Source organism: Lissotriton helveticus, chromosome 6 (assembly GCF_964261635.1).
Source record: "Lissotriton helveticus chromosome 6, aLisHel1.1, whole genome shotgun sequence".
Taxonomy (NCBI): Eukaryota; Metazoa; Chordata; class Amphibia; order Caudata; family Salamandridae; genus Lissotriton; species Lissotriton helveticus.
In genome coordinates, this window is record NC_136067.1 from 1,069,771,901 (window position 1) to 1,070,892,818 (window position 1,120,918).

At 44.3% G+C, this 1,120,918-nt stretch overlaps 2 protein-coding genes across 2 annotated transcripts; both read left to right on the top strand.

The window, feature by feature from the left end:
• The first annotated feature begins 116,496 nt into the window (after nucleotides 1–116,496).
• On the top strand, nucleotides 116,497–809,690 carry LOC144762615 (chitin synthase chs-2-like). Its single transcript, XM_078647842.1, has 19 exons — nucleotides 116,497–116,648; nucleotides 121,617–121,755; nucleotides 134,236–134,418; nucleotides 205,037–206,106; nucleotides 279,435–279,524; nucleotides 305,819–305,986; nucleotides 347,564–347,750; nucleotides 349,284–349,391; nucleotides 375,298–375,439; nucleotides 470,387–470,587; nucleotides 540,100–540,384; nucleotides 641,592–641,771; nucleotides 674,939–675,332; nucleotides 711,012–711,064; nucleotides 729,567–729,631; nucleotides 755,278–755,388; nucleotides 775,619–775,836; nucleotides 776,760–776,820; nucleotides 808,784–809,690. Exons 1-19 carry the CDS (start codon nucleotides 116,497–116,499, stop codon nucleotides 808,862–808,864), a joined length of 3,888 nt encoding a protein of 1,295 aa, XP_078503968.1. The 3' UTR covers nucleotides 808,865–809,690.
• An 86,619-nt stretch (nucleotides 809,691–896,309) lies between these two features.
• Nucleotides 896,310–952,618, top strand: MPC1 (mitochondrial pyruvate carrier 1). The gene is made up of 4 exons (XM_078648719.1): nucleotides 896,310–896,506; nucleotides 918,039–918,135; nucleotides 946,472–946,604; nucleotides 952,105–952,618. The coding sequence occupies exons 1-4, from the start codon at nucleotides 896,432–896,434 to the stop codon at nucleotides 952,130–952,132; spliced, it is 333 nt and encodes a 110-aa protein (XP_078504845.1). The 5' UTR covers nucleotides 896,310–896,431; the 3' UTR covers nucleotides 952,133–952,618.
• Nucleotides 952,619–1,120,918: the final 168,300 nt, after the last annotated feature.

A 1,120,918-nucleotide genomic window follows, 5' to 3' on the forward strand; every position in this document is an offset into this window, starting at 1 on the left:
GAGGTGAAAAGGATGAAAACTGATATCACCAAGCCCCTAAACATCAGGGAGCAGCGGTGGGTCTACCACCTTCGATCATGGGAAACCAGACTTGATGATAAAATCCAGTGGCTTCAGAGTGGACAGTAGAAACATCCCAATCATGGTCTGCCCACACCAAACTACTTGCCACTTGACATTCAGAACCCATAAGCTGACTTAATCATGGGGCTGAAGCATGGTGATCTATGACTCAAAACATCTGAGGTGTGCATAGATATTAATTACACAATACATAACCCCGGGCAAAACCAGTGTCTATACTGGTAAAACACCCACCATGTTGGACTAACATTTGTTTGAAGAAGAGTGTACGTATGCAAAGCGGGACCCAAGATGGTCGCTATCGCCTACTAGCTGTCGCTAACTGGTGTTAGCGACAGCTAGATAATAGGGAGATAATTTTATCTCCGCTTTCTTGGCTTTTAAAGCCAAAAAAGCGGAGATTAATCCCTTGATAATATGCCCCTATATTCTAAAAAGATGCTTGAATCGCGTGAAGATCAGATGAAACAATGGAGACTAGCAATGGTCACAGAAGGACTGTATCCTGTATTAATGTTAGAGGAACAGTCGGGAGGCAAGTGTGCAAGAAAAACTAAGCATTTAACAATAAGAGGTTGTGGAGAATTAGAAGATGAGTTTATGAAGGATATCCTAACAAAGAATCATCCACCATATCAGGAGGGACCCAGTAGAACTACTCCAAGTACACCTGCTTTAGAAACACAATTAGTTCCCCAGATTATGAATGATTCATTAAATGAAAGAATATTACAAGAAAGAAAAAGAGAAGCAATAAATATAAATAGAGAAAAATTAATACAGAAAATAATACAATTAAGTGCACACCCTGAAGCTTTGACTATATCAGTGAATATAGGTTCTGTTGTCCAATTGTATGGGGGTAAAGCAAATTGTCCAAAACCACCAGTCATGGCCGCTCCTATAATAGAACCTAGAAAAGAGAACATAATAATTGAAGATCAAGCTAGTGAATGTGAATCAGTAATATCACTAACAGATTTGCCAATAAGAGAACAGATAAATGAAACCCCAATAAGAGTTACACCTAATTGCTCAAAAGAAATAAGGTTAGAAACCTCCACAGGAAACAAAAGTGCCACAATAGTGTCTCCAGAAGAATTAGAAAGATGGGCACAGGGAATAGACAAACCAAATCCACAGCCAGAGATTTTGGAAATGTATAACATAAAAGTAGAATTGGAAGAGATAATAGCTGGAAATGTGGGAATAGACAGGCTGAATATGTACAGTGAAGATTAGTTGTTAGTCACACGTAGGAGCATAACCAGAAATGTAAAAATATTTCATGAAAAATTGACAGAATTTGCATCTGAAATGGGAATTGAATTAGAGAGATTGAAAGTATTACAGACACCTCACAGAGCAGACTTTACAGATAAGGATTCGGAAAATATGAATGTCAGGAAGAAAATTGCAGATTAAGGAATTAATGACAATATTACAGAAATGGGGAGAATTAGACAGGTAGAAAACAAGGTGGACCAAGAAAAAGGAGGAATAACGGGCAAATTGGACCGCATCAGAATATTTATTAAGAGAACCTAAAAAACAGAAAGATTGTGTCCCATGAGAGAGGTACCAGGAGAAGGATATGCACATATTCCATGGACCCGGCAAGATATTTTATCATTTACTAATGATTTTCCAAAATTACGAGAAAAGCCAGTTGAATGGTATAGACAAGTTCAAAGGTTTGTGACAGTTTCTAAAGGTTTGTTGAAGGATTTGGATGGTCTGTTTGACACAGTGTTACCTGCAGACTTATGTACAGAATGTAAAATCACAGTTGACAGGCCTAGTGATGAGTACCCAAGAGATGAGAAAACGAAGCACATTCAGAGGAAGTAATGAAGAAATATCAGCAAGTGATCACTTTTTTTAAATGGAAAATTCCCCCAAAAGAGAAAGATTGGATAATAATAGATAGAACAACAAAAAAAATACATGCAACTGTACATGCTTACTAAGAAGGTCTGTTACAGGTGTTCAAACAGTATAGTGGATTTGAGAATATTGGTGACAAGGGTATGGGACATTTTGTGTATCAGTTTGTATCCGGACTGAGGCCTGAGATTTGTCAGATGATTCAAAACCCTATGTTGTGCTGGCAAGGAAAGCCAATAGATTAAGTGTTAAAGTATGCAAAATACTGTGGAAATGAGATTGAAAATAGACGCAAAAAGTTAGAAGAAAAAGTAGTGTGGGCACAAGTAAAATTGGAAGAGCAGCAAGAACTTAAATTAAATAATCAGAATAATGATCAAACTAGAGGATATGATCAGAATGAAAATAGTGGGGAGAGAACCAAAGGGGAAAATGAGCAGGGAGGAAGCAAAGATGAAATTACCTTGTCATGGGTGCGGAAAATTGGGGCTTTGGAAAAAGAGTGTAAAAATATACAAAATAATATTGGCCCAAATAAAATTTAAATCCACAGATGCAGAATGAGGTGATATTGAGTCAACCGCAACCGATTGCTAATTAACAGTCAGTTACCACCTGTCCCTATGCACAATTTTGTGAATAGTGCAAAGTACAGTGTGGACGCCGGATTTCCAGGAGAAAGTGGTAAGCTAAATTCAGTAACTTCACAATTTCTTTTGCAGAACAATTGTTCTTCTGAAGATGAACAATGATGGTGCCTGAGGGGGGAGGAAGAGGAGTGCGTACTTGGTGCATCCTTACCGGTAGAGCAGTCAGGTCCATATATTGATGGAAAGGTAGAAGGAAAATACATTACCTTTTTATTGGATACTGGTGCTACCTGCTCCACTGTGAGAACAGCAGACATCCAAACCTACCCCTCACGGGTGAAGCAATCCAAGTAGTAGGTGTTTCAAATAAACAGATCAGAACTCCGATCACAGAACCCATGGAGGCAGGCATTGGCAATTTTAGGGAAACGCACAGATTTGTGGTGTGCGATTCCAGTCGTGTATATTTGTTAGGCAGGGATTTACTATGCAAGATGGACTGTACCATTTATTGTACACCGGATGGTGTTGCAATTCAGACTCATGATGAAGATGGTATTTACAAAATAATGCTAACAAAACAAGGTACAGATGCTGAAAAATTGTATTAAATGATGCCAAAGGATGACTTAACTGATCAATTAAAAGTAACAGTAAATCCGAAAGTGTGGGATTTCACTGGAAAAGAAGTAGGGTTAATGGCAAATTTAGATCGAGTAAAAGTGACTGTGAAAGAAGGTGCTGTCTACCCAAACGTGAGACAATATAGTGTTGAGAAACACTAGTGATGCCCAGAAATTCAGTTTTGGTCCAATATATCGACGACTTGCTTGTTGCATCAAAGTCACAAGATGATTGTATCCTTGATTCTATTTCTATGTTAAACCATTTGGCTGATGGAGGACACAAGGCGTCACCAGAGAAATTGCAATTTTGTTAAACCAGAGTTAAATATTTAGGACATCAATTAGAAAGAGGAGTGAGGAGAGTGACACCTGAAAGAATAAAAATAATAAAACAAATGCAGTTACTACAGACCCAGAAAGAAATCAGAAGGTTTCTTGGTGTAGTCAGGGTATTGTAGGCAATGGATTGTAGGTTTTTCCTTACTGGCCAAACCACTAATACAAATGACAAGAAAACGAGCCAAAGACCCTATAGAATGGGATGATGAAAGCATGGAGGCTTTTGTGAAATTAAGGAATTGTCTATGAGAAGCTCCTGCTCTCGGTATGCCAGATTATAAAAAATAATTTGCATTGTTTTGTTGTGAACGAGATAATCGTGCTTTATCAGTACTAACTCAGCGACATGGATTAATGCGACATCCAGTGGCATATTTGTCTGCTACTTAGGAACCTGTAGCTTCAGCTTTGCCTGGTTGTTTGAAAGCAGTGGCTGCTGCCTGCACATGTCTCAAACAATGTGAGTCCATTGTGATGGGACACCCAGTAAAAGTTTATGTCCTTCATTCAGTAGAAATTCTTTTAACTAGAACCCAAACTCAATACCTTACTCGAAGTTGAACGACCAAATATGAAAAGATAAATTTAGGAGAAGAAAATGTAACAGTAATTAGGTGTACTATCTTAAACACAGCTACTCTATTACCTGATGTGCATGGAGAAGAAGTGATGGATGACATTGAACATGATTGCCTAGATGTTACTGAATATTGTACCAAACCTCGCCCAGATATACCGGAAGAGCACCTGAAAAAATGTGAAAATGAGGCATGAGGAAGGAGGATTAAGTGCTGCTTATGCTGTCTGTACATTGGCTGGAATAGTCGAAGCATCTTATTTACCAGCAGTCAAGTCTGCACAAATAGCCAAATTGATTTATTTAATTAAAGCCTGCAAAATTGGGAAGAATTGGAGAGTAACCATTTACACTGATAGTCAGTATGGTTACGGGGTTGTGAATGACTTTGGCTAACTTTGGATGCAGAGGTATTTCATGACTTCTTCAGGAACCCCTATTAAAAATGGAAAATATGTAAAATAACTTTTAGACACAATACAAGTGCCAAAGGAAGTAGCTGTGGTCAAATGTGCTGCACATCAGTCAGGAAATGATTATGTGACTGCTGGTAATCGCTATGCTGACCAAGTTGCTCATTACTGTGCCAAACCCAAAATGGCAGTCAACTAGAAAATTGAAACAGTTTAAATCAGATGCCAACCTATGCTTATCTCATCCATAGAAACATGGGATGAAGTAAGACATTACAGAAGAATGAGGTGGAAGTAAGTGAAATGGAAGGGTGGATAACAACGGGATGTCAAAGGAGAGAAGATGGTGTCTGGATTTATACAGATGGTACACCGGTCATGTCCGACTGCTTACTCTCACAATTGGCCAGAATGCACCATGGAGATAGACACATAGGTAGAGATGCCATGATCAGACTCTTTAGACAAAATCGGTACAATCCGAAGTTTAGGACTGTCGAAGAGACCCTTTGCCAGAGATGCTTAATGTTCAATAGAATAACCAAGGTAGGAAGACAGTGGTCAATTGGGGAAGAATTGGAAAGGCAGAAGGACCATTTGTGAGGTTGCAGGTTGATTTTATTCAGTTACCACCATGTAAGGGATTGACATACATCCTTGTCATAGTATGTTTGTTTTCACAATGGGTGGAGGCATATCCTACCAGAAGAAATTACAGTATAACAGTTGCCGAATTATTGTTGAGGGAACTCATACCACATTTTGATTTTCCAGTAGCTGTGGAATCAGATAGAGGATCTCACTTTAATAATAAAATAATTTGATTGCACCGTGCTTACCAACCAGAGGCTTCTGGGGTGGTAGAACAATCGAATGGCACAATAAAATCAAGATTGGAAAAGGTGTGCGCATCTACATCACTGTGTTGGTGAAATGAATTACCTCTTGTTCTAATAGAACTCAGAAACAATCCTGACAGAAACACAGGGTTGAGTCCCCATGAAATACTCATGGGAAGAACAATTAGATTAGCCATTATACCAGGACCCAGACTGTTCAGTATAACTGATGATCTGGTATTAGACTACTGTAAACGATTGGTTGACCTAGTGCATTCTGTCTCTCACCAGGTTGAGAAGACACAGTTGCCAGGCAGCCGGACGAAGCACATGATCTAAATCCTGGAGACTGTGTGGGGGTGAAGATTCACACTGAGAGACGTGTCTAGCATCCAGGTGGAGTACTCTGAAACAGGTCATACTGGTTACAACAACAGCAGTGAAATGTGCAGAGTTGCCTAACTGGATTCATGCTAGTCATACCAAGAGAGTACCAGCTTCTAATGAGGAAAATCCTCAACTCCTATCTGCAGTTGAGGGTGCCGAAGGTTTTGCAGCTGAAGAGTCTAGAATAAAAGACTCTGAAGTAGCTGAACAAGAACAACCTAGGATTAGTCAGGATGATAGGATACCAGTGGTTGACATACCTGATGTAAATATAAGAACAATAAGTAGAACAAAATTAGAAAAGCAAGAAACAAGTGAGTACCAGACAGGTATAGAAGAACAAGCTCAGGAAATTGAATTTGAAATTGGTAGATTCCCTGAGCAGGAACAGATAAGGAAAGAAAATACACTCAGACAGAGGTGAACCAAGATATTCACAGATTTGAGGAGGGACATATAGGTGTAGAAGAACATGTTCAGGCTGCAAATCATTCTAGTGCAATAAGACCTGAGCAGGACCAGTCAGGAAAAGAAGAACAAGTTCAGGAAGAAGAAAACTAGAAAAAAACCTGAACAGAACCATATAGAAGAAGCAGAACAAATTCAGGCAAAGGGTGTCACAATAAGAAGCCCTGAACTTGGTCATTCAGAGAGGGATTTGAAGACTAAGATAATCAAATAGTGTCACAACATCATGTAAACTGGAGAGTGACGAGGAAAGTGAAAGTACAGTGCAACCCAAAAGGGTTAGGAAAGGTGATAATTGGCCTTGATATGTCAAAAGATTAGGATATCATCTAAAGACAATAAATGAAGAACCTGAGCAGGTGAATGAATTCACTAGTCAATCAGCATAGGCAAATGAGAACCCCAGACGAAGGAGTCAAAGATTAAAAATACTGAATAACAAATTCAAAGGCCCTGAGTGGACCTATGTAATTCGTGAAGAACTTGAGAACCTAGATTTAAATGAAGATAGTGACGAGGAAATAACTGCAGATCAGATTGATGAAGGAGAAATGGGACCCCCTTGAAATAATACAAGAAATTAAACATTTTCGAAAGTGAAGAAAGAAGGGAAATCTTCTTAAAATGGCTAGAGTTGCTGAAAGACCAAAAAGAAATTGCTTAAAGAAATGCTATAGAATATGCATATGTAGCATTTTAATAGTGATTGCAGTATGGTTAGTCTTACCTATAGCGATACCATATTTGATTTGCATAGAAAAGAGAAATAGTACAGATACAAAAGGAAAATTAGCTAACTTAAAAGGAGATGAAGTAGAACTAGAATCATCAGATGCGTCAGAAATACATCACATGGTAACAGATAATAACATAGATATAAATGTTTTCACCAAGTTATTATTTCAATGCGTAGACATTATGGAAATTAGTGATTGGTATGGATGTATAAAATTACCTGCTTCAGTAGCAGAAGGTGTCACATATCACAATTTAACGTTAACATATGGCATTTCATGTAGTGTTTTAAGAAGTCTGTTCTATAAAACATGCAAAATGCAGTATTATTATTCAAACTTAGATGTAATACTTTTAGAGATTCCTGTTCGAAAGAATATGAATCCAATACTTAGTAGCCTAGCAGCGTAATTTTTGGGTACATTTTTCTTAACCCAAAATGCAGTAGATATAACAGAAGCTCACAAGCATAATTTAACCTGTTCACTAAAAGAAGAAGAAAACATATTTTTGAATTTAGTAGTAGAAAGGAGACAGGATTTCCAGAAAAAGGCAAATGAACAGAAAAGCCATATTCCACCATGGTCTAAGAGGGAAAGAATCTATACATCTGGCAAGACTCAGGTTGCGATGGCCCTAGATTTAGAAAAGAAAGGGAAAACCTGTCTCCATAGGTTAAAGACTGACTATAACAATGTATTCATTGTTTCCAGTGAATGTGATTATACCTTCTTGGTTATTGGAGGATGGGAGCTAAAAGAGGGAACAGATCCAGTATTTCCTGGAATTTAATACATATGTTGGAACAAGGCTTATTTCAAGCTACCTGTAAGATGGCATGGGAGTTGCTACTTTGAAATAGTATTGCCTAAAGTCTATTATGTGAAAAGAATCACTGGAAGCAATGAAAACAATAATGAACTAATCCATAATAAGAGAGAACTAGTTTTTCAGAAATTGTAGGAGACATATTTAGTACATTGATACCTTCAGTGGGAGTAATTTTGAATTCACGAAGAATTTGTCAATTGTCCACAGTAGTTGATCGTTTATCGACTAATCCTGCTGGAGGCTTTCTGATGAATACTGAAATGGTTGTGATTAGATCAATGGTTATGCAGAATCGACTTGCCCTTGATATATTATTAGCAAAAGAGGGTGGAGTCTGTAAATGTTGAAAGCGCAACATTGTTGCACTTACTTACCTGACAAAAGTGTACAAATTATATAAAATTGGAAGATGTTTTGAAACCACTGGAAGTTTACAGTGTGTGTAAGAAATTAACTAATAGTCTGACATCGATAGGGTCATCATTTGCTAACTTTGGTGAAGGAGTTGTAGCTCAAGTAATACTACCTATACTAGGAATAACTATGATAGTTTTAATAATAATGATTTGGTGCAAATTTTGTAGAAGGAGAAAAAGGTATGAAGTAAATACACAGGGAAAGAAGAGAACATATGAAGAGATTAACCTCGAACAATTAAAAGGAGAATTATACAAGAAGATGAAAAACATGAATGAGAAAGATGAGGTGGAAATTGAAAAACAGATAAGGGAATCGAGATGTGCTAAAGTTGGCATTTGGTTGGGTTTAGGTAGTTTATGATGGCATAAATTCCATCAGAGAGGGGATTGATGGAGCAAGGACTCATGTAAAAGAGACTTGCTTGGAAACAATCCACTAATATAATTCCGTAACAAAGTAATAATGATGTCTGTAATACTAATTTGCACAACATTCCATATATTTCTAGAAAAGGGGAAGCTTGCCTATGTGTTTTACTAACAAGTAACTCAAGTGCAATTAAAGATGGCTGCTAATGAGGGAAAGGACCTGTGCATGCATCAGCTGCATGACGTCTTAATGCTTGGAGGGAAAATGCTGTGCAATAGCATCTAATATGGCCGCTTGGGAACTCACATACTAAGCATCTGCTTTGCTGAAACTAAACCGTGTTATATACTGATTGTTAATGCATAAAACGTCTTTATAAGTAAATGGGAATAGAGCAGAGATAGGTGGTATACAGTGAAATCATTTTATTTGAAATTAATACCTTGTCTTTTTGAACTCTCTATTAGTTTGTATTTGGGTCTCTGCAAGATGCTAAAGTCAGACACCCACGTGGGTTTGCTACATGCGCAGGAGGGAAAACTCCGGAACAATGAGCTCAAGCCTTGGGACTTGTCCAAGGACATTCTCCACACGTTATGGGAACCAGTTGAACAATCCTGAAGATTCAATGGACAACTGTAAAATTGTATACATTGTTGTACATAAAGTTTACAAATATGGGTGGGAAATAAAGCTTGGGAGAACAAATTGATGGGCGGGAACTTAAAACAATGATCTTTAAGAAAAATATTAAAACTTAGCATGGTATAATGATCATCTTCTAAGATTGTTCAATCAGAATTAGGAGTTTCATAAGGTTGAAACATGTAGGGGTGATACATGCCTTTATAAGTATAATTGGGGTAGTTAGTTGGATTAGTGAGAGCAGTTGCAACCAGAACGCTGAGAGACAGAAATGCTGTCTTCTGAAAGCTGATCAAATATCTGAAGAAGCAGACTTAGTATTTTCAAGGAAAATAGAATTAGAAGAAGATGGCGGAAGAATCGAGGAGGTAACAGAATTAGAAGAAGATAGCGGAAGAATCGAGGAGGAAGTTAGCATTAGAGATGGGTGAGACGCAGACGTCGAATTCAGAAGAGGTCATCTGTCCTGTCCTATCCTGTCCTGAAGTACCTGTCACCTGAACTTTCTAAGGGGTCCATTTACTCTTGGCCAGAGGGGTCCGAGTCTCGCACCATCCTATGTAAATATAATTCTGTGTATTGTGTCACTGTGCTTCCTCTCTCTATCCTCTTTTCCTGAGATACTTGTTATTGCGAAATTTTAAGTTAATTGGTGAGACCGATTTTACCTCCTCCCAAAGATGGAGTTAACACTGTAATTTGTTTTCCTCTTATGATTAATTTTGATAAACATGTAAACTTACCCGAGTCTGTGGTTATTAATTGAGGAAATCAGGTAAATGAGACCTATGTCGTAGTCATCAAACCAAATCAACTAAAACCGATCCATTAGTCATAGAAAGGGGTTCGTATTATTAATAGATTTAAGAACTGATTAGCAACGAATATACAATTTTAGCCCTAAAATTGATCCCCAGCGGTGTTCACCAGCCTATATGAGTGGGTGTGTTTATGGGCCAAGATGAGTATCTAGTGATAAATGTCCACAGGTTGGTAGCCCGCTGGATCAATATCACCATGACGACAGGTGAAATCTGTACTAAAATGCACAATAAAAACACCAACAAAAACAGCTTACTTTTATACAAAAGTTTCCATCCAAGTTCTCTAAGACAAAACCTCCCGGTGGGCCAATTTCTTCATATACGAGAAACTGTTCAAACACAGACACCTACAGTGAACAGGTTGAACAATTAGAGAAGAAATTACTTGACCGCCACTATTTGAAGAAAATGGTCAGAAGGGCGAAGAAGAGAGCCCAAAAATAATAACCAAGAAGCTCTTTTGTAAGACACACCCAAGAAGAAAACAGATAAAGTTGTGTGTGTAACCACATACACTCTGGTGTCAAACACAGTTCAAAACATCATACGGAAGAATTGGCACCTTTTAACCCCTTCCATGCTCATGACGAGCTCAGTACACTGCATGTGTGCTCATGACGAGCTGAGCTCGTCATGAACAATGGGAAAGAAGGATCTGCAGCACAGCAGAGAAATATTTGCAGCATCCATGTGGTTAAACAGCACACAGAAACAGTGGGCACCCCACTCTTTGTGTTCAGGAGGAACAGGAGTTTTTGGGATGAACTGGTTCATGCAAAAACTCTGTTGCAAGAAAGAGATGAACAGTCCAAACTCTTAACCATCAAAGACCAACAGGGTATTACCCATGTGGGAGATGTGTGGTGTGTCCACTCAGTAACACAACCAAAGAGGTGAATATAGGTACCAATACCCCTTGGAAGCTGAAGAACTTCAGCAACTGCAACACAGAGAATGTGGTGACCCACTGACATGCCCTTGTGGTCTCATGTACATGGGCATGACCACAAGGCAAATTAAGGTCCGCATCAACGAACATCGGAGCACCATCCTATGCAAAAAAACTAACAAGACACTTCCTGGAACAAAACCACAGTGACACCAACTTAAAATGGGTGGTCCTGGAGGTGAAAAGGATGAAAACTGATATCACCAAGCCCCTACACATCAGGGAGCAGCGGTGGGTCTACCGCCTTCGATCATGGGAAACCAGACTTGATGATAAAATCATGTGGCTTCAGATGGGACAGTAGAAACATCCCAATCATGGTCTGCCCACACCAAACTACTTGCCACTTGACATTCAGAACCCATAAGCTGACTTAATCATGGGGCTGAAGCATGGTGATCTATGACTCAAAACATCTGAGGTGTGCATAGATATTAATTACACAATACATAACCCAGGGCAAAACCAGTGTCTATACTGGTAAAACACCCACCATGTTGGACTAACATTTGTTTGAAGAAGAGTGTACGTTTTGGGTACAACTGTCAAATGTGACTACCAACGAAAGCCTCACATCCCTGCACACTCTTTTTCAAATACACAATATCTATGTGTGTATATACATTCACTCTACATATATGATTTCCATTGCAGATGTTCCCTTAAGTATACATTTCATTGTTCTTAATATGCATGTATGCATAACCCCTATGCATTTTCTTTGATGTCACTTTTTTTCAAAGTATATCATTTTTACTATCAGAAGTATATACGTATACAGACCATATATGTAATTTTCATGAATAACATGGGCTTTTTATTATAATTATTCATCCCTTAACTTATATCAAGACAAGTGAGCGCATCTCGTACTTGCTGCATGTCTTTAGCCATGCCCTTAAAACAGAACTCCTAATTGTCTAGAGGTCCCGACCACGTGAGGATCCTCCTGTAACGCCATTGGTGGCACGCTCCACATACGCAGGTATCAGGCAGGCCTGACCCTCACACTGTGACCTACACACGTTGTCCCAGTCACGCCCAGCCGCATGTTAGCCCCTGAATGGCCATCAGTGAGGCTGCACCCATGGCCAGTCTTTAGCCTGTCATAAATCAAGTGGGGAGGGATCACTTGTCCTGCATAACCAGGGTATACAGGTCAGATATTCATGTGTCCCAAGTAAAAAACCCTCATGCACGTGTAGAGTGGATTGGATAAGCGGTATATCTTGATTCTCCGCTGTTCAAACGCGTGTGTGCATAATCATAGGGTTAATTGATATGCATCCTCCACCAGGAGGTCTTTACCCAAAGTTAAAAGCAGTAGTGATCAGTGATGAGGATAGTGCAGGATTTAAAATACCTGGACAGCCAGATTGTTAATTTATTAGGTCTGGATTCGGGTAGCCTTTCTGCAAGTCTTCAAAAAATGCGTCTGGTGAATATTTAGGATTCCTACGCATTCGACAGTTAGTGGTTTAAAATGGTCGACATGTTTCTGCCCTGTATTGCCTTGTCAGGTCATGCGGGCTTTCTTCAGGACCGGGGTGAAAAGTGAAAAGAGGCAATGGGTGTCTCTATGTGAATATGCTCATTTTAACAGAGATTTTCTTTTTATAATCAGGAGTGAAAATAAAGCGACATATTAGTCCTTTATATTAATGAGGTCAAGTTGTGCCTGTAGTAAAAAGATATGAGATATGTATATGTGGGGGAGGGGGGCGAGGTTTGTAATAAGACACACAATGCAGGTCATTCCTGCTTCATTAAAAAGATTTTCACGTTTTATGCTACTGGAAAATGGCAATACTTTATCAACCACACACATCATGGCAATTTTCACTCTCTCAATTCTCTTTTTGTTTTCTCATTAGTGGTGTAGGACACCTGTCATTATGCCAAATTTTCCTTCTCGGTTTTTTGCATATAGTAGCATTCTCACATTCACGAACTCTTAGTCAGGTGGTTAGTTATGCAACGCGGTGCCGTTTTTAAGAATGTACTCGTACTGTCGTGTGCTCAAAAGTGCGTGCTCTATTTAAATAAACAGGGTATGTCGGGTGACGCGACTGTGCACATACCTCTCGTGAGAATGCTTCACACATCAACGGATATTCAGAGGGTCAATGGTGCCTCCTGTAAGGGATAGACACATTGTTAGTTGAGGAAGGGAGGTAATACGTTACGGTTTTGTCGCTGCTGGGAGCCTCCGCTGTTGGTACCTGCGGCTCAATCCTTTTTGCATGACTTGTGCTGACGCTGCCTCTCTGTACCCGGATCCGGTCGGGTTCTCCCGGAGGTCATTTAAGGCGGAGTGAAGTGTTACTTGTAGAAAGACTCACTCAGTTGATCTCGAGTCTTTCTTTTGTGTAGGTATGCTTCAATAAACAGAAAGTTACCCAAATCACATAAAGTAATGTATGTGCTAAATTAGTACGAAGTGTTTCGGCTACTCGGATGATGGTTTTAAGACGTGACATGGACCTGTACGAAGTCTCTATGCTCAGGATACCACGGTTCCAAAATTATGAGGTGTACGTGGTCCGAAATTTTGCTTAATGTTAAGTTATACGAAACTACTTCTTATTGACAGTATCGGTCGCATTGTATAAAAAGAAGAAGAAGAAGAAAGTGGGGGGGGGAATCACTTTCTTGACGATATTATGCCTGTATGGGCTCCTTCATATAATTCTGAAGTATGTGACTGTGTCATACTCAGACTTTGTATTCTGGGTGCCAGTGAGGCAAATATGGTTACAGTAAAAACAGGAACTCGTGAGTTACGGTCCTGGGTGTTTAGTTAATGTGGTCTTCTCCTGTCCAACAGTGTGGGACCCATCATCCATGAGGGTGGAAAGTTACTTTTTGAGGCTCAGCCAGGGTATATTGTCATTCAAGCCTGCTGAGTCCGTCTTGAGTCTGTGTATCCATCTTTGTTCTTTTTCAAAGAGGATTTTTTCTGCTTTCTGGTCCCTGATGTGAAGTGTCTCCAACACAATCCATTTTAGTTCTTCTATTGTATGGCCTACCTCTAGGTAAAGGTTAGACATTTTGGTAGTGATCTTTTTGCATTTTACATTACTGCGGTGCTCGCAAATTCTTTGCTTGATTTTTCTGCAGGTCATGCCGATATAACTCATGTCACACGGACATGTTATCATGTAGTTTCATGGCTAGTGTTACAATTGGTGTGGGTTCTTATTGTCCATTTAAAGTTGGGTAGAAGTTGCATTGTGTGTCTTAATACAAACCCCGCCCCCTCCCCCACATATACATATCTCATATCTTTTTTCTACAGGCACAACTTGACCTCATTGATATAAAGGATTAATACGTCGCTTTATTTTCACTCCTGATTATAATAAGAAAATCTCTGTTATAATGAGCATATTCACATAGAGACACCCACTGCCTCTATTCACTTTTCACCCCGGTCCTGAAGAAAGCCCGCATGACCTGACAAGGCAATACAGGGCAGAAACATGTCGACCATTTTAAACCACTAACTGTCGAATGCGTAGGAATCCTAAATATTCACCAGACGCATTTTTTGAAGACTTGCAGAAAGGCTACCTGAATCCAGACCTAATAAATTAACAATCTGGCTGTACGGGTATTTTAAATCCTGCACTATCCTCATCACTGATCACTACTGCTTTTAACTTTGGGTAAAGACCTCCGGATGGAGGATGCATATCAATTAACCCTATGATTATGCACACACATGTTTGAACAGTGGAGAATCAAGATATACCGCTTATCCAATCCACTCTACACGTGCATGAGGGTTTTTTACTTGGGACACATAAATATCCGACCTGTATACCCTGGTTATGCAGGACAAGTGATCCTTCCCCACTTGATTTATGATATTTAAGATTAAGGAAGCTGAACGGATCACAACTTCCTCCTCCCTCCTGATATGATTTAACAGTCTTTAGCCTGTCCACTTTACAGAATGGCCTGTCCGGACACCGGATCCCGAGGACCGGCCATACGATAGCCAGCGACACTACAAGCAGGTCAGGCAGATTTTCTGCAACTCCCCAATGGTGCATTTTGGGACACCGGAATAAATAGCCTTGAAGGCACTAGAGCTGATCATGGTGCAATTTACCTTTCCCTGCCCAATTAAGAGCACTATTTAAACCACGATTTCCTCCTTGCTCATTCATCATCAGGGAGGACAGAAGGATACACCAAGGTGCAAACATGGGAGACGCACCTTGAGGCAGTAAGGGACTGAATGCATGCATGAATGAAAGTTTGCGGGTGAGTCTGCATAGGAGCTTTAACAGGCTCCATTTGTAAACATTGCTTTCTGTTTACTCTTTGCCACTTCTGTTTTTTCCTCCCTCTAGAGTCTGACAACAGGGGTCTTCACTCCATTCTCCTCCCATGGGGAATGTAGGGTATATTCCTAGGGTCAAACATGTGAGAAAATCTCTCACAGAAACTGTTTCTCCATTTTAGTGTGTGCACAGTTGAGTGACACGTGTTACACACATATAGTCATTCACATCATAAGTATATGTGTATGTGGTTTTGAATGAATCTAAAAAGTGACCGAGCATCTTGTTTTATTTTTTCTGATGGTTCTCTTGCATGTATACATTTATGTTTTACAGGCTTAATTCGAGCCCCTCTCTCCGGTGGAGTGTGACAAATGTCATCCCACCAAGTGGTACCTTCTCACCACAAAATTGGTAAGAACGGAGCCTCTCTCATTTGTCCTAATGAATGCCCCAGACCTATCTGGGCCAAACAGCAGAAACATGTTGACCACCTTCACTACGGTGAGAGGACAATAAATTCCCCCATCTCACTGTCTACCTTTTTAATACCATATAGCTACCCGTCCTATTCAAAATGTATTTGGTAACTGTAATAGTTTTTACTTCACTCACTTTTCACAGGCCCCCACTTAGTTTAGAAGTGCCTCCCTGTCGTCAGGTGTAGGCCTGCCCTCGACCAAACCGAGTTTCTAGAGGGCGAGGACTGCCGATGAAGAAGCATGACACCTGGTGGTATGTGAGGCCAGTCCTTCACTTTGTGTGAGATGTGCACACTCACAACTCAGTTTTAGAGTACCTTCGGTCACTGTACCGGGAACTGCCCCATTTGTGTTGAACATTTTGTGTTGGAGGCTGGCCTGCTCCTGGCGCCCCGCGCCTCTAGTTACCTCCCCCAGGATTCCCCCGGGGTTGGTGTGGTTTCATAGGACAAGAAAATGCCAACTCCCTAAAAGTGGCATTTTTAGGATTGTGGCTAAAAATCAGACTTTACTGTTAACGAGGATTTGAAGCTACAATTTATTTGAGACCAAACATGACATTTCTACTGTTCCCAAAATGAATTTAAGAGTTGTTCACTACCAGGATCAGTAAAACTTATAAACACATGTTTCTCTTTTTAAATGCAATGCACCCCACGGAGTGGGCCACTGTGGGCCTTCCTTAGGGGGAGGACTTGTATGTACTGAAAAGGAAGGTTTAGGCTTCAATGGCAGGCAGAAACATGTTTTAAAGTGCTTTTTTAGTGTGTGGTGCAATGAGAACTGCAGGTCCACTAGCAGCATTTAATTTAGAGGTCCTGGATACATATGGTAACATATACTAGGGACTTATACGTAAATTAAATATACGGGTCAGGGGTAGGTCATTTTTACCACGTTCTAGGGGGAGAGTATAAGCACTGTTACACTGGTTGGCCATGGTAAAGTGCACCGTGTTCTGTCAACGAAAAAAAGTTTCAGAAAACAGGAGGGGTGAAGGCAAAATGTTTGGTAGAAGACCACATCAAGGAAGTCAGGTCCAACAAGTACCAATTTAAAATTATCTGGCCATTTAAGGAAAAAGGCCTCAATAGGAGAGCAATTGAGAGGCTAGGGAGTTATCTTGCAGAGAAGTTCTAAGTAAAAATGTCAACCCTGCTTAAACCGCGCCAGAAGGTGAAGAGGTTGCAGGCTCCAAAAACATACATAGCCATTACAAAATAAAGTATTATTGGATAATGTCATTGTTGTATACAAACTCCAGCAAATTTTCATGATTTATTATTGGCTGGAATACTGGCAACATTCCAGCTAGCAACCTAAATTTCTGATAAGCTGGAGAAAGCATTAGGCTCCTCTATCCCTCTCTTCGTGTTATTCCCTCCTAGATAGGTGGATTACACTTGTCAGTCATTAGCACATAGATCAGCAAGGACAGCAATCTGTTACTTGTGGGTACATCAACAGGGTTATTTTGTCTCAAACAGAGGGCTGAAGCATGCCTTGACTGATATATATACCAAAGGTCAAATGCCTATAAAGAGGCCTAACAGTAAAACTTTGATCTGGCGAAAGAACAACTGCGTAGCCTTCAAAACCCTACCCACCAAATAAGGATATCCACGGTTAACAATCATGCAGTCCCCATCAAATGATTTAGCTAATGGTCGTATCCAGGGGGTCCTTCGGAACATCAAAATATCACTAGAATCCCTCACACTAAAACAAGAATTGTGTGTGTAAGCCAAAGAGGGGCTATATTTTTTTACTGAATTGTGGATTTCGTCATAGCTGGTTTTAGATATGGCACATTGGTTGGCTTAGACTACCACATCAGGGAATAAATGTATTCTCATTCGGTTTGAGGCAGTTAATTACTCCTCACCAGCCACTCACCCAGAGCCTCCCACTAGATCACTTGTCGGGTGGGTTCCCCATGGTGATGATTGAGGGCCCGATTCACAAAGGTATACGTAACATTTTGGTTTCACAAAGAGCATTTACAAGGATTATCTTGATGTCTGCACTCTGGGTGGAGATCCGGCCCGAGTGCGGACATAAAGATATTACTCATAATAACCCTTTGTGAATTCCCAAAGTCATAAACTTAGATGTTTGGACTAAGTTTAGACCAAAGGTCTAAGCTTACCTTTGTGAATCGGGCCAGAGTGTCTACTGGTATAACTATAGCAGAGGTCCCCTCATCCTGTGAACTTGCCCCTTTGTCCTGCTGTGCTGTACTGGTAGGCCTGCCTCAAGAATTTCCAGCCAAGGTCACAGTGTGCTTAGGCAGGACTGATGCTCAAACTATTTTCCCATTCACAAGCATTGCAAAATGCCTCTCAATTACCTCTAAGCGTAAATATAAAGGACTCAGGCATTCAATAACTAAAGATTCAAGCTTGGAACACAAGTAGGTGGATCTTTTATGTCACATGGCCTTCCTGAGCCTTGTTGTTGGTCCTGACAAATACATTAATAGGACAGCTTTAGCAGGATTAACAGTCTTTCTTTTGCCCTTTGGTGCTGGTTCCGAGACCAACGATAATACAAGCAGACCTGGGGGTATATTAACAAAGGCTTTATCTCCGCTTTTTTAGCTTTAAAAGCCAAAGAAGCGGAGGTAAAAATCTCGCCCTATCAGCAACAGGGTGCTAACATGCAAAATCGCATGTTAGCACCCTTTTTCACTTTGCTTCCCTTTGCATCTCTAATGAGATGAAAAGTGGGTGTTCCAGAGCAAAATAACAGGAGAAATGTTGCTAAGCGACATTTCTCCTATTATCAAGCTTCACGCTAACCCTGTTAGAGACAAAAAAAGCAGCGCTAACCACGGTTAACGCTGCTTTTTTACGTCTGCTAATTTTCTGACTTAGCCATGCAATCCAATGGGAGGTGGATTACATGGCTAAGTCCACCATGGGCTATCAACAGGCAATATTATCCAGCGATAGTGGGCCCTTAGCGTTAATTTTCCCTATTCCGTGTTAATATGCCCCTAAGTTCTGAAACAGTCGGACACTAACTCAACAGAGAAAAAAATGTTGCAATCATGGATCTGAGCTTCAGTCATAACAACTTGTGGTGTTGTGTGTGCAGGTAAATCACTCGTGAGTGAAAGGCGCCTTTCTGTTGGAACGATTTCTTTTGATATCACTCCAACAACTTGTGCTAAGAAAGCATCTATAGTTGTGCGTTTAGCATCTTTCGAGGTTGGTCCAGTAGCATTACACACACATTTTTCTTTGATGAATTAACAAGGGGTGGACGAGCCTAGCATCCTTCAGACTCTGACGGGCAAAGATGGACTCATTCTTGGCCAAGTTTTCATCCGGACAATGCCCGGAAGCGTGGCGGCCACAATAAACAAAGGGTGGTGGGGCGGGTGGGGTCACGCGGGCGGATACAATACGAAATAATTTTTTTTAACTGACCTTTTGCCGCAGGCTGCCTCCAGCGTCGCGTTTGCCAGCTCTCCTGTGTCTGGGTCCCATCTACCCCTGGGACAGACTCCCATCCAATCGATGTGCTGCAGAGCAGCACAGCGATTGGTCTGAGTAGGCAGGGAAGATGCCCTGCTCAGACCAGGGAGGCTGTGGGGTTTCTCCAGGCCGGCTGCTCAATGCCGCTGGGCTGGAGAAAACCTAAGTGCGCATGTGTGTTTTGGACGGCCTGAAATGGCCGGCCAAAACACATATGCACACTTAAGGAGTGGAGTGCTCGTAGCACTCCTCCTCCTCCCCCCCATGACTAGGCCCACCCCTCCCTACACCGCTGACTAAGAGCCGGTAAATGTCAAATAAAATTATGCAAGAACATCGCTTTATTTTACATTTCCTGGATCAAAGCCAGGCAGTGGGGTGCCGCTCGCCTCAAATTGTGGAGAATCTGCCAATGCCTGCATGCTTCCCACACTTCAGGACACACACGATCCCTTTCTTGCACCGAAAGAATGGCCTGCCCCTTCTAAGGCAAAGGAAGACTGTATATACTGTGGCCCTAGGGCCCACCAGTGCCTCTGCTTTCCTGCACTGCGGGACAGGTAGGAGCGCTTTATAGCTCTGACAGATCCCTGCACCTACTGAGACAAAAGGCTCTGGAGACTGTAGTCCTCGTGCCCTCCAGTGGTTTCTGCTTTCTCTGCTGGGGAAAGCAGAATGGCTGGAATGATATCGCCGGGAGTTGTAAAAACTGGTCCATTGAGAGTTGAGCTTGACAGCGCCCTTAGGAATTGGCAATAAGTGAAGAAATTGGATTTAATACATCTGATTCCCCAGGTTATTCCCCATTGCTGTGCGGGTTTGCACTAACTGGGCAGGTCTGTAGGTTTCGTCATTTATGGCGGCTCATAAATAATCTTACTTTTGAGAAATGTGCAAAACGGAAACCAAAAAAATACTCACTTAAAGATTATTACAGCAAGTGTAGTCAAGATTGGTGGCGTGAGAAAATGGCATAGTGAGATTTGAAAAGTAAAATGTCACTGGCATTTGTTATCGTGAATAACGTCCACTGCATGGCTTAGCACACCATTTGAAATCCAGAAAGAAAGAAGCTGCTCAAAATTCAATTAATCAACTTCATCCACCTGCTTTTTCTCTTTAGTGGACAAAATTGGCTGCCGTACAATCTGCCACATTTCAGATCTCCGCTAAAAGAACGATTGCGTAAATCTTAGGCACCTGAGCTTGCATTCATGATTCTAATATTTTCAAGGATGTTTTTGCCTGCCCCTCCTATGTTTATCGAATATTAATAGTGAATCATTCTCTCATTAACAAAGGTAGTGTAACCACGAACTATGTTGGCTGATTGCCAAGCCCCTCCTTGGAGTTGGCTAGAAATACAAGGCTATAAAAGTGTCAGACTAAGAACCCGGAGAACTGAGGGAGTATGAAGGTAGAACACACACTTCCTGCAACTCAAAGGATGGCGACCAATGACATAGGAGACAATGGCCAGTGCACAGAAGAAGAAGAAAGGTAAGCGGGGCTCCTAATATGGATTGAAGACAACAGATTTACTACCGTTGTGTTTAAAAAAATTCTCGTCTGATGTTGGAAATGATCAATTGGTGTTAAGCAGAGAACGGGAATGTTTAAAATACGATTTTGCTCAATATCACAAAAGAGCAGAACATGGCCACGAGAAAACAAATTACATAATATAACTCATAAAAATACTTCTGTTTATTTATTTAAATAGCATTTAAGGTGAACCTGAAATGGTGATTTGAAGTCCTGATTATCAATTACTAATGCCACCTTGGGAATTTCAATATACTATCTCAGTATCGATATCATTGTCAGAGGATAATATGTGGCCTTCCATTTTTTGTATAATTGTAAAATGTGTGTATGCCATTGGCAGGTATTGTATTGTTTTTTTCATGATTTATAGAAAATATTTAAAGGGAGCGTTATGATTCCCGGGAAATACAGGTTTTAAAACCATGGTCTCTAGACAATGACAACATAGAGACGTTTATGAAAATGTAAGGTTTTTGAAAGTGAGGACATACAACAGCAAACATCTTTCACAACTAACCCCACATACCTTTTAAGTAAAATATAATAATACTCATGGGGACACATTTTCAAAAAGCATTTCTAAGCATGGCAAATACTACTCTTTTACGTACTTTTACATATGTTTGTGAATTGAGCCCGAAACGTATAACTCCCTATTAGTAAATATACAAAGATGCACATCCAATTCTACTTGTACTAAATATATATCAGTACGGATCTGGCATCAAGTCACAAAAGCATGTAATGGTATGTCAAACAATCCACAAATAAGTATTGGTTTACTTACTCAAAAATGCATGAGTAGGCGCTATAGTTTCTCCTCTGTCATGTTCTAATTTCAGGCTCGAGTATTTAATTTATATAAAGAAAGAGGGTATGCTTAATCCTGTCTTGTGGCCCTGCCCATGTGTTGCCCCGTTTTGGGCTTGAGTGATGGTAGTTATGGCTGTGGGTAAGGTGTTAGCTGACTGACCCGTCAAACAATAGGATGAGAAAGATAATTTTGCATGTGATTCTAGCAGCAGAACAAGAAATCACGACTAGATGTGAGATGTGGACAGTGGCGTAGCTACCATTGGTGCAGCATGTGCTGTGGCATTGGGGCCCAAAGCCCTGAGGGCCCCATTGAACCTTGATCATTCTTGTATTTTGCTACCCCAACAACAGTCAAAGAGACATTTTCCTTGCTTGCTCCAGGTCCCAGTGCATCTTTGCTACCCTATTGGACGACTGTGGTTGATTTTGGTGATGGAATGTTTGGTAAAATGGCTCAGAAGAGGAAAAAAGACTTCAAGAAATAATGGCATATCTTGATTGAATAGCTGCCTCATGACTTCACAGAACTTTCTTATTGCGAAACCCAACACATTTTGAATACATTTGAAGGTTCTGAACTGTATGATGCTGGATCATTAGAAGATGAGGATTTGAGTGCCTACCAAGGGTTATGAAGAAGTTATCCTCTAAGCCTCACAATTTTTGGCAAAAAGGTGTGATAATGTTGGCTCTGAGGTGGGAGGGGTGGACTAATGAGTTGGAGGAGGTGGCATTATTTGTAATGTTATTTATTTGGATTTTAGTTCTGTCCTTCTGCTGCTAACCCTAAATGGGCAGTTAATGACACTGAAATTAAATAAAGAGAAATTTAAAGGAATATGTTCACAAAACATGAGCAGCAGTACTATAAGAGGACTCTTTTATGTACTCCTACATGCCTTTTCGAAACAGACTGATTCATGGCCTGTTTTATTAATTGCACTTTGTAGTATGTAAAGTAGTATTATATACTACAAAATGAATTAACAACCCTGCATATATAATTCTAGGCCTCCACCTCAACTATCTATGTTATGGGGAAATCCAAACACAAGTTTACTACTTAGTAGTGAATGTGGGAGAGGGAGTGGCTAGAAAAAATGAACATTTGCTACTAAATGGTAGGGGTTTAGTGAAGAGTAAGGAGGTGCTTTGGGAGGTCTAAGGAGGTATTTCAGTACAGACAGACACCCACCCACAAAAGACTATTTCCCTTGCTAATCACAAACTGCACTTCTAAAGTTACTACAGGCACAAAGTACCCACAACAATAGGATGCGTATAGGTCGAATCAAGAGAAAGCCCTGCATCACACATGACCAACCACTGGTACTGTAACACCCTCCCATGGATGGAGGCTCTTAGAGACTCAGAGGGTATTAGGTAGAGGCCATTATCAAAGTCAAGTCTAGGTCCTGTTGCCACTGGGTAGCTGGGTACTTCATGAAAAAGGCCTTTTGCAGCTTGTTGTGGCCCTCTAGTCTCACAGGAGATCATCCAACTCACACTTGGAGTCCACATATCCTATGTTCTGGGTAGAAGAGAGCGCATTTCCATTCCTTCATGGTTCCTCGTATTTCAGAGAGAAGAGCTCCAGTCCACCTCTCATTTTCCACAGTCCCATAAAGTGTTCTGGGGATGATGCCTTTGGATGCCACATTAATGTCCAGCATCTGTTAAAGGGTGGCGGTTACACCTAGGCACAAAAATTCCCAGGGGCAACGCTTTTGCAGTAGTTCCTGTTTGCCCTACTGCAAACAATCCTACAGTGTCCCTCGCTCCAAATTCAAGATGGGTTACCCTTCTCCACTTGTGCGAAGCCTGTATGCCCACCTAGGCCAGCTAAATGAGCAGTTCCATTCTCTGTGGTCACTCAAAACTGGTCCTGAGATTATCTTTCCTCCCACTGGGTTTGGTGCCTGCCTGTCTATATGAGTAAAGGCTCATGACTTTCCAGGAGTCACCTGACATTTACTTGTGACAGGGCTAGCCCCTTTGAAGTAAATTTATCTCCCCTAACCAAAAAGAGAGACAGGGAGAGTAGGCTGACACTCTTATTCCCCGGTTATAATCAATAAACAAATAAAGAGTGTCTTATGGTTGTACTTAAACCACTTATAGGAGCAAAGAGAAGGTAGAGGAACGGCCTCACTTAGGACGTTAGAGAAAGCCCTCACTCACCACCTGGTGATGACATGCTTCATCATCGGGCTCCACCAAGGGGACCGAGTGTCTCCTTGGTGTGCTACAATGCCAGATCTACTGCGGAGCAGGTTAGTGAGATTAGGACGTGTTGGTGCAAAATAAACTAGTGAGTGGTGAAGGTATAAAAAGTCTGTAGTGTATCACAAGGAAAATTTTATTCTATGATCACTAAAGACATGGCATTAAATTTTATGTGTTAGGAAGCAGTCCACATTTAGTTGAGTGGCAGATTCCTAGACATCAGTCGACATGTTTCTTGCCGTGAAACGGTGTAAATTTACCAGGCAATTCTTCAGGACTATTAAGGTGTGCTAAACCCTGGCGGTATGGGCACGCTAAGGCCCACCCTGACCTAGGGACGTGAGTGTGAAAATTAAGAAGACAGTGAAAAAGTGCAAAAAATCAGGAAGAAACAATTAATCTCCCTGATTACTCCTGGTTTAGGAGGCTTCGACTTTTCGGTTTCTGCACCTGCAAAAACAAAAAGACAAGGACAAACATATAGAACACGACATACATTAATTCTCTGTTCTGATGGTATCCATGGCTATCTGGTGCTCCTAAAGGTGGTCCAGAGACAATAGCGGTGAAGTATAATAGTACAGTTATCACCACCGTTAGCCCCTGGGTTTAGCTACTATCCGGAAGGAAGTGCTACGTGCTATACGTGATATGTGCTAGGTTATAAGAACATTAAAAACGGAGGTATTGCTTCCGAGTGGCGATCAAGTAAATAGTAGAAGTCGATCGCGTGAAATTGGGTAATTAAAATGTCTCACTTAGTTGGTGTTAAGGAAGAACACCATGGGTCACAGGAGGGGGGTGGGAACGTATTTGGCACACCCTGCGTGTTTGTCAAAAGGAAGGAAAACATACGATGAGTCATTAGGTTTTTCATAATCGGTACTTAGCTTAGCTTTGCATTCTGCCGTTCGTGGAATCTCTGGATCTACTCACGCCCTCGACGCTCGGCACCCTCGGTGTACCTGCATCACCCTCTACTGGACCCCGAAGATGAAGACGCGGGGTCCTAACAGCGTATATAAATGAATAGTAACGCGGGACGAATCATTTCCGGGGTGGGCGTGGTCAGGGGAGGGACTGGCGATGACGTCCAGGAGTGAGCCAATCACGCCGAAGTGACGTTATGGTTACTGTTGCTCGGCAACTGCGAGCTTTCTGAAGTGATGTGCGCTCCACGGATGAAACACGGGTTTTGGGCAGAGGCCAGCGGATTGTAGCCGCTAGGATGGAAGACTCAGGCGTGTTGGTTCTAGAACGCCCTGACATGCCGATCTAAAAAAGGCAGCCTGCCGCATAGGTGTTTCGCGTGTAAAGACACACTTTAGAATGGAAGGTATTAGAATTGGGTCTTGGGCGTAATAACAGTTTTGGATAGTGAGCCCATGTGATATTATTAATGATATTTTAGCCATGTGAGACGCACGTTAGGGCTGATGCTAGAGGATAATTAAAGAGAATAATTATGTAGTGCGTATGACCAGTCGCACTAACAGAAAGTACCAGATTTGGGTGACCGACTAGAGGGATCATAAGGTGTCTATGTAATCACAGTATTCCAAGGTATTTCATCGTTCAGACCTATGAGATGGGTCCCAAGCCTGTAGACCCATCTCTGTTCTTTTTCAAAGAGGCGACTGCTTATATTGGCGCCACTGGTCACGTGCTCAATTACCGTCCATTGTAAGTCGTTGGTAGTGTGGTTATGTTCCAAATAATGTCTGCTCATTTTTGTTGTCAGTTTTTTACATCTGATGTTTGAGCGATGCTCACATATTCTCTGCTTCACCTTTCTGCTCGTCATGCCTACGTAAATTTAGCTCCTCAGTCCAGCCTAACTGGTCTCCCTGCAAGGTGACAAAAACACCTTCCCACACCCAGGCTATTGTCTCTGCTCTTGGATCAGTTTTGGCATCTCTTTCATACCTCATTCGGGCCAAGTACAGGCTGGGCAGAAGCTAGACAGCTAATGCAAACTAGTTCCAGCAGCTAAAGGCAGGGTAAAGGTAACCCTTTAAAGTTATATGTTCTATATGTTTAATAACAATCCAACTTCACCATCATGTTGGATTTCTATTAAATATAAAAATAAATCTTTGAATGGGCTCTGTAGCTGGTTCAGGTTAAAAGTTATAGATTCCAATTGTATTATCTATAATTTGACTGTTGCTATGTGCCAGTGTGTTTAGGGGCGACTTATTTAATGTTTGAAACCAGATTTCCTGTGATATTGCTTGAACCAAAAACAGAACAGGTAGTAGGGGATGACCACGCAGGCGAGTGATAACGGTAGCTCCAATAGGTATCCTGATAAATGCTACTACTCAAAGGTCACCATACAACGACCACCTTAAGGTGCAATCTGTAATCAAAAGGCCACATAGTACAAAATAAACAATTGGCAGCCCGAGCAAATAGAATGCAAGTAGAAGCATCAAATAAAGTCCAAATATCAGTTCAGGATGTATTCTTCTTGTTTTATTCTACGCTTGCTATATATCTTTCAATGGTATCCATCTTCTTAACAAAATTACTTTAAAGCACAGGCCATGCAAACACGTGTTTCGTTCATGTGGCTATACGCCTTGGACTTCATCGGGGCTAAAACAAGAAAGATTGGCCTAATTACATTACAGCACTCAGTTTAGAACATATGGGATAATTTACATCCTTCTCCCATAGTGCAAATACCACTAGTGCAGTGAGCATAGTACTCTGTAGTGCAAATGAAATATCTCAAGAACAACCAAACAGGGCAACTAACTGTTACTGAGATTGTCCCAGAAAACAGAAAAAGTACAAAGTGCCAGAAAAATGAAAAGAAATCACCACAACAGTGAATATCTATTCCCAAAGTAAAAAGTAAGAAAATATAAAACGTGCTGATACATCCCACAAGGACCAACAAAACTAATAATAGTATAAAATTAACACCCATGCGCCTCAATACATGCAATGCCAATATAACTAACACTTACTAAAGAGCAATAATTCATAAACACTAGGAAATTGAACATCGTGTCAAGAAAGATCCTTAGTAAACCTAGAGGGTTGAAAGTACACAAGTCCTTAATATCAGCTTAAGTAGCCTGAGAGAATATGGTCCAATCTACTCACCCTAGTTAGTAGTACGAATAACAAAAAAATCTAGGGCCAAGACATCATAAAATCACTCCTATATCATCATGAATAAATGCATAATTCAATAAGTGCCCAAGGAATAGGAAGGAGAAGAGGTATTCCATATCTAAAATCTTAAAACGTATCCATTCGTCTGCGGATAGCAATGTAATCTAATCTTACTGTTGTTAATAAAAGCTCATCGCGCATAAGTGCATGGTTAATTAAGTGCACACAGCAAAACAAAAGAAAAATGATTCCTACCTAAAATTAAAGCATGTTCATTCGTCTGATAGCAACCATATTTTCAAAAGTTCAATATTACAAGTTAAAAGTCATCGCAGTCAGCCACATATCCTTACTTTAGTTCACTAATGTATAGCCTAAGGAGTTTTAATGCTGCCTCTATAGGTCTAGCGTTTCTCAATATCACTTACTCGCATAGTTGCCCTGTGGCTTTGAGATACAGTTCTGCTGCATACCGTATTCATGTGGGGGCGGTGACTCTATTGTAATGCTATTTTGTATAACCCCTGACATACGGTCTAAGATTACTCTTGTAACAGTATGCCTCATTTGAATTCGGGTTCCCTTTCCTGAGGAGTAGACTAGTAAAAGACCAATAGTTATGTGCTAGGCTGGATGTTTAGAATAACTTAAGAGTCCCTCGGGCAGATGTATGAAGCTCAAATGGGTTCGCAAATGCCGAAATTCGCTAAATGGTATGTATGTAGCAAATTTGAGTGCAAAATAAGGAATCGCAAATTTGCGATTCCTTATTTTGTGATTGCATTTAAGGAATCGCAAATTTTGCGATTCCTTAAATGCAATGTATGAAGAACCCAAGTTGTGCGATTTCTCATTAAGAAATCGCAAATTACCACCAACTTGAAGTTGGTGGTAATTTGCGATTTCTTTCACAAAAGCACTTTTTGAATTTGTGAAGGTGCCATCAGGGGTGCATCAGGGTGTCCTTATGACACCCTTGCACCCTTGAAATTATTCTCAATTTGCCATTCTCAAATTGCGAATCGCAATTTGAGAATAACTTCACATTCATTCCTATGGGCCTCCTGGCCCATAGAAATGAATGGGAAATTATTCCTTAATTGCGATTCGCAAATTGCGATTCGCAATTAAGGAATTTTAAGAAATCGCAAAAAATTCGATTTTCTACCTACAAACCAATTTGCAAATCTCAAATAGCGATTTCTAAAAATCGCTATTTTAGATTCGCAAATCTGGATGTTGATACATCTGCCCCCTATCCTTTATGGTTCTCTCTAGTTTGAGATTATATTGGGGGATACGCCTCAGTTAGGTCCAAGACAGGTCTTGAGAGAGTTTTCTTTTCCCTTTTTGAATTTCTTTCTTTCCACTCTATAGGATATGTGGCGGACTGCGATGACTTTTAACTTGTAATATTGAACTTTGGGAAATATGGTTGCTATCAGAAGAATGAACGTGCTTTAATTTTTGGTATGAATCATTTTTCTCTTGTTTTGCTGCGTGCACTTATTTAACCATGCACTTATGCGCGATGAGCTTTTAACAACAGTAAGCTTAGATTACATCGCTATCAACAGACAAATGGATACGTTTTAAGATTTTAGATATGGAATACCTCTTCTCCTTCACATTCCTTGTGCACTTACTGAATTATGCATTTATTCATGAAGATTTAAGAGTGATTTTATGATGTATTGCCCTTATATTTTTGGGATATTCATACTACTAACTAAGGTGATTAGATTAGACCATATTCTCGCAGGCTACTTAAGCTGATATTAATGGCGTGTACTTTTAAACCTCTAACTTTACTAAGGCTCTATCTTGACGCAATTTTCAATTTCCCAGTGCTTTTGAGTTATTGTTCTTTGGTAAGTATTAGTTATATTGACATTGCATGTATTGAGGCGCATGGGTGTTATTTTTATACTATTATTAGTTTTGTTGGTCCTTTTTAGATGTATCATCACGTTTTACTTTTTTCTTACTTTCCATTCTGGGAATACATATTCACTGTTGTGGTGATTTCTTTTCATTTTTCTGGCACTTGGTACTTTTTCTGTTTTCTTGGACAATCTGAGTAACAGTTAGTTGCCCTGTTTTGTTGATCTTGAGATATTTAATTTGCACTACAGAGTACTGTGCTCACCGCACTAGTGGTATTTGCACTATGGGAGAATGATGTAAATGATCCCATATGTTCTAAACTGAGTGCTGTAATGTAATTAGGCCATTATTTCTTGTTTTAGCCCTGATGAAGTCCAAGGCGTATAGCCACATGGACGAAATACGTGTTGGCATGGCCTGTGCTTTAAAGTCATTTTGTTAGGAAGATGGATACCATTGAACGATATCTTGCAAGCTTGGAATAAAACAAGAAGAATACATCCAGGAATTATATTTGAACTTTATGTGATGCTTCTACTTGCATGCTATTTGCTTGGGCTGCCAATTGTTTATTTCATGTGATATTGGCTGGTCTGTGCAGGAGGGTTCAAGCTGCTGCTGGCAGGCTAGACAGGGTAGGCATGAGTTCATGTTTTCACTTGTCAAACTAGTAGATGGTACAATAGGTGCTCTAGTCGACAGGTGACATTTAACTTCCCATGCTATGGGTGTAGTTTCTTCACCGTACTCTATGGCCTTACAGGAGAGTCCAATATGCCAATTTGGTATTAACCAATTTTTACATGCTTTAGGGATCAAATCTCATACACTGGGCACTGGACAGCGGTACATCACTGTGCAGAGTCTAAAAACCAGCAATAAAATTCAGTAAAAAGTAGGTGGCTGTGAAAAGGGACATTTTCTAATACTGTGCCATACAAGGCTCTGTTAACATACCATACGGTAAACTATGATAAAAACTGATAATAGATCATAGTCTGTTATTCAAATAAAAACATTTGAAACATTTTTAATACAATATTTGAATACATTTCTGATGCAGAAATATCATTGCCAATTCATTATTCTTATGATATTTACATTACCATTTTCATAAATGTAATTGTTCATATTTTTGGACTCAACTACCTTCTAGATTAAAATTGCAATATTAAAGTGATGTAAAAATAATTCTGTAAGTTTTAAACCCTGTTTGCTACAGTGGCATATTGAGTACATCTTTGGCATTTTAAGCTATTCTCCCATTGTCCAAAGATCAAAAGTGACCAAATCTAAAATTCATGACAGTCTTCTCACTTAGGGCATTGCGTTATTTCAATTTACTGAGGCAGCTCAAATGTAGAATGCATCTCACAGTAATGCATATAATTTAGTTTTACCTGCAAGACATCAAAATCACCCATTTATACTCAACTACTTTAGTACCATAGTTAGTCAACTGTTTGGACTCTGTAATAATTATGTTCAGGACACAAGCCGAAATCTAATTTTACAATTTGGGATTAAACGTTTAATTAATTGGAGCAGAGACATCATTTTATTTACTTTTTTGAGCCATCTCTGAGATCAGAGTTTGAGTTTTTTGGGTTGTAAAATTATGTATTCTTTTATTTCATGCATTAGCTCAAGGGAGCTGGTGCACATAATGCGCTGAATGGCACGGGCAGAGTCCTTCATATAAACACTGATTTGAATAAACAATTCCTTATGACTTCAACCCACACTTGGCAAAAACCATGGCTCAACTGGGTGATGCACCGTTACATCGCAACTTTTACAACGGGAGTCTTTTACAACGGAACTTTTACAACGCAGGATCCAGTACATCGGATGCCATTACAACGCATGGCATTACATAGCAGATGCTATTACAACGCATGGCATTACATCGTAAGTATAGGTAAGTATTTAATTTTTTTTAATTTTATTAATATTAATTATAATTAAATATATTTATTTATGTTTTTTAATATTATTAATTTATTATTTATTATATTAATTAAAGTAATTTTTAAAATAAGTACAGGTGTACAGGGGTGTTTTTAGGTTTCAGGGTAGGGTTTGGGTTTTGGGGTACAGGGGTGTTTTTAGGTTTCAGGGTAGGGTTTGGGTTTTGGGGTACAGGGGTGTTTTTAGGTTTCAGGGTAGGGTTTGGGTTTTGGGGTACAGCGGTGTTTTTAGGTTTCAGGGTAGGGTTTGGGTTTTGGGGTACAGGGGTGTTTTTAGGTTTCAGGGTAGGGTTTGGGTTTTGGGGTACAGGGGTGTTTTTAGGTTTCAGGGTAGGGTTTGAGTTTTGGGGTACAGGGGTGTTTTTAGGTTTCAGGGTAGGGTTTGGGTTTTGGGGTACAGGGGTGTTTTTAGGTTTCAGGGTAGGGTTTGGGTTTTGGGGTACAGGGGTGTTTTTAGGTTTCAGGGTAGGGTTTGGGTTTTGGGGTACAGGGGTGTTTTTAGGTTTCAGGGCAGGGTTTGGGTTTTGGGGTACAGGGGTGTTTTTAGGTTTCAGGGTTTGGGTTTTGGGGTACAGGGGTGTTTTTAGGTTTCAGGGCAGGGTTTGGGTTTTGGGGTACAGGGGTGTTTTTAGGTTTCAGGGCAGGGTTTGGGTTTTGGGGTACAGGGGTGTTTTTAGGTTTCAGGGTAGGGTTTGGGTTTTGGGGTACAGGGGTGTTTTTAGGTTTCAGGGTAGGGGTTGGGTTTTGGGGTACAGGGGTGTTTTTAGGTTTCAGGGCAGGGTTTGGGTTTTGGGGTACAGGGGTGTTTTTAGGTTTCAGGGTAGGGTTTGGGTTTTGGGGTACAGGGGTGTTTTTAGGTTTCAGGGCAGGGTTTGGGTTTTGGGGTACAGGGGTGTTTTTAGGTTTCAGGGTAGGGTTTGGGTTTTGGGGTACAGGGGTGTTTTTAGATTTCAGGGTAGGGTTTGGGTTTTGGGGTACAGGGGTGTTTTTAGGTTATATTAAATTAATTATATTATATTAATTACGTTTCTTAATTAAAATAATTAAATTAAATAAATTATTTTAATTAATTTAATTTAATTACAATTAAAAAAATATTTAAATTAAATTAATTTCATTATATTAATTAAATAAAATTAATTACAATTTTTATTAAAATTAATTTAAATAGATTTAAATTTATTAAATAAAATTAATTACTATTTTAAAATGTATTTTAATTAAATTAATTAAATTAAATTAATTAAATTAACTTAATTACATTTTTTATACTTACCTATACTTACGATGTAATGCCATGCGTTGTAATAGCATCTGCTATGTAATGCCATGCGTTGTAATGGCATCCGATGTAATGGATCCTGCGTTGTAAAAATTCCGATGTAACGGAATGCGTTGTAAAAAACCGCGATGTAGTGACACCAATCCCTCAACTGACTTGTTCACTAGCTCAAAGCTTGACAGAGACTGGCCTAACCCAGCAATTCAAAGAGCTCACATACTGAGCAGGTTGCATCCTCAACCTCTCAATACCCAAGAATCCTGCCATGGATGCCTGCACCCTATTCTAGTTGAGAGTTTCAAACAGCTCTGATTTTATTCCCACTCCCCTTGATTAAATGACAATTCCTGTTCAACAGAAGCCCCCGAAAATGTTGGCTACTGGCCCATGAAATGCGTTTGTGGAGTCCACTGAGTACATGATTTACACTTCGTTCTCCCCTTCCCCAGCATGACATGCACTTGTAGGGTCCAGTTCACTATCATGAAAAACGTATTCAAACTAATCTCTACTGAAAACCACCCTAAATACCATAGCATGTATTTATAAAGCACACGTTCACCCAGAAGATTATCTTGGCACTGAATAACAGGTGTTCATTGTTACCCAACTCAATGGTACTCATGTTAGCGACTGTAGGAGAGTAAGATCTGCTTACTATGGTTACCACCACTTTTTGCTGGTGTTTCACTGTTTTTCGACTTTAGTCTGTGCGGGGCCCTGCTAATCAGGACCCCAGCTTAGCTGCTTCCTCTCAAAAATGATTGCATGTACCTTAGGTACACTCCAGATTGATTACTGGGTTACCCTTGTGAGTCCCTAGTGTATGGTACCTTAGTTACTAAGGGCAAAGGTACCCCAGAGGCCTACCAGGGGCTGAAGCATGTATTTTGCCACCCCTGGGAAGCCTTCCAAAATGGCACCACTGGCCTGCTACTGCAGCCTGGGTAAGGTGGTGCATGCACCCCTTACTGAGATATAGGTTACCTATATCTACCTTTAATCACTGACACATATAAACCTATAAATCACTCCTATGGCAGGCCTTATCAATCCTGAAGGCAGAGTGCTTGGTTTTGTGTGAGAAGGTGCCCATGCATGAGCTGGAGCCCTCTGCAGCTTTCGGAATCTATTCTCTGTAGCTGTTCCGTGATGCAGCCAGACCATATACTCTTAGGTGCATTATAACCTTGCGGTAAATGCTAACTTTGGAATGGCTGCATGGAAACATGTCGTGTCGGTTTCAAACACTTTGGAATCCTACCCCCCGCCAGTCCTGGAGGCGGGGGTAGAATTCCACCCTTCTAGGGGTTGAGACATGTACACACTGACCTAACCGGTAATAGTTTAAAAGAGCCCCAGCATCACAAAATGGATGCTGCAGCCACAGACACAAGCCTGACCTCCTGCTGCTGGACGAAACTCCAGCAGGGAGTTCAAGTTTATTTTATTTGCATAGTTTGTTAAAACCATTGCAATGCAAAAATATTTCATTACTGAATAATTTTTACATATAAAAACTCCTTAGTTCTAAAAGCATTAAAATTCTATTAAAAAAAATGTACTATCAATATTCATATGTTACAAGTCCAGTTTTTAGGCGCGTTATGACCAGAAGTGCATGTCACATTTGTTTCACCACGATAGTTCCTTGGTGTATTAATTGGTTTATACATGCAAAAATGAATTTAAAGAGTTAGATTTCAGCCAATTATTTGATTTCCGGCATTTTCTTTTCACATGGCGTCAAAAATTTTACCAAGGTACAGTTTAGTTGAGGATCACTTGGTGCAAAGCAAGCCAGGACAGCCTGCCTCCTAGTTCGCTGGTTGAAATTAACTTTTAATAATTGTTTCCGTTCTTGTGAGAGTTGTTTGCAGGAACCTTCTCCTTAAGCCAGGGTGGGAAATGCTGAGTGCAAGGTAGCATGCCAAGTCTAAACTTCATAAAACTAATGTTTGTATACTTGGCATAACCCATGTTAAAGTACTTCTGGGCTGCTTGCTCACAGTAGGTTTTCAAAGTCATCCAACTGTGAGACCTTTCGGCGAGTGAGGCGTTGTCCTCCAGCCACGATAGGTGTTTGACTGTTTTCCAAACTAGTTTCTTAAGTACACCGGTACTAGTGGGTGTTTCCCACAGTTGGTTCAGTCCCAATTTATGTAATCCATCTTTAAGGTATCTCGCTGCGGGTGAGGTAGTGTATCGGTTTATCTCTTTCCATAACTGTGCATTTAGTGACCCTGAAGCGTCTTTTCGTATTTTATCCCACGCTATAATGTATGCCCCATGTCTCTCAATAGATTGCATCTGTATGCCGAATTCAAGCATAATTTTTGAGGGGGAGGTGTATTTAGGTAGCCCAAATATAATCCTATACGTACGTGTTACTGTGGAGTCCAGTAGTTTGGCGCCTCTTCCTTTCTGGGCTTCTCTTCCATAAGTAATTGTTGGCAGTATCTTTGCACGGATCACCTCATCTATGGGCAGAATCAACGGACCGGTTAGTTTGGAGTTCAGAGTTTTTAGGGAGATAGCCAGGGCGATGCCTTTATGCCTGATGCTGTTTCTCTGCGCAAGGAATTGACCATACTGTAGGTTTTTCCTTTTTTTTGCTGACTGTAATGGTTTTAGTTTTATCGAGGTTTATCGTTAGACCATTTTCTTTTGAATAGTCCTGTGTAGCGTTTATAATATGTTGGAGGCCTACTCCCGTTTGACTAATCAGGACTATGTAGTCTGCGTATAAGAGACATGGCAATAAGATGTTTCCCAGTTTTGGAGCATGCGAGTTACAGGCGTTTAATATCGGTATAAGATCAGCTATGAACAGGTTGAAAAGTGTAGGTGCCAAAACGCAACCTTGTTTAAGCCCTTTGTCCGTTGGAATGCGTCTCGACAGGTGTGTTCCGTCACCCAGCTTAATCTGGACCCAGGTGTTAGTCTGCAGGTTTATCAGCAGGTTTAGAAGGGATTGGGGGAGCCCCTAGCTATGCAGTTTGGACCATAGTCTGTTTCGATTTACATGATCAAAGGCTGCTTTATAGTCAATAAAGCACAAATGCAGGGAGCTCCTTGTCGTTTCCACCTTGTCAAAGAGCATTGCCATCGTTATTATATTTGTGGTTGTCTCCACATTTTTTGCAAAACCGGTCTGGTTTATGGGGATGGCGGACTTTGCTTCTGCCCAAGCCTGGAGCTCTTCCAGTAGCATTCCCGCGAAGAATTTTGCCTCATTGTCTATTAGTGCCACTAGTCGGTAGTTCTGAGGCTTTGCCCTATCCCCTGTCTTGTGAATTGGTGCAATGATAGATCCCCTCCAGGACTCTGCCAGGATGTTTGTCATCCTTATTTCCCTGAACAGTGGTTCTAGTGCTTCAGCCCAAAATGTTGACTCTTGCTTATAGAGCACAGGTGGTATTCCGTTTGGGCCAGGTGCCCCTTCTCTCCTTCCCTTGCCTATTTGCCTTTTAATGATCTTGGTTCGATTTGTTGGTGAGTCGTCAGTTAAGGTGTCTTCTTTGGCTTTACGTAGTGTGATCTGATTGATTCCTGCATGCGCAACGCTGATGTTAAGACCATCAGATGCGCCCGAGGAGTTTTCCCCCTTTGTGCTAAACTCCGTGACTTCATGTAAGTGAGACCAAAGATACTTCGTCCAGACTACCTCTGAGATATTTGAGGTAATACCGTCGTTGTTAGGATGAACAAATTGATTTATGGTTCTCCAAAAACTTGCACTGTTGTCTTGTTTAATATCAGCGTGTAGTTTTGCCCACAAAACATTCTCTATGTCCCTGTTGGTATCCCTTTTTTGTTTTTTCAACAAAGCCTTTTGCTGTCGCAATAAATTTAGTTGTGCTGTAACTTGAGGGTTCCACCGTAGCTGTCTCAATGAGCGATAGATAGCTCTCTTGGTGTGCTTGATTTCTTTCAGAGCAGATTGCGATATAGATTTCACACCGCCGAGTCTTTGTTGGGTTTTTGGCTTGATATTGGTTGCATGGACTGTCATGGTATCCGTGAAGCTTTCCCACTTCTTACCTCGTCTAGTCCGGCCCTCAAATCAAAGTGTCCTTTAGCAATTCCCAGCATTCTGCAATTTGTGGCAGTCCAAAATTTGATTCTCTTAAGATTAATAGTATAGTCTGCTCCATGAGGGGTCTGGCACTGCTCGAACATATAAACAGTTGTTCTGAGCTCGATTTCTTGTGGCCGGTGATTACTGTCTCCTTTGTCACCTAAATGAAATAGGGTAATTTGGTGGAACAACTCAAGGGAGACAAAAGTGTAATCTAGTATAGTGTTCGTTCTGGATGAGCAGTGTGTTGCTACGGGGGATTATCTCCTCTTGATCTGCCATTTAGTGCTCTTAAGTTTAGGTGTTCCAATTCCTCCAGGGCCGACTGTCCCACCTTTGATTGCTTACTTGAAAGTAGCTTCCCTTGCATTGGTATATTCCAGATTGCATTTTGTATGGACATTTCGTCATCCACGGAAGACCCCATTAAGTTTAGGTTTAGATCGCCCGTAACAATAAGATCCGCTGTTGGTCCTTCTGTAATATATGTTTCCGCCAAATTGCACATTTCTTTTATTAATTTGTCTTTTCGTTTTGGTTGAATATAAACGTTAATTATTGTAATGTTGAGATCCGTTGCTTGTGTTGAGCCTGAAGAGAGTAAGTTTACAGCAAGAGCTGATGATGAAGGGGGACCTAGTTCATGGACAGTAAGATTGATTCCACATGTAACATATATGGCCAGACCCCCCTGAAGATGACCGTATTTTGCCTCAGCTAGTGCACTTGTATAGTAGCGCAGAAATCCTTGCATATGTGGGGGTTCGCTCAGCCAAGTCTCTTGTAGAGCCACAATATTGAAAGCCCTGATATAGTTTATGAAGTCTGCATCCAACAGTTTGTTTGCCAGGCCGTTCACGTTCCATGAACATATCCGCAGAGACTCCTTAGTATCCGGCCTTTTTTTTGTTCTACTAAATCGTCAATCTTTTTTCTTGTTGTTTATTGTTCTTGAGATCCATCTTATGTCAGTGTCGCATTTCAGCGATGTTTTGGAGTCTTGATGGCTTTCAGATTCTGCCAAGAAGAAACTCCAGCAGGGGAGGCCTGGACAATAGGTTTCCTGTCACAGGGAGGTGTAACCACCTCCCAGACAGGCTTTAGTGTAGTAGGGCTTGGTGGGTGCATTCAGAGAAGGCTTTCCAGACAGTGCTGGGGGCACACTAGGTGTCCCTGTGCCTATCCCAGTTCAAACCGGTTGCAGGGGCACTCAGCCCCTGCTCTGGCGCGAAACTGGACAAAGGGAAAGGGTGTAGCCGCCCCCTCCCTAGATCCTCCCATAGGTGGGTCCCCAGAGGATGTCCAACCCCCTAACTTAGTATAAGTATGGGAACCCAGTCCTTAGGACTTCATATTACACCTGGACGAAACTCTGCAACATATATCTTGGAACTTCTACATTCTACATCGACTAGAAGACGGAAGAATCTCACTTGGGGTCAAGGTGTGTCTCCCCTGTTCAAACAGTCACCAAAGAAGCATCTTGCCGGTCTACATTTCCAAGGCGCAAGCCGGAGCCCGACAAATTTGCGACTCAGGACATGCACTTTCAGACTTCTCAGAGGCCGACACGAGATCCCAGCAAAACTGAGACCTGCATCCCTCATGAGTGACGTGGGACCGGAACTCCTGGACACCGTGCACAGTTGCTAGTGCATCAACTTCCCAAGCTTTTCCGAAGTTGTGCATTGGGCTACTTGTAGTCCAAGCCCGAGCACCATTTGCACCGAAGATTGTGGGCTAACACTCCATGAGTGTTCCGTGAGCATGCTTCTAGCATTTCTGCTTGAGGCCCCTTCGCGATCCCTGGCCCATCAACTGGTGGGTCCCCATGAAGGTAACTCTTCTGTTTCTTGGACTTTCCTTGTTGCTCCAGATCTGCCCTGACTCCCCTCCAAAGGGTGAGTCCCTCAGACCTTGCTGGTCTGCACCAAAGCCAATATTTGTTTTCTGCGTGGGTTCCTGTTGCCAAGGCTTGTTGGCCCAATCTGGAAACCAACACCGCATCACTCCACATCCTTCGTGGGACAGCCTGAATCCAGCTCCTGGTCATCCTCAACTCCTCCTGGTCCTCGTGGCTGAAGAGTCACCTGAAATCACCCGACATCGGTTGGCATCTTCTCATCGCCTTCCTGGTCACTGGCAAGTGACCCAGACTCTGTCCCCTCTGCGTTTAGGTTCTTCAGATCTCCGATCCACCCTTGGATCCACCCGGACACTTTCCACTTGGTCGCCTGCAGCATATTTCAGCAGCTCGCCTTTGAAATCCACGACGCAACCCGACCCGAAAAGACACCTATGCACCCGGCTTCCCTGGGTGAGGAAACTCGAGTACTCCGGTGCTCCCATGGGTGTTGTCTCTAGAACCTCCTAGTTCTAAAGGGGTTTGCTCCAAGTCCGCTTCTAAGTGTCCTTAATCTGTAATTTTACAACCGCGACTTTTCCCATGGAAGTTAATGGTGATTTGCGGCTGTGTTTAGACACTGCACGCGTCCCCCGTGGGTCCCCTGTGTCAATACCTTGGGTGGTTCTTGGTGGCTGTTAACACATTAAGTTAGCAGTATAATTCCCAGTATCTAGGGGGTTGAAGAGGAATAATGACTGGAGTATATCCTCCCTTTAAATTATATCTCACTAAAGATACTCCAATGAACTCACCAGTGGAAAAAACTGGTGGTATGTTACCTGAATAGAAGTACAGGAACAAAACATGAGAGGGACCTATAGCTACAGGTTTCCTCTCAAGAACAAAATTATGCTAATCACATCCGTGAAAGGTTATGCTAACCATAACCGTGTGTTAGGGGAAAAAGCACCTTTTGTATTTAATTACCCACCCTAGTGGTGTCATGCTTCATCATCGGGTCACCCCGACCCCTAAAAGTCAGGGTGAGCTCAACCACAGTGTTGGAAGCTCTTCAGATAGATGAAGGAAGGGGGGGTTTAAAGATTAAAAAACCTCAGTCAGACCCCTGGTATCCCTTAATTCTTGGGTCTGGCTGGGTCAATAAAATTCTAAAAATTGGTCTTGTGGATTTTAATGGTCCTAAGACCCTAGTGCCGATATGTTTCAGTCCAATGTGGCTGTAAAGGTCCAGGACTTTCTTCAGGGCAAGAGAAGAACCGCCCTGTATGTGTGGGGAATAACAGGATGGGGAGTCCCTATCCTCTCCGTGAAGCGAGGGAAGAGTAGCTCCTCCTCGCGTTGTGAAAAGTGTCAATGTGTCTGTGTGTTGCCAGGCTCCATCTGTAGGGCGAAATCACAATTGGACACGATTACATGAGTCAAAGAAAGAATATTGATCAGTGCTTTTTCATTTGGTGTACTGTGCGCTGCATGCCAAACTCAGTGTGCATGCCGCTATGGTTGAGAAATCTCCCACAAAGTGCCACTCCTCATGGACGTTCTGTGACATACTGTTTAAATGTGACAGAGCTATGGAGTGGCGATGTTACTCGCATGCTAACACTAACTTCGTGTTAGAATGGGTAGCAGAAAGAAGTTTTTACCAATAAAATTAGTCTCAGCTTGCAGATAGTGGAGCACCGTCTAAAAGGGTTGAAAATACCATACCAATATGTGTTCACTCATTCATTCACACCCCTCGTCTGTTAGTAATCACCATGGCACTTACCCAAATTATGAGGGCTTCGCGCTTCACACAGGACCGGATTGAAAGTATAGGTGGTCCTAAAAATGGTGTAAAAAAAACGGGGGTAGTCGGGAGGGCTATAAGAACAAAGTAGGCTGCTTTCCAACACTATGAGTGATGTATGCGGGAAAGAAAAACCCGTCCTGATGCATAGACACAACATGTGTCAAGGATCAATGCCAGCGTACTTACTTAATATCAAGATCTCACCCAGCTATTCAACCTGTTGCTGCACCGGTCCTCGGCTTTTGAGGAGGCATAGCTCAGTGTCAGGGATTATAAACGCTGGATTCGCTGTAAAACGCCGGGAGGAGGTGCCTCTTCCCCGCGCTAGCAGGAAGTGACGTCACGATGTAGGAGTAACGTCATGACATGGCCGTCAGTGCATCCGGCCACGGGAGTTAGAATCATGGGAGGTGTAGTCCCAGAGACTTGACAACAGCAAAAAGTAGCGCTATGTGTGAAATTGATGTTGTTATGGTGTATGGTTGATATTGCTATGGTAAACAAAACAAAACAAATGAAAATGACAAAATAGGCACATCATTTGTGCAGGTAAATGCCATAGACTTGTGAATACCAAAGGGAACTATGAATGAGTGGAAAAGATTTTCGCTATGTCTGTGGCATATGTGTCACAACCAAAGATGTAGTTGATGGAAAACTAGTTTTAGGTGTAAGAGCTCATAGTTCAGGAACACAAGCGTAGAAAGTCAAGATAATCAGAGTGGTCCGCCTCGTCTGTGTAGCCGTATTATAACATAATCTCAGTTTCTTAGTGGCAGTGACTGTCTCATCTGTGTAGCCATATTATAAAGTACTCACAGTCTCATAGTGGCAGAGGCTACCGATTGAGTCCATTAACAAATGTCCCCACAACCAGGTGGAAAGGTCTTCAACCATCTATAGAATAGACATAGGTATGCAGGTGCTGGACCTGGATGATGTGTAGTTATAGGAGACAGCTGTATATGGCTATGTGTGAGACAGTGCTAAGAATTGGATGTTCACAGGGAGGTGTTGAGAATGTGCAAGGCCTAGATATGAATAAAGTCATTCATATCACGGGTTCAACTCATTTATTTAGTTGGCTCCATGGAATACCGTCGTTAAGTCCAATTTTGTGAGTTTTTAGACGGTACACCCACCGCTGCTCCTTGTCTAGAAGTCTGTTCTGGAGGTTACAGGTTCCCTTCACTTTCTCAATGATTGTCCACCATATGTCAGTATCGCTATGCTGTTTTTCCACATAGTGGGCTGTCAGTCTTGTAGCGGTTACAGCTCTTTTAATGGTGCGCCTATGTTCGCTAATGTGAATCTTGATTTTCCAGGAGGTCATGCCAACATAGAATAGATGGCATGGACATTTAATGAGATAGATAACTGATTCAGTCTTACTATTAGTATGAGATCTTTGTTCCCATGGAGCGTGCAGGCCCAGATCAAGGAATTTTGCGTGTTCGGTGAATTCGCACACCACGCACGATCCGCATGGGAAATGACCAGTGACCGGAGGGGCATTCCACAGTGTAAGCTGACTGTAATTTTTTGGCTGATAACTGTCTGTGTGAACAAGGGAGTCCTTAAGACTCCTGTTTTTCTTGAATGAGAACATTGGCTTCTCATACGTACGTTTATTTGATGTTAGTATTGTCCATTTTTTGTTGATAATCTTCTTCACCTGGTTTGATGATGAATTGAAGGCCGTGACACAGATCATTTGTTGCAGTTGGGTCCTCTCATGTGTGTCCAGAGGGATTCCCTGGGGGTATTGCGTGCCCTCTTCTTAGCAGTTTCAATGATTCTGGGGGGATATTTCTTCTCTTTCAGTATATTCCTTAGAATCTGAGAGCAATTTCTCCGGATGCGCAAAAACTGTCCTACTGGTAAATTTTCTCTTAGTGATCGTGGGTGCCCACTGTCAAATCTCAACAAGCTGTTCTTGTCGGTGGGTTTAGTATATAGGGAGCTGCTCAATGTGCCATTGCCTGCGATAATGTTGATATCCAGGAAGGACATTTTTTCTCTGTCTTTATTTACTGTGAAGTGTAAATGTGGGTTAAGCTGATTGATCAAGGTTGATAAAACCCAGTAGGCTCTCATCATCTCCCTTACAAACCATAAGGGTGTCATCAATATATCTGTACCACTTACAGATGTTACTGGTATATGGGTTAGTAGCCCATATATGTAGGTCCTCAAAATTACTCATATACAGACAGGCAATGCTAGGAGCAAATGTGCTGCCCATAGATGTTCCATGGGTCTGAAGATACAGTTGGTCCTCAAACTTTAAAAAGTTCTCAGTCAGTGCTAGTTGGATGAGGGTGATAACCCACTCAACAGGTGCGGACCATTCCCAGTCTTCTTTGTTAAGTAGTTCCTCTATGACCGTGATGCTCTCTGATTGCGGTATACTGGTATATAGCGCCTCAACAACAAGGCAGGCCAGTATGTTCTTGTTAGAATCATACTCACTGTTAGTTAGAAGGTTGAGTAAATGTTTGGTGGCTTGTACAAATGATTTGATGCGTTTTACTAATGGGCGCAGAAACCAATCAGTGTATTTGGACAGGGGTTCTAGGATTGATCCAATTCAGATACAATAGGTCTGCCGGGTGGAGGAACTTTCCCTTTATGTATTTTAAGAATCGTATAGAACAGAGGATCTCGTGGTTCATCCTGGTTGACGGACTTGTGTTCTTTCTTGGAGATCCAGCCTTTTCCCAGGGTGTCTGTTATGGTACCAATGGTTTTTCGCGGGCAATGGCACATTAAGCAGCTCCCTATATACTAAACCCACCGACAAGAACAGCTTGTTGAGATTTGACAGTGCACATCCACGATCACTCAGAGAAAATATACCGGTAGGCCAGTTTTTGAGCATCCGGAGAAATTGCTCTCAGATTCAGGACTACAAAAAGGAAGCGCAGATACTAACGAATAAACTGAAAGAGAAGAAATATTCCCCCAGAATCATTGAAACCGCTAAGAAGAGGGCACGCAATACCCCTAGGGATTCCCTTCTGGACACACATGAGAGGACCCAACCACAACAAATGATCTGTGTCACGACCTTCAATTCATCATCAAACCAGGTGAAGAAGATTATCAACAAAAAATGGACAATACTAACATCAAATAAACTGACGTATGAGAAGCCAATGTTCTCATTCAAGAAAAACAGGAGTCTTAAGGACTCCCTTGTTCACACGGACAGTTATCAGGCAAAAAATGACAGTCAGCTTACACTGTGGAATGCCCCTCCGGTCACTGGTCATTTCCCGTGCGGATCGTGTGTGGTGTGCGAATTCACCGAACACACAAAATTCCTTGATCTGGGCCTGCACACTCCATGGGAACAAAGATCTCATACTAATTGTAACACTGAATCAGTTATCTATCTCATTAAATGTCCATGCCATCTGTTCTATGTTAGCATGACCTCCCGGAAAATCAAGATTTGCATTAGCGAACATAGGAGCACCATTAGAAGAGCAGTAACAGCTACAAGACTGACAGCCCACTATGTGGAAAAACAGCATAGCGATACTGGCATACGGTGGACAATCATTGAGAAAGTGAAGGGAACCTGTAACCCACAGAAAAGACTTCTAGACAAGGAACAGCGGTGGGTGTATCGTCTAAAAATTCGCTTCCCCGTGGCCTGCGGCTGGAATCTTGCCATTTGCGCTTTCGTAAGCAGCTTAAAACTTTTCTTTTTCCTAAATAGGTCCTTTTGCTTCCTTCTGCCCGTTTCTGACTTTTGACTTTATAGCGCGGGGATGCCTCCGTGTCACCAGGCGCTCTATAAATCTCTAAATAAATAAATAATATAAAAACTCACGAAACTGGACTTAACGATGGTATTCCATGGAGCCAACTAAATAAATGAGTTGAACCAGTGATATGAATGACTTTATTCATCTCCAGACCTTGCACATTCTGTGCACCTCCCTGTGAACATCCAATTCTTAGCACTGTCTCACACATAGCCATATGCACCTGTCGCCTATAACTACACATCATCCAAGTCCAGCACCTGCATACCTATGTTTATGGATGGTTGAAGACCTTTCCACCTGGTTGCGGGGACAATTGTTACTGGGCACAATCAGTAGCCTCTGCCACTATGAGACTGTGAGTACTTTATAATATGGCTACACAGATGAGACAGTCACTGCCACTAAGATACTGAGATTACGTTATAATATGGCTACACAGACGAGGTAGGACCACTCTAATTATCTTGACTTTCTACGCTTGGGTTCCTGAACTATGAGCTCTTACACCTAAAACTAGTTTTCCATCATCTACATCTTTTGTTGTGGCACGTATGCCACAGACATAGCAAAATTCTTTTCCACTCATTCATAGTTTCCTTTTGTATTCACGAGTCTATCGCATTCACCAGCACATATTATGTTCCTATTTTGTAATTTTAATTTGTTTTGTTTTGTTTACCATAGTGATATCAACTATACACCATAAGGACATCAATTTCACACATAGCGCTACTTTTCGTTGTTGTCAAGTCTCTGGGACTACACCTCTCATGATTCTAACTCCAGGGGCCGGATGCACTGACTGCCACGTCATGATGTTACTCCTACATTGTGACGTCACTTCCTGCTAGCGCGGGGCAGATGTACCTCCTCCCGGCGTTTTACCCCGAATGCAGCGTTTATAATCCCTGACACCGAGCTATGCCTCCGCAAAAGTCGAGCACCATTGCCACAACAGGTTGAATAGCTGGGTGAGATCTTGATTTTAAGTAAGTATGCTGGAATTGATCCTTGACACATGTTGTGTCTATGCATCAGGACGGGTTGTTCTTTCCCGCATACATCACTCGTAGCGCTGGAAAGCAGCCTACTTTGTTCTTATAGCCCCCGACTACTCCCGTTTTTTTGACACCATTTTTAGGACCACCGAAACTGTCCGGTCCTGTGTGAAGCGCGAAGCCCTCATAATTTGGGTAAGTGCCATTGTGATTACTAACAGACGAGTGGTGTGAATGAATGAATGAACACATATTGGTATGGTGTTTTCAACCCATTTAGACGGTGTTCCACTATCTGCAATCTGAGACTAATTTTATTGGTAAAAACTTCTTTCTGCTACCCATCCTAACACGAAGTTAGTGTTAGAATGCGAGTATAATTGCCACTCCATAGGTCTGTCACATTTAAACAGTATGTCACAGAACGTCCATGATGAGTGGCACATTGTGTGGGATTTCCCCACCATAGCGGCATGCACACTGAGTTTGGCATGCAGCGCACAGTACACCAAATGAAAAAGCACTGACCAATATTCTTTCTTTGACTCATGTAATCGTGTCCAATTGTGATTTTGCCCTACAGATGGAGCCTGGCAGCTCACAGACACATTGACACTTTACACAACGCGAGGAGGAGCAACTCTTCCCTCGCTTCACGGAGAGGATAGGGACTCCCCATCCTGTTATTCCCCACACATACAGGGGGGGTTCTTCTCTTGCCCTGAAGAAAGTCCTGGACCTTTACGGCCGCATTGGACTCAAACATGTCACCACTACGGTCTTAGGACCATTAAAATCCAAGAAGACCCATTTTTAGAATTTTATTGACCCAGCCAGACCCAAGAATAAAGGGAAACCAGGGGTCAGACTGAGGTTTTTTAATCTTTAAGCCCCCCTTCCTTCATCTATCTGAAGAGCTCCCAACACTGTGGTTGAGCCCACCCCAACTTTTAGGGGTCAGGGTGACCCGATGATGAAGCATGGCACCACTAGGGTGTGTGAGGGTAATTAAAAACAAGAGGTTCTTTTTCCCCTAACATACGGTTATGGTGAGCATAACCTTTCATGGATGTGATTGGCAGAACATTTTTCTTGAGAGAATCCCTGTAGCTATAGGTCCCTCTCATGTTGTGTTCCTATACTTCTATACAGGTAACATACCACCTGTTTTTTCCACTGGTGAGTTCATCGGAGTATCTTTAGTGAGATATTGTTCCTGGTGGCCCTAGCGGTTCTAAAGGCTCTAGGCCTTGTATCTATGTCAGTCGTGGTTCTTATACCACTTTCTTAATATATGGTTTGGTACACCCCTAGGGTGCAAAGTATATTGTGTTAATTTACTGTGTTCTAAATAAGTTTACTGAATGTACGTTTGCTTCTGGCCTCATAAAGAGACTAGAGGGATGTGTTTAGAATAAATACATATATTTTATATATATATATATACCTGGTGTGGTTCTCCTTTCATTTGGTAATTCATGAGATTATAGACTGATAAAACAAGCTGCTTTACATTCCTTCAAAACATAGCCTGAAGGCTGCTCTCCATAGCTACCTCTAGGAAAGCTTTCTATATAGGTTGTCTTAAAACTTACCACCAATAAGGGTTGTTTGGACTGGTGCAAGGTGCCCACTAGCATAGTGGACAGCATATGCCAGGCCAACTTCTCACAGCGACCTCAGAAGGACGAAAGGCCGAGCGGTTCTCTCAGATTTGAACCTGTAACCATTTGGTCAACACAGGCCCCTACAGATGATGCATTAGGCCACTAAGCCACCATACCTGGCTTCAACTCTCCAGGTTATATTATTCTATTTCTACGTATAAGGTGCTCTTGTACCTAAATAGTTTTTCAAGACTTGTTTGAACAGCCAAGTTCCCAGAAAGCATCGAAAGCAAAGGTAGTTAGATTCAGCTCTCAAGGTGTCTGGGAGATCATTTAAAAGTTGCAGACCACAGAAGAAGAAACATCTGCTACCTGCTGTAGTTTTCAACATTTTAGGCCCCCTAAGCTTGTTGCTAGAAGCAGACTGAAGGTTCCCAATTGAGCATGATCTGGCCACCTGGTTAGAGTGGAATTTAGGTCATATGCCATGTAGCGCTTTAACAGTAATGCAAAGAGTTTTAAACCTAATTCTTTAAGCCATGGGATATCAAAGCAGTTTCATCAACAATGGACAGGCCTATGAACAACATGTTGCTTTTAAAATCAGCCTAGAGGTTGCATTGTGCTCTACTGGCTATCTTTGAAAAAGATAAGATAGGGGCCAAGATACAGTATGTAGGCATTGCCCAGTCTAGACACAACTATGGCAGCAACTGTAGCTTTTTCCCATTCTCACTAAAAAATGGCAGTAGTTTTGTAAACATTCTTAGATGGTGAAGCAGTTAGAGACCACTGAGGCAATCCGATCGACTAAAGTTAAAGCACAATCCTGTTTGACTCCTAAGCTCTTCATCACCGGCTAACAAAGGATGCAAGGTCCCAGCTTTTTGGGGAAGAAGATGGCTTGTCATAAATCAGACTTCCTATTGATCCCCAACTCCTCCTTTTTTTCTACGTTTAACTTTATTCTATTCTTGCCAGCCCCACTAAATAAAAATCATGAAAAACCTCATGGGCAGCTGGACCATTGCTGAGCCTCAGCAGAATTTGGGAGTCACTGGCATACATATACATCTTTAGGCCTTTACGAAGTGAAGACTTATCAAATAATTGACTTACGAAATAATCGTACTACAAGAAACATGGCTAACAGCCCCTGTTGAAGTCCCAGGTAGAATAGGCCACCACGTTAGTGCCACTCGAACCCAGCAAATATGGACGAGCCAAGGGGGGTCTGGCTGTTTATATTTCAACGGCACTAAAAATCAAGTCCTCTCAACTAACCTCGACCACCCCAGACATGCAAATAATAAATTGGAAATGGGTCTACTCGTCGGTATAGATACCATTATACTTATTAATATATATGCACATCCAAAAACTAAAATAAAACAAGAGCTTTTCAAAAAAGTCAGCGATGCTATAGCAGAACTTCGCCTTGAACCGCCAACCTGGGAGATAATTCTTACAGGAGATTTTAATGCCAACTTATTACACCCCCAGGAAGAGGAAGAAAATATCATTACTACTAATGAAATGTGGGCAGTAGAAATGCAGGTAATCCCACTGGCAAAACAAATGGACAAAGTGCGCCAGCAACGAATGTGCGACCTTGAACAGCTAGGTATGCGCGTGTTAAACGGGAGAACAAAACAGGACAGACCCGCCAATTGCACGTACATTGGTCCCACTTCAAGTTCAATTTTGGACTACACTATAGTCACCCTTCCCCTCCTAGGGTTAACTAAGAAGTTTCAAATCATATGCTCACCCGATAGTGATCATTCGGCCCAGGACATTGAAATTAAAATAACCCCTCCCAAACATCTAGAGGCCCCAATAATGCCAGGGGAAACTTCAACAACAAATTCGAAACGTTTAAGGTGGACGTGTGCCACACTACCTCAGATAGCGTTGGATGCAAAAAATCTAATGCTTATGCTTGCCCCAGAAAACCAATTGACCGTTGAAACATGGACCACCTATCTGAACAAATTACCAAAAGTAGGAGTCAACACCAAAATGTCGCATAATGGAAACAAAAGCAGCCACCTTAGCCAGACATTACATGCCTTGAGAAGGCGTTTGAGACAGTCCCTGATGAGAGCTCAAGGTCATAACTCTCAATCCAAAGTATGGCAGGATGTACGTTCCCTAAAGAAACTATACAAGAAACAAATTTGGAATGAGAAAAAAAATGAGGTCACCAATTTCTGGACAAAAATAGTATATAATGCAAAAAAATCGGACTCTGGTCGCAGGTAAATTCATTGAACAGAACCACAAACACCATAAGTACGACCTGCGTTTCGGAGATGGCATGGGTCCAGCATCTAATTGATACATTTTCAATAAGCACCATGACACAGCAGTCATCAGCTGTAACCTCAGTATATAAAAGTATAAACACAGAGACTCAGTCCACAATCGCTTCTGACTTGATAAACATCCTGGATAAGAAAAAGGAAGACTTAGGCCAAACCTCCCAAGCTTACGCTGAAGTAGAAATACAGCGAATTATAAAGAAAAGTAGGCAAGATAATGCACCAGGACCGAACGGCATCCCCCAGGCAATCTAAAAGCAAGATCCATATTATTGGGCCAGTAATTTCAACAACCTGTTCCGGACGATCAATGTCACCAGTCGGATTCCAGAAAGCTGTAGAGGCGCAATCATTAATCCAATATAGAAGGGCGGAGATCGTAAGGATCCAGCAAATTATCACCTGATCGCGCTGATAGATGCGGAGGCCAAATATTACACTTCATTGGTGCTAACCGACCTTGCAAAATGGTCCGATGATAACAATAAAATCCCAGCAAATCAGTCAGGGTTTCGGCGTGGCACAGGCACAATAGCAAACATCATAGCAATAAGCCTGATAGCTGAAAAAACCCTACAAGACCGTCACTACATCTATGTTTTGTGGACTTCAAGGCGGCCTTTGATCGTGTTTGCCGACAAACATTATGGGCCAAACTAAAGCAACAGGGCCTGCCGGACACAATCTTAAACCCAATTATGGACCTTTATACCAACACCTGGATGCAGGTTAAGATCGATAACGGCCGAAGGCTAACAAGGAAGATCACAACCAGTGAAGGACTAAAACAAGGCTGCGTCTTGGCCCCTCATCTGTTTAATTTATTTATGGCTGATTTGACACCAAGATTAGACGGGGTCAATGCACATCCTCCATGGTTAGGAACTTTGCCCCTTACGCATCTATCCTACGCAGACAATGTTGTCTTCCTTAGTCAAACAAAAATAGGACTGCAACGTCTTATGCATGAGCTGGCTGAATATACCAAACAGAATCTAATGGAAATAAACATTAAAAAAACTAAGGTCATGATTATAACGCATCGCCGTACTAAACAGCTGAACTTTACAATTGACAACATGAACCTGGAAGTAGCGGATAGCTACAATATCTGGGGATACATCTGGATAGACGGTTCACATTCTCCACGCACTTTGACACTATCGAAAAGAAAGGAACAGCTCTACTGCATGCATTCTGCAGCTTATCCAAACAGCTAAAAGGTCCTTTGTTCACCCCCCTTCTCACAGTTATCAAAGCCAAGCTACTTCCAACGATAGCTTACGGCAGTGTGGCACATAATGGAAGAAGTGCACCGCTAATAGATAAAATCCAAATAAGAGTGTACAAACGCGTATTTTGTTTACCGCGCGATGCTTCACCATCACAGGTACGTCTCGAATTTGCATTGCAGTCCCAAATATTGCATAAAAGATATGAGTCAATTAAATTTTGGTACAACATCTGGCTCAATCGTGATATAGAAACTAACTCTGCTATTTGGGAAGCCCTGCAAAGCAACTCCAAATCTCAGTATGCGAAGTACCTAAGCTCCTCCCTGAAAAACACTGAGATGACATCTGTGTGGCAAAGGAAGTTACCAGTATCAGCATTTAAGCAGACCGTAAAAAAAAGCAGTCAATATGCACTCGTTGATCGAAGACAAAACAACTTTAAGACGCCGTGCACATGCTTGGATGATAATACAATCCTACAAAAGGCCGGTACCTGCTGCTTATTTAGGCCTCGCTTTTCCACCCCATTTAAAATTAAAGTACCTGAAGCTACGCATGGGAAAACTGACAACAAACGCCGACCAACCTGGCTGGAGAACTCCGGGCCCGAAAGATTGTAATCTTTGTGGCGCTGCAATACAAGACATCATTCATCTGATCTGCATTTGTCCAGCTCTGGAGCGTGATCGTCGGTGTTTACTCAGGGAAAAGTTCAACGAAAAAGGTATTCGCACATGTCGCTCAGCGATACTAAATGCGTTGGACTCGGTGGATTCACAATTCATTTGTCGAATAATCAAATATGTAATCAACTTTGAAAATTTACTGAAAAGCCAACACATGCCCGAACTCTTGAACTTTGATATTGCGAACCGCACCGGCTAATTTCGAATTTGTTTCCGAACTATTTACGATAATTGTGCTTTTATCTTTTTCACCAACGGCTGTTTTAAACTCGTATTTTATGTACAACAGTACGCAAAGGAAATTATTTTATTTATTGGTATATTGTAACGGTTTTTATTAACTATACAATAAAGAGTCTACTCGCCCTTTATCAAGTGGGGATATGTTTATGTTGAATAGATGGGGGAGAGGAAAATCCCTGCATTAGTAATTGAGGAGGGGTTGGCAGTAAAATTCTCCAACTTAAACCTTTTTACATTCATGAGGAAAGATGGATTCAAGAGAAAGCTCTATCCTTTAGGTTCACTCTGGCTAAATGTATGAGCAGGGTGGAATGATCTACATTAATGAAGGCCACCGACAAGTCCAGGAGAACTAGCGACTTTATGAATCCTTGATCATCGCCCCTCTGTAAATCATCGAGCACTTTTAAGAATACTGACTCAATGAGCTAGTACTATCTCACCAACAGAAAAAAAGAACGAAGGAATGCTGGCCGTACCCCAACCCTCCACCTGGGTATAAAAATATGAGCCTATCACAGCATTCCTCCTGTTCTTTTTTCTGTCTTCTGACAGAATGGGACAAGGAGCACAAGCTGGGAAGCTCCTGTATACTTCTGTGCTTCAAAGCCGGGTGGTGGTAGTTGTCTGGCTTGATCCCGTCTTCTTTCCTGCCGGACTTGGGAGGAGATGGGCGGATTCCCTCCTCTGAAATGCTCTGTGGACGGCGGTGGGGGAATTTGGTTCCGCGCCTCCCAGGTTGCAGGGTTTGGTAGGAGGCGCGGTGGCACTGGCAAGACCTGTCTGATCCCAGAGATTCTTCTTCTGGGTCTCGCTGCCTGACTTCCGTCAGGATGGCAAGCCAGGAAGTCAGGCTTTGGTGTGCCAGTCCGCAGCGTAGCTGCGCTGAAACTGGCATATAAGTAAGTACTGCATAGCGTTTTTTAAATGTATTCTGGCATCAGAGCGATTTTGTCGTGGGGATTTCAGCTGTGGGTGGTCTATTTACCGGTTGCACGTGTGGCCTGGGCTGGATTAGTGCCTTCGCGGACCGGTCCTGGTGTCTGCCTGGTATCAGCATGTGTTGTTTTTTACACTTGAAAGGGGTGGTCCTGTGATTACTTGTTTGGGTGTTTTGGTGTTACTGCATAACTCTCCTTCTGAACACAGCACTTTTATGACTTTCTTGGGTTAGTCGTCAGTGGTGGTTCCATCTCCAGGATCCCAGTGCTGGCATGGGGGAGCATTGCAGGAAGCACAAGCATGTGGAGCATTCCTCTTTTTCATCTAATGATTCATCTCCCTTCCCTTCTCCGGCACAGTCTAAACACCGCAGGGAGTGGGTGATGCTTGGAACAAGAGATTCATTAAGGAGACTCTGCATGAGATGAGGGGGGCCTCGTTCCAAAGGTCCCCTTCCTATTCATTCTACTCAGTCTTCTGCTTCTGAGGAAGAATGGATGGGAGGTACTGAACATGAAGGCAAATACATTGACAAGGATATGTTGCCTGATTTGCTTAAACATGTCAAAACCAACATGGGTTTTCTGGATGATGAAGTGCCCAGCATGTCTGGTGGTTCATTGCTGCAGCAGTTCAGCTGCAGTTGATGTGCTCGTCACATCCCTACACCAGCCACGGCCCGGGTAGGGCGTTCCACTGGGCGGTGACGTGGGGCGGAGGAGGGGCAGGGTGGGTGGTTGTGAAATGCGGGAAGCGGACGATTTCAGGTAAGTAACCGGAAAAAAAAATGAATTTCGCTGCGCGTGCTGCAACGCCAAATGCGATGCAGCGTGCGCAGCAACATTTTTTACATTTATTTTTTCATTACTTACCTGTAATCGGCTGTTTCCTGCATTTTACAATCCCCCACCCTGCCCCTCCCCCGCCCCATATCACCGCCCGGTGGAACACCCTACACGGGGCGTAGCTGCCCTACACCCGGGAGGTTCTGAGGACAGAATGGAAGGATCCAAATTGTATTGTTGGATATGTCCAAGGAATTGCCGGATTCTATTCCGATTGGTTCCTTTGTAGCTAGTTCTGTGGATTGGACTTCCTTGACTGAGGATGCTGTGAATAAAAGCCCAGTGGATAAAACGGTGGATGCTTCCATTGAGAAAGTGTACTCTGGGTCTCATCTGGCCTTACGGGCTGGTATTTATGGCACTTACATCGTTCAATCCCTGATCTCTGCTATCAAGGCTCTGTATCATTCATTGTATGATATGTCGGACTGCTCTGAGTGTCAGGTGGAGTTCTTTTCGAATATGTCCTTTCATGTGGCCTTTGGCCCTTTCCGGTGGTGCTGGTGTGTCTGCCCCCAACAATCTGGTGTTGAAGGACTGGAACACTGATTCATCTCAGAAGGTTTGTTCATTGTGCCTGCCTTTTCAGGGAACTATGATGTTTAGGAAAGAATTAGAGGGCAAATTGCATAAATTCTTCTTCCTTCAAGCAGCCCTCTGCTGTGACTCCTTCTTCCAAGCTTAAGCCTTTTTTTTCACCCTTCTTCTGATTTGCAGTTTGCCAGGGGACACAGGAGGTTCTCTTCTGGTCAGGGTCGGGATAGAGAGGCCAAACCCCCCTCTCCCGGAAGCCTCGTTCCTGACGATATGGACGGAGCTCCCGGATTCTTGGTAGGAGGACAGCTACAGTTCTTTCTTCCAGTGTGTCTGTAGTCCTTTTCTGATGTGTGGGTTCTGGACATTACTCGTCAGCGGTATTGAATCGAATTTTCAGAGCCTCCTCCAGATCCAGGGATTCAACCAACTCATTGGCCGTCCTGTCAGGCCAGATAGTCAGGGTTGTCTCTAGGGGTCAAATCTCTCTTAAAGAAGGGGGCAATTCACACAGTTCCTTCTCTGGAGATTGGGAGGGGGTTTTACTCCCTGATTTTTCTGGTTCCCAAGGTGAATGGGGGTTCCGCTTGGTTCTTGACTTAAAGGCTCTGAACACATTTGTGGTACCTTTGCCCTTCAAGGTGGAGACTCTTCAGCGAGTGATTCCGCTGATGCTCCCAGGTCATTTCTTGTGCACCCTTGTGCTCCAAGGTGTATACTATTATGTCCCGGTTCACTTCAGCTGTCATCGGCTCCTGAGGTTTTGCCTTCAGGGACATCATTTCCAGTTTCAGGTCCATACTTATGGCCTGGGGTCTGCCCCTCGGGTGTTCACCAAGGTGGTGGCACCACTGGTAGCTTACTTGCATCTTCAGGGGGTCCTTGTTTACCCATACCTGGACGATTTGTTGATCCATCCTCCCTCTTGAACTCGGCTGCTGGTGGATTGGAAAGTGGTTTGGTCTGCACTGCGAGATCATGGGTTTCTTCTGAATCTGCCCAAATTTCAACTGAAGCCCTTGCAGGACTCGACTTTCATTGAGGCACGCTTTCGCACCAATTTGAACAGAGTGTTCCTGCCTGTTACTTGGGCTGTGACCTTGGGTTCACTTGCTTGAGGTTCTTGGCATGGGCCTCTTTTCCGGTCTGTCTCTGGTTACGGCTTAAGGCTGTGACAGTGTTCATGGTGGCTTGAGCTCGGTTTCATTTCAGGCCCCTGTGGTTGTATCTGTTGGTTCATTGGAATCTGTTGTCCCGCAATATGGTTCTTCGGCTTCCGGTGTCTGCATCCCTCCGACCTGCCCGGCACTGGTGGACGGTGTCAGAGCATCTTTCTCGGGGTCTGCAGTTGCAGCCCTCTCCTCCTGTGGTTCTGATGACAGATGCCAGTGCTTTCGGGTGATGGGTGATTTTGCAGTCCGGGTCTCTTCAAGGTCGTTGGACCCTTCAGGAGGCGCTGCGTTCCTCGAATTGGAGATAGTTGACAGATGTATCCCGTGCTGTGATGGGTTTCTGATGCCAGTTTTTGGGACGCAATGTATTGGTCTGTTCGGACAACATGGTGTCAGTGGCCTACCTGAACCATCAAGGGGGTTCCAGGTCCAAGTCTCTAAATGTGGTAGTAATTCCATTGTTTTGTTTGGCGGAGAGGCATCTGTTGTCTCTATCAGTGGTTCACATTCAGGGTGTGGCCAACGGGGTGGCCGATTCCCTCAGCAGCATATTTCCCCACCTCTCAGGAGTTGTCTCTGAATCCTGTGGTTTTTCGGCTAGTATGCAGGAGGTTTGATCTTCCTTATCTCAACCTCTTTGCTTCCTGGCACAATGCCCAGCTGCCCCAGCTCTGCTCCCGGTTTGGGCAGGAGGGGTCTTGAGGGATTGATGCTCTGTCCATTCCTTGGCCATCGCACCTGCTGTATGCTTTTCCTCCACTGGCACTGATCCCCCAGTTTTTGGCTCACCTGTGTTGGGAGTCCTGAGTGGTGGTGGTTCCATTTTGACCTCATCGGTCTTGGTTCCCCACTCTAAAGCTGTTGACTGTGCAGGGTCCCTGGTTACTTCATCTCCTCTGAGGTCATCTTCAGTGTCTCCCACGGCTACAGCTGTCGATGTGGAAGTTGAGAGGCAGGGTTTGCGGCGTAGGGGCTTTCCTGAGCATTAAGCCTTGACCCTGCAACAATCTCGTAAGCCTTCTACTATAAAATCCTATGCGCGCCATTGGGGGAATTTCCAGCACTGGTGTTGTACTCTGGATTTGTCCCCTCTGGAGTGCTCTTTACCAGAGGTGCTTCAGTTTCTCTGGGAGGGCTTTGAGAAGAGATTGTCTGTGTCCACTTTGCAAGCTCAGTGGGCTGCGATTAAGGCTTTTCATTTCCCTTTGGGGAATTTGTCGGATGTGGAGGATTTGGTTTCTCACTTGATGCAGAGTTTCTCTTTATTTCGCCCGGTGGTATGGCCGTCTTTTCCTTTTTGGGATCTTCCACTGGTGTTGCAGGTCCTTGTGGATTCTCCATTTGAGCCTTTGTCGAAGGTGATCATCAAATTTGTAACTTTGAAGGTGGTTTTTCTGGCAGCCATTAGTTTGACTCGGTACCTTGGGGATTTGGGTACTCTGATGACGTGGGAGCCATTTTTGTCTTTTTCGGACAATGGGGTGGTCCTCAGGTGATTCTGCTTTTGTTCCCAAAGTTACTACGCAGTCCCATCCGTCCAAGGAGTTGGTTTTGCCTGCCTTGTGTGCTGATAAGGAGTCTGCCGATGATCTTCCTAGGCCTTTGCTTGATGTCTGCAGGGCTTTGCATGTCTATCTTAATCATCCACGTTCCTTTAGGAAATCTGATTCCCTGTGTAGCTCACTTGGGATGGCCTCTCGTAGAGGGTAGGCTTCTTCTTCTTCCATTGGTCGCTGGCTGAAACAAGTCATTAAGTTAGTTTACTCTCTTTCGTGTGCCCTCCTCCGGCGGGTGTTCAGGGGTGTTCTACCCGGGGGGTGGTGGCTTACTGGGCTGAGGTTCAGGGGTGTCCCCGTCTGAGATTTGTAGGGTGGCTGCTTGAGCTTCCTCCATTACTTTTGTGAGCCGTTATCAGATCCAGAATCTGCTGGGGTTGATGCAAATTTCGGATTGGGGGCACTGCGGACTGTATGCTCCTGAACTTCTTGTCTGCTATTTCATTAAATCACTGGGTTTTGTAGTCAGTTCTGTGTCCTGGTGGTTTGTTTTTGATGAATACCAGTGATTGCTTGGGTATTCTCACTTTTAATGAATGGGACGAGGACATGAGGGACCTGGTACCGTTGTCCTTGTCCCATTCATATCTACCCTCCCTCCATCCCGTACTTTCTGGCCTTCATCTTGGCTTGGTATTTCAGGAGGAATGCAGGGATAGGTACATATTTGTACCACCAGAGGAAGGGGTGGGGTAGGGCAAGCATTCCTTCATTCTTTTTTTCTGTGGATGAGATAGTACTATCTCACTTTTTCATGAATGGGACGAGGACAACGGGACCAGGAGTAATGAAGATTACCGATAGGTAATAGGGCATTATGAGCTGCATGAAAGTCAGCTTGCATAGCCTCTAAAAAGGTTGAAGTTTGCAGATGGTTAGATAATAGTCTGGGCACTTGTAGAGGACAAGATAAAGTAGAGATCAGCATCTCAATTATTAAACCCACACATTCAGTATTCAGACAAGGAAAATACCTCATGCAATCAAGCAATTTACCTTGATTGTCTGAAAACAGACGCGGCCAACAGAATCCTGCTATGGCCTATCACAGCTCAGTAACTAATTTCTGGTCAGAAAATTATTTTCTTGCCATGACATACAATAATGTTTCTGAACACAACTTTTATATGTTTCATACCAAAACAAAATATTGAAAACCACTAATCATGTTTCCACAATGAGTGTATGATTGAAACCCCAGTTCTCAAGATAACTCATGTTACTATATTCTTTTATAACATTATTGAAATCCTCCATAATATACCAACGATTCGCATTGGCTTCTCTGATTTTCCTCCTTTTTCCACATTCATAACTAAATAGTCAGAAATGAGAACTGTGTCCCTGATAATACTCAGTATTGTACCCTGAAGATCAATCCATCTTTATTTCATATTAATCTCTATTTGTCATATTGGTAGATCTGATACAGTCTCTGAGAACTCAAAGCTTGACAGTCCACAACTGACATCTAATGTTATTTGAATGGCATTATTCTTCTCATAACAGCATGTGAGGCGTGCTAATGGGGTGTGAGATTCAAATAGTTTGCTTTTGTGGAATTAAGTGAAATTTCAGACAAATGCCATTAAATTACATGAAAAGCAAATATGGCATCTAGTGGTATATTTTAGGAGTACATTTTGGATGCGAGGCCTCATTCTTCACAACAACAAAAATAGCACCAAAAACACAGATACCATGAACAACAGTGCTGGAGTTCTGGTCATTAGTGTTTTTCATCTGCACCATAACTATAATTTTGCAATGAATTACACGAAATTTCAGGAATTTTGATTACTAAGCTTTCCATGAAATTATGCAAATTACGCCCGCGTTTTCCGGATTTAGTGACTGCTTGAATACAGGACACTGCTTCAGACTAATTCGCCAACTAACTAACTGTCGCTCTGTACAAATCCACTTTTTAAAAATCCTGACACAATAATCTGACTGACAGGCATCACAATCTAAAATTAACTCAAATTACCCTGGATTCTGGTTTCTGTTTCCATATTACTAATACTTGCTCTCTTAGCTTTGCTTATACAAAGGAAGCTAACTTGGCAGAGTGTGATGCTGTAGCCTTGATCTGAAGTACTTCTGGGCTTTAACTCGAACTGCTTTAAGATTACAGTGAGCATCTAAGATTTAATGAAGCTTTTTATTAGGAACAAATACAACTTCAACAGTGCAACATTGGTATAACACATTTCCTTTTGGAATTGTGTGCGTGAATTCTTGCTTGCAGAACTTAAAGGCACTGGATTTACATTTTCGTCAAGACGTCATAGTAATCACTTAAGTGATGCAACATTCATAGCTACTGGTTATCACATATAGATTTTTATTCACAATATAGTCATTGCATCTCAGATGTAAAGTTGAATGTGTTCAGTCAACTCTAGGTATTATTGTGACATTCTTGTAACTTTATTACCCAGTTGCTCTATTTCCATTGAGAGATTTGAGTCAAACATCGCCCAAAATGTTTTAACTTTGGTAATCGTTTGAATCTGGTTGTCCGAGATGATTATATGTGGTTAAAGAGGTTGGTTCTTCCTATTGTCAAGACTTACAAAGAAACCAGATGCCAACAGTTTTTTTGTCATATGGACAAAAACCTTATTTCTCCATTACTGGTTGCGTTTATTACAGAACCTAAAACAAACTTCTTTACAATTTCACCTTGATAGTGTCTCCTCCTCTCCCTACGAACTATAACTATGGGCCTGATATTGGGTTTTGAGGATGGTGCTCCATCCATCAGGGTGGTAGAGGACATTATCTCTGCCAACCTGATGGACTACTGTTTGCTAGTTTAGAAAGGCCTGCCAGCGCACATTGGTCATCTCTGTGCCTCAAGAGGAACCAGCGTTACATTACAATGGTTCCTTTCAAGGAATAAAAAGTTTAATGTAAGGTCACTATCATTTTGACAGCCATTAACCAAAGTTTTACACTTTTTTGTCTTTCTAAAACAAACTTCCAAATGGGGAGTTCTCTGGAAGAAAAAAAGTAATGACCCCTAGATCCAAGAATGTTTCTTTCGGTTTGCTGGGGTCACTATTAGTTTTTTTCTGCGGCACAGATAGAAAAACAGGACATTACACCATACACCCACATAAGATTGGTGTTGAAATGTCCTTCCTACAGGCCCTTCTTTCAGGCTGTGAAAAGAAGGTTTACCCTGACAGAGCCAACAAGGGTTCCATCAACTGAAGCTTGTGGTACACTCATCTCTAAATATTGTCCCAACTGTACTACATGCATTTTTATTACATATTTTCTTATTCTCAATGTTTTTCTTATTGTTATTAATTAGTATGCACTGCTCTCTACTGCTATTCATGGCTAGGTCCACACTCTAATACCCCAAAATAAATTAAATAAAGGGGGCGCTAGATAGCCGGTGAGCAAGATGGCCACACTAATGTGAAGCTCCTGCCGCCTGGAACAATTATCTGCCAATTATCCTAATCCTCGTGGAGCTATGAAGGGCAGATTCGCTATGCCTTAAGTGCGATTGGGTGCAGAATCTAAATATCGAATCCGAAATATCGACCTACAGAAACGTCGAGTTGGTAATATCGAAGGTACAGAATATCGAGGTAAAGAATATCGTTGTACAGAATTTCGACTCTAAGGTAAGTAATATCGAATGTTCAAATATATCGATGTAACTAATTTTGATGTTACTAATATCGATATTTATAGTATTGCTATGTATTTTATTATGTATTTAATATATATGTGTTATATGTTTTTTATTAAGTAATTTACTGGTTTTAAATTATATGTATAATATTTTTATATGGTAATAATGTTTCTTACGTTAATTTTGTGTTTTAGTACCGGATTGGGTTGAGGGTTTATAGGGGAATAAGGTGGGAAGTAATTTAATTATATTAAATTAATTATTAATGTTTAGGAATTATAAATTAATTTTAATTGCTTGTTTGTGTTTATGTTCTGTAGTGGGTTGTGGTTTTATAGGGGAATTGGGTGGGAAGTAATTTAATTGTAATTAAGTAATGATTTATTTTTATTTATTGGTATTGATAGCTGTTTTATTGGTAATTAAATACTAATTGGTAATTACGTTTTTTTAATTGGTAATTACCTTTTTTAATTGGTAATTTCTTTTTTTATTGGTAAATATTTTTTTTAATTGGTAATCATTGTTTTTAATTGATACATTTTTTTTTAATTGGTACATATTTTCTATTGGTAATTAATTTTTTTAATTGGTAATTAATGTTTTTTATTGGTAAATAATTTTTAATAATTGATTAATTGGTAATTATATTAAGTGTATTTATTTATTAATGATGTGTGTTGTGCGGTTATAGGGTTATAGGGTGGGAAGTAATTTAATTGTAATTAAGTAAAAAAAAAAATTGTGTTGGGTATTTATAATTAAATTATTGTTAATCAATTATTAATTGGTAATACATGTTTAATAAATATTTAATTTTTTTAATCAATTGGTAATTAATTATTAATTGGTAATTATATTTTCTTTTTTAAATTTATTTGTGTTAATCAATAAATTATTGTTAATTAATTGCTAAATGTTTTTAATATTTATATTTGCCATTTGTTTTATTTTTATTTGTTAAGATGTTTTTAATAATTATTATTTAATTATATTTATTTTAATTGTTTATTATCATTTATTGGTGATTTAATTTTTTTAATTATTTCTTGGTATTGTTAATTTGTTGTAAATTAATAATTAAATAGTTATTTTTTACAGAAAATGTATTATTTTAATTATTAGTAAGTTGTTTTGACCCCTATGCTTTCCAACACTTTCCCTAGTGTTGCACCCTCTGGAGTTGGAATAGTAATTTTAACCCCTACGCTATCCAACACTTTCCCTAGTGATGCACCCTCTGGATTTGGAATAGTAATTTTAACCCCTACGCTATCCAACACTTTCCCTACTGTTGCACCCTCTGGAGTTGGAATAGTAATTTTAACCCCTACGCTATCCAACACTTTCCCTACTGATGCACTCTCTGGAATTGGAATGGTAATTTTAACCCCTATGCTATCCACACTTTCCCTACTGTTGCACCCTCGGGAGTTAAAATAGTAATTTTAACCCTTACGCTATACAATATTTATTGTTTTAGTTAATGTAGTGTCTAATTTATTTAAAATTATTTTTTAAACCTTGTTATATATAGTTTTGATATTTTTATTTATAATATTGTTGTATGCCTATGTATGTATTTATAAATTATAAATAGTTTTTTAACATTTGGGGGCGATTCCGATTTGGTAAACTAATCTGTATGACGATTCGAATCCGTAGCCCTTTCCGTACGAATCGTACAATTCCGTCTGAATCGTGTAGAACGATTCATACGAAAAATATACGACCGAACCGTTGCGAACCATACAAAAAGCAAGGGAAAATCCGTACGATACGGACCCTGAAAGTAAACCATACGAACCGTAAACATGCTGTACGACCCGACAAGTACGATCCGGACTGATGAATGAGAACGCGATTCGTACGGAAAACATCGCGTATGAGCAATTCGTACGGAGACACACACAATCATATACGCACCGTACGCCTGCAATCATGGGGTGTACGCACCGTACCCCTATGCACCGTACCCCTACGCATTGTACCCCTGCAATCATGGGGTGTACGCACCGTACCCTTACACACCATACCCCTATGCACTGTACCCCTATGCACCATACCCCTATGGACCATACCCCTATGCACCATACCCTTGCAATCATGGGGTGTACGCATCATACCCCTACGCACAGTACCCCTATGTACTGTACCCCTATGCACCGTACCCCTAAGCACCGTACCTTTACGCACCGTACCCCTATGCACCGTACTCCTACGCACGCCACCAGAATGGCTCAGTCGGAAAGGAATCCGGCCTACACATTCCGGTTCGGTCGGAAGGGCTCTGTCCATCGTTCGGAGCCCTTCTGACCGAAATCGGAATCGGCCCCTAAGACTGCCATTAAAAATCACAAAGGGGGAAACAGCTTAGAATCAGAAACTACTGAATACTTGCTGGAAACATTGTGCTGCCAGCAACCAATCTTGATATACCCATACAGGTTGCAGTAATGGGGCGAACAGACGGCAAGGAGCCCATGCTGAATTTTGAAGTTCCCAAAACAACAAGAAGACTGGCAGGAGATCCCCCAACGTAGCTGGTGGAAGGCTTGTAATCACAGCCTGCCTCTAAGGATTCTGGCATGCATTCCTTACTGCTGGCATTGCAGCACAGTCTGAACTCGATAGAAGCCAAAATGGACACCGTGAATATGCGAATGGACATTGTCACCCAAAGGCATATTGGTGAAGCTGAACAGCGCATATGTAATATGAAGGACACTTGCACACAGTGGTGGGGACCCGCTGCGACAAATCGAACACCTGTTATGCACCATTCCAGCCAAGGTTTGGTGGCAATATCACAGAGAAATAACCTATGCATAATAGGCCTTCATAAATCCACAAACGTGGGCCGGATGGAGGGCTATGAAGAGACCATGCTCACAAAACTCTTTGACGCATCCGCCCTGTCCAAGCAACTGGTGGTGGAAAAGGCACACAGATGTTTGGCGGCAAGGCCCCACCAGGGGCACCACCTGGCCCATCATAGCCCAGCTGCTGAATTACCGGGATTGTGACACTCTGCTGCAGCTACCTAGGGAGAGAGGGTGCCTCACATACGAAGGTAGCGATATAGACTTCTACCTGGACTTTACAGTGGCGGTGCAGGAAGCACACAGAATATATCTTCCAGTAAAGCATAAGCTGCAGAAGCAAAGATTCCTTATGCCATCCTATATCCAGCCAAGCTACGCATCACTGTGCGGGGCAAAAACCAAGTTTTCCACAATCCCCAGCAGGTCCATGATTATTTGAGGAGGGACCGGGGATGGCGAGCATCTGACGCTGACGAGAACCTGAGCTCGAAACCTGCTAGCCCGCTATCCGAGAATGACTGACCGGGAAATATCCAGGGAAACCCACCCAACACTACTGGTGATGGCAGCAAGCTGAAGGATTGAATATCAAACCTCCAAAAATAAGGACTACCATGCATTGATAGAATATCCAATATATATCACTGTGAGGGATCCAGTGGAATGGACCGTAAGCCTTATCACCAATGCAATCGACTTTACTGTACCACGGCTCCTCCTAGAAGATAACAATGAATCTTCCATTCTCAGGCACCCTCATTGGCTCAAGGGATGAAGCCTGGACCTCTAGCAACATCCCCAAGCAGGAATTCCCAATTGAACTAGCATAACTGTAGAATTGCGGAACGAGTATCATTTTTTTCTCCTCTCTACTTCTCATTTTTTTAAATCTTTGCTTACTTGTCTATTTAATGTGTTGGCAGGAATGGCACCACACATTGTTTTGGGGGGCTTATTGACAGGGGGAGGATTTGCAGACAGGGTCGGGCCGCTGGTGTGTGAGGGGGGCACAGGGAACAGGGAAAACTTTCTTGTCTTTACTTTGTACTAGGCTATCAATCACACATGACATGCACAACTCAGCATAAGTCGAGAGATGAGTATTCACACAAAAGCTCCATATGTAACACAACAACACAATGAACGTGCAACGGAACACTTGAAGCTCATAGTATAACTTCATGTCCTGAAATGTGCAGGGGCTGAGCGACCCTCGTAAATGTAGGCATACCCTAAACTACTTGGACAGACACAACATCCATATTACGATGCTATAGAAGACACACCTAGACCCCCGACAGAGTGAATAAGTTTGCCGCGAGATGGGCAGCGCACACATGTTATGCATCCTACTCCAAGTACGTCAGAGGCACAGCCATTTTTTTTTTTGGGATACTTTCCTGGGGGAATAGTACAGGTCATGTAAAACCATGTAATGTTGGGCCAACATCTTACCCGATATCAGCACCTCTTTAGCCAAACATATAGAAGAATAAAGATTAATAGTTGCTATGTTTAATTCAGTTCTCCATCTCTCCTGACACTGATCCAGATCCTCTGGAAGTAGCTGAATCAGACAGGAATAAAAGAATCCAATTGGGAGTCCTTTTCCCATCCCTTCCAATAGCGGAAGTTGTTTAAACCGAGTTTCGAATTGCCCCAGCCGCATATAATAACTGCGGATCTGGAGAATTTAAAAAAAAACATTTTTGTGTACTCCATATTTACTTTGTAGCTCGTAGAAAAGTAATGGCTGAAGGTTATAAAACATGTCACCTAGATTATTTATGCCCAAGTGATGCCATTTCCGGGTTGTTACATCACGAAAAATATTGGGTAAAATTTCAGCGGCCTCAAACGGGGTATAACAGTTTATTTGAGGAAATCCTATATATCGCCTGATTTTCCTCCACACAGAGAATGCGGCAATCAGCACCTTAAACTTGTTTTTTTTATAGTAACTAGGCTCCAGTACTTTCAAGAGGCAGCCATTGGCCTTCTCACCAATAAAGAATTCATAGACTGTGGGTGTATGACACTGCAATAAACCACATTTTTTCCCAATAACTAAAGGAGAAATAAATTGCAGAACAGATGCCCAGTAATAGAATACGAAATAAGGTATGCCCCACCCACCCATGGGTCTGGGAAGTGCCATTTTTTTGACTGCCATTCTATTTCGTTTATACCCCCCAAAGAAATCTTGACAAGACTTTTTCAAGTTTTTTCAGACAAGATAAAGAAAATTCTAATGTACTATTCCCCCAGGAAAGTATCCAAATGGAGTACTGGGTCAGGAGGCAGTTGTAGTAGATGCGGCTGCTTTGTGGCTGATGCTCAACATATGTTTTTTTCTTGTGGTAAACTTGACCCCTTACTGATCGCCATACAAAAGTTCTTGTTGGAAATATTAGGCACACCCATAGGTATAAATGCTGAGATGGTGCTGTTTGGGACTGACTCCACATGTGTAACTACACAGAAGGACCGGGCCTCTTTTCTTTTTATTTGTATGGCCGTCTTACGGGGGTGTATCTCCAGGGAGTGGATCTCCCCTGACCCCCCTTCATTTTTGGGGTGGAGATCTCAGTTATTATATATGTATAATCTTGAGGTCGCAATTTATAAAACTAAGAGTACTCACAAACGAAGTACAGGGTTAAAAATGTGGAACCCTATTACCGAATGGATATAATGAAAGGTCTGTAATTGGTGTTATTATTTTTTGATACCCCTGTCTGCCTTTCTTTCCCTTTCAGTAGCTGAATTTTTGACGAAACAGTTGATATAATGCTCATGCTTCTTTATTTTCTCCTTGACTTTTTTTTTTCTTTTGTGTATTTATAGGCTTATTTTGTCATTTCATAATGTATTGTATTGCTTAAATGTCTTTGTTTTAATCATTTGTGGGGCCTAAGCTATGTAGTAATGTTAAGTTGCTGTACCCTGTTTGTTCCTTCCATAAAAAAATTAAATTCCAAGAAACCCCCCCCCCCCAAAAAAAACAGCCATTTTGATCAAATGCAGGACACCATACCACCATGGTGGCTCTGAACAGGGCCTGCAGAGGCGCTATTGCCTGATGTGGGGGACAATTACTACACACTTACATTAGTTAATTGTTATGGCCCTAACACTGATGACGTCATAATTTATGTCAAACTTTGATGCACCATTATAACTGTCAGCTCCACACACATCATTCGAGGGTGAGACTTCAATCTAGCACTAGTGCAGAGCAAAGACAGATCAAGAGGCGAGTCAATGCAGCATGTAGCTGCGGGAAAGCACCTTACTGGTATCATACAAGATCATCTAATGATAGATGCTTGGAGAACATTGCTCCTAATGAGTAGAGAGGGCACATTCTATTCAAGTGTACATGCTAGTTGGTCCTGTATTGACCACTAAATAATCTCCAAAGGCCTGAGGATGTGGCTTACCCATGCGGAGCATTTAGACCGCACATATTCTGATGTAACTGACCCCCCCAGTGTCCATCTCCCCTTACAAATCACAGAGATTATTGCCTAGACACCTCTTAGATGGATGTTTTAGAGAAGAGACTCTGCAAGAAATTATGGATTTCTTCGAAGGGAACATAGACTCAGGTCCGACCATAGGGACCATATGGAAGCATTCATGGTCATGATGAAGGAGCTATGCATGGCAAGGGGCAGGGGAATACTGCCGGACATTCAGTGTATGCTCCAGAAGCTGGAATGGGAAATTAAGGACACGGAAGCCAAGCTTGAGGACAGGCCTACGGGAGATACCCAAACTAAATTGCACAAATACCACAGGGCATGCCAATACGGGGATGGGTAATGACCAGGCAAAGCACTGGCGGAAAGAGTGTGGCCACAAACATTCTCTGGCCACATCCTGGAGATAGAAACATCGAAGGGATGCCTTAACAAAAGACACTGCAGACATTATATAAACATTCACAGCTTATTACACCAAATTGTACACAACATGTAGGGAACGGCCAGTAGAGGCGAACAAATATATATATATATATATTTTTATTATTTTTATTCAGATTTTTTTATATAAATAGCACAAAAATATATGACATATCAAACCGTGAGGATAAATCCAGTCTTTTTAACAATAAAAAAAAAATAGACAGTACTTCATCCTACTTCAAATAACAATTAAGGAGGAGCTCGTTCAGATATCAATTCATTCAACAAAATATATAAGCTGTGGTATTTGATAAAGCTGTCAAAACACATGAATTCAACCGCCCCTCAAATCATATAATTCAGGATTCATTAGCAACCTGCGACTCCTTTCAGCTCACAATAGGAGCCCAGATGCGTCTCCCCAGCAGTCTCCCTCTTTTACCCTTTCTCTCATAAATGGCTCTTCCCAAAGTAAACATTGAGAGCAGCCGCGCGAGCCAGTGCTGAGGTGTTGGGGTAAATGTAAATGTAAATGTAGTTGAGCTTATATAGCGCACAGCTACCCGCAAAGCAGGTGTCCCGGCGCTTGCTTAGGGAACCCTTCCTGATATTCCCCTGTGAGATAGCAGGGTATCCACAAGGTGAAAGTCAGGCAACCCGCCGCGAGGGGCCGTTGTGGAGATTAAGCAAGCTGTTGCCCAGAGTCGCAGAGTGTGAACCCGTGAGTCGAGGAGGCACCAGGGTGAGAATTATCGAGTCCGTGGAATTTTTAGCCCAAGACCCGCCGGGGCGGGGAATTGAACCCTGGTCCAGGACCGCTCTCAGATTCCGGGTCTGCTGCCTCTAACCCCTGAGCCACACTTCTCGGGTGCCGGATCTATTGAGGCAGAAGCAATATATAGCTGTACTATGACCATAGCTGGGAAGGGAAGTGATAAGATGGATCTTGCACTCCATTGCTGCTGATATCAAGAAGTATCAAAGCCGTGGATAGCTTAACTTTCAAACCCAGTGTCAAATCAAGACATTTCTCACTGGAATTTATCAGGTTTTCAAGATGTAAACAGGACGCAAGCATATGTACTAGGTCAGCATCCGGTGAGTCGCACTGCAGGCATCTAACTCCAGCCTGCCCCTCCCCCCCACTGTGCAGTCCTTACCGGGGTATAATAAAGTGCAAAAATAGTTTTATAGTGCTGAGCTTGAAGCCTTACCGAGCACATTACCGTCTGACCCAGTTCTGAGTAGTCAAGAACCTTCTCTGGTTCAACACCCACCTGTTCCGCCCAGTTGCACGTGTGTTTTTCCAAATCATCTTGTTTGAGCGCTACTATTTCAGCATATATTGATTTTATAGTTATATAAAATGTTATAATGGCAAGGAGCGCCCAGATAAACCGTTTTTTTACATTCTACAATGCCGCAAACCAATGTTGTTCTAATTCTAGTGGTAATGCCCTAAACAAATAAATTATTTTAGGTAAAAACACCAGCTTTTACCACATTGCAGTGGCCCACTAAATTATTAAATCAGTCAAAAACAGTTTTCACCTTCCTAATTACAGGCTCGATGTTCCTTGCGACTAGGTTCCCCAGTTCCGGCATGATAACAATACCAAGATACACAGCTGAATCAGTTACCCACAGATCGGCCATAACAGCATGCCTGTTCTTAATTATCTGAGTTTTTAGTTTATTTAATGGCTACTCAGAGAATCTGCCAAAGTTCTGTGCTACTGACTCCACCTCAGCTAGCGCAGTTGAGGGATTAGCAATGACGATGCCAACATCATCCGCGTAGGCCAATACTTTAGTTTTGAGACCCTGGCACACAATAGGCTTGACCTCCAGTAGTTGTATTAGGGGATCTACATACATGGCAAAAAGGAGAGGGGAACACGGGCAGCCCTGTCTTGTCCCTCGCTCAATAAAAAAAGGTGTGGTGTAGCCCCGTTCAATCTTAGCCGAGCTGTGGGTGCTCTATACAAAACCTGGATGGCTTCAATAAATCCTCCCCCAAGATCAAACCATTTTAAAGTCTCCCACAAGAAGTCCCAGGAGACCCTATCTAATGCCTTTTTGGTGTTCAAAAGCCTGGCAGCCATAGGGTCCCCTGAGACCTCAGCTACATCAAAGAGTGTTATTACTCAGCGGATGTGCTGCGTTGTTCCCCTCCCAGGTATACACCTGTGTTCACAGGGGTGAATTATTTTCCTAATAATATAATTTAGTCTTGTAGCCATAGCTTTAGAGAAAATGTTAACATCGCTATTTAAAAGAGTTATTGGCCTCTATGAGCCTGGCTCCCTGGGTGGTTTGTCCTTTTTCTTTTAAAATTACATTATCTGCCCCTGCCCATGACTCAGGAGCTGAGCCACCCTTATGAGATTGGCAAATAACATCAAGCAAGTCAGGTCCAATTATATCTGCAAACGTTTTGTAAAACTCTAGTGGGATATGATCTGTACCAGCAGCATTACTAGATGGTAAACTTCGCAATGCACCCATTATCTTATCCTGCGTCAGCACGGCCTCGAGAGTACTCTTGTCTACGGAGTAAACCCTTTGCAAGGGGATTTTATTTAAATACTCCTGAATTAAACTCTGCGCCTTTGGGGGCTCCTTGCTATATAACCGTTGATAAAATTGACGGAACACCTCCCGAATTCCAGATGAATCAGCCGTTATTCTCCCATTGTTATTCAAGATTTCAGATATCTCCACTGTGGTGCTCTTTTGTCTCAATCTTACAGCCAGGGTATGCCCCGCCCGCTCGCTAAACTCATAGCAGTGCTCTCTTGCCAAGAAGGTTTCTGCAGCCTTAACAGCAATCCGTTCTCCGAAATCAGCCTTGACTGAGGCCAACCGAAGCAATATATCCTCGGTTGGTCTACTCATAATAATTGCTATAGCAAGATCCTCCTCTAGCCTGATCAATGTTTTTCTAGTTGCTTCCTCTTGCTGTGCCGCCTTCTTCTGCCGATGCAGGCTATAACTCATTGTCTCGCCTCTAACCACCATTTTAAATGCATCCCAAACTATACCTGTATGTGCGCTCTCCCTATTAAAATCCCAAAATTCTTTAATCCACCCCCTCATATAAAGCAAATATTCTGGATCTTTTAAGAGCCCCCTTTCGAAGGTCCAACACCGTTCTTGCCTTACCTCCCCCGGTGAGAGCGACTGTAAGAACTAAAGGGTTATGATCCAAGAGTATCCGGGGGTAATTCTCTATCCTAAGCTTTGAAATAAAAAAATGTGACACAAAAAAATAATCAAGTCATGAAACAGCCTTGTGAGGAGCCGAAAAAAACGTGCTGCCGGGATCTTCGGGTTTTAGATAAGCCCATGCATCAGTAAGTCCATTATTCCTAACTAAATTCGTAAGAGCTTTAAAAACCCTTCTTTTCCTACCGGAACATCCACCTCCTGAGTTACCCCAGAGCACACCCATCCCGTTAATATTAAGATCCTCATAGACTATTATGGGAGTGGGCCAAGTTGCAAGTTCAGTATCCAAAAATTCAAGAGCCTCAGGGTCATCACCAGTTGATCTGAAAACAGAGCAAATTGTGAATATTTCACCGCCCACCGAACATAGTCCAGCGGCCCCATCTATCAGCTAAATTTCTTTTAACCTTTATATTCCTCCTTCGAGTAAGAATAGCAACCTCTCTTGTACAGGTGCCTTGCTTGGTGTTTACCATAAGCTTATATCCAAGCTGTTCCAGGATACTGCCTCTAATACCCTCTATTTGGGTTTCTTGAACACAGAATATATAAATTCGTAGAGTTTTAAACAGAATCGCAGCCTTTTGCCTTCATCATTTAACCCGCAGACATTAATTGAAGCAATCCGCAGGCTCATAATGCTATATTTTAACAATTCATACGAGCGGCCACCATAATTTCCAACATAGTGTCAGTTTTAATTCAGAAGCGATTGGTCTTGCAAAACTCAATTTCTTCCCATTCTCGTAGCTCTTCTCCGAAATTTCCCTCACGTGATGTACTGTGCAATATTGTGCTGTGCCCTTTCTCAACCCCTCCTCTTGCTCCCCTCCCCACATGAAAAAACACCCCCCACCCCCCTACAATCCTTACAGGCAGATAGGTCAAGCATGACCTATGTAAGACAGCCGATCTCGCATCTAGAGTCGCAACAGTCCCCCTACCCAGAAGCCCCCTGACACCATGTAGACCCACCCCCATTTGCCATCTAGACCTAAAACCTAAAAATATAAAAAGAAAAGAAAGACAGGGGGTTAAACCTGCACAGATATAAGCTTCAGGTCACCTCAACACAGAAATCTAATTCAAAATCAATATCAATATTCATTCAGCAGTCAGACCCCCATGCAATATGCGGCCCATTCCGCTCCTCCCCCATGCATCCTTCAGCTCAGTAGCAAGATTCCAGCCTAGGCAAGATGGCCGCTGACTGACCTCAGTGAGAGCAGCTTTCACTCCTTCTGAGGCGCCCAAGGATGTTTAAACTGATGGCATAATATTGTATTGCGCACTCACAAGCTTTGTTCGGTGGCTCGATTGCTGGGACCTGGTAGCCGTGGACATCTGCTGCTGTGGTCAAGGGGGTTTGGTTTGACCCTCCGGCTGCTCTCACTGTTTCTCCAGAGGTGTTGCTGGTATCGCCGGCAAGCCATGGCTCCCAAAACAAACAAGACGACCAAAGAGGCTGCTAAGAACGCCACAGTTGATGTTGTGAGGGGACCAAGCCAATTTTGGTGAGGATTTCAACCAAGGAAAGGGGATGACAGCGTGATAAAGTCAAAAGAAATTGGTGTGGCAGTCGGTACTCTCCTCCGAGCGGCGGAGGTTGTGGAGGGGTCTAAGCATGGGCGGATTTTGCAAATTGGCAATCCGCAAACTTGCGTATTTACGGATTCGCAATCCGCAAAATCCGCGAACTCTCGCAAATTTGCGGATTTTCTTTTTTTTTGTGTTCGCAAGGATTTCTGCCAGTTCGCGAGGGTTCTGTGCCAGTTCGCAATTGCGAACTTACTTGTCGGCTCGCAACGGCCGCGACTATGTTGTTTCTACATCTGGTTCATCATCACAGGTTCACAGCACCCTCTGTTTCACCACTGCCACCCTCTGGTACACCCATGCCACCCTCTGGTACATCACTGCCACCCTCTGGTTGGTTTATCACTGTAGATTATGGGGGTGAAAAAAAGCAAGCACAACTGCCCTGCTTCAACTGACATGAATTAATTTGGGGTTTATTAATGTGTCACTGAATTTAAACTTCCAGTCTGGCTGGCACCTGCTTCCTTATCTGTAATTTGCTTTCTGTTGCAGTGCAATTTTTTCTTCACAGGACCTTTGTGAACTCTGAAGGGGCCCCTCAGGAAGCACTACAGGGAATGGTTACTAATGATAAGATTGAACTTTTGCACCTGCTGAGTGCTTTCAGTTTTGTCTGTAATTGCTTTCTGTTGCAGTGTAATTTTTTTAACAGGACCTTTGTTGTATACTTGTAGCTATTCTCTGAGCCTGCTGTGAGGGTCAGAGCAGGGTCATAGAATAGTTGCAAGTAGGCAAATGAACTCTGGAGGGGCCCCTCAGGAAGCACTACAGGGAATGGTTACTAATGATAAGATTGAACTTTTGCACCTGCTGAGTGCTTTCAGTTTTGCAAAAATCCAAATATCCAGCAGCATCCACAAAAAGTAATCCTTCCAGGTCAAGATCCAAATCAAAGTGACCAGCACATGAAGAAAGCACTGGGAGGGGGGCGTGGCTTAGCACGCAATGGCGATAGACGGCCCGGGTAGAGCTCCTGCTTGAGCTCCCCTACCCAGGGAAATTTCTCCGCCTCAAACTATCCTATTTGGCCTGAAACAGCTGGCGGAGCCGCCCGCACTCCTTAACCGAACGCAGGCCGACTTTCGAGAGAATCGGCTGCGGGGCTCCGCACCGAGGCCGGCGGCGCTACCCCACCCGCCTAGCCAGTGACTCTGCTGGGTGGCGTGACTGCGCGAGACCGCGGCTCCCTGCGGCCTACTAGGCCTCGACCTGCACCTTGCCGGAGACGACCCGGCTGCTGAGGGGCACGACTACCACAGGGCGCATCGGCCCTTGCTCTGCTGTGATCGGAGCCTTCCTGCCCCGAGCCCCCGGAACACCTGGGACGGCGCGCCGAGGGCGGCCGGGGCCTGCTGACCACGACTGGCGGAAGAGGACCTGCGAGGGCACGGAGGCTTGGGAGCGAGAGCCTGGCCCTGAACACAGACTGCCGAGGTGCGTGACTGGTGCGGCGATGCCGAGACCTGGCCGGAGTCCTCCTCCAGCACCTGCTCCCTATCTGCACGCTGCCGCCATCACTGGCTGAGGACCCCTGGGACCCGCGAGACCGCGAGACACAGTGAGTCACTGCGCTGGGAACGCTCACACACTGAGGGCTGCGAGGGACAATAGCGGGGCACAGACATTAATGGCTGCTGGCTGAACCCCTGGGCACCTGCATCACATTTGTCCTGAGAGACGCCCTGACTGTGAAGACAGCCCGGGTGAGACTCGGCTTGTAACGGGGTGCACCCTCAAGAACGGAGCTACCGGACCCAGCACTCCGGACTGCCGGGCAGACACTGGGGGCGCAGGGGTGACTGCGGGGCCTGCGCTAATTCACGGCCGCGACCGGCGCGGCAGAGGGCACTTGCTGACCACTAGCCACGCAGGAGCAGCCTGAAGAGTCTGCGGAGCGACCGGGAGGGAAGCTGCTACTCCCCCCCCCCACGCCTGGGGCCCTCAACTGCTGCCCGAAAGGCCCAGGGCTGTAGGCCGCGCCTTATCCACTTGGACTACCGGACCCACCACGGTCGCGACCCGACGGGTCTGGCCCCCCCGGTGCTTCCTCAGAAGGACGCGACCTGAACCCCTGGCACTGCCTGTGCACGCCACCTACCCCATGTCTGGAGGGGTTATGACATGCAACGGGGCGGGGAACACATCGGTGAAGGGTAAAACGCCGAAAACCTCACCCAAGATGGACGCCGACCAGGTGGCGTCAAAACTAGATTCGGTCCTGGCGGCCATGAAAAGAATGGAGGAGTCCCTCCAACAGACGCGTGCCTCCTTAGAAACGAGGATAGACAGCGTGGCAATAGACCTGACGCACCTCAGGGCTGACCACAAGAAACTGCAGGAACGCACCACGAAGCTGGAGGACACGGTGGCAACGATGGAACCGACGGTGACCCAGTCCGACAGGCACATACAAGACCTCCTTAACCGGGTGGAATTCTTGGAAGAACGCGCAGAGGATGCTGAAGGGCGGGCGAGAAGGAACAACATCCGCCTGGTGGGCATTCCGGAGAAATGGGAGGGGATGGACCCTACACAGAGAGTGGAGGACTGGCTCCGTGACTTGCTACCGGACGGCACACTATCGCCCCACTTCGTGGTAGAACGCGCTCACCGAGTACCCACGAAACCCCTCTCAGCTGGCTCGAACCCCAGACCAATTATCCTGCGAGTCCTGAACTTCAGAGACCGCGATGCGATCTTGAGGGAAGCCAGGAAGCTGGGGGAGATCCGAATTGACAACACTACGGTAATGTTCTTCCCGGACTATACGGTGCAAGTGCAAAGACAGAGACACTCCTTCTTAGAGGTGAAGAGAAGATTGCGACAAGCTGGACTTCAATACTCGCTGCTCTTCCCTGCCAAGCTACGGGTGGTGGCGAACGATAGGACGCACTTCTTTGTGAACCCTGATGAAGTGGGGGCCTGGCTAGACGAGAACATGCCCGACGTGCCTGGACGAGCGCACGGGACTGCAACCACGGAACGCACACGAGGGGCTCGGAGACGCCGCCGACGCAGAGCTCCCACTCCTCCCAGGGCTCGAGGAACACCGGCTCACTCCCCCTCTGCGCGCGAGAAGATGCAAGGACAACAGGATGCTCTCCGCAGTGTGGTGGAAATCAGCGGCTCACCGGCTCCATCCCCTTCTCCGATCGCTAGCCCGACGCCCCTCCAGAGCGACGATGAAGCGATCTATGGAATACCAGACTCCCAGCGCACAGACGACCTACCGGACGTCACCCCACAAACTGCTGACCTGTTCGGCTAAGCTGACCGGGGCGACTTCCCGCCCTTGTGTACCGGAGAGACCTGGACTACAAGAGTGCTGCGCGAACCCCCCTCGCGACCGGAGGTCTGCACGACTGCGAACTGCAGGACCCCGCTCTACTTGAGACCCTGAACTTCACCCGAGAACTGTATTCACCACACACGCGCGATCAAACTGCACACTGTTATGTGGGGGTCGCCTTCACTGTGATACTGCACGCGCCGGCTGGCGCTCCCAGAGCCGACCGGGGACAGAGATCTACTCCTGGAGATGTGGCCCCCGCTACTTGCCTCTTGGAGAGGCTGCCGGCATAGCCCTGAGAGACAATACCAGAGCGACCGCCAGACAGCGACGGCCTCCCTACACTACCCGGGAGGGCTACTACGCTCCCAATGCACTGCTTTACGATTGCAATTGTTATATTACACGCCACAAGTTAACCCCTTGAACTGTATAGTTTATGAGCTCACTTGAGAGTTTGGACGGCGACATGTTGTGCAGCCGACCTTTTGGTATTTCAAGATATGTTGCCATGTTGAGGCTTTATGTTCCACCCCCTTTCCCTACTCTTCTACACCGTTGGAGATCGTCACACTCCATACTGAGACCCTTGTGCGGACTAACGCTGAGGGCGGAACTTTGGGCCTGGTGGGGGGCGCTGCTTGGGAGTTGCATGTGCGGGGGAGCTGGAGGAACTTATGCATTGAAGCGCTATGTCTGAGATACGGATATGCACCTGGAACATCAGGGGAATGCACACACCAGCTAGGCGCTACCAGATATACTCCTACCTAAAAAGACACAAGATAGGCATAGCATTCCTTCAGGAAACACACTTGAGTAAGACAGAGGTACTGGCACTACATCGCAGGTGGCGCGGACAACTCTATGCTACCACCTACTCCTCATATGCACGCGGCGCACTGATATGGGTCCGCCCTGGGATCCCCTGGGCGGTCACAGACACAACACTAGACCGGGAGGGCAGGTTTGTTGTGGTGCGAGGGAGGCTAGATGGTCAACAGATAGTGCTAGCATCACTGTATGCCCCGAATACTGATCAAGGAGACTTCCTGATGCACCTCTCCGCGACGCTGGCACCCTGGCACGCGGTCCCGTGGCTGCTGGGGGGAGATTATAACTGCACATTAGACATAGCCCTAGACCGCTCATCCCCACCTCCCATAGGCGCTCGGACGCGTGGCGCCACAAAGGCGCTGCTGGAATGGGCTGACCGGTGGGATCTCCATGATGTTTGGAGATCGCGCAACCCTGGAACGCGGGTCTACTCATACTACTCAGGTGCCCACGAATTGCATGTCCGCCTGTACAGATTTATGGCGACTGCTGCACTCCTGCCCCTAGTAACTGACACATTGTACATGGGTCGCACGCATTCAGACCATAACCCACACTTTTTATCCATAGCTTGGGACTGCCCACGCCCCCCCATTCCCACCTGGCGACTACAACCAGCGCTCCTACTTGATGCGGCTTTCCGCGAATCCCTCCTTACACACATCTCCCAGTACTTTGAAGACAACGCGGGCACGGCTTCCTCCCCCCAGGTGGAATGGGACGCCTTCAAGGTAGTGGTCCGTGGACACTGCCTGAGCACACAGGGCCAAATGGGGCGACAACTAGAAGGCGAACTAACCAGGATAGAATCCGACCTGCTGGATAGGGAGGGGGAGGCAATTGACGGTAGCGATGATCCACTACAGGAGGCGCGCGCAGAACACGCAAGCCTACTGGAACGGCTCCGAGACATTAACTATGCAGCACACTCGGCGAGGACACATTACTCAAGTGATAGACCTGGCAAGTTACTGGCCTGGTTGATCTCACAGGAATCCCGCTCGTCCCCAGTGGCAGCGATACACGCGGAAGGGAGGGGACTATTGTACTCGCAACATCAGATTCACGATGCATTTATCAACCACTATGACACACTGTACCGCTCCCGATTGCTACGCACACGCTCGGACATTGCTGATTATCTCTCCCCTCTGCACATGCCACACCTGACTACCACACAGCAGGACGAATTAGGAGCCTCGCTTGACCCTGATGAGATCCGCAAAGCAGTTTTCCACCTATCTAATGGCAAATCCCCTGGCCCGGACGGGCTTCCGCACGAATTTTATAAGGCAGGCGCAGATATACTCATACCGCGGCTTCTGAACGTGTATACCGCAGCAACGGAAGATGCGCTCTTACCCGCGTCGTTGAATGAGGCAACCCTGATCTCCATCCCAAAGCCTGACAAGGACTGCACGCAGATGGGCTCTTACCGCCCCTTGGCGCTGCTAAACACGGACTATAAGGTACTGGCCTCTACACTAGCCCGGAGACTAGCCCCCTATGTGCCCCGCCTGGTACATCAGGATCAAAACGGTTTTGTTCCGACACGCCACACCTCCCACAACATCCGCCGCCTATTCCGTGTACAGGAATACGCCACCCACCAGTGGCCCAGAGCAGGATGCCTGGTGCTGGACCTAGAAAAGGCCTTCGATTCGGTCGAGTGGCCCTACCTGGGAGCGGTGATGGAAAAGTACCACCTGGGAGGAGGCTACGAAGCCATGGTGGGCCTGCTGTACGACAAACCGACGGTCCGAGTTCGCACGGGTGTGCTGCTCTCGGACGCTATACGGGTGCGGAGGGGCACCAGTCGCCTCTATTGTTCTCCTTGGCCATGGAACCCCTGGCCACAATCCTCAGGACTCAGGGGCCTGACTGGGGGATCCCGCTATTCGATGGCCTCCACGCGGTGTCACTATATGCAGATGACCTGCTACTGTACGTCAGAAACATAACCAACATCCCAGACTCCCTGGCCGACGTCTTCCAAACCTTCGAGGAAATGTCTGGACTGCGAGTTAATTGGGCCAAATCGGGGGCTTTTTCCTTTAGCCCAGACACGCCTGAATGCGATGTGCGCTTGGGCGGAGGCAGATTGCAATGGTATCCCACTACATTCCGGTATCTGGGGATTCGAATATATCGGAATCCGACAGATGTCCTCGAGGGGAATCTTCTGCGGGCCATTACCTCGATTCGGGCACAGGTCAAGTTCTGGAACACCTTACCCCTAAACGTCCCGAGCCGCATAGCACTTACTAAAATGATTGTACTGCCCAGACTGCTGTACTATTTTGCCAATCTGCCCACATACGTACCAAATAAAATATTCCGAGACCTGGAAACTCTGCTACGCAGTCTCATCTGGAATGCGGGCCGACCCCGCGTAGCGCTGACCAAGCTCTACATGCCCACTGAGCAGGGGGGCCTAGCAGTACCACACATGGAGCTGTACTACCTCGCGGCTCAGATGCAGTGGGTGACGGGGTGGCTCAGCGGCACACACCTCGAAGATACTGCTTCGGACACTGCTGCCTGGACGCAGACGCAAATCTGCACGCTGTTCCACCCGATAACCCGGACTCCCTGCCCCTTGCAACTACACCTGGCGGTGGCGCGGAGATGCTTCCTGCGTTGTTTACGGCTCACCCGGGCGACAACGCCATATGCTACCTATTCTGGGTACTCCAGGGCCAGTGGACGCGCTAACTGTGACCCGACTAACTAGCTGGACACAGGCGGGGGTGGACACTCTGGGAGATCTCTACGATGACGGAACACTACTCACCTTCGCGGGCTTGGCCGCTCACACGGAAATCCCAGCTGGCCAATTCCTCCTGCATGCGTCCCTCTTACGCACACTCACTCGGTCCTGGGGCGACATGACGGACGAACTGCCGATGCACAGCTTTATGCAGTATCTCCACGTCATGGGAGATGGCGCACATGTCATACATTGGTTGGCGCAGGCCCTACAAATGCATTCGCAACCGTCTACGTTGTCGCTACGGGACAAATGGGCAATGGATAGAGGACGAGCATGGACTGATAAAGAGTGGGTGATGATCTTAGCCGGACCGACATACATCCCTCGCAACCCCCGTTTTAGAATAATACAATTCTACATCTTGCACCGAGCATATCTGACACCCGACAAGATAAACAGGTACTTCGCGACCACTGATGCCGCTTGTCTGCGCTGCTCTCTGAACGGAGCGGACCTCTTGCATATGTTGTGGCATTGTCCCGAAGTACACAGGTACTGGACGGAAGTTATTTATTTTATTTATTTATTTGTTGAGATTTATAGAGCGCAGCGAATACCCTAGGGCGTCTTGGCGCTAGTAATTCCACCATTACACACTCATTGCAAGAGGCTCATCACGCGCAGCACTGGCGAACAGGTGCCACACACGTGGGAAGCGTGCATCTTGGGGTTATTTACTGGCGAACAGGTGCCACACACGTGGGAAGCGTGCATCTTGGGGTTATACAAGCGCGCTAAAGTCACCAGAGTGCGGACGCGCTTCTGGGACATGGGGCTCATAACGGCCAAACGTCTGCTCACCAAGCATTGGAAGGCGGCGACCCCCCCTCACGAACGGCACTGGCGCGCCTCATTTGCCAACTGGGCGCGAGCGGAAGGCACAGTGCTTCTCCGCGAGGAAACCGCGGGACTGCGTAATTTCCCCATAGCTCAGCTCTGGGATGATTTCCTCAGGGCGTTCCGACGCGCCAGTCAGGGGCAGGGGATCACCTGAAACGCACTTGCACCGACACATCACAACACCTCTTCACGCCAGAAGCTGTCACAGCCCTGCCACCCTCTCCCCCGCTCACCCGCCACTTTGGACTTTGGGATACATGCTAACGACTATGGACATGTATTACACCACGCACTGCGCCGGGCGTCCACTTAGCGCCACGCACCAGCTGCTGCCTTTGCCTCGCCTGACTTGCGCACTTCACGCGGCGAGCAACCCTACTAGGCCCTGCCCCACAACCGACACCATATATGAGGTCCTGTGACGAACCCCCTCCCCCCCCACCCCTTCATTCCCGGCCCTACCCCCCAGATCTCTCCTGCCAAGATGTGGGCATGGGGGATGGTCTGTTAACTGGTCGTGTTCCCAGACCGGCCCCGTTTCTTCACACAAAGGAAGACGTTAGATGCAACATGTCACTAACAGGAAGCGATACTTTATTGATCTCACACCACACACACCCTGCGGAGCCACGGTGACACTTATGCGTTGAGAGAGATACGACTTTACATGCACCCTCACCCATGTTAACAAGAGACCCACTGCACGGCCTAACGGATATCGCTGCATCTCTTGCGTTCTCCCAACTCCACCGCTGGGAGACCTCGCAGACACCATACTACCTGACACTAGAGGCCTGCCTGAAACGGCTGCAGACTCGCCCTGCCGCACATAACTGCCCACCACTATGCCTCAGTGAGCTATACTATTGTACGCCTAGTCGCTCCAATAGTCAGCATTACGATCACGGATCCGGTACACCATCTGCTGCAGATTCCCCCCCCACTATTAGCTGCCTGCAACTAATTGTTTGACCAATTGCGGGGCCTTGGGGGATTGCGAGCAAGACACTAATGCTGGGTGATCGCTGCGAAGCAAATCTCTACAACATAAGATAAAATTACAAGATCTAATACTAATCTACCTACACATCGGATGGCTACACATACACCCGCATGAGACTCGCCGCCGGACCCCCGGGTTGTCGGCTGAATGGCTGTGTCATCTAGTCATTGGTTCCTATGATTGCTTTCTGCCCGGCTGCCCCTGGGAGCCGCTGAATGTAACATGTAAGACACTTACCATCTATGCAATAAAGGTCTTACATTTTTTTTTTTTTTTAAATGAAGAAAGCACTGGGAGGAGCCTGGTGGACAGGAACAGGAAGTTGGAGACTGTGGGGCACTTCCTTCCTCCCACCCCACCCACCAAAATGGACTCCTTGCAAAGAAAAAGTGCAGGCAAATGTCAACCTGAGGAGTTATTCTGATAAAAATCATAATTTTCAAGGTTTATGCTGCCTGCTGGTGGATTTCTTGTGCGAAATTGCAAATTTTGCAATCTCGCAATTGCGAGATTGTCGCTGCCCGCCGCATCCAAGTGTTCCCAAGTGTTTACTCCAGCGAAATTGTATAGTATTCTAGTTGGCAAGTGCGACCAAGCAAAAAATCCGCTTCGCACGGATTTTACGAATTTTCGGCAAGTTCGCGAGAGTTCGCGGATTGCGAATTTACCGAAAATCCGCGAGCGGAACGGATTTTACGCCCATGCTTTGAGGGGTCTCTTCGGCAGCCAACTGTTGTGGAGGCTTTCATGTCAGCAACGGCCTCTTATACCCCTTCTGCCGCTCCAGGGAAACAGACAATCCCCAGCTTCATGGAGATTGCAGCATCCGACATCGGACATGACATGACAGAGGCGGCCGGGGCAGAGAGCCTGATTCAGCTTACTCCCCCATTCCAGCATGCAGAAGGGCTGACTGTACAACCCGGACCAGAGCCATATTATCCTGTGAATCGGGAGACCGAAAATGCCAAGCATGCAGGGGAGGGTGTGCAATTACAAGTACAGCTGCTACCTGGGGAATCGGGTGAGATTACGAGCGGAGAGGGAAGCCCTGGGGAATCTGGGGCATGACCCTTTCAGGTTAATGTCAATGCACTTGTTAGCGGGACAGCTGATGGTGAGTCTGTACCCACAGTGTCTGGAGGCTTGAATGGCAATTTCTGCCCTGTCACCTTACCGGATGCTCCGCCTATGGTCGTGGCTGTCTCTGTGGGAAATGTCGCTTGCTATGTCACCGGCCAGATTTCGACCCCACTGTGGTCTAAAGCACTATTGGTGTACCCAGAGGGGGATAAGTTCTACTCATTAAACAACGACTACAAATCGTCTGGGCCCAGCGATCTTAATACGTCTGACGAGACAGATTCAGGGGAGTCGTCTACTACACAAAAAACGCATTGCAGTAGATCCTCTAATTCAAAGCGACAGGCAAGGTCCAGAGCTAGACTCTCTAAATCAGATTCCGCCACAGCTCACAAGCTTGAATGGGATTACTCTGCCACAAATATGATCACAAGTATAGCCGATGGATCTGACTCATTGAACAACGTGCAAGGTGACTCTAATGACCCTGAATCAGTGGCTGCTCCTTCCACACTAGAGCTATTGTATGCCACCCTTAAGCGGATGCAGGGGGAATCCAGGCTAGAGAGCCGAAGGTCAGTCCAAGCTACTAAAAAACTGCAGGGCTCCATCCGCAAAGTTAACAAGTTGTGCACTGATATAGCTGAAAGAGTAACCCATGTGGAAGAGAGAACAGTTGCCTTGGAGGTGGAAGTTGGCAAGCTTCAGGTATTAAAGGAATCACAGGAAAAGCAATCCCTGGATACGTGCTGAAAGCTCGAAGTCTATGAAAATAGCAACGCTGAAACAACGTAATGTTATTAGGTCTGGCAGAAAATGTGGAAGGGGAAAACATTATGTCTTTTGTTGTTTCTTTGTTGAAAGGTGCCTTTCCGATCTTGCCCACTGGAACTGGTAGATGAAGGTTTAGCAAGCACATCGCTTTCCAATGACTCGGAGGACCAACGCACCCAGTCAAGGCGAGCGACCCAGAGCAATCTTAATCTATCCCGGAAACTTTCTTTTAAGACAGGCCATACTAGATCGAGCGAGACCAGACTCGAAACGGTCTTATGAGGGTCATACTTTCTTCGCTAGGCCTGATGTTTGCCACACCACGGTCGAGCGGAGATGGAGACTCTGGCAGCTGATAACTCCCTTTCGGGGAAGGGGCTGTGAGGCATTCTTGTTATTCCCCACCCGGCTCAAGGTTATCCTGAATGGGAAGGTGCGAATGTTTTTCTCCGAAATCAAAGCACAAGAATATATATTACTGAGCTGAAGCGCGAACACATATTTTTAAGATACCACACTAGCATGAATGGAAGGGGCCTACAGGGCGTTCCTAGCAGTGGACATAGAGGAGGACAAAATACGGGCAGCTATAAGGCATCTCAGCTCGGGAAAAGCCCCAGGCCCGGATGGACTACCATCAGATTTTTATAAATGTTATATAGACACTCTAGTGCCCATACTGAAAAAGGTGTACACAGAAGCTAACAAGATAGGCATATGCTACCCACAATGCGCGAAACAATGATCATCTCCCTCCTGAAGCCAGGCAAATAAGCAACCAGTTGTGAGACATATAGACTCCTATCCCTGATAAATTGCGATGCAAAAATACTGTCCAGACTTCTGGCCACCATGCTTGGTCTGCTGATAGACAAAGTGATCCTGCTGGATCAATCGGGATTTGTGCCAGTGAGGGCTGACTCTCATAACCTGCGCACCCTCTTCTCAGTAATACAAGATATATATCCCGAGCTCGATGCAGTGGTGATTTTTGTAGACCAAGGCATTTGACTCCCTGGAGTGGGGCTACCTGTTTGCAGTGCTGCAACAAATGGAATTCCCCCCTCTTTTATATCATGGGTTGCCATACTATACAATAAACTGCAATGATTGTTCAAATTAATGGTTGCTGCTTTTCTCCCATAGCAATATCACGGGGAACGAGACAAGGATGTCCGCTATCGCCCTTATTATTTGCCCTTGGGCTTGAGACCTTAGCGGCAAAGCTTCGGCAACACCATAGGGAGAATGCGTTGGAATGCCCAGAATGGCACCTGCTGGTGTACATGTATGCGGACGATATCACACTATACCTCTGTGTGCCGCATATAAGGTTAAATCCCATTTTTCGTTAGTTTATACATTTTCTGAGGTTATCTGGAGACACCATTAACTGGGATAAGTCCCAGATGCTTCCACTCACTCCAAACACAAATCAATTCTCCTCAGACTGCCCTCTTTATTGGTGTGACTCGGAGTTTAGATACGCAGTGATAACTATAACTAGAGACAGAGAAACGACCGTGAGGGCCAACTATGGCACGCAATGGACAAAATCATGGACTCAGTTGCACGCTGGATTACTCTTCCGCTGAACCTCGCAGGATGAATCTCTTTAATTATTATTGTTGTTTTGCCGAAGCTGCTTTACTTATTGATAAACATACATTACTCGCTGTGGTGTCCGTTCTTCTGCACGCTGCAGACAAAATTAACAAAACTTACGTGGGGGGGCAAACAACTCAGAGTACGATGGACTACGTTAACACAGCGCTTCAGTAAAGGTGGTTTTGAAGCTCCAGATATGGAGCTCTATTACCTCTGTTCACAGGCGCTCTTTGCGTATATTGGTTCCAACCGCCACAGTTTATGCTGCATTTAGCAATTGAAAAGGGCTACATGACTCCGCTGCCCACAACAGCATTCTTTGGGGCTAGGCCTCCCCGAACTGGACACTCGCTCACAACTGTGGGTTATACAGGTTCAGCTTTAGAAAAACTAAAGAAGCAGTTACATAAGCCATTACTCTACTCCCCGTTGATGCCCTTGCCGTACCAACAACATATCCCAGTTACGCATGAAGCAGTCTGCAGATCCTTGTTACATAGTAGAGGGGTCACGGAAGGGGGTGATCTTTATCAGGATGGTGTGTTTAAAGATCGCACACAGTTCTTCCACAACAAGCCATACACCCCTCTTGAGGCGTTTCTGTATATAAGGATTAGACAGGATGTTAAAACAGCTTCACCTATGTTCCCAAAGGAACTCCCTACATTAAACACGCTGCATATACTACTACAAGATCCGAGGCCTATCCATACAGTGCCCCATTTATATCAAGCAGAAACAAGAGGAGCATGGGCGGGATGGGACTCCAAGTTAGACTCCCCGCTAACAGATAAGCAGTGGACATACTGCTGTAGTCAAACAGAAGCATTACAGCTAGTAGCCGCCTTAGGATCATACCCTATAAATATGTACAAAGGATTTATTGCAGCCTAGTTAAGCTGTTTATCAGTTGTGACAAGACAACATATGAGCATGCTGCTCGAGAGAAGGGGCCGGCTTCCTACACATAACTTGGGAATGCAGGACTATACACCAGTTCTGGTTGGAGGTGTTCACTGCTCTGTCACTTATGTCTGAACAACAAATAGTCTCAGATCCTGTAAATGCCTTGCTAAGCTACACAGACGAGATAGATGCACCGGATAGAAAGCTTAGATCATTAGGGCTATTGCTAGCAAAAAGACTGGTGGCATGCAGATGGGTAAGAAGGCAAGCCTCCAAATTCAAGGAATGGCTCCACGATATGACCCACTGCAGGGATCAACTCATAACATATGTTGAGCTGTTACTGCTCACTTTGATATCTGAGAGGGGGCAAGGACCAATGCAGGAAGCTAATTAACCGCCGAAGTCGTGATACACAAATGTGGACTGACAGTCTTTGGGATAATGTAACAAATATAAACTGACATGTGAATCAGGAAATGTGTGTAAAGGTTATGATAACATAGTGCAATATAATATTAACTGAATGCTGTACACTGTAAAATTGATTAATTAAAATTAAAAACAAAACAAATAAAGGACAATCTGTTAGCATTGGATGTTATCAATATAAAATCAATCTTGATTTTACCTCAGCTACATTAGCACACTGGATGGAACACTGGAGTCGGCCAGCCAATCAGAATTCTCCCTTTGCAGGCTGCTGCTGTTGTTACAAGCCTGCAAAGGCAACATTATGTGCTGCCAGCTTGCTCCCAAGGTACCTCTGGTGTTCTGGGACTCCTCGGAGAGAGGCAGGAGCAGAAACTGTCTCATACCATAAACACATGTTGGAAACAAGGTGCCAGTTTCCCATGACACTCCCTCATTCTCCTATATTGCAGGAGCTGTTTCTTTCTCACATAGCTATCTGACTCCCTCTCCTGTTTTAATATTTTCAACATCAAGGAGGAGAAAGGCAATCTAGTCTCACTCTTTGGCTTATCTGAGTTTAGCAGTATGCAGCAAGAAGAGCAGAACAGGGTGATACAATACAGGTCACCATCAACCAGCAGTCTAAATATTTTACTTCTTTTGCCATACCCTTTCAGACATTCCCAATCTACACTCCGCATTCTGTATTCCACACCACGCTCTCTGGTCTACCATATGGAGAAGTGTCACACATGGCACAACACCGTCAATGCAAATACCACAGTTTTGTTTTGGGCAGATTGTAAATCTCTACTTCACACCTGTAAGGTTGAATCCTGCATTCCTCTGCATCCTCTCACAGAGATGTCCAAATTGAATATGTTAACCAACATGCATCATTTCAATGTAATTTGTTAATGGTGCTCCGTCCGACTATGAACAGTGGTATATCAGCCTATGCTTCGCATTGTACAGATGGTGGTGTTCCCATAATTCCATTATGACCCTCTGTACCCACCTACTTCTAAGTAATCTCAGCCTTTTCTTACAGTCGCACAAACATTCCATTCAAAGCCCAAGGGAGATGGACACCATTATTCAATTATTGATGGTACCATATGCCTCTGCAAACTCCATACCTTCTTTCTCAGAGAACTTTTGCTATTGATTCTTCATATACAATAATTGAAAGTCATCTATAAAGTCTCTTGTTCTAATCTTCTTCTTGCTAGCCATCAGTAAATGAGCTCTGGTGTTTTGTTATTATCCTATGTAGCAAGTTTTTATTCTCTGTGCCTCTCTCGTCTCCTTTAGGTACGATATTCCTTTTTCATTATCCTGCTGTGCGTTTCTGATCTGGCCTTGTCCATCCTGTTTTTATCTGCCAGGGTATTGCGGTCGTGGTCTGTGGTCTCTCCTTTTTCCCACATGACACAATGTGCCATCTGGTCTCCATTTTCCTGTTATTTCTACCAATTTTCCATTTCTTGAATGCAGCTCTCACCCTTACTTTCACTGTCTTCTTCTCTACATATTGGACCTTCAACCTCATCCTACCCAAGGCAATGCTCTTAATCAGGTTGTTAAATTTCCCAGAATGGCTCACAATTTTCTCTCCATGTTTTGACCTCTAGGAAGACCACACTCTGCCTGGCCCTTTTCATGTTATCCATGAGGGTCTGCGCCTTTGTTTTTTTCTACAGCTTGTTCTATTTAATGAGTTCCTACTGTCCCAGTGGTACTACATACATTTGTATTGCATATTTTCTTTTTATTGTTCCTGATTGTTATGTACTGCACTCCTCTGCTCTTCATGGGTAGGCCCACCATCTATAAATACACCAAATAAATAAAATAAATAACAAATTGTTAGCATTAGATGTTATCAACATGAACTCAAGTTCGATTTACCTCAACTACATCAGCACAGTGGGTGGAACGTTGGAGCTGGCTAGCCAATTAGAATTCTACCTGTGCAGGATAATTCCCCAGTTACTTACTGGTAATCTTCATTACTCTGAGTCCTGGGAGCAGTCCTCACACTTGATATTCTTCTACCCTCCGGTGGAACATATTCCCTAGCTGAAAAGTTCCCCCCAAGATGGCCGCTGTTACCCAGGAACTACCACAAAAGGGAAACACACCATGTCACTTCCTGTACATACCACCCAAAAATACAAATAACCAGAACTTCAACAACACCCTACGCTTAGGGTGGGTGGGAGTGGAGGGGGTGGAATTAGGACTGCAACAAGAAAGACCAGGACTCCGAGTAATGAAGATTACCAGTAAGTAACTGGGGCATTACCTCCTCATCCGTCTTACTGGATGCGGTCTCCATGCTTGAGACACTACCCAAGCCAAAAAAGGGAGGATTTCTCGCCACCACAGCAAAACAACAAAACATTTACATTGCAATAATTTGTGGAGTATATTACACAATACAAAGGAATTAAAACAAACACAAAACAGGTCAAGCATCAGAAACTGCTGACAGCACCCTGCTTCCAAAAGCTGCCGAAAAGTTCCCACCCAACTGTAGCCGATAGTGAGAGAGAAATATGTGAGGACTTGACATGTGTTCCGTTCGCACAGTATCACACCCAACACTAATCAAAAGGATAGCTGAAGCAGGAATTGGGGACACAGCTCTGAAATGGCTTACCTATTTTCTTCATAACCGCACCTTCTAAGTACCATTAGAGGATAAGCAGTCTAATATTCTCTCATCAAATGCGGTGTTTCACAAGGCTCATTCGTTAGCCCTACTCTTTTCAATTTGTATGTCGCCCCTCTGGCAGAGATGATAAAATCTCATGGTATTACTTCAATCTCCTATGTGGATGACACACAAACTATTATGAGTCTGTCAGATAAAACAGGAAAGACCTCCTCAACTCATGTCTTAAACATGTAGTGGACTGGATGGCAACAAATAGTTTAAAATCTAATGGAGATAAGACAGAGGTGATGATAATGGGTAATATTCCCACCAGTTGGATGGAAATAAAATAGCCAACTGCTCTAGGTAGTCAACTGACCCCTAAAAAAGAGATAAAAAGCTTAGGTATTTGGCTTGATGAAAAACTGACAATGGAAAACCAGGTCAAGAAGCTAGCATCCACCTGTTTTGGCCTTTTCCGCACCCTAAGAAGACTTCTGAGATGACTACCAGACCTAAAATATAGAGTGGTGGTACAAGGCCTGGTAATTTCCTGCCTTGACTATGGCAACTCCCTGTATCTTGGAAGACCGAAGTCAGTCATGAAAAGAATGCAGGTCATACAAAATGCTGCACCACGCATTCTTTTAAAAATAACACGAATCAGCAAGGACAGCGATGGCAGCCCTGCCCTGGCTCCCAGTGGACAAGAGAGTTCAATTTAAGACTTTATGCCTTGTACAAAAAGTGATCTACAATAAAGGCTCTGAATTGATCCAGGGCCTTGTTACCCCATACAATTCATTAAGGTTGCTACTGTCCACTAACCAGATGTTACTCACAGTCCGTAGCATCAAGAGAGCCAGATCTGGTGGCCGCTCCTTTGCCTATATTTCTCCAAGACTTTGGAACTCTCCTATTACAAAAGAGAATAACGTAATCAGAACTGACATTTAGGTAACTGTTAAAGACTAGATTGTTCAAGTAGGTTCAGTATAACAGTTGTCCTGTGACTAGTTAGCGCTGGGAAGCCCTTCTGGGTTGCCATGTACTCTAGAAATGTAGGAGAATAGAATAGAATAAAATAGGAGACTTCCAGGTAGCCGCAGCACGGACATCCTTTAGGGATGCACCATTAAACGGCATCCAAAAAGTTGAAACACCCCTGGTGGACCACTCCTGAACCTGAGAAGGAGAGGCTAACCCAGAGACCTGATCGGCTCCCATGATAGTGGACTTAATCTATTTAGAAATAGTGGGAGTAGATGGGCATCTCAAACGTGACAGAGAATCCCAGTAGAAACGCCTTATTATACACAAAGCCTTGGCCCATAGGAAATGGGTGAGAAGGAGTCATCAACTTCCTATTTTCCAGCGACTTCTTGATCAGATCCTCTAGTTGTTGACCAAAAAAATCGGAGCCCTCAAATGAAAATTGTATAACAATGTCTTTCTGCACTATGTCAGCCTTCCAGGAACGCATCCACAAATGTCTCCGGGCAGCAACTGCAGCTCCAGAGGCAGCTGCAGAGGCACAAAAATTGTCAAACAACAGATCCGAAAGAAAAAATACCTGTTGCTCCATGAGCAACAAAAGTGAGGAACAATGTGACCCTTCCGCCATGTGGTCAGCCAAGGCCTGGAAATCCTTAAGAAGGGATTGTACAGTCTATGTAGTGTAGGTATTGGCACGAATGGTAATATCGGTAGTCACATAACAACATTTAACTGCGCCCTCCAGTTTGTTTTCCACTGCGTCTGGAGGAGAGGCATCCTCTGACACCACATTACCCTGGGTCGATAAACTGGCCATCAGATTGGCCTCTTTCACCACTCCTGGGAACTCATTAGCAAACTTAGCAACAGGGTACAGATGTGAAATAAACCTGGGAAAATATGTCATGTCAACTTTTTTCCACTCATGGGACAAGGCACTCCTGATAGCATTACGTAAGGGTACAGTCTCAGGCTTAACACGCTGATACTTAGCCAAAATGTCGTACTCATCGGCTGAAGGGACCATTGAAGGGAAGCTTAAATTATCTCTGACATGTTGCAAAGATCTGCCAGGTCAGACCCCTGTATATACAGCCCCTCTCTGTTGTCCTTTTCATGGTTTGCACTCTCCTCTTGCCTCTGTACTTTTGGAGGAGGCTGCCAGTCACAAGCCATGAAATCAGCTTCCACTGCAGTCTCAATTATAGCCTTGAAAGAATACAAATATGGCTATGATCGCCTAGCCTCCTCTAAGGAAGCCTCCATATTTTACAGGAAAGGAACAACGTTTGCCACTCTGACCTGTCAGAATGCCAAAATCCCAAAGGGAAACAAACTAAAAAATTCCTATTCTCTGTTGGTTGTTAAGACACCAAATATCACGAGTTCCTGTGAGGTCGGTGGCAGGAAGTCTACAGCAGAAGCCTTGTGGCCCAATTTACGCCCGAAGTTCTGGAGAACAGACGCCCTCAAAACGGAGCACTTTGCGAGTTCATGCAAAGACATTGATGTCCCGCCCACAAAAGCATGGTGTTACAGTCTCTTCAAAATGAAAAACACAATAGCCGCACTGCCAGAACTCCTCGCTTAGCGGGAGAGAAGGTACGCACTAGTAAAAAGGCTCTGAAAAAGGACCTCTGCGTGAGTCCATGGAGACACTTTAAGCCCTGCACGTTAAAAAACAGAGTAGTATGAGCAGAAATCTTTTATCGTGACAGAAGATCATAGAACGGTTACCAAAGACAGGATGAAAGAAACACACCTGACAGCCGTTTTTCAGCACAGTGTTCCTACCGCCAGAAAGAAAAAAACAGGATGTAATGTGGTGTATTTCCCTTTTGTGGTGGTGCTTGGGTAACGGAGGCCATCTTGGGGGAGTTTTGATTTTCAGCTAAGGAATATGTTCTGCCAGAGGGTAGAAGGATCTCAAGTGTAAGGAGTGCAACCAAGAATACAGATGAAGAGGTATTGCTTTTGCTACAAGCCTGAAAAGGCAGAAATCTGTGCTGCCAGCTCTTTTTTTTAAAATTATTTATTTAGAGAGTATCATGACATTAGAGTCAATCATCCAAACAGAAATCAAAAAGAAAAGTACCACAAAACATTTCATCTATGTCATTACTCACATTTTTACAAGTTTTACCCCCGAACCCCCCCTATCCCACCCCCCCAGGGGTTGCTACAGGAGGAAGAAAAGAAAAAGAAAGTAGAAAGTAGGCAGGACAAATAAATGAAAAAAGAATAAAGAATAAAGAAATAAAGATGAAGATACCATTAAACAGAAAACCATTATCGAGGTAAGTTAATCACATTATATCACATTATATACAATATATACAATACATATGAGCTGCCATCCTACTTCAAAAATCATTGATTTGCACGATCCAGCCAATTAATTACGGGTTCCCATACTAATTCTCCATCTCTACGATCCCTTAGCCTCTCCTCTTAAAAACCAAAAGCTCCCACTTCCCAACATTTAGAAATTTACTGAATCATTCATGTTCTAGCGGAGGGGCAGGATCTAACCAAACTGTTGCTAAACATTATCTCAGCGTTGCCATTGAAATATAAAATAACTTCCGCTCTGATAACGTCATATTCACATCCGCTACCCCAGTATAACAGCCTGAGATGAGAGTTGTACCATATAACCAAACACTTGCTCCAAATGTTGTTTGACTTTATTTAACAATGGAATATGGCTAGGGCAGGAGGAAGCAAAACAATAGAGAAATTTGGAAATCCCCTCTCACTGGTTTTGGTGCTTGTGGAGGTGGTCTGGTTTAAGAGGGATAGTAATCTATACCATTCTCTATAGGGGCAGGTATACCTACTAGGTGGAACACTATATTACAACTTCATGAACTTACAAACGCACTCAAGTATACCAAACGAGAAAAGGTTTTTTTGTCATTAAAAAATGATGAGGATTTATTACCTCCCAATTGGGTTACAATCTAACACATTATCACAATTTTAAGAAAAGTTAAAAAACCACATAACATGGTTGTACAATCTCACATAAAAAAGTCAAAGATTAATAAAACAGTCGACGCAGCGTTTCGGTGCTTTTTCTTTTTTCACACCTTCTTCAGGACTTTACAACATTTGACTCCATTATTTCTAAAAATAAATGAAAGCGTTTTTAGTATTTCTTTTTTTACAAGTTCATCATTTTAACCTAGTATTACCACTACTTATTGTTATCCCCCTTAGATCTACCAGACCACTTCATTCGAACAACGTAGAATTTTCTTGCATAGGGGAGCTCAGATAAGAGATCCTATAGCTGGCTTAGCATTATATCCGGGACAATATCCCTCTAGGAACTGTGTTTAATTTTTCTACATCACTTTCTTTGATATTAGGATGCACTTTTTGTTAGGCTTTTTGAGATAACATATTCATCATACCTGCATTATAAAATTGATGCATTTCAAAATAGTTCCACTCGTATATGCGTGATGCTCAGGTATTTCAATTTCCTTGAGCTATACTGATAATAAACAACAAAAACTCAATTGAGTAACAGGTAAAAAAAGATATTGTCTTAGACTATTGAGTTCATGAACAATTATCAATATTACCTCATAATATAAGCAACTCTGTGTTATATGTACACGGAGGAGCCACCATCAGCCAGGGCGGAGCTTCTTATTGTCTTTAAACCTGGAAGTGTATAAATATCCAAGCTGAAATGTATTTCCCTGAAGTCTTTAATTAATTCTATTATTAATTAGAGGACAGCCGGTTTAGGTGATCCTTATAACTCAAGAACCAGGTTACTAACCTTGTTGTGATTTTTGCCGATATGTTATGGACGTCCGCGGAAGTTATATGGTACGCGGCCCCACTTTCAGGATTTCTTTCATCCACGGTTCAAATATCTATAAGTGTATTAACAACAACCGTTTTCTAAGGTAGATTTCACTTCAAGTTCACAGTTGTGCTAATAATACATAGATTCGTACTGTATTGCTATATATTTTTAAAGTTTCTTAATTTGAAAATTTACAATGAGGGCAAACTTATGTCCATGCTATCAGGCACAGTTATTTGAAGATTACCCCCACTTCATTAAACTAAGGCATGTTCTGTATGCATATAAAACCCCAGAGTGGACAAACTACAGTCTTGTACTAATGGGAAGAACTTCCAAGACTGCTCGTTCTCTTAAGGGTATTATTTAAAGGGTTTACCTATCAGGACAATTTAAACTAAAACTAAAACGGGTCCACTCGTTTTGTGCCAGTATCTCACCTTATATCTCCAATGTGGCCTCCCTTCTCCTCCGTGTTAGCGTCTTCATGTAGATTCGAAGAGTGACGCTCTTGTTATGGAGCGCCCTTTTTATGTCCGGTGTGTCGGGCTCAACCCGGAAGTAATATGGCTGTTTAAAGAAAAGCCGTTCTATCTACAATCATAATGATTTTAATATCGCCCAACTATTCAAAGAACGAAAAAAGAGTTTCACACGGGATCGTATTCGGACGCCATAATACAGCGTTCTTCCGAATAACAGAATATTTTGTAAAAAAACAGGGACTTTATCGATTTTGAAATTAAAGTGATTAAACCACGCGATATTTCTTAAACTTAAATTGGAGTTATGTTTAAAATCAATCTTTGTGTATCGCAATGAAATAGCAGTATTATTAATATTGATGCCGCTTTTATAACGGCCACCATCTTGGAACGGGTACAATACAATACCATTTTTGAGGGATCCGCACCCACGACAGTATCGAGTGCAGATCGGGAAATAATACACATACTCTCCAACTTTTGTCGTGTTTTCCATTAAATTCTTTAGAGCCCTATTATGCAACTTAAGAATATAGCGGTATTATTTGATATTGACGCCGCATTTATAACGGCCGCCATCTTGGAACGGGTACAATGCAATACCATTTCTGAGGGATCCGCACACATCATGAAATATCGAGTGCTGGTCCAGCAATAATACACACATAATCTACAACTTTTGCTGTGTTTTTACATTGAATTCTCTAGAACCATATTATGCAAGTTCAGAATATCATTCACCATTCCTATATCAAAGGCCTATATATTTTGACATATTTCTATTGTTTTTCGTTATATTATCATCATATATTCAATTGTTTTACATTCACCCCTTGTTTTCGGTTGTTTAGCTTAACCACATTGTTGAGTAATACACATTATTTTATGTACATTGAATGGATTAACCATTTAGGGCCGCTTTATCAGTGTCATACGTCAATAATGCAAAAAACATTTTTACATGAAATAACAGAAGAACGAAGTTATACATCTATTAAGAACTGTATATCCAGGATCTGTATTTTACCTATATAGGTGCATACTGGAAATAACATTTTTACATAAGCACAGTTGGTACTTTCTATGGAATTCTTATGTGAATCCTGTAAACTGTATCTCAAAGTTCCCGTACACTATATACATGGAATAAGAAAGCACAGGGACAGAGTGAGGGTCCTGTGACCTTACCCATTATCTCCTTCACTGTGTATTTTTCTGTATATTTTTTCTAATTTATAAGACCAGTCTCTCCCATTCCTCTCTATTATTTAATCCAGTACGGAAGGTATTGAAGAGAGACATGTAAAACTGCTCTCTTTTCTTTCGTTTGTTGTCCATGTTGCCGCCTCTGGTGTTATGGGAAATGACTTCTATTACACACCATTTTAGATCTTCTACTCTATAGTTGTGTGTTATCCAATGTTCAACGAGAGGGGCAGATTTTTTGTTAGTTCTAATGGCGGACTTGTGTTCCGTTATTCTTGTTTTGATTTCTCTTGCAGTTTCCCCTATGTAAGCTTTGTCGCAGGGGCATTTAACCATGTAGATAAGATTTTTCGTTTTGCAATTCACAAAATTTTTTATGTTGTGCTCTACACCGTTATATGTTACTGACTTGCCTTTCATTAGGGATGTGCAATTTGAGCACATATTGCAAGTAAAATTCCCGACTGGAAGTGGAGTATTATTGATGGTACTTCTATTGGTTCGAGTTTTCTCTTTAAAGGTATGGACCAGATAATTCCTAATTGTTCTGTTCCGCCGGAAAGGGCAGGAGGAAAACATATGGATGCTGTCAACCGCAAACTTCCCACACCTAGGGCAGTTGACTCCCGTAATCCCACCCCATTGTTGTATACGATGTGGGGTTATATACAGATTGAGCCAAGTTTTAAAACATTGGTCCTGAAGGTTGGCGGATATGGTGGCAGTGTGACTAAGCCATAATGACTCTTCGCAGACCTCCTGCCCAGCATGTAATCCGGTCTGCCAGCGGCTAAAATGTTTAGGTAGATCATCACTCCTCCTTTCATTTACCATTTTGTAAATCATAGATATAGTGGAATGCCCGCCCCTGAAAACCTCAACTAGTGGAATAGAGATCCAGCTAACAGTTTTCTTAGAAACAAAATCGCGAATCTGTAAAAACTTAAAAAAATGCTGATTACTAATACCAAATTTCTGTCTTATGTAATCAAAAGTCCGTACCCCATTATCTGAAACCAGATCCCCTAGCATAGTAACTCCTTGTACAGTCCATTCTCTAAAATACCCATCCGCAAAAATTGCTGGCAGAATAGCATTTCCCATTACTGGAGTATAAATATGTATTCTTCCTATATTATATAGTTTCCGCACAGGTGTCCAAACTTTGAAAGCAGCTAATAAAACCTTAAACGTCACACGTTTAAAGTATGCAAAGTCTATATGCCTAAATAGTAACCCCTTCAGCTCTTCCCCGTAAATAAGATTATAAATTGATATCTCAAGATCCTCTCAATCCGCACAGTCCAGTAACACAGCAATGTGCCTGAAGGTGATTGCCCAGTAATAAAACTGTAAGTTTGGCACAGACCAGCCCCCCCTCTCTCTTGGTAACGTCATATATTTAAAGGCTCGTCTAGGGCGTTTACCAGCCCAGACAAACCAAGAAATTATACGTTCTAATTTTTTAAACCAAACTTGTTCAAACAATACAGGAATAGCTATAAAAGGTACAGAATCTTTGGTAAAAAAATAATTTTAACGACGTTGCATCTACCCATAAGAGTTAGCTGGAGATTATTAATCTTACTTGCATCCTTTTCGATCTTGCATAACATTGGTGTAAGATTTATCTCCACAATTTCCTCAGGATTAGAGCTTATCAATATTTCTAAGTATTTTGCCTTATCAGTGACCCGAGAATCAAGCAGCAAGATTTTATTATTACAGATAATTTGGGTCTTGGAGTCATTCAAATGATAGCCTGACAGTTTACCAAACTGTGATGTCAAGTTTTGAATTTCCGGCAGTGCAAACTGAGGAGAATCTGTCAAAATGGCAAGGTCATCTGCATACCCCAGTATTTTGGTATCACCACCCCTGGATCTCACCGGCCGAATCAAATCATTCAAAAGAAATTTTTTAATTAAGGGATCTATATAAATTGCAAACAATAAAGGGGAGCAGGGGCAGCCCTGCCGTGTGCCTCTTAAAATATTAATTATGCCCGTCTGAATCCCCATAACAGAGATTTGAGCCGTTGGTTGCTTATACATACTCTGAATCGCTCTTATGATTCTTTCTCCAAGACCATAATGCCTCAGTACGGCCCATAAAAAAGGCCAGGAGACCCTATCAAAGGCCTTCTCCGCATCTAGCAGAATTAAGGCCATAGGGTCTCCCGAAAACTTAGTAAAATAAAACAGTGCGATTGTACGACAAATATGATCTATTGTTTCGCGCCCAGGCACAAAACCATGTTGTTGAACAGAAACTAGCTTCTTAATCACCCCCGAAATCCTATTTGCGAGAATCTTGGCATACATTTTAGTATCACTATTAATACGCGTGATTGGGCGGTATGATCCCATATCGGTTGGATTTTTATCTGTTTTTTAAAAAGTTATAATTCGGGCTTTTCGCCAAGGCTCAGGGGGAACCTCTCCATCCTGAACTCTCCGGAACAATTCTAGCATGACAGGGGTAAGCTGAGGCCGGAATACCTTATAAAATTCTCCCGGCAAAAAATCTGGGTCAACAGCTTTACCCCCTGTTAGAGAATCTATAGCCTGCCAAAGCTCCTCAATGCTAATTTCAGCATCTAGTGAATCACGTTCTTCTGAGGATAATGTGTCCACCCCAATCCCCGTCAAATATTCTCGAATTTCCGCCTGAAGTGCATCGTTATCACAAATGTCTTCATTATATATTTTTGATAGAACTTTTGGAAGGCAAGAGCTATGGCCCTCTCCTCAGACACAAGACCAACATCGGGATCCTGAATGTTTTTAATACGTGTGGCAGTCTCCCTCTCCCTGATTCATGCAGTTAACAGGTGCCCAGCTCTCTCACTGTTCTCGAACATTTTAGATTTCCAGGCTATGAATTTACTAGCTGCCTTAGCCTGTGAAAGTTCAGTTATAGCTGATTTTGCTAAGACAATCAGTGTTTGGGCTGGGTCGCTGTCCCCTCCAATCCGTATGAAGCGGGACAGGTTCAGCTCTGCTTCTTCCAATTCTTTATATAATCTCTGTGAATTGGCCTTTTCCTTCCTTTGAGCATCCCATCCATACCGTGTTGTTTCACCCCTTATCCTCACCTTCAAAGTATCCCAAACGTTCTGGATGCCTGTACGACCTATATTTTCATCCAGGAACCTTATAATCCAAGGGGACATGAAGTCAATATACTCCCTTTCATTAAGCAAACCACGGTTAAACGTCCAAGGATCAGTTCTAATCCTACATGATTGTGTATTCACCTTAAGCAAAAGCGGATTATGATCCGACATTACTCTCGGAAAACTTGTAATACCAGAGCCTTGAGTAAGAGCAGGTGAAATAAAAAATAATCCAGCCTAGAGCAGATTTTATGTGGTGCAGAGAAAAAAATAATTCCAGGATCATCCTGGTTAAAAAAAGCCCAAGCGTCAATTAATCCATGCAAATCTATCAAGTGTTGTAAAGCCCGATAAAGTTTTGGTTTTCTCCCAATATATGTGGTCCCTGGTTGGTTCAGAAGTCCACACTCCATAATAATATTAAAATCCCCGCAGATAATGAACGGGGATGGCCACCCTACCAACTCTAGACTAAGCCATTTATATAATTCTGGGTCGTCAAGTACTGGGCCATATATAGTACAAAGTGTGATATTTTTGCCCTGAAAATTACCATGCACAATTATCCACGGCCCAAACTGTCAGCGGAAGAACGTATAATATTAGCCTTCCCCCGTCTTACTAAGATAGCAACTCCTTTAGTCTTAGCCTCAAGTTGGGTCCAAGAAACAAGTTGAAATCCCTCAAATTCCAGCAGTTTTTGGCGGCTGGCTTCAATATGCGTTTCTTGAAGGCAGAGAACATCTGCCCGCAAGAATCGCAAATCTTCCCTTACGTGACGCCATTTAGTTGGGTCATTAAGCCCGCATATATTTATGGATGCTATTCTAATATTAGCCATACCAAAAAAAGTATTTCCAGCAAATAACCACAACCAACCCTTTGCATTAATTCAAATTTAGATAGCTTGTCATAAGACAAAACTCCAAATCCTACCATTTGCCCCTCTCATAGCAAATCCCCCTCCCCAACCCCCCTCCCCCCTTGACCCCGACCCCCAAACACAGGCAAAATATGGCTGCCAGCTCTTAATGTCCTTCTGGTGTGCTGTGGTTCATTGGAAAGATGCAGGAGCAGAAACTGCCTCTTTCCTTAGAGACAAGCAGGGAAAAAAGCTCCATTCTCCCATGGTGCTCCCTTAATCTCTTCTAATGCAGCCAATGGTCACTTCTTATTTTTCATTCACTTTGGGGCAATAGCCTTTCTCGCTGAACTGTTACAGTCAAATCAAGAAGAACTCCTTGCTTGATGAGATAATTGAATCAGTGTTCAAATCTTTCTTATATTAAAAGTTCAACTTCCAAAAGTTACAATCATTCCAGGTGAACCAAACACATACAAGAGTAATATCGTTAGATTTTTGTAAATGGAAAATTAAGTTTCAGGGCATTGGGATGTGTGAAATCACTATAATTCGTTTTTTGAGAGGAGATTTGCAATTATTTTAAGCACAAAATTGGTTTAGTAGTTTTTTTTTAGTTAGGTTTGTTTGAGTTATATATCAAACGGCTGAAAATGAGCAAAGCAGAAGTAATACCCAGAGGATGGCTACCTTTCAGATGAACATACTTTTGCAAAAAAAAAAATGGGTATAATGAAAAGGGTATAATTGCCTTTTTCATTTCTTGCCCAACAATCTATGTTACTAGACTTGTCTGCTGGTGTCTAGTATCGTCACAGCCTAATAAGATATATTTTGGCAACATTGTATGATCCCTGGAAAAAAGGCATTTATACAGTGTGTCCCCTTAACTGATTAAGCCTCCCCCAACAGGGCAGAGCGCTTTTTGGCAATTTGGAGTACAGTGCGCATAGAGATCCATAACTTTCTTCCACATAAGAAATCCATGCCTAACTTGTATCCTTTTGTTCCCAACATCATGAGGATTATAATACTCAGGATTTGTGGATTCCCTTGAAATGGACTGAAAAAATAGCCAAAATATATCTGCATTTTGTTTTTGGGGGGAAAATGGGAAAATAGTGCTTCCCCAAAAAGTGTCTGGTTCCCTCCTAAAAATAAGACCAATTAAAGGAGTTCCATGCTAAAATCACCATCTTATCAGCTTTCAGAAACATGAAACGCTGTATAAATAAATATTTTTCACTACAGTTTTGCCATTTTTCTAAGTGGTAGAACGTTTTTACTAATGTTTGTGCTTTCAACATTTTTTTCAGTTTGTGTTGAAAACAGGTGTGAAACCCGTGGATGATGCTAAAATGTTATACATTTCTAAAAAAGTAGACAACATTCTGAATTTAGCAAGAGGTAAGTTGTGTAGATTCCTTAAGGTTTTCCAAAAGAAACGAACCGTTAAATTAAAATAATATGCAACATTAGCAAGAAAAAACCGAGATTAGTGACAATGTTTTTATCTGTAAGTTCTTGTCACCATGGCTGTTTTACAAAAGCAATATACCAGTACGTCCGATAGATGCTTTTGGTTGCAGGGTTATATAGGGTCTGTAGGTTCCACAAGAACTTGAGGTATGTAGACAACAACTGAGCCGCACCTTACAAAGGGATTTCACTATTTTCCAAGTATAAAACAATTCATAAAGAAAAATAACAAAGTAAAAAAATGGGTATGAAGGAAACCTATGTTTTTCCTAAATTCACACCCAATACAGAGTTTAGGAGCAGAGGTTATTTGTACATCTCTGAATCTCTGGGTACCCATACTAGCATGTGATTCAGGGCTCAGTGTACTAACTTTATTGTTTCAGATTTACAAATAGTTACATTTTGCGATTTGCTTTTTCGTAATCGCAAACAGTAGTGTACCAAAGAGTGTTTTTACACTTTTTGCTATCTCTAGTGGGTCGCATAAAGACCAATTTCAATAATATTCATGAGTTAGGTCTTGGTTTGCAACCCATTGGGGATCGCTAAAATCACTGGGATGGTGGCCTTTTTTAGAAATGCAGCCCATTTTCCTTAAAGGAAAATGCAATGCATTTCAAAATGTAAAATTAAAAGTTTGCATGGGACCACTGCCTGCTCCTAAAAATTGTTTTTACATACATTCACAAAGGGAAAGGGACCCCTTGGGGAACACTTCCCATTTAAGAATAGGTTACCATCAACTCGGAGTTGGCAGTAAAATGGGAATGTTTTGCGACCGCATTTTGGTCGCAAAACAATCACACATACCACTGCAAGTCGCTATTAGGAAGGGATGCCCTAAACACACCCCTTCATAATATCAAATAGCAAACCCATTTTGCGATTAGAAAATAGGTTACAGAATCGCAAAATCGAGTTTTGTACATATGAAAATGCGGTTTTGCAGTCGCAAGTGGCCCGATTCTGCATATCCTGCGTTTGTGAACTCAAAAAAGCTACGTACATCCGGCCCTTAAAGTGGATTTTTCACAATGTCTTCTTTCTTATTCACTGGCTCATATTTGGAAGGCATACATGAAGAGACATCCAATTTGTAACAACACTTTTTCTAGTATTGTTGTCCCACATGTCTCAAGATAAAATAAATAGTACCCTCCTTGTGTTGATGGGCCTAACCCCATTGACAGGAAAGGGCCCAAAAAGCAACATGGACGCATAAACTTTCCACTGAAAACCAACCCTTTTTTGCAACTTGGTTAGATGTGGATTTCAGACCCCAGCTCAGCTGGCACCTAGGAAACTCACCAAAACTGCACATTTCTGAAACCTAGAGACACCGGGGAGTCCAGAGTGTCATGACTTGTGTCTCTCATCTGTTTTTTTACCCAGATACCCCTGCAAACCTCAAATTTGGCTAAAAACACACATTTTCCTCTCATTTCTGTGACAGAAAGTTCTGGATTCTGCAGGGAGCAACATTCTTTCTACCTCTTGCTGTTCCACCAGTTCACCTGATCTGATAAAAATGGCTTCCTCACTTATGTAGGTGGGCCTAGGCCCCTCCACCAGAAAGGGCCAAAAATGCAACTGTTTCCACTGAAAATGGCTCCTTTTTTTGCAATTTGCTAAACTGTAGGTTTTGGGCACTAGCTTAGTCTGTACCCAGGGAAATCTACCAAACCTGTGCATTTCTGAAAACTAGACTCCCCCGAGTGTCCAGTTTTGAGAAATGTCTGTGTTTGGTAGGGTTCCCCTTAATGGCCATGCAGCCTGGGCCCAAATACCATCACTACCTCTATTGCCGATTTCTCTATGTTCTGTTTTGGGGCCTTTTGTGTTGAGGGTGCTAGACCCAGCCACACAAGTGGAATACCCTTTTTATTGGGAGAAATAGAGGACCACTGTTGGTTGGAAAACGCTGATTCCACACAGATTTCAGAACTTTGCTTCACAGTAATGTGAGGCAAATGTGTGATTTTAGAGAAAGTTTGAGGTTTGCACGACATTGTGGGTAAGAACACTAAGTGGGATCCACGCAAGGCACACCAACCAGGAGTCACCGGGTTTAGTTGTTTTCCCAGAGTGGCAGAGCATTCATCTGAGTAGTTCATATATTCCCTAGGGCAAGTAGGAGGACATTTGGGTTTGCTTCTACTCTGAGGTCTGTATGTCAAAACTACAGATAAAAGAAGAAAAGTTTCCTCATGATTTCCATGGGGATGCTCCATGCCCCAGGAGGGAAGAAAGACTGTTGGGGTTTTTGGGGCTGGAGGACATTTCCCCAACCATAAAAAATATCTAAGGTTTTAGTAGGTTTTTTGCCCCCTGGGGGCAGATTGGCGGTAAACTTCCCCAATCTACCCACATGGGCAAAAAGGACTGTCCTGTGGTGGCAGTAAAGCCCGAAGCCTGGGTGGGTGGCCCCTTCACATGTTATTTTTTTCGAACCATATTTTTCCTGGGATATAATGGGCTTTCTGACCCCCCATGGAGCAGAATGGGAGTAAACTCCCCACACCTGCCCATGGGGGAGCTGAAAGACTGCTGAGCTTAGAGTTGGATAACTCTGGCTCACACCCATGAGGTGGCAACTCCCCACTCACAAAATAAAAATAGTAGAGCTACTATCCCATGGTGTGTAGTGGACTTTCTGCCCCAGAGGAAAGATTGGGGGTAAACACCCCACAACAGTCCCCTGGGGGTATAGAAAGACTAATAGGGCTGGGGCAGAGGGAGAGCATAGGCCTATGTCATTGGAGCCTCTCCTCTCCATAGACATGCTGCCATATAAGCAACCTACTTGTCTAGTGTATTGTCTGCCACCCTGGGGCAGCAGATTGGGATTGAACACCCCTATCTGCCTCCTGCGGGGACAGAAAGACTAATTGGTCCAAAGGTGAGGGGAGCACAGGCCTATGCCATTGGGTCTGCTCCACTTATGAACAGATAATGCCATGAAAACAAAACAAGGTATCTATCCCTTGAGGGGCAGACTGGGGATGAACACCCCCATCCGCCCCCTCATGGGGGGAAGAAAGACTAATTGGACATGGGGTAGAGGGAGAACAGGCACAAGTCATTGGGGCTGCTCCCCTCACCCAAACATAATGCAATGAATAAAAACATGGTGTCTAGTTGGCTTTCTACCCTCACCAAGGGGTAGATTGAGGTTGAACACCTCCATCCACCCCCCAGGGGGCAGAAATACTAATTGGTCCTGGGGCAGTGGGGGGACACAGGCCCATGCCACAGAGGCCCCTCCTCACACAAAAAAATGACATAAAATCCCTGGTTTCCAGTAAACTTTCTGCCTCCCCCTATGAAGGCATTTGGCGGTAAATTATGACTAAAGCCTCCTGCTTTCTGTATCCGACCAGGGCTCCATTGTGGTTGGCCTCAACTTTAGATGTCCCAATTTGGCACTGTAGGTTTTTGAACACTAGAAAGTGTTTATTCTTGAAACATTTAATTCCCTGGTTCCCTACATTGGATTTTTGTTGCTTTGGTGTCTATTTGTTCACTAAAATATAACCTGTTTTTATAAATTGGAGTTGGATTTTGATTGTGTGTTGTGTCATACTTATTTAATGTGTTAGTGTTTTTAAATGCTTTGCACACCTGTCTCCTAAGTTACACCTGCCTGCTCTTTGCGGCTACAAAGGGAATAATTTATTGAGACCTTGAATGACCCTTTTATTGTTTGTGGCCTTATTAATAGTGGTAAGTCACAACTTATCACTACTAGTAGTCCACTTTCCAACATGTGGTTTTCAGAGGTGAGAATAAGTCCTTATGTTTCAATTACACCATACAGTAAATTAAGTTAAGATCTTTAAAAATCAGCAAAACTTTGATTAAACCTTTTTTTAATTTTGACTTAACTAATTTTAAATTTATATTTTTGATTTTGATACAATGTGTTCTATTTCTGATTTATGAAGTTGTTGTGACCCAAAACTAGGGATATCATGAAGCTAGATCTAACTAACATGACCAAACTCACAGAGGCTGAGCTGAGGGTTCAGAGTAGGGCTAGGGACTACCGACTGCTAATAGGATTAGAATGGCAGGGATGATCCCTTAAGACCTGAGCAGTTCCAGAGAGTGAAGTGGAGAGTGATCCCTCCAACAACCACCTCCAGGAGGTGGATGATGTCAACCTTTCCATTTCTTCCAGTACCAGATTTATAATTCCATCTAGTGGAGCGAGGGAAGACTCCCTCAAATAAGAACCAGGGCTGTCCCTAGCAGAGAGACAGCTTGAGGTTCAGTTAGCATCCATAACGTTGGAGAAGGAGACACTGGATTCACAAAAGAAGAAGTTGGCAAGGGAAGAAGCAAGAAGAAATGGAGCAGCAATGAAGAGGAATACGCTTCGATGTCCCGGGGTGGTGGGTTTGCTCCCAGATTTCCAAAGGGAATAGTTCCCATGTATGGAGAAGGGACACCATAGACAAATGGCTGACTGAATTTGAAAGGGCCCTTAAGATGAGAAGGGTTCACTCTAAGTATTGGGGATCACTGCTGTGGGAATTGATTCCAGTAGCTGGGAGGGATAGTCTCTTGACCCCACCGACACACAAGGAAATGTCTAGTTCAGAAATTTGGTTTGACCCCAGAACTGTACAGGGTAAAGTTCAGGGACATCCAGAAGGTAAACACACAGTCTTGGTTGGACTTTGTGGACATCTAAGTGAAGGTATGAGAGAGCTGGATGGGAGGTAACAAAGTAAGTACTCATGAAGGGTTGTATAACTTAATTCTTAAGGAGCACATCCTGACTCATTGTGTACAGAACACGTTTTGCCAGTACTTAATGGACTCTGAACTGACCAGCCCCAGAGAGCTGGGGGAGTTAGCTGATGAGTAGTTGAGAACCCGGGTTTTCAATCAGCACCAGGGAGAGACCCCAAGAAGGGGGGTTAGGCCCACACAAACGTAAAAAGAAAGGTAGCAAGCCCACTACAGAGACTCCCTCAGTACTCCAGAACCCTAAAACAGAGGAGGACAGATCTCACCCTAACGCTGTTAAGCAGAGGCAGGGGAACTCAGTGTTGAAAAAGTACTTGAACAACAGGTTATGCTTTGACTGTCAGCAGCCAGGTCTCTTTGATCACATGGGCACATTGGGCACATGGGCCTCTAGGAATGGATGTAGGTCACTGAAACATCAGTGTACATGTCTTAGTTTTTATGCACAGAGCACCCTGCTCTATGGCCCAGCTCCACCCTATCTCAGTGGTGAGTTATACATGAGGACTTTTAAATATAAAGGTTGGCTTACAAGTAAAACTGCATGCAGGGGAACAAATGTACCAGGCACAAGATATGTTGCAAGGGCTACTTCTCTGTATGGTAGATGTAAAAGTGTCAGTTGTTTAGCAGATATCTGAATGAGTGTTTTATTTCCTAGGAAGAGCTGTGATTACATGTGTATGTAGGTTTCTTACTAAATTATTGCCTTTCCTTGTTACGTGTATGCTTCTCTAAATGTGTCTGTAAGGAGATGCATGAAATGCTTCCTGGGTCTGTTAGTGAGTATTGGTTTATTTAACTGTGTGTGCAACTGCCTCTATTAGCGCTAGACACATATCAGTTCTGCCTGTCTGTGTGAGTGAATGTTTAGGTACATGCCTTACTATCTCAATGGCTGTTTTACTGTCTGACTGCTTTTCTAGTTAGGCATGTCAGATTCAAGTCTGGGTGGCAGAGTGGGTGTATAATTTGACACATGGGTCTCTAAAAGTGCATATAGCTCAATCAATCTTCAGAGTACGTCTTACCTTTTCAACACATGGCTCCGTGTGCTATGGCCTAGCTACAGCCTCCCATACTGGTTAGTTAAATGTGGTACAGAAGCAGTTTACACCTTGAATAGGAGTTTTAAATGGTAAAACAACCCTAGCACTAAAACTGCATAAATAAGCTCAAGTATACAAGCATGAGACATAATGCAAGTACACCTCTCTGCATAGTAGACTTTAAAGTGTCAGTTCTTTAGCATGAGTGTCTCACTTACCATCTCAGACTTTGATTTCATGTGTATGTTGGTAAATGACTGCCTGTCTTTCAGACATGTACACTTCTATATATCTGTCTGTAAGGGGCAGCATGGATTGGCTCCTGGGTGTATTAGTGAATATTGGGTTATTTAAGTGTCTCTGCAAGCACCTCCATTGGTACTAGGTACAAACACATCAGTTTTACCTGTCCGAGTGAGTGAAAACTTAATGGTAGATTTACAAGCCCCTTGCGCCACTTGTGCGTCACTTTTAATATGGGACAAGTGATGCAAAAGTGGCGCATGGGGTTTGTAAATGAGCCCCTTAGTTCCTTCTCTTACTGTACATTTGGGTGTTTTAGTGACTGTCTACTTTTCAACTAACCTCTCTCAGATTAAAGCCTGGGTGGTGGAGTGGATGTATAATTTGGCACATATGTCTCTAGAAGTGCATGTAGCTCACCTAAACTTAATAGTGCATGTGTTACATTTTAAGCACATCGCACCCTGCATTATGGCCTAGCTGCAAAAAATAGTTTGTCCATTCTCTAGGACTTTTAAATGTGAAGGTTGGCGTAAAGGTAAAAATGCATGCACAACCTCAAGAATACCAGGTCCAAAATTTGATACAAGGGCTACTTTCCTGCAAGGTACACAGGCCCGGACTGGCCGTTGCGGGCACCGGGCGATCCCCCGGTGCGCCGCTAGGGTGGGGGCCGGTTTTGGGCCCCTGGGGGCCGTTTTTGTTACAGGGCCGTTTTTGCAGCCTGCCTCCATTAGCCCTAGATACATATGAATGTTTAGGTACTTCTCTTATTATCTAACTGGGTGTTTTGGTGGCTGCCTGTTTTCTATTTAGGTATGCTTAGATCAATAAGAGAGAGAGGACTAGATAGGCTAGGCCGAATCCCCTGGATTATATATGCATGTATCAATAAGGACTAGCTAGTTTAGAAAGATATAGGAGACTCAGGTAGGTACGTCAAGAATGCAACAAGGAATAAGGAAAAACACTGTTTTCCTTATAAAGCCCTCACCCACCGACCTAGTCGGTGGCATGCTTCATCATCGGGCCCACCACAGTGGCACCGATTGTGCCCCGGGTGTGCTCCAACGCCAGGAGACTGCGGAGCTGGTATGTTGCTGAGTGTGCGGTGAAAAGAGTGAGAGGGGTGAGATTTTAAAAGCTATGCAGGAGGTCCCAGCACCGAGGGTTGCTTATCTTTAATGAACTGGGCCTCTGCTAGCGGATAAAAAGGCAAGAAGACGTATTGGAGTGCTTGTTATGACCTCCAGCGTCTAGTGCGGTCTACATGTTTCAGCCAGTGCCTTGTTAATTTAAGCTGGCTTTCCTCAGGACCATTTGATATGTGAAAAAGTGCAAAATAAACTTAATTTTAAGTGGTTGTTTGGTCTTTTGGCTATGTGTGGCGCTCACTAAGGCGCTATAGCTGTTAGAGGGGATTCCCTCAAGCTTGACTACATATAACACATAGGACAAAGACAAGACGTACATGGTAGAGTCATTTCAGTATGGTATATTGTTGTACCACAAAATGCCGACTTATAAGGTGGTGTACGACCTATAATCGGCTATGGTGAGCTCATGGCACGTGCATGTAGCTGGTGAGGGTTTTAGCAAAACCGATAGTGTTTGGTGGTGAGCTAAAGAGCGTATTTACAAGGTGAGGTACAGGTAAGTATAATACTGGGTCCTCACTCTGTTTTATCTTGTAAACAAGCTTCAAGGGTCGCCTGGCAGAGAAAGAGACCCTGTTGGGATAAAAAGTTGTTCAACATATGTCCAACCTGTAGGGAAAAAGGTGGTTGCTTACCCTGTCTGTAGCTGTAGTGGTTCTAATTTACTCACGAGTATTTCGGTCTGGTTCCTCCTTGGACCTATTCGTCCTTCCGCGGCGCCCGTTATGAGGGGAATGGGGCGTCCGGTCTCTTATTTGTACTTCCTATTTGGTTGATTTCACCTGTGTGTGGTAAAAAGAGAGGGAGGGGTGCGCGCTGATCGCCATGTCATTGTTGGTCTTAGCGCCCATGCGCTATGGAGTAGTGCGCGGTATTGCGCATGGGCGAGTAGTCAGCGCATGCGTGTTAGTGCTGGTTCAGGGACTGATTGAGTGAGCATGCTGGGGTGTGTCGCGCATGCGCAGTGATGTCAAATGAAGTCTAAGTGTTGGCTGGAGTGAGGGCGAGCCACTCGGAGTTTGTGTGGTGCCAATCAATGGTTGTGGGGTCATGATGGAGTTATCAGCATGACGTGGCCTAAAACTCATATAGTGATAGCCATGAGAAGTGATTTGCTTGCGGTGGTAATTTCTCATAAGTGCACCGAAGTGCATGGGGGACGCAATGAGGGATGCACCCAGAGAGGGGCTCCCATGGGGGGAGAGAGAGAGAGGAGCAAGGACAGCGGTGGCACCGATATCGCTTTATTGAGGGGTGTTATGCACAGCTTGTGGGGGTTACACAGTTAAAGAATTCCATGTTATGGCATCGTTGAGGCCATGGGTATGTGTGGATAAGCGGTATATCCACCGTTGTTCCTTTTGAAGGAGAAGTTTTTCATTTGTGGTGTTGTCAAATTTTTCGATGACAGTCCAGGAGAAGTCATTGGGGGTGTGGTTGTGAGTTAGAAAGTGATCTGTGAGCTTGCTAATGTTTTTGCCACATCTTATCGTGCTCCTGTGTTCCGTCATTCTTGTCCGGACTTTCCGGGTGGTCATGCCAATGTATCTTAGGCCACATCGGCAGGTTATCAAGTACACCAAGTTTGTGGAGTTGCAGTTTGTGAACTGCCGTTGTGTCCAGACCTTGCAAGGTTCTAGGTTCAAGGTTTTGGAGGGCGATGTCAGGTTGCACACGCTACAATTATTGCAGGGTTGGTGGCCAGTGACTCTAGGCAGGCCCCATGCGTTTAGTATGGTGTTGTCACTACTACTTTTGTTTGGCCGGGGTCTGGTTTTTACCAGTTGGTCTCTGAGGTTGATAGCTCTTTTGTAGGCAAAACGTGGTTTTTCCCACTTCCTGCTGCCAGAGTTGATAATATTCCAGTTCCGTTTTATGATGTTGGCTACCTGGTTGGACGCCGTGTTGTAGGTAGTCACACAGGTCAAGGGGGGTTCTTCCTGTTGTTTCTCAAAGGTTTCCAAGAGTGCCTCTCTGTTCTGGTTCCTAGCTCTTTTGCAAGTTTTGTTTATTATCCTTGACGGATAGCCACGTTCCTTGAGTTTGTCTGTTAGGTCATTGGCTTGCAGCTTGTAATCCTGGGTGTTGCTGCAATTACGTCTAATGCGTAAAAATTGCCCGTAAGGTAAATTCTCCCTTAGGTGTCTGGGATGGAAGCTGTCAAACCTTAGTAGGGAGTTTCTTGCTGTGGGTTTGTAGAAGGTCGTCGTGATGAGACCTCCATTCTGCGATTTGATGTTCAAGTCGAGGAAGGCTAGTTCGGTGGGACTGCTGGTGCTTGTAAAGCGTAAGAAGGAGTCTTGGTGGTTGATCCAGAGCATGAAGTTATCCAGTTGTTCTTGGTTGCCTTCCCATATCAGGAGGATGTCATCAATGTAGCGACGCCACATTTTTATGTTGGCTGAGAACGGATTGGTGGGTTGTTGTATGTAGGTGTGCTCAAAGTTTGCCACGTACAGCCCTGCCACGCTGGGGGCAAAAACGCTGCCTATGGACGTTCCATTGGTCTGCAGGTAGTAGGTTCCTTCGTATTCGAAGTAGTTCTCTTTGAGGGCCAAAGTTGCGCAGTCCAAAATAAAACTGCGGGGGGTGTTGTATTCCCAGGAGCTTGCCATGAGGACATCATGCAGTACCTTGAGCGTAGCGTCCTGTGGCAGGCTGGTGTAAAGGCTCTCTATATCTAATCCTACTAGTAGTTCAGAGTTAGGGTTAAAGTTGATGTCTTGGATTACACTTAGGAGGTGTTTGGTGTCCTTGATATAGGAAGGAGTTTTTTGAACCAACGGGTTGAGAAAGAAGTCACAAAAACGTGACAGGGGTTCAAGTAGTGACTTGATTCCAGACACGATAGGTCTACCAGGTGGTGGGGTGATGCCCTTGTGTACTTTGGGGACTATATAGAAATACGGGGTTTTTGTATCTCTGGGGCATAGGTAGTCCGCCTCTTGTTTGGAGATCTTTTCATTGTCTTTGGCATTTTTGACCAGAAGGTTGATGGTGTTTTGTAGTTGTTCAGTTGGGTCCCTGTGGAGGCGTTTGTAATTCCTGGTGTCACCAAGGAGTCTCTTGCATTCCTGGTCGTAATCAGTTTTATTCATGAGGACTATGCCCCCTCCTTTGTCCGCAGGCTTGATGACAAGGGTTGGGTCATTTTGTAGACGTTGAATGGTGCTCCTGTCTTTGTTGGAAAGGTTGTTGAATGTCTCTTTGTGTTGGAGTTGTTCCACTTCTGTGTATACTGCCTGTTCGAATGTCAGGATTTCTACCGGAATACTTCCCGGTGGAGGGGTAAAGGTGGATTTTAGTCTAAGGCCTGATTCATTAGGGGCATCTTCCCTATCGTTGTTGGTATTGTCTTTTTTCTCAAAAAATGCTTTTAATTTGAGTTTCCTAAAAAACTCAGCGAGTTCAACATGTAGTTTGAAGGTGTCCAGTCTGGTAGTGGGGACAAATGAGAGACCTTTGTTAAGCACTTCTGTTTCCTCCGTGGTTAGTTGTGTATCAGACAGGTTGAATACAAGTGGGCATGGAGGTCTTATTTGCTTGTTCCCGGTTGTTCCCTTGTTTTGTTTCTGGTATGTCAGAATGCAGTCTGGGTGGCAGAGTGAATGTATAGTTTGGCACATTTGTCTCTAGGACTGCATATAGCTCACTAAAACTTCAGAGTACATGTCTTGCCTTGTAAACGCATAGCTCCCTGCCTTATAATTTAGAAACAGCTACACTAAGTATATCTAATACATAGCTGGCAGCTTTCACAAGTTATTCATTCATATGCACCTACAGCGCATTTGTTCATCTTTCAATTTTGAGTGTGCTTGTCTTCTTTTAAAAAGGAGTAAATAGGACGACAAGTCCGGGAATGCAAAAAAAAATCTCTATCACCAGATCAAATATGCACATATAAAACCTTCATATCTTCAAGTACACTCTTGCATGTAAATTTAATAATTAGCCTTCCGTGCTTTTTCAACCATTTAAAGAATGGAGTAAATCAGAACATAGAACTAGGGAGCTCCATGGAAACACATCGTAAACTAACTTCACACACTTCTAGTATGTACAGCGTATGAGGAGTGGCTAATTGTGGGTGTGCCTCATTACATGGGGGCATCCGACAAAAGTATTTTATATGTCAATGGAAGATTTGTTATTTTGCAATCATGAATATGAAATATTTGTTATTCTCGCTAATTCATTTTTCAAATGCACCATTGAATTTTGCCTGAAAAAGTTGTACTTATAAGTTGCAATGGATTCAGTACTTGAAATGTATAACGTTTACAAATGGCGTTCAAAGTGACACATGATTTGTAATTAAGCACTGTGATTGTCCTTTTTTACTTTTGCTGATGCTGTGTATGTAAAACGGTATAATGGCTTCAATAATCATACCGTGAAAAAGCCGAGAGGTGAAACGGGTTGGTATTGAGCAAACCTTGCCAATAAACTTATGAAGCACCACTGAGTGTCCTGGAGTTTTCATGTGACAAGAAGAAATTGAGCATTTACATATATATTTGTAAATGTTTATATCATTTTATAATCATAAAATAAATTTGAAAATTAATAGTTTAATATTTCTTTTAAAGTGAATACATATATATATTTATTATGTATGTGTAACTTTTTTGATTAAGTTTATGTGTTATATTTTTTAAAATGTATATTAAATTTACTTTATTTTTTAAAGTTAATTCTATTATTTAATATATATAAAATTTTAAAAAATGTTATCTATATTTTTAAATACATATTTTTTGCATCGATATTCTGTCAGTGAATCAAGCCACAGCTATATTTTCTGGGCGACAGCAGCTGCTAGAAAGAGTGATATTGACAGACGCTTGGGTTTGCCTAATGTGACAATAAATGGATTGGCCAGAGAGGGTTAAAGTGTCATCATGCAGCCTTTGATTAAAGCTTAGTGGATTCCCAACCCCCAACCTAAGGATGGTGCACTGTGGTGGCAATGACCTAGGCACATTGACTGGGGTAGGACTGGCAATACTAATGAAGGACACCTCTGCATAATCAATTACTCTTATCCCTCACACTCCAACATTCGCCAAAGGTAGAAATGAAAGTGGTCTAATTAATTCTGTCCACAAATTAGCAAAGTCAGGAAACATGTCAATAAAACAGTTTCTGCATTTTTCAGAGACCATAACATGGGCTCTATTTACAACAACAACCTGCGTTTTGACATGCATGGAATCTATAGAAGTGATGGAGTTCACTTTACAGATAAAGGCAAGAGGGTGTTTCCAAGGAAACTACAACTCTTCATCCAGTCTTATGGTTCTTGTCAGAGCCACCCTAGTGCCCAAAATATTGTTAATTTTCTTTATACATATATTTCTTAAAGCGCAATCATCGCAGATACGTCATGAATACACAAAAAAGCAGACAATAAATAGCCAACAGCACATTCAAAATGTATAGCTAAAATAAATAATTCTAACCATCAAACTACATACATTACTATCTAAATAAGTATACAACAACATCTATCACTCTCTCAATGTGTCTGTCACAACATGTATGAGATCTGTCACTGGGTGCCCAAGTGTGTCAGTGAGTGTCTGAGTGGGTGAACGAGTTTCTGAATTGGTCTCTGACTGGGTCTATGATAATGACCCTCTGAATGGGTCTGAGTCGGTCTCTGATAAAGTGCATGAGTCCCTGAGTGACTCTGTCACTGGACGTATGTGAATATGAGTGACTCTGTGAGTAGCTGCATCACTGTCTGAGTGTATCAGTAAGTTAGACGTGAGGGTTTGTGGGTGGGGCAGAAGTCTCTGAGTAGGCTTGTGAGTAGGTGCATTAGTCATTGTGGGCCTATGAGGGGAATACTTGAGCCTGTCTGTGGGTCAGTCAGTGGGTGCATGAGCCTCTGAATGGGCCTGTGACTGACTGTATGAGTCTCTGAGTGGGTGCTTGAGTCTGTGAGAGGATTTATTAGTGGGTGCATGTGAATAGGAGTCAGTCTGTGGGTGCTTCCATGACCCTCATTCATTGTGATGTTACACAGGTGGCCACACAGACGGTCACGATGACTTAATAAATATTGTCATTGAAAAGAAAATATTTTTAACACATAGGTTGTCTTACTAACACTTCTATATGTCAAATATGAGGTCAGGATACCTCTACCCTGACCCCTTATACACCTTTTTTTTAATCGATTTATTGCATAATAACACATTACGGGCCAGATGTAGGTAGGGTTTTACCGGTCGGTAACGGCCGAATTCGGCCGTTACCGACCGGTATTTGGCATTTGATATGTAGGGGCAGGTAAACAGGGAAAATCGGTAATTTTACCGATTCGGTAAATATACCGGTCGGTAAATTTACCGACCGGTATATTTACCGAATCGGTAAAATTGATATGTAGGTGGGACTCTTCTGAGTCCCACAAGGCCTACAAAATCGGTATTTTACCATCAAATTGTATTTGATGTTAAAATACCGATTCAGGTGTGCATGCACATGTGTGCATGCACACCTGTGCCATATGACAGGCAGACCTGCCCTTAGGGCAGGTCTGCCTGTCATATGGCCCCCGAACCTTTTGTGGGGGTGCTAGAGGGTGTCAAAGTGACACCCCCTGCACCCTTGTCAAAATCGGTATTTACCGAATCGGTAAATACCGACCGGTAATGCCCCATTCATTCCTATGGGCTTCAAAGCCCATAGGAATGAATGGAGCATTACCGGTCGGTATTTACCAAATCGGTAAATACCGATTCTTAACGATTCGGTAAATGGAACATCTGGATGTTCCTACATACCCCCACTTCTTATTTACCGATTCTTAATTACCGAATCGGTAAAATTCGGTAATTAAGAATCGGTAAATAAGTTTTACCTACATCTGGCCCTTATTTATTTATTTATTTTATGGGACTTATAAAGCGCAATATCGCCTAGCAGGCATCCTGGCGCTGAACAGCTCAAGGAGTGAGACTGTGTACAGTATGGCTGCCTTAGAGTGTAGGAAATAGCCAGGTCTTAATGGCTTTTCTGAAAGGGAGTAGGTCCTGAATTTGTCTGATTTCACAGGGCAGACTATTCTAGAGCTTAGCCGCTGCAACTTCAAACAGTCTACCTCCAATTCTGACTCTTCTAAATTTAGGTATCCTCACCAGTCTTGCCGAAGAGGAGCAAAGACTTCTAGAAGGAGTGTACCAGCCACACTTTTTACGCAGGGATAGGGGACCGGTCTCATGAATAGCTTTAACCCCTTCACTGCGGCGGTTATTCCGCCGCAGTGCTAAGGGGGCGGGGCGGCCACGCGGCGGGCGCATGCTGGTGACGGAACTGCTCCGTCACCAGCGTCGGTTGCGCTGTGCTTATGACGGAGCGGTTCCGTCATGGCCCGCCCCGCTCAATAGAACGCTCAGCGCAGGCGCGGAATTCGCGCCGCGCATGAGCGGCGAGCGGGCCATGACGGAACCGCTCCGTCATCAGCACAGCGCACCCGCAGCTGATGACGGAGCGGTTCCGTCATCAGCGTGCAAGGGGTTAAATACCAGACAGAGAGATTTCAATTGTACTCTCTGTCTCAAGGGGAGCCAATGGAATGTTGCTAGGGCTGCAGATGCCGAAGCTCTTCTAGGAAGACCCAGTATTACTTTGGCAGCTGCTGACTGGATTCTCTGCAATCTATCCAGCACAAATTCAGGAGAATTGAGCAGAAGGGCATTGCAGTAATCGAGCCTGCTAAGTATTGTACATCGTGCAACTTGAGCCGGAGCCTGAAAAGGGAGTAGAGGAATTTTTTTTCGGAGAGACCGGATAATTGCAAAACAAGAGGCCGTCGTCTTAATTACCTGGGCTTCTAACGTAAGTCCACTGTCAAATATAAAGCCCAAGTTCCGAGCTGTTTGCACTGGCTGTATTGCCGTTGGCGTTTCCGGAGGCCAGAAATTGTCAGGAAAGGGGGGAGGAATCTTAGATGCTGCACAGTACATCACCTCTGTCTTTCCAGCATTGAATTGCAATGAGTTTATTCGTAACCAGGAAGCCGTATCCCGAAGGCACTCATGAAATACCTCCCCAGAGGTCGCGTTCTCACCCTCCATAGTTAGGATCAACTGAGTATCATCTGCATAATTTACTATGCTAATGTTGTGTGATTTAATAACATCAATTAGAGGTCTTAAACAGACATTAAATAAAATAGGGTTGATCACTGAGCCCTGAGGCACACCATACTGTATATCAGAAAAAGCAGACTGAAATGGGGGAAGAGACACCGCCTGCTGTCTGTCCTGCAGAAAGGAGCGGAACCGCTGTAAGGTGCAACTCCTCACTCCGACCCCACTCAGTCTATCCAGCAGGAGTTTGTGATCTACAGTATCGAAGGCAGCAGACAGGTCAAGCAGGACCAATGCCACTGCCTGACCCCTGTCTGTCCGCCTCCGAAGCTCGTCCATGACCGTCACTAGTACTGACTCTGTCCCGTGCGCTGGTCGAAAGCCGAATTGTGCCTCCTCCAGTACGTTAGCTTGTTCCAAATATGCAGAGAGAGCAGTGCTAACGGTACGTTCCACAATTTTTGAGGGGAACGGTAGCAAAGAAATGGGCCTATAGTTTTTTGCACATTCCGGGTCTAAGGATGGTTTTTTCAACAGAGGAGACACATCAACCCACAACTGCCATGTGGCACACTTTCGCAGTCCCTTCAGTAAAACACGCCCATGTATTTCTTGGTTACACAGCATTTAAGCCAACAACCCAATTTGAGCAGGCAGTGACATCCACCATTTTCTACTCTATCCTGAACGAGTGTCCATAATTTCTCTCATCCACTCTCAATGTTCCCCCGTTGTATTCTAGCTTAACCTTGGGGTAGTTCCCTCCGATTCCAGTGCTCTGCTGAACTGCTAGGAGTGGGAACGCAGTGTATCACCCCGTGTACCATCAGCGCTACCCGTCTGCTACCATCATGACACTTTCCCTCATCATTCATAAGTATCTCCCAGGACTGATGCTCCCATTTTCTAATGTCGGGTGTCATACCCCAATATCCGTCGTCTTAACCCTCTACCATCTCTCCAGCACTCATGCATATTTCTCCTGTGTGCGCCTCTTTAGCTTCGCTCGCCTCCCCGGTGTCCCTTTGTTTATATGTCATGTACAGTCCCCAAAAATTCTTAGGTCTGCTACAGGGGGAAGCAATTCACTATAATTCTCCGTCTGCGTACAGCAGTATAGCATTTCATGTGACCATCTTTTTACTGTTGGTACCAGGCCCTTCATCCAGCATAGAGCCACCACCCTTTTCGCTAGTAGCAGTCCCATATGCACAAGCCTGCGTATCAACTTGGGCAGTTTTTTGGAGTACCCTAGTAAAGCTATTGCGGGATCCGGGGCCAGTTCCACCTCCACTATCCTCCCCAATTCCCTGAATATATCTTCCCAGTATGCAAATATACCCGGGCAGGTCCAAGCTAGGTGTATGAAATCCGCAGTCGGTGCTTTGCATCGCTCCCAAGTTGCCTCTTCCCTAAGCCCATACCTACATAGCTGTTCTGGCGTGTAATAGACTTCCCTTACACCACTTTTGTGGTAATTTTTCACCCTCCGGACCTTGTGCTGTTTCCTAAAATGGTGGTTGCTACTCTCTGCTCAGGTTGTGGCCTGTCAATCACGGCATACCTGTTGGCATGCGCATGCGATTAATCGTGAAATTGTCGCAAAATATTCATGGCCACAGATACCACTAACTATTTTCTTAAATTTCCCAACAACTACTAAATGGATTCACACCAAATAACTGAAAGTGTGATCTGCATAACCAAATATTCCTTTCTCCCAAATTTGGTGTAATACCGTCCAGTGCTCTGGGTTGCAGCTTTGACTACAGGTCATACGGGAATTTACATGGGAAACACACTTTTCTGACCCCCTCTATTTCTCGTCGGCCCCGTCACATATCACCCTGAAATGTTCCATGCACAACAAGATTCATTGGGGCACTTTTTTGAAACAGCAGCGTTCTAATGCACGGAATTCTACGGAGCATCTCAAAAACTTGGCAAAACTCCACAGAATTCTCCAAGTGGGCAGACCTGCTAAATGAGGCACTTCACGAATAGTTTTTGATGTTCGGCATCGTCAGAAAGAAGGCACCAGATGTCGCAGGCATTGCCTGAAGCAAGTGCTCGCAGCCAGTCAGCAAGTCTAGCTGCCGCTCGCGGGCAGCTGGCAAATCTAATTGTCGCTCGCAAGCGCACGGCCAGTTTCATCAGGCTCACCAGCATGTGCAAAAACATGGCTCGAGTGCGGCAAACAATATTAAATTCCACTAGGAGGAGGAATGCTGATTTTTCTGGGAACTCCATATTCTCTGCTGAATGCGGAGTCCTGAAATCCACAAATTCCGCGAGCGGAGCAGACTTTTTTACCCGAGCCTAAAATATACACATACATATATGTATTGTTCAGGTGTAGAGTGCCTAAAAAAAGTATGTAAAAAGGAAGTAGGGAGCTGAGGAGTTCCCAATTTGGAAAGCAGCTCCTTTATATAGAACACTCTACAACACAATCAACACTTCAAAACTGCTCACCTCATATTTCTGTTTATCTAGCAGAGATAAAGCATGGGTTTAGCATAGTGCCACCCATGCTGAGCAAGAAAAAATACAAAGTCTTTAGCCATTTTCGCAGCGAAGCCTTTAAGCATAGGATTAGCTAATGCCATCCACGTTGAGCTGAAAAATGACAAATGCCTTTTATCACTCCAGGCACTGTATTGCAGCTTTGGTTTGGTAAATTACCATCCAAGCCAACCTGGAATGAATAAAAACATTTGCACATGTGAGATGATGCAGACACAGCTTTGTCCAGGCGCAAGGGACCACCCAGTAGAAGTCAAAGCAGTACCCTTTGAGGTGTAGAGTGCTGCATAAATTATGCAGTGAAGGCCAAGAGAAAGAGTTAAACTGTGCTCCAAAGGACAGGAGCATACTTGTTGCCAGCTTCTGCCAGCACCCGTGATGGATGCTGCTTATGGAGCACACAGGGACAACAGAGGACTTGCGCCTCCCCACAGAGCCCTCAAAATATTTTAGAGATGCAGGCGGTCCAGATGGGCACCAACAAGAAAAGTGGCCAGCACCCACATTGGGTGCTAGCCAGAGAGCTGGTGGGAATCGCAGAGGGAATCAGGCTACACCTGCAACTTCCAACATACAAAAAAAAGTTGTGGGTGCCCCAAGTAAGTCATGGGCATCTATTATAAAACAAAAAGAGGCAATAATAAATGAGCGGCTGGAGTAGCTCATTTAGGGGATCATTAGGATGGCAGGCGGACTGACGTCCGCCCACAATCCTAGCAGTAACGTGACCGCCCCACTGCCATGCGGCGGTCCCGCACCCCTGATAATGATGCGACTGCCACTGTGGCGGTCGCATCTGGCAATTTAACATTGCTGCAGCACCCGTCGCAATGCCAAATGGCCATGTTGTGCAACATGGCAGGCACCGCGCGGTGCCAGCCACCTTGTGCATGGAAATGGAGAGGGGTACCATGGGTAACACATGTGCACCCCCATCCCCCAAAGCCACTCTCCACCTGTCTTTTTGTGGCGGGATTTCCCCCCGCAAAAAGATAGGCAGAAGGGCTCATGCTAATCACTATGGCAGTGCTTGCACGGCACCGCTGCAATGATGCCCTAGTTTCGGGTTCCGCAAGGCGGGCAGAAAAGGACCACCTTGCGGGACCATGGCGGATGGATTTGCCATCTGCCGCGGAACCAATGTGATTCCCACTGCTATCCTAATTTGGCGGTGGGTGAATCACAATGTGATGGCGGGAGGATTGCCACCACCGGGCCGTTGGTGGCAATCCTCCTGCCATCATAATGAGCCCCTTAGTCTTCACTGCTTCTGGACTAGAGCGCCTCAAAATGCCCTTCAAGAGCAAATCTGCATTTATTTTTCCCTAGATTATGGTCACCCAATTTGGCCAGGGCAACCACTATTATGTTACAAAACTGTATTGGGGGGCTGCAGAAGTGCAGCAGCGCGCCAGAAATACTAAACAAATAACGTTGTCATTCCTGGGTCCATTGTACATAACCCCAGGCAGGTTTCATTACATTTTGAGTATTCCAAAAGCTGGAGCTTTTGCTCTTCAGTTGGGAAATGGAGGAACCCTAAGTGGTTGGTTTTATGGATGCATTATGAGGTTTGAGGAGTGTAAAGGGAAGACTCTAACACCTGTTTAGTGTCAGTTTTAACTACAAATGCTTTATTTAAATATTAATTGACTGACATTGAAATTACCCCTAAAAAAACCTTAAGGCTTGCTTTTTGTATTTTGACAGTGGCTTTCATGAAAAAAAACTAGAATTTCACATAACAAAACAAAGGTTAAAGTGGTAGTTATAGTTAGATGACAATGTCAGTTGCAACATTATACTTTAAACTAAAGAAAATGCCTGGAATTACCAGTTATAGTTAACGTAGGTAACTGTAACTCCAGCTCTGAAGTAACCATCATTGTAATACTCACCATGCACTGCTTATACCCCACATATTACATCACTCATCACTTTTAATGACTTTCCTCCTAGATGTGTTTTAAAATCTTTGTACAGGACAGGGGACTGAGGGCCCGATGTAGGTAAATCCCATTTACCGATTTTGAAATACCGAATCCTACCGATTCGGTATTCAAAAATCGGTAAATGGGATGTAGGTCCCAACATCTGGATTTGTTACCGAATCCTTAACAATTCTTAAATTACCGATTTGCTAAATACCGAATCGGTAATGCCCATTCATTCCTATGGGCTTTGAAGCCCATAGGAATGATTAGGCATTACCGATTCGGTATTTACCGAATCGGTAATTAAAGAATTCACAAGGGTGCAGGGGGTGTCACTTTGACACCCTCTAGCACCCCCAAAACGGCCATGTGTGCAATGTGGCACACAGACATGCCCTAAGGGCACGTCTGTCTGTCACATGGCACATGTGTACATGCACAGATGTGCATGTACACAGGAATCGGTTTTTTACCATGGATTTGTATTCCATGGTAAAATACCGATTCTGTAAGCCATGTGCTGCCGGAACATAGGCTACGTACATTGCATTTTCGGTAATTTTACCGAATCGTTATCATTACCGAGGGCCCGATGTAGGTAAATCCCATTTACCGATTTTGAAATACCGAATCCTACCGATTCGGTATTCAAAAATCGGTAAATGGGATGTAGGTCCCAACATCTGGATTCGTTACCGAATCCTTAACAATTCTTAAATTACCGATTTGGTAAATACCGAATCGGTAATGCCCATTCATTCCTATGGGCTTTGAAGCCCATAGGAATGATTAGGCATTACCGATTCGGTATTTACCGAATCGGTAATTAAAGAATTCACAAGGGTGCAGGGGGTGTCACTTTGACACCCTCTAGCACCCCCAAAACGGCCATGTGTGCAATGTGGCACACAGACATGCCCTAAGGGCACGTCTGTCTGTCACATGGCACATGTGTACATGCACAGATGTGCATGTACACAGGAATCGGTTTTTTACCATGGATTTGTATTCCATGGTAAAATACCGATTCTGTAAGCCATGTGCTGCCGGAACATAGGCTACCTACATTGCATTTTCGGTAATTTTACCGAATCGTTATCATTACCGAATCGGTAAATATTACCGACTCGGTAAATTTACCAATTCGGTAATGATAACGAATCGGTAAAATTACCGAAAATGTGCCCCTACATCTCCATAGCCCTTTACCGATCGGAAACGGCCGAAAATCGGTATTTTCGGCCGATTCCGATCGGTAAAGGGCTACCTACATCGGGCCCTCAGTTCCCAAGTCCTAAAATGTTGTGTGCCAATTCTTTGTTGATATGGTGGCAGACAATTTGATCTTATCTTTTGATCTGCTCAATCCACGGATCCTCTGCGGTATAATATAAATACGTTTTTGCACCTTCATTTCTCTAGAAATCTACTGAACGGATTTGCACAAGATTACAGAAAGCACGCTTTCTGTACCAAGATTTAGCTTTCTGCCAAATTTAATGTAATTCTAACCCGTTGGCTGATCAATTTTCGGCACCCCCTTTTTCTCGGCCCCTCTTTATGTATTACCCCAAAAACTTTGAGGAAGGAGCTCAGTAGGTATAAAAAAAATGTATGGAAGTTTTGTGAAGATTCATTAAATGGCAGCAAAGTTATTAGCAAACCCCAAAAAATATTCCTATGAAAATGTGGTCCTAACTATAACTACCCAGTGGCATCCGTCCTTAAGCCTCGGACTCTACCTGTTTTTAAAGGCCCTCACCCTTTTTGGAGGCCCTCACTGCTGGTTCAGAGCCTTTAACAACTGGTATAGCCCTCAACAGCAGTTTACAAGCCTATAAAGCTATAGTATACTTTCCATTTGTAACAGCTATGTTTGGAAACAAGAGGCAGAGGCCCTTGAAGTGCACATGTGCATACACAGACTCAAGTGAGGGATTAAGTATGAACAGAGGTGGGTGTTCGTTCCTTTTCACAACTTGATAACAGTTTCAGGAAGGCTCAGGAACTTTTCACCCCCATATTGTCTATTATCCTAGAAACCATTGAAGTGTGAGGCAGAATAGACAGCCTGCAAGATTCTTCTGTACAACGTAATTATTTTCCATGGATTAATCTTAAATTCATCTGTGGCTTGATAAACTGTGACATAGTAAACCAGTAATATCTTTCTCAAAAATTCTGATTCCTCTCCTGGGATATTTAAAATAAAATTACATATACATTTCAAACTAATTAGTGGGAACAGGCAAGAAATATAAATTGAGCACAAAATTACATTTTTCAACATAGGTCCCGCTGGTGATACAGGTAAACTAGAAGCTAAGTGCACACACAAAATCGCAAGCCAGATTTGAGGGGGAAAATATCTTACTTCAAAACCACCTTTTCCAGACCGTGCACAACAGGATAGGTGTAGCTTGTACCCTGGCCTTATCTTGTGTTGATTATTAATATTTAACATCCAGTGTTAACCGTATTATATGAAATATTATCAGGAATGGCCATGTTAGCAATCACTGAATGGGAAATAAAGGGAGCGACATTTAAAACAGCACAACTAGTGTCTGGAGCGTGGACTTCAGGCTTCAAGCAACAAACCAAGGAAAAAATGAAGGGGTCAAAAAAGCAAATAGAACCTAAGGATGCATGAAGGACAGATAACATTTCTTACACAGACTTTGTGATTTGTTAAATGCAGATTCAGAAGAACCTGGGACCCATTCCTGTTGAAACCAGTGGACAATGAAGAGGAAAGAAGCCGGTGCCCTCGATTCTTTAACACCCTGTTAGGTGTCTTCCTTGGAGTGCTGGTGTGTGCCTTTGGCTTTTTTAGTAAGGTGAGTTTTTGATGACTCTGAACAAAAGACTAACAAATGTGATGCCACAGAGATGACCTTGACTCACATGGCATATTTAGGTCAATACCTAATCTTTGAAGGACAAATTGAACAATCTAATAAATAAACAACTTGCCTTATTCTCTGCCTCTCATGTTCACATACATCATCAGTAGAGAGGATTCTGGGGTCAAATCACATGTATATTAATTATTTAATATTGATATATACTCAATAACTATGGTAAAAGTGTGCGCCAGTGACATTTTTTATTTACCTTCCCTTGGCCATTTTTAAAATATCAGTATTAACCAACCCAAATTCCCTGTATATGATTTGCTGAGCAGGAATCAAGAAAGTGCAATGTACAGCTCTTTAGGACAAAGGGGCACATGCATCATTGTAGGATTTTGCACTTCCTAAATTGCGAATCGCAATTTAGGAATTGCAAAATCCTATGCATCAAGAAATCCTAAAAGTTTTTAGGATTTCTTAATTTTCGGAAATTGCGATTCCTTAATTGCGAATCGCAATTAAGGAATGACGTTACATTGATTCCTATGGGCCTAGAGGCCCATAGGAATCAATGCCGTTTTGCATTTCTTTTTTTTGGAATTCGCAATTTGTTGATGCATTGCAAGGGTGCAGAGGGGGGTCCAAAGGACCCCCCCTGCACCCCTGAAATGTATTTTAAAGTGCATGTTTCACACACACATGTCCTAAGGACATGTGTGTGTGTAACATGACACTTTCCAAAATGCATTTTTGTGCTTTTTTAAAGAATTTTGCAAATTAACACGAGGGTCAACCTCGTGTTAATTTGCACTTCCTATTTCAAAATTCGTATTTTTTAAAAAATTGATGCATTGCATTTAAGGAATCGCACAAATGCGATTCCTTAATTGCATTCGCATTTTTAGGAAATGCAAAAAAAAGCGAATTTTGAAAAATTGTTTCATGCATCCCAAAAACGTATTTAGGAAGCGCAAACGGCCGCATTTTACCAATTCGCACCGTTTGCACTTCCTAAATAGGTTGATGCATGTGCCCCAAAGTGCCTGGGTTAGTCCTATCCAGTAAATATGGTGGACATTGCTTAAATTGTATGTGTGAGGGTTTGCTCAAAAATTGTGGAGAAATGTTTTGCTACTTTCTGTAAGTTGGATAGCCAGTTCACTGCAGTAAGAACAGACTGAACAGAGAGTTGTTTTATATCTGCATTGATCTGTACATTTCCCATTCTTGAGTCAGCCTGACTTTGCATACTTTTAAAGTGTCAAGTGGTGAGTAGGGTGGAATTGATACTACCCCAAGTCTTGTCTCCCCTGTCAGGCTCTCAAGATATACCTGTTCCCCCAGCCTTTAGTATTTCCTCTATTTTCCACTTTCATTCACTTCCTTTTGCAGTACTTCTTCTTTGCCTTACTGCAAAAATATCCGGCAGGCACTATTTGAAGAAAGCAGGAGCCAGCTGCTACCATGCAGGCCTGTCTTCAACTTCTGGGTCACTCTTTCGTCAACACTGGTTTTCCCTCCTGCTGTCGCCGGAGCCTAACTGCCAAATATGTATATTCCAGCTCAGGAAGTGTGATTGTTGGAATATCTGTATTTCCCTCCTGCTCTGTCAGGGTATGGGCTGTCTAGGAGGGTCCTGGGAATGAATAGAAGAAGCCCTCCCTGGTATCTCCAAGTTCTAAAAGGTAGTGCTAAAGCTGCCTTTTGGCCTGCTGACTGTTCCTTTCTAGTCACAGATACCTACTCCCTGGTAACTGGCCTTTCCTATTCTAGAGGTAAGGCATTGCCATCAGAGTCATCAGTTCCCCAGCCAAATATGTGCATTCCAGCATTGGAGGTGTGATGATTCTGCGATTGAGCTAGATTTTGACTGGAAAATTACTTTGTATATATAGCCCTTAGTTTACAGTTGAAAAACAGACATTACGGATCGTGGCTTTTAAAGGTGGTGTCAAACGGGAAACAGAATCTTGTTTTTGAAGAAGACTGCTCTACTCAGATCTTTGTAACAGGGAGTGACACTACTGTAGGCAGTCCAGCAACCTTTTCAGAAGTACACAATTATGAAAGTTCCTCAAGAAGAAAAGAAATTGGAATTTTATCAATTCTGTTCTGATTTTAAAAAAACATTCTAGAGAGCTAAGGCTAATTTTGGACTTGAGAAAGCTGAACACGTTTCCAGTCAAAACAATTTTCAAGATGCATTCTTACAAACATTGACACTACCCATAACAAGAACTCGCGAGTTTGTCAACACTCCGTACTCTCTGGATGTTTATTTTCATATTCCCATCATCATTAGATCAATAGTCCTAGTGGTTGCCAAGTCTTGCTTTGTGAAATATTTATTAAGAATTCAGAATTTCTTGCACACCAGGTACCACATGTACAAAGATTCCCATTTGCAATTTCCTAATCCCACATTTTTGCAATTCGCTATTAGGAAATCGCAAACAGCTATATACTATACTGTGTTTAACACTGTGCGATTCCCAGTGGGTTGCAATTGACCTACCTCAATAATATTCATGAGGTAGGTGGCAATTTGCGACCCATTGGGAATCGCAAAAAAACATAGGGATGGTGGCCTGCTGGGGGCAGCAGACTACTGTGTCGGTGTTTGCTTTTAAATAAAGGACAGTTTTTTTAAAATGCAGCCTGTTTTCCTTAAGAGAAAACAGGGTGTGTTTCAAAAACAAAAATGTTTACTTTTCATTTTTTAAGAGTTGCCAGTGGTCCGTGGGTCCACTGCCTGCTCTTAGAAAACTTTTATATACACATATTGATGAACTGGAAGGGGTCCATTGGGGACCCCTTCCCATTTGCGCATGGGTTAACACCAAATGCGAATGTTTTGCAATTGCATTACAGTTGTAAAACATTCATGCATACCTTTGCGAGTCGCTATTACAGAAGAGACGCCCTTAACATGCTCTTTCCGGGGGGCGCTAGAGGGCGCACTGCGGGATGGCTGCCTCTTAAGACAGCTCCGCCGGTCAGGTGCTAAATGGGTAATTAGGACCGTTTAGCGGATATGTAAAAGACCAACATTCACAGAATCCGGGATTGGAAGGTGTCGACCACGGAAAGGCGACGCAAACACTGCAAAAAAAGGCATCGGCGGGTGCTAAAATGTGGTAAACTGTTGCCCGCAGCTCAACTACGGACGGAGCTAAGATGGCGGCGCCCTGGCAGACCAGAAATGCCCGGGAGACGGCAGAGCCGCAGCCGAGCAGCGAGATCATAACAGTAAGACGGCTGTGGACAGTTTGAGTATTGGACCCGGACAACCCTGCGCATAAACTGGCAGAATAATGTTGAAATGACTGCAGGGTAGTAAGGGGAGCGCTACAGCTTGGCACAGATCACGATAAATCTAAAATGGCGGGCGGTGATATCAGAGACATATAGCGAGCGTGTCGCATAGTGAAAAGGAGAGAGTCACTGTTCGGTTGTGGTGCAAACTACTGCTCCCATGCATACGGCATTGAGGCACACACGCCGCACACAGGAGCAATCTGCCAGGGCAAGCGCAACACAACGGCGAGCCCCACTGTTTTTTAGTTGCTGGGTATGACGCGAGGGCTGGATAGCGGCGCCATGATGAAACTAGGCAAATGGAGCGAGGCACTCTAAGCCTCAACGACGATAACCCAACGCACATGAATCGCCTGTGGTGGATGTTATACTGTGGACTCCCTGCACATTCTGCCCTGTAGTCATACTACTGATTCTATGCTGCCACGTCTTGTTGCACTGCCACGTGTCTCTGAGTGCTTCCGCACACTGGCTAAGCACATTAAAAAAAAAACGACTCTTGTGAACTGTTGACTTGCACTGGGGACTCAAAGACTAATAGCCACTCCCGCTCAACTATAAAAGATACCCGACATGCTGTGATAATTGGTGTGCCTTGGGTTGTAGAAGAGAGAGCCGACTGCTGTGGCTCTCTATTACGTTAATGAGGTGCAGCGGGTCCCCGAGAATGGTGCTAAATGAAATCACTCTGGTGAGTTGAAGACCTGGTGTTGTGGAGCTTGGGTGATGGCGTCGCATGCGATCGCACACCGATGGGGACGTACTTGTACATATGAGGAGGTAATGTTATAGAGCACGGTGTTGTACCTACTGCACTGTAGACAACTTTGGGTAACACAGAGTGGAACTATTGGCCCCCTAATCGAGAGACACAGAGAACGTACAAAGATGGGCAAACATAAAAAGCAGCAAGCCAAACTACAATTCGAGGCAAAGAAACAAACAAAGGGTGCAAGTGTGCAGTCGGCTACTGAGCTGGAGACTGAAACGATTGGGAAGTGCGGGATGGAACAAGTTCTGCAGGCCATCCAACAAAGCCTTCAAGACATTAACGGCAAACTGGATACTATAACACAAAGAGTGGATAACACGGCAGCCAAATTGGACAAACATGGGGAGCATCTGGTTGAAGCAGAGACCAGAATCTCTGCGGTTGAAGATGAATCCCGATCCACAACAAAATCCTGCACTACGATGGAGAAGATTCTGGAAGTTATGCGAAATAAGACGGAGGACTTGGAAGCGAGGTCCCGCCGCAATAATGTCCGTATAACGGGTGTGCAGGTAACTACAAACACTGGCAAGATGGAGAGTTATGTGGAGGAAATGATTCGTAACATTTTTAGCGTGGAATCTTTTTCAACAGTCTTCCTGGTGGAACGCGCAGATCGATCTCTCGCCCCTCGGCCTAAGCCAGGGGCCCCTCCGTGTCCGATTGTTGCCCGTGTTCTCAACTACAGAGATAGAGACACCATTCTGAGGTTAGCCCTCGAAAAAGGCGAAATTAACTATTAAGAAAACAAATTGGAATTCTATCCGGATTACACAATGGCGGTCCAACTGGCATGAAAAGAATGCATCTCAGCGAAGAAAAAACTGAGAGACTTGGGCGAGGAATATGCCATACTCTACCCAGCGCAACTTAAGGTGACACAGGACGGGCGCTCCACTATACTTCAGACGCCGCAAGCTGCGCAGGAGTTCATTAAGACACTCACCCGCAAACGAAGAGAGAAAAGCAGGGAAGAACATCCACCAGATTCGGACTAAGATGATGCTGGTATGGTAAGAGGGACTACATCTGGAGACCATACTTCTGGTAAGGCGCAAATTTGCACCTATCTTTGGCTGTTTATTGATCACTAGGGGTGGGCCGCATGGGTGACCTGCTGTTAAGATGCACATTAAGAAACTCTGGATTTTTGGCGCGGATGGCGCGACCTTCCGCTCCAGTTGACCGGCTGTGATGGACTGCTGCGCATTGCTGGAACTCATGTGGGGTCCTGTCTGTCAACAATTGCTGGGCGAGAACTGGTGCTGGCTGATGTACTGTTTGTATTAAATCAAGATCACGCACTAAAAGTTATATTGTATGTGTGAGGAATGGAGATAAAGAAATGCACTAAAACGTGGTTGTTGGCATATAATGTGCATCAGGCGGATTTTGTGTGAAAGGTGGAGAAGATGCGGAACTATATAGAGGGACACTATATTGTGAAGACTTTGTGGGCCTTCCACCCTACACAGGGAAAATATAATCGCTTCTGCCCTACTAACAGTAGATGTAGTCTATGTAGGGACTTATCGCATGTTTGGGAGGATGTTGGGCTGAAGGTTGCGCCTTCTCTTAGCTATGCTCCACCTGAGATTGACTAGCTTCCTGTACACAGTCGGACTGTCCCACAATCGTACAGTTAATGATCACCTGACCACATCCACTATGTGGATGCAGACGTGTGTACCTGGTGGACCCCCCAAATGGATGCTCCCCAATCATGGTTTGAATTTAAGTTTGTTTTGTACATGGGTCTGTCTTTGGCATAATTTGAATGCTGAAGTGGGTGGCGGGAGGGGGGGGGGGTGTTGCGTTGTTGTTAATAGACCGAAGCACTTGAGAGACATCACAGACTTCTGGCTATTTATGGTGGCTTGTAACGTTGCCATGGCCGGGGATGGCATTCTACAGATCTGTATGCTGAAAATGTTAATTTTGCCCAGTATGATATGTTGCTACACTAAGGTTCGCTGATATATTGCCACCAAAACATATAAATCTCCTAACCTGGAATGTCAGAGGGTTGAACAACCAGAAAAAAAATTGTCGAATATTTGCATATTTGAACAGGCAAAATATAGATATTGCTCTTTTCCAAGAGACACATGTTGCAGCAAATACAACTAAAACAATTGGCTTGAGGTGGGCAGAGTCAGCGCACAGCTCAAACTATTCCACATACTCCAGAGGTGTTCTTATTCTCATTAGAAAGGGAATGCACTTTACTGTCAGGGAGGTCATTAAGGACGATGAGGGTCATTACGTGATAGTTGTGGGGGTCATACGTGGCCAACAAATTGCAATAATAAATACTTATGGACCAAATATAGATGATCCTGGGTTTTACCACAAGATATGGCGTGCTCTATTGGACCTCCGAGATATCCTATTACTATGGGGGGGGTGACTTTAATGAAGCATTGCAGGACAATCTGGACCGCTCAGGTCATAGGACGGAGCCTCACAAATGAGCACTGGCCGTGTTAAAAGATACTATGTTAGATTTGCATCTTACAGACATATGGAGGGCAAGGCACCCAGACCAATCAGAAGCCACTCACATCACTGCTACTAGCAATAGTTGGTCGCGCATTGACTAATGGTTAGGTACTGGGGAAATATCACTTTGGATAAACTCGATCAAACATTTGCCCAGAACACTATCCGATCATAACTCAATTCTCCTGTCGCTCATAATACCACACTACTCCCCGCCTCCTTTTAGCTGGAGGTTTAACGCTAAGGCGCTACTAGATTCAGTGTACACCAACACCATTCACAATACTATAGTGGAATACTTTGAAATAAATGCCCCTACGACTGAAGACCCAGGGCTAATATTGGAGACATTTAAAGCGACAATTAGGGGTCTATGTATCAGCACCACTGCAGGCATCCTCAAAGACATCAGACAACAACTCCACGTACGTGAAAATACATTGCGTGCTCTAGAATAGCAGTATGAGCGAACACAAGATGTCACACTATTAGGTGACATAAAGGAAACTCTGGCCGAATACCAGTCCTTTGCGGATGATGAGTTAAAATACGTCATGAAACGACAAACAGCGCGTATGTATGGTGAAGGTGGTAGACCAGGGAAAACTTTGGCGAACAAAATTGGCACAGGGAATGCCCCACAATTGGTACAGGTGATTAAAAGTTCTGAGGGGACTCCTATGCGTGAGACACATACAATACTGCGTGAATTTATTAACACATATGGGGATCTATACACTTCACGTCCAACTGCTACTGATGAAGAAATCATGACATACTTGGCTGATGTCTCAATGCATGGCTGTCAGACGTGCACAGAAAATACCTGTCAAGGCCAGTTACTGTGGAGGAAGTGACTGACACTATTAAGTCTGTGCCAAACGGGAAGGCGCCGGGCCCTGACGGCTTCACGTCTGGATTTTATAAAACATTTGTAGACTTACTTGCTCCGCACCTGGTGCAGATGTATGGGGATGCCCACGACAAACAATTGCTCCCACCAACGCTGCGCGAAGTCATGTTGATTGCATTGCTCAAACCAGATAAAGATCCAGAATCCTGCGATTTGTACAGGCCCCTGTCACAAATAAATGTGGACAAAAAGATTACTGCTAAGTTAATCACCACGCGACTCCAACCGTTGATGCCGCTGCTGGTCCTACCGGACCAATCGGGATTCATCCCAGCTAGATCAACGGCACACAACACACAAACGCTATTTGCGCTGTCACATTATTTGATCCCCCAAACAAAAGCAGCGGCGATACTACTAGATGCGGCTAAAGCCTTTGACACTATTGAATGGCCCTATTTGCATGTGGTTCTGAGAGGCATGGGCTTCCTGCCTGTATTTTTACAATGGGTGTCAATGTTATACTCTAGCCCATCGGCGCGCATTAACATTAATAAATACATATCCGACCCAATTAAAATATCCAGGGGTACAAGGCAAGGTTGTCCCCTGCCTCCTCTATTGTTTGCCCTTGTGTTGGAACCACTAGCATGCAAAATCCGACAAGGACACCATTACTCTGCACTCCAATTCCCACAACGCCCATTACATATATCATTATATGCGGATGATATGCTACTTTATGTCCAGGACCCGGAACAACACCTAAATCCCTTGTTACGTGAGTATATAAAATTTGGACTGTATTCTGGACTAAAAATAAACTGGTCCAAATTGCAAAATGTCCCGTTGACTGACACCACTTGCCCATCCCCTACGAATATATAAAAATTTCATATTTCATATATATTCGTCTTTGCACTACAGGAGATACTATATGGAGATATTAGACTCACAGATGATGTGTGGAAACGCGATTGGTTTGAGGAGAATTGACTTTGTCTAGCTTTTTATTATACTGGACCATAGACAGGTTATACCTGAAATGTGGTGTACTATCTCGAGAGAAATCCTTATGCCCTGATGAAGTCATTGGGTGATTGTTTCCCGTGACGAAACACGTGTCAGCTTGGCTATCTGGCAACATTCTGTATGGTTTCAATGAACATTATATGAAGATTGATTACTTGATGGAAACTTCACGATTATGAAGAGAAAAGAAAGAGAAATAAAGGAATTGATTGAATGAACGTTGAATATGGAAAGAATTTGATTTCGTTTCTTTTCTCTTGGACTCATCAATTTCTTGTGTTGTGCTCGGGAACAATAATCTGTTCAATAAGAGAATTATATCCATCTTACCCTGTGGAACTGTGTGGAAACGCGATTGGTTTGAGGAGAATTGACTTTGTCTAGCTTTTTATTATACTGGACCATAGACAGGTTATACCTGAAATGTGGTGTACTATCTCGAGAGAAATCCTTATGCCCTGATGAAGTCATTGGGTGATTGTTTCCCGTGACGAAACACGTGTCAGCTTGGCTATCTGGCAACATTCTGTATGGTTTCAATGAACATTATATGAAGATTGATTACTTGATGGAAACTTCACGATTATGAAGAGAAAAGAAAGAGAAATAAAGGAATTGATTGAATGAACGTTGAATATGGAAAGAATTTGATTTCGTTTCTTTTCTCTTGGACTCATCAATTTCTTGTGTTGTGCTCGGGAACAATAATCTGTTCAATAAGAGAATTATATCCATCTTACCCTGTGGAACTGCAGCAACTGTCTCCCTTACAATTATTGCTCACAACCCCACAGCACATCACATGGTTTCCAAACTTTATGCTAAATAACAAGAAGATATAGCGGGTAACGCAGGGAAAGCACTAGACAAATTACATGACAGTCTAGATACCCCATTGACGACAGAGGAATGGACATCTGCATGTACACTCACGGGTCTGCTAAGACCTAATGGTAACCTAAGAATAATACACTTTAAATATTTACACCAGACCTATTATACACCAGAGCGACTACATAGGTACGGGTTAAGCACAGATTCGAAATGCACACGATGTCAAGCAGAGGGAGCTGACTTCATCCATCTTGACTGGGGGTGTCCTAGGGTGGCAGAATACTAGGGAAAGGTCACGAGGTTATTAAGTGATATGGTTGCTGTTCATGTAGAATGCACAATTTGCTCATGTTTGCTGGGTCTGGTGCCGAATGTGAAAGCTACAAGGCGTAAGTTTTGTGCAGTTGCATTGTTAATGGGGAAACATCGTATTTCAATTAATTGGAACGGGACGAATGCACTTACTGTCAAACAATGGATTGTAGATCTGACATACTGGAAAGATACCTTGCTGGCATACGAAGAAGAACTTCCAGCGAGTGTGCGGCCAAGGGACTACTGGGTGTATTTAATTGAATATTTAAAAACACTTCAAATCGATTAAATGCATGTAGATACTATGAAGTGGAATGACTGTCCGCGGGGGCACAAATGTAATATATACAAGCTAGAGAATGGATGTTGTTGTGCAAAGGTCGATGTTTTTCTATTGTTGACTTTGTAAATCTTGAAAATGCCAATAAAAAAAACATGCTCTTTCCTCTTTCCTGAATTGTTAACCTGTTTTGCGAATCGGTAATAGTCTCCTGAATTGCAAAATAGGGGACGTCCAAATTCATAAAACCATTTACGCCTGTGAGGAATCACTTTGTGGCCTACTGACAGGTGTAAAAATGATACATTTTGTTGTTTCACATAAGACCAGATTTAGCTTTTTGAACTGAGCCCATAGTTTAAAGCATTTGAGGAAGGTTCAATATGGAGGCACGAGTACCGTCCCATGACCAAACTTGTTCCATCGTTTGTGTTTTTTACTAACATGCCTAAAATATCAGTGTTACTTACAGCAACCAATATTGCATGTGTTTTCTTTCATCTAGACTTCCACATCTGCCTAGGAAGAGGAAGTTAATTTAGATTTGAAGCAGTGACATAAGCAACTCATTTACAGGCAACAGCAGTGTGATGTCCATGTGATGTGTCAAATCTTAATTGAGTTTCTCCATTACTGTAACAAAAGTGGTATATTTAAAAAGATAGTAGTGTCCATGTGGGCGATTTTTTGTTTGTCACAGCCTTAGAATGCCTTTTTTTATTTTGTTTTTCATTTTTTACTTCATCTTTCAGAATATAGTAAACCGTAAAAGGGCTGTCGTAGAAAAATAAAAGAAAAAACAAGCAAAATGCGTAAAAATGGTACATTTGATTATAGCCAGAAAAAGGAAAGAACTAAGGGAAAAAGGAAAGAACTAAGGGCCTTTTTAGAGGTTGGCGGAGCAGTTCCCACTTTGCTTAACTCAAGCTCAGCTGTGACCCTTGCATTTGAGAGCAGTGGGGCCGGGTGGGGGTGGCGATTCCTGGCCATATGTCAAAATCCCCCCCAACTAGGCCCCACCGCTCTTACCTGCACGGGCCGCGGCTGCTCGTGGTTGCCCTCAATTATTTAGTATTGGGGGAATAGTGGGTGTCCGACAGCAAGCCCCCATGGACTTCTGTCAGAAACACTTGACCTGTTGGTCTGTCCACCACAGGAATGGCAGGTCATGGTGGCAATAGCCTCACCTTATTAAGGGTGTGACTAGCAGCACAGATACTCCCTTCCTGCCTGGGTTCGCTGTGCGAGATATAGCAGACCAGGGCAGGGACCAACAATAGTCTCTAAGAGTAGGGAGAAAACTCCCTGCAGCATGTCAATCCCCTTGTTTTTTTTGTTTTTTCCAGTGTAACTTAAGAAAGTATTTATTTAAGTTCAAAGGTTCAAGATAAAGTTACAGAGAACAAGAGAGCCCCACCAGGAGCATCCCTCTGCTGCTCAGCCCATTCTCCCAACTGACAAACTCCACACACTCAACATTCCAAAGCATCATCCATCCAACATTTCAAACCACACTCACACTGGCTGAGCAGCAGACACTACACTTCTCCCTTCCTCATATTAAGCGAAAACCCAATACAATGATGCAGGTGAAAAGCACATCAAAGATAAAATAACATGCTCAGAAATCTTAAAAGGAAACATTGCATAGGTCTGAGAATGGTTGAGGGCAAAAGAGAAAGGATTAAAAATAAGAAAACACAGTACTGTGGGCTGCAAGTTAACATTTTCAACAATGCAAGAAAGCAGAGGAGAAAAATGGTAAAATACGTGAATGTCAACAAAAGGCAAAGCAAAGGTAAAACGTCAATGCCCACCCACGTACCTACAACAAATAAAACAGCGTTCCATTATCGCCGCTTTTATCGGCAGGAAACTGCCGATAAAGCTGCGATAATGGGCTTGATAATATGCTCTATGAATTCCAAACGAAGCTCATGTTAGATGTCTTCACATCTAACATGGGTTTCGATTGGAATTCATAGAGCATATTATCAAGCACATTATCGCCGCTTTATCTGCAGTTTCCTACTGAATAAAGCGGCGATAATGGAACGCCCTTTCTTGATAATAGGCAGAAAGGCATCCTTTACACACATCGAAAGGCATCCTTCACACACATTGAAAGGCATTCTTAGACACATCCACTCCCTTTCCACACAAAACTCCCACACTACAACACCAAAACCAAACAAACCTACATGCTCCTACTCCACGCACAACCAACCTACCACTGAGACACAAACAAATCAGCTGTTTTTTTTTAAATTGAAAATGTCAATGCCCTTGTTGTTTTCCTTTTAAAAACAGTTCTGGAAAAACGTTAACCAAGCGGTAAATGACACCCTTAAAACGTTGACTGAAAGAAATACACATCCCAATGTGTATCTCTCCACATGCTTTTGAGCATGTGGAGAGAGATAGCCTTAGATATTCAAATTTTAAAGGGAATAAGTTAAAATTTACAAATAGAAACAACTGTATAATGCATGTTCAGTGATTGCCATATGTTCTGATATAACCCACATCTGTTATATTTTCCTTTGCTGCATTCTGGAGGCCTCCTTCGTGCTGATGATCACCCTGGTGGGTCCAACACCCCTTAACTTTTCCACCAAACCGCTTGGTCTCCTGATTGTCGGTGGCATGCTTGTGGTTCCCAACCTGCTGACGCTTGTGAAGAGTCTTTGGGCAATGGTTTTCAAGCCTTCGGTGTTTCCATTCAAGAGTGTTTTGATAACGGTAAGACCATTTAAACTAAAGGTACAGAAATACAACTAAACGAAAAACAAACCATCACCAATCATGACGTTTTAGCCATCCTTCAATGATAGCTATAGCTTAAACGATAGTATTTAAGGAATTTTCTGCGAAATGATTAGTCCTTAGTCTCATATGTTTCCCACTTGACCGAATTGTGGGGCATATTATCAAGGGGGTTTATCTCCGCTTTTTTGGCTTTAAAAGCCAAGAAAGCGGAGATAAAATTATCTCCCTATTACCTAGCTGTCGCTAACACCAGTTAGCGACAGCTAGTAGGAGATAGCGACCATCTTGGGCCCCACTTTGCATGTCAGTGATATTTATCACTAATGACATGCAAAGTGGGCGTGCCAAGATGTTAGCGACTGGAAACAGTCGCTAACATCGCTATCTCCTATTACCAACTTTTGGAGATATTCGCGCTAAGCGCGAATATCTCCAAAAGCTAACACCTGCCCTGAGCAGTTCTTAGCCATGTTAACCAATGGGAGGTGGATAACATGGCTAAGAGCATTTGCTCGATAATGCATGAATATCGCTGACTTTTCATCGATATTCATGCTTTGCGGCCGTTTTTTATCGCATTTGCGATAAACCTTGCTAATAGCAAGGTTTATCTGCGATAAAAATCGCCGATTTGCGGTGATAATTTTTGTCTCTAAACAAGTTAGAGACAAAAATTATCTCTATTGGTTGGTAATATGCCCCTGTGTGATCCTGTGCAAATCCCTACTTCCACTTACGCTTCAGATCTCTTGATTGGTAAAATCAGGAGCATTTATGAATAAGCAGACCCCCATATGCGGTAGAAAACTGCAAATGCATATTTATAGCACATATCAATCCACTGATAATGGCAAATGGGTGAATCCAAGAGATTTTAGGAGGTGTGAAGCATTTACATATTCATTTTTTAGCTGCATTTACAATTTTGATGGAAATTAAACTCTACTCAGCAAGTAGTAAAGGCATCAAATAAGAGAGCGACCTAGATGATTGGTATGGGGATATTTGAGAGTACGGCCCAGATTTACGAAAAATTCACAGAACACAGCGCATCAGCTTAAGTTGATGCCCTGTGATGCATAAGAGAGAGACATCATAACAGCACCATATCTCCTGCTGTTTTCCTCTCCCCCTGCACTGGTGCACTTTAGGCTGCCAGACGCCAAAGCACACACCCTGGGCCATAGTGCAAAGGCGTGTGTTCTTTAAGGAGAGTTTTTTTTGTCCAATACAAAAATGATGTGTCAACACTTTTCTGGCTTTGACTGTGTGTTGTACAATGCAGCACGCACGAAAAGTGGGAAAAACAAGGAGAAATGAAAACATTTCTCCTAGTTATGCCTGCCTCGAGGAGCTGTGAGATTTTGGTGCATATCCCTGTCTATGAATGTTTAAAAATAGGGATTTGAGTCAAAATCCATATGTGGTTTCATGGGGGCGCCCATTTACCACCCATAGAATGCCCCATTGACACAAAGTAATGCAAAGCAGTGCATAGCGCACCTTTGGGTTACTTTAGGAAACCATCCAGCACAAATCCTGATTTGCATTGTTGGTAATTCCTGGCATAACACAGATTGCCCCCGCCAGGCTGGCGGTAGCCACCGCCGGCCTGGCAGGGACAATCTGCCCGCCATCTTCAGCTAAATGCCCCCCCGCCATATTAGTATGGTGGGGGAACCGCGGCGGACGGAAAGGTTTAATATGGTGGCGGTGTCTATCAGACACCGCCAGCCATATTACAATGGGCCAGAACAGATGCCGATGCTGCCACGGAAAGGCATGCGTTCGAAGTGAAGGCGAGGTGTGGGATGCACATGGGGGGTACCTGTGGTACCCCCCAGCATTTGCATATACAATGCGGTAGGCACCGCGCGGTGCCTGCCGCTTTGTGTATGCAAATGCATACATGCATTTATAGCATTGTGGCGGGCGGAGCTGAGAGCACCGCCCGCCACAATGTTATAAATGCAGGATACACCCGCCACTGTGGCGGAAGCATCCTAATACCCCCCACGAATTCCGATAGGATGGCGGGCGGACTAAGTCCGCCCGTCATCCTAATGACCCCCTTAGTATCGGGCTTGCATTACATAATGAATGCAAAATTGGCACAAAGTGTTCCTAAATCCGAGCCCACGTTCTTTGTGGATCCAATTCAGAAAGCCAGTTTTGTAGGCAAAGTCACTTGTGCATGCTGAAATCACAACAGCTGCGTAACTTTTGAGAGCTGTTTTTTCAGGAGAGTCACACAGGTGAGTAGGAAAATGAAGTGAATAAGAGGTAAACACATAGTGATTACTAAATGTCAGATTCAGAATTTAGTGGTGCGGGAGCAGGACCGCCCTACCACTGCACCACCAAACCAGTGTGCACACCACCGGCCCGATTATAACTTCTTCAGTCACTGGCAGGCGGTTCTTTGGCATTCCCACGGCGGTGCCTCTGAAATAGGCACTGCAATGAAAACGTCAAAGGCAGTACTTGATCAGCATGAGTTGGTGGAATCCATGCCCTGCAGGTATTGGGGTGCATAGCACACAGGGTGGCACAGCATGTGCCCCCTGCATATTCTCAATGGCCCAGACGCCTTTGTTTCCTGTTCACCATGATTTTCATGGAGGAGGAACCGCCATGAAAACCATGGCGTAGAGGAAACTCTGAATATAATAGGTGAGAAGGCGTTGGTTCCGCCAAGCATATTGCAGACTCAAGACTGCAATGCCACAACCAAGGGTCTGTGATTCTTGGCGGTTGCAGCAGTGCAATGGTGGTCTGACTGCCCTAGTTGTAATAGGGCGGTCGGAAGACCAACACCGCAGCGCCCCCAACACCTTTTTCAACACCTTCTTACATTTCCAAACATATACCAGAATGATCCAGGTGTAAGTGGGTATTAAGTGTTAAGAGATAGAGGAAGGAAAAACTTTTCAGGGAAAATCATTCTCCATGAAAAAGCACAAGGAACAAAAAAAGATTACTAAAATGTATCCAATTTCCTAACATGCATGTATATATCCCACATTACTTTTTGAACGAGTGCTACTCAGACTGAATTTACATATAAAAACCTGACATTTTTGTAACTCAGCAGAGAAGTCATCTTCTACCTCAGGGAAGCAGTCTCAAATCTGCTCAATGAGTAACAATGTGCCTCACACAAAGTATATAACTGTCCTTGTGAATTGGCCTCTTACAGCTAACTAATACTCTAGGGCTAGAAAATGTCCATATCTTTATTGGTTTTGACAAGAGGAGTTTGCATGTTGAGTTGTGACAAATGGTATTACTGTCATTTTAAAAGTGGTAGTTGAAACCAAAGGAAATGCATTACAATATGAGATGTTCCCCTTGTCAAAGAACCACATTGTTTACTTTGTATGGCTAAAGCAGTCACAAATGACCATTCCTGGCACTTTTGGCTTCAGTCTTGCAAATAGCACATTTTGACATAATTATATGAGAAGAGGGTTCACCTCTCCAATAAATTCCTAATATATTAGATTTCCTTTTAAACAGACACATAATTCTCTGCCTTTTAAGGGAGGCCCTAAAGAAAAACGAAATCAGACACCATCAAATTAGCATGACTTTTAATGTGGGTTCACTGGCTTTAATCTCCCTGTAAATGTGCTCACTTTAAAGAACAATTAATTTTTTTCAGATTGCATTGAGCACACTTTATCCAGAGTAATTTAAAATATAGTTAATCCCATGTCAATGTTTGTATTGCCATATGAGATATACTTTTTTTACTGTGTATGGAAAAGTCCCCACACTGTGTTTTAAGAAAGGTTGGCAAGTAACCAAAGTTCTTCTTTGAGTTTGGAGAAAGTATAACCAGTTATTAAAGTTCCTCTTTAACTAAAAGTATTGCCTATGACTGGTACAATTCGTGTTCAGTACTGAGGTCTCAAAGTTACTGTGTTGAAGAACTGGTTTTAAAATGGATGTGTATCTTCAAGACTTTTAAATTTTCAGAAATATAGATTTGGGCTCCCCCAGTCTTCTATAAAATCACTGTAAGGACTTACAATGTTTAAGGTTATGGAATGACTTGGCATTGTGATCCTGAGGAAAAGATGCAGAAATCCAGGTTGTACAGTGATAACCCCTGAGTTTAGCTGGGCGGTTTGGCACAGCTGGCAAGCTGGCAGCTTGGTGGAGCTGCCCATTTGAGGTGGGGCCCATTTGGGCATGTCTGGAACCAAGGATGCTGGGATATGTTGACATTCCGACTGCAGATAAGCTTGCATCAATTGAGGAAAAGTCAGACTTTGGAAGGGGTTACCACACATTGTTTCACTGCAACTTCATGAGACATAATCCTAGGTCATGAACTTGCCAGCAGCATATTCAATGCTTTCAGATCTGGTAAGGATCTGATCTCAGTGGGGTCCTGGTTACTGGCTGCACTTGCTAAAGGGCCTGTAACAATGATCAAAACATAAATCACTTACTGTTAATGCTGTGTGGGTATCGAAGCCCCTTCTGGGGAATACTGGTACCTTGTACATTATCATGCATTCTGCACCAACAATATTGCTTAAAACACGGTAGCCTTTAAAATGACATTTAAATCAGGAGAAAATTGGTTGTGGTACCTTCAAAAGCACTTCTGTGGAAAGACATGGATTTCTAGGGGCATGGAGTATCTGTGTTTCACAAGCGCTCTTCTGGGGGAAAAACAGTTTTTCTCAGTATCTGCATGCCTCTAAACCTGAGGATGTGCTTAATCAGACCAATAGAAGGTTCTGCTGAGGAACTCCTGTTGGAAAGGGAGACTTTGCACATTAGAGAGGACCGCAGATATGGGCCTCTTGGATGGTGAGGTGCTACAAGCAAAGACATGCAGGTGGAATCCCACAGCAGAAAGTGCCACTCTGATTCACTCGATCCCACAGAGCAGATCATTGTGATGGATTCCGGCTAGGCCTCAACTAGAGCAAAGGCAAAAGTTTTTTTTTTGTATTAACATTTTTGCTTGTAATCATATATTACAGATCTACACATTTCTTTGATACATTAGTGCAGTTGTTGAGAATGGTATTACATGTGCATAATCAATAGATTCCGTTACCATTAACATGAACAGAGAAAATAGAAAAACAAAAAACAAAAAAGTCTGCCTTCCCCTTGTATCGTCCTTACACACACATATTCAATTTGTCACTACACAGGTTAACATATTTGTGACATTGCAAAGTCTACAAAATTAATATCCACACTATTATACAGCTCAGGACTGTTGTTTGTTTCGCCACCCATAATCCATGGCTATCTCTATACATGGGTACACACGTGTAACTTTTCAGTCCTGGTGCCTGATCGTGTGTTAGTCATCTCGAGCTTCCGCTCCTCCTGTTCCCAACCAGGTCATAAATGGTTCCCAAATATCTTTTGGTCGGGACCTGCTGGGCATTAGCTCCCAATAGTCTGATAGTTGGGCTTTCCAGTAAGTTGCATCAATGACCCATGCTGCTACGGTTGGAAGCGCTTGTTTTTTCCAATGTATCGCCACCTGCTTTTTTGCCAGGAGCAACAGAATTTCTACGAGTTTCCTCTTTCCCATGGGTGTATCTAGTACGTAACCCAGCGGTGCTATCAATGGAGAACACACTATGGGATGACTCGTCATTTTTCCAATGTGGTTAAATACTGCTAGCCAAAACCGTGCTATCGGTCGACACTCCCAGGCCAGGTGGACAAAAGTGGCCCTCTGGGAGCCGCATCTCCAACATCGCGTGTCTGGGTGAAGCCCCAAGTGATATAACTGCGTCGGTGTATGATATAATCGATGCAGAAAGTTTAAATGATAAAGTAACAAAACGAATGCAAATACTGAGCTTAACTCCCAGGAATCCTTTTAACACGACTTTATGAATGAAACATAACAGTCTGCTTTTTGAATTGCACCATTCAATGGTTTATTCCACTTTTTTTGCATACAGATTATTTACAAGCCTATAAACCAACAATATAAACAATAGACACAAATACAATCAATCTATATATACACAACTAACACATCACACATCTTCACTATTTTGGCCAAGACAAATGATACAGGAACGCCCCCCCCGGGTACGGTGCGTACACCCCATGATCGCAGGGGTACGCACCGTACACCCAGCGAACATGGGGTGTACGCACCGTACCCGGGGGGGCGTTCCGTACCTGTTTCGAGGCGAACTCTGCTTCTCCGGACGTTTTCAGCTCCCGTAAAAAAAGCATTGTACGGTGCGTACCCGACACGATTCGTACTTGCTGGGTCGGAAAAACCAGCCGCGAACCGTACGAAGGTGGCGTACAGCGGGTTCCGAGGGAGATTCGTACAGGGATTTGATTCGTACGGACTCTGTACGATTCGTACGGAGTCGTGCTCCTGGTACGAATCGTACTTCGTCGTACGTACGGGGGACGTTGCAGGGTACGATTTGTATGGGAAAACCGCTCCGTACGGCTATTCGGAGTGTTTTTTCCCGAATCGGAATCGACCCCTTAGTGACCTATTTGCTCTCAAGGCATATATTGTCAAAATAGGGATTTTTCATGCAGTCATATACGTTATGTCTTACAAAGTTATCCACATAAAGAATCGCAAAACTAGGAGAATAAGAAGCCCCCATTAAGCCTCCCTAAATTTGTAAGAAAAAATAACCATCAAACTCAAAATAATTCTGGGTAAGTGAAACAGTCAAAAGATCAATAATAAACTCTGTAGGGACACTGAATGGATGAATGCACCAGGTATTAAATTGAGAGCTACCTCAATAACCCTGATACCCTCAAGTTATGGAATGTTAGTATACAAGTACTCAGTGTCCAAACATACCAACAACTCGTTGTCAGGATCAAAATCTATGTTCTCAAGTTGCACGGTCATGTCACCGCTGTCACATACATAGCTTTCAGTCTTAATGGCCAAATCCTTAATAAAAACAACTATGTATTTACACACTGGTTCAAGGCCTGAGCCACAGTCTGATACAGTTAGTCTACCAGAGAGATTTGATGAGTTTTTTTTTTTTGGTAAGCTATAAAGGACAGGTGTCCTTGGTGATTTGGTATTGAGATATTGAAATGCATGCATACTTTAAAAGACCATATTTTTTGCTTCAGGTCTACTATCAAGGATAACTTTATGAATTTCAGATAAGGGATTAGTTCTTAATATTTTATAGTGGTTAATACTGGGCAATTGTTGCAATATTTCCACCTTATATGATTTTGTTGATTGAATTACAATTCCACCACCTTTATTGGTGGGTTTGATGATTAAATCATGATTGGTTTTTAAAGTAAGAAGGGCTTTACATTCCTCTAATGTAATGTTATAGAGAATGCACTCAAAACGTCTGTTAAGTATGGTTACTTCCTTCATAACTGTAGTTTGAAAGGCCAGCAATTCAACTGGTATTTTGCTCCTGTGTGGAATGAATGTGGAAGGAGGTTTTAATCCAGAGTGATGAATGGCTTATGAAAAATTCTTTTTTTTATTTTTACAGTTTTTATTTGAGTTTCACATTTATTACACACATCCCCAACCCCACCCTTCCCCAGGTGAACAGGTACCCATCATTTTCAATACGGAAAAAAATATTTCTGAGCATACTCAGTTTAAAGAAAGAAGAACATGTACACATCATTTAAGGTATGGAGAGAATATTTGTTAACATATTCAATTTCAGGAAAGAGGAAGCGAACCGGTAAAGATATATCTTGCTTACATCAAACAGCCTGCCTCTATACCCCCTACAGTCATTCCTTTTGAATCCAGGCTAGCAATGGTGCCCATATCTTCATACCCTGGATCCTCTTATCCCTCCCTTTATTTCTATAGATTGCAACCTCCAAGCTGCAGGTCGCCAGCAGCCTTGCTCTCCATTGTAGGAATGACGGTGGTATCGGGTCTATCCATGCTGATGCTACGCAAAGCCTAAAGACGGCCATTGCTACAAAAATCAGTCCTTGACTTTGTATTGGTCGAGTGATGTTAGATGTACCCAGCATGACTTCTTCAGTTGTAATGGAAACCCTATACTGTACAATATCCGAGAGAAAGTCAGAAATTTCTGCTAATACATTTGCTAAAATAGGGCATGAGGCGAACATATGAACTAAGTCCGCCGCGGGGTGTGCGCAACGTGGACAGATTCTACCTTTCCCAGGCCCCCATTTTGATATTTTGTAAGGGGTATAGTAGAGTGAAAAAAATGTCTTATAGAACTGTGCCTGCAATTTCATCGACATTAAGTAGGTGCGTGACATTTCGTAGGCATCGAACGCTGTTTGGGGAATCACTTTAAGCCTAATCTGCCATGCCGCCCCATGTTTGTCCATATCATCTGGTAAACATGAGTTCAGCCCTGCATATATTTCACCAATTCTTGGTGTTTTTGCAAAAATTAATTTATCTATAATTAGGCAAGGTTGAAATCTGATACGACCCCCCGCTTTCCTTAATACAAAGTCTCTTACCTGAAGAAATTTAAAGAAATCCCTATTCGTCATGCTAAAATCTGATTTTAATTCATCAAATGATTTAAATCTGTTTACTGTAAAGAAACACCCGAGTTGTCTAACCCCTGATTCAATCCATCTCTGCATACATGCGTCCCGGAATATTTCTGGGAGGTCCATATTTTGTGACACTGGGGTGTAGAAGGAATACCGGCCTAAGCCTACTAGTTTTTTAACGTTACCCCATACTTTAACAACATTACAAATGGTCTTGAATTTCACCTTTTTGAAATAGTCATCATTTACATGTCGCCACAGACAGCCAGCGCTCCCATCCCCCAGGATCAGTTCTTGCGGAGAGGGTATGTTGCGGCCATCCGAGTTGTTGATTAATAAATTTACACTATATTTTAGCACTGTAGCCCAATAATATAGTTTAAAATTGGGGAGAGACCATCCACCTCGTTCTCTAGGTAATGTGATCCATCTAAGTGCTCTACGTGGTCTATTATATCCCCACACAAACCGTGAAAACATAGTGTCAATTTTTTTTTTAAACTAGTGGGGAAAATTCTAAACATATTGAGCGGAAGAAATATAAAAATTTAGGGAAAAATAGCATCTTTACAACATTGGTTCTACCCCCAATAGTCAGATGTAAATTATGTAGCCGAAGCAGTTCTTTCTTGGTATGGTGTATGAGGGGCTCAATATTGTCATCAACGATATTTTCAATTTTTGCGCTAATACTCACGCCTAAGTATGTTGCCTTGTCAGTTACCCTTGGATCCCTCATTGTGATTTTATTATTGAGCACTATCTGAGTTTTGTTAGAGTTCAGTTTATAACCTGACACTCTACCAAAGTCATGGGCTTCTCTTTCTATCCATTTTATAGCATTGTTAGGGTCTCCTGTAATAATGGCTATATCATCCGCATATGCCAGGCATTTTGTTTCTAAATCTCGTACTTGGATTGGGGGGATTAAGGCATTATTTTCTAGTCTATGTATAAATGTGTCAATGTAAATTGCAAACAATAGGGGTGAACAGGGACACCCCTGTCTTGTACCCCTAGTGATGGCGAAGCTTTCAGAGAGTACCCCATTGATCAAAACACAGGCACTGGGTTTTACATAAAGCTGTTTGATTGCTGTTATATATTTCTCTCCAATCCCACAATTTGACATGGCTGCCCACAGAAATTTCCAGGAGACCCTATCGAACGCCTTCTCTGCATCTAGCAATATAAGCGCCATAGGGTCTCCTGTCACTCCAGTGTAATCAAAAAGAGAAATAAATCTTTGTATGTGATCGATTGTTGATCATCCGGGAACGAACCCATGTTGTCGTTCCGAAATTATTTTATGTATAATGGGTGCCAGCCGTGCTGCCAGTAGTTTTGAGTAGATTTTCGAGTCCCCATTGATCAAGGTAATGGGACGATAAGAACCCAATTCCTTGACATCCTTGTTTTTTTTAGGGAAAACAATTATTTTAGCCCGTGACCAGGATCTTGGAGGGGTCTCCCCTTGAAAAATATACTGAAACAATGCTGTCATGATGGTTCTAAGTTGGGGAGCAAATTTAATATAAAATTCGGTGGGGATCCCATCCATACCCGCTGCTTTCCCGTTAGCCAGGGATTTTAATGCTAGTAATATTTCCTCCCAGGAGATTGGACCATCCAAGAGCTCTTGATCTTCTATTCCCAGGTGGTTGAGAGTGAGTGGAACCAGATATGTTTGGGGTTCTCCACATTCTATAGCTTCTTCGTGATATAGTTTCCTATAAAACCCTTGGAAGGCCAATCTTATTTCTGCGGGTTCAAATCTTAAGCCCAAGTCTGGATCCCTAATTTCTTTTATTAATGCAAATGATATCTCTTCTCGAGATCTAATGGCTAATTGGTGTCCCACTTTTTCACTTAGCTCATATGTTTTTTCCCTGTGAATGCGGGCTCTAGCAACGGCTCTTCCAATTAATATTTCAGAAATGTAGTTTTTAGCGACTGCTACCCTACATACCTCGTTGTCTGTCGGCCTTCCTTCCTGTACCGCTTTAATGAGTTCCACCTCTGCTCGTCTTAAGTCTTGTTCTAATAGTGCCATTTTTTGTTTTTCTGCTTTATTATATTTAAAGGAGAATTTCATTGTTTCACCTCTGACACAGGCCTTCAGTGCATCCCACACCATGTCGATCGTGGTAGATCCCACATTAACCTCTAAAAAAGCAGAGATCCAGGTTCTCATATATTGACAATATACTTCATTGTTCAATAATGCCCTTTCAAATGTCCAGGTGTTTATGTTGGGTTTCTCTGGGCCAGCCATGAGGCTAAACTCCAACGGGTTATGGTCTGATAAAATTCTAGGGAGTCTGTCGATTTGACATGTTGTTCTCAGGGAGTTAGACATTAACATATAATCTAATCTTACGTGCCTTGAGTGTGGGTGTGAATAATAGGTGTAACCAGGATCCCCTGGATGTTTCATTGACCAGCCGTCAATTAAACCATGTAGCATACATATATCTTTTAAAGCTTGGAAAACTTTTCGTTTTCTACCCTGATATGTAAACCCTGGATCTATGGACCATTCGCTAGGCAGATGTATATTTAAGTCTCCACATAAAATCAAGGGAAGAGGCCAATGTGTTAATTCGTTAGAAACTTTGTTCAAAACATCGGGATCATCACTAACATTACCATATATAGTGCATAATGTTAACTTGCCTTCCCCATTGTTGTAGTGGTATTCTGCTATTGCAAATCGTCCTGTTTTATCCGCTATAGCCCTTGGAAATTGTAGCCCCCACCCTTTGTTAAAATAGCAACTCCCCTGGTACGTGTCCCTTGCGTTGAGGCCACTATGAGTCGGTATCCTAATGTTTTTAGTAGGTATTGCTCAGACCCCTCAATGTGCGTCTCCTGAAGACAAACAATGTTTGCTCCAGATACCTTAAGTCCCTCCGCAACTTTCTGTCTCTTTTTTAAGTCATTGAGGCCACAAATATTCATTGACAGTATATTAATCTTAGCCATCAAGATTTCTCGTATCCTCTAGGTGAGTTATGTTCCATCTCCAAAAACACCCTGTCCTTCTAATTTTTTCCTTCTTTCCCCTCTCTATAAAATTAATGTATCCTTCGTAGAGGTAATGCGTCCTGTTCCACCACCCTGCACCCCACCCCCCCTCCCTCAATCCCCCCCTTACCACCCAATGAGGCATCCTGGGTCCTGTGAGATCCAGGTGTGGGCGTCCGCCTGATTAGTGCCCCTCAGTGCAACCCCCCTCCAACTCCCTGCGTGAGTATTAAATCTGAGTAAGGAGAAAGTCTATGAAAACGAGTAGTTTCATACAGTTATACAGATTATCATATATTACATTATATGTGATATATAATTGTGAATATTCCCCCCATCTTTAGTCTTTTTCTTTGTGTTTATCCAATGTTTTTTTTTTCCCATTCTATGTTTTATAGCCCCATAACGTTCTTTAATATATACTTATTGTCCGATCTCCATCGTGGTCAAAGTTTTATCTGCAGTTAATCAATCATTCTCATGTATTTCTTTTTTTCCGTCCCTGTGATTTCTTTCAGATAATTTTCCGCCTGAATTTCACTTGTGAAGCTGCGGGTATTTCCCCTAAAAATTATTTTCAATCGCGCAGGATTTTGTAGAGAAACTTTTGCGTCAATTTGCTCAAAGGGAGTAAACAGCTGCCGCATTCTCCACCTCCTTTCTACGGTCGTGTGGGCAAAGTCTGGTCTACCAAAAAATATGGATCCGTTATATTCTCTCTTGCTTGTAGGTCGGGCAAGATCGTAGATAGTTTCCCGCAGTAGAAAGTTCCCAAAATACACCAGCATTGCCCTAGGGTATTTAGGTTGGTTCTGTGTTCGTTTAGGTTGCATTAGGGGAAAGCGGTGGGCTCGCTGAACTTCTCTATCTAGTTCCCATGATTGCAATTCAGGGAGGGCTGATTTAAGGAGTTTAGTCACGTATCCCCTTGGGTCATTGCCCTCGGCGCCTTCCGGGAGCCCCAGGAAGCGCAGGTTGTTCCTCCTCGCTCTGTTCTCCTGGTCCTCTACCTTTGTCAGAAGATCCTGTATCAGAAAGTACTATCCTGTATAATACCTGCTTGAGTTTTTTCTTTATTTTGAAGACATGTGACATCTTTCTCTAGATGGTCAGTTCTTGTTTCTACTGACACCATCCTTTCTGAAATCTCCAGACAAGTGCTGCCCACTTTATTAATCACGCCTTGTAATTTTTGTATTGCGATGTGGTTCTTGTGGCTATCCAATTTAACATCTTTATGGAATTGACTTATGGAGCTTAGTATATCCTTCAGAGATGGCTCGGCTGATTTTCCTGTTCCTTCTTGTTGAGAGCCGTTCCCCCTTAACTCCTCTTCACTTTCATCACTTTCCTGATCAGGTTCTGTTACCTTAGTTTTTTGGGGGGTTGAGTTTTTTCTTGTGCTGATTCCTTCTGAGTTACTCCCTTGATCAGTGGTTTCTTCAAATGCTAATTTGTTTAGCCTTTTATTCCTTATCCTTCTTTTCTCAAGTCTTTTCTTTGGGGTAATCCCTTGTCCGGGGTTGCTAGTCTTCCTTACATCTGAAGGGTCTGATATTTCCGGGGCTGATGCAACTTGGTCTTGGCTTTTGCTAGCATTGCTTGCCTCGCTAGAAGTTGAGATGCCAGTTTTGTATATGTCTGCATCTGATTCCTCAGAGCGTGAGTCATTTCCCCACTGTGGTGTTTTTCCCTGTATGGGGTTTTGACTTACAGGGGCGCTGGTTTCAGGACCTCCTAGTCCTAGTCCTATGTCAGCCTCACTCTGTGTCTGTGTCATTAGGTCCTGTACAGCCCCCAGACTGTTTGTATCTTCATACACCTGTTCTTTGGGCTCTTTGGGTAGTGGGCTAAAAAACTCGCAGACACTAGGCTGTAATGTAGATATCGGACCTGTTGCTTTTACATTTGCTTTCAAGTTTTTGATGGTTTGTAGCCGTTTTGCTTTTTTTAACATTAATTCCATCTCTTCGGTATCTTCAAAATCCTTCTCCGTCTCCTTGCCTTTTTCCTTCCTTTTCTCTTGTGCCATACCTTTAACTTTTACTATATTTTTGTATTTTTGTGAATCCTTCTTACTTTTTTCATAGTCTTCAATTTTATCACAATTACTCATGATTTTATCTTTATCTTTATTTTTACCTTTAATTGTTTCCCCTTTTTCTTTTTCTTTTTCTGGATCCCTTTTGTTGCTTTTCTCCTTCTCCTTCTCTTTCACCTTGTCTTTCTCTCTACCTTTTTCTTTAACTTGCTCTTGTTCTGGTTCTTGTTCTTGTTCTTGAATTTTACCTTTTTCTTCCTTGGCTTTGGCTCCTCTAGTCTCCGGCTTCCGTTGCGCTGGTTTCACTTTCTGAGCATTGTACACTGCTTGTGCGTCTTGTACACTTTCATTAATTCCGGTTTCTTGGATACTTTTTGCATTCAGGGTATTCATGGAGTCCATGGAGTCCATGGTGTCTGGCTGGGGGAATAGTAAGGCATGTGCCTGACTTTGCTCTGTTAGTTCATTTCGGCCATTCTGATCGATCTGATCAATCTGTCCCCCCCCTGTACCCATGTCATCCATGTTATCCTTCGCATCCATCTTCTGTTTCTCCTCTCGTCGTTTATTCTGCTCGTTCTGTTCTGCTATTATCAACTGTATTGGTGGTAGCGCGGCTGCGTTGCTCCCTAGATAAGCTATTTTAGTTATATTCCATGCAGTTTGTTGGTCATGCGCTTGTACATATGCTTTGGGACTATATATGGGATTATATAAACCACCTTCCAAAGCTCCTTTTGCCACCGTCTCCTCCGTATCCTCCTGCCACGTGTCTAGACACTTGCTTGCAGCCTTAGAGGTTTTAGATGCCTTAGATATGTTTGTAGATATGTTTGTAGAACACGTGGTTAGACATGTGTTACATGAGAGATATATTTCAATCGTGGCCACCACTAGTAGCTTTCTTGAGCCCCTGTTTAATTTCTGCAAAAACCTCTCTGGCTTTCCATAACGGCCCCACTCTCATTTTACTCTGTTACTCTGTTACTTTTACTTTGCTGCTCTAAGGAAAAGCTCCGTTTTTTTTTCCACCCGACTGAGTCAAGCCATCGAGTAGCCGAGTAGCCGAGCAGACGAAGTTGCCAGGACAGTCTTAAATATCCTCTGTGATCCAAGAGCGAGTGATTGATGACCAAGAGGCGAAGGGATCAAGACCTTTCTAGCAGACCCGGAACGTTGAGGGAGTAGGGAGAGCGGTTTGTTCGTGATGCAGACTGCAGACTGCCGCGTGTAGGTGAGAGAAAGACTTTCTCAGCGTTCTGCTAAATTGCTTATTTAGTTAGTTGGTAAACCGTTCATGGTTTACAATTCACAGTTCAATGCAGCAGTAGACATAGAGTCCCCGAGCTTCCAAGCTTTCTCTTCCACACGTTTGTATGCCTCGAGGCTGGAGAGATGAGAGGCTGTGAGTGCATATGTATACTGTGCCCCGCTCCTCTCTGGCTTCAGTGTCAATGTCAGTGACTCATATGATACAAACACAGACGGCTCAGATGTCTCAGATGTCTTAGATACACGAAGAGCCGGTAGTTTGATGTTTTTTATGTTTTCAGACAATCCCGAACAATTGAAAGCAAGGTAAAAGGTAGAAGAGAGTTGCCGGACGGAGCTCGGAGAAAAACACGAGAAAGATAAATAAGCACTTTCGGAGTCCCTTTTTTTTCCCCTCAATCATTGTGCATGCTGTGCTTTTTGCTGCGCTCATCCATCCACCTCGCTCTCTGCCCCCCTCACCTCACCTCACTCTTCGAGCAGACAGTAGATCGTCGTCGAATGCTGGATGTCAGCTTGCTTTGCTTTTGCTTTGCTTTGCTTGCAGGGTCAGCGAGAGGGGAAGAGAGTAGACTGCAGCCTGTCATGGATCTCTGGGTTGCAGCGGGGTTTTTTTTCACGAGCTAGTGGAGTTCCAATCCGACCTCCCAGTGTCCAGGGGTCCAGGGATCCAGGGGTCCCCTTCAGTAGATTATATTACATTTTCTCTTTTTCACCTGGCATTAATGATTCCGTTTGCTCCGTTAATCTAGTCACGCTGAACAGGGCTACACAGGGCATAACAGGGCTACAAAGGGCTGGTCCTCATCGTGCAGGGAGGGTTCAGGGAGCACCTCTGATAGCGACCACTCAGGCCGGCGCCATCTTGCCTCTGACAATTTCAGGGACCTTATGAAAAATTCTGATCTAGAAAAAAAGCGATAACTTACGAAAGAATGTTAAAAGTTCCATTTGGATGTTGAAAACATTGGTCTTCTCTGTGGGTACAAAACTTCATCCTTTACTGAGTAATGTGATCTCAGCAGATGAGAGGATGTCTTCAGATACATTAAAATGGGGATAAGGTGTGATTCTGTAACAACTGATGAGTCTACAGTCAAATGGGGGGCCAAATTGTTAAACTTTCTTGCAGATTTTTTGTTCTCCTAACTGGAAACTCCATTGTGGGGGTCTGGTCTTCCCCTTTTCCTTCCTCGTTGTCCTGAGAAATGAGGAAATCAGGGTGTGGAAGAAGCTGAACCTCCACCTGTCCCTATGTCTGAATCCTCAGCTGAGCTAGCAGAAGACTCAGAGAAGGTAACAGCTGTGTGCTTGGTAAAGTGGCCCCACGGTTGATAGTTTTCAACACATTTTCCTACAAATAGGGGTGTGCCTTCACTTGATTGAAATTTGCAATGTCTTTTTGGACTTAGTTAGTTGGAGTTGTCACTGTCAATCTATTCAAATTCCGTAATTGTTTTGTTAACCTTTTCATGTTCAAAATATTGATTAGATTTTTTGAGAGTAGTTAACATACAAAAAAGAGCTAAGAAAAGGTACAAACATGAATCCAATACTATAATATGAATAAAGATAAAAATTCTAATATTATGAGCAAACATTTCAAAATTAGATCATAAAGTATCTACATAACTAAATTATATCACTATAAATAAAATAAAAAGATCAAAATCAAACACTCATAAGAATACTGAGCTACTAAAGCTAAGAAGTGATACTATACAAAGATATAACTTAACCTGTACATACTATAGATTCAACAATAGATAATCATCAATTGGTTTCCAGAAATGCAAATAGTTTGAATGAATATGAATAATACCAGATAGAGTCAAATTAGCACCCTTTCTTATAAAAATATTCCAGTCCCACCATGCATGAACAGATAAAGAAGAAGATTTTTCCAATTAGCAGTAATTGACTTCACAGCTGCTCATATTAAAAAAAAAAAAACGTTTGTTATTCAATAAAGACAGTTTAGTAGTGAGGGAAGAGGATTTGCAAATAATGAATTCATATGACAAAGTATCTAATACACTCAATATACAAGAAATTATTTGCCAAACGTCATCCCAAAACGTCTTGACAAACGGACAATCCAATAACATATGTCTTAATGATCCAACATTTAAAGAACAATTTATAGCAGGTAGAACAAGTTAAAAGTGTGGCATTCTATACTTTTAAAGGGGTCCATAAACAATTAAAAAGTATACAGAAGTTAAGGCCCGATTAGGATTGCGGTGAATCCGCATCCTCCGGGCCGGCGGAAGTCACCGCCGGCCCGGAGGATGCGGATTCACCACTGCGGTGAGAGCAAAGACCCCCCCGCCAGATTAGGATGGCAGGGGGGTCATCTGCAGACGGGGAGACCATCCGCCGCTTTTCCGCCGCGGTCCCGTGGCGGAAAAGCTCTAATATGGTGGCAGTGTCTATCAGACACCGCCAGCCATATTACGATGCATGGGGAAACATGCTTGTCCACGGCGGGTTTTCCGCCATGGAAAAGCATGTGGTCTTTGGCGTTTGGGGGCCCGTTGCAGGCCCCCAGGGTGTTGGGGGGGTGCATATGCGGGGTACCTATGGTACCCCCCAGCATTTACATGCACAAAGCGGCAGGCACCGCGCATGTAAATGTTAAACATGCATTTTTAACCTTGCGGTGGGTGCTGCTTCAAGCAGCACCCGCCGCAAGGTTAACGATACAGGATGTGACCGCCAGGGTGGCGGTCACATCCTAATTGCACTGGAGGGCCCGCCGCTGCCCCTGCGGACGGTCCCTCCACCTCGGGGGGGGGGGGACGGACGCAGGTCCGTCCACCATCCTAATAGGCCCCTTAGTTTGGTATAATGTTACAGACAACCAACCTGAAATAGAATTCAACCAAATCTTCCTCCATGAGTCCAAAGGAAAGCACGACTGTATTTCTGCATTCCAAAAGGTAGCAAGAAAGTTGATATTATCTCCATCAGAAATATTCAACTTTTTATATAGTAATGGAACTATATGAGGAGAGGGCGCGATTGTTTGGAGAAACACTTCTAAATCAGAATAAACAGTGAAAGGAAAGCCCTTCGGTAAAGAATCAAGAATAGAGTTACAAAGCAATTCATATTTAACAATATCTAATGGTAGCAGATGAAATCTTGGTTGTAAATCATCCGATCTTATGAAGGCATTATCATGAAAAATATCTTTCAAGTACAAATAGCCCGGTTTTATCGATAAATTCCAAAAACTTGTATGAAAAAATAATTTCAATGATGGGTTATACTAAAGCAATAAACTTAATGTATTAGAAATAGAACACTGAAAAATAGAATCTAAATCACGTAAAATCAATCTAGTAGATTTTAATAATACAGATTTCTTTAAAGAAACAGAAGAAGTAGACATTGTAAGCAGAGCAGCTAGAGGAAAAGGTGATACTGAATTCTGTTCAATACAAAGCCATGCCGGTGAGTTATTATGTTCCAAATTTTGGAACCATAAAATACTTTGCTTTAAAATAAAGGCTTTATGGTGTTTTAGAAAATCTGGTAATCCAAACCCTCCATTGAGTTTACACTGCTTCAATTTTTTGTAACTTAGCCGTGGCTTTTTATTATTCCAATAAAAATAGATAAAACTTTGTCGATATCTTTATAACATTTGAGAGGAAGTTGAACATGAATCATTGAAAAAGTATAAAACAATACAATCATTTAACCATTTTAGCCATTTTACCCTACCAAGATAAACACAAAGAGGATCATTTTTGAATGTTGACCTTAATATATGCCAAAGTAGACTCAAAATTGAGATACACAGTTTATTTATTGTTTTTGGCAAATAATATACCCAAGTATTGAAGTTTATCTTTTTGCCAAACAAACTCTTTATTAGTTAGCATATCAGGGAAACAATTCTGTCTTATTAGTGTTAAGTTTATAGCCTGAAATAGTAGAAATAACACCAATTAAATTCAGCAATGGAGTAATGAAAGATTCAGGATTTACAATATATAAAAGAATATCATCAGCATAAGCTGAAGTTTTAATAGGCACATTGTTTATTTGAAGGCCTTCAATTTCAGGGCAATTTCTAATTGCAGTTAACAAGGGTTCAATTGCAATAAGAAAAAGTAATGGAGATAATGGGCAACCTTGCCTGGTTTCTCTAAAAAGGTAAAACGTCTGTGAAAGTCTGCCATTATTAAAAAGTTTAGCCGAAGGACTATAGTAGAGTGCTGAAATCATCAGATAAATAAGGAGCCAAAATTGAATGCATACAAGGAGCGAAAAAGGTACTGCCAAAGAATTTCATCAAAAGTCTTCTCCGCATCTAATGCTAAAACTCCAGCAGTAAAAGAAAATAATGCTCCAGTTTCAATCTCATGAAATAATAGTCTAATATTATTTGATTAAAGTTTTTCAGAAATTCTGACTGATCTACATGGATAATAGAAGAAAGTATACAAGTTAACCTAGACACCATAAAGTTACCTTTTAGTTTACAGTTTAGATTTATTAAAGAAATAGGACGGTAATTGGTAACCAATAAATGGTCTTTATCTGATTTCGGGAGGACAATAATCAGAGCTTCCGTAACTGACCCAGACATAGACCTAGTATCACTAAAATGTGAAAATAAATCAAGCAGATATGATGGGAGGTGAGAAGAAAATTCTTTATACAATTCTGCAGAAATACCATTCGGACCTGGAGATTTCTTTCACTTAAGTGATTTAATACCTGAAAGTATTTCCTCCCTTGTAATCGAAGTTACAATTTAGTTTTATCAGTTTGTGAAATTTTAGTTAACCCACTACCTTCCAAAACATTGTCTATAACAGCTGTATCTGATGAAGGTGGTTTATTATATGTCTGAATAATAATTAATGAATTCTTTAACAATTTAATCGTGGGATAAACCAGTTGAGCCATTTGGGGAATGTATAGCATTAATTTGATTTTTTGTCATTTTCAATGTGGAGGTTATTAGCTAATATCCTGCCAGACCTATTTGCACTAAAACAAAATGTTGCTTTATTATTAGAAATTTGCACTCCAGCTCTATTACTTAAAATAGAATTCAATTCACAACAAGTTTTCTGTAACTTTCCTTTATATAAGATTTTATTAAAAGTGTTATAAAAAGGCATTCGTATTTAGCTATCTGCTATCCTAAGTGATCAATTTGTAAGTTAAATTATTTATGTTCATGTGCCATATGGAAATAGTCTGTCCTCTAATATGTGCTTTAAATGCATCCCGACGATTAATAATAGATGTGGAATCATCATGGTTAAATGAAAAAACTCTTTAATAGCTAATAAAAGTCTAGGTTTATTATTTCCATTATGAACAATACAGGTATTCATAGGCCAATGATTATGACTATCCTTTTGGGATTCATTGCATAAAATACACAAGATTAAGGAATGGTCCGAAATATCTATATTCTTAATGTCCGGATTAGAATTTGAGGAAATTAAATTACGAAAAATTAAAAAAGAATCCAACCTAGAATAAAAGTCATGAGGATTAGAGAGAAAAGTAAATTGTTTATCAGTAGGATTATGAAGACGCTAAATATCAACCATTTTGGTATTAGTAAAAAATGGTTTAAGTGTGAAAAACGCCTTTGGAGGACAACATTTAGCTTGAGATATTCTAGCTAGCAAAGGGTCAGAAATAAGATTAAAAACACCTACATTAACCAAGTTTAAAACCTAGGATGTGAATCTTAACCAAAACTCCGGGTCATCATTCGTAGGCCCAAATACATTAATGAGGTGAAAAACATTATTGTCAATTTTAATCTTAGCTGTTATAAAACAACCTTCTGAATCAGTATATTTATGCAAAATTTGAACATGTAATTTCTTTGCAAAAATAATTGCTACCCCATTTTTCCTATTGAGTCGGAGAAGAAATAATAGTCCCAACCAATTGCTTATTCATATAAGATAGAACTTTATCATCTGCATGAGTTTCCTGAATTAAACAAATATCCACTTTATACCTCGCTAAATAATCCAAAACGTTAGTATGTTTAACAGGGTGCCTTAAGCCTTTAACATTGAAGACAATGATTTTATTACCATTACCGCTTGACATTTTGAAAGAAGAAAACAGGAAGAGAGGAAAATAGGTAAACAAGATAAATTAGAAAAAGAATAGTAGCTCTGGAATTGAAACATAACATACACAAAAAACACCGACATACAACAAAAACAATAACCAAACTACATAGAAACACATAAAGAACTTGAATCATGCACACACATATCAAGAGTAAGCCCCTAAAAAGGCCCTAAAAGAATACTCCAATCAATTAAACAGACTTGCAGTAAAAATTAAGCAACAGTGAATTCATGTGGTATCTGCATGTGTTTCCATCAAAGTGTAAGACTGCAATTTTTGAAAACGGCAAAGATCTTCAGGATGCTGAAATGATTTAAAAAAAACATCCTTCCAGATTCGCATAGTAGACGGATCAAACAAACCATATTTATAACCAGTAGTTCTTAGTCTAGGAAGAAGGTTTGCAAAATCCTTATGAATATTGACTGTCTCTTTAACAAAGTCTTGATTAATGAAAATTTTATTCCCATTGACCATTAATGAAGGGATTTCTCTGGCAGCCTTTCTTAATAAAATTAGATGGTGATGACGTAGCACTTTCAAAATCATTTGACAAGGCTTATCTTGTCTTTGATTGCAATGAGAAGGTATTGTATGCGCCTTATCAATTTCAAATTTTCCCGGAAACTTAATACACAAAAGACCAGGAATCAGGTTTACTAGATACGCACTGCAGTCATTACCTTCTACATCCTCTGGTAAATAAAAATTTTGCACTGTCTATTGCGATTTTCCAAATCTAATTGTAATTTATTCATTGGCTCCATTTTGGCAGCGATGGGCAAAAGATGGTCAATTTTAACTTTATTGTCTTGAATTTTAATAGCGTTGTCAGAGTCCTTCATAGAAAGACCTGCCATATCTTTACGTTAATTTTTTTATCTTAGTTGCAATATTATCAGTATTAGAATGCACAGCTTGAAGATCCTCCAATAAAGTGGATAATGAAGGCTCATTATTATCCACTAATTTAGATTTTACTGGTGGTGGAGAAACGTTTTGCTTCCCTTTAGAAGACATACTGTGTGATTGCTTGCCCTCCATAAGTGATAGTGAAATAAATGTAGGCAGCAATAAAAGAGCAGTCAAAAGCAATATTGTAAGAGCAATACTGACAAATGAGGAAAACAGCCTGAATAAGCAGTGTGCAGCAGCTAAAACCAGCTGTGGGAATGGCCTAGGCCTCAGCCTCGCCCTTTCCCAAGGTTCTCTACCCCCCTTTGACAGGAATTCCTGGGAGAAAGACACACCAGCCACTGGAGAGCAGTTCACCTCAATGGCTCTCAGCTCTCCTTGCTGCACCAGGCACCAAAAGGTACTGCTGCAAGCACTTTCTTCATTCTAAACGTCATCTTTGAATGAAAAAAAGAAAACAAAACAGTGTTAAATCGGCATAAATACTTTGAAAACGGGCAGATTTTGCCTCTAAATAGCGAGAGGCGGCCATCTTGAAACGGCTCGCTTGCACGACCCCTCATTTTGCTAACATTTTCAAAGGCAGCCTTAGCATCATAAATTACATTAGCCTCATTTATTCTCCTTTCTAATTCAGCAATTATTTCCAATTCCTTTTTGCTATGTTCTATAAGATTTTTGCATGGCCCTTGCCCCTATATAGTAATTTCTGGCATGAGAGAAGCACACATAGTTGTGATCCATAAAGTGGGTAAGGACCTCACCCTCTGTGATTCTTACCAGCCTATGTCCCTGATTAATAATAATGCAGAGATCTTTACTTTATCCTGGCATGCCGGCTGGGACTGATTCTACAGGGTCTGATAGACCCACACCAATTTGGAATTGTCTATGTCAGACTCTGCAGAGATAACTCCAAAGAAATCCCACACAATTGGATATTATTAAAAAACATGGAAGAATTGAATACTGATTTATTTTACTGCTGTGAAATCATTTGATCAGTAGATTGGTGATTCCTCCATAAAGGCTTAAGCATTTAGGGGCCAGAGGTAGGTAACTAATTTTTACCGACTGTAAAATACCGATTTTTACCGAATCTGTATTTTAGAAAAGGGACATGAGATGTAGGTCAAAAATCGGTAAAAAATACCGATTCGGTAAAATTCAGAAACCCTGGCTCGGTATTTACCGAATTGGTATTTACCGATACGGCAAATACCGATTCGGTAAATCACATGCAATCCTATGGGCCCGGAGGCCCATAGGAATTCTTTGAATCTACCGAATCGGTATTTACCGAATCGGTAATATTACCGATTCGGTAAATACCGAGTCGGGGATACAAAATATCAGGCAGTTGATGTTACAACCAATCACGTGCCTCCACCCCGCCCCTCAGCCAACCAACAGAGCAGTAGACCAATCCTGTGCATCCACCCCACCCCACAACCAGGAAGTGGCCACACCCATGCAGGTGCAGTGTACCTGATCACACAGGAGAGCAGTTACACAGAGACAGGCTGTTGTGAAGCAGAGCCCTGCAGGACATACAAATGGATCCCCAAGACTCTCAGAGGGAAGGTGCAGAGAGGAAGAGGAAGATGAAGTTAAGCACTGGTGAACTTCAGGTGTTGGTGGAGGAGGTCGTCAAGCACTACCCAAAAATCTTTGGAAAGCAGTCCCTGCAGGTACCAGAGGCTGTCAAGAGGAACACCTGGCTGGGGATCCAGACCAAAGTAAATGCTATAGGAGTGACCACCAGGGAAGTGGACGATCTCAAGAAGCGATGGTACGATCTAAGGATCATTACTAAAAAAAAACTGGCAGCAAGAAGTAAGGAGGCCAATGCTACAGGTGGAGGGAAGAACAGGGCACCTGCTCTCACGGACCTGGAAGAGCTTGTGGAGTCCACACTGGAGCCAGAGTGCATTGTGGGGATTTGTGATGCAGACAGCTCAGCCCGAGCTGCAGCTAAGAAAGGTAAGGGACATGTCCATCATCCCAGACCCCCTGCCTGTGTCCCTCCCCCAATGTGGCTATGTGTTGAGGAAATCCAGTACTGACTTCAGTATTCACCTGCAATGCATTATGGGAGTGGTAGTCATAAGAATACCCATATGAGCAGTCAACATGAAATGTTGTCCGGCATGCCACACAATACAATCAGAGACATGGGAGGAGCAAGAAATAGTGAAATAATAATGTTATTTAATAGTGATTTACACGGTGAAAGCACCACTAAGACACCGTCCATATCTGGCAACAGGAGAGACATCACGCAAGTCACTGCAGGTGAGGGAGAAGGCACATCCCCAAAGGGATAGGAGTGAGCAAGAAGGCAGGGATGCAGGGCCCAGCACTGCAAGACCTACAGCACCCTGCACACAAGCAGCTGACACACCAGAGGCAGACGACACCATGCAACTTGAAGCATCTCCAGTGCTCCTTGACTCACCACAACATGAGTCACAACAACCAGACACACCAGCAGACACAGAGGTGTCAGACATCTGCAGGCCCGTGAGGCATGAGGGTCCCCCGCAAAGGATCCTCCAAACGGTATAAAGCAGGAATATCGACGGGATAATATCGACTAGCATAAATATCGAGGTAAGAATATCGAATTTAAAAAATATCGTTGAAGTAAATATCGTTGTTGTAAATATCGATTTTGTATAATGACAAAAATATTGTCAAAATAAAATATCGTTGTATAGAATATCGTTTAGAGGAATATCGTTGAATATATCGACAAAATAATTGAATGTGTTATATAAGTGTAGAAAAATGTGTTTTATGTTTAAATATTATTAATTAAATGTCTATTTTTATTATTATAGGGATCAAAATGTAAAAAAAAATTAAATGTTTGTAAATATTTTAGGAGCGGGTTATTGGTATTATAGGGGATAAGGGTGGGTAGTAATTTTAAAAAGTAGTGTAAATAATATGTATAGAATGGTAAAAAATTAGAAAATTTTAATTTATTTTTTATTTTGAATGGCGAAATTTGAAATTTAATTTAAATAACATAATTATTGATTTAATGGGTTTTTAAAAAGATTTAGTAGCGGGTTGTTGGTGATATAGGGGATAAGGGTGGGTAGTATATTAAAATATGTTTCATAACATTTAAATTTAATTAAAAAAATTATAATTCGAAATACGAAAAAATATTATATTTAATTGAAATTGAATGTATTATATAATAATTTTTTAATTAAGTGTGGGTTTTATTTATATAGTGTTTAAAAAAAAATTAAATTGCTATAAAAAAGACGAAATTTGAAATTTCAATATTTAAATTTGAAATTTGAAATTTGAAATTAGAAAATTGATTTTTAATTTATATTAAAATAAGTCAAGTGTGTAATATTTTATGTTTGTGTATTTGTTATAATATATGCTAAGAATGATTTGAAAAACACAAAAACAAAGTTTGGGTTAAAAATTATAAAATTGTGACAATTATGTAAAAATGTATAAAAAATTCGAAATTTGAAATTTCAATATTTAAATTTGAAATTTGAAATTAGAAAATTAATTTTTAAATTATATTAAAATAAGTCAAGTGTGTAATATTTTATGTTTGTGTATTTCTTATAATATATGCTAAGAATGATTCGAAAAACAAAAAAACAAAGTTTGGGTTAAAAATTATAAAATTGTGAAAATTATGTAAAAATGTATAAATAATTCAATTTTTGAATTTTAAATTTTGGTTAACATTTTTTTTATTGTTATGTTCATAAAAACATATTTTGTGATTGTAATTTAATATTCTATTTCGTAGTATAATAGATAAGAGTTGTTATTAATATATATAAAGTGATGTTTATGTGTTATAATATCACAAATATTATGGTTTACTGTCCAGCAGTTTCCCTGACTTATGTAGGATTGGAGTTAGAATAGTTATTTATTATGGTTTCCTGTCCAGCACTTTATCTGACTTATGTATGATTGTAGTTAAAATAGTTATATATTGTTGCTTACTGTTTAGTATTTTCTATGAGTTATGTTTTATATTTTTTTATTTATAAAAATTATTTTTAAATATTATTTTAAAAAAGTTTTTTTTAGAATTATTATTATATATAATGTTGTAATATTATTTTTATAAATAAACAAATATGCATATTTTCAACATTTTTACATACATATCACAAGTGTCAACATTTATTAAGTACAATAGTAATATAGTTTTGTACACATTTTTTTTATTCATACTTTCATTTGTTGATGCAAACATTTACATAATTTTATTACACCTTTTTCAATTATTTGTTTACATTTTACATTGCAATTTTAGTCATATATACATTGTTATATTACATTAATTAGTATATTAAATTTTTTATTTAATTTTTTTAAATGTAATATGTTAATTAATTTACATGTAATTGTATTTTTCTAAAGTATGTACATAAAATAGTGCTCAGTTTTATACATATAAAAAATATTTGTTAACAATCAATAACATATTTTTAATATACAATAATTAATTAATATATAAATATATTAAATATATTATTGTATATCTTACATTAATCATATGTTTATTTACAAACAATAAGTAAATTATTACAAAACATGGAAAATAAATTGCTATTCATCTCTATTGTTTATTTTTAATGGGGATTTAGTCCTATTTTTATTTTTATTGTGCTGCCATTTTGTTTTTGGAACTTCACTTTTTAGTCTATCTACATCGTTGTTTGGGTCATTTCAGAAAACGGAACCTCGCGGTTGGGAGCTGCTTCGTGTTGGTGAATGTAAGTTTATTTTAAATTAATTTTAACTACATTTTAAGACATTATAGAGCTAGTTGTAGTGTGTACGTGTTGCTGTGTGTTGTACTTTACAGTTTATGTGAAAAATACGTGTTATTTAAGGTCGTTATTGATAACGTACTTTCTTAGATATTTCTTATGAAATTAAGGTTTATGTATTGTGTAAATGAATTAGTTCAGGTGTTTTCCTATGTTTTATATGTTATGTTTAGGCTTTCTGGCTTTCGTATTTATTGTGGGTGGGTTTTGTTTGTATTTATTTACAGGTGTTCGTTTTGGTGAGCAGATGGATTTTATCTCGTATTTTTTGTAAAATACAGGTAAATGTTTCACTACATTTCTTGATTTTTCGGGATTTTGGAGCGTTTTTATCGTGATTATTTTTCGGGTTTTTTATCGTTCCGTTCTCCAGAGTATTGCTACGTGGGACCCTTATAAAACAGTTGTATTTTTTGCATTTTTTGGGGATTTTTTTAAAACTGTGGATTGATTTTGGTTCTATTCGTCTTGAAACCATCTTCTTGGAACACATTCTACAGCTGTAGAACAGTTAAGTTATTATTATATTTTTGTTTGGGGTGGATTGTGCTATATTGTGCAATTTTTTTCAATGTCTTTTTATTATGTCTTGTAATAATAGATTACATTTATTTTTACATGACATAATTTAACTACATTAAAAAAAAGTTTGTTTTATTTATTGTTTGAATTGTTTTTATGTGTTGCTTGTTAAAGGATAGATTTGGCTATTAGTTCTAAGTATTCAAGACCTTCGATACTTGGGTACATTCTTATTGTTTGCTGTAGGTATTCGTACGTAACATATTTAATGTTTGTTTACTTAGTTTAGGGCCGATTTTAGATAGAGATTACTCTATTCTTAGTTCTTGGTAGCTTTGCTCTTTTTTGATGCTTTGGATTAGTTTATGAAGTGTGGGTTGTGTTCTTCCTATTGTGGCTTGGAAGGCATTATGCCATCCTTCGACCGCGTTGTTAGTTTTGGCTTTCTGTGTCATAGTACTAGCATACACATTCCACCATGGAATTTGGAATTTAGTTTGTCTGCGGTGGCCAGAACGATGTAATCTTCCCACCCAGGTATCTTCAAAATAGTCTAAGAAGGGAGTTAATTTTTTCTCATTGGTGCGGTAGAAAGGGCTGTCAAGTAGTAAATTGTAATAGTTAGCAACTTCTGCTGTTGGTACAAATGCCAATGCAATTAACTTTTTAATCTGATAAGCAAAGTTACTGTTTGTTGAATATTCAATGCTTAAAGTAGATTTTTGTAAGTGCCTCCATATACTTTGGTTGTAGTGATAATAACACCCTTGTATAGATGTGTGAGGATATATTTTAAGTATAGCCTGAATCATGGCTATTTCAAAGTCTATTATTATTCTTTGTGGATAGTAATTATCAGTAAAATCTTTGATAGTTGTTAAAATTTCTACGTAGGTAGCATTTGTTTTATTTGGCAGCAGTGTATAAATTAAAGGGATATTTGTTTCTTGGTATTCACCATGGATGGTGTAAAGTTGATAGAAAGGTTTGTGACATACTTTAAAAGTTCCGTCCATCATCCAGGTTTCACACGATTTTAGTTTTTGCAAATTGCTATTTGTTGCAAAAAGTAAAATTCTTTTATCATGACTGTGGTTATCATACATTAAGAATTTATCTTCATTGTGTGTAATAGTATATTCAGGATATATTTTAATGTCTTGAAAAGTTTCAGGTGCTGGTGGAGTTGGATCAGACTCTCGTTTTGTTTTAGCAATTAATCTTTTCAAGTTGGGTATTGAAGGTAACTGTCCTGTGACATGTTCTGGCACCTTGCTTAAAACATTTTTCAAAATAGTGGTGCTTGTTTCTTGTGAGCCTGTACTAGCTTCTCTCAATGTCTCTAGTGCTTCTCTTACTTCGACTTCTGTTACATTGGGTGGGTGGTTATGCTCATGTACATTTACAACATTGTTATCAACAGTCTTTGCTCTACCATAGCATGCAGTTGAGTAATATTTACTACATTTCCAGTAAGTTTTATTCCCTTTTATTCTTTCTTGGGTGTAGGTGTAACCCATGTAGCTCAGCATTATTTTCCCTTTATGAGAAGTAATAAAAGTAGCTCCTGTTGCCAGGTCTAAGGTAGATCTGTGAAGACATATATATGTTTTTTAGTAAAAGTGAAAAACATTTCTTGAGATGTGTACGTTAAAAGGAAAAAGTGCAAAAACTTACTTACAATGTTGTTTTCCTGCTAATTTTATGTTTCCTGTTCTTATATGTAGATTTTCACTCTTTAATGTTCTGTAGTTGTGGTAAAGAATAATAAAAAAAATGATTTAGTTTTATAGTTGTTTATTTTTTCTTTCTGATTATTAATAGACACAGTGGGTATACTTACTTAATGTAGTAGAAGATGTTGTTAGTTTAGTTGTAGATTGGTAGATGAAGTTTGTATATTCTGTAAAAGAAAGTTAATTTGTGTTATTTATTGTATTACGATATATTAGTAGGTAATAAATATCAAGTCTTTTGCAACTTTACTTTGCAACTTTTTAAAATTATTTAAAAGCTTTCTAAGTAGACATGGATAAGGCAGTTCATAATTTCATTTAATTATTATCTTGTGGTGGTTGTTGATAAGATGTTGTAGTTATATTTAAACAAATATAAAGACCATGTTTTTAGTTTAGGGAGTTTAGCTACTTTTCGACAGGTTTGTATGATAAATGAAATGTGACTTGACTTACTTGAGTTGTAGTATGCTGTGTTGTAGTCGTTGTAGTAGGTGTGTATTCTCTTCTTTTCAGCAAGGTAACCGTTTTCCTCCAAGTTTGGCCAAAAAATGGTAATTTAAGTTAAGTTTGTAATTGTATTTATAGTAGTGAGTTAATTAATGGTTATATTTGATTGGTTCAATTAAATATAATTTAAATTCATTGGCTGACAACATTAGTTTGAATTTGAAAGCCGTTATTTTGTAAAGAGTTTGTAGTATCAATAATTGTTTTCGATTTTTATTACCAAATGTATTATATGTGTTTTATTTTAATGGTAAATATTTATTACAATGTTAAAATTAGTTAAATGTGATTTAAAGTAACCTGATAACAGTGTATGATAGTGTTTGGTAATGTTTATATTGGTATACAACCTTTACAACGCAACTTTTACAACCCACTACCATTACAACCAAACTTTTACAATGCAAAAACCATTACAATGCATGTATTTACAAGGCATGTTTTTACAACGTAGGTACCTTTACAACGCATATCATTACAACATAAGTATTGGTAAGTATATAATTATATTTAAAATGTAATATGTTTGGGGTTTTTTAAGGGATATTTTTAGGGTTCAGGGTCAGTTTTGGCTTTTAGTGTAAAGGGGTATTTTTAGGGTTCAGGGTCAGTTTTGTGTTTTTGGGAAAAGGGGTATTTTTAGGGTTCAGGGTCCGTTTTCAGTTTTTGGGTATAGGGGTATTTTTAGGGTTCAGGGTAAGTTTTCAGCTTTTGGGTAAAAGGGTATTTTTTAGGGTTCAGGGTCAGTTTTCAGTTTTTGGGTAAAGGGGTATTTTTAGGGTTCAGGGTCAGTTTTACGTTTTTGGGTAAAGGGGTATTTTTAGGGTTCAGGATCAGTTTTCAGTTTTTGGGTAAAGGGGTATTTTTAGGGTTCAGGGTCAGTTTTCAGTTTTTGGGTAAAGGGGAATTTTTAGAGTTCAGGGTCAGTTTTCAGTTTTTGGGTAAAGGGGTATTTTTAGTGTTCAGGGTCAGTTTTCAGTTTTTGGGTAAAGAGGTATTTTTAGGGTTCAGGGTCAGTTTTCAGTTTTTGGGTAAAGGGGTATTTTTAGGATTCAGGGTCAGTTTTCAGTTTTTGGGTAGAGGGGTATTTTTAGGGTTCAGGGTCAGTTTTCAGTTTTTGGGTAAAGGGGTATTTTTAGGGTTCAGGGTCAGTTTTCAGTTTTTGGGTAAAGGGGTATTTTTAGGGTTCAGGGTCAGTTTTCAGTTTTTGGGTGAAGGGGTATTTTTAGGGTTCAGGGTCAGTTTTACGTTTTTGGGTAAAGGGGTATTTTTAGGGTTCAGGATCAGTTTTCAGTTTTTGGGTAAAGGGGTATTTTTAGGGTTCAGGGTCAGTTTTACATTTTTGGGTAAAGGGGTATTTTTAGGGTTCAGGATCAGTTTTCAGTTTTTGGGTAAAGGGGTATTTTTAGGGTTCAGGGTCAGTTTTCAGTTTTTGGTTAAAGGGGAATTTTTAGGGTTCAGGGTCAGTTTTCAGTTTTTGGGTAAAGGGGTATTTTTAGGGTTCAGGGTCAGTTTTTACTTTTTGGGTAAAGGGGTATTTTAAGGGGTCAGGGTCAGTTTTTAGTTTTTGGGTAAAGGGGTATTTTTAGGGTTCAGACACAGTTTTGTGTTTTTGGGGTACAGGGGTACAGGGTAAAAAAAAATTAATATATTAATTACATAAATTAAATGAAATGAAATTAAATTAAATTAAATGTAATTAAAATCTATTCATTTTAATTAATTTATATTAAAAAAATTATTATATATTTACTAATACTTACGTTGTAATGGTATGCGTTGTAAAGGTACCTGTGTTGTAAAAACATGCGTTGTAAATACATGCGTTGTAATGGTTTTTGCTTTGTAAAAATTTCGTTGTAAAGGTATGCGTTGTAAAAGTATGCGTTGTAACGTCATACATACTTTATATTACTAATGTATGTTTTCTTATTATATATAAATAAATAATACATATTGTATATACATATATGTTAGAAAAGCTTTTTTTGAATTTAAATAACTATGAAAAAGTGAATAACAGAAAGGTAATGTGTATATAAGGTTATAAAGAAAATGACGATTTTTTTATATTAATATAAGTAGAAAGGTAGTCGATATTAGTGTTGTCGATATTAGTGTAGAAGGTAATGTTATTTTAAATATTGTAGATAATGTAGTAGTCGATATTTATGTAGTCGATATAATTGTTAACGATATTAGAGTAGTCGATAAAAAAATATCGATATTTGTGTAAATCCTTGTTTAAGTATATGGTTACGATATTTTTGTAGACGATGTATTTGTGGCGATATTTTTGTAGGTTGATGTTTTAGTAATCGATATTTCATCATGGAACCCCTACAAACACCCTCCAATGAGGAAAGGGAATGTGAGGAGTCAATACAGCCAATGGCAGGAAATGCACCAGGTCATACATCCACTCCTGTCAGGTGATCCGGAGGAACAAGACGTCGTAGGGTCTGGGAGTCAAGCGTCACGGGCCGTGATGAGGATGTCTTCCAAGGCCTTGATACCACAATGGTCAAGGTGCAGCACCTGCAGGCAAAAGGAATAAGTGCAGTGCACAGACAAATGCACCTTTTGAACACAAATTTCACTGACATGAACAAGGGAATAGCATCAATGGCAGACAGCATGAGGGACATGGCAGATGGAGTCAGGGACATGTCTCAGTGTGTGATGACACTCTGTGAGGAACTACGAGAGGACCGTGCACAAAGGTGCAGGGAGAGCCATCGTATGCACCAGCAGGCAAGGGGCATGCGCCAACTTGCAACTGCGACTTCGCTGATGTGTCGCCGTTCAGTTGCGATGCAGGAGGGGCTGGTGCACTCCTGTACTGATCTCACACGGGGGATGGGGAGAGTCAGTACAGCAATGGAAGTGCTGCTGACAAACCAGTCAGCCACCACAGGAGCAGAAGGTGTCGGGGACACAGATACCCCTAGCAGCAGGAGCAGTACCCCTGTCCCTGAAGTAAGGAGGAGCAGCAGATGCCAGAGTGCCAGCGCTGGCACAGCAGACTCGGAACTAAGCCAACCTCAGGCATCACGCGGGGCTGTTCATGAGCGCAAGCAGTGAGTCTGCCATATTCAGATGGACATGTGAGGGTGAGGTAACCCCCGTCCACACAGTAGTGCTAGGCACACTAGTATGTGTCATTTGTGGCTTATGTTATTTCAACGTAGTGCAAAATAAACTACGTGCATTGAAGTACAACAGGTGCTTTGTCTCTATACTTACTCAGAAGTAGTTGTGTGTGATTTCTGCCCGTCTCTGTCTCCCGTCTGTGGGTGTTGGTACTCCTACTGTGTTGGCTGCTGGTAGTGCCTGCTCATCGTCATGGTCTTCATAGTCCTCCAATTCCACCTCTGTGCCCCTCTTAGTTGCGAGGTTGTGCAACATTGCACAGGTAGCAATTATCTTACAGCATGTTACAGGTGAGTACTGCCGTGCCCCCCACTTTTGTGGAGGCAGCGGAACCGGCTCTTCAGGAGCCCAAAGGTGCGCTCAATGATGTTCCGGGTGGATTTATGTGCCACATTGTAACGTCTCTGGCTGGGGGTTGTGGGGTTGAGGTAGGGTGTCTGGGCGAAGGAACGAAGTGCATATACACTATCCCCTAATGTGAAAGAAAAAAGATACATTACTCAGAGGCACACATTGACATACGTCTGCTTCATCTATCAAGGGAGTGTCACCCATTTATTTACCTAGCAGGTATCCTTCCCCGAATTCACCCGCTGTCAGGCGGGTATAGATCCCACTGTTTTGGAATATGTATGAATCGTGGGTGCTTCCTGGGTATCTGGCCACTATATCGGTGATAATGTACTTGGCATCACAGATTGCTTGTACATTGATTGTGTGTGATGACTTCCTGTTCCTGTATATGTGCTCAGTGGCAGCTGGGGGGCAAATGGGGATGTGGGTCCCATCAATGCAGCCAATCACGTGTGGGAAATTTGCCATGAGGTAAAAGTCAGTCTTGGTCCTGAGCAAGTCTGCATCAGTGTCTGGGAAGTGGATGTAATGCTCCATTCTTTGCATCATGGCATCCAGGAACTTTCTGAATAAACGCGACAGGCAGCTATGGGACACCCCACCTACCACAGCAACTACACTCTGGTAGCTCCCAGATGCAAGGAGGTGTATGCTACAGAGCACCTGCACATGGGGTGGGATGGCGTGGGCCCTTGGTCTTGGGTGGTCCAGGAGTGGGTGCAGGTCCCTGATCAGGTCCATGATGGTCTGGGGGTGCAGTCTGTATCTTTGCAGTATCTCTGGCTCTGTCAATTGGAAGAGGTTAATCCTCTGCCTGTAGACCAGCTCCTCCCTACTCCATTCCCTCTCACCTGCTGCCTGTAGCCTTAGCCGTCTTGCTATGACGTTGAAAGCCGCCATTCTGGTTCCAGTGTTGCATTTTGGGGCCCTTTTTTATAGGCTGCACCTGATTACCACCTGTTTACAATCCATGTTAAATACCGATTCATAAATACCGAATTTCTGTGAAATTCGGTAAATTATGGCTCACCTACATCTCGATGGTGTTGTTTTTTCCATTTCTTAATTTCCGATTCGGTAATTTTACCGATTCGGAACATTTACCGACTCGGTATATTTTCCGATTCGGTAATTTTACCGATTCGGAACATTTACCGACTCGGTATATTTTCCGAATCGGTAATTTTACAGATTCGGTACTATTACCGATTCTGAATATTTACCGAGCCGGTAATCTACCGAATCGGTATTTTTTCCGAATCTGTAAATTTTGGGCGAGCTACATCTCAATGTCCAAGTACCGGTCGGTAACGGCCGAAATTACCAATTTTCGGCCGTTACCGACCGGTATTTGGCTACCTACATCTGGCCCTTACTGTGCATTCTACGTTTTATGAGTATGTTATGCTGAGATATAAATTGCCATGAACTACATTACAATTCAATCACGATTTCTCCTCTAGTTTTAATACATGCAGAAGCATGAGCCAGAGGTGCTCCACTCACTGTTTGCTCTCTTCATGGAACACTTTACAGAACAAGTGTGCAGGTATCAGGAGATAGAGAGAGTGCAGATATGGGGGGAAAACTGCAAATATCTATGTAATGTTGATAGCATCTCGATTTCAATGACTGATACTAGGCACTCTATTTCATTGAGAATGTATGATTTTAAAATCGATCTTCAAATTCACAGGTGTTAAAAATCTCCATGTCTGAAGACCAGGTTCAAGAGCTAGAAGCTGGTTTTCCCCTTCGATGGACAAATGATTCGACAACATATTTGAGAATACATATTACTCACCTCATCAAGCCCTTGGTGTCACTCTTCCGCCACGCAAGAGTGACACAAATGAAAATTTAGATTTTTGAAGCCACGCAGGCCACCTTGCTTGGCACTGCATGGCTTCCTAAATCTCAAGTAATGTAATGCCGCGCAAATCACTGTGATGCATTACTCTTGCCAGGGAGGGATTTCCATGGGTGTTCCCACGCAACATACATGGATTTTGATGCATGCCCATATTTCCTTGAACAGGTAATCCTGGGATTGTGCCAAAAAGATACGCCTCCCTAGGAGAGGTGTATCAAGGAGAAATATCTTTGTTTCTAGACATTTTGTCATCTTTCTATGTGTGCTGCATTCTGAACCACACAAAGAAAGAGGAAAGAGCGTCTCAGGATTGTTTCTGCGCAGGAAACAATCCTGAATGCAATGCAGACATCTTCGCACCATGGTGTAGAAGTACCTGCGTTGGCACCAGGCAGTCCATTAGCGCTTGCTCAGGGTAAAGGAAAGGAATGCCCCAAAGTGCCTTAAATACGTTGCCTTAAATACGTTGCATTCCTGCCCTTTGCCAGTGAAGCAGCGGAGCAAGGCGACGTGCTGTGCTGCGCCACTGATTTTATTCTTATACCAACCTCTGCTGATACTGCTGACCTCTGTCATTATTTAACTATTCCAATATGTTCTTGAGGAGTTGTCTTGCTTTACACTCCCAAATAAAAGAAACCTGCTCTCCTAAGACTAGGCACTTGGTAATGCAGGAAAAGTACATGGAAAAGAAGTTTAGCACTCACAAAATAAGGCAAATCAAAAGAAAGTTTCAAAATAAAGCATGGGGTTTTATTAATGTAACACTCCCTAACAGAAAGACTTCCCCAGATGCCATATGAATCAGGTAAAGCAACAAGCAAATGTTTATAAATATATATATGTGCACAGGCAAATAATAAAACACTCACAAGTCAAATGCAAGGGAGCAAAAGATAAGCAGATATTAATGGAACATTCACAAGTCAAAGGCAAGGGGGCAAAACATAAACAGATAATAATAATGGACGTCCAATTCAAGAAACAAGAACTGTCAAATGGCAGGAATAAACACTGTCAAATGAAAGAATCAATTATAAAGAGCACAACATGAAAACATCACAGAGCAATTACACTCATAGCTCATATATCACCATTTGAGTTGAGCAAAACGCTCTGGTCAGCTTGATATCAGCGCCAAAACTTGCTGTCTTCCATACCTTTTACTAACATGGAGAGAGATTTCTAGAAATCCCCCTCCCTTCATCTTTTCCAAAACCAAGGCTGACCGTACTAGCCTTTTTCAATTTCAAGATGGAAGTTGGCCAGCCCTCAATGTTTTAACTCTGAGACAGAGAAAAACATGCCTCTCTTACGCTTTCAAACACACATCCCACAAACTCGGTTCCAGCAAGGCTGCTTTGTTCTGTGCTGAGAAGAAAGACAACCTCCCACTCTCAGGCAGCAAGAAGGCACAAAATGAAATCATGCAAGAGCACAAAAATGGTGTTGTACATTCAAAATCTCCATTTAATGAGTGTGGATTCCGCACATTAAATATAGAACAGACAGCCAGTTTTAATCTCACTCTTTTACACACACTACCTACCACTCCTCTAAAACTCTCCCACACTCAAACCGCGGTAAAACAAAAAGATCCCCGCTAAAGTGACCATTCAGGGGATGCATAGGGCATTGCCCGGCCTGCTTGATGAGGAGCACCTGCCCAATGATGAAGCTTGACATCCCCAGGGATATGTGAAGGCAACAAGAAATAGTCTTGTTGACCGACTCCCATAACTTGTCCAGTACCTAGCTTCTTCTTAAATCTTCCAGGAACAGTGATCCCTCTTTTTGTAATATTTGCATTTTTGGAGCACAGACACTGGACCTTTATCAGCTCCTAGTCCCCCCTCTCGCTCTTCTTTGAAATATGAATCAAATTGTAGCCTGCAAATGTCACAGCTGCAGCTCCTCAGTGTTTCTGAAGCAACCAGAATATGTTCTGAATTCCTTGGAATTGCGTCTCATACTGGTGGGGCCCCATAAAACCCAGCTGCACTCCCATTTTTATGGCCCTGCCAACTGTGGTGTAGCAAGGGGAAGTGGTCTGCCCGGGCAGCATGAGTTTTGGGGGCAGTGGCCTCCTCCCGTAATTACCTGCCGTCTTAAGGCTGTAATCTGCAGCACCCCCAACTCTAAAAGGTGGATGCCATGGGCTAGCAATCTGCAGAATCTTGCCAGCACCCCCGCTCTACAATGCGGCCGCGGGCAGCAAACGCAGGGACCGCCATGGGCAGCCAAAGGACTTGCTACGCCACTGCCTGCCAAACAGACACTTTACATAGCCCAAGGTATTGCTGTTATGCAAGTGAAAGGGTCAGACAGTCAGGCCCACACACATGATACATTAAGAAAACAAGGCCCTACAACTTAGGACTGGGCCTTGGGCTGGCCAGTGATCTCCTTGGGTGTTGGAAGGTGTAGAGCAGCTTGGCCACCCACTGCCTAAACTGGGCTTGTTCGGACTGCATTTTACATGGTCACTTCAGAACTGGCATGAAATGCTAGGATAGTGAGGCAATTGTGACTGGTCACTGTGACAATGGAACAGAGGACTAGGTGAGTACTTCCAGGGCCTCTACGGTGTTCCAGATTTTCCTCCTCAAGGGTCTCCTCTCTGTTTTGTTATCATGCAATAGGTCGGTCTTCAGTTGGTTTAAAGCTGTGAAATAGAGTGGACACATTGAGGTTTTACCACCAAATTATTGTTGTAATAATGGACGTGGGATCCCCATTGTTCCATATGTTTGATAATTATTTCAGCCCCAATTGACTAGTGACTTCTGTAGGTACTCTGGGCCTTATTTATGAAGGCCTTGCGCCTCCTGTGTGCCACTTTTAAGATGGGAAAAAGTGACGCACCGGCGTCGCAAGGTCTTCTTAAATAAGGCCCTCTGTTTTTTCTTAATGGTTTGTGTTCATCTTTCAGCACAAGGCTGTACACCTTGTCTTGGCATCTGGTAGGACTAGAACTGTCACAGTCTCTAACATGGTGCATGACAGGCAGATAGCACAGACAAAGTGAACAACTTGGACACAACACATTACAGATGAGAAGGGGCAGGTCCTGAGCATGTGGGGAAGCTCATGTCACTCCCTGGCCAAGACCACTGACCTTTTCTTTGGAGACATGTTGGCATCAAACTATAGTAGCAGTTCTGCACTACAGACAACTATTGACATAATTTCTTTGAACATCTCAGAACATCTGAAGGAGCGAGGTAAGTCATAGTGACCTTGTAGAATTAGACCACAATCCTAGAACACAGAGCTGAAGAGTTATAACTACACATTATATTGCTCTTCCACTACATCAGCTGAAGGATATGTTCCCCTTTGTCACACTAAAGCTATACACTCTACCTAACAGTGATCAAGACTGTTCAGCATCAGAAGAGTTATGGAGAAGCCACACCATCCCTGAGATCATCCCTTTTTCCTTCTCACTTCCTGTCCGTCAGCCTAACCATATGCTGCTCTCACGATGCCTGCTGACACCTTAGGTTACCTCGAATCACCATTGAACAGATTGTTTTAAAATCCCAATATTGGCCAACGTGGCTTGAGGTCTACTCATGAATACCATCTCTGGCATGGATTACTACTCTCCCGAGGCCAAAATGGCCCCTACTGTCTACCAACAAAGTACCTCTTTAAATTCAAATTTCATGAAAATGGACACGTAACTAAAAACATGACTTTTGAGCAAAGTTTTAACTGTCTTCCAAATTTGGTGTAATACTTTTCAGTCGTTTTTTGTAATTGTTTCCCGAAATTTCCTACAGCTATCAACATGGGAATACAATGTTTTTGAACCTCCCCTTTTTCCAGACCTCGCATGGTGGATCAATCCAAAACTTTTAATGCAGGAGCTGAGGTGGATGAAGCTTTTTTCAAAAGTGTTGTGAAGATTGGTTGGATGGCACCAAAGTTATTTGCGAAACAAAAACAGTCTTCCTATTGAACAAGCATTTGCAATGCAATAGGTCTCGCATTATGAAAGTTTGAGCTATTGGTCTTGTAAATGACATTTTTTTTATTTATGTGTTGATTTTGAAAAAAGCTAAATTAATAGCTTTGTCATTTTCAATGCCAATAGTTATAACTTTCGCACATGTGACGACTATAGCATTTGTAATGCAACATGTTTTGTATTTACGTGACTTAGATGTATTGATATTACAAATAGCAACGGCTTTCAATTTTTTAAAATAATTAATACTTAAATAAAAGTGATTGTAATTTATATTGGCAATAGCTTAAACTTTTGTGAATAACGTTTGTGAAGATTATGTTCAGTGTATTTTATTGTGATGAAAATCCAAGAACAGAAGTGAAATAACATCTTTTTGTGACATTTGTAATAAAGCTTGAAACATTGAGAGAACATAATTGAACCAGTTGTTGTTGAATGGTTGCACAGATTGATGCTGTGATGTCGCGGAGTGATGTTGTGATGGCACGGAGTGATGTTGTGGTGGCGCTGAGTGATGTTGTGGTGGCGCTGAGTGATGTTGTGGTGGCGCTGAGTGATGCTGTGGTGGTGCTGAGTGATGCTGGGATTGCGCTGAGTGATGTTGTTGTGGTGGCGCTGAGTGATCCTGTGGTGGTGCTGAGTGATGCTGGGATTGTGCTGAGTGATGTTGTGGTGGCGCTGAGTGATGTTTTGGTGGCGCTGAGTGATGCTGTGGTGGCGCTGAGTGATGCTGTGGTGGTGCTGAGTGATGCTGTGGTGGTGCTGAGTGATGCTGTGGTGGTGCTGAGTGATACTGCTGAGTGATGCTGTGGTGGTGCTGGGTGATGCTGTGGTGGTGCTGAGTGATGCTGTGGTGGTGCTGAGTGATGCTGTGGTGGTGCCACTGAGTTCTCTCTGCAACTGCACTCTGAATCTGCACTCTGAATCTGAAATCTGCACTCTGAAATCTGCACTCTGAATCTGAAATCTGCACTCTGAATCTGAAATCTGCACTCTGAATCTGAAATCTGCAATCTGCAATCTGAATCTGCACTCTGAATCTGCACTCTGAATCTGCACTCTGAATCTGCACTCTGAATCTGCACTCTGAATCTGCACTCTGCACTCTGAATCTGCACTCTGAATCTGCACTCTGAATCTGCACTCTGCACTCTGAATCTGCACTCTGCACTCTGAATCTGCACTCTGAATCTGCACTCTGAATCTGCACTCTGAATCTGCACTCTGCACTCTGAATCTGCACTCTGCACTCTGAATCTGCACTCTGCACTCTGAATCTGCACTCTGAATCTGCACTCTGAATCTGCACTCTGCACTCTGAATCTTCACTCTGCACTCTGAATCTGCACTCTGCACTCTGAATCTGCACTCTGAATCTGCACTCTGAATCTGCACTCTGAATCTGCACTCTGCACTCTGAATCTGCACTCTGAATCTGCACTCTGCACTCTGAATCTGCACTCACAATCTGCACTCACAATCTGCACTCTGCACTCTGAATCTGCACTCTGCACTCTGAATCTGCACTCTGCACCCTGCCGCTGAGTTCTCTCTGCAACTGCACTCTGCAACTGCACTCTGAATCTGCACTCTGAATCTGAAATCTGCACTCTGAAATCTGCACTCTGAATCTGAAATCTGCACTCTGAATCTGAAATCTGCACTCTGAATCTGCACTCTGAATCTGCACTCTGAATCTGCACTCTGAATCTGCACTCTGCACTCTGAATCTGCACTCTGAATCTGCACTCTGCACTCTGAATCTGCACTCTGCACTCTGAATCTGCACTCTGCACTCTGAATCTGCACTCTGAATCTGCACTCTGAATCTGCACTCTGAATCTGCACTCTGCACTCTGAATCTGCACTCTGCACTCTGAATCTGCACTCTGCACTCTGAATCTGCACTCTGCACCCTGCCGCTGAGTTCTCTCTGCAACTGCACTCTGCAACTGCACTCTGAATCTGCACTCTGAATCTGAAATCTGCACTCTGAAATCTGCACTCTGAATCTGAAATCTGCACTCTGAATCTGAAATCTGCACTCTGAATCTGAAATCTGCACTCTGAATCTGCACTCTGAATCTGCACTCTGAATCTGCACTCTGAATCTGCACTCTGCACTCTGAATCTGCACTCTGAATCTGCACTCTGAATCTGCACTCTGAATCTGCACTCTGCACTCTGAATCTGCACTCTGCACTCTGAATCTGCACTCTGCACTCTGAATCTGCACTCTGAATCTGCACTCTGAATCTGCACTCTGAATCTGCACTCTGCACTCTGAATCTGCACTCTGCACTCTGAATCTGCACTCTGCACTCTGAATCTGCCCTCTGCACTCTGAATCTGCACTCTGAATCTGCACTCTGAATCTGCACTCTGAATCTGCACTCTGCACTCTGAATCTGCACTCTGCACTCTGAATCTGCGCTCTGCACTCTGAATCTGCACTCTGAATCTGCACTCTGAATCTGCACTCTGAATCTGCACTCTGAACTCTGAATCTGCACTCTGCACCCTGAATCTGCACTCTGCACTCTGAATCTGCGCTCACAATCTGCACTCACAATCTGCACTCACAATCTGCACTCTGCACTCTGAATCTGCACTCTGCACTCTGACTCTGAATCTGCACTCTGCACTCTGAATCTGCACTCTGAATCTGCACTCTGAATCTGCACTCTGAATCTGCACTCTGCACTCTGAATCTGCACTCTGCACTCTGAATCTGCACTCTGCACTCTGAATCTGCACTCTGCACTCTGGATCTGCACTCTGAATCTGCACTCTGCACTCTGAATCTGCACTCTGAATCTGCACTCTGCACTCTGAATCTGCACTCTGAATCTGCACTCTGAATCTGCACTCTGCACTCTGAATCTGCACTCTGAATCTGCACTCTGAATCTGCACTCTGCACTCTGAATCTGCACTCTGAATCTGCACTCTGCACTCTGAATCTGCACTCTGCACTCTGAATCTGCACTCACAATCTGCACTCTGCACTCACAATCTGCACTCACAATCTGCACTCTGCACTCTGAATCTGCACTCTGCACTCTGAATCTGCACGCTGCACCCTGAATCTGCACTCTGAATCTGCACTCTGCACTCTGAATCTGCACTCTGCACTCTGAATCTGCACTCTGCACTCTGAATCTGCACTCTGAATCTGCACTCTGCACTCTGAATCTGCACTCTGAATCTGCACTCTGCACTCTGAATCTGCACTCTGCACTCTGAATCTGCACTCTGCACTCTGAATCTGCACTCTGCACTCTGAATCTGCACTCACAATCTGCACTCTGCACTCACAATCTGCACTCACAATCTGCACTCTGCACTCTGAATCTGCACTCTGCACCCTGAATCTGCACTCTGAATCTGCACTCTGCACTCTGAATCTGCACTCTGCACCCTGAATCTGCACTCTGAATCTGCACTCTGCACTCTGAATCTGCACTCACAATCTGCACTTTGCACTCACAATCTGCACTCTGCGCTCACAATCTGCACTCTGCACTCACAATCTGTGAGTTAACTTAGCTTATTTAGCAAGTTATTTAACAGTTCCATATTTTCATTTGAAAACAGTAACCCTGTCTATGTTAGACCCATCAATTGCTGTTATTGTCATACTTAGGCAGTGGTAAAGCCTATTTTCGCATGTGTCTAGCACTTGTGTTCGAGATTGACTATAAAGTTGTATGGTTTCTTCCAAACGTTTTCATACATATGCATCTTATGTAATTTGCAAACTGCTTTCCTAACCACGGCAACCAGTGTTCCAGATTTGAGGAAGAAGCAGTGTGTTGAAAGTGGCTAAGTAGTGTTGTGCCTCTTTCCTAAGTGATACCAGCAGGAGTTTGCCGGAGCAAGGTCTGACCATGGTTCCTGTTTATTACCGTCAAATCGACATCTTCTGTCAAAACGGAATTGATGTCCATAATTACGACGATGTCACCCACATATCGTTTTGGCTCTCTAAGTGGCAGGGGCTGGAGCTTCCTTTCAGGCAGTTGTTAACAAATTAAGTGTGTAGATAAATGCAACAAGGGCAAAAAGAAATAGCAATCCGTGGGGGAGAGAGCGGAGGGGGATGGTGTGTGGGGGCCGGCCTGCCGGCCGGCCAGCCGGCCATGATTAATTAGGGGAGGAGAAGCCTTAGGGGAGGAGAAGCCGCAGAGCGCACGCTGGGCGAAGCCCTTTGATGTGCTGTGCGGCCGTGAATGCGTGTGCTTGTTTGTTCACGTCATTCACGTGAACTGTAAGAAAACCGCAGTGCAAGAAGCCCTTAGTTTGACGAGGATTTCGAGCACTTGAATTCTCGATCCCTCAATGCGCTTGCGCGCATTGTAGGTCGCGAGACCTAAAAAACGAAGGCAGCAACAGGTGGCAAAGTGCACAGCTAGGAGAGGGGGGAAAAAAACGAAGGCAGCAACAGGCAGAGAAAGGGCACAGCTGATGGAGGCAGTAGCAGGGGCTTGTGGGGGCGACCTCGCCTGGTTACACAAGAACCAAGAGTGGCTAGCCAGACTCAAAACAACATGGATCGCACTGCCCACCTTGAAAAGCTTGAATGTGATCATTCCACATTATGGATGAATTTGATGACCTGGAAAACCTCACATAAGAATTTAGGGCCTTGCATTGACAATCCCGCCTGCAGATCTTTGTGGGCCCACATCCAGGCCCATTTTGCTGACATTCTTCAGTTGATGGAAATCTGCCAGATTCTGCTGGACGGCACCCACAGGGTCTACTTCGCATTGCAACAGCAAAAGAATCTCCCCCCTGACGTCCTTACTAAGATTCATTTCTTTACCATGAAGGAAAAATGTTACAGGCAGCTTGCCAGTGTGAACGAAATCTTCAGAGGAGTTACAGTATTGCTCTTCAAAGAAGTTTCTGCCCAAACGCTCGACAGGTAGAAGAAATTCTGTGCGATAACCCAGCAGCTGCTGAAAGAAAAGGTTACTTATTGATGGTGATTCGCCCTTCGACTCCTCTTTACTTAGAAAGTTAAACGATATACAGTACGCTACCTCATTTGAGGCTTGTGAGGCCTTGACCTGACGCCCTCATCGGTAGCAGATGGGGGTGGTCATAGGACCCTGCGAACACTAACCTAATAGACCAAGAAAGATACTGGTGCTTACATTCTACATATTCTGCCCAGAACAAGGCTCGCAAGCACGAACACCAAGGGAACCAAGACCACGGACCATCTTCACTGGAAGAAACCACCTCGCCATGAAAGTCCTCTCGACAAGGGACAATAATGCAAAGGTAAACACACTGGTGACTACGATTTTGAACATTGGCTTTGCTGGTATGGGTTGCTTTTTCTCATGGAATCTGGCATACGGGGATAGGGCTCCCACACCCGACCTAGGAGCCTACCCCTGCTTCTTGTTTTACCTAAAGTTCTGTGCACCTAATAGACTTTTAACACCTTGGTCGGGTGTGGGGTTTTGATCCTAATCTTATCCACCTTATTAAAGGTAGTTGTTCATCCCTCAATATTTTCCTGGATCTCCATGTCCCAGACATCTCACACACAGGCCATGAGGCACCATGCACAGGATCAGCGTATGACCACGCACACTCACACTAGCTATCATGATGCCTCTCAAAATGGTGTAACTTAAAATGCAGTGCCTGAACTCCCAGATCAAACGCCAGGCCTTATTGCTTTGCCTTAAACAGAAAAAGGTGCAAATGGCACTATTGCATGAAACCCGCCTACTCAAAGCTGACACTAAACGCCTCCATTCATACTGGTTCCCTGTGCAGTACCATTCCTAATATACACGCAAAGACTCACAGGGTAGCAATCATCCTACGCAAAGGTCTGTGTTTTCATATAGACAACACACACAGACTGCGAGGGTCATCAAGTAGGGATATGGGGAACACTAGGCTATATTCCAATAATTATCTCCCTCTGTGGCCCCAATTAGGACAGGGAAAGTTATTTCAATTGCCTCTGTCCTGGAATCTCTCAATTTGCCATAGGCAACATCATAAAGGGAGGGGGTTTCATTACCCCACTAAATGTAGAGTTGGACTGCTCCCACCCCAGACATGGCAAGCCCCACTCTCTGGCCACGCTGTTACAAGGTTGATGAGATATAGACTTTGAGGACGTAGAGTTCCCACCACCCACATAAAAAGGATTACAAGTTTCACTCCAACGTCCTTTGACATACCCACACCTTGACTATTTCTTGATCTGTCAGATCTTATTACCCAGACTAATAGACTCGACCATTGACATCAAATTACTGTCAGATCATGCACCGGTCTGGTCTGACTGTTGAACACCTCTCATCCACAAAAGCCATACCCAAAACCTTGGGTTGTAAACCAAATCAGGTTAAGAGATCCAACCCTAAGGGAATGTATTAGGTAAATAATTTAATGTTATTTAGTTGAAAATGACAATGTTGCAGTATCTCCCCTGACCCTCTAGGATGCGTCAGTTTTTTTTTCTTGGGGAACTTACATACCACATGACGACAAATGAACACCTGGCCAAACAACGTAAGGTAGATTTATTAACTCGAATTTCCCAGGTTCAAGAACCGATTTAAAAAGGGGGCTCGACGAGAACGAAGATTTTGGTAGACTGAGAAGGGAACTGGAACAAATTCAAATGAAAGAAGCAGTCCAGAAACAATGTCAATCAAACCTACTACAAGGAGTGAGATAAGGCCAATAGCCTTCTGCCCTACAAGATTAGAGTAGTGGCCTTGTAAAATTATATCAAGTTGATAAACAGAATTGAAATACGAGGCGTCTTAAACAAGTACAATAAAAACTCACCGCCGCAGCCCGGCTTGAACAGGAAGCCAGGCAACCTGTGTTGGGACGGGGGCGGGGCCGCAAAAAGACAGGAAGCAGACGGGAGCCTACCCCGCGCTCCTGTGCTGAAGCGCTCCTGTGCCCGTCAGCCGGAAGATTTGCGTGTCAGCTAGAGGGGCTCCCGTGCTCGTGGAGAGCCCCACCTGCTGCTGAGGATGACCCGCTGCCTGCCGCTGCCTGCCGAAGGAGAGAGGGACACACGAAAAGAACTCGGTGAGTGGGGTGGGAGGGAGGGGGCGGGGGGACATGTGCGCGCGCGCGTGTGTGTGTGTGCGAGTGTGTCTGTGTGTGTGTGTGTTTGTGCCTGTGTGTGCGCGTGTGTCTGTGTGTGTGTGTGTGTGTATGTATGCATGCATGCATGCGTGTGTAAAAAGATCCGATGACTGGTGGGGGGATGTAAAGTGAAAGTAAGCAGCGCGCGTGTGTTTCAGTCTGTGTGGTGGCTGGCTGTGTGCGCACGCGTGGACGGAGGTGACGTGTGCGTTCGCACACCCAAATCCGGCCGCTTTCAAGCTCGTAACACCCTCTTGTCCTTCCTCCCCCCGAGACAGACAACATTAGGTCTCCAGCTGGACACCTGCATCCTTTGGATGCAGTTTACCAGCTCGACCTAAAAAACATATAGACACATCAAATTCAATGCTTATGACCTCACAATATGTTTACCAATAAATAGCAACACCTAAAAGGGTAATGTATTAAACAAAAACACATCATCAAGCCAAATAATGACACTACAATCATAGTTCCCTCTGTCTAGGTTGTACGGGTAATGTGATATGGAAACTCACCTGTAACATGTTTTACAACATTTGAAATTTCATCTGTTTCATTAAGGGTGAGCATAGAATGTGGTATGCAAGTTATGGTTTGCATTGCTGTTGTGCAACTGGGAGCACGGCTGAAGCAGGGGGAAGAAGCTTGGAATCAATTTCTGATTTGAGGCGCAAGAAACAGGGAGGTGTCGTAAACTAACAGATGACAGATTTGGAAAGCCCCTAACACCAGCTGAAAGCAGATGGACACATGGAAGTTGGAATGATTGGGGTAGATATTTAGATATTTTCTCTGAAGACATGTTGAATAAGAAGAACATTTGAGAAGCCTGGCAATGAGGGATGTCTCAGAAGAGCCAAACAGATGACAAATTTAGCAGCCAAAACATAGCATACACTGTTGTATAATGCTTTGCTATGAAGTACCACTATCAGACAAGCAGCATGTTTCCTGACTACCAAAATAATTTAAAAAAGAAATTTAGATACGCCTCTCAAATCACATCAATCATTTTGCTTGCCACACGAGTGACTAGCCATTAGTTCAATCACCTGTTTCCATCTCTGAGTGGTGTGTGATAGAGAGGAAATTCGTATAGGACATTGGGTACCCATAGGGAGTGCAATGTAACCTCTTGTAGTTGCACTCACATATTATTCATTGTTTGGGGAAATGGGCCATCAGAAGGAATGTGGCTAAAAAAAAGTCCTTGTGAATTTAACATGATTTAATGTGAAGATTGAGAAATGCTTCATAAGGGCCTATTTATGAGGCCGTGCGTCACTTTTACGCCGCCGGTGCGTCACTTGTTGTGACGCACCAGTGGTGTAAAAAATGCGCCTTGTTGTGCCATATTTACAAAGTAACGCATCTAGGTAGATGCGTCACTTTGTAAACCCCTGCGCCACATTATACCTGCGCCAGGTATAATGTATGCAAGCGGGGCGTTTTGACGCAAGAAAGGGTCATGGAAGTGACGCAGTGAAATCTATAAGATTTCACTGCGCCACTTCTAGGACTCAAATGCGTCAAAATCTAACGCCTGCCTCACAGCAGGCGTAAGACTGACGCAGGCCCTTTCACATGGGGCTTGCCCCACGTGAAAGGACACATTGCTGGAGTTGCTTCACTTTTGTGACACACTCCAGCAATGCGTCACTTTTGCGCCTACAGATACATCAGAAATACTGACGTATCTGTAACTCCTTGCGACATGATGCGTCATACTGTAAATATGACGCATCATTGGTGTCGCAAGGAGGGCGCAATGAAAAGTGACGCATCGCTGTTTTCATGCAGCGATGCGTCACTTTTCATAAATGAGGCCCATAGAGTTTTACTAGTTACGTGTAAATGATGTAACACTTACATAGGGCTTATTTGTGAGGTTATGCATTCTCATATTAAACACAATTAAATGTTTCTTAGGCCAAAGGAGTAGTTGAAATAAATGTATTAATGCAGTATTAAAAAGCGTCTTACTGAACACGTTAATGATTTTATGGAAATGCTAGCATAAATAACATGGTGCATTCATTGTTTTAGCCTAAATTGTAGGCTGAACCTGTAGTGCGTTTCAAATGTTCTTGTTCCTGGACGTAATATTCTGATTCTCTTGTGAAATTAGAAGAATGGTGCATGCTTTACATTTTGCATAGCACATGGGCAACGCTTGTTGGTGTAAAGTAGGGGTATTGTTACAATAGATAGTTGTAAAATGAAGGAGTTACAGTTAGCCTGGCTTGGCGTAGATAAGGAGATGGGAGGTGTGTTCACACAGGAAGGAGAAAACACCAAGGACAAGCTGTTTCAGAGGGGAGTATGAGGAGATGGCTGTGAAAAGAATAATTTTGTGGCTAAGCTTACAATGGAGAACGTGTAAGAAATGCATTTTGGGACAGTTGCCGAATACAACTATGAGAATATGATGCATTGTAGTGAGGGTCAGATACCCCATTTCTCCTTTCTTCTCAAAAGAAAGAACCTGAGTGCTAGCTTGATCCTTTTCCTGCTTTCGGATACATGCTACTGACCCATATTATGGTAGAGTGACTTCTTAGGAAGGCTCCAGCCACTGACACCTTTTTCTCTCTCAAAACCCTCGCTTATATGCTAGAGTTAAGTATGTGATACCTAGATCTAGAGTAGCGATAGATAGATTTAAATGCTGTCACCAACGAAATGCCGATGCAGGGGAACATCTACTTTTGTTTCCTAATTTCATGCACAATAGTCATAGAACTTGTCATTCTTTTCATGTTGTGTCGGTCAAACTTCTTCAGGTGATTTGGATTTCTTTTGTTTCCACTGTACTTTTAAACTCTTATGCCAAGCATTGTATATGTTCAGTTATTTTTGAATTTTTAATACAGTTTGACTAACCTTCATTTGGTTGTCGACCTGAGTTATTGTGTAGCTAGATTGAGTTACACCAAACCTTAAATTGATTTCCAAAGTTTTCGACCCTTTACACTTTCATACTGCTAAAAAGAACCATTGAATGATTGGAATTGGAGGAAACCGGGGCAAATGGGCCCCAGCCCTTTCATATGTGTTTTATTTTCGACAGTGACAAGGAGAGTCGAGATGGTGCCTTGAAAGCTGGTAATGCAAACAATAACAGGCTGACGAACACTTTTGTGTACAGAAAAAATATTTCTTCAATTACAAGAGTCAAGTCAAGTCAAATTTAGCTTTATTCGAGGTTCACTCATAAAAGCATTGAGAATTCCATATAATTCAAGGATACATATTAAAATAAAATTTACATATTGATTGATAAAAACACAGTTCAAAGAGTAAAATTCATCTCAATTGCTATTTACAAATGACTTATGAATTATGAAAGCTAATTTTATACATTGGTTAACAAATCCAATATTCCTTTACAAAAGAACACAATCAACAATCATTATCCAAAAGCTTCAATCTGACCACCCATGCCCAGCCTAAATATTTAGAAGTAGCTACTGAAATCAGGATTAAAGAGCTAGTGCGTATGATTCTTAGCGCTTCAGAACTACTAGTAGTACCTAAGGACTTACACAGAGGGGTTAACCAGGCTCGCCTTGAAGATTCATAGGCCGGACAGGCAAATAGAAAGTGGCCAATAGTCTCCTTATGATCTCTGCATGCAGGGCAGTTGCTATTAGTCGGGCTGCCCCACCTGCCAGTCAGAGACCTAAGGGGAAGGAAACCTGCTCTAAGTTGGAAAAAAAGCTTCCTGTCCCCTGGTTTAGTAATTACATCCCAGTAAGGTTCTAAACAGGGTTTAAGCTTTGCCTGTAGGAAACCTCCGGCCATAGTCGAGGAGTCAGCACCGCTCAAATTTCGGAGAGCCACCTTCTCCCAATAAATTTCCTTTAGAGCCATTTTTGATGGATATGGTGCTGTCTCCGGATTTTCCCATAGCATTTGCAAACCTAGGCCAACTAAGGTAACTTTAAGTTCATTCAGCCAACTTACTTTGTGAAAAAGATCAGATTTAATAATATCCAGGAATCCTACCGCATAATGTTGGAGCTCTGGAGTAGTCCAGAGCCTCCGCCAATATAAAATCGGTCGTAGCCTTGCTAGATCCACAATAGCCTTCCTTCCGAGGTCATACCTCAGAAGGAGCAAGGGGGTAGAAGTCCGGTGATACCTCGGAAAAACTTGTTTTCCGAAATTATCAGAGGCTTCAGTTTCTCAAACCCCCACAGCTCAGCGCCATAAAGCGCTGAGCTGAGAGCCTTAGCTTCATACACCAGGAGTACAGGCTTTATTGGCTTAGTTAAGGATCTATTATGCTCCAAATTAAGGGCTCCTGCAAATTGCCTGTGCCTTAGTACCGCCAAATCTATGTGTTGTGTCCATCTATTGTCCTTTCCCACAAGAATCCCTAAATACTTAAAAGCATTGACCACCTCTAGTGGGTGTCCGTTCATAATGATCTTGCTTTTAAAACTATGATGTGGAATAAAAACCATGAGCTTGGTTTTAGCTACATTAACTTTCAAACCATGGTCCGCACAAAATTCATCAAAAATAGATAGGGCATGCTGCAGACCACTCGGGGTCTTTGATAAAATCAGCGTGTCATCTGCAAACATTAAAATTGGTGTTTTAATGCCAGCCAAAGTAGGAGCATCCGTGTTTGCAGATAACATACGCGCAACAACACCATTGATATACAATGTAAAAAGCGTGGGTGCCCTCGAGCAACCTTGGCGAACACCTCGCTGCACCGGGAAATCAGAGGTAACCGATCCATGCCCTCCCCACTGTATCTTGGCGAAGTTTACTTCATGCAACCTCATCAGTAGTGTTAACAGATCTAAGGGTAGGCCCAGATTTTTTTAAACTATCCATAACTGAGATCGGGGGACTAGGTCAAAGGCAGCGCGTAAATCGACAAATGCCGCATACAGACTGCCTTTTTTCCCAGCAGCACAGTCTTCCATTGCAGAAGGGTAAACCGGAAAACCTGATCTATCGTGCTGGTGAACTTCCGAAATCCTGCTTGAAAGGGTGACAAAGCACTAATCTCCTCAGCCCAATCAAGTACCCTATTCACAACCATCCTCCCCACCACCTTTTGGATAGTATTGATAAGGCTTATGGGCCTATAATTACCAGGTTGCGATTTATCTCCTTTCTTAAAAACTGGTATTATCACTGCACGCTGCCATGATTCCGGGACTGAAGCTCCCTGGGCCACAGCGTTAGCAAGAAGCAAGATATACTTGCCCCAGCGTTCTTTTTTCATTAAGAAAAACGTCCGCAGGGACCCCATCAAGTCCCGGTGCTCTACCACTTGCCACTGTACTTAGGGCCATTAAAACTTCATCGATATTGAAAAAGTTACCTTTATAAAAAACTGGCCTAAGATCTACTAGTGAATTATCCAACTGATTGCGGGCATATTGCGGTTTAAAATCATTCACCCAGTCCTCCTGCGAAACATTATTTTCAGGAGGGTCGGATAAGCCCCCCTACCCCCCTTAACTATATTCCAGAATTTCCTGGAATCTTTACTGTCACTGGCTTCCTTTAGGTCTTGCCAGTGCCGATCATCCCACTGTTTCTTGGCCCTTAATATACACTTCTTATACTCCTTTCTGGCATTGCGAATGGACTCCATATGCCTTCCTTTAATAGCTGTCCCTAGGGCAAGTCTGGCATTCCTACATTCAGTGTTATACCATTTAAGCATTTGAGGGGTTGCATCAATGTTCCTCTTTACTGGATTCAGAAAATGATCCCTAATGACCGAAAAGAGATAATCATGAAGTTTCGTTACTTCCATCAAACCATCTTCTAATTTACTCATTTGCTCAAGGGCCAGTATGGCTTTATCAGCCTCTTCCCCAATATTATCCAGGGCCTGTTGGTTCGCCATAACATGCACCCATTTGAGCCTACGAAGATCATTTGAGAGGAGACATGTAGGCAGACAATCCACAATTACATCCCTGTCTGTTACTTCTGTTTCCCACCATTTATGCACCACACACGGGATTGTGGTCACTTTCGATTCGCCCCCTAACCTCCATATCATCTACGAGTTTCCACAGCTTCATATTTCATAAGACATAATCGATCCTACTGCTATATCGCCCATTATCAAAAGTATTAGCACCTGTCTTGTCACTCACAGTTCTACCGTTTAGTGCCCTTAATCCCCTTTCACAACAGATCGCATTTAGACATATAACATCCTCAGTCCATCTAGTTACAGGTTTCAAATCCAATTTGGGAACACCCCATTGCCTGTCTTCCTCATCCCCAGGATACTGATCGTGGGCAACCAAGGGCTCGAAGGTTAGATTTAGGTCACCAGCTATAAGTATATTATTATTTACAGAATTAATTTCTAGAAGCTGATCCAAATCCGCTATAACTTTGGACCTCCCACCCTAATTACCCCTAGCATAAATATTGTAAATGTCCAACCAACCCAGAGAGCCCAAATCGACTCTAATGAGCTGGATGTCGTTACTTCTACTACTAAGAGAAATGCAGAAAGAGGCAAAAGAAGTCCAGAAAGATTAAGAAAAGTACAGAAAGAACAAGTGATATGCAGAAAGAACCAACAGAGGTGCAGAAAAAGGCCTTGTTGCAAAGACATCCTGTGCCCCTGTGATTGGAATGACCTCCCCTGTAAGGCCCTAGTACATAATAGGACAGGGGATTAAAGCTATCTCTAAGTCAGAAGTGCATAAAGAGGCAAGAGAGGTGAATACACAGTGAACAGGTGTGCTGAAAGAGGCAAGTGAGGTGCAGAAAGAAGTAAGAGCAGTGCAGAAAGAACCAACAGAGGTGTAAAAAGAGGCAAGAGGGGTGTAGAAAAACATAGGAAGGGTGCACAAAGAGGGGAGAAGTAGAGAAAGAGGCAGGAGGGGTGCAGAAAAAGAAAGAGAAGTGCAGAAAGAGGCTAGAGAAATGCTGAAAGAAACAACAGAGGTGTAGAAAGAAACAAGAGAAGTGCAGAAAGAGACACGTAAGGTGCAGAAAGAAGCAAGAGCAGTGCAGAAAGAACCAACAGAGGTGCAAAAAGATGCAAGAGGGGTGCATAAAGAGATAGGAGAGGTGCATGAAGAGGCAAGCGAGGTTCTTGAAAGTGTCAGGAGGGGTGCAAAAAGAAGGCAGAGAAGTGCAGAAAGAGGCAAGAGAATTGCTGAAAGAAGAAACAGAGGTGTAGAAAGAAGCAAGAGAAGTGCCGAAAGAGACAAGTGAGGTGCAGAAAGAAGCAAAAGCAGTGCAAAAAGAACCAACAGATTTGCTGAAAGAGGCAACAGAGGTAAAGAAGGAGGCACGAGGTGTGCAGAAAAAAAGAAGAGGAGTGCAGAAAGAAGCATCGAAAGTGCAGAATGAAGCAACAGGGGTGCAGAAAGAGGGAAGAGAAGTGCAGAAAGAGCAACAGAGGTGCAGAAGGAGGCAAGAGTACTGCAGAAAGAGGCAAGAGAGGTGCAGAAACAGGTTAAAGAGGTACAGAAAGAGGGAACAGAGGTGCAGAGGTAAGAGAGGTACAGAAACAGGTAAAAGGGGTGCAGAAAGAGGGAAGAGGGGTGCAGAGATTTGCAGGGTTGTAGAAAGAACAAGAGCAGTGCAAAATAGCCAACAGAGGTACAAAAAGAGGCAAGTGAGGTACAGAAGGAGGCAAGAGAACTGCATAAAGAGGCAAGAGAGTTGAAGAAACAGGCAAAAGAGGTACAGAAAGAGGGGACAGGTGGGCAGACTGAGGCAAGAGAAGTGCAGAAAGTTTGAAGAGGGCGCAGAAAAAGGCAACAGGGACACAGACATTTTGAACAGGGGTGCAGGAAGAAGTCAGAGCAGTGCAGAAAGAACCAACAGAGGTGCAGAAAGAGGCAAGAGGGGTACATAAAGAGGCAAGTGAAGTACAGAATGAAGCAAAAGAGGTGCAGAACAACCAACAGAGGTGGAAAAAGAGGCAAGAGGGGTGCAGAAAGGGGTAGGAGAGGTGCACAAAGAGGCACGATGGATACAGAAAGAAGCAAGACAGATGCAGGAAGAAACAAAAGAAGTACAGACTGAAGGAAAAGAGGTGCAGAAAGAGGCAAAAAGGGTGCAGAAAGACGTAAGATGGGTAAAGAAAGAAGCAGATTAGGTGCAGAAAGAGGCAATAGACATACAGAAAGAGGGAAGAGAGGTGCAGAAAGTATTAGAGATTTGCAGAATGAGACAAGAGAAGTGCAGAAAAAGAAAGAAATGTGCATAAAGAAGCAACAAAAATGCAGAAAGAGGCAAAAGAGGCGCAGTGAGAAGCAAGAGTGGCGTGCACACCATTAGTACCAATTTAACATCCACATTTAGCAATAAGTAACAGGTGACCATTCTAGGTTTGCAGAGTGCATCCGCCCAGCTGTAACACTTGTCACTGCGTTTTTGTTAATGTATGAGCTAGAAACCAGGCTTTGTTTGTTCAAATCTGCAGATTAGGGTGCAGATGATGAATTATGTGGCTAATGCAGAAAATGTATAATTGTGCGAAAGTCGGTGCAGCCAAACAGTCACATCATTCCAGTGGCCCTGTTCATACCTCTGACTAGGTCCACAAGTACTCCTCTGTGATTCCTTCTTTTTTTGTCTCACTGAGTTCATAGTTGAGCTTCGATGCAAACGAGGAAGACTAAACCTGAGGTTAGCACTCCACAACATACATTATATACCACATACTTTCTATCCACATAATTTCACTGCACAACATACCACTTAATTCCACTACACACAATGTACATCTACTTCACTCCCAAAAACATTAGTAAAAAACGTTTGCATTTACAACTCCAATAGCTTTAATTCTTGAAAATGTGAAACCTATTACATGGTAAACACTTCTTTAACTAGTAGTTTCGTTTGCAGAGTGGTGGAGAAAGGGTGCTGAGTCTCCAACCAGCACTTAGGAATTCCGCTGCGTAGGACTTACAGGAGGTACCAGCAGGGCTTCTTGGTCTCCAAAGTCCCTCAGGAGTAAATTGGACTTCATCTCCCATCCCGTAGTCTCCCAGGAGGCGCGTTTGCAGAGTGGTGGAGAAAGGGGGCATGGCATCCGAAGACGTCTTAGCAACCCCACTGTGTGGGACTTATTGGAGGTAACAAGAGGGGTTGTTGGCCCCCAAGGACATCCCTGGGGGGCAACTACCCCTCCTATTACCTCCAGTAAGTCCCACACAGCAGGATTGCTAAGTTCTCTTAGCAGGCCACGCCCCCTTTGCCCACCACTCTGCAAACGCGCTCCCTGGGCTGCTCTTAGATGGGGATTGAAGTCCCCTTCAGTGCTGGGATTCCTTTAGGGGCCAAGTAGCCTACCTCTTACCTCCAGTTAGCCCCACACAGTGGGATTGCTGAGATGCACAAAGGCCACACCCCTTTTCCCCACCACTCTGCAATAATGCCTCCTGGCTTGTTCTAAGCTGGGGTATTAAGTCCCTTTCATTCCTGAGGGTCCCTGGGCCAACTAGCCCTCCAGGTACCTCCAGTAAGCACCACACTCCTAGTTTGCTGAGAGTGGTCCGAGGCCATGCCCCCTTCTTACACCACTCTGCGAATGCGGCTCCCAGTGCACTGATGCTCAAGGGATGAAGTCCACTTGTGTCCTGGGGTCCTCAGGACACAATTGGACCTCATCGCCCCACCATCAGTGCGCCAAGAGGCGTGTTTGCAGAGTGGTGTAAAAAGGGGCATGGCCTCGGACCACCTCTCTGCAATCCAGCCGTGTGGCGCTTTCTGGAGGTACCTGGTGGGCTAGTTGGCCCCCAGGGACCCTAATAATCAAGGGGACTTACATTCCCAACTTAGAACAAGCCAGGGGGTGCATTTGCAGAGTGCTGCAGAGAGGGGCCAGGGCCTCCGGCGAGATGCAAGCTTTTAAAAAAATATTTAAAAAATATTTCTTTCAGAAGGGAGGCTGTGTGGCCCCCTTACTTTTAATATTTTTGGAGCCCTGGGGACACCATCACCCAGGGCCTGGCCAATTTTCTTTTTTTTTTAACGGGAAGGGTGCCACGCGGCCCCATCCCTAGGCCAATTTAGGACCGGGGGACCCCATCCCCCAGGGCATGGCCTCCCTTTTTAAATGTATTTATTGGGAAGCGGTGCTCAATGGCCCCCCTTCCCTAGGCCACTGTTGGCCCTGGCTACCCCATCTCCCGGGGTCTGCCTGCTGTTTAAAATAAAAACCATTTATTACAGGGGAGGGGCACCCTGTAGCCCCCCTCCTGGGTCACTTCTGGCCTCGAGTACCCCACCCCCGGGGGTCAGGCTGCCGTTTAAGAAACATATATATATATTACAGGGGAGGGGGGCCTCGTAGCCCCCCTTCTGGACCACTTCTGGCCCCGGGGACCCCCATCCCCCGGGGCCCGGCCATTCTTTTTTGTAATTGCAGGGGAGGGGGGCTGCGTGATCCTCCTCCCGGGCCACTCCTGGTCCCGGGGACCCCATCCCCCGGGACCCGGCCATTTTTTTTATTTTGCAGGGGAGGGGGACCCCATCCCCCGGGGCCTGGCTCCACCGTTGGGTACCGTGCGGGGAGCCCCAAAGCCCCCACGGTCCTGTGGAAGCCGGCATTGCTTTTGCACAAGGGGAGTTGCTGACATGCAGCTCCCCTTTTGCAAAAGCAATCCTGCTTTGGTTTTCGGAAGCAGGAGCAGGTTTCCAGGGTTCTTCCAACATTCAAATAATTTATAGTCACTTTACTGTTATTCACCCATACATCTGATAGAAACAGATTAGACTTCCTAGACATTACCATCTTTGTAGAGAACAATACTATCCAGACAAAAACATACTACAGGCCCACTGCGAAAAACAGACTACAATCCTACAAATGTTTTCACCCAAGAACCTTAAGGGACAATCTGCCTTACAGCCAGTTTTTGCTTCTCAGACACAACTGCAGTAAACTGAGTGACTATAAATTACAAGCAGATGACTTAACCCACAAACTGGCAAGAAGAGATTATCCGATAAGAACTATACATAAATGCCAAAATAGAGCAAGACACCAACCAAGAGATTGCCTTTTGAACACAATGCCGAAGGAACCCCCTGAAAATATGGTCACATGTGTTACAACTTACAGTACAGCAACCAACGCAGTCAAGATGATCATTAATAAAAACTGGAAGATTGTTACCTCAGGCAGCCTGAAATGGCCAAAACCAAGATTTGCCAATAAAAGAACAAGAAACCTGAAGGATTTCCTGGTGCACACACGTCCTGCACCCAGAACCCAAGCAGAAAGCATTACTGCATCCTAGAACATGCCTCCAATTACCGGACACTACCCATGCAGCTCTTGCGCAGTTTGCAAGCTAACTACGGCAACAAAAACCATACTACTCTCCGAAAATCTGATATAGACACAGCGAATAACATACTAATTGTAATTCAAGTCACGTGATCTACATGATCACGTGCCCCTGTGGCCTGAGGTATTTTGGGATGACCAGTTGTAAAGTCAAATTACGAATTGGCAAACATAAGAGCAACATTAAATGCAAGAGAGCAACAACAAAAATTAGTAAACACGATATTGTCACCAATCGCACAATAGATGAACTGAGCTGGACAGTCATCGCAATGCTCACTACCAAGAGTCACACTGCGGAACGAGTACTCTACGAAAAAGAACAACGCTGGGTCCATCGCCTACAGGCGAATGTCCAGGGACTGAACGACGACATACCCAGGCACCAATTGGCTTGATATCTCTCTCTTTCCGCCACCACTACCTGCAGACCAAGAATCTATATATAACACCTTATTTACAATAACAAGAATTACTTGATGACCTCAAATAGTGCCCCCCACCATTACAATCCTTTTACCCACAACACAGCACAATATGGGCCCTTAATCCGGCCATTTAGGAACACTGCGTCAAACTTATAACACCCTTCTAATACTCCTACATGACTGTCACCAGGACATAACATTTGAAATGCTGGTGTTTTCAGAACTGAACTATTCGAGATCACTCAAACATTGCAAACGATTTTTAACTCAGTGAGAAAATATGTATCCTCTCGATATTATTTTGCATACTAAGCACTTTACATCAAGTCTTTCCATCATGGCAATCACAATGATGTAATAAATGCCTGCTCGGAACGGGCCCAAGTCACCGAGGGCACCGATTCCAGAGCGAGCACAATAAGCAAATACTCCTACAGCTGCAGGTGAGGAGAGCACGAAGGAAAAGCTTCTTCGTCGGCCTTGGGTAACGTATACTAACACTCTTTTCCCCAATGATGGAAAGTTGGGAGAACCCCGCCGGTCCCCCCATGGAAGCCCCCAATAAGGATTCCGAGTTAATTTTGAGAATTTGTAATAACGAAACTGTCACACGCCAACTCTTCCGTGCCATCTTTAAAACCATTTTTTAGTTATCTGACGAGTTTATGGAAGTTTTAATGCGTAAACCAGAGTGCGCTACCCTGTCCATTACGAAGACCTCTGAACACAGTTGAGAGCGCTTAAAATTAGGCAACAGTCATCGCATCGAACAACAGTGTGCAAACGTATGCACGCTGATTAAGCTATAGTCATCACAATTCAGAATGGTTACTAAACATAATTATGAGTTACCATTTGGTTCTCCCCATACCGACTATATAGAAGCATGATGGCACAACAACCTACTTTGCAGATTCTATTAACACAAACGTGAGAAACCACACACCCCCTCTCTTCGAACAATGTCATTTTAAATCTGGAACCTGCCTCTTGTGTTGTAACGTAGAAATGAACAGATACTTGTTAAATGCCGAAAAGCATGAGGTCAATAGTTCTGACCCATTGAAACGATTAATTTTGCAGCATCTCCCAAATGAAAACAGAGAGCACTGTAGGAACTCATATATGTTCTGTTTTCTGTTTTCTCTCTTTTGTTTCCCAATTAAAACTTTAGGTGCTTTTTGACCTGAGACATTGAGTGATTAAAATATAATCGACTCCTGAGTGCCGCGCATATATCGACAGCTTCCTTTCACTGGTCCTGAAGAAAGCCCACTAGACCAGGCTGGGCAAAATGGGGCTGAAACATGTTGACCTCACGTATGGACTTCACTAGTGCCTAATATTAGTAGCGTGATCTACACACGCACACCCTTTGTTTTAACTTCTTCTACATCCCCACATAATTAATAAATTTACCGAAATGAGGATGCAGAAAGAATTCTAACCTCACTTCACACTGAGCACTTTATTTTCCCTTTTTATGGTCTCTGGGCACTACTGTAATACCAGTGGTTTTAACTCCAGGTGGAGGTCAGCACACCAAAAAACAACCCTATGATGATGCTGTCATGTTACGATTAGGCAGAGAACCAAGATATACCGCCTTCCCACCCATGCACGTGTATGAGGTTTTTTTATGAAACGTACCAACCGTTTTTTACCCTGGTGACACAGGTATAAGTGGTCCATTCCCCCTCCCCTTTTTGATCTTTGTCACTGAGCCCATATTCAAGTGGTGCACCCAGGCTTCGCGGCTGATGGTAGTGATAACAGAGTTAGACTTAATACTACTATTTCATAATATGGCGTTATACTCTACTCTGCAACTTTGTATTTTACATAAGTCCTCGAGTGACCTCTTAGGGTCTCATGTAACAATACCGATGCCTACCTGCAATGCTGATCAAATCAGTTAGCCTTCAGAAACCCTGGTCTCCTGGGTTTTATAAGCATACCACGTACCACTAAATTCAGCTGAACAAATAGGTTGGCCCTCTCACTGTAGTTGCAAGAGTTGCTAAGGTATTTGATCACCAAGGGTAGATAGTTCAAACATAATTAGGCCATAAAAGATATTCATATCAACATTTCTCCAGGCCTGGTGCAATCCTTGCATCTTAGTTATTATTGATTTAGTTGCCACACTCATAACGCCCACCTTCTACCCTGGTAGACATACGTCTTAGCTTAGGGGATTATGGTCACTATAGGCACTGACTGGTGAAATTAGCTGCCCTAGATACCCTGGCCAACAAATCATGTGTACAAAGATATAATCAATAATTGTAGAATACCTGCCCCTCTCAAAATTGGCCTTAACATTATAATTGGGATCACAATCTTCAATTGCATTGGCCAAATCAAATGACTTACTCAGTTGGAGGACCACATGCCCTCTCTGATCCCTGTGATGAACATCATGTCCTGGACTGATGTTCACACAGATTTCATTAATCTTCCATATGTGTCATCCCCAGTTGGGCATTGAAATCCCCACCTAAGATAATTTCACAGCCTTTGCACAAATAAGCAGGTTTAACTTCCAGGTCAACAATAAAAGCATATAACTTGTTAAAATTGGGTGACTTATCACAATCAAAATACTCATTATATAAATTAATAAAAACAACATTTAAACCATTGGACCACATGAATAAAGGTGCTTGAAATAAAGTGAAATCAGAAGGGACAATGCTGATTTTGCAGTCCAGGGCAACTTTAGTCCATGCCATTGGTCCTGCCCTTGCTCTGCCCAATGCTGATGGAACTGCAGGAACAAAATAGGGGCATTACCCAGCTAGACTAAGGATTTCAGTCATTCAAGTCTCCTAGAAGCAATTATCATAATTTAAAGTAAAATTAACCCACTCCTCGCAGCCCATTGTGCTAACTAGCCTACAAAAGTTTCAAAAAGGGATCTTGATCACATGGGAATCGCTAGATTTCCTTTATTGCTTGTCAAGACATATTGTGTAGTGTTGCTGCTATCTAGCACCCATTATCCAACAATTCTTGGGGTGGGCAAAGCCTTTGCCTAGTAGAGCCTCTGCTCTACAGATTTCCTCACCGGGACATTCCTTGGCCTCACGATGAGTACTCAGTCAGTTGTTCTCTGACAAATCACATAAAAGAGAGAAACTATTTTGAACCAATCTTGAATAACCTCTTCGAGGCTCATGACGAGCTGCGCTTGTCATGATCCACGGCACTCCGGTGCTCATGACGAGCTCAGCTCGTCATGAGCCGTGGAACGCTCGCGGGGATTATTCCCCTGCTGAGCGTTCCACAGCAGGTAATGCACCTGTGACGAGCTGAGCTCGTCATGAGCACAGGAGCGCCGTGCCTCATGACGAGCTCAGCTTGTCATGAGCATGCGGGCGCTGTGCGCGCCCCCCTCCCCCCCAGCACAGAGGGGGATTAACCCCCGCAGCGAAGGGGTTAAAGGTGACTGCACTGACATAGATAGGGGGAAAAACTCACAACGGGGCTCATGACCATATTTCTAAAGAAATAGCCCGGGGGAAGAATCTTGAGTTTGCTGGGGTTGCCATACACCTGTTTAGAGGCCCAGATGAGGGCACCAGCCAGCCTGGGATTTCTGAATGGAACAATTACACAAATAATTTAGTCATCTTCCCAACACATCCCACTCTTCTAGCCATAAGAACCTTCTAGAGGCTGTTACCTCTGCACCAAATGTTCTCATGGACCCAGTAGGTAGTCTTGTTAACAAATTCTACAACAGACTCATTGGCTTCAGGGGGCAAAAACGGGACATCTGCCCAGACAATGACATAAGGACATGCTGCAGGCGGTAAATCACAGCGGGAAACACTTTTGCGTGCTGTACCCACCTGGGTGGGGCGTTGACGGGCAATGCTCAGAGTATTAGGGCCCCCAAAATGTGGGCCATCTATCACAAATTCAGATGGGTGATGGTCATTCCCAGCATGAGGGACAAAAACTCCAGCAGTCACACTGGTACGCAGTTTCCCCCTCCCTTCGCCCTCCTATTGGCGCCATGGCTCTCAACTGGTACTTGGGAACCCAACCCCTCTAGTCAAGATACATCCTCCTTCAGGTCCCTTAGCCATCCTCACATCTAATTTGCCAAGTTTCACCTTGAGACACCCCAAACAATCATACAGCCCTAGCAGCTTAGAGTCAAGAAGAACAGCCAACTACTTGCTAAGCTGAGCCAGGATACCCCTAATGGCATCTTTAAAATTGATGTTAACTTCAGGTGTGGAGGACCCAGTGACTGAAGAAAAACTAGCAGCTTGTGCTTGCGGTAAACTGTGTTTCAGTTTAGAGCGGGGTAATGAGGCAAGCTTGGTGAGCCGTGTGTTGCCATCAGAGGCACAAATTTCATCTGAACCACCTGCTGCAAGCCCATTGCAGGATCACAGTTGGGGAAGCAGTTGGGAAACATGTGGCAAAGTTACTGTGGATGCCCTAGAAGACAAGCCTCTCATAAAGCGAAATGTCTTTGTCTAGTGCTCCACTGCCTCTTCAATATGCCCATCCAGGGTGCAGTTTTTTGGGGGGTTTTTTGCAGTTGCACCCTCTTTATTCAGATCAAACTTTCTCTTGGACATTACTTACATACACAAAACCCACAATAGGGTCAAAGTCGAAAAATGAGAGAGAAAAGACACACTAACACACACTAGAGTCAGATTGTACGATAATGCTTACAAGCTTTCAAAAGTTGGTGCAGTAAAAAATCACAGTGTTGGCATGGAAACTGTGTAGACCAATGAGCGCAATACCTCTTGTTATGGAACAAATATGGCAAAGTTAAAGTAGAAAACAAAGACCTGGCCCAGACTCCCTGAGTTCCGGCTTAAGTGTGCTTGAGGATGGCGTAAATCAATATACAGCAAGAGCTGCCCCCACTGAAAAATGGAAAAGTGAGGGTAACTGTACCTTTCACAAAGGGCCAAGGGAAACGGCCCAGCCCCGCAGGGTCGGCGCTAGGCATGGGCAGTGTGGGCACCTGCTCAGGGCTCCGCGCTCAGCTCAGAAACTTGGGGCCCCGTTTCTGTGCAAAAGGCTACACTTTCTAGGTCAGCCCACCTGCTCCTTCAGGGCCCCTCCCTAAAAGAATCACATTGCTAATGTGTTTTCAAGCGAGGTGTCTCGACCTCGCTGCTCACGGCGTGGTTTCATTAATAGAGGTGCAGTGGTGGGGGGTGGGGAAAGACTGGGTATAGTAGGTGACAGCAGCAAGGCCAACAATCATGCCGCCTCTCAGGGACAAGGGCGGGGCAGCACCTCTGTTAAAAACCTGTGGTGAAGTCTTGTCTGTCCTTTGTGCATTATGTTTCCAGGCAACAGAAGGCTCTTTTGTTTCCAGGAATAGCCGAACATTAACAGCTAAGGAGAGCATCCAGATAAGACTGGCAGGGCACACTAGTGCAGTGTTTAGCAAAGTGTCTTGCTACTACTTTGAGGCACTGGGGAGGTGTTTCTCCATCCCATGGGCCTCGAAGCACTGGATCAGGCTACAAGGTCATCCGTGGGGCCCCTTTCACTGGGACTTGGCCCATTATCCAGTGCTGCGAAGCCCAGGGCAGGTGGGCCTCGCAGCATTCCATTCCATTTGCAGGGCCTTGTATCCATTATGTACTACTGAGAGGCTCAGGGCAGGGGCCCTGTCCTTGGCCTTGCAGTGCTATACTGTTAGATCACTACATTTTATTCCACAGAGGAACTAGCATGTTTGCTTCCCAGACCAAGCAACAATGCGAAACTTAGTGGGCTAGAGGGGTAAATGCAGCTAAGTGCAGAAAACCTGATAACCACCCAATGTCCCCAGCAGAGAGCTCTGTGGCCCCTCGTTTCCTGATTGTAGCAGATTTACTACTCCATGACACACTTTGAGTCCCCCGGCCCACTTATGTCCCAGGGGCTGCGAATTAGTAATTTCTTGTCACTATATTTTACTTGTAGGAGATTTCATAGATACAGTTTTGACAGTCAATGGCAAGTGCTGCTCCTGGGTCTTGTTTAACAGGGCAGTGAGGGTGGGGTGCAGGGGCAGACAGAAAGGATCTACTGTAGCTAGACAAGGTTTCTCATTGTGAAAGAGTGCGACACGCCGTCAGCCAGCAGCCACGAAACCTCGCTACCTGCCATTTCAAATGTAGAAATAGCAAGCAATTTCCTTGATAAGATGAGTGGAAAGATACTGAAAAACCTATTAAGTGTAATGTGCAAAGGTATAGATGTATTCTCATGAACTACTCCAGTCAAGGCCACCCTTTGTCCGTAGGCCCCAGCCCCCAATCAGTTCCTAATGAAAAGCCTCGACGGTCCGTACACATCCTGATTTTTTCATTCTTCCTCTTGATCTCTGAAGAGATCCAAATGCAGCTGCGCACATGATTGTTGAACATTTTTTAGTGCTGCTCTGACTCTTTTTAGGATCGAGCCTGTGAGAGCATGTGGTACCTCTGTGTCCTGCTTGCGGAGACACTGTTGTATACATAAAAGGACTTAGAGTCCACCCGTTGCTTACCATTTGTTGATTTGCGTGGCACTCTTCTTTACAGCCCATTCAGTCCACCCAACTGCAGTCCAATCCACCCAAATTTGCTCCAATCCACCTCACTCTACCCCAATCCAATCCACCCCACCCCAGTTCAATCCACCCCACTAAATCCAATCCCTCCCACCCATCACATTCAAATTCACCCCAATCCAGTCCAATCCACCCCACTACACCAGTCCAATCCACCTCCTCCAGTCCAGTCCAATCCACTCCCTCCAGTCCACTCTAATTCACCCCACTCCAAACCACCCTACTCTAATCCAATCCACCCTACTCCAAACCAATGTAATACACCCTACTCCAACCTACCTCAATTTAATCCAACTCACCCCATTTCGATCCACCCCTCTACAATCCAATCCAGTCCATCCACTCCAATCAACCTTCCTCCACTCAATCAAACTTACTCCACAGTCCAACCCACCCCTATCTTCTCCAATCCACTGCCTCAATCCACTCCAACCCACTTCACCCGATTCCAACCCAACCCATTCCACTCTATGACACGCCACTCTATCGTAATACACTATGCGACACTGCACTCTGCCACTCTCTGACACTCTCTGCCATTGAACCACTGAACTCCCCTCTACTCAACTGTATGACCCTGTACTCCCCCCTACTCCACTCTGCAACACTCTACTCCAACAAATTCAGCCTATGACACTCTACTCCCACCACTCCACTCAAGGGAACTCTGTGCCACTAACCTTTAACCATGCTAAACAGCAGCCACACTAGTGTACAACATGCCAAATACACATTGCCAAAGCCGAATGCTCTTATAGGCGAGACCTATTGGCTTTGCCAATGTTGGTTAATGGTGATGTTATTCTGAGGCTTTGCCTAGAATATTTACAGTGAAAAGATGCACACAACACATTGGGTATGAACACAGTGGTGAAAAGCACAATACCTTAGTGGTGGTATGCAAAGGTATTTTTAGCTGTCATTTGAATTACCACTACCATATAAAAGTGTTTCATTCCTCTTTTTCTAAGGAGTTGCTATTATACTATTTAATGACGGTCAGATAATGGACCCTGGAACCCTGGAAGGATGATTGTGCATCACATAGATTCCAACTACTGATCTGCAGTTATACAGCCAGGGTGCAACTAACAAAACTATTCTGCTATCATCTCTGATGTAACAGAGGCCTTTGCTTACCTCCTCTCCAGGCTTTGTTGGTCAACAGATTTAGTATCCAATCCAATTACTCAATTATTAGCGACCACACAGTAGGATCCAGGCCTTGCACTTATATAGCCTTGTTTGTTGGATGTACTGAGCACAAACACACTTTATGGAGCGGGGGATAGGGAATGAAATAAAAAAAAATACACACTTACCTGTCTGCCGCTTGCCATCACGGCCACCTCCTCTTAGTCTTCTTCCCCGCTTCCAGGGAAGTAAGCAGGATGCATGCCGCTCCCAGCCTCCTGATAGCCAATCACAACTCTGCAATGCAGTGTTGTGATTGGTCTGAGAACCATGGATAGGCGCTCAGCCAGAGAATAGGAGGCTGGGCATGTTCTCCATGCAGGCTGTAATGCAGCCTGCAAGGATAACATGCAAAGTGCGCATTAATGTTTGGCTGGCTCCATTAGCCAGCTAAACGTTCATGCGCACTATAGGGAGTGCAAACCACTCCTCCACTCCCTTGCTCTGTCAGCAGAGCAGCCACGCCCATTCTCTGGCTGAGCGCTGATCCATGGTACTCAGACCATCACAACGCTGCATTGCAAAGCTGCTGCAACAAGAAAAAAATCAAGTAATAACTTAGCTATTATAATTTAATTTTTCCTTAAGTGACTCTGCTTCAAAGCAGTGGAGCGACCCTCCTCCGCCACTGGATGTCGTTCTTCTATGATGTCACTTCGTGTGATGTCACATGCAAATTAGAGGGGCCTTGCATCTTCAATTTCGCCCAGGGCCCTACAATTCCTAGGACCGGTCCTGCAGACCAGCCTCCTTCGGGCTCTAATAGATGAGGAAGGGCCTACCCTTGTCCTGGGTTCACCTGGGCACATCCTGTGCGGCAGGACGTAGCAATGCACTTTATAGCACAGGCAGCGAGAAATGCATGAAATGCCGATTATTGGCCCCTCCTCCTTTGGGCCAATGCTTATGCCGTCGTTGTCTCCAACAACAACAAGCCCGCAACAGGCCAAGCGCTCAGTGCTGGCGGATGTAGCAAGGCGCTTTATAGCACAGGGAGCAAGAAATGTGGGAAAAGCCAATTTGTTTGTCCCTCCTCCTTTGGACTAATGATTCCTGGAACTTTCAGCCGCACCACTGCCGTGTCCAACAACAACAGTCAGCAAACAGGCTAACATTGTATTAGGAAAAGGATAGAAGTTGAAACATTATTAAAGCTGGATCATAACGTATTCATTGTTAACATCAACTAAAAAGAGTGGTGTGAACAGTACTTATTATGATACTACTCATCTTTTGTTAAAAGGCTTACATGTCTCTGCCCGTTCTAGCATGTGACAATATCCCGGAGCTTTCATCAGGACCTACATCGCCTTTCTCAAAAGTGTAACTTACCCTATATTGTATATATTGTAAATATGGGAATGACCTATCTGCCCGCATCAACCCGTTTGCTGGAATCAGCCTTAAATATAGGAAAATATAATCTGTAGGTGCCTGGAAGTTGAAGACACCTACCTATATGTTTTAGTAATGCGGAATAGGTTCTAGTTCAAGGTGTGGTCCCATGGTGCGAAGCTCTTAGGATCCACCCAATTTCCACTTTGACATTGGACATGGTCAAAATGAATATCTAAACGTTTCCACTTAAACACCTCTTGCATGAGAAGAACACAGTTTGAGAACTGAGGGAAATGGGGTGTGGAGGGTCTCTAAAGAACCGAACAAATGAAAGCTTGTGCATGTAAAACTGAGAGTACCCTTGCATACTATTTAGGCTGTACAAGTACAACGCCTAGAAATCCAGCATATACCTATTCTCCAACATACTAAACCACAATTTAGCTAAGTCTCTCATACCACATTTCTTTTTTTGTATCACCACTTTAGCAAATAGTCATTATTTCAAATCAACTGTTTCCATTACAGAGTGGTGTGCCTCTGTTTTACCACAGTATTTTATTTTATTTTTATTTTATTTAATGCATTTTTATATAGCGCAGACTTTACCCGAAGGTGTCAGAGAGCTGTACAATAGAACCAGTTACGTTACATGAGAGAAATGTTACAAAATAGACCGTTAAAAAAAAATAAACAGGAGACTAGAAGAGGTAGGATAAAACTATAGAAGGCACAGTAGATAGAGAAGCATTGGAGTCCACTTATTGGTGAGAGCCAAACATGTGATTTCCATATTGAGGTGCCACATGTGTCATCTAATTCTCACAGGATGTGGCAGTGTCAATTTACCCATGGCAGTGTTCATGATAAAGTGTTTGAATTAGTTGTAGCTTTATTGGCTTATTCCCATTCCAAAATAACTGTTTCCTTAATCCTCTGCCTGTGTGCCTTGCACACTGAGCACACTAGTCCATTTTGTCAATTTGTACACAGAAATGTTTGAACACAAAAGAATACAAGGAGCTTTGTTTAGCTGAAGTAGTCTTTTTTCAGTTTTTACTGCATCCATTGTGTATGTTTCTGCTTCATCGGATGCTATTTCTGTAGGAATAGTAATGACAATAAAAAATCCTTTTCCACTACCTCTGATGGTTCTTATGGAGGTTCATAATCTTTAGGAATTAAATTCTTGTTTATTCCAAACAGTTTCAGTCTCTGCACATGTTCAGGATCTATACTAGTCCTTGTGCTTCTGGCAGTGATAATAGTAAGGGCCACACTAAAATCGTGTTTTGAGAATACACTGACAACAGGGCAGTGTAGATGTTTTGCCAATCACAGTACAGACACTGTTCTGTGACCCCATGACAATACAGCAATGACCCATGATATACTGGAAATGTCTCTGGTCATCGAGCTACTCCTGTAATGTGTCCTTTTTTGTCATAGCTGATTGATATCGTATAGATTTTTCTACAATAGTTTGGTTGATGCCTTTTTTGGCAAAATGCATGTTATTAATGCTTCCTTATATCTTGGCAGAGAAGCATACAGGATTTGGAGGTGGGCAGCCAACCCATCCTCTTTATCTACATGTGTTTTGTCATACTTTTTATTCAGTAGATGTTTCTCTTAGGTGGAACTTACTTGCCCAAGGAACGGTGAACACAAAAAATCTGCCAAATTTAAGTGGATGTGATTTTAAATCAGGCATATGCACTTGGCTTTACAATGGTTTTATTGGGAAGAATCAAAGGAAAGGTACAGAAGTGAGATCAGGATAAAGTTACTTCGGCTATCTCTAAACTACGACTAAGTTTAACATCCTACAACTTTATGAGCTCCATACAAATGAGAGACCCCAACTACATGAACCCAATCTCTCAAGTACCCAAGCATAAATCATACACACTTAACGCAATCAAGGTTAATCAAGGGCTAGGAATGACAGAATACATAGATTGACAGAGTGTGAGATTGAATACATACACCTCTTGGGTGAATGCACAAAAACCTGTAACCCACTTTGCCACCAACCTTTACTTGTGTCATTGCCTGATCATACGTATGGTAGATACTTAAATTGTATTGTCTAATTATCTGTTGGTGAATAACAGGCAATATGTAGAACTACGGTCAGGGACTGATGCCACAAATCTCATGTGCAGGTAAACATACCACTTCCATCAGAATGATGAAATGACAAGCAGGATGTCACATTGCCAGTGTGCCAGGAACTTCCAAACCTGAGGTCTATTAAATACAAAACACACAAAAAAGTTTAGATAGGGTTGGAGGCCAAGATTTAAAGACTGACTGGAATATGCAGCCCCAAACTGACATGTAAATACAAAATATATACCAGCGTCTAGAGATTAGAGAAAGAGTGGCAATACTCAACAAGTGACCACTTCTGTTTAGGACAGCTATTTGTTAAAACTGGTCCTTGAGTTCTGCTTTTAACCTTTGATCGTGACAGACACCAATAAAATTTACAGTCTGTTCACGCATCAATTTTACATTTTTTCACTTCACGTTTGCACTGCACTTACATATTGATCCCACACACTCTATCATTCACATTCTGCTCATTTTGGTAACCATACCTTTTTGACATCCTAGAGCTCTAATTTCTATAGAGCAAGAATGTCAGTTTTCACAAAAGGATACCCAAATGATGAAACTAATCACCAGGCTTGGTGAGTGATGGGAATCCATACACATAAATGTTATGTTATTTAAAAAAAAAAATTTGAATCTTGTTGTCTATTAAATACATTCTGAATGAGATTTTTCAGTGTGCATTAAAAAGTTTTAGTCAATGAAAAAGAACCACGGTGTAGTGGACAGATGTACTTAGCATTACACAATTTGGTCAAGTATCGATGTTGGGGTTTGAGTCCAGGTTTTCTAGACACAAATTCTAAAATTCAGCCTCTGGACGATTATCTTTACATTTTAGGAATGTTCTACTTGGAAAAAGAATTTTTTATTTTTATTTGTTAAGGTGCATTCCTGTGTTACTTACACCAGTGGAATGCTTGTTTAACCTTCCTCTTAGGTACTTGCTACTGTTCTGTTATATTTATTTGTGTTGCAGTCCATTAACCCAGAAGGGTGTCCTGACACCTAAGAAGAGTAGTGCAGCCCTGACTGAAGCCTATTGAAAGAGCTGGGTTTTAAGTTTTTAAGTTCCAGTTTCTTGCAGAATTCTAAGATTGAACTGGTGGATCTGATGTGGAAGGGGAGATCGTCCAAGCTTTGGGGGCCATGTAGAAAAAAGTATGCTCCAAGTTCTGGCTTGGTGAATGCACAGCACATGGGTGAGGAGGAGGCTGGTCACGCTAAGGCATCTGATCAGTAATTGGAACTGTATGCAGCTGTTGAGGTGTGCTGAGCCTTGATTGGGTAGTGCTTTATAGATGTGTGTGAGGAGGCTGAAAAGGGCACATTTGTGGCTAATGAGATAATGGAGATCCTTGAGGTGTTGTCTGCTGGCAACAATACATGCAGATGTGAAGCAGTATGCATGAAAAACAATGATTCATATAAATTCATGCACACTCCTGGGGCGTATTGTGAATCACCCCCAAAATTTAGACTCATTCAATTATAGGACAACTATAGTGTGTAGTTTTCTGATGTAATATTTTGTAGTGTATTGGTTTGTTCTTATGTTGGATTTCTAACCCCTTCCTACCCCTTTTTTTGGTTTAGGTTTGCCTATTGGAAGCCATCGTAGCACTTGGCACTGCTGTTCTCACTGTTGTGGCCATGCCTCATTTCAACATACTAAGCAACATAATGATCCTCAACAGTGTCTGCTTCATTCCTTCGTTTCTGCAAATAGTGCAACACATTAGGAAGCCTGAGTGGAAGATGGCACTTCCTGTTCTCTCTATCCTTTTCACAACTCTGGGTTTCGTACTGTTTGGGGTAGGACATTACATTGCTTTTTTGGGGAGCAGAATAGGCAATTCTCCGATCAATATATACATGTTCATTGCTGCTGTAGCGGTATGCTTTGTATCCATCAACTGGTGGGAAAACTACACGACTTTTAGTCAGAATGGGCACTTGCAGTTCCTCAAGAAAAATCTGGGTGAGTCAAGAAATGCAGTATACATGTGCAGCAGTGTGGTCCGGATCCTTGTCACAGGGGCTGTAGTTGGAAGCAGTGTGCCCATCATGGGTGAAAATTGGTCGACATTAACATGTGCATCATGGGATGAGGTGAACTTGGCCATGAGCCTTTTTGCAATCCAAGCAGTGTCTTCAGCCTTCTGTCACTGGTTTGGTGTTGTAGCATGTAAAATGCATGCCTTCAAATGTGGGTTTGCATTCCCCATGGTATGCAATACCCTGACCGTGATGTTGACATTTATGGCGTTTTTTGCATTCCAATACAAAGATGCTGAGAAGAGATCTGGTGATATTGAGACTTTCAGTCTGCCAATTTTCTGCCATCATCTCAATGTGTGGCCAGATAAGGACTCTTCCAAAGCTCAGCGGCTTCTTTTGGAGATCAGCCACAACATCTGCAATACTACAGTTGTAGGAGACCAGTACGTTTCAGGATTTGCCTTGCTTGCTGTTTCTGGATTATGCTGGTGGGTAGGATTGGTGCTTTCCACATTCAATATATGGAGCTTGAAACTCCAGAGGATCGAAAGGACAACCACACTGTTTGTCAGACGTCTCTATGAAGCAGCTTTCATCGATCAATCCATGCTCCTAAATATAAAAGTGCAACACTTTGAATGGATGGACCCTGGAGAAGACACATGGTAAGTCTACAAAATTATTGTAAAAATGAAAGCGTGTCCTATTAAAAGTAGACAAGTGCATGTCACCTTTCTCATTTTCCAATCACATTCAAACACAAACTAAAAACTATGCAGAATAAGAGAAATTTGCAACAACAAAAAATATATTTTCACCAGTTCCACTCACTTTATGATTACTAATGATATGATGATAAAATGCAGAGAGTAGCAGTGCCTGACAAAAAGGGACCTTCTAAATTTGAGGCTTAGTAGACTTCTCAATCTTAGGTTTTTTGTTTCTAAGGGCCAGATGTAGGAGCCAAAATACCGGTCGGTAACGGCCGGTATTTAAGAATTGGCTTGTAGGTGCATTTATTTTACAGAATCGGTAAATTTACCGAATCGGTAAATTTACAGATTCTGTAAAATACCAAATCGGTATTTTTACCGATTCGGTAACTGCAAGATGTAGGTGGGACTCTTCTGAGTCCCACAGGCCTTACAGATTCGGTATTTTACCACCCAATCCAATTGGTTGGTAAAATACCGAATCCAGGTGTGCATGCACATGTGTGCATGCACACCTATGCCATGTGACAGACAGACATGCCCGTAGGGCATGTCTGTGTGCCACATGGCACACATGCCTGTATTTGGGGTGCTAGAGGGTGTCAAAGTGACACCCCCTGCACCCTTGCAGGATTCGATATTTACCGATTCTGTAATTACAGAATCGGTATTTCCCATTGATCCTATGGGCTTCAAAGCCCATAGGAATCAATGGGAAATACCGATTCTGTAATTACAGAATCGGTAAATACCGATTTTTACAGAATCAGTATTTCAAATACCGATTTCACCTACATCTCCCCCCTTCTATTTTACCGATTCATAAATACCGAATCGGTAAAATTTGGTATTTATGAGTCGGTAAAATAGAATTACCTACATCTGGCCCTAGATCATTCTATTATGCTGACAGCACACAAAGTAATGTCAGCCATGAACAAATGCTTTCATCTATTTAATATTTGGCTCTAGTTCTTTTTAATAGTTGATTTTAAGTTAGTCTCTCCCATGTCTAACATTATCGTTTTTAGTTCTTGGTTATGGGTAGGATTAGCTGTTTGTTGGCAGACATACTGTTCCTCACATACAACATACACTGAGATTGGACTTTGGGTCAGCAGCCCCCTGCTCAAGTTTGGATGGCTTTGTTGTCTATCTTAGTTGCTTGATCTTGATTTGATGGCTTTTCCTCCCAGCCCAGGTGCATTTCGGTCCCAGTGATCTGATTAGATCAGAGCTTAATTCTTTCTTTGCTTCCTTCCTCTTGTCCACTTTATCCATGTGAACTCTTTTCGCTCCCTATGTCACTCCGATTTAAAATTGTGTGTGTGCTTGTCTTCTGCCCGCATTCCTTTTGCTTCCCCCACCTCTTTCCTGATACTTCCTACCACAATTCATGCTTGTGCACGCATGCACGTGAGCGACCATCTCCGAATAGGGCTCCTTTAATAAATACTCTTCAACATTGGCTGTGTTATTGGTAAGGTTAAATATCCGTTGTATATTCAATCATTGCTATTGTCAATAAATATGATTAAGTAAAAATGGTATGGAAATTCTGGTGGCACACAAGTCTTTTCCTGCCAACTCTGAGGTGGGAGAATGGTCTTTTGGCTTCATTTAAGTAACAGACAATCCAGCCATGGTTGCAGTACAGGAAATTCCTCTGCCACATTCTCGGATATCAGGTTTGTTCTATTGTTGTAGGGTTCAGCAGGGCCTGTGCTAGCATCTCCATTTTATCTAGATGTTTTTACTTGACATGTTTTTCTAATGGTGACTTTTTACATCCTTTGCATGTACATGAGATTGTAGTTAGAAATCCCCCCCAGCCACTCCCATGCTTAGTAGTTGGGGCCCGTCACATAGACTCTGTGGAGGATTTTAGGCTGTATCAGTCGCAGGCGCGCAGAGATTGCAACTATTCTTGGGGAGGACACTGCCTCCTGCCACTCCTCATCATCAATTATCATACCGACATTCAACCATTTTTCTCGCAGAGCATGGAGGGGGTCCTCCATGTTATATATGAATTTTTTGTATATTAGCGAGATGGTCTTCTCTGGCAAATGGCCGTCGCGTATTCTGTCCAAGGGAGATGCGTCAGGGGTTTGGGGGAACCCGGCAGAAAGGAGCGATCGAAGTGCGAGCTGCACCTGTATGTAGCGAAAGCGTTCCGAGCCTGCTAGTTCATATTGGTGCTGCAGTGCGGTAAACAATTTTATCTCGTTCTTATCCCAGAGGTCTAGGACACGCGAAATCCTTATAAGCTCCCACTTGTCAAACCCCTTCGATTTCAACAGGTCCCCCAGCCGTTGGGAATCCCACAACGGGGTGGCCAGTGTGAGCTTCATTCCCCATCCCAGCGACCTATCAGCAGCATGTCATACAGCATTAGCATGCTTAGTAGGGCCCGTAAGGGGATATCTGCCAGGCTTAGAATAGAGCACCTGATTTAAGGTTCCCCGAGGGAGGAGCTATCTGTCCATAGAGTAACCCGGGTCATCTAGGCGACCATAGGTACCATGATTTATGGCTGTGAGGTGCGCTGCACAATAGTATTTTTTAATGTCTGATAGGCTAATTCCACCGTCATACCAGTTGAGGGTTAATTTCTGCAAAGCGATTCGTGATTTACCGTCCCACAGGAGATCTCTTTGAAGCCCCTCAATTTCCCTAAAGTATGTGCTGGGAACAGGATCAAGTGAGTTTTACAAAGCGTATAGGACCGGAGTTAAGGACATCATTTTAAAAAGAGCTGCTTTACCCAACAGTGAGAGAGGGAGCACCTTCCTGCTCGTTATCTTAATATTTCTGTCCCACCACGCACACATTAAAGCTTAAGTAGTGTTCTATGTCTTTTACATTCCATTCGGCCTGTACTGTCAATGAGAGAAAAGGAAACCAGTCCACCAAATAATAACCCACCACCGAACAAGCCCCCAACCCAAAAAAACTCCACCCTGCATCCCTGCACTCTGGGGGCCCAACTGCCCATTTAAACCTGCAGAGCGCCTGTCGCCCCAACTGGTAAACTAAAAGAAGAAAAAGATGGGGTATAGCACCCAACCCGTTGCCCTCCCCTTTTCATTACGTTTATGGAAAATCCAAACAAGTAACTCCTACTGGCATCATGGTCGATCAGCCGGTATGGGCTCCAGTCCAAGAGAGGTTTCCTCTGGCCCTATGTAAATACAGGGCCTCGACGAGGATCCGGCCACTCCGCAGGTGTGATCGCCAGTCGGTAAAGAAAGTATCAGCCACCCTGCCGGACAGCGGAGAGGTCTCCACGGTTGGTCTGGCTGGAGTCGCGGTCTACTTGGCTGTCCAGCCACTCTGAGGCCTTGTCTGGTTGATCGAAAAACCAAGTTCGTCCCTCTGCCTCCACTCTGAGTTTCGCGGGAAACAGCATGGCATATTTGAATCCTCCGTCTCTAAGTTGCTTCTTTACTGCCAGGAATGATCTTCTCTGTCTCTGTACAATCCGAGTAAAGCCTGGAAAGAAAGTAATGTCAGCATTCTTGTAGCGGAGAGGGGCAGTCGTTCTTGAGTTCCGTAGGATGACATCTCTGTCTCTAAAGTTCAACACCCTCGATAGCAGGGGACGTGGAGGGGCCCCGGGTCTTGGACAGCCTCCCGGCACCCTGTGCGCCCTTTCTACAATGAAGAATTTGCTAAACCCTTTAGGCTGTTGTAGTAATTGACTCCAGACTGGTTGAGGTATTTCAAGTAGATTTATTGTAGGATGTTTAGTTGCCTGGAATAAGCCCCACCAGGAGCAGCCAGCAGGCAGCTCAGCCCCATCATAACTGTGCTTATCTTCAACCAGCACTCAACATTCCGTAGTGCATCACAGTGCAGAGGCATTCCACAAGAAGGGCATTAGGTGGGTAAAAGCATACATGGGAATATGCAATAAGTAGAATGCAACATACCTCCTTTTCTTCCACAACAAAACAATGAACAAAGGATCATAGAAACTAAAAGAAGGAGAAAGCGTACCGATCAATATCCGCTGACACATCCACTGGCCAGACAGATGTGACAGAAGGCACCGCACAGTATGAAGCGTAGAAAATACAGAAAAGGAAAGAACGAATAAAGATCAGACACATTCCCTTTCTATAAATAGGTACAAACACATAACTTGGTACTCTTCTTCCCTTCTCTATACACAACGAAAAAGAGAATAGAAAGATTAACCCAAGAACTAATCCAGACACACCACTTAGGAGGAAAAGTATGAAAGGAGACAGGTATAGAATAAATAAGAATAGTAAACAGAGAAGCAGAGGAAAGTACGACAAAAGATCTTTCATACTACCCTGAAAACATAGTAATTAAAAATACAATTTAGACACTTTGAATATCGAGCAATACAATTTCAGCAGAAATGTACTGAGTAATTGAGAGTGTGAAACTCCTATAGACACGACCTCTTAAAAGGTCAAACATTGAAAACTTGATAAGTGTAACCTCACAAAATAGTGAAGGTTATACAGAAAAAGCATTGAAAAATTGAGAGGGATGAACCCCCATATCGAAAACCTAAAAGGTCAAACATTGAAAACATTGAAATTGATGAAAGGCAGTAACACAATTTTACAACCTCATGAAGGTCACACATTGAAAAACTTGAACAATTTAACTTTTGAGAGTGACCATTAGAAACTGTGAGTACAGTGACAAGTACAACACAATGTAATCCCAACAAGGGAATACTACTGGTATGCATGCAAATTGATAAGTGCAAATTGATACACATCCCCTGCAAAGGAATACTGCACGCATGCATTAGATAATTGTACATATGAATGTACATTGATAATGAACAAAAAGAGATAATTGAGTAATCAAATTTTGAAATCCTTGCCAGGCAATACTGCATAAATTGAAATTAAATAATATTGCACAAATGGAAAATGTTGAGAAAATAGAGTAATAGAACTTTTGAAAATCTGCAACTTTGAAAATGTGCACTCTGGTCAATCTCGAGCAGAAGTCACATGAGGAATATATAACTAATGTCAAACATGTACACCATTGAGATAGATTGAAATGACACGTATGCAAACCTGCAAAAGATAACAATTGAGAAACTGTAACATCAAAATGTATAACAATACCAAGTCAAATGTATATAGAGAAACAGACATAAATACAATTTGTAATACAATTTGATTTGAAGAGATACCCACGTATGAAAATCACCATAAATTTGATGCACACTTGAAGAGAAAATGGGAGTTGTCCCCATCACCATCTCCCAAGATTGTACAACATGTCCAAGTAGGCTCTGAAGGAATTTAAAACCATAAACTAAATGGTTCAGTCGATGAAGATATTGCAATGCACAAAAGATAGTAAGCACCCCTTAAATAAAGTAAACAGAATGCGATGAGTTTCGCTGCTATGCATTCAACCACCATCAGACGGATGAACTCCCTTTGGTGCTTCATTAATGTATCAGTCTCTTCGTATAAACATTTTTGACATTTTGACAGTTACTAGCAGAGTGGTAGAAGGTTTTATTATCGTCAAGTAATACTTTCAAGACACTCGTTCTGACTGCTTTTGAAAAGAAATAAATATATTGAAATGGAAGCACTAAAAATACTACCAAAATCCACCAAGTGGCACTGTTAACAAATGAATTGAGAGACTAAGGAGTCCATTAGGATGGCGGGCGGGCCACCCTATCGGTAAACGGACCGCCCGTCTTAAGGGCGGGGGTCCCGACGCCAGCATTAGGATGTGCCCGCCACAGTGGCGGGCACATCCTGCCTTTCTAGCATTGTGGCGGGCGGTGCTCTCAGCACCGCCCGCCACAATGCTAGAAATGCATTTCTGCATTTGCATTAACAAAGCGGCAGGCACCGCGCGGTGCCTGCCGCTTTGTTAATGCAAATGAAGGGGGGTACCCCCCCATGTGCAATACCCCCCCTCCTTCACTCTGGGGGCCCACAGGGGGCCCCCAGAGTGAAGACCGCATGCCTTGATGCTGCCACGGAAATGCATCAACCTCAGCCCATCATATTATGGCTGCGGTGTCTGCTTGACACGCCACCATATTAATCATTTTCCGCCCTGGCCGCAATGCGACCGGGGCGGAAAAGTGGCGGGCGGTGTTTTGCTCCGCCGTGGTCCCCCTCGCCATTCTAATATGGTGGGGGAGAATACAGGGAAGGATGGCGGGCGGATTGCCCCCGCCTGGCTGGCGGTGGCTACTGCCAGCCTGGCGGGGGCAATCCGCCCGCCATCCTAATGGACCCCTTAGTTCTAATAACACTTGAAATTGAAAGATCGACTCCGACCAGTGCAGATGGAGCAGAACGTTTACAAAAAGGAAAAACAAAGTACTTGCAGTAAAACACAAGGATCTTCTGCCCCGATCCGATGTCATTGAAATAAAGGATATCTTTATAGAAACACATTGATACCAAGATGGTTGGAAGAGAAATCTTTAAAACGAATGAAACAGCGCGTCTCCAGGGAATCAGTGCACCTCAAACTCGAGATGGCGCCACGTTCCTGACGCTGAGCCGGGTGGCTCACAGCTATCCATGTAGACGTCCGGAAGCAGCAATGAACATTGAAGAATCTGGCATGTGCAGGAAACCATAGAGACATCAGAGAACTCTACAAAACGGGTAGGGCTGCGCGCGCTCTGAATGTCAGCTCGAGGCAAATTTGAAAAGGTAGGCAGCAGTTCAACTGCAATTGAAAAGTTAGAGGCAGAGGGGCAAATGTATAAAATTGGAAAGTACTGAAGAAATACATCCATAACACGGGCCTGAGTCCTCCCCATATTGAATAAAAGTACCGGAACACCAGGTGGGTTGATGGTGATCGTGTTGGGGGGTAACCAGGGCTTAAATTTGAATAAAATAAACTTACCCCAGAAGTCCGCTTGTAGGAGGCATAACGTTGTGGAATGAGACAATGTCTTTGAGGCCACAATAACTGCAATTGCACATGTTATCATGTTGTAGAAAGTTCACTTGTCTCCTCACTGCATACCCCCACTGCTAGCTTAGTCTGAAAGTAGAAGTATGTCCACTAGCCTGTGGCACTGAAAGTAGTCAAAACAGCTTGTGTGCGAGCGCACTTGGAATTACACTGAGTAGTGTGAGGCACAGACAGCAGCTGATTACCTTGCTAGTAGGGGCTTTGTAAAATCAGGAGTTTGAATATTGAATGATGCTTGCAAGTTAGTGGATCATTTGGGTGTTGAGTTACTGCTGTGGTAGTGCTGAGTGTTGAAAAGTCCATTTATTGACAGTCTTGAAGAGGGATCTGGCATACAAAAGTTGGGGGCGACCGGTGAAATGGTCACTGGTGGGGCTTGGTGCCAGAGTATTTACTTGAAGTTGAAAGATAGATAAAGATATTGAAAGACTTGCCTTCTTGAAGCTTGATATCTTGAGTTGAGCACGTATAGGGTAAGATCAAAACGTCGCCATCAAAATGTAGTAATTGACTCCAGACTTGTTGAGGTATTTCAAGTAGATTTATTGTAAGATTTTAAGTAGCCTGGAATAAGCCCCACCAGGAGCAGCCAGCAGGCAGGTCAGCCCCATCATAACTGTGCTTATCTTCAACCAGCACCCAATATTCCTTAGTGCATCACAGTGCAGAGGAATTCCACAAGAAGAGCATTAGGTGGGTAAAGGCATACATGGGAATATGCAATAAGTAGAATACAACAGCTGTAGGTGTTTTAGGATAAGTTCTTCTATGAAGTGGTCCGGCGTCTGTCGCTCCGCCTTCTCAGAGACCCGCAGTATGCGTACGTTGTTTCTTGTAAGGCACCCTTCGTAGTCATCCAGCTTGTGTTCTGCAAGTTTGCGGAATGCGCGCAGGTCCTGTACATTTTCTTGAAGGTGCGCTACATCTTCTACAAGACTCGCTGCTGTAATTTTGACCTGTTTGATCTTCTCAGTGGCTTTGATCAGATCTGCCCCGATGAGATTCACTTCATTTGAGAGCGTGTCCATTTTGTTCTCCAAGGAGGTTCTCATTCCAGCTATAGCCTCCATAACATCTTTTAGTGTCAGTTCCTGGCTATCTCCTCCAGTTTCAGTCATAATTACAGTCCTGGGGCGCAAGTCTGGGGGTGAGTCTCTGGGGACAGTGCAGCGGTCCAGTTTATTTGATTGGACTGTTTTGGGGCCCCTCTGGCCAGTTATTTTCGGCTTTTCAGAGGTTGCCATTTTGCAATTGAGGGCTGCGGCAGGCAGGCCTCCTCCATCTTCATTCATCCAGCAACGCGTGGACTGAAGGGCACTTCATAGTATAGCAATAGATTTTATTCTTCTCCAGCCTGGTGAGTAAGCCAAGAGAGCAGTCCCATATGGCCGGGCCGGGGATTCCCACCAGTAGGAAAACCACAGCCCAAGCTGACTTTACTAACTGAAGGAGCGGCAGATTGGACACTTGTTCAGCCCTTCCCAAAGTCCATCAGCATGGGGGCTGTTCTTGGCTGATTTCCAGGTCCGTTGTTACGGTGTAAAGGGGGGGGGAGAGGAGACCACAAGCACATGATTGCTCAGCTCCCTGAGGGGGGGAGTCAGGAAAAGCACTGACAGCAATTATTACCCCTGATCTCCATCGCCGCCCCCAGGGACCTCCTCCCGCCTCCATTGTGACACCCGGGGGGCTGGGAATCGCCGGGTTGGCCTCCGGCACGCGATTCGCCACTCTGCCTCAGCAGGAGTTTTTTGGGGCAGTGTGTACCCCTCCAGAGAGGCAGGAGGGCTCCGTCAGTCAGCTCCAGGTGGCGGTGGTCTTTTGTTGTAAGGGCCACACGAGGCCCCGGAGTCACGTCTACAGCCAGCCGCTTCTCCTCGCCCCAACACTGATGTGCAGGCCTCACTGCAGTGAGAATTGTAACTTCAACCCCGGACCTCCGAACGACAGCGGAGCACCCAGAGGGAAGTCCGCGCCCCTTCGAGTTCGCAAATCGGGGGTCGAGTATCGGATCAGTGTGTCAGATCGATGTAAGGGAGTTAACGAGGATGGAGCTCTTGTATTACACAGCCATCTCTCTCTGCCGCTTGACCAAGCCCCCGAAACAAGTGAATTTTGATCTTTTTCTGGATTTAAACCAAGTATATTCTGTATATTTGATGTCTTCTGGCAGCAAAATCTGAAGGGATGAGGCAGCTCCTGAGAAAGCCTGGCTAGCAGCCCAATGATGTAAGGATTTGTTTATTTCTGTCTTGTTCCTAAGACTGCACTGACCACCAGATACACTCACTGAGTTGTGCAAGTATTCTGGTTAATTGTTTTGGAATACTTTGAAAATAATGCAAGGAATTTATAACCTAATCCTTGCTCTCAATGGGAGCAAACACAGGTTTCTTAGTACATGAATGATGTAGTGACATTTTTTATACCAAAAAACAGCCTTGTTGACAAGTGAAATGCAGTTTTAGGGCTCAAGCAAAGACTTGAGGTTCCAAAATCAACATGAGAAACCACAAGTGCATGGGCAACTAGTCTCAATTGCAAAGGTTTGAGAAAAGGCTTTCACTTTTTGAGAGGGTATAATGGGCATCCAGCTGCAGAAACTATGTGTGCCACTAGTGAAGGTAAAGTATGCTGGTTGTACAGCAAGATATCTGATTGAGTGTGGAATCCCGTTGAGTGATTTTATTACCATGACTTCAGCCACGTCAGACGAAAACACAGTTACGCCAATTCCATCATGTGCTAGCAGCATTGTAAAATTGTCAGCAAGATATGTGGGTACAAGGAAACTCTATCCACAGACATTAGAATTGCATAAAACAATAGCTGGCTGAAATATCATTTCAGACTCCTGGAATGTAGGACTAAGAGTATCGAAGGCTACTCACGCCTTAGCAACACCCAAATTGTGGGCCTACCAGAGGGCTTGGAGGGCTACGATCGCACGTTATATGTCGGGCACTGGATTGCACAGAAGATAGTGCCAACTGTTCTATGTTGGTAGTGGAGTGACCCCATCATGTTCCGCCTAATCACCCTGACCAGGGGCTCCGTCTAGGCTAGTAGTGGGCAAAAGTTTGAATATCTGTGACAAAGACGATATCCCGCATGTCGCCAGATTAGTGTACACTTTGCGATTGAAGGTGCTATGATAATAATATTTCTGGATTACACCTAAGCAGTAAAACACAGGTCTATGGTACTCCCTACTCTTTCTTGTGAAATAAAAAATCATCAGAGATCACCACAGACATTTCTTTGCTGAACCTTGGAATGGTGGGGACTGGGGCGATCAGTATTCTAAAACAAAACCTACTGTTTCCCTGCCCTTATGCTCATCCAGCCGTCCCGGAAAATATAATGGTTAGTCCCCTCACTACCATCCAAACTGAGTAATGCCTCCTCACCAGATCAGAGAAAAGAGAAAAAGTTTTGCTTTCTGCAACTTTGCCTCTGCATAAATAAGACAACAACAGCTCCCCAGATATCATGGTCTCCTCAGAGTCTGAGGGAGACTCTTTGAATTCCCTGAAGATTGTGGGTCCTGGTAAGCTTCCTGACATCATGCCTCAGACAGCAGAAGACCCTGTCATTATAAGTCAAAAACCTTTAAGCTTTCAGTTAATTCTGCTATTCTACATTCCAAGTTATTCTAAAACATGATTGTTACTCTTGCAACCCTATAATGCTATTGTTAAATGGTTAATCCCCTATTTTTCTTTTTATGCCAGGATGGTGCTATCTTCATTTTACTTGGATTGCAGTGCTGATCCAGGCCTGAACGTGTTATGGCACATTGAACCATTAGCTTATTCTGAACACAAATAGGCAGGTTTTTCTGCACTGTTATTGAGCTTGTTCGCCAGTCCCAGGCCATTTACATTCCACTTTATGTTAGGTGGCTGTGGAGCTCCAGCCTCTTTTGGAGGGTTGTGACACCTCCTTTCTCTACCCTGGAACTTTGTTAGACATAGAGAGAACATCTTTTTTTCAGTTTCAAGTTCCAATTTAGATGGATAGTAGTGAGCAACTGGCCCAGGATAGAGGGGTTAGGTTGTTTTAATGGCTGAGCTCTTTCTGTATACTTCATTTTGCTGATGGTGTGGATCAGGATTGGTGGGGTGGGTCGGGATTACATATATATAGCCAACAATTGGTCAATTTGCTTGTATCTAAATATTGACTTGCTCCTCTTATTTTTAATGACTAATATACCTTTTGTGAATTGGAATGTCCGGTGCATGAGTTCTATGAAGAAAAGGCACATAAATTATTCCTGCTCAGGCGACAGGGCACACAGATTGCATTTATTCAAGAATCCCATTTAACACGCATCTAAGATGTCAGAATTCAAAAAAGATGGATGGGACAAGGCATCTACACTGGTTATTCTGCATTTACATGAGGGATGCTGACTTCGGCCAGACCAACTGTTTCCTCTATGCAGGTAGACACTATCTTAGATGAAGAGGGGAGGTACACATTGGTTGTGGGTTGCCTCAATGGCATGACCCTCCTTCTTGGAAATATTTACTCCCCTAACAAAGATCAGTCAGCATTTGTGACAAAGCTGTCTTTAATTTTATGAAAATGGGCTCACCAACCATGGATAATCATGGGTAATTTCAACTGTGTGCTGGATGTACGTTTAGCCAGGTTACACCCTCCACTACCACATATGCATATTGTTCATAATGCCAAAACACTTGAGCAGTGAGTCTTGCATTAGTCATTAGCAGAAACCTAGAGGACAAGGAACCAGGAGGTGGAAATAATCTTTTTTATTCACCCTTAAATGATCTCCACATTAGATTGGAATGCATTTTCCGCACCACTTTGCTGCTGTTGCTAGTGTTACACTCTGAGTACATGAGTAAGACAATTTCTCACCATAATTCATTATCACCAAATCATTGTGACAATGATCTATCCTCCTGGTTCTGACACAGAGGCTCCAGTCCCTCCATTTTCAAAAGATTCGGCCTTCAGGGCCAACAAGATGCTTGTTTGTTGAAAAAGTGGCACTGTTACATAATCCCTAGCAGAATAGGAGAAATTCATAGTGTTTTTCAGGGAGCAGTGTATTTAGTCAGTGGTAGGTGCACAAAGAGAGGTTGAGCAAAAGTTGTGGACCTTGGAAAATCCACTTGCTCAACTATTAAGAGATGCTGTCCTTCAAAAGACTCAAAGACCTTTCATGGGCTCCACTACCAAATTACACTATACTTTGGTTGAGGTGCTACAGTGCATAGATTTCAGGTGTTTGTAGCTAAGACACATGCTCTGCGTGAAAAATCAGGCAGGCTGCATGCCTGGCTCACTCAACAAAAACAGGTGAGGGGTCACATCTTCTCAGTTTGCCTTACTCCTGACACTATAAAGTGTTCCCAGAATGAAATTCACACAGCTTTTTTGGCAAATTGCCGTAAGCTTTATGGCCCCACAATCGAGGTAGCATGTGAGGATCTTGCAGTATTTCTGAATGGGCTGAGTCTACTTGTGCTTCCCTTGGAACAAACAGAAGTGAAGATGGGGAGTGGAGTTGGCCTAACAGCTAGGGTGGTCGACCTCGAATCTGGGGAACTGGGTTCGAGGCTCGTCAATGACGCTGAACATCCTGTGATTCTAGGCAAATCACTTAATCTCCCCGTGCATAACAAAGATGAATGTGTCCGCATGTAACGCAACTGGTGCTATGTAAAGCACTCTGATACCCGATACCTTCGGGTCAAGTTAGCGCTATATAAAACTCCGTTAAAAAAAAGTTGTGGAGGAGAAAAGTTTGGATCAAAAAATATGTGGTGCATTTAGGAAGCTACCAAATGGTAATCCCCTGGTTTAGATGTGCTCCTTATGAAATTTCATTAAACACATGCAGGGTGCCTGGTTCCTAAACTAGTAGAACTGTACCGAACGGCAGAGGATGCTGGTACATTACCTTCTATAATGAACAGTGTCCCTTCTCAAACAAGGGAAAGATTCTCTAGAGGTGGCTTCTTATAAACCTCTAGACATCTTGAATAACATCTTGATAAGTTACTTAGCAATATTCTGGCAAGAAGATTCCTGGTAGTTCTCCATGACCTTGTACACCTCGATCAAAACAGTTTTTTATCCAGTAGCCCTGAGTACCAAGAGACTGTAATTGCTGCTTGAGTCCACTCTAATGGATTGGCCTCATCCAGCGTGTCCTCTATTAGACCTTGAGAAACTGATACTCTTGACCTGCATTATCTGTTGACAGTTATGAAATTCAGACTGAGACAGAGAATGACTCAATGGATTGGGGTCATATATGCATGGTCATTGGCACCAATCAGGATAGGTAGTTCATTTTTATTAACTACAAGAGAGTCAACAGAGGCACTCAACAGGGATGTCCACTTCCCCCTGTTGTTTGACCTGTCCAAGGATTCAATAGCAGTGAGGTTTTGACTGCTGAGTCATGATTGGACCATTTCTCATGAGGGGGAAAACCATGCGAATTCCCTTTATGTAAATTACATGATGTTATACAATTGTGATGTCTTATCAACTCTGACACTATGGTGATATCTAAGACAGTACGTTAATTTTAAAGGGTCTAAGTCCGAGTCAAACCTGTCCAAGTCATGCCTGTTCCCTCTCCACTTCTCCTGCCCTGAGCATAGGTTAGACATCAAAGGTGGCATAAGTCCATGAGAAGACACAACGATTCAATATCTTGGAAGACACATCTACCATTCAGGTCAGGGGCTTCTAGATAGCAATTTGACCAAGGCAGGAGCTGCTCATTTTTTTAAATGTTTTGTCTATTTCCAGCATCAAATTCACTGGTGATCTGTTTCAAGATTGTGCCCTGAATCAATCTGACACACTTGCCGACCAGTATGGACTTCATGGAAAACTCACTTTTGTCCAGTGGAATCACTCAAGAAGACCTCCAAACTCATTCTATAGTGGGAATTCTACACATTATGGGCGATGGAAGAAGGCTGATCATGTGATAAGTAGATCAATCCAGTCCAATTAGTACAGCAGTGGGGCAAACAGAAAGCACACATAGGCAGGCCCTTCACTGAGAAAGAATAAGAGAAGTTATTAGCAAGCCTGCATAAAGTACCCTATAATGGTAGGTTCCAATTTATACAGTTTTGTATACTTCTCAGGTCCCACCTGACCCCAGAGTGGCAGCGGAAGATTTATACTGCAACAAGTTCAGATGTCCCCAGATGCCAGGCCCAGGGGTGGACATGAAGTGCGAGATGTAGCATTCTCCAATGGATAATGCTTACTTTAATGAAATCACTGAGGTAATAGCCTCAAATGCTGGTCTCAGTGATCTCAACAGAAATCCTGCATCCTGGGTCTCTTCAGGAGCGCAAAGGCCCATAAAGCTATGAACAGATTCTTAAATCTGTTGCTATTATTCACTAGATGCTCCAACACAGTGAAATTGAAGGCACCCTTTCACCCTAAAATATCACACTGGCAGGATTCCATTATGCATAGAGCTGAACCTGAGGCCATGGATCTCCTCAGAGAGAAGACTAGTAGCCTCAGGAGATCTCTTATCGTTGACCACATAGGAGGAAATACATCTTGCTTTCAAGGATAAGTTCCAGGATGAAACTAGACCTTCTTGAACTCAATTCCATTGCTAGTTTTAACTTGCAATTCCATGTCTCATGCTCAGCGCACAATTACCTTCAACTGTGTTTTTTAATTCAGGTCCATCTGTGTTCATTTATCTTCAGCGTTTTTACCAAGGAATATTGTTTCAACCTGCTTCTTTGGCCCTCTAAGTGCTCACATTTAATTTGTGATAAACCTTGGATTTTACCTGCATGTGCTTTTTATTTTTTTATTTAAGCTATTTACTTGTGCTTCCCAGTTTAAGGTTTTTCTGATCAGCATGACATAGCTGGTGCAGACTGTCTTATACATACTAACCATGTGTACTCTGACATAACACATCAAGCCTCTATGAACCATGGTTTATACATTATTATACAATTATTATGATTGCACTTTCATTGCTAATTACCTGTCACCCAGAATGTCTCTAATTCTTTTATTGACCATTTAACAGCATATACTTACTACAGGAATAAAATCGATAAAGCAATTAAAAACATATATAGAAAAGGACTTTTACACCCACCCCTCAAGTTAATGGTACAGTTCTAGTTTCCATACGTGGAATGCTGGGGGCTTTCTTGCATGGCAGGGTAACTTTCAGGGCTTTCTGTGAAAGGCCCTTTGAGTTCTATACCAGAGTTGCACAACAGATTGTGTAAGACTGTGTTAGAAATTGGGTTCCTGGTTGGCTAGGGTGTGCATCTAAGCCAAGCAGAACCCACCACTCTAGCCAGAGGAAGTAACACACCAAAGCTAACCTGCGCTCACCTCCAGTAGCTTGGCCCAGAGCAGTTAGACTTATCCCACGAGGCAATGAGTAAAGCATTTGACCAACACAGTCACACCACTAACACAATGAATGCACCACAAAAGAGAGTCCACACAGTTATATGAAAATGTAATATATATATATTGTTCATAAATCCTAGATCAAATTACATAAATCATACTAACTGTGCATACTATGTCAAAACTGAGCCAGGAGTCATTATCCTGACAATGCAAGAATTCAAATTCCAAACATTATAACATCAGGGCAAGGAGTGCAGCAAGTTCTGAAAAGATACACAAATCAATAATACTATGCATATAATGCAAATCCTGGAGTACTACTCATTATCCTGTCAATGAAGCAATCACAATGGTATGCATTAGAACTTCAGGGAGTGAAATGCAGCAGTAGAGTAGTAAAAAGTTTCATGCGATACCAATAAACCGCACCCCAACTCACAGAAGGCATAGATGTACATTAGAACACCTGCGCTCCTACTAGCTAAATTATGATAATAGGCAAAAACAACAGGATTGGGGTCTACTCTGAGGGTTTTATCTCATCCTATGATCTCCCTGGCAACCAGGCGTCCCCCAAGGAATGCACCAACAAGGGAGAACACACTCCCATCTTCTATTGGGAGACCTCGCTGGATCCCAGCTGTATTAGGAATAGCCCGTGAATGCACGGAGTAACTGCAGGGCAAGGAGGCAATATCGAGGACAATGGTGCTCTGGGACTTCGTGGGCCAATGTGCAACAATGGATGATGTCCCCACAAATTGTGGTGCAAGTTCCAGGCTTTCCCTGGCCGTACTCACCCATAGAACCTTCTCAGGGGTAGAAAAAGCTTTGTAGGCCCAGAAAAACCCCTTTGGGCCAGGCAGCAAGAATCAGCAGGCCTCTGGAGCTCCGAGGGCGATGCACAAGGCTGCGCATGATCACTTTGGCGAATGTGGGTCAACGCTGGTCTCCTCTCTGAAGAGGAAGCAGGCCCTATTGGAGTGATTCCTGAGGGACGGTGTGGTTGCTTCAGGCAGGGAGCGATGCTGCGGGCCAGCACTGATTTATTCCGATGGTGTATGTCAAGGCCTCTCACGGAAGGGGGACCATGTTCTGATGAATACTCTAGCACTCTGAGGGACTCAGGGGCAGCTCTTTGCTCCACGCCAGCGATGGTGAGTCACAAAGCTTGGCTTCATTACCAATTGCCTCTGCCACTGGTATCTAGGAAAAGAAGCGCCCCTCTCTGGCCTTGTGGAACAGTGGCCGTATCCCGGGACCCTTTACATACGATGAAGCCCACGCCCTGATTTGAGAAAACAGTAAAGCACTCCAAACGCGCTGGTATAGGACAAACGGCAAGACAATATGCCCTGTGAGAACACTCTTGGTATGGCACCCACAAGGGTACATTGTCCAGCATATTAAAGGCAATTTGCAAAGAGGCAGTTCCTTCTAAAGCCCAGCAATGTAGGCAGTAGACCAGCACAGTGGTTTCTATTGCGGTTTATCTTGGTAGCACCCAGTGCTCTAGCGAGTCCAAAGTCAGGGAGCAGCTGGCAGCAGGGCAATAAGTATAAAAGCAATTTATGAGTCTTTTATGCTACACAACAGGTAGTAGGCAGCAGGGCAACACCGGAAGAGTATTCCAGTTGACTCCTTCTGACAGAGTTTCAGCCTCCGCTCTAAAAGTGCTCTCAAAATGTGGGTTCATAGCCCCTGTACGTATACTCTAGTGCCTTGCTTCTAGAAAGTAGGAGAAGGTTCCAGCAAGGCCTGTGAAGTGTCACAAGTGTCCCTCCTCCATTGTCTTGCCTTGGCTCCAGACATCAGTAGGAGTAAATGAGTCCTTTGTGTGAGGACAGGGCCCAGCCTAAACAAAAGTAAGTGAGTCCCACCTCCCTCTCTCCCAGCCCAGGAAGACTACCAGTATGCAGTTGCACCCAGGTCCTGGCTGTCTGGAAAGTATGCACAAGCCCAGCTGTCAGTCTACCCTAGACATGGATTGTGGTGAGGCTACAAAGCACATAGGGTTGTATACACAGTAAAATGCGCACTTTCTAAAAGTTGCATTTCTAAAATAGTAGGAGGAGCTTGGCGGGCATCCGAGATGGCCGCGTGAGCACAGCGCTCCCCGGACCCCCGCCACTCCCGGGATAATATCCTGAACAAATCCTGATTTTTCACGAGGATTGGTGTAGAGGACGTTGGGCTGATCTACCTGGACCTTTCAGAATTTTATTTCGACACCGGGTGCCGGAGTTACGGTGATTCGAACTTTTGGGCTCCGCCCTTGAGGTGCGCCCGGGACTGGGTGAGGCTCAGTGGCCGTCTTGGAGTTGAACAACAACGGCAGGGGGATTGGCCTTGAGGGTCCCCCTCTTAAGTTTCGGTTTCGATTCTGCCTCAGACTGAGACATCGGCAAGAAAGTCTGGCCAGGGCTGGGTCCGGGGCACGAGACGGCTGTCGGGCCTTTGGCTGGCCTATTCTCCTATTTGGCTGCCTCTATCCTAGTGGTACCCTTGTTGCGGCCCTTTGGTCCCGAGGCCTCACTTTCTGGTGCCCAGGCCGTTGACCCTGGTGAATCTCCTTGTGACGCAGTCTCCAACATGGCGGGCAGAGAGGACCGGGAGACACGGAAGACGAAGACGCCTCTGCGCGGGGGTCCGGTCCAATCTAACGTTATGGACCGTTTTACCCACTCGAAGGGGTCCCCCGGAGCTGCCCTGCCCGGTCCCAGCGCGTCTGACCACATCGTGGACACGTCAACGGAGCCTTCCCTGCAGGACATCATGGGCGCCATTTCTGGCATGAGGGAGACGATAGGCCAACAATACGAAACTTTGGCCCACAAAATTGACACCGTGGCCATTGATGTGAACTTAATTCGAGCCGATCTATCGAAAACCAATGAGAAGGTGAAGTCATTGGACCTCAAGTCATCCAGCCTCACGGCAGACGTCTCGGAGATACAGACGGAGATTGGCAATCTCCGTAGGGTGAACGATTTCATGACCCGGCGCTTGGAAGACTTTGAGAACAGGGCACGTCGCTGTAATGTTCGCGTGGTTGGTGTTCCGGAGAATCCAGAACCCCACTCGGTTGATCTCCTAGTTGAGGATCTGATCCAAAACTACCTCTCTCCATCTGGACTGAGTAAATTTTTCACAGTGGAACGAGCACATCGTGTTCCGGGGGGCCAGGGTAAGCCAGGTGCCCCGCCGAGGCCTATTGTTGCAAAACTTTTCCACTATAGGGATCGGGACGCTATCCTGCAAGCATCACGTGTGAAGGGCCCGGTGGCCTTTGAGAATGCCACAGTGAACTTTTATCCGGACTTTTCCCAACAGGTCCAGAAGCAGCGAATGGGATTTCGTGGTGTCAAGAAGCGTCTTAGGGACATGGGGTTGCGCTACGCTATGCTCTTTCCGACCAGGCTGCGGGTTGAGTGCAATGACCGAACCTTTTCTTTGATCGGCCAGATGCGGTGAATGACTGGCTGGACTCTCTGCCTGACCGACCTCCTGAGACTGAGTCCGCTGCCCACCCGGGCGGTGCTGAAGGTGGTGTAGAGAGCTGAACATTTCGTCTATGCCTGGGGCCTTGTTTTGAGTAACTCTTTCCAGGATTGTATGCCTACGTTCCTCTACTGTTTATGTGATTTGTTGTGTGTTTTTCCTCGTTATCGGTCTTGCTCGGGGTGGCGGGTGGGACGGAGCCTTTCCTCCTCCGGGGTCTTTGTGTAGAATGGGGGTTCTTGGGCGACAGGCACACTGCAGGTTGGGGTGGCTTTTTAGCTTTTTGCAGGGGTGCAGGGTGGGGGGTGTTCTCTTGTTTGTTGGGGGGTGGGCGGTTGGGAAGTTCGTTGTTTGTGTGTTCTGTTCTCAAGGCGACTCTATCCTGTATTTGATGATGTTTCTTGTGTCATGCTCATTGGTGAGGGGTTTTGGCGTTGCTGGGTGGGATGGGGGGTAGCGGGTTGAGATTTGTTTCGTGGAACGTTAACGGTCTGGGGGATCGTATCAAATGGAGTGTGGTGTTGAAATGTATACGACGTTTATCTCCAGATATTGTTTTCTTGCAGGAGACGCATTTGGTGGGCAATACTTGTCATGCGATGAATAGGTGGGGCTATCGCCTCGCAGCACATTCGGGGTTTACCTCGGGTTCTAGGGGTGTGGGTATCCTTGTTCGGGCTTCCCTCCCCCTAGCTATTGATGATTTGATTCTGGATGATCGGGGGCGATATGCTGTCCTTGTGGGTCGCTATGAGGGTCGTACCCTCTCCTTATTTACTGTTTACGTGCCCCCCGGCCTGCAGACTTCTACCTTTTCCGATTTGGGCCATGTGTTGTTGGACCTCCCTGATAGTACTCTCTTTATGGCAGGTGATTTTAATTCTGTGTTCTCCGGTCTCCACGATTGCCACCCCCCTAGGGATACTCCTGCGGCCCAACAGTGGTTGGGTGGGTTTTTGGACACATTTGGCTTGGTGGATTGCTGGAGGCTTATGCATCCTACTCAGCTTCAATACACTTTCCACTCTGGGGCCCATGGGAGTCTGTCTAGACTGGATTATTTCCTGATGCCTGCGGCTAAGTCGCCAGCGGTGCGTGAGATTGTACACCTCCCCAGGGGCATTTCTGACCACTCTCCGCTCTGGCTCCGTTTTGAGATTGGAGTGGAGGCAGTGGGCCGGGTGGCTCCTATCAACCCATGGTACCTTACCTCCCCCGAGACCCGCAGCCTTTTGATTAAGTCTTTGGACGCATATTTTCTGGATAACGAGGGGTCGGTTTCCTCCGCGGTGTCCCTGTGGGAGGCCTTTAAGACGGTGATTCGTGGGCAGGCCCTCTCCCTTATTGTTGAAGCTAAGAAGGCGAGGAATCGGGAGGTGGTGGACCTTGAGAGAGAGATTTCTGCACTGGAGGCTGCTTTGGAATCGGGTGTCACGTCTGCGAAACTCCACGCCCTGGGTCTGAAACAATTTGCCTATAAGTCTATGGTCACGGATGCTGCCAAACTGATGTTCCGGGAGCAACAGTGTCGTTTGTATGATGTGGGGGACAAAGCGGGTAAGTTACTGGCATGGTTGGATAAGAAGGAGAGAGCTAATCGTGTGGTGCCCGTGATTCAGTCATCGAATGGTGCGAGTGTGACGGACCCGATTGGAATAGTTGAATGTTTTGCTGAGTATTTTCGTGTGGTTTATACCCCTGTGTCTGTGAGAGATGTGGCTGACTCTCGCCTTCTGTTGCGCGATATAGCTCTGCCCAGTGTTTCCGATTTAGATCGTATAGCGTTGGAGTCCCCCTTTACTATTGACGAGATAGCTACTGCCATCCGTTCACTCCGTTCGGGCAAAGCCTTGGGCCCGAACGGGTTGCCAATTGAACTGTACAAGCTACGTCCCGACAGAGTGGCGCCCTATCTTCGTGCCATGTTTCTGGAGTCCCGGGAACGGGGTATTCTCCCATATGATCAGCGTCTGGCCACAATAGTTGTCATCCCCAAGGATGGTAAGCCGCGGGACCTTTGTTCATCTTATAGACCCATATCCCTGCTGAATGTTGAGCCCAAGGTATTGGCTAAGCTCCTGGCGACCCGCCTCCTGACGGTCATTAATGACTTGGTCCATCCAGATCAATCCGGATTTATCCCGCATCGCAACACGGCTCTTAACCTACGTCGTCTCCACGGTGCGATTGCGAGGGCGGGGCTTCTGACGGAGCCGGCCATTTTGGGATCGTTGGATGCCTCGATGGCTTTTGACACTGTGGAATGGCCTTATCTTTGGGCGGCTCTTGAGAAATTTGGTTTCGGGCCTGAGTTTATCGGTTGGGTGAAGTTATTATATGCTGAACCCTTAGCACAAGTTGTGGTAAACGGTAGAGTTTCGGCCCCTTTCAACCTTGGCAGGGGAACCCGTCAGGGTTGCCCCTTGTCCCCGTTGCTTTTTGCACTTGCCCTGGAACCGTTAGCTGCATGGCTTCGATGGGAGCCTTCGCTTAAAGGGATCCGTTGGTCACCGGATTTTGAGGACCGCGTCTCACTTTACGCGGATGACATTCTTTTATATCTCACCTCCCCGCGTAAATCTCTAACAGTTTTATTTGATGTTCTTACTTCATTTGGTGCCAACTCAGGCCTCGTTATTAATTGGGCCAAGTCCTGCGTGTATGTTCTTTTGGGTGTTTTGCCCCCATTGCCGAGCAGACTTCCTATCCAGGTGGTCCAGTCCGGCTTCAAGTATTTAGGGATCTTCATTACGTTGGACTCCTCACTCCGATTTGAGCGTAATCTCCTCCCCCCGTTGCTTAGATTGTGACTGGACGTGGCCCGTTGGCGTAAGCTCCCTTTGTCTCCTTTGGGCAGGGCGGCTCTGTTTAAAATGATGTCCTTGCCGCGGTTCCTTTATGCACTCCAGAATTCCTATGACGACATCCCCAAGACCTATTTCCGGGAGATCGAGAGTCTCCAAAGGCAATTGATCTGGGACGGGCGTCCACGTATTGCCCTCGCAAAACTCACCGTCCCTTGGTATGACGGGGGCATGGCGCTCCCCGACATCAAGAGATATTATTGGGCTTCCCAGTTGTCTGCCATTAATCACGTGATGTTTTCACCGGGTCGTAATCCGGCCTTTGAGATGGATAGACTCCAGCTGCCGGGCGGGGACTTTAATAGAGCGCTTTATTCTAGATCGGCCGGGCGCCATCTTGTGGGCCCGTCCAGGATTGCAGTCACGGTGTGGCGAGCCGCGAATGTGAGTTTGGGATGGGAGGATCGAATGACACTGGCGACGCCGCTTTATGCCTCTGAACGTTTGGGGTGTCTCTGGTCTACTAAGGGCTTCGACCGCTGGGATATGATTGGGATATGTAAGGTGGGTGATGTCTGTTCGAAAGGTAGTGTGAAGTCGTTCCAGACCCTTCAGGCGGAATACGGTTTGAATGGTAGAGAGTTTTTTCGCTATCTGCAGGTCCGACACGCCCTCGCCTCAGTCCTGACTCCTGATGAGATCCTGCCCGAGTCTTCCCCCCTCGAAGATCGTGTCCTTGATGGCCACCTGCCTGATAGCACCATTTCCCTGATTTATAAGAAACTGATCAATAATCGGGCAGACTTATTGGTCCGACTTCGGGAGGTTTGGGTCGGCGATGGGTTGGAATTGGACGACGAGGATTGGCAATCGGCACTCTCTTCTCCGAGAGAGGTAGCCATCCCTGCCCGTCTCCGTTTGGTTCAACTTAAAATCCTCCATCGAGTATATGTCACTGGTCCGCGTCTGGTGACAATGGGCTTTTCCCCGGATGGGTTATGTAAGCGTGGTTGTGGGTCGAGTGCTACTTTTTTACATATTCTTTGGGAGTGCCCAGTGGTGGCGGCCTACTGGACTGATGTGCTTGCGGTGATGACTGCTGTGACTGGTGTTGCCCTGTGGCCGGAGACACGACGGTGTCTGTTGAATGTGTGGGAACCCACCGACTACTCTGTAGCCCAGACCAGATGGGCTACCTTGGGATACATGATTGCAAAACGGGACATTGCGCAACTCTGGGGCGCGTCCAGACCCCCTGAGGTCTCGAAATGGGAGGATAACATGGACTGGTCCATGTTTCGGGAGAAGACCGTATATGTGGCCAGGGGCAGACCCAGGGCGTGGACGAAGATTTGGGGCCAGTGGAATGAATATCGTGGGGATATCTGTACCCCTCCCATGGTTGGCACTACTGATGTTACCCTATCTCCCTAGGCTGGCGTTCCCGAAACCTTTTCATACTGTTCTGTGATTTTCCGATTCTCCCCGCTGCTCCCCCCCCCCGGCCTTGTCAGAGTCCCATGGTTCGTGTTATGTTCTCCTGATTGTTGGCCATCCCCTCCGTTATCTGGGCTGACCTTGATTACTGTGCATTCGCCTTTTTTCAGTGTTCGTTGTTTTTATGTATAAAACAGAAAATTAATATGCTCTGTACTATGTTTGGAGTAATGCTTGGTACCTGATCTGTGCCTGACCACGGGAGTGATTTTCTGCCTCTTCCATTGTGCCTTACTATTAGCGGCCAGCCCGTGAGGTTGTAGGCCCATTCTTGTAATTTCCTTTGCTTGCTCGAATAAAGGTTTTAAAAAAAAAAAAAAATAGTAATAAAAAATCCACCTGCACCAGTAAGCATGATTTTTCACTACCATTCTAAACATACCAAACTTGGCTACGCTACTCCTTTCAGATCAGGGATTTCCACTTAAACACATGCAAGGGGAGTCCCAAAGTTAGCCTATGGAAGTAGCAGGCCTCCGAGTAGGGAGAAACAAAATAGGGTGTTTGTCACTACCAGGACATGCCACACAATGAATGCAAACGTCCTGCCTTTTACCTGCACAGCACTCTGCCTATTGGGCTATCTAGGGCCTGCCATAGGAGTGACCTATGTGTAGAAAAAGGCCTGTTTCAGTCTTAGCCAGTAACTTTAAATGCAAATTCAAGACAGGTTTGAAAGGCTACTTCTGTGGGTGGTACAATCTGCACTGCAGGCCCACAAGTAGAATTCAATTCACAGGCGCAGGATATTTGGGATATCACCGTAGAAAGGGACTTGCATGTAAACTAAATATGCAAAACTGGTGGAAACCAATCATACCATGCTTTAGGTGTGAGAGCTCATGCACTTTTGCACTGATTAGCAGTGGTAAAGTGCTCAGAGTCATAAATTCAACAAAAAGAGGGTTAGAAAAATAGGAGGAAGTTTTGGAATAACCCAGCAAAAATAGCCAGGTCCAACAGACTGGCTAGTCTAAATTGAGTGGCTAGTCCAACAATTTTCATTGAAAAAAAACCTTATTATTAAGACAGAGCAGTAAGACAAGCATCGCATTACAGTTCTGAAACACACGACAATTAATCATTTCAGCATATTGTAGTTTCGCTTCCTTACATCGGGCGCTATTGAAAAACCTTTTTGCCTTCATCTGATCTGTTACAACTTTACAACTTTGAAATAGTATTCAGGTTAGTTTGGGGCTGTACTGTCCATCCTATGGATGCCCTGCATGGATTCCCTCTATACTCATTCCATTTCTCCCATATTGTTCCCCATTTCCTTGGGCACTCTCTGTTCACATAAATTGATTTTTCTGCCACCATACACCATTCCATGTCTCTCTCCCAGTTCTAGAGGTTCAGTGAGGCTTCTGATCCCCAATGATGGGCTATGTTACATTTAGATACCATTGGACCTAAGGTGGTCCAGGTTTGGTCCTCTCGTCCCAGATCCGTATCTTCCCAAACATTAAGGAGACACCATTTGGGAGAGAGTGTTAGCACCTCTCCCACTATCCTGGATATGCAGGATACTACAGCATCACAGTAGTCGTGGATTCTTGGACAAGCCCACACGATATGGTAGAACGACCCCTCCTCACCACAACCACTGTAACAAAGTGTGTTTGCCATTCTATCCATTTTTAGCAACGTGCTACAGGATATTTAGGCTCTTTGAAGAATTTTAAGCTTGACAACCGGAAGCGGGCTCTAATGGCCCCTTCTCTTGGGGAAGCCAGGGCTTCCAGCAGCCATGGCCGGTAGTAGGTGTAACTGCAGGGCGGTGACGTAGGGAGGGGGAGGGGCAGGGTGGGGGGGTTGTAATGTATGGATTACGGACTTTAACAGGTAAGTAAACATATAAATAAATAAAATGAATTTCGTTGCGCGCACTGCATCGCATTTGGTCGGACCCAAAACACCATGTAGGCGCCTAAGATTTAGGGCTGTCCTGCGCTCTGGATAGACTAAAGTGGTAAGCATTGGAAGAAGATGTAGGGCTAATAGCTTTTCTAGAATTTTTGCAAAGAGATTGGTTGGTAAGAGCTACATTGCTCTTTTGGCTTCCCTACTTTATGTATTATTACTTTAGGTCCTGTCCTTTGATCTATCGGGAGCTTCCAAAGTATTCTGCGTTCCTCAAACATTGCCAGGAGATGTGGTATGGTTGCTGGTGCTGTGAGCCTACATAGTTCTATTGGGATACTGAGTGTGTATTGTCTTGAAAATAGTGTTCAGTGGCTTCGATGAGTCCCCTCCTGACTGCTGGCACAATAATATACCTGGGATTAATCGCAACTGGGCCCGATCAATGAGGGAGATCCCTCTCACCAGGTGTTTCATATCTGTGGAGTGGGGGAGATGCGAAGCAAGGGATAATAAAGAATCTATTTGCGAGCGGCCCCCATGTGCCCCTGAGTTAAATGTGTATTCTTGTGTGTTGGGATTCAGTGCCCTCCAGATATCAATCAGGCCCAGTGCTGAAGGAAACTCTGTCAGTCCTGTTTGGGTGGAGTTTGGGGCCCTAGGTGGTAAGCGATCCATGAACTCGCATCCTGTCATATTAAAATGACCTCCGATGTAGAGACATCCCATGGGAGAACAAGCTTAAGGTCCCCTAAGTCAGTCAAAGTAAAATCTGAGTCGAAGGGACATATATCAACAGGATATTTCTCACCTCGCCTGCCCCTGTCCCCGAAAGTGCTCCATACCTACCCAGACTGTCCGACCAAATCTTTTCAATTATAAAGGGGAGTTTTTTCTTAAGGAGAATCCATGTGCCCCTTGTCCCCGATGTGTACCCTGAATGTATTTTCATTTCGTTTCCCCATTGGTTGAGAGCATTACACCTCTTTCCCATAAGATGGGTTTCCGGCAGTAAAACAACATCAGGGGAATGCCTTTTAATACATTGAAGTAGTATGCCCTGTTTGATTTTATTTACTAACCTGTTTACATTCCAGGTCATTAATTTAAGTTCAGCGGGAGATTGTCCTGTCATGTGGTGGCTAGTATCCTAGCTGCTTTAGGCCTGTTTTGTGTCCCTTCTGGATCCTTACCCCTGTGAGTTGCTGTCAAAATATCAGTGTTGACTGCTATGTTGAGGTCTGGTAATGGATGTCTACTGCTCGTCGCATCAAACATGAAAAGATACACAGCAAACCTGCTAAGAGAATCTGAACCCCCCTTCCTTCCCTTCCCCATTCTACCCCCTCCCTGCATCCCTGCCTGACGGAGCAACAACTGTCGGTCCCCCAACTCAGCACAGTGCCTGTCAACCCGTCCCAACTTAACAAGCATAGGGAACGTAGGCTTACCTTCTAACTCTCCCCCCTTCCCCTTCGGCTGGGCTGCGCAACCGGCACCCGATGGGCCCTTTCCACTGAAAATAATTATGAGAGCCCCCTTGGTTGGAGATGCTCATGGATGAGGTCTTCAATAAATAGATCAGTAGCCTGTCCCTCTGCCCATTCTGGGATCCCAGGAATGCGGACATTGTTGCGTGGTGACTGACCTTCTTGATCTTTGAGTCTGGCTTCCAGGCGAGCATCTTCAGTGGAGGCTGGACTCTTAAAGTTGGGTCAGGCGCAGCATCCGGGGAATCTTGCCAGCACCAGTCTCACGCCTGACCCACAAGAGGAGGGGTAGATCTCGAGGCCTCCCCGAGGGGACCGGCCTCCCCTCTGCCTCCCCAGTCTCATCTCCTCTGCTATTTCGGAGATGTTTCAGAGCACACCGCTCCTCTGAAAATTGAGGCTGGGGCATTCGCTCAGAGACACATGCCACACTCCTGTAGCCCCCTGGCCAGTCTGCGCACTGCAAGCTGGAGTTCTCTGCTTTTGGTCCCACTCTTTCGCCACCTTTTTCCATCTACTGCATCGGGTTTTAGTTGGATTTGAGACAGATAATGGGGGTTTGAGGTTCGAGTGGCATAGCCGCTTCAGGCAGCTGCCGCCTTGATTCGTTGGCAAGCCAGGCCCTGTCCAACAACATTTTTGGCATCATCTCCACCACATGAGAGCAGATTGGATGAATAATTGTAACAGGGCAGTTAAGCACAGTGGAGAGTGAATGCCACATTTGCTATCTGTGAGTCACATAAACCCAAATAGATATTTTAAGAAAATATGCATCACTTGATAAAGTAGAGGTGTTCTAGTAGCATATATATGTAGATATATTTTAAAGATTGCATATAGGACAATGTTTGCTTTTATTTAATACTGATCAAAACATCCTTTCTCATACTTGCAAATATGTCTTAAGCATTTTCTCATTCATTGTGATTTATATGTTGAAATCTGGGCACATTTCAGTATTTCTCAGTCTTGCCAGTGGTTCCAACACAAAAATTTGTGGAAAACAATATTGATTCACTAAAACATCGCCATAATAATATTGATTACAAAAATATTACCATCCTACACTTAACCAAAAAATGCACAAATATTGATGGCAAAAATATTGCTGTCAAAAATATGTAAATTTAACAATATCGAAAATGCAAATATTGAAAAACAAAATAACTGACTGTTATTTAAATAGATACAAAATATCAAACATATCGAAACAAACAATATCAGCAATAATATTTAAAAAAATGATGTTATGTTATGGTAAGTAGTCTTGTAGAACAGACAGCTATCCAACAATGGGCTTCCCGGTGCTCACAGAAGAGTTACATTGAAATAGAGGGTTATCTTGAAGAATGTAATCTGAAAATTATCAGAAGGGTGGGTTTTTAGTTGCTTCCTAAAATGTATCAAATTATTGTTTGACCTGGGTTGAACAGGAAGAGTGTTCCATAATTTGGTGGTGAGGTAGGCAAATAACCGACCTCCTACTCTTGTAAAAACAGGAAAAATGTATATTTTAAATCATGAATTCCTTTGTTAAAATAAGTATAAAAGATATAAGTAAATACAGAAAGTGTAAAACAAATTATTAATACATTAAAATGGCAAAAATAGAATTATTAATCTATAACACCTTATCTATTCACAATATATCTACTATGAAAAATAAACATATTTTAAAAATAAAACATTATTACAAGAAAATTAATATTACAATTACATTAAAAATACAAATAAATATAAAATTACAAATATATTACTAATACAACAATCCAATGAATACACATAAATAAAGCTAAAACAGAAATTTGAATTACCGTCCACCAAAAAAAACAAAGTAGTTGAATAAAAATGTCAAACTACACCCAATGTAGACAAAAACATTTACGATTAAACAAACCAGCAAATACAGATAAATGAACCAAATTAGGTAAACACTATACACAGAGCACTCAACCTAACTATTTTTAACAGGAACAACTTAACAACTACAAGAAAAGGACATTCTGCTGGACTGCACAATAAAAGGCAGAAGGAAGACTTCAACAAAATAACAAGCCACCTTCACAAGTAATTTGAAAAATGAATTTAACTGTAACAATAATTTTAAAATGCAAATGTACCAAATAAATTACTAGACTCTCTGTTTTATTATTTATCTAAATCCTTAGATACTAAAGCAATACTTTAGGAAAAAGAAAGTACTGCACACCAAAGCCTCAATTCTACACTTGTAAACCTGGACAAAGACACTTTCAAAGTAAGTAAAATTAAATTAGTTATAAAATTTTTAAAAAACTATACGTTAAGCTTCAAAAGAGGTAAGTTCTAGTTTTCGAGAGTTCACTACTAAATTGTTAACAGATATACCCTCTAAAGTACCTGAACAGATTACAGGTCAGCTACCAGTAATTCATACTTTAAAATGATTATTGACTAATATCACATGCTGGAAAAGCCACAAGTTTAATCCCTCCTGCCCCTAGATGATACCAAGACACACAGATTCAATAATAATACCACTACAAGTAATGATGCAGCCTTCCTCTTACTCAAAACTCACAATAACGATGGAAGAAGAATTATATTTTCAAGTAAAAACAACATTCTAAGACTAAGCCAATGTGAAGCATGGATGATGGACGGAATTTTTAAAATGTGCCTGCCACAGTTTATACAGATATAGACCATACACTGTGAATATCATAACACTAACATACTACTGCCTAATAACTGATGTGCAACTTACTACAACATTTTAAATCACAGAAAATAACTGCTCTCCACACAAAATTATAATAGACTTTGGACAAGAAATGAAATCAATACTGAAACTATAATCATACACAGTCTTACATGGCTGCTGTTACCACTTCAACCAAAGCATTTCGAAACATCTGCCAAAATCTATTCTAAGAGCCCGATTATGTGGTCAGACCACTCACCATATTAGGAGTTTCCTCCTGTATGGCAGGCTGGATTTTGACATTCCCACAACTGTGCCTCTAAAAATGAGCACGGCAACAGGAACGCCCAAAGCAGTTCCTGCGCAGCATGGACTGAAAAGTCCATGCTGTGCAGGAACTGTGACGCATGCACACAGGGGGGTCACATTTTGTGCTCCCCTGCATGCATCCCCGATGTGGAAGAGGCACAGGGGGCCCTCCAGGGCCACTTTTGTTTCCGCTCCGCCATGATGTTCATGGAGGAGAAACCTCCATAACATCGCCGGAGGAGAGGAAACTCATAATATGCTTGGCGGAACCTCAGAAGTCCCACCAAGCATATTGTGGCCTCCTGACTGCTGCAACATTGCCAGGGAATGGCGGTTGCCTGGTGGCTGCAGCAGGGATATGGCGGTCTGACTGACAGACTCCTAATAGGGCAGTCGGGAGACCGCCATCACTGCGCCCCCTTGAGTCTGGTGGTAAATGGACCGCCAGACTTGTAATCAAGCCCTAAGTGTAGAATGTCCAACAAACAGCCAGCTTTTGAAATTAAAAAGTAATAGCCTGGCATATGTACCTGTAATAGGCATAGCTAGCCACTAAAATATGTTAGTACAATTCACAATTTACCAAACAAATAAACATAAACTAAGTTAATTAATTAACTACTTAGAAGAAACAGATTAGCAGACTGCACCGTTCTGGATACAGAAACGGTAGCAAATTCTAAATACTATGGTGGAATGTGTGCAACTCATCAAACCAAAACCAACTACACAGTGAAAGGATGTCACAATGCCTTCCAAGCCACACTAGGCAGAACCCAACCAACACTACACAAATCCTGAGAACTGCTCCAAAAGGAGAAACCCTTGACCCCACCAGCTATGTCGCTCCCTCTCCGCTCAGCACCACCTGTGCCTCCCTGTCCCAGCTGCTGCTGCTGAGGACGTTCGAGGCCCTCCAACACCCGCAGGCTGCCACCTGCGCCTCATCCCTGGCGGCCAGTGGTAGGCCGTAGGTAGGTTTGCTCATCCTCCGCTTTATTGCTTTTATTGTTGCCTGTATTTTCATTGTTGTGTCTGTGACTGCTGTTGTCTGTTTTCCCCCGCTGCCTGTACGTGGTCCATGCCCCTTTGTCTTCCCTCTGTTCCCCTCGCTGTCCCTGTGCTCTCTCTGCCCGGTCTTTACTTCTTTACCCCTCGCTGCCCCCGTGTCTCTGCCCAGTTTTCCCTTCTGTTTCCCTCGCTGCCCCGTGCCTCTCTGCCCGTTCTGCCCTCTGTTCCACTAGTTTTTTCCCTTGTTTTTTGTGCCTGTCTGTCCTCTGTGCCACTCATTTTTCCCCTCGTTTTTTGTGCCTTTCTGCCCTCTGTTCCACTCGTTTCTCCCTTGTTTTTGTGCCCTTCTGCCCACTGTTCCACTCGTTTTTTTGTCCCCTTCTGCCCTCCGTGCCACTTGTTTTCCTCTCGTTTTTTGTGCCTTTCTGCCCTCTGTTCCACTTGTTTTTCCCTCGTTTTTTGTGCCTTTCTGCCCTTTGTTCCACTCGTTTTTCCCTAGCTTTTTGTGCCTTTCTGCCCTCTGTTCCACTCAATTTTCCCTGTTTTTTTGTGCCTTTCTGCCCTCTGTTCCACTCGTTTTTCCCTCGTTTGTTGTGCCTTTCTGCCCTTTGTTCCACTCGTTTTTCCCTCGTTTTTGTGCCTTTCTGCCCTCTGTTCCACTCATTTTTCTCTTGTTTTTTTGTGCCTGTCTGTCCTCTGTGCCACTCATTTTTCCCCTCGTTTTTTGTGCCTTTCTGCCCTCTGTTCCACTCGTTTTTCCCTTGTTTTTGTGCCCTTCGGCCCTCTGTTCCACTCATTTTTCCCTCGTTTGTTGTGCCTTTCTGCCCTCTGTTCCACTAGTTTTTATCTCAGTTTTTGTGCCCCTCTGTTCCACTCATTTTTTCCCTTGTTTTTTGTGCCTGTCAGTCCTCTGTGCCACTCATTTTTCCCCTCGTTTTTTGTGCCTTTCTGCCCTCTGTTCCACTCGTTTTCCTCTTGTTTTTGTGCCCTTCTGCCCTCTGTGCCACTCATTTTTCCCTCGTTTTTTGTGCCTTTCTGCCCTTTGTTCCACTCATTTTTCCCTAGTTTTTTGTGCCTTTCTGCCCTCTGTTCCAATCGTTTTTCCCTTGTTTTTTGTGCCTTTCTGCCTTCTGTTCCACTCGCTTTTCCATCGTTTTTGTGCCTTTCTGCCCTCTGTTCCACTTGTTTTTCCCTTTTTTTGTGCCCTTCTGCCCTCCGTTCCACTTGTTTTTTGGTGCCCTTTTGCCCTCTGTGCCACTCGTTTTTCCCTTGTTTCTGTGCCCCTTTTGCCTTCTGTTCCACTAATTTTTTTGTGCACTTTTGCCTTCTGTGCCACTTGTTTTACCCTCGATTTGTGTGCCCCTTTCCTCCTGTTACATTTGTTGTCCCTCACCGCCCTTGCCGCTGCGTCCCCTGCGGCCCGCACCCAGACTGCCCACTGCCCATTCGTTGACGCCGCCTCCCGCCTCCCAGCTGCTCCTCCCTCCCACCTCCCCATATAGGCCAGCCACTGTGCGGCCGCGCCGCTGGAGCGCAGAAGGCGTGCCTAAGGTGAGCCCGTCTGCGCCCATCTGCGCCTCGACCGCGCCCAGTGCCAGAACGCCTGGCCCCCGCACCCACCACGACGTCCACCGCCACTACGTGGACGGAGCCTCACCTGCTTCAAGGCCGCCCCGAAACGCATGCACAGCCCCCTAATCTGCCGGAACTGCAGCTACACCAGCCTCAGAGCCGATGAACCACCCGCCAAGAAAGACCCCAACCACCTCTGATGCATACTACTGAACACCCGCTCCGCCCGCAATCATGCCGTCGAAGTCTGGGACCTGCTCGACACAACATCCCGGGACTTCGCCTTCCTGACAGAGATTAGGTTTAACGACTCCTCCGCACCCGGCATCGCCATAGCCACCCCATACGGCTACAAGATCACCCGCAGAGACCGCACCAACGGAGTCAGAGGAGGAATCGCCATTGTCCACAAGAACAGAATCAGGGTCTCGACTAGCACCGACGACGCGCTCAGCACCACCGAACACATGCATTTCCAGATCCACACAGACCCTAATTCCACCCTCAGAGTCACCCTCGTCTACCGACCCCCCAGACCCTGCCCCCAGTTCAGTGACTCTATCGCTGACTTGATCAGCACGCACACACCCTGACCTACACCGACTACATCCTCCTCGGAGACCTTGACTTTCACCTTGAGAACAACAATGACAACTACTGCCTAACCCTGATCGATAACCTCTCTATCCTCGGACTGAAGCAACTCGTCACAATGCCCACCCACTCTGCCGGCCAAACGCTTGCCCCACTCTTCTCCTCAAGCCTGTACGTCTCCATCAGCCACACCACCGAATTCCTCAGGACCGACCACCGCTGCATCCACTTCGCCTTCCAGAAACCCACCACACACCACCGCACCCAACAGATCCCCTGCCGCTGCTGGAGCAAAATCACCGAAGACCAACTAAACGCAAACCTCGCTCTCAGTGCACCCACCAAACCCTCCAACACCGACGAAACTGCCCACAGCCTCAGATGCTGGTTCGAGTACTGCGCCAACACCCTCGCCCGCTGAAGAAACCCCCCCACCAAAGAGACCAGAAAGAGGGCCAGCTGGTTCACCCCAGAACTCCTAGCCTCCAAGCAAGTCTGCCGGAAACTAGAGAAGAAATGGCACAGTGAACAAACTCCGGACAGCCATGCATCCCACAAGGACACCATCCGCAACCACCACCACCTCATCAGGGCGGCCAAGAGGACCTCCTTCAAAAACCGCCTCTACAACAATGCACACAATAGCAAGGAGCTCTTCAACATCGTGAAAGAACTCTCCAACCCCAGATCCAACACCAACGACATCTCGCCGTCGCAAGCCCTGTGAGACTCCCTCGCCACCTTCTTCCACCTCAAGATAGAAGACATCCACGACAGCTCAAACACCCAGACAGCCCCAACAGACAACAACACAACAGACCCTCCGTAAACCATCGACCACGACCCCCTGCTAGCCTGGGCCAGCGTGAGCATCAATGACACCATCAAGACCATGTGCTCAATCCACTCCGGCTCTCCGTCGGACCCATTCCCGCACCACGTCTTCAACAGAGCAAGCAGCACCATTGCACCCCACCTGCGCAACGTCATCAATCTCTCCCTCGAGATTGCGACCTTCCCAGAGATCTGGAAACACGCCGAGATCTGGAAACACGCCGAGATCAACGCCCTATTAAAAAACCTAAGGCACACCCAAGAGACCACAAGAACTTCCGGCCCATCTCTCTTCTCCCCTACCCGGCCAAGGTCATTGAGAAAACCGTCAACAGACAGCTAACCCGATACCTCGAAGAAAACAGAATTCTGGACCCTTCCCAGTCGGGGTTCCGCAGCAACCACAGCACCGAGACTGCCCTTGCCGCCACCAACAACATCAGGACCCTGACTCATCCTCCTAAACCTCTCTGCCGCCTTTGACACCGTCTGCCACCGCGCACTACGCGCACGCCTCCACGCCACAGGGATTCGAGACAAGGCTCTGGATTGGACCACCTCCTTCCTCTCTGGCAGAACCAAGAACGTCCGCCTCCCTCCATTCCGTTCCAAAGCCTCCGAGATCATCTGCAGCATAACCTAGGGATCCTCCCTCAGCCCGACTCTGTTCCACATTTACCTGGCCTCGCTCGCACACGTAGCCCGACAGCACGAACTCTACGTAATCTCCTACGCCGACGACTCCCTCACCAAGGACCCTATCCCTGCCAAAGCCAACCTCCACGAAGGAATGAAGGCCATGGCCGACTAGATGAAGACCAGCCGTCTGAAGCTGAACTCGGACAAGACGGAGGTCCTCATCCTCGGCTCCAACCCTTCAGCCTGGGATGACTCCTGGTGGCTGACGGCACTGGGGGCAGCCCGACACCCGCCGACCACTCATGCAACCTGGGAATCATCCTTGACTCAACGCTCTCAATGACCAAGCAAGTAAACGCCATCTCCTTCTCCTGCTTCAACACCCTCCGCAAGATCTACAGATGGATCCCGACAGATACAAGAAAGACAGTCACCTAGGCCCTCGTCAGCAGCAGACTCGACTACGGAAACGCCCTCTATGCGGGAGCCCCGACAAAACTCATCAAACGACTACAATGCATCCAAAACACCTCGGCATGACTGATCCTTGACGTACACAGCCATTGCCACATCACCCCCCACCTGAGAAACCTGCACTGGCTCCCTGTCAACAAGAGGATATCCTTCAAGCTCCTCACCCACGCACACAAGGCACTCCACAAAACTGTCCCAGCCTACCTCAACAGACGGCTCTCCTTCTACATTCCCAACCGCCAGCTATGCTCCGCAGACCTCTCACTCGCCACCGTCCCGCGCATCCGAAGAACAACCACCGGTGGGAGATCCTTCTCCCACCTGGCCGCCAAGACTTGGAACACCCTCCCGCTGAGCCTACGACAGACCCAAGACCTGCTGACCTTCAGGAGGATACTCAAGACCTGGCTGTTTAATCAGTAGCAGCCACCCCCCAGCGCCTTGAGACCCTCGTGGGTATGTAGTGCGCTTCACAAATGATTGATTGAAAAAGAAGAAAGACACTGTATGAAACCGGGTTACTGGTGAAGGTGGTGAAACCCTACTCAAGCAGCAACCATGATCAGGGTGAAGTCACCCAGTCAGGGTGAAGTCACAAGAAAACTCCAAATTAACCTGTGCTCAAACCTCTGGTAGTTTGGCACAGAACAGTCTGCCTTTCCTTAAAGACAATGTGTAATATATTTGGGCAGCACTTCAAACAGTAATAAAGTGGAAACACAACACAAGCAAAATCCCACACCAATAAAAAAATAAAGTGCATTTTAATAAATGAATCATGATCGAAACAACACAATTCCAATCAGTAGAACAGGAGATATGCCATTTTAAAGATTTCCGTGAAAATAGCGCAAAAAAGCTCAAAGCACCAACTGTAGATAAATGGTTGCGCTAGACCATGACAAAATCCCAAGTTCAGGCTGACCATGATGGATCAAGGGCTGGCTATAGTGACCTAGTTGGGTCAGGCTAAACAAGAGTATCTTAAATCCTGGTTGCAAAGAGTTGCAAAGTCATGCATCAAGGATGTGTCACGCAGTCGAGGCTTTGCAAGGTCCTGGTTGGAGGTGCATTGCGGATCTTTAGTTCCAAGCACCAGTGAGGCTGTGACACAAAGTCCTGTGTCATTATCGAGATGGCAGTGGAGTGGACAAGGGGGCTTGTGATGAGAAGTCCTGCCTTGAGGATGGTTTGCGCACCAGCTGATTCTGAAGACGCTGCGTGGCTTGCAATGCAGAGGCTTCTATCATCGTTGAGGATGACGTCAATGTGAGGCTTGCGATGCAAGGGTCTGCAGCTGGAATGCATTGTGTCGCAGAGGCAATGCATCGGTTCTGCATAGGCTTGTGTTGCGCAGCCGAGGAGATGCATCGGTTATGCTGGATTCACAGATGGGCTGGCAGAGCACCTTAAAGCCCACTTTCAAAGGTCCAGGACTGAGGTGACACGGATAGCAGAGTCTAGGTGCTGAGTCCAAGGTTGTTGGAAGCCTGTCCCTGAGGCTTCTTATCAGGAGGTCATGTGATCTTATACATTTCCCTCACAAAACTAAATACAAATATTCTACTTACAGTTGGATAGCTGATGACCTTGTTCCACCTCCACTTCTAAAAAAAATCCAATCCACAAAAAAGTAAAAATTCAAAACTCAGAAACCCACAAAAAAAATCAAAAATTTAATTTTTCAATTAAATCCACTAAATTATTCCACAGTCATTGGAAACAATACAAAAACCCTGAAAAAAGCAAACATTAAACCACTTCCAGGAAATCCAAAAAAAAACAAAGAAATGTAAAAATATTTTTGGTTTAAATCAAACTAAATTACCTTCCTTTAAAAAAATGCATTAAAATAGTTGCTGATGGTGCACTCCGACATTCAAACCTGAAAGGCGTTGGACACTGAAATGGTCAGTTTTATTATTCTAACTGCTATCTAATGTGTATTGGAGAAGGTGTTGGACACTTAAGGGGTCACATTTACTATCCCCACACCAATCTTAACCATTTTGGGGAGGTGTTGGACACTAAAAGGCTCAAATGTACAATCCCCACCCCAATCCTTTAATCTTAACCATTTTTCAGAAATGTGTTGGACACTGAAAGGGGTCATGTTTATCTTCCCACTTCAATCTAAACCATTCTGTTGAAGGTATTGGACACAAAAGGGGTCAGAATTACTATTCCTACTATTCCTACTCCAATCAAATGCTTTTTGGGAAAGGTGTTGAACACTAAAAGGGTCCAATTTAGCATCCCCACTCCAGTCTAAATCATGTTAGGGACGTTTTTCGACACTAAAGGGATCAGAATTATTATTCCCACTCCAAACTAAACCATTTTCGGGACGGTGTAGGACACTAAAGAAGTCAGATTTACTATTACCATAACACTATAATAATTTTGCAAAAATCCCTAAAACAATAAAAAAATACGTTAATATCAATAAATAGATACAATTTAAATAAATACTATAACAACTAAGCATATCAAAATATAAAATAAAACATGACAAACAATATTTACAACATTAAAAAAGAAATACCATAAAACAATAAAAAATCTTATATCTAAAAAACGAAACATGATATTACTATAATGGTTAAATATTTCTAAATTACAACATAAAAATCCAAACTAATTACATAAAACTGTTCTTGGAATTTAAACTAAATAATATTTTAAAATATATTAATAAGTGCAATAAATAATATATATTTTTTTTAAGAATATACATACTATACCTTCATAAATATACATCAATTATTAATTATTTGAAATTAATATAAAATAGGTAAACCTTAAAAATGTGTAACTTATTTAGTTAACATTGTATTACAAATATAACAATTATCAAACAAAACAAAAACAATTTTTAATAATAAATCTTCTATTTCAAAACAAATTTTCACAAATACAATACTTACAATCACAATCTAAACATTGTATAAAATATAAATATAAAATTAAATCAATCTCTCTACCCTATTCCATGATAAACCCAACAGACCACTAATAATAATCTTTATAAACAATATTTTTATTTAAAACATTTGAAAAATAATTAAATCACATAATAACATGAATTATATATTTAATAAATTATCGTTAACAAATTAAATTAAATTTTTTTATAAAAAGGCCTAAATTATATCAAAATATTTTAAAATTAATTTGCATTTCAGAATGAAAAATAAATATTGTAATTTTTCATAAATATATTTTAAAATATTACATTTGTATTAAATATTAACACAAAATATATATAACACGACAACATAAACTTAAAATTAAATTATCAGACATATCATTTTTTTTAAAATAGCAAATGGTTAAAGATTTTTTTAACTTAAATTAAAATATTATAAATAATTGGCATACTACAATAAAATACTATTTTAATATTCTCATATACATTTATAAAATATAAATGTACATATTATAAAATATGCATTAAAGTTAAAACGAATGCAGAAAATATTATTTAAACACACACTTTAAAAATGTCCCAGCCATTTCCCCCTATAAATGCAACATCCTGCTTCTAAAAATGTTATTAAACAAATGTTTTTATTATAAAAAGTTTCAAAAAGTAAATTGTAAAAACAAAGATAATTATGTTTACTTTTTAAAATAAATATACATAACATCAACTGATCTTTAAATTGATTACATAACATACATTTAAAGACTAACACAACAATTTGACAAAACATTTTTTAAAAACAATATTATATTCCACAATATATTACTCAACAATATATTATAAATTATTATATACTTAGCTTTAATGTTATGTCCATAATATTTCTGGCATCACAATATTCATGAAACAATATTTATTTTTATATCACAGTATTTTAGAATATTCTTTCCAAACACCCTTGCTGGCTTACATATTGTATCCTGTCTTATATTTTAATACAGTTCCAAACAAAACCCATTTTGGCTTTTTAAATTAGCTTTCGGGGCAATGTAGGATCCTCCTACACTGAACTTGTTCACCCGCTTTTTAACCTCCTCCTCCTATAAGGAGGCCTGGAAATAGAACCATGTAATTTTACAAGTCAATTGTGCCGTGTGCGAAATAATCAAGGCATTATCCCCTAAGTTTTCTAGTTTGTCACAAATTTTCTTGAAGAGGATACATAAAAGTACATTGCCTTGACCTACCAGAATCCAAGCTCACAACCCTGCCCAAGGAACGTAAACATTGCTGTCCCTAAGCCACTAGAGGCTGGGTGAAGGGAATGGTACAAACCCCAAACACTTCACCATCGAAGGACATTAGTCTCTGAAAAGTGGTCTAACCATCTGGTAAGGTTCATCTATAAAGAAAAGACATTCAATGAAGAAAACTAGCTGCATGCGAAAAGGGAAATTATGAAGTCAGGCACTTAAGGAGGGAACCAGAGGATCAGGCGCAAAGCCTCCACTACAAATTTAAAAAGGCAGCAAACAACACAGACCCAAGAACTGCTATAGGTGCATCTCATGATACGAGTAGAAGTCCCCAGCAGGACCACCCACTAGGAAAATACGCTAGCTATTCCACACAGAAACTGAAACAATTCCCGTCTTGATGGAGCTATGAAGAGAGTAGCATCAAAGGTTATACAGTAAACTACTTATCCCTGTAAATTCAACATATCTTTATTCCTGGCACCCACATGCAAACCCATTTGTGTAGTCGCCAAGTGAGTAAAACATCATTGTGCGCAAGTCATAGAAAAGCATCTTCCTGAAAAAGGCTACTTGATGAACTGACCATGTGCAAGGCCCTGATAGAACAGTCCAGAGGTTCAGCAGTAAGCCAACTTCAGGTGTAGCACAGCTAGTACCCTCTATCATAACTCCAAAACAGTTTCACAAACACACATATAAAATAAGCTAGAAAATGTTGATGTACTTGTGAGATAACCAGACAAAGGTTTCTACGGTAAGCTAAAAGTGACTCGTAGTTAATGCAGGCACACTTCAACATCATCTCCACAAATCCAGACATGGAGTTTTAAGAAATAATTACAGCATTATCTTTGTTATTGAGTAGCAGACCAGGGGAAAGCTAGCATGAATGCCATGCTGCTGTAATACAAGCTAGGGAATTCTGAAAAAAAGGTGGGCAAAAAGAAAACATGCAAAATTAAAATTCCACTGGACTGAGATCACAAAGTTAGCTGGAAATCAGCAGATGAGAAGTCTTGAAAAACCATACCCAACAAGTAGATGCTGCTTATAGAACTTCTCAGCCTACTCATCCACATCGCCATTGACACCCCTCACCCTCCAACCAGTACAAGCACCTGGATTTACAATTAACATCCTCTTCATATAGATGCAGTGTCTAGGCCATGCACCCAACCCTCTGCAAGCATAAAACTTTCACTGCACACAATTTTCAGCCATATGGTGGACATGTTTGACACAGGACTTAGACTGTGTCCAGGGCCTTCTCCTATATCTCCACAAAAGACAAAACCCCACTACACAGAGACTTTTAACGGACACAGGGGAGTTTGTCATCAAGGCCTGGTGTCACACCAGACCCTGAACCCAACATACAATAGGGATTGGGTGGTGGGCGTGCCCTTTGGCCAGGACCTGAACTTCACAGTCCACACGTGGCCAACCCATGCTGTGCCTGGCCTTTTAGAAATACCTATTTTTCCTACCTTTTCATGACTACCACAAGCATCTCTTTAAACGCTAAGGGATCTATTACGATGGTGGGCGGGTCGCAGCGGGAGAAGGGACCGCTTGCAATGTGTGCGGCGGTCCCGCATGTATAATTAGGATGCGCCCACCACACTGGCGGGCGCAGCCTGCATTTTTTGCATTGCGGTGGGCGGTGCTGTCACCAGCACCCGCTGCAATGCAAAAAAGGCATCTGTGCATTTGCATGCACAACGTAGCAGGCACAGCGCGGTCCCTGCCACGTCCTGCATGCAAATGCAGGGGGTACCATAGGTACCCCCATGTGCCCCCAGCCCCCCAACATCCTGGGGGCCCACAATGGGCCCCCAACTGCAAAAACTGCATGCCGTTGAATGGCGGTGTCTAGCAGACACGTCACCATATTCAACCATTTTCCGCCCGGTCGACTCGTCGACTGGGTAGAAAAGCTGCGGTACCCCCAACCATCATAATATGGCGGGGGTAAATGGGAGTCAGGCAGGAGATTATGTTGGGTGAATCACCACTGCCATGCGGGCGGTGGCGATCGGCCCGACATTGTAATAGACCCCTAAGTTCTCAAAAATGGTTGAAGGGATTTGCAACAAATTGCAAAAAGCAAAGTTCTAATTGTTTGCTACATTTAGCGTAAATCAGCTTTGCCGTTTTTTCTGCATCTGTGACAGAATTTTCCTATGGGAATTTCATGTTTTGGATCCCCATTTTTCTTGACCCCTGCTTGATGGATCATCCTGAGCCTATCCAGGAAGGAACTGAAATGGACGAACTTTTGTTTGGAAAGTGTAATGCTGATTCATCAAATGGTGCCAAAGTTATTAGTAAAACAAAACATGCTCTTCCTATAGATAATCTTAGTATAATTACGCAGTGGTGACCCCACTTGACCACACAATACCACATCACAGCACTCTATATGGTGCTAAATTACAACACCCTGCCAAAATAAACCATCCAAAACATTATACTATGACATACCATAAAACATGCAGACAGCACTACTTCTCACTCACTCTCCCAGAATCAAGTTACACCTTTACCACATCACACTATACCACACATTGCAGCACAATAACCTGTAACAGCACACCACACTACAATGTACACCATCTTTCTAAGCTATATATAAAACGACCATACAATGCCTCACCTGGTATTATCACACCTCACCACTTCACACCATACCAGACTATACCACACTAATCCTCACTTTTAAAAAATGCATCATGTGAGCCAGGTTCACACCAGATCACCCAACAAAGGAGTTCAACTTGCATCACATCATCCCACAAGCGCCATTTGTCAATGTATATTGCATTTCACCACCCAGAACATTACTATATGCCCCCATTTGTCACATTTAAATATCAAACACTGTACTTTAACATCCAGAATTACACCACTCAAAATCATACACCGCTCCACACCACATCACATCCCAGCTCACCAACACAATACCATACCCACATCACACAAATCCACATAATGGAAAATTATATCACTCAATACCATGCCGCAGTTCATGATATAAAAAACCATGCTACACTACAATACACCATACCACACCATACAACCTTCTCAAAGCCTGAAACCCCGGAATGCACTAAACTACATCACACTTGGGGGCCCATTAGGATGGCGGTCGGAAAATCACCCCGACCGCCGTTGAAGCGGAAAACAACTGCCCGCTGGGACCATGGAAAAACCAGCGGTCAAATTAGGATCAACCATCAAAAAAGACCGACGGAGGCGGAAGCGGCCCAAGAAAAAACACCCCTCGCGGGCGATGATGTCCAAAATCCCACCCCGGCGGACGGAAACGCATCGGAAAATAAACAACCCGCCGCAAGCATAGTGGAGACACCGCACGGGAAATTAGGATATCCCCGATGGTCCTGCGGTATGATCCACTGTTTCCGACTGCCGCGGTTGTACACTGGAATGAATGAGAGAGCCAGCGGAAGAGCTTCAGCACAGCCACCGCTGTGGACGATCCGTAGAAAACATGGCGGACAATGCAAAAACCCCACAATAAGGCCAAACAGTGCACACAGCAAACTAGCCATGCTCCCCAAATACACCAAACACATCCTAATTAAACAAACACATGCCAAACAGAAACATACAATTCCCAGGACAACACCCACAACACACCTGACAGGAATACCCCATTTGGACACACCCACATAGCTGAATATAAAACCAGCCCCTACCCTGACCACAATCCTTTACAATACTCCAGAAGAGAAGGGCATTCACCAGATCTGAGAGGAGAGGCAAAAGAACACAGCACACACAACACCACCACCATCACACCAGCACCAACAAGCCCCCAGCACATAACACACCTCACACACCCCTGCACCCACAAACACTTTGCACACCACACACCATGTCCACACATAAATGGCCCAAATTCACAGAGAGTGAGTTGTCAGTCATGGTAAATGATATAGTCAGAGTGGAACCACAACTGTTTGGTAGCCTGGTCCAACAGACACCATTAGCCACAAGGACACAAATGTGGGAAAGGATAGTACAAAGGGTCAATGCAGTAAGGACCAACCCCCGCGATCCAAGAAGGAGATCATGAAGCGGTGGCATGACCTGGAAAAGGTTGTCAAAAAGAAGAGGAGTAAGAACTGGGAGCTGGCTAACCGGACTGGCAGTGGCCCTCCCATTCCACAAAAAACATTTACACCATGGGAGGAGAAGGTGCTTGCCTTACTGCATCCTGAGAGTCTCACAGGAGTATCTGGGGCGTGATGGCTGGTAAGTACAAACAAATGATAACCAGCACACTGATATGTACTGTCTTCCACAACCACAAAGCCACACCACCTAATACAAATTTCATCTATCTGCACCACACACACACAACAACCTGTCTCACAGGTCCAACATTCACTCACTCCTATTTACCCTAAATGTAGCTAGCAATATTACCATGGGAGCATGTGTACAGGCAGCCAGCACTACAACTCCCACCAGGCACCCTTGTCCAACATTCCATCAGGATGGAGCACACCACCACCCACATGCACTTGGGAGCCATTGCAGCACACCAAACAAACTAACAGGTAGGTTGTCATCTTCCCTGGACTGGCTGTTTGGGGGTGGGAGGCCTGCACTACTACTCCCACCATGCCCCCTGGCCCTCACCCCAGCAGAATGGAGTACTCCCTCCCACCAGAAGCATGTGGGGGCCATTTCATTGTTTACCTTCACCTAACAGGTAGGTAGGCATCTTCACTGGGAGGGCTGTTTGGGGGTGGGAGGCCTGCACTACTACTTCCACCATGCCCCCTGGCCCACACCCCAGCAGGATAGAGGACCCCCTAACCAGAAGCACTTGGAAGGCATTGCACTACACCTAACAAACTAATAGGTAGGTAGCCATCTTCCCTGGGAGGGCTGTTTGGGGATGGGAGGCCTGCACTACTACTCCCACCATGCTCCCTTGTTCCCCAGCTGAGCTAGATGGAGCACTCCCTCCCACCCACAAGCATGTGTCAGCCACCATACTACCCTCATCAAACTCACAGGTAGGTAGCCATCTTCCCTGCGAGGGCTGTTTGGGGGTGGGAGGCCTGCACTACTACTCCCACCATGCCCCCGGCCCACACCCCAGCAGGATGAAGGACTCCCTCCCACCCAGAAGCATGTGGAAGCTATTGCATTGTTCACCTTCATCTAACAGGTAGATAGCCATCTTCCCTGGGAGGGCTGTTTGGGAGAGGGAGGCCTGTAACACCACTCCCACATGCACCCTATCCCACACCTGAGCAGGATGGAGCACTCCCCCACCCAGAAGCACTTGGAAGCCATTGCACTAAACCTAACAAACTAACAGGTAGGTAGCCATCTTCCCTGGGGGGGCTGTTTGGGGATGGGAGGCCTGCACTACTACTCCCACCATGCTCCCTTGTTCCCCAGCTGAGCTAGATGGAACACTCCCTCTTACCCACAAGCATGTGTTAGCCATCACACAACCCTCATCAAACTTTCCGGTTGTTAGCGTCTTCCCTGGGATGGCTGTTTGGGGATGGGAGGCCTGCACTACTACTCCCACCATACTCCCTTGTTTCCCAGCTGAGCTAGATGGAGCACTCCCTCCCACCCACAAGCATGTGTCAGCCATCACATTACCTTCATCAAACTAACAGCTAGGTAGCCATCTTCCATGGGCTGGCTGTTTGGGGGTGGGAGGCCTGCACTACTACTCCAACCATGCCCCCTGGCCCACACCCCAGCAGGCTGGAGGACTCCCTCCCACCCAGAAGCATGTGGCAGCCATTGCATTGTTCACCTGTACCTAACAGGTAGGTAGCCATCTTCACTGGAAAGGCTGTTTGGGGGTAGGAGGCCTGCAATACTAATCCCAGCATGTACACATGTCCCCCAGTACAGCAACATGGAGCACACCATACCACATAGATACATGTGTCATATAATGGAGCACCTCAAACAAATTACTAGGTAGTTAGACATATTCTCCTGTCTCATAACACCACTGAACAAAATGCAATCCTCCCCCACGCACACACAGATGTGCTACACCACATATCCAAATGTGAGGACCTAACAGGTAAGTAGCCAGTATGTGCACCCACACGTTTGGCACTAAAGAAATGGTGCCATATGGCAACACCAGCCCTCTCATTGAACAAATATGCACACCGAATCCGCTTGACACGCACAGGGTACACAGAGGTAAGCAAAGGGAACTGTCACAGCTACCAAAGAGTGACACACCAATACACATCCACAAGGAAGACTTGGCACAATCAAGCACAGCACACACTGAAGAGTGTATTGCCATGGGGCCCAATGAACAAGGACCATTTCAATATTGAGAAAATGTATGCGGGCTTATAAATCAAGAAATGTACATGACAGGACAAAGGTATGCAGGACAATACAATGGCCAGTCCATGGCCATATGTGACGTCTGATAGGCCAGACAAATCAACAAGGAGACATGAATGGAAACATGTTGTACTGGTCCCTACATGGCAAGAGGTCCCTGTGAACATGATTTCTGCACGAGTTGCATGGAACGCATTGATACCTCACACCATGTACAAATAATGTATGTACCACTGCATCATGTTAGGAGGCACAGTTGTGCACATAGAAAACAATGTGAAGATCAGTCAATTGTGTAATGTACAGACAGTGGATGACACATAGCTAACACAATGCTTGCAGAGTGCACATCAATGACCATTTCCCATATAATCCACAGGTGACCAAGAACTTACTGCAGAGGACAACACCAACGACCTGCAGAGCCAATCTCCCCCCCCGGTACATGGATTCTCGGATGTAGTCCCCCAGGATTTTCAGGATGATGAGCTTGAGGCCGGCTCATCTGGTGTGCCAGGGAGCAACAGGTCCCAGGACCCCATCCTCCCCTCCACCACATCTGCTACAACACCAACTGCACAGCAGACCCCTGCTGTCACGGTCTGTGCGTCCATCGCCACCGCCACCACCACCACCAGTGCCACCTGCAAAATCCTCCCTGTCCCAGATGATGACCACACCACACCAACAACTGATGACGGCAGGGAGAGTGTGCAGGGGCTACCGTGGCGAGGCGACAGGTCTGTGACAGCAGGGTAGGTAGGAGGGCCAGGGTCACCCACACACACAATGAGGCTGGGACCCCATCCCTGCAACACATCACCAGAGTCCTTGGGGCATACAAACAGGCCCAGGGACAAACTGCAGAGTCACCTAGGTATGACAAATAGACATTGTAATGTTGCACAGGCAGAGGGCAGCAGGTCACACACCCAGCGTGCCACACGACTAGGCATACTCACCCATAATCCATGCACGCTCGGGAAGCAGCTTAGCCATCAGCCGGGGAACAATGCTGTTCCGCAGTATGTAGGAGTCATGGGCTGAGCCGGGGAACCTGGCACACACATGCGAGATGATCATATCTGCTAGGCACACCACTTGCATATTGATGTGAGTGGTAATGTTTGCGATTCCGAAATATGTGCTCACTTGCCTGTTGTGGCACAAGACCGACATGTGTGCAATCTATGGCACCAACAACAAGGGGGATGTGCCCAAGGGGATAGAAGTCTCCCTTCACAGCTGGCAATTCAGCACCCCTGGGGAAATCGATATATCTGTCCTTGTATATTATCATGACGGACAGAACATCACGCAGCACCATGCTAAACATCGTTGAGACATACCGCCAGCGCTGGCTACTGTCTCCTGGAAGGATCCAGTGGCAAAAAAATGAAGGCCTGCCATCAATTTATAAGGTGGGGTGAAAGCCGTTGGAGATGTCCGGGGAGGCTGCAGGTGGGGCTCCAACATATCACAAAGGGTTTTCAGGGTGGCTCTATCTAGACCGAATTTGCGAATGATTGCCACATCCTCAATGTCCTCCAGCAGTGTCAAGTGACGAATCAGATTTGGCCTCCTCCTAGTGGAGATGAAAGTGGACACATGTCAATGAAATCCATCATGGGATGGCCACAGCATATCACGTTCTGGATGACACCGAAAAAACAAAGACTGACTTGATAATTGAGTGACACCATGTTACATGGGTGGACCTTTGAGCCACACAAAGGGCACACCTCTCTATTTATAATACACAAGTGCCTCAAACACCACATAGACCAATGTGAATGTACATACTGATATGGCCACATTTCACATGGGCACGCCTGGGAGCATGGCATCCAGCCAATGTGTAACAAATCAACACTACTGTCTCATACTTAGCTGCTGTACCTGTCATACCTCAATGCATCATTCAAACTTGGCACACATCCACAACACAATGACCACAGTTGGCGGTAAACTGACAATTGTGTGCATGAGTAGACAGAAAAGCACAAGTAAGTAACTACATCATACAGTGAGACAAGCCTTGCCGAGGTCATCACTGCACCTCAACACATTGATATGTGTACACATTGTAGAGTCCACTACAACACTGTCCTGCCTCATCGACCATATAATTCATTCATGACATGTTAGGGACTACAGACCAATCTACATCACACATATGCAACCATGGCATGTATAGGCACCAGTGGAGTCAATGGAACATTGTCATTGTGTGCACGATGATGTGCCCTTCACCATGTGGCCACTGTGTAGTGTTGAAGTGTGCACGATGTCCCCCAAATCGCGGTAGCTCCCGCCTGGCCCTGGCGGTGTGTCACCAGCACCCCCTGACACAGATGCAGTAATCATTGGCATGGAGACATGCCCAAATGGCGGTTGGCATGCTCCGCCACCCAAATCGCTGTGCCTCATGTCATTGTATGGCACCCAAATCGTGGTAGCTACCGCCTGGCCCCGGCGGTGTGTCACCGGCACACCCCCCTGACACCGTTGCGGTAGTCATTGGCATGGAGACATGCCCAAATGGCGGTTGGCATGCTCCGCCACCCAAACTGCTGTGCCTCATGTCATTGTATGGCACCCAAATTGCGGTAGCCACCGCCTGGCCCCGGCGGTGTATCACCGCCATGGAGCATACCGTGGAGTCAATGGGAGCAATGATTGCGGTGGCATGATGCAATTTTTAAAAAATCGCGGTAGGCGTGCTCCGCCATCGCGGAGCCGGTCATTGGATGCTTTTGAAAGATGCACCATCACGCTAGCGCACACCGGGCCCCTGCGGAGCTTCGCCGCCATGGAGCATGTCCTAGAGCCAATGGGAATGATGATTGCGGTAGCATGATGCAATTTTGAAAATCGCGGTAGGCGTGCTCCTCCACAGTGGAGGCGGTCATTGGATGCTTTTGAATGAGGCAGACCTGGACAACCAATTGTTGCAGCTTGGTACCTTTGAAACGACCCCAGGGGGCTATATATGTGTGTGAGTGAGCCTCACATTTCCACTGCTCATAGAGCCTGCTGCCAGAAAGCCCTCACCAGATGCTGCCTCCAGGGACCACTTACCTGCTGCTGCCTCCAGGGACTGCCGCCTGAGACCCCTCACTTGCTGCAGCCTCCAGGGAATGCTGCCTGAGACCCCTTACCTGTTGCTGCCTCCAGGGACTGCTGCCAGAGACCCCTCACCTGCTGCTGCCTCCAGGGACTGCTGCCTGATAGCCCTCACCACCCAATTCCACCACAGGTGTTCCATGTCCACCGGGATGGCAAGGACAGAGAAGATCCGTGCCAGTCCATTCACAAGCGAGGAGCTGGAGGTCCTGGTGGACGAGAAGCTCGCACAGTACCCAAGGCTGTATGGTGCCCCAAAAGTTGTGGTAAGTCATCAAAAGCGGAGGTGTAGGTCAGGGGGGCACACATGTAGTCGGGCTGATGCAGTATATGCCTGAGGGTGTGGGGTTGTGTCATGCACTGACAAACATGTGTCCCAATGTCCCAATGTCCCAGGTTTCCCTGCCTGCAGTTGCAGGAATGAGTGGAAGTGTGTTGCATTGTCAGCCATACAGTGACACAGTATGTTGGCCATGCAGGTGCCAGGACAGTGATTGCTTGGTTGAATGACTAGTAATGCCCCTGTTGTCCATCTCAGTGTGGGCCCAGATGCTCAGCACAGTGCCTGCCCACCACATTAACTCACTTACTGTGTCCTTACTATTGTTTTTTCACAGTCAAATCCAACTATGCACCATCTCAGCCCTGTAGAATTGCACACGACCAGACTTGTGTTGTGTTGTATATTTTGTTTGCGAGTCCATGTCCCTCGATGCCACACACATGACATACTGATATATTCACAGGGCATGGACATTGAGTGCTGCACAGTCTTGCACACAGTGGGTCTACCACCAGACACAGGTCGTTATGTGATGTATGTGGTACCCAGACATGCAAAGGACTGGAGATGTGTGCAAGCCACATAGGGGGTTCAGTGCTGGCATCCTGAATGTGTGTGAGATGTGCACGGACTTTGTACCCCCTCACAAATGCATGCAATCACTTCAGCTTAGCCCATGCAGAGTGCCCATGTGAGATGTACGCCAGGGTGGGATGGACAGATATTAGATTTGGTAATGAGTTTGTGTCTTGCTACTGTACTGATAGATGTTGGCACATGAAACTGTGTCACAGATAATTTCCCCCTCTTGTCTCCCATGCCTGCAGCTCAAGGTACACCAGCGTAAGGCCGTGTGGAGGGCCATTGCAACAAAGGTGTGAGTTCTGGGGGTATCTAACCGAAAGCCACACTGCCACAAGAGGTGGGACGACATCAGCCGGCTGGCAAGGAACGTGGCAGAGATGACCTTGGGGCTGCTCCCTCACACTGGGCGGTTGGCACGGCGCAACATGACACCACTGATCAGCCGTATCTTGGCAGTGACTCAGCCTGAGCTGGATTCACATCTGAAGGAGCATCAGCAGAAAGGCAGGGGTGAGTATTTGTGGAGGGTGACTTTGGGTGGGAGCGGCTGCATATGTACAGGGCCTGTGCAGGCCCTGGCCTATGTGATGTTGGTGGAGTGGTGCAGTGCAGTGTCATGTAAGTGACTGCTGGGATGGGTGCCAGTGTCATGCATTTGCCCAAGCTGTTCTTTCAAAGGTGATCCTCCCTGCTGTGCATTCCCATTGCCGTCTGTGTTGTGCTCTTCATGTTTGTTCAGCATTGGGGTAGTCTGGGGAATCAAATTGAGAGTGAACAGTAGTGTACCCAATCGGAATGTGACTTCATCTATGCATCCATTGCATGCACCATGAATGTTGAGGCCTACACATCTGACAACAATGTGCACTAGTCTTTGGGCCCCAGAGTACAAGATGGTGGTTAGCATGGGCTATTTATCATTGTGAACTGTCATGTTGTAATCGGTGTCTGTGTTGTCCCCTCCTGTTCCATCCAGGTCTATCAGTGGCAACAAGTGGTGTTCCCACATCATGTCCCTAGGTGTGCGCAGAGGTAGTTGTGTGTCTGGTAGACTTCAGTCACAGGCAGGGTGTTGTGCTGTGTGGCCATAACATGGCTCAGTCATGACAGATAATCAGGGTTACGTCCACTTTTGGGGTCTATGTAGTGAGTAGCTGCAATTTGATTGCAGAGTGTGGTGTGCAACATGCCGATTTGGTCCTCTTTTGTACTGCATTGATTACATTGGGTTGTTCTGTTGCTGCCACAAACCTGACCCTGCATCTCTCTCTCATGCAGATTCACCAGTGGTCATGGAGGGACAGGAGCCGGACACCAGTGGGGGTGAGACTAGCACTACAGCTGCACAGGAGCCCAGTGACTCAGATGTCATCAGCGCCTCAGAGGGGGACCGGAGTCTGCGGGCGTAATCCCAGCCTGAGACGCAAAGTACCACATCATCTGATGCCAGCGGGGATGCATCCATGTTTGCGAGCACAGGTAATGGAGACTCTGCATCATCTTATACCACCCAGCGGCCAGTGCCCACCCTCCCATCCACTTCCTCTGGTGCTGCCCGTGTCCGTGTCAGTAAGAGGGTACGAGTTTCATTCACAACTGGCACCGCTGCCCCTGCACCTGTCCCTCCTGTTGCCCTCAGTGCTGAGTCTGTTGAGCTTTTGCGCCAGCTTTGTGTGGGCCAGACAGCTCTCTTCAATGCCTTCAATGACCTTGACAACAAATTAGCCCCGGTGGTTGCATACATGGAGGGCATACATTCTGACGTGGGTGGGCTGCACCGTACTGCCACAGTGACATCTGCCCTTTAACAAGCACATACTCCCATTTCTGCTCCAGGGCCTTTGTCCACCCCCCAGGTAGTAGCCATGTCTGGTGACAGTGACCACGGATCACATACGTCACAGTCACGATACAGCACACAGAGCACACAGCAGAAACAACCCAAGCGGCCCCGCCCGCAGACACCGTCCCACAGAAGAGCAAAGCCACCCCAGAATGCAAAGACAAAAACCCGTCAGTCGAAAGCAAGGCCCAAAAAGGAAAGAAGCAGACCTCAGGCTCACAAGCCTCAGAGACATCCCCAGCTAAGGACTTTCCTGTCCCTAAAGCATCTCGCAAAGAGAGGCATGCAGTTTCTGTGTCCACTGAGGAGTTGGTGCATGGCAAGGGTACACCTAGGAAGGGCTCAGAGGCACATTCCCCAGCCACCTCAGCTCCAATTCCAAGCCCTGTGAAGCTGGGGAAGGAGGGCACTGTAGGGGGTACACCTGGCATACAGGGGAAGGAGGGCCAGAGGTGAAGCCAGACAAAATATTCCTCAGGATCCAGCACATCCCCAGAGGAAGTGCCGGTGTCTGCCCCCGATGCGGCTTTGTTGGTGTGTGTGCCTGTTGTGTCCACACCACTTCCCATCAATCCCAGTACAGGGAAGCCATTCGAATCCCCAAGAAGTGGGAAGGCACCCCTCAAACATCTCCCACCCACACGGTGGGGACTGTACAGCCCATTTTTACCCCCTGACTGTGTTGCTGCCTATGGAAGGGTACAGTTGCACACGGGAAACATCCTTTACAACGCAACTTTTACCACGCAGTACCTTTACAACGCAGGATTTACAACGCAAGTCATTACAACAACTTGCGCTGGAGGCCGCTGTAGGATAGGTAATAGTTTAATTTACTATCCAAAACTTTCCCTAACATCCACGGGGACTGGAGTTGGAATAGTAAATTAAACTATTCACTATCCAGCGCCCCCCAACGCAAGTCGTTGTAACGACTTGCGTTGTAAAACCTGCGTTGTAAAGGCATGCGTGGTAAAAGCATGCGTTGTAACGACATACATCCGTTGCACACACTCCCTGTGCAGCCTCTCATGTACTTGCTCTGCACTTTGCCCTGCCCACTGGCCTTCTCATTCACTGCTGTTCTGGCCTTGCCTGAGCAGCCTCTCGTGTGCTTGCGCTGCACTTTATCCTGCCCACTGACCTTGTCATTCACTGCTGTTCTGGCCTTGCCTGTGCAGCCTCTCATGTACTTTCTCTGCACTTTGCCCTTTCCACTGGCCTTGTTGCTCTGCTGTGTTCGACTATTCCATGTGCAGCCTCTCATGTACTGACTCTGCACTTTGCCATGCCCACTGGCCTTGCTGCTCTGCTGTGTTGGAATATTCCCTGTGCAGCCTCTCATGTGCTGACTCTGCACTTTGCCATGCCGACTGGCCTTGTTGCTCTCCTGTGTTGGAATATTCCCTGTGCAGCCTCTCATGTACTGACTCTGCACTTTGCACTGCCCACTGGGCTTCCTGTTTTGCCCTTGCTTGTGTAGATTCTCATGGATATGCTGTGCACCCTGAACTGGCCACTGGCCTTCCTGTTTTGAGCTTGCCTGTGCAGATTCTCGTGGATATGCTGTGCCCCTGAACTGGCCACTGGCCTTCCTGTTTTGAGCTTGCCTGTTCAGATTCTCATGGATATGCTGTGCACCCTGAACTGGCCACTGGCCTTCCTATTTGGAGCTTGCCTGTGCAGATTCTCATGGATATGCCCTGCACCCTGAACTGGCCACTGGCCTTCCTGTTTTGAACGTGCCTGTGCAGATTCTCATGGATATGCCGTGCACCCTGAACTGTCCACTGGCCTTCCTGTTTTGAGCTTGCCTGTGCAGATTCTAATGAATATGCTCTGCACCCTGAACTGGTCACTGGCCTTCCTGTTTTGAGCTGGCCTGTGCAGATTCTCATGGATATGCTCTGCATTTTGTGCCTTGCTCTTCTCAACTGTTGATGCCTATCTGTGCAACATGTGAATAAAGACAGTTACTCCTGTTGTCTGTTTTGTCAGTGTCCTTACTGAATAAAGTTATTTTGGTGTGTGCATATGTTTGGCTGTGCCCCATGCTCTATATGGCACTTCAACATTGCCAAGGTCTTTGCTCGCCTACTCTTTTTTCACGGGGTGACAGGAACTTCAGTTCTTTCTGACACTGATACTTGTGGCATCTGTGGTGTCAATTTAACCTGTGATGCGGTTCTCATTTTCAAGGTTTTGTTGGCTACATTGTTCACATGTCAGGTTGGGGGACACTGCCAGCACAGAGTGTGATTCTGTGCACAGGTTTGCATGCAGGCTGGCCAATGTCATCATGTATATGTGTTATTCCTTTATGTGTGCCCAGCTGTGTATGTATATTGTCATCTTGTGATGGCCCATCATCCTGGTCCCATGGCCTACATGGGATGTGTGCTCTTGGGTAGACAAGAGGTGTGCAGTGTGTTGGTGTGTCCATGCTGTTCTGTCTGACTCCTACTTGTTTTAGTCACTTGTGAGTGTGCAGAGTGTGTGACTGGCACATCAGTGTTGTGTTTGTTTGATCATCCATGTGTCTTGATTCTGCTTGTGTAGACTGTGCAGATCTGCTGCTCCACAGCGCCGGGACACTCCTCGGAGTAGCCGTGCGCTATAGAAGCACCCCATTTAACATAACATAACATAACATAACACACTGCCATTGTGGTTGTGTTTCTCATGCATTGCAGGTATTTGGTGCCTTTTACCCTCCTGTATGGCATGTTGTGTGTGGTGTAATGCCAACCCTTATGTGTGCTTCTTATGCCTACCCTTTGTGGACTCCCTCTGATTGTGTTTTGTGCATTCCTGCCATGTCCACTAATGACGTGCAGTACACTTCACTTAGATGTCAGCTGTCCCCTTGGTTTGTGTGTGTGTGTGTGCCTCCTCATCACTTCATTTGTGACATTGTGCTGTGTGGTGCATTTCTTTGGGCTAGAGCTATGTACCACTCAGGTTCTTTCCCTAATTGTTCATTTTTGGTGTTCACATTTGCTGTGGCATCTCTGTGTGTGATGTTTGTGGCTGCACCCAGGGTGTATGTTTGTTTGTGTGTGTGTGTGTGTGTGTGTATGGACTGGCAAGTATTGGCAGCCTTCAGTGTATGTGGCACTGGTGTTGTGTGCTGCTGGTGTGAGGGGGGTATGTGTGTACATTCCTCCTCGTGTTTGTCAGTCATGGAGTATGTCAATGGGCCCTGTGTGTTGTGCTGCTGGTGTACTTCTGTAAGGTGGTTGTATGCATGTGTGGCTGTTCCCAGTTTGACTTCCAGGCCTTCCTTTCTTCCTTGTGCCGTTACCTGGTATGCCTTGCTGTCTCTCTATGTTGTTGCACTGTGGTGCCCGTGGTTTGACTGCACTGAGTGTAGCAGCCATGTATGGTTTGATGATCTGAGGGGGATGTTCTGTGTTACTTGTCTTGCATGTGATGTGCACATGCTTGTTGTGTGTCTCCATGGCCTTCCATTTGCGTACATCCCACTTTGGATTGCTGATTTGTTGTTCTCCATTGCTGTTGGCATTTTGGGTGTGTATGTGTCAGTGTGTGGTATATATGTGTGGCTATGTAGGCTGTGTGTCAATGTGTATGTTTGTTCCTTGTATGTGTTGATGTGGTGCTTGTACTCATGTTTGTTTCCATGAGTGTGGTGGTGTTGTGGTGTGTGTTGTAGTGTAGTTCCTATATTCCCAATAGGCTCTGCGCATTGGAATAATATATCCTATAGATTAGACGTAGGACTGAGGTCGACTAGGTCTCTATCGAATATACTAGAATTAATTGTGTGTGCCAGCTAGCTCAGAGGTCACAAGAAAATCTCTCGAATTCACAAGAAGGGATTAGTCTCTGACAACCGCATAAACATGACAACTTTGTTTCCCCAAGATAAAACGTATCTTCAGAGTCATGGAAACAATAGACAGATATTTCACTTAGTCAATCGTGCATGCTTCTTTTCACTAGAGGTGCAGAGAAAGTAGAAAGACGGGCGTTTTCAATAAAATGTTTTATTGAACAGTCTTCTTTCTCAAGCATAAGAAATGAACTGCTACAATAGTAAAACTGTTTGTAAAATATAATGTGCACAGTATAAATAGTAGCATAAAATAATAGTGTAAGAGCGTTGTACGGTTCCTAAACCATATATGAATACATACATAAATAACAGAGGCTAAAAGTACTCAACTGCTGCTTCTAAAATACGCCTACCCCGGTGTACCTAACCTAAGCTTAGTACGAGGGAAGAAGTAAGTGAGGTGTAGCATAAATGTAGTATTCTTTTGCCAAGAATCTGCTCAAGATTTTTCTAAGGGTCTAATCAGCTCCGTACCTTAGTTTAGAATGGAGAAGGCTGGTCTCGAACTCGATTTCCCAACAACCCGCAAAGCTTGGAAACACTGGAACTGTATTTCTCGGCAGGAGAAAAGACAGCGTGTCTCTCAGTGCGTCTGCTGGAGGGTCGGCTTCCTTCGGCACTTGCTGTAGCAGGGCGCGTCGGGCAAGTAGATAGTCGAACTGCTTCAAGCCACTGTGTGTTTGCCTGGGCGAGTGTGGGCATATTTATACCTTGAAGGTGCCGAGTTTGACGTACAGTTGGACATAATAACGTCATCAAAGAGTCTCAGTTCTTTGAAAACTCCATGAGTTCTTGGACAAATCAATATTCAAACAAGGGGAAGTCCCCGGCTGCTGAAGCTGAGTTTTCCAAGTAATCGTTGTGGATTTTCGGAACTAGTGGAAGTAGCCCTGCCGTATTTGGACTGCATGAGCTATGCCTAAATATGGTTATGATTTCTATGCCTACATAAGGATATGGTGATTTATACCTATATGAGGGTATGAATCAGGAAACTTACAATAGGGTCCCAAATTGATACACAACAGTGTGTTTCCCTGGCCCTGTGCTACTGTGTTGTGTGTTTGTATTCCTGTGCTGACACTCCTGCTGTGGCTGTCTCCCTTGTTGTTTGTTGTGTGGTGCAGGGTGTGGTTTGAACTGGCTTGTTGTTGTGCATGGGTGAGCACAGGATGGGCACATGGCATGTTCCTTCGTGGGGAGTGCTAATGTGTGGTGGGAGGAGGTGTGTCCCTGAGGTCTTTGTGCCCTGCCCATGACTTGGACTGGCCCTGCCTTCTGCATTGTGCACATGTATTCCCTTGTGTTCACCGCTGCGGTGACGTGACTGGGACATTGCTGCAAGATCGCGGTAGATCTGTGTCCCGGATGCGGAGGGGCGACGTGGTGGCAGGTGGGTCATGTGTGGGTGCCCTTGTGGATGTGTTCCTGTCACCAGCAGGGTGTCTGATGTGGATTTGGCCCCTGTGTCAGCCCGTGTGTTGTGTATTGTATTTGTGTAGTTGCGTACCTGTGGGGGCGTCCGCGGTGGGCCATGAGTTGATAATGATCTAGCAGGCACAGCACCGGGAGCACGTGTAGAGCTGGGTCCATGGTGGTCGTGACAGGGTGGTGTGGACTGGGAGTCTGGTTTCGCGCTCCGCCGTCTTTGGTTGGGCGGTGTCTCCGCTGCGGTGCGTCTTCTTGTTTGGGGCATCCTAATTTGTGGAGCAGGATGGATGTCATTCCGCATGCCCGTGAGTCTCCATTGGCTCCCACCACTGTGGTGATGGGCGCACTTTGATGGTGGTGCGCGTCGCTCCACGGCAGACAGAAATTGGCCTATATTTGGCAATACTAATATGGCTGACGTGAGTTCCGCTGCTCACGGGCAGAAAAATGCATTTTTCCGCACAGTTTGGTGCCACCGCCCGACATCCTAATGACCCCCTTGGGTTGGAGGGGCATATGGGCGGAGGAGATATTTTGGCCAGGGAGCCACTTGAGCAAAGAATATCTGGAATAAAGGACGCTCTAAATAAGGGGAATGTTGCTATAGGAACTAACCATATGATTAAAAATGAAGAGAAAGGCAAAGAAACATGAAGACACAGGACTCAAAAATGTTGGGTCAGGGATGTATCTGTTCAGATTGATATTGAATTATGAGGACAAGAGAACAAAATAACATGAGGTCTGAGGATCCAGACATTCAAATTTGTTTGTACCTTCACTAAGCACAGACAAAGGGAGGCATTCAAGCTGTAACCATAGCGATGGGTAATGCATCGTAAATATGGGTTATGCTTCACCTGTACATTACAGAAAGAGAAGAGTATGTGAAGAGATGTCTGGATTGTAAGATTCCTTGGCTCTCACCTCACCGTACTGAAGGCAAGCTCCACTAAAACATGGTCAATATACCTAAAATGTTAAGTACATGAAACATAGACATACAGGATGAGTCAGGGACAATAGAACCTGAGAGCATATATCTATGGGGATACATATGGACCAGATATGCATTTATAGTAAACTTCAGGAGGTCGGAATTGGGAGATTTGGGAGTTAGATACCTGGTATATAAGAGTTTGGGAGGTGGACAGCCCTAAAGACAATTGGTCCAACTCACAAGGGTAAATATACATGTGTAAATCTACTCATGTGATGCTCTGTTCCAACAACTCAGTATGACTGACCGTTCTTTTTATATTCCCCATTAATTAGTGGAGATTTACACCTAGGTGTGAACAAACATGCCTCCCACAATGAAGAGGGGAGCATCCTACAACATAATTTACAAATGTAAAATTACTACTAGTAACTTTTCACATCTCGTGGAGATGTCCACCACTGGGGTGGGAATCTCCCTATGAGAAAGTACGTAGAAATTTAATAAAATGTATTATTTATATAAATTAACAAATATTTGAAAGTATACTATAAATCTAAAATTATTTGAAACATTTAATATTAACCTTGAAGCAACAAAATGAAAAAATATTGTACATTAACGCAATTATACTTATTTTAATGTAATGCATAAATCTTACTTTTTACACACTTTAAAACAAATTTCCTACCCTTACTATCATTTGTTTTTCTATGACATTAATATTAATATTGGTTAACAGGTGTGTACTTAATTAATTTAAGTAATTTTTATATTTTTTAACAAATGTTTAAAAGTAAATTATATTTTTTTTAATTAAGTTTATTTCCAAATCAAGAAAGTAAAAAATTATCAGAAATAATTTTACATAACATCATTACAGGTAAAGAAACGAGCTGGCACTCCAAGATGACGATAATACTTTTATGTTGTTTACCAGAAATGGACAATGTACAGTTCAGCAGGTTTTTGTGAACTGTGATTAATGCTCTATAAATTGTGTTTGTTAGTAACCAATTTTTAAAAGAAAATCTTGCAGTTAAATGTGCCACACATCTTACTTATATCCGATCTTCTAGTTTTGAAATTTCAGTTTTCTCTTTTTTCTTCGTAATATTTTAAATATACCAACTTTGAGGACTTGGACTTATGATGTCACACATGAGATACTGGACTCTCCTAATAGGTTAGGTGCATCTGGAATTTAGTGAAGGTGTGTACTCTTTATGTGCTTTGTCCTTAATCTGTGGAGGAGTTGGCAAGGGACGGAAGCGGTAAAGGGCATTCGCATGCACCCATCCATGGGTCTAGATGCAGATACCTATCTACTAACTGTTGTAAACAGGGATTTGCACCAAACACTACATCTCTTAGAGGCAGGCATAATAGAGAAGAAATGTTCTCATTTCTATATACTTTGCAAACTTTTCATTGGTGCTGCATTGTACAGCACACATACAAAGTGGGAAAAGTATTGATGTCTAGTTTTTGTACTGGTGTGGTATTGGGTTTCGCCAGGTCTACATACTCTGCAAAAACTCTCGAACACCATAGAATAGAAGTTGGCATGGAAACTGGAAAATGCAAAGAACAAGTTTATTAAGACCCCATGGGGTGGTGGTACATTCCTACAGCACCCTTCGGTAATGCAAGAAGTATCACACCGAACATCGGTGCGCGACCTCTTTTATACAAGTTTAACAGTAATAAAAATGTAGGCGGTATACTCTTTTCACAGTTTAGGTACATATAAGGGCATTTTTGGAACGCAGCCAGCATGTGGGAGGAGTTTAGTACCACTGGTCAGTTTGGAGAACATTCCTAAGAGGTGACCGCTCATTACCCTAAATGTTCAAATGCGCATGCGTGATTTTGACCAGTGCTAAAAATAGCCTGTTGCTGGGCAAGGTAAATGGTCATTGGTACAGAGGAAGGACAAAAGGGCATGCTGACCACGAGGCCGCATGTTCATACAAAATGGAAGCCAGTAAATACAAAATGGCCCCCACACGTTTGGTCAAGTTAACGGTGAAAGTTCGTGTAGCTGAGCTAAATGCTAACCTAGTTGCTGCCAAATTACGACAGACAGCCCTTTTAGCATTTAGCTGAAGCTACCTCATAATGAAAGTAATCAGGATATTCATCATCAATATTAATCATCATTATCTTCATCACTTCTGTGTTAACCATCTGCTCATTTTTGGCAATAGCTCGTTTAGATGGGATACAGGCCGTAATACATACAGAGCATAGGGTAGGGCCACATTGGATACATAAACAAAGGAAAAAGAGTATTCCGATAATCATACAAAGGATAGTCAGTAATTTCCAACCCCAGGTACTAAGCAAAGTCCAGAACCAATTAGAGAATGTCCATGTACCATTTTCGGGGTGAATTTCAGCAGCAATTTTGTGTAATTTAGAAATAGCATCATGCACAGAAGGCGAATTGTCTGGGACGTAAACACAACAACTACTTCCGATAATGCGGCATGCACCCCCACGATCAGCCAATACTACATCAAGAACCATTCGGTTCTGAAGCGTTACAATTCTAGTAATTTGGAGCTCCTCTGTTAAGTTCCCTAAAGCAGAAGCAGTTTCATTAGCGACAGCTTCCACAACACGTGTTAGCCGTCTTATTTTCCTGCTGTTTAAGGCAGCACCAACAAAAGAAAACAAGCCTAAATTAAAATCTACATATTGCTGTAAGGAGGTGTCTGTTTGGTCCACATTTTCAATCTCTAATGTTCTCTTAACCCTATTTAATATAAAATCATGATATAGTACAAAATCATTATGGTACATAGGCGGGGCAATAAATACAGGGGGTAGTACAAAAGATATATAGCAAGTTCCTAACCACCCAATAGGAAGACGATGATATCCTTTATTTCCACAAATAAAGTAGGTGTTTCGTGAGGCTACAAAAGCAATACCACTTGGTGTGTCAAATGTGAGAGTAGTATTACATTCACTTTTCCCCCCCGGAATTGTTCCTTTATTCCTCACACAAAGGTCAGCCTTAGTATCAATAACCGTAATCACATGTGGACTAGACATATTTATAAGTCTTTGATTAGTGAAAACGTGAGGTGTAGATACATTGTCCGGTCGATATTCTTCCCACTCAAATTTAGTTCCTTCTGCTTGTGGGTAACCATCTTTATCGTTGTAGCACACTTTGTTTAATCGAAAGAGTAGTCCACCTTTTGTTGGCCATCTTAGGGTAAAAAGAAGAGTGTACCAAGCATTACAAGAACCATTATGTGAGAATGGAAGAGGAATAAGTGGAGTTCCTCCTTTCTTTTGATGTCCAGGCAACATTCCACATACCCAATAGTTCAAAGTGTTCGTCATGTTGTGAGTATGATGCAGAATTTGAATGAAGCTGTTATTCAAGTAAGTCTGTCTATGTCTCTCTTCATGATAAGGCAAAGTAAAATGGAAATGTTCAGATGGAATTGGAGTGGTAGGCAGTAAATATTCTCGTGCAGGAAGCAATCGTTCTACAGTCCATGCTATTACTGCTATTACCACTATAGTCGTAACAAAAAGAACTGCACCCAAAATTCTTCTATTTCTCATCGTAGTAGGTGCCATAGTATAAAGAACAAATGTTTAAAAAAAAAGGAACTAAAAAATAAAAAGTGAGTGCTGAGATCCGAGGTAGCCGCTGGTTTCTTCTCCGAGATTCAAGACGGGTGTCGCTACACTAGCCAGAACTGATCCCTCCCACCTTGATATTCTCGGCTTCCATTTTCGCAAACCTCAGAACGGTAACTCAACCAGTCTAAAAAAAATGAAAAAACCTCTATTTTCTCGGCCGTAGATTATACTTCGCTCCACCAAAAACAGCGTGGTCCGGGAAGGCTCCCTCCGACTTGTGATGCATAACAGCTGGGCTCTTCTCTGCATCCAAGATGTCTCGATAATCAGACAGCACCGCAGGATTCACCAGATCCGGAGAGACAAAACGTCAGTGGGTTGAATGTATCCACCGCTTCTTATTCGTGACTCGCACAGCCGTCCGAGTTGCCAGCAATACCTGTTCAGAGCCACGCCACCTCGGCTCCAAACTGCTGGACCTCTCGAACTCACGTACCATAACGTGGTCCCCAGGACGGAGATCGTGAGCCTCCCCAATGGAATTTTCGGGGAGCGCTTCTCGAACCTGTTGATGAATGGAAAGTAAATCATTTGTTAATCGTGCCAAATAATCGTTCATTATTAAACAAGGCACATCATGAATCAAACGAGGCTTTGGAACTCCCCAGATGTTCATAGGCCTTCCAAACACCACTTCATAGGGTGTGAGGCCAGATCGGGAATGTGGCACTGATCCAATAGACAGCAATGCCAAAGGTAAAGCGTCCAGCCATTTCAAAGACGTGGATGCCACGATCTTTGCTAGCTTCAGCTTCAGAGTCGCATTATACCTTTCTACTAGACCTGCCGACTGCGGGTGGAATACAGCGTGGAACCTCTGCTTAATTCCTAATCCTTTCAGGACATGCTCCACTACTTTCCCAACAAAATGAGGACCATTGTCATTCCACAAAAATTTACAAACACCATAGCGCGGGAAGTACTGAGTAACACCTTAGCTGTTGTCAATGCTGTATTATCCTTCGTGGGGTAAGCCTCAATCCATTTGCTGAAGGCACACACCACCACTAGGACATATTTGAGATTATTACAGCGCTCAAGCTGGATGTAATCCATTTGCAGTACTTCAAATGGTGCAGTAGGTGGAACGAACCCTCCTTTAGGAGTATAAGTCCCTTTAGCAGGATTGTACTGTAGGCATATCAGACAGGTCTGCACTACTCTTTTGGCCGTGCTGGCAATCTCAGGATGCTCCCAAACTCGAGTAAGCAATTTGGTAATTGCAAGAGCTCCAACATGTGCCAGCCCATGTGTCATTTGAACATTTGCTTGCAAATAAGCGGCAGGCAATTTCCATCTCTCCATATCTTTGCTACGCCAACAACCCTCATCATCCAACACTCCCTCTGTTGCCCAGGTTGCAAGTTCTGCTTCAGATGCTGATTTTTGTATGTCTAATATTTCATCTCTAGCATCATGCCATCGCTCAGCCTGTGATCTCACCACATACATAAGAGAGATATTTTGCAACATGGCAGTCTCTCTCGCTATGCGATCTGCAAAGGCGTTTCCTTGTCCTACTTTGTCTGTCACCTTCATAAGCCGACTGACAAAAAAATCTTTCTGTTGCAACTATTAAAATTTTGTCTTCACAACAGTTATTTTACATGGAAAGATAAATTTTTTGCCCAATTGACTGGAACTTCCATGGGCTTTGCTGGGGCCCCAGCATACGCCAACACCTTCATGGCTCAGTTTGAGTCACAAAACTTGATGAGCTGGCGTGAATGGTCACATGTAAAGTTTTACTGCCGTTTCATAGATGACATTTTTTTAATCTGGGACGACACACAGGAAAAATTAGAACACTTAATAAGAACACTCAATCAGGTGGAGACAAGAATACAATTCACACACAAAATAAGCAATGAAACAATTGATTTCCTTGATGTCAGAATTACCAAAACCGTAGATGGATTTGACACGGAATTGTACACAAAGCCTACGGATCGAAACAGTGCCCTCAGTTACACGAGCTTCCATCCAAGGAGCTTGATCAAAAACTTACCGTTATCCCAATTCATCCGTATAAAACGCATATGTTCAAACACACAAACATGTGTGAAAACTCTGAACAGACAAGCACAGAAATATGAGGATAGAGGATATCCCAACACTATACTACAAGAACAGATTGAAAAGGTATCCACAATGGATAGAACGAAACTATTACAACCACGACCCAAAACACAAAATGACAGAATGGTATTTGTAACAAAATATACCACTCAATCATACAAAATCAGAAGCATCATCAACAAAAGATGGGAGTTGCTATCTCTGGAACCAGATTTTAATGGATTATTCAAAGAGCTGCCATTACACGCTTATACCAGAGGATTGAATCTAAAAGAGAAACTGAAACTCAAACATCAACCAGAAACAGGCCTCACCAAGAAAGGAACGATCCGGTGTCATAATTGCATCAATTGTAATAATGCAATTATAGGGGATATCTGCACTCATCCAACAACTGGTAAACAGATACGTTTAAGACACACAAGGGACTGCAACACGCAAAACGTGGTGTATGGAATCAAGTGTCCATGCGGAAGAATGTACATTGGCAAGACCGAGCGTAAAATAAAAGTGCGAATATCAGAACACAAAAGCCGAATTCGCAATAACTCTTTGACCTCACCACTGGTACAACATTGGATTCAAGAGAAACATAGCATTTCGCAATTAAGATTTCAAATTTTGGAACAAGTACCATTGAAACAAGACATAAACAATCACCAGAAATTACTACAACGTGAATTATTCTGGATCAAATATCTAAATACCATGATACCAACAGGTCTTAATGACAAGTATGACTTAGCATGTTTCCTATAGGGACAACCAGGAACAATAATACAAAAGTAGGGAGAGGTATTCCACAATAAAGTATTAACTAGTGTAATGTTTAAAATTACAATGAATGATAACTATTCAAAAGAGGGTGATGCAATACAGCAGTTGTGAATCATGTAATACTTGTAATTATCCAAATGTGTAAAAAATAAGTGACCCAAAAGTGCATGTTGAAACATGAGTCTACATATCACATAATCTCAGAAGATGCGTTTGAGCACACTAAACTTAAACATTGTTCTCTACCAACACACCACTTTAGCATAACACGAGACCTAACTTTTGACAACAATACAGAAACCTTTTAAGTACAATTATCCCATGGAACTGATAGCAAAGCAGAATAAGTTGGTACCCACACTAATAGGATCATCCAAGCTGGATATAGGAATAGGAAATAAAAAACTCCAATATCATTGGCAGACAGCTTCACGAAATTGATCAGTAGTTCTGTAACAGAATTGTGCTACGGGAGTAATTATCACAACACTCATACATTTATAGGTGAGCGGCTGAAATATAAACAGGGAATAGATCAGGAACTAATTCGCAGTATTAGAATACGGTTACGGCGGGTTCCTTTGCACCGTACCGAGGGGTTTGTGCATCTTGTCAAGATGGCGCTCGTGGACACTGACAAATATGAGGACTTTTGGGCTAGTCCGTCGACAGTTGTTAACACCGTGGTGTTGTCCCGGTGAGCAGCGGGGTCATTAATAAACAGTAACCAGCGTAGACATACGACCTAGCGGTTTGCGGGAATTGTTTATAACGACAGAAGGAATTGGCACAGGTATGTTGGCAGCACATTATAGTTGGAACGGAAACGATTTAAGACTGGCGATGAGGGTGATTGACTTTGTTGCTTTTCGGTTTTCTAGATTTAGAACGCACAGAGCAAGACAAGGTAAACACGGAGAGCTACCGCGATCCGTTTTTATTTTTTAGTTGTTCTCGAGTTGTAACTAAGGAATAGTTCTGGTTTGTTTATTACAGAGACTCAAGGCACATTTGATTGAGGTATGTTGTCAACGCACGAGGTATGTTCATCGATGTAGTGTATTAGATATAGGAGTTAAGATATTTGTTGTTTATTATTTTTTCAGAAACTCGTGACACTATCACTGAAGGTATGTAGGGTACTTTGTGGCTAGTCATCATTAATTATATGTGAACATGCGGATCAGTTACATATGGGTTTGTACTTGTGTTTTGAACAGAAGTGTAGTGGCCAAATTGGAGGACAGGATTCAAACGGTACACAGCAACAACAACCAGGTAGGCACATATCAAGGTCACACATTCAGAGAACCCCCCTTTAAACAAAAGATACTTACATTATGCTTTCTTACTTTCCTTTGTAGAGACTGCCCCTGATGAAGGCACACACGAGTGCCGAAATGCATTGGGCTCACTCAAGAAATGTTGATTAAATGTATTATAACATAAGTGCCAAGCAAATGTGTATAAATATAATGTAAAAATGTACTGTGAAGATAAGTTTGTTACTAAACAGTAATGTGAATGCTGAACAATGAAACTATAACCAACATGAAAAAAGTATAAACATGAAATAAAAAGATAAACTAATGCAAGTAAACACAAGTGTGGTTTAAACAAGGATTAAAGGAATAAACTACAGAAAGCGCCAGGGCGCCAAGTGAACAGTGCGCGATTGGGTGGAAACTCAATTTCACCATAACCAAGTTCATAATACTGAGCCATAGTTAAAAAAAAAGCAGGGGTTGCTAAGGTCAATGAACTTTCACTAGTTTTTAACCGTTTTGCAATCTCCGGTAGGAGATTAGCCACGTACTTATCAATGAACAAATGCCTGCCCGTATCCTCTGTTAATGATTGCCCACTATAATCATGAAATGCTTCCTCGAAACGTGAAAAGAAATCAGAGACCGGTTCATCCGGCTTCTGTTTGCAAGAAGCCAACATCGTCCAGTCAATTTTCTTAGGAGGAACAAGCGTTTTTAATTTATTCAAGATAGCCACAGGGAGATCTAAAGTCAATTGACATGGCTTACACACAGGTTCTCCATCTAAATCAGCTCGGACTAACTCCTTCCAATCTGCACCTAGAATCGCTCGATCATCAAACTTACGAATCGCCCTCCACATATCAGGAGGCAGTATCAACCCAAAGAGAAGATCAATATCGACTAATGTCATAACACACGAAAAAATAGCACCTTCCACACCTTCATAGAAAGCTGCTGGATTTTTACGGGGGTCAGGCAAAGCATTCTTGAGCGCCATAACTTCTGTTCTATTCCATGGCGTATAAACCCAATTATATACAAAATATCCCTTCGCATCTTTAGACATCTTATCATCATCTGTGCCTTGCCCTTTAGGAGGGACATATAAAGGCGCAGCTTCTGGCATAGGCATGACATTAACTGCAGCGCTATTATCTGTTTCAAAGATAGGGCACTCGTTGGATACTTCCGTTGATCCAGACGTAGACGAACCCGATGCCTTTTTCTCCGTTCGTAGCCGCGTCGCCTCATCCCGCAGCTTAACCAACCGCTGGAAAAACTCATCCGCATCTGCAAGAACAAAAAAACCTTTACGAAAAGTCTCACGACCAACTAATATAACTTTAGGTTCCATCTCAGGTGAATGCCGCCTAAACCGTTCGACAACTTCATCTGCAAAATGATCTAGAAAATACAATCGCTCCTTTTCAGACCACGCACTCATGAGACCATCAATCTCTGAAACAGTTATGGAATTTGTATTAAGTTTACGAGCAAGCGAGCGCAATTCCGTGGTCCGCTCAGCAGTTAACCTGGTACGCTGATTATTCTGATCCTCCTCGTCCGAGTCCTCATCCGGCGCCGTAGGCGGAACATACGGAGGCGGGCAACGGTCTAATAATGAAAAATCATCTGATTCGTTAGTAAGGACAGGATAAAGAGGACGTCGAATAGGAAACTGCCCATTAACCTGCAAATTACGCTCTCGAGTCTCTCTTTCTTTCTGTTCCTGCAATTCTTTTTCCTGCATCTGTAAAGCTTTATCACGAGCAGCCTTTCGCTGCTCTTTGTCCGCCAAGGCTTGTTCACGCTTCATTCGTTCACGCACCGCTTTCTCCCACATACGCACACAATCAAACATATCCTGTCTAGACCTGCGCTGAAACAAACACTGCTCCACATACTGAACCTTTCGTAGATCAAACGACCCATGTAGTGGCCATTGCAATTCACGATCAGTTTTGGTATATTTGTGCCATAATGTACTGTACATAATGGGAGGAAGGCCAAATTTTATATACATTTCACGATTAGGTGTCCCCTCTGGGGGAGCCGGCTGAGATTCATTTAATCGATAACTGGTACCATTTCCAAGACAGCACATTCCTCGGAGTGTGCTGAGAACAGGCATGTCAAAATATCACTAAAAACGCGATATTACATAAAATGGCACTTAAATATGTTTTATACACAGTGTGCCGTTCAAACAAATACAAAGTCAGAGAAATATCTCTACATACCTGTCTATGTGAGGTGCACTCCACATATAACTCAAATCATAGGTCCAAATGTTAGCTAACTCAAACAAATTCAAAAAGCCACAGTAAGTGTCAGTATCACAAGCTTACCAAATATTCTCAAACGTCCAGGTTACAACTGCCAAGTTCCGTAGACGAATTAGCCAAACAGGCACTGCACGACAATCCAACCGATCAGGATCTCAGTCGAGGACCGGCGCCACCTGGAAGGTCGAGTCAGAAGGAAAGGAAAAAAACACCGTGGATGCCAAGACTCGGGTCACTCAGTGGCAGCGTACGCGTCCATGGCGAGTTTCCAAGCCTCGGTCGCGACCTCTCCTTCGGGCATCCGAGTCGCCGATGAGTCCCTTCGTGGTCGCCAATTTGTGGTATTGGGTTTCGTCAGGTCTACATACTCTGCAAAAACTCTCGAACACCATAGAATAGAGGTTGGCACGGAAACTGGAAAATGCAAAGAACAAGTTTATTAAGACCCCATGGGGTGGTGGTACATTCCTACAGCACCCTTCGGTAATGCAAGAAGTATCACACCGAACATCGGTGCGCGACCTCTTTTATACAAGTTTAACAGTAATAAAAAGGTAGGCGGTATACTCTTTTCACAGTTTAGGTACATATAAGGGCATTTTTGGAACACAGCCAGCATGTGGGAGGAGTTTAGTACCACTGGTCAGTTTGGAGAACATTCCTAAGAGGTGACGGCTCATTACCCTAAATGTTCAAATGTGCATGCGTGAGCTTGACCAGTGCTAAAAATAGCCTGTTGCTGGGCAAGGTAAATGGTCATTGGTACAGAGGAAGGACAAAAGGGCATGCTGACCACGAGGCCGCATGTACATACAAAATGGAAGCCAGTAAATACAAAATGGCCCCGCACGTTTGGTCAAGTTAACGGTGAAAGTTCGTGTAGCTGAGCTAAATGCTAACCTAGTTGCTGCCAAATTACAACACTGGAACTTCCCCTTTCAAGCACAAAACTGTGCTTGACAGAAAGCACACACCCATGGCTTGTAGTGGAAGGGTATGTGCATTGGCACATGACAGACAGCCTTCAGTGCACCAGCACAGGAGGAGAGGAAACAGGACAGTATCTTATTACATATGGTTTCCTTTTAATCTGCTCCCCTCAGCACAAAGCAGCACAGCAACTTTGGTTGCTACGCTGTGTTGTGTCAAACATTAGTAAATGTTACCCAGTATTCTTTGCAAGGCGTTCTATTTGGTCTAATATAGCCTAAGAGCCCAACATAGCGGGCTATACCAGCTATTAAAGGCCCGCTCTTTGGTTCAGGCCTTTAACAGCGGAGAAGTTCTTTAATTTTCGGTAGAGCCCACCATGGAGGGCACTAACGCCATTAGAACATTGCACCCCTAGAGAGCTTAATATTCTATTTTGTAAAATAAATGCCTCATGAAGCCCGAAGGGGATGAAATCCCCTTGGGCTCCCTGAGGCCTTTCTGTGAACAAACATTCAATCAATCAGAGAATTTGTAAAGCGCGCTACTTACCCGTGAGGGTCTCAAGGCGCTGAAGGGAGGGGGTGCTGCTACTGCTCGAAGAGCCAGGTCTTGAGGAGCCTTCTGAAGGTGACCAGGTCTTGGGTCTGCCGTAGATGGGTGGGGAGGGTGTTCCAGGTCTTGGCGGCGAGGAAGGAGAAGGATCTGCCACCGGAGGTGGTTAGTTGAATGCGCGGGACGGCAGCAAGGGTGAGGCTGGTCGAGGGGAGGTGGCGGTGTAAAAGTTGAATCTGTTGTTGAGGTAGGCTGGTCCGGTGTTGTGGAGTGCTTTGTGTGCGTGGGTGAGGAGCTTGAAGGCGATCCTCTTGTTGACGGGAAGCCAGTGCAGGTCTCTTAAGTGGGAGGAGAAGTGGCTGCGGCGGGGGACGTTGAGGATCAGTCGGGTGGAGGCGTTTCGGATGCGTTGTAGTCGTTGTAGGTGTTTGGCTGGAAGTCCTGCGTAGAGCGCGTTGCCGTAGTCCAGCCTGCTGCTGTCGAAGGCTTGGGTCACAGTTCTTCTTGTTTTGGTCGGGATCCACTTGTAGATCCTGCAAAGCATGCGGAGGGTGATGTAGCAGATGAGTCGAGGATGAATCCTAGGTTGCGTGCGTGGTCCGTGGGTGTTGGGGATGTTCCCAGTGTCCTTGGCCACCAGGAGTCGTCCCACGCAGAGCGGGTATGGCCTAGGATGAGGACCTCCATCTTGTCCGAGTACAGTTTCAGACAGCTGCTCCTCATCCACTCGGTTACGGCCTTCATGCCCTCGTGGAGGTTGGTTTTGGCAGTGCGCGGGTCTCTGGTGCAGGAGAGGATGAGCTGGGTGTCGTCGGCATAGGAGATGATGTTCAGTGCTGGCGGGCCACTTGTGCGAGGGGGGCCATGTAGACATTGAACAGGGTCGGGCGGAGGGATGAGCCCTGTGGTACGCCGCAGATAATGTTGGTGGCTTCGGATCGGAAGGGTGGGAGGCGGACTCGCTGGGTTCTACCGGAGAGGAAGGACGTGGTCCAGTCCAGGGCCTTCTCTGGATTCCGGCTTCTTGGAGGTGATTTCTTAGTGTGTGGTGGCAGACCATGTCGAAAGCGGCTGACAGGTCCAGGAGGATGAGGGCTGAAGTTTCGCCGTTGTCTAGGTGGCGACGGATGTCATCTGTGGCGGCGACGAGGGCTGTCTCGGTGCTGTGGTTTTGTCTGAATCGGACTGGGATGGATTTAGGATGTTGTTGTCCTCGAGGTGGTGGGTCAGCTGTATGTTGGCGATTTTCTCGATGACCTTCACCGGGAAGGGGAGCAGGGAGATGGGCCAGAAGTTCTTGAGCTCTTTGGGGTCCGCCTTGGGCTTATTGAGGAGGGCGTTGATTTCAGAGTGCTTCCAGCTCTACGGGAATGTTGCTGTGTCAAAGGATGTGTTGATGACCTTCCGTAGTTGGGGTGCGATGATTACATCGGCTTTGTTTAAAATGTGGTGTGGGCAGGGGTCTGACGGAGATCCTGAATGGATGGAGTTCATGATCTTGCTTGTTTCTTCGTCGTTGACGTGGGACCAGGATGTCAGCGGGTTGGTGCATATGGTGTTCGGGGTGGGGTCTGTTGCGGTCGAAGTGGATGGGGAAATTGAAGCTGTCGTGAATGTCGGCGATCTTGCGATGGAAGAAGGTGGCCAGTGAGTCGCACAGATCTTGCGAGGCGGGATGCCGTTGGTATTGGCGCTGGAGTTGGGGAGTTCCTTAACTATGTTGAAGAGTTCACTGCTGTCGTGTGCGTTGTTGTCCAGTCGTGTTTTCAAGGATGCTCTCTTGGCTGTTCTGATGAGGTGGTGATGTCTGCGGATGGCATCCTTGTGGGCTGCATGGCTGTCTGGTCTGTGGTCGTGGAGCCATTTCTTCTCTAGCTTCCGGCATGTACGCTTGGAGGTCTGGAGTTTTTCGGTGAACCAGGCAGCTTTCCTGCTGGGGTGGTTGTTGGAGGGTTTCTTTATCTGGGCGAGGGCGTTGGTGCAGTCGTCGATCCATTTTCTGAAGTTTCGTGCAGCGGCGTCTGTGTTGGTCGGGTCGGCGGGTGGGTTCTGGGTGAGGGTGGAGGTCAGCTGGTCTTCCGTGACCTTGCTCCAGCAGCGGTGGGGGAGCTGGTGGGTGCGGTGGTGAGTGTTTGGTTTCTTGAAGGTGAAGTGTATGCATCGGTGGTCGGTCCAGTGGAGTTCGGTGGTGTGGTTGAATGCTACGCGGGTGCTTGAGGAGAAGATGGGGTCGAGCGTGTGGCCGGCGGCGTGGGTGCGTTCGGTGACGAGTTGCCGGAGGCCGAGGTTGGCGAGGTTGGCGATCAGGGTGGCAGAGTTGGCGTTGTTGTTGTTCTCAAGGTGAAAGTTCAGGTCCCCAAGGAGGATGTAGTTCGTGGAAGCAAGTGCGTGGGTGCTTGCCAGGTTGGCAACGGAGTCGCTGAAGGGGGCCCGGGGTCCTGGGAGTCTGTAGATGAGTGTCCCTCTGAGGGTGGTGTTGGGGTCGGTCTGGGTCCGGAAGTGAAGGTGTTCAGCGGAGTTGAGGGAGTCGTCTGCGTGGGTGCAGACCTGGAGGGTGGACTTGTGGACGATGGCTAATCCTCCGGATGTACGACGGTACAACGCGGGTTTTACACTGCAGTATCATTACAACAAGGGTTTTACAATGCAAGTCATTACCACGACTTGCGCTGTAGGGTGCGGACATAGGAATAGTAAGATTTACTATTCCAACAATAGCCTACGTACAGTAGGGAAGGTGTTGGAATAGTAAATCTACTATTCCTTAGTCTAGAGCGCCCTCCAGCGCAAGTCGTGGTAACGGCTTGCATTGTAAAACCCTCGTTGTAATGGCACTGTGGTGTAAAACCCGCGTTGTAATGGATGTTCCCCAATCCTCCTCCCATCCCGTTGGTGCGGTCTCTGCGGGAGATCTTGTAGCTGTCCGTGGTGGCTATGGCGATGTCGGGTGCCGAGGAGTCGTTCCACCAGGTCTCGGTCAGGAAGGCCACGACGGGGGCGGAGGTGTCGAGCAGGTCCCAGAGCTCGACGGCGTGTTTGTGTGCGGAGCGGGTGTTCAGGAGTATGCAGCGGAGGTGGTTGGGTTTGGTCCTTGGGGGTTTAGTGGTTCTGTCACATGTGAAGTTGCAGGTGTGGCAGGAGAAGGGTCCGTGGGTGCGTTTTGGGGCAGCCTGGAAGCAGCGGTGGTCTTGGCCGGTGTTGAGGGCGTAGAGGGAGTTGCCGTTGTATCGGAGTCTGACATCGTGGAGGGGGCAAGGTCCAGGGGTTCTGGCGCTGGGGGTGGTCCAGGCGCGGACGGGCGCAGACGGGCTTGCTCTTGACGGGCCTATGGCGCGCCTTCGGAGCGCCCGCTGCACGTCTGAGCTGCGGCCGCCATATAAGGAGTGGAGGGAGGGAGGAGCAGCTGGGAGGCGGGAGCGGGGTGGCGAGGGGGCGCGGCCTCAGGGGCAGCGGCGAGAAGAGCGGGAAAAGCAGGGAGAAAAAAATGGGGGTGGGGGCGACTAGAGCAAAAGCGGAGCAAAAAGGCACAAGAGATATACAATACAGGCACAAGAATTACACAATACAGACCAAGAAAGTGTGTCTGTCCACGGTCACGGCGGTGATCCGAGGCAGGCAGCGGGCGCGAACTCGCGCAAAGGTCCAGAGGCGAGCACTTAGCTGGTGGAGCTGTCCGGCAGCAGGGGGGTGACCTGACCTGCAAGAAGGGTCTAGGGTCACTCCTGTTGTCGGGCAGCGGCCCCCATATAAGGAGTGGAGGGAGGGAGGATCAGCTGGGAGGCGGGAGCGGGGCGGCGAGGGGGCATGGTCTCAGGGGCAGTGGCGAGAAGAGCGGGAATAGCAGAGGGAAAAAAAATCCTACTAGAGCGAAAGCGGGGAAAAAAGGCATAAGAGATATACAATACAGGCACAAGAATTACACAATACAGACCAAGAAAGGATGCAAGCAGACCACAAGTCTGACCACGGTCACGGCGGTGATCCGTGGCAGGCAACGGGCGCGAACTCGCGCAAAGGTCCAGAGGCGAGCATTTAGCTGGTGGAGCTGTCCGGCAGCAGGGGGGTGACCTGACCTGCAAGCTGGGTCAAGGGTCACACATTGAAATGTAGAGGCTCCGGGCTTCTACCAGCCATTAGAAGCCTTGAGCTCAACAATCCAATGTTCTAATATGTATTTTCGCTAGCATGAAGTTTGGTCCATCTTTCTGATTCTCTGTATATATTGTATTTCATTTGGTCTTTTTGATGCCAGGGTTTCTCTATGAAGAGTGCATTTACTGTTTCCATAGCGCTGGGCATTCTCTCAACATTCATACATACTGTGTATGTCATGGGACTTGTCATTTTAGCACTTTGTTTTCTGTGATTGCAGAACATTATGACAGCATTTTCTTCTATTGACATAGCATGTGATTTCTTTTCACAGCACCACAGAACATGTCAAGATTTATCTATGTGCAACAATGTGGCATGAGACGTTTGATGAAATGCTGAAGATTATCACATCAATATTTAGGTACAGAGCACTTGGTATTCTTTATAGAGAATTATGCAATATACATTAATAGTAATATGCAAGAGTAACAAAACAGTGAGGCAGACAGAGTAGTAATCTTGCAGTGGCTTGTCTACTTCGATATCTTTGCTTGACTGGTATGATAATAGGCTTTAAGGAAGAGAAATAAGCACAAGTATTAGCAAAGCCAAACAGTCTGACAGTCATTTGATTTTGTCATTGCTTGTTTTTCTTTGCATGGATTTTACAAAACTTCGTTGTTCGGGAAGCTACCATGTCCTCGTCAATTTACAATTTAAAAAAAACATTGGCTAAAAGTAAAAATAGTTCTGGGTCTCAAAAATCACACATTGCCATAGTAGTACCTAGCATTGAAGGGAACTACTGTATGTGAGAATGCATTCCTTGTGAAAGGGACAGAATGCTCCCACTCACTGTCAATTTAGTCAATGGCTGAAGTCGGTTGACCCATTTACCCTTCTGAATGCTGTAGTAGGCCAAAGAAAAATATGAATGAGACAATAACATACGAATGGTTGAAGAAGCTGGCTGAAAGACTCTATAAGTAAGTATACGATACTTATAATTTTGGGTTAAATCTTAAAAGTCATGCCTAACTACGGACCTAAAAAGCATAGCACAGAAATCAAAAGTTACAAGAAAGTTTAGAGTGCTCGTCAGCTCCAGTGCAATCATTTTCAGTACCCTAGGTGACATTACTTTTTGCTGTCTTGGCACTTCTCTCCCCTAGCAATGGAGCCATTGTTGAGGCCTTGTGTGTTTCTAAGACAGCAGCCCGCTCTCACCATTCTGCAATGCCTCTCTAATGATTTTTCATTAGTTTGGCAAGGACTCTGGGGCAGATTTACAAGCCCCTTGGGCCACTTTTGCGTCACTTTTAACATGGGAAAAGTGACGCAAAAGTGGCGCTAGGGGCTTGTAAATCTGCCCCTCTCTGTGTTACAGCACACACCTTCAGACTACAGTGTCTTTCTAGAGTTAATTTTTCACTTTAATACTTTAGGCCCAACATTTCTTTTAAGTGGGATGTATCTCCACACTGGCTGATTCGGTGGTTCTATATATATATATATTCACTGAAAAAACCATAGGTTATAGACCATATATAGTTAGGAATTAGCATTTACAAAACCTTATTTTACTCACACAAAACCATTGAAATTCCATATATAGTTAGTTGCACTAACTATATATCGCGCACCCGCAATCCACTGCTGATGATGTCACATATTACATCATTCATGACATGGTCAGTGACATCACTGATGACATCACTGATGACATCTCAAATGACATCACTGATGACATCACTGATGACAACATCCAGTGACTGTATGTTTCTGTAAAGTTAAAATATGTCTTACATATTGAAGAATGAGTGGATGTATAAGTGTCTGGATGAAGGATTTAGTAGGTGCGTGACTGACTGTATGAGTGAGTGATTAAATGTGTCTCACTGAGTGCATGGGTTAGTGACTAAACTGTCTTAATTAGTGCATCATTATGTCTGTTGTTCTGTAAACTGCTGCATGTGTTGATCAGTAGCTATATGAGTAACTATATGGGTTATTGATTGATTGCTCAAGTATTTGTATGGGAGACTGAGTGTGTGTGTGGCTGGCTTGGAGGTGTGTGACTCTTTGCAGATCAATGTGTACTTGTATCAATGATTGTATAAGAGAGTAAGTATGTGTTAGTATATGTTTGAAAATGTAAGGTACTCTATGCTTAAATGGAAAATGGAAAAAATAGAAAATGGAAGTGTGATTGATTCTTTACAGGACTGACTAGGTGTGTGAGTAACTCCATGGATGAGTGGCAGAGTGTGAGTGTCTGTATAGGTGTATGAGTGCATATGATAGTGTTGTAAAGATGAGTGATTGTATGTATGAATGATTGTATGGGTGAATGAGTGAATGTGTGTGTAGACATAGGAATCAGTGAGTGCGTATGTAGTAACTAGTATTGGTGTGTCAATGGTTTAAAAAATTATATTCTGTATTTAACACTGGGTGTAACAGAGGTTATATTAAAGTGTGAGGAGATGCATTGTATTGTCACATGAATGATATCATCAGTGATGTGACCATTAATGTCAAATGAGATGTCATCAGTGATGTCATTTGAGATGTCATCAGTGATGTCATCAGTGATGTCACTGACCATGTCATGAATGATGTAATATGTGACATCATCAGCAGTGGATTGCGGGTGCGCGATATATAGTTAGTGCAACTAACTATATATGGAATTTCAATGGTTTTGTGTGAGTAAAATAAGGTTTTGTAAATGCTAATTCCTAACTATATATGGTCTATAACCTATGGTTTTTTCAGTGAATTTCAAAGGTTTTTTAATAGAAAATATCAAAAGCTTTTTTGTGGAAAATAACTAAAATTAGGTATACATAAGCGGCGTTCATTTACGTTCACCACAGCCACTGTTGAAAGTAAAGTAAAAGTCGCGAAACAGTGGCCATGCCATATTGTCCCTTTTAGGCCCCATCATGCACGTAAGTGACAGCCATTTTGTGTGTCATGGCCTCTCTGCCCACTGCCAATAGCCTATGATCGTTCGGAATTGGTTCTCTTTGGGTGATTCTCTATTCACAAATAAGCACAGAGTCGCAATACTCTGTTTAGTCTTTGCGGATAGTGAAGGATAGGTAGTGCAGACTTTTGTCCCCTTTGTAACCCGTCATGCCTATCTCTGCCCCATTTGCTATGGGGGCGCACTGCGGGATGGCTGCATTGTAAAGCAGCTCCGCCGGACGGACCAAAGATCGGGAGATAAAAGTGTGAATACGACGGTGCTAATCATCTCATCGACGGGAATCGATGTCGGAATAACCAGGGAAGCCTCGCCTGCCGATAAAATGTGGTAGAGTTACCAAGTACAGCAGAACGGCATGATAGAAGCTGCCGAGACGACCACACGGAGGGCGGGTAAGATGGCGGCTTCCGAGCCATAGATCTCCGCGACTCCCAGTGCTGCCTACATCGCTACTGAAATAAATGTGGGCATGAGAAGGTAGCGATACCCAACAATACTGGGGAAAGGCTCGGTACCGCTATAGGCACAAACTGAAATACGGTACAGCGCAGCATTTACTCGGCGCGAAGGAGGCAAAATACTGCACCAAGATGGCGGCGCCCATGTACACGGCAGGAGTGACATTGTGGCACCTTAGAAAGTCATAACCAGCAGAATATGTAATTAATACCCGGCTGAGCTCACTATAATCCAGCTACAAATGGCAGCGCTGGCGGAAGCATAGCGAAGCAGCATGTATACTACTAGGGCAATGCGGAGATCGCAGCTACATAAAGACTTACTCACGATATAACAGGATTCATGGACCATTGTCAAAACACACTCCCACCAGAACGCCATCGCATGTCTAACTGCACATGATCACCACTCTTGACCTCCGGGGCGTCTACCTGCTTCGACATTGGGCGCTCGGTTCGCCTGCTGTCCATGCCTGCACCGGTGCCTTGCCTAACTTGTCTGGGTCCGGCGAACCGGAGTTACGGCGCTCCGCCCCCTGCTTGCGCTGGTTGCTCCCCGGACCAAGACCCGCTTCTTTTTCCCTCTTTGACGTTTGTGAGGGGATTCTAGGCTGCATTGGGGCCGCGGACGGAAAGGTGAGTCTCGGCTCTTCTGCCTCCCCCCTCCTTGCGACAGACAGCCACGCATCGCGGGAGCCACCGCGAGCCGCTTGCCATTTGCCAATCTTTAGCGGCTTGTTCTGTCCCTCCCCCCCTGCTCCCAGGGTCGGGTTGAGGCTCCGGTCCGACTGTGGTTTAAACTCTGTTTTGGGCCCCTGCCATTTCCCTTTGGCCCGGTGGATCCTGGTTTTGTCCGTTGGGTCACCCAGTCAACGCAGACACCCCCTGCTGTTGGGAGTGATGTAAACAACTCCGGCACAAGCCTATTCTATCGAGCACCATACAGAATTAGGCTCGCTGTACAGTTAAGGTGACAATCTGCGGTGGGTCAGAGGTGCAACCCGAAAGCTGGTCTGGGAACTGTTGAATTATTTTTATGTATTGTTTCCTCATACCAGCAAAATTAATTAGCTAGGTAATCAAAGTTCGACTTGCCCGACCCTATAATGGCTGCCGCCGAAGACGTCAACATTTGATTTTTTTTTTCAATATTTCACTGTATTTGCCAAGATTCTGCTCAATACTATTAAGCCCGAACTTTCATAATTGTAAATTGATGTTGAGTTTCACTACAAACTACCTAATTCCGACGTGTTCTCAAAACATGTGGCGCCCATTTTGTCCCCACTAATCATTAACAATCATTTTTACTTCATTTTTACTTCCATTTTGCCTTCCCTCCCCTATCCTGGTGTTGTGGTCCTACTCGCCTAATTAGAGTAATAGAAATCGAAAATGGACTTATTGTTGTTGTCCCTCATGCCTAATGGACTAATAGAAATCGAAAAAGGACTTAATAATAGTTACGGCCATCTTTGACTGGAGCACTGAATATTATTCTCCTTTGTAATAATCATTTTCCATCTTCCTACTTCCTATCCTCTATTTCCTTCTATATCTTTCTTATATATATTCACTACCTACCCATTTTCTATGCTACTTTTAATACCACCCACTTCTTGACAGATTTATTTAAACACCCTTTAAGGCATTTCCTCTCACTCTGACTCTTAACCTTTATCTTTCTGTTGTTATCCTCTGAGGCGGAAGCCGGAGGACTGTATTTACATCTGTTTTTAAAAACTGCACCATTTTCACTTGTGTTAGAATTGAGGCGGAAGCCGGAGGACTGTATTTTCATCTGTTTTTAAAAACTGCACCATTTTCACTTGTGTTAGAATTGAGGCGGAAGCCGGAGGACTGTATTTACATCTGTTTTTAAAAAACTGCACCATTTTCACTTGTGCTAGAATTGAGGCGGAAGCCGGAGGACTGTATTTTCATCTGTTTTTAAAAACTGCACCATTTTCACTTGTGTTAGAATTGAGGCGGAAGCCGGAGGACTGTATTTTCATCTGTTTTTAAAAACTGCACCATTTTCACTTGTGTTAGAATTTTAAAGACCTTAGAGCTCACCTGCTTGGAAGCGCTGACCTGAACGCGCCCTCACAGACCCCCCCGACCACCCCTGACACAGCGACCCCAGCGCTGAATCAGGAAACGCCCAAGGCGGTAGCCACGCCCACTGCGAGGCCACGCCCACCCCCAGAGACTACAAATGTGCCGGCCATACCAGCGCAGCGGACGAGCGCAGCGGGAGCGCCGTTTGCGTGCCGAAGGCGCGCCTAAGGCAAGCCCGTCTGCGCCCGTCTGCGCACGACCGGGCCTAGGGCCACTACCCCTGCCGGATACAGCTGCCCCTAAGGTAAGATACTCACGTCGGGAGTTACTAAGTCTCAGACCCCCCACCCCCTCTTGTAAATACACTCACGACCTAAATGGACCCTTCATCCGCTGTACCCTCTGCAAGCCAGTACAACGCAAATTACTTATAAAACCTCACAAGCCTGCTGCCCTGATACTGGCCTCACTTAACTGCCGTTCGCTCCCCAAACATGCGACGCAGATCAACCACCTCATTGAAGACCAAAAGATTGATATCCTCTTCCTCACGGAAACATGGCTCGCCCCACATTCTGAGGCAGACATGGTGCTAGCAACCCCTCCAGGCTTCCTCATTCAGTCCCTACCCCGCCCCCTAGGCCGAGGTGGCGGTGTCGCCATCATCCACCGGGACCACCTTCTTTGCAAATCTGAGGATGCACAGATCCCTGACTCTGAAAGCCTGCAATTTACAATCAAGCTAGACTCGACCAACTCTCTGACAGGAGTCCTTGTCTACCGCCCTCCCGGGCATCCAGGCCCTTTCGCGAGCGCTCTCCTGGACACTGTAGCAACCCTGGCCCACTCCATATCGAATTTCCTGATAATAGGAGATCTTAACATCCATCTCGATGACCCTACCGACCAGACAGCAGCTGACCTGATCGCTGATCTGGCAGCACTTGACATCTACTTTCTTAATTCCGGACCCACTCATACCAAGGGTCACCTGCTGGACCCAGTGTTCACTAACACTACATCGATGCAAGTGAAGGATGCCTCCCCCTTACCCTGGACAGACCATTTCCTAATTTCCTTCCTACTGCCAGGTTTCTTCAGGAAACCTCAAAAACCGCCCACCTACATCAGGGACAGGACCTGGTCCAGACTTCCTACCGAAGAGTGGGCCAGCATTCTTAAAAACACCAGCCCGGCACGCGCAGACGATCCGGCTGTCGCTGACAGCAATTTCAGAGAGTGGATCACCACCTCCCTGGACTCCGTACTCCCACTAAGAACTAGGGAGGATAAAAACGGAAAACCTGGGTCCGCCCCGTGGTATACCACTGACCTCCGACTCCTCCGTAAAAACTGTAAAAGAGCCGAACGGCTTTGGAGGAAAGACTGGCAGCACTCCAGCAAGGAAGCATACCACAATACAGTCAGACTCTACAAAGATGCCATCAGGGATGCCAAAGCCTCCCACTATGACACGCGGATTACAGAATCTTCTAATTCAGCCAGGGAATCCTTCATAATCGTAAAGGAGCTGCTCAAAGTACCCCATTCCCCGTCCTCCAGTGTCCCGTCGGTGGACCGAAGTAATGACCTAGCCACGTACTTCAACGATAAAATCGCCCGTATACTAGTTTCCCTCCCCCCTCCCGGGCCCACCAGCCACTTGGACAATCCGACACCCCCCAGTCAAACCGAAAGTCATCCTCGTCCTCAACTTGAGACATTCAGGCCAGTAACATGTCTGGAAGTCGAGCGAACCATGACCAAAATGAGAAGTGGTTCACCACTTGATGCGGCTCCCATCAGATTCCTCAAAACCGTGGCCCCTGTCATCGTTCCCACGGTCACGGAGCTCATTAATAGCTCACTTACCCAGGGATCTGTCCCTGCCAGCTGGAAGAGCGCGGTGGTAAAAGCACTCCTTAAAAAACCACAGCTCGATCCAGCAGACATGGGAAACTATCGTCCAATTTCTCTCCTACCGGCAATCAGCAAGCTAGCTGAGAAACTGGTCAACAGACAATTGTCCCAGTTCTTTGAAACAAACAACATCTTACGGGAATCCCAAACTGGTTTCCGCCCGGGCCATGGCACAGATACTGCCCTCCTCACCGTCATCGAGGAGGCAAGGCGCATACTGGATTCAGGAGGGTCAGTGGCAGTGATCCTCCTGGATCTCAGCGCAGCCTTCGACACAGTCAACCACCGTGTCCTCCTCCATCGGCTCGCGGCAGCAGGGATCACCGGGACGGCACTTAGTTGGACAGAATCCTTCCTCACCGGACGCACGTTCCAGGTATGGGACGGCATCTACCACTCAGCCACCCTCCCCCTCACAAGCGGGGTCCCTCAGGGATCTTCCCTGAGCCCGACGCTTTTTAACGCATATATGGCTCCCCTGGAAGACGTGGTGACACCATTTAACATAAAAATGGTAAGCTACGCTGATGACACTCAACTGGTCGTCTCTCTATCCCAACTAGCCGACCACCCGGAGAAACTGGCGAACTGCCTTACCCAAATACACAGCTGGATGAGTGATTCATCACTAAAATTAAATGGGTCTAAGACCGAAGTGATGCTCCTGGGAAAACAATGGGCAACCATCCCCCCAACAGTCTGGCCCGACGTATTCAGAGAAATCCCTTCCCCGAAGCGTGAAATCAAAACCCTTGGAGTATGGCTCGAACCGGAGCTCACCATGAAGACGCAAGCCGCCAAAACTGCTGGCACCTGTTTTGGGCTCATGCGCACCACCCGCAAGATCCTCCCATTACTACCACCTCCCTCTAGGAAACTTCTTATCCAGGGGCTAGTATTGTCCCGTCTTGACTACTGCAATATGGTCTACCTGGGCGCTCCAGAGGCCACCCTGACTAGACTACAGCGGACACAGAACGCTGCGGCCCGTCTGCTCACGAACCTTCCTTCGAGAGTATCAGCAAAACCAGCCCTCAAGGCCTTGCACTGGCTCCCTGTTCACCAAAGGGTGGAATTCAAAGCCATGTGTACAACACACAAACTTATCAACGGATCTGGCCCTACTATCCTCAGCAGCCTGGTCACCCCCTACAAAGCATCCATATCCCTCCGTTCAGACAGTGAGCACCTGGCCAACATCCCCAAATTCAAAAGGACCCGCACCGGAGGCCGACGATTCTCGGTGCAAGCGGCCGTGAGATGGAATTCCCTCCCACGCACCCTCAGACTGGAAGCCAGCTACCTGACCTTTCGCAAAAAACTGAAAACGCACCTATTCCCGAAATAACTGTTCCTCCTCCCTCCCTCTCCTTACAGGATAAACAATCTCCTTACAGCGCGGGGATGCCCTTGGGTCACCAGGCGCTATACAAATCGATAAAAAAAAATAAAAAATTTGTTGGTAGTTGGTTCAACCCGGACCGTTTATTAGAGGTAGATCATCCAACTCCACCGGAGGACACCCCTAATAAAAAGGACATATATATAAAATGCGGACTAGCCGCTGTATCGTGCTAGCAAACTATAACATAAAAATCGTTAGAAAAAACAAAAGGATTCGAGCAAAATCAGAAGGCCACTGATGGGATCACTTTTTGACCTCACTAAAATAGAAACATTAGGAGCAACCCCTCATGAGAAATATGAAACTAGTGAGAGGAACCGAGCTCGACGCCATGATGGCTGCAAGACAGCTCGGCTCCGCCACCCACCCCGCCCAAAATAACGACAAACCCTATGCAAATATTATAAATATATACAACACACCAGCAAAGTAACAGGGTAAAACGTTTTATTAAATAACTATTTACATGGCAGCCTGCTGCAACATCGATCCAAATGCATGACGCTGTTCCTGTCCCTCCTTGTGCAGCAGGTCCGCGGCTAGGCCCATCCGGAAGACGAGGCCCCCGGCACGTATAGGGCGGGGCCTTGCTGGCAGCCATCGGCCGAAGAGGTCGTTGGGTGGATGGCCCGGAAGCACCACGGCCACGATGTTGATGTACTGTCCTTCCCTGAGGTGGCATCCAGCGAGCCACAGTTGGGGGGGTTGAATGCCTTGCTGATGACCCCCCCCCTCTTATTGCCTGGTCCGACCATCACATATACCTGCGCCAGGAGACGGCGTGGGGTGCACTGGGAGGGAGAGGCGGCGCGAATGAGCCTCCCCCACCTCCCCAGGTGGAGGTTCCTCAGCTGCACCCCAGCGCTTCACTCGGCCAACTGAGTTGCGCCCCCTCTTGCGGCACAGTGCCTCGCTCGGCCAGCTGAGTTGCGCCCGCTTTTGCGGCTACAGCGTCTCACCCGCCATCCGGCTGAATTGCACCCACTCTTGCGGCCTACGACATGGAGAGGCCGGGGCGTTGACTAGGCGGGGCCTCCGGCCGCAACCACAGCGCCAACGATCGCTGCTGACGGAGGGGAGCCTTGCCGGTGAGAGCCAATGATCTGAAGAACCGCTGCCTGCGGTGCCTCCCTGAGCCGCTTGACGGAGGCCCCCGAGGGGCGGTGTGGTGGCGCGGACTTGGAGGGGGCGCTTGGCTCCTGCCCCCTCCCCAAGTCTTGTTGCCCTGGTGTGGCCTGAGATCGCCCCCGACATAGGTGGCCGGCTCCCGGGATCCGGCGGAACTTTTTGCCTTTTGGTGACTCTTCCATTCTGGACCTTGCCCCACAATCCGTTTGACCTGAAGACACGTCCTGCGGTGCCCTGGTCCGACCATCACATATACCTGCGCCAGGAGACGGTGTGGGGTGCACTGGGAGGGAGAGGCGGCGCAAACGAGCCTCCCCCACCTCCCCAGGTGGAGGTTCCTCAGCTGCACCCCAGCGCTTCACTCGGCCAGCTGAGTTGCGCCCGCTCTTGCGGCACAGTGCCTCACTCGGCCGGTTGAGTTTCGCCTGCTCCTGCGGCTACAGCGTCTCACCCGCCATCCGGCTGAATTGCACCCACTCTTGCGGCCTACGACATGGAGAGGACGGGGCGTTGACTAGGCGGGGCCTCCGGCCGCAACCACAGCGCCAACGATCGCTGCTGACGGAGGGGAGCCTTGCCGGTGAGAGCCACTGATCTGAAGAACCGCTGCCTGCGGTGCCTCCCTGAGCCGCTTGACGGAGGCCCCCGAGGGGCGGTGTGGTGGCGCGGACTCGGAGGGCGCTTGGCTCCTGCCCCCTCCCCAAGTCTTGTTGCCCTGGTGTGGCCTGAGATCGCCCCCGCCATAGGCGGCCGGCTCCCGGGGTCCGGCGGAACTTTTTGCCTTTTGGTGACTCTTCCATTCTGGACCTTGTCCCACAATCCGTTTGACCTGAAGACACGTCCTGCGGTGCCCTCGCAATGCGGCCTGGTCCCTGAATGTGTGCGGGAGGACGGTATTGATTGGATCAAGATGGCGGCTTCACACAAAGCTGACTCAAGTGTTGCTGCTGATGCTATGCAGACAAAAACTGGTTTTCAGTTTGTACATTCTTCAGGATTTTTCCATCCAAGGCTGGTTGAGAGTTTGTAGAACGATGGCTTCAGATTTTCAACATACTACTCTTCAACATTCTTCATAAATGTAACAATGTGAGACTCACTAGGAGAACGGCCGTTTATCTTTCCTTTCAAAATGCTGCCAACAATATTTTCTGAATGGAAGACACCATCTTGTAGCATAAAGGGCTGCGTCAAGGGTGGTATTGCCCAGAATGTCTTGTTTTCTAGTGCTCGTAATGACGAAGCCAGAACTGCCGAAAGGGATTCTGGTCCTGCCGCTACTTATTAGAGAGATTGAACTATACTCTGGACCTGCCTGGCCTCGACCAAAATGGCGCCAGTATGGGAGCGACTTGCAACTCCTTATGACGTTCTAGTTACTTAGCCTTGACGTTATGGGGGATGTATGCGGTCTTTGTGCACATGGCGGGCGGGGAAGGGTACTGACTGGGAATACGGACAACCCTATTGATGTCGATTTTTCAATATTGATTATTGTATTAATAAAGCTTCGAAGTAATGTTAGCCATGATACTCGCCCATGGTGTGCGTATGGACGATTTTATTGTAACTGATCCTGTTCTACTTTCAATTATAAAATCAACCTTCACTGATCCTGCAACCGTTTGTCACGTTTCGTTTTTTCAATTAAATGGCTCACTTGTTACATACTCCTATACCCCTGGCTTTTGAAAGACACCATCTTGTAGAATAAAGGGCTGCGTCAAGGGTGGTATTGCCCAGAATGTCTTGTTTTCTAGTGCTCGTAATGACGAAGCCAGAACTGCCGAAAGGGATTCTGGTCCTGCCGCTACTTATTGGAGACATTGAACTATACTCTGGACCTGCCTGGCCTCGACCAAAATGGCGCCAGTATGGGAGCGACTTGCAACTCCTTATGACGTTCTAGTTACTTAGCCTTGACGTTATGGGGGATGTATGCGGTCTTTGTGCACATGGCGGGCGGGGAAGGGTACTGACTGGGAATACGGACAACCCTATTGATGTCGATTTTTCATTATTGATTATTGTATTAATAAAGCTTCGAAGTAATGTTACCCATGATACTCGCCCATGGTGTGCGTATGGACGATTTTATTGTAACTGATCCTGTTATACTTTCAATTATAAAATCAACCTTCACTGATCCTGCAACCGTTTGTCACGTTTAGTTTTTTCAATTAAATGGCTCGCTTGTTACATACTCCTATACCCCTGGCTTTTGACCCTTTCCTACGCGCAGTCTGTACTACCGCCCTCGGGCGATCTATGTAATGAACAGACTACCATTGCCGAAACACAAGGGAATGCATCTCAGAGAGATAAGTCAAGTACGTGGTAGATAAAAACATTTTCGTGTTTATGCACGCTGATGTGCTTTGAACGCTGCCCCCCCCCCCCCTCATCATTTAGATTACCACCGCCCATTGCACAAAAGCGTACCGGGCGCTCCCCACACAAAAAAAATGTTTTTTTTTGTTTTTCTTTTGCCCGCGGGGTCCTTTTAAAGCCTCCACATCAAACCTAGGGGGTCAGGGAGGATCTACTATGCCCCCTTATGGTCATTTCCCCCTTTGTTTTGGCCTCCTCTTGTCTCTCGATCCTACTGAGAGACAAGATGGCGGCCGCTCCGGACTGTTTAGAATGTTGACAGACACCGGAGAGCCAATCAGCTTCGCTTCGCGAAGTTCCGTTACGCGTCAAGTACGCGAACCGGAGCGCTACCCGGAGCGCTGTTACAGATATATATATTTTTTTGAACGTTAATTTATCAAAATCCACTGGAGCACATATATTGAGACCTAGCAAAGGCACATCGGGCTAACAGTCCCTACAATTTTGCCAAGTTTCGTGCAAATCCATTCAGCCGTTCGGGCTGAAAGTGAGGCCAACCGCCCTATGGAAATTAACATGGGAAAAACGCGTTTTGGGACCCCCCTTTTTTCTCGCCCCCCCCTTGACGAAACCCCCCCAAATTTTCAGGGGCTGCTCAGCAACAAAACGTTCCATTTTCCTGAAAATTTCTGCCAATTCCGTCCACAAACGCCAAAGTTATTAGACATAGAATTTTCAAAAATCCCATAGAGAAAAAATCCTAACTATATATACCTACTGGCGACCGCCAGTAGGTAATAGATATATATATATATAGATATATATATAACATTTCAATGGCAAAATGAAACCCCTCATTTTGTTCCTTTGCAAATTAAATGTTTTAAGTGTTAACACTTTATTCCAATCAAGATGACTTCAGGTGTGCCATACTTTTGTCATAAGTAAGACTGTTAGCGCTCTAGTTGTTCTTTAGAACACTCTGGGACATTCTGTCACTGGGCTATAGTTGGGCTACATCTGGCTGATATTTCTTTTTTTTGTCTCTGGTGGCCATCTTTGGGCTACATTGGGCTACATTGGGCTACATTTGGGCTCTAACATATATATAGCCCAATGTAGCCCAATATATATTTTTCAAAGTTAATTTTCGTAAAAACCACTGGAGCATATATCTTGAGACATAGCAAAGGCACATCGGGCTACCAGTCCCTACAATTTTGCCAAGTTTTGTGGAAATCCATTCAGCCGTTCGAGCTAAAAGTGAGTCCAACCGCCCTATGGAAAACTCAATGTTAAAAACACGTTTTGGGACCCCCCTTTTTTCTCGGCCCCCCCTTGACGAAACCCCCCAAAATTTTCAGGGGCTGCTCAGAAACAAAATGTGCCATTTTCCTGAAAATTTCAGCCAATTCCGTCCACAAACGCCAAAGGTATTAGACATAGAATTTTCAGAAATCCCATAGAGAAAAAATCCTAACTATATATACCTACTGGCTATCGCCAGTAGGTAATATATATATAGGTGTAAGAAAAACATGAGGAGGGAAGGATCTATGCATCACTTGGGACAAACATCCATATTCGTTATTTATTTTGTCAGTTCTCTAAAATACCACAGTGGACCAGAGGCCATTCAAATCTTGTGCGAGGTTTACTTATAACATGTACGTTCCTCATTCTGAGTACCATAGAAATTGTGAGTAAATGCAAAGGGGGCTTGTGCCGATATCAGATTCTGAGGCGGGCATACACTGCACGTGCACCCCCACTAAAAGTCCTCTTGGAGGAATTTGTGCAGGAAGAAAACAACAGCACAAATATCAAAATGTTTTAGGTGTGGTTAAGATGGGAAGTGCATCTTATTACCTATTTTGATGAGATAAACGTGGATACTACGTAGACAATACCACAACTATGTGGCAAAGGTAATTTCTCTACCTGTTTTTATGCTGGATATTGCAAATCCGTTCAGAATGAGGGGCTTCAGGTGCCATCAAATAGTGTACTACTGGCAAACGCTACCTTAATGGGTGAGAACGTGATTTTATATTATAAGATTGGTCTACATGTTTTAATAGTAATCAGCCAATGGTCTGTAGGTTCTAACCTAAATTCAACACAGTCCCAATCCGTACACTCTTAATTGGGTAGGCTTGATGCTGGCAGGGACTGTGCCCTCGATGGGTAAAAGTGCACTACCCCAGTGAGACGCAAACATGCGTCTGCACTAGGAACAGTGCATTAGTAAAATGCAGACTGGTTGATCGCAACCACTGGTTAATGGTGCAGTGAATCACCTACTATGCTAGTTTCAGTGAGGGGACCACTGGGGCAGATTAAATTGTTCTTTATGGCCTTTCGTTACTTTGATCTGTGTCTCGCTGGTCACACAACAGAATTTAAAGCTTGATTTGTATGAACTCCAGCTGTCCCCTAGCAGCTAAATAGCCCCCCCTGATGAAGTAAGAAAACTGTTCACAGAGCAAGACAAAGATTTTTTGTTTTTTTTAGAGTTTTTATATAGCGCAAACTAGACCCGCGACATCGGGTGTCAGAGCGCTTTACATGAGCACCAGAAGGACAGATTCCTTTTGGTTTTTGTTGGGCACGAGGAGATTAATAGCCTGATTCATCAAGCCGAAATCGGCTCCCAAAGGGCCAGATTCTGAGAATCTGGCCCTTTGCGAGCGCTATTTTTACATTTGGGATTCATCATCCCAAATGCAAAAATCGGTAATGGCGATTTCGCTATTTTGCGAGGAATTACATTTAAGGAATCTCTATTTGAGATTCCTTAAATGCAATTCATCATCCATTTAAAAATTGCCAATTCGCAATTTCGGCCCGCTATTTACCGCGAGGTCAAACCTCGTGGTAAATAGCTAAAACTTAGAAAAATGCTTTTAAAAGCATTTTTCTAAGTTGCATGTTGCACACACACATGTCCTTTGGACATGTGTGTGCGCAACACCTGTTTCAATTTGCATTTAAGGGGTGCTACAGGGTGTCCTTTGGACACCCCTGGCACCCTTTAAATCGCTATCTTATTTGCGATTAGCTAATTGCTAATCGCAAATAAGGAATACTCCCCATTCATTCCTATGGGCCTTTTGGCCTATAGGAATGAATGGGGAGTTATTCCTTATTTGCGATTAGCAATTTGCTAATCGCAAATAAGGAATGTGTAGGAATCGCAATTCTTTTTGCAATTCCTACATGAATCCCGTTTTGCGAGTCTGTAATAGCGATTCCTTATGAATCGCTATTATAGACTCGCAAAACGGGTCTTTGATGAATCAGGCTGTATGTGATTTGCCTAGAATCACAGGATGTTGAGCGTCATTGCCGAGACTCAAACCCAGCTCTCCAGCATCGAGGTGGACCACTCTAGCCGTAAGGCTACATCTGTGTTTCTGTTCCTCTGGCAGGATGACCATCTCGGCTGTGCCAAGAATTTGATTAACTTCAAAGAGGCCTACCCTGTCACAGGCAAATGTTAGCTGACACCTGGGCGGGCCTATTTTTGCTCCAACAGTCAGACACCAATCTGAGTAGGCGAGGAGCTGCCTCAGAACTGATTTGAAGTGACCACATAGGAGAAATATCTCATTTCCATGACCAGGCATGGGGTTGGGCACACAAATCTGCACAAACAGAGAAGAATTTCACCATTTAGGATTTGGCAAAGAGGGGCACTGTGTGATTATTTGCAGTAAGGTACACAAGAAACTGCTGTGAAAGTTGGTTAGGGTTACCCCTGGGAACCTTTTCCTTATTTTTTTTTGGGAGGGCCCCAGAGTCACCCTACCCACAATCTAGTGCCAGGCATAAATGTGACATGCCTGGGCACCCTCTTAAGAACACTACTGGTCCTGTGGAATACAGTATAAGGACTGTACACGCTGATAAGAAATCTGAGGAGATCTGAAAGGCAGATTCTGATCCCAATTGTACCCAGGACTTCCTTGGTCACCTGGCTGACCATCTGTTAAACTAAGAGCCGCCCAGCTGATTAACTGGACCTGTCTTGGACTCTGTTGGCGGATTCTGCTGGCGTGAGTCTTGAACTCTAAGTGCTGTACCGGAGTTCCTGGGAACCATAGCTATGTTAAAGTTTACTCCTCCTAGCAACCTAAAAATCCGGGGACTTAGAATCTTTTTGGCTCCATAGACCTCAGTAGGACTGGGACAAACCAGCCAAGTCAGTCCGACAAGGTGTGCTGCAGCTGGGACAAAGATTCAGGATACTTCCGCACATAGCTCTTCTGCAGCAGCAAATCCATTTCAGCATGACGTTTTGTAGAGGGTATCCAGCCTCGTGGAGCTCTTTCAGCTACAGCTTACAGTCTTGCCCCACTGGAGGAATCCGATCTACATAAAAGTGTCTAGGCCTGATTCAGGGTTCGGCGGATGAGTTACTCCATCACAAACGTGACAGATATTCCATTCACTGCAATATGAATGCATTATATCAAATGGCACCTGTAATACAGCGGATGTGATATCCATCACGTTTGTGATGGAGTAACCCATCCGCCAAACTCTACATCAGGCACTAAGTCAAAACATAGAACTCTTCACTGGGTGAAGGCGCCAAAAGTATCCGGCCCACGTGGGACTTTCCTTGGTTGCAAATTTTAATATTATCCCACTCAGAGCTTTCCTGCCAAAAGTCAGCAGCTTCACCAGTTCCTCCTTCAACGGCTATGTGGCCTTGTGTAGCCTATCTTGGTGACAACCTGTTGCCTTGCCCACCAGAGAATTTTTGACTTCCATTTCAGAGACTGGGGTCGTTTATGAGTTTGGCGGCAAAACCCTGTCCAACTGGCTCGCTGTCTGCTTGTGTCACCTACCTCTACTAGTCTGCATTAATGTTGGCGTACGTACTATTCATTGGGTAAGTGGGCCGTTGGATTAAAGTTCCCCAATAGGCGCGCGCACTCTGACATTAAAATTTAATTTGATCATTATTACATTGTGTTATAATAACACTGAAAGTTAAGTGACAACTACTTGAAGTCAAGTGTGGCTGGGTGGGTAGACTACTTACTGTCTCACTCCTCTACTCTCCTCGCTGGCGGCTAGAACTGCAACTAGTCTATGACGGTGACTAGTGACCAGTCACCGGCTACAACGCTCACTCTCCCTTGCTCTGTCGCAGACACCCAAAAATAATTTGCTGGCGGCCATAGATAGAATAATTTAGCACCGGGGTCCACAGCAGGTGGGCGGGCTGCAGGTGCGGAAATCAGTGCTGGGAGCTAGCTAAGCACCATAATTGCTGCTACCTGCAAACAGGCAGTGAGCAGCTGCACTGACTGTCACCTCAGCTTCCTCACATCACTGACAATCCCCATGCTCTGGCAGGCAGCAAGACGTGACATGACATCCCCTCCCCAACGGAGCAAGTGTCAGTAACACGCAACCTGACTAGGCAGGCCACGCCTGGATGTCTCTGTAGTAGCTATTGGGCACTACACCCCCAGCTGGGTCGTGAGGTCAGGCTGTAGTGACTCAGCGGCGCTGTAGGAATCATGAATGCAAAACAATACATTGTAGCAGCACAGTCTGTGATCCTGCTCAGCTGCTGGGAGTGGCCCAAGCCTGCATGAGCAGCTGGCACAGGCCTCAGGCGTGAGCTGCCGCTGCCAGCTGCCTGGCGTGGCCACACACACTCAGTTACAGCGCATACGTTAGTCTAACACCTGATTCGTGGTACTTGGCAGGACTGCCATTTCCTGCAAGTAAAAACAATACACAGGACAAATTTGTATGACAGTCATGTCCCTTTTGTGGTATCTTCTTAAATGGGGCATGCACCAAAAAGTAGAAGGTGTTTCTTTGACAGTATTTGGAGTGCATTTTACAACATTGCACTCTTACTACGTTAAATGGGACCTCACCTTTTTAATATTTAATCTACATCATTTCAAACTTAAGTCAGTCACTACATCAGCACATGTTTACTTTACATGAACTACATACTCCATGTTATTGTATTATTGGAAAAACAATTCCCTATTTTTTAATGTTGTGAATGTTGCAAACCTTCCAAAAATGATGCATGCTCTGTGAATTGAATGTACATTCACGTTTGTGTAATTGCCATTAATATTTCAATAGGTTAAAGACTTTTATGCAACATTCAGTCAAAGAAAAAATAGGTCTAAAAACAAGTTTAGAAATTAAAAATGCATCACTTTGAAGATACTACATATATGTATATTTGTGAAATGCCCCTTATATCCAGAGACTGTGTAAAGTAATTCTATTACAAATACTTATGTAACAACCTGGAGTGAGGTTGTCATTCTACATGTGTCTATGTATTCATCAGTAAAACTCTATATTATGCTGTAGGTACAATCGATCTTCCACATTGTTGTACATAAGTTATTATAGTTTTACATTGCATTTTACAACAATCAACATTAATCAACTACTAGCTCTTAAATGTGCGTCTATCGACTAGGTAATGATTGGGATCATGTAGTAATTTTGCTTTTCATGTTGAATTGTAGCTGTTGCAGCATTTACTATGTGTTGTATTGGTTTCCCTTTAATGCCATATCTTAACTTGCATGCTAAAATTTATGAACCTCTTCATTTGACATAGAGGAAAATGTAAAGTGCTTCAAGGAACTTGTGTGTTTGCAAACATGTTTATGCCCTCTTCACCTCCAACATCGTCTGTTGTTTGAAGAGGCATGGAGTTTAACATACAGTTTAGCAACTGTTACATTTAAATATACTCTTTCGGCTTCTGTGCTCTACTATCTGGTTCTGTTGGACCAGTGCAGTGACAGCCTACGGAACATTTACTAGATTTTTTTTAAGTTTTAGAAGAATGAGTCAGTTAGAACAGACCTGCCATTACCCTTGGATGACCATCCTCTGTCACCTAGTAGGACTTCATATGTGGGATACATTGTTACTTGCATACTAAATTTTGGATGCCTAGAGAGGACTCCACAAGCATCTTTGTTCTATCAGCTGTGTAACATATTTATAACATAATAACTACTGCGGGATTATTTCACAACTTCTCCGCTAAGGGAATAAAGCTGAGGGGCCTGGTAGCCCACCACCTGCCACAATTGCATGTTAGTGGGACCGGATAGAGACAGAACTGACTGTATCCCACAGGTCATTCACCTCTTGTGGATTTCATCGTCAATGTCTAAGAAAAGAGGGATTTTTCTGCCTACCAAGACTGGTACTTTTTTAGGATAAGCAAAAGGTCTGTCATGCGAGTGGTAAATGGTTTCTTTGATGGTCTGGGGAGCTTTGTGGGAAAAGCCGCAGGTCGATATTCGGTTAATTATGTGCATCTGTCTGCCTTACATGTTTAAGTCCATCTTTGCAATCCTCTATCACAATGGCTCAAATGTCACAGAATGGCGGCAAATAACTCTAGGTATGACAGACAATGGGCCACTAAACTAACCTTCTGTACCAGCCCACCAGTGGAGAAATAGCAAACAGCGATGGCGTATGCAAAGACCAAAAACAACCGTCACTCTACTATGGTGAACCTGACCATCAGTACTCTGACTAGAGCGCACAGTCACTCATGCACATTGACTTTGCCTTGTCAGAGAAACAGTGGCCCCGCCACTAAACTCAAAATAAGGGATTTATAGTCCAGTCAAAAGCGTACATAAAGATTGTGAGAATAGATTAACTCTGCATCAATAAAAGGTAATTGCTGAAGATTGGAGAAATACAAGTAAACATAACCATTCCATAATTATAATCATCGGAAGCGTAGCTGTAAACATTGGGAGTGGGTGGCAACTTTTGCTTATTCCAAAGAACAACTAGTAGAAGTGATTTCATTTGAAAAGGGAAATGTAATGATAAATGTCTAGTTCATATCCACTTTCTAAAGTAAATCATTATTTCAAATTAAACTTTTTATTTATGCTGAGGCAGTGTTAATATAATTTTTCCAATTTGTGCATAATTAATTAAAGAGAACATAAAATATGTGTTACATTTTATTTTTGACTTGCATGAATACGTTAAATTGAACTATGACAATGAGCTTGGATGCTCTCCATTTCAGAAAATGCATTAGTTAATCATTTTTTTCGACTCTAAGTATTGATTTTAAATATAATTTTGTAAATTGCAGTTTTTATGCACGGCAATTGTTCTGACATCAGTACACAGAAGGGCATTTCTACTGTATGAGGACTGAAGAAGCTGGTTCGGAATACCTATCTCGAATATGTTGACTATACATAAAAGAAAATACCCGCTGTTACATAAATTAAACTCAGTACACATAAAAGAGGCCTGAGGAGGTTTAATAACCAAGAAGGGGCAACTCCCCTCTAATTAAATATGGAAACACAAAAAAGCACCCCTGAGTCACGAGTAAAAAAGGAGTGCAGGGAGATCCCTTTTAAAGGATGGTTTCCCTCCCCCTCCCGTTGGTGGTATGCTTCATCATTGGGTAACCTCCTTGCACTGCAAACCTAGTAGCAGTGTAGTCTACAACCCCCACTCTGAGAGGGAGGAGCTCAGGGATGTTGTATGATATGGTCAAGAGGCATTCTGAAACATTTAGATGAGTCGGTGTGGAGAGAGTGTAAAATCAAGGTGAAATTGAGGTTAAAACTAACTCCCTGGTATGTCAGGACAAACTTTAATGGGACATCCAGAGGTCAGGATTAAAAAAGTGTGTGCTATGGCAGGAAGATTCAACCCGTTGTAGTCTCTAACTGGTCAACATGTTTTAGCCGTAATGCCCTCCTTGGAGGTGAAATGGCTTTCTTCAGGACCAAAGAAGTGCAAAATAAGGTGAGTCAAAAAGGCATACCAAATTTAGTTTGTGGTTAAAAAGCATACAACCAGCTAGTAGGTTTTTGAACCAATCACGAGGTCTGCTGTTCAGCGGCTTCCCCGCATAGTCGGGTGAACTAGTGGCGCCTCACGCGAGGTAGCGCCCAAACCCTTCATGATGAACTCCTCATGCCGGTAGAATACCTCTTGACCATATCATAAAACATCCTTGAGCTCCTCCCTCTCAGAGAGGGGGTTGTAGCCCGCATTGCGACTAGGTTCACAGTGCGAGGAGGTTACCCAACGATGAAGCATGCCACCCACTGATGGGTGACGGAAACCGTTTTTAAAGGGGATTGCCCTGCACTCCTTTTCTCACTCTTGACCCAGGGGTGCCTTTTTGTGTTGCCACATAGATTAAACTGTCAACAGTTTAGAATCACATACATTTCACGTGTTAAGTATTGAAATAACATTTGCATCCTCTGGCAAGGACAAATATTACCTCCTAACGTTGTGGCACTGTTGCAGCAGCACAAAGACAAGAGGCATGCGTTTTCTGAAGTTGTGCATGGGCACTCATGCAATGCAATGTGATGCACATTTAGGGGCAAATTTACCAATGTATCACCCAACGCAGAACAGCAGTCAAAAATGCTGTGCTGCGTTACATGACAGGGAAGGAACAGACGAGCACTATATCTACAGAGCTATGACTCTCTCATCCCCTCTCCCTAGTGCCGGTGCAAAATTAGCATGGGTTTTGTACTGGAAGGGTTCCCTTCAAGTACAAACTACGATGTCTAGTCCACATTTACAACCGTTCCTACTTTGTATGTGTGTGCTGTACAGTACAGCACACGTGCACAATTGGAATAATACAGAGAAATGACAACATTTCTCCTTTTAATGCCTGGTTTCAAAAGACGTTTCTTTTTTACGTCAAACCCTGTCTCATATTTTTGGAAGATAAGGCTTTGCATAAAAAAGTGAGGATAGTTGCTTGGGAACACCAATGTAATGCCCCCTTGACGCTAAGTAATGTATATCAGAGCTTTGTGTTGCCTTGTGTAACTTATAGTTAATTTCCAGCGCAAAACAAGTTTTACGCTGAAAAGTACATAATAAAAAAAACATTTTGTGCCGGTTTGCATCATTTTTATGACGTTAAGCCAGTGCAAAATGTTAGTAAACCCCCCCCATTGGTGCCAATGTACTCACCATTATGAAAGCCTGCGTGAGCAGTGCTAAATTAGGTTGCTTCGTAGGAGTGCCAGGCGAACTTTCGTAAACATTGGCCAATGTATTCCTTGAATGTCAGTGCAAAATTCCATCATCCCGCCTACAAATGATGTAAACTAGTCCGAAAAAGTAGTGGCAAAGCAAAATGCCCGTGCTTGTATATAAAATTGCATTTGATAGACAAATGTAACTTTTCACAATAGGCGCATTGCACAGTTATTCATGGTTTCTAGTAAATGTGCACACACACACATCCTACTTGCCAACTCACATAGTGTCACTGTGTGTCACACAATTGTGGCTCCCTTCACACTGTGACCAGGTTTGGAGCCAAAATCACATGGTAGCAGGGAAAACAAGCTGAAAACCACTGTAAACAACAGATTTCCAGCTCATTTTAGGAGTAAGCTGCCGATGTCCATTAAAAGGTGTGAAAACAACCCAGGATATCACCGATAGCCTTGATGAATTTTGTTTTTTAGTTCTTTTATGAAGGGATAGGGGACTTGATGAGGGGCAGAGTGCCTCTTAGGTAGCTCTCGGCCCCATGCCTATCCTCCTTCAAAGCCCCACCCCGCCTCACACTGTGAAATTATTTTGTAAGTTGGCAAGTATATTACACCCATTCAGAACAAATTCATTCATTCAAACATACATGCATGCACACGCCAAACTTTCAAAAACATAAAATGTCCCTGCCCTGTAGCTCCTGGATAGGAAAGCCTCAGAGGTCCCAGGAGGGAAGGCATCAGTTGCTGACTCGTCCCAGAGTAAGATGGGGTCAGTGAGGCTGCTGACCCTACCACATTCTGTAACGTGGTGTCACTGATTGACACTTGACCCTGGGCATTTCAGGGCTTAAAACTGAAGCACCCAGGTCTGAGGCAACCAGTGACACTCCCCCTTGTTATGAGGGGGAGGGCCACAAGGCACTTTTGCTAGACTGAGGAGGTTATGCCCACAAGACTGTGAAATCCTCAGACTAGCAAAGTTCAGCTTAGACGCCAAGCGTATGCGCATCTAGCGCATGTTTAGCTCCTAGCTGCCTGACCTGACCAAGAAGCATTTCTGTTGCATCTTCGATCCATCTATATCGGCAGAGGACTCATACCCCTTCACCTTTTCAGCAGGAGAAGATAATCTGTCAGGTAGAGCAAAGGTCAGCCTGACAGGCACTCTTCCTGTTCAGTTCAGGCAGCAGGGAGCTAGACATGCGCTAAATGCACTGGCACCTGGCTGCATGGGCTGAACTTTGCCAGGCTGAGGATTACACAACCCATGTGGGCATGACCTCCTTAGCCAGATAAAAGTGCCCTGAGGCCCTCCCCCTCATGACGAGGGGGAGTGTCACTGATTGCCTTGGTCCTGGGTGCTTCGGTTTTAAGCCCTAAAATGCCCAGGGTTGATCGATTCAGTGGACAACTAGGAGGTTTTTTTAGGTGTTCCAGAATTTCAAGGCGCACAGCCAGAGTGCCCGCAAGGTAAGGATAAGAGAATTGAATAGTCAATATAGGCAAACGGCGCCGGGAAATACAAGAGGGAGAATACTAACGATGAGGTGTACCCGCCTTGTCTCGTAATAAACAGCGTCACCATTTGGAAGTAACCTGTTTATCCTCTCCTCCCGGTTAATATATTTTTGCGAAACAATTGAGACTCATCAGGTCTCTTGGAGTTTGCGGTCACGTATATTTTGAAACTCCAAACACAGGATTCCTTATCACGCATCAGACCGAGGTGGTTATGCCCCTCACCCATTAGGCCCTGAAGATTCGCAGTCTGTTTCCCTGCGATGAAACACGTGTTGGCCTACATATAGGAACAATAAACAAAATTATCACACCAACAACGGATCTTATCTACACCTCTATTTTGTCAAGCCTGTTCGCCAATTGTTCAAATGTCCAACTGAATTGGGTGTTGTTCTATTGTTTTTTTCCATTTATAGAATTGACATTCTTTACACTAAATAATCAATTATCAATATTGTATAGCGCAGGGGCAGTGTTGTTTTCCCTTGATCGATTCAGTGACACCTCGTCACAGAGTGGGGTGGGGTCAGCAGTCTCACTGACCCCATCACCATCTGTGATGAGAGAGGGAAGTCAGGCAATGAGGGAAGGCAGCTGTCCAAACCTTCCTGAGACCGCCAAGGCTTTCCTCTCCAGGAGCTACAAGGCTCATATTTTTGGATGTTTGGTGAGTGTGTGCGTGTATGTATGAATGGATGAACTTGTTTTGAGTGAATGTTGTGAATGGGCATGTGTGTGTGTGTGTGTGCATGTTTGTGAATGTTTAGGTGTGAATGAGTGAGTGTATATGTGGGGCCCGCCTGCCTCCCTCCCTGCCAAAATTACCAACCACTACCGTCTGTCAGGTCGACCTTTGCTCAGCCTGACAGACACTCTCCTTCCCCAGAAAAAGGTGGGGGAGGTGTGGTCCCTCTGCCCATACGGACGAGCTGTTTTTGACAGTTAGGAATAAAAGGCATCTGTAATATATTGTAAAAATCCTTTCTATAGAGGGATCACTCATTATCTAGTGATAGTCTTTCCATAAAAATTCAGAACAGTTCAAAACATAGTTTTCTTCTTCTGATCCATATATGAGAAGGAAACCATAATTAGATTTTTCACCAAGAACATCTTTATGTGTGTTAATAAGTTCTGTACACTTCCAGCCAGCCCAGCCAACGCATTTTGTCCTGTCAAGGACTTCATCAGGGTTTGCATATGTACCTGTGGTGATCCAGAGTAGGCTAGTCCTTGTGTATTTAAAAGCAATGACCTACACCCAGCATTGCCGCTATTGTATGCCTCTTGGCCATTACTCGACAGAGACCACTAGGGAGAAACTCATTGCTTTTACATATGCAAGAACTAGCCTATTCTGGATCACTGCAAGCCAATTTGCAAACCCTGATGAAGTCCTTGACAGGATGAAACACGTTTACTGGGCTGGCTGGAAGTGTACAGTATTGATGAAAATAAATAAAGATGGGGCATATTATCAAGGGGGTTTATCTCCGCTTTTTTGGCTTTAAAAGCCAAGAAAGCGGAGATAAAATTATCTCCCTATTACCTAGCTGTCGCTAAAACCAGTTAGCGACAGCTAGTAGGAGATAGCGACCATCTTGTGCCCCGCTTTGCATGTCAGTGAAATGTATCACTAATGACATGCAAAGTGGGCATGCCAAGATGTTAGCGACTGGAAACAGTCGCTAACATCGCTATCTCCTATTACCAATTTTTTGGAGATATTCGCGCTAAGCGCAAATATCTCCAACAGCTAACACCTGCCCCTGAGCAGTTCTTAGCCATGTTATCCAATGGTAGGTGGATAACATGGCTAAGAGCATTAGCTCGGTAATGCATGAATATCGCTGACTTTTCAGCGATATTCATGCATTTCGGCCGATTTTTATCGCTTGGGAGATAAACCTTGATAATAGCAAGGTTCCTAAGAGATAAAAATCGCCGCAGCACGGCGATAAAAATATTGCCGCTAAGCCAACATAGCGATAATTATCGCTAGTTGTTGGTAATATGCCCCGATGTTCTTTATGAAAAATCTAATTATGGCGCCCTCCTCATCCATAGATCAGAAGACGAAAACAGTGTTTTGAACTGCTCTGGATTTTTACGGAAAGACTCGCTAGATATTAAGTGTTCCCTCTGTAAAACGGTTTTGTACATCTCTGGTGGTTTCTGAGCAGTGGAACTGTGAGAGGGGGAGCACTATTGCCTTACCTTAATTGAACTATCACCAGTGCGATTGTCCTGAGGCCAACACTGTTCTTTTCTTTTGTGTTTGAATGTGTAAAATATTGTATTAGGAAAAACAGGGTAATTTTAGCAGCTCAGCCATTCTTGTGCAAATGTGTCTTAATTGCGCCAGATGAAAGCGAGTAGTGTGTTAGGTGCACAGAAGGATGAATTGGCAGAAATGAAATGTCAAAACATTAATATGGTATTAATGATGGCAGTATAGTGGCTTTGTTTAAACTGTGAAAGCTCTGCCACGTTTCCAAGGTCCATGTGCAATACACTGCTCCCGTTCAGGTTTTTTCTTTGAATTCTGGGTACTTACAATCGTGTTTTTTCCACTTGGTTCCAGAAAAAACAAAACCGGACTGAATCAGCTCATCAAACACATACCTGGACAAATTGACAGCTATACTGTAATATTTGTATGTACGCATACAATGGGTCGGAATGTATTTATGAGGTGCAGGAATTATATTCAATATGAAGTAACAGTTAATATGTTTTATGTAGTGACTGTTATGTTGGGCCACCCCTTCACAATGTTCACAGATTAAAGGTGCGTTCTTTATTTTGTGCTCATTTGTGTTTCACTGCTTTCTTCTTTGATTTAAGACTAGATAAATACAGGCCTAAAAATGGAAGGTCCAACAAGGAAAGGTTTGATTTTGAGGCACACATCTACTTCGATGATGCATTTCTCAAACAGACGGAGGAGCTCAAAGAAAGGCGTGTCAATAACTACGCAGAGTGCCTGGCGACAGTCGTAGAAGAAGTGCACAGGTATGACCATCATGTTAGGACTGTAGACAACTAGCAGAGTAGAGAGCTGATACTCAATGTGCTAACTTTCCAGTAAAGGACCTTTCCATATATTCTCATTCATGTAGACTAATTATGAAAGGTACACTCTACTTCGCTCTCAGACTAGGAGGTTTGCACAACATAGAGGTAACACAGTGGCCGGTAAGGAACATTGCTATAACAATATTTATGTAGAGATGGAGTAAGAGTTAAGGTCGGAGCAGACAGACCTAATGGGGCATATTTACAATAAGTGGCGCATCCCTGCATCTCAGCAGAGATGCGCCACTTATTCTCCGCCACAATGGATGCGCCGCATTTACAATGCGGCGCACCTTGAGGCAAAAACGGCACAGATGCGCCAAGCATCTGTGCCGTAAAAGTGGCGCATTGCTGGAGTTGCGTCGCCAGTGCGACGCAGCTCCAGGAAGGCTCTAGGGTGCCCTATCCTTCAAATGCTGCGTCAATCCTTACCCCTGCTTCAAGCAGGCGCAGGGTTTTGATGCAGCATTGGCCTAAAAGTGACTGAGTGAAATCAGCCACTTTTAGGAGGCGTTCCTGCACAGGATGCCCCCCCCCCCCCTTTGCCAAAACGCCTCCTTATGACGCAGGGCTTTACAACGTGATGCATCTCCCAGATACGTCACGTTGTTAATACCCCGCACCATGGTGCATCTTTTGCGCCGCCGCTGCGTCACAAAAGTGATGCAATGGCGGCGCAAAAGAGGCGCAAGGGGCTTGTAAATCTGCCCCAATGTGTTTAGCTAAGGACACAACAGGTGTAAGCCAGATTTATTTTCAAACAGACAATTCTTAAGTTGGTAAAATAACAAAAATGTTACGAGAATGTTTCCCATTGGGCAACACATTACATGATATAAAAATGTATGGACAAAAGCACAATACTGATTACAGAATAAACAAACATGAAACGTGCATTGTGACCAAGCCTTACTACTACATACCTCCCAACAAACACAGACCCAATGAGCAACCGGATGGAAAAGGCAATAGCCAAAGGCCAGAAGGACAACCTTACCTCCCAATCAGAATCGATTTACAATAGTAAAATCCAGTACTGCAATGAAAGTAAAATAATTCATAAATAATGATGAAGGTTTTTGATTCCTATATTTATTTACTGTGTGGCACGCAGACCTACATCTATTGAAATACACTGGTAATCACGGAAATGGGCAACTCTACCTTACAGAAGTAATTGTATTCTTCCAACAAACCAAAAACGTAGGGGCATATTATCAAGAACGGCGTTAAAATTATCGCAGCTTTAGCGGCAGGAAACTGCCACTAAAGCGGCGATAATGGGCTTGATAATATGCCCTTGTGAATTCCCATAGAAGCCCTAGTTCACACCAGAACCTGGGCTTCCAAGGGAATTCACAAGGGCATATTATCAAGGTCATTATCGCCGCTTTAGCGGCAGTTTCCTGCCGCTAAAGCACCGATAATTTTAACGCCGTTCTTGATAATATGCCCCAGAGTTTGGTATTGGAAAACTATTGCAATGTCGCAGAGGAGATTAAATCGAGGCCAGGTGCTGTACCATAAAGTCTTAAGTAGATGTTTTCACTCCCCAACCCATCACTCACAGCGAATGCCGCACCTCAACTTCTGAGTCGCCTCCAGAATGTAAATTCTACAAAACTGTTAGGCAAAAGGATGTACTTGCCACAGTCTCGCTATGGGTTCTGATTGAGCTCATAAAAAACGAGAAACATGAATCCTAGTAGGTCAATTTGTTTATGTGAGGAAAACCTTGCTCTCTTTTGGTAGCTTCGATCAAGCAGAGTCATTCCTCCAATAAATGCAGGTAAGAAATAAAGAACTTAGGGCCCGATTCACAGAATGAACTTAAGACTAAATCCTAAACTTACTACTATTTGGTATTCACAGAGTGAACTTACTACTTTCGGTATTCACAGAATAGATTTAAGACTACTAACTCTAAGTCCGAAATCGGGGAGTAAATTCCGGCCCGGGGGCAGAGCTTACGGCCCGGGGGCGGAGCTTACGGCCCGGAGGCGGAGCTTACGGCCCGGAGGAAGAGCATGCGGCCCAGAGTTGGAGATTTCAGCATGACAAAAATCCCACCTCCGAGCCGTAAGCTCCGCCTCCGGGCCGGAATTTACGCCCCGATTTCGGACTTAGAGTTAGTACTCTTAAATCTATTCTGTGAATACTGAAAGTAGTAAGTTTATTCTGTGAATCCCAAAAGTAGTAAGTTCACTCTGTGAATCCCGAAAGTAGTAAGTGCATTCTGTGAATACCAAATAGTAGTAAGTTTAGGATTTAGTCTTAAGTTCATTCTGTGAATCGGGCCCTTACATTTTCCAAACCGGTATGTTAACAAGAAAAACAATAAAGAGAAAACGAGAACTTCTTCAGGAACAACCAAAGGGAAAGTTAAATTTAGAACTATTGTATGTGGTGTGGTTAATCAGGACCTATTTCCCCTTCATGGTTAGCTGACTATGAAGCATAGTCAGGTAAAAGTTGGTAGTTTGCCCCAGTCACAATGTACCACAATTAAAGTTCCTGGAGGTCATAAATCTTCAGCTGGCCAATACTGGAATTCTGTAGTTCAGATGGGCTGCTTTTTGTGATCGCACGTAATTAGCATTATTTGGTGGCCAGATGCTGGAAGTGAGAGAAGACACTAAAATGTAGCTTCATGGTTTGTGTCTTTGGCACTTTGTCCTGCTGGTCAAATTAATTTGTTCTAATTCCCAACTTAAGTAAAAGATTCGGTCAGCAAGGGTTCCCGCAACTCAATGTATAGTCCACAGCAAAATATTAATTAATATCTAGTTCCAGGGTTGATAAAAGGGAGGGTAAGAGGAGGCATTATTTATCAGGCCCTTTCTTTTTCAGATTCCTGCACTCCTTCTGTAAAATGTATATGTGAACTTCAAAGAAGACTTGTACATTTCCTTAATGATTAGGCAACTGATACCACTGGATGGTGAAGGATGCTAAATGTACCATATCATTAATTTTCCTGCAAAACATGTTTTTTTATAAACCTAAAAACAGGTGCTTGTCTAAAGGGCCCATCAAGTAGATGTTGACACAAGAGGCTACTCTAACGAGCCCTCAAAGCACCCTTTAACTCTCAGTGATCGAAGGCAGAGTGAGAGACATATTCTACACAGTGCTCTGTTAGGCAGTTTCAGAGTCTTTAAGCAGAAAAATGTTAAGTATTTTTTTAGGTCTGACTTGACAGGGCCGTTGTCAACCTGTCCTTGTGTGTTAAACGCTAAAAGAGCTTTCAAAAGCACAACTGAGAGAGAGGCTTTGGCTCAGCACATATGTTGATTCTGTTGAGTATAACGTTTGATTTGACAGAAATTGTGGCCTACTGCTGGGAAAGAGTGCTTGATTTTCACATTTTGCCTTCTGGAGACGTTTCTGTTCAACACAACAGGATTAGGTGGGTTACCCCAACAAGCCAATGATGAAGGCCATAGGCCTGAAATATTTATTATTTAAAGATATGACAAAGGCAGTAGACCTAAGATATTTATACTGAAAACATATATTAAAGCATATAGACATGTAATAGTGGATTGTTACTGTGCTACAGCCTGTAGAGATATTTTATGACATGGAATATGGCAGATTACAGTAGTAAACACGGTTTTAGGATTTGGTCCCATCTCTGACAAAACCTACATATAGGAAATGTTCACTATTTGGTTAGACCCAATTAAGAGGGGCAAAATATTGCTTTGAAACTATTCTTTTGTACACATTTGTAATTTCATAACTGTGTGCCTGACGGTTGCCTTGCAAGTAAGCTTATGTGCAATATAATAGGCCTATATTAGTTATGGTGAAAAGCCAGTGATCAAGGCTGTGTCAGATTGGTCACAGGGAACTATTACATCAGATGAAATAACTCTTGTCTATGAATTATGAAAAGTAATTATAGAAACGATAGACCAGACGTATTTATTTTGAAAATGGTAGTGATCCAAACAAAACCTACAAACCATCACCATACTTCCTAGGAGTTATTCACACATTACTCATCAGTGGGGCCCATAACACCGCAAGTCATTTATACGCATTCACCCTGTTCTCAGGATTGGTGAAGACTAGAGGAGAGCTGTTGGATTTCTAGCAGAGTGTCTTATTTCATACTAAAATTTTATACACTATATACATCTGCAGTTTTTCTATATTTCCATGGTTTTATTCTTAAGAAACATTAAAACACCCTATTGTCAATGGATCTGCTAGTAAAAGTTAACTGATGGACAACAAGACCAGCCTAATTCTCCATTTATTTAATTTTTATTTAAAGATTAAATCTCCTGGCATGACCTTACTTTATTCGCTCTTATTTTAATAATAATTTAAACTCTTAATAACCTAAAGAGAAAAAGAAGTTAAATTCAAACATTAATATTTATTAGCATAAAGTTCAGAAAAAATAAGTCGAAGACATATTACCAAGATTTCAGGACACGGACATCAGAACAAGGACAGCTTAGTTTCCAAAAACCACCTCTATATTCTTTCTTGAAGTTCACCTCCCATCAGGACTCCGCACCCATTCAAAAGTTAAAGTCTAGAAAAATGTCAAAGTCTTTGCACCATCAAAAAGTTCATCAATCCAACAGCATGTCGTGGTGCGAAAATAAAATCAAAAGCAAGCTCCTTTCTTACTTTCAAATGTCCTCTTTTATGCTCTTTCACCCTAACTTATCTATCTAAGATTTGAAACTTTTAGGGTCCTCGTTCATTCCCATTGGTCAAATTAAGGCTTGGATGAGCATAACCTCATCTCATTGTCCATATTTCCGCCAAGTCATCGTTATAATCGAAAAATAAAGTCTCATTTATCCTTTAAAAGTTTTTTTTTCCAGTTGTGTCCTTTAAATTGTTATTTCAGACTGGTTTCCCATGCTCACGAAGCGTACATACAAATTGTTGGCACTTGCTCGAACATCCAGGCCACTCTGACCTTGACCCACGCTGTGCAGGCACAAGCTGCTTGCACTTCTCTCGAGCACAGTCGCGCATGCGTAGGTCATCACAATCTCGGAGTCTCACAAACCACCATTTTTCATGTAGGCTGCATGGGCCATAATTGGAACTATTATAGAAACAAACACAATTAAACGTTAATTTTCGAAGTATAGTCCTTCTGTTTACCTCCCCCCATTCTAAGGTAACCCTGTTAGTTAATACCTAGCGTTTTTAGCCACTAATAAGCATGGTTTACTTACCATTATCCATCCTTTCTGCCACAAGTCGACATACAAAAAGCATATACACACAGATTTTGGTTAGATTATGACGTTTGCGTACAAAATTTATATAACAATTTGACTTAATTAGTAAGTTATGATTCGCAACATATGCAGATTAGTATCCCACGTGTATTTATGTGTATGCATTATATTCTATGTTGGTTAATTTCAAAACCACACGATTAATACATATTACTGTTATGGGGAAGAGACTTTACGAGGGGTATACAAAAAATAATTGTTTTCACCCTCGCTCCATCAACTCCCTCCTTTGATGATTTATCACCAAATAATACCCAAAATGTTGTACATTTTATCTCAAAATGTTTCAAATTCTTTCAATTAGTATGAGTTTTACTCTAGTTTCTTCTAATTTCTTTCCATCTTGATAAAGTTTCTCTTTAAACTCTTCCATTTTAATATCACCTTTTTCACGTACCCTTTCCTGTCTTTCTTCAAATGCTTTCTTTATAGACTTTTTAATATTTCTTCTCTTTCTGAGTTTACAACCTAATCTTAAAATCAAAAATACTACTATTATTAATGTTACTGGAATTAGTACCTTCCCTAATATGGATCTTCCTATTTCATAAAACGAATTTCTAACTGCTGGAAAACTTCTACCAAGTTTCTCAAGAACACCATCAACCTCCAGTGGTTTAATCTCCTTATGCAACTCTGTAAGATTTCTAATATATCTTTCAATGTTTTGACTTTTGTCTGGAAAGTATGTACAACAATGTTGTACTTTCAAAATTCCACAGACTTCTCCTTCTTTTGCCAAAATTATATCAAGAGCAAGTTTATTTTGCATCACCATAGCTCTCATAGCAACCATTTCTGTATTTACCATTAGAAATCTTCCTGCTGTATCTGTTGACAAACGATCTACTATTGTTGACAATTTTCGAATTCTGTTTGCATTAAAGGATATACCCACTGCTGGTATCAATGCTCTAAAAACATCATCTATTATTTCTATCACACTTTCTCTTCTTCGACGACTTAAAGGTTTACCTATCTCATGAATTCCATTTGTTCCTCTATCTAGATGGAAATTTTTGGGAAAGACCAGGCCTATATAACAGGTCCCATACCAGTGATCAGGCAATCTATAATAAGCTTTGTTCCCATACAGAAAATATATCTCAGGAAAGACTGGGTCATTACCTCCAATAAATCCCCAATCCTCTTTTATAATGTATGTATCTTCACATTGACTTGCTCCCACAAAATAATTTTCATACATAGTATTATCTCTTCGAATACGTAATTTCCCTATTAATGGTATATCTATATTTATAGCCACATTCACATTGTGTCCTTCTATATTATCATCCTCAAATGTCCACATTGTAGATTTTGTTTGCTTTGCTTTTTCCCTCCTTTTATACTGATTTCTCCTTTCTTCTGCCATATCCAAAAAGGATTTTTCTTCATTTCTCATTTTACAGGTCAAATTATGTTTAAACGCATAATCATGGGTCAACTCTTGTGTTTCCCAAAAATATTCACCCAAAAATTTTGCAGGTTTGATTTGATTCAGTTCAGCTACAATTTTCAGTTCCGCAAAAACATCATCAGAATTAGAATAATAATACTTCAATTTACCTGTTTTATAAAACAAACTAACTAATACACTACATGTAACTCCATATGTTAATGGAAGATGATGGTATGTCACACCATCTGATACAGATCCTGTTAATTTCAGAGACATAACAATAACTTGCATCCATCGTTCTCACATATTCAGATAATAATCTGGAAAATGAATTACGAAAAAAAATCATTAATCGAGTTCTCTTGATGTACTTCAGGTCTATACACATGCAACATTTCACCTTTTGACTCATAGGTTTTTTTCTTTCATACTCTCATTTGCCTTTGCTTTTTCAAAATCAGGCCTGAAAGGAATTATAATAGCTAAGATAACCCAGTGCATAATAACCACATTCTACCCCATTTTCTAAAGATGGAACATTTCGATTTTGTTACATCATTAGTAGCCATTTTTTTTTTACACATCGCTTTCCACAATGGTTTCTGCTCCTATATTGTCTCTTTTTAATCCTTTCTTTGCACATAAAGTGTCCCTATCACCAAGAAATTTCCACAATTCTTGTTCCTTCACCTTTTTCTCTTTTCACAGTTTCCCAATTTAGGTACTTCTTTTCTTTCTTTCGAGTTACAATTCACTCACTTTCTTTTTCTTCATTTTGGCAACTCAAATTTTCTTGGCTGGTATTCACTTCACTTATTGGAGGCAAAATCATGTAAGTCCACTCAGGTGACTTGTATTTCTGATTTGGTCTTCTCACTCTTTTTGGCCTTTGCACAATTTCTATCTTTTTACCCAACAACTCCTTTTGACTGGTTATTTCGTTTACTTGATCCTCTTGTACTTTTGCTTTATTAACCAGTTTAAATGTCAGTCCATCAGTTTCCTTAGGCCAATTATCTCCTTTACGAGCTCTCTTTGTTTCAGGTCCAACAGTGTTACATTCCACTCTCCAAGCTCTCTTTCTTAAGCTTCTTCTCAATTGAGTATCATCTTCACTATCCTCAGACTCAGTTTCAGATCTCTCAACAGTTTCATTCATGGTGAACTTTATAATGTCTGTCTCTTTCACTGAGCTTGTTTTCTCTTTGGTCAGTTCTTTCACTCTGTTAGGAACTTCTCCATAGCTGGTACTTGGAAGCTCATCCGCATCGTGAGTTTCTTTCCTTTTCACCAGTTTCGAGATTTCGGTTCCTGCTTTCAGAGCTTTTAGACTGTCCTTCAGTAGTTTCTTGACTACCAATTTTATCTTCACTTTACTCAGTGTCCTTACTGGTATCAGTTCTTACCAAATCTCGACTTTCAGGTTGATCTTCAGAATTTGGCACTTTAATAGCTCCACTTTCTCCTTCAGACTCAGAACTTGCATCTGATATTTCCAGATCTCGACAAACAGGTCGAGCTTCAGTATCTGGATCTTTCTCTGGTTCACCTTCAGAATCATAGTCAGTTGTGCTTTCTCCTTCGTCCTGTGGATTTTCAGGTTTAGGCACACAGATGGTGTGACTAGCGTGCACCCATCTCTTTACTACAGCACATTTAACTGCAGTCGTGCTAACCAGAATGACTTGTCTGGGCTTCTGCCAACGAGGGACTAAGCAGTTTCTTCTCCAGTGTACCTTTATCCGAACCCAATCTCCAGGGACTAGATCATGAGCTGGGTGTTTTTCTTTCGAGTTTCTCTCAGTTCCCACCTGTTGGAACACAGATGTTACCACGTCAGACAGATGTTTGCAGTAATCCAGTATGATATCATCATTAATAGTCAATAGTTTATCAACTGGAACAAATGCTTGTCTCATCACTCTTCCCATCAGAATCTCATGTGGACTTAATCCTGTCTTTTTATCAGGTATGCTTCTTAGAGTCATCATAATTAGTGGCAAAGCATCAGGCCTTTTCAGTCCAGTAGCCAAACACATTTTTGTAATTCTGTTCTTTATGGTTCCATTTACTTGCTCAACTACCCCAGAAGCCTCTGGTCTGTAAGCACACTGCAATTTCTGACGAATGTCCAGTGCTTCACAAATCATCTGCATTAACTTATTGTGAAAATGTGTTCCGCGATCTGTCTCAATTGTTACTGGGAAACCGTAGCGTGGAATGATTTCTCGCAACAACAGTTTTGCAACAGTCACTCCATCGTTCCTCCTTGTAGGAAAGGCCTCCACCCACCGAGAAAATAAGCAAATGATCACAAGTACATATCGAAGTCGATTACAGCGTGGCAGTTCTATGAAGTCTAATTGCATTCTTGTGAAAGAACCTCCCTCCTGTCCTATGGTTCCCAAACTCACAACTGTTTTTCTTCTTGGGTTCAACTGTCGACAAACAAGACATCGCTGACAAAGACTCTCAGCGATCATCCTGAACTTAGGATTATACCATGTCTGTCTGAACATTTGGATCATGGCATCCCTTCCAATATGGGCTTGACCATGGTACATTCAGGCCATATTTGAAATCATGTTATCAGGCATTACTGGTCTTTCATCTTTATAAACCCAAATTTCATCCTCTTCTCTTTGTCTACATCTTGATTTTAACCAGATATCTTTCTCCTCCTCACTTGCTTCTTCCTGCATTTGTCTCACTTCCTGCCAAGTCTCAACTACTGTGGTTAGCATTAAAGGACTTGAAACATGTTCAGCTTTTCTGTGGCAATTTATAGATGCAAGATATCTGGCACAGTATTTTGCAAATGAGTCAACAAAACGATTACCTCTGGTGAGCTGCACATTTCACAACAGCAATTTTATCTGGTAACTGGATTGCATCAATCAACATTTTCACAAATTCAGCATTTCTGATGGGGGATCCTGCAGAAGTTAAGTAACCTCTTTGGGACCACAATTGACCATAATCATGGACACCCCCAAAATCATATTGACTGTCAGTCACTGTGGTGATTCTTATTTCTTTTCCCAGTTCACCTGCTCAAATCAAAGCAATCAATTCTGCTATTTGAGCAGAATGAATTCCTTTTAGACACGATGCTTCCAGGACATCTGCCTCTGTGCATTCAGCATATGCAGCACTAGAACACACTCATCTGTTCTCAGACATGAACCATCTACAAACATTGCATAATCAGATTCAGGCAATGGCTTATCTTTAATGTCAGGTCTTGGTTTAGTACAGTATTCAAGAATATCCAAACATTTATGATCAACTTCATTTCTCACCTCACCATCCATGACATCAGGTAACAGTGTAGATGGGTTTACATTCACACATCGTGAGATTGTCACGTTATCTGCACCCAGAATTGTCTTATCATCTTTTGTCATCCTGTTATTAGTAAGGAACTGGCCTTTGTCCTAGTGAGGAGAATCTCCCCTGAATCAGGTACATATACCCTCAAAGGAAATCCCATCACTATACCTTCACTTTGTTCCAAACTCACACTTGTAGCAGCTACTGCTTTTAAGCATCCTGGCAAAGCATTTGCGACTGGGTCCAAAACAGCTGAGAAATATGCAATTGGCTTTCTCAGTTTTCCATGTCTCTGAATCAGAACTGATAATGCACATCCTTCTTGTTCACTGCAATATAGTTCAAACTATTTTTCATAATCAGGCATTCCTAATATTGGTGCTTCACATAGACTGGTTTTTAGTTGCTCAAAAGCTTCCATTTCACTTTTATTCAAAACTATGGGATCTTTTACATCTGCTCTTGTCAAGCTCTGCAATGGTTTGGCTATTAGTAAAAATCCATTAATCCATTGTCGACAGTAAACTACCATTCCTAGAAACATCCTCACTTGTCTCTGTGTTTTTGGAGGTTGCATTCCCTGTATCATCCTAATTCTCTCTATAGTGACTTGTCTAATTCCTTTAGCAATTTTGTGACCTAAATATTGTACTTCTTTCGGACAGAACTGTAACTTTGATGGGGACACCTTATGTCCTCCGTCTGCTAAATGGTTCAGTAATGCAATGGTGTCTGAAACGCATGCATCCTTTGTTCTTGATGCCACCAATAGGTCATCAATATATTGTTATGTTATGTTTATGTCTCTTTTATAGTGCACGGCCACCCCTAGGGGTGTCCCGGCTCTTTGGCAAAGAGAACTGAGGGGGAGAACACAACACAGCTGCTCGCAGAGGCCGAAAGAAAATCATACCGAAAAGAGCCAGGTTTTCAACTCCTTTCTAAAGGAAAGGAGACTGTTTGCTTTCCTTAAGGAGACAGGTAGCTCATTCCAGCATCGCGGGGCCAAGTATCGGAAGGAGCGCCCTCCGATCCGGGCAAGTTTGACAGGGGGAACAACGGCCTTGGCCAACAAGGCCGACCGTAAAGTCCTCCTCGGCACATAAAAGGCCAAGCGCTTCCCAATATATTTAGGGCCGATCGAATGAAGGGCCTTAAAAGCCAGGGTCAAAACCTTGAAGGTGATTCTTTTAGAAATAGGCAACCAATGCAGTCTCTTTAGCAATTCCGAGGCTTTTGCCCTACGTGGAAGACCAAAAATGGCTCTTGCCGCCGAATTCAGCACAATTTGCAGACGGGCCAAAAGATATTTAGGCAGCCCGAGATAGAGGGCGTTCGCGTAATCCAATCGCGAGCCAATTAGAGACTGCACAATGATTTTTTTGTGTTGCAGAGACAGCAACGGAAGAAACTTCCGTAGCATTTTCAAAATGCCAAAGCATTTCCCAGACAATCCGATGATTTGGGGTCTGAAAGAAAGGCCATCATCACACAGCACACCAAGGTTTTTGTCTTTCGCGGAGGCCACATCAGGCAGAAACATGTCCTGGGGCCACCAGGTCTTCCAGCTGGGATCTGGCGGACATCCGAAAAAAAGCAACTCCGACTTATCGGAGTTGCATTTCAGACTGTGCCGCCGAAACCAGTCAAAGACCGCACCCAGGCATTCCCTGATCAGACCACCATCAAAAGCCTCTCCCTTCTTAAACGTAAAAAGGAGCTGGGTGTCATCAGCGTGGGATATGATCCGGGCACCGAAGGACTCCGCTACCGCCGCCAGAGGGGCCATATAGATATTGAAAAGGGTGGGGCTCAGGATAGACCCCTGAGGGACCCCCACCTCTAGCGGCGGCATTTCAGCGGAGAACGGAGTTGCCCAGACCACTTGTCGACGGCCGGTCAAAAAAGATTTAAACCAGTTCCACACCGTCCCACGGAAGCCGATCTCCCAGAGTCTAGAAAGAAGACCTGTTAGACCTGGCACCTTGGCGTGAGTCTCCCTTCCACTTTTTCTGCTGATGTGCCTCAGATGTTTTGCTGGTGTTCGATGCTCAGGGCACTGCACCACGGCCAATCCGTGCCGCAGTGCAAGTGCTCCAAATGTAAAGTGTATGTACCATTGATTTCCACGATTGGCTTATTTGGTTTACCGTCAGTCCCCAGTATCGTGCACGAGGAGTGCCAGGGCTTGTAGATACAAATGCTGCTAGTGGGCCTGCAGCGCTGGTTGCACCACCCACAGAAGCGGCCTCGTAAAACATGACTCGGGTCCGCCATTGCAGACCCCGCGTACAGTCCCGCACTGTCACGCTGACTACGCAAGTGCCCACACTTGTCAGTCCCTGAACCTTCCCTAACCTCCATGTCAGTCCCCCTATGGTAGGCCTACGGGCAGGGTGCATTGAAGCGTAAGGTAGGACAAGCCTAGAGTGTGGCATGTCCTCATAGTGAATTACCGCCCTTTTCGTTCTTCACTATGGAAGGGCTACTGGTTCTCTTAGGCCAAGGTGAGCTGTCGGAACTATTACACGCTATAGTCCCGGCAGACTCAGGGAACACAGTAGCATGTCGAGTTTAGTATGCCTGAACTCAGAATAATAAAATACTTCCTTTAGTAAGATTTATTTTAATATCCTGGGTTTGCAAATGCTCCTTTTAGAAAGATAGCCTTTGCGCGCCTAACTATTTAGCCCGCCTCTGCCAGGATGTGTATCGGTTGTCTGGGTTTGTGTGAGTGACAGGGCTGGGAGCTTCCCAGGGACAGTTGGGACCCCAGGTGGTAAATAGGGTGCTTGCACCAGGATGGGTGGGCGGAGTAGTCCTTGACTCTGAGTAGGGTTGTGCTCTACCACCACAATGCTGGCTCCACCCCCCTGCGGAGCGTCTGATGTCTCTGCCCGCACTCTGAAAGAAGATGGCAGCTTCCTGTAAACAGAGTACTCCAGAACCGGGTTGAACTAGGCTCAGGCCCCCTGGCCTGCAAAGACAAGAGAATCGCAGTATAAATATAGGAGCTCCACTCCTTACAAATCTGATCCAGTTTTGACCATGACGAACCTCTGCCTGACTAGAAGGACCAAGAGAAGCTGAAGGACGGAAACCGGTCTGAATCCTGTAAGACTGGCCTGCAGTGGTGCCTTGCTGAGAACGGAGAGGAAAGGACCATAAAGGACTTTGTAGACTTGTGCCTGAAACGATCTTCAAGGGCTTGATCGAGAGCTTGCCCCCTGAACGGAACCCCAGGACCATTGGGTTCTATCTGCTTGTGCCCGTCTGCTGTTGGCCCTTAGTTCTTATTCCCTCGCCGGAGTTGTGACTCGGGTGCCTTCGCCCCCTCCCAGGTCGTGACAGCTCGGAGCCTGGTCGCCCCGCCGTAGAGAGCCCGCTCATCCCTGAGTCGCTCTCCGCTTCAGTGCCGGGCCGCCCGCTCTCCTGTCACCTCGCCGCTAACGGAGCGCGCTGTGCACCTCTCATCTTCTCCCGCCGGAATCTGCACGGAGCGCATTCCATAGCCTCGGACGGTCCGTACGTCGTAACGTACCCGACTGTCTCGCTTTGCCCTCCTGCATACCAAGACCCGTGCCGCACCTCAAGAAAGGCCTCCCCGTACAGTGGTACCGGAAGCCTGGTGTTACACCCGTCTGCCGTAGAACGTGACGCCCCTCACAGATCCACGAGTACAACCCAGCGTGCTAAGAAGTAGTACGCCCTGCAGGCCTGAACGGCGCCTCGCCCCGTGAGCTGCATCGACCCCAGATCGCTGCAACCCTCCACAGTCCTGCTCCTCCACCTCGCACCTCGAGGGGGACCTGAGCCGGAGAGATCCTCTGGAGAACCGTCGGCCTCGTTCGGAGACCGCCCTCACCAGCCGCGCCTGAAACGCCTCGGACTTCCACAAGCAAGGTACACTTGAACTCCGTCCGGAGTTCACATCAGATCCAGGGTCCACAACGTTCTTATTTCCCTGTCATCGTACCTTGCTGAACAACGAACATTTAAAGACTAAAGCTTGCCTAAGTATCATCTGTTGGCCTCGAATCGTTACATATACATGGTCTTGTGATAATCCTGCTTGAATCTATCTTTTATATAAAGTCTACGTATTTTTGATACAACTACACGACTGGTGTCCATTTGTGGTGGGTCAGTGGGTTTACTGTGTGTGATCATAAATGCTTAACTTACTATCGCCCTGAGGATTAGCCTTGTCTGTTCGCGCCACACTACCTAGAGGGTGAGCAGGGGTTATTCGAAGTAGTAGTTCCCTTCCCCTGACGTGGAGCTGGGGGTCCCTGCTTGTCACAAGTGCATACCTGTGCCAACCAGAGACCTTCGGGTTCCAACATTGGTACCAGCGGTGAGGATTTCGGATTTGCATTTGTGATTTATATACAGTGAATTACTGATCACCACGTAGTGAGAGCAGACCAAGTAACAAGCCACAGGTTACGTCCTTACCGAGAGATCTCCAATCTCCGAATCACTCCCCGGGAGAGCACTCTCTGTTATCTCTGGAATCGACGAAGTTGACTGGGAAGGGCTTGAGCAGCTGTAGGTTGATCAATTGAAAGCCCTGTGCGAAAAGTTCCGAGTCTCCCAAGCGGGCTGCAAAAGCAGAGCCCAGAGCATCAAGGCACTTACAGCTTGGAAAGAGTCGAGAGATCCGGAAAATCGGGTGGTAGTGGATTCACCCGAGAGTCTGATCGAAGTGCCGGGAGGTCTGTCGTCAGAAGAGCTGGCGGACAGAGCCGCAACCAGAGTGCATGAAGTGGAGATGGCCAGATTGAAAGGACAGATGGTAATGGAAGAAAAACCACTCCAGCTGGAGCATGAGATACGACTCAAAGAATTGGAGCTGAAAGCAAAGAGCTTGGACGCAGCTCCTTGTGGCAGCACAACGCCAGCCCAGGTAGAGTCAAGGGTCTACGTACCGAAAGATGTGGTGAAGGAGTATTTTAAGGGGGATGACATAGGGCAGTGGTTCCGGGCCTACGAGGTAGCCATGTCCTCCCACCGGGTCCCTGAGAAAGACTGGGGAGCGGGGTTGTGGGGATGATTCCTGACCGAGGGGCGGGATACCCTGCTAGATCTTCCTTCTGAAGAGTCCAACTCCTACCCACGTATGAAAGAAGCCCTGATGAATCGGTTTGGTTTAACTCCTGAAATGTACCGACAGCGGTTTAGGAAGTGTGTGAAGATTCAAGGGGGTACGTATGTCGAGTATGTGACCTTTTTCTGCAGAGCGCTCGATGGTTGGGTGAAGGGCAGCAAAGTAACTGATTTTCAAGGGCTGCTTGCTTTGATGGCATGGGAGCACTTGTCGGATAATTGTTTTCCTGAGTTACGCCAGCACCTGATCGATAGCAAGCTGTCCAACCCGAGGAAGCTTGCCGAGGAAGCGGACCGCTGGCTCAGCACCAGGGTCCACAAAGGTCCAGTGGGAGATTCAGCCAAAGGTGGGCAGGGTCCCCAGCAGAAGAGTGGGGGGGACAGGGGAAAACAGAAAGGGTTCCAAAAAGGCCCCCAAAGTAATCCCCAATTGAACCAAGGGAAAGGTTCTCAGCCACCTCCACCCCCGAAATCAACCGGGGCCCCGACAGGTAAACCTGTTCAAAGAGGGGCCATCGCCTGTTTTAGGTGTGGCGACCTGGGTCACATTGCCTCTGACCCTAAGTGTCGCTTGTTCGCAAAACCCGCACCCACTGGTGCTCCACCCCGGCAACTAGCTGATGTTAACTTTGGGGAGGAAGTAGCCGTCCAACTGGGTGGGGATCCCATTCAGATGACCCTAGTCTCGCTAGGAGACAGTGAGATGGTCCCCGAAAACTACCTGCCCAATAACACTAAAAAATATGCGCAGGTAGTGACCATCAACGGTAAGAAGGCGGAGGCTCTTCGAGATACAGGAGCCAGTGTGACTGCAGTGAGGCAGCACCTGTTGTCTCAGGAGCATGTAGTACCGCACGCCTACTGTAGGGTTGTCAATGCTTACAATTCTGAGAGCCAATGTCCGATGGCTCAGGTTCCCTTTGAGTGGGGGGGGGTCTCTGGTACTCTGCAAGTCGCTGTGAGGACCTGCATGCCTGTAGATTGTCTGCTAGGGAACGATTTGGAGAACTCCCCTTGGGAAAGGTGGAGAAAACGACTCATCTGCGGATGGTGGGTCTACCCGACTGGGCGTGCGTGACCACACGGTCCATGGCAGCCAGTAGGGGTGTTGAAGAGGTCCTGGAGCCTGAGGGAGAGGCCCAGGAACCGGCCTTAGAGAGAAGGCGTAGGGGGCGCGGACAGCCGGTTCCCGAAGTTCCCACGGCCCAGGAGGAAGCAGACCTTGAGGGGGATGCCCTGGAGCCTACCGGGGAACAGATCGCCGACTGGGAGACCTGCCTGAGCTGACCCATTGGCAGCAGGAAGGGGGTCCCTCCAGGGAGGAATTCTGCAGAGAGCAGAGAGAGTGCCCTTATCTCGTAGGGATGCGGCAGCAGGCTGCAGACCAGGTCAATGGTGTTCATTCCGGAAAACACTTGGTATACTGGGAGAACGATCTCCTGTATTCAGAGCCTAAGGCTGCTGAACCTGGGTCAGCCCGTGTGCTGGTGGTACCCCAGAAGTTCAGAGCCTTCCTACTGGGTTTGGCTCACGATGTTCCGTTAGCAGGACATCTGGGGATGGACAAGACCTATGACAGGCTTGTCACCCACTTTTTCTGGCCCCAGATGCACCGGAGCTCAGATGCTCACTGTAGGTCATGCCCGACTTGCCAAGCCAGTGGTAAGTGTGGAGGGAAGAACAAGGCTCCCCTCCAACCATTCCCCGTCGTCAGTACCCCATTCCAACGAGTGGGAATTGACATTGTGGGGCCCCTGGACCCCAAGACAGCCATGGGCAACAGGTTCATCCTGGTCTTGGTGGACCATGCCACCCGGTACACGGAAGCCATCCCTCTGAGAACAGTGACGGCCCCCGTGGTGGGACGAGCACTGATGGGAATTTTCTCTCGAGTAGGATTCCCTCTAGAGGTGGTGTCTGACAGAGGTACCAATTTCATATCGAAATATATGAAGTCCCTTTGGCAAGAGTGTGGTGTAACGTACAAGTTCACCACCCCTTACCATCCCCAAGGAAACGGGTTGGTTGAGAGATTCAACAGGACCTTGAAAGGCATGATCATGGGCCTAGAAGGACCAATAAGGTGTAAGTGGGACGTCCTCTTGCCATGCCTACTGTTTGCGTACCGAGAGGTGCCACAGAAGTCGCTCGGGTTCAGTCCCTTCGAGCTTCTGTACGGTCACCCGGTCCGAGGACCTCTGAGTCTGGTTCGGGAAGGCTGGGAGCAGTCTCCCAGGAAACCTCCCCAGAATGTATATAGCTACATGCTGGCCTTCCGAAACCAGACCCGGCGATTCAGGAAACTTGCTGAGGCAAACCTGGAAGCCAGCCAGGAAGAGATGAAGCGGTGGTACGACCAGAATGCCACTCTGGTGGAGCTTCAACCTGGACAAAAGGTGTGGGTCTTGGCCCCGGTGGAGCCCTGTGCACTTCAGGATAAGTGGACGGGTCTATTCGAGGTTGTGGAGCGCAGGAGTCCTGTCACCTACCTGGTGAATTTGCAAACTCCCAGGAACCCTTTGAGGGTCCTACATGTTAACCGCCTTAAGCCCCACTTGGAGAGGTCCGAAGTGGGCATACTGTTAGCAACCGATGACGGAATGGAGGAGGAGACCGAGCCTCTTCCGGACCTCTTGGTGGCCTCCGAGCGAGACGGGTCAGCGGATGGGGTTAACCTCTCACCCTCCCTGACCCCTGAACAGCAGAGTGATTGCCGCCAGCTGCTGGGGCCATTTTATGACTTGTTCTCCCTGGTCCCGGGTGTCACAGATTGGTGCGTCCATGATGTGGACACGGGAGACAGCTTGCCGGTGAAGCACAAGGCTTACCGTGTGACTGACAGGGTACGAGCCTGCATCAAGGAGGAAGTCTCGAAGATGTTTGCTCTTGGGGTGATTGAGTCCTCCAGCAGTCTTTGGGCCAGCCCAGTGGTCTTGGTCCCGAAGGCTGCGACGCCGGGAGCCACACCCGAACTACGGTTCTGTGTGGACTATCAAGGACTCAATTCGGTCAAGAAGACTGACGCGCACCCCATCCCCAGAGCTGACGAGCTCATCGATCGGTTGGGGGCTGCCCGGTACCTCAGTACGTTTGACTTAACGTCTGGGTACTGGCAGATCGCCTTAACTGACGGGGCCAAGGAGAGGTCCGCGTTTTCAACCCCAGATGGGCACTACCAATTCCGGGTTATGCCCTTCGGGATGAAGAACGCCCCTGCCACCTTCCAGAGGTTGGTCAACCGGGTGTTGGTTGGACTGGACGCGTTCAGTGCCGCCTACCTAGACGACATTGCAGTGTTCAGCAGTACGTGGGAGGAACACTTGCGACACCTATGGGAAGTGTTGGCAGCTCTGCGCAAGGCAGGCCTCACAATCAAGGCAAGCAAGTGTCAGATCGGGCAGGGTTCAGTGGTGTATTTGGGACACCAAGTTGGGAGCGGCCAGGTGGCGCCCCTTCAGCCCAAAATCCAAACCATCCTGGCTTGGGAAGCCCCCAAGACGCAAACGGAGGTGAGGGCCTTCCTCGGACTCACCGGGTATTACAGGAGGTTCGTCAAGGGATACGGCACCATCGTTGCCCCCTTGACCGAGCTGACTTCGAAGAAGCAGCCCCGGAAAGTGATCTAGACTGACGCCTGTCAGGTAGCATTCGACACCCTGAAGACGGCCATGTGCACGGCGCCCGTGCTCCTGGCTCCTGATTTCTCCAAAGAGTTCTTAGTGCAGACAGACGCTTCAGAGCATAGGATTGGGGCTGTCCTCTCACAGACGACTGAGGAGGGATCGGATCACCCTGTGGCCTTCATCAATCGGAGGTTACTTCCATGGGAACAGAAGTGGAGTGGGATTGAGCGAGAAGCTTTTGCTGTGGTCTGGGCCCTGAAGAAGCTAAGACCCTACTTGTTTGGGTCTCACTTCCGCGTTCAGACACACCACAGGCCCCTCAGATGGTTGATGCAAATGAGGGGTGAGAACCCGAAACTGCTGAGGTGGTCCATTTCTCTACAGAGTATGGACTTTAAGGTGGAACATCGCCCTGGCATAGACCACGCCAATGCTGACGGTCTGTCAAGGTTTTTCCGCCTTAGTGATGAGGAACTCCCTGGGCAAGGGTAGTTCTCCCCACATTTCAGCTGGAGGGGACACGTGTTAGACCTGGCACCTTGGCATGAGTCTCCCTTCCACTTTTTCTGCTGATGTGCCTCAGATGTTTTGCTGGTGTTCGATGCTCAGGGCACTGCGCCACGGCCAATCCGTGCCGCAGTTCAAGTGCTCCCAATGTAAAGTGTATGTACCATTGATTTCCACGATTGGCTTATTTGGTTTACCGTCAGTCCCCAGTATCGTGCACGAGGAGTGCCGGGGCTTGTAGATACAAATGCTGCTAGTGGGCCTGCAGCGCTGGTTGCGCCACCCACAGAAGCGGCCTCGTAAAACATGACTAGGGTCCGCCATTGCAGACCCCGTGTACAGTCCCGCACTGTCACACAGACTGCGCAAGTGCCCACACTTGTCAGTCCCTGAACCTTCCCTAACCTCCATGTCAGTCGCCCCTATGGTAGGCCTACGGGCAGGGTGCATTGAAGCGTAAGGTAGGACAAGCCTAGAGTGTGGCATGTCCTCATAGTGAATTACCGCCCTTTTCTTTCTTCACTATGGAAGGGCTACCGGTTCTCTTAGGCCAAGGTGAGCTGTTGGAACTATTACACGCTACAGTCCCGGCAGACTCAGGGAACACGGTAACATGTCGAGTTTAGTATGCCTGAACTCAGAATAATAAAATACTTCCTTTAGTAAGGTTTATTTTAATATCCTGGGTTTGCAAATGCTACTTTTAGAAAGATAGCCTTTGCACGCCTAACTATTTAGCCCGCCTGTGCCAGGATGTGTATCGGTTGTCTGGGTTTGTGTGAGTGACAGGGCTGGGAGATTCCCGGGGACAGTTGGGACCCCCAGGTGGTAAATAGGGTGCTTGCACCAGGATGGGTGGGCGGAGTAGTCCTTGACTCTGAGTAGGGTTGTGCTCCACCACCACAATGCTGGCTCCACCCCCCTGCGGAGCGTCTGATGTCCCTGCCCACACTCTGAAAGAAAACGGCAGCTTCCTGTAAACAGAGTACTCCAGAACCGGGTTGAACTAGGCTCAGGCCCCCTGGCCTGCAAAGACAAAAGAATCGCAGTATAAATATAGGAGCTCCACTCCTTACAAATCAGATCCAGTTTTGACCACGACGAACCTCTGCCTGACTAGAAGGACCAAGAGAAGCTGAAGGACGGAAACTGGTCTGAATCCTGTAAGACTGGCCTGCAGTGGTGCCTTGCTGAGAACGGAGAGGAAAGGACCAGAAAGGACTTTGTAGACTTGTGCCTGAAACGATCTCCAAGGGCTTGATCGAGAGCTTGCCCCCTGAACGGAACCCCAGGACCATTGGGTTCTATCTGCTTGTGCCCGTCTGCTGTTGGCCCTTAGTTCTTATCCCCTCGCCGGAGTTGTGACTCGGGTGCCTTCGCCCCCTCCCAGGTCGTGACAGCTCGGAGCCTGGTCGCCCCGCCGTAGAGAGCCCGCTCATCCCTGAGTCGCTCTCCGCTTCAGTGCTGGGCCGCCCGCTCTCCTGTCACCTCGCCGCTAATGGAGCACGCTGTGCACCTCTCATCTTCTCCCGCCGGAATCTGCACGGAGCGCATTCCATAGCCTCGGACGGTCCGTACGTCGTAACGTACCCGACTGTCTCGCTTTGCCCTCCTGCATACCAAGACCCGTGCCGCACCTCAAGAAAGGCCTCCCCATACAGTGGTACCGGAAGCCTGGTGTTGCACCCGTCTGCTGTAGAACGTGACGCCCCTCATAGATCCACGAGTACGACCCAGCGTGCTAAGAAGTAGTACGCCCCGCAGGCCTGAACGGCGCCTCGCCCCGTGAGCTGCATCGACCCCCGATCGCCGCAACCCTCCACAGTCCTGCTACTCCACCTCGCACCTCGAGGGGGACCTGAGCTGGAGAGATCCTCTGGAGAACCGTCGGCCTCGTTCGGAGTCCGCCCTCACCAGCCGCGCCTAAACGCCTCGGACTTCCACAAGCAAGGTACACTTGAACTCCGTCCGGAGTTCACATCGGATCCAGGGTCCACAAGGTTCTTATTTCCCTGTCATCGTACCTTGCTGAACAACGAACATTTAAAGACTAAAGCTTGCCTAAGTATCATCTGTTGGCCTCGAATCGTTACATATACATGGTCTTGTGATAATCCTGCTTGAATCTATCTTTTATATAAAATCTACGTATTTTTGATACAACTACACGACTGGTGTCCATTTGTGGTGGGTCAGTGGGTTTACTGTGTGTGATCATAAATGCTTAACTTACTATCGCCCTGAGGATTAGCCTTGTCTGCTCGCGCCACACTACCTAGAGGGTGAGCAGGGGTTATTCGAAGGAGTAGTTCCCTTGCCCTGACGTGGAGCTGAGGGTCCCTGCTTGTCACAAGTGCATACCTGTGCCAACCAGAGACCTTCGGGTTCCAACAAGACCGTCGTGAGGGACGGTGTTGAACGCCGCCGACAAGTCCAGCATAACCAGAATGGCCTTCCCCCCAAGATCAAGAGTCTCTCTGATGGCATCAGTGATCTCGAGAAGAGCTGTCTCCGTGCTAAAATTAGCACGGAAGCCCGATTGAGAATCATGTAAGATGTTATTGCTCTCAATAAAGTTGGAAATGGAGAGCTGTACATGTTTCTCAATCACCTTTGCCAGAGCAGGGAGAAGGGAGATCGGCCTATAGTTAGCATGAACAAGGGGATCCAAGGTAGGCTTTTTGAGCAGCGGCAGGATCAGAGCATGTTTCCAAGCCAAAGGAACCTCTCCCATAGTCAGGGAGAGATTGAGCAGCGGATTAAGCAAGATGTTAATTACAGGCGCTATTTTTCCCAGACATTTCGCTGGGCAAGGATCCAGTGGCGAGCCAGATTGAAGCCGGGACAGAAGGTCGAGAGAGGTAGTCACGGGCAGGGGAGGGAAGACCGAAAGAACTGGGCTCTTCTCATCTGATGGCGAGGGGAGGGTGGTCAGTTGACTAACAGTTAAAAAGAGGCCAGCATCAGGGAAAGAATCCTGGATGGACTTAATTTTATTTATGAAAAAATCCCCAAGCTGGCTAATCCAAACTTCAGAATGAGAATGGGAGGGCGAGCTCGAGGAAGGGGAGATGAACTCCTTTACTATCCTAAAGAGTTCTTTACTCATATTTTCCGCCTCATCAATTCTACGCTCCAAATAAACTTTTTTTCCGTCAGAGATATGCTTGTGATAATGCCTGATCGCATCCCGATATTTAGATTTGTCATCCGGATCATACTTACGCCGCCACACTCTTTCTGCTTTCTTACAATCTTGGCGCATTTTCCCAAGAGAAGGAGTGAACCAAGGGGCCGAGACATGTCTGGCCACCGATTTGACTGGCTTACCTGGGGCTAGCTCATCGAATCTGGCTATCAGCCACTTCTGGCCCGAATCTAGATTTTCCTCCAGATTACCCGAAAGCCGACAGGGATTACGACGGAGAGCATCGGACAATATTTCCGCAGTAACTTGATCAAATGGTCGCCCCAACCGTTTCACATCTTTCAGCACTCTAGAACCAGTCGTAGCAGAAGAAAGGATATAGAAATCGATTAAAAAATGGTCTGACCATAGAACTGGACGCGGCAAGGACACATCAATCATCCTGGTCGAGAGAATCTGATCAATAGTATGACCTTTAATATGAGTGGGGCTGGTAATATAAGAAACCAGCCCTAAAGGAGCGACAATATCCTGCAATTTAATAGTGTCAGGAACCGCTACATTGTCCATATGAAGATTCAGATCTCCCAGCAGGATGCAATGCTCCGATCTGAGGCAGGGCACCGAGAGCGCCGCCTGCAGATCGTCAAAAAAAGAGTCAAGGGGCCCAGGGGCTCTGTAGATAAGGATCCCAGTGCACGTTTGACAGGGAGAGAGCCCAAGGAAAAAACCTAAGGCTTCACAACCCGTGATATTATCAACGGCAAAGGTAGAGCAAGGGAAACACTTATCCACAATCAATGCCACACCCCCACCTCTGCCTCCCACTCTATCCTTCCTAAAGATAGTATAATTTGGAGAAATGGCAGTCGCCAGATCAGGGCCAGAGCACTCTCCAAGCCAAGTCTCCGTTAGGAACAGGCAAGATGTTTTTGAGTCGGACAGCAAGTTCCAGATATCAATGGAATGTCTGCTAAGTGATCTAGTGTTAAGGAGAGAGCATTGATAGTGCGTAAGAGGGGGCTCAATAGCAGATCCCTTCTGAACAGAAACCCCCCAGCCACATATCGGACAGCCCTTCCTAAGGGAGCGACCGCCCGGAAAGACACAGTGGCAATTAGAGGACTGTCCGCGCAGAGCCATAAGCTCCGAAAACGTATAAGAGAACATGCAGGCAGGGCATACACACAACCCCAAGTTTGCTTCAAAGGGAGAATAGTGCCCACGGTCCTACCTCGTCCGCCTCCGAGACGCTGACGAGCGCAGACGGGGAGGACTCTGGCACGACTCAGGCGCAGGGAAGGCGCGCCCGCTGCGCGTCACCGCTGCGCGCCAAGAGGCGAGCTTTAAATATCCTGCTCTAAGCGTCCACGAGTGCAGGGACGCTCCAAGATGGCGTGCGCAGCTCCCTTCCCAGTCCAAGATGGCGCTCCCCGCCCACAACCTCCCCGGGAACCGGACCCGCAAAACAGCGGTGGGTCTTTCAGGCGATTAAGGTGCAGGTAAGGGGCAGGACAGGGACAATAAAAGCAAGGGATAACTAGAAACAAAATAAAAATAAAATGCCAAAACGGGCGATTTAAAATTTGCAGAACTGCGCTCTAGGCGTGCGCGACCAACAGCGAGGCGCCGAAGCACACTCTCGACCGCAGGACACCTTTACCAGGCTGCCCCCTCGCTGAGCTCGCCTTAAATATCCTGCTCTCAGCGTCCACGAGCACAGGGACGCTCCAAGATGGCGCGCGCAGCTCCCTTCCCAGTCCAAGATGGCGCTCCCCGCCCACAACCTCCCCGGGAACCGGACCCGCAAAACAGCGGTGGGTCTTCCAGGCGATTAAGGTGCAGGTAAGGGGCAGGACAGGGACAATAAAAGCAAGGGATAACTAGAAACAAAATAAAAATTAAATGCCAAAACGGGCGATTTAAAATTTGCAGAACTGCGCTCTAGGCGCGCGCGACCAACAGCGAGGCGCCGAAGCACACTCTCGACCGCAGGACACCTTTACCAGGCTGCCCCCTTGCTGAGCTCGCCTTAAATATCCTGCTCTCAGCGTCCACGAGCGCAGGGACGCTCCAAGATGGCGTGCGCAGCTCCCTTCCCAGTCCAAGATGGCGCTCCCCGCCCACAACCTCCCCGGGAACCGGACCCGCAAAACAGCGGTGGGTCTTCCAGGCGATTAAGGTGCAGGTAAGGGGCAGGACAGGGACAATAAAAGCAAGGGATAACTAGAAACAAAATAAAAATAAAATGCCAAACGGGCGATTTAAAATTTGCAGAACTGCGCTCTAGGCACGCGCGACCAACAGCGAGGCGCCGAAGCACACTCTCGACCGCAGGACACCTTTACCAACCAGTACTGATTCTCTGGGCATGTTTAAACTCTCTAATGATTTCTTCAGAATCTGATTAAAGATAGAGGGACTCTCAGTATACCCCTAAGGAATTCTGCACCACGCCAAAATACGGTCTCCAAACCGGAAAGCAAATATTGGCTGGCTATCTGGGTGTAATGGAACGGTAAAGAACGCATTACATAGATCAATGACTGTACACCATTCTGCATCATGTGGAATTTGGTACAGTATTACTGCTGGGTTTGGCACAATTGGACAACATGGGACAACAATTTTATTAATTCTTCTCAAATCTTACACTATCCTAAACGTACCATTATGCTTTTTCAATCCCATTATAGGTGAATTACAAGGACTTCTTACTATTTCCTTTAAAATTCCTTGTTTAATCATCGTGTTTATCACTGGAGTTATTCCTTCAATTATTTCTGTTGTTATTTTGTACTGGGGAATGTTTGGGTAACTCACTCCTTTCTTTACAGAAACTTTCACAGGATCTACACCTTTCATTAGTCCAATATCTTCTCCTGTGAAATCACACACTTGTTCTTTGACTAACTCTTTCAATTCAACAGGTATATTCTCTCTGTCAAATACAGGAAACATACTACTTCTTTCTGAGTCTATCAGTGACATAGTCATTTTATACAAGCTATCCTCATTCTGGGTTTGAAGCTCAATGGCATCTGGTGAACAGTAAATGGCACAATTCATTTTACACAGAATGTCCCTGCCAAGAAGGTTAACAGGACTACAGTCACATACTACAAATCAATGCATATCTTTGAAATGTCCAATTTCCAATTCAACTGGTTCTGTTAGGGATGTTTTGATTGTCTATTCGCTACACCTACAACTTGGATGAGGAAGATTTTGAACTTCCACTGATCTGACAGTAGAACGGGTAGCACCTGTGTCCAGTAGGAAGGTCACATTTACATCATTCACCTTTCCATTCACAAAAGGACCAGATTGATCTACCTCTTGAGTTGCGCCAAGTACACACTCTTCTCCCTCTCTCAGGCACCGTCAGAAGCTATCATCCGACTCACTCCCATCTTCCTTCAACCAATACTGTGAACTCACATTCACTCTAGGTGATCTTATTACCTGTTCTCCTCCGCAGAATCCTGTCTCTGCACTGTATTTCTGTAGATTTACACTGTGTGGAAGTGGTGGTTGTGGCACCTGAATTTGCTGATGTGGCGAAGGTTGTTGAATTACCTCATTTTGAACCTGCGGATTCAATGATGTATTTTCGGGATTAACTCTTGGTGGATACTTACACTCTTTCTTCCAATGCCCTAACCTGCCGCAATTGTGAAAGGGAAACTTTTTCTTAGCCTCATCCAGATTTCCCATTACTTTTGTTTTATTAAAGTTTCCTTTCATTCTTGCCTGACCTCCTTCTGAGCTTTTATTCTCTAATTGAGCTACTTGGTGTTCAGCCACTTTTACCTGTGCCCACATTGCTTTCTCTTTAAGTTTTCTTTGCTTAACCTCAATCTCATCACTGCAGTATTTCGCATGTCTCAAAACCTCATCCACTGAACATGATTGCCATCCCATTAAATTATGCTTAATCATGTATCCTATTTCTGGCCTAAATCCAAACACAAAGCGATACACAAAATCACTCATGTCTTTTTCATTCAACTCCTCATACCCACTGTATTATTTGAACACTAGTAGCAATCTATCATAAAAGGCATGTACTGATTCTTTTGGTTCTTGCAATGTCCTGTCAATCTTTACCCAATCGGTTTCTTTTGACAGGATTTTATTTTTCAAAAACACTATAAATTGTTCATACTTCCGCATTACCTCAGGTCCAGGAGCACCTGTTATTGGATTTCGAGGATATTCAGTTTTAGGCCAATCCACTGTAATTTTGCACTCAGACCATAGGTCTGCTGGTACTACTATGTCAAACAATCCGACTAAATCTTCCCATAGTGCCTTTGAAACCTTTACAAATCAATCCACTTGTTGATACCATTCAACTGGTTTTTCTCTAAATCTGGGGAAATCGTTTGTAAACGACAATATATCCTGTGTAGTGCATGGAACATTTACATACCCTCCTCCCAGTATTTCTCTCATAGGGAATTCATTTGCTACAAGTTCTTTTTCTCTAACTGGGAATGCTAACATCGTTTTATCATTGCTCTCTTCCCTTTTCTTTGCCCATTTAGCCTTCCACTTATCTACATCTCCCCATTTTCTCAGCAACACAATTAACTCTTTTATCTGGGTTAATCTTCCAGCAGTATTCATGTTGTCAATATCTTTTTCAGTAAAATCTACTCTGTAAGGCTTTTGTAACATTTTATGCTTTGCAAAATCTACATTGAGTTCACTTGCTAATCCTTCTAATCGATCATGCAGGTTTTTCGCTCTTCAAGTAATGCTTTCACACATAAACATCAATTCATCATCTTGGTATGCTTTTAATCTATCTCAGGGGTCTCCAAACTTTTCTGTAGCGCGAGCTACTTCTGGTCAGTCAAATTCATCGTGAGCTACTAAAGGCCAAGCAACTCACGCATTTTTCTGAGAGACCCCCATGCCCACCTGTAAGGGAACTACAATGTTTGAACTACTGTTGGCTTTGCAACCACTGAGTGCAGTTAGTGTATTGATGAGGGCAAGAGGGTTATTTTTTTTCTGAAATGAATTTAATAGTATCCTGGCAAGACAAGTGACTTCATATGGGTTGTAACACTTTCAGACAGTCCACTCCAGACTTTTAGATTAAATTTTGAATGGCGAAATTTAGAGCCCAAAATTCCAATACTAAAAGCACATACACAAGGCCCACAATGCAACATGGAAACGGAAGATGGACATATATTTTTATAAAAACACATTAACACCTTGCTCTTCCATCTGCTGATTCAAGATGTTTTATGTGTAATATAAAAGTGGGGCAGACTGAACCTTGGGGCCTCCTACCTCTGCTGCTTCCAGTAAGGGAGTAGGTAATGCATATGTTGTGCATCGTACACCCTGGCAGCACGCACACTTGGTACATAATGGATGTGGAGCAAACACCCACCGTTATCAAGAACACTTGACATAATGGATCATGATATACCAGTTAACTTCCCTCCACATGATGGACAATTTTTAACGTTCTGACAAGCATTGCATCACCCTAAAAAGGATATGGCATGAGACTGAATGCAAACAGGCAGCAAGCATGTGCAATCATGTTTTATTTAAGTGAGCCTTAGATAGAAAGTGACACTCATAAGAAACACTGTTTTTAACATTTCAGCTAGACCTGGGTATTTAAGCACGTATCATCTTTTATGCAATTGAAGTATTTCTAAGGCATGCAAATTAAGAATTCTATATGTATGATTTTAGTCAATGGTTTGCATTTAACTTTGTTGCGCTCTTGAAGTGGAAATACAAATTACTTTCCGTTGATTGTAGTGTGCAAACATGAAGCCTAATTGAAACAACAGAGATCATGACTGTCATAAATATTCTCTATTTCAAGGCAGCGTTCTAATCTGTTTTTATTTTGTTTGGATTTCATGTGGCCTGGACTGCAATGAGCTGCGCGCCTATACAACTATCAGGCCAGATTAGGGGCTCGCTACGGGTGTGGAGCTGATGAGGCCTGCGCAGGGCTCCTTGAGCTACCTGCCGCTCCGGTCGAACTGGTGGCAGGCTGAACAAAGCAGGTAGCAAAGGTCCCGGTAGCAGTTTAATAATGCATGCTCCACCTGCATGCTTTCCTTGTACCAGCCGCTCTGCTCCTCCATGCCTGCTGCTCTGTACTCTGTAGTGGCACGCGCAGGATGAAAATCGAGGTGCCAGGGTTTGAAAGGCAGGTGGCGGTGGCACAGAGGCTACTGGAAGATCAACGTAATACTCTTTGGCCCGCCCCTCCTCAGTTAAGCCAATCGTAGCAGCTTGTTTGGGTAGGGGGGACGTCTACTACACAATGAAAAAAGGCCAGAATATTCCAACAATGTCAATGGGCTACTAAATTGCGACGCTACCAGCGTGAGCTACCTACGGGGCATTGGCGAGCTACCGGTAGCTCGACCGATTGGAGACGCCTGATCTATCTGTTCCAATTGTTCCAATTATTAATTCTTACATATCGATTTTCAGCCTAACCACATCTAATACTTTGGGTTCTCGATCTCTTACTTTTAATGTTTAAGCCAATCACTTAATTCCTGCTCTGTTGGTCCTACCAGAGTTTGTGACAAATCGATCTTCTCTATACTTTTCTTGGGTTTTGCAGAATCTGATTCCGCACCCGCAGGAAACTTATATGGGAGACTTTGATTAAAGGTCAAGTCTGGCGGTGTCATATGACTAGTACGTCTAACCTCGGAAAAATCTGGATAAACTTTTTCTCTTACTTTTTGTAAACTTTGATTCAAAGGAATTGTTAACAATGGTTATTTTATTTTCTGGTTTTCAAACACTGGAATTACAGGCCCTATTGTTACTGGGACAGTTACAGCTTCTATATTTATAGTGAGTTCCTGTATCTTTTCAGTCAATTCATTAGTAGACTGTATATATTCAAAAGTACTTGGTTGTTCTTCAATTCTCCTCTTTACTCTAGCTACACTTCCTCTGTTTTCATCATTTTGTCTGGTTTCCATTAATGGGGCATTAGAATCATATCTCATTTCCACCCTTTCCGGAAGATCTCTAAAATTAGAAAATCATCTCTGAGTACCAGTAAATCGGACCTCCATTGATGGAGAATTTGGAGTTATAGTTACAGAACTTGGTTGATATGGAGGGGGTTTTCTATTTAGTATCTCCTCCAGCACTACATCCTCTGTTTCATAATCTTCATAACCTTTCCTTCCTGACTCCACATTATTTCTTTTCTCCGTACATTTTCGTCCTACCATTTCATCAACTGTTCTCACTGGATACATTCCAACACACATATCAGCATTTCTGCATCTCCGCATTCTACTCTCATGAGTCGTTCCTCATAATCCTCGCAATCTGCTTCTAGGTCCTCTAAACTCTTCAAACATTTCTCGCTCCAATTCATGCATCTCATCTTCCCACTCAGCCAATGCTTCAAATTGAGTCGGTCTGGGTCTTGGTTCAAGCTTTGTCATCTTTTCTCTCAAATGTCACAGTACAGCAAGACTAAAAGAACCTACTTCTGGGAATGCTAATGCACCATCATTCTTAGTATATCTAGCCCAATTGTCTAACCACATACATGTATGGTAGCCATATTTTGTCATCCTATATGATGCAGGTGTTTTAGGCAGAGGAAGCGATTTTCCCTCTCTTGTCACTATTTCCTTATCCTTTATAAACACATTCTTAAATTTCTTAAACCATGTAGGTTTTTCTTTTTCCTCTCCGTAATAAAACTCAATTTTTTCTCACGGTTTCCTGACTTTCAAAACAATTGTGCACTCTTTCGTAGACTGCTTTGCTGCACCAACCTATCACAGCGCGGTTCACACTAACGCACCAATCAGATCAAGATATGTTTAAATCACTCACAACCAATGATTGTACAGACTTTGCTAGCGAACCAATCAGTGCTTACTCCGTTTTTAGTCATGCAGACCAAACCCAGCGCAACACTTTTGACGTCAGCACTGCTCCTGTCTCCGCAGCTTCGACTGACCCCTCCTTTCCAAAATTTATCGGCACACTGTATTAACACCTTTATACAACTAAAAATCGCCTAGTAACGACATAAAACATCTCCATTCATCTGTTACGCTAAAATCAAAGTAGTTTCCTCAAACTCACAAGTATTCTGTATTTCCAGTAGACAGCGCTTACCTCTTCTCTACCACAGAATTTTAGTTTCGCCCATAAAGTAGCACATCCCTCTACCTTACCCTTCTCTCAAGCTTAGGTTAAACTCTATCACTCTCTCAGGGATAAATTTTAAGTCAGAATACGCAATAATTCCTGTGCTTAAACCCAAGATTTTATAGGTTGCCTTCGCCATACATTCACCACTTTTACACGGAAGGGTCCCTAAACTTGTAACATACGAAGATGTCACCACTTTGAAACAAACTATGTGATGTGTGACTTACATGCCACACATGTGCGACTTACATGCCACACTTCCTCTTCCTAGGCAGAGTAACCAGCTTCCTACTTCTCAGAAGCCTCAAATTCCGGACTACATATAACGCAATACAGACTCAACATATAATGTTAGTCATAATTTCTGTACATCACAGTTCTATATACATTTCCATACTCATTCTATACATTACTTATCCAAGTTAACCTATAGCAACCATCCTCTGCTACCAAGTAAAACTGTTCCAGCACAGCTCCAAACAAAACCTACAAACCATCACCATACTTCCTAGGAGTTATTCACACATTACTCGTCAGTGGGGCCCATAACACCGCAAGTCATTTATACACATTCACCATGTTCCCAGGATTGGTGAAGACTAGAGAAGAGCTGCTGGATTTCTAGCGGAGTGTCTTATTTCATACTAAAATTTTATACACTATGTACATCTGCAGTTTTTCTATATTTCCATGGTTTTATTCTTAAGAAACCTTAAAACACCCCACCATTATTGTCAATGGATCTGCTAGTAAAAGTTAACTGATGGACAACAAGACCAGCTTAATTCTCCATTTATTTAATTTTTATTTAAAGATTAAATCTCCTAGCATGACCTTACTTTATTCGCTCTTATTTTAATAATAATTTCAACTCTTAATAACCTAAAGAGAAAAAGAAGTTAAATTCAAACATTTATATTTATTTGCATAACAGTTCAGAAAAAATAAGTCGAAGACATATTACCAAGATTTCAGGACACAGACATCAGAACAAGGACAGCTTAGTTCCCAAAAAACACCTCTCTATTCTTGCTTGAAGTTCACCTCCCATCAGGACTCCGCACCCATTCAAAAGTTAAAGTCTAGAAAAATGTCAAAGTCTTTGCACCATCAAACAGTTTATCAATCCGACAGCATGTCGTGGTGCAAAATCATATCAAAAGCAAGCTCCTTTTCACTTCCAAACGTCCTCTTTTATACCCTTTCGCCCTAACTTATCTATCTAAGATTTGAAACTTCTAGGGTCCTCGTACATTGTCATTGGTCGAATTAAGGAGTGGATGAGCATAACCTCATCTCCTCATTGTCCATATTTCTGCCAAGTCATCGTTATAATCAAAAATAAAGTCTCAATTGTCCTTTAACAGTTTTTTGTCCACTTGTGTCCTTTAAATTTTTATTTCAGACTGGTTTCCCATGCTCACGATGCGATCATACAAATTGTTGGCACTTGTTCGAACATTCAGGCCACTCTGACCTTGTCCCACGCTGTACAGGCACAAGCTGCTTGCACTTCTCTCAACCACAGTCGCGTATGTGTAGATCATCACAATCTCGGAATCTCGCAAACCACCATTTTTCATGTGCCATAATGGGAACTATTATAGAAACAAACACAATTAAATGTTAATTTTTGAAGTATAGCCCTTCTGTTTACCTCCTCCCATTCTAAGGTAATCCTGTTAGTTATTACCTAGCGTTTTAGCCACTAACAAGCATGGTTTACTTACCGTTCTCCATCATTTCTGCCACAATTAGACATGCAAAAAGCATATACACACAGATTTTGTTTAGATTATGACATTTGCGTGCAAAATTAATATAACAATTTCACTGAATTAGTAAGTTATGATTCGCAATATAAGCAGATTCGTATCCCACGTGTATTTGGTATGTGTGCATTTTATTCTATGTTGGTTAATTTGAAAACCACATGATTAATACATATTACTGTTGTGGGGAAGAGACTTTACGAGGGGTATACAAAAAATGTTGTTTTCACCCTCGCTCCATCAATAGTCAATAGGCCTTTAATGGCTGACTGTTACTACACAGTGCTAAAGCACACAGACAGGTATTTTGTTACATGGAATCTCACAGATTATTTCAGTAGGCAAAAGTTTTTATGTTAATTGCCCACTTTTACAAACCCTGGGAGTGGAATATGTGCACTGCAATAATCCTTTAGAATAAAAACAGTAAAACAGTAAAACAGTTATACATTTCAGACAGAGCATGTGTTATTGTGGCCTGGTCAGCAGGCCCAGCTAATCTATTAGTTAAATAAAGGGTGTCTGGAGCTGATGAACAGTGGGAATAAGAGACAAATATGGATTTTCTCCCAACAAAGAAAGAACTGGCTAACATGGATTGGTTCCCACGTATGTATGACGTTACAACGCATACTTTTACAATGCCTACCTTTACAACGTTAGTTTTACAACGCATACCATTACAACGCATAATGCTTTTGGGCGCTGGATAGTGAATAGTTTAATTTACTATCCCAACTCCAGTCCCCGTGGATCGTAGGGAAGGTGTTGGATAGTACATTAAACCTATTCCCTATCCTAGAGCGCCCACCAGCGCTATGCGTTTTAATGGTTTGCGTTGTAAACGTTTTGTTGTAATGGTAGTTCGTTGTGAAAGTTTCGTTGTAAAGGCTGTATACCGGTTCCCACACATGACCTGTTTAATGTTCACTGTCTCACAATGTTCAAGAGAGAGAAGATTAAATCTTCAACAATGTTGGGTAGTTAAAGGCTTAGGAAAGCCAAGTAAGATATTCAAGGGAGTAGGATGACTGTTTATTTCTTTTTAAGCAGTGGAAGACAATGCTGTGAAGGGTTTAGCTATATATATATATTTTATAATCCCTCTACAAAAGAGTAGATTGCATTTGCTGAAATGTATAAAGTGATATTCTTAATGATAAGTTTGCTCTAATTTTAGTTACATCGCAATGTTTTCTTGCTTTCTCACTATGCTTTTGTTAGGTATTAGGTATATTGTCCAAATAGTCAAATAAAAACTACCTTCAAATAGAAAACCTAAATTTGAATTTGGAGTGGTGCATATTTTTTTAGCTCTCTTCTTAAAATAACTAAATGATGGTAAAAGCACACAAGAAGAAAATGCTGCTTTACAGTTGATAGAAAAGTGTCAAATTGCTTTACAAGAAAATATAAATAAAAGAGGACTCATTAAAAACAAATTGTTGGGGGGCGTGGCCAAGGTGGCGACCATGGCGGACGCGATCTAGAGAGCTCCGTCCCGCCGGCGCAATATCCTTACCTATATCCTGCATCGCCTTATCCCACAACTGCCCTGGTGAGGAGTCTGATTGCTGGAGGCAGAGAGGGAGCTCCGGTGGCGATTTGGGCGCATTTGCAACGTGTGCTCCGAGGATCTGTGTCCTGCGATCGTGAGGCCTGTGTCGCCCGAGGGAGCCGGGATCTCAAGTTTGCCCGCACCCGGCTGGAAGTGAGCCAGCGCCGGGCACGGCGGAGTGGGGTGTGCCGGATCCCACTCTTTGCGGCAGAAGGACCTGAGGTCGCGTGGAGACTTGCTGACGGACACTGCGAGGGGCTCCCAGGGCCTGACTGTCATCAGAGGCCGGGTAAGCCGCCATCCCAGGCGGGCGACGCTGCGGGGGGAGGGGTTGTACCCTCGGCTGGGACTGCTTCCACTCGGCGGCCTAATCGAACCGCGGGAGCCTGGCGACCCGGGTGCAGTGGGGAGCTCTATCTTCTTGCCCCCCCGGCCACCATCGACCACCCCCCCCTTACCCCTCCCGGCGGAGACCCGGGAGCCGGGGCGCGGCCTGAGGGACCTGAAGGTGGAGGCGGCCTGCGGGCCTGGTCTGGGCCGTTGGCCTCTGAACACGTGGGGACGAATTTATAGGGACGGTTGGCTGGCCGCCGGAGTGTGGAATTGGCCGGGAGCGTGTGCTTCTGCTCCCTTGCGGTGCATACCATCGACGATCTTCGGCCTTGGGTCAGCGACGCTGGAAGTAATACTTTGCATGATAGTGCCTGTACCTGGGGATGGTGGGCGCTGCTGTGGCGCTGTGACTGTGTCCTCCCGGCTTGGTCGTACCTCTGTGGCACCTGAAGGGACGGGGGGCTGCTGCGGGGGGCCCACACCCAGTGTGAAGAAGGCGTTCGTCCGGCGCCCCTGCGGCCTGATTGGACTGTACAATTGTGCCAGTGGCTCACCATGACGAGGGGCGGCAATAGTGGCAGCACTGGAAAACAAGGCCCGATCGATAAGTTCACGGGGTGTGAGTGGCGGAGCGGGGGCCTCTGGAGGTTCATAGGGACCGGGCCCGGACAACGCAGCCCTTATGGCTGCTATAACGCAATCCAGGGATATGCTTGATGCAAAAATTGGGGCCATTGGGGCTGATGTCACCTTGCTCCGGCAGGATCTGCGCAATGCGGTGGCCCGCATCACTGAAACTGAGACCAGAATCACGGAGGTAGAAGATGATGTGGTGATCCTCAAAAAGAAAGTGGCTACCATGGAGGGGATTCAGAAGGGCCTCGCGCTCAGGGTTGAAGACGCGGAAGGTCGGGCCCGGAGAAATAACCTAAGATTTGTGGGATTTCCGGAGGACAGTAAGAAAGGCGACATGGCGGCGTTCCTGACCCGATGGTTGGAGGGGTGGCTCCCCCCGGAGTCCCTGTCGCGCTGCTTCGTGGTTGAGAGGGCTCACCGAGCACTTCTCCCGAAAACGCCTGTGGGTGCTCGCCCTCGGCCAGTGATCGCTAAGCTGCTCAACTACCATGACCGGGACGTTATACTGCGACAAGCTCGCGCGAAAGAACCCCTGATGTACGACAATCACAAGATCCTCATATTTCCCGACTATACTAAGCTAGTGCAGCAACAAAGACAATCCTTCACTGCGGCAAAGGCGCGTCTACGAGAACTTAAAATTCAATATGTCCTGCTTTACCCGGCCCGCCTCCGGGTGGTCTTCCAGTCCCGGACACAGTTCTTTAGTTCGCCAGAGGAGGTCTTTGCTTGGACAGATGAAACAGTCCGCATCAGGGTGCATACTCCTCCGGGTCGCGATTCTGACTCATCGTCTACGGGTGGGCCTTCGAGAACTCCCCGGAGGTCGCGTAGTAGGAGCAACTGGCGATCGTGCTCTCAGAAGAGCCAACCTTCCCGCAATGGAGCGACGGGGGACGCTGATGAGGCAGACAATCAAACTTTGGCGTCTTGAGGCCCCATGACACTCCACAAATCCTTGACATGGGGCTCAGGAGTTTTCCTAATGGAGCATGGTTGTACCGGAGACGAAGTTTCTACTTGTGACTCACCGCTTAACTGATTGCTTCATGATACATGTAAAAAGGGCGGACGTGGGTTGGGAGATGCCTGAAGGAGGGCGGATGTACCCACGGGGTTAATAGGTTAGTTGGGTAAGGGGTAGGTAGAACTTGAGTGGGTTGTTGGTGGGGATCCATTGGCATAGTAGGTCCCTGGCCTCCTGTTGAGGGCTGGCGATACTCTATTCCGCGACAGGTACTTCAATGTTTGTGAGGTATGGGGTTGGGGGGTGGACGGGTAGTTGCGGGTTTGCACTGGGGCGTTGGAGGGGTGGGGATGCTGTTGGGGTGGCATGGGGGGTGGGGGGCTGAAGGGGGAGATGGGGATGTTGGGGTAGCTTGTTCTGACACAGTGTCCATTCGAGCCCAGTTAGAGTTCTATGTGTGCGTGTGGTCCATGACATCTAGGGCCTTGCTCTACTTGCCCTCCGATGGCGGGTGGCACCCATGAGACAGAGCCCCCGCTGGCGTCCTTGCGTGTTGTGAGCTGGAATGTGCGGGGGATGCTTGATAAAATCAAGAGGGGGCAGTCTTGCGGTTGGGAAAGAGGGAAAAGGCAGACATACTACTCCTGCAGGAGACACACCTTCTGGGGACCAAAACTCTAACCTTGCAGCGCTATGGTTACCAGCAGGTATATCACGCTGCTTTTGTGAGGGGGGCACGGGGGGTTGCGATCCTTGTCCACCGCAGACTGTCCTATTCACATGAAGCGCAATGGGTTGATAGCAATGGCAGGTATGTTTTCATCAAGGGAAAGGTGGGAAACAAACCTATGGTCTTTGGGAGTGTGTATGCCCCAACTCCGCTGCAGGAAGCTCTCATTGAAAAATTGTTTGATGTGTGGGCTGAAATTCCGAATGTGATGGCGATGGTGGGTGGTGACTGGAATGACGTGATGAATGGGACTATGGATCGCTACAGGCCGGGAGGGGGCCAACTGGCGGATACCCCAACTAGATTGAAAAGCATGGTGCAGAGGAGGGGCTGGATAGATGCATGGAGGTACCATCATGCACATAGCCGCAAATTCACATATGTCTCTGCAGTCCATAGGTTGTTCTCTAGACTTTACTACTTTTCATCCCCCACGACTGGATAGGGCGGGTGGCCTCCACATCCATTCTCCCACGCGGTCTGTCAGATCACTCCCCGATTACGATGGACCTGCACCTAGACAGGAGACGGCAGCCTTTTAGGTGCCGTCTCTCCACATGGCATTTACAACAAGATAGCTATCAGTCGCATATGCGGGAGGCAATAGCTCAATACTGGGACAATAATGACAGGCCAGAAACGGATGCTATGACCCTCTGGGAAGCCTTAAAACCCGTGCTCCGGGGCGTAGATATTGCCTGGTGTGCCGCAGCCCGGGTGACCCGTAGGGAGGCTATAGTTGATGCGGCAAATAGGGTCCAGGACCTGGAGGTGGAGTGTAGTGCTGGAGGTGATGCTGATGTCGTAGGACGGTTGCTCCTTATGCAACAATCATACACCTCTTTGCTGATGGACGAGGCTCGCCAACTCTGGTTGGCTACACAAAGTAGGATCTATCAGTGGGGAGACAAATCTAGTGCCATGCTATTTAGGCTCTGCCAAAATACATTCCAGGCACAATCCCTACCGGGCCTCTGTGATGAGGCGGGAGACACGGTGACGGCCCCGGCTGCTATAGCGGCCAGCTTTGCGCGCTACTATGCGACCCAGTATGCCCCTCGGGAATCTCTTCCGGTGGAGGATGTAGACAAATTTCTAGCGGATCTCCCGCCACGGGCACTTTCCGATGAGGGACGTGCCAAACTTGACCTTCCGCTGTCAGCCGAAGAGCTGGGCGCGGCGCTAGGGGAACTGAACACTGGCAAGGCCCCTGGGCCCAACGGCTTTCCCTGTGAGTTCATGAAGACCTTTCATCTCCAACTGGGAGTCTACTATAGGCAGGCGCTGGAGGCGGCCAGGGACAGTGGTCGCCTTCCAGCAGACTGGCGACACACAGAAATTGTGGTTTTCTGTAAACCTGGGAGGTCTCCTACACAGCATGAGTCTTACAGGCCAATTTCGCTCCTGAATGTTGAGGCGAAGCTGTTGGCAAAGGGCTTGGCCAATCGTCTTCTCCCATACATAACGGATCTGGTCCACCCAGACCAGGCAGGGTTCATGCCCCATAGGGCGATACAACACAATATCAGGCGTGCACAGGTGGTGGTGGAGGCGGCTAGGGCGGGCGGGATTCCGGCGGCGCTTCTCCTGGAGGACATCGACAGGGCATTTGATTCTTTGAGTTGGGTCTACCTAGGTGCCCTCTTGTCTCGCCTGAACCTTGGGCCCCGATTCCTTTCCTATATACAGCTGTTGTACACCGACCTGACAGCATCTGTGAGAGTGGCGGGAGCAGTGTCCAGCCCCTTCCCTATAGGCCGGGGCACCCATCAGGGCTGTCCCCTTTCGCCCTACTTATTCGCCCTGGCGATGGAACCGCTTGCAGCATGGGTGCGAATGGACGCACAACTGCGAGGTGTGGAATGGAAGGCGGGACCATCCGACAGAATAGCGCTCTACGCCGACGACGTCCTTTTCTTTCTTACAGACTTAAACAGATCGGGGCCAAGGGTCCTAGAAATCATGCGTATATTTGGTGAGGTGTCTGGCCTCCACCTAAACCTACGGAAGTCAACGCTGTGGACGCTGGGCGATCGCAGAGGCCTGGGGCCCTGGGCGGATACATTGCAAGAGGCTGCTGGAGGCATTAAATACCCGGGGATATTCCTGACGGATGTCCCGGGGGACTCATGGGCACGCAACGTACTGCCTGTTTGGGACCGTGTGCGTTCTGACATGACGACATGGTCCAGAATGCCCCTGAATATCTATGGCCGTTCGGCCATATTTAAAATGGTGGCACTCCCGCGTCTACTATACCAGCTGCAAAATCATCCCTACCCTATTCCGCCGCAGTGGTTTCGTCGAGTGAACTCGGCGCTGAGCCAGTTCCTTTGGGCGGGTGGGGTGGCGAGAGTGGCACTTCGTACATGCTTCCTCTCCACTTATTGTGGGGGCTTGGCCACGTCGGACATTTTGTCCTACTATCAGGCGTCTCATCTATTGATACTGAATGAATGGTGGTATGGAGATCGGAGCGATCCGGCCTATGCCCTTGAAAGGTATTTGATGGACCCGGACACGCTACACACCATTTTGTATTCAGCGGCTGTGCGGAAGAGGCTTCCGATGGTCACTCAGGTAGTCTTTCGGGTGTGGCGCGGAGCACTGCGCCGCATGGGATGGTGGAACAGATTGACGAGGGAGACTCCCTTATGGCAAAATGGGCGGTTTCCGGCGCTGGCATCCCTGCGGGGCTTATGGGGCTGGGACGCTATAGGAATATCGGCCCTGGGCCATGTAATGAAAGGCACGACTCTTAAATCGTTCCAAGCCCTGTGAGAAGAATACGATATGCCCCGAACACAGTTCTTCCCCTATCTGCAGCTCCGACACGCTCTATCTCCCTCCTTGGTCGGCCTGGACTCCTTGCCCGAATTTAGCCCATTGGAGGCCAAGGTCTTCATGGGTGAGATAGACACTAAGAAAATCTCAAGTATATATCAGACATTAGTCACACACTGCTCATCATCCCTAGATAACTTACGATCTGCATGGGAGGGGGACATAGGAGACCTGGAAGAAGAGGACTGGAGAGAGGAGAGGCCTTGGAGGCCCCGAGAGGGGCGGCAATTGCAGTTCGCCTGCATTTTATCCAATTTAAATACTTACATAGAGCCTACTATACTAGGGACCGATTGTGGAGATAGCCTCCCCTGATTGCCTGCGGTGTGGCAGTGCGGTGGGCACCTTTGTGCACACAGTGTGGGCGTGTGATAGGCTGCTGAGATTTTGGACTGGTGTCTGGGATTGCCTGTCTGAAGTGTTGGGTTGGGACCTCCCCCTCTCACCGAAATTGGGCCTCCTGCATGTTATGGGACGGGTGGGAGGTAACATCTACAAACGCCACCTACTACTTCTGGGCCTCACAGTACCAAACGGGATATCGCCCGAGCCTGGAAGGACCCAAGGGCTCCCTTGCTAGGGGTGTGGAAGAGGGGATTGGACTTCTGTATGGGGCTGGAGCGCCCAGTGTTTGTTGCCTGGGGCTGCCCCCAAAAGCACTTTAAAATTTGGAAGAGATGGGCGGACTATAGAGGGCTGTGGCTGGAGCCGCCAGCACATCGGGATATTGATGCAGGGCACTTGCTTGTGGACCCAGGGTGACATGATACACGCACGAACCTTGTTGTTGGATTGTACTGGCCACTGGACCACGTTGACACTGTGAGGGTTTGGGCGGGAGAATTATGGGAAGGGAGGTGGGGGAAGGGAGTTCGGGGATGGGTGTTCCTATTAAATGTTGCCTGTACTGCTTGAAGATGACGATTATTTCTTTGTACACTGCACCTCTAGTGATCAGAGAACAGTGCCCTCTCTGTACTACTTCAAAAACAAATCAAAAAACAATAAAAATTGTTCTGAAAAAAAAAATGTTTATTTGTGAAGTGTTTGTGACCAATGTGTGCATGTGTATCACTTTCAAAATCTTCAAGAAACATGGCTCTTCAGCCACAAGACATTTTTACAAGGGCACTCCTAGCAACCAGGTTTAACCAGGATGAGATGCAGTGCCCCCTGGATGCACCTCTTTGTTGTAATTTATTTTTCCTGTTAATAAACAGAAACACATGTTTTTAATACAATGTAGCTGTAACTTACTTCTGTCCCAAGGAACGATGCATGTTGTTTTCTTTGATTTCTTAGAAATAATGTGTTCAATATTTAATTAAAACTTAGATTTGCCTATTAAGTCTCTACCTTAAAAACTGGGGGCATATTTATGAAATAGTGGCACATTGCAGCCAAGCACAGCAGGTCACCTTGCTGAGCTACACTGCAGCACTGGGAAAGGGCAAGAATGTGCTGTATTTAAGGCATACCGCACATTCCTGACTTTTCCCCCTGTGCTGGCATACAATGGGCAGCCTAGTGCTAATCCAGGCACCCTTGTATCATGGAGCAAGGGTGCCTGCGTTGCATGCAGGATGTTTTTTTGCAGGGAAGGACACCTTTCTGCACAAAAACAATCCTGAGCAGAAATCATAGAAAGAGGAAGTAACAAGGAGAAATAAAGTTATTTCTCTTCGTTACACCACTCCTGGGAAGGTGTATTTTTTGCGGGAGATTCCCAAGTTTACAATGGTTTGTAAATCTAGGAATGTACCAAAAACCATGGGAGTTGCATGGGAACACCCATGCAATGCCCATGGAATGCCTTCACAGGTCAGAATAATGCAACATAGTGATTTGTGCTTCATTTCATTACTCCAGATTTTTGGAGCAACTCAAAGCCACGGAAAGTGGCTTTGCGTGTCTTTAGAAATCTGACTTGAGGTTTGCAATGCTTTTGCACCACATTGCATGGTACAGAAGTGACGCATACCAGTTAAAAAATGTGGCCCTTGATTTCTAGTTTTCTATCAACGTACTGTCATGGGCTGTAAAGCCTTTCTCTCAATCTTTTTAATTTTGTGATTTTCAGGGTATTTACGTATGACAAAGAAACTCAGTTATCATGCTATTTGGAGTCAAATTCAAGGACATTACAGCCCAGTCTTACAGTGACACCTTATGGGGGACATCTCCAATACACTCTTCCTCGTGGCAACTCTTTATTCGTGCACCTCAAGGATAAGGAGCGTATTCGACATAAGAAGAGATGGTCACAGGTAAATAATAGGTCAAACTAAAACAGGTATATCTGCTTATATGGGATTGCACTTTTGATTCACTAAATAATGTCTACATGCAATAACCTGAATATGTTTCTAATCTCTATGGTCCTCTCTGGTCTCCTAAAATAGTTTTTTACTGCACACAGCATGTTCCTGATTCCCTTTCTCTTCTTGTTTTCTTCAAGAAACTCTCTTACACCCGCGTCATTTTTTCTTCTTTAATTATAACTAGTTAGCCTCTGTGTCTTTAATGAAATCCCGATTCTCTAGTCATGGTAATAGGAGAATTGTAATTCTCAGGGTTACCTTTGGTTCTGATCATTCTTTCCAGCAGGTCGTACTGGGAATGAAAATAGGCCCGGGAACCAAAGTGGCTCCTCTTAGAGAATCCAATAGCTTAACAAGTGGCGCATTGTTGAAAATTGGGGCAGTTTTGAACTTGTAAAGAGATATGCGGTATAAGTGTTTTTCAAAGGACGGAAGACTGCTTGGATTATAGATTGATGCAAGCAGCCTTTTTAAAAAACTGTCCGGGAAATCAAGAGTAAAACTCAGCCCCCAGACCATAAAACAGGCAAGTTAACCACAAAAAACTGTCTATGCACTGACGTTTTAGACCAGCTTGTCAGACACTGCCAGATTGCCCTGTAGGCTAGTCTGACCCTGTCTTCCGACCCTGCACCCCGGTTGGTTCACCTCATGCCTATTATTTGTTCCCTACCACATGGCAATTCTTTGTGAAATGCCCTACATCATTAGTATCACCATACTGTGTGGTCCCACAAAACCCTTCAGCCACACTTCAATCCTTCATTAGGAATATGTATGAGATACAATTCACTAATATTACGCCCTGGATGTCCAGACACAATTTGATTGTGTTCAGGTTGCCTTCCACCAGAACCACAGCATGAGGACAGTTCAGCCTGGTAACCTCTACTCACAGCCTTCTCACATTAACAAACGTGGAAGGATGAAGGTCTATACTCAAATACGGCGAGTTGAAAGACTTCTCCATATGTTATTCCCCAGGAGCATTGGTCTCTTCTATCAGTAGCACTCCCTTTTTTAACATGCAAACAACTGTAAAGGCATTTTAACGTTAAAGAGATATACTGCTGAATTTACAGGTGAAAGGAAGTTTTGTTAATGGTTGTCTATTTTTAATATGATTGATTTGCACCCCCATTCGATGTATTTATCTACAATGAAACTCTGAGAATACTTATAAAGGTTTAGGAAAATCTTAATTCTATAGTGTTATTATACATGTAAAGATATCACATTTAGCATATCTATAAAATAGCCATTCTTCTTGAAAATAGTACAATATGCATATAGTTTGCAAATGTACACGGCTACCATAAAGCTAACTATTTCTCAATTGCATATTGTATCTCTATTTCCATTTCTGAGCATTATCAGTTGGTTTGCATCTGGTTCCCAATCAGAACGTATACAATTTAACACTTACCTAGTAGGATAACTCAATCTAGGATCCTGAAGGTGCTGTTTTTTGCTTTGCAGATTATGTATCTATATTACTTGCTGGGATGGAAACTGTACAGAAAATATGATTCTTTAGCTGCAAGGACAAGGGGCGCAGGCCACGAAAACCTGATACAAAAATTAAAGGTACTCTCAAAATATGTGTTTGTGTGGCGGAAAATGGTAGAGAGTCATAGATCCAGTTGGCATCAATAGATTTGTACATGTATATGCAAGCAACAAGTGAACATGGCACCATTCATATCTTGTGTTTGTTATTTTTTCTCACTATTTAACAAAGGGTGTGTAAAATCATGATTTGTTTCTTTCTTAAAATCAGACAAAATGTCAGGAAAATTATTCTTGAATTGTACAAAATGCACTTTGGTGTATCGTGAGTGAAATCAACAGATTCAATAACTTACAGCCTGATTCATGTACATGCCGTTTTGCGTGGCCCTAATAGCGAATCATAGCGACTCGCTATTGAGGAAACGCAAAACGGCATTCATGTAGGAATTGCTAATAAAATAGCGATTCCTACATGTTCTTTATTTGCGAGTAGCAATTTGCTACTCGCAAATACTCCCCATTCATTCCTATGGGCCAAGAGGCCCATAGGAATGAATGGGGAGTATCCCTTATTTGCGAGTAGCAATTTGCTACTCGCAAATAAGATAGCGATTTTAAGGGTGCCAGGGGTGTCCAAAGGACGCCCTGTAGCACCCCTAAAATGCACATTTGAACAGGTGTTGCGCACACACATGTCCAAAGGACATGTGTGTGTGCAACATGCAACTTAGAAAAATGCTTTTAAAAGCATTTTTCTGAGTTTTTGCTATTTACCGACAGGTCTGACCTCTCGGTAAATAGCGGCCCCAAAAGTGCTAAATCGCAATTTCTTGATGTGTCATGAATAGCATTTGAGGAATCTCTAATAGAGATTCCTTAAATGCTATTCCTCGCATATTTGCGACTTCTTAAATAGCGATTTTTGCATTTGGTATCATGAATACCAAATGCAAAAATCGCACTCGCAAAGGGCCAGATTCTCAGAATCTGGCCTTTTTGCGAGCGCTATTGCCTACATGAATCAGGCTGTTAATGTCCAGTACTGTGTTTTTCTGTAACAGCAAGCACTTTAATCACATAAAAAACGTAAATCCTACACAATTCAGTTAGGTCCGCCAATACGGGTTGTATCTCTGGTTGACTTTTCAATGAGTTCTACATCTGCCTCCACCACTTTGTAATTCCCTCCCCACCCGGATGATTAGTCACAGAACCCATATACTGGCAAAGGCACAAATTAAGTACAGTTTTAAGGTAGGGGACTGTTACACTCACAGGGGTAAGGGCATAACTCAGCAAATAGTTGTTGCCACAGGTTCAGAGATGTAACAAAGGCCCCCACAGCCCCTGCAGTGCGGGAGGCCCTGAGCTCCAGGGTGCCCCCTCAGCGCAGTACCTTGGCCTGAGAGCTCCTGAGTGAGTAGAGAGCGGGCCCCTCCATGTACTTTGCAGGGGGCCCCCCTCAAGTTACATTATGCCACTGCCAAGGTTTATTGTGAGCAGAAAGACTCAAGTTGTCAGTCTCAACTTCCTTTGCTTTGAATGAATCCCCACAGAGCCTGGGCAGTGATCTTGCTGATAGGGTGCAGTGACTGGCACAATCCACGCCTTCCATTCTCTGGGCAGCCTCTCCTCAGGATCCCCATGATGAATAGTGCAGTGCTTGCTGATCCACATACCATGGCAGTTGGAGCCTCTCAAGCCATCTGGCATTTCTTCAGCAGTGACACTTCAATGTTGTTGCACGACCACAGCATAGAAGGTCCAGGGATCATGACACTGGTTCTTTAGCAGTAGATATCTTTCAGGCAGTCTGGGCTCCACTCAGCAGCAGCATGTCTTCCTCGGGAGTCAGCAGCAGCACAATCTTGCAGTCTCTGGCACAGACAACTTCTGCTGCATACAACGACAGACCTTTTTTTCCTATTTGTTATGACTCACTGTCTAATGTCAACAGGATTCTCATAGACAAAGTGCTTATGGATTAGAAATGTCATCATTGTTATCAATTATGTTGTTTAACATGTCCAGACTCATCTTGTATGTAAATTCATAAGCAATGCATGACAAGAGTGTGAGTTACCGTCAAGTTACCTATTCATGCTTGGCAAATCTGAGGGATTTAGATTTTGTGTTTTCTGAGGTTTATTTAAAAAGATTTTAGGTCTTATAAAAAAAAGCGAATTATAACTTCACTTTAACCTCTGTGTTTTTACTTTTTAAATATACAAATATTGCTGGGGAGTTATAGTTAGGATGATGTTTCCATAGGAAATTATTTTTTTGGTTTGCTAATAACTATGGTGCCGTTTGATGAATCTTCGTGCAGTTTAGCTCCTTCCTGGAAAGTTCTTGGGTGATCCATCAAGCAGGGGCTTAGAACAAAAGGGGTGGGGAGTTTCAAAAGCAAAGTCTCTATGCATTTTCAATAGACTTTTTCAGAATATTATAGTCCAAAAATGGCTGAACTGAATTACACACATTTGGTAGGAGGCGAGATTTTACTCCAGAAACTGTGCTTTTTGTGATTTGGTGTTAATCCATTCCGTCGTTTTTGAGAAAGTAGGTTAAAAAATATGTGCAGAACTCTCGGGAGAGTCTCACGATCACAACGTATAAAAATAGAGTGTTCTGATTGACCCGGGACACTTCGCTTTGTTGTATTGCATTTTAGGACCCTACTGTAATTTTCCCGATTCATGCCCTTAGATAGGTATAAATCACCATATCCTTATATAGGCATAGAAATCATAACCATATTTAGACATAGCTCATGCAGTCCAAATACGGAAGGGCTACCTCCACTAGTTCAGAAAATCCACAATGATTTCTTGGAAAACTCAGCTTCAGTAGCTAGGGACTTCCCCTTGCTCGAATACTGACTTGTCCAAGAACTCATGGAGTTTTCAAAGAACTGAGACTCTTTGATGACGTTATTATGTCCACCTTTACGTCAAACTCGGCACCTTCAAGGTATAAATATGCCCACACTTGCCATAGCAAGCACACAGTGATTTGGAGCAGTTCGACTATCTACTTGCCCCAGACATCCTGCTACAGCAAGTGCTGAAGGAAGCCGACCCTCCAGCAGACGCACTGATAGAGACGCTGGCTTTTCTCTTGCCGAGAAATCCAGCTCCAGTGTTTTCAAGCTACCCTTGCGGGTTGTTGGGAAATCGAGTCCTGAGCCTTACCTTATTCATTCTAAACCAAGTTACGGAGCAGATTAGACCCTTAGAGAAATCTTGGATAGATTCTTGGCAAAGAATAATAAATTTATGCTACACCTCACTTACTTCTTCCCTCGTACTAGACTTAGGTTAGGTACATCAGGGTAGGCGTATTTTAGAAGCACCAGTTGAGTACTTTTTAGCCTCTGTTATTTATATATGTATTTATCTATGGTCTAGGAGCCATACAATGCTTTTACAGTATTATTTTATCCTACTCTTTTTACTGTACGTATTATACTTTGCAACCATTATTACGATTGTAGCAGTTAATTTCTTCTGCTTGAGAAAGAATACTGTTCAATAAATAGTTTTATTGAAAACGCCCGTCTAGCAATTTCCCTGCACCTCTGGTGAAACAAAGCATGCACGAATGACTGAGTAAAATATCTATCTATTGTTTCCATGACTCTAAAGATGAGTTTTATCTTGGGGAAACAAAGGTGTCATGTTTATGCGGTTGTCAGAAACTAAATCACTTGTGAACTCGAGAAAGTTTCTAGTGACCTCTGAGCTAGCTGGCACTCACAATTAAGTCTAATATACTCGATAGAGACCTAGTAGACATAAGTCCTACGTCACATCTATAGGATACATTATTCCAATGTGCAGAGCCTATTGGTAATATAGGAACTACACCACAGATGCTGTGGAAGTTAGGGTTCAACGTGAGTGAGTGCTCTGATTGGCTGTACAAAACATGAACAGCTGTGCAGGCAAGCAAGGAGTTGGGCACCAGTGGGAGGTTGGGCCCTGTAGCCAACCTCACGTCATGCGCAGCATGGCAATGGCTGCCTGCAGGGGCTTGGACACAGGGCCTGGCTGCAGGTAAGGCCCTGGGGCCATTGCTACCCCATGCAAGGCCTTCCATGGAGTTCGCGTTACATATCGTAATAAAATGTTACTTCACATTAAAAAGGCCATGGAAATTCACAGAAAAAAACAAAGGTTAAAGGGACGTTATAGGTGTGGGAAAATGTTGGCTAAACCATAGCCTTTAAACAAAAAAAAACACGGAAAATCATCAGTTATAGTTATCTCAAGTAGCTATAACTCGTTACCTAAAGTAACTTTAACTCAAACCCTCCCTATGTACTGCTTACGACCTCACATATTACATCACTCATGACATATTCTATGACATCATCGATCAAATCAATGTAACATCAGAAATAACATGATTGATGGCAACACTGTGCATGGCAGGGGTGTGAGTAGGGAAACATCCTTTACAACGCAACTTTTACCAAGCAGTGCCTTTACGACGCAACTTTTACAACGCAAACCATTACAACGCATTGCGCTAAGGGGGCACTCTAGGATAGGGAATAGGTTTAATTTACTATCCATCACCTTCCCTACTATCCACGGGGACTGGAGTTGGAATAGTAAATTAAACTATTCACTATCCAGCGCCCCAAAGCACTATGCGTTGTAAAGGCATGCGTTGTAAAAACAGCGTTGTAAAGGCATGCGATGTAAAAGCATGCGTTGTAATGTCATACATTGGTGTGAGTACAATACTCCCTCTAGTACACAGCTCTGCCGCAAGAAAAAGTAGGTAAACATTCAAAACTTTTTTGGTCATAAAATGTACTCCAAATTGTTCACCAATCTTTCACCATTTAAAATTTTCTAAACACTCGTTCAAGTATATCTTTGTTCATAAAATAAAACCTTCACAAAAAGAGAACTGGTTTCCCCTCTTATATTGTGCAGATTTGTAGAGCACAATATCACTCAGGAGAGAATCCTCACGCTGACCTGGTGTGAGTGATATTCTATTCTATTTTCTGATTTATAGAGCGCAAGGCTACCCAACGAGCTTCCCCGCGCTGTCAGTGCTAGCTAAAGTACAGGGACTGGGATGAATGGGTAGACAATGAAGAATTTCGAGCACTAGACGTGCTGATCGCAATTTTGGAATGCCCAGTAGTATTCGTGCTGCTGCGTTCTGAATGTTTTGTAGCCTCATAATAACAGCCAGTGGACCAAGTACAGTGAGTTTCCATAACCAAGGCAGGAAAGAATCAAGCCTTGAATCACTGTTCTTCGGGTTTCCAGTGGAAGCCATTTCAGTGTCTTCCTAAGGGCTCTTAAGAGGCCAAAACAGCTGCCAACCACTCTCTTTACTTGACATAGAGAGATGCTAATCCAGTGCAATCCCAAGACTACTAACTTTGAATCCGGGAGATGGACGCTTTCCCAGGACAAGGGGCCAGCTAATTTCGTTCTAGAGTGATCGATTACTGCCAACTATCATAACCTCTGTTTTCCCCCCTTTCAGTTTTAGGCACCTGGGTGGCATCCAGATGGAGACCTTCTCTAGTCTAGGAACACTTAGAGCTTCAAGGGACTAATTGAAAAGCCAGTTCATCAGCTTCTTGCGAAATTTAAGAAATGAGAAGGAGGCTCTTATGTGTAGTGGCAAGCTGTTCAATGCTTTAAGAGCGATGTAGAAGAAGGTTCAACCTCTAAATCTGGTTTTCCATGTGCATGGGATTGTGCAAGTAGGAGTCTGAATGTGTAGAGGAGTTGGGAAAGTTTGTGAAAGCAGATGCAATTGTTGAGGTATTCTGGACCATAGTTATGTGGTGCCTTGGAAGTGTGAGTGAGGTGTTTGAATTGTGCTGGTTTGTGAATGAAGAGCCAGTGGTGTGGTGTGATGTAACTGTGACATGAGAGTTTGAGAGAGATTCTGGCCACCGAGTTCTAAATGGTCTGTGGCTTTCGAGTCGTTGTTGATCATGGCATAAAGGGTGTTCCCGTGGTCTGGCGGGCTTGTAACCAGTGCATGAATGATTTTTCCTGATACTGATTGGGAGCCATTTGAAAATCTTCCTCAGCATCTTCAGGGTATGGAAGCATCAGGCGGTGATGGTGTTTACTTTGGCAGTCATGTCAAGTTTGCTGTCAGTGATGATCCCAAGGTTCTTGCCGTGGGTGGTGGGAGTGGGTGTTGATCCTGGATCTCTTGGCCACCAGGGGAAGTCCTTTGGTGATCAGTTTCAGACAGTTGGTCCTTATGCAATGGGCTATTTCAGTCATGCAGGTATTGAACTTGATCTAGGTACTGGGCATCCTGTCCATGAGGGAGCGAAGGAATTGTGCGTTGTCGGTGTAGGAGAGGATGCTGCTGGGTTGAGGTATCATGTATGTGTTGAAGAGGGTGTGCTCAGGGAAGATATTTGCGGAACTTTGTAGATAAGGTGGCGTGCAATAGATGTGTAGGGTGCCAGGCTGACTAACTGGGTCTTTCTAGTCAGGAAGGAGCAGATCCAAAAGAGAGCATGTCCTTGGAGTCCAATGGCTTGTAGGTGTCGGATGAAGAAGGGGTGGGAGAATGTGTCAAATGCTACCAAAAGGTCCAGGAGGATGAGGGATGCTGTGTCTCCTCTGTCAAGAGTCATGCAGATGTCTTTCGTGGCAATGATAAGGGCAGTTTTTCTGCTGTGGTTGGGTCTGAAACCAGACTGTGGTGTCAAGGAGTATGTGATTGCTGAGGTATTCCGTGAAGTGTCTGTTGATGATTTTCTGTAAGATCTTGGCCAGGAATGGTAGCATGGAGATCGGTCCATACCTGACGAGCATTGAAGTGTCGTCAATGGTAGGGCAGTTGGTGGAGGTATTTAGAATGCATATGAGCATGGCACTGATGGGTTGCAGTCCTCTGAAGCAACCAAGGTGGAGACAGGGGTCCGATGCGGCCCCTGAGTGAATAGACTTTATGAGGACGGTGGTTTCTTCTGCGGTATTGATAGGCTGCCATTGCTTCTTTGGAACAGATCGGGAGGCATTTGGCGAGGCCTTTCAGGTCCCAGTTCAAGCTGAAGTTACTGTAAATGGCAATTATTTTGTTGTTGACGAACAGAGAGAGATTTTTTCAGAGGTCCTGTGAGAGAGTGATCAAGTTGGAGGTGGTCGCTGGTATGCTGAAATCTATTACAATGGTGAAGATATCCTTGTTTCTGTTGGTCCTGATATTGGTGCAGATTTGAACATGACACTGTCTGCATTGCCCTGGCCCTTTCTCCATTTGTTTGCAGTGGTGTTTCATCAGTCTGAGCTCCTCTATGTACCAAATGGCCCGGGGTCTTGATCATGTTGCATTATTGTGTTTGGTCTGGGTCAGGGAGTCAGCACAAGAGGTGATCCAATTGTTGAAAGTATTGATCGCTGTTACTATGTTTGCATTGGTGGGTATTGAGAGCAATGTTTCAATCCTTGCCAATGATGCTGTTCCAGTTTTGGCAGGCTGGTCTGAAAGTGGTTCATGGGCATTGGACTGGGACGGGGATGCTGAACATGACAAGGGCGTAATCTGTCCAGGGAATTGGTGATGGCTTTTCCAACCGGATGTCACCAAAGTTGGTATAAATAGAGGGCAGGAAGTGTCAGCTGACTTGGGTAGGTCCCTTATTTATGAGGTTTTATATAGCGCTGCTGGACCCATGAGTATCAGAGCGCTTTACAATGTAGGTAGAAATGTTAAGAAAAATACTAAACAATTTACAATGTGCAGGAAGATTCACAGAAAGGTGAAAAACATTCACAGACAGGTGAAAAACATTGTATTGAATGCGTGAGGGGGCAGAGAAGCAACGGGATAAAAAAGAGGGATACATGGGAGTTGAAATTAGGGAGAGAAGGGGGTGTAGAGAAGGGGAGTGAGATAATTGAAAAGGAGAGGGGATGGGTAAAATGTGAGTAACAGTAGAGTGGTAATGGGCGGGGTCAGAGTCAAAAACATTAGGAACCCCAGTGTTTGCTGGGGAGAAGAACTTTGAGTCTTTTTTTGAAGAGAGGGTAAGAGGGGTTGCAGCCAAGGTCTTTGGGGAGCGAATTCCAAATCTTCGGAGCCGTACCAGAAAATGCACGAGTTTGGGTCTTTTTACGTTTAAGTTTAGGAGGGATAAGTGTAAGGGAGTTAGTGCTCCTCAGGGACCTGGAGCATCCTGCTTTTTGTAGCTTGATAGAAAGGTAAGAAGGGGTGTTTTGGTGAAGAGCTTTGTGCGTGATACACGCAATCTTATATGTGGATCGTCCTTCAACTGGAAGCCAGTTTCGGTTTTTGAGGACAGGGGAGATATGGTCAAACTTTTTACAATCAGAAATAAGTCTGGCGGCTAGGTTGAGAACAGATTTGATCGGTGCAAGGTGGACTTTAGGGGTACCAGCAAGCATGGCGTTGCCATAGTCGATCTTGGAAAGGACAAGTGATTGTACCACGATTTTGAAATCATCAGCTGGAATAAAAGGTTTAATTTTTTTGAGGTGGTGAAGGGTAAAAAGAGCACTTTTGGCTGTATTTTTAATGTGGGGATGAGGTTAAGATTTTGGTCGATGCTGATGCCTAGTGATTTGACAGAGTTAGAGGTGGAGAGGCTGCAATTAAGTGCTTTGATGTCATTGATCCAGAGTTGAATGGGAAGGGGTTTATTTTTGGGAGTGCACAGGATGACTTCAGTTTTTTTAGGATTAAGTTTGAGATGGTGTTCTGCCTGGTTTTTCTGATTAGATAGGACCAGCTCATCAGAGCATCACCAACTCAGCCAGAACGTTACCACCTCCCCTTCCCTAGGGCCTATTTACAAGAGGTAACAACATATATCTACCACCTAAGGACAGGGAATTCCTAAGATACATACCCAAACCTCGTATAATATCAGCAATCGGCGGCCTCGCGGTCCCATACGAACCCAGACAACCTACCCAGACGGCAGCATCAGCGGCGATCTCGCGGTCCCATACGAACCCAGACAACCTACCCAGACGGCAGCAATATCGGCGATCTCGCGGTCCCAGACGAACCCAGACAACCTACCCAGACGGCAGCATCAGCGGCGATCTCGCGGTCCCATACGAACCCAGACAACCTACCCAGACGGCAGCATCAGCGGCGATCTCGCGGTCCCATACGAACCCAGACAACCTACCCAGATAGCGGCAGCAATATCGGTGATCTCGCAGTCCCAGACGAACCCAGACAACCTACCCAGACGGCAGCATCAGCGGCGATCTCGCGGTCCCATACGAACCCAGACAACCTACCCAGACGGCAGCATCAGGGGCGATCTCGCGGTCCCATACGAACCCAGACAACCTACCCAGATAGCGGCAGCAATATCGGCGATCTCGCGGTCCCAGACGAACCCAGACAACCTACCCAGATAGCGGCAGCAATATCGGCGATCTCGCGGTCCCAGACGAACCCAGACAACCTACCCAGACGGCAGCATCAGCGGCGATCTCGCGGTCCCATACGAACCCAGACAACCTACCCAGATAGCGGCAGCAATATCGGCGATCTCGCGGTCCCAGACGAACCCAGACAACCTACCCAGACGGCAGCATCAGCGGCGATCTCGCGGTCCCATACGAACCCAGACAACCTACCCAGACGGCAGCATCAGCAGCGATCTCGCGGTCCCATACGAACCCAGATAACCTACCCAGATAGCGGCAGCAATATCGGCGATCTCGCGGTCCCAGACGAACCCAGACAACCTACCCAGACGGCAGCATCAGCGGCGATCTCGCGGTCCCATACGAACCCAGACAACCTACCCAGACGGCAGAAGCTTATCCTATGATTACCATTACATAAAGGGATCAATCTCACTATTCATCAGGGGTATAGAACTATAGTATTACCGATCACACAACGGTTGCCAATTTGGATAATGTACAACTCATTCTCTAATTCAAGGGGCTCCTCTCTCCCTTATTCAGTTACCACTTACCTGATCAGGGTTAGCATCTGTTCACATAGTTGCATCTGACTAGAAGAATAGGTTACCCTCTCATACAAGAATACGAAGCACATGTCGGTTCACAAAGAACTGGGGCACTTTATTTCTCATTACAAGAAACAATCATATAACACCACACTACAACACATAACCTGCAAAGAAAAGTGAAAGATTAGGCTGTGCACTCTAGTAAGAAAGGGTCGACATCACCTTATTAATATGAAGTCTGTGCTCAGCAGTCATCTAGGTTCCCTACTCGTCTGTGGCTTGGCTCGTCTTGAAGTCACACCTCCGCAATCACGGGTACACGTCTGCACCGCTATGCGCTGTTCCCTTCACCTTTCTCCAAGTCACTGGAACCTTCCTCTCATCGGCTACTCTCTCTCCCCTGGCTGTTCTACTAAGAGAGTATCTGTTTCTCAATTCTTCTCCGCCTTTGGAATGGCGCTTGTCTTCCCTGGAATAAGTAATAGCCTTGTTGCTAACGGCTAGATGCCGCCTACGGACTAACTCACTAACTGTCTCGGGCTTTCACTAATATAGAAGCGTGTCTCCTCATGGAAAATTCCGGCCAGTACCCTGCCGCCAACCAAATTCTTGTACCTCCCCGTACCAAGGACACGTTCCCAGCCGGCCGGCCTGATGTTGTGTCTTCGGTATGAAGAAAAATACAATCCTTCGACAAGGGCCGGCCTGAACCGGTTCTCTCCAAGCGAACAACACCTCATAACTAAAACATTACACTTGACCTAGAAGCATCCCAAGCTGCCGGAGCAGAAGGAAAGATGGAGTCTCTCCCGTTTGAGGCCTACCAGGCCCGAATTCAGCATAACTCCATGGAAAGTATAATAATACCCTCACTAAAGGACGGATTATCCCTAATACTAATGAATCTATCCCCTAGCCTATGTGTATGAGCCCTGATCTAAGGAGGAGAATACAGAATTATAGCAAAGTGCCTTGTAAATAGGCTCTATTCACTACTCTAGCCCTTACACTGGAATGATAAGAGACTGAAGTCACCTTCAATCACCTTTCCTCAAAAGAGGGCCAGGAAAATCGAGCAGAACATTTCACCCTTGACTTCAGTCTATTATACATTCATCAAACAGAACTAACATCAGTGGACGAATAATATGAAACAAAACTAACTGATCTATGTCTAGTACCAGGTTTGCAGTATTGAAGTAGAGAAGGAATACACTGAATAAAGCAACAGATAGCTATCAAAATGCTAATAGTAATCAAAATACCCCCTAATATTTGACGCAACATATGTAAATCAGGTAACCAATTAAAGAGCCAGTCAAACCAGCCCTGGTCAATGTGTTTTCTAACCTCTTCCGTCAAGTCATGAAGTTTGTCAATATGGGCCTGAATGGATTTCGTATGGTCAGATAGGTTAAAACAACAAAGACCCTCAAAGTCAGAACAATCATGTCCATGTTTAAGCAAAAGATAATCAATAGCCGCCCGGTTCTGCAAGATAGCTCTACGTTCACCCTGGGCGTCTAATAGTATGTCAGACAGGATTGTAGAAGTATGATTAATGGATTTTACTATCCAGCAGGCCATTTTCCCAATAGACTTGGCATTATAGACTGCCAAGGCAGGAACACCAACAATTGAGATAGCTAAACTAAGGTATTCAGATTTGGAATATAAATGCATAGACGAATCACAGTCCTCCTGTAACATTACAGTATCTCGGATCACACGAGAATTGGCATTAGGATGCGATGAGAACATCAACAAACTCAGTCTGGTAATGGCACAAGGGCCTCCGGAAATGTTCGCGGGAATATATGGCCAGGATGTATTACCACAAGAGAAGAGCCACCCAGATGGTAGCAACATTGTACGATAATGACTGGGGGCAACCACTAAACTCTTACAAGTCATATTATTTTGAACAGGAATACATGATTTCGGTGATCTTCGGAAGCACAAAGTTCTTTCATGAGCTGTGAATGAAGTAGTACCCTTCAGTTTTAAATGCACACATTCAGAAATAACATTGGGATCGCAAGTAAGGAAAAAACATAAATCACCCTGCGTGATATTATAAGTGATTATCTGGGACTGGATCGGGGGTGTCGAATCGGACAACACAGTACATAGGAGGCAGTATTCATGTGTAGCAAAATCTCCCAAAAGGACATTAGGACGGGCATTCGATATATTAAAAATATGGGCAAAAGTCTCTAATGAAGCAGGGACAGCAACTAAACAAGTCGCTAGAATGTCAGTCACCGAACGCATCGGTGTTAAACAAAAATGAGGAGCATTAGTCACTCGCTTGGCTAAAGTAGTCCAAAAGTTCGATGACGAATCCCACGCAGCAAAGGAACGCGGTACTCGGGTTCTCAGATCAGCCCGGGTCGATGGGTTCCCTCCTCTCTCGTCGTAACAGTCCAAAAGGAGTCCAACGCCGACACATCCTGCAGCAACAGTCCAGAGAATGATCTGAAAGAAAATCAAATACAGGCATTATTCATTCTCGTAGGTAACATTTGTCAGCCGGGACAGCTTCCCAGCTATCTTTCCCTGGTCTCATGACTAGAACAGTATTATCATGACCGGTTGCAATAATCTCAGCTTGTTCAGGGGGATTCTTAGGCGATTGCACCCAAACTCTAGCTCCAGGATTATCCGTGGAACCAAATCCTTTTTGTCCTCGTACAGTTAGCAACGTTGGGGCAGTGCCTTTTGTGATCTCACCACTGAAAACAGGCATTATCAACAATTGAGCAATTCGGTCAGTTTTATGTATCGGTAAATCAACCTCACTGCTATTCAGCAGGAGCACCTTAATCTCTCCCTGATAGTCACTGTCAATGACTCCTCCAAGTACTTGAACACCTTTCACAGCCAGCCCCGATCTAGGGGCGATAATCCAAAATTTCCAGTGGGTATACAGACACCAACACCGGTTTCAATGATGACTCGATCTTTACTTTTTATAATAGTATCATTCATGGCATGCAGGTCTAGACCTGCCGACCCCGGGGTTGCTCTGCATGGAGCCAGTGCTCCGGGGGTAATTTCCCAGTACATCACAGTGTCACCAATAGAATTGGGCTTTGCATCAACATTCGGAGGAAACAAACGCATCAATGGAGATTCAGCATTTAGAAAGGGACGATTATTCAAAATTAACAGTGCCTGGAACAAATAATCCCTCCAATTTTTATACTTGTCATCAGTCAATTTTCGCAATTAATTTTTCAGCAAACCGTTCAATCTTTCAATCAGGCCCAAGGCCTGTGGATAATATGGTATGTGAAACACCCATTCAATATTATTTTCCACACAAAATTCCTGCACCAATCTTCCACGAAAATGGGATGCATTATCAGATTGAATTTGGAATGGGACACCATAATAAAGCATAATCAATTCCAATGTTTTAATGGTATTCACTTGGGTGGCTTGTTTACAAGGAAAGGCCACTAACAGGCCACTGTATGTATCAACAATGGTGCAAATGTATTGACAATTTTTACTCATAGGGAGTGGACCAATATAATCAATTTGCCAAATTTGAGCGGGCAATTTCCCACGATATAAATGACCTTTAACAATTTGAGGCACTTTCCGCCGTCTAGCATGCTGACAAATGGGGCAATGCAAAATAATGTCTTTAATTAAATCTAAAGGAATATAAATTCCTCGATCAGCGGCCCACCTGCTAGTGACTTTCTCTCCGTAATGTCCTGCTTTCTGGTGGGCCCATTTCGCCAATCCTTCCATATCAGAATCCTGCATGTCCACCAGTGCCTCAGCAATTTTAGATTTTTCATCTGCAATATTATGAAAGAATTTGTCAAGGGAGTCTATCGGGGTATGAGCATCCACATGAAAGATTGTAACAGTACTTTGCGGGAGCATTTCCCAAATCTCTTGCCATAATTCTTTTCCCCACAGTTCTTTTGAATGCAATTCCCAATTACGGGAATGCCAAGTCGGTAACCAAACTGCCAATCCATTGGCAGTAGACCAGGAATCAGTAAAAATATGACAGGTGCCAGGTAACTCTTGTTTCAGAACTTGATAAACAGCATAAAGCTCAGCGAATTGGCTGCTCTTTCCCTCACCAGTTGTACTCAGCAACTTTTGTGTGATCGGATTATAGGACACTGCCTTCCAATGTCGTTTTGTACCTATGAACCTTGCCGAACCATCCGTAAACCAAACATGGTTTTTGTCCTCCGCGGACAAATCATCAAATGGTTTACCCCACTTAACAGGGGATTCCTGTACTATAGGTACGGAACATTCACTCTCCGTCTCAACCGATGGCGCCCGCGCCACCTGCTCATGCAAGGATGCAACTCCCTTTGGTCCCACACGTGCCCTGTCTTGTATGTACCATTTCCACTTAATCACACTCGCCTCCTGAGCGTGTCCAATTCGGTGAGTTTTCGGCGAACTCAAAACCCACTGCATGATAGGAATTTCAGGTCGCAGGACCACATCATGTCCCAAAGTTAATTGCTCGGTATCCACCAGAGCCCAGTAACATGCAAGCAACTGTTTCTCAAAAGGTGTATAACGCTCACCAGCATCAGGTAACTTTTTGGTCCAAAAACCTAACGGTACTTTACTTGTTCCTTGTTTTTGCCACAAACTCCAATTTGCATAAAGGCCTTGTACAGACACATTCAAATCCACATCACCATCGCACACAGGCCATAAATCCAAGGCATACTGAATCGCTTCTTTTGCCAAACTAAACGCATCTTGCTGTAGTTTACCCCATTCAAACGCATTCTTTTTACGAGTGACTCGATACAAAGGGGCCAATATTTGACTCAAATGGGGAATATGTTGGCGCCAAAAGCCAAACAAGCCAATGAAGCTTTGGGCTTCCTTCCTATTTCTCGGAACTGCAAAATCAAGAATTTTCTGTTTTACCTGTGGGATCACTTCTCTGTGTCCTTCATGCCAATTAATACCCAAAAATTTTACAGTCTGGGATGGACCTTGTAATTTATCCGGGTTGATTTCCCAACCTTTCTCGCGCAGACACTCAAGGATTTTATCTAATTGGGTCTGGACTTCATCTCGTGTCTCACCTTGAATCAAAATATCATCAATGTAATGACATAACTGAATTTGCGGATGTACAGGTACCTCAGCTAAGTGCTCGGCCACCAGCCGGTGACATATCGTAGGACTATGCACATAGCCCTGGGGAAGACTTCTAAACGTCATTTGACGTCCGTTCCATGTAAAACTGAATTGTTCCTGACACTCAGGGGCAATCGGGATCGAAAAGAAAGCATTAGCAATATCAATGGACGCATACCATGTACCTGGATGCTTTTGGATTCTTTCAATTAAAGTAATGATATCCGGTACTGCAACAGTCAAAGGGGGTGTATACCTATTCAGTTCTCGATAATCAACAGTCATGCGCCAAGAATTATCACTCTTACGCACGGGCCAAACGGGATTATTCCAAGCAGAAGTAACCGGAGTTATAACTCCTGCATCCACCAAATCCTGAATAGTGGTACTAATCTCTTCATGACCACCTGGGATACGATACTGCTTCTGACAAACCACTTTTGTCGCCTGGGGAATCTTTATGGGGGTCCTTCTTAAACGACCAACCCGTACAGGTCTGGATGATATATAATGTTTAGTTCCAAATTGATAACATCCATCATCCAAATGCAAAGTCATTCCTTTCAAAATGTCAATTCCAATTATGTACTCTAAGAGTGGCACGACTAATACCGAGTATTCTTTTCTAGGAATTCTACCTATTCTCATTTCAAGTGTAGTTTGTACTGCGGGAGTTTCCTTTCCACCTAAACCAGTAATTGTAAAAAATTGGCCTTTAAATTTCTTTGATTTTCCATGAATAAGAGTGGCCTCCGCTCCTGTATCTACCAATGCTCGGGCCCTTTGGATATTACGATGTCTCCAAAAAATTTCAATATCAACATAGGGTCTATTATCTCGGTGAGCCCATCTATGTACGGGAGCTTGACCTACTTCCTAATCATTTTTACTGCGTTCTGTCAACCAGGACAAATCAGGATAAATGTTCTCACGTTTCTCAGGTATCAATATGTCATGTTCATATCCATCTCTATTACGAAATGGATTCCTGTCCTCTGTATTGTACTGCGAATTTCGATCAGAAAATCTGTGTCGATCCTCCCTCCTCCTCAACTCAGGGGACTGATCCCTTTCATCTCTACGTCTGCTGTTAACATAATCATCTCTCCCCCTTTCTCTTTCCCCCTCCCGCTCTCTCTCTCTTCCACGACGAGGGGACGCATCACGTACATAACGTCGATCATCACGACGATCAGAACGCACACGACGGTTGTCATCACCGCTGTCATCAGAATAATCACGATCGCACTCATTCGTCCGCACACGCCGGGCACCCTCCTTCCGGTCCAACCCGCGTTTGCGAAACAAGTCCCACAAACGAGGAGTAGTTTCACCATCAATATCCTCCTTCCTCACACCATCAGCCAAGAGTGCAAGAAACATATCACGTCTAGTAAGCTTATTGTCTCCAGGACTACGAGTGTCAGGCCGGGACTGTCGTTCAGGTTTAAACCAATCACCCAACTCACCGAGCTGGCGTACAGATTCCAGTACCATAGACAACGCGTTACCAGTCTGATTGATCAATAAAGTCATCATGACCTGCTTATAAGCAACCGGGGAAGAACGAATAATACGATTCCGCACAGAAGACGTCAGCAAACCATCAAGCAATCTGTCAGCAGTACTCAGAAAAATCGCAGTTTTCATCACCTCCTCTTTGAGACGTTGTGCAGCATTGCGCAATGTATACCACGGCTTGTCATTCACAGGCCAATCAGATTCTGTAGGGTACTTTTGATTACAACCCTCAGTCGCCAACTGAAGCAAACTGATTTGACCAGCACCATTATAATTACGAAAATGATCTTGAACAGTAGAATCCAAACTCAAGGAACAAAACTTCAAAGAATCGCCAGCATCCAACATAATGCCAGCAGCGCCCAGTTCATAAAGGCGCACCATCCACGTAAGCAAGGTCTCACCTGCTCGCTGTCGAAATCGTTGTAAAATATCACTAATTTCCTGTTGAGTAAAATCCTCCAAAGAGTCTAAAGGAATACCGTTCGGATTACCGGGAGTCTGCTGCAACTTCCTACGAAAAACAGGATGTACAGAGACCGCAGGAAGAGCATCACAAGGAGCCTGATCAGTAAACTTAGGGGAACAATCTATATGAGAAGTATCAACACAATGCAAAGAGCGGTCGTAGTCGCGGGACTCAACATCTGTAGCACAAGAGGCAGATTTAAAAGCCTGTCCGGAGCGAGAAGACTCGCGATTGTTAGACTCCTCATCCGAGGAACGAGAATCACTCGAGTTCCAGATATTACCATCCCATTCATCAGGATTCCAATCCAGTCCGGCTTTCGCCACGACCAGACGCACTTTCAGTTTAGAAACGCGACCACGACGATTCTTGTATTTATATCGTGCAATCCGAACAGCCGCCCTTTCAGTGATAGTCTGATACGTTTCAAGTTTGTCGGCAAGCAATTTATTTTGACACCGCAACAAAGTATGAGCATTTTGAATTTCAACAAACTTCCGTTCCATTTCCACATGCTCCTTCTGCAATTTCGACAACCTCTCATGTACAAGCCTGTACGCAGACAAAACAATCCAACCTCTGCGCCCTAAAATAGGAAGTTCTTCACCCTTCGCCACTGGCGCCTTCTGCAAACAGGAAATCACATCAGCCGGCTCCGCCAGCTCCAGACAAGAGTTCCAATTTTCACTCAAACCAGTAGAATCAGCCCACTCGTGGGCCAAGGCCTCATAAGGCGTTGAATCCCAGCCGGGAATATCAACAGGCAACTTAAAAACAGATTTCGACTTTCTCAAAAACATCTTGAAGAAAAAAACTATACACACAATTATATACAAAAATATACAAACGAAACCACGTACGCGCCGAGAACAAAATCAAAAAACAACCACGAAGCACACAGGTTTCGTAAACGGTGCGTGACGCCAAATGTTCTGCCTGGTTTTTCTGATTAGATAGGACCAGCTCATCAGAGCATCACCAACTCAGCCAGAACGTTACCACCTCCCCTTCCCTAGGGCCTATTTACAAGAGGTAACAACATATATCTACCACCTAAGGACAGGGAATTCCTAAGATACATACCCAAACCTCGTATAATATCAGCAATCGGCGGCCTCGCGGTCCCATACGAACCCAGACAACCTACCCAGACGGCAGCATCAGCGGCGATCTCGCGGTCCCATACAAACCCAGACAACCTATGCAGACGGCAGCATCAGCGGCGATCTCGCGGTCCCATACGAACCCAGACAACCTACCCAGATAGCGGCAGCAATATCGGCGATCTCGCGGTCCCAGACGAACCCAGACAACCTACCCAGACGGCAGCATCAGCGGCGATCTCGCGGTCCCATACGAACCCAGACAACCTACCCAGACGGCAGCATCAGCGGCGATCTCGCGGTCCCATACAAACCCAGACAACCTACCCAGATAGCGGCAGCAATATCGGCGATCTCGCGGTCCCAGACGAACCCAGACAACCTACCCAGACGGCAGCATCGGCGGCGATCTCGCGGTCCCATACGAACCCAGACAACCTACCCAGACGGCAGCATCAGCGGCGATCTCGCGGTCCCATACGAACCCAGACAATCTACCCAGATAGCGGCAGCAATATCGGCGATCTCGCGGTCCCAGACGAACCCAGACAACCTACCCAGACGGCAGCATCAGCGGCGATCTCGTGGTCCCATACGAACCCAGACAACCTACCCAGACGGCAGCATCAGCGGCGATCTCGCGGTCCCATACGAACCCAGACAACCTACCCAGATAGCGGCAGCAATATCGGCGATCTCGCGGTCCCAGACGAACCCAGACAACCTACCCAGACGGCAGCATCAGCGGCGATCTCGCGGTCCCATACGAACCCAGACAACCTACCCAGACGACAGCAGCTTATCCTATGATTACCATTACATAAAGGGATCAATCTCACTATTCATCAGGGGTATAGAACTATAGTATTACCAATCACACAACGGTTGCCAATTTGGATAATGTACAACTCATTCTCTAATTCAAGTGGCTCCTCTCTCCCTTATTCAGTTACCACTTACCTGATCAGGGTTAGCATCGGTTCACATAGTTGCATCTGACTAGTAGAATAGGTTACCCTCTCATACAAGAATACGAAGCACATGTCGGTTCACAAAGAACTGGGGCACTTTATTTCTCATTACAATAAACAATCATATAACACCACACTACAACACATAACCTGCAAAGAAAAGTGAAAGATTAGGCTGTGCACTCTAGTAAGAAAGGGTCGACATCACCTTATTAATATGAAGTCTGCGCTCATCAGTCATCTAGGTTCCCTTCTCGTCTGTGGCTTGGCTCGTCTTGAAGTCACACCTCTGCAATCACGGGTACACGTCTGCACCGCTATGCGCTGTTCCCTTCACCTTTCTCCAAGTCACTGGAACCTTCCTCTCATCGGCTACTCTCTCTCCCCTGGCTGTTCTACTAAGAGAGTATCTGTTTCTCGATTCTTCTCCGCCTTTGGAATGGCGCTTGTCTTCCCTGGAATAAGTAATAGCTTTGTTGCTAACGGCTAGATGCCGCCTACGGACTAACTCACTAACTGTCTCGGGCTTTCACTAATATAGAAGCGTGTCTCCTCATGGAAAATTCCGGCCAGTACCCTGCCGCCCACCAAATTCTTGTACCTCCCCGTACCAAGGACACGTTCCCAGCCGGCCGGCCTGATGTTGTGTCTTCGGTATGAAGAAAAATACAATCCTTCGACAAGGGCCGGCCTGAACCGGTTCTCTCCAAGCGAACAACACCTCATAACTAAAACATTACACTTGACCTAGAAGCATCCCAAGCTGCCGGAGCAGAAGGAAAGATGGAGTCTCTCCCGTTTGAGGCCTACCAGGCCCGAATTCAGCATAACTCCATGGAAAGTATAATAATACCCTCACTAAAGGACGGATTATCCCTAATACTAATGAATCTATCCCCTAGCCTATGTGTATGAGCCCTGATCTAAGGAGGAGAATACAGAATTATAGCAAAGTGCCTTGTAAATAGGCTCTATTCACTACTCTAGCCCTTACACTGGACTGATAAGAGACTGAAGTCACCTTCAATCACCTTTCCTCAAAAGAGGGCCGGGAAAATCGAGCAGAACAGATGGTTGAGATGGAACCAGGTTTGGACTTTCATCAGAGTATCATTGAGGAGAAGGATGTCATTGTAGGATTTGATCTTGTAGTAAAGTTGAGTATCATCGGCATAGAGGTGATAAATGATTTTGGATTGTTTGAGAATGAGGGTGAGTGGTTCCATGAAAAGATTGAAAAGGGTTGGGGAAAGGATAGATCCTTGGGGGACACCGAGTGAGATTGGTTGAGGTTTGGAGAGGCAGTGACCAAGCTTAATTTGTTGAGATCTATTTTGGTAGAACGAGGAGAAGCATTTAAGTACAGTGCCTTCAATACCAAAGCAATCTTTGAGGGTGTTAAGAAGAGTGGGATGGTGGACAGTATCAAATGCAGCCGAGAGATCAAGGAGGATTAATAGAGAGGATTCACCTTTCTCTAGAGAGCTATGAATATCGTCAATAATATTGAGCATAGCAGTTTCGGTACTGCATCCCTTTCTAAAGCTAGATTGGAAAATGTCAAGGAGATTGAAGGAGCTGATATGATTATCTAATTGGGATAGGACACATTTTTCAAGTGCTTTAGAGAGGAAGGGGAGGTTAGAGATAGGGCGCAGATTGTTAAGGTCATTAGGGTCAGCGGAGGGGTTTTTAAGAATCGGGGAGATCTGCCCTAGCTGAAGGGAGTCAGGAACACAGCCGGTGGAAAGTGAGGAGTTGATGATATCGGTCCAAATTGGGGCAATGATAAATTTGACATCTTGAACTAAATGGGAGGGAAGAGGGTCTTTGGAGTGTGAAGATGGTTTGAGTTTAGAAATGATGTTGATGATAGTGGTTTCAGAAATTGGACTAAATTCACTCCATGAAGCCTTGTATTTCAAAAGGTGTCCAGTCCGAGATGAATCGGGATGGGGGAGGGCAGGGGTGGGTTGAGAGGGGTCAATATGCGGTGGAGGGGAGGATGAGGGTGAGTTAAGAATGTTAGGGAGGATGCATTGGTTAAGGGGAGTTTGGAGAGAGAGGGGGGGAGAGAAGGATAGTTCGATGTTATTGATTTTATTTATAAAGAAGCTGGCGATTTCTTCGCATCTATCTACAGAGGCTTCTAATTTAGGAGGGCCTGAGGTAGTTTGTCTTTTGACGATATTAAAGAGTTCTCTAGTGCGGTTTCTAGCCTGGTCAAGTTGAGACCAGAGAAAGGAGGCCTTTTCGTTGAAGATATGTTTTTTATATTGGGCTCTAGTATTTCTCAGGAGAGCCAGGTTATCAGGTGTGGGATGACTCCTCCAGGCACGTTCACATTGTCTAAGGGTCCGTCTTTCACAGTTAAGTTCAGCATTAAACCAGGACTTGGGAGGAATTTATTTTTGTTTTTTAAGTTTGATTGGGGCAATAAGGTCAAGGGCTTCACAAATGGAATTATTGTAATGGTCAGTAAGGTCGTTGGTGTTAAGGGAGGGAGGGGGGAGGAGTAAGTGATTTTTAATTGTAGATTCCAGTTCGCAAGGTGGGATGAGGTGAAGGCTGCGAGTAGGTTTCATAGGTAAAGTGATCACAGTGGAGGGGCGAGGAGTAGGGCTATTCAGGGTGAAGAGGATAAGGTGGTGATCAGACCAGTCTACAGGGAGTATAATGGAGAGAGAGGCCAGATCCTTGCTCGTTAAAATCACATCAAGGGTGGCGCCTTTAGAGTGAGTCGGAGCATGGCATAGTTGGGTCAAGTCAGTGATGTCTAGGGCTTCATTAAATAGGATGACAGCAGGATCATCAGTTCTGTTCCAGTGGATGTTGTAATCACCAAGGAAAAGATTTTTGGAATGGGAGAGAGATGCTTGAATGATAAGATCAGTCATCTCTTCAGTAAAGGGGAGGCAATTTCCAGGGGGGTGATAAATAGTGTGTAGCCGAGTTGTGGGAAAGCCAGGAAGAGTGAGGTTGGTGCAAAGGTATTGAACGGATGAGGGGTCTTGGAGCTGAATAAGTGCGATGTCAAGTTCATCTTTATAGATTAGGGCCAGGCCTCCTCCTATTTGATCGATTCTATCTTTCTTAATGATAGAGTAGCCTGGTGGAATGAGCAAGTCGAGGATAGGGGTGGAGTGGGCTTTGAGCCATGTTTCAGTAGGGAATGCAATGTCTATATTTTCGTTAAGAATGGTTTCCGCAATCTCAGTAGCGTGGCAGGATGCGGATCTGCAGTTTATCAACATGCAGCACAGGGGAGAGGGGACAGGTAATGGGGTGGGGGGACAGGGGGGATAGGTCTAAGTAGTTGTGGGGGTCTGGGAGAGGTCGGAAGCGGGGGGGTCTGTTCGTTCCTAAGAGAACTGGAATAGTGGAATGACTGGTAGTGGGGATAGTGGGTGAGGTAGGGGCAGGAGAGACAGGTCTAAGTAGTTGGGGGGTCTGGGAGAGGTCAGAAGCGGGGGGAGTAGGTTTGTTCCTAAGAGAACTGGAATAGTGGATTGACTGGTAGGGGGGATAGTGGATGAGGTAGAGGCGGGAGAGACAGGGGGGTTCCGAGATAAATTAGCTCCCGAGGTTATAGAGCAAAAATCTTTTTGAGGAGGGGAGGTCTTGTTGATCTTGCAGGGTGGGGCGCTTAAAGAGGGTTCAATGTGTTTAGATCCGATAGTGTAATTACCAGGGAGGGGGGGAGTGCCGGTATTGGTGAAACGAATAGGAGGTCTTTAAGTGGGTTGGTTATTGAGATCAGAGTCGATGAGCGACGGTAGGGCGTGTTGTGAGGCAGTCGATGTGTGGATAAGATCCGAGGTGAGGATTTAACAAGGAGCGAGATATCGTTTCTGAGAGAGGAGAATTCTAAAGCGAGGGATGAAAGGAGAAGTTCGACCTTAAGGAGTGATTGATTAGGAATTGATGGGAAAAGTGTATCAGTAGTTTCTAGGAGGTTGGAGAGGTAAAGGTTATCGAAGAGGGGTGGTCATGGGGGAATGAGGGGGGAATTGAGGTGGGGGGCGGATCATTTTTGGGGGTAGGGGGTATATAGGAGGTAGACTTACGAGTTGTACCCAGTTTAGGAGAACATATAGTTGAATGAGGTGGAGAGATATTAGGGGTTGGCGTGTCTGGTGCATTGTGGGTTGTTAGGCCGAATGAGGGAGTGTGAGAAGGGGGTATCGGTGGGGGATAAGGGGGGGCTGTAGGGGAGGTGTGGGGGATGGTTAATCAAGGGGGGAGAGAATGAAGTGCAACAGAGGGGGAGGAGCAGTGGGAGGGAGGGGAATAGAAGAAAGTTATTCGAATGGGGGATGTAAGGGGGGAGGTGGGGGAGGCGAGAGGCGTCAATGAGTCGTTGTATGTAATAGAAGAAAGGGGGGATTGTTCAGGAGGGGATCTACAAGAGGGGAGCGTGTATCAGAGCATAGGGAATTCAGGGTTAAAGAAGTAGCCTGAGTAGGCGTGGGGGAATCAGGGCAGTTGGGCAGTTCGCAGGAATCAATCGGTGGGGTGGGAGAGTCATGGGTGTGGGGGAGGAAAGGGGGACATATACCTTGTATGGCTGGGAGACATTAAGGGACTGGGTGATATTAGGGGATAGGGAGATAAGGGTGTCGTAACAAGTAATAATGTTGAGAGCGAGGGAGGTAATTAGAGATTGAGGGTAATCAGCTTGATTGGGGGAAGAGGAGTGTGAGAAGGTGAGAGGGGATAACGGTGGAAGAGGGTGAAGGGAATCAATGTTTGTAAGGGAGATGGAGGCAGGGGATGTTAAAAGCTGTTGGGTAGGGGTAGTGATGTGGGGTGCACAAGAGGGGGTGGTAATTTAGGGAGAGGAGATAGGGGGTAGGGGAGGTGATGGGTGAAGAAGGAACTGAGGGATGGGGTAAGTCCGAGGGAGGCGACAGGGGGGCAAGGGATAAGATGGAAGGAGATGGGTTTAGGGGTTCAGGAGGAGAGATGGAAGGATTGTGGGATTGTGGGATTGGGGAGATGGAGGCAGGGGATGTTAAATGCTGTTGGGTAAGGGTAATGATGTGGGGTGTATAAGAGGGGGTGGGTAAGTTAGGGAGAGGAGATAGGGGGGTAGGGCAGATGATGGGTGAAAAAGGAACTGAGGGATGAGGTAAGTCCGAGGGAGGTGACAGGGGGCCAGGGGATAAGATGGAAGGAGTTGGGTTTAGGGGTTCAGAAGGAGAGATGGAAGGATTGTGGGAGTGTGTGAGGAATTGGGTGAGCGAGCTGAAGTAGGATTCGAAGATGTGGAGGTGGTTTTCAGATGGTTGGATGAGAATGTTTCCAGATTTGAAGATGGAGATATCGATTTTGCCAGGAAAGGAAGGGGAGGGGGTGGTGGAAAGTTTCGGACCGTATGGGATATTGCAGGAATTTATGATAGGGAGGTGTCGGAGGAATAAGCTTTTCCATTTCGAAGTGCATTTGGTGAAGAAGATGTAGTTGGTGATGATGGAGGAGTTAAGGCTATTGTGGTGATCAGCAAATAAGGTTTCTGAGTGGAGACAGAGAAGTTTGTGTTTAAAATTCTTCTTACCGTGTTTGGAAAGATGGGAGGGGTAGAGGATAGACCAAGAGTAAGGGCCGAGTTTGGTGAGGCCCAAGCTTTCACAGTCTGCAATGAGGGCTCTTAAGTTGGGGCAGGTGGGGTCTTCCAGGTGGAAATTCAGGTCTACAAGTAGGATGCAATTGCTGTCATTGAGGGCGAGTAGTGTGATGAAGACTGTGATGGTGTCAGTGAAACTGGTATGCAGTCCCGGTGTTCTGTAGATGAGAGTGCCATTTGGGGTGAAATTGGCTGTGACATGGAGCTTAAATGACAGGTGTTCCATGTTGCAGGATGTCATATCCATGGATGTGGTGCACCTGATGATATTCTTGTGGATGATGGCAATCAGTAAAGTATGTCTTGCCTGGCAATCTTGGATGGCTATGGCGATGTCAGGTGCTGATGCAGGGTTTCAGACAGCTTTCTGTGAGAAAAAATGTGGTCAGTGGCATTGTTGTAGAGCAGGTCTCAGATCTCTGTGGTGTGTTTTGTGAGTATGTCGGTGTTGAGGAGCATGCATGGGAGTGTGGAGTGTTACGTATGGGGTTGCAGGACTGTGTGAGTGTCAGACGGGTCCTGTCGGTGTGGTTAGTATTTGGTGTGGTAAGTGCATGAAAACTTGCAGGACGCGCAGGAGAATGCTATATTGGTTTGGTCACCAGTTGTCTACTAACATTATCTATGCTATTTGTTCTTCTGGTTTTATCTTTTGTCATTTTCACTAGAGGATCCAAAATAGTAGGCAACATTTTAAATACAGACCTTGCTCTTGCAACAAAGTGCAATGTTTACGCTCAGTGAGAGTGTGCTTGCATGTAAAAAGATTATTTTTGTAGAATGAGAAGACTTATTTTGACTGATTTGATTTCACCAGTGTTATATGTAGGGTGACTAACACACTAAACAGCTTCTTAGCACTTATAAAAATCCACTAACCTGTAGACGCCACACCTGCGAAACCGAACTATAAACAAGTTAGATGGATAAGGCAGGTTTTCCAAAATATCCTAAACTGGACATTAATTGCAAAAGAGTAAAACTGTTCTGTAAGGCTACTGCAAAGTGAGGTAAATTATTTTTAAAAGAAGGTTTGCCCATACATGCTTATTGTTTCAGAGTGATTGTTTTTTTAAATTGCTTTTCATCACTGTTGGCAATGTGAGGGTGGGAAAATGGTAATTAAATTACGTTTTTGGTGGTTGAGTAAATAAAGTTTGCTGGCCCTGATTTCAGATTGAAGCAAACAACACCTACATTTTGGCCCTGGATGGCGACATTGACTTCCAACCTTCATCTCTTCTGCTCCTGGTGGATCGCCTCAGAATGTATCCCCATGTGGGCGCTGCATCTGGTAGAATACATCCCACTGGAGTCGGTATGAACGTACTGGTAACACTGCTGGGTGTATAATGGTTGGCTTTCCTTGCACATGTAACCTCAAATTTGATTACACTTTTCCTTTTTTTCTTCTGCATGCTTTATATATGATTTGAGTTAATTTATGACATGCATCAAATGTCAGAAACAAGTCAAGCTTCAAGATGGATGCCCAGAGACATAAATACATCCTAATAAAACTTATATGAACTAAACCAAACACATAAGACATTTGCAGCTAAATGGGGGGGGTTCCCTTTAAGGCTATCAAAGAATCTCCGGTGTTCTTGTTTGTTTTCTATTTAATTATGGAGACGAATTTGTGGGGGGAGATCTGGGAGTAGGACCTGAAGTATGCATTTGTTAAATTTCCTACTTGGAATTGAGCATTGTTCAGTATATGCTGTGAAAGAATCCCCCATTCCACAACATAATTAAGCAACTGCCATGGCGGTGAATAGGGTTCATTCATACATTCATATCCAGGGCTATATGGGCCAAGAGATTTGCTCTGCTTTTGGTTATCACTGACAATGCCATAAGTTAATTAAGAAATAGTCAATTTTCTTTAGCATGTTCAAAAATTCCCAAGATTAATAGCTATTTCGAATATGCACATCTAATCTAAAATTGCAGTGCTTCTTATAGATCCAAATGTTTAACTGTAAAAACATTAGTCGTATATAGATTTGAATAATGTTAACAATCTAATAGAACTTGGTGAATGGCAGCTTTTACATTCAAACCACATTTACACAACATATTATTAGTTTTTATAGATAGAGTCCATTCTGCTACTCACAAAACAGAATTCAAACCTACCCTCAGACAGACAATGTCAAGCCATAGACTACCAATCCGACAAACTCCGCGAATACAGGGTATTAATACTATCAGAGCTTCCAAAACATTTCTTAAAATGTGATTTATGGTATTTTACCTATATACACCAAATCATATTTCATGCTAAGATGTCTGGCAGCATTTCAGAGTTGCTTTGATAGTCCAGACTGAGAGCCAAATACGTTTAGCCTCCTTGGAAACAGTTCATTACTCATTCCAATTGTTAAATAAGTAAGCTACTTTGGAATCCAGGGCCAATGCCTTACAAAAGATATTAGAAATTGTATTGAATTTTGTAGATCTAAGCAGAATAAATAATTTAAACCAACAAGATCTTGATATCGGTTGCCTTACACCAAACCCTGTTCTAACCTCAAAGAGGGCACATGGAGTTAAGAGGAAATTGGAGGATTGTGTTCAGACATAAACCAGCTTACTTAATCATATTTACCTGCTCACTTAGATTTGTCAACCTGGCTCCAAAGAGGGCCTCGGGGATAACTTCCCCTCTATAATCTTGTAAAAAGGGTTCTGTTTAATAACCTGCAGAATGAAGGAGAGAATTAACAGATTAAAGTACGTTTGTTCTGCCCATAGCCAAATGTTTATCCCACGTTAAGTTAGACGAGAACACCATGCCCAAATAATTATAGTGGAATATTGGTTCAAAGTTCCTTTATCCAGGTACCATGAAACTTTTCGGTGCCTGTTAGGAATGGGGGTCTCTATTTAGTAAGGGCTTGCACCTTTGTTCAAATAGGGACCCTTCTTCCTAGTCAGGATAAGGCAGTTACGCTCCTAAAATCAACCTGCTCACCCCCTTGGTAGCTTGGAACAAGCAGTCAGGCTTATCTTAGAGGCAATGTGTAAAGCATTTGCACATAACCAACAGTTTAGAAAATATCCAATATAATTTTTATACATAAGTCAAGACCAAAAACGATAAAAATCCACAATACAGTACTTCAAAAATCTTTACTTATCAAAATATGCTTTAAAAATAATACCTTGATGTCAAAAGCTCCATCCGGGGCTATCACAGTGTCGTTAGCAAGCAAATCCAAACAGTTCTGGCTGACCGCGGCATCGCGGGCCAACTACAGCGTCGGGAAGACCCACAAACAGTACCTTTTAGAAATGCAGGGCGTTGATGACCGCTCGTTGAGCTTCTGAAAACACAGCGTCCACTCAGGCGTCGGTTCCAGAGGTCGGTGCAGGAGTCGTCGGGGCCCTTGAAGTCAAACGTGTTACAGGTCGATCTCCTCTCTGATGGAGTCAGGAGCGCTGGTGTCGGCAGGCGTCGTGTGCTGCGGTGCGAAGTGCAGTGGTGCGGCATGTGGTGCCCTCAGGTCATGGTGCGAGCAGCGACACGATGGCGGTGTCAAATGGCGTCACCGGTGAGACCAGGGTAGTGGTGCGAGATGAAGGTGGTGCTCATCACGTTGCTGGCAGGTCATGGTGCAAGCAGCGACCTCATCGTTGCTGTAGCGTTGTCGTCGGCTGACGAACTGGAGTCAATGGCGCCAGCGTCAGTAGGCTAAAGGCTGTGGTGCGGGATGAGGGCGATGCATCGTGTACTAGCGGTCCACTCGAACCACGGTGCAAGCAGCAGCGTCAATTTCAGCATGGAGCGGTGTCATCAGGGATACCAGGGCGTCATCATGAAGTGAGGCGGGGCGGAGTGCGATGCCAACAGGTAGGGGAGTGAGCAACGGCTCAGTGGCGGCATCAACAGACGTCGTCGGTTAGACCAGGTTCGCGGTGCGGTGTTGCAGCGGTGCCCTCTGCGGTGCCAAGGCGTCGTCGTGAAGTGAAGCGGTGCGGAGTGCGGTTCCCACAGGTCACTCTGCGAGTAGCGGCTCGGTGGCGGCGTCAGCAGGTGTCATTGGTGAGATCGGGGTTGCTCTGCGGCGTTGCGGCAGTGCCCTCTGTGGTCCCTTCAGGACACGGAGTCGGCAGCGGCGTCATAGACGTCGTGTTGCTTTTCTTCTGTTGCAGCACAAAACAGACAGTCCCCAGTGCTGAGGGCAGAAGAGCTTGAAGTCTTTGCTGTTCCTGAGACTTCTTGAACAGGGGGCAAGCTCTACCTCAAGCCCTTGGAGAAACTCACAAAAGTAGATTGCAGAAAGTTCAGTTCAGTCCTCTCACTGCCCAAGACAGAAGCAGCCACTGAAGGCCAACACAGCAACGCACACAGCAAAGTGGTAGTCCCTCCTCACAGCTTTTCTAGCTCTTCTTCTTGGCAGTCTTCTTGATCCAAATGAGTGCTAAAGTTCAGGGGCCTGAGCCCCAATATTTATATCCCAATACTCTTTGATCTCTTAGGCAGAGAGTGTCTGTGCTTAGCCAGAACCAGTTCCACTTTCTCTGGTGTGACTTCCTGGCAGGAGGTGGAGACGGCATTGTCAGAGGCAGACCAGGCCCTTTGAGGTGCAAGGAATTCTCCTCCCCCTTCTCCCATTGCAGCCCAGGTCTATTCAGCCCTTTCCTGACCCTACCTAGACTATCTGGAGCCACTCCTGCTCCCCAGCCTTCTGTCATTCAAAATCCAGACAGGCAATCCACATTCCAGCAGAAGCATAAGGGATGACTGAGCAAGAAAATACCTACTTTCTAAAAGTGGTATTTTCAAACACAGAATGTAAAAATCACCTTCACTAAAAGATGCATCTTTAGTTTCTGAGTTCAGGCATACTAAACTTTATTTTCCCGCTTAGTTCCCAGAGCCACTTATATTTGTAAGATGTTATAAACCAACTTCCCATTCTGTCCTATGGGGAACAGGTAGCCTTCCCACAGTGAAAACGAAATGGGCTGTAATTCACAATCAGGAGAGGCCACACACACCAGGGCATGTCCTACCTTTCACTTACACTGCACCCTGACCACAGAGGTACCTTGGGCCTCCCTTAGGGGTGTCTGACATGTAGAAAAGGGAAGGTTTTAGCTCCCAGGGCCACTTATGTTTATAAGATGTTATAAACAAACTTCCCATTCTGTCCAATAGGGAACAGGTAGCCTTGCAACAGTGAAAACGAAATGGGCTGTAATTCACAATCAGGATATGCCACACACACCAGGGCATGTCCTACCTTTCACTTACACTGCACCCTGACCACAGAGGTACCTTGGGCCTCCCTTAGGGGTGTCTGACATGTAGAAAAGTGAAGGTTTTAGGGCCTGGCAAGTGGGTGTACTTGCCAAATCTACATGGCAGTTACAAACTGCGCGCAGACTCTGCAATGGAAGGTCTGAGTTGCCTTTTTAGGCTGCTCACGTGAGTGTAGCTCAATCAGTGCTGCAGGCCCACTAGTAGCATTTGATTTATAGGCCCTGGCACACTCAGTGCACTTTACTAGGGACTAACAAGTAAATCAAATACCCAATCCTGGAAACACCAATCCATAACACAATTTACCACAGGAGCACTTGCACTTTACTACTGATCAGCAATGAGAAAGGTGCGCAGAAACACTACGCCAGCAAAAACAGAGTCAAAACCGGGAGGCATAAAGCAAAAACCCTGGGGAAACACGCCAAAGGATACCAAGTCTAACACATGTCCCCTCCAGCTGAAAGTAGGGAGAACTACCCAACCTCCTGGGAGTTCTTTTCACTAAGGCGGAAGAATCTGGACGGACCATCTGCATTGGGGTGTTCTGTGCCAGGACGGTGTTCCACCGTAAAGTCCATACCCTGTAGGGAGATGGACCACCTCAGCAATTTTGGATTCTCACCCCTCATTTGCATTAACCGCCTGAGGGGCCTGTGGTCTATCTGAACTCGGAAGTGAGTCCCAAACAGGTAGGGCCTCAGCTTCTTCAGTGCCCAGACCCCAGCGAAAGCTTCACTTTCTATGGCACTCCACCTCTGTTCCCTTGGGAGTAGTCTCCTGCTAAGCGAGACTACAGGCTGGTCTAAGCCCGCTTCATTGGATAAGCGCTTCAGGGGAATGGGGTTATAGATGATTGCACCTATCTTACGTCCTGTATTGTACAGATTTTTAGGTGCCGCGGACCGGGAATTCAAAGTCCCCTAAATCTCCCAAGGCAGAGAACTGTCCTTACATATAAGCTCAATACAAAAGGTGGTCCAGCACACTTATACAGAAAATAACTGTTTTATATATACAAATAATCATTCAAAGGCAGAATCAGTGGTCTTGTGGAAGCTCATTCTTTATTAAATCTTCAGTTAAAAGTCTGTAGCCATAGCCAACGCGTTTCGTCCTTCACGGACTTCTTCAGGGCGAATTGACTCTGTATCATAGAGTGGTCATGAGCAAATTTCAGTGTGTCCTCTATCAAGGACAGTTTATAGATCACAAATCTCAAAAAAGTTTTCAGATCCTTCTAATGATAACGCTTCCTCTAAAAAGGTGGTAGCTTGCTTTCACGTTGGCGGATAACTTGAAAAGCAGTAATTCCTTTAGTAGGTCATTCTAGTTCAGATATCAGTCGGCTCCATGGCGTGGCGTCCTCCGCAAGCCCGCTTCATTGAGCTGTGAGAGCACCGCTCCCACACCAATCTCTGAAGCGTAAGTGTGCACAACGAATTCTTTAGAGAAGTCGGGTGCCTTGTGCATGGGTGCCCTGCACATGGCGGCCTTCAGGGCATCAAAAGCTTTCTGGCAGGACTCTGTCCAGATCACCTTCTTGGGCTGCTTCCTGGAAGTCGGTTCTGTTAAGAGAGCAAAAATGGTGCCATAACCCTTAACAAATCTCCGGAAGTACCCAGTGAGTCCTACAAAGGCCCTCACCTCTTTCTGGGTCTTGGGGATTTGGGGGGCTCCCAAGCCAGAATGGTGTCAATATTGTGTTATAGGGGTGCCCCCTGGCTGCTTCCTACCTAGTGTCCCAAGTACACCACCGAACCCTGCCCAATCTGGCACTTACTGGTCTTGAACATGAGGCCTGCTCTCTGCAGCACCTTCAACACTTCACCGAGGTGCTGCAAGTTTTCTTCCCAGCTGGAACTGAACACTGCAATGTCATCCAGGTAGGCAGCACTGAAATCCTCCAGCCCAGCCAACACCTGGTTGACCAACCTCTGAAAGGTGGCAGGAGCATTCTTCAACCCAAAGGGCATCACCTAGAAATGGTAATGTCCTTTGGGGGTTGAAAATGCTTACCTCTCCTTGGCCCCATCGGTTAAGGCAAACTGCCAGTACCCAGACGTTAAATCAGACATGCTGAGGAACTTGACAGCTCCCAACCGATCAATGAGCTCATCAGCTCAGGGGATGGGGTGTGCGTCAGTCCTGGTGACGGCATTAAGCCCACGGTAGTCCACACAAAACTGAAGTTCTGGAGTGGCACTGGGTGCAGCAGCCTTTGGGACCAAGACCACTGGGCTGGCCCAAGTACTGTTGGAAGGCTTCACCATCCCTAACACCAACATCTTAGAGACCTCCTCTTTGATGCTGGTCTTGACCCGGTCAGTCAACCTGTAAATCTAAAAAAAGGTGCTTCTAAAAGTATTTTACAAAAGGCATAACTTGGGAGAGAAGATCACTCAACACAAAGGAGCCAAGGAGGATTATTGCTTCAACCTCTATTTTTTATAATACTACTAATTTAATTTCCAACGTATTTAATTTTTTGAGGGTGTCTTCACAACGGATGTCGACACGTTTCAGCCCTATTATTCTCGGGCCTCATCAGGACGAGGGCAGCTGAGTGCACGAGTTTTCAAAGATCCACCTAGAGGATCAAATAAATCTTATTTATCTATATAAACAAATAACAGCTGATTATTACATGTAAGTACAGTTACATAGGAACAAAAGTCAAACCACATTACAGTTGATTCATTTACATATCAATTCCCTGGAGTGGCGGACCAGCTTTAGGGTAAAAAAACAGCCATGTGACCTTTTAAATAACCTTATTCTCCACAATGTAGTGCATAACAAAGAAAGTGCCATGTGCTTAATAGAGCCTCAAAACAACACCCCTCTATTTAATGAGAGTCCAATCCAAACAACAGCCACTGAATAAAAAAGTAATATATGCCACAGTTCAACTATTTCTCATCCTCTACAACCGTCAAGGATATCCTTATTTTTATACTTCAGGAAACTAAAGAAAGGGAGAAAGAAAAATCAAGAAAAGCATACTGACGTCAGTTTAGTAATCTAGATGCCGTAATCATGGAAAACTAAGTGTCGGGTACTTAACTAGCGAACTCACTTATCGTATATACCTCTTGCTGACTTACCCAGCGTGTGATATGCATACAGCCTACTGCCACCTTTCTTCAGAAGAAAATGACAGTATTGGAGGGGACATCTATTTCGGAGTCCTCCCCATAAAAAAGCATGCTGTAACTATTCTGAACACTAAAGGAAGTAGCTTTATCTCCAGATTTTGTATACGTTGGCGATTCCTACCTGACTGGCACGCTTATTCAGTCACGTTACCAGCCGTCGCCATGCCGCATCTAAAACGTGGGAGCAAAGAATGACCCCGCACAAGAGTACATATGTGTGATATATATATATATCAATGTACTGGTATCATAAAGATCAACGCAAAACACATTATAATGATAAATGGCTTCTTAAGGATAAGCAATTTCAGAAACTTGATTGTAGGTTGTTTCATTCTTTATTATTCATAATTCATTAAAACATTACAGGATTGCTTGCCGCCAACGTGTTTCATCCCGCTTGGGACTTCTTCAGGGCTAGCAGCAATTTATAAACAACACAATCTATTACACATTATATATACAATTTAAAAAATATACTTTATAAGCATACTGTAGTTTCATTATTTATGACAACATTATCAATGAGTCCATTTATGCTTATCCTATAACATCATTGTTTAAAATCTCAATATATAAGGTTAAGAAGCCATATAAAAAAAACTATTGTTTATGAAAACCCACGACAACCCACACGGTATCCCAAACATGATCATATGCGGGAGGAGACATATTTAGAAATACCATGTTTGATACATTAGCATATTTTGATTCACTTGGATCGTTATACCCCACATGACAGGAACTCATTTCTTCATTAGCTAATCTACCATATCCATAATTCAGTCTCTATTATCATTGTAAACAAGATAGGAATACCACTGTTGAAATACATATGAAGAGTTCAACAAAATTGGATAAGATACATATTAATAGCTTAGTCTCCAAACCATTATGAACAGTTTATCATTATGGCAGCTAATATGTCGTACCTTTATTATGATATTGTGACAAATGTTCAAGTCAGCCTTCAGATAATATCTGCACTGGCGAAGCTGTGTATCTATAAATAAACATTTACAAAATCATAAGAATTATAATATATATCTGACCACTAAATATTTGTCCATTTTCATAGGAGTGTCGCAGTACTCGAATTTCAGTATCAAATACCATAATTTTGAAGATTCTTTGAAATTTTCTACTATTTTAGTCAGTGATATCACATTTGCCCTCTAGTCAGATCAACCTCTCTAAGAAGTATCGTATCCATACATTTGCCATTTTTACAGGATGTGTCTTCACTAACACATTAGTTCATTGAGCATAGGACTGCATATTATAACAATCCACAAAACAGTCATAAATCCCTGGATTATAGTCCTAAATTAATATGTCACATTGAAGTACATTTGTGCTCACCAAAAGGTTCACTTATATCTTACTACTAATTATATACATTCATACCCTAATGTCATGTAACACATTAGACTTATTAATATCACTTACTTATTGAAAAATATCTTGACCGTCGGATAGAAGTTCCAGTTATTTGACCCAGGGAATGTTCCTCCTGATACAATTATCTCATAACGAATTTGTGACCTTGGTAAAGTCCATTTGTAAGAATCTACACCAAAAACCCATATAAACTACATGTCAGCGATTTAACAATAAAATCCAAATTGAATAATAAAAGGCCCATGGTCTTAACAGGACTAACCTCCACAAACTTGTCACTTAATAAAGACATACAGCTCATGGTGTGCATATTTTACCCCATCTTTGAACGGGCAACAGATGAAATGGGCGTCCTAAGAGGGTCACAAAGCGTGAGCCCTACAGCCATCTAAGCTAAATACGATCATCTAGTTCACATACAAATATAGTGCCACATGTTGAAATTTATACTATTGTGAACCCATAGATTTTCACAAACCATATTCGTGGAGATATCTAAAATTGCGTGTCCTCCAGAGCTATAGATGTCCCCTCTCTACTTTCGTTCACAATATTATTTGAGCTACGGTTTTCACTCAAAACCCCGTGGCCGATGAAAATAAGCTTAACAAAACAGAAACCCAACATATATCACAGTGCGTTCTTTTCGAAACTAGTATACCGCCTTCCGACAATCTTTCCAAATACAAACCAGTGTATACACCCTGGACATTATCACACGTCTATGGCGGCATATACTAAACCACTGCTTACAGCTCGGTTGAGATGGACTCTTCGTCAAACACGCGGTACTCACCCCGGCGTATGTTGCCCTCCGTAATCACACCAGTCCTCAGGTCATACAAACGTAAGTGATGGAATTTTGACTGAATTTATATAACCCGTCCTAAACACCCCACACCTGTGGTGCTCACATGGCACCCTTTTGATGGTGTAGCCCACGTACTCCAGTATTCATCTTCTATTTGCAAATACTACGATCGTCAATATTATTAATACAGGAAAATATTATTTACTTGATATAGTATTAAAATCAGAAAGGGAAAATATAATGATATGATAAGTTGAGCATATTCTCATATCGCCTATTGAAGCTATTTGAGCTTGCTATCTATGCATGAATAATCATCTGATTTTCACACGTAACGGTGGGCACCATCTTTGAATGAATTTATAATCGCGGCGCCCCAGATACTCCTGTCAAAGTATCTTAACAAAAATGGCAGTTTTTTAGTCCTACGAACCTACAGGGTCCTACGATATCCATATATATCTCAATATCCATGTAAAATCAATCAAAGTTGTATTACAGATAGAACAAAAATAATACGTTTGTCTACCCTATACATACTCCAAGTGCAGTCCCGTCTATAACTCCTTTCCACAACTATCATTATTTGAGTATACATTCTCATTTATTCTCTCAAAAAAATGTATAAGTCACAACTATTGTCTATTGGTATCTCGATCTCTATTTTTAATATGCAGTGAAAGTAGTATATTGTGTACACAAACAGATTCACATCGATGTATGATACTGCAATTACTTTTCCTCTCAGTGGAAATTTTCAAATCTCAGTTGTTATCTATTTATATATCAATGTCTATAAAATATGGAATACGGGTCAAATTATAGGGCGCGATCAAAGTTGTGTAAGAATAAGATATTTCATGTTCTCCATGTCCATGACTATGTGAAATATTGCCGAGAATGTTTAACACTGTATATGGAATGCGTGTCCATGACAGTGCAAGCTGTTACAAATACATATTCAGCATTCTATATAACCCCTAATTTGTTAGCTTTTCAATGTAAGTGTAACTTGCGATCATCACAATGTCACCAACAGTTCATAGCATGTCAAACCTTAATATGGCCGAGAATGTTTAACACTGTATATGGAATGGGTATCCATGACAGTGCAAGCTGTTACAGATACATATTCAGCAACCTATATAACCCCTAATTTGTTAACGTTTCAATGTAAGTATAATTTGCGATCATCACAGCGTCACCAACAGTTCATAGCATGTCAAACCTATATATGGCCTTAGCGTGTAGCTATGACAATAGACTCTTATGTTTCTCCCCTTCTCTTCTCTTCATATCTTTATAAAGCTTTGTCATAAAGTTATGATGTTAAATCTTCTTCACATCGTAATTCGTTTTCACTCGCTACAGATATTGGCCCAAGCTATGGTCCTACAGTTTACAAAAAATGATGGAACTCATTATTACAGTTAAGACCAGATATAACAGCTCTTAAGCGACAAATCAATTTTGCCTCGGTGTGCCTTAGCAAAACGGTCCTGTCACCCCCTCTGTCAACACACTTGACATTATCTAAAGCATGGAATGTTATACCGGGTTGTTCTGGGTGAGATGTTAATATATGTTGTGCTACTGGTGAACGTTCATCTTTATTTTTGATATCCCTCACATGTTCCTGTATTCATGTTTTTAAACATCTAATGCTGCTCCCAACAAAGATTTGTTCACACGACATTGCAGCACATATACTACATGTGTCGTGTTACAATTGATAAAAGATAGTATTCGATATTCTTTGGATTGGTTATATCGGAAGCTGGTGCACCTATTCACTCCAAATCTGCAAACACAGCAATTGCCACATATATGGAAGCCTTGTGGCTTCTCAGGTAACTAAGTTGATGGATTAACTTTGGGCTCCCTGATATGACTCGGACATAACATGGTTTGCAGCGTTTTTCCTTTCCGATAGATAATCCGAGGTTTACTAGCGACAGTTTTAGGAGGTAAAGAGTTTGATTGCAACAGACCCCAGTTTCTACGTAATATATTATAAATATGTCCACTATACATACTATATTCCGTAATAAAGGAGACCTGATCTGTGTATTTGTTATCCCCCTTAGTAGTCTTAGTCGTGAGAGTATCTTTCCTGCTCAATCTTTTAGCCTTTTCCTCCGCCTTTTTAAGGCAGTTGTCAGAATAGCCCCTATTTCTGAAATTTGTCTGAATTTCTTTGATTGATCGATCAAAATTCACCTCTTCGCTGCAGTTGCGGCGAGCCCGTACCATCTCACCATAGGGTATGGCCATGATGGTTGGGCGAGGATGGCAGCTTGCAGCATGCAAAACACTGTTGCATGCCGTAGATTTTTTAAATATGTCACATTCGATGTTATTTTCCTGAATGTACAATCTAAGGTCCAAATACATGATTTCTTCTTTGGAACTACTGATTGTCAATTTCACATTAAAGATGTTACTATTAAGATTTCTGAAGTACTGGGTTAGGGCCTCATCGCTCCCTTTCCACACTAGCAAGATATCGTCAATATATTTGACGTAAAAGAGTATATTTTCAATCCAGTCCCGTGCTCGTAGGCCCCAGACATGCTCCAATTCGTACAGTCCCATAAACAGGTTAGCGTACGAAGGAGCAAACCTGGAGCCCATAGCAGTCCCCTGTAACTGTAGGAACCATTTGTCACCATGCATGAAAGCATTCTGTGTCAAGATTAAATTTGCCATTTTTAACAACATTTGTGTGTGTTCCAAGTGGCACAAATTTCTCTTGTAGAGAAAATGGGTGAGTGTACGTGTTCCCTGATCCATTTCTATGCACGTGTATAAGCTCTCCACATCCATGGTTACGAATGTGAAGGCATCTGATTCCCATTGTAGATCTTCTAATTTGCACAATAATTCTCTACTATCCTTGATGTAACAAGGAAGATTCCTAACAAAAGGTTGGAGAAATGTATCTCCATACTGCGCCAGGTGTTCCATGGGCCCCCCATTCCCAGATAGTATTGTCGTCCTGGAGGAAAGGCACCACCCTTATGTACTTTGGGGAGTAGGTAGATACATGGATGCCTTGAATTCTCCGCTTGGAGGTATCTGTATTCGGTATCTGAGATTAGACCTGACTCTTTCCAATCAACTAAATTGGCATTGATGTTTCTCTCAATCTGTACTGTGGGATTGGAGCCTAGCTTTGTATAGCAATGTTCCTGGCTCAATTGCCGATTGATCTCACCATTGTAATCTGAATAGTCCATTAGGACTATATTTCCCCCTTTGTCCGCTTCGCGGATGACAATGTTAGGGACATCCTTCTAAGATTTTAATAACATTTTCTCCTTCCTTGTCAAGTTGTATGTGTGCCTACATCTACTTTTCGAGTTGTGTGTCTCCTCAAGTCGATATAGTTCTTGTGTGACTCTTTGTGCAAATTCAACTATTACAGAGTTGGTACTGCTCGGGGGTACACATTGGGAGGTACATTTCAAACCACTGTCTATCGTTGTGTCCTCCACAATTTCTAGATCACGTGCAAACTCAGTCAGACTATTAGTTCCTTCTTCCTCATCTAAAGTTGCTATAATATGTGACATCTGCAATAGTTAGATCAGAGTTCAGAGCCATCCCCCCGACACATTACATGTAGACGGATGTTCTGCAAAGAACTGTTTTAACATCACGTGGTGCGGAAGTAAATAAATACGGAAGTACGCGCTATCGACACAAACGAAGTACTGACTTTTAGCATCAATTACACTGGAAAGGGGACTTAGAATGGCACACACAATCATGAATATTGTCCATTCAGGCATAAGTGGACAGCGAATTCCCTGATAGTGACTGCCCGCTATAAAAATTAAACTTACAATCAAAAGCGGCAACACTACTCACAACAAAATATTAAAGACAAAGAATAATAAAAACTAAGAATAATAAATAAAAAACGTGCTCTAGCTACAGATTCAAAGTCTCTTTTTTTCTTTTTCACCACAAATTTAGAACTAAATATATACAGAATATATACAAAACCACACCTTGTTGCCCAGTGTTATGCCGCCACTCCTTACAATCTTCACGTATCTGTTGAGAGTTATACAATAGGTATCAGAAGGCCAGCATGTAACTAAACACATCCTGGGGAGTTTTCCTGGGAGCTGCCTCCCAGTCTTCCTTCACCAAACTCAGAGGTCCTCTCACTGGGTGACCATACAGAAGCTCAACGGGACTGAACCCAAGAGACTTTTGTGGCACCTCCCTGTATGCAAAGAGAAGACACCTCAAGAGGATGTCCCACTTACGCCTCATGGGTTCTGTTAGCCTTTTAATAATGCCCTTCAAGGTCTGGTTGAATCTCTCTACCAGACCGTTACCTTGTGGGTGGTAACGAGTGGTGAACTTGTTACACCACACTCCTTCCACAGGGATGTCATATACTTAGATACTTAGATATGAAGTTGGTCCCCCTGTCAGAAACCACCTCGCTGGGGAAAACCACTCGGCAAAAAAGATCCCCATTAATGCCCGGCCCACCACTGGCGCCTTTGTTGTCTTGAGAAGGATTGCTACCGGGTGGCACATTCCACCAAGACCAGTATGTACCTGTTGCCCATGGTTGTCTTGAGATCCAGTGGCCCCACAATGTCCATCCACACCCTTTCAAAGGGTGTTCTAACAACTGGAAATGGTTGGAGAGGAACTTTGACCTTCCTCCCACTCTCACCACTTGCCTGGTAAGTTTGGCAAGACTGGCAATGTCCATCTGACTGCCTTTGCACATGGGGCCAGAAGAAATGGGTGACAAGCCTGTCAAAGGTCTTGTCCTGCCCCCAATGTCCTGTCAAAGGCAGGTCATGAGCCAGACCCTCCAGCACACGGGCTGACCCAGGCTCAGCGACCTTAGGCTCACTATACAGGAGATCATTTTTCCAGTAGATCCAATGTGATCCGTACTGATCACCAGCTGCCTGGTCTGCTGCCTGCCTCCGCCGACCCTCTAGAGTAGGGAACTCTTTCAGCTCCTTGCAGAATCCTCCCTGGTGGGACCCCCTTCTTGCTGCAAATGTTATGTTATGTTATGTTATGGGGCATTTGTATAGCGCATTATCACCAAGCGGTCTCTAAGCGCTGTCAGAGAGGAGCCCATAAAGAAAGAACCATGAGGAGTGCTTTAAGGGGAACCCCAGGCTTCCAGGAAGAAGACAGTTTTTAGCCTCCTCCTGAATGTAAGGAGGTTGGTTTCTTTACGCAAACTTTCCGGAAGCCTGTTCCAAACTGGCGGTATTGCAGTTGAAAAAGCTTTCCCCCCCATCGATGACCGCTTGAAATGCAGGCATACCGGATGACAAGATTTTGTTCTCCGGAGCCTCCTGCTAGATACGTATTTGGTTAGTCTGTCCTTAATATAGCTCGGGGCTGAGCAATAGGTGGCTTTGTGAACGATACAGAGGCCTTTATTTTTGGATCTCTGTAGTATAGGAAGCCAGTGTAGGTCCTGCAACAGAGGAGTAGCGCGGTCCGCCTCGGTTTTTTGAAAATTAGTCTGGCTGCGTCGTTCATGACAACTTGTAGCCTGGCCAAGGACTTTTTTTGGTAGGCTGGATGCCCATAATATAGGGAAATGCCATAATCCAGGCGAGCCAGGATTAAGGCTGAGACCACAAGCCTGAGAGTAGAGAAAGACAGCAATGGGGACAATTTCCGCAATTGACGCAGTAATCCCACGCAGGTTCCCACCACTGCTGAGACCTGTTGAGACATCGACAACATAGCGTCAATTTTGATGCCGAGACTTTTTACTGTTGATGAAGGTTCTGGGAACTGCCCAAGTTCAATAGGCCAGAACAGCTCATTCCAGGGGTTTGCCGCTGTGGTAACGGCCAACACCTCCGTTTTTATCTGTATTCAGTTTTAATGAGTTTTCCAACATCCAATTTACGGTAAATTTCAAGATATCTTGCATTCTTGCCTGTGAAGTTGGCGACTGGTCAATTTGGATGAGAATTTGGGTATCATCGGCATAGTTATATACCCTACATTCCAACTGGTTTAAGGTGGCGACCAAAGGCTGTAAATAGATATTAAAAAGCAGGGGGGACAGTGCTGAGCCCTGCGGCACTCCACATGTCAAGGTCGCTGGGAGGGATACCAAGTCTGTTACTTGGACTCTTTGGGAACGGTCCCTAAGGAAGGAAGCAAGCCAAGCCCTGACTGTGCCCTGGATCCCAAAGTCAGCAATCCGTGACATAAGTTGACCATGATTAACCGTGTCAAAGGCCGCGGATAAATCAAGCAGAACCAGAGCACACAGCATTTTCCTATCCACTCTCATTCTCATCTCATCCAGCACGGAAAGCATAACCAATTCCGTGCTGTGATGAGGTCTGAAACCCGCCTGGTTACATTCGAGGAGATGATTAGCCTCCAGGTGACGGGCAAGGGACTGCAGCACATGCTGTTCCAATATCTTTGCTAAAAATGGCAGCTGTGAGATCGGTCTGAAATTCTTCAGATCCTTCACGCCCGCACCTGACTTTTTTAGCACGGAATCACCCGAGCCTCTTTGAAATTACTGGGGACCTGTCCAGTTTCCGAACGAGTAGTTAAGGAGAGAGAGCACCCTGTCCTTAATCCCTGGTAGTGCCATTTTAAAGATCTTGGAGGGACAAGGATCAGCCGGTGAGCCTGATTTCACCCTCCCGACTAACCCGGTCAGGTGTTCCTGTGTAAGAGTGGGGAAGGAGGACAGAATATCTCCCACCACTGGTGGGGGAAAATTTGGCTGAATTGTACAGGGAAAGGTCGGAGTGTGCTGGATTGCCGCCATCAAGTCAATAATCTTTCCCGTGAAAAACGCTTGGAATTTTTGGCAGTCTACTTGTGTGAAAGCCGGTTTTTCCACCCTTTCTTTTTTGAGTTCATTTAAGATCCTGAAGATCTCTTTCTGGGGGTTAGCAGCCTCAGTGATCATAGCTTCTTAAAATTCAGCTTTACGAGCTAAAATAGCTTTTTTATAGGCGGCGAACTTTGCAGCGTAAGCTACACGTGTGGTGGAGTCATAGGATTTTCGCCATGCTCTTTCGTACTGGCGAAGAGATTGTTTTTGTTGTCGAAGCGCATCATTAAACCAAGGGGTCACCTTGTTATTGTCGGCCATTCTGACCCTACGAGCAGGTGCTACAATCTCCATCTCTTCCTTAAGCTTTAGCATTAAGGCATCGCTTTCCGTGTCCAGAATACTATTCATGGGTAGGGCGTAGTTGGAACCAGATAAGATAGCCGCCAGGTCATTGGCGTTAACCTTGTTCCAACTGCACCGCGTACTCCATTTCGATGGCATGTTGGATATCTGTTGGGTGAAAGAAAACTGGCCTTGCAGCAGAAACTTATCCGACCAGGAGCATGGAGAGATGGCCAGGGGGCCAGACAGCGATGGGGATGTCCAGATCAGATCTAAGGTATGCCCTTTCTCGTGGGTGGGACCAACCACCATTTGGTTCAGCCCCATCGCAGTAAGGGCCTCCTCAAGTTGTTGCACCTGACCTTCCCTTGGGACTACTTCCCAATGGAAATTAAAGTCTCCGAGCACCAACATTTCCTTGTAGCGGGAGCGTAAGTCTTGGCCCAGCTCCAGGAAAGGTTCCGTAAACCCCGAGGGCATGCGCGGGGGACGATACACTATAAAAATTACCAGGCAGTCCCAAGAGGAGTAAAGTTTAACACCCAGCACCTCCGTCCCCTCAATATGTTCCGAACATAAGGTTTCCATTTTCAGTTCTTGATTAAACAGAAAAGCAACCCCCCCACCCCTAGTGTTACTTGTTCTGTTTCATTAGATGGCAGACAAATCGGGAGCCAATGCTTCCACCAAGTCCGGCATGGATTGCTCATCCAGCCAGGTTTCTGTAAGACACAACAGATCTAGACTGTCCTTTTGTAGGAGTGAAAAGACCTCCAGGCTATGTTTATTTAATGAGCGGGTATTAGGCAGCGCAAACCTACAGCTCAGAGGGCGGGTCTGCTTCTCCGGCTTCCCAGTTTTTGGCTTCACAGATACTTCCCTTATGTTGGGGCTAAATTGTGGATTCAGCAACCCTTCTCGCCTAAGTTTCATGATGATGTGATGCTGTAAGGAAAGACCTTCTTTGTTCACCGAGAGCAGCGCCTGCTTTAAATAGCAGATGAGGGATCCAGAAGTCCTGGCCCCTGGGCCCGGCCAGGCGCGGATGGGCGCAAACGGGCTTACCTTTGGCGCGCCTGCGGCACGCGCGCTTGCTCCATCCAGGGCTAAGTAGCCCGTGGCTCCTCCCCACCCACCACACAGCTCTGCGGTGCAGCAGCCGCAAACACTAGACCACGGACTGCCGCTAATGCAGTGGGCGGGAACAGATTAAGTGAAGTGTCAATGGGGGCGGCGGCAGGAAACACAGTATCGGACACAGAGGAGTTTAAAACAATTAAACCAATATGCGGGGTTAGCAGCAATACAAACAATAAAACCAGGTTAAAAAAAAGTTCGCGAACGTCCTGTTAAGCAGCCCTCAACTTGTGGGCTAGCCTCTCTCGATGCACGATTGCTCCATCCGGGGCTAAGTAGCCCGTGGCTCCTCCCCACCCACAACACGGCCCTGCTGTGCAGCAGCCGCAACCACTAGACCGCCGGCTGCCGCTAATGCAGTGGGCGGGAACAGATTAAGTGAAGTGTCAATGGGGGCGGCAGCAGGAAACACAGTATCGGACACAGAGGAGTTTAAAACAATTAAACCAATATGCAGGGTTAGCAGCAATACAAACAATAAAACCAGGTTAAAAGAAAGTTCGCAAACGTCCTGTTAAGCAGCCCTCAACTTGTGGGTCAGCTCAGAGATGTCCCCCAGTTCAGCTACCTGCTCTCCTGTAGGCACCGGGGTGTCCCCCTCAAGGTCCGCCTCCTCCCTTGCCCTTTCTCTTGGCAGGGACTTGGGCCACTGTTTCAGGCTCCAAGTCCTCTTGACCACCCTCTCTGGCCGCCATTGACCGAGTGGACACGCATGCTCACTCTGGCAACCCAAGCTTCTCCAAGTGAGACCTGAGCTCAACATTCTTCCAAAAGAACTGCTCCAGGTTGTTACCTAGCAGGCAATCTACAGGCATGGAAGGGCTCACAACCACCCTCAAGGGACCTGAGACTCACAACCACCCTCAAGAGACCCGAGACACCCCCCACATGAAGGGAACCTGCGCCACCAGACACTGGCACTCTCAATTGTCTACCGCAATTACTTGGTGGAATGCCCCTGGGGTAACCTGCTTCTCAGAGACCAGGTGACACCGGACTGAGGTTACACTGGCTCCAGTATCTCTGAGAGCCTCTACCCTTTTCCCATTAATGGTCACCCAGGTGCTGTATTTCTTTGTGTTAGGGGGCACCTGGTTTCCTGGGACCCTCTCACTGTTCCCTAGTGAGACTAGGGTCATTTCTGCGGGGTCCCCACCCTCTTATGGGTACTCCTCCTCCTCCCCAAATGCTACACTAGCGAACACTTTGGACTGCCCACCAGTGGTTGGCTGAGCCCCTTTGAGCACATGGGATCCCCCTTCATGTACCCCATTAGGTCACATGCAAAACACTTGCGGAGTCCGGTCTCGGCAGGCTTTCCTGACGAGACCCCTTGTTTCTTATCTCTGGGGCGATGGGAACCTTTACCCTGGGTGTTAGTTTGGGGCCTTTGGAGAACTCCTGTGCTTCACCCTTGTCCCCCCCACTTTTCTGCTGGGGACCCTGCCCACGTTTGGCTGAGTCTCCCCAAACGCTTTCTTGTGGACCCTGGTACTCACCCAGCGGTCCACTTCCATAGCAAGCTTCCTGGGTTCAGTCAGCTTACTATCAACTAGGTGCTGGCGCAGATCTGCAAAACATAGACTCGACAAGTGCTTCCATGCAATCAAATTGTAGAGTCCCAGAAAATCTGTCACATTACTTCCCTTCACCCAGCCATCCAGTCACCAGCAAAACACATCCACACATTCCTACCAAGTGTTGAGATCAGACTTCTTACTGGACCTGAACTGATCCCTGTAATTTTCAGGAGTAAGACCATACTTAGTGAGAAGGGCGTCCTTTGTGTCTGGATAGGTGAGGTGATACCCCTTACCCAAAGCTATTAAAGTATCCCTTGCTTCTTCTGGGAACAGAGGCCAGAATCCTGCACCCCAATTCTCTTCAGGGACCCCATTCAAGTTGATTGCTGCCTCATACCCCTGAAACCACCTTTGTATGTCATCCCCCTTCTTGAATTCCTTGCCTAGGGGTGTGCACAATTCTGTCTGCCTGTCTTGATGGGTTGCTGCCACCATCTGAGCTGGCTCTACTCCTCTGATCCAGCTACTTTATCCTGATTTTGTGATCTAACACCTTCCTTTTCTCTTCCATGGCTAACTTAAGCTTCTCCAGTTATACTGCCACTCTCCTTGCTTCTTGCCTGTCCTCCAGCTCTTCTGGGGACAGGCCACTGCTGCCTTGCCTGGAGGGTTCCCCCTACCAAAAGCACATCAGCCCTAGAAATAGGCTCCTCCGCCTCTCCACTGAGAACACCAGACTACTCGCTGGCAAGTCTGGCGGCTACCCAGACCCTCAGCGCCTTTTGTAGCTTGTCCTTCCTAGTGAGGCCTCTGACTTGGACTTTTAGGTTTTTGCTAATTAATTTCAATTCCCTAACATTGTAAGTTTCCAACCTATCCTCCTCAAAGGCAATTTCCAGTGCTGCAATGGATGATGCTCTTGATTCCAGGATGATGAAGTAGCAAGTTCAAACTGGCAAGATCAAAAATAGGCCAAAAAAGAAAAAGAACCAGTATGTGGCACGTAATGGTCTGCGATATGGTAGTAGTGCACGCCAATCCCTGTAAATCAAGTGCAAACGCAGGTCCTATCCTCACCGCTGACAACCAATGTTAGAAATGGGGGTCTCTAGTTGGCAAGGGTTTGCACCTTTGTCCAAATAGGGACCCTTCTTCCTAGTCAGGATAAGGGAGTTACACTCCTAAAATAACCCCTGCTCCCCCCTTGGTATCTTAGCACGAGCAGTCAGGCTTATCTTAGAGGCAGTGTGTAAAGCATTTGCACATAACAAACAGTAACGCAGTGTAAGCACCACACCAGTTTAGAAAAATATCCAATATTTTTATATACTTAAGACGACCAAAAATGAAACAAATCCACAATACAGTACTTCAAAAACTTTCACTTATCAAAATATGCTTTAAAAATAGTTCCTTTATGTCGATAGCTCCGTCCGGGGCTATCACGGAGTCGTGAGCAAGTAAATCCAAACAGTTCTGGATGACCGCGGCGCCGCGGGCCAGCTACGGTGTCGGGAAGACCCGCAAACAGTACCTTTTACAAATGCAGGGCGTCGATGACCTCTGGTTGAGCTTCCGAAAACATGGCATCTGCAGGCGTTGGTTCCGGAGGTCGGTGCAGGAGTCGTCGGGCCCTCGAAGTCACACACGATCTCCTATCTGATGGAGGCAGGAGCACTGGCGTCGATAGGCATCATGTGCTGCTGTGCGAAGTGCAGCGGTGCAGCGTGCGGTGCCCTCAGGTCACGGTGTGAGCAGCGGCTCAGTGGTGGTGTCAAATGGCATCGTCGGTGAGACCAGGGTCGCGGTGCAAGATGAAGGCGGCGCTCATCACAGTGCTGGCAGGTCACAGTGCAAGCAGCGGCGTCATCGTTGCTGAAGCGTTGTTGTCGGCTGACAAACTGGAGACTATGGCACCGGCGTCGGTCGGCCATGGTTGTGGTGCGGGATGAGGGTGATGTGCAGTGTAACTTTACGAGCTGTGCCCTTGAACCATGGTGCAAGCAGCAGCATTTATTTCGGCATGGAGCGGCGTCGTAGGGGATACCAGGGCATCGTCATGAAGCAAGGCGGTGTGGAGTGCGGTGCCCACAGGTCGCAATGTGAGCAACGGCTCGGTGGCGGCATCAACAGGCATCGTCAGTGAGACCAGAGTTGCGGTGTGGCATTGCGACGGTGCCCTCTGCGGTGCCTTCAGGACACAGAGTCGGCAGCGGCGTCGTAGACGTCGTGTTGCTTTTCTTCTGTTGCAGCACAAAACACACAGTCCCCAGTGCTGAGGGAAGAAGAGCTTGAAGTCTCTGCTGTTCCTGAGACTTCTTGAACAGGGGGCAAGCGCTACCTCAAGCCCTTGGAGAAACTCACAAAAGCAGATTGCAGTAAGTTCAGTCCAGTCATTTCACTGCCCAAGACAGAAGCAGCCACTACATGCCAACACAGCAAAGTACACAGCAAAGTGGTAGTCCCTCCTCACAGCTTTTCCAGCTCTTCTTCTTGGCAGTCTTCTTGATCCAAAAAAGTTCTAAAGTTTAAGGGTCTGGGCCCCAATATTTTTATCCCAAAACCCTTTGATCTCTTAGGCAGAGAGTGTCTGTGCCCAGCCAGAACCAGTTCTGCCTTCTCTGGAGTGACTTCCTGGCAGGAGGTGGAGACCGCATTGTCAGAGGCAGACCAGGCCCTTTGTGGTGCAAGGAAATCTCCTCCCCCTTCCCCCATTGCAGCCCGGGTCTATTCAGCCCTTTCCTGACCCTGCCTAGAATATCTGGAGCTACTTCTGCTCCCCGGCCTTCTATCATTCAAAACCCAGGCAGGCAATCCACATTCTAGCTGAGGCACACGGGATGACAGAGCAAGAAAATACCTACTTTCTAAAAGTGGTATTTTCAAACACAGAATGTAAAAATCCCCTTCAATAAAAGATGCATCTTTAGATTCTGAGCTCAGGCATACTAAACTTTATTTATCCACCTAGCTCCCAGGGCCACTTATGTTTATAAAATGTTATAAACAAACTTCCCATTCTGTCCAATGGGGAACAGGTAGCCTTGCCACAGTGAAAACGAAATGGGCTATATTTCACAATCAGGATATGCCACACACACCAGGGCATGTCCTACCTTTCACTTACACTGCACCCTGACCACAGAGGTACCTTGGGCCTCCCTTAGGGGTGTCTGACATGTAGAAAAGGGAAGGTTTTAGGGCCTGGCAAGTGGGTGTACTTGCCAAATCGACATGGCAGTTACAAACTGCGCGCAGACTCTGCAATGGAAGGTCTGAGTTGCCTTTTTAGGCTGCTCACGTGGGTGGCACAATCAGTGCTGCAGGCCCACTAGTAGCATTTGATTTACAGGCCCTGGCGTACTCAGTGCACTTTACTAGGGACTAACAAGTAAATCAAATACCCATTCCTGGAAACACCAATCCATAACACAATTTACCACAGGAGCACTTGCACTTTACCACTGATCAGCAATGAGAAATGTGCGCAGGAACACTACACCAGCAAAAACAGAGTCAAAACCTCTAGGCAGAAAGCAAAAACCCAGGGGAAACACGCCAAAATGTACCAAGTCTAGCAGTGCCTACTTGCAAATACCATGGGGACTCATTAGGATGGCGGGCGGAGTCACATCCGCAGTGCTGGTGGAAAATGTCCTTTTCCGCACTCCAGCAGCAGTCCACTCGCCCGCCATATTACAAAGGACAAACATAGCCCATTTTCCGTCCGCAGCGTAGTTACGCGAACCGCCAGAAATTTGTAAACATGTAAAAGAGAGGTCTGAGGGAAGAGGGTAGTCTCTCCTCACACTATACTACACACACCCATCATCTAAGAAAGGGGTCTCAGTGGAAAGGCCAGTTGCTCCATACACAATACTACATACACCTGTCACCTGAGACAGAAGTCTGTGAGGAGAGGCCAGTCTAAGCCTACTATACATACTTGTCATGGAAGATATAGCTCTGAGTAGAGAGGATCTCAGTTCCACATACTATTTGTTCCCTATATTTTTCTTGCATTTCCGTGAGACTCTTTGAGCATAGCTCACAGCTTCAGAGAATGAAACTTGCTGCGTGGACACAAGAGAAAATTACTGAGTCTTCCACAAAGTGTTTTATGATACGGCAAGATTCTTGCGAGATTGTATCTGGGGAATTAAGAAAAAAAGGCCCAATGCTTAAAAAACAGTTACATGGTTGAAGAAATGCTGTAATGTGATTGGGTGCAGAACCAGAGATACATCACATTGTTCTTGGTGATTTGGAGGAGAAGGAAGCCTGCTGGAGTTGTGCTGAACAGAAGTGACTTAGTTTGAACTGAGAAAGACTGGTGTATTCAGCTGCATATACGAAACTCTTCTAAGTTCAGGTAACTACAAATATATTTTATGAACTTTGTTGAGAAGTGTCAGTAAGTGCACTACATTTTGTAAACTTTTTCTATGCAAGGGTTAGTGAGTAAAAAGCTGTTTGTAGAGGTGCTTTTTTTAATATAGGTTGTGAGAAGTAGCGTTTGGAATGTGGAGTGATATCACCAAGTATTGTCCATTGTGTTAAAAAAATGAAATGTCAATCTGTTTGTAGCTGTAAGTAAAAGAGGCAGTGTTTCTGAAATTATAAAAACAAAGAATCCGCAATCCATATCCATACTAATATTATAAAGAGAGAGCCCAAACCTTTGAGGCGGGTAATCTCAGTAACCACAGCACCAATCACAACATCCAATACAGCGTTGGAAAGGGCAGTTGCAGCAGAAGGACATAGGCTATGCAGACGGCCACCATATTTTTTTTTTTTGCAGAGTTTTATATAGCGCGAACTTGACCCGAACTGAATCAGGTATCAGAGCGCTTTACATAGCATCAGTTACATTACATGAGGACACACATTCATTTTTGTTAGGCACGGGGAGATTAAGTGATTTGCCCAGAATCACAGACTGTTTGGCGTCGTTACCAAGACTCGAATCCAGATCCCCAAGTCCGAGGTCGAGCGCCTTAGCCGTTAGGCCAACTCCTCTATACATTTAAAAGGTAAAAGAACCGTGCCAACAAAGTAGTCCCTTGTGGGGGTGACTGCGTTGTGCTGTGGGCGTGGGCTGGGGGCGTGACTAACTCTGGGAGCGTGTGGTAAGGCCAACACATCGTGGGCTGTGGGCGTGTGCTGGGGGCGTGACAAACTCTGCGGGTGCGACAAACGCTGGGGGCGTGTGTCTGCCCTTCATGCAATGTGAGTCGTACATAGAAGCGCCAATTACGTTGCTATGCAGCATCAAGGGGCACGCTGGGGGCGTGACATGCTGGGGGCGTGAGAAACGCTGGGGGCGTGTGCTACGTTGCGCCCTTCATGCCATGTGGGTCGTACATTAATCAGAAGATCGTCTGCTGTGGCCGTGTGCTGGGGGCGTGAAAAACGCGTTCACCTGGAGGCCTGGTAAGTAACGTTACTGCAGCCTTTCCTGCGCGCTGTTACTGAACTCTCTCATTCAACGAAATTACACGCGCCTGCTACCATCAACCAGGGCTCTAGCCGGGCTCAGGCGGCGGATCACTACACCAATTACATGCGCCTGCTAACATCAACCAGGGCTGCAGCTGGGCCTTCTCCCTGTTTCTATTCTAATGAAACAAAAACTGTTGTCTACCGCGAGATTTTAAAATAAATTGCCCTTGCCAAATACACACATTACACACATTCTATTTCATACCCGGACAACGTCGGGATGGGCTGCTAGTCTGTTAATATAAGGCCTAGTGTTTTTATGAAGCGTACTGTACATGTATTTTATCCCTATGATGTTAGATTGGAGATATTGCTATTTTTAGAGCAAAACACTGAGGTCACTGTTAGGAGAGCTGTGTCTAGAGAAATGTATTACTCTACAAATTGTTATAGAAGCAGGTTTGATGGCATGTTTTTAATTAACTGTAAAAAAAGCACTGGTTAAGGGTTTTGAATTCTTCAAGTGAAAGGAATATGAATAAGTGGTACAGTACATATAAATATGTGATTGCGGGTGAAAAATGTAAAATAAACTTCAAAGTATATAGTGATGTATCACTGCTATCAGTTATTTATCAGTATATACCTTTAAGTCAACATTTGAAAAATCACCTCAAGGGGAGGAATATGGTGGCCGGCTGACACCGCTATGGATAATGCAAGGGAAGAAGCTCCAAATAGGATGGTGTGGGCAGTAAATCGTTAGAGCTATTGCTGATGTCATTCTAGGGGAGATAGGAGTGTATCAGGAGCCTTACCTTGAGAGTTTGAAGCAGAGTCTTTCCTCTTAAGCTGTATGAGGAAACTTGATCAAGCGAGGATCTCCACGGACTCCAGATGGGTTTATGAGGCCACCGCACTGAGACGTGGCCACAAGGCAGTCACAAGGGTCCCCTTCTGAGGGATAGTGGGCAGAGACAGCACAGTTTCAGGGCATGGTGCTGAAGTAGAAGCATAGAGAGGATGATCTTAGCAGTGGAGCACATTGAGCACTCTGAAAGAGATTCCAATGAGTTGAGTAGCAGACAGGCAGGTAGGGCTATCTTTTATTCAGGTGCCAGTAAAGGCTGACACCGCATTTCCTGACAATGTTGTCCCATCCCACAAAACTGGGGTAGAACAAGAAACACATATTGTATGTAGAGCTCTTAGTGATAATAGGGACACAGCAATATCCCAAACCACATCTGCAAACAGAGGAGGCACTGATTTAGGTATGAAGGCTCCAATACAAAACCGATATTCCCTGATGTCAACGTTTTCGGAAAGACTGTAGGAGAAAGAGCGCAGGACAGGGCAAGAGTCAAGCACATCCAACCGAGGAAAGTACAGTCAATAAAGATTGATAAAAATACACCTTCAGCAAAATGAAAAGTAAAAATGAAAGGCTCTGGACTAGTACTACTACTAGGAAACTAGCATTCTCACTGAATTCCTTTTTTAGGTTCATGAATAAACACAGGGAGGAAAGGCAGACACATAAGTAGAGACACATTTTCAGGGAGACAGAGGTGATTGATTCTACATAACACCCACAGACCCACACATCCCACTTAGAAACAAATCTGAGTGCCTCCAGGCCCTATATCAACCAGGGGATATGGTTAGTGGGGAAGCATATCAGAATGGGTGCAAAATCCAGACCCAGCTTCAGGCAATAGCATGGACTGTAACCAAACTCCACAAACCCTATGTTGGGATGGCACATCTGAATTGAGGAACATTTCTTGATCCTCAAGAATTATATAATGCTCAGATTTAAGACCTCAGAGAAGAATCAAAAAGCTATACAAGGATTATGCCAGGCACTAGACGCCCAACTTGATGACTTGGCCAAAAGAACCAAGAGCCTAGAGGAAAATATGGAGAGTGAATATATGCCTTTCTTAGAACGTACAACAGATTTAATCCCTAAAGAGACTAAACAGGCAACTGACAGATGATGTGGAAACTTTGGCGATGCACTCAAGATGGAATAATTTTTTAATCTTAGGAGTGCCTGATGGGGTGGAGAGCAGTAACCTGAAAGAGTTTATGGTTAAGATGTTGAAAGTGGGCCCTTTGGCAGATAGACAAGACCTTGACTTAGTGAGGAACATCCAGAGGATGCATAGTGATCCGTTCAGATTTAACTATTCCTGTAAGACCCTCAGGAAGATTTTAGTCAACCTTCTAACTTTCTCAATTAAAAAAATAATTTCTACTAGAGCTTTACAGGAAGGGTCATACACTCTTGAGAACTTCACATATCTAATTCGCTCAGATATTGCCAGAAATACCACGCAGCATCAATGGGAGCTGGGGAGCAGAATCGAGGAGTTAAAAAAATTGGGAGCGAAGTTGGAGCTCAAATTACCGGCCCAGCTAAAGATGATGTGGAAGAATGAAATGCACAACCTGATGGAGGGCAAAGAGGTAGATGAGCTGGATAGGAGGATGAATCTGAATCCTTGACATACCACAACCTTAAAAAGTGGCAGAATTTAGAATATGACCATAGAGAGATCAGGTTGACTTAGCATAGCTAAGGAAAAGCACACATTACACTGTATATATTACCGACATTAGCACCAACATCAGTCATCACATGTTAATTAGTAGTTTCTTCCCTTGGAGGCCTCAGCAAGGTAAAAACAATTCCGGTTAGGCTAGGGAGTATTCCTCGGGGCATGGGAGGGATGGTAGCATTTGGGCGAAAATAATGAAATCCTCAAGATGCAAGTCAGTACAGAAGATTATCACAGGGAAATTAAAAATCTGCCACTATCGTACTTGTAATTCATAATCTTTTGTCTCTGTTTTTGTGCTGGTAATAAAAATGATGAAGACACAGGTTGATATTCTTACCTCGAATATAAATGGGCTGAGGTGTGGGAAAAGATAACGCATGCTGGTTAAGTACATACAGGAAGTCAGGGCTCAAGTTATCATAATACAGGAGACACATCTAGGTCGCGCTGAATGTAAGGCTTGCTTTAGGAGGTGAAGATGGGTCCAGGAAATTATTTTCTCAGGCCAGACTGGAGGCACAAGGTGGTAGCTAATATTATCAAAAGTACCAAGGGTCAGAGTATTAGGCAGTAAACACCATTCGCTCAGGGAGAAGGATAGTGGCTGCTCTGGGGTGAGTATCCCTGAGGTGGACTTGTATGGGCAATTGTGGCCATAACTGGGATGACCCCTTATATTTAGCCCTACTAGAGTCACACCTCCTGGGGGTATCAGGAACTATCTTGATGGGAGGGGAGTTTAATATTCCCATGGATCAGGAGCTGGGCAGAACTTATAAATGTAGCTACGCAGCAACCCAAAGCAGCAGTAACCCAAAGCAAGCAAGCAAATACGATGCGTAACTTAGGGCTAGTAGATATATGGCAGGTGAGGGCAGGAGTACAGAAAGTTCTTAATTTTAAAGCAAAACATAAGGGCACCATTTCTGTATTTATTATTTTTTTATCAATAATCATACAACCTGGATTGTTAAGTCCATTAATCATATTCCGTCAACATTTTTGGACCACTCTGCTAGTAGGTTGACTTTGGGGGAACATCCTTTACAACGAAACTTTTACAACGCACTACCATTACGACACAACTTTTACAACGCAAACCATTACAACACATAGCGCTGGGGGGCGCTCTAGGATAGGGAATGTATTTAATATACTATCCAACACCTTCCCTACTATCCACGGGGACTGGAGTTGGAATAGTAAATTAAATAAATCACTATCCAGCGCCTAAAAGCACTATGCGTTGTAATGGTATGCGATGTAAAAACCGCATTGTAAAGGCATGCGATGTAAAACTATGCGTTGTAACGTCATACATCCGACTTTGGAGCTGCTTAAAGTGGCGGAAAGGCCGAGGTGGACCTTTGATAAAACATTAATTCAGGATGAAACTAACAAGGCTCAGCTCAATCATAAAACTAAAGAGTACTTTAAGATAAACATAGGCTCTGTTAACCTCAATATAGTATGGGATGCATAGAAATAATTTATTAGAGGGATAATTTCAAAGCTCACCTACAACCGAAATGGAAAAACACAAAGTGTAGGAAATCGATCTGTTTATGGATATATCTGGGAAGGAGAAGGAGATTCAGGCGGCTTCAGTAAATGCCTCTTCAAGAATCTAGAGTTAGATATACAAGTAGGACGTACTACTGGGCCAATTCAGAACAGAAATAGAAAAAAGAATACAGGAAAGGTGGAGAGTTAGCAGGCTACAACATTTCTCATATGGGGAGAAGAGAGGAGCTATGTTATCCTGGAAAACTAAGCTAGATCTAACTAGGAACCATATTGACTGGTTAATTGATCCTGTGAAGGGGAAGGCAGTCTACATTCTAAAGGGGATTCAGGAGGTCATGTTAGCTCCTCTTATCACTCTCTATGTAGAAACCATAGAATCTGATTGTTCAAAGATCCGAGAATGGTTGTCCGAGATAAATCTGCCAATACTGGGGAAGTCAGACTTTTTCTGATCTGGAGGGTGACATCACAGAGAGAGAAAGCAGCAGGCCTGGATGGAATCCCAGGGGAGCTGTACAAATAATTGTAAACTCAACTAGTTCTGTTTTGGAAAGCTCTTTTCAAACAAATTTACATGGGGGGGAGATACATGATTGTAATGATTGAAAAACCAAAGCATGACCCATCTATTTCAAATTCATACAGACCCTTCTCCCTATGGTTGTATGATAGAACCATGCATGCGATTACATCGCATGCCTTAACAATGCAGTTTTTACAACAACTGCATCTTTAACCTGCATGCCTTTACAACTAATTTTGTTGTAAAGGCATGATTGGTAAAGATCACAACCCCACCCCACTGCCCAGAGCCCTAAAACCTGGCCCCAGCCCTGCATAATACCCTGCCCCCTGCCACAAAAACTACCCTGACCCCCCAGCCCCCACGCCCTGAGCCCTATAACACAGCCCTAAAAACTACCCCAACACCAGCCCCCTGACCAGGGTCCTATAACCAGCCCACAGCTCTAAAATGTACCTCAACACCCACCACCTGGAGCCCTAAAACCCAGCCCCTGCCCTACTTATCGAGCTACGATTATGAGATCTTCGCAGGTATCATAGCAAAGAAGATAGTTAAGGTTATGAATTTTGTGAACCACCCAGACCGAAAGGTTTTATTCTGGGTAGACAGCTCAACAAGCTTACATACCTCCTGATTGCGGCACTCAAAATAGCAGAAACCATTAAAAGTTTACTCACAATAGCCACCCTAGATGATGCCAAAGCCTTCAACAGGGTAAGCTGGGTCTACCTATAAGTGATGTTAAATACCTTCGGCTTTAGTAATAAGATTACCAATGTAATTGAGCAACCTTACAAATTACCTATAGCCAACATATTAATAAATGGAAGTCTAACCTGATCCTTTGCCATCTCGAGGGAGACTAGACATGGATGCCCCCTAGTTTCACTAATATTCGATTTATATATCAAAACCTTCACCCAGAAAATCTGACAGATCCATTTTACCATTTGCTGCCCTGGGCTTAGCGGTAAAGACTGCATTCTATGCAGGGGACATCTATTTTTATACAGGTAATCCCAAATGCTCAAATCCAAAATTAGAAACCCATGCAGAAACGTTTGGGAAAATCTATGATAATTCATTAAGTAAAGATAAGACTGAGATTTTGACATGGGTAAAAATTAAAGGGCACCAAAGTGATCTAGGAGGCCAAGGAGCAGATAAAGAACCTGGGTATAACTGTGACACAGAGCCTGGAGACACTCCCCAGTGTACTAAATAAAACCTGCTGAGTGCTTGAGACCCAGTAAAGGAGATGGGAAACCTTTCACTAACTATGTACAGCTTAACACATCTGATTAAAATCACAATCTTCCCCAAGGTCATCTTTCTTTTTCATACTATACCCTTATCGTTCCATAGAATTCAAATTAAGAGAGATTCAGGGCAGAGTGAGCAGCTTAACATGGGCATCTAAAAGGATCAGGCTATCCTAGAAGAAACTCAGGAGACAACTAGAGAAGGGGGGTCGTCCAGATTTACAAGCATATTGCAATGAGTTTCAATTTAAAAACTTCTAGGATGCTGGTGATGATGCTGGACGAGACTTACATCGGACTCCCGCATACGGCAATGCTAGGGCCTATGGCTAAGGAAAACTTTTTTATATACGTTTGGAAACCCTAACGTTTTCAAACAAAATTTCTTGCTTACTGCCTTAAAACGTAGGTGCTATCTGAGGAAGCATTTCGGCATTCCCTACTACACATCAGTAGCACCAATATAGGACTCTTCAGGAACCCCGAACTGTCTCATGGATAAGGTCCTGCTTCAGCTGTCTGCTGAAGGAAGCTGGTTATGATAGTTGGGAGGACCTGAGGAAGGGAGGTATGGTGACAGATTGGAAGAAGTTCTGGCTGCAATAACAGGAATGCTGTCGAGATTTAAATATCTCCAGCTGAGATCATGGTGGGCGACTCAAATTTGGAATAACGGTAATAGTAATGTAGTAGCCGAGCAACCGGAGCACAGCACCTTCACTCTTAAGTGAGCTGCAGCTCACCTAGTAGCTACACAATGGAGGCACTGTGGGAATCCTTCCGGTATGTTGGCTGATGCTTACAACGTGGAGTGGAATTCACACCGATCCCCTGGCGATCCCGCCCGCCATTTTGTTTCACCCACCGCGAGAGGGAAGACGGTCTGCTGGGGCATCAATAACATCACCCGGAGCATTGGATTCCAGACCGTGAGCCCGGGAGGCTGGGGCTTCTGTCCATGTCCTCTTTAAGACCTTTTGGACAAAATGTATTTACTCGAGTGAGACGCCTCTTGTGTATTGCGCCTGACTCCAAAATGGCGCCCACACTCGATCGGCAGGAGGGGCCAAAACAACTCCGTAGGGTGTCCCCTCATTTCCAGCTACAGCGTGAAGGCCACAAAATCGAGCTGGATCCACAACTACTGTTCTGACCTTGAGGGACAACCTGATTGACACCAGAGGCACCTCGCCCAACCTGCCAATGGCGGCTGTCTCCCCCACTGGAGGTTATTTCTTGACATCATACACCCCCATTGAAGACTGGCAATCCTTAGCTCTATCCTCATGCTGACCTACTGCTTAGGTTACACCCCATGCCCTCTGGGTTACAGAGATTTTTGGGGACCGTTGGAATTCGAACTTCAAGAACTCACCCCCCTTTGCCTGACCTCATAATGGCCACCTCAGTGGGACCCTCCTCGCTGTTCTATCTTAGCCATTACCCAAGCCTGTTCCGGCCCTCCCACCTGGACACTTACTCTGGGAACCCTCCCTCGACTGTTGAGACCTAGCTATTCTGACTGATGCCCAGTGGAGCTACCCCGATAGCTATTGGGGACATGGGCTGTGAATTCCTTCCTCTGCAATCTCCTACCCAGCCAGTCTTTGGGCAGACTCTCCTTCGTCTGTCCTGACCTTAGCTCCCACCTCCCCCTCATACTACCCCCTACCCCTATCCACTCTACTTATCTCCTTTCCAGTTCCTGACCTTTGCCCTCACCCACTTGGTTCTGAGCTCCCACCCTGTTTCACATCTGGTCATTCTTCTGTGAATTCCCCCTCGTCTGTTGAGACCAAGCTATCTGACCGATGCCTAATGGAGCTACCTTGAGAGCTAAAGAGGAGACTGGCTGTGGATTCCCTTGTCGGCCGTCACCTACCCAGTCGATCATTGGGCAGACTTTACCTTCGTCTCTCATACCACCTATCCCCCTCTTCCTTTCCCTTCGCACTCCCCCTCTCTCACTATCCACTCTATTTGTCTCCCCTTCTCGCTTTTTAATGTGTCGCATATTTTTGATGCAACGTGTAATTATTATCATTGTTGTAACATTGTTGAACCTTATGTAAAGCACTCTGATACCTATAGGTCTAGCCAGCGCTATATATAACTCATTAAATAAAATAAAATAAATACCCTTGAAGAAGGTTGTTCTGTGTAGCTCTACTTGCTTTGGATGACAAAATGATCTACCTACTTAAACAGCAGCAACAAGTGTTTTATTTATAAAATGAGGTTTGTTATATGATTGAGCAGGTGTACATTCATGTAACAGTGTAACACATTGATTGTTTCTAATTTCCCAGCTGACACTTTTTACAAATGTTATTTTATTTTAAGTGACTCTTTTGCCTCCTAGCCTGCCAGAAAAAGACTATTGAAGCAGATTTTGTTTGGTAGGTTAAGGTGACTGAAACAACAGAAAAGAAGATATAAGTACATCAAACTCCAGTAGGCAATTTAAGCAAACATTGTATAGATTCGTTAAGTTTGTTGTTGTATTTGTTATACAGTTGTGGTTATAATTTGTTAATGTAGTTCATGTTATCTGTAATGGTGTTAAATAGTTTTTTTTGCAATAAAAACTTTAAGGTTACTACAGATTTCTTTCACTAATAACTTTTAAAGATTTCTAAAGATTTTAATGTTATTACAGTCTTGCAATGTTGACTTAAAGTGGCAGTTCCATCCACAAGAACTATAACTGTGCTGCTTGATATATATGTATGTATAATGTACTATAGATTGACTAGTGGTTCTTTCCACTGTAATATAAAGATTTTTATACAAAAGAGAGGTGTTGGCACAGAGGCAAATGCATCCTCATAGTATACTAGGCACTGCTGTCAGCTGGTGGAGATGGTAGTTCTTTTGTACATTTTAGTATATATTTTTGTCACTCTAGAAAGAAGTTTCAATGCTGAGGTCTGTCTCTGTGTGCACCTTACTACACATGCCTGTCCCCATAAGGAGGTGCCCGAGAGAGGGGTGAGTGCGCTCTTAAATTCAAATAGGCACACTAGCTGTTCAAGACACAGTTGTCAATAGAGAGGATATTATATACTCTACTAATGGCATTAATGATCATAAAGAGAGGTATAAGTAGTGAGAGCACTCCCTACCCACCGTCTATTTTGCACATGTGTTACACTGGGGAAATGTCTGAATTGACCCGGCATTCTATCTATACCTTAGTCTGTATGCTTATTATCCAAGAGAAACTTCTCTGTATAGAGCTTAATTTCCCTTTGGACTATAGTTGAACATCTGTCATTTAACAGAGATGAGATGTCTCAGCTAAGGCCATTCCATAAAAAATCACTACTACACATCCTCATCATCTTGAGAGAGATCTAAGGAAAACGCTGTCCATTGCAGGGCATTTGTTTTGACGCTATTTTGGCTTTCTCTGAACATATGTATACAGACTGAACACTGTACTCAATAAGGGTTTCCCATATATCTGTGGTGGATTGTGAATTTGAACTATAGTATGTGTAAAGCCATAGAAATGTATACAGCAATATACAGTAAAATGAAGCTTCGATGATGCCATCAGTAATGTCGTCAAGGATTTCATTTGAGATGTCATCAGTGATGTCACAAATTATTTCATAGAACATTGCATGAGTGATTTTATATGTGGAGTCATAAGCATTGCATAGTGGAGGCACAAGTTATTGTTAGTGCTTCTAACTAGAACTGCTGAATTTGTGTTTTATTTTAGTTCAAAACATTATTGTTGTCACCTAGAAATTCACCTAAATATAATGTTACTTTAACCAATATTGTTTTCTGTGAATTTCTGAGTTTTTTTATTGAAAACTTATATTATTACACCTAACAAAAATGCTACTTTAACATAGACACTAACTACTCTAACAATGTTTGCTCAGAGAATGTTCAACTTCTTAGTTTTTAACCGCATGCGCGCTAGCGGTTTTCGCGCTGCGATTTGAAAAAACCCGCGTTACATGACGAGCTTAGCTCGTCATCAGCGTAGGGCACGTTACGCTCATGACGCGCTGAGCTCGTCATGAGCGCCGAAGGGGTTAACTCACATATACAGAACTATTGCCAACATAATTGTCATGGTCTTTGTATGTCTCTTTACATAGACTTCAAATTTATGTTTCAAAAAGACACTGATCAGTTTTTTCTATACTGTAATCTATGAGTTTTCACGAAGTACATCTATTTTTCATACATTTCATTCTAATCTGTCTTACAGAGTTCTTTTAAACCTGGTCAGTTATTACTTAATACTATTGTATGATAATAAAGTCAGTACAGCATGTATATTGTATTAATTATTTTGTTTACAAACTTACAGCTCTTGCAAGATGATTGCGGGAGGCAAACACATAATCTCCTGCATGGACTATGAGGGGGCTGCACTTCCTGTCCAGCTGTCGTGATCCGCTCACAAGGTCATACATTTGAAATTAAGTTCATAACAGTGTATTTTTGCAGTACTGAAGACAGAAAGATGAGAAGTATTAAAAGACATTTAATGGTTTGTTGCATATGAGATATTAAGAAACATCTCTTTTTTTAAGATCTTCCAGGCCTCTCGCAAGACACCAGCAAGATGTTCAGCAGAGGAAGACCATCCCAAGGAAGAATTGTGTTTGATTCTTCTGGATGTCATTATTTAGCAACGAAAGATTTCTTTCTTGTTGCTACATTTGACTATTAGGTTTTTTGTGATTATACATTTTTGGCTAAATCTCTGACTTTGCTCATTTTCTGTGATCAGAATTTCATTGTCTAATTCAGATGGGAACCCTGTTCCTGTTCCTAGAAGACAGCCACCTCAACCACCCAGGGAGTCCTTGGTCTGGCAATTGTTTCAGATGAGGCCTGGTGAGAAGAATGTGTCAGCCAAATATGTAATTTGTAACATATGCAAAAAAGATTTCATCAGGGGCAGCCAAAACAAGAAATCATGCATGAGTAACACTGTAACACAATGTGGTGGCATTTAAGAGCTATGCGCCCTAATTTCTCAGGCTGATCTAGCCCGTGCTGCATATCTTGATAACTCTTCAGGGACATCCAAATCTTTTCAACTTGGTGACAGTGTGCCTGCTCAGATACTCACTGCGCAAGCAGATACCAACCCGGCATATCTCAATAAATTCTTTTTTTGTTGCTTATGCAAGCAGATTATTTATTCTTCTGAGACAAGCAGGGCTGCACAGGACAAGCTTGTCCACGATCATAAATGTCCACCTAGGCAGTAATTCCGTTTGACATTTCTTTTCTAAATTTTTTTCCTTTTTGTTTGAAGATTTTTTTTTCTCCCAATTTCCTGTTTTTGTTCTATAACTTAAAATTGTTTTTTTGAAAAACACAAAAACATAAGTTGTTCAGTCAGTCAAATATTCTTTACTTGGTTTTTCACAGCCACAAAAGAAGGCACTGAATTTACAGAATAATAGATTATATAGAAATTCATTATAAACATTCTGAATAAGCAAAAAATATTCAATAAATCAGCCTCAGGTCACGGATCTCAAATAATAAATATGAAAACATATCTAATACATTAAACTGGAAAAACAACCAATGAAGGATAAGTAACATACCGTATATATCTAAAATGAATCACATTAAAATTAATAAAATTAGAAAAAGAAGAAAGTGTCAACATGCAGACCTTGATGGGCTTCATTGGAACCACCTCAAATGACCGTTATGTTTCAGCTAAAATTCAAATTAGATTTCTTATCTAAATAAAAGCCATGGGAATTAGGAACAATGTATGATATATGAATTTCATTAAACCACTTAAAATTGCCAATAGAAGTTAAAATTAGAATTGGATCAGTAAATCGCATAAAAATCCGCAAAAATTAGGAACAGAGTGCATTGTGCAACCTAAAAATGCAGACTTGATCACCTCTGCGCATAAAAAGCCACACAATATAATAAATATTCATTTCCCTACTAGATTCCGTAATGGAACTGCTGAAGAAATAAATGTATATAGCATTTGGCATACATATTCTGTTTTCAAAAGCTAGAGGCAATACAGCTAGAAGCCTGCATTTTCTAACATTCAAGATCCTTAATAATGGAATAATAAAATCTCTCCACTGTTTAGAATATTACTAGTAATAAAAAAGGAGATGAAACATATTCTGAGATTGCTTAAAATCACATGGGCAGGAATCAAGATCAGAGTCAAAGTTTACTTTACAGACATAAGAGACCAACAAGTGTGCAATACTGAACCTAAATCTAATAATGTAAAACCTTTTGGAGTGACAAAAAAAGAGTAAATAAGGCTACAGACGTTCAGGACAAACCAGAGGCAGATTTTCCACTACTCTCTTCTTTCCCGACTCCATACACTCCCTATTCTCCCTAAACATAGATAGAAGATCCCTCTTCAGCTGAGATTTTAGGAGTTTTGTGAGTTACGAGTTACAAAAACTATCCACTCCCTCTACTAATTCAATCTGCTTCTTAATTCCAAATTCTGCAAGTTACCCAGAGGGGTCTGGAGGAGGGTTTTCTCTCCGATCAAGAATTTAAATTTCTTAACCAAAGCCACCCACGTTTGGCTACTATTTACAGGTGCATAAAAGCATGGAAAACCCACCCGGACGCCCAATCGTGTCCGGGTGTGGCTCAATGCTGGAACCATTGTGCACATACATAGATTTTTTTCTCAAACCACTAGCCAATAAAACCAGAACCTATCTTCAGGATACCACACAAGTAATCAATTTGAAAGACCAAAGACCCTTTGACCCTACTAAACAACTTTTGGTTACATGTGACATCGTGTCATTATGCACGAGTATTCCCCAACTAGAGGCGATTAAAGCTATGGGAAGGGTACTTAACCAAAGAACTGCACCTGTCCCAGTACCAACCAACTTAATTCTGGAATTACTCCCAAATTGCCATGATGAAGAATTTCTTCATATTTCAGGAGGAATTTTTCCTCCAGACCAAGAGCGTGGCCACGGGGGCTACATTTGCCCCAAATTTGGCAATAATATTTATGGATGACTTTGAGAACAGATTCATTTTCAGCGACACTAAGCCCTTTGGTGCTAATTTGGATCGTTGGGTCCGATACATAGACGACGTACTATGTATATGGAATGGGACACATGATGATTTAATATTGTTCCATGTATGGCTTAACGAACGAAATAGTGACATTCAGTTCACCTTACAATCCAGTTTGAAAGAAATTGCATTTCTAGACATCATGATCTTTGTAGACAATGAGATATTGCAAACAACATTATACAGGAAATCAGCAGAGCGGAATTCCCTCTTGCAGTATGGGAGCCATCACCCTAGGGGTCTGAAGGATAACTTACCGGTGGGACAATTCCTGCGGATTCGCATGAACTGTTCCCAAAAAGATGACTACATAAAGGAATCACAGGAACTGTCCAACCGCCTTCTGGATCGTGGATATACAGCGAGACTGGTAAAACGTGCACGGAAGAGGGCATGGTATAATCCCAGAGAGGTACTCCTACAACCGGAAGATAAAACCAACAAAGCTCTTGAACGTCTAATTTGTGTAACCACGTTCTCTACTCGGAGTAATGATGTTAAGAAGGTCATTAATAAGCATTGGGCCTTAGTGTCGGATGACATTAAGCAGAATGCTCTTCCCTTACATTCATTTAGAAGAGCAAGAAACATTAAAGACCTAGTAGTCCAATCCTTCTTAGATTGTACTAAACCATCAACAATCTTATCTATGTGGAACCTCCCTCCCATTATTGGGCATACTAGATGTGGCTCCTGTGTCGCTTGCCCCACTACCATTCAAACAAAGGAATTTATACATAAAGGTCAGAGTTATGCGTTGAAAACACATACCAACTGCAATACCATATATGTCATCTATGGGAGGAGCTTCGCGCGCACCCAAGATGGTCGCGTGAGCACAGGGCTCCCGGACCCTCGCCACCTCCATCGACTATCCTGTACTTTATCCTGGTTCGGACGACGGGTGTTTATTGGCGCAGTTCTACTGATCATTTATCTGTTCCCAAAAACTTTTTTGGACTTCGGGGTCCAGAGCTACAGATCGCCGCAGTTTTCTGGCCTGCTCCAAGGTGACGCCCCGAGCTATCTTGTCTGGCCTGCCGTCCAGTAAGTGAACAACAACGGACTGCCTGACTTGCATGGGCTGGCGACCGCTTTTTGTTTCGATTCCTGTCCGGAGATCAACCTGACTTTGTTAACTACGTAGACGGCCGGACGTGCCTATACCTTTGGTCTATTCGCTTCTGATGCCGATCTGTCGTGGCTTTCAGTTCTGAGACTGGCACCACCTTCGCCCTTTTGGTCCTGCATTTGCCACCGCAGTCACCATTTTCACCTGACAACAGGCGACCCGTACGGGTCCAGGATCTAAGATGGCCACCAAGCCAGAGAGTGAGAGGCGCAAGACTAAACCGGGCGTTCGAGGGAGTGCTTTGCAAACGAACATTATGGACCGGTACACCCTTACTAAAGGATCGCCGGGCGCAGCATCTAAACCCTCGACGGCAATTCCGGAGGACTCATCGATTGAGGAAGAGCCCTCGTTGTGAGATCTCATGGGCGCCATTACCGGTATGAAGGCTTCATTGGGGCAACAATATGAGGCCTTGACTCTCAAACTGGATACTGTGTCGATTGATGTCAATCTGATCAGGGCGGATTTGGCGAAGACAATCGAAAAGGTCAAATCCCTGGATCTCAAGACTACTAGCCTGGTCACTGACGTCTCTGACTTACAGGCTGAAGTCGGGAATCTGCGGAAAGCTAATGACTATGTCTCTGGGCGCCTAGAGGACTATGAAAGCCGTGCCAGGCGCAACAACATCCGCCTGATTGGGGTCCCGGAATCATCGACTGCTGCCTCGACGGACTTATTGGTGGAAGACCTGGTGCTGAATCACTTGGCGCCCAAGGGTCTCAGCAAGTTTTTCGCTGTCGAGCGTGCACATAGGATCCCCGGCGGCACTCCTAAATCGGGTGCTAACCCACGACCCATCATTGCGAGGATCTTTCATTTCCGGGACAGAGACGCTATCCTGCAGGTTTCGAGGCAGTCTGGTCCCATTGCCTTTGAGAACTCTACTGTCAGCTTCTATCCGGACTTTACACAACAGGTCCAGAAACAGAGGCTGGGGTTTCAAGGGGTCAAGAAGAGACTCCGGGAAAGGTCTATGAAGTATGCCATGCTCTTCCCGGCCCGCTTGCGGGTGGTTCATAGGGATCATACTTTTTTCTTTGACCATCCTGGGGTCGTGAGTGACTGGCTTGACTCGCTGCCTGCGGATCAAGAACCTTTTGAGGACTCTGGCAGATCGGATCGGGCGGACGGTGGCCCGATGGAGCAGGAGTAGATGTCGACTTTGACCCCGTACCCTTCATGTTGGCTTTGAACTGTGCTATGCTGTGTCATTAATGTTTGCAAGTAATAGTCCTTTTAGGGGTGGGTAGGGGGTGAGCGGGTCCTTTCTCCTCCTGGGTTTTCTTTTCGTAGATTAGTTGGGTGGTTGGGCGACAGGCACACTGCAAGTTTATGGGGCTTGTTGGTCTTCAGCAGGGGTGCGGGGTGGGGGGTATAGTTGTTTTGACATTGTTGGGGGGTCTGGGTTGTTGGTTTGAATTTTATTGTTACTTGCAAGGCGAAGGAAAGGCAAACTCCTGTTTTATGCAGTTGCTTTGGGTGTGGGGCAGGGGAGGGGCTGAATTCGGGGATGGGGGGTAGGGGCCTTCAGATATTGTGTTGGAACGTGAACGGGTTGGGGATGGGATCAAGAGGAGGGTGGTGCTGCAATTGCTGAAACGTTTGTCTCCTGATGTTGTCTTACTGCAGGAGACTCATTTGCTCGGCAACAAGTGCTACGCTCTGAACAGGCATGGTTATCGCATTGTGGCGCACTCGGGTATCACTTCAGGCTCCAGAGGGGCGGGCATTCTGGTTCGGACCTCCCTCCCCTTGGCCATTGATGATGTCATACTGGATGATAAGGGACGATACGCCGCCAGTGTGGGGCGCTGGGAAGGGAAGGTTCTTATTCTGATTTCCGTGTACGTGCCCCCGGGCCTCCAAGCCACCACATTCGCTGATCTGAGTGGACTTATCCTGGGTCTCCCCGAGGGTCTGATTTTGGTTGGGGGTGATTTTAATGCGGTGGTCTCGGGGATGTGTGACCGTCACCCTCCCAGGGAACTGCCGAAGGCCCAGACTTGGTTGAGTGACTTCCTAGAGACGCTGGGGCTCACTGATTGCTGGCGCTTGCTTCACCCGGGGCGGTTGCAATATACCTATCATTCTGGTGCTCATGGTAGTCTCTCGAGGTTAGATCATATATTGCTGCCCTCGGCCCATGCATCCCTCATACGGGAAGTTAAACATCTGGCAAGGGGTATCTCGGACCACTCTCCGCTTTGGCTGGTGGTTGATGCACGGCAGGGTTCGGCGGGCCGAGTGGCTCCGATTAACCCCTGGTATTTGAAGGACCCCAGGGTCAGGCATGAGCTGGTTAAAACACACGATTGTTATTTTGCGGAAAATGTGGGCTCTGTTTCCTCCCCAAGTTTACTTTGGGAAGCTTACAAGACTGTCATTCGTGGCCAGGCCCTCTCGTTGATTGGTAGCGTGAAGTTGGCTAACCGTGCTGAGATGGTTCGCCTTGAGGGGGAGGTCACAGCCCTGGAGGGGTGCTTGGAATCTGGGGTCACCGCAGAGGGGTTACATCTATTGGAGTTGAAACAACATGAATACAGGGCTCTGGTCACGGAAGCTGCTAAAGAAATGGGAAGGGAACAGCAGGGCCGCCTGTATGATGTGGGTGATAAGGCTGGGAAATTACTTGCTTGGCTGGATAAGAGGGAGAATGCAAGTCGTGTCGTCCCTGTGATTGTTGCGGAGAATGGAGAGTGTTGTACTGACCCTGCTGATATTGTCACATGTTTTGCCGATTACTTCCGCGAGGTGTATTCCCAGGTGTCTGATCGATCAGAGCAGGACTCCCACCTGCTATTGCGGGATATTGCACTTCCCCGATTGCCTGACATTGATAGGGACGCTCTGGATGCGCCGCCTACTGTGGACGAGATTGCCGCTGCTGTCCGTTCGGTCCGATCCGGCAAGGCTTCGGGCCCTAATGGGCTCCCCATTGAGTTATATAAACTACGCCCGGACACGCTAGCTCCACATCTGCGCTCTATGTTTCTCGAGTCTTTGGAGGTGGGTTCTCTCCCACCAGACCAGAGACTGGCCTCTATAGTCGTCATCCACAAAGATGGTAAACCTCGGGATCGCTGTGCCTCTTTTAGACCCATTTCGTTGATTAATGCGGAGCCTAAAATCTTGGCCAGGTTGCTGGCGACACGTTTGGCGACTGTCATTGGGGACCTGGTTCACCCTGATCAATCCGGATTTATACCGCATCGCAACACGGCGCTTAACCTCCGAAGGCTGCATGGCGTCTTGGCACGAGCCGAGACGCTACGTGAGCCCGCCATCTTGGCGTCCTTGGACGCTACGATGGCGTTTGATACGATTGAATGGCCGTATTTGTGGGCGGCCAAGTTTGGTTTCGGTCCGGAGTTTGTCCGGTGGGTCAAATTGCTTTACGCCGGTCCCATGGCTCAGGTGGTGGTCAATGGTCGGGTCTCTGCACCCTTTGCACTGGGCAGGGGTACGCGACAGGGCTGTCCCCTGTCCCCCTTGTTGTTTGCTCTCGCCTTGGAACCGCTGGCGGCCTGGTTGAGATGGGAGCCGTCCCTGAAGGGCATTAGATGGAATTCAGAGTTTGAGGACCGTGTATCTCTCTATGCTGATGATATTCTGCTGTATCTCACATCTCCCCGTAAATCCCTCATTGTACTGTTCGATGTCTTAACGTCCTTTCGCAAAAAACTCGGGTCTTGTCATCAATTGGTCGAAGTCCTGTGTGTACGTTCTGTCGGGAGACGCCCCTCTTCTGCCGAGTGGTTGTCCTATCGCGATTGTGAGAGATGGATTTAAATACCTAGGCATTTTTATCACTCTGAAACCTGAACTGCGGTTTGACCGGAACTTGCTGCCCCCTCTTCAGCGCCTTCGGGCAGATGTTGTTGCTTGGGGGAAACTCCCTCTCTCTCCCCTAGGTAGAGCGGCATTGTTTAAGATGATGTCACTGCCCCGCTTCCTCTACGCATTGCAAAACACACTTGACGTTGTCCCGGCTAAATATTTCCGTGAGGTTGAGAGTTTGCAGAGACAACTGGTATGGGGGGGTAGGCCCCGGATCGCCATCGCTAAACTGTCGCTCCCGTGGTACGACAGTGGAATTGCTTTGCCTGATATCCGTCGCTATTATTGGGGGCAATAAATCATTGCATTTATGGCCCTTTGCCGAATCCGGCCTTCGAGATGGACAAATGGTTGTTACCGGGGGGTGACTATAATAGAGCCCTCTACTCGAGAATCACCCCTCGAAACGTAACGGGCCCCACTAGGACAGCTGTCCAGGTGTGGAGACATGCTTCCATGGCGCTTGGGTGGACTGATAAATTGACTCGTGCCACCCCACTGTATGCATCCGATAGACTTGGCTCTCTCTGGCAGTCGAAGGGGTTTGATCGGTGGGACTTGATAGGTATCAGCAGGATTGATGATGTTTGGACTAAGGGGAGAATGAAGACGTTTGAGGAATTGAAAACCGAGTACGCTTTGAGCGATCGCGAAGTTTTTTCGATATGCGCAGGTCCGCCACGCGGTGCTCTCGGTCTTCCCTTCGGGTGTGGAGATTCCGGAGTCGTCCCCGCTTGAGGACAGGGTACTAGACGGTCATGTTCCTGATAGTACGATTTCGCTTATTTATAAAAAATTGATCAACTCCAGGTCTGATCTCCTGTTTCGCCTTAGAGAGGTCTGGATTGGTGATGGGCTGGAGCTGGACGATGAGGACTGGCAGGCGGCGATCTCCTCCCCTAAAGAGGTGGCCATCCAGGCGCGCCTTAGATTTGTGCAACTTAAAATCCTGCATAGAGTGTATGTGACTGGTCCCCGTTTGGTACACATGGGCTTTTCTGTGGATGGTCTGTGTCGGCGTGGATGCGGTCTCCTGGGCACTTTTTTACATATCATTTGGGAGTGCCCTGAGATAGTGCGATTCTGGACCAGTGTGCACGAGGTGATGAGTGAGGTTACGGGGGTGCGATCGATGCCGGAGGCTAGGAGATGCTTGCTGAATGTATGGGAACCGAACGACTACTCCGTATTGCAGCTTCGATGGGTGACCTTGGGCAATATGATCGCCAAAAGAGACATTGCGCAATTGTGGGGCGCCCAGGGACCACCCGGGATTCGGAAATGGAAACAAAACATGGACTGGTGCATGTTCAGGGAAAAAACTGTATATATTTCCCGGGGTACCCCCCGAAAATGGGGGAAGATATGGACTCAGTGGAACACTTACTGTGGCAATATATGTACCCCCCCTCTCCCTGACCCAGATGTTGCACCTACGTCCCCGTAACCCGAGGGTTCCTCCCATTTCTTACTGTGTATTGGATACATTTTGTTCCTTCTGCCCCCCCCATGCGAGACTCTTTCTTGATGGAAAATACGCTCATTGGTTGACCTTCCCGCTCCCACACCATGTAATGCAACGTTGATTATATTGCTGTCTTCTCTTTTTCTTTATTCCTTGCAAGTTTGTTTGTGTTTGTATTTATAAAATTAATAAAAAGTTTCACAAAAAAAAACAAAAAAAAATATATGTCATCTATGTGATTAGATGCCCCTGTGACCAGGTCTATGTGGGCCAAACGCAGCAAAAAGTAAAGGCCAGAATTCTACAGCATGGTAGTAGAATTAGGTGCAATGTCCCGGGTGCCCCCTTGGTGGATCATTGTAAGAGACATGGACACACTCCTGAAGTCTTAAAGTGGTTGGTTTTGGAAAAGGTGATTCTTGGCCCTAGAGGTGGTGATATATCCCTTATCCTTAACACATGTGAATCCAAATGGATGGCTATCCTGGATTCTATCAACAATGGACTTAATGAGGCTGATAGTAGTCACGCCCAGCTAGCCAGACTAGGTCGTTAGACTCCTGGGGTCAAGTCATTGGTACTGGGTCAGGCATATAGCCTTAACTGTTGTCTTCACCCTGCTGGTTGAGAGGTGCACGAGAGTCTATAGCAATTATCCAAAATTATGATTCAATGAGGCCATTTCATGGATGTAAATCAATGATGTAACATGTCGCTTACACCCCTCTGCGCAGGAGGTGCGTGATGCTCCAAGATAATGAATATATACAGGTGCATGATGTCCGTAAACAATGAATGCATCTACGTACATTGTTCAAATAGTTCTACTAGGTGACATTTTTTGCGATAAGATAGATTGCTTACACCCTTCTGCGTAAGAGGTGCGCAATGCTGTGGATTTTGAATCTGTATGTGATAACAATATTTTTTACGAGGTTGTATTATCTTTTTTAAAAAGCAGCGAGATACTATATGCACATACCCTATTACACTTTTGAGTGATTGTATTGTCTCGTAAGGCTCTCCCACAAACATTGCAATCTGGCCCCGAATCTAAACAAATAATCGCGCTATAAAAACTGCATCCCTGGTGGGTGCTTTGTTGTGTATGGTTATTCGAAATAACAAGGTTGAATCTAATATCGCATCTATGCCTTAATATTACAACTATGTCGTCATGGTTTATTAGTAATGCCGTTAAGATGCGTTAATTTTACATACAGCTTTTTAACTGGGTTAATTTGAGCCAAGGACGGGTCCCGAGTTGAACAAGGTTTGGTTGTCATGGCAATGGGTAGAGAACCAAGCCGAGGCAGTGGTTCCGGGTTTCTAAAAGTCAGTTTTCTATTTTTACGACTCTGACGTCAGTGCGCACGTCTTTTCCGGCTATTCCAATGCCGGTTGCAGTTGCGAAGACGCAGATCAGGCAGCGTGTGGGGACGTTTGAAGAATTATAATGTGCGGCACCGCTAAGGTTAGAATTTACCACCACTGTGCGATTGTTTGGCGCTTTGAAATATATACATTTGGTACCTGTGACACACTGCGTGTATCATGGAGTAATCCCTAATCGCCGTCATTATTCGTTTTTAGAGCACACTCCCATATTGAGGGATGGATGCATCCTCTTCTGGCCTCTGCCATCATACACTGAAGGCTGGGACATGTGCAGATAGGTATGTAGATGACACCCGGGTGAGGCTGCATTGATGGCTGCTTTGATCACTCTGTCTATGCACTCGGATTTAATTAGATCTCCCTACTCACTTATACCCACTACTGTTTGTAGAACATCCAAACCACAACGAGGGTTACAGTTACCACGACGAGAGTTACAGGTTCCACTGCGATTTATGCACAGAGGACATGTGCCATTGCAGGTGCATCTAGGTACGCATCTATGGTTCAGATATAAAAATATATATCGGGTCTTCTTTTGATCCATCCCCTAGTCACCACTGTATTGTCACCTTCTAGCTTATGAATACCGCGGGTGTGGACATTTCACTTTGATGAGGCACGGATACATCTCTTGTGGCCCGTGCATGTAAGTCGTGAGTTTAATGATATGTGTAACATGACACTACGAGTTGGACCTTCGACTATTTATAGTTACAGTTGTCTCCTGGTTGTCTTTATAGTGATGAAATACCTAGGATAGAATAACTACCTCCTAATATGTTAAGATTTGAGCCTACTTTGAAAAAATGGAAGTAATAAGCCAATAGTGTCTCTGGTCAGCCATAATGTCTGAACTGCCTCTGATTTTTGCATTTGAAGGGTACAAATCATATGTCCCTCATGTCCTTTGTTTTCCTTTACAGAATAGTTGATGACCACTTTGGCATTTCACTGAACGTGGTATTCACAAGTGAATCTATTGGATCCAATATATACTGATCCTTGCAATTTCATTTGGTTAATTGGACGTACTTTCTCTTCGTTCTCCTGCCTGTGTTGCGAGCAAAACAGCCCAACTTTCCATGGTGATTACATTTCTGTTTCATCTGATTGTATTGTGGCGCCCTTGGGCGCGGTTTTTAATACCTCTACACCACTGTAAATAGTAATACACATTTTATTTTTCACAGAGAAACCAGTGCTCCCAGGGTTTCTTCTGTCCTGATGAAGACCCCGCTTTAAGGTGTGACGTATACCTACCATTATAGTCTTGGGGTCGAAACGTCGACGGCTACTACCACACACCAGTCGATGCAACCACCATTACAAATATTAAATATTCACATTGCCAACATGGTTTCCTTTTAATTGTTGAGTATTAGTTGCTCCTTTATCCTACTGGCTCAGTGCTCTGAAGCCAGCTGTATCTGTATTTTATGAATCATGTACTGTTACTAATGTTTTCACTATGACCCACCTTGCACATCCCTCCCTTACACAAACACCGTCCCTTACCTTTCCCTCCCTTGGGGCACTATAACAATTGTGCTAGTAATCTGCTTTATGTATCATGAATAACCACATTGTGATTAAATAACAGTGTGTTGAAGTACTTGTTTTTGATTTATTCTTTTTCAAAACTTTGTTTTTATATATTGTTTGTTTGTGTACTTGTGATACTCCTTCACTGGGACCCCCTATTTTATATCTTAATATAACTGAGCCACAGCATTTCCTGCCTATGATTGAGACTAATACATCCAGTATTATAGCACAATTAATTACAGGCTTGTCCTTTGTACCAAAATGAGTGCCACAACATAATTGGGGCAATTTATATAAGGTAAAATAAAGGGCTCAAACCTAATTCAATGTAGAATAATATAAACAGAAGACTAATGGGGACTGACAGTAGTCATCTAAGAAAAGAGTTTTTTACTGCCTGCAAGCTCGAAGAGTTGCAGAAAACCCAGAATCTGGCCCCTTACAAATCAAGAGAACAAAAGTGTGCCTTGTAGATAATAATTAATGCACCAATAGGTCTAGATCCCAATGTCCTCACAAACCTGGATAATGCTTCCAAGTTTTGATCAAAACACCTTTTCCTAGTTTTAACAAGGTACTGCCATGTGCCTCTCTGATCGAAAGGAACGCCTAGAAAGGAGAAGGTTGAAACATAGAGCTGCTTGTCATTATTAATAAAACTTTAAAGACTTTAAAGGGTAGGGTGTGTTCCCAACGACCATAGCATGAGACTGTATTATTCTTTAGGCCTAAGTCGCACATAAAATCATTAAATCTATTTAAAAGTATTTGCAAACCCACACTGGTTCTGGACATCAGCACACAGTCATCAGCATAGAGCAAGGCTGGGAGATTTCTAGAGCCTACCATCAGTACATCAGCTGACCCTTGGCTAAGATAGCTTTCCAGATCATTAATATTTAAAAAGAATAAAAAAGGTGCTAATACACACGAATATGTCTCTTTACTACGAATGCACTTTTTATGTATGCCATTACAACGTGGTCATTACAACGACCGCTTTGTATCAATGCGAACCATTACATCGCAAGTCGTTACAACAACTTGCTGTAGGGAGCTGTAGGGAGCGAGCTGGTGTTGTGTTTCGATTTAGATGCATGTGTATAGGTTTCCCCATTCACGTCCATATATAGGCACAACTCACACTGCCCTTATTTAGGCATAGAATCCCAGTCCTTATTTAGGCATTAGCCATGCTATCCAAATACAGGCATGGTCACCTACATCCGTCAATCCCACGTCACAACAAGTTCTTAGAAACCAGACCATTAAGCCTTTGGGACTTCCCCTGCTTGGATTATTGATGTCTCCAAGAACTCATTGCATTAACTACTATTCCTTAGGGGTTCATTTATGACATCTTCCTCTGCCCAACTTTACGTCAATGCTAACATTCCTAAGCACCTTTCAGGTATAAATATACCTTCCCTTGCTACACCAAACACGGCGGAACGTAAGGAGGAGACCTCGATTTAGAGGAGCTTGTGTTCCGGCCTGACGCACTGACCAGACCCTGTAGTCCCTGCTCGCAGAGAATCCAGCTTCCAGTGTTCTGACTCCCTTCGCGGGGTGTTAGAGTTTGAGATCCGGAAAGAGATTCACACCTCTCTCAATCTAAAAGTATGGAGCTGATAAGAACCTATAGGAACTCTTGGCACATACAAACTTAGTCTATACCATACTATAGAAAACAGCACCTACCTCTTAACTTGTACTACACTTAGGTTAGGTACACTGGGGTAGAATTATTTAGAAGCATCAGACGAGTATCCACTTTTTAGCCTGTTATTTATTTATTTTTTATTTATTTTTTTTCTTTTGTCCTCATACGCCAAAGATGTACTCAGAGTGCATTTATCAGAGCCATCTACTACGCAGCAGATGTAAACCTTTGCCTGACGTGGATACTGAAGATCTTAATGGTAGCACTTTCCACAGATACCCACAAACATGTTCAGCTCATTTCATCTAACTATCCAGGCCTCGGACTGATCGAGCGGGTATATTGTCCTGCAGAAAGGCATAATCATTGGACAAAATAAGTCATTTCTCAGAGCTTATCCAGCCAATCAATACAGGGGGTCCAGAAGTGCTTTTTTCTTTTCCAGTTTACCTTATCTATGTTCATTGTATATTTGATTGGAATGATCCAATCTAGATAGGTTGGTGCTGTATCTTTTAACCATAGTTTACAAATTTCTCTTCGGGCAAGGATGATCAAATATAACGACAACTTGTTAATATCTCGAGGAAATAGATCATAATTAGGAAAAATACCAAAAAAAATTAGTATTATGCTCACCTGAATATCAAATTTAAACAAATCTTTCATACCTTCACATACCGCCCTCTAGAAGTTATGCAAAGTAGGGCAGATTAAAAACATGTGAAGATCATCTGCTTTGTCCTGCTGACACTTTGGACAACGTGGTGTAGTATGTTTCGAAAATTTTGAAAGCTTGGCTGAAGACCAGTACACTCTATGAAGAGAGAAAATATGGTTCAGTTTTAAATTCGCTGGCGATACTGTAGTATGAAATAAATCATAGGATACTTGCCATATTTCTTCTGTGTCCTTATCAGGCACGAGAACTCCCCAGAGCTGAGCAGGCAAAATGAAATTACCATCCTCTGCTTCCAAAATAGTCTACAACAAAGTTGCCGTCTTTATCTTATTACTTTTTTCTTGAAGCAATTTTCCACATCGTTTGTTGCTGCCACTACTGGGCCCTTAGCCTGGCTCCATCTGGTGATTTGTATATATTTGAGCTTAGATAAATTTCTCTCAGTCAGAGTGGAGATCTCATCCCATCCTAATAACAGACCCTCAGGCATTAACTGAGACCAGTGCTTTATATTGGCTTCCAGAAGCGGTTTTGCTAGGACGTCCTTGGTCCACTCAGGAGAGCCTGGTGACTCCCAGGTGGGGGCCAAAGCACTGTATTATCCAATATTCAAAGATTTCCTCAGTCTTGCCCATGTAAAGGACATGTCTCTCAGCAGCTTTAATCTCACTTTTTTGAAGAAGCGCGGGTCTCCAAACTTGTACAAAAAGCCATAGTTTCCCCCTTTACTTTACGACAGCATTATCTTGAACATTAGGCCCATCTCTGATCCATCTGGCTCATCAAAAAGCATTCTGCCTGCCTTGAGTAATAGTGCCCAAGCATACAGCTTCAGGTCTGGGGCACAGAAGCCCCCTTTGCTTTTTTTCCTCCGCAACTTCCTCCATGGGATCCTTATACCTTTAGAGGCCCATACAAAAGAATTCAGTTTAGATTGGATTTTTTTTAGCTTATCTTCCTTAAATACTAGAGGAATGTTCTGACACAAAAATATTAGTTTAGGAAGGAGCATCATTTTAATAATGTTCACTCTTCCTATCAACGTTAGGGGCAAAAGAGACGAGCCTTTTAAAGAATCTGTAATTTCTTTATCTATCTTGGCGAGATTTCTGTCCGGAATCTGGTCAATGTCCTGGGTGATTCGGATTCCCAGATATCTTATCTCTTGTTTCAAAATTTGAAAGTGAGCATTTATATTCCAAAGCATACACTCCGACTTTGATTGGTTGATCTCATATCCAGAAATCTGGCTAAAGTGTGAGGCAGCACTATAAATTAATGGTTCTGCTCATTTTGGATCTGAGGTATAAATCATCATATCATCAGCATATAGTGATACCTTTTTTTCCCAGTTTCTGCATTTGAAGGGCATTATATTCATATCCTGCCTTGTTTTCTCTGCAAAGGGTTCAATATATAAATTAAATAGTAAAGGTGAGAGAGGACATCCCTGTCTCGTCCCTCTTTTAATAGTGAAGGGTGCAGAGAGATTGCCATTTACCAACAATCTTGCTGTGGGCTGATGGTAAAAAGATGAAATAGCTCACTCTACAGAAGTTCTTACCCAGATTGCATCTTTCCAAGACTCTAGCTAAGTAGGCCCAGTTTACGCGGTCAAATTCCTTAGTAGCATCTAGTGTAATAATAGCCATTGGAAATTTATATAAAGGTGCTAGATCAATAGCTCCCACTAAGGCATAAGTCAGGTCTTGTATGCTCCGTTCCTTAACAAACCCCTTCTGACCATGATGTAAAAGATTGGCCACTACACCATTCAATATCTCTGCTAAAATCTTGGCAAGAATCTTATAGTCAAGATTAAGCAGAGAGATAGGTCTGTAGGAGTCGCATTGCCCTGCTGGTTTAGAGGGTTTGAGATTAAGGACCACAGTTGCCTCATTCCATGACGGGGGTATTTTTTCCCCTCCTCAAAAATAGAAGAGAAAAGCCTATGAAACACAGGAGCAATAACTGGTGCTAAGATCTTATATAGTTCTGCGGGGAGCCTGTCCCGACTCTATTGCAATTACCACCTCGTTTAAACTAATATTTCCATTCAAATTATTGGATGCCTCGTCGTCAATTCTTAACAAAGAATATTGCTCGAGCCATGCTTGAATTAAGCTATCCTGTGGCAATAGATCTCTTTTTATATACATGCTCAAAGTGTTTAGAGAAAGCTGTCTCAATATCGATTGCATTCTCTTAGAACTCCCCCGAAGTTCGAGACAAAACTCCTTTAATCCTATTCCTACTTTGCTCCTTTTTAGTCTTCCAAGCTAGGAGCTTTCCACTGGCTTCCCCATATTCAAAATGTGCAAGAGTACTGGCCTGCCATCGCCTCCTGACTCTAGCATCTAGTATCTCTACCAGTTGTACTTTACAGGCTGACACCTCTCCCTGAATATTTGCCTTGGATAAATGACTCTGAGCTGTAAGGTTATATTCTAGCTCGGCTATTTTTGCCTCAGTTTCAGCTATCATAGCCCTGAACTTTTTTGGTCTTGTCATTTGAATGGCAGTAATCATCCCTCTCAAATACGCGTTATAAGAGTCCCAAACGATTTCTATTGAAGAGGTACCTAGATTAAGCTAGAAGAACCTCTCCGATTCATCTAACAATTTTCTTACCACTTCATTTTCGAGCAAAATGGTTCGATCTAGAGTCCATTTTTTAATAGCTTGTTGCTTAGACAACTTTAATACTAAAGAGACAGCCGAATGGTCTGACAGGTGCGCAGCTAAATGCCTGACATCCTCCACTACACCCCATAATTCTTCAGCAATCAAAAAGAAGTCCAATCTGGATTTGTGTCCTAGTTTCCTATTATGGAAAGTGTATTCCTTTTTAAGCGCACATTTTTTTCTCCAAACATCTAGCTAACTCATTTGGTGCATTGCGGTAGTTAAGAGCTATCTCATTTGACAGTTATGTGGGGTTTTATCTTTATAAGTTTTATCAATTAAGGGGTCCAATACCAAATTAAAGTCCCCCACTAAAATTAGTGGATCTTTAAAAGCTAGGAGTTCTTCCAAAATCTCTTTAAGCGGGACCGGGTCATCCAGGTTTGGACCATAGTACACAGCAACCTTAAATTTATATGTATGGAACTTGATCTTTGCTATGGCCCACCTGCCCTTATTATCGACTTTAGAATCTTCCACTATGAATGCTGCGTTTCTATTAACTAAAATGGCAACCCTCCTTATAGTTACTTGCTGAGTGGTGCATATAAGATCTTGTATCCATGTTTTCCCTTTACAAAAGTGCCTCAGCTCTTTTTCTGTAAGATGTGTCTCTTGGAGAATAAAAATGTACTCAGGGGCATCTTTAAGATATTGAAATATTCTTTCCCTTCTATGTTTAACCCTCAAACCATTGAGATTCCATGTAAGGACCTTCAAGTATAGATCCTGGACTGAACTAGCTTGTGACGTTCCTTCTTAAATATGTGGTATGTCTTTTTCAATGACCTATTTTGAACTAATTTGGCAAGTCGGACGTATTTTTGATTTTTTACCCATATGCTCCCCACCCAGTGCGCACCTTCCCCCCTCCCCACCCTCCAATTCCCCTCCCTAGTGCTCCCCTGGAGAACCCCCTTCATCTTCCTGTGGCCCTTATCTGGCCTTGAAGCTCCCCTCCCGATATCCGGACGTTGTGTAGTGTGCTCTAGTTATATAAGATAGGGAATTAGTGAATACAAAGAAGTAAAGGAAATTAAAGGAAAGCATTGAGGAGATATATGAAACCATAGGGGAAGTTACGCCACTTCAACCTCATGGCTTGCCTCAGTAATCAGTTGCATATAAGTTTCCGCCTCCTCCACTCTCTTAAAGACCCTCATCTTTTTTTTATACATAACTTTCAAGGATGCAGGGAATTTCAGTTGAGCCGTCGCGCCGAGCTGTCTGAAGGGATCTAATAGTTTCCCTAGCTCCCACTGTCTAGATGCTGTTATTGATGAGACGTCTGATCTAATCTGAAACGTAACCCCCTCGGCTGATAAAGAGCTACTTTTTAAAGCCCTATTGAGAATTTCATCCTTCAGAGTGTATGTCAGAAAGTGTATCAAGATCTTTGTTGGTCTTGTGGTATTTGGATTTAATCTAAACGGATCTCTATGAACTCTCTGAATATCTCTGATGAGATCTTGCTCGGAAACTTCCACTGCAGTCGCTTGCTTGATGAGTTTAGCTACGTATTCTTTAATGTTATTTCCTTCAACCCCTTCTGGAATTTTCAGAAGGCGGAGGTTGTTTCTCCTCAGAGAATTCTCAATAGATTCTAGTTTTTCCTGATAACCCATCTCTCGTTGTCTTAAATCATCAATTTTCTTTGTATGTTGGAGTGCCAGAGTTTTGAGGTCTGTAACTGATGCTTCTAGGGCAGTTGTTCTAACTGCTAATGAATCAAATTTTTCTTCTAATTTTTCGCAAAATGTCTTTATTTCCTGTTGATTTTTTTCCGAGCCCTCAAAGCCATTTCTCATTTCCTGACTTAATGACTGAAGAATTCGCACTACAGCTTGATCACTAGCTAGGCCCGCTTCGTCTTCACTCTTTTCCTCAGACTCTTCGTTGTTCTTAATTAAAAGAGTGTCCCCCTTGCACTTGACCTCTTCATAATCCGCCGGGTATTTATTTTCCTCCTCGGGTGAAGTAGCTCCATTCTGTACAGTAGCTTCTAGAGCTTCCATTTGCGATCTTTGCATTTCCAGTGAGTCAAGCTGATGTTCCAATACCTGATATCTGTTAGGGCTCAGGACATTTTCCGGAAAATTAGATGACTCCAGAGCACGGGGGTTAGAACCTTCCAACAAAGGTTTTAATTCCAGAGTAGTGGGAAGTGCTCTAAAATATTGTTTGAGTGAAGGGGCAGGCTTTGCGCTGAATACGATTTCTTGAGTGGTGGAACTGGCCTGAATCAGATCAGCATTTTTCACACTAGCCCTTTTCTTTGCTTTAACCTTGGCTTTAGCTTTAGCTTTAGTACGGAGGGAGGGTCTAATTGTTGTTTCTGAAGTTTTTTTGCCACAAAACGTTAAAAAGTCCTGTTTCGTTTTATTTGCAGATGTTACTACATTAACCCAATCTGAATCTTCTTTCCTGCCTTTACTTCTTAAAGTGTACCTAGAGACAGGAGATTCATGCAAATCTTCTCCCAGGAGAAGCGGATTGTCCCCAGCTAAAACATTGCAGCCACCATTCTGCTCCACTCCACATGGATTGTGGGCGAGTGAGTCCAGAGCAGTTTCTATTCCGCCAGCCTCTACCTGTGTGAGCGACTCTTCATGCAACACTGCGGCCCCTTCTCACTTCCCAGGCTGCTCTGGCCCACTGTGCTAGCCCTGTTTTAGTCCGAGTACACTGAGGGTTGCTCACCTCCGTGATTGCAGGGCTTGCAGGAACCTCTGTGTCACCGATGGCGGCTTCCAACGCCGGAATGTTAGCGTAGCCCGCCTGCGCCGAATCTCCGATGGAGAATAAATCAATGGCGATGAAAGAGCCTCCCACTGCCGGCAGAGCCGTGCACAAAGCTCCGAGATTCCCTCCCGCGGCAGCGTCTCCAACGCCGTGAGTCTGCGCTCTCCAAACTGCAGACTCTCGGACTCAACAAGCGGAAAGCAGGGAGCAGCCCAGAGGGACGTACGGTAATGCAGCTGGCCTCCTCCACGGGCCCCCACAGTGAAAAATCCAGACAGATTTCGTATTATGGATCATACGCAACCGCACGCTCGCGAAAAACGAGCAATCTTCAAGGCATCACCAAGAGTAAGTCCGGATGTCACGGAGCCTCGCGACTAGATGCTATTGCTAGCCGCCAAGTTCTCCCCTAGCCTGTGTTATTTATGTATATGTATATGAATATGTCATAACTAACAGACAATGCTATTGCAATATTATTTCCTCTTACATCTTACGCTGTACGTATTATATTTCACATACTGTCTTGCGATTGTAACAGCTCATATCTCTTACACGAGAAACAAGACTGTTCAATAAATCCTTTTACTGAAATGCCCGTCTATCTATTTCTGTGTAACTCTGAAGAAACTAAGCATGCACGATTGACTGAGTGAAACTGTTATCTTTTGTTTCCACGATTCTGAGACTGTTCCGATTCTGAGGGAAACAAAGTTGTCAGGTTTATGCGGTTGTCAGAAACTACTCCCTTCTTGTTTATTCGAGAAGTTTCTAGTGACCTCAGAGTTAGCTGGCACACAAAGTAATTAGGTTTAATGTACTCGATAGAGGCATACTGACCTCAGTTCTATGCTAAAACTATAGTGTATATTATTCCTATGCGCCGAGCCTATAAGGGAAATAGGAACTACACTACATGGCTCCAACGGTTTGGTAAGTCACTAATTTAATGCTAGATACTGAAGTAACTTAGTTGTGCTTTTTTCAGAGACCCCTACTCATAATACTCCACAAGACGTCTGGAGTGGGTAGGGTTAATATCCGCCATAGCTAAGTAGGACGAGAATCCTATGTATTAGCTGTTTGGTTTGTTCAACGTTGAAGGATACAGTGTTCCGAAATATTGTGCACTTTATCTTTGTTTCCTTGAAACTTGTTCTACAATTTTCAAAAACAATGTCTCAAAGCGGGGATAATAATACCATGACCGGTGAGGTTGCGACTGACCAAGTCACAACAGCTTATAGTTTTACAGATTTAAATGAAACCCATGAGGGTGCTATAAACATCCATCCAAATTTAAGGAGAGCCTTCACTCTAAAACTTATAAAACATGGCCTAACACCAAGAGGTGGCAGAGCAGTTTTCGTGATAGTGACACATAAATCTTTTCAGACAGAGGTATTCTATTCATGGATAGTATTCCTAGAATCAAATCCAGTAACACAAGTGTTTCAATTTTACAAAGAAGATGAACCACATGAGGAATATATTCCTTTCGAGGGTTTTGAAATTCCACTCACATACCAGGAGCATAATCTCTGGTTTAACCCCTTCGCTGCTAGGCCTTTTCCCCTCCGGTGCTAAGCCATTTTTTGGTGATTTGGGTCAGTGCGCGCTTAGGCCCCTGTAACTTTTTGACCACATAAGGTATCCACGCCAAATTTGCGTCCTTTTCTTCCAACATCATGGGGATTCTAAAGATACCCAAGGATGGTGGATTCCCTTGGAGGGGTCCCAGAAATTAAGCAAAATACAGTAAAATGGGCGACAAATGAAAGCCTCTGGGTTTTTCCCTGCAAATGTTAACAAAAAAGGGTTTGCGGGGCTGAAATCACCATTTTCTCAGCTTTTAGGGAATGATAGTCTTTTGTCAGAGAACCAACATTTTTCACACAGTTTTGGCATTTTTCTGGGACATAGCCTATTTTTGCTATTTTTAGTGCTTTCAACCTCCTTCCAGTTAATGGTAGAAATGAGTTTGAAAGCAATAATGGATCCTGGAAAGCTATACATTTTCAAAAAGTAGACACAATACTGAATTCACAAAGGGGTCATTTGTCTAAATCCATGCAGGTTTCTTTATAGAAACTAACAGTTAAAAATTGGAATAGTTGAAAATTAGTTGAAAAAAACAGCCTTTTGTCTCAACGTTTTCACCTGTAACTTCTTGTAATTTTGACATCTCTTTGAAAGCAATATACCGTTACATCCGTTGGACCTTCCTGGTTGTGGGGATATATAGGACTTGTAGTTTTACCAAGAACCCATGAACCCAGAACCAAAAACTGAGCAGCAACTTGCAATGGTATTTTATTGTTTACCGGGTATAGAGCACTTATTCTTGGAAAATGTATACATGGAAAAATGGGTATGAAAGACACCTATGTATTTCTGAATTGGGTACAAATTATAGAGTTTAAAAACAGTATATATTTGCACATTTTCAAAATTGGGAATACTCATACTAGCATGATAATTATTGGTCATTTTTCAATTTTTATTTTTTTTCACAATGTCTTTCATTGGGAAGGGAGAAATGCATGAAAACTCAATAGGTAATAACAGTTGATTTTCAAATCTGAATTACCCTAAGTCTCCTGATAAAAATGACGGTACCTCACTTGTGTGGGTCGTCCTTGTGCCTGCGACAGGAAACGGCGCAAAATGCAGCGTGGTCACACCTCAATTTTGCAGTTAAAAACTGGCCTTTTTTTGGCAAAGTGCCTAGCTGTAGTTTTTGCACCCTAGCTCTGCCGGCACCTAGGGAAACCGAGCAAACCTGTACATATTTGAAAACTAGACACCCAGGGGAATTCAGGATGGGGTGTCCCGACTGCCTCCCACCAGGTTCTGTTACCCAGAATCCCTTGCAAACCTAAACAATTGGGAAAACAAACGCATTTTCCTCACATTTCTGTGGTGGAAAGTTCTGGAATCTGCGTGGATCAACAAATTTCCACCCACCCCGCGTTCCCCTAAGTCTTATGAGAAAAATGGTACCTCACTTGCCTGGGTATGCCTAGTGCCTGCGACAGGAAACGACGTGAAACGCAACGTGGTCGCACCTCAATTTCCCAGTAAAAACTGGCCCTTTTTTGGCAAAGTGCCTACCTGTAGTTTTTTAACCCTAGCTCTGCCGGCACCTAGGGAAACCTAGCAAACCTATACATTTTTGAGAACTAGACACCCAGGGGAATTCAGGAAGGGGTGACTTGACTGCTTCCCACCAGCTTCTGTTACCCAGAATCCCTTGCAAACCTAAACAATTGGGGAAAAAGCGCATTTTCCTCACATTTCTGTGGTGGAAAGTTCTGGAATCTGCGTGGATCAACAAAATTCCAACCACCCCGCGTTCCCCAAAGTCTTATGAAAAAAATGGTACCTCACTTGCCTGGCTCTGCCTAGTGCCTGCGACAGGAAACGGCGCAAAATGCAACGTGGTCGCACCTCAATTTCGCAGTGAAAACTGGCCCTTTTTTGGCAATGTGCCAACCAGTAGTTTTTGAACCCTAGCTCTGCCGGCACCTAGGGAAACCTAGCAAACCTATACATTTTTAAAAACTAGACACCCAGGGTAAATCAGGATAGTGTGGCCCGACTGCCTCCCACCAGGTTCTGTTACGCAGAATCCCTTGTAAACCTAACAAATTGGGAAAAAACGCATTTTCCTCACATTTCTGTGGTGGAAAGTTGTGGAATCTGCGTGGTTCAACAAATTTCCACCCACCCCGGGTTCCCCAATGTCTTATGATAAAAATGGTACCTCACTTGCCTGGGTCTGCCTAGTGCCTGCGACAGGTAACGTTGCAAAACGCAACGTGGTCGCACCTCAATTTCACAGTGAAAACTGGCCCTTTTTTGGCAAAGTGCCTACCTGTAGTTTTTTAACCCTAGCTCTGCCGGCACCTAGGGAACCTTGCAAACCTATACATTTTTGAAAACTAGACACCCAGGGGAATTCAGGAAGGGGTGACTTGACTGCTTCCCACCAGTTTCTGTTACCCAGAATCCCTTGCAAACCTAAACAATTGGGGAAAAAGCGCATTTTTCTCATATTTCTGTGGTGGAAAGTTCTGGAATCTGCGTGGATCAACAAATTTCTACCCACCCCGCGTTCCCCAAAGTCTTATGAGAAAAATGGTACCTCACTTGCCTGGCTCTGCCTAGTGCCTGCGACAGGAAACGGCACAAAATGCAACGTGGTCGCACCTCAATTTCGCAGTGAAAACTGGCCCTTTTTTGGCAATGTGCCAACCAGTAGTTTTTGAACCCTAGCTCTGCCGGCACCTAGGGAAACCTAGCAAACCTATACATTTTTAAAAACTAGACACCCAGGGTAAATCAGGATAGTGTGGCCTGACTGCCTCCCACCAGGTTCTGTTACGCAGAATCCCTTGTAAACCTAACAAATTGGGAAAAAACGCATTTTCCTCACATTTCTGTGGTGGAAAGTTGTGGAATCTGCGTGGTTCAACAAATTTTCACCCACCCCGGGTTCCCCAATGTCTTATGATAAAAATGGTACCTCACTTGCCTGGGTCTGCCTAGTGCCTGCGACAGGTAACGTTACAAAACGCAACGTGGTCGCACCTCAATTTCACAGTGAAAACTGGCCCTTTTTTGGCAAAGTGCCTACCTGTAGTTTTTTAACCCTAGCTCTGCCGGCACCTAGGGAACCTTGCAAACCTATACATTTTTGAAAACTAGACACCCAGGGGAATTCAGGAAGGGGTGACTTGACTGCTTCCCACCAGCTTCTGTTACCCAGAATCCCTTGCAAACCTAAACAATTGGGGAAAAAGCGCATTTTTCTCACATTTCTGTGGTGGAAAGTTCTGGAATCTGCGTGGATCAACAAAATTCCACCCACCCCGCTTTCCTCAAAGTCTTATGAGAAAAATGGTACCTCACTTGCCTGGGTCTGCCTAGTGCCTGCGACAGGAAACATTGCAAAACGCAACGTGGTCACACCTCAATTTCACAGTGAAAACTGGCCCTTTTTTGGCAAAGTGCCTACCTGTTGTTTTTTAACCCTAGCTCTGCCGGCACCTAGGGAAACCTAGCAAACCTATAAATTTCTGAAAACTAGACACCCAGGGGAATTCAGGAAGGGGTGACTCGACTGCCTCCCACCAGGTTCTGTTACCCAGAATCCCTTGCAAACCTAAAAATTTGGGGGGAAAAACGCATTTCCCTCACATTTCTGTGGTGCAAAGTTCTGGAATCTGCGTGGATCAACAAAATTCCACCCACCCCGCGTTCCCCTAAGTCTTATGAGAAAAATAGTACCTCAATTGCCTGGGTATGCCTAGTGCCTGCGACAGGAAACGACACGAAACGCAACGTGGTCGCACCTCAATTTCGCAGTAAAAACTGGCCCTTTTTTGGCAAAGTGCCTACCTGTAGTTTTTTAACCCTAGCTCTGCCGGCACCTAGGGAACCTTGCAAACCTATACATTTTTGAAAACTAGACACCCAGGGGAATTCAGGAAGGGGTGACTTGACTGCTTCCCACCAGTTTCTGTTACCCAGAATCCCTTGCAAACCTAAACAATTGGGGAAAAAGCGCATTTTTCTCACATTTCTGTGGTGGAAAGTTCTGGAATCTGCGTGGATCAACAAATTTCTACCCACCCCGCGTTCCCCAAAGTCTTATGAGAAAAATGGTACCTCACTTGCCTGGCTCTGCCTAGTGCCTGCGACAGGAAACGGCGCAAAATGCAACGTGGTCGCACCTCAATTTCGCAGTGAAAACTGGCCCTTTTTTGGCAATGTGCCAACCAGTAGTTTTTGAACCCTAGCTCTGCCGGCACCTAGGGAAACCTAGCAAACCTATACATTTTTATAAACTAGACACCCAGGGTAAATCAGGATAGTGTGGCCTGACTGCCTCCCACCAGGTTCTGTTACGCAGAATCCCTTGTAAACCTAACAACTTGGGAAAAAACGCATTTTCCTCACATTTCTGTGGTGGAAAGTTGTGGAATCTGCGTGGTTCAACAAATTTCCACCCACCCCGGGTTCCCCAATGTCTTATGATAAAAATGGTACCTCACTTGCCTGGGTCTGCCTAGTGCCTGCGACAGGTAATGTTACAAAACGCAACGTGGTCGCACCTCAATTTCACAGTGAAAACTGGCCCTTTTTTGGCAAAGTGCCTACCTGTAGTTTTTTAACCCTAGCTCTGCCGGCACCTAGGGAACCTTGCAAACCTATACATTTTTGAAAACTAGACACCCAGGGGAATTCAGGAAGGGGTGACTTGACTGCTTCCCACCAGCTTCTGTTACCCAGAATCCCTTGTAAACCTAAACAATTGGGGAAAAAGCGCATTTTTCTCACATTTCTGTGGTGGAAAGTTCTGGAATCTGCGTGGATCAACAAAATTCCACCCACCCCGCTTTCCCCAAAGTCTTATGAGAAAAATGGTACCTCACTTGCCTGGGTCTGCCTAGTGCCTGCGACAGGAAACGTTGCAAAACGCAACGTGGTCACACCTCAATTTCACAGTGAAAACTGGCCCTTTTTTGGCAAAGTGCCTACCTGTTGTTTTTTAACCCTAGCTCTGCCGGCACCTAGGGAAACCTAGCAAACCTATAAATTTCTGAAAACTAGACACCCAGGGGAATTCAGGAAGGGGTGACTCGACTGCCTCCCACCAGGTTCTGTTACCCAGAATCCCTTGCAAACCTAAAAAATTGGGGGGAAAAACGCATTTCCCTCACATTTCTGTGGTGCAAAGTTCTGGAATCTGCGTGGATCAACAAAATTCCACCCACCCCGCGTTCCCCTAAGTCTTATGAGAAAAATAGTACCTCAATTGCCTGGGTATGCCTAGTGCCTGCGACAGGAAACGACACGAAACGCAACGTGGTCGCACCTCAATTTCGCAGTAAAAACTGGCCCTTTTTTGGCAAAGTGCCTACCTGTAGTTTTTTAACCCTAGCTCTGCCGGCACCTAGGGAAACCTAGCAAACCTATACATTTTTGAGAACTAGACACCCAGGGGAATTCAGGAAGGGGTGACTTGACTGCTTCCCACCAGCTTCTGTTACCCAGAATCCCTTGCAAACCTAAACAGTTGGGGTAAAAGCGCATTTTCCTCACATTTCTGTGGTGGAAAGTTCTGGAATCTGCGTGGATCAACAAAATTCCAACCACCCCGCGTTCCCCAAAGTCTTATGAAAAAAATGGTACCTCACTTGCCTGGCTCTGCCTAGTGCCTGCGACAGGAAACGGCGCAAAATGCAACGTGGTCGCACCTCAATTTCGCAGTGAAAACTGGCCCTTTTTTGGCAATGTGCCAACCAGTAGTTTTTGAACCCTAGCTCTGCCGGCACCTAGGGAAACCTAGCAAACCTATACATTTTTAAAAACTAGACACCCAGGGTAAATCAGGATAGTGTGGCCCGACTGCCTCCCACCAGGTTCTGTTACGCAGAATCCCTTGTAAACCTAACAAATTGGGAAAAAACGCATTTTCCTCACATTTCTGTGGTGGAAAGTTGTGGAATCTGCGTGGTTCAACAAATTTCCACCCACCCCGGGTTCCCCAATGTCTTATGATAAAAATGGTACCTCACTTGCCTGGGTCTGCCTAGTGCCTGCGACAGGTAACGTTGCAAAACGCAACGTGGTCGCACCTCAATTTCACAGTGAAAACTGGCCCTTTTTTGGCAAAGTGCCTACCTGTAGTTTTTTAACCCTAGCTCTGCCGGCACCTAGGGAACCTTGCAAACCTATACATTTTTGAAAACTAGACACCCAGGGGAATTCAGGAAGGGGTGACTTGACTGCTTCCCACCAGTTTCTGTTACCCAGAATCCCTTGCAAACCTAAACAATTGGGGAAAAAGCGCATTTTTTTCACATTTCTGTGGTGGAAAGTTCTGGAATCTGCGTGGATCAACAAATTTCTACCCACCCCGCGTTCCCCAAAGTCTTATGAGAAAAATGGTACCTCACTTGCCTGGCTCTGCCTAGTGCCTGCGACAGGAAACGGCGCAAAATGCAATGTGGTCGCACCTCAATTTCGCAGTGAAAACTGGCCCTTTTTTGGCAATGTGCCAACCAGTAGTTTTTGAACCCTAGCTCTGCCGGCACCTAGGGAAACCTAGCAAACCTATACATTTTTAAAAACTAGACACCCAGGGTAAATCAGGATAGTGTGGCCTGACTGCCTCCCACCAGGTTCTGTTACGCAGAATCCCTTGTAAACCTAACAAATTGGGAAAAAACGCATTTTCCTCACATTTCTGTGGTGGAAAGTTGTGGAATCTGCGTGGTTCAACAAATTTCCACCCACCCCGGGTTCCCCAATGTCTTATGATAAAAATGGTACCTCACTTGCCTGGGTCTGCCTAGTGCCTGCGACAGGTAACGTTACAAAACGCAACGTGGTCGCACCTCAATTTCACAGTGAAAACTAGCCCTTTTTTGGCAAAGTGCCTACCTGTAGTTTTTTAACCCTAGCTCTGCCGGCACCTAGGGAACCTTGCAAACCTATACATTTTTGAAAACTAGACACCCAGGGGAATTCAGGAAGGGGTGACTTGACTGCTTCCCACCAGCTTCTGTTACCCAGAATCCCTTGCAAACCTAAACAATTGGGGAAAAAGCGCATTTTCCTCACATTTCTGTGGTGGAAAGTTCTGGAATCTGCGTGGATCAACAAAATTCCAACCACCCCGCTTTCCCCAAAGTCTTATGAGAAAAATGGTACCTCACTTTCCTGGGTCTGCCTAGTGCCTGCGACAGGAAACGTTGCAAAACGCAACGTGGTCACACCTCAATTTCACAGTAAAAACTGGCCCTTTTTTGGCAAAGTGCCTACCTGTTGTTTTTTAACCCTAGCTCTGCCGGCACCTAGGGAAACCTAGCAAACCTATACATTTTTGAAAACTAGACACCCAGGTGAATTCATGAAGGGGTGAAACGACTGTCTCCCAACAGGTTCTGTTACCCAGAATCCCTTGCAAACCTAAAAAATTGGGGAAAAAAACGCATTTTCCTCACATTTCTGTGGTGGAAAGTTCTGGAATCTGTGTGGATCAACAAAATCCCACCCACCCCGCTTTCCCCAAAGTCTTATGAGAAAAATGGTACCTCACTTGCTTGGGTCTGCCTAGTGCCTGCGACAGGAAACGACGCAAAACACAACGTGGTCGCACCTTAATTTCGCAGTAAAAACTGGCCCTTTTTTTGCAAAGTGCCTACCTGTAGTTTTTTAACCCTAGCTCTGCCGGCACCTAGGGAAACCTTGCAAACCTATACATTTGTGAAAACTAGACACCCAGGGGAATTTAGGATGGGGTGACTCAACTGTCTCCCACCAGGTTCTGTTACCCAGAATGCATTGCAAACCTAAAGAATTGGGAAAAAATGCATTTTCCTCACATTTCTGTGGTGGAAAGTTCTCGAATCTGCGTGGATCAACAAAATTCCACCCACCCCGCTTTCCCCAAAGTCTTATGAGAAAAATGGTACCTCACTTGCTTGGGTTTGCCTAGTGCCTGCGACAGGAAACGATGCAAAACGCAACTTGGTCGCACCTCAATCTCGCAGTAAAAACTGGCCCTTTTTTGGCGAAGTGCCTACCTGTAGTTTTTTAACCCTAGCTCTGCTGGCACCTAGGGAAACCTAGCAAACCTATACATTTTTGAAAACTAGACACCCAGGGAAATTTAGGATGGGGTGACTCGACTGTCTCCCACCATGTTCTGTTACCCAGAATCCCTTGCAAACCTAAAAAATTGGGTAAAAAAGCGCATTTTCCTCACATTTCTGGGGTAGAAAGTTCTGGAATCTGTGTGCATGAAGAAATTTCCACCCACTCCGCATTCCCCAAAGTCTTATGAGCAAAATGCTACCTTACTTGCCTGGGTCTGCTAGTGCCTGCGACAGGAAAAGACGCAAAACGCAACGTGGTCGCACCTCAATTTCGCAGTAAAAACTGGCCTTTTTTTGGCAAAGTGCCTACCTGTAGTTGTTGAACCCTAGCTCTGCCGGCACCTAGGGAAACCTAGCAAACCTATACATTTTTTAAAACTAGACACCCACGGGGAATTCAGGATGGGGTGACTCGACTGTCTCCCACCAGGTTCTGTTACCCAGAATCCCTTACAAACCTAAAGAATTGGGGAAAAAGCGCATTTTCCTCACATTTCTGTGGTGGAAAGTTCTGGAATCTGCGTGGATTAACACATTTCCACCCACCCAGCGTTCCCCCAGGTCTCCCGATAAAAATGGTACCTCACTTGCATGGGTAGGCATAGTGGCTGCAACAGGAAAAGGCCCAAATCGCACGGTGGAGACTTAATATTTACCTTTAACAAAACTACTTTATTTTGGGGGGGCACCTGAATTTTTGGCCCGGGGCTCGGCGGCCATCTTTGGAAACTGCCAAACCCAAACAGTTCTAAAAACTAGATACCCTGGGGAGTCCAGGGAGGTATGGCATGCGTGGGTCCCCCAACGTTTTCCTACCCAGAATTCCCTGCAAACCCTAAAATCAGGTAAAAAAACACTTTTTCATACATTTTTGCTTGGGATCTACGTGCTGACTCAAATGTCCTACCACCCAGCGTTCCCCTTGTTCTGCCGAGTAAAATGATACCTCACTTTTGTGGGTGTCCAAAGCAGTACAGGCTAAAAATGTATTTTTAAAAATTGTAGCGTTCGGGATTGAGAAATTGAGCACAGAGAATTCTACTGTTTTGGTGTCATCCTAGTCACAGGGCTTTGGCCCACCCACACAAGTGAAGTATCATTTTACTCGGGAGAACAAAGGGAACGCTGGGTGGTAGGACATTTGTGCCGGCACCGAGATCACATGCAAAAAAGTATGGAAAAGTGTTTTTTTTACCTAATTTTAATGTTTGCAGGGAATTCTGAGTGGAAAACGTTGGGGGGACCCACGCATGCCATACCTCCCTGTACTCCCCCGGGTGTCTAGTTTTCAGAAGTGTTTGGGTTTGGTAGTTTCCAAAGATGGCCGCTGAGCCCGGGCCAAAAACTCAGGTGCCCCCCCAAAAAAGGTAGTTTTGCTAAAGGTAATTTTTAAGTCTCCACCGTACAGTTTGTGTCTTTTCCTGTTGCAGCCACTATGCCTACCCACGCAAGTGAGGTACCATTTTTATCGGGAGACCTGGGGGAACGCTGGGTGGGAGGAAATTTGTGTGAGCCCAGTGATGCCACGCTTTCCCACACAAAAATATGTGAACAATTGGATTTTTTCAGCTAAAATTGAGCTTTGCAAAGGATTCTGGGTGAAGGAACGTTGGAGGATCCACGCAAGCCTTACCTGCTTGGAAGCCCCCGGGTGTCTACTTTTCAGAAATTTGTGGGTTTGGTAGGTTTCCCTAGATGGCCGTCTAGCACAGGGCAAAAAACCCCAGGTAACCCGCCTTGCAAAAGCTGGTGGTTTTGACATAGGCAATTTGCCTATGTCAAAACCACCAGCTTTTACAAGGTGAGTTACCTGGGTTTTTGGCCCCGTGCTAGACGGCCATTTAGGAAAACCTACCAAACCCACACATTTCTGAAAAATAGATACCCGGGGGCTTCCAAGAAGGTATGGCTTGCGTGGATCCTCCAACATTCCTTTACCCAGAATCCCTTGCAAACCTCAATTTTAGCTGAAAAAAACGGATTTTTCACACATTTTTGTGTGGGAAAGCGTGGCATCACTGGGCTCACACAAATTTCTTCCCACCCAGCGTTCCCCCAGGTCTCCCGATAAAAATGGTACCTCACTTGCGTGGGTAGGCATAGTGGCTGCAACAGGAAAAGGCCCAAATTATACGGTGGAGACTTAAAAATTACCTTCAGCAAAACTACCTTGTTTTTGGGGGGCTTCAGCAAAACCACCTTGTTTTTGGGGGGACACCTGAGTTTTTGGCCCGGGACTCGGCGGCCATCTTTGGAAACTACCAAACCCAAACAGTTCTGAAAACTAGACACCCGGGGGAGTCCAGGGAGGTATGGCATGCGTGGGTCCCCCAACGTTTTCCTACCCAGAATTCCCTGCAAACCCTAAAATTAGGTAAAAAAACACTTTTCCATACATTTTTGCATGGGATCTACGTGCCGGCTCAAATGTCCTACCACCCAGCGTTCCCCTTGTTCTCCCGAGTAAAATGATACCTCACTTTTGTGGGTGTCCAAAGCAGAACAGGCTAAAAATGTATTTTTAAGAAATTGTAGCATTCGGGATTGACAAATTAAGCACAGAGAATTCTACTGTTTTGGGGTCATCCTACTCACAAGCCTTTGGCCCACCCACACAAGTGAGGTATCATTTTACTCTGGAGAACAAGGGGAACGCTGGGTGGTAGAACATTTGTGCCGGCATGGAGATCCCATGCAAAAATGTATGGAAAAGTGTTTTTTTTACCTAATTTTAAGGTTTGTAGGGAATTCTGGGTAGGAAAACGTTGGGGGACCCACGCATGCCATACGTCCCTGGACTCCCCCGGGTGTCTACTTTTCAGAACTGTTTGGGCTTGGTAGTTTCCAAAGATGGCCGCCTAGCCCCGGGACAAAAACTCAGGTGCCCCCCCCCAAAACAAGGTAGTTTTGCTATAGGTAATATTTAAGTCTCCACCTTACATTTTGGGCATTTTCCTGTTGCAGCCACTATGCCTACCCACACAAGTGAGGTACCATTGTTATTGGGAGACCTGGGAGAACGCTGGTTGCCAGGAAATTTGAGGATCCACACAGATTCCACAACTTTACCACACAAAAATGTGAGAAAAAAGCTTTATTTTTGCAAAATGTTAGCTTTGCAGTGGATTCTGGGTAGGAGAATGATGAGGGACCCACGCAAGCCATACCTCGCAGGAGTCCCCCGGGTGTCTAGTTTCCATAAATGTATGGTTTAGGTAGGTTTCCCTACATGGCCGCCGAGCCCCGGGCCAAAAACTCATGGGAACCCCCTTGCAAAACCAGATTGCTTTGTGATAGGTAATTTTGATGTTGCCTCATTAGGTTTTGGGCCCTTGCCTGTTGCGGGTCCTTAAATCACCCATGCAAGTGAGGTACCATTTTTATCGGGAGACCTGGGGGAACGCTGGATGAGTGGAAATTTGTGTGAGCCCAGTGATGCCACACTTTTACACACACAAATGTTTGAAAAAACAAATTTTTTCAACTACATTTAAAGTTTGCTAGGGATTCTGAGAAAAGGAACGTTGGAGGATCCACACAAGCCATACCCCCTTGAAAGCCCCCGGGTGTCTACTTTCCAAAAATGTGTGGGTTTGCTAGGTTTTCCTAGATGGCAACCGAGGAAGGAGTGAAAAGCCCATGTGAACCCTCTAGCTAAACCAATTAGTTTTGACAACATTAGTTGTTTACTTGTGCAGCGTGACAATTTGGGCGCAATCTTGCAAGGAAAATATGACGGACATTGTGAGTTTTGCAGGATACTGTGGATAAAATTAATTGTTAGATTTCACCAGAGAGACATCACCATGTAGTCCCATGGGTTTTCAACAATATCCACAATTGGCAGGTTATTCGTAGGCGGAATGTACACCTTGGCATAGAGACTAAAAAAAATAAGATCCCTGCACAGCCATCTATTCCTCAAACACACACACATACTGGTTGGTTTTGGCACGAGGGCGAGTGATGGTTCGGTATATATAATTTTATTAACAAGAGATTTCACAAAAATGAAATGCACTGTCAATTACATGGACAAAAAAACAGAACCAACGACTCGCAGCTTGTGAACTGTAAAGCCACTTCAAGGCACCAACCGCTTTACAGGCCATTCACACACCTTTCATACCTGACACACAGAAGACCATTCACACCACCAGGCACAAAAGCAACACATCACAACATTTACAAAAAAAGTGACAAGGTGCGTCATGCTTCAAAAAAATAATAATAAATAAATAAACTACACAGACATCAAGTTCTCAAACACACACACATACTGGTTGGATTTGGCACGAGGGTGAGTGATGGTTCAGTTTATACCATTGTATTAGCGAGTGATTTCACAAAAAATGAAATACACTGTTAATAATGGAAAGGACGAGAAACTGAACCATTGACTCACAGCTCGTGAGCTGTAAAGCCACGACAAGGCACCAACCTCTTTACAGGCCATTCATACACCTTTCATACATGTGACACATACAAAACATTCACACCACCAGCCACGGACCCATCACATTACTACACTTCCACCAGCAGACAACGCCAATCATGGGCCCATCACTTTCACACGTCCACATTCCTGACACAGCAACTACACAAACTCATGGATTGCATGGAGTGGCGCTCAGCTAGCACGGTGTGTCGTAACCAGCATTAAGTCATTTACCACACACCGCCAGCCGAGCACCAGTCCACGCACACCACCAGCCAAGCACCAGACCACACACACCGCCAGTCAAGCACCAGACCACGCACACCGCCAGCCAAGCACCAGTCTACACACACACCGCCGGGAAAGTACCAGTCCACAGACACTGCCAGCCAAGCACCAGTCCAGGCACACCACCAGCCAAGCACCAATCCCAACACACCACCAGGCAAGATCAAGACCACGCACACCGCCAACCAAGCACCAGTCCACAGACACCGCCAGCCAAGCACCAGTCCACAGACACCGCCAGGAAAGTACCAGTCCACAGACACTGCCAGCCAAGCACCAGTCCAGGCACACCACCAGCCAAGCACCAATCCCAACACACCACCAGGCAAGATCAAGACCACGCACACCGCCAACCAAGCACCAGTCCACAGACACCGCCAGCCAAGCACCAGTCCACAGACACCGCCAGCCAAGCGCCAAACCATGCACACCGTCAGACAATGAACACTACACGCAAACCAACATCATAATTTAGTTTTTTTTTCAATACAAATGAAAAACAAAACCAAATTGCAAATTGATACAAATCTACTAACACAACAACTAAATCTAAATATACTACACAAATGTCAACTTTGAAACTGAACAATAAGTTTTAAAGAATAGAGACCAGCCAGTTCACTTTACCACTCATGGATGCTCCAAAAAATTTTTTGTGTGTGGTACATTCTAAAACAAGCAGGTACACACAGCCCAGGGTTAGAAGGACAGTCGGGGCAGTACATACGAACCTCCTTCCGCAAACCTCTTCGCCAACAGACTCTACATCTCCAACTGGGAAAGTCTTTTGAGGTTGTAGGAGGAATTTGATCAGGAAAGTGGCAATCTTTCAATCTGGTAACATCCTCCACCACTCCAACTCTAGGAACACTTGCCTGTTCCACTAAAACAAGGCTGCCTATTATAGACTCCTGAAACTTTACAAAAGTCATCTTTGACTGAGAACAAGATTGCTGGAACACAACAAAAGCATTAAAGGTTGCCAAGTGGAAAAGATGGATAGCCAACTTCTTGTACAAAATGTAAGCCTTACGAAGAGCAGCATACGGTTCCAACCTCTGATCTACTCTGTCAACACCACCCATGTATCTATTATAGTCTAAAATGCACACAGGTTTGCGCGCTTCTGCAACCTGACCCCAAACAGTCACTGGTTCAGTGCTTTCATCATGTATGGAAGTCAACATGTAGACATCTCTCCTGTCTGAAAACTTCACAGCTAGAAGCTCCTCACAACGCAATGCACTGCACTGTCCCCGAACAAGCTTTTGACAAACAAGTTATTTTGGGAAACCTTTACGGTTAGAGCGGATTGTGCCACAAGCAACAGTGTCCACTTTGACCAATTCCCTGAACAACCGCACACCAGTGTAGAAGTTATCTACATATAAATGATGGCCTTTGTTAAACAATCCTCTACCAAGTTCCCACACAATTTTCTCTGTCACTCCAAAAGTCGACGGACAGCCAGGGGGGTTAATCCTGGATTCCTTACCGGTGTAAACCCTGAAATTAGAGACATATCCAGTCCGACTGTCACACAGCATATAAAGCTTAATGCCATAGCGTGCCCTCTTACTAGGAATGTATTGCCTAAATACCAAGCGGCCCTTGAACAACACCAAAGACTCATCCACTGCAATTTCTTTCCCAGGAGCAAAGATCTCTGGAAATCGATCAACAAAATGATCAATGACAGGCCGAATCTTGAAAAGACGGTCATAATCAGGGTGATCTCGTGGCAAAGCTAAACCATTGTCAACAAAATGCATCATCCGAAGCAGAAGCAAATACCTATCACGACTCATGATTGCCGGAAATATAGCTGTTGCCATCAAGGGACTAGTACACCAATATGAAGCAATTGATGGTTTCCTAAGCAAGCCCATCAAAAAAGTTAACCCCAAAAACTTTTTCATCTCCTCTAAATTTGTGGGAGTCCACCGGGTAGCTCTAGCGTGGGGCTTAAGGCTGGGACTGTTCGCCCTCAAAAACTGTTCTGCATACAAATGAGTCTGCTCTACAATCTCTGCCAAAAACACATCATCCATAAACAACTTGAAAAAATCAATTGGCAAAACGTTTCAGTGTTCACCCTACACCCTGGAGCACCAGTAAATTCAGGCAATGCCGGCTGCACCATGCCTGGGGCAACCCAGAGGTCAGAACTTTCAACGACAAGACTTGCAGCCTCAAGCTGCCGCCCAGCTGCCTCTTGTCTCACTACACCAACGTGAAGTCTAGCAGCCCCAGGCTGCAGCCCAGATGCCTCTTGGCACACTACCGGCACAGCAATGTCCTCCTCTAACACAGACACTTCATCCACACCAAAAGTAGCTTCATCAGCACTCAGAGTATCTTAATCATCAGACGATGCCATGGGGAGAGAAAACTCATTACCAGAATCTTCACCTCCCACCTCTGCCTCAGAATCAGAGTCAGTCTCAGCACCATGGTCAGAGGAAGAATCAAAAAGCATTCCAACAACTTGCTGAGCGGTAATACGGCGGCTAGCCATTATCGTCACTAAGAAAGGAGACTGCACAAACAACTCAACAACCAACACTGTGCAAAGTAGGTAAAAAAATGTAAGCCTTTATCACAAAGATCTATAAACTGAATAACTATACAATTCACTTACAAAATACAGCCACACTCACCAGCACCTACTCTGCAAAGACACAGCAAATAGTCAACGATATCCCACTAGAAAGAAGAAAAAAAAACTTACATCTACAAAAAGCAAAATACACATCAAGCACAAATGCAAAACATGTTTCACAATCACAAAAAACAGAAACCAAACATACTCGTATTACTACACACTTTTCAAAAAAAACATTTACATAAATATTGTACAAAAAAGGTCTCTTACCAAACACATGCAACTACACAAACAGCAGAACCACCAGATATGAAACCGCACACTGCAACAGTCTAAAGAGAAAAGAAAACATTACACTTTAGAAAACAAAAAATACACATTACAACAGGCTATGTCACAGGTTATGTTACAAATGGGGTGACTGTCCCAATGGGGGACAGAATATAAATCTTTTTTGAATTTGGACCCCCTGGAAGCAACCCTTGCCCAAGGGGTCGCTTCCATTTTTTAAAAAAAGATTTCCCTGGTGTCTAGTAGTGTTTTTTGCTCCCTCCTGAGGGCAGAAAGGCAAAATTATGAGGCAAAATATATTCAATAAAAACTATGGGCCCAAGGAAGAGACCCTTGCCCAAAGGGTCGCTTCCTTTGCAAAAAAAAACTAATCCCTAGTGTCTAGTGGGCTTTTCTACCCTCCCTGGGTCTAGATTCCACAAAAAAAGGGGCCAATCTGCCCCCAGGGGGGGCAGAAAAATCTAAAATAATTATTTTGCCCCCAGAAAGCAACCCTTGCCCAAGGGGTCGCTTCCTTTTCAAGATAAAACCAATCCCTGGTGTCTAGTGGGCTTTTCTGCCCCCTCTTGGTCCAGATTCCGTAAAAAAAACGCCCAATCTGCCCACAGGGGGGCAGAAAAGTCTAAAACAATTATTCCTCCCCAGGAAGCGACCCTTGCCCAAGGGGTCGCTTCCTTTGCAAAATAAAAGACAATCCCTGGTGTCTAGTGGGCTTTTCTACCCCCCCCCTCCGGTCCAGATTCAGCCAAAAAAATGGGCGATCTGCCCCCAGGGGGGGCAGAAAAGTCTAAAATAATATTTTTGCCCCAGGAAACGACCCTTGCCCAAGAGGTCGCTTCCTTTTGATAAACACAATAATCCCTGGTGTCTAGTGGGCTTTTCTGCCCCCCCCCATGGGTCCAGATTCGCCAAAAAATGCGCAATCTGCCCCCAGGGGGGCACAAAAGTCCGAATTTCGAAATGATGTCCCTGGAAGCGACCCTTGCCCAAGGGGTCGCTTCCATTTTTTTTAAAAAACATCCCTGGTGTTTAGTGGGGGCATTCCTGGTGCAGGATCGCAATGCTGTGCGCGATCCTGAACCAGGAATGCCCTGCATTGGGACATCAGGGGAGAGGAAACAGTGTTTCCTCCCCCCCGATGCCTCAAGGCTCCGAGAAACGGCCCCCCACCCCACCGGAGAGCAGAAACCTTACCTGCTCGCTGGACGCGCTGGGAAGAAATGGCTTCCTGTGCGTCCAGCACTTCCTGGTGTCGTCGGCGCGCTCGCGCGCCGATGTCACCAGGAAGCATGGGGGGGCCCGGCTGCCACCCCTGCATCCCAAAAAAAATCGATGCCCCGGGGGGGGAGCGGCAGCGCTCCCCCCCCCCCCGAGGGCGGTGCCGATGACGGAGCGGTTCCGTCATCAGCACAGCCCAACTGATGCTGATGACGGAACCGCTCCGTCATCAGCATCGAAGGGGTTAAAGGTATCCTAAAACATTACAATCACATTACCAGGCTCACTCCACTAGGTAGACCAGGAGCAACATGGATGATTTTAGCCAGCTACACACCTCATCCTGACATTGAAGATATGTCAGACGAGGAATTACTCACTCAACTCAAAGAGTTAATAAAAATGTACAGACATTAGTCCAATATGTAATGCAGACTTTCAAAGTCCAACCAACAATTAACCATTCCAAATCAAACCCCTCACCAGGGGAATGCCCAAAAAATTACTTCCCAGACTTTACACGCAGTCATGGGTAAAATGCCCACAAAACGTGAACAAATTCCATTCTGGATAGTTCAAAAACGTACTCAATTCGAAGCAGTATTTCCTAATACTAGCCCTTATGAGAAACACAGAATCCTAACAATCTGTTTACCAATGGGGATCACACCACATCTGGAAGACTGCATCACTTGGGGCACAGTCTTTGCAGCCGTCTATACTAAAACACATGGTGTTCCGTCTATTGCGGTAATACCTGATATCCTGAAACAAATTCAAAATGAATACGGGGCAGAGCCTGCTCTAAATTTAGGTGTGAAATTACTGAAAAACTTCAACCAGGTCTCAACAATAATATTATCTAATATTAAAGGAGAGGCAGCATCAGTGGCGACCCACCAGCGCTTGAGGGAGTTTGATATAACAGAACATCAACAAGAACTACCCAGAATAATATAAAAATCCTATGAAGAATTAGGCAGAGAGAGTTTGGGTGGAAAACCAGTTCAACCACAACTGTCTGAATGTCCTGAGAAGGACTCTATTAAACACGATCCTAATCTTCTAAAAAGAAGAGGGAAAATAACAAACAACGTTCAAAAGAGAAAGTTTTCAATCCTGAGGTAGGTCTCCTCAAAAGGAGCCCTCTGAAAGGAGGTATAACCTCAGGAATAGGAATAATTTGAGAAAACCTGATTGGTAACAAGATACTGATACACGTTCCTCTCGTACCTTTCAGATATCGTCACAGATATTCGAAAGGAGAGGACGGTCAGATCACAAAGAAGAACGTGTGAAGTCCAAAGACAATCAACACGTTCAGAAAAACAAACCAAAACCTCAATTCACTAAGAAAAAGGTAGCAGATCTGAAGATCAGACATGCCGAGAATTCTGAGAACACAACTCAAGAATGGAGAATGGGCTTAGACAATGCTGGACAGTGCAGCAGAAGTAACAATAGCTCGTCAGAAGCCGAAGGAACTTCTGGAGACAGTTGACTTGAATGAGTACATACAAAATAGAGACTGTAGATACCAGGGTTAGTTCTAGATACCAGGGTTAGTTCTCCACAAAAGTTATATGAAATAATACTCCGGATGGAGGGAGACATACCAAGAAAAGTGAAAGCACTCTTTTGGGAGAAGCTTTCAAAGGGTTATGATATACTTCTTACAGAACAAGACTGGCCACCAGAATTTGCCAGGGAGTGCACACATGGCAAAGACATCATTATGCGAGCCTTCTCCAACCATGTTCCAATACATTTAAAATACACTTATGCCAGGGAATGGGCAGTTGCCCAAGCCCCAGCATTATACAAAAATCATGTAGGATAGGATGAGGACTCACCGCACCACAAAATACAGTGTAAAAATCAGCCTACTGCACAAAGGCAGTACCCAATTAAGCAAGAAGCTAAAATACAGGTCAGGGAGATCTTAGATCAACTTAAATACCAAGGGGTGATTGAAACATGCACCTCATCAATGAACAATGCTTTGTTTCCTGTCTCCAAACCAGACAATATATATAGTCTAGTTTTGGATTCCAGACACCTGAACACTTGTTCTAAGACATATGTAGTGCAAAATGCACATAGTACAGCATTAATGAATAACATTGTGCGTAAAAAAATATAAAACCACATTAAACATTTCAAATTGTTTCTTTTGTGAAAACATCGCACCTGAAAGTAGGTATTTGACAGCTTTCTCAATAATGGTGACCTAGTGTCACTTTTCTCGACTCCCTGGAGGGTTCAAGAACAGCACAGGGGTTCAAGAACAGCCCGAGGTTATTCTCAGCAAGAGTAACAGAGTTACTATAAATTTCTGATGACGAGGCATTGTCATATGTCAATGACATCTATCTGACAGACGATGACCTAGATAGGCACTTGAACAGGGTGAATACCATTATACTTGGCTTTGCCTCTGAGGGTTACAAATTCAATTTAAAAAAATCAAGGATTGCCCATCTCAATGTCCTTTTCCTAGGATATGAGCTTTCAAGTGAAGGCAAAAGCCTAGCAGCCAACTTTTTAGAAAAAGTGTGGCTGCTCCACCCTGCAAAACTCTGAAAAACTTACAGTCGATTCTAGGTTTCCTGAATTTTGGTAGAACTTACATTCTAAATTATGCAGAAAGGGTTAAACCTCTCTTCAAATTAATCAAACCTGATTTCAAAATCAAAAATTGGACACAGGAGCACACAGATATCCTAAGTTCACTTCAAACTGACATGTTAGCAACAAATCACTTACAAACACTCGTAAATACACGAAATTTAGTGATCCAAATAATTTTGGGTCAATGCGAATTCACCTACCTTTTAATGAAAGTGAAAAAGTACCCATTGCATACAAATCGAATATGTATACAAAAGCGGAAATGCACTTTACTTCAACAAAATAAATTCTGACAACAGTTCATACCGCTGTAGCAAAAGAAAGAGCTCTAGCTCAGGGGAATCGCATTATTGCTGTTACAAAAGCAAGCATTCCAGATGCAAAAGCTTTACATCCAAGATGGATACAATGGGTTAATTATCTTGCTGCAACAGATGTTGAATATGTTTTTGATCCCAATTTGAAAACACAAGCATTCCTGCAATACGAACACAAATGTCCTCTGCCTATTGAGAGTCTCCCTCTTGATCAGTACGAATTAATAATTTATACTGACGGATCAGGACAACCCGCTACGGGGAGAAAGCAAGCTTAAAGTGCAACATGCGCGATCGTTAAAGGTCATATGCGCGATGGTAAATTCCGACCGATTGGTCACTAAAACACAATCTCTAGGAGATTGTACAGCTCAGCGAGCTGAACTACAAGCATTCAAATTGGCACTTAAAAATACGGATCGTGAATTCCCCACACTTATAGTGTGCAATTCTTTTTACTGTGTTCAATCATATAATGAATATTTACAGAATTGGCTACAAAATAGTTTCAAAGATGCAAAAGGGGGCACAATCAAGCATAAAACGCTTTGGGAACAAGTAGTTCAGTTGCGAGATGGACCACAAAACACTTACGTGATACACAGGCTGAGTCATCAACGTAATGGCGTTCACGTTGCGGGGAAATCATTGGCTGACGAAGCCGCGAAGGGGGCTGTGCAAACGGCTACTGTAGCTGCAATCACTCATTCAAAAACAAGATTAGACAGTGAGATATTGTTGGCTGTAAATGCTTAAAGCATAGGCAGTGGTGCATCGTTACCTACAAAATTTCCACTCAAATACTCATATATAACTGATGCGAACAACGTTCCGTTTGCTCAAATCCCTGGAGTGGGGGATGCGGTAATTCCAAACATGGAACGTAGATTAGGACTGATCCTAGGAGCACATGAAGGGATAGCCTCTGCTCATGCAGGTGTTTCTGCTACAGTATCTTTATTAAAACAGAGACACTGGTGGCCTGGCATTAGGAAACAGACCAGGAACTATGTTTTGGAATGTGAAATATTTCAACAGCAGATGAAAGTCTCTATAGTGAAACGTCCTACGCAGACACCCCTGTTAACTTCAGATAAACCATTACCTTGTGTTTACCTGGACCACTGTAGTACATTGCAAAGGGATGGCAACTCTCCGACAAAATCCATAGACTCCTTCTGGCCATCCTCTTTGGGTCCTGCCCCCGAACCCAAGGACACCATCAAGAGCTTGGGTATCTGGATGGACAAATCACTCACATTTAGTCAACAAGCAGTCAAACTCTCTGCTACCTGCTTAGCCATCCTTAGGCTCATTCGCAAGATCCTCCCACTCCTCTCTTCCAAAGCAAAACAAATCATGATTCAAGGGCTAATTCTGTCCCGTCTAGACTTCGGAAACGCCCTTTATTTGGGAGCACCGAAATCAACCATTAGTAAACTTCAGGTAATCCAGAACTGCGCTGCTCGTACCCTTTTGGAAATTCCTCGCCGCCAGTCGGTGGAAGCAGAACTAAAAACAAACCTCCATTGGCTACCTATCAAGGCAAGAATCGATTTTAAAAGCTTGTGCAATGCTCACTGCGCCTTCTGGAGGAAAGGAGCAGTCCTTAATCACTCCCTGATCACCCCATATAATCCCACCAGACAACTCAGATCGATGCATGCTTTCCGAGTAAACATTCCCAGGTTCCAAAGAGCGAGGTGTGGAGGAAGGACTTTCTCTGTAAACTCGGCCAGACTTTGGAACTCTCTTCCCCTTTCCCTCCGCTCTGAGTCCAACCTTCTCTCATTTCGGAAAAAACTGAAGACTTTCTTATTTAGTAGATAAAAGCAGGTTCCTTCTTCTATATACTCACGCAAATCTACCAGCGCTAGGATGCCTGCGGGTAACTATCGCACTTTATAAAAACTACTCCAATCCAATCCAACTATAAATATATCATAGTCGCAGTGGATTCGTGCGGGCGTTCCTATGAATGTGGCCTCAGCGCTCGGCTGACGCTCAAACTGTTACAAAAGATTTGCGAGTCTTTATCGGCACGTACGCAATAGGCACACTACACTCTGACCAGGGCCCTGAGTTTAGCTCTCGGGCTTACAAAGAAGCCATGGCCAGTTTGGGCGTTGCATTGCGGTACTCCTCTCCATTCCATCCTGATGGTACGAGAAAGATCAACAGGCACACAGGTACAATCGGAAACCAAACATTGCTACTAGCGATGCTTCACATCTATGTGCAGTTAATATTCTAAACGAGGTATTCAAACTGTCACCTACATCGGTAGACAACCTTTTGTCTACAGGAATAGAGAATTTCATGTTTTCACCAGCCCCATACACTGACTTTTGATTCGGCTCACAGTGTACGGTGAAAGCTATGAATTTGGCCTTATTTTTTCAAAAACAAAGGCAAACCGTGGGACTTTTTTCCCATGATTAATTTTTTTTTCCAAATTTTTATTTTGATTTTTTATGGCAAAAGTATTCTGCTTACAGTAACACTATTCATAGAGAACAGACTTCTTTGAACACTTCCAGGGACACGTTGTCACCTTTAATTAACAACAATTTCATTTATGTACCATGAAATGAAATGGTTTTGAACTTTTTCTTCTGTAATTGTGAACCATTTCATCATATGTATATATTTATGTTCATTCATTTAGCATCCACTGTAAACATATGCTTAGAATGAAACATTGCTTTAATATGTACAGCACCTTTGCATTTTATGTCTAGAAAAAGTTTTAATAAAGACTTATTTCAGTATGCTTTTAAAATATGTTTTTAGACATGTTTTTAGCAATTCATGTGATACTCTACTTTAGCATGTTTAGCATTTAGTAATGTCAATCACTCGAAATTGGAGTGGGTGTTGTGTTTAGATTTAGATGCACGTACATAGGTTTCCCGAATCATGTCCTTATATAGGCACAACTCACATTGCCCCTATTTAGGCATAGAATCCCAGTCCTTATTTAGGCATTAGCCATGCTATCCAAATACAGGCATGGTCACCTACATCCGTCCATCCCACGTCACAACGAGTTCTTAGAAACCAGACCCTTAAGCCATTGGGACATTCCCTGCTTGGAATATTGATTTCTCCAAGAACTCATCTATTATGCATGAACTACTATTCCTTAGGGATTCATTCATGACGTCTTCCGCTGCCCGACTTTACGTCAATGCTAACATTCCTAAGCACCTTCCAGGAATAAATATACCTTCCCTTGCTACGGTAAACACGGCGGAACGTAAGGAGGAGACCTCAACTTAGAGGAGCCCGTGTCCCGGCCTGATCTGCTGACCATACACTGTCGTCACTCCTCGCAGAGAATCCAGCTTCCAGTGTTCTGACTCCCTTTGCGGGGTGTTAGAGTTTGAGATCCGGAAAGAGATTCCCACCTCTCTCATTCTGAATGTATGGAGCAGATTAGAACCTAGAGGGACGCTTGGCACATACAAACGTAGTGTATACCATACTATGGAAAACAGCATCTACTTCTTACCTTGTACTACACTTAGGTTAGGTATACTGGGGTAGAATTAATTAGAAGCATCAGACGAGTATCCACTTTTTAGCATGTGTTATTTATGTATATGTATATGAATATATGTCATAACTAACAGACAACGCTATTGCAGTATTTTTTCCTCTTACTGCTTTCGCTGTACGTATTATATTTCGCATACTGTCTTGCAATTGTAACAGCTCATATCTCTTACACGAGAAACAAGACTGTTCAATAAATCATTTTATTGAAACGCCCGTCTATCTATTTCTGTGTAACTCGGAAGAAACTAAGCATGCACAATTGACTAAGTGAAACTGTTATCTATTGTTTCCACGATTCTGAGACTGTTCCGATTCTAATGGAAACACAGTTGGCATGTTTATGCGGTTGTCAGAAACTACTCCCTTCTTGTTTATTCGAGAAGTTTCTAGTGACCTCTGAGTTAGCTGTCACACAAAGTAATTAAGTTTAATGTACTCGATAGAGGCATTCTGACCTCAGTCCTATGCTAAAACTATAGCGTATATTATTTGAATGCGCAGAGCCTATTATTTGAATGCGCAGGAATAGGAACTACACTATACCGGACTTAGGAATAGTATAATTTACTATTATACTTCAGTTTGTTCAACAGCAGGAAAGGTGTTGGATTGTAAATTCAACAACAGTGCGCCCCCTACAGCAAGTCGTTGAAACGACTTGCGATGTAATGGTTCTCGTTCAAACAATGCGGTCGCTGTAACGGCCGCGTTGTAATGGAATCCTAAGACACATCCTTGTCGAACTCCATCATTCGTTTTAATGGGTGCAGTAAGTTCGCCATCTGCCCCATATCTGACTCTCCCAGTCACATCTTGCTGCATCTGCACTACAAAATAGATGTAGGGATAGGGATAGGGATGTATTTATGCTCATGCCCAGCATTTTTCTCCAGTTCCCCTTCTCCACCAAGTCAAAAGCAGATGTTAAATCAATGAAACCTAAGTAAAGTGAGCCACTCTTTGCCAATGTACACTTGCTTATGACCAGGTGGAGAATAATGCAGTGCTCAACTGTGCCCTGACCTCTCATAAAACGATATTGAATGTCCGAGAATCCCCCTCTTTTGTCTACCCAGGTTTCCAAGTGGTCCAGTATCACCCTACTCATTAATTTACATGTGCAGTCAATCAACAAAATTGGGGTGTAGCACTTGGGATTTACCTGTTTTTTTTAAAATGCAGACTATTATTAGGTTGGACCAAGATTTTAATGGGCCCAAGTGCACCACACAACTTAAAATGTTGGTTAACACTGAAAGTCAAAGATCAGTGTTAGCCAGAAAGAGATCAGCATCTGGACCAGATCCTTTGTTCTTGGTGGTTTGATTTAAGGCTTTTGTGACCTTCTCATAGGTGGTGGGTGCCATCTTTGTGACAATCACACCTATATGATTTTCAATAAACTCTGACAGGCAGAAAGGCTCCAGTACAGTTTTTCAAAATGTTACTTGAAAAAGCTCTTTTCAGAGTTATCCTATACTTTCATTATGTATGTTGTTTGTACTATGTTACCCTTTTTTCCCATCTTGATGACTCTTGTGAGACACTCGCATGAGCCATGCCTATAGCTTGGGTGATTCTCATGAGCCTCTCGCAAAAGTCATGTGCAAAGTCCTCCGTGTCCACAGCAAGGGGGTAGTGTTTGCTAGTTTGTGTACTTTTATAATTGAATTTCTTAATTCCACAGAACATATCCTGTTGTAATGGGTATAATTTATATGCACCAGAGTTTTGCTACCCTTTTATTTTTACGATCTTGCAAGACTCTCACAAGATTGTAAAGATTTTTTAAGTCACATAATGAACACTCTACTTCCTTACAGTACTTACAACATTTACTTCCGTCTCCTAAGATTTTAGGAAAAAGTGACCACTTCAGTCCCATATTTGCACAGTATGTCAGCAGTATATAGTAGGGTGTAAGGAGAGAATGGACTATTCAAAAACAACCCATCACAGGATAACCACTGTACATAGTAGGTTATAATAGGGACTGGCCATTTCACTAAGACCTCTCCCCAGGACAATAAGGATGTACAATACAATGTGGGGAAGGACTGGCCTAAACACTGAGAACTCTCTGTTGGATGAAGAGTGGGTGTACTAGGGTGTAGGAAGAAAATGGCCACACACTGAGACCTCTCTCAGATCATAGGTGCACATAGTAGTGTGTGGGGAGATGCTGACTTCTCTTGTGAGACCTATCGCTAGGATGACGGGTGCATGTAGTAGGGTGTGAGGAGGGACTGGCCCCTGGGGTTAACCAAAGGTTAAAGTAGCGTTATTGTCAGGTGTAATAAAAATACACGTTTAAAATTTGTAAAAACTTTGAAATTCACTGAAAAAAAATTGGTTAAAGTAACGTTTTATTTAGGTGAATTTCTCAGTGACAACATTAACGTTTTAAACTAAAAAACACAGAAATTCAGCAGTTATAGTTAGTAACAGTAACTATAATTAGAGCCTCCACTATGCGCTGCTTATGACCCCACATATGAAATCAGTCAAAACATGTTCTATGACATCATTTATGACATCACTGAACCTACATTAAGAAATTAAGTTGACATCAGTAGAGAACGGATTACTGTTAATAGTGTTTACTCTTTGGAGAGAGTACTCTCTATACCACACTGTTTGCAAACAGTAAAACTGTCTTGAGAAATACACCACAGAGTACTGAATAGACTCAACTAAGAAAAGTGCACATTCTAGGCACCAGTTGTAAATAAAACACTATTTACTAAAAAAAAAAAGGTCTGTAGGTGCTAAAGAGCATACTACCTGCACCCTTCATACTGTGGTAAACCCTTTACAGATAGCCCTTCTTCTGAAGCAAAACAAGCATGCATACATTGGTAAGTACCTGATGCATTTACTCTTACATGTGAAGTATAAATTATCATGCAGACACAATTCTCTCTAATAACACAACGCTTTTAGCATTGAATATATAGAATCTTTCTCCTGTTAGAAAATTTTTCTGCAGAACCAAAAGTTTGTGTGGACCATAATAAATATAAGTCAACTGTAACTTCCACACAAAGGGGCATATTATCAAGATCGTTGATAAATTAATCGCCGCTTTAGCTTTTCCCATAGCAGCCCAGATTCTGCTGCTAACCTGGGCTGCTATGGGAATTCACAAGGGCATATTATCAAGCCCATTATCGCCGCTTTAGCGGCAGTTTCCTTCTGCTAAATTGGTGATTGGCGTCACGAATCTGCTGAAATTATTTAAGAAAATGAAGGCCGGGCTCCCGTGCTTCATTTTAATGAGACCCAGAGTGGGCCAGGTCCATGGGGCTTGCCCAAAATATAATAGCAGGAGCCCGTGGGGGTCCTCATGGCCCCGGGGACCGCAACACCCACAGGGCTTATTTAGTAAACAATGTGTTCGGGGTCACACCCCCTATGCTGCCCCAGGGACCGCCACCTCCCCGGGGCTTCTTTAAATAATGAGGGGGGGCCTCATGGGCCCCCGAAGCCCTGGGGACCACCACCTCTCTGGGGCTTTGCAACTGAAGGGGAGAGGGGCTGCATGGCCCCTCCCCAGAAACCCTCTATGGCCCTGGGGACCGCCACCCCCCCAGGGCCGGCTCCTGCAGTATCCTGGGGTACCCACCCCAGGAAGGGGGCCACGCGGTCCCCCTCCAATATTGAAATAAAAAAATAAAGAGGCACAGCCCCGTGCGACGGGGTCCCTGGGGTCAATAGAGGCCTAAGGAGGGGTGCTGTTATAGTTAGAAACTAGCATTTAAAAAAACATTGAAATTCACTGAAAAAACCATAGGTTTCAGGCACATTATAGTTAGAAATTATCATTTAAAAAAACCTTAGAAATTCACTAAAAAAACGTACGTTTCAGGGATTTATAGTTAGTTGGACATTTCACTCGTACAAACCCAGCGAAATTCTGCTGTTATAGTTAGTTCAGCTAACTATAACTCGTACCACAGCAATGCACTGATGATGATGTCATATATTACATCATTCATGACATGGTGAGTGAGATCACTGATGACATCTTAAATGACATCACTAATGACATCATCCAGTGACTGTGTGTTTGTTTAAAGTTTAAATATGTTTTATATATATGCCAAGGTGTATGGAAGAATGAGTGGGTGTATACGTGTCTGGATGGAGGATTTAGTAGGTGTGTGACTGACTGTATAGATGAGTGATTAAATGTGTCTTACTGAATGCATGGGTTAGTCACTAAACGGTGTGAATGTCTGTATCAGTCTGTCTGCTGTTGTGTAAGTTGGCCCCCAAGATATCCTGGGCGGCCAATTACCCCTCCTGTTAACTCCAGTAAGTTGCTAAGAGGTCTTTGCAGTCCACGCCACCCCTTTCTCCACCATTCTGCAAAAGCACCTCCTGGCACACTACAGGTTGGGGTATGAAATCCACTTTAACCCTGAGGTACTTTGGGGGCCAAGAAACCCTCCTGGTACCTCCTGTAAGTCCTAGGCAGCAAAATTCCTGAGCGCTGGTTAGCGGCCCAGCACCCTTTCTCCACCACTCTGCAAATGCAACTACCAGTTAAAGAAGCATTTTCAATGTAATAGGTATCGCTTTTGCTAGAGTTAAAGCTGTTGGCGTTGTAAATGTAAACGTTTTTACTCATGTTTTTTGCAGTGGAGTGGATGTACTTGTGTGTGGTGGAATTATGTTGTATGTTGTGCAGTGAAATTATGGGGATAGAGAGTTTGTGGTATTTAGTATATAGGAATTAAATAGAGTGGGATTATGTGTTATGGAGAGTAAGTATGTGGCATGGTAGTCTGTGGTGTGGCGTGGTAACCTCAGGGTTATTCTTCCTCATTTTCAAAGAAGCTCAACTATAAACTCAATGAGACAAAAAAAAGAAGGAACCACTAAGGAGCACTTCTGGACCTAGTCATAGGTTTGAGCAGGACCACTGCAATTATGCGACTGTTTGGCTGCACCGACTTTCGCAAAATGTATCATTTTCCACATTTGCCACATAATCCATCGTCTGCTGCATAATCAGTAGACGAACAAAAAAACCTGTTTCTAGCTTAAACAGCGTGGTGGAAGGCCCTTTGCAAACCTAGAATGGTCACCTTTTTACTTACTGCTAAATATGGATGTTAAATTGGTACTAATGGTGTGCAAACCACTCTTGCTTCTTTCTGTGCCTATCTTGGCTCTTTCTGCATTTCTGTTGCTTCTTTCTGCACCTTTATTTCTTTCTCTACACATCTCTTGCCTCTTTCTGCACATCTCCTCTAATTTCTGCAACTCTCTTGCCTCTTTCTGCACCTCTGTTGCCTCTTTCTGCACCTCGCTTGCCTCTTTCTGCACCCCTCCTGCGTGTTTCTGCACCTCTCTTGCGTCTTTTTGAACTTCTCTTGGATTATATGACGTTACAACGCATGCTTTTACAACACAGTCTTTACATCGCAACTACCATTACATTGCATGATTTTACAACGCATGCCATACAACACATTTTTTAAAACTACCATTACAACGCATACCATTACAATACATAATACTTTTAGGGCAACTGTAAGGATAGTGTAGGGGTAAAAATTACTAATCTCATGTACTCCAAAACCCACACCCACCCTAATACTAAAAAAACTCTCCATTACTTACCTTATAATGCGTTCTAATGGTATGCGTTGTAATGGCAGCGTTGTAGTGACATGCATTGTAATGGCATGCGATGTAAAGGCAGTTACGTTGTAACAGTTGTGTTGTAAATGTAGGTCGTTGTAATGACCGTATTGTAATTAATGTTTCCCCTTCTCTTGCCACTTTCTACACCTCTGTTGCTTCTTTCCGCACTTCTCTTGCCTCTTTGTGCACCCCTCTTGCCTCTTCCTGTACCTCTGTTACTTCTTTCTCTTTCTGTACTTCTCTTTCTTCTTTCTGCACCTCTCTAGCTTCTTTTTGCACCCCTCTTGCATCTTTGTGTACCCTTCTTCTCCCATTGTGCAACTCTCTTACCTCATTCTGCACCTCTCTTTCCTATTTCTGCACCCCTCTTGCCTCTTTCTGCACCTCTGTTCCTTCTCCTGCACTTCTTTTGTTTCTTTCTGTACCTCTCTCGCTTCTTTCTGCAACCCTCGTGCCTCTGTCTGCACCCTTCTTCCCCCTTTCTGCACCTCTCTTGCTTTTTTCTGCACCCCTGTTCCTCCTTTCTGAACCTCCCCTCCCTGTTTCTGCATCTGTCTTGCCTATTTCTGCACTTCTCTTGCTTCTTTCTGCACCTCTGGTCCTTCTGTCTGCACTTATCTTGCCTCTTCTGCACACCTCTTGCCTCTTTCTGCACCTCTGTTACTTCTGTCTGTACTTCTATTGCCTTTCTGCAGCTTACTTGCTTCTTTCTGCATCTCTCTTGCTACTTTCTGCACCCTTCTTCTCTCTTTCTGTACCTCTCTTGCCTCTTTCTGCATCCCTGTTCCCTCTTTCTGAACCTCTCCTGCCTGCTTCTGCACATCTCTTGCCTCTTTTCGTACTTCTCTTGCATCTTTCTGCACCTCTGTTGCTTCTTTCTACATTTCTCTTGCCTCTTTCTGTATCCCTCTTTCCTCTTCCTGCACCTCTCTTGCTTCTTTCTGTACCCCTTTTGCCACTTTCTGCACCCTTCTTCCCTCTTTCTGTATCTCTTTTGCCTCTTTCTGCACCTCTCTTCCCTCTTTCTCCATTCTCTGCTGCTTCTTTCTGCACTTCTCTTGCCTCTTTCTGCACCCAACTTGCCTGTTTCTGCACCACTGGTGCTTCTTTCTGTACTTCTTTTGTTTCTTTCTGCATCCCTCTTCCTACTTTCTGTATTCCTCTACCCGCTTTCTCCACCTCACTTCACGTTTACTGCATCTCTGTTCCTTCTTTCTGCACTTCTCTTGCTTCTTTCTGCAACTCTCTTGCTTTCTGCACCCCTTGTGCTTCTTTCTGTATCCCTCTTCCTTTTTATGCACCTCTCTTGCCTCTTTCTGTACTTCTGTTCCTTCTTTCTGTACTTCATGTGTTTCTTTCTGCACCTCTCTTGCTTCTTTCTACTTCCCTCTTGCCTTTCTCTACCCCTCTTCCCTGTTTCTGCATCTGTGTTGCTTCTTTCTGCACTTCTTTTGCTTCTTTATGCACCTCTCTTGTTTCTTTCTGCACCCCTCTTGCCTCTTTCTCTACCCCTCTATCTTTCTGTACCTCTGTTGCTTCTGTCTGCATCCCTCGTGCCTCTTTCTGCACCCCTCTTCCCTATTTCTGCTTCCCTTGCCTCTTTCTGCACATCTGTTACTTTGTTCTGACTTCTTTTGTTTCTTTCTGCACCCCTTGCCTCTTTCTCTGCCCCTCTTCCCATTTTCTGCATCTCTGTTGCATCTTTTGCACTTCTCTTGCCTCTTTCTGCACCCATCGTGCCTCTTTTTCCACCTCTGTTGCTTTTTTTCTGTACTTTTCTTGCTTCTTTCTGCCCCGCTTCCCTATTTCTGCACCCCTCTTGATTTTTCTGCACCTCTGTTCCTTCTTTCTGTACTTTTTTTGTTTCTTTCTGCACCTCTCTTGATTCTTTCTGCACCCCTCTTGCCTCTTTCTCTACCCCCTCTATCTTTCTGTACCTCTGTTGCTTCTGTCTGCATCCCTCGTGCCTCTTTGTGTACCCCTCTTCCCTATTTCTGCTTCCCTTGCCTCTTTCTGCACATCTGTTACTTTGTTCTGACTTATTTTGTTTCTTTCTGCACCCCTTGCCTCTTTCTCTGCCCCTCTTCCCATTTTCTGCATCTCTGTTGCATCTTTTGCACTTCTCTTGCCTCTTTCTGCACCCTTCTTGCCTCTTTCTCCACCCCTGTTCCCCCTTTCTGCATCAGTGTTGCTTCTATCCGTATTTCTCTTGCCTCTTTCTGTACCTTTCTTGCCTCTTTCTGTACCTGTTGCCTCTTTCTGCACCTCACGTGTTTCTGCACCCCTCTTGCCTCCTTCTGCACCCTTCTTCCCTCTTTCTGCACCTCTCTTGCCTGTTTCTGTACCTCTCTTGCTTCTTTCTGCACTTCTCTTGCCTCTTTCTGTACCTCTATTGCAGTAGAGGCTTGTAGTGGGAGTGCTGCTGGCGGTGGGGAGGGGTATGGGGGAGGGGCAGGGTGGTGGGGGGTACTAAACTCCGGCATACGGAAGACCGGAGGAAAATACATAAATAAATTAATAAAACAAATTACATTGCGCGTGCTGCAACGCAAATGGAGTTGTAGTGTGCACAATGTAATTTGTTTTATTTATTTATGTTCTTACCTCCGGTCGGACGTATGCTGGAGTTTACTACCCCCTAGCTCTCTTGGATCGTTCTACACCTCTCTTGCTTCTTTCTGCACCCCTATTCCCTCTTTCTGTACTTCTCTTGCCTCTTTCTGCACGTCTGTTACCTTTTTCTGAACCTCTCACCTGTTTCTGCAACTTTCTTGCCTCTTTCTGCAGTTCTCTTGCATCCTTCTGCACCTATGTTGCTTCTTTCTGCACTTCTCTTGCCTCTCTCTGCACCCCTCTTGCCCCTTTCTACACCTCTGTTTGCTCTTTCTGCACTGCTTTTGCTTCTTTCTGTACTGCTTTTGCTTCTTTCTGTACCTCTCTTTCAAATATGCAACCCTCTTGCGTCTTTCTGCACCCCTCTTTCTTTTTCTGTACCTTTCATGCCTCTGTCTGCACCCCTCTTGTCTCTTTCCCTACCTCTTTTGCTTCCTCCTGCACTTCTCTTGCCTCTTTCTGCACCTCTGTTGGTTCTTTCTGAACTTCTCTTGCCTCTTTCTGTACTCGAATGGAAGTGCAAGCTGCCAACTTTAAAGGGCTGCGTGCTCTTGTGACTGAGGTATATGTCTACATGTATATGCATTCTCACATGTCTTATGCATCTGAAGATGGTAGCTTAAAATGCGGGTAACTTCTCCTATAGGTGGTCAAATCTTCTTAGTTCTGCTCTGTCATTCGATTGCACATGTCTTATGTATATAGGTGTTTTAGAGCCCCTCAATTGTACTCTTGAATACCCATGTGCCCTGTATTATGAACAGAAAGAAATACATACACCTGTTTGTACACAAATTTACAGAGTATGCTGTTTGAAGCACAGGTATTCAAGTATTTTTAATGTTTATTTTTATGTAAAATGGCACTAGATAAAAGCAGAGAAACACACATGCATACCTTCACAAACTTGGTCAGTCTTACAACAGTGATATGCTTAGGATTGCTGTTTTATATTTGGTAGGCCTAACATTTTGAGCAGTCATTTAATAGTGAACCTTCAAGAGAAAAGTGAGGATTAAGACATCTTGGGAGAAGGATTAGTGATTAGGCTACTTTGTATTAGTCTGTGGTAAGGTACAGTTAAAGTAGGCCTCTTTCTGCACCTCTGTTGTTCTTTCTGCGCTTCTTTTTCCACCTTTCTTCCTCTTTCTGGCCTTCTGTTGCCTCTTTCTGCAATTTTCTTGCTTCTTTCTACACCTTTGTTCCTCTTACAGCACCTCTATTCTCTCTTTTTGCACTTCTCTTGCTTCTTCTGCTACTTTCTTCCTCTTTCTTCACATGTCCTACCTACGTAGGCATAGTTAGAAATTAGCATTTAAAAAACCTTAGAAAATCAAGAAAAAAACAGAGTTTCAGGGACGATATAGTTAAGAATTAGCATTTAACAAACCTTAGAAATTCACTGAAAAAAACAGGTTTCAGGGACGTTATAGTTAGGCTGACATTTCACTTGTACAAAACAAGAGAAATGTGGGCATTATAGCTAGCTGAGCTAACTATAACTTGCGCCCCGCAAAGCACTGCTGATGATGTCACATATTACATCACTCATGACATGGTTAGTGACATCACTGATGACATCTCAAATGACATCAGCAGTGCATTGCAGGGGCACAAGTTATAGTCAGATAACGGCCACGTTTTTCTGGTGTTGTACGAGTGAAATGTCAGCCTAACTATAACTTCCCTGAAACCTGTGTTTTTTTCAGTGAATATATATATATATGACCATGATTTCCAAAAATGCTAAGTATAGTCATGTGTACAATGTATTTTACAGCTATGATACAGTCTCATGACAATTATGTTTATTTGAGTCTGGTGTTTAGCAGTTGGGAGTTTCCTTGAAAATGAAATGATTTATTCTGCACTTTGCACTAATTGCACTATTTTGCACTCATTTCTTTCCATGTGACACGTCAAAACAGCAATAATAACAACAACTTTGTATTACTGCCCATAGGTAACATCATGCAATATTGGTTTAATGTCAATACCTCTTTATGCTTTTATTATCCTTGTTTTTTTTTTAGATGTATCTTATACCCATGTATTTAATAACAATTTAAAAACGATCTATATACAGTTTTTATGATTAAGCATTGTATGCAGGGCAAGGATGTTTTCCAGTTCTATCATCTTGCCGGTAACGTGGTCACTTTTGAAATCATGCACTAGCACTTTAAAAGCACCCAAATGTTAGCATTTCATGTCGAGTGAACAATCGGCCGTTGCTGCGAAACGCGTCTTGACTATACAGGAATAAAAAGATTTTGAAGCACTTACCTTGGGTTTTCGTCCATGTTCGGCGAACAGTTTAAGACTGCTGGAGTCGTTGTTGGATTCTCTGCATATATATATATATATCATGTGATCAAGACTGTGGACACTGTCGAAACGCGTCGTGACGGCTTGTTAAGCTCAATTTTGCACGAATAAAGACACCTTGATTTTGGCACCAGACCTGGGTTCCATTCTTCGTCATTTATCCGATTTCCAATCTCTGATCGGTGACGCCGGGAGGCGTCTGACGAGTATTTCCTCATATATATATATATATATATAGTTAGACTTATTACAAAGATACCCAATGGTCTTAATACGGGTGAAGATTTGGTCCATTTTCTATAAATATACCTGCTATATGTGACTTTGATTTGTCCATATATCTGATGTTGGGCTCAACGTCAGGCCTGTATCCTTTCTCCAATCCACATTTGGGTTGTCTATCCTTGATATAATAATGGTCTTCTAGTGCAAATCGAAGGTGTGTGTGTGTAAATATATGAATTTAGGTTTTATATTATGGGTAACATATTTATTGATATTAATGAATTTTAACGTGAATTTCAGTTTATTGCAAAAAATGAATTGCAAAAAATTGATTTGTAATTTGACCTAATGACGATCTGGCAGAGGACTTCTAGTTTCTATTTATTATTTCCTGTAAATACTAGTTATTTTCAGATAATCAATAATGATCCCACTAGGAAAGCCGTATTTATAATTCATATGTGTGTGTATATATATGTTCATGTATTAGCTGATCCTTTATTATTATCATTACTGCTATACTTGATCCAGGAGATGAACTTTTGTATCTTTTTGCTTGGCGCTTATAAGACTTGCTTAATATTGGCATCCCCAATATCATCTGATTTTTAATAACAATGTATGGCTATAAGTAGCCACATTTCACTATTTTCACTTTGGGTACTTATATACCATGATTAACAATTTTTTGTCATATAAGTAATCGTAAATGTGGATCAGAATTTGGGCACTTGCCCCGGATTTTCTTTTTGATTAAGATTACCATGTATAATAATCTTGTGGTCCAATTAATTTCAATAAGATTTTAACTTTTTATGCATTCAACAGTGTTATATATGTGTTATTGTAACATTGACTGTTTAAAAGGAAATTTATTGGATGTTCTGATTTGCACATTTTGCATTATGCACTTTATAATTGACTTAGTCTGTTTTCCCTCTCTATGTGAAAGATGGGAGGCTCTAAGTTGTTTTCATGGTATTTATGTGTGAAATTTTTCCTAATCACGTCATGTGATCAAGGCCGGGGAAACTCGGTTGAAACGCGTCATGTTGTGTGAAGGCTGGAATAAAATGCACTAAGAAACTTCAAAACCTTGTGGTGGTCCGTTCCTGGTTAGCAGTTCGCCGAAAGGGAATCTTGCTTTCTTTCCTGGATTAATTTTTCATATATACATATATATATATATATACAGGCTGTCTGTGCCGAGTTCACTGCCGTCGTGAGGCCAATTCCGCCCACCACATTATGATGGCGGGCGGTACCGTGGCGGTCGAAAACACCGACTGCCACCTATCTGACAGGCTCCTTGACCAGGCCGGTGCTGCGGAGGCTCTTGGCACATAATGCATGCCGGCGGTGCCTAGCAGGCACCGCCAGTCAGATTAAGATGCTGGCTCCCCACCAACCTTTCCATGGCAGTTCACCAGACATGGAAAGGCTGTCAGGGATGATCTTTAGGGGCCTGTTGCAGGCCCCACTTGCGTCGGGGCACTTGGGGGAATAGGTTCCCCCCTAAATTTCCCTGCACCATGTGGCAGGCACTACATGGTGCCTCCTATGTAGTACAGGGAAAAGTAAAACCTGCCTTTTTAGGTTTTGCCTCGCCAAAAAGATGCGCTCTGCGCATCTTTTTCGCGCAGGCGAAAACCTGATGAGAATTGTAGTGTGCTTTGGGTCGGCCCTCCTCATTCATTGGCTGGCTCCGTAAATGGAGCCTTGCCATTGGACGAGGGGCCTGTCCGTCAATGCCGGACCAGACACGGGGGCGTTCCCGACATTCTTTGGCTTTTGCCGACGTCACGCGACGCCGGGAACGCCCCCGAGTCTGGTCCGGCATTGCCGGCACTGTAGGGAACGGGACGGACATGGAGCTCTCGGCTGTTGGGGAGCGAGTGTTTGCAGCGGAGGCACTGCTCAAGCGTCGGGTGCGGAAGGTGAGCGAAATGTTTGCCGGTTCCCTTTTAAAAGCCATTGGTGTGTGCGCCACACACGCGCGCATCCTGCTTTCATCATTGTACGGTGAACGGGAGTGGGCGCCCCCGCCTCTTCCCGCCCTCCCTCCCCGCAGGAGCTGCTGCCGGGGATGAGCCGGCCATGGCAGCCAGCCACACGGGAGGTCACACGCTGCTGCTCTTAATATTTTCCAGGCGCCTCGCCCTCCTCCCTTCTGCCGCCGCCGCGGGCACATCAGCCCCTTCATCACGCACAGATCCGCGGCTTCCGATCCCGGCCGCGCCATCTTAGAGGCAGCTGGAGAGGGGGTGGTGCAGCACGGGAGCGGGGCAGACGATTCACGGCAAACTTCTCTGGGCAAGGTCACTGCGTGCTTTCTCTGCCGTTCCACAACCGACACAAAACATACCGTCACACAGGTTTACCCTTCTGCAGATCCCATCTATGAAACCCGTAAGCCTCGGGTGGCACCGAATGTTATTATTCTTTGTCAAATTAGGCACCGAGTAACTTACAGAGCAGAATTAAACGTTGCTTGTATAGAGCGAGGTAAAAGCAGGCGACAATACAATCTTTTATTTAAAGACAGGGCGTTCGGGGTAGACGTGTCTAAAGACGAAAAGGAGGACACTTTAGGGCATTTTTAGAAAATGGAGAAAGAAAGAGCTGGGTTATCAGGGTTGTTGGTGCATTCAAATGTGGGTCAGGTTCTCGGCGCCATCACCAGTCAAGACGTCTCGCACACAGAATTAAAACTGAATGCGAAGAGAGCTCGCCAAGACTGCGGGAAACACTCGTGCGCTTTCCGAAAACAAAGCAACAAGCTCCCGGCGCAGCCTTTTCCGCGCCAGCCCCCTCCCCGCCCCTTTCTCATTTCACTGACAGGAAACTTCAAGTTGAAAAGAAAACCCCACACACGCTGCCCGGAGGCGGAAAAGAATCCACCAGCCTGTGTGCGCGAGCTGCCGGGCGGGCGGCGCTGCCTGCAGCCCACAGAGCCAGGGTCAGAGGCGGAGAAGCACCAGCGCCGGGAGTCAGGCACTGGCCCTCGTGGGCCGGCTTTAGGGCATTGCCACTGGTGCGGTCGCACTGTGCGATGTCCTGTGGAGGGGGCGCCGACCTCAGGGCTGGGCGCTGCGTTTAGCAGAAATGTATGATTGGAGAGATATGGGGCAGTTGTGCCCGGTCGTTGTGAGAGAATCTGAGGAGGCATTCATGTGGTGTGGGGGCCCCATTTAGGTGGTCGGACTCACTCCCAAGTCCGATATACTGGTTGAACTCTAGCTCCATGACACACACAAGGTTTTTTGTGCTAAAAGACGTTTGTGGGCTGGAAGTCCCCTTGGCCCAGTAGAAACAAAGTAAGGCCACAACTTTCATTAAGGGGGTGGGTGTTTCGGTATTAACGGAACGCCAGGCCCACATGTTTGTGGCGTGCGCCCCTTCACTGTGCTTTGCGCAGGGGTGGCGTTAGCCCGACTCTGGATTTGAAATGGCTTGCTACCTAACATTTTCAGAACAAAGAAAGGGGTGTGGCAGTTATTTTGATGAGGAGAAAAGATCATGGGCCAGAAGGTGTGTGTGTGGGGGGGCTCTGTGTGGGTGTGTGTGGGGGGCTTTGTGTGGCTGTGTGTGGGGGGGCTCTGTGTGGGTGTGTGTGTGGGGGGGGGTTTGTGTGTGTTGGGGGGGCTCTCTGTGGGTGTTGGTGTGTGTCATTTGCGAGAGATAAAGCTAGTGGCATTGTAAATGACAATGCCATTTATTTATGTTAAAAAAAAACATAAATAAAAATAATGTCAAGAGCAATGCCAATCGCTCTAACTTTAACAAAGGCAAAACCATTGCATTGTAAATGCTTGTTGCCATTGCGGCCGGTGGTGCAGCCAGCAGCACCCACCGCAATGGAAAAAATGCCTTTTGCGGCCGCCATGGTGACAGCCGCATTGTAGTAACATATGTGGGACCGCCGCCTTATAGGCGGGTTGGCCCCAGCCCTGGGATGATGGCGGGCAGAAAGAAGTCCGTCCGCCATTTGTGGGCTTGATATTCTATCACACCACCCAGAAAGGTAAACCTGAAAATATCACATTTTGGGTGAAATTGTTGCTATTTATGTTATTTAGGTGAAGCAAAACAAAAATAAATCTGAGCATTATAGTGCATTAAAGTCACCACACCTCAGTAGCATCATTTGTATAATTCTCAAGGACTTGTCCTACTCATGTGTGCCCTCTAAAGTCATCAATACCCTCATACACTTTTTACAGGCTTATTGTATTAGTTGCTGTTGTAATAATTTGCAACATTTGTCTTAGTATTATGATCATTGTGAAGTTGGTATTATGAATACTCTTGTTATTCCAAATGTTACTCCTAATAATATAAGCATATATTTTTAAAACTGCTAACTAATATGTTTTTTAGGTCCTATGGTCTGGAATCAGAAGTTTGAATATGCTGTGGGCCACTGGCTGCAGAAATCTTCTGAACATGTACTGGGCTGTGTGCTTTGCAGCCCTGGGTGCTTCAGCTTGTTTAGGGCAGCAGCACTGATGGACGACAACGTTCTGAAAATGTACACCAAGAAGGCCACTGAAGCCTCCCAATTTGTTCAGTATGATCAAGGTATGTTCTGTATTCTTATTATGTACTCGCCCCTATAAAGAGCCAACTTAAAAACTTCCCTGTGGAGCGTAGTTGAAATGCATGACCTTTGAATGCTGTTACATCACTGAAAGTATACTCTATACTAAGAAAGAGGTCCGGTGATCCATGTGGCATTGTGTTGTATTCTTGTGGTAGCTTTAAGAGTAGAACGTACTTGAGGAGTTCCATGTAGAATGTGGAGCTCGAAGGAAATCAGTTAAGCTGTCGCACTGTGGGGTTCTGTTGTAGGTGACTATGGGGCATATCAGCAAGAACCGGAGATAATTATCTCTCAGCGCGCTTAACGCAAGGATAATTATCGCCGGCTAACGCTGATTTTTATCGCTGAGATAGCGTGCTATCAGCAACGCTCATCTCAACAGCGAGAAAAATCAAGGCGCAAGCTGCCAAATGTGCGATTATCGCTGGAAATCCAGCGATAATCTCACAAGGTTTGGCAAATGCTTGCTGATAGGGCAGGGCAGACTTAGCCATGATATTCACCTTCCATAGGATATTATGGCTAAGTCAGATGAAAAGCAGGCGTAAGGAAAAGTAGCGATAACCGAGGTTAGCGATACTTTTCTTATCGCTCTGCAGGTTAGCGTGAGGCTTGATAATAGGAGAAATGTCGCTTAGCGACATTTCTACCGTTATTCTGGGGAGGAACGCACACTTTGCATTAGAGATGCAAAGCTGGGCGTTAAGGGAAAGGGTGCTGAGGCAAGGATTCATGCGATAGCGTGACCTTGCTAATAGGGCAATACAATTATCGCCGCTTTCTGGCTGAAAACGGCCACTAAAGCAGCAATAATTGTCTTGCTGATATGTCACATAGCTTGTTACAATACATCCTAATATATACAAGAACTTGTTGTGGGTGGATTCCTTCACTTGTGACAGTGGTTTACATACTGAAGTCTGTCTACTGTCAAGACGGTGTGAGACTAAATACACCAGAATCTACGTAGTCGATTTAAAGGTTGTGAACCGTGAGTTAATTGTAAGGGAATGGTGAACACGCACTTTATTATCTTCTGTAAATGAGGCAGTGAAGCTTATTAAGGACACAGCATAAATTGCCAAGATGTGATCAAGCGTAATCAACTGCCATTACAAAAGTGGCCTATTGGAATGGTACATTTCATCCCTCACACTTTGATTTTAGAACGTATTAGCTGCGTGCATGATAAAACATTACTGAAATGAGATTGCAGTAACTCTGTTAACCATGAAATGGTAAATGCATTAGGTTTTGCCTATGTGATTAGTAATACATTGTTGTTTGTTGTAAGCTGCAGTTTATTAAATAGATTTGCAATATAAGTTACTGAATGTCAGTTCAAGCGTTATGACCTGTTGCAGAAACACACAAGGCTGCCTCTCATCCTTGGGAGAGGCTGGCTCCCCAAATACATGACACGCCGTGCACCACCACCCCCTTCAGATGCACACAAGCCACCTGCTTCGCACTGACACAAGAGTTAAGGTGTGGGCATACCTTGTGTTCATGTAGAGTCAGCTGGCAGCAGGACTAGCCGATGCAGTGACCTATCAGTAATCCGTATGAGGGGAGCTCTTTGTGCAGGCATCTCTGGCAGAACTCTCCCTTCTTCAATCCTTCATCACTCCTCATCATGTGCTTGTGTTATCAGTACTGCAGATGCTGGCCAGGCCATGCAAAATGAGGGCTACAGCTGACCTGAAGGCACTCAGTGCAGCACTCACAGGAAAGTAAGGAAGTGCTTCTTTGCAAAAGGTGGAAAAAACACAATACTACACTGGCAGTGTCCTTCACAGAAGCAGCCTATTGCAGGGGTGTGGTCCATGAATCAAAAAAGTGCAGCAGAAGTATGACTGCAAGCAAGGAGGGTTAAGTCGTAGGACAGAGACCCAGGTAATGTCTGTTGGGAAACAGGTGGTTTCCCAACAGACAAGTCCTCCGCCTGTTTGGATTCTACAACGCGTTTATCAATATGATTTGTGCTAATTTCACCGCCCCGTATGCTAGAGTCCTGGTAAACGGGGTAGCATCAGACCCTTTATTTATGGGGAGGGAAACAAGACAGGGCTGCCCCCTGTCCCCGTTACTCTGTGCGCTTAGCATTGAACCCTTAGGGGCAACAATTAGAGAATCACCTACTATGCCACTGGGCCTTGCAACCCAGGATCAGGGATGGGGCGACGTGGGAACCCACACCATTATAACGTTACCTAATGGGGGCGGGCACAATGAAAGGGGCTGTCTCCTTCCTATACACACTATTACTACACACACTACCATCCCCCTGTCCTCGCTACATTGACTTTTGAGAACGTACACTTGGGCAGGACATCACGGACACGCAGGGGAAAGCTCAATGGAGAGACAAACTGCGTCACAACCACTCTCTGGTGCAGCGGGAGGCCCACTAGAAGGTGCTATACAACTGGTACCTATACCCACTAAACTCATTAAGATATTCCCCAACTCAACAGACTTAGGCTGGAGAGTTTGGGGCCTCCTCTACGATTTCCATCACATCTGTTGGTGATCGCTCTGCCATTCATCCTTTCTGGAATGAAATTCTCACTCATATTAAAGACATACTAGGGTATCCCATCCCAGATTCCCCCAAATTCGTGCTTTGGGGCTCCGAGACCCGAGTCTAAAATATCAGACCACGTCGGATCAAGCCATCATGTGCCTTTGTCTGGGTGCGGGCAAAACGGCTGTGGCCGCAGCCTGGAAACAAAAGGTCGCTCTGACCATGATGCAATGGCAGGCACGCTTATGGAGGGCACTAACCATGGAACACCATAGTGATATTTATAGAGATGCCTTTAAAAAGTTAGAATTTTCTTGGGGACCCTTGGTTAACTTCCTGTCTGTAGCATACCGTCTCACACTAGAGCACATCACAGGCTTAGCTACGCATTACCCAGTCACCCAGGGTTACATAAAGACTGGGTCGGACACACCCAGCTTGGTGTTTTTTTTCCTCTTTCCTTTTTACTGTGATGTATTTTTATCTTAAGAAGAAGCTGATGAATATAACACAATGGTAATCTGTAACTGACTTTCTGAGGCAATATGACTCATAGCAACCGCAATACTCTGTTCAAGTAATTAGCTCTATGAAAGCTGCATACAAGGGGAATGATTGTAGACATTACCATATGCTATGATGCTTGTTGTGTAAACCCAATAAAAACAAGTTTGAGGAATCTTTTTTTTATTGCAAACTTGACCCAAAGGTGTTAGAATACTTTACATGTATACCCTTCCCCCTATCCCCCTCACATAAACATGCTTGTATATTTCCTGTCCCCCTGAGAACATCAATCAATCAAACAGATTTATAAAGCGTGCTACTCACCCGCTAGGGTTTCAAGGCGCTGGGAGGGGAGGGGTCCGTTACTGCTCGAAAAGCCAGGTCTTGAGTTGCTTCCTGAAGGAGAGATGGTCCTAGGTCAGCCATAGGTGGATGGGGAGGGAGTTCCATGTCTTGGCCGCCAGGTAGGAGAAGGATCTTCCTCCGGCGGTGGCTCTGCGGATGCGTGGGACGGTGGCGAGGGCGAGGCTGGTTGATCGCAGCTGGCGGGTGGGCGTGTAGAAAGTGAGGCGGTTGTTGAGGTACTTGGGGCCCAGGTCGTGGAGAGCCTTGTGTGCGTGGTTGAGGAGTCTGAACGTGATTCTTTTGCTGATGGGGAGCCAGTGCAGGTCTCTCAAGTGGGCGGAGATGTGGTTGTGGCGGGGGATGTCCAGGATGAGTCGTGTGGAGGCGTTCTGTATGCGCTGGAGTCTTTTCTGTAGTTTGGCTGTGGTTCCAGCGTAGAGGGTGTTCCCGTAGTCCAGTCGGCTGGTGACGAGGGCCTGGGTGACCGTCTTCCTGGTTTCGGTGGGGATCCATGGGAAGATCTTTCGGAGCATGTGCAGGGTGTTGAAACAGGATGACGAGACGGCGTTGACTTGTTTGGTCATCGAGAGGGAGGAGTCCAGGATGAAACCCAGGTTTTGTGCGTGGTCCGTCGGCTTGGGGGTGGTGCCCAGGGCAGGGGGCCACCAGGAGTCGTCCCAGGCGGAGGGGGATGAACCCAGGATGAGGACTTCCGTCTTGTCTGAGTTCAGTTTCAGGCGGCTGTTCTTCATCCACTCGGCGACGTCTTTCATTCATTCCTGTAGGCTGGCTCTGGTCGTGGCGGGGTCGTTGGTGAGGGAGAGGATCAGCTGGGTGTCGTCGGCGTAGGAAATGAGGTTCAGGTTGTGTTGGCGTGCGATGGCTGCGAGGGGGCTCATGTAGACGTTGAAGAGGGTGGGGCTGAGCGAGGATCCTTGAGGTATGTCGCAGATGACTTCGGTGGCTGCGGATAGGAACGGGGGGAGGCGGACTCTCTGGGTTCTTCCGGCGAGGAACGAGATGATCCACTCCAGTGCCTTCTCTTGGATTCCGGTGTTGCTGAGGCGCTGTATCAGTGTGCGGTGGCATACTGTGTCGAATGCTGCAGAGAGGTCCAGGAGGAGGAGGTCAGCTGTTTCTCCGTTGTTGAGCAGGGATCTGATGTCATCGGTGGCTGCGATGAGGGCGGTCTCGGTGCTGTGGTTAGCTCGGAAACTGGACTGTGAGGGGTCGAGGGATCCGTTTGTCTTGAGGAAGGCGGCGAGCTGTATGTTGACGGTGTTCTCGATGACTTTGGCAGGAAAAGGGAGGAGCGAGATGGGGTGGAAATTCTTGAGGTCGGTGGGGTCCGCTGTCGGTTTCTTCAGGAGGGCGCTGAGCTCGGCATGCTTCCAGAAGGTAGCGGTGGTGAAGGAGATGTTGATGATGTCCCAGAGTTGGGGTGCGATGATGGAGCCAGCTTTGTTGAAGACGTGGTGGGGGCAGGGGTCGGTAGGGGAGCCGGAGTGGATGGTGTTCATCGTGCGGGTGGTGTCTTCGGTGCTGACCGGGGTCCAGTAGCAGAGGGTGGTGGTGGGGCGCATTGGTTCGGTGGTTAGGTGTGTGGTCTGTGTTCCTGTGTGACCTGTGTTCCTAAGTGTATCACATGGCCACTGAGAATAGTAGCATGACTAAGGATCTTAGCTATGCCTTAAGCACCCCTAGTAACATTCTGTGCATCCTTGACATATGACCTGTGCCCATGAAAACATTTCTTGTGCTTCGGAACATCAGATATGGCCAGGAGACTCTCTGGTGTAGGCCTAAGCAACGTTGTCCTGTAACAGCCTGAGTTGTGTACCTGGGTGCTTGAAAGCATTCTTTGAGCAGCCATGGGCTGTAACTTGATGTTAGGTTATTTGCAGAAAATGCAACAACATCAGTGAGATATGTTATTCCCAGAAGGGACAAGTGGGGTGCGGGTGGGGTATGCCAGTTGTGTGGGTCTCGTGCTGAGGTTCGGCTCTGGAGGGAGAGGGAGAGCATGTTAAACCTTGCTGAAAAAAGGGAAGTAACAAAAGTATCCTATGTTCATAGAATGTATGAGTGTGTTTTCAGCTTGCAGTTAAGGTGAACAACGGTGACCGAAGAGTTTCATTTTTGACAGTGATGAGGAAGTCCTCAGGCTGTGGAAAAGAGAGATGCAAAACATAGCACACCTCATTATTTTAAGGAAAGCCCTTCACCACTTAAAGTGCATCAGAGATTATCATTCACAAAAGTCACTGTGTTTCCGAACAGCCACTGAAAGCAACTACATGATCCAACATGCAACATGTATTGCACAAACATGGATGTGGAGCTCATGTACAAGTGATCCTAAATGTGTCTTCAGCAGTAAGGAATACGCAGCGTGTGCATTATGATTTAAAATGTGGTCGCAAACAAAGCCTCTGGTGAACACTACCTGAAATAAAATGTGAGCTAACTGAAGTAAAAGTGACAAACGTACTTAAAACACCCAAGTCTGTGCTGAACAAAAACGTACCTGGATGCAGTTAAAGAATAACAAAAGGGTGGAGAGATATCATAAAGCAACCTTTGGCCATGTGATGCATGTAATGTTGACAAAAGGAGGCAATAGTGAAGCCATGACATAAATGACGTGTCAAAGTATATAAGCGTGCGTAACAAAGTGATTACCTGTAGTAAAACTGGCGTTGAGAGTCAGTGTGCCCCAGCGAATAGTGCCAGTGAATCCTACATATTCCAAACAGTGATTTCAAACTCCTGGTCACGTGCACAGAGTAAATGAAGGGTGGTGAAAAGTCTACAAAAAGATGGTTTTGAGAGAATGTAAACTGGAGCTTAAAACAGACTTAGTAATGTTGTGAACTGTCAATTAATGCTTTAAAGATATTGACTAGCATGTGGGCTGCTCTGGAAAGACGATATGGTAAATGTACGCACTGTGAAACGGGATGAGTGTGCCCACCCTGGGAAGGGTGGGTGGGAGAGGATGTGGCATTATGGCTAGAGTGGCCTAATTTGAAGCTGGGGAACAAAGTTTGAGTCTCAGCAAGTGGCTCAACATCCTTTAATTCTGGGTTCATTAGTTTATCTCTCCTTACATCAAAATGAATGTGTCTCTGTGTAATGCAGATAGCTAGTGTACAGCGCACCAAAACGGAGTGTGGAGACAAAAGGACAAAATAACATGCAGCCACTAAATATGCTTGCTCACAGATAACAAAGTAGGTCAGCGGATGAAAGGTAGTACTTGGGCTGTGGGATACTGATAAGAAGAACACAGGAAGAGAAACAGGAAATGGCATGATACAATCAATAGTAACAAAGGAAAAGTAAGTAGCAAGCACACCAACCAATGATAAGAAAGGGCAGGGTGTCAGCCCCTTTTAAGATTTAAATTAAATACAATAGATTTCACAAGCACAGGGCAAGCGCTGTTCAGCCACTGAAATTGATCTTCATATTATTGTCACAAGTTGGAGGAATCATTTAATTATCGGGCATTGCTGCATTGAAACTGACCAGCATTTTGGGGAAAGCAATTATCTTAGTTGTGAGCTTACTTTGATTGAAGCAATTCACTCTGCTGGAAGTCTCTTAATGAGGGGAGTGTGCAATTTACAAGGCAGGAACCCTTTTCACTCATTTAACTCTGCTGGAAGCCCTTTTCATGCCACCAAAACATGCAAGTGAGGCAAAGACAATTTTCACTGTAAAAATCTGTGTGTGAAATTCCAGTGGTATTGAAGGGAAGTGAAAGTGAGTTCATAGAGCTACTGTTGAGAGGAGATTCCCATTGCCAGGAAGGAGCTTCAGAGGAGAAAAAACAGACAAAGGACTACACTCCTGCTAGTAATTATAGCAATAATAGATGAAGTACTACTAAAATCACAGTAGTAACAATAGATAAAGGATTACACTCCATACCAAAGAAAAAGAAGGCAGGAGAATGGGAACAGCAAAATAATTCCACACTTTTACAGAGGAAAGTTGTTTATCCAGTTTGAGACTATGGTGACCGCGTTTATCATTTTATTATTTTGATTGAACATTGCATCCAGTTTTAGACATTGGTGACTATATTTATTATTTTAATTATTTGTATTGGACTTGTGTTTGAGTGGCTGTGTCTTATGGCATCTGTAATAGCACCGCCAATGTTCCATCAACATCCTGGGCAATGGGTAATGTGGGAAGAGTGGAAGGACTCTTTTGAAACATACCTAGAGGCACTTGGTGATGACGTTTTGTACCCCAATCATAATTTGGTATTAGTCAAACATAATTTGGGGATAGAGTATAGGAACATTTTAAGAAACTTACCATCTCCAAATACTCAGGGGAAGGCAGATGAGGAGGAGGAGGATGTATACTAAAGGGCTATCAAACCCTTAATTGAACACCACAGCAAAAACTAAATGTGGAGGTAGAACGGCATGAATAATTTTCCAGGAGTCCACAGCCAGGTGGAAACATATAACAGTATGTAGAACGTTTGAGGGTGTTAGCAGCATTATGCAAGTTTAAGTATTTGCATCATCAAATCATACAAGATCAATTGATTATCAACATTATTAGTCAGAAAATTGTAGAAAAATTACTAAGCATAGGTGAGCCCACACTGGAAAAAACTATAGCTGTTGCACAAAATGGAAGTTGTCTCCTCCTACATCTCAGTGTTAAAATTAGAGAGTAAGTCTGTATTGAAATCAGATAGTAAAGAGTCGAAAGGCAATTGTTGTAAAGCAGGTTTTTAAGAGGTGAATGTTGTGAGTAAGAAAAAAGACTTGTGCAAATCTAAGTCTACTGTTGGTTATACAAGAAGGAACAAAACTCATTGTTTCGGATGGGGGAGTTTTAGGCATGTGGCTACATGTGAAACTTGTCCAGCTGCAAAGGCCAGGTGCTATAGAGGTAAAAAGTCTGGGCATTTCTTTAGAGTATGCAAAGCTAACATCAATGAGCATAAGACAGGAGATAGAAGAGGCAAAACTTCAATCGAAATGATTGGGTAGCAGTCACCCGAGAATGAGGAAGTTTTAGTAGTAGGTGTGTCACATAATAGAATTTTGTACACTGAAATGGATCAACAAAGGATACTGAATGTTCAGGAATCTTATAGGCTTCCCAAATGCAGTGTAATGATTGCAGGAGTATGTGTGGATATGCGGGCGGACTCCTGCTCACCTTACATTTTATTTGATAAGAAGACATACCTTAAATTACCTGATTTGAAATTGGAAAAGACCCATGCTACTCCAGTAGGTTATTGTTGTACGAGGTTGCTCTTGTTGGGTTGCTTTGAATCTTAATACAATTTTAACAATAAGTCTATTGTGGGCAAAATGCATGCAGTAGAAAAAGGTAAAATGCTGTTGGGATAGAGAAACCAAAAGAAGTTTGAAATAACACTAAATCCAATTCATCATGAACAAGATATAGTAATTAATATAACTGAGGCAGGCAAATAGAATAATGCATTCCCAGAGGTATTTCAGGACAGTATAGGCAATCTAAAGGGTTTTTCACATAGGATCATTCTTAAGGATGGTTCAATTCCTAAAGTCCATAAAGTGAGTGGAATTCCCATGGCCATGAAGGAAGCATTATCAGCAGAACTAGATAAATTGTGCTCTGTAGGGATTATCGATCCAATAGAGGCATCAGAATAGCTGAGTCCCATTATATTAGCATGGAAGACCAATGGTATGGTCCGCATGTGTGTTGATCTTTGCGACCTCATCTATACTATATGGGTGGACCGCCACCCATTACTGGATATAAACCACATCCTGAGCATTTTAGAGGAGGGTAGGTGTTTTGAAACACTAGATCTGTCAAACTCTTATCACCAGATTGTTTTGCTTCCAGATAGTAGGCATCTGACTTCATTCATAACACCACAAGGAGTGTTTAGCTATTTATGGATTCCGTTTGGTTTGGAATCTGACTCTGCAGTCTTCCAACGGGCCATGCAGAAGGTTCTGGAAGGAATAGATCATGTCACTGTGTTTCAGGATGACATCTTAATTTAGGGGAAGAACTAGCAAGATCATGGTGGTGTTCTAGAGCACTTTTTGAGGGAACTGCAGGTGTCAGGGCTAACTATGGAGATTGACAGATTCAAGTTTCCAGTACTAGAGGTTGAGAACTTGGGCCATGTTATTGTGGTGGAGGACATCAAACCCAAATGAAATTGTTGGAAGCTATTCAACTTGCTCCCAGTCTGAGGAACAAAGACCAACTCAAATCGTTTCTCAGACTGGCTCAGTAGTATACAAAGTTTGTTAATCATTTTGGTGGTATACCGGGAGCAATGAGGTTGCTTCTAAAAAAGGGGAAGAAATTGGCATTGTCCAATGAATGTGAAAAGTTATGATTTACTGTCAAAGAATGGATAGTCAAAGCTCCTATATTGAAGTTGTACAATCCTGGGTATAAAACTGTACTGTGTACCGATGCAAATGCAAATGGACTAAGTGCATTACTTTTACAATTACATCAAAGGAAAGAAAGTGCCATTGCATTTGCCTCAAGAACTTTGAGGGGACCTGAGGACAGCTACTCCATGATGAAAAGGAGGCATTAGCTTGTTGGTGAGGGAGGGATCCACATTATAGGGCATACTTATAGGGAACCAAGCGTGCAATAAGAACAGATCACAAGCCTCTTGTGAATGTATTTAAAACAAAAGCAAAAAGGGAGAGCCACTCCTTTGATAGCGAAGTGACTACTTAGGCTTCAAGGGTTTTCCTTCAAGATGAGATATGTCTCTGGTTCAAGAAATGTTTGAGGCATATTGCCTATCACGATTACCAATTGATCCATGTATTGATGAAGCCATGGGGTAACAGGAGGCGGATGATTGGATGGTGGTCACAGTGAGATTGCCATTTGAGGGAGCTATAACTGAAAATGAATCAAAGTGTGCTCTTGATGCAGATTTAAAATTGGACAAGGTAAGGTGCTATTTATCCAGTGTTTGGAGGAAGGAGTGGAATGCTGATGAACTGCTTGGGAAATATAAACTAGTACAGACACAATTGTCAGTGTAGGATAATATCTTGTGCAGAGGTGAGCCATTAGTGGTTCCTCATCCCACTCAAGGAAAACTGATTACACTGTTGCATGAGGGTCATAGGGGAATGATTGCCATGAAGCACAAGATGTTCATGGATTTCTGATGGATTGGAATGGACAGGGACATAAAAAGGTACATGAGAGACTGTGATGCATGCTTGAATAGTGATACATCCTTTGTGGTCAAAGAGTCACTAATTGTGCCCATAAGAACTCCCAAAAGTACATGGAGAACACGTGGATTGGATGTCTGTGGTCCTTTCAGCTAATGTGAACTGAGAGGCAAGGAAGCCATAGTCATGGTTGACTTTTTCTAGAAGTGGCCAGAAGCCTGTATTGTCAGTGAAGTAAAATCTGATATAGTGATTGGATTTTGTAGGGAGGTGTTTGCAAGAGGGCGTATCCCGCAAGCAAATGTCACAGACAATGGTCCGCGATTTATTTCAGAGAAGATGGCTACATTTCTGAAATCTCACAAAATGTGTCATCATAAAACCTCCTTGTATCATTCCAGCGAAAACAATTTAGTTGAGAGATTTAATAGAGTACTAGGAGAGTGTTTGCAGTTGGCCACTAGGAACAGATTACAATGGAAGGATGAATTGAGGGGCATGTTGTGGAACCATATATAGGTCCACGCCACATTCAGCAACAGGAAAATCTCCTTTCATGCTCCTTACATGAAGGGAATCCGCAACAATAGCGTGTCCTGTGAGGATGAGAAGTGGAGTTTACAAGGGCTACGACGCAGAGGATGTAGCATGAAGAGTGAGAGAAAAGCAACTTGAGTATTGCTACAAACATAATAGTAAATTAAAGAGAAAGTCCCGTAAGTTTGTGAAGGGAAAGTATGTGCATGTGAAATTGGGGACAATGGTAAGGAAGGGAGATTCTAAATTTTCGCATGCTAAGAAAATTGAGCAAGTTCTTGACATTCTTGAGGATGGTGAGAAGTGGAACATCAGGAGACTGGTCCCTTGTGGTGCTGAAAAGAAAATGTTGAAAATTGATGATGATACACATTCTTTTCCAGGTGAAAAAAACATCAGGCTTTACACAGAAATAAAAAGGGTAAGCCCGACACGGCTTACTGATTATGTATCTGCCTTAATGTTCAACATTATCTAATTGTGTTCTTTTGTATATTTCATCTATTATATTTTTTCTCAAAGCCTTAGGGCTATTTCTCAGCTGATGCCCTTTAGGAAAGCACTCAAGACCTGGTCATACTCCCTATAGATTATCTCCCTAATTTTCTATAGGCATAGTAGTGTAGTGTAGTTCCTATATTCCCAGTAGGCTCTGCGCATTGGAATAATATATCCTGTAGTTTAGATGTAGGACTGAGGTCGACTAGGTCTCTACCGAATATATTAAACTTAATTGTGAGTGCCAGCTAGCTCAGAGGTCACTAGAAACTTTCTTGAATTCACAAGAAGGGATTAATTTCTGACAACCGCTTAAGCATGACAACTTTGTTTACCAAGAATAAGAAATCAATCTCTAGGACCCAAACCAAGCGGCCACCAATCTCAAGCAATGGATCATCCTCAGTGCTGACGAATTAGCGCCCTTGAAAAAGCACCAGATCAAATCAGCCAGCAAAAAGGCTCCCTGGTTCAATGATGACCTTAAAAAATCCAGGAAGCTATGCCTAACCCTGGAGAAAACATGGAGAAAAAACCCAACCTCCGACAACATGTCCACCCTCAAAGCAGCCACCCGCAAACACCACCAACTGATTCGATCCGCCAAGAAATCAGCTTTCAAGGATCGTCTCGACAACAACAATCACAACAGCAAGGAACTTTTCAACATCATCAAAGAATTCACCAACCCCACCGCAGCATCTAACGACATCACTCCCTCCCAAGACCTTTGCGATGCGTTATCCTCCTTCTTCTACAACAAAATTGCTGACATTCACAACAGCTTCGAGAATACTCCCAGCGTTCAACCCTCCCCACCCCCCTCAGACCCTACTCCGACAACTAACAAACTTACCGCCTGGAACCCAATCACCACTGAAGACACCATCCGCCTAATGAACTCCATCCACTCTAGCTCGCCAACCGACCCCTGCCCCCACCACATCTTCAACAAAGCGGACTCCATCATCGCACCCCATCTCCGAGATGTCATTAACTGCTCGTTCAACTCTGCCACCTTTCCAGAAAGCTGGAAACACGCCGAACTCAGCGCCCTTCTGAAGAAACCCACAGCAGACCCCTCGGAACTCAAAAACTACCGACCCATATCCCTCCTCCCATTCCCGGCCAAAGTCATCGAGAAAGCCGTCAACAGCCAGCTCGCCGCCTTCCTTGAATCCAACAACGCCCTCGATCCATCTCAATCCGGGTTTCGAGCCAAACACAGCACCGAAACCGCCCTCATTGCTGCGACTGATGACATCCGAACACTACTAGACAACGGTGAAACAGTGGCCCTCATTCTACTCGACCTCTCCGCCGCTTTTGACACAGTTTGCCACAGCACCCTTATACAACGCCTCAGCAGCATCGGCATACAAGGAAAAGCCTTGGACTGGATCACCTCATTCCTCGCTGGGAGAACTCAAAGAGTCCGACTTCCCCCATTCAACTCTGAGGCCACTGAAGTCATCTGTGGCATACCACAAGGATCTTCACTCAGTCCCACCCTCTTCAACGTTTACATGAGTCCACTCGCCTCCATCACGAGCCATCACAACCTTAACATCATCTCTTATGCCGACGGCACCCAGTTAATCCTTTCCCTCACCAAAGACCCTAACACCGCCAAGAACAATCTCCACAAAGGCATGAAAGAAGTAGCCGAATGGATGAAACATAGCCGCCTAAAACTCAACTCAGACAAAACGGAGGTGCTCATCCTAGGCTCTTCCCCCTCTGCCTGGGACGACTCTTGGTGGCCTTCCGCCCTGGGCACAGCACCCACACCCACAGACCATGCACGTAACCTTGACTTTATCCTAGACTCATCTCTCTCGATGTCCAGACAAGTCAACGCAGTCTCATCCTCCTGCTTCAACGTACTTCGCATTCTCAAAAAGATCTTCCGTTGGATCCCCCTCGAGACAAGAAAGACCGTCACCCATGCACTGGTCACGAGTCGACTGGATTATGGTAACACACTATACGCCGGAATCACAGCAAAACTACAGAAAAAACTACAACGCATCCAAAACGCATCAGCGAGACTCATATTAGACATTCCTCGCCAAGACCACATCACCGGACACCTAAAAGTCCTCCACTGGCTTCCCGTCAACAAAAGAATTACATTCCGCCTTCTCACCCATGCACACAAGGCCCTTTACAATCTAGGACCCGAATGCCTCAACACTCGACTGTCCTTCTACAAACCCACCAGACAACTAAGATTGTCCAATCAAGCCCTCGCCGCTGTCCCGCGCATCTGAAATTCCACCATGGGTGGCAGATCCTTCTCCTTCCTTGCTGCCAAGACCTGGAACTCACTCCCCACACAGCTCCGACTCACTCAAAACCACATCTCCTTCAGAAAAGAACTTAAAACCTGGCTATTCGACAAATAATGAACCCCTCCCCAAGCGCCTTGAGACCCTCTGGGTGAGCAGTGCGCTATACAAATGCCCGAACTTGAACTTGAACTTGAGTCGCGGAAACAATAGATAACTATTTTACTCAGTCAATCGTGCATGCTTCGTTTCACCAGAGGTGCAGAGAAATAGAGAGACGGGCGTTTTCAATAAAAGTATTTATTGAACAGTCTTCTTTCTCAAGCATAAGAAATGTACCGCTACAATAGTAATACTGGTTATAAAGAACAAGGCATATAATACGAAAAGTATTATAAAGTAGTACTGTAAAAGCATGGTATGGTTTCTAAGCCATATAAAATAACATATAATATATACAGTGATAAAATAATGACTAAAAGTACTCAACTGGTGCTTCTAAAATACGCCTACCCCGTTGTACCTGACCTGAGTCTAGTACAAGGGAAGAGGTAAGTGAGGTGTAGCTTAAGTTTAGTATTCTTTGCCAAGAATGTATTCCAAGAATTCTCTTAAGGGTCTAATCAGCTCCGTACCTTGGTTTTAGAATGAAGGAGGTCTTGTATCTCTCTCTCAGGACTCGATTTCCCAGCAACCCGCAAGGGTAGCCTGGAAAGACTGGAGCTGGATTTCTCGGCAGGAGAAAAGACAGCGTCTCTCAGTGCGTCCGCTGGAGGGTCGGCTTCCTTTGGCACTTCATGCTGCAAGGCGCGTAGGGCAAGTAGATAGTCGAACTGCTCCAAACCACCGTGTGTTTGTATGGACAAATGTAGGCATATTTATACATTGAAGGTGCAGAGTTTGACGTATGATTGGACATAATAACGTCATCAAAGTCTCAGTTCTTTGAAAACTCCATGATTTCCTAGATAAATTGGTATTCAGGCAAGGGGAAGTACCTAGCTGCTGAAGGCGGTTTTTTTCTGAGAAATCTTTGTTGATTCTCAGGACCTAGTGGAAGTAGCCATGCCGTATTTGGGCTGCATAGGCTCAGTCTAAATATGGTCATGATTTCTATGCCTATATAAGGATCGTGTAATTCATACCTATATATGGGCATGAATCTGGAAAATTACACTAGGGTCCTAGATTCCACGATATTAAGTTCAATAAAACTAAATGTATAAGCACTGAACATATCTAAGGCAAGTGTTTACAATCCCACCCAAAATACAAATTGTATTTGAAAGGTTTGTTCACATGAAATGAATATAAACTGTATGAAAAAATAGGTCTCAACCGATATGAAGCCTAGCATGAGAGCATATATTCTAACATTTATGAAAGACGAAATTACATTCATAAAATGTCTCTTTAAGGTACAGAAAAAAAGTCGAGATAAACCCATAGCATAATATTTAACCTGTTTCGTTTTTAGGACAAGGCCAAATATTGTCATTATGATGTTTTCAAAAAGAAATCTTGTTTTGGAAAAAGTTCAAATTGTTAGATGGTTTGTTTAAAAAAAACGAAGGCCGAATTTCGGAGTTCAGGGAACGCTGTGTGCATGAATCAAATGTTATTCTCGGCGTCAGGAGAAAACATCAGATCATCTAGGCTGGCAAAGAAACCGTCTACCATAGTAGGAGAAAGTGGAACCACTTCAGTTAGCAGGTCAAATGTGCATAGATGAGGATCATTGCCGTCAGCGTTTGATGCATTAGCAATGTCCGCAGTAGGTGGTACCTGTGTGCCTGTAGTGTCACGTATCCCACCCTCAGTTAGACTTGCCGGTGAGACCTCAATGAATGCCGTCATCAGAATGGGCAGCCGTTAGGGGTAACACGATCCATGAGTCATTACCGGACTTAGCAAAGCGTCAACATCTGATGGCAGGACTGATGGAAGTGTAAGACATATGTCCAACACGCATTGCTCTCCGCAAAGCAGTCATCGCAGAACAGGTAAGATGCAATCTTGCCAGATTGGTCTGAACGAAAGGAACCAAGTTGTGTTCAGATCCCTTAAACGAGCCAAGCCAAGAATCTGTGTAATTCTCTCACGATACCTCATGGCAAGGAGGGCTTGTTCCATGGTAGTCTGGGTATCACTGGTGACTGGACTTGCCATATCGGAGTAGAAGGAATAAAAATAGAATTCCTGCTACGAGTCCCAAGATGAGAGGCAGGCCGCCGAACGCAGAGTGCACGAAATTTGGAAAAATGCAGAGGACTGCTGCAAATGGTGCTAACAGTCCCGAAAAAATCGTCTTAAATACATGTGCAATGTCACTAGTATCAGACATATTTAAGATTTGACTTAACATCTCTGCGAAATATACTGGGCAGTTTGTTGATAATAATGCATGTATCTCTGCAGAAGTCCTTGCAACTTGCAGATCATACGTTTCTCTAGACGAGGTCAGTGGCACAGTTTTTTGTAAAAGAATGGCTTTCATTCTGCTTAAATTATCAATTCGTATAGAAGAGATATTCAGTGAAGGCCATAACGCCGTCTCCCTGTCTGTCTTGCTTCTAGGATACAATACTTGCATACAACAAGTGACCCTGGATGACACACTAACTAGATACCCTTTTCCTGGCAACATGCCACAACAGCTGTGCTCATTGAGCATAACGTAGCTGCCATTGGACAGCTGCCTGAAAATTGGTTCTATCTGTCAGGTACGCTCCACAGGATCCGGATGACGAATATAAGGCCCACCTCCAAACGTCACAAACACTCTGATAAAATATCAACAGAGGATTTGAGCCATTAGGTGAGGGGTAAATGCAAAATAATAAACAGGGAAGGGAAGGAAGGGGACAGCTGGGAAAGGGAAGTACCTGAAACGACAGAACATACAGAGATAAGAACACCGTTCATACAGCACTGTTAATATCTAACATACTTTCCTAATACACTAGATACCTGTGGGGAAAAGCAGGACGTGGCAATAGGTTTTCTCTGACCCCCCTCTTGTCAGTTATGCTTGAGTCCTATATGGAATATACATAGGTTAAGATCAATCTCATATCTACTACTGAAACAAACGGACCAGACAAGATACCTCCTATCATACCTGAGTAAGAGCTTAAGCTTTTGGAATAAGGAGTTCCGGGTGTGGGTTTCCACCATAAAAGATTAACTGGACTGAGGGGGAAAAGTATAGAAGCAGATGTGTAGAAATACAGACCACGGTAATGCGTGGGAAGCAAAAACCACAGCACTCCGCTCTGTTTTGTAAATGAACACCAAGTTACCAAGTAGTCCACAGGTACAAGAAATGGAAGGGTTCAACAAACAAAAACGGACGGTTGTTGAATAGTATTATGATAGGCTAATACCATAAGAGCACAACCTCCTCAAGACTTGACAGTATGCTCACACGGCAACGCGTAGCTGCGACCGCCACCGCGCTCCGCAAGTGTTATGAAACCAGTTTGATCACACCTTAACAAGCGCTTGTTCTGGATACACGGAGCTGCGACCGCCACCGCGCACCACCTACTCAAGGTAGTAAAGAAATAAAGATTGTCGACAGAAATACACTCAATGTACAAGAAGACACGGCGGCGTGTGGTGCCCTCTACCACTCCGCTCCGCTCTTCACTCTGAATCAAATCAACCATTACTCATTCTCCGATACTAGTTATGAAACGGCAACGTGTGGTAGACTACCACCACGCTCCGCTCAATCGAGTACCCAAAAAAAGACAAGGCGCGGCAGTTCCTTCACTGCGCGCACCGAGAAACAGCAACGCGTGGGATTCACCACAGCGCTCCGCTCAACGACGGTCTAAGAAGGGCGGGGGACCGCTCCTACCTGATGCAGAAAATCACCACGGCAGCGTCCCAGGAGTTCAACACGATACAGCAGAGAAGCGACCTCCTTCCTCCTGCTCGAGTCCTAAACACAGAATAACACGCAACAGGAAGCGTGTCACACAGTCTAAAGTAGCCTCAGCCGAGGCTTCTGGGAAATGTAGTCTTTTCATGCCCGAATAAGATGACAGTCTTATCTTCCACTTAGCGCTGTAATGCAGGCGCTTAGTCGGCTCCTGACAGTATGCCCTCCCCATCAGCGCCTACTAGGACCAGGCCGCATAGGAAACCTTCGATGGAAGGAACGAATAGCCTCAGGAGCATGGATGTTGGATACCGGTTACCAGGAGTCATCCTCAACCGAATACCCCTTCCACGACACCAGGTACCACAACACACCCCTCCGAAACTTCGAATCCTTGATGCTCCGCACCACGTATTCAAAGCCCCCATCACACAACACAGTGGGGGGGAGCCCTGCGTCTATCCGAGAAAGCGGGTTTCAGCAGGCTACAATGAAACACTGGATGAATGCGAAGTGAACCAGGCAGTTTCAGTTTATAGGCCACAGGATTGAGCTTCTTCACCACCACATAAGGCCCGATGAACTTGGGGTGAAAGATGCTGCGGAGTTTAAATTTGATGTTCCTGGTTGAAAGCCACACCTTATCACCCACCGTATACGATGGTCCTTGTCTCCTGTGTCTATCTTCGTACTTCTTGTACTCTCTCTTAGCCTTTATTAGGTGAGACCTGATTTTCTTGTGAATGGCCTGAACCTTACGCATCTGGCCCAAAACAGTAGGCTGATTGGCTACAACTCCAGGAATAGTAATGGGAAGGATTTTAGCATCGTACCCATAAGTAGCACAAAATGGAGACACCCCCAGGGAACAGTGGCAAGCGTTATTATAGGCCACTTCAGCCATCCATAATAACGAGACCCATGAGTCGTGAGCATCCGCAGCATAACACCGGAGATATTTCTTCAAGGTTTGGTTCAACCTTTCCGTTTGTCCATCTGTTTGCGGATGGAAGCTGGTAGAAAGAGAGGAACGAATACCCAGGGCCTGACACCAAAACTTCCAAAACCTGGCGATGAACTGCGGACCCCGATCAGATATGATGACCTCGGGTACCCCGTGTAGCCTGATGACGTTGGACATCAGTAATTGTGCTGTCTGTCCTGCCGTAGGCAGATTCACGCAGGGAATAAAATGACCCAATTTGGAGAGACTATCAATCACCACTAGAACGGCGGTCATACCCTGATCCGGGGGTAAACCGGTAACAAAATCTAGACCAATAGTCTGCCAAGGTCTTTTTGGAGTAGGTAGCGGAATCAACAAACCTTTCCTTTTCCCGGTCTCATTTTTTGCCATAGCGCATTCGCTGCAAGATCTTACCCAGGCGACAATGTCTTTCTTGACCGTGTCCCACCAAAAGTGCCTTTGCAACAACTGCATAGTCTTACACACCCCTTGGTGTCCCACCAACTGTGAATCGTGACACCATTCAAAAGCAGTTTTTTTGTAGCATCATTTGGGAGAAACAACTTGGTGTTTTGAAAGGGGAGTCCTTTCTTCAATGTGCGACCACTCCCCTGGGTGGCCCACACTACTCACTCCCCCGGTGTCTTTGCTCGACTGATGCGATCCAAGAACGAGTCAGCTTGTATCACACACAAAACCTTTTTTGGTTCCACAATGAACTCAAGTCTGGTTATCTCTGTTGAATCCTCCCCCTGATGTTGTCTGGATAGTGTATCAGCCTTTTTGTTGTCAGCCCCAGGACGAAAGGTGATAACGAAGTCGTATTCTGAGAAAAATAGCATCCACCTCATTTGTCTCTGAGTGAGGTTGCGGGCGGTTTTCATATACTGTAAATTTCGGTGGTCGGAAAAAACAGTAACAGGAAACGCAGCCCCCCACAAGTGTTGACGCCATTCCTGAAATGCCTTTTTAATAGCTAACAGTTCTTTCTCCGCTATGGTGTAATTTCTCTCTGCCAGGCTGAGCTACTTTGAGAGATATGCCACGGGATGTAATTGCCCCGTGAGGTGATTCCTTTGAGACAAGATGGCCCCTACTGCTTCATCCGAAGCATCAGCTTCGACAATGAAAGGATGTTCCGGCTTAGGGTGTGCCAAGATCGGAGCGGTAGTAAAGGCGGCTTTTAGGGTCTGAAAAGCTCCATCAGTGACATCTGTCCATTGGAAAGGAACCCCTTTTCTTAACAATTTAGACAAAGGGGCAGCCACCTGAGAGAACTGTGCTATGAATCTACTGTAGTAATTAGAAAACCCTAGAAAACTTTGCACTTCCTTAACACTTGCCGGGACTGCCCACTCTTGCACTGCCTTCACCTTTCTTTCCGACATCTGTAAACCAGCATGACTCAGCACCACCCCCAAGAATTCCACTTCAGACACACTAAACTAGCACTTGGACAGTTTACAAAACAGTTTGTTCTCCCCTAGTTTCTGCAAAACCTGAGATACATGAGCATGATGTTGTGTGGTGTTGCCAGAATAAATAAGGATGTCGTCTATATAAACAACAGCGCAAACATCCACAAACTCCTTCAGGACATCATTCAGAAAATACTGAAACGCCGCAGGGGCGTTACACAGCCCAAACGGCATGACAGTATATTCGAAAAGGCCATAACGGGTCTTGAAGGCAGTCTTCCATTCATCGCCTTCTCTAACCCGGACCAGGTGATATGCTCCCCTCAAATCAAGCCGAGTGTAAATCCTAGCATCCTTCACCTGATCCAGTAAAACAGAAATTAGGGGTAAGGGGTATCGGTTTCTGACGGTGTTCTTATTTAACACCCTGTAATCGACACACGCTCTCAACTCCCCGTTGGCTTTTTTGATGAAAAACAAAGGGGAGGCGGCCGGGGATCTAGAGGGACGGATGAACCCAATGTCCACATAATGGTCAAGATATTCCCTCAAGTGCGCTGTCGCAGAAACAGAGAGGGAATACACACGACAAGAAGGTAGAGTAGCCCCATCCACTAAGTCTATCCGACAATCATAAGGACGATGAGGAGGCAGTTGTTCCGCCATACTTTCACTGAACACCTCCTCATACGCCTTATATTGTGGAGGCAAAACCACCATCTTTTCGGCCGCTGTGGCCACTATCAATGGTAGATAAGACACCGCAGCTTTCGTCACACAGGAGGAAACCATATGCTCTCTGCATTCCTCGGACGCAAACCGGACCTCCTTTGACCTCCAGTCAATCGTAGGATTATGGTGACTCAACCAGGGCATTCCCAAAATGACCTCGTATTGAGGCGCCTCTATAATATTCAGTGTTAGTTCTTCTCTGTGATGTCCTTCTGGTATTTCTACTGACAACACAAGAGTGTCTGTTTGTTCGGTGATCTTTCCTGATTTTAACGGTTTTCCGTCCACGGCTAGTACTTCCTCAGGAACGTCTCTTGGCACTCTTTCTAAAGACAAAGCAGTTACCAACCCACTATCTATGAAGTTCCCAGTGGCTCCAGAGTCAATCATGACTCTCACCTGATGGCTCTGAAACTGACTCTCCAAGCACATGGGAAGGAGTATATGTGTTTCTGTCTCTAACAGCGTCAGTACAGTCAACGAAGGGATCTGGAAAGGGGGAGAACTGTTTTCGAAGGCAGAGTCTACTTTTCCTCCTTTCTCCGTGGTTCCCATCGATGTGATGGCCAACCTTTTGCTTCGATTCCATACACCACTTGTTTTTGGCTTAGTAGGGCAGTCTAAGCATGGGCAGATCTAGCTGATCTCGCGTACGCGAATTTGCGGATTTACGGATTCGCAATCCGCGAAAATACGCGAACTCTCGCGGATTTGCGGATTTTCCCGTTTTTTGTGTTGGCGATCGTTCGCGCCGATTTTGGGACAATTTCACAATTGCGAACTTACTTTTCAGCTCGCAACGGCTGCGACTATGTTGTTTCTACGTCTGGTTTATCATCACAGGTTCACAGCACCCTCTGTTTCACCACTGCCACCCTCTGGGACACCCATGCCACCCTCTGGTACATCCTCACTGCCACCCATTAGGTTTGTTTATCACTGTAGTTTATGGGGGGTGAAAAAAGCAAGCACACCTCCCCTACTTCAACTGCCATGAATTAATTTGGGGTTGATTAATGTGTCAGTTATTTTGAAAGTTCCAGTCTGGCTGGCACCTGCTTCCTTCCTTATCTGTAATTTGCTTTCTGTTGCAGTGAAATTATTTTTCACAGGACCTTTATGGTCTACTTGTAGCTATTCTATGAGCCTGCTGTTTGGGTCATAGCAGGGTCATAGAATAGTTGCAAACTCTAGAGGGGCCCCTCAGGAAGCACTACAGTGAATGTTACTAATGTTAAGTTTGAACTTTTGCACCTGCTCATTGCTTTCAGTTTAGCAAAAATCGTTTTTTCTGCAATTTCGCGCGTTTTTTGGGGCGCGAATCCGTGCGAGATCGATTTCGGAAGCCGCGAATGCTTGCGAATACACTAATTTTTTTTGCGACGTGTATGTTCGCGTGGTTTTGTGCGTGTTCGCGAGGCGCTTGTAGCTATACGTTTGCCAAGTTACCCTAGCGGTCGTACACGGGCGCGGCCATCTTGTTTGCGTGACGTAATTCCGTTTCCGGCCGCTATGTGTAATCTCGCAAAGTGTGCTGCTCGCTAGTACAATTTCGCGCGTGCTCGCGAGGAAAATCTCGCGCGAACTTACCCACGCGGTCGTGAACGGGCGCGGCCATCTTGTTTCTCATTCATTGCTATGGTTCTGGGCATGCTTTCTGTATCCTCTCTGAATCTCTGCCATCCTTTGCTTGTTTGAAGTTTATTTGATCTATTTTACTTATTATCTATCCCTCTATTTTTCAAGCTCTATATTTTTGTGTTTTCAGCTACTTTTAGTTACTTTTAAACTACGTTTTTAAACTCTTTTCTTTTCTTCCTCACTATTCTATTTCTTCTTTATCATTTAACTTTATTTCTGCCCAGACCATGGTAAAGGGAGCCGGGAAGCACCCTGAGAAGGGGAAGGGTCCCGCAACCCGTGCCCGGCTCCCGTGCGGGCGTTTGAGGGGGGAGCAAGTGGTGCCACGGGAGATCTTTAGCGCGGAGGAGGTGGCCGCACTCATCTTCCACCCCAGCGCCGCCTCCCCAAGACGATCCTGGGAGGCGGCAAGATCGCAACCGGCTATGGCATCCGGGAGCGCCGGAAGCGGTGGGAGAAGGTGTGCCGGGCCATGTTTAAGCTCTCTGGGGTCCGGCGCACCTATAACCAGGCCACCCACCGCTGGACGGATGTCATGGACCGGGAACGGGACTTGCTGGACGCGCTCGGCGTAGAGGTCCCCGGGCTTGGTGAGTAGTAGTAGCTATTCATCACTACTCTGTTTTATCCGGCTCTGTTATTTGCAAATCTTTGTTCTTTACCAAGAGCAATAATGCTGCCGATTACATTGTAGGTAAATTATATTACAAAATCTTCTATGCATTTCAGGTGCACTGCTCTCCTTCTCAGTAGCCTTGCTTGCTACTATGCTTATTTGTTTTGTATTTTGTGTTCATTTCATTGGCCTGAGAAATTATGTATGAGTGTAGTGTAAAGATAAGAACTGCGTAATGCTAGACACTAAGGGTCATATTTTCAATTACCGGCGCATCCCTGCAAAGTAGCAGGGATGCGGCAGTAATTGTGTGCCATGCCACCACCACCCATTGGCCCAAAACGTCACAGAAGCCTTACGCATCTGTGCCGTAAAGGCGGCGCATTGCTGGAGTTGCGTGCCAACGATGGCGCAGCTCCAGCAATGCTCTGGGGTACCCTATCTCCCCAATGCTGCATCAAGCCGTACGTCGGCTTCAAGCGCGCAGGGTTTCAGTCATGCATCATTGTCCTAAAAGTGACTGATTGACATCTTGTAGATTTCCCTCAGCCACTTTTAGGATTCGTTCCTGCGCAGGTACGCCCTCCCTTGCGCCGGAACGCCCCCTGATGGCGCAGGGCTTTACAACGTGATGCATCGCCCATATGTGTTTTTTTTAATATATACGCCGCACCAACACCATGGGGAGTCTTTTGTTCTGCCGCTGCGTCACAAAAGTCACACAACAATGGAGGAAAATGAGCCGCAAGGGACTTCTAAATCAGCCCCAAAAGACTGAAGTCCAGTCCTTCCTTTAGACACATGGCTATAAGAAGAAATAGTGGTGGTGGTGGGTGGATTGATAGTTTGAGTATTCACTGATCTGCAAGCAGGATGGACTTTGTCTGTCACTTCGCGTGCTGCGGACTGCTGCCTGCCAGGCCTAGGCAAACCTCTTTAGTAGTCTGTTTATTGAGTTACATAGGAACTTTCTAAGTCAACGGTCCGCAAATCAGGCAATACGAATAACGTAGTATACCACATGAGATAGATCCCGTGGAATAGTTGTCTATCTATTTGCTATTTCTCCAAAATATTTTGTTATTGTTCTTTTGAAATGGTTGATTTGGTTGACAAATCTCATCCATGTTTTCTGGTCTTTCTTTCTTTCATGTTGTACATCAGCTCCCCCCAAGGGCAAGAGGACACAGGAGGAGGAGGGTGCTGTTCAGGAGGATGCAGGCCAGGATCGGGCAGGCGAGGGCTCCTTTGCTGGCCCCACTAAGTTTTAATTTTAATAAAGAGTACCTATTTTTTCCTAGCGTTCCTCATTCGATTTTTTCTAAATCGTCTTTGATCTTCTTGTAGACTGGATATAAATTCTTATCCTGCCTCGAATATGACTCCCTGTGGTATTACTAGATTATTCTTATTAGTCTGTCTGTATAGCTAACTAAGATTGGACATTTGGCAATTCCATTGGACTCCCATTCTATTCAGCAATAGCTCTATGCACTGTCTCCTTACTGACTAGATAGTGTGGCAGAGTCATTTAGCTCCCGAAGTCACCGATGATTGATCCCCAATGATCTCTAGATTATCGTACGCAGGACAAGAGTACAGAGTCACAGTCAAGAAGTGTCAGAGGCACTCATGCTTGCAAAAATTCCAAAACCTTTAGCTCATCCACTCTAGTCTGGAGGACCAAAAACCACAGAGTCTATTTAAGTTTAAAAGCTTTATTAAAAGTAAACACATTTATTAAAATGTACTTTGTCATAAAACTATTTAACTGAAAACGGAAAAGTGCTTAGTGCTGACGATTAATTGGACACATTTCTTGTGGTCGAGCCGAGCTCTCACCTGGTTTGAACTTGATCCTGGTCGTGTTCTTAGAAGTCAAGCTTCTGTCTGTTAGGAGAAAAAGTGGTGCGTGTTAAAAATAAAAAGCAAGCATTCATCAGTTGTGCATAAAAGTGCAGCAAGACAACAGCCTTCCCTGGAAAAAGGGACATTTTTACTTTAGAGTAGACAGTCACAAATTATTACATTGTATTCTGTTTTTTTAACATTTCTTTATTACTCCTAGACCAAATATTATATAGTAGTGAGTGGTGTATTCTAACATTCTTAAATGTACTTTGTAGGTGGAACATCTGGTGACGGGGTCAGCGCGGAGGTGGCGGTGTTGGGCGAGGACTCGGAGGACTCTGGGGAGGAGGCGGTGCAAGAGCCGGCGGACGGTCCTGTGGGGGTTCGCACGGTGGTGGCGGGAACAGGTAAGCTATATATTCCTTACTTATTGAGATTGAAGACTGCATAGTGTGCTTTCTGCACGGGTGTATTACAAATCAACCAGGTAGTAGCCTCCTCGAAATGTACTTCGACTTAGCTGTGAAGTTTTTGGTGAGAAGAATCCCAATAAGTTCTTAGATGAACGTGATGGATGGGATGAACGAAAAGCGAAAGAAGGGTGTAAGTAAGTGGGACGCGAAATTGTATGATGGCTGGCAAAGAAGAACGATATGTGTTTGCTTGGCCCCCGAGGTGGCTGGGAAGGAAAGAGTATGGTATGGTGCATGGCTGGGTCAATGATGAAGCAAGGATGGGTGGAAGGACAGCAGCCTGGGTGGGTGAAACAGAAACTGTATGTGTGCGTATACTTTGAATGAATGGATGCCTGGAGCATGGTCTTCTCTGACTCTTAGATAGCACATGTGTATCTAGAGAGAGTAGATGGTCGCTGGATGAACTAAGTGTTACCTTGAAGAGCATGTACCACCGCACCCGCACGTCCGTTCCAGTGTAGGGAAGGCAAGGAAAAGAAATTGTAAATGTGTCCAATACTACCATGAATAGTAGCAGTACTTTGTATTGCAACTGCAAGCACAGCATATATCTGGTTATTACGGTGGACACTCCGTACCTCTCTTAATAACTTTAGTTTAGTTGTAGTACGTCATTCATGTGTGGGTGTATCACTGTTCACTCAATATTAAGCAAAGCACCTAAAGTCATCCCATATGTCATCAAATACGTCCCATGTGAAGTGATAGATAATCGAATTATTTAGCTTCTTCATTTTCCTTTTCTAGTACTCATTTGCACTGTAGGGTGAAAGGTAAATTAATTAAGCAGTAGCCCTTGTAACAGAGTATTCTCAGTGCCACCTGTAATAGAAAAGTAATAGCTTCACCACCTGCATGTACTGGACCGGTACAGTAACGCAAGTCTGTCTCATTTATCATGGTGTGCAACTGTTTTTCTCGGGTGCAAGTTCACTGTGCTGCCATTCTGCCGGCTTGCATAAGATAACGTGCCAATTTTCCTAAACAAGAGAGAAGAAGAAGAATAAGACTGGTGTACTGTCATAGTTGACTGTAATGGAAGTCCATAGTGGTCGTAGAATTTGTTCATTAAACTACCACTAATGTTAGAGCAAGGATGCAGAAGTGGGAGGTTACATAGATACTGTCCTCAATAGTTATGTACTGTGCTTTCAATTTGCTACTTGTACTGTGACCCAACTTTCGGCTCAATCACTTTGTGTTATTAATGCTAAGGAGCATTGGTTACAGACTATGTCTTTCTTTCTTCATATAGTTGCTCCTTCCAAATCGACATCACGGAGGGAGCAGGCTCGAATGGCCCGGCAACGGAGGCTGGATGCCACTGTCGCCGAATATCGGCGGCTGGTGGCCCTGGAGGAGGAGGAGGACACGCAGTCGACCGGTGCAACCACAACATCCTCGACTGGGACAGCTGCATCCTCCTCCGTGACCCCACGGGCCGCCAGCACGGGCAGTGCTCCAGCGGGACGGAGCCGGGCTAACAAAGCCAACCGCCACCGCCAAGCAACAGAAAGACCAGCTGCCCCCCACAGGAGCTGCAAGGCACGCCAACGCCGCCTAGGAGTCCGAATGTCCTACCTGGAGCAGGAGGTCCATAACTATAAGAACTTGGTGGAGGACCTCCGCTTCGAGCTTGCCACCCTCCGCAAGGAGTATGATGCCCATGCCGCAAAATGCACCAGCACCCTCCAGTAGTGGAGTGTCCCTTGCCCTTTTTTTAGAGACTTTTGGGGGGTGGGATTTGGGAGTTGGGTTCTTTTTGGGACTTTTCAAAGACAATCGTTGGGGTTAGGGTGGGTCTTGAGGGAGATTATTTTGTTAGGGCTACATAAATATACATTTTTAAACTTTATCTGACCATACCTGTTTTTTACTGCTTTTCAGTCTGGTGGGTGGGGGACGGGGGTGTAACAGTAAGTTTGTTTTCCTGAACAGTCGTAGGACTTTAGTAGTACTACCGTCAATCTCTCGTCTAGTCCTAAATAATACTCCATTATACTACCTCCCACCAAACGCTTATCTTACCTGTAATTTGTGTTAGAAATTAGGGCTAGGCCCAGGGCTGGCTCCACGTGAAATGGGGATTAACGTTGGCAATCCTGGGCGGGTGAAATTTCCTCATTGCGGTGGTACTAGTGGTGTGACACAGTGGCAGTTGCATGCCTATGGAAAAAAAGAAAACGAAACCTGGTTTGTCCTTACTGTAGCATTACAACGGTTACGGTACGATCGAGAATATAGCAGGTGACAGTACACTAGAACAGTGCCATAATGTAGCCTAACAAATGGTAAAGTATTTGCTTGCAAGTATAACTAGTACTTGCGTTGAATTTATTTGACATTGGCTCCTACTACTAGAAGATATAGTACTGAAGCTGAGTAAGTCTAGAAGATATCCTCGTATTCCTTCACCAGCCTGTTGCTATGACCTTATCCTCCCCAGCAAGTGTGTGGAATTATTGATGTCATTTTAGTCAGACATCAAGCAAAACAACACAGCCCGGGGGAAGAGGGTTAGGGTTTGGAAAATGGATGGGAATGGGGGTTTCTTTTTGGGTAGGTTTTGTTGAGAGAAGAAAAAAAAAGCACAGCATGGACAAACAATAATTGAAGATAAAGAAATCTTTGGGTACAAACTAAAGCTAACCACATGCAGTCACACTCATAGAAGAAAACAATGGATACTGTATCTGTATTCTGTATGTTGTTGGAGTTGTCCTGTTGAATTTGGTAAGTAAGTTGCATGCAGCAAACAATTCCTCTTATTAGCGGCACACCTCCATTTCAGCTGACGCTTCGTCCATCAATGTTGGTGACCAGTGACCACTGACAGAAGACACCCTGTCCACTGCCTGCCCGGCGGATGTTGACTGAAACCCGGCCTGTAATTATTGAACGGAAAACACGAAGTGCTATTACAATACCACTGCTAAATAAATATAAGGTATGTACGCTGTGTGGTGCAAAAAGTCACACTTTGATTTTCCTAATAGACAGTACAATATTTTTGAAATTGCGTAATCTGTCTGAGTCACCTTTTTAAGGATAAATAAGTATGGCCAAATTAATTTAGCGGATCTTTCCCCTCAAGCTAGGTGTACTGTAAACTGTGTTTTAGAACAAAATTAGACCTTCCCAGCAATGCTCCCACCAAGACCCTTACTAAAGCCAGTCGCAAAAATGTAGAAGACCCCCAATCAGATCTCCAAAAACGATGCCTAGCAGAAAAATGGTGACAAAACGTACTTTGAAAGTAACAGTAGGCCCAAATACAGACCGTGGATTGTATTCAAACCACTTGCAAGCAAGCAAAAGTATCCATAGCCAGCATCGCTCCAACAGTGCTCTAAAACACCAGAACTGCGTTGCAATAGAACTCCCCGAAACACATGCAATCCTGCTGCTAGGGCTAACCCTAACGAACCCTAACTTACAAAAAGTGCCAAAACTGGTGTTTCCTAATGGATTTTGTCCAAAACACTTCTATCCGGTATTAGACCTTCCCAGGAATGCCCCAGGCAAGACCCGGCGCCAACCCACCCGCAAAAAACCACGCGACAACACCCCCAAACAGCGAAAAAGCTAAATCTCATACTTACAATATCTCTCGGCCTTCGGTCCAAACGCGCTGTGCAGCTAGGTCATCATCATCAATCATCATAACTCCTGTTTTCCACCACGGATTTCCTGAAAAGCAAATGCAATCAAGATTAGACTGTTGCAGCAGTGCTTCGACAGAGACCCCGGCCGCAACCCACCCACGAACAGCAGGAAGCCCCCCAAAACGATACATTGAGCAAGATGTCAGAAGAAATAGCAAAAAAAAGGCTTTTCCTTAAGGATTTTGTCCAAAACACTTCTATCCGGTATTAGACCTTCCCAGGAATGCCCCAGGCAAGACCCGGCGCCAAACCACCCGCAAAAAACCACGCGACAACACCCCCAAACAGCGAAAAAGCTAAATCTCATACTTACAATATCTCTCGGCCTTCGGTCCAAGCGCGCTGTGCAGCTAGGTCATCAACAATCATCATAACTCCTGTTTTCCACCACGGATTTCCTGAAAAGCAAATGCAATCAAGATTAGACTGTCGCAGCAGTGCTTCGACAGAGACCCCGGCCGCAACCCACCCACGAACAGCAGGAAGCCCCCCAAAACGCTACATTGAGCAAGATGTCAGAAGAAATAGCAAAAAAAAGGCTTTTCCTTGAGGATTTTGTCCAAAACACTTCTATCCGGTATTAGACCTTCCCAGGAATGCCCCAGGCAAGACCCGGCGCCAAACCACCCGCAAAAAACCACGCGACAACACCCCCAAACAGCGAAAAAGCTAAATCTCATACTTACAATATCTCTCGGCCTTCGGTCCAAACGCGCTGTGCAGCTAGGTCATCAACAATCATCATAACTCCTGTTTTCCACCACGGATTTCCTGAAAAGCAAATGCAATCAAGATTAGACTGTCGCAGCAGTGCTTCGACAGAGACCCCGGCCGCAACCCACCCACGAACAGCAGGAAGCCCCCCAAAACGCTACATTGAGCAAGATGTCAGAAGAAATAGCAAAAAAAAGCCTTTTCCTTAAGGATTTTGTCCAAAACACTTCTATCCGGTATTAGACCTTCCCAGGAATGCCCCAGGCAAGACCCGGCACCAACCCACCCGCAAAAAACCACGCGACAACACCCCCAAAGAGCGAAAAAGCTAAATCTCATACTTACAATATCTCTCGGCCTTCAGTCCAAACGCGCTGTGCAGCTAGGTCATCATCAATCATCATAACTCCTGTTTTCCACCACGGATTTCCTGAAAAGCAAATGCAATCAAGATTAGACTGTAGCAGCAGTGCTCCCAGACCCCAAAACTCACCCACAAACACCCGGAACCCCGCCAAAGAGCACCTCAAAGGCAAGCAAGTCAGCAAAAACGACAAGAAATTTCCACCTCATATTTGGTCCAAAACACTTTTATCCATTATTAGAGCTTCACAGCAATGGGCCCAAATCCGTCAACTCACCCGCAAAGAAGTAGAACACCCCCACAAGTGCTGAGTCTTTCTTCATTGGGCGTAATCCAGCACTCTGCTTTGAGGGAAATCGCAGTCTGGAGGAGGAGGATAGAGGAGCATGTTCTTCAGAACTTGTGAACCTGAGGAATGTAGACTGCGGCACCTTCAAATCAATAAGCAAATAAGTGAAGACAGTTCTGCTGATGGTCTTGTTTTTGGGATTAGGTGATTAAAGTTTGAATTAAATTAACTGTGCAAAACAAAGAAAGAGAGACACACAGGAATAAAAGTGAATAAGGACGAAAAAGAAAGTTATTGATTCATTGTCTCATTTTCAGGGCTCGGTGTCAGGGAATAAGAAGAAGATTTCGTCATCATACTCTGCGAATTCAGGCAGGATGAGGTCAGTGCCACCGAACAGAGAACAAATCCTCTCATCTACGTTGCCGTCCTCCTCGTCTTCATGCGGCGTGCTTTCTCGTACTTTGTAATCTGGTGGTATGAGGTGCTGATTCATCTTGATCATTGTCAGCCGCTCCACATTTTTGGGCGAGAGGCGGCTCCGTTTGGGAGTTACAATGCCACCAGCAGCACTGAAAACATGTTCAGAAGACACACTTGCGAGTGGGCAAGACAAATAGTTTATAGCCAGGTTGGAGAGCTGTGGCCACAATTGTTTTTTCCCATGCCAATACTGCAATGGCTCATCATTAAGAAAGACCTCTGTTGAGTCATTCAGATAGTCCTGCACCATCGACTCAAGGTCCTCAACGGTTCCTCCACTTTGCTTACTTTTTGCTGTGCCTGTGACCTTTTTTCGAGTACCATACCCAAGCAAACTTAGCCAATCCTCTTCAGCAGCCACTGTTACTCTTGTGTGTGGTGCAGATGATCCGGTTGCCGGTGTCTTTAACGGCTGAGAGGTCACTTGTGCCCCAGCCACAGGTGCAGAAGTGGATTCTTGTGACTGGGGATGGCCTGCTGATGCTGATGCTGATGTACTGTCTTCTCCTTCAATAACCTGCCGTTCTTTTTCAAACCTCTTGGCTGACCAGGCTAACCAATGTTTGTACTTTTGAACATCTGCATCAGCAAAAGGAAAGAATGCTTCGCCTGCCAGCGCCTTTTTGTAGCGTGGATCCAGAATAGTAGCACAAATGTAATGCTGTTCTGACTTGATCTTTTGAAGACGTTCATCACCACGTAGGCGCTCTAATAATTTCTCAGACAAAATAAAATGGTCTTTTTTTTTACATCTTTTTCAAACTCAGAAGACACCGCCATCAGTTGGTGCTCCAGCATGCACAACAATGGGATAGCTTTGCCCAAATTACAGTCCTCCTGGCTGACTGCACGCGTGAAGAACTCAAAAGGACGAAGCATGTCTGTCAGGCTTTTAACTATGTCCCATTGCGCCGCACCCATCCGCATGTCCTCCTTCTGAGATGTACCCTCTGTGAAGAAATAGTGATCGAGTACCGTATACTGCTCATACAGACGCTCAAGCATGTAGAAGGTTGAGTTCCAACGTGTTGCCACCTCCTGGATGAGTGCTTTCACTGGTATTCGACTTTGAAGTAGCAGCCTCCTCAGATGCTTCCGGGCCTTAAAAGAATGGCTGAAATGGTTGCACATTTTGCGGCAGGTGGCCATTACCGCGAACGCTGCACTGTCTCTATCACTCAAGAATTTTTGAACTACCAGGTTGATACAGTGCGCCAAACACGGCACTCTAAAATAGCGACCCAGCGCCATGGCCTTAACTACATTGGCGCCATTATCCGTGGAAACATAACCAATCTGGCGTTTTTTTGGGGATAGCATTTTCAAGACCTTTTTGTCAAACTCCTCCAAAATGTTTTCGGATGTGTGACTTTTCTCCAAGCCAAACATGGCTAGTGTTGCATGTTTCCGAGCAGCTTTGAAAACTTCGTCCGGGTCAACACCTGCGTTTAGCTTTGCTTTAACACCTGAAAAAGAGACCCAGTGTGCAGTGATGCACATGTAATCAGCGCCTGCGCCACTGGTCCACATGTCTGTTGTCCGATGTATTGTGTGAACAGCACTCTTCTGCAAAGCTGCCCCAATCGCCTCCAGCACATCTTCATGTAGTGCTGGAACCGCAACTCTGGCAAAATAGAACCGGCTAGGAACCTTCCATTTAGGGCAGAGCGTTGCCACTAATTGTAGAAAACCTACCGCTTCTACAAAAGAAAAAGGGAGAAGGTCCACAGTTAGCATTTTTGCCAGCTTAGTGTTATACAGACGCGTCAGTGGGTGGTTGCGTTCATATGGCACGTCTGAAGTTAACATTGTTCTAATGTTGCCCTGGACCAAGCATTTACGGGCTGATAATGACTTCGTTGACCCAATTTTGCTCGCTGGTGAACTTTTGTGCGTTGGTGTCTCACTCGCTCCAACACTCTTATTGTGCCTCACATTGGGTGTGCTGCTGACAGGGGTACTGGGTGTAAGGGAAGTGTTTGACACGTCTTCTTCCTCCTCGTCATCATCATCAGATGCAACATCAACGTTTTCTTGAATTCGGGCTTCCTTGATCGCATCTAGGTGCGCAAACCATTGGACAGTGTGCTGTCTCCTAAGATAACCTCTCTGGCCTCCGGTACCATAGTTGGTACCTGACTTACCACGACTAACTGCTTGCTTACAAATGGTACAAATGGCAAACTTTGGATTTTTTTGACAAACAGTAAAGAAGTCCCAAACTGGGGACTTGAAGTGTCTGTGGGACCTGGAGGAGGCGGCGATACTGGTGGTGGTGGTCATGAAGCTAATGCCAGATGAAGTGGAGGATCTGGATTGCCCAACTTTTGTACGTTGTGCACTTTCACCGCCACTAATTAAGGTCGAGGTGGATGGAGGTCTCTTCTTGCCAGAAAGAAATATGGAAGCGGGACGAGTTGGTGTACTACTTAACTCCAATGATTGTGGTGTTTCCACTGCCTCCTCATCGACAACATCATCATCATCACGCTCAGCAGCTCTTCGGGCTAGGGTCAAAATGTCTGTTTGCTGCATGCCCGCTGGGGCTGCAGTGACCTTTATGATGACTGGGTCGTCGTTGGCAGAGTCTTCATCAGCAGCAGTATCCGCCACTTCTTGTTGAGCCTCATCACACTCCATAACTCTGAGACTTTGGACGAGCTTCCTTTTACGCTTAACTACCTTTGTCGGATCATGGTGTGCCTCACTCTCAGACGGCAGTGGTGCTGGTTCCCAAGTTTGATCCGTATCATCAGAAGGAGGTGTGCTTGAAGAAGATGTAGACACCACCCTTGATCTCTTCCTTGCTAGGGGTGTGGAAGACAATGAAGGATCATCAGGAGGAGTGGCTTCCTCAAATGATACCTCGCCTTGATTGTCGATTTCCTGATGTGCCCCTACTTCGGGAGGAACAACTATTGTGGGCACTTGTGACCCTCCATGCACCTCTGCTTGCGCATCTCCTTGCGCTGCCTCTCCTTCCACATGTACTTGGGCTTGTACTTGCACATGTGATTGTTGTTGCGGCTGTGGTTGTTCAACACTCGTCAGATGAGCTACAACAACCTGTGTTGATTGAGGGACATTGCTGCTGCTTTCTTGCGATGAGCCAACATCACTGGTCGATGGTGATTGAAGAACTATACTGGCTGCCTCTGCAGCACTCAAGGGCTTGGACTTAAGTTGGCGTGGTGGTGGTGGTGGCACTGAGCCCAATGGAGCGGGGGTGCTGCTGCCAGCTTGGTCCCCAGCAGATCCCGCTGCTGCTGCAGGCATACTTTTTATTTTACTCCCAAAAAAAGGGGCGGGCGGCACACCAGTCTCCTTGGTAACTTGCTTCTTCTGCTCCTTACTGGCACCTTTCTTGCTAGAGGAGCTACGGGTTACTTTTTTTGGGGCCATCTTCTTCAGAGCAGGTCAGAACAGCAGGCAGCAGTTGCACGAGTTGCAGAGTTGTCTGTGTCCAGACGTGACGTCGTGTGACGTTATGCTGCACACACACACCGCTGCAGGACTTCTTCCTGGCACTGGTGGTTCTCTTGAGTCTTGTGCACCTAAAAGCAATGGAAGACAGAGGAAAATCAGTTCAGTTATACACCCCAAAAAATCGACAAAACACAGAAAAATGAGCACAATCCCATGCCATCCATGATGTTTATATTGAAGACACCCCACAGAAAGACTAGGGCCATGCAAGTATGCAACACTCACTACCCCTGGGCATAATGGATGAAAAGTAGGCAAAATAAGTGCAGGCCTCAGACACTGCCTCTCTTCAAAATGGCCCCTTACACCCCAAGCACATGTTGCCTGTACCAGCCAGGACTCAAGATGGCCACCACCACCACCCACATGGCCAGTCCACATCAACAGTACACCCCCAAAAAACAGAAAACCAGCCAGAAATAACCACAATCCAATGCCATCCATGATGTTTACATTAAAGAGAGTGAGACCACACCACAGGCACACTCAGTCCATGCACCACCACCCCTGGGCAAAAGGCCACACCAGCAGCCCCCAAAAAACGACAAAAAACAATAAAATAAGCACAATCCCAGCCTATCCATGGCCTCAATGATGTTTAAATTCAAGAAGACACCCCTCAGAAACACTAGGCCCATGCAACACTCACTACCCCTGGGCATAATGGATGAAAGTAGGCAAAATAAGTGCAGGCCTCAGACACTGCCTCTCTTCAAAATGGCCCCTTACACCCCAAGCCAGTCCCCATCAACAGTACACCCCCAAAAAACAGAAAACCAGCCAGAAATCACCACAATCCAATGCCATCCATGATGTTTACATTAAAGAGAGTGAGACCACACTACAGGCACACTCAGTCCATGCACCACTACCCTTGGCAAAAGGCCCCACCAGCAGCCCCAAAAAAACGACAAAAAACAATAAAATCAGCACAATCCCAGCCCATCCATGGCCTCAATGGTGTTTAAATTCAAGAAGACACCCCTCAGAAACACTAGGCCCATGCAACACTCACTACCCCTGGGCATAATGGATGAAAAGTAGGCAAAATAAGTGCAGGCCTCAGACACTGCCTCTCTTCAAAATGGCCCCTTACACCCCAAGCACATGTTGCCTGTACCAGCCAGGACTCAAGATGGCCACCACCCACATGGCCAGTCCACATCAACAGTACACCCCCAAAAAACAGAAAACCAGCCAGAAATCACCACAATCCAATGCCATCCATGATGTTTACATTAAAGAGAGTGAGACCACACTACAGGCACACTCAGTCCATGCACCACTACCCCTTGGCAAAAGGCCCCACCAGCAGCCCCAAAAAAACGACAAAAAACAATAAAATCAGCACAATCCCAGCCCATCCATGGCCTCAATGATGTTTAAATTCAAGAAGACACCCCTCAGAAACACTAGGCCCATGCAACACTCACTACCCCTGGGCATAATGGATGAAAAGTAGGCAAAATAAGTGCAGGCCTCAGACACTGCCTCTCTTCAAAATGGCCCCTTACACCCCAAGCACATGTTGCCTGTACCAGCCAGGACTCAAGATGGCCACCACCACCACCCACATGGCCAGTCCACATCAACAGTACACCCCCAAAAAACAGAAAACCAGCCAGAAATCACCACAATCCAATGCCATCCATGATGTTTACATTAAAGAGAGTGAGACCACACTACAGGCACACTCAGTCCATGCACCACTACCCCTTGGCAAAAGGCCCCACCAGCAGCCCCAAAACAACAACAAAAAACAATAAAATCAGCACAATCCCAGCCCATCCATGGCCTCAATGATGTTTAAATTCAAGAAGACACCCCTCAGAAACACTAGGCCCATGCAACACTCACTACCCCTGGGCATAATGGATGAAAAGTAGGCAAAATAAGTGCAGGCCTCAGACACTGCCTCTCATCAAAATGGCCCCTTACACCCCAAGCACATGTTGCCTGTACCAGCCAGGACTCAAGATGGCCACCACCACCACCCACATGGCCAGTCCACATCAACAGTACACCCCCAAAAAACAGAAAACCAGCCAGAAATAACCACAATCCAATGCCATCCATGATGTTTACATTAAAGAGAGTGAGACCACACCACAGGCACACTCAGTCCATGCACCACCACCCCTGGGCAAAAGGCCACACAAGCAGCCCCCAAAAAACGACAAAAAACAATAAAATAAGCACAATCCCAGCCCATCCATGGCCTCAATGATGTTTAAATTCAAGAAGACACCCCTCAGAAACACTAGGCCCATGCAACACTCACTACCCCTGGGCATAATGGATGAAAGTAGGCAAAATAAGTGCAGGCCTCAGACACTGCCTCTCTTCAAAATGGCCCCTTACACCCCAAGCCAGTCCACATCAACAGTACACCCCCAAAAAACAGAAAACCAGCCAGAAATCACCACAATCCAATGCCATCCATGATGTTTACATTAAAGAGAGTGAGACCACACTACAGGCACACTCAGTCCATGCACCACTACCCCTTAGCAAAAGGCCCCACCAGCAGCCCAAAAAAAACGACAAAAAACAATAAAATCAGCACAATCCCTGCCCATCCATGGCCTCAATGGTGTTTAAATTCAAGAAGACACCCCTCAGAAACACTAGGCCCATGCAACACTCACTACCCCTGGGCATAATGGATGAAAAGTAGGCAAAATAAGTGCAGGCCTCAGACACTGCCTCTCTTCAAAATGGCCCCTTACACCCCAAGCACATGTTGCCTGTACCAGCCAGGACTCAAGATGGCCACCACCACCACCCACATGGCCAGTCCACATCAACAGTACACCCCCAAAAAACTGAAAACCAGCCAGAAATAACCACAATCCAATGCCATCCATGATGTTTACATTAAAGAGAGTGAGACCACACCACAGGCACACTCAGTCCATGCACCACCACCCCTGGGCAAAAGGCCACACCAGCAGCCCCCAAAAAACGACAAAAAACAATAAAATCAGCACAATCCCAGCCCATCCATGGCCTCAATGATGTTCAAATTCAAGAAGACACCCCACAGAAAGACTAGGCCCATGCAACACTCACCACCCCTGGGCAAAGGGCCACACCAGCAAGCCCAAAAAAACGACAAAAATCAGCACAATCCCAGCTCATCCATGGCCTCAATGGTGTTTAAATTCAACAAAACAGTTGTATCATGCACCCCTAACCAACCCTGGTCCTACTGGATACTGTGGCTACCAACAATATAATTTATTTAATGTTCTGAAAAAGTTCCAAAATTGTACTTGCAGCAACTGTAATGCCCCAAACAAACTTACTTGTGAAAGTTGATTTCTAATCCAAAAGTGATCCAAAGACAGTCAAAAAGGCCTCAAATCCAAATATCCAGCAGCACCCACAAAAAGTAATCCTTCCAGCTGCAGATCCAAATGAAAGTGACCAGGAGATGGACAAAGCACTGGGAGGAGCCTGCTGGACAGGAACAGGAAGTTGGAGACTGTGGGGCACTTCCTTCCTCCCCCCCCCCCAAAAATGGACTCCTTGCAAAAAAAAGGCCATGCAAATGTCAACCTGAGGAGTGATTCTGATAAAAATCATAATTTTCTGAAGGTTTATCCTGTTTGCTGGTGATTTTCTTGTGCAGAATTGCAAAATCTCTATTTCGCGAGTGCGAGATTGTTCCTTTCCGCCGCAACTACGTGTTCGCAATTGCGAACTCTCGCGAGGTGTGCTGTGCAAGGTGGCAAGCCGCGATTACGTATTCGCGGGCGCCAAACTCCCGCGGGATCACGCAGCAAGATCCAAAATGGCGCGGCACTCGCTAAATATGATCGAGAAAAACAACTCAGCAAACGCTTAATGACGGAAATTTAACGCCGTGCACCACGCCGCGCGCCGCAACCAAGCAAAAAATCCGCCGCGAGCGGATTCACGGATTTTCGACAAATTCGCAAGAGTTCGCGATTGCGAATTTGCCGAAAATCCGAAAAATCCGCGATCGGAGCGGATTTTACGCCCATGCTTAGGGCAGTCCCTAACATAGTGAGCCTTTTTACCGCAATAAAGGCAAAGGCCCAAGGCTCGACGATGTTTCTTTTCTTCTTTGGACAATGGGGCTTTGACTGCCCCTATCTCCATAGGTTCGGAACCTGATTCTGTAGCCGTTAACGCCCTTCGTGGGCTAGAGTCGGACCCAAAGTACCCCCGATCCCATCGTCTCCTGTCACCCCCTCTGTCGCTCATCCTACCATCCAGACGTAAGGTCTGGTTTATCATGTCCGTACAGGTAGCTGGCTGGGGGTCTATCTGTACTATGACGTCCTTGAGTCCGTCCCTCAATCCTTGATAAAAAAGGGACATTCTCTTTTCCTCTGGCCAAGCAGTTTCAGCTATCAGCCTGTTGAAATCCGTCATATAGGATATCAGGTCTCTCTTTCCCTGTCTGAGTGTAAGTAGCTCTCTGTCTGCACTGAAGGTAGTGGCTCGGCGATCGAACACTCGCTTGAATTCAGCCCTAAACGCCGTCCAGTTGTTCAGCACAGGGTCATCATTGCGCACCAATGGTACTGCCCAATTAGCCGCATATCCAATCAAATAGGAAATGGCGAAAGCCACTCTTGAATGGTTGGTCGGAAAGGAGGCCGGTTTGCATGAAAAGTGCATCATGATTTGTGTCAGAAAGACTTGGGTTTTTGCTGGATCCCCAGAATATCTCTCTGGGCTAGCGAGGGGTATAGGAGGCGGAACAGTAACCTGGATTTGTGAGGGGGAGGCATCAAAGGGGTTCCTACTTAACCTGTCCACCTTATCTTTTAGGGCAGTGGCCTCAGCCTTGGAAGCAACAAGTTCCTGTTGCACCAACACCAAGGCCTGAAGCACATCCTCCAAGGTAGCCATATAGTCTCCACCCGGATCGGGTGTAGCTTAATTCGTGGGCGTGTTATTCTGTCAGGTACGCTCCACAGGATCCGGATGACGAATATAAGGCCCACCTCCGAACGTCACAAACACTCTGATAAAATATCAACAGAGGATTTGAGCCATTAGGTGAGGGGTAAATGCAAAATAATAAACAGGGAAGGGAAGGAAGGGGACAGCTGGGAAAGGGAAGTACCTGAAACGACAGAACATACAGAGATAAGAACACCGTTCATACAGCACTGTTAATATCTAACATACTTTCCTAATAGACTAGATACCTGTGGGGAAAAGCAGGACTTGGCAATAGGTTTTCTCTGATCCCCCTCTTGTCAGTTATGCTTGAGTCCTATATGGAATATACATAGGTTAAGATCAATCTCATATCTACTACTGAAACAAACGGACCAGACAAGATACCTCCTATCATACCTGAGTAAGAGCTTAAGCTTTTGGAATAAGGAGTTCCGGGTGTGGGTTTCCACCATAAAAGATTAACTGGACTGAGGGGGAAAAGTATAGAAGCAGATGTGTAGAAATACAGACCACGGTAATGCGTGGGAAGCAAAAACCACAGCACTCCGATCTGTTTTGTAAATGAACACCAAGTCACCAAGTAGTCCACAGGTACAAGAAATGGTAGGGTTCAACAAACAAAAACGGACGGTTGTTGAATAGTATTATGATAGGCTAATACCATAAGAGCACAACCTCCTCAAGACTTGACAGTATGCTCACACGGCAACGCGTAACTGCGACCGCCACCGCGCTCCGCAAGTGTTATGAAACCAGTTTGATCACACCTTAACAAGCGCTTGTTCTGGATACACGGAGCTGCGACCGCCACCGCGCACCACCTACTCAAGGTAGTAAAGAAATAAAGATTGTCGACAGAAATACACTCAATGTACAAGAAGACACGGCGGCGTGTGGTGCCCTCTACCACTCCGCTCCGCTCTTCACTCCGAATCAAATCAACCATTAATCATTCTCCGATACTAGTTATGAAACGGCAGCGTGTGGTAGGCTACCACCACGCTCCGCTCAATCGAGTACCCAAACAAAGACAAGGCGCGGCAGTTCCTTCACTGCGCGCACCGAGAAATGGCAACGCGTGGGATTCACCACAGCGCTCCGCTCAACGACGGTCTAAGAAGGGCGGGGGACCGCTCCTACCTGATGCAGAAAATCACCACGGCAGCGTCCCAGGAGTTCAACACGATACAGCAGAGAAGCGACCTCCTTCCTCCTGCTCGAGTCCTAAACACAGAATAACACGCAACAGGAAGCGTGTCACACAGTCTAAAGTAGCCTCAGCCGAGGCTTCTGGGAAATGTAGTCTTTTCATGCCCGAATAAGATGACAGTCTTATCTTCCACTTAGCGCTGTAATGCAGGCGCTTAGTGTGTAAGGTAAAGTCCAGGTTGACTTAATGTATTCTTTATCCAACCTTTCATATAGGCCTCATGGTATATGCTGTAGACAATACTGAAATTGGAAAAACGTCACTGGTATCGTGATGGTGCCATGTATTATCCATTCAATGACAGGCTTCACAGAAACTGTCAATGGTAATCTTTCCAGTTTTTCAATGCTCAGCACCGTATAGTCTGCTCCTCCTTGTGCTAAAGAGATTTGTTTATCTGTAAGGTTAAACACAGTAAACAATGATGTGGTATTGATTAGACGCCACGGCACGTAGCCTGAACGGAGATTTTGTAACGTCCAGCCTAGCAGCATTATAGAACTTAATTGAGACTGGCCATGTTGTAACATTAGCAAGTCTTGCTCTATTATGTCAATTGCAGAAGATACAATGTTGTCCAAAGAATATATTCTGGAGGACAGAGCTGTTAACCCGTTGTCCACTACATAGAGGCTTTTCTCTAAATTAATATGATCAATTTCTTGTATTCTTTCTGCAGTTTCCATTTGCATTATTTTCCAAGCTTCGTTGTAAGCAGCGTATATACCAGCGTATATAAAACATTTTTGACGTGGTTTTGAGGCCCCATTAAGAAATCTCGCAAATCATTGCCTTCTTTAAGTAAAGATAAGTGTTGTTTGATTTCTGGAAGTGTAGATTTCTGTAGCCCCTCAAGGCATAGCTTTACTACACTGTATTTAGTTACTATCCCTGGATGTTGTCTCTGGGAGTATCTTGGATCTGGGCTATGCTCTGTGAACCCTTGTGTTTTGTTCAGGAATCTATGTTGACAGTTATTCGTGTCTGTGGGCCAGATTAACCATTTTTTCCAATCAGGATTAGTTCTGTTTTGATTTAAAATCCGTTTTACGTCTACCTCCTCATCCGCAGTGTTATTGCTGTCAGGTGTGGGCTTTGGTATAGACGGTTTGTTCAAATCTTTTATCTTAGCTAAGCCAAGACAAGATGTTTGTTGAACAGTGTCATTTAAAAACATTATTTGTTCTGGCATGATGCAGGCTCTGAACAAGGCTTCTAAACCTTGCACCTGCCAATCTTTTGTGCCCCAGACAGTTTTTGTCTCAATGTTGTCTTTCCAAAAGTCAAAATCTAATGTAGACAGCTGAGCATAAACGTTTGCAGAATAAATTTGTTTAGTATTGGTCAACATTGTTTTCATTCCTGTCTTATTTACATTTTTAAAAGAAAATGTTTCTGGATTTGTAACATTAAACCCTGAGAAGTACAGAAACTTTTCATAAAATGTTTTTGAGCTGCCCTTTGGCGGCGTTGGACAATGTTCTCATTGATTATCAGTAAAAACATTTCTAGGGCTTGCAGATTTATGCAAATAATGGTGACCATAATGATTAAAACAATACATTTGTTCATAATCTGATGAACCTTCTAGGTATTCATGTTCTGTAAATTTAGCTGACATTTCTAAATCTGTCATCATGTTATTAACAGTTTCAAAGTCCCAATCATCAGAAAATGTGCTGGGTGCAACAAAGTCACTTAAAGAAACCTTAAACTGGTGTGGAAACTTCAGCAGTTCCACCGGGCCATAAATGTCATAATCAGTTCTGTCCCATGCTATACCACCAGGTATAGGAACGGCTGTGACGTTTACTGGTGACAGGTCTCTTCTTTCCCGATGAGATGATTTGTGAGATCTCAGGAGCAAGTTGATTTTCTTACTTGCTGTGTCCACTGTACTATATTTTCCATCTATCATCCTTCCCAAACTTAATACAAGTATGAGCCAGAGCAGGAGCAAAAGTACACCTAACACAATCCAAAATGTAACCCATGGTGAAACCAGATATGTTTTTTCAAGTTGATGAAAGAGTTCTGTTATTTTTTCTTTGAAAGTTTTATTTGCTGGCGTTGCTTCAGGTTTACTCAGATCCTCAGAAAAGGTATCAAAGTTGAGGAAATAGCCAGAGGCAGTTCTGTCAATTGTTGGAATAGCATCAGGATTGTTTGGAATCGTTGGTGCTGCTTCTTCCTTCGTCATATTTATATATTCAGATGCTATATCATTGTAGACAGGAGTTTCTTGACGAACTGTTATTTGGGTCTCAAGAGGCACAAGTTCCATGGATTTGTTGCATAGTCCTTCTTTTCTTACTGCAGGTTTATCAAAGGTGATAAGTCTTTCAGTTTGATTCTCTTGGATTGTAGCAAGATTTGGTCATCTGCTACTTCTTGGGAGTCCACTGGGCCTACTACTTATTATCGGCCACATGATGTGGTTTGACGAGGTCGATGGACACAACTCTGTTCTTCCTTTTACCAGCAAGGGGCGGTAGTAACACTGATCTTGTTCCGTGGATAGCTAAGACAGGTACTGCTGTTCTGTAAGATGGCCTAAATTCCTTCTTCACCGTAATCTGTTCCCTGACTAGATCCCCAATCTTTGGAATCCAGACAGGTCTTACTGGGACAGGTATTTTTTCTTCAGTGGTCGTTTGCTTCTGTATTGTGTTACTCAGACTTCTTCTTGTTTCATTTAAGTCCTGTAAAACAGCCAAACGATCTTTGACATCAAAGGGTTTTTGTTCCACCACTGAAGTTTGACAATCGAGGTCTTTGATTATCATTCTAGTACCGAACAGTAATTCATATGGAGTGATTCCCCCCAGAGAATTTCTTGGCAGATTGTTAAGACTACGTTGGACACTTATTAGATGTTTGACCCACCCATCACCTGAACCTAATACCTTAGCTGTTATGAATTGCTTTATGTCACGTTTTTTTCTTTCCAGTACCGCATTCCCTTCAGAATGGAAGGGACGAGAATACCGCAATGCAACGCCCATGCTAGCCATGGCCTCCTTGTAAGCTCGAGAGCTAAATGCAGGACCCTGGTCAGAATGTAGCGTGCCGATTGCGTATGTGCCGAGAAAGACTCGCAGACCCTTTATAACAGTTCTGGCGTCAGCTGAGCGCTGGGGTTTATCTGAAATCATGAGAGGCGTCTGTGCAGGTCGTTTCATTGTTGAAACTTTTATTTTTTGGCAGATATCACATTCTAGAACATAGTTCTAGTTTGTTTCCTCATGCGCGGCCACCAATATCTTTGTTTTAATAATGATACTTAGGCGAAAATTCCTGCGTGTGCAGATGCCAGTCCTACGTGTGCTGTTAAGATCAGTCCTAACCTATGTTCCATGTTTGGAATTGCCCTATCCCCCACTCCAGAGATTCAAGCAAAAGGAACATTATTCGCATCAGTTATATATGAGTACTTTACTGGAAAGCCTTTCGGGAGTGTCTTACCACTGTCTTTTACTGAAGCAGTGACAGTTTGCATTATTTTGCTGTCTATTTGTTTTTTGACTGAGTGATTGCAGCTACGGAAGCCGTTTGCACAGCTGCCTTCGTCAGCCAATGAATTCCCTGCAACGTGAACGCCATCACGCTGATGACTCAGTGTATGAATCACGTGAGTCTTTTCTAGTTCTTTGTATAATAGAACTACTTGTTCCCAAAGCATTTTATGCTTGATTGTGCCACCTTTTGCGTCTTTGAAACCGTTTTGAACCCAGTTCTGCAGATATTCATTGTAAGATTGTACGCAGTAATACGAATCGCACACTATGAGTGTGGGGAATTCGCGATCGGTATTTTCAAGCGCCATCTTGAAAGCCTGTAGTTCAGCTCGCTGAGCTGTACAGTCTCTGAGTGATTGAGTTTTAGTGAACATAGGTCTAAATTTACCTTCGTGCCAGCAACCTTTAACAATCTCGCACACAGCACTACAGGCTTGTTTACCTCCAATTGCGGGCTGTGCTGATCCGTCTGTATATATTATACTCCGTAATGTTCTAGAGGCAAAATTTATGGGCAGAGGACACTCTTGTTCGTATTGTAGGAATTCTTGTGTCTTCAAGTAGGGGTCAAAGACGTATTCAACATCTGTTGCAGCAAGAGAGTTAACCCATTGTATCCATCTCGATGTAAAGCTTTAGCATTGGGAATGCTTGCTTTTCATCACTGCCTCTAAGGCAGGTACAGGTGTAACGATCATTATGCATTTACACTGTGCGAGAGCTCTCTCTTTTGCCACTGCAGTTTGAACAGCTGTCACTGAATTTTATTTCAGCTTGTGTGTACAAGTGTGATTTGTATGCTATTGGTACCTTTTCACCTTCATTAAAGGGCAGGTATGTGAATCCGCATCTCCCTGGGATGATTCGGATCACAAGATTGCGCGCATTATCGCGTGTTTCTAACTGTGTTTTTGCTAACATGTCTGTTTGCACTGATCGCAAAATGTCTGTATGGTTTTGAGTCCAATTTGTTGGTTTGAAATCAGGTTTGATTAGTTCGTAGAGAGGTTTAACCCTTTCTGCATAATTTAGAACATAAGTTCTTCCAAAATTCAGGAAACCTAGAATTGACTGTAAGTTCTTCAGTGTCTTTGGAGGTTGGAGCAGGGCACATTTCTCTAGGAAGTTGGCGGCCAGGGTTTTGCCTTCACTTGATAGTTCATATCCTAAGAATAGGACGTTGAGGTGGGCAATTCGTGATTTATTTAAATTGAATTTGTACCCTTCAGAAGTGAACCCAAGTATTATGCTGTTCACTCTTTTCAAGTGCACGTCCAAATCATCGTCTGTAAGATAGATGTCATCTACATAAGATAATGCCTCATCATCGTACATTTGTAGTAACTCTGTTACTCTGGCTGAAAATAATCCTTGACTATTCTTGAATCCCTGGGGGAGACGGCAAAATTGTCTTTGTGTCCCCATAATTGAGAAAGCGGTCAAATGCCTGCTTTCTGGTGCAATGTTTTGACAGAAAAACCCATTTGAAATATCTAATGTGGTTTTATATTTTTTCCTCACAATGTTATTCATCAGTGCTGCACTGTGTGCATTTTGTACTGCAAATGTTTTGCAACAAGAGTTTAAGTGTCTGTAGTCCAAAACTAGACGATACGAATTGTCTGGTTTGGAGACAGGAAACAAAGGATTGTTCATTGATGAGGTGCATGTTTCAATCACCCCTTGGTATTCAAGTTGATTTAAAATCTCCCTGACCTGTTTTTTAGCTTCCTGTTTTACAGGATATTGCCTTAGCATTGCTGGTTGAGTTTTTAACTGGATTTTATGGTGAGGAGAGTTCTCATCCCAACCTACGTGATTTTTGTATAATGCTGGAGCCTGAGCTACTGCCCATTTCCTGGTATATGTGTATTTTTTATGAATTGGAATGTGATTTGAGAAGGCTGGCATAATTATCTCTTCGCCATGTGGGCACTCCCTGACAAATTCAGGTGGCCAGTCTTGTTCAGCTAGAAGAATGTCATAACCCTTAGATAGCTTCTCCCAAAAGAGTGCTTTTATTTTTCGAGGTATGTCCCCCTCCATCCGGAGTGTTACTTCATATAACTTGTGAGGTACACTAACCCTGGTGTCGGCAGTTTCAACTTGAATGCATTCATTCAAGTCCACTGTCCCCAGATGATCCTTCAAGATCCTGCGAGCTATGGTCACTTCTGCTGCGCTGTCTAGCATTGTCTGGGCCCACTCCCGGTTCTTGAGTTGTGTCCTCAAGATCCTCGGCATTTCTGATCTTTACGCTTGCTACTTCCTTTTTGGTGAATTGAGTTTTCTTATTTTTAGGAACGTGCTGTTCATCTTTGAACTTCACACGTTCTTCCTTGTGTTCTGACCGTCCTCTACTCTCGGATTTCTGCGAGGAAGTCTGAAAGGTACGAGAGGAATGTGTATCAGTATCTTGATATCTATCAGGTTTTCTCAAATTATTCCTATTTCTGAGGTTTTACCTCTTTTCAGAGGGCTCCCGTTGGGAAGACCTATCTCCACGTTGGAGAGATCTTCCTCTGGACTGACAAAGTTTCTCTTTAGGAACTGTTTGTTTAGTGTTTTCCCACTTCTTTTTAGGAGTAGTGAGATTATTTACTCTTCTAGATTTTCAGTTAGTTGTGGTTTTAGTGGTTGCCCACCCAAACTATCTCTTCCTAGTTCTGCATATGATTCTTCAATAATTCTTGCTAGTTCATATGGTTGTTCTGCTATATCTGTTTCTTTTAGCTTTTGGCGGATTGCCACGGATGCTGCTTCACCTTTAATGTTGGCTAATAGTATAGCCGAGACCTGTTTGAAATCTTTTAGTAATTTCATACCCAGATTTAAGGCCGGTTCTGGACCGTATTCATTTTGAATCTGTCTTAGAACGTCTGGTATTACCGCAATAGACGGAACACCATGTGTTTTTGTGTATATTGAAGCAAAGACTGTACCCCAAGTGTCACAGTCCTCCACATGTGGTGCTATCCCCATTGGTAAACATATTGTCAGAATCCTGTGTTTCTCATGAGGTGTACTATCAGGAAATACTGCCTCTATTTGAGTAATGTTCTGGGCTAACCAGAATGGAATTTGTTCCCTTTTTGCGGGCAATTTACCAATGACTGATTGTATAGTCTGTGGTGTGATTTTGTTTGTGTTCCCTTGGTGAGGGATGTGCTGTGGAATCCTTACAGTAGGTTGGACTGTTAATGTCCGCATAACATATTGAACCAACTGTCTATGTATTTTAATTAACTGTTTTAGCTGAGCTAACAGTTTTCGACCTGTCTTATTGTCTATGTCAGGATGTGGTGTATAGCTGGCTAGTACCGGCCATGTAGCTCCTGGTCTACCTAGTGGACCAAGCCTGGTAATGTGATTTTGATGTTGTAGGACACCTTTAAACCAGAGCTGATGCTCTTGGTAAGTTAATGGAATTTCAACGTCCTCGTACGGAACGTATTCCTCTGGAGGTTCCTCTACTTTGTAGTAGTGGAACACGTGTGTTCCTTCATTTGCTGGAGGAAACTGAATCCATGAATAGAATACCTCTGTCTGCCGATATTCATGTGCATCTATAACAAAAATTACTTTACCACCTCTTGACGGTACCCCATTATTTATGAGTTTGTAAGTTATAGTTTTTCTTACATTTACCGGGATGATTATAACATCCTGGTCATTTTGTAGTGCTCTATTGTCTAAAGCTTCCTGAGCTGCTGCTGCAGCTCTAGTCAATTCCTCGTCAATTTCCGTCATTATGTTTGACAGAAAGTTTGCAGAGCAAGTTTCAAGGAAACAAAGATTAGGTGCACAATATTTTGGAACACTGTATCCTTCAACGTTGAACAAACCAAAAACTAATACAAAGGATTCTTCGTCCTGCTCAGTTTTGGCAGATATTATCCTTTCACCCACTCCAGACGTCTATTGGAGTATTTTACGGGAAAAAAGGGGTCTGTGTAAAAAGCACGACTGAGTTACTCTAGTATCTAGCGTTAAATTATCGCCTTACCAAACGTTGGGCGCCATGTAGTGTAGTTCCTATATTCCCAATAGGCTTTGCGCATTGGAATAATATATCCTGTAGTGTAGACGTAGGACTGAGGTCGACTGGGTCTCTACCGAATATATCAAACTTAATTGTGAGAGCCAGCTAGCTCAGAAAACACTAGAAACTTTCTCGAATTCACAAGAAGGGATTCGTTTCTGACAACCGCATAAACATGACAACTTTGTTTCCCAAAAATAAGAAATCAATCTCTAGAGTCGCGGAAACAATAGATAACTATTTTACTCGTCAATCGTGCGTGCTTCGTTTCACCAGAGGTGCAGAGAAATAGAGAGACGGGCGTTTTCAATAAAAGTATTTATTGAACAGTCTGCTTTCTCAAGCATAAGAAATGTACTGCTACAATCGTAATACTGGTTATAATGTACAAGGCATATAATACGAAATGTATTATAAAGTAGTACTGTAAAAGCATGTTATGGTTTCTAAGCCAAATAAAATAGTATATAGTGCATACATTGATAAGTAATGACTAAAAGTACTCAACCCGTGCTTCTAAAATACGCCTACCCCGGTGTACCTAACCTGAGTCTAGTACAAGGGAAGAGGTAAGTGAGGTGTAGCTTAAGTTTAGTATTCATTGCCAAGAATCTATTCCAAGAATTCTCTTAAGGGTCTAATCAGCTCCGTACCTTGATTTTAGAATGAAGGAGGTCTTGTTTCTCTCTCTCAGGACTCGATTTCCCAGCAACCCGCAAGGGTAGCCTGGAAATACTGGAGCTGGATTTCTCGGCAGGAGAAAAGACAGCGTCTCTCAGTGCGTCAGCTGGAGGGCGCGTCGGGCAAGTAGATAGTCGAACTGCTCCAAACCACTGTGTGTTTGTCTGGGCAAATGTAGGCATATTTATACCTTGAAGGTGCCGAGTTTGACATATGATTGGACATAAAAACGTCATCAAAGGCTCAGTTCTTTGAAAACTCCATGATTTTCTAGATAAATTAGTATTCAGGCAAGGGGAAGTCCCTAGCTGCTGAAGGCGGGCTTTTCTAAGAAATCGTTGTTGATTCTCGGAACTTAGTGGAAGTAGCCATGCCGTATTTGGGCTGCATAGGCTCAGTCTAAATACGGTAATGATTTCTATGCCTATATAAGGATCGGGTAATTTATACCTATATATGGGCATGAATTGGGAAAATTACACTAGGGTCCTAGATTCCTACACAACAGTAGGGTTTCTCCGGACGGTCGTTTACAGCGCCTTGATGCTTTTGGGTTATTGCTGTGTTTTACAAATTTCAAATCAAATCAATCAATCACACAAAGATTTTTAGAAATCCTTATATAAGTAACAAATTGGTCATGTAAATAGTTTATTTGTTTTATAGGGGAAGATGTGTTGTATTCTTGTGATGTGGATAGCTCTAAGAGTAGAATGTACTTGGGCAGTTCCATGTGGAATGTGGAGCATGAGGAAAATAGGTTATGCTGTCACACTGAGAGGTTCAGTTGTAGGTGACTTATCTTATTACAAAAAATCCTAATATATACAACAATTTGTTGTGTATGGATTCCTTCACATTGGATGCTAGAGTTTCATTGGAATGGCTGGTGTACAATCTGCCTTTTCACATCTGTCTTTATGGCCAACACAAAACCCTGCATACGGAATATCTTGAAGATTACCCAGCGTCCAAATGGCCAAATAAAAAATGGGGCAAGAAATGTCCTAAGTAAAAATGGTCTTAGGCTAATGCAAAAAACAATTGTTCTACACATATGGACACGCTACGCACACCTGTATGTATGCCATCCTAAAGGAGCCCTACATACTTGTGTCTATCTAAATGTACACGTGTCTGTCATTCTTAGACATTACCCTGAGTTAGGAATGTTATAAATCCATGTTTGCATGATGACACTTAAACCCAGCAGTGTTCTAAAACCCAATAGTTGCCAAATCTGTTTGAACACCATTCATGCCTTTTTCTGTAATACACACAAGCTATGTCCAATGCTGCATCTCAGTGCAACATATAACTTCACCTACATCTTTCACAGTTCTCTCAATTGCTACCAGCATCAAAAGTCAAACTTAATGCAATTTTAGACATCATTTTTTTTAGCACTTTTAAAAGTGCGACCTCTTCACCCGATGGCTGCCTAAATAATCACAGCTCACTTCTTCCTGTTTCTTTACAGATTATGCACAAGTGCAAATACTTTTTTCAGGTGACAGGAGTTGGTGAAATACTAAAGGCAAGGGGAACACCTTAGATATTTACAAAGATTATTTATTCCTCCATCACCAAACTATAGTGCCTTTCTGCCCGTTGCAGGTAACGCAAGTAGCCCCAAGTTCAGTGGCAGTCAATGTACAATCTCTTTCACTAATGCAACAGAAGATCTGAATTAAATTAAAGACTCCGAGACAAAGATTATGACTGAAACATGTGTATTGAAATCGCTAGAAGCAAAGAAAACCAATTACATTCAGACAGAAAAAAATTATAACACAGAGCCTTCACAGCATAGTAGTACAGTAATGTTAACGACCTAGGCAATGAGAGTGTCTGACCTCATCACAACCCCTTAGTATAAATAGCTCTGAAAATGAGAACACTTTTTCTACTTTAACTTCTGTATTTTTTAAAAGCACAATAAAACAAATCCAAAGGGAAAACTTGACAGAACAGCTATTCCATCAATATCCATATATTTTCCTCAAGAACATGTGTAAAGGAATCCTTATGAAAAATCCTAAAATTGTGGTATAAGCATTCTCTTTACACTGTAGGAAAAACACACAAAATCAACAAAGGGAGAGAAGGGTTGGATAATCTTCACCTTCCTGTCTTTAATAGAATCCAAACACCCTGTCATGTTAGTGGGGGAAATTGTAACTTCTATCACAAGATGGGAGGCTCAATTATGACACACTTAAAGCTGGTCAACAATACATTGAGAAACATGGGCAATCAGTTTAAAATGACATCCCAAAGTTTGATTCCTGAGACTAGTGTTCCACTTTCATAATGTCTTCTATGTCTTCTGAAATATAAAAGATTTAGATGCCATGGTCCCCTAAATGAATGAACTCTAAAACAAATGATATCAATACAAGTCTTATTATCAGTCTAGTGCACCTCAACAAATTAACTGAAGTGAATGGCTTAAAACATTTCTAAAAGAAAACTGCCAATTGAAAACTGGAAGAGGATGGAAAGCAGCAGTCTGAGCTTCATACCATTGTAAAATGTGAACTACACATAGCTTAAAACAATTTGCAAAAGAAGGACAGAATAAAAAAGTAACTAACGATTCTGTTCTTTTGGTAATATAAAAGTTGGTACCATATGGGGACAAAATTATTTTTATTCCCTCTAAACATTTTACATCAAAAAGTTTCTAAAGGTAATTGAACACAAATGCATAGTTCATTTGTGCTGATATCTACTTCAAAAGAAGGTACTTTTTTAATGGCCAATGCAAGAAACAATCAAAAACTAACTTTTCATCTACAACACCAAAAATATAGATTTAGCTGCAACCTTGTTGTGGATGGAATGTAGAGCTCTACGTGCTAGGATATGTTTCCTCACAGGTTCCCGCTTACCCTAGATAAGACATGCTGAAATAGACAACCTATAAAGCAGGCTACTCCAATAAGTACCTTCTGAGCTACTGGTGGCCCTTCAGCTATTTTTAAGTAGATTTTCTGTGTGCACCTTTGCATACTATATTAGAAAGGTTTGCATGCTTGAATTAATTTTTGTATACAAACCTTTAAAAGTGTCTATTCAGAACACAAATATGTGGATTTTCAGAAATCCTAAGCTGATGTGTGCAGAAAAATTGTTGAATTTCTAAAATATATTTAAAGTTGATATTTGAGTAATAAATTGTGAGTTGCTAAGGAGACTTATTCTTATTTTAACTGGTACCACTTATACATTACCCTTGTGGAGACATTTCACTTTAACAAAGTATTTTGTTAAATTAATGCTGGCAACTGTGCCTCATGCACTGAGGTGATCACTGCTGGTAATCTTGCAAAGGGTATCTACTGATATAATTGTTAGAATAAACTGAAGACAATGTGAAGATGAAGAGAAGAAGTTTATTCAAACCAGATCCTCAGACACCAGCTGGTTACTGAGCCACACCAACATTCTAAGGTGAGCTTCTCTCCAACATTCTAAGGTAGGAACGTACCAAGGGTGGGGGGAAAGGAGGGGAGGAAAGGAAGGGAGATACAAGTGTATAAATAATGTACCTATGTGGAATACAGGCAAATACAGCCAATGATTACAACACACCTCCCTCTGTAAGGAGAAACAAAATAACTGCTGGGGAAGATGAGATGTAAACTGGAGAGCCTTACTCAGTGTAAGGTGAGATCTCGTGCACTCCAATGGCGTGAATACGCGTCAAGATGTTTGAAGGATTCAATAAACTGAAAAGTTTTTGATAACAGAATTTTTAATTTTTGATAGTATCACTGAGGATCATCATATTCCATCATATGATTAAATCTCAATTGTCTTGTAAAATGTAAAATGTATACATAAGTCATTTTTAAACCATGATTTCAAAAGGTAATATAAGTGAGCTCTATCCCCTATGCATTACGTGCATAACACTTCGTCAGGGGAAATCTACAAAGAAACTAACAGAAAACAAATATATGTCGCTGACCTGCGATATGTAGGAATGCAAAAAGGAGTAACTAGACTGTATAGGTACATTCTTCTAGCCAGTGAATGTGCACAAAATCTATAAGTGCTCCAAGGAACGGGAATATTCGGTGATGTGACGAAGAAGCAGCGGTGATTTGAAAGAAATGTGTGGCCGGTATAGAAAATATCACATACGTGCGATGTTGTAAACATAAAGAGGAAAGGCACTGCGAGTTTAAAGTCACACACGAAAAACCGAGTGAACCTACAAAGGTGTAGTACAAAAACACTGAGGGTTATATATCGGTGAGTATTTAAAAGCCCATAAGAGCCCGTGAACTAAAATGTGCTTACCCGCTCAAGACGTAATGGACGTGCGTCTATAATGTAAACAGTACTGTTCCGAAGTGAGTAAGTGAATAGGACCCGGAAGACGCGGCTTAAAGTAACATGCGCATGAGATCACCAGAGGGTAGAAGTAGAAAGAGGACTGGGCGAAGTGAAAACAGAGAAAAAGAACGTGACAGACATGGTGAAAAACTCGAAAGGTGTAAATATGTACATGCAATTATAAAATACCAGTAAATGGAAAAAAAACACCAAGTGTGTATCAGAAAAATAAGCACTATTCTAGTGCGAAGGTAAAAACAGTCCAAATGAGTATCAAACCCAAGGAGGGACACCAATCTCGATTTATATAAAGAACATGAAAAAAAATTATATAATACGGGTATCGCCAGTTAAAGGATGTGTAAAGTAAAAATATATGAAGATTACAAAAGGGGTGAATGGGAAAGTGTTCAGAAAATGTGAAACAGAAATGTAGACGAAGGTGAAGAGAACTGAGTATGGATGTTAGATTAGAGTTTGAATATGGAAAAGCGTAGAATATAAAAAAGGAAAAATAAAAATGTAGAAGAAAACTTGAGAAGAAATATTGAGAGAATAGGCGGGAATGTGTATAGTCGGTAGAAAGCTGGAGAGAAACTGATCACGGGGATGCAGCAAGTACAAATAGATTACAGCAAACAACTGTATTCCAGTCTCTCGTTGAGCCCTCTCGGATGTAGGACTTTCAGTTTGTGTATCCAAAATAATTCTCTTTGGAGCAGGTGCTTGTTGTTGTCTCTTCCTTCTGTTTTGTTAACAACTTCCAAAATCAAGAACCGAATCTGGCTGGCATTATGTGAGTAGTTGACATAGTGTGTAGCTACACAGGATTTCAGATTCTTGGTGCGAATATTACTGCGATGTTCAGTTAATCTGGTTTTCACTTTACGTTCAGTTTTGCCCACATATGGGAGGCTGCATGGGGATTTGAGAAGATAGACAACATTATTGGTATCACATGTAGGATTAAACTTGAGTTTTATAGGTGTTCCTTGTATGGGATGTGATACGGCGTTTCCTTTAATTATGCTGTTGCAGTGGCCACAATTGTGGCATGGCACTCTCCCTTTATATGTGATATCTGGTTTTCTTTTTGGTGCTCTCAATAGTTGCTGTATGTTTTTGGAACGTTGGTAAGCAAATATGGGGGGATTTTGAAAAATGTTATGAAAATCGTCTACGAGTTGTAAAAAGGGCCAATGTTTGCGTATAGATTCCTTAATATTCAAGCTTTGTATGGAATACTTAGAAACAAAACACTGGGCGTGTATCTGTGATAGTTGTAGGTATCTTGGGTGTCAGCAGTTGCGATCGTTCTTTGGTTTTTACTCTATTCTCTGCTGCTTGTGTAATATATCTAGGGTACCATCTTTTGTGGAATTTGTCTATTATCTTTGAGCTGTTTTGGGCAAAAAGATCTTCTGTGGATGCAATTCTATTAGCTCACTGTTACTCTGACTATAGAATTCTCTGCCTCTGTGACTTCTTATGCTCCACTGACTCCCTCGTGAGAAGTAGGAGTGGGTAAAAACACCTCTGTTATTAAAGAAAGTATCATAGCCTCCCTGGGACTACAGAAGGTTGACTTGATAGAGCTCTGCTGTTACTGCATGCAGGAATAGCTAGCTCTCTTTGTGCATGCCTTGGCAATAACACAGTGATTTAAGATCCTTTTCAAAACTTCCTGGGCCTTGGCAAGCAATGTGAAGTTTTGACAATACGAAGTTAATTCTTTATCTGACATTTTACCAGTTTAGAGTAAATGCGCATTAATAAAGATTTTCTGTATTCCACAAAAAGAGAGGCATTTGCATTCCGAAGAAGGCACAATGCATGTTAAATTTAGTCTCTCAACACAGGATGGTTTACCAAAGTATAATAAGTGGCTGCTTCCTCTGCAACTTCCATGATTATAGTAAAGGGGCCTAGCATGTCTAAAGGTCCGTCCTGACAGCCCTTTAGGGATTTTATATCGTTTTCTTTTCTCCTTTATATTCTTAGATAAGAAGGGCACCATTTTATGTTCAATTTCTGCAGTAGATAATAACTCGCTGGGAAGAGGGGTTGGCCTAACGGCTAGGGCAGTCGACCTTGAAGCTGGGGAACTGGGTTCGAGTCTCAGCAATGACACCAAACATTCTGTGATGCTGGGCAAATCACTTGGGCATAGATGCATCAAGCTAAATACCGCTCGCAAAGGGGAAGATTCTCAGAATCTGCCCCTTTGTGACCGGTATTTTTGCATTTGGGATGCATCATCCCAAATGCAAAAATGGCAATTTAAGAAATCGCAAAATTGCGATTACTTAAATTGCTATTGCATTTAAGGAATCTCAAATTGAGATTCCTTAAATGCAATGCATTAAAGTTAAAAAATTCGCGATTTCTCTAATAGGGGGAGCAAATTACCATGAAGTTGAACTTCATGGTAATTTGCAAAAACTTTGAAAAATGCACTAAAGTGCATTTTTCAAAGTTCCATTTTACACACAAACATGCCCTTAGGGCATGTGTGTGTGCAAGATGTACCCATATGCAGATTTCAGGGGTGAAACAGGGTGTCCTTTTGACACCCTGGCACCCTTGAAATTGAAATCTCAATTTGTGATTCTCTAAATGAGAATCGCAAATTGAGATTGTCTTCCCATTCATTCCTATGGGCCTCTAGGCCCATAGGAATGAATGGGGAGGTATTCCTTAATTGCGACTCGCAATTTGCGAGTCGCAATTAAGGAATTTTAAGAAATCCCTATTTTTTAAGCGAGTTCTTCAGGCATAGCATTTTGCTATTCCTTATTAGTGAATCCTTATTTTTCGCTAATAAGGAATCGCAAAATGGATGCTTGATGGATCTATGGGTTGATCTCACCATGCCTAGAAAAATGAATGTGTCCTCATGTAACGCAACTAGTGCTATGTAAAGCACTCTGATACCCAATACCTTCGGGCCAAGTTGGTGCTATATAAAATTCTGTAAAAAAACAAAAAAAATAGAGGTCTGGGGCAATCCAAATGGAGTTTGTTTTAATTTGTCCTGCCCAATGAGATTGGACCATTGTGCGTGAAACTGTGAAATAGAAGGGACTGTATCCCTGGGCTAGGATAAGTGATAACATTTGGGTCAAAATAATGCTGCCCTAAAACAACTTAGATTTCCCCTTCATAACCCACAACAAGTATTGAATCATCAATAGGATGAAAATCTACCCCCTTAGAATACCCATCTGAAGAGTCTCCTTAGTAAGAGGAAAGGTTTGTGCCATAACTAGTTTTTGAGTCCATAATTGGGGCATTCTCCACCTGTCTGTACACGAAATGAATGCCAAAAAGTTAGCCATTCCGCCCTTCCATTTTTGTAACCTCCACCTGAGAAAAATCACATACAGTGTCTACAGCCATGGTGCCTTAAAATGTTTTCATTTGAGTGAGCACTTCTTTCTTTCTTCAATCATATGAGGAGATTCATGCATTGCAGCACACACTGTAGAAAAGACAACATTCTGGATTCTTGCTTGGAATTCCTCCTTAGAAGACATGTGCCTTTCAAGGCCCTTCTGATCATTTTCTTCCATAAACAAGACAGACCTTTCCGCCTCCTGAAACACAGTGAGGGTGTTATTTTACTTTTCTTACTACTTTTCTCCATGGCTTTCACGAGCAGGAGAAAATAAGGTAATCTACAATGTAAGATGGGGCCAAGCCAAGCGACAAGATCGACGCTTAAGCTCTCGGCTCCACCGACCTAGCTACATATTTGATGCAAATCCGCCTATGAATGCCTAATTAAGGGTTTCTATACCGTGATTGTAGGTCCGGAGGGGTCGCTGTACAGTTTGAGGCCATCCGCGGTCAGATTGAGGGTCTACAGCGGCGTTGGCAATATCTGCACCATCAGAGCGGGGTGAAGATGCGTCCAGACGGCCTGCCGGCCGGGAACAACATCAGCGTGTTGCTTCGTCGGCGGAACCGCCTCAGGCGTGGGACTGGTGCACGCTTGGATGCGACGTCCCACAAAACCTTGCGGGAGGTCCCGGACTTTGTGAACAGACTGCTGCAGGCGCTCCCGTGGATACACAGGCACTGAGTGCTACGTGAACAACGGAAGTTCCGCCGAGGGCAGAGCATAAACATCTGCGGTGCCATTGCTGAACTGCCTCCACAGGAGTAAACAAAGTACCAGTGAGTTCCTGCGGATGGCTTGTCGGGCCCCCACCTGACTCCAGCGAGATCACGAACGCGCAGGGCAGATTTCGTGGTACGGCTGCACTGCTGGAACTGCAGCGGGCCGCGTGTCTGCCGCTGCTACCCTGCGCCTGACACAGTATGGTCCGGGGCGTCTCTCTAACTGGTGGCTCGCTCATCAGGGGGCCACTGTCCAGGACATTTCTATGCCCCCCTGTGGCAGCTTGTGGTCACTGCTTTGTTAACCTGTCCTCTTGTCTGATGGGAGCTGTCTCATAGTACAGCGCAGAAATTGCCAACAGATGCCAGCGGTGCAACCCCCCCCTCGCTATCAACATTGCCTTACTGCACTTCGAGGAGTCTTCTCATGGCTGGGGGGTGCACACTCGCTAATATACGGGTGCTGGAAAGGGACTTGTGTGCATGACCCCAGCGGTCAGCACCTGTGTTATCCATTGTTGGACTGATTGAAAAAAGTAGTGCCGAGCTGCTCACTGGACCGTCAAGAAGGCATAGAGTGGCCCCAGGAGCTGGTGGAAGTGCGGGTCCGGTGTCAAGGCTCCGTGGTTAGTTTCCCATCCCACTGTTTGACTATGGGATCGCTGCATCAGCTCCTCCTTGTGGATAGGTGAGATCGAGCGGATCTTCGACCTGCTATTCATCAGGCAGGGGGCCCACTGAGTAGGACACTGCCGTAAACATTATATGGGTCTCTGCGACGAGGTTATTGTTTGTTTGCCTCCGCCTTGGTGGTAAAGGTGTTTCCGGCTGTGAGATCTCGGAGGCCCGCATTTTGGAAAACTGTAAGTCTGCACAGAGTGGAGAAGTAGACTTTGCTGCTCTGCTGCTGACTACACCACGTGGTGCCACTCGCTAGGGAGCCCCCCCCGGTGAGTGTTGTATAAGTCATGGCAGGGAGCCACGGCTCGCAGACCGCCCATCAGACTAAACTGCCTAAAGATGCATAGGCTGGAGGCCCCGGTGCGAGTTCCCAAAGGGGGGGTCAACCACGACTGACAAATCTGAGCACGGTGGGAAACAGAGGGAAGGGACGCTGCATGATATCCTTGAGGCCATCACCACCGTCCGCGTGTCATTGGAGACGCTCATTGACTCAGTGTCCACAGAGGTGTCCCTCATCAGAGAGGATATGCGCTCAATGAACACACGTTTGAAAGACGTCGAAATCAAGACATCCTCGCTGGTGGAGGACACGTCCGACCTACAGAAAAAGATGGAGGAGCTAAAAACATACGCCACCAAGCTAGAAGCACAACTGGATGACTATGAGGGGCGCTCCAGACGCAATAAAGTCCACTTAATTGGGGTGCCTGAATGTGCAGAGGGGCCTTCGGCGGATCTTTTTGTGGAGGAGCTGATCACTACCGATCTCAAGCCCAATGGACTCTCCAATTTCCTCTCGGTGGAACGAGCACATCAGGTGCCAGGGGGCCGGCCGCGGCCCGGGGTCCCCCGAGACTGCTTCTTGCTAGAATCTTCAACTTCCGTGACAGAGATGTCATCCTACAGTGTGCCAGGTCCCCCCGCCAGTAGAATACCAAAACAGTTGCATCACTTTCTTCCCGGACTTCACCCTCAAGGTACAGAGGAAGCAACATAGTTTCCTGGAAGTGAAGAAAGAGTTCCGAGACAAGGAACTGAAATATGCAATGATGTTTCTGGCCAAGTTGAGGGTGGAGTCGGAGGGGATATCCTGGTTCTTCACCAGTCAAGCGGAAACCTGGGACTGGCTGGAGGGCTGGCGAATGGTGGGCTGCCACGCTCATCGAGCCCAGGGCATGAGGATGGAGGGAGACAGCCGGGTCTCGGTTGGTGGCTCTCCACTTCCTGACTGTGATGAAGTGGCAGGTGGAGCCGAATGACTGGTCTGTATGCCTTTCCTTTGAGTGGAGTGATTGCTTCCAAGTAGACTTTGGGCCATGGGAAGGGGGTCGGCTCCGACACTGGCTCAGACTTTTGCTGTATTGAGCTGGACTCCCTTGGGTGGCTTGTTGATAAATATTCATTGCTCATTGCCAGTTCCTTTGTCACTTATGTTAGGTACTGTGGGTGTGTATCAGGCCCTTATTAATGTTACTAGAGCAAGCCCATTAGGCTGTAGGTGTTAATATCGGAATGGTAATATTCCTAGAGTTGTGTGCTCAGTTTGGCAGCACAAATCTGTAAGCTTCGGAATGGTGGGCAACAGGCACTCTGCTAGTTTGGGGGGGCGGAAAGTTCTGTCACCGCCGAGCAGGGAGGCAGGGTGGGGGGGGGGGGTTGGGGGCTGCATAGACAAAAACTCACTTTGCTCTTATGGAATGTGAATGGGTTGAGGGACAAAATAAAGAGAGGGGTGGTTCTTCAATTCTACTATATAGTCTCAGACTCCCTGGATCGCTGGCCCCAGCAAGACCTACTGGTCTAGCGTAAACGGATCCATAGCTTCTTGGGTGCATTAGGACTGGCGGAAATCTAGAGGTGCATACACTCAAAGGAACTCCAATATACACACCTGTCGGGTCTCCATGGCACCATGTCACGTATTGACTATGTGTTCACTCCTACACATCAGCTTCATACTGTCAAAGAAATACGGCACCTGGCCAGGTGCATATCGGATCACTCCCCCCTATTGTGCAGAATAGAGGTAGGGGAGCCCTCGGTGGGCCGTGTGGCACCAATCAACTTGTGGTATCTCTCGACCCCCCGATTCAGGGATAAGTTTCTGACTGAAATGGATTTGTATTTCCAAGAGAACCTGGAGTCAGTCAGCTCTTCCGTCTCGCTTTGGGAGGCCTATAAGACTGTTATCCGCTGGTGGTCCTGGGGCAAATTTCAGGGCAGCGCAAGGAAAAGGCGGCTGCCGTGAGGCGTATCGAGGGCGAGGTACTGGAGTTGGAACGTTCAGTTAGATCGCACGACTCGGAAGTGCATTAACAGCTTCGCATTAAAACTAAGGAACTCTCGGACCTAGCCACGGATGCGGCTAAGGCACAGTATAGGGCTACCCTTAGCAGGATCTACAATGTAGGCAACAAGGCAGGCAAACATTTGGCCTGGCTAGATCAAAGTGACGGGGCACGGTGCGTAGTGGCTGAAATTGGCATTGATTTGCATTCCCGAACCACGGCTCCACCGGACATAGCGGATGCGTTTGGTAGTTATTGCCATACCCTGTACTCTTCCAGCACAACCCATACGGAGTCAGAGGCTGCTTCCCTCTTACGTGATATACGCATGCTGGTGGTCACAGAGGAGGAGAGTTTAGACCTAGACCAAGACATTACAGTGACCGAAGTGGAGAGGGCCATTTACGATCTGCGAAGAGGGACGGCGTTGGGCCCATAAAATTGTTCAAGCTAACGGTGTGCTTGACCACCCCTTTTGTCACCGCCATGTTCAAGGAGAGTAAAGAGCTAGGAATTCTTCATGAAGATCATAGGCTAGCCAATATCTTTGTTATCCATAAAGTGGGTAAACCCGCCAATCAGTGTTCCTCGTATAGACCCATTTCACTCCCTAATTGCGAGGCTAAGATTCTTGCAAAAGTCCTTGCCACTCGCTTGCTATCTGTTCTTCCCAACTTGATTCACCCAGACCAATCCGAGTTTATGCCCGCAAGAAATACATCTCTTAATCTCCGCAGACTGCAGGCAGTGCTATGTAGAGAAGATACGATCAGAGAAGATACTGTTGTGGCATCCCTAGATGCTGCTTCGGTCTTTGACACCATAGAATGGCTGTACATGTTCGCTGTGCTGCGCAAAATAGGAATTGGTCCGGAATTTATCAAATTGGTGCGTCTATTATATTGTCAACCGTTGGCGCAAGTGATTGTAAATATTCAAAAATCCCCTGTCTTCTCTCTCAGTCGGGGCACCAGGCAAGGTTGCCCCCTGTCACTGCTCCTCTTTGCTTTGGCCATGGAGCCTCTTGCAGCCTGGGTTCACCAGGACCCCGCCATCCAAGGGCTTAACTGGGCAAGTGGGTGGGAGGACCATATCTCACTGTATGCAGACAATATCCTGCCATATCTCGCTTCCCCGGCGAGGTCCCTCAAAGTGGTGATTGATATCTTTCATAGCTTTGGCAGGTTCTCAGGCTATCGGATCAACTGGTCGAAGTCGGTCCTCTATGTCCTTAGTGGGCAGAGGCCTCAACTTCCCCCAGGGTGCCAGCTGACGGAGGCCGCTGATGGCTTTAAATATCTGGGGATCTGGGGATCTAGAGACCTGATGCGATTCTACAACACTAACCTCGGGCAGCTGCTAGAGTGCCTCAAATGTGACGCTCTGCATTAGAAAATGCCCCCCTGACCCTCCTTGGACGAGCAGCCCTATTCAAGATGATGTTCCTCCCCCGTCTTCTGTACGCGTTACAAAACACACCGCTTCCAGTCGCGGTATCCTACTTTAAAGTGTTGGAGAGCCCGTGCGAGACTTGCTGTGGGAGGATAAGCCACCCCGCAAAGCCATGAACAAACTCACACTGGGATGGTTTGATGGCGGCATCGGACTCCCAGACATGAAACAATACTATTGGGCCTCGCAGCTCGCAGCCATTAACCAATGCACCTGCAGGCGACATGATGACCAGGCATTTCGGATCGATTGATGGCTCCTCCCGGGGTGTGGGTTTGCGGGAGCCCTCTATACGAAATCTCGAGAACGCATCTTGACTGGCACAACAAAACACACTGTACACATATGGAAAGAAGCCACTAAAAGTTGGGAGGGTAAGCTTACACAAGCCAATCCACTCTGGCACTATTTCGAGCTGGGTCGGCTGTCGCGCTACTTGGGGTTCGACAAATGGGATACCATTGGCATCTCCAGAATTAGAGACCTCTGGAGACCGGGGAATGTCATGCCGTTTTCTCAATTATGTCAAGAGTATGAAATGGCCGACTCCGAGCAGTTTAGGTATTTTCAAATTCCGCACACTCTACTATCGGCTCTCCCCAAGGGTACGGCCCTCCCTGATTCCTTCCCCCTGGAAGACAGGATTTTGGACGGGGATCTGCTGGAAAAGACCATTTCCCTCATCTACAAGAAGCTTGTTCACAACATTATTGGCCCCTTAACAAGGCTCAGAGTTAAATGGGACCACGATGTTGCCGGCTTGGAGGATGAGAAATGTTGAGCTGCGGTGGCCTCTCCCCATGAGGTGGCCATTTCCTCCAGACTCCGACTGATTCAGCTAAAAATCCTTCATAGGACGTATCTGCCTGGACCCTCATTGGTTCATATGGGATATTCCCCAGACAGGTGTACGCGGCAATGTGGCCAAGAGGGCACCTTCATTCATATGCTTTGGGAATGCAAAACAATTAAGAAATTCTGGGAGGGGGTGGTATCAGTGATGAAGGAAGTGATGGGGCGGCAGATACAATGCAATATAAAACTAATTTTGTTGAACATATGGGACCCCAACGATCTTACAACCAGAGAGAGGACATGGGTCACATTGGGCTTCATGGTAGCAAAGCAGAATGTTGCCCGATTGTGGAGGGCACCCACTTTGCCGAACATTGCGGCCTCGGAACATCTTCCGAGGAGAGAGATGTGAACCACCAGAGGGTCGAGGGGAAGAGGCTATTAATGTTTATTAACGTGTTATTCATGATACTAGCTATGCTGCGGAGGGGGAAAACGGTCATTGATATGCTATAGCAAGGGGTGCTACTGTCTGCATCTGAATTGCAATGTCTTTGATATCTAATATGCCAAATTTTTTCAATGAAAAAGAGTTTTAAAAAAACAATGTAAAAGAGAAGCTGCCTTGAATTAAGAGATTGTTAAGCAAAATTAGAGAAATATTGAACTAAGGTTCTTAATATTCTACAAAATATAAGTTCTAACTAACAAATCATACGCCTAAACTCTTTTCTTAACAAACTGTAACACATTCCTTCTTCAGTTTTTTTTTCACACTATAAAACAGGAAAAAAGAGTTGCTAACTCTAAATCTAATCACAAACTCAGAATAACAAGCCAGGATAGAAACTTCCCTTGGCAGACTGAAGCACAAACAATCCTTCTTCATGCTGACCAAAGTATCACCACCTGAGGCAAAGATGAGCCCTCTATAGTCTTTGGCATCTCACAAGGACAGAGGAAACAAAACTCAGAGGGGGACTGAGCTCCTGGGTGTGGTCTCCAGGCAGTTTCTATTCCCCACACCCAATGTGAAATGAAGAGTTTAAGGGATGCAGGCATAAAATAAAGCTAGGGAAAATGGAAACTCTTGTCTTCTGCTGGAGCAACTAAAAAGAGGAAGAATATTCATTACCAGGACTATAGATAATAAGCAACTGATGTCCTAGGGGACTCACTGTTGTATCATGCAGCCTGGTTGCTTTTGATGTTAACATTGTTGTTCTTCTAAGCTTGTGAAGCCTTCATCTTGGAGATTTTTTTCTGTTTGAATTGAATGGTTTTTATTTGCTGCTAGAGATTTCAGTAAAGAAATGCCAGTTATACCTGACCTTCTAGTCATGTAACAAAATCACGCTTTCTGCTTGCCCAGCATTGGCATCTGCTCTTCACTATCTACAAACTCCCAACTCACAACTCCTTGGCAATAACACTCTGTTTAGTGCTGCCTATGAACCTTACTTGATGTTTAGGCACTCACTCCCTGTGACAATGCCACTTATCACAGATATCACTTATCTCTTAACTGAGCACTGCCCCCAGTGCACTGTGGTCCCCAGCATCAATTCTTTGCTCACTATTTCATTTATGCATTACCTCTACCCTGTCCATGCACATTCACTGCTGATTCTTTCAATTTCTTTCACTACTAAATCCTCATAACCCTTATAGAATTCTCACGACTGACTCACGATTGACTCCATGGCTAGAGAAGGGAGCACTCCACAACATTCCCCTGGCACTTCCCTACAAAGCAATAATGTTACTTCTTCACAATGGTACAAAAGGGGGTGGTGATGGACGGAGCATCTGAACCAATCAAACACTCACACCCAGTCAAAAGATCTGGGTTTGATCCATCACCGTTCTTTAGCCCACTCTGCCACCCCAGTTCAGACATGGCTATATGCAAATCAGTCTGACCCTGTGCCTCCTGGGAACAGTCCAGCCCGAACTGCCAGGCCAAAGTGGGGTGGCAGAGTGGGCTAAAGAACGGTGATGGATCAAACCCAGATCTTTTGACTGGGTGTGAGTGTTTGATTGGTTCTGATTCTCCGTCCATCACCACCCCCTTTTGTACCGCTTTTGGCCGCCATAAGTGTGGCAGGGTATGCTCAGACGTGAGTCCCTTTCTCACTTTGCCACTGGATTCAAGCAAGCCGGGCTGAAGACGGCTGGAATGCCAGAAACAGGTCCTCGGAAGCTTGTTTCCGGTCCAGGGAAGGCATGGCTTGGCAGTTCGGGCTGGACTGTTCCCATGAGGCACAGGGTCAGACTGGTTTGCATATAGCCATGTGTGAACTGGGGTGGCAGAGTGGGCTAAAGAACGGTGATGGATCAAACCCAGATCTTTTGACTGGGTGTGAGTGTTTGATTGGTTCTGATGCTCCGGCCATCACCACCCCCTTTTGTACCGCTTTTGGCCGCCATAAGAGTGGCAGGGTATGCTCAGACGTGAGCCCCTTGCTCACTTTGCCACTGGATTCAAGCAAGCCGTGCTGAAGACAGCTGGAATGCCAGAAACCGGTCCTCGGAAGCTTGTTTCCGGTCCAGGGAAGGCATGGCTTGGCAGTTTGGGCTGGACTGTTCCCATGAGGCACAGGGTCAGACTGATTTGCATATAGCCATGTCTGAACTGGGGTGGCAGTGTGGGCTAAAGAACGGTGATGGATCAAACCCAGATCTTTTGACTGGGTGTGAGTGTTTGATTGGTTCTGATGCTCCGTCCATCACCACCCCCTTTTGTACCGCTTTTGGCCGCCATAAGTGTGGCCGGGTATACTCAGACGTGAGTCCGTTGCTCACTTTGCCACTGGATTCAAGCAAGCCGGGCTGAAGACGGCTGGAATGCCAGAAACCGGTCCTCGGAAGCTTGTTTCCGGTCCAGGGAAGGCATGGCTTGGCAGTTCGGGCTGGACTGTTCCCATGAGGCACAGGGTCAGACTGCTTTGCATATAGCCATGTCTGAACTGGGGTGGCAGAGTGAGCTAAAGAACGGAGATGGATCAAACCCAGATCTTTTGACTGGGTGTGAGTGTTTGATTGGTCCTGTGCTCCGTCCATCACCACCCCCTTTTGTAGCACTTCTTCACAATGACATATTTTAGATTGAATGACAAATGACACCTAAATGGTTCTGATCTGTAATCCAGGCAGTGTATAATAAATGTTTATTCTCAAATGCTAGTTTGTCAACTAAAAAGGGTTTGTTCGCATAACAATGCATCTGTCTACCAGCCTTGTGTGAAACACTCATGTATTCACTACAAATTTAAAAGACATTCACATTTTGCATAAGAAAACTACAAATATGTATCCATATCTCTAATACAATGGCGTACTCTTTACGCCAAACCTTGGGTCTGATCAGCTTACCTCATTAAGAACTGGGCGAACCCCATGTATTGTGTCAATGGAACTCTGGTGGCTCCATCGAAGGTATACCTCATCTAGTGGCCTAACATTGTAGGGAACATCAGAGAAAGGGAATTTTACCATCCACTTTATTTAAGGTGGACAGTGTCATTCTTTTCTTTTTCCATCATGGCAGGTGATTGAGAGGAAAACCCCCAAATCCCCACACATTGGGAAATATCTTCAGGAGTTTGCCTGTGAACAATCATGGCTGATGGTACCATTTGTCAAACATTTCCTACAATGATGAAACAGAGTAAAATTAATTGCCAAACTTTAAATTGGTCCAAGATATTATTTCAAGCTATTATTGTATGCAGTGATCCCAAATAAGACCATTCACTGGGGTTGAGATACATGTTCTCCCTTGTTTGAAGCAGATTGCGGGTTGCCCTTATTTTAGGCCTTACTAGTATCTAGCTATGGGTCTTTAAACATAATCTATGAATGAGAACAAGGGGGCATATTATCAAGGGGGTTTATCTCTGCTTTTTTGGCTTTAAAAGCCAAGAAAGCGGAGATAGAATTATCTCCCTATCACCTAGCTGTCGCTAACACCAGTTAGCGACAGCTAGTAGGAGATAGCGACCATCTTGGGCCCCACTTTGCATGTCAGTGATATTTATCACTAATGACATGCAAAGTGGGCGTGCCAAGATGTTAGCGACTGGAAACAGTCGCTAACATCGCTATCTCCTATTACCAACTTTTGGAGATATTCGCGCTAAGCGCGAATATCTCCAAAAGCTAACACCTGCCCTGAGCAGTTCTTAGCCATGTTATCCAATGGGAGGTGGATAACATGGCTAAGAGCATTAGCTCGATAATGCATGAATATCGCTGACTTTTCAGCGATATTCATGCATTGCGGCCGTTTTTTATCGCATTTGCGATAAACCTTGGTAATACCAAGGTTTATCTGCGATAAAAATTGCCGCAGCTCAGCGGTAAATTTTTGTCTCTAACCAAGCAATAGCGATAATTATCGCTATTGCTTGGTAATATGCCCCAAGGTCTCTGTGGGCTAACCTTTGTTAGAATGCATGTTGCCTTGAGCAAAACAATATTTCTTAGTAACTAATTGACCACCATTAGACGAAAGTGCATTAGCAAATTGTTGACATCTTTATATATTGGCACTTTTGAAACTGGCATTTATTTCAATACATTTGTTTCATTGTTACCTTCAAAAGGTGAAGTTGACTTCGTCCCAGTATTTAAATTTTGCACTGCAATGGAAGAACTTGAGCCAGGTATTTAGGGCAGATGATTGTATTCCATTCTTATATTTGTACCTGGGAAGTGTATTAAAAGTGGTTCTCACATTTGGAACGTGCTCAGTATGTTAGGACGACTTAGTTAATTGGGTCGCATTGTGATAGTTGGGTAAGCATTGTAGAAACAGAAAACTGGAATGTCCTGACACACCATTTGTAGAGCTCAAGAAAATAGCAGATGTGCAGAGTAACAACAGTACCCACTACCATGCTAAAAGAGTTTGGCGGATAGGTACTCAGTGCATTTCCCCCCCTGCATACCTGCTTGGTTTACTGTAAATATCACTGGAAGTCTCTGGTGTACATTCCTCTGTGGCTAGCACTACTGGCGTCAAGCCACATAGTGAACCACAATATTTTACCTCCACACTCACCATCATTGCATTCTCCTTTCCAGGTAATGTTTTCTTTTAATATTGATATTTGGAGGTTCCTTTAGCATACGTATGTAATAACAAGCTGTCCTCTTCACCGTTAATTTCCGTAGAAGTATTCAACTGGTTTTGTCTGACAAATTTAAGTAGGCTTGCACCATTCCACATACAGGGCATCTTAAGTGACCATCGATTTGGTGAATGACGCTATATACGTACTCTGACTTTCATCCTTTTTTTTCTCTTGTAGCAAAAGGAAATGATTTGGAATTAGGATTTGTAATTCTAGGATAAATGCAGGGACTTTCCAGCAGCAGATAAATCACATATTTCCAAACCTCATAAAAATATGGGCCCTAGGGCCAATTGTATCATAGTTTGGAAATAGCGATAACCTAATTGCGATTCTCTGCCAATAGCAATTAGGTAAGCAGACCACCATGTCTGTGATTGGTTTTAAATAAAGCAATCATTTTTTAAAAAAATGCAGCCTGTTTTCCTTAAAGGAAAACTGGCTGTGTTTAATAAAGAAAAATTAAAAGTTTACTTTGCCTTTTTTTAAGAGCAGGCAGTGTTCCATGGGACCACTGCTTGCTCTGAAAAAATGTGTGCGACCGCATTTCAGTTGCAAAACATTCTTACATACCACTACGATTCGATATTAGAAAAGGACGCTCTAAACATGCCCCTTCCTAATACCGAATCAGTATGTATTCACAGTTCCAAATTGCGATTCGGTAACATATTACAAATTGCAAATTGGAATTCACACATGCCAAAATGCATTTTAGCAGTCGCAAATGGCCCAATTCTGCAAATCGGGCCATTTGCAACCGGTAAACTGCATGAGACTTATGGCCCCTAGTTATTTAACTCATTCCTTTCTCCAACAAGGATACAGTGCAAAGTGACAACAGAAGAGAAGACTCTCAGACTATGAACATTCAATTTCAGCATGAGGAGTTTAGAAAAGGAATTCCCTGAATACGAGCACCTCTCTCACCTCAACCATCATGATTTAAGCTTTCAGTTTTAACTTCCATAAACCACCAGGGAATCATTAGTGGAATAGTCAAATTCTGATGTAATAGGACAGCGCTTAAATAAAATCTATGATTTCATCCCCCAAACAACACACAAAACTATAGAAACAAGTACGGATCAAACACCTACAAAACCAGGGAATATTATATTTAATTCACAATCTAAAAATACGTGATCATCGACATTTTAATGGGAAACTTAGAGCATTTCAAAATGTAGTTTTATTTCTAAAAGACAATGCAATGTACTAGACTCTAGAATAATCCTTTTTTTGCTCCTAATGCATGTTCTCTTTCTGTGGGAGCATACCAGTGTTACCTCAATAGAGGCCTTCTGTTTCTGTTCTGAGGATTTTGTTTGTGGTACTTGCACTGCACCCACAAATTAAGATAACAATAATAACTTTCCAATTAAATATTTCTTCACATTCACAGTTTTAAAACCTCGAATTGTCAATTGTGTTTTTTACTTACATATACGTTTAATGTGTAGATATTCATATTTAATTTTATAAACAGTCACAGACCACTTAAATAGGCTTTCAGTACCCCCCGGGGGTTCACTGACCACAAGTTAAAAACACAATTTTAAATGTGTGAAAGTGGTACCTATAACATAAGGACAATGTACATTCTTAGTTTGTATTAGTTATTTTGATATCTTGTCACCTTGTTTCTGAATAACAATTTGATATTAATTTGAAGTGACCAAGTTTATTTGAGGCATTGCATCTGATGTACATGTTGCTTGTGTACACCAGTAGAGAAACACTAATTGAATGCATTCAACTATGTTCTCAGGTGAGGATCGTTGGCTCTGTACTTTGCTGTTGCAGCAAGGCTGGAGGGTGGAATACAATGCAGCCTCTGATGCCTTCACCAGCGCACCACAGGAGTTCAAAGAGTTTTACAACCAACGGCGACGATGGGGGCCTTCCACCTTGGCAAACACATGGGACCTGCTACACAATGGAAAGGAAACAGCAAGGAAAAACCCTTCCATTTCTTCTCCTTTCCTATTATATCAGATAGTGACAATGGCTTCTTCCATCTTAAGCCCTGCCACAGTTTGTTTGATGATTGCAGGTAAGTGCAGCTGAAAACCATCTCTATTTTGTTCTTCATACAAAATGATCTCTCCAGGAGGGTATTGAGTCTAACTGTACCTTGTCCTTAATATGTGATTCAATAGGTCAAATGTTCTTTTTAGACCTGGCATGATATCCTCAAATGTCTGTCAACGTATTTGAAATAAAAACATCATAACTCATAAATACTACAAAGAGAGAGGGTTTGGGCCAAGCCACTTCAGTCAGTGCTTTGTTGGAGTTCATTTAACCTTTTTTATCAAGCCATAGGAAGCATATATAAAGTAGGACATTTGGTAAACCCTCTTTGGCCATTGCTTTGTTGGAGTATCATTGACAATGGATCAGAATACTGAATAAGCATTTTGTCATCTTGAATGATAGCTTTAAGCCTTTAGTACAACCAGGTCCACAACCAAAAGGGCAGAACTGAGTGAAAAAGGAGTTCTCTTCAGATACTGCATTTAGGCAAAATCGACTGGCCCTTAATATATTATTTTTATTTGTCAGGATCCTTGCCCTGCTATGGCGGCTGCAACATTTTTCTTCAAGTTGCAATCAGCCAATCATATTGGGACTGAAAGGGCCATCAGGAGAAAAAGCTCTCCTGGCTAATCAGAAACCCTTACCTTTTAAAGTTACGGTACTTCAGGACTTCAGCTGGATACCTGCAGGATCAACTATCCTGATATACCTATGTTTAAAACCCTTTCATGACCACCCAGAGCACCTCTTTAAATGCAGGTTTCTATGAAACAGCTGAAAGGATTCAAACCAAATAATGCAAAACATTTTCTGAGTAGCTATGGGGCCGATTAGGATCGCGGTGAACCCGCATCCTCCGGGCCGGCGGTATCCACCGCCGGCCCAGAGGATGCGGATTCACCGCTGCGGAGGTTCCAAAGACCCACCGCCAGATTAGGATGGCTGGTGGGTCAGGAAGACCGTCCGCTGCTTTTCCGCCGCGGTCGCATTCCGACCGCGGTGGAAAAGCTCTGATATGGTGGCGGTGTCTATCAGACACCGCCAGCCATATTAGGATGGGGCAGAAGACATGCTTTTCCGCGGCGGCTTTTTAGCCGTGGAAAAGCATGTGGTCTTTCGTTTTTGGGGGCTCGTTGCGAGCCCCAATGGTGTTGGAGGGTGGGGGGTGCACATGGGGGGTACCTATGGTACGCCCTGCATATGCATGCACAAAGCATGCACTTTTAACCTTGCGGAGGGTGCTGCTTCAAGCAGCACCCGCCACAATGTTAAACATAGGGTATGTGACCTCCAGGGTGGCGGTCACATACTAATCTGCATGGAGAGAACACCGCAGCCCCTGCGGACGTTCCCTCCACCTCGGGGTGGTGGACGGACGCAGGTCCGTCTGCCATCCTAATAGGCCCCTGTATGTGGTATTTCTGGCAGCAGAGGTGAGAAAGGGAGAAAAATGAGGGTACACCCAATTTGGACAGTTCTGAAAAAACTCGCCCTTGCAAAGCTATTTTTGCCTCGCTGGAATTCATTAAATTGCATTTGTGCACTCGACACTTTATTCCTGAACGCAGTTTGTAAAGAGTGTCAAATGTAGGCTTATGAACGCTATGCAGCATTAATACCAAATTGCCCACGTTTACACTATGAATACCGGTGCATCTTGGAACTTGGAGTGGCAGCATGAAGGTCACATGACATTTTAAATTGAGCACTTGCGTAATTAATTGCAATGATTCCTACATGTGATCAAGGCTTTATTAAGCTGAAATGCATTAGGACTCGAGTGGCTGAATGAAAATAAAAGACGTGTTATGCTTTGGAACCGGGCTCGGCTACCATTCTTCTGATGTTAAATGACAGGACTCTCCATTCCTGTTGCCGCCGGAGCCGCCCTGCAGGGTCGGGGGCCCCAGCATGGAGTCTGTTTGTTTAGTGGTGCTCACACCTTTGGGGGCATGACCCGCTTGCCCTGCGTCAGACCAGTTGGACTGCTGTGGTATTTCTGGCAGCAGAGGTGAGAAAGGGAGAAACGTGAGGGTACACCTCATTTGGACAGTTCTGAAAAAACTCACCCTTGCAAAGCTATTTTTGCCACGTTGGAATTCATTAAATTGCATTTATGCACTCGACACTTTATTCCTGGATGCAATTTGTAAAGAGTGTCAAATGTAGGTGTGGGAGGGTGGGCTCGATAAACAGGCGTGGAGGCTTAAGTATAGGTTTGAAAGATGGTTTATTAACAAAAGAGGGGACTGTAGATTGTTGAAATGATGTCCTAAGACGGTCTTCTTCTTCTTCTTCCGAGGATTCCCGTGAGCTAGAAGGGTTTGAGGAGGACAAAGGTGTTGCTCCGCTTCCTGGTTCCCCTTGACCGTGGTGGTCACCCCGGAGGCTCATAGGAGGATAAAGAAAAGAAAAGGAGCCGTCAGAATGTTGTACTAATTCGGATGTGGGGTATAATCCCATCACCACACCTTGGTGCTCTATGGTATTTAAGGTGCTGATTCTAACGTCTTGTAGTACCAGAAGCCAAGGAAAAATAGTATAAGATAAGGGAATTAAAGAAAACGGTAGAACTCCTTATCAGGAGTTTAATTAGATGCCTAGGATGTGGAAAGAGGAAGAGTGCACAATTCATGCGACTTTTAACAAATACTCGGGCTATTTCAGCGTATACATTACAAAAAGGGATTTATACTGTCAGGATGCACTTTGTCCGCAACTACCCTCCTGTTTACGCTCCTTCCCGTTATTCCCACCCACTTCTTCTTCCTCCCCTCTCCCTGTTGACCCTGAACCCCAACACTCACCAGGCTCCGCCGTAACTCTCCTGAGTCACGGCCGCTCCCCAGCCGCCTCCGAAAACCACCAGTCCTCGCACCAGCGTTCTTCACCGTCCTCAGGATTCCCAGGCGTCCAGGTGTTCAGCGTGTCGGGTCCCGCATCTTCGCTCTGTGGGTTGGGTCCCGCGTCTTCGCTCTGTGGGTCGTGTCCCGCGTCTTCGCTCTGTGGGTCGGGTCCCGCGTCTTCGCTCTGTGGGTCGGGTCCCGCGTCTTCTCCCTGTAGGTCGGGTCCCGCGTCTTCTCCCTGTAGGTCGGGTCCCGCGTCTTCTCCCTCGACGGTCGTTCTCCAACGTCCTTTCTCTCTGTCTCCTGGCTGATTCTGCTCCCTTGTGATTGGTCTCGGGCTTCGTCTTCCGGTTGGTGAGGGTGGTACTTCCGGGGCATGTCTCTGACCGCGTCCCTGTGGAAATAGAGCACAGGCGTCTGGGTGTTGTGGTGCTGCCGATTCGGTAAGGATTTCTCTCCACAAGGCACCTTCCTCACAGTAGGCTTATGAATGCTATGCAGCATTAATACTAACCCTGGGCGTCCGATTCGGCTACGCCCACGGAGTAGGCGTAGTGTTGCCTTCTACGCATTTTGCGTAGACAGCGTAGCCGGCAACACTACGCCCACTCCGTGTGCGTAGCCGAGTCGGCCGCCACCCGCCTCCCTCCCGCCCTCCCGCCCTCCCCTAGATACATTATTTAAGCTACTACCCTGAATAAAACAATTTTAAAGCACTTACCTTGTCCGGGGCTCGTCCGGGGCTCCCTCTTTGAATAGCGTCCTTTCCTGGAAACAAATGCGCATGCGCGGTCGCCCGCGCATGCCCATTTCTCGGGAGAAATGCGCATGCGCGGCTGCCCGCGCATGCGCATTGGTATCCAGGAAAGGACGCTATTCAAAGAGGGAGCCCCGGACGAGCCCCGGACAAGGTAAGTGCTTTAAAATTGTTTTATTCAGGGTAGTTGCTTAAATTATGTATGTAGGGGAGAGCGGGAGGGAGGTGCGTAGTGGGGCTACGCGGAGTGCGGGAGTGGGCGTAGCTTCTCGCCCATTCCGCATAGCTCCGCGGAGCCCCACTTCGCCCACTACGCCCAGGGTTAATTAATACCAAATTGCCCACGTTTACACTATGAATACCGGTGCATCTTGGAACTTGGAGTGCCAGCATGAAGGTCACATGACATTTTAAATTGAGCACTTGCGTAATTAATTGCAATGATTCCTACCTGTAATCTAGGCTTTATTAAGCTGAAATGCATTAGGACTCGAGTGGCTGAATGAAAATAAAGGACGTGTTATGCTTTGGAACTGGGCTCGGCTACCCTTCTTCTGATGTTAAATGACAGGACTCTCCATTCCTGTTGCCGCCGGAGCCGCCCTGCAGTGTCGGGGGCCCCCAGCATGGAGTCTGTTTGTTTGGTGGTGCTCACACCTTTGGGGGAATGACCTGCTCGCCCTGCGCCAGACCAGTTGGACTGCCGTGGTATTTCTGGCAGCAGAGGTGAGAAAGGGAGAAAAGTGAGGGTACACCTCATTTGGACAGTTCTGAAAAAACTCCCCCTTGCAAAGCTATTTTTGCCACGTTGGAATTCATTAAATTGCATTTGTGCATTCAACACTTTATTCCTGGATGCAATTTGTAAAGAGTGTCAAATGTAGGCTTATGAACGCTATGCAGCATTAATACCAAATTGCCCATGTTTACACTATGAATACCGGTGCATCTTGGAAATTGGAGTGCCAGCATGAAGGTCACATGACATTTTAAATTGAGCACTTGCGTAATTAATTGCAATGATTCCTACCTGTGATCAAGGCTTTATTAAGCTGAAATGCATTAGGACTCGAGTGGCTGAATGAAAATAAAGGACGTGTTATGCTTTGGAACCGGGCTCGGCTACCCTTCTTCTGATATATATATATATGTATATATTCCAACACGCAGGTAAGCCCACTGGGCGGGACTCTGTGTGTATATATAGCAGTTCCCCGGTGGCAGCTGTGTTTGATTGTTGCCAGTGACCAAGGACGCCGAGATCGTCTGAAACGCGTATGGCTTTTGAATTGGACTGAAGATGTGAAGCTGTTTATTGCTGCAGCCTGCAAACATTAAAGGAGTTCAACCTCTCTAATATATATATATATATATATATATATATATATATATATATATATATATATATAATTATATATATATATGAAACAACGGGCCCCTCAGTGAAGAAAGCCAGAGGACACAAGGGGAACTTGCGGGAACACTTTATGACAGCTTGAGAGTGGCATGATGCATTTCGGCGTGTTGCCTTCTTCGGATGCCGTAAGCTTAGTCCGGGGGCACTCCTCCTTGCAGTCTTGATATGCGCAGGTCCTCCTAATTAGCGGAGGTCAGCTGACTCGACGCGCTGAAGAGTTTCAGCTGTAGTCCAAAGTTGTTGGACTGCAGTTCCCATCATGCAGCAACTGGTAAGTACCGTGTGTGGAGCCCAAGTTCCATCTATAATCTGGCTGTAAATCCTAGCAAGAAGTGCAAGTTTTGTAAATGGGGAGAGCCCCCGTGTGTGAAAGTCTTAGCGTTTTCCTTAAGTCCCCAACGTTCCAGCCCCAATTTTCAATATTTATATATATGTCATGAGTGGCCAAGACTACGGCTGTAGTCGAAACGTGTCGTCCTTCACTGCCGAAATAAAGAACCTTACCTGCTTCATCAGTCTGTGGGCTTGCCTGGTTTCTGTTCCAGCAGATTTCCCTCGTTGTGATATATATATATATATTCACTGAAAAAAACCATAGGTTTCACACATGTTATAGTTAGCTGGACATTTCACTCATACAAAACCATTGAAATTCCCCCGTTATAGTTAGTTTAGCTAACTATAACTCGCGCGCCCGTAATGCACTGCTGATGACGTCACATATTACATCACTCATGACATGGCCAGAGACATCACTCATGACGTCACTGATGACATCATACAGTGAATGTGTGTCTTTCTGAAAAATAAATATTTTTTTATACGTATATCTAAAGGTCGATGGAAGAATAAATAGGTAAATAAGTGTCTAAATTGATGTGTTTTTCTAAAATTGCTAGTATAACTGACTTATTAAGTGTATCTTAGTGAATACATGTATTAACGAGTAATGTTTAAATATTTAAATATCTGTATCAGTGTCTCACTTTTGTGTATAAGTGGCTGCAAGGGTTGGTGAGTAGCTACATAAGTGTGTTTATAGGTTATTAGTTTGCTTTTTGAGTATCAGTATGAGTGTCTGTATGGTTCGGTGAGGATATTACTTAGCGCATAGATGCATGAATGAGTGACTCACTGTTTGTATGTGTTTTGAAGGCAGCATATTTGCAGAGCTGCATGGGTGGATGAGTGTGTGTATGGGTGTGTTAGTGAGTAAATGACTGTCTCAATAGTATCTTTATGAGTAACTACATATGTTTTAAACTAGTATATGTGAGTATTGATGTATATAGGTGAGTATATGTGAGAATGAGAGTTTAAAAGAGTTCCTGTATAAATAAGTATGTGTTTCTATAAGTGATTGTTTAAGAGAGTAAGTATGTGTACATTTCTGTAGAAGTTAGTGTAGTGGTGTATGTGTATAGCTGTATATGCAAGTAAATGGATGTTTATTTGCATCTGTGAGTATGTGTGTGACTAACTCTATGGATGAGTATCGGTGTGTAACAGGATGTATAGGTGTATGAGTACATATGATGAGTGAGTACATGTATGAGTGACTATATAGAACTATTGGTGAATGAGTGGATGTGTATGTAGATGTTGGAATTACTGAATAGGTTGTTGTAACTGGTATTGGTATCTCCATATCTTTTGAAAATGTTAGTTTCTATTTTTGAATGTGTGTATCAAAGGTAATATTAGGGTGAGAGGAGGTCTGCAACTCTTTCACAAGGATGATGTCATCAGTGATGTCATTTGACATGTAAGCAGTGATGTCATGAGTGATGTCACTGGCCATGTCATGAGTGATGTAATATGTGACGTCATCAGCAGTGCATTGCAGGCGCGCGAGTTATAGTTAGCTAAACTAACTATAACTAGGGAATTTCAATGGTTTTGTATGAGTGAAATGTCCAGCTAACTATAACATGTGTGAAACCTATGGTTTTTTCAGTGAATGTGCAAGGTTTTTTAAATATTAATTCCTAACTATAACGTGTGTAAAACCTATGGTTTTTTCAGTGAATTTCAAAGGTTTTGTAAATGATAATTTTTAAATGGATTAATTTTTGTATTTCTTTCTTTTTATACTAATTTCCTACATTTTTCTTATAAATATTTATGTTCATTTTATTTTTTAAGTTATATTTCATATTCTTTTTTGTGTTCAAAAGTTTTTATTAGGAGCTTAAGAGATATACTTTTTATTCTGTTCATAACAAAAGTTATGAACAGAATAAAAAGTACATACATATAAGGTAAACAAAACAATAATAAAAGTTGGCATACGGAAAATACACATGGGTCGTGTCAGCATTTTGTTCAGTAAGTTAAGTAAATCATAAGTTATACATTAAATGAAACATATAATTATACATAGGAGAGTTGCATCTATTGTTACATGACGGTAGGCATACAGAGTCATAGAGTGATAGCATCACCACTACAGCATGCTAATTAGGAAGGCGGAAGTACAGGATGGTCGCGAGGCCAACATGTATCAAGGAGGCTTGTGAAGATCAAAGTATTCATCTAGCGAGGACCAGAGTTTTCTGAGTGGCGGACGCCACGGGGTTGAGGCGAGGGCTATGTTGTCGGCTCCTCTTAAGTTGGTGACCCAGTTAAGCCAATGGGGGAAAGAAGCTTTGTTTGTGCTTTTCCAATTATTGAGTATGATTTTAACCGCAGCCGTCAGCAATAGGTCGAGAAGGGCTTTGTCATTATCATTGAGTGTGGCGACTTTGGCGAATCCGAAGACAAGCATTGAGAATTCCCTTGGGAGGGTGATATGTAGGGCTTTGGAAATGAGATCAAAGATTCTGTCCCAATAGGAGGTGACGCATGGGCACCTGAAAATTAAGTGTTCAAGGTCCCCTCCCTCACCATTGCAGTTGCAGCATGTGTCATCGTCCCTGATTTTGTGCAGAAAGAGCCTCCTAGGTGTCCAGAAGGCCTTGTGAAATAGCAAGAACTTGGTTTGTGAGAGTGTAGGGCTTATTTTGTGGCGAGTGGTGGACTCCCAGGTTCTGGCCCATTCTACCTCTGAGGTAGGTGTGGTTGAGAACGAGTCCCAATAGAGCTGGAGTGGTTTGGTTAGGGAGGACGATTGTGGGCGAATAAGTTTATATATTCTAGAGACTTGGTGGCCAAGTTTGTTAAGTGACGTGAGGAATCCAGGAAGGGAGGGGGTGACGTCCTTCAGGTCCGCTATCGCTAGCGCTACTTTAATATGTAAAAAGTTATAGAATTCTATGTGGTGTAGGAGGAATCTGTTCTGCAGTTCGCTAAAGGTGAGTGGTAGTGAGTTTTCGCCGAGTTGGTGGGGGAAGAGTATACCTCTTTCTATCCAAGAAGAGTAGTTTAGAGGTTTCCCTTTGTATGTTAAGGCGGTATTGTGCCAGAGCGACTCCCAATTTGAGTGCCGGAATTGATGTGGTAAGTGTTTGCTAACTTAGAGAAGAGCCATTTTGGTGTTTTTGAAAATAGGGCCCGAGCCTAAATTGGGACGGAGTTTAATGGTGAGCAGGGCGCAGGGGTTAAGACCTTGTAGTATGGACCTTTCTACAGAAAGCCACACCGGGGTATACTCCGTCTGTGAGGTCAGCCAGTATGCTCCTTGTTTTGCCAAAAAGGCAATTTATAGCTTGAAGTCCGCCAAGTTGACTCCCCCTAAGTTTTTATCCAAACGTAATTCTGGCTTTCTTGCCCTGCCATAGAAAGGAAGAGATCAGTTTGTCTAATTTACTATGGAACTCTTTGGAAAGTATAAGTGGAAGCATTGCGATGAGGTAGTTGACTAAGGGGGATATCATAATTTTTATGGTTTCTATACCTCCCCACCAAGTGATGAACCAGGGGGACCAACCGTCAAGTAGTCGTTTGATTTTGGCCAGGGTTGTGGTCTCATTATGTTTAAGGGTACTTAGAAGGTCATCAGTAAATTCTATCCCCAAGTATTTAATCATGTTAGTTTGCCAAGTTAGGCCAGAGCCGCCTAACACTTCTCTAGAGGTGTGGACATTTAGAGGTTTTACCTCGAATGTATCTCTATTCATTTTGTAGCCTGATAGGGAGGAGTATTTGTCAATTGAGGACATAAGCCCAGCGATGGAGTTAGTAGGGTCTTCCGTTGTAATTAGAATGTCATCTGCATACGCAGCTAACTTAACTCGTGTGTCCCTGAAGGAAACACCCGCTATGTCTTTATTATTTTTGATGTCTGTAAGGAGGGGTTCAAGGGCTAGGAGGAAAAGAGCTGGGGAAAGAGGGAAGCCTTGTCTGGTTCCCTGGTGAAGTCGGAACGGGTAGGATAGGGTACCGTTAATAGCTATCCTGGCAGATGGGGCAGAGTATGGGGCCATCACCATCTTGGCAAAGGAGTCTCCAAGGTTGAAGGTGTGCATGCATTGCCGGAGGAAGGACCACGAGACTTTGTCAAAGGCCTTTTCCACGTCCAAGGTATACATTCTTAATGTAAAATAATAACAAAAGTAAATTGAAAAATATTTTTTTTATTAACTAATTTTTTTCTTCAATATATTAAAATTAAATTCTATTTAATTCCTTTTTCATAGTTTTTTTGGGGGATAATCGTACCATACGAGTATGGTGATCGCACCATACTTTGTACAGCAAATCGTACTCTGTGTGTACCCGCGCATACATTACGAATATGTACGTGCATTACGTCGCATCAATGCTTCTGTGTGACATCATGTACGGCGTCCCGTACGTGAAAGGCACGAACGTTTTTAATTGTTAAAGTATTTAATGTACATACTAAGAGAAGACATTATCTAGATAATTATGAAAATAGTTTTTTTAACTTTTAATAAGCGTATATTACTTTTAAAAACAATTATGCAAATCGTACTCGCATCGTAAGAGTACAGTAGGCACACCGTAAGCGTACGCAAAGCCATGTGCCGTTTTTGTCCCATGGTGCACTGCATTGTAAATATGGCGCATCCATGGTGGTGGTGTCACGGTGCACAATAACTGGCATATTCCTGGGGATATGCCAGTTATTGTATACGTGCTAATCAGTGTTTTAATGTAGTAAATTAAATTACTACATACGGAGGAATGAGTCACTACAAAACTAAAACAGCAGTGACAGAGTGTTTGGTGGAATTGTAAAGATACAGACTGGGCAATTGAAAGTTTAAAAGCCAAGTTTACAGGTGCATAGAAAAGCGCATTTATTATTTATTAATCTTCCCAACGCACCAAGCACCAGCGCACCTTTCAGGGGATAGGTTTACGATTTACAAATGCTAGTATTTTTTAAATTAAGAAGCATAATAATAACAAATATTAATACTTTTTTTTTTCTAATGATAATGATATTTTTTATGTCTTCTATTTAGATGTTTTTAATCATGAAAAGGCAAAGAACATAGTTTACAGAGTAACACTTTTTAAACTCTCCAACGTATGTAGATAATATTACCTTATACGTGTTACGATCGAAATCGAAACCTTTACAGCTTCACAGTTTGTAACTTTTCCGAACACGTGCAGAAGAAAAACAGTTAAAACGTGAGCACGTATAAACTGCAAAACGTGACATCTAAATAGGCGGACCCACATCTTCCTTACGTAGACTACTAAACAACCAAAAACTATATAAACCACACCTACTGTGCAATTAGTTGCAGGTTCCCTTTTCTAGCATCGGATTCTCTTTTTGCGTCAACAAACATTTTCCGGAGATGTAAGTTGTTTCAATATGGCATAGTCATAGTACTTAGTTATAATTTACGGCTATTTGTCAATATTTAAACATTTATATCTAGAAACAAATGTTATTGCATGTTTTTCGCTTTTTCTCTGTAACGTCACCAGCTTGTTTTTAGAAACAGATAGATTATAACAAACATTGCTCCTTTTTTGGCTCCTTTCACCTTATATATAGTGACTTTTTATATTATAATATTGACACTGTACTTCGGTTTTAAATCTATTTTCTCCTTGTGATCATGTGCAGTGAGAATATATACATATTATTATTCTCACTGTCATGATCTCAGAGGAGTTTATAACCCGTCACCACGAAAATCAAACTTTTTCACCTCCCGCAGAAAAGAAGTTCAGTAAATAATTACCGCTCAAAAGTATTTCATCGTGGATGTTCTGGTAAATACATAACTTTATTTTACTTTTCTTTTTACTGTAACAATGGTATCAATCGTAATATTATAATAGATTGTCCAATTGCTACAGAAGAGGAATGGAAGATTTTTCAGTGCCATCTATAATATATCTTTCTAATATTAAAAAGTACTTGATCACATATTTTATGATACAGTAGAACACACAAATATAGCTATCATACATACTTTGTTACTTTAAATATTTAATAAACCCTACATTTCTGAATGTTATTTTCTAATTTCTATTCTTATTTGCGGTTCCTATTCACCTTCTCCCTAAAGAATATATAGGACCTGTACTTTATATTATAAGAGTACCATCCTATATACCTTGTAATCAAAAGAGAGAATGGACACTTGTAACTACTCAACAATAGGTAGTCTTGAATCACCCTCATAAACGCTATGTAAATAGTGCGGTATATATCGTTTATCCGCCCCACATACGCGTTATGGCATTATCATTGGGTGTCCAAATTTGTGCTGTATGCCAGCCTCATCCTGAGGCAACCTCTGGAGTTGGTAGTAGTGTCCAGAGATAGGGAGGCACCCCCAAGGTAGATTAGAGAGTGATGTTTAAAAAGCAAAACTCCACCATGAGTAAGCTTTAATGTAAAAGGTGAGGTTTTGTGGTTAAAAAATGGGTGGGTATAACTGGAGATCGTGTTACTGGATCTCTTTATAACACTTAATTGACAATTAAGTGTTATAAAGAGATCCAGTTTTACAAACTATAGCACAAAAAAGATGTATATAGCCACGCTTAACTGATATTTTATGAAATTCCATTTTTAATTGTCACCACTTTCATATATACTTCAACAGTTTCTGAAGAAAGTTTATTTGTATTTGCTTAATAAAAACTGTTTCAAACCTAGACTGTTTTTTTTGCTGCGCAACCACACCTCCTCATCAGGAAAGTAAACACCACATTATAAGTAAATAGCACTCCTAAGAAGTATGTCACCTACAAACTTGATTAAAAAGAAACAGAGCAAGACACTGTCATTTTTGCGCCGTAATTTATACACCACACGACAATTATATAAATGGCCCTTGAAACATATAAAAAAAATAGTTTTCCTCATAATCCCTCTCCACCACCTTATGGGCACTGTACAGAGTTAATAGTGTTCCTAACCTGCCCTCTACTACTTTCTTTCCCCATACTCCTTTGGAAAATGTATCACAATATCACTGACAACAGTGTACCGTTCCCACCCAATAAGGAGCAAACTTGTGCTCGGAACACTTTAGCCAATAAAATACCCATGTTGTTCCACAGACGAGCAAGGAATGACTGCCAAACCTTCTACTTTTAATACTTCACAGCCAATGAACATTAAGCTTCTTAAAGTCCCGCTTGGAGCACGTTACCCTAATACTCCCCGAACAAGAAGGAATCCCTAACAAAACTTTTCCACTGACTTCTTGTACGACTAACGTTTCCTATGAAAAAAATATAAATCTCCAGCACAGTAACTATTTCAATTAGCAACATATTGTGGTGAACTTCTGACCTCTGTGCTCACGCAAGTGTTCCATGAACTGTTACTATGGTAACAGGCAGAAAGGTACTGGCTGTACAAAACACTTTCTATTTACCCTGGATCAAGAAAGCAAAGTAAAAGAAAACACATTTACAACCCTCTTGCGCCACTTGCGCGTCCACACCCCCCCTAAAAAATTTAAAATGTGTGCACCTCAAACAACCACCCCCCGGAGATTTCTGTATTCTGTGACACGGGCTCGGTGGCCCTTCGCCTGGTGCCCTCGAGAGCTCTGGAGACCTCCATGCCCAGAGCCGGTTCCAGCAGTGTCCCGGGGTGCCTACCCCCGGGATACTCCTGTTTGCTATGAAAAGTCGTGCGGCTCCCGCCCTCCTATAGCAAACTTAGTTAGAACTTTGAAAGACACAATAGTGAAATCTGTTCTCATTTTCAAAATCCAAACATGCAACTTAGCATCTCCCCATGTGTAAAAGCAATGCCGGTGTTCTATAGATTCAGAAAAGGGGGTGGTGATGGACAGAGCATCTGAATTAAACAGAACACTCATACCCAGTCAAAAGATCAGGGCTTGATCCATCACCGTTTTTTAGCTCACTGCATCATCCCAGTTCAGAACCTGGCTACATGGAAATTAGTCTGTCCCTGGCCCAGTGCATCATGGGAACAGGTCAGACCAAACTACCAAGCCAATTCTTTACTGGAAAGGAAACAAGCTTCCGGGGACCGGTTTCTGGCATTGCAGCCGTCTTCGGCCCGGCTTGCTTGAATCCTGATGGTGCAGTGAGCAAGGGACTCATGTCTGAGCATACCCTGCCACTCCTACAGTGGCCAAAACGATTCAGAAAAGGGGGTGGTGATGGACAGAGCATCTGAATTAAACAGAACACTCATACCCAGTCAAAAGATCAGGGCTTGATCCATCGCCGATTTTTAGCTCACTGCACCATCCCAGTTCAGAACCTGGCTACATGCAAATTAGTCTGTCCCTGGCCCAGTGCATCATGGGAACAGGGCAGACCAAACTACCAAGCCAATTCTTCACTGGAAAGGAAACAAGCTTCCGGGGACCGGTTTCTGGCATTGCAGCCGTCTTCGGCCCGGCTTGCTTGAATCCTGATGGTGCAGTGAGCAAGGGACTCATGTCTGAGCATACCCTGCCACTCCTATAGTGGCCAAAACGATTCAGAAAAGGGGGTGGTGATGGACAGAGCATCTGAATTAAACAGAACACTCATACCCAGTCAAAAGATCAAGGCTTGATCCATCACCGTTTTTTAGCTCACTGCACCATCCCAGTTCAGAACCTGGGACCCCCCTTTTTGAATCGTTTTGGCCACCACAAGTGTGGAAGGGTATGCTCAGATGTGAGTCCCTTGCTCACTGCACCATCAGGATTCAAGCAAGCCGGGCCGAAGACGGCTGTAATGCCAGAAACCGGTCCCCGGAAGCTTGTTTCCTTTCCAGTAAAGAATTGGCTTGGTAGTTTGGTCTGCCCTGTTCCCATGATGCACTGGGCCAGGGTCAGACTAATTTGCATGTAGCCAGGTTCTGAACTGGGATGGTGCAGTGAGCTAAAAAACGGTGATGGATCAAGCCCTGATCTTTTGACTGGGTAGGAGTGTTCTGCTTAATTCAGATACTCTGTCCATCACCACCCCCCTTTTTGAATCGGTGTTCTATAGAAGCAATGCCGGTGTTCTATAGAGGAGTGTACCCCATTGACCTGTGTACCGTTTTCACTCAGCGCATGTGTATTAAAGGTGCACATGCGCACAATACGCCTCACCACGCCCACCATCAGTCCGTGTACCCCATATGTTTTTCATTTCATTTGCGCATGCTTTATTGGAACATAACGGTCACGAGTAGTCGGCGGGACCGTGAGGGGATTGTACGCTCCGTCTTTTTTGTAGATAGAGTCACGTGTGTAGTGACGTATGTACTGGATGGCTGTGGTGTGGGTGTATACCAGCCAGGAGGGAGTGTGTGTGCCGATCTGACAACTAAACCTGGAACTAAGAAACCACTACAATGTAAATCTGGACTTTGTACTGTTGGAGGACCACGGTCATGTGCAGAGATTAAATATAACGTTGGGGACCGTGGGAGGAGCCGGTTACCGCCAATGACTAGGGCGGCATGTGGTAGGCAAATGCGTCACAAAATAGGCTACATACATGGTGACTGTATCGTAACGTCACATAGAAAAAAAAGAAAGCCAATAAAAATTAGCATGAAGAACATAGACGTAAGTAGACAACAGCCAATCAAATTTTTTTCAAAATCTGCGGAAGGAAAGTGATTGGTTGCTAATACGTTTTCTTATAATCCTTCACAACCAATCAAAAACAGGTTTAAAAAGTTTTTGTTTTTAACATACGAGTTAATCAGATATTTTGGCATGTACACGAACCGAGAGGGAATTATTAAAGATGACTTGCTTTCGCAAGACCCCAAAAGGCTTGTTCCAAAAAAAGTACTCACTTCACTGCCAGACCCCATTTAATGATTAGCCAGGCTCTCAACTTAAACACGTCACAAATCATCTCTCATCACTTTGTCTTCTGTTTTAGTGTATTGTATGAAGTAGAGTGCATGACCCTATGCCCAGAGCCCTCGAAGGTTCTAGAGACTGCCACTCCCCACAGCCAGCTCCTGCAATGCCCCGGAGCCCCACGGCCCCTCTCCCAACATTTGAAAGCCCCTTGGGGAGATGGTAAATTAAAACTGAATACGTTAGTACACGCCACTCTTACGCCACCAGGAAAACACAACAACAGTATAAGGCCCAGATTTTCATTGTAGTGATTTCTTAGTTGCAGGTCTAGTTGACAGATCGACACACACCCTCCCTCACGGCTGGTATACACCCACAGCACCCACAGCACACCCATTCAGCGCATCCATCACTACACACGTGACCCTATGTATAAAAACGACGGAGCGCATGTGTTGTACGCCATTTTAGAGTTGTTCCCAAAGTACCGAACAAGGGGGCCCACTACTACATGCGTGGCCTCCTTGGTCACTGAGTTAGTGGTGCCCGAAGTACTGAGCGGATAAAGAACCTGCGATGATGATGATGGGAGCAAAAGTATGTCGTTAGCCATACAGATATCAAGACTCAGCACCACGTATGAGACTTCTTTGTTGTACATTGGGACTACATCATGCAGAAGGTGTCTTATCCACGAAAAGGTGAGCAGTGAGGCTTGAGTGTGCATCGGAGGGAGTCAGGGTTGTAGCAGACTAGATACAAAAACGCGAGTTAGTATTTTAGACGAACGCACTCCTATATAGTATATTAATTTATAAGTATAAATTTTTTTCCCAATAGCAGGAACGTTTTTATAATCGGTGAAATGTCTGGAATATTACCAATGCAAACAGTTCGTAGAAATGTGAAAAGGAACGTGTATAAAAGTGCAATGTTATCTAACTCCAAATTAATATGGTAACAATTACCAATCATAACATCTTTCTTTTAATATCTTTGAGATGTAGAGCTTCACGATGGATTATGTAACAAGGACGACAGCAATAAGTTTGGCGGTAACATCCGTTCCGTTCGCGGAATATGCAGATTTTTGTCAATTTTGCGATCCGCGAATCCCGCGAATTTGCCCAAAAATCCGTAAATTTGCAAGCTGGCGGATTTTTTTGCTTGGTCGCGCTTGAAAATACAATATCGCGCGCGAATGTTGACTTACCATGATTCTGTTTTCGCCGAGTTGTTTTTCTCTCGTTTTCCGTGTGCTGCGCCATTTTGGATCTTGCTGCGTGATTGCGACCCGCCATCTTGCACAGCGAGAGTTTGACAACGCGAGTACGTCATAAGGGCCCGCGATCACGCATCGCGGGAGTAAACACTGCCGAAAACGTAGATGCGGCGCGCAGCTGACTTCTGGCGGAGAGATTTGAACAGCTCGCTTTCCCGAACTTGCAATAATTGCAATTCTGCACAAGAAATCCACCGCAGGCAGCATAAACCTTCTGAAAATCATGATTTTGATCAGAATAACTCCTCAGATTGACATTTGGCTGCACTTTTTTGTGCAAGGAGTCCATTTTTGGAGGGGTGGGAGGAAGGAAGTGCCCCAGAGTCTCCAACTTCCTGTTCCTGTCCAGCAGGCTTCTCCCAGTGCTTTGTCCATGTCCTGGTCACTTTTGATTTGGATTTGGAGCTGGAAGGATTACTTTTTGTGGCTGCTGCTGGATATTTGTATTTGAGGGCTTTTTGGACTTTGGAGTTTGGATCACTTTTGGATTTGAGATTTTACAAGTAAGTTGGTGTTGTTAGTTTGGGGCATTGCAGTTGCTGCAACTACAATTTTAAAACTTTTTCACAACTTTAAAAAATATATATTGTGGGTAGCCACAGTATCCAGTAGGCCCAGGGTTAGTCATGGGTGCATGATGCAACTGTTTCTGTGAGTTTTTTTTAACTTAAATCTCATTTATGTCATGGAAGTTTAGCTCACTGTTATATGTGGATTTTGTTTTAAATTTTGGGGTGCATGTAAAGCCTCACAAGCCAGTATGCCCAGGGGTAGTGAGTGGTGCATGGACCAAGTCTTTCTGTGTGGTGTCTTGACTTTAAACATCATTGAGGGCATGGATTGCATTGGATTGTGTTGATTTTTGTGTGTTGTTTGACTTTTTGGGGTGTTGTTGGGGCCTGGCCATGTGGGTGGGGGCTATTTTGAGGCCTGGTCCAGGCAGGGCCTGGACATGTGGCTGGGGGACAAGGGGCCATTTTGAAGCCAGGCAGTGTGCTTTGAGCCATAGGCCTGCACCCAGCCTGCCCTGCTTTCACCCATTATGCCCAGGGGCAGTGAAAGGTGCATGGACCAATGCTTTGTGTGGGGCCTCTTGAATTTAAACATCATTGAGGGCATGGATGGCATTGGATTGTGTTGATTTTTGTGTGTTTTTCGACTTTTTGGGGTGTTGTTGGGGCCTGGCCATGTGGGTGGGGGCCATTTTGAGGCCTGGTCCAGGCAGGGCCTGGCCATGTGGCTGGGGGACTAGGGGCCATTTTGAAGCCAGGCAGTGTGCTTTGAGCCATAGGCCTGCACCCAGCCTGCCCTGCTTTCACCCATTAAGCCCAGGGGTAGTGAGTGGTGCATTTACCAAGGCTTTGTGTGGGGCCTCTTGAATTTAAACATCATTGAGGGCATGGATGGCATTGGATTGTGTTGATTTTTGTGTGTTTTTCAACTTCTTGGGGTGTTTAACTGATGTTCCTCTGGCTTCCTTTGCTTTTAGGTGCACAAGAGAACCAACAGTGCCAGGAAGAAGTCCTGCAGCGGTGTGTGCAGCACAACGTCACGTGACGTCACGTGTGGCCACAGACAACTCTGCAACTCGTGCAACTGCGGCTTGCTGTTCTAACATCTGAAGAAGATGGGCCCAAAGAAAGGTGGCTGTAGCTCATCTACAAAGAAAGTTGCCACTGCCAGGAAGAAGGAGTAGAAGAAGCAAGTGGTGCCACTTACCAAGGAGACTAATGTGCCCACAGACACTTTATTCGGGGAAAAAAAAACAACGCCTGCAGCCGGGGACCAAGCTGGGAGCAGCACCTCCGCTTCATTGGGCTCAGTGCCACCACACCAAGTTAGTTCCATGTCCATGAGTGCTGCAGAGGCAGCCACTTTGGTTGTTCAATCACCATCGACCAGTGATGTTGGCTCATCGCAAGAAAGTAGCATACAATCAACGCAGGGTGTAACTCAGCTGATGAGTGTTCAACAACCACAGCCGCAACAACAACCACAGGTGCAACTAGTACAAGCGCAAGTACATGGGCAAGGAGAGGCGCAAGTACATGTGCAAGGAGAGGCGCAAGTACATGCGCAAGGAGAGGCGCAAGGAGAAGCGCAACTAGAGGCACATGGAGCGGCACAACTGCCCACAATGCTAGTTCCTCCAGAAGTATGGGCACATCAGGAAATCGAGATTCAAGTGGAGGTATCATCTGAGGAAGTCACTCCTCCTGAGGATGATCCATTGTCTTCCAGATCCCCAGCAAGAAAAAGGTCAAGGAGGGCTACCACAAGTTCTTCTTCAAGCACCCTTCCTTCTGATGATCTTAATCTTGATTGGAACCCACAAATGCAGTCTGAGGGGGAGGCACGCCATGAGCCGACAAAGGTAGCTAAGCCTAAAAGGAAGGTTCCCGCAAGGCTTCCACTTATGGGTGATGACGACGAACAAGAAGTGGTGTCTTCTGCTGCTGATGAACAGTCTGACAACGACCCAGTCATCACAGTCGTCACTCCAGCCCCAGCGGGCATGCAGCAGACAGACATTTTAACCCTATCCCGAATGGCTGCTGAGCGGGATGAGGGCGGCGTGGCACTGGTCCACCACCAACGCAGTTAACTACAACACCAACACGACCTACAGCTTCCATATTTTTTAGTCAGAAGGGCCGGCAGGGACCTCCATGCAGCTCGACCTCCATTACCTCAAGTAGTGGTGCTGTAAGTGAACAACAGAAACAAATTCAGCCACGCCCATCCTCCACTTCATCTGCCATTAAAACTCAAAGTAGCACCTCCACCATCAGCAGACATCTCCAGTCCCTAGTTCGGGACTTCTTTACTGTTAGCCAAAAGGCAGAAAACATGGTTGTTTGTTTGATTTGTAAAATATTAGTTAGTCGGGGTAAGCTTGGTACCAACTATGGTACCGGAGGCCAGAGAGGTCATCTCCAAAAACACCACACTTTCCAGTGGGAGGCGCACCTAAGGAACATCTGGGAAGCCAAAAATAGAACTGATCCAAATGTATCCATTCACATTGCATCTGATGCTGACGAGGGGCTGATTGTGCAGGGGGGAAGTCAAGAACCGACCGACATTTTTTCTGGTACACCCAGTACCCCTGGCAGCAGCACTGCAGTGGTAGCGCCCACACCCTCTACCCCTGCAACATGTATGAGGCACACTAAGAGTCTGGGAGAGACACCAATGCGAAAAAGTACATCAATGAGCCTAACTGGTTTGAAGAAGTCTGCATCTAGATGTTTGGGGGTGTGTTAAGGGGTCTGGGAGCACTGCTGGGAAGGTCTAATTTTGATTACAAGTGGTTTGCAGAAATTCCATGGTGGAAAAGGGGGGTTTGAGCCTAGCTTCAGAGTGCGTTTTGGAGCGATTTAAACTTAGTACTCTGGAGATTCTAAGTGTTGCATTTCTGTGATGGCCTGTTTGGGGGGGTTCTATATTTTTGGGGCTGGGTCGAGGGGTCTTGGAGCACTGATGGGAAGGTCTAATATTGAATGCAAATGGTTTGGAGAAAATCCATGGTGGAAAAGGGGGGTTTGGGCCTAGCTGCAGAGCGTGTTTGGCACGATTTAAAGGTAGGCCTCGCTGAGGATAGCACTCCTGAGTGTTTTTGGGGGACTGTTTGGGGGTGTTCTCCATTTCTGGGGGTGGGTCGAGGGGTCTGGGAGCACTGCTGGGAAGGTCTAATTTGATTGCAAGTGGTTTGAAGAAAATCCATGGTGGAAAAGGGGGGTTTGGGCCTAGCTGCAGAGTGCGCTTTGGAGCGATTTAAAATTAGTGTTGCATTTCTGTGATGACCTGTTTGGGGGGGTTCTACATTTTTGGGGCTGGGTTGAGGGGTCTGGGAGCACTGCTGGGAAGGTCTAATATTGAATGCAAGTGGTTTGGAGAAAATCCATGGTGAAAATGTTTTGGTATTTTTGGCACTCCTGCATGTTTTTGGGGGGCTGTTTGGGGGTGTTCTCCATTTCTGGGGGTGAGTCGAGGGGTCTTGAAGCACTGCTGGGAAGGTCTAATTTTGATTGCAAGTGGTTTGAAGAAAATCCATGGTGGAAAAGGGGGGTTTGGGCCTAGCTGCACTTTGCTTTTCATATGCTGCTACTGCTAGTGTGGCACCACTCCTACTAACACCACAACAACAGAATTTCGGTCCGGGGTGGCGTAATCGCCATTTGCCATGCAGCCAGCGTTGTGCCTAGCTCTATTCTCAAACACGAATCACAGGTAAGATAAGCATTTTAGGGAGGTAAAATAATGGGCTAGGACTTGGAGGAGAGACTGACAGTAGACTGACAGTAGTACTAGTAAAGTATTAGTAGGCCAATGAATTCACTAACTCTGTTAGTTGCACTTTTGAACATTTTTGGACGTTTTAGATAGTTCATGCTGGTAAGTTTGAGGAAACCAAACGTGCCGTAACCCCTGCCCACCACCCCACAAAATAACATCAATGCGTACACTATGTTGAAGTATGTAAAATAAATAATTATATATTTACCCTAACAAAAATAAACTAGTCCCACCCATCCCTAACCCAAACAATTGTCCATTTCAAATAATCCTCTGAAAAGTCCCAAATAATCCCCAACTCCCAATTCCCACCCCCCCAACAGTCTTTAAAAAAGGGGCAAGGGACACAGTCACTTCCGGTGGTGTTTGGACAGGCCGTCCTGCCGCTCCTTGCGGAGGTCCCGGAGCTGTTGCTCAAGATTGTCAATCTTGCGCTCCAGGTAGTCCACTCTGAGGCGTAGGTGGCGCAGGCGTGACATTCAGGCTCTGGGGGGGCAGCTGCTGGTGTTGTTGCAGCTGAGCGGTGACGGGAGGCTGTCCGAGCACGGGGCTGTGCTGGAGGCTGCTGGCTGGTGGACACGGGGGCACCGGCTGAGGTTGTTGTCGCCCCCTCCTCCTGTTCCCGAGCCCACAGCCGGCGATATTCCACACAAATAGCTTCCAGCTTCCGGGCCCTGGCCTGGACAGCCATCTCCTGTCTGGTGAGCTTTTTTGGAGCATCTATATGAAGAAAGAAAGAAAAATAATGTAACCAATACTCTTTAACAATAACACAAAATAATTCAACAGAAAGTTGTCTCACAGTAACACTAGCAATTTGCAAGCACAGTATAACATTTTGGCATGTATCTTTCCGCCATCTTTGTATGCCTGTAACAGTGGGAGTTTCAGTAATTCTACTACTAGGCAGCACTATGGACTCAATACATAGTCAGAGAGTCAGAGAGTACACCAGTATTCTTCTTTTTTTCTCTAGTTTTGCGAAATAAATTACTTGTACGTGAACTTGTGGTAGCCGGCATAATGCAAGCTCAGTCAGCTTGCACCCAAGAAAAAGAGACGCAAGCCATGAGGACGGCGACATGCATGCATTACTTTAAGCAGTACATGCTGGTGGGGATAGGGAGGCTCTTACTTTTGTATAGGGGTGGCACTGGCCATACTTGGTTACAACAAGGGCTACTGCTCAATGTAATTTATATTTCGCACTGCCCCCCCTGGGCCTTCAGTACTACAAAAGGAAAATGAAGATTATTCATTTCTGATCATGTATCCAGCCGATCACATGATCTCTTTGCTTATATGATGGATGACTTTAGGTGCTTTGTTGTGATAGATTGAGTGAACAACAGCGATAGTCCACCCATGATTAACACAGCAGAAAGAAAATAATGAACATAGGAAGTGAGTGTGGTAACCATAATTGCCGGAGGAAGGGACTTGACTTGATATAATTATCAACTATACAATACATACACAATATATGCTGGCCTTGCAAACTAAACTACTGTACTGTTATTTTAGGCAAGGGAGAGTTTCTGAACAATCACAACTTGTAGTATGTGGATTTCCTCTGCTTTGCTACTCTGGCATGGACATGCTGTTCGAACAAAGTAACACTTTTCATGCACTGAGCGTCTGCTCTACATACACCTCTGCTATGTATGAGGAAGAAGATACCATCCAGGCGTCCAAAGTAAACGTCTATCATTCTTCTTAATGTCTCAACTGTAACAAATTTACTTTTTATCAACAACCAAATAACACCCTTTTAATTTTATTTGGTAAACTACCGTCTTGACATGCATTTGAGTTTCACCCAAATTATATATTGCAATGCACACCACACATGAATTTTCTGATTAACCCACACAGGCAGTCATTTTTTCTTTCTCCTCCAACCATCCTTGCTTCAAGCAGCCATGCATTAGATTCCTTCCAATCAGCCACCTCTGCCTGCATTCAAAAACACGTATCGTTCTTTACAGTCATAAATGTTACGACTCGCTCGTCCTTCCATTGACCCTAGGTTCTTTCCCTTTTCGTTCATCACATCCCTCGAGTTCATCTGATATGACTTGGCTTCACGATAAAAGTTTCCCAGCTCATTTGAAGTCAAATAGAGGGGGCCATTGCTTACTCGAGAACTACCGCCGCTAATGCTATTGCTAAGTCAAGGGTGACTGTCTTCTCCGTGATTGGCTAATATGTAGTTCTAAATCAGTAACTGTTCTTAACAGTACAGTGTACTTGTAGTAGTGTACTATCTACTGTACAGTACATCATACACTCCTTTGCGAGCCTACTCTAAAATGTCAATAGGTAAGGAGTATAATAATAACTTACCACCGTCCGCCGCTGCTGAGCCATCCCCCTCAGCTCCTCCTGGTGGCACTTGTGGCGCCGCCGCATCCGCCCCTGGAGTGGACCCCTCCGCGCTGCTGGCCCCGGCACTGGTGGTGGGAAGCACCGCATCCGATGTTGTGATGCCTAGAAAATACAAGTCATATTTTTAGATGCCATACACCACCCCCTATTTCGTCTCGTAATGGAAGAGAAAATGTTAAACAATTTTTTATTATTGGGACTGAAAAGAAGTCACGGTTTTGGAGAGGGTGTTAACTTATATGCTTATCCATAACATGCAACTCTTTTTGGCACAACTGATGAATGCTTGCTCTTTAACGTGCAACATTTTTATAATTACAGACAGAACCAACTACTCCTCATCACCACCAGGAGGACTTGAAGTTCCAATAAGGTGAGGGCCCCGAGTCCCGCACAGTTACTTCTGACTGAGGTATGTGGAAAGTCAAACTGCACCTATCAGCAACAATGTCCTATTTCTCTTGTCCATACTTCTGTATGTGCAGAATAGTCCCTGAAACACTAGCGGTATGCTATGTGCTACTATCAAATCAAAAAGCCAAGTACTGAGCTTATTCTTGGTGGACATTGACATTTTGTTGTTGGAAATTGTCAAAGCACTAACATTAAGAAGACTGGAATAGACAGAAAGGGCAACCCAGAGAACTGCACTGAGTGCCTCTAGAGCTATTGCTGGATCAGAGTTTTGTTTAACCCCGTTTGCCGACTGGGCAAGCTTAGCTACCTACACAGACCGACTCATAATAATAGTAAATAGCACGGAGAGTGATGGTAGAGAGGCAGGATAAGAATGTAGAAACAGTCTACAAGAAGATCAAAGTTTGGAATGAATAGGCGCAGTAAAAGTTAGGGAAGTATAATTATATTACCAACAGAACAACTTACTGTGGCCAGCAGAAGAGCCTGCAGAGGACCGTTCCTGCCCACTCTGTTCCGCCAGAGTCTGGGGTGTTGCTGTCTTCTTGCCCCTGAGAGGTGCTGATCATCATGAAATAAACACAAACATGGATGATTGTTTTTTTGAAATATTTGATTTCTTTGACCACAATCTAAAATTATCTCGGGGAAACAAATTACCAACAATTGCACTACATGTATTAACCTATCTGATCTGGTCAACTAGGAGGATACTAGTACAGCATTGCTGTATTTGCAGACTGTCAACTTGGAAAGTTATGTAAATCACTAACTAAACCAACAACAAAACGGTTCTACTACGACTGCCAGCACTCAGCAGCACGCGACGTGATAGACACAGTCCGTCATCATGATTGCAGACCACTCAGAAATGTCCTACTACTAATAACAAGTCATAATATACTCAACCTATCAATCCATCACTATCTCTTCTTCTTAGTGGCAGCAGGAGTAAAAAGGAAGGACAAGACTTGAGTCTCTAGTCTTTCTAGCATTACGCAGTTCTGTAAAGTACTACACTCATACATATTCAGGCCAAATGAGCACAAAGTCGCAAACAAGTAAGCACAGTAGCAACGCCACTGAGGAGGCGAGCACCTGTAATCACATAAGCTATTTAAACATTATTTTACCTGCAATGTAATCGAATAGGCAGCATTCTTGCTCTTCGGGAAAAACATATATTAGCAATATAACACAGAGCAGACTAAAACAAAGTAGCTATTAAATAGCTACTCACCAAGGCCAGGGATCTCCACGCCTAGCAGGTCGAGCAGGTCCTGCTTCCGGTCGAGGACGTCGGCCCACCGGTGCGTCGCTTGGTCATAGGTGCGCCGGACCCCCGACTCCCTCAGCATGGTCCGGCACACCTTATCCCCCCGCTGGCGACGTTCGCGGAGGCCATACCCTTGACCGGGCCTGCCCCCTGCTGCCACAGTCTTAGGGAGGTGCGCAAAACAAAAAATATAAGAGCGGCCACCTCCACCGCGGTTAAAATCTACCTGGCCACTACATCCTCCCCCCTCAATCGCCCGCATGGGTGCCGGGTAAGAGGTGCGGGACCCTTTCCCTTGCTCTTCCTGGCTCCCTTTGCCATGGTCCTGGAGAGCTGAAAAAAAAACTAGGAAAGACTAGGGAAAAAGAAAAGAAAAGAGTTTAAAAAAGTAGCTTTAAAAGTAACCAAAAGTAGAAAAAAACACAAAATATAGATGTAGAAAAAGAGAGGGAAAGATAATGAATAAAAAAGATCCAAAAAAAGTTCAAAGAAACAAAGGATTGGAAAGATTAGGGGAGGATTGAAAAAGCATGTCCAGAACCATAGCAATGAATGAAAAACAAGATGGCCGCGCCCATTGAGGACCGCGTGGGAAGTTTGCGCGCTATTTACCCCGCGAGTACGCAAAAACGCACGTGAACACATAATCGCGCCCCGCGGACAACGCAAGCTTGCAAATTGCGCCCGGAAATGGAAATACGCGACGCGGACAAGATGGCCGAGCCCATGTCCGACCACACGGGTAACTTCGCGGTCGATGCGCTGCAAGCGTCCTGCGAGCACACAAAAAGCCCCGCGAACACGCAAAAAGCCCCGCGAACACGCAAAAAAAATCCGCAAATTCACACGAATTTGCGGATTTTGCGGATCGCAAATTCGTGCATTTCGCCCATACTGAGACAGAAATGGCACAAGGTGAGCAAAGAAGCTTGTTTCTAAAAGAACTACAAGTTATCTGTGAAAGGAGAGAATGTGTAGAATGCAGCAGGCGCGCAAAACACACATTGGGCTAATGGGGCTTCAGCTAGGATGAGATAGCTTCCTCGGCCCACACACAGGTCTTTTAAAGACATTTTGCTTGTTAATGAGGCTTTGATGTCCCCCCCCTTACAGCCCCTGCAGCTCCACTCTTCTTTTTCCTTGAAGTTAAGCCCCCCCCAATTTTTTTTCTAGCCCCCCCCCGATATTTTTGACTGAGGTTGCGCCTCTGGATTCAGGCCCTCCCCCTGTCGTGTGTGTCTCTCCCACGTTTTAATGTCCTTTTTTCTCTCTTTCTCTTTCTTAATCTCTCACATCATTTCTCTTTCTTTTTTAAAGTTTTGGACGCTGCAATCTCCAGTCTGCTATATACAACCTTATCTGAGTTGAAGTGGTGAGCTCTCTTGATTACACCGAAGGCTTCTTCGACACGTAGAGCACCCTCTTGCAATCACGCCAATAGCACTAGGTGAGCAAAGAATTTTGTTTCCGACACAACAACAAATTATTTGTGGAAAGAGAGACTGAGTACTGTGCAGCAGCTTAACTATGTAGAAATATATAATTACCTCCGAGCAGTGACAACAGATAGGTTACAACAGTCTGCGAAACAGATCTACAACCTTATTGCGACACTTTTGTGCCACTTTTAACATGGGAAAAGTGGCGCAAAGAGCTTGTAAATCTGTAAATCTGTGTCTGACTTTTCAAGAAAAAATCCCAACTCCAAACTCTGAGAGACAGTTTTAATGTTGTTTTCTCTCTCCTTCTCTCTCTCACTCTCTGTAACATCATTTCTCTTTCTCTTTTAAAGTTATAGACACTGCTGTCTACTTTGACGTGTAGAAGCAGAGGTGTATTGAAGTTGTGAACTCTGGTGGCCGCAGTGTTTGGCCGCAGTGAATATACAAGGCAACCACAGCGGCCTAGATATACAATGCCTCCATTGCAATGCATTAGAAATAAGTCGGCGTAGTTACAATCCCGTTGTACCACTTTTGTGTCAGTAACGCAGTAGGCACTTCCATTTAGACACCACTTGAATGCGGGACTATGACAGAATTGAAATGTACTAGACACACTGCACACATAAAATCGTAGTGTTACCTTCACTTGTAATGCCTCACCTTATTTAGTTACATCTACATACCTTTAAACTCTTTTTTTCTTTTTTGTTTTGCAGATTACCTACCCAACGTCTTTTGGAGTCCACATCACAATTTGTTTATAATACTGTTTTATTAAAGTTATTTTTCTAGTTGTTTATTACATTATCTTTAAGTTACATTTACAGTTATTGTTGTTTTAATAAAACTTAATTAAAAAACGATATACTTTTTTTTTTGGGGGGGGGTTGGTCCACAACAAAAATATTTATAATTTGAAATACTATAGTAAGATGTTTGACATTAGGGTTGAAAAGTACTAGCTGTACAATAACTTATATTTTCTCTGAATGGACTACAACATACAAAGGAAATTAAAGTAAAACAAAATTAACTATGTGGGCCTCAATGACGCCCCTCAAAACACGAAAACGACCACCCCCCGGAGATTTCTATATAGTGTGAAGGAGGCTGCGTGGCCCACCGCATAATGCCCTGGAGTCCGCGACACCCAGACCCGGTTCCTGCAGTATCCTGGGGGAAAACAGCCATTACAACGCGATCATAACCACGCGTGATTGTCACCACGAATTCATTAGCACGCATATGACTTTACCACGCATGCCTTTACCATGCATGCTTTTACAACCAATATACATTTACCACGCATGATAAAGCCATAAGCATGATAATGGCTTTGTGGTGACGGACACGCGTTATAATGGCTGTGGCTTACGTGCTTCAAATTAGTTTTTAGGTATGCGTGTGACCAAGTCTGATAACATCAGAGGCCAAGGACAAACACCGTGGTGTCTGTGGTAGGAAATCTCATCAATCACAGAGAAGATAGGCAGAGGGTAAAATGAAAGTAACAGGTACAATAAAAATAATGGAGGAAAACTACTAAAATGGCAGCGGCCGGAGTATGTAATCACTATATATATATTGCTATATATATAATATGTAATACATATTTAAATAACGAAGCAAACCACATTCACTGGATGATGTCATCAGTGATGTCATCAGTGATGTCATTTGAGATGTCATCAGTGATGTCACTGACCATGTCATGAATGATGTAATATGTGACATCATCAGCAGTGGATTGCGGGCGCGCGAGATATAGTTAGTACAACTAACTATATCGGAGGAATTTCAATGATTTTGTATGAGTGAAATGTCCAGCTAACTGTAACACCCCTAAAATCTACAGTTTGTTCAGTGAATTTCTAAGGTTTTTTAAATGCTAATTCCTAACTATATCAGGCCTGAAACCTATGTTTTTTTCAGTGAATTTCAAAGGTTTTTTAAATGCTAATTCCTAACTATATCAGGCCTGAAACCTATGGTTTTTTCAGTGAATTTCCAAGGTTTTAAAATGCTAATTTCTGTATCAATTTTTATATTTTTTATATATTTATTTTCCAACAAACTGCCTTTGTATATTGTAATACATTGACTGTATCCTGTATTATGCAACGGCACAGCTAGTTTTTATGATTTGGATAAAGTTAAACAGTATAGTCTACATCTTCAATCAAAATATAAACAGTCAAATTTATCAATTCATTTTTTTTTCAACGTGCGTGCAACATGCGCGCACCTCGTGATTTTTTTTTTTAAATGTTTTTTTTTCTCTTCGGGGTCCTTCCGAGACCCCCTGAGAAGGCCTAGGGGGTCAGGGAGTCTCTACCCTGCCCCCTTTTCACGTTCTTCACTATTGTTTTTGACTCAGTTCTGCCTCGAGGGTGCACGCAACATGCGCGCACCTCGCCTTTTAAAAAAAAATGGGTGTTTTGCCCTTCGGGGTCCTTCAGGGACCCCATGAGAAGGCCTAGGCGGTCTGGGAGTCTCTTTCCTGCCTCCTTTTCACGTTTTTAAAAGCTTTTACGAAAAACGGGTAAAACGTCATTTATATGCGACAGTCGCGAAACGTGCACGCATGCGTGCGCACACGTTGCGTGCATGTAAAGTTATGTGACATGAAAACAACACTTTTGATTGGTTTATAGTAGTTTCTTTTCCAGAATCTTGAAAAACCTCACCCACTTCCCTCACTTTCTCTTTTGGTTTCCTGAAAGAAGGATCTCTGCTTTGTTCCAGCTTTTTTCATATCAAAATGGCAGAACAGCAGCCACAGAATTCTTCTGAGTTTGTGTGTGAGTAACTCTATAGATGAGTGTCCGTGTGTAATAAGATGTATAGGTGTATGAGTGCCCATAGAGAACTGTTAGTGAATGACTGGATGTGTATGTAGATTTTGGAATTACTGAATAGGTTGTTCTAACTGGAATTGGTATCTCCATTTTTTTGAAAATTTTTGTTTCTATTTTTGAATGTATGTATCAAGGGTTATATTACGCTGAGAGGTCTGCCACTCTTTCACAAGGATGATGTCATCAGTGATGTCATCAGTGATGTCATTTGCGATGTCATCAGTGATGTCATCAGTGATGTCACTGACCATGTCATGAATGATGTAATATGTGACATCATCAGCAGTGGATTGCGGGCGCGCGAGTTATAGTGAGTACAACTAACTATAACTGGGGAATTTCAAAGGTTTTTTTAATGGTAATTCCTAACTATAACATGGCTTAAACCTATGGTTTTTTCAGTGAATTTCAATGGTTTTGTAAATGATAATCTGTAAATGTATTAATTGTTATATTTTTTGTACTGATTTACTACACTATTTTAAATTATTTATTTTTAGATATTTTATTTTTTAAATTACATTACATATTTTTAATATAAATTGAAAAAAAATGTTTTTACACCTCTCTGCAACGCAGCCCCCTGATGCGTTTGCAGAGGGGGAACTAATTCCCCTTGCATACTGGGGGTCCCTGGGTGCCAACTAGCCCACCAGGAACCTCCAGTATTCCCCAGGGGGCTGCATTGCAGAGAGGTGTAATGAGGCCACACCCTTTTTTACACCTCTCTGCAGCGCAGCCCCCGGGCGCGTTTGCAGAGGGGGAACTAATTCCCCTTGCATACTAGAGGTCCCTGGGGGCCAACTAGCCCACCTGGATCCTCCAGTATGCGCCAGGGGGCTGCATTGCAGAGAGGTGTAATGAGGCTATGCCCCTTTTTACACCGCTCTGCAACACAGCCCCCTGGCGCGTTTGCAGAGGGGGAACTAATTCCCCTTGCATACTGGGGGTCCCTGGGGGCCAACTAGAGCACCTGGAACCTCCAGTATGCGCCAGGGGGCTGCATTACAGAGAGGTGTAATGAGGCTATGCCCCTTTTTACTCATCTCTGCAACACAGCCCCCTTGTGCGTTTGCAGAAATTAAACTAATTCCCCTTGCATACTGGGGGTACCTGGGGGCCAAGTAGCCCACCTGGAACCTCCAGTATTCACCAGGGGGCTGTATTGCAGAGAGGTGTAATGAGGCCACACCCTTTTTTACACCTCTCGGCAATGCAGCCCCAGGGCGCGTTTACAGAGGGGGAACTAATTCCCCTTGCATACTGGGGGTCCCTCGGGCCAACTATCCCACCTGGAACCTCCAGTATGTGCCAGGGGGCTGCATTGCAGAGAGGTGTAATGAGGCTATGCTACTTTTTACACCTCCCTGCAACGCAGCCCCCTGGCGTGTTTGCAGAGGGGGAACTAATTCCCCTGGCATACTGGGGGTCCCTGGGGGCCAACTAGCCCACCAGGAGCCTTCCGTATGTGCCAGGAGTCTGCGTTGCTTTGCTCCGGGGGACGGCGGTCCCCGGGGCAGTGTGGGTGGGGATTGGGCCCCCCCACACTTCTTTATCACTATGCCCCCGCGATTTGGTTCCCCCGGGAGGTAATTTGAAAAAAAACAGACTGGGTTTTAAAAAAACATTTTTTGGGCCTTGGGGGTCCCTGTGGGACCACCTGGGGAGGCCTAGGGGGTCAGCGTGTTTCTACCCTGCCCCCTTTTTGTGTTCTACACGTTTGTTTTTCTGATTTCTTGTGCCTCGGTCTACCGAGCACAAGATGGCTGCCAACACTTCCTGGTTTGAAGTGTTGAAAGCCAATGAGCATGCAGCTCGTGCTGATTGGCTGCCACTGTCTGTCAACACTCCAAAACAGAAATTGTTGGCAGCCATCTTGTGCCTCGGTAGACTGAGTGTAATAATCTTCATGGGGTCAAGGTGTAGTTCCAAGTTATCATTTATTGTAGCTGAAGTTACAGGTGATATAGGTGAACCAAGATGGTAGTTAAATGGTTAAATAAGTAATATAGTTAGCCCCACCAGGAGCTGTCCTCCTGGATGCTCAGCCTTCCATCAACAAGTGAAGACCCATCTCTAGCAAGCATTCTATGACATCTATAACATTCTAAATACAGGCAAGCTGGAAAGCATGAGAAGATAGATGACAGATAGGGAGATTAAAATACACTATACAACATATCCCCTTTTCTTACACTAGAGAAGAGAGATTGAATAACGGTATGCACTAAACAGGAAGAAGTGGTAATGTAGAAAAACAGAACTAATAAGAATTAGAATAGATATGTCTAGAAGAGGAATGATATAGAAAAAGTTAATGAAATAAAATACAAGACACAAGGAACACACATCCCCTTTTCTTATTGCAGAAAAACATTAATAAGAAGAAGATAGAATACATGGTTCACGGGATCGTTAACCACACCAATTGGCCAGACTGGCGTACTAGTGAAACTATGAACCAGGTAGTGGGAGATATAACCAGAATGAATAAATATAATAAGGAATTCAAGTAAAGGTGAAATTCAAGTAAGGTGAAGGAATAACACCTAATCAGAATAAGAAAATGTAATCAGCAATAATAATAAATTAGAGCAATATTATAAAAGCATAAAAACTTAAGTATCACGAATATCATAAAACCAAAATTCCATGTGACGTACGTCTACGCACAGGAATTAATCAAGAGTATTAAAAAGAAGATATAATATTAATATAGAGAGAGAGCTCGAGCTAAACTATCATAAAACAGCGCTAAATTCAAAGAATGACGTCAATATTTCATATTTTAAACCGGCTGCTGTAGACATAAATATTGTCTATTAATAAAGCATGCATTAATTAAATAATGAAAAATATTTTCATTTTAACCCAACAAAGCTAGCTGTAGACATAAATATTGTCCATTAATAAAGCATGCATCAATAAAATAATGATAATTTTTTATCACTTTAACCCGACATGTATGTATGAATAGGCGTTGACAAATTGTGTCCACTATTACAACTTGTAAAATAAATTGAATAAATGACATTAATATATTTTAAACTGAAATGCGTAGACAAATAGTGTCTACTCATTAAATATGCATAAATTGAATAATGTTAAAATTAACATTTTACACCGATAGGCGTAGAAAATTTGTGTTTACACATACAACCTGCATAAATTTAATTTTTTGTCATAAAACATCACTTTAAACCCATGGGTGTAGACAATAGTGTCCACTCATTAATTTTGCGCAAATTGTTTAATTCATTAGAAGGTAAATAACATCACCAAATTAATCCTTGCAAAGAAATATATAAATAATTTATAATTATACTTGTTGTAACCTAACATTATAATGCACAATTTCATTTTAAAAGGTATCACAACATGAACAATAGTACATCATAGCTTAGTATATTAAAAACACTTGAAGCCTTATGAGTGAAGGAATACTCAGTTTTAAATATTAATAATAATTTCAAAACAATAAAATAAATAAAGTTGTCACCGTTGTCAACCTGAATATATGTTGGGTGTTGTAATTAAATATGAAATAAACAGTACCTGCGCCGAAGAAATAGATGTTTTGAATTTTATGAAGCAAATTGTAGAAACAGCAGTACCGTTTTTTAGTAGGTGAGGATCATCTGAGGTGTTATGCTTATTTATTTTACTTCGTGCATCACTGAATTTAACTAAACTTTAACATATAAACTGGACCGAGGAAAACTCATCTGGAAGAGGCGCAGATGACGTGCTGAAAGGAAGATGCACTTTGAAGGTGACGATGGCAGTACGTTTTCTCACGTCGTGCCGGGTGGTTGAAGGCGCAGAGTCATTGACGTTAAAGGCACGTCATCACAACAGGAAACCAGAGAGAGTATCGAATTCTCATGAGGGCGCATGCAAGATGAATGCGCTGGATGCGCGCGCTGGTGCCACTTTTAAATGAACAGAAGGCGGTTGAACTGCCGAGTTGGACCGGCAAGGTAAAATTAAATCTTTTCCACTTAACTAAAATAAACACAGATCGCAATCCAAACTTTTGAAGTGTAAACTAATTTTCCATGTCATGTTGCACACAGGAGGCACAAATCATGAAGAAAGTTAAAGGCTCTCCTAATGCTTTCATTTCGTTCAGCTGTTCCCATAAATCTGCAATTATTTGACAAGCAGGGTCGGAGAAAGGGCATGTTTGACAGTTAATTCTTCAAGTTACAGGAATCCACTGACATTCACACAGGGGCTTCATCCAAATACAAAGTCAAGTGCAGCCTTCAATTAATAAGTGTCTCTTTGAAAAGTACACTGCCGGTTTATAAATCAGCTCAGTGTAAACTGAATTAACGCTTTAAAATTAGAACAGGCTTGTGATGATAGTTTATAAAATAATGGCATGTAGTTTTTCAATCAGCAGGGTAATTAAGCACTGTAAGGCAGTCTCTTTTCAATCAGGAGAAAGATTTTTTATATAAGTAGCGTTTAAAATTCAGGTGCAGCACTAAATAATTTTTTAATTTTGAAATAAGTAGAGAACTCACCAAGCTTAAGTAGATGTTGGCAAACCCAGGTGAGGCTGACCGTTGGCAGTTGGTCACTGGTGGGGCAGGGGCAGCCAACATGTATAGTTGCAAGTAAGTGCTTGGGTTCTTTGTTGTTGAGTTATAGTTCTTTGATGTAGTTGAAGATTTTGAATCAGTAAAATTGATGTAGAAATCCTTTAAAATAGTATCCACGCAGGGTTTGTAGTCCAAAACGTCACCAATGTAATAATGTAATAATCTTCATGGGGTCAAGGTGTAGTTCCAAGTTATCATTTATTGTAGCTGAAGTTACAGGTGATATAGGTGAACCAAGATGGTAGTTAAATGGTTAAATAAGTAATATAGTTAGCCCCACCAGGAGCTGTCCTCCTGGATGCTCAGCCTTCCATCAACAAGTGAAGACCCATCTCTAGCAAGCATTCTATGACATCTATAACATTCTAAATACAGGCAAGCTGGAAAGCATGAGAAGATAGATGACAGATAGGGAGATTAAAATACACTATACAACACTGAGGCACAAGAAAGCAGAAATACAAACGTGTAGAGCTCAAAAAGGGGGCAGGGTAGAAGCACCCTGACCACCTAGGCCTCCCCAGGTGGTCCCACAAGGATCCCCAAGGCCCAAAAAATTTTTTGTTTTTTTTAGATCGCGGGGTACGCGTACGGTGCACGCACTGTACGCGCACGGGTGCGCGCACGGTGCGCGCTTATAGATATATACATTTTTTCAAATTCGATTTTATCAACAACTACTAGAGGGATTTACACCATTTAAACAAAAGGGTGATCTGCTAATCAGACTCTACCATTTTGCCAAATATCTTGTAATTCCGTTCAGCCATTCGGGCTGTAGCCGTGTCTAATCGTCCTATGGAAAATAACATGGAGAAAACACGTTTTGGGACCCCCATTTTTTCTCAGCCCCCACTTCACGAATCCCCCCAAAACTTTCAGGGAAGGAGCAGAGCGGAGCGGGCCATCTTCTTTGAGAAATTCACAAAGATTCATCAACCGGCGTTAAAGTTATTCCCAATAGAATGTTGCGGATTTCCTATGGAAACTAGGTCGTAACTATATCTTTCCTACTGGCGACCGCCAGTAGGTAATATATATATATATATATATATATATATATATATATATTACCTACTGGCGGTCGCCAGTAGGTATATATAGTTAGGATTTTTTCTCTATGGGATTTTTGAAAATTCTATGTCTAATAACTTTGGCGTTTGTGGACGGAATTGGCTGAAATTTTCAGGAAAATGGCACATTTTGTTTCTGAGCAGCCCTTGAAAATTTGGGGGGGGTTCGTCAAGGGGGGGCCGAGAAAAAAGGGGGGTCCCAAAACGTGTTTTTAACATTGAGTTTTCCATAGGGCGGTTGGCCTCACTTTTAGCCCGAACGGCTGAATGGATTTGCACGAAACTTGGCAAAATTGTAGGGACTGGTAGCCCGATGTGCCTTTGCTAGGTCTCAATATATGTGCTCCAGTGGATTTTGAGAAATTAACGTTCAAAAAAAGATATATATCTGTAACAGCGGACCGGGCAGCGCTCCGGTTCGCGGACTTTTCGCGGTACGGAGCTTTGTGAAGCGAAGCTGATTGGTTCTCCGGCGTCTGTGAACATTCCAAACAGTCCGTAGCGGCCGCCATCTTGTCTCTCGGTAGGATCGAGAGACAAGAGGAGGCCAAAGCGAAGGGGCAAATGACCATAAGGGGGCATAGTAGATCCTCGCTGACCCCCTAGGTTTGATGTGGAGGTTTTAAAAGGGCCCCGCGGGGCAAAAAAAATAATAATAATAATAATCGAACGGCTGAATGGATTTGCACGAAACTTGGTAAAATATTAGGGACTGGTAGCCCGATGTGCCTTTGCTAGGTCTCAATATATGTGCTCCAGTGGATTTTGAGAAATTAACGTTCAAAAAAAGATATATATCTGTAACAGCGCTCCGCTTCGCGTAACGGAGGTTTGCGAAGCTGATTGGTTCTCCGGCGTCTGTAAACATTGCAAACAGTCCGTAGCGGCCGCCATCTTGTCTCTCGGTAGGATCGAGAGACAAGAGGAGGCCAAAGCGAAGGGGTAAATGACCATAAGGGGGCATAGTAGATCCTCCTGGACCTCTTAGGTTTGATGTGGAGGTTTTAAAAGGGCCCCGCGGGGCAAAAAAAATAATAATAATAATAATCGAACGGCTGAATGGATTTGCACGAAACTTGGCAAAATTGTAGGGACTGGTAGCTCGATGTGCCTTTGCTAGGTCTCAATATATGTGCTTCAGTGGATTTTGAGAAATTAACGTTCAAAAACAAGATATATATCTGTAACAGCGCTCCGCTTCGCGGAGATAAAATTATATCTGTATTACCTAGCTGTTGCTAACACCAGTTAGCGACGGCTAGTAGGAGATAGCGACCATCTTGGGCCCCACTTTGCATGTGAGTGATATTTATCACTAATGACATGCAAAGTGGGCATGCCAAGATGTTAGCGACTGGAAACAGTCGCTAACATCGCTATCTCCTATTATCAACTTTTGGAAATATTCGCGATAAGCGCGAATATCTCCAAAAGCTAGCACCTGCCCTGAGCAGTTCTTAGCCATGTTATCCAATGGGAGGGGGATAACATGGCTAAGAGCATTAGCTCGGTAATGCATGAATATCGCTGAGTTTTCAGCGATATTAATGCATTGCGGTCGTTTTTTATCGTATTTGCGATAAACCTTGATAATAGCAAGGTTTATCTGCGATAATTTCTGACAATGCTTAGCGGTAAAAAAATCGTTGCTAAGCATCGTTAGGGATAAATATCGCTTAACTTTGGTAATATGCCCCAACGTCTGTTAACGTTCGATTCGAAGGAAATCAGGAAGTGTTGAAAAACATTGTCTGCGCCATCTTGCCTTTTTTCAAATGCCACACTTTTGTCGTGCACGGCAGTCATTTTAGATGCCTTGACCAGACCCACTCTGTGCACGCTGTCGATCCTTAGCATGGCTCCCCACCCTCGCAAGCATCTCCCCCAGGCAGTGGTCACCCCCGCTCTCTGTCTTATGCATGGGTAATAAACCACCCCCCATCTGCGCTGCTCTTCCCTGAGAATCACACCCTGTGCCCGCCCGACACCTCCCTTTCGCCCTATTCACTACCGCACCCTCTGACACTCCTTTTCCTCTGTGTCCGATTGTCCAGGCCGGTCCTAGGGTATCAGCTAGCCCTGCAGATGTAGTTTATGGCCCCAGCTGTAAAGAATCACCCCTCTTCAAAGGAGTTATAGTAGATCAAGGCCCACACTCGATGAGATCCGTCACAGCAGACGCGTTCCTATTATCTGAAAACCATCCTGTATTGTGATTGGGGAGGGGACCGAGCCTGAAGCGGAAGATTCCAGGGATGACTCTTTGTACATCAAAGTTTTTACAATTATGTGTCACATTAAAAATATATAGCACTCCAACAAAGTAGTAAGATTATAAAACTTTAATAACTTATAAATATATACAAGAAAACAAAAACAGTAATAACATATAAACATTTTTAGGGAAAAACAACGAAGTAGCGGTCGGCTGTGCGAATAGTCCCAACGCAGCACAACGTCCAGATTTCTGGCGTGGGGCGTCGCGGGGGGTGGGTCATCAGTAGCAAACTGTTGTGCGAATAGTTCCAAGGCAGCAGAACGATGGCACCAAGGTGATGTCCAGTAAGTTGCCGCACTGGTTTTGGTATCCTACAATGCTGCTCCGAATAACGGCGTGGGGCGCCCCGGGGGAGGCGGCGTGAACGGGCCTCTCCAGGTGGAGTCTCGTCTGTTGTAGTGGGGCGCCCCTTTACCGTTTCAGTTGCCATTCCGTCCGCTTTTGGTCCACTGTGTCAAAAGCCGCAATTCAGCTGAGTTGCGCCCACTCTTGCGGTGCAGCGATAGGCGGCTGTCACAGGACTCTCAAAATGGCGGCAGGCTGTTTCCTTTTTGGGCCTGGTCCACTGAAATGGCCCTGGGACACCTTGGAAATCGGACACTTGTCTGCTCGGTCTTGGACCCCATTCTCGAAAGCGTCCCCTCCGCCTTGAGGATTCATCAAAAGTTTTGGGGGCCCCCGACTCCTGTAGGCTTCTGGTGGGGAGCGGCTGCCATGATTGCTCGCGGAATGACCACGACAGAGCTACGAGATGGTGGTGCTCTCATGCTGACGCCAGCTTCAGTCTGAAACATCCAGAAACAAGGTGGGGCTTTCATCGTTTGGGAAAAAAAAAAAGTTTTCATCCAATGAAAAGTGTTGTTTTTAGGTCATATGATCAAGCCTTCCATCATTAGGAAACCAAAAGTAAAATGAACCAATGAAAAGTTTTATAAACAAGTCACATGACCTGTTATGCGGCATAGGGTATCAAATGCGGAGAAAATACGTTGGCACGTGAGGCGGCGTCAGTAGCGGACCGATGTGCGAATAGGCCGAAGGCAACACAACGCGCCAAGATCCGGATGGCACCGAGGTGGTGTCCAGCAAGTTGCAGCACTGGTGTGGCCATCCTACAATGCTGAAAGTCGGCGTGGGGTGCCCCGTTGGCCTGTGAGTTTGCGTCAGTAGCGGACCGATGTGCGAATAGGCCGAAGGCAGCACAACGCGCCAAGATCCGGATGGCACCGAGGTGGTGTCTAGTAAGTTGCCGCACTGGTGTGGCCATCCTACAATGTTGAAAGTCGGCGTGGGGCGCCCCGTTGGCCTGTGAGATGGCGTCAGTAGCGGACCGATGTGCGAATGGGGCCAAAGGCAGCGCAACAATATTTTCTGACTAGAAGACACCACAAGGCGCTGAGATGCCAAGATTCGGATGGCACCGAGGTGGTGTCTAGCAAGTTGTGGTACTGGTGTGGCCATCCTACAATGGTAAAAGTCAGCGTGGGGCGCCCTGTTGGCCTGTGAGATGGTGTCAGTTGTGGACCGATGTGCGAATGGGGCCAAAGGCAGCGCAACAATATTTTCTGTATGGAAGATACCACTAGGCGTTGAGATGCCAAGATCCGGATGGCACCGAGGTGATGTCTAGCAAGTTGCTGTACTGGTGTGGTCATCCTACAATGCTGAAACTCGGCGTGGGGCACCCCATTAGCCTGTGAGATGGCGTCAGTAGCGGACCGATGTGTGAATAGGCCGGAACCAGCACAAGGCGCCAAGATCCGGATGTCACCGTGGTGGTTTCATAGTTGAGAGGCACTTCATCTGCAGTGGGGCGCCGAGATCCGTATGGCACCGAGGTGATGTCTAGCAAGTTGCTGTACTGGTGTGGTCATCCTACAATGCTGAAACTCGGCGTGGGGCGCCCCATTAGCCTGTGAGATGGCGTCAGTAGCGGACCGATGTGTGAATGGGGCAAAGGTAGCGCAAGAATATTTTCTGAAGAGGAGACACCACAAGGCGCTGAGATTCGGTTACCACCGAGGTGATGTCTAGCAAGTTGCCGCACTGGTGTGGCCATCCTACAATACTGCTCCGAATAACGGCGTGGGGTGCCCGAAGGGGGGGGGGAGGCGGCGTGAACGGGCCTTCCTAGGTGGAGGCTTGTCTGCTGTAGTGGGGCGCCCCTTTACCGTTTCAGTTGCCATTCAGCTGAGTTTCGGCTGCTCTTGATGCTACAGCGACAGGCGGCTGCAACAGGACTCTCAAAATGGCGGCCTGTTCTTTGGATTTGGGCCTGGTCCACTAAAATGGCCCTGGGACACCTTAGAACTCGGACGCTCGATTTTTTTTTCCTTTCCTGTACATGCAAAAAAAGGTAAATGCCCGGTACGTTACACGCTTCATCTGCCACGATGAACTCTCCAGAGGAACCGAAAAAAAATATAGTTATGGTAACTATACCATGCATCGTCATATGGAGAGGTGGTGATAGAGCGCGCGAGGCCACCCGACCAATAATTTTCGCCGTTTCCGGCTTCAGGGCCCATATACTTTCAAATCACCATATACATTGACCAGGTGACTTCACGAGCTCTACCAATTTGTGTGTGTGTCCCCTACTATTATTTCTCAGTGCACCCGACTTACCATCCACCGATGCGGGTACCTAATGACCACAATGAATCAGGGAGCTAGCTGTAAAAGGAAAGGCAGCAAAATACAAACCCAACCAATAACATTCAAATACTGTTTGAAAATGACCACGGACAACGGGAAGTTTTAAAATGTTTATCTAAAGTTCATTTGCTTCATGTATAAGGTACATCAATATAAGGCAATCAATAACCAAGATAACGTAAATGATATAACTGTAAAGAAATAATGACAGAGTAATCATTGAAATACTGATATAAATGTAACGAGAAGATACTATGTTATTCAATAATATTTAAGCATGGGCGGATTATGTAGGTATAACTACAGGAGGGCCTATAAAGAGTAACACGCTTCACTTAAGGTGAACGGGCCTTTAAACAATCTAGGCAATGAGGTTCTAGACCATATCAGAAAATGACAAACTGCAATGCAAAATATAATTTCTAACAAGTGAGAAGACATAGGAACAAACTTATGGAAAAATGCAAATGACTTTCAATAGTTGCGGAAAGACATGGAAAAATAACATGTGCAATGGTAAACTTTATTGAAGCAAAAGTTAGAAATTCAGAAGGTGCAAGATTTAAGAGGTTCAGAGCAATATTTACCTAGAAAGGTGTGGAAACCAAACCCTGGCCACGGGTCAGTTTAAGGACAGGAAACCCTCAAGGAAGGATACCCCTCAAAGGACAGCAGGTGCAGAATAGACACCCCGGATAGGACAGAATACCCTCGGATTAGGAATCAGGACAGGACCTCAGGACAGGACAGCAAACCCTCAGGACAGGACCGCTCAGGACAGGACCGGAACCCACAGTTCGGAAGCAACGCCTGCGCTCCACCCGCTCTGCAGTTATCGATCAAGACCCCGATTGGGTCAGCGAACTTCCAGCAAAGTGCTTCGCCAGCACTTTAAGGTTCAGTAGAACCTTAGTCTATGGTCAAATTCGGACAGAGTGCTCTGCAGCGCTCTGTATCTTCAGTCACCTATTGAGTACGATGGGTCAGTGACAGGTCAGCTAAACCAGACAAGTCGGACGGTTCCCTAGGTGAACCCAGGGTAGATATACAGTTTGGGGACAGTGTACCACCCCCCAATGTTGCAAAGTGTCAGAATCCCTCAATTTCGATTGGTCCTAAGGTAGGATTTGGGTAACACACCAATCACAATTCAACATTTCAAGCCTGTATTTGCATGTTTGGGCACCGCCTAGTAAGATTGGGGTTCCCATGAGAAGCTACACGGCAAACAGTAGCGTAATATTACAATGTAACATATAAGGAGCCACATTCGCTGTTCTCGCAGGGCAGAGGTGACTTTCTCAGGAGCATCTCGCCCATCGCTGCCAACTGGCTATGTTCCATCAGTCAAGGTCTACTGTGCTGCCAAAGTTGCGCAGGCGCAGAAGGGACCTCCAATATGGCTCTCCTTTCACTCAGACCCCCATTCCCCGCGGTACATGAAAAGTAAGCGAAAACAAATTAATACATAATAATGTCATCATGAAAACACATCACAGGGTTTGTACTTTCTACTTATCATTATAAAATATACTTATGCAGGTTAAATGTTAGCTACATTGATACAGACACAAGAGCAGTGGCACGAGCAGTACCACATGATGAGCACAGCTATGGATTACGCATGCGCATAAATTTCCCTCCACTTCTGCAGACGCGTCAGGACACGTGAGTGTGGCTGACGCATGCGCAGTAACTAAAATACAAGCGGCGGCCATTTTAAAGTACACGGGTTAAATGTATTAGAAATACACGTAGGCAAGCTTCGCAAACTTTGCCTAAACAAAAATAAACGTTAGTAAAACATACGTTTTTGTTACCTTATTACACATAAACGAGGTTCTTGACTTCGGCAAGCCGCAAAATATGCGAAGCTTTGCTTCATCAATCCCCTCTTTGATGATATTTACTATCATCACAAAAATGGAACCAGATGCCAACTTTCTTTCACACTTTATATAGCTCTATCTCTTCCAGCAATCGTTCTAACTTTTCTCTCTCAGTTTTAGTAGGGTGAGAAGTCTTCACCTTTTTGTATATCTGATCATTCACTTCCTCCAACTCAATCTCATCCACACTCCGTTTCAACCCTCTTGCATTTACCTCGTGCTTCTTGGTGCGCTTACGGCATTTACAACAGATAAAAATGAGAAATATAATAAGACCTATAATACCAATTGGCATCAGTATCTTGAACAATAAGCTTTTACCTACGCTAGCAAGCCAATGACCTACATTTGAGAGACCATCTACCAGTCTCTTCCAGGCACTATCAACCTCGAGTGGTTTGAGTTCCTTTGTCAAATTAGTAATGTTTTTCACATATCTTTTGATCTGTACACTTTTATCCGGAATATAAGTGCAACAATGTTGCGCCTTCAACATCCGGCAGACTCCGCCCTCTTTCGCTAATAAGGTGTCAAGAGCAAGTCGATTCTGCAAAACCATTGATCTGATCGCAACCATTTCGGTATTGACCAGCAGAAATCCATGAGCTGTTTCAGTAGACAGCACATCCACTATAGTAGACAATTTGCAAATTCTGTGAGTGTTCAGAACCACTCCCACTCCAGGTATCAGTGCACTGAAAATACTACCCATAATTTCACCTATACTTTCTCTTTTACTACGCACTAAGCCATTAGTATCTTCATTGCTTCCAGCTTTTCCATTCACATGGTATATTTTCGGGAAGACAATGCCAAAATAGCAGCTTCCATACCAGTGATCCGGCAATTTGAAATAAGCCTTGTCCCCACAAATATAATAAATTCCAGGAAACACAGGCTCTGACCCATTTTTAAAACCCCAACCTCCAATTACCTTGTAATTATGTTCGCATTCACTGGAACCAATGAAAACATTATTATAATAGCTAGTCTTCTCGCGGTGAAGACATAGCTTGCCTTTCTTTTCAAAATCCAGCAACAGAGCAGGTCCCGCCCCACCATTTGAGGTGCCTTCCATGTTCTCTGCCCACTTTGGCTTTTTCTGACTTTCGTCATTAGCCTTCTTTTGTATTTTAATTCTTCTTTTCTCTGCCATGTTCAGGAACATCTTTTCCTGTTCACGCAAAGAACAAGTCAAGTTATCTCTGTGTGCATCAGCTATGTCAATGTTACCTATAGTCAAGAAGTAGTCTCCCATATATCTTATGGTGTCGCTTTTGGTATGTACAGGATTCAAGTTCCCACGTATAGGAAGTTCAGAAAAGATTACGTCATTATTAGAGTAATAGTACTGTAACGGTCCTCTTTTGTAAAATAAACTAGCTAAAATGCTACAGGAGATTCCATATGTCAATGGCAAGTGATGGTATGTCACGCCTTCAGCCACAGACGTAGGTAGCTTCATGCAGACATAGCAATCTTCAATTTCCATAGTCTCTACATAGTGTATTAACAAGTTTGCAAAAACATTTAAGTGTGTCCTGTTCTTAATTCCATGATAATGTAGTCCTCCCTCATCTGATGCTTCTAAGTCTCGTTTTGTTTGTCTCAGTGCTCTCTCATGTCTTGCTACACTCTGTGTTGTCAACTCCTCACTGTCTGTATTTACAATTTCAGTAGGGACAATGTTAGTATCTTTACTTACAGTGAAGGGTATAAAGATTGTTAGTCCTATCCAAATTACTATCAGTACTACTATACTACATATACACACCTTGCAGCACGTCTTGAAACGACTGCAACTAGGTCTACCATTCACAGTTGAATCAGACATTTCGGCTCAGAAGAAGTTTCTCGACCCCTCTTTGTGTCTTTACACAGCTAGCTTACTTTGTGCAAATTCACGGTGGTTCGTCTTCTTCTTCAGCAGAGTACTCAGGGACGGGCTCTCCGTCGCTTACGTCAGTTATATCAAGATCTTCAAGTTCTTCCAAAACGAGTGTCCATTCAGGAGACTTGTACTTCTTGTTTTGTCTTTTTATTCGCTCACTCCTTCTTTTGGAAGAGTTTTCTTCTTGCTCTGCTATCCGTGCACTTCTCCTTGCTTCTGCACATTTTTCTTCCACCGTCTTTATCCTTAGCCTTAGTCTCTTTACGAGCCTAGGCTCAAGGTTGTTTCTTTTCTTTAGTCTCTTAGTTGGTACTTGGACTTCGCTTTCTTCTCTTATCCTCTTATTCTCTTTAGCTTGTGGCAATTCTGCTTCACTTTCTTCTTCTTCTTCCCTTATCTCGCTAGTTCCAGGGCTAGCATCAAATTCTTCTGCCTGGTTACTAATCTGGCCTTGTTCAGGAATATGTTGTTTTTGGCTTTCGATTGTCTCTGTTTCTGATTCTGTTTCTGTTTCCTGAACCCGTTCTTCTAACCCTATCTGATCCTGTTCAAGCACTTCGATCTCTTGATTTTCTTCTGCTCGAACTATCACTCTATGTCTAAGCTGTCCCTTATCCACATCAGGAGTTAGTGGAGGTGTATAGAACACCTGTTCTGTCCCTGTCTGACCTTCTCCTTCCTCAGTTTTGATGTGAATCTCAGGCGGCTGAGGTTCTTCGCCTGTGCCTTGCTTTTCCTGACTAGTCCACTCTCTACCTTCACAAAGTCGCTCTCTTGTTCTGATAGGATCTTCGGTCAGATCAATCATCGGTATCCATTCTTCTGGCCATATGCTTGGCAGCTCGTCATCAGCTACTCCTGGCTCAGCTTCCTGGACCTCTTCAGCAGGCTGGATTCTTGGCAGTTCGTAGTCAACTACTCCTGGGCCAACGTCTGCTGTTCCTGCAGCCTGACTGGTGCTGGGCTGTTCGTTGTCAGCTGCTTCTGGTCTGGCTCCTGCAGAGTCCTCTGCTGGATGCCCTTCTTCTTCAAGTTCTTTGTCTGGTAATACCTTCTGGGTGTGGCCAGCGTGGATCCACTGGGGAATACCTGCGACCTTCACTGCAGTGGTTGTTACCAGGATTACTTGGCGTTTCTTTCCCCACCTTGGTGCCAGACAGCTTGATCGAGTGTGTTTCTTTATTTTGACCCAGTCTCCTGGAACCAAGCTGTGGAGAGGAGTCGTTGGATTGAGGATGCCGTCGTCTCCAATCTGGCGAGAGATAGAACGCACTTGGTCACCCAATCTTCTGCAGTATTCAAGCACCAAATCATCAGTAATACTCAACAGTTTGCTTCCTGGCACCCATGCTTGTCTCATCACTCTTCCCATAATGATTTTATGGGGACTTAGGCCTGTCTTGCGGTCAGGAACACTTCTCAGTCCCATCAGGACCAGGGGCAGGGCCTTCACCCAGGTCATGCCAGTTGCATCAGTCAGCTTTGCTAGTCTGTTTTTGATAGTTCCATTTACTTGTTCCACTATTCCAGAAGCCTCTGGATGATATGCACAGTGAAGTTTCTGCCTTATTCCAAAGGCCTTACAGAGTTCAGCCAGTATTTCATTCTGAAAATGTCCACCCTTATCTGATTCAATAATGAATGGCACCCCGAATCTAGGTATCAGTTCTTTTAGTAAACACTTCGCTACTGTCAGTGCGTCACTTTGGGGCGTAGGGTAAGCTTCTACCCATTTTGAAAATACGCAAACAATGACAAGGACATATCGCTTCCCTTCACAACGGGGCATGGTGATGAAATCAATCTGTATCCTTACAAAGGGACCCCCTGATTTCCCAATTTTGCTCAGCTCAACCATTGTCCTCTTGCCTGGGTTCATCTGTTGACATGACAGGCACCTCTGGCAGAGGGACTCTGCTACTTTCCTGAACTTCTTACTGTACCAAGTCTGTTGAAATACCAGAATCATGGCATCCCTACCAATGTGTGATCCTTCATGTATTAATCTTGCCATTGTGCCAAGCAAGTGTCGGGGTAACACAGGCATACCAGTTGGGCCCAAAATGACACCATCCACACGTCTCGGTCTACACCCATCCTCCTTCCATTTCTCTCTTTCTTGCCAAGGAGCCGACTCCTGCCACTCTCTCACTTCATCCCAAGTAGGCACTTCCTCAAACACTTGAAGTTGGCAGCTGGTTCCTGGCCCCCCTCGTTTTGGATTTACGATATACCGATCTCTGGCGCACCATTGGGCCACTCGATCAGCATAATCGTTTCCCATTGATACTTTGTCCATGCTCTTCTTATGAGCAGCAAATTTTACCACTGCCAGTTCCTTTGGCAATTGGATGGCCTCTAAAAGGTCATGAACAACTTTTGCATTCCGAATGGGAGTACCTGAGGAAGTCAGGAATTCCCTCTGTAGCCACAATTGGCCAAAGTCATGCACAACTCCATAACAGTACTGACTGTCAGTATACACTGTTATGCGTATGTTCTTCCCAATTTTGCAAGCTTTTATCATAGCAATCAATTCGGCTACTTGTGCAGACTTGATGTTATATAGGTAACCTGCTTCTTCAATTTTTGTTAAAGAGACTACTGCATAAGCAGCACTCAGGCCTCCTAGTTCATGTCTTAGACAGGAACCATCTACAAACAGCTCTTTATCATGCTCAGGCAATGGCGTTTCTTTTATGTCTGGGCGTGGTTTGGTGCTGAACTCTGTCAGATCAATGCAATCATGTTCATCATCATCCCCACCTTCCATGTCCATGGGGTCGGGGAGTAAAGTGGCAGGGTTCAGAATACCGCACCTAACAATGCTTACATTTGCTGCACCCACAAGAATCCTCTCGTATTTAGTCAGCCGACTAGGGGTGAGATACTGCGTTTTAGTTCTGGTCAATAGAATTACCACTCCATGTGAAACATACACAGTCACAGGATGTCCCATGACTATGGACTCACTCTGTTCCAAACTTGCACAGGTAGCAGCTACTGCTTTCAGACAGCCTGGTAACCCAGCAGCTACTGGGTCCAGGGTGGCAGAGAAATAGGCCACAGGCCTTCTGGTCGTGCCATGTTCTTGAGTCAGGACTGACAATGCGCAATTATCGCGAGTGTCACAGAATAGGGCAAACTCTTTGGAATAATCTGGCATTCCCAACGCAGGGGCTGTACACAGACAGTTTTTCAGTCTTGTGAAAGCCATTAGGCTTTCATCGTCCCATTCTACAATGTCTGGCATTCCTCTCGTGGTCATTTTTATCAAAGGCCTGGCTAAGACTGCAAATCCCAGAATCCACTGCCTGCAGTATCCTAGTACACCCAGGAACATTCTGACGTCTTTTTGAGTACGGGGCAACTGCATCTTTTGAATTATTCTCACTCTTTCTGATGTGACTTTTCTGACACCCTTTTCTATCTGGTGTCCTAGATATTTCACTGATTTTGCACAGAACTGTAGTTTGTCAGGGGCCACTTTATGCCCTTTCTCACACAGATGATTTAGGAGGGCAATGGTGTCAACTACACAGTCCCTATGACTTTTAGACGCCAGTAGAAGGTCGTCTATGTATTGCACTAAGACAGAGTTCCCAGGTAAGATCAAAGTCTCTAGACATTTTTTCAAGATCTGATTAAAGATAGAAGGGCTCTCTGTATACCCCTGAGGGACCCGGTTCCAGCAATACACGTGACCTTCGAAGGCAAACGAGAAAAGAAATTTGCTGTCGGGGTGCAGGGGTATCGAAAAGAATGCATGACACAAATCAATCACAGTGAACCACTCAGCATCCCAAGGAATCTGGTACAATATCACTGCTGGGTTCGGGACAATAGGGCAGCAAGGAACTACAATTTTGTTTACCTTTCTCAGGTCTTGCACTACCCTATACTTGCCACTAGGCTTCTTGATGCCCATAATCGGTGAGTTGCATGGGCTGCTCATCACTTCCTGTATGATGTTTCCTTCTAATAATTTTTGTATTTCCAGAGTGACACCTGCTTTCACTTCAGCATTCATTCGGTAGGGCTTAGTGTTAGGATATACTGCATTGTCCTTGATGGCTATCTGTATGGGGTCCACATCTTTCATTAATCCCACATCTTTTCCAGTGAAATCCCACACCTCTGGCTTTACCGCTTCCTGGAGTTCTTGGGGCAAATCCTGCAGGGTCAATCTTTTAATTTCTGAGTCAGGTCTAAGTAACAATAGTTTATAAATGCCATCTTCATCCGGGGTCTGTATTTCAACACCTTTTGGTGTGCAAAAGATGGTACAGTTCATTTTGCACAGCAAATCACGACCCAGTAGATTCACTGGACTGGTGTCACAGACGACAAACCTATGCATTTGTTTCAAATTTCCAATTGAAATCTCCATTGGTTCGGTAACAGGAGTACTAATCAATTGATTAGATACACCCACTACTTGGATATTTTCTCCCGAGAGGGGTAGGTTTGGAACGTCCACTGTTCTTACAGTAGAACGGGTAGCGCCAGTGTCCAATAGAAAGGTGACATCATTTCCGTCGACCTTTCCTTCAATGTATGGTCCAGACTGGTCTACCGGCAAGGAAGCGCCAAGTACGCACTCCTCGTCCTCCCCTCTCAGGCCCCGTCAGTACTGATCATTACAAAGGAAGGTATCATTTAGCAGATACTGCGAAGTTGCTGTATTTCTGTTCTCACTGCTTTCCCAAACTTCTATCTCCTCACCCTCTCCCTGTTTTCCCCTGTATACTTGCTTTGGCGCACGAGGCACCTGAACTGTTTTTACCTGCGGTTGCGTTTTTCTTGGTCTTTCTTTCTGCGTCTGTGGAGTTAAATCAGGTGTTTTGGGGTTATCATCTGTCAGTTGGGGACACTCGTTTCGCCAGTGTCCAATTTCGCCGCACTGATAGCAGGGAAATTTCTTCATAGCCTCTTCCCTGCTAAATTTGGGCCGGGGCTTTCCTCCACCCCCTCCCCCAGGACTTTTGTTCTCAGCAATTTTAACCATGTTACTCAATTGTTTTTCCTGCTGTTCTGCGAGCTTTACTTGAGCCCACATCACTTTTTCCTTAAGGGCCTTTTTCTTTTCTGCCATCTCGTCCTCGCAGTACTTAGCGTACCGCAGGACCTCATCCATTTTCTTTGTATGCCAACAGATTTTATTATCTTTTATCCACTGACAAATTTCAGGTCTTAAACCATTTACAAACCTGTAAATAAAGTGCGTCATGTCCTTCAAATCGATGTTGTCAATACCACTGTATGTTTTAAATACCTGCAATAACCTCTCATAGAAGGAGTGCACTGTCTCGTCCCTTTCCTGTGTTGTTCTATCTATTTTTGTCCAATCAGTTTCTTTTGCGGGCACCTTTTCTTTCAAATGCTGAATTACCTGCTCATATTTTCGCATGACATCCTTTGATGGCTCCCCTGTTTCCTTATTTCTTGGGTACTCTTCAGTAGGCCAGTCTATGGCTATTTTACACTGGGTCCATAAATCTACCGGAACCACAATGTCGAAAAACCCATCCAGGTCTTTCCACAGACATTTCTGTACCTTCACGAACCTTTCCACCTGCCTGTACCAGTCTACTGGTTTCTCTCTTAATTTTGGAAAATCGTTCGTAAAGGACACAATATCCTGTCTAGACCAGGGGACATGCACATATTTCCCTCCAGGTACTTCGCGCATGGTGCATAACTGCTCAGGTTTCTCTACCTCCCTTAAAGCAAATTCAGGAGTCACTTGTCGGGAGCGAGCCTCTTCCCTCTTTTTCGCCCACCTGCTTCTCCATCTTTCCACATCTCCCCATTTCTGCAGTACCCCCAATAATTCTTTAATCTGCAACTATTTTCCCGCCACATTCAGGTGCTCTATATCTTTGTCTGAGAAGTCTGCTCTGTACGGTTTCTGTAAGGGCTTGGATTTCGAGATATCTACCCCCATACTAGCTGCGGTTTCGGTCAGTTTTTCGTGGAGCACTCTGGTGTTCCTTGTAAAGCTTTTACATATGAACGACAATTCTTCTTCAGAGTAGGTATTCAATCGATCCAACCCCACATTTCCTGCCATTAATTCTTCTATTTCTACCCTCAGCTTGTAGAGATCTAAAGGTTTCGTTTGCGGAGTCTGTTTATCTAATTCACGACTCCAACTCTCAATTTCATCCGGAGTTACCAGAGAGACATTCCTAGTGCCTGTTGCTGACTCTAATTTAATTTCTTTCGCATTAAAAGGGTTATGCCTCTGCTGCATTCCCTTTCCGGTCGGTTTGTTTGGCAAGTCTAAGAACGCAACTTCAGACTCGCACTCACTGGACTGATCATCTATGATTATCGGTTCCTGTCTCGGGGGTGCCATGACTGGGGTCATAACTAGAGTAATCGGATTTCCCTGACCATTTCCGTATAACGGGACCACTGGTCCAATAGTTACTGGAATAGTCAATGCCTCAGGACTGGTATTTAACTGGGAGATTTTCTGAATTATTTCTGTCCTTTGTCTAGCTAGGGCCTCTTGCTCCTTTTCCACTAGTATCCTTCTTAAAGTCGTGTCATGTAATATCTGTGGGGTCAATGGAGGAGTAAAACTCGGGGCAGTAGGATGCGTTTCACTTGGTCCTCCACCATAATTTGGTTTCGGGAATAAAGTTCCAGTGTTAAAGGACCTGCGTTCTTCCTCATATGGAGGTTGAACAAAAGGCAGTCCTGAATTCGATGATTTCTCTTCGTTTTCATACAGGGGTCTGGGAAAGAAAACTTTCGTGCGTGAATATTTTTCTTCCTGGCTTGCGGGCACTTTGGGATATATATCCCTTGTTTCCGCCGGTTCGGGTTTCTCAAAATTGGGCAATACTTGACCACCCCCTCCCAGTCCTAGGGATCTGTCTTCTTCCTTGAGGAAGTGGCGTCGGGGAGCATCTCCTACACTGGAAGGTCGGGTTCCCTCGTTATAAGGTGGCGGACTTCTGGTACAGATGTCATCTATCAGTTCATCATCTGACTCCCCAGGGGCCCCCCAATGCTTACACTTTTCGGTACTTTTCTCACCCGCTGCAGGGTTATGACATGCCGGCATCATGGGAAACAGACCCTCAACAATCATGCTCTGCCTCCACTGTTTCATCCTTTTATCCCTGGACTCCTGTTTCAGCCTGGGGTACCACTTGGTCAAACCCTTGTCCATTCGGGGTCTTTCTCTTTCAAAAGCCTCAATCTCCCATTCCTCTAATGCCTCATACTGCGTTAGTCTCGGTCTGGGATGCAGTTCATTCATCCGAGTTCTTAAATTAAATAGGATCCTACCATTGAAAGTCCCATCTAACGGAAAAGCCAATACTCCGTCATCTTTTGTGTACTTCACCCAATTCTCCAACCACACACAGGTATTGTATCCTCGGTCAAACATCATGAATGAGGCGGGAGTATTGGGTGGTGGGACAAGAACACCTTCTCTAGATTTAATTGGTTTGTCCGTTTTAAAATAATTTTTCACCTTACTTACAAGGGACAATTTTCTCTTTGTTCCGTACATAATATCGTATCTATTAGTTTTCCACTGATCCCTTTCAAACCCTAGGTGCCTTGGATCAGGTCGAGTTCCTGTAGTCTGCGAGTGCCACATACGACTTCTACGCTAAACTTTGTTTACAAACTACCTCCAATCAGAACGCGCTTCAGAAATCTGTGCAACCAATGGGTGCGCGACTCTAAATAATCTCCGCCAATGGGTGCGCGGCCCCTTCGTGAGACAGTTCCCACGCTCTGGCGCTCACCCCTCCTTTACAATCTCAGCTCCGCTACCCGCCCGCTGCTTCTACCAATCCCAGCGCGGCACAGAGTGACGTCAGAGGCGCTTCGCGACTGACTCCCTCCCTTCACAAGGTAACGGAAACTTTCTTTCTTTTAAAGTGCTCAGTGCTTGGTTATTTTACAACAAATACACATTCGCCACAGTGCTCAAGTGTCTAGACAGAGAAAGAATTATTTTACTGCAAGTAAACTACTTCCATTTACTTTTCACTCGCTGCGGGTAGATCTCTTCCGCCTACCCTTCACTTTAGCATCGGTGAACCTGTTATTCCCCTAAACTCATCCACTTCTTTCCGGGATATATTCCGAGTTTAAGGTTTCCCAGCGGACCCCTCTGCTTTCACACTAGCTCCGAGGAACCTGCTACTCTTCCGATGTGACCCTTACCAGGTTACGCCACTATGGGAATTTTGCCAATGAACCCCGTTACTGACATTTATTCACACATGTATTCAGAAAACCCTAGTTAGTGCTTCCCGGTTATCTTAACCTGCACCTAACTTTCCTCGAGCCTGTGACCTCAGGACAATGGATTCTATTCACCACTTGCCCTTTCAATTCCCCGGGGAGTTCGGACAACAAGAAACTAAACGGTTGACAAACGCATGGATTAATACATATAACAATATAAGAACAAGAATAATAATGAAAAAACAGTTCATTGGTTTCAGCAGCGTATTCACAAGAGAGTGATCAGTCCCCTCGGAACAGCCGCTCTTATAGCAGCATTAATGTACTAGCAGCTTCCGACTCAACTAGTCTTTCTTTTACAATCCAGTTCTCAAAGTGGCGTTTTCAGTAACATATATCCCAGAACGACTCATCTGGTAGACTGGATTCTGCATAATAAAGGATGAAATGAAACCATGCATATTTAAAAATGTATTCCGTGAGAACACGCATGGCAGGAAACACTACCATTTATGAATTCAGATACAATTCCACTATGCCAAACGAAACCTGCTGGCTTTACAGCTCTCTGAGCAAGAATCGCTGGCCAACATGTATCTAAACAGACAGCTCGCAGGTGTGAACAGGCATTTACAATGCAGGGGAGGTGCTGGAGCTGGGGAACAGATGGCTGGGCAGAAATGCAAGTCACATGGAGAACGCGAGGGGAGGCAATAGCGACAAATGATTGGCACCAATTAGTTACTGAAGTGATACTTAGAGCTGAGTAATGGGCGCAGCAGGCTTAATGGTAGCTACAGCCAGAGAGAGCAAAGTCCTAACCCAGCAGGTAGCCAGGAAGGAGGCCGTGTCAGCGCAGCCGCTGCAGCACTTATAGAGCCTGCCAGGGTGAGTCTCCTGCGCTACCAATGCTGTCCTACCACCAGAGAAGTGTGACCCTCAGCATAGACTGTGTCAGGGGCTACCCACTGCCCTGTAAACACACACACACTCCGTAACTGTAAAAAAAAAACCATACAAATTCCTTTTAAAAAGAAGGCTCGCACACGCTCTGCTGAGGAAAAGTAGAGGAAGCGGAGGTAGAGGAAGAAGTGGAGTCATGACAGAGAAGGGGCGCCAAGCTAAAAAACACGAACAGAGCATAAAGCATGCCACTGAATTGTTAGTTAGAGGTTAGTGATGGGCACGGCAGGCTCGATGGTAGCACCCAGCAGATAAGTGGGCGTTGTGTTGATTAAAAAAAATACGGCACAAGCCTGCTGAAGCGGCCAGCATGTTACACGGCATTTCTTCCCCGCAACCTCTTAGGAGGTGCTGTGAAATACAGGCAGCGGGAAGGAGAAATGGAGAATGTGGGTGGAAAACAAGGAGAAAATATTAGCTATGGAGGAAAGCACCATAAGGGAGAATTAGAGGAGGAAGGAAAAGGGGGGAAATGAAAATTTCAAAGTGAGCAGGAAGAGGAAAGATAAGAGAAGAGTGCAGGAAGCAAGAAAACAAGAGAAACCATCGAAGAACACGAAAAGGAACAGGGAGGGGGGGAAAGAGGGCAGAAGTTAAGGAGCCAAAGAGGACGTTCGGGGGGGGGAGCCTGTGGGAGGCTGATGCCTTTGACCAGGGGGGAGTAGAGATGCGAGTCACGGCCTGCGGCCGTGAATTGGGAAGCAGTGGGCGGGGAGGCAGGAGCAAATGGTAAGGGGAGCCTTTGAAGAGCAGGGGGATTGAAGCGCGGTCACGAGCACGTGCACTTCTACAAATCCGGATCGTAAAAGTCAGCTTTGTGGATGGGTGGCATTAGGTCTCTCTGCGAGACCTAAAAAGTTAACAACTCAACTGTATTTGTCACAGTACTGCAAAATACATGATACTAAATACAGCAAGTAACGTGTTCTGGCTGAATTCTTTGCACTTAATGGCCAAAAACAGTTCCGGTTGAAAGAGCTTGTTAATAAATCACTTCAATACATAATATAATACATACCTTTCATCCTCTTATTTTTAACTCAATGATGTGTTTCCAACCTGATTTGGTTGCATCCCCTTGGGCACACTTTAAGGTTCCTATAAACAAGGACTCCACAACATTTTGCACTTTTTAGCAATCTTTAATGTTTCATAATCTTCATGTCATTTACATGTGTTTTAGAAATTCTTCTCATTTCATTCTACATATTTCCCAAAAATCTAACAGTTGAATCTCCGCATGAGCTTAGATGGCTCCTTTGCATTTCGGGCCGACTGCCCTTCTTCAGGGAGCATCTCTAAAACATGAAATTATAGCACATATCTTTGTCATGATAGTAAATTAAAATAAAAACAACAATCTTACATATCAATGCCTCTTATGTGCACCTCCTTACGACCCCTAGTACTATATGAAAGTTCAAACAATGTGTGAGTTTAAGAAGTGTGTGAGTTTAAGATTGTGGCAAGTGGTGACTTTGTGAGATAAAACGTGATGGAAAAAATGCGATGAAACACTTACAGTGAACTCGTTGCTTGAGTTCTGTTTGCATCTGCAGCGAAAAAATAATACAAACATGCTGGCTGAGTGAAAAAACGAAGGTAACGTCTAAGGTATGAGAGGAGTCGCCTCTCGGCAAACTTACTTAGAGTTCCTGCATATGGCATTATGCTCAATCATAGCGGTGCTCACTCGGTCGTTGTGGTACCGGGCTGAGCCGATACTTCCGTATTATTCTTGTGCACGGATTCGTATTGGCTGGGGAACGTCATGTGACGCGGTTTCATCGGCAATATCGAAAACTGACTAAAAACGTAGTCTGTTGTAGATGATATCGGAGAAAAGGTAGTGCGAACCGATAATTATCAAAAGACATGTAGCAGGTAAACTACAAATATTCAAAATGAAGTTAAAAAATCGGAAAAATAAAAATCGGAAAAAGTGACCCGAATAAAGGCAAGGGTACTGTGACTGTGGTAAGCCTTAGCTGGTTGTGTGAATGTACTAGTGGGTGAATTGAACACATAAATAACAAGGAAGCCTGGGGCTGCCGTTTGTGTGTGTATGCAGTGTGTGTATGTGCGCATGCGTGAGTGAGTGTATGCAGTGTGTGTATGTGCGCATGCGTGAGTGAGTGTTTGCGCAAGGGAATGTGGACAGGAGAGGGGCACGGCGCCGTGCGCGCTCACGAGGTGAAAACTGAGCAGCTCTGCGCTCGTGCACCCTCTCCTGTCTACATTCCATGGCGACATAAGGTCTTTCGCTGACGCGAGACCTAAAAAACAGAGTGGATATATATATATATATATTAAGCTCCAATTCCTTAATTTCAAAAAGAAATATCCGCACTCGTAGGGTCAATTCATCCAGGTTGCTTTATTGATTTAGCAGACAAGACAGACGCTCTCGCGTTTCGGCAAACAGCCTTTTTCGATGTCAGTGGCCACTGAACATCGGCATGTTTTTAAACATTATCAGTGTAGTGGAAGAAGGACTGCTGGTTCGCTGACATTACCCAGCGCCATCTTAGAGTGGCAAATAAACATTTTAACGCTGTAATCAACTCCTTGTATGTTATAATATCTACAAGCATACAACCAAACCACACAAAGAAACAGAATAAAGGAAATGCATCGCAAATTATTTGCCACATTTACCCTAGGCAGTTCGAAATATTCAAGCCCAACCTATTTACTCAATGTTAACTTTAACATAATTAAGCCGTATATATATATATGTGTGTATATATATATATATTACCTACTGGCGGCCGCCAGTAGGTAGTTATAGTTAGGACCTATTTTCCATAGGAAACCCGCAACATTCTATTCCCAATAACTTTGGCGCCGTTTGACGAATCTTCGCGAAATTTGCAAAACTTACGGTCAGCTCCGGTCCGCTCCTATCCTGAAAGTCTCCGGATGATTACTGTAGCAGGAGCTGAGAAAAAAAGAGGGGGGTCCCAAAACGTGTTTTCCCCATGCTATTTTCCATAGGACCTTTAGCCGCAGCTACAGTCGAACTGCTGAACCGAATTACTCCAAATTTGGCAAGGAGGTAGTCCTCAGTTCAGACTCATGCCTTTGGCATAATGGTGTCAATCTGTTCAGTAGTTACTGAGAAAATTACAGTTAAATGTATATATATATATCTATGGGCGCACCCTGAGCGCAACCTCCCGATCACGCGCAGAATGCTAATTGGATGTCAAGTGGTTGTCAACATTCAAAACCAGGAACTGTTGGCAGCCATTTTGTGCCTCTGTAGAAGCGAGGCTGAAGAAGTCTGTGGAATAAGTGTGCAAAACGTATAAAGTGGGCAGGGTAGAAATACCCTGACCCTCTAGACCTGTTTAGGGGGTCCCAGAAGGACGCTCAGGCCCCCCCAATTCTTTTTTTTTAACCGCTAAGTTCGCGCAGGGTGCGTGGATCCTGCCGTAAAACAATTAATAGAACGGAGCTTCTTTTATAATTAGCCATCAGGGGCAAAATTATTAAATGTAAAGGGACCCCATAGGGGCCCCCAGCCCAGGGGACCGCCACTCCCCGGGGCTACAAAATAAATTGTTGGGAGGGGCTTTCGCCCCTCTCAGTATAATTTGTGGGGGGGCTCAACGCCCCCCCAGCGACCACCACCCCCGGGCTTTATGTTTTGTGGGAGGGGGGCTGTGTGGCCCCCCTCCTGGAGCTCTTGAGGGCCCTGGGGACTGCCACTCCCCAGAGCCGGCTCCTGCAATGTCCTGGTGTGCCCACCCCCAGGACACTGTTGTTTGCTATGAGAGGGCGGAGGTTTCCCACCCTCCCATAGCAAACGTGGTTTGGATTTTGAAAGAGAGAGCAGGGAAACCTGCTCTCTCTTTCTAAATCCAAACCAGATTGCTTTTCCACACGGGGAGCTGTATGTTAGCAGCTCCCCATGTGGAAAAGCAATGCCGGCTCCCGATGGATGCCGGGAGCCAGCTGGGACTGTGGGGGCATTGAGGCTCCCCCCAAGGTCCCCAATGTTTTTTTAAGCCCCGGGGGATGGGGTCCCCGGGGATAATAAAAATTTGTGATACGGGCAATTTTTTTTTACGATAAAATTAAGAGCCGTGCATCCAGTACGGCGCTCATCGCGACCCCTGGTGTGCCTGCATTGGAAGCAAGACTACTAATTTGTAGGGTGCGGAACTCCAGGGCATTTGGTGCACGACTTCTACGCGTTGGATGCACGATTCTGACACATTGGGTGCACGACTCCAAGCAAATAAAAAGTAAAGTTTTAGAGATATACATCAAGCTTATGTGTTTAGATATTGAGTGGCTCTAAAAAGAGCCGTTGTGTTTATTGACAGAATTTTGGTACCTACAAGTAAGTACCGATGCAGGGTCTAAAGTTTATGAGGAAGACTCTGTTTCCCTCATCTGTAAAATGTACACCATCTCTCCTATAGATGCCATCCATATTGAAACGCAGATTGTTGTGGTAAATGAACCCCATTTTATAGACTCGGAGAAAAGCAGAAACAGATTTATTCAAATGTTTCCTAGCTTTCTCAATATGTGGACAAAATTGATAGGACCAGTTCCATTTCTGCCTTTGGCACATGTTAGAATAGACAAAGGTAGTTTAGGGGAAAAGTTACATCAATTCTCCAAAGGTGTCCTTCATAAGCATTTCCAGGCCTACCCCAGTCAAAGTGCCTAGGTCATTGCCACCACAGTGCACAATTTTTAGGTCAGGGCGTTGGAGATGCAAAAAGGATTTACCAATGGCATCAATTGGTGCCACTTTAATCCTCTCTGTCCAATCCATTTAATGTCTACATTTGGTAATCCTAGGTCTTTGTGAATCCCTTTGTTTTCTGCATACCTTTGGCTCCAGAAAATATAGCTGTGTCCCACAATCCACACTCTAAGCATTTTGAAGGGAGGTCTGGATGTACTCAGATGGTCTCTGTAAATGAAATGGCAGTTTGAAAAGTAAGATTTTTTTTAAATGGTGGATAAGATGCAGTTTTGAAAAAAGAAAATAAATGTTTGGTTGTTTGACAACATTCTACACTGAAAACTATGGTGCATATTTCTATTTTTTAAAAGCATGATTCTTAGCGGTTTGCAAAAACTGATTGAAAGGAACATTACATAAAATAAGCTGATATGTTGAAAAGCCAAGCACACTTGCTTTTTGATTAGCAACATTGTGTGGTGAACTTGTGACCTGTGTGTATGGTAACAGGCAGAAGACAAATTGGGGGTAGGGTTCAAATTCATGTCAATTGGAAAGGGTTGAAATGTGTAACCATTAGAAATGTGTGTTTGCTTTTGAATTAATGTGGGAAGGCATGTGATTTGATGATTAGATGTATATCTGTTGAAAATGAGAGGGACAGTTTGCCATTCTTTGGTTTTGGTGAGAGGTGTACAGAACAGGGATTCTGTATAAGAAAATCTGGTGTGTGACTGACATACTTCCTAATATACAAAACAATTTGAAAGATGAGTTATTAATTTGTGAGGGGGTGTATGTGGTGCATTTTGATTTTAATCAGACTAATGTGTTTCTCTTGCAAAAGTGCAGGGAATACTTATTTTTCTCTAGAATCTTATTGTGAGTGTGTGTGCATTTAGAAACTATTCTGAGATAAGCATTTGTGTATTTCATGTGTTTGCAGACAGATACCTGTGAAACATGTTTTGGTAGAATTAGAAACCAGTTATTTTTTATGTATTTGCAAAATGAGTCAAGGGTCTACATTAAAATTCTGTACTCCTTCTAGACTATGCAATGTGTTTTGGTAAAATGCAAGGGATAGTGTTGTTTGTATAGAATCACACAGTGGGTCTTGTGTGCATTTAGGAATCATTCTGATAGAAGCACTCTATACTAATGTGTAGTAGAACATTTTGCGCAATGTGTACAGTCACCTTATATCTTGTAGACTAGTAAATGTGTTTTGGTAAAATGCAAGGGATAGTGTTGCTTGTACTTGTACTCTTGCAGTGACACTACCGCCAGCACAACCCCCTTCACTACACAAACACCACTGCACTACCCAAAACCCTAAATCTACCCCAGCACGACCACCTACACTATCCATTCACCACTCCACTACCCTAAACCCTACAACACTACCCAGCACCACCCCCTACACTACCCAAACACCATTGCACTACCCTAAACCTTAAATCTACCTCAGCACAACCTCCTACTCTACCCAAACACCACAGCACTACCCTAGAACACTACCCCAGCATGACCCCCTGCACTACACAAACAACACTGCACTACCCTAAACCCTAAAACACTACCCCCAGCACGACCCCCTACACTACACAAACACCGCTGCAGTACCACAAACCCTAAATCTACCCATAGCACGACCCCCTACACTACCCATTCACCACTGCACTACGCTAAACCGTAAAACACTACCCAAGTACGACCCCCTACACTACCCAAACACCATTGCACTACCCTAAACCTTTAATCTACCCCAGCACAACTCCCTACACTACCCAAACACCACTGCACTACCCTAAAACACTACCCCAGCATGACCCCCTACGCTACACAAACACCACTGTACTAACCTAAACTTTAAATCTATCCCCAGCACGACCCGCTACACTACATAAACACCACTGCACTACCCTAAACCCTAAATATACCCCCAGCACGACCCCCTACACTACACAACCACCATTGCACTACCATTAACCCTAAAACACAACCCCCATCATGGCCCCTACATTACACAGACACCACTGCACTTCCCTAAACTCTAAAACACTACCCCCTACAGGACACCCTACACTACCCAAACATCACTGCACTACCCTAAACCCTAAACCACTACCTCCAGCATGACCCCCTACAGAACACAAACACCACTGCACTACTCTAAACCCTAAAACACTACCCCTACACTACACAAACACAACTGCACTACCCTAAACCCTAAAACACTACCCCTACACTACACAAATACCACTGCACTACCCCAAACCCTAAAACACTACTCCAGCACGACCCCCTACACTACATAAACACCACTGCACTACCCTAAACCCTAAATATACCCCCAGCACAACCCCCATACTACCCAAGCACCATTGCGCTACCCTAAACCTTAAACCTACCCCAGCACGAACCCTTACACTACCCAAACACTACTGTACTACCCTAAAAGACTACCTCAGCACGACCCCCTACACTACACAAACACCACTGCACTACCCTAAACTCTTAATCTACTCCCAGCACGACCCCCTACACTACTTAAAAACCACTGCACTACCCTAAACACTAAAGCTACCCCCAGCACGACCCCCTACACTACACAAACACCATTGCACTCCCCTAAACCTTACAACACAACCCCAGCACGATCCCTACATTACACAAACACCACTGCACTTCCCTAAACCCTGAAACCCTACCCCCAGCACGACCCCCTACACTACCCAAACACCACTGCGCTACCCTAAACCCTAAAACACTACCCCCAGCACGACCCCCTACACTTCACAAACACCATTGCACTACCCTAAACCCTAAATCTACCCCCAGCACGACCACCTACCTCACCCACTTACCACTGCACTACCCTAAACCCTAAAGCACTACCCCAGCACGACCCCTACACTACCCAAACACCATTGCACTACCCTAAACCCTAAATCTACCCCAGCACAACCTCCTACACTACCCAAACACCACTGTAATACCCTAGAACACTGCCCCAGCATGACCCCCTACACTACACAAACACCACTGCACTACCCTAAACTGTAAATCTGTACTGTTGCAAAACCATGGTGACTGTTTATGTATCATGTACTAATCTATTCAATAAAGTAAAAGTGAACCAATTATGAATTCACTCCGTGTCTCTCCTTATAGTATTGTAATCATTTAGTTAATACTCATGCAGAGAGCCAGGGTTTAGGGTTATGGAGTGCTTCAAACTACTATGCACTATGCATGTAGTGGTCTAACCACCTTCACACTTCAGGCCTACAATTTCTTAGTCAGAATTTATATGAAATGTGTTTGTATAGTAATATAAAAGTATAATTTATAAAGTTATTAATAAACACTTATTTATGATTATTTTTTACAGATACTGTTTATCATTATTAAAATAAAGTTATCATGCCGGAGAAAGAAAGAAAAGGTCAGAAAAAGGATACTTACTTGAAAAAAACTCAACCTCAAGTATTGGATGATCAACATAATGTGGCTAAAAAGAGAAACATTTCAGGCAAGACCACAAAGAACTTTATTAAAAATATTACTAGACTCAGAAAAAAACCTGAAAATGTTGAAAGCACTGAAAATGTTCCAAGCACAAAAAAAAGTGCAAAGAATAGGAAAGGAAAAAAGGCAATATACATACAAAGGATACAACTTATAGCAAAAGAAGAGAAAACCAATATAAAGAAATTTGTCAAAAACTATTTTATAATAGAATAGCACAACATTTGATGAAAGATATGAAGAAATATAAAAAGAGAACACTATTTTATAAAAAGAAGAAGCATATCGAATCTATTGTTGAAAAGGCTTTTGAAGTAAAAAGGAAACTATTCATTTTAGTATTAAACAGAATTCGATCACTAGATAAACCAATCCATTTAATGAAGACCAAAAGTAAGAAGAAAAGAGTAATTAACAGAAGTAATTTTTCTTAACATTTTTTTAGGGGAATGGAAACACAGTTCAAGTTCTTAGCCTTTTTTTAGTGAAGAGAGTTATTTTCATGCAGTTGACACCAGTGGTCGAGCTTATGAGGTTAGAAATGGTTGTCCAATTGAGAAAGAGAAAATGGTTCCCAGAAATGCAGAAGAAGTGATAGCTGATGAAGTTCTAGGCAGGCGTCCTAAAGCCCCAGTGTACACTTGGGATTGCAGTGGTATTTGCAGTGTACAACAAGAATCTATTGATAAATTACGCAGTTTCTTACAAGCATATAATAAAAAAGTGTTAAACAAAAGATTAAGGTGTCACAAGGACTAGAGCCTTGCAGAGTGAGAAAAAAAACTGGTTTGCATGGTCATTATCTGGCTTGTCCTTCTAGGAAAGTATGTCAAAGTGTTTTTCACCATTTCAGGATGTTGGCAGTACATCATACTTAAATGCGGAAGTTAGTGAGAAGATTGTATTATGCAAAAAGTCCAGCACTAAAGTTAAATGAGTTGAACAGTGCTCTTTTGTATCAGATGTGAAGAAGGTTTGTGATGACATTGAGTTTTGTTACTTTGGTCCTGGACAAGAGAGTGAAGAAACTCACACATTAATAGAAGGAAATGTTGGAGAGAATGTTGAACATAGTTGTACAAAACATTTTGAAGGTGAAATTACAAAGTTTTAGGTGATTTCAGGTGAAAGGCCAAATTTTTCTTATATTTGTTGTCGGCGAACTCACTATAAAAATCAGACTAGAAGTGTTGATCTGTATTTAAAAAGTGAAAAACAAAATAATGATAAGTGGAATGAATTTGCAACTTATTTGTTGGTAGAGAATTGTTTTGATTTGGGTTCTGATCAGCGTATTTGTAAATATTGTTATAACAAATTAGATGAGAATAATATGCCCGCTAGAGCTTTGCATAATAATTTAGAGTTAGTTGCTATTCCTCCAGAATTGATAGATTTAAACACTTATGGGGCATATTACCAAGCAATAGCGATAATTATCGCTATTGCTTGGTTAGAAACAAAAATTTACCGCTGAGCTGCGGCGATTTTTATCGCAGATAAACCTTGGTATTACCAAGGTTTATCGCAAATGCGATAAAAAACGGCCGCAATGCATGAATATCGCTGAAAAGTCAGCGATATTCATGCATTACCGAACTAATGCTCTTAGCCATGTTATCCACCTCCCATTGGATAACATGGCTAAGAACTGCTCAGGGCAGGTGTTAGCTTTTGGGGATATTCGCGCTTAGCGCGAATATCTCCAAAAGTTGGTAATAGGAGATAGCGATGTTAGCGACTGTTTCCAGTCGCTAACATCTTGGCACGCCCACTTTGCATGTCATTAGTGATAAATAACACTGACATGCAAAGTGGGGCCCAAGATGGTCGCTATCTCCTACTAGCTGTCGGTAACTGGTGTTAGCGACAGCTAGGTAATAGGGAGATACTTTTATCTCCGCTTTCTTGGCTTTTAAACCAAAAAAGCGGAGATAAACCCCCTTGATAATATGCCCCTAAGAGTCTATTCTCATTCAATGTGTGCACCCGTTTCAGGCTATTGTTCGTATGGAGCCTAAAACAGGTAAATTGCCTCCTTCAGATTTACAAAGAGGATTAAAAGAAAGAGTTGTGTATTTACCATTAGATTTAAAGAAAAATATTGAAACTATTGGTGTAGAGAGTGTAGAAAGTGAAACACTAGTTATTCTTGTTAATGGTGTGCTGACTATGAATAAGAAAATCTGGCAGGAGTTAGTGAATGTTAGGAAAGTGCAAAAGGCAACATTGTATTTGATAAAAAACAATATATACTGTAAGAATGTTTATATGGGAGAAGAAGAAATACTTTTAACAGAAGATACTGAAATGTCAAGTGGACAAATTGAACGTCCTGTGCAGATTCCTGCATCTGAATATCGGACAACAAGATTATATGCAGAAGATCCAAGATTTCGACAATGTATCCCTTATATATTTCATCTTTTGTTTGAAAGTGACTTGTCTGGACTTTCATATGCAGTCAATCACATTTTAAAAACTAGAATAAATCTGCTAAATGTATCTGCAAAAGATTGTATGGATAAAGAGCACCAGAGAGATGATCATTTAGAATCTCAGCTCAATAATCTAATGGCATGTCAGCGTGGGACTAATGAATATTGGTACCGTCATCATGGAGAACTGAAATGTATGCTATGGAACTTAGGAACTCCTACATGGTTCCTTACCCTAAGCTGTGCTGAGGACGCTTGGGATGATTTACTTGAATTTCTTCGAGAAGGAAATTGCAATATAAAAAAATATTGAATACAAGACACCTGGGGAATTGTGCTCTTTGGATCCTGTTAATGTATGCAGGTATTTCAATCATAGATTTGAAGGTATGATGCATTTTATCTGCAATAAAAAATCCTCCTCTTGGAGAAGTTGTGTATTTCTTTTGGAGAAAGGAGTATCAAGCAAGAGGTGCTCCTCATATACATATGCTGTTATGGATCAAGGATGCCTCCAAATTTGGAACAGATGATACTGTTTTGACTTTTGTTGAACAATATGCAACATGTGCTGTACCCAAAAGCACAGAAGAAAACAACTTAAGAGCACAAGTCTTAAGATTCCCAAGCCACCGATGTGGAAAATACTGTCGCCGAAAGTACAAATCTAAGGATAAGTTCTACACCAAATGTCGTTTTGCATTTCCACGTCCTGTAATATCCAAAGGAAGAGTGAACAGTTTTATGTCATCCTAGGAACATTCCACACAAAGAAAGTCTCCAAAAAATACCTACAATTTAAGAAGAAATAAAGAGTGAAAATACATAAATGACTACAACCCAGTAATTTTGTCCATGTGGAATACTAACATGGATATTCAGTATGTAGCGGACAATTCCATTGCTGTTGCTCGATATGTAACGTCCTATATTACAAAATCAGAATAGACGGAATTGAAAGAAATGTGGGAAGAGATTTCTCATGAGAAGACTCTAAGTAAGAAATTATACAGTTTCAGTATGAAGATGTTATCTCATCGAGAAATCGGAGCATATGAATACTGAGATCGGTTATCATCTGCAAGTCTATACTACAAATCTAGAAGAATCTTTTGGGTGAGTCTAGGTCTTGCAGCAATGCGAAATCGAGTACTGAAATCTGTACAAGAAATTGAATATTTAGTAGAAAAAGATCCAGAAAGTACAGATATTTTGAAAACGTGTATGTTGGACACATATTACCCAAACAGAAGTCATCATCTTGAGAACATGTGTCGCTATGAAGTGCTGCAAAACTACACATTTAAACGGAATACTACAGAGAACATCAATGATGGAAAATATGAAGTCATTGGTTCCGAAGGATGTTTGGTGAAACAAACAAAAGGAAATTTGATTAATCACAGAAAGCTGAGTTGCGAGACTGCTGATAAAAGGGAATTTTAATATTTAGCCTTTTTACAACTGTTCAAACCATGGCGTTCAAAACTGGAATTACGTGGAGATTTCCAGAACTATGAAGATTTCTTTAATGCTTGTAAAGATAACATACAATGCACTGCTTTTGCAAATTATGTGAAAATGTTGAACAATGAAATTGATCAAGAAGCTACTATTGCAGCTGAGATTGCTAGAGACAGTTCTCAAGTCAGTCAAAGTTCTGCTGCGCTGAGTCAAGATCTACTAGGACACCCAATTGTTGAAAATGAAGCAGCAATCGCCATGAATGAGGTGGAAACAGCAATGGATCAAGCTCAAGAAGATGTAACAAACTTCGCAAACTTGGAAGAACAACTAAATGTTGAACAGAAACAAATATATCAGCAAGTGTGACAACAGATTGACCATGGATTACTTCATGAAAAGAAAGAGTGCTCATGCACATCATTTCAACCTATCAGAATGTACATGAGTGGACAAGCTGGACCAGGAAAACGTTTTTTAATTAAAGTAATTACAAGTTATCTACAGAAAACAACTGAGTCGCATTTGTCTTGTGTTGTCACTGCTCCAACTGGGTTGGCAGCACACAACATTGAAGGAATTACTTTATATCGTTTACTAATGCTACCAGTAGAGCATGAAACAAATTGGAATACCACAAGCTATCTGGAGAAGCTTCTTGTGAAGTTTCAAGAGTCTTGAAGAAAATGAAACTTCTCATTATTGATGAGGTAAGCATGGTATCAAACTTAATGCTTGCCTTTGTGCTTTTAAGAATGAAACTAATTCTTAAAACAGAGTACGACGAATTATTTGGAGGAAAACACGTCATAGTTTTTGGAGATCTACTGCAACTGGCTCCTGTAAAAGGACAACCAGTATTTAAAACACTTGCGCATGATGACACCAGAAAGTTTCTGGGTAGTGTTGGAAACCTGAACATTTGGTCATATTTTGAATACAAAGAACTCATTACAAATATGTGACAGGCAAATAATGTTGATTATGGAACTATTGTCCAAGATATACGAATTGGACTACTGACTGAACATGGCAAACAAGCTTAGCAGAGTCGATTACTTTCCGATTTGTTTCCAAATGAAAATGTAGTTCCTGAGAAAATATACATGAAAATTGCAGAAAACAAATCTGTAATCTGCTTAATGCCAACACTGCATGAGTGTTCGATATTCAACTAACAACTTTTAAAACTAGAAAATGAAGAAATAATAAAAATGGAAGCCATCGATAAAATAGAGCATTAAGGAATCACTATTATTTTGACAGAAAAATTGAAGACAAAATTGGATTCATTAGAAAAATCAATATCCAAAACTGGTGGTTTAGAAAAGAATCTATATGCATGTAGAAACTGTCGAGTCATTTTAAGGCGTAATTTGGACGTAGAAAAAGGTTTAGTTAATGGAGCAATGGGCAAAGTTGTGGATTTTGTTAATTATCAAAATAAAGATGGTATTGAATTCTTAAAAATGAAATTTGATCAGATTGAAGAAGTTAAACAAATTGGTCGTTGTTCAGTTCGTTTTTTGCTTGTTAAAGATTTATATGTCCGTAGAAAACAGTTTCCAGTATCTCTGGCATATGCAGTGACTATTCATAAATCTCAAGGTTTAAGTGTTGACAGTGCTTTGGTGAACATTGGAAATACTGTGTTTAAAGAGGGTATTGCATATGTTGCTTTGTCGCGAGTCAGAACATTATCTGGTTTGTTTTTGATTGATTTTGATGACACAAATGCTTCTGCAGATGCAAACTGTGTCAAAAAGTATAATAGGTTAAGAAAAACATATGCTCCCAATTTAGGTCAATATCCTGTATTTGAAAAGCGTGTGGTTAGTCGAAAAAGAAGGTATGAGAATATCTGTACTGAACGTCTAGAGAAGGGAAAAAAACAAGATAATGTTGTGATTGCAAGTACAAAGAAAAAGGACACTGTTGAAGAGATTGTTGGTTATTAGTTTGAAAAAAGTTCAGGTGTCAAAAGCTATGCTATTGTAGTGGTCAATGTTGTTGTTTTTTTTCTTGAAGGTTTGCAACAGCAAATTATGGAGAATCGGGAAAAAAGATTTTGTTTATTGTTGCATTCCGTTTATAAAAAAATGAGAACTGATACAAGTAAAATACAAACCGTTTCTGATGTTCGTAATCTTTTGGATGTATGTTCTGGTTCTTACACAATTTACGAAAAATATCCAACAAGATCCTCAGGAATTTCTAATGTATATGCTTACCATATTGGAAAATAAAGGTGTAGAAATAGAAAATATTTTTGGCCTTTTTTATAAATGGGATCAGTATTATGAAAATTGTATGTATACATGTACCACTAATGTAGACACTGAAAGATTTCTATATTTGACATTACTGGACTGTAAATCAGTGTCTTTCAATAAATTAGTTAAAGCTGAAAATCAAAACATGGAGGGTAGTCAATGCAAATCAGAAATGTTATCAAGATTATCTTTATAAAGCTATGGATAATATATCATTTTAATGATACACCGTTGTGCAGCTGACGGAAGAAAATTGGACACTTTAATAAAACATTTTGTAGCTACTCAACTATCAATATCAGGAAGGACTTTTGTAGCAGTAGCAATAATTTTCCATGATGGTCCTTCTGGACTTTACACTGCCTATCTAAAAAGTGACAACGGCTGGACACTTTGTAATGATGCTGAGTTGGTTTTCAAACAACGTTTGCCTTACGAATGACCAAAATCCTACCTAATATTTTTAAAGCCAAAGTTTAATGATTTAATAGGATTACTATTGGACAAATTACATAACAAGGAGTGCAAAAACACCATTTGGCCTCAAGGAAAGGTCTCGGTGTATATTTTTAACCGACAACATTTACAGTGTTTCTAAATTTAACATATAAAGTTTTATTAGCAGTAACCATTTTATATATGTGTGACTTGTATTTTTCAGTATTTTACTGGTGATGGATTTTTGTTTATTTTTAAACAATCTAATTGATTGTTTTTTTTTGCCTGCTATGTCATGGGTACGATTGAAATCACTGTTTCTAGTGAAATTCAATATATTCCGAGAACAGCAAAAAAGGCAAAGAAATTACTTTGTAAAATGTTAAAATTATGCTGTGCTGTTAAAAATGTAATATTACATGTTAGAACTATTTTTTCTTTTTTTTTACAGATCCTAATTTTAAAATATGGAATTTAGTATATTTTACATTATAAAAAACAACTGAATAAAATGTGTAGCATGTTTTACATGTATTACTGCTGAGGTAAGTTTAAGTAAGTCTTAAAATGCACAATGGACTGTGTTTCCACACAGTTGGAAAACAAGGAAGATGGATGGACTAGATTTGTGCCAGAGAATTCCATTGCAGACAGGTATCAAATAGGAGACAGCTTCAGAGCACCTGTCTGCAAGATACATGGTATAGTACACAATAGAGTCATATGGTGGTCTTGTAGGTCCTGGTAATTTTAGAATTATAAGAAATAAAACTATTTAACTTAAAGCACACGACTAAGGGGTCGATTCCGATGTGAGAAAAACTGCTCAGAATAGCCGTACGGATCATACCCTGCAACGTCCCCATGCGTACGATGAAGTACGATGAAGTACCAGGAGCTGGACTCTGTACGAATCGTACAGAGACCGTATGAATCTAATCCCCATATGAATCACCCTCGGAACCCGCTGTACGCGACATCGTACTGTTAGCGGCTGGTTTTTCTGACCCAGCAAGTACAATTCGTGTCGGGTACGCACTGTACGACGCTTTTTCTATGGGAGCCGACAAAATCCGGAGAAGCAGAGTTCGCCTCGAAACAGGTACGGAACGACCTCCCCACCCCCCCGGGTACGGGACGTACACCCCATGATCGCAGGGGTACGGTGCGTACCCCTGCGATCATGGGGTATACGCACCGTACCCCTGCGATCATGGGGTGTACGGACCGTACGGTGTGTATTTATTTGTGTGTTTTTCCGTACGAATCGCCCTTATCTGACGTGGACCATACGAATCGCGTCCTCATACCCCAGTCCGATCGTACTCGTCGGGTCTTACGGCATGTTTACGATTCGTACGGAGAGGGCTCCGTATACGAATCGTACGGACGTTATTTTTCCAGGATCGGAATCGACCCCTAAGTGTTTTTGGACATGTCACAGTAGGCACCATCTCTTCTCTTCAGTCATATAAATATATGCTATAAGTTTCCTGAAACATAAGTACTTATAAATGTATCTTGTTCTCTGGTAGCAGTTCAGAAGTTTACTCCTACAATAAAAATTGGCCGAGCCATTAACTCTCTTTCTTATTTACAAGGTGAGGAAAAGGCATTCTGTATACCTTTTGTTTTCCATGTAAAATATAATCTCATCATCCACACCACTTTGCGTTGAAAAGGCGTTCTACAGGTTTTGCTGTGCATGTTTGCACAGAACATTATTTACAACAAGGGGTGGTGATGGACAGAGTCTCTGAATTAAGCAGAGTTCTCTCACCCAGTCAAGAGATCAGGGCTAGATCCAACACCGTTTTTTAGCTCATTGCACCATCCCAGTTTCAGAACCTGGCTGTATGCAAATTAGTCTGTCCCTGGCCCAGTGCATCATGGGAACAGGGCAGACCAGACTACAAAAGCCAATTCTTACACTGGGAAGGAAACAAGCTTCCGGCGACCGGTTTCTGGCATTACAGCCGTCTTCGGCCCGGCTTGCTTGAATCCTGATGGTGCAATGAGCAAGGGACTCACATCTGAGTATACCCTTCCACGCTTTGGGTGGACAAAATTATTTACAACAAGTGGTGGTGATGGACAGAGTCTCTGAATTAAGCAGAGTTCTCTCACCCAGTCAAGAGATCAGGGCTAGATCCAACACCGTTTTTTAGCTCATTGCAGCATCCCAGTTTCAGAACCTGGCTGTATGCAAATTAGTCTGTCCCTGGCCCAGTGCATCATGGGAACAGGGCAGACCAGACTACAAAAGCCAATTCTTACACTGGGAAGGAAACAAGCTTCCGGGGACCGGTTTCTGGCATTACAGCCGTCTTCGGCCCGGCTTGCTTGAATCCTGATGGTGCAATGAGCAAGGGACTCACATCTGAGTATACCCTTCCACGCTTAGGGTGGACAAAATTATTTACAACAAGGGGTGGTGATGGACAGAGTCTCTGAATTAAGCAGAGTTCTCTCACCCAGTCAAGAGATCAGGGCTAGATCCAACACCGTTTTTTAGCTCATTGCACCATCCCAGTTTCAGAACCTGGCTGTATGCAAATTAGTCTGTCCCTGGCCCAGTGCATCATGGGAACAGGGCAGACCAGACTACAAAAGCCAATTCTTACACTGGGAAGGAAACAAGCTTCCGGGGACCGGTTTCTGGCATTACAGGTTCTGAGCTGGGATGGGGCAGTGAGATAAATAACGGTGATGGATCAAGCCCTGATCTTTGGACTGGGTAAGAGTGGTCTGCTTAATTCAGACACTCTGTTCATCACCACCCCCTTTTCTGAATCGTTGTTGGCCACTATAGGTGTGGCAGGGTATACTCAGACATGAGTCCCTTTCTCACTGCTCCATCAGGATTCAAGCAAGCCGGGCCGAAGAGGCTGAAATGCCAGAAACCGGTCCCCGGTAGCTTGTCTCCTTTCTGGTGAAGAATTGGCTTGGTAGTTTGGTCTGCCCTGTTCCCATGATGCACTGGGCCAGGGACAGACTAATTTGCATATAGCCAGGTTCTGAGCTGGGATGGGGCAGTGAGATAAATAACGGTGATGGATCAAGCCCTGATCTTTGGACTGGGTAAGAGTGGTCTGCTTAATTCAGACACTCTGTTCATCACCACCCCCTTTTCTGAATTGTTTGCACAGAACAGTCATAGGACAAGACATATGGCCAGTTTTATCAAAAATTATAAATCTGGTCATGTTTGAGAATGCTGCACCATCCTCCAATTGGTGTAGCAAAGCACAACAAGAAGAATTGTTTTCACTTCTCCTCATTTTTTCTCTTTCAATATATGCTTCATTGCAAAGCATATATTGAAGGAGAAAAATGCCTTTTCTGACTTTTTTTTAACCAGAGTAGGTAGTTCTCAAAAACTTTTTTTTGTTTTGTAGTTTTGTATTTTCTTGTTGTTTTTTTGAACATTTTTTTTGTTTTTTTTAAACATGGAAACAGGACGAACAAAACCAAAAACTATGAGGAGAAAAAAAAAACAACTAACAACGGTGGTTGTCGATAGCCCGACAAACAGGGTCCACTGATTGATCTCCATAAGCAATTAGACGATTGCATTGTACGCAATTGATCCTCACTCTTGCAAATTGGGGACATATATCTGGTGGTGAACTTGAGGTAGATGCTGCTGTCCCAGATGTGCTTGGAACAGCTGGTGGTGCAGGAGCATTTTCTTGTAGCCTTCTCATCTCCTCTAGTGCAAAGTTCACAGGATGGCGTGTCTGCAAGTGCTTCCTCATGCTAGCTGTGCCACATGAGTATTTATTGTTTGGTCTCCTCTGGAGAGGACCGCCTTTCAGATTTTACATGTGACCTTTGTCTCATTCACCTTTTTTTGTCTGGGTGGGAAAGTGAAAAACTTCCACACAATAGATGTATATATCTCTGTAGGGGGAGGTTCTGGAACATATTCCTCAGCGGTAGAATGTTCTGAATCTGAAGAAGGATGGTTTGCTGCCATTTTCAAAATTATCAGGACAACCAGGTCTGCAATCAGCAAAAAACAGCAGTTCTTCTCAGCATGTCTTCTCCTAAGAAAAGGTCTAAGAAGAGTGATTGAAATGGGTGGGGTCCGCCAATACTTACAATAGGAAGTGTAATGAACCAATCAAATCTCTTTTTTTCTGGTCACATGAGATACGCGAACAGTGCGCGTACGTAGCTCGCACCCAACCCGCACCCTGTGCGACTTCGCGAAATTGCATTTTAAAGTAGTGTAACTATTTTTAAAGTTAAAGAATAATATTTTTATGATTAGTTCAGATAATGTCTTGTCTTAATATTTATATAAAATATTTATACATAAGTTTTTGAATATTAAAAAATTTCGAGGGGGTCGCGCACCGACTGCGTCAGATGCGTGCATGATATCACACCCAACCGCGCGATCGTCGCCTAATACGTACATGTTGCGTATGCGCTATAAGTCGCGTACCAGTCGCATAGTGTCCGCGTTGTGAAAGTCGTACTGGTCACACACCCTACGCGGATCCTACACAACAATCCTAAAATGGCGCACACGTTCCGCGCAGTAAATGAGAAGGGTGCGCGCCTCCAAAAAAAAGAACGAAAATAATATAAATACATTTAAAAGAACATAAATTATATAAAAAATATATATTTGTAATTTTTAAAAAATATATATTTTTATTAAATATGTGTAATGTAATTTAAAAAATAAGATATCCAAAAAAAATAGATTAAATAAAATGTAGTAAAACAATATGAAAAAATAACAATTTATAATTTAAAAATTATTATTGAAAAAACCTTTGTAATTCATTGAAAAAACCATAGGTTTCAGACATGTTATAGTAAGAAATTATCATTTAAAAAACCTTTGAAATTCACTGAAAAAAACAGAGGTTTCAGACATGTTATAGTCACGAATTATCATTTAAAAAACCTTTAAATAATGTTATGTAGATTACATCATGAATTGAAATCCATTTCCCATAGAATTTGTGATGTAATGATAAAGCCCTTTACGTTAAGGTGACTAATGTATAAGATCAGGCACGCAAACCCCATTGGGCTCAAAGGACTTCAGCCCCTCCCGTCGTGTGTGGCAGCTCGGGCTGAGACAGCTTCCTGGGTACACACACAGCCGCACTGAGTACTTCACAGGTCTTTAAAAGACCATTTGATTGTTAATGAGGCTTTGGTTTTTTTTCTCCCCTTCTTAGAGCCCCTCCACTCTGTCTATTGCTGGAAGAAAAAGCCTCCATAACCGAATTTTTTTCTTAACCCCCCCTACCCCCACAAAAATCTGACTCTAGTTGCGCCTTTGTATAAGATAATGTCCCTTTTGCATGGTCATCGCCATTCTTTTCAACTGATGCTGCTGGTTTTTGACTCTGTGCACTGGGACTCTGCTAACCAGGCCTCAGTGCATGTGCTCTGACCCCTAAAACATGTTGAAAGTGGCTATACTCCTAACTCACACATCTATCTTACCTATAAGTCACTAGTAAATGATACAAATTGTAGCAAGGGCCTGTAAGTTAAATGTCACTAGTGGACTGCAGTACCCATTGTGCCACCCACTACAGTGACCGGTCAAACATGACTACAGACCAACCAATTTAGCCTGTCTGAGCAGTTTTAAAACTGCAAATCCAATCTATCAAAAGAAACCCTCTTGACAGATCTAAACCATCCTTTTAAATATTAATAAGTCACCAAAAGTAGGCCTTAATTGCCACAAGGTAGGATGTATGATACTTAAAAGTAGGATATGTAAATGTTTAATGTTAAACGTTTCATTAAAGAGGAACAGCATCAAACACTATTTGCACTGTAGCAGGGGTAGCTGTTTTATAGGAAAGTATTACAATACAGCATTAATTTAAAACATGTTATCAATGCCTAGAAAACAACTACAAATTACATTCTTGGACTTATTATAATATTTATTACAAACCCAATCCACTGGTATGTAATAAATATTGAAAAGGCTCCTTCTGAGAACCTACAGAAGCCAATTTACATCAGTTTCTAACTGTCACCCAGGACCTGAATAGCCCCTTGATGAGGAGTAAACTTGCTCTCAGAGCTGATACAAAGACCTTGGGTGTGGGTAGGTGTTCTGTTTCTCTGGCATGAATGCAATCTGGGCTGTGCCAAAGAACTTAATTAACTTCAAAGATGGCTGCCTTGTTACAGGCAACTGGTAGCTGACACATGGACAAAGCCCTACTTTGACCACCGAGTCAGACAGGCACAAATCCCAGTGGGAAAGGAGGTGCTCTTAGAACTGGTTTGAAGTGACAGTATAGGAAAGGTTGCTTTTTTCCCTGGCTACAACTATGGACTGGGCACAGGAGCCCTACACAGAAGAAGAAAGGTTCTGCCATCTGGGCCTTAGGTAGAGAGGGGAAATATGGGATTGTTTGCAGTAGAGGACACACAGGACCTTTTGCAAAAGTGGATGGTGTTATCCCTAGGAGCTTTTCCCTATTGTCTAGGGTGGAGACAGGAGTCTGCTCGCCCACAGGCCAGTGCCAGGCATAAATATGGCACCCTCATCATAACACTACTAGACCTGTGGAAGACAGAAGAAGGATGCACACCATTTCTGTTGAGACCTGTGAGACAACATGAAAAGCTGTACCTTCGCCCACTTTTACGAAGGACAATGAAGTAGACTCCAAGGTTCAGTTCACCTCCTCTTATGTTATGTTATTGGTAGTTTTGTAGCGTGCTCAATTACTCAGGAGTATCCTGGCGCGTAACGATGCAGGTAAGGCAGCAGAAGAGCTAGAGCGATTAGAGTGACATTTTAAAGAGGTGGGTCTTAAGTAATTTTTTTAAGAGATTGAAGTTCTTAGTGGCACAAAGCATCGGGGGAAGGGAGTTCCAAGCGACAGCCGTTTTCACGGCGAAGAAGTGCCCACCAAGACAGATGCGTTTGAAGCGCGGAACCGCCAGCAGATGTTGGGTGGCTGACCGTAGGAGACGGTTGGGTAGGTACCAGGAAAAGTGTTTCCTCAGGTACATCGGCCCCTGATCGTGGATGGCTCTATGGGCAACAGTAAGAGATTTAAACACAACCCGTTGCGCGACAGGGAGCCAATGCAGGCTGCGCAGATGCTGTCGGATGCTGGACTGCCGTGAGATGTTAAAGAGGAGTCTGGCCTCCGCGCTCTGTATTATCTGATCCATTAAAGAAATGGGGTGACCCAAACGGTACTGGACCTGGGTGACGTATTAGTATGAACAGACAGTGGTCCGAGACCTATTATTCCAAATACGTGAAAAATCACAATTTAATCAATCAAGAGGCGTATGTAATTTTAACAGCCCTAATCAATAAATAAAGAAAAGGTAAAAAATAGGCAACAGCAACAAACTCAAAATGTATATACAATATTTTAATCTATTGTCAAGTTTTTGAAACGAAAGCACAATTCATAGTGTTATGTACTTTTCTTTATATGCATTGTCCCGTATTCAGAACGTGCAGTAAAGCAAAAGGGGTGTCAAAGGAGGGTGAACGTGATAAAGTGAAAGGAAAGGAATCACACAGATTGAAAAATTATTACAAACAATTCAAAAGAAACACCAGCCACTGAAGGCTGGAACCATATATATCCTGGCCACTTCAATTAATCAGCACAAATTCCCTAAATTTTTTATTCCTAGGTATACGATGTACAAAATGTCTGCACTATATCTTGGAGGGTGATATAGTTAGTGGTCCAGGTTAAATAGTGAAATGTCGACGTTTCGACTCGTCTAGCGGCCTTGCGGTCATTTATTCCTGGGCCATGCGAGTCTTCTTCAGGACAGGAGAGACGGGACAATACAAGGATCTCATAGATGACCCTGTGAGAGATATAAAAAACCCATTAGGGTTTGGGCTGTTGCCTAGTTGCTTAAAAAGGGCAGTATTCAAGGAAGCTTACCCTTCTAGGGATATAATGGTCGCGATTCCCACTCCAAAATGTCTCAGTCCTTATGTTTTCAGGAAGGTCTGGAAAGACAATGAGGAGCCTATTTTTAACATCATGTATTCACCTTGTTTTCACATTAGGCAGGAGATTGTTGAAATAATTACCTCTATAGACTTGTTTAGTTTCATATCCGAAGGATGTTCATGTGTCATTACATGTCTAAAAATTCTGAGCCCAATCGTAGATATTGGAAAGAGTAAAACAGGCGAATCCTCACGAATTAATCAATTAGCCTGAAAAAATGAAGAACCAATGAGTAAAGGGAACATCCCAAATTGTGGCGCTAAGAAGACAAACAATGGTGTCAAAGGTGCCAATTACCTGAATAGGTGGTTTGTCTTGTTTAGGGATGGTTAACGTAATCAATGCAGGCAAAATCAGGCATCTGAAAACAGAGACACCATAGTAAATACCGCGTTCGATCAAGGTCTCATCTATGTAAATCCAACCTTTTAGAGGGGATCACAATCGCGTGCTTACCGGTAGTTGGGCCAGAGAACATTGTAGAAGACACGCGTCTGTCGGGAAGCACAAGTGAATTGCTCGGCGAGTGAACCAGAGCGTTACTAGGCAACCCTCTTTTGTTTACTCCGGATCCCTTCCTGATGGCGGAAAGGGAAGAAGGACTACCACGTTCCTTCCACAAGCTCCGTGTATTTCAATCAGCCCAAGGTAAACGGGCCAAACAAATCATCCTCTGCAACGCAGTGCACATTAAAGTATTTATCTGAGCTGTGGTAAATTATCGTGGTATTTTCACAACAAGGTTGAAAAAGAATTAAGAAAAAATTATCGTACACGATTGGAGCCTAAATATTGAGGGCTAATAAACAAAAGTCACTAATGGCTGAGTGAATACCCAATTCTCCACGTATGGCACATCAGTCCCCACATTACATACATGATTATAGCAGCATTGGTAAAAAACGCGGCGGCCATTTTAGTTTGGGTGGACAGTTCTCATATCATAATTCCCAACAGTATGTACACTATTTAGAAAACATATTTACAAAAGATCTGCAACAATACTACTGAGGCAATGTTGCACATATTAACCTAGTTTCAACAATATTTACAACATAAAATAGACAAACATACAATTATACAGTGTTTCATATAGTCTTAAATCTGTACTGGCTAAGAGGAAAAAAGCTTAGAGAATTGCGACCTGTCTGTTGATCTCCTCTAATTCGTTGAGCCCCCTATGTGCCGTATCTAGAAGATATATCCAACGGCATTCCCTTCTGCTCAAAATGCTCTGGAGTTCACCTCCTCGTGGATTTACATGTACCTTTTCCACAACCCACCATCTAATGCTGTCGGGTGGGTGTTGGAATGTCGTAAAATGTTGTACGAGTGGGGCTCCCACTGTCTAAGACACATAGGGGGCTCAACGAATTAGAGGAGATCAACAGACAGGTCGCAATTCTCTAAGCTTTTTTCCTCTTAGCCAGTACAGATTTAAGACTATATGAAACACTGTATAATTGTATGTTTGTCTATTTTATGTTGTAAATATTGTTGAAACTAGGTTAATATGTGCAACATTGCCTCAGTAGTATTGTTGCAGATCTTTTGTAAATATGTTTTCTAAATAGTGTACATACTGTTAGGAATTATGATATGAGAACTGTCCACCCAAACTAAAATGGCCGCCGCGTTTTTTACCAATGCTGCTATAATCATGTATGTAATGTGGGGACTGATGTGCCATACGTGGAGAATTGGGTATTCACTCAGCCATTAGTGACTTTTGTTTATTAGCCCTCAATATTTAGGCTCCAATCGTGTACGATAATTTTTTCTTAATTCTTTTTCAACCTTGTTGTGAAAATACCACGATAATTTACCACAGCTCAGATAAATACTTTAATGTGCACTGCGTTGCAGAGGATGATTTGTTTGGCCCGTTTACCTTGGGCTGATTGAAATACACGGAGCTTGTGGAAGGAACGTGGTAGTCCTTCTTCCCTTTCCGCCATCAGGAAGGGATCCGGAGTAAACAAAAGAGGGTTGCCTAGTAACGCTCTGGTTCACTCGCCGAGCAATTCACTTGTGCTTCCCGACAGACGCGTGTCTTCTACAATGTTCTCTGGCCCAACTACCGGTAAGCACGCGATTGTGATCCCCTCTAAAAGGTTGGATTTACATAGATGAGACCTTGATCGAACGCGGTATTTACTATGGTGTCTCTGTTTTCAGATGCCTGATTTTGCCTGCATTGATTACGTTAACCATCCCTAAACAAGACAAACCACCTATTCAGGTAATTGGCACCTTTGACACCATTGTTTGTCTTCTTAGCGCCACAATTTGGGATGTTCCCTTTACTCATTGGTTCTTCATTTTTTCAGGCTAATTGATTAATTCGTGAGGATTCGCCTGTTTTACTCTTTCCAATATCTACGATTGGGCTCAGAATTTTTAGACATGTAATGACACATGAACATCCTTCGGATATGAAACTAAACAAGTCTATAGAGGTAATTATTTCAACAATCTCCTGCCTAATGTGAAAACAAGGTGAATACATGATGTTAAAAATAGGCTCCTCATTGTCTTTCCAGACCTTCCTGAAAACATAAGGACTGAGACATTTTGGAGTGGGAATCGCGACCATTATATCCCTAGAAGGGTAAGCTTCCTTGAATACTGCCCTTTTTAAGCAACTAGGCAACAGCCCAAACCCTAATGGGTTTTTTATATCTCTCACAGGGTCATCTATGAGATCCTTGTATTGTCCCGTCTCTCCTGTCCTGAAGAAGACTCGCATGGCCCAGGAATAAATGACCGCAAGGCCGCTAGACGAGTCGAAACGTCGACATTTCACTATTTAACCTGGACCACTAACTATATCACCCTCCAAGATATAGTGCAGACATTTTGTACATCGTATACCTAGGAATAAAAAATTTAGGGAATTTGTGCTGATTAATTGAAGTGGCCAGGATATATATGGTTCCAGCCTTCAGTGGCTGGTGTTTCTTTTGAATTGTTTGTAATAATTTTTCAATCTGTGTGATTCCTTTCCTTTCACTTTATCACGTTCACCCTCCTTTGACACCCCTTTTGCTTTACTGCACGTTCTGAATACGGGACAATGCATATAAAGAAAAGTACATAACACTATGAATTGTGCTTTCATTTCAAAAACTTGACAATAGATTAAAATATTGTATATACATTTTGAGTTTGTTGCTGTTGCCTATTTTTTACCTTTTCTTTATTTATTGATTAGGGCTGTTAAAATTACATACGCCTCTTGATTGATTAAATTGTGATTTTTCACGTATTTGGAATAATAGGTCTCGGACCACTGTCTGTTCATACTGTATTATTTGATGGCCGTTGGTTAGGTAAGCCGGAATGCCAATGAACAGGGCATTAGCATAATCGAGGCGGGAAATAATAAGAGCCCTTGCCACTGTTTCTTTGGCCGACCTCGGAAGCAGGGGAAAGAACCTCCAGAGAGCTTTAAGGGTACCGAAGCAACCACAGGTGAGTTTTTTAATATGCTCCTCAAATTTTAGATTTTTCCCAAATCAAACTCCCAGGTTTTTTGCTGGTATGCCAACAGAACTAGGGTGTGGTAAATCAGGCGGCCATAAAGATTCTCTAAAGTTAGAGGGGAACTGCCCTGTTAAGCGACAGGGACAAAGCAAGCTGCTAGAAACCCTTTTCCTAGAGAGCCCAGGAGAACAGTTCCAACCGGACCTTCCTTGGACCCTGCTGGTGGCTTCTGCTGTTGTGAGTCTTGAGCTCAAATGCTGTTCCTGAGGCCCGGGGACCCTTAACCATGTCAAAATGTACTCCTACTAACATAATGAGAAACCTTGCACTTGGAAATGTTTTGACTCCCAATACCTTCAGAGAATCAGGACAAGCCTGCCAAGTAAACCAGATAGTGCGGGACATGGCGGCTCCTCAAGGGAGTGCTGTGGGCAGTGGGGTGAGTGTGGGAAAGGGTGGGGTGTAGTAAACTCTGGCATACGGCTGTACGGATTTAAGTAAATAAATAAATAAATAAATTACATTGTGCGCACTGCAACACCAAAGGGCGATGCAGCACACACAATGTAATTTATTTATTTATTTACTTAACTCCATATGGCTGTATGCTGGCGTTTACTACCCCCACCCAGACCCTCCCCCGCCCAGCCCCACTGCCCCGCAGCACTTCCTCGAGGAAACGCCACTGGTGAGGAACCCTCCTTGGGTGTGAATTTGCATTTTTCCAACTGAGAGCTTCCCTGCCAAAAGTCAACAGCTTCACTGGAAATTCATCCAACATCTGTCAGGCCTCCTGGACCTCTTCACAACCACAACCTGTTCCCTTGCCTTGTTGAGGATTTTTGACTTCCATTTCAGAGACTAAGGGGCCCATTAGGATGGCGGGGGCAATCCGCCCGTCATCCTCAACAAAATTACCCCCCGCCACATTAGGATGGCTGGGGGGTCCGCGGCGGACGGAAAGTCCGTCCGCCGCATTTCCGCCGGTCGACTTCGCGACCGGCGGAAAAAGTGCTTTTCAATGGTGGAGGTGTCTGCGAGACACCGCCAACCATATTACGATGAGGGCTGTCCAATGCTTTTCCACGGCCGCACATGCGGTCATTACTTTGGGGGCCCGTTACAGGCCCCCATGGTGAAGGCGAGGTGGGGGGTGCACATGGGGGTACCTGTGGTACCCCCCTGCATTTGCATACACAATGCGACAGGCACCATACGGTGCCTGCCGCTTTGTGTATGCAAATGCATAACATGCATTTTTTAACATTGTGGTGGGTGCTAGTGTAAACACCGCCCGCCGCATTGTTAAAAATGCATGATGCGCCCCCCAGTGTGGCGGGCGCATCATAATGTGCATGGCGGGACCGCTGCTCAGATCACGGGCGGTCCCGTTTTCCACGAGGATGGCAGGCGGAATGTGCCCCTAAGTGAGAAGGTAAAACATCAAGCCTGATCAGCTCTCCATCACCTTAAATTGCTTCTTGGTCTCGGTCAAGCATAACCACACGACCGCTGATGGTTCTTAACACGTTTTACCACCATTTTCATTTAAATTGTTGTATTTCCAGTTCCCCTTATTGGATTGTTGTCAATTTTATGTCATTATTTTCAATAAATTATTGTCTGTTTTTATAAATTGGAATGGGATTTTTATTGTGTTTTGATTTCAGCTTGTCAATTGTTTTGGTACTTCTAAATCATTTACCCATTTTCTTAAGCTAAGTCTGTCTGTTCAGTGCCATAGCTACCAGCTCAGGTTTAAATGTGTGATACTTTTACTGGACCTAACAAGAAAAGTGACATTATTACTTGTTGTGTACTACCATCCATCCCAAATAATAATCAACTTTCCCAAAATATGCATAATGCATCAGATAATTAATCCACTGTTGTGCATTTTATTTCTATCCTTGATTAAAGTTATTTTCACTAGTATCATAGCCATGCAATAATGAAGCCCATAGCTTTTAAAGTGACATATGCTTAACACTTCACTCAAGCAAACCATTTGTACTTAATCCATTTTTATATTGGATAAAATATGTTTGATGCGATGGCTTCATTCAACCTAGCTATAATTTGTTAACAATTCATTTTTTTTAATTTTTTTATTTTTATTTTTAAAGACCTTTATTGTTCTAGACAGTCCATCACGCATTCACACAACATTTAGCCTACAACCTATAGGGCCGGCCGCAATGGTTGTTAAACAGGGAGTGTTGAGTGAGATGACACAGCCATTCAGCCGACAACCCGGGGGTCCGGCGGCGTAGTGTAAGGAGAATATGCGGACATAGTATAGCATTTGGCTCAATAGATAATTAGGTCCACACATTTTCCCATTTTCTGCAGTAAGTCTTGTTGGCTCGTCAGCACGCCCATGACGCTTGTAACATTCATACTGCAATCTATATCCACAACGTGTGTGTAGTGACAGAGGTAAGTACTGGGCATGGTGTGGATACATTGCCGAGGGATTGAGGGTGCCATATGTGTAGGGTCGCTAAGAAGTGAGAGGTGAGTAGTAGTATAGCTCACTAATGCAAGGAAATGAACTCGCATCGCTGGTGACGGTAGTGCATGGCCAGTACAGGCAGGGCTGGGATAGTCGTCAGTCCAACATCCGTGGCATCTCTCAGAAGTAGTCATGAGAGTGCGCACAGCAGTGGCGCAAGTTTGTTCCCATGGTTAATCCTTCAGCGTCAGGGAAAAGGGGGGGAGAACGTCTTTCACCATGGTGCGCAGTGTGTGTATACAGGGGAGGACCTGTAGATGTCTCGTCAGGAGTGCATCATGCCTTAACGCTCTCGTTGTCAAGTAGCAGTGTCACCGTATGTGGAACGTCGCTGTCTATGGCAATATAAGGTTCGGTCGGGGAACATGACAGATGAGTAAACAACAATAGTCATATGCGCAACTGTGGAGTAATAGCGGGGCGGGAGTGATTAAACTGTCATGTTATCAGCATGGGGTGTGATGAGAGGTCCGTAGTTAGCGAGCTCAGGGGGGGGGAGGGCAGAGAATTGTCATTGGCAGCGGGGCGGGCAGCAAGAGTGATCAGGGGGTGGGCGAGCGTATGGGTGTGGGCACAGCGTGGTGCGCCCGCGGTCATAGTGGGTGAGTGAGAAGTTAAAGTGTTGGTCATGGCATGGGTGTGGTGGCAGCCAGACAGAAAAGGGGGGGGCAAAGGGGGGGCCGGAGGAGAGGAGAGAGGAGGGGTGTGGCGAGGGTCATAGAGTTCCGGCTCGCCTCATCCCCGTACAGCAGTGGCTAGTCACGTGGACTCAGTGCGCCTCACGGTCCTGGCAAGCTCGCTGAAAGGAAGTAAGGAAAGCGTCCCAAGCCTGCACAATAGGGAACTTCCGGAGGCCCGCTGTTTCCTCCCGGCAGAGCACCGCACTCTCTGCCCGTGCCCAATTAATGAAGGATGTGTGCCAGTGTCGGTTGTGCGGGGGGTGGCAGCCTTTCAGTGTTTGGTGAGTAGGCGTTTGGCTGTTATAAGGCCCATGTCCCAGAACCGTGTCGGCACTTTGTTCAACTTCGTGTGTTTGTAAAGCCCCAGTATACAGGCTTCCCACGTGTGTGGCACATGTTCTCCGGTGCATTGTGCAAGTGTAGCTGTGACTTCTTCCCAGTACGATTGAATATTGAGGCAATGCCAGAGCATGTGTAAGAGATCCGCTCCCACCAGGGAGCAGCGCTGGCAGGCTGTGTCCGTGAGGGTGAAGTATCTGTTGATTTTGTCGGGTGTGAGATAATCCCGGTGTAGAATGTATAGCTGTATAAGTTTAAAACGGGGGTTGCGTGGAACATTGGTCGGTCCCAGCAATATCTTCTCCCACTCTTTGTCCGTCCACTCTCTGCCTCGGTCAGTCGCCCATCTCGCCCTCAATTGCGCGAGTGAGGGTTGCGTGTGTGCCAAGAGGGCTTGCGCCAGCCAGTGAGAGCCATTGCCCATGACATGTAGATATTGCATGAACTGATGCATCGGTGGTTCCTCTGTGATATCTCCCCAGGGGGTGGTCAGCGTGCGTACTATGGCTGCATGTAGTAGAAATTGCCCGGCAGGGAGGTCCGTGGTGGTGGCAAGGTTCTCAAAAGAGAGTAGTTCGCCCTCAGCGTAGAGGTCACCCAGTGTCTCCACTCCCGTTCGTGTCCAGCTTGCCATCTGGGTTTCCGTCAATGCTCCCTGCGCCCCAGGGGTTCCCTGTAGAGGGATTGTCGGAGCATACGGCGTCGTGGTCCGGGTGAGGCGCAAGCAGCGGAGGAAGCACTTGCGTGCTACCGCCAGGTGTAACTGGGAAGGACAAGGGGGTCGTGCCAGGGGTTGGAATAATGCGCAGATCTGCGCCTGGGTCCAGACAGTAATATCCGAGGCTGTGTATTTCAGATTCTTGCCACTAAGCCATCCCGACACCCACTGCAGCTGCGCCGCCAAGTAATACAATTCCATGTTGGGAATCGCCAAACCTCCTGAGCCTGTAGGCATATATAGTTTGTTCAGGGCTACGCGGGGTCGGCCCGTATTCCAGATGAGGCCACGAAGCAGTACCTCGAGACCGCAAAATCCGCGAACTCTCGCGAAATTTGCGGATTCCTTTTTTTTGTGTTTGCAAGTGTTTCTGCCATTTCACAAGGGTTTTTTACCAGTTCCCAAACGCGAACTTACTTGTCGGGTAGCAACGGTCGCGACCATGTTGTTTCTATGTCTGGTTCATCACAGCACCCTCTGTTTCACCACTGCCACCCTCTGTTTCACCACTGCCACCCTCTGGCTCACCCATACCACCCTCTGGTCTCACCCATGCCACCCTCTAGTTCATCACTGTGTTTATGGGGGGAAAAGCACACCTGCCCTGCCTCAACTGACATGAATGAATTAGGGGCTGATTAATGTGTCACTGAATTTGAACTTCCAGGCTGGCACCTGCTTCCTAATCTGTAATTGCTTTCTGTTGAGGGTCAGAGCAGGGTCATAGAATAGTTGCAAGTAGGCAACTGAACTCTCAAGGGGCCCCTCAGAAAGCACAACAGAGAATGGTTACTAATGATAAGATTGAACTTTTGCACCTGCTGAGTGCTTACAGTTTTGTCTGTAATTGCTTTCTGTTGCAGTGTAATTTTTTTAACAGGACCTTAGTTGTATACTTGTAGCTATTCTCTGAGCCTGCTGTGAGGGTCAGAGCAGGGTCATAGAATAGTTGCAAGTAGGCAACTGAACTCTGGAGGGGCCCCTCAGGAAGCACTACAGGGAATGGTTACTAATGATAAGATCGAACTTTTGCACCTGCTGAGTGCTTTCCGTTTTGTAAAATTCCAAATATCCAGCAGCATCCACAAAAAGTAATCCTTCCAGGTCAAGATCCAAATCAAAGTGACCAGCACATGAAGAAAGCACTGGGAGGAGCCTGCTGGAAAAGATCAGGAAGTTGGAGACTGTGGGGCACTTCCTTCCTCCCACCCCCCCCCCCAAAATGGACTCCTTGCAAAAAAAAAGTGCAGGCAAATGTCAACCTGAGGAGTTATTCTGATAAAAATCATAATTTTAAAGGTTTATGCTGCCTGCTGGTTGATTTCTTGTGCGAAATTGCAAATTTTGCAATCTCGCAATTGCGAGCTTGTCGCTGCCCGCCGCATCTACGTGTTCGCAAGTGTTTACTCCCGCGAAATTGTATAGTATTCTAGTTGGCAAGTGCGACCAAGCAAAAAATCCGCTTCGCACGGATTTACGGATTTTCGGCAAGTTCGCGAGAGTTCGCGGATTGCGAATTAGCCGAAAATCCACAAAATCCGCGAGCGGAACGGATTTTACGCCCATGCTTAATATCAAGGTGGCCTCGCGTAGAGTGGGAGGTAGAGCGGAGTCTTCCACGGCTGCAGCATACATTGCTAGGAGTTTCGGCACCAGAATGTCCGAGCCAGCCTTGTAGAACTCGGCCGGTAACCCATCTGGGCCTGGGATTTTACCATTAGATAAATTGAAGATGGCGTCACGGAGTTCCTCAGATGTGAGTGAGGCTCCAAGCTCATCTTGCTGTGCTTAGTTAATTGCGGCATCTGGAGGGGGGACAGGTAGCCCACTATATCTGGGTGGGGTTCGCGGAGTCTGGAGCGGTACAGAGCGTCGTAGTGTGCCGTAAACGCCTCGTGGATGTGGCGTTGCGTGTACTGCAGGCCTTTCCCCTCCACGTGTATCGACGCCACTGGGGCTGCCCGGTCCTCCCGCGATATCAACCACGCCAGTAGTTTGCCAGGCCTGTCACTTAAATGGTGTGTGCGTGCCGAGTGAGCTGCGTAGTTAAGATCGCGCAGTCTCTCTAGAAGGCGCGTATGTTCTGCTCGCGCTTCCGTCAGCTGGTCAGTCGCGCCACCCACCGCATCTCGCTCTCTATCAAGTAGGTCGGTCTCAAGTCCTGTAAGGTCGCTTTCCAATCTGCGCTGCATGTGCCCCTGTGTACCTAGGCAATGGCCTCGAATCACTGTTTTAAAGGCATCCCATTCAATCTGGGGCGAGGACGCTGTGTTTGTATTTTCCTCAAAGTATTGGGCCGTCTGCGTGAGCAGAGAGTCGCGGAAGGCCGCGTCTAGTAGTAGCGCCGGTTGGAGACGCCAGGTGGGGATGGGTGGATGTGGGCGTTCCCACGCAATGGACAGGAAGTGTGGGTTGTGGTTGTAAAGTTCATCAGTAATAAATTATGAGAGAGAAACAAGTCCTTAGAAGCAGGAGGTGGGTTTATTAAACCTCATCCAGCAACAGCCCACAGCAACTGACAAGAACAGAATATTACAAGCATTACATTCTATATTCTAAGAACCCAAGTGAGAGCCCTCTAGTCTTAAAGGGGCATAGAGGAGAACATCACACATCTCCCTTCCATACACTTGAAAAAATGAGAAAGAAATGCAAAATATTAAGAGAACATAGAAGAACTAAAATTAAGCAAATAAAACAAACACTTGTAGCAAAGATAATAAAACAAGAATCATGTTTAAACATAATCTCTCAAATACATGGGAGCTCTACGGGTTCTTTGACTCCTTCTAAAGGAAGAAGAAGAGGACCTGTCAAAGGAAGAGTTAGACAAAAAATGCAAATTATCATGTGAATCACCAACATGAACAGAGTCCCTTTGAGAAGTCAAATATGGATCAACAACAACAACACGACTCTTATTCCAGATTCTCCCATCATCAGTTTTAACAGCATTTTTGAAGATTTTAATCACAGCTCTAATATCAGTGTGTTTAGACCAAGGTCTACATCCCACAGGAGTCTTAATCTTCACAAAGTCTCCAACCTTGACCTCCTGAAAACGGACATTTTTTACCTTATCAAAATAAGACTTGCGAGCATCCTGTTTGAGTAATTCTTTTGCTCTCCAAGAACCAATGTCATTGTTCACTAGACCTTTATTCATACACATCCACCCAGGGCACAACAACGTGTTAGGAACCCTCCCTTTGAAGAGCTCAAATGGAGACCTGCCCGTAGAAGAATGGGGAGCAAAGCGGTAGGTGTTGATCCTGTCCTGAAGGGTGGACTTCCAATTCAAACTGGAAGAGCGAGCGAGCTGAATTGACTCCTTCAAAGTCTTATTAACTCTCTCAATAGCACCATTGGTTTCGGGATGGTATAAGGAACATCTTTTATGAACAATCCCACATTTTTTTAGAAAATCAGCAAAAACCGAAGAACAGAATTGAGGCCCATTGTCAGACAATAAACTGTTAGGAAAGCTTTCCTTATTGAACAGAGGGTCTAGAAATTTAATGATAGCATCAGAAGTGATATCTCTGACAGCAGAAACCTCAATCCATCTGGAGTAAAGATCGATTAACACAATAAGATAGGGAGTATCAGAGACTCCAGAAAGAGGACCTATAATGGCGATGGCAACCTCATCCCAAGGATGACCCGGTAAAGCCCTTTTTACCATAGGCATGTGTCTAGTTTTTAAAATCTTATCGCTAGCACAACATTCAGGACACTCTCTGACCATTCTCTCAATTTCTAAATCCATCCCCAGCCACCAAAATTGCATGCGAAGTATCTCCTTGGTTTTCACAATGCCTAAATGACCACAATGGGCATGTACTAACAATTTTTCCCTTAACGTGCCAGGAGGAACAAGCTTGGTCCCTCTAGTTAAAAGACCATTATTAACCGAAAGTTCATCAGAAATTAGCAACCAAGGCTTAACCAACCTAGTGTTATTCTTCAAAGACTGCATGACATTAAAAATTTCTTGATCCTTCTCCAATTCTACTCTCCATTCAGATTCATCAATTTCACCATCAGTCACCTCACACACATTCGTAAACTCCTCCCAGTCACCTGAGTCATCAACTTCAGAGTTGTCAGAGTCAACCAATCTTGACAAACAATCCGCTGATTTATTAGCTAGGCCAGGAATGTACTCCACATCAAACTCAAATTCTTGTAATGAAACAATCCACTTTCTGATCCTGGAAGATATCGCATCTAGCCCTTTTTTTGAAAACACTTCTCTCAAGGGTTTATGATCAGACAAAACACTAACTTTCGTGCCCCAGATCAAATTTTTGAACTTTCTTAAAGCCCAAAAAATTGCGAGAGACTCCCTCTCTATTACAGAATAATTGCATTCCGATCCCCTGAGACAACGAGAAGAACAGCAAATCAAGGCATCCTTGCCATTCTTCTTCTGGACCAAGACCGCCCCAAGTCCCTTATCGCTTGCATCAGTAAACATGACAGTGGGAAGACCAGGAACAAAAGCATGAAGAGAAGGTGCCTTTTTTAGCTCATTCTTAATGCACAAAAATTCCTCCTTACATTCATTCGTCCAGTCAAAGACAGCATTTTTTACCGTTAACCTCCTCAAATTCCATGTCTTGTTGGCAAAATTAAAGATAAACTTACCATAGAATTCTACCATACCTAAAAATGAGAGAAGTTCATCTCTGCACTTCGGTTCTTTTACCTTATCAATAGCCTCAACTAACTCCTTCTTAGGAAAAACACCATTACCAGTAATCCGATGACCTAAATAATTGACCTCTTGTACCCTGAACTTACACTTAGACCTTTTTAAAGTCATACCAGCACCATCCAAACGTTCCAGTACCAAGGAGACTCTTTTATCATGCTCAACAATATTACTGCCATAAATCAGCAAATCGTCTTGGTAGCACTTGACACCCAACAAACCCCTTAGGATCTTTGACATAACCCTTTGGAAGACAGAGGCCGCCGACACAAGGCCAAACGGCATCCTCTTAAATTTAAAGGTACCCATAGGTGTTACAAATGCAGTCAGATCTTGAGAAGAGTCATCTAACTCCACCTGATGGTACGCGGAGGCAAGATCAAGTGTGGTAAAATATTTAGCACCTTCCAACGTACAAATCATCTCATCTATATTTGGAAGGGGATACCTATCAACTACAACCTCCTTATTTAAAGATCTCAGATCAATACAAAGACGAATTTCCCCAGTGGGTTTCTTGGCTATAACCACTGGAGCAAGCCACTCAGTAGCCTCAGCCGGTACAATGATGTTATTCTTGACAAGCTTATTTAATTCTTCCTGAACTTTAGGCTGCTCCATAAGAGGGATCCTTCTGACTTTTTCCACAACAGGGAGAGCATTATTTTTCAATTTAATGTGGTGCTTATAACCACGCAAACAACCCAGATCATCTTTAAAAACATCAGGAAATTGTTTAGCCAAACTCAAAGACAACTTTTCATCACTCATGTTACATACTGTATCAGATATTTTATGAATTTGAACTTGAGGAGATGCATTGGGGTCCAGTGTAACACCCAACTGGCGTTGATGAAGCCAACCCAAGAGTGCATCTCCCTTTTTTGACACATAAACTTTACCCACAATAATGTGAGAACCAAGTTCAATCTCGGCCATAAAATATCCTAACATGGAAATGGGTTTCTCACTATAACCTAGAGGCATAATGTCACATTTAAATATCTTCACTTTCTTTTTAAACAGATCAACAAACAGTTTTTCATCAATTATCGTTATCTTTGAACAAGAATCGAACTTAAAATTCACCATAGAATTTTCTACCTTTACTATGAACGATGGATGATCTGGTTTATCATCCTTCACCTCAAAACAAATGGATCTCACCTGTGGTTGAGACCATCTCCTCCTAGAGTTGTCACTACCTTGTGTTCTTGTCCTGCAAAACTTCGCATAATGACCTTTTTTATTACATAAATTACAGGTTACTTTTAAAGCAGGGCAAATAGGTGCATTAGCTAAATGTGTGAATTGACCACACCGAAAACTATCTCCTACAGTTCTTTTAACTTGACAGACCGTCTCATCCACTTTTGTTTCATCTTTCAATTCAGACATCACAGGTTTATCTTTTTCCTTTTTAAGTTCTCCAACACATTTTGTCATATGTTCAACTTGTTTTGCGATTTCTAAGACTTCCTCAAGAGGAGGTTCATCTTTCAACCATAGTTCCTTTCTGATCTCATCATGCGCACATCTTAACACAAATTGATCACGAATCCTTTCATCAAGAGATTGACCAAAATTACAGGACGAAGCAAGTTTTCTTAAAGAAGATACATAATCTTCTACCGACTCATCTTTTTTTTGTTCTCTTAAGCCAAAATGGTATCTCTCCATTATTGTACTAAGACGTGGTAAGTAATGCCTATCAAGTTGTACAATTGCTATCTCATACTCATTTAAGTTCCTCTGTTCAGCAGCTGACAGATCAGGTAAATGTTCAAGTACATCCTGTCCTTCCCCTCCTAGACAATGTAACAAGAGGGAATGCTTTCTTTCCTGTTGTGCGGGGGGTGTTTCCTGAGTGCGGGGGGCGTAGGGGTCCTGCGTCCGCGGCGCCATCTGAATCCCCTTGCTCGAGGGGCCGTGGTGGTCCCCCGCATTCTCCAAGGCATCTCAGTTACACCCCCGTCCAGCCAGGCCTCAACTTCATCCGGGCTTGTGAAGAAGTGCGTTTTGTCCTGTGCCACCACTCGTAGCTTAGCGGGGAAGAGTAATGAGTATTTGAGGTTTTCCTGGTGTAGTCGTCTTTTCACTGAAAGGAAAGAGTGACGTTGTCTCTGAACTTGTACTGTGTAATCAGGAAAAAACATCACTATGGTGTTATCTATCCGGACGTCACCAAGTTTTCGTCATTCTTGCAGGATCGCGTTAGGGTCCCTGTAGTTGAGGATACGGAAGATCAGGGGCCTGGGATTGGAGCCAGTGGGCAGGGGCCGTGTGGGCACCCGGTGCGCCCGTTCCACCACGAAGTGGGCCGACAGAGCTCCCTCCGGTAGCAGGCCTTGTATCCAGGCTTCAACTCGTCCCACTGGGTCCATCCCCTCCCATTTCTCTGGAACTCCTACCACGTGGATGTTATTCCTCCGCGCTCGTCCTTCCGCGTCTTCGGCACGCTCCTCTAGGAATTCCACCCAGTTGAGCAGGTCCCGAATATGCCTGTCCGTCTGGCTTACAGTGGGTTCCAGTGTCGACACTGCCGCTTCCAGGGTTGAGGTGCGGTCTTGGAGTTTCTTATGATCAGCTCTGAGGTGGGTCAGGTCTATCGCCACACTGTCTATCTTAGACTCCATGGAGGTGCGAGTTTGTTGGAGAGATTCCTCCAGTGGCTCCATAACAGCCAGGACATGGTCCAGTTTGGACGTCACTTGGTCCGCGTCCATTTTAGACGTCGCCTTGGGAAGTTTCCCCTTGTTTGACGCGCCTCCGGTGCCGGTCCGCGTCTTCACTCCTCCAGACATGAGCTAGGCACAGCAGTCGTGCCAGGTCAGCGTATTAGTGTGTCTGTGCAAGTCACAGAAGCAGGTGGCCAGTTTGCAGTGTCTCAGAAGTACAGTAGGCGTAAGAACAGGGCAGGCTGCGTATGAAGTAGATAGCGATGGTGCTCTGTGTCGCCTGTTGTGCCGCAGGCGCAGCGTAGATTAGGGCGCTCCCTTGCAGGTGCTCAGAGGTGCAAGGCTAGTTGTTGCCAAACGGGTGTGTCCGCAAGTGGCTGAGTAGTCCTTCTCGCAGCTGTGCTACTGCGATCGCCCCAGTGGCCCAGGGTAGAGGCGTCGACGCGTGGGAGCCGCTCCGTTTCCGCTGTTCTCAGGGGTGCAGTGGGGAGGTCACCACAGGGTGTCCACCATGTGGCAGCGGCTCACAGTCTGTATTGAAGGGTCCTCACTGAGGAAGCATGGGACCCCACCTTACCAGGCAGCTCGTGGTTGTGTGTCCCCAGGTGTTTCTAGGTCGGGACGGCAGCGGTCTCTCGCAGCTGCCTCCAATGGCGGCAAACGACGAGCAGGGTGCTATGTTCCTCGTGTCTCAGGCCGTCGGTTCACTTGGCAATTGCCATGTTTTATTCCTGCGTGTCTGCCCTCTCAATAGCACCGGTAGTGGACGGCGTTCAACTGCGCAGGGGGTATCGTGAATGTCCCCTGGAGTACTGCGGCTGTGTCACGCTCTGGAAGGTGCGTGTCGCTGTCGCTGGGGGTCCGCTGAGGTAGCGAATTAAAGTAAAAAGGAGGGGGGGGGAGCGCCGTCCTGTCCCCACCCCTAGCCGTGCAGGGTGCACTGTAAGTGCCGATGGGCCACGAGGCTTGGCTGCGCTCGTCCGGCAGTAGGCTTTGGGCGTCAGTGCGCGTTGGAGAAGGGGGGGGGATTCGGCTCCAGGCCCTCAACCCCCAGTCCTCGTGGTCACTCACCAGGCATGTGTCCGCAGTACGCCAGGTCAGTAGGCAGCACTTCTCAGGTGTCGCCTGCGTGGTGCCGGTTCCCTGCACTGTTCGGGTCGTCAGCCCGTCTGGATCTTCCAGTTATGGCGCCACCGTGTAGTTCCTCCCCTCGCCCTTCTCTCACGATGTCTGTCCGCGATGGGCGATGGGTCTATGGGGCCAGCAACCCTCCCGATGTCAGTCGGCAGCTTCGGTGGTCGTGTGAAGTCTGCCTTCAGGCACCACAGAGTTCCGGGGAAATGGCGTGTAGGCTGCGGGGCATGGCCTGGTCACAACTCTGAAGCCCCGGCCTCGCGTAGTCAAAGGCCCAGGGGAGGTCGTGACCGCGCCGGCCATCGCCTTGCTGTGGGTGCCGGTGCGGATCCACTCGTCCGATTCATCCCCCAGCCGGTCAGTGGGTGGGCAAGGGGTAGGTTAGGACTCGCCTGCAGTTTCCGGCTGATACAGGAGAGTTGTATCGGATAAATTGCCCGGGAGAGGGGAGCTCAGTAGGAACTCTACCCGGGCACGTCTTTCTCCATCTCGGTCCAAGCCACGCCCCCCCTTTGTTCACAATTCATTATGTATATTTTTATAATTTCAATTCTCTAACTCCAATATTTAAATCAATTTTGATTAAAGTGACTTGTGCTTGATTCCTCTCTCAGTTATTCACCAATGTTGTTGAATTAATTCATAACACTAAAACTGACCTAATTGAAAGAAACAAGTGCTTAGATAATCGCAAATGTACTTCATTTGTGAATCCCTTTGACATCATGCGGCTCTTTTTAATATAACTTGCTCCATTTCAACTGGGTTGTGCTCAACTAATCATTTATGTATCTCAATCATGTTAGCTCCATTTCTCCAGAGTTTATAAGTCAGCTCATATTGCTTTATAATGATCCTTTTTCTTTTCCTCCTACAGAGGCCTCTTAATGGAATTACAGATTTTCTAATTACAATTCCTGATTCAAAGGTTTAAATGGATTCCATTCAAATATTTCTTTGCATATTTTATTTTGCCATTTCTTTTATATAGTGCAAGATCATTCAGATATCATAACTGAATGCATTTTACTAATGTGCACCAAAACAAATCTTCAGAATAATTGATGGAAGCCTCATCTCAGAAGGTACAATCGATTTGTGCACTGTTCAATACATTGATGGATTTTGTTTTGGAAAAGAGATACCATACCCCACTCATTGTCACCTTTGTATTTGATACCTCTTTTATATATATTGAACTTCTTTTCCCTACAATAGATGATTCAATCAACTTCATTGCGTATTTCTCCGTCTTTAGTTCTATGGCTGCCTGTCATCAAGCATAGCATAACAATGCTGTATATTGTCCTTCTTTTTCACAAATGTGCATGAAGTTCTACATCAGGGTTTTGACCCCATGGATTTTTCATGCACAGTAACGGAATCAATATTGACTCTTGTTGTTTCAATTCAAGCACACAGACTACCTCACAAGGATGCACCCTAAGGTGTTTAACACCATTTCAAGTTAATTCCTGCAAATTGTCAACATATTTGTCCCGGATCTATTTTGATATTGGATAGCTGCTGTCCTGATTTTATCCACTTGCAGATGTTGCAATATTCTTTTTTTAATTCTTTTTGCTGTGCTTCCTACATATTTTTAGGGCAGTTGTATTCCAGTAAATAAACCACGCATGCCTTGTTGTAAGTTGTTCCCTTGATGAGCTGAAGTTTATTGCCCTCAAACGATCTGTAATCATTCTTGTTTAGGCTATGTATACATGCTTTACAAGATCCACATTTCCAGAGTCAAGTTATAGTTACTTTAGGGCATGAGTAATAGTTACTTGAGATAACTATAACTGGAGATTTTTACAGTTTTTGTTGATTTAAAATGGAATGTTTAAACAGACATTTTCACCTAACTCTAAAGTCCCTTTAACCTTTGTTGTTTTTAGTGAATTAGTAAGGTTTTTATTTGTAAAAGTAGATATTATTACAATTCCTTACAATAATGTCATTTAAACTTTTATTTTTTTCAATAGAATTCCATGGGTGTCCATTGTTGTGCGTGCTGTGGACCCCCATAGAAGCCTACACCCGGCAGCCCATGACTCACTATTTCATGTAGCAATATAAAGGATGTAGGTTTAAGTAAGGCAGTCCTACTGGCTTTGTCAAAGGGTCAAAATACCAAAATATAGAAAATGGCAGGCCTGTAGACTTTATCAAGTGGTCAACACATCAACATATTCAAGTCAAGTCAATAAGTTTTTATTTCGAATTTTCATCATAAAAGACATACTATACAAAAATCCAGCATTACATCCAATTCATACGTAGAAAAGTTGGTATCACAGTATAATAAAAATATAAATAAATAGAAATCCTAAAACCAGGATTAAAAAGGTATTAAATGTGCAAAATGGCAAGAGACTTAGACATCACGATAATAATTAAAAGAAGAGACAAAAAAAAGGAGTATACTCCAATCAGACCTAAGCCCCACAGGTGTTACCTCCAACGCCAAAGCCAATCGATTATATTACATCCACCACTAAATTAGGGGCTAATCTTACGCATCCGGAGTATCCATGCCCAGCTCATAAATTTGGCTACACCTACTACCACCAAAGTGGAGGTATCCGATTTCAGGATTCTACTTGCAGCCAGTGCAGATGTGGTTCCCAGTGCCCAGCAGACAGGTCTTAACCACCGCCGTCTGGGCTGTTGGTACTCCGGACAGACAAAAAGGAAGTGATCAATCGTTTCAACCTGATCTACACAAAATGGGCATCTGCCACTACCTATGATGTTCCATCTGCTTGTTAGCCCCCGTAACGGAAGGGTTCCTTCCCTAAACTGATGATACAGTTTACGGTCTAGGGGTTTCGTTAATGTGTCCCAATATTCTTCCAGGTAGGAATCGTCCTTAATAACAAGAAAGGCTGCAGACATAGAACTACCTATCAGGGATTCATGCCTCGTGGCTTTGATTCTGGCCCAGTACATATCCCTGAAAATCTTTTTGGGTGGGAATACAGCAGTGTCAGGGTTAGCCCATAGCTCCCCCATCCCCATGTCAATTAATATTGATTTAATTTCAGTCAGCCAAGGGATCCTGTGAGCTCCTCCAGTTCCCTTAACTTCAAAAAGAGCCTTGGCATACAAGGAGAGTTGCGGCGTAGTCCACAGGCGCCGCCAAAACGCCAGTGGTCTATACCTTACTACGTCCTCAACCAGCTGACAGCCAAGGTCATACAATAGGGGTATATGTGGGGTTGATTGGGGAAGCCCTACCACTGTCCTAAGGAATTTATTCTGAGCAACCTTTAGAGGGGCCACATTACTAAAGCCCCACAATTCTGCTCTGTACAGGACGGCTGGGAGGATTTTTAAATCGTACATTTTAACCAAGGGGGCCATCGGTCTTGTTAAGGAGAGCTTATGTCCTTTAAGCAAAGCTCCACCTAATTGTGCATGTTTTAAGGCAAGTAGATCTATCTGGGGTTTCCAGCTTAATTTATCACTGAAAGTAACCCCCAGGTATGTACATCAACATATTTAAAGCAAACCTATTTGCTTTGAAAAAAGTCACCAATATCTATAATTATATGTATATTTCATAAATTCATATATCGAAATGTTTTATAAAAACAATTTTCACAAAACAAATTCAAAAATAACATTAAACATTTCTTTGAGTCTTTTTTAACATTTTTCATACCACATGCAGCCATAGAACCAACCACAAGGGGCTCCTTCTGAAGAGTATACAGCTCCTGCTCGGAGTGCTTAAATAATATGGCAAGCTTTCCTTGGATCAACGGTTTCATGATCCCGGATACTTACTGTGTTTGTATTATATTACTGTGGGGGTGCTGTGCTCCTTAAAGCCCTCCACAACATCAAAAAAATGATTGGTGGTGCCTCTGCCCCTTCTAGGAGCCCCACGAGCAACAACAAATATTTAATAAAAAAGCCCTTGCAAGGTATTATAGTTTGTTCCTCTGGGGGAAGTGAATGTGGAATGAACAGCTGTGCCACTCATTTCACATTCACAGTTTTTATATTTGGGGAGGGGGGCATGAAGCCCTCCTCCCCATGTCTTCTGAAGTCCCCAGGAAGCCCATCCTCCTTGAGCTTTTAAGTTTTTTTAATCGGGATGGGGCGGTGGCTCCCTTTATCCAGCCACACAAGGGCCCAAGGGAACCCACCCGAAGGGCTGATGTTTATTCATGGGGGAAGTCTTCGAAAGAATCGGGGTTTGCACTGAATTTCCTACCGCATCCAGGCAAGTAATCATTACCATAATCTTTCGGCTCCGTTCTTCAGTCAAGGAGAACGCTGCCGGAAGATTATGGTAATATGAGCAGGCGCGGTGCGTCCATTGGGGCGTAGGGGCGTAGCCCCACTAAGCCCCATGGACCCACCGCGTCGTCACGAAAATACAAATACAACAAATACTGAAATAATCTTGCTCGCTACCTGCCGCCCGGGAATCCGGGAGACACCCGACTTTTCCGTGGGGGGGGGGCGGATGGGCCTGCTGCATCTGCGCAAGTTGATTTATGGGCAGAATCATGTTCGCGCATGCGCAGATTGATTCCCTGTGCATTTCCCCTTAGAGAGAGGACCTGGGGGCGGGCCGCAGCCCCCGGGGTTACACAGGGGGACTGGGCGAGGAGTCAGGCCACAAACTCCCTGTTTGTCATTCCTCCCGTCACAGATCAAAATTTGGCAACCCTTATTGGCCATATGAAAACAGGCTCTCCCAGCGACCTCCTTCCTGCTAAAATGATGGCCCCTCTGATTTCCATCATAGGCCCCTCGATCCAGGCAGTTATCAACACCTCCCTGGCCAAAGGCCAAGTCCCCATGGAATGGAAGACTGCGGTAGTAAACCCAATCCGGAAGAAGGCGACCCTACCCTGGACGGATCTATCTAACCTCCGACCTATCTCTCTCTTGCCATACATCGGCAAGTTAACAGAGAAGCACGTGAACACCCACTTTTCTAACTATATCGAGACAGCGGATGGCCTAGACCCTTCACAATCTGGTTTTAGGCCCAACCATAGCACCGAATCCGCCCTACTGGCTGTCACCAATAACATCAGGATGACGCTTGACAGTGGAGGGTCGTTGATTCTGGTGCTATTGGACTTATCCGCTGCCTTCGATACGGTGTCTCACGATTTGCTTCTCTGCCGTCTGAGAGAGATAGGATTGGGAGGTACTGCCCTGTCCTGGATGGAGAGCTTTCTTTCGGGTCGCTCTCAAGAAGTCAGATTGGGCTCCCATAAATCCATCGCTAGGGAGCTCACCAGGGGTGTGCCACAGGGCTCATGCCTAAGCCCCACATTGTTTAATGTGTACGTGGCCCCCCTGGCTGACTTAGTGAGATCCTTTGGGTTTATACCGGTGTCCTACGCCGATGACACCCAACTTCTGTTCCCCTTTAAGACCTTCACTCCTGCTTTACAAAGAACTTTTGCAGAAGGTATGAGGGCAGTTTCCAAATGGATGGCCAACAACTGCTTACAGTGCAACGTGACCAAAACAGAGGTTGTACTTTATGGGGAAGCAGTAACATCATGGTCCAATGAGTGGTGGCCTCTTGAACTAGGACCTGCCCCTATCCCTAAACAGACCATAAGAAATCTGGGAGTGCTATTTGACCAGTCACTGACCTTCAAAGATCATGTCAACCAGGTTGCTGGTACCTGTTTCGGGGTTATTTCTCTGCTGAGAAGGGTGTTTCCTTTCCTCCCAGATCACCACAGAAAGACCTTGGTCCAGGCTCTGGTCGTCAGTAGACTGGACTACTGTAATGGCCTTCTTTTGTCAGCTAATGAAGGCCAATTTAACAAACTACAGGTGGTCCAGAATACGGCCGCGAGGTTAGTCATGAAGGCTCCATCCAGGACTCCCTCCCGGCCACTACTGATGGAACTTCACTGGTTGCCAGTGCGACTGCGGACCAAATTTAAAATCTTGTGTACTATTCACAAGTGCCTGATGGGGAGAGGCCCGAAATTTCTCACTACAGCCTTCCTTCCTTATGTTCCTGGCCGCTCACTTCGATCGAGCAATCTCCAGCTTCTTAAGGTTCCAAAAATTAAAAAAACTCGCCAAGGAGGCAAGGCTTTGGCATACACAGGGCCTGTTCTTTGGAACACCCTCCCCCTCTCACTAAAGCTTAGTACTGACCACCTGTCTTTTCGAAAAACCCTGAAAACTTACCTTTTTTCCAGCATTTAATTCATTCCCCTCCCACCATCTACTAGTACTGTCCGGGCAGAGTAGCTGGTTCTTCTGTATGGCAAAGCGCAGAGATACCCCTTCGGGGGTCTATTCAGGCGCTATAGAAGCATATAAATAAATAAATAAATGGTGCCCCCCCAGCCAATCCTGACGGTTAGCGCGGCCGACTTTGGTGCTGGGAAACCAGGTTCGAGCCTCTTATTGTAAATAATCGTGAAATGGGAGGAGAATGTATAGATTTGTGTCAGAAGAATTGGCACATATTTAAACTCGAAGTCTTATTGTTTCATCGTGAAAAGTAGCATTCAATGGGATTAAAAATGTGGTCGGCAGTGAACTGCTTCAGAGAGCAGACGCTTCAGAGAGCAAAGCAAGAAAAGAAGTTCAGGTGGAAATCAGACGTATGAATTGAGGCCGGTTATCACTGTCACGCTGTAGTCGGAAGGATGTTCACACTCTTGTCAAAGCCATTTTATTCATTCACCTTGTTACTCTTATTGGACTTTATAAGCAGGAGTCTGCCCGATTTACCAAGACAAATAGGGCTCAGTTTGAGCAAAGATTTACGCTTCAATAAATCACGGAACTTAAAATAAAACAGAAAAAGAATGTGGGTTTCTGAGGAAATAGTAGCATTTACGTCACCCATCTGTATGCGTGTAACTACACGCATACAGATGGGTGGATGCATGAATGAATGATGGATGCAGGATGGATGGATGGATGAATGGATGGGTGAATGGATGCAGGAAAGGATGCAGGATGGATGGGTGGATGGATGGATGATGGATGCAGGATGGGTGGATGCATGAATGAATGGTGGATGATGGATGGGTGGATGGATGGGTGGATGCATGAATGAATGATGGATGCAGGATGGATGGATGGATGGATGGGTGAATGGATGCAGGATGGATGATGGATGGGTGAATGGATGAATGGATGCAGGAATGGATGCAGGATGGATGGGTGGATGGATGGATGGGTGGATGAATGAATGATGGATGCAGGATGGATGGGTGGATGGATGGGTGGATGCATGAATGAATGATGGATGCAGGATGGATGGATGGATGAATGGATGGATGAAAGGATGCAGGATGGATGGGTGGATGCATGAATGAATGATGGATGCAGGATGGATGGGTGGATGGATGCATGAATGAATGATGGATGCAGGATGGATGGATGGATGAATGGATGGGTGAATGGATGAATGGATGGATGAATGGATGCAGGATGGATGGATGGGTGGATGCATGAATGAATGATGGATGCAGGATGGATGGGTGGATGCATGAATGAATGATGGATGCAGAATTGATGGATGGATGGGTGGATGCATGAATGAACGAATGATGTATGGATGCAGGATGGGTGGGTGGATGGATGCATGAATGAATGATGGATGCAGGAGGGATGAATGGATGGGTGAATGGATGAATGGATGGATGAATGGATGCAGGATGGATGGGTGGATGCATGAATGAATGATGGATGCAAGATGGATGCAGGATGGATGGATGGATGGGTGGATGCATAAATGAATGATGGATGCAGAATTGATGGATGGATGGATGGGTGGATGCATGAATGAATGAATGATGTATGGATGCAGGATGGGTGGGTGGATGGATGGGTGGATGCATGAATGATGTATGGATGGATGCAAGGTGGTTCGGGCTCGCTCGCTGCGCTCGCTGTGCTCGCTGCGGTGCAATATGCAAATTAGTTTACGCCCCACCACTTTCAAATGTCACCAGCCGCCCCTCAATATGAGCAGCCGCGAGCTTGCAATAGTGATACTGTGGAAGAAGGAGAACAGTAGTGTAATCTATCCCCTGAGTGTTCGTCTTTCTTACACGGGACTACTGCTCCAAAGAAGCTGACTTCACTCATTTGCTGAACAGGGTTTGTCACGCTTCAATATACAGCTTCAGCACTAATACTCAGACGTTTAAGAGGAGTCTTCTCCTGTAGCATTTACACGAAGCATTGAATCCCCCTGAATTAAACGGCATTGTATTCCTTTTACCCTTGTCCTGATGAGGCCCGAATTAATGGTCTGAAACCCGTCGACCCCACAATAAGTAAGAGCCCGAGAAATCATGATTGTATTGAACAATTGATTACACGCTCCTTGTACTAAGTGGACAGTTGACTTATTCCCTCGCGCGTGTATTGGACTACTTCTTTTCTCCAATTGCTTTTTGAATTATGCCTCTTGTTTATAATTAGCATCCACATAAAGTAAGACTGGGTAGGAAGGATTTGTACATGTATATGTATGTATTTACCTGTGCATATGTTTTGTGTGGGTGTTTTTTTCATGAAAAAGATAAAATATATTTTTGTATATGACTCTAGGGGTTGGTATCTGAGTAACAAGGAAAAAGTGTAGAGATTTTACTCAGTGATAGGGATTAATTCATGTTTTCACTTTGGAAATATAGGTTTATTTGTTCCTCTGCATCAAAGTCTGTTTCCATACTCACAGGGCATGTGGCCTCGTAAGGGCCCTGGGAACTGTATTCCCGGAGGTCAATCATTTTTTGGGTGGGGAGGGGTGTGTGCCCCCGATCCTTTTAAAGGCCCTGGGGACCCCATCCACCAGGGCCAGGCATTAATTTTGGGGAGTGGAGGTGAGTGGCCCCTGCAGCCAGGCCTTCTAAAGGCCGTAGGAACCCTTTCCCCAGAGATGTTGTTTATTTTGGAGGGGGCATGCAGCCCTCCCCCAAGCTACTGAAGGGTCACGAGAACCACAACCCCCGGGACTATTTCTTTTTGGGGGAGGGGAATGTGGGGTCACTTGTCTGCCACCTGGGTTTCACCTGGAGTGCTGCATCTATTTTTGTAAGGTATTTGCGCTGGAAACTATTTTATGTTGACATCTGAAAATTATACAGAAGCTACTTCAATGTGCCTCAAGTTCAATAAATCTATAATCATCTGAAAAACACCCCAGCTGCATAATCACATATTCCCAGTGGCCAAGTAATTTAAGTCTCTGACTAACTGAAATATGAGAACTCAAAAGTTCCATAGATGTTGTGAAAAAGGTTTTGTATTATAAAATGAATTGTGGATAGTGATATGCAAAAACAGCTGCATAAGCCATAGTTAGTTAACAGTTTGCCCTGATTGTTACATTACAGGTGCCTTCAGCTTTTTGTTTAATTGGAATGAAAATGTAAGCATCCTGTTAGCTATCTCTCCTCCGGCATTATATTTGCTACTCTGCTTCGTGGCCAAGCCCAACACACAAATCTGCATTGCTGCCTTCATGAGCATCTGCTATGCATTCCTGATGACAGCTACGTTCCTGTCTATCATAGGTGAGTGGCTGGCTTCTACAAATATGGTCTGGTCGAGATACCCCTGCATTATGACCTTTAACTATCTTTTCAGTACTATGGTATGTACATTTCTATTACCTATTACACCCTTTCGTATGAGAAATATCAGAGATACGCAATACTCTCACGTCCAATTAACCTCAAATGTCGTCTGCATGCAAATTGCCTCTTATTCGGCCCGTTAAAATGAAATTCACATGACACTCATTGACAAATGTAGTACTTTGCAATCGATGAAAAATGCAAATTTTGGTTAACCTACCTCCTGGTCTTACCTAAGGGCCGGGAGGTTTTATGTTATTTCTCCTATTGCTCCACATTTCCATGAGTGAAGGGATTTGTGCATTTAAGGCTTTCTGTGCAATTGTGAATGGGGCCCGGAGACTGCTGTCATCTGTCGTCGTCTTCTTGCCTCTCTGCCTGTTGCATTTTGTATGGCAAGAGGGACTGAAGTAGCTGGCAGCTGCCATCATGGTACCGGGGCTGTTGTTTCCTGTTCTGAACAGAGATGTACTGGGGAACCAAAAGCAGCCTTGGTAAAAATGTTCAAACTTGCCCTGCTCCCATTGTCCCCTCAGATAATCTCTTTCCATCCATCCATCCATCCATCCATCCACCCATCCATCCATCCATCCATCTATCCAACCTTCCATCCATTCATCCATCCATCCATCCATCCATTTTATCTCCTCAGATCACTTTCCGTCTCTTCCTCCTCTCCCTTTCTTTCTTTGGAAGTGCCCCTGTCCCTGCTTCAATTAGCCTAGGGAGCTGGTATAAGTGGCAGTGCACCAGGAGTGGCACTGGCCATTCAAAACCGGCCTACTAGGGCTCCACTGGGCAAATACCCAGTGGAATAAAAGGCCTGTCTTGCAATGGTTCTGGACCTATTTCACCATCATTTATTTAAAGTGAAGGAGACTCCTAGGGACAGGTGAAAGCAGCCCTGGTACAATGTTCACAACTGTGAATAAAGCAATGGGGCAGCTATTAACTGATCCAGAATGTTCTTCTTTTTTGTTTGAAAGATACCCGCCCATTAGGGAGATAGGGAAGTGGCATGAAAGGCCTGTGTGCTTAGCCTGAGGAGAGAGCAGCAACAATCTATGGATTTGAAATAGATTTTCCTAAGGGGGTCCTAATGGCCACTATACACAACTTTGGACCAACTCTATGCTGAAACATAGATATTAAACAATCAATTCACATTATATAGACTCCCCAGACCAGAAGACAAGTTTTGCTCAACTGTCAGCCTAGCCTTCTCATCATGAACACTTCTTGGTGTGCAGGATTTAGGATCAAGATGGTTGGCCCATACCCACTGCCATCTTAACACATGAGCACGCAGGGCAGTTGCCCGGGGGCCCCATGAGCAGAATGTAACATTAATATTCTGTGAAACATTTGTAGTCTTGTGAGTGATTATGTAGGCAGGGCCCACTGCTTTGCCCAGGGGCCTATAATGCTTTTAAGATGGCCCTGCTCTTACCCTCTATCTGACTCTGATTTTCTGATCTTTATAAAAGCTTGTGTGCTAATGTGCTTCCTTAAACTGGCTCAATTATCTCACCGCCTTTTGTGAACACACAGAGAAAAAAGCAATAAGGTTTCCAAATACAAAAAGTAAAAGTGTAGTAGAATATACATATACCACAGCTTCAATTACATAATACTTCGGCACAACAGGCACAACAGAAAAAAACAGCGTGCTGGTACGCATTTTACCTTCAACCTGGAGGTCAATATTATTCCATACCTTGTGAAGCTTTCTAGTTTTATAAGGGCTAAGCCTTTTTGCCTGGATTTGTCTTGTCAACAGCCACTTGTTAAAGCTTCACAGTTCTGTTGAGCAGCATTGTACCAAAGGATGCATGTATCTTCTTGATTCTTGTCTCTTTTCAATATTAATCTTTGAGTTTAAGGTTGAGAGAGTTCACAGTGGGGTGGTACTAGTTAATTTACCAGACAGCCAGTGATCTTTCCTCCTGCAGTGTTACCCTGTCAGTTGCCACATGTTCAGAGCCAGAGAATTTAGGGGTGAGTGAGGGGTGGCAAAGCTCCTTCCATTCCTTAAACAGGGCTTAGGAGGGTTTAATCCTGGGTTGTATGATGGTGCAACGCATGCCAGTACCAAGTGGTCTCTACCATGACCAGGTCTTTAGCATGCATGCCTTTGTCATACAATTTTGTTGTAAAGACATGATGGGTAAAGGGGCATGAGGGATAAAGATCACACCCCTGCCTTGTAAACTGTCCCTTCCCCGTTGCCCTGCCCCTTAAAAATTGAACCCACATCAAAAAAAAACCCTGCCCCAGCCCCCCTGTCCAGAGGCCTAAACTATCCTCTACATCACAAAACTATCCCGACCCTGCCCTGTAAACTATCACTTCCCCCCTGCCCTGAGCCCTAAAAATTAAGCCCATACCCCAGAAACTACCACAAGCCCAGCCCCCCCTGAGCCCAAAAACTATCCCTTAAAGCCTTAAAATACCCCGGCCCTGCTCCCTGCCCTGTAAACTGTCCCTTTTCCGCCAGCCCTGAGCCCTAAAAATTAACCCCATGCCCCAAAAGCGGTCCAGACCCCAGCCCCCTGTTCTGAGCCCTAAAAAACTGTCCCCACCTCCAAGAAGTACCTCAACCACCCCCCACCTGGCCTGAAGCCTAAAACTGTCCCCTGCCCTAAGCCCTAAAAACAATCCACAACATCCCTAAACTACCCCATCCCTGCCCTATAAACTGCTCCTTCTCCCCCTGCCTTGAGCCCTGCAAATTAAGTGATATCTGCAAAACCCCAAAAACGACACTGAACCCTGCTTCCCTGCCCTGAGCCCTAAACTATCCCCTATATCCCTAAACTACCCCAACCCTGCTCCCTGCCATATAAACTGCCCCTTTTCCCCCACCCTTAGCCATAAAAACTGTCCCCCACGCTAAAAACTCTCCCGACCCCCTCCTGGGTCCCAAAACCTACCCCCACCCCAAAAAACTAACCCTCCACCCCCCCAAGACCAAGACCCAGCCCCACCTACCTCACTGTCTCCTGTTATGATTCCCGAAAGTCCTTCATCTTCCTGTCTCCCCCTTCCTGTGCCTCCACTTGGCAACTAGACAGCGCATTGCCTTAACCAGGCATATGAGTTGTTAAGGCGCATGCATGGTTAAGGCAATTGTGGCAATTGTGGTACGGCTTGCGGGGAAATGGCCGGCATTGTTGAGGGGGTTTCCCCCCATTCTGTCATTGGGAAGAAGGAACATGGCAACAACAACCCTTCAACCTCTAGGGCAAATCTGCAAAAATTAGCTCCTAAACTTGGGCAAATTCTGAAGAACCGAACAGGCAATTTTGCCACCACCATCCACTGCATGGTGTAGAAGAGGCGTAAACAAATCCCTGTTTCTCCAGCAAGACCAGGAGGATACATCAAGGCACAACTGATGCTCATAAAAGCATGGGTCCATTGATGACCTTTCCCACCGATGGCCACTGAAACTCCCTACTGCTTTGGACCATTACATTTAATGTCCATTAATACCTAAGCACATTAATGTTTATCAATGAACGGGACTATTATGGCTAATTACTTCTCACTTGGGACCCTTTAAAGGTACAATATTGAGTCTGGGACACAAAGAAGTAACTAAAATCACTGCACACTTATGCTTAGTTCAAGCTGACGGAACGTCAAACTTATTTTTAAGTCCATTGCCTAAGGATAGTTAAAATTGTCAGTTAACCTTAAAACCACCCCACAAACATCAGTGAAAGGTGGCAAGCATATGCCAAAGCTAACAAAAATTGACGGCTGTCCCATTCACTCATCTCTTGGTTCCAATCTCATTTAGAGGTTGGAGAATTCTTGTCTTTCCAACAGAGGAGCCTAAACCGGAACTGCCATCAAAAATCACTTCACCACTAGTCAGTCACCACACACTATGTGGTATTCACAGGTCCGCCATACTTAGACTGGAACATCTTCAGTTGAGTTTTTTCCTACCTGGTCTGCCAAGCATGGCATGAAGTTCGTGGGAAAGAAAACTAGATCTGAGCAATTTTGCTGAAAATGATTCGGGCATGTCATGTTAATACACTTTCAGCGGAAAGTCTCAATTCAAACAACGGGATCACAAGATGTAGTGGGTGGGTTGGTGTCTGCAAGAGAAAGCAGAGACTATTTTGCCGCAGTGATTTGGTTTTCTGTCCTATGAGTGCTGACATTATGGTATGGAGAGCAAACATACATCTCTGTACTGGGGTAAATGTATCACATTGTTCTGCATTCTGTCCATTGGAGGACCTGGCCAGGCAGTTCGGGCTAGACTGTTCCCATTGGGCACAGGGTCAAGACTGATTTGCATATGGCCGGGTTCAAACTGAGATGGCATGGGGAGGAAAGAAACAATGGATTTAGGCCCAGATATCTGCACGGGGGTGAATGTATGACATTGTTCTGCATTCTGTTCATCAATTGTTCTTTTTGCATTTGTCACCCCGAGTGGGACGGGTATACCCAGACCTGGGTTCCATGCTCTTCATGGCACTGGAGTCAAGCTATCCTGGATGATGAGGGGTGAAACCCCGAAACCGGTCCTAGGATGCTTGTTTCCAGTCTAGGGAGGACCTGGCCTGGCAGTTCGGGCTGGACTGTTCCTGTTAGACCTGGCATCATTGGCGTGAGTCTCCCTTCCATTTTGACGGATTGCCTCCTCTGTTTTGATATGTATTTGGTGGTTTTATGCTTTGGGCACTGTGCCACTGCTAATCAGTGCCACAGTGCAAGTGCTCCCTATGTTAAATTTATGTACTAATTGGTTATTCCATGATTGGGTGTTTTGATTTATCTGTCAGCCCCTAGTACAGTGCACCATGTATGCCCAGGGCTTGTAAATCAGAGTTGCTGGTGGTTGTTACGGCACTGGTTGTGCCACCCACAGCAGCAGCTTGTAAAGTGTGTCTCAGGCCTGCCATTGCAAGGCCTGTTTGCAGTCTAGCACTGCCATGTCGACTTGGCCAAGCGCACCCACTTACCAGTCCCTAAACCTTCCCTTTGCTTCATTTTAGACACCCCTATGGTAGGCCCAAGGGCAGGGTGCATTGTAAGTATAAGGTAGGACATGCTCTGATGTGTGCAGCATGTTCTAATAGTGAATTACAGCCATTTTCGTTTTTCACTAGTGAAGGCTACCTGTTCTCATGGGCCAGAAGGGGCAGTTAGATTATTACATTCTTATAATACTTACTGACTCAGGGAACATGGTAGAAATTCGAATTTAGTATGCCTGAACTCAGAATAATAAAATATATCTTTTAGGAAATTTGGTTTTAATATTCTATGTTTGAAAATACCACTTTTAGAAAGTGGGTATTTTCTTGCATAACTATCCAGGCCTGCCTCTGCTGGGTTGTGTATTCCTTGTCTGGGTTTGTGAGTGACAGGGCTGGGGGATTCCAGGAGACAGGCTGGGGCAGCCCGGTGGTGAATAGAGAGATCTGCATCTAGATGGGAGGGAGGAGTTGCACCTGGGACCTGAATAGGGCTGGGCCTTCCCTCTACAATGCTGGCTTCACCTCCCGTGGCTTGTCTGATGTCTCTGCCCTGCACTGTGAAAGGAGAGGAGAAATCATGTCAACAGAGTGCTCCAGAGCTGTATCTTCCCTGCTCTGTGCTGGCTCCACCTCCTGTGAGGCGGCTGATGTCTCTGCCCTGCACAGTGAAAGGAAGAAGAAAGTCATGTAAACAAAGTGCTCAGGAACTGGTTTGGACTAGGCAGAGGCCTCTCTGCCTTCAGAGAACAAAGGGTTTTGGGGTATAAATATTAGGACCCTGATCCCAAGAAATTAGATCACTTCTGGACAAGAAACCTTTCTGCCATGGAGAAGAACCAAGGAAGCTGCAGGAGTTGTACTGCCCCTCTGCCAGTGTGCTGTTTGCTGGGTTGGCCAGCAGTGGTTGCTTCATTACCAAGGGAAAGGAGAAGGAAGTGTGTGAGGACTTTCATCTACACAATATTCTCCAAGGACTTGAACTGTGCTTGCCTCCTGCTGAAGTCTCTGGGACAAAAGACTTCCCCTCCAGCTCCCCACTGAATTTCCTTGCTGGGAATTCTGACTCTACTTGCGTGCCGCTGGGAGCTGGAAGCGCGACGCATCAAGAAGAAGCGTGTCACCACCGCAGCTGAAATCGTCGCATCGCCGGAAAAGTGACCCTTCTCTGCATTTCCCTGGAAGCGTGTGTTCATCGTAGCTGCCTGCTGTCGCATCACCTGAGAAGCTTGACGCCATCCTGAGAGTCACCATCACACCACCGGAGAAGCGTGTCGCAGGGCCTGTCGCTGCTCCAAAGTACAGAGTCGTCGCAAGGCTGCCAGGGCATCATCGCATCACCGCATCAAGGGCGCCATCTTCTCGCATCGCAACCGAATCTTCGCATCGCATCAAGGTGCCATGTTGCGCACCGCAACGGGCCCGCAGGCCGAGAATCTACGCACCACCTCCGCACCGGTAAGGATCACGACGCATCCCCTACTCTGCGCAAGCATTGAGGCACGACGCATCCTCCCCGGATCATGGAACCAACGCATCTCTCCTTTTGCAAGCCTTTTGTTTACTTTGCATTACGCATGTGTTGTGTCCATCTGTAGTGTTTTCACTGTATTACTGTGTATATTCACAAATGCTTAACGCACTGCCTCTGAGATAAGCCTGTCTGCTCGTGCCAAGCTACCAAGGGGGTGAGCAGGGGTTATTAAGGAGTGTAATCCCCTTATCCTGACTTAGATGTAAGGGTCCCTATTTGGACAAAGGTCAATACCATTGCCTACTAGAGACCCCCAGATCTAACAGTTCCCAATGGGCACAGGGTGAAGACTGATTTGCATATGGTTTGTTCAAACTGGAATGGCATGGGGAGCAAAAAAAAAGACGGATTTAGACCCATATCTCTGTACTGGGGTGAATGTATGACATTTTTCTGCATTCTGTCCATTAATTGTTCTTTTTGCATTGTGACCAATAGCAGTAAACCCTCAAAAAAGAAATCACTATGAACTAACACAACTTTCTGTTTCTTGCCCTGTTTCTACTTTTCTTTTAAATGTGTTTTGTGTGTATGTAAAATTTAAATAGTCATGTGCAAGGGAGTAGCCAGAAAATTAAAATACCCCCTGCTTTGAACCAAAGTTGTCATGGCATCAAGCAAGCAAAGCAAGTCATCGCAACCCTCTCCAGGAGAACTCTCTTGTCTTTCTCATTTTAGAATCGATCCATTCATAATTTAATCCTTCAATCCACCCATTGATATCCGTCATTTCACCATTACATTTTATCATCCATTCTCTCTTTCATCCATCATTCAGTCTTTGTCCATTACATCCATCCACCCATCATTCTGCCTATCCATATTCAACCTATCCACCTTCAAACATATCTATCCAGTCATCCATCCTTTTATTCACCCATCCATCATTTCACTCACTCATCCATCCATCCATCCACCCACCCTTTCACTCATCAACCCATCCACAATTTCACTCATTTATCCATCCACCCACCCTTTCACTCCATCCATACATTCATCCATCCATCCTCTATTTCATTCATCCATCTATGCACCCTTTCACTCAGCCATCCATCCACCCTTACTCCATTTATACATCCATCTATCCACTCTTTGATCTATCTATTCACCCTTTCACTCATCCACCTATCCTTTGAGTCATCCATCCATCCAGTCATCTATCCATTATTTCTCTCATCATCCACCCTTTCAGCCATCCATCCATTCATTCACCACTTCACTTATCCAATCATCCATCCACCCTTCCTTACATTCATTCTCCCTTTCACTCATTCATCCATCCTTTCACTCACCCTCCCTTACATCCATACTTTCACTCACTCGTTTCAAAAGCTTTATTCGATTATTTCAAAAACAATCATATAAGCATACAAAATATGTGCAGTTTACATTCCTCAAAATACGCTCTATTATTAATATCACTTTAAAATACCAGTACGTAAATACAGAGGTAGAAAACATAACAGAAATGCAGACATAGTACAGCACATAAAATACGAATTGAGAGGAATTAAAAAAACATACTTTTTCTAATGGCCATGGATTTTAAAATAAATACAGCTGTAAAAAAACATACATCTGGATCCTCTAGGGAGAACAATAGGCTCATTGCTGATTTTGTCGTTGTTACACCCTTTTTTTTTAAATAATGGTTTCAGGTACATAATTCGAAAGTGCAAGTAAAGGTCACAGATAAGTAAAAAATGCACAGTGCTTTGCTTAGTAACCTTATCACAAGGGCAGGGGGAGGAAGGATGATTTTTCATACGAGGGAATGCCATCAAATGGTGGACTATTCCTAATCGTAGTCTAGTGAGGACAAACCGATGGGATGGTCTAGTGACAATCCTCAGATAATTTTGGAAGCCGAGTGTCACCACATTGGAGAAATATAATTGTGACGTTGTTAACAACATATTTGTATCTCTCCGAAGGTACGTTTTCTTACTCATATAGCGACATTTTAACTCTTTCTTGGGGATATCAGATAAACAATCGGGGTCAGCCTTGACATCTAGGTTAAATATATCTTTAGCTGTTACCGCCACATAATGGATCCATGGAATCAGTGAGCACTTGTCTAGAAGAAGGCAGTCACTAATAATACTCCTGGTAAAGCCAGTTTCCTCCTTCATCCAGACTGCTCTCCACACCATCAGGGGCCTTAGGCTAATTAGGTCAGACAAAAAATCCAAACCCAATTCCCGGTGTGAGATCTCATTCGAGGCTGATTTTGGTAAACATAACAATCTTTTGATAAAAGCATTTTCCTCAACCTGTAGATCCATATGCCTACTGTGTCCCCAAACGCCGGATCCATATAATGCGATTGACACACATCTGCAATGATAGATGTGCAGCATGTCATGGATACGACGGTCCCCAAGCTTAGTCGCAAAATTGAAAATTCCGATTGCACTTTTAGACATTTTGGCTTTCACATTAATTATCTCTTGGGACCACATACCGTTACTACTAAACGTAATCCCCAAATAACAGAATTTTTTTTACAATTTCCATTTTTTTATCCTCTATATAGAATGATTTCGGCTTTCTCATTTTCTTCCCACACTACATAATGAATGTTTTGGTGTTAATAATTTTTAGCTTCCTGCCCTTGATGAACCCAACAAACTTATCCAATAACCTCTGCAGGCCACAAGGGGTTCTAGATAAAAGCACCGGATCATCGGCATAGAGCAGGACCGGGATGGGCAGGCCGCCAACTTGTGGAGCATCTGAGTTGACCTGCTTGAGTTCGGTATCAATCACGTTTATAAAGAGGGAGAAAAGAAGGGGCGCGAGAACGCACCCTTGTCGAATACCAGAAAGCCAGGGTGCTTCCTGTTCCCGGCTCCTGCCCTGGAAGCGAGCAAAGAGGACCGAGAGGTAGCAGCTGCCCAGCAGATAGGTGTTTTTTTAAAAATGTATTTTCTTTTGTTTGCCCCTCCACCGACGCCTGCCCGCCGGCCGACCAACTCCGTTAAGTTGCGGCCGCCACTGACAACTGATAGTATATTGTGCCACCATATGTGGGAAATCTTAGAACGGAAATGATAGGTGGCAGTTAAGGTTAAGCTGCTACCTTAATTGTTGTATTTCCTTTCTTTTGAGGTTTTGTGTTTTAGGCACTCTTCAACTCCCATCAATCTAACTAAACCTTAAATAAAGTTTTCTAAAGTGATATTAAGGGTTCTGGTGACATCATAACCCTAAGATGCCACTATGGGACCATATACAGAACCCACTATGCATTTTCGATTATAATGTCATTTTGATGCAGTTACTATGTAGGCGCAAACAGTACATGGCGGGGGTGCAAGTTATTGTTATCACAGATAACTATCATTGGTGAAAGTCAGTTATTTTAGTTTAGAATTATAAGTGTTATGCCACATTTTCACCTAACTATGATGTCCATTTAACCTTTGACTTTCAGTGAATTTCACTTGAAGTAATATATTATCATCAGAGCTAACTAAAACGTCACTTTAAAAACAATTCAGTGAATTTTTAAGTTTTTTTAAACGTAAAGTAAGATATTTTTACCCTACCTATCATGTCACTTTCACTGTTGTTTTTTTCAGTGATTTTTTTAGGGTTGTTTAATGTAATGTATGAACTTAATATCGTACCTAACTATGATGAGACTGACTTGTCGCAGACAGGCCCTGCCCCCAAACCTAACTGGGGTATGGCCAACTACTCCCCCACCCCAACCCTATCTGCACGAGTAGCCAATGAAAGTGCTCATCAGAATATAAAGGGGTGTCATTTTAAATAATGCGAGTCTAGTGGCTTTCTCAAGGGGTCACCACATCAATATATAAATGGCAGGCCTATTGATTTTGAGAAGGGATCATCACATGATTATATGAAGACAACCCTATTGGCTTTGTCAAAGGGTCATCACATCATAATACAAACCAAGCCTATTGGCTTTGTCAAAAGGTGACAACATCAACATATTATTGGCAAGCTTATTGGCTTTGTCGTGATTATATGAAGACAAGCCTATTTGCTTTGTCAAGGGGCCATCAAATCATTATACAAAACAAGCCTATTGGCTTTGTCAAAGCGTGACCCTGTCAATATATGAAGACAATCCTATTGGCTTTATCAAGGGGTCATTGCATCATTAAACAAAACAAAAATATTGGCTTTGCCAAATGGTCACCACATCAATATAAAATAAAATCCTATTTGCTTTGTCAAGGTGTCATCACATAATTATATGAAGACAACTCTATTTGCTTTGTCAAGGGGCCATTAAACCATTATACGAAAATTGACAGTGGATGCAGTTGAAGGAGCTATCGATAATCAATACAAATAGAGGGTAAAAAAAATATTCGTAGAACATTAGTGAAAGTACTTCGAGATTTTGGTTATTAGCAAAACACATTAGCATAATCAACACGTTAACATTTGTTCATTAGTAGTCTTTTGACACATTTTTTAAAGGAAGAAGTAGAGGGATTTGATCTGATCTCAGATGGCAATGAGTTCCAGATTCTTGGAGCCAGACCTGTGAACACACAGTTGTACGATCTTTTTTCTTTGACACTTGGAGGTTTGGGGAGAAAGGTGGACGTACTTCTAAGGTTCCGGCTGGAGCCCGAAAGCTCAAGCATGTTTGCTGGTAGTATGGAGTATTGTGGTGTATGGCTTTATGTGTTAGACAAGCTATCTTGAGCCGGGTTCCAGCTTCAATAGATAACCAGTTTAGCTGCAAAAGGTCAGGAGAGATGTGATCAAATTTCCTAGAACCCGTTATAAGTCTGGCTGATGCGTTCAAGGTAGCTCTGAGTGGGGCAAGGCTAGTTTTGGGAAGTCCTGCGAGGGTTACCAGTCCATATTCCAATCTCGGGATAATCAGGGATTGAACCGCTGGCCTGAGATCATCGGGGGAGGAATGGTTTGATTTTCTTCAATGTGTTGAGTTGGAAATTGGCTCCCCTAGTAGTAGCACTGATGTGTGCTTTCATGTGTAGGTGTTTATCCAAGGTGATCCCTAAAGATTTGATGGAGTCTACAACGTGAGGTATGCAGTTTAGTGCCGTTAGGTGTTTAATTCAGTGAAGTGCTGGGGCTGAGTAATTAGGTGGGGCGATCAAAAGAAATTCTGTTTTGAGAGAATTTAGTAGGAGATGGTTCTGAGCTAACCATTGTTGAGTTTGGGCAAGTGCAGCATTTAAAGTTACAATGTCCTCTAGCGAGGAGATCTTCAAGTACAGTTGCGTGTCATCCGCATACATATGATATTGAATGTTTGCTCTATTCAGGACGACCGCAAGAGGTTCCATAAATAGGTTGAAGAGGGTGGGTGATAGCGTAGAACCTTGGAGGACTCCAATCAAGACAGGGGTACTGGACGCGAGGGCAAGATAACTTTGATCCTTTGCATACGATTGTGAAGGAAGGAGGCAAACCAGTTTAGAACTGGGCCCGAAAAACCCAGCCTATGTTGTAGGAGATCAATCAGGTTTTCATGTTTGATGGTATCGAAGGCTGAGGATAGGTCTAGAAGGATCAGGAGACAAAAGATATGCTGCCTTAAATGGTCTCTCTGCTTTCTTCTGGGCCTCCCTGCCTTGATGCAAGAAAGCATGTATTTACAAATGGAGGCCTAAGGCTGTCCTATCTGTCTGCTGTTATATGAAGCCCTACTTGGGTTTTGTTCAAATTTCATCAGCCTGGAGGGAGTGGGCACTGTTTAAAATTTGCATCAAGGGTACAGTGCCGCTACTCACACCTCTGCCATCCCAGACCTGTCAAAAGTCTTATCACCCAGCGTTCCCACCCAAGAAAAATGGTACCCACACATAAAGCATGTAATAAGAAAAGGCCAAAATGTTAACCATGCAAAGACCACACTGACATTACATTGACTTCATACAATCAAAATTTCGACGTGTAGCTGTCATGTACAATAGGCCCACCCACAAATGTGGGGTACCATGTTCATGGAGAGAAGTATGGGAATGAAGGAAAGTAGGGATTTCATCAGTTTCCACAGATTCCTGAAATTTGACTCACAGAAATGAGAGGAAATTCTGTGATTTTAGCCTAAGCTTGACATTTTCAGGGCATTCTGAGTATGAAAAAGAAGTGGGATCTATGCAGGTCACACTACACTGGAGTCACCCAAGTGTCTAGTCTTCAGAAATGTCTGCAGTTTATTGTTGTGCCTAGACCCTATCCAAGCCGAGGCCCAATTATCATCTCTACCCACTCCACCAGAATGATTGACATTCAATCAAAAAATCTAGATGTTTCCACATTGCATTTCGGGAACTTTCCTGTCACGGGCAATAGACCCACCCATACAAATTATTATTTGGAGATGTGTGTGAATATTGGGTGGTATGAGATTTGTTATTATCTGTGGAGTTTCATTGCATGTTTGACTTCTAAATGTAAGTCAGCGTGCACTACAGACCACATTTTGTGACAAAAACACATCGGAATCACCCGATATTGTGAATAACCACAAATTTAAAGTGCTGCAAATTACTCATATTCTTAAACACAGTATTTTGGTACATTTCAAACTATCAGAAAATATACAGCTTTACTTCATATTTATTTTTTATTAATTAGATTTTACATATTAAATTGATGCATGATTGAAACCTAATGAAAAAATCATTGTACACTGTAGCTCAGTTGTTGGCATGGGTATTTTTTGACAACCAACAGACAATGTGCATCTGACTTAGAGTTTGGCGTATGGGATACTTTATCACAAACATGAGGAAAATCCCTTCCATCTTATATTCAGTGCCATAGGATATAGTGCACTTGTAATAAGAAAGACAGGATATCCGTCACGTTTGTGATGGAGTCTTCCATCTGCCAAACTCTAAATCAACCCTATATATCACTGTGACTGGAAGTGTGTGATGGATTCAATGGTATATTAATTTTATAGATCAGCCATCAGTGCAATAAACTGAGTTTAAAACTTTGTTCCATAGTTGCATTTTTTGCTCCTTATTATCACTATTTATTTTATTTCAGCCATGAGCTTCTTTAAGAAAATGATTAAATATCTATATGTTACTCTTGCTGAATTCATTATTTTATATAGTTTTCAGAAATGTATAGCTTTCCAAGTCCATCTATGTTTTCATGGCTATTTACCCCACAAAGCCATGGTGGCTAGAAACCACAAAAATAGGAAATATTGTAACCACTTAGAAAATTGGACATACTCTACTGGAAAAATTATTTTTGTACAGCTCTGTCTGTTTCTGAACGTTGGAAAGAGTGTGGTCTTAGCACAGAAAATATTTCATTGATGCCATTTTTTTTAAAACACACACTTTCTTAATTACACTATTCATCATTTGCTCACTGCTCTATAGGGGAAAAGAAAGATTCTAGACACTTTGGACACCTTTGAAATCCCCAACAAGTCATAAAAAAGGATTATGGACTACCTGCTCTGAGGGCACCTAATGAAGGGAAACATCCTTTACAACGCAACTGTTACAACAAAGTACCTTTACGACGCAACCATTACAACGCAACTTTTACAATGACTTGCGCTGGGGGGCGCTCTAGGATAGGGAATAGTTTTAATTTACTATCCAACACCTTCCTTACTATCCACGGGGACTGGAGTTGGAATAGTAAATTAAACTATTCACTATCCAGCGCCCCCCAATGCAAGTTGTTGTAACGACTTGCGTTGTAAAACTTGCGTCGTAAAGGCATGCGTTGTAATAGCATGCGTTGTAACGTGATACATCCCCCAATGACATCTGACACTTGTAATGCTGACACCAGTACCTCTCAAAGCCTCCAACCTCTGGCCATTTGTGGTGACCCACTGTCTGTATTTCCTAGTGTTACTAGGCATGTGAGTTCTCTGTACCACCTCTGTCACCCAGGGACACTGTGGTAACCTCTATGTCCCGCACACTTTCTGGGGCAATGTCCTCCATGAGTGCTACACTACCCAACCCCCAGTATCTGCCCACCAGTAGGGGGCTGTGTCCACTTGGGGCCCTTGGCATACCCCTTGTAGTATCAATAACCTACTGAACTGGGGGTCTCACAGACAAAGTGCCAACAAGTGCCTAAGTCTACAAAAAGCAGAAGTGAAAAAGCAAATAAGCAGGAGTATTGTGAAAATGCAGAAACCCTTGAGCAGAGCTTGGATTCCCATCAATTGTCAACGTGATCAAACTTATAATTTGGTCATCCACCCATGCGAATGATATGTCTCTTGATCATAGAGACTATCTTCAGGGGAAGCTCACTCGATAGGGTCAAAGAGAGAGTCCTAGAAAGTGAACAAACAGATCGTATGTTTCTTAGATCAGAGATCACCTGGGAAATACGTGCAGTGCATAAACAAGTGAGTGGAGTGTTTAAAATAGGGTTGTGAGGAGAAAAACGTAGTTTATTAGAGATATCGCCTCACACCCACACCTGTTTGTTCACTTTCTGGCACTCTCTCTTTGACCCTATCGAGTGAGCTTCCCCTGAAGATAGTCTCTATGATCAAGAGACATATCATTCGCATGGATGGATGACCAGATGATAAGATTGATCACATTGACAATTGATGGGAATCCAAGCTCTGCTCAAGGGTTTCTGCATTTTCACAATACTCCTGCTTGTTTGCTTTTTGACTTCTGTTTTTTGTAGACTTAGGCACTTGTTGGTACTTTGTCTGTGAGACCCCCAGTTCAGTAGCTTATTGATATTGTGTATGTTGGGGAATAGAACTGTGGCAGGTCGTTAAAATTATCCCTTTGACCCTACCATTCTCGGAGGTGTGTTGATACCCCTTGTAGTGCCAAATCCATTGGCACTCAAAGCACTTAGGGGTGCCTTCCATGAGGACTCACTATCAGGGAACCATGTCTTCCTCTGTTCAGTGGGGATTGGGAGGTTTGACCCTCAGAGCAAGTTTGGGGAACTTTAGAGAACTTTGTGTTCCCCATCCTTCCTCTGGCGGGGAACCAGCCCACCCCTGTGGTGATCGTCACCAGATACCTTCTCATGGTCCCTGGTGCTGCGCCAGTGGTGCGCTTCCTTGGCAAGCTCCCTGGGATTGGTGAGCTTGCTATCAATAAGGTATTGGCGCAGATCTGCAAAACAAAGACTGAACATGTGCTCTCGCAATCAACTTGTATAGCTTCAGCCTCTGATAATGCTTCACTTCACAGACCTTCACCCAACCATCTAGTGCCTTGCAAAAGGTGTCCACTCATTCCAATCAGGACTGTTGTTCCAGATTTCGGCTGTCCCTAAACTTCTGCCTGTACTTCTCAGGGGTGTGGCCAGAATCTCTGACAAGGGTGTCCTTCATGGGGCATATCTCACCCCGTCCTCCTTATCTAGGGCCTGTAGGGTGTCCCTCCCCTCACTGGGGATGTGCTTCCAGAGTCTAGCCCCTCAATCCCCCTCAGGGATCCTCTGGATCTGCAAAGCAACCTCATAATCTTCAAACCACTTGTTGATGTTATCCCCAACAACAAAGTAAGGCACCAGACATTTGGGAATAATGACCCTCTTGTCTCCAGAAGACACTGCAGATATGCTGTCATCAAGATTGCTGGACTCTGCTTGCCTAGTCCTTATGTCCACCTCTCGGATGTTCCTCACATGAGCCATCTTCCTTTCACCTGCTTCCGTGGCCAACCTCTTTTCCTCCATCCTGATTTTTACTATGTCCAATCTGAACTCCCTTCTACCTTCCTGTCCGCCAGCTCTTCATGTAAATCTAAATTGTACATGTCCAACTTTTTAGATTCAAATCAAATCAAATCAAATATACTTTATTCGGCTTTTGAAAAACAAAACCATAAAAGTTCATAATAAAATACAATTTACAATAAAATACATTTTAAATGACCAGCGTACAGTAAGGAAGGGTCCATGACATAAAAAGTTATTTTCCGCTCTATGATTATGGCAGTATCAAAGGGGTTCGTGATTTAAGCACAGGAGTTCGTGATTAGCCTTTGTTATATATCCAGATATTCAGGGGGGAAAGCACGGGATTATGGGGTAAAAGTCATGTAAGTCCCATATTGATATTGGGCCGTCTCTTACTCGAGGCGGGCAAGATTTCAAATAAGGTACTATGTTTCGATCCCTGAATCTCACAAGTACCAGGTCCCCCGCAACGTCTTTGGGAAGAGAGCCCAGCCAACCAACCCTTCTAACACTCCTTATTACTCCGTATAAATTGGAAGGCAAGGGTCTATTTTTTGAGAGCCAAAATTTAGTTTTATTGACTAAATCATGTTGTCTCTCAATTTTTCCCGGTGGCAGCGAAGGTACACCCGCAAGGATGCACACATATGGGGCCGCTTCCGGAGGTAAATTGATAGAATTAGTTTTATTTTGACCCACTCTCGGTGCGGTCAGCTGTGGGAGGGAAACTTTAGTGGGGACTTTAGGTGTTTGTTGCCCTGAAGCAGTAGGGCCAGTGGGTTTTATTTGATGCCTTTTATACTGCACAGGTGGTTTTGAGCCTGGATGTATAGGGGAAGTCTTAGGGCAATTGGTTGTAGGACTATGTTTGCCAACCAGCGGATTTAACATAATGGCTTTCTCTATCTCGGAAAGCCGTTCCCCTAACAGGTTCATTTTTTCTAATAGGGGTGCTATCATAGAAGTAAGCAGTTGTTCGATAATGGGTATTAATTGCAGTTGGGACGGGGGTGCTATCTCTTCTGGGAAGTCCGCAGACAGAGGGATCGTTGGGGAGTTTGCAGTGGATGGAGATGGGATCAGAGGGGACTCATTGCTTTGTGTATTCGGACAGCAGAATTTATTATCCAAAATGGATGGATCTCGAGGTGTAGCCTTATGTGAGAGTAAACTAACATTTTTGGGCAGAAGGGGAGTATCCAATGAGGCATATGTGGTTTTACAGAGGAGATTCAGCTCGTCTAGCAGGGAGCACGTTTGCCCACTGCTATCTACATAGGTAAAATGGTTCATGGTGGTATAGGGATGTAGGGCCTTGATATGAGAAAGAGTCCACTAATAGGAACACAGGAATCTTACAGGGGGTCGTTACCTACTATATAGTATGCCTACAATGTGGCAACCAAAGGGGGTGGCCCGTCCCGACCTTTTCCGGCCTTTGAGGGCCGTGGAGGGCCCGCCCTTTGCCCGGGCTTCGCCCCGGGCTATGTCCCGCGCGCGTCCCGCGTCGCGGGAAAGGGATCGAAATTAAATCACTACTGGCGAGGGGGCGGGAACGCCGAGGGAAGAGGCAGCAGCTGGGTAGGCAGAGAGCCTGCTGGACCTCGCAGTCCCTCGGCGTCTGCTTCACACAAAGTCCTTTCCCCTTCGAGCACAAACACACAGGGAGAGTGAGCGCTGACAGAGCGCAGGGATCCCACGACGACCTGCCCTCAGTGCCTGGAAACAGCAGCAGTCCGTGAGCGGCACCCGCGGAGCGGGGGCCGCGATAGGTATTTTAAATGTCCAAGGCGGGGGGCGGGAACGCCGAGGGAAGAGGCAGCAGCTGGGTAGGCAGAGAGCCTGCTGGACCTCGCAGTCCCTCGGCGTCTGCTTCACACAAAGTCCTTTCCCCTTCGAGCACAAACACACAGGGAGAGTGAGCGCTGACAGAGCGCAGGGATCCCACGACGACCTGCCCTCAGTGCCTGGAAACAGCAGCAGTCCGTGAGCGGCACCCGCGGAGCGGGGGCCGCGATAGGTATTTTAAATGTCCAAGGCGGGGGGCGGGAACGCCGAGGGAAGAGGCAGCAGCTGGGTAGGCAGAGAGCCTGCTGGACCTCGCAGTCCCTCGGCGTCTGCTTCACACAAAGTCCTTTCCCCTTCGAGCACAAACACACAGGGAGAGTGAGCGCTGACAGAGCGCAGGGATCCCACGACGACCTGCCCTCAGTGCCTGGAAACAGCAGCAGTCCGTGAGCGGCACCCGCGGAGCGGGGGCCGCGATAGGTATTTTAAATGTCCAAGGCGGGGGGCGGGAACGCCGAGGGAAGAGGCAGCAGCTGGGTAGGCAGAGAGCCTGCTGGACCTTGCAGTCCCTCGGCGTCTGCTTCACACAAAGTCCTTTCCCCTTCGAGCACAAACACACAGGGAGAGTGAGCGCTGACAGAGCGCAGGGATCCCACGACGACCTGCCCTCAGTGCCTGGAAACAGCAGCAGTCCGTGAGCGGCACCCGCGGAGCGGGGGCCGCGATAGGTATTTTAAATGTCCAAGGCGGGGGGCGGGAACGCCGAGGGAAGAGGCAGCAGCTGGGTAGGCAGAGAGCCTGCTGGACCTCGCAGTCCCTCGGCGTCTGCTTCACACAAAGTCCTTTCCCCTTCGAGCACAAACACACAGGGAGAGTGAGCGCTGACAGAGCGCAGGGATCCCACGACGACCTGCCCTCAGTGCCTGGAAACAGCAGCAGTCCGTGAGCGGCACCCGCGGAGCGGGGGCCGCGATAGGTATTTTAAATGTCCAAGGCGGGGGGCGGGAACGCCGAGGGAAGAGGCAGCAGCTGGGTAGGCAGAGAGCCTGCTGGACCTCGCAGTCCCTCGGCGTCTGCTTCACACAAAGTCCTTTCCCCTTCGAGCACAAACACACAGGGAGAGTGAGCGCTGACAGAGCGCAGGGATCCCACGACGACCTGCCCTCAGTGCCTGGAAACAGCAGCAGTCCGTGAGCGGCACTTTTTAGATTCACTTCACCCTGTCCAGGGCCTGCCCTAAGGGTGACCTACATGTATTAAAAAGGAAGGTTTGGGCCAGGAAAAAGGTTCATTTTGCCATGTCGAAATTGCAGTTTAAAACTGAGCACACAGGCTGCAGTGGAAGGCTTGAGGCATGTTTAAAGTGCTACTTAAGTGGGTGGCACAGTCCTGCAGCCCCACAAGTAGCATGTAATTTACATGTCCTGGCACAGGAAGCACGTCCTTAATATGGACTTACAAGTAAATTAAATATGCCAATTGGGCAGCCAGTCTTACCATGTTTAAGAAGAAAGCACAAGCACTTTAGAACTCGTTAGCAGTGGTAATGTGTGCAGAGTACAGGAGGTTTAAATGCAAAAGGTTAGGGGAAAACCACAACAAGGATGCCAAGACTGACACTCACCATTCAAAATCCCATATTAGGAGTCAATACAAATTTACTGACTCCTAAAATGGCATTCGTACTTAAGAAATACCTATTGTTTGGTCGCATACAACTCAGTTTTTCGGAGTATTTGTGACAGCAAAATAAGTTAGTACATCTGGTTCTATATATTTTATTTCTCCGATCTCCATCCTTCAAGCATGCTCCTGCTCTCTCTTTCTCCTGACAATCTCCTGGTTTCAAGGACTATGTGTTATGTTTGTACTGTGTTACCATTCTGTCCGTTTTGTTCCTATGAAAGACAATATCATGTCTGTACAGTTATATGCTTTCAGTAGTATATATAGGTGAATAAATAAATAAAATAAATGAATAAATAGACAAATAGAAAAAGGATGTACGTGAAATATAACTGTTCCCATTGAAACTGTAATTGATGATGTCATTCCTGATATGATCAACAGAGCCTTTAGTATTGCTATTGATGAAGTTGTGTCTGATTAAAGCGCTGTTGATGCCACTTGTGATGTCAGGTGAAGGAAACTCATGTATAATGTTATATGCGGAATTATGAATCGCACAAAGAGTTGAACGTGTATAGCTATCTACATTACAAAAAAGGTTATTTGTGCAATAGATAGATCAACATATAGGTATAAATTCAGATAGAAGAAAGATGTATGTATAGGGGTTCCTTCCTACACTCTGAGTGATTATGTGAATCTAGTGAGTAGGTCACCAGTGTACATGTCTCTTTTAAGAGGGTGAATATGAATAGGGTTAATTCTCCTCTTGACCCCCTTAGGTGGTAGTGAGGTACACAGCTTAGTTGGAGTCAGATGGCTGATGGGGGTCCTATAGCATATGGAACTCAGCATGGTCAGGGCTCGGATGCCACTAGGCATGGTATGAGTGGGTTAGGTAGATCGATAGGCGAGTCAGAAAGCAGAGTGTTCTTTGAAAAAGAGACAGACGGAAGAGTGTGTGTGAGAAGGATGCTTCTAACGAGGTGGGTGTCTGCACCCTGCTGGGCCTTGAAAAGGACCTCAAGAGTGGGACATGACCAGAGGAGCAACCCATGATTTGGGGAGATAGAGCTCCCGAAAACTGAGCTGCTGACAGGTGAGCCCTTGAAGTGGCCTGATCCCCTTTGTCAACGGTAGATTGAGTCTGAACCTTGGAGGTGATGCAAAGCAGAGGGCCCTTATTGAGCACCTGGACGAGGACTAGACCTGCAGGACCCCACTTCAGTCACAAACTGTGTGTGTGGGCCTGTCATTCCTATACTATTTGTAGAGAGTGGAACTGTCCTCCTACCTGAAGGCACACCAGAACGCCCTTCGATGTTATAGAGGACGGGGTTTCTCGTATACCATAGGAGGAGATGTTGCCTAATGGCCTTAGCTGCCAGGAAGCGGGGTACTGGGTTCGAGTCCAGGGTTTAACTTGCGATTCTGAGCAATTCATTTAATCTACCCATGCCTAAAAAAGAAAAAAAGAATAAACCTAACTTTCTGCCATGCAATCTAGTGCGCGTGTACAGCTGTCCAAAGCCCTTGGGCCAAGTTCGCACTACTTAAAATCGCAAAAAAGTAAATATCAAAATAAAATACAGAAAATAGAATCCGAAATCTTGTAGATAAAATGTGCTTTTTTAACGTTTTTTAGAAATGTCATGCTTCAAAAGTTGTGTCCATTATTTTTGTTTCTGCTTGTATCTTTTTAAATTGTCTTATTGCTGATTGGCGTGCTTGCATTTTGCATTGTAAATATGCTAATTATTTAAACACTAATTATGATGCAAATTAATATTTTTGGGTTTTGAATGTATTCACTTTTCAAAAAATGTTTTCATTCGCACATGTAATATAATAGCATTTTATTGTATATTCATAAAAATATGATAAATGGTATGTTACATTTTTTGGGTGTTGCAAGTTTGTCTGAAACCAATGGTTAGCCCTTTAAGACATGACCGGAGTATTAAAAATTGATTGCACAAAATATTTCTATTGAAAGATTTCTGGCTTAACCTTTTTCTTCTGTATTGTATCTAATGTATGTGGTGCGCTAATGAATAGCATGCTACACCATGTAGGGTGTGTATTGGAAGGTTGTTATTTTTGTTTTGATCCTATACAGGAAGTGTTTCCATGTCGTGCAAGAGCAGTGTGATGGATAATAAAGTGTAAGAGACAGACACACTTTTTTATGGTTTTCAGTATGGTGTTAGCTTTGAATATCTCAGCAGGTAATTTTAAGGTATTTATTAGGATATAATCTGCTTAGCTGGTTAATTCACTCGATAAGCAAATGTGATCAAGACCGGTGAGTCAAAACGCATCTGCCTGAATTAAATTACTAGTAAAACCACTTTTGTCTGACAAAAGGATGTTGGATGTGTCGTGTGGGAACGGACCCACAGAGTGATGCCCCCGTTATTTACTGTCCATTTGGTCTGGACTATCAGTGGAAGATGAAAGAACAAAACTATATAATGCCACAGGGAACCATCGGTCAGCCTTTTTGCTTACCTGCATAATGAAAGTTGTTAAGCTTGCTGGTTGAGTTGTTTGCAGTTAGCGAGTTCTAAGCTGAGGATTGCCATTGAGGGTGTGACTGATTCTCGGCTCTGCTGCCTGGATGCAGGTGATGCCATTATCTAGTAAATAGCCAGGTTTTCAACTGTCTTTGAAAGTGGATAAAACAGAAGTACTCATCATGGGCCCACACCCGACGCTTGTAACGACACCTGGTGCCCCCCCCCCACCCTTGGAAGCCCACCCACCCCCACGGACCATGCACACAACCTTGGAATCATCCTGGACTCCGAGCTCAAGATGGACCACCAGATGGACCACCAGATCAACTCTGTCGCATCCTTCTGCTTCCACACCCTCCGCCACCTATGTAAGACCTTCAAATGAATCCCCCTTGAGCACAGAAAGACTGTCACTCACGTCCTCGTCACCAGCAGACTCGACTACGGCAACGCACTCTACACCGGAATGAACAAAAACCTCACCGCAAGCTACAAAACATCCAGAACGTCACCTCGAGACTGGTCTTCAACCTGCTAAGACACTGCCATATCTCCCAGCACCTGTGCACACTCCACTGGCTCCCCATCAAGACTAGAATCACCTTCAAGATTCTCACCCAGGCACACAAAGCCCTCCACAACAACGGACCAGCATACCTGAATAACCGACTCAAATTCCACACACCCCAAAGGACACTGCGATCAGCCCAGCTCTCCTATGCCGTGGTCCCCTGTGCCAGAAAGAGCAGATCGGGAGGCAGCTCCTTCTCCTTCCTCGTGGCTAGAGCCTGGTACGCCCTACCCCTCCACCTCAGTCAGACAACATCACTCCCTATCTTCACGAGAAACCTCAAAACTTGGCTCTTCGACAGACCCCCCTCCTTGATACACTAGAACCTGCACCTCCCCTCCTCCCCAGTCAAAACTTGGCTCTTCGACAGACCCCCTCCTTGATGGACTAGAACCTGCACCTCCCCTCCTCCCCAGCACCATGAGACCGTCATGGGTGAGTAGTCGCGCTTAACAAACACTTGATTGCTTGATTGGATATGCTCCTGTGTACCTCGAATTCTGGCTGGCATTGTATTCTAGAGCTTGGCAGCTTGTACTGAGAAAGCCATGACCCCTAAGGTAAGATGGTACGTTAGTAAGTGGTACAAGTCTGGAGTGCAGTGTTCTGTTTGGTTTGTATTTGCTTGAATGTAAATTGTAAGTATAGCGGTCCTTTTTATTGGTAGGTGCTGTGGATTATGCGGAGTGTCTTGAACATTGCCCTTTTAGTTATAGGTCAACAGTGAAGCAAATGAAGGACTGGGGTCATGCGCTGTATTGGGTGACAGTGGAGGAGAAGCCTTGCAGCAACATTTTTGATGAGTTGTATTTTGGTTACATTGAACGTGGATGCACCAAGGTATAAGCTATTGGCATGGTCAAGCTTGGAGATTACGGGGGAGGAGCTTCGCGCGCATCCGTGATGGCCGCGTGAGCACAGGGCTCCCGAGACCCTTCGCCACCTCCCGCATCTATCCTGGATAATATCCTGATTTGACGAAAGATCATTGAGGACACAGTGACGAAATCGGACTTCGGGTTCCCGAGTTACGCCATCCTGTATTTTGTGGCCTTCTCCATGGGATCGCCTGGGCCTTAAGTTGTGACTCTATCCGGACAGTAATTCAACAACAACGGCTGACGGTGTTCGGCCCGCAGCCCCACTTCACTTTCGGTTTCGTTTCTCCTGCATATCGTACCGCCTCGTTGGGGTGACTGCTGATCGTGGCTGGCTCCTATGCCAGTTCACTGGGCATGGGGCTAGCGACTGTGTGGCTGTGAACTCATATTGCTTCATCTCTGCCTCTGGTGTTCTTGTGGGTGAATTCTAAGGAGCCATTTGGACTAGGTCTCAAGCTTCCCTTCGGGGCACCCGGCTCGCCATGACGGGCAAGCCCGAGGGTGACAAACGGAAAGTTAAGACCAACCTCCGTGGAGGCTCAGCCCAGACGAATGTCATGGACCGCTACACACTTCCTAAGGGATCCCCCTGTGGCACACCTAAGATCCGGGAGTCGGCAATCGACGATCCTACTATGTCGATGAACTTAACGCTACAGGATGTGATGGGCACCATTGCTGGCATCGAAACTTCTATCGGCCAACAATATGAAGCCCTGGCCCTGAAACTGGATACGGTGGCTATTGATGTCAATCTAATCAGAGCAGATCTGGTCAAGACAAACGAAAAGGTGAAGTCTCTTGATTTAAAGACCTCCAGCCTCACGACGGATATGTCCGACTTGCAAACAGAAGTCCGCAACCTGAGAACTGCTAATGACTTCTTTGCTCGTCGCTTGGAGGATTTTGAGGGCCGTGCAAGATGCAACAACATGCGTATTATTAGGGTCCCGCAAGATTCTAGCTCACTCTCTACTGATCTTCGAGTAGAGGACCTTATCCTCAATCATCTCACACCCAAGGGCCTGAGCAAATTCTTCGCGGTCGAACGAGCACACAGGGTGCCGGGGGGACAGGTTGTTATGTTATGTTATGTTATGTTAAAGGTATTTGGTACCGCGCACATACACCAATTGGTTTCTTGGCGCCCGGTTTCCCCCCCCCGTCCAATCATCGCAAAAATCTTTAACTTCAGGGAACGCGACGCCATCTTGCAGGCTGCACGGACAAGTGGTCCTACGCAGTTCGAGAACACTGCAGTGAACTTTTATCCGGACTTTTCCCAGTCTGTCCAGAAGCAACGGATAGGATTTCAAGGGGTGAAACGGAGGCTTAGAGACATGGAGCGGAAATAGGCGATGCTGTTCCCGGCCCGGCTGCGTGTGGAATACGATAATCGGACATTATTTTTTCTCCGGCCAGAGGAAGCGAGTGATTGGTTGGACACGTTGCCTGCTCGTCGTGCTGGCCGAGACCATGCTAGTGGCGCAGAAGGGGGCCTGATGGACCAAGAATGACAATGGTGCCTGAGTCCTGAACACTATCCACCATGGACAGCTGTGGCTCACTGACCTCTTTGATCGTTCTGTGGGTATCCTGGGGGGTGGCGGGGATGATGGGACCCTTTCCTCCTCTGGGGTTTCTTTGTGTAGATTAGTTGTTATTTTTGCTAGGGCGACAGGCACACTGCAAATTGGGGTGGCTTCTGAGTCTGTGCAGGGGTGCAGGGTGGGGGGGAGTTCTGTTTAGGGTCATTGGGGGGGAATTGTGTGGGGGTTGTTTTCTTTTTTTCTTCCTTTGTTTTCTTTTTCAAAGCAACAAACTGTTACGACTTTGGACATTGGTGTGGTGCTCGTTCTGAGATGGGAGTTCGTCATGGGTTTGGATGGGGGGTAGTGGGTTGAAGTTACTGAGCTGGAATGTAAATGGGTTGGGAGATCGGATAAAGAGAGGGGTGGTTATGCAGCTTTTGCGGCGCCTCTCGCACGACGTTGTCCTGCTACAAGAGACACACCTGATTGGGAATACTTGCCACGCTCTCAACAGGCGGGGTTACCGTCTTGTTGCTCATTCTGGCTTTACTTCTAGTTCTAGAGGGGTGGGTATACTGCTTAAGACCTCACTCCCCCTCGTGGTTGATGAAGTGGTTCTTTACGCTAGGGGTCGCTATGTTGCACTGATAGGAAGATGGGAGGGGAAAACGGTTTCATTGGTATCGGTGTATGTCCCTCCTGGCTTACGATCCACAACATTTGCAGACTTGGGGCGGATGGTTTAGGGTCTCCCAGAGGGTGTTCTGATATTAGGTGGTGATTTTAACTCAGTTGTCTCTGGCAGGGCGGATCGTTATTCACCCAGGGACCTTACAGCTGCGCACTCCTGGTTAGGTGAATTTTTGGAGACATTGGGGCTCGTGGACTGTTGGCGGTTACTGCACCCAGAGCAGACACAGTTCACTTTCCACTCGGGCGCACATGGTAGTCTTTCTAGATTAGATTATGTCCTGGTGCTGGCGGCCCAATCCTCCTCGATTGGAGAGATTAGACACCTAGCTCGGGGTATATCGGACTACTCCCCTCTCTGGTTATTTTTTAACTCTAATGCAGGCGCTGAAGGAAGAGTGGCCCCGATTAACCCCTGGTATCTTCTTAACCCCAAAACCCGTACTCAGTTGATTAAATCATTAGATTTGTATTTTAATGAAAACGTGGGATCCGTGTCCTCACCTGTGTCACTGTGGGAAGGTTTCAAGACTGTTATTAGGGGACAGGCATTGTCTTTGATAGGGTGTGCCAAGAAATATAAAAATGAAGCAGTTGTTCGTCTCGAGACATAAATTACTGAATTAGAAACTGCATTGGAGCGTAACGTTACTCAAGACGCACTGCATATCCTCAATCTTAAGCAATTAGAATACAAGAACTTAGTAACTGATGCTGCCAAGATGATGAGTAGGGGACAACAGGGACGATTGTATGATGTGGGCGATAAGGCAGGAAAATTGATTGCCTGGCTGGACAGAAAGGAGAGAGCGAGTTTTGTGATTCCTGTGATTGAGAACTCAGATGGTGTGCGTGTGACAGACCCAGTTGACATTGTTGGATGTTTTGCTGATTATTTCCGGGAAGTTTACACCGCGGTGTCGGACAGGCCCGAGGAGGATTCTCAGTTGTTACTTAGGGATATCGCATTGCCTTGTTTGTCAGAGTCTGATCGGGACTGTCTGGATGCCACACCCTCGGTGGATGAGGTAGCACTGGCGATGCGCTCTATACGCTCTGGGAAGTCCTTGGGTCCCAATGGCTTCCCCATCGAATTGTACAAACTGCGCTCTGATACGCTAGCGCCATTCCTCCGTGATATGTTTTTGGCTGCGCGAGAAAATGGCACCCTCCCTCGGGATCAGCGTCTTGCGACCATTGTGGTGATCCACAAGGAAGGTAAGCCACGGGATCGTTGTACTTCTTACAGGCCTATTTCGCTCCTGAATGCTGAGCCTAAGATTCTGGCCAAGTTACTCGCTAATCGCCTTACCACGGTGATTAGTGATCTGATTCATCCGGACCAGTCGGGCTTTATCCCACACCATAACACAGCATTGAATTTAAGGCGTTTGCACGGTGTTCTCGCGAGAGCAGCGACTTTGAGTGAACCGGCCATCTTGGCGTCCTTAGATGCCACGATGGCCTTTGACACAATCGAATGGCCGTATCTTTGGGCCACGCTCGCCAAGTTCGGTTTCGGCGCTGGCTTTATTAGTTGGGTTAAACTCCTGTACAATATGCCACTGGCGCAGGTAGTGGTTAATGGTCGGGTCACCATGCCCTTTGCCCTTGGAAGGGGCACGCGGCAGGGTTGTCCGTTATCCCCGCTTCTCTATGCCCTTGCGCTGGAACCACTCGCTGCTTGGCTACGGTGGGAACCCTCTATGAGGGGTATATATTGGACTCCGGATTTTGAAGATCGTATTTCATTGTACGCGGATGATATTTTATTGTACCTCACGTCTCCCCCAAAAATCGCTTAATGTGTTGTTCGACGTGCTTAACTCCTTACCGAAGAACTCAGGTCTTGTTATCAACTGGTCAAAGTCCTATATTTATGTTCTCGCGGGTGGTGTCCCCCTTCTGCCGCGGGGTTGCCCCATACAGGTGTCGCAGTCTGGTTTTAAATACTTGGGTGTGTTTATCTTGCTGGACCCTGCGGTTCGCTATGACCGTAATCTACTCCCCCCACTCCAACGTTTGCGCTTGGATGTAGTGCGCTGGCGTAAACTACCACTGTCTCCGCTGGGGCGTGCGGCCCTTTTCAAAATGATGTCCTTACCACGATTTCTGTATGCACTCCAGAACAGTTTTGACGTGATTCCGTCGAAATATTTCCGGGAGATAGAATCCTTACAGAGGCAATTGATATGGGACGGACGTTCGCGCATTGCTCTTCCAAAGTTAACGCTTCCCTGGTACGATGGCGGCATAGCGCTTCCGGATATTCAAAGGTATTATTGGGCTTCCCAACTTGCCGCCATCAACCATGGAATGTATGGTCCGGCGTCGAATCCAGCATTTGAAATGGATAGGTGGCTGCTACCGGGTGGTGATTATAACAGGGCGCTTTATTCGGGATCTGCCCGTTTAGGTCTCTCAGGACCTACCGCTATAGCCGTGCGTATATGGCATAGCGCGAATGCGGCTATGGGCTGGAGAGATAGATTAACCCGTGCAACCCCACTTTACGCCTCCGCAAAATTGGGTTCTCTGTGGAAAACTAAGGAGTTTGACAAATGGGATACGATCGGTATTAGTAAAGTACGTGATCTCTGGGTTAAGGGAGGGGTAAAGACCTTCTCGGACTTGCAAGTGGAATATCAGCTGAGTGACAGGGAATTTTTTTGTTACGTTCAAGTACGTCATGCCTTGAATTCAGTTTTTCCGGTGGGAAGTGATGTTCCGGAATCCCCCCCCCCTCAAAGATCGTATATTGGATGGTCATGTGCCAGATAGCACCATTTCATTGTTTTATAAAAAGATGATTAATGACCGGTCGAGTTTGCTTGACCGCCTTGGGGACACCTGGATTGCTGATGGTATTGAATTAGACGACGAGGATTGGCAGTCCACGATCTCCTCTCCCAGGAAAAAAAAAGATAAAGCACAAAAAAAAAAAAAAAAAGCTTTGAGATTACAAGAGTGTGGATGGCTTGCAGTTTATGTTGGTATGCAAATACATTCAAATGCCACTGCCAGTGTTTAACACTAAAAAGTCAGAACACACCCAACATAAAAGTGTTTATGTATCCGGGCCATTTAGGTAAATGTCTAAATGCCTTTTGAATACTGATGTACATTAAGTTAACCAATGGTGGATAAAAGCATTGGGAGAACTGCTGCTTGAAACCTCTCAAGAAAGTAACACATATTTGTTGCCAGTGTTACCAAGTTGGACAACAGCAGTGCTCTTCTATGTCAGTGAAACCCATTGAGGATTCACTCTGCAAAACTCGAGGCTTCTTCTATGGAATGAAGAGACAATGGCTCCTCTCATCTTCTAGATTATGGTAGATGTTGGGCCGTGCAATAAAGTGAGGATTTGTGTATTTAAGGGTTTAATAGCCAATAACCATGCCTGCCTTACCCCTCAGCACCCCTAGATTGGCCCCCTTTGAGCTCTCTACACCATTTCTATACAAGTTTGACTACTTCACCTACGCTCCTCAAAAGACAGAGTTCAGCATGTTACCCACTCAACAACAGAGTTGTACACATCATATATCTCCCACCTGGAACATACTGATGTCCATGGTGTGCACTCACCAAAAACAACATTGTTATTACCTTATTACACTTACTCCAAATGGGAACAATTAACCACTTCCTGTTTGGTGTCTTTGGAATGGTAAGGAAGAATCCTCTTTTATGGTGAAGTCGGATATTAAATTACAATTTTGAAAATGCCACTATTAGAAAGTTGAAAAAGTTACATACAAGCTTACACTGCTTCCCTCATTCATTTGTAATCATTCAAAGACAGATTGTGATCTGTAGATGCGTGCGATCAGCTGCTGTGAACCATCCTAGTCCAGCACTTCAACAAGAATTCCAAAGGGCACATTGGTCATGCACCTAACTGTTGCACTGTGATATAGGAAATGTTCCCCACAATAAACCACTTGTTGCTGAGTTATCCATTTAAACCATTTGATGTCAATATTTTCAAAATTCTTATTTCTTCAACTTTCCTCATGATTTTAGTCACTGCGGAGACAGTGGGATTACACCAAGATACTTTATTCAACTTTTCTCAGGCCTACTAAGGGGTATTGCCTGTTGGGACACAGTTTTGCATACTGAAGGTTTTATTTGAATAGTCAGCGAGCAGTTTTTTTCATTGTTTTAGAGACACCTGATGAAGAGCCTCATGGCTTGAAATGCATTGGGTATTATCTCATGAGCCTACTCCGTTGTATGATTGACCTGGACGTGTCACTGTTAAAAAGCCTGGATGGGCAGGCAGGAGGCATGCAAAAAGTTGAATAAAGAATCTTGGTGTAATCCCGCTGTCTCAACAGTGACTAAAATCATGAGGAAAATTGATGAAATAAGAATTTTGAAAATATTGGTATCAAATGGTTTAAATTGATAACTCAGCAACAAGTGGTTTAATGTGGGGAACATTCCTTATATTGCAGTGCGACAGTTGGGTGTGTGACCAATGTGCCCTTTGGAATTCTTACTATTAGTAAGTTGGCATTTTCCTGCCTTAACCATTCAGTGTCAGTAGCCTTTCTCTCAGTCACATGACTGGATGTAGCTGACAGTTAGGCTTTGTGTATTCCTCCTACACAGTCAGATAGTCTGGAACCAGGGTATGGGAGACAGGAAGCCTGTGTACTTCAAAGGAAAACCTCTAGAAGCTTCTCCCTCTTCAATGGAAGGCCCAAGTATAAATATTTGGTCCTCAGACACCAACTCTTCAGTGCACTTCAAAACCTGTGGATACTCTGACAGGTAGATGGAATGTTGTGCTGCTGAAAGGACCACCACTCTGCTGGACTGCTGCTCTAGGGAGCTCTAAAGAACTGCTGTCCTGCTGATTTGCTGCCTGTTGCCCTCTTGCCAGCGTGAGAAGGACAGGTCCTACATCTGTTGTACCCAGGCCCCCAGATTGACTCCCAAGGGCTAGTTGACTGGCCTTCTGACAAGAACTGCAGGGACAGAAGGCACCAAAGACTTCAAACCCAGCACCTACGCTCTGCCATCTGTGAATCCTACCCTGCCAATTGGCACCACACCAGACCTGGGCCCTTAGAAGTGGGCCTGAAGAGGCTCTGCCAGCCGATCTGTGGATCCAGCAGAACTGATGCATCTCCTCTGCTGCGTGGTACAATCCAGAGCAGAACCAATGCATCACCTCTGCTGCAAGGTTTTGCTGAGCACAAGGACTCCTCATCGATCCCAAAGCCAGCATTGAAACCTCCGCTGTGTGAAGCTTCCCCGACAAAGGCCCTTGCATCACAAGCCCCCGTCAACGGGATCCTCGATGACAACGCAGATTCTCACACCACAGCTTCGTAGCTGCTCATAACTGATGCTTCAACTCAGCTGCACGGTGCATCCTTGGCGCGTGACCCCACAATGCTTCACAGTCAGGACTTAAGGTACTATTGTTCAGTAGATCTAGATGGGTCCCTGTAGTCAGCCCATGCTCCCTCGCGGTCAGCTGAACTTGGGACATTTTCTGGTCCCGGCGTGACCAGATATCCATGGTTGGTACTTTGTCTTTTTGGTGCTATTTTCACAAAAATCTTTAAACCTGCATATCTCCATTTCTACTGATTGAATTGTTGTCATTTTGGTCTTGTTTTATTTATTAAAGATTAATCTAGTCTTCTACGTGTTGTGTGGGATCCTTTTGTGGTGTGTTGCTACTGTGTTACTGTTTGAAGTGTTGCATAAAACTTTACACATTGCCTCTAAATTAAGCCTCTCTGCTCTATGCCAAACCACCAGATGGTTTAGCACCAGTTAAATATGGGGATTGCTTGTGACTTCACCCTGATAAGTATTGTAGTTTATGCTTGAGTATGGTCCTAACCCCCATAACCAGCAACTCAATTATTTACAGTTCGCTGAACACATATGCAGATATAATAATTGTGCAGTTATTTCTGGGTACATAATTTTTCTCCTGAAAACAGCATCATTCATTTACAGTCCTAACACATTTTCATGCACAGATAGGCCAACTTACTCATTTGCTGCATTTTCTAACATTACAACCACTTTGGAATATATCTTATGTTGGGAGCGAAGGCACATTAAAGAGTGCATATACTGTCATAGTTAGCTGCCTCGCTTGTACAGCAGGTTTGGGAACTCTGGTGTCCTGGAGATGGGATCAAAAGCTCACAACAGATTTGTGGAGGGCGCTTAAAACATAGTGACTCACTGACCACTACCTATTGGCCTAATACTAATATTTCCACCACCAATTATGTTCTGAGTCTTCTCGGACCCATCTCTGTTTTTTGTTGAGGGGGCTCTCTAAATATAAAGAGAAGACTGAATAACCTTTAAAGCCGGGGTGAAGATAGAGAATGTAAACTGTGAGGAACCCCATGGCTGTTGCATGACCCATACAACTTTACAACCATATTTACTCTAGATGCATGTTGGCCAAAAGGACTGGGATGTTCTCATATAAGTTATCTGATCCAAAAAGGTGAAAGGCTTAAAAATGCCTAGGTCCAAGAAGGCAAGGTTCTTGGAAAGAAATGTATGTTACTTAAATATTTCTGGGGCAGCCCAAGAAAGTCGATAGACACCTCCTTTACTCTGCTTATTCGTTGGTAGCATTTGTGTTCTTGGGATCCTGCCTGAAAAGTCAGTGAGGTAGTCTGGAGGTCTTTATTTAGCACGTAATAGACCACGGGTGGGAGCACACAACTTTACATACGTGCATATCTGGAAACCCAGTACACAAGAAGGAGGCCGAAAAATTATAAAAGCGGCAAAAACCTTGAACTACTTAATAACATATCAATTTGCTATACACTTCCATTCTTAGATTGTAGGTTGATTGATTTGTTCCTTACTTGCCTGTGGTCATATTGTGGTCTGATACCTCTAAGAAGCATACTTTAAGTATTGCCGCTGTAGCCAAATATTTTTAAGCATATCGGACTATTTGAAATAAATGTTATTTTTAAGTTTGTGCTAATTGCTGTGTATACTTCTGTACACTAACGGTTGATACAGGCAAAGTCTTCTGAAATAAACTTGAAACTTATGTTGAGAAGAATTGCAGAACTGGATTAAGCAAGCAAATTGTTCTGGTGCAGGTGCTTATCTAGGGGTATCAAAATACCATTCAGTGATAATGGACTAACCTTATTAAGAGCCTTGGCCAGGGTAGCTTGGATTTGAAATTAATAAATAAAATAGATATGTGTTTGTTAGTGTTGATGTCCTCACACTTTGCTCTTGTTTGTTGTTTTTGTAGGTGACATGGTTCAGGAGGAAACTTTCATGACTCCCACTGGATTGTTTCTCATTTTCATGAGTCTTTTGTACATAGTAACAGCAATGCTGCACCCAAAAGAGTTCCATCTGCTGATCTATGGTCTGCTGTACATTATCTGTGTTCCCAGCGGCTATCTTCTTCTCACCATCTACTCAATGGCTAACTTACATGTGGTCTCTTGGGGCACGCGAGAGACATCTACACCAAAAGAAGAGAAGAAAGAAGAGTCCAAGGCCCATGCACGGTACTGGAAGAAATGGCGATGCTTCTGCTGGGACATTGAGATGAAGGTTCACAATAAAAACAATGAACTGATGACCAGGATAAAGGAATCACTTACCTCTCGATTAGAAGAAACTTCACCTCAGAAAAGGTAAAGAAAGGATAGTGTTGCATGTGAGACATTCATTTTATAGACTCTTCAATTTGTTTGATTATTATCCCTTCTTGCTAAACTGATTATTAACCTACATTTGAAATAATGCCTTTTTGAAATTAACATGAAAATATGACCTGCAACAGAATGTAATAGTTAAAGGGTAAGTCAGTAGCATTCCATCATTGACTTGATGCTGCCAGTAGGTCGAGGGTTTGGTCCTGTGCTTTATTTTTCGTTGACACTGTTTTTCCGTCTTTGTCTTTTACCTTCTTTCCCCTCTTGTGTCTTTCAGTCATTTCCTCTGGGTTAAAGTTTGATGAGGAAAAATAAGTGCCTGTCCCCACAAATAATTGCGGGTGTGCCCCACCATCTCAAATTAAGCACTGATCCCATAACAGATACGTAGTACGTCACAATCTTCCTACTGGACAGACCCATCATGCAGCCCACTTGGATACCAAATAGAACTATGGGTGGCTAGGATGGAGAAGGCATGGTAGAGTGGAGTCTGGAGTAAAAGCTGGTTGGTCTATAATAAAGGTGTTGTAAGGAAGACAGTAACTGGATATCAAGAAGATGGTGGAAACTGGGAAGATTGGAAGGTTTATGATCAAGCAGTCAGGGAAGGGTGCCTTTGGGTGTGATGCAGTAGTTGAAAGATATGGTAGTTCACTGGATACTAGGTAGTGACTCGGAAGATTAAGTGTTCAGAGGAGGTGAGTATGACTGGATGGTCTCTCTGGATGGTGCATAGAGAATGATCAAGAGGTTTCACTGTATTTTGCCTGGGAGAGGGTAGTGGTGAATTAGATGGTGCTGTAAAGTGTGTTGCCGATGGTGATAACAGGGGTGTTATTGGCTGGTATTATAATAAGGCTAACCACCTATACAGCACCTCTTGTGCCTGAAATGGGCACAAGATATAGTGGTATCCTCTCTCTACAATGAGATATTGGAAAGTGCCTATTCCAATGCCAGGGAAGGCCCAGGATAGGTCCTTGCTACCCATCTATCCACAGACTGAACGCCTTTCTAGATCCTGTATTCCTGAGCAACCCCGGACTCCTGAGTTGCTTGTTCCAGTCATCTTGATTAGGGCTAAGAATTAACTGTGATTTCCTAACCTTCATGAATTCAGCCCATCACATCCGTATCACTTCATCACGCTGGATCCACCACATTTGACCAGACATCTTATCTATGTGTCAATGGAGTCTGTTTGTGTACTCAGTATTGCACCCATTCATAGGGAATGGGAAGCATTTGGTTGGCTGTGTTCAAGGAATTAGGGAACTTTGCTATATGTAAATAGTTTGTTTTCTCACTTTCAGGCTGATCTAATCTATCAAATGATATACATTCCATAATGTTACAGTAGTCGATCTTACCTGGTGTGCATTTAGTTGAGTTCTGTTTGCCTGGAATAGTTGTCGGCTAACCGATTTACACTGCTGGCCCCCATTCTATCCTTGCTAGTCAAATCTTTTTCTCTTGTGCATAATATAGTGGGAAACCCTGCACAATTGTCCCTTGAAGCACAGTCAGGCACATGCATCAAAGTAAATACCGGTCGCAAACGGGCAGATTCTCAAAATCTGCCTCTTTGCGACCAGTATTTTTGCATTTGGGATGCATCCCAAATGCAAAAATCGCTTTTTAAGGAATCTCTAAATTGCGATTCCTTAAATAGCAATTGTATTTGAGGAATCCCAAATTGAGATTCCTTAAATGCAATGCATGAAAGTTAAAAAATTAGCGATATCGCTAATAGAAGTAGCAAATTACCATGAAGTTGAACTTCATGGTAATTTGAAAAAACTTTGAAAAATGCACTTTTGTGCATTTTTCAAAGTTTCATGTTACGCACACACATGCCCTTAGCGCATGTGTGTGTGCAACTAATGTGCACAGATCAATTTCAGGGGTGTAACAGGGTGTCATTTTACAACCTTGTGCCCTTGAAATTGCATGAGCAATTTGTGAGTACCTACTGGTACTCTCAAATTGCTCATGCAATCTCATGCAATCTCCAATTCATCCCTATGGGCCAGGAGGCCCATAGGAATGAATGGGACAGCATTCCTTAATTGCGATCAGCAATTTGCGAGAAGCAATTAAGGAATGTGTAGGAATCTCTATTTTTATAGCGATTCCTACATGCATAGGCTTTTGCGATTCCTAAATAGCGATTCCTTAAAAATAGCTATTTAGGAATCGCAATTCCTTCCGTTGATGCATGTGGCAGAGTATCTCTTCTCTCTAATGTCAACAACCGGTCCATTTCTTATTCATTGAGTTCCTATTCACCCAGAAAGATGGTGTGGAGGAGGCCTCTGTATAGCCCAAACACTTTCAACACCAGCCGCGGCTGGTAGTGGGAGTACTTGCCGGGCGGTGACATGGAGAGGGGCAGGGTGGGGGGTAGTAATGTATGGATTCAGGACCATAACAGGTAAGTAAACATAAAAATACATAAAACGAATTTCGTTGCGCACACTGCATCACCAAATGCGATGCAGTGCGCGCAACGAAATTTGTTTTATTTATTTTCATGTTTACTTACCTGTTAAGGTCCAGAATCCATACATTACTACCCCCCACCCTGCCCCTCCCCCTCCCCACGTCACTGCCCGGCCGGTACTCCCACTACCGGCCGCGGCCGTTCAACACAGAATACCAGTTGCAAAAACCTAACATTTCCAGGGTCTGAAATGTCTTCTTCTGAAAGTAAAACTACTGGTTCTGTCCAGTCCTGCTCATAAACAATCATACCAGTACTGAGGTGGTGGTGGTGGTGATTGGGATAGGATAGGTAGTTGTCAGTGCACAGTAATTTCACTTTCCATTTTCAATGTAAGAAACATAGTGTGTGTTGCTTACAAAATGCTTCGGGATCCAAAGTAAAAAAACACCTTACGTTTTCTATAGCCAATTTGCATTTTATATCTATTCTTCCCTTAATCAAATTACATTTTAAAAAGTAGTTTAAGATAATTGCCATTCACAATACCTTGTTAAATCAAACAGCAATCTCTTTAATCTCAAACAACTTTTCACCAAAGTATTATCTCAGTGCCTTTTGGAACTTGCGATAGACTTACTTCTTTCTTGAGGACTACACAAATTGCTTGAGCGTTCCCACACATAAATACATACAAACCCATCATTAGAAATGTTCCTCCTCAATTCTTTACCCAAACACATCTTTGTTTAGTAAGTATTATTTAACCCCAAACCTGTATATTTGCTCACTGAGCCATCCTCATTGGCATGCGCTAGAGTAGCCACATGTAAAATTAACCAAACTTCAGCAGTCATTTTATTACCCTACTATAGCTCATCATTGACTCAACTTTGTTTCCTTTTTCTTTTTTTAATTCAAATCGTTTTTATTATGAAAAGGAAATAGAAAAGGACTGGACAATAAAGTATAATAAAGACAATAAAATACAATGACTGAATGAATGCAATAATAAGGCAAAAGGAAAATAAAGCATGTGGTTACATTAAATCATGTAATAAGTTGGAGGAAGTTGCTTACATATTTAAACAAAGTACAGACATACCTAATGCCGAGTTCTAACAAAATCATACGAAAGGCAAATAAACAAGCGTTGCACAGTAAATACATATATAATTGCATATACAGTGTACATATCAATGCAAAATACATTTGTCCAGGATCTTATGGCCTTGGCATCTATAGGCACCTCACAATTCAGTTGGTGTGTGGGGATATTAACCTGAGATTGGTGTGTGAGTAATGCCGACATTGAGTGTGATACAGACTCTGCACCAGCACACTAAGGTGGGTCAAATGAAAAGGAGGAAGCATCAAGCGATTTCCATAGTTTCTTATGGGAAACGCTCCCTGGGAAGAAGTGTAGGGCCGGGTTATCAGCCCCTCTTAAAAAGGACAACCACTCTTGCCACATTTTGAACGACGCTTCGGAGGCGCTCTTCCACTTACATAACACTACTTTGCATGCTAAAGTAAGGAATAAATCAATGAGCTGTCGGTCTGTAGCATTTGTCAATTGCGGGTCAAGGACTCCTAGTAGGATGTACGCAAATTCCCTCGCAGGCTTTATACCAAATACATGTCCTATGCATTCAAATATTCTTTCCCAGTATTTTCCCCAGGAGGGGCAATTAAAAAGCATGTGTGCCAGGTCACCTACTCCAGAGTCACAGTTCCAGCACTTAGGGCTGTCTTTTAGATGAAGTTTAAATAGCTTCCCTGGTGTCCAGTAGGTTCTGTTGATTATCACGTATTTAGTTTGTGCCAATATAGGGGAGATCTTGTTCCTGAATGCAGTGGTGTGAATAACATCCCAATCAAAAGTCAGTCCCGTAGTATTGGGCTCAGCTTCCCATCTTATCTCATTTTTCCTGTGTGTTTTCTGGGGCTGGGGAAGAAGAAGTTTGTAAACCTTTGAGACAAAGTGCCCTGCCATCCTGAAACGGGTGATTTTGTGCCAAAGCCAAGGGACCGAAGGCGTCAAGGAGCAAGCAGACAGAAGCGCTTTTAATTTTAGGAAGTCATAAAGGTCTATTGGCGCAAGACCATGTGTGGTTTGGATTGAAGAGAAAGGTAGTGAGTTATTTCCTACATACAGATCGATCACTAGGTTGATGCCTTTGTTGGACCAGTGTACCCATCGGAGAGGTTCACCATTGATTTTCAGCATGGGATTATGCCATAAGGCGATGGAGGTGGATTTCTTAACCTTTAGGCCCGTGTGGTGTGATTGGTCAAGTTTCAGGAGGGCCCGTCTCGTGTTTAGTAGAATGTATTTGGAATGGAGCAGGTGTGAGAGGTCCATGGTTAGTAGTGCCGAGAGGGGAATATTACCAATGATGGCTCTTTCAATTTCCAGCCACAGTGGGGTGTATGTTGAGTCGTCGCATAACCATTGTGCGTCCTGTTTACAGAGGAACGCAGTTTGGTAATGTCTGAAGTTTGGGAGACCCAGGCCGCCTTTTTCTTTAGCTAGTTGTAGCTTTTTCATTGATATCCTGGGCTTCTTCCCTTGCCACAAAAATATACCAAATAGCTTGTCTACCTTCTGTATGAACTCTTCTGAAAAGGACATTGGCAACATACTTGCTACGTAGTTTACCAGGGGGGTGACCATCATTTTCAGGGTTTCAGCCCTACCTAAGCATGGGCGGATTTTGCGGATCCACGATTCACGAATTTGCGAATTCACGGATCGTGGATCCGCAAAATCTGCGGATTTTGCGGATCGGCGGATTTGGGGGCGGGGCTTCCATGCCAGGACCATCGTGCCAGATTGAACCCTGCCCTTCATATTTATTCAAGAAGACGCCACCGTTTTGTGCCATACCTCTACTCAACTGGAGTACTTTCTACTGGATAATCAGTAAGTGCTACCTCGTTGGGTAAATGTATAGTGCTTTTACTACACTACAGCTACCTAAAGTGCCCGAGAGTTGTCAACAGCGACCAGGTGTGTGTTACTATGCAATCGCGCCGAAGGGCGCAGGGGTCCCTTGAGTGACCTATCATAGTGGGTAAATGGCGGGAAGACGGTGCACACCTCGAGTGTGTGGGCAGGGCCAAACGGACGGGGCTTCCATGCGAGTGCACATGCCTCTTGTGTGTATAAAAGGTCAGAGACTGATCAGAGCAACAGATGTAGAGACAGAAGCTCCTGGTCACAGAACAGCACGGGGATTGCGCTCGTGAAGGTCAAAGATGCAAAGGCCTGTATCCAGCGTCACAGCTGATTTTCGACGGTATATTTGGGAAGAAGGCACACCTGCCCAGCCTCCACAACGCTCAGGATTGTTTTTGGGCTGATGAATGAGTCACTGAATTAAAGCTTCAACTAGGGCACATGCTGTATTGATATCTGTAAGTGCTTCCTGTTGAGGTGTAATTTTTGTGCCAGGACCGTCGTGCCAGAATAAACCCTGCCCTTCATATTTATTCAAGAAGACACCACCGTTTTGTGCCTGTTGTAACTAATTTACGATGGCGCCGGCAAGCTGCCAGCGCCATCCTAAAATAGTTACTAAATTAGCTTCAACAGGAAGCTCTAATTGGTAACATAAAGCAGGCGCTCGAGCCCCTGCTTTATCTTATCTATTAGAGCTTCCTGCTGAAGCTAATTAAGTAACTTTAGGATGGCGCTGGCAGCTTGCCGGCGCCATCGTAAATTAGTTACAGACCAGCAAGGCGTGAACTTTTGACCGAGGAATCCGCCGCTCGCGAATTGCGGATTTTCGGTAAATTCGCGAGAGTTCGCGGATCGCGGATTTACCGAAAATCCGCAAAATCCGCGATCGGAGCGGATTTTTCGCTCATGCTTAGCCCTACCCCACCAGGATAAATATTTTGGAGACCACCCGTCTAGTAAATTGGAGATTTTCTTCAGTAGTATAGTTTCGTTAGTTCTTAATGTGGATATTAGGTCCCTATCAAAATCCAAACCTAAATATTTGAAGAAACCTGGTTGCCACATCAGGCCAGAATCCCCTAGAATTTCTTTATTTCCTAGGTTGTTGAGTAATTTGACTTCCGTTTTGTCTTTGTTTAATTTATATCCAGAGACCTTGGAAAACTCCTCAATAGTGTTCAGGAGGGCCGGTATAGTCTCATCCGCCTTCTCTGATACGACTAGGACGTCATCTGCATAAGCCGTTATTTTTATGGTGCAATTGTTAAAAGGAATGCCTGAGATATCTTTGTTGCACCTAATATGGTATAGGAATGGTTCTATGGCCAATAAGAACAGTGACGGGGAGAGGGGGCATCCCTGTCTGGTGCCTTGGTGCAGGCGGAATGACGATGAGAAGGACCCCCTGCTCTGACCCTTGCTGAAGGACAGAAATAAAGGGACATGACCAACCTTATAAACGATGATCCCAGATTAAATTTATTTAGAACCGCCTCCAAATACATCCAGTCCACTTTATCGAATGCCTTCTCGGCATCGAGTGTAATTGCTGCGGTGGGGGTGGTGAGAAGTTTTGCTTTCTCTAACACGTGTGCTAAGGTCCTGGTGTTGTCGCTGGACAGCCTGTATTTCAAAAACCCTGCTTGGGATGAGTGTATGAGTTTTGGTAGGACCGTCTGGAGGCGGTTGGCTAAAATTGAGGCTAAAATCTTGCAGTCCAGATTGATAAGTGAAATGGGCCCATAGTTCTTGGGTAGTGTTGGATCCTTCCCTTCTTTAGGTAATACCGCAATGATGGCTTCCGATAGTGTCCCTTTTGTCTCTCCTGTCTCATTTATTTCCCGGAACATGTGAAGGAGTGGTTGTGATACTACAGAGGAGAAACATTTGTAGAACCTGGCAGAAAACCCATCGGGTCCTGGGGCCTTCCCACATTTGAGCGTTTTTATCGCTTTTTCTACTTCTAGGTTAGTAATTGGACTGTTAATGTCTGCTTGCTCTTCCGGGGAGAGAGACGGTAGTCTGCATTTACCTAAGTAGTCTTTAATCTTGTTACTTTCGATTCCCGTGTTTTTGGCGTAAAGGCGTTCATAAAAGTCTTTGAATATCTCTGTAATTTTAATAGGATCGGAGTGGACCACACCAGACTGGTCCACGATGGAGTTAATCGTGTTTTTCTGTATTTTGAATTTAAGATAGGCTGCTAAACTTTTCCCGGATTTATTTGACTCACATAGTTTGAATTGTTTTCTTCTGTTCAGCCATACACCTGCTCTCTCACTCACTATTTTATTGTATTCGTATTTTTTGTTAGCCAGCTTATTAAGTGTCTCGTATTTCTTATCTAGCAGATGCCTAGCTTCCAAAATAGATATTTCTTTTTCTAGATTCTCTAGTTTCCTAGTGTGGTTTTTGTTCATGGCAGATTTAATCTTAATAATGACCCCTCTGATTGTACTTTTTAACGCCTCCCACCGAGTCAAGTCAGTGGTGTCGCCCCTAGTGTAGTGTTCCAGATATTCCCTGATAGTCGTTTCAATGGTGGCTCGATGTTGATCATGTTCGAGGACTTCATCATTAAGGCGCCAAAGTGATTGACGAGTCGATGGTTTTATATCAGAGACGGTTAGTGTGATGCAGGAGTGGTCGGATAGTACTCTCGGTTCTATCGATGTATCTTCTATTCTGGGAATTGCGTTTTTTAAAATAAATAAATAGTCAATTCGCAAGAATGAGTCGTGAAGGGAAGAGTAAAATGTGTATTCCCTCCCGTCAGGATTCTGCAGTCTCCATGAGTCGACTAGATGGGATCGGTCATATAGGTTAAGGAAGGCCTTATGTGATCTGTTACTGCGGAAGGAGCAACGGGAGTCCCTGTCTAGGGTCGGGTCAAAGGGGAAGTTGAAGTCTCCTGCAAGAATATAAACAGCCGAATCAGGGATGCTATCAATTTGTTTCGCCAGATCTGACCAAAATTTCATGTCACAATTGTTTGGAGCATAGACGTTTGTTACAAAAAAATCCGTATTTTCTTTCAGTAGCTTGGTTGTGACCCACCTCCCTTTGGAATCAGCCGTGGATGAAAGCAATTCAATGTTGGATTTTTTGGCTATCAGGGTTACCACCCCGTTTTTTTTCCCGACAGCTTCCGAGCCAGTAACTTCGGTGAAAATTTATTCCTAAGTGTGCGAAATTGTTTGCCATCTAGTTTGGATTCCTGCAACAATGCAATATCACCTTTTTGTCTGCGTAGATAATCTAGAATTTTCTGGCGTTTGACTGGTTTATTAAGACCTTTTACATTTAGGGAGAGGACTTTCAGGTGTCCTACCTTTAAGACCCCTAGGGGTGTATTAACTATAGGTGTAGACATGAGCATAGGTTAGACAGACCATTACACCCAAATAAATCATGCTACCAAAACACCCGTGTGAAGTAACCTCCCTCCAGTTCAAAGTGTGAGGGCGACTGTGGTTGGACAGCTTGGGGCCCTTCGGCCTGAGTTTGAGGATGTTAATAGTCAAGTAATGACCGCAATGTGCCTCGCAGGGTAAGAGAAGATGGCTCCTGAACATTTGAGGTACGAGCACCCTGACACTGTTATGCAACTATTGGTAAAAGCATAATCAAAGAAAAAGACAAATACAAGGAACAAAAGAAAAACCATAACCCAACCACACCCCCCTTCCCCCTCCCTCCCCCCTCTCCCTTCTACCCCCTCCTAACCCACCCACCCCACCCCGAACAATGCCGATGGACATGGTGACTAGGAGAACAGCAGCGTTGTCCCTGCCATGGCCCCTCCAACACATCATTTCACGAAATTAAGCTTTTTAAAATTGAGACTGGGAGTTTTTAATTTGTTGGTTAATTTGCCAAAATGGAAAAGAGAGCAAGGACGAGACTCATGCCGACTTTGCGGGGAGTATAAAGAAGACATAATACATATCATTTGTCTTTGCCCCCAGCTGCTGACTGAAAGACGGGCCCTCTTCAAGCATCTCTGGAATACAAAAATGATAAGAACACGTAGGGCAGCAGTCCTAGCTTGCTTCGATCCGAGGAACACTAAATTAAACTGTGCCCTTGTAAGATTTATGGATCACGCAGCAAAAAAACTTTGTGTGTCTGTGGTCACTCGTTAGTATAATGACTTGGCAGGCCTCACCGTCTTTTTTACCCATATCGGATATTACTTACCCACATTGAATATTACTTATCCCCCTTTTTTTTTTTAAATGAACTTTTAAATGTATTCAAAATGAAACTTCTAGATATCTTCTAAATCCTGTACTTGCAATGGTTTTTTTTAAATCACGCAATAAAGTTATTATTATTAAAACACACATCATTTCCAGAAATTTGGAACAAATTCAACTGATTGAACATTAGTTAACATATGCATACATTTCAAAGTAATCTTGACCACCGGGTACCTGTGTCAATGCAGTAGTCAGTTTTAGTCGGTGGTTTGCAATGTATTATATTCAAGTGTTCGCCTTTTGGTGTTCGACTTTTGAAATAATCACAGATGAGGAATAACATTACCCACGTGAGCGGTATGAGTGGGTTAAATGGCTTAGGTGAATCGGTCGGAGACTAGAATAATATGAAGAACAACTTACAACTTATGAAGAACAACTTACGAATCATTGCCATATTGATGACATCAGAGCACTGTATAAGTAAGTACTTGGTAGGCAACCCAGCTGTAACAGTTCCACTGTACCAACATTTGTAACATTGAGAACATTTTTAACTTTTGGACCCTGAGTGTGCAGTTTACGCATATCAAAATAATATCTGCCAATGAATCGCTTAGTAATGTGACTGACAATTTGCACATAAGGTCAACACCGGATACACTATATCCTTAAATATTCCCATGGGAATCATGCATGCTGAGCCCGTGAGAACGGATGTCACACGATAACAATGGTTGTGGAGTCAACAAGAAAACAGTAAAATGATAATAATCAGCCGAACATCATATCAGATTGTATTTAGTAAAGCAATGCAGATGACATGCGCGTATAGCGCCATCAACAATATATGACACATATTGAGTCTGTGGAAAGTACTTCACAGTGGAAGAGAATTGGTATTACAAGTAAAGGATACTCATTTATATCAAGAGCCAAACGCCCAGGCAGCTTCAACCGACGTTGTGTCCATGGATAGCTCTTCTGACCCATGCAGTAGTCGCCTGAGTTTTTGTGGGTCCGTAAATATGTGGGAGACTCCCTGTATGGTCACCCGAAATTTGGTCTGGCCGACAAATCCGAACTGGTGGCCCAGTGAAGGTAGTTGTGGACACATGGCAAGGAAGGCTTTTCTCATGTTGACAGTTTCTTTGCTGTAGTCTTGTGATATGTACAATTTGTTCGCCTTCCATAATACATAGTTATTCTTACGAATGAAGGATAGTATTTGTTCCACATGCTTGAATCTCAGGGGTTTGCAGATGATAGGTCTCGGGCCTTTTTGATTTTTTTGTTATCCTGCCTGGAACCCTATGCGCCCTGTCAAACTCCAGTGGTTGGACGAAGGTGAGGTTGGTCGCTTGTGTGAACCATGTTTCCAAAAAGGCAACACATGATTCGTGAGCCTCTTCTGAACCTTCTGGAATGCCAAATATTCTCAGGTTCCCTCTCCGATTCCTATCTTCCAATCCGGAGAGCCTCCTCGTTGTTCGGTCCGAGGTTATTGTGAGGTGTTTGAGAGCCCCACAAGTCTTGGTTTCTATGTCCTCGAGGCGGCTAATTCTTGATTCAGTTTCGGTGAGTCTGGAGTTAGTGTCTCTTATGTCTTGCCTAATGGCCACAATCTCCTCTTTTGTAGATTTTGTCAAGTCTCGTACTTCTTCCAATGTATTCAGTATGATGTCCATGGTCTCGCTTACCTCCTTTTTGCCTTTGATGGGCGATACCGGATTTGGTGGTTCAGCCTTTAGGCGTTTGAGGTTTTTCGTTGTTTCCTTGTCACCCATGATGGCCTATTACTCCAGCCGTAAGATAAAAGAGGGGTCTCGCACCACTGGGCGCGTGGAATCTAAAGGTTGTGGATATTCCAGTGTATTAGGGGTCGTCAGTGTCCCCCGTGAAGTCGTCAGTATCCTCAGTAACCGCAGGAGGAATCGCGTTGCAGTAAAGGCATTTCTCAGTCAGGAGGCAGAGGTATTCTAAAAGCGGCACCCCTTGCCTTAGTTATTGGTGTGTTCCCAGTTTACTCTTAGTGGTGCCCGTGCATCAGACTACTGCGTCCGACCTGATCTCATCCCCTGTTACCTGGTTTGTAGTATGCCACTGAGGACTGTGGTGTAGCATTCACATAGTAGTACTAGAGGACTAGAGGATCAATATAGGATCAATATAGGATTAATGTAGTAATATAGGATTCAGATTACCAAGCACACAAACATCCCGCTCAGGAGTGCAGGTATTCAGTACACCCACGCATCATCACTGCTGTGAGGCGATCATGATGAGCTTATTTGTGTTATCTTGCATCTCTCTGCCCCCCTCCTGGTAGTAACAGCAGTGTTAAGCTTCAGGTTCTCGTGCTCGCCATCTTCGTGCTCTTCTACCCCCTTTCTATCATTTGTGCCTCCTTCCTGTCAGATATTAAGCACAGTTGCAGGTTCAGTCTCGTGCATCACGTGACAATATTGTTGTGCCCTCTTCTATCGACTCGCAGTAGGGCTTCAGTGTCTCCTCAGTGACTTCCTCCGTCCTCCTCAGTTTTTTTTCAATGTCTCTCTCCCTGTGCACATTCTATGAACACCGCATGTGTGCCTGTATTTTCGTCAACCTCCGCTAAGCGCTGCCAGGGCCCGCCATTTTTCACATATCCTGTAGTCAGCCGTATATGGACTTTAATACTGTTGTGTTCCACCTCTAGCGAATCGCAGTAAATCTTCAATATCTCCTCAATATCTCCTCAGTAACTTCCTCTGCCTGTGAGCTCATCGACCTCCGCTAAGCGCTGCCAGCGCCCGCCATTTTTCACATATCCTGCAATCTGCAACCATCTGTGTATGAGCTTCAATACTGTTGTGTTCCAAATTTAGCGAATTGCAGTAAAGCCTCAATATATTCTCAGTAACTTCCTCTTCGATACTCAGTGTTCCCTCAGCGTTTACCTCTCTGTGCACATTTATGAACACCACATGTGTGCTTGTGAGCTCGTCGATCCTCCGTTAAGCGCTGTCAGCAACCGCCATTTTCTCATATCTTCCGCATGAGCCGTGTATGAGCGTCACCATCGAGCCTGAGCCCTGTTCCTGGTCCCTAGGTGTGCAGTGCCATATCGGTGTACCCAGTTGCCTTGTAGCGGTTCCTGGCGGCATCGGATCAATGCTCGATTGCGCCTTACCTTAATCACCGAACGCATCCGCCATTTCGGTATTGTGCGTGCGTCACCTTGAAGTCGGATGCCGGCTGCCCTTGTTTAGTAGGCACTCTACTTGCAGGTAGGATTGGAGGCCTTTAGGGTCGCAGGTTGTCTCTATCCGTCTCGCCGTCTCGAGGCTGCAGTCACGTCGATACCCCTGGAGGCTTTCCTCATTGCAGGCAGATACTGTTTTTTGGCGAGGTAACGGTCGAGCTGAGTTCAAGCCTGTCGTTTGCCCTTGAGACGGTGAAACGCCGCCAAATTCAGGTAACCGGTAGCCCTCACATTCCGGTTGACAAATCTGGTGGTCAGCTCTGAGTTTGTGCCAAGTTTAGTCCTTTTAATGCCGTAGTAAAGTGGAACCTCGGGAGGAGGTATAAACCTACGCGGCCATTTTCTCCAGCGTCCAAACCACGCCCCCCACTTTGTTTCCATTTTCAAAGGCATTTATTGTATAGTTTGTTTGCGCACTACAATTTCCGAGGGTTTTCGTTGCTGCAAGTTATAGTAACTTAACAGCCACAGAACTTCACCTCTGGAGTAACGTAAAAAGAAATACATAAGAGCAACGAGCAGGAAAGGGCATTAAATTACTATAGGGAAGAGGGACATTGTATGTTGAGGAATATAGACAATGCAGTTGTTATTTCTCGACTATTCTTAAAAATGTGAGCCTACAAATTAATTGCAGTGAATTGCTTTGCTTTACATACATCTTCAAAGTAAGGACATCACAATGGGTGTGGTTAAAATTGATAAAACAATGTAAGCGTGTATATTTAGTAAGACAGTACGAGTAAGTGACTTTTGGGATCCGCTTGCTTACAAAGAGCTAACTGATTGTGCTGTTGTTGATAAAAATGTCTGTTCCATATCCTGATTTGGAAGCCAGGTGCTGATCTTGAATGTAATTTTGGGCTCTAATGGTAGTGAATGTAGGTTGCTAAGAATGGTGGAGATGTGGTGAAATTATTTTGAAACAGTTTGAAGTCTTGCAATGGAGTTTAGAATCGTTTTCAGAGACAGGCCATAATGCGCAGGGAATATTCTCTCAGCCTTGAGGCCACTGATGATTTCTCATCCCAGTAGGTACCAAACAAGGAAAATATGCTTTGAAAAGCTTGCCCTCAAAAGAGCTGCATTCAGGGTCGGACTGGAAAAGAAACTAGGCTTGGGCAAAAAAATAAAAGTGACTACCATTAGTGTATTAGATAGTTAAAAAAGTAGCCCATGTTTTCTAATAGGGGCAGTTTTGAACTTCTAAAGACACAGTACATATGTGTTTGCAAGGTATGGAAGACTACCTGGATTTGGGCTTGCCGAAGACAATGTTTGTTTTAATGTTAGGGAAATCAACAGTAAATACCGGCCCAGCAGACCATAATACAGTCCCACAAATAGCCAAACAATGGGCCCATACTCAGACCTGTCAGACCAGCCCATCGGGCACTTTCTGATTGCCCTGTAGACAAGTACAACCCTGGCTTGCTTTCAGACACATTGGTCAGGCTACCATGTGGCAGATATGTGGCCAGAAAGAGGTTTTGATCAGTAGAACAAGCTGAAGCTCTCACATCACAGATCCTGACACTTACCCCACTTTTAACTGAGGTGGAGAAATTACGATTTGGCAGGGCAGGTGAAACACCCAGTTTTGTCAGTTCACCAGTTCTACTAAACTCTAAAGAACTCCGTCAGTTGAAATTAAAGGCAAGAGCTTAGTGTTTGCTGTTGTCTTTAAGCTTACCCTTCCCTCTCTCTTTTTAGGTCGCGCCTAGAAGCAGAGCACATACGCTGCTCTGCCAGGCATGCTGTAATCCTTCTGTGGAGTTTGAACACACCCACCACACGCCCACTTCTTTTCATTGGTTGCTTGGTCCACCTTTACAAATTCCATAGGATTTGTTTGTAAGCAGAGTACATTTGTACTGCCTTGAGTTGTTTTGTTCCCTCCCTGGGTACTGACCCTGCTTCATGGATCCTTTGGATATGTGACCATACATAGTTTCCAGGCACTACTTTTTCTTTTCCCTGTTTGTGCTCTGAGCTCTGCTTCTATCTTTGAGCACCATCAGTGTTGACTTTGTTTCTGACACCCTCCCACCCTAGTTTGTGTTGCCTTTATTCCCATACCCTCCCATTGTCCTTGATCACTATGTCCCCCTACTGTTGTCTGTGTTGACTTTGTTCCCGCCCCCTCCCATTGTCCATATTCAGTGCACAAAGTTGTGGCTCTGCACCCTTCTGATATAGAAAATGTTGCATATATCATAACATGATAGACATTATACAATATTCATCATAAGTATTGAATTTTTTTCAACAATTTTCCCAAAGCGAGGCCAGACACAACTTTTTTTGATTTAAGACTTGATCTTTTTATTGAGTTTTTAGAACAGTGCCGGAATCAGTGCTTTGATCCCGCTCTTTCTTTTAGCATTGTCCATATTCACTTTGCTCCTGCCCCTCCCACCGTAGTTTGTGTTGCCTTTGTTCCCACCAGTCCCGTTGTTCATGTTCACTTTATTCCCACCCCCTCCCATTGTCTATATTCATTTTGAGCCTGTCTCCTCCTGTTTTCGGTATTCACTTTCTTCCCGCCCCCTCCCGTTGTCCATATTCACTTTGTTACCACCCCCTTCCATTGCCCATGTTCACTTTGTTCACACCCCCTCCAGCTGTAGTTTGGTTAAGGTGTATGGGTATAGAAGCACACATTTTATTTCCCACACCACCATTTCGCCATGCAAGCGGGCTGACATTCCTGGCCCTTGTCTGGACACTCGGCATCTCAGCTGTCAGTGGTTACAAGCTCGCACTTGTAATTCATGGTTGAGTTTCAGGGAAGCTGATTGGCCAAGCCATTCCTCACATTCCACATGCATACGCACAGTGCACTGGGTGTTATTGCCCTGGGTGGAAACATTAGTGCGACCACTGGACAATGTGAGCGTGTACAATGATCCTAGGGAGGGAGAGGTCGAGCTAACCCTGAGCATGGAGCAGCACGTGAACACTTCTGCTGCCGTCAAGATGGCTGGAAGCTCTACAGCCTGTGGCTATATGGCAACTCTAGTGATCACCCTAGTTTGTGTTGCCTTTCTTCATGTGCCCTCCCGTTGTCTAGGATCACTATGTCCCCCTACTGTTGTCTGTGTTGACTTTGTTCCCGCCGCCTCCCATTGTCCATATTCTCTTTGCTTCTGCCCCCTCCACCGTAGTTTGTGTTGCCTTTGTTCCCACCCCTCCAGTTGTTCATGTTCACTTTATTCCCGCCCCCACCCATTGTCTATATTAATTTTGATCCTGTCCCCACCTATTTTCCTTGTTCACTTTCTTCCCACCCCCTCCCGTTGTCCATATTCACTTTGTCACCACCCCCTTCCATTGCCCATGTTCACTTTGTTCACACCCCTCCAGCTGTAGTTTGGTTAAGGTGTATGGGTATAGAAGCACACATTTTATTTCCCACACCACCATTTCGCCATGCAAGCGGGCTGACATTCCTGGCCCTTGTCTGGACACTCGGCATCTCAGCTGTCAGTGGTTACAAGCTCGCACTTGTAATTCATGGTTGAGTTTCAGGGAAGCTGATTGGCCAAGCCATTCCTCACATTCCACATGCATACGCACAGTGCACTGGGTGTTATTGCCCTGGGTGGAAACATTAGTGCGACCACTGGACAATGTGAGCGTGTACAATGATCCTAGGGAGGGAGAGGTCGAGCTAACCCTGAGCATGGAGCAGCACGTGAACACTTCTCCTGCCGTCAAGATGGCTGTGGCTATATGGCAACTCTTGTGATCATGCAAAAGGTGCAGTATACAGAGCTACTTTTAATAAAGTTACTTTAACTTAAAGTTGGAAATGTATTACGTCTGCTCTGCTCGTGGCTTCTCCCGACCAAATGAAAAGGGGGGGCCCTCGGCCCCCCCGCACGCATGGCGGCGCGGCGACCGCCTCACCCCTTCTCCCCTCGGGTCCTTCGACGGTGGGGGCGTGCCCTGGGGGCGCGGCCCACCGCCGATTGGCCGGCGCCCCTCCTGACCCGGAATCAATGGACTGGTTCCGGGTCGGGGGGGGCGGGCGTGAGGAGGGGCCACCTGGCCCCTCGGGAATAAGAAGTAGGGAGCGCCCAGGAGACTCCCTTGTCCCTGGACGCTCCCTCGCTGAACGTTGTGCCCCGCGTTCGGGGCTTCTTTGTTTTTTAACGGTTTTACTTTATTTTCACAGGGATTCCGGATCACAGGCTGGAGGGAGCGGTTTGCGGCGATCCTGGTTGGCGGATCAAGACTCTGCGGGCTTTGGTCGTTCGGCGTTTTCCGAGGGGTAGCCCGAGTCCGCGCTGAGCAAGCCGCGTGGAGTCCTTTACCTGCCCGACGGTCCACGGCGTTTGGAGACCCTTTTCGAGGCGTGGTACAGGCCGCTGTGGCCGAGTGAGGTATTGTGCGGGATTGGGGAGGGCTCGCGGAAGCAGGCGCATGAGGTGCCGCCTAAAGCTCGCCTAACCGCTAATTGTTTGAACCGCTTACCAGTTGTAACGCGGCGGGGAAAGAGCGCGCCTGACCGTGTAATTGTTGAACGGCTGACTCAGTTGTAACGCGGCGGGGTAGGAGCTCGCTTGACCGTCCAGCCGGCTTTACGGGGACTGTGCGCTTGGCGAAGGGGGATTATAGAAGCGCTGTATGGTGACGCTCACTTTGTAAACTGTGCTCAATTTTATAACTGTTCAGGGCAACTTTGCAAAGGCCTTATGATTGTTTTTAACTCTTTAAGTCGACGCTACTTTTAAAACAATTGTTTACCGCTCGCGAGCACAATTTACTAAAGGGCGCGAAGCAGGGTCGACCAGGGCAGCACCTGGATGGGGGACCTCACGTGGAAGGTGTACAGAGTGTAAGAAAAGCGAGGTGACTGTGTAGAACACAAGGGGCGATTTCTTACATGGTCATTACTTTCCCTATGAAGCAATTTTGATTGAAAGCATTGCATAGGTGCATCTATCTAATCGTTTTTCACGCCACTCTGCAGTGTTTGATTTATAATCCTTTGTACTGGGGTGGGACACAAAGCGTGCAATTTACTGAAAACTAGGTGACATTTTGGAAAGTGTTTAGTACAGTGCATGTACAGGTTGCATTATTTGCCTGTCTACTTTAGGTGGGGCCGTTTTTTAAGAGGGATACTGTGGTGATTTGTGCTGATATTACTGGTTTTGGGGTGCACAGCAACAGGGAGGTAACAGGGGGATTCAATTGTCTCCTTGTATTCTAACTTGGTTTCCCTAAATCTGCCCCTGTTTCATTACACTGTACTAATACATGTCTCAATTCCAGGCAATTTAACGACGTTTTTGGGGCCATTCACTAGCGGACAGGACGTGAGAGCATCCAACACCCAAAGTGGTGTGGACCAGAGCTACAGAACATTATCGCGGGCTAGGACAAAGGACTGGTCGGTAAGAGGGGTACGGGGGGCTAGCATTCATCGCTCCTGGTGGCCGCCGGGTGGGTCTACATTAGGTTTACTCACCCCTTACATAAGCGGACAAGCCGCTAGTGTTGCGGTCGCCGTTGCATGGTGCTGAAAGCCCCCTGGTGACCCTCCATCTGAAAGGTACACACAGTTGACCTGTTGGGAATTAAGTAGGCAGCGGGTGTTTTGTTGGGTTTGTAAGGTTAAGCATCATGCCAGGTCCAAGGGGTGGAAAAAGGGGGTCCAACATGGAGGCTATGATGCGGGCTATGATGCGGGAGATGAGCGACATTAAACAACAGCTGGGACAAATTAAGGAGCGGGAAGCCCGGTTGGAGGATAGAGATGGCGAGGCACCAGGCCCGTCCGGGAGACCAGTACGCAAGAGGGTGGCACCAGTGCCAAGAGGTGAATTTGTCACCCCACAAGGGAAACCTAGGTCCAAAAGACCCAAGGAGGCGGTACATACCCCAGTCCCAGGGGATGCGTTTCCCGCCGCACCGCCCGCGGTGGTCCCACCCCCGCAGGTGCCCACACCCATTGCCCCTGTGGTGCCGGTGCCGACAGGTCTACCAGTAGACGCTGGGGCTGCTTCCGCACCGGTGCCCGCAATCCCGGGGGCAGGCGGGCCACACCCGATACCCGCTCTGCCAGCGGTGCCAGGACCAATGGGCATAACCCCAGTGGTACCTGTTGTCCCGGGGGGTAACGTAGATTCAATGCCACCCGAATTCTTATCTCACTTGACAGCCATGATGCCATGGCTCCAAAAAGGAGGAGCCTTCCCGAATTCAGCAGATTATGCGGCAGAGGCGGCAAGGTTCATGGAAAAAATAAGATCGGCACCGATCGCCGACAGTGTTGCATCGCCAGTTTCTTCTCCCCTTGCAGGTTCAAGTGTTCCCCAGCTGGACGGAGTACAAGGGCAGCCGCCCCCGGTGCCCGCACTTGGTAAGGAAGTGGCATTGCCGCTCTTGGGGGACGGCGTAGTACCTTCCAGGAGCGAAAATCTAGCTCAACATGTGTCTTTAGCTGTCAAAGAAATGATTTGGGCTGATAAATATGTGTACATTTATTCTTTATTATTGGATAATAGGGAAATGGAGCAAGCGAAAGCACTGAAAGAGTGGATGCTCCCGAGTGAATGGAGGGCACAGTGTACTAGATTCAGGGTCGAAGAAAATCTCAATAATTGGATGCAAGCATGGGCCGTTTTCACTGCAGTTAAGGCTGAGCGTCCTCCAGATCTGCAGGCTGCTTTGGCCTGCTATTCAAGCAGGATTGTGGGGTGGAGTCAACAGTATTCTGGGGAAGCATGGAAGGGTTATGATGTGAATTTTAGAAAGGCGTTGGAATTCAATAGAGCATTACCATGGGACACAGTAGATTCCATGGCCTGGCATAAACAGTTCTCTGACACTGCACCTCCCCCTCAGTTCGGTGCGGGCAGGGTGTTCACTAGACCACAGCAGCCCTTTCGGCCCCCCCAAACGAGTGAAGTGCCTGGGAAATTTAGGGCAGGTGGGCCAGAAAAGAAAGGGGTGTGCTGGGATTTTAATAAGCGTACCTGCACAAGGGCCGCGTGTAAGTTTAGGCATGCATGTGCCTCCTGTGGGCACCCCTCTCACCCAGAATCTACCTGTAGGTCCAAGCAAGGTAACACGGGACAGAGGGGCAGGGGAAGGCCACTATAAGTCAGACACGGCACGCCCCCCCACTCCAGTGGATGTGGTGGCGATGATTCCATTCTTGAACAGATACCCTGACCACAAAGCGGCCACCCTACTTCAGGAAGGTTTTTCCCAAGGTTTTAGGATCCCGGCCGGGGGATACACAGGCAGTGCGCACTGTAGGAATCAATTATCAGTCACACACAATCCTGCTGTTGTGGCCGCCAAAATTGACAAGGAGCTTTCCTTAGGTAGGATATCTGGCCCTTTTTCTACAGTGCCTGTACACAATTTTGTGTGTTCCCCACTGGGAGTTGTCCCCAAGAAAGAGAAGGGGCAATTCAGATTGATTCATAACCTGTCAGCGCCAAAGGGGGCCTCACTGAATGATGCCATTGACGAAGGTATCTGTAGTGTTAAGTACGCCTCTTTTGATCAGGCTGTGACCTTATTACAGGCCACGGGACCCGGGGCGTTGATGGCGAAATCAGACATAGAGTCCGCCTTCCGCCTCCTCCCAGTCCACCCGGCGGACCAACATCTTTTAGGTTTCGCCTTTAGGGATAGGTTCTACATGGACAAATGCATGCCTATGGGTTGTTCTATTTCTTGCGCCTACTTTGAGATGTTTAGTTCATTTCTGGAATGGGCCATGAGACAGGCGACAGGCCATCAAAGGGTCATGCATTACTTAGATGATTTCCTCTTCCTCGGTACCGCGGGTTCTCAGGAGTGCGCACTAGCATTGCAGGAATTTTGCGTGCTCATGCGGGCTTTTGGGGTCCCGCTTGCGCCTGGGAAGACGGTGGGCCCGACCACCTGCTTGGAATTCCTGGGCATCGAGATTGACTCAATGGAGAAATGTTTCAGACTACCTAAGGATAAGGTGCGCAAATTCAAGACGTCGCTACAGTTATGCCTTCGGAAGGAGAAGGTCACTTTGCAGCAATTACAGGAGGTCGTAGGACAACTGAATTTCGCACTAAGAATCATCCCAATGGCTCGCCCTTTCTCTCGCTCCATCGCGCACGCGATGAAGGGGCTGAGGGAAAAGCACCACCGCACGCGCCTATCGTCTGAAATTCGCCAGGATATGCTTATTTGGATGGCATTCCTGGAGGATTTTAACGGTAGGGTGGTCTGGCCCGGCCCGCTCACTACATCAGCGGAGTTGGGATTGTGGACTGATGCGGCCGGTAGTGTGGGCTTTGGTGCCATCCTAGGGAATAGGTGGGTCGCTCAACAATGGCCAGAAGAATGGAACACATGGGGTTTGCTCGGCAACATTGGCTTCCTGGAACTGTTTCCAATATGGGTGGCACTGATGGTTTGGCCCGAACACCTATGTAATCAATCAGTGGTGTTTTGGTCGGATAACATGACGGTGGTGGAATGTATCAATCAGCAGGGGGCGCGGTGTCCTTTCATACTTCGCCTGATCAAAGAGATTGTTCTGCGGTGCCTTAAACTGAATGCTAATTTTAGAGCCAAACATGTCCCTGGTGTTTTAAACAATGCTGCTGACTCCCTTTCTCGCTTCAAAATGCAGGTTTTCAGGGAACATCTCCCCACAGCAGACCCCTCGCCAGCACACTTCCCAGCGGTACTTTGGCAGATTGGTGCCCCAGATTACAGGACCTCGTGGTCGCTAGCTTAGCCCCCAGGACCAAGACGGCGTACGAAGGGGCGTTTCTGTCTTATTGTTCTTTCTTGGGGCCGCAGTGGGAAGTGCTTTGGGCGAAGGAGGATGGGTTTGCAGCCTACTTAGAATGGATGCACAAAGAGGGGCGCTCAGTGGCAGCGGCAACCAGACATAGGGCAGCTGTGTCATTCTTCGCGCAAGCTAGGGGCTTTCGGGATCCCACCAATACCTTTATGATACGCAAGGCTTTAAGGGGATGGCGCCGTATTCAGGGACACCAAAAGGATAAGAGGAAGCCCATGGGGTTGGCCCGGCTAACAGCCTTACTGGGCACGCTGGAGATGGTTTGTAACTCGGAGTGGGAAGTGCTTCTTTTTAGGGCGGCATTCTCTCTGGCATTTTATGGGGCACTGAGAATTAGTGAACTTGTGGCAGGATCTAAAACTGACATACTTGGTGGCTTGCAGAAGGCTGGGGTGACGATAAGGGGTGACACCATGTGGGTAGTCATCCAGAAATCAAAGACCGATCAAGAAGCTAGGGGTCACACCATAGTTCTGCAACGGGCCCCCGCCAACCCGTGCTGCCCGGTGAGGCACGTGGAGTCACTCATGGGACGATTGGTCGGTTCAGCACGCAGGGCGTTGCTCTGTCACGCCGACGGGAGCCCCTTGACCAGGTATCAATTCAGGAGAGTGTTCGAAATAGGGGTCACAAAAGCTGGTCTTGATCCTAGAGATTTTGGGTCTCATTCCTTCAGGATTGGGGCAGCAACTGAGGCGGTGGCGGGGGGCCTCCCAGTGGAAAGAGTGAAGACAATTGGGAGGTGGTCGTCAGACTGCTATAAACGTTATGTTCGGATTGACATGCTATGATTACCTGTCACTCACGCTTGGTCTCTTTTCCGCTCTCTTACAGTTTCTCAGACCTGTTACGCAGGGGAGGAATTTGTCGTCGGGCATCGCCAATATTCATCAGCACGGAGCAGCGACCAAGAAACAACTAAGAACAATGTCTGGATTGTTGGTCATTCATATGTGAAGCGAGCGGAATGTGTCTTCCTGTCAGGTGACAAGAAGGAAAGGGCGGCGCAACTAGGCTTGAATATCACGTTCTTTGGCAGAGGAGGGTTGTGTCTTCACGAGTTTAGGGGATTCTTCCAGGGGCTGTTAGCGCGCCAGCGGGCTCCACCGTCAGTGGTGATACTTCACCTTGGGGAGAACGATTTGGCAACACTGGGCAGGCGCATCTTGATTGAGGAGATTATCTCGACAGCGGGTTGGATAGCTAGGACCTGCCCCGGGTGCACACTAGTATGGTCACAACTAATACCTCGGCTTCAGTGGCGGGGGGGCGATTCAGTCAGGGCGTTGAATCACTCGGTAAAGAGGATCAACACACGGTTGGATAGGTTGTTCCGAACCCCCTTGTTACAGTCAATACCTCATGGGTGCATTTGGGGTCAAAAGTTTTACTTGAAGGACGGGGTTCACCTAACAGATGAGGGTAATGTCCTATGGGCTGACAATATCTGGGCTTGGCTAGAGGGCTGGGGTAGGAGGATGTGTCCTTAGATAGGGGGCTAGAGGGGGAGGCCAGATCGTCGGTTAACAATACTGGCCTGTGGCGGTAAGGTCATTATCGGTGAGCACATATTTGAGGTCTGAGGGGGCGGGCATCATCCTATGGAGGTTCCCGCCCAGGGGGAGGAGCCTGCGGGCCACTCCCAGTACTCCAGGGGCAAGGTAATATGCAAAGGAGCGCGGGTAGGAGTAGTTCACGCTTTCCTTAGGCTGGTAGCCACCCCGCGCGCGTGGACTCATGACGCCACCGGCGCAGAGTAAGGGCCCTCCTTTAGTGGGTAAATGGAGTTTGGGGCGTAGACCGGGCAATTCCCGGGGTAACACTGCGCATGCGCACTTCTAGGGGGAAGGCGCCGCTTGTAGGACCTGACACCGGTAGTGACCCTGCCATATGGCCAGAAATGTACAAAAATCAAGATAGGATGTTTAGTTAAGCTAGTAACAACTTGTATTAGAGTTTTGTTAAGGTCAGGCTCTCAAACTTGTTGATAATGATTGTATAATTGAATGTCCTGCTGATTTTTGTATTTCATTGTTGATTATGCAATTAAAACCCTTTTTAATTTCATACTTTAATAAATACGGCCGGGCGACTAGCGCCCGCCTTCCAAAGAGTAAACACGTCTCGTGTCCACGTTCCTTGGTGTTGGGTGCCGGATTGGGGGGGGGGCGGCAGCTAGTCGCTGACCATGTGAAAAGGGGGGGCCCTCGGCCCCCCCGCACGCATGGCGGCGCGGCGACCGCCTCACCCCTTCTCCCCTCGGGTCCTTCGACGGTGGGGGCGTGCCCTGGGGGCGCGGCCCACCGCCGATTGGCCGGCGCCCCTCCTGACCCGGAATCAATGGACTGGTTCCGGGTCGGGGGGGGCGGGCGTGAGGAGGGGCCACCTGGCCCCTCGGGAATAAGAAGTAGGGAGCGCCCAGGAGACTCCCTTGTCCCTGGACGCTCCCTCGCTGAACGTTGTGCCCCGCGTTCGGGGCTTCTTTGTTTCCCACCCACCATCCCTTGGTACAAAGTTTAAGCAGCGTTATGTCCGGTCTAAGGGTAAGTTTCATAGGTATAGACCGCGGGAGAGAGTAGGTTGTTGTGTTATTTGGTGATCTGTTGTCAGGCCTTTTTTCCCTTTGTAGAAGATGATGCAGGAAGTGAACTATATTTGGAGATGTGTGTCTTTAGGCCTTTCTTCCTTTGTAGATATACGTAGTTATGGTGATTATGAGCAACATGCGTGAACCGAATTGTAATTTTATGCCATGTGTCGTTAGGCCTTTTTTCCCTTTTTAGCTATGCGTGAATACTGTTCTTTATTAGCCAGTGTAGTTGTCCTTTAGCCTTTTTTCCATAGGTCGTCGTATTTATTAGGTATGGGGCATGCGGTAAGGTCATTATCGGTGAGCACATATTTGAGGTCTGAGGGGGCGGGCATCATCCTATGGAGGTTCCCGCCCAGGGGGAGGAGCCTGCGGGCCACTCCCAGTACTCCAGGGGCAAGGTAATATGCAAAGGAGCGCGGGTAGGAGTAGTTCACGCTTTCCTTAGGCTGGTAGCCACCCCGCGCGCGTGGACTCATGACGCCACCGGCGCAGAGTAAGGGCCCTCCTTTAGTGGGTAAATGGAGTTTGGGGCGTAGACCGGGCAATTCCCGGGGTAACACTGCGCATGCGCACTTCTAGGGGGAAGGCGCCGCTTGTAGGACCTGACACCGGTAGTGACCCTGCCATATGGCCAGAAATGTACAAAAATCAAGATAGGATGTTTAGTTAAGCTAGTAACAACTTGTATTAGAGTTTTGTTAAGGTCAGGCTCTCAAACTTGTTGATAATGATTGTATAATTGAATGTCCTGCTGATTTTTGTATTTCATTGTTGATTATGCAATTAAAACCCTTTTTAATTTCATACTTTAATAAATACGGCCGGGCGACTAGCGCCCGCCTTCCAAAGAGTAAACACGTCTCGTGTCCACGTTCCTTGGTGTTGGGTGCCGGATTGGGGGGGGGGCGGCAGCTAGTCGCTGACCATGTAAATAATTAACATGCAGGACAACACAGCACTCATACTGCAGACACATTCACACGTGAATACATAGAGGAGCTTGTCCACCGTGCATCCGATCTGCAGATATTCTTGCAACACATAGTAACACATTACAGGCATCCATGCATACGTAGCAGTCATGCACCCTTAGACTAAAAAACACTACATGCATTCATGAAGAGTATCATATCTATGAATCTCATGGACATAAAGACAGCACACCAACAAAAAACTCCCACCAGCTTTAGAGGAACTCTTGCACATGTCAACAGACATATGTAAGGAGTGCCAGAGGTGATCGATGCGCTTTAACAGATATCAAGGCCTTGCACCTTTCTGGCTAGAGACGGGGGCAGAACATATTTTCATTCTTTTGTCGGATACATAAAACACTCGAGAAGAGACATCTATTTTCAACTGAATTCCATGCGTTTGATTGAACACATTGAAGCTGAAATGGCAATGTGTTCTTTAATTGCCGAGTAAGGACCCTCAGAGGCTATGCGAATTAGCATTGTGAAGGACTCAGGTGAGTGGAAAATCGAAGCCCTTTTTTTTCATTTTTGTTTTACTTTTAAGAGTTGGGTTCGAGATGCCTATTGCAGGGTGCTCGGGAATACGAGGTACGCCCCTGCATTGGGAAGTTACAGTTTTCCGGCTCTGATCCGAAAATGGGTGAATATGGGGTTTTCTTTCCACTTGCATTTCTATAATGAATATTGCAAGATTTAAACAAATAAATAGGAAAAGCTGAGTGTTTGCGAACAAATAACCGCAGCATTGGAGAAGAATGACATACATTGCAGTTTAAATGAATTGCTTAATATAGCTGTGTGTGAGAAAGTCTGCAGTCTGGGTTAGAGGGGCCCCTCTTCGCGTGCACCATGTGCCAATATTAAGAGATGGGAAACCCACACACTCCCCGTATACTAGGGAATCCACTGCAGGCGAAAGTACTCCGAATTAAGGGTATTATTGATCTGGATATAAAAAGCTACATCATTTTAATGTGGTAAATGTATCATCTATAATCATGAGGCAGAATGAAAGAGACTGTCTATACTAAGGAAAGTCACGTCCAACTTGAGGACATGTAGTGAATGTGTGAAGCATACATTTCAGATGAGCCAGTCAGTGTGTGATTAAATAACGATAAAAAAGTTTAGGTCTGGCCTAGATATTGCCTAAGTGTTTGGGCAGCCTCATGTTTTCATTCTAAGAATAATAGAAATACCTCTCTCTCTCTCTCTCTCTCTCTCTCTCTCTCTCTCTCTCTCTCTCTCTCTCTCTATATATATATATATATATATATATATATATATATATATATATATATATATATATATATATATATATATATATATATATATATATATATATATATCCTTTCACCAAACAGTCTGTAACCGGTGCGCCAAAATTGCGGGTGCAATTTCCGAGACGAGGCCCAGTCCCGTGAAAATCTTTCAACAACAAGTTATGAAGAAACTGCACTCCTGAACACGAGGTTTTTTCGTTTTAAAGCGTTTTTATTCCATCAATGGAACAGCCACCATCACCCACCAGCGTTGGGTTCTTTCTCACGGTAATGTGAGTCCTTCTTCACTTTCAAAATATTTATAGGTTTCAGTTATAAAGCCAGAACAGTGCATTCTGGTTCTTGTATTTTTACAGGGACATCGATCGTCTTTCTCTCTTTTTTAATTCGTTTCAAGTGCAACTTTATCAAGTTATATATCATGCAAGCACATTAACTCTCATTTATAGTTTTAGTTATGATACATTTATCATTGTTATAAGATGCGGTTATTTCTGCATTCATTGTCATTTCAGAGTTGTATGTATTGTTGTTATAAAATATGTGCAATTAGTAAAGCATATATTTCCATTTCTTTTTGCAAAATGTTACAATCATTTGTTTAACAGATAGGTCTCGGTATAGTACCCAAGAGCTATTGTGCATCTGCTTAGAGGTATAGTACCTCACAACAATATCATTTACAGCTCAGAGATTTCTTATTTTTTCAAGTTTATGAATGTACATGCATTTCTTCATCCCCGTTCAGCCCATACGGGGTCTTCGTTTTGAAGCGAATTATGAGACGTGATTCCAATTTTCTCAATTTTAGGGTTCGGTTGCCGCCTCTTTCATTAGCTGGCACTGTAGCAATCCCAAAGTAACGAATGTTTTCCCAATTCGTTTGATGTTGTAGATGAAGGTGTTTGGAAATTGCATATGACATGTCTTTGTTGTGAATGGCCCTTAAATGTTCCAAGATGCACTTTTTCAAGGGGCAAATGGTGCTACCTATGTAGTGCATTCCACATGTGCATTCCAACATGTAGACTACATAGGATGTGTCGCAAGTGATCTTTTCTCTGATTTCAAAAGGTTTGCCTCTTCCATCTTTGAGTTTGGATATTGTTTTCCCGATTTTACAGGCTTTGCATTTGTTACAATGTACAAATCCCATTTGTTTCGGTGTCATCCATGTAGTTTTCTTCATTATCGAAAAGTGACTTTTGACCAATTTGTCTTTCAAAGAGGGGGCTTTTCGATATGTGATTTGGGTATATTTTCCAATCGATGTACCTATGTCTAGGTCTTTTTCCAAAACACTCCAATATTTGTTCAGAATCTTTTTGATTTTATAGCTTTCCTTGCTATATGTTAAAATCAATCTCGTTTTTGCTGTCTAGAAAGCTTTTGTGTGTCATTTCGTCAGTTGAACAGTTTCGTCGCATTCTAATAAACTCTCCATATGGGATACTTTTTAATAGTTTTGACGGATGGAAACTAGTTCCATGGAGAATGCTGTTTGTCCAAGTCGGTTTTCGGGAGATTTTGGTTTGAATCTCTTCATTTTCTATCTATACTTCGACGTCTAGGTATTGGATCCTTTTTGGACTTATGTTATAGGTATATTGTAATCCTACATCATTGTTATTAAGGAGTTCAAAATATTCTTTAAAATCATTTTGATTTCCATTCCAAATGATGAAAAGATCGTCGATGTATCTCAACCAAAGTTCTATTTTGCTCGTGTACTGTTCGAATTTTTCTTGCCACGCCACAAATTTTTCCCACCATCCCATAGTTATGTTAGCGTAGCTCGGTAAGAATGATATGCCCACGGCGGTGCCACGTCTTTGGTTGTACAGTTGGTGATTAAAGAGAAAAATACTGTTCTGTAAACACAATGTAATCATTTCGAGGAGCATTTTTGAGTGTTTCAATTCCTCAAAATTTCGTTGACGAAGAAAATATTCCACAGCCTTAAGACCTAGTTCATGATCTATCGATGTATATACGGATACAACATCAATTGTTATTAGTTGAAAACCTTTTTGCCATCCTGTATTAGCCAGTATCCGCAAAAAATCACCCGTGTCTTTTATATACGAGCTTAGATTTATCACTATGGGTGCCAAAAATGTGTCCACATAGATCGATACATTCTCATATAGTGAATCACAGCTGGAAACTATTGACCTCCCCGGTGGATTAATTAGTGTCTTGTGTATTTTTGGCAGAAAATAAATCGTTGGTATCACAGGACTATTGTTCAGCAAAAATGTAGCTTCATTATCGTTTAAGAGGCCATCTTGTTTCCAAATTTGTATCTTCTTTGCAAGATCTAATGTTAAATCATTGATAGGATTTGTTGTTAATTGGATATAATTCTCTTGTCTTGTAAGCTGTCTTTGGGCCTCCTCGATATAGTCTGTGGTATTCATTATTACTGCATTTCCACCTTTATCTGCAGGCTTTATTGTTATTTTATCATTTTTCATGAGATTTGTTAATGCACTGCGTTCTTTTTTGGTTAGGTTTTCTTTTTTGAGTTGATGTTTTCCATTTTGTCCAGTTCTGTCAATACAAGGTCATAGAATTGATCAATTTTGTTGCCAGGGCTTAGTATTGGACAGCATTTTGATTTGGATTTCAATCCCGATGTTGGATGTTTATCCATTCGGATTCCCAGATCTTCTATTATTTGTGTTTCTGTGGGAATCATTTCCTCAGGATTTGAAGTCATAGTAAAAATCGTTTGTATATTGGTAATATCTTCCATAGTCAGGATTTCCTGGTTCTGTCTACAGTCTGGAGTTAGAGAATTTCTGGTACCTGGATGTTTTGAAAAGAATTTCCTTAATTTAAAGTTTCTTATGTACTTATAAAGGTCAATCCTTGTCTCTACATAATCATGATGTTGTTCAGGACAAAAGGATAGGCCTTTACTGAGGACACTTCTTTCATCAGTGGTGAGGACGTGGTCAGAGAGATTGACTATAAGGTTGTCTTTCATTCTGGTGTTATTTACTTTCTCAACATTCTGTTGCGCAGTGGATAATTCTTTGTTTTTTCCTTTACCTCTTCGTGTTTTTCTCCTTCTTTTGATGTTGAGGCAGGACGATTTCCCTTCCCTCGACCTCATCCTCTCCCTCGTGTCCTTGGAGTTTGTTGGTCTAGGTACACTAGCTTCATCTCGTCTAAAAGATTTGTTCGTATGCTTTGATGTTGTCTTCGCTCATCTTCACTCCAGTCTGAATCTGATCCACTGATATATGGTTTATCTGTCTCTGTTACTGGCAACTTGCCTTGATGAAATTGTTTTTTGAGTCCATCGAACCGCTTAGCAAAGGTCAAGATGGAACCCATTTCATAATCCAACTCGTCTCGTTTGAATTTCCTTTGTTTGCGCATCTCTACTTCGTCTTCATATTTGTCTAAGTTTTTTTCCATTTCTTTACATAATTTATCACATTCTTCATCCTGATTTAATGCTTTTATTAGATCCTCTATAGTTCTGATTTCTTCGTGGAGTTCATCCACATCTATTATGGCATATTTAATAACCAAGAGAACCATATTCCTTGAGCAGCCCATGCTATTTTTGGCCCATTCTTCTAACATAGCAGGTCGAGTATCCGGGTGGTTAGGTAATGTGAATATTCTTAGACCTCTTGGGATGTGATCACATTCGATATATTTTTCCAGATTTAGAATTTCCCAAGTTTTTGATATTTCTTTCCTCAGCAATTTTTCTAGTTGGAAAAATAGTTGTTTCAAATTTTTTGGTCCTTGATCTTTTCCACTTGTTTCCTTCTCTTGTACTAATACTTGTGTGCCTTTTTTGAAAAGAGTTTCTGCTTTTAAGCTTCTTTTGTCGGCTCGCGCTTCCATTGTCGATGTCCTTTACTTTTTATCTCACTTAAAGGTGATGTTACCGTTCTGGCAGGTATTTCGCTTTCCTCGTGTTATTAGTCCCTATCTCAAAATTCTAGTTCCTTTCGAGATAGTATTACGCTACGGTGTCTTCTTGGCAAACTTCACAGTTTAGCGCTGAAATATTCACAACAGGTGATGGTGGCTGTTCCATTGATGGAATAAAAACGCTTTAAAACGAAAAAACCTTGTGTTCAGGAGTGCAGTTTCTTCATAACTTGTTCTTGAAAAAAAAAAATATATATATATATATATATATATATATATATATATATATATATATATATATATATTAAAAAAAATAATAACATATATATATATATATACAGAGAGAGAGAGAGAGAGAGAGAGAGAGAGAGATGTCCGTTTGGTCAGCCTTCTTCATCCATTGATTTGTTTAAGTTTCATTTAGTTTGTTTGCTTTTTCCTGCCCCCCTCCTGTTGTCCGCGTTGACTCTGCTCCGGCCCACTCCCACCGAAGTTTGTGTTGCCTTTCTTACCGCCACCGTCCAGTTGTCCATATTCACTTTTCTTCCACCCCTCTCCCGTTGTCCAAGTTGCCTTTGCACGTTGTCCCTCCTTTTACACTGCTCCACCTCAATCTCCATACACTGTACACCCTACTTGGCTTTTAAAATGTTACCCATACGTTTCTCCCCAACAATTCCTCGTTCCTTTACTGCACACCGTACCATACCATTCCCCATGCATAATAAATACACATTTCCTCATTATCCACTACACCCGGCTATTTCCTTTCCCGGTACACTGGTTCCAACTTTCTCCATGTTGCTGCCCTTCCCATTTCTCTACACGAAGCTGTACAGTGCTATCACCCTGCCACCTACCTGTGCCACTGCCTGCCCCTTTGTGCAAATTTCGCCCAATCATTTCCTTCACACTCATTTTTGTCATGCCCCTTACTATCCTCCTTGCACACTGCTCCCTTTCCTTCCCTTGAAACTGCCTAGTTTCTTTTTTGGTCATTTTATTTTGGCTTAAGTTGCACTTGCAGTCATATTTACTTGCTTCTAGGTTCCAATGTGGCCAAGTTGTATGTGACTTGTGCCGGACTGGTTAGTTTTGATTGCCAGCTGAGAATCTGATATGACAGGGTTACAGTGGGCAGGCGCTTGTCTTTCGGTGCTGTGAGGGGGCAGCTGGTGTTTTCTTGACACCATCCAGTAAGGGTTTATGAAGCATCTCATGCAACAATCTTATGAGGGATATTTATATCTGTGTATTATATGCAAAATACAAGCAAGAGTACATTACATTCATGAAAGAAAAGAAAGCAGAGAATGAAGCTTTATTTATGGACCAGGTGGGTTATTGGTCTCGAACTATTTTAGCAATAACCTTTTGAAGCAAGGGTCAGCTCAAACACCTATTGGTCATTTCAGAGCTAGCAGGTGGAGCATAGATACAAGATTAATAGGCAGACTGCAGTAGTAGTTTTTTTACTCCTATATTGCAGATCCCTTTATCTATCTATCTATCTATCTATCTATCTATCTATCTATCTATCTATCTATCTATCTATCTATCTATCTATCTATCTATCTATCTATCTATCTATCTATCTATCTATCTACATATCTATCTATCTAGCTATCGAACAGTGGGTTTGCCTGGAGGCTCATGAGGTATTTATTAATTGAAGTTTTTGTCAACCCCTAACATGTCATTGGTAAAATGCCTTCAGTTACTTTGCATATCACCTCTGATGGCAAGCTTGGAGCGTTCTACAGTTTTGTAAATTTGTACTCCATCCAGGTTTCAGTGAGATTTGGCATGGACTCAGGAGTCTGAAAGCAGAGGCACAGCGTATTTATTCATTAGCCAGCCCCCAAAACATTTCCCCCCACTGGTGACACCAGTCGGTGGAAGCCGTTTCACTGAACTGCCTGAAATTGAATGGCAGCAAGACCGAGGTGCTGGTGGTGGGAGGCGAAAAGTCAAGCTGAACCTCGGAATGGTGGCCCCCGAGTCTGGGCCCTACCCCAACCCCGTGTACCGCGGCGAAAAATCTGGGGATCTGGGTGGACCCTACTCTCTCCTATGACGGACACATTAGACGCGTAGTTGGGAAATGTTTTGGAGTATTAAAAAACTGCGGATAACGCTGGATCTCAACCCATTAGGGGCTAGGAAGACGATGATACATGCTCTTATTACATCTCATCATGACTAAGGGAACATACTCTATCTGGGAGCCACGGCTAAGGGCCTTGGGAGACTACAGGTTCTACAGAATGCTGCCGCCCGGCTGGTTCTTATGCAGCCCAGGAGTGCGGCCTCAAAAAAGGCCCTTGACTCACTGAATTGGCTCCTAGTCAAGAAAAGAGTTATGTTCAAGACGTTACTCACCTGTCACCGTATCTCTCAGAAGGTTGGCCCAGCCTATATGAGAAACCTGGTCACCAAGTATGTTCCTAGCAGGGCTCTTAGATCTAGTGGGACTGGGCAGTTGGTAATCCCTAAGGTAAAGAAGGACAAAATGGGAGGTCGCTCTTTCCGGGTCCTGGCTGCTCAAAACTGGAATAAGCTCCCTCTAAAACTAAGGCTTGAAAGCTCGGAAACTAAATTTAGAAAGTTGCTGAAAACTTTCTTGTTCACTGCTTAGCACGAGTGGCCTTCTGTTGCGGTAATTGCCACCTCCCTCTCACTTAGCGCGGGGACACGCCGAGATGGCGTAACTATGTGCTTTATAAATTTCTTTATTATTATTGAAAGGAGAGAGAATTACTTACAAATCAGCCCACAACTTTTCAATGCAGCTAATTCTTGACATTTGATATTTTGAAGAGAGCACGCCATTTACTTTTACTTGTATTGCAACTCAACCGTAGGGAGGACCCAAGAAGTGTGCATTATTGCAGGGCTGGAGAATTGAAATACAGTCCACAAATGACTGAACAAAATTAATGTTTCAAGCATATAAGGTACAGAACAAATAATATCTTATTGGTTATAGATATAAAGTAACTAAAAGGCTTGTAACACTTTCTTAATATAACTTTTCAACATGTTGCAAAGGATCCTTTCTGCTCAGCAATATAGTTTAAAGATATAGGCAAAGCCAATACATCTGGCTAAAGGCTTAAAGGGCCCCAAAAGCAATACCTATTTGCTATGACAATGCTTGCTTTTTCTCCTGGGAAGTAGATCTTGGCACTCATCTCAAAGTGACATAGACTCGTGCCAGAGGGCTCTTATGTTATATTTAGGCACAGTGCCCAAACACCTGTTTTTTACAAAATGCTAATGCAATGTAAGTCTTTTACCATTTGTTTTCTGCAATCATTTCAATATTGCAGACATGTTTCCCAGTAAAATTGCAAATTCTTTTCGCAACAGTCTGGTGCATGGATATTAAAGCTATGTTCCTCGTACTCAGATGCCTGGTAGCTTATCTGGAAAGAGTGACTGGCTAAAAGCCGAGTCTAAAGCCTGGTTTTCAAGGGTTTGAACAGTGGCGGCTCCTTCGCTACTGCGGAGGAGCGTCGCCCCACTGCTCTAGCAGCAGTGTGAAAAGGAAAACAAAAATAATAATAACTAATGTTATTATCGTTTTCTTTTTCCTTCCTGCTCAGGTGCGGGGTGGAAGGGCCGAGCTAGTTAGCACAGGGAACGAGTGTAAAACACACTCTAAAGTGCTCATGACGGTTTGACTGGCCCAAGAGGACCGATCAAACAGTTGTGCGCACTTCGCATCTTCCCCATCAGGCTGCATTACATAGCCTGGGGAGGAACATGCAAAGCCTCCGAGCCCCTGACTGAGTGCCGCACCACAGAGCTCAGACTAATCACAACGCTGATTAAGTCAGCGTTGTCATTAGACAGGGGCTTCTGGGAGGCTGGGAGCTTCCTGTTGCGGCATGGAGGAGATGGAGCAGAGGCGGCAGCACCCAGCAGCATTCAGGTAAGTGAGGTTCTTTTTTTTATCCATCCCTCCATCCACACATCACCTGATCTCTCCATCACTCACCCACTCACATGTCCACCGCTCAAATTAATTTCATATCTCCCTATACTAATTGACCACTAATCCTCTTTGGGTTCCGGAGTAGCGTGCTACTCGCCGAAAAGCCTCGTCAGAGGTAGTAAGCGCTACATAAATGTAATTAAAATTACAAAGTCATTTGCCTACATGGACTGAAATAACATGAGGGCTAACGTGTGTTATTACCTCTCCTGTAGCACAACCAATTTTTTTGTTGTGTAGCTAATTGTTTTTCTCTGCTTGCTACTTCCTGATGGTCACATTAAAGCACTACATAAGCAGAGAGCGGGTGACATTGTGGCAGATCTTGAAGTGCTGATCTGCTACATGAGCATTCTGAAATGTTTCCGAAGCTCAATGGTTATCTCTATGGTCTGAAAAATGTATTTATGAATGTTTGAGTTGGCTCTTTGTTCATACATTCCTTGAGAGGAATCCCTACAACCACACTTTTGGAATTACTCTACTGAAGTGCTGTCCTCACTCGATCATTGGCTCAATGCTGGTTCACTACTGTTATGATTTAAGATTAAAAAGGAGGCCAAATACCTAAATCAATGCAACTCTAGGTCTGGTTTGATACCGCAATTGTCTCTTAGACCTATTGCTAATATTTCTTTAAAATATACATAGAGGGGCCATTGGCTTCATCCAGAAGATAATTATTTTTCACCACATGTTATTGGCTGTTTGATGTCTCGTGGTGTGCTTGCATTGCAATGCACAAGGGATTATTTACATATCAAAAGAAGCCGAATCATCACACAAAATATTTTCCCTATACATGCATTTGAAGTAACCGGGCGTTTTACAAATCTTGTGTGTGAGTCACACATATATATATATATATATATATAAACAGATATGTTTACAGACACACACTTACACCGGGGTCCACAATCCAGTGGCTTTAAACAAACCAGGCATTGTCAAGGCCAGTATGCCTTCATTTACAAATGGACAAATGCAGTTTGCAGGTATTATAACATCAAAGCCAGACTTATAGGATTTGCCAATGCTTGTTAATATTATGATATTAATAAAGGACTGTGCTTTTCCCAGTGTTTTCAATCTCTTAGAATAGGTAGACTAGAACATCTTAATGTGGAATAGGAACTGGTAAATTAACCCGGAGTGAATGTAAAATGCATTGCCAGAAATCTTTGTTGTGATATTGCTTTATAAAAACTTCTTATCTATGTTTCCTTTCAGTCAAGAATCAAAGGCAGCCAATTTACAGGAAAATCCTAATCAACCCAAAGAAAGTAAGTGCCTCATTTGGAGTCCTTATGCAAAAGTTTCTGTTAAAAATGTGTAATTCTGTCAGCGGCAACACCACATCTGACAATGTCATTTCTTCATTTAAAACAAACATAATGAAAAGCTGTTATGAACCTGAATTAACTGTACATAACTGTACGGTATACGGAATATAGGGCATTACTGTTTTGCAGTGGCAAATTCCAAAGCGGTATGCAACAATCTTGGGCACCAAAGAATAACTTTGAGTTTCATTATCAATTACAGAATTCAAAACCAATCTCTCCGACGTTTGCCTTTATCGGAAACAAATTAGGAATGATGTGCAGTAAAGCGTTTACTGTATTTTTCTGCATTGTGTCCAGCATAATTACCGCCTACCTTTAGCTGATGGCAATATGTATGACTTGTTAGGTTTGACTTGTTTCCATTAGGGACAGACGAGGTATAGAGATTTTCCCTAGAACTGGTCCTGAAAAGCCGAACCTCTAACTGGCGCTATCCATAAAAACCACCTACCGTCCAATGCTTAATTCATGCCAGTGATTGCAGATGAGAGAGTCACCGGCCCATATTTTTGGAGATCTGGACTTATTTTTCCTCATCAAACTGACACATAGGGGGTCATTAGGATGATGGGCGGACTTTGTCCGCCCGTCATTCTACCGGTGAAAGGGACCGCCCGCCATAAGGGTGGGGGTCCCGTGGCTAGCATTAGGATGTGCCGCCACAGTGGCAGGCGCATCCTGCATTCCTACCATTGTGGCGGGCGGTGCACTCAGCACCGCCCACCACAATGGAAGGAAGACATGCTGAGCACTTCCATGCACAGCATGGAACTGCTGGGGGGGTACCATAGGTAGCCCCCATGTGCACCCTCACCCCCCCGGAGTCCATGGGGACCCGCATCGGGCCCCCAAAGCAGACTCTGCATGCCTTTCCGCGACGGCAATGCCGCCATAGAAAGGCATCTGAAAAAGCACATTGTAATATGGCTGGCGGTGTCTGATAGACACCGCCACCATATAAACCCTTTTCCGCCCCAGTCGCAAGGCGACCGGGGCAGAAAAGAGGCGGACGGTCTTTCCGTCCGCCGCGGACCCATCAGCCATACTAATATGGCGGGGGGTAATTCCGGCTAGGATGGCGGGCGGATCGCCCCCGCCAGGCCGGAGGTGGCTACCGCCGGCCTGGCGGGGGAAATCCTCCCGCTATCCTAAAGGGGGCCATAGAGAGGAAAAGGCAGAAAAGGGAAAAAACGGCGGAACAAAATGATAGGAGAGCAATGACAATGGGAGGAAAACGAGGGGGAAGAAGACCTTGCAAAAGCGAAATAAAAGATGCGGGAAGTGTAAGAAAGAGGCATAAAGTAGACAAAAGTCTCAGCATGTTAATCAGCAGTAACCCCTGTCAATAACTTATGCATTTTTTAACAAATGATGTTAAACACAGTGAACAAAAAAAAAATTCCACAAGCATTCCATAAAAAAAAAACATTCTGCAACAATACGAGGTTAAGAAAATTTGAAACACTGTCTCACGGGACTAGAATCTCGAGGAAGGAAGCTGTGTGCACAGCCAGTTCTCATTTCAGCACCCCTGGCTGGCTCAGCAACCAGTTGTTTCAGATGATGGGGGTAGCAGCAACATGCAAGAGCCCAGCAGCGCGTGAAAGACTAACTTTCCATCTTAGCCAGACCACCGTAACAAAACACCTTCAAAGCACAAGAAGAGTCCAACTGAAAGTCACAGCAATAACATAGAAGAATTACACAAAACCAGAAAGAAATACAAGTGTGAATGAAGGGATTTTCTGGGAAAGACACTACAAAGTGTGTGCAATATCTGAGAGCTTTTTTGAAAGTCATTTGTGACAATATTTCCATGTTGCAAATTCTACCTGAAGTATGGAATAAAATCAGCAGACGTTAAAACATTTATACCATTGGACCTAACATAACATGGGACCATTCACTGGGTGGACCATCTTTAAAAGAAAAAAAAGCTTAGAGATTACATGGGTCATGTAATGCTTAAGAGTCAGATACATTTGGTAAGCTGTTTGTTACAACACAAAGGTGCCTTTGGACTTGATTTAGAAATTATCAGATGGGGCACTCCCTCACAAATGTGAAAAATATCTTATCCAGCTTATGATAAGTGCATTATATTCCTTGGCACTTGTAAAGGGGCAGACGGATATCCATAATGTTTCTGACAGAGTATCCGCCCCCAAACTTTAAATTGAGTCATTCATCTAATATGAGTATCCTTCAGGTCATGTTACTTACATCCTTCTTATCATGCCTTTCATTGCACAATGCAAGGTTTTTTTTAAACAATGTTCTTCATTTGTTGGCTTTTAGGTACCCATCATAATAAAATACACTCAACAAAGTATATAAGCACAATAAATATCTACTCAGTTGCCTCATGAAGTTTATCTCCAAATCAGATTCTCAGAGCTAAGTTTGGGGAGCCATGGTGGCACAAGCATCAACAAAGCTTATAACCCCAACAATCATTACATATTAGCCAAAGTACATTCAGAGGAAATGGTAGCAAGTTATCACTGCTTGCCAGAAGGGGTCATGTAACCACAGCAAATTGGCAAGGGGCCCCAGAACTTTTCTTATTTCTTCTGAAAAGTTTGATTTACAAATCCCATTTTCTTCATTAAAGTGCACCAATCCTTATGGTATTACTTATGGTTACTCTACTTAAGATTACTCACAAACTACTGCTTAAGATTACACATCCAGAATAATGCAGTGTTTTGCTTTGCAACCATTTGAAATTTTGTTCCGAAGGACATACTTACCTTATATTTAATTCAGAGATCTATCCAGGGTAAAGTATAGGAACATTTTCCCTATACTTTTACCTTACCATACAGAGATCTCCACCCCGACTGCAGAGATCCCCATATGGTAAAGAATAGGAAACTTTCCCCCTGTACTTTATCATACAGAGATCTCTGCTCTGACTGTGGAGTTACTCTATGGTAAAGTATAAGGAAAAGTAAAAGAGTTTATTTACCTTGGAAAAAAATAGTAAACATATTTTTATGTTAAAAATTAAATTAAATTTAAAAAAATCTCACGTTTAAATTAAAAAACTGAATCCCCACCTAAGTAAAAAAATATATATATTGTGCATTAATAATTATTAAAAGTGGTGTACTGAATTAATTAAAAGTAATGTAATTATATTGTATTATATGTAATCTTACATTAATTGTCAATGCTAACAAGTTGTTAAGATGTTTTATAATTAAATAAATATGTATTTTTAAAATATTTTTTACAATAAATACATTTACATTAAAATGTATAAATGTCCATTAAATACTATTTGTATCTTGCTGATATTTCTTCTGATTTAAATAACACTAATTTGCACTCACCCTCAGTGGGCGGTTTTAATGTCTCCCAACCTTAGTACGCTGACGATATTGTCCTGCTGAACTACACAAAGGTGGGCCTGCAGCGGTTAATTAGTAAAACTGATTTGTATGCGTTGTCCTATGTGTTAAAGGTCAACTTAAGTAAAATAGTTCAAGTTCAAGTTCAGAGATTTGTATAGCGCACTACTCACCCAGAGGGTCCCAAGGCGCTTGTGGGAGGAGGGGGGGTACTTTACTTTTCGGATATCCAGGTTTTAAGTTGTTTTCTGAAGGAGAGGTGGTTCTGTGTAAGGCGGAGGTGGGTGGGGAGAGCATTCCATGCAAACTATGTGTAGTATTCTGGGTTTAGTATTTATGTTACTGCACTTCTCTGCATCTAGCTACTCAGCCAGTGTGAGTGTTCCAGGTTAGAATGTGAGTGTGATTGACATGGATGGAATGCTTGGGTGACTGGTATGAGGGTTGGCAGTTAGAGTATGGGCTGAGTAGCTAGGAGGCTGCTCCTGGTGGGGCTGCTTGTTCCAGAGTTACACTTCCTGTTATCTTGTATATGGCTGAATAAACCTACTTCATAACTCATCTACATCTGCCTCGGCTACATCATTACATGTATGTATGGACCAACATACTACATTATTCTTGGCGACGATCTGGAGACTTTCCTGCGCAGAGCATGCCATTAAAAAGAGTTGGGAGTATCCTGCAACTTAAGTGGAACAAGCATCTAAAATCTCAAGAAGAAGGAATCTCTACAAGCACGAAAAGTAGCCCCACCAGTGCCGAACACCAGGCAGCCCTAATCAAGTTGTGCTGTCAAGTCATCTTAAACAAGGTTTCTGCGTAGAAAATCATCACTGAAGCTGCCTATGTGACGCAAAAAAAAAAACATCTTTAGCAACAATCCTCATCTATTCTCAATGGAAGCAAGCAGTGTCAGCATTGAACTTTAAAAGTGGAACCAAGGTATTTGGTGTCTGTCTGCGTTAAGGAACTAGTGCGTTGATAATGACTTTCTTTTTAACTCAAGACGTTGGATGTGTTACCATCATCGTGTGTGTGTGCTCATCCGTACTAGCGCTGACTGTGGCAACAATTTAAACCATGTTCCTGCATTTCTGCCGCTTCAAGTAATAGGCGTCATCTTGTGTTAAATAATTGACTGCCTCCTTCTGTGGCCGTACTTTCTGTTGCTCAGTGGAAGAAAAGCGTACTAAATTTTGCAGGGGGACGCTTTAAATGTCGAGTAACGTAATGTACCTGTTTTAGTCAGGAGGCTATCTGCTTACTTGGAGCCAGTATTTCCGTTGGTCAGGAGCTCCTTTCCTCTCCTCTGCCTGTTTGTTTTGGTGACGCAATCGAACCTTGCAGGAGGGTTCAGTCAAGAGGATCCGTCATGTTCTTTGTCACCCACACGTCAGCACGGCAGCATGTTTCTTCAGTGTACCACCGTGAGCCACCCGGAGCAACGTAATGAGCGTGCCGCCATCTTTACCATGGCAACGCAGTCAGTTCTCTAGAAACGCGGCGCAAGTTGTTGTCAGTCGTTCGTCACTGAGAGACTGTGTCTGCGTTCAATTTCTTTCTGGCTGATTTCATTTTTGTGTACGGCGTTGCCAAGATGACGCGTGATGGAATTGAGTCTTTGTGAAGCCTGACAGCAGCAAAGAGCGGACCGGCAGCAGCGAAGAGCGGACAGCGTTGCTTTTGTTGTTGTGGTAGCAGCGTTGCCAAACAATGGAAAAATCCTCGAAATGGCCGTCCGCAAGGTAGGATTACGCTGTTACAGTACCTGCAGCTCCGGATTTTTGATTTGTTTTCATAGACTTTGACACTGTACTTTACTCCCAGTTTCTTTGCTGAGTTCTCTCCATTATCTTTAGTTATTTTGTCTACATCTCACATGCTGCAAAGTTCTTGGGAAGTACCTTAGCGAAGTTTTTCTTCGGGATTGTCATCGAAACATCAACATTTTCAAAGGCCTGTTTTTCTTCCCGGTGACTGGCACACCTATGACTATGTTTAATCTACAAGCATGTTTTAAGTTTCACATTAACCTACGAGCATGTTTATTCTTGAAGAAATATTCTAGAAATGTGTGTGCAATTTATCTGACATGCTTTTACGACTGTGTCACATTTCTTATGTGGTGATTAGGGTTCTCTTACCCTCATTTATGTGTTTAGTTTGGTTCATGAGTTCTCTTACTCATGTCTGCACAAAAGTTTTGCTTAAGGGTTCTTTCACCCTCATATCTGTATTTAGTTTCGTTCATGAGTTCTCTTACTCATGTCTGCGCTAAGTCTTGGTTAAGGGTTCTCTCACCCTCATTTGCATCTTTGTATCCCTGTTTTTGGGATGGGTTTGGGTTGTAGTCCCATTTCCCCTCATGGTCCTTACCATTAGTTAACCCTCATGTCTGGGTTATAGGGTTTAAGTCTTTGTTTGGGACTTTATACCTTCTCTACCTGTGTTGGACACCTTGTTGTACGTTATTGCGTGCATGTCACACTGTGCAAATTTCTCTTTTGTGTCCAGTGTGTAAGACGCCCTGTGCATCACATTTCTCTCTTTGTCTTGTGTGTAAGCTCACTGTGCTTCACCTTTTCTATGTGTCTGTTTGACACATTGTGCTGCACCTGTCCGTGCCGCGTGTGTGCTTGGGTCCTGTCCCTTGTTACACCTTCTCCTTTTTGGTTATGTGTAACCCCATATTTTCTCAGTTCCTCTCATGAGGGGTGGAAATTTTGCCGCATTGTGCTGCACCTTCTTGTGCCGCGAGTGTTCTCAGGTCTGTCCTTTGTAACACCTTCGTCTATGGGTAGCCCCATATTTTCAGTGTTCCTCACTTGAGGGGTGGAATTTTTGCCACATTGTGCTGCACTATCTTGTGCTGCGTGTGTTCTTAGGTATTTCCTCTGTTACACCTTCATTCATGGGTAGCCCCATATTTTCAGTGTTCCTCACATGAGGAGTGGAATTGTTGTGCCACATTGTGCTGCACCTTCCCGTGCTGCGTGTGTTTTCTTGGGTTTGTCCCTCGTTACACCTTCGCTTATGGATTAGTCCCATGTTTTCTTAGTTCCTCTCTTGAGGAGTGTCTTTTGTTTGCCACTGTCTACCTTCGTGAAGACGTTTTCTTCATGTTAGGTCTTACTCACTTGTTGTTTGTGAGTTTGTCTCTCATATATCATTTTTCTTTTTCTTCAGTATTAAAGGAGGAGGATGGTGTCAGTGTTAGTGTTTACTGTCTCTTTCTTCCTTCTTTCTTGGCTTTTGTCTGTTTACCCTCTCGTGGTGTGAAGTCCTTCTCATCCCTGGGTTTACGGATAAATATTACGATTGTATACTTTGATTGTGGATAGTTTTCTTCTCCGCTCTCTGGTTCTCTTTTGTTTTCCAATTCGAGAGGGAGAGGATGTGTAGTATTCTGGGTTTAGTATTTATGTTACTGCACTTCTCTGCATCTAGCTACTCAGCCAGTGTGAGTGTTCCAGGTTAGAATGTGAGTGTGATTGACATGGATGGAATGCTTGGGTGACTGGTATGAGGGTTGGCAGTTGGAGTATGGGCTGAGTAGCTAGGAGGCTGCTCCTGGTGGGGCTGCTTGTTTCAGAGTTACACTTCCTGTTATCTTGTATATGGCTGAATAAACCTACTTCATAACTCATCTACATCTGCCTCAGCTACATCATTACATGTATGTATGGACCAACATACTACACTATGCTAGTGGCAAAGGGCATAGCAACTCTCTCAAAATTCAGTATAGAAGGGACCGGGTTGGAGTCAGTTTTGGAGTACAAATATTTGGGGGTAATATTAGATACAAGTGGCTCATTTAAGAACCAGTGGCTGCACTACAAAGCAGGAATAACACATTAATCATACATTTGCTTCCCTACAGAATAGCTTAAAAGATTTGCCCCTCAAGCCATTGGTACAAGTTATGACAGCCAAACATGTTCCATCTCTAACATATGGTGTGAGATTTCAAGAGGTAAGGCAGATAATATCATAGATAAGCTTGTGACAGGGACTTACCGTCGCCTGTTCAATCTCCTACAGCAGGTCTCGCTGCTGGCACAAATCCGATTAGAGTTTGGCCTGGGAAGACAATACTTAAATAGCTTAGGGGCATATTTGAAATTTAGTCACAAACTTAGAAACAATAATAGTTCCACTCTTATGTCAGTTTTTGTGAGACAATAAGAGATCGTAAACACACAAAGGCTCATGAATATTTCAATTTGGCCAATTTCTCGACTCCCCTTGCCCGTAAAAATCATTGATAAGGCCATGAATGCCCAGCTCAGTAATTTTCTTCATTGCAATATTGTACTTGATCCTACCCAATATGGGTTTAGAGCCGATCATAGTACGGAATCAGCTTTACTTAAATCTTGCGATGAGGTATGGGAGGCTTTGGACTGTGGTGGGAAAGCTATACTAATAATGTTAGATTTATCAGCTGCCTTCGACACGGTCCATCACAAAGTTTTGATCGACCGCCTTTCGGAGGTGGGGGTACAAAAAGTTGCTTAGAAACTCCTTCACTCCTTCCTATGAGAGAGATCTCAAAGGGTCGACTTGGATAACAACAAATCTCAGCCTTTCAGCCTGCCTTGTGTGGTGCCTCAGGGGTCGTCACTGAGCCCTACGCTCTTTAATATCTATGTGATATCCCTGGCAGCCCTGATTAGATCGTTTGGTTTTCAGTTGACCTCTTACACCGACGACACTCAAATTGTGCTATCCTTCAATGATGGACAGGTAAAAGAAACAGGAGTTCGCTTTCATGACTGCATGAGGGCTATTGCAAGCTGGATGTCGGCAAATTGTTTAAAACTAAACTCCAACAAAACTGAGGTGATTGTTTTCGGTAACAACCCTCATGTATGGACCCCAGACTGGTGGCCAACAGATATGGGAAACCATCCTCTCCCACTCCTAAAGTGAAAAAACTTAGGTGTAATTGTGGACAATTAACTGACTTTCTATGACCACATTAGTTCAGTCGTATCCTCCTGTTTCCTGATTTTGCGAACTTTAAGGAAAATAAAACCCTATCTCTCGGATGTTAACTTTAGGACAGTTGCCACAGTCCTTGTAATGTCACGCTTGGACTAATGTAATAGCATCTTCCTGAATGCCCAAAAATAACTTCTCAATAGGCTTCAGATAGTCCAAAATGCAGCTGCTAGACAACTGTCTGGCATACCAACATTTGTTTCGGTCCGAGGAGAATTAACTCGGTTACATTGGCTCCCGGTGAAACAAAGGGTTTGTTTCAAGGCCCTTTGTATAGCCTTTAAGGCCTTAATGGTATTGGCCCCGATCATCTGAGGCAAAGGTTCAAATAGTACATTCCCATTCGAACCCTGCGATCTATGGGAGCTAAATATGTCCAAATACCCACCTTAACAAAAAAAAAATGTTGGGGAGGAAAAAGCTTTGTTACCTGCACATCCAAGGCTTGGAACGAGTTGCAGTTCCACCTGAGGAATGCTAATAATCTTCTCTCCTTTAGAAGGGGTCTGAAAACCTGGTTGTTTTCTCATTAACCACTTCGACCAACGTTTAGGCTGAACTCAGCGCCAGGACACCCAAGGGTAATCGCTCGCTTCTTATAAATTCAATTAACATAACATAACTCCAGCCTGGAAGATATTTGCCATATAGTTTGTAGTTGCCCAGCCCTAATAGCTGAATGCAGAAGTCTGTTAAGACAGGACTTTGATCATTATGCGATCCATACACGCCGCCTAGCAGTAATAGCTGGCCTGCAGGGAGAAGATTTACAATTTACCAGAAGATTCTTAAACTTTGTATATTTTGCAGAGGGGAAATTATCTGAATGTGCTCAATAAAGGGCTTCACTTCTTATCATCCTATTAATTTAGGAATAAACCGTCTGGAAGGGCAGATACATATTGTAAGTGTTTAACTGCGTGCTCATTACATGAGCATCTGGAATAATGTGTAATAATTAGGGCTAAGCACTGTCAAGCCTTGAGATGATTTTACAAAAGGCACATTCACTTTAAAACATTACATGTGGTAAGCTCACCTCGTTTAATGCCAGGGGCTACTAATAAGCTGGCTAAGACTCTCCGTGCGCCATACCATAGAACTGAATAGGATTACTCATAGCGTGTAGCATGATTAGTAATCAACAGAGGAAACAGGGCTCTTTAGGCAAAGCGGAATAGGTGGATCATGTTTTTTGTAAATGCACTTTACTAGTAGGTTTTTAGACAGTTTTAACAAGATGAATTAAGTATTTTTACCATGGGAATAACCCTTATTTTAACTGTGCTTTTACAAAGTTGTCTAACAGTGATATTATGTATGAAATGTGTACAAATGTGTCATAGTGTAAATTCTTATTAACTGAACAATACATTTCATCATTCATTCACTTATTAAATACATGTATACATTTAGATTTTTAACTATTCAAAATAATTTATGTTAATTAAAAATTATTTATTATGGGGTTTTAATTAAGGCTCTACCTTTCTTGATCACTATGGGAGGGTATTGCACTACCAGTGGTTCGCCATGGATGGTGCTTGATTTAATTTGGTTCTAAGCTGGAGTAATTTACTACTGTTTTGAGTCATTTATTAGCAGCACTGCTTTGCAAGGGCTGTTTGTGAAAAGGAATGGGCTTAATCTTTTCTGAGTGGGTAAAAATCCCTAAGTAAACCCCTCCCTATCACTCTTTTGACCCCTCCTTACTTCTACGTAAACCCCTCCCCTTTAGTAGTAAGCATTCCCACTATACCCCCACATTACAACTAAAACGCATACTTACAGTCAGGGTGGAGATATTCGCACAGAAAAAGATAAGTGAGGCGGAGGCAGAAACTCCTCATGTAGGATTGTGAATAGCGTTTTGTAAAATCTTTGTGGTACTATTGTAGTACAACCAAACGTACTGCAAAATGCAGTTTGTAAATTAGCCCGAAGTGTTGATTTCAGGTTGTCATGGCATCAGAACAATGAAAAATGCAGAATATGCTATTCCTATTTACACTCCAGGTAAACAACACTAGTGTACCTAGGTGTAATACCGGCCGCTTAAAATATTTAAATTTCGGAGCAAGAGCCCTGACCCACCAACAAGGGTGACATGCTTCATCATTGGGCAGCTCCTCCTTGGGCCGGCGCTGAAATGCCCAAAGGACCACTGAAAAGGGCCCTTTGCCAGGGTTCTTTTACTTATCTGGCTGTTAATTAAGTTTAACGGAATATGAAAGGCTTTTTCTGAACGTGTAGATTAGTGAGGAAAGTGGGAAAAAAATTAACTTAGGAACCCTACCATAATTATTTATTAGTTTGCCGGCATGATGCTTAAACACGCCACCCATGTTGGTGGGTGAGGGCTTTTGCTCCGAAGTTTAAATATTTTCACTGACCTGCATTTCTCCTAGGTACACTAGTGTTGTTTTCCTGGAGTGCAAATAGAAACAGCATATTTTGCATTTCTTAACAGTTTTGGGAGTGTGTACACTGGACCTTCATTACTCCATGTTCCTCCAATTGTTGATAATCAGAGCATTGAAGCATGTACTCATAGTCTACACACCTCTAAGCCTGCAGTACACTGATTATGTGCACATTACATAGAAGCAGTCATCACAATGACTACTCTTGTTGCATTCTAATCATACCTTGAAGCAATGGAATGTTGTGGCATGTACACTGTAACAGACACACCATTGTAATGTTTCCTTAAAACTGTTGACACTATCTTATCAGATAATCTAAAAAATATACTTAGTTACACAAATACAGTTCTGTCAAGTGTTAGGATGCAGCATGAGGAGACATATTGCCTTCCCAAATAGATTCAAGGTTATAGATCTGCCCCCTATAAATGAGAGAGTAAATTCTCAGAGAGACAAGCAGTGCAAGTTTGGCTCAAAATAAGCCCTCTTTTATAATTAAATATACAGTGAAAACCACAGTCAATATTCAATGAAGAAAGTGTTACCTAAGGTCAAAAAAGAGATAGAGCATGGGAGAGGATATGGCGTAAAGGCTAGAGCGGCTGATTTTGAAGCTTGGGAATCGGGTTCGAGTCTCGGCAGGAGGCTCAACATCCTGTGACTCCGGGTATATAACTTAGGGCTTGATTTAAATTTCACAGACGTGTTACTCCATCACAACAGTGATGGATATCCGGCCTGATGAAGTATAAACCCCATAGGATATTATGGGATTTATATTTTGGCCGACAGGATATCCATCACCTTTGTGACGGAGTAATCTATCCACCGAAATCTAGATCAGACTCTTACTCTCTCCATGCCTAAAAATGAATGTGTCCATCTGTAATGCAGCTGGTACTCATGTAAAGCTCTCCAATACCTTTGGGTAAGGTTCCGGCTATATAAAACTGCAAAATAAAATCACAGTAAAGAATAAAAAGCAATAACACCTAATACCATTCCCTCAATTAATAATAATTAGTCCCCTACTGTAACGTACAGCTAACGGTGACGTCACCTATATACATGCGAACATTCCATGGTGACGCGGTGTGACGCTACATGACAGAAATGGAAAACATACTAAAACATAACTTTGTGTCCCCATAACCAGCATAACATATACGACACCTACTGACCTAATGTCATCGAATTTCGCTACACACAAAACATTGACAGACTTATGAAATAAATAGGCTCACTGAGCACCAGACAAGAAGAACCTTGAACCGTTATATTTGTGAAGGAAAGGTTCCTCCAGAGTTCAACAAAAACTATGTATCATCACAAAACATTTCATTTGTGCACATTTTGATGTGTGTGGAGAGAGAAGACATGAAAATAGGCAGCTAAGTTTATAATTATAAGGAGGAAGTAAAGACTAGTTCGGGCCAATTCAATGAAACCCAGGTATGTTGTGTGCAAAATCATTCACAATTTAACAAATTCGAGGAACGAGGGCTTTTGAAGAGACAGGTCCATCATACATGCCCAATAACAAGTGAAACAAGGAGTGGTATGCAGATCCTAAGGGAGATAAAGAAAGAGGACCAAATGGGGGGGGCCCTAAGGGATGGAAGAGCACCAGGTGAGTGAAGGATCAGAGGGGGAGAGCTCCAATAAGGATCAAGGGCCCTCACACATCCCGAGAGGTGTCATGCTTCATCGTTGGGCCGGTGCTGCAATGCATAACGGGTCCCTCAGGGGGGCTCTTTGCCAGAGGTTTTCAGATTGGTATGCCAGGAGGCCCTATGTGTGGGGCTGGAGGGGCATAAAGTGGTGAGTGGAGTGGGTGCAGCACATGTATTAAAATAGCTATCAGTGCTCCAGGGAACCTTTATTGACTCGGCACTATGCTATGGTTAAAAAGACTGGAGGAGTCTTGACTGGCAGGAGGAATTCAACCTGTCACAGCTCAATGTGTATTATCATGAAGGTGAGGGAATTAAAAGGTCGACATGTTTCATGCCTAAAATACTCTGTGTGGATGTGTGGTGTTTCTTCAGGACGGAGGGAGAAAACCTGATCTACTCCTGAATGTAGGTGGCAGTCTTCAGGGTATTTGTACCGTCACATATACATGGATTCAAGTCAATCCAAAAGGTGGGGGGGCAAGCAAGTGAATTGTCCTTCTTGCAAACCTGGAAGGTAATGGAGGAGACAAAAAGGGGAAACAAGATACAGCCATCAAACAATCATTAAGAACTCATGGACAATAAATCGGAACTAGTGAAATTCACATCGCTCCCTTAACCAAGATGTGACTAACAGTGGTCATATTGAAGACCCACCTCGTGAGGTAGCACCAGTGTCTGTGTCGGATCACTGACAGAATATAGAATACAAGAATATCGACTTACCAGAATATTGAGGTAAAAATATAGAATGACAGAATATCGACTCCCTATCTACAAACAGGTTAGTGCAAAAATATTGAATAAAAAATATCGATGTTGAAAATATAGAATGCTAAAATATCGAATTTTTTAAATGTCTTAAAAGTAATATTTTACAACAAGGGGTGGTGATGGACAGAGTCTCTGAATTAAGCAGAGTACTCTCACCCAGTCAAGAGATCAGGGCTAGATCCAACACCGTTTTTTAGCTCATTGCACCATCCCAGTTTCAGAACCTGGCTGTATGCAAATTAGTCTGTCCCTGGCCCAGTGCATCATGGAAACAGGGCAGACCAGACTACAAAAGCCAATTCTTACACTGGGAAGGAAACAAGTTTCCGGGGACCGGTTTCTGCCATTTCAGGCGTCTTCGGCCCGGCTTGCTTGAATCCTGATGGTGCAATGAGCAAGGGACTCACATCTGAGTATACCCTTCCACGCTTAGGGTGGACAAAATAATTTACAACAAGGGGTGGTGATGGACAGAGTCTCTGAATTAAGCAGAGTACTCTCACCCAGTCAAGAGATCAGGGCTAGATCCAACACCGTTTTTTAGCTCATTGCACCATCCCAGTTTCAGAACCTGGCTGTATGCAAATTAGTCTGTCCCTGGCCCAGTGCATCATGGGAACAGGGCAGACCAGACTACAAAAGCCAATTCTTACACTGGGAAGGAAACAAGCTTCCGGGGACCGGTTTCTGCCATTTAAGGCGTCTTCGGCCCGGCTTGCTTGAATCCTGATGGTGCAATGAGCAAGGGACTCACATCTGAGTATACCCTTCCACGCTTAGGGTGGACAAAATAATTTACAACAAGGGGTGGTGATGGACAGAGTCTCTGAATTAAGCAGAGTACTCTCACCCAGTCAAGAGATCAGGGCTAGATCCAACACCGTTTTTTAGCTCATTGCACCATCCCAGTTTCAGAACCTGGCTGTAGGCAAATTAGTCTGTCCCTGGCCCAGTGCATCATGGGAACAGGGCAGACCAGACTACAAAAGCCAATTCTTACACTGGGAAGGAAACAAGCTTCCGGGGACCGGTTTCTGCCATTTCAGGAGTCTTCGGCCCGGCTTGCTTGAATCCTGATGGTGCAATGAGCAAGGGACTCACATCTGAGTATACCCTTCCACGCTTAGGGTGGACAAAATAATTTACAACAAGGGGTGGTGATGGACAGAGTCTCTGAATTAAGCAGAGTACTCTCACCCAGTCAAGAGATCAGGGCTAGATCCAACACTGTTTTTTAGCTCATTGCACCATCCCAGTTTCAGAACCTGGCTGTATGCAAATTAGTCTGTCCCTGGCCCAGTGCATCATGGGAACAGGGCAGACTACAAAAGCCAATTCTTACACTGGGAAGGAAACAAGCTTCCGGGGACCGGTTTCTGCCATTTCAGGCGTCTTCGGCCCGGCTTGCTTGAATCCTGATGGTGCAATGAGCAAGGGACTCACATCTGAGTATACCCTTCCACGCTTAGGGTGGACAAAATAATTTACAACAAGGGGTGGTGATGGACAGAGTCTCTGAATTAAGCAGAGTACTCTCACCCAGTCAAGAGATCAGGGCTAGATCCAACACCGTTTTTTAGCTCATTGCACCATCCCAGTTTCAGAACCTGGCTGTATGCAAATTAGTCTGTCCCTGGCCCAGTGCATCATGGGAACAGGGCAGACCAGACTACAAAAGCCAATTCTTACACTGGGAAGGAAACAAGCTTCCGGGGACCGGTTTCTGCCATTTCAGGCATCTTCGGCCCGGCTTGCTTGAATCCTGATGGTGCAATGAGCAAGGGACTCACATCTGAGTATACCCTTCCACGCTTAGGGTGGACAAAATAATTTACAACAAGGGGTGGTGATGGACAGAGTCTCTGAATTAAGCAGAGTACTCTCACCCAGTCAAGAGATCAGGGCTAGATCCAACACCGTTTTTTAGCTCATTGCACCATCCCAGTTTCAGAACCTGGCTGTATGCAAATTAGTCTGTCCCTGGCCCAGTGCATCATGGGAACAGGGCAGACCAGACTACAAAAGCCAATTCTTACACTGGGAAGGAAACAAGCTTCCGGGGACCGGTTTCTGCCATTTCAGGCGTCTTCGGCCCGGCTTGCTTGAATCCTGATGGTGCAATGAGCAAGGGACTCACATCTGAGTATACCCTTCCACGCTTAGGGTGGACAAAATAATTTACAACAAGGGGTGGTGATGGACAGAGTCTCTGAATTAAGCAGAGTACTCTCACCCAGTCAAGAGATCAGGGCTAGATCCAACACCGTTTTTTAGCTCATTGCACCATCCAAAAAAGTAATATAACATTAATTAAATAATAAATATAATAAAGTAAAACATACTCAAACTTACTTTAAAAAGGTCAAAATAATAAATAAAAGGTAATCTAAATAAATAAACACATTTTAATGTTTATAATATATATATATATTAATTTAATAAAATTAAAAAGTAATTATTATTGATAATTTGAAAATGTTAAAAACATATTTTAAAATATAATTACATATATATAAATAAAGCGATAATACAAATATAAATATGAATTATATATATTAGGTTAAAACATAAAAAATATATTTTTTAATTAATATTTTACAGTACATTAAATATAACAATAGTGAAAACATTGCATAACGCATAACGGCGGGGATAAAATTACTATTCCCACTCCAGTGAGTGCAACAGTAGGGAAAGCGTGGGATAGCGGGAGGGTAAAAATTACTATTCCCACTCCAGTGAGTGCAACAGTAGGGAAAGTGTTGGATAGCGTAGGGGTAACAATTACTATTCCCACTCCATAGAATGCAACAGTAGGGAAAGCGTTGGATAGAGTAGACATAAAATTGTCTATTCCCACTCCAATGAGTGCAACAGTAGGGAAAGCATTGGATAGTGGGAGGGTAAAAATTACTATTCCCACTCCAGAGAGTGCAACAGTAGTGAAAGCGTTGGATAGTGTAGAGGCAAAAATTACTATTCCCACTCCAGTGAGTGCAACAGTAGGGAAAGCGTTGGATAGCGGGAGGGTAAAAATTACTTTTTCCACTCCAATGAGTGCAACAGTAGGGAAAGCGTTGGATAGCATAGGGGTAAAAATTACTATTCCCACTCCAGTGAGTGCAACAGTAGGGAAATCGTTGGATAGCGTAGACATAAAATTTACTATTCCCACTCCAGTGAGTGCAACAGTAGGGAAAGCATTGGATAGCGGGAGAGTAAAAATTACTATTCCCTCTCCAGAGACTGCAACAGTAGGGAAAGCGTTGGATAGTGTAGAGGTAAAAATTACTATTCCCACTCCAGTGAGTGCAACAGTAGGGAAAGCGTTGGATAGCGGGAGGGTAAAAATTACTATTCCCACTCCAGTGAGTGCAACAGTAGGGAAAGCGTTGGATAGCGTAGGGGTAAAAATTACTATTCCCACTCCAGAGAGTGCAACAGTAGGGAAAGTAAATACTTCATATATGAATAAAAAAATATATATATTAATACCAATTACAAATTAATAAAAAGTAATTAACAATTTTACATAACATTATAATTAATTAATTAAAAATACAAATAAAAATTAATTATTAAAAATGATTACCTATTAAAAAAATTATTTACCAATTAACAATTAATTAATTAACAATTAAAAATTAATTAAAAATTACAACAACAAAAATAAATAAAATAAAATATTTAATTAATTACAATTAAATTACTTCCCACCCTATTCCCCTATAAACACACAACCCGCAACAGAAAATAAATTAATAAAATTAACATAATTATCCATTATTTAAAATTAATTACCAATTATATTTTAATTATTTACCAATTAAAAATTTAAATAACAATGAATTCAAAATAAATACCAATAAATAAATTAAAAAATTAAATTATTTATAATTAAATTACTTCCCACCCTATTCCCCTATAAACCCACAACCCGCTACAGAAAATAAATTAATAAAAGTAACATAATTATCAATTAATCAATTAATTAAAATTAATTACCAATTATATTTTAATGAATTACCAATTAACAATGAATTAACAATTAATTCAAAATAAATACCAAAAAATAAATTAACATATTTAATTCATTATAATTAAATTACTTCCCACCCTATTCCCCTATAAACCCACAACCTGCTACAGAATTATATTACGCAAAAATTAAATACCATAACATTAATTAATTAAAATAAATTATAAAATAAATATACACTTTTCACTCATATACTAACATAAAAAATCACTTTAAAAAATTGGATATTATTAAAAAATTGATATTAACTTACCTCAAATTCGATATTTTTGTTGTCTAAATTTTGTCCATTCTATATTTTTGTTGTCTATATTCTGTCCATTCGAAATTTTGTCCATTCTATATTTTGAATTCGATATTACTGCTATTCTATTCGATATTTTTGTAGTCTATATTCTGTCCATTCGATATTGTGTCAATTCTATATTTTTTATTCGATATTAATGCAAATCGATATTAAAAACTTGATATTTTGAGTGTATACCGTCGGTGTCACAACAGGTGCAGCACACAAAAAATTGACAAGTAAAAACAAACAGAAAACTAGTAAAAACTAGTAAAAAGCATGCTGTTTACATGCCCAATGACGCTGTAGTGGACGCAACAGCAAACTGGTAGTAGTGTGTCTATGTGGCAAAGAGCAGCCGGCACTTTAGCTGTGTTAAAGTTTTTAAAGACGCTTGTTTGAGGTCGAATACATAAGCCCAAGTAGCAAAAAGAATTACCATGAAAAGCACAAATGTGTCCACATTGAAAAGCTGGCAAGGTCCTGCTGGAAAGGCTTCAAAACTATTCTCCATCATATTTGGGGTCTATGTTTAGGAGCTTTTAGAACAGTCGTGCCAAGGGAAACGATACACTATACACCCAAATGTAGAGCATAAGAAAGTGTTACTGCAGCTTGGACAGGAGAGCCAGTGTGGACATGGCGCTGTAATGTTCTACTGCATGAGACTCCGTGATGTTCCAGCTTTTTTTGCTTGTGCAAATGAGGTCAATCGACTAAGATGTCTCATCTACAATGCACTTTCAATCACTACGGGTCATTCCAGGGGGCACAAAGTAAAACAAAATGGAAACTAGAATGCGGCACTTGTAGAGATGAACTACTCTGATGACAGTATATTTTAATTATCATTTATGGTATTTTGTTCTTAGGTTGGATTGGACAACTCAACCAGAAGTCAAGGCACAGTCTTTTTCAGGAAAAGAAACTTTCTGATGTGAGTACCCATATGTTCATATTTGCTAGGCGTTTTGTAAAGGCTAATTGTAAAAATTACTACAAAGAAAATAACAGGGTCCGGTTACATAGACTGCTGTAGCACACAGGTAATGTGTAATGATTACTCTTAGTGGAATATAGGGAGGTTGGGAGGTAGGAATGTGACAGAGAGGAATTCTAGGAATGTGGGGGTGTAAGGATTCTGGTGGGGACAGTTGGTGGATGGAAGAGTCAGTGCCATGTTGGTGGATGTTAAGCTGTCTTTCTACTACATAAATAAATCTTTTGGAATCACCCTGGGTCGTGTGTGTATTTCCCACACAAATTGGCGACGAGGATGGGTAGAAATATAGCACTCACTTCACTTTTTCCTGGTGTTCAACAAATTGCTCCTGGTGCTCACCAACCACGAACACGCAGCGTCAATCTTCAAATATCGGGACAAAGTCCTTATGACTATGAGCTTGGCAAATGTGATGTGATGCTGTCATTACTATCCCTGTTTGGGAATTTTTAAAGGCTCATTGCAGCATGAGTGTCAGAAGAGGTGTGCCCAGAGAAAGGTTGCATTCACTTCGCAGCTGTCACTTCGAATTAGCCAGCATGTCATAGGAGGTGTGTGAGGAAGTCTCCGCACAACCAGACCTGCGCAAGTTTGAGGGCATGAACCATCGCGTGGGGGCAGAGGTAAACTTCATCATGTACCATCACGTTCTCCTTAGTGGCCTTCCTGGATGGGGTTAAATTCGATGCCCAAACTAATCGAAACGGTGTTCTCGCTCACACGCCTGCATCTACGTTGACAGGCACACCTGAACTTTTTATTGCTGGCATTTCTGTTGTGTTTGTGCATCTGCATCCATGGTGACAGGCACACCTTAATTTATATGACTGGCAGTTTTTGAGCAACTGCATTTAAGGTGACAGGCACACCTGAAGATTTAATTGTTCTGCAAAGAAACTATGTCATGTGGTACTTGCAGTAGTGTGTAGTATAAAGGTGATTACTTTTACAATACATTTTTGATTAATTAGAATTTAGTTTTCTTTACTTGGCATTTTTGATAAGTGTTTTGTTGTTGTTTTGTTTTGGATTATTTCCCTAAATACCAGTTTTGAATGATATATTAACAATGGCTAATATTGCAGCTCCATCTCATTTCCTGCAAGCTGCTGGGTAACCAAAAATGAAATGAAAATTATGGTACCCCATGTTTACCTTATGTGGAGATTCTAGGGGATGAAGATTGTTCTGCAAAAAGGAAACTATCTTTGCTAAAGCATTTCGCAGGTGGGGTAGTTTTAAAGGTATTCAATAATCTTCCCCCTTTGGAGGTCAATGTAGCTGCATTCATTTTCCCTACCACCAGAGCAGAGACATTGATGACTATGATGTGAGGTCCACCGAATATTGCTAGAAGAGGCAATAATCCCATTGTAGATATAATCATATGCTGATGTTGGCTATCTTTATTGAAAAAATCATATGTCTTTTGTGTAATTCTAGTACAGATAGCTTCTTTGACAAATTTCAATAGTTGCTATTTTAGTACCTGCTGAAAAATCTACATGTAGTAACACGCACAACTAATGACTTGTTTCTAGTACGAGTGGTTAGCGTCATCACTCAAGAAATAGACAATACAGAACATCCCCTCTCACTAGGGTTAGGAGCGGTGGCGGGCGGGATAGCTAGTGATGGCAATGGGTCAGTAACATTATGGAATGTACAATTGGAGGGGGTAATTTACTCTAGGGGCATTGAAGGGCGGGCCCCTCAAAATTCACCAGAACTAGAACTCAATACACGATCTGATCCCCACCTACATCTGAGAGTGATAAAGCCTTTATTTTATTTTCTATCTTTAGAATTCCCTGGAAACTCTTGGAAGTTGAATATAATTACCTACATTACACACAGTGGAGATTGATTTGGGCCCCAGACCTGTGAGGTTTTTTTCCCACACTGAATTATAGGCACAGCTCCTCATGTTTAATGTGAGCTTGGTATTAATAATCATATATGTCTTTGACCCATAGGCATTTTTGGAATGTAATCCCTTCCTTGAAGATAATAGTGTGTATACATGGTTCTCTTCCCTCGTACAGTGGACATTGACACACAACACTGGGCGTTTCATGTCCCACTAGGTCTCAGGCACATTTCTTCTTTCCATTATAAACCAAGTATTCATGACATTACATTTTATCCTATAGGGAACAATGCTTTTAGAATAATTTACCTCGTTGGAAGATATTTGTATGTATACTGGTTGATCCCTTGCTGGGCACAATATTAGATTCCATTGCATGACCGCCAGTGCATGTAATTATGTAGAGTAGTTCCTATTATTCCAATAGGCTCTGCGCATTGGAATAATATCTTCAATAGTATAGACCTAGGGCAGAGGTTAACTAGGTCTTCTACCGACGATATTAGACTTAAAGTTTTGTGTTTGCCAGCTAGCTCAGAGTTCACTAGAAACTTTCTCGAATAGGCAAGGAAGAGTTTAACCTCCCTGGATAGACAAGAAGGGATTTAGTTTCTGACAACCATAGAACATGACAACTTTGCTCTCCCCTAATCAAGAGTGTATCTCTAGGAGGAGCCAAGATGGCGGCGGAGACGGACTGGTAGTCTCCCGGCTCCCCGAGCCTTTGTTTTACTCACAGCTATCCTGTCGATTATCCTGCTATTGTGCACCGGCGGGATGTTGGGGAATGTGTACTGATGCTGTAGGTGTCCCTCCGGTGTCCCTACCTGCCTGCTAACTTGGGATTCCGTCGAGCTGATCTGCCGAGGTCTGCCCTAGCCCTGGAACCGGATCTGTGTTCGCAGCGCGCTGCCTGTGATGACTGCAGCTGCGGGGGTCGCGCATACAGGAGCGGAGCGGACATCCTGCATCGTGTTCTGAGCCGTGAGGTCACTTGACCGGGCACTTGCGTGGAGGGTGATTTTTGACCGGCTGGGAGTCTACCTCACTGCTCTCCGTCTGCTGACGCTGGGGGTGAGCCGTGCCTTGTTTTCTTAACTTTGGCGATGTTCCAGCTAACGGGGCTCATTACTTAGCCTGCCTCTGCCTTGGCCGATCGGAAGGGGATTCTGCGCTGTGTGCTATTCACAATTACGGACCTTTACAGTCCCGGGGGAATTGACCCCTGCAGCATAGCGCTGATCCTGCCTGGGAATCTTTGTTAACCCCCTGACGGCATTGTAATGGCGGCTGGCTCCCCTGTGGTGATGGCGGATGGCGTCTCGACTACTGCATGTTGTGCCCAGCGCGGACCCGAGTGGGATGTTGACCTGTATGCCGCTCCTCGCAAAGTGGAGGTAATGGGGAATCAATCGGCATTGACCTACGCTTCGGTTCTCATCGCTCTTCATCAACTGAGAGACGAATGGCGTGTGTGCTCACGACTATTGGGGGAGAAGCTGGACGGAGTTGCATTTGGATCGGATTATACTTTCCCAATCCGCTTTCCTTGCTGCGTTGTTCAGCCTCAGCTGCTTTCTGCCTGTGATACATTGTTGCCGCGAGAGTGTGTGCCGGAGCGGCTTCCTGACGGAGGTACTGTGTGTGGACTGCGATCTGTCTACCTTAGCACTGCTACATTGTCTGTCGCCTTAATGCTACTTGCAACCTCGGCGTTCATGGAGCCGCTGATACAACATTTGGATATCCTGGCTGACTGTGCCTCTCTAGTGACGGCGTCGATGCACTGTACTTTGCAACGCACTGCCGCTTTGGATAAGCTGCTCCTTTTGTTTGATGGCGTTGTTTGGGACTGGCGACCTCCATCTTGTCTCTGGACTTCTCCTTTTTGTCGAGTGCGGCCATTTTGTCTCTTTGTCTTGGTTGGGGCGGGCCTCCTGAGGGCGCCATGTTCTGGGGCACGTTTGCGCACTGGCCAGGGCTAGGGGGAATTTTTCTCTACGGACATGTGCTTGATTGGCGGGTGGGGACTCGTGCAGGGGCGCTTCTTCGTTTTGTGCTGTTGTTCTGTGAGATGACTTTCCCCACTTTCTCCGGTGCCTAATGCTGTACTGTTGTGTTCATAGTGTACTACTTATTTGTGGCTGGGGTGACCGAGCGCATACAGAATTGACCCTCTTCTCAGCGATGGCCGGGCTTGTGGGGATTTTGTCGTTCGGGCCAGGGCTGTGGGTTTTTCCTCGTTGGGTTTTGCTGGGTTGGCTGGCGGGGCCCGGACTGCATCACATTCTGCTATGTTGATTGCGTTCGGTGTGCTGATTTTACCCCCCTTCCGAGTGTGATTGCGATGTCCTGTTCTTTGCTCTTGCCGAGGGGGTGGTGGGTTTTGTGCTGGCCCGGGGATCTGGGTGTGACTGATTCTGAGTTTGGTTATAGGTCTTCCGAGTCTACTGTTGTGCACGACGTAGACGTTTTATGTGGCTGGGGAGTCCGGGAGATTTGATACTGGGTGGGCTCCTCCCCACCTTTTTCCTTTTCTGGGAGTACTGGATTAGTTTATTCTTTTCTTACTCCCTATATTTCAAGTGTGAGGGGTTCTTCTTCCCTTTTTCTTTCCCCTTTTTTTCTTTTTCTTCTCTTTTTCTTTGTCTGTATTTCGGGTTCGTTAATGGGCGACAGACACTCTGCAGGGGGGGGGTAGGCCGTAGCCTCCGCATTGGTGTAGGGTGGGGGGAGGGTCTTATTTTTCTTCCTTTAGTTACTATGGGCCTTATTTTTCTATCTTTCTGCGCTTTCTTACCCTGTTTCTGGTCTGGGTCCGCTATAGGGGTTCGTGGGGGGGGTGGCACTGTTTGTGGTGCGTACATGCTGGCTGATGATCCTGTTGTTTTACTTTGTACCGCCATACTGCTCGAAGTCTTTATTTCCATTGTTGTTTTCAGTGATGATGCCGCCTGCCCATGTCGTGATGCTATTGTATGGACTCAGTTCTCCTTATTTCTTATTCTTCACTGCAACCTTACATGCTCCTTTTCCTCGGCGACATGACTCTCTTCAGTGTGACGTCCATTGATTGTTGCTATGTCTTTCGCTGCAGCTGGGGAACTGTATTGCTTGCGCTTGTGCTTTTGAAGTATTGTGGCCGGCCTGACGGTTGTGGGCCCGTATTTGTTCTTTTCTTCATGCACAATAAAGGTTTTAAAAAAAAATTTTTAAAAAAAATAAAAAGAGTGTATCTCTAGAGTCGTGTGAAAACAAAAGACAACTTATTTTACTCAGTCAGTTCAGTGCATTCTTAGTTTCACCAGATTGTAGAGAAAAGGAAGAGACGGGCGTGTTCAATAAAAGATGTTATTTATTGATCAGTCTCCTTTCTCATACAAGAGAAATGAATCGCTATTATTGTAATACTTATAGTTAAGTAAAGTGCATACAGTAAAGACAGAATTATAAAATAATACTGTAAAAGCATTGATATGGTTTCTGAGCCATATGATACTTTAAATGGATAAAATAGATACATACATATATACATTTGACTAATCGTACTCAACTGGTGCTTCTAACCACGCCTACCCCAATGTACCTGACCTAAGCCTAATACGTGGGCGGGAGTAGATAAGTAGCAGTTTAAGTTAAGTTTGCTTTGCCAAGGTACTGACTCGAGAATTCTCTGCAAGGGGTTATTCAGTTCTGTACCTGAGATCTAGAATGGTGGAGGGCTGGTATCTCTTATCCCAGGTCTTGATATTCCAGCTGCCTTCGAGGGCTGCTTGGAAGCGCCGGAGCTGGATTTCTCAGCAAGAGAAAGGCAACGTCTCGTTCTCAGCGCGTCAGGAAGGCGGGGCAGCGCCTGTGGGCTTCGCTCTCTGCTGGGCTCCTCGGCACGTCTCGCTGCTCTAATCTCGTCACCACCGCATGTGTTTGCTTAAGGCAATGTCGGTAATATTTATACCTGAAAGGTGCCGAGATTGACGTAAGGATGGACATATATACGTCAACAAGGATGTCATATGAACGGGCTTGTTCGCACATTCTTTTGCTGAAGTTCTCGGTGAAATCAAAACAATGGCTATGGGAATTTCCCAGGTCGCTGTAGGTTTGATTTGTTTTGAGAACTCCGTATGCCTTATCAGGGGCTGGAGGAATATCGCTTGTCCAATTAGATGGCATGCGTTATGACCTAATCAGATAACGCGCTTCCGTGCCGTGGTGTGGCTTAATCAGATAACGGTTTTTGCACCGTTGGATGGCTGCTAGTTAATTATTAACTAAACCAGGGTCAGGAATAGGGGAATCGATACCGTACCTATAGGAATACATCACACCCACTCCACGTAGACTATGTCCATATTTACAAATCTAGGCATAGTGAAACCAGTAGCGTTTGTGTATACCGTACTACCCCAAAATACATTCATATGTATCCAGAAAAATTGAAACTACGAAATATACGAAACACAATCACATGTACTATCACATGTACTATATGCACAAGCAGTCTAATAATGCTAAACACATAACGCATATATTCTTTTTTAAATCAGCATGAATAGATGCGAAAACCACACATGAAATGGCTCTTAATACAGAAAAAGTGCGAGACCATTTCATCACAATCATAAAGTTATGTATAATAGTGCTAGAGGATAGCGTATGTCTCGTGACTACCTAAAATAGAAATTTAGTTCTCTAAGAATAATGTCTACTTTAAGCAGAAGATAAGTGTCCCAAAAAATCGTAAATATTTTGGAATTGGGGAAAAAGTTCTTGCAGTCTGAAAAAATGATGAGAACATTTTTTTCCAGATCGCTTTTTAAAAGTTGAAGGCCAAATTCAGCATGTAGGGAACTCCGAGTGCTAGTCTGCTCAAAGTTATTCCTGCTGTTCTGGTGAAAACATCATATCATTTAGACTGTTGAAAAAACTGTCAACAGCTTCTTGCGTAAGTTCCACTAATTCGGAAAAAGTTGTTACCATGCATTCATGAGCCTGAGCATGATTGCCTCCATTGATGTTTTGATCAGCATAGCTGACTGAAGGTCGTACCTGATCGATGCTGCTTTCATCTTGTACTTCACTACCCCTCAATCGTAGTGGTGAAGTCTCCACGAATGCCGTCATCAGGATTGGTAGACGCTGGGGACAGCACAATGCATGAGCCGTTACCGGACCCAACAAGGTATCTGCGTCCATTGGCACATCCGATTGTAGTGCCAGACAGGTGTCCAACACGCATTCTTCGCCGCATAGCAAGCACCTTAATACAGGCATTACACAACTTTGCCACATTGGTCTAAATGAAAGAAACCAAGTCATGTTCAGGTCTCTAAGCCGGGATAGTCCAAGGATTTTAGTTACCCGGTCCCGGTAGCCAATGGCTAGGATCATTTCTTCCCTTGTCGCAGGTGTTTTGTCTGTGACATGGTTTGCCATAGCGAAATAACAGGATCAAAAATAGAATACCCGCTACTAGTCCCAAAAGGAGAGGAAGTCTGCCAAAAATGGAATGGACAAAGTCTAGAAAAATACCCAGGATGGCTTTGAATGGAGTTAAAGTACCCGAAAACACTGCTTTAAATACGCTGGAGACACCAGTGGTATCAGAAATATTTAAGATTTCGTTCAGTATTTCTGCGAAATGTATGGGGGAATTAGTTGATAATAATGAATGAATCTCTTCTGTTGTCCTTGCAACTTGGAGATCATACGTTTCTTTTGATGACGTGAGCCTTGTCGGCGTCTGTAAGAGCACAGTCTTCATTCTGCTTAAAGTATCTATTCGAATAGAAGCAATTTTCAAATCGGGCCATAACCTTGCCTCCCTGTCTGGAGAATCGTTCGGGAACAAAACTCGTTCACAGCACATGACCTTCCTAGTCACGGTTATGAGATAAGGTTTTCCGGGCAGCAAACTACAACATCTGCGATCTACTATTAGAATGTAACTCCCGTTCGAGAGTCTCCTAAAGAATGGTTCTATTTGTGTTGCAGGTGTGCCTAGCTGGTAACATGAAAGGTTATTCGAAGTCCCTTCACAGGCTCCATGCAAGCTAATACCCTGACACAGAAGTGTACCGCTTAGTGATCTTGCACAATTATTGCCACTGAGAAACACTTTCTGGGCTTTATTACTGACACATTCGTGTGTATAGGGCAAGTTCCATATTGACTTAATGTATCCTTTCCCCAACCTTTCATACTGGCCTGCCTGTATATATTTTTGGCAGAATTGAAACTGGAAAGTAGTTATCGGAATATTTATTATTCCATGTATTATCCATTCAATGACAGGTCGTTCTGACATTGTCAATGGTAATCTCTCAAGTCTTTCAATGCTCAGAATTGTATAGTCAGCACCCTTCTGCGCCAAACTGATTTGTTTATCAGTAAGGTTAAAGATATTAAATAATGACGTTGTGTTGATTAAACGCCAAGGCACATAGCCAGAACGCAGATTTTGTAACGTCCAGCCAAGCTGTACAATAGAACGCAATTGGGACTGACCGTGTTGTAACATCAGTAAGTCTTGCGATATTATATCGATTGCTGAAGACACAATGCTGTCCAGAGAATATATTCTGGAGGACAGAGTCATTAACCCATTGTCCACCACAGAAAGTGATTTTTCCAAATTAATACGGTCAATTTCCCGTATTTTTTCTGCTGTCTCAATTTGAGTTACTTTCCAAACTTCGTTATAAGCTGCATATATAGAGGCCGCTATGAAACGTTTTTGACGCTGTTTGCGTGGTCCCATAATGAAATCACGCAAGTCAGCACCTTCTGTAAGTAAAGTTAGGTGTTGCTTAATTTCAGCCAGTTTGGACGTTTGTAGCCATTGAAGGCAGAGCTTGCCCACGCTGTAGGTGGTTATTATCCCTGGATGTTGTCTCTGGGAATATCTAAGGTCTGGCCTAGTCAATGTGAACCCCTGTATTTTGTTCAGGAATCTGTCTTGACAGTTATTCGTATCTGTGGGCCAGATCAACCATTTTTTCCATTCAGGATGTGTTCTGTTTTGGTTTAATATATGTTTTACGTCTATCTCAACATCTATAGAGCTATTAATGTTCACTGTTGGCTTTGGAATAGACGGTTTGTTCAAATCTTTGATTTTGGCTAAGCCAAGACAGGTAGTTTGTTGAATAGTGTCATTCAAGAATATAATTTGTTCTGGGATCATGCAGGCTCTAAACAATGATTCTATACCTTGTACTTGCCAATCTCTTGTACCCCAAACAGTTTTTGCTTCAATATTATTGTTCCAGAAATCAAAACCAAATGTATTCACTTGCTCAAATGAATCTGAATATATCAATTTTGTGTTTGTAAGCATGGTCTTCATACCTGTCTTATTTGACAATTTGAAATAAAATGTTTCTGCATTACTTGTGTTAAACCCTGAAAAGTATGAATATTTATCATAAAATGTTTTCGAGCTATCTTTTGGAGGAGTAGCACAATGTTCCCATTGGTTATAATTTAAAACATTTCTAGGTTGTGCAGATTTATGTAGATAATGGTCACCATAGTGGTTATAGCAGAACATCTGATCATAATTAGACGAACCCTGCAAATAATCATGTTCTGTGAATTTAGCAGACATCACAAGATCAGACATCATATCATTAATACTTTCAAAGTCCCAATCATCAGCAAATGAGCTTGGTTTTACAAAGTCACTCAATGAGATTTTGAATTGGTGTGGATATTTCAGGATTTCAACCGGACCATAGATTTCATAATCAGTTTTGTCCCATGCTACACCGCCTGGTATAGGATTGGCTGTGAAGTTTACTGAAGAAAGTTCTCTTTTCTCGATGTGTGAAGATGTGTGTGGTTTAAGGACCAAGTTGATTTTCTTGCTTGCTGTGTCCATTTGAGCATATTTTCCTTCAATGAAATGTCCCAAGCATAGTACCATGATGAGCCAAAGAATGAGGATAAATGCACCTAAGGCCACTCAAAATTCAATCCATGGAGAAATCAGATAGGTTTCTTTTAGCTGTTGAAAATGTTCCTTAGCTTTATCTTTAAAAGTTTTTGTTGATGGCTGTTTCTTTGCTTCACTCAGGTCTTCAGATGAATCATCGAAGTTGATGAAGTAGCCGGATGCTGTTCTGTCAATTGTTCCAATTGCTTTTGGATTTTGCTTTGTTTCATTAGCAAAGTCTGTAGTTACATCATCATAGGTTGTTGTTTCTTGATGAAAAGCTTTAATTTGGGTTTTAAGAGGTTCAAGTTCCATTGCTTTGTTGCATAGTCCTTGTTGTTTCACTGTAGATTTTCCAAATGTGATCAGACTTCCAGTTTGAGCCTCTGTATTTGTAGCAAACATTGGTGTTCTGCTACTTCTTGGGAGTCCACTTGGCCTACTATTTGTTATCGGCCACATGATTGTGGTTTAACCAGTTCGATGGATATGACTCGGTTCTCCTTTTTACCAGCAAGGGGCGGTAGTACTACTGATCTTGTCCCGTTTGATAGACAAGACAGGAACTGCTTTTCTGTAAGAAGGCCCAAATTCCTTCTTTACCGCGATCTTTTCTCTGACTAGATCCCCGACTTTTGGAATCCAGACAGGCCTTGCTGGGACAGGTGGTTTCTCTTCAGTGGTTGTTGGCTGTTGTTTCAACTTTATGTTGCTCAGGTCTTTTCTTGTTTCATTTAAGTCCTGCAAAATAGCCAAACGATCTTTGATATCAAAGCTTTTGTCTTTAACCACTGAAGTCTGACTATCAAGATCTTGGATCATCATTCTAGTCCCGAACAATAGTTCGTACGGACTGAACCCTTTCAGAGAATTCCTTGGCAGGTTATTTAGACTACGTTGGACACTTATTAAATGTTTGACCCACCCAGCTCCCGAACCTAATACCTTTTCCGTTATAGATTGCTTTATGTCTTGGTTTTTTCTTTACACCATCCCGTATCCCTCAGGAAGGAAGTGAGAAGAGTCCCGCTATGCAATGCTCATTAGGCCATGCCTCCCCATAAGCTTGAGGGCTAAAAGGAATACATTAGTCAAAACGTAGCATGCTCCTAGCTTATATGCCATTATAGACTCGCAAATCTTTTTATAACAGTCCAGACGTCAGCCGAGCGCTGGGGTCTACATTATATGTGTAAATTTAGTCTTTTATGTTAATATGACGCTTTTTTTCATGATGGGTACTTTCTTATTGTTGTTGTTTTTCTTGAGCGAAATGCCATGGCAATAGTCCTCCTCGCTCGCCACTGCGATCTCTGTTACAGTCTGGGCAGTTTTTTACAATAATGTGATGATGCAAGCTCATGCCTGGCCACCAGTACACTGATTGTAATTCATCCAGAGAATCTTTTTGCTTAAGGTGTCTGAGACCCTCACCCATATGTGCGTCTGCTATTAACAAGCCTCTCCTGTCCGTGTTTGGAATTACTCTATCCCCCACTCCAGGGATTCGAGCAAAAGGGACTGAGTTTGCATCGATTATGTATGTATAATTGAGTGGATAATTGATCGGTAGCGCTGAACAGTCGCCTTTTGATGATGTTTTTACTGCCAGCACTGTTTCACCGTCAATGTATTTTACTGCACGCTTTTTTGTAGCTACGGAAGCCGATTTAGTTGCTACCGCTGTGGCTGTCTCAGCCAATGAATTCCCTGCAACGTGAACGCCATCACGCTGATGACTCAGTGTATGTATCACGTGAGTCTTTTGTAGTTCTTTTTGCAAAAGAACTACTTGTTCCCAAAGCATTTTATGCTTGATTGTGCCACCTTTTGCATCTTTAAAACCGTTCTGAACCCAGATCTGCAAGTATTCATTGTAAGATTGGACGCAGTAATATGAATCGCACACTATGAGTGTGGGGAATTCTCGATCGGTATTTTCAAGCGCCATCTTGAATGCCAGTAGTTCTGCTCTTTGAGCTGTACAGTCTCCCAGAGATTGCGTTTTAGTGACTACTGGTTTAAATTTTCCTTCGTGCCAGCGACCATTAACAATCGCGCACGCAGCACTGTAGGCTTGCTTACCCCCCACTGCGGGTTGTGCTGATCCGTCTGTATATATTATACAGCCGTAATGTTCTAGAGGCAGAATTTCGGTCGGTGGAGGACATTCGAATTCATATTGGAGAAATTCTTGTGTTTTTAAATTGGGATCAAATTCGTATACCACGTCTGTTGCAGCAAGAGAGTTAGCCCACTGTATCCACCTCGGATGGAGTGCTTTAGCATTCGGAATGCTTGCCTTTGTTACCGCCTCTAGGGCTGGTATAGGTGTCACGATTATTATTCGTTTACCCTGTGCTAGGGCCCGCTCCTTTGCTACAGCAGTCTGTACCGCGGTCAGAAATGTTTCCGTTGGGCTAAATTTCATTTCAGCTTTTGTGTACAAGTGTGATTTGTATGCTATTGGTACCTTCTCTCCCTCATTAGAGGTCAGGTATGTGAATCCGCATCTTCCTGGGATGACTCGAATCACAAGGTTGCGTGTATTCTCACGTGTTTGTAATTTTGTTTTAACTAACATATCTGTTTGTAAAGATCTCAAAATTTCTGTGTGTTTTTGAGTCCAATTGCTTCTTTTAAAATCTGGTTTTATAAGATCATAGAGAGGTTTAATTCTCTCTGCATAATTTATAATGTAAGTTCTTCCGAAATTTAGGAAGCCTAGAATTGATTGTAAGTTTTTCAGTGTTCTAGGTGCTTGGATTACAGCACATTTCTCTAGGAAATTGTCAGCCAGGCTTTTGCCTTCACTTGATAGTTCATATCCTAAAAACAGGACTGTTAGATGGGCAATTCTTGACTTTTTAAAGTTGAATTTGTAACCCTCTGCTGCGAACCCAAGTATTATGGTGTTCACTCTTTTCAAGTGAGTATCCAAGTCATCATCTGTTAGATAGATGTCGTCGACATAAGATAATGCCTCGTCATCATATGTTTGTAGTAATTCTGTTACTCTCGCTGAGAATAATCCTGGGCTGTTCTTGAACCCCTGGGGCAAACGACAGAAAATTTTTTGCGTGCCATTTATTGAGAACGCCGTCAAATATCTGCTCTCTGGTGCTATATTTTGACAAAAGAATCCATTAGAAATGTCTAATGTGGTTTTGTATTTTTTGCGCACTATGTTATTCATTAGTGCAGCACTATGCGAGTTTTGTACTGCAAATGTTTTGCAACATGAGTTAAGATGTCTGTAGTCCAAAACAAGACAATATGAATTGTCTGGCTTGGAGACAGGAAACAAAGGGTTGTTCATTTGTGAGGTGCAAGTTTCAATCACCCCCTGGTATTCAAGTTGATCTAGGATCTCTTTTACCTGTTTTTTAGCTTCTTGCTTAATCGGGTACTGCCTCTGTGCAGTAGGTTGTGATTTTAACTGGATCTTGTGAGGAGGAGAGTCCTCATCCCATCCCACATGATTTTTATATAAGGCAGGGGCTTGAGCTACTGCCCACTTTCTTGCAAGTGTATATTTTTTATGAATTGGAATATGGTTTGAGAAGGCAGGCATAATTATTTCTTCGCCATGTGGGCACTCCCTGACAAACTCTGGAGGCCAGTCTCGTTCAGCTAGAAGGATGTCATAGCCCTTGGACAGATTATCCCAAAATAGTCCCCTTATTTTTCTAATCTTATCCCCCTCTATACGCAATGTTATTTCATATATTTTATGAGGTTTGCTAACTCTGGTATCTGCAGTTTCCTCCTGAATGTATTCATTCGTGTCCACTGTCTCCAGATGATTCATAAGGACTTTGCGAGCTATGCTCACTTCTGCTGCACTGTCTAGCATTGTCTGAGCCCATTCTCCGTTTTTCAGCTGTGTCCTCAGTATTCTCGGCATTGTTAATTACTTTAATACTGGCTACCTTCTTTTTTGGAAATTTTAATTTTTTATTCAGATGAGCAGGTTCTTTGTCTTTGGACTTGACGTGCTCTTCCCTGTGTTCAGATCGTCCTCTTCTTTCCGATTTCTGCGAGGAAGTCTGAAAAGATTGAGAGGGACGTGTATCAATATCTTGATATTTATCAGGTTTTTTTATATTATCCCTATTTCTAAGGTTGTATTTTTTCACAGAGGGCTCCCTTTGGGGAGACTTACGTCCTTGGTCAGGAGATCTTTCTCTCCGCCGAGGAGACCTTCCTCTGGACTGGAATCTTTTTTCTTTAGGATTGGATTGTTTATTTCCATCCCAGCTCTTTTTTTTACTGTTTACATTATTTTTAATAAATACTTTTTCAGGACTTTCAACTAGTTGGGGTTTCACTGGTATTCCACTCAAACTATCTCTTCCTAGTTCTTCATAGGATTTTTCTATGATTCTGGCAATTTCAAATGGTTGGTCTGCTATATTTGTCTCTTTTAACCTCTGGCGAATCGCCACATTTGCTGCTTCTCCCTTTATGTTGGCTAATAATATTGCAGAAACCTGCTTGAAATCTTTCAGTAATTTCATACCGAGAGTTAAAGCGGGTTCTGGACCGTATTCATCTTGAATCTGTTTTAGCACATCTGGTATTACTGACATGGATGGTACACCATGTGTTTTTGTGTAAATGGAAGCAAAGACTGTTCCCCAAGTGTCACAGTCCTCCACATGTGGTGCGATTCCCATTGGAAGACAGATAGTCAGAATCCTATGTTTCTCAACAGGGGTGGTATCTGGAAACACCGCCTCTATTTGAGTGATTTTTTGTGCTAGCCAGAAAGGAATTTGTTCCCGTTTTGCGGGTACCTTACCTAGACAGGACTGTATGTTCTGTGGTGTAATTTTATTTGTGTTCCCCTGATGACTGGTCAGCTGTGGAATTTTAATTGCTGGTTGGATTGTTGAAGTCCGCATTACATATTGGACTAATTGTCTATGTATTTTTATTAGTTGTTTTAGCTGTGCTAAAAGATCTGGTGCAGGCATTTCTTCAATGTCTGGATGTGGTGTGTATCCGGCTAGGACCGGCCACGTTGCTCCTGGTCTACCTAGTGGACCGAGCCTGGTGATGTGATTATTATGTTTTAGGGCGCCATCAAACAAGAGCAGGTGCTCTTGGAATTTGAGTGGTATTTCCACCTCCTCGAAAGGAGTGTACTCATTAGGAGGTTCCTCTATTTTGTAATAGTGGAAGTCCTTTGTTACAGCGTTTGCTGCTGGAAAGTTTATCCATGAATAGAATACCTCTGTCTGCCGATATTCGTGTGCCTCAATTACGAATATGACTGTACCACCTCTTGGTGTCAGCCCATTTTCTATAAGTTTTAAAGTTATAGATTTTCTTATGTTGACCGGGATGAGTATTATATCCGGGTCATTTTCCTGCAGAGTATTATCAGCTGCTAGGAGTTCAGCTGCTAGTCTAACTGTCTCCCTTTCGTCTTTACTTTCTGTCATTTCACTGACAGGAAGGTTATTCTGTTTGTTTGCAGATCAAGTTTCCATGGAAACAAAGATTAGATGCACAATATTTTGGAACAGTGTATCCTTCAACGTTGAATAAACCAAGAACCATACATAGGAGTCTCCTCCTGCGAGGTTTGGCGGATATGACCTTTCACCCACTCCAGACGTCTTTGGAGTATTATGGGTAAAAAGGGGTCTGTGTGAAAAAGCACGACTGAGTTACTCTAATGTCTTGCGTTAGTTTTATCGCCTATCCAAACCGTTGGGCGCCATGTAGTGTAGTTCCTATTATCCCAATAGGCTCTGCGCATTGGAATAATATCTTCAATAGTATAGACCTAGGGCAGAGGTTAACTAGGTCTTCTACCGACGATATTAGACTTAAAGTTTTGTGTTTGCCAGCTAGCTCAGAGTTCACTAGAAACTTTCTCGAATAGGCAAGGAAGAGTTTAACCTCCCTGGATAGACAAGAAGGGATTTAGTTTCTGACAACCATAGAACATGACAACTTTGCTCTCCCCTAATCAAGAGTGTATCTCTAGAGTCGTGTGAAAACAAAAGACAACTTATTTTACTCAGTCAGTTCAGTGCATTCTTAGTTTCACCAGATTGTAGAGAAAAGGAAGAGACAGGCGTGTTCAATAAAAGATGTTATTTATTGATCAGTCTCCTTTCTCATACAAGAGAAATGAATCGCTATTATTGTAATACTTATAGTTAAGTAAAGTGCATACAGTAAAGACAGAATTATAAAATAATACTGTAAAAGCATTGATATGGTTTCTGAGCCATATGATACTTTAAATGGATAAAATAGATACATACATATATACATTTGACTAATCGTACTCAACTGGTGCTTCTAACCACGCCTACCCCAATGTACCTGACCTAAGCCTAATACGTGGGCGGGAGTAGATAAGTAGCAGTTTAAGTTAAGTTTGCTTTGCCAAGGTACTGACTCGAGAATTCTCTGCAAGGGGTTATTCAGTTCTGTACCTGAGATCTAGAATGGTGGTGGGCTGGTATCTCTTATCCCAGGTCTTGATATTCCAGCTGCCTTCGAGGGCTGCTTGGAAGCGCCGGAGCTGGATTTCTCAGCAGGAGAAAGGCAGCGTCTCGTTCTCAGCGCGTCAGGAAGGCGGGGCAGCGCCTGTGGGCTTCGCTCTCTGCTGGGCTCCTCGGCACGTCTCGCTGCTCCAATCTCGTCACCACCGCATGTGTTTGCTTAAGGCAATGTCGGTAATATTTATACCTGAAAGGTGCCGAGATTGACGTAAGGATGGACATATATACGTCAATAAGGATGTCATATGAACGGGCTCGTTCGCACATTCTTTTGCTGAAGTTCTCGGTGAAATCAAAACAATGGCTATGGGAATTTCCCAGGTCGCTGTAGGTTTGATTTGTTTTGAGAACTCTGTATGCCTTATCAGGGGCTGGAGGAATATCGCTTGTCTAATTAGATGGCATGCGTGACCTAATCAGATAACGCGCTTCCGTGCCGTGGTGTGGCTTAATCAGATAACGGTTTTTGCACCGTTGGATGGCTGCTAGTTAATTATTAACCAAACCAGGGTCAGGAATAGGGGAATCGATACAGTACCTATAGGAATACATCACAATTACATCTGATGGAAATTAGTATGTTTCTGAAATATGGGCATCGTTCCAGGTCAGTTTCAAGAACGATTGGGGAAGCATGTCGATTTTAAGCATAACATCATACTGAATGAAGAGGCGATACCTGTGAGGCACAAAGTTAGGAATGTGCCATTGGCGTACCGTGATAAACTTAGAAGCATGCTGAATGATCTGGTTGAAAAGAAAATTATCAAACCTATAGTCCTTTCCTTGGGTGGCTCCCATCATTTAGTCTCTTAAGGTTTCTAGTGATCTCCATTTGTGCATGGATTTGCTCACTCTGAATAAAGAAATTTGGGTAGACAAACACCCTCTGTCAAATATGAATGAGTTCATATCAACCCTGGCAGGTCCTACAGTTTTTTCCACGGTAAATTTGGCAAGTGTGTACCACCAAGTGGAACTTTAATGAAACTTCAAACATCTTACACTGTTTGTGACACCGGAGGCTATGTTTCATTACTTCAATTAATATACAGCAGGCAAGAGGGGAATTTGCGCAAAAACAGTGTATGAATATCTGAGAGTTCATAGGATTCTCTAGTCTATGCTCTAAGGATGAGATACAACCCTAAAGATTCCCAAATTGCCGAGATTATATATATCCGATCAGGATACGAAAACCGGTTCGACACCGGTACTACGCTTTTGAGTCATCAGATGTTGGAAGGACCATTTGTTTGAAGGACTAGGATTTAAAGTAACGTAATCACCTTTTGGTTTCGCCAATCTACAGACCATTGATATTAATTGCCCTGACGAAGTCCATTTGCTGTAAAGCTGGACGAAACACGTGTTGGCAAAAGAGAACAAACAATATATTATGAAAATACTGGTACTGAGTGACTGAAAGAAAATGAAGAAATAAAAGAAGATTTATTGAAAATATTTGTATTGATATCTACTGTTATTGAATCTAAGTGTACTCTATAGTTAATTGATCTATATACATCTAGGTAGTATTGCTCAGGTAGAGAATTTTGTGAGTATGTTTCATTACTTGCGAATGCTTTTCGAATTAGCAAGTGCAGCCTCCTTGTTTCAGCATCTAATGAAGAATGCTATGAGAAGGGATTGTGGAAGCCACTGCTTTCCAAGATGATATTTGGATTTTTGGGAAGACTCACGAGGAACTTGATAAAAATGTACTGGATGTGTTAAAAAGATTACAAGACAAAGGTCTGACATTGACATTTTCTATGCGCAGATGTAGGCAAGATAACGTTTTGGGGGCATGAATGTCGAAAGAAAGGTATCAAACCTAAACACAACCATGTGGAAAGCATTTTAAAAGCACCTGCACCAACCTCTATACACCAACTACTGTCTATTTGGTGTTAACAGAATTTTATGGGAAATTGGTGCGGGATTATGCAACCAAATGATAGCCTCTCCAGCAATTGCTAAAGAAAAATGTTAAATATGAGTGGTGCGTAAGCCATCAGGAAGCATTGAACTTTGAAAAAAATAAACTGTTGGTGCACCATTTTTTTTAATTATATGTGGTTGGTAAAAATGCATTGTATCAGTGGATGTCAGTAGAGTAGGTTTGGTAGCAGTGCTCATGCAGAAAGACAGCCATGAAGAATGGGTGGTTTCATATGACTCCAAGACGTTACAGAATTCTGAGTGCAATTATTCTACTATAGAGAGAGAGTTGTTAATCTGCACCTGGGCAGTGCAACATGTTTGCCAATTCTTATGGGGGATAACATTTGTTAGAATGTTAAGCTGCCTTTCTACTACATGAATAAATCTTCCGGAATCACCCCGCGTTGTGTGTTTTTTTCCAATGACTAGTATCCAAAAGGAACAGGGTCAGGTTGGGTAAACTACCATAGAACAAAGGTAACACAGTCACAATTACTGAGTGAAGAACAGTGGATGAGTAAGGAATCTTGAAAGGAAATGAATTGAAGCACTGGAAGACCAGACAAGGCAGTAGGCTATGTGAGTTTGGTGGTAAAAAATAGCTATATATCCTGCTTACCCCTGAAATGCTTTAACTTTGACAGTCAGGGAGGTAGCTACCTTTGGTGCAGCAAGTCTACTCGCACTGGGACCCATAGGCCCAAAGGGCGCACTGAACCCTGACAATCAATGTAATGGGCAGTTCAAACAGCAGCCAAGGAGCCCATTTCCTTCCTTTCAATAGGGCCCATGACACACTGGCTGCAATATGGTTGACTGTAGACATGCTACCCTTATGTTCACTGAGATGTAAATGCCTTAGACCCACACGGTTATTATCAGCCTGCAGTACAAAAATGCACACTTGGCTCACTTTATTTATCTGTCATGTCTTTCTACAGACTAATAGTGAGACAATGAGGACCTGATCATGGGTTGCATAGTGCAGATGTGCTGAAATTACATGGTACACAATCACTGATTCTGGAATGTAATTGCCGACCTGTAGCATGCACTGACTAGTTCTTCTCCCAAGAATGGAAAATAACAATGAAAAACAGAATTACCAGGTCATATTTCACATGCCGATTCCCAATTACGGTGACAATTCTGCTCCCATTTACCAATTGCTTTTAGGTCGTAGGGCCAGACAGGCTGCGACCAGCAAGGGGGGGGGGGGGGGGGGCAATGCATGCTCTCCCATTCCCAAAGCAGGGTGTCAGGCCTGGGCCAGGCTGCATATGTGCCCACAGCCCCAACTCGATCAGTATGTGATTTTACCAGTTGGCTTTTCCGGACGATAAGATCAGGCCAGATGATTCCACATCTTGTAACTCAGGGTGTGAAAAGACTGTGGCACTTGTAAGTGGTACTTGGGGTTAAATTTCTCCGGACCTCTATCAGGGATCTAAGATGGCTCATTATGGCCTGGACAAAATCTACCTTTTAACTGTGAATTGAGGTATTTCTGTCACCACAATACCTGCAACCCTGTCTAGAAGCTATGAGATATGAAATAGTAGTAAGATTGTTTAACACAACAGCAAACATTTCTCTACAAGGGAAAGTGATTGTAGGCAGTCTTTTGAAGATTTTTGTTAATGCTACAAGGGTCAGATTCGTATTAAGGCCAGTGCAGCAGCAGCCTTGTGATCCCACATCCAATGGCAACAAAATGACACGTAATTGGAACACATGGCCTCTAAACAGGCCAAAGGGAGTGGCTTTATGCAAAATGATGGATCTCCCCCATGTGATGAGGTGCTCCAGAATCTCCCATCTCTCACAAATATTCATTGACTTTGGGCTCAATGGGGCCCCCCTGACAGGCTGCTGGGCCTGTATTTTACCCAAGGTAAAACAGAATTTTGCATCCAGCTCCAAAAATTCTTTTATTTGAGCTGTGTTCAATATAACAAAGTAAGTCACTTGAAAACATTGGCTGGCATACAGCTGGAAATCCAGTCATCATGCATGGGATTTTTGCATCTACCCCAACGCATTACCACTATTCTCTTTGCAAGAAGCAGTAACATTGCTGTCAGGCAACATGTGTCTGCTGACACATCTTTGAAATACCCCAATAGTGCAAGAAGCTGGAGTATGTGACACAAGACTCTCTGCTTTCAAGTCAATGGTATGGAAAACAGCAATCCAATAAACACTAACCTGGTGCAACCACATGCAAAGTGCAAGAAATAAGTCCCCTTGAACCCACAACGCACCCATCTTGCCTCCTGGATAAGGCCCATCCTCCACAGGCTAGCGGGCGCCTGATAAGTGTGGTTTAAAAATTGTACGTGTATGAGCCCCAGCCTATAATTCGGTGACAACAGGCTAGTTGCCTTCACGCTTCATCTGTTAGATCTGCGCCAATGTCATTCTCTATCTCAACAGCACTCTAGGTGTGACCACTGGTGCCTTAATCTGCATAGTAGTGTACATATGGGTTAGGAGTTGCTTAGGAGAGGGATTATTCAGCACACAGTCTAGAGCCTGTAGGTGTGTGGGTTCACAAGGGTATGTGCAGTGCGTGGATCTGCAGGGGCTGTGCAATCTCTAATATAGGTGTGTGTCCAGATGGGTCCAGCGGGTGTGGGACTGTAGGTCCTATATAGTTATGAATTCACCTCTGGGGTATAAGACCAGAAGAGTCTCCAGCCCCAGCCTACATAGTTGACATTTAGCAGAGGCCTCTCTAGTGGGGGCCAATGCCAGGTTATTAGCCAAGGGAAGACCGAGGGAGTATAGGCAGTCCATCCAGGCTCAGCTTCGACAGCAGGTCCATGTCCAAATAGTGCAACCTACTGTGTCTATCTCCCCATGCGGGTGCGTAGATGTAGTGCAAATGACAGATCGAAAGGGGCAGTCTATAGCATTGTCCGCTTCTATCACAGTATGGGGCAAGTATTTGACTGGCTGTATTAGTAAACTGATTATGGGCTTGCTAGTATGGCTTTCTATTAGAGCTCAATGTCAGGTGTACCTATCCCACCCTGCTCTAACAGTAAAGACAATGTTTCCCTCACCAGTCATGGCTGTCGTCCTGCCCATGATAACTGGATCATGAGAAACCTGATTCATGTGAAGAATGCCCTAGTGAGTGGAATGGGGATGTTTTTGCAAACAGGTATAGGTGCTTGGGCAATATCACCATCTTGACAATAGCCACACGGCCAGTAAGCAACAGTGGCAGTCACGTCCACACAGGAACTCTAACCATCAAGCTACCCTGCCATAATTGCCCAGCCAGATCTGTGTGATGTCCCTGCTAATCTGTATCCCAAGGTAGTGGACACTGCCATCAACCCATTCAAGAAAATAATCAATAGAAAAACATGTTAGGCTCTCAGTAAAGGGAAAACATATTTTGGACCAGTCAATAGCCACTCCAGTCATCACTGCAAAACAAATGAACTCATGCAGAGCAGGTGCAAGGTTTCTTGCCAGCACTTTTACATAAATGGTAACATCATCTGCACAGAGGGAGACTATAAGCCGACAGGGCATATAGTTGAGACCACAATCATGCTGATGTTGTCAAAGACAGGCTGCTAGCGGTTCCATAGCGAATATGGAAACTTCCCCATTAATTTGGAGTCTATCTGTTGGGTTTGTGTACAGGATATTGATCCATTGAAGGAAGCCGGGGCTGAAGCTGATGCGCTGTAAAAGCATGAAAACGTAAGACTATTCCAAAGAGTCAAAGGCCTTAGTTGCATCTAGCAACACATCTATAGCATGGAGATGGGGGTTCAGAGTGTGTAGCAATGCAAAAATGGGGTAGAGGTTGTGGCTTGTGGGAAGGAGGGGCAGTATGCGGGTCGCAAGCATTTTCACAAATAGTTTGCTATCTAGGTTAATCATGGAGAGGGGCCTGTACGAGTTACATTGGTTGGTCAACTTCTCTAGCTTTAGGAGCCTAACTATTAATGCTTCTCTTCTGAAGGGACAGTCACAGGAAAAACAAGGGGACCCTACTCACTTAGGAACCAGGGTTTACACTATATATCAGAAACATTGGTTCCAGTGGTGCATCAAATGTACGACTAATAATCGATACAGCATATGTTAATTAATAACACTTCAGTGGTTTAAAGGGATGTCAGAAAGAGAAAGGACTCTACACACTTAGATTTCAACCATCATTGTTGTTTCTATTTCGTTTAAATAATCAGTCAATATTTACATACATATAGTGTTCGCAATCACAAGTGCAGAGGTGACCCAAAGTGTAAGGTGAGAACCAAAAATGCAATAAGTTATACAAAAGGTGTAATATACAGGGTTTCTTCAGGGAATATTATAGTATGAGAAGAAAACGATCATCAAGTAAATGATAATGACAACAATACATGTCACAGTAGCTATCTCAAATCCTAGGCACTGTTTGTAAGGTTCGTTTTCTGGGGGCGTCAACGGCGTTTCGACCCTAGCAGGTTGATGGGTCTCGTCAGGACTGGGGAGTGTGGGACTTCTGGACGTGTGCAGGCTCATAGACTGGATAGTAATAAGTGACCACCATGCGTGAGTAAAAGGATAAATGCACTTACAGTTAACCCAGCCGGGTACACTGTAGTGGTGCGATCGAGGAACAAGGCTGGATCCGCCTAGTGGCTTAAAACACTGCACAATGGCAGACTGGAACCATATCTGGAGATTAAAGGCACAATCCCTCCTATAATTCCCTCGATATTGCTGCCGTGGTAGGGATCAATTTATAGCAAAACAGGACGGTACCCGAGGATTGAAAGCGCACTCGTGCTTGTCATTTTCTCGAGTTTGCTGCCATAATAGGAATCAGTCTGAGCAGACCGGGACGATACCCGGGGATAGAGAGCTCGATCGCTCTTATGGTTCTCTCGAGCTCACTGCCGTGATAGGGATCCGTGTATTCTTCTGAAGGGGGCAAGCAGCCAGATCATCCTGGCCCGCATACACTGCAAGCAAATGAGGCCCCAGGTATTCCGCATATGCTTTATAAAACTGTGCTGTCAGACCATCTGGGCCCATGGGTCTTGCCCAGGGCCGGACTGGCTACTGGGCATTTTGGCATGCTTCTGAGCTAGGGGCTGGTTTCGTTGATAGCGACCTGCTTGTGCTGAATGAAATTCTTTTGCTTTGTTTATTTCAAAGCACACGCAGGTCTCATCAACAAAATCAGCCCCCCCCCCCCGCAGTGAAATCAGCTCCCAGCTCGGCAGCATTCCAAAACGCCCGGTAGTCAGTCCGGCCCTGGCCTTGCCCCCGCAATATCTCAAATAACTCAAACAACATCCTCTTCTGTAGCTAGATCCTGTGATTGCTATACAACCAAAGTAGCTATACAGAATCTAGATAGTTGGTCGGTGGGGCCAATGATGCATCCATCTATGAGATATACGACCAGGAATAGAACTGTACCATGGTCTGGGTGAAACCAGCATAGGAATACTGTGGCTCTTCAGTGGGGTTGGAAAGTTCAGTGATAGAGGAAGTGGTCTATTTTTTTATAGCAGTGCTACAAGAGTCAAGTTCACTCTCTCACTCTCTCCAAACAGGTGTGTGGTGGCCTCTCTGTGAAGGAAGCACATGTTGCTAATAACACAGTCTCATACTCCACCAGTGTGCCTCAGAAAAGAGCCAGATAGCTTGAATCTGCTGTTTCAAAGAAGTGTAATTCGAGTTGGTGGAGCTCATGCTCCAAAGCCTGTAGGCGCTTCCATAGCTTGCCAAGTATGTCTGATTGTTCATATATGCATATACCATAAATGTATGCTTTAAAAGTCACCCAGAGTATCTCTGGTTAGTCAACCCGAGACAGAGTTCTACATGAAATTGTCTGCGATAGCACCACATACTTCAGCATGGAAACGAACATAGTCTAGAGGTCTATTAAGTAGGCACCAGATGAAGGAATAGTCCATGGGGCATCCAGCACCACGGTCAGGATCACTGGGGCATGGTTCGAGAGTGTCTGGGCCAGTTTGTCAATGCTCATGACACTCCCACAAATATCTCTTGTAATGAGCCAATAGTCAATGTGCAACCAGGCGCCATAAGCAGTGGTCACACAAATGCCCTCCGTCGCAACAGGACGCCTAGCTAGTCAAATGTCTACCAAGTCATAGTGCTTAAGGTGGGAGAGTAGCTGGGTTACAGAGCGGGGATGTGTACGCAAGCCTGAGGTTGATCTATTCATTTGGGGTCAAGGACAACATTGAACTCTCCACTCCATTGTATTGTTGAGTGTCCAAGGGCCACTATCTTTCCTCACACATCTGCAAATGAATATGAGCAGTCAACATTAGGGCCATATACACAGGCAATTGTGGTGTGTTGCCCCAACAAGGTGCAATGTACTATAACATAGCTACCCTCCGCATTCACTCTGTCATGCCACTGGAGCTCCTTATGAACAACCCCATCCACCCCACACAGGAATGCTGAATATGTGGAAAAGTAAGTCCCCCCAATCCACCTGGATCTCAACCGCTCCAGAGCGGGCTTGGTGAGGTAGATCTTCTGCATCAGTGCGATATCCACCCTGTGCCGCGGAGAAATGCAATTGCAGGGAGGCACATTGCAAGGTGGAAATCCTAATAGTGTACCAGAGCAGTAGTTAAATGTGAGGGCAATGTACAGAGTGTCTTAAGGAAGAGCACACAACAAACACAAACAAATACATAACCCAATGTACCATCTTCCCAGCCACAAAGAAACTAACTTTAATTGTGGAGAAGGCAAGAGTGTCATGCGTCTAAAGTCAGTGCAATTTCTTCTACAATGGCTAAAGACAGGCAGTTTAGAAAATCTAGTTACGCAATATCAAACACCCTAATAATTGTCAAAATGTATGGAGCGTTTTTATTAATTTCGTTTCAGTTTTCCACCTTGATCTCTACTAATTAGATTCGCAGTCATAAAGCATGGCTGGGAATCTGACAGAAATGAGAGTGAAAGATTCAAATGTTATACACAATCTCTCACATAATTGCACACAGAAAATACCTACATTTTTATGAGCCAGGGTCAGTCCCTGGGTTTCCCAGATGTGGATATAAGTAAATAAATGTATGGATGGAAGAAAGAAAACAAATGATGTTGGCCCAAAATATTAAGCATACTTGGCCAATAACGAGAAATTTTGTCAAAAATATTGCTCTAAGCGTTCCGACAAAATAAAGTAAACGTGCTCCATACCATCCACAGTAAATTTGCAAGTAATAATTTTTTGCCGAAATATGAATTTACATTTATTTTTTAAACCTTCTCATTTAAGGAGGAAAGGCTGTTTTGGGAATGTTTGATAAAGAATTACTTAGAGCCTATTAAGGAAGACAAAGCAACAGAAGAAACGATCAAGAGCGACTTGAAATCATTGAGGAACAAGGTAAGATCAAACATGTAGTATGCAGCTGTACATTCTAGAAAAATATGAATAGAAAAGAGACTACCATTGTACCCCATTTTTGATTCATTCAAAATTAGCATGCGTAAGACATCACTGGAAGTAGGAAAGCCTGGATAGATGGCCTCATCTTATGCTACTACATCTATTGGTTCTCAGAATGGGTGATCTCTCGTCCTCATCCATCATTTCAAGTACTCTCACCTTTGCGTTATTTCCTAAGGTCCATCCTACCAACCAACATCTAATGAGAATAAATCTCACTTAGACTTCTAGGAATTTGACCAGTGCAGCATGATCTGTGAAGTGTGGTAACCGCTTCAATTCCGAATAGATGGATAAGATTGCAACTTCTTCATCCATCATAATTACACTGTTCTCCTTTTCATAATATTGGTGATCAGTTAGTGATCAGTTAGTGGTCCCCTGAATACCCGATAGTGAGATATGCTTCTGTTGACTGTACTGCCATCCTTTACTTTTCAGTGGTAATCAATTATCATTCAACATCTCCAGCGGAGGATTATAAAAGGTGGTTTCATAAGTTGGTTCTTGTCTCACAAGATACACACATACACTTTTTTCATCATTTCGATTGTGTCTCTCTTGGTTGCAATTGTGCATGAGGGGTTGATGTTCTTGCTAAGACTTCTCAGGGGTGCATTGGAATGATAAGGGCAAGCATTCTCTGAGAAGTCGTTTGTTCTGTGTTCTATTTGTGGATTTGCCGTTGTTCCGTAGCACTTGACAAAAGACTTGTTGCAATGCCTGTTGATCATGTGAGTGCCTTGGATCATTTGTTAACAGTTTACATTACCTTTTAAACTGTGCTATTGGTCTGCAGCTAAAGTGTATTCATATTTCAACAATGGAAGGGAGATAGTTTCCATTGTAACTACTAAGTGTATGCCATATGCAGAGATGATTTAGAGGCTCATTTAGAAGCTGGAGGAGAGTCTGCCAGTTACCCACATTGGTGGAAGACCTAGCCTATACCCCTTTGCATAGGAACTCCAACTTCATTTAGTGATCCCTGTCTATGTGGCAGGGGGTCTTTGGGATAAAAGTGCCTAAGCCACATGGCCACGTGCACTTTTGTCACAGTGCAACGCAGAGTGAACCACCATATTTTTAAGGTCCACTAAGAATGTATTTTGCTTTTCAGAAACAAATCACGAAGGTGGGATATTTATTCTGGGGAAAAAATAAAGATGGTCCTAATGTGCATGGAATTTACCCTCTTCACATAGACATCAATAAATGCAGATCTATACCCACTACATCACGTTTTCATGTATCAAAATCGCTGCCTCATTATCTCCATCCAACACTACCTACTTACACTCCATATACCATGTGCCTGCCCAAACACAGAACTATATTCACCAAACAAGTTTAAGAATATGCATATTTTAACACATGTTTAACAAAAATGTCTTGCTAAAGCACTTCAGTGTTTACTTTGGGAATGCCAAGCGCACATGTTAGACCATATTAGACAACCTATCATTATTCTGCAACAAATAGTAGCATTTCCTCCACACTACAAAGCTAAATTCTATGTTATCGTTACCAATCCCAAAATCCTTGGATGTTTCCCATCTTTTCCAGTTCACTGGTCAAAGCCCATTCTTGCGTCCTTCTCCCTTTCTAGCTGGCTGGGAGGGAGCAAACATAGAAGATTGGTGAAATCCTAGTCAACACCATAATTAATGCCCAAAGTCCAATGAAAGGCCCCATCTTCCTCCCCAAATATCTCAGCAGAAGAACTAGATTGAACAAGTTAACTCTCTTTTAGTAATAAACAAGTGCCTGGCAGACATGTTAGCGGTTGTCTTTCACACAGTTTGACTAGAGGTAGAATGAAGGATAACAAATATTGGATTTATATGAGTCAATTGCTTGCTGTACTATGGGCTTTCTTTGCTAAATCTGTTGAAATCTGCAAACCTAATACTTGCCACAGTAAAATGAAACAAGTGAAAACTGATATGTATATAACTGTTGTTGAGATGTAGAAAATACTACTAAGCTTTTATTTGGATTATTTATAATTGATTTCTTTGTGCAACCTTAGTTGCATAAGTGGTTCTTTATTATTTTCAAACATTCCATATGTACAATACAGCATCTTCATAGATATGAAGCAGAATACTTTGCTTTCCTGTCTGACCGTGATATACAATTCTATATGTATATGCGCCTACCTGGTTAAACTTTTCTGTATGTCACCACTTGTCGATCAAGGGGCCATACATGTTGGGTAGTACCTTTTGCTATGTGTCTTTTGGTGTTCCCCCTCTTTTTCAGTATGTATTTAAAAACAAAGTAACTATTTAACTCTGTGAAGTGATACTAGTGGTGATGGGGTCCATTTGTATGTTCTATGTTGATGTGTTAACCTGTTGAACTTTTGGGGTGCAGGAAGTGGAGACTAGCATCTCTGTTGTCTTTCTGTCCCATATCTCAGCACATTTTGTTTTGTTGGATCGTATCAAGTATTATTAATTTCTCCCCATGCCTACAGTGATTCCAGAAACCTCCCTGGTGTGTCTGGGGTGTCGTGTTATTATCGCACATGCATGTTCATGGTGGCCTCTTATCTGTTTTGGATTAAATAAATAAATAGATACATAAGCAAACATAAACAGATAAATAAGCAGCAATTTCTTTCAGACTAACAACCTGTCCATCTCCATGGTTTAGCATAGATAGCTACATTGAAAATCCTTGATTAACTACACCACATACTGGAAGACTGTTTACTCATTCCTCTTGACTTCTCATTCTTCTGTAACTCAAGAACGCCACATGGGTTTTCATTGTCAGGTTCGGGGATGGTTTTCATCCCATCATAAAGGCAAGCCACATTTTGAAGGCTGGTAAAACACATTTAGGAAAATGGTAAATGTCTTTGAGAGTCATGAACTCAGGCATCTTCCCCACCTTATTCAAAGTATACCTGGGGCCGCTATTTTAGATCTTAGACGCTATGGGTGAACACTAATATGAGGATGACACACATATCCAACTTAAGACATCAACAATTGAAGACATCACCTCTCCTCGAACTTGCCTTGACAGACTGCATATATGGATGACAGAGAACTTCCTGAGACTCAATCTACAAAAAGCAGAATTCCTCCCCTTCTCATAGGAATACTTTGAATCCATCATGCCTGGACCTATTTGAACAGGAAGAACGTGACTACTTCCTCACACTGAAGAATCACTCTGCTTCACCTCTCATGCTTCTACCCTAATCTTATGGCTACACATCAGCAACATCACCAAGTCGATTAATGTATAACTCCTTAAACTACTTAAAAACAGCAGGTCAGGCTCTCCACACTGAACATCAGAAATGCTACCCCTTCCTGGTGTCCCACCTTGCTTACTTGTGCTGCTTAAAGCAGTGGTCAGTCTGGCTGCTAGAGTAATTATGGGCATGAGAAAATCTGACTATTTCACCACCAATAATCTGTGAACCTTACTGACGTCCTATAAGCAAACTCAATTTCAAATGATGTTGCCTTACGTGTAAAGTTAATCACCTGAAAAATCCACCACATTTGGCAGATATGCTCTCTGTGTCAGATGGCTCAAGAAGCCTCTGAAACCATAACTCCTTGCAGCTGGAAGTAACGAGATTCAGAGCTTCTATTAGCCTGAAGCACTCCTTTACTGAAGCCAGAACTACCACCAGGAACTGGCTCTTAACATTTGAACAAAGTCCACCGTTCTCATTTGCACAAAGCAGTAAACATCACCCTATTTCTAGCTATTTTAAGTTAATACTCCCACCTCCTAAAACCTACCACTGATTTATCCAGACATTTTATGTTACATGATATACGATTCGATTCGAAAAAGCTTTATTCGACAGTAAGTCATAAAAGCACATACAATACACAAACTATCACAATACACAATAAATAGTACATATACAATGCACACAATTAAAAGGTATTACATTCCAATTTATACTGTCGGATAGCAAAGCTATTAAAAATTCATATATAATGCATTTAAAATTACTTCATAAAAACAGAGCACTAAAATAGGAATAAGGACTTATAACTAATTAGCAGCAATTGGCAGTGAGGTGCGTGCCCGGATGATCCAAGCCCACCTTAAAAATTTGGCTAAAGCAATAGCTATGTAAATGTAAATGTAAATGTAGTATACTTGTAAAGCGCACAGCTGCCCCAGCAACGGGGCGTCCCGGCGCTGTATAACTCTGGGGAACCCGTCCTGGCTTTCCCTGTGGGATGGTCCCTTGCTGGGAGTCCCCAAGGTGGAGCCAGGCATCCCCGGAATTGGTGGGGCCGTTGTGGAGATTAGGCAAGCTAATGCCCAGAGTTGCCGAGTGGAACCCCTGATTAGAGTAAGCACCGAAGCGAGAATTATCAAGTCCGCTGACCAAGGTCCACGACCCTGCCGCGTCGGGAATTGAACCCTGGTCCCAGGCTGACTTCTGCTCTCAGGCCTGCCGCCTCTAACCAGTGAGCCACACTATTCCACATGTGGGGAGAACAATCAGATTCTAGTATCCTTAGAGCTTCTGTACCCCTCTGAGTGCCCAGGGAAGAACAAATCGGTCTCAACCATTTACGTCGTGGGGCTGCATAAAGGGGACATACAAAAAATAAATGGGCTATAGTCTCCACCATGTCTATACAGTTATGGCATTTTTCATCTGAAGCGGAAGCCCATTTATGAGTAAAAGCTTTTATTGGTAGGGTTCCTATCCTAAATTGAAAGTACAATTTTCGATCGATGGGACTCTCAATTATATCCCAGTATGCTTCACAGGACAGCCACGATTTGTGGTCTAAAAAATGTCCTGTCAAATTGGTGTTCATACCGGACAGGTAGGAAGACGACAGGACCATTTCCCAATATTTATCTGTCTGGGGCATCCCATAATAGTCTTAAGTCCAGCTTTACCAAGAGAGACCTTAGATCTTTTAACCACTGGATTTTGTGAAAGCGATCTACAAGAATCACGTTCTTCAAACCCTGGGCATAATGTATAAGTTCGGGGGTGGTCCAGATTCGCCTCCAATACAAAAGTGGACGTAGCCTTACCATGTCCACCACCCTTTTGCAACCTAGGTCTAGTAAAAGCGGAACCATGGTAACTCAGGTTATTAAATCCCCATAACTCTGCTCCGTAAACGGCAGAGCTTATCACTTTAATATTATATATTTCCAAAGCTGGAGTGATTGGTTTAGTGAAAGAGGATTTATGTTTGGAAGTTAATACACCTACAAGCTGATGATATTTTAAGATAATCATATCCATGTGGCTTTTCCATTCCATCTTGTTCTGGAGCATAATACCTAGGTAGGTGAAGGCATCCACCTGCTCTAAGGGAATGTTATTCAAGAGAATTTTGCCCTTGAAGGGTTTATTCTGGTTGAAGGACATAAACTTTGTTTTTGCGGTGTTGACCTCAAGCCCGCGAGAAGAGAAAAATTCCCCAAACGCATTGACAGCCTTCTGCAGGCCAATCGGGGTCCTGGAGATGATCAGGGTGTCGTCCGCAAACATGAGGACAGGTACGCGAACCCCAGCCAAAACTGGGGCATCAGTGGGGGATTTACAGAGGTGGTCCACTATTCCATTGATGTATAAAGAAAACAGGGTGGGAGCCACAACACATCCCTGTCGAACACCACGTTCGACAGGAAATGATCGGTAACCTCACCCTGTGCCCCCCATCTGATCCTCGCAAAGTTGTTCTCATGTAAGCGGACGAGGAGTGTTAATAACTTAGGTGCCATCCCCAATTCACCGAGGACTTTCCAGAGTTTACAACGAGGGACCAAATCGAAAGCCGATTTCAGGTCAACAAATACCGAGTAAAGTGTCCCTTTTGTCAAGACCACATTTCTCCAATAGATTGTAATAAAGCGGAAGACTTGGTCTATAGAACTAATGCAAGGGCAATAGCCAGCTTGAAATGGGGATAATATGTTAAGTTCCTCTACCCACAACTGGACTTTATTTTTAACTAATCAGCCCACTACCTTTTGTGCTGAATCTATTAGGCTAATAGGCCTGTAATTGCTAGGGAGAGATTTATCTCCCTTTTAAAAACAGGGAGTATTTCTGCTCCCTTCCACGAGGGTGGAATGGGAGGACCCTTTGCCACTGAGTTGGCTAGCAGTGCAAAGTACTGGCACCAGGTCGGTCTATCGCTTAGGAAGACATCTGCAGGGATACCATCCATACCTGGGGCTCTGCCACTTGACACACAGTCTAGTGCTAAACTAACATCTTTGATGGAAAACACCTGACTTTGATAAAAGATATAGGGATGTATAGGGTAATCTTCCTCTGTCTGACTGCAGGTGTACTGGGGCTTAAAGAATTCTAAACACTGGGATTAAGCAACGTTATTTTGAGGAGGCTCTCCCAGTCCTCCCCTATCCCATTTAACAATATTCCAAAAATGTTTGGAATCTTTGGCTTCGCAAGCATGCTTCAAGTCCCGCCACTTATCTTGATCCCACTCCCTTTTTGCCACCCTCTGAGTGTGCCTATAAGAATCCCTTGCTTCTCTTACTCTAGTGGGGTTTTTAGATCTTAATTCTATACTCAGTTTATGGCGAGCTAGTCTACAAGCCTCGTTGTACCACCTAGCCACATTGGCTATTGTACCCTGATTGCTCTTTTTTAATTATTTTGAGAAATAGGTTTTTAAACTAGAGATAAATCGGGAGTGAGCCTCTAACATAATTTGAGGAAAATGATGTCAAGTGTTGATACCCCCCCCTTCAGTGGGTCCTCTCTATCCCCCTTTTGGATTAGGAATGACGAACAAAGGGGGTTATGGTCACTTTCCAATCGGGGTATAAAAGCCATATCCACTAGACTATACCATAATCTTAAATCAACCTGCAAGTAGTCAACACGGCTACTATTACGTCCATTATCAAATGTATTTGCTCCCCGCTGGTCTGAAGGGGTTCGCCCGTTTGCCGCCCTAAGGCCTCCTTCTAAACACATGGCTTTTAATTGAATTGCAGCTGCTGACCATCTGTTTACAGCTGGAACATTGAGTTTGGGGGTACCCCATCTGGAATCTTGATCTGCAGATAGTTCCTGGTCTTCTTGGCTAAGTGGTTCAAAAGTGGTATAAAGTCTCCGGCCACAATAGTAACAATTTGGTCTGGTAGAGCATCTAGCTGAGAATCAAGAGAATATATTATCTCGGAAGTGTGCCCCCCATTTAGCCCTCTAGCGTAGACATTAAAAATGGCCATCCAGCAGTCATGGCTCCATCCAAGCTTCAGGATATCGTTAACTGGGGACCACGTGTGCTGGACTTTGCAACGTAAACTCTGGCGGACCCAAACCACCAGGCCACCTGCAGGACGGCCTTTAGGTTTTTTTGTTGCTGAGATGTAAAAGTTAAGGAAACCCACATGAAAAACAGGGGCCACTGACCAAGACTCCTGGAAAAGACATATGTCATACTGGTCTATAAATCTACACCAATCCGGGGACAATAGTTTGTTACCAATGCCTGCAATGTTCCATGAGAGTAGGGACACATTTTCTGTAATCTTAAGGGCTGTCCTAGCATTTGAGGGCCTCGCTATACTTACTGGGATGTCAGCCACACTCTCTAGTATCGGCTGGGCAGTGGTAAGTGTAGAAATTGGAGTAATAACCGGAAATAAGATCTTAGTACGGGCTCCTAGATCTAAAATAGGATTGGGGTGTGCCAGTGAAGGAGTGTCAGATTCCTGGATATCCGTGTCATTAATCAATACGCTAGACAAATGGGGGTCAAACAACGTGTTATCTAGGTTGGTAGCCACATTACCTTGCATTTGGAGCTCACAAACTCGGGAGTTAGATAAAGTATTAACCAATGAGTTACTAATGTCAGCCTGTAGTCAGTCGCATTTTTCCATATCAGAAAAGGCTTCAAAACGATTCCTCAGGCCGAAGCCATCCAACAGAGTTGGAGACCCCCTCCGATATGGCAAGCATGCGGACAAACAATATGGTCTAATGCTCATGGTTCTCCTTAAACACCATGTCCTATCAAAGAAAAATTCTAAAGTTAGTGGTATTATTGCAGAGCCCCTTTGTTGGGGCGGGAGTACGTTTGCCAACACATTAGATAACACTTCAGGACTAGAGAAATTCATAGCTATACAATCTCCTCCAAATCTTTTCTTATGGTATCCCACCCATGACACCCTTCTAGCCATAATTATTTCCCTAGCTAAATGCTGGCCACCCCTTCCAGATATCTTTTTATTATTGGTCAGCCAATGCAATGCTTTGTCAATTAGAGTGGCTGTTGATTCAACTTGACCTGGTCCCAAATGGGGTACGTTGGCCAGGACAAGAACTAATGGTACAGCCTCTGGTATAAACTGAAAGGACTCTTTCACTTGGTGGGATTTATGTATGTTTATTAAGGGAGCTTGGCGGGGGAAAGAAGGATCACCTTTCTCTAGGTTAGCATGTGTGTTATTGGAGTCTTGAACAACGCTATTTGTAGCTATATCCTGGATGGGTAAATTATTCAAGACAGAGGGGAAATAGGCTACATCCTTAGGTAAGGACTCCTGCAAAACCTGCCCCTTTGACATAACTGGATTCTCCTGGGGTACTGGGACTAACGTTGTAGGCTAATTATTCGAGGGAACTGGACCACCAATAGTGGTTAGTCTACTCATAATGGGAGCAAAGGTTGCATCTAGTTTTTCTTTAAATGTTACCCAAAGCAAATTAGATATATCCTCCATATTGAGGAGTGGTTGTTTAATCAATTTGGACTTTGGTTTCGAGTGCCTTACCGCCTTCTGTTGTTTAGCTTTAATAGGGGGTGCCAGACCCCCAGCTCTGGTACATCTCCTAATAATCAGAGCAGGCGGTGGAGAATTACAAACTGGGGCTACTTCAATAGAGCCTGGTAAGGATGCATTTTGGGACAGATCATGACAGCTTAAAGACAGGCAAGGCATCTGGTCCAAATCTATCAAATCCCGTGGTAGCCCCGGGGTTAGCATTATGGGCTGGGAATCATCAACCTCTGGGATATCATGTACAATAGCGGTAATAGTGTGACCTGGGTCGATAGAGAGACGTCTTTCAGTTCTTTCAATCTCCTCATTTAGCAAGCTGGTTACTTTTACTAAGTCCAGGGTAGCCCCTCCCCCTCGATTAGGTTATAGTCCGTCGGTTCTCTTCTTTCCCATTGTTAACAAGTGAAATGAAACAGTACCTTTCCCCGGAGCAAATGTCAGAGGGGGGGCCCAGCCCGGCCTCCTCCGGCCACTGAGGGCCTAAGAAGGTCCCGCCCTTGTCCCGGGCTTAGCCCGGCGCCGCCCGCGCGCGTCCCACGATGCGGGAGGCGTTCCGGTCTTTTCAAGTGCCTCAGGACGCTTGCAATGGCGTCACAGGTGCGCCCTGATCCCAGGGCACCTGGGAATTGGGGTCCTCGGCCGTTTCCCTCACGGCGTAGAGAGGACGCAGGATTCGGGGAGTTTGGGAGCCGTTGCCCTCACGGTTGGACTGCGGCAAGGTGAGTGAGTGCCGGCCTGTATCTTTCCCCATGGAGCTCTCGGCGCTCCGGTCTTTTCAAGCGCCTCAGGGCACTTGCAATGGCGTCACAGGTGCGCCCTGACCCCCTGGGGCACCTGGGAATTGGGGTCCTCGGCCGTTTCCCTGACGGCGTAGGGAGGACGCAGGATTCGTGGAGTTCGGGAGCCGTTGCCCTTACGGCTGGACTGCGGCAAGGTGAGTGTGTGCCGGCCTGTATCTTTCCCCACGGAGCTCTCGGCGCTCTGGTCTTTTCAAGCACCTCAGGGCGCTTGCGATGGCGTCACAGGTGCGCCCTGACACCCGGGGCACCTGGGAATTGGGGTCCTCGCTGTTTCCCTCACGGCGTAGAGAGGACGCAGGATTCCTGGAGTTCGGGAGCCGTTGCCCTTGTGGCTGGACTGCGGCAAGGTGAGTGTGTGCTGGCCTGTATCTTTCCCCATGGAGCTCTCGGCGCTCCGGTCTTTTCAAACGCCTCAGGGTGCTTGCGATGGCGTCACAGGTGCGCCCTGACACCCGGGGCACCTGGGAATTGGGGTCCTCGGACGTTTCCCTCACGGCGTAGAGAGGACGCCGGATTCGTGGAGTTCTGGAGCCGTTGCCCTCACGGCTGGACTGCGGCAAGGTGAGTGTGTGCTGGCCTGTATCTTTCCCCATGGAGCTCTGGGCGCTCCGGTCTTTTCAAGCGCCTCAGGGTGCTTGCGATGCCGTTACAGGTGCGCCCTGACCCCCGGGGCACCTGGGAATTGGGGTCCTCGGCCGTTTCCCTCACGGCGTAGAGAGGACGCAGGATTCGTGGAGTTCGGGAGCCGTTGCCCTCACGGCTGGACTGCAGCAAGGTGAGTGTGTGCTGGCCTGTATCTTTCCCCACGGAGCTCTCATCGCTCCGGTCTTTTCAAATGCCTCAGGGCGTTTGCGATGGCGTCACAGGTGCGCCCTGACCCCAGGGCACCTGGGAATTGGGGTCCTCGGCCGTTTCCCTCACGGCGTAGAGAGGACGCAGGATTCGTGGAGTTCGGGAGCCGTTGCCCTCACGGCTGGACTGCGGCAAGGTAAGTGTGTGCTGGCCTGTATCTTTCATCTTACATGAAATACGTCTGTTGTACATCTTACAGTTCAAAATATTCTTCTCTGGTTATATGGTAACTGATTAATTGAGTTATCAGTAAAGTGCTGTAATATTCTTTGGTTCATAAGCCCTATATAAAACTGTGAAATAAAGAAATGAATACATAATTTGTCATTATGCTTTCAGCAGCATTGGCTCTGTCACCGGGCATCAGACATGCTGCCCCATGACATACACCTATGTCGACCCTGGCCCCCTCAATCCATATCTCCGCTCAGAGAAAAGCCAAAATGCTTGTCCCACCAGCAGCCTGCCACATTTATGAGGGGCATGCTGCAAAGTGATAGTACCAGCAACCTCTGTGCACATTGCACCTATAACTCCTAATATCTTATATTTAAATAGTCTTCACCATTCAAATTTTCAGTCATAGCTGAGAAGAGCAGTGTTCGTGAAATATCAAATTACTTTGTAGTTTGCTGTTATGAAAATAAATAATTGCTTTCTTGTTGATTTTGATTTTGTAGAGTATTACTTTTTTTGAATCGTTATATATAATTCTTCCACTGTTCTGGATACATATGTCTGCAAGCATTGGCAAAGCTAATAGCTCTGGCTATGTTACAGATGTGTTTCATTACTGACTAGCAAGTTAGTGAGATTTCAATGTGGCTGTGGGATTGGGTGAGTAAGTTAATGTGAGACACTGCTTATCCAGCAGTAAATTGTGCATAAGTCTCCTAAGAGTGACTAAAGTGAAGGCCCAAGAGACACTGTTTGGAGGAGCCATTAGCAATCAGATAGCTGCTTTCATACAAAGATTACACATCCTCCAGGAGATGCATTGTTGTGTATTGAAGTAGTGCAAATTGGTGAGTGGAAGGGAGAATCGTACGTTTTTTTAGTTCCCACACGAGTCATGGCATTAGGAGTGTGTCCATCTGTTCTTTGTATTTCTATTTCAGATAACCCCACAATATAGGCAGTTTTAAATGATGCTAAATGGGTTTCTACTTCTAAGCTGCCTTTTCCGGATATTGATAATTGAGGGTAAGGGTCACGAGCAACGTAGTGGAACATATTCCAATGCAATGTAAAAATTCAGGTGCGCTGCTTAAATACCAGCTGAAATGCAAAATGCAGAAATGTGAAATGCAGGACATTAAGAGTACAACAGTTAGTGGTAACAATAGCTGTGCATCCCACAGCTGTGGTCCATGTTGCAAAGGAGGGACTACTTCTCTAACCTGATCACCAGTGGAAATTATTATAGGAAACATGTCAACTCAACATCCGCTAAATACAATGGGCTGGTCCAAAATGTAACGGACAGCTCATCGAGCCAATGACTGAGGGAAGCTCTGTTATTTGTGTTTTGTATTGTTGTGTGCTGTGTGGTGACAACGTAATTCTCAGTGGCAGCTCCTCCGCTTAGGTGGAGGAGCGTCACCCCACTGCTATCTGCTGTGGAAATAAAGGAAAAATAAAATGATAATAACTGGTTGTTATTAATATTTTATTTGTTCCTGATGCGGCTTGGTGTGTTTGGCGAGGTCTGCACTGCTTTTGGAGCAGGGGAGGATAAGTGACGCCCTCCTAAGTGCACAGTGACTGTTTGGCTGGCCCTCACGTCCTGCCAAACAGTCATGTGTACTTTTCATGTTCTCCATGCTGGCTGCATTACACCCTGCATGGAGAACATGCACAGGTCCCCGCCCCCTAGCTCTGCACCGAACCACGGCACTCAGAACAATCACAACGCTGCATTTCAGCATTCTGATTGGTAAGAGGAACCTGGGTGTGCTTCTTCGTTCCTGCGGAGCGTAGGGACGACAAAGAGCGGCGGGAGGTAAGGTAAGTTTTATTTTTTTCTTTACTTTACCTCCTTCCACCTTCTCACCCCCCCGCCCTGCCACCCCCAAGTGGTGCCAGCCGCCACTGGTATTTCCACACAGCTAAAGCTGTCCATAGCCAGACCTAAAAACAGGCCTTCTTTGAATTTAGTTGAAAAGTTACACAGGAAAACATTTTCATCCTTCTGTTTACTACTTGCAACAAATTGTGAACTCCACCATCTCTTTCCAGAGCTGAAGATAATTATGCTTGTAGCCTCAAGCTATGGATTGGATAAGAAATAAACCCTGTGACGGATATGTGTCCCAAATATCATTTTAACACGTGGCCAAACTCAAGGCTTTTGCCTAAGATTGGATAGGAGTATTGAGGTTATGCAACCATGAAAACAGAAGCACACATCGCTAACTTCCAAGTCAGAGACTAGCCCCTAATTCAGAAAGATTTTGTTGTGCTTTATCCTGTTGGAGTTTCTTTTACATACTAGTGAACACAAGGATCAACCAATGAATATTCCTTGCTTAGGGCCAGATGTAGGTGGCCAATTACCGGTCGGTAACGGCCGAATTTGGCCATTACCGACCGGTAATTGGATTTTGAGATGTAGGGCATGCATTTACAGAATCGGTATTTTACCGATTCTGTATTTACCGATTCTGTAAAATTACCGAATCGGTAAATACAGACTCGGTAAAATACCGATTCTGTAAATGCAGATGTAGCTGGCACATGTCAGAGTGCCACAGGGCTTTAAGAATCGGTATTTTACCACCCAATCCAATTGGGTGGTAAAATACCGAATCCAGGTGTGCATGCACATGTGTGCATGCACACCTGTGCCATGTGACAGACAGACATGCCCTTAGGGCATGTCTGTGTGCCACATGGTGCACATGCCTATTTTTGGGGTGCCAGAGGGTGTCAAAGTGACACTCCCTGCACCCTTGCTAAAATCGGTATTTACCGATTCTGTAATTACTGAATCTGTATTGCCCATTGATTCCTATGGGCTGCAAGGCCCATAGGAATCAATGGGCAATACCGAATCGGTATTTACAGAATCGGTAAATACCGAATCTTAACGATTCGGTATTTACCGACCCTGAAATACCTACATCTCCCCCCCTCTATTTTACCACCTCTTAAATACCGATTCGGTATGAATCGGTATTTAAGAGGTGGTAAATTAAAATTACCTACATCTGGCCCTTAGTCCTGTAATTTAGGACTAAGTCAGGAGTAGTCAAAGTGTAAGTCACTCGCACTTACAGTGAAATATTTGTGAATAGTGCCATGGGGTTGATTGGAGAACCTTTGCATGACTGTCCATGCCGTCTTGCTCAGTGTCTGGCTCCAACTCTTCGGCACATGGAAAAAGGGGAATTACATCTTTGTTGTAACTGTCTGACAAAGTGAGATAACCCACTGCACACAGTTTAAGTTTGAACAAAAGCAACCATTAGTATAGTAAAACGTCTGTCTCATTTCTGCCTCCTCCGGAAGCATGTCTAACCGTGGTTGGAGACTCACATCTCCTGAATGGTTCAGTTTATCTGAGGCATTGAAGAGGGGGTTGATTTCATTGTCACTGTTAGACCTGGCATCTTTGGCATGGTTTCCCTTGTCTTTTTGCCTCTGCCTCCTGTATTTTTGACGCTGTGCTGGATTTCATTTTTGCTGGTTTAGATGCTTTGGGCACTTTGCCACTGCTGATCAGTGTCAAAGTGCAAGTGCTCCCTGTGTAAATTGTGATTGTAATTGGTTCTCCATGATTGACGTATTTGTATCACCAAGAAGTCCCTCGCAAAGTGCACTAAGTGTGCATGGGCTGGTGATACAAATGCTACTAGTGGGCCTGCAGCACTGATTGTGCCACCCACGTGAGTAGCCCTAAAAATGTGTCTCAGGCCTGCCACCACAGTGCCTGTGTGCAGTCTGTGAACTGCCATGTCCACCTGCTCAGTGTCCCCACTGACCTGGCCTAACCCTTCCCTTTTTGTGCACATTGGTCACCCCTATGGAAGGCCCAATGTACCCCCCTGGGCCGGGTGCAGTGTATGTGAAAGGTAGAGCATGTACTAGTGCAGGTAACATGCTCAGGTAGTGAATGACAGCCATTTTCGTTTTTCAATATTGTAAGGCTCCCATGCCCATAGGCTACAATGGGAATGCTGGCTACAGGGGCTACCAGCATATCTTCCCATAGGAGAAAGGTAGGACATAAAAGTCTGGTATCCCTGAACTCAGAATTTAATAACACATCCTTTAGAAAAGGTGGTTTTTAAATCCTGTGTTTGAGAACAGCACTTTTCGAAAGTGGCTGTTCTCTTGGCTGATCGTTCTGTGTGCTTTGGCCTGCTTGTGAATTGACTGTCTGGTTTGAGAGAGACAGGGTCTGGGGAGCCCCCAGGAGGCTGGATGAGTCAGTCCTAGGCTAAATGATTTCATTTGCATCTTGAGTGGTGGGAGGGGATAGCACCTGGGCCTGAATAGGGCTGTGCCAGCCTTTCACAATGCTGGCTCCACCTCCTGTTGGGCGGCTGACGACCCTGCCCCTCTCTATGAAATGAAAGAAGAAGCCTGGTTCAGACCGGGCTCAGAACCCTTCTGCACAAAGGGAACAAAGACTTTTAGGGGTATAAGTACAGGATCCCAGACTACAGAATATTAGACCATCCTGGAATCAAGAAGGAACCTCTGCCAAGGAGAAAGCTAGAACACTGAAGAAGGACGACTGTCCTGCTGTTGCTTTGCTGGACTGACCTGCAGTTGCTTTGCTGCCAAGGAGAGGGAAAGGACTTTGCTGTGTGCTGTGTCCCCTTGCTTGAAGGAATCTCCAAGGGTCTGAAGAAGAACTGGCTCCCTGTTAAGAAGTCCCAGGAACAAAAGGACTTTACCCCCAGCTTCCCTGAACTCTGCTGAGAGAGCTTTGTCCTTCCTAGAGTGCTTGTGCCAGTTGTGGTGACTCTGGAAGTTGTACCTGTGTTGGGAAGCTGGAAACCAAGATTTTAAAGACTTTCTGTAAGTTTTAACGCATCACTCGCCTGCGGAGCGCATCCCCGTCAGTGTGAGGAAATTCCCACCGCCGCAAAGGAAGAGTTCTTCGCAGCACCTGTTGCAGCTGCCAGAGTCGTCACATCCTTTGCTTGCGAGACGCACCAGTCCGGTGCGGGAAGATTACCATTGCTGCGAGTATCGTCGCAGAGCCTGTCGTCACTGGGTGAGATCGTCGTACCGCTTCCTTGCAGACTGCATCACGTCGCTGCGAGAGTCGTCGCAGAGCCATCGCATCGAGGCCCCGCGAGAGGAGAAGATTGATACTGAGCCGCGCATCGTCGCCGCACCGGAGATCGTCGCCGCCCCGAAGATCGTCTTATCATACCTTTTGCAAGCCACTTCCAACGAAACCTGTGCACCAGAATCCACACAAGATATCGCATCCCTCCCATACAGACTGGAGTCAACGCAACACGCATGCTGCGTCCAGCGGGGTTGTCGCATCGCTTGCCCAGGGTCTCAGGAGTGACGCATCGCTTGCTTTTCAACGCTACAGCTTTCACTGGGAACTTTTGTCACATCTAAAGGTACTGTTGGTAAAACATGACACAACTGTGGATTATTTTAACGCAACCTTAAGAACTCATTTGAAACCATATTCTTGAACTGTGTATGTTGGATTTTTGTTGTTTTGGTCTTGTGAAGTTTAGATTAAATACCTTTATTTTTCTAAACTGTGTTGGAGTCAGTTTGTGGTGTTTTCACTATGTTACTGTGAGTGTTGGTACAAATACTTTACACATTGCCTTTGATAAGCCTGACTGCTCGTGCCAAGCTACCAAGGGGGTGAGCAGGGGTTATCTAAATAGTGTATCCTCCTTACCCTGACTAGAAGCAAGGGTCCCTATTTGGACAGTTGTACCTACCTCTGCCAACTAGAGACCCCCAGATTTAACAGTCGGGAATGATCCATTTCACTTATTTGTCATTCTTATTGTATCTTGTCTTTCTCCATTCTCACATTAGTGCACATTTGCTTGGGAAAGGGAATGTGCTAGTTGCTCTCATACTTGGTTTGTGCACAAATCTGTCACATTTTAGTTAGTTTAAACTAGCTCACCAAATGTAACTATACCCGGGAATTGGCATATGGTATAGGGACACACTATACCCTGCGAGAGTGAGTACCTTTGTGTCCAAAAAAACCCTTTTTCTTTGCCGACAGCGACTGCTTGAATACACCTTCTGTCCAATTCTGCATCAACTTAGGAATAACTTTGTTTCTGGGTGTCATTGAGCACACCCGTCAGTAAGCAGCTGGTGTAACCCCCTCAGTGAGATATGGGGTGTTAGTGTAACTGCACCTTATCCAGGAACTATGTTACATGCATGCATGGCTGATTAAAAGCGCCACCCTCAGTCCAGCCACTTCCTAGTGCAAATTGGGGGTATTCTTTATTTCACTTGCATTGGATTGTACTCTTTTATTTCAGCTATTTTATGGATATCATTATCAAGTATATGCTGTAGTATTTGATTGGATGGAGTGGTTTATAAGGAGTACCATATCGGCCAGAAAAAAATAATTAGGTTTGAAATACTTTTGTCATTTATTTACACAATTGTATCTTGAGCTGTCGCCATCGTTTTGGCAAAGAATTCCTGTTTGGTAGTGTAAAGCCATGCTTCTCCACAGTCTGCCCATGGACACAAGCAGGGTTTGCTCTTTCACATGGTGAGACCGGGTTAATGATGTGGTGTGTCTTTGTGTATGGATTTCCATTGTGTATGGTGTTGTGCAGGTGGAAAGACTGCTCCTTCACACTGTGTAATCTAATTCAGGGTGTGTTTTTCTATATTATCGAAGAAGTTTTTCTAATCTAGTGCATGATTTATTTATTTATTTATTTGTATTTGAAAGGTTTTATATAGCGCTGCCTAGACCCGGAGGTATCAGAGCGCTTTACATGAGTATCAGACCATAGTTACAGGTTACATCGTTACAAAGGTTACACAGTTATTAGAGCATAGTTACATAGTTACATGTTAGGTTGAGACAAGCAATAAGGACAATATGCGTAAGGGGAAAAGCAGGCAACGTGAGAGATTCTTTGGAGAGGTGATAGGAGCAGGGGAAGTAGACAGCGAATGAAGGAGGGAAAGAGGAGGGGGGTGAGAGACACTGCATGAACGAAGAGGGGTAGGGTGACGGGGGCATAAACCGGTAGACGAGAAACAGCAGCGTCCAAAGTCCAGTAAGCTGTGATCCCAGGGGAAGTGGTTTCATTCCCCCAACTCCATTGCAAGAGGCTCCCTTTATGCAATGGACTCTCTCAGGGGGGTCTCTGAGACTCCAAGGCCTACCTACTGGATCCTTCCCCAAAAAGGGGAGAGGGAGTGCTTTGGCAAGTGGTGCCATACCATTCCTCTACTCTGAGTGGCTCCCTTGGCACTGTGGACTCTCTCAGAGGGATCACTGAGACTCCAGAGTATAAGTAATTGGATCTTTCCCCAACAAGGAGAGAAGGAGTGCTTAGTTAAAAGGCACAAGGAACTGGGGGCTAGGCGGCGTAGCAGGCAAGGGGAGAGATTAAGGGGAGGGGGGATGGGGCATAGGAAGTAGACAAAGAATGAAAGAGGGAAAGCGGTAGGAGAGGGATTTTGCTATACCTCTTACAAATTTTTCCTGAGCTCAAGATGTCACCTGCACTGAACAGGTCAGTTCGTTTTCAACCCCAAGCAAGTCTGTTCCTTCATTTCATTCTGTCAATAGTTAAGAAGAGTCGATATCCGTACTCCTCTGTGACACAAGAGGTACTATATTCTTGGGTTCTCAGAATCATGTTTTCAGAGAAGGAGGTGGGGGAGGCCCTAAGAAGCACTTGAAGTTTTCTTAGAGTTGGGGGTGAAGGAAGGTTAAAATAGAATTAACAGAAGCTTCAAAAAGCACACTCGTGAGTTGAAAAAGATGGGATTTCTGTTGTTGTCTGAAGGATTTGAGATATGATTTGGTTCTAATGACAACTGGAAGACAATTTGAGAAAGCAATAGCTTCTCCCACGAAGGACTGATTTAGAGCAGGGCACTTTTAAGTCCCTGTACTTCCAGGTACAGATAACTGTTGGTTCAGGGTCCCCTGTCCACCTGAAATAATGAACAAGTAATATAACAGTGTGTTGAGTTGCTGGCCTTTATAAACAAGGCAGTCAAACTTGATTTTTATTTTTACCTGCCAAAATAATTACTAAGGGTTTGGAGAATGTGGTCAAACTTTCTTGATGAGAATATGAGTCTGGCTATGGGATGGCATGTGATTTTGACTGAGGAAAGTGAAGACTGCTGAACTGACAGAATTAATTTCCAAACTCTAAATGGGAGATGGCGAAGGCATAAGCCGAGGTTTCAGTGTGTCACAGGAAAGCAGATGCTAGATTTTGTTTCAGAGTAAAGGTTAAAATATTTGGTTTTCAGACATTCAGCTGGTGTGCGGTATCAATGACAGAGATGAGTCCAAAGTCAAACCTAAGATTGTCACTGTTGGAAAGAGGAATGGAGAGAAGGCCTAATTTAAGTTTCTCAAGAAGTGCTTGATCCAATCTGTTTTGTGTTTGGTTGCTGCAAGGAGCAACTTTGTTATCTGAAGGCTGAGCATCAGTTAATTATTATCCAACCATATTTGGAGTTTGGCGGGACTGAAATGTAGAGTGATAATATCGTTTAGGGAGGATGTTTACAGGTAAAGTTGTTAGTCAACGGCATATTGGTGTAAAGAAACTTACAATCCCTTAAATAGTGAATTTGGCATTTTAAGGCACATGCTGAAGAGACTCGGTAGCATAATGGTAAATATCAGGTGTCATCATGGCTACCTAAGATGTGGCTCCCAATGTTCACTATTTCTGACTGGTTCTTTAAAACTAAAGACCTAAACCAACTTGGGACTTGACCACATATACTCATGCGGTGTTCAAAGGTTGGAAATTAGTCTTTCATGACCAGATGTTATCAAATGCTGCTGGCAGAATGAGTAAAACAATAAAACAGAATTTGCTTTTATACACAAATCATTGAACACAATAAGATTTTAAGGGTGGCCATTCAAATCCTGGAGCCAGATCGGCTTGGTGGTCAGTTTGAAGCAGCTCCTTTTTGATGTTCATAATGAGTTGGTTGGATACACGTTTCTGTGACTTTTCCAAGTGAATTCATGATTTAAATTCTTCTCTAATCAATAAAAAAAATGAGTTCTTGATTGTTTTTTGTGATATGTGGGTCATTTGAGCAGTTTTCAGAAGATCCGAGAAGATCCCTTGGGTAAAAGACACATTGAGTAGAAGCACCAACAAGGAAGACAGCAAATAGTTAGATGTTCAATTGTAGTTAGTTCAAAAATTAAATGGTAGGTTTGAGCTGCTTCATGGTCAAGACTAGATCAACTGCATTGATAGAGAGAAAAGCCATCTAATTATTTATGTGAGGAGAACTTCCGCTTGTAGATGAGATTGGGAAAAGTTTGTCCTCTAAAAATAATTTTGCCTGTAAATATGAACATTATGTCACATTTGCAAGTTGATCAATATGAAAAGGACTTTGACTGCTTATATGCTACCTTAAGTCTAGGTGTATTATTAAAATAAATAACACTACTGCAACTTGATTTTAGTATTGATTGTATTCAACTGTCTTAAAAAGCATTCTTGTTTCTTGCCTTTTTACAGACAACATTTGTTTATTTCATGATTAACCTGCTGTGGATAGGGGCAACATTCTTCCTTCAGCTGATTGGCCCCTCAATACATATTACTTTGCCGAAGATGTATACAAATGGCACTATTTCCATGACTGAACATCTGTCTGTGGAGCCCATTGGATTTATGTTCCTGTTGTCCTTTGCTTTCTTATTGCTACTACAGTTCCTGGCACTTCTGTATCACAGGTGAGCATATGATCTTTAGTTCTAAGAAGGCTCGTATGAGGGATAGCAGAAGTATGATGATGTACCCTTGAACATCACATTTTGAACCTTTGCCCCAAATATAACAATTGAGAGACTGCTATTTGCTGCTGTAGGGCTGGAGAAGGTACATACACCTAGATCTGTACTTAACTTCTACTGCATCCGTTGTCTTCATGAACCCTGGGCCCTGGGTTAGAAAGGGCAGTGTGGTGGTACCAAAGGGCAAGCCAAGGTTAGCAGCGGGTACCCACTAACTACGCCAATAAAATGCAAAATAATATATGTGAAACCCTAAAATGTGCAGCATTCTTTCTGTGATAAAGGAGTGGGGCAAAGGCAGCATTTGTTCTTCAGAAAGTCTTGAAGGGCTCCTCTTAGCATTATTGCCTACATTAATTAAGTTCACTTGTTTGTTCACCTCAGTAAAATATCTTCACATGAAAGCACAAGTGATACACGAGTGCCTCAAATGGAGAGCATACTTTTAGCCAATCAATCAGAGCTGGTGGGTCAAATGTTTAAGGTGATGTCACGAAGGGAAATGACGATGTGGCATGGAATTTGAATTTTCACCGTAACTGAGAGAGAGAGAGAGAGAGAGAGAGAGAGAGAGATGTACTTGTGTACTCATTTTTGTTTTTAATTGATCCAACTTGAGAAGCAATAGGGCATATGGCGGGTATAGAAACCATGCCTTGAGAAGTGAATGAACTAATGGAGAGTTTGTAAAATAGTGGATAGGGCTAACTAGCAAGCTTCCCCTTTTCCAGATACATGTGCTGAAGATATGTGAAGCTTGTCACATCCAAAAAGAACACAAGCTAACACGTCAATAGTAATAAAACGCGATTATATATTTTTACTATTTGTCAATGTGACAAAATGTTGCTTTTACTTTTCAGGGTTTATACCTTCATACATTTTGTAGCCTTTCGAGGGACAATTGGAAAGAGAAGCACTCAGGTGAGCACTTGTTTTAAAATGTTCTTTTACAGACCTTCATGTGCGACATATGTATTAACAAGCAAAATCTGATTCCGCTTTTATATTTCCATCTTAAAACGACAATCAGGCCCTAATTTCAATAGCTAATATATTGGATAAATGTGTGGTAAGTGGGTTACCCTAAATTTATCACAAATGCCTGACAAAAGTTTTCTTCGATTATCGTATTTATCAAGCACACAAATAAATGCAAAAATATTTAAGCAAAAGGTCAGGGCAAACATATATGGAATTAGTGGCACAGGAAAACGTATCAACGCAATTAAATCCCTTAAACTGCGGCTTGAACTGGAGGTGGGAAGAATTGCATGGGTGGTGAAAGAGAAAAGATATCTGGAAACCAAATGCTTTTCATAAATAAACAGACACATTAAGTCGTGATGGACTTCCTTCTGCCACTGTGGTGGGGGACTTAACGGCCACCACCCTGACAGTCAGTAGTCTGTCCTCTTTATCGATGGCCCCCAGGGCAGTAGTCATCTCTTGAAAGGAACTGCCAGAACGTTCAGAAGACAGAAGTCAGTTGTTTTGCTGGCTGATCACTGAACCTTTAAAAAAATGTTTTTCCCAAAAACACATTTCTAAAGACCCTCACAGCTATGATTTTTCTAGTGGTGATGGACATAAAAAAAATCTGACTGTCCACACTAAATCAAATAGACAGTGTGATGGCATTACTCAAAGAGCGTCTACTCTGTTGGGCCATCAGTGGTAGCTTTCTGTTGATAGACCCAAACGGGGCTCCACCAGTGGTAAGCTGATGGTCCACCCATCTCTAAATGAGGCAATGAACTGTGAGTTTGATGGATAGGGTACTCTGTGGCATTTTCAATGGAGTAACCTGTCTGTCAAACTTTAAAATCACCCCTTAATCTTAAAATGGGAAACTTTGCATATATACAGGGCTTTAGGAGAAATGGTACAGTTGTACTATATTCTTGGGAGAAATGGGACTCTCATGCACCTTAGATGGTGTATTTACTTTCTTGAGCCCACCTAAAGATAATTAGCCAGTCTTCCTCATACAATTCACTGACTCCAGGATGCCCCTGAAAACACCGGACTTCCCATCTGTAGTATCCTGCATATTATATTGTACGGTGTTTTAACAGCCCTGCTCTGCCAGTGCCTGTGCTCTGTCTCATTGGAATGTTGGAGTCTGATGATGCCTCGGAATGTTGGGACTGAGAGAGGCAGAGCGACAGTTGGTCATGGGCTGAGCAGCTGACAGGCAGCTCCTGGTGGGGTTCTAATCTACCACATATCTACATGATGTCCTGTACCTTGCTTCATGAAATAAATCATCTTGAAATACTACCTTCTTGAGTGGACCCTCTTCACTACATATTTTGGCCACGAGGATGGCGAAGAGCCTACACTTACAAGCGGATCTAAGGTACCTGGTGAACACAGGTGAACTTGGAGATGGCGCAGCTAACAGAAACTACAGTGGGAAGAAGAGGTATCCACAAGAAGGTAATAACTGCAAGGGAAAAACGCGTTTCCTATAGAGTAAAATGAAGGCAACTGCAAAGAAGGAAAGAAAAGAAGACTTCAAGAAACAAGTAAGCATGAAGCACTACGCCTTTAAGCCCCACCAGTGTCCTCACCACTGGACAGCCCTAGCCCAGGCGTGTTGTGCTCATCCTTGTTACTCATTTTGGACTTTGGCGGTACATCCACAGCTTGTGCCTACCAGCACACCAACCTCACAGGTGAAATGTTCATCTTTGTCACGCTGGTGCATTCCCTGACACTTAGTCTACGAACCTGTGGAACTACAACTACAATGCAGCTTGTAATGAAGTCATGTTGCTGCCTACGCTGTGTGGTCTTGTGCGCATCTACAATACATACATTTCACCATGATTTCAAAACTAGCGGTAGGAAGATGTTGCTTTACAGTATGCTTTCGTCTACATAGAGCTGTGTGATCCTGAGCACATGCTGCCAATGCTGCGTGACCTTGTGCTCATCCACTTTACTTATTTTTGGACTTTGGAATAATGAGTACTGCTTATGCCATCAAACCCATCTATTTACTGCCTTTACATTAATTTGGGTATTGGATGTGCATCCCCTGCTAGAGACACTTCATGACCCTGAGTCTACCATTCCTGTCAGCATCTTTGGAATTTTGCGCTCTTTCATCATTTTCTCTCACAGCTGTGCTTCATAATGAAAATTTTTCATTTCATCACGCTGTACAAGTTCTGGCTGGTGACTCTAGTATTTCTATTTTCGTGTGCATTCAGGTCTCCATTGTACTTTTACACACCAGCCCTGCCATTCTCCACATAATTGATTTGCCTTACTGGAATTGTAGCAGTTATGACAGTTATTTCAGTTGGCCTCCTGCGCGCGTTGTTCTCCTCATCTTTTTTGCCGCGCGGACTTCATCGACGAGGAGTTCACTCTATGACGTATGGCTATGGGATTCTGCCTTTGATGCTGCATTACGTCTGCCTGCAGCAACGTGCTGTGAGCCTTCCGGCGGTGCGCCCTGGATGTGCTGTCATTTTTTTTTTCTTTCAAAGAACTTTAGGTGGAATTTACATGGGGCTCTAGCAGTTTGCAGTTAAGCCATGGTTCGGGAAAAATAGCGGCGCAGACAATTTTTGCTAAACCTCTTGGCTTCACTTCGAGGCATCAAATAATGGCTTTTGGAATGCAACTACTTCCGTGTGGTTTCGTGTGCCAAAAGTAAGAATTTGACTTTTAGCTGTTTTCCTTTTCGAAATCGCTAATTGTACGTGGGGACTTTTCTAATAGTGCGCTTGGTTCAAGACCTATGTTATTACTCTGGCATATTCAAGGAGCAGTAAAAAGCCATTTGAACACACGGTTACATTCTATTATGCTCGTGATTTTGAGCTCATAGACTGGCAGATTCCTTTTGCAACTCGGACTTCTTTTACGAGTTTACATTCTGCAATTCTATTTATTTCAAATTTATCTTCCTGCCTATGAGCCTTTCACATTACAATGTTTACTGTTTTTTTTAAACCTCCTCAAGTCTGGGTAACATATGTACTCCAGTTAGTGTCACAGGACGATGGTGACACACACACACACCTATTTCAAAAAATAAAAATAAAAATAAATTGGTTAGTGAAATATAACAGCACATTATCTTACATTGAAAGATCCTTGTCCTTTTAATGGTCGATCATGAATGTGTATATTGCAATGATTTTAATTAATTGTGCAAATAAAATTTTACTGATTTACTGCTTGTAGTGTCCTGCTAGGACACAGTCTAGTTGTTTATATGTAACCCTACACTAAACACCCACCCACCACAGACGTCACTGGGTCAGGTGACGCTGTTAATAAAAGACCCTGAGCGCACGTGCTCGAGGCCAGATCTGCTATCCCTAACTGGTGTCCGTGTGTCATGATTCCTTACACCATGTGGGCCTAGGGCCCAACACCACATTGGCGACGAGGTCGGTAGTGACGCCCACGCGTGCCGCTACCCTCAACATGAAGGAAAAAGGGGAAGAGAACTGCCCGCCTGCAGGGCACCCCCTGTAGCAGGGCGCAGCGCGCCGAGAAGCCGGTGGGCACGTCGGAGCCCCACAGCCTGCAGCGACCGTGAGGCCCACCGCATCAGCCTTCAAGGACGAGCCGACCGGAGCCTACCCGCGTCGGCCGCCACCATCCTGCGCCACCAGGAAAGAGCGGACCGCCCAGTGCCCACCTGCGACGGCCGCGAAGCAGTGACCCCACCGGAGAGGTGGACCAGCCGGGCGGAGCCCACCCGCCACGACCGCGACGGAGCATCTGGCCCGCCGGCCGAAGGTGAGCTCCAGGGGCGAAGTGCCCGCCATGAACTATGCCAATAAGCTAAGCAGGACCAGCGGAGCTCACCCGTGGCCTGCCCGAGTCGTCCCCTGCCCCCGCCGCGTGTGAGTGGAAGCGGCGGGGCACATAGACTAGAGACTGCGTGGGGAAGTGCGGCCGGACCCGCACCCAACATAAACAACGAGGGGGAGGGAGCGGAGTAGCTAACCGCCTCCCGACCCCCCTCGCAACATGGTCCGGACAGTTAGCGGGCCATCGGAGCCCACCCGCGGCCCGCCGGCAGCCCCCCAGCAAAGACTGCAGAGCCAGCGGAGCCTACCCGCGGCCTGCGACATCCATGGCAGGTCTCCGCCGCGCAGCGTGTGCAAGGAGAAGCTGCTGCGGCGGGAGACCGAAAATCAGAGCCTGCAGGGCCGGACAATCGCCAGCGTTGAAATCAGCAGAGCCGGCGGAGCCCACCCGCAGCCTGCCTCAAGCGCCCCCGCCCAGGAAAGAGTGACGGGAGCGATGCGCTCCCCCGCCGGAGGTTAGCATCAAACAGCCCCACCCCCCGCGAGGACTGCCGAGGGCAAGGGGGGGGATTAACTGAAGAGGTGAGCGCCCGCAGCGTGAGGCGAGCTGCTGGGCGCCCAAACAATCAAAGCGGAGCCCACCCGCAGTATCGTAAAGCCCCCTCACCCCACGAAAAAAAAAAAAGTACAAGCACTTACCGGGAGGACAAGAGGTGACCACCTGCTCCGGACACCCATGATCAGCAGCTGGCTCCAGTCCCTGTGAAGGCCCGAGGGAAGCAGGTCCTGCATGAAAGAAACCCGGGAAGAAAGTCTACCGGTCCAGAAGGCTGCTGCTGGATTGAAGTCTCCGCAACACTGCCACCTAGTGGCCAACGAGAGATACCGCGCCCAGCAGCATAGAGAAACAGTGCAACGGAGGCAATAACAGATAGACACAAGGACAGTACCCACAATGGACCCTTGACACCCCTCCAGAGAGCACAGCGCGTACAGCCAAATCTGAAGAGCGAGCAAAGCAAAAGTGCACCTGCGTCAAGAGAAATAAAACAAGCCTTGGGCCAACCACCTACAGACTGCAACCTACAACAAGCCCGCAGCAACACAGTGCCCGCAGAGTGCAGCCCCATAAGCCGAAGGACTCCCGGTGAGACAGAAACAAGCATTGGCCAAAGCAAGTGCCATCTCAACAAGTGGCGCAAAATCACATCTCCGTCTGCCAGTGGTGCTGCCGCCACCCCCGAAATCAGAAGGAACTCCACACAACAGCACAGCATTGCGCTGCAACACACAAGGAGTGAAGGAACTCCACGCACCAGACAGCACCAGTGCAAGCCTGCAACAACACAATGGGAGACTGAGCAAACCGTGTACATAAACACTGCCACGCCCGAATGACGCCACGTCAACATGCAACCTCCTGAACACATCAGGAGACCACGCAGAAACGCACCAGAAGCACATAACCGCGCCAGAACCTTCAGGAACGCGCCAGAAGCACAGAACCGCACCAGAACCTTCAGGAACGCGCCAACAGCACGGAACCGTGCCGCAAGAACGCAACAGGCGTCCAAGAACTCCACACCCGCACGCCAGGACCGCGCAGCACTGCGCCGGAACGTGCCAGGAATCAAGAGCGCCAAAGTGACGCTGCACAGCGACACGCCAACGCCACGGGACAGAGCACAAAAGTCCCCAACAGAGACAGCGATGTCTCGCAGCAACCGGAGCGCCATCGTCAGCACGCATGGCAGCATGCACCAGAGTTGCACCAGGAGCGGTGACGCAACCCTCCTCCGCGCAGACAAAGCGCGCCAACGCCAAAACACCGTGACGGTGAATAGCGACCACAAAGAAAATAGCACAGCATGACAACTCATGCCCAAGATGAGAACCGACCACCCAGTGTGGTCACCAAGGAAAGAGAAGCAGCAACAGAGAAGATACGACGACAGGTCTAGTCACCAAGCCAAGTGAAGACAGTGTCCTACCACATGGACAAGACCACGGGGACGACATGTAGAGGGCCCGCTACATGGAGAATCCTGGTTAGCATGAGAAAGCAAGAAAGAAGACCGGACCGCGTCGAGGAAGTGAACGAAGAGAAAGAATGGAGTAACACAACATCACTCCACAGAGGAGGAGAGAGAACCACAGCACACAGGAACATCGGTGCTGTCCAAGGAACATCGCAACATCCGTGTGGATCCCAGTAATCCCTACAACCTGCATTCGAGGAGACCAACCACTGAAGAACTGCATGGGTGCCCCGTGACCCTGAAGCTTACCGAAGCAGAGCATACCCGAGCACTAGACAATCCACCCTTGTGGACTACACAAGACTCGACTGTGGCCATGTCCGAAGTTCGGCAGCGACCCGCACAGCCCACGCGATCAAGTGGCAGTCCAAGGGGACAAGGGCCTCGGCCGCATGTCCTGTGAGAGAGGAATCCGGATGGGAGAGGTGCAGCAGCGGCAGCTCCACAACAGGCAACAGGAAGCATGAAGGCCCCAGGTAAACACCTGGCACCGAGAAACGGTCTCGTGAAGACACTGAACCCATGTCCTAACGGCAAGACCATCCTGGCGGATGACATCAACACCCCCGAGGACATCATGAGAGATTTGGCGGTGAGTCCGTTGGCAGTTCGGCAGCGACGCCTTTGCGCGGCTCATGCGAAGCCCGCACGGTCCACCCGGTCCCATCGTGTCCGGCAAGAGGGTCCTCCCAGCGTCTCTAGTGAGAGAAGAGTCCAGCAGGAGAGGCCAGTCTTCAAGGCTCCCGTGAGAGAGGAGTCCGGCAAGAAAGGCAAGTCGGAAGTTACTTGGCCGGACGGAGATGTGAAGGCATCAAGATCCGCAAATCCAAAGAAAGACCTCTCGTGCCATAGTCGTCTCCTACAACCAACAAGCGTTGTCATCCACTGGACTTGGAACACCTGCGAGACCCCTCAAGGGTCACACCCATTCTGCTCCCAATACTCCAAGTGATGAACACTGTATATAAGCGTCAACACAGCAAGACAAGGATGATCTGAAGTACACCGCCGAGGTGAAGCTCATCTGACTGACTTTGTAGTCTTGGAACTTTCAACATTCTCCCAGCTGATCGCCTGAAGAAGATCTGGTGGGGCTATCAAATGTTATTGTTCTGTTTTCTTGCAGGTTGGACATTCGCTTTTCCTTTCATTAAAGTTGGGGAGGAATGTAGTGTCCTGCTAGGACACAGTCTAGTTGTTTATATGTAACCCTACACTAAACACCCACCCACCACAGACGTCACTGGGTCAGGTGACGCTGTTAATAAAAGACCCTGAGCGCACGTGCTCGAGGCCAGATCTGCTATCCCTAACTGGTGTCCGTGTGTCATGATTCCTTACACCATGTGGGCCTAGGGCCTAACACCACACTGCTATGCATTAATTGCATCTTTATTATGTCAAAAGATATTTCCCTAAACAGGGGTGGGAATGGGTTTTTTTCCCGTTGGCCACCAAACATTTGCCTGTTCACATTATTTTTTCCCTACACAGGGATGGGAATGGGTTCTAGCCCCATTTGCCCATATACACTGGCCTACATATGTAACATACAACTTTTAGCCTTACACAGGGCACCGTAGTTAGGGTCACATCCCCTTCTACTTTTACACGAGTATCCTCACACAGGGAACCATCTTATGGGTTACAGTCCCATTTACATTTACATTTTTACCCTCACACAGGGCTTATTATGGGTCACAGTCCCATTTACATTTTCACCCTCACACAGGGTGTCTTATGGGTTTCATTCCCATTTACATTGAAAATGGTCACCCTATATAGGGTGTCACATGGGTTTCAGTCCCATTTAAAGTGCTCCTCACACTCTTGCACAGGAGTAGAGGACGGTCATGGGTTTTAATCCCTCTGACTAATATCGTCTATTTACATTTTGTAATTTTGCTGTTTTGAATAACGCAATGCTACCTTTACATCATATTTATTCTGTTTATTGGAAACAGAGGGAAGTTGTAGTCATACTGTATGTATCTACTTTGCCTTTTCTCTGTTTTTCTATTCAGCCAGCTTTCCTCGTGGTGTCATTCTCTTTGTCATTCCTGGTTTCTGGATCTACACTTCTTGTTGTCGTCTTTTATCTCCAGCCTTCTTTTGTTCCTTTTTTGATTCTTTTCTTCCCTGTTCTGGAGGAAATCTGTTACCCCATTTTCCTGTGTCTGTGTGGAGGCTGGTGTCCATTCTCCATTGTGCCTTGTTCTTTCTTCCCTTCCTGCCTGCCTGGCCAGTGGGTGCGTTCGGTGGTTAGTCCTTGGTGCGTGTGAGTTCTTCTGCCCCTTGTTGTTTCCATTTTCTGATCACTCGTTTTTTCCTCATCTTTTCTATGTCCGTGAGTCTGTGTTACCTCTATCAGTTTCCGCTTTATTCTTCTCTTCCTCCTCCTCTTTTTCTTCCAGCTGTCTCTTCACGCTGCTTTGCTTACTCCTTTCCTTGATGTTGTTTCTGTTCCTCGACTTTTCTTCTTTCTTGTTATCTCTTCCTTGGTTCTCTTTTGCTATTTGTTATTCGCTTGTGGGTTTAATGCTTCTTTTAGAACGGAAGGAGATATGTAGTATCCTGCATATTATATTGTAAGGTGTTTTACCAGCCCTGCTCTGCTAGTGCCTGTGCTCTGTCTCATTGGAATTTTGGAATCTGATGATGCCTCGGAATGTTGGGACTGAGAGAGGCAGAGCGACAGTTGGTCATGGGCAGAGCAGCTGACAGGCAGATCCTGGTGGGGCTCTAATCTACCACATATCTACATGATGTCCTGTACCTTGCAACCTGTTATCTTCATGAAATAAATCATCTTGAAATACTACCTTCTTGAGTGGACCCTCTTCACTACCCCCTTAATCTTAAAATGGAAAACTATGCATATTTACAGGGCTTTAGGAGAAATGGTACATCTGTACTATATTCTTGGGAGAAATGGGACTCTCATGCACCTTAGATGGTGTATTTACTTTCTTGAGCCCCCCTAAAGATAATTAGCCAGTCTTCCTCATACAATTCACTAACTCCAGGATGCCCCTGAAAACACCGGACTTCCCAGCAAAGAAAATGAGGGAAAGACTACGGTCTGCAAATAGGTGTCTTCTGACTAAAGTTCCAACAGATGTTCTGACCAAATGTTTTACACTCTGGTCCACTTCCTGTGGAAGCTCCTGTTACTGCATCACCAAGTTCAGACATTCCTTTTTTTCTCTAGATTTTGGTTTCTCCAATCATTTTCAATTCATTCCTCTCCAGTTGGTTTCTTAAAGTCCTGGCTGGTCAGACACCTAAGATGGCATGTCGTTTCCACTCTTGGCTTTAAGGCTTCTGTTTTTATAGCTTTGTTGTCTCTGGAATGGAGTTGATGGTAGGCGGCCCAGTTTGCCTCACCCTGGATTCTCTCTATTTTCCCAGTGTACTTTCTATGACCTGATTCTCTTATATACCAGCACCTAAAGTGATCCTAGCGTTAAGCAGTATTTTTCATTAAGCCTCAAATAAATACATAAAACGCTTCCCAAGTGACAGCAGCAGGACAGAGCAGAGTAGACATCCTGGAATCAGAAGGAAGTACTGTTGGGAGTGAGCGTTCCAGGAAGGTCATCTCACTCACAGGGTTTTGTAGCAGATAGCAGCCCACCAGGGTTTATGTTCCCTCTGACCCTCCTGAACTGTCCTTCCTTCATCTTATCAAGATGAATGACAGACAATTACAGAGAAGGATTGAAAGTGCCCATCCATGACTTCATGTGTTCTCCTGAAGTGTCAAAGTAATATCGATAGACCATACAACATGGAGACTCAGTGAGGAGCTGTTGTCGAACATCTTTCTAATTCTAGGTCACTTTGTAATTAAGGCCTAAGTCAGCCTAATTCACGTCAGAACGAATGCTATCTAGCAAGCAAACCCCGGAACAACCGTGGCACAGATCCTACGTATTTATAGGAACTACAAGACAGGAGGGGGGTCTCTTTTGTGTGTTTGAGGCACTGAAGCCTCACCTTAGCATTGCCATGCTGTATCAGCATTTTCTGAAGTCAGGAGGCTCAACAGCTTTAAAGAAAATACTCTTGAAGCTCTTTCTACCTCCCAGGTGCCAAACTGAGTGAGTGCTTTGCCTCACCATCCATATGCAATTACAAGGAACGTCAACTGTATTTATTTAGCCCAAAGTTTATAATATCCATTACATAATTTTTCAGTGTACTCTTCATGCACTGCACAATCAAATTTGTATGCAGTCTAAGTACTGCTTCAGCAGACAAACTGGAGGGCTTATTTACAAGAGGCCAGTGCCACTGGAGCGTCACTGTTTTTGATGCTCCCTTGGTGCAGGCTTTTCAATCATATATAGGAGGCAACGCAAAGCCACTATGTGTAGCTTTGCATGGCCTCGTAGACATGGAGTACGGCAAGGCAGTGCTAAGCATTGCCTTGCCATACTCTGCGTTAAGGGGAAAATCCATGGGCATTGTGGCGGGTGTCCCCACACAAAACCCATGGATTTTAACGCTGCGTTAACCTGGGGTAACGCCAAAACCTTACACCTCCCCAGAGCAGGCGTAATGAGAAATGTTTTCATTTCTCCTCGTTTGTTTCACTTTCCATGTGTGCTGTACTCTGCAGCACACATAGAAGGAGGAGAATGCCTCCATTGATTGTTTTTGTGCTGGAAGGTGTACCTTCCTGCATTAAAACAACCATTCCTACAATGCAGACACCCTTGCGCCATGATACAAGTGTGTCTCCATTGGCGCAAGGCAGGCAAAATGGTTTCAGCATAGTGGGAAAGGACAAGAATGAGCCGTATCTCATAAATACAACACATTTCTGCCCTTTCCTTTTGATGCAGGGCTGCACAGCAAAGTGACTTACTGCGCTGCCCTGCCTCAAAAACTTGTAAATGAGTCCCTGGATCTTCTACCTTTGACTCTAGTAAATATTATTCCACACTGGCTGAATCAAATACCTCCAGTTAAACCATTAGGTTATGTTTGCAAAACAACTTTCCCTGTCCACAAAAACTTCAGAGAAGGATAGAGATACCCTAAACTGATGAGAGGCTACTTTCGCGCAAAATTCTATTAATTTGTTTGGACGGTACATAAGATGACTACTCGTAAATCAGAACTACAATAATGATTTCTGGTTTGTATCGAACTTTGTACATTTCTATAGTTAATTAAACTAATTGTACTGTACATTGTATGATAGAATGCAAAATGGCTTGGGAGCAAAGATGCCCATGCCACAAGAGACCTACAATTGCCAGATTTCTGGGTCTATTTAGATCCTGGGATGATGGGGTCTGCCTGGGTTGCATGCTGGCAGTGTAGAAGAACAGATTGTCAGCACTCACAGCCCATTTTATCTCTGAGATTTTTCCCATGATGACCAAGATCTTGCAGGCAGTCACTCACCCACCCCCAAGAGGAACTGCAGTTGACACAGACTGCCAGTGCCCTTCTTACATCCGTGCCAATTATGGAAAGGGCCGGGGGCAATGAGATGAATACAATTATTGGCAGGCATGTGTTTGTGGCTGCCTCCCGTTCCCCCCAGTCATGGGCATGGGGAGTGGAGTGAGTGGAGTGAGCCAGCTATGTGGGGGAGAGTTTCCTCTCCTCTCCTTGCGCAAGTGCTTAGAAATGGATTCCTGTGTGTGAAGGAGCTCCTGGCAATCCTGAAGCTTCAGGGAAGTGCGATGGGGCTTCCACAAATCTCTGGCACTCGGAGGGCCGGGAATCGAATCACATGGCTGGGTTAGGCCAGGGAAGAAACACTCGCATTTTACATGCACACATTTCCTAAGTTGCCTTCTTTTCTACACGATGACTTTTGATACACAAGTGCTTGCGTGACAGTGCATGATTCGTTTTTCTGAAACCACATTGCTTACATTGCCACTTCATAGGCACGCTATCACGACTCCTTAAATATTTAGTATGAACACTAAATGTACATTGTACAAAAGTTGTGTCATATTATTAGTCTATAAGGCGACATAGCTATCACAAGAGGATAAACAATGAATGCTTAGCATGGATGCACTCTGCTGTCACTGTAAGGTCGCCATTGTCGAGTCTCAGCCCAGCAGAATCCTGTTTACCCGCTGCGAGGAGGGATGTCGAACTTGTGACCAAAACGGGACCTGAACACATTCACCCACAGGTAATGGGGATTTAGATCATTCAGTATGGGATTTTGGTAAATCACCCGACCTAGGCAGCTATATTAGGGATCGCATAGTAGGATCACACTATACATCATACTTATATGCCAGCATATATATACACTACTTTAGCACAATGGTGGAATTGTTTATTCTTTTTACTGTTCTCATATTGCTAATCACTCTCATCTGCTTCTGTCTTTTAATCACTGCAGTGCATATATTTAATACAAGAATCACAATGGTTCAATAAACAATGATATACCTCTTTGTGTATTTCTTGTGTATCTCTCTGGGTATGCGGAAGTGACTGAGCGAAAAGGTTTTAGATCTATTACCACTATTCCTTGGAAGTCAAGGTTGTCATATTCTAAGGTTGCCCAATCCATTTGTTACCTTCTCAAGTTTAGGGGTACTTTATAGTGGTACTGTGAGATAGCAGGACTATAGGCCAACATATTCAGAGGGTGTGCATGAAAGCAGTCTGGCTCAATCCCAATGTTTAAGTTGTCAAACAAACACACAGTTCCTACTGAGGAAGTAGAAGCCGTACGACAATAAGGTCCTGGCCCACGGAACAAAAATAAGCTCAGGGGATAGGATCCTCGGGAGAAATGAAGATATGTGGAGTGGAAGCCCCTCGCACGCCCTCTCACCCTGAAAAACAGGCATCTTCTTGGCACCATCCCCCGGTCCCTGGCCCTGGCCCACCACAGGGGAATTTCAACCGCCCTACTGTGGAGCCCCATTCACCTATGGCAGGAAGAGTTTAAAGATTGACAAGCTTTAAAATGCTATAACTCAGGCCCCATAGGGTCGATTTGGATGATCATGGGCTTATTGTACACCTGGTGACAAGCTCTCTCCACCAGGGGTAGTTGAAGCAAACCTCCTTGCTTCTGGCCTCTGAAAAGTGCAGGGCATTCCCCCAACTTTTCCTCAGCAGCCTCACTGGCCCTTGGGAGACCCACTGGTCTGAGGTCAACTGGGCAGAGTCCTTGATCTTAAGTAGAGGTCAGGGAATTCTTCCTTCCAGTTCTCCATGGTGGTCTCAGGATCTGGCAGCAAAGTGAAGAAAAAGCCACAGTCATGAAATAGTCTTACCCTTGTACAAGAGTTTTTAAAGGGGAGATGAAGTTTCTGGAAGACAAACATCCACAGCCAATCCAAGGGGGCCATATCACCTCTCCAACTCTGTCCCAACCCTCCTGCTCAGCATGCTGGGACAGTCCAAAATGGCATCATCCAGGAGCTACAAGTCACTTCTGCTCCCGGGGACTCAGCACCACCCCTTGGTGACATCACTGCCAGGGACCTGCACACTAGAATTTCAAAGGGAGCCCCCCAGTGGGTTGGTTACAGTTGTCTGGGCACTCTACTGTGTTCAGTGGGCTTGGGCAGGCCGCTCCCTAGTACACTGTGACAGCAGGGTGATTGATACAGATTATTCCACCCCACCCCTTTCTTCCTCCGAAGCTGGTAGAAGTACTGCTAATTACTCCTGTTCCGTGGGGCAGTGTTGGACTTGGCCCTTTTTGCAGGGTCATCCCTGAACTTTTTGCCTTCCTCCTGCTGATCAGTGCTAAAGTGCATATGCTCTCCCTATTATAAATTGATGTATGGATTAGTGACTCCATGATTTGCTGATTTGGTTTACCTGTCAGACCCTAGTATAGTGCACCAGGAGTGCCGAGGGCTGGTAATACAAATGCTGCTGGTGGGCTTGCAGCACTGATTATGCCACCCACAAAAGCAGCCTGTAAAAGTGTGTCTAAGGTTTGCCATTGCATAGCCTATGTGCAGTCCGGTACTGCCATGCTGACTGGGCAAGTGCACCCACTTGCCAGTCCCTAAACCTTCAATTTTCTTCATATCAGACACCCCTATGGTAGACCCAAGGGCAGGGTGCATTGTAAGTATAAGGTAAGACAAGACCTGATGTGTGTGGCATGTCCAAATAGTGAATTACAGCCATTTTCGTTTTTCACTATTGCAAGGCTACCTGTTCTCCATAGGCCAGAAAGGGCAGCTAGATTATTAGATTTTATAATCCTAACTGACTCAGGAAACATGGTAGAAATTCGAGTTTAGTATGTGTGAACACAGAATGATAAAATACATCTTTTAGTGAAGTTGATTTTAACTTTCTGTGTTTGAAAATACCACTTTTAGAAAGTAGGTATTTTCTTGTCTAACTAGCCAAGTCTGCCTCTGCTAGGTTGTGTATTCCTTGTCTGGAGTTTGAGTGACAGGGGCTGGGGGATTCCAGGAGACAGGGTGAGTCAGCCCAGTGGTGAATAGCGAGATATGCATCTAGATGGGAGGGAGGAGTTGCTCCTGGGACCTGAATAGGGCTGTGCCTTCCCTCCACAATGGTGGCTCCACCTCCTGTGGTGTGTCCGATGTTTCTGCCCTGCACTGTGAAAGGAAGGAAGGAGTCATGTAAACTGAGTGCGCCAGGACTGACCAGAACTGGTTTGGACTAGGTAAAGGCCCCTCTGCCCTCAGAGGACAAAGGATTTTGGGGTATAAGTATTGGGACCCTGATCCCAAGAATGTAGATCACTTTTGGACAACAAGAAGAAACCTTTGCTGAGGAGTGGAACCAGATGAAACTGAGGAGAGACTATCCCTAAGCTGAAGTTCTGCTTGGGGGATTGGCCTGCAGTGGTTGCCTGACTGCCAAAGAAAGGAGAAAGGAACTTTGTGTACTTTATTCAACTTGTGAAGGATCTCCAAGGGCTTGAGAGAAGAGCTTGCCTCCTGCTGAAGTCTCAGGGACAACAGACTTCAACCACCAGCTCCCCAAGAGTTCTTTGGAAGTGCCTGCTGGTGTTTGGGACTTCTGAGGGACTGTGTGTCGCAAGGAGCTGGAAGCGTCTCGTAACGAAGAAGAAGCGTGTCGCAGCCGCTGCCGTCGCATCGTGGATGTCGCCGCTCGCTGTAGCTGTCACAATGCACTGCATCAAGAGAAGCATCTCACAACGAAGAAGAAGCGTGTCGCCATCGCAGCCGCTGCCGTCGCATCGTGGATGTCACCACTGTAGCTGTCACATTGCACAGCATCAAGAGAAGCGCCTCGCATCCACGGAGAAGCGGGCCGCAGTCGGAGCCGCTGTCATCGCATCACGGAACAAGGGTGTCGCTGCTGCAGCTGTCGCATCGAACGGAAGCATCTCGCATCATCAGATAAGAGTGCTGTCGCCGAATCCACTGTCATCGTATCACAACCTGTGAGGTGTCAATCTGTATTATTGTCACTGGATTACTCTATTTGTTCACAAATGCTTTACACATTGCCTCTGAGATAAGCCTGTGTGCTCGTGCCAAGCTACCAAGGGGGTGAGCAGGGGTTATTTTAGGAGTGCACCCCCTTACCCTGACTAGAGGCAAAGGTTCCCTATTTGTCACAAGTACTTACCTGTGCCAACTCAAGATCCCCAAATCTAACAGGCAGCCTTTGTTCCTGCTGCAAGAGTAAAGTAATTAACTGGGCACATCAGGATGACACTGGGCCCGCGCTCTGATCCTGAGCTTATCCACAGAAATATCATAATGTTGAATGACCCATAAGATGTAGTTACCATTCTGGAAGTTACATATTTGGTTTTCACGCACAGATTACACTTAAATTCAAGACATCAATAGTCACTGTAGGCCAAAGGGGAGTGAAACTGTACTCTAAGGTAGTTCTCTCCTTATGTGTATAATGGGTGCCACTACAAGAAAAACAGTAAAGCACACTGACTTTCCCTTTTAGTGTACACTACCCTTATAAGGCCTATCCCAGGTGCATACCTAATCCTACAGAGTCCTCATTGTGCCAGGCTACCTGTGCACTGTTACAGGGCTGTGTACGACAGCAGTCTCCCAAGCCCAGCCCACACATGTGTGCACACATGTTCACGTGTAACCAGCCAAGTGAAGAGGCGTGGTGCAGCGGCCCGACCAGCTGTTTTCAGAGCACAGGGTTCACGGTTCGATCCCCGGCTCCGGCGGCAGCTCAGCTCAGCACCATGTGACTCTGGGCAATAGCTCACTTAATTTCCACAATGGCCCCCAGTGCCTTGAGACCCATAAGGGTGAGTAGTTTGTGCTTTACAAATACGGATTTACATGTATCGTAGCTGCCTTATCTTGAAAGGTGTACACTGGCTAGAAACAAGCGCAGTCCATTTGTCAAGTGATTACCATGGGTGAGACACCAGTAGGGAGACTCACCCACAGAAAAAAGTCCAAAACTAAAGTGATCAGAAAAGCAAAAAATCTGTGCTTACTCAAGGGGCAGAACCCAAAGGCAACAGCCAGAATCAATGCCAAAAAATGTATTAGTCAACATTTTCCTTAAACTCAGTGTTAACATTTTTTCACAAATCAAAAACCCCCAAATGCATCAAGCATACATTTTGCGAATTCTAAATTGCGAAAAATACCGAATCGCAATTTAGAATTCGCAGAATGGTGTGCATCATGAAAAGCGATGAAAAAAAGCGAATCGCAATCGGCCGCAATTGCCGATTGCGATTTTTGCAAAATCGCATTTAAATCGCAGAATCGTCCGTTTCCCACGTATAAATTGCGAACTCGCAATTACCGAAATCGCAAATTGCGATCTCGCTAATTGGGAGATCGCAAAAACGGGAAGTCGCATTTCGAGCACATTGATGACATCACAACCAGGAAGTAGGCAGTTCCCTCCCTCATTCAGATCACTGAGCCTGAAAGTGGAAGCAGCACTGGCCAGAGCTCCACAACAGACCACCTGCAGCACCACACCAGGACACAAAGACCTACTCAAAATGTCCCAGGAAGCAGCAGGGAGCAGTGCACCAGGAAGGAAAAGGAAAATTAAATTTTCAGAGCAGGAACTGGAGTACCTCATTGAGAGAGTCACTAAGGACCATGATCGCCTTTTTGGAAAGGAGTCCCGGAGGGTGCCTGAGGCGGACAAGAGGCGCATCTGGCTGCGCATCCGCGCAAAGGTTAACTCAGTCGGAGTGACCCAGCGCTCCATCGATGAACTAAAAAAGAGGTGGTACGACCTCAGAGGGCATGCCAAAGAACGCATCGCTGAGAGACTGGGGGAGCGACTTTCCACCGGAGGAGGAGACCCCACTGTTGCACCCAACACTCCACTGGAAGACCTTGTGGAGGACACCCTAAATCCTGCAGCCTGTGTGGGGGGCACCCGGCTGGACTACTCCCGACCCACCCAACAATCCCAAGGTAAGTGCCATGCGACTGCGACCCCGTCCCCTAACAATGCCCATGACTCTAGAGCTAGCTATTTGATAACCCCAGTAATGCAGGCCATGCACACCTGAAATGCCCTATTGCATTGTGGTACAATTCCCGGATACCCCCACACAGCCAGACCTGTCAAGTGAAAGTTATTCCTAAAGCCAGTCAGGGAATGCAAGCCTGCATGCATGTAGCAACATCCCATGTGCAAGATACATATCATTAATCATGCACCCATTTACATCACAGGTGCGTCTGAACAACCCAGCACCGACAGTGAGGCCCTACACATAGAGGAAAACCCTAAGGACACCGAGGGTGAGGGCCATCCTGCCCCACGACCCGGACCATCTCAGCCAGCAGCAGCAGTACCACCACCTCCCCATGTGGACAGGGCCACCCATGCAGTCACATGTGCCCAGCAACCACCCCAAGTGACACCCATGGCAGTGGTACAGGCCACACCACCAGCACCCAGGAGGCAGACAAGGCGCACAGCCAATGTGTGATCCCAGTCCAGCAGACTGAGGCAGCAGCGCAACATCTCAACACGCGCTGGCAGGGGGGTACCTGTCCGGGATCCTGGGATGGCCATCGAACGCCAGATGCTTGCAGTACAGCAGAAGCAGGCCCGGCACTTGGTAGCCATCCACCTGCAGTTGAATAAGACCGCGAGAAATGTGGGCCAGCTCACAGAAAGCATGCAGGACATGACTGCAGCTGTCCGTGAGAACAGCCAGATCCTGGTGTCCCAGCAGGATATCACCCGCCGCCGCCACCGCCAGCTGCTGACCCGCCTGTCAGCCTACACCAGAACCACATAATAGGAAATGCCACCTCCCAACTTTCGCGCCGCTCCCTAGCGATGCAGGTGCAGATGGTCCAATGCTGCCAGGACGTCGCCAGGGCCCTTGAACAGGTGACAACAGCTGTGCAGAGTCTGCAGGCGCCTGGCCATGGCCAAGCAGGTGGGGGGGATGATGCCAGCGAGGGCACTTCCAGTCACAGCAGCCTGTCCTTGCCGCTGGTAACGGGACGCCGCTGCAGCACCAGGCCCACTGCTGCATCACGGGCCAATAGTGTCGTGGAGGACGTGGAGAGGCGACTGGGTGCATCCGGCCGGAGGCGCCAGTGACACTTTGTACTCTACCAGCAGGGCCATGCTGATTACACACGCCCTTAAAACGAAACAACACAGGTCACCGCTTCTACACCCTTGGTAAAAGTAGGATCCCACCACTTGACCAATGAGCATGTGCACGTTGCACAAAGAGTCACTTTAATTCTTCCTTATATGTATCTTGTTTACGAAGTATATACTTTCTTCTTATCTTTTCCTTATAGGCAAAATTGAGGTCTAGTGAAAAAGGCAAAATTAATTGTTTGTCCTGATGATGGTTCCTATGACTCCTTAGTGGAACCGAAACGCCGTCGACTTGCTCATGCTCCCTATACAAATATATGATTGTTTGACTTATTGTAACGGTGCTGCTTGATATTTTCTGTACAATGCATATGTAAACAGAAAACGCTTGTTTTGCCTTTGAACCTTTCCTGTTTTCTCCAACTGTAATCACCCCGCGAGTGTTGGGCACAGGCTTGTGCACCACACAGGGGCTTTGTGGAAGGTATTCTTGTTTTATCTTGAGAATTCTGTTTATTCAGTAAACCCGAATGACCTCTGTCCGGCTGGGCATGTCCTTCTGAAATATAGAACTGATTTCGTCTATATTTATTGGTTGTTAATTGATCCATGCATGGGACCGTTGTTGTTTCATAAAAATGCTGATTACACAAGCACGCCCTCTAACCCATCATGGAGCCAGTGTGCATGTAACATTTAAAATAATTATCGTACCCATTATTGTGAAAAAACAATAAGAATTTATGGTCACAAGTTAATCCGACTCATGTCATTATTACATTTGTCATGCATGAGTGCAGTGTTGTGTGAGGGGAATGTGTGCACTAGAAACAGTTCATTGTGATTTGGTTGCGGCGCCTGTGTCCTTCAGCAGGATTCTCCCCGCGTGCAGATGCACATTTGCAGGTGGGAAGTTGTCTTCTTCCGACTCACTGCCAGAGATATCCACAGGTATTCTCCGCTTGGTAGCAATGTTGTGGAGTATTGCACACACGGCCACGATGCGGCAGCAGACCTCAGGCTGGTATTTGATGACCCCACCAGTCTTGTGTAGAATGCGGAAACGGCTCTTTAAAAGCCCAAAGGTCCGCTCAATGCAATTTCTAGTGCGAATGTGTGCAGCATTGTAACGCCGTTGCTGTGGTGTGGCAGGGTTGAGGTATGGGGTGAGGAAGTACTCACGGAGGCCGTATGCGCTGTCACCTGAATAAAAGGAGCAGAGGGTGAGTGCCTGTCATGCGCAGCTACATGGTCTCGATGTACTGTTTGTTGGCATGTGCACTTACCTAGAAGGTGTCCTTCGCCATAGTCTCCCCAGGCCAGTCGTGTGTGCATGCCGCTGTGCCGGAATATGAAGGAGTCATGCGTGCTCCCTGGGTATTGTGCCACTATGTCGCTGATGATTGTTTTAGCGTCGCACACCATCTGGATGTTCAGTGAGTTGTAGGACTTCCGGTTCCGGTACATGTATTCAGTCTCTGCGGGTGGGCAGATGTGGATGTGGGTACAGTCAATGCATCCAATTACATGGGGGAATTGCGCTATGTTGTAAAATTGTAGCTTGGTTTGATTCAAGTCCTGTAGGGTGGTTGGAAATTTGATGTAATGCTGTAGCCGGGTCAGCATGGCCTCCAGGAAACTTCTTAGGCAGCGGGACATGGTGCTCTGGGAGATCCCCCCCTGCAACGGCAACTATCTCCTGGAAGCTTCCGAGGCCAGGAGGTGCAGGCTACACAAGACCTGGACATGGGTGGGCACGGCATTGGTCCTCCTCGTTGGCTGCTGCATCAGGGGGTCAAGGTCCCGGATGAGCTTTGTAATCATTGCCCCATTCAGCCGGTACTTTGAGTAGATTTCCTCCTCACTTTGGCCCAGTAGTGTGATCCGCTGGCGGAAAATTCGCTCCAGGATCCTGCGTCTGTTCCTTGCTGCAGCCTGGAGCCTTCGCCGCCTAACCACCATGTAGAGTCCTGGCATTGTGAATGTCCTCATGCTCCTGCTGTGTCTCCTTAAGTGTGTTTGATCAGCCCCGCACCTGTGGCTAGTTAGGAATTTTTTGGGGGGATTTTTTTTTTTTTACTTCATGGTTACCACCTGGTTTGGGTTCTCCTTAATTTGCGCCTCGCAAATTGCGAATTTTAGGTTTTTCGCTATTTGCGATATTTCAAGCATTGGTTTTGCGATTATTTTGGGAATTTGCAAAGAAAATCGCAGAATCATTGGGAACTCGCAATTTCAGAATCGCAAAGGGGGTTCCACCTTGATTCTGCGATTTTCTTTGCGAAGTCGCAAAATATGTTTTGCGAATTTGCAATTTGGTCAGGTTTTAGTTCATGATTTGCGATTCATGGAATTGCGATCGCAATAGCTATTTCGCAGCTATTGCAATCGCAATTTGTGTTGATGAATCTATATGTTAGTTCCTAACCGCTTTAACCATTTCACTTCTAGGCCTCCCCCTGTGCTAAGTCCTTTTGGGATATTTGGGGCCGTTTTCGCTTAGGCCTCTGTAACTTTTTGTCCACATAAGGTATCAATGTAACATATGCGCCCTTTTTTTCCACCCCCCCAGCAAACTAAAGGAAGCCTGGGTTTTTGGATTCCACTGGAGGGGACCCAGAAATTAGCCAAAATACAGCTAAATTAATTTTTGTATTTTTTTAAAGGGAAATAATTGCTCCTGACTCCTCCTCCTCGTCTCTTGCGGTTTGCAATCTAATCTCCCTGAAACAAATAAATGGAACTGTCAGTAAGATGGTAACAGTGTTTCACGCTGCAAATAAGTTGTTTATGTTGTAATTGACTTATACTTATCTGTTGGCAACTAGGTCCCTGGATAATCCGTTTTTTTTCTGTTTTATTTTTGCACCATTGTATTCCTGCAAGTAAAAGGAATACCATGTTATTACTACCTAAATTACTTAGAGGATTTAAGAATTGCTCCAGAAAAGAGAACTTGTGTATACATTTTGTTTAACCAGTGTCCCACGCTGCGTGGGACACTGACAAAAGTGGTCTTCCCCAGCGCGGAGCGGATGCACGTGCGGTTGAGTTATTGAGTTATAGGTAGACGGATTGTCATGACCTGCATATATCCTTTTCCCTGAGTCCACGTAAATTCTACAGCACTGCTGAGCTAACCAGGACAGTTATTGCTTGCCCTGGCCATCCCTACACGTGCATTTTCGCTCTCGGAAACAATTGTACCAGCAGCTGCACCTTTGTGCAGTTCAGCTTCCCTGTCATCTTCACCTTCCCCTCGCTGGGTGCCCGGCTGGGTCCCATTTGAGTAACTCTTTGTTTCACTTTCCACTTCCTGTGGTGCACACCCATCACGATGACAGAGTACCCATCCTTTCAGATGTCCCTATAACGTTAGGTCCCGAAGAGACCCCTCATTCCCATAGGAGTCGAAATGTCATAGATGAAAATAAAGTGAACCACTCCTACTACAGATTTCTTTGGATGGTCGTCTTTAATATTTTGCTGGAAACCTTTTGTACTTGCCACAAATATGTCACAAATTATTGTAGGTTCCATGTTCACTAGGGACACAATGCACTACTTATTTGAATAATTGCTGTTTATATTTACATAAAAACTACTATTATCCACACCTTCTACTGAGCTGTGTATGGTTCTTCTCCTTTTGACATCGCAGTAACCCATTCCTTCATTGTGATTGCGCATATAAATATCAGTATTCTTTACATATTTAATTTTGCCACAGGAAACACTGTTTCTGCTTATAAAACACATACCCTGGTTCCGTTGTGAGTAGGCTTCCCTTTTAACTTTTTTCTAACCAGTTATTTAGGCACAAACAAGATCCCAATTCAAGATTTAAGTTTTATGAGTCGTTAGTAGTGTAAGGGTGGGTGTCAGATGGCTTCACTATTTTGATTGCTATTCTCTGACAGTAGGGGTACCTTATTGTGATCCTTCCATAACTTTTTGTTCTAGACAAAGATTATCAAACTCTGCCAACCACTCTGTTATCATGTAGTGGAAGAAGGGAACAGCTAGGTACTTAATGATTCTGTATTGTTCACATAACCCTTAGCATTTCACTTGTTACATATTCCTTTACACTCACAAGTTCTATCTTTTTTCAGGTAGTTCTTTTTTCCTGGGTGCCTGGTCCAGTTCATGAGAGGGGGACAGCATGGGAGCCATTTTCTTTTCATTCCCACTTTCCCTTCTTCCCCAGTTTACTGTTGTTGCTTTGACTTGGTTGGGTATAGCAGTGACCTAGGGAATTCAGGACCTCTCATCCTTGCATGATGTTCCAGCGGAAACGTGACTATCTCAACAGAAATGGCCCAAAAGGCAATGTGGACACAGCACATTTTTACAGAGAAAACTGGACCTTTTTTTTTCGCAAAGTGCCTAGCTGTGTATTTTGAAACATAGCTCAGCTGGCTCGTAGTAAAATCTAGCAAACAATCCCTTGCAAACCTTCCTCATATTTCTGTGATGGAAGGTTCTGGAATCTGCATCGATCCACAAAATTCCACTGACCCTGCATTCCCCAAAGTCTCCCGACAAAAATGGGGCCTTACTTGTGTGGGTAGGCCTAGTGCACGTGACAGGAAACAGGCCAAAATGCAGGGTGGACACATCACATTTTTACAGTGAAAGCTGACCCGTGTATTGCAAAGAGCCTAGCTGTGGATTTTGAACCTTAGCTCTGCCGGCACTTAGGGAAATCTAGCAAACATATACTTTTTTTTAAACTAGACACCCAGGGGAATCCAGAATGAGGTGACTTGTGTGGCTCTTACCAGGTTATGTTCCCCAGAATCCCTTGCAAACCTCACACATTTTAAAAAGAAAAAACACATTTTCCTCATATTTCTGTGATGGAAAGTTCTGGAATCTGCGTGGATCCTCAAAATTCCACCCCAGCTGAATTCCCCAAAGTCTCTCGATAAAAACTTTACCTCACTTGTGTGGGTACGGCTAGTGCCCGTGACAGGAAATGAGCCAAAATGCAACGTGGACACACCACATTCTTACAGTGAAAACTGACCCTTTTTTTGCAAAGTGCGTAGCTGTGGATTTTGAACCCTAACTCCGCCGGCACCAGGAGAAACCTAGCAAAACTATAGATTTTTCAAAATTTGACACCCAGGGAAGTCCAGGATAGGGTGACTTGTGTGGCTCTCACCCGGTTCTGCTACAGACAATCCCTTGCAAACATCAAAGTTTGTCCAAAAATACACATTTTCCTCACATTTCAGAGATGGAAACTTCTGGAATCTGCATGGATCCACAAACTTCCACACACTCCACATTCCCCAAATTGTACAGCATTTGTGTGGGTAGGCCTAGTGCTTGTGGCAGGAAACGGGCCAAAACGCAATGTGGACACACCACATTTTTACAGTGAAAATTGACCATTTTTTGCAAAGTGCCTAGGTGTGGATTTTGAACCCTAGATCTGCCGGCACTAGGGAAACCTAGCAAACCAATACATTTTTTAAAACTAGGCACCCAGGGAAATCTAGGATGGGGTGACTTGTGTGGCTCTCTCCAGGTTCTGTTACCCAGAATACCTTGCAAATCTCAACTTTAAGTAAGTAAGTAAGTAAGTAAGTAAAATTTTATTTGCACAATTAATTAAAATCATTGCAATAAACACATACAAAAGTGGCTGTTGTAAAAAAGGAGTGTTCGAGTCTATTAAAAAGGTCAGTACGATTGTTAGTTAAAAGAGTAAAGAGAAGATCGTTTGGAGAGGATAGGGCTCAAACTTGGTCAGATCTCAACTTTCTAAAAGAAAAACACATTTTCCTCACATTTCTGTGATGGAAAGTTCTGGAATCTGTGTGGATCCACCAACTTCCACCCTTCCCGCCTTCTCCAAAGTCTCCCAATAAAAATGGTACCTCACTTTTGTGGATGGGCCAAGTTCCAGCAACAGGCAAGGGCCCAAAACATACTGTGAAAACATCAAAATTACCTATTACAAAGCAACCTGTTGTTGCTGTGGGGGGCACCTGGGTTTTTGGCCCCAGACTTGGCGGCCATCTAGGTAAGCCTACCAAACTAGGGGTGGGCGGAATTTGCATAATCGTGTTACGCAAATCTCTGCGAAACAGAAAAAATCTCCGTGAACACGCAGAAATTCCGCCATCACGCGGAATTGCTTGTTCGCGATGCTTTTTTACTGTTCTCAATCGCTGTTTGCGTGCTCGGGGGGAAAAATCTCGCGAACACGCATTTGAGAACGCGAACAAGAAAAACATTTTGCAAAGTTGGGGAATGGAGAATTTTGGGTAATTTTGCGTTCTCCGCGGAACGCGAAATTACCCAAATTTCGCGAGCGGAACGGAATTTACCACTCTGGCCTATACCAAACCCACACCTATACCATACTAGACACCTGGGGAGTCCAGGGAGGTATAACTTGCATGGTTCCCCCAACATTTTCCTATCCAGAATCCCCTGCAAACCTCAAATGTTGCTGAAAAAATCAAATTTTTCTCAAATTTCTGTGTGAGAAAGTTGTGGGATCACCGGGCAGACACAAATTTTCTAGCAGTCTGTTTTTCTCAGGTCTACCGATAAAAATGGCACCTCACTCACGTGGGTGTGCCAAGTTCCCGCGACTGGCAAGGGCCCAAAACGTATTGAGGAAATATCAACATTTCTTATCACAAAATGACCTGGGTTTGCAAGGGGGGGGGACCTAGGTTTTTGGCTCCGGGCATGGCAGCCATCTAGAGAAACCAACCAAACCTACACATTTCTGAAAACTAGACACCCAGGGGAGTGCAGGAAGGTGTGACTTGTGTGGATCCTCCAGCGCTTTCCTACCCAGAATCCCCTGCAAACCTCAAATTTAGCTAAATAAAAAATCACATTTTTCTCAAATTTCTGTGTGAGAATGTTGTGGTATCACTCGGCAGACACAAATTTCCTACCACCAGCGTTACCCCAGATCTTCCAAAAAAAAAGGTTACCTCACTCCTGTGGGTGAGCCAAGTACCTGCGCCCAAAACGTATTCTGGAGACATCAAAATTACCTATCACAAAACAACCTGGTTTTGCAAGGGGGCAGCTGCATTTTTGACCCTGGGCTCGACGGCCATTCAGGGAAATGTACCAAACACACACATTCCTGAAATCTAGACACTCAGAGAAGTCCAGGGAGGTATGGCTCACATGCATCCCCTAACGTTTTCCTAAGCTGAATACCCATGCAAACCCCTAATTTAGCTGAAAAATATCACATTTTCCTGACATTTCTGTGTGGGATTACTGTGCCATCACAAATGTCCTACCACCGCGTGTTCTCCCGAGTAAAATTATACCTCACTTTTGTGGGTGTCCATTGCAGAATCGGCTAAATAAAATTGTTGAAATGTAGCGCTTAGAGTTTGCTGTGCTATACTCTTCTTTCTGAAAACTAGACACCTGTGGGAGTCCAGGGATATGTGGATTGTATTGATCCCCTAACATTTTCCTTCCAATAATCTGCTGCAAACCCCAAATTTAGCTTAAAAAGTCACATTTTCCTCTAATATCTGGGTGGGAAAGATATGGGATCACCGCACGGCACAAATTTCCTACCACTAAGTGTTCCCCCTAGTCTCCCAATAAAAATGATATCTTACTTGTGTGAAAGTGCCAACTGCCTAAGACATGGAAGGGCCAAATCGTGTAGAGATTGAGGGGGTCTAAAGCAGGTCCAAAAGGGCAGTTTGTTTATACCTTTTTAGACTGACACTACTTTGGGCACCCATACAAGTGAGGTATCATTTTTCTCTGGAGACCAAGGGGAATGCTGTGTAGTAAGTGCCACTCCACGCACACCACCAGACAAGCGCCAATCTACACACACCGGCATCAAGCGCGAGTCCACCCACACCATTAGCGGAGTGCAGGTCCACACACACCACCAGCAAAATGCCAGCCAAAGGTCATTAGACGCAGACCGTTAGCCAAACTCCAGTCTACACACAAACTCTCCCTGGTTTCTAGTGTTTTTCTGCACCCACTTGAGTGCAGAAGAGACAAAAAAATCACTGAAACAGCCAAAATGTGTGTCTAAAAAAAGGAAGCGACCCTTGCCTATGGGGCTCCTCACTGGCAGGCTCATTAACATATCCCTGATGCCTAGTAGGCTTTCTGCATCCAGAGGGGTGGATAAGGGGCTATTGCCCCAATCTGACTTTTCGGGGGCAGAAATACTTTTTTGGGGGTGGGGGCATGAGCATGCCCATTCTTGGCAGCCCCAATCCCTACGAATACAAAAAAAACTAAATCCTTGGTGCCTAGTGGGCTTTTTGCCCCCCGGGGGAAAATTAGGGACTTTTGCCCCATCTGCCTCCTGGGGAGGCAGAAAGACGGTGGCTAATTTTTATGAGGGGATTGGGCATTGGCATGCCATTCGGGGAAGCCCCAACCCTATGTATAATAAAAATATAATCTCTGGTGCCTAGTGGGAGAAAGCTCCCCTCAGAGGGCAGATAAGGTGCTATTGCCCCCATTCGCCTCTCGGAAAGACTGTGGGATTTTTTTTGGGGGGTGGGGTCATAGGTTTCCCCATTTTGGTCAGCCCCCACCCCTAGATACATAAAAAATATCTCTGACCTCCTCCCCTTGGAGGCCAGGCGCACCATGACTCAGGCCCTAGTAACCTCTCGCATGGACTATGGCAATGTACTTCTTCTTGGTACTTCGGAAAAGAACGTCAGGAGATTGCAGGTGCTACAAAACTCAGCAGCACGGATAGTATTGAGACTACCCAGAAGAGTTGCTTCTAAGTCCACCTTGGCAACCCTTCACTGGCTGCCTATTAGAAAGAGAATTCTTTTTAAAGCACTTCTTTTCTGCTATAGAATTATCTCTCATAAAGCACCGTCCTACTTGTCTGACCTAGCTGTTCCGTATGAGCCTAACAGAGCACTTCGCTCGATGGGAAAGGGCCTCCTCATGATCCCCCATATAAAAAAATCCAGAATGGGAGGTCGGTCTTTCCGCTCCCTGGCAGCAATTAAATGGAACACCCTTCCCATCAATATTAGGCTAGCAAATAATGAAGCCACTTTCAGAAAACTACTAAAAACGTATCTATTTGCCCTTTAGGCTCTTCCCCTCCTTTGATCTCTGACCTTTTTTCCTTCAGCGCGGGGATACGCCGGGAGGCGTCACCAGGCGCTTTATAAACCCCTTTATTATTATTATTATTGATGCCTAAGGTGCACTCTGCCCCCGGGGGGGGGCAGATCAGGGGCTATTGCCCCAGCTGCCTCTCAGGGGGCAGAATGACTGTCACATTTTGTGGGGGTGGGGGTGGGGTTGGGGGCATTGTCATGCCTATCTCTTGCAGCCCTACCCCCTAAATAAAATAAAAAAATGATTCCCTGGCATCTAGTGGGCTTTCTGCCCCACAAGGGCAGATCGGGGATTAATGCCCTATCTGCCTTCCTGGGGGGTCAAAAAGACTGTGCAATTTTGTGGGGAGGGATGGGGGCATTGTCATGCCCATCTCAGGCACCCCCCTAAATCCAATTAAAAAATATCTCCTGCATGAAGTGGGCGTCCTGCCTGCTGGGGGGGGGGGGGGGGGCAGAAAGACTGACTAGACCCAAAAACATTTTGGGGGAGCAAAGGCCGTCGCCCAAGATGCCGCTCCGCCATCCCTGGTGTTCAGTGGGTGGATTCCTGCTTGGAGATCGCCCTCCTGGGGCGATCCCCAAGCAGGGATCGACTAGGGAGGGGTACCATTGGATGGGGGAGATTCTCCCCTTTCCAATGTCTTTCTATGTGCTCGGGAGCTGAGATAGGCCTCTGAGCACGTAGAAAGAGAAACTGAAATAAGCCTAATGGCTCATTTCAGTTTTAGTTTCGGCTAAATGACGTCAACGCGACATCCGTGCTGACGTCATTTCTCTGAAATCAGCAGAGCAGCCTCAGGAGTTGGGAAAGCCCTTACCCAGCCCCTGAGGCGGTTTAGGGCTCAAAGAAATCCCTCTGGTGCGGGCACCAAAAGGATTTCTAGTGCCATGTGCGCGGACGGCTGGGAGCCGTCCAATGCACATGAGCACTGGTGCGTCGGACGGACCGAAGGGGTTAAGTCAGCAATGCACTGTGGCAGGTGTCCATCAAACAATATGACAGGGTCAGGTTTGGTTGCAACAACATATCAAGATATATCATAAAACTACTGAGGTGCATTTTTTAAAGCTTCAGTCACTGCTGTCTTAGATCAAATAGTAGATATGTTCAGTGGTAGAAAAGTTGACAAATTGGCTTTGTTGAAGCTGAGGCTGTCAACTATCAACAGATGCCTTCATTTAAGACTCAAGGTTTGCCTATCAGTGATTTCAATACGAAGACCAGGTCTGGAGAATGATTTGCAGAGGATGACCTTAACGTTTACAGGATTCCAGAGACGTTCACAGCTCTGATTCCTGTGGATACGTCTATCTTTGATTGCCTACAAACGTCTATTAAAACTCCAAATTTGGAAGTTTCTTTCTAAAATAAAAAAATGGAACACAGAGCCCTGTATGTGCTGCTTCTGTATCCTCTTACTTCGAGAAGCTGTGTAAGATCTTTCCAGTCCAAAACAGATATTCTTTGAAGTTAATAGACATACAATCAATGATACATTGCACACACTGAAATGAGACTGATATCTTAAGACAAAAAAGATGGGCATTGAATCTTTTATGCTGAGATTTCTTAACATAAATACAACAGCTTTCCTTCAGGTTGTGCTCAAATTTAAAGCACTCATTGAAAGCAACATCTTTTAAGTGACTGTGACGATTGAGGATGCCAAAACTTACTATACTCTTTCCAACAAGAAAGGACTGATAAACCTGCAAAATTATTGAAAGATATTTCAGAATGTGGAGACTTGCATTATAAATGAGACCCAGGGCATATGAATTTTGCAGCAAACATTTTAAGCACTGGTTAGACAGAATATCCGAAACAAAAATATTGTGGGATAAAATATTGTGTCAAGAATAGTGAGGACAAAAATATTGTGAAGGTAAGTTTCCATAGGTAAGCAAAGTTTTACTATATATAACTCCACATATATGTAGCTTGATGATATATATATATATTCAAGGGATGTTGATGTGCAGTTAAGAATAGAAGATCTATACTTACTTATCGATATTTTGGTCCTCAATATTTTTGACACGATATTCTGTCCACACAATGGGGCCGATTAGGATGGCGGTTTTTCCGCATCCTCCGGGCCGGCGGAAGTGTCCGCCGGCCTGGAGGATGCGGAAAAACCGCGGCGGAGACTCCAAAGACCCACCGCCAAATTAGGATGGCTGGTGGGTCTGATAATCTGTCCGCCGCTTTTCCGCCACGGTCGGAAGGCGACCGCGGCGGAACAGCACTAACATGTCTGGCGGTGTCTATCAGACACCGCCAGGCATATTAGGATGTCTGAAAATATATGCTTTTCCGCGGCGACTTTACCGCCGTGGAAAAGCATACGGACCTTCACTTCGGGGGCCCGTTGCGGGCCCCCTGGGTGAAGGTGGGGTGGGGGGTGCACATGGGGGGTACCTATGGTACCCCCCTGCATTTGCGTGCACAATGCAGCAGGCACCGCGCGGTGCCTGACGCTTTGTGCACGCAAATGCTGTGCATGGATTTTTTACATTGCGGCGGATGCAGCTTGAAGCTGCACCCGCCACAATGTTAGTGATAGAGGATGTGACCGCCACCCTGGCGGTCACATCCTAATTTGATCGGAGGGAACGCCGCAGCCCATGCGGACGTTCCCTCCTCCTCAGGGGTCGCGGACGGACTCAAGTCCGTCCGCGATCCTAATCGACCCCTTTGTGTGGAGCTGTGTCTTTGTGAAAGCCCTGTTTCAAAGAGAGCATGAGTTATTTTTTTAGCATTATATTTACTTCCAGTAGTCAAAACAAATATACACCACCTTACCTCATGGCATCCTTATTTAGACTTAAGACCACGGGCAGGGTCGGACTGGCCTATAGGGCAACCAGGCTGGCCCAGAAGGGCTGGTCAGAGAGGTCAGCATGTAGGCCGTTGTTTTGGTTGTTTGTGGGCCTGCTTTTTGGTCTAGTGGCACTGATTTTACTGTTTATTTCACTGATATTGCCGCAAACATTACCTGCAGCAAGCACAAATGTATGCAGTGTCACATACTTTACAAAACTCCTATGCAGCATGCCTATACAAATTCAAAACCGCTCCAATGGGCAAATATGGGTCAATTTCTTTAGTTTTGTGATTCGCTAAAGGGAGGCACTTGTATTTCAGAACCCATGACTATTTACTGTCCCAGTCCGACATTGATCATAGATGGTTTTATCACCTGGCAATGATTGGTGGGTGTTTTGCCGTGCCAGCAACAATCAATCAATCAATCAATAAATCAAAGCATTTGTATAGCGCACTACTCACCCGGAGGGTCTCAAGGCGCTGGGGGGAGGCGGTCCGCTACTGTTCGAACAGCCAGGTCTTGAGCTGCTTCCTGAAGGCGAGGTGGTCTTGGGTCAGGCGGAGATGGGTCGGAAGGGAGTTCCAAGTCTTGGCGGCCAGGTAGGAGAAGGACCTTCCTCCTGTGGTGGCTCTTCGGATGCGGGGGACGGCGGCGAGGGCGTGGCTGGTCGATCGAAGCTGGCGTTTGGGAGCGTAGAAGTTGAGGCGGCTGTTGAGGTATCCTGGGCCTTGGTTGTGTAGGGCTTTGTGTGCGCGGGTGAGGAGCCGGAAGGTGATTCTCTTGTTGACCGGGAGCCAGTGCAGGTCTCTCAGGTGTCCAGAGATGTGGCTGCGGCGGGGGATGTCCAGGATGAGTCGAGCTGAGGTGTTCTGGATCCGCTGGAGTCTCTTCTTGAGTTTGGCGGTGGTTCCGGCGTAGAGGGAGTTGCCGTAGTCCAGACGGCTGGTGACGAGGGCCTGGGTGACCGTCTTCCTGGTCTCGGTGGGTATCCATCGGAAGATCTTACGTAGCATGCGCAGGATTGCAACAAATTACTCCTAGCAGGACCATTTACAGTTCCTTTGCCAGGAAAGGGGGTTAAAGTGCAGCAAAAGGTTTGCTTTGACTAGAGTGCCCAAAATCCTTCTGCCTCCGGTCTAAGTCATCCTTTGGCTCTTCCATTAGTGTGCAAACCATCAGACATTCTTGATAAAGACAAGGTTTGGGTGTAGATGGTTGCTGAAAACCTATCTTGCCCCAGGAAATGACATCCGTCTGTCTCTTGTCAGGTTTTCAGGTTTAATAGCCCCGCCTTCTTTGGGCAGGTCATTGGGTCCTGTAGCTTGATTCTGTGAAGAACATTCTTCCATGTTCCTTTGGTACTTGTTGCTTGCTGTGAGCTTTGTTCATGAACACAATTCCAGAGAAGTATTAGGAACATTAGTAAACGTAATAATCAAAACAGGTTAAGTACTTAAAACATGCATACTTAATAATATTGGCAAATAATTAAATGCAAGGTTTTAAGAGGCAATGTTGAAAGAGAACTCAACTGTTTTTCTTTCTTTCAGAGAACTGAGAGGGAAAACAACACGCCGCCTGTACAGTCAATAGAGCTTAAAACAATTTTTGAGACTCTTCCAGCTCCATGACGGATGACATGATACACTGGTCTCATGCAAGCAGGGTTATACCAAAAGCTTCCATCTCAACGAATGAACAATTGAAACAATCAATTTGAGAATAAATATCATTGTAATATATAATGCAGTAAAAGAGCTATTTTTTGCTGTGATTTTTCCAAAATCGGCATTGCTTGTCTTTGTCATTCTCTGGACCATTTTGTGACAAAAATGTAATAAATTAAATGTGGTGGGTTGACAAGCCTAACCCTATCTCTTAGTACAGTGACTAGCAAATACACTAGTAACAATTAACCAAAATGCAGCAAGCAGAGAGCAAGGTAAGAAATGTTTTCGGAGTCCTTCTAAGTTTGATATGTTCCGAGGACTCCAATAAGTATGATATGGGTTGCATCTGAGGTGCATCCATTGAAAATATATAACTCCCCATACTAACGTACTATAATTTTGAGCCTAACAGCATGTTATAGTCAGCTAACTATAATATACATGATGATATTTGCAGTGTGATTTTCTCTTTTATCTGAGTCGATATTGAAACAATTGTAAGCTAAATTGAAGATCTTAAATTCCATATATAGTGAAAGTCAATGCAGAGATGTCATTGAAATTGCCACTAAATCTTCTTTATTTTAGCCAAAAATGAGGCACAACTTTACATTTTGATCTTCAGTTGGGGAGTTAAAATAGGTGGTATTTGCATAGTTGAGTTTGGCATTTATTAAATATCCATCCACTATCTTGTGATGTTCTGCTGGGATTACCACCCCCTTTTGTACCGCTTTGGCCGCCAAAAGTGTGGCAGGGTATGCTCAGACGTGAGTCCCTTGCTCACTTTGCCACTGGATTCAAGCAAGCCGGGCTGAAGACGGCTGTAATGCCAGAAACCGGTCCTCGGAAGCTTTTTTCCGGTCCAGGGAAGGCATGGCTTGGCAGTTCGGGCTGGACTGTTCCCATGAGGCACAGGGTCAGACTGATTTGCATATAGCCATGTCTGAACTGGGGTGGCAGAGTGGGCTAAAGAACGGTGATGGATCAAACCCAGATCTTTTGACTGGGTGTGAGTGTTTGATTGGTTCAGATGCTCCGTCCATCACCACCCCCTTTTGTACCGGGATTAGAAGTTAGGCATGTTGCAATTTCCAATATTTGAATAATGCTCCTGAACTAGTAACCACACCTCCGAATTTATAACCAGAAAACTCTCTGATTCTGTACTTTTTCATATAGGTTTACAAATGAACGAAAGAGTGCGGTGTCCACGCAATGAAGAATTAAGCATGTGATCGTGCCCAAAAGAACACCACATTGATTGCATAAATATACAAATGCTACTTTGTAGATCAGTGATAAATGTCAGACCCACATGCCTCCTCAAATCTAATTCCCTTTACAAAATCTTTTCCTCTCTGACCCCACATAAATTTGAATGTTAATATACAACTGCTTTGTAAACAATGCACAGTACCTTGTAGGGGTTCCTAGGGAAACCACGGAATCTATTAACCTGATGGAACTTTTATCTCTATACCAAGACGGGAGCTCATAGTCCCCACTATACAGCGTATTATGTAGGGACCGCCCAAAGCGTGAATGGACGATCATACCTAAGTATTAAAAAGACTGTAGGGTACAGATGACAGATGAAGAGTGGTTGCAGGTGTACACAAAAATGTCATACAATGCTGGATTACGACTCACAGATTTCAAATATATTCAGAGAACATATCCCATCCTGTTGTTTTACATAGCCAATACCACAAGGTCTTGAGGGATTGTCCAATATATTGGTCATAGGCTGCAAACTGGAGCCAAATGATATGGACATGTAGCGTAGTGAAGGTTTTCTGGGGGATTTGGTTACATAACTACATAGAGCAGTTGGAAACATGGTACAGATGGATATAAATAATGTGTGCTTGCACTTTACTTGTGTTCAAAGAGAAAACATACCAAAAGGCTGGGCAGGGCCCTCCTTTTGGTAAAAGATGTATAGCTATCTATTGGGTGCAGGCGGGGTTGGCGTGTAATTGCCCTGTGGTGCAGAGACATCAGGGAGGGGTCACTGGCAGAAGAAATCCAGCTAACAATGCTCTGTGTAGATGCCAGGGTAGGCAAAGACTTGAAATGCTAAGGGTAATGTATAGATTCATAGATAATAACATAGAAGCAAATGATTCTTCCTAAGGTGTACCTGTGGAATTTTTTCACAAGGAAAGTGCAAAAGTGCAAGAGACATTCAGTGCCACGTACAATGTGGATCCACGTCACCAAAGATGTACCTACATGTGAAGGATGGTTTACCAGTCCATCTGTATGCTGCCAGTATGCTTGTTTGTAATGAAAAACTGTCTGTAAATGTATAAATAATGTTTTTCTAAGGAATGCAGCAAAGGTAGAATAACATGCTTAATAATGTGTTTTTGCATAGGAAATTATGTTAAAACATGCTACCTTATTTTGCTAAATTTGGAACAGAATAATGGTGACCTTGTCCTATGCTGATCGCTGAATTGATTCTCCATTGAAAAATAAAAATACTTTTGAAAAAACTTTTAAAGTCAAAACCATCTCAACTTTTTTTTCCTCGGGGAATACAGATTCACTACATATGACTAACTGTTGTTTGTTAATAATTTGTGTTCCCCTCTCTCCCACTCTTTTCAGGGCTGTTTCACAATAGGTGTGCTAGACCAGGTAATAGTGGACAGAAAAAACTGTCTTAAAAGCAGAGTGGAAATTGTGAGGCTTCATTGAGACACAGATATATCACAATGAATTTTCTAAACTACTGTGAGAGTAACAAAAAAATAAGTCCTATCACTTAGGGCCAGATGTAGGTAGGCAAATACCGGTCGGTAACGGCCGAAATTCGGTAATTTCGGCCGTTACCGACTACAAGTTGGTGGTAAATAATGAAAACCTTGGAAAAAGCATTTTTTTTTGCTTTTCCAAAAGTGCCATGTTGCAGACATACATGCCACAATTGAGGGGTGCAACAGGGTGTTGTGTATGTGTCTGTGCCACCCTTCAATGTTTCCCCCTTTTACCGAATCGGTAAATACTGATTCGGTAATTGGCATTCATTCCTATGGGCCTCCAGGCCCATAGGAGTGAATGGCAATTACCGGATCGGTAATTACCGAAACTTACCGATTCTGTAGTTTTTTTCGGTAAAATTACCTACATCCCATTTGCCTGTTCTTAAATACCGAATCGGTATGATTCGGTATTTAAGAATCGGTAATCTGGGATTACCTACATTGGGCCCCTAGTATCCTAAAAAAAATTCAAAACATTCAGTGTTTGTGGGTAAGAAAATATTGCACTCTGGCTGCATCAATAAATGAAGAGAGCTTAGTCTTCCAAGTGCATTTGTTATCTATACTGTAACCTTGTCTATAACTAATTATAAACTTGTCTTATGGTAGTACACAAAAAGAAAAAAGGACTTCTGTCTCACCAACAATGCTACAACACTGGAGCCCCATAGGAGCAGCCATATTGCAATGGTATTGGCTGGTCTACCTACACAAATGCTGACTGTATCTGCTCTCGTTTGTTCAGTCTTTCTTACAATTCCACAACTTTTGTAGCTTGAATACCTGAATACTGGAACCTCACCTCAATTCAAAGTGTTGGGTTGTTTATCAGTCTTAATTTGAATAGTCAGCATTGGTTCCCTGACAATTCCATTCTTTCTTCTAAACTGCATCACCATGTATACACTTCTTTAACTTTCAGTGCTGTATATCACACAAGTTCCAAACCTCCTAATGCCTCCCACAGCAAAATGTTTCTCCCTAGGAAAACTACAGACTGCAAAAGAAGTAACTCTGCTACCCAAATTAGAGTGCATTAATGATCCTCCAAGAGACAGTTGATTAAATATGTTCACTGGTCACTTGTTTATAGCTAGTTGCACTTCTCATTAGGCCATTATTTACACATAAATTGCTGGATCAGTAGCCAGAATAGAGTCAGACAACTTAAATCATTCTGCTAGCTTGCTGTCACAGTTAGGTGCAATGTACTCAAAGCCTAAATCCCCCCAACCTATCTAAAAATGCAGCATAAAACATCAAACATAAACTATTCAAACAGAACCCTGAAACTCTCATTTGTGATACCTACTTATGTCCCAATATAGAAATTGTGGTTACTGATTTAATCTTCTTCACCAATAAAAGAGCACAATGGGGGAGAGCCATTGCCTCAACGCTCAAGATTTACACATCCAGGAAAACACCACATGGCCTTCAAATACCCATAACATTCTCAAAGTTCTTAAAGGTCGAAGCTACCATCTCCCTCAACTACAATGCAAATGTTCTCATTCAATCATCTGACCGTAACCTAGAACGTTTTGATAAGTAATTCATGAGGATCAAAAATACGATGTTGAGTGATGTCTCCTGTCCTGTAGAAGTTCTATGTCTCCCCTCCTACTCCTTGACGGAAACTCAGGCATCTCACTGAGTGCCCTTGTCACTAGCTCTTCATATCATATATTTAGTTATATATATTGTCCATATTTTATCAGATGTGATGGAATCTCTGTAGAACATGCCAGGTACCTTCATTCTCAAAAATGCTGTAATGACTTGAGGGGGGGTGTTGATTGCTGTACTGTTTGCAAATAATTCAACAGACGAATGACGACTGCACTGACCATGATATTTGATGTATGAAACTTAATCAAATCTGTTTACAAAAAAATGTATTTACTACTCCACACTCACCCTGAAGCAATCAAAAACTAGGGCAATGCTCTCTTGTGAATTCCTAGGTATTGAAACAAAATTTGGAGCAATAACAAGGTAGTTTGCAAACTCTACACAATTTACCATCCCCCTTCCCCCAGGAAACAACCTACTTTTCATTTAACAAATAATGGATACTATCGCCTCTAACTCCGATAATCATACTAATCATATCTTCCTCTGGGATTTCAACATATGCTGGAATGACTCCAATGACCCCATATTGAACACCTTCAAGGCCTTCTTCACTGACCTCAACCTTACTCAGTTGTGTAATGACCCAACACACATTAGAGGCTCCACCCTTGATTTAATCGTATCTAAGGACAACACCATCCAACTTCAATCCATAACCCCCGTGACTGGTCAGACCAAAACCTAATCTCTTTTCTAGTCCTGGAGAAAATGTGGATCTGAAAAGGTCGACCTCTTAAAACCAGAAAAATGTGAAATATTAACCCTTATGATCTAACCTTTACTTGCAACAACATCCTGCTGCCTCCCACTAACATGAACAATGTTAATGATTTTACTGAGCACAGCATACAATCCATGACATATTTATAACAATAGAATGAGTCTTCCTATATATTTTTTGCCTTTCCCACAACCTTTCCTTTAGATGTTGTCCAAATTATCATTGATTTGGGCACAAAAATGTGTTCTTATTAAAAACCCTCCCTCTCCTACCTAGTATATGACATGCTTCATCATAGGGTTTCTATCCTGGCCGCTGAATGCTTTCAGGGTGTCCTGCGATGCCTGATTACAGTGGAGCTGGTTTTTGTGAAGGAGTGGTATTGTGTATGTGTTGGTGTAAGGTGAAAGATAAAATTAGTCTCAGGTTGCTTTATTGTCTGTTGCAGCACAAACACAAGCAGTTCTCAGTGCTGGTAGCAGATGAACTTGAAGTCTTTGCTGTTCCTGAGACTTCTTGAACAAGCTCTACCTCAAGCCCCTGGAGAAACTCAGACAAAGAAGTTGCAGAAAGTTCAGTCCAGTCCTTTCTCTGCCCAAGACAGAAACAGCCACTCCAGGCCAACACAGCAAATTGGTTGTTCCTCCTCACAGTATCTCCAGCTCTTCTTCTTGTCAGGTTCCTTGATCCAAAAGAGTTCAGCAGTAATCTAAAGTTCTGGGGTCAGGGCCCCAATGTTTATACTATATTTCCCTTTGAAGTTGGTACAAACAAAGTTTCTCTGGGAAAATCCGTTTGGCCTGGCTCAAGCCAGGTTCACCACAGGTGGTGGAGACAGCTTTGTGAGAGGCAGCCACAGTTTATTCAGGTGCAAGCAACAAATCCTCCCACTACTCTAAATGCAGCCAGGTCTATTCAGTCTGGCTACGAGTCATCCAGGGAAGGCAGGACACACTCAACCCCTGTGGCTGTCTAGTGTGAATGCACGTCCCCTGCTTCTGTCACTCTAAACCCAGACAGGGAATACACAAAAGGCAGAGGTACACAGAACTGTTAAGCAAGAAAATGCCCACTTTACAAAAGTGTCATTTTCAAACATATAATATAAAAAACATCTTTACTAAAAGACGTATCTTTATATTCAGAGTTCAGGAAGCCTAAACTCCATTTCTTTATCTTGTCCCAATGGAAAGTTATGCTTGTAAGATGTAACAAAGCAACTCCCATGTTAGCTTATGGGAAAGATAGCTTTGCAATAGTGAAAAACAAAATGCACATTATTTCACTATCAGGACATGTAATAAACACCAGCACATGTCCTACCTTTCCCCCACATTGCGCCCTGCCCACTGGGGTACCTTGGGCCTGCCTTATGGGTGCCTTATAAGTATGGAAAAGGAAGGTTAGGGCCTGGAAAGTGGGTGTATTTGCCAGGTCAACATGGCAGTTAAAACTGCATGCAGGCACTGCAGGGCAGGTCTGAGACACTGTTGGCACAACCAGTGGTGGCAGCCTACAAGTAGCATATGATTTACAAGCCCTGGGACACACAGTGCACGGTACTAGGGACTTACTAGTAAATCAAATATTCCAATCATTGAAAACCAATCATACACAATTTTCATGGATAGCCTATGCGCTTTAGCACTGAATAGCAGTGGTAAAGGGATGTATGACGTTACAACGCATACTATTACAACGCATGCTTTTACAACGCATTTTTTACAACGCAAGTACCTTTACAACGCATGACTGTACAACGCATTATATTACAACTCGAAATAGTAATATTTATAGAAAAGTACCATTACAACGAAATCACTTACAACGCATACCTTTACAACGCATAAAAATAGTTAACATTTTTTTTTTTTCATTTTGTTAAATAAACCTGGCACGGGATGCAGGGAAAATAGGGGTTTTGGCTGGGGAAGTGTATTAAAATGTTGGGAAAAACTGATCGTAAATATACCGATATTCAATTTTTTAAAATTAATACTCGAGTATTAAAATGAATACTCGGGTATTAAAAAAAATACTCTTGCATTTTCAAAACATGCCAATTTAAACTAAATTTAAAATAATACTAATAAAACATACGAAAAAATAGTAGCATATTAAAAAAAAGACTAAATGTAATTACAAACAATTTTCACTCTCGTAGTCGCCATTTTAAAAATTAAAGATGAAGTAATTGTCCTACAACTCTTTTCATGAAAGTAACACCACAACACTATTTACAAAATGGATGCCAAAACGGGACGAGAAAGTTAAAAGAACACTTTTTAAAACGAAACTTTAAATTATAATTTTCCACAGAAAATGAAAGGATTTAAAAAGCACATTTAAACGCAGTGTTTCTCACTATTTAAAATAACAGTGACTAAAACTTATAAATACGAGCAAAACACTATTTTGAAAACAGTTGATTATCAACTCCCAGAGTGACCAGATGCCAAACGCTGACCCTCTGACCCACTGACCTATTTTGCGAGCTACGACTGGATTTCATTATATAAACAATATTTATCAACATTCAAGTAAGTGTATAAACTAATAACAGCAATTTTAAGTTAAAGTAATTTAAAAAAAGTATTATTAGTAATACTTATATTTCCTTAATGTAAAGATTTTCCATACTTCCCAAAATAGAGAAAGGATTTTCTACGTGCTAAACAACTTTAAAAATTATATAAGTTCAAACACATATTATTCTTTATTTTTCCAACTATTAGAAATTTGCAGCAAAACGCTATTAATTTAAAAATGGTAACACAAATTAAACCATTTAAAATGCAAAATATATTTCGTCGTGACACATTTTTCTCACATTAGAGAAATAAAAAAAAATAGTGTGTTATGTTTACCATGTGAATATTTTTTTTTTTTAAATTAAACAAATGTCAATTATTTTTTTAAATAGCCAAACTGAAAAATAAGCGAAAGGGATAACAATTCGAAAAAGCAAATTGAAAAAGGAGCCACACTCCTTAACAACTATAAATAAAAAGGTACTTGAGAAATTATTTTGAGTCAATTCAAATTTACCAAAAGTACGAAAACTATTTCTAAAATAAGCACATTTATTATCATTCTCACAGAAAAGAATCAAGTAAGAAAATAACAGGGACTTTCTTCTTTGAACAAAAAAAGGACGACTTTTCAAACAGGTAAATTATTTAAAAAGAAATGCAGTGTACTTAGTTATTAATTTAAAGCATAATAAATGAAATGGTTCAAAAAATGAGGAAAAGTAGAGAAACAATGTGATAAAATAGGGACAAACTTTACTATTCTAACTACAAACAATAGCAGCAACAGGTAAAGTATTTAAAAGTATAGGGACATAATTTACAATTCTAATTCCAAGAAGGTACAGCAGTAGCAAAAGTGTGGGACAGTGTAGAGGCAGCATTTACTATTCTAACTCCAGAAAGGTGCAGCAGTAGGAAAAGTGTAAGATAGTGTAGGGGCAGGATTTACTAATCTAACTCCAGGATGGTGCAGCAGTAGGGAAAGAGTGGGATAGTGTAGGGGCAGGATTTAGTATTCTAACTCCAGGAAGGTGCAACAGTAGGGAAAGTGTGGGATAGTGTATTTATTTATTTATTTATTGGGCTTTTAAAGCGCGACAGCTACCCAAAAAGGGTTTCCCGGCGCTAAGAGATACATGACCACATGAGCAGAGCGAATGACTCAGGGAAGAGACAGGAGCAAGCTACTGGTTAAAAAGCCAGGTCTTAATGGCTTTGCGGAAGTGGATGTAGCGTGTTTCCATGCGAAGGTGCTGAGGGAGGGAATTCCAGAGCTTGGGGCCCAGTAGGGAGAAAGATCTACCCCCCATCCTCGCTCGGCGCACTTTGGGCACGCAGAAAAGGCCTTGAGATGAGTATCTCAGGCAATGAGCAGGCGTGTAGGTTTGCACGAGGGCTTGTAGGTATCTGGGGGCATTTCCCCATTTAATTCTGTGCATCAGGCTAAGTGTTTTGAATTTGACCCTGTTGTCAATTCGTAGCCAGTGGAGTGCCTTGATATGACCGGACATGTGATCCCTTCTATTGCACTTGCAGAGCAGTCTGGCTGCGGCGTTCTGCACCAGTTGCAGGCGTTGCATGACTGCCTGTGATGACCCTAAGTGGAGTACATTTCCGTAGTCTAAACGGGAGGTGATTAATGCGTTGACCACAGACTTTTGAGTGTCGTCCGGTAACATCCAGGTGATTTTCCTGAGCCACCTCAGGATGGTGAAACAGGTGGATGTAAGGTTGGTGACCTGTGGCTCCATAGTTAGGCCGTTGTCAATGATAATGCCTAGGTTGCGTACTTGTTGGGACGGAATGGGTAGGGAGCCCATTTCAGATGGCCAGTGTCTTGGGTTCCAGAGATTTTGGTTTGGGCCCAGTATTAAAACTTCCGTTTTGCTACCATTTAGTTTAAGCATATTGTCACTCATCCAAGTGGCAATGTTCCTAAGGCCTGACTGCAGGAGAGAGGAGGAGTCATGGTCTCCATTGGAGAGTGAAAATACGATCTGTGAATTGTCGGCGTAGGTAAACATGTTTAGACCTGCGCTTCGGCGATCTGAGCGAGCGGTGTTACGTATAGGTTAAAAAGCAGGGGGCTCAACACCGAGCCCTGAGGGACTCCATAGGGGGATGGATGGACATTTGAGGCAGCGGTACTGGAGGTGATTTGAAAGGTCCTAAGTGACAGGAAAGATGCTATCCAGTTCAATGCTTTGCCTCTGATGCCCATGGTGGAGAGTGAATTTAGCAGAATGTTATGGGAGATGGTGTCGAACGCTGCGATGAGGTCAAGTAAAATCAGAGCAGCGGAATCTCCTCTGTCGACCAGGAGGCGAAGATTTTCCATCACTCCAAGCAGTGTCGTCTTAGTCGAATAACCTGGGCGGAAACCCGATTGGGAGGGGTGAAGTATGTCGCTTGCCTCCGTAAACTTGGCAAGATGTCCGTGGACATGTTTCTCCAAGACTTTGGAGAAGGCGGGTAGGAGGGATATTGGGCGGAAATTGGCCAGGATTTTCGGATCTGCCGATGGATTCTTAAGTAGGGGTGAAACCATGGCATGTTTCCATATGGCTGGGACCTTTGCCGTGGAGAGGGATAGATTCAGAGTTTGGCAGATAACGGAGAGTTGAGGGGTGTCCAAGAGTCTCTGAGTACGGAAATTGGGAGGGGGTCGCTGGGAGAGCCAGATTTTACTTTCCCTAAGATGTCTTGTAGACCCTGAACATTTAACCCGGGCCAGGATGTTATTGGCTCGTAGGACAGGTTTGGCGGAGGGGAAATGGCCTCCTCCTTCGGACCGAGATCCAGATCCGTCGCTTCTTGTGTCAGGTGCTGTTTTACAATGTCCTGGTAGATGGTCTCAATCTTCTTTGTGAAGAACTGCGCCAATTCTTCACATTGAACATTATTCAATGGAAAGGGTTTGGCTGATGTGTTTGAGCCCGCTAGCTCTTTTACGAGATTGAACAGCGTTTTAGATTTGTTCGTGGCTTCCGAAATAGATTTCGCCACGTAGTTTGCTCTGGCCGTGGTGCAGGCTTTGTGGTAAAGCTTGAGTTCGTTTCTGTAGGTCGAGCTGGCTACAGGGGAGTAGTCTTTCCTCCAAAGGCGTTCCAAACGCTTGCACTTGGATTTCGCTACCTTCAATTCCTCGTTGTACCATAACGCTGGGGCGTTGTGATTTATGAATTTTCTGCGAGCCAAGGGAAGGCAAGTGTCTAAGGCTCCTAGAAGCCATTTGTTAATCTTAGTCGCTACAATCTCTATGTCCTCAGTATCGAATAATTCACCCAAAGGTGCAGAGTCTAGGGCGGACATGAAGTGATTTATGTCCAGTTTCTTCCAATTCCTATTACCGGACCGTCCTGTCCTGCCGGAAGGGCTAGAAGCCATTGGGTTGGACACGCTAAATTAATTAGGAAGTGGTCTGACCAGTGCAGGGGCAGGACTGGTTGGCAGTGTGACAGGACACGCTAAATTAATTAGGAAGTGGTCTGACCAGTGCAGGGGCAGGACTGGTTGGCAGTGTGACAGGGAAATGCTGGAAAAAATCGGGTCCAAAAGGTGACCTCCTTTGTGTGTAGCTCCCGAGTTCCATAAAGTAAGATTCATGGCAGCAAGGTCGTGGATTAAGTTTCTGCCAGGTTTGTTCAGCGGGTCGTCAAAGTGAATATTTAGGTCTCCTATAATGGACAAGTTGCTGTAGTTTACCCGGACCGAGGCGGTCCACTCTACAAGTTGAGTGGCCCAGGGTTGAATAGGGCCAGGTGGTCGGTAGATCAGGAGACCTGTGAAGGTAAAGTTCGGGTGGAGTTGAAGTTTAAAAAGGGCCGTCTCACTAGTGTTTACAGAAACCAGTTCCAGAGTACATTGCAACGATTTTTTAAAGATGACTGCAATGCCACCCCCGACTCCCGTAGGTCGGTCTTTTCTGGCAATGGCATAGTTTGGCGGAAGGGCTTCGGCGATGTCTGGGCCTGAACTAGCGTGTAGCCACGTCTCTGTGAGAAATAGGGCATCCAGTGAGTTGTCGGACAGAAGATAATAGATGTTTCTTTTATGTTTGCTAAGAGATCTGCAGTTCAGGCTGCCAAGAAGCCAGATGTGTACCGGCTTGCGGCCTGTGGGACCGGATCGACAGATCTGAGGGAGATCAAGTAGAAAGTAGCAGGAAGGACACGAGATTGAATTGTGTCTGTCGTTAGGTAAGATCTTACAGTCATGCTTGGTAGGGGGACGCAGGGAGAGAAGCATATCAGGAGCATAAACTCTTAAAGCTGGTGCGTTACCTCCAGGGGTTTCGGGCCCTAGGCCCGGCCTGGTGCGGACGGGCGCAGACGGGCTTTCCTTTGGCGCGCCCGCTGCGCGTCCAGGGAATGCACATTGATGTAGAGAGGTGGGAGGCGTGGCCTCAGGAAGTGGGCGTGTCCATTTGGTTTGGCACGCGATGGCGGCGATGTTTTTCCCTACCCGAAACAGCGCTAAGATCCGCTGTGCGCAGGAAATGTCATGAGATTTCAGGGGGAAAATGGCCAAAGGTGAGTGTACAGTGGATTAAAAGCCGTACAATGCAATGTTATTTTAAAAGTAATACGAGCAAGATCTCACGGCTTCCGCCTCAGGAGTGATTAGGTATATGTGGCGCACTAGTGATTCAGCGCGACTTAAGAAGGCCTGGTTGAAGTGGGCGTGGCCTCAGGAAGTGGGCGTGGCCCTTAGGTTTGGCGCGCGATGGCGGCGATGTTTTTCCCTACCCGAAACAGCGCTAAGATCCGCTGTGCGCAGGAAATGTCATGAAATTTCAGGGGGAAAATGCCCAAAGGTGAGTGTACAGTGGATTAAAAGCAGTACAATGCAATGTTATTTTAAAAGTAATACGAGCAAGATCTCCCGGCTTCCGCCTCAGGAGTGATTAGGTATCTGTGGTGCACTAGTGATTCAGCGCGACTTAAGAAGGCTTGGTTGAAGTGGGCGTGGCCTCAGGAAGTGGGCGTGGCCCTTGGGTTTGGCGCGCGATGGCGGCGGTGTTTTTCCCTACCCGAAACAGCGCTAAGATCCGCTGTGCGCAGGAAATGTCATGAGATTTCAGGAGGAAAATGCCCAAAGGTGAGTGTACAGTGGATTAAAAGCAGTACAATGCAATGTTATTTTAAAAGTAATACGAGCAAGATCTCTTTGCTTCCGCCTCAGGAGTGATTAGGTATCTGTGGCGTTAGGTAAGATCTTACAGTCATGCTTGGGAGGGGGACGCAGGGAGAGAAGCATATCAGGAGCATAAACTCTTAAAGCTGGTGCGTTACCTCCAGGGGTTTCGGGCCCTCTGCCCGGCCTGGTGCGGACGGGCGCAGACGGGCTTTCCTTTGGCGCGCCCGCTGCGCGTCCAGGGAATGCACATTGATGTAGAGAGGTGGGAGACGTGGCCTCAGGAAGTGGGCGTGGCCCTTGGGTTTGGCACGCGATGGCGGCGATGTTTTTCCCTACCCGAAACAGCGCTAAGATCCGCTGTGCGCAGGAAATGTCATGAGATTTCAGGGGGAAAATGCCCAAAGGTGAGTGTACAGTGGATTAAAAGCCGTACAATGCAATGTTATTTTAAAAGTAATACGAGCAAGATCTCCCGGCTTCCGCCTCAGGAGTAGGTATCTGAGGTGCAGGATTTACTATTCTAACTCCAGGAAGATGCATCAGTAGGGAAAGTGTGTGACAGTGTATGGGTACCATTTCATTTTGAAAAACAACAGTAAATTAAATATAAACTTATGCACAGAAATGCAGACATTTTGGTTTCTTTAAATAGCATTTGAAACAATAAACAACATAATCATACTGTTCTCTTTTTGCAGATTCTCATTAAAGTCTTAAAAATACAAACAAAGTCAAAACCCAGAACATCCGAAATAAACTCCAAGGAAACAAGACCAGACTCAAAAGGTAAGCTATGTAAAAATGATTTGACAATACTGCAGTATTAATACTCCAGGAAGGAACAGCAGTAGGGAAATAGTAGGATAGTGTAGGGGCAGCATTTCATATTCTAACTCCAGGAAGGTGCAGCAGTAGGAAAAGTGTGGGATAGTGTAGGGGCAGCATTTACTATTCTAACTCAAGGAAGGTGCAGCAGTAGGGAAAGTGTGGGATAGTGTAGGGGCAAGATTTACTATTCTAACTCCAGGAAGGTGCATCAGTAGGGAAAGTGTGAGATAGTGTAGGGGCAGGATTTACTATTCTAACTCAAGAAAGGTGCATCTGTAGGGAAAGTGTGAGATACTGTAGGGTCAGCATTTACTATTCTAACTCCTGGAAGGTGCATCAGTAGGGAAAGTGAGGGATACTGTAGGGGCAAGATTTACTAATCTAACTCCAAGAAGGTGCAGCAGTAGGGAAAGTGTAGGATAATGTAGGGGCAGGATTTACTATTCTAACTCCAGGATAGTGCAGCAGTAGGGAAAGTGTGGGATAGTGTAGGTGCAGGAATTATATTCTAACTCCAGGAAGGTGCAGCAGTAGAGAAAGAGTGGGATAGTGTAGGGAAAGGATTTACTATTCTAACTCCAGGATGGTGCAACAGTAGGGAAAGTGTGGGATAGTGTTGGGACAGGATTGACTATTCTAACTCCAGGAAGGTGCATCAGTAGGGAAAGTGTGGGACAGTGTATGGGTACCATTTCATTTTCTTAAACAACAGTAAATTAAATATAAACTAATGCACAGAAATGCAGACATTTTGGTTTCTTTAAATAGCATTTGAAACAATAAACAACTTAATCATACTGTTCTCTTTTTGCAGATTCTCATTAAAGTCTCCTTAAAAATACAAACAAAGTCAAAACCCAGAACATCAGAAATAAACTCCAAGTAAACAAGACCAGACTCAAAAGGTAAGCTATGTAAAAAATGATTTGACAATACTGCAGTATTAATACTCCAGGAAGGTACAGCAGTAGGGAAATAGTAGGATAGTGTACGGGCAGCATTTAATATTCTAACTCCAGGAAGGTGCAGCAGTAGGAAAAGTGTGGGATAGTGTAGGTTCAGCATTTATTATTCTAATTCCAGGAAGGTGCATCAGTAGGGAAAGTGTGGGATAGTGTAGGGGCAGCATTTCCTATTCTAACTTGAGGAAGGTGCAGCAGTAAGTAAAGTGTGGAATAGTGTAGGGGCAGCATTTACTATTCTAACTCCAGGAAGTTGCAGCAGTAGGGAAAGTGTAGGATAATGTTGGGGCAGGATTTACTATTCTAACTTCAGGATAGTGCAGCAGTAGAGAAAGTGTGGGATAGTGTAGGTGCAGGATTTACTATTCTAACTCTTGGAAGGTGCAGCAGTAGAGAAAGAGTGGGATAGTGTAGGGACAGGATTTACTATTCTAACTCCAGGAAGGTGCAACAGTAGGGAAAGTGTGGGATAGTGTAGGGACAGGATTGACTATTCTAACTCCAGGAATGTGCATCAGTAGGGAAAGTGTGGGACAGTGTATGGGTACCATTTCATTTTCTTAAACAACAGTAAATTAAATATAAACTAATGCACAGAAATGCAGACATTTTGGTTTCTTTAAATAGCATTTTAAACAATAAACAACATAATCATACTGTTCTCTTTCTGCAGATTCTCATTAAAGTCTCCTTAAAAATACAAACAAAGTCAAAACCCAGAACATCAGAAATAAACTCCAAGGAAACAAGACCAGACTCAAAAGGTAAGCTATGTAAAAAATGATTTGACAATACTGCAGTATTAATAAACCAGGAAGGTACAGCAGTAGGGAAATAGTAGGATAGTGTAGGGGCAGCATTTCGTATTCTAACTCCAGGAAGGTGCAGCAGTAGGAAAAGTGTGGGATACTGTAGGGCCAGCATTTACTATTCTAACTCCAGGAAGGTGCAGCAGTAGGGAAAGTGTAGGATAATGTTGGGACAGAATTTACTATTCTAACTCCAGGATAGTGCAGCAGTAGAGAAAGTGTGGGATAGTGTATGGGCAGGATATACTATTCTAACTCCAGGAAGGTGCAGCGGTAGGGAAAGTGTGGGGGGCAGGATTGACTATTCTAACTCCACAAAGGTACATCAGTAGGGAAAGTGTGGGATAGTGTAGGGGCAAGATTTACTAATCTAACTCCATGAAGGTGCACCAGTAGGGAAAGTGTTTTGGAAAAAAAACCATACTAAAATAAATCTCTTTTTTTCACAGAAAATGTCAACTCAGGAAACAGGTTCATACATCAAATCTAGAAAGGGAAACCGTTTATTAAAACATGCAGGATATATATATATTGTAAAGAAAGGATAAGTTTCCCACGGAATCATTGGAGGTGTGTGCAATACTACTCATCCCATTGCAGCGGCAGAGCGGTTACCCTTGATTATATCATTATTAAAACAACTGATCATAACCACTCTGCCTCTGCAATGGAGATTGAAGTAAGGGATACCTTAAATGAAATGAAAGAAATTGCATCCACCTCCAATGATTCTACCGGATCTATTTTAAGAGAGGTTGCACAGCATGTCCCCAGTCATGTTGCTAGTAATATGCCTATTATTCCTAATTTAAGAAGAATTATACAAAGACAAAAGCAGGCAAGTAACACACATCCTACAACTCCTCATACTTTTTCTGACATTGTAATTCCTAATGAACTGACTATTTCTTTTGCTAATGAACCATTCCTTCTGCATGACAACAAAAACCCTCATAAACGTATTCTTATCTTTAGTACACCCCGCAACCTTGTTAAGTTAGAAAATAGTGAAATTTGGATGATGGATAGGACGTTTAAAAGTACACCCCATCCTTTCACCCACATTTATACTATTCATGCAAAAATTACCAATATTGTGATCCCCTTAGTATATAGTTTGCTACCGGATAAGCAATCTGCAACCTATACTGAACTATTATCAGTTATTAAAAACATAACATCAAAAAGTCCTAAGAAAATAATTGTTGATTTTGAATTGACTATGATCAATGTGATCACTAAAACGTACACGGATACCCAAATTCAGGGATGTTTTTTCCATTTTTCCCAGGCATTCTGGCGTAAACTACAAAAAACATCCCTAGTTGCAGATTACTCAACTGATAGCAAACTACAGTTTGAATTAAAAAAAATTAACAGCTCTTTGCTTTGTTCCTCCCGAAAGAGTAGACGAGTACTACACTGCTATTACAGAATCTGAATTTTTTAATGAAAATGAAGATAAATTGGCACCCATACTAAATTATTTTGAGGACACATGGATTGGACACCTAAGGAGATCAGGTCGCAGGAGGAAGCCACGTTACCATGTGGAGTGGTGGAACTGTTACACGAGCTGTTTAGAGGGTGAAGCAAAAACGAATAATGCCATAGAGGGATGGCATAACTCCTTCAACCATACAATTGGCAAACCACACCCTAACTTCTACTCTTTTCTGGAAACTTTGAAGAAGGAGCAAAGTTTTCAAGAATTGAGAATTTCACAAACATTAACTGGTAGCCTAAACCCACAAATTTCAACCAAATCAAGGGAAATGTCTGAGAGACTATTGGGTGTACTACAACAGTTTTCGTTGTGTGTGGCTCTAGACTACCTAGAAAATGTTGCTAACATTCTCCATTTCTAAATAAAAATGTAACCTTACTTTCCTGCTTTGACCTAAATTTATCCAAATACATAATTCAATTGGCAGTAACATTTTTATAAAACATTTTTTCAAAATTTACGTCGGGTCAGCCTACGTGTAGTTTCCTTCCTTCTTTTTTTCTTCTTTTTTCCTCCATAATATATCCATTTTGTCAAAACCCCCAAAAAAAAACAATAATCCAAAGTAGAAGGATTTATAATTTTTTTCTTCTTATTCCAAAGTGTTTCTCCAGTTCAAACTTCAAACGATCTTAAAGCATTGCTTATATTTTAAAATGCATTAAAGAAATGGAAAAAAACTTCTTCTTGACTTTCCCAAAAGATTTTCTTTCTAAAAAAGCTTCTTAACAAGTGTATATATTTTTCTTTTTTTCTTTAAAAAAAAGCATAAACTAAAAAGTCAAAATGAAATTTTTTTAAAAACTGTACAAAATATGAAAAACATGTGGAACTTCTTGGAAAATAAAAATCTGGAAAATCCTATTTTTTCAAAAGCCCATGTTTAGCTATTTTTAAAGTCCACAAAATCCAGGGGATGCCAAAATCCATGTTCTATTAAAATCCTTCTTTCCCTCCGTCCAAAGATCTTTTTCATCTTGTTGTAGGTCATGGGCAAAGTTTTTCAAGAGTGATTACCATTCTATTTTAAAAGCAATGTCCATTGAATGTTTTTTTATCCAAAGTCCATCTGTATAGGGAAGAGTAATCCAGGAAATACTTTTTTCTACTGTAATGTATTTTGCAAAAAAATCCATTCTCCATAAGCATCCTGATAAAATACCCAAAAATCCAAATGCAAATTCTTTCAAACTCCTTCTGGTTTTTTCTTCCTAATCCATCTTCTTCTTGAATGTCAAACATGGTGCAGAAAATGCAAAAACACTATAATTGCATCCTAAAATTAAAAGTAACTCCTAGCAAAACATTTTCTCACTATGTCACCCTTCCTACATTTCTAATAATTCTCGAAGGACTTACTTTTGTAATTACGAAACGCCATTTGTTCAAAATGTAAACTTAAAAAACAATTCCGAAACAACTTCTTCCTCCTAGCAAAAAATATTCTCACTATATGTCCCTTGCTAATTTCCTACATGTTCCAAATTAGTGTTTGTTTCAATTGATAAAAGACCATGCACATAAAAATATTTCTACCTCCTACCAAACCATATTCTCGCTATATCACCCTTACTATTTTCTAAAAAGTTCCACAACCAAATTTTTTTTTAACTCTAAAAATAAATATCAACCAAATTCACCATACCAAACAAATAAGCTTTTTTTCTAACTTATAAACATCAATTTTTATCATTCCATGCTGGGGAAAATCAATTAGATATTTCAAAATAATGCATTTTCAAGTATACATTTGCATATAGAAAACAATTATCTAAAACAATTATATTACATTTGTTTAATATTATTTAAAACATTTCAACCCCCCAAATTACTTTTTCCTTTTACTTTTAGCGACCCGACATAGACATATTCTAGTAACATGATCGGCGACATACAAAATTAACATTCTTTTTGTAAACCGCAACCTCTACTTATCCTTTCTTTACAATATATATACACCTATTTTGTTTCTAATATGTTTAAATAAAGTTATAAGTGTTTCCCATCTGAGCGCAGATAGCTTCCTGCTGCTTCCTCCATCGATGCTCTTCAAAATGGCCGCTTACGTAAACGTGAACGCGTCGACGTCATCGGAAGCTGCAAAGACTGAAAAGGGACTATTAATAAAATATTTTTTCAAAATTAATTTATTTTTATTATTGTTATATTAATTTATTAAAATTATGTAAAATATGTAAAAAAATGAGTAACATTTTTACTTTCACTAAGTATTTTTTAAATAAAAAATGAAACAAACAAAACTATCGTACCTTTTTTTTCTTAAATGTATTAATCTAAACTTTTACTAAAACTTAAATATTGCAACATGTAAATTCATGTTTTTATCTTCTCACCACTATGCTTATTCCATTTCCTTTCAAAAGTTCTCCATTCATCCTTTTTCTTTGCTTCAAAAGTAGTTCCGCGGGATTCATGCCTTCAACTATGAAAATAAAAGGACAAATGTTCCCACTGAAAGCAAGGCAAAAGCGTGGGAAAATCTTTTGAATAATTGTTTTTTAATATTTTTTAAACTGTTTTAAATGTTAAAATATTTCTAAATGTAGCTAAAATATCTTTGATCTTTTCCTAATATTTTTAATATTTTTATTAAATAATTTCCTACTTTGTTACATAAGTATTAATTTTATTCTTCTAAACAGAAAAATATATTCCCCCAACAATTCAACATTTTTAATAATACCTGAGTACTAAATTACTTTAAACATACTCCATTAACCCTTATATAAATCTATTTATAAAAAAAAATAAAAAAATATATATAAACAATAATACATAGTACTTACGTTGTAAAGGCACTTGCGTTGTAAAAGCACTTGCGTTGTAAAGTCATGCGTTCTAAAAACATGCGTTGTAAAAGTACTTGCGTTGTAAAAGTTGCGTTGTAATGGTAGTGCGTTGTAAAAGTTGCGTTGTAAAGGATGTTCCCCCTCACCAACCTATCTACTCTATGCAGGATTTATTTGCACACATTTACATTACTATGTCCGCTTTATTCTGTACACTTTTAAGTAGACCATTTCTATGTACTGCATAAACACACTATCCAGCCATACATGCTTCTTTGTTTATTTACCACTCCCGGTACATTTGAGGTAACCATTCCACATATCTGCCTTATCTTAGCGTGCAGTGCACCAGCTTCTTGTGGCTTATCAGTTTCCAAATGAGAGTACTGAGCCTCTAACCTAGACTCACCACCACCTAGCTACATTGTGTGATCCTGGGCAAGTGTTTTTTCTTCTGGTCCTCCATTTCCTAATCTTGCAAGATTAGTAGTGTTCACATAAAGGTTAACTCATTTTAATAAGAGCTACCTAAAACTGCAGTGAGTTGCTATACAGCAACAAAGCACTGTTTGTAACCCTAACTTTAATAGTGTTTGCAAGGGGTAGTAGGGACAAAAAAAGCTTTCAGACTTGCCTGTTATTGTTGTAAATTAGGTAAAATGTTGGATATTGGAACACATGTGGGCACGCCTGTTGTCAATCAGACCAGAGCTATAGTCCGGGCCACTGGAATTATGCGACAATAGAGGACGAAATTATGTGGCAGGCTTGAGTATATTATGCAGCAAGAAAAGGCAAAGTATATGACATAATTCGGCACATTTTGTAATAGTATTCGTTTATTATTTCATCATTTTCAAACTTGGTAACACCCTGTGGGCATTGGTTGCAACTCATTAGTATGAGGTGAACCTCCAAATACAGCAATAATCAACAGGAAGGTGACCAGTCCAGCTCTACAAAGAGGCTTCCACTGTGCGGCAAAACGCAAAGTCGCATTTTTTGTAACTTTTTAATCGTTTGAGCTAGAAACAAATTTTGCAGCAGATGATGGATTATGTGGCAAACACTGCTGACGTTCAATCACATAATTCCAGTGGCCCTGACTATAGTCAGTGTGAGGGCCTGAGGTCGCATCATGTAGAAAATGCTAATGGATGGCATTTCTACTGACTTAAAGAAATCACCCCTAGTCTAGCGCCCCAGTGCTGCTTTAAAGTCATGCTTGGCGCTGCACAGAACAGCATATAAAGCCTCTCAGTTTCAGGTGCAAGATTTTGGTGACATCCTATCACAGACAGTAAGGTTTAGGCTTTTAGTTTGTGGTAAATATATCACTGCAAACCCGACTTCTGGCACACTCTGCCTTGCCCCTTCTGTTTTCTTTTTCTGGCCTCTGATTTCTGGGTGCTGGTGAAGGAAAAAATGCAGAGCCATAAGGGAAAGAAAAGAGCGTAGTGAAGACACTGGTTTACAAATTAGAGGCTCGTGAAAATGAAAGCAACAGAGGTGGCCTGTGGGCTGCACGAGAGCACCACAGGGAAAGTAAGGTGCTTTAATGTAGATTTGGTTGACACAGCTGAGACATCAAGCACAGACTGCAAGCAATGTGCGAAAAGAGGGGCCCAAGAATTGCATGATAAAAGAAATCCAGGCACTTTAATGCAAGCCTTGGATGCGAGAAGAGGAGAAAGATGGGGAGGGAGCGAAGGAGAGCGACCTGGGTTCAGCACGAGAGGCCCAAGGGTGGAGCCAAGAAAGGGCAGCATTAGAAGGGTGAATTAAGTTTTTAAAAGTCAGGTAAAAGCAAGGAGAAAAGAAGCTGGTCTCCTACCTTCCATTGCTGGAAGCGTTCTCCAGCTGCAAAAACTCTATGTTCACCCCGTGCTCTAAGGAAATACTTCTTGAATGTGCTGGTTTGAAAAATTCCGTGCCACACAAAGTTCATGCTGTGCTTTACTTGGTGAACATATTGCACTTATTTTTCTGTACAGCTACGTGGTTTAGCCTGCATGCACTGTGAGTCTGTGATCTAGAGGCAGAGCTCAAATTTCTAAAATCCATGTGCACACTCTGGTTACTGTGATTTCCTGAGTATTAGATCCAAAAGCTGTGTCCAATGTACTATAAGGGTTAAAGAATCACTGCCACATCCTAACTCACAATTTATGACAATCGATACCTGTGGTGAGCTGAGGAACTAATTACTCATTTCACCTGGCTTCTCTTGACCGCCCAGGCACGCTATATAATCGAAAATAGGCTCCTCGGCATCCAGCTATAAATTGTGTCTTTTGTGCCTGAGTTAGGTGATTACACTGAGGACGAGACACCGACTGCTAATTTGAAGAGGTCAGAGGATAGTTTGATCTCAGTCCATAATTTACTGTCTACTTGCCCTTCGGACAAAACAGCAATTAAAACTTCTTGCCCTTGCAATAACTCTTAATGTCTCGGGCATCGGGCGATACAAATTAACCACCCCTGCATGCTGTTTCCTCAAACCATGGTCTAAAAATTCCATATTCAAATAAATGTGTTTCTCCTTGGGCTATTGGTGATGCAAAGATAATCCTTCCCCAATCTTTCAATGCTTGAACTATCTGGGGCATTTTCCATTCTATATTCAGTGAATTCTGAGATGTTGAGATAAACCTTGATGTAATTACTCCTTCTACAGCTCTTTGGGCTTCTTGAGTTCGGACACTATTAATACGGCAGTCACCATTTTTCTAGGCACTGTTTGTGCAGCTACAGTTTGTAGTATTCGTACCAAATCAGTCACAACTGGAGCAGTAACAACTGGAAGTATCACTGTTAACAGGTGGTGGGGCACTCTGAAATGTCAGTAAAGTTCTCTCAATCTGTATTTCTCTTGTTTCAACAGATGCAGTAGACACTGTAGTACTTGCTAGTACATTATTATCAGTATTTGTAGTGGGGACCACATAAGTTGACGGACACTCAGTTAACAATGCATCCAATATTTCATATCCTAAATTACTGTTGGTTTGAGGTTTTTTGTCATCCTTCATTTCCTTCTCCTGTATCTGATCCTTTACCCTTTTGACTTCCCTTTCCTGTTTCTTTTTGTCCTTTCCCACATGCTTAAGGTTTTAGGTTGTGTAGCTCTAGATGGTGACTTTATTTCATATAACATTTCCCTTAATTTGTCAATAATTTGCAATTCAAAAGTACCATATTTTGGGAAACTCAACAGACCATCTTTCTCAGTAATCTTGCACACTGGCAAATCTACAAACATTAATGTAGTCCCAAGTTTTTTAACAGATGTGCAGGCATTCCCTCAGGTGGTGCCTCATCACCAACCCAAATCGAATTTGTCACATTACCTCCCCAAACTTTCTTAAAGCCTTTAAACGATTTCATTTCTGCAATAATTCAATGCAATGTTTTGATTCAATTCCGTAAATGTCAGATTTCTTTCCTCCCATCCTGACTTTCAACTAATTTCAATATGGTAATCACACAATGGACCCAACACAGAGCAACTTACTCTGATGTCACTCTCACCCCTCTCAGCAGCTCACTCTCCTTCACAATTTCTTTATATGCATTCACTCACACAATCATCTTAAATCCATAATTGTCTGCCTTTCTAAAAGATCGATAGGATTCAATCTCAAAGAAAGCGCATTCACTAAGAAACCTTGACCAGCAGGGAATCACCTGAATCCGTATAGTTTTCCCTTTGTGCTCAGAGTCCACTACACCATTTGCTCTAGATCCATTCACACAAAGTGTCTTAGGTGGAGCTGTCGACGACGTCTGAATACAAACTCCTCAATTGTTCAGTCAGACAATCACAATCTAGGTGTCTTCTACACCTGTAAATCCTTAGGCCACGTCAGACCCAAACTCAAAACTATCCCGGCCACTTCGGGATCCGAAACTCAAATATATTTTGTCTATGGGACACATCGGACATTAACTCAGTTTTCACAACAACTCCACAAGACAACCTAAGCAGGACATTGCTAGAAAAAAATGCCCTAGTTAGTGGTTCCCAAATAGGACAAGCTTGCGCTGCAGCAGGGGGAGGAGTGGGGCCTGCGCGATTCACTTGCGGGAGCGATAATTGCTGCCATATGGTGGCGCCCACTCCCGCAAATGAATCTCCACACGTGCACGCGTTGCCATTGAAGGCAATGGAACGCGTGCACGGTTGTGGGTGAAAAAGGGGACCGACGGCTATAGGTCTTCTCCTATGCAACGCATGCGCGCTGCGTAGGCGAGACCTAGAAAGCAATAGTGAGAACAGACACCCCTACCTTGTTCTCCGAACTTCAACTGGAGGTGACAGGTTCCCATTCAGTAAAATTCTGGCTATGGAGGTTTGATAGATTGAGGAAACTATCCTACAAAACTTTTCCCCCAGGTTACAGAGTCTCAATACGTGCATTAGATAGGCTAATTAACTCGGTTGAACGCCTTTGTGCCATCCAACGTGATAATAGCCAGAGGTACTTTATGGAGTGTCGCTAAATCTACATCTCCAATCAGATTGTATGTAAGATCTCGAATCCCCCTCCCCTGGACAAACCCTTTTTGATCCCCATGCAGCAGGCCACCTATGACTCTATTTAACCTCTCTGCTAAAATCTTGGCAAAGATCTTATAGTCAAGAGTCAGCAGAGAGATTGGTCTATATGAATCACAGTGACTAGGTGGTTTTGATGGTTTAAGGATCAGAGCCACTGTGGCTTCGTTTCAAGAATGTGGCATATTCCAGCCCTTTTAAAAAATGTGAGAAAATAGTTTTTCCATAACAGGGATAAGAGCCTCCATCAAAGATGTATACAGTTCCACCAGAAAGCCGTCCTGTCCTGGCGCTTTAGCTGTTTTTCCTGCCTCCAATGCTTTCTTAATCTCACCTGTTGTTATCGCGCTGTTGAGATTGTAAGACTCCTTCTCACTAATTTTATATGGAGCATATTGGTCCACCCAGGCCTTTATTGCCTCCTCTTGAGGAGTTAGATCCTCTCTAAATACTCTTTTGAAATGCTTTTGAAAAGCTTCTTTGATCTCTGTGGGGCTTTTGAGTAAATTCCCGGAGATGTCACATTTTACTTCGTTGATGTTTCCTTCAGCTAACTCTTGTTTAGTCTTCCAGGCTTAAAGCTTCCCACAGCCTTCCCCATACTTGAAGTGGGCAAGTTTGTGAAGGGCCCTATTCTGTGTTGTCCGAAATGCCATCAGGAAAAAGCAGATGATGAGCACATGTTTTTATATTGCCCAATGTTACATCACTTTTCGGTCTCTGTAACTAGAGGTATGAAAGCCTTGTTTGGTTTTGATATTCAGGTGAGCATAATCCGGGTATTTTTGGGTATTTTTCCAAATTATAAGTTATTATCATTAGAGGAAAATAAGTTATGTTTCTATTTAATCTTACTTGCATGGAGAGAAATCTGTAAATGCTGGATCAAAAATACATCTCAACATTTTTAGATTGGTTAACTTCTATTAAGTATACGATGCAATTAGACAGGGCCGCATGGAAAAAGAAAAGTAAGAAAAAGGATTTCTGGTTGCCTTGTGTGGATTGGCTTGATATTTGCAATACTAGGGGTAATATAGTTCTCTGATTATGCCTCTACACTGAGATACTTTACCCCTCTGGTTTGTTCTGTGGGCTACCCAAAGAGAGGAACAGAACAGACTGAATACGTTAAAGAAAGGTTCTGTGTAAAGTGCCTCCATTTAGATACAGAGCTCCCATTTTGGTGCCAATTAAATTGGGGGCCGCAGAGAAACCTAAACGGGTCTGGGTAAATCTATTGGCGAATGAGGACAAAAAAAAGATGTAAAATTTTCCCTCTGCTACCTAGCTGCTAGTGCGGAAATCTCAGTGTAATCTCTCTTTTTAAAATTAAGGAAATGTGGCACAATTACATTTAATTATCATTACCCTTCTTCCATGCGCATATCTATTCTAAAGGAGGTTAATCTTTGCCACAGGATTTTGACCAAAAGAGCTCATTCATAAACAGAGGCAAGTTATCAAATGCAAATAAAAAATTAGTCAGAAATTAGAGTTTGTGAGTAGTTTTAAAGGGTTTTCTTTTCAAATTAAGGTTTGGGATTCTCTGACTCTCCATTAATTAGTCAGATCTTAATTAGGTTAGAGAATTGAAAATAGAAAAATAAAGTTGGTTCCGAGCATATAATAATTTCCATACAGAGCGTTCCATAAAGGAGAGAATCCCTCTTTTAAGAAATGTGGTGCAAATTACGTCAGTCAGAACTCATGATGAGTTCACGAATAAAGCAAGAGTGAGATTAGCATGAAGCTACATCAATATTTAATCATTGCAGAATCCCCCATATAGAGAAATAAAGCATAGAGTAAATAAGCCTTGGTAAAGCCAGCTAGTCACAGCGTAAACTTAGGGTTTTTAATAAAAGTTAGAATGGAACGTATAGTCTACATCTAATCTGCCCTCATCCCAGCTGAATCTTTCCCCTCCTGTTGAGCTTCGTCTGAACCTGTTCTGCTCTCCATCGAAGTCTGTCCCTCCCTCCCCTGTATCTGGGAATCACCGCTGCTCTGCTCCCTTCAGTTCTGCATCTAAGGGGCCCATTAGGATGACGGTCGGACAAAGTCCGCGTGTCATCCCATCGTGGATAGGGACCGCCCGCCATAAGGGCGGGGGTCCTGTGTCTGGCATTAGGATGTGCCCGCTACAGTGGCGGGAGCATCCAGCATTCCTAACATTGTGGCGGGCAGTGCACTCAGCACCGCCCGCCACATTGCCAGGAAGGCATGTTGTGCATGGAACTGCTGGGGGGTACCATAGGTACCCCCCATGTGCACCCCCCACCACCCCCCACCACCCCCCTGAGTCCCTAGGGGCCTGCAACGGGCCCCCGCAGGTAGACTCCAGCCACGGAAAGGCATTCAGGAATGCCAATTGTAATATGGCTGGCGGTGTCTGATAGACACCGCCACCATATAAACCCATTTCCGCCCCGCTCGCCTTGCCGCGGACGGTCTTTACGTCCGCCGGCCTGGCGGGGGCGATCCGCCTGCCATCCTAATGGGCCCCTAAGTTTGAAAAGCCTAAAACTCCTAAACTAGGAATGCGTTTGTAAATGTAAAAAAGAAATGTTGCGAAGCATGATCTTCGTTCTTCATCCAATTGGAATGCAGCATGCACCAGAAGGACATCTCCACCTCTCTGCTGTCTGCACACGTCATCCATCAGGAAAGCGAAGTAAGAATCATCAAAATATAATATGGCAATGCATTTTAAATTGCATGTGATTTTCTAATTCTGTCTACAGCAAAGAAATAAATGAGGCTTTGTTTCAAAAATGTTACCAGCTGAACACAATAAGGCAAGTTACATGCTGTAAATTATGCGAGGCATCTTTCTTTCACACCAGAAGAAAAACTGCTCTGTTATCTAGAAGGTCAAGCTGGAGCTCTCAGAGCACGCTAAATCATCAGCTATTTTCTGTGTTTCTACACTTTAAAATGTCATGTTAGTTCAATACACTGCACACGTTCAAAGAATTTTGTAAGTTAAAACCAGATCCTTTAGTGAGGCAAAATCTAAACTGGTCGCATCAAAATCACTATGAATTAATTGTGCATGTTTTACATCATTTATTAAGGGGAAAGCATCTGATTAAAGGCCTCATGTTTTCATTTTCCAGCACCTAATGTCTGTGTGTCATTTTCGAAATGCATTTTTGTGTCTGAAGCCCAAGGCAGATTTTTCATTCATAACACTTAATTCTAAAGGAAAATTTCACACTATCTCAAATGTAATATTTGCTTAGTCTGTAGTGCTGTGCAAATCATCTTTAGGAACTCATTATTGAAATGGGTCTCCCATCTGATTCCAGAGAAACCAGCATTCCATACCTTGGGATCAATTCTCACAATAACAGTTTTCTACATTAAGGCTGTAATTTCTTCTGGTTAAGTAGCTTCCACCCATCTCGAGAAGAGATATACTATGACCAAGTCATATCTCAGCCTATTGTAAGCTGGCATCTCTATAAAATACACCTGCATTTTGTTGATTAGACCACCTGATCTCCCTATGTGACTTAGTGTAACATATGTTTTTTTTCCTGCATTCATTTGTTAGTATATTACAAGTCTGTGTCAAACTTCTTCAGCTATCATTCTGAATCTGGGATTAAACCAGTTTTGACAAAAGGTCTGCCCATCCCATCCTGACCTAAATGTGTATTTCAATGATAGTAATGTGTCATTTGGAACAACAAGCTATGTGGCACCATAGCTCTCCCATCAGCTGACATCCAAATGCCATTAGGATTTTTCACACAACCTGCTTTAACCCAGCAGTTTTGCTCAGCTTCTGAAACCTTTTCCTGTATCCTCTTTAATTTATCCCAAGTATCGGTCCTTTTCATTAACATTGTGAATACTGTTTCCTCCCCCGACTCAAATGTGAAATTTCCATTAAATGTACAGGCCAACAAAGCACAATACAGTACAACTAAAATCTATTCAGGGAGCTATAAGGCTTCCAGATAATTTTTCATGTGTGCTCCATTTCTGATTAGAGTACCCGAAGAAGTTATAAACCTCTTTGTGACCATTATTGCCCAAATACATGGGCAACACCAATGCCATGAAATCCTTAAGAATCCTGTGGTGCTATTAGGCACCGACCTCACCATATTTATCGGCCTGGCTGGGGGAGATCCCTCGAACTGGGATCGCTCCCCGTACTGCAGCAAACCAGCAGTGAGAGGCACTAGGGCCGGAATATCTGCTCGTGAGGCCGCCTTTTTCCTGGTGCGGCGGTTTTCGCACTGAACGCTCATGCCCTGGTCTGGGTGTCCTGCCCGCCATGTTAACGCGGACCTGGCAGATAGCTCTGCAGTGGTGATCCTGGAGGCCCCTGTAACGGGAGGCCTGGGAAACCACAAGTGGAGCAATGGAGGGTCCCAGCAGAGGAGAGGCTATAACGCCGATGTCGCTGAGACCCGCTCTCGCTGACAGGAGCAAGTCGAGGTTAGGTGGGTCTCTGGGAGTGAATACTCCGAAAGGGCACGAGAAGCCTGACCTCAAACATAGCAGAGAGGTCGAAATCCTGAGCCGGTGCCTGGGGGGGGGCACACTGGGGGCAAACTCTGTTGCATAAGGGCCCCGGTGAACAGGGGAATACCATGAGGGGCGGCGGCTGCGGCATGGACACGCTCTCCCGACAGGAGCCTGCCAAAGTGGGGTTGGTCGCCGGGTGTGAATACTCCAAAAGGGCACAAGAAGCCTGACCCAGGGGAGCGGAGAGGTGGAGATTCTGAGCCCGCTGACTGGGGGGGCACCCTGGAGGCAAACTCTGGTGAATAAGGGCCCCGGTGAACAGGGGAATACAGTGAGGAGCGCCTGGGTAGAACCTGAAAAGGTACAGTGAGTAGCAGCACTAACGGATCATCAGACAATGGACAGCCCACACCCAGAGGAATGAAATAAGAGCCCCAATAAGTCCCCAATCCCATGGGTGGATGCTAAGCAGGCAGTGTTTAAGGGCTTCCAGAGGAGCGGTTGGTGGAAGGGTGGGTGGCCATGCCCCTGGGCAATGAGTGCCTGGTGTCCCGGCTGTGGCTACAGTGAAGCGTACTGAGGGGCCGCAACTCGTGAAGGAACCTAGGGAGGCAGGAAGACATATCAGTGGAGGGCCTGGCTACAGGACTTAGTCTCACCAAACAACAAATGCCAGATTACGCAGGCGAAGTGCCAGCAGGCCTCAAGAGAGCAGGTGACATCGACTTGGAGAGAGGAGATGACTAAAAACACCCCCTGGCTCAGTACCCAGCCCTGGAAGGTGACAGACACGTGACAGCTGGAAGGCAAGTGTGGATCAGCCTGTGACTGTACGCGGGCCATGGGGAAGACCTGGAAGTGCTTGGTCCCCGGGGTGGGCCACGAGTGATATAACGGAGCAAGAGCCAGTTGGGATATTGGACAGAAGGTAAGCCTGAGCGCTAGAAGCAGAAGCTATTTTAAGAGGCACTCGGGGGAGGTGCTCGTCCTGGTAGGCCCTGAAGCAGTGGGTCACTACTACTTATCATGGTGAAGGATAAAGGTAACAGGGCGCAATCCAACAAAATATCAAACTATGCGCAGCCCCTTCCCCAGAGCCCTAACCAACAGGACACACGAGGTGAAGATGATGCTGAGGTGGCACTGGGGGAGAAACTGCGGGATCCCTCTCTGAGTGACATCCTGACGGCCGTACAGACTGTGAAGGAGGAGATGGTGACCAGGATCGATGCAGTAGCGATTGATGTCAACCTCCTCAGATGTGATCTGCGTAAGGGTTCAGATAGGTTCACCACGACTCCTTCATTCATAGGTCAAAGCTCTGCGAGAGATGGTCATGGAGCTTCCAGAAGAAGCTGAATAAACTGGACCAGCGGGCTGAGGATCAGGAAGGCTGCTCACGAACAAACAGTTTAGGATTTGTGGGAGTCCCGGAACAAGCGGAAGGACCCTCCGTGGAACTATTTTTGGAGGACTGGATAACAAAATGTATTTATTTGTCATTTCTAAAGCGCGCTGCAACCCTACGGGCATCCTGGCGCTGTGAAAGCGCGACTAAGAACTAAGCAACAGAGGGCAGAATGAGTGGAATGAGCAATGCTCTAGGGTAGTTAGATTTTAGGGAAGAGCCAAGTCTTTATTTTTTTGCGGAAAAGCATCAGTTCGTTAGTTTTCCTGATTGCCATGGGGAGGCTATTCCAGAGGTGAGCTGCGGCTATGCTGAAGGCTCTGCCACCATGAGTAGCTTTCCTGATCCTGGGTATACTAAGGAGATTGGTGGATGAGGAACGGAGGGTCCGTGTGGGCTCATACCATTTGAATTTGTTCTGAAGAGGTTTGGGACCCAAGCCGTGTGCTGCCTTAAAAACGGTGCATAGAGATTTGAACCGGATCCTCTGATGCACGGGCAGCCAGTGCAGCTCGGTCAGGGCCAGCGTGGTAGAGGTCCGTCGTCCTCGAGAAAGAACCATCTTCGCGGCTGCCGCCTGGATACTCTGGAGTCTGGAAATCAAGTAAGCAGGTGATTCCAGTAGCAGAGCGTTACAGTAATCCAGGCGGCTGAGGATAGTGCTCCTGACCACGGTTGCTCTGGTATGTGCTGGAAGTAAGGGCAGCAACTTTCAGAGGCCCCGCATTAGGGCGAAACAGCTGCTCACCTGTTTGTTAACGTTGGTCTCCAGACTCAGTTTGTCATTGAGGCTGACCCCCAAATTCCGCACCGTTTTTACTGGTGTCAGTGGCTCGCCTAAGTCTAGAGGCCAAAAGTCAACAGGCAGGTTTCTGGCTATTCTTCCCACCTTGCATTGCATTATCTCAGTTTTGCTGCTGTTAAACTGTAGTGAGTTACTTTTTACAGTGTAAATAACAAGGACCCCCTGCTTGGAATATTAATTCTAAATACAGGGAAATAGACAGTGTAAAAAACATGGCATAATATTGACAAATTACTTGGGAGAAAATGCACTAAGGAACCACAGAAACCAAATAATTATAAAAAACTATATTTCATTTAATAGGTATACAAATCTTCATATTAAAAGCAATTGGTAAAAAACATAAATTCAAACGAATTATATGGAAAACAAATATACAATTATCATACAATACATAAAAACATATAAAAAAAGTTTCATAACAGTGGCAATCAATATTGAACAATATTGATTGCCACTGTTATAAAACTTTTTTTATATGTTTTTATGTATTGTATGATAATTGTATATTTGTTTTCCATATAATTCGTTTGAATTTATGTTATACAAATCTTCATATTAAAAGCAATTGGTAAAAAACATAAATTCAAACGAATTATATGAAAAACAAATATACAATTATCATACAATACATAAAAACATATAAAAAAAGTTTTATAACAGTGGCAATCAATATTGAACAATATTGATTGCCACTGTTATAAAACTTTTTTTATATGTTTTTATGTATTGTATGATAATTGTATATTTGTTTTCCATATAATTCGTTAGAATTTATGTTTTTTACCAATTGCTTTTAATATGAAGATTTGTATACCTATTAAATGAAATATAGTTTTTTATAATTATTTGGTTTCTGTGGTTCCTTAGTGCATTTTCTCCCAAGTAATTTGTCAATATTATGCCCTGTTTTTTACACTGTGAGTTACTTTTTAGCCAGGTTGCCATTTTCAACATGCAGGTGTGAAAAGTCTCAAGAGAGTCTGCATGGGCACCATCAAGGGAAATCATCAGCTGCGTGTCATCCGCATAGATGATCACGCTAATGCCGTGAGCCTTGATGATGCCCATCAGGGGTTGCATGTAGACATTAAAAAGGATCGGACTGATCGCAGACCCCTGTGGGACCCCATGTGGGACCGTTGCAAACTCAGACTGGTACGGGGGGAGTGCCACTGCCTGCCGTCTATCTGTCAGGTAAGAGCGGAGCCAGTCCAGTGCCGCTCCCTCCACTCCAAAGGTTTTCAACCTTGTCAGCAGGATGTCATGGCTCACCGTGTCGAATGCGGCGGACAGGTCAAGCAGAATTAGAATTGCTGATTCTCCCCTGTCCTGAGGTACTGGGTTTTTCAGAACCGGTACTGAACCGGCAACCCAGCGGTGCCAGGGTACACCCAAAGACCTCGGGTTCTTCCTGATTCAGACCACAGAAACTCAGAGTCTTCTAGGTGAAGTCAAGGATCGATTTTATTGGCTGCAACCAAGGTAACAAGCGTCCTAGAAGTACAACACACGGGAAGTATATTCTCAGGAGACTGCTCAAATTCACAAAGTCAGGCTTCTCTTTTTATACGAAATATTGTGCTTTAGGCAAACATTCTTTGAATTTACAGTACACTATTCACATTCTTTTGTTACAAAGGAAAAGCAGAGTCATGATGACATGTCCATATTTCACTTCGTCCAGCCCACAACAAATCACCCGGCTAGGCCCAACATTTCATCAGATATCGGTGGACCCCCAATAAAAATGGGCACCTCCCCATCATAAAGCAAGTGAGAGAAAAGAGCAGGGACAGGTGTGAGCAAGATTCGGCAGGGTGTGTATGTGCTGAAAAGGTTTTATGGCCTGTTGAGCCTTGATGCTATCTCATTCGGCCACTGGGAGAGGAACTGACGAAACAGGTTCGGCCTGGGGCAATGGTTTCAGCTTGCCCAGCCTGCCTAGGTCAGAGAAAAGTTAATCAAGGTGTACGTGTCCTTTAGAATCAAATTTAGCTGTATTATAAGCCTATGTAAAGGGCAACTCACAGAATGGCTGCTGTGCACAAAATGGAAGCCAAGGGTTCAGAACGAAAATGATGATTTCGAGGTGAAATCGTCACTCGAAATTGACGAAAATGCTTGTACATAGTGTACTCGTCATTCTCGGTCTTTTGATACTAAATTCGTCATGTTACGACGAAGTTTAATTCTCAAGTCCAGAATTTTTACACGAGTCCAGAATTTTCAGAACCACAATCCCTCCTTTTGCCCTTACATAGGCAATTTAACCTAATCTCATGCTAGTCTGAGTCCAGGTCTATATTCCTAAAGTCATTGAGATGTTGCTGTAACATCATTCTAGTACTTAGTTCGTCTCTTGATACAGGTTTCCTTACACATGATGTGACACAGAGGCCACATATTGCAGGAGCACACTGCACGCACAGACAGAACAGGAAAAGAATGGCTAAGACCATCCCAATCACCATCAGAATTTTCCATCCCCAGCCGGATATCAGTTCCCAGAACCACCCCATAAATGACCAATCTCCTTTATCTACATGAATAGATTCTTTTGTATTTCTCCTGAGGCGGAAGCCGGGAGCCTCTTGCTGCTAGATTTTAAACTATTGCTTGACTTGTAATTTTAACAAATCTGTGTGTTTACCTGCCGCAGCGCCGCCATCGCTCACGAGACGATTGGCCACTCCCCCGTGACAAGCCACGCCCCTTTTGCACTATAAAGCGCCGTGCTGATCTACAAGCAGGCGTCTTTTGTATTTCTCCTGAGGCGGAAGCCGGGAGCCTCTTGCTGCTAGATTTTAAACTATTGCTTGACTTGTAATTTTAACAAATCTGTGTGTTTACCTGCCGCAGCGCCGCCATCGCCCACGAGACGATTGGCCACGCCCCCCGCGACAAGCCACGCCCCTTTTGCACTATAAAGCGCCGTGCTGATCTACAAGCAGGCGTCTTTTGTATTTCTCCTGAGGCGGAAGCCGGGAGCCTCTTGCTGCTAGATTTTAAACTATTGCTTGACTTGTAATTTTAACAAATCTGTGTGTTTACCTGCCGCAGCGCCGCCATCGCCCACGAGACGATTGGCCACGCCCCCCGCGACAAGCCACGCCCTTACCCCCCTCTCCCTTATAAAAATGCATGCCATCCGGAAGCGCAGCGGATGCGCCGTCAGCGCGCCGAAGGCGCGCCTAAGGCAAGCCCGTCTGCGCCCGTCCGCGACCATGACGTGACGAGCGCAGACCACTCTGCCCAAATTCACACAAGGCTTGGCGCTTCCCCCCCGCTTTATAGTCGTGAAACCTTGCTCAACCTGAGAGAGCATGCGCACGAAGGTCATTTCACCCTCACTGACGCTGCCTTCCCAGTGCAGGACTTCGCTATTAGGGGCCTGCTTCTGGGGGGACTTCTCAATGTCAGATCACTGCCAAAGCATGCTGACGAAATTCAACTATTGATTGATACTCATCACTTGGATGTTCTCTTTCTAACCGAAACGTGGACCCACGCAGACTGTGAAATTGAATTAGACTGGGCCTGTCCACAGGATTTTAAAATCCTGCATCTCCCTAGACCCAAAGGTGGTGGAGTAGGCATTATCTACAGAGCCTCTTGGCTCGTTACCATCCTAGACATGGACCCAGTCGCTGGGACCGAGCTCCTAGGCCTCTCCATTAACAGTCACACAGGAGCTATTTTTTCGGCAATTATCTGTTACCGACCTCCTGGGACCTTCAGCTCCCAACAACAACAATCGCTACTTACCTCCTTTACCAACATGGCGACCTCCCACAACAAGCTCATCATCTTAGGTGATTTTAACCATTGGTCGAATGGCACTCTTGACACAGGACTGAACAATTTAGTGCTCTCTTGTGATAGCGTGGGACTCCAACAACTGGTCAAGGAACCCACTCACATAGCAGGACATCGACTCGACCTCATCTTCTCTACCCCTCAGCTAGTACACTTGAACGATATCCTGCCTATGAGCTGGACTGATCACTCCCTTCTTAAATTTTATATTATCAATAAGGGGACTAGTACGCCGACACACAGTAGCTTTTCGGAATTCATGTATAGAGATTGGAAAGCTCTGGGAAGGCTGAAAACTACTGATGCCGTGTTTCCAGTGGAAGACAGTTTCTCCCCCCACAACCCAGTAGTAGACAACTACGAGGTTTTCTGCACTAAGATATCCTCAATTACTGATTCCCTTGTTCCCTTAAAAAGTTGCAAAACTAAGGGCAGAGCATCGGCCCCTTGGTTTGATGATTCCCTGAAAGCCCTTAAATTAGCCTGCAAACAGGCTGAGAGGAAATGGAGGCAAGGATATTCCGACACTAACAAGCTAAGCTGGAAAAACAAACTCCTGGAATATGAAGCTGCAATTATTAAATGTAAATCCACCTACTATTGCTCCACTATAGCTACAGCCGCCAACAGTTCCAAAAGCATCTTTCAAATCCTTAACAACCTCACCCACCCCAACTCTGCCAAAAAAACTATCCCTCCCACACAAGCACTCTGTGACAATCTCGCACAGTTCTTCAAGGACAAAATCGAGACGATCATCCATAACCTGAGCACTAGCCCTGGAGCTGACTCTGTTGACTACAAAAAGATAAGCCCAGGGTGTTCTCCTACTATATGCCTGCGGGATTTTCCCCCCATCTCGGAGGCGGCTTTCGATAGTCTGGCTCGTGGGATTTCTTCGGGTTCCCCTCTTGACCCTCTGCCCCCTGACACCTGGAAAGCTTTCGGAGTGGAGCTCTTCTGTACCCTTTGCAGAATCTGCAATCAATCCCTGCGTTGCGGGGTCGTTCCGGCTCCTTGGAAGCAGGCTCTCATCACTCCACTACTGAAGAAACCCTACTTGAACCCGAATGTTTGCTGAACTATCGGCCTATCTCCCTATTACCTTTCCCGGCGAAAATCGTCGAGCGCTGGGTGAGCTCCTGTCTTTCCAAACACCTGGAGCTGAATAACATCCTGGACGAAATTCAATTTGGGTTTCGTCCGGCCCATGGCACTGAAACAGCTGTTCTCACTGCCATGGAGGACCTTCGTATGCTCGCAGACAGGGGCCAGGCAGCAGCCCTGGTCCTGCTGGACCTGTCTGCCGCATTCGATACGGTCAATCATGTGACTCTGCTGGAAAGACTGAGGGAGGCAGGGGTTGATGGCACCGCCCTGCTCTGGTTTCATTCCTTCCTGCGGGATAGGAAGCAGGCTGTGTCCCTCCCCCCGTTTCAATCTGCCTTCTCACCAGTTCCCCATGGGGTGCCCCAGGGCTCGTCTATCAGCCCTATTTTATTTAATGTCTACCTCGAACCTTTGATCACGCTAATAAAATCCCATAATCTAAAAGCCATAAACTATGCTGATGACACTCAGTTTATTCTCTCTTGGGAGGGAGAAGATTCAATCCCCCTGGAATCAGTTCACAACTGTCTGAGAGACACAGCTGGTTGGTTGCACAAAAATTCCTTGCAATTCAACTCCTCTAAAACCGAGGTTCTGTACTGTGCCGGAAGTCGGATCCCTCGCTTATTCCCAGCCGATTTCTGGCCCCCTGAAGCCCTGGTAAAGCCTCAACCGGTCACCACCGTTCGCAATCTGGGTGTCATGATGAACGACAAACTTAGCATGGAAACTCAGGTTGCGAAAACAGTGTCCACTTGCTCGGCCCTCTTGCGCTCCCTACGCAAGATCATGCCACTTCTCCCCTTACAAGCCCGGGCGCTAATAGTCAGGTGTACTATTCTTAGTCGCCTTGACTATTGCAACGCGATGCTGTTAGAGGCTCCAGTTGTATTGCTTGACCGACTCCAAAGAGCTCAATCTGCCGCTGCCAAACTAGCCCTTGGCTGGTCAAGGAGATCCTCGGCCACTGCGGCTTTGGCCGAGCTGCACTGGCTTCCTATGAGGCAGCGAGTGGCTTTTCAATCACTCTGTCTTGTCTTTAAGGCATTACACGGAGTTGGGCCCAAACCCCTGCGATCCATGTTCACGTGGTACATCCCAACCAGAGCCCTCCGTCCCTCCACAGCCTGTCTTGTCTCAATACCAAGATTCTACAAGGTCAGGACGGGGGTAGATCCTTCAGAGTTGCTGCCGCTAAGCTTTGGAACAGCCTACCCCTCGACATTCGCCAAATCACTGAACTCCTCCCTTTCAGAAAGCGGATCAAAACCTGGCTCTTTCCCTAAACGTTAAATTTTGGCTTTCCTTATCTGTTGTTCCCATTGCTTTCCATCTCAAGAGCTATACTGTTTACAGCACCAGGATACCTGCAAGGTGATAGCTGCGCTATGTAAGTGTTATAAAAAAATAAATAGATTCGGAAATCTTATGCAGTTTAGAGATGGCCTGGTACACTGTTGGAGCGTTATCTGGGATGAAAACACAGCAACTTGATTGGATCAATCTACATACCCCACCACGGTCTGCAAGTATGACATCTAATGCGACCCTGTTCTGAAGGGTCATAAGTCAATCCGACTGGAGCTCAGCAGTCAAGTTACTAAAGGCACCAACAGTTTCAATCACGGTGGACTCAACTACCCTTGTCAATTGCCTTATGTTCCTGCTGTTAGCCATGGATCCCCAGAACGGCAGAAAACCCTTTGCAAAGTCCCCAAATTCTTGACCTGCAGTGTCTTCTTCACTCAAGACACCTCTAACTACCCTTGTCTTGTGGTAATCTGCCGCTGCTGTGTAGGTGGGAGGCAACAGGAATTAAACAAAACATGAGTCTGAAAAGTCAGGGGGCAACCATGTATAGGGTCTATCATGGCAGATGAAATAGGTACCCTTAGCTGCTAGAAACGAAGGGGAAGTCTGGGCTGCAAAAACATACGTTTTAGTGCAGATACTCTTCCCTAACTGAGTTCTGGGATTCGTGCCATTACCTTGCAGACACAGATGACCCTGATGGGGTACAATCCAAATCGGGGAGGATCTCTTAGCCTGCTGTTTCTCACTCAGAGTAGCTCCATACCCGGTTATGTTCCATCCTATGTATATTGGTGTCTCATCTCTCGGGATAGTCTCATAAGAAATACCTTCCTTAATCATGTCTACTATACCCTTAACTAGAGCACTATTTTTAGGATTGTCTGTTACAGAACGTAGGGGGTAGACTTCATGCGCATATATGAACATTGTTCTGTATGACCACACAGAACCATTGTGACTGAATAGCAGGACCAGATAAGGAATACCTTTATCCGTTGTGTGAGGCATAAGACCACAGACCCAACAGTTAGTCGTGTTCATTAAAAGTTGATGTTGGTGCAAGAGCTGAACAAAGGAGTTATTAATAAACTCTAGTCTCCTAGCTGATTCGTGTTCAGGAAGGGGTTGAAAAGAGTGTGGGGAAACAGTAGAAGGAGGAGGTATAGGCGATGTAGTGGGTGCAAATGTTACTCGAAAAGAGAATAACACATAACTTATTAAAAATATCATCACACTGAATAACATAAAAATGCACAGTATCAAGAAGCTTTTCCTTGTCATTACATTACACATCCTGTGTTTAAAGTTCATTTCCTTGGCAGGTCTCTCCATCTCGGAAAACTCCATCCTCTCTAAAGTGCTGCCCGCGACGGGAGGTTGATTCTGCTAAGAAATGCTTCTGTCAGTCCAGGGCAACTCCCTTAGACCAACCAGAACTGCCGACCTAACGTCGTCAGCTGCACCCCAAAGACTTTAAGCAATCGCGGCCCTAGCAGCGGAACCCGGATGGCGGTTCGAAAAACAAAAATAAGCAAGTTTTCTCAGATGGGAGAGCTGCACTTAAAAAAACAGTACTTGGAGGAAAAAAAGAAATATATTTATTTGTCCATAGGTCTCGGTCTCAAATTGTAATGTTTTCTTCCAGGTACTGTTTGATCCTGAAACAGGAGTTCAGGCTCCAAAGTGTTCAATCGCTTTGATGGTGGCACTGCTGGTTGCAAAATATCGTCACTCTCTTGTTCAGTTAGTGTTCCTTTTACACGTGCATCACTGAAAGGTAGGAAACGTGGCACGGTTTCAGTTTCTGAGTCAGCGACACCCTTCTGGACCCACTGGTCATATGGCAGAGGCAGAGGGATCCGTTTACAATGGATTCCGTGAATCCAGTTGGCCTTCCCCTCCACTCGAACTGCTGATCTTGTGGAAAGAAGGACGAGGTGCGGTCCGGTCCACCTGGGCTGGTCGTTCTTTGTTCTCTGGAAATTCTTGACCAGCACCCAGGATCCAGGGTTTATTGCGGGTCCTGGAGCTTCGGAGACCGGAGGCAGGGTGTCGTGAACCTGTTGATGCAAAACACGCAATTTAGCCGTCAATTCGTATAGATAATCAAGCAAAACAGGGTGTTCAATCTCACTGAACTTAGTGGGTCTAGGCACTCCCCATATGTTGGCCGGGCGGCCAAAGACTATCTCATAGGGGCTAAGTTTCACTCGCGAATGCACAGTCATTCTGGTGGATAGGAGTGCTAAGGGTAGAGCATCAGGCCATTTAAGACCCGTGCTCGCTTGAATTTTGGCCAATTTAAGTTTTAAAGTGCCGTTGTAGCATTCTACTAATCCAGCTGATTGGGGGTGATTTGCAGCGTGGAACTTTTGTTGGATACCTAGCCCTTCACACACTCTCTTCATCACACGACCCACAAATTCACTTCCATTATTACTCCAGACCATTCTAGGCATTCCAAACCTGGGGAAGAACTCTTTCACAAGGGCTTTAGCTGTGGATAAGGCAGTATTGTCTTTTAGGGGATAGGCTTCTACCCATCTTGAGAAGGCACAAACAACAACGAGTACGTATTTTAAATTGTTGCACCTCTCCATGTGAATGAAATCTAGTTGCAAAACCTCTAACGGATACGTAGGAGGTGCAAAATGACCAGCTGGAGTTGGGGTTCCCCTACCAGGATTGTGTTTCAGACACACCATGCAATTCTTCACGACATTCTCTGCACACTTGGGAATTCCTGCATTTTGCCATACTGGAGCCAACAACTTACAAATCCCTTTCACACTGATGTGAGCCATTCCATGAGCCATTGTAACCACTGCAAGCACATATGCATCGGGTAACAACCATCTCTGATGCTCTGACAATTCAATCCAACAGCCATTTGCATCCATTCTACCCGTACTTTCTCTCCACATGCTCAACTCTTTCTCTGTAGCCTCAGCTTGAATAGATTTCACACTCTCTATCATGTCTTCACACATTCCAACATCACCAACCCATCTTGCAGGGCCTGCAACATACATTCGGCTCATCACATTCCTTGCAGTTTCTTTCGCGATTTCGCCAGCAAATGCATTTCCACGACCAACATCATCAGTCACCTTCTTGTGAGCACTACATTTCACAATCGCCACTTGCAGAGGCAAGGTCAGTGATTCAAGAAGCTCATTCACCAACTGACCATGCTGAATCTTAGCTCCATGCGAAGTCAGGAACCCACGTTCTTTCCACAATCGTCCAAAACTGTGAGCCACACCAAATGCATACTGACTGTCGGTATAGACAGTCACTTTCATTCCTTTTGATAGCACACACGCTCTTGTGAGTGCAATCAACTCTGCTGCTTGAGCTGAATTATGTGGAATACGTGCAGCTTCAACAATTGTATGCAAAGTCGTGACAGCATATGCTGCAGTCGTGTCACCATTCGGAAGCTTGAAGCATGAACCATCCACCCACAATGCACCATCACATTCAGCAAGAGGAGTGTCGTGGAGATCTACTCTCCCTTTCGTTTCTTCTTCTGTTCTAAGAAAACAATCATGCTGTTCTGAAGCATCTAATTCCTCTACAATTGGCAACAACGTAGCTAAGTTTAAAGTGTTGCACCTTTTTATGTGCACATGACTCGCTAACAATGTTAATTCGTAACCTGACAATCGAGCACTAGTTAAGTGGTGTGTCTTGGTTCTATTTAACAACGTGTCTACTGCATGTGGGACCATCACGACTAGTGTATTATTCATTACTAGACCAGCAGACTGTCGAATAGAAACAGCTGCTGCCGCTGTGGCTCTTAAACAACTTGGCAACGCTCTAGCTACTGGATCCAAAGTCGACGAAAAATATGCACATGGACGCTGTTTGTCCCCAAACAATTGAGTCAAAACTGACAATGCACAACCTTCCTTCGCATGGACATATAATGTAAAGGGCTTACTGTAGTTCGGGCTACCCAACACAGGAGCCGAACATAATGCTGTGCGCAATTCATAAAAACTTTTCTGACACTCTTCAGACCAAGGAACGGGATTGGGCGTATCTTTACACGTTAATGCCACCAAAGGTTTGGCTAATAACAAAAAATTTGGTATCCACTGTCTACAGTACGATGTAATGCCCAAGAAAGCACGCACTTCTCTCTGTGTTTTTGGCACACTCAATTTCGCTATTGCCTGAATTCTTTCTGGGGTCAGTTTCCTTCCCTCCTTCGATAAGAGGTGACCTAAGTAGGTCACTTCTTGTCGGCAATATTGTAATTTGGAAAGTGACACTTTGTGATGCAAATCACACAGATGACGCAACAATGACAACGTGGCTTTCTTACATATTTCCTCAGTATCTACAGCCACAAGCAAATCGTCAACGTACTGTACAAGAGTAGCGCCTTCAGGTAAAACAATCGTATCAAGCTGTGTCTTTAGAGCTTGACTATATATTGATGGACTTTCACAGTAGCCCTGAGGAGCGCGTTTAAAGCGGAAACTGCGTCCTCCTAAACTGAAGGAAAAAATATGCCTGCTCTCCTCAGCAATCGGGATGCTGAAGAAAGCATTCTTCAAGTCAATCACCGAAAACCAGGTGGCAGAAGCTGGAATCATAGTCAATAATGCAGTAATGTCGGGGACAACTGGAAATTGTGGTACAACTATTTTATTGACCTCTCTAAGATCAATCACAAATCTGTACACAGGTGGCTGAGAGGGATCAGTTCGTTTTAAAACAGGCAGAACAGGGCTATTGCAAACGTTGCCTCTTGTCTCTTCAATCACATCTTTTTCAATCAGTTCGTAAACGATCGCTAGCAAAGCTTTTTCACCTTCACTAGAAATTCTATATTGGGGAATTCGTGGCATTCTAACATTGACTTTCAATGTTACAACATATGGTGGTATTTTCAAAAGACCTACATCATTAGGACCAGTAGCCCAGAGAATATTAGGGAGAGATGACAATTCTGTTGGAAGTTTGTCTCTCGACAAATACATTGGAGAAACCACTTTCTTACCCAGTGTAAGTTGTACTCCAGAAGGAGAACAGTACAAAGTCGCATGCAATCTTTTTAGCAAATCTAATCCTAGCAAGTTTTCACCACAACCTGTTGTCAGAATAAGGGGTGCTTCGAATTCACAAGGTCCAACAGAAAGGGACAAAGGGTCAGAAATCGGATTTCTAACTGGGGCGCCAGAAAAACCTACAGAAACGTTCATTTCGCCAGACAAAGGTGCGCCAGGGAGTTTGGAGTGCATAATAGAACTCTTTGTAGCACCAGTATCCAACAGAAAAGGCTCTGACACACCTGATGTAATCACCTCAACGTAAGGTCCACTCTGATCTACTGGAACTGAAACAACTCCCTCTCTTTGTCTATGGCTGTCCTAGCAATCATTACCTTCCCAATGCTCATCTTCTGTATAGTAATCATCAGTATAGTACTTAGCTGTCCTACCAGATGCGTTATTCTGCTGATCGAACCTATTCTTAGAATTTTGAGGTGGAAGAGACTGTGTGTTCTGGGGGAAATTTCCACGTCCTCTACCTCTAGACGCTTGTTGAACACCTCGACCTCTTACACCAGAAGCACAATTTGCACGCTGTAATAAAATAGGACAACTATACTTGAAATGACCCTCTTCCTTGCAATATGAACACTGATTGGGGCCTACAGGGACACGTGGTTGAGTATACTCGACTCTTTGCGAGTTCCTCTGATACTGTTGAGGCTGCTGATAATTATTTTGATAGTTACTCTGACCACTATTATTTTGACCACCACTATTCTGGCCACCACATGGCGGATATGCTTGCTGTAACAAAACCTTTGTTTTCAACTCTTTAGTTTTCTTTTCTGCTCTATCTTTCTCGTCCTTGTCTCGATTTTCGTAATACTGTGCAGTAGCCAATATCTGTGCTGAGGAGGAAACTGCCCATGAACTCTCTGAATCTTTTAACTTTTTACACAATTCGGGAAGCAGATTGTGCACGAATTTATCGACGAACAAACGCTGACCACCTTCTGTGCTCATATCTTGACCACTGTGGTCGACAAAAGTCTCTTCAAACCTGGTGAAGAAATCTGAGACCGTTTCATCTTTCTTCTGCTTATATGCAGACAACTTATCCCAATTTACACGTATTGCAGGCATTATCGTTTTCATGTAATCAATTATTTTAGCAGGAAGTTCGGCTACTAAAGGCTCAGGCTTAGCACCACCAACTTGTCGGGCATCTGCAGCAGCAATATTAGCCCATGAGTCACCTAACTCCTGATCATGATCTGTATAACGAATCTTACCCCATGAAAGGCTGTGGAACAACATTCCCAAATAACATATCGATATCAGCTAAATTCATGATACATGACCCTGCAGTCAGTGACAACTCTTTGTAATACCCTGCGGGATTTTTACGGGGATCAGGTAATGTCTGTTTAAGGGCTAAAACTTCAGCTCGCCTCCATGGGACATGTACGCACACCCGCTGAAAGTGTGGCAGAATAGGTGGGTGAGCATTTGCGTCACCCTCTCTCCATTGTGGGGAAACCTCTCTCATGGGGTACTGTCGCGCCTTTTTCCTACCGGATGTGCCATGCTCAAATGACGACTGAGAACTGCCCCCCTTACTCCGAAATGACAACAATGTCTCAACCGCTCTCTCGACATCTGGACCTACAATCATGCCCTCTCCAAACTCGAACCGTACACGACACAACTTGGGCGGGTTGTATTCCAGATCATTGTCTTCCAAATCCTCACAGAGGAAAACACACATTTGTTCAAAAACATATCTCTGCGTCGGTGCTTCCCATTGACGGAAAACTTCCATGACAGACTCTACATCATACCTTACAGTGTCTATAACCCATTTATGCGCTAAACGATTCAGTGAATCTCTCTCTTGATAGTCAGGCAGTTGACTTCGCAACTGTCTTCGTTCCATGTTAGGGGTCGTAGTAGGCGACCCGAAAAGAGGTGAGAAAAGATTAGTAACAGTGTTGGCCACTCTCTGCCGAACGGAAGGAGAAACTGAAGGAAGAACGGGTAGAAAAACAGGGTGAGATAAGGCAGGGGCAGAAGCAATAGCAGAGGGATCATTGGGAGAAATAGAAGGTGCACTAGGCAAAGTCGTAGAAAGCACAGGTGAAACAGATGTGATCGGTGGGCCTTGAGGAGGCTGCACCAAAGGAGCAGGAGCCAGCTGAAGAACAGCTGGTGGGTGCTGTGGAGGAACAGGAGGCACAGGTTGCACAACTAAAGGTTGCAGAGGTGCCGTGGCATTTTGCGCATAGGGGATAAATGCGACATTAACGGATCTTTTTCACGCTCTTTTGCTGCCTCTTGCTGAAGAGACGGCAAAACTGGATAGCATTTATCTATTACCATTTTACGTTGCCTGTGCAACTGCTCACTTATCTGTTCTTCTTCATTGTCTTTAAACTGCATAGCAGCTTGCATTATCGAAATTCCCCCTTCTCTCTTATTTTTCTTTGCTAATTTAATTTCCTTTTGTTTGGCCTCCTTACGCCATAGGCAGAAAGAGTCAAACATCGCCGGCCGGGCTTTCTTCTTAAAAAGTTTAATTTCGAGGTTATCTAAGATTTCTGTATCAAAGCTACCATATTGGGGCCATTTTAAAACACCATCTTTTCTGGTGTATTTGATCCACACTTCGTTGTACGTGATGGGGCCTACTCCATGTTTTACATATAATTCATAAGTTGGAGTTCCAACCGGAGGAACCGGACACGAGTCCTCCAATCGGGAGTCCCTATTATTACAACCAAGACAAAACAAATTTCCAAGTCTAAGACCAGGCATCTTCGCTCTCTAGTCTAGCTCCAAACTTCAAAGGATTATCGATTACGATATTCTCGTGAATACACGAGTCCTTCGGCTTTGGCACTTGCAAGTTCCAAATAGATCCCAAAGGGATACCCAAGACTAAGAACCAACTAAGGACTGGGAGACGCTCCACTTATACTTAACTGAGATGTCGATGACCTCACCAGAAGACTCGTCTTAGTGTTTCGCTCTACCAAACTTCAACGGTCCAAATCAGGGCGATAGCCAGGGCAGCAGTCCTTCGTAGCTGTCGGGAAGCGGGGAACCTCGCAGCAAAGACCTTCGGACCACGTCGACATGCAGGGGTCGATGAAGTGGTTGGCCGTCCTCCAGAATTTTCACACGAAGCTCCTCACGAACCTCTGGCTGGACTGGTATCGCGCACGAAGCTCCTCACGAACCTCTGGCTGGACTGGTATCGCCCCAAACATTGGGCGCCAACTGAGGTACTGGGTTTTTCAGAACCGGTACTGAACCGGCAACCCAGCGGTGCCAGGGTACACCCAAAGACCTCAGGTTCTTCCTGATTCAGACCACAGAAACTCAGAGTCTTCTAGGTGAAGTCAATGATCGATTTTATTGGCTGCAACCAAGGTAACAAGCGTCCTAGAAGTACAACATACGGGAAGTATATTCTCAGGAGACTGCTCAAATTCACAAAGTCAGGCTTCTCTTTTTATACGAAATATTGTGCTTTAGGCAAACATTCTTTGAATTTACAGTACACTATTCACATTCTTTTGTTACAAAGGAAAAGCAGAGTCATGATGACATGTCCATATTTCACTTCGTCCAGCCCACAACAAATCACCCGGCTAGGCCCAACATTTCATCAGATATCGGTGGACCCCCAATAAAAACGGGCACCTCCCCATCATAAAGCAAGTGAGAGAAAAGAGCAGGGACAGGTGTGAGCAAGATTCGGCAGGGTGTGTATGTGCTGAAAAGGTTTTATGGCCTGTTGAGCCTTGATGCTATCTCATTCGGCTACTGGGAGAGGAACTGACCAAACAGGTTCGGCCTGGGGCAATGGTTTCAGCTTGCCCAGCCTGCCTAGGTCAGAGAAAAGTTAATCAAGGTGTACGTGTCCTTTGGAATCAAATTTAGCTGCATTATAAGCCTATGTAAAGGGCAACTCACAAAATGGCTGCTGTGCACAAAATGGAAGCCAAGGGTTCAGAACGAAAATGACGATTTCGAGGTGAAATCGTCACTCGAAATTGACGAAAATGCTTGTACATAGTGTACTCGTCATTCTCGGTCTTTTGATACTAAATTCGTCATGTTACGACGAAGTTTAATTCTCGAGTCCAGAATTTTTACCCGAGTCCAGAATTTTCAGAACCATAGTCCGCCCTCATTCTCAGGTCATCCAGGGCCATCAGTAAGGCTGACTCGGTCCCATGGGATGGTCTGAACCCGAATTGCTCCTCTTCAAGGATGTTATTTGTTTCCAGGAAGAGGGACAATGACCTACTGACCAGTTGTTCCATGATCTTGATTGGATACGGCAGGAGCGAGATGGTTCTTTAATTCTTATGGCAGTTGGGGTCCAGATTAGATTTCTTTAGCAGGGGTGTGACAACTGCCTGTTTCCACTCTCTCCGCACAACACCTGTGCCGAGGGATTGGATACATAACTGACGGAGTACAGGAAAGAATTCAGCCCCAAATTCCTTTACTACTTTATGGGGTAGAGGATCCAGTGGGGATCCGGATGTTACATTAAGGGCTATTTGGGCGAACTCTTGTTCTGCGGGGGTATTGAATTTATCCAAAATAGCCCCTGGTATTAGGTGTTCATTCATTCCTTCACTCTTCTTCCCGCTCTCCATGCTGCTTTTGTGCAGCGCTATGGAAGTGGGGGCATCCTCCATATTTTCTAATAGTTTGGAGATTTTTTCCTGAAAGAAGGAGGCCAAACCATCACATAGTTCCTGTGAAGGTTTGATATTACTATTGGTGCATACAGGGTGGGACAGATCTTTTACAATTTTAAAAATATCACGTGACTTATTAGAACTTTTTAGGATAATGGCTGCAAAGTATTCTGGTTTGGCTGTGGCAATCTCTTTCTTGTATTTAGTTATTGTCAGCCTCCAGAGTAGTCTGTTCTGTTCTTTGTAACCTCTTTTCCATTGCCTTTCTGCCTTTTTACAAACATTTTTCAGATCTTTCAGTGTTTCCGTATACCAGGGTGCGGAGGGGTTGCCTCTTTTCCTGATTACTTTCAGTGGTGCTATGTGGTCAAGTTTCCTGGTTACATGATCACAGAATGAGCGATAATTCGCGGTAATGTCGTTCTCTGGTTTAAAGAGGGTCTGCAGCTGAAAGAGGTCAGACTCCTTTTCTCCTTTCCTTTTTAGTAATACTTTCCAGTCACGGCTGATAAAGGTTCTGACCTGTGTATTACTGGTCCTATGTTAACCAGGGTGTGGCTATCAAATGTTATAAGATGGTGATCTGACCATCCCACTGGTTGGATTTTTCCCCTGGCTATAAGATCTTCTTTGGCGAAGATTAGATCTAGAATGTTTCCATCCCTATGTGTGGGAGTAGTTACCCATTGTTTTAGCCCAAGGTTGGCGCAGGATTGTATGACGTTCTGGTAGGCTGTGTCTAGATTGCCGTTGGTCCATAGGTTGAAATCCCCTAGTACCAGTAATCTGCTGTGGGTGAGTGTCAAGTTGTTAATGACAGAGATCAGTTCCTGTTGTTGCGTAGCAATAATGTACCCTGGTGGCCTGTAGCAGATTAGGCCAGTGAGGCAATGACCTGAGTCAAATTTAATTGATAACCCAAACAGTTCCGCGCAGGAGGTTTTATTTATGTCCAACATAGCGATGTTCAAATCCTCCCTGAAGATGATTCCCGTTCCTCCCCCCCGTTCCTTAGGCCTGGGGTTATGGAGAATCTTATACCCCTCTGGGCATGCCAGACCCAGTTCTAGGTCTAGTCCAGCCACCGTCCAGGTTTCCGTTAGAAACAGGTTTAACTAAATATCAGGAACAGTGGTTACGATTATAACCTTTTTTAAAAGCAGAGTTTTCCAAAGCTAAAAAATGCTTGTAGATCAAGCATAGATACGCCTATCGGCGCACGATTAACACAGAGTTCTTCTCAAAACACGCATTCAGTCACTTACATGCTGCTCGTATCTCAGCAGCAGCTTTCTAAAGCGGCAGTGCCAAGCTGTTCTTTTAAGGCAGCCGGAGGCTGCCGAAGACTAGAGCGCTACCCCCAAAATGGCTGCCAAACTCGGGCCACAGGAAGTGAGGGTGCGATGGTATTACGCCTGCCAGGTCTCCCTCCACACAAACAGCACAAGCTGCGGTGGACCGGGGAGGGGCGGCGCCAAATACCGAGTGAGGAAGGAGGTGAGTGAAATCGGGCAGTGCTTGAGAGAATAAAACAAAACAATTCCGCTTTTCAAATCACAAAAGTGTTGGCATCAGGCAAACCATTCAAGTTCTTTAATATTGACAGAGTCCATAGGGCACTAGCCCCTCCCCCATGCCCAGGGGCCCCACTGAGGGCCATCATAGCCTGATATTTCAACTATCAGGAACGGGACATGTTCCTGCAATCCACCCGTGCCGAGACCAACTTGCATTATGAGGGACACCATATTACAATCTGCCCGGACTACACGCAAAGAGTGTAAGATCAACAATGCACCTTTTTAGCAGTGAAGAGGCGGATGAGGTAGGCTGGAGTGAAAAACAGTCTCCTGTATCCTGCCAAGCTCCGAGTTGAGCATAAAGGTAAAGCTCTGTTTTTTGGATCTGCAAAGCAAGCGTCAGACTGGATGGACAATACAGGGGTCCAGGAACTTCGACGGAAATCACAGGCAAAGGCGAGACCACTTGAGGACTCCATGGAACTGCGGGGAAGAAGACGCAGATTATCCAAAGGAAACCGACAGGGGAACACAGGTGACTCTGGGAGAGTTAAGGTGTGTGAGTACGGCACCTTACAGATGGTGGAGGAATCACCAGACTCATCGGAGGTCATCCCGGACACTAACATTGTCTGAACGATGAGAACAGGACGGGAGAGCTGGTTCGGGGCGTACATAGGCAGACAAGTGACTTCAAGTAACACTAATGTGATTGTCTGTTTCTCCCCTCCTTTTTTTATTTTCCTTGATACTGGGCGAGGAATTCACGGTATGCATATGGCGCAAGCGGGGGGGACATGCCCCTCAATAGCGGCTGGGACCTGGTCCGGGAGCTGGAGGCATCTGCCTTGCACCAAGGCGGGAGGCCAGTCACTTGCATAGCACCTGTGCAGAAGGTAATGCCCGTAATTTATTATAAAAGTTTCACTTTGTGTAATGCTCTTATGTCTAATGTTGCAGGGCATGCAAGTGCTACTGGAGAAATTGGAGGGGTGCGGTTTAGGGTGGAGTATGGAACTGTTCACTCTCTATGGCAACGGGAGGGATGGTTCTAATGCACTGCCCAGTGGGTGGGGGGTATGGGGTTTCAAACTGTTCTATCTGTTTTAAGTGGTTTTCGGGGATGTTTCAGGGATTCATGTATGAGTTGTAACTCCTCACAGTATGCTAAGTCTAACATTGAAATGGTGGGATGGGAACGGAAGTGTGACACCACCTACACGGGCTTATGGCCCACTATCTGACAAATTTCCTTACCTGGAATGTTATGTTATGTTATGTTAAATACACTTATATCGCGCTCAGCTACTCCGTAGAGTGTCCCGGCGCTTGCAAAGGTAAAGGCTGATAGGACCAAGGACGATTAGAACAAGAATGTTTTAAGAATTTTTTAAACGTCACAAGATCCTGAATGCTCCGAAGCGCCCAGGGAAGGGCATTCCAGGCAGCACTAGCTTTCCTAACAAGCAAGCAACCTCCCAGCCTATGGCGCTAAAATCTGGGGGTCTGCATCAAGAAGTTGCGAGGAAGATCTCAGCTGTCTAGCCGGGGAATAGAAAGCAAATCTATCCTGAAGTTACCTCCAGCTATTACCATACAGGGCCCTAGGGGCAATGGACAGCACCTTGAATTGAATTCGAGCCTCCACAGGAAGCCAGTGCAGGGAGCACAAATGCGTACGCACACTGCACCTTTTTGATAGACCAAGCAGGAGTCTGGCGGCAGCATTTTGAACAATCTGCAGTTTACGTAGCAAGTACCCCGGGATGCCTGCATACAGTGCATTCACGTAATCCAGGCGCGATAAAATTAAAGCATGCACCACTGTTTCCTTAGCCGGACCTGGAAGAAAGGGAAGGAATTTTCTCAGGGCTGTCAAGGTGCCAAAGCAGGTCCCGACGAGCTTGTTAATTTGTGTCACAAAATTCAGATTTTCCGAGACCCAGATCTCTAAATTTTTAGCGCTATTGTTCTCTGCAAGCCCGGAGGCCACCGCTCAGCTCTGAAGTCGGCCGGAAAAGTTCCGTACAACAGAACCTCAGACTTCCCTTCATTGCACTTCAGCTGGGCCTGGGCCAGCCAATGGAAGACAGAGGCAAGGCAATGTTGTGCTGCCTTGACCGAATCATCCTCCCTTCCCCAAGAGAATAACAGCTGGGTATCATCGGCGTAAGCCATCACCTTAGGCCCCAATGATTCCGCCAGAAAAACCAGCGGGGTAACATAGATGTTGAATAACAGGGGACTAAGGGATGAACCCTGCGGGACACCAGTAACCAGCTGCTGAGGCTCAGAGGGACAGGGAGGGAGCCAGACCTGCTGTGTGCGGGCTTCCAAGAAGGACCTAATCCAGCCCCAGACGGAACCAGAGACGCCGATCTCCGAAAGGTGGTTTAGAAGCAGAGCATGCGGCACTGTGTCAAATGCCGCCGAGAGGTCAAGCATAACTAATGCAGGCCTCTCGCTGGCATCCAAACACTCTCTTATAGCCTCTGCCACTTCTACCAAAGCAGATTCCGTACTGTAGGCTGTCCAGAAGCCAGAATGTGCTGGATGCCGCTGGCCAAATGCCTCAACACAGTTGGTAAGCTGGTTGGTGACTACTTTCTCGCATACCTTGGCTAAACTGGGCAACAGCGAGATCGGTCTATAATTCCCGGGTATTGCAGGATCCAGCGCCGGCTTCTTGAGGAGAGGGAGAATCAGGGCCTGCTTCAATGACATAGGGACCATTGCCTCACTAAGGGAAATATTAATAATTCGGTGAACTTCCGGATTAATAATGTCAGCAGCTGCGACAAGGAGTCTGGCTGCACAAGGGTCCTTAGGGGATCCAGACTTCAGAGCTTTGATGAATTTTAAGGAGACCGATGGGTCAACTGGTGCAAAAGTTGATAACCTATTAGCCGGTCCCAGCGTCGGGTGTCCCGAGATGGGGACTAATACCCCTCCCGCCTGAGCAGAGAAGGAAGCTTGGATGCTACTAATTTTGTCCTGTCCACAAAGAACTGGGAGAGCGTATTATACCAGGAGGTAGAGACGGGCTTTTCACGAGTTAAAGCACCCGGGGCCATAACATTTTGAACAATGGCAAATAACTCTTTTGAATTATTCTTGGCCGAATCAATCCTAGTGGCATAATAAAGCTTTTTGGTGGTGACAATAGAAGAGTAATAACTTTTTTGTTTAGCTCTGAGAGCCAGTTTGGATACCGGGCTATAGCCCCCCGAGCACCAAAAACGCTCCATGACTTTACATTCATGTTTAAGGTCCCTCAGCTCCTTTGTGAACCATGGTTTAGAGTGTGAGTTCCTAGCCAGCTTGGAACGGCAAGGAGCAGGCAAAGCTGACACTGAATCCAAGATCCCAGAATTAAACCCGTTGACATAACCCTCTAGATTATCTTGAGAGGGAGGTCTAAAGGCGGCCAAGGCGCTGATAAACAGTGAGGGATCAATTTTGCTCTAGGTCGGGGGATGATTGTTGATGATTGATGATGACAGCCCGCAGCCTGAACTGGCCGAGCCACAACCCAGGAAAAGAAGACCGGGAAGTGAACTGATCAAGAAACCAACAGAATTTGAGCAAATGGGGTCAAGCATATGACCCGCTTCATGAGTTGGAAATGCGACCCGTTGCTTAAGTTGGACCGCTTGAAGAGCATCCAAGAAAACAGCCGAGTCCAAGGCCTCTTGGAGCTCCAAATGAAGGTTAAGATCCCCAAGAATCACATAGTGAGAGAAACGCAATGCTCGTTCAGTCATCGCATCACCACATGTGTTTAAGAAGCCCTTCGGCGTACCCAGGGGCCGGTAAATCAAGGACCCGCCCAAGGTAAAATGGGCAGAGAGCTCCATACTAAAATCAAGAGCTTCACAGTCACCCCAAAGGCAGGATGGTTCACTTTGAAGAGCCCAAGACGCTCTATACAAGATGGCAAGGCCACCTCCCTTACCGACCAGGCGATCTGCCCGATGCAATTTATAGCCGGGCAGAGTGGCCAGTGTAACAATAGGCTCAGATGAGGCATTGAGCCAAGTTTCCATTATAAAAAGAACATCCAAAGAATGATCAACAACCAGATCAAAAATATCCACATGATGTTTCTTCAGTGATCTGGCATTAATCAAGGCAGCCTTAATGGACTGAGGCCCAGGTAGTATTTTTTTGTTACACAAAATGTTCTGAGGAGATACATCAGTTAGCCTGAACCCATAGTCCGGGCAGGTAAATAACATATTAAACTATAATGGTAGACAACACTGAGTGAGGCATGGGGATGGTCTATGCCTAAGAAGAAGCTCTCTAGTCCAGTGGGCCTCCCTTCTGCTAACTGATCCCACAAGGACAGTATTTCTGGCCCTGGGCGCTGACTTAGTACGGAGGGGCGCAGACGGGCTTGCCTTAAGCGTGCCGTCGGCGCACCATCGGTGCGCCTGCTGCACGCGTCTACTGCACGTCGAAGAAGAGGCCGTTAAATTGAGGGAGGCTGGTGTGGCGCGTGACGTGCAGCGACCAGAGCGCTGCAGTCAGAAGGCACGAGGGACTACCAAGATGGCCGCCTCGCAAAGTAAAAAAGTCAGCAAGGAGTATAACACACTCCCAAACAGTAGCAACCAATAAAAATTAGTTTCCCAAACATTTTCCACCGAATAGCCCCAAGTTCACAATATGTAAATAAAACTTTTACAATGAGCGTTCAATTTAAAAACAAGAGTGGAGCCCCCCAAATTCCCAACTTAATCAGGTGCCACAAGTTAAAAATTAGAGCGCTAAACGTGCACTGCTAAGGAATGTATGGGGGATGGCAATGCTTTAAAAATGTAGAAGAGTGCATTTCTACTTACGGTGCTACAAAATTGCCATAGCGGGTTTGCAGGAGACACATGTCTGGGGTGACACATTGCCCTATATCTAACGTTGATGTCAAAGGCAGCTTTATGCCACCTCGTTGTCCGGATTTGCACGGGGTGCTGATCTGGGTGGCCCCGGGGATTCCCCTTCCAACATATGCACCATGTGCTTGACCCTGAGGGACGTTACGTGATCTTACACAGGAGAATTGAGAGGCAAGAGATATTTCTCATAAATGTCTACTCTCCTATCTCAGATGCCCACAATTATTTTACGAAGTGTTGACGGCAGCGACCCCCTTTCTGGGTGGGGACATTGTCCTGTTGGGAAATGTTATTTGTGTCATGGATGTGATGCTGGACCGTGAATCCCCTCAGGCCAAGAATAAGCCTGGTATGACTGGGGCCTTGATGGACGTGATGAGGGAACTGGGACTTGTAGATGCATGGCAGGTTAGACACCCGGACATTCTCCTACCACACCCCTGCAACCAATACGTTTAGCAGGTTAGGTCAATTCCTTTTGTCATCGTCTCTGATGTCCAGAGTCGAGGAGATAGTGTACCTCCCGAGGCATATCTCAGACCATTCCCCAATGCTCTTGACCTTGGATACTGCAAGGCCCAGGGCAGCAATCCCCACGTGGCGGTTTCCGACTGAGGCACTCACTGACCCACCTTTTGTCTGGAAACTTTAAGAAGAGATCTCAAATTACTTTGTGACAAACTGGGGCTCTGCATCCTCAAGGGGTGTGGAGTGGGAGGCAGTGAATGTGGTGGTCTGGGGCTTTTGTCTCAGGGCGACTCACGAGGTCCGACAGCAGCTTGGGAGGGACATTAATGTCCTAGAGAGGAGGTTTGCCAAGTTGGAAGAAGTTACCAACAGCTCCTAACCGATTGAATGAGTGGTAGAAAGCACGGGAGTAACTGCTGGTGGTGCTGTGTAGATTTGAAAAATGTCATAATACTGCGTACCGACAACGACTACACGAGATGGGTGATCGTTCTGGGGCTCTACTTGCCAGATTGTTTCATACTGAGATGCCAGTGTCCCCCATTGGGCATATGAAGACGGTGGACAGCTGACTTTTGGATACTCTTGCAGATCATATGGCTGGAGTATATGCGGGCACCCCACGCCGGACCCGGATGATTTGACGGGCTTCTTACCACACTAAATTTACTGTGCTAGATAGTGAAACCAGCCAATTGCTGTACGATCCGATCTCGAAAGAAGAAATCCTAGCGAGCATTAAGTCCCTGAAATCTGCGAAGAGCCCGGGGAGTGACGGCCTACCGGCCGAGTTTTATAAAACGTTTGCACCTATCCTAGCAGACTGCCGCCTTGGGGTATACAACAAGGCATTTTAAACCTGTTCGCTACCACAATCCATGAATGAAGCCATGGTGGTTATGATTCCCAAGGCAGATAGGGACACCCAACTCCCGGGGTCATACAGACCCATCTCCTTATTAAATATCAACATGAAAGTACTCAGCAGCATCATGGCAACTAGACTGCAACCGCATATGCAACATCTAATCCATCCCAATCAAGCGGGATTCATCCCCAAATGCAGTACGGCCCACATTTTGAGGCGGCTGGCCCATGTGAGGCACTGACCGGTGCCAAAACGGGAAGACTGTGCCCTGGTGCTGTTGGATATTGAACAAGCGTTCGACTCGGTTGGATGGGTGTATTTATGGGAAGTCCTCCAGGCAATGGGTGTGGGGACACAGTTCTTGAAATCGGTGCAGTTAATATACTCGGAGCCCAGTGCTAGGATTAGAACGGGGAGGTTGGTATTGTGGGCCTTTCGGCTACAACGTGGCACGAGACAAGGATGCCCATTGTCACTGCTCCAGTTTGCTACAGCAATAGAACACCTAGAGGCAGGTCTACGGAAAGAGATGGAGGCTTTGGGATCACACTTGGAGAGACTATACATGTGGTGTCCATGTATGCGGACGACACCTTGGTATATATCCGAAATCCTGCCCGGGTGATTCCGACATTGCTGAACGCCCTAGAGAGGTTCGGCCACATTGCAGGGCTGCTGATTAAGTCAGGGAAGTCTAAACTAATCCTAATGAGGAGACCAGCTGTGCTCTCAGACGTGGGAATGCCGGTGGTGGGGCTCCCATGGGTAAGGAATGCTCTGTGGTATCTGGGGTAAGACTGGAGAAGCCGGCCGAGGAATATCTGGCGCTTAACATAGGGAAAGTAATTGAGGGATTGCGGGGGGCGGTGCGCTTCAGGCGAGAGCTGCCTCTGTCCCTCATGGGGAGGATTGCGTTGACTAAAATGGTGGCCCTGCCCAGATGCCTTTACACATTGCAGCACTCCCTTTTCAGGATTCCCCGACACGTCTTTATGCATTTGAGAGGCTATTGACAGATATATTATGGGGACCCAAACTCAAACGGGTCGGACTGTCCACTCTTCATAGAACCTGGCAGTACAGAGGGTTGGAGGTTCCATAATTGGAATTGGAATATGCGGCTGCACAACTGCATAATGTGGTACATTGGCTGGATGGTGACAGAAATTGGGAGAAGGCCCTGCTGGCAGGGACCTTTGGAGACAGGGCGCTACCCAAATTACTAATGCTGGGAGTGCAGATACCCTTGACAAGCCCATAGATTGTCTAGCATGTGGCGGAGACTTGGGAAATGGTGGTCTTACACCCCTAATATGCCCCTGTGGGTGGTTCGACCCTTTCACCAGATTTCTGCATCTATGTCTGTACGGAAATGGCTAGAGGGGGGTGCCTCAGCATGGGGGACTTTTATGAGAACAAACAGTATGTCACGCACGAGTAGGCGATGGAAACCTTTGTGCCAGGCCCTGGACAGTTCCTACAATACACGTAAATAGCCCAGTTGGCTAGAGAACTGTGGCCCATGTTCCCTGAAGTAACCACTATCTCTAATGTGGTGCAAACTCTGATCATGATGGCTAAGGACCGCAGATTAATTTCACATCTATACAGGGCACTACGGGATGACAGGGCATTCAAGGTACTACCAATCCAGGCAAAGTGGGAGGTACTGACGGATCACCCCATTACAGAGAGTGACTGGACTGGAATTCATGAGGGGGTCAAGCAGGTAAGCATGAATACAAGTTAGAGGATGCCTTACAGGCATGGAGAGCGATGTTGTGAGAGTTGACAATTGAAGGATCAGGTAGTGAAACACAAGAGGAGTTCACAGGGAATTAAATGACTGGTAGCGGGCCATGTGATACCTAGGAGAAGAGGAAGACTGTTCATCAAGACACAGTAGATAGTGCTCCAACATGTACACCAGACATGTTAGGGAGGGTATGTTTTAGTTGTGGGTGGGGGGATGGGTAGCTGGGACAGTCAATATAGGTTTGTTTTCAAAGTCTCGGAGATACAGGACAAGGTATAACACCCCATTCGGACAAAGTGCATTAAGGGTAGACTCCAGGATGGAGGGTCCAAATCTGTATTAAAGGGGTAAAGCAAACTGTATGATCCTGAGGCTATGCATATTGTTTTTTTACTGTCTATCTGCAATGCCAATAACAATGTATCTTTTTTTTTGTTTTAAAGACCAACGCCATACTGACCATCAATAAATATGGTCACTCTTTTGTGAACAGTCAAACTGCGTGATCTGGTAACGGCAATCAAGTCATAATTTCTTAGACATGAAACATCTAGGAAAAGGACATGGTCAAGCTTAATCAGGGGTTCATCATTAATATCAGGATTTGCCTTGCTGAATACGTCTGTGACATCTAGGAAATAATGTTCAATTTTATCACAAACAAAATTATTTACAGGCAAAAGAGTTGATGGGTTGAGTATCTGACACCTTTTTAGAACAACGTTATCAGATGACAATATGGTCTCTTCATACTTTGTCAAATGATAAAGTGTCACGTATTGGGTTGTTTTTGATCTTGTCAATAGAAGCTCTACTGAGTCTAGGACCATAACAGTTAAAGGGTATCCCGTCACTATGTTCTCACACTTTTCCAGACTGGAGCTCACAGTGGCACTGCATTATGGCAACCGGGAAGACCTGCAGCTACAGGGTCAAGGGTGGTGGAGAAATATGCCACCAAGTTTCGGGCACCATACAGCTGAGTCAGCATTGAGAGAGTGCATCCATCTCTTTCACTGCAAAAAAGGTAAACTCTTTAGTATAATCTTGAATTCCTAGTGCTGGGAGTGACAAGATTTCTCCTCCAGCTCTAGGAAGGCTCTCATACAGTCATTGTCCCATGGAATCGTATCAAAGACATCTCTGTGTGTCAGCCTCAGTAGAGGCTTTGCCACCAAGGAAAAGTTTGGTATCAACAGCCTACAGTAGCCAACCATTACCCAAAACATCCTGACTTTCTTTTGAACTCAAGGTGGATTCATTTGAAGAATGGATTCCCCTCTCTCTGGCGACACCTTTCTAGCTCCTTTCTCAGTGATGTGTCCCAGATACTGAACTTCTTTTTAACAGTACTACAGTTTTCCTGCGGACACTTTAAGTCAGTTCTAAGTCAGTTAATTTAATAAAGTAATAGTATCTTGTTTACATGTTTACCATGTTTCTGATGCTACAAGCAGATCATCTATACACTGTACAAGTACTGATCTGTAGGGCCTTTGCAATGACTCCAGATTACTTTTCAGAATCTGGTTGAAGATAGAAGTACTCTTCGTATACCCTTGTTGAGCACGACAACATGCTAATGCTCTCTGCTGGAACACAAAGGAAAGCAGGAACTTGCTTTCTTCATGCAAAGGCACTAAAAAGAAAGCTTGCCACAAGTCAATACCTGGAAACCATTCTGCTGTACATGGAATCTGAAGCAATATTGTGGCTGGATTTGGTACCAGGGAACAATAAGGAAGCACTATTTCATTACTCTTTCTAGGATCCTCCATTATCCTATATTTTCCATTGGGCTTTTGTAAACCCATAATCAGAGAGTTACACGGACACCCAATCAGTTCCCTCAAGATTCCTTTTTGTAACTCTATCACAGGCATTATTTCTGCAATGGTCTCTGGGGTTAAAGGTACGGTGGTGTTCTGGGACATACTGTGTTTGTTTGTACACTAATTCGGACTCGTTCTACACCTTTAATTCGTCCAATATCTTTTCTTGTGAGATCCCATACTTCTGGATTCCCAGTTTCCCTCAAATCAGCAGATAACTTTTTAACTGTTATTAGAGGAAACATTCCTGTAGTAGTCTGTTGGAGTACCATTTTAAATTCCACATAATCATCAAAATTTTGAAAAGCTACACCATCCGGTGGGCAGTAAATGTTGCATTCGCAATAACATTCCTTTAAAAATCAGGCAACATTTTGTAGAACACTTTCAGGTAACACATTCCTCATATGCAAGTGCGGTATAAACAACATTTCAGAGGACCAGTTTCAATTGAAAACATTTCCTGGGCATGGGGTTCTTCAAAGCAGCTCAACAGGGGCCTCAGAGACATGCACAGGCAACACTGGTATTATTCAGGGGTTGGGCCAGAGCAACCGGCACTCTCCCCTGCAACCCGGGGCATAGAAAACATGAAGAAAGTACCCTCAACAGTTTCAGGCCCAGTTCTGGAGGGGCCTGAAACAACAGTTCCCTGAGAGGGGGTGGTCGCGGGGCTTCCTCACTGCTCCCTAGAGGCCCAGCTTTCTCTCTTGTCCTCGGCCCTCCTCCCCGGGGGTTTACCTTCAGTCTTGGGCCTCCCTGAGGCCTTCGCCGCTGCATCTGGGGCTGGTACAAGCTGGGGGGGCTCTCGCTCCCCGGGGAGCCCCACGCTGGTGGAGAACTGGTCCCAGGCCCCTCTGTGTCTTCCTCGGCCCGGGAACCAATGGGGACGCGGCCTGAGGGGATGACATGGGCCTCTGAGAATGCTCTGGGGCCTGGTGCGGCCTTCCTTCTACCGCGGCGGCCCTCCTCGAGCTCCAGGGGCCGCAGCGGGAGTTCCTCAGCGGCGCCTTCTCTCCCACGGAGCTCAGCGCTTCCGGATTTAGCGACCCCGAGTTTGCGGCGGCGATATCAACGGCAGCACTTCTCCCAGCAGGGCCAGACCCCAGGTACCGGGCTGCTGCGGTGATTGGGGGGTAGATATCACAATCACATACCACAGCGCCTCTGGATAGACGGGAGGGGCCACGGCGGTGAGCTCCACACTTAGCACTCAGAGGGGCACAGTGCTTCGAGGACACAGCACGATGAGGCATGATGCCGCTTGGCGATTATAGCGCCTGGGGGGGTCACAGCGCTGGGGACATAACGGCAGTCCCTTAGCAGCACCGCGCTCAGGGGGCTCAGCACAGGGGCACAGTCCTTGGCCGGACAGCACTTGGGGATTATAGCGCTTAGGGGCATACAGTCCCAACAGCAAGCAGTTCACAGCTGAGGCAGGACATCGCAGGAATGGTGCAGAGCTGTTACCTGGTGGATCCCCCAGCAGTCCTCACAGCAGGTAAGTGGTTCCTTGCGGTGCCTGGTGGTTTCTGCGCCCTTCTTAGGTAGTTTCTTGGGGGGAAGAAGAAGGGAAGGGTTGAGTTGGTGGCTCAGAGGCAGGATGGTTCCCTTGGCTCACTCAGGGTGGTTCCCTGGGTTCCCCAACGCTGGGCTAGATCAGTGGGTTTGGTAGGGTCCCTCACTCAACTGAGAAGGCAGTGCCTAGGCCAAGTCACTTCCAGTGGTATAGGTTCCTCCCCTAGGCCCTACCACCTAAACTCCTGCAGAGGTTCCCCCAGGTCCAGTGATGCCCCAACTGGCAAGCTGGTTTCCATCCTTTCCCTAATTACCCCTAGGTCAGGTGACCACTCTCTAAGGTGGCAAAATGTAACCCCTGTCCTATTCCGGAAGGTTCCAGGAGCTTCCACAGTCTGGGCTATGGGAAGAAAAGGCGGGATGGCATTGCTACAGTATTCTAATGTCCCAGCCTGCTCCTGACTACTAGTGTGTTACTAAAAAGACCACTCTGCAGTAGCAGGGGCCTGTGGCAGCCATGTTGGTAGGAGAGAGCACCTGCACCTTAGCACTGATTGGCAGTGGTAAGGCCCCCAGAGACCTAGGTTCAACTAAAAAGATGGTGGGAAAAACAAGGCAAGGGCGGAAAAAACAGGGTAAGACCACCATAGGGCTGACAGGTCTAACAATCTCTCCCTAGCAAATTTAAAGGACTTAAATCACAAGCAACAAATTGATATTTTTCCTCAAATTAGCCCAATTGATCAGGGACCGTTTCAGCAATTGGATTAGTAAAATGTTTATTCGTTATTCCAACTTGGACATTTTTTCCTGCTAGTGATAGATCTGAGACTTCCACTGTTCTAGCATTCGATCAGGTAGCACCTGTATCAATAAGAAAAGATACGGGTGGCCATGCACTTCAGCATCTACATATGGGCCGCTCTGGTCTAACTCTAACACTGCAACAAATATGCAATTTACCTCCCCTCTCGGGAACCTTCATTGATGAACATCAGAACCGGAACCATCATTTTCATAAAATATATACTGCTGTAAAGCGATTTGGTTTGGGTTTGGAAATTGTTATTGAAATTGTTTGTATTCATTTTTGGCATTAGATTTAAATTGAATTTGGAATTTCATACTTTTTGTGGGATCATTGGAGCTGGTGGGACTGGAATCATTGGGACTTGTCCCTGCACAAGCACCTGCACCTGCTGAGTAGACAAGATCTGCATCTGCACTCCCTTTGGCATTTGTACATTTCCATTATCATTTTCAGTAATATATCTACTCTTCCTGTTCCAGTGCCTGACAATGTGACAGATGTGACAAGGAGTAACCTTTTTCATAGTAGCAACATCTGCTCCTGATTTGTATTAACAGTAACACCCCTACCTCTACCCTGAGACTTATTGACCCTCCTTGGTTACCCTGAAAACCAACTTGTGGAGCAACAATACCTTGCATACCTCCTTGATTCCCTGTACAAGAAGGATTCTGAAAACCATTCTGAGCCAACCTCATCTGTGCCAACATATATTTCTCTTTTATCTTTTTCTGCTTCATTTCCAAATCTTCGCTTCAGTACTTTGCATATCTCAGAACTTCATCAAGTGATTTGTTCAGCCAGCAGAACATGCTTTGTGCTATATGCAAACTGATCTCTGGTCTCAACCCTAAATCAAACTGCGACTCAAAAATCCCCATATCCTTTCCTTCAGGATATTCCTATCCACTATGCTGTTGAAATACATGTAACAGTAATTCATAAAAATCATTAACTGATTCCTTTGCTTCCTGGGTCATTCTGATAATTTTAAACCAATCCAAATCCTTTGGTGCCACTCTGCCCTTCAGGAAAGTAATCACTGCTTCATATTTCTCCATAACCAAAGAAGATGGTGCATTACTACTAGCATTCCACACCGGCTCCTTTCATGGCCATTGTACATCAGTCTTGCACTCATTCCACAAGTCAGCGAATGAATGAATACTTTATTGTTTAGTTAATTAAAACTTACAATATGACACAATTAAATCACCAGGTAACACATCATCAATAAGTAACATTTGAAAATCATCATCAATCAGTTTAAAAAAACCTGCAGAATACATTCAAGTTTCAAGATAAGAGCTAATTATAAGAGCACCAATCTACAGTTTTTACATTTCATAGACCTTATTGCATTTATTTAATGCCATTGCGCCTACAGAACGCTACTGACACTATAGTTAAACCACATTTTGTTTTGGGCAAAATAATCAATAAAGTGCAATGTGCCTTTGGCGGGGATCTTTCTCATGCTATTATTATGTAAGAATTGTAATTAAAACTATCATATGTAAAACATGCTGTCGCAAGCCAAAGCTGTTTCTAAGGGCTCTGATCTACAGTTTTTACATTTCATAAACATTATTGCACGTATTTAATACCATTGCGCTTAGAGTACGCTACTAACCCCATTGATGGTTAAACAACAATTTGATTTGTGCAAGATAATCAATTAAGTGCAACGTGCCTTTTATGGAATCCTCTCTCCTTCTAATGAAAAAATTGAATCAAGTTAAAACCATCGTATTTAATCGTACATCAGAAAGATCCATTGTGCAGAGTAAGAACTAACTCATTATAGCTACGCTACGTATACTCAACATGAGCCCATATCAATGGCCATTATGGCTCGCACTTTACAAGTGTGCCCTGAGCAATGGACACAAATTTTAAACATTTCCACAGAATATAAGTTTTTTCCCTTGAAGACAAGCTATAACTGCTTGCCGACATGTACATATAATATTCAGGTTAAAAACTGTTTCAACAATATTTTTGTTACAGTACCCCAGGAATATGTTGTTGATGTCCTATTGTCAATGCCGAACCTCTCCTTGCTCGTCTCTCATCTCTAGGATAACTGACCCTCTCCTAGCTGGACTAGCCAGCCAGGCCAGCAGTTCCCCAGGCCTATCCCTTTCTGTGTGAGCACACGTCATATAGTTTTTATAGTCCTTATCAAGCTCCTGGAGGCTTTGCTCCACTGATAGTGTGTCCCTCAGAAGTACCTTCCTGACCCCCACCGTCTCAGAGATGCCTCGTCTCACAACCTTCAAGGCCTCCCATTCCACCAAAGGGTTCGAGGCTGACCCTGCTTTCTCATTGAAGTATTGCCCAATCGCTGTGCATATTGTTACTTGGTATACCTTGTCCTCTAGTGCCTCCGTTCTAAGGCACCATGTTGGAATGCTCGGCCTACTCCTCGTCCAGCCCTCCCAGCAGAGGGTTGTGGTCCGAGATCGTCCTCGTCAGATATTCACTCATTTGCACAAAATCATGTACGTCTGGGGAACACAGCATGGAATCTAGCCTAACTTGTAGCTCGTGTAGGTGAGACAAAAAGGAGTAATCTCTGTCCTCTGGGTGCTGTGCCCTCCAAGTGTCTATCAACCCCCACTGCTGCTGCCAGTTCCTGCGTGCTTACGCCGTTCGACAAATTGGCGAGTCTGGTAGGGGCGGGTCGGATCGGTCGAGCTCCACATCTTCAATATAATTATAGCACCCCACTAATATCACTGATCCCATCAGTACTGGTGCCAGTGTTCTAGAGAGGTGTGCTAGGAACGAGATTTGATCAGTGTTAGGCCCGTATACGCTACCTATCATCATGTCCGTCCCATCAAGTTTACCTAGGAGGACCACATATCTCCTTTCAGGGTTGAGTATTTGCTTTGTGCACTGTAATGGGACATCAGCGCTCACCCATATCAGGACTCCCCTAGCAAACACAGAATAATTGGTATAATACACCGCCCCCGCCATCTGCATTATAGCGCGGCCCCTTCTTTCGTAGTTATACGAATCTTCTGCAGCATTGCAATTTGGGCTCCCCTACGTACTAAGTATGCATGTATCTTATGGAGCTTTGGGCCATATGTATGAAAGTACCGATTTGCGAATCTTTATTTGCGATTTTTACCGAATCGCACATTCAGAATCGCAAATCGGTATGTATGAAATAAATCGCAAATAAATAGCGATTCCTTATAAATCGCAATTTATTTGCGATTTACCCTAGTGTGATTCCTTAACTTTAAGGAATCGCAAAATGTGCGAAATCGCACAGGGAAATCGAAATTTTTGGGATTCCGTACCGGAAAAAATCGCAATTTTGCGAATTTCACAATTAAGCCAATCAGGGACTCTGGTGCAGCATGATGACATCACAACCAGGAAGTGATTAACTTCCCATGCTGCACCTGAGTTCCTGATTCAGAGGCAGAGTGAAGGTGTGTTTGGGAGAGTGAACTGTGTTCCAGGAGAAACATTGCAGAAAGTGGAGACACGCCCAGGCAGGAATCCCAGCAGCAGGAGAGTGCAAGCTCCAGGAAAAGAAAGCAAACATTTTCTGAGGCAGAACTGGAGGCTTTGATTCACGAAATGGTGTCAAACCATGAATTATTATTTGGTAAAAAATCCAGGGAAGTGCCAGAGAGCCGTAAAAGGAGAATTTGGGAAGACATCCAGCATAAGGTGAATGCTGTGGGAGTGACACCCCGGAGTGTGGAGGACCTCAGAAAGCGCTGGTATGACCTGCGCCTGCGCTCAAAAGAGAAGCTAGCTGCCAGGCTGGAGCAGTCCAGGATAACCGGTGGTGGCACCTCATCAGTTTCGGACTCCACACCCCTTGAGGAACTGGTGGAGGGGACCCTGCAACCGGAGAGTGTGGGAGGAGTGGCTGATCTTGACAGCTCTGACCAACCAGCATCTGGAAAAGGTAAGAAGCATGCCCTCACACCCCTTACAACCCCCAACACCCCCCCAGCAGTGACAAAGGGTCAGGAAACAATAAAGGTAGTCCAGAGCAGGCACACAGGCAGACATAGCAATGCATCATGGGAGATGCAGTCACATGTAATTCAAAGTGCAAAATTTGCTGCTAAAATAGTCAAACATAGAATCTGCAGGTCATGACAGGGAAACAATACACCAATGTAAACCAAATAGGTGTGTAAAATGTATTTATACAGTGCAAGTCAATTAATGTGTGCTGTTCTGTCCACAGCACCATCTTCAACACAGCCCACAGGCAGTGGGACAGTCGGTGAAGGTTTGGACTCAGGAGATGCCGGCCATGATGTGAACACTGATGGGGAGGACAGCCCCGTGACCACTCACAGGCAAAAGAGGAGACACATTGTGAGACCACTTGCGCCAATACAGGATGATGCAGATGCTAATGGTGAAAATATTACCAATGATGACACAAAGCCACAGCAAGAGGGACCTGCACCAGACCATCATGTCTCATAAAGTGCAGCCAGGCGCAGACGGCGCACGACCAACAATGTTGAAGGGCGAGGCGAGGATTCTGTGTTTGCCGGCCTGGAACTCAATATGTTGCAGGTGCAGTGCCTGAAAGCCAAAAACAATAAACTGTTACAAAGGGAGGTGAGGGAAGGCTTCAGGGGACTGAGGAATGAACTGCGGGATGGCCTACAGGCGGTATGTGAGGAATTGCGCACAGAGGGTGTTGCTAGGCACAGAGCTTTGCAGCGCCAAGATCGGTATACCCGGGCCATCAACCGATTGGCGGCTACAACAAGCATCCAGGCCAGGCGCAGCATTGAGATGCAGCGTCAGTTCACACATGCTGCACAGGATATTGCAAATGCACTTTTGCAAGTAACAACTGCTGTGGATGAGCTGTGGCAAGTACGCACAACAGGGCCTGGATTACTAACTCCAAGTGAAGAGGACGTGCAGTCAGGTCGGAGCAGCAACACCCCACCACCCACCTTGGAGAGGCGCCGTAGTGGCAGGACCAGTAGGCCTACACCTTCAAATTAGCATCAGGCTGTGCAACATCTCACTCTATACTCACTCCTTTTTTCTTTTTAGCACTGTGACTGAAACATGTGCCACACATATGTAGTATGACTACTATGCCTGAACGTTTTTTGTTACAATTTTTCCGGCAAGTAAGGATTAAAATACCACATTCACACTTACAAGATTTGGCATTTTGTCTTACCTAAAAATAGTTGTGCGTAATCTCATCACGCCTCTGGCGCCCAGCTGCTGCAACAGCTCTCCCAGCTACCATACGTCCTGGTCCTGGTCCAGGCCCCTCAATGTCAGAGGATCCTGAATCACTCAGCTCCACTGGTGTGCCTTTTCTTGTGGCAATATTATGCAGCATGGCACATGCTACCACTATTTTGCAACACGTATTGAGGCTGTATTGGAGTGCACCTCCACTGTTATGGAGGCACCGAAATCTGCTTTTCAAAATCCCAAAGGTCCGTTCGATGGTGCCTCTGGTTGTAATGTGTGCCCAGTTGTACCTGCGTTCACTAGCATTGGTGGGATTGAGGTAGGGAGTCAAGATGAAATCCCGTACTGCATATGCACTGTCACCTGTGGGTTTGAAATTAAATGGTTAGTCTGTGAAATGCACATGGTAGTTAGTACAAATGATCCCTATGTCTGAAGGTATTTATCGAGTAGGTATCCCTCGCCAAACTCCCCTCTTGAGAGTCTACGGTATATCCCACTGTGACAGAAGATGAATGCGTCATGTGTGCTGCCAGGATACTTTGCTACAATGTCAGTAATGATGTGTTTGGCATCACACACCACCTGAATGTTCAGTGAGTGGTAGCATTTCCGGTTCCTGAAGATGTATTCATTGCTTGAGGGGGGGATATAGCAACATGTGTGCCATCTATGCATCCTATCACGTGTGGGAAATGCGAGATTTGATAAAAGTCCTGCTTTGTCTGTGCTAGTGCCTGTGGGGTGCTGGGGAAGTAAATGTGATGTTGCATCCTCAGAACCATGGCATCTAGAAAGGCATGGAAGAATCGCGAAAGGGCACTTTGTGACACCCCTCCTGCTGAAGCAATCACCCCTGAAAACTTCCAGAGGCCAACAGGTGTAATGAACACAGGACCTGTATTTCAGTGGAGATGGCATTTGTCCTGCGTGTGGGGTGTTCAAGGTAGGGTCTGAGTTCTGCAATTAAATCATTAATGCTGTCTTCCTCCAGCCTGTAATGGGTGTAGAGCGCCTCCTCAAGGCGCTGGGAGATGCTGACGCGCAAACGGAATATCCTCTCCTGGCGTATCCTCCTCTGTGCAGCAGCTCTCAGACGCATCCTCCTAACTATCAGCTAAAGCCCCGCCATTGTGGTAAACAGTTTGTGGAATTCTGTTGCTGCTTAAATAGTTTGCACCTGGTCCTACTTGGTGGTAATTGCGATTCTGTAATTTGCGAATTTTCTAAAATCGCTAATTGCGATTTTTTAATACATACCATTGCGATTCCTTATTTTGCGATTATGGCCATTCTGCGATATTTCTGCGATTCCCTACATTTGCGATTTTCCGTTTGCGAATTTCGCAAACTGAGAACTCGCAAATGTAGGGAACCGCAGAATAATCGCAGATTGGCCAATTTCGCAAAATAGGGATTCGCATTTTTACCGATTCCTTGAATCCCAATCATTTTGCATTCATACATACCATTTAGCAAATTCGCATTCGCAAAGCCCGAAATTCTGCGAATTTCGGACTTTGCGAATGCGAATTTGCTTGATACATATGGCCCTAAGTCATGGTTTGCATCCCTCGCACATTCCACAAGATGCACTTAAGGTCTATTGCGGGTACCATTGGATTGGTGCTAACAACTCCCCACCTGCTTTCTTGCCCCTGACACGTCTGTCCCCTAAAAGTAACCCTATAAACAAACAATACCCCCCAACTCACCCTCCCCAGGACAGGTAAAGGTAGTCCAGATCCCATCCAAACCAAAAGAAAATATAAAGTGCCTAATAACTTTGGGGTTGTGGAGACTAGAGACTGGGCTCAGGTGCCCTGCTAGCTGGATCCCCCCATCTCTATATCTGGACCTTCAGCCCCAGCTTCACACCCAGTCTCCCATCTTGCCTCCGGGCGAGCCCTCAGCCCTGTCACCAGCTCTGCTTGCAAAAGGACATGTTCTGATAGGATCATTGTTCTCACAGCCTCCCCCGTCTTCACTTAAATGATTTCATCCACAGATTTGGGCGTCATCTTTGGGAGATCCATCTCCAAGGGTTCAGCTGCACTTGTTACTTGTGAGCAATCCAAGCATCCCAATTCAAGGGCCCTTTGAGTTGATCTGTGGCTGGATACCACCTGACTGAGCTCCGCCACCGGCATGAGTGCTTTGTGCTGCTCCTCTCTAGCTTCTGCCAAGGAAAGCACCCTGGGTTTACCTGATCCCCTACCTTCTTCTTTGTCACTGATTCCAGGGATCTTTCCCGCATTTTGAGTCCAGAGTCTAGCCATTCCCAGGCTTCTTGCGGTGTTTGAAAGAACTGCACCCCCGCCTGGCCAACCACCCTCAGCCGTGCCGGGAACAACATTGCATATGGGACTTGTCGCTACCTCAGCTTCCTTTCAACTGCCAAGAATGAAGCTCTCTGTCTTTGCACTTCTCTAGTGAAGTTGGGGAACACCATCACATTACGGTTTCCCACTTGTAGGCCATTTTTCTGGTGGGCCTGCTTGAGGATGTGGTCTCGGTCTCTGAAGTGAAGAAGCTGTGCCACTATAGGTTGTGGAGTGGCTGCCAGTTTAGGGATCCTGGATAGACGCTATGTGCCCACTCCATCGCATAGAATATTGAAAGCCCCTCTGAAGCCACTTTGGTCTTGAGACAGTCTTCCAGGAACTGCACCATATCTGTTCCTTCTTCTCTCTACGGAATCCCCACTATGCACAGAATATTTCTACGAAACCTCCCTTCACTGCCTTCTGCTCTCACTTCCAGGATCCACACCTTGGCTTCGATGTCCCTGAGGGAATTTCGCAGTTCTGTCACTTATGTGGGAAGGTCAAAGAGTGTCTTTTCCGTGGTCTTTACCCTCTCTGCTAATCGACGGTGGTCGTCTTTCAGTAGACTTAAGTCTGTGCCAATGGTGTCAATTTTTATTTCTAGTGTCTCTCAGGAGGCTGTGATGGCCTGCATAATGTCCATCAGAGTAGGCTGCGTGTTAGAGGCGTCCTTCCCCAATTTCGGGCTGTCCTCATCATCATCTGTCTGGGCACTGCCCCCCAACCCCCATGCTGAGGGTACTGTGCCCCCTACGTTTTGGTACTTTTACCATTTGCCCACGCAGCCACTCCTCTCTTCAGGCTGAGTGCCCGCAAGAATGTGGGTCTCTCAGATCACGTAGCATCTCCGATCAGTATTACGGGCTTCTTCTGTGTACGGTCTATCTCTCCTTCAATGGAGTCATGTATCCTCAGGCTTCAGCAGTCTTACAATGGGTGGCGCTCTGTGCCCTCCGTGGGGCCACTTCTGTTAATCCACATAGTTCCATACCCCTAATCATCGTCTGAGTTCAGTTGGTATTATAACCACAGGGACTCCACAAGTCCTGCGCTGCGGGGCTATCTTTCAGGCTTGCAGTGGGCTCTCACGCCATCCACCCCTTTTAATGCCCCTTCCAAGGTCTCCCTAATCTGGTAGTGCGAAGGGACAGTCCTGGGGGTTCTCGGGGTGTTATCTTCCAAATCCTGGTGCCACTCTCTGGCTAAGTCCCCAGGAGTCTCTTCTCCTTTCTGAGTGCAGTCAGTTTTCCTGGGTTCCCCCGTGGCTCGTGCAGGCTGCTCCTTCTCCCCCTCCTGAGAGGCTTGGAGGCCCCCCAGCATTGCTGTCGGTCCTCTCCTGCGATCTTCCATGCTTCGCTTTGTCTGGTGCCTGCAGCTCAGCCCCTGCCGCCCCGTTCAGGTGAAACATCTCTGCTACTACCAGTGGCGGTGCCTCCATTGGGGGCGTTGGGGCATTGCCCCACTAGCCATGGACGACCGCACTGTCTGCCAACACATGCATTTAAAGGGTTTTAAAATGCATCTGATGAAAATAAATCTGAGCGCACTGCGCGCTACCGGCCCTGGGACAAGCCCGACAGAATCGGGCATCGTATAAGGAAGTGGGCCGTGGGCTGCGGCAGAGAGTGACAGGCAGCACACAGGCAGAGAATAGCTGAGTACTAGTACTGCGCAATGCGCATGTGGAATACAGGAATAGTACAAATTTTGACTGGCCCGCGCATGCGCACAGTGGTAGACCTTCACTCCCCCACTCTATAGCACTCGAGACACAGGGCACTGTCAGGCAGGGACCCGGGGCCCCGGTCTCATAATGGGCAGATAGTATCCTGCTCGTAGCCAATCCTGGTGCAGTGTTGCTGTTAACGCTACGCCAGGATTGGCTGCTGCAGCAGGATGGTGCCGCGTGTGGGTGTTGGCTGCTCTGCTGAGGGGCCGCACTGTATGGCCAATCACCATATGGCTATATCCAGCCATGTCGAGGTGATTGGCCATTTCTACGCTGTTGGGACGTCACCGCGCGTGGCACACTGCTGCCAGAAAGTGAAACCCAGAACACATTCACACAGTAAAGTGAAAGTAGAACTGCAGAGTCTGTGGAGAGTCACGAAGACAAGACGCGTGACCAGTTCGTCGTCGTTGTGTGCTGACTGTGTGCCTACTACGGACGGTCCGGACCGTGCTTTTGCGTCCACCAAGTAAGTTTTTTACTCTGCCGCCCGCCAGGCCTCCTCTGAGTCTGACGGTAAATAATAATTTATTATATTCAACAGTCACCCATGTGCATGCCACCCTGTCTTCTCCCCACCCCGAGGCTCACGCGGTTTCTATCTGACCCCCACAGGCTGGACCCCGTTTAACCTCAGGTTCGCAAAGCTCACTGTCAGCCAGTATGTAGCCTTAAAATCCCAGCACATATTTTTGTTGAAGCAGGCCGCCCACTGACGGAAGGAGAGCAAGGAGCGCAGCAGCTAAACAGAGTGCTAGGGCCAAGATCTGCTATCCAAGGCCACCGTCAACGAACCCCTGACCACAACTGAGGCAGCCGATCCCATCGCCTGCCCCCTGCCTCCTTCTCGCAGTCGCAATGTGTGCGCCCCCGTCAGAGGCTGCTCGCTGCTGTGTCTAACTGTGATTGCACTCCACACACACCTACAAATAAAAAGAGCGCGCACACTTCCTGGTATCACAGCGCCTTTTGTTCAGATTCTTTCAAACAAGAGCTCACTGTGATGCTCATCTGATGGAAGTATCCTCTGAGGACGTGTTGTTGTGTTTAAAAGGGTTATTACTACAGACAAATGGCCTGCATTCGGCTGTTACCTGCAGAGCCAGCTATATTACAGTGTCAGTGACAACAGCTCCGGTCACCTGCTAGGCCCACCCGGGATCCGCTTTCTATCCGTGCCACGCGCAGAGACGAGCCATATTTATTATTGATATCAGGGGGGAAGCAGAAGGATGGTTTATATCTGATTGTTTTCCCTGTGCTGCTTTCTTTTTAACAAATTTTTCAGATGAAATCTTGCCACCCGTTCCACGCGGAGATACTATTTTCAACCGCAGACAGCCGTCATATGTTTCTCAGTTTCGGGTATCGATTGCACGAGGCCTGATAAATGAGGGGATATACCGCTGAAAGATCTGTTTATTCCGCACCCCTCTCAGCTTCACATTTTTTGTGTGCTCTGGATTCAAGAGTGATGCGTCTTCCAGCTGTATGTAACTAAACATTCATGCATCATACATACAATATGTATGTATGTGACTACACACACACTATTGAATTATTCTCTCAGACTCACTGGTAAAATACACCTAATAATAGCAAAGGACTCGTGTCAACACTTTACCAGGCTGAAATACCAGTGCACTGATAAGCCTGGCATTCTTTTTAATGTCACATGCTCAGTGTAGGCGCTACAGAGCAGACGTGTTATAAGCGCTTATATACTGATTGGTATCCGCCACATTCTCCGTTGCATTCCAGCCTTGTCCATGGCAGTATTACAAATTATCCTGAATGTTCATTGCATAGGATAACTCTGTTGGTCCACCGCTCCCCGCGTGCAACATGCAAGGCAGCCTTATCATGTATGTGCCACCGTAAAGCGCCGCGCTGACAGATGCTCTTGTTCAGTGGTGGCTGGTAACATTTGAAAGTGGTGGCACGTAAAATGCTAATCATACTGCACCGTAGCGAGCGAGCCTGAACCCCCTAAGGAGGGTTCGGGGGTGAATTCCCCCCGAGAAAATTTTGAAAAAATAGTGGAAAAATGGTGAATTTTCAAGCAAATTTGAGAAAGCAGGAAGGTTAATAAAGCAATTGTGAAAGTGCAGGTATTACATTATTAAAGAGATGTCATATAACATAGGTAGCTGCTTATTCAGTATAACCACAGAGCTTCATAACAGAGTTCAAGATACAATGCTGAGAACCTCACAGATGGTTTTTATTAGGGCTCGGACTACGTCACCACTTCGTCAGAAGTGGGGCGGAGCTCCGAGCCGTTTTGTTATGGGGCTCAGAAAAGTGTAGTAAAAATTCCTCAGTGTGCGAGATTTTTCGGTAGTTTTTGGTGCCACCTGCATGGTAATTGGTCCTTGCGGTGCTGTGTTTGTAGTAGCCTTCACGCAATAGGCCATATGGATTTCAGTTTCGGCACTTCCTGCATATTCTGTGCGGTTATGCGCAGGGGAGTGTAATAAATTTTCAATTACGAGCTGTCAGGGTGCCGCGGTAATAGAATCCAGATGGTCGGGCGCGTTCACCAGTCTGCAGTGAGTTTGGTGTGCGCGCGTTCGTCTGCATCCTTTCATGTGTAAGTGTTGGCCTTTGAAGAGCTGGCTTGGTTGTGCGGCGGAAATGAGACACACAGTGTTCATTACATGGGAGATAATAGCCAAGGAAAGTCAGTTTGTGTTCAGCCAGGGAAATGAGGAAATAAAAGAGTGCGATGCTGCAGCACGTGCCTAAATCATTATTTTCACAGGCTTACGAACTGTCCCACATTTAGCCGCATTCTCCTTATCTCATCAAAGGGGCTCATGTCACGCCTCACCACTCGCCCGTCCATCCCCGCCTCCTCGCCTTAGTGTTGTGGTAGCCGCCTCATTGTACCTCGAGTGTCCAAAACTTGCTGTAAGCCTACATAATCGTTTTTTTGTATTTTGACCCTACACGCTTGATTTTCCTGATGGCCAATGAAGTATGCACTCGGCTGGAAATATTATTTTAAGGTATTGTGTACTGTTACTTTCACTAGTCTCATTCTATTATTTCTATCTCTTGTATTCCAGTAATGTTTGGTCGGTAGCACAACCTAAGTTTAGCACAGAGAAAGAACAATTTCCGTAATACCATGGGAGATGAGATAACAGCTAAGGAAAGTCAGTTTGTGTTCAGCCAGGGAAATGAGGAAATAAAAAAGTGCGATGCTGCAGCACGTGCCTAAACCATTATTTACGTTGTTGATGGCAGTAGCTGGCATTTATATACTTTCCCTCCAGCGTTTTCCTGTTTACTGCATGAGTAATCGGTAATGTACCAGTTAATAAAAATTGGTACTATATGCAACAGGATAAAAACACAATTTTATTCATGCAATACAAATGATTTTTGAAAAATGTGAATATCACACACAGGCACTTCTCACACACACAGGCAGTTCTCACACACACAGGCACTTCTCACACACAGGCACTGTTCACACACAGACACTGCTCGCACACAGACACTGCTTACACACATAGGAACTGTTCACACACACAGGCAGTACATGCACACACAGGCTGCTCACACACACTGGCACTGCGTGCACACATAGGCACTGTTCACACACACAGGCACTACATACACACACCCGCACTGCACACACACACAGGCACTTTTCACACACACAGGCACTTTTCACACACACAGGCACTTTTCACACACATAATAATAATAATAATAATCCACATTTGTAAAGCGCACAATCACCCGTAAGGGTCTCTAGGCGCTGGGGGCCGTAGGGAAGATTTGCAAGCTATTGCCCAGAGTCACATGGTGCTGGGCTAACCTGCCGCCGGAGCCGGGGATCGAACCCTGATCCCCAGATTCCAGCGTCAGTCGCCCTGGCCGCGGCGCCACACCTCTCCCATACAGGCACTTCTCACACACACAGGCACTGTTCACACAGAGGCACTGTTCACACACAGGCACTGTTTACGCACAGAGACACTGCTCACAAACACATACACTGCTCACACACACAGGCACTTTTCACACACACAGGCACTTCTCACACACACAGGCACTTTTCACACACACAGGCACGTTCACGCACACAGACACTGCTCACAAACACATACACTGCTCACACACACAGGCACTTTTCACACACACAGGCACTTTTCACACACACAGGCACTTCTCACACACACAGGCACTGTTCACACACAGACACTGCTCGCACACAGACAGTGCTCACTCACACAGACACTGCTCACAGACACTGTTCACACACACAGGCACAGTTCACACACACAGGCACTGTTCACACACAGGCAGTGTTCACTCACAGGCACTGTTCACGCACAAATACACTGCTTAGAAACACATACACTGCTCACCCACAGAGGCACTTCTCACACACACAGGCACTGTTCACACACAGACACTGCTCGCACACAGACAGTGTTCACACACACAGACACTGCTCACACACACAGACACTGTTCACACACACAGGCACTGTTCACACACACAGGCACTACATCACACACACAGGCACTTTTCACCCACACAGGCACTTCTCACACACACAGGCACTTCTCACACACACAGGCACTTCTCACACACACAGGCACTTCTCACACACAGGCACTGTTCACACACAGACACTGCTCGCACACAGACACTGCTCAAACACACTGACACTGTTCACACACACAGACACCGGCACTGCGCGCACACATAGGTACTGTTCACACACACAGGCAGTACATACACACACAGGCTGCTCACACACACCGGCATTGCGCACACACACCGGCACTGCTCACACACACAGACGCTGCTCACACACACAGACACTGTTCACACACACAGACACTGTTCACACACACAGGCACTACATACACACACAGGCTGCTCACACACACCGGCACTGCGCTTTCACATAGGCACTGGTCACAGTGACTGCAGTGCGTGAGTGTGCAGTGTAAACAGTGTGAGTGTGCAGGGTGAACAGTGTGTAGTGAGTGCAGAGTGAGTGACGAGTTACTGTGAGTGCAGAGTGACAGTGAGTGCACAGTGAGTGCAGAGTGACAGTGAGTGCAGAGTGCAGAGTGACAGTGAGTGCAGAGTGACAGTGAGTGCAGAGTGAGTGCAGAGTTCTGAGTGCAGAGTGAGTTCACAGTGAGTTCAGGTGCAAAATGAGTGCCGTTGCAGAGTGCGTGCAGGGTGAGTGTTGCTTGTACAGTGAGTGGCTGCAAATTGACAGCAGGTGCAGAGTGCAGAGACAGTGAGTGCACAAAGAGTGAGTGCAGAGTTATTGTCCAGTGAGAGTGAGTGAAGCGTGTGATTGACTTCAGCTTGTGAGTGAGTGGAAAGTTAGAGAAGCTGCAGAGTGCAGACACAGTAAGTGCAGAAAGAGTAAGTGCAGGTTTAGTGTAGAGTATGAGTGAGAGATAATAATAAGAGTGAGTGCAGAGTGAGTGAGTGTAGAGTCATTGCAGAATAATTGCAGAAACAGAGTGAGTGCAGAATAAGAGAGAGTGCAGAGTAAGTCCAGAGTACAGAGTGAGTGTACAATCAGTGCAGAGTGTAAGCGAGTGAGTGCAGAGTGAGTGCAAGTGACGGTGAGTGCAGTGTGAGTGCAGAGTGACAGTGAATGCAGAGTGAGTGCAGAGTGACAGTGAGTGCAGAGTGAGTGCAGAGTGACAGTGAGTGCAGAGTGAGTGCAGAGTGACAGTGAGTGCAGAGTGAGTACAGAGACAGTGAGTGCAGAGTGACAGTGAGTGCAGAGTGAGTGCGAGAGTGACAGTGAGTGCAAAGTGAGTGTAGAGTGACAGTGAGTGCAAAATGAGTGCAGAGTGACAGTGAGTGCAGAGTGAGTGCACATTGACAGTGAGTGCAGAGTGAGTGCAGAGTGACAGTAAGTGCAGAGTGAGTGCGAGAGTGAGTGAGTACAGAGTGATTGTAGAGTGACAGTGAGTGCAGAGTGAGTGTAAAGTGACTGAGTGCAGAGTGACTGCAGAGACAGTGTGTAAGGGTGCAGGGTGCACATTGTGTGAGTGTGCAGAATGAGTGTGCAGGATAAACAGTGTGTGACTATGCAGGGTGACATTGGGAGTGTGCGGGTGAGCATTGTGTGAATGTGTAGGGGCAGTGTGTGAGTGTGCAGAAAACACCACACATACATACACCACACACACATACCACACACATACACTATACACACACCACACACACATACACCACACACACATAACAGACACACAAACCACACACCTCACTTTCTCAACACCACACACACGTCACCACTCACCACAACACACTCACCACCACACACTCACCCCCCCAGGCTCACCCCCACGGACTCACCACCACACACTCACCACTACACAGAAAACAACACACACAACAACACACCCCAGCCATCAATGAATGCTTTCACCAGGCACAAACACCAACAACCATCAATGTACGCTTTCACCAAAAACAAACACGATCATGCATCAGTGCCGCTAAACACCCACGCACACAAGAAACAATGTCAGTGCAACTTTCACCAAACACACACACACACACCAACAGCTGACAGTGCACCAGCCACTCTTTCAATTGGCACAATCATCAACAGCTGTCAGTGCACCCTTTCACCAACCACACGCATTACCATCCAGCTCTGTACACTTGACAGCCACACTCAGTAACAGCTCTTACTGCACGCTACCACCAGTCATACACACCTTAAGCCACCACTACACGCTTCCACCAAACACACACACCAACAGCCATCACTGCACAATTCCTACAGGCACACACATCCACCACACATCAATGCACACACCAATTGATAACGCATCAACCAATTAATATTGTACCTATCGCACTATGCTGCACTTTACCTTTTAAAGATAATGCGTTAAAGTGCAGCATGCCACCATTGATAACATTCCAATCCGACACACATATCTCCAACACACACCACATGCTTCCATGCCAAAACACATGCCTAAAACACATTGCCATTTACAATGCCATTATCTCAAACTCAAACAAACCTGAGCCCTAATGCATTCCTAATGCTTGTTTAAATTGCAAACAACAAAACAAACAACTTTTTTTATTTAAACTGCAAACAACAAAACAACCAACTAAACAGGTCACAAACTACCAGGTGCTGGAAAAAAAAAATAACAATTTATTTTTGAGACATTGGGGTAATCAAACAAAGCCTGGGGGGGGGGAACATAACAGTACAATTTTTACCTTGCAGTTTTCAATAGCTCACTGTTGTATGTTAGGATTTTTACTTACGAACTGCAAGTGACAAAATGATTTCTCTGACAAATACAGTGACTCACTGACCTATTTACAGCATTTTGTGATCTGCATCAGGTACATGTTCTTTGCAGCAGCAGGCACATTAACCTTCTGTGCTACCTTTCCATGAGTCACGGATCTCTCTCTAGGAAAAACATTAACAATATCCTTGGTGCAACAACAAGTGTTGCATGGCTAAACATTTAGAAGGTCCCAAAGGAGCGACCTGTAGGCTATGCCAATGCTTGTTCTGTTGTTTACACTGGCATTCCAGTGCAAAAGGAAGACTCACAACATTGGGGACTTATTCCTATAGTAATCTGTTCTCAATCTCACTATGACAGGATTAAGGCGTTAACGCTGGATAATTTTTAATGGCGCTGCCATTTCTTTAATGGGGCTGTGAGCGTCCCACTGGGGTCCCACTGTGTCTGCCTGTGTGTTGATATTGGTGTATATATATTAAACACTATTAAAAAAGCAAGCTTGTTTTCATCAAAAAACACTCACTTCCTCCTATTTGTGAGAATATTTAAATGAATGGATTAGTACGACTGGCTGCTTCTGGTCACAATGCCTTTGCAATCACATTGGCCTTGTGATCCACAGCAGAATTTAAGGGCCGTATTTAGAAGCCACTTGCGCCACTTTTACGTATCTTCCCATGCTAAAAATGACGCAAAAGTGGCACAAGGGGCTTGTAAATAAGTCCCTAAGTATTCAGTAATATAAGCACAAAAACAGCCATAAGGCGTTTTTAAAACATGTTTTCCGGGCTCTTGTAAACACAAGCCTCAGATGCGCACATGGGCACAGAGGTCCAACGAGCCGTTCTAGTGTGAAAATATAATGTATATGTAGTAGACCTTTGTACACTCTACCATTTCTATGTGACTCTTAGAGAGTATCCATTTGTATCCCTTCCCTATGTATTTAGAGATAACTCTAATCACTAGTATATACAGGATTGGATGGTCAGGCTGGATCTGAAAGACGCTTACCTCACAGTTCCCATTTGCCCTTCTCATCAGAAATTCCTTCAGTTCTCCTGGAAAGGGCAAAGGTACCAATATCGCTCACTTCCATTCGGCCTGTCATCAGCGCCTTGGGTATTTACCAAACTGCTAAAACCGGTGGTAACGCACCTGCGAGAAATGGGAGTGCAACTGATAGTCTATCTCGAAGATATGCTGATCCTAGTTCAGGATCGGGACCTTCTCCTTATTCACTTGGATTGGATGATGTCACTATTACAGGAGTTAGGTTTTGTGACAAATATAAAAAAATCCATGATCATTCCGAATCAACAGATAGAATTCCTGGGGTTTCAGATAAATTTAGTCTCAGCTCAATTGCTTCTGCCCATGACAAAGATCAGATCCATCAAGAGGGAGATAAAATCAACTCTGTCCAAACAGATGGTCTCATTAAGTGTATTAGCAAGGATTGTAGGCCTTCTGGCATCCTCTATCCAAGCCATCTTTCCAGGCCCCCTTTATTACAGGGCCTTGCAATGACTAAACATTTACTATCTACAAAAAAGATTTTCCTACGACCATCTGATTCCGCTGTCCCAGGACGCTTGAGAAGAAGTTCTGTGGTGGTTGGAACATATTGCGGCTTGGAACGGAAGAGCTATTTTTGGCGCCTCTCCGGACGTCATAATAGAGTCCGACACCAGCCGATGGGGTTTGGGCGCTCGGTGTGGAGACTTTGCAACTGGCGGATGTTGCTCGACCGACGAGTTAAAGTTGCGCATCAATTGCCTGGAACTACTAGCGGATTCATTTGCCATAAAGTCGATCCCCGCTGAAGAGCTATTGTTGCATCCTCCTTCGGATGGACAATGTGTCAGTGGTACGCTACATCAATCGCCTACGGGGGACAAGATCCCGGATGCTAGCCAACATTGTGAAGGAATTTTGGCATTTCTGCCTAGATCGCAAGATCAGTGTGGTGGCGGAATATCTGCCTGGCAAACTCAATCAAGTAGCGGACTGGAACTCCAGGTTCCTGAGAGATTAAAGAGACTGGAGGCTTCATCCCTCTTTGTTTGTTCAGATCATGGGTATGCGAGGTCCCTGCCTGATAGACCTCTTTGTATCTCGCCTCAACGCTCACCTCCCGTTTTTCTTCAGTTGGAGACCTGACCCGATGGCGAAGGGAACGGATTAGTTCCTTCAACATTGGGGACCGCATAGGAATTATGCCTTTCCGCCTTTTGATCTGATCCCGCGAGTGGCAGCCCAGATTCGTCGACAGGTGGCGTCAGTAGTGTTGGTCACACCCTTGGGGAAGACTCAGTCTTGGTTTCCGACACTATTTGAGTTATCAGTGGACTTACCTTTTCAGCTCCCTGTGTTTCCAATGCTTCTCCAGGACCCAGTGGGAGCACCGCATCCACTGCTCCTGCAGAACCAACTATCCCTCATGGTCTGGACGCTCTCAGGCGACACAAGCGAATTGAGGGCCTTTCAACGGCGTCTGCTGAGTTTATACATCAAGCTTGGGCTCCATCTACCCGTAAACGGTATTCAGCTTCATGGAAGCGATGGATGGGTTGGTGCTTTCAACGGCAGGTGGATCCCTTGGGATCAGATGTCATGAAAGTATTGAATTTCTTGTCAGAATGTGCAGAATCTGGTCTTTCTTATAGGTCTGTGAATAATTTTAGGTCAGCTATTTCAGCTGGACATAATCCCATTGAAGGGAAGCCGGTGGGGATGCATCCCGTGGTGTGTAAATTACTCAAAGGCATTAGAGTGGCTAAACCTCCACGACCCTGATATACCACGTCGTGGGATGTTTCTAAAATATTGTCTTTGTTGGAATCTTAGCCAGAGAAAAATAATGTATTATTAAAACAGTTATCGGCCAAGCCTACAATAATCTTGTGTCTGATCTCCTCTCGCAGGGTTTCAGATGTACGTGCTTTAGATTTGGCAGGAAGGATGTTCTCGCCACAGAGTGTCTTTTTCATCATTTCGAGACGAACCAAGACCATGTCAAGTTCTGTTGAGTATCCTGCCTTTCCAAACCATGCTAAATTATGTGTTTTACAATGTTTGAAAACTTATGAAGAATGTACCTTAGCACATAGGACTGATCCCTTGGGTCAACTGTTGTTAGCAATCCAAAAGCCCTTCCAACCTGTTTCAGCGGCCACGTTGGTGCGTTGGGTAGGATGGGTGATGTCTGAATCAGGAATTCACATTTCTGTGTAAGGTGCTCATTCTGCCAGAGGTGCTATGGCTTCTAAAGCATATATATTGGGGTCTACATTGGAAGACATCCTTAAGGCGGCTGACTGGTCTTCGGATTCAATGTTTAAAACATCTTATTACAAAACTATTACGCATGTTTCCTCTGTCGTTGCTGATGAGCTTTGAACCAGCATAATCTGAAGCCTCCGGTCCTGCTATAGAATACAACATTTTCCAGCTATCGCAACAAGAATTTTAGATTCTATTAAGGACACGGAGGCGAGAATTATCCCACCCATTGGGACATGTATGATGTCAACTTTAATGTTGCAACATATATACTTAAACATGTTGTTCCCATCCTGAAATGTTGAATCTTTTGGGTTTCTTTATTTTCATAACTGTTTCTATTTTTAGGAACTGATTCTAAACAGAATTACTGCTTTGCTGTTCCCTGGCATGGATCACATCGTTGTTGGAGGATGACTTATGTACCCAAGATCCTTGGATCATGTTCTCCGTTGAGAATTGCTGTTGCTGTTATTACTCTCCGTTGAGAGTCAAGACTGTCATTTATTTTTGGACACTTAAGAACTGGTTTGCAAAGAAAGAGGAAGCCAAGATGATGCCTCACTATTTTGTAGAATGTAATGTGTTGCTATTGGTTGTTTGAAGAGGCGTGGTTCAAGGCCTCATGGGAAATCAAGTTTTTTACTAATGTTACTTTGTTCTCAATGGCTGCTGTGAGTCAGTAAAGAAATTGAGAAAGCATAATCCTCACCTCCTTGTCCTTAATAGAATCTAAAATTCTTGTTGCGATAGCTGGAAAATGTTGTTTTCATATCCACATATTCTATATGTGGTTAACGCTGACAGTTGAGAATTTTATGAGTATCCTATACTTACATGACACAATTATGATACAACTGAAGTGTTTATTAACGCAATTAATTGTGAGATGAGTATTATTTGCTATTCAATGCAAGATTCATATTTTAGCATAATTCATCGTGAATAAGCTGCCTTTCATGTAGGCCTCTAATCGTGCTTCCTTTTACAAATGTGAATTCATAAACTGAACAGTCTGAAGTCTATGGGAACTTTTAGTAAAGTTGCCATTTGTATTCTAACTTTCAATTGTTTCCTTTGACATCCAAGCACAGCTTAACTGTATTTGCAATAAAATCTGTTACATACTAGAACAGATGCTTGAGAAAGGACTGGCGACAATTCAAGAGCATGCTTTCCCTTACTCTCTTAATACCTCATTGTTCAAATGACTGAGCTTACAGTGATTTAAGTAAACTATGTTACTTGAATTAATTAATTCTTCTGGATTGTACACTTTTTACCTACTACATTATCCTCATCCTATCGAAGACGACCAATGAGACACAGTGGTCTGGCAAGACTGATGACATCATGGGGTGTCAGACTGGAAACTTTTGGAGTATAATTGTTCACATCTTGAAACTGGGTTAACAGCATGTGTGTGATCAGCTTTACAGCCGTGGGATAGACGGTTTAGACATCTGTAATACTGCAAACTGCTGCTAGCTGGTATGCTAGAACAGTGGAACCTTTTTGGCTGAAGGGTTCGAGTCATACTGTTGTGAATCTGGTGTTACGGCAATGGACTGAGACAGATTACTGTCTTTAACTAACTGGAACTGGTCACTTGGAACTTACTGAACATTCCTAAGGATTTGTATATGGCTTAACTGATCTCCTAATGATCCAAACGCTATAGACGTCGAAAAATCTCGCTCGGCTGACGAATATTGTTCTTCTGACATCCTTGGATCTCACAGAATTTGATATTGCATTATTAAACCTATTATTAGTTTCAATTTAGGAATGCATGCTATCTCATTTAAATGTTCTTTAGCCCTGATTAAATAACCAAACTCTTCTGATTCTGACTCATTATTTCCTTGCGGGTAAATCATTTAATTAATATTTTTTGGGGTTGGTTTATTGATTTTCTAAAGGTAAGGAACAGCAACTGAATGTAACAATTATCTAAATCCTGGTCCTCATTTGATAATTGCCCATCCTCTAAATATCCAGTCCCTTTCAGCACTTAACAAGATCCATCAGAGGACCAATTAAGTATAATGGGTAGCTACAGGTAGATAAAAATAATTTAAAAAACAAATATAAGTTTTGGGCCCAGCACAAAACGATACAACAGGACTAAGAGGAAAGAATATTACTAGTTAGTAATCAGCGCATTATTTGCATAGGGTCTGCCTTGAAAAGACATCTCTACTGGCATTGCCAATAGGACTCCCTTGTATGTGCAACAACGATTGGGGAGAGGATATGGTCTCAAGGCAACCGACCTCGGAGCTGAGAAACCAAGGTTCGAGCCTCAGAGTCGACTCCACATCCTGTGATATGTTATACTGGGCAAATCACTTAATCTTCCTGTGCCCAACAAAAAAAGAATGTGTCCTTGTGTGACTTAACTGGTGCTCATGTAAAGCGCTCCAATACCTTCAGGTCGAGTTTGCGCTATATAAATCTGCAAAACAAAAATTGGCATTGCCAAAGCTTGTTATCTTGCCATTTCTGAATTTACTGACTTTGTAAAAATGCAATTAATTGATTACAATTACAACATCTGGAACGAGCATGGTACTCATACATGATACTTTGGAACCAGGGTTGGCTCTAGGGTGGTGCGAGCTGTGCCACGCCCTGGGCGCCAAATTCTGGGGACGCTGTTTGTGCATGCCCTATAAAAGCACGCTCCTAGGGAGTTCAAAGTGTGTGCCCACTGTAAATTCATTGAGTGCTGGCCTAGTGCTGCAGCTGAGGTGAACGCTAGCTCTGGGAGCTGCAAGGGCATGGGAAGCAAGCAGCTAACAAGGGAATTGTGGGAAGCTTAGTATACCCATAATTCCTTGCCACCGTTCACTGGCACCCAAAATTCCCCTGTTCCTTAAGTTAACTTGCATGCTGCGTGCTGGAAAACAGTGCAGCATACAGAACTGGCCTGCTGCTTTCCGCTTTACTATCCAAGGGGCTTTCGGAGTTATTCATCACTGGTGGGTCGGTTTCCGTGCTACCTTCGTACATGGAACTTACTTCATTCTGCCAAGTTGCCTAAGAGTAGAACTGCTGCTGGAGCTTCGAAACTCGCATGCAAGCACGGGCTCCTGCTTGGCACCGATGGCATTTACATGTTGTGCGACAAATGTGCGTCTATTTGCGCCATTGTTATGAGTGCTTGTAAAGTACCGTAGCATCCACCAATAATTGGCTGGCACGGATCCTCAACATGTTTATCAGGAATGCGCTCCATGTTCCAACAAACTCGAGTTTTAATGTGCGTTAGTCCAGTTTGTTCAGTGGAAGAGAATTAAAACTACAATTTCCAGCATGCACGTGTTAAAAGAAAGCTGCGGAATGGAACAGCCATTAGGCTCAGAATTTAGTGAGGATGAGTGATAAGCAGGAATGTTTGAATTTTTAGGGACGGACAAGCAAATTTAAGGAACACTGGGGGAGACACAACGAAACTCTGCGCAACATGTAACACAAAGGTCATAAATGTGTATTATATGCAGAAAGTTCAGTGGGTTGCTGCGTTTGACATAGATATCTTTTTTCTACTTGCAGTTCGTGAATTACAATCCTTCTAAGAGCTACAGGTAAACTGCAAGGCAAAGGATTAGAACTTTATTCCTCCAACTTTTGTTATTCTAAGTTTGCTAAAAGGGTACCTTTGGCAGGTGAAACATTCTTATTAGTATAAATAGCACCAGCCACTTCATTATGTTTTAAATCCTGAGTTTGTGTTTCTCCAGATGAAGCACTCTTAAAACATACTGCCCAGCAGCAGGGTGGCACACCTTGTAGCCCTTTTTAGGTTGAGCCTAGTACAGCGCATATGCTGTTTGCTCAACTATAGTAAGGGTGTTTTCAAAGTGCTACCAGACGCTGCCTCAAGCTTGTGTTCACGATCGTGTGCACGCGCGCAGCCGCCATCTGTCTTTTCTCTGTCATGGCTAATTAAGTGCATCGCGATCACGATGCACTTTCACTTTCGTTAAATAGTTAGACTCCAGAGACGATAAAGCATATCTACAACAAAACTAAAACATCTTTCCTTGTAAAGGTGCAGAACCATGTAAATCATTTAGTAAAACAGCTTCATTTAATTAGACTTCGTTCTTTGTGACAAACACGAATGGATGATTTACAAAACACAAACTGGTCGTTCCTTTCAACTCAGATTTATACTTCACGTATAACAATGCCTTTCCTTTCATCAAAGCCATATATTTCTTTGTTTAAGGGCTGTAGGTGTGTTCGTTGTTGCATTCTGTCTCACTTCCAGTGCTCTGCATTCCAGCTCCACGTGGCTGGCAGCTCATAAAACCTGGGTATGGTGAAATTGCTGCTATAAATAGTAAGCGAACCACTCGCACAAGATGTACTGGTACCAATTTAAAGCACCATTTCAATCGTTATGTGCCACGTTTCTTAGGATAAAGAAGGGAAAAAATAACGTTGATTAATTTGTTTGTCCACCATACTTCTAACAGCTGCAGCTCCTTCCAATGTCCTCATGCCCAGTCCCCAGAAAGCAGCCATTGCGTGCGTGCGCACAATTTAAATAAACACACAAACTTTTGAATGTGGCCTGAAAAGAAAGCAGTTCTCGCGCATAAAACATGAAAAGATTTTTTTTTGTTTTACAAAGTTTTACTTTTAATTGTTTATATTCCCGCTGATTAAAAAGACATGGTTACACACTCATGTATGTAATGTACATGTATTTATATAGCGCAAATCACCGACACGGTATCTAAGCGCTTGCTTAGGGAACCCTTCCTGGTATTCCCCTGTGAGATACCCCGGCAGGGTATCCACAAGGTGAAAGCCAGGCATCCCGCCGCGAGGGGCCGTAGTGGAAATTAAGCAAGCTATTGCCCAGAGTTGCAGAGTGTGACCCCGTGAGTCGAGTAGGCACCGGAGCGAGAATTATCGAGTCTGTGGAATTTTTAGAGCCCAAGACCCGCCGAGGCGGGGAATCGAACCCTGGTCCACGGCCGATCTCAGCTTCCGGGTCTGCCGCCTCTAACCACTGAGCCACACTTCTCCACTTCTCATAAGTGCACCATTCAAGTACAACTGCAAGTTATTTCCTGCCCCATCTCCCACGGGTATACAATTAGCATTTTGCCTGGTCTCTCATATCTCTGGTCCTTTCAGGGCCCCTTTACTCATTAGAAAATCACGGTCTGGTGACGTTCCAACATACCCTAGCTTTAAAGAATGCACCACCACCACCAATATGTCCACCACCAACAAGTCCACCACCACCACGTCCATCACCACCGCGTCCACCACCATGACCACCACCACGTCCACCACCAGGTCCACCACCATGTCCACCACCACCATGTCCACCACATCCACCACCACATCCACGTCCACCACCACCATCACCACGTCCACCACCACTAGGTCCACCACCACTACGTCCACCACCACCACAGCCACCACCACCACAGCCACCACCACCGCGTCCACCACCACCACGTCCACCACCACGGGAAGAGAGGCTATAAGTATTACCCCAGACCCAAGATACATTTTGAAGAGGCGCAATGTCTCAGGGGCTCCTGTAAAAGCACTTGCAGCATCTCTACCTCACAGTGGCATACCTACACAAGCCACTCACTCAAAACAAGCATTGGCATAGCCGATAGTTCTCGCCTCTGGGACCTTATAAGTGTTTAGCCATGCAACACTTGATGTTACATATACCAAGGATATTGTGCTGGATAACTAAACACTTATAAGGTCCCAAAGGCGAGACCTTTTGGCTATGCCAATGCTTGTTGTCTAATGTAACATTTTGCTATACATTGATTTACACACTCGTATGATTCACTGTCTCTGCATAGCATTTGTGTAATGTAAAGCACTCTGACAACCTACATACGACGAGAGTGGTGCTATAAATAAAATACATGTGAAAGATAGGCTGTGGAAGGATTAGGGGCACTGTTGTTTGGTGGCAGTGAGGGAATCTGTGGAGGTGGTTCTGGGGCGCCACCAATGCAAAAGCCGGCCCTGTTTTTAACTCTATTTAGATTTCTCATAACTGTATACCGTTGCAAAACGAGAAGTATTGGTGGTTAACGCGCAGCAACAATGGAATTCTAATTATCTGGCCCTAGTAGCGTAACCAGGAAACGATTGAGGGAGGTCAGCGAGACTTTCCAGATAGACAAGCAAGATCATGTGATAGTTGTTACTTTCGCCCTTGGGGCGATAAAAGGTCGAAGAGCGTCGAACTAGCTTAACAACAGAAACAGGCTCTAGTGATCCGTAACCAGCGAAAGTTTACAGACCACCTGCAACCGTACAGACGCCAAACCCTTCGGATCCAATCAGATCAAAGCATTGAGGAGGAGGCTGGTTGGAGTGGTTGGAGCTGATTGCTTTACAGCGTGCGTGAAAGAAGAGAAAGGCGGATACTCGAGAGCCAATCAGCGAATACTCAGTGTCCTTCAGTTACAACCTGTCTATGTTTGCACAAAAGTAGCAGCCATATTGAAATGATTACAAATGGCTTCGTAATGTGAAGAAAAAAATTACAAATTCGGTTTTCTTTGGAAGTATTATTTTTTAAAATGTAAATATTTCCAAAACGGAAGTATTTCTGAACATAATTTCGGTTAAAAACTTTATTTCATTAATCTCATTTTGTCAATGCATTTCTACAAGAACATTGCTCGCTTCTCGAAAATAACGCTAGCATGTTTTCCTATACAGATTTCAGGGGCTATTTGGAAAGAAATCTTGCTACTGAAAGCGTGCCGTCCTGGTCAAGTGCATGCGAATATACAAAAGGGCGCTTTCACCTCTATACTGTGTCCTCGATTTTGTTGTTTGTCTCGCTGCACGTAATGATGACGTAGTTCTAAGGGCTCTTTGCGAAGGGTGCATAAAGCAATGACGCAAGGGGTGGGCGTGTCTTGCTGAACTGGTGGGGCGGGCGCAGAGTCTCAGCTAGTCCCTCTGCCAACACCGGCTGACAGCGCTAGCTTTGGTTGTTGCCGCCGTGAGCACCTAACTGCTGCCGCCACCATGGCCGGACTAATGGCCCGCAAGGGTATTGACTACCTGAAGAGCAAGGACTTCAGGGACTATCTTATGAGGTATGTGTCCGGTTGTCCAGGCCGCTCCTGGTTGTGCGCCAACAGCCGAGTACCGCAGTCTGACAGCGTGAAGGTCAAAGGACGGCCATGCAAGACCTCTCCCCAAATTACATATACGTGATCTAACTGTGGATGAAAGGGTGTGAGTGCGTGCCTGGGGAACGTACTTAGAAAGCCAGGGTATTAATTCGGTGTGTACCTTTAACCCCCCCCCCAACATTCCAGTCAATTTCTACGGTTGTGGTTCCCAGTCTGTCATAGTTGCGATGATGATGGTCCTCTGAAAATAAAACGCCATGTACTTATACATCGGAAAACGAGTCGTTTTTAAGAGAAATGTATGGCTGCATACCTCGCTCATGTCAGAACTCCTCCGAACTCCAGCACGTTAATGACCGCAACCTTGTTTGTGCTTTTTTTATGCAGCCACTTTGAGGTGGTTCCGACATGGGAACTCCGTAGACTCCTATTTTTTGATAGTGTATATGTTGACGCAAATGTTCGTGAGTTTCGAAACAGCAGCGAGTTAATGACAATTCTCCCTTGCGAAATGAACCGTCTGTTTCAGAGGTTGTGGAGGCTTGCCAGATACCCAGGGCCACTGGAATTATGCCGCAGGGGAGGGCCAAACTATGAGGCAGGTGTGAGTTAAATTGCACATCATAGCCGGTGTCAGGATGGACTGTTCCCATGAGGCACAGGCTCAAGACTGAATTGCATATAGCTGGGTCTGAACTGAGGTGGCGAAGTGAGCTAAAGAATGTTGATTGATTCAATCCATATCTGTGACTGGGGGTGAGTGTCTGAAAAGTTTCATCTCTCTGTCTGTCATCTCCCTGTGTTTGCTGCTTTGAAATCAAGCACAATCATCTGCAACATAGTTTTAAAGTCGTTATTTAAGTTTTTGTTACATTTTATGTGCATGATTTTTGTAGATACTTTTTTCACTCCTACCGTTTCCATATATATATTATTGCAGTGGTGCCCGCTTTCATTGGCCTGTCGTTCTGTAAGTAGTGAAAGTGGGCACGTCATGAAATCCAGAGAAAACCTAGGGGCATATGACCAACGATTAGTGATATTTATCGCTAACTATGCTTAGCAACAAATTTTTGAATGCTAAGCATCGCCAAAAATGAACGCAGAGATAACTTGCTATTAGCAAGGTTTATCTCAGAAGTGATAAAAATCCTCGCGCTAACTGCCAAATGAGAGATTATCGCTGGAAAACCAACGATAATCTCTTGAAGTTTGGCGTTAGCGTGATGATAGGGGCTCACAAACTTAGCCATGATAGCCATCTTCCATACGATATCATGGCTAAGTCAGGAAAATACCAGGTGTAAAAAAAGCAGTGCTAACCGCGGTTAGCGCTGCTTTTTTTTATCACTAACAGGGTTAGCGAAATCCTTGATAATAGGAGAAATGTCGCTTAACAACTTTTTTCCTATTATTTTTCTCTGGAACACCCCCTTTGCATCTCATTAGAGATGCAAGGGGAAGCGTAGAGAAAAAGGGTGCTAACATGAGAATTTGCGTGTTAGCACCCTGTTGCTGATAGGGAGATAATTTTATCTCCGCTTTCTTGGCTTTTAAAGCCAAAAAAGCGGAGATAAATCCCTTGATAATATGCCCCCAAGTTAAAGCAGAATCAAGGTTCTGTCACAGCAATACCGAGTTGGTATATAAATCAGAGAACAAATGTCATATAAAATACAATACAAACTTTAAAATGAAAAAAATATCTTTGACATTGATGTTTAACATTTACTGTAGTAGTAGTAACATATGGGAAACCTTAGGGCCGGGTGGAATATCACAAAATTTTTGTTTGTCAAGTGCACTCCACACAGACCTATGGCAATGCATAACTGCCTTAATTTCCTTGCATGATGTTTTTGTACACCTCACATCCTGAACTGAAACACATAAAGGTGCTTTCAAAGGGGGATAAGGAAACTTGTGACTGTCAAGTTAAATATCTGCCTACGGTCATACCATTTGAACAAGTGGGAAAGGTAGGGTGTAAGCCCGTTTCCTAGTTACCCAATGTACTGTTCACCGTTTAGTACCATTGGTTATGCTTTTTGCTTGTCTTTCACTAGCGAAATGAGTGTACAATACAAAACACATTTTACAGTAAATACAAATATCACATATCATATTTAAGTTAAGTGTAATGGATGGCAGCAGTCGAAGATGCTATAGTAATGTTAACTGACCCCGTGAAAAATTGTTGATGCTTGTTAATTTTATAACCAAGTTCATCGTTATTTTGCTTTAGCAGTTTTTTCTTTATCGGGGTGAGGATGTGGCTTAGGGTCTGAGTGGCCTACTTTCGGACTGGGTAAACCAGGTGTGATTCTCTGCATCAGCTCAACATCCTATGATACTGTGCAAATCACCTTACCACCCCGTGCCTAAAAACAAAAAATGAATGTGTCCTTGTGTAATGTAACTGGTGCCCGTGTTCAACTCTCAAAAACCTTGGTTGAGTTTGCGCTATGTAAAGGTGCAATAAAAAAAAAAGAGAAATCAAACAGTATTGTGGAGCATGGAGCAAGAACAGCAGTGTCGATGATAAATAACCCATACCATTATCCCCCAAGTGTCACAGAGAATGGCCTTGCTTTGTTCTTTACCCAGCGTTTCCACACCAAGTCTTGTTCATTATTGCAACCCCCACCATTGATGAAACATGCATCACAAAAGTAGACCCAACAGTTTTTGGTTGGAGATTTTTTTTTTTTTTTAAAGATTATTAATCTTGTTGACACGGAGGTAGGGTTAATTTACGGGTAGTCCTAGTGTTCAGCGATTTGTTACAATGTAATCCCAGTCACCACATCTTGAATACCAAGCCAGAGGCAACCGAGAATACAATACTTTTTATAGTACATCGCCATCCTTTGCTCGCTGTTTACAAGTGGGACTGCAGCCCCCTGTAATTATTTAGTTGCAGCCGTGAGACACAGAACAGTAACAGCCAGCCCCCAGTAGTCAGGATAGCAAACGTCCTTTAAAGGATACAAGGGTAGTCTTCAGGAGGGGTGTGGAATTTCATGAAATATCTACTTGTACATGGGACAGGTTGCTTCATAAATCTTGTCCTGTAAAAAAATCCACTTGTCCCTTTAGTGCCATGTAGTGCGGCAACACATTATTGCAGCAATCTCACTAATTAAGAGCTCTGCTATAGCCTCTCTGATTATGCCAGGACTCATATCATAGTATTATTTGAATACTTGCAATCCTCTTATGTTGCCAGGTTTTCGCAGATCTACATACTGGGACTGAAGGTAGTGGTAAGCAATAGGTCCAGGGCTAGAATGCCCTTTTGAATCTGTGCAAACCTACTAACTTGTATGTTTTAAAGGTTTTCAAGAACTCTTCTCTAATTGTTTTCCATACTGAACAATGTTGGAAATGTACTCCTGACAATGGCAGATGTAATTTTCAGAGTTGGGGAAAACCGATTGGAGGGAAAGTGAACTTGCAAACACTCAGATTTTTGCATGAGCACATCTACACATGCATATTAGCTCATGCTAAAATGCAGTTCACAAATATTTTCTAGGAGTACTATTTCATGTCCTACTTTTGGGAATTCACGAAAGTCATATGGCTGTACATAATGTATACCATGGGTGCACTTTTGAGACTTTCTTTATTAATTGGGCTCCTAATTTCGTTTGGCTTTGATCGTGACCTTTTTTGGTCATTAACATTCTCTCTCTCTCGTCCCCCTCTCCTCCTACCCCACCCCCTGACTTCACTGTGAGACAGCATTCTTCTCTTTGACAGGGAGCATATTGGTACACAAAGTAGTTTTGTTCAGTGCCAGTAACTACTGTGACATTGTGTGCTTTTGAGACCAAATAAATTTTTTGATTTTGCCAATGTTTGTTATAATGTTGAGGGAACGGCAACTCCCACACCAATACGGTTTTACAAAAACCATGCTAAAATAAGCCACACATTGACAAAACTAAAAAGCTGACCACCAATTTCAGAACTACTGGCTTTGCCAATGCTTTTTTATTTTTGTTTAACATAATCTTATTGAAACTGGTTACACTGATTTTCCATTATGAATATTTTTGGGAAATACTAGCGTGCATTAACACGTTAATTCATGATGCTGCAAAGAAAGGGCACCTGACATTTTACAGTAGTTAGGCTAAATGTTTTTCTCCTGCTTTACTTTTATTATGAGCATTTTGTTTTGAAAGCGAAGAATCATCAATCTTGCTTTCAAGCTTCTACAAATATTTACATCAAATCAGAGCATTCTGTGGGCATTATACATAGCCTCATATTGCTAAACTTTGAAAACGTGTGTACCCATTTTTATACTGGAACCACTGTCAGTAGTGCAGTCAGAGCATACAACATTTATTTGGAACGCTCACCCTAATAATAAAGGCTTTCAATTAATGAACCATACATATAAGTTTGAACAGCATTAACTTATGAACAACAATATTACCTTTACTGCATAAGTGCCCCTCCCTGATCCATAATGTGGTACTGCAAGCTGGCAGCCAAAGGGTTGGTGCTGCAGGGGGTTGGGCCTACTTGTCCCAAGGACAAAAAACACATGAAAACGTGTTGTCCTTGACCCCAAACAATGTCCTGGGTGTCAGACAATAGGAATTCCACATCCCTGTTTGCTTTCGTCTCAGGGCCCCCTATCGCACGAGGACATAAAGTTTGCAGCCCGATCTCCATTCTTTGGGCATTTTGTACTTTTTGGATTAGGATTGCCCTGTAACTCCTCTAAGGATCAGGGTGGCATTCTGCGACCTTGAGTCCCACTACATGTGTAGGTCTAGGTTAAACAGAATGTCTGGTGTATTGCCCTGCACTGCAAGCACTCTTATACATTTTGCTATTCACACATTGAATTCCCACCTTCTATTGTGTTGGCTTCTCACTTTAACTTTTGTTGTTCTGCAGCATGCCTTACATGTGACCGTCCTATTCCTCTGTGGCCCACTCTTTTAACGGCTGGCAACTATCGCCCTTGTAAAGTTGTGATGGCAGACCCATATTCTGGAACCTTTCCGTTCTCAACTATTAATTACTTGCATGTTTAATTTTTAGTAGCACTGGTTTTAGTCAACTTCCTTTTGGCTGGTAGGGAAATCTCTGGATAAAAGGCTCCTGGAGGGTAAATCTATTTAAGCAAGCCTGTACAAGGTGACATTGTGTGAGCAGCTTTTTAGCAAGTTAATTATGCTGGCTTTCCTTTATTATCCAATGGCTCTGTTGGTACGTTCTGACAGCATAGCACCCTGGTTTAAGAAAAGTGGTTTGCAGTGAGACTGGCCTTTGTCCCTTTCGCAATGTCACCCCTTTGGTCGTGGCTTGCCTTCTTATCTGCTACCTGTACATTTTAACAAAGCTATTTTACATGTAACTAGAAGCGGGACAAGTCTTGCAACTGACAATTTGGTCTGATTTTTAGTGTACCATCTCCAGATGGCTATTGATTGAGGTTTGTTAGGGCTACAATCCCTTAGTTGAGAAGAAAGCAAAGGGCCACATTGGGAAGGGTTGAATGTCTCACTTTCTGTGCAGGCTGTTAACATATGGCGGGTATTGGCTTCACTTGTCTGGTTAATGTCTACCCCCTTGTGGTAGAGTTGACACTCTGTCCCTCGCAATATTCGAATCCTTTGGAGCGATTTAGTTACCCTGAACTGGTACATGTCCTTGCAGTTCAGGCTGTGCAGGAGTGTAGGAGGAATCAGCAGTTAGGCGTCTTAAATATCTCTTGCATAAATCTCGTGGAGGCACCATGTTTGACTTGCGGCTGTTCCTATTGCTCTCTCCTCTGATTTAGTGCTCCTAATTCAGACCGATTTAGAAAAGCAAAGGTGAGTGTGAGAAACCCCTCAATTAATAAAGGTTCTTCTGGGAAAGCCACACACTCCACGTTTTGGAACACAAAAGAAAAAAATTCTGGCTCATTGATGGCCATTTCCTCCTGCAAAACGCAGGTCGTATAGGGAAAATATTATTAAATAAAGTAAGAGTGTTTAGTAAACGTTAGTTTTTTTTAGTGCTTGTGCTTATTATAAAGTTCAAATGAAAAGACTCCCCAGAAAAATTAGCCCAAAAAATTACATTGGTGCTTTTTTTTTTCACATAAAACACAACATTTAGGATAGATTAGTAAAAACACTCCCAAAACACAGGTGTTATGTTATGTTAATAGGAATTTATCAAGCGCACGGTAACCAGAGGTTTCATGGCGCTAATCGAGTAAATGCTACTGCAAGAGGCCAGGTCAGCAGGGTTGCCCGAAGAGCCATGTTTTCAAGGCCCTTCTAAAGGTGAGGAGTGTGCCTGTTTTTCTCCACAAAGACAGTCAATGTGTGGATGGATTCTTGCTTCTGCCATCCTTAGGTTGTGCTCTGCTTCCAGTCTTGAGCACCAGGAAACAGGAGTGCTCACAAAATGTTGTAATATATTGTTTGCAGTTTTTATAGCACGAACATGACCCAAAGGTATTGGAGCGCTTTACAGGAGCATCTTTTACATTACACAAGCACACTTTCATTTTTTGTAAGGACCGGGAGATTACGTGATTTGCCCAGAATCCCAGGATGTTGAGCAGGCACCAAGAATTGAACCTGGTTCCCCAGCACCACAAACATCATCTCTGGCTGTTGTGCCACATCCTTGCCCTTAGACAAGATATCAGAAAAATTAATTCCACAAAACATGTTTCCCGACCCAATTGAAAAATCCATGATTATGTGGAGTATGGCCAGGTGCTATGCAAGTAGGAAACTAGCCACAGTTTTCCATGAAGGCCTAGGGGACATTTACATCATACAGATGATATAAGTGATTCAAGAGGATATATGCATATTTATTCTCTAGCAGCACCAAGAGTCAATTTGTTAGCATAGTTGGTTTATAAAGATGGCCTTCCAAACCTTCAGAAATAACTGCACAAGGAAGCATTTAAATTTGGTCTACCAAAGAAGGGAGGACAGATGGAAGGCATACTTCACAATATTTGTTATATTAGGCTTGTGGACGCAGCTGTAGGGATTGGGACATGTTAAACAAGCACCAGTGACTTTAATCAAGGTCAAATTCATTTTTTTTGAATCACTGGTAAATTAAGTGATTTTGCCGAGGATCATGATGTTGAGCCGATGCCATTAATCTAACCTGGGTTCCCAGAACCAAAGACAGCACCTATGGCATTAATGCCAAATCCGCTCCTCCTTGAAACATCCAACGTTCCCACTAGTAGTGGGACGAAGGGAAAAGGAGCGCAGCTTAAAAAAAATGAAACAAAAAGCTCTTCACTCTTACCTGTGCCAGAGAATGGAATCTCCAGGAAGGATACAACCGTTTTTTCCCATTCGGCACTCTACAAGAGCGCAATTACTTTCAAGCTTTTTCTTTCCTTTGTTCACTGCTTTCCCTTCAAATACCCCCTGAAACTGTGTTGCTTCCAACCCCTCCTAGCTCGATTAGGGAAGCACAGTACTAGGGACATTTTAGGTGGCATGGCTTAAGAGCAGGCTTTAGGGTTGTTTTTGTTTTATGTCCTGCATTTTAAATATCTCATGAAAGCACCAAATTTGGCACACAAAACTTTTATGACTCTGGGGGAACGTCCATCTGCTACTCTCGTAGCTGGTGTCTGAGGCAGAAGACATACTTAGCGAAACAAGTCTTCTGGAAAATCGTAAATCAATTCCCTGGGCTACTATTGACGATCAAATGGTTGAAACCTGTGGAAAGTACTTAGGACTTGTCAAGCATTTCCCCTTTACATTCTGAAAAATCCTTATTCTTTTAACATTATGTTTAGTTTCCTGAGAGAAAAATAAACCGTCATTTGTAAAGATTGAAACACAGAAATCAATGCAGTTTTCAAATACCATAGGATACATGGTTTCTTTTCTTCCAGTATTTTGAAATGTTTTTTCCTTTATTTTTAAAGAATACTTTGCAGCCAAACATTGGTAAGGCCGTTAGCTGGACACTTGTTTTCCCTGCCTCTTGGCTTTTGCAATGCCTGTAAATACATTTTAAAGGCTAGACCAGCTGCATTTCCCAGTCCTTGTTTCAATTATGGTAAATGACGTCAGATGGTGCTGAGAGGTTCAGTAGTACCAGAAGGCATATATTGCCCTCATCCAGAATCTTCATGCCACCAATCAGTATTAAAAGGGTTTGCAGAGACCAGACTGGAAGCCGTTTAGTAAGTTATTGTCTGACATGCGTGGTAAAAGTTGTAAGGAGGAAGCTTTTTAAATCATTATCTTCATGAAGGGAGTTTAAGCTATAGGCCTTGGGTTATGGAAGTTAGTGGCGGGTCAAGGTTGTGCTGCTTTAGAAGATTTGACAACATTTGCAAGAGGAGGGAAGCATTCCTTCTAGAGAGGAATTAATGATACTGAGATTAACAGGGATAGAAGACTTGGTCACATTTTCTTACTGGCATCATATTTTGAGTTTGACAACCGCAAGGATTTGTACACAACTGGGTGTTGCACAGTTTAAAGAATGATGATTGAGATCCTGCTTTGCAGAACCATCAAAGGTGAAAAAGATTCAGGGGTATTAGAAGACATTTGTAATGTTTGTTGTAAAGAAGATTGACTGAGCTAGGGATATTGTTTTTGGGGTTGTATGGATTCCATTTTGAATACTTGCTGTGAGGGCTCTTTGGTTAATAATGGCTTTGTTAATGCGCTTCTTGAAGGAATATTCTTTGGTGAGGAGAACAATATCCTTGTGGATCTTCCTCTTGGTCTTTAGTTCTTTAAGGCCTTAAGGAGGTTTGAGCTATCGCAGTAGTTTTTGGTTGTCCTTTTCCTTTTATTTCCCTAGTGTACCATGAGAGTTTACGTTTTCCTTGATTGATATTCGTGTTAGGGGGCCTGCTTGTTTACGATTTTAACTGGTGAACTGGTTATATTAACAAGAACTTGGGTAGAATGGAGGTTAATAGGTGGTGTGGTTGAGGCTTTAAGTTACACTCCTAGTTGCTGGATAGTGAGATCCATTAATGGTCTCTACATACGTTTTATTGGGGCACATGTGCCTTCCTTACAGATATCAAAATACTAAAGCTTATTAGTCTGCTGGCTATGTTTCAGTTATTTTCTACATCTGACTTGTGAGTTAAATACATTCAGGAGTGTTGCCTCTGTTGTGGGTTAGAGAGATGCACTTTGTGATTGATTGTGTAGTGTGCACAATTCTTGCAGTTTAAAGCACATGGAGCTGTTCTTTTTATTTCATAGGTGTTGGAATCTTCTAGAAGAATATTCTTTCATTAGTGGTATAGCATGTAAGTCATGAGCTCATTGAATTGATCAGGGAATGAAGGTTTACTTCCTGTTAGGCAGTTTGAAAAGAAGTGGTGCCCTTATGGTGAGTTTTAATGGCTATTAAGGGTAGTTTAGAGGAGGTGGCTAATGAGGAGTCTGCTATGGCACAGGACTATGTAGTCTTACGGATAATTAATGACTCCATTTTTATGTGGTCTTTAGGCAGGATAGGGAAACCATCAGTGGCCAATACTTAGGCTTTACAACTATTTTGTTTCCCCTTTATCCTTTTGAGGTCAAAGCCACATACAGCACTGCTTCCTGGTTGCGGAAGATTCTTGGTCTACAAATGAGCGGGGGGGGGGCTACTTCTCCCATTGTTTACCATTTGTTTTCACTCTCACCTGCTCGCTTCTTATTCAATGGCTTGACCTATACATTTCATGTATGAACTACGTTTTCTCTTTTTGGTTTAGCACTTGGTCAGAGCGATGCATTTTCCACTGTTCGTTCTCCCTTTCCCTCATTCTCTCCCCTACCCACCTGCTCCATGTTGCTCGCGATTGTCTGTGTGTCATTTTCCCTGTCCCCAGCCGAAACACGTTGCTGTCCTGTCTGCCTCTCTGGGGTACCTCCACACTCCTCTCCCACACCCCAGGCATTGGTCCCTCATCACCTGCTTTTCTCACCCACAACAGATTTGTGTTGCTGTCCCATCTAGTTCCCCACACTGCTTTCCTGTTGTCTGCTTCATCATCTCCCCCACCACCCCGTGGCCTTGTTGTCTCCGGCGTGCTACTGTTACCCCATCAATCTTTCGGTTCAGTGTTGCTAACCCCCCGCCCCACTATTCGACATTCCAACTAAGTACTTTTTGCATTAATTATAATTTTTTTGTACTGATTGATCTCGGACGGTGCTGTAAAAAAGGCATTATTGTATGCATAAGCATACATACATAATGACACGGCTCGGTAGCCATATATAGCGTTTTTTTTTTAAGTATAAAAATGCTGCACAGCGTCGGTGACCTATGCCATAGAGCATTGCCAAAAATCATTGGCAAAGTCGATAGGTGTGAGGTAAGGCCTATTGGCTTTGTCAAGGCTTGTTTTATTTTGTATCTCTCCTTGTGTGTTCAAACATTTTTTTCAGGTTATGTTAATGTAAAGCCAATTGCACATTTTTTTTTTTTTTTGTACCAATAAGATTTTCCTGTGATTTGCGTTGAAACCTTTCTATAATGGTCCTAAGTCCAGGAGCATCTGCTTTAATATTGTAATAAAAGTATGTGCAATGGTTACTTGTTTTTTATTTTTTATTTATAGCATATCGGTGCCACATTTCACTGGTGGTTTGTTTTATTTATTTTTTGTTACATATGATTGCAAATATGTAACAAGTGCACCAGCTTGACCAGGCCTGACCTGTTGCTTTGCAGATTTTTAAAAATGTATTTATTTTATTGCCATAGTTTTCAACCTGAACTTTCTCTTAAAGACACAGCTATTTATGCATTCTGTAGCTTTCTTTTTAGGTCTGCCCTAACAGATTTTGACTGCTCTGCTAATAATAAAAATCTAACACTACATACGCTTTAGCTCAGACCTCTCTTCAGTCATAGGTCTGTTTTAGTGGCCTAAACTGCTTGGTTTCTGCCTCCAGGGCATTGCACATTGGATCCCCATTCTTCAGCCATTGGCTGTCTTGCCCTGTGACTTACATTTTGACTGATAACATATGCACATCTGCTTTAAAGGTAGTGCTCTTCCGCGCCACGGCTGGTGGGCTACTCATTTAGTTTGCCTTTTTTGTTTGTTCCTTTTAGAGGTCCTCTCTTGTGGCATTTCTTATCATTTTAATTGATCTTGCTTATGCTTGCAAAAAATAAATAATAAAACAATTGCACTACAAATATGCCTAGACAAGGACAGCCTGATAGGCTTTGCCATTGCTTGTTACGTTTTGCTGTCTAGTGTGTGAGATGATGTATGCATTGGTATTGAAGACCATGCATGGGAAGCACCAATGTGGCAAACTTCATCATTAATTTATCTCCCACTTCTACCCTCTTGTAGAAAATTGATTCCATTGCCCTCAATGGTCTGTGTCCTGTTGAATGGCATAGTTGTATCCTTAATGCAGTGCTGTCCTCTCCATCCTTGCTGGAGCTCTTCTCCTCGGGTTAGTGATGGGTAGCTTGGGTACATTGAGGTGAGGGCCGTTGATACACCTTAGTTGCTTCTTCCTTAGACTTTTTGCAAAAGGTTGGCTGAGTCTGAACGCGCACACATCCCATATGGGCACTTGGCCTTACCTCTTCCCCCCTTGCCCTACAGGGCGGGATGGTCCATTAATTAGTCATACTTAGAAATGTATTCAACCTTGCCTGTCACATTTAATGTGAGAGCAGTTAGTTGGTGTTTGTGTGACCCCAGCATAGTCTGGAACGTTATTTTTTAGTTTTCATTTTCATGCGTTCAGTTATTGCAGATGGTATTAACTAGTAATGTCCTGACTTGTTTCATAGTCATTTCTTACATTCTTCCTAGAAAGCGACTTTAGATCTACTATTCAAGTCCTCCTACCTCTACTCTGCCCCCTCATCCCCACAAGGGCATCCTTCGTGCTGCAGCATGTCTCTTCCGTGACTTGAAGAAATATGACCACATCACCATCATTCTGATGGAACTCACCTGATTCCCCTTGCCTGCCTGCCCCATCTTAAAAACCTGCTGCATAATTTACAAAGCTATCGCACCCACCGCCCTCTCCTATTTAACTTACAAGCTCTCCACCTCATTTAGATCTTTGCACACCTGCAGCCAGGACTCCACCTGACCGGGAGACGAAGTGTAAAAACATGAAACAAAGTGCACATACAGTCTCTATTTTTGCAGTCAGGATCTGAAAAACTTCACTGTATCTATCAGGACTGTTCTCTATATCATGATGCAATAACAATCCGCCTTTACTCTCAGGATCTATCCACCTCTTAAATTATTTCATGACTGTTTTTGCCTTTGACCCTGTACAGCGTTCCACCTAATTTTGGCTGGGTTTCCTGTTTATAAATACCACATACATACCTCTACTGCAACTCATCAGAGCAATTGAAATTCAACCATGTCTTGATACATTGCCATGCTAGTTCTATGTCTAATTTGGTTCCAATTACCACACACATAGTGCCAGAGTTTTTGTGATATCGGATCCAAACACTCTTATGAAGCTAATCTTCAGCTCATGTGGTGATTAGTTATGAGTGTTGCACACGTCTGCTGCTTATTACTGTCCTCAGTGATTGTTGAAAGTACTCGCATTTGAATTGGGTGAATACATGTTAGATAATCCATTGCGGGCACGTTGAGTGCATACTCAAACGTCTGAAGGCTGGCATGCGGGTAAATTTGCCTTTAAAAAAGAAAAAGTTCCATCGTTTGCATTGGTGCATTAGCCAGGTGGTTGCAAAACTGGGTTACACCTTAAAATTCTGCGTGCTGCAATGCTTGCTCTGTAGGAAAGCGAAAATTCCAGCAGTGTGCCTTTCTGGCTTTTCCGTGAATACTGATGTAGCAATGCGCGTATTTTGCAGTCTGCTGCTTGATTAACTCTAACGGGGGCACCCGACAGTTGTAACGGGGGCACCCGCCATTTGTATATTGTTTCTGATCCTGCAGTCTTGGGACGAAAATTGGGGGCGCGGGGTATGTCTGTATTTCTGGTAAACATTGTAAAGATTCGGTGTATGTCTTCTTGCCCGTTGCCTGCCTGCAAGCAACAACGAGGTTTCCGCTGACCAGAAGAGTGACCCTTTAGCAGCTCCGTTTTCAGTCCCCTTCCAGGCGTAGTGCGGGGGCATAAAAGCAGCAGGGTCACACACTGAGACTGTGCACACTGTGTGTTCTTTTCTTCTCTCCCAAGCCACATCACGTAGTAAGCTGCCTTGTAGGGGAGACGTGAGCAAGAGCAGGTCTGGCGTGAGTCTTATTCCAATATGTTACATTGCAAATCTGACTTAAAACCTGAGTGCTAGAAACCATGACACCTGACATACACAAGCACTAAGAAGCGCTTGCACGGTCTATTGCCTGTGCTGGAACTGTTCTCTGTATGTAAAGGAAACTTGCCTTCTGATGCACATGCCTCGCTTGTTTTCTTCCCTTTAACCACTTCACGATAACTCCGCCAAAATAATTTGCATTTCCAATGTTTGTTGCGCCTAATGAATGTTTGTTTCCCTTTGCAATGGACTACCTCCGAAATGCTGTACTACGTGACAGCCACTATGGATTGTAATCTGGGACACTGAGATTATAGTGAAAGCCGTTATCTTGAAGGGTGTATAAGGGATTAGATTTTGTCTGCCCAGGTCGCCAGGGTATCTGGTTGACTGTTACAAATTACCGGCATAAAGTTTTGTGGTACTATAAAACTTGATTGCTTTGTTAGGCTTGGATAGCAAGGCTAGACATGTTATAAAATTACAACATGATTGGGTTTGTCCCCTCCTTCTGGTCTTAGTTAACAGTTCGTGCCAGTTTCACCTTGGGTTAATGGAGGTCTAACAACAAAAGTGGTTCGCAGTCGATTTTGGAGACTTCAGAGATGTGGTTTGATTATATGACAAAAGATTAGGCTAATCGTGAAATGGTAAGTGGGCTGCGGGAGTGGTTTATTTCTATTAATTCTCAACCCATTTTAGTATCTTTTCATGATTCTTATTTAGGACATTATCTATTCGATTTTTACCCCATACCTTGTATTTTTGACTACAAGTTTAAGCAGTTTATCGAATGTCAAGTGACAAGACCAGAATCTAGATTGAATTTTTGACAAAATACTACATTTGGGAAGAAATTGTGACCTTTGGAATTAACATAACGTGTATTTTTAAAGCTCACGTTCACCCGGAAGGGTATCTTGGTTCTGAATAACAGATGTTTATTGTTACCAAATAGTACTCATTTTATTGACCTCAGGAGGATGAAAGGCTGAGTGAACCTGCTGAGATTTGAACCTTTGACCATGAGGTCCAACACATGCCCCTACAGTGGGTGCATTAGACCACTAAGCCAGCAGACCAGGGACATGTACAATCTTCCTCAATACTTGAGTAAACATAGGTCGGTGTACATACATTATGTAAATTAGACACGCTAATGCCACCGACCATTTAAGTGTAGCTCCACTCACTTTCGTCCTGGACTTTTCATCCTGGCCGGGGCTTCTAAAAAGCTGTGGAATTAAAGTATTGTATTGGAGTGTGCACTAGCGCAGGGGATGGGACTGGTTAAATGGCAGGCACCAAGACCTAAGAAAGTGATGTTGGAAGCAAACTTCTATTTTCTATGCTTGTATGTCATTACTTTCTCCAGTGGACCTACTGAGCAGGTCACCTCGATCTCTTTATTTGCAATTTGCTAAATGCCACTGTTTTACGATTTATCTTGTTTGCACATTCACTTTGGAATTATTTTGCCATGTTTTGCCGACATATGTGATTTGTTTACGTGGTAGTTTCTGAACATTGCAATTTGCTACAGCAAGGAGCCATCGAATACTTCGAGAATTTTAGGGAAGGACTTACTGAGGAAGTGCCCTTTCACTAGGGGGGCGAATATAATATCCATTATCAATCTTGAGAGATTACTCTCTCGTCAAAGCACTACTCCTGATCCAAGAAACACCTTTTCATGGACGTGACCTAGATGTGTTAAAGCAAGTTTTTTGTGATGCCATGAAGGATTGTGAAGTTGCATTTGATAATGTTTGCGTTCATTAAGCAAGCAGTGGGTGTTAATAAATTGAGATGTCTTCTACAGAAAGATTTGTCATGGAGGCATACACTGCAAATCAGTTTCCAGTTTTATACATCTGATCCTTAAACCGGATGTTTATAATCTTTTTATTTTTTCTACCACCTTTTGATTTGAGCCCACTTTTGAGCATTCTCTGTAGTATTTCATTGGCACACTCAGATGTGATGATTTTCAAGAATTTCTGAGCAGGAGTGGTTCTGAGTAACATCAAATTCACAATGTCACTCAGACTCCCAAGGTGAAAAACGTTCGTTATTCACTGTTACCCATCTTTATTTTTATGTTATGTATCGCTCTCACATCACCTGCTTTCAATATCAAGACCTGGGGTGGTAGAGCCATACACAACATGCCTCCTCTCTGTTACACCTGGTGCCTTTACATTCACACCCCCAACTAACCACTGGTCCTCAAACCCCTCTCCCACCTAACAAAATGTTCCTAATGTACTTAAGTAGAGGATCATTGTCTTCACAGCTAAGGTTGGATACGTTGCAATACCAGTAGCCCACTGACCTGATGAAGTCATCTCTTACTTTAGTACAGAAGTTATTTTCCTATCTCAGCTGTTATTCAAGCAGCTGCCCCACAGTTTGTATGTAAGCATCCATCACTTTTCTGTGAAAGGTAAGCCCAATATAAGATGATGATGATAAGCCACATTACATACAGCGCATCAGTACTTGTTAACAAATTAATGATTCTGTCAAAAGATGGTTGATTAGTCAAGCTGAATAAAGGTAGAAAATAGCTAGGCATTCAGTATTGTGAAAAAACTAATTTGTATTTTCTTTTTTCTTCCCTAACCAACAATACCTCATTTTCCCAAATGTTGGAATGTTGATCTACTGTAACTATGAAAACCTCTTCCAAAAGCACGGTAAGAATTCTAGCTTTTCATCTACATTCATTAAAGATTACCTTGTTCATGCATATCCTATCACAAAATAGTTTGTTAGCCTTTTGTGATTTTAAGCACAATGAAGTTGAGTATTGCTACTGATTGAGTAACTTGCAAGTGGTGCCCCACACCTATTACAGTTTGACCCATAAGGGTAAAGGCTGAAATGGGTTATAACTGTAGTTTATAACTTGTATAAACTGATTGGGGGTTGTATCTTAAAAGGACATGTAGAAGAAATGGAACACATTTTGATGGATTAGGATGAGAAGTAATCAATGAGCCCATCATAGATCGTTTTCTTCCATAAAAGAGCAAATACAACTCATGTTATTCCAAAGCCTTGAAAGTTAAAGCATAGTAGAGAAACCTGAAAGATAACCGTTACCAAATTGCAGCGGAAAGCAAAACACTTGTGCTAAATACCAGAGTTCCGTTTTCAAACCTTGTATTGAACGTTTCAGTTGCCCTCCCGCTCGGTTCACCACAGTCCAACAATTTCAAGCATTTATTCCTAACCCTGTTCTGATGCTTGTTTGAATTACTCCTCTAATATGGCTTTCTGATATCTGCTCTTTCGAAAATGCATTAATTCCATACAGCATTGAATTCAAATGTGGGACATTGCATCAGGTCCTAGTTCATTGACATTTACCCACATACCTCCTTCAAGCCCACTTTTCTGGATGAAACCATCTCCGATAAATAGATAAGGGGTTTCTTTTTCCTCAAGTCAAAACGCCTCTCAAAATGGACGCTGTCATCCCAATTGACGCTGGATCAAATACCACTGCTAATCAGGATGCCAAACCTAGACTTGAACATTTGCAAAATTTGAACTCCCGAGTAATATTGTTGTTACATCCTGCACATCTCTGTACATAGTTTATCTATGCTGCTACTCCTTTAATAGCATGTGCCATGTTTGTGTTTCCTTGATAAGATGCTAAAATTACATATTCCACCCCTTAAGACAGTTAAATGGCCAGAGTGTCCATGGAGCAAGATAGCCTTTGATATTTCGGGGCCTTTCCAAGTTTTACCTGAAAGTTCACGTTTTGCGTTGGTCATTGTAGATTACCATTCTAAATGGCCAGAAGTAAAATTTGTAGCTAAAATCACTTCTGAAGTTGTTATTTCCTTTTTCAAAGAAGTTTTCGCTAGAGAAGGCTGTCCTTCAGTTTTAGTGTCAGATAATGGTGTGCAGTTAGTCTCCACTGAAATGAAACTGTTTTTACAATCCTGCAACATCAAACACATTTGTACATCACTTTACGAGCCACATGAGAACGGGCAAGTTGAACGCTTTAACCGTGTTCTGAAGGGTTTTGTCTCTGATGCTATCAAAGAAAAGGGGGATTGGCTGAACCACATTAGACAGAAACTTTGGACTTATCGTATAACCCCTCATACCACCACTGAGATCAGTCCGTTCAAATTACTTAAAGGTAGGAATCCTGCAACTGACATGTGCCCCTGGTGGCTCAAAGAAAAATGTGAAAGCCTGGTGGAGAATGGTTTTGATGTCAAGGAAGTTGCGAGGAGAGTATGTGAGAAACAAGATAAGTCTGCAGTTTGGTACAACAAGAAGTGGAAGACTAAAGAACATGATTTGTGTGTTGGTGATTGGGTCAGAATTGCAAAACCTTTCTTTGTTAGCAAAGGTACGAGTAAGTTTGGCAGACCCATTCAAATAAAAAAAGTCTTCAGTAACTCTATAATAACTCAGGACGGCAAGGCCTGGAATTTAAGTAGGGTTGCTAAGTGTCCTACACAACATGCCTCCAGGTTTCAACCTCATCTCAATGTAAACAGAGATCACACCTCTGACGGTGGGTCTGAGTATGGTTCTGACTCAGTAGCCTCAAGAATTAAGGATGATGGGCGCATCAGAAGAAGACCTATTTCTTTACAAGATTTTGTATAGTATGTTCTACCAAGTTTAGTTGCGTTAAGTTTTATACCTTCCACTTTCATTTAAAGAGGGAGGTGTGTTACATCCTGCACATCTCTGTACATAGTTTATCTATGCTGCTACTCCTTTAATAGCATGTGCCATGTTTGTGTTTCCTTTTGATTCTACATTCCTAACAGAGCTTTGCTCATACAGCATTCTCCACTGTTTGTCAGTTGTCACCTGTATCCTGCTGTGTCAGGACTTGATGCTGTGCTGTTCAATAAACCTTCTAAATACCTCAAGATTTCCTGGATTATTACAATTGTACTCTAGCATTAAAACACCACTGTAGAAGTTCGAAACTCCTAATGGAGCCCTTTAGCATACATTGTACTTTCCATACTGTTTCTGAGCCTTCTGATTGTAGAAGTTCTGAGAACCACTCTTTGCCCTACAGATGTCACATAGCTTTATTTAAATACGTATTCTTTTGTAGGTGATTTATAATCTGAGCCATCTTTCTCAGAATTAAAATGCAAAAGAAGTCACTCTTCAAACTAAAACTAAGTGTACCTGAATTCTCCTCTTTGTAAACCCCCAACAAAAAATTTGTGGGGTAAAGTTTCTTTGAATTACACAAGACCAGACTTGCTTATTTTACCATCATCAGGGAACTAAACTTGCATGCCCTTTAAAAAAAATGTTTTATTCAAAGTCTTCCTGGCAGGCATAGTCCAGCTTCGTATGCTGGTGAGAGGAGTAAGCCATTGATAAACTCCAAATTCTTACCGGAACACTTCAATATCTGATCCTTTAGCATTTGGATGGAATCTATTCATTTCTCACTAGTCTGCAAAAGGCACCATGGCACCTCTGTTATGTTCTGAACACAGAAGGCGCAAGGTAGCCCACATTGCACTTAACTAAATTGGCCTCCTTGAGACACCATCAGAAACATATTTTTATAGGCTGTATGATGTCAATCAAATAGCTACCTGTATGAAAGGTTTGCATTGGAATCGAAGGCTATTGTCTTCTCCAGTACTATAAATCTTAGTGACTTTTGGAGCCAAAACCCTAAAAGATGTTTCTTAATTATTGTCTCCAACTGGAACTGATGCAGAAAACCTGGGCCTTTCCCTTTACATCTTCCCTCCGCTAATTGTCTGCAAAGTGTGAAAACTCACTTATGAAAAAAACAACGTATTTGTGCAGTCTAGTTCTAACCCTACGTTTAACCATTTGCGAAGTCCATTTTGGTAACTATTTAACTGTATTTCGGTCTATGAGCTGGCCCCTTTTGTTGTAATTTTCTATCCTCAGGTCACTGCTACACTACTATTTTGTCAAACCACTCTTCACAATTGAATATATGATTTTTCAACGATTTCAAGTTCCACGCATGGCATAACCACGCGAATTTTACATCGCAAGTGGCTTTACCACGCTGGAATTTACAACGAAGGATTGTACCACGTCTTACCTGCACGTCTTTCTCCAGCAGCCCTTACTTCCATCTACCATGGAAACAAGCGTCAAAACACGTCTTCCAAAATAAATAAAGGACTTCTTTTTTGACGTACACTGCACGTCTTTGGGGGAGGCTCTTTCCTTTTACTTCATTAATACCACAGAGCGTTTTTTTTTAAAATCTAACTCGCTCCTTAATTGTTGTTATTTTTTGGGGGGAGACCCCCCCAGCCCCCCTAGCCCCCCTCCCAACCCTCCCCCAGCACGACTGGACGGAATACCACGTCTCCCCCCAACCCACGCTGAACGTACTTTCGTGGTATAGACGGTCGTGGAAGGCACCCACGTTGAAAAAACGTTTGCGTGGTAAGTGTACCGTGGTAAACGTTATGCGTGGGGATGCCTTCGTAGTAAATGATGTTTCCCTCACAATTACCATCATAAATAAACCACATTGTTTCAAAAATACTGGCTTCTCTCTCAAAAAGCAGAGCCAATATTAAATGCATCAGTCACATAAGTTTATGACCGAATATCTATTCATTCTCTTGCTTGTGCCAGTGGATGTTAAACTAGTTTTAAATAAATACACACCGTTTCTTTTGCATATTATGTGAAGGTTTGTGAACATCAAGCGGTAGTTACAGAGGAAGGACACTAGTTTCTTCCTGTGTAGGGGGCTAGTTTAAAGAGGGGTTTTAACAGCTGTAAATTAAGATATACTAATTTATGATGGAACACTGCCTACATGAAGAGTTGATGGATAAGGTTTCCAGGATACATTTACATTAATTGAATAATAGTGGCCGAAAATGAACTTGAGCTGTGTTTTTAAACATTATGTCTGAAACATCTAAACTAAGTTTTCTTGTCCCATCTTAAATACTGGAGTAAGAAAGGCTGCTGTAAATAATTCCTCACCTTGTGAGAAATTGGTGTGGCGATGCAGCTTGGTCTGTTTTTGTCAAATCTAGAAATGTATGCAATCTGCCCCCAAAACTGCATCAGATTCTCTACTTACAGCTTTGGCTTAATTACTTTCTAGTGGGCTTGGTTATCCAAAGGAAACCAACAAGCAATTGATTCCTACATGATTTTATAGTTTGGGAATAGGGGGAGCTACAGAATGTTTTAAGATGGGTTTTGATCATTAACACTGAGGGGGCTGGGGGGTGAGTAGCTCCTGGTGGCACTAACCACAGCAAAGAGATGCAGCACCTCGGAGTATTAAGGGGGTGGAAGGGAACTGCAGAAGAGGGGATTGTAGCAACTTTGAGAGAGGTAGTTGAAATGAGAATACTTCTGGCAATCTTCAGGAGTAGGAAGATTGGTAGGCAAGGCAGTTCTGAACAATGAACGCTTCTTTCTTACTAGCTTTAGCATGGCCTGCAATAATTGATCTAGTAAACAAAACAAGGAATTTGAAATGTGCCTCCCACAATTTTCTGTAGAAATTGCGTTGATGGTATAGTCATCCCTTTATTAAAGAATTAATAGCACCAAATAGCTGGAATGGTTGTATCCTTTTCAGATAAGATTGTGTGTTGGGGAAATATTTTAAAACGTGGTTTAAACCTATCATATGTGCATTAAAATTTCTAAATGCATTAGTTGATCAATTTTAGGAAGGAGATGTGGCTAATCAGCTAGTGCTGCAGACTTTGGAGCCTAGAGACCAAGGTTTTGAATCCTGGCCTTGACGCTTGACTCAACATCATGTGATTCTGGGCAAATCACCTAATATCCCGTACATAAATATGCAAAATGTATTTGTGTAATCCACATTTAATGTACAAAATCTTGTAAATCATCTCCCAGCCCTCATGTAATGTAAAGTGCTCCTTTGCTTCCTAATTAGGTTTGTGCTATATAAATAGATACATGGGATATTTGATTGTCTTGCAAGTTCTACCTGATGAACCTTGTAGGACAGTAATCATTTCCAGTGCCCTATCCCGTCAATGTTCCTCTACCTTTTATCTTTTGTTTTGTCAATAACTTAAATCTCTCCAATGTAACTGAACTGCATAATGAATAGTTTTCTTTTCCCAAAGTTGTCTGCAGAATCACTTACTCCTGCATGTTTGTGGTATGCTGAAAGTTCAGGCTTTTACTCTTTTTGTATTTATTTCCAGCACTTTTGGGGACCTGTGGCCAACTGGGGCCTCCCTATTGCTGCTATCAATGACATGAAGAAGTCTCCAGAGATTATTAGTGGCCGTATGACATTGGGTAAGCATTTGAGTTTTTGGATGGAATTCAACAGGTTCTCATCTAGGACTCCTCCATTAAGGACCCCTACCCCTTTTAAACACCACTTCTGAAACAATTATTGCTTCCAGTCAATAGTTTTAGTTTATTTTATTTATGCATGATTAATTAAAACCGTTGCATATGCATAACACTAACTGTTCCATATACATGATTCAGCAGGGTAAACCGTATTAAAACCCATCTTATGCATCATATTAAATTCTCATCTTGGGGCTTATGCAGTTCATCATATCTAAAATGCTTGTGCGTCCATAGTAGGTAAACTATCGAAAGCTTTGCCAAGTAAAACAACAGTAACACATTAATACATCAAGTTAAGACCTCATTATGCAACATGTTAAAATTCACTTTTTGCGACTTGTGCAATTCGTCAGGTCTAAAATGCCTGTGCGTCAAAGTAGGTAAACTAGCAGAACTGTGCCAAGTTAATCAGCAGTAATAACCATCATTATACAGAATGTTAAAGTTCACCTTTAAGGACTTGTGCAATTCATCAGATCTAAGGTACCTGTGCGTCAGTGTAGGTGAACTACTGAGTGTTTTGCCAAGTTAAGCAAGGATAAAAACCAGGCACGGCTGTTTTATTTAATGTCTGATTGTGATGTGTAGTTAAGTCTCTCTGTCACTATGTCAAAATATTTTGTGAGCCAGCAGTTTAGTTGTGATTCAGCTGGATTGAAGCACAGTTTTACTGCCTGTCTGCAGGTCCTGATGCCGCTCTGCTTGAATATTGGTCGGTGGAGGGTGCCTCTTATGTCCTTCAGTGTGGGGCAAATGCAAAAGACGTGCACAAGGTGCTCGTTTCCTCTTTCGCATAGATGGCAGGATTGCCCTCCTAGTCTCCATTTCCATGGTGGGAGGTGTGGGAGGATTGGTAAAATGCCAAAGCGTAGCCTTAGGAATTTTTCTTTTATCTGCAGTTTTACTCCTGTTTTCAGATAACGTTGCAGTTCGAGAACTTTATAGTCACTGAGTACTGTCTAGCCATGAGTCCTTTTAGCCAGTGTCTCCTTGTCTTGTAAGATGGATACCTTTTGTGTTACCTTTCTTATGATCTTTTTAAAACTGAAGAGGTTTCCCAGAGATCGTACAGTCCCAGTATCTTTAGAGAGTCAAACAAGTGGTCCCTGGCCGGAAATTTTTCATGACATGACCACTCGTTCCAAAGGTGTGAGTTTAAACATCCTGCCTCAGCGCCTCAGATCTTGTGCCAACTTTTTATATATGCACCCTTCCTTTCCACAGATTGTTTTTGTAGCCCAACTTCCAAACGTATTTGGGCCGGTGGCACATAGTTTGGTAGGCAGAAAATTGCTCTATAGGTATTGCCAATTACTTTATCCAAGGCCCTTTCAGTGATTTGCTCCCATAAGTTATCGCAGTTTGTAATTTTACGTGGATCACCCATAATAAGGGATCAAGGGTCAGGTCAGGTAGCACTTTTTTCAGGAGTTTCATTGCTAGGTACCTCATTTTGCCCTTTCTGTGTAGGCCCTCCATTTGGGGTCTGAACAAGCCTGTGCAGTCCAGGCAAACTCCAAGGTATTAGTAGTTCGTTACCTGGTCCAAACCTTCCCCATCTAGGTACCAGTTTTTTTGGTTTTTTTTCCTTTTGTGGTAGTTTACAGTCATAATGTTTGTTTTCTTAAGATTTATATTTAGGGCATTGAGTTGTGAAACTTTTAGTAGTGTTCAAAAGATGTTGCAGACCAATAGGAGTCTGACTTATCAGCACCATGTTATCCGCATATAGCAGGTTAGACAGCGAGGTTTTTCCCAGTTTCGGGGCATGTGATGTGCTCTTGTCCAGTACCACGGGAAGGTCGGCCAGAAAGAGGTTAAAGAGTAAGGGTGCTAGAACGCAGTCTTGCTTTCCACCTTTGGAGGTGGTAATTCGCCTTGAGCAGTGTGTCCAGGCTCCTAGTTTGATCTTAACCCTGGTGTTAGTGTGTAGCAATATCAGCCTATATAAAAGGGCTTTCGGTAATCCCGCAGCTTTCCAATTTCTCCCATAGTTTGGCGCGGTCTACGTGATCAAAAGCCGCACTATAATCTATAAAGCATAAAAATAGGGGATTCTTTGCCACTGGGCTGATTATCAATCCTTTCCAAGACTCCTGTTTTCTGTGTGTGCCTGGGAGTAGTGCTTCGCTCCAGTAATCCACGTTGTGCTTGTACAGCTTTTGGAGGCATTCCGTTGGGCCTGGGGCTCCTTCTAGCCTACCCCTTGCTATTTATCTCTTGATCTGCGATGTAGTCATTTCATGGTAGTCTTCATTAATGATTCTTGGCCTGCTGCCATTTCTACTCTTTGGCATTTTTGTCTACTCAAGGAGGAATCCTTATGCTTGGCTTCTCTGGTCTGTTCCGTTATTTTTCCTCTACAAGTGATACCTCTGTCTTCTTTGATAATCCTGGATTCTTCGTCTGTCTCGTTCTCCTTTTGCATATTGATGTTCAAGTGACTGAGCAGGTATTTTGCCCAAGTAGCCTCTATTATATTAGAATTTATTCCTAGATGAGTTGGCCGTTGAAGTCTGTTGATCGTCTGCCAGAACCTGTTGCTGTTCTTAAGATAGGCGTCATGGAGTATCTTACCCCATAGTTTTTCTTTCTCTTGCCTTTTTTTATCCAATAGCTTCTTTTTTAGTAGTACCTTCAGTTTCCGTAGGTCACATTGCAGATCTAGGTTTTGGGGCAGTTTGCGAAGCCGTCTTAGTTTTTGGTTTGGTGACCATCGGAGATTCTTTATTTCCAGCGTAATTGCCGCCCTAAATGAGGTAACCACCGTTTTTCCTGGTTTCGTTCCTGACCTGGTTGTGAATTTCTTCCCAAGAATTGATGTAAAGTTCTCCCAGGCTTTTCCGGGTTGGATTAGCGTATGTTTTCCTAGGCAATGAAGTGTCTTTGCAGTGTTTGATAATTCCTCAATCGTGTTGGGTTTACACCTTATTCGTTTGTAATTAGAGGTGAATTCTGTGCCCAATATTTTGCATGCCTCCAGTATATTTGCCCAGTTTGCTTTTAATATCACTACCTGAGGTAAGTGATCACTGTGTTCGTTGTTGCCTATTCTAAAAGAGTTGATGTTGTGGAACATAGATTAAGTTGTAAAGGTGAAGTCTGGATAGGTAGAAGTGTTTGTCGAGTGGAATGTTGGGACCAGCGGGTTGTCCTCCATGAAGCTGCTGTTCAGGGCTCTCACATTTAGATTTTCAAGTTCTTCAAGGAAATGTGTTGCACATCTCATTGGTTTCCTTGAAGATGCTGGACCCTAATGATAATAATAATAATAATAATAATAATGAGGAAGCTTATAAAGCGCCTGGTTAAGCACACCGGCGTGTCCCCGTGCTGTAGTGAGTGAAAAGTCCCAGAGCCCCCTACTATGCTTCAGGCGCCCAGAAGTATTATTGAAGGAACAAATGTGTTTTGAGCTTTCTTCTGAACCTGATCTCCGAGGGTTCCAGGCGAAGCTCAAGCGGGAGTTTGTTCCAGCTTCTATATGCCAAGAGCCGGAAGGATCTGCCACCCATTCGGGCCTTTTTGACTTTAGGGATTACCAGCAGGCCAGTTCCAGTAGATCTAAGGGACCGGACGGGTCTGTAGGCAGTGATATGGTTCTACAGGGGGCTAGGCCTGATGCCTTGAATAATCCGGTGGCACGTACATAAGGCCTTAAACGCAATTCTTTCCCTGACAGGGAGATAATGAAGAGCCTCCAGTGCCCTTGTCGAGGCGGCTCTTCTCGGGAGCCTAAGGACCAGCCGAGCCGCCGCTTTTTTGCAGCACCTGCAGTCGGTCTAGGCTCCTAACAGTGGCACCTAAATACAATAGGTTACCATAATCTAATCGCGAGGTTACAAGGGCGTGCACCAGCGTCCTTCTTGCTTCTGTAGCTGTGGGTCATCGGCGTATGACACAATCCGCATTCCAAAACCCTCAGCTATACTTGCCACAGGGGAAACTTATAGATTAAATAAGGTGGGACTTGGGGCCGAGCCCTGGGGCACACCCTGATCCAGTTTCACCGTTCTAGAATAATGGGCGCCCTGTCTGACCTGGAACCTACGTTCCGTCAGGAAAGATTGAATCCATTTTAGTGCCGCACCTGAGACACCGCCCTTGTTCAGACACTGCAGCAAGGTGTAGTGTGCTACAGTGTCAAAGGCGGCGCTCGGGTCCAAAAGGATGAGAGCCATTGTCTGTCCCTCATCCACTCCCTGTCTAATGGTCTCAACGGCCATAAGTAGAGCTGACTCCGTGGAGTGGAGCGATCTAAACCCAAACTGCGTAGGATGGAGAAGATTGGATTCCTCCACATAGGCCATAAGTTGAAGATTTGCGGCCTTCTTTGCCACTTTAGCCAAGTAAGGTAGCAGCGAGATCGGGCGAAGATTGTCCAATTTCTCCATACTGATGTTGGGCTTTTTCTGAAGTGGGAGTACCACCGCCTGCTTCCAGCCGTCCGGCACCGTGTGCATCCTAAATGACACATCTAGAAGATGTCTGATATAGGGCTCAAGAATGTCAAGGCTCTCCCTGAGCAATTTAGGTGAGGCGGGATCCCTGGGTGAGCCTGACTTTATAGAACTGCAGATCCTACGGAGCAGCTCGGGGGAGGGGTGGTAAAGCTATCCAGCCTATAATCTCCCCCGTCAGCCCTCTTAAGCTCCACAAACTCTACACCCGTTTTTTTTTGCTCCCGGAATGGAGGAATATATTTTTGCCACTTTCTCTGAGAAGAAGCCTGCGATACGATCGCAGGATTCCTCCGAACTTTCCGTGGGTATAGCAGACAATTTAAGTGAGGACATTTCCCTACAGATCTTAAATAATTCCTTAGTGGAATTTTCTGCTTCCCCAATTCTCTCTGCGAAGTAAGTGGCCTTGGCCCGTCTGATTAACCCATGGTAGGTTCTCCGTTTTTCCTGATATTCCCACTTGGCTTGATTGAGAAAGGTTATCCTCCACTGCCTCTCGAGGCGTTTACACTGTCTTTGCTAGGCGCAAGTCGTCGTTATTCCATGGTGCCGATTTTTGAGACCTACTCATTGACTTATTCAGACGTAGCGGGGCAGTGCTGTCAAGAGCGTCTTATACGTCTTTCAAGATTACAGCAGGCAGTTTCGGCATCAATACCCCCCGGCTGTCCTCCTTTGGCCAGAGCTTCGTTAAACTTTGACTGGGAGAAGCCAGCCCATTTGCGACACGGGTAGTTTAACATAAGGTTGTTCAGGGGCTCTAGGTTCTGGAATTTTCACCACAAAGGGAACAAAGAAATGATCAGACCAGGGGATGGGAATGGGTGTGTTCACTTCAACTCACCCCCCCCCCCCCCAATTAGCAAATACTGGATCCAGTAAATGGCCGTGCTGATGGGTAGGGGTTTTCGAGTTATGATTAAATTGTAGTGACTGTAGATCCTGGCATAAATCTACAGCCCCCCCTATAAAGGGAATTCTCCAAATGCATATTAAGATCCCCTAATAGAAGGAATTTATCCCTCCGTAGGGCAGATTCCGTAATACCTTCCAACAGACTTGTGACAAAGCGTGCATAGGGACCCGGAGGTCTATAGACCAAGAGTCCTTTCACAGTGATGCGCGGCTTAACCCTTATTGTAAAAGCACCCGCCTCGCTATCCGCTATGGTTAAGGGTTCCATTTGGCAGCTTAGCGGCTGTTTAAAGGCAATTTCTGTCCCACCACCTCTACCGGATGTCCTATCCAGCCTGACAATCATGTACCCTATGGGAAGTGCCTCAATAATATCAGGCTCTGAATCGGAGTCCAGCCAAGTTTCTGTAAGGAATAGGAGGTCCAGCTTTTTATCTGTAAGTAGATCAAAGAAATCTTTTTTTTTTTTTTTTTAAATCTCTTTATTAGCATCAGATTGGTCCGTGCAAGCATACAAATACACAAGAAATTGTCGACAATAAAAACGTTAATGATCGTTATACAAAAGAAGTACATGGATGACTAGACCAATGACATTACAGGTAGTGTAGCACATTCTAGATTCTTATTTTCACTTTTCCATACCTGAAGGAAAATTGCACACGCGGTATAAAGAGATACAACTTTTCACAAACAAAACGAAAACAAGTGAGCCTTCATGACAGACAGAGCGGCAAGCAATACACCTAGTGACTAGTAAGATGGCATAACCAGAGGCATAGGCAGACGAGGGTAATTAAGACGACAAGCGTAAGGACTAGGGCGAAGCAACCACCCCATCCGGGGCAAGGCGTGCAAGGGAACTGAAGAGGGAGACGCCCCGGCCCCAATCAGCACACAGTCCAAAATCAGCAGCTCACTCATAACCCACTCCAGTAGTGTGTGGACGTTAAGCCCTGCAGACCCCAATAGGCAGCGCACTGGTGGTGCAGCTACAATCACCTAGCCCACCCCCTCTGGGACAATTGAGCTAGCAGCCTAGGAGTGTGTATCCCGTGTAATCTTGCTAAGATACTGTCGGTATGGGCCCCAAATGTCAAGTGGGCGTGAGGCTGTAGGAATCTGGGTGGAATATTCCACACTATTGGTGTTACATTGGGCAAGGCTGCGCATCCAATTCACGGAAGTAGGGATTCGCCTGGACCCCCAAAGTAAAGCAATTTCCCTTTTCGCCAGCAAGAAACCTATGGCGGCAAGCTTACGCGTGGCCCGGGGGAACTCCGCGACATAGCCAAGCAGTGCAATTTCCGGCTTATGTTGCAGTTCGCACTCTAGAATGTCTCCCAAAATGTGGTGTACCTGTAGCCAGTAAGTGTGCAGTTTCGGACAGGTCCATGTGAGATGTGCAAAATCGGCATGGGGAGCTTTGCATTTAGGGCAGTGATGAGGTCTGTTCGGATCGATTCTGTGGGCCAGCGCCGGAGTAAAGTATAGTCGCCTCAAAAATTTGAAATGAATTAGTTTATGTCTACTGTTAATAGAGACCTCTTTAGTGGAGCGGCAACAGGCATCCCTTTGGGCATCTGTGATGGGGCCGCCCAAATCAAGCTCCCACGCCGCCCGAACCCTCGCATCCGAAGACGGGAGGGCCGCCACACAAAGTCCATACAACCTGGAGACCATATGGGCTCCCGTTTGCGACTGGAGTAGAAAAGTCAGTGCTGTCATTTCATCCGGCGGCAATGGGAACGACGGAAACTGCGCTCTAAGCAGGGACCTCAGTCTGGTCAGGACAAAGGAATCCATATATGTCCGTTCCGTGAACCGTGGATCCTCGGACACAGAGAAAACATGTCCGTCCGGAAACAGATCTCCTATTGTGGTGAGCTGGTATTTGGCCAGCGTTCTGCAGACCACCGCTTCCGCAGTGATGGGGAGCCAGTGAGGTTTAGGTAATGGAAGAGCCGGGGAAAACAGTACGTCCAGCTGGAGCAGTCTACGCACCTGCATCCAGGCCCACGATGTAGTGGACACAGTTTGTATGTCAAGGGGGTCACGCGGAAAGCCTCCGGGCAAGATCGAGTTGAGGGTAAGTGGCAGCACCAAGTCTGCTTCAGGTCTCAAATACGGGATCCGAGCGTCCGGGTGAAACCAAGGGTGTGCATATGCGCACTGCGCGACCAGGTAATAAATATAAAAGTCCGGCACTCCAAAGCCACCTCGCTCATAAGGCAGCGTTAAAATGCGCCAAGAAACTCGCGGCCTTTTATCCCCCCACACTAACCGCAACAACAATGAGCGGAGCTGCGTGAAGAAAATCCGAGTGAGCGGGACCGGTATGTTATTAAATAAGTACAGAAAGCGGGGAAGAATGATCATTTTAATTATGGCGATACGGCCGGCCATAGAGATAGGGAGGCGAATCCAACGTGCAATATTATCCTCCAGAAAGTCCAACGCCTGCCCATAGTTAAGACGAATCATGGATACCGTTTCTAGATGAATGTGGATACCCAGATATTTCACCGAGTCTGTATTCCATTCCAGCGGGAACGGGCAGTCCCAGCGAGCAGTGGAGGGGGTGAGCGGAAAGATCTCAGATTTATGCCAATTAATACGAAGACCGGAGTACCTCCCAAAGCGTTCCACCTCAAGCAGCAAAGGCGACAGGTTGGTCTCCGGAGACCTGACATACAGAATGGTATCATCAGCGTAGAGGGAGACGAGTAACGGGCCTGTCCGGAACTGGAGCCCGCGTTGCAGGTGGCGCTCCTGAAAATGACGTACCAAAGGGTCCATGGCTAGAATATATAACAGGGGGGACAGGGGGCATCCCTGCCTGGTTCCCCGGGAAAGAGGGAAGCTATCAGAGAGCGTGCCATTAAGGCGCAGTCTCGCTCTGGGGGCAGTATAAAGCAGCTCGACTGTGGAGACAAACAAGGACGGCATGCCCATGCGGTGCATGACAGATAGAAAGAACGACCATTCTAAGGTGTCAAATGCCTTCTCGGCGTCTAAAAACACCGCAGCTGCCGGTGTAGTCGGCTCAATTTTGTGAAGAACAGAAAACAGCGTCCGCAGATTAAAGGAGGTGGATCTATGGGGAACGAACCCGGACTGGGCTGGCGAAATGATAGACTCCATAAGTAAAGATAGTCGGGTGGCAAGGACTTTCGCCAAAATTTTATAGTCAAGATTGAGCAGGGAAAGGGGCCTGTAGGAACCGCACCTAGTGGGGTCCCGATCCGGTTTGGGAAGTAAAATGATAACGGCCTCCCGCAATGTGGGTGGCAGAATCCCCGTCTCGAGTGACTCCGCATACACCTCAATCAGGCGAGGTACCAGTTCCTCCTTGTACTCCTTATAGAAGTCAGCTGAAAAGCCATCTAGCCCCGGCGCCGACGAGCCTTTCAATGCATCAATGGCTTCCACAACGCTGTCCGGTTCAATAGGCATCGCCAGAAAGTCCTGCATGTGTTTTTCCAGGAAGACCATAGAGATTTCGTTAATATAGGGGCCAGGGTCGCGACAGTCAGCCGATAGTCCCGAGGTGTACAAGTCCTTGTAGTAGGATAGGCAGGCATCGCAGATGGCAGGGGTGGTCTGATGACGAGCTCCCTGATCATCTACCATGTCCGAGATAAATGAAGCCTGGCGGGGGGGACGAAGCAGATGGGCCAAGAGCTTGCCAGGCCTGTCTCCTTCACCATACTGCCTAGCCGAGTGTTGTGCGCAGAGATATGTCAGTTCTCTGTCTGCAGTGTCTCTGAACTCTTGCAGCAGTGCCAACCTTTTTGCCTCCACCCCACCATCCGTGTCAGTGAGCGTGTTAGTGTCCAAAGCGGCAATGTCCTTCTCAATACGGGTCAGGGAGGCACGGATGTCGCGCAAAGCCCCTACATGTTTGTTGATGCAAACCCCTCTAATGGTGGCCTTGAAACCCTCCCACAATGTAGCCCAAGCGTCCACTGTGCCCTCGTTGAACTCAAAGTACTCCTCTATGGCAATGCGAATGTCCTCCTTGAAGACCGGGTCAGCTAACGCCCTGCCAGGAAAACGCCATTGTTTCTCGTACCCTCCCAACCTGGGGATGAGCAGGGTCAGCACTATGGGAGAGTGGTCAGACAGAGTGCGCGGGAGTGTCAAATGGTCACTCACCCAACCGGCTACCCCTGGGGAAAGGAGCCAGTAGTCTATTCTGGTGCTAGTGTTGTGATACCCCGAGTGGTGGGTGTAGACGGGTGAGGTGGAATGCAAACGGGCCTCAATGTCAATCAGTGAGTAATGAGCGCACACATCCGCCAGCACAGCACGGGAGCGGGGCTTACAATCCGGGGAAGAGGAGGTGCTGTCCCTGGCAGGGGTCATGAGCAGGTTAAAGTCACCCCCCAGTATCATCATATCAGTGTCTAATCTCAGCAAAACATCCTGAAGTCCCCGGAAGAAGGCAGGGGAGTCCGAGTTGGGGCCATATATTCCAACAAAGGTGACCTTAAAGCCCAGAAGCACCCCCGTAACCACAACATATCTGCCATCTACATCCAAAATGCTGTCTGAGAGCACGAATGGAACACGTCGATGTATCAGGATTGCAACCCCCCTTGCATATCTGCTATAGCTAGAAAAAAACCTGTGCGCGCCCCAGCTTTTTGCAAAGGAGGAAGAGTGAGCATCCACTAGGTGTGTCTCCTGCAAAAATAGGACATCCACCCCATGCCGCGCTGCATAGTTTAGAACCTGTCGCCTTTTCCTCGTATCATTTAAACCTCTGACGTTCCAAGACATGGAGGTAAGCCTGGAAGGACCAGACTGCTGCCCTAACTTAGCCATTCAAACTCGGTGGAATCGTAAGAAAACATGCGTGTACGGACCTGCCATTCCCTATCGCAAAAAAGGCATCACTTAGATAGAAAAACAGTGCGAATGCACAAACAACAAGACCAAAGCATAAACAAGCCCCTCCCAACCACCCACCACCCAGCCACTCCTCAGGCCCAAGGAGGCTAAACCCACCCTTCCGGAAACAACCTAGAGCAACAAACAACAACAGTTGTCCACTAATGTACCTGTAAAATAAAGACAATGTTAGAGAAAAAAACAATGCGGCTCGCGCCATGGGGGTAGGCGACGCTCCGCCATGCAAGAACCACAACCGGGGCAACGTTCAAATGTCAGCAAGTATGAAAAAAGCACTGCAAAAGTAAAAAAAATAGGAACCGTAGTATCAGATGCAGATTACTGGGGCAAACACTCCGGATCGAGAAGATGGAAAGGTGCTAGGTCAACCCTGTCCGGTTTCGGTAAACAGGTCAGCACTAGCCTGCGAGTCAGTGTGCGGCGGAGACTGTTGAGCAACATCAGATTGTCGAGGGGACCCCCTGTTTTTGTAGGCTCGACAAAATTCCAGTGCCTCCGCAGGAGAGTCAAAAATGCGAAACCTGCCGTCCACGTCCGCCCGGAGCCTGGCAGGATACAGCATACCATAGCGCAATCCCATTTTGCGCAAGGCAGCTTTGACACCAGTGTATTTACGGCGTGCATCTTGGACCATGATGGTGAAGTCCGGGTAGAAAGAGAGCACATCTCCCTGCCACCGAACCTCGCCCGCCTCCCTGGCAGCCTTCAGCGCCGCATCTCTGTCCCTGAAGTTCATAAGCCTGGCAATAATGGGCCGGGGCGGCAGGCCAGGGTTAGGTCGGGGCCCCAGCGATCTGTGAGCGCGCTCAACCACGAAGCCAGCGGTAAACGTGTCTCGGCCAAAAAGTTCGATCAGGAGGTGTTCCACAAAAGTGTCAAAGCGTCCGGTAGCTGTCGTCTCCGCCACGCCGATAATTCGGATATTATTGCGCCTGCTGCGCGCCTCTAAATCCTCGTTCTTAATTGCGACGTCTTTAAGGATCTTCTCCACTCGTTCCAACCTTTTCAGCGTCGACGCCGCACCATCCTCGAGGTCGGAAACTCTGGATTCCGCCAGGTCCAGACGCCTATCGTGCAGTTGGATCGTCGCGCCCATGTCCGCCATTTTCTTTTCGAGGGTATCAAAACGAGAATCCAAGGCCTTGAATCCAGCCCTCATCTCACCCATCATCTCAGCAACCATACCCGCAGTGTCTTTCGCTGCCAACTGGCCCCCAGCGTCCACCTCCGCCGCCGGCGAAGCTGCAGAAGCACGTAGGGTGCTGAACTGAAGGTAAGTCGCTTCTGGGTAACATCCTTCTTCACCATGTTGGAAGCAGTGGCGGGCAAATCGCCAGTGGCACAGGACTCTATGACAACAGCGGCACCCAGAGAGTCAAGCACAGTGTCCGGGCACCCCAGTAGCAAGGCGGGTAGGACGGGACCAGAGCAGGGGTACTCGTCGGTCCACCGTCCCAGGGCTGACTCACGCTGCGGGAGCCCACGAGTCGCCAAGGCGGTTGCCCACAGGACAGCAGGGCATGAATCTGGCTGGAGGAGTGCGCCAGAGGCCAAGAAGTAGGGTCAGCAGGCGGCTGCGGCAGCCACCCGGCAGCAGCCGGCGGATCAAGGGGCCCACCAAGACAGGCAGTCAAAGGTGGTGTGGTGGGGGGACCAAGTAGGCAAGGCCTCGAGGCAAAGGTAACTCAGCTGGGCCAGGTCTCGCAGGTCAGGTAGCCAGCGTCGGTCACAAGAAGCTGTACAGGCGGCAGACAAACAGGGCTACCACATCAGCAGGAGCGCAGGAGGCCAAGTTCCGCAGGGGGACAGGCGCAGGTCTTGGGTGCACGGTAGCGGTGGGGCAATGGAGGTAGGCCCCCACCGAGTGCAGCGACGCCAGGCCGTTCGCAGAGCGCCCTGAAGCCCGCCGGCCACACCCCTCGCCAAGCGCCCCGAAGCCCGCCGCCCGCGCTCCCCGCTCGCCGCCGCCCCACCCGGCGGTCCCCAAAAATCAAGGCCCCGGCTCCCAAGGCCGGACCAGGCCGCAAGTGCCGGTCACGCACCGAGGGGCCGCACCTCCACCCACGGAGACCACCGGGGCCGAGCAGCGGACTCGGGAGAGAACTACAGCGGCCCTAGGGCCGAGGGGGACAGCAAGGGGGCAATCAGGAGACTCACCAGGCGCTCCGCAGCTGCAACGTAACTGCCCGCGAGGCGCAGCCGGCCGCAGCACCACTCAGCTGTTCCGACCTTCCACGTTGTCCCCCGTCCTCCAGATTAGGCAGGCTGCATCAGTAGGCTCCAAGGATCGGCTGCAGGCGTAATTCGTCCTCAGCGCAGCGCCGGATCAGTGGCGAACGGCCCCGGTCATTTCTCGCCCGGCGGAGCTCTACGATCAGGCGGCCATTTCGTTCGCCCGCGTAGCCACGCCCCCGATCAAAGAAATCTAATTTATGTTTACACATTGATCTGGAATTCAGCAGACCGCAAGAAAGCTTAGTTGCCCCTTGCTTTGACTTATCTGCCACACGAAAGATAAATTGGCAGTGTTTACATTCCATGTCCTCATCTACTTTCATGCTGTTGCAGCATGCGCTAGGGGTCTTGGGGCAAAAATCATAGAGTTGATTTGCACTCCACTGAACTCTTGCAGTATTTTGGCCAGGGGTTTTGGCCCCGGTCCCCGAATGGCCGCGGACGGGCGCAGACGGGCTTGCCTTCGGCGCGCCGTTGGCGCGTCCGCTGCATTGCCGATGGAGCATCCACCTTTTATCCCACCAAGCCTCTGCAGCTTGGGAGCACTAGACCGCTAACCGGCCCGCCCGCCCACCGGAAGTGACTGTCTCTACCCTTCCTTGCCCTCCACGCAACGGTGCTAATCACCGGGGCGGGGAAGGAAGGAAATCAAGACCAGCCTTCAATCAAGTGTGCAGCCCCACTCAGGTGAGCTACCGAAATATGTTTGCTCAATTCAGTTTTTAAAAAATCTTAAAACCGCTGTCCCACAAGATAGCAGCACACGCAAAGCAATAATTATTAAAATGAACAGCCAGGTAAAAAGAAGGCGCCGTAAGCAGCAGCTAAGGGCACTGCCCACTCACCACCCTGACCCTGATTCTGTATTCCCCCATGCAGCGGTTAATTCCTGTGCCAGTTCTGCCTCTGGCCCAGACCCGATTAAGGTAGAGATTAGAATCGCCTGCCAGAATGATGTGATCTGCAACCAGCTCTTCCATAACCCTTTTCAGCTCTTCCACATGCTCTTTTACAGCTTTCAATATTGTTTGGAGTGCACGTAGGTGTTGATTATCGTGATTGGCTGGTCTTTTCCTTTTTAAGCTTGAGTGTTATCCTTACCGCCTGTATGGCACTTGGGGCTTCAATTTGGTCCTCTACTGATGAGGTAGCTCCTATTGTGGTTATTGAGGCAAATATCATGTCTCCCTGAGTGATGGTCAAAGTCGGACCCCTTTTTTGCAAGGACAAGTTGTGACGTGTACCCCTGAAGCTCAAACGCCTGGTCCTCCCAGGTTTATTGTAGTAATATCAGGCCAGACGACTTTAAATGATTTAATACGACTAGGTCTTCCATCTTCGTCGCCAGGCCATTTATGTTCCACATACACATACAGGTTTTCCGCCGAGGGAGTTGTTAATCCGGGCATGTCTTGTCATTTGGTTCCCTTTTGTTACTGTTCGCTGTATTTGAGTCCGGCTAGAGTTTGATGACCAAGGCATCAAGTCATTATGCTTGAGTCCTGTTTTCAAGTTAATGGCCTTAGAATGAGCAGGATAACCTCTTGGGGAGCTGCTGTGAGCTCCATTTTAATACAGATGTAGTAGTTTTTGGTAATCCGCTACTGAGATCATTTAAAAAGGGCGTTGGATAGGGCGGTCTTTATACAGCTTTAATCTTATCCCCTACTGTAAAAATGTGTTCTTTCATGATTAACTATTTCATTAGTATTCCATATTGTTTATTTGCTTCTGGACATTGTGGATTGTTGGTTGGCTGGAATGCAATTGAAAGCAGACCTGCAGAGCTTAGATTTTCTAGACTCAAGATGGAATGTAGAAGCCGCAATATGTTCCCCCTATTTAATATATCTACTCTTCCCCGAGTTGCGTATTTTGGAAAGAATGTAATGGTATCTGTTCCCACTGCATCATTAAACACTATTTCCTGGTGAGGTTTTACTTCATGATGTAAGGGCTGTTGTGGTGTGGAGTTGCTCTTGCTAACCCCTTGTTTGGCAATGATGTTGCTCGCTTGTTGGGGCTCGACTGGTGCCTGGCCTTTTTCTGGCATGTTGACGATGTGTGCATTCTCCCAGAGTGATCTTTGTGCTAGCTCCCTAGGGTTGATCCATAGCCCATATTCCAGTTTGGTCCTTAGGGTCTGTGTTGCACTGGTGGCCTTGCTAAGTTCTTGTGCTATTGTGTTTATGTCCTTGGTAGAAGAGCAGATGCTGATGTCTCTGCTGTTCCTATTTGGGGAATCCATGGTTGTCACTTTTTATGCCAGTTTTAGAGGTGTCCAGTCCTTTATTTTTGCTTTGGCTTTGTTGGCGACCCCCTGATTCTGCCTGACCTCATGTCTTCCTGGTTTGCCTTTTTCTAATTCCTTGGCCGTTCCCTTTTAGGCCTTAAGATCGTTTGTTTACTGCTGGCAAGTGCGCTTGGTAAGTTTGTTATATTTTAATATGCTTGTCATCCTTGCTCACTCCTCAATAGTGGTGCTTTTATAAGGGAGGACTAATGGACTTGGCCCTCCTGCTTCCTCCAGGTAAGGGGGCTCTATGCAGTTGTTCTGGGAAATTGTGATGGCTGTTGAAGCACTGTTCAAAAAATGATTCCTTGTCAGAATGATCCATGGACCACAGGGGGCCCTGCACTACGCAGCACTCTAAGCATACTAAACACTCTAAGTTTCTGCGAGCAGTTTGCTAGGTCGGGGAGTAACCTGGGGTAGTGGGTGGCAAGCAGGGTCTGCGAGATGTATATATGACAAGTGAAGTGGGAGGGTGGGGATGCTGTTAATTTAGAAATGGGTGGGGCTCAAAATGTCCCTCAGCCACCTACCTGGTACTCCTGGTATCCCTGACCTGCAGTAATTTGCTGAAGTAAATTGAGCTGCTTCTGTGGTTTCCGCCCGGGCTCTGCACTCAGCAGCTGCTACCTAATGGCAGCTTCTGAGGCGCCTCTACGTCCTCTAAGTCTTTGAGCCCCGCCGCCTTGTCGCCCTGCCACCTTACCGCCACGCTTGTGGCCCTCTAATTGTAGCGGCTGCAGCGGGATGCGGTATGGCACGGCGGTAGGAGCCGCAGATGGAAGAAGTCCACTAAGCAGAGCAGCAGCAACCTCCCTCGCTGTTTTGCTGGTTTGTTGTGGCGCCATCTAGCGACTCTCGAATCACTGGCCCACTTCTATAGGGGGAGAATTCTAGAAGTTGGGACAGATAGCGTAGCAGAAGTGGTGTCCTGAGCCAAGAGAGGCAGCAGGATTTTTGGAGTGAGTGGGGCCCTACAAGTGGGCTCATGCTGCACCCGGGACTAATATTGCTTCCAGTCAGAAATGATCTGATTTTTCTAATTACACTAAAGATTAAATTCTTGATTAGTATTCTTCAATACAAACTATATTTTTTCTGCAGTACCCCAGGTACACCCGCAGTCGTTTCAATAAGAAAATTAACAGATTAAATAATTAATTGGTCTGGAAACTATCATTAATAATAATACATTTTATAAAGCGCCTGGTTACACCGAGAACAGTGTGTCCCTGCGCTGTGATGTGGATAGCTACAGTTAGTCAGGCATGTCTCCCCTCAGCTCCTCAGATGCGGACCTCCTCACTCTCCCACCTGAGGGAAGAGGTGGGTTTTCAATTGTTTCCGGAAAATACGTTCCGAAGTCTCTGCTCGCATTTCGGGTGGGATTCTGTTCCAATGTTGAGCCGCTTGAACTCGGAAGGAGCGCCCACCCATCCGAGCTCTTCTAAACTTAGGAACCTTCATCAGCCCTTTCCCGGAAGATCTGAACTCGCGCCCAGGGATATACGGGCTCAGCAGTTCCAACAGATAAGATGGCCCCTTCCCCTGCGTGATGCGATGGCTAATCAGCAAGGTTTTATAAAGCACCCGTTCCTTAATCGGCAGCCAATGAAGAGATTACAGGGCTTTCTTTGCTGACGCTCTTTTGGGCAACATCAAGATCATCCGGGCAGCCGCATTCTGTATGCGCTGTAGTCTGGTGATACATCTAACATTAGCTCCGAGGTACAGGACATTCCCATAATCCAACCTGGAGGTAACGAGAGCATGAACCAGGGTTTTCCTGGCCGAAGTAGGGAGTAGGTCAAGTGTTTTCCGCATATTTCCCAGGATACCACATTGTCCTGCCACACGTCTGGTGTGGTACTCTAAGGAGATTTTGCTATCTAGCCAGATACCCAAATTCCTGACTTGATCGCTGGGAGAGGGTAGAGGCCCCAATACCTGCGGAAACCATGCCGATGTCCACACAGATGGTGCGTTCCCCACCACCAGCACCTCCGTCTTGCTTCCGTTTAATTTCAAGCAGTTATTGGACATCCAGGCCGCTGTAGCTTGTAAGCACAACCAGAAGTTGTCGGCTGCTGCCCCGTCAGATTGAGCAAGAGACACCACAAGTTGGGTGTCATCAGCATAGGTTACAACTTGAACCCCAAACCTTTCAGTGATCTCTGCTATTGGTGTTACATAGAGATTAAAAAGAGTGGGGCTCAAGCTAGACCCTTGGGGCACTCCCTGATTCAGCCTAATACTCTTCAACCGGTGGGATCCCTGGGCTACTTGAAAGCTACGATTCTGGAGGAACGATTTCAGCCACTCCAGAGCTCTGCCTCACACCCCCTTTTTTCAGACACTGCAGCAAGATGTGATGTGCTACAGTGTCGAAAGCAGCGCTTAAGTCCAAAAGGTTCAGCGCTGTGGTGTGGCCTTCATCCACCAGCTCACGTATAGTCTCTGTTGACAGGAGTAATGCAGACTCAGTCGAGTAGAACGCCCGGAAGCCTGATTGGGTAGGGTGTAGGAGTTTATATCTTTCGATATCTTCCGTCAGTTGCTTATTAACAACTTTCTCCGCAATTTTAGAGAAGTAGGGGTGAAGAGAGATTGGGCGCAAGTTATCTAGCTGCTCCGCGCTAATATTAGGTTTTTTCTTGAGCGGGAGTACCACTGCCTCTTTCCAAGCTGATGGGACATTTCACCCTGTCCGCCACAGAGAAACCTTTCCTAATCATTTGAATATGATCAGTGTACACTTGGGTACATGCAGTTGGGACTTTTTGAGTGTTTTGCTTTATGTATTGTTACAATGACACGGAAAAGAAAGTCATGTCAGGGGCAGCAAGAGATATGATACCACCTTTCGCTCTCTATTCTCTTGCCATTTGTAGTAATGCTGTCTTTTTGACATATGTTTTTTCAAGCCATGTAGTAATCCACGAATATTTTATGGTAATTTCTAAAAGCGGTGTTGCCGAGTTTCAAAGAATTCAGAATAAATTCAATCTTTCACATCTACGTTTCAAGTCCCTGAACTGGGCCCACTTTTGACTATTTGGGGAACTGGAAAAACGTACAGGTGTACTCATGGAAGTTTACTCAAGTTGTAGCTTTCCTTGCGTATTCTCCAGGGGAAAATGCTTTTCACTGTGTCGAAATCCCTGCCCCACAAAAATAGGCTTTCCTTTCCCTTTTAAATCCTGGAATTGCATTTGCCTTTGTTTCTGCCTTAGTTTTACTTGCATTCCATTTGTGGTTCGCATCATGCTTAATCTTTAGAAACACTTCAAACTTACACGTTTGTAGGAGTTCTTTGAATTTTTCCATGGTCATCCTACCCCAGTCACACATCCTGACCTGAAACCTAGTAGTGAATGCCATGTGCCAAAATGGCAGATAGTTAAGAGCTAGTGTCCTATTGCCGGTTTAAACGTCTACGGATAGATTTTGAATACATATGCAGCATTAATTTTTTTCCAATAACTCCCTCATTCCCCCCCAAAAAGTACGTAATTTCAGTTTGGTTGTTCTGAGGTTTGTAAATGATTTCCCTTTAGTTAAATTTTGCTTAGCATGGTCCTTTTTTTTTTTTTTTTCTTGTACAGTCTCATTTTGTTGCATCATTTTCTTTGATTTTCCTCACACTCTTTCGTGTGCAAATAAATTGGCAAATGTGATATTTAAAAGCAGCGGCTCTTGAAGGTGGTAACGGACTGCTTTATTTGGCTGTATCTTTGTGCCTAAGGACATCCATCTGAGGCTTTGCTTCAATATGGCCTGTGCCTAAATCAATATCCATTTTTTTGAAAATCTGGTTCATCTACTATATTGCGATGCGTAGGGGTCAAGAAACGGTCTGAAACAAGTTTTGACTCTTTTTGGGAAGAGGTAACTTTCACAGTTGAGATTCTGTCAAAGCCGAAGAAGTACCAAAAGTACGCCCTTTAGTGACTGGCCTTCCTTCGATGGCTAAGGCATTTTTTGAGACCAAAGACGTGTTCCAGCCATCCAAGCAAAATTTCAGCTTATGACTGTTATGTTGGACAAATGGACTCTTAGCCTACCCATTTAGGGAAAGTCCAAGCAAAGCGGCGTAATCCAGAAAGGAGCTCTAGGCACCAACATGACTTTGGAGACTTTCTCTGTTAACCAGTATTTCGAATTTTAAAATGGTTCCTCTGTTCACTTCTATGTGTTTCTGACCAAGATTCAGTCCTATATGAAAATGGGTAATCTCCAGGTAAACCAGAAGACCCATTTTGAGCTGTCGAATAGGATTGTCACCCATGCCTACAAAGTCCGTTTGCACAACCCAAATGAACGTAGGGTCTAAACCTATTCCTTTGCAAGATTCAAACATCCTGACACTTCATGTGTTCCACTAATATATGTGGCTCAAGCAAGCTTTCCCAGCACTGGGGAAGACGGCAGTGCCACTATAACCTATAGTGCCTAAAGACATAATGCTGCTGACTCTCTGCTTTAGGAAAACTCACTTCTGGCTTCATGCCCCACCTCTTATTCCTTTAAATAATGCTTAATAAGTGTGGCTAGTTTGAGTGGCCCAAGCGGAGGGGCAACTCGATAGTCCCTTGCTAGCATGGGTATAAATCGAATAAAGGTTACTGCCTAACCAGGGAATCATTTAAAAAGAACGTTTTTCAAAAATTATTTTGTTAACATTATCTGTCCCGATCGTGACGGTGAAAAGTAAATCCCATCAAAAGTTGAATATTACAGCACAATTGATTTTGAAGAAAAGGCGCGTGCCAAGTTGAATCAATCCTTATAGTATGTATATCCGATTAAGGGTTACCAGACAAAACATAGTGCAAGCACACTAACCTTGTCCGATCAATTTCAATATCTGAATAAGGAAGCCAAAGATTAATGTCAGTAAAGTCCACTCAATATAATATCAATATGTTTACACCATTGCGATGAAGCAACAGAATGGTGAGAATCCAGAAGATTCATGTGGGAACATGGACTTGCCGTTCACGTTTCCGTCTCTGTCATTAGTCTATGAAATAGACCATCCTCAGGGCTATCATTGCAAATAAAAATTAGAGATGACCTCTCGTACATTAAAAATATTAAGAATAAATAAATTGTTTTAAATACCTGTGAGTGCCCATATAATTTCCTAAAGTGCCCTTGCAAAAAAAAAAAGTGTCATACAAACATGTGACTAGGAAATACTAAAAGTGAAAATGTGCTTAACGCGGACAAAACCTTACAAGGAATCTATCAAAATATCTTGTGAATGTTAAAGAGCAAAAAGTTGGGGGAAGTCGCTGAGCATGAATGAATAAATCAGTGTGCATATTCTCACGAGTGCTACTCTTAGTCAAGCTATGCGGCTTGTGTTACTGTGTTTATAAACACTCTGCGCCAAGAGTCCATCAAAAAGTCGAGACTGTTAAACTTGGTGGCCATTTTTGGTGGAAAAACATTTAACAAAGACCAAAAAAGGCTCGCGTAGATCGAAGTGTTTTTCGAAAGCAAATCTTATAAACCGTGTATAACATACTTCGACTTAGTTTAGAAACACCGTTACCCCCACATGTTAACCAACATTTAAAGGTTCTTATTGCAAACTGAAAAGGGACAATGGCATGAATATTATTGAACAATTATATGGTAGTTATAATGCAACATAAGTGATACATAATACGAAATCTATAAATCTTAAGGAACTCATAAATAACTCGTTTAATTGCACTGTCAATCACATTTAATAGGAATGGATCAGTAGGACAGAGATCGTAATATTTGGGTTAGTTCAGTAGGCTGGAGCAGTTGATAGATATTTAACACATGCTTCGGGATTATTCTTACAGATATTGGGTGGGAATTTTTTGCAATCATGAGATAATAAAAAAAAAAAAAACTGCCCTGAGGAGGTTGAATGGGCGAAGGGCTTTGAATTCTACAAAATGTTTTGTCTTTTAGCACCTCATCTCCTTGCAGGTCGGATAATTTGAGCACTGTTTTTACTACCAAGAGCATGACTGAAGCATTCTCTTGTTCAGACTTCGCTGATAGCGCGGGCATGATTTAGATGCTGGCGCCGAATTATTTTTAAAAACTGTCACTCGCCACTTTTGAGCACTGTTTTTACTACCAAGAGCATAACTGAAGCATTCTCGTTCTCCTTGTGACCTTCCTCGCCCTGTTCCACCGCGGCTGATTGTGCCGTTTGTGTGGAGGGCGAGGCGCCATCTTGGGTTGGGCTTTCCCAGAGCTAGGTTGGGCCGGAGTTAGCGGTCTAGCTCATCTGGGGAGGCAGGACATAAATCGCACATGTGTCCCCGGCAGCGCAGCAGACGAGCGCGACGATGGCGCGCCGAAGGTGCGCCTAAGGTAAGCCCGTCTGCGCCTGTCCGCGCATAGGGCTAGAGGCGTTCGTTCTGCTGAGGTCAAGTCAGGGGGCGCAGCTATCGGCTATAGTCGTGAAGCACTACACCTACTTAACAATAATCCATGCTGTAACACCAAGCATTGGGAGGTATTAGACTCTATGACACGAATTTGTCCCGCCTGCCACTTCCAGTTCAAGAGTCATACATCGACCTCACCCTCTCCTACTGACATTGATCATTATACCAACATTTGTGCAGCGCTCATTATTGCTCGCTCGCTGGTCAAACACACGGAGGAGGTTCATGAACTGATTATGGATGAGATGCTCGACCTCTTATTCATCACTGAGACATGGCTACATAACTTCTGTGCTCCGGTGATTGAGCTAGCTACTCCTCGAGGGTACAAGATAGCCAGACTTGACCGCAGCTCAGGTAGAGGAGGTGGCATAGCCGTGATTTTTAGGGACAAATGGACTCTAATGAAGGAATGTACAGGGGACATTTTAGAAGGTGAAGCGATGGAATTCTCTATAGCCCTTTCCCCACATTTTACCTTGGGAGGGTTGTTGATATACCGCCCCCCGGTCCCCCAAGCACCTTTATCAAATCACTAGTGGAGGTTGTCACTCAAAGAGCATTGAGATTCTCTAGATTCTTGCTGCTTGGAGATTTTAACATACATGTGGATGTTCCAGCAGCTCCTGGGGCGAGAGATTTAATGGATCTCTGTGACCGAACTCTTCTTGCCCAGCAGGTGCACGTCACTACCCACTCAGGGGGCCACTGTCTTGATCTAATCTACTCCAATTTTAGTTTGGTACTAGAAGCCCCCTGCCCGGTGACATGGTCCGACCACTACTTGGTCTGCTTCTCATGAGATATTGGCAGCCCCCGTACATCGGTCAATGGGAACCATGCCCCTCCCTCGGTAAAAATTAATATCCCAGCCCTGGCCTCTGCACTGGCTCAGTCTCTCCCCTCCGATGCCAGTAATTTAGAGGGGGCAGTCGAGAATTTCTCGAAATGGATTAGCACTACCATCAAAACACTCCCCCAATCATCAGGAAATAGGCGCCCACGTGTTTCCCCCATCATGTCCCTGGTACACGAACCATCTAAAAGCCTTGAAGCTAGGATGCAAAGAACGGGAACGGGCCTGGCGACGGGAGTATTGCCCCTTAGCCAAAGCAGAACTCCGCGCAGCTCAAAGAGAATACTATGCCGCTATTAAGTCAGCCAAAGGCGACTTCTTCACTGAGAGAATTTCTAGAGCAAAGAACAATATTAGAGAAATCTTTGCTATCGTGCGGAGCTTCACGTCTCCAGTGGCCGAACTCTCTTCCGCACCCTCTTCCCCCAGCTGGTGCGAAAAGCTGTCTACCTTCTTCACTGATAAAATCCCAAAAATCCAGGCTAGCCTTAAGCTACCTGCCCTGGCCTACCCGCCGCCTACTCTGATGTTACAGGGCAGTACTGAGCTGTCCCAGCTCCTTACATGCTTTGAGCGAGTAGAGGGGAAGGACGTGATGGTCATCTTAAAATCAGGGTCACCAGCCGATCCCTGTCGGCGAGGGTTTTAAGCGGGGTGGCTGATATAATCGCTCCCATTGTGGGGACCTTGGTCAACGAATCTCTGCAGTCAGGCGTGATGCTCCCCCAATGGAAACACGCAAAACTCCTCCCTCTGATCAAGAAACCTACGGCAGATCCTCTGCTTCCATCCAATTACCGTCCCATTTCCCTACTCCCAGCATTAGCCAAGGTCTGTGAGAAGGTGGCTTTTAGACAGCTGGAAAAATTTGTGGAGGCCTCGGGTGCTCTGCACCCCGCACAGTCTGGCTTCAGAACATCCTTCAGCACCGAGACGGCGCTCGTGGAGGTCACCGAGGCCATCAGAGAGTGCCTGGATGGGGGCTGCAGGGCGGCACTGATTTTATTGGACCTCTCTGCCGCGTTTGACACGGTACCCCATCTCCAGCTTCTCTCTAGGTTGTCGGACATTGTCTTTCAGTGCAGGGCAGGTGCCCTGATTTTTAAAGACCAGGAAGAGATACCACTCCTTTACCCTGCCCAGCCCCCTTTCATGCCAGTTCAGTTTGTGACTACAGCCATCAGTACTTGGACGCCTAGGAACCGGATAGAACGCCTACCTCCCTTTCAGAAGGCACCATCAAGGGGTACATTACCTATGAAACACTACTTAAGCGGCACACAATAAGTGCATGCTGATTAATAATAAGCAGTATTTTAAATGCACATAACCCTTTTGATGTAAATGATTAGAAGATGCATAACCTATTGACAGATTACTAATTTTTACTGTGTGATGCACTCCCAGAACACAGAGCTGAACAGCTGTCTGCAAATTATTGTATATAGGTTCAAAAGTTTTTCACACTTTTAAGTCCCTTGTGTGTTGCACGTGTGCCATACTTGTCTGCTGTGGTGGGTTGATACGCTGCCAGTCTGCATTTATGTTGAGCATTGAATGTTTTTATTAATTATAGCTTATGGTGTTCTGAGGTGTTACATTTTTTTCCCTTGTGTGTATTTAGTTAGGCCACTCCTCCTCAAAGGCCACCCACCTTTTTATCACGTTGTAACTGTGCACCTGTCTGATATACACGCTTTTCTGATATCCATCTGTAACAGGATGTTTTCATGTTAACACTGTCCAAGAACTACTGCCAGTATTTCAATGTTCTTAACTTTCACCCAAATAACTCTGTCCTTTTTTTAGTCTTTTATTCTCTAACCCTAATTTTTATTTGGAGGTAAGAGTTTTCACAGCCGGTATGCCTGAAGGCGTGTACAGTAAAATTTGAAGGAAATTGAGGCTGACGGTAAATGTAGACTACTGAAATGCATGCGTTGTATTGCAGACTTTCAGCATGTTCACCCCAAAATGGCAGTCTACAACATCACAGGGAGCCACCACAGCCTTCGTGGGGCAGTGTCATTATCTGGAAAGGTGGCCCATTCATTTCTACACTTAGTGATGTGTACTTTTTTGATTCCTTTTCTTGGACGATTTTGCAGGGGAGTTGCCCAGTCCTATAGTTCTACATGTTTATCTTGTTGCTGGGATTCTGTTTGGAAATAGAACTATGCCTGGAGTCACAGGATGACCGGATGTAGGGAATGAGTCACCATACCACATCAGTACCTATGGCCGAAATCAGACTAGCTCGTATTGCTTACCTGCCCCCCTAACCTTTCCAGAGTAACAGGTAAATTGACACCCCAGAACAAAAAACTCTAGTCCCCAAGGGAACTATGGAAACCGATAAACACCTTTCATTTTCTCACTCATGCATGCCCACAATAAACAGAAGAGTTACAAGGAAAGCTTATAATATTTATTGAAACTATTGTGCTCTATCATGAAGTAACTGTGTTGCAATGAGAAAACATTTGCAACTGAGCAGAGTAATCAGCGTTATTAGCAAACTGTATACAATGAAAAGCCCTATCATGGCTTCTGATATATCTGCATGAGCCTAACCCCACTACTTGAGTACAGTGATATATCTGGGAATTCTGTGATTAGCACCGAATCCCATACCTTGCATTTTAGTTAGCTGGTCTGCATCCCCTTTTGCGCGAAGCTGGTGCAACTGTTCCGAGCCCTTTCCCTTTGCTAGAAATCCTCCTTTCAGTTTTCAAAAAGGCAAGTCTCAGTTTATATGGTAAGTGGCATGTTGGAAAACAGCAGCGTGGTCCCTATGTTATGTCTAAAGGTTAGAATATGTTGCTGACTGACCACAGAAGAAAAAGGGGTACAGTGTTTGACCTTGTATGAAATGTTCAGACTGAGTCCCAGGAAGAAGTACTGAATAATAAAAACATGTGCAGCCTATTTCTAAATTAATATTGTGACACAAAACAGACTTGTTTTGTAACATGTGCATAGCGGCCTACAAGGTATTGTTGTGCTAAAATGAGGGGGAACTAATTGGGCCCTAAAGGGAACTCACTACAGTCTCCCCAGTCTGTTAGCTCAATTTATCTGTGGGTACTGTGAATGGAAACCCAGGGAAATCGGTATGAAAAACACTGCTATTACAGAGCTTGGAGTAAGCTTAGAGCATAGGTGGCATAAAAGATAAACCTGTTGTGGGCAATATTCTGCGTTTCTTGTCAGTCTCTCTGACCTCATTGTCTCTGGTACTAGTGGATCTGTGCTTATTTGAGACTGTGCCCAATTTTTAAATGAATATCATCCAAATTGGAAGTGCTCTTAAGCCGTTCACCTCCACAATAAGCTACGCTCCACCAACTTGAACACATCCCTTGGAACTCAGACTTTATAAAACATTCCACTTCTCCGGTTGTGACGCTGTTTCTCTAAACGCATCAAAGAGATGAGAAAAGATTTTCAGCAATGGTACACACAAGATTTCTTCTGGCTAGGACGGATTGCGGTGGTCACGATTGGGATTCTACCGCTGATTCTCTATTCCGGCCCCTTTAATTCTCAAGCAACTCCAGAGTTGATAAACTCCTACATATGGCAAAGTAAAACATCACACATCACTAACCAGATGCTCGACTGCACTCCAGCTTGAGGGATGGCAATTTACCACATTATATCCTGTTGCCTAGTTGCCCAATTTAGATTGTTAATGGAAAAAGAAATATGTAGCTAAATAATTGTGTTTTGTAGACCATGTTTTACCGCCCTTTTGGCACATGCCTTGGTTGTGAAAGTCACAGAGAAGAGGCTTTTATTCTTCATAAGAGCCCATATGGCACAACTGGAAAAAGTTTATTTGGGACACCGTCTCACATCTTTTCACTCTCCTGTCATGCCCGTCTCGTATAATTTCGATTTCACACCATCTAAAGAGAACATCCAAGTCTGAATAGAAAATCGAGGCCTCTTGGTTGACTCCCTCTTCTCAAGCAGATTAAACCTTTCATGGATCTCTGGCCACTGTTTATTAACCCACAGGCTGAAAAGTTTGCATTAGCTCCAGGTAGGTATTGGGTCCTTCACCCTACAATAAAACAAAGGGCCCAACAACCTTGCAGGGCTTGAGAAACGACTTGATGGTGGTCCAAACGACAGAGCCCTGACGACCACTACCTATCTTTTGTTTTTCTTTCTCTTTTCTTCTCCTCCTACGAATTTCACTCTGCAGGACAAGATACCTAGACAAGAGGTAGGAGAAAAATCTCTGAATGGAGCTTTCCCACAAAGAGAGGGGCAGCCTCCTCAATTAGACATGAATGTTCACACTGGACGTGCATCTATGAGAAACTCATTATGAAATATTTACTTACTAGTAGTGAATGCCTATGGGGGGGGGGGGGGGTTGGGATGGAGCCCCAGGTGCACTTTATGCCGGAGAGAATGTGGAGTGCTGGGCGCTTTACTACAGCTCTTGTAGAAATGGGTAGATATTGGGAGTAGCTGTTATCTGAACTCAATAGTGGTTGAAGTTCATATATCAAAAGACCCAAGTGTGGTCCTTTTAGAAAGACTTCTGGCCTCCAGCAGATTCCTGAAGTTGCTCAGAGCGATGCAACTGGCTGTGGCAGTAGTTGCAGCAAAACAGGTGATACTGGTACTTTGGGGAATGGCTTAATCACCAGTGTTTTTGAACTTGCAACACCAAGAAGTAGGACAAATTGGCTGAGGATAAAAATTACGCTAATGATTGACAATGGACTCAAATCCTTCGAAACAAGCCTAGCACCCCCTTCTACTACTTTTTAGCACATGAACATAGAGAGCTGTCTTTCCCAAGTTATCTCAGAGCACAACTACTCGATCAAATGACATGTCTGAGATCCTACCGTGCCACAAATCCAAGATGTCCCCTGAGGCCCCAGAACCACATGGGAAGGGGTAGTGGGAATTTTTGCAATCATGAGATAATCAAAAAAACTGCCCTGGGAAGGTTGAATGGGTGAGGGGTTTCAAATTCTACAAAATGTTTCGTCTTTTAGCATCGTATTTCCTTGCCGGTCGTATAATTGTGGGCTATGTTATGCTTATTTAAAACAAAATGAATTCATTTGAATCGAAAAGGTAAAGCTTTTTATTTGCTTTTTCTTACTTGGTCCTATTTTAGCAGAGGGAATTAAGTGGCATGCTCTATGTAGTATAGGTTACATGGACCCGTAATTGCAGGTAAGTGACTATTCATTCTCAAGTACACATTCGCCTTTTTTCACTAGGCTAGTTTTAAACTCCCTTTTTCTACCAAGAGCTTGCCATATCCCTCCGAGTTCCGTGAGGTAAAAACATGTATGATCATACTGGTGTTAATGGGACCCTGCCAGCTGGACCGGATGCAGTTTTGAATCTGACTCCATATTGCAAAACAAAAGTGATATCCTCACTGAAGGCACTTGAAACTGCACCAATAAAAGACTTGTGATTTTAAGTGGCCAATCAGTCATTCAGTGCAGGGCAGTTGCCCTGATTTTTAAAGACCAGGAAGAGATACCACCCCGTTACCCTCCCCACCCCCCTTTCAGGCCAGTGCAGTGCGTGACTACAGCCATCCGTCTAGGAATGGGCTAAAACGCCTACCTAACGCTTAAAAGGCACTTTCAAGGGGTACATTAACCATGTAACACGACTCAAGTGGCATCCAATATGTGCGCGCCGATTAAACATGTTTTTCCAGCGCCTGTCAGTAATAAGTTGCAAGAGCAAAAGGGTTCCCTCATTTGCATGGACAGTGCAAACATGAGGACATGCCTCCTTATGGCATGGGTGCAAAATGTGCTTCCGCATTATTGGTATTAGAGGGGAAGCCAAAAAAGTGTTTGCGGCCTGTCATTTAATGTAAAAGTACCCTTGGGGTGCAAATAAAACTCTCTTTAAATCCCCTAAGCACTTCCATAGCAATTGTATAGTAAGGCAGTTGATAGTTGGGAGCTCCTAATAAATAGTTTGCTTTTGGAAATCTAATGTTTTAATAATTTTGTTTGACAAGCTGCCCATTTTGTCTTACTGACATTGCACTTTGAAAGAAATCATCTTTCTGTTATCTAGTTCTGTATTTTGGAAAGAATCTGTTGTCCTGGTTGGATTGTAGTGACTCGTTTTTTCTTCTCCTTTCCAGCACTCACTTTATATTCATTGCTATTTATGAGATTTGCCTACAAAGTGCAACCAAGAAACTGGCTCCTGTTTGCTTGCCATTTTACCAATGAAGGCGCACAACTGATTCAAGGCGGACGATTAATCAAACACAAGTGAGTGTCAACTTTTTAAAACAAATTTCCCTATTTAACAAGCACTGATTGTGAAGAACAGTCTGCAGACAACTTGAGTACCACCGGTTAACACAATTTGAATCACCCTAGCAAATGAGCATTGGTGGAAACCCCTTGTTTTTGATATTTTAGTTGCTTCTTTTTGGACTCTTTTTGGAGATTGATAGGGAATGAGTTTCTGATAAAAACCAAAACTTTATTTTATTAAGTCTAAATGTATGGTGCTAGGCAACTGATCGAGAAATGCTTGTCTCTAAGGGTCTGATACCAAAAAAACGGAGAGTGGTCCTCCATACCAAAGGGACAGGACACAATGACACCAGGTCAAAGAAAATTCCCTTTGGGACTCCTCAATAGCATCCTCGAATACTCAAACCTCAATCACACCTCGCTCATATACAAACTGTTGCAATTGCCAAAGGATAGTATATAAATGCTTTATTCACCAGGTGAATGCACAATTATAAAAAACTCTTTCATATATAGCGAAATTGGAACTACAGTGAAAATATAGTATTTTATCTTTGATTGTGCCATATTAGTGGTTTATATATTGTATTGACTTATTTCGCTATATATGAAAGTTTTTTTAATTGTGCATTCACCTGGTGAATAAAGCATTTATATACTATCCTTTAGCAATTGCAACAGTTTGTATATGAGCGAGGTGTGATTGAGGTTTGAGTATTCGAGTATGCTATTGAGGAGTCCCAAAGGGAATTTTCTTTGACCTGGTGTCTAAGGGTCTGATTACAACTTTGCCGGTGTGGGAATGAGCTGCGATGCCAGCACCCCGCTCCAACACTGCCAAAGTCTACCGCCACCCACCAGGTTACTAGTCATTTTGTGGTCTGGTGGGGATTGCGGTGGTCCTGTGGCAGTGCAGTTCAACGGCTCATATGTGAGCCTTTCAGGGGCGGCTCCTTCGCTAAGACAGAGGAGTGTCAACCCACTGCCTTAAAGAACAGCAAAAAAGGGAAAATAAATTATAACAAGATGTGGCTATCATTTTATTTTTCTGTACTGGGGCAGTTATGTGAGGCAAGTTTAGGCTGCGCAGGGGGAAGGAGTGGTGGCACCCTCTTGAATGCATATGAATGTTGTGCTGGCCCTCTGGGGCGGGCCAAACCTTCATGTGCACTTTCCATATTCTCCACCCAGGCTGCATTAGAGCCTGGTGCGAAAATAACATTCCTAAGCTTCTATTCCCTATCTGAGTGCCGAGCCATGCTGTTCAAACCAATCACAACACTGCATAGCAGCGTTGGGATTGGCTTAGGGGAACCTATCCTGCTTACTGCTCCAAAAGAAGCCAAGAAGAGAGGCGCCGCATGAGCATGGCAGGCGAATGTTGTTATTCAAAGGTATCCAACAATCAAATAGTCAATCAGGTAGCATTCAACAAGCAGTGGGCCGGAGCTGTTTTATGACCAGAACTTAGCCATTGAGATTTTTTTCTTCCTTTTATGAAGGTATTAGTGGAGGAAATGTATTGGACTTCTGGTGGAAGGGAGTTGCAGATCTTTGAGTCACAGGGCCTTCTTAGGCGCTGCTCCATTCTCATTTTGTGGAAGATCTGTGGTTTTTGGAGCCTTTAACTTGCACTTCTTGACTGTCTGAAACCTCCAGATAGTTGTAGTTTTTGAGCCAGATATGTGGGAGTCTTGAGATGGAGGGCTTTGTGAGTCATGCAGGTTATCTTTAGCTTTATTGTATCCTGATATGGCAGCCGGTTTAGGGATTTGAAGGCTGGAGAGATGTGCTTGTTCCTTTTTTAACCAGTGACAATCTAGCAGCTGCATTAATGGACTCTTTTAGTGGAGCCAAGCTATATTTGGGAAGTCCACAGAGCTTGCAACTACCATAGTCTAGCCTAGGCAGTACCAGAGCTTGCACGGCCATCTTGAAGTCCTCTTGTGGAAAGAAAGGGTTTAGGTTCCTTAATGTGTTCATCTTTTGTTTAGCCCCCTTGCTTAAGTTGCTAATATGGTTGTCTGTACACAATCAATGTTGTATGACCGATAGCTGTAGAATTCCACTGACTTTTCTCTCAATTTTGATCCTTCATGTCCAAGACGATATCCTCCAACAGATTCATTTCAGCCCCTCAAGTGAGTGGAGTGGCAGTGAAAGCCTTGAAAGATGCTGCTTTTCGTACCTTCAATATGCTTCATAAACCTGTTCTCCTGTCTCGCGTCAAGTGACTGCATACTGATCAGTCTAGAGGGCGACCTCTTCTCTTTTATGACTGATTAGTTCAATACATAAGTGGCAATAGACGGGAAGCTTATTCTGTAATAGGATATACGATTTATTTGTGCACCCTATACAGATTGGTTTGGTTGGTCTTACTTTGTTTAGGAAGGACCAAGTAGGGAACCCCTTCTCTTCATGCCTAGATCCGAATTACATATTTTGGTAGAGCGGTGGGTTGGCAGTGCCAATGCCGCACCACTGCTCAGCTGAAGGTTGCTGCTGCCTGCCAGATCACAACCAATTTTGTGATCGGGCAGCGTGGCTGTCCTGCTGCAGTGTCTTTCAAAGGCGGTGGTGCCTTTGAAAGACACCGCAATGGGAACGCCACACGGGGTTCCTGCAAGCATCTCCGGCTGAGGGGTTACAGGGGACCCTGTAGGGCCCCCGTTGTTTTAGCATCACCAGCCTTTTCTTGGAGGAAAGACCTCCATGAAACTGCTGACTGTCCTGAAATTTGTGATATGTATTGCGGTGCCGTAGTAACACAACCTGCATATTACATAGTCCGTGACCGTAGTTCCACTGCCAGGGAACAGCATTTCCCGGGCAGAGACAGCTTTTCAATTATGGTCTGACTGGCCAAGTCGTAACAGGGCAGTCAGACTGCTGGTGTGACAGTGGCTGGACAGTCACCACCGCGCCACCAGAGGTCTGGTGGTCCTTGGACCGCCAGTCTCTTAATTAGGACCCTAGTGTAATCACAAAAAGAATTGAAAAACGTTCTACAAAGAGTGATTTACTTCCTCTCCTTTTGGTTACCTTCTTTATGGTTCTTGAATTATATATTTATTATATATCCAAAATATTTTGTCAAACATTTTGGCAGAGAATATTGCCCAAAAATATATGGAAAGTTTTTTTTTAATTTTGTTTGTACAAATAATTTAAATTGATTTAATACATTGAAAGTTAAACTTAATGTTAAATCGATGTAATCAATTATTTATTAATATAAAAATTAAACCATTTTCCCTATATATTTAATTTAAAATATGTAAAGTAAGTAAAAAATGACCAAAAATGTATCAAACATGCATAATTATAGACTTACTTTAAATATTAAAATAAACATACTTTTATTTAACACTAAAATGTGTGTATAATATAAAAAAATAACATATCTACCAATAATTGGAGTGATATAAACAGAATTGTAACATTAAGAGAATGAGAAATTCAAATTATAAAGTATTAAAAAATAAAAACAAACTATTAAATAAGATAAATCCAGGAAAGCATGGGACTCCCAAGGTTTACTATTCCATTCTACTAATATATAAATGATTAGCAAATATAATAAAGGATACATCCAAAATAATTTATCACACTTAAATACATCATATACGACATAATATACATAATTATTCAATTAAACATTTAATTTACAATTAAACAAACTAGTCCACATTAAATTTACATTAATTCTAATTGATTTAACTTAAAAGGCCAACAATCTCCTACGATATTATAATTTGCTAACCAAATATAAAATTGGAAAAAAACAACTAAAATAACTATACTAACACCTAAAATGTATATATTAATACTAGCTCGTGAAATTAACCTAAAAACCTGTATTTATTAAAACTATACAAAGGTAAACTATTTTTAACTATACTTAATTTTCTAAAAATACATATTCTTACCTTTGATTATACTGTTACACAATATTTTTGTGGTTGCAATATTTTTGACAACATTCATACCACATGATATTTTAAATAAGGTATTTGTGTCCTTCCCTGTATTTTCTTAGCCCGCATTGCTCAACCGATTTGCAAATTGTTAAAGCAGACCTTGTGAAATATTAATAGGAGTGGGAATTTACGTTTGTAAAATCTGACAACTGCATTAAGAATGGGTTTGATATTTAAACAAACACAGTAACACACACCCTAGGGAGTAGCTTTACATTGCATAACCCAAAAGGCCCTCTTACACAGATCTATAGTTCAAGGAGGGCTAGAAATGGCTGGCTTTCCTTGGATTGGGGTGTACTTTTAGTTTCAGTACTTTGCTTTGGGAATTGAAGTACTTATTTTTATGAGTGAAAAACACTGGCCTGGCATTGATTTGTGTACGTGTTAATTTGTGCGGTGGAAAGTTCTGAGTTTCTAACCCACTCCTCCTTCCTGAGTAAGTCTTACATGTTTCACTACTTTAAGGGTCAATGATTATGTGGCACTGCTGTAATAAATTGGCTCCAGCATTAAAGTTATAGCGTAAAAGACTACAAGTCGTCTCATTTGAAATAAAATAACCGATGATTGCGTTGGCACCCTTCCTTTCTCATCCTAGTCCCCTATTCCTTACAGAGTGCAGTGAAGTTGCGTGATTATTGCCCACTACCCCGGAACAAACCCACAGTAAGGTTAGGTAGTAGAGGCAAATAATTCCATCAGTTATTTGCCTATATTACCTAACTTTCCTGGGAGAAAAGCAACGATCTTCAAAACTCAAAGACTTTATAGATGTGTAGCCAGGCTCCAACAACCAAGACTAATTTAATATCCTTGTACTGATCTTTTCATGTAAGTTTACTTATTACATTAGCACTTTTGCACTGCTCTTGGAGCACCTTGCAGAACTGTTATGTAATGTATTTAACTATTGTAAGACAATAAAGCTCCAATTAAACAAATTATTTGTGTGTGTGAGATCTAATTGTTTGTTCATAATCATTTTATTAGCTACAGGATTGTTTTTCACAGACTCCATGTAAATATTTTAGCACCAGTAGTAATTCAAGCAGAACCATATTCTTATTTATGCATTTGGTACTACAGGCACTGGACTTGGTGGAAGGGTATTCATTTTGTTCATTGCGCATGGTAATACGCTATTCCCTTTGTTCACTTGACATTGCTGTAGGCTGCGGTCATTGCCTACTGGAGGCTTAAAAATAAACTATCACTGTAAAACTCAAGAAGTATCCTGACGAAACTTCGTTAAACTGATGCTCTAGTTATGTCAAAGATAAGACTACTGTGTACGTATAAAACATTTCACTGAATAACTTACTTCTTAAATTCCCCCGTTCTGGATGGCTGTGCGACCAGAAGTCCCACTATGTCTTTGTATCTTAACTTGCCTGTTCCATGCTCCATAACACTGTGCAATCCAGTTTAGAAGCCATCCAATTGCTGCATTACTATGTCATAAGCGCATCTGTCTTCCTGCCCGTTTAAGAAACTGAATTAAAGATTTATTTTTCTCTTGTCAGAATGGCGCAAAAGAATACACCCGTTTAGGAAGAGGGACTGGAAGTGTATGGAGCACCTCGTCGGACTCTGCTGGGGAGATGCCTTTCCTTCTGTGAACTCCTTTCCAGATGCAGTATTCGTTCATCATGAAGTTAGAACTACAGCCACACCAACACATAATTAAGGCGCTCAACTTTTGAATACTTAATATACAAATCAGACGTTTCATAAACTTAAGTTTAAACACTGATGCCTTAGCAAACGCAAACATTTGAATACTTGGTTGACTAACATTTGCGCACAATTACTTTTTATAGGCAGAGGTTTTTTTTAGCAGTGGTATAAAAATTTATAATTTATGTAGCTAACTTTATACACTTTGGCGCCGTAAATCTATTGTGGATGTTTAGGGAATCTGCACTGGAGTCTGTAGAGTTTGTTTTGTCAAAGGAGGTCATAAAAAGTGAGGTAACAATAACCGTGGTAGTTGTTGATTTTTTTTAATTTGTATAATAAACCTTTATTCTGGTTTCACCTTCCTCTTATCGGTTTTCTTTCAATTATACACATTTGTTGTGAAATTATTCACTATCCTCTGGGCTTGGCTTTATGCTGGAATATTTACCTTTACATTCGATGGTTATTAAAACACTTTCTTCATGCCTATTTTTTTATTTTTTTTTGCCAAATCCCAAACTGAGTAAATTAGCAAACGATAAAGTGCATGTCTTAATAGATATGAATCTTTTCCGCGGGGCCGGTGATACTGGGCGGGGGAAACATGGCGGCGGCTAGTTGAGCCACTGCGGTACTCCGGGCTTGGGCTCCCGTTGAAGACTCCTGCTTTTCCTTTCCTGATGCCGCGTTTCTAAAGCACTGCAGTTTTGAAATATCGAAGAATTCAGCCGCAAGGATTTAACTTCTGACTCTTGGTTTGTTGCAGTCTGGCTTTCTAAAATATACTTTTTTCCCTGGGTTTTACCGCGTTCCCACTGTGGAGGGTCTGTTTTCCCTTTCTATGTGTGCAGAGGCAGGCGATTTTCAGGTCGAGTCCTCGCAGGCGGCGGGGTGGATCTTGCAGTTTTTGCCTTCCTTTTCGTTACAGCTGCTGATACAGCCATCGACCCAGTTGGGTCTACGGCACTGGTCTTTGGCCGCCCTGGAGCTTAGGCGGGGTAGAAGACTCCGTAGTCTTCTGCATTCTTCCCGCAGCGGCTTCTCTGGCCCCCGTTAAACGGAGAGGCAATTCCCGGCGGAGTAGAAACAGAGGTGGAGGGACGTTGCACCGGCGACCAGAGAAGACTACTCAGAACTGTGAGAGTGTTGCGTCCTCTATTGCTCCAACAGTTTTCCCACCGCCTCCCTATTCACCCTCACCTGCTAAAAAAAAAAGGTAAGAGGGGGCAAAAGAAGAAAGTCACCAGAGGGGTTGGCAACAAGGTTAAAACCACTGGTTCTGTGCTCAATCCTGAGGTAGATTCGGTGGGAACGGGGTTGAGTGTGAGCCCAGACCCAGACGCTGGCAGGAAGAAAATCTCAACATACCTGTGTGCTGAAGTGAAGGCGAAGCGTACAAATAGTTGTAAGGTGATCAAAATACTCAATACTATCGTTAATCCTGGGTCCCAAATTACACCTTCCCTCCAGTCTTACTTTAAGGTTTTGCCACAAGTACTAGACCTCTCAGAGGAGCTTGATTCTTACATAAATTCCGGGAGCTTATGCCCTGTTAGCGTTATGGAAGTGCTTCCTCCCGTTCGAGTAGTTAAGGTCATTGAGGGGGGTGTACTGCCATTGGGGCTGTGGTCAGAGATAGTTAAGCCACAGTTATCTCTGGTGTTGGAAGACCTTAACAAAGAAGAGGCTGATGTACTTGTTAGGAGAGCCATCGGAGCTGCGGGGGAGAAGGAGGTGGAGTTTGAAGCGGTAGAAGATGAGACTCGGGGCCTCAGAGTTTACAAGGAGCTATTTTTCATACGCCTATAGTCCCTAGCAATGTAGTAACAGATAACAACATGGAGGGGATGGCCGCATCCTTACAGCATATGTTTGCCTCATTGTCTGCTGACGTTAAACAAGGTTTTGACGCATCTTCGGTAAACCAGAAGGAGATTAGGGATTTTTGTAAATCTCTCGACAATAAGATCGATGGTCTTACTGCTAGGACATCGTCATTGGAGGAAACTGTAGCTGGCCTCTCCCTACATTTAGATCAGGCTAAAGAGGATATCATTAAACTTAAAAGAGAAGATCTGGACTTGTCTGAGATGATGGAGACTCTGGAAAACAACGCTAGATGTAGCAACCTACGTATCCTTAATGTTCCGGAGGGAAGTGAGGGTACCGACGTCAAAAAATATGTGATCATGCTCCTGAAGGAATCCCTTAACTTGGCTTATTCAGAGGAAGAGTTGGCCATAGATGTAAAACGTATTCACAGGGATCCTTTTAGAAGGAATCCACAAAGGGTAAAACCTAGAAAGATTCTTGTAAATTTTCATACATATACCCTTAAGGAGTCCATTCTTAACCTAGCCTTAAAGCAGAAATCCTTGGCAGGGAAGGGCTTTAACTTTCAGATCAGATCGGATCTATCTAGGGTCACCCTTGAAAAGCAATGGGAGTTCGGAAAGCGGCTGGATGCATTTAGAAAACTGGGTGCAACAGCAAAACTCACGTTCCCTGCCGCTCTGAAAGTAATGTATAATAATAAGATGTACAACATCAGATCGGTACAGGTGGCAGATGAGTTACTATTGGCCCTAGGAAATTAGAAGAGTCCTACGGGGTAAAAGCATGGCATAGAGTATTATCATTATCATTATTGTTGTCTTTTTGTCCACTTGGGTCAAGCCTTAAATAGCTTTAAATAGCTTTTAAGGCATTATCTGTTTGAATAATGTCTCTTTTTCTATCCCTTCTACCCCTTTTTAACTATATAGGTCCGAATACTGTAATGTACAAGGGCTTGACTTAGACTTAGAAAATGAAAGGAAGGAAAAAAAAGGGGGGAAGAGAAAGAAGAGGAAAGAAGAAAAAAGGGAAAAAAGAGAATTTTTCCTTTTGAATAAAATAAAGTAAAACAGGAAAAGAGGGAAGACAGAAAATATTAAATAATAAAAGTTTATAATGCATACAAGAGAGTATTTTTTTTTTTTAAAAAGGGGGAAAGCTACATTGAGTTTTCCCATTGCATTATTTCCTTTGTAGGTTTTGATGTGTAGGAGTTCAATGGGAGTCCGGGAGGGGGATGCTATCTTCTGGACGTGTTCCGGATAGATAGATCAAGGGTTTCTCAGGGGGGTGGGGTGTAGTTTAGGGCACTGGGATAAGGGGGGGTTGGGGTTAGGGAAAAATTAAAAAAAATCCTTATTTTTTTTGCCTGATTTTTATTCGGAAAGAGGTCTAGAAAGATAATGATACAGTTATTGGCGGTCTGTGTTGATTTCCTGTTTAGGTGTGGCATTTTGGTGGTTGTATTTGACTCTCATGGGTAGTCTGAAAATTCTCTCCTGGAATGTTAATGGCCTCCGCACTAGATCTAGCGCTGATAAGATCTTGCAATATTTACGTGATTCAGATGCGCTGGCAATTATCCTCCAGGAGACGCATATGACTGAAACCGAGATGTTATCGCTTGTTAAGAGGAATAGATGGATCGATTTCTCTGTATCAACCACGCAAGCTATGAATATTAGAGGGGTGGCAATTATTTTTAAGAGACCATTGAAAGCAAGGTTGGTTTCTCATTTGGCAGACCCTGGTGGTAGGTGGGTTATTACCACGGTAATTATTGCTGGGGCGCAAATTACAATTTTGGGTTATTACGGGCCCAATCAAGATGACACTTCGCTGTTGAAGTCTATTTTTTCACACTTACTGTCCTTCCCTGAACCAACCATCTTGGCGGGAGACTTCAATATAGTGTTGGATCCTCTTTGGATAAGACTCCTAGTAGCAGGCCTCAAGTCCATTCTAAGACTAGGACTTTTTTGTTTAACAGCATGAAACAATATGGATACATAGACATTTGGAGAATGAGGTCGGGGTTGTTGCAGGGTATCTCCTTTAGGAACCACAAATATCATCATCAGTCTAGAATAGATTTTATTTTAATCAGTCATGTTCTTGCGGATTCTGTTAAGAGTGTCCACTATCTCCCGTCCCACTTATCAGACCATTCTGCAGTGTCTATGGAACTTATTGGTTTTCCTAAAGCCTCTCTTAGAGTTTGGTCTTCTGACCGTTCACTACTCTCATCACCAGATGATATCTCTTTTTTATTGTAAGAAGCCCAGAGCTTCATGCATAATAATTAAAGTTCAGCTGCACCTGGTATAGTATGGGACTCTTTAAAGTCTCATACCGGAGGAAACAATACAGAGAAGAAATAGTCTCTATTGAGACGAGATACCTAAAACTCAAGCTGATATAGACCTGAGTATCACTTCCTCTGATGGTGTTTCGATAGCATTACATAATAGGCTTCTTTCCCTAAAGGGCCAGCTGAGCAACGTTTTAAATCAGAGAATTCTTAAAAAATGGGAAGCGAGTAAAATAGCTCACTTCGAGTATGGTGAGGGAGCGGGGAAATTATTGGCCTGAAAGGCAAAAACTGATCAGGTCCGCAATAATATTCTCTATTACCTCTAATAATATGGTATTCTCTTCGGATGAGGATATCAGGAAAACTTTTAGGGAATTTTTTCAAGCCATCTATCACGAAGATAAGAAGGTCGAACCAGAGAATATTGAGGGCTGGTTAAGTGAGATTTCTCTTCCCTCGCTATCTTCCGAGCAACAAACTTTTTTGGATAGCGTTATTACAGAAGAGGAGGTTAGGGTGGCTATCCAAAATAGCAAGGGTAAGGCCGCAGGACCTGATGGTCTGCCAGCTGAAATATATAGGGCCTTAGAACAAGAAGTAGCTCCCTTCTTAACAGTATTGTTAATCAAATCTTGCAGGATGATTTGCCACCCCCTGTATCCTGGGATAACACATCCATAACCCTGATTCTAAAACAAGGAAAGCCAGCCTCTTGTTGCGGGTCATATAGGTCAATCTCTATTCTGATCGTGGATTATAAAATCTTTGCTACTGTTTTAGCACGGAGGTTGGGCCTTGTGGCACCTGATATCATCCACCACGACCAAAGGGGATTTGTCAAGGGCCGTCAATTATATGAATTGACTTATGATTTGATAGGGGCTATTGACATGGCAACAACAGACTCTCTCCCTCTGTCTGTTGTGACGGTTGACGCAACCAAGGCTTTCGAAAGGGTAAATTGGCTATACCTGTCGGTGGCCTTGGCCAAATTTAACATCGGAGATCGATTCTGTCGAGCAGTCAGTCTTCTTTATCAGAATCCCAGAGCTTCGGTATTGGTGAATGGAGAACTCTCAGACCCTTTTCCCATCACAAGGGGGACGCGGCAGGGCTGCCCTCTTTCCCCTCTCCTATTCGATTTATACATGGAACCTTTCACGAAGCGTTTGAGGGAAGATACTATCATCAAATCTTTTATATATATATATATATATATATATAGGGGATGGGAAAGAAAGGTGGCCTTGTACGCCGACGATATTTTGATATTTACCTCAGGTATACAGACGGCTTTTCCAACAGCTATTGATCTAGCTTTAGAATTTGGGGTAATCTCAGGGTATGAGGTTAATGCCTCCAAAACGGAGGTGATGGTTTGGAATGATGATGTTGGCAACTTAAATATACACCCTAGCTCTAGCTTGCGTTATCTAGGACTTAATATAGTCAAAGACATAAATAAAATTGTAACAACCAATTTTGCAGCCGCTGCAAAAGATTGTCGCAAACTCATGCAATCATGGACACATCTCCCATTCTCTATGTTGGGAAGAGTCAATCTTATTAAGATGACTATTTTACCCAAAATTTCTTTTCTATTCAATACCATCCCTCTTTATTTTGACCCGGCACTTTTGTCAAAATTGCAGGGAGAAATCACTTCTTTTATTTGGGATAAACATATCCCAAGGATCGCATGGAAAAAACTTAGGCGACGCAGGGAGAAAGGGGACTTGCAGCACCAGATCTACAAATCTATGCATGGGCGTTCCAGCTTTCCCATGTTCGAATGCTTTTAAAGATGTCCACTGATTCGGTATTGGTAGCTTGTTGTCAGTTCTGCTTAAAGGTGAAAGTATAGCCCAGTCTGGTTTTTGTTTTAATTTGGAGATCCCAAGTTTTTCAAGAAGGTCAAACTGAAGGTGTTACAGGGCCTGGCAAGAACCTGGGCTAAATTGAGGAACTCAATAACGTTGGGGTACTTTTCTAGTAGGTCGCCTTTGTGGCGTGGTCCAGGGAGCCCTGTGTGGTTGGGAGACAGTCTGGCTGCCCCTCTAAAGGATGGAGGTTTGGGGGGGATTTGTTTGTGGAGGGATGTTTGCTTCCGTGGGAAGTCTTAAAAAATGTAATTGGGCCTAATTTTTCAAGATTCAAATACATACAGATAGCCAGCTGGGCCCACTCTCTCACCTCACACCCTTCTCGTAGTCGCAGATATCCACTAGGAGGGGGGGGGCATCTGCAGTCTTTATTGATAGACAAACTCCTGGCCAAAAAAGAGATCTCCCTATGGTACAAGCTGATCCAGGAAGAACTTGATGGCAAATTTCAACTGCCAGAGCTGTTGTGGGGTCTCACTATGGTTGGTCGCAACGTGCAAGATCTGTGGCTTACTTCATGTAAAGTATTATGGGACATTGTTAAGCCGGCCTGGCTACGTAGGAATCACCTCTTTACTCTACACAGAGCTTACTATTCCCCACAAAGACTGTAAAAATTCTTGCAAGGAGCGCCGGTGGCATGTGCCAGATGTGGCCTGGTGGCAGCCTCGGATGTTCATATGTTCTTTGAATGTCACCTTTTGACTCAGTTCTGGGATTCCTTAAGCAATCTACTTACCTCCTCGTTGGGCTTCCAAGTTCGGATTGATCTCCCTCATGTAATCTACGGAGTTACCGACTGGGCCCGGAACCCTGCTAAAAACCTTCTTTTTTTTTTCTTCCATCTTATTGGCCAGGAGGGAAATTTGTAAAAGGTGGAAAGACCCAACACCACCTACCCTGGCGGACTGGCGAGCTTCGGTCCTACAAGTATCAAAACTGGATTTGGTCAGGGCAGGGAACCAAAATAATAGAGCTTTTTGGTATTTGTTGAACTGGAACCAATAGGTTGACCGGGGTGTTCTTTTTTTTTTTTTTTTTTTTTTTCTTTTCCCCTGGGTCAATGATTAGGCTGCTGTGGGGTGACTTTTCCGGGTTTGTCGTACTCTAGTTGAGATCTTGGGTATGATGGCAGCATCTCTCTGCTTTTCTTTTGGTTTCCTTAGTGTTGGTCTTAGAGTTATTGACGTTGCTGTGGGTCGATGGATTTCTACACACCATTCCCTTCCAGTTTTATACTGTGTCAGCATGTCGATTCCTTTTGGTCTTTACACTGTAAACCATGGCGGAAAATGAGGACCAAAAAAAAAAAGAATCTTTTCCGCCTTCTTTAGTTGAAATGGAATGTTTGTGTATGTCTGTTGGCAAGTGACAGCATGCCAATACATTGCCAGTTCTCATATTTATTTTTTCTTCTGTTCTTCCTGGAGACCTGGGAGTGCTGGCATGGCATACCTTGTCATCTGTACCCTGGTGTTACCCTTGCCTTATCAGTGCTAGGCTCTCTGTTGACATTCCTTCATTTTAGTAGTACACATATTATGTCTAAAAGTGCTGGAGCACTTTAGGTAGGCCTGGGTGGAATTCTAATTACGTCAGAGTAATTTTGGTATTAATTGTGTGATTACTCCTCGCGTAATTAGGAGTGATTTTTGGGGGAAATCCTACAGCGAAAGCCCATTTGCGCTTGCAATTTGTTCTGCTGCATTTAGCACAATTTCTTAGCGCAAAATGCATCCTCAGAGTATTCTCATTCATCTTGTAGGCCTGAATCACTGGGGAACTGGCTTTGTGGTGTTAAATGGGCCTAGTTAGCCAAGACTAGCCCCCACATAGGTCTGCTTCTGATGGGTGGCCTTTGAGATCAGATAATGGTTCCTGTGAGGTACTATTGATTGTCTTTTGTATCTGAATTTGGTACAGGTGGAAAGTGTGAGTCGCGGCTCAATCCCTAAATCTGGAACGGTAGAATGAAGGCCATCCTAAAGCCAAGATCCGTATTTCCCCTTTTGTGTGAACAGTACACAGGAACATGCCATGGTGGCAGAAGGTGACAGAGAAGAAATCTTCCACACTGCTGAGCTGTGGCATTTGATATATTCTATGTTTTGGTCAACCTAATATTGGACTGCTGTCAAAGCAATCCTTTTGGTGGTCCGTAATGTGTAATGGTGTTTTGTCAAGGGGGAGGGAGGTAGGGAAACTAGCATTTGACTGAGATCCCTATATTGAGCAATTGCTTCTCCACAATCCCCCAGACACATCTTTAGGAACGCCCGCAGGTCGTTTTGGATCCATAAACCCTAACGTCTTCCTATTTGCCTAGTTGTAGGACATCCCGACTGTATTTCAATTTTGGGATTTAGGTTCTTTATTTACTTAGGCTCTTAATGTGGTGGTCATAGGTTCCAATCTCTCCGTTGGCAGCAACACCTTTGACAAAGGTTACTGACATTGTGTGCCATATATTAAGATGAGTTTGTAATAATTCAGAGCCACCATGTAGGACCCCATCACACTGCACCAGCAGTGGTTCTAGTGCCACCTCTTCCTGCAACACCTGTACCGGTGCTTTTCACTGTGCCTCGGCCTCAGTCGCTCCATATCCTCACTCGTCTTAAGGCACTGATTGAATTAAGAGTTGTTTCTTGCTTAAGACAACTATTTTGAAGGGCACTTTATTCAATGACATCCTTCACTGTGCAAAATGAGAGGACTGAAGAAAGGGTTCTAATCTCCACCAGAGACCAGGGTCTCCTGTCCTTTTTCCTTGTAATCCATCAAAGTTCGCTGCAAATGCTTTTCCTAATTGTCAGACATTTGGCAGAAGCCACTTTCTTATGCGAGTTAGCGTTGATTAGATTGACACAGTCAGATTACGTACCTCAAAAATCGTCTTTACCTCGGCTTTCCGTGCATCTCATTTCTCCCTGATCTCTGAAGATAAAGCAGGTGGAACTTCGTGTTCATCCTTACTAAAGTTATTACATTTGAGCCTTTTTCCTTCTTCCATGGTCCAAGTGGATTCCGCAGTCTGGGACATGAACACGCTGGATGTGTTCCCAACAGGCTTGCTGTTAGTTTACTACCTGTCCCCTTAGGATCAGGAGACCGCTAAACATCTCCCATTGGATGGAAAGAAACTCTGTACTTGTACCAATGTGTCAAAATCTAAATATGAACGTGACTCCCCGGTTGCCTGGTCCTTAGCAGTTGTATCACCAAAGCACTATTTGGCCAGGGCCTTAAGGCATGGTATAGCTGCAACTTATGCAGCCATCAGTATTAGGCTACTAATGTACTAAGGAAGAAGCAGCCGAAAGCCTGTAAATGCTCCTTTTTATTCCAACCCTTCAACAAGCAACATAAATCAGAATTGTAGTTTCACTGGGGGTCATGTAGCATCACTATGGGGAATCTTACTGGTTATCTTTGAGGGAGACCGTCTAGTCTTGAGAGCTGCAGTTGAACTCCCGCAAGGCGTTCACAATCTGACCCACAACACGGATGCTGGTTTGTGTGAGGAATCCCTCACTTTCCCTGGTAAGATTGGATCAAGCATGGCTTTCTGAAGAAAATGCATCTGGTTCACATGCAACAGCCAACAGAATGAGTAGCTTTGCTAAGGAATAAACAATTGTAAAGGTTCTCGTCTGGTTTAGTTAAGATTTTTTTTTTAAGTAAAACCAAACTGTGAGGAAATCGAAAATCCATTTTTTAGCCTGTGGTAGACTTAGACCTAGGCACCCTTTGCTGTCAACTTGTGATTGCCGGATAAACACTTGCTTTTTTGCCCAATGAAACTTTTTACTTTGGACTTTAACCTTTTTACAGTGGTTCAATATCTGCAACAAAAGCAAGTCAATAAACTAGCTGAAAAGGGTTCCGTGTTACTCTACATCCTTTGAGCTGCCCTAAATGTTTCTCAAACATTTCACCCATATTCTGTGATGGTGTAAACCCACTAAGATTAGCTACCGAAGTTCTTTTTCAGATAGGTTTAGCACATTGACGCTATCAGCCAGGGATGAAAATGTATGTTATTAATTTAAGAACATTGTTTACTGGCATGGTGACTAGTGTCTGCAAGAATGAGGATTTTTAATTTGGAAGGAGGGTACACACACGCTTGTTATTACTATTTACATGATTACTATACAATATTCTGAGAAAACGTTGTTTAACCCCGTTACTGGCTATTTGCATGATTACCATACAATATTCTGAGAGAACGTTGTTTAACCCCGTTACTGGCAAGAGCAGCAGTTTTCCCTCCAGAAACCTATGTATGGTAGATTCAAGCACTGTCAAATAATAGTGAGGTCAATAAAACAACACATCAAAATCACCGAGCCAGTTTTGAAAAACATGGAAGTGTTCTCAAAATGATACAAATCGTAACGGAACATTTGAACGTTTAAAGAAAATGCCAAAGCATGCCAAGAAGGGAGTGTGGGGACGTAAAATTAGTCTTGTCTGTGTGCCTTAGCAAATATAGCCACCAGAGGACACTCGTGCAACAAAAACAAGACAAAGTTCACAAACTGTTCTCCTCAGAGGGCCGGAGTACACACAGGCAATCCATGCAGGTTTACTTCAGTGCTTTCGATCTTCCTCGCTTTCTTCTGCGCGTTTTCAGTCACAGTTCAGCTGACGAGACATAAGGTAGGGGAATAGCTACTGTGATCCAGGCCTCCTTCCATCCAGGTCTTCCACAAGGTTCAGTACACTCCACTCCCAAATGGACAGCTGGTTTTGCCACACAAGGTAGAGCTCTTCAGACCATTATGTCCCTCAGGCATTAAGAGACCAATCTGCTGAACCCATGGAGAGGTATTGCAGTGTCGAGGTGACCAGTAGAAGAAACCTCATCCATCTTTACATGCAGTATTTTCCTTTTTGTTCTGCGCTTTGTAGGTTCAGTGATGGTCTTATTCTGAAGTATACAGAAAAGTGATGGCTGAAATGCTTGAGTTTATCCCAGCCACTGGTAATTACTCTGGGCTGCATCCCAGTCCGTTGTTATTTTGCACATCATACCACCTCCGGTTAGACCAGCTATATGATAATCATTCTCGACTATGGAACCAGCCCAGCCCGAACGGCCAGGCCTTTTCTGAGACTCAACACAAGCATCCCAGAACCGGATTTGCTCTAGTTAGGGCTCATTAGCCAGGTATAGCTTGGGACCAGTGGCAGTGTGCCCAAAACCCTTGTCTGGGTGTTCCATCAATCACTTGTTTGTATCCTTTAGTGGTTTTATTCTGGGTCCAGTCCCAGCAAAGTTACCACAACCAGCCATCTAACATTTGCAGCATTTCCTTTCTTGATTACCTGCAAACTACACCAGAAGCCTTCATCCACACTGGCAGCAGCCATACTCCTATCTTCAGAGCTCCTAGGTCCCTGGCAGGTTAAGCCCCTTGGAAATGCCCCGGGAAGAGATTTCTCCACTGCTGGGAGCAAAATAAATATCTGTGGAAGATCCCCTGATGAACCTTTTCTGCCACCTAAGCTTCCTCTGGGCATATCCATCTCAAAAGCAAGTGCTCTGCCTGGACCCTTTGTTAGGCCACATACTCCTGTCCACTCCCTATGGTGCATTCCCAACTTAGGGCCTCATTCTGATCTCGGATGTTCCTAGCCCGTGTCGGTAAACAATGTTTCTGACCAACTGATTAAAATATAATGTAACCGGTCGGTCATTCTGAATTGATTCCGATCGGCATTCTGAGAGTCTGAGTCGGTCGGTCCTGAATCATACAGCTCAACGGGCCATGTTTCTGACTGACCAACTACAATGTCTGATTCTGACAGCCTTTCCAAATTGGTCTGTCCGACATGAACCAGCTGTCAGAAACGGACTTTGGGGGCCTGTAGCAGGCCCCCCTTCACCTGGAGACCTCTGGTTGGGGCCCAAGGGGGTACCCATGGGTCCCCTTTTTTCAACCGAGCAAAGTGTGGTAGGCATCATGTCGTGCTTGCCACTGGGTGCAGGGTTTCCCGCAACCAACCCTTTCTTCAATGGGAACCTGTGTTATCGGTCGGAACACAGGCTCCCATTGAATCAATGGGAGCGTGACCGAACGGTGTTCGGAACCATCAGTCGGTCAGAAACGATTCTGACAAGGAGTCTGTCGGAAGGCTTTTTCCAACATGGTAATGAGGCCCTAAGTGACTGCTGATTAAACCTGCTTTCAGAAGCACTCTTGTTTCATTGACAGACTACCTGTTTATGCCACACCAAGTGTTAATCGCTGTGAGGAGAAAACTGTCTGAATTAAATTAGTACTGGAGCCATCGGGTTGCAGAATAATGTTCCTTTCCAATACAGTTGTTTAAATCTTACCATTTAATACATTTCGTAACTTAAAAAATAAATAAATCTAATCTTCAGTCAAGGTTTTTAGTATTTTTCTTGCCAGAAAATGTAAATTAAAACTGATAATGGGTACCATGCCTCTCTGTAGGAATGTGCCACTTTCACCTGCTGTAGTGGAAACAGAGGGAATTAAGTCACGGATTACCAGAATCTGAGCTAACCCCTCCGCTGCTAGTTTCTCCAATGTAATAGATCTTTGCTGCTGTTTTAGAGAAGATCAGGAACAGTACCACATAAATTATAATCACAATCACTAATCTATTGTCAGTCAATAATGAGAGTTTGATATGAGTTAAAGGGTTTTAAATAATGAACTCCTCTAATTTGTATTAATCTTAATCAACAATATGTAAACAGAAATTCGAAAATCAATATTAGTTAATCATATCATATAATGAATACATTAAAGCGCATTACATAAAGGAATGAATTCTAAGAATCGGGTGAAAATGAAGAGTTCTAGTTCAAGAGTGTGAGAAAAGCATGACGGTTTGCATTAAAGTCCGCTTAATTAGATAAAAAATATATCAAACCAGAACTTCCCATAAAGAGAGGTTCAAGAAACTCCCGAGTATAAAAGCAATGTAGCTTAAAGTCTGGGTAAAATGGAGACTTCAAAATGTCAAGTGGAAAAAGAAGTGGAAGAGTGTCTCTGGAAAGTGTTAACCTGCTCTAGGAACACGCACACTATTATTGACCTAACATTCTGAAGCTTTGCAACGTTTCTTGCCTTCAGTCTCCAGTCACTTAATCATCTTTCGATGCTTACAGAGGCACAGGATCACTCCCCTTTCTCTTCTCAGGAATACAGTAGGCCACAGACAGCAATGTCGGGTATGCAACTAAGTTGTATTGGTTCTAAGTTCGTGTGGGTCATTCTCCCATTCAGGCCTACTTTCTCATGTATAAACTACATTTCTAACCTAATCAAGTTTTTTAACAATGGTCTATGTTTAAGTTGTAAAACCAATATATGTCGGAAGTGACCCTTGCAGTTCAAGGGCTAAAAAGTAACAAGGCCCCTGGGTTGGACAAGATCCCCGGCGACCTTTTTAGAGATGAGCCAAAGATCTGGGTCCCCTACTTAACCGTTATATTTAATGCCATCCTTGACGGCCAAAAGCTTCCAAGCACATGGCTGGGGGCCGAAATTATTCCGATCTATAAGAAGGGTTCTCCGCTGGTCCCGTCAAATTATAGACCAATTAGTCTAATTGACGTTACCCAAAAAATCTATGCCAAACTGCTTTTGCAACGCTTGCAAGATTGGATTAGTGAGAATAACATCCTTTCCCACTTGCAAGCAGGGTTCCGAGCCAAAACCTCGACCAACTACTACGGCTCCAAGTTCTTTATTGGAAGCATGTGGTGATGGAAGGGGGGAGCCTCTACCTGACATTTGTGGACCTAAAATCCGCATTTGACATGGTGGACAGAAACCAACTTTGGAGTATATTAACAACAATGGGGATACCACCCTATCTGTGTCTCCAATTTAAAAGACTCCATGACGGTACCTATGCAAAGGTTCGCTATGGCAAAAATGCCCAGCTAACAAGAGAGTTTCCTATTGAGAAGGGAGTTAGACAGGGATGCGTACTGGCCCCTTTGCTATTTTCTCTTTTCTTAAACGGCCTTGTTGATGACTTAACTAGTGTTCAAAACAGCGACGCCCCTAATCTAGCTAGTGGTAAATTCCCTGCACTTATGTTTGCAGATGACACCCTGCTGCTCTCAAAAACATCTATGGGGATGCAGCGGGTGTTAGATCAATTTACCAGATTCTGTAGGGACAGGAATCTGGTAATAAATATAGACAAAACTAAGTACATGGTGTTTAACGGCACTACAACCAATTGCCCTTGTCCATCTATGGATGGACGAGCCCTGGAAAGGGTAAATAATTTTACCTATCTAGGCCTGACTCTAAATGATAGAATGAGTTGGGAAACCCAAATGACTAAGGCTAATCTGGCCCTTTCTCAGTCTATGGGGGGTATTCTTAAAGTACAGAAAACCTGTGTCCAGAAGTTAGTCAGTGTACCGCTGGAAATATATAAGGTACAAACCAGATCCTCCACATTATATGGGGCAGAACTCTGGGGTCATTGTCCAGCAAATGAGATTAGTATAACTGAGAATAAATTTGTTAGACAGCTGCTCTCTTTACCTACTAACACCCCCCTAGTCCCACTTAGGTTGGATATAAATTTGAAGCCAATTGCAGAAGTAATTGCCTCACGCCCGCTTCTCTATTGGCGTAGATTGTGGAGTGTCCCGGAGCTTGAGTGCTATAGAGAAGAACTAAAAATTGTTATGGCTCGCCCGGGAGTAGGGAGGATAAAGTGGTTATCCTTTATAAGGGGGCAGGCGTCTAAGATCGGCATGGAGAATCTGTGGTCCAATCCGGAGGACTCATGCAAATCTATCTCAAAGAGAACACTGGCTGAGACTATAAAATTCCACAATCTTGAAGAGGTTCTTCGAACAGCTAGGCCCTCTAGTCTCACTGATAATTTTTTGAACTTTAAGAATGTTTATAGTTTTGAGAAAGAATTAGATGCTATAGAACCTGCCTTAGCAAAAAAATTGTTTCTACAATTCAGATATGGTACACTACCCCTTTTCTCTTATTCTGATAAATGGAAACCGGGTCTAGCTCGTCCTTGTCCAGGTTGTAAGGATCCGAACGAATCTTTAATCCATGTAACTTTGTTTTGTCCTGCTTATTCTGCCAGCAGGAAAAAATGGATTATACAGTTATGTCTTAACTTAGGACTGAGGAATTACATAGATTATTTTAGAATCTTAAAAACTGATACCAATGCACTGATAGTTACTGCTATTTCTAAATTCTTGTTTTCGATGTGGTTAACTAGACGAAGACTGATCCGTTCGTAGTAACCCGCTTATTGTGGGCTAACGGCTCTGCCTTAGTAATGTCTAGCTTTCTATTCTATAAGGATTTTTTAGCTTTTGCATTTTATTGACATGTTTTTATTGTTACACCATAACCGCACGTTAACCGATTATTGTAAATACGCAATTTGAGACCTAATTAATGCATTGGATGAGTTGTAAATGTATTATTATCTTTTTCAACTGTAATGTACTTTCATGGTTCATTAACAAACCGAAATAAAGTTATCATGGATGGATAACCAAAAAGAAAACCTTAGGCTCAATATACGTTCATATTCTTTAAAAATGCTTCATCTTCACATATTAACGCATTACCTCATTCGAAGACTAATTTCTGATCCTTCGTACAGGTTTTTTTTGTGTAAATAGTAATATTCTGTGGAAATATTTGAAAACATTTCTGCAACTATTATTTATTATGAAAATTAGCTGATGGGAAGGTAAAAAAAAATGTTTGTGCATTTAGTTTTTTTAGTCACGTTAGCTTGTCAGGCAATGTTGCACTAGCCATTTGAGACCTAGTCAGTCAGCTTACTACATTTTATGCATTTTAAATGTATTCTATTTTCCTCAAAGCCTACACGTTATTTCTGCACATTATCCTCAACTATATTATTTTCTTATTATTTTTAAAACGCTATACCACACGTTCAGCAATTGTTTTTTTTTTTTTATGGATTTTGTTTTAAATGTATTCTCTGTAGGGATGTACTAATCTTTAATACATTTAATGTTGCACTAGTCACTTTAAGCACCCAAGCTTATTGGCTACAAGGTATGTTTAGGAGTGGCCTATCCAATGCATACACTTTCTTCTGCATTGCAGGGCACTTTTGCTCGCTCGCGGTTGCCAACTTGATGCTGAGGACCGCGAGCAAGCAAACAATGCCCACTATGCTACGTGTTTTTGCACTGTGCTACTTACAATTCGCGTAGCGGCACAAACTACATGAGCGTAGCGTAGTCCTACACCCAGGGTTAATCTCACTCCTATCTCATTCAAAGTGCCCTCAAAGACATGTTGGCCTAAACGTTGCAGCTGACACTACTTGCCGTGCAGCTGTGAAGCAGAGAAGGCCTGGTACCACTGTGCCCTCCCCTGTCCCACTTGGGGACCTCTAAAACACATGTGCAAAACATTGCAGTTGCCCGCTTTGGCGGCGCAACGGAGAAATAACCAAGAGGCCCTGCGGCTCTCTCAACAAATGTGCGCCATTGCAGCTGCCCACGCTGGTATGGTGCACCTGGGAAAAGGAATCAGCCCTGGCACTACTGTGCCTCCTCTGTCCCACTCAGGGACTCTACCTCATAAAGCCCCTAAGGAATTAACACTGGCACTCACTGTGCCCTCTGAATAACTGTGCCCAATCGTTGCAGCTGCCCGCTCTGGTGCGGTGCAGCTGGGAAGAGACAGGCACGGGCACCTCAGTGCCTTCCGGCCCCCTACTGGGGCCCTAGCAACAAATGTACCACCGTGATTCAGTTGACCGCAATTGTGGTGCAGCTGTGAGCAAAAATCAAGCCTGGCACTCGCAGTGCCTCGGGCATCCACCATGGAGAATCCCTACTCACTGGGCTCTCTTCTCTGCAGGCTCCTCACTTGCTGGTCACTCAGCAGTCCACAGGCACCGACAATGTGCCTCTGTGGGTCTGGCCAATCTGGGAGCCTCTCTCCTCATATCTCCAGTTACCGTGGGGCTCTCCCTCGCACACGAGAGCCCGGCTTCACTATCAGCATGCACAGGAGAGCCTCCGCTCCTTGGGGACTCTCTCCTTTCCTCGCAGCGTCTCCGGCAGGTGGGACTTCCTCTCCCGTCTCGCCAGGTGTGCTTCACGCCCCGCGCACAGTCAGGCAGGGCTACCTGGCTTACTGTTTGGGAGATCCGGCCGTGGTGGTGATTTCTCTCGGCTTCAGTGCGGGGTGGGCACCCGCCTTAAAATAGAGGCAAAATGCGGGATGGGCACCCACCCAAGAACAAATCATGGAAGAGGGGTGGGCACCAGCTATCCTTAATAGCATACAGCGGGGTGGGCACCCACTCGGCCCCCACAATTCGGGGAATCCCTACACTGGGGATTCCCTTCCTCTCTTCATGCAGCGCTGCAAAGCCCACGCGCTCCTCTCTCCTGGAAACTAGAGTGTAGCGCTCATGAGGCGCTTAGGAGCCACATCTCCAACAGCAAACAGTCCTGAGGGATCAATGAGGCAATGCTGGACCCAGGGAGGCAAGCCCTCATGGCGGTTACTCCTGGGCCCCAGCAGCAGCATGCCCCAGCAAGTTCAGAACAGCCCCAGCAGAACACAGAACATCGGGTCACACCCCTACATTTATACCACTTCTCTCTTTTGTGTGCAGTGTAGTGTTTGGAGAACCCGATGCAACTGGTTCAGGGGAGATTTGAAGCACTTTGTTTTCCAAGCTCCTCTTCCCCTTTGTCAGGTGGGGGCTAGGTGATCAGACGCCACAGTGGGCGGAGCCAGCATTGTACAGGCTGGGCACAGTCCTATTCAGAGTCAGGGGATTACTCCTCACCCTATTCCCAACGCAGATGTCCCTTTCAGCCTAGTGCTGACTCACCCTGCCACTCCTGGAGCCACACACACCTCCTAGCCCCTGTCACTGACAAGCCAGACATGCCATTCACATCAGGCAGGCAGACACATAGCGCACAGAAATGGCAACTTCTAAAAGTGGCATTTCTCAAATACTCCTAATAAATCTGCGCCCACCATTGCATAGCATTTATTATTACAATTCCATACATACTAAACTTAACCACGCTGCTCCTCCCATATCAGGAATTACCACTGACACACTTATCGGGGAATCCCCAATTCATTCCTATGGGAGGGCAGGCCAACCGTACCAAACGTAAAACAGAGAGCGCACACACTTTACACTGGACAGCAGTGCTAGAGTACCCAGAGGCCTGAAACCACCAACACCATGTCAGAAATAAGGCAGGGAGAAAGGAAAAAAGTTTAGGGATGAACCTGCCAAAAGTGCCAAGTCCAACAGTCTAGTTGTAGTAATAGTAGCATTATTCATTGTATTCTTATGTCCAGCCTCTTTCTCATTCTCTGCATACTTGCTAAACAGTAGCAGGACTGGGAACAGCTTCATTTGCTGGTTAACAGAGCGCTTTTGTGTACTAATACTCCGCTTTACTGTGAACATCACTCATAGCATTCTCCTATCTCTGGAGGTATGAGTGCATTTGCTGCCCTTCTTTACCCCCATCATTGTGTTTTAGAGCTTGCTTCTATCCTATTCATTGAGTTGCACCAGGCATTGACCAGTTTTTGGGCCCATTTTTGTTGGGTAGGTTACACCACAACGCTTTGGCTTTAAGATGTGCTTAGTGCCATCAGGTATTATCCGCTACAAATCTGTGTAACTTCTCCACCTTGTTTATGAGCAACTGTCATCCAATGCCTGCTCTGTGTATACAGCCAATGGCTGGAGCATACCCTGAACGGAGTAAGCAAGGAACACCAGAATGGTCAGACTAAGCAGGCATCTCAACTGCTACTGGTAGCAACCTTTGTTTCATTAGACCAGTCGGCAACAGCAAAGGTATCCAACTAAGAGTGGCCCATTTTGATATGCAGACATTCTTTCTGAGGTTGCCATTGAAATTACACATACATTTGGTGGCCCAGCTGTTAGAAAGTCATCTTTCACCCTGTTCATCCATATTTTTTGCTGAATGATAGTGGTGGTAACTGACTCTGCCCTGTGCTCTGCTGGCAGGCCTAGGCATGTGCTATGTTTAAAACAAAACACAACACATGTATACGGTACACTATGTATTAGGTTACACTTACAATTGGCCTCACGGACCCTAGAAGTCTCTAGTAGGTCATAGGGAAAGGAGAGGGAATTAATCTACCTATAAGCCTTTGAGGATAATAGGGCATGAAGATTTAGAAGCCTAGCAGATTTTAGGCACTTTGCATGTACGCGCTGCCGTTAGCTATCTGTCATTTTAAATTCAGCCTTGCAGACCGCCTTTAAAAGTAAATTATAACTATTGGCATACCCTATAAGTCCCTAGTAGATATTAGGTCTGAGTAATTGAAACTAACTCTAAGACCCTAGTATATAATCGGGCATGGAAGTTAAGAGGCTGCAGCCTTTTTTTAATTTTTGATTATTGCATGTGTTCACTGCTCAGTGCCTGAGGTAATTTTAAAAGCAGCCCTGTAGCAATGCTTTTAAAAGTAAATTCACTGCAAACTTGAATTGGGTGCTACAGGCACTTTAGAAGTGATAATCTACATTGTTTGTACCTATTCAGTATCCCCAAGCTCTCTTCTAGGTGTCCCAGGGTTCGGTGTCATGTGACTTTAAGCAGGGTCCTTGTTAGAAATTGGATTTTTGGTAGGCTAGGGCATGTTCCAAAGGAAGGCAGAAACCACCACTCTAGTCAGGATAAGGGAGTTACACTCTTGAAATAACTCCTGCTCACCCCCTTGATAGCTTGTCACGAGCAGTCAGGCTTATCTTAGAGGCAGTGTGTGTAGCATTTGCACAGAACCAACAGTAATACAGTGTAAGCACTACAAAAGGACACCACACCAGTTTAGAAAAATATCCAATATTTTTATATACCAAAAACAATAAAAATCCACAAAACAGTACTTAAAAATCCGGAAGGACCGCATCAAGCAAACAGGAGGAGGCATCGCCATCGTCCACAAGAATTCCATCCGCATCTCAACCAGCTCAGACGTCAACCTTGCCAACACCGAACACCTCCACTTCCAGATCCACACCGACCCCAAGACCACACTCAGAGGCACCCTCCTCTACCGGCCTCCAGGACCCCGTGCACAATTCAGTGACGACATCACTGACTTTATCACCCCACACGCCCTCCCCTCCGAGGACTACATTCTATTGGGAGACCTCAATTTTCACCTGGAAAAGAGCAATGACAGCAGCACCACCACCCTTCTGGACAATCTTGCCAACCTCGGACTCAAACAACTTGTCACTACCCCCACCCACATTGCAGGTCACACACTCGACCCCATCTTCACCTCCAGCAAACATGTCTCATTCAGTCACACCACAGCTCTTGATTGGACGGACCACAGCTGCGTTCATTTTACCTACAATAAGACCACAATCCACAACCATCCTCAACCTACCCTGCGAAGAAACTGGAACAAAATCACCATCGACCAGATCTCCTCATCGCTTCTCCTAAACCCCCCCGCCCACTCCTCAAACCCCGACCAAGCAGCCACTAACCTCACCCAATGGCTATCCAACAGCGCCGACATCCTAGCACCGTTGAAAAAACGTCAAAGCAAACTAGGCAGCAAAAACGCCTCTTGGTTCAACGATGATCTTAAGAAATCTAAGAAACTCTGTCGATCCCTTGAGAAGGCCTGGAAAAAAGACCCAAACACCAGCACCAGAGACGCCTTCAAAAACGCCACCCGCATACACCACCAACTAATCCGATCTGCCAAGAAAGCCGCATTCAAAGATCGTCTAGATAACAACGCCCACAACAGCAAGGAACTATTCAACATCGTCAAAGAATTTACCAACCCTTCAGCCAACTCCAACGACATCACCCCCTCCCAAGCCCTCTGCGACTCCCTAGCTTCCTTCTTCCACAACAAAATCGCAGACATCCACAACAGCTTCGACAACCGACCCGGAGACCAACCCACCCAACCTTCTGCAGGACCTTCACCCCCCTTGAACATCCTTAACGACTGGAACCCAATCTCCACCGAGGACACGATCCACCTGATGAACTCCATCCACTCAGGATCCCCAACTGACCCATGCCCTCACCATATCTTCAACAAAGCCGACTCCATCATAGCACCACACCTCCGAGATGTCATCAACTGCTCCCTCAACTCCGCCACCTTCCCGGAAAGCTGGAAACACGCAGAACTCAGCGCCCTTCTGAAAAAACCCACAGCTGACCCCACCGAACTCAAAAACTACCGCCCCATCTCGCTCCTTCCATTCCCGGCCAAAGTCATCGAGAAAGCTGTCAACAACCAGCTCGCCGCCTTCCTCGAAACCAACAAATCACTCGACTCCTCACAGTCTGGCTTCCGAGCCAAACACAGCACTGAGACCGCCCTCATCGCAGCCACAGACGACATTCGAACTCTACTGGACAATGGAGACACAGTCGCCCTCATCCTCCTCGACCTCTCCGCTGCCTTCGACACAGTCTGTCATAGCACCCTTCTACAGCGCCTCAGAAACGTCGGAATCCAAGGAAAAGCACTGGAATGGATCACCTCGTTCCTCACCGGAAGAACCCAGAGAGTCCGCCTCCCACCATTCAAGTCAGAGGCCTCTGAAGTCATCTGCGGCGTGCCACAAGGATCGTCACTCAGCCCCCCACCCTCTTCAACGTATACATGAGCCCCCTTGCGGCCATCGCTCGCCAACACAATCTCAACATCATCTCCTACGCTGACGACACTCAACTGATCCTCTCACTCACCAAAGACCCTAACACCAACTTACACGAAGGAATGAAAGAAGTAGCCGAATGGATGAAGCACAGCCGTCTGAAACTGAATTCAGACAAAACAGAAGTCCTCATCTTAGGCACCTCCGCCTGGGACGACTCTTGGTGGCCAGAGGCCCTCGGAAAAGCACCCATCCCGACGGACCACGCACGGAACCTGGGCGTCATCCTGGACTCCTCACTCTCGATGACCAAACAAGTCAACGCCGTTTCATCTTCTTGCTTCAACATTCTTCGCATGCTCAAAAAAACATTTCGCTGGATCCCCACCGAAACTAGAAAAACGGTCACCCACGCACTGGTCACGAGCCGCCTGGACTATGGAAACACCCTATACGCCGGTACCACCGCTAAACTCCAGAAAAAACTCCAACGCATCCAGAACGCCTCAGCCAGGCTCATACTAGACATCCCGCGTAAAGAACACATCTCTGGTCACCTGAAAAACCTCCACTGGCTCCCCGTACATAAGAGGATAACGTTCCGCCTCCTCACCCACGCACACAAAGCACTCTACGAACTTGGACCCGAATGCCTCAACACACGACTGTCCTTCTACACCCCCACCCGTCAGCTACGATCCTCCAACCAAGCCCTGGCCACTGTTCCTCGCATCAACAAAACCACCATGGGAGGTAGATCCTTCTCCTACCTGGCAGCTAAAACCTGGAACTCACTTCCCACTCACCTTCGCCTTACTCAGAACCACCTAGCATTCAGAAAGCAACTCAAAACTTGGATATTCGACAAGTAATTCCCCACCCTTCCTCAAGCGCCTTGAGACCCTATGGGTATGTAGCGCGCTATACAAATCTATTGACTTGACTTGACTTGACTTGACTTGGTTATCAAAATATGCTTGAAAAACAGTTCCTTGATGTTGATAGCTCCGTCCGGGGCTATCACGGTGCCGTGAGCAAACCAATCCAAACAGTTCTGGCTGACCGCGGTGTCGCGGGCCAGCTACAGTGTCGGAGACCCGCAATCAATACCTTTTAGAAATGCAGGGCCTCGGCGACCTCTCGATCTTCCGAAAGCACAGCATCGGTTCCGGAGGGCGGTGCAAGAGTCGTCCGGGCCCTCGAAGTCACACGTGTTGCAGATTGAACTACTCTCTGTTGAAGGCAGGAGCGCTGTCAGGTGTTGGGTGCTGCGGTGCAGCGTGCGGTGCGAGCAGCGGCTCGGTGGCGGCGTCAGATTGCGTTGTCGGTGAGACCAGTGTCGCGGTATGAAGTGAAGGTGGTGCTCGTCGAGGTGCTGACAGGTCACGGTGCAAGCTGCGGCGGCGTTGCTGAAGCGCGGTCGTCAGCTGACAAACTGGAGTCGATGGCGTCGGTAGGCCAAGGCTGCGGTGCGGGATGAGAGTGGTGCGTCGTGTAACTTTACGAGCGGTGCCCGCGAACAACGGTGCAAGCAGCGGCATAGATTTCCTCGTGGAGCGTCGTCGTCTGGGATACCAAGGTGTCGTTGTAAAGTGAGGCAGTGCCGAGTCTGGTGCCCACAAGTCACGTGCGAGCGGCGGCTCGGTGGCAGTGTCAGCAGGCGTCGTCGGTAGGACCAGGGTCGCGTTGCTGCAATGCCGTCTATGGTGCCTTCAGGACACTGAGTCGGCAGCGCCGTCGTAGACGTCGTTCTTCTTCTGTTGCAGCACAAAACACACAGTTCCACGTTCTGAGGTCAGAAGAGCTTGAAGTCTTTGCTGTTCCTCAAACTTGTTGAACAGGGGGCAAGCTCTACCTCAAGCCCTTTGAGAATCTCACAAAAGTAGATTGCAGAGAGTTCAGGCCAGTCCTTTCACTGCCCAAGACAGAACCAGCCACTGCAGGCCTGCACAGCAAAGCACACAGCAAAGTGGTAGTTCCTCCTCACGGCTTCTCCAACTCTTCTTGGCCATCTTCTTGATCCGAAAGAGTTCTAAAGATCAGGGGTCTGGTCCCCAATATTTATATCCCAAAATCCTTTGAACTCTTAGGCAGAGAGTGTCTGTGCCCAGCCAGAACCAGTTCTGCCTTCTCTAGTGTGACCTCCTGGCAGGAGGTGGAGACTGCATGGTCAGAGGTAGACCAGGCCCTTTGAGGTGCAAGGAAATCTCCTCCCCCAATTGCAGCCCAGGTCTATTCAGCCCTTTCCTGACCCACCTAGACTATCTGGAGCCACTCCTGCTCATAAGACTTCTATCATACAAAACCCTGGCAGGCAATCCACATTCCAGCAGAGGCACACTGGATGACTGAGCAAGAAAATACCAACTTTCTGAGAGTGGGATTTTAAAACACAGAATGTAAAAATCACCCTCACTTATAAGCTGCATCTTTAGATTCTGAGTTCAGGCATACTAAAGTTTATTTTCCTACCTAATTCCCCGGGCCAGTTATGTTTATAAGATGTTATAAACAAACTCCCCATTCTCGCCTATGGAGAACAGGCAGCCTTGCAATAGCGAAAAACAAAACTAGCCGTAATTCACTATCCGGACATGCCACACACACCAGGGCAAGGCCTACCTTTCACATACACTGCACCCGGCCTGCAGGGGTACCTTGGGCCTACCTTACGGGTGGTTTGACATGTAAGAAACGGGTAGGTGAGGGACTGGCAAATGTGTTCACTGGCCAAGTCGACATGGCAGTTACAAACTGCGCGCAGACTCTGCAATGGCGGGTCTGTGTTACCTTTTCAGGGCTACTCACGTGGGTGGCACAAACAGCGCTGCAGGCCTGCTTGAGGCATTTAATTCACAGGCCATGGCTCACTCAGTGCACTTTACTATGGACTAACAAGTAAATCAAATATCCAGTCATGGAAACACCACTCCATAACACAATTTATCACAGGAGCACTTGCACTTTACCACTGATCAGCAGTGAGAAATGTGCGCAGAAACACTACGCCAGCAAAAACCGAGGCAAAACCGGGAGGTCAGAAAGCAAAACCTCAGAGGAAACACCCTAAAATATGCATAGTCTAACACGTCTCCCTTCCAGCTGAAAGTAGGGAGAACTACCCACCCTCCTGGGAGTTCTCTTAACTAAAGCGGACGAACCTGGACAGCCCATCTGTATGGGCATGTTCTCTTGTAGGGGTTTTCTGTGTATAGTCATAATCGTGTGAATAGTCCCGCCTATGTGCGTGTACCCCGGAGCACTTCATTAGATATATCTTCTTAAGTTGTCATCTTCTGCCTTTCCTCAGGAAGGCCTGCATTGACACAGAAGAGATAAAGACAATAATGCAGCCTAACCAACTAGGCTACACTGGCCATTACATCATCTTGAAGTGAAAAAAAGATAGCCAGTTAACTTTTAAATTTAGCAATTTTACTGAGTTTCAACACAGAAAACTCCCCTTAACAAAACTCCTTTTTTCATGATCGAGATGAAGAGTTGGACAGAGAAGCCCCCATAGGCTGCCATTATGTGTCTGCAACTGGATACTGTACCTTTAAGAGTCTCCAGAGACCCCCGGTATCCCATAATGCACAGCCAGAGGCAGTTACTTTCAGTTCTTTTTTCTGGCTCCTGCTAGCAGGACTTTGGAGCATTGAACCCTACCTTTTGTTTGGTATTCCCTTCAAAATGTACTTTATTATTTGGATTTTTGCAGCTTCACTTGGTCTTTATCTACCTTCTGCTGTACTTTTTTGGCAGAATTACTACAGTTTTCTTGTCAAAATGCCTTCTCTCTTTGACCGGTGTCCTGACTGTGGTAGGAAGAAGGCCAAGTCTGATGCACACAGTCTGTTTTCGGTGTCAGCCTGTTGTTTCTAGGGTGCCTTCTTCACATGTTAAGAAGACATATCTAATGTCCTTAAAACCTGCTCTATTTGCAAGACCTTTTCTAGGCTCCAAGGGTTGGAGTAGAGAAGACAGAAGACAGCATCTAAAGCCTCTGGGCAAGGAGAGGGTAAGTCCTGTACCAAAACCCATGCTTCGACCGCTGGGGGCCTCCCCAGTCGAAAAACGGCAGAAAAACTGCGCCAGTCCTGATCGACGTCAAAGAAGACGATGACGTCGAGAGCAGGTAGGAATACTATATGCTCTCCATCGACTCAGGGCTTAGGGTCGAAGCAACGTCGATGCTCCACGTCGAGGAGAAAAACGGCAAGGTCTCGGACAAGATCGCCGCCGTGGGTGCCCCCGCATTCAGCGTTGACTCAAAGCAGATCGCCATCGAGACATCATCATCATCATCATCATCATCATCATCATCATCGTCGTCGATCGAAGTCACAAAGGCACCGGCGGTCGTCATCGATGCGTCACTGGCGAATGCCGTCGACGTCTACGAGAAGGTCGACATCTAGGAGAAGGTCGAAGTCGAAGAGAAGGTCAACGTCAAGGAGTCATCACCGATGTTCGAGATACAGTTCCGGGACTCGCTCCTTAGTGAGCCTGTTGATGTCGACAGGGAGTTCACGATCCAGACTACATCGATGTTCGCCGCCGAGCAGTAGATCAACGTCGAGGGAGAGGTATGAAGTTGTTTCCAGGGTGCTAATGAAGTGCTCCGGGATCCACGCACGTAGGCGGGACTATTCACATGAATATGACTATCACGGAAATACGCCTATAAGAGAACTGGAGTTACAGGTAAGAAACTACTACTTCTGTGCCAGGACGGTGTTCCACTGTAAAGTCTATTCCCTGTAGGGGATGGACCACCTCAGCAGTTTTGGAATCTTACCCCTCATTTGCATCAACCATTTGAGGGGCCTGTGGTCTGTCAGAACCCGGAAGTGAGTCCCAAACAGGTGTGGTCTCCGCTTTTTCAGTGCCTAGACCACAGCGACAGCTTCCCTTTCTATGGCACTTCACCTCTGTTACCTGGGGGGTAGTCTCCGGCTAAGGAAGACTACAGGCTGGTGTAGGCCCTCTTTGTTCAATTGTGAGAGCACCACTCCCACTCCATGCTCTGAAGGGTCAGTCTGCACGACAAATTCCTTGGAGAAGTCAGGGACCTTGAGCATGGGTCCCATGCACATAGCGGCTTTCAGGGCATCAAAAGCCTTCTGGCAGGACTCGAAATTCAATCAGAGTGGCATTCTGGTCATACCACTTCCTCATTTCTTCCTGGCTTGCTTTTAGGTTCGCCAGTTTCCTGAAGCGGGCAGTTTGGTTTCTGAAGGCCAGCATGTAAGTGAACACATCCTGGGGAGTTTTCCTGGCAGCTGCCTCCCAGCCTTCCTTCACCAAACTCAGAGGTCCTCTCACAGGGTGAACATACAGAAGCTCAAAGGGACTGAACCCAAGAGACTTCTGTGGCACCTCCCTGTATGCAACCAGAAGGCATGGCAAGAGGACATCCCCTTACGCCTCATGGGTTCAGTTAGACACCTAATCATGCCCTTCAAGGTCTGGTTGAATCTCTCCACCAGACCGTTACCTTGTGGGTGGTAAGGGGTGGTGAACTTGTAGGTTAATCCACACTCCTTCCACAGGGGTGTCATATATTTGGATATGAAATTGGTCACCCTGTCAGAAACCACCTCTCTTGGGAACCCCACTCTGGAAAAGATCCCCATTAACGCCCTGCCGACTACTTGCGCTGTTGTTGTTCTGAGAGGGATCGCCTCTGGGTACCGGCTGGCATGGTCTACCAAGACCAGGATGTACCTGTTGGTCATGGCTGTCTTGGGATCCAGTGGCCCCACAATGTCCATCCCTACCCCTTCAAAGTTCCAACCACTGGAAAAGGTTGGAGAGGAGCTTTGATCTTCCTCTCACTCTTTGAATTTGTATAGTCCATTTATATCGCGCTAACAATCGCTCCAGGGAGCATCTCGGCGCCAAAAAGAGGACAACCAGATGAAAAGGTTGCCTTACTGCTCAAGGAGACCAAAACCGGAGTCACACCAGTGCTCTGGCCATTGGGTCTGGAAGATTGTAAATCCAGGTTTTCAATTGCTTACGGAAATCGGATTCCCTGTCTAGTGCTCTTAGTGCAGGGGGCAGCGCATTCCATGCTTTGGCACCCAGTACCGCCAGAGATTTACCCCCGCGGGTTTTGAGTCTGAAACTTGGAATGGTCAAAAGATTGGCATTTGAAGATCGTAGTGCGCGATTGGGACAGTATTTAACAAATTTTTTTCTCAGGTACATGGGGCCTGAATTGTGTACAGCGCGAAAGGTAATTGTTAGTACTTTGTGAAGGACCCTTTTGATTATAGGCAGCCAATGCAATACATTGAGGGCTTTGGTTGCTGAAGATCTTCTTGGCCATTTCAGAACAAGCCTTGCCGCAGCATGCTGTACCATCTGGAGTTTATGTGTAACCACCTTATTGGTACCAGCATACAGGCTGTTGCAATAGTCTATGCGAGAAGTGACCAATGCAATCGTGACTGTTTTCCTAGCTTCGAGGGGCAGCAAGTCAAAGAACTTTCTGAGCATTTTTATTACCCCGAAGCAGGTGCCAGCCACTTTTGACGCCTGATGTTTAAACGATAAGTCGGCGTCAAACTGCACCCCAAGGTTGCGAGCCAAGGAGGTAGTGTGGGGTGGTATTTCAGCCTTCTCAGGCCACCACAGTCTAGGGATGAAATCATTATTAGGGCCTATGGGCATAATCTCGGTCTTGCCTGTGTTACATTTTAAGTGGTTTTTCCGCATCCACTCAAAAGTGGCCGTTAAGCAACACTTGAGTTTTTCTTCCCAGACCTGGTTATCTTTGTCCATGACCAGGATCAGTTGAGTATCGTCGGCATATGCTATTACATCTATGCCGTAGGACGATATCAGCTGTATCAGGGGTGCGGTATAGACATTAAACAATGTCGGACTCAGGCTAGAACCTTGAGGTACTCCCGTTGACAGTGGCTTCTCACTGGAACGAAAATCCCCCAAGGTCACCACTTGTCGCCTGTTACCAAGAAAGTTTTTTATCCACTCTAAGGCAATGCCTTTTATGCCAGATGTTATTGGCCGGTCTATTAAGATAGCATGTGAGACCGTGTCGAAGGCCGCCGACAGGTCTAATAGTATCAGGACGGCCTTCTTGCCTTGATCTAAGGCTGAGCGGATGGTTTCTGTGGTGAACAGGAGGGCCGATTCGATGGAATGCTGGGTCCTAAAACCAGCTTGGTTAGGGTGCCATGTCTCATTCTCTTCCAAGAAGTGTGTCAGCTGTTTGTTCACGGTGGACTCAGTGATTTTGCACAATGCTGGAAGTAATGAGATCGGATGTAGATTAGAGAGTGTGGTGGGGTCGGGGAGTTGTTTTTTTTGTAAGGGTTTTACAGCTGCCAATTTCCACTCAGGGGGAACGTAGGCAGTGGACAGAGAGTTGTTAACAATAGTATTTATGTCCGGGTTAACAATATCAGCAATGAGATGTAGGAGTCCTATAGGACATGGATCGAACGGAGATCCTGACTTGGTTGCCAAGATAGCCCGTTTTGACTCCTCCAGGCTGATTGTACGGAAAGCTGTAAGCTGAGGGACTTCCTGCCTAGTATTTTCATCCTCATATATTTGATCGAGGGTGGGAGCCTCAAAGTCGTTCGTCAGCCCCTTAACCTTTCCCTCAAAGAAGTCTGCGATAGAATCACAGAGCGCCTGTGAGGGAGGGATGTCCTGCATTAGCCATTTAGGTTTACTAAAGTCTTTTACGATATTAAAGATCGTCTTCTGTTTACTATTGGCTGTTTCTATGGCTGACGTATAGTACTTTGTTTTGGCTTGTTTGATTAGTGCATGGTACGCTTTCTTGATCTTTTTATATTTACTGCGTTCTGTGCTGAGGTAATTTTTCCGCCAGCTACGTTCAGCCCGTCTAAGTTCCCCCTGTTTATTTTTGAGCTCTAGGTCAAACCAGGGGGCGGATCTCTTCTTATTCCCGTGTTTACGCTTGTGTCTTCCCTGACCAGTCATGTTTTTTAGTTCCGTCATCCATTCCCTAAAGATGTTTAAATTTGGGGGTCCTGCTGCCTTAGGTTTACACTCTTTAGCTATTGGTATTAATTAGGGGTGCTTCATAGTGGCTTTCCAGTCCTCTTGTCTGGCCTGGTTATTTTTGCAGGTATGCTTATTATTAGCATTAGTTTCTGGTATGATTGAGAAAGGTATCAGTACATGGTCTGTCCATATTTGGAGTTTCAGCTGGTCTATTGATAAGGTATCTAAGTTGGTAGCAATACAATCAATCGTGTGTCCCGCCTCGTGGGTGGCTGGGGTGTCACATATTTTAAGACCCAGTACTTCCATAGTTTCTCTAAAGGAGGCAGTAGATGTCTCAGTTATAGATTCCAGATGAATGTTCACATCCCCCAGCAGGGTAAAGTTTGAGTATCTGAGTATCAAAGGGCTTAGCGCTTCTCCCACACTTCCTAAAAAGTCAGTGCTAGTGCCGGGAGGGCGATAAATTAAGGCCCCAGAGAAAGAGAAGTTATCATGGATTTTAAGACTAAAGCCCCTCCCTTCCGCATCCTTTATGTCATGGAGTTCTGTCATTACACACCCAAATATATCTCTGTGTATAATGGCCACTGCCCCCCCCGTTGTTCATTACCTCTGTCCACCCTCTGGATGCTGTACCCTAATGGTAGGGCATGTACCAGATCAGGGGTGCACCAGGGTTTGAGCCAAGTCTCTGTGATGAAGAGACAATCCAGGTTGTCGTCTGTAAGGAGGTCATGTATGTGCTGAGCATGTTTTGGTAGAGATCTAGCGTTATTTAAGCCCGCTTTTAAAATATGGGTGGGGGCAGTAAGTGTGGTAAGGGCGGAGACCTGAGACCATGAAAATGCATTGTGGCATTTATGGCAGCTCATCGGACCTGTCCAGTCTGAAGGGTTTAAGTTGTGGCACTCACGATCAAGGACTGGTTTTAATGCAAGTAATTGTTGCCTACTGTAGTATCTTTTAGTAGTCTCAGCAGGGTCCTTAGCCCTGTGCCCGGCCCGTGCGCGGACGGGCGCAGACGGGCAGGACTCTGGCTTGACTCCGGCGCGAGTCCGGCACGTCCGCTGATCGCGTCCGCTGCGCGGAGTCATTGCCGTCTTTTTTTATAGTCGTGACTCTCGCCCCTAAGTAAGGATCGCCCTACTCAAGATGGCCGCCGCAATAGTTCCAGCCTTGCCAGCAGGTCAAACAGCCCTGAAATCGGCTGTATTGTCTGGGGGGGCAGCGCTATGCAGGATGAGTGCAACCAATCAATTTTAAAAGGTCAGTTAATTTAAAATAATGTCCTGCCCGAAATCGGCATAGACACCACAGCGTCGCGCTAAATCCGCGCGCTGGTGCAGGGGGGAGAGGACACAAAGGGCAAGTGAATACAATAAGCAAAAAGTATTTTAAAATAGCAAGAGAGAGGAGTGACCGCCCGACTCAAGCCTCAGGCGATAGTAGCAGTAATGGTATGCCAAAGTCCTTCTACTCTTTTTATAGCCGTGACTCTTGCCTGGCAAGTTTGGCAAGACCTGCAATGTCCATCTGACTGCCTTTGCATTTGGGGCCAGAAGAAGTGGGTGACAAGCCTGTCAAAGGTCTTTTCCTGCCCCAAATGTCCTGCCAAAGGCACATCAAGGACCAGACCCAGTAGGAAGGTCCTGAAGCCCTTGGGTACCACCAGCACACAGGCTGACCCAGGCTCAGCAACCTTAGGCTCACTGTACAAGAGATCATTCTCCCAGTAGATCCAATGTGATCTGGACTGATCACTAGTTGCCTGGTCTGCAGCCTGCCCCTGCAGATCCTCCAGAGAAGGGCACTCCTGCTCCTTGCGTAATTTCTCCCTGGTGGGACCCCTTTCTTGCTGCCAAATGGGTCAGCTCAGAGTTGTCCCCCAGTTCAGCTACCTTCTCCCCTGTAGGCACCGGGGTGTCCCCCTCAAGGTCTGCCTCCTCTCGGTCCGTGGTAACTTCAGGGGCTGGTTTTCCACGCCCCTTGCCCTTTCTCTTGGCAGGGAGTTGTGCCACTGTTTCAGGCTCCAAGTCCTCTTGATCACCCTCTCTGGCCGCATGCCCACTCTGGCAACCCAAGCATCCCCAAGTGAGACCTTAGCGCAACATCCTTCCATTAGGACTGCTCCAGGCTGTTGCCTAGAAGACAATCTACAGGCATGGAAGGACTCACAACCACCCTCAAGGGACCTGAGACCCCCCCCCCCTCGAAGGGAACCTGCGCCACCTGAGACACGGGCGCTCTGGATTTTCCATCACAATGACTTGGTGGAATGCCCCTGTGACTACCTGCTTCTCAGAGACCAGGTGACACCGGACTGAGGTCACACTGGCTCCAGTATCTCTGAGAGCCTCTACCCTTTTCCCATGGATGGTGCTGTATTTCTTTGTGTTGGGGGCACCAGGTTTCCTGGGATCATCTCATTGTCCCCTAGTGAGACTAGGGTCATTTCTGCGGGGTCCTCACCCTCCTGTGGGTACTCCTCCTCCCCAAGCGCTACACTAGCCAACACCTTGGACTGCCCACCGGTGAGTGGCTGTGCCCCCTTGGGGCACTTGGGGTCCCCCTTCATGTGACCCACCTGGTCACTGCAAAACACTTCCGGGAGCTGGTCTCAGCAGGCTTTCCTGACGAGACCCCTGGTTTCTTATCTCCTGGGGGATGGGAACCTTTACCCTGGGTGTTAGTTTGGGGCCCTTTAGAGAACTCCTGTGTTTTACCCTTGTCCCCCCACTTTTCTGCTGGGGACCCTGCCCACCTTTGCCTGAGTCTCCCTATATGCTTTCCTGTGGACCTTGGTACTCACCCAGCGGTCTGCCTCCATAGCAAGCTTTCTGGGGTCTGTCAGCTTACTATCAACTAGGTGCTGGCGCAGATCTGCAAAACATAGACAAGTGCTCCCATGCAATCAAATTGTAGAGCCCCTGAAAATCAATCACATTACTGCCCTTCACCCAGCCCTCCAGTGACCAGCAAAACATTTCTACACATTCCAACCATGTGTTGGCATCGGACTTCTTACTGGACCTTAACTGATCCCTGCACTTTTCAGTAGTAATTCCATACTTATTGAGAAGGGCGTCCTTCATGTATGGATAGGTGAGGTGATACTCCTTACCCCAAGCTATTAAAATATCCCTTGCATCTTCTGGGAAGAGAGGCCACATTCCTGCTCACCAATTCTCCTCAGTTACCCCATTCATGTGTATCGCTGCCTCGTAACCCTGAAACCACCTTTGTATGTCATCCCTCTTCTTGAATTCTTTGCCCACATTCCTAGGGATTTACACAATCCCGTCTTCCTGTCTTGACTGATTGCTGGCACCATCTGAGCTGGCTCTACTCCCCTGATCCAGCTTCTTCATCCTGAACTCATGCTCTAACATCATCCTTTTCTCCTCCATGGCTAATGTAAGCTTCTCCAGTTCTACTGCAATTCTCCTTGCTTCCTGCATGTCCTCCTGCTCTCCTGGGGACAGGCCACTGCTGCCTGTCCTGGAGCATTCCCAAAAGCACATCCACCCTAGGAATAGGCTCCTCCGCCTCTCCACTGAGATCACCAGAATGCTTGCTGGCATGTCTGGCTGCTACCCAGGCCCTCAGTGCCTTTTGTAGCTCCTCCTTCCTCGTGAGGCCTCTGACTTGGACTTTTAGGTTTTTGCAAATTGATTTTAATTCCCTAACACCGTAGGATTCCAACCTATCCTCCTCAAAGGCAATTTCCAGGAATGCAACAGATGATGCTCTTGATTCAGGCATGATGAAGTAGCAAGTTCAAACTGGCAAGATCAAAAAAAGGCCAAAAAGAACCAGTATGTTACATGTAATGGTCTGCAATATGGTAGTAGTACACACCAATCACTGTAAGTCAAGTGCAAATGCAAGTCCTATCATCACAGCTGACAACCAATGTTAGAAATGGAATTTTTGGTAGGCTAGGACATGTGCCAAAGCCAGGCAGAAACCAACACTCTAGTCAGAATAAGGGAGTTATACTCCTAAAATAACCCCTGCTCACCCCCTTGGTAGCTTGGCACGAGCAGTCAGGCTTATCTTAGAGACAGTGTGTAAAGCATCTGCACATAACCAGCAGTAATACAGTGTAAGCACTACAAAAGGACACCACACCAGTTTAGAAAAATATCCAGCATTTTTTATACCAAAAACGATAAAAATCTACAATACAGTACTTAAAAATCTTCACAATATGCTTGAAAAACAGTTCCTTGATGTCAATAGCTCCGTCCAGGGCTATCACGGCGTCGTGAGCAAACCAATCCAAACAGTGGTATCGCGGGCCAGCTACGGTGTCGGGAAGACCCGCAAACAGTACCTTTTAGAAATACAGGACCCCGGCGACCTCTCGTTGAGCTTCTGAAAGCACAGCATCCGCAGGTGTTGGTTCTGGATGTTGGTGCAGGAGATGTCTGGCACTCAGTCACACGCGTTGCAGATCGAACTAGTCTCTGTTGAAGGCAGGAGCACTGGCGTCGGCAGGTATCTAGTGCTGCAGTGTGAAGTGCAGCGGTGCGGCGTGCGGTACCCTCAGGTCACGGTGCAAGCATCGGCTCAGTGACGGTGCCAGATGGTGTCATTGGTGAGAATACTGTCGCGTTGGGAAGTGAATGCGGTGCTCGTCGCAGTGCTGGCAGGTCACGGTGCAAGCTGCGGCGTCGTTGCTGAAGCGCGATCGTCAGCTGACGAACTGGAGTCGATGGTGCCGGTAGGCCGAAGACTGCGGTGCTGGTTGAGAGTTGTGCGTCATGTAACCTTACAAGCAGGGCTACTCACGTGGGTGGCACAATCCGCACTGCAGGCCTGCTAGTAGCTTTTGATTCACAGGCCCTGGAACACTCAGTGGACTTCACTAAGTACGAACGAGTAAATCAAATATCCAATCATGGAAACACCACTCCATAACACAATTTATCACAGTAGCACTTGAACTTTACCACTGATAAGGAGTGAGAAAAGTGCACAAAAACAGTACGCCAGCAAGAACCGAGTCAAAACCAGGTCAGAAAGAAAAAACTTAGGGGAAACACTCCAAAAGATGCCAAGTCTAACAGTCCTTATAAAATATGTTTAATAAACCTGTTAGTGAAATCTGTTCGTTTTTCCCCCATTGTAGAAACTAGGCCCTTAGGCTAACATTGTAATATTTTATGCACACATCAATTATTGCTAAGAAGGGAACAAAAAGAAAAATTCTTCAAAGACATACCAGAATGCTATTGATAAAACCAATAGATTGCTTTTGTTTAATTTATCATAACTTTTACAGAAAAGACGTTATAAGACTTTCTTTTCTATGAGCCCAAATCCATCCTTCCTGCAGTCTTCCCTGATTGGTCAGCTCTAATAGGATGAGCCTTGGCTGAGTATAGGTTATCTGATGGAGTTCTGCAGCTGCAAAGGAATGCCCGAGCAGGTGGATGGGCCATAAATCATGATCTTCAAAGAAGGACAGGATAGGCTAAAATGCCAGCCAGGCCCACCTCATCTTCCTGCCAGATTGCAGGCTTAGGCGATGATTTTGCAGATGCGAGGAGGTGGAGCTTATGGAAATAAGCCACGCTGTGAGATGGTCTAGCTTACTCTTACTGCTCTGCTGAGATTTCAGCCATGGTGGATGTTAGACTTGGCATCTTTTGGCGTGTTTCCCCTAAGTTTTGTGCTTTCTGCCCACACGGTTCTGACTCTGTTTGTGCTAGCTTAGTGTTTCTGTGCACTTTTTTCACTGCTAATCAGTGGTAAAGTGCAAGTTCTCCTGTGGTAAAATGTGTTGTGGATTGGTGTTTCCATGATTGGCCTGTTTGATTTATGTGTCAGTCCCCAGTAAAGTGCACTGCGTGTGCGAGGGCCTGTGAATCAAATGCTGTTGGTGGGCCGCAGCACAGGATTGTGCCACCCACACGATCAGCTCATAAAAGGTAACTAAGACCTGCCATTGCGGAGTCTGGGCGCAGTTTGTAACTGCCATGTCGACTTGGCTAGTGCACACACTTGCCAGTCCCTCACCTTCCCTTTTCTTACATGTCAGCCACCCCTAAGATAGGTCCAAGGTACCCCTTGTGGGCCGGTGCAGTGTATGTGAAAGGTAGGACATGCCCTGGTGTGTGTGGCATGTCCTGATAGTGAACTACGGCCAAATTTGTTTTTTGCTATTGCAAGGCAACTTGTTCCCTATAGGACAGAATGGGAAGTTTTGTTTAGAAGATCTTATAAACACACCTGGCCAAGGGAATTAGGTCGGACAATAAAGTTTAGTATACCTGAACTCAGAATCTAAAGATTCATATTTTAGTGAAGGCGATTTTTACACTCTCTGTTGGAAAATACCACTTTTAGAAAGCAGGTATTTTCTTGCTCAGTCATCCTGTGTGCCTCTGCTGGAATGTGTATTGCCTGTCTGGGTTTTGGATGACAGGAGGCTGGAGAGCAGGAGGGGCTCCAGATAGTCTAAGTGGGTCAGAAAAGGACTGAATAGACCTGGGCTGCAATTGGGAAAGGGGAAGGAGATTTCCTTGCACCTCAAAGGCCCTGGTCTGCCTCTGACCATGCCGTCTCCACCTCCTGCCAGGAAGTCACACCAGAGAAGGCAGGACTGGTTCTGGCTGGGCACAGACCCTCTCTGCCTAAGAGATCAAAGGATTTTGGGATATGAATACTGGGGCCCAGACCCCTAAACGTTTAAACTCTTTGATCAAGAAGACTGCCAAGAAGAAGAGCTGAAGAACCTATGAGGAGGAACTACCACTTTGCTGTGTTGGCTTGCAGTGGCTGCTTCCTTCTTAGGTAGTGAAAGGACTGGACTGAACTTTCTGCAATCTACTTTTGTGAGTTTCTCAAAGGGCTTGAGGTAGAGCTTGCCCCCCTGTTTAAGAAGTCTCAGGTACAGCAAAGACTTCAAGCTCTCCTGCCCTCAGCACTGGGGACTGTGTGTTTTGTGCTGCAGAGGAAAAAGCAACCCGATGCCGCCTACAACGCTGCTGCTGACTCCGTGTCCTGAAGGCACCGCAGAGGGCACTGTTGCACCACGACCCTTGTCTCATCGATGACGCCTGCTGATGCTGCCACCGAGCCGCTCCTTGCACCGTGACTTGTGGGCACTGAACTCCGCACCGCCTCGCTTCACGAGACACATTAGTAACCCTGATGACGACGCTCCGTGCTGAAATCTATGCAGCTGCTTGAACTGTGGTTCGAGGGCACAGCTTGTAAAGTTACATGTTGCACGCCCCTCATCCTGCACCATAGCCTTGGCCTACAGACGCCGGCACCATTGACTCCAGTTCGTCAGCCAGCGACAACGCTTCAGCCACGATGACGCCGCTGCTTACACCGTGACCTGCCAGCACCGTGACGAGCACCGCCTTCACCTTGCACCACAACCCTGGTCTCACTGATGACGTAATCTGATGCCACCACCGAGCCACTGCTCGCACCGTGACCTAAGGGCACCGCACGCCACACCGCTGCACTTCGCATTGCAGCACATGACGCTTGCCATTGCCAGCGCTCCTGACTTCAACAGAGGGGAATTCGACCTGCAACACGTGTGACTTCCAGGGCCACAACGATTCTTGCACAGACCTCCGGAGACCCGACGCCTGCAGACGCCGTGCTTTCAGAAGCTCAGCGAGAGGTTACCAACGCACTGCATTTCTATCAGGTAATGTTTGCGGGTCGTCCCGACACCATAGCTGGCCTGCGATGCCGCGGTCAGCCAGAATTGTTTGGATTTGTTTGCTAATGACGCCGTGATAGCCCCGGACAGGGCTATCGCCATCAAGGAACTATTTTTTAAGCATATTTTTATAATTGAAGATTTTTAAGTACTGTATTGTGGATTTTTATCGTTTTTGGTCTTGTCTTTAATATATATAAAAATATTGGATATTTTTCTAAACTGGTGTGGTGTCCTTTTGTAGTGCTTACACTGTATTACTGTTCGTTATGTGCAAATGCTTTACACACCGCCTTTAAGATAAGCTCATGCCAAGCTACCAAGGGGGTGAGCAGGGGTTATTTTAGGCGTGTGACCAAAAATCCCATCTCTAACAGTGGATTTTGGAGGAATAGTGCTGTCTGGGAAAAGAAGATGCTGCACTTTGTTGGAAGTGGTCATGCACCTGGGTGGCTAGCCGCATCCCAGTGGTCAGGGGTGCCACCTCTAGATGCCAAAAAGCTGAGAATAAATATGCGAGAGATGCATAGCCTCCCAGAGCTGCTGCCTGAAACTAAGAAGAAAAGAAGGACTGCCCTGCTGGAATCTGATTTTGCACACCAAAGGTCATCACTCTGAATAACTACACCTGTTGCACAATTTGATACTAGAGCACTGGGGACTGTGCCTTGCTTTATGAAGGATTAAGGAGTGGACTGCCTGCAGCTACAAGTTCACAGAGCCCACCTGCATCATCTCCACCAGGAGTCCCCAGCCTAAAGTGCGTCTGGTGGACTTTTAAGGATTTGGCCAAGTGCATTGTGGGAATTGTGGTCCAGAGCTTCCAGAGACAATCCAGAAGATATCAGAATTTTGGAATTGTGATTTGGACATTTTTGACTAACAAGGATACCTTCAGAAGCACCTCCTGAAGTTGAGAGAACTTCTGGGAAAAGGCTCCATAAGATGACCAACCCAACAGCGAGAGACAAGCAGACTACCTTCAACCACGACCTGGCCAGGATTTCAGATCTGTCCGGCTGAAAGCTCCGGTCTTCCAGGATTTGACTGGGGACTTGCGGAAAGTCAAATCAGCGAACCCTCTACGAATCCGGCCAACTGTGCAGAGTTGAGTGCCGTCAGGAAAAAAAAGCTCCAGAAAAGTTTTGAAGTGGGTAGGTAAAATTTTGACTGGGGCCTCACGCTTCGTGTATCTGACCAGGGTTCCAGCACAGTTGGTCTCAAATTTTGACTTTGTCCCGGTGAAGTGCGACCAGTTGTCCCAGAGTGGAACTATTGTATTTTAAGCACTATAAAAGGTTCATCTTTAGAAGTTCATATCTCTGGTTCCCTGCATTGGATTTTTGTTTTGGTGTCTATTTGTTCATAAATTATTTACAATTTTATAAATTGGTGTGAGATTTTTATTATTTGTTTTTGTCTTACTTATTTGAGGTAGTGGTGTTTTGAAATGCTTTACACTCCTGTCTCGCCAGTTAGGCCTGACTGCTTGTTGCCAACTACCAAAGGGTGAGCAAGGGGCTAATTTTTACTGATAACTTTACTGGACCCTATACCATGTTAATTGACTTCTTACTAGTGGTAGGTGCATACTTACCCCTAACAATAACCCTCCTTTCAACATTTTAGGGTTCAGTGGTGTGGATACGGACTTGTGTTTAAAGTACACCATACAGTGGTTAAGTAAGATCTGTAAACATCCTCTAAATTGTCCTAGAACAAAACCTTTGATTTTTGTACCTTTGGAATTGGGACTAAACTGTTTTTTAATTTATTGTTTTCATTTTTCTAAATTTGTCTGATTAATAGTTGTTGAGACCCAAAACTAGAGACACCATGAAGTTAGATCTGTCTAAACTGACTAAACTCAAAGTGGCTGAGCTTAGGGTATTGTGTAAGGCTAGGAGGTACCTGCTGCTAACAAGATTAGGAACTTGGTTAGTCTCCTGTAGGCCTGGGCCGGGTTAGCCCCAGAGAATGAAGGGGGGGGGGAAGGCTGACCCCCCCCCCCCCCTCCTCCATCAGCATCACACAGGAGGAGGGTGAAGATGATGCCTCCTCCTTTGCTTACAGTGCTTGCTACATAATTCCAGATGGTGGGAAGAGGGCAGGTGCCCCCACACAGGAACCACCGCTGTCCCTTGCAGAGAGGAAGTTTGAGTCCCAACTAACGTTAACAGCTTTGGAGAAGAAGAATCTGGAATTAGTTAAGGAGCAGTGGGAGCAAAAGAAAACTAAAAATAATGGTGGCAGCGAGAACTAAGAAGAGAGTAAGGTGTCCAGGGGTAATGGGTGTGATTCCCGGTCCCCAAGGGCATAGCTCTCAGGTACACAGAGGAGGATGAAATTGACAAATGGCTGACTGCATTTGAAAGGGTCCTTGAGATGCATTGGGTCCGCCGCAAGCATTGGGATTCACTCTTGTGGGAACTGGTTGCAGTCGCTGGGAGGGATAGGCTCCTAACCCTACAGAGGGATGATGCAAATTCCTTCTGGCACATGAGGTACTGCTTAGTCAAGAAGCTTGATTTGACCCCAGTGCAGTACAGGGTAAAGTTAGGGACACCCAGAAAATAAATGCACAGTCTTGGATTGACTTTGTGGCCATTACAGTGAAAGCACTAGAAGGTTGGATTGGTAGTAACCAAGTAAAAACATAGGAGGGATTGCATAATTTGTTTTTGAAAGAGCACATTATGTACAAGAGAAGTTGTACCCATATCTATTTGACTCTAAACTGACTAGCCCTGGAGAGTTGCTGGCGTTAGCTGATGAGTGGGTGAGATTCTGGGTTTCCAATCAGCAAGGGGGAGAGGTGCTCAGAAGAAGGGAGGAATGTCCCCCCCCCCCGGGAGATGTTATGGGGAAAGAAGGTCAAAAACAGAAGGAGTCCTCAAATGACCCATAAAAATATGGACGGGGGGGGGGGGTTAGCCAGTTCAAGGGGAGGAGGTATCAAGGACACAATGATAGGTTATTTGACCCCTCAAATGTAGAAAAGTGTCTTGACCTTTAATCAGCCAGCGCACAAGAAAGGAGTTGCTGTCTGCACAAAGAAGCTCCCCAAGTGGTGTGTAGTCCTCAGGGATTGCTAGTATAAATGTGGGGGTGGAGAGTACCCCAGAGGTTGGTAGGGAGATGACAGAGGCAACCTTAGTAGGGTGGATATTACAACCCTGGCTGCCTTACTTCCAAGCATTGATAAGTACAGGCAGAGGCCTACCATCAATAGAACTGAGGTTGCAGCTCTGAGAAACACGGTAGCCAGTGTGACTATGGTCATGGACTCAATCGTGCCTAAAGAGCAGATCCTACCTGGTGAGTTTCACCACGCGACCTAGGCAGACAGCAGGACCACGCTCCATCTAATGACTATGGTGGATTTGGAATGGGGAAGTGTAAATGGCCCTAAGAAGGTAGTTGTGTCTCTTGCACTCCCAGTACAGTGTTTGCTGGGAAATGATCTCGAAGCATCTGAATGGTCAGAGGTGGAGAGAGAGCTCCAGATGAGAATATTGGAGCTCCCTGAGTGGGTATGGGCTGTGACCAGGTCACAGACTAGCCAGAAGGGAAAGGCTTGCCACTTGGAACCTGAAACAATGGCCCCAGCATCCATGGATAAGGGCACCGGGTCTTGCGAGCAAGCCCAGGGTACTCAAGAGGTGCAGCAGGAATCAGACCCTGATGAGGATGATCTGGCCTCTAATAAAGGGAATTCATCCCTGCCAGAGCTGCCAGACTTGGCAGAGCTGACAGGAACTGGTGGACCCTCCAGAGAGGAGTTCTGTCGGGTGCAGAGAGACTGTCCCACCCTTGAGGGCTTGAGGCGGATTGCCTTAAAGCAAGAGAAAGGGGATGACAGTGGGTCCCACAGAATATACTGAGAAGATGGACTGCTCTATACTGAGGCTAGAAACCTCAAGGAGGGGGCCACCAGGAGGTTGGTGGTACCCCAGAAGTACAGAGAGTTCATCCTGACTTTAAGTCATGATATCCCCTTGGAAAGACATTTGAGGCAGACCAAGACTTGGAACCGGTTGGTGAACCATTTCTATTGGCCCCATATGTCTGAAAAGGTAAAAGCGTTTGGTAGCTCCTGTGTCACCAGTCAGGCCAGTGGCAAGGCAGGGAACACGTCAAAGGCTCTCTTAATACTACACCCTTGGAGAGGGTAGGGGTGGGCATTGTTGGTCCCCTAGAACTCCCAACTGCATTAGGAAATAAGTATATATTTGTGGTAGTGGACCATGCTACAAGATACTGTGAGGCAATACCCCTCAGAACAGTCACTGTAGTGGATAGGGCCCTAATTGCTGTGTTCACGAGAGTGGGTTTCCCAGAATATTATTTTTATATAGGCGTATGAACTTCATGTCCAGTTATCTGAAAGCGATGTGGGATGAATGTGGTGTCACCTACAAGTTCATCACTCCATATCATCCCCAGACTAATGGTCTGGTGGGAAGGTTCAATAAAACCCTACGGGCATGATCAATGGATTGTCTGACAAGCTCAGGAGGAGATGGGATGTTCTCCTCCCATGCCTACTGATAGACTACAAGGAGGTCCAAAAAAAGCGTATGAACTTCATGTCCAGTTATCTGAAAGCGATGTGGGATGAATGTGGTGTCACCTACAAGTTCATCACTCCATATCATCCCCAGACTAATGGTCTGGTGGGAAGGTTCAATAAAACCCTACGGGCATGATCAATGGATTGTCTGACAAGCTCAGGAGGAGATGGGATGTTCTCCTCCCATGCCTACTGATAGACTACAAGGAGGTCCAAAAAAAAGGGGTTGATTTCAGTCCCTTTGAGCTGTTGTTTGGACACCCTGAGAGGAGGCCATTGTGCCTGCTGCGAGAGTCTTTGGAGAAGCACCTCATGGAAGCAGAGGATAATGTGCTTGACTATGTGCTAGGCCTGTGATCTCGCATGGCAGAGTACATGTACATGGCAGGCAGCAAACTAAAGGCCAGTCAGGAACTCATGAAGCACTGCTAAGATTTCAAAAGGCTGCAATGCCTGATAATATGCTAGGTCGATTGGTATGGGTGTTGAAGCCTGTTGCTCCTAGGGCTCTCCTTGACAGGTGAGCTGGACCCTATCCAGTCCTGAAAAGAAAGGTGAGGTTACCTACCCGGTCAACCTTAAAACCCCCAGGATACATCAGACAGTCCTGCATGTCAATAGATTGAAACCCTACCATGACAGGGCAGACGTGACCATGTTACTGGTTATACATGAGGGAGAAGAGGAGGAAACTGAGTCAGTGCCTGACCTCCTCTCCAACAAGGCGCAAGATGGGCCAGTGGAGGGAGTTGTACTTTCTCGCAAATTGACAGGCAAGTAGCAAGAGACTACATGCAGGTACTGGGGCAGTTTGCTAACCTGTTGTCTTTGACCCCAGGTATCACTGATTGGTATGTGCACCACATTGACAGTAGTAATCGCCCACCTGTCAAAAATGAACTCCACGGGTTGTCTGACCAAGTCAGAGTCCGCATCTAGGTTGAGGTGGTAAAGATGAAGGAGTTGGGGGTAATTGAACCTCTGACAGTCTAAGGGCCAGTCCAGTGGTGCTGGTGACCAAACCTAATTCCGAGGGGGGAAAGAAGGAGTTAAGGTTCTGTGTGGACCACAGAGGACTGAATATAGTCACACAGACTGATGCTCACCCTATACCTAGAGCTGATGACCTCATCAACAGGTTAGGGATGTTATGTATCCAAGTACATGTGATGTGACTTCAGGCTACTGGCAGATTGTCCTCATTGAAGGAACAAAGGATAGGTCAGCCTTCAAAGTAATGCCATGTGGCTCTAGGAATGCCCCTGCTACCTTCCAAAGATTGGTGAAGAGGGTCCTGTCTGGGTTGGAGCACTTATCTGGATGATATAGCTGTGTATAGTTACACCTGGGAGGATCAGTTAAGCCTCCTGGGCGAAGTGCTTCAGGCCATGCATCATACAGGTCTGTGATTAAGGCCAGCAATTGCTAAATAGGACAGAGTTATATGGTGTACCTGGGCCACCTGGTAGGTGGAGGTCATGTACAGCCTCTCCAGGCCAAATCCATACCATTTTAGATTGGACAGCACCTACTACCCATACCTAGGTCAGGGCATTCCTTGAACTGACTGGATATTATAGAAGGTTTTTTCAGAACTATGGGACCATTGTGGCCCCCCTGACAGAACTCACTTCTAAGAAGAGGCCAAAGAAAGTTATGTGGACCCCAGAGTGTCGTCGTTTTTTGCACTTGCATGCATGCACATTGAGTGCCTGAGATAATTTTAAAAGCAGCCATTCTCTGCAGCACTGCTTTTCAAAGTAAATGTACTGCAAACTTGACTTGGGTGCTATGGGCACTTTATAAGTGATAATCTACATTATATGTACATATTCGGTACCCCCAAGGTCTCCCCTAGGTGTCTCAGGGTTGGGGGGGTTATGTAACTATAAGCAGGGTGCTTATAAAAGATGTTATATAATCTATGGTGAGGAACATCTGCCCATTTCATTTTTCCCTATTGTAAACACTCTGCCCATATGTTAACATTGCAATATTTCATGCATGCATTATTTTTGCTACGAAGGGAATAAAAATATAATTCAAAGACTCAACAGAATGGTTTTGATAAATCCAAGAGATTGCTATTGTTGAATTTATCATAACTTGTACAGAAAAGCAGTATGAGACTTTCTTTTCTGTGAGCCAAAATCCAGCCTTCCTGCATTCTCCCCTGAATGGTCAGCTTTAACAGGTTTGGCTAGGTTTCCTTGATTAGGTGATACGTGCCTTGGCTGAGCAGAGGTTATCTGATGGAGGGAGTTCTGCAGCTGCAAAGGAATGCCCGAGCAGGTGAATGGGCCATAAAGCATGAGCGTCAAAGAAGTACAAGACAGGCTAGAATTGCCAACCAGGCTAGATGGCAGGCTTAGGGGAGGAATGTACAGATGTGAGGATGGGGAGCTTATAAAAATTAGCCACACTGTCTGTTGGTTTAGCTAACTCTTACTACTTTGCTGAGATTTCAGCTATGGTGGATGTTGGAGGACAAGAAGAATAAGAAGTTGCTACACTTTGGAGGAAGTGATCGTGCCCCAGGGTAGTTCCCTACATCCCATTGGTCAGGGGTGCCCCCCTCTTGATGCCCAGAAGCTGAGAATAAATATGTGAGAATGCATACCCTTCTATGATCTGCTACCTGAAACTACCAGGAAAAGAAGGACTGCCATGCTGGAATCTAAATTTGCACACCAAAGGCCATCACTCTGAATGACTGCACCTGCTGTACAATTTGGTAATGCAGCACTGGGAGGACTGGGCCTTGCTTCAAGAAGGATTAAGGAGTAGAATACCTGCAACTACAAGTTAACAGAGTCCACCTGCATTATCTCCGCCAAGAGTCCCCAGCCTGAAGTGCGCCCAGTGGACTTTTAAGGATTTGGCCAGGTGCATTGTGGGAAGTGTAGTCCAGATCTTCCTGAGACCATCCAGGAGATTCTGGACCTATGGATTTGTGTTTTGGAGACTTTTAACCTACAAGAACACGTTCAGGAAGCCTCACCTGAAGTTTGGAGAAACATTGGGAAAAAGGTCCATATGGTGACCGACCCAACCGTGAGAGTCAAACTGACTACCTTCAACTACAACCCCGCCAGGATTTCAGGTTTGTCCCGGTGAAAGCTCCGGACCTTTTGATTTCCAGGATTTGACCAAGGTCTCATAGAAAGTCAAGCCGACGAACCCCCTCCAAATCCGGCCTGCTGTAGAGGATTGAGTGGCGCTGGAAGAAGTAGCTCAAGAAAAGTTTCTAAGTGTCAAAGTAAAATTTTGACTGGGGCCTCCCGCTTACTGTATCCAACCAGGGCTCCATTGTGGTCTGACTCAAACTTTGCCTTTGTCTCGATCAAGCACGACCTGTGTGTTGTGTCTTTGTTAATTGAGATATTGCGGTTTATAAATGTTTTGCCCTCCTGTCTCCTAAGTTAGGCCTGACTGCTCAATGCCAGCTACCAAGGGTTGAGGAACAAGCTAATTTACTGAGACCTTTACTGGACCCTATACCATGTTAGTGAGCTTATTATTATTAGTAGTTGCATACTTACCCCTACCAATAACCCACTTTCTAACACCAGCCGTCAAAGGTATAATGCAGGGGCTACCTCCTCCACAGTAGTGGTTTGGCAGCAGGGCTGCTATTAGTTCAATAATGCCCTTTGTGTTCTCTAAAGAAATACCACTGATACCATCTGAAAAATTTGTAAGATTAAAAACAAACATTGTTTTATTTGTTCATAAGAATGATACTCCCAGGCTTTAATTTTTTATTATAAATCTTTTTATTAAACAAAATTCGATCCAATAAAATAAGTAGGAGTATTCAACCAGGGAAGTTCAATACAGGCTTTATTTTTAAGAAATCTACCCATAAGAGGGGCCGCAAGTCTACAAATCAGAACTAAAGCTACTATAGTTCTCTTACAGAATTGCAAACACTGACTGTAGTTTCTAGTAACTGTTCTGCATATCTGAGAACCCTTATGTTATAGCTATTCCTATAGCCCACACACACACCAATGGCGTTGTGGCACAAGACAAAGAACAGTAAACTTAGAAAGGAACAGAGGAGCGTACCTAAGAATAGACTTTATAAAAATATAGGTTTTAAAAGTTTGGTTAAATTTCAACTGGGAGAAAATTACAAGGTATTAGCTAACCCTGGGCGTAGTGGGGCTCCGCGGAGTGGGCGAGAAGCTACGCCCACTCCCGCACTCGGCGTAGCCCCACTACGCACATCCCTCCCGCTCTCCCCTACATACGTTATTTAAGCAACTAACCTTAATAAAACAATTTTAAAGCACTTACCGTGTCCGGGGCTTGTCCGGGGCTCCCTCTTGAAAATAGCGTCGTCCTGGATACCAATGCGCATGCACGGGCGGCCGCGCATGCGCATTTCTCGGGAGAAATGCGCATGCGCGGCCGCCCGCGCATGCGCATTGGTATCCAGGAAGGGACGCTATTCCAAGAAGGGAGCCCCAGGCGAACACCGGACACGGTAAGTGCTTTAAATTTGTTTTATTAAGGTTAGTTGCTTAAATAATGTATGTAGGGGAGGGCGGGAGGGAGGCGGGTGGCGGCCGACTCGGCTACGCACATGGAGTGGGCGTAGTGTTGCCGGCTACGCTGTCTACGCAAAATGCGTAGAAGGCAACACTACGCCTACTCCGTGGGCGTAGCCGATTCGGACGCCCAGGGTTAGTATTAGCCCACACGACAGAAAAGATACTGCCACTCGTTTTTGGATTTAATTAATTGTGGTAGCCTCCATAGGTTGGCTGTCAATAGGCGAAGAATATATGATATGTATATGGGAATATATTTTCGGAGGCAATTTAAAATGAAGAAGCAGTTCCTTGCAGAGCCTTAAAAATAATGCGTAAAGCCTTAAACTAAATTCTTTGTTAAATGGGAAGCCAGTGAAGATGTAGAAGAAAGGGGCGGTTGTAAGAGTATCTAGGAGCTCTAATATTTATAAGTAGGGCTCCTGGTTTTATGGTATTTATTTTTTTAACATTTCTGACTGAATTTATCCATATTTATTTTTTGGTTATTTTATCTGTAGTAATCCATATTTATTTTTGTCGCTAGCAATAAAAGACGCTGCAGCTAGTATTTTTTTCAGCTTTATTTAAATAGACAATGTGCACATAGCTGTTATAGGTTTAGATAGATTAATGTAGATGGGTATATAGGTTACTGCTTTTAACAAAAAGATCCTTTTGTTACTTATAGTTCATAAATAGTAATCCTTCTAATATAATACAGTGAGCAATGAAGTACATGTGGCTCCTACACCTTGTAACCCTTACTGTCTTATGTAACACATCCTACAAATTGATTTACACACATGTTTTATTGTCAATGTATAATGGGTACGTGTGAAGTAAAGTGCCTTGACACCCTGTACTGGGATGGTTAGCGCTATATCACTATAAACCAAATAAATCACTGTACTGGTATTTAAATTAGTATTTTTGTAAATACTGGGATAGACCAACACATCTAACATTCCTGCAGTACATGTCTATCTCTTATATGCAGGCACTGAAGAAATTCAAAAGCATGCCTCGCTTAAGCACTGTGAAGTGATATGCTGTGTGCATTTGTTTTCCCTCCATTCATTTTAGGAGTGCATTCTCCTTCCCTTCCCCCATAGCTCCCACCCAGGACACTCCAACATAAGGATGCCTGACGGCCCCTTAATGTTTGTCTCTGTTATGGCAATAACCTACTTCAGTAACTCCAGGAATGGTGCACTTCCCCAACCGGGGAAAACAATGCTGAAAGACGAGAACACCAAAGTAGTACTAGGCTGGCAAACTTTGTAAAGTGGTGCCAATATTTATCTCCAAGGGAGATCAAAAAAGGCATAGGAAAACGACCAGGGAGATTGCCAACACAGCTCCTGAAGGTGGGTTAACCACCTCCAAGGGAAAAACAGTTTCCTCGTTGAAAGCCAAAATAAAAGTGACACCCTCACTAAGAACTTACTTCAAAGTTCAACGGCAACAGGGCTCAAACACAAAAGAACAGGCCCATATGCAGACACAGCCCTCTACAGAAGGCCTCTCACTTCTGAGGGAAGAAGGAGATACTCTCCTCTCAAGCGAAGAAATACCACCCTCTCTTTTGGCGATCCCGCAGACAACACGGAAACCTGAAAAAATTGCCTCAGACAGTACAGAAAAAAGGAACAAAAATAAGAATAAAAACAGGATTGAAACAGAGTGTTTGGAGAACATCTGGAAGATTAACAAGGAAAACAAGCTGGAAGAAGCAGTTAAACCTCAAAAAGTACCCATGGCGGAGGGGGGTGAAAAGGAGATCACCGTTGAAATATCACATGAGGCTACAGACGAGGAGGAAAGCTCACAAGGGGGGGCAGAAGGAAACCCAAAAAAACCACACAGACGAACTCCTAGAAAAAATATGGACGGAAATGAGGGAGAAATTTTCAATCTCAGAGGCTAAACAAGACAAAATTCAGGAAGTCTGTGAGAAGTTGGACAACAAGCTAAATGCACTGGGTGACAGAGTGACGGCAGTAGAGAGTGAGGTTGCCGCTTTGGATAAAAAGGTGGAAAAGAACCAGAAAGAGATGAATTCCTTGAGGCAAGAGAGTAAGACAATGAATGAAAAAATGGAATCACTGGAAAATCAGGCAAGAAAGAACAATATCAGAATTTTGAATGTTCCGGAAAATCAAGAAGGACCAGACATAAGAAAGTACGTGGTAGCACTACTGGCAGAATATTTCCCTTGGGCCGATGAGGCATTGCTAGAAGAAGACATACAGAGAGCACACAGGGACCCATATGGGAAAAACAAAAAGAGGAAAACACCAAGGAGAATACTTGTCAACTTTAAAACGTACGTGCTAAAAGACAAAATCTTGGGAGAGGCATTGAAAAAAGGTAACTTCAATAAAGAAAACTGGACCTTCAAAATAAGATCTGATATGTCAAAGGCCTCACAAACCAGACAATGGGAGCTAGGAAACTTAATGTCAGAGCTTCAACAGTTAGGCGCTACAGTACAGATGAAATTTCCACCATCACTTAGAATAATGTGGCGGAATAAAATGAGAAACATGAAAGATCCGGAAGAGGTCAAAACCCTCATCGAACTAATGCGAGATCAAATAAGGTCAGAGAAACCATTGAGCTAACAAGAAATCCTTTGCAAATATAAGAATAGATGAATTAAAAAATATAATGGTGTAAGGCTAATAGTAGCTTTCTTTATGCAAAATAGTCAAGAATCACGGGATAGGGAGCCATGAAAGGTTACGAAGATAACCGAAGGAAAAGAAGAAGGAGGCTTCCCCGGTGAGGGTAACACACAAACAGAAAAAAGAAGACACAAAAACAACACACAAAAAAGAAAGGGTGGGGAGCAAAATAGGGAAAAAAATAATAAAAAATCCTCATACGCTGGAGTAGAAGTTAAAAACATAAACAATGACATAAGTTATGTGCAGAGTGGGAAATTGACAGAAGGAATAGAGTGAATGGGGAGCACAAGTAGAGACATCAAAATTCTCTCTTGGAATGTAAACGGACTAAGGACGAAGAGCAGAAGGAATAAAATCTTAGAGTATATTAGAACATCAGAAAGCGAAATAATAATTCTGCAAGAAACGCATCTCCTGAAAGAAGAATGGGCTCAAATAATAAAGACTCTAGGCTGGGTAGACACATATGTGTGTACCACACAACAATGCAATATCAAAGGTATTGCTATAATTATAAACAAAATCATTAAAAGCAGTTATGGACTTAGTAGAAGTAGACAGCAAAGGGAGATGGGCGATTGCCAGAGTAAAGATTGAAAATAATCCTCTCACGATTGCAGGATAATATGGCCCAAATCTAGATGATGCAGATCCCTTAAGGAAACTTTATTCGCAGTTACTATTAGCCACCTCACCTATAATACTGGGAGGCGATTTTAACTTAATAATGGATCCCAGACTAGACAGGTCACCACCAGGGAGGCAAGCAAATCTGCCAAAAATGAGAGAGTGGATAGGCTTCTATAAAAGAGACCTAGAGCTGGTTGACATCTGGAGGGATAAAGGAGACAGAAAGCAACTTTTCACTTTGTACAATAAAAAATTGGGACACAGGTCTAGGATTGATTATTTTCTTACAGACCGAGATCTGTCAGGAAGTATAAAAAATGTAGCCCACCTCCCAGCTCACATATCAGACCACTCGGCTGTACAACTAACTCTACAGGTTAAAACAACAGGAACAATAAGGAGATTTACAGTAGAGAGGGCTATATTACAAGATCAGGAGATCATAAAGGAATTGGAAATCGAAACAACTAATTTCTTTGAATGCAACAAAACAGGCACCACAAAACAGATAACTTGGGATGCGTATAAAGCTGCGTTAAGGGGAAAGTTGCTGAGTTTAGGGGCCTATAAAAACAAGAAATTAAAGCAAGAGATCACAGATTTGGAAACTAACATCAACACAATAGATATCTCAATAGCAAGAGAACAAGATATGAGCAGAAAAGAAGAACTAGTGCAAGAAAGAAAGAATAAGAAAGAGAAACTAGAAGACATCTTGGAAGAAAGAGTGCGAAAAAAGTGGGAGTCAAGTAAGCTAGCAAAACATGAATATGGGGAGGGGTGTGGGAAGTGGCTGGTGTGGAAACTTAAAACTGACCTAGCTAGAAATAAAATAAGGAGTGTATACAAGGAAGGTCAAACAGCTCAAAGCACTGATGAAGACATAATCAGACAAGACTTCAGGAACTTTTTTGAGGACCTATATACGGAAGACACAAATCCGCAAGAAACCCTGATCGACACCTACCTCGAGAATGTCCCATCCTCAGCATTAACGGAAGACGAAAAGAGAGAACTAAATAAGGAGATACTAGCAAGTGAAGTAGAGGAGGCCATTAAGAGTCAAGGGAAGGCAGCAGGCCCTGATGCTTTACCAAATGAGCTCTACATGGAATTAAGAGACACTCTGCTCCCACATATCACGGAACTGGCAAACTTGATCCTCAAACAAGAAAATAATATACCAGATTCATGGAACGACGCGATAATCACCATCATCCTAAAACCTGGAAAAGACCCGGCCAGATGCGAATCATATCGTCCGATATCACTGCTAAACTCGGACTACAAAATCTTTACCAAAGTCATGGCAGCACGGTTAGGAAAAACATTGCCGAAACTTATAAACTTGGACCAAAAAGGATTTATCAAGGGGAGACAACTGCACAAAGTCACACAAGAGCTTCTGACTGCAATAGACATAGCCACGCAAAAGAAAGCCCCTCTTACCATACTCACTGTCGATGCCGCAAAGGCTTTCGACAGAGTTAACTGGGCCTTTTTAGAAAAAGTCATGATCAGAAACAACATTGGCCAGCCCTTCATGCATGTTGTGAAACAAATATATAAGACACCAAGATCTAAAATTTTAATCAATGGAAGTCTCACAGATGATGTAAAGATAGGCAGAGGAACGAGGCAGGGGTGTCCCCTTTCGCCTCTGCTTTTCAATCTATACATCGAACCTCTTGCAAATAATTTAAGAAACGCCAAGAAAATCACTCCTTTTAAATACCAAACATGGGAGAAGAAAATAGCATTATACGCGGATGACCTAATGATCTTTACGGACGATTATTCTAAGGCTAAGGAAACGATTGAAGAAACTATAAGGGCGTTTGGGAAGGTCTCTGGCTATCTGGTAAATCATACAAAAACAGAAATTATGACCTGGAACACTCAGCTTACAAGTCCAAATATTAAGAAAGAAATAAGATATCTAGGAATCTTAGTGAACCATGATCTAGGGAAGATTCCACAACGAAACATAAATAAGGTAGCAGGGGAGGTGAGAAAGCTGCTTAAGGTATGGTCCACCTTACCCCTAAGTTTGATAGGAAGATCCAACATTGTCAAGATGTCAATTGTACCAAAGTTCACATTCCTTTTTAATACAATTCCTCTGGAATTTGGAAAATCGCTGTTAAAAAAACCACAAAGTGAAATCACAAGCTTCATTTGGGCCTCGAAGGGCATAAGGATCTCATGGAGAAAACTTAGAAGGGGGAAGCAGAATGGAGGACTTGCCAGCCCAGATTTGATAGAGTATCACAGAGCGTTTCATTTCAAGAATATCCGAGTGCTATTAAAAAGTCATCAAAATTATCCAAGGCACTTACAAGCAACGACAGAATCAGTTGACCACTTCCTATTTAAATTCGGACATCCCAAATACTTCAAAAAAATAAAACTGAAGATCTTAAGGGAAGCAGCAAAAATTTGGGCACAAATCAGAGTAACTTTAAACATTCCGTATTACAGCGAAATGGCCCCCATTTGGGATTCACCAGGAACTCCAGAATTTATGAATGACTCACTGGCTATTCCTTTAAAATTAGCAAACATCAACTATTGGGGACAGTTATTAAACGGTTCAACTCTGAATACATGGTCAGAACTTCAAAAGATGACAAAAAATTTAATTTCCAAATTTAAATACTATCAATTGTTAAGTTGGTCTAAAACGATACCCACATATACCAGAGAAAGTGAAAATTTAGAAAAAGAAATGGTAAGGATTACACCGATACCTAAAGAAGTGGCAAAGTGGTACTGGGCGTTAATAACTGCTGGAGACAGAAACACGAATATAGAAGATCAAATCTGGGGGAAAGACTTACTGATAACCGACTTGGACTTAATATGGGAAAAGTCAGTTGGGAAATGTTGGTCGACTCTTAAATCTGCGGCACTGAAAAGAAACCACCTATATACCATACATCGAGCCTATTGGACGCCAAAAAAGCTATCCAAATTTAAAAACGCAGGAGCAAAGAAATGTCCGAAGTGTGGGGAAGAAAGGGCAGATGACATCCACATGTTTAGAAAATGCCCCCTACTAGAAGAATTTTGGAATGAAGTTGGTAAGACCCTGAACATAATCATGAACAAACGAATAACTGTAAGTACTACCCTTACTCTTTTTGGGATCGAAGATACAGCAGATGGAGGGGGGCTAAAACAATGCCAAGAAAATTTACTGTTTGTGTTAATTTTACTTGCAAGGAGGGAGATATGCATTAAATGGGTTGAATCCTCCCCTCCAACACATGGAGAGTGGATGAACTCAGCTGTAAGGATTAATAAACTAGATAAGAAGGGAAACAACTGTAAAAGATTTAAATATTGGGAACGTTTTGAAAACCATCTAAATCCTAATATAGAGTAAAAACACCGCTCCTATGATTAATGCGAAACAACTTCTGGCGAACAAGTATGGTACTTGTTGAGTAGCCAAAGTGGCTAGCTCCCCCCGTTTCGAAAACCAGAATTTATGTTATGTGATGGCCTAAGGGTACTCCTCTAAAAATCATCGAGAAGATGATAAACTCCCCAGACAAGAGAGACCAAGGGGCAGAATCGGAAAAGCACAAAAAATTAGAGGCAGACACCTGAAACTCCAAACACATAGAGCTTCGCAATATGAGGAAAAAATAAAATAAAATAAAAGTGGTGCCAATATGTTGAGATGTGAATAATACCTATCTGGCCACTTTGCAACCACTGTGTCTTGCTTTATTAGTTTATTTTTACAAGTTTTGAATGTTTTTTTCCCTTTTCTCTTTTTTCCCTCCGTCCCAAGGCTGTACTCTGAAAGCAAAAAATGTCAGGAGAATTCGACATTTCCAGCAAAAGTGTTTCTTTCTTTTTTGGATCCATTTCACAGGGGAATCCGAACAAAAAGAAAGCGCCCAAAGCAGCTAAAACATGGGCTGGGCAGTCCACAGAGGCAAATAGATGATGTTATTGGAGCTACAAAAAAATCTCAGTTAAACATATTTACTGCCATTTTTCCATTTGTATTTATAAATACAAAAGGAAAATATTTTTCCTTCTGTATTTATATGCAAAAGTACAATTAAACGGAAAACCGGGTGCCTAAATCATAAGTGTTGCTGTGATTTAAAACCACCTGTTGCTTATTTAAAAGTAAGGTGGGAATTCCTAAGTGGAGGAAGTTATCTCAATCTAGTCAAGACCTTAACATTACAGCAACTGCTGTTCTTTAACCATCTTCTGTTAAGTAAGGTAGAATTTCTGAGGATCCTTAAGTGAAAGAAACACATGGATATCACTGATTATACATGATTTAGTAAGGAAAGTTTGTTTCCATCTATTTTAAGTCCTAAGGTTTTTTCAGAGGAAGAGGGGACAGGAAGAGAACTCATCTCCGGCCAATAGGTACCAAGCCATAAGTCATTTTCGTCAATGATTTAAATTTAGTTTTTCTCTGTATTTAATTTTAACCAGTTACTACCCATCCAGTTGCACGAAAATTGCATAGTCTGTTTGATGCGCCCCAATTTTGCTATCAAGCCGTAGCAGAATTTGAGTCTCATCTGTAGACATGCATATTTTTATTCCTGTCATTACTGGAGCTTTTGCAAGGGGACATACATACATGTTAAAAAGGTGTGGGATAAGGCCTAATGTTGATGTTATTAGAACTTAAATGATGAAGCGAGATTTATTGTGTTCGATCAATGAAGGATTTCAGCCAGTTAAAAGAAATGCCTTTGTCTCTTCCTGCCAGCAGGTGGTCCAAAGAATGGTACAGTCTACTGTGTCAAAAGCTCCTAACAGGTCAGACAGGATCAATGCTATAAAATGCACTGGGTCCAATTCAACTATCATACAGTCTACAACGGATAGTACAATGGTTTCAATGCCAGGCGCAGGTTGCAAACTTGCCTGGAAATCAAATGGGAAATTTGGTTCCTGAATGTGTTTGCACAGTTTTTTGGTAATGTGGTTTTCTAGAGTTTTAATCCCTACCACCAGTAAAGAAATCGGTGATAATTTTTCAGTTCCAGCAGATCATGAGCCTGCTTATTAAGATGCCGAATCTATGAAACCTCTCTAAATAATTGGGAAACAATTCCTTGTTCTCAGGTCCGTGCAGGTAACAGCAGTGGGGCCATGGGGCCGAGTAAGTGGGAATTGTGGGGAATGATGCAGAGGGAAAGTTAATTATTCATTTAATTTCCCATCTGAATCGTCCCTCGAAATCCCCCTTTATCCGGCCCTACCGCTGTTAGCTGCACTGACCGCGGCTGCTTGTTCTAAATATGACTTACTACCTTCCCAAAACTCTGCAGTTATCTGATGCAGTATTTCAGTGAAATATCAAATCTCTCCCTGCTGGCATAATAACTGAACTTCTGGTAAGAAAAGCAAAAGTACTGAAGGCATTCCTCTAAGAAGTAGAAGCTAAATTTGAAAAAAATTAAAACCTCTGAATCTAGCTTTAACAGCAGTGATCACAATACAAACTAAATGAAAGAACATTAGCAGGGGGAACGTTGGAATGGTTAGATGGCTTTAAAGTAGCAAGAGTTTTGCGTTACTTTCATCCTTTCACTCCTTTGTGAGGGGGTAGTAGATGTGGCGCTTAGCCCGAATTAATTAAGGGACATCATTTACTGAGTATGTTGGCAATCCTGGTTGCCTGTTTTTAACTATCTTTACTGACAAATGAAAGTCTGGCTTAATGAGGTTTTGTCTGCTAAGAATGGCATTGAATTCTAAAATGTACATGGAAACTGTAGCCTAAATTCCTATGGCCACTATCATCAAAGGGCAAACTAGCACACAATAAGTCCGAATGCTGAGTACCGATCGGCCAGGGGTAACGACGGAGTAGAGCGTTGCCAGGAGCGGTGGGTTCCCTCCCGATTTAATACGGGAGTGCAACACCTATGCCTGTAGTGGCAACATAAGGTATTACACAGGTATATGGTTGTATCATTCCAATAGGTTTGTGTTATCCTTTTCTCTCACAAAATTACAGTGCAGTAGTTACAATTCGGTCCTGAAGAAAGCCATGATCAATGTAAGACATAGGTTGGCTGAAACAAGTAGACCTTCTCACTAGCGCGCTCGCACATTTATTCAGATTGTGCCTTCACTGCTTTCTAACCCTTGACACCACGGGATACCTAATGAACTTTTTTCTCTCCTGGTAGTCAATTTTAATACACTTTTTCACCACACTGCCTTATGCTTCCCTGATCTTAGGTGATCTAGTCCAAAACATCTGCAAGCTCCTCCTTTACACTTGCAAGGAGTTGTAGCTCCTTGGTTGCACTAGTGTGCAGCCAAGAGGAGATCCCAAATGATGAAGCATGCCACTTCGGTGGGTGATGGGATTCCGTCCTCTTAATTGAGACTCTTCCCCTTTTGCCTTCTCCTGGGGTGTGTACTCCCCATACGTCTGTCTATACATTTCTTTCAGAGATCCGCGGATTCTTTGTTGTTGATCATGAGATTCATCACACAACTAAAAAGGGAACCATCTCAGATGATCCTATGTGCCCCAGGCTGGGCCAGATAAGATTAAATCACACATTGCACATATCTAGCACAAGTACCACATATTCTGAGGGGTCACAGATGAATATGCTCTGCTGTTTGCTGTAACACTTTTTGCCCTAAGTGGGATGGGTATGCCCAGACGTGGGTCCCTTGCTCACTGTGCCACTGAATTCAAGCTAGCCTGGCTGAAGAAGGGTGACATACCCTGAAATCGGTCCCAGGATGCTTGTTTCCGGTCCAGGGCGGACCTGGCCTGGCAGTTCTTTTTGAACTGTTCCCATTGGGGAACAGGTTCAAGACTGATTTACATATGGCTGGGTCCAAACTGAGGTGGCGTAGTGGGCAAAAGAACGATGGATTTAACCCAGTCCTTTTGACGGGGGGAGAATTCATTGTCAGCATTCCGTCCATCATTTGTTGCTGTAACACCAGGGCCGGACTGAGAACCAAAACTGGCCCTGGCAAAGTGCTCGGCCGGCACCCTGGGGGTGCGAGCGAGCTCTTTGCCTGGGCCGGTTTTCGGACTATTTTGTTACAGGGCCGATTTTGCAGCTATGCTGCTAAAGCGGCCCTGTAACAAAAACGGCCCCCAGGCCCCAAAACCGGCCCCCACCCTTGCGGCGCACCGGGGGATTGCCCGGTGCCCGCAACTGCCAGTCCGGGCCTGTGTAACACTGCAAGAATCAAGGGAAGAGACGTGATGACATCCCTGGATTGTTGAAGGTTTTGGCATGGCTCCTAAATTACATGAATTCTCACATGTAAACATTCCCACAGACAATTAAGACATTCTTGTGCAGGTCAGAACAGTATCCTTTACCACAACTGTATACTGCGAAATGGAAGAAATGTTCCATTTGGTGCTTATCCAGCGGTCTTCACCCATTCTCAATTAAATCTCATCAAACTTTAACATGCTTGCTAGATCTAGCACATCTGAGCCTCAATCATGCATCAGTCCAGGTTCCTCTCACAGCTATTATCGAGGCATTTTGCCTGAACACCCTTCCTTATGGTCTATGACCACAAAGCAGATAAGGAATTTCTATAAGGATTCTTAAACCCCCTCCACCTCAACAAGGAAGTCTCAGATAAAATGGGAACTGAACTATGAATAATGACTTTCTAGAAATACTCTTGAGATAGAATCTTCACCCTGAAGAACAAAGTCTCCTTTATATTGGGAACTCCAAACACCACTATGCCAATTTGCGAGAAGTCCATTTGATCCACTTCACAGAGCCAGCTATAAGTACCTTTACTGGCACATTGCTTTGTTGTTGGCCCTTACCTCAGCTAAGAGAGCCATTTACAATTAAATTACCCTAGTTACAATACTCTAAGGACAAGTTCTAATAAGTTCAAATACATGATTTATACCAAAGTTTCCCATGGAATTTCACTATAATGGACTGACAGTACAATAATTTTTCTTCCAGAATCCCATGGATGCAACAGAAATGCCTCTAATCTTTCTGAACCTGTGCAGATATCTAAGGCTATTTCAGGATAGAATGAAAGAATACAGAAAATCTGATCCGTTACAGGCAACGTTCTCCAACCTTACGAAATGATTTCCTTCATCAAATGAAGGAATTTTGGGATCAGTGGGTAGCTCCAGCAGGTCTCTTCTGTCACGCAAAAAAAAACTGTTGTAAAGTCAGTCATAGCACATTCCACTAGGAGCATGGCTGCGTCAATGCTCCTCTACAAAGGAGTTTCCATCACTGACATTTTCAAAGCAGCTACCTGGAGGAGGCGTTATACCTTTACTCACCATTATTACTTGGATGCCATGGCAGAGAGAGATACAGCATTGGGTCAAGTAGTTCACCATATTTTCAAATAAAGGTGAGCTATACTATATTGACACTACTATCCACAGTGTTATGATATTATGTGATACTGCTTACTGTTTTGATTCAATCATGTGAACCTAGGAAATATTCAAAGCTAGAGAAGAAACAATTTACTTGCCTGTAACTACAGTTCTCCAGTATTGGTATCTGTTATAGATTCACACGCAGCCCTTGCTCGTCCCCAAATAGTGACCGATGGTGCAATATTCTATGCTGTGCTCTTCCGCCATGCTGGAAATCTGTGGAAGATGGCCTCCTAGGGGGGTGAAATCCAAAGCAGTCTCTCCTCATTTTCTAACCAACAGTATTTTGTATTGAGGAGTTCAGGAAACTAAAGTGGCAAGTTCTCAACGCCTTTCAGTTGTCTTCTGCTCTCATACCACTAATGCAAGCCAAATTGGGGCTCCTGGTAAATGATTCAAGCAAGTGAATCTATGAAAGATACCAATGCTGAAGAACTGTATTTACAGCTGAATAACTTCTTTATTTTGTCTGGGAATCTTTAGGAGCAAGACAAGCTTGAAAAGTTAAAATGCCTTCTTCAAAATGTCACTGACCAATTCAAAAACAGTACTCCAGAACCCTGATCTCACATATAGAAACAAGGAATTGTTATATAAAATTTAAATGAATACATGCCCATTTGTTGAAGGTCTTGTAGGTACTTCTCAGATATCATATTCTTTGATGGTTGTTTAACATGGTTGCTTATATCTAAAGAATTGGTTTGAAATTTGTAGTAAAGTAAGATGATCCATTTTAACAATAAACAAGTTTCTTTGAAATAGGCAGATTAGAAAAAGAGAAGAAATCTGCACTCTTTCCAAGTTCAAATATGTACAACTGCCTTTCAAACCAGTAAACATATATGGAAACCATATATTTCAAAGGAAAATTGACAGGATCCGTCTCACTTTACTAGAAGGGATCAATTTCAGTTAGTGTCAGACTGTTCAATATTGAAAAAACTGAGATGGATTGTGCTTTCTTTATATGGAGCATATAGACTTACTAAGGATGAACTATCCAAATGTATTACAAGCATCAAACATTTTCATGGAAAAGAGACCAATATTGTTACCATCAATAAGTTTAATAGTCTGCTAAGCTGTCACAATTCTGCAGTGAAGGGATAAAGATGAGCATTAGATTACGTCTGTGTTTGTATTCTGCCGTGTGCTGAAATATGTTTGAATACTGTATGTAATATACAAAATAAGAAAATCAAGATAAGCAAGCTTTTATTATTGTTGAGCTTCCATTTAATAGTTAAGATCATTCTAAGTAATGTTTTGAAACTCTTGAGCCCTGTGGTTTTGGTGGTCAGGGTACATATTTGTAGTTACACCCAATTGAAATATGTTATTTGATGCTGTGCTATTTTATTGTCTCAAAATACAGCCCAGACTTAATACACATACTGTTTAATAGATATAGAGAGGTCTATTTGACACATAACAAATGTATAGGTCTTCCAACATTCATTCTGGCTGGGATTTTTCACCAAATGTTCTCACGCCAACATGACAGGAGTATGTTAAGGAAAAATGTAATGCTAGTGGCCTGGTAAGCATTTTTTTTTATTTTTCGGATAGCAACCACCAAAATGTTAAGCACTGACCATTTGTTTTCTTTTTAATACAGTTCTTCTACTCTGAAAACAAAATCTTAGTTATTGGTAAGGTGATCTCCCTTGTACCCACACAAGACAGAATGTATTTGATCAGAAACCTTAATTGACTGCTTTATTTTAAAAACGTAGGCTGATGCATTTCTTTCCCAAAAATATTTTGACCCCATATCTGATGTGCCCTGTATTACACAATACATGACTTTATTTATTTATTACCTTACTATAATACCACCATTGAATGGGCTGGTTAAAGAAATTGAAACTATCAAATAGGCAACCACCCTATATACATTTAAATGTAACAAAAGAAGAAAATAAAGCCTTCAATACTTTGGAAATGAACAGAGAAATTCTTAGACAACTCCTAAATTATGACACCTCTATAGCCGATTGATGGTGGCATTGCTCCTAAAAGTAGGGATAGGTCCTAGGAGTAGGGATTAGCGGTAGTTTAGTGTTTAGGTTAGTTTCATAGAACATATCTCAGTGAAACTCACAAGGTTTAGATTATAAATGGTTACCGTGAAGGAAGGTGATCATTCTTGTAGTTGGTGAATATAAACAGGGCAGCAGCAGTGAGTAAGTACAATGAATGATGACCTGAAACAGAGATGGCGTGTTCTACCGCTGCCTTGGGGAATGAGGCCGCCAGCAAAGGACTAGAAGGTTCTCGAACTGGGGATCTCTGAAATCGAGTTGTGAGCTTGTTTCTTTAAAAGTAGGCTTTGTGAGAAGTTGTCTGAGACTTAACACAAGCAAGCACCCGGTGCGTTGTTTAGTCTTCCTGCTATGTGCATCCTGTGGCTGCTAAAGAATTAATTTGGTCTTGGTGCAGGTCTCCCAGCAGTGATCAAGAACAAAGGGATTTGAGACCGACTTTTATCATCTTGCTTTATCATTGATTCAAACTATCGCTACTCTTGATTGCTAAGTTATTGCTTGCTAAGTAATAGTGCTATATTATCTAATACTTCCTTGTTTTGTTTTAAGTGTGCCACTCACTCCACAAAAATGTACCTGATAGCGGGCAATAGTGTAAGTTAGTACAGTGGGTACTAGCCGGCATAAGAAATTAAAAAACACACAATTGATCCATTGACACCAGTACAGCATGAAATGACTATCATTATTCCGTTCAACGTTTGTCCCATCCCTCCTCTCGCAAACTCATCCCACACCTATCTGACTTTCATGAACTACCAAACATGCTTCTAAAACTTCTCCCTACTTTTTAGCCAATTCACCCAGCTGACATGCACATATTTCTGCTAATCCCAATTACACTTTACAACTTCTCTTTTCTAATGCACCGCTATTTTTCTATCCCTACTCAAAACACTACTAAATGCACAAAAACTCCAGAGCACACACTTACCACAACAAATCCACAAGAAAAAAAGGAAGTACATATTACTAATATACTAGCTATTTAGCTTTAATCTTGGCTTCTGGATTTGAAGCCCCAAAGAGCTTCAATGCCTCATCTGCGGTAGTGAGTGGCATGTACATTCAATGTACAGTTTACTATTATTGGATGTGCTCTTGAAGAAAGGCTAGCTCAGGTGCGGCTCCTCCATTAGGGCGGAGGAGCGTCTCCCCACTGCTTTCTCACAGTGCGTGAAGCAGAAACATAAAATGCCATTTTAAATACCATTTTATGTTTCTGCTTCCCGTGCTGCGAAAAAGCAGAAGGCAAGGTATGCCTGGTCGGGGGTGGGCGGATCAGGAGGAGTGGCTTGTCCACTGTTGTGGGCCATGACTGTTTGGTCGGCCCTATAGTGCCGACCAAATCAGTCAAGCACACTCTACATTTTCTCTATGTAGGCTGCATGCAGCTTACGTAGAGAAAATAGCCTCCCTACAGTCATTGCAGCGTTTTGATTGGCTTAGGGGAGGAGAGGGAGAATGCATGTGTCCTGTTCCAGGAAACGGGCCCTGGTCAGGAGCAGAGGCGGTCCGGAATCCCGTAAGGTAAAACATTTTTTATAACCCCACCTCGTGCGACCCCACTGTGATCCCGGCACCTGCACCCACGAGTTATGCGAGCCGCGACTGGGCTAGCTTAGCCAAAAAAAAAACTCAATTTTTCCGAGCATAACACATCCACATATACCTATAATGCATACTAATACTTAGACTTGTAAATTCAATGGAAATGCTCCATAATAGCATGGTTCGGTTCTGTACTTTTTCTCCACACTAGACCTTTAGTGAGGAACAGTATTGCTTCTATAAGGTTGTAAATAAGGTTGAACATCTAACATTTATTCGAGAACAAAAATTGTTGTTGACCAGTGGTAGCCAAACATACCGTGCTTAATTTTAGCCAGTGGTTTCCGGTGCTCGACACAAAGCACTTAATTGTCAGGACCTGCACATAATTGTCTACACCAACACTTATGGCAGCTGGCATGGTGGCACTGTTTGTATGATTTAGAGATGAGCTGAACAGTAGTTGTATAATAATTCAGTATGCATTAAAAATAATACATTTCTGCAGCCCAAGCTTTTTTATAGCTTTGGGAGCTGGATTGTCACACTTGTAGCAGTGTGCTGATTAGTAGTTGTGTAGGTCCTGTCATTGGCAACGCTATCAGTGCCAATGGGCGGTACAAGCTGTAGAGGCCTCCTGACTAGAACTCTGGCACGTATTTTTTTTTTTTTACAAATTTAGCTCTGCAAATAAACCACAACAGGGGCGATTGGAAGTGATTATTTATACCTTGATTCAAAAACCAAGGCCCTTTTCAAGTTCCCATCGAGTTCATTGCAAATTTTTCTATAAGTTCATTTACTATGAACTATTTTTACTTAAAAACAAGCAATTGCAATGCAATCAGTCGCGCCTTTGGGACCTTATATGTATTTATCTATTCAGCTCATTAGCCTGGGTGCTGAAAAACCTACTGTTCTTTAACATGGAGGGAAAGTAAACACCAAACTGTGTGACACGCCAGGTATGGAAACACATGGAGAGAAATATTGCCTTTCACCTGGAAATGGTCAATTCCAAAGCTCTGTTTTTAATATAAAATCAGGGCCTTCGGTGGTCATATAACTGAAAATACAAGATTTCAAAATAATATTATTGTCTACGGGTGCTCGTGGAAGACAATTTCTATGGACTGGAATCTAGAGAATCCTACAGTGATACTGGTATTTTACTGACCTCTGCTGGTCGTTTTCTATCAAGAAAGTTACATAGAGGCAGTTGCCAGAAAAATTAAAAAATTAAAGTCCCTCAGCAGAAAGCAATTCTAGTATTTTACTGACCTCGACTGGTCGTTTTCTATAAAGACAGTTAAATAAAGGTGGTTGAACAGAAAAAAAAGTCCCTAAGCGGAAGCAGACAAGTCCTAGGACTGATCTCCAGAGCCCACAAAGTACATACACATATAAGGATATATTAAAGTATATACATGAGGTCTTGAATGCTCGGCCTAATGATGACTCCGTCTAGAACAAGACCTGTTTTGAGACATAGCTAATGGTTATGTAGATTATTTTAGTGCAGATACTGATCACTGACCCCAAGCCCTTTGCCCAGCACATCAAATGATGTCAGTACTTTACAGATAATGCTCTCTTGCTCCCTTAGTTTAGGGATAAACATTTACCCTAAAAACCTATAAAAACAAATTCACCACGTAACATAGGAATATTCAAAAAGTTATCATGACTAAAATTATATCATTGAGATTTATTTACACTGTTTCCTAGGCCCACTGAACTTCATTACATTATGGCAGCCACCACCCATTGGCAATACTTGACAATGTGTCTATGGGCAATTTCTCAGATGATTGAATGCAACTTGGAATAAATACCTAGTTGTATGGGTTTTCTCGACAGAGGATTTCAGAGATGAAAAGTAAATGAGCATAGTTTTGCCCACGTGATTAAACAAAAGCTGAGAGGAGTCCCCATCAACATTGAAATGAGCTTAGGGACATGTTAGATACCATGGTGAGGGATAATATCATTGAGGAGGTGGAGTCTTCAGAGTGGGTTTCGCCCATTGTTTTGGCAATTAAACCTGATAAAAGTATTAGGCTATGTGTGGATTTAAGAGCACTTAACAAAAATGTAGTTACTGATTGCCACTACCAAACATTAATGAGATGCTGTGTATGTTAGATGGTGCATGTGTATTTTCAACGTTAGATCTTAGGTCTGCATATCACCAGATCGAGCTTACTGAAGACTCAAAGCAGTTTACAGCGTTCATTACCCCTCATGGTTTATTTCAATTCAGAAGGATGCCATTTGGTTTGGCTTCGGCTGCTTCAGTCTTTCAAAGAGCCATGTACCATATTTTTAAGGACCTGGGTTTGTTTGTCAAATGTTTTCAAGATGACATTCTTATTTTTTCAAAGAATGTTAATGATCATCACAATCATCTTAAAGAGGTATGTTCTAGGTTAGAACAATCTGGATTAACGCTTAAAGCTAGTAAATGTAAATTCTTTTGCAAATCTGTGGAGTATTTGGGACATACTCTTTTTGGTGATGGTGTTATACCTAAAAAAAATCTTGTTGATGCCATTATAAAAGCACCTGCACCTGATAATAAGGAAAAGTTGCTGTCATTTGCGGGTCTATGTGAATATTACAGTAAATGTATCTACAACTTTGCAACTAAAATGGAACCGCTTAGGGAATTAACCAGAAATTCTGCTAAGTTTATTTGGACCGACAAACAAGATTTGGCTTTTAAACAAATTAAAGATGAGATTGTTAATGCTCCTACTTTAAAATCATTCTGCATCAATAAATGCGTTATTACTGTGGATGCTAGTTTGTATGGGGTTGGTGGAGTTCTTAGTCAATGTTCTGGTAAGGAAGAGTGGTGTGTTGCTTTTGCATCCAGAACTTTGTCTGTCACAGAAAGAAGGTATTCTGTGATCGAAAAAGAACTGTTAGCATGTATTTGGGCTGTAGAACACTTCAGGAACTATGTATGGGGTAATAGATTCACCTTGAGGACAGATCATAAACCGTTGGTAGGGATTTTTTCTCCTGGTGGTGGATGGAACTCCACGGCGCGGATAGCTCGGTTGTCTTCCCGACTACAGGAGTATGATTTTGAAATTGTTTATGCACCTGGAAAAAGTAATGTCACAGCTGACTTTCTGTCGAGGTTACCCTGTAGTGATGATAATATATCGGTTGTGGAGCAAGATGGAGATATTGTTGCCTCAATTGGTGATTGTGTTTCTCAGGAGTTTGTTACTCTTAGTGAAGGTGAGTGGTTTGATGAATTGAACAAAGATGTGTTGTGCCAACAGATTTTTGATTATGTTAGGGAAGGTTGGCCAAATAATAGATGTATTTCTTTTGAATTAGCTCCTTTTTGGCAAGTTTCTTCTGAAATTGAAGAATTTGGTGGTTTATTGTTCAAAGCTGGAAAAATTGTTCTTTGCAGAAGAAAATTTTATCGTTAGCTCATCAAGGTCACATTGGAATGTCTTCCATGAAACGTTTGATTAGAGAAAATTTTTGGTGGCCTGGCATTGATAAAATGGTGGAAAGAGTAGTAAGAGAGTGTTCACAATGTTTAAGTAGTGATAAGATGCTGCATGTGTCTTCTGCTCCTTTGAAACCTGTTAGTTGGCCTAATTTTCCTTGGCAGAAGGTTGCGTTTGACATTTCTGGACCCTTCAAGAATTTGCCATTAAGTGCTCGCTTTGCACTTGTTATGGTAGATTACCACTCAAAATGGCCTGAAGTGAAATTTGTTGGAAGTGTGTGATCGCAAATTATCATTGTATTTTTTAAAGAGATCTTTGCTAGGGAAGGTTATCCAGAAACTTTTGTTACAGGCAATGGTACGCAGCTTGTGTCCTCTGATGTTGAAGATTTTCTCAAAGCTTGTAATATTAAACATAATACCACGTCTTTATAAGAACCTAGGGAAAATGGCCAGGTTGAATGTTTCAACCGAGTACTTAAGGATTGTATTAGTAGTGTAATTTCTGCTGGTGGTGATTGGTTGGAAGTGGTCAGGAAGAGGTTGTGGACATATCGTCTCACTCCTCATTCTGTCACTGGTGTGAGTCCTTTTAAACTTCTTAGGGGCAGGGAACCTTCTTCGGACATTTGTCCATGGTGGATAAAAAAATTAAATAGGAACAATTCTCATCTTGATCTTGAGCATATTGCCAAATGTGTTGATAGTAAACAACAGAAAATGAAAATGTCTTTTGATTCTAAAATGAATGTCAAAGTTCCTAAGTTTTTGGTGGGAGACTGGGTGAGGATTAAAAAACCTGGTTTTCTTGTCAAAGGATTTTCTACATTTTTTCCTCCCATCAAAGTTGTTAAGGTTTTTAAAAACAATGTAGTAACTCAAGATGGTCGAGTTTGGAATTTTCGTAGAGTAACTAAATGGTCTGTACAATTCTCAAACGTCTCACTCAGGATACAAACCTCGAAATGTTGTACAAAATAATATGAAGGTTGATTCTCAAAATCCTGTGCAAAGTGATTTCTCTATTGCCTCTAGAGTTAAAGATAATGTTAGACCTAAGAGGTTACCTAGTAGGTATTTGAGATAACTTCTTAATATTTTTTAGGGATAAGATGTGTTACATTCTTGACCTATCATTTTTACTCTTTTATGTCTATCATTACTGATTATGTCTGGAGCTTGGAATGTGTTGATGCGTGCCAGCATCTTACAGTCCAGGTTCCAGATTCCATGTGTTACTGTTGGATTTGCCTTTCCTGTGATAGACGTGCTGTGCTCGCTCTTTTGAACTTTTAAATAAATATACAATTTTTATATTAAATCTCTGCATCATCGATTTAATACTGTTGCCACCCAAAATATGCATCCTTCAAGAGTCACAAGTACCCCTTAAATAATTATGTAAAAAAAGATTATCCTTCGCGACCAACATATATCGTCAGCCACGTGCGTCTTAAAAAAAAATGCTATTTGGTTTTAAACAACAAAAACATTGGGGATTATGTGGTAAAAACAGTAGCATGGGGTCACTCTGCCATTGTGGAGCATTTTAAACATGAATGTTGCATTGTGAGTGCACAAATTACAGGACTACTCAGCCTTTTTCCCATGGTTATAACTGGGCTTTATTCTCCAATTGTAGCACTATCAATGTGCTTTGTGTGCTAAAATAAACAAAAATATCTAATCATGCTGCATAAAAAACAGTATGTTTGCTTGGAATTGAGGATGCTTGAATTTCTTAGTGGGCATATTGACATCATCCCCTGTTTAGGTAAAAAACAGAAATTAATCAAAAGCAAACAGAAATATATATTAATGGATACAAATATCCTGCAGTTAGCTTGCTTTATTCTTGTTATCTAGTGCAAAATGGCCACAGCAAAAACTTGTGTCCCCATCCCCATAAAAGTTGTTTTTGACACCAGGGGTAGACTCCCCGGGCATAATATAATTTAATGCGGTCCTGACACCATTTCATTTTATCTTTCCTGTGAGATTCTTGCGAGATCACGCCATTTTTAGCCGTTTATTTTTTTAAGGGATGATGGAGGTTACCTCTGGGTCCTCCCCAATGAGGCCATGGGGATCGGAGTGCTCACTCTTGCAGGAGTCTGACTGAACAAAAGGGCCCTGGTCCAATCAGAACGCTTTGTGGCCCCCCTTCTTTTAATGTTTTTTGGGCCCTGAAGACCCCATCCCCCAGAGCCTGACCCCAAATTCTTCATTTTTAAAATGATTAATCTGGAAGGGGGGCACGTGGGCCCCCCACCCGAGGCCATTTTCGGGGCTGGAGACCGCATCCCCCGGGCCATGGGCAATTATTTTATTTTTTTTATTTTTTTTGAAAGACCTTTATTATATGGTTCTGTAAAACACAGCAAAATGCCTACAACCCAAGGGCTGGCAGCAATAATCAGATTAGTTTCCACCTAACACAGTTCATTAGCCGACAACCCTGGGGTTCGGCGGCGTAGTAGAATAAGTTATACTCAGAACCCCCACTTTCCATAAGGATATCATATCGGCCCCTTTTCATTTGGCCAATTAATTTTTAATTTTTGTACCAAGGAGGGGGTTGCGTGGCCCCCCTCCTGAGGCTGACCCCACCCCTGGGGCTCTGCCTCGTTTTTTTTTTGCATTTTTGAGGGAGGGGGGGGGCCGCGTGGCCTCCCTCCCGGGCCACTTATGGCCCCGGGGACACCATCCCCCGGGGTATGGCCACTTATTTTACATATTTTACCAAGGAAGGGGGCTGTGTGGCCCCCTCCTGAGGCTTCTTTTAGCCACAGAGACTCCATCCCCGGGGCTCTGCCTCGTTTTTTTACTTTCTTTTTTAGGGGATGGGGGCCAGGTGCCCCCCCCCTCCCGAGCCACTTATTGCCCCGGGGTCCCCATCCCCTGGGGCCAGGCCTCTCGTTGGGGACCAGGGGGGGTGTCCCCAGCCACCCCCACGGTCCCAGCCAGCTCCATGCCTCCTGCGGGAGCCGGCATTGCTTTTCCACATGGTGAGCAGCTAACATGCTGCTCCCCATGTGGAAAAGCAATCTGCTTTGCCTCATTGAAGGGAGAGCAGGGGATTTGGCGGTCCCCAGGGGTCATGCCCCCCACACAGCTTTATTTTTATTTATTTAAAGCCCCAGGGGGTGGGGTCCCTGGGCCTGTGGGGGGGGCGTGAGCCCCCGCATATATTCTAAAGACGCCTGGGGGGATGTCGGTCCCTGGGGCTTGAGGGGCCTTTGAGCCCCCCACCCATCCACATTGAAGCCCTGGGGGTGGCCGTCCCCGTGGCTGGGGGGTTCTGAGCCCCCCGCACATCATTTTATAAAGCCCCGTGGGGTGGTTGTCCCCGGGGCTGCTGGGGCCCCTCTGGGCTGCCCAATCACATAACAATATTGCCCCCGAGACTTGGCCCCCCCGGGGGCTTATTACCACCGAAGTGCGGGAGCCCGTGCTTCATTTCTTTTTTTATCGGCAGGCTCCTTGCACTCTGCACGGGTCTTGCTGTTTAAAATTTTTATTTTATTTTTTGGGGCCTTTTGGGGTCCTTGTGGGGCCCCCTGAGCAGGCCTAGGGGGTCAGGGTGTTTCTACCCTGCCCCCTTTTTGCGTTTTGCGTGTTTTTTCTTCTGTTTTCTCATGATGTGCAATGTTACGCGACTAGTCCGGCAGCAGAGATACCCCGCTGCCGGAAAGGCGGACCCTGGAGACTCGCAACCGTGAGTCTTGGATCGGGACAGAGGGGACCTGAGCCACAGGTACATATTGGAAGCAGTGCGGCGGGATCCCTCGTTTTGCTCACCCACATGGGACATTTATTTATTGAAACATGTCTTTAATTTTGATAATCCAGTTCGGAGTATGCAAATCTAGTTGGGCTTTAATAAACAGGACTACAAGTATGGTAGCCATTTCATGGACTACAACCACCGGAATGCCAATGCCCATGTGGGGCGCGACTTGTTTATCAAATAAATCAGCTGTCCTGAATCCATTTTGCTGCCTCTGTTACTAAAGATATGCAAGCTGCCAGTGATTAAGGGTACATAGATACTCGAAACGCGTTTGGCTTTTAAAGAAGCAAGTGGAGGGAGGCGCTTTCAATGCAACTGCCTGTGGCATTTGTGTGCATACCATTCTGTGTGTGGCATCTCTATTTGGGGCGACTCATGATGTGCAATATATATATATATATATATATATATATATATATATATATATATAGCAACTCTGATCCGGCCCACCTGGACACGTCATCAATGACAGAACGGAGGGATGTATTTCCGGTGAACTGGCGAGCAAGCGCTGTGATAGCAGGTATCTGAGGAAGACATTTATGTCAAAACGCGTCCTGCCTTTGCTGGTTGATATTAAACACTCACGGGAGCTTGTAACCCAGGTTGTATTAGGGTTTGTAACACACAAGACGCTTTTCGGCGACTGCCTTTTTCAATATCAATCGGCATACCGAGACAGCGTCATTTAAATATACATACAATTCATTGGTGGTTTGAATAGTATAAAAAAAAAACAAAGGACTATCTTGATCGATACGAATAACATTTTGGCCATCTTTAAACATGCAAATATATTCTTTTGATCATAATCTCATTATTGATTTCATATGGTCAAGCAGAAATATCTCGCCCTGGATGGGCTTTACTACACATGTTTCGTTAATCCATCTCAAATATTTGATCGTTGTAGGCAATTCAGGATATTTTTCATGATTGAGCCCAAGATGGGCATATCATGTGCCAAACATGTATGACGAAACACCACTATACATCAATTAGATACTCATTTCACACCAACTGAAAAGAAAACCCAAAAGTAAGAAGAAAGACAAAAGAAAAGAGAAGAAACCCTTCTTTTCATAGTGTTAATATTTACAATCCAGAACCTGACACTGCTACCTTAAAGATGTATGGCTAAATCCTCTCCGCTGTTGAGTACATGGGGTATTTTTGTTTGAATATCTATAATGTATCTGGACTCTAGTCTCAGAAGTTTGAGTTGTCTCTCCCCACCACTGATATTACCAGGCACATAATCTAGGCAAAAATAATGCAACAGATCCCTACTGCTGCTATGATGGCTTTGGAAATGTCGAGCCACCGGATATGTAACATCTTTAGTGGCGATGGCTCTCAGGTGTTCTAAAATCCTTATTTTGGTGGGGTGTATGGTACTCCCAATGTACCTTAGCCCACACGGACATACTAAACAGTATACCATGTGGCTGGTGTTGCAGTTCATTAATTTCCCTATTTTCCTCAGAATCTTGAGTACAGGTACCTCATATGACAAGACCTTATGACTGGTCTTACATGCCTTGCACTTTTTGCAGGGGAAAAAACCTTTGATCCGGCCAAAACAAGATTCACTACTCTCTTTAGTATTGTGGCTTTGCACCATCTGATCTTTCAAAGATCGGGCCTTCCTGAATGACATTAAGGGGGATCTAGCCTGACCCTCCCCTATAATCGGATCTGATTTAAGGATATGCCAGCTTTTCTTCAGTGCCCATCTTAAATCATTGGCATTACTAGAGTAGTTTGTGATCATTCTACAATCATTGGATTGAGACAATCTAGTTTGCTCTTTCTTCTGTTTGGTGATGTATACCCCATTGATCAGTTCTGTTCTAGACTTAGTGTCTACTTTCTTTTTGTTACTCAATAAAACCTCACTAGAGTAACCCCGTATTTGAAATCTGTCTGAACTCTCCGCGACTGCTGCCTGGAAATCACACTCTCTGGTGCAATTTCTTTTTATCTGCAGCATTCGCCATACGGAATACTACTGATTAGTTTATCCAGATGACAACTGCTAGCGTGTAAAACGGAGTTACTCGCTGTAGACTTTCTGTGTAAGGTGGTGCAAAGTCTCCCCTCAGATACAAAGACCTGTAAATCTAGAAAGTTCACTGTTGTCTTACTCACTTCTCCAGTAAATTTTAGATTGAGGTCATTGGTGTTCAATACTGTGACAAACTCTCTGGTTGACTCCTCTGTCCCATTGTATATGATGAATAAATCATCAATATGCCTGTTCCAGCTGAGCAGTCCAGTCAATTCCTCATTAGCATCTGACCAAGCCACCTGCTTCAACAACCAGCCCATGAAAAGATTTGCGTAACTGGGGGCAAAGCAGGTGCCCATGGCCGTGCATGTGTTTTTCTGAACAGCTGTTCCAGGAAAAGAAAGATATTATGAGTTAAACAATATTTGAAAAATTTGAGTAACATAGTATTATGCTCCATATATTTTAAGGAGCGCCCTTTCAGGAAAAATTGAATGGCTTACAAGCCTTTGCTGTGTTGAATAGTTGTATGAAGGCTGGAGATGTCCAAAGTAATCATGAGAAATTATGGCTCCCAGGATACCCCTTCAATTCTTTTCAAGAAATCCTTGGTATCTTGAGTGTATGAGATTAGTTCTACAACAAAATCATACAGAAAGTAATCAATAAAACTGGACATATTCTCAGTTAGACTTCCCTTCGAAGAAACAATAGGACGCACAGGAAGAGTCACACTGTCCTTATGTATCTTCGGAAGATGATAGAAAGTCGAAATGACTGGATATTTAAAATCTAGAAACTGGAATTCCTCGTTGTCCAACATGCCTTTCTGTTTCCATTTTCTTATGAGGTGTCCATATACCTCAATGCTCTTCAAATACTCCATGTTGATCCTTGTGCAATTGGAGACATCATCTAGTTGTTTTAGTGCTTTCTTGCAATAATACTCCGATGTTAAGAGCACAATATTGCCACCTTTATCAGAGTGTTTACATACGATCGTTCGATCTTCCTGTAAATCTTTGATTGCCTTTCTTTGTTGTTTAGTGATGTTACAACTAACGTTATGGTCTTCCTCACTCAGTCTGAGCTTCATCAGGTCTTTTGTAGCCTGATCTGTAAATAAATCAATAGCTTCACTTGGCATCTGAGGAATACATTTAGATGCTGTTTTGAAAGGGCTCTTCAGACTCTCTTGTGTCACACTCATCCATAGTGGTAGCCCCTTCATCTTGTAATTCCTCTAGAATGGCTACTGTGCTCAAGTCGTGGACAGTTAACAGATCTAGACCTGTGTTTTGTGTCCAGGCTGGTCTCGTTTGGTTTATTGGTCCTTGAAGTTCAAAAAGTTTTTGCAACTTCATTTTTCTTGCAAATTTGAAAAGGTCAATAATCGTCAGTGTGTATTCACATTTTCTGAATGGACAAAAGGTTAGTCCCTGTTGTAGAACTGATCTCTCAATGTCCGTTAAGATCCTTGGAGTGAGATTTACAATGGTCAGATTATCGTCACCCTTGGTGAAGCATTGCTTGTGCCAGCCACCTCTCTTCGTTTGGTGTTTCTTCTTGTCTCTGGAGGTTTGCCTCTTCCCCCTCTCCCCCATGTCTGTCTGATTAGATGGTACTCCTTGTGAAAAGGGGTCAATGGTTCAGTTCCGGCTTGTCGTACCACCCCAAGGTCACCAGTTTGTTCTGAATCTGTGATTGCAGATTCTGACGTTTCTAGTTGTTCCACCATTTTCTGATTTCTCTTACTTGTAACTGACATCGTGGTGCATCAAACTTCTAGGACTCAGCCCAACTCGTAATCTAGTGCATCTTTTTTTAATTTGTCGTGTTTTTGTTGTTTAATTTTTTGTTCATAATTTGTCAGTCTTTTCCTCATTGCCCCGGTGAATTCGTCTACGTTGTTTTTATCAGTGTGGGTGGCAATGTCACTTTCTAGAATACTGATCTCTTCCAATGCCCTGTCGTGATCTCTCCAGGCAACTGTGACAAGAATTGTTAACATACCCTTGGAGGAATTAGCAGTATGTTTCGCCAATTCTTCGAGGAGCAGTGAGTCTTATATTAATTACCTAATGGCGGTCGGCAGTAGGTGTTTATAGTTAGGATCTAGTTTCCGTAGGAAAAGAATTATTTAATTTGTCAATAACTTTTGCGTAGTTTATTGAATCTTCATGAAATTTTCAAAACTAGTTTGACGTTCACTTCAGCAGCTGTTGTGAAAATTTTGGGGTGATCCGTCAAGCAGGGGCTGAAGAAAAGGGGGGTCCTAAGTGATCTTTTCCCATGTTCATTTCCATTGGAAACTTTAGACATTGCTACAGTCCTACCTGCTGAACGGAATTACAGTAAATTCGGCAGAGAGGTAGCTGTTAGGCCAGAAAGTACCCTTTTTGGTAAATGGTGTAAATATGTTCTGTAGTTATGGAGAAGTGTAAAGATTTTTAAGAAATACAACTGGGGACGTGGAAAATCCCTGACCCCATCCAAGATCTCGTGCTGAGATCTGATTGGCTGCCCACACTTCAAACCAGGACGTGTTGGCAGCCATCTTGTGACTCAGTTGATATATATATGCAATGCAAACTCCCCATACATTTTCCATAGACTTCTACCACATAAATTGCTGAACAGAATTACATCAAATTTTTCAGGAAGCTTAGATCTTGGTCGACAGATTGTCCTTTTTGTGATTAGGTATAAATCTTTCAGTAGTGTTTGAAAAATTAAGGTACACATATATTGGCATATCTGGACGGTTGGGTCCTTAAGATTCTCTCGATAGTCTTGTGGGATGCAAATAAAAAAAAATAAACAGTTCTGATTGGCCCTGGTAGCATTTTGTTCCCCTGGGCCATCTCACTCCTGCGGGAATTAATCTTGCATGGCAGTGAGCTCTCTGACATGATAAAAATGTTGCTGGCAGCCATTACTGAACTTGGGGACTTAGTCCCCTGTCCTGAAGTAAAAATAAAAAGCATGATATAAAGGGGCAGGGTAGGAGTTCCATGCCCTCCTTGGCCCCAATGTGGGGAGCCCACAAGGACCCCTCCCCCTCAGGCCAAAATGAAAACAAATCTGCGTATTTTGTCACGACTCCTCCGGGATAGCGCAAAACGATAAACAGATGGCAGATAATTTTAAATAACATGTATGGGGAGGGGGATATGAGTAGGGCCCTCCTCCCCTTTCAAACGTTGGGCCCCAGGGGTTGAGGATATTATTCATTGAAAGGGGGGCATGTGGTCCCCCTCCCTGAACCGTTTCTGGATCTGGGTTCCCATCCACCAGGGCCCACTGTGTTTATTAAGGGAATGGGGCAGCACAGCTGTACTCCCCAAGCCTTAAAAAGGCCCTTGGGACCCAATCCCCCAGAACTATAATTTAACTTTAATGGTCTCTGGATCCCATCCCCTAGGGCTGACTAACTTGCTGTGTCCCAAGGAGCTCACCTCCAGGACACAGTAGTTTCCCTGCCCGTACTGGCAAGGATACATGTGTTTGCTCCCTTCTGGGGGGAGCATTTTCAAATCTCCCCCCAAAATAGGAGCAAATATAAAGTCTGCTCCCAGCAGGCAGGAGCTTTAAAAATTCTACTGCCGCTATAGGCAGGCTGGTGTTGTGTTTCCCACCCTGCACTGATGCGGCCAGAAAACACAACAAATATTGCTTCTTCCAGGAGTGAGCAGCATAAGTTGCTGCTCCTTGCTGGCAGGAGCAATACTGGCTCCTACACTATATGTGGAGCTGGCTGGGGCCGCTGGGCCATGGCCTCCTGCATGCCCCAAAGTGAAGGCCCTGGGTGGGCACTGGGGCACCAACCTATTATCTATTATATGGACAGGGCCTGGAAAATGGCATTCCTGGGACAATGGTAGGCTAGGGGAGTGGGGCTGCATGGCACCCCTCCCCTTTTAATATATGTATATATATGGCCCTGGTTGATAGGGTCCCCGGGGCAAAAATAGGCTCTGGAAAGAGAGCTGTGCATCTCCCTCCCACCTTTAGGCACATGGGGGATGGGCTCCCAGGGACCTATGATGGCTCTGGAAGGAGACAGTGCACCCCTTCACCTTAATCTGTAAATTTGTTCCCAGGCCTATGGGCTTCCTGGGGCCTCAAACAGTTTGGGGAGGAGGGCTGCACACCCCATCCCCTTATTAAATAGATTGGGCCCGGGTTTGGGGTCCACGGGACCAAAAGCAGCTCAGGGAGGGGGCTCTGCGCTCCTCTACTTAAATACACCCAACCCCCAGAGGATGGGGTACCTGGGCCCTAAATGGGCTGGGGAGAATGGGGCCCTACTGACGTCTCCCTCCCATAAGTGTTTTATAAGATGGTGGCGGACATTTTTGTAATTTTCTTTTTTTTAAAGGTACAGCCCGGAGGATGGGCTCCCACCTCCTTTTATTAATTACTTGTCGTAGAGGGATGGGGTCACATCCCCTCCCCTTTATAATTGGGTATGGCCCTGGGGGATGGGGTCTCTGAGGTCCAAGAAGACTTGGAGGGGGCCACAGAATACATCCCCTCTGTAATTGAATTTGGTCCTGGGAGAATGTGGTTCTCAGGGCCTGTTAAGGCTTGTGGAGGTGGGCTGCACAGCCTCCTCCACTGTTTAATTGTCTTTGACCATGGAGTTTATACCCTGATCCCCAGGGCCTATTAATGTCGGGTTGGTCCCTAGGGCCTTTTTTTTTTTAGAACTGGCTTTGCGGTCCTCGGAGCACAAGAAAAATTGGTTTGAAGGGGGCACATGGCCACTCCCCTTTTTAATTGAATTTGGCTCTGGAGAATAGTAACTCTGGGGGCTTATAAGGCCTCCCTCCCCTTTTAATAAAAATATAGAGGATCCAGAGTATAGAGTCCCTGGGGCCAAATAAGGCTTGGGGACGGGGTACGGCACGCCTCTCTCACCTTTTTAATTGGATTTTGCCCTGAAGGATGGGGTTCCTGGGACCCAAGATGGCTCCGGGAGCAGGGCCACACTGCTCCCTTTCTTTTATTTTGTATTGGGCACCATAACACAGGGCCCCGAGAGCTAATTAAGCTTGGGAAGGGGGTGCACACACCCTTTTCTTTAGATTTTAGGCCTGGGGATGGGGTCTGCAGGGCTCCAGATGGTTTGGAGTCCTTCTGGACTGCCCATTTTCAATTGTATTTGACTCTGGGGGATGTGTTCTACGGGGCCAATTAAGGCTTAGGGAGGTGGTCTACATGCCCTTCACCCCTGTTTAATTGTATTTGGCCCCAGGGTGTAGGGTCCCCTGGGGGCAGTTAAGGGTCGGGAAGGAGGCTGCATTCCCCCTAACATTAATATATATGTTTTGGCCGCAGGGGATGGGGGTCCCAGGGTGCAAAGGCCAACTTCCTACTGTACATGGCAAAGAATGTGTGGAACATGGCGTTGGCTGCCTGGAGAAGTTCGAGCAGAGGTTGGCTGCAAGAAATGCCAGGCGGCTAATCCCACGTCACACATGACCAAAGGACTTGGGGTTGGCTGAGTGCAGGGACTTGTAGAGCAGGACCTGGCTGTAAGCCAGGCCATGCAGCCAACCCACCTCTACTCACAATGTGCGTTTGGCTGAAAGCAGGGGTTAGTTGACAGCCTAGACCCTGTTTTCACCTACCTGCTGTGGATGGCGGATGGTGGACGGTAGTATGCAGCGTGAGGTTGGCTGCCTGTGGGGGGTTTATTCCAGGGCTTGGCTGGATTTCTACCCAAAGCAGAAAACATGAAGAAATAAGGAATTTTGTTTGTTTAAGGGGCTTTTTTAGCGTTATTGCCTACACATTTGGACACTAACGACTGATAATTACTCTCCTAGTAGTTGTGAGCCTGTAGTGCAGGTGAGGGTGCAGAATAGTTAGGTTGGGGGTAACTAAATGTCCACACATAATAGGGAGCACAGCAGGAATAAGAACAGCCTCTGATCTAAACAGTTGGGTGAAAAAACGTTTCCATCCTCCTGCAGTCTTCTCCCAAAAAAGTTTGTTGACATTTTCAGGTTTCACCTGCACAGCGCATGTGTTGTGCTTATGAATACCTTGTTTTCAATGTACCTTAACCCTTTACGTGCTGGTGAGGGAACCACTCCATCACCAGCAACGGACGCGCTGTGCTAATGACAGAGTGGTTCCATCATGGCCCGGCCGCCGTGCCGGCGCGGCATAAATTCCTGCCTGTGCTGAGCATTCTATTGAGCGGACGGGCCGTGACGGAACCACTCCGTCACAAGCACATCGCGCCTATGGCTCGTGACGGAGTGGTTACGTCACGAGCATGGCGGCACCGTGCGGCCCCCTCCCCCCCAGCGCCGCAGCCGAATTACCGCCGAGGGGTTCAAAGGGGACTCTTAGCAGCTCTCATCTTAGCAGCTCTCTTATGCGAATTACTGTGTCCATCTGCTGTTGTGTGGAACTTTTTTTTGTTTCCTTTCTGTAGCTGTACACATTGAAACAGCTGTGTTACATTCCTGATCTTTTCAGCGTGACACCACCGAGGAGTATTCATTGGCTCCCAATCCACATTTTATGTGGGCTTAAGTTCTTGAACTCGATTTTATGACTTTGCTTTGAGCAGTTATATTAGGGTGACTGCAGGTACCCGTATGAAGATCTCACGTCACTCTCTCCCCATATTAGAAGACCTGGACAACACTGCCATCTACTGGTTATTTTTTTTTAATTGTACATAAAAATTCCTCTTGCATTCATTTTCTCGACAGGTTTTATGTTGCTCGGGTACTGAACTGAGTCAACTCGGATATCAAGTCAGATATTCTTTGTTTTTAGGTTTCGCCTGCACAAACAGCTTTTATCAATCACATAGGCAAAATCTAATGCATTCACCAATGCTTGCTTTAGTTTGACTGAGTGGGCTTCCCTCGCAACAAAAGCAGGGGGCGGGGCAGCTTTGTGTAAACTGGCAGCTGCTAAAGCAGAGGCTGAGGCAATGCTTCAGGAAGGTGGAGTAATTTTTTGTTCTGCTCAAGCATTGAGGAGCAAAGCTGTCCATGGAACAACAGCACTCCCTATTTGCATATAGCACTCCGAAGGGATGATGCGAATTGCTCAACCATAGAATGCTCCCTTTTCAGGCTTTTTTAATGTTAAATAAAGCCTACAAAATGAACATTCTGATTGGCAGGCCAGCTCCCCAGGTTCCCCTCTGGTTGAAAATTTTAAGGATTTAGTCCGGGTCTGCTTTGAGTGCAAGTTTACAGCCACTCACAGTTTCAGAATATCACCAACAAGGTGTGGAGGTGTGATAGAGCTGGGGACTGGCCTTGTAGAGGCTGAGGAAAGTTGTGGTGTAGTGCTTGGAAGAGCTAGAGACGGATTCTTCTAGGCTATTGAGGCAACGTCAGCCAGTAACAATTTTTTTACCGAGAAATTTGTATTTTTGTAAGCCTCTCCCTTGCTGCATTATTTCACACCCAGCTTTCGCTATTTCACATTTGTTTTGTGTCTTCGTCTTCGTTCCCTTGTGTAACTTATTGTTGCCTTGAATCAGCGATTTCCTCTTGCTGCTCTTTTTGTAAGGCAGGTTGTTGGCCTACCTTTTCTGTCTTTGAGGATTGTACCCTGGTCGCCCTTTGGCTCGTCATCACATTTTCCCTAGAGAAGCACGTAAGATTCAGTCCCGCCAAGTCGGATATGTTGATCTGGAGGCTGTGGTTTTTGGAAACTAATTTATGTGCCAGTGTGATTTAAAGTGCACAGGCTCCCATGTTGTAGCCTTCTACACTGTGAGAATGTGTTGTAACAATTCCTCAACAGAGTTCTGCCAAAGTTCAGACCGACTCCTTCTCCCTCTACTCAAAACTCCTCTCTTCACCTTGTGATTATATTCTCGGAAACAGGATCCATCAAACCTTTCTGTGTTATATATGGGTTGAAGTTTAAGACTTGCATGTAAAACTTGCTGTGGCCATTCCTCAAACCTGACAAAAAATGTATTATTACTGTACTGCTGTTAAAGAGGCAATTAACAAAGACCTGCACTTAATACTGGCCTTTGTGACTTTAATTCAATCTTGATTTTCCACTCACAATGCTAGGAATATCATGTTGTGTGGGAAATGCCAGAATTGGTCTAGCTCGACACTGGATCGATCGAGATTTATGTTCCAACATTTTAAAACAGTCATTAGATGTCATTCACTAGAAAGCAATATCTTTGTAAAGCAAGTTCTAGATGCAGCGCAAGGCAGGAAGTGGGCCACCTTGGTTATTTACAAGTCGGCGAAAGGGGGAAGTGGGCTTATTTTAAGGATAGAATGTGCAATGCTAAAATGTGTCAAATCTTTGCAAGGACTGGTGCCAGAATATAATGCAGGACCTCTTTGGGCTCCTTTGATGCTCTTCCTAAGTATTGAAAAAAGAAACAGAAAAGAGAAGCAGAGGTATCCAAATATCAAATCCATAGTGGTAGAAGATGGATGTCTGATTCTCCTAGAGCAGTTACCCCTGAAATAACTTCTGCTTATAGCGCCAAATATAAAAAGCTCTTGCATGTGCTGCCTCATTAAAGAACGGGAATAGCTTTTGGGCAGCGGTTAATGACATCAGGTCCTTGGGACAATCGTTGACCCCGATAAGTTGCAATATTACCAGTGAGGCATGGGAAGCTCATTTCTCTATGATTTATTCAGCCCCAACACAAAATGAGGACCCCGTTGTACACAAGGTCCCCACTATGATTCCAATATCCCTATCTGAAGTTAATGCTGCTATTCAACAGAGTTTGGGCAGCAAAGCTCTCAGACCGAAGGGCTCCCCATCATTCTTATTAAATACAAACCTGAGTTTTGGGCACCTCTTTAGTAAATGTTTTTAACAATTTAACTAATGCCCCGATTCCAAGAACATGGTCAACTAGCATTATTGTACCAATTTTTAAAAAGGGCGATCGGTTCAATCCAAGTTGTTATAGACCGTTCTCCCTGATAGATAATACGTAGAAAATCTTAGGGAGGATCATGTATAATAAGATCAAGACATGGGCTGAGGAAGATCGTATTTTACAACCTTGCCAGTTGTGACAGCCTGAACCATCACCAAACTATTTTAGTTTCCTTATCATTCAACTTTGCATATGGATATGAATAACAAAAGTGCTATGAGATATTTTACTTTGAAATTTGTATGTATTTATATAATTAATTAAGTTGAATGGTAAGGAAACTAGAATCGTTTGGTGATGGGTCAGGCTGTCACAAAAATTAGGCATAGTATTGTCTAGTGTCTTTGCACCGGGAGTCAAACATGTATGTATATGAAGAATATATACTATATGCACATTACAACAAAGTTTTTTGGTATATTTTAGCCCCGAGGAAGTTGCAAGGGGAGATTCCTCGATTGCGACGAAACACATTGGCATATGGCTAAAAAGAATTAAAGAACACACCATAGGAGAAAACAAGAATCCCAGCATTTTTCTTTACAATGAAAGAATTGTCTAATATAGTTTTAAATGCATTGTTGTGTGCCTTGAACTTGGTAAAAGTAAGGTTTCAAACGATATTGAAGTTGGCAGAGGGTTCAGGCAGGGTTGTGTCCTGGCCCCTCTCCTTTTTATTTTATATATTAACGACCTACACAAATGATTGATAACACTCTCCAATGATATCCCTAAAATCAATGGTAATATACTTCCCACCCTATTTCGATGACACGGTTTAAATGGACCGCACAGCCAATGCTTTACGCGTTTTAGTGCGTGTTTTGTAGATTTTATGGCCAGCTTAGATTTATGCACGAATTAAAAAAAATCTTTTATAATGGCTTGCAGACTGAAAAAGTACATTTTAAATTCTATTATTTTAGACAACTGAAGTTTACAACGCACTTGCACTTTTCATTACTTTGGGCTGGTATTTGCAGCCAACGGTTCATGGGTTGACCATGTTGTGTACAGCAGGAAAAAGTTTGTTAAATCTGTAAATTCAATCCTTGGCCTCCAGCAGCCCAAAAAGACAGAGATAGTTCTGGATATCTTGAAAAATTTTAAATCACAATGTATTCCAACTACAACATATGGCGCAGATGTCTGGGGTTTCACAAAGTGTAATAGTATTCAGGGCGAAGAAAATAGATTTTGTCGAAAACTCCTGGGAGCTCCGATCTCTGCATCACAGTACGTCTGCCATAGCGAACTCAAAATGCTTTATGTTGAAGACTATATAAAGGCTCACCCGCCATATTTTGGCTGGCAATTTGGAACAATTCGGCAGCAGCCCTCACAAGAGATATAATTACAGACTGTCTCAAGTGCGAGAAGGGTAGGGAAATACCGTGGCTCGCCGCAGTAAGGGAGAGCTTGAGCAACGTGAAACTCGCACACGTCTTTTTAAATCCCATTGATTTAGACGGTATGAACAAAAAAAGTCCTCTGGGAGGCCCTATATGCACATTACAGTAAGGCAAGACATGAAAAGGAGGCTCAGAAAACAATGTTGCTAAGTTCATGTCTATTGAGGATGTCTCCCATATGCCATCCAGCTACCTTTTAAAACCATTAGGTCGCTGGGAGAGAGGACTCCTTTTTGGTACAAGGGCTGGGACAGTGAAATTTCTAATTTGTTTTCCCCTGGGTTATTAAGCTATCTAGATCAATTACCATACCCTTGTGATGGCCGGAGCAGGCAAACAATGCTCCATTTTATTCTTTTTTGTAATTTCTATTTAAAATATACAAAATGGTTACTGATACCAATTTTTTTTAAACTTCCCCTGTCCACTACGAAACACCTTATATGAAAATCCTCATAATGGTAGAGGAAGAATTAATTTTTTCGCGTATGCTCCTTTTTGAAAGTTGAAAAGCTGTCAATTCTCGTCTCTCCAATTGAACAGCACTACTTTAATGAATGCTTAACCAACACCCTAAATTACACCATTACTAGGGCAACATCTATGTCCAAAGCATCTTACAGACACATTAACTGGTTTATCCCTGAACTTAAACAAGCTTAAGCTTCTAGTATTCTACTGAAGAAACAAAGGCACCAATTGTATGATCCAGTACTGAAAACTAAGGGCCGGATTTAGAATTTGGCTTATGGGTACTCTGTCACAAACGTGATGGATATCCTGGTCACCTTATTACAAGTGTATAATATCCTAATGCACTTGGAATAAGGTGGATAGGACTGCTATCACGTTTGTGGCTAAGTAACCATCTCCAAATTTTAAATCAGGTTGTAAATATGTTAATCACTGTAAGACGCATAAAATTACTAACGTCTGCTAAAAAACATATTTTTCAAACAGAATCACCAACGCGTATAATTTATTTTGAGAACTGTTTGGGATTATTACCAAAATGAAATCTCCTCAAGCTATTGCATCCCCTAATATTCATTCTGATAAACCTTCTAATGATGGTTCAGATCCAAATCCAATTTAAAGCCTTGATTCTTCCTGTTAGACTTGACAGGTACTTTCCCTGCTTTTCATTTGCCAATTCAATCTGGTTACAAATGATTCTAAACTGAAAGGTTTGGATTCTCTGTGCCCCCAAGATTTCCGGATGATTATACAGCTGTCACTTGGACAGACACATTCATTTCTGTGAATCCAAGCACGTTTTCTACCATTTTTTAGTTAAACCCCTTTTGAAAAAGCCTTCTCTGATTTGCTTAGGTCTTTCCATCCATAGGAATGCTCAAAGACCTACCTATCCAATAATGTGAAACTGCCTCACTCTTGTCCGCTGGTAGCTGGGCAATACTTTCCTGAAACCCAATCCATTGCAGTTCGAGCTTTCTCTTCCTCTTTCTGATATTCTACATACAAAAGCCATTTACTTGATTTATGTGATAGGACCTATACCATCTTCTGCCACTTCTCTGTGCAATCTGGGCTTGTCTATTGATTGTGATCACTCTTTGAAGATTTGAACCGCAAGGGTAACCGAGACTTGCTTCTGGCACCGCAAAATGTTGATTGCTTTTTCCTTTCATAGGGGAAGACCTTCTTGTCTTAGTCATCAATGGCCTAATACAATCTAGATTGGACTACGGCAATATGATTCGCCTTGACATGCCACAGTTTTCTTGGTACCAGCTTTATCTAGTCCAAAGTGCAGCGGGCAGTCATATCACTAATCTTTCCAAGTGTGTTCATATTTTTCCATTGTTAAACCAGCTCCACTGGATACCAATAACATTTTATATGGACAGTACATCTGACCCCAGGGGGAGTCAAAATGAGATGTTCACCTTCTCCCTGCAAGTCTGTAAGTCAAAACTACTCTGGGTTGTAGGTAGTTTGATAATCCCTTCAGATTCCAACACTTTCCCTCACAGAAAACCAAGGAAATCTGTGATTTTAACAAGGTTTGAAGTTTGTGGAGAATTCTGGGTAGGGAAACTGTGGGACAGGGCCCTCTCTGCAGAGTAACCCCAGATTTTTGCCTTCCTTTGCTGATCCTGTTTTTGTTGGCTTTTAGGATTCTGTGCAATTTTTCCATGATAATCAGTGGTAAAGTGCTTATGTTCCCCCTTCTAAATATAGTAAAATCGACCTACAACTGATTAGTACATTTAATTTATTTATACGTCCTTAGTATACAGTACTACATGTACTCAGGGCCTGTAAATGAAATGCTACTAGTGGGCCTCAGCACTCTTGTGCTACCACCTAAAGTAACCTTCTAAAACACGTCTAAGGCCTGCCCCTGCAGCCTGTAGTGCAATTTTGAAATGCTATTTCGATCTGGCAAAATGCATCTTTTATGCAAATAGGACAGAGGTGGTGAGATGCACACCGTTTTATCCATCTTGACAACCATTAGTATTCCTTATTTAATCATTTTTTGGCATGCATACCTGCTCCGCGCTCCGCCCAATTGCGCTGCAATCATACTAACGAACACGAAGGACCCAGTTCCGGCTCCATCAGGCTGCACAGCCGCTACCAGTCTATGAATCCAATTAATCAAATTAATCTTCAGCTCATCCTTTGATCAGTTTTTTCTTCTCTATTTTTTGTCTCTCTGTTTCACCTTTACGTATTCTTCAATTCATTTTACTCATTCACTTATTCTTTCCCACTTTTCCTCATAAACACAGGAGAGCCAAGTGTTTCCATGTCACGGTTTATTTTAAAAAACCCAATGCATTTCGAGACTTCCCTTCGTCAGGGGTTATCTAAGAAAACAAATCATTTAAAAATGAATCACCTGCTGTTCTGTTTTAAACTTTTCATACAGTACATCAATTACAAACATCATTTTTATAAGCCCAACTAATTGACTTCCAACACACTTGTCATTTCAACACTTATTTTTTAACTTCAGTCATCTATTTAAACCTTCCACCAAACTTCCCTTTATGCTTCCCACATTGCACGTAGAGGTGAAGCTCATGCGTGTATCGCAATTCAATTGCGTGCTTGTCATTAAAACATTACCTCTCCTAACTCAATATCCATACTTCAAAGTGCATGCTTGACCCCGTATTTTACCACTCCGACCTTTCTGTTAGCTCTAATCCTACACAAACACACCAGTTCTATAATATGCTTACCGTGCCATGTTTTCTTCTATTTCTTAAAAACATAAATCAATGTCATTCCGCATCGGAGTTTTAACATTTAATCACATAGGGGCAGATTTATGTTAACTGGCGCATCCCCAGGGATGCGCCAGTTAATGTGCGCCACAGTGCGCCACAGCTCCGCCACCCATGGTGCGCCGCATTTACAATGCGGCGCACCATGGGGCAAAAACGGCACAGATGCGTCACGCATCTGTGCCGTAAAGGCGGCGCATTGCTGGAGTTGCGTCGCAAGCGCGACGCAGCTCCAGCAAGGCTCGGGGGTGCCCTATCTGACCAATGCTGCATCAAGACCTACGCCTGCTTCAAGCAGGTGCAGGCTTTTGACGCAGCATTGGCCTGAAAGTGACTGAGTGAAATCTTATAGATTTCACTGAGCCACTTTTGCGAGGCGCACCTGCCCTGGAACGCCCACCCTGCGCCGGAACGCCCACAAGCGGCGCAGGGCTTTACAACGTGACGCATCTGCCTAGATGCGTCACGTTGTAAATCGTTCGTAGGGATGCGCCACGTTTACGCCGCCTTGCGTGACGCAACAGCGGCGTAAACGTGGCGCAAGGCCTTCATAAATCTGCCCCATAGTTTCTCCGTAGCGTGCCCTCGCGCAATGCTCTTCCTTCTGCTTGAATGCTAAAACCTCCCCCAAGAGATCTGTCACGTGCCATGGTGTGTCAACTAAACTACCGACTGGATTTCTGCTTTTGCGCACTATCGTGCATGTTTGTAACTTATATGCTTGCACTCAAAATGTGGACCAGATTTCACCTACTTAATACGTTTTTAAACTACTTCCTTCTTCACTTTATTTCCCTGCAGTACCTTACACAGTTGTTACATCTGAACTTTCGCTTCCCACCGGAGTAGTCCCCTATTACTCGTGCTCCCACAATGCAATGTAATGCACATGACTCTACCCCATGTATAATGCGGCTGGTTTTCAACATCACATCAGGCTTATACAATTGTCTTCACTAAGAATGTCCAATTAATTCAAAACGTAGTCCATATATATTGTATCTGAATAGTCTAAAACATGATCCAATGGTACATCGTCATGATCATCAATGACAGGGAAGCATAACTCCTGTGTTATTTATCAAGTTCACCGACAATTTTTATCACATCATTTATCAGAATATGACTGCTCCATTTTTATCCTTTGTGGGTGCTACCTCGCCGTTTTTGGACGGAAATTTTCATTTATGCAAATAGGACAGAGGTGGTGAGATGCACACCGTTTTATCCATCTTGACAACCATTAGTATTCCTTATTTAATCATTTTTTGGCGTGCATGACTGCTCCGCGCTCCGCCCAATTGCACTGCAATCATACTAACAAACACGAAGGACCCAGTTCCGGCTCCATCAGGCTGCACAGCCGCTACCAGTCTATGAATCCAATTAATCAAATTAATCTTCAGCTCATCCTTTGATCAGTTTTTTCTTCTCTATTTTTTGTCTCTCTGTTTCACCTTTACGTATTCTTCAATTCATTTTACTCATTCACTTATTCTTTCCCACTTTTCCTCATAAACACGGGAGAGCCAAGTGTTTCAATGTCACGATTTATTTTAAAAACCCAATCCATTTTGGGACTTCCCTTCGTCAGGGGTTATCTAAGCAAACAAATCATTTAAAAATGAATCACCTGCTGTTCTGTTTTAAACTTTTCATACAGTACATCAATTAGAAACATCATTTTTATAAGCCCAACTAATTGACTTCCAACACACTTGTCATTAGGACAGTAAGGACTGTGAGGACCAGCGACGAGTGCCGAAGCAACTCGTCAGGCAGTGCTGTAATTGTATGTATCACCAGGTTTGTCTCATGTGTAGGCCAAATTCCTCCCTGACCTGATCAAATGGCTTGAGGTCTTCATTAAATAGGAGCTGGTCTAAGGAGTGAATGCCTGCTTCCCTTCATTGAGTCCAAGACAGAGTCTGTCCATCTATGCGTATACTGTTGTTGGCCCAGAGAGGAGTTTTTTCAGGTAGTCGTGGGGCTATCCCGAGTAGGTGGTGTGCGTGCACCAGGCCTTATTCATAGCGTGCAGCACAGGGTGTGTAGGGCCGAATTGAATGGTGCAGTCCCTGTATAGAATGGAAGAGCCAGCAGAAAGTATTTCCCGTTCAATGTGGACCCATTGCGTTGGGTCCGGGACACCAGGCAGCTTGTATGCCAACTGAGCAAGGGTGTAATTTCCACTGATGGGAGGCCCAAGCCACTGCATGATCAGCACGCCATCAGTTTGGTTGCGGCTGGTCTGATTTTCCAAGATCACCATACGAAAGACTGAATTTGGGAATCAATGAGGTGTAGTGTAGAGAGAGACACCTGGATGGGGAGCATGTATGTGAAGCACAGCATTGTTACCATTCGTACTGCCTGCACTCTACCCTATATAGAGAACCCCAGGTTAGACCACTTCTTATAGACTCGTTTCATCTTGGCTATTAGTGGGTCCATGTTGTCTGAGACATCCCCTCTGTGCCCCTGTTCACCAGTATTCTCAGGTATGTAAGGCGGGAGGGCTGCCAGAGGAAGGGGTAGCCATGTATGGCCGCTTTAGTGGTGCCTACCGAAATTGCGAGAGCTTCACTCTTGTCCCAGTTTACTTTATAGCCAGAGAGGAAAGAAGAGTCGTCAATGAGGCCAAGCATGGCTGGGAGGGCAAAGGAAAAATCTAGATGGTTCCATGTTGCATTTTGTGGCCTTTCCTATCACAAGGGATAGGTCAAACCACAGAATGTAGTGGTATTTGTATCAGGAGAAGTGTTTGGAACAAAGAAAAGTAGATCATTTGTTATTGCCAAATGCATTTGTCTCCATTTGTGGTTACCAAATATAAGAAAGAACACATTTCGCAAAATGCATCTGAATCTCATGATATAGGTAACCCCAAATGCAGAGTTGTAAAAATAAAAACTGTTACTAGATTCATTACCTTGGACACATTAAAATATGCATAAGGTTCCTTGATATCCATTTTCATTCATTAGAATGTACCACATGAATTACTGCTTGGTCGGTGCAAATGAAAAATGTATGTTAAGATGCAGCTTAGTTGATGACTCTGAGTATCATATGTTTCTAGACCTCACTCAAACACTATACATTCCTGACTGTCATAATGAATTGTGTAGAATGAGAAAGACATTTGAAATGAAAACTGTCACTTTCTTTTTTTCTTACTTATTTTCATTGATTTTTTTATTTTAATGATTAGTTTCTTCGCGAAAACAATGACCGACTTACACATATGTACGTACCCGCGCTGAATTTAGAATATTGTCTACATTTCAGAAACGTATCTCTTTCCAGGTTCATTCCTTGCTTTTTCCACTTGTTTCTACCACAGACTACAAGTAGATAGAAACCAGAAGTAATGGAAAACACTAACGGGCAGATTTACAAGCCCATTGCGCCACTTTTGCGTCACTTTTCCCATGTTAAAAATGACGCAAAAGTGGCGCAAGGGGCTTGTAAATAAGCCCCTAAGTCCCTAATTACAAGTCCGGTGGTCTGAGAATGGCTAGACTCGCTTGGGTGCAGTGGTGGTGGTCAAATTACCACCCTACCAGCGGTCTGACCGCCCTATTGGGACTTCTGTGGTCAGAACGCCATTGCACGGCCGCAGCAGCCAGGAAACCGCTGTTCCCTGGTAGTCCCAGGGGTGTCTGAGCACCGCGATATGCTCGGTGGTGCCATGAGGCACCACCAAGCATATTATGAATGTTCTCACTGCCTGCCTGCTGTCATGGAATTTCTTCTGCCATTAAAAGGCAGGGTGTGTGCCACTGTGTAAAGGGGTTTGAGCGGTGGCACATGTTGTGACCCCATGCATTACTACACCCCCGGTTGATCCACAGGCAAAAATGTTCGATGTGGTGAATTTCTTCCTGTGCAGGAACATGCGCTTGCAGTCCTGGTGCGGTGCTGTTTCAGGCTCACAATGAGCCTTTTAAACAGCCCCGCCTCGGGTCGGTCGCCCCGCCTCGGGTCGGTCCACCCGCCAGACTACAAACAACTTGTAATCTGCCAGCAGGCGGCAGCGACTCTTGGCGGTGAGAAGGGGCAGCGGTGTAGAACCGTCCGCCTTCGCACAGCCAAAGGTCGTAATCAGGCCCTGTTAAAAATGTTGTAAAAACGTTTTTTGTACAACTGTGACTGTGACTGAAAGCAGGGAAGAGGTTGATCTTTCTTGCACAGAATAGGTTCTCATTTAGAAAAAAGTTAACTTTTGCTACAGTTTGGCTATTTTCTCTGTTCCTTCCAGGAGAATCCACAAACCCTGGATACCTTTCAAATCCCCAATGTGTGGGAGAAAAAGAATGTAAGTTTCGCTTGGATATCATATGTTGAAAAGCAAGTTATGAAGGCTTAAGCAGGAACTGCCATAAACATCATGAAAATGGTTTAGCACTGGAGAGGAAAAGCCTCAGAGCATTAAGGTTTAAGGATGACAGCACACTTGCTTTCAATTCAATATTTGTAAGTACACTTTAATGAAGAATCGCAGAACTTTGTAAAGCGCAGGTCTGGGGAATAATGACCATTCTGTGCCCCCCAGCGTGACGGCCTGTGTCTTTCCTTATTCTGCCGAGTGAGGTACGTGATTAGTGTGGACGGAAACGTGATATAAATTAAAGTCTTAATTTCAGATATACATTTTTGTATCACAAACGTTTTACTCAGACTGTAAAGTTATAGGATTACATATTTAAAACAAGAATTAGAAAGCACCCATTGATTTGTAAACCTTGTTTAACGGACTATCAAAGAGCCCCTTTCCTAAATGAGTTATTATTTTGAATCAACATTATTGCATGGCACATGTTATCTATTTAATCATGCCATTACATTTTAAGTCTTCAAGCAAACCCATTCTTTCCAATTCTAGTTAGCGTTTCTAGATGAATCCCGAAACTCTAGTGCCATCTTGTGGAGGTTCACAATAACATTACAATCTGTTTATTTTTGTTTTTCAGGTCTGGCTTGACTTCACAAGTGTTGACATACCTTATGTGATCAACAAAAAACAACTTTCAGAGTACTACTGAGAGAATGGCTTAGGTTCCATGCATATGTTGGTTTTCCGAGTACAGGATTTGATTGGGCCGGAGTTGTGTGATTCAATTGAAAAGAGTGCTTGCATTGCATTTATTTGGCTTGTGGTAAAGCCTAAACTCAATACAGCAGGACTTGCAGCTAGCTGTTCCTACAATTCGTCATTAAATACTGGTGGCAATTTGTGTCCTTGGGACCACTGCCTGCTCTTAATTTTTTTTAAAACATTCTCAAAGGAGACGGGGTCCTTAGGGAACTTCTTCCCATTTGCTTCCCATTGCAAATGGATTAAAAGCAACTTTGAGTTGGTGGAAAGTGCAAATGTTTTGTGACTGCATTTCGGTCGCAAAACATTAGTCCATACCACTTCAAATTGGTTTTTGGAAGGAATGCCCTAACTACACCCCTTCCAAATGATACATTGTTATTAGGTCACAAACCTAAACTGCAATGCGGTAATTGTTTCCGAATCACAAGTTGGGTTTGATACATTAGAAAACACTTTTTGTTAAATTTGCAAATTGCCCGATTCTGTGAATTGGGCCACTTGTGACTGCAAAAGGTTTCGTACTTTTACCCCTAAGTTGGTTACGGTGGTAAGCTAATGATCATGGTAAGCTAATATCCGCATACTTGCACAGCGGGGCTTACAACCTTTAACCTCCTCTTCAGCTCCATTTTGGTTGAGGACTTTGCCATTCTCTGGGCGCCATATTGGTGAGTGCACTAGTGGCGAGGTGGTCTACACTTGCTTGCCTATTTAACTCAGGCAATGCAAATGCACAGCAACATAGATTAAGGAACTGACTGGTTCTGGTGTTAGGCTCGAGGAAAGGAACATCGGGGCTGCTTATGCTGCTAACTGCAGGTGTATTGCTCCTGCAGAACGTTAACTGCTAGTGCAGATTATGTTCTTTTAAATCTGTTTTAATAAAGGTATTTATGTCACACTAATATCCGCATACTTGCACAGTAAAAAGAATCTCATCTCACCTGCTGCTCGAGCAGGGCTTACAACCTTTAACCTCCGCTTCAGCGCCATTTTGGTTGAGGACATTCCCATTCTCTGGGCCCCATATTGGTGAGCGCACTAGTGGCGAGGTGGTCTACACTTGCTTGCCTATTTAACTCGGACAATGCAAGCGTGCAGCGGGCGCGCCCATGTCGCGCCAGTAGCACGCCAGAGGCAAGCCCATCCGCGCCCGTCCGCGCCCTGGACACGCCTAGGACGCGCCTAGTGCCAGCCATGCTGCCTGTTTTGGCTGTGAAAAAGGTTGTGTGACTTACCCAAGGTAACAGCTGTTGGATCTAGGTAAGAGGGCATATAAAGATCCATTCACCGGCGGTCCACTAAGAATGATGCGAGTAAAACCATTATCTGTGTTTTGATCAACAGCCGGTCGCTAGTTAAACATCATGTGGCGGTATCAGTTTTAATTGAAGACATGAACTTGGACACACTGTTACTAACAGAAACATGGATCAGCGCCGAGTCCATGGTAGAAATAGGATTTGCCTTTCCTGCTGGCTATAAAATTCAGCACAATCGAGAATAGAGGATAGAGGAGGAGGGTTTGGAGTGATTTTCAAAGAGGAGCTGAACTTTGTTCCCCTGAAGATTGACAAGGTTGCGGGGATGGAACTCATGGGTTTCATGTTGCAGGAACCAAGAGGTAGCCTGGGCGAAATTTCATTTTTCAAAGTTTTCCCAAATTACAATGAAGTTCAACCTCATGGTAATTTGCTCCCCCTAATTGCGAAATCTAAATTTTTTAAAGTTTCATGCATTGCATTTAAGGAATCGCAAAATGCGATTCCTCGAAAAAAATCCATTCCGCTCGCGGATTTTTCGGATTTTTGGCAAATTCGCAATCCGCGAACTCTCGCGAATTTGTCAAAAATCCGTGAATTCGCTCGCGGCGGATTTTTTGCTTGTTGATACAATATTGCTGCGCGCGGCGTGGTGCACGGCGTTTGCCGAGTTGTTTTTCTCAATCATATTTTGCGAGTGCTGCGCCATTTTGGATCTTGCTGCGGGATCCCGCGGGAGTTTGGCGCCCGCGAATACGTAATCGCGGCTTGCCACCTTGCAGAGCACGCCTCGCGAGAGTTCGCAATTGCGAACACGTAGTTGCGGCGGACAGGAACAATCTCGCACTCGCGAAATAGAGATTTTGCAATTCAGCACAAGAAATCCACCAGCAAACAGAATAAACCTTCAGAAAATTATGATTTTTATCAGAATCACTCCTCAGGTTGACATTTGCATGACCTTTTTTTTTGCAAGGAGTCCATTTTTGGGGGGGGGGGAAGGAAGTGCCCCACAGTCTCCAACTTCCTGTTCCTGTCCAGCAGGCTCCTCCCAGTGCTTTCTTCATGTGCTGGTCACTTTCATTTGGACCTTGACCTGGAAGGATTACTTTTTGTGGGTGCTGCTGGATATTTGGATTTGAGGCCTTTTTGACTTTCTTTGGATCACTTTTGGATTAGAAATCAACTTTCACAAGTAAGTTTGTTTGGGGCATTACAGTTGCTGCAACTACAATTTTGGAACTTTTTGAGAACATTAAATAAAATATATTGTGGGTAGCCACAGTATCCAGTAGGACCAGAGTTGGTTATGGGTGCATGATACAACTGTTTTGTTGAATTTAAACACCATTGAGGCCATGGATGGGCTGGGATTGTGCTGATTTTTGTTGTTTTTGTCGTTTTTTTGGGGCTGCTGGTGGGGCCCTTTGCCCAGGGGTGGTGAGTGTTGCATGGGCCTAGTCTTTCTGTGGGGTGTCTTCTTGAATTTAAACATCATTGAGGCCATGGATGGGCAGGGATTGTGCTGATTTTTGTGTTTTTGGTCGTTTTCTTGGGGCTGCTGGTGTGGCCTTTTGCCCAGGGGTAGTGGTGCATGGACTGAGTGTGCCTGTGGTGTGGTCTCACTCTCTTTAATGTAAACATCCTGGATGGCATTGGATTGTGGTGAGTTTGGGGTGTTTTTCTGTTTTTTTGGGGTGTACTGTTGATGTGGACTGGCCATGTGGGTGGTGGTGGTGGTGGTGGTGGCCATCTTGAGTGCTGGCTGGTACAGGCAACATGTGCTTGGGGTGCAAGGGGCCATTTTGAAGAGAGGCAGTGTCTGAGGCCTGCACTTATTTTGCCTACTTTTCATCCATTATGCCCAGGGGTAGTGAGTGTTGCATGGGCCTAGTCTTTCTGTGGGGTGTCTTCTTGAATTTAAACACCATTGAGGCCATGGATGGGCTGGGATTGTGCTGAATTTTGTGGTTTTTGTCGTTTTTTGGGGCTGCTGGTGGGGCCCTTTGCCCAGGGGTGGTGAGTGTTGCATGGGCCTAGTCTTTCTGTGGGGTGTCTTCTTGAATTTAAACATCATTGAGGCCATGGATGGGCTGGGATTGTGCTGTTTATTGTGTTTTTTGTCGTTTATTTGGGGCTGCTGGTGTGGCCTTTTGCCCAGGGGTAGTGGTGCATGGACTGAGTGTGCCTGTGGGGTCTCACTCTCTTTAATGTAAACATCCTGGATGGCATTGGATTGTGGTGATTTTTGGGTGTTTTTCTGTTTTTTTGGGGTGTACTGTTGATGTGGACTGGCCATGTGGGTGGTGGTGGTGGTGGCCATATTGAGTGCTGGCTGGTACAGGCAACATGTGCTTGGGGTGCAAGGGGCCATTTTGAAGAGAGGCAGTGTCTGAGGCCTGTACTTATTTTTCCTACTTTTCATCCATTATGCCCAGGGGTAGTGAGTGTTCCATGGGCCTAGTCTTTCTGTGGGGTGTCTTCTTGAATTTAAACACCATTGAGGCCATGGATGGGATGGGATTGTGCTGAATTTTGTGGTTTTTGTCGTTTTTGGGGGCTGCTGGTGGGGCCCTTTGCCCAGGGGTGGTGAGTGTTGCATGGGCCTAGTCTTTCTGTGGGGTGTCCTCTTGAATTTAAACACCATTGAGGCCATGGATGGGCTGGGATTGTGCTGTTTTTTGTGTTTTTTGTCGTTTTTTTGGGGCTGCTGGTGTGGCCTTTTGCCCAGGGGTAGTGGTGCATGGACTGAGTGTGCCTGTGGTGTGGTCTCACTCTCTTTAATGTAAACATCCTGGATGGCATTGGATTGTGGTGATTTTTGGGTGTTTTTCGGTTTTTTTGGGGTGTACTGTTGATGTGGACTGGCCATGTGGGTGATGGTGGTGGTGGCCATCTTGAGTGCTGGCTGGTACAGGCAACATGTGCTTGGGGTGCAAGGGGCCATTTTGAAGAGAGGCAGTGTCTGAGGCCTGTACTTATTTTTCCTACTTTTCATCCATTATGCCCAGGGGTAGTGAGTGTTGCATGGGCCTAGTCTTTCTGTGGGGTGTCTTCTTGAATTTAAACACCATTGAGGCCATGGATGGGCTGGGATTGTGCTGAATTTTGTGGTTTTTGTCGTTTTTTGGGGCTGCTGGTGAGGCCCTTTGCCCAGGGGTGGTGAGTGTTGCATGGGCCTAGTCTTTCTGTGGGGTGTCCTCTTGAATTTAAACACCATTGAGGCCATGGATGGGCTGGGATTGTGCTGTTTTTTGTCGTTTTTTGTCGTTTTTTTGGGGCTGCTGGTGTGGCCTTTTGCCCAGGGGTAGTGGTGCATGGACTGAGTGTGCCTGTGGTGTGGTCTCACTCTCTTTAATGTAAACATCCTGGATGGCATTGGATTGTGGTGATTTTTGGGTGTTTTTCTGTTTTTTTGGGGTGTACTACTGTTGATGTGGACTGACCATGTGGGTGGTGGTGGTGGTGGCCATCTTGAGTGCTGGCTGGTACAGGCAACATGTGCTTGGGGTGCAAGGGGCCATTTTGAAGAGAGGCAGTGTCTGAGGCCTGCACTTATTTTTCCTACTTTTCATCCATTATGCCCAGGGGCAGTGAGTGTTGCATGGGCCTAGTCTTTCTGTGGGGTGTCTTGAATGTAAACATCATGGATGGCATGGGATTGTGCTGATTTTTTTGTGTTTTTCGATTTTTTGGGGTGTATAACGGAACTGATGTTCCTCTGTCTTCCATTGATTTTAGGTGCACAAGACTCAAGAGAACAACCAGTGCCAGGAAGAAGTCCTGCAGCGGTGTGTGTGTGCAGCATAACGTCACGCGACGTCACGTCTGGACACAGACAACTCTGCAACTCGTGCAACTGTTGCCTGCTGTTCTGACCTGCTCTGAAGAAGATGGCCCCAAAAAAAGTTACCCGTAGCTCCTCTAGCAAGAAAGTTGCCAGTAAGGAGCAGAAGAAGCAAGTTACCAAGGAGACTGGTGTGCCGGCCGCCCCTTTTTTTGGGAGTAAAAAAAAAAGTATGCCTGCAGCAGCAGCGGGATCTGCTGGGGACCAAGCTGGGAGCAGCACCCCCGCTCCATTGGACTCAGTGCCACCACCACCACCACGCCAACTTAAGTCCAAGCCCTTCACTGCTGCAGAGGCACTTAGTCTAGTTGTTCAATCACCATCGACCAGTGATGTTGGCTCATCGCAAGAAAGTAGCAGCAATGTCCCTCAATCAACACAGGTTGTTGTAACTCATCTGACGAGTGTTGAACAACCACAGCCGCAACAACAATCACATGTGCAAGTGCAAGCCCAAGTACATGTGGAAGGAAAGGCAGCGCAAGGAGATGCGCAAGCAGAGGTGCATGGAGGGTCACAAGTGCCCACAATAGTTGTTCCTCCCGAAGTAGGGGCACATCAGGAAATCGACAATCAAGGCGAGCTATCATTTGAGGAAGCCACTCCTCCTGATGATCCTTCATTGTCTTCCACACCCCTAGCAAGGAAGAGATCAAGGGTGGTGTCTACATCTTCTTCAAGCACACCTCCTTCTGATGATACGGATCAAAATTGGGAACCAGCACCACTGCCGTCTGAGAGTGAGGCACATGATCTGACAAAGGTAGTTAAGCGTAAAAGGAAGCTCGTTCAAAGTCTCAGAGTTATGGAGTGTGATGATGAGGCTCAACAAGAAGTGGCGGATACTGCTGCTGATGAAGACTCTGACAACGACGACCCAGTCATCATAAAGGTCACTGCAGCCCCAGCGGGCATGCAGCAAACAGACATTTTGACCCTAGCCCGAAAAGCTGCTGAGCGTGATGATGATGATGTTGTCGACGAGGAGGCAGTGGAAACACCACAATCATTGGAGTTAAGTAGTACACCAACTCGTACCGCTTCCATATTTCTTTCTCACAAGAAGGGACCTCCATCCACCTCGACCTTAATTAGTGGCGGTGAAAGTGCACAACGTACAAAAGTTGGGCAATCCAGATCCTCCACTTCATCTGGCAGTAGCAGCATGACCACCACCACCAGTATCGCCGCCTCCTCCGGCCCCCACAGACACTTCAAGTCCCCAGTTTGGGACTTCTTTACTGTTTGCCCAAAAAGGGAAAAGTTCACCATTTGTACCATTTGTAAGGTTGCAGTTAGTCGTGGTAAGCTTGGTACCAACTATGGTACCGGAGGCCAGAGAGGTCATCTTAGGAGACAGCACACTGTCCAATGGTTTGCGCACCTAAAGGCGATCAAGGAAGCCCGAATTGGAAGTCAAGAAAACGTTGATGTTTCATCTGATGATGACGAGGAGGAAGAAGACGTGTCAAACACTTCACTTACACCCAGTACCCCTGTCAGCAGCACACCCCATGTTAGGCACACTAAGAGTGTTGGAGCGAGTGAGACACCAACGCGAAAAAGTTCACCAGCAAGCATAATTGGGTCAAAGAAGTCATTATCATCCCGTAAATGCTTGGTCCAGGGCAACATTAGAACCATGTTTTGTTCAGACGCGCCATATGAACGCAACCACCCACTGACGCGTCTGTATAACACTAAGCTGGCTAAAATGCTAGCTGTGGACCTTCTCCCTTTTTCTTTTGTAGAAACGGTAGGTTTTCTAGAATTAGTGGCAGCGCTCTGCCCTAAATGGAAGGTTCCTAGCCGGTTCTATTTCGCCAGAGTTGCGGTTCCAGCACTACATGAAGATGTGCTGGAGGTGATTGGGGCAGCTTTGCAGAAGAGTGCTGTTCACACTATACATCTGACAACAGACATGTGGACCAGTGGCGCAGGCGCTGATTACATGTGCATCACTGCACACTGGGTCTCTTTTTCAGGGGTTAAAGCAAAGCTAAACGCAGGTGTTGACCCGGACCAAGTTTTTAAAGCTGCTCGGAAACATGCAACACTAGCCATGTTTGGCTTGGAGAAAAGTCACACAGCACGAAACATTTTGGACGAGTTTAACAAAAAGGTCTTTCACTGGCTGTCCCCAAAAAAACGCCAGATTGGTTATGTTTCCACGGATAATGGCGCCAATGTAGTTAAGGCCATGGCGCTGGGTGACTATTTCAGAGTGCCGTGTTTGGCGCACTGTATCAACCTGGTAGTTCAAAAATTCTTGAGTGATAAAGACAGTCCAGCGTGCGAGGTAATGGCCACCTGCCGAAAAATGTGCAACCATTTCAGCCATTCTTTTAAGGCCCGGAAGCATCTGGGGAGCCTGCTACATGAACGTCGAATGCCAGTGAAAGCACTCATCCAGGAGGTGGCAACACGTTGGAACTCAACCTTCTACATGCTTGAGCGTCTGTATGAGCAGTATACGGTACTCAATCACTATTTCTTAACACTGGGTACAGCTCAGAAGGACCTGAGGATGGATGCGGCGCACTGGGAAATAGTTAAAAGCCTGACAGAAATGCTTCGTCCTTTTGAGGTCTTCACGCGTGCAGTCAGCAAGGAGGACTGTAATTTGGGAAAAGCTATCCCATTGTTGTGCATGCTGGAGCACCAACTGAAGGCGGTGTCTTCTGAGTTAGAAAAAGATGAAAAAAACAAAGACCCTTTTGTTTTGTCGGAGACATTATTAGAGCGCCTACGCGGTGATGAACGTCTTAAAATGATCAACTCAGAAAAGCATTACATTTGTGCTACTATTCTGGATCCACGCTAAAAAAAGGCGCTGGCAGGCCAAGCATTCTTTCCTTTTGCTGATGATGATGTTAAAAAGTACAAACGTTGGCTAGCCTGGTCAGCCAAGAGGTTTGAAAAAGAACGGCAGGATATTGAAGGAGAAGGCAGTACATCAGCATCAGCAGGCCATCCCCAGTCAAAAGAATCCACTTCTGCACCTGTGGCTGTGGCACAAGTGACCTCTCAGCCGTTAAAGACACCGGCAACCGGATCATCTGCACCACACACAAGAGTAACATTGGCTGCTGAAGAGGATTGGCTATCTTGGCTTGGGTATGGTTCTCGAAAAAAGGTCACAGGCACAGCAAAAAGTAAGCAAAGTGGAGGAACCGTTGAGGACCTTGAGTCGATGGTGCAGGACTATCTGAATGACTCAACAGAGGTCTTTCTTAATGATGAGCCATTGTAGTATTGGCATGGGAAAAAACAATTGTGGCCACAGCTCTCCAACCTGGCTATAAACTACTTGTCTTACCCACTGGCAAGTGTGTCTTCTGAACGTGTTTTCAGTGCTGCTGTTGGCATTGTAACTCACAAACGGAGCCGCCTCTCGCCCAAAAATGTGGAGAGGCTAACAATGATCAAGATGAATCAGCACCTCATACCACCAGATTACAAAGTATGAGAAAGCACGCCGCATGAAGACGAGGAGGACAGCAACGTAGATGAGGGAATTTGTTCTATGTTCAGTGACGCTGACCTCATCCTGCCTGAATTCGCAGCGTATGATGACAAACTCTTATTCTTATTCCCTGACACCGAGCGCTGAAAATGAGACAATGAATCAATAACTTTCTTTTTCGTCCTTATTCACTTTTATTCCTGTGTGTCTGTCTTTCTTTGTTTTGCACAGTTAATTTAATTCAAACTTTAATCACCTAATAACAAAAACAAGCCCATCAGCAGAACTGTCTTCACTTGTTTGCTTATTGATTTGAAGGTGCCGCAGTCTACATTCCTCAGGTTCACAAGTTCAGAAGAACATGCTCCTCTATCCTCCTCCTCCAGACTCCTATTTCCCTCAAAGCAGAGGGCTGGATTACGCCCAATGAAGAAATACTCAGCACTTGTGGAGGTGTTCTACTTCTTTGCGGGTGAGTTGACAGCTCTGGGCCCATTGCTGTGAAGCTCTAATAACGGATAAAAGTGTTTTGGACCAAATATGAGGCGGAAATTTCTTGCCGTTTTTGCTGACTTGCTTGCCTTTGAGGTGCTCTTTAGCGGGGTTCTGGGTGTTTGTGGGTGACTTTTGGGGTCTGGGAGCCCTGCTGCGACAGTCTAATCTTGATTGCATTTGCTTTTCAGGAAATCCGTGGTGGAAAACAGGAGTTATGATGATTGATGACCTAGCTGCACAGCGCGTTTGGACCGAAGGCCGAGAGATATTGTAAGTATGGGATTTTGCTTTTTGGCTGTTTGGGGGTGTTGTCGCGTGCTTTTTTGCGGGTGGGTTGGCGGGTCTTGGGGCATTCCTGGGAAGGTCGAATACCGGATAGAAGTGGTTTGGACTAAATCCATGCAGATTTTTTTTTTGCTATTTCTTCTGACATCTTGCTCAATGTAGCGTTTTCAGGGGCCTGTTTGGGGGGCTTCCTGGTGTTTGTGGGTGGGTTTTGGTGTCTCTGTCGGAGCACTGCTGCGACAGTCTAATCTTGATTGCATTTGCTTTTCAGGAAATCCGTGGTGGAAAACAGGAGTTATGATGATTGATGACCTAGCTGCACAGCGCGTTTGGACCCCAGGCCGAGAGATATTGTAAGTATGGGATTTTGCTTTTTGGCTGTTTAGGGGTGTTGTTGAGTGCTTTTTTGCGGGTGGGTTGGCGGGTCTTGGGGCATTCCTGCAAAGGTCGAATACCGGATAGAAGTGGTTTGGACTAAATCCATGCAGAATTTTTTTTTGCTATTTCTTCTGACATCTTGCTCAATGTAGCGTTTTCGGGGGCCTGTTTGGGGGGGCTTCCTGGTGTTTGTGGGTGGGTTTTGGTATCTCTGTCGGAGCACTGCTGCGACAGTCTAATCTTGATTGCATTTGCTTTTCAGGAAATCCGTGGTGGAAAACAGGAGTTATGAAGATGACCTACCTGCACAGCGCGTTTGGACCGAAGGCCGAGAGATATTGTAAGTATGAGATTTTGCTTTTTGGCTGTTTGGGGGTGTTGTTGCGTGCTTTTTTGCAGGTGGGTTGGCGGGTCTGGGGCATTCCTGGGAAGGTCTAATACCGGATAGAAGTGGTTTGGACAAAATCCATAAGGAAAAGCCTTTTGGCACTTTTTGTAACTTATGGTTCGTTAGGGTTAGCCCTAGCAGCAGGATTGCATGTGTTTCGGGGTGTTCTAGATTTTTGCAACTGGCTATGGATACTTTTGCTTGCTTGCAAGTGGTTTGAATACAATCCACGGTGGGTAAGGGGGTATTTGGGCCTACTTTTACTTTCAAAGTACGTTTTGTCACCATTTTTCTGCTAGGCCTCGTTTTTTGAGATCTGATGGGGGGTCTTCTACATTTTTGCGACTGGCTTTAGTAAGGGTCTTGGTGGGAGCATTGCTGGGAAGGTCTAATTTTGTTCTAAAACAGTTTACAGTACACCTAGCTTGAGGGGAAAGATCCGATAAATTAATTTGGCCATACTTATTTATCCTTCAAAAGGTGACTCAGACAGAGTACGCAATTTCAAAAATATTGTACTGTCTGTTAGGAAAATCAAAGTGTGACTTTTTGCACCACACAGCGTACATAGCTTATATTTATTTATCAGTGGTATTGTAATAGCACTTCCTGTTTTCCGTTCAATAATTACAGGCCGGGTTTCAGTCAACATCCGCCAGGCAGGCAGTGGACAGGGTGTCTTCTGTCAGTGGTCACCACCATTGATGGACGAAGCGTCAGCTGGAATGGAGGAGTGCCGCTAATAAGAGGAATTGTTTGCTGCATGCAACTTACTTACCAAATTCAACAGGACAACTCCAACAACATACAGATGCAGTATCCATTGTTTTCTTCTATGAGTCTGACTGCATTTCTTGGATCTCTCTCTGCTTCTAAATTGATCCCTACAGCCATTTCTTTATCTTCAATTATTGTTTGTCCATGCTGTGCTTTTTTTTTCTTCTCTCAACAAAACCTACCCAAAAAGAAACCCCCATTCCCATCCATTTTCCAAACCCTAACCCTCTTCCCCCGGGCTGTGTGGTTTTGCTTGATGTGTGACTAAATGACATCAATAATTCCACACACTTGCTGGGGAGGATAAGGTCATAGCAACAGGCTGGTGAAGGAATCCGAGGATATATTCTAGACTTACTCAGCTTCAGTACTATTTCTTGTAGTAGTAGGAGCCAATGTCAAATAAATTCAACGCAAGTACTAGTTATACTTGCAATACTTTACCATTTGTTAGGCTACATTGTGGCACTGTTCTAGTGTACTGTCACCTGCTATATTCTCTATCGTACCCTAACCGTTGTAATGCTACAGTAAGGACAAACCAGGTTTCGTTTTCTTTTTTTCCATAGGCATGCAACTGCCACTGTGTCACACCACTTGTACCACCGCAATGAGGACATTTCATCCGCCCAGGATTGCCAACCTTAATCCCCATTTCCCGTGGAGCCAGCCCTGGGCCTAGCCCTAATTTCAAACACAAATTACAGGTAAGATAAGCGTTTGGTGGGAGGTAGTATAATGGAGTATTAGGACTAGACGAGAGATTGACGGTAGTACTACTAAAGTCCTAGGACTCTTCAGGAAAACAAACTTACTGTTAAACCCCCACCCACCAGACTCAAAAGCAGTAAAAAACAGGTATGGTCAGATAAAGTTTAAAAAAGTATATTTATGTAGCCCTAACAAAATAATCTCCCTCAAGACCCTCCCTAACCCCAACGATTGTCTTTCAAAAGTCCCAAAAAGAACCCAACTCCCAAATCCCACCCCCCAAAAGTCTCTAAGAAAAAGGGCAAGGGACACTACACTACTGGAGGGTGCTGGTGAATTTAGCGGCCAGGGCATCATACTCCTTGCGGAGGGTGGCATGGTCGAAGCGGAGGCCCTCCTCCAAGTTCTTATAGTTATGGACCTCCTGCTCCAGGTAGGACACTCTGAGTCCTAGGCGGCGCTGGCGTGCCTTGCAGCTCCTGTGGGGGGCAGCTGGTGTCTTTGCTGCTTGGCGGTGGCGGTTGGCTTTGGTAGCCCGGCTCCGTACCGCTGGAGCACTGCGCTGGCTGGCAGCCCGTGGGGGCACGGAGGAGGATGCAGCTGTCCCAGTGGAGGATGTTGTGGTTCCACCGGTTGACTGCGTGTCCTCCTTCTCCAGGGCCACCAGCCGCCGATATTCGGCGACAGTGGCATCCAGCCTCCGTTGCCGGGCCATTCGAGCCTGCTCCCTCCGTGATGTCGATTTGGAAGGAGCAACTATATGAAGAAAGAAAGACATAGTCTGTAACCAATGCTCCTTAACATTAATAACACAAAGTGATTGAGCCGAAAGTTGTGTCACAGTACAAGTAGCAAATTGAAAGCACAGTACATAACTATTGAGGACAGTATCTATCTAACCTCCCACTTCTGCATCCTTGCTCTAACATTAGTGGGAGGGAGTTTAATGAACAAATTCTACGACCACTATGGACTTCCATTACAGTCGACTATGACAGTACACCAGTCTTATTCTTCTTCTTCTCTCTTGTTTAGGAAAATTGGTACGTTATCTTATGCAAGCCGGCAGAATGCCAGCGCAGTGAACTTGCACCCGAGAAAAACAGACGCACACCATGATGAGTGAGACAGACTTGCGTTACTGTACCGGTCCAGTACATGCAGGTGGTGAAGCTATTACTTTTCTATTACGGGTGGCACTGAGAATACTCTGTTACAAGGGCTACTGCTTAATTAATTTACCTTTCACCCTACAGTGCAAATGAGTACTAGAAAAGGAAAATGAAGAAGCTAAATAATTTGATTATCTATCACTTCACATGGGATGTATTTGATGACATATGGGATGACTTTAGGTGCTTTGCTTATTATTGAGTGAACAGTGATACACCCACACATGAATGACGTACTACTACTAAACTAAAGTTATTAAGAGAGGTACGGAGTGTCCACCGTAATAACCGGATATATGCTGTGCTTGCAGTTGCAATACAAACTACTGCTACTATTCATGGTGGTATTGGACAAATTTACAATTTCTTTTCCTTGCCTTCCCTACACTGGAACGGACGTGCGGGTGCGGTGTTACATGCTCTTCAAGGTAACACTTAGTTCATCCAGTGACCATCTACTCTCTCTAGATACACATGTGCTATCTAAGAGTCAGATAATACCATGCTCCAGACATCCATCCATTCAAAGTATATGCACACATACAGTTTCTGTTTCACCCACCCAGGCTGTTGTCCTTCCACCCATCCTTGCTTCATCATTGACCCAGCCATGCACCATACCATATTCTTTCCTTCCCAGCCACCTCGGGGGCCAAGCAAACACATATCATTCTTCTTTGCCAGCCATCATAAAATTTCTCGTCCTTCCACACTTACTTACACCCTTCTTTCGCTTTTTGTTCATCCCATCCATCAAGTTCATCTAAGATCTTATTGGGATTCTTCTCACCAAAAACTTCACAGCTAAGTCGAAGTACATTTAGAGGAGGCTACTACCTGGTTGATTTATAATACACCCGTGCAGAAAGCACACTATGCAGTCTTCAATCTCAATAAGTAAGGAATATATAGCTTACCTCTTCCCGCCACCACAGTGCGAACCCTCACAGGAACGTCCGCACTTGCACTGCCTCCTCCCCAGAGTCCTCGTCCAACACCACCACCTCCGCGCTGGCCCCGCCACCAGATGTTCCACCTACAAAGTACATTTAAGAATGTTAGAATACACCACTCACTACTATATAATATTTGGTCTAGGAGGAATAAACAAATGTTAAAAAAACGAAATACAATGTAATAATTTGTAACTGTCTACTCTAAAGTAAAAATGTCCCTTTTTCCACAAGAAATGTGTCCAATTAATCGTTAGCACTAAGCACTTTTCCATTTTCAGTTAAACGTTTACTTTTATGACAAATTTGATTTTAATAAATGTGTTTACTTTTAATAAAGCTTTTAAACTTAAATAGACTCTGTGGATTTTGGTCCTCCAGACTAGAGTGGATGAGCTAAAGGTTTTGGAATTTTTGCAAGCATGACTGCCTCTGGCACTTCTTGACTCTGACTCCGTACTCTTGTCCTGCGTTGGATAATCTAATGATCATTGGGGATCAATCATCGGTGACTTTGGGAGCTAAATGATTCTGCCACACTATCTAGTCAGTAAGGAGATTGGGGTTCTTCAAAGTCTGATATCACTGGGGTATGTGGAAAGAAAGTCTACCTGCGCCTATTATAATTGATAAACAATGCACAATTTAGTGTTCATAGTTCGGTTTGTGCAGATTTGTCCCTGCAACAGTAGTAGAATGGATTGTCCTCCTATCCAAACCAAAAGTAAAGTAGTATCTTATTCTTTCTTGGTGGTCATTCACCTTTTTATTGTTGGCAATTGTCAAAGCATAAACATTTAGAAGACTTGAAAAGACATTATGGACAATCCCAGAGGACTGCACTCAGAGCTATTGCTGACTAGAATGGGAGTTCAATGGAATTGCCAAATGTGCAATCTTAGTTAGCTACACAGACAGACTGATAAGAATAATCTAGTAATACCACAGAGAGTCATAGTCGAGGCAGGATAAGAATTTAGATCCAGTCTACAAGAAGATCAAAGACGATTTAGAAAAAATCGAATGAGGAACGCTAGGAAAAAATAGGTACTCTATATTAAAATTAAAACTTACTGGGGCCAGCAAAGGAGCCCTCGCCTGCCCGATCCTGGCCTGCATCCTCCTGAACAGCACCCTCCTCCTCCTCCTCCTGTGTCCTCTTGCCCTTGGGGGGAGCTGATGTACAACATGAAAGAAAGAAAGACCAGAAAACATGGATGAGATTTGTTAACCAAATCAAACATTTCAAAAGAACAATAACAAAATATTTTGAAGAAATAGCAAATAGATAGACAACTATTCCACGGGATATATTGACCTATCTCATGTGGTATACTACGTTATTCGTATTGCCTGATTTGCGGACCGTTGACTTTGAAAGTTCCTATGTAACTCACTAAACAGACTACTAAAAAGGTTTGCCTAGGCCTGGCAGGCAGCAGTCCGCAGCACGCAAAGTGACAGACAAAGTCCATCCTGCTTGCAGATCAGTGAATACTCAAACTATCAATCCACCGACCACCACGACTATTTCTTCTTATAGCCATGTGTCTAAAGGAAGGACTGGACTTCAGTCTGTTGGGGCTGATTTAGAAGTCCCTTGCGGCTCATTTTCCTCCATTGTTGCGTGACTTTTGTGACGCTGCGGCAGAACAAAAGAGTCGCCATGGTGCGGCGTATATATATAAAAAAACCGCATATGGGAGATGCATCACGTTGTAAAGCCCTGCGCCATCAGGGGGCGTTCCGGCGCAAGGGAGGGCGTTCCTGCGCAGGAACGAATCCTAAAAGTGGCTGAGGGAAATCTACAAGATGTCAATCAGTCACTTTTAGGACAATGATGCGTGACTCAAACCCTGCGCCTGCTTGAAGCCGACGTACGGCTTGATGCAGCATTGGGGAGATAGGGCACCCCAGAGCATTGCTGGAGCTGCGCCATCGTTGGCACGCAACTCCAGCAATGCGCCGCCTTTACGGCACAGATGCGTAAGGCTTCTGTGACGTTTTGGGCCAATGGGTGGTGGTGGCATGGCGCACAATTACTGCTGCATCCCTGCTACTTTGCAGGGATGCGCCGGTAATTGAAAATATGACCCTTAGTGTCTAGCATTACGCAGTTCTTTACACTACACTCATACATAATTTCTCAGGCCAATGAAATGAACACAAAATACAAAACAAATAAGCATAGTAGCAAGCAAGGCTACTGAGAAGGAGAGCAGTGCACCTGAAATGCATAGATGATTTTGAAATATAATTTGCCTACAATGTAATCGGCAGCATTATTGCTCTTGGTAAAGAACAAAGATTTGCAAATAACAGAGCCGGATAAAACAGATTAGTGATGAAATAGCTAGAAATAGCTACTACTACTCACCAAGCCCAGGGACCTCTACGCTGAGCGCGTCCAGCAAGTCCCGTTCCCGGTCCATGACATCCGTCCAGCGGTGGGTGGCCTGGTTATAGGTGCGCCGGACCCCAGAGAGCTTAAACATGGCCCGGCACACCTTCTCCCACCGCTTCCGGCGCTCCCGGATGCCATAGCCGGTTGCGATCTTGCCGCCTCCCAGGATGGTCTTGGGGAGGCGGCGCTGGACGTGGAAGATGAGTGCGGCCACCTCCTCCGCGCTAAAGATCTCCCGTGGCATCACTAGCTCCCCCCTCAAACGCCCGCACGGGACCTGGGCACGGGGTGCGGGACCCTTCCCCTTCTCAGGGTGCTTCCCGGCTCCCTTTACCATGGTCTGGGCAGAAATGAGTTAAATAATAAAGAAGAAATAGAATAGGGAAGAAGAAAAGAAAAGAGTTTAAAAAAGTAGTTTAAAATTAACAAAAAGTAGCAGAAAACACAAAACTATAGAGCTAGAAAAATAGAGGGATAGATAATAAGTAAAATAGATCAAGTATACTTCAAACAAGCAAAGGATGGCAGAGATTCAGAGAGGATACAGAAAGCATGCCCAGAACCATAGCAATGAATGAGAAACAAGATGGCCGCGCCCATTCACGACCGCGTGGGTAAGTTCGCGCGAGATTTTCCTCGCGATCACGCGCGAAATTGTACTAGCGAGCAGCACACTTTGCGAGATTACACATAGCGGCCGGAAACGGAATTACGTCACGCAAACAACATGGCCGCGCCCGTGTACGACCGCTAGGGTAACTTCGCAAACGTATAGCTACAAGCGCCTTGCAAACACGCAAAAATTCACGCGAACATACACGCCGCAAAAAAAAAATTCGTGTATTCGCACGCATTCGCGGCTTCCGAAATTGATCTCGCACGGATTTGAGCCCCGCAAATCGCGCGAAATTGCAGAAAAACGATTGTTGCTAAACTGAAAGCAATCAGCAGGTGCAAAAGTTCAAACTTAACATTAGTAACCATTCACTCTAGTGCTTCCTGAGGGGCCCCTCCAGAGTTCAGTTGCCTATTTGCAACTATTCCATGACCCTGCTATGACCCAAACAGCAGGCTCATAGAATAGCTACAAGTAGACCAAAAAGGTCCTGTGAAAAAAAATTGCACTGCAACAGAAAGCAAATTACAGATAAGGAAGGAAGCAGGTGCCAGCCAGACTGGAAGTTTCAAAATTACTGACACATTAATCACCCCCAAATTAATTCATGGCAGTTGAAGATGGGCAGGTGTGCTTGCTTTCACTGCAACAGAAAGCAAATTACAGATAAGGAAGGAAGCAAGTGCCAGCCAGACTGCAATTTTCAAAATCACTGACACATTAATCAACCCCAAATTAATTCATGGCAGTTGAAGCAGGGCAGGTGTGCTTGCTTTTTTTCACCCCCATAATCTACAGTGATAAACAAACCTAATGGGTGGCAGTGAGGATGTACCAGAGGGTGGCATGGGTGTACCAGAGGGTGGCAGTGGTGAAACAGAGGGTGCTGTGAACCTGTGATGATAAACCAGACGTAGAAACAACATAGTCGCGGCCGTTGCGAGCCGAAAAGTAAGTTTGCAATTGCGAAATGGTCCACAAATCCTTGCGAACGCTCGCCAACACAAAAAACGTAAAAATCCGCGAGAGTTCACGGATTTTGCGTATTGCGAATCCGTAAATTCGCAAATTTGCGTACGCGAGATCCGCTAGATCCGCCCATACTTAATGCAATCGCAATTTGAGAATTCACAAATATTTGCGAATTCTCAAATTGCGAGGGCCTTCACCCTTCATGAATTCCAAAAGCAGATTTTGCGATCGCAAACGGCCGATTTTTGCGATTCGTACCGTTTGCAATCGCAAAATCCTTTGATGCATGGGCCTGCAAGAGTGGTGACTCGAGAGGGGAAGGGCAATAGAAGTCTGTGTCCATGTGTTGCATACGGCGGTGACTGTTGGGTCAAAGGCTTTCGAGTGGGAGTATGTTGAATGGGCACCCTGGGTCGAAGTTATCGGGTGTATTGACGGGTGATGAGGCAGTTAAGTAGGACCCCTGGGATCGGACGGGGTAGGCAGCGGATAGGGCAGAGATTAGGGCTGTGGTGGAAAATAGGAAGAAAGGGAGATAGGCCCTCCATTCCTGCTGTCAGTGGTACATCCATATATTGCTGAGGAGGTGGGAGGTATTGTGGTAAAAGAGGTCAAAAATAGTGCTGATGGGGCTGGGGGCATTATATGCTGCTCTTGGTGCAGGGGAGCGGTTATGTCATTTAGTGGGTCTGTGTGTCTGGGGGGAGAAGGGATTATATGAGGGGGATTAGTGAGGACAGAGAGAAAGAGATCAAAGGACAAAAATGAGGGGGTTAGGGTAGGAGGGGAAAGTGCAGGAGATGGACTAGGCGGCATGGGGTGTGGGGTTCGTAAGGCATAAGGGGGGAGAAGGAGGGGGTGGGACTGGGGAACGAAGGGGGAGAGAAAGGTGGGAAATTTTGAGACGGGGAGGGTGGGTTAGGGGTGAAGAAGGGAAGGTGAGGGGGAAGAAAGCAATATTATGCAGGTAACAAGGGTGGAGAGTGGAAGGAATTAGGAGGGTAAAGGAAGTAAACATTCTGTGTTACAACAGTAGTGAGTTGTACGATTCAGTGTAGTTCAATGTGATTCAAGGGGGTGGGGCCTGGGGGCGGGTGCCTTTCAGCGGTCTCTTCCTGGAGAAAAGGTGCCCACGTCTGTAGAAATAACTCAGTCTTGTCCTGTTGGTTGTAATAGACACGTTGTTCGTGGGATGCTGTTTGAATCATGGCCACCAGCCAGGCCTCCTGTGAGGGGGGTGCAGGCGATCCCCATTGGTGGAGAATACATATCTTGGCTATAGCCGAGGCTGTATGGAGGAGGCAACGCTATTGGCAAGAGAGTTCCAGTGAATTTCTTACATTGTGGAGGAGGATAACTAAGGAGGTAAGTGGTATGTGTAGAGGCGTGGAGGCACTTAAGACTGATCAGATGTGTGACCAGAAGGGTTGGATCGAAGGGCATTTGCAGATGATATGTGTTATATCACAGTGGGTGTCCACACATTTCCAGCAGTTCACATGGGGGAGAAGCCCTGATCTGTTCAATCTCATCAGTGTCCAGTGCCAGTCTGGTAGCATCTTGAAAAGGCAGAACTCCAAACGGGCCTCTCTCGTGCCCCTATCCAGAGCTTCTAGGATGTTTGCCCATTCATCGTCTTCATATGTGACCTGCAAGCAGGTGAGCCACTTGTCACGGAGAGCTCGCTCAAGGAGCTCGGAGTAAAGGTGGGAAGAGAGCATGACGTATAATCCTGACATCACTCTTTTGTGAAACCTTCACAAATTAAGATAAGATACTACATGTAAGGACTGTGGGGACCAGGGACGAGTGCCGAAGCAACTTGTCAGGCAGTGCTGTAATTGTATGTATCACCAGGTTTGTCTCATGTGTAGGCCGAATTCCTCCCTGACCTGATCAAATGGTTTGAGGTCTTCATTAAATATGAGCTGGTCTAATGAGTGAATGCCTACTTCCCTCCATTGAGTCCAAGATAGAGTCTGTCCATCTATGCGTATACTGTTGTTGGCCCAGAGGGGAGTTTTTGTCAGGTAGTCGTGGGGCTATCCCGAGTAGGTGGTGTGCGTGCAGCCAGGCCTTATTCATAGCGTGCAGCACAGGGTGTGTAGAGCCGAATTGAAGGGTGCAGTCCCTGTATAGAATAGAAGAGCCAGCAGAAAGTATTTCCCGTTCAATGTGGACCCATTGCGATGGGTCCGGGACACCAGGCAGCTTGTATGCCAACTGAGCAAGGGTGTAATTTCCACTGACGGGAGGCCCAAGCCACCCCATGATCAGTGCGCCATCAGTTTGGATGTGGCTGGTCTGATTTTCCAAAATCACCATACGAAAGACTGAATTTGGGAATCAATGAGGTGTAGTGTAGAGAGAGCCACCTGGATGGGGAGCATGTATGTGAAGCACAGCAATGTTACCATTCGTACTGCCTGCACTCTACCCTATATAGAGAACCCCAGGTTAGACCACATTTCAAAGTATCATTTCATCTTGGCTATTAGTGGGTCCATGTTGTCTGAGACATCCCCTCTGTGCCCCTGTTCACCAGTATCCTCAGGTATGTAAGGCGGGAGGGCTGCCAGAGGAAGGGGTAGCCATGTATGGCCGCTTTAGTGGTGCCTACCGAAATTGGGAGAGCTTCACTCTTGTCCCAGTTTACTTTATAGCCAGAGAGGAACGAAGAGTCGTCAATGAGGCCAAGCATGGCTGGGAGGGCAAAGGAAAAATCTAGATGGTTCCATGTTGCATTTTGTGGCCTTTCCTATCACAAGGGATAGGTCAAACCACAGAATGTGGTGGTATTTGTATCAGGAGAAGTGTTTGGAACAAAGAAAAGTAGATCATTTGTTATTGCCAAATGCATTTGTCTCCTTTTTTGGTTACCAAATATAAGATAGAACACATTTCGCAAAATGCATCTGAATCTCATGATATAGGTAACCCCAAATGCAGAGTTGTAAAAATAAAAACTATTACTAGATTCATTATCTTGGACACATTAAAATATGCCTAGGTTTCCTTTATATCCATTTTCATTCATTAGAATGTACCACATGAATTACTGCTTGGTCAGGGCAAATGAAAAATGTATGTTAAGATGCAGCTTAGTTTTCTCTGTTCCTTCCATGAGAATCCACAAACCCTGGATACCTTTCAAATCCCCAATGTGTGGGAGAAAAAGAATGTAAGTTTCGCTTGGATATCATATGTTGAAAAGCAAGTTATGAAGGCTTAAGCAGGAACTGCCATAAACATCATGAAAATGGTTTAGCACTGGAGAGGAAAAGCCTCAGAGCATTAAGGTTTAAGGATGACAGCACACTTGCTTTCAATTCAATATTTGTAAGTAAACTTTAATGAAGAATCGCAGAACTCTGTAAAGCGCAGGTCTTGGGAATAATGACCATTCTATGCCCCCCAGCGTGACGGCCTGTGTCTTTCCTTATTCTGCCGAGTGAGGTAAGTGATTAGTGTGGACGGAAACCTGATATAAATTAAAGTCTTAATTTCAGATATTCATTTTTGTATCACAAACGTTTTACTCAGACTGTAAAGTTATACGAATACATATTTAAAACAAGAATTAGAAAGCACACATTGATTTGTAAACCTTGTTTAAAATACTATCAAAGAGCCCCTTTCCTAAACGATTAATTATTTTGAATCAACATTATTGCATGGCACATGTTATCTATTGAATCATGCCATTTCATTTTAAGTCTTCAAGCAAACCCATTCTTTCCAAATCTAGTTAGAGTTTCTAGATGAATCCCGATACTCTAGTGCCATCTTGTGGAGGTTCACAATAACATAACAATCTGCTTATTTTTGTTTTTCAGGTCTTGCAAGTGTTGACAAACCTTATGTGATCAACAAAAAATAACTTTCAGAGTACTACTGAGAGAATGGCTTAGGTTCCCCATGCATATGTTGGTTTTCCGAGTACAGGATTTGATTGGGCCGAAGTTGTGTGATTCAATTGAAAAGAGTGCTTGCATTGCATTTATTTGGCTTGTGGTAAAGCTTAATCTCAATACAGCAGGACTTGCAGCTAGCTGTTCCTACAACTCGTCATTAAATACTGGTGGCAATTTGTGTCCTTGGGACCACTGCCTGCTCTTAATTTTTTTTAAAACATTCTCAAAGGAGACGGGGTCCTAAGGGAACTTCCTCCCATTTGCAAATGGATTAAAAGCAACTTTGAGTTGGTGGAAAGTGCAAATGTTTTGTGACTGCATTTCGGTCGCAAAACATTAGTCCATACCACTTCAATTTGGTTTTTGGAAGGAATGCCCTAACTACACCCCTTCCAAATACTACATTGTTATTAGGTCACAAACCTAAACTGCAATTCAGTAATTGTTTCCGAATCACAAGTTGGGTTTGATACATTAGAAAACACTTGTTGTTAAATTTTCAAATGGCCCGGTTCTGTGAATTGGGCCACTTGTGACTGCAAAAGGTTTCGTACTTTTACCCCTAAGTTGGTTATGGTGGCAAGCTAATGATCATGGTAAGCTAATATCCGCATACTTGCACAGTAAAAAGAATCTCATCTCACCTGCTGCTCGAGCGGGGCTTACAACCTTTAACCTCCGCTTCAGCGCCATTTTAGTTGAGGACTTTGCCATTCTCTGGGCGCCATATCGGTGAGCACACTAGTGGCGAGGTGGTCTACACTTGCTTGCCTATTTAACTCAGGCAATGAAAACGCGCAGCGACATAGATTAAGGAACTGACTGGTTCTGGTGTTGGATTCGAGGAAAGGAACATCGGGGCTGCTTATGCTGCTAACTGCTGATGAATTGCTCCTGCAGAACGTTAACTGCTAGTGCAGATTATGTTGTTTTAAATCTGTTTTAGTAAAGGCACTTATGTCACACTAACATCCTCATACTTGCACAGTAAAAAGAATCTCATCTCACCTGCTGCTTAAGTGGGGCTTACAACCATTAACCTCCGCTTCAGCGCCATTTTGGTTGAGGACTTTGCCATTTTCTGGGCGCCATATTGGTGAGCGCACTAGTGGCAAGGTGGTCTACACTTGCTTGCCTATTTAACTCGGGCAATGCAAGCGCGCAGCGACATAGATTAAGGAACTGACTGGTTCTGGTGATGGATTCGAGGAAAGGAACATCGGGGCTGCTTATACTGCTAACTGCCGGTGAATTGCTCCTGCAGAACGATAACTGCTAGTGCAGATTATGTTGTTTTAAATCTGTTTTAATAAAGGTATTCATGTCACACTAATATCCGCATACTTGCACAGTAAAAATAATCTCATCTCACCTGCTGCTCGAGCAGGGCTTACAACCTTTAACCTCCGCTTCAGCGCCATTTTGGCTGAGGGCTTTCCCATTCTCTGGGCGCCATATTGGTGAGCGCACTAGTGGCGAGGTGGTCTACACTTGCTTGCCTATTTAACTCGGGCAATGCAAGCGCACAGCGGGCGCACCGATGTCGCGCCGGTGGCACGCCAGAGGCAAGCCCATTCGCGCCCGTCTGCGCCTAGTGCCAGCCATGCTGCCTGTTTTGGCTGTGAAAAAGGTTGTGTGACTTACCCAAGGGAACAGCTGTTGGATCTAGGTAAGAGGGCATATAAAGACTCCATTCACCAGCGGTCCACTAAGAATGATGCGAGTAAAACCATTATCTGTGGTTTGATAAACAGCCGGTCGCTAGTTAAACATCATGTGGCGGTATCAGTTTCAATTGAAGACATGAACTTGGACGCACTGGGGCAGATTTATGATAACTGGCGCATCCCCAGGGATGCACCAGTTATCTTGCGCCGCTGCTCTGCCACCCATGGTGCGCCGCATTTATAATGCGGCGCACCATGGGGCAAAAACGGCACAGATGCGTGACGCATCTGTGCCGTTAAGGTGGCGCATTGCTGGAGTTGCGTTGCAAGCGCGACGCAGCTCCAGCAAGGCTCCGGGGTGCCCCATCTTTGCAATGCTGCATCAAGACCTACGCCTGCTTCAAGCAGGCGCAGGGTTTTGACGCAGCACTGGCCTGAAAGTGACTGAGTGAAATCTTATAGATTTCACTCAGCCACTTTTGCGAGGCGCACCTGCCCCGGAACGCCCACCCTGCACCGGAACGCCCACAAGCGGCGCAGGGCTTTACAACGTGACGCATCTGCCTAGATGCGTCACGTTGTAAATCGGTCGTAGGGATGCGCCACGTTTACGCCGCCTTGCGTGACGCAACAGCGGCGTAAACGTGGCGCAAGGGCCTCATAAATCTGCCCCACTGTTCCTAACAGAAACATGGATCTGCGCCGAGTCCGTGGTAGAAATAGGATTTGCCTTTCCTGCTGGCTATAAAATTCTGCACAATCCGAGAATAGAGGGTAGAGGAGGAGGGTTTGGAGTGATTTTCAAAGAGGAGCTGAACTTTGTTCCCCTGAAGATTGATGAGGTTGCGGGGATGGAACTCATGGGTTTCATGCTGCAGGAACCACGAGGTAGCCTGTTTACTGGAATGGTATGCTATAGAGCCCCAGGGAGTGCCACTCAATATCAATCATTTTTAGACACTATCACCAATCTATCACTAGCACACTCTAGAACGATCATTCTGGGAGACTTCAATCTGTGGGAGAATAGGAATTTGAGCAACCATTTGAGAGATTTGAATTACACCTGTGCGAATCTTAGCCTTCAACAACTGGTTAAATCCCCCACCCATCAGGGAGGACACATTCTTGACCTGCTGTTTGCCAGTCCACTTGAAACTGAAGTGTGGTATTCCATATCTTGATGTCATTTAGAATTAGTTTATGTCACATGGAATGTTTATCCTTGTTCTCTGATACAGTTGCTCAGGAGTCTTACTGGGGAGAATATCTCTTTCCTACTTGTGGTTGTTAAGCTGTTCTTCTTCTGCAATAAATCTACTTAGAACCTAACTTCCGTGTGGTTAGCGTTTACTACACAATTACTGGCGACGATTGGGAGGATTAGATTTGAGGAAGACAGCGCTCACTCATTTTTAAACGAAGAATAGCCTGCAATCCTCGAACAATTGAACGAAAACTCACTCAAAGCTTGCAATTCATAAAGAATCACAGAAAAATCCTTTGCGGTAATACTTCCAAAACCTCGCCGAGGAAGTGGTCCGCTATGATTCTACAAATGTGAGTTAAAAGATTTTCCTTTTGTTCAATTTGAAATGACTTTGGATTTGTGCTGAAATTGTATTATCATTCTATCGACCGCACATACCGAGCGGTGTTTGCCACGTTTTAATTGTTTTTGGCGAATTTAAGGATTGTGTGGCTGGATTTACCGAATGTAAAAGATGCGAGCTGAACGTTTAAAAAGAACCATTTACATTTAAACTTGGAGAAGATTACCTCGAGCCTTCGAGTTCCGTCCCTGGAATCCGCTCGTCGTCTGAGTTTGACAAAGTGAATGCTGGGTATTCTGACGTCATCGCGCACGTCTATTGCCGCCATCTTTGTTAAGTTTGAAGCTATATTAGATTAAACTGTCGAACCTTAGTGTCACAGAAAAAAAAAAGAAAACATAACAAAGGAATAGGCATTTTTGAGATTTACACATTGTTTGGGCCATTTTCTTATTTATCCTGCTGCAAGTCAGTAACCACGGCGATTTATCCTACTACAAGTCAGTAACCACGGTGATTTGCACACCTGTTCAAGATTTCGAGTGAAGAATTCCATGTTGGCAAGTCAATAACTACGGTGATTTGCACACCAATATCGTAAATTTTTTATCCTTGCATTTTGTGGCATTATTTTATTTAACTAACTTAACCTCTTTTAATTTTATTTCAAAATGTCAAATATAGCTGCACCTCCGCATTTCCTTCAGATTGCAGGTGAACCTAACATAGAATGGGATCTTTGGTATCCTATGTTTATTGCGTACGTAGAAGTATTGGAAAAAGATGGTTGTTCTGCAAAAAGGAAATTAGCTCTTCTAAGACATTGCCTTGGGGGTGCTGGGATCAAAGAATTTGATAATTTACCACCTTTAGAGGAAGCTGGTGACTTAAACGTGTTTGACAAAGCCGCAAAACAAATGAAAATTCGCTTTGGTAGAAGAATAAATATAGTAATGGAAAGGTTCACATTTTATTCTCGTGAACAGAAGGCTGATGAAACAATTGAAGATTATGTTGCAGCATGCGTTCTCTTGCTTGTTCTTGTTCTTTTGAAACCATATCCTATGAACAAGTTCTTAGAGATCAAATAATGATGAAAAACAAAAGCAAAAAGATCCAAGAAAGACTTTGGTTAGGAACGGAGACTACATTAGCTGCAGTTGTGAATATAGCAAAAGGCATAAACACTCTGAATTATTCGTGTCAGAAATTAGAGGGAAGAATCAGAAGACACATGTACCTGAGACTGAAGTAGCTATTGTTAAAAGTCAACCTACCTCGAGTGTTTCTAGTTGTAAAAGTAATTTCAAGAAAGAATATGTAAGAAACGCTAATGAAAACAGAAGTTTTGTGAAAAGAGGTACAATACTTTGTTATTGATGCGGGAGTTCCAACCATGTAGGCAATTACAGAGGTTGTCCTGCTTGGGACAAAATGTGTGTAAAATGCAAGAGAAAAGGGCATTTTGGTAACGTATGCAAGTCAGGGCAGAAAATTAATTATATATCACCTGAAGAAGAAGAGGTTCTTAATAGTTTGAATTGTATACTTTCTGTGGATGAGTGTGTTCAATGGAATTTTCCTTCATGTACAATTTTAATGGATGATAAACCCGTTGAGATTTTTGTTGAATCATGTGCATGGTACACCATCATTGACAAAAATATCTTTGAACAATTGTGGTGCCAAAGAGAATTATTAAGTCCGGATATATATCCTGGTGGGTACACTGGACGAAAAATTGCTCTAGAGGGATTTTTCTGGGCGAAGATATCCTTTAAGAATAGGGACACCAGAGCTAAAGTTTATGTCGCTACCAAAGGAGTATCTATTCTTAGTTGGCCTCATCAACGTGATTTGGGGATAAAATTAGATCCAAATGCCGATCCTCCGGTCTATGTTGATGAGTTTCCTCATGTAAAACCAAAAATTGACTCAATGGTAAATTTAACCCTGAATTCATCTAGCAATGTTGGTTTTACTGAGAAGGTTTTAGAAACGTTTCCTGAAATCTTTAATGAGAAATTGGGTACTATGTTGACTGTAAACACAAAATTATACTGAATGATAATGCTGTCCCTGTTAAGCATAGGGTGAGAAATGTTCCTTTAGCTTATAGACCAAAATTAAAGGAAATGTTGGATGATTTAGTCAAAAAGAACATAATTGAGCCAATTGAATCATCTCCTTGGGTTTCGCCTATAGTACTATCACTTAAAAGTTCAGGTGATCTTCGTTTATGTGCGGATCTTCGCAGTCTTAACAAAGAAATTTGGATAGATAAACACCCCTTGCCTAATATCCATGAGTTAATTGCCGCATTATCTGGAGCCACTGTATTTTCCACCATCGACCTAGCTAGTCCCTACCACCAGGTGGAACTGCATGATGACTCTAGGAAGTTAACTGCATTCGTTACTCCAGAAGGCATGTTCCAATATCTGCGTATGCTTTTTGGTTTAGCGAGCGCGGCTTCTGTTTTCCAACGTTTAATGAAGGAGTTGTTGATGGAATGTAAAGGGGCTATAGCTTTCCAGGATGATATATTGATTTTTGGGAAAGACACCTGTGAACACGATGAGAATTTAGTTTCTGTTTTGGAAAAAGTAAGGTCTAAAGGTCTTACCTTGAAATTTAATAAATGCAAGGTCAGGCAAGAGAAAGTGGAGTATTTAGGCCATGAAATTTCGAAGGATGGTATCAAGCCTAAGGTTAACCATGTGCAGTGTATCGTTAATGCTCCTACACCCAAATCAAAAGAACAGTTGCTTTCTTTTTTAGGTCTGACTGAATTTTATGGAAAATTTGTACGTAATTATTCAGACATTGTACATCCATTGAGGATTTTGCTAAAAAAAAAATGCAAAATTTGAGTGGGGTAAGGAACAACAGGAATCTTTTGAAATTTTGAAATGCAAAATTGTTGAAGCTCCATTTTTGAGGCCATACTCGGTGGGTAAGGAGTGCATTGTTTATGTTGACGCAAGTAACGTTGGTTTAGGTGTGGTATTAATGCAGAAAGACAGGTCTGGTGAATTTGTTGTGTCGTATGCCTCTAAGCTTTACGTGACGCTGAAAAGAATTATTCAACAATTGAAAGAGAGTTGCTTGCCTGTACTTGGGCATCTCAACATTTTAGACAGTTTTTGTGGGGAACTAAGTTTTCTTTGAGAACTGACCACAAACCCTTAATCACTATGTTGTCTGCAGGTGGTGGAAGGGTACTTACTGCTCGTTTAGCAAGGTTGGCAGCCAAATTACAGGAATACCGTTGTGAAGTCGTGTATGTTCCTGGACGTTTGAATGTTCATGCAGATTGTATGTCACGTTTTCCTGCGAGTGTAATTGTTGGTAAAAATGTTGAATATGATGTTGCATACTCCATTGCAGATGTGAATGTGATTTTAAGTAAAGAGGGTTCTTTGGTTTTGTCAGAGAAGGATTGGTTAGAAGCTACGAATAATGATGAAGTTTTGAAATTGGTTAAGCAATTCTTGACTAATGGCTGGCCTGAGGAGAGGAAACTATCTGGTTAATTAGCGTCATTTTACAAAGTCAGAGATGAATTAATGTTGAATCAGGACATTATTGTGAGATCTGATAAAAATTTTCCTCCATTGAAGCTCAGGGACACTATTTGTAAGTTGGCGCATGAAGGACACATGGGTATGTCCACAACTAAAAGGAGGATTAGGGAACATTACTGGTGGCCTGGTTGATAATTGGGTGGCCATGGTTGATAATTGGGTACGGAATTGTTCTCCTTGTTTGTCAAGCGACAAGTCTGTGAAGAGTGTCACTGTTGAGATGACGCCTATTGAATATGCCAAAGGTCCTTGGCGGAGAGTAGCTATTGACATCATTGGACCTTTTAATTATCAATCTGGAAAAGAGTTATTTACTTTGGTTTTAGTTGACTACTTCTCAAAATGGCCAGAATTAAAGATTGTAGAGAGAATTTCCTCTGAGAATGTGATTGAATTTCTTGATGAAATATTTTCGAGAGAAGGTTTACCTGAGGAACTTATTTCGGACAATGGTCCACAGTTCATCAGTAAGGAACTTGAAGATTTTCTTAGTAAATGTGGAATTGTACATAAAAGAACTTCAAATTATTTTCCACAAGCTAATGGCCAAGTCGAGAGGTTTAACAGAGTCATCAAGGAATCTTGTCAGCTAGCTGTGAAGAGTGGTTTGAAGTGGAAAAAAGCTCTCCAGACGACTTTGTTAACTTATCGTTTATCTCCCAATTCTGTGACAGGTTTATCTCCATTCGAATTATTACGTGGCAGGAAACCAGGTTCCCGACTTTTACCTTGGTGGTTAAAAAGTAATTCTTCTTATGAGGTGGACTTTAAAGAATTGAAAGATAAAATTGGTAAATACCAGGAAAAGATGGTTCAGCACATTCCTAAGAGGAAGTATAATGTTTGCAGATTAAAAGTCGGTGATTTTGTACGTGTGAAATTGGGAGGATTATTACACAGGAGGATATCAAAATGGTCTGATCTCGTTAAAGTAATTGAAGTTTTCAGCAAAGCTGTTAGAGTGGAAGGAGGTAAAATATGGAATTTGAGAAGAATTTCCTTATGCAAGACTACTGTTGTTCCTTTCACTCAAAAGATTTCTTTGCCAGAAAGGAATGTATTGGATCACAACTCTAATGGTTTTTCTGGCACACATGAGGTATATGACAATCTTGAAAATAGAATTGTAAATAATTCTGATGTAGTGATTAATTCTAATGTCAGATCAGATGCAGATGTCGAAGTGGATAATCATTCATTGAATGGAGATTATCATGAAATTTCGTTAAGACGCAGTGAACGTGTAAAATGTGTTCCTTTAAAGTTTAAAGACTATGTTAAAGTTTAAAGACTATGTTATAGCCTACTTATTGCTATTTATTTTCTTTTTGTGTTTTTTTTGCTTTTTTTGTTTGTTTTTTTATTAAAGGGGGGAGGTGTGTGGTATTCCATATCTTGATGTCATTTAGAATTAGTTTATGTCACATGGAATGTTTTTCCTTGTTCTCTGATACTGTTGCTCAGGAGTCTTACTGGGGAGAATATCTCTTTCCTACTTGTGGTTGTTAAGCTGTTCTTCTTCTGCAATAAATCTACTTAGAACCTAACTTCCGTGTGGTTAGCGTTTACTACATGAAGTATTAAACATAACACCTCAAAACTGGACGGATCACTATTTAATTCATTTTAGAATTACGCTACCCTGCCTGGTGTATAATTCTAAACAATTAGTGGTCTACCGGAAAGGAAGGGAGTGGGCAAAATTAGGAAAGAATAGTGCCTTTTTAACCCTCCCTAATGCCAATTTCTTTAGCGCTTCCTCTACAGTAAAGGAGAATTATAACACCTATCACAAATATATAACAGATGCTCTGGATCAATTAATCCCGGTAAAAAAACTAAGAATCAGAAATAAAATCTCAGCACCATGGTATAACGATGAATTGAAACAGCTACACTTATTATGCAAGAAGGCAGAGAGGAAATGGAGAAGGAAGTACCTAGAGGTGGATAAGCAAGAACTGAGAGTAGCGCAGATTAAATACAAGCAGCTTATTTTAGAGTGCAAAGCCAATTTTTATGCCAACTCTATCTCACAAGCATCTAATGGTACTAAAGCACTCTTCAAGTTCGTCAGAGACCTCTCTGCCCCAACCTACTTGAGCAACAAAGTGGTGGCTTCGCAGAACTGTGCGATGAGATTGCCTCCCACTTTACGGATAAAGTGGCCAAAATTGTGGGAGCCTTTCTAGCTAACGATACCGTCGCTCAGGACAATTCTACACAGGCGGTGGAAGGGGATTTGGGACAGCTAACCACCCTGGATAGCTTTCAAATTTTTACAGACCTCACTTTTAACACCTTGGCGCATGGTGTATCCTCAGGATCTCCCTCTGACCCCTTGCCCCACAAAGTCTGGAAGACCTACGGCCAAACGACCTTCCGCTGGTTACGGCAGATATGTAATCAGTCCCTAGAAGAAGGTTCCATTCCGGAGGGAAGGAAGCAGGCGTTGATGACACCCCTGATTAAGAAGTCCTCTCTGGATCCGACAAATCCAGCAAGTTTTAGATCAATCTCTCTCCTTCCTTTTCCAATTAAAATCTTGGAAAAGGCTGTAAGCAGGATTTTATCCTGCTTTTTGGAAGAGAATCAACTGCTGGACAAGGAACAGTTCGGGTTTTGGCCGGGTCACGGGACTGCGTCAGCTTTGCCCACCATGATGGATAACCTGCGTATGCGGGCCGACAACGGGAGTGCCACTGTTTTAGTGCTTCTTGATATGTCGGCCGCATTTGACATGGTGAGTCACTCTATTTTAATGGAACGACTGGAGACGGGCTCTGCAGTGGCTGCGGTCCTATCTGGTGGGGAGACAGCAGGTGGTAACCTTGGCACCGTTTACATCCTTCAAATCCCTGTTAGTTTATGGGGTACCGCAGGGCTCTGCTATTAGCCCCATTCTCTTTAATATTTATCTGCAGCCTTTGTTTCCCATCATTAAATCGTTCGGGGTTGACTTGGTCAACTATGCGGACGATACTCACCTGGCATTTTCCATGGAAGGGAAACAGGCAGTTTCCATGGATACGTTTCAAGAGTGTATGCGACAGACTGCAGGGTGGTTACCAAGCAAACAAGACAGCTAGCGTGTGCTTTGGTCTGATGCGTATGCTGCGTCCGATACTTCCAATACTACCTAGGGACTCGCGTTCCCTTGTAGTAAGAAGCACAGTGTTGAGCAGACTGGACAACTACAACTCTTTGTATTTGGGGTCTCCGCAGTATATCTTTCAGGGGTTGCAGAGAGTCCAGTCGGCAGTGGCAAATTTGGGGCTAAATAGGCAATGCGGCTCCTCTACTACTCTTGCTTTCAGAGATCTCCACTGGCTGCCTATCAAGGAAAAGGTTCATTTTAAATCACTCTGTTTTGTTCATAGAGCGGTACACGGACTGGGCCCAGTCCCATTACAGGAAAGGTTTGCTTGGTATCTCCCTAAAAGACAGCTTCGTTCCTCTAGTGCTAGCCTGCTGGTAATTCTTATATTCAAGCGTTCTAGGATGGGGGGAGGGCCTTCAGTGTGGCTGCTGCTCATCTTTGGAATGAGCTGCCACAGAGCATCAGACAGATTAATTCCCTAACTGAGTTCAGAAGGAGCTTAAAAACATGGCTCTTTCCTAAAGCATGACTCCTCTCTGTTTAGTCTCTCCAGCCCTTTCACTTGACGGTTGTGTCCTTATATCTGAGCGCCAGGATACCCGTAGGGTGGCAGTTTGCACTGTATAAGAACTCCTACAATACAACACAATCATAGATCCAGGCCTGATCTGTTAGTTATGAAAATGATACAATAAAGGCAGTACGACTGGCAAATGTATTATGAAAAGCATATGTTAACAACAATACATTTACTGGTGGACTGTTATTACTCTTCATGACAGTATGTAGCTAATGATCCTGTTACATGGAATCTCACAGATTACTGCAGTATGTAATGGTGTTGGTGTTTAACCAGTGTGACAAGCCCTGGATATAGATTTGCTCTTTGAGAGTCCTAGTTAGGCCCTCTTAGAAGAGATATTTTGCTCAAACAACTGTAATTTTGTATGCCTTTGTAATTTTATGTCTGTGTGCCTAGTGGTAGCCTTGTGGGAAACTGTACACTAAAAAACAGTAGACCTGTGTTGGCTTTGGTGACAAGCATGAGGCCAGATTGGTGCACTGGCAAAGTTAAGTCAGACAGCAGAGGTCTTGTCTGTTTATTGTGAATCATTATAACAGCGACAGTAGGCTTGGCTTATCCATTGTGAAAAGGATTTGTTAAAGCCAATGGGCCTGTAGCAGTGGACTGTTATTACACTACATTACAAGCTGTAGACAGCTATTGTGTTACATGTAATCTTGCAGATTACTGTAGCAGGCAAATGTTTTGGTGTTGGTCTCCCACTCAAACAGATTCTTTCTTGAGATATCATATGGTCATAAAAGGGAATTGGAATGTCATAAAAGTGTCAGTAGATGGGGCTCATGGAGGAATCAAAGGAGAAACACAACCAATAAATTCCTTCATGTGTTTCTGAATAATTTTATTTTTAATAAACAACTATAGCACAGCACATTGTATATCCATTTTGAATTTTAAGAAGCCACAGTATATGATTGTCATGATTACTTTATGTAGTGTTCCTGTAACCCAGATTCAATCAATGTCCAGGAGCTCTTTGTAGAGGAAGATGTGAAAATGTCTGTTCATTGCAGACAATGGACTAGATTTCCTCAAACAATTCGAAAAATGCATATAAGAAGGACTTCCAATCTATGGATTACTCTCAGGAGCTCAGATTAGCCTTATCTTTTGAGACCTAACCAGATGACTTGCTGGGCAGCATCCTGTTAGAAATGGGTGTCTCTAGTTGGCAATGGTTTGCAACTTTGTCCCAGTAGGGACCCTTCTTCCTAGTCAGGGTAAGGGAGTTACACTCCCAAAATAACCCTCGCTTACCCCTTTGGTAGAGTGGCATGAGCAGTCAGGCTTATATCAGAGGCAGTGTGTAAAGCATTTGCACATAACCAACAGTAATACAGTGAAAACACTACAAAAGGACAGCACACTAGTTTAGAAAAATATCCAATATTTGTATATATTCAAAACAAGACCAAAACGATAAGACTCTAACATACAGTACTTTAAAATATATACTTTGGGGGGCGTGGCCAAGATGGCGGCGAGATAAGCCTTGGAATCCTGTCCCTCCTGCGCCACCAAGCTTTAGCCTTGTTACATCACCCACCTCTCGTGCCATCCGCCCGTCGGTGGAGTTGGTATTGCTCAACCGCCTTGAGCTGCAGTGGCGGAACGAATCTCACGGGTGGCAACCCTCTTCCTATGAACTTCGGCAGCCTATAGCGTTAGAGAGGGAGCGCAGCTCCGATGGAGGATTCAGAGTGTCAGGAGCGGTCCAGAGGTGATGCCCGTCTATGAAGAGCGGGGACGAGGGCTAGTGAGGTGTACAGAGGTGGCGCCACAACCTGCAATCCTGCCACGGAGCAATGTACAGTGACAGCGCCATCTTGCAGTAGCTGGCTGCTGGCCAGGGCGAGATCTGCAGGCGGAGCTCCGGTGCCCAAACGCTGAGAGTAGGTGGATCGCGCTCGCTTTCCCTGTGGTGGAGTGCTGTAGTTTGAATGAGTGGCCCGGTTGCAGCTGCTGTACTTATAGCCGGGCTGGTCCACCTACGAGCTGCAGGAGAGCAGTAAGATGCCTTGTGTGTGGCACGACACGGCCTAGTGTGGCAAGCTTGGTCCGTAGGTTGGCGGACAGAGGATGCTGGAGGGTGATGCTGAGAAGGAGAGTGGGGCCGCAAGCTGTGTGTCACTGTAGCCAGTGCGACAGGGGGCTGCGACGGTGGACCCCCGCAGTATATAGACTGCCGTGCCTCTGCAGCAATTTGATTTCAGCATGTTGACTGCCTGAGCAGGTGTGCAAAGAAGAGGCTCCCCCTCTCCAGGCAGAGACTACACGTGCCCTGATTATGGAGATTAGGCCTGAGCAGGGCCTGGGGGCAACGAGTACCGCAGTCATCTTGATCAGTGGCACTGCGCAGAGAGCAGGGACTGTTGGCCTGGTGCTCCCGTGGTGCCGGAGCAACCCCTTCAACAGTGATGGCGGTGGTACAGACCGGAAGGTTTGAATTGGGCACGTGTGCTGGGTGGTGGCACGGTAAGAAGCACTCAAGGCTGGCAGCCACAGTGGAGTGAGACTGAGGAGTGGGCACGCCTGGGTGAGATTGGGTTTGGGACAAGCCTGGTCGGTCCTTGGAGCGGTGGCCGGTTTGTGCCTGAACTACGGTCCCAGAGAGCCCCTCGGGCGATGGTTTCACATACTAACTGCCCAGTGCCAGAGGGCCTTGAAGACGATGGGTCTACGGAAGGAGAGTTGAGAGGTCGGAGAGTGGTTGGGACTACGGTGAGGCCTCTTGATCCTGGTATTGGCGGACGGGGCGCTTGAGTGGCGAATTGGGCAAAGGAGAAGAGTCTTTAGTGAGCCAGCTGTCTGGTAGGGCCTTGAGAGGGGTAATTGCAATCAGCATTGCGGCGGATGGTGGGTCCTGGAGTAGTTCTGTGTGAGAGGGCTCGGGGAGCTTCGCCGCCCAGAAGGTGTCCAAAGGCAGGGCACACTGTTCTGGCACTGGGACTGTGTGAGGCAACTGGGATCTGCGGAGCGAGAGACGGAAGGTGAGTACCTTGGCTGCAGCCTGAGCGCATAAGGAGAAATCTTTAAAGGAACTCCTCCTGAAACAGTCCGGTCACTCAGCGGCCCAGAATGAAAAGGGGACCTGCTCATCATAGGGTGATGACTCCCCAGCAACTAAAGCCTTTATGGTGGAACTCTTCTCTGCCATAAAAGAGGATATACAAGACCTGAGATACCAACAGGCTTCAGATTTAAAAGAGGTGTGTCGCGATGTAGATGAGATTGGGGAGCAGGTGGCGACCCTTGAAGAGCACGACCTTACTAGGGATGAAGAGATCTATCACTTACAACAAGAAATGTTGCACCTCAGTGAGCAAAACATCGATCTTCAGGCCCACGCCGAGGATCTGGAGAACTGCTCCAGGCGGAATAATGTGCGCATCAAGGCGGCCCCATGGAAAGAGGAAGGATATGATCTCAGACCGTATGTCAGCGTGCTCTTCCAGCAAATCCTCGATGAGGAGGAGGCCTCAGACATTCAAATGGATCGGGTCCATCGTGTGGGTCTCCCACAAGGTTATAAAGCGCCTCCCCCTGACATTTTAGTGTTCGTACACGACTTCCGTTTAAAAGAGCGCATACTTTGGAAAACCCGCAAGGCCCAACCTATTTGCTTCCGTGGCTGCCAGCCAGCTCTTTCAAGATCTGGCGGCCTCCACCCTCATCAAGAGACGGTGTTCAAACCAGTGACCACACATTTACGAGAGAACAATGTTCCCTATGCATGGGGCCACCCATTCTGTCTAATTTTTAATCATCAGGTCAAGTTGCTGCAACTCAGATCACTTGAGGAAGCAATGGGAATCCTCGCCCTCAAGCATACAACACCCACAGAAGGCGCAGAGTCCCAAGTCGCAAAGTGCACGTTGCACCTCTGGTTGGCAGCGGGTGGGTAGATCGCCCCCATTGAAGAAACCTGACCAGGCCACACAAGACAAGGAGAAGGAGGTAGTACTTTCCTCCTTAGAGCAGGCTACCGACAGCCCTCTCACCCCGTGAAGATGTCAGCTGGTGGCACTGGAGTGGGCACACAGAAGGGCGTCGGAGGGGTGGAATGTAGTGACCAGTTGAACGTTTTGACAGTTCCTCACTGTTGAGGTGGTAACGTCCCGAACTCTCCTTGGGTTGGGTGTTAGTCGCAACCACGATCTCCCGGATATTACCCATTGTGACAAACTTTGGTCATGTTTTGTTTGTTAACGTTTCTTCATTTACGGGCAGTATTGTTTGGCAATCTTGGGGTTGGGGTTTGTTTGGGCTGCAGTTGGGCTCCTCCGCATCAGTTCTGGTACTAGGGTGACCTACCAAAAGAAGAACCAGGGCTGTTGTTCTGCTTCATGTAAGGGACAGATACCGGCATTAGCCATACAGTGCCCCTCTCAGACTGATATATGGTCAGGGATCTTAAGGTGGTGAGACTGAATGTTCGTGGGCTAAACAATCCGATCAAACGCGCTGCAGTGCTCTCCCTCCATGAAAATGCTGAAAGTGAAATTTGTCTACTCTATGAGACGCATCTGCTCACCAAAGATGTTCTGCGCATGCGTGACAGGTGATTTCCATAACAAGTATGGTCTGCGGGGCCGTCCAAGAAAAACGGGGTGGCTATCTTAACAGGGGCCCAGGGCCAATGCAAGATAATATCAACAGTGGCAGAAATTAAGGGGCGGTTGTTGGCTATTAGGTTGCAGTGGGGGGGACTCACCTTACTATTGGGTCACTATATGCCCGAATGAGAAGCAGGAACCCTTCTTTCTCTCCACCTTGTCATCGGTTCTCACTTCAACGGACCCGCAATTCTGGTGGGAGGGGATTTGAACCTGGTGATGGATGAAGGACGGGACAGGTCAGGGCAGCGGACGCATCAGGCTGGAGCTCTGTCATCGGCAGGAAGGGTGTGGCTGATAGATAGTGGACTGTGTGATGTGTGGTGGATTCAGCATCCTACTGATCAAGACTATACATATTACTCTGCAGCACATAAAACATATGTGCGCCTTGATAATTTTTTGGCTCTACCTCGCTCATGCCCAGCCTCCATTCCTCAGACATTATGCCCCGCTCTCTTTCCGATCACGCCCTCATTTCGGTCCTCCTCCCTGCGCAGAGTTCACAAGACTTTCTGCCTGATGGCGGCTTGGAGAGAATCTGCTGCACTCCGAAGACGTGGTGAAGCGCATGCAAGACACTATAGTACACTATTTCCATGCAAATGATGTGGAGTACGCGTCATTGACATCGGTTTGGGAGGCCCTGAAACTGGTGGCACGCTGGGAGTTCATTGTTATTGAAGCAACCTATAATTCCATTCGCAGAGAAAACCGTGCAGCTTTAGAGAATGAGGTAGGAGAGCTAGAGGCAATTCATAAGCACACCGGGGCGCCACAGGTATGGTGGGAGCTAGAAAAATGCAGGCGTGCGCTGAAGCACTTAGATCTGGATAGAGCGGAGCATAACCTCCTCAGGTTGAGACACAAATTCTATCTTAGCAGTGATCGGTGTTGGAAAATGTTGGTGCATAGGCTTCGCGTTAAGACGCAATCATCATTGATTCAGTCGATTCGTGATCACAAGCGTAAAGACCAGTCGGCCGATGAGCAGATTGTTGATGCCTTCAGCAATTTTTATCAACTTCTCTATTCCGATCAGGATTCGCCACCACAGGACCCACATGCATATCTGAGCATCTGTGGCATAACACCTCTCCCTAGTACCGCGATAGAGGAACTTGAGGCGGCAATCCGCATTGAATAAGTGATTTCCGCAATTTCTAGATTGAAGCCAGGTCCAGACGGATTTACGGCATCCTTTTACAAGAAGTTTTGTGTGGAGCTGGCTCCCTTTTTAACCCTTCTGTTTAACTCTTTTCTTCATTCTGGAATGGTGACCCCCTCTATGTCGTAAGCGGCTATTTCGGTTATTCTGAAGCCGGGCAAGGATGCACAGGCATGCAGGTCCTACAGGCCTATTTTGCTCCTTAACATCGACGCAAAGCTCTTTGTGGGAATATTGTCCATGCGCCTTAACCCCCTTATGGCGGACATCATTGATCCAGACCAATTGGGTTTTATTCCGTCCAGGCAGGTAGGTGACAATGCCAAACATCTGATGCACCTCATAGATAGCACGCAGATATCTCGAATGCCGGCCTTTCTCTTATGCATAGATGCCGAAAAAGCCTTTGACCATGTGGGTTGGGGCTATCTATTCACAATGCTACCAGATATGGGATCAGTGAGAACTTTTTTAAATGGATTAGGTGCATATACAATTTTCCCAGGGCGTTTGTGCGGGTCAATGTGTGCAAGTCCGACTTCATCTTTATTGTGCGGGGGACGAGGCATGGATGCCCCCTGTCACCGCTCTTATTTGCGCTCTACATGGAGCCTTTCGCTCAACGGTTTCGGTCCAATCGGAGGGTTATGGGACTTAGGTTTGGGGCTGATGTCCATAAAATTATTCTGTACGCAGACAATGTGATTCTATCGCTTACACAGCCCAGGACGACTCTTTCAGCTATACTTGAGGAACTTGCAGCATTTGGGGAAGTCTCGGGGTTAAAAGTTAATTAAGGGAAATCTATGGTCCTGAACCTATTCATTCCCTCGGAGGAAGTGGAGTCTCTACTCACTGGACATCTGCAGAGATAACATATCTGGAGGTTAAGTTGACGCCGACCATCGGGAAGACAGTTTAGCTGAACAATGCCCTGCTTTTGGCACACACGACCAAGGCGGCTGCGTTTGGCGTGGTTCGGGAGGATAGCGGCAGTGAAGATGATGGTTCTGCCGCACATTTTATACATCTTCCAGATGCTGCCGATGACCCCACCACCAGGAATGTTCAGGAAACTGCAGAACCTTATCAATAGATTTGTGTGGGAAGGGAAAAAGCCACAACTTTCTCTCATGCAAATGACACGTACGAAAGCACAGGGGGGTTTGGTACTCCCGCTCATTGGTGGCTATTACCAAGCGGCGTGTCTCTACTACTTAATGGAATGTAACAGGCCACTGTCCAGTAAACATTGGAATTTTATGGATCAGTCAGTTGCTGGGGCAAATATCTGGAGGGAACTGTGGGGGACAGGGGAAGAATAGAGCGTGGGGGCTCTATTCTTCACCTGTCACCTTGCCTATCCTCAAGGACTGGGACAGAGTAGCCTTGAAGAAAGGGTGGACATCATTTCCATTGCCTACGTCTCCCATTGTAGATAACCCTGATTTTCCGCCAGGGCAGAAGTCAATAGTGTTTCAGAGATGGCGAGAGGAGGGATGCAAACGAGTCGGGTCCCACTTTGACACAGAGGGGTTGATACCCTTTGCCCAGCTGCGACAGGTCTATGATCTTTTGGCTAAGGACGCATTCCCGTATAGCCAGGTCTCTCACTGGGTGACTTCTCCCGCTAACTTTGCCCTCATGTCCAGACCCCTGACTGCATTTGAAAAATGGTTAGTGCGCAAGGCAGATGACCGCCGGCTCATTTCCGAATTATATTCCATGCTTATGGCGCTTCCTTCTGGTCCACATACTAAAGCGCAGGTGCACTGGGAAACTGAAGTGGGCAGGCCCTTGATGCCTAAAGAATAGGAACATATCATATACAGAGCACATCATACTGCACATAATACTGTGGGGGAGGTATCCGCTTTTAAATGAATCACATATTGGTACTAAACTCCTGCTCGAGTGCATTGCTGGGACAAGAATTTACTTCTATTGTTATTTTTTTGTTTTATTTTAGATGTATGCTGGTTGTTTGTAATGTGGAAGTCATTGCAGAAGTCTTACACGTGTGATTTTTCCATGGTCGGCCTCCGGGCTGTGAGTATGACAGCTATATATATATCGCTCTGCCGGCCATGGGATGTAGACAGGAAGCTGTGTGCACTGATTTTACTTTCCACAAAATAAAAATGATTGATTCTAAAATATATACTTTGCAGAAATAGTTGGTAGCTCCGTCTGGGGCTATTGCGATACTAAAAACAATACAATCCAACAGTTCTGTCTGACCGTTGTGTGGGCAGTCTTGTAAATAGTACCTTTTTCATTGTGTCCGACGTTGGTGTGAGCCGGTCATGGCAATCGTCACGGTTGCCATGTGAAGTGCAGCGTGCGGTTCCCTCAAGGCGTGGTCCAGTGGCGTCGGTGAAGCCAGGGCTATGATGTGGAGTGTGGCAGTGCTGGCAGTTCACAGTGCAGTGCTGGCAGTTCACTGTGCAAGTGACAGAGCTGGGTAGCAGGATCTGGCGTCAGTCAGCCTAGACTGCTGTGTGGGATGAGGTGGTGTGTCGTAAAACGTACGAGTGGTGGCCCCAGCCACGATCCAGTCACGGGTGTCGAAGTCAGCAGGCTGTGACTGCGTCAGTGAGGTCAGGGTGGTGAAGTAAAGCAAGGCAGTGCAGAGTGCGGTGCTCACAGGTCACTGGGCAAGCAGCGGTGCGGCGGCGTTGGTCATTTGTGAGACCAGGATTGCGGTGCGAGATGTGGCAGTGATTTCTGCGGTGCCATCGGGACATGGAGCCAGCGACAGAGTCGGTTGCTTTTCCCTTCTCTGTGGCAACTGAAACAATGGTTTCAGAAGCGGTACCCAGAGGTTAGTGAAGTATTTGCAGTCCCTGAGACTTCAGAACAGGAGGGAAGCTCAGCTTCAAGCCCTTAGAGATCCTCATCACAAGTAAAGAAAGTTGAGTTCAGTCCTTTCACTGCCCAAGGCAGAAGCAGCAACTGCAGACCAGCCCAACAAAGCAATAACATAGCAAAGGGGCCATATACTTCTCCTGGCAGCTCTTCCAGCTCTACTTCTTGGCAGGTTCCTTGATTCCAGCGAGTTCTAAAATTCTGGGGTTTGGTCCCCCATATTTATAACCAGTTTCTCTTTGAACTCTCAGGCAGAGAGGCTCGGGCTCAGTCCAAACCAGTTCTGTTCTCGCGGGCCCAGCTTACCAGCAGAAGGTGGAGACCACATAATGTAATGAAGACCAGGCCCATTCAGGTGCAAGGAAATCTCCTCCCACTACTCTAAATGCAGCCCAAGTCTATTCAGCCCAGCCCCGACTCATCCAGGAAGGGCAGGACACACCTCAACCCCCCAGTGGCTGTCTACACTGAATCCACATCCCCAGCCCCTGTCACTCCAAAGCTAGATAGTCAATCCACAAAACCAGCAGAGGCTCACAGGATGGCTTAGCAAGTGGTATTTTCAAACAGAACATAAACATCATCTTTACTAAAAGATGCATTTTTACCTTCTGAGTCCAGGCATACCAAAATCCATTTCCCTATCTTGTCCCAATGGGAAGATATGCTTATAAGATGTTATAAGCAACCTCACATTCTATCCTATGGGACTAATAGCCTTGCAGTGGTGAAATATGAAATACGCTGTAATTCACCATCAGGACATCTTGGTATTGGTATTGATGGTATTTATGGTGGTGGTATTGCTATTGGCGGTGGTGGTATTGATGGTGGTAATGGTAGTGGTATTGCTGGTTGTGTTATTGATGGTATTGTTGGTGGTGATATTGTTGGTGGTGGTATTGGTGGTGGTGGTGATATTGGGGGTGTTGTTGTTAAAAAAACAGGCTTTTGAAAACAACCCTTCATGTGGCTTAGTGCAGATGACATTAGGGGAGAGGAGAGAGGAGTGGGCCTAACTGCTAGGGCGGTCGACTTCGAATCTAGGGAACTGGGTTCGAGTCTTGGCAATGACGCTGGACATCCTGTGATTCTGGGCAAATCACTTAATCTCCCCGTGCCTAACAAAAAAATAAAAAATAAATGAATGTGTCCTCATGTAATGCAACTGGTGCTATGTAAAGCGCTCTGATACCCGATTCAGGGCAAGTTCACGCTATATAAAACTCTGTAAAATAAAATAAATTAAAAAATGACATGTAACACAGGTGTGCTGTTGTCAGCTCCAGCCCATTACCACACGATTATGTGCTACCTGGAATTCACATGACTTAATTTGCTAATTATTTCTAAATACACTTTACTTGGATTAGGTGGGGGGGCTTGGGTTGAAACAGACACATGATAATGCCGAGTTAAAGTGATTGAAAGCAGGCACCTGTGTTACAGGGGCAGCCGTGCTGCTTAAAAAAACACAAGCGGTTTCAGCTGAAGCAGCGCATGTCTGGCCTGCAGTAAGAGAAACTCCATAAAGTAAATAGTGCTTACAGACTAAATAACAGGTCCCGTGTAACAACCGAAGTAAAGGGGCCAGTCACCATCGAGGGTTACAAATGAACACAAGGCCATATAAGGAGGGACTAACAAGCCAATTAACAAATCCGAAGGCAGCATTTATGAAAGACAATGATGCAAGCAAATGGAAAATATGGGCAGAGAGTAGGCGCAGCTTCTCTGCCATACTCTACTACAGCAGTCTCGCAGAGCGAGCAGTGCATGTATGCTGCCGCTAGGCTCGACCTAACAAGAGCTTTCCAGATAACACCAATCCATCTGCTTGCTTTTACATTACTCTGATAAATAGTTTTTTCAAGAAACGCCAACCTTGCCATGCAGGCAGTTAAATTCAAAGACCAATTTTACTGCTAGTCTGTTCCTTCTAAATAACATCATGGTCCCGCCTCTTATGTCCCATGGCTTTCAGACAAGACTACTGGCTTTTGCAGTTTAGGAGCAATCACATCAGGTTTTTATATGAACTTACCAGTGCCCCCAGAGAGACAAGTACTACTTTTTATACGAAACATATAGGAGTGTTTGCTCATTAAAAACATCTTGTGCCACAGCATTCACACATTCAGCTGATATCCTCCACACAAGCACCACTTCCACAAGCTTGCACTCAAGACATACGTGCACACACATTACAGACAAACATTTCACACACTCATTATACCCACACAAAAACTTCCAATTATTCTTACCTTGGAACATGGACGGTGAAGATCAGCTTCCTCTAAAGCACTTCACACTCCACGCTACTAGGCCCAAGATTCACAGACTTCACACCCCATGACTCCACCCTACCATCCACCAGAAGGAGTAAGCTGAAGCTGTCATGACTGACACTCAGCTTATTCCTGCTGTGTACCAAGAGCATCTGTCCAATCAAAAGCCAAGATAAAGCTCTTTATCCTAGTTTCTGACAGGGCTTTAGGGTGTGTGATTGACAGGCCCAGAAGTTAAATTTGCGGACATGCTGCAGTGCCCGAGGTAAATACAACATGTAACCTATTGTATTATGATGGGAGGATGGGCTGTACAACCATCACCCTCACGTATGCATAATACAAATCAAGACAATGAAGCCCCCTCTTCTGCTGGCACTGTATTGCAATTTTTGCATGAAAACAGAAGGTCATTAAGCAGACATTTTAATAGGAATGGAGCAGATGTGAGAATAGCTAGTAGGGAAAAACCCTCACACCCCCAATGGTTGAGTCACCACTGCTGACAACTGTAGTGCACACCCAGGCCTGCCTTCCCTGCATTACTCAGGATGTCTCTAAACTCTGTTGAAGGTAGAGGGACTGACCAGAAGTGGTTTAGGGCATGGACAAAGGGTTGGCCTACACTCCCAGTCTGGTACTGGGCATAAATATGGACCCACATACTTCTGCTCAAAACACTCCTGGACCTGAGGAGATCTGAAGAAGGACTGCCCTGCAGTCTCGAGGATGACTGGACCTGCTTGCCTTGAACCCAGGACCCCAATAGTAGTGTCAGTTGGCTGACCTCCTTTTTGAACTACAGGGACACAACAAGGTTCAAGAGGCTCTTTACCGGACCTGCTTAGTTGACCAGTACCAACGGGAACTATCCAGGACCCTGCTGCTGGCCTCTGTTGGTGTGAGTCCTAAACCCCAAGTGGTGCCCCTCCAAGAACCAGCAGCCGTCCGTGCAGGTAACAGCGGTGAGGCGGTGGGGTCACGTTGGGTTGGATTTCGAGGGACGATGCAGAGGGAAAATTAAATAAATATTTAATTTGCCTTCTGCTTCGTCCCTCAAAAAAATGCTTTTTCAAAGGTTTTCATTATTTACCACCAACTTGTAGTTGGTGGTAAATAACGAGTCCTTAACTGAGGAATGCATCCTAATTTACCGAATCGGTATGTTAAGAATTCGGTATTTTACCGAATCTTTAAATTACCGATTTGGTAAAATACCGAATCCTAAAAAAATGCCACCTACATCTAAAAAGCCCAACACCGGTCGGTAACAGATGAAATTCGGTAATTTCGGCCGTTACCGACCGGTATTGGGCGACCTACATCTGGCCCTCAGTGACTTTAAAATTGGTAAAATCCATCTTTTTCATTGCAGAGAGTAACATTTGTAAAATAAAACAACTTGAAGTGTTGATTGTTCAGAGACGTCATCATAAGGACAAAAATCCATAACTCTTGACCAAATCGTTCATTGTTGGAAAACGTGTTAATCTATGTATATTCCCTGGTCTAAATCTGGTTAATATTCGCCTGGGACAATTTTGAGATAGGGCTGGTTGCTATAGGTTGTTAAACATTTTGATTTGCCAGTACTGTTGGCTTCACAATTTCTGTAGATAGTCTGAGCGAATCCAGTAATATCAGACACTTTTCCTTAAGATCTTTTCTAGTTACAGCAGCCATTGCACTAGGCTCATTATAAAAATCGGAGTGCCCAAGGTCATACATAAAACTTTTGACATACTTTAACCACGATATAGTTGATACCCGTTCAAGTTTAAAACTATCATTTAAAATGTCCCGATTGAACATAGTTTTTGATGATGTCCAGATCCTGTGCCATAATAAAATAGGCTCTATTTTTATGAGATCTGATATATATGGCACACCAAGTTCAGAATGACATACATTAGAAGATGTACTACTTGGGACTGCTAATAAATGTATTCTCAACTAATTGTAATGGGTACAAATCAGCGTAGCCCCAGACACCTGAACCATACATAGCTGTAGAAACCACTTAGCCTGGCAGATATGAAGAAGCTCTACCAGTGGTCAACTACCCAGTTTTCTAGCAAAATTAGCTGGGGCGGCAGTAGCTTTCATGAACATCAGTTTCCTTGCTTGGACTGCCTGAGTCCATGTTCCGTTTTTGTCAAAAAGGATGCCAAAATAGGAAAATCTTTTTGTGAATTCAATCTTTTTCCTTTAAAAAAAAATATTTTTATTGAATAAACTGTGAATAATACCAAAAACAAATTACATTGCAATATCTTTGACATCGATCTGGCATGGTGCTTTTATATAGTGGTAAACATCACCTTACTTAGGTGCAAATATTCTACATCATTACTTGGTGACACTATTGCTTTATGAACTTTAATCTCCCAAGTTGTCTCCTTCCTGTGGGGTGGAGTCATTAGCTGGTGTGCATATCATCCCTCTACGTTTGTTCCAGGCTCCCCAGATCTTAGACCATTTTTTCAGGCATCCTCGCCCCTCATATATCACTCTTTCCGCCTGCATGAACCAATCTATAACCGTCTCCCAATCCCTGAATTTAAGTCCAGTCACACCTTTCCAAGTTCTAGCTATGTTACGCTTTGCCACCATGGATCTGATGGAGACCCACATACGCTCAGCTCTTGATACGTCAGTAGCATCCCAGATATTAAGGAGGCAACATCAAGGCAAGACCTGAATTGTTTTTTGACAAGTTACCAAGAATGTCGTTGTTACCTTCCCCCACTATGTCTGAAGAACATCCCCAATCAGTCTGTCTCTAAGAGGGGGGGTGACCTGGGTAATCTTATTTTTCCACCCTAAAGCGGTTGTTGCTGCGTGCTATAAGGTGACTGTAGTGAAGGCCGGTGTGTATCTTGGTGTATTCTTCACTCCACCGTAAATTGCCCTTGAGTAATTACTGTTTGTCATATTGTAGCTATCCATTCTATAGGCCGGCTCGGTTTCCGGCCGGTGAACCCAGTGACTTGTGACTATTAATTGAGAGGCCTAATAATAACTTTTAATTGCTGGCAGGGCTATTCCTCCATCATACCTTCCCTTAATAAGTTTGGTCAATGCTATGCACCGAATTCCATTGTTCCAGAGCAGTGTGCATACCTCTGATTCAATTGCTTGGAAATATTTGGCCGGGACAGGATACGGTGTATTTTGCAAAGCGAAGATAAAGCAGGGAAGTGCCATCATTTTATACTGTGAAATACTACAGGAGTATAACCCGTAAACCAAGTTGGGAACGGGGTAGGAAGGTAAAGAAAAACAAACAATATCCCAACTGGTAATATTTTAGGAGACAATTAAGTATGTATGCTAAAAGCATTACTAGTACCGAAATAAGGAGACTGAGAACAATTTAGGACTTAGGTTTGTTAATCATCATATATTTAAACAAGAGGAGGGAAAAACAAACTGGAAGCAATTAAGTACTGGACTTCCGATCCGCATTGTCTTTCCAGCACGCTCTAATGAACACAACCCCATCCTGAAGACGATCCCAATTCAAGAGGATCGAAACATCGTCGACAGCACAGCGCAAAACATGGCGCAGTTTTCTATGATGGCTCATTTCGAATCAATTACTGTCTAAATCTTTCACCACTGTAAATCGCCCTTGAGCCACTCTCTTCACTGTATATATTGACACTAACACTCACCTTGCGCCGCTCACGCTGTCCGTTTTTGTTACTTGTGTCTCTACCTTTGTCACCTGCACATACCAGAGCACCAAGTACAATCGGGTTGTTTTTAATTTGTTCATACAGTGCTGCCATAACTGTATAATTGTCATTTATTGTTTATTATTTGTTTTTCCCTCCTCTTGTTTAAATATATGATGATTAACAAACCTAAGCCTTAAATTGTTCTCAGTCTCCTTATTTCGGTACTAGTAATTCTTTTAGCATACATACTTAATTGTCTCCTAAAATATTACCAGTTGGGATATTGTTTGTTTTTCTTTATCATTTTATACTGGGCTGCTCTGCCCAGTAGTGTGAGGGGCAAGGTCTAACAATGCTGCACGTCATCACACAAGCAAAGTAGAGGAGGAGCCATGTTTTGTTTGTAGAATACGGTTGGATCAGTAGTGACATAGATCCCCAAATCCCAAAATCCATCAGTCACTTTCCTAGCATCACAGCCCCAGGGCAAGGCATTCCCCACACAGAACATACACCAGCAACTTTTCCCAGTTGATAGTATATCCTAAGTATTTTTGAAAGAGGGTGAATATATGCAGTATTCTGTGTACTGAAAAATATGGCCTGGCCAAGTTGAGTCAGATGTCATCAACATAGAGGGAGATCCTGTCTTCCCATTCTGACGTCCAATTAGGTCCTCCAATCAGGGGGTCTCCCCTAATCCATATACCCAGAGGTTCGAGGACCAAGGTGAAAATCAAGGGAGAAAGTGGACAGCCCTACCTTGCCCCCTTCTGTAATGTAAACACTGTTGATCGCCCACCATTTACCGTGACACGGGCCAGAGGTTCTGAGTAAAGAAGCCATATCCAAGATAGAAATCTATCTCCAAACTTGAATCGTTCGAGAGTAGCAAATAAAAAAGACCATTCGAGCAGTTTGAATGCCATTTTTGCGTCTAGAGACATTATCACTGCATCCTCTTTAATAGTCCCCGCCCTGCCCAGGACACCGTGAAGTCGCTGCGGGTTAAGAGCTGTATTCCTGTCCGTCACAAAACCAGATTGATTGGGATGTATTAGTTTGTGGAGCAGGGGCGACAAACGCTTAGCCAGTATCTTTGCTAGTATTTTTACTTCAGGGTCAAGAAGGGAGACGGGCCTATGATGGAGCAAGGATTCGCACGGAACGCGACTTGCTTGTACTCAACCCTCTCGACAGAACGTTAATAAATTAATCAACATGTTCGTATTACTAATATTGCATTACATACCATACGAGGGAAGCTTGCATATGTGCTTTTACTAACCGTAATCCGCTTGCATTAATATGGCCACTGCTACGCTAGATTTTCTACTGTGCATGCGTCTGTCATACTCACGTGACATGACATTCTCTTTGCTTTGGAGGGAATCTTTCGCTTCTGCGCACTAGAATTAAAATGGCTGCTATGTGTTAAAGCATGCATGAAGCTTGCACTGCTGCTTTTGCTAAGCTGTTCGTTCTGCTGAACCTTAACGCAATAGTTAAATATAAAGTAATGGGAATAGAGTAGAAATAAGTGGTATACAGTGCATTCATTTATTCGGTGTTCTAAAATTGTTTCTTTTCTACTTTTCATATATTGTAATCTTTGGGCCCGAGAGGTTCTATTACTCCATCTTGAAAAGCTACACTGCGTATGTCAAACTCCAGAAGGAGCTATGTCATTTGTCATTGAAACCCGGCCAAGGCACGACTTGCTAGAAGATGTTCCTGGGAAAGTCAACTCCTGACCCCTGTGAAGGAAGCTGAACTAAAATATGGACTACATTGTAATCATTATTGATACATTCACTGCCGGTGGAATAAAACATATGTGAGAAAAATAAAATGATGGGCGGGAAGGTTAATAGAATATTCAAAAGAAAAGTGTCATTTTGGTATGGTGTGATGACCTCTCCTCATTCCTTGTCCAATCAAATTTGGGGATCCTTACACTTGCAACATTGGGGGGTGGTACACTGACCTGAAAAATAGTATAACTAGGGTAGGCATAGCTAGTTAATTTGTCTGACTTGTCCGAATAGCTGACCTGTCACTGACCCAACGCACTCAATAGGTGACCAAGAGCAGAGGGCTGCGAAGCACTCTGTCAGAAGATTCGATTACCCAATCGGGGTTCTGGGAAGCTGAAGTGCTGGCGAAGCACTTTGTCGGGGAAATCGATAACCCAATCAGGGTTCTGGCTCTTATCTGCAGAGAGGGAGTAGCGCAGGCGTTGCAACTTAACTGCGGGTGCCAGTCTTAACCTTTGGTGGTCCTGTCCTGATCCAATTTGGCTTTACCTGTCCTGATTCTGAACCTTTACCTGCTAGCCTACTGGCGACTGCAAGTTTCGGAGTTCTGCCGTTAAACTGACATGTGGCCAGGGTTAGTTCTTCACAACATCCTAGGTAAATATAAATCTAAGTGGGTTTGTCATTGATGTGTTTCCTTCTCTTCCCCTTCCTAAATGTTACATGTTTGATAATAGTGATTGCATATCGATGTTCCTTTCTTTTTACCCTTCCTATTGATAAAGTTTGATATATGTTCCCTTTTTCCCTTCCCTTTTGTTAAATGTTTAAATGTTTTGATCGTATTTTATGTTCCTTTTTCTTTACCTTCCCTATTGATAAATGATCGAAATTAGTTTAATACATCTCTTGCATAGTTACATTTTGATTCTGATCTTCATAATTGAAAGACTTTTGGTGTTTAATCTTTGGACCATTTAAGAAACTATGATAAAGAATTTAAAACTTCCCGAGTTTGTGGTTATTATATGAGTGCAAATGTTATTTTCCCTATTATGCTAACACCCTTGATCCCTTAGGACTTTAGATACCAGTGACGTGGACTGGTAAGTCAAGGTATAGATAGGTTAAAAGTCCTAATGTTTAAAATACACTGGTAGTAGAGCGAAGGTTACCTACATAATTTGAGAGATGTATTGATTATGGGCCCAGGTGAATATTGATAAAAGACTAGTCGGGTGACCTGCGCGCTCTATCACTATATTCTTTTGGTAGCAGTATGATGGTTAGGGTTTACTTAAGATAGGTAGGTAGTTAGTTTGTTGGTTAAGGAAAAATATTTTTCATATTTGAAATGTATTATTGATTGTATTGATTTTATGTATTAACCAAAATTGTTCGTACCTATTATATGTTTTGTCTGGAATCCCCGGGGGCAGAATAGCGGGTGGTAAATGGAAGCCACACTTCAGTGAGGTCACTTACCTAGAGGAAATTAGTGCATGGTTAGGTAGAACCGGAAGCACTATTTAGGGATTTTTTGTATGAATGTATGAATGAGTGACAGCAAAGAGTTCACTAGCAAAACTTTTGGTGTCATATCACCTAGAAAGGGTCACACGGAAGGAGTAGCAGGTTCATCTGAGCTTGATTGATAGCAAAGGGGTTCGCTGGTTAAACTTTAACCTTAGTACATCCCAGTAAGGGATAAGTCTAAAGAAGTAGCAGGTTCTCCAATGCTTGCGTGAAGGTTAAACGGAAGGGATCTACTCGTAGTATATGAAGAGTAAGCGGAAGAGATTTACTCGTAGTGAGTGAAATATATCTTTCCTTTGATTTAGTCACTCAGGTACAGTGGCAAATGTTTTTATGTTGTTAATTAATGACATTTGCACTTTAAAATAAAAGGAATTAGGTTTTCGTATTACTTTGCAAAGGAGGGAGTCAGTTGCTGAGCCGCACTGACGTCACTCAGAGCCGCGCTGGTATTGATTGAAACAGCTAGTGTGTAGCTGAGGTAATAAATTGTAAAGGAGGGGTGAGTACATGAGCGTGAGAACTAGTCTCACGAGAGAAGCCGTGCAACTATTGGTTGGATTTATTTGAATTCAGAATTTTGATTGGTCGCAGGAAAATAAAAGACGTGCTGGTATTTGAAGCATTTTTTTAAACAATTGAGTGTTATTGTAAAGGGTTAACATTTTCAAATTATTTGTGGCATTTAGATCCAGAAATTATAGCAAATTGACCTGATAGAAGATACTTAGGGTTTGCTAGAGAACAGATGATAAGGGGAAGACCTTACATTATGTACGGAGGTGAAAGAAAAATGTAATTTGTTAAGAGAGTAAACAATTTCTTTAAGAAAGATAAACCGATTAAAACCAGAGGAGGAATTATTATTCCACCACCAAATACACCCGCATCATACATGATGTTTGACAGGGGCTACCACACTTGTGTGTGGTTAGAGAATTGGGTGGAATACACTAAAGATGACGGAGTTTTGGCATTTCCTGAATATGGTACTTTCAATGGCAGAGTTCTATTTAATTTGAGGACACATATGAATGACTTAAATCCCAGACCTAGACTTACGCAGTATGAGGCACTAGAAGAATGGGAGATTGAAGCTTTTGAACGAGACAGGCCCAGAAGTGACAAAGGGTTGAGTAAGTTCTACCCTAAGTTTCCTCGAGAAACTAGAGACAAGCAAATGAAACAATGGAGACAGTCTATGATGGTGGAAGGATTATATCCTGTATTTACACAAGAAAAACCGTCAGGAAGCAAGAGTACAGACAAAACAGGAATCCTAATGATTAATGATAATCCAGAAGATGATTATTTGGAGGATTTGTTAATGGAAAATCCACCACCGTATAATGATGAGCCAAGCACGAGTAATTGTAGTGCTCTATTTTTGAAACACCACCTCTGATTCCGCAAGTGGTACATGAGACTTTGTTAGAAAAAGTACTGCAAGACAGGGAAAGAGAAGCACTAAACAAACAAAGGAGTGAGTTAATTCAGAAAATTTCCCAATTATATACAAGTCCTGAAGCCCTAACAATTCCGGTAACTATTGGACCAGTTGTTCCTTTGTACGGAGATAAGCAAGCAAGTCCTAAAAATCCTGTTATGGCTACACCTGTAGTTCAGCCAAGAAAATAACCTTTAATAGTCGATGATCGAGCAAGTGAATGTGAATCAGTGATTTCCCTGATGGATTTACCAATAAGGGACCGAGTGAGTGACTCGGTTAGGAAAACTACCCCAACAAATTCTAGAGAGGTACAGATTGAGACATCCACAGGTACAAGAAGTGCCACAGTAGTAACTCCAGAAGAAATAGAGAGATGGTCACGAGAAATAGAAAAACCCAAGTCACAGCCAAAAGTATTGGATATATATCAATTAAGAATCGAATTATAAGAATTGATGGCTGGGAATGTAGGAGTGGACAGGTTAAATACACTCAGTGAAGATGAATTACCATTCATATGTAAAAGCATTACTAGAAACACCAGAGTGGTGCACGAAAAACTAACAGAAATGGCTGCTAATATGGGAATTGACATTGGCAAGTCTAAAGTGTTACAGAAACCATATCGAGCTGAATTTTCTGACAAAGACTTGGAAAACATGAATGTGTCAGGAAGAAAAGTACAAATTAGGGAGCTTTTGTCATTATTACAAAAATGGGGTGATATAGAAAAATGGAGAACTAGATGGGCAAAGAAAAAGGAAGAGGCTCGATCAAAAATTGCATCTGAATATGTTTTTAAAAAAAACAGAAAAGGTGGAGAGGTTGTGTCCCATGACAGAAGTACCAGGTGGAGGTTATGTACATGTCCCATGGTCCCGACAGGATATTTTGTCATTTACCAATGATTTTCCAAATCTTCGAGAAAAACCTGTAGAATGGTATAGACAAGTCGAGAGATTTGTGAAGGTTTCAAAATGTCTATTGAAGGACTTAGATGGATTATTTTATATGGTTGTACCCGTAGATCTGTGGACAGAATGCAAAATAGCTATCGATTGGCCTAGTGATGAGTACCCTAGAGACCCAAAGACAGGAGCACCCTCTGATGAGGTAATGAAGAAATACAACCAGGCAATACTCTACCTCAAAGGGAAGGTGCCTGCTAAGGAAACCGACTGGACTAGAATAGATAAAACCACTCAGAATAAAGATGAATCCGTACATGCACATTATGAATGTTTAGTGCAGGTTTTCAAACAGTACAGTGGATTGGATAACATTGACATGAAGGATATGACGCATTTTATTTATCGGTTTGTGGCGGGATTCAGGCCAGAAATCTCACAATGGATAAAGGACCATAAGATTTGCTGGCAGGCCAAACCGATCGATGACATCCTTAAATACGTAAAGTATTGTGAGGACGAACTTGACAATAAACGAAAAGAGCTAAAAGAAAAAGTAATGTGGGCACAAGTGAAATGAGCAGAGAAACAAGAGCTTCAGTTGAGTCAAATAAACAATAATCAGAATCAAAATGATGGAAGTCGGGGTAGGCCCAGGGGAAAATTCAATAGAGAGGCAGCAAAGAAGAAGTTTCCTTGTCATGGGTGTGGCAAGTTGGGGCACTGGAAGAACGAGTGTAAGGCTGTGCAAAATGGTAATATGCAAACTAATGATTTGAATCCACAGACGCAGAATGAGGTGCCACGGAAACCACAGCAGCAGGTAATACAAAACCAGTTACCCCTAGCACCTATGCCAAATTATAGGAGCAAAGCACAACAGAGTGTAGACACCACAAATTAGGAGGGAAGTGAAAAGAGAGACCTAGCGACATAACAATATCTCTTGAGTGAAACGTTTTTCAGTGAGGACACCTACTGACGGTACCTGAGAGGGGAGGACGAGGAGTGCGCACTTGGCGCCTCCTCGCCGGTAGATCAGTCAGGTCCATACATTGAAGGAAAGGTTGAAGGAAATTATGTCACCTTTCTGTTGGACACTGGTGCTTCCCGCTCTACTGTGAGAACAGCAGACGTTCCAAACCTACCCCTCTCAGGAGAAGAGATCCAAGTAGTGGGCGTTTCTAATAAACAAATTAGTACCCCAGTTACAGAACCAATGGAAGTTAGAATAGGCAATTTTAAAAGAAATGCATAGATTTGTTGTATGTGATTCAAGTCCAGTAAATCTGTTGGGCCAAGACTTGTTGTGCAAAATGAATTGTACTATATTTTGCTCACCAAGTGGTGTTAAAATTCAAACCCCAGACGAAGACGGAATTTGTAAATTAATATTAGCAAAACAGGAAACTGAAAATAAAAAGTTGACTATAGATGACTTACCAGAAGAATTACGACAGACTGTAGATCCTAAAGTGTGGGATTTTACTTGAAAAGATGTAGGATTAATGGCAAATGTCGATCCAATAAAAGTGACAGTGAAGGAAGGTGCAGTTTACCCAAATACTCGACAGTACAAAATGAGCGCAGAAATAAAAGCAGGTGTTGCAGCAGAAATAAAACGTTTGGTTGAAACAGGCATTTTACAAGAAATAATGAGCATGTAATTCGCCTATAATTGGAATAAAGAAACCGAGTGGCAAATATAGGGTCGTACAAGACCTCAGAAAAATTAATAAGATTGTTGTCCCCTGTTGTCCCCTGCTGTCCAGTTGTGCCAAATCCTGCAGTGATTCTGTATCAGATACCGTGGGAAGCTGGATGGTTCACTGTGATCGATTTGTGTCATGGATTTTTCTCGATTCCATTACTCCCAGATACACCCAGATAGCAAATTTCTTTTTTCTTTTGAATTCGACAGTCATGCGTACGTTTGGAATCTCGTTCCTCAAGGGTATACAGAGAGTCCATCGATTTTTAATCAGATTTTGAAAAAGTGCCTTGAGTCTTTGGTACTGCCAGGGCAGTCAGTCCTAGTCCAGTATATAGATGACCTATTGGTGGCGTCTAAAAATCTAAATGACTGTGTTGTTGATACCATTGCCTTACTGAACCACTTAGGTGAAAGGGGGCATAAAGTGTCACCTGAAAAACTACAGTTTTGCACCACATCCTTAAAATATCTGGGGCACCAGATAGAAAGAGGTGTCAGAAGGGTTACCTCAGAGAGAATCAGAATAATCAGAAACATGAATTTACCCCAAACTCAGAAAGAGATCAGAATGTTCCTTGGAGTAGTAGGTTACTGCAGGCAATGGATTGTGGGATTTGCAGTCCTAGCAAAACCACTGATACAAATGACAAAGAAAAGAGCAAAAGACCAAGTAGAATGGGATGACGAACGCATGACTGCTTTCCTGAAATTTCGAGAATGTCTGTGTACAGTTCCAGCATTAGGGATGCCTGACTATTCGAAAGATTTTGCACTATTCTGTGACACACAAGATAATTGTGCACTTTCAGTTTTGACCCAAACTCACGGTCTGATGAGACGATCTGTCGTATATTTTTCTTCCACATTAGACCCAGTAGCATCTGCATTACCAGGTTACCTGAAAGCAGTAGCTGCAACTTGCATGAGTCTTGAGCAAAGTGAGTAAATCATTATGGGACATCCTGTAACAGTGAATGTTCTGCATGCAGTGGCCATATTTTTGACCTGAACAAAAACCCAGTACCTTACTCCTAGTCGGCTGACAAAGTATGAGCGTATTCTTGTAGGTGCAGGAAAAGTAACCAGTGCCAGGTGTAATATTTTGAACCCAGCAACATTGCTACCTAATTCACATTTTGCAGAGGTGTAGGAAGAAGTCGAACATGATTGTATCGACTTGACTGAATACAGTACAAAAACACGTCCTGACATAAGAGAAGAGCCACTAATTGTTTCTGAATATGAGCTATTTGTTGATGGCTCATGCATGAGACATGAGGATGGAGGTTTAAGTGCTGCCTACGCAGTGTGCACGTTGGGGGCTCCAATTGAAGCATCCTATTTACCTGGAGTCAAGTCTGCACAAATAGCCGAATTGATTGCATTGACAAAAGCTTGCAAATTTGGGAAAAATTGGAAAGTAACCATATACACTGATAGCCAGTACGGGGTTGTGCATGACTATGGCCAATTATGGATGCAAAGGGAGATGTTTGACTTCTTCAGGTACTCCAATCAAAAATGGTCATTATGTAAAAGATTTACTTGAAGCAATCCAACTGCCAAAAGAAGGGGCTGTGGTGAAGTGTGCTGCTCACAAATCTGGTAATGACAAAGTGACAGCTGGTAACCGAAATGCTGACCAGTTAGCCCAACATTGTGCCAAATTTAAAATGGCAGTAAACAAGAAAATTGAAGCAGGTGAAAACAGCTGCCAACTTATGTTGCTTGAAGGTGTGAGAACGTGGGAAGAAGTAAGAGACTTACAAAATGAAGCAGAACCAAAGGAAAAGGAAGAGTGGAGAAAGATAGGTTGTCAGAGAAGAGTTGAAGATGGTGTCATTGTTTACCTTGATGGTAGGCCTGTGTTACCAGACTGTATGCTTGCTCCTATGGCTAGGATGTTCCCTGGAGATTCCCACCTCGGAAGACACGCTATGATTAGACAGAGTTGGTTCAATGCGAGATTCAGGAACATAGCAGAAGCACTTTGCCAAAGATGTTTAATGTGTCAACAGATGAATCCTGGAAAGAAAACTGTAGTGCTACCAGGAAAGATTGGAAAGGCAGATGGTCCCTTCATATGATTACAGATTGATTTCATTCAGTTACCCCTTTGTCGAGGACTAAAATACATTCTTGTCATTGTCTGCCTGTTTTTAAAATGGGTAGAGGCGTACCCTACACGTAGGAATGATAGCATCACTGTAGCTAAACTCTTACTCAGAGAGCTTATACCATGTTTCGGTTTTCCAGTGACAATTGAATCAGACCGAGGCTGCCATTTTAATAATGAAATAATTGGCCTAATCTGTGAAGCATTCAATGTTAAACAAAAACTGCACTGTGCATACCGCCCAGAGACTTCTGGAGTGGTAGAACAACTGAATCGCACAATCAAGTCAAGTTTGGGAAAGATGTATGAGTCTACCCGACTAGAGTGGCCAGATGCTTTACCTCTTGTTCTGATGGGACTCAGAAGTATTCCAGATCGGAACACAGGCTTGAGTCCTCATGAAATACTAATGGGAAGAGCAATGAGGCAAGCATGGGTGCCAGGACACACGTTGATAAATATATCTGATGATTTGGTACTGGAGTACTGCAAAGAACTGGCTGACCAAGTGCATTCTATCTCTCACCAGGTTGGGGAAGACACTGTTGCCAGACAAGCCACTCCAGCACATGACCTGAACCCAGGTGATTGGGTAGTGCTAAGGAAACATACTCGAAAATCTTGCCTTGCACAGAGGTGGGAAAAACCATGTCAAGTGATTTTAGTTACTACCATAGCTGTAAAGTGCGAAGGAGTTCCACACTGGATCCATGCCAGTCATACAAAAAGAGTGACTGAACCTGATGAAACTTAAGCTGAAAGTTGTGCAGCTGAAGGGTCTCAAGATATCGACCCTGAAATAGCTGAGGAAGAACAACCAAGCACCAGTCAAGATGATTGGATTCCAGTAGTTGAGATACCTGCAGAATACGTGAGAACCAGAAGTCAAACTTATTTAGACAGCCAGAGTGATAGTGAGGACGAGAGAGAAATAGAAGAAGGTACTCAGATCATGGAAATACAAGTCAAAAGTGATTCTGAGGAGGATCAGATAGGGATAGACCAGAATACTCAGATAATTGACACCCCACCAAGAACTCCAGAGTCTGAGGAGGGACAGACAGGTATTAGGGCGAAAGCTCAGGTGAAGAAAATCAAGAGAACGAAGAGCCCGAGCAGGACCAGATAGGTGTAGAAAAATGTGTTCAGGAAGAAGAAGGTGAATCAAATCAAAGTCAAAGTCAGCAAATACCTGAACAAGGCCAGATTAGTAACCAGGCAGAAGAAACTGTAATAAGACCTGGATCTAGTCAGATAGAGAGGGACACAGAAGACAGCATTGAAATAGATGTACCACAACTGAATGAAAATAAGAGAGCATTGGAAGAAGGCCAAAGCACAGTGCCAGCTAAAAGACTCAGAAAAGGAGACAAATGGCCTAGGTTTGTCAAAAGACTGAAATTCCGTTTAAACACCATAAATGAAGAACCTGAGAAAGTGAATGAGATAACAAGTCAAACTGAACAGTCTGTAATACAACCAAGAAGAAGAAGTCCACGACTGAAAAGGCTGAATAATACATTCAAAGGCCCTGAATGGACTTACATCGTTCTTGAAGATTTTGAAAATCTAGAGCTAAGTGATGAAAGTGATGACAAATTGATTGCTGATCAGACAGACGAAGAAGTGAAACCCACTTGGAATTTGCACAGGGTAAAAATACTGTGTAAAAGCTACAAAGAGGGGTTAAATCTCCTAAGTCAGAAATGGCTGATCGTAATGTTAATGGAAGACCGAAAAGAAACTGCTTGAAAACATGCTGTAGAATGTACACATGTAGTATAGCGATAGTACTCATAGTATGGTTAGGACTGACAATAGCTATTCCTTACATAATGAGTAGAGACATAAAGAATGATACTAATGAGCTACAAATGATAGATACACCTAGAAGCATAGATACACAAGAAAGGGCACCTAGTTTTAAACAACAGAAGTTAGATTTAGAAGCATTAGAGGAGGAAGGACTACATTATACTGGGATTAGTAACAGAACTCACTTAGATGTATTTGCAAACTTACTAGTACACTATGTAGAAGCTATGGAAAGAGAAGATTGCTATGTTTGTATGAAGTTACCTACTTCAGTAGCCGAAGGTGTTACCTACCACCATTAACCACTAACATATGGGATTTCATGTAGTGTTTTAGCTAGTTTACTTTATAAGAAAGGACCTTTACAGTATTACTATTCAAATTCAGATGTGATATTTTCTGAACTTCCTATACGTAGTAACCTGAATCCTGTACATACTAAGAGTGATGTAACACGTTATATGGGTGAAAACTTTCTAACTATAGGTACAATAGATATAGCTGAAGCACACAAGAATAATTTAACATGCTTATTACAAGAAAAAGAGAAGATATTTTTGAATATGGTAGAGAAAAGAAGAGAGAGTTTCCAAAGAAAAGCAAATGATAAGAATCATAAAATTCCTAAATGGGCTGAAAATATATGGTCCACCCCAAATGGCAAAACTCATGCTGCTATGTTGCTGGATTTCAAAAAGAAAGGGAAACTCTGTCTCCATAGGGAAAGAACTAGTTACTATAACAATATATTCATTGGTTCCATTGAATGTGAACACAATTATAAGGTGATTGGGGGTTGGGGATTCAAAGCTGGAACTGAACCTGTCTTTCCTGGAATTTATTTTATATGTGGAAACAAGGCTTATTACGAATTGCCAGATCATTGGTATGGGAGTTGTTATTTTCGAATAGTCTTCCAAAAATATATCATGTAAATAAAATCACTGGAAACAATGAAGAAACTAAAGGATTAATACGTAACAAAAGAGCTAGTTTTGGAGAAATAGTAGGTGATATATTTAGTGCATTGAAACCTACAGTGGGAGTGGCTCTGAATACGCATAGAATTTGCAAATTGTCAACAGTAGTGGATCGGTTATCAACTGACACTGCTGGAGGGTTCTTGATGGTCAATACCGAATTGGTTGAGATCAGATCAATGGTTTTACAAAACAGACTTGCTCTTCATACATTATTAGCAAAAGAGGGTGGAGTCTGTAGAATGTTGAAGCACAACATCGTTGCACTTACATACCTGACAAGAGTGTTGAAATTAAAGGGTATGTAAGAAATATTACACATTTGGGAAAAGAGCTCAAACCACTGGAGGTTGATAGTGCATGGAAGAGACTGACTGATGGTCTCTCCTCAATAGGTAGTTGGATTTCTAACGTAGGGAAACGTTTTGTAGGTAGAATACTGATGCCAATGGTGGGAATAGGCCTACTGATTTTAGGGTTAATAATTTGTTGCAAATGTCATAAACACAGAAAGAGATATACAGTAAATGAAAGAGGGAAGAAAAGAAACTGCAATGAAATAGAACTTGAAGAAATAAATGGCAACATTTACAAGAAAATGAAACCTTTCCATTTAAATAATGAGAAAAAATCTTGAAGAACGATTGAAGCAATTGAGTTGGGTGAATTGTGAAAAGTTGGCATCTGTTTTATTAATTGGTGATGATATAAAATATCATCAAAGAGGGGATTGATGGAGCAAGGATTCACACGTAACTCGACTTGCTTGTACTCAACCCTCTCGACATAATGTTAATAAATTAATCAACATGTTCGTATTACTAATATTGCATTACATAACATACGAGGGAAGCTTGCATATGTGCTTTTACTAACCGCAATACGCTTGCATTAATATGGCCGCTGCTACAGTCCACAACCCCCAAAGGTGTAACGGAGGTTAAAGTCAGAACTGACCTTACTCTCCAAAGTGGTAGCTTGTTCGAGCAGTAAGGCAGTACCAGAGGACAGTGTAAAGCATTTGTTGTACACACTCAGTCAGCAAAAGGTTTCACACACTCAAGAACTGAACTCCAGGCCAATGGTTATTATATCCTCAGATATAGTTGTTTTATTTTTAGAACCAATCAGTTATAAAAATATAATTTTCGAGATACCAGTACTCTCATGTAAATACTTTGCAGAGGAGCAATAAGTTTGTACACACATTAGTTACAGGGGATCACTAACAGAATATCGACAGTCAAAATATCGAGTTGCCAAAATATCGAAGTAAAAATATCGAAAGCCAGAATATCTACTTCCTATCTACAAACAGGTAAGTACAAAAATATCGACTCCAAAATATCAATAGGAAAAAATATAGACAGTCAAAATATCGAATTTTTTAAATATCTTAAAATTAATTTAAAACTAATATAATAATAAATATAATTATTTAAACATACTTAAAATACTTAAATAAACTTAAAATTAATAAATAATAATGTAACTTAAAAAAAAATATATTTAATTTTAAAACATATATATATATATATATTCCACACACTCCTGGTCACGTTTCATTTTGTGAAAAAACAGAGTCGGAGCCCAAATGTGTCACGATGCTGTCAGTTTATTAGCAGAGCAAACCCAACGCGTTTCAAGATCCACCGATCTCTTGCTCACGGGTGGGGCTATGCAGGTACTGACAGTCATTTAAAGGAACATAGTGTTTACAAATTGTGCACGTGTGTATAAACATAAAGAAAATACCATTATAAGCTAAGTCTGTCCATTGTGAACATTGTTTCATGTAAACAATTGTAACAATTCCAAATGTGATTGGGAATTAATAAGAAGCCACATTATCTGACTTGATGCTCAAAATTATACAAACAATCTTGTATTTAATACACAGACGAATTATTTGTACTGTCTGTTTAACATGCGCCCTTACGCCAACCATGTTATGCAATACTGTGTTAATTCACACATTTCCCAGAAACATTGTTCATGTGTTATATTGCCCCAGTGGGCAAAGGTCCATCAAATTGATCAGAATTGACTTCCAATAATGCCCATGTGGGCGGTGGTATCTCCCATATCCTGTAGTGGAAAAAAGAAAACAAGACTGTAGCTATACTTTTGGATATTTACATTTTTTGATCAGTGCAAAACATCTGTTTTGTTAAAACCTATTAAAATTGAACTTCAGATACCAAAAAAGCAGCAGCATATTCTACATCGCAGAAAAACCATACTTTATGTTTGGAGGTGAATGGCTAACTCTTCATTGGTATATGAAGTTCAATTTTAATAGGTTTTAACAAAACAGATGTTTTGCACTGATCAAAAAATGTAAATATCCAAAAGTATAGCTACAGTCTTGTTTTCTTTTTTCCACTACAGGATATGGGAGATACCACCGCCCACATGGGCATTATTGGAAGTCAATTCTGATCAATTTGATGGACCTTTGCCCACTGGGGCAATATAACACATGAACAATGTTTCTGGGAATTGTGTGAATTAACACAGTATTGCATAACATGGTTGGCGTAAGGGCGCATGTTAAACAGACAGTACAAATAATTCGTCTGTGTATTAAATACAAGATTGTTTGTATAATTTTGAGCATCAAGTCAGATAATGTGGCTTCTTATTAATTCCCAATCACATTTGGAATTGTTACAATTGTTTACATGAAACAATGTTCACAATGGACAGACTTAGCTTATAATGGTATTTTCTTTATGTTTATACACACGTGCACAATTTGTAAACACTATGTTCCTTTAAATGACTGTCAGTACCTGCATAGCCCCACCCGTGAGCAAGAGATCGGTGGATCTCGAAACGCGTTGGGTTTGCTCTGCTAATAAACTGACAGCATCGTGACACATTTGGGCTCCGACTCTGGTTTTTCACAAAAGGAAACGTGACCAGGAGTGTGTGGAATATTAGGGGCTGGCGTACCCCGTCGTGAGCCCGCCGTCAAAAGAGGCTTAAGCACGCTAAACCTGTGTGTGCAATATATATATATATATATATATATATATACATATTATTAACAAAACATATACAATATTTTTTCCGTAGGATAGCGAGAGGGTTACATTTACTATTCCCACTCCAGAGAGTGCAACAGTAGGGAAAGAGTTGGATAGCGTATGGGTAAAAATTACTATTCCCACTCCAGTGAGTGCAACAGTAGGGAAAGTGTTGGATAGCATAGGGATCAAAATTACTATTCCCACTCCAGAGAGCGCAACAGTAGAGAAAGAGTTGGATAGCGTATGGGTAAAAATTACTATTCCCACTCCAGTGAGTGCAACAGTAGGGAAAGTGTTGGATAGCATAGGGATCAAAATTGCTATTCCTACTCCAGAGAGTGCAACAGTAGGGAAAGCGTTGGATAACGTAGGGATAAAAATTACTATTCCCACTCCAGTGAGTGCAATAGTAGGGAAAGCGTTGGATAGCGTTGGGGTAAAAATTACTATTCCCACTCCAGAGAGCGCAACAGTAGGTAAAGCATTGGATAGCGCAGGGGTAAAAATAACTATTCCCACTCCAGAGAGTTCAACAGTAGAGAAAGAGTTGGATAGCGTATGGGTAAAAATGACTATTCCCACTCCAGTGAGTGCAACAGTAGGGAAAGTGTTGGATAGCATAGGGATCAAAATTGCTATTCCTACTCCAGAGAGTGCAACAGTAGGGAAAGCGTTGGATAACGTAGGGATAAAAATTACTATTCCCACTCCAGTGAGTGCAATAGTAGGGAAAGCGTTGGATAGCGTAGGGGTAAAAATTACTAGTCCCACTCCAGTGAGTGCAACAGTAGGGAAAGCGTTGGATAGCGTAGGGATAAAAATTACTATTCCTACTCCAGAGAGTGCAACAGTAGGGAAAGCGTTGGATAGCATAGGGATCAAAATTGCTATTCCTACTCCAGAGAGTGCAACAGTAGGGAAAGCGTTGGATATCGTAGGGATAAAAATTACTATTCCCACTCCAGTGAGTGCAATAGTGGGGAAAGCATTGGATAGCGTAGGGGTAAAAATTACTATTCCCACTCCAGTGAGTGCAACAGTAGGGAAAGCGTTGGATAGCTTAGGGATAAAAATTACTATTCCTACTCCAGAGAGTGCAACAGTAGGGAAAGCGTTGGATAGCGTAGGGATACAAATTACTATTCCCACTCCAGTGAGTGCAATAGTAGGGAAAGCGTTGGATAGCGTAGGGGTACAAATTACTATTCCAACTCCAGAGAGCGCAACAGTAGGGAAAGCGTTGGATAGCGTAGTGGTAAAATTTACTATTCCCACTCCAGAGAGCGCAACAGTAGGGAAAGCATTGGATAGCGCAGGGGTAAAAATAACTATTCCCACTCCAGAGAGTGCAACAGTAGAGAAAGAGTTGGATAGCGTATGGGTAAAAATTACTATTCCCACTCCAGTGAGTGCAACAGTAGGGAAATTGTTGGATAGCATAGGGATCAAAATTGCTATTCCTACTCCAGAGAGTGCAACAGTAGGGAAAGCGTTGGATAACGTAGGGATAAAAATTACTATTCCCACTCCAGTGAGTGCAATAGTAGGGAAAGCGTTGGATAGCGTTGGGGTAAAAATTACTATTCCCACTCCAGAGAGCGCAACAGTAGGGAAAGCATTGGATAGCGCAGGGGTAAAAATAACTTTTCCCACTCCAGAGAGTGCAACAGTAGAGAAAGAGTTGGATAGCGTATGGGTAAAAATGACTATTCCCACTCCAGTGAGTGCAACAGTAGGGAAAGCGTTGGATAGCATAGGGATCAAAATTGCTATTCCTACTCCAGAGAGTGCAACAGTAGGGAAAGCGTTGGATAACGTAGGGATAAAAATTACTATTCCCACTCCAGTGAGTGCAATAGTAGGGAAAGCGTTGGATAGCGTAGGGGTAAAAATTACTAGTCCCACTCCAGTGAGTGCAACAGTAGGGAAAGCGTTGGATAGCGTAGGCATAAAAATTACTATTCCTACTCCAGAGAGTGCAACAGTAGGGAAAGCGTTGGATAGCATAGGGATCAAAATTGCTATTCCTACTCCAGAGAGTGCAACAGTAGGGAAAGCGTTGGATAACGTAGGGATAAAAATTACTATTCCCACTCCAGTGAGTGCAATAGTGGGGAAAGCGTTGGATAGCGTAGGGGTAAAAATTACTATTCCCACTCCAGTGAGTGCAACAGTAGGGAAAGCGTTGGATAGCGTAGGGATAAAAATTACTATTCCTACTCCAGAGAGTGCAACAGTAGGGAAAGCGTTGGGTAGCGTAGGGATACAAATTACTATTCCCACTCACAGTGAGTGCAATAGTAGGGAAAGCGTTGGATAGCGTAGGGGTACAAATTACTATTCCAACTCCAGAGAGCGCAGCAGTACGGAAAGTGTTGGATAGCGCAGGGATAAAAATTACTATTCCAACTCCAGAGAGTGCAACAGTAGGGAAAGCGTTGGATAGCGTAGGGGTAAAAATAACTATTCCCATTCCAGAGAGTGCAACAGTAGAGAAAGAGTTAGATATCATAGGGGAAAAAATTACTATTCCCACTCCAGTGAGTGCAACAGTAGGGAAAGCGTTGGATAGCGTAGGGATAAAAATGACTATTCATACTCCAGAGAGTGCAACAGTAGGGAAAGCGTTGGATAGAGTCGGGATAAAAATTACTATTCCCACTCCAGTGAGTGCAACAGTAGGGAAAGCGTTGGATAGCGTAGGGGTAAAAATTACTATTCCTACTCCAGAGAGTGCAATAGTAGGGAAAGCGTTGGATAGCGTTGGGGTAAAAATTACTATTCCCACTGCAGTGAGTGCAATAGTAGGCAAAGTAAATACTTCATATATAAATATAAATAATATAAATATTAATACCAATTACAAATTAATTAAAATATTTTACAATTTTATAAAATATATTAATTAATCAATTAAAATTACAAATAAAAATTTACTAATAATAAAAATTACCTACTAATACTAATTATTTACCAATTACCAATAAATTAATTTACAATATAAAAATAGTTAAAAATTAGACACAAATACATTTTTTTTTAAATGTAATTACTTACAATTAAATTACTTCCCAAGCTATTCCCCTCTAAACACACAACCCACTACAGAAAATAATGTAATAAAAGTAACATATTTATCAATTAATCAATTACAATAAATTACAAATTATAATTTTAAATAAATACCAATAAATAAAATAACATATTTAATTAATTATAATTAAATTACTTCCCACCCTATTCCCCTATAAACCCACAACCCGCTACAGAAAACAAATTACTAAAATTAACATATTTATCAATTAATCAATTAAAATTCATTACTAATTATATTTTAATTAATTACCAATTAATAATTAATTGACAATTCATTTTAAATAAATACCAATAAATAAAATAACATATTTTATTAATTATAATTAAATTACTTCCCACCCTATTCCCCTATAAACCCACAAGCCGCTACAGAATTATATTACAAAAATATTAAAAATTATTATTAACTTACCTTAAATTCGATATTTTTGTTGTCTATATTCTGTCTAGTCGATATTATGTCCATTCTATATTTTTGATTCGATATTATGTCCATTTTATTCGATATTAAAATTTTCTAGTCAATATTTTGGTAGTCTATATTCTGTCTAGTCGATATTATGTCTATTCTATATTTTTTACTCGATATTATGTCTAGTCAATAATAAAAACTCTATATTTTGACTCTATACCAGTTACAGGATAGCTAATGAGCAATACAGTTCTGAAACACACTTTAGCATTGAGCTCAATGGGTTTTCATAGGAAAGTACAGTTGATTACTTTATGGATTACTTTGGTAGTTCCAGGACTAGATCTTAGATTCAGTCCTGGGGTCTAAGCTGAAACCAGATTAGCAAAAACGTTTTAGTTACTGTGATGAATTTTCCTGAATATAAATCTGTTTTAAAAGTTCACACTTAGAAACTTTTAAAGATGATTCTGACAATGTTATCCAATGGGAGGAAATACAGGTTACAGGTAAAGTACGACCGTGTTACTTTTGTAAACCAGCACTAGTCTCCTTGGGCCAGCACTGGGGGCTTAGCTCAAAACAGTTAGGTAATTGCGTTTCAGTATTTCATACGATTTTTAAAGAATATTTGCAGTTTTCAAAAGTAGACACTTAGAAGAAATTTCATAAAAAAGCAGACAATGGGTTCCTATGGTGAAAATACAGGTTACTTGTAAACCCGCTAGGGATTACTTTTGCGGTCCAGTACTGGGCTGAAAGGTACAGTACTGGCTTCTCCCCTGATCACAGGTGAGTATTTTCGAATTCGGATTTTGGCTGATTTTATAGGAATATTTTCAGTTTTCAAAACTTCACACAGAAAATTTTTGAGTAAAACATGGGTCAATGTTATCCAACGGCAGGTAAGTGAATTACCGGTTTCCAGGTGAGTACTTGATTGGTGAAGTTAGGGTTCTGCTCGTAGACTCAGGGGTCTCCCAGGGTCAGGTGAGTACAGTTAGTTCAGTCCCAGCGGCACAGGGGCAGCCGGGTGCAGAGGTAAGTAGGCCCATTGTTATCCAATGAGGGAAAGGGGGCCTTTGGTTGGTGGCTGCTGGCTAGCAGGCCAAGCGGCTCTGGGAGCTGGGCTCCTGGTCACTTGCTCTGGGCAAGGGGGGAAGTAGGTTAGGCAAAGAGGTCACAGCCAGCGGCACTCGGGCGGCTGGGTGCAGGGTGCTTTTGAGCCGTCGGGCGCTCAATGTTATCCAGTGAGGATCTTGAAAAAGGAACAAAGGCTGCAGGTTCGGGGGCGGTGACTCTCCAGGGGCGACCAGCACTTCGAGAGGTAAGTTGGGATCTTGCAGCACAGGTAGGTACCCCAAAGGAAGGCACAGGGGGCCGCGAGGCGCCGGGTGCAGGGGTGTCTTTGGGGGTCAGAAAAGCTTACCCTCGGCTGGTCGCTGTTGGGGTGGCCCCTGGTTCTGAGTCTGCAGGCGTCGGCTGGTTCGTCGAGGTGGGTCCTTGGGCACTGGACTTCGGGTCCCAGACGCCGGGGGGACGTCCTCTTGGTCTTGGTTTGGGTTGGCCCGGCCCGGCTGGTGCAGAATGGGCTGGTCCGGAGCTTCCTGGTAAGCACCATGTGGGTTGTTGCAGCAGAGCCTCTACTGATGGGAGTCCCAATCTTCGAGAGGGTCAAGGCAGGCAGGTCCTTTGGGTGTCCCAAGGTTGCTGTCCGCGGAGGTCACCAGGATTAGGCAGGAGCAGGTTCCAGGATCAACAGGCCGGTAGGGCTGGGGCCAAGTCAGTTGTTGTTGTCCTGTTGTTAGCAGCTGCGCGGCGGGTCTTCTTCTTCTTGATCTTCTTTCTTGTTTTGATATCGGGCTCTGAGGAAGGAAGGTTCAGGGAGCCCCTAAATACTAAATTTCTGTCCTGGAGTGAGTGCACCCACTAGCCTGCTCCTCTCCTGTGGGAGAGGGGCAGGAGCCTAGCTGGGATTGGGCAGGACTCCCCATCTACAAGATGGCCGGAGCCCGGGGTTGTACTTCACCTCGCCTCCTCCACCTGAGGGGTGGAGTTGGCACAGGTTGTCATCCCCCCTTCCTGACGTAGTTTTTCCCGCCAGTCTTCGCGCCAGATTGGGGGTAGGGCTGGTGGGGGGCTGGTTGCTGGGTACAGCAAATGGTCTGGAGCAGCTCTCAGAGATGGTATGCCTTTGAAGCTTACCCCTGTCCATCCTGGGGGAGGAGACACAGCACCTCGCCCAGGATTTGCTTTGTTGCCGACCCAGGAGAGCGGGGGGCTCTCCACCCAGGGGTCCAGCAAAATGTCTGCTGTGTGGCAGCCTCTGCGGCCACTCAGCCCAGACGTGGATTGTAGGTTCGGGTTTTGGAGGGCATCTCTGAGATGCCCTCTCGTGCATGTTACATTAAATCCCATACTGGCATCAGTGCGGGTTTAATGTGCTGAGAAGTTTGATACCAAACTTGTCAGCCTTCAGTGTAGCCATTATGGTGCTGTGGAGTTCGTAAGGACAACCTCCCAGCACCATATACTCTTAAATGGCATCACTGCACTTACAGTGCCCAGGAATGGTCCTGGGTACTGTAGGGGCACAGGGCTCATGCACCTGTACCCTCACTTCTGGCATAGGGCACACAGCTAGAGGGGTGACTGAGGTATGCCAGGGCAGTGGGTTCTGTGGGCATGGCACACAGGGATGTGTGCCATGTCGACTCTTGTTTTAGTTCTGTACTTAGGCACTCAGCCTGCAAAGGCAGTGTGTGGGTACCAGGGTACAGGGCCCCTGAGGATGGCACAATCTGTGCTGCAGCCCTCAAGGGTCTTCTCTGGTCACCATTTATTTATTTATTTACGGGTTTATATAGCGCTGGAATCGACTCCATCTGGAGTATCTCTGCGCTTTTTGGGCCGGTTTACAGACTCAGGGGAGTAGATAAAGCTGGGGTTAGATCTCATTTTTAAACAGTGAGGTTTTAAGAAGTTTTCTGAATTCGAGATATACAGTACACTGTCTAAGGGTCAAAGGGAGTCGGTTCCACAATGTGGGTCCTACCATGCCCTGGGTACCTAGGGTACCATTTACTAGGGGATGACAGGGGGCCAGAGATGCCAATTGGGTATATTGTTTCAACATAGTTTTTAGAGAAGGAACACAGGCCCTGGGTATCTGATTGGCAGGGACCCAGGGCACATTCAGTCAAAGCACATCAGCAGTTCAGAAAAAAAAGTTGGGGCATACCAAGGCAAGAAAGATGGCACTTTCTCACAGCATGCGTCTGTCATACTCACGTGACATGACGTACTCTTTGCTTTGGAGGGAATCTTTCGCTTCTGCGCACTAGAATTAAAATGGCTGCTATGTGTTACAGCATGCATGAAGCTTGCACTGCTGCTTTTGCTAAGCTGTTCATTCTGCTTAACCTTAATGCAAAAGTTAAATATAAAGTAATGGGAATAGAGTAGAAATAAGTGGTATACAGTGCATTCATTTATTCTGTGCTCTAAAATTGTTTCTTTTCTACTTTTCATATATCGTAATCTTTGGACCCGAGAGGTTCTATTACTCCATCTTGAAAAGCTACACTGCGCATGTCAAACTCCAGAAGGAGCTATGTCATATGTCATTGAAACCCGGCCAAGGCACGACTTGCTAGAAGATGTTCCTGGGAAAATCAACTCCTGACCCCTGTGAAGGAAGCTGAACTAAAATATGGACTACATTGTAATCATTATTGATACATTCACTGTTGGGTGGAATAAAACATACGTGAGAAAAATAAAATGATGGGCGGGAACGTTAATAGAATATTCAAAAGAAAAGTGTAATTCCTTGTCCAATCAAATTTGGGGATCCTTACACTTGCAACATTGGGGGGTGGTACACTGACCTGAAAAATAGTATAACTAGGGTAGGCATAGCTAGTTCATTTGTCCGACTTGTCCGAATAGCTGACCTGTCACTGACCCAACGCACTCAATAGGTGACCAAGAGCAGAGGGCTGCGAAGCACTCTGTCAGAAGATTCGATAACCCCATCGGGGTTCTGTGAAGCTGAAGTGCTGGCAAAGCACTTTGTCGGGGAAATCGATAACCCAATCGGGGTTCTGGCTGTTAGCTGCAGAGAGGGAGTAGCGCAGGCGTTGCAACTTAACTGTGGGTGCCAGTCTTAACCTTTGGTGGTCCTGTCCTGATCCAATTTGGCTTTACCTGTCCTGATTCTGAACCTGCACCTGCGAGCCTACTGGCGACTACAACTTTCGGGGTTCTGTCCTTTAAACTGACCTCTGGCCAGGGTTAGTTCTTCACACCATCCTAGGTAAATATAAATCTAAGTGGGTTTGTCATTGATTTGTTTCCTTCTCTTCCCCTTCCTAAATGTTACATGTTTGATAATAATGATTTCATATCGATGTTCCTTTCTCTTTACCCTTCCTATTGATAAAGTTTGATGTATGTTACCTTTTTCCCTTCCCTTTTGTTAAATGTTTAAACGTTTTGATATTATTTTATGTTCCTTTTTCTTTACCTTCCCTATTGCTAAATGATCGAAATTAGTTTAATACATCTCTTGCATAGTTACATTTTGATTCTGATCTTCATAATTGAAAGTCTTTTGGTGTTTAATCTTTGGATCATGACTATTTAAGAAACTTAGATAAAGAATTTAAAACTTCCCGAGTTTGTGGTTATTATATGAGTGCAAATATTATTATCCCTATTATGCTAACACCCTTGATCCCTTAGGACTTTAGATACCGGTGACGTGGATTGGTAAGTCAAGGTATAGATAGGTTAAAAGTCCTAATGTTTAAAATACACTGGTAGTAGAGCGAAGGTTACCTGCATAATTTGAGAGATTTATTGATTATGGGCCCAGGTGAATATTGATAAAAGACTAGTCGGGTGACCTGCGCGCTCTATCACCTATACGAACAACATTTTTCAGGGGGCCTCCCTTCTTTGTGTATTACCACAATATTGGCCATTCTCTGTGTCATGGGAGGATACCACTCACTACGCTTTCTTCATACATTTTAATGATGTACGGGGCAATAGTAGATGCGTTTATTTTATAAAGTTCTATTAGAAGACCACCCGGACCCATGGCCTTGCCTGATTGAAGAGCTCCTATTGCCTTGGCTACCTGTTCACTTGTCAAGGGGGAATCTAACTCCTTGATATTTGTGCCCTCAAGAACCGGGAGCCTAAGAATGGCCAACAATTCCTGTGCTTCGTCATATGTGGAGGCCCTTATTGGCGTACAATCCTGCTGAAGGTGGTCTGAAAACGCCTCTTGTATCCTGGGTCTATCTTGTAAGCAGGTACCATCACGGTTTACAATCTCAAAGCCCCATCTATTGGCTTTTGCATTCTTGTCCAGCCAAGCTAGCAATTTGCCCGCCTTATCCCCTGTTTCATGATGCTGTGTTGCAATGGTATTGGGTTCTAGCTGCGTCATTAGCAATATCTCTGGATTCTTTTTGCTTCAGGAGCAATCTATGTTGGGTGTCAGTGGTATTCGTAAATATTAAGTCATGTTCGTGTTGTTTAATTTCACCCTCTATCTCCTGTAGTTGCTTTCTTTTTCCTTTTTATATCTCGCAATTGCCAAGACAACCTGCCCCCTCACCACCATCTTGTAAGCCTCATGCGGCACTGTGGCTGACTCAACTGACCCATCATTTTCTTTAAAATAATTCTTGGTAGCCACAGTGAGATCTTCCTGTGTTGTTGGTACATTTAAGTAGTAAGGGTTAATCGCCATCTCATAACGTGTGATAAAGGGAGTGCCTCCATTCTTCGCTACTATTGGGGAATGGTCCGAAATACCTCTGGGGAGATGAATCACCTCCCCGAACAGCGGGAGTTGGTCAGCTCTTCGAAAAATAAAGTCAATCCAGGACAGACTCCCATGTACTCCTGAAAGAAAGGTATACTGAAGGGACTGGGGATTGTGAGCTCTCCAAACGTCCATCAGCCCCATAGCTCTCAAAAAATCTTCCTGGATGCTTCTCCTTATCTGGGCGGTTGCCTGTCCAGGGCTCCATTGAGGGCCGCGTTGCACTTACCCCCATCAGCAAGTCACCTTCAGGCAGATTTAAAATATGTGAGCCTAGGTTGGCCCGTGCCGCTGTGTGTAATCTAGGTGGTACGTATAATGATGCTATGCTGAGTGACTTGCCCTCCCAGCCACCGGACAAAGTAACAAACCTTCCCAGTTTATCACGTGTAACCGTCTGGACATGAAAGTGGAACGAATTGCGCAGAAGAATATCTACTCCTCTTGACCCCCTGGCATAGCTGGTGTGAGCCACTAATTTATATACCCATATGTTGAGTGTGTAATAGGAGGTCCCTTGTAGATGGGTTTCCTGCAAAAGGACCACATCGAGGAAAACTGTTGCTTCAAGTATTGTAGGACTATTCCACGTTTAATTCTGTCCCCCAAACCATTAACGTTCCAAGAGAGTAATTTATGTTGGCCTAATCGTGAAGTCACCGTGGGATCATCATGCCTTGGCTCATTGTAATTCATTCCTATCCTCCCACACCCCACCCATAACCAACAATAACACCATTAGCACCATGAACCATATTAAAGCGCGACTCCTCACAAGGAGATGGAAGGCAAGTGACTCACCCAGCGTGCAGGCATGGACCTTGTCCCTCCTGTCATGGGCTCGAGCAGAGTGGACTGCCATTAGGAGAGAGGAAACAGTGGGGCTCCGCAGGGAACCCATGGCGGAGCGTTGGGAGGGCATGCTTAACGCACTGCAAGCTGCAGGGGCTAACATGACTGGGAGGGCAGAGGGGGACACAGCAGGCTTAGTGGATAATAGAAGAGAGGGGTGCGCGGCGAGCGATGCCACTGACATACAGATTGGAGCCCAACAAGGGATAGTTGCGAGAGTGCCATAGGAATGGAGATGCACACACATGTCCAGGGGATGGGGAGAGTCGTTAAGACAGAGACAGGGGATAAGTAACATGGAAAAGGAGGGAGTGGGAGGCGGGCCTCGGGTACGGACCTGAAGGGGAATTTTGTACAAAATCGTGGTGATAATGCCGTGTTTAGATGTTGTTGTTTTCTTGCAAATGTTTTGATTGCACCTGAGTTAAGCCTATACGAGTGGCCTCCCCATGGGGAACTGGGACGCACTGACTCTTGTATACTGCGGACATGCCTGGGTGCCCAAGACTTTGTCGCATGCCATTCAGATGTAACTGTAGTAGCGCTTCACTGGCTCACTGCACTGTTAGCACATCGGCACCCGGACAAGGTTGAAGACTCAGCTGACAGTAAATGATGTACCCAATGTAATGTTGAGAATAAAAAAATGCAAATAAGCAGAGTTGACAAAAAAATGAACCATATTAAAAATAGTAGCCCCGCTGTTTGATTGTGTGTCATCCGTGCACCGCAAACACATTTTCCAAAGTTGCACTGTATGGTTTGAACAAAACTATAACTGTCCATTGCAGAACTCGCGGTTCCCACCCCGCTCCCTGCAACATGGACTTGAAACTGTCCACCTCCCAACTTTGCAGAGTGCCTGTGTACCCTTACACATCGAACCTTGTAAAGGGAAGCATGGCTCGGCCAAAGCTAATCCAAGACACATTATTCCACATAACTGAAATTGTTCTAGCCCTTAGTGTAGTATTGGTAAGCACAGTGTATATACTACTCAACTATGTCATATCTATTTATTTTTTTGGTGTCTTTTTTTTTCTTTCTCGCCCTCCCCATAGTAGCAGAGTGTTGAATCATCTGGCCTAGCCGCATGTGCTATGTTATATGTAAGATTATATACTTAGCAGTCTTCAAAAATTCAAACACATCCTGGTTAATTTTTCCTCGGTCCAGTCTGAAACTTCTGATCAATCCGGTTAGCTAGGGCTAGGTCTTTTCAAGTGCCATCCTGCGGGCCGAGCTGCCTTGTCGATTCTCATGTCCCTCCAGACGTCTTTGTGAATAAGATCTTTAAGTGCCAATGGTTTGCCATCCGTCTAGCCATTCCCAAGTCTCTTCCGGGGTCTGAAAGAACCAGGCTTTCCCCTCAGACATCACCCTCAGCTTGTCTGGAAAGAGCATAGCTTATTTGATATTTTTTTTCTCTAAGTGCTCGTTTGACCTCTAGGAAAGATCTTCGGCTCTTTTGTACCTTCATCGTGAAGTCAGGGAAGATGGTCAAGTTCTCAAACTTGAAGGGGGGACCTGTGCGCACAGTTTGAAGAATAATGTCCCTATCTCTAAAGTTGAATATCTTGGCAAGGGTAGGACGGGGGTGCGCCCAGTTTATGAGGACCTAGAGGGACTCTATGTGCGCTCTCCACTGAAAAGTACTGGGAGACAGTTTGTGGCCGTAAGTGGTTCTGTATCAGGTCTTCCACAAACAGGTCTGTGGCCTGCCCTTCCGCTTTCTCTGGCACACCCAAAATGCGCCCATTATTCCACTGGGTGCGCCCCTAATAATCTTCTAGTTTCGCCTTTAAATCCTCCGTTGTCTTCTGGAGTTTCTTAACCGTTATTTATAATGTTTTGGTAGAGTTTTGGAGCACCAAGTTCGAGTCTTCAGCAGATTTCACCCTCTCTCCCAGACTTTGTAGGTCTGCATGCATGAGCGTCACCTCCTCTGTTACTGTGTCTATTTTATGTTCAAGTGCTGAGCGCACTCCTTGTATGGCCTCCATTATGTCTACCAGGGTTGGGGCACCCTTCTCTGATTGCTGCTGCGTGCCCTGTGTTTAATTTTTTTCCACAGTTGTATCAAGTTTGGACTGGGCGAACTTGTCCAGTTTTGTTTGATGGGTTGGCTTAGGCCCTCTTGCTGTCAACATTTTGATAGATTACCTAACGCAGGATGTTTCCTTTGTTTGAATCTTGCAGAAGTACTTATAGGACAGGATGTGTAGTTGCTGCTAAAATGTAACCCAGGAACCTCTGTGTCATAGAGGCAGATCCCACCTGGGGGTAATTTAAACAAATTGGTTTATTCCCCCAGCTTCAAAGTGAAAGTCCACTCCCTCTGCTCAATACAAGTAAAAAGGGTGGCCTCATAGTGTTGCGCGCCTGCCTCATACTCTTCTAGAAATGTGTTACTGCTGCCGGGATCAATCGAAGCCTATATTTGTCCCCTTCCAACCAACCTCTCTCTCCACTTTATTCACTGTGGCGCTTCCCATCGAGCCGCTTTTGTTGTAGGCATCCCAGGGCTTCAATTAGGGCCTGTTACTCTTCTTTGCCCCCCTGCTCTTCGCGTAGGTATATTGCGCGCTGGTAAACAGTTCCTTTATCCTATGTTATAGGGCCCAGGGGTAGAACAAAATGCATACGGCAATCCTGCATTCAATTCTTCTCTGGGCTGCGGGGTGCTGCCTCCTCATGCAACTGGGCCTCATTCCACTGTTGTTTGGGTAAGAGGTGCCGTCGGATGAGGCCCGGGGAGAAACAGATAGCCCTCACCTTGCTGTAATACCTCTAGCGCTCCCCGCTACCCTGAGCGTCGGGCTCATCCCAGCACCCCGGACCCAACTTTCTTACAGGTCCGGCGACGCTCCTCCGAATATCAAATCAGTATTCCCACAGTGGCCGGCAGCGCCGCAGAAGCCGACAGCTGCCCCAATCAGGTCAGTTGAGGGGGGGTTCTCAAAGAGGGTTGCCTCTTACACCATGTGAGATCCTCCTCATCGAATGTCCGTGCCCCGCTGTATCAGCTGCTTTCACTTTCGGTGAGCCTCAGCAAATCCCTCAGCATAGAGGAGTCCTCACGGCCGATTTGCTGACTGAAGGCGCAGAGCAATTGCCGTTTTTGGATTGTGCCTCCCCTAAGAGCTAGAGAGTGTGGGGATAGTGTTAGTTGTGGGCACAAACCGGATCAATGTTCGGATTTATGGGGAAATAATTCCTCGATGTACAGAGCTCTACTCTGGTGCGGCCATCTTGTGTGCTGGCTGGACACGGCCCCTTCGACCTTTTTCATATCAATATAGAGATCTTCAGGTTAAGAAATACCAGCACCACATCCCATAATACATCCCATAATAAGTCTTTGATGTATTTACTCGAAAACCCAAATTATGCAAAAATTAGGAGAAACTAGTCACTACCCTTTGAATTCCCACTTGGGTGTGTGACATCAAAACGGTGTCATCCGCATACAGTAGGGCAGGTATGGGCTGTCTGGGAATTTGTGGGAGGTTCTGGCACTGGTTCACCAGAGCTTGGCATAGTCCATTTATAAATAGAGTAAAGAAAAAGGGGGCCAACACACAGCCTTCCTTACCCCTCTCTGTATTTTAAACATGTCTGTGCACTCCCCCCCCCTCACCCCCCCTCCCCCCCCTCCCCCCCCCCCCCCCCGGCATCAAACCGCACCCTTGCCTTTACATCACTATATAGTTGCCTTAAAAAATATACTATTGGGGATTCCACACCTAGGTCATCCAAAATCCTCCGTAACTTGTCATGCATTACACAGTCAAAGGCTGCTATGAGGTTTACAAATGCTAAAACAGCCTGTCCTGCTTTTCCAGCGTGTACTTCCCTACAATAAAATTCAAATTTTGACTCTGCTCAACAGTGCCTAGACCTTCGCGGAAACCATATTGTAATTCAGAAATTATCATATTGTCTTCAGCCCAATCCTGTAGTCTTTCGAGTATAATTTGCCCTACTACTTTGACCAGGAAGTCTAGTAATGATATGGGCCAGTAAGAGCCCGAGTCCTGGCGATCGCCTTTTTTACAAACTGGAACCAGAATTGATTCCGACCAGCTTTTTATAAAATGAGAAGAACAACTTGCTGTTATTACCTGAGTTAAAATTGGGCCCATAGCAGCAAGTTAGATTTATATAGATCTGTCTGGCCGGGAGCTTTACCACCCATACTTGCCATGATAGCATGGTTAACTTCTACTGTGAACTGGGGATTAATGGGACAAGTGGGCGATAACAATACAGTATCATATGATGGTTTGGGTTCCCATAGATTTTTCTTGCATGGTACATTTATACATGGTAGAATAGTGCTTCACCCATTGTTCTTCTGCTATTGCTATCTCGATGGAGGGAACATCCCGAGTGTCCAGAAAAGGGACTTTAACTGCCTTCCAAAATGCAGAACTGTATCTAGATAGAGAAGCTTCATGCAAGGCTATCCATGGTTCTTTTCTCAGCATTTCTTTGCACTCTTTAAGTGCACACTTATTGCCATCTAGCCATTCCGATATCGTTGGTGTTTCTAGGTGACTTATGTAGCTCATGTTTCAATCTAGAATATGCCTGGGTACATATGGTATCAAACCATCTTTAATTTCTCCTACTCAAATTATTTTCCTTCACAAATAGGGCCTCTTTTATAGCTCCTGATATCTGCTGGAATGAATTTAAAACATAATCATAGGTGGTTGTTTCATCTAGGCAAGCTATGAAGACATATTTAAATTTGGTCACCACTTTCTTTGTAATTTCTAATGGATCCACCATTGACCAGCGCAGGGAATAACCATTTACTTTACTTAAGGTTATATTCTGTGTGGCATGAGAAAATGTTTCCTTAGAATTTGACAGTTTTTTTTAATAGTGTAAACGAGACACTCAATGGAAAATGGTAACTCGGCATTTTTGTGAGTTGCAAAAGACTTAACTCTATTTGGATTTCTATTTGACATCAATATATAGTCTATGATCGAAAAGCATCCTCTTCCATTATAAGTGTGCCTGAGGGGGACAGGCGGCCCACATAACTCATTGGCAAACCCGAAATCAAATCCAAACTTTACCTCATTTAGGAGTTCCCCATATTTTGTATGTGGAAAATGCGTGTAACTATTCCCGCCCTCAGATGTACCCCCGCACACTTCACCCCCCATTTTTCAGACATAGAACAGAGTTAAACTCCCCGCCCCAAATTGTAAACATATCTTTTGTGCTATCATTTTGAGGGAATTTTAAGTAATTTTGTAATTTTCTCATTACCACCCTAATCTGTTCAGAAGGCACATTGTTGTAAAAATGTATCAAAACAGTACAATGCAACCTATCAGTATGAAATACAATTAATTGATAATATATTTCCGCTTTTTTCAATTCTATTTTGCTCATATTCACCAGATTTGATACCTATGTAAATAGCCCACCCTTAGATCTTCCAATATCCACTGGTATGGCTACAGTATGAAAGGTTTTATAGCCATTAATGTGCACATTATACTCTGCTCAGGTTTTGTGAAAGCACATTGGGCCATATGCATGAACATATATTCTCATAGACACAGAATGGGCAAAACCTTTTGCTGCATCTGGCCCATTATGTTAAACTTGAGTATGAAGTCCAACCATAGCACGTTAGCAAGGTTTGAGCGTATGCCTGAAATATTCCAAAAACAAGATGGCAATTGTCTGAATTGTTACTGCCTATGGTGTTTGCAACTTTGGCATTATCTGAGGACACCAGGGGAATAGAAAGTGTTACAGGGTTTGAGCTCTTAACTTGGGGTGGCTATAGTACTCTCAGCCGTGTGCGTAATTCCGTCAACCCGGTAACTGTGAGGTAGTCAAAGGAAACTAGATTTGGGACTACATGCATGTGCATGAATGTGTGTGATTTGAATTGAATGGAGGAGGTACTGAAACAGGCAAGAGTTGTACGGGACAAAGAAAGGACATTCTTTGAATCAAAATCCCCAGATATGTTTGGCAAACACAGTATATGCATCTGTGAATTCTCAGTAGGGTTCTATTTATTTTTATACTCTGAGAATACAAATTTTTTCCAAATGTCCAGCTGGGTGCAGGAGAGTTTTGACATTGACCTGAGAGTCTCCAGCTTGTCATGGGCCTGATGAGTGTTAGAAGGATGGAGATAAAAGGATGGAAGAACAAAATGGTCCTTTTTGGTCCCATCACATGCTGAACTCCTGCAGGAACATACTGAGGCGGACCTAATTTTTTTGATCATACATATATGGGGGCGTATTTACAAGCCCCTTGCGCTGCCGGTGCACCACTTTTTTTTAAGCACTGGCAACGCAGTGTGGTGCTCCATATTTACAAGGCCACATAAAGCCACCCTGCGTGGCTTTTCAAGTCCTTGTAAAGACAGCCCCTTTTCATGCAGCACTTTGCGTGAAAGGGGCATTCCATGGGTGTTGTTGTGGGTGTTCCCTCGCAACACCCAAGGATTCTGCCGTATTCCCAGATTTAC

What these genes read in the sequence shown, in the direction of transcription:
- LOC144762615 (XM_078647842.1), top strand. Translation starts at nt 116,497, where the DNA reads ATGTCGCAGGCATTGCCTGAAGCAAGTGCTCGCAGCCAGTCAGCAAGT. An exon ending in ATAAGAAGAGATGGTCACAG is followed by an intron (nt 347,751 to 349,283) that starts GTAAATAATAGG and finishes TTTGCTTTGCAG; the next exon opens with ATTATGTATCTATATTACTT. An exon ending in TTGGAAAGAGAAGCACTCAG is followed by an intron (nt 776,821 to 808,783) that starts GTGAGCACTTGT and finishes TCTTTCTTTCAG; the next exon opens with AGAACTGAGAGGGAAAACAA.
- MPC1 (XM_078648719.1), top strand. Translation starts at nt 896,432, where the DNA reads ATGGCCGGACTAATGGCCCGCAAGGGTATTGACTACCTGAAGAGCAAG. An exon ending in GGGACTATCTTATGAGGTAT is followed by an intron (nt 896,507 to 918,038) that starts GTGTCCGGTTGT and finishes ATTTATTTCCAG; the next exon opens with CACTTTTGGGGACCTGTGGC. An exon ending in GGACGATTAATCAAACACAA is followed by an intron (nt 946,605 to 952,104) that starts GTGAGTGTCAAC and finishes TTCTCTTGTCAG; the next exon opens with AATGGCGCAAAAGAATACAC.